This window comes from Plectropomus leopardus, chromosome 20, assembly GCF_026936395.1.
Source record: "Plectropomus leopardus strain MGB_pleo_1.0 chromosome 20, ASM2693639v1, whole genome shotgun sequence".
NCBI classification, from domain to species: Eukaryota; Metazoa; Chordata; class Actinopteri; order Perciformes; family Serranidae; genus Plectropomus; species Plectropomus leopardus.
The window spans coordinates 549,033-1,524,207 of record NC_142195.1 but is presented as its reverse complement, the minus strand read 5'-3'; the positions used below and the strand labels follow the sequence as shown (position 1 = coordinate 1,524,207).

The 975,175-nt window shown below is 40.5% G+C and overlaps 27 protein-coding genes and 1 pseudogene across 51 annotated transcripts; 18 read left to right on the top strand and 10 right to left on the bottom strand.

Moving 5' to 3' along the window:
* Positions 1–1,713: 1,713 nt before the first annotated feature.
* slc38a9 (solute carrier family 38 member 9) lies at positions 1,714–33,605 on the bottom strand. Its single transcript, XM_088070892.1, has 15 exons — positions 33,264–33,605; positions 20,992–21,135; positions 18,932–19,061; positions 16,613–16,731; positions 16,437–16,500; positions 16,175–16,268; positions 12,380–12,550; positions 11,632–11,691; positions 10,026–10,235; positions 7,367–7,474; positions 6,812–6,918; positions 6,413–6,526; positions 5,664–5,812; positions 3,430–3,519; positions 1,714–2,716 (listed from the first exon to the last, which is right to left on the bottom strand). Exons 2-15 carry the CDS (start codon positions 21,087–21,089, stop codon positions 2,551–2,553), a joined length of 1,680 nt encoding a protein of 559 aa, XP_087927018.1. The 5' UTR covers positions 21,090–21,135; positions 33,264–33,605; the 3' UTR covers positions 1,714–2,550.
* Positions 25,075–25,999, top strand: LOC148186127 (uncharacterized). The gene is made up of 4 exons (XM_088070893.1): positions 25,075–25,169; positions 25,293–25,519; positions 25,644–25,766; positions 25,871–25,999. Exons 1-4 carry the CDS (start codon positions 25,098–25,100, stop codon positions 25,911–25,913), a joined length of 465 nt encoding a protein of 154 aa, XP_087927019.1. The 5' UTR covers positions 25,075–25,097; the 3' UTR covers positions 25,914–25,999.
* Positions 33,606–34,990: 1,385 nt separating the features above from the next.
* On the bottom strand, positions 34,991–53,403 carry purg (purine-rich element binding protein G). Its single transcript, XM_088071114.1, has 3 exons — positions 37,727–53,403; positions 35,971–37,643; positions 34,991–35,861 (listed from the first exon to the last, which is right to left on the bottom strand). The coding sequence occupies exon 1, from the start codon at positions 53,185–53,187 to the stop codon at positions 52,156–52,158; it is 1,032 nt and encodes a 343-aa protein (XP_087927240.1). The 5' UTR covers positions 53,188–53,403; the 3' UTR covers positions 34,991–35,861; positions 35,971–37,643; positions 37,727–52,155.
* A 3,008-nt stretch (positions 53,404–56,411) lies between these two features.
* On the bottom strand, positions 56,412–93,511 carry il6st (interleukin 6 cytokine family signal transduce). Of its 3 annotated transcripts, none has more exons than XM_088071112.1 (16): positions 93,303–93,511; positions 92,815–92,896; positions 80,817–81,113; positions 79,679–79,826; positions 79,401–79,573; positions 79,128–79,282; positions 77,963–78,125; positions 77,399–77,481; positions 75,570–75,795; positions 70,111–70,281; positions 68,030–68,131; positions 64,645–64,791; positions 64,369–64,509; positions 63,287–63,383; positions 61,611–61,692; positions 56,412–59,197 (listed from the first exon to the last, which is right to left on the bottom strand). In XM_088071112.1, exons 2-16 carry the CDS (start codon positions 92,882–92,884, stop codon positions 58,568–58,570), a joined length of 2,685 nt encoding a protein of 894 aa, XP_087927238.1. In that variant the 5' UTR covers positions 92,885–92,896; positions 93,303–93,511; the 3' UTR covers positions 56,412–58,567. The 3 variants fall into 3 exon arrangements, with proteins under 3 accessions (XP_087927238.1, XP_042364874.1, XP_087927239.1); XM_042508940.2 differs by having other exon boundaries at positions 79,401–79,558; positions 93,303–93,508; XM_088071113.1 differs by lacking the exon at positions 80,817–81,113 and having other exon boundaries at positions 93,303–93,510.
* A 4,468-nt stretch (positions 93,512–97,979) lies between these two features.
* On the bottom strand, positions 97,980–133,760 carry tpm2 (tropomyosin 2 (beta)). 4 transcript variants are annotated; one of them, XM_042508924.2, is made up of 9 exons: positions 133,487–133,760; positions 128,719–128,844; positions 120,231–120,364; positions 118,645–118,762; positions 117,114–117,184; positions 116,359–116,434; positions 110,592–110,654; positions 110,391–110,460; positions 97,980–98,868 (listed from the first exon to the last, which is right to left on the bottom strand). In XM_042508924.2, the coding sequence occupies exons 1-9, from the start codon at positions 133,598–133,600 to the stop codon at positions 98,786–98,788; spliced, it is 855 nt and encodes a 284-aa protein (XP_042364858.1). In that variant the 5' UTR covers positions 133,601–133,760; the 3' UTR covers positions 97,980–98,785. The 4 variants fall into 4 exon arrangements, with proteins under 4 accessions (XP_042364858.1, XP_042364857.1, XP_042364856.1 ...); XM_042508923.2 differs by lacking the exon at positions 116,359–116,434 and adding an exon at positions 113,723–113,798 and having other exon boundaries at positions 98,157–98,868; positions 133,487–133,759; XM_042508922.2 differs by lacking the exon at positions 97,980–98,868 and adding an exon at positions 106,227–106,629.
* A 3,217-nt stretch (positions 133,761–136,977) lies between these two features.
* On the bottom strand, positions 136,978–238,118 carry tln1 (talin 1). Of its 2 annotated transcripts, XM_088071314.1 has the most exons (58): positions 237,950–238,118; positions 215,437–215,502; positions 212,764–212,926; positions 210,098–210,195; positions 209,035–209,164; positions 208,011–208,163; positions 207,087–207,229; positions 205,880–206,007; positions 205,740–205,800; positions 205,305–205,409; positions 201,877–202,032; positions 200,495–200,596; positions 198,924–199,000; positions 198,476–198,656; positions 195,513–195,626; positions 195,292–195,400; positions 194,230–194,438; positions 194,042–194,140; positions 193,503–193,565; positions 191,410–191,577; positions 189,956–190,250; positions 189,028–189,194; positions 188,795–188,923; positions 187,242–187,355; positions 186,468–186,581; positions 185,726–185,860; positions 185,057–185,185; positions 184,599–184,701; positions 183,589–183,797; positions 183,098–183,217; positions 182,147–182,344; positions 180,413–180,552; positions 180,230–180,323; positions 179,563–179,652; positions 178,164–178,286; positions 177,854–177,997; positions 177,570–177,731; positions 177,048–177,188; positions 176,616–176,797; positions 175,356–175,488; positions 174,186–174,287; positions 173,823–173,993; positions 172,200–172,448; positions 171,123–171,242; positions 170,865–171,011; positions 169,585–169,751; positions 169,049–169,232; positions 168,013–168,138; positions 166,153–166,269; positions 165,724–165,909; positions 164,350–164,457; positions 155,263–155,368; positions 151,689–151,813; positions 151,177–151,302; positions 149,957–150,019; positions 148,982–149,164; positions 140,192–140,317; positions 136,978–138,526 (listed from the first exon to the last, which is right to left on the bottom strand). In XM_088071314.1, the coding sequence occupies exons 3-58, from the start codon at positions 212,891–212,893 to the stop codon at positions 138,392–138,394; spliced, it is 7,689 nt and encodes a 2,562-aa protein (XP_087927440.1). In that variant the 5' UTR covers positions 212,894–212,926; positions 215,437–215,502; positions 237,950–238,118; the 3' UTR covers positions 136,978–138,391. The 2 variants fall into 2 exon arrangements, with proteins under 2 accessions (XP_087927440.1, XP_042364991.2); XM_042509057.2 differs by lacking the exon at positions 193,503–193,565.
* Positions 238,119–256,789: 18,671 nt separating this feature from the next.
* On the top strand, positions 256,790–272,746 carry LOC148186126 (m7GpppN-mRNA hydrolase-like). The gene is made up of 5 exons (XM_088071449.1): positions 256,790–256,919; positions 257,189–257,316; positions 263,888–263,986; positions 264,095–264,247; positions 271,671–272,746. The coding sequence occupies exons 1-5, from the start codon at positions 256,790–256,792 to the stop codon at positions 271,821–271,823; spliced, it is 663 nt and encodes a 220-aa protein (XP_087927575.1). The 3' UTR covers positions 271,824–272,746.
* Positions 272,747–275,478: 2,732 nt separating this feature from the next.
* LOC121938308 (3'-5' RNA helicase YTHDC2-like) lies at positions 275,479–310,975 on the top strand. Its single transcript, XM_088070998.1, has 29 exons — positions 275,479–275,606; positions 276,493–276,658; positions 276,850–276,940; positions 278,582–278,778; positions 280,151–280,353; positions 285,063–285,229; positions 286,877–286,979; positions 287,431–287,587; positions 288,163–288,267; positions 288,381–288,526; positions 289,367–289,502; positions 290,193–290,319; positions 290,820–290,885; positions 292,419–292,597; positions 292,742–292,838; positions 293,857–293,944; positions 294,281–294,361; positions 296,469–296,551; positions 296,647–296,752; positions 299,863–299,982; positions 300,129–300,401; positions 301,846–301,972; positions 303,011–303,210; positions 304,206–304,395; positions 304,973–305,046; positions 305,417–305,536; positions 307,660–307,802; positions 309,602–309,776; positions 310,713–310,975. The coding sequence occupies exons 2-29, from the start codon at positions 276,499–276,501 to the stop codon at positions 310,782–310,784; spliced, it is 3,786 nt and encodes a 1,261-aa protein (XP_087927124.1). The 5' UTR covers positions 275,479–275,606; positions 276,493–276,498; the 3' UTR covers positions 310,785–310,975.
* A 6,412-nt stretch (positions 310,976–317,387) lies between these two features.
* LOC121939363 (m7GpppN-mRNA hydrolase-like) lies at positions 317,388–328,724 on the top strand. Its single transcript, XM_088071190.1, has 11 exons — positions 317,388–317,762; positions 320,160–320,311; positions 320,581–320,708; positions 321,267–321,365; positions 321,474–321,626; positions 321,714–321,826; positions 323,370–323,474; positions 323,752–323,860; positions 325,233–325,337; positions 325,588–325,639; positions 326,960–328,724. Exons 1-11 carry the CDS (start codon positions 317,695–317,697, stop codon positions 327,100–327,102), a joined length of 1,227 nt encoding a protein of 408 aa, XP_087927316.1. The 5' UTR covers positions 317,388–317,694; the 3' UTR covers positions 327,103–328,724.
* A 788-nt stretch (positions 328,725–329,512) lies between these two features.
* On the top strand, positions 329,513–371,282 carry ythdc2 (YTH domain containing 2). Its single transcript, XM_088071242.1, has 31 exons — positions 329,513–329,629; positions 330,546–330,711; positions 330,903–330,993; positions 332,631–332,827; positions 335,007–335,209; positions 336,173–336,339; positions 338,082–338,184; positions 338,536–338,692; positions 339,339–339,443; positions 339,557–339,702; positions 340,554–340,689; positions 341,329–341,455; positions 341,952–342,017; positions 349,358–349,536; positions 349,694–349,790; positions 350,810–350,897; positions 351,234–351,314; positions 353,583–353,665; positions 353,761–353,866; positions 357,000–357,119; positions 357,266–357,538; positions 358,984–359,110; positions 360,132–360,331; positions 361,323–361,512; positions 362,090–362,163; positions 362,534–362,653; positions 364,762–364,904; positions 367,498–367,672; positions 368,404–368,610; positions 369,204–369,386; positions 370,968–371,282. The coding sequence occupies exons 2-31, from the start codon at positions 330,552–330,554 to the stop codon at positions 371,037–371,039; spliced, it is 4,176 nt and encodes a 1,391-aa protein (XP_087927368.1). The 5' UTR covers positions 329,513–329,629; positions 330,546–330,551; the 3' UTR covers positions 371,040–371,282.
* Positions 371,283–373,679: 2,397 nt separating this feature from the next.
* Positions 373,680–378,333, bottom strand: faap24 (FA core complex associated protein 24). Of its 2 annotated transcripts, none has more exons than XM_042509770.2 (4): positions 378,053–378,333; positions 376,379–376,476; positions 376,131–376,286; positions 373,680–374,474 (listed from the first exon to the last, which is right to left on the bottom strand). In XM_042509770.2, the coding sequence occupies exons 1-4, from the start codon at positions 378,153–378,155 to the stop codon at positions 374,223–374,225; spliced, it is 609 nt and encodes a 202-aa protein (XP_042365704.1). In that variant the 5' UTR covers positions 378,156–378,333; the 3' UTR covers positions 373,680–374,222. The 2 variants fall into 2 exon arrangements, with proteins under 2 accessions (XP_042365704.1, XP_042365703.1); XM_042509769.2 differs by having other exon boundaries at positions 376,379–376,521; positions 378,053–378,332.
* Positions 378,334–380,379: 2,046 nt separating this feature from the next.
* On the top strand, positions 380,380–392,537 carry hmgcs1 (3-hydroxy-3-methylglutaryl-CoA synthase 1 (soluble)). 3 transcript variants are annotated; one of them, XM_042509263.2, is made up of 10 exons: positions 380,380–380,538; positions 382,133–382,581; positions 383,152–383,277; positions 384,066–384,230; positions 385,671–385,839; positions 386,128–386,298; positions 388,209–388,315; positions 388,431–388,556; positions 388,979–389,136; positions 389,454–392,537. In XM_042509263.2, exons 2-10 carry the CDS (start codon positions 382,134–382,136, stop codon positions 389,529–389,531), a joined length of 1,548 nt encoding a protein of 515 aa, XP_042365197.1. In that variant the 5' UTR covers positions 380,380–380,538; position 382,133; the 3' UTR covers positions 389,532–392,537. The 3 variants fall into 3 exon arrangements, with proteins under 3 accessions (XP_042365197.1, XP_042365199.1, XP_042365198.1); XM_042509265.2 differs by lacking the exon at positions 380,380–380,538 and adding an exon at positions 381,074–381,096; XM_042509264.2 differs by lacking the exon at positions 380,380–380,538 and adding an exon at positions 381,115–381,349.
* Positions 392,538–396,321: 3,784 nt separating this feature from the next.
* Positions 396,322–407,590, top strand: psmb10 (proteasome 20S subunit beta 10). Its single transcript, XM_042509551.2, has 8 exons — positions 396,322–396,507; positions 398,215–398,308; positions 399,871–399,968; positions 402,705–402,845; positions 402,982–403,097; positions 403,849–403,907; positions 405,127–405,278; positions 407,306–407,590. The coding sequence occupies exons 1-8, from the start codon at positions 396,443–396,445 to the stop codon at positions 407,415–407,417; spliced, it is 837 nt and encodes a 278-aa protein (XP_042365485.1). The 5' UTR covers positions 396,322–396,442; the 3' UTR covers positions 407,418–407,590.
* Positions 407,591–412,434: 4,844 nt separating this feature from the next.
* On the top strand, positions 412,435–419,623 carry cenpa (histone H3-like centromeric protein A). 2 transcript variants are annotated; one of them, XM_042509708.2, is made up of 5 exons: positions 412,435–412,555; positions 414,921–415,088; positions 415,346–415,467; positions 416,163–416,237; positions 419,110–419,623. In XM_042509708.2, the coding sequence occupies exons 2-5, from the start codon at positions 414,977–414,979 to the stop codon at positions 419,236–419,238; spliced, it is 438 nt and encodes a 145-aa protein (XP_042365642.1). In that variant the 5' UTR covers positions 412,435–412,555; positions 414,921–414,976; the 3' UTR covers positions 419,239–419,623. The 2 variants fall into 2 exon arrangements, with proteins under 2 accessions (XP_042365642.1, XP_042365641.1); XM_042509707.2 differs by having other exon boundaries at positions 414,921–415,100.
* Positions 419,624–423,218: 3,595 nt separating this feature from the next.
* On the top strand, positions 423,219–508,398 carry LOC121959529 (ras-specific guanine nucleotide-releasing factor RalGPS1-like). Of its 2 annotated transcripts, XM_042508882.2 has the most exons (20): positions 423,219–423,597; positions 430,054–430,193; positions 432,590–432,694; positions 434,802–434,852; positions 436,766–436,849; positions 438,686–438,775; positions 439,366–439,458; positions 443,741–443,867; positions 473,912–474,049; positions 474,447–474,540; positions 480,811–480,878; positions 493,546–493,672; positions 494,663–494,814; positions 496,790–496,838; positions 498,528–498,608; positions 500,836–500,941; positions 501,240–501,332; positions 502,400–502,505; positions 502,601–502,692; positions 504,503–508,398. In XM_042508882.2, exons 2-20 carry the CDS (start codon positions 430,137–430,139, stop codon positions 504,530–504,532), a joined length of 1,743 nt encoding a protein of 580 aa, XP_042364816.1. In that variant the 5' UTR covers positions 423,219–423,597; positions 430,054–430,136; the 3' UTR covers positions 504,533–508,398. The 2 variants fall into 2 exon arrangements, with proteins under 2 accessions (XP_042364816.1, XP_042364817.1); XM_042508883.2 differs by lacking the exon at positions 498,528–498,608.
* On the bottom strand, positions 445,165–461,202 carry LOC121959530 (angiopoietin-related protein 2-like). The gene is made up of 5 exons (XM_042508885.2): positions 460,582–461,202; positions 457,020–457,967; positions 455,162–455,355; positions 450,471–450,741; positions 445,165–446,898 (listed from the first exon to the last, which is right to left on the bottom strand). The coding sequence occupies exons 2-5, from the start codon at positions 457,930–457,932 to the stop codon at positions 446,699–446,701; spliced, it is 1,578 nt and encodes a 525-aa protein (XP_042364819.2). The 5' UTR covers positions 457,933–457,967; positions 460,582–461,202; the 3' UTR covers positions 445,165–446,698.
* A 285-nt stretch (positions 508,399–508,683) lies between the features above and the next one.
* Positions 508,684–514,937, top strand: LOC148186125 (uncharacterized; annotated as a pseudogene).
* Positions 514,938–515,988: 1,051 nt separating this feature from the next.
* Positions 515,989–531,545, top strand: mvb12ba (multivesicular body subunit 12Ba). Of its 2 annotated transcripts, none has more exons than XM_042509599.2 (10): positions 515,989–516,228; positions 517,404–517,528; positions 518,185–518,292; positions 519,406–519,502; positions 519,736–519,865; positions 521,423–521,569; positions 524,477–524,571; positions 525,730–525,785; positions 526,133–526,192; positions 526,941–531,545. In XM_042509599.2, exons 2-10 carry the CDS (start codon positions 517,418–517,420, stop codon positions 527,025–527,027), a joined length of 891 nt encoding a protein of 296 aa, XP_042365533.1. In that variant the 5' UTR covers positions 515,989–516,228; positions 517,404–517,417; the 3' UTR covers positions 527,028–531,545. The 2 variants fall into 2 exon arrangements, with proteins under 2 accessions (XP_042365533.1, XP_087927152.1); XM_088071026.1 differs by lacking the exon at positions 515,989–516,228 and adding an exon at positions 516,235–516,370.
* Positions 531,546–552,658: 21,113 nt separating this feature from the next.
* LOC121960062 (LIM homeobox transcription factor 1-beta-like) lies at positions 552,659–616,113 on the top strand. Its single transcript, XM_042509660.2, has 8 exons — positions 552,659–552,837; positions 554,964–555,150; positions 599,703–599,935; positions 600,174–600,343; positions 601,752–601,829; positions 610,367–610,433; positions 612,939–613,106; positions 614,601–616,113. The coding sequence occupies exons 1-8, from the start codon at positions 552,771–552,773 to the stop codon at positions 614,807–614,809; spliced, it is 1,179 nt and encodes a 392-aa protein (XP_042365594.2). The 5' UTR covers positions 552,659–552,770; the 3' UTR covers positions 614,810–616,113.
* A 47,449-nt stretch (positions 616,114–663,562) lies between these two features.
* Positions 663,563–672,087, top strand: nr5a1b (nuclear receptor subfamily 5, group A, member 1b). The gene is made up of 6 exons (XM_042509262.2): positions 663,563–663,910; positions 664,084–664,225; positions 665,230–665,765; positions 669,690–669,809; positions 670,350–670,497; positions 671,834–672,087. Exons 1-6 carry the CDS (start codon positions 663,809–663,811, stop codon positions 672,085–672,087), a joined length of 1,302 nt encoding a protein of 433 aa, XP_042365196.2. The 5' UTR covers positions 663,563–663,808.
* Positions 672,088–676,194: 4,107 nt separating this feature from the next.
* Positions 676,195–687,036, top strand: psmb7 (proteasome 20S subunit beta 7). 2 transcript variants are annotated; one of them, XM_042509049.2, is made up of 9 exons: positions 676,195–676,347; positions 679,694–679,787; positions 680,709–680,806; positions 681,000–681,140; positions 681,328–681,443; positions 683,399–683,457; positions 683,554–683,705; positions 686,534–686,560; positions 686,823–687,036. In XM_042509049.2, the coding sequence occupies exons 1-9, from the start codon at positions 676,283–676,285 to the stop codon at positions 686,932–686,934; spliced, it is 864 nt and encodes a 287-aa protein (XP_042364983.1). In that variant the 5' UTR covers positions 676,195–676,282; the 3' UTR covers positions 686,935–687,036. The 2 variants fall into 2 exon arrangements, with proteins under 2 accessions (XP_042364983.1, XP_042364984.1); XM_042509050.2 differs by lacking the exon at positions 686,534–686,560.
* A 1,063-nt stretch (positions 687,037–688,099) lies between these two features.
* nek6 (NIMA-related kinase 6) lies at positions 688,100–708,422 on the bottom strand. 3 transcript variants are annotated; one of them, XM_088071579.1, is made up of 10 exons: positions 708,057–708,422; positions 701,099–701,196; positions 699,016–699,156; positions 697,660–697,722; positions 697,331–697,438; positions 695,709–695,817; positions 695,180–695,293; positions 694,902–694,996; positions 692,745–692,858; positions 688,100–691,186 (listed from the first exon to the last, which is right to left on the bottom strand). In XM_088071579.1, the coding sequence occupies exons 2-10, from the start codon at positions 701,174–701,176 to the stop codon at positions 691,076–691,078; spliced, it is 933 nt and encodes a 310-aa protein (XP_087927705.1). In that variant the 5' UTR covers positions 701,177–701,196; positions 708,057–708,422; the 3' UTR covers positions 688,100–691,075. The 3 variants fall into 3 exon arrangements, with proteins under 3 accessions (XP_087927705.1, XP_042364907.1, XP_042364908.1); XM_042508973.2 differs by having other exon boundaries at positions 697,331–697,441; positions 708,057–708,421; XM_042508974.2 differs by having other exon boundaries at positions 695,180–695,287; positions 697,331–697,441; positions 708,057–708,420.
* Positions 708,423–710,808: 2,386 nt separating this feature from the next.
* Positions 710,809–758,410, top strand: dennd1a (DENN/MADD domain containing 1A). 3 transcript variants are annotated; one of them, XM_042508719.2, is made up of 23 exons: positions 710,809–710,973; positions 718,496–718,560; positions 719,656–719,699; positions 720,049–720,098; positions 723,703–723,822; positions 724,844–724,913; positions 725,292–725,372; positions 725,623–725,676; positions 727,799–727,909; positions 729,439–729,539; positions 731,693–731,738; positions 735,414–735,515; positions 735,621–735,746; positions 738,357–738,458; positions 738,576–738,663; positions 738,973–739,013; positions 741,066–741,137; positions 742,092–742,148; positions 742,423–742,566; positions 746,234–746,298; positions 748,030–748,167; positions 750,608–750,854; positions 754,963–758,410. In XM_042508719.2, the coding sequence occupies exons 1-23, from the start codon at positions 710,957–710,959 to the stop codon at positions 756,013–756,015; spliced, it is 2,994 nt and encodes a 997-aa protein (XP_042364653.1). In that variant the 5' UTR covers positions 710,809–710,956; the 3' UTR covers positions 756,016–758,410. The 3 variants fall into 3 exon arrangements, with proteins under 3 accessions (XP_042364653.1, XP_087926874.1, XP_087926875.1); XM_088070748.1 differs by having other exon boundaries at positions 742,330–742,566; XM_088070749.1 differs by lacking the exon at positions 748,030–748,167 and having other exon boundaries at positions 742,330–742,566.
* An 8,835-nt stretch (positions 758,411–767,245) lies between these two features.
* LOC121959637 (long-chain fatty acid transport protein 6) lies at positions 767,246–836,986 on the bottom strand. 3 transcript variants are annotated; one of them, XM_088070919.1, is made up of 11 exons: positions 836,375–836,986; positions 831,247–831,450; positions 829,964–830,122; positions 813,968–814,092; positions 791,778–791,972; positions 788,879–788,969; positions 788,596–788,794; positions 771,179–771,276; positions 770,664–770,794; positions 770,306–770,344; positions 769,321–769,431 (listed from the first exon to the last, which is right to left on the bottom strand). In XM_088070919.1, exons 1-10 carry the CDS (start codon positions 836,850–836,852, stop codon positions 770,336–770,338), a joined length of 1,689 nt encoding a protein of 562 aa, XP_087927045.1. In that variant the 5' UTR covers positions 836,853–836,986; the 3' UTR covers positions 769,321–769,431; positions 770,306–770,335. The 3 variants fall into 3 exon arrangements, 2 of the variants coding, with proteins under 2 accessions (XP_042364988.1, XP_087927045.1); XM_042509054.2 differs by lacking the exon at positions 770,306–770,344 and having other exon boundaries at positions 767,246–769,431; positions 836,375–836,985; XR_015775123.1 differs by lacking the exon at positions 770,306–770,344 and having other exon boundaries at positions 769,414–769,431; positions 770,664–770,807.
* Positions 836,987–850,452: 13,466 nt separating this feature from the next.
* On the top strand, positions 850,453–871,020 carry prrc1 (proline-rich coiled-coil 1). 2 transcript variants are annotated; one of them, XM_042508988.2, is made up of 9 exons: positions 850,453–850,705; positions 852,684–852,796; positions 858,102–858,500; positions 859,285–859,430; positions 860,922–861,024; positions 861,128–861,291; positions 864,216–864,319; positions 864,717–864,819; positions 867,776–871,020. In XM_042508988.2, exons 2-9 carry the CDS (start codon positions 852,700–852,702, stop codon positions 867,983–867,985), a joined length of 1,326 nt encoding a protein of 441 aa, XP_042364922.1. In that variant the 5' UTR covers positions 850,453–850,705; positions 852,684–852,699; the 3' UTR covers positions 867,986–871,020. The 2 variants fall into 2 exon arrangements, with proteins under 2 accessions (XP_042364922.1, XP_042364920.2); XM_042508986.2 differs by lacking the exon at positions 850,453–850,705 and adding an exon at positions 851,807–851,829.
* Positions 871,021–873,120: 2,100 nt separating this feature from the next.
* Positions 873,121–885,649, top strand: lmnb1 (lamin B1). Its single transcript, XM_042509404.2, has 11 exons — positions 873,121–873,699; positions 875,694–875,850; positions 876,131–876,256; positions 878,456–878,626; positions 879,732–879,857; positions 880,324–880,544; positions 880,657–880,885; positions 881,025–881,129; positions 881,839–881,958; positions 884,120–884,224; positions 884,611–885,649. The coding sequence occupies exons 1-11, from the start codon at positions 873,347–873,349 to the stop codon at positions 884,650–884,652; spliced, it is 1,755 nt and encodes a 584-aa protein (XP_042365338.2). The 5' UTR covers positions 873,121–873,346; the 3' UTR covers positions 884,653–885,649.
* Positions 885,650–886,773: 1,124 nt separating this feature from the next.
* On the top strand, positions 886,774–942,041 carry slc27a6 (solute carrier family 27 member 6). Its single transcript, XM_042508828.2, has 10 exons — positions 886,774–887,426; positions 890,436–890,645; positions 892,880–893,038; positions 903,259–903,383; positions 914,472–914,666; positions 932,359–932,449; positions 932,582–932,780; positions 938,010–938,107; positions 938,298–938,428; positions 939,891–942,041. Exons 1-10 carry the CDS (start codon positions 886,940–886,942, stop codon positions 940,065–940,067), a joined length of 1,872 nt encoding a protein of 623 aa, XP_042364762.1. The 5' UTR covers positions 886,774–886,939; the 3' UTR covers positions 940,068–942,041.
* Positions 942,042–958,382: 16,341 nt separating this feature from the next.
* On the bottom strand, positions 958,383–969,883 carry LOC121960081 (uncharacterized). Of its 5 annotated transcripts, none has more exons than XM_088071273.1 (13): positions 969,684–969,883; positions 969,452–969,570; positions 967,201–967,516; positions 967,014–967,096; positions 966,789–966,841; positions 966,550–966,589; positions 966,405–966,472; positions 966,209–966,304; positions 965,759–966,072; positions 960,725–960,909; positions 959,909–960,081; positions 959,253–959,468; positions 958,383–959,179 (listed from the first exon to the last, which is right to left on the bottom strand). In XM_088071273.1, the coding sequence occupies exons 1-10, from the start codon at positions 969,841–969,843 to the stop codon at positions 960,767–960,769; spliced, it is 1,392 nt and encodes a 463-aa protein (XP_087927399.1). In that variant the 5' UTR covers positions 969,844–969,883; the 3' UTR covers positions 958,383–959,179; positions 959,253–959,468; positions 959,909–960,081; positions 960,725–960,766. The 5 variants fall into 5 exon arrangements, with proteins under 5 accessions (XP_087927399.1, XP_087927401.1, XP_087927397.1 ...); XM_088071275.1 differs by having other exon boundaries at positions 969,452–969,544; XM_088071271.1 differs by having other exon boundaries at positions 958,385–959,179; positions 969,452–969,573.
* Between the last annotated feature and the right edge of the window lie 5,292 nt (positions 969,884–975,175).

Below are 975,175 nucleotides of genomic sequence, written 5' to 3'. Positions count from 1 at the left end.
CATCAGCCAGATAAGCAAAGAACTATGCTGTCACTTCAGACTGAGGAAAGATAGGATCAGTTGAGTGTCATCTGCATAGCTGTTGGTAAAAAAAAAAGCCATGCGGGTAAATAACAGAACCAAGAGACCTGGTGTAAAGAGAAAAGAGGAGTGGGCACAGAACAGATCCCTGAGGAATCCCAGGAGTGAAGTTAAGGCTTTCCACATCAGTGCATGGAAAGGGGTGAGGTGCTCTCTCAGCATAGGCTTTCCACAGAGAGGGCACGTAGAGAAAGGGCAGAGGTATCCCAGAATAGAGCCATACTGCCAAATATCACTCAAAATGTTAATCAAATTATTATATTAAAAAAACAACAACAACAAAAAAAACTTTGACCCAGAATGTGGAGTGTGAGCCCTGGCACGTCAGGTCAGCTTATATGCCAATGCCAATGACAGGTGGCAAAAGGAGCCATACAATAGTAAAAATGTAATGCCTAGACTACTAGAATTTAAATACTTACACTGTTGCAGGGGTTTCTTTCTTTTTATGTCCCCTCACTGGTGATAGCCGAGAAGTGAGCAATGACCTGATGAACTGTTTGGTGTTCACTGTCTCATTCTTGTAAATGCAATATCTCAAGAAAACCTAGAAAATTTGCCACAAACATTTGAGTAGACTCAAGTAGCTGAAATATGTTGGTCTCATTCTTGTGAACTCTTTGATTTAAGAAAACCTCAAGGAGATTTCTTCAGATATGACCCAAAAATCCACTTAGAATTTGGTGTGTAAAGGTCAAGGTTTATGTGACCTTGCCTCTGTCTCATTTTCGTGAACACAATATCTGAAGATGGATGTAGCATCCATGTTTTCACAAACATAGATTTCAACTCTAATTACAACTTAACTGGTGCACAGAAGCAAACAACTGTAAGGTGGTATCTCTGCTTAAAAATGTTTTTATGCGAAATTATAAGCATGCATTGGCTTTCAGGTTTTGTGTGTGTGTATGTGTGTGTGTGTGTGTGTGTGTGTGTGTGTGTGTGTGTGTGTGTGTGTGTGTGTGTGTGTGTGTGTGTGAGGAGGGGGTGTGGGGTGTGGGGGGGTTGTTGTTTTTTAAAAGTTTTCGATAAATTAGAGCCAGGCAGCAGTAGGATTCAGCCTTCGGTCAGCCTGTAGCGTATCCCACAGAGCCAGGCAACCACAGGCTATGATAAACAGTGCACTTCCATGTGCCAGTCATACAAAGGGTTTTTGGGGGAGATTTTCTGTAGTTACTGTGAGGGTCCAAGGACAGGAGGATGCTGTATGCTGTAAAGCCCTCTGAGGCAATTGTGATTTTTGATAATGGACTTTATGAATACAATTGAACTGAAAATTGACTACATTTAAATCACTTATATGTGGCTGCAAATAACTGAGCTGCCAGTCAGAATATGGTCTAATAACAATTCTCCAACTCGGAGAGATTAACTATTCTGCACGCAAAGTCCATGCTGACTCAAACTTGACCTAACGTGATATTTGACCGTAGCCTTTGCTCACGTCCACATTGATGAATGGTGAGCTTTTGTGGAAATGATTGTATACCCAGTATTCTGTTGTACATCTGTTTGATAAACAAGGGCCGATGTACTAGTATTCTTTTCTATTTTAGACTGCAGTTGCTGAGGATAAATATTGTTCTATCTTATCTTACCTTACAACTGGTAAGCAGGGACCGGAAACTGGAATTCTTATAGACTGATATGGTTTATTTTCAGTAAATATTCCCTTTGTCTATCCTATCATTAGTAAAATACAACATATTAGGCACAGTATCTTAAAAATAGGCATCACATAAACATGTCAAACATGCCAATCAACCCTGTTCGTAAAAATTAAAAGATTGTGCCAAATGTTTCTTCAAAAAATATGCACATAACACAGCTGTCCTCAAAACATATAAACAGTTTACATAATCACAAAGTTAGTAAAATGATTCCATGGTGTCAGCTCGACACAACTCTACATCATCATAAAAGCCTCACACACAACAAATTTAAACCTGCAATAGCACACTGTGAATACTCCATACTCCAAATGTTCTTGCCAGCCTGCTGATAAAGTTATGAAACAGTTCCAATGATTTGGCTGGACAGCTCTGGGATCACTCTAGGCAGGAGTATTAACAGTATCATGTAGAGAATGATCTATAAGGAGGATTTTATCAGAAAACTACCACAGGCTGGATTGCATGTGGAAATTAAAAAGACTTTGCTGTCAAAGACGTTGGATTCCTGTTATTCCCCTGAAACATAAAACCTTCATATAAATCCCATCAGTAACTCTGACCACAGGAAGTGTGTGACATCTAATCTCGTATACCATAAATACAGTCATTAAATCTGACCGTGTGGGGCGTCTGTGGTTTATCTGGGCATTATTTTGGTGGCCATGATATAAGTGGGGTAATACTTACAGTGTGGTTTTACACTCTTTTATTCTACATCTAATTTCAGAGAATCCCATCTGAAATCACACCTTTTAATCTTGCCTCTGAATGGCAGTGTCTGTATCTGGCTGCTTCTCTACATTAAGAACTGAGCCAGCAGGTTGGCCACGCCGAGCACAATCAAGAAGCTGTGGAAGATGGCTGACGGCCAGCGAAGCAGCCCCTGCCTCTTCAGGGAGATCATGTGGACTAACGCAGGGAAGACAAACACTAAAGCCAAGCCGCATGTCGCCCCAGAAAACCTGCAGTGGAGACAGAGAGTTAACATGCGTACAGTCTCACATCAGGTCAACCAGTGTGTTCAGATAATGACTTAAGATGCATCCTGAGGACAACCCTTAAATATGAAATGCAAAGTCTGTCATGCCGAGTTCACATCAGTTTCAGGTTGGTTAACCATTTTCAGTAATCATAGCATTCTTGATCATATAATACTTTTACAAACAACTTTGAAAATGCAAACAAGACAGTTTTGATCATATTATGTTATGATCAGTGGATGATTTGTCAGTTTTTGACAGGGGGGTTCAAACCCCTCTTACATGTACCTCCCTCGAGTCAGAATGCACAGATTTGATTTGCTGATGAGGTTCATATGAGATGATTTCAGGTATGAAATTGGTCTGTGAGTTTCCTGGTTGCTAAAACAATGCTACAAATGCTGGAAGAATTAAAATAAAAACACTCCTCATTCAAAATTTAACAAGTCTGATAATTTATCAGTTATAAGTCCAGAGTTCAGATAGGATGGAATCTGGGTTCAGAAACCAAAGGACGAAGAGGGTTGGCAGGTCAACAAGGGATGGTGCCCCCATGCAAAATACCTATTGGCTATGTTCACTAGAGCCACGGGGTTGGCCTCAGCTGTGATTACATGTCAGACACCAGCTTAATCAAGAATTTATTATAAGATATCAGACTGTATCTGTAAACGGGATAACATTTTGAAACGCACCTGATGATGGATCCAATATTGGGATAAAACTTGGCCATCAGGACACCAGCTCCAACTATTATGATGTTCAGTGCCAGAACATGGAAGAAACTAAACAGAGACAACAGAAAACCATGACACACTAAGATCTAAAACAGTGAACAAATGAAATCCTTATTCTAAAGTATAACAAACTGCGGGTTTATGGAAGCCAAAATTTGCATTCTAGAATTATTTTTTTGTTTCTTTTGTTTTGTAAATTCTATTTTGTTATGTCCATCCTGCTTGTTTGATATTTAATGCTTTAAATGTGAAGCACTTTAAAGCTTTTGTTTTGACAAGTGCTTTGTAAATCAATACTTACTTGGATAATTACCTGCACTGCTTTTTACCAAGTAAAAACACAATTATTTATTACATTCAGTCCATTTCCAATGAATTACATACATTATAACTGATGTTTGCACAGTGCAACATGACAAAGGTTACCATTATACCAAATGTTCACTACACAATTATCACAGCACATATCACATTAACAGAAGAATGAAAAAAATGTAATAACATTAAACTTACCTGTTGCTAGATTGTAAAATAATTCTAACAATAAAAATCTACATCTCCCAAAACCTGTAATAATGTACTGTACTGATATGCATCTACAATAAAACTGAAAATCTTCAGTGTTTAGAATGTTTAGAATTTTAAATATGACAAACTCCAACATAAAACTTTATCTAAATGCATTTAGCAAATGTTAATCAAAACCGAAACTTTCAACATCATATACAGCAAGTTCCTAGCAACTTTTTTTAGTCAGGAAGTCAAATGAAAATTTGAATAAAAAATGCATAAATAAAAATAGCTTCCTGAGGTTTTACAAAGTAAAAGTTCCTTCCATGCTGACACTTTCTTTGCACTTTTTAATTAATTAAAATAAAATGCTGATACAGATAATCGGCAAAATGCCAGGCCCTGATTATTGGCCAGGCTGATAATCTGTCAACCCCTAATTACCACCATATTAGCAGCTGCCTGCTGCTGCTGGACACCAGATTTAAGATGCTAAAGACCTCCATCGAACTGCAGAATTGACCTAAATGAATTGCAAATGTAAAAAACACATAAATGGTTCTACTGTTAGGTGGTGTAGCCACCTGGTTTAGAGGGTCAAATTTGACTTTAATGGAGATCATCTGAGTGTAATGACCAATAAACTGGTCAGGCCAATATATCAGCTGACATTATCCAGTCACAGATATTTCTATCGGTGTGTATGTCGGCTGATTAGCAACAAGAAATGACACTAGAGAGCTGTGAATATGTAAACTTGTTTTATGTTTTTATATGCTTCAACTGTCTTAAATATTGTTTAATATTTCAGTTATGTTTGTTTTCCATCTCTGGCCTGTCTATATATGTATCATATCATATCATATCATATCATATCATATCATATCATATCATATCTATTTCTAGGGAAGCAAAACACTGTTTATCTGCACACACTGCCCACACAGCAGTGATACAGAGCTGGTTGAAAATTGGCAAAGTTTCCATGTGAGGGCATTTAAAAACAGTGTCTCAATTAAATGGTTTGTCCAACAGAGGCGTTTCTTTATTGGAAAATATCTCGCTCAGTTGGATTCTTAGTCATGACTCTTTAGATTCAGGAATTTATCTAACTCTGCCGCCAGCCTCAAGACATATTACTGGTAAGGCTATATTAGATACACCTGAATCTGGAAGGTCCAGCAGCTGAGTGGTATATGATGAAGACAAAGGAACAGTAACGAAAAAACAAATGCAAAACAAATGCAAATTGCATCCCACAAATGCTTGTGGGATGCATTCTGGCACAGAAATAAACAGTATATATAACAAACAGGTGTAAACTCTACATATGTATTTGAGGGAGGAGACGTGACAAGTCAGAATATCCACTAAGCTTCAAATAAAATCTGAAGATGCAGTTTTGTGTGGAAAATTGCATTCATGTCAAACTGTCAGTAAACATTTGGAGGATCCATTTATGCAATGGGACACAAACGCTAAACGCTGAAGTCAGAATGATTAATGATTCAACTGAGCAGTAAAGAAATTGACACACAGTCTAAAATTCAGGCTAGCAATATTTTGCCATACTTTGTTTGGATTTTTGTTAAACTTTAAAGATATTTTAAGTCTGCCGTACATGTCTGCCTCCACAGAAAAAACAAGACAACAACTTCAGTGATCATATCCGTCTGTACTACCTGGGGTAATGATTGCCAAAGATCTGGCCCATCACCTGGACCCGCACTAGGTATCCCAGCAGGGGGTAGACAGTGATCATCTGGAACAGCAGGAAGGTTCGAGCCACAAACACCATCACGTCACTGCTGGGGAAGTTATCTAAGAAGTTCTGCAGGAGAGAAGAAAGCAGTGCGGAGTTTGTTTAAGAAATCTGAGGGGAAACTACAGTTAATAATAATAATAACAATGGGACTTTATATATCTTACACTGTTTTTGAGCACTTTGTTGTTCTAGAAACCTGGTTTTTGTGAGAAATCCCAAATCTTCCTGCTTTTATGCTTACTCCCAAAATGTCATGGCCAAATGCCATTTGTAAATGTAATATTATGGCAAGTGTTGCTAGTTAACTTAATTACATGTACATTTAACTAGTTAAGAGGTTTTTAGTCAGTATCTGGATCCAGATGTACATCCAAAGACACACAGGGAGAACATTATGCTGATAGATTTATGTAGGTTGTGTTTTTTGTTTGAGAATATCTTAATCCTGAAATACAAGAACAAAAAGAAAGAAATTTGCTTCTCTGCCTCAAACAGAAGTAGAAAGACAAAAAAATGGCACAATTGGATCTTGATCTGCCCAAAAACGAAACATTTGATTTTGGCCAAAGTAAAGTTTAAATTCAGTTTTTTTTTTGAAAAAAACATAAAAACACTAAAGAAAAAAAAAGGTTAGAAAAGTGAAAATGTGTAGAGTGTAAATCTCACTGGTTCAATGCAGTCTTTGGAGAGAGGAGGTGAGGGGAAGGCAGCAAAGATCAACACTCCCACATACAGATAGGTCAGGCCTACTAGAAGATAAGCCACAGACAGGTCCCGAACCTGAAAACACCAAAACACGTCCACATCAGGTGCTGTATCACTTTACTTACTATGTTGTGACTCAGAGTAGATGATGTTTTATTTGAGGACTCTTTTCTATTCTTTCTCTGAACTGGACGTTGAAAGCACTGACTCACACAATTCAATCTGAAAAATAATAAGAAACAGCCACTGGGACTGACCTGCATTATCTGAACTGAGACGGCAGAGAGTACATCAGTTCAGTCTAATAAATACATTTGCAGTGTGTGAAGCTATGAAGGAGCAGGAGTGAATAAGGCTCACATTGTTCTCTTGGTACTTGTTGCTTTTCATCAGCGTGATGATGCAGTTGTGAATGAAGAAGGCCAGAGTGAGGACACCCGTGAACTGAGGGAAGAGCAGTCGGAACTCTGAAAGAAGAAGACAGAAATCATACATTTGCTTCAGAAACCAAGCATCATCTAAATCTGCACTGGTGCTCCCGCTCCAGTGGTGGACCCGGTTATTACTTCCTACAGCCAAAAGCAGCATCTGGTGGATTTCAGCAGGGAGATGAACAGCTATCTGGTTCTGGTAAGATGGAGGGAAAGCAGATGTTTTAATCATGGGGGCCGCCACAAATACATGACTTTGTGGGAAACCCTGCTGCTCATTAATCAGCAACATTGTCTCAATGTCTCAGAAACCCAAAGATATTAAGAGTTATGAATACCACAGTGTCACAGGGATGACTTTTTACAATCTTTACTTCAAGCAGGAATCAGTACCCTCATATCTAACTGGATTACACCGATCTGAAGTACTACTACATGTTCATGTGAGTTTCAGAGAAAAGATTGAAAAGTGCAGAAGGTTTACCTGGAACAAAGAACTGGCTTGTGTCAAACCAGTGAAACTCCAGATGGAAGCCCAGGCGGACAGCTTTAACAGTGACCAACACGATCAGGTAGACCACTGATATGGTGCCTGGACAGGATGGAATGAGACAACAATGAATGCAGGACTGACGCAGATCACAGCACGTTCAGAGGAGAAACCAGGGGCCTGTTCCAAAAAGAAGGTTGAACGAACCCTGACTTAGGACTTACAGGTCACTGAACAGCTGTAGATGTAGATTGACTATGTTCACTATGAGTTAAGCACGTGCGTATTGATTAAAAAAAGGCCATCATGGCGCCTGGTGGCTCCGTGGATAGAGCGGCACCCCATGTGCAGAGGTCGTGTCCTCGCCGCAGCGGCAGAGGGTTCGAGTCCGGCCTCAGTCCTTTGCTGCATGTCTCCCCCTCTATCTTTCTCCCTTTTATGCTCACACTATCCTGTGGTTTAAAGGCAATAAAAGCCCAAAAAAAAAAAATCTAAAAAAAAAAAAAAGGTCATCATTGATGGAGCTTCAATACAAAGATTCACCATGGCAATGGAGAAATGAAAGACAAAGTGTCCATTTCAATCCTCTGGAGGTAGAAATGTGAATAAATGCATACAGGACTGTGGACATTTATCTCTAGAACAGCAGTGAAAGTTGGTGTTGAACTGAAGTCAGTAGGCAGGTTTCCATTAACCCACAAACTGTGCAAATTCAAACTGCGAATATAAAATAAGCTTAATGGCAACATGTCAATTTCAAAAAAACTCCCATGTATCCCAATATAGTATTTAGCTAACATTAGGTGGTATTTCAGGCAATTCGAAAAAGCCACTCATTCATTCATTCATTTTCCATAACCGCTTGTCCTCTCAAGGGTCGCTGGGCGACTGGAGCCGACTGGAGACGTAATCGAACCAAGGACCCTCTTGCTGTGAGGCAACAGTGCAAGCCAGGACACCACGGTGCTGCCCCCGAAAAAGCCGTATTTTGCAAAACTGAAATGGAAACACTTTTTTTGGCTTTTCTAAGTCTCATGATGCTATGGCTTTGTGCTTGTCAGTAGGAACTGGCTCCCTCATGATGCAGCAGGAGCTACAAGAGCTGTTATTGGGGTGTCTGGTGGCTCAGTGGATAGAGTGGCGCCCCATATACAGAGGTTGTATCCTCACTGCAGCAGCTGTGGGTTCGACTCTGGCGTCACCCCCTCTCTCTCCCCCCGTAGCCCGAAAAAAAAACAAGAGGTGTTATTGCATCACATAACTAACACATAACTTCAAAAATTGAGCGGATCATCCAGAAGTTTTGAATCCACAATTCCTCTGTGAAATTGTGGACTATCACCTCCCAGAAATTCCTCATACGTGGATGCTCCCTTGTATAAGGGGCTCACCTTTCCATTAACACGCTACAAAACACATTAGTGGCGTGGCTGCAATAGAAATAAAGCTGCTAATGTTTTTAACATCCATCACTATGCTTCTTTGAGTGTTATCACCAGAGAAGAAGTCACAGAACATCACTCAATAGAAACGCAGTCCTCTCACGATTATGTTTTATCGAAATTTTAAAAATATTGTAATTGTTTTGCACAAATCTGTAATGGACAGTTGTCCTATCAATGATCTCCAGACATAAACCTCTGCAAATTAGGCAACATTTAGACGAGAACAGCCCTACTAAAAATGGTAACGCTTCTTGAGCATTTTTAAAAAAAATCTATGTTCATATAACATTGTGAGAATTATCCTTGTGTACACAGATCTGCAAAAATAACCGAATACATGCATGTATATCAGTCCAGCAGCTGGCGCTGTAACTTTGTAATGACACACAATAGAAGAACACCTCATGCATGTGCAATGCGCGGCTGTAACGTCCCTTCTCACAGGATCTGTGCATCGGCAGTTTACACAGCGACAGAAGGGGTGGCATTTTCAAAAGATTATACTCTGGAATGCAGTCTGCACTTTTAGGCCCCAAAAGCTCTGTTGTTGTATGAACGAAAGGCAAAACTGCAACAAAAGTTAAACATTTCACGAAGAAGCGCTGTCCTGTAAACAGCCCCTCAATGTGCATTGATATAGTCTGTATGAATGAGGAATTAAATCAATGTGTCAGAAAGCTGCTTCAGGTTCAATAAGTCAGGAGAAGACAGAGAGACACTCAGGGAAACTGACCCAGAGTAAAAGTGATCTCTGTTTCTGGAACTAAAAACTCAAAAGTTTCCTTCAACTCAGGGTTCACAAACTTAGTCTTCTTTAAACACTGTGTGGAACTGACCCTGCACATAAAACATGTTTACCATTTACTTCACCTTATACACCTGCCATCAGATGTTAGGTTTCTTTAAATTGAGGTCCAGTGTGCTTCCGTCATAAATGCACCGAACTTGCAATTACCTGGCAGTCAAAAAACTTTTAATGTAGCATTTACCTTTAGTGAGGATTTTAAGACAATCAAAGATCTAAAAAAAAGCCTGTTGTTCGGGTCACTGCTGAGGTTTCAGAACCTGACTGTGGACTGTGTTGAGCTTCACACCATCAGTGAGTTAATAAGAAATGTTAGTGGCACGCTTGGGGCTTTTTTCAAGGAAGGCAATGTCCAAGCTTTGTGGCACAGCCACCCACTGATCATGTCATTGCTGTATCTTACCTAAGAAGGTGAACCTTGCAAAGAACGATGCTGAGCGGAAGCAGAGCAGTGGCAGCAGCAGGATGATGAGGTAGAGGGGGATGGTGTTGCTTTTACTCCACCAGTGTTTGAAGGAACTGACATCAGACGTATCATTCCCGCTGGTATCAAGGTTAAGTGTGCAGACGGTGTAGTTTCCTCCAGGGTCAGTGTTTGGGTATGGACAGATAACTGGTGAACAAATCAACAATGAAGAGAGTCAGTTTACTGATTAAAATTGTTATTTTTCCATACACGAGATTTAATATGAAGCTACCCTTTTTTTTTTTTTAAATCATGAAGTGAAGAAATTAAATGAAGGTGCAAAAAACACACTCGCATTTACCTACATAAACACGAACAAGAAAAACCAAACAAAGACATTTCCAAATGTTGAATCTGAAAAGATAACAGTGATATCTTCACTGACAGAGAAACTTAGCATAAAAATGGCATTTATGATATTGATGCCAGTGCATACTGAAATACATATTATCATTAATTTTGGAATTTTCATGAAACATTTTTAACACAAGGAGATCACAAATTATGTTTAAGGTTTAAAAAGAAACTAAAGACGAACAGCAACAAAAATTAAGAAAAACTAAATTCATCAACAGAAGACCAGTATTGGCCAGTAAACAAATGGTACAGTAAAAGAAAACATTCCAAGTTATGTTATTACCAAAAGCATACGCTCTAAAACTGTACAAAAGAAGTTTGTTTGCCTTTGTCAGGAATTTAGGGAACAAATTGCTACATTTGACATCATCCATGAATATGTGTGTAGAAACGTTCTTACTTTGCACAGAAAAAAATTCCATCAGATTTATGACGTGCACACCAGCCACTTGGTTCTTACCACGCTGTTAATGTTAGAGAATCAATTACTCTGCACTGCAATCAGCATAATGCCATGCCTCAGCTCTCTGGAAAAATGTTTGCCTCGAGGTGAATCATGGAGAAAGCTGTGAAGTTGTGTCTACACACATTAGTGAATATCTCAGCTGCTTAGTTATTTATCATTCTCTTAAAAAATGTTATGACGGTCTCAGAAGATGCGCTCTCTCCTTCAGGCTGCAATATCTTCCAGCAGAGCTAGATACCCCATCTGCCTGAAGCTAAATCAGGATCTTTCATTTTCCCTGCATACTCTACTAATTAACATTGGCTACATATGCACAATATTGCATGGCACTAGTAAATTGGTGGGGATAACAATCATTATAGTCATAGTCAATAAAAACGATGAATACCTTATCTGTTACATTTTAATGTGGACATTCTCATACACTCAATCATAAGCTGGACTGGGACACTCAGCTTTTGTAGCTGAATATTAATTAAATTAATTAATCAAATTAAATTTATTTGTGGAGGATGAAACTGAAGAAAAAGCATCTGCACACTTAATCATATTCCGGAATGAAGATTTTCCAGATTTGTACGCAAAACGATTGTATTAATGGTTCAGCACGGATTTGTGCCTACGCACTGTTTTTGTATGAATGAGGCCCTTTCTGACTACTGCTTTAAACTCACAGCTCTGATAGTAACAGTTGAGAGTTGGATAGTGTGAGTGACTTACCTCTATCTGAGCCGTTGGTTCCAAACTCTGAGTCTGTCATGTTGACATTGTGAGCATAGTCTGTCGACAGGAGGAGAAAATTATCCAAACCAGACCCAAAAGCAAAAGCTCTTCTGTCATATTCTAATGTTTCATGTATGTTTCACTTAAACTATACCATCAATGTGCACAGAATGACCTAACATCTATATGCAGGTGTTCTGATGTGTCTCGACAGTGCTATTATTTCACTTTTACATTACTACATCCACCTGTAATTCATTCTTACTAGAAAAAAAGGTAATTACTGATATCAATAATCAAAGATATCTGTAAATCAGTTTTGATGATTCCAAACATGCCCTGAACAGAGAAAATTAATTGCTGCCATTAAATTAAAGATACAGTGTCCATGTTTAATAAGGTTAGACTGAAGCACTTGTTTGAGCAGCAGTCAATCCAAAAACTAAATACAAAGCTAATGCTTGATCAAATCCACGTTGAAGGGTCTTTAAATGTAATTATCTTTATTTATATATATATTTATATATATAAATATATATATAAAATCTAATCATTGCTTACAATTTGGTTCTTGCCAAGTTCCCCATTGCCTTTTTCCCCATCTTTTCAAAAGAAACAAAACCAATCTGCTTGGATTTGGAGGGTTTTAATACTCCAGGTTTCAAAAGGTTAATGTGCTCAGTTGTCTTTTTTTTTTCAAATAATGGTCCTCTTTTTCAGGTGCTGACAGGGGTGTGTGACTTACTGTAGATGAACTGTCCGGTGTTGAAGAGGAAGTTGGACATGAGGACCCAGTAAACCACCATGGCTCCAATAAGTGACACCATGGAGAAGACCAGGCTGGACCACTGGCCAAACTTGCCAAAGTAGTACTTACAGACATCAGGGAACTCCCAGTCTGATGTGTCCACGTAGGCTAGACAGGACACAGACAGTGACATGATTCATGTGAAATTCTTTCTGTCATGCCACAGATCATATCTTTGAAAAGCAGTATATTTTGGTGTCTTTACTAATCATGGTCTTTTCAGCTTTTTTTTTAAGATTATTTTTTTGGCATTTTTGCCTTTATTAGACAGAACAGAAGATTAATAGTGTGAAATGGGGAAAGAGGGGGAATGACATGCAGCAAAGGGCCATGAGCTGGAATTGAACCTGTGGTTGCTGCGGCAAGGACACTGCCTTCATTTATGGGGCACCTGCTTTATCCACTGAGCCACCTGCCGCCCCATCTTTACATCTTTTAAAGAAAATCACCCATAATCATAGTCTAAGTCACGTCATTCGCTCTCCCTGTTGCCTTTGGCTTTCAGATTTACCAGTTCGTACTGAAACCTGTTTCAATTCAATTGTATTTATAAAGCCCATTATCACAAATCACAGTTTGCCTCAGAGGGCTTTACAGCATGCAGCTCTGCCCTTAGATCCTCACAGTAGATGAGGACCCCCCCCCCCCCACACACACACACACAAAAAAAACATTAATGGGAAAAAATATGGTGGAATATGGAAAGAAGAGCAACTGAGGAGGTGAGATGAGAACAGATGAGAAATAGATGTCTTGCAGTTTCTCCTACTCTGCTCACTTGTAAAACACACGTGTATGTAATTGAGGTATTTCTATGTGCAGGAAAGGGACAAAAATCAAACAGTTTCAGCTACAAATAAGTTTAATCTTAAGACCTGTGATGTGACATGTTTGGCTGACTTGCTGGGTATCAGTGTGCACAGTGCTGCGAGGTGTGAAAGGCTGCCAAGAATGTGCTAAAGGAGCCACTCCCACCCTGTGGGAACATGCAGACAGTGGACACTCATCTGCAGACACCCACCACAGGTTATTAAGCAAACATCTTTTTTAATGATTAGTAATAATAATTACTATTCGTAATATGGAGTAAAATTTGTCACTGCAAAAAAATAGACATGCAAGCAGGTATAGTTGGGGCCAAAGCATCCACTGCAACTTGAAACTAAAGACACAGCACACTCTGGGGGACAAGGACATCATTGGATAGAGGACAAAAGGACTTGCTTTAGAGTACACCGCACACTGCCAAGATCTGATCCAGCCTGGAAAAGGGTCAGGGAGTTCAAGTCGGAGCTAAAAGTGATCTCATTAAATCATTCTGCACTTTGTTTGAGTGTGTCAATGTGTCCACTGGTTTAGATACTGTTCTTTGTGCAGGGGTATGTCCAGGGAGTGGCCTGGGGTGGTACGGGCCATAACGGAATTCTGATTGTGCCACCTGATTATGATTGGCTATTTGCCCAGTCTATTTAAACTGTTAGATGAGGAAACAGGAAAGACAGACAGATAGATTAGACAGACAGACGGACAGACAGACAGACGAATAACAAAATAAAAATATGAGCAAAATTAACATCAGTATGATATAAAGGAGTAAGAGGAAGTAAATACTCAAATCCTACCCCCTTAATTTTTCATTCATTCTTAAACCTGAAAGGCATTTATGTGCCTCATGTCATGTCTAGCCTGACTAATTTTAGATACAAATAAATTGATAGAAATGTTAAAAAGTTTGTTCTCACAGGCTTATTTATTTAGTTTTTTGGCACTTTAACTTTGTTTGCACTTTATACTTGCTGTCGTACTATTTACTTCCGGAAGAACTATTTCATTATAAATAATGGAAGCTTTATTTTACATTTGTGTGGTTTAGCAGTAGCCAGGTTTCTATTACAGATTTGTGCTAAACTTAAGCTATATTTTTGAAATGGCGATAAAACACAATTGCGAGATGACTGTTTCCACTAAGTGATGTTCTGCGACTTCTCCTCTGATAACATTCCAAGAAGCATGGTGATGGATGTTCAAAACATTAGCAGCTTTATTTCTATTCCAACCACCGCACTAGCCGTCATCATTTCCAATCCAAGGCCACGTAGATGTGTTATAGAGCCATAATGGAAAGGTGAGCCCCTTAAACGTGGGAGCGGCCACGTATGAGGGATTTCTGCGAGGTGATAGTCCATAATTTCACAGAGAAATCATGGATTCAAAACTTCCAGATGATCCGCTCAACTTTTGAAGAGTAATGGGATGCAACAGCTGCATCATGAGGGAGCCAGTTTTTTTCAAAATTGACATGTTTCCATTAGGTGTATTTTATTTTCACCATTTCAATTTTTGCAATTTGAGTGTTAATGAAAACCTGCCTTCTGTTGCGTTGTAATTTGGTCAGTCTATTCATCTTTTGAAGTAAACTACATAATGGATTGTAAGACACTGCAATGTTAGTAATTAGATTTTGTGTCCACTACCCATAGCCACACAAAATGGTGTCAGCTTTGCTGACACGTGTGCCAACAGCAGCGCTCGTACTTCATGCGACCCCTTCATAAATCTGAAAAAAAAAATTAAGTCTGAACACATCACTGTCTCTGCAGACTGTAATCCTAAAAAAAATACACATATATAGTTTATTTCTTTTTGCTGTTCAATGTTTTACTAATACTGTGGAGAGAAAGTCCTGAACCAACCACAGCATGATGGAAGAGTACATCTATTATCTCTGAACTACATAGAATACATAATATTTTGTGCAAAAAGCTCAGTGGTAGAAGCAGATTCTTCATTAAGATCTGCTAAGGAGGCAGTTGCTCCTCCTGGGGCCCACACACAACAAATTTAACATAAAAAAGAAATGTAACACATGTGATGTCTTACTTTTTATATGTGTTACTTTTCAAGGGTACTTTAAAATTACCCTGTAAAGTTTCTAACAACTAGTAGTATTACAGAGGACTACAAGAAATAAAAATGGATCTAAACAATGCCATTATAAAACATATAAGAAAAATCCTCTATTATTATCTATTATACTATATATAATATAGTATATATATTTATATATAAAATCTCAAGGAGGTGGAGAAAAACTGAATGTAAACAGAAAATTTGTCTACAAGAAACCTCCACAGGACACCTGCGACTTGATTCAATGGATCACATAATGGACGCAGTCAACTTCCCTAATACACATGATGAATAATGTGCTAAAAACTTCTCACATGTTGTAAACAAGGTTGCTTTTTAACAGGAGACACCGACCTTACAGGCTCTGCCTCACACTCATGCTGCCCAAAGTAATAGCAGCAAATAGTAGCAAACTGAGTTCACTGGTGCTTCGGCCCCAATACAATAACCCCGTGAGGACTTCACACAGCTAATAATATCAGTGAGCTGTTACTGTCACACTCATCATTGTACTGGGTAGCTGACAACCATTTTATATTCCCCTGACATTTTTTTCTTGTTTCAGGTATTGTACAGAAATTAATGAGTGTCTAAAAAACACATACACACAAAATAGTAAGGGGAGATTGCTGTACCACTATCCGTAAAATTAGACCTCATTTTAAGAAATTATTGAAACAAGAGTTTGAGAGTCCAGATTTAAAGATGATAAAGGGCTATTGCAGTTTTTTTACATAAAAAAAATAATGAAGAGAAAAGAAATTGTTATCAGTTGTGTAAACGTTTTAGCCATCATGGGCAGAATAGTGTTGCTGGACTTACGTATTGCCTTTGGTGATTTGAGGACGATGTAACAGCAGTAGAGCATCAGCAGGCCTGTGAAGACGAGGATGAAGATCCCCAGGGTGAAACCAGCCTACAGGGACATACACTGACTATTCAGATTTCAGTTTTTGTCTTGTAAGGCTAATTTAATGGCCAAACATCCTGCAAGTCTGCTTTACAAATACAACTGAGGTCAATATAAAACTAGCCCTTTAAAAAGAAGCCAAGGACTTAAAGTCCATGCAAAAAAACAATTCACCTGCTTTATACCCCAGGGTATGCTGAGGATAGAAGTGCCCATCATCGTGTTCCAGATAGCAAATCTGCGAGGAGAGACAGCAAGGTAACAATCAAAGCAGTCAAAGACAATCCGCAGTATGAGGAGAACATGGAGCTCAGGCTGATGTGCTGACTGATGCTGTCAGGGCTTCTTACATAGTGATGATGCTGGGGTTTCTGGAGGAATGGTCACTGCCTGTCACCTTAAAGGCCGTCCCCAGTGGACTGTAGATGTAGATCTCCTCTGGCCGCGGGATCACATGGTTTGGAGGACTCTGAGGGAAAAAAAGTCAGAGACTGAAGATTAAGTCCTTGCAGGTACAGTAACACAAGCCAGTAAAAACGCATTTAACCCGTAGGCACTGTTTGGGGCATTTTAAGCACTTTTTATTCTTCATTTATTGATCATTTTAGCTGTGTTCATCATATGGCACTACACCGTGGAAACTAAATTGTTATATTCAGACTGTTAAGTGCCCGCGACCCTTGCGAGGACAAGCAGTTATGGAAAATGAATGAATGAATGAATAAATGAATGACTGTTAAGTGCAAAAAATTCTCCACTGAAACCCATTCAAAGTGCAATTTTTGATCCCACAGCCATCAAAGCATAAAAACATGCATTGTATTATTTCTGGGTGTCATTCTGGGCTTTTGCATTGGAATTTGTCATTTTTACCATTTTCCACCTGATGACATCATTTTTTTACCATATTTGGCATATTAAGAAAATACATGCTATTTCCACTAGATGCACTGTCACAATCAATGTTGCTGCTAATCACTGACATATCCCAGACTGTCATAAAAAATGTACTTAGCATGTAGTACACTGAATATAATTAATTTGTGTTTTTTCTTCCATCTAAACCATAGCGGCATCATCACGAAAACCTAGCTTTTAGAGGTTAAAATTTTGAAAAGTAATGAATATTTAATTTTTATAATTAGGACTGATGTTAGGTTAAAAATAAACTCAATGGAAGTAGAAAATCATATCAGTGTATGATGTTTTTATAGTCAGATTTTGAAAAGTGTATTTTGAGTGGTATTAGTCTTAGTATTTGACAGTATAGCATTAACAGTTTTGTTTACAAGGTGTATTTTAGACTGATTGTAGGAGCTGAATTTGAAAATCCAATATTAAACAAAAATGCAAAATCTTGCCAAACATATTTGGAATCCTTTCTTTCCTTAAAAGAAACAAACTGAATGAAAAAGCTTCTCAGTAGTATTTTGAGAACTTCCCAGGCGCTCCCTGCAGAGGGTGCTGTGGGTGCAATTGAATGACAGAGAAAGTCAGGGCTTCCTTCAACTCTTTCACCTCATGTAAAAGAAACAAACAATGATAATTCACAATTCCCCTTAAAAATCATGACACTATATGATTGTACAAATCCCTTTACTATAGATGGATTACCACATGGAAAGAGAACGCCCTGCATGGTCACTCTGTGGGTTTTCACAGTCTCACAAACACATCCACAAACTTCCACAATTCAGGAAGTGTGGCTGGCATGTCCCTCTCTAAATTTTACACATTGCAGTTTGCTCCCTGTTCTGTGGTAGCCGCTAGAAGAAAATAACATGCATGCTGTGTAAGATGAGCATAATGATAGGGTTTTTGCACATTTCAATGTGCTTTTACATAGTTGAGTTGGAGCTGACAGCTCTACACCTAACTGCTGTGCTTCCATTCACTGACAGAATAAAACAAGCATGACTTATCTCCAAGATTCCAGCTGTACCACAATGCTATATGGATTCTACTCATAATGGTGTTCTTTTGCGCCACTATTACTTGAACTGGGAATGGCAGTTTTTGTAAGCAAACATAGTGTTTCCCACAGCATTAGAATCTATGGGTGGCGGTAGGTTCCCTTTTCTTTTTATCTGATGTGCATGTGTCACTTTCTTTTCATATTTCTGTTGCCCATCTCTAAATTTAGATGTTCTGCGAGTCAGTGAACACAGCAGAGAAACTCATCATGAGTTGTTTTAATCCCTCAGCAGCAGTTAGAGGAGTTTAAGAAGCATTGCGGGGTGGATAATTGATCAGTTTATATGGTCAGAGCTGATCAGACTGATGGACTAAAGAAGGCACTGCTGGAGAGAGTGAAGGTAAACTTTAAGACCCAGTACAATGAATAGCTAAGTTTCACTTTTACTACACCTGATGTTCTGCTGCTCCGTTTGTGAGCAGAGTACACTCTGTGCCTAAAAGAGTGGTGCAATGCATAACCAAACACTATATATATATATGTATGTGTGTGTATATATATATATATATATATATATATATATATATATATATATATATATATATATATATATATATACACAAAATTCTCCAATGCATGGTGTTTGTCTCAGTTATTTGGCCCCTTGCTTTTGTGTGTCATGCATTTGTGCCACGGTCATGACAATCTGTCTGTCCTTGACTTAAACAACTAACTCTGTAGTGATTTGACCTACGAGCAGTCTGTCAGAGGAGCCTGTCAGTCTGCCGTAGTAATGGACTCTGCTGTTGAGGATGGCAGCCTCAGCAGACACTCTTTCCTGCGGGTCATCAGCCACGATATTCCTGGGCTCCACATGGAAAGGCCTGAAAGAAGCAGAGAAAAATCATGTCATTTGTAGCAATATTCAATCACATCATTTTTAAAATTCACTAAATGTTTAAAGTATTTCACAGCTAAAAAAAATGGCCTTGTAATAAACTAGGATGTCTTTGCAGTAGAGAGACACAAATACTGTTTAGATTGGTGACCAAAGAAAAAAAGAGAAAAAGGACGCTGTTGCTCAAAAGGTAGAAAATCTACATCTACCAGCATGCACTGCACCTCACAGGACCAATAAACACTCCCGCTGGTGGGAGTCGTAATGCGAGCTCGTGTGTACGTGTGAAACAATGGCGGCTGACAAGCAAGACACAATGTTGTATTCCAGTTAAACAGTGAGCTAAAACATGTTTCTGAAAACATTTGAGGAGAGAAGTAGACAACTAAGTAACAGAATCTTGGTTTTAGATAAGTAATTGATCAAAAAAATGAATTGAGTGATAGGAAATTATAACCGTTAAATGAATCCCTAAGTTGAATTATACAGAGCACAAATACAAACTGTTTTGCTTTGACATAAACATGTCTTGAGTGAAGGAATTCATACACAGTGAAACAAACATACACGTGTGTGACTTGCTGGTGGGGAGTGTTTGTAATGCTTTATGTGCTAGAAAGCTAGTTGGTCACTGTGAAATGCCTAACTGGATTAAAATTCACACAAACTGCTAATATGTGCCACACACACACACACACACACACACACACACACACACACACCCACCACCACACACACACACACACACACACACACACACACACACACACACACACACACACACACACACACACACACACACACACAGCCAATGTCTTAGTAACTGCTTGTCAAGCGAGTTCCCGGAAGCCTAACTTGTAGAAAGCAGCTTGTTTATTATCCAACATACAGTGTCAGAAAGGAGCAATGTGCAGCTCACACAACCAGGGCCTGGCCGGATCCAAACTCTCGGTAAACTCTGTTGTTTTTTTGACACAAACATGGGAATGTAAAATTGACTACACTGCAGCTCAACAAAACATCATGTGGGCAAAAGGCAGATCTCCTTGTGCTGATCAAGATCGATTCTCTAAAGCAACACGATGTAAGATAAAAAAAGATTTCCATCGTTGATATGAATTAACTGTACGATGAGAAAACAGAAAATCTAGTTCACCTATAACAATGTCAGCAAAAGTTTTACTTCTGCTTGCATATAAGTAAAACTTGTTTAAAGCACCACGTAGATGGAGCGAAGTTTACCACATCATGTCATGTCATGTCATGTAAATATGCCACAAATCCTCTGATTCCAGCTTCTACAGTGTGTAGATTTTCCGCTGTTTTCTGTTTCATATCACTATAAAATTAATATTTTATGGTTTGGTTGGTTGGCTGGCCAAAATAAGCAATATATTTATGTAACCTTAGGTTCGGGTAGATGTTGATTGGCATTTTTAAATATTTTGTGATTTTTATAGACAAGCCATTGATCAACAGATTTATTTAGAGATCGAAAATTAAAACCATTAAATGAATTGCTTATTTGAATTATACAGAGCACAAATAAAAATTATAAGTAAAATTAGTAAAATAGTAAAAGAATTTTTGACTCAATTCCACACATACCATCCTCCTGTCAGAAATCACTACGGCACCAAATGCAAATAAATGCTGTTTCTGTTTATTAAGCAAAACAGATCAGAAATCATGAATATGATGAAATATAATCCAGTGTGTGTCTTTCTGTTGTCTGGTCTTAATTTATTGGTTATGGCTCTGCATCCTTTGAGTGTGCCAGTAAATGCACAGAACTCTTTCAGGTCTTCTATTGAACAGCATTGACATGTGCAGAGCCCTATTCTTTGTCATGTGCTTGCAGTGTAGTGCTGGTAAGTAGTGCGTATTGATTCGTGTAGAGTTTCAGTGTGGTCTACCTTTTAGCCTTGACGTCCAGTGAGTCTGTGGAGCCTCTGTGTGAGTAGCTCTCTGCGGTCTGCTCTGAGCTCAGCAGAGGCCTGCTGTCATCCTCCATAGTGCTGCTGACTTCCAGCTACAGCCTCTCAACGCTCATCACCTGACTGGAGGGAAACATGTTGTAAAGTGTAATCAGTGACTAACACAGAGTAAGCATAAAGTATAATTTGTGTAGCAAAGTTGTAAAATGCGATCATATGCAGTCGAGATTACACCTCAACCTTTCTCCAGATCTTTCTGTGTTGTTTCAGAGTTCTGAGCGTAAATAACTCCCACATAACCACTGGTTCCTACTTAAAACAGCATGCTATGAAAATGTACAGACTTGAAAACCGGCTAATCTACAACAGAGAATTATTGTGTCTGCTAGATTATCTGTCTCAGCAAGTTTCACATCTTTGGAAGCTGATTTCCACAATCAAAACCAGATTTGGCTACATGAAACTGCTTGCTGGCTCAGAGACAAAAATGAGCTGCCGGGCCCCAACTAACACCCTTCCCTCCAAGGAATATAACAGGGCTCCAAATGTTCCATGTGGAGATCTGATTTAACACAAATTAATTTAATAATATGTACCATGTCATATTAATATCATCTAAAATCATTTAGGTAATAAAACAAGACTTTGACACAGGGCCTCAAGATCAGATAATAAAGCAGGACCCACCCAAAGAGCCTTATCATGTCAGTTAATAATGTGCTTTTAATTTTAGTAAATAGTTTTCAGGTTCATACTTTTCTCTTTGGTTTATACTATAACCCCGATTGCAAAACACAGTTATGAAGTGTAAAAATTGTAAATAAAAACACAATGCAATGATTCGCAAATGGACCTATATTCTATAAAATACAGTCAAAATGCAAGTTATTTAATTTACCAGTTAAATATTAACAGTTAAAAATTTAACAGTTAAACTTTATTGTTTTTGTGCATATATACTCATTCTAAATTTGATGCCTGCAACACGTCCCAAAAAACTTGGGACAAGAGCAACAAAACACTGTGAAAGTTGTGGATGCTAAAAAAACACCTGGAACATTCCACGGGTTAATTGGTAACAGATAAAAGTATCATGATTGGGTATGAAAAGGGCACCCTCCAAATCCTCAGTCGTTCACAAGCAAGGACAGCTCAAGGTTCACCACTTTTTTTTTTTTAAACTGCGTAGACAAATAGTTCAACAGTTTAAGATAAACTGTTTCTCAATGTGGAGCTGCAAAGAATTTCAACATTTCACCATCAACAACACATCTACACCTTCTGCACATAAGGGGAAAGGCTAAAAATACAGTACTTACTGGCCGTGAACTTCAATCTCTTAGATGGATGGACTGACACAAAGTGGAAAAGTGTGTTGTGGTCTGACAAGTCCACATTTCAAGCTGTTTTTGGAAATCAAGGACATTGTGTCCTCTGGACGAAAGAGGAAAAGGACCATCCAGATTGTTACCAGCTCAAAGTTCAAAGCATCTGTGATGGTGTGGAGGTGTGCTAGTGCCCTCAGCATCATGGATAACTTGTATATCTATGAAGGCACCATGAACATTAAAAGATGCACACAGGTTTTGGAGCAACACATGCTGCCATCCAGCCATCATCTTTTTCAGGGGGTCCCTGCTTATTCCAGCAAGAAACTGACATCATCTCGCAAGAATGGGAAAGAATTTTTCTTTTAAAACTTCAACAATTAGTGTCCTTGGTTCCCTAACACATAATTTATCCAATCTATCCAATCCTCATCCAATTTATAATGACTTTATTTTTGCAAAAAAAAAAGTTTTTTTAGTTTGACAATTAAATATCTTGTCTTTGCACTGTATTCAATAAAATATAGGTCAAAAAGTCTGCAGTAGGTTTAAATTAAATGCCAGATACAATGACCTCTAGGGGCATTGACATGATTTCTTTAGGACTTGGAAACTGGGTTTGGACTCAACTACAGATACAGTTTAAAGATCAGCTTCTGAGGTCACAGAAATGGGATTTAAGAGACTTTGATCAAGACAACACAAGTTCAAATATCACCTTAGCCTTAAATTACAGCTAAGCTTTCTTGGTCTGTTGTTTTTGTTTTGTTTTGTTTGTTTGTAGCCCATACAATTAAGAATGGTCACATTTTATAATGTTTTTTTTATTTCAAGTAACATGCAAGTAAAATTTTGTTACATTTGAATTTGTACTTCTCTTTGAGATTAATGTGTTTCTAATTACTACTTAGTGGTTTGAAAGGTAAACAACAAACATCATCCTAAAACCTTTGGGTACTTACTGTAGAGAGAGGTGTAGTAATCATGTTGAAACATTTTTCCCTAACAAAGATCCAATAAAAACATTGTGATATGGAGTAAGTGTGCATGTGTAACTATTCATGAACTATCACTACTGCCAACGTCAGTCACTGATGTCCCAGAATGAACACTGTGTCATACAAATACACATGATGATCAAATGATCATGCCAGGTTCACCAATACTCTAATTTAACCCTCTGAGCCAGGCATCTCTGACACCCATAGCTGTCAAGTCTCCTGCTTTGGCTGGGAAAATACTGTATTAGTAGTATTAGTATTCTCCTGTAAATCTCCCGTATTATCATTTCATAAATTTTTTTAAAAAATCCTCTGCCTCGCCAAACTGAACTCTGTCACTAGCCTCACGAGAGCTGTCACCTGCAGTAGCCTAGGTGGCAGTTGTCACGAGGTTAGTGCCGACAACAAATCCACAATTTAGCGGGAACAACTAAGGAGAGAGACGGATGGATGTGATGAAGGAGAAGGCATTCCTGCCAAAAAAAAAAACCAAAGAATTTGTGTAAATATCTCGAAAAATGGGACAGCAAATTTACTTTCCTAAAGAGGAGCAGGATGGGGCACAGTCATGCATTCTGTAAGATTTTTAACTGCGATTTCAGTGTCTCCCATGGAGGAAGGAATGATGTCAGTCAGCATGAAAAATCCACCAAGCACAAAGTGCTGGCTAAAGAGAATAGAAACATACCCAGACAATGTCAGCATTTGTGACTAGATATACCTCCGAGGCAGACCAGGTCATAAATATGGAGGTTAAAATGGCAATGCTGTGTGCCAAAAACAATGCTGCTTTCACCTTCTGTGACAACTTCAACAAGTGTGTAGCTGAGATTTTCCCGGACTCTGCTATCACACGAAAATACTCAGCGGGAAAAACCAAGGCTACGCAACTCATCAAAGGTAAGTTGAGTCAAATTAAGTTTGAGTATTTTGTATGCGGATGCCTATTTGATAATGTCCTGCATGCATATTGTAGGCTAATCTAACGTAAATTACTAGCCACTTACTCAACAGTTGCCATAGCAGCAGAGCTAGATGACGAGTTGGCCAAAACATGCCGCTCTCAGCCCTTTTCACTGATGTGCCACGAATTGAACAACAGAATAACAGACAAAGAATTTGTTATCCTGACTTTAACTCTGATAATGTGACTGTCATGAAAGGCAGACACAAGTCAGTTATCAGCAGACTGAAGAAGAGCCAGCCCCACGTCCAGGACCCTGGCTGCATCTGCCACCTAGCGCAGCTGGCCACTGGCTGTGGCATCAAAGCGGCCCATGTCCCGGTGGAAGACATCCTGGTGGGGATATACACCCACTTTGATAAAAGGTAAATGCATATAAATTATATAGGCTTGCTATTTATCTAGGCCTGTAGTTGATATTCTTACAAACAAACACACATACATTTCCAATCACTAACAAAATTATTTTCTATCTTTCAGTGCAAAAAGATGTGAAATCTACAAAGAGTTTTTAAATTTCACTGATTCAGACCACCTGAAGCTCCTCAGGTACTGCAGCATCAGATGGCTGAGTCTGTAACCTGCATCCAGAGAGTGTTGAACCAGTGGGATGCACTACAGGTAAGGATAGTAACTCCAGCAGATATATACACAGTTTACTATGCTATGTTTCCATTTTAACCATGAATTGCCACCCTGTGTCCCTATGTATTATAGGCCTACTTTAACAGTCATGAGGAGGTAGAGAGGAGTGCCAAAGTACGTGATCTGGCAAGCCATCTGCGTAATCGAATGGAGAAGACCTACTTCATGTTCCTAAGTGCTGCCCTTAAGCCTTTATCTGAATTTTATATTGCCTTCCAGGTGCGTGTCAATGATATTGAATGAATGAGTGAATAATAGTCAATTATAATTAAATATGATTGTGCTGACTGTAGCATTCTTATTTCACTGTTATTTTGTTGTGACCAATGATATTTTCTGTAGTCAGAGGGAGTACAAATTCACAAACTTGAAGAGGAGATGTGCAGGCTGATTAGGAGGATCCTGGGCTACCTCACACCAGCCAGGGCCAATGTGGGTGTACCTCTCAGGGAGGTGGAGTTTGGAGAAGGACATCAATTGGCTGATAAAGAGCTCTTTATCGGAGCAGACGCAAAGGCATTCATGAAAAGCACAGAGCTCCCTGTGTCAGCCGAGAAGAAAATCTTTCAGTGAGTATATTACCTAGCAGTTATGTAGTTATGATATCATCTTTTGATAGTATGAGAGTATAGGCTGTAGGGTGCCTAAATTGTTGCCACTAATGCATTTTTTTTAATTCTTATTCTGTTGTAGATCTGTGAGAAGATTCTATGAAGCAGTGCTTTGGAAGATGTTCTCCTCCTTTCACCTCGACCATCCACTCCAGAGGGACAGTTCTGGACCCTGCTCCTTGTCTCAACATTACTCCAGGGACAGGTAGATGTTAGAGTCAGTTCCCCATTGATAGAATGAATGAATTAATGAAATATTGCATGGTTTAGACCTGCAATGTCCAGTCAAACACTTGATTTCTTTTACAGTGGAAAGGCTAGGGGCCCTGTTCCCTCAGTTGAGCTTGAGTGAGGATTGGCTGAGAGAGGAACTCATTGACTACCAGGTGAAAGATAGCAGGCAACTCCCCAAAGAAGACAAAATTGACAGATTCTGGGGCCTGGTAGGGAAGGATGTAAGGTTCGGTGAGCTGCCAAGACTAATGAAGGCTTTACTATGCATTCCCCACAACAATGCCAGTTCTGAAAGGGTGTTTAGTATGGTGAGAAAGATTGTTACAGAGAATAGGATGTCATTACACAACAGCACTGTTTTTGCTTTACTGTCATAAAAAAATAAATAAACCTCTCTGGCCCAGCCCACAAATACACTCCTTCCAAAAAAGTGTTAAAGGATGCAAAGTCTGCAACAAATCTGTATAATAGGTTATGAATGAATGACAGAGAGCCACATGAGTGAACATGAGAAATTAAAATATGTCAATTAAATGTAAATGTTTAACTTTAAGACAAGCAAATGTGAAATAAATAGTAAATATGTAATGTGTTGACTTGTATATGAACTGAAAATATGTAAAATAAATAAATGTGCTTCTTATACCCTTTTGTTTTTTCATTTAGGCTGTATTATAACGTAGGAATGTTCACAGCATTTCAATGTCAACAAAGAGGCCTATCAGATTCTGATCACCTAACTGTAGTTAGTAAGTGGTTGGCAAGTGGTTATTTTAGATTTCTTGTACACCTGTCTTAAAATGTAAGGGATACTGGAGCTTGGTTGGGGTGGTGGGACGGCTCGCAGCAGGTGCCGGAAAATTTCTCGTATTTTCAAATCCAAAACTTGACAGGTATGCTGAGACCGTATGTCGGATCATCTTACTTTTTTCGGCAGTGTAAAGCTGCCGGCTGTGCCGTTTACAGAGATGTCTCCGATGTATCTTAGCTCTTTCAGAAGCCTCTCTATTCAGCCATGGAAATCGGGTATTTTTACGGGACGTTGTTCAATAAATCTGTAATGATAGATCCAATAGTTGGTATCTTCCGTCCATATTTTATACATATATCGGCGATAAAAGTATTTCAGCATTGATGCTAAATGCCATATTGGTTTCCCGTAGTTCCTTTGGAGAGAGGTCAGAGGTTTGTTTTGGTCTTGTCGTCCAATCCATGGATGCATTATAGTGAAATCAATCAATCCAATCAGTAGACCGACCAACGCTTTGCTGCTTTGCAGAATGACACAGATAATGGGATACATAAACAACTACAAAACAAAAAAACGATGGGACTTTTTTTTGAAAAATGTGTCCATTTTTTGAACTATAATAGTTATAATGTTTATTTTTTCACTTTCTGATTTCGCAACACTTGAGGTTTTCTACAGCAAAAAAGCTTGTACATACTACTTTTGGGTGATTTCTCGCTAAAGATCTGTACCATTCAATTTACGTCTTGTGTTTTCTTTTGCCTTTATGGTCTTATAGCTATTTGTATATTCAAGTGACATCACTGCAGCCTAAATATTCTGATAGCCCAGGTTGTCCTGGAAAAAAAAGATGTATATATAACTTTATTGTGCATTGAGAGACTGACGTTTTAAGTGCATTATTACACAAAAAGTCCAGGTGAACCAAACTAGGTAAAAACGGCTTAGGACTCAGTTAACAGGCTGACACACTGAAAAACAAAAGGGTTCCTCAACCTGTTAAGTCGTGCCTGTGTGATGGAAAAAGCTGATGAGAGGAGCCACACGTAACATTACTAACCAGAGAAAACATTCTGTTTGTTAACCAAGTTTGGAAACTCTACTCAAATCTTTGACCAACAATCTGTGAGCTTACACAGCAGTCTGGTCAGTCTAGCTTTACGGTGAATTTAGGCAGAACTGTACCATGCACAGATTCCATACTGTGTATCACTCTGTAATAGCAACTGGAAAAACAACATCAGGATCTGTTTGTTTGCCTCATATGACCTCAGTCTCCTGAGCAAGTAAATAAGCTGTTGCTGAAACGGGCAGGTGCTGGAACGCCTCTTCGGCGGCCGAGGTCCAGTGAAACGGGACCTTGGAGGAGGTGAGGGCAGTGAGAGGTGCAGCCACCGCGATGTAACCTCAGGTAAACCTCCTGTAGAAGTTGGTGAACCCCAGAAAACGTTGCAACTGCTTGCGAGAGTCAGGGACTGGCCAGGAGGTAACAGCAGAAACCTTAGCAGGGTCCATCTCCATGCAGTTGTGGCCGATGATGTACCCCAGGAAGGAGAGAGAAGAGGCATGGAACTCGCACGATGAGGGGGAGAGGATAGCGGTTCTTTACCGTGATGTCGTTCAGACCTCTGTAGTCGATGCAGGGCCTCAGAGAACCATCCTTCTTGCCGACGAAGAAGAACCCCGCCCCAGCAGGAGACGAGGAGGGTCGGATGATCCCGGAGGCCAAGGCATCACTGATGTAGGTCTCCATCGCCTCTCTTTCAGGTGCGGACAGGGAGTAGAGGCGACCCTTGGGAGGAGCAGAACCGGGCAGGAGGTCGATGGCGCAGTCGTAGGGCCGATGAGGGGGCAAAGAGGTGGCCCTCATCTTGTTGAACACCTCCCGAAAATCGTGGTAGTCTGAAGGCACCATGGAGAGGTCTGGGGTGGAGCAGGAGCTGGCAGGCGGCGTGGGTGTAACCGTCTGTCGGAGGCAGATCTGTCGACAGGAGGAGCTCCAACCCAGGATAGACCCCGTGGACCAGTCTATATGTGGGTTATGGCGACGAAGCCAGGGGTAACCGAGGATCAGGGGAAGGTTGGGAGACCTTAGGACGTGGAACCTGATGGTTTCTAGGTGCGTGCCAGACAGGAGCATCAAGATGGGTGTGGTTTGATGAGTGACGGCCCCCAGAAGATGACCATCCAGGGCGCTGGCCGGCATAGGACGAGGAAGAGGGACCTGCTCAATCTCCAGCTGACGGGCGAGTTCCTCGTCGATGAAGGTGGCGAGGGTATGATATCCCTCCGCCAACAGGAGCTGGACGTGGAACAGAGGGCAAGGGTTGAGGGCAGAGTTCCGGGATCGGCTCAGCAGGATGCCCCTCTCTACTGCTGAGCCCTCCCTTTTACTGGGCACCTGGAGACGAAATGGCCGGCCTAGCCACAGTAGAGGCAGAGATTCCATCGGCGTCGTCTCTCTCGTTCCTCTGGCGTTAGAGCGGTACGTCCCACCTGCATAGGCTCCGCCCCTCCTTGAGCGGGTTCTGAGGGATGGCCGGGGGCAGCAGGAAACCCATGCTGGCGGACGGAAACCCGATGATCCACTCCCTCTAGGCGCTGCTCTCTCCTCCTCGCCTGGATCCGTCTGTCCAGTCTCGTGGTCAGCCCGATGAGTCCGTCCAGGGAATTAGGGAGGTTGAACGAGACCAGCTCATCCTTGATGTAAGGAGCTAGCCCATTGAGGAAGGCGTCACACTGGGCAGCAGTGTTCCAGTCACTGAGCCGAGCTCGGGTTCTGAAGTCTATGGCGAAGTCAGAAACTGTCCGATTCCCCTGCTTCTGGCTCATGAGTCCCCCTGTGGCGTCGGGGCCCACAGAAACGGGTAGCTCATCTGCGAAAGCCTGGAAGGAGGCACAGGCTGGCATGCCTCTCTCCCACTCCGCCGTTCCCCACAAACGCGCCTTTCCAGTGAGGTGGTTGATGGCGAAGGTGACTCTTGCTCCCTCTGTGGTGAAGGTATGGGGTTGCAGGGCAAACAGGATTGAGCAGTTGGTCAGGAACGGACTGCAGCCCTCAGGATCCCCGGCATAGAGTTCTGGCGCCCCTACCCGGGGCTCGGATGTGGTGCTTAGAGATGGTGCCGGGGTTGGAGCAGGTGGGGCTGGAACTGGGGCAGGAGTGGCATGTTGAGTCAAGGAGGTAGCCATCTGTTGTACCTGGGTGGCTAGCAGGGTTAGCGCTTGTTCCAGAGCCGAAGCTGATTGACGAGCCTCTGCCGCATTGGAGGCGAGCTGAGCCTCGTGCTGCTGGAGCATTCCCTCCACGTGGGCTAGGCGAGACTGAAGAGAGGCGGGTTCTGCTGGGTCCATTTCTGGCCAGATTTTACTGAAACAGGCGGGGTTTGGACCCAAATGCAGTACACTGGCGCTCAGGAACAGTTGGTAATAACTTTTATTTTCCACACAGCAAACAAGGTACGGAGCAGATTGAATGAACACAGAGTAAAGTTCGTTCTTCAGGCTGAAAGCCCTCACACAGTCTCTGGGGCTCAGACGAGGGGAAGAGACATAGCTTACTTCAGCCGATGTCGACGAGGAGGAAGCTCCGTGGCTCGAAGAGCCGGCTGTTCGTGCGGAGGTGCCGACGGGGAGAGAGCAGAGGAATGGTCGGAGGCAGGCGGGGGGGTCGTAGCCAGCTGAGCAGTCCGCGAAGGCAGAAGCACCGATGGGGAACAGGCAGGAGGATAGATGAGGCCAGGCAGAGGAGTCGTTACAGCAGAGCAGTCCGATACCAGAAACACTGAGGCAGAACACGAGGTCAGGGACAAAAGGCAGGTGAGTTTACCGGGAGGCAGACGAGGAGAGCAGGTCGGGGACAGGCAGAGTCGGCTTCGGGAGATCAGACAGGGAATGAACGCTGGAAAGTCTCGCATGACACTGTAGAACAATCTGGCAATGAGTGAGAGTGCTGGAGAGGCTTATATGCAGGGCTGATTGTAATGAGCTGCAGCTGTGAGGTAGGTGAGCAGAGTTGGGCTGATGAGGTGGGCGTGGCTGGCAGGTAGAGTGGAGCAGAGGGAGGGTGAGTGGAAAAATACTGCAGCAGTGTGACAGGAGGGGAATGAGAGACAGGGGCTGTGACAGTTGTACTTGGCAAATGCTTCACAGAAATTTAACAAATTTTGATTAGAATGGTCCTTTAGCCCTAAAAAGGATATATTATATTATTTCATCTCAGTTTGTTTGTTGTTTGTTTGTTTTTTTCTTTTTTTAATTTAATTTATTTATGTGTACTCATTATTTATAGAGGGATATATAGGTCATCAGTACTAACTGAATGTTGCTACATACAATGAAATATCACATTTCAAAAGGTAAAATCTTTTTTTTTTAATATGCTCTTGGCATGTGAAAACCAATGGACATGATCAAACAATATATTAGTGGTCAAGTAGGGTCAGTAAAAATTATGTAATATTATTGTGACCCAACATACGCTATAAATGAATGTATATCAGGGCCTTCCTCTCCCTCCTCTTCTCACTATCTTCTATTACTCCGTGCTGGTTCATATACTGTGCACGTGTGCGTGTATAGGTTTAGATGTTTGCAAGAGTTGATTGTAATGTATCATTTTATTTTATTTTATTTATTGAAAAAGACAAAAATTTTTTTTACAAATTTCAGAATCTAATTATTCGACAAATATCTCAAGGAAAGCAGCTCAGTGTCAAACACAGACACAAACTACAGACTCAGCACCAGATCCTTCAACAGAAACAATGATTTAAAAACAGTATTGTTATTGTACAGGAAGAATAAAGACTTTTTTTTCCTATAACAGTTCTTTTCTGCTGCCTCATGGCACAGGTCTAAGAGGATCATCAATAGAACATTATCAAGCTGGTAGACATTTGTATGTGGCTCTGTGGTACAGACACCCAGGTTAAACCCTCAGCCTGCAGGCGGTTCAGATAAGGACTAAGATGCAGATAAGTAGATTTAACCCATTGAAATCTGCATCAGTTTTTTTGTGCTGAGTTTAGACACCTTTCACAAGCTATTTGACCCTTTGAAACTTGAGTAAATTGGTTTGATTTCTTTTGAAAACATGGGCAGAGAGGCATCATCCAACTTGGCAGGAAATGTCCCACAAGCTACAAGATATAAGTAAAAAAAAAAAACTGCAAGAATTACCTAAAAAAGTTTTAAAAAAAAGAGGGGAGGATTTTTAAAAAATAATTAAAAAATGGAAATAATTTTATATTAAAAATTATGTTATCAGAATGAATCATTTTTTTAAATTAATATTACTTTCAGCACTTTCTCCTAGGCTATTTTCTTGTTTGTTTTTGTTTTTATTCTTTTTTTCATGTAATTTCCTTTTTAATTTTTGACTATTTTTTTCTCATTTTTAGGACTTGTCTTCTTGTGAAAGAAAGTAAACCATTTGCTCTGGTTTCAAAGGGTTAATGGATATATTTGACTGAATAGTTCCTGCTGGAAACATGATTTGCTAGATGTAATAACATTATGCTGACGATACAGTTGGAGATGACTCATGCATAGATGTGACAAACACAATGAGCTTCTCCTCATATCTTCTCTCCCATCAGCCAAACACAGTCACAGCCAGCCTGCAGCTCGTGCCCCAGCACACAGCCTCATACACAGGCGTCAAAGCAGGCGGCACGTGACAACACTAATAAAGTTTTTACTGTTAGTCCCCTGCAAGAAATGCAGCTTTTGGAAAAAATGTCCAAGTTTTAGACTGACTTCGAACCTAGCATCATTTTTAAAGCCACCTCAATAGTGGCATCCTGCTCTTGTGGTCATTTGACATGTCCACAGATGACACTCAGCTCAAATGGAGCTTAAAGCAGGATTTCAGTGGAAGTATTAAGTGCTGAGTCAGCAGGGATTCAGGAAACTTAACCCTCTGAAACATGAGGAAATCTGCCTGATTCCTTTCGAAAACAAACAATGGCAATGAGTAACTTTGCAAGGAATTACCCAAAATTTTGGCAAGATATCATTTAAATGAAAAGAATATTGACTGAAAATTTGCAAAACAAAAAAGACAAATCAGAGACAAAAATAAACAAGGAAATGACATGAAAGGAAGCACTAAAATATTTTTTTCTATAACATAATTTAAAATGCATAATTCTAAAAATTATTAATACAATTTTCTGGATTTTTTTTCTTTTTAATTAATTTCAACTCAAATCAGCTTTACTGGCATCAAAGTTCATGTTACATTGTTGCCAAAGCAAGATAACAGATTATTAAATAAAGAAATACATTACAGAAATACATTTTTGACACATATTATATACACACTGTTATAATTACATAGAAACATCTAGTGTAGATCTGATTTGTCTCAATTTTCTCTCTCTTTTTTTCCATGTCATTTTTCTTGTCACCTTTTACCAATAGCTCGCTGCCTTTTTTCCATGTTTTCAAAATAAAGCTTGATAAGCCATGTTTGTCGGAACGCTACACAAGAAAACGGAGGCCAATCTAGGTTTCAAAGGGTTAATAAGTGTAATGACATTTTCACTGGGTGGCGACTGTCTTTCCTTTGTTACTAGTTTTACCTTCACAAGTTTACCGGATGAACTCAGGTGACAAACACACAGACTGAGTGAGCAGGTGAGAGGACACACGGTGTCTCCTGCTGTCAGTACAGCGCAGCTAGCATTAGAGGAGAAAAGTTGTACTCCCTACCGTAGTGTGCGGTGAGGTTGTCTTCCTCCTGTCCTCAGCTCATCTCAGGTCTGCTGTGTCAGCAAGTGTCCCCGCCAGCAGCTGGACTAACGAGCCCAAAACCACCAAAAACACTGAGGTGTCGACACACAGCGGCGGCTATCAAAACACTGCTCCGAAAATAAAAAGCCTGCAGACCTGACGATAAACTACAGCTGCCTGTTAATGTCTGCAGGCTGAAGGTAGAGCAAGTTGTAAGAGCTCATTAAAAAGAGCTGTCTGTATCTGTCCCCTGGTGAGAGCCGTGCTGTATGTCTGTCCTGTTATCGTTTCTTCTTCCCTTTCTTCTTCGTTGAGTGTTTCCTCTTCTTCTGCGGCTTTGCAAAGAACGCCCCCTGCAGTCAGCAGCGCCCCCTCCTGACTGCACAGGAAGAACATTTCTCAGAAACCTCATTTGCACTCTGCATTTACTTAATCATACCGGGGTTTCGTCGTAATTATTCTAATGTAATAAACAGGGGCGTCACCTGGACTTGAGAACATCCGGGGCTTAGCCAAAATCTCTGTAGAGTTGTGCGGGAGGGATCATCAATTTCAATTTTCAATTTTATTTATAAAGCCTATTATCACAAACCACAATTTGCCTCAGAGGGCTTACAGCATATGGCATTCCTCTGTCTTATGCCCTCTCATCGACTTCAGCCTCCGGAAAAGAGACAAATACGCTCTCTTTAGACAAGTACATAACTTAATCATTGTAAAAATTTAAACATGTCCCTTAAAAATTGCTGTTTAACCTGCTCTCAAGATTACTTGTGGTTTGTGATGTTAAAAATATTTGTAGTCTTCGTAATCATTATTGTTTAGAAACAGAATTCTTTGCCACTATCAATAAAGATTCTTTGACTAGAGCAAAACAGTGAACTGTATTAATGCCAAACGTGATGGAAAGGTACTAAGAGGCTTACATTAACATTAGTATTGTAGCCTACTTAAGTAAAATGTTGAGGTTCAGACCTTTAGTTTACTTTATTATTTCACACTCTGGATTAGAGACAGACCATACAGTGAGACAAGTGTGTGTGTGCAGGACCACTGAGAGGAGATCATCAATACTGAGATCACAGAAGGATTGCTGAACGGGCCCCATGACCATCACTTACAAAAATCCAAAGTCACAAACAAAAAAAAGGTCAACTACAAAGAGACATAAAACCACCACAGAGTCTGTTAGTCTTGCTCCTATGTAGGAGAGGTGGTCGGCCCCTTTACATTTATGTGCCCATGGGGCCAATGTTTCATTATCCTCCCACGACTGATATCACATATTGTATTTTATTTGACTCTTCTATTATATTTTTTGTAAGTTTAAGCCCTTGTAACCCGAGCAAATTGTCTTGATTTCTTTCAAAGACATGGCAAAAGGCAATTAGTAAGTGAAGAAAAAATGACACAAAAATTAGCAAGAAATTTGTAAAGTAAAAAAAAAGAAAAGAAAAGAAATTTAAAAAAAAAGAAAAAGAAAAAGGGAAATAATAAAAAATGACTTGGATAGAATTCTTAAAAATTCTAATAATTTTGAAATATGTTTTAAATATGTAATTAATGAAACATTGAAACCCAAGTTGTTATTTGCCTTTTACCCATGTTTTAGAAAGCAGTCACACCGATCAGCTTAGGGTTTAAGGGTTAAAATACTTGTGAAAGGTGTCTGAAAGCAGCACAAGGAAAGGGATGTCACTTCAGGATTCAACAAGGTAAAATGAAGTTGTATTTATTTATGTATTCTTTGTTTGTTTCACAGAAAACAATATGTATCTGCCTTTCTTTAAAATGTACTCAGTGAACCTTTACATGCTTACAATACTGTTATTATGTAAACTGCAACTGAAGTCTCCACATTCCATTGCACAGGTCAGTTACAGGAGCTGGCTGGGTGGAGATGAACTTCCAGAATAAGCCAAAACTTGTGTCAGGTTCCAGGGAATCTCAGCATTTCTCACATCAAGGTGTATTTTTAATACAGACATATATACAGTTTCTGCATGACATCTCCTTGTACACCTTACCTTTTCTCCCACCTCGTTTCTTTTTAATAACAAGTTCATCTCCTGTTCCATCATTAATTCATCATTAAGAATGTTGCTGCTGAAAGCTTATTACCTGTGTTGTTTTCATGAATTGACAAACCAAAGCTTTTGATTACTATTATTATTATTATGTTTTTCATTTTATTTTATGATTTAGGATGTCACACTTGTACTGTAATACATCAGATTTAGGGTTTGAGATGGGTAAAGGTAATCTAGGGTGTGCTGGGTGGGTATATGGGTCTTGGTTTTGTTATGGTCTGAGAACCGGAGGAAATGGGAGGACCCAGGAGTGAACTCACAGACAGAGTGAAAAGATGAATAATGGGTTTTATGGTCGTAGGTTGGGAGGAATGGGAATGTAGAGAAGGGGGATTCCAGAAGCCGAGCTGGCAGGGAAGGCTGGTGAGGTTGGTGAGGTTAGTAAGACTGGAGGATGGTGGAGTTCAGAGTCGTAGAGGGAAGCAAGTGGCGGAACGCTGAGGCGAGAGGCTGGGCCATGGGGCGCTGGAGCTCACTGGAGAAGGCACTGGAAAAACACACACAGGAAAAGGCAGTCAACATGAAAGTTCTTAGTTCCAGAAGAAACAACACTGTTTGTAAAATGGAGTCACAAAAAGTTAAGCGGCCGAACTAACCACGCGCTAACAGCCAGAGGTGTCTGGGGTCACTGGAGGAAACAGACTTGAGCAGAGATACATGAAAGGCAGGGTGGATAATCATGGAAGCCAGCAGTTTCAACTTGACCACAGTGGGGTTAATGATCTTGGCGATTTTGAATGGCCCCACAAAACGGGAAGAGATCTTACGTGACTCCGTCTGGAAGGGAAGGTCACGAGAGGAGAGCCAAATTCCTTGTCCCACGCGGCAGTCGGGGACTGGAGTGCGATGATGATCAGCCAGCTATTTATTTCTCTCGGTGGAGCGGTTGAGAGCCGCCCGAACCGTTCGCCACACTTCCCCGATCCAACGTAGGTGATTGCCCACTGCTGGAAATGCCACAGCCTCTTCCTGGTCGGGAAACAAAGGGGGTTGGTAGCCAAAACATGCTATAAAGGGGGACATACCCGTGGCTGAGCAGGAAAGAGAGTTGTGGGCGTATTTAATCCACGGAGGGAAGGTGCTCCGGGAAACGGGGTGTTGCGCTGTGACGCAACGCAAGGCCGCCTCCAGATCCTGGTTGGCCCGCTCTGTCTGACCATGGTCCGAAACAATGTCCTCTGGGATGCCATGTAGACTGAAGACATGTTCCATGAGCAGCCCCGCAGTGTCTAAGGCCGAGAGCAACTTCTGCAAGGGAACGTAGTGCACAGATTTTGATAAATGATTAACAATCGTAAGAATCACTGTGTTACTGTCCGAAGGGGGCAGGCCAGTGACAAAATCCACAGCGATGTGCGACCAGGGACAACTGGGGACGGGTAAAGGGTGCAGCAAGCCAGCGAGGTCGATGAGATGCCTTTCCACAGGCGCCATACTCAGCCACCAGAATCGCTGGACCAGGAAGAGGAGGGTTCTGTGGACTCCCCGGTGGCAAGAGAGCTGGGAGGAATGCCTCCACTGGAGGACCTGCGAACAGGCTGACTCCGGGATGAAAAGGCATTTCTGCCCACTGGATCAGGAGGCAGCACCCACAACGCAGGAGGCAGGAATAATAGGGTAAGGATCATCGGTACTGGAGGCAGGAGAATGGAGTCTCGAGAGGGTGCGGGGATGGTAGGAGAGGGTGAAGTGGAATCTAAGAATCCACTGGAATCCAAGAAAAACCAAGCTCCAAATGGCGATGAGCAGGGGCGAATGAGACCTGCGCTCAGGAAATCTTGCAGGTACGCCTCCATAGCCTCCCTCTCAGGGTGAGACAGGTTGTGCAGGCGGCTGATGGGGAGAGGCGCCCCAGGGAGCAGCGGGATGGTGCAGTCATAAGGGCGGTGGGGGGGCAGGGACAGGGCCAAGTCCTTACTGAAGACAGCCGCCAGGTCATGGTACTCGGGCAACACAGAGGACAGATCCGGCGGAGCAGGAGGAGGGGCTGGGTGAGTTCGGGCAGGTGAGGCAGAGAGCAAACAAAGGGAATGACACTGAACACTCCAGCTAGTGATAGTTGAGTTGATCCAGTCTATTTGTGGGTTGTGGGTTTGGAGCCAGGGTAACCCCAGAACCACAGGTGAAAGGGGGGAGGGGATCACAAACAGTTGGATGGTTTCATGATGATTATCGGAGATGTCGAGGGAGAAAGGGGTGGTGCAATGTGTAAAGGAGGCCAGCAATCTGCCGTTGAGAGCAGTCACTCTCTTAGGGGGGTTCAAGGGCCCTGGAAAAACACACAGGAAAAGGCAGTCAACACAGAAGTTCTTAGTTCGAGAAGAAACAACACTGTTTGAAAAAAGGACTCACAAAAAGTGAAGCGGCCGATCTAACCACGAGTTAGGCTGAACAATCTGGCACCGAAATTGAGTGGAGCTGGAGAATATATGCCGGGGTTGATTGCAGATGACATGGAGGTGAGGAAGGGTGCCGTGAGCTGCAACACAGCCACAGAAAAGGGAGACCTGCCACAGCAACACAAAAAACAAAGGCCCAAGAATTCCACCCAAAAACCAAAACCACCACAGGTTTAGCTTAATTTTAATGTGTTTATGTATGTTATGTGTGTATTTTTATGTGTGGACCTGTGTTACTAACTTGTTAGCAACTAATGGGTCTCACAAATAAAAAATAAACTTGTTCTTTGGAGCCTTTTCAGTTCTATAGGCGTTTCTGGCATCTCCCACTGCAAGTGCTGCCTTTATTTAATCAGTCCGTCTTTTAACAAATAATCAATCACACAAATTTACTTATACAATGTAGATCTTAATACTTTATATTACCTTATACTTATATAGATTAAGTAAATGCAGATTTTATGGACAAAAAAAATAACGATATCCAAAAAGACTGACTGACTCAATGGTGGCTCCTGCACACATCAACTGAGAATATCTGTATCAGTGTTGTGTTGCATAGTAAACCATGTGTGTAGATATTTATTGAATCACCAAAGACGGACAGATACACACTTCTTGCTCACTGATTTTATGACTGTAGATGGCTTATTATGAAGAGAAAACATATTCACTAATCGCTTTGTATAAAGACACGGACTACCTCAAGCAGCTCTCCATCTTCTTCACAGCAGACTGTGGCAGAGATGGTCACTTTTTTGTCTTGTTCCATCTTACTGTTCATGGACACAGCTGTTATAAAAAACACTTTATAAAATGTGACTTATGAGAAAGTGGTACCGAGTTGTGTTCCAGATATGATAGGATGTAAAGGCAGAACTGTTTTAGAGCAACTCTGCATCTTGTGATTATTTTAAAAACAACCTTCTGTCAAAGTTTAGAGAGCTCAGATTAGTTCAGATGAGAGATTTTAGGTTAATGTAAGAGCCTGGTTTTGAAATTCATCCAGCATTTTTAGCAATTCTTTAGTTTCTCAGCCATCTAACAAAATATTATTATTAAAATATTATCATTCTATTTATTTAGTTTAGTTTTGTTTTTCAATGTAAAAACATAGTGGCATCATGGCAAAATCCTGACAATTAAAGGGTTAAAATTACGAAAATTAATGAATATTAGATATTTATGATTAGGACTGATGTTGGTTAAAAATTTAACTCAACAAAAGTAGAAATTAATATTAATGTACAATATTTTTTAAGGCTCGATTTTGAAAAGCACATTTTGTGCGCAGAGTAATATGAGTGTGTCTAATAGTAAAGCGGGCCCTAAGGGTTACTATTATTATCATTATTATGATGATGATGATGATGATTATCATAATTATTATTATTATGCATATGTAGGCATATACATGTACGTGATAGAATTATTCTTATTATTAAGTCTTTATTCTATATTTCTCTTATTGACACACCACAAATCTCATGAAAAAACACAAAAAAAGCACCAAAGTGTCAGAGTGTCTCTCAGTGCTTCCTGACTTGTCTAACCTGTCTATGGCTCTCAGCTGCCAGCCCACTGGTTCATACTATTAATTTCCTAAACAGCTGGTCACCATTTACCATTGTTGTCAAATGTTCCTCAAACAGGAGGAAATAGTGCACATGCTGGGGAATACTTCCAGCAGCGGATGAATCCACATTTGGTGCTTTAAGTAGGTCTATAGTTGCTTTGGATGGGATTTGTTGACAAGAAGAAAGACATAAAATCACCTAAGGCATCATTAAAGTGTGATAACACAACTTAACTGAAGATGTTTTCTTTCCTGGAGATTGCCTTAACTTTCGAAGAGACTGATTACATTTTTTATTATATGAACCCTATTTCATGATTTATAATTACATTCTGACACCAACATATTTTTGTTAGTTTTCTATTTAAACCCATGTGTCTTAGCTCCCTTCAATGTATACACACACATATACACTTTGCTAATTTGGTTTCACTTACAACAGCACATTTTCTACTCTCTTTTTGCTTGTACTTCTACTTGCTTTATTTTTATTTATTTTTTTATAGATACATATTTTTTGTTAGCAAATGTCTTAGCCCTTTGTTAAGTTCCATATGCAAATATTGTCCTCTGCTCCTCGTTTCATGTTTGTTTGTATTCCTTTGCTTTTCTAAATTCTAATCAAATCTAAATGACAAAAACCATTCCACCTCATAGTTTGCGCCTCAGCAACAGCAGACTGTTAACAGCCCACACACACAGGCACACAGCAGGCCTCCGGCACTGTCTGGAGTCTTCAAATGGAAAAAAACTGAAGGTATTGATAATCCTGTAAAACATTTAATGAACAACATAAAAAGAAGGATGATCAATACAACCAATAAGCATACACATTTTCTTTTCCCATCCAAATTCTTATCCAGCAACAATTAGCACACAGTTCTCCAAACTCAAACTTTGACCCGTTAAAGTCTATATTGATGTTTGCTGTCCTATAACTCTGCTACATGAAAAAATATTCAAACACATAAACATCTGTAGAATTAAGAGTACAAAATGATGTCTTTAGATTGTCTGTAGATCTTTTAGACCTTTGTCACAAAGGCAGTGTAACTGTAAATAGACATTACATTTTTTTATTTGTTAAAAATAGAACCACTTCATGACTGACTGTGTTACTTTGGGGTACAGTTGCTTTATGTTGTCTTTAGGATACTTTGGCCAATTTGTGATTGAATCATTGTGGCTCATCAGTGCTACAAACAGACTCGTCCTGATCCTGGCTCAGGTTTGTGTGAGAGCTGTGGAGGCTGGTTATGATGACATTTACAGTTAGACTTCACCGTTTGTGATCAGGTAGGATATCTGCAGCCTACTACATGTTCCATTTCTACTCTGTATGTGGAAATTCCCAGCTGACAGAGTGTGATAGCAACCTCTTTGTCCAAGTTTATGCTCCACTTAAACTTTCTTAGTTCAAATGCTCCGTCCCAACAAACACTACATGTAAGTCTGGAGGAAACTCATCAGGGTGAAAGTAACACAGTGTGCTTGAGTTTGTGGAGCCTGCTGACATGTTGTCACATTTCTGTATACACCAGACTTGGGACTAGCCTACTACCTGGAGAGGCTGTTGCATTTTAACAAATAGAAAGTTTCCACATTTCCAACATCTTTGGGAGGCAGCACTATTTGAGAACAGCAGTAGGACATCAATTTCTCTTTTTTGTCTTCTTTTGATAGTTCCTCTTTGCATGCATTCAGCTGGGGTCCATAGAAGCACCTTTATATAATGTAACATAGCACCATTTTTCATATAGTTTTCCTATTATACGGGGACCCAACCATTGGCATGCATACACTCTAAAAACTTTGTTTTCTTGGTTACCGTTTCTTAACGTAGCATCGTTTTAAACATTACAAGGCAAGTAATGAATATTCATACAGTACTTTACATGTAGAAGATGAACTAATACAGTACACATTAAAGAAAGTGCTAGAGTACAAAACGTCCTCGTTTTTTAAGTCTTACTCTACAGAACTATAGGACACACCAATGTATTACATTACATTTATCTAAATACACACCTGTTCACATTTTCATTATTCACTTCAGGTCATTTAAATGATTACCAGACATTTACATCTCTACAGTTCCCACTCCAACACTCTGATGGTGAACAGAAGGCAAAACAAAACAGCGAACCAGAACGTCTTCTTAAGTGTGCGTACATTCACATCACTCTACCTGCACAACCACAGAGATACACATACACTTTGTCCAGGTGAGTCCCACACCTGTGATTTGAATACTCGTCCCCATGAGAACTGTTGGCTTCAGCCTGTGAACTTTTTTCTTTTTAAATCATTTCTTATTTGCTAAAACAAAGCACATGGATTGAAATAAGCAAAGATAGTCGATAGTAAAGGTGCTTTAAGGCGTCAGGGTTGGAAACATTAGATCTTTGTCAACAATCCAGATCTGCGTTCATCAAGTTGTTTGTCAAAGTCCAACATCCTGTAGCCCTCCTCCTGCAGCTCTCTCCTCACTGTCCACTAAAAATCTCATACGACTGACAGGACCATACCTGCACTTTGTATATATGGTCCTGAACACCTCAGAATCAAAATTTGTCCTCTTCAAACCCTCTATCAAACACTCCTGAGTGACAGCGGAGAGCAGCTGTGGTCAGAATATGGCTGAATGCTCTGCTTCCTGCTTTGTCTTATGTAGTGGTCTTCCTAAACTCCAGGACAAATTAGCAGGCTGAATAAACTGTATTGTCAATAGGGATGCAGATGATCTGACAGAACAATCTGAAATTTAGATTAAATCTAGTTGAAGTTAAACAACCAGAAAGCTTTTTTTTTCCACCAATGAGTCCACTGATCTCACCACCATTAAACTCAAGCTGACCACATGTGCTGCCCTCTGTCACTGAGGAATATACAGCCATCTCGAAAGTATACAGAAAGTGAGGGGACTGGATACTCAAATTCAAAATACACACTCTTTACATTACTGTTCAAATTCGGTAGTTTCCATTCATGTCAGTATGCCATGTAAATAAACGCTAACGCTTTTTTTTTACAGGTCCATCATTTCTGCATATTTAAATGAAGGACTTTCCTGGAGAGAACTGTCTAATTTTATACTAATTATGAGGAATGTGTTATAATCTGGAGAGCCTAAACCACTTTAGACTCCAGATTCCCAGTTACACCGGGAAACTGTGTGCACACAGCTAAGAAGGTAAGAACGGCATGAGAAACTGGAAGCAGAAAAGCCCTGTTTCCACTCAAAACTTCCACTATTGTACCTTTAGAACCAAAAGTAACCCCCAAGGACATGTACCTAGACCATTGATCCATCCCTTAATTTTGTACTTAAAGTTGACTAATGTATGAAAAACTTGTCACGGTATAAACACTGATTACATAAGCTTCAAAAGCAGCCGAAACTCACTGGTCTGCAAGAGTCTATGGAGCAATCAATGGACTGCAGTTTTTCTAGCTCCACTATTTAGAATCAGATCTGTTCGAGGTACTTCAAGAGAGGGGTGACGAAAATGGGGACGATATTGAACAGTTCTTTTGTTACCATCCACAACTTTTCCCAATGGAAACAGAAAAATAATCTCTCTAATGTGTACCAAACTGAGCTAAAATGAAATGAACTGAACTGGACAGCTTGATAGAAACAAGGCTTAAGTCAGTCTGTTAATTGTGACACGTGGGATGCTGTACCAGGATCGGTTTGTACAAATATTTGGACTGGTTTGATTTAGGTAAGTGTGAGTTTGTTTAATTGATGTAATACAGAGCTTAGGGAAGTATCCCTCCATGACAGTTTCAGTCTGTGCAGCTGATTGCAAACAGTCTTTGCTGTTCTTAATGCAATCTTTTAAGTGCGAGAATTTTACAAATTCACTGGATCCTTTTTCATATCATCCATGTTATCTTTTTGTTTGTCTTTGGGTCAACTGTTGAGCTTCACTGTCAAAAACAACAGAAATCAATCAGTCTGATGATATGCTTTAGTTCTGCAGAGATAAGAAGGAGCGAATTGTTGATGATGGAATAAAAAGCACCAGTATGCCTTTCTATGCCTATGCCTTCTGCCTTTCAAAAAGCATAACAAATATGATTCAATACCCACTTTTTGTAATGCAGATGAGAGACTAACATTGTTATAAATACAGACAAAGTATTGCACCTCTCTTTATCTTTCTATCTATTTATTAGGATTTTGAATGAAGAAAAGTAAGGGTTAATTTCTAATTCTATTCGGTTAGAATCTGTATTTTAAGAATCTTTTTGGCTCTGTAGTATGACATCATTTCCCAACAATAAGGAAACTTTCTGATGAGGGTCCCACCACTGGCACAGTAGTAATTCTACAGATCAGATTGGAGCACACAGTACGAAATGGGAAAAAAGTCATGTTTTAGAGCTTTAGAGATCATTTTCCTCCTCATCCTGAACTCATCATCTTGGTATCATGAAATGTTGTGAAAGAAGCACAAAGTCCTGACATGAAACATCTGCTAACACCACTATAAACAGAATAATCAGAATAATAGAATTTGCAGAGGAGCATTGACTAGTGATGTCACAATCCCATCTCAAAGATCAATATCGGAGTCAATCAAGGCATATTTTTGACTGATTGGAACGGGCTATAACTGAGACGTTCTTAATGAGTTTCATTTTGTTTCTGTTGAATTTGAATGAAAGTGTGTTTTATGGTGCGTTAACGAGACAATTACGCCTCATCAGTCTTCTGTGAACAAGAGAAAGTTGAATTCAAAAGGTGTACAGTTGTATTTATAGTTGTATATATAGTTGTATTTCTCTGTTTTATATGAAAAATATCTGTAGGACTGTTGCTTTTCATATTTTTTAGGTTTGTGTTTTGTATTTATTGGTCTGAAAAGCTCGAATTAAGTAACACATTTGCGTCAGGGAGGAGTTGAGGTTAGAATACCTGAGCTAAAGGCATGAAAAACTAGAAACCGCCCAAGCCTAACTGCAAGTAACATGTGTCAAGTTTTTAAGATTTTAAAACACACTTAATTTTGAAGTACAGTTAATTTCCTACACAGAGCTTTTATTTTTGAAGTGCCGTTTCTGCTTAGTCTTGCACTATGATTTATTTCTTTGTGTTCTAAGCCAACATATTGCTCGCATTTTGTCAAATAAAAATTGAATATGTGGTTATTTGTCTGATGTTAGGACCTTGGACTGATGACGAAAGAGAAATCTGGACCCCATAACTGGACCTGTTGGGAACCACTAAGATGGTTGGGTGTTTTGTTAATATGCTCAGCGCAGCTCATTTATGTTCACCATTCAGCAACAAAAGCCTGGTTTCCTGACAGCAGGATCGATCAGAAGGACAGTGTATCTTATCAGTGTCCCCTGGTGGAGAACAAGACAGAGATGTTTCCCTTATGAACTGAATTTTAAGTCCAAGATCATAATTACACATTAAACTTTTAAAATTTTTAGAACCTGTCAATAAAAAGTGACAGCCATAGTTGACGCTGCTGGCAAACAGTGCCGTTCATGCTAGAGTAGTTTTACATTGTTCATGTCAAATCTGCAATTCAAATTTTGTACTCATTTCACAAAAAATCAGTGGGACTTTAGTGTCTCAGGACATCTGACAATGATTATTTAATATGGCGTTTGCATTAATATGCTCAAGATGCTCCACTCCAGACTGTCATCTCCATGAGGAGCTGTGGAAAATGGGCACAAAGCATGATGGGAGTTGTGTTTAACTGCAGCTCATCAGATTTTCTAAGCAGGGATCCATGATTGTCACTTTACACTGAAGGCATGGATAGAGATGGTCCCTCTACGTCAACTGATTGCAAAGCAGCAGAATGAAAGTGCAGCTTTTATTTTTAAAGTGCTTTTGGGAGTGATATTTGGAATACAAAAGACAGATGACATTATACCTTTCAAGGAATTCACATTCCAGGAGAACAAATATCACGTCTTTATCTTAATATGTTGGCTCAGGCAGGATTTCATCTTTGAGAAAATTTGCCGATGGAGCCAAATTCACTGGCTATCACTGCTGACTCAAATCAATGTAAAGGACTGAATATATACTCTAATTCTGCTTCATTTCTAAAATAAATTGTGCTTTGCATTATACTTCCTACACTGCTTTATAGAACTTTGCCATTCATATGAAAATAAAACACCTCACTGAAGAATCATTAAAGTTCATGCCTGACTACAGACAGTACAACAAACACGCCAAACCCAACTAGTCCTGTGCTTTTCATGCACCTAAAGGCATCACAAGCATCGGCTGCCACCAGTACAAATACTTCAACACGCATTTTTCTGAACAGTTTTTGCTTTTTTTCCCTCATACACCAATACCTGTCATTCCATTATATCTCTACTCCAGTAAAGGTGGAGCTGAGATAATCAACGCTGCAGAGTTCCTCTGAGACAAAGAGCCGATTCAGACACCTCTGGAGGTTTGAAATGTTCATGTTTGACTAGAGATATGGACGAGTCAATAAATAATTTATCATAAGCTTTTTAACTTAATTTGCACACTGCCTTGCAATAGTTAGTTGTCTTAATATCAGTTGTAGTGTCTGAATAGAGTCTGAATAAGTCACCTACAAGAAGACTCAGAGTCTCAGTGCTGCAGCTCACTACTGTCCAGTAATAATGTGAGCACAAGATGGCACAGTCTAAAATAATACAATCTATAAGCTACAGCAGGACTATCTTCTTTACCAGGACGCCTAAGTGAACAGTAGGCAGATCTGCATTACAGATTTATTTTTTGAGATGTTAATAAAGCACAGTTGAGAGATGACTGCGTTTCCACTGAGTGATATTCTGCGACTTCTCCTCTGATAACATCCAAGAGGCATGGTCATGGATGTTCAAAACATTAGCAGCTTTATTTCTATTGCAGCCACCACACTAGCCATCATTATTTCCAATCCAAGGCCACATAGGAGTGTTATGGAGCCATAATCGAATGCTTTGGAAATGTACATTATATTCACTAAACATGTGAGGCAGGTTTAGTCCAGGTAATTTTATCCTCTGCTATTTTATAACCCCGACCATAGTTAGAGACTGGCCTCATTAAAGTATTTTTAAATAATTTCTCAGTTCTATATTTTTTGTTATGAAGGGTTTCATTTTGACATCAGAAGAAAGTTGTGAGTTCTTGACTTGAGTTGTGATCTTACAGAAGACCTTGGATGAACTTGCAGTGACTCCAGGGTTTGGAGTCAGCGGAGTGTAATAACTGTAGTATGGTGGTGAAGTCAAAGTCTGAATGAGGCTCTTTGTCATCAGTAAGCAGCTTTTCTTTCATGCAGCTCACATACAGTATAAACAGAGCTCAATGTACAGCAGACTGCCATTCAGGCTCTAATAAAGAAGCAGCACTTCATGGATATTTTAGAGACACACAGCCACAAAAACACAGATTCAAGACATGGACAGTTTAAGACAGCTTCATCACGTCCTCATCAGGGAAAAGTAAAATACAGGGTTCTGCAGAAACGAGCACATCGGTGTGTGTGAAGGCCTGTTTGAGCATGATGTTGAGCCCTTTCTGTGCTACACCTCATGTCTCTACCCGCTGGACCAACGAGTACTGTCCTAAATGGTACATCAACTACTTTATAAGACAAACAGAAAATGTCTCAACACATTTCCATAGCACCACATATTGAAAAATCTAATAAATGAGTTTTACACACATTAAGCAGTCAGTTTAAGAGTTACTGATCTAATGTATGACATAAAGAAAGAACTCAGTTTGACGCCTGCTGACAAATTATCAGTGAGTAATATCCTAAGGGGCATGTAGTTTAATATTATAAAATATAATTCTCAATGTTTCAAGTATCTACAGCGGTTTTAAAGGCATCACGATACACCTGGCACCGGGACTGTATACATCAGCCCAGGGGTCTGACCCCAAGGGGGGGGGGCAAGATAAATCCCAAGACTCAAAAGATGATTAACAGGATAGAAAAGCAAAAATATATATTCCTCTTGCTCTATTTTGCTCTTTTTACTGGAGATACTGCCTCTTTATGCTGCCAGAAACATCTCCAAATAACTAAATCTGAGAAGGAAGTTCTCTTTATGAACACTTCCTAACTTGTGTGGGAGGAAGAAATGATAGTTGTTAAAAAGTGCCAAAAAATAGTGCACAAATGGAAAGCTACAACCATGTCCCTCCTCAGAACCACTTTAGGTCTGCTTCTTTTTCCTTGTGTGACAGTGACAGTTGTGTTGGAGCTGCATGTTTCTGTCTGAGATAGGCTTGGGCGGTAACATGGTATCACAGTATATCAGGGTATTCAGAAATCCTGCAGGTATGTTTTTCAATGCCGTCATGAATACACGTGCTCCTCTTTCTATTTAACTAATTGTATGTAGTACACAGCACGCACCCCCAGAGCTCAGTCTCCGGTCTCTTATTCGTGGAACAGGTAGCTGAGCTGAAAGACACAGCGACACATAGAGGTGGAGGGTAAAGTTACAGGACTGTAAACAGCCAGCGGCCAGCAGGCAGAGAGAGAGCATGGAGAATAATGGCATGTTTGTTTTAATCTAACTCAGCTCTGAATGGACAGGCTCTGTCGTATCTGTCGTAGCTCATAGTTCCTTAGCAACCCTCAAGAGCTGTGCGCTCTGAAAATGCAGGGCCACTTGTTCCCCAAGTCTTCAAATGTAGGATGGGAGCCAGAGCCTTCAGTTACCACGCTCCTCCTTATGGAACCATTTTCAAGTTTCAGTCAGGGAGGCAGACACCGTCTCCACTTTTAAGGGTAGACTTAAGACCTTCCTCTTTGATAAAGTCTATAATTAGGGCTGGCTCAGGTTGCCTGGACCAGCCCCTAGTTAGGCTGGCATAGGTTTAATCTGTCAGGGGACTTTCTAGGTTACACTGAGCTCCTTTTTCCTTCTCTTGCTCCCTCCATCTGCAATCATTCTTGTCTTTTTACTGCATTACACTAACTCAGTTGCTCCTCTGGAGCATTCGTGCTCCCTTGTTTCGTAGCTTTCACGGATCTTGGCTGCAATCTTGGCTGTGCCTGGATCATGGTGATGGCTGTGCTGATGCCGTGACCCTGCCTTTGGCCATGCTTTTGCTCTGGCTGCACTGATGCTGTACTGATGTACTGATCGTCCTGATCGTGGTCTTGGTTGTGCTGTTGCTGTGATCCTGCTCGACGCGACCTTCTACTGCCATTATTATGAGTCATGCCTCCATTATTAATATACGCATGGGACTCTTATCAACACCTGCGATATATGCACGTAACATCACATGCTTTCATAGAGTGCATGTAGTAATTTTACATCTATCACTATTGTTATTTGATGTGCTATTGTTACCATTATTATAGTTTAATTGTTATTTACGATATCTATTGCACGTCTTGAAGAGGGATCCCTTCTCAGTCACTCTTCCTGTGGTTTCTACCATTTTTTCCCCTATTATAGTTTTTTTGGAGGGGGGAGGGGGGGTTCCTTTTGACAATGTGAGGGTTCAAGGTCAGAGGGATGTTGTCTGCTGTAAAGCCCTCTGAGGCAAACTGTGTTTTGTGAAAATGCTTCCAGACAAGCAGTCTTTTTTTCTGTGAAGTGTACTTGTGGGGATCTGGTCCCCAGATTTTGCTGCAGAGTAAGTGCTCTTGACTCTCACCCTATTCTTTGGTACTGTGAGTTGCAGACATACTGCAGTAGCACAGAGGAGAAGAGAGGAGAGGCTTTCTGCATTGAATTGGTGAATTTACAGCTCACAGCAACACAACAGTCTCAATCTTTTGTTTGAAATCATTTTAGCAAAAAATGTTGCTGCAGATTAAAACCGTTAGCTGCCGCTGTCGCACTGGATGTCCTGCCGAGCCCAATTCAAACTTTAAAACTTTGTATGGAAAACAAAACGATTTGTTGAATATTCGTATTGAACAGCCAAATCCGATTCCACTGGTTTAATTCTGAGTTGGGCACAGCCCTAGTTCTATGATGAGTCAACAAGGGAATTAAGCCTCATCAGTCTTCCAACACAGAGAAAGTTGAATTCAAAAGGTGTTCAGTTGTGTTTCGCTGTTTAATTAGGAAAATCAGTGTGAGAATCTTACTTCTCCTAATATTATATGGGTTTTTATTTTGTATTTAATAGTCCAAAAAATTCACACTTTTACCGTCATATACCGTATACCCTGGTGAAATTTCATGCAGGTATGAAAGTATAAAATATTACATACCGCCCAAGCCTAGTCTGACATTGACTGAAGAGAACAGACACACCTCCATCTGTCAGCATACTGGCATTGCTGCTGCCCGGGGCATCATTTACACCTAAGGTTACACCAAAGGTCTGTTTTCTTTCATGATTGTGTAAAGCACTTTAAGTACTTTAAGACAAGCTGCATATGATCACCTCTGAGCGCTCAGCAGAACACATGTACAATACCTTTCCTTCAGCTAAAACAAAGGGTGAAAATGTGAGCTGTTAGGCGATAAATGTCATGTTGTAGAAATAATGTAACAGCTACACACTTTCTCCTTAGAATAATGAGATCCGCATATGTGTTTCCAGACAACAGTCACTGTCTGTCTTCTTTTCCCTTCCTGAACGTGTTTCTGGATGATGGGAAGAGACATCTTTTCGAACATATATTCATACAGAGAACTATTCTGGCAGCAAATGTTACTTGTCAATTATTTTCGAGTGTTTGTTCAAAGCAAGGAACAGATTAAAGATTAGTATAAGAACGTGACTCAGCTCAAGGAAACCAAACTAAATATGACAAACACACTGCTGTTTGTGGACTAAGTGCTTGTGTTGGATAATTTCATTTTAAGAGATGTATTGCACTAACTCAGAAATGTTTTGATTCATTTTTTTCTCCTTTGCAAACTTTGTTCACCACTGTAAACTGTTTGCTGCTTTCCCACTGACAATAGCTCTACCACAGAACAGCCCAGGGGGCTGTGTTAGTGTGATGTCACAGGGACCAAAGACAAAATGCACACAGCAGGTCCAGTCTACAGGCTTATCCCGCCCAGCACAGAGCACTGTCTGTCCTCTGAGGCCGGACTCTACCACAATTTCATTTCTCCCCTCGTCTCCATACCGCCGAGCTAAGCAGCGAATCAGCACAATGCTACATCTTACACACTGCAGGGTATTCTACCTGGTCTGCTCACTCACACACACTTGATTTGCACTGCAGGGAAGATGTGTCATTGACATGAATGGGGAACCCTGCATTCATTTTTGCCACAGAGTTATTGTTGATGTGAAAGCCTGACTTCTACATGACAACATCAACTGTGTTTGTGTTTGTGTGTGTGTGTGTGTGTGTGTGTGTGTGTGTGTGTTGCAGTATTATTCAAAATGTGGCAACCATTTTATGTTAAAAGACAAACTTCCAGTTTAGGAAATAGCCATAGTCTGAGACCACTGCAGGGCAACACACACCGGTGTGTGATGCAGTCAGTGTGTGTTGCACTTACAGTGAGTTCCTGTTTAGGGTTTCATGGCCAACAGGGCCCCCCCAGCTGGCCATTTCCGCATGTGAGGTCTTCTGTTATTTTATAGTTGCAATATAAATGTAAATATTAAAACGTTCACTCTTTTTTTGCACAATCTATACTGAACACATATTAAGTTAATTCATTGTATATAAGTTACATTTTTCTACTTTCAGTTATCAGTTTACAGTTTTTCTGCATATCATAACACTGATTACCAATAAGCTTTGGGGGCTAAATATTAAAGTGGTTTAACAGGTACCACAGTTGCATGTCACTGAGGGACTGTTCATTATTTATATGTGGGAGGAGGTGGTGCAAAAAGGGGGAGGTATGCCAAATATCTAAGCGCTGGGGAGGGACTAATGTTTTTTTTATTTTGGCTTGGGGACATACAAACTTAAATGGGTTGTATATTTTATTTATTTTACAGAGAATTTTAAAGAAAACATGGTGGATTTGGAAGGCCTGTTTTCTTTAAAAGTCACCCAAATCAAACCATTTACCCTGACCAGTAACTGTAAAAATAAATAAATAAGTAAATAAAATATTGCTGGGTTTTCAAATTTCCTACAGTCCTTGGACATATCATTCCTGATTACATCTGTTAAAAAGAAGAAAAAAAGTTAAGCCTAAAAGTTGTAATATTTCATCAAAATCACGTTTCACTTAAAGACTAGAGTAAGAACCTGAGGCTTTTTTCCATGATTTCACCCTAAACTTTTAACTTTCAAACTTCAAAGGGATTAAAAATCTAATAACTCATTTACAGTGGAGGGAGGGTACATATAAATAAATATTAAAATATTTGTAGCTTCGGGAGAGGTCAAACAAAAAAAAAAAACCAAAGTGACACCCCAGCCGCTACCCTCCTCTTATAAGTAAAGAACAGTCCCTTATATCTAAACCATGCTGTAATTAACAGCAAAGTCTTTAATTTAAATGGGGGGGGTTATTATACAATTCTGCCCCGTGGCCCCAAATAGTCTTGGGCTGCCCCTGGCTGAGGGACTAAAGTGCATGAAACAGCACTGAGAAATGAAGCCACTGTAAAACGAATAGTTGACATTTGTCAGTGAATGAATGGATGATTGAATGAATGAATGACTTCTTGGCAGATAATAATTTGTAGTTGACCAGCCCTTGGTAGATGAGCCAAAGAGTTACCGTGGGACACTGCATCCTGTCGTGGGTTATTTGGGGACACATACAGTATCATGGAGAGTATTTAAGGGTACTGTCACGTGTGAATATTTCATGAACAGAATCCCTAGAATACATGCAAATGCACATACAGCCACCTGCCAAGGTCAGTCCTCGTGCTCCTCACTGTCCTGCCGGGGATCTATCCTCTTCTCTTTGTGACACGAGAAAATTCGCCGCATCTCCTCTTCGTACCTGATGAAATTCTCCCCAAATCTCGCCCAGGCTTTCAGCGGAACGGTGATGGTGTTCCTGTACGGCTGCCGCACCTCGCTTATTTTTAAAAAGATACCGTACCGGTTCGAGCCGACGTCAAAGTAAAACCTCTTGTTGTCTACCCTAAAGGACGCAGCCTCTGGAAGCTCAGGGTTGTCGTCGTGGTTCCTCGTCCCGGTTCGGCCGCGGTCGTCGCTCTCGTCGTCGCCGTAGTCTTCGATGAGCTGTGACAGCGCGTCTCGGAACTCGATGAGCCCCTGCGCGGGCAGCACGATGGTCTGCTCGATGCCCTGGCCGTAGTAGCCCATGGTGCCGTGTCCTTTGCTCACAGTCTGCCGGATGCGCAGGAAGCGACCTCTCTGGTTCTCCTTCAGGTCCAGGAAGTACTTTCTGTTGTCTCTCTCGATGAATTCGCTCTTGAGGACCCGGTGGGCATGGTCGTCGGACGCCGCAGAGCCGGTGGGAGACAGCGCCGCGTGCTGCTCCTGCAATCTCCTGCGGGAGTCGTGCGCGCGGCCCTGCTGCCCGTTATTACTGTGCTCCTCGAGCTGCGGAGGCGCGAGGCCCCCCCGCAGTCCGATCCGGGCGTAATAATCTATGAAGTCTCCCAAGCAGTAGCGCAGCGCGGGAGCCATGGACATCGACAGCGTCAGCTTGCTCTTCCTGATGTTATCGTGGCGGCCTCTGCCGATCCACACCTCGGCGATTTTCAGGAAGCGTCCGCGGACACTCTGCTTCACATCCAGGTAGAAGCGTTTCTTCTGGATGTCGACGCGTTTGGAAGCTAACTCCTGGATGTCATTGCCCTGCTGCTGGGTGCCGGTCTGGACATATTGCTGGGGATATGTGGGTCTCGGTAAAGAATCTGATGCAATCTTACCCCTGCCTCTTTCCATCCCTCTGCAACATCCATCAGCCATCATGATTTATATTCCTCCACTAGACAGCACAGGACAAAGCGATTCCCCCATCCATCCCACTGGACGACTAACAGACGAAGGAAGCAGCCTGATTCATTCAGCGGGCTACACACAAGTTAGCGAGATGCCTCGAATGACCTAAAAATGGCAGCTAGTTTGGATTCACCAGCTGATGGGGTTTTTGTGTCCCGAATAAAGGTCAAGCTCCACTATTTAGCCGTTTCCTCTGCAAACTTCCATGCCATTTTCCATCACCTACTTGCCTCACAGCTACCCCTTTTACCGAGGGAGCCAGGGAAGCAGCCAACCTGAAATGGGAGGAGGCGTCCAATACTACATGAACCCGATGAACCCATCCACCCCCCTCCCCGTCCTGAGAATACCTCAGTTAAAGAGACACGATTTACACAGTGGCTGCTCACACTCCATACACACTCATTCGGCTGCATCCAGCTCAGCCGCACTCTTTCTACACCCCGAGATGATGCCTCAAATCAAATCACACATCACTCTCACTGAATATGAGTCCACTCTTACAGATATTTAGGAATGGTTAACATCGAAATGTTCCTATGCTTAGTGTGTAGTAATTTCATGGTGGCCCTGAGGGTCAAAACACTATAGTGATTCATAAAACACTACAAAACACTCCAACTTTTGCCAAAACAAAACAATGTTTCACAAAATTAAACATTTTCCTAAACACTACAACATTTTAGAAAACACTATAATATATCCAAAAACAAAACATTTCCTAAAATCAAAAAGCATTTCCCAAAACAATACAAAATTTAGGAAAACACAATATTTTTCAAAATAAAACATTTTCCAGAAAAAAACATTTCCCTAAATGAAACATTTCCCAAAACACTACAACATTTCAGAAAACACAATAACATTTCCCTAAATGAAACATTTCCCAAAACACTACAGTGAGAAATGTTGTAGTGTTTTGCTAAATGTTATTTTCAGCTCACTTGCAGTCAGAGCCTTTATTTCTTTTGTTTTTATTTTCTTGTGTATTTAACACAATCAATGCACACTACATGCATATTGTAGCAGTTACAGCTGAATGCTTATTCTATTCTGTGGTCCCTGGGTGGAGGCCAAGCTGCTGCTGACTCAAGACTCATGTAAAATGAAAAGATATTCAGTGTGTAAGAACTGTAAATCACAAGTTTCATCATGATATATATCAGTTCTTTCCACAACAGTATGATAAGCTATTTGCTGGTATTACAAAGTCTGCCACAATATTTCAATATGATTCAATTCAGTAGCCTGTGATCAGTATGAGACTATATCAGTAAATATTCTTACTGTCTTTATCTTGGCTGCTTGTCATTATCTGCCTGCTGCCAGCTGCTGGCACTGTTTGAATGTTTAGGAAGGAGGTGCGGTTAGACCATAAACTGTAGAAATATTTGACGTAGCCATCATAATGGCACCCACTGGTTTGTAGAATTCTGTTTTGAAGCCTCAAGTTTTGGCATAGAGTGGTGAAATAATGACTCCTAAAATGTGGAAGTCTGTTAGCCTTTTTGCACTTCCGGTTCCCTCGTCTATGAGTTTTAATTTGTTTTCGGTAAAATGCCCTAAATAAGGTCTGTGGTTAACACAGGCTAAAGATATGACGTTTTGTTCTGCAACATAAATTACACTTAAACCCGATTTTTGAACTTTTAAGGTTTTTCTCGTCTTAAAAAAGGCGGTTGCTAATTGTGGCTAAATGTGACTACAGTGTTTGTCGGGGCCGTTAGACATCATCACAGTGGACATAAAAACTCATTAAACCCACTTGTCCGCCTTTACAGCTTTACAGTCACATTCTAACTTGTACATTTATCTGTTCATAATATTTTTCGATCATGTTTTAACATGTTTTTTCAGTGTTTGTAGTGGCAACGTTTAATACAGGAGACTGTGATGTAGTTCTTGTATAGCCTAACAATAGCTTTTTACTGTTGGCGATTTCATTTATGCTTCAAAACACACAAAAGTGGTGTTCATCTGTGAAGATTATCAGGCTGAACAAAACGTGTAAGTCTCATAAACTTGTGTTCGTCAGAGAGCTTATTTTTGGCGATAATCCAAAATCCCACAAGGTTTTTGACAAGGGAACCAGTGCGATGCTAACTTCCTGGTTGGCCTACAAAAATATGTCATCCCTTCACCACTCTACTGAAGTCATCACCATAATTGGAGACAGGAGTGACAATATTTGGATGAGAGGGTGGAGCTGTGGAGGAGCGAGGGGTGGAGCTGAAGCACTGTGGCAGGCCTCACAGACAGCCTGTCATTCAAGTAGCCCCGCCCCCAAATATGCATAACTTTGGGTCAAAATGTCAAAAGGTGAGTTATAAGAAAGTGAACCTCTGCCCAGTTGTCATGAATGTTGAAATTACTGAGGCACCTTCACAGGTATATAAACACTTGAATCCTGAGCAAAATAGTCTGCTTTCTTTTGAAAACATGGCAAAAAAATGTCCTGCAAACTGCAAGAAATAAGATGATTTGGGGGGGGTTGGAGTTAAAAGTTAAAAATGTCGGAAAAACTATATTGATAATTATCGTAATTATATATTTTAAGATTATTTTACAGAAATATTGTTATCTAAAAAATTTTAAAGCACTGTTCTTTAAGGGTTCTTTGTTGCTTTTTTGCTTTTTTGTTTCCTAATTTTTAATGTCTTTTTTGTGTCGTTTCTTCTAAAGTTTCTATTTGCCTTTTCCTCATGTTTTTGAAAGACATCAAGCCAATTTGCACAGGTTTGGTAAGAAATGTCACGGAAATTGCAAGAAATTAGTAAAGGTTGACAAAAAAAATGACCTGAAAAAGTGAGAAAATTAACAAAACAAAACTAGGGGGGAAATGAGAACAGTATTTATGATTAATATAATTATGGTTTTTTTTTTGTTTTTTTTAACAATTTATGTTTTGCGAGTTTCCTGGTAATTTTCTTGTAGCTTTACTAATTTCTTGTCAACATTTTGAGTATTTTTTTTGTAAAGTTCCATAAAACCCTCTCCTTATGTTCTTGAAAGGAATCGGGTCAATTTGCTCAGGTTTTAACGGGTGAGCCATACGTCAAAATGTTGACATTTATTTCATTTTCATGGACTCTTTGTTTTTCTAGCAGAGACAGCTTTCCACATCCTTTGGTGGAAAAACTTATCAAACCATGATACAAGTCTGAAGCATAATAATGGCAGCAAACAGCAACACATTAGTTAAAACATTTATTTCTTATTTTATAATGATCATCATTGACTGCGTTCCAGAAAAGAGCAACCCTTAACCTTTTGGCTGTAGTTGAAATGCTTGACATCTTCAGCAGTTCATGTTGAAAAAGTGCTTTAAAAAAATTCAGCAACACAAGATTCAGTCTGCAGTTTTACATGTTTTTCATTTAGCATGACAGTAACTTTAATCCCACAGAGGCTTTCAACTCTAATCTTTGTAGGTGAGCTGAATTTAGGCCTCCAGGTGTTTTTTTTAATGAAATGCTTCTATTCAGAGCTTTGCAGTCCTCAGAACAGTTGAGAGCAGGTGAGGCACACAGTGACGGACTGATATCATCCTGTGTCAGGCTGCCTCCACACTCAGGTCCATGTCGTCCTCAGTGAGCACAGGACATCAGCTGTCTATGATAACAGCACATTCATATATGATCAAACATCATCAGAGAAGAACTAAAGAGAAACTGTTGCTCTGACACAGGCTGCTGTGGGACAGATGAACTCTGAGGAATGCAGGAACATTGTAGTCAATCTGTTTATGACTGTTTACCCATTGCTGTTTACCCATTGCTTTCACTGAAATTAACAATGAAGACCTCCACAAAAAAGCTAAATTATATGACGTGAGCAACTAACTGTACATAACTCAGATATGTAATATCCTATTCCTATTTTCAAAGGTAGTTAAAGTGAACGCTTGTATTGAACGTGCACTGGCATCATGTACATGTCAGTGTTGCTTGATTACATTCATGTGCAGTGTTTATACTTAAACAGAAAACATATCCTAAGAACAATAAAGCTGTCGTGTGTAGGATTTAGGAGGACATACTGGCAGAAAAGCAAATATAATGTAATATGTCTGTTTTCTTTAGTGTATAATTACCTGAAAATAAGTGCAGCTGTGTTCTCCTTAACTTAGAGTAAGCCTACAGATCTACACAGAGAGCCATTCCTAGTTTATGGAGATTGACATGTTGCACCACCATGTTTCCACGTTAGCCCAGATCGGACAAAGCAAACACTGGCTCTAAATACGGCAATTCAAGTTTTCATGTCAGTCTCCATAGTAAGGAGCCTAACTGCAATGAGCAGCGCTGGAGTTCCACTGTTTGAAAGATGAAGGTGCTTTATTCTGTTTCTAGCAGTTTAAATCACCAGGTCTGTTTGTTATGGAGAGGAAGTGACCTTTGTGTATAATTCAGCTTCTAGTAAAAACCTCCTCAACGTCTGGATCTTAAGTTATCGCAGAAAAAAGGTGACTAAACATTGGCATGTGTTGGACTAGCTGCCTGCAGCAACATGCCAAAGTGTGTCAAAAATCCTTGGATTTTTAAACTGGAACTAATCTCTGTGGATAACCCAGCTCATGGTAAAAGCCTCCTAAATGTCTGCATCAGAAAAGGTGAGCACACATTAACTTGTGAGAAAAAGGGTTGAACATGTGATGTGCGAGCAGCCCATCCCCGAGGTGCAAAACCACATCAGGGATTCACTGATTTGTAATATGAAACTGCTTCATTCTGTTTTTACAGCTGTTTCAATCACCTTCCTTGTTTGTTTCAAAGAGGAGGAAACCTCTGTGGATCAATTGTCTCCCGATAAAAACCTCCTGAATAATAAAAGCTGAAGGAATTCTAGCTGGGAGAAGTTTTAGCTGGCTGCAATCTGCAACTTACCACTAGAGGCCAGCATACCCTCCTAAATCTTACACACTTCACCTTAAAATGACAATGTTCAGCAAGCGTAATATTCCTGCAGAGGTACAAGCCCTCCACAAGAGGGCACTGCAGCAGCAGCCTGCTCACATAGAGACTGCCTGCTGCAGCGCCCATCACTCTTGAAAACTGTGGTTTACATCTGAGTCACTTTTCAGAAGACATAAAAAACAACACATAACATTAATACATGGCGTATGTTTTGGCCATTATTCTGCTATAAAGATGATGCTGTGTGAGTGCAAAGCTGACAAACTACGGCTAAAAGCTCTACTTCACATCGCAATAACTCTCCTGAAGCATTCTGGACTATCTCTACTTGGTTAGGAGCAGAAAACATACAGGTACAGTCGTCTTCAGCGCTTCAAAGACTTGAAAAGAACATTTGACAAATAGAAAGGCACAGAAGCATTGACAGAGAGTTCTTACTGTGGCCTGTAGCCACCCAGCTGAGGCATGTAGCTGGACACTGGAGCTGCTGGCAGCCAGTCAGCTGACTGGCCATCTGTAGGTGTCTGCTCATTGTCCTCTTCCAGGGAACAGAAGTCCAGAGGCTCCAGTTCCTCCTGCTGCTCCATGTGCAGCTGGCTGATGTCAGCAGGGTTGGTGCTGTGTTGGTTCCCTGTGCTGTGTGTGAAGTAGGGCTGTCGGGGGACACGCTGGGAGTGTCTGCTGCCCTCCTGCACCAACATGTCTGGGTTTTCCTCGCAGTCCAGCAGGGGCTGCGTGGACTCGGACCGTGAAAAAATAGCTTGCTGGGGCTGGGAGTTCGGCGTCTGGCCCTTGTAACCGCTGGGGGCCACCACCGAGGAGTACTGGACGGTGCTGGCAGTGGTGTCGGGCATGTCTCCGCCCTCGTCACTGTCGGACACGCTCTGGCGAGGTGAGGACATGCAGGAGGAGCCACCGATGCCGCTGCTGTGCTCCTCCGACAGATACTTGTCCTTCTTCAAAGGCAGACTGGTCTTGTCCTCCTCAAACACACATTTTCCATCACACACATCCACGTCCAGAACACTGATGCCAGATACACAGTTCTCCTTCGGTGTCTCTGCCTGCAGAGGAGGAAAAAGTCTCATTATAATCAGCCCAGAAGCAGATACGACAGGACCTGATGATGTCTAAGTATCCATAGAGAAACTTTGAAGTCATTGGGCCTCATTTATTAATATGTGTGTGGAAATGTTCTAACTCTGCACATAAAACAAGTGCCACTGCAAAACAACCGTCATGACGCGTGCGCAGTGGCTGGTTTTGTTCTGACCTCTGAGCGCATATGTGTGTGTGTGTGTATTTATGTGTGTATGTTGGTGAATCAGAATCATTCTAAACTGGCAGCTCGAGTCTGATGTCTGCTATCAGCTGACTGCCACGCCACCATCTCTCCTTATAAGGAAATGTGTTTGCCTAGGGGTGCATCATGGAGAAAGAGGTGAAGTTTTTTCTATGCACATATTAAACACCTGCGTCAGATGGTCACTGAGCATCTGTGAATGTAACAGCAGTCAGAAACAGCTGATCAGCTGTTCCTCACTCTCTGCATGCAAGCATGTTCACACACATCGCTCTATGATGCGCTCTCACCTAAAGGTACACACTGCCTGCAAGGTTAAATATCACATATTTACACCTATTTGGAGGTAGATCCAAATGCTACTACTACTACTACTACTACTACTACTACTACTACTACATTAGTATTAGTATTAATAATACCAATACTACTACTAAAAATAAGAATTTCTTGCCAATAAAAATTGATTGGAATAGCATCATTACAGGCAAATTCAATTCTCATCTGAGTGTCTCAGTCTACTGTAAGATGGACTGGGACACTCCTTTTTTTGTGGAATACTTTAAATATGACATTATTTGATGAGGCTGAAAGGCCGAGGATGGAATAAGTGTATTCATTAGTAAATAAATGCTTTTAAAAACTGTTGTCTATTAAAACATTTTTTAAAGAATGCAGCTTTAAGGTGCCCTGCATTTGTAAAAAGGTAAACATGGTCTGAGGCAGTTAGAAATTTGTTCAGAGTACAAAAAACTCAGGGAATGTAATATTAATGAATCTCAGATTTCTACTAAAATGTTTATACACACAGATGAAGCACAGATTGTGTGTACGCACTGACTGTGAATGAGGCCCAGTGTCCACATTTGTCTCTTTTAATGCCAAAATTCAACCATGTGACAGTAGCTAATGTTACATCACAGGAAGCTAACCAGAGGCTCGCCAGGCTTGTCTGTTGTAGTAGAGATGCACTAAATCTGAACTGTGTGTGCAGACTGATAACACAGCTACATCAGTATTCATCAAATACACACTGCCAAAACATTACTGGCTGTCAGTGCACATGTGTTGTTTTACGTTTTGAGTATCGTCACTATATGACAATGCTTTAGATATTCTCCAAAGCTCTAAATAGATGCTATGAATCACATGATACATTCAAAATGTATCCTGTGTACACTTAGAGCTCAGCCCTGTCCACTACAGGCCAGCCTAAAAATAGATGAGAACAGAAGGCTCGTAAACCAGAAACTCAACCTGAGTGGACAAAGTTATTTAACAAATCCTCTGATGGTGCACTGAAAAAGGCACTGAATTCAGAGAGAATGGGTTTCGGCCGCTGACAGTACCATGAATTGCACATCACATGCACCACTATCTGCCCTGTCTCAAGGTCCCATTCACTAATTATATACTATAATAATATTACAGCACAAATATGGCCATAACGCTTTGCAACTATGGCCTTTTTTGTGTTTTACTGCAGTTATCCACGAGGCAAAGTATACACGTTGCCATGTGCCAAGAACAGAGTAGGCAGAACAATGAAAGAGAGAAAAAGAAAAAGAACATACTCAAGCTACCAAGCTACGGGTCCTGAGTGAGAAGTTCAATAAGGCAGTCTGTCATGGCTGTTGGTGTGTTAACATACACACCTTCAGACTGTAAAGGACGGTGCAGGATCACTGCAGAGTCTGGGTGTGACTTCCCTTATAAAAGCCCTTCAGCTGCGACCTTTCTCTGAAGACGTAAATAATTTCCCTGTAACTGTGTGTCTGTTGATCTTTGTGCATTGGACTGTTTATGCAGTGAGGTTCATTTCCATAGAAAGGAGACAATTTAGCATCAAATGTATGCATATTACCTTATTTAAATAAGTGCCAATATTACAGGAGCACCAAGCCAAAGTTGACTTGGCAGTGCTGTTAGGGTGCATTTCACACTTTGCAGGTGTTTAAGAAAAACATGGTTTTTTTTGTCTTATGTGTGCAGGTATGTGCACAACATTTAGTGGAGTGCCACAGCAAATCCACTGAGTGGTTGAGTGTAGTGACAGCGGTCAGTCCCAGTTTGCTTTGTGACAGCAAACCTTATACAGGTTATAGTATGTTGATATACAGTTTATGACATACTGCACACATGATCACATGTGTCAACTCAAATGAAGTCCTTACTTTCAGAGGATAATCAGGAGACCAGTTTCCAATGGTGCTCTCTCCAGGATCTGGAATCTGAGGCCAGAAATTCTCCTTGATGCTGCCAGAGAGGAAAAACTGAGGGTTAGATATCAGCTTATAACTGATGGAATGCTAATAATACAACTGTAATAAAACAGTTTCATTCACTATGTATTTGATCATCAGGGTTTACAGATTTTCCCGATTGAACTATTTACATCTAGCTGTTTTTACACCTGCCTGTTCAGGACATGAATATTGCACTGTTATGCTGTCTCGCCATTCTGTGTAGAAGGTACGACAGCGTAGTGAGGGGACAGAGTTGTCTCGCCTTTCAGCCTCCACAGGAAGTAATAACAGCGCCAAGACGATGTCTGTATAAACGCACAGCTGACAGGACAGGTGTAACATTTTAATGACGTGTTATGAGTGGGACTGACTGGTGGGAGATTTTAAAAAGTAGCTGTTATCCTGAGTTGAACAGTGATAGAGAGACCCAGTTTAAAATACTACACAAACTTCATTGGACACCGGTATTGAGGGGCAGGCTTGGTCTAGGCTCTCCTACAGGATTTAAATGCAATTTAGAAATTGGCACTAATGCACATATGTTCTGGAAATGTGTGAGGATACAGAGGTTCTGGAGAGAAGTTAAGGAGGAGATGGTAGCTTTGATTGGGTATGACTTTGATCTTTTGCCTCTTCAGTGTATTTTAGCCACTAAAGTGGACAGTGCAAGGAACATTCACAATAGCAAGTTGACACATGTAGCAAGAAAGACTATTCTCAAGTTCTGGATCTCCAAGGAAACACCAGCACTGACTGATTGGTACAAGAGACTTCCCTTGGAAAGGCAAACCTCTACCCTTCGGGGCAATTTTGAGGGTTTCATTAAAATATGGGAGCCTGTTTTGAACATGGTGGACTCCTTTGGATTGGACTTGCCCTAATAAGAAAACATGAGAACTGACCACGGCATATTCTAACAATATGAATGTAACCATACCAATGTGGTGGGCTTTGTGTTTTGTTTTTTGTTGTTGTTGATTTTTGAAATCTACTTTGTTTATTTTATTTTGTTTTTGTTGGGGTTTTTTGTCTTATGTGTGTTGTGTGTGTGAAATATAACTCCTGCTGTCTTTTGTTCAGTTTGTTCAGTTAAGGTCATCTAAAGTTGTGAACAAAAATGGTTCTGTACACACATGGGAATGTGAACATGTGCAATTGCTAGCAGAACCTCAATAAATAAAATTATATATAAAAAAGTAGCTGTTAGCAGTAGGTGGCTAACTCACAGAAGAACAGCAGCTATAAATGGAAGGCATAGAGAGGGAACTTAGTAGTGGCCCTGTGGTACGATCTCTGCATAGAAAGGGCCTCTGTCCAGCGTCACACTGAAGATTCTGTAGTATGAATAGTAACAACTGTGGACAAGCTTGCGGCTTGCGGTGGAGGTATGCTCTAAATGAAGTACTTCATAGGACCATATTTAAGGCCTTAAGTGTTTACAGCAGTTCTGAATGACACATAAGTGTGTTGAAAAGCCTGACATTATTGAGAGGGACAAGGCGCATGGACAAATGGGGACCCTGCATCTCTCCTTAAAGACATTCATGGCAAGCTTCAAACCCTCCTCTAAGAGCAACATATGTGCATGTTTAAGTGTAACTTACACATCTTTTTTGTAGACACAGAGCAGCATGGTCATGACAACAATAAACATGAAGCCGAGGCTCACTCCCACCACGATGCTCTCCATCTCTCCTTGTGCTAAGGGAAACACAGACCACATTTACATTAATAGACAATTCAACAAGACCAGCGCAGCACTAAATGAACATGTCAATTTACTTCAATTAGTGTTTGAGCAGTTGATAAGTTTCCATTCTGCATGTGAATACACTGAGCCAATCATTGGTTTGAACAGAGGTCACCATCACCTCAGCACATGTGCATGTACCTCCCTGGCTTCTATAAACACCATGAAACCAGCAATTCACTGATGTTTGACATCAGAGCTTGATTTCTTTAAGTCTGTACTTCCTCTCACTCCTTTTCAAACACATAAACCAAATGATGTTTGACCACTTCTTTTGCTCTACAGTTTTCATTGTCTGTAAATATATAATAATATATAAAAAAAATATTACTTTTTTTCAAAATCAAACAGCAGGTACCTATATATTGAAGAGTCAGCAGTCTGACAAAAAAAACTAACTATATAATGTTTTTGAGGAATCACAAAAAACTGGCCTTATATTGTCAGTTAAAGACACAGAAATGTAGTGAGTCTGCCACAGATGATCAGGAACGCAACACTGTGTCATCACAACTTGGTGAGTTAGTGGGGAATTTACAGAATCATGTGAATAAGCATGGTCACGGTTCATGTACAGCAAAGTTAGATCTGACACCACTTCATGTGCATGTCTGATCACTAAACAATGTGTTGCTGCTGAACTAAACATCACAGGCAGTGCATGAGGAGAAACTTAGCAAAACTATACTGTATATGTATATATGCATGAATGAATGAATACATGTATATATGTATGATGAGCCTCACTGTGACATATTATTCTTGTTGTTGTTGTAGTCTTAGGCATCAATAAGCAGTAGCAGTATGCAAGATGTCAGAGTCCAAACTGAACTTTGGCTGTGGTAGTTTTGTGTCTCGATGGAAAAGCAGAAGTTGACTTTGGGACAATTTTTGAAACAGCAGAACAGGTCATCATATAGGGAAGGTTCCACTCACCATATTTCAGAGTGAAGAATGAATGATTAGAGCTGAAGGTTGAGCCTTGGATAGTTGAAGCTCTGATCTGGGCGTCATACTTGGTGTTGCCTGTCAGTGACCTCAGAGTGCATGAGGTGCTGTTACCGGGCACTGTGACTTCTGCAAAGGAGCAAATCAGAAATCCGAGGCTAAAGAATGGCAGTTGGAATACTGTCAAGAAAATCATAACACTAAATACACCACTGTAAATGTAAAAACTGCAGCTTTTCAGGGTACTATGTGAGCAGTACATACCATGTGCTCCATTTTCGCTTCTGTAGAATATGGTGTAGTTTGTGATGAAGCCTCGACGCTTTTGTAGGGGAATGTCATTCCACACCAGCTCGACCTCATTCCGTCCTGCTTTACCATTCAGTCTGATAGTGGGGGCTTCCAACGGAGCTACAAGCATAACAGTGACATCATGTCACCTGTCTGAATATAACGGTAGACTGAAGATCTACAGACCATTTGTGGTAACATCTCTTAAGGAACTGGTTGAATAATTGAGTAATTTTTCGCACATTATGAATTAGTCAGTGAAAACTCTCTGAACCCATCAGCTATCAGTCTGACAAAGATACGCCTTTAGGAGCAAAGACCAATATTTTGTAGTTCCGGTGTAGTCAGTGGATTTCTAGATGACTGCGGACAGGTGTGCAGGTCAAGAGTTCCTCTTCCTAGCACCGGTCAGAGCACCGGTCATTGTTTATAGTCCTTCTGGCAACTTTAGAATGCATTTGGACTTGAGAGACGATGTCTCATCTCATCTCTAAAAATGCATATCTGCATATCTGAAACACTTTCAGTGGTGCATTAAAAAAACATAATATACAATATATATGATTACTGTATGTATTTAAAAGTGAGCGATTCATTACATATCCATCTAAATCCTGCTATTGAAATTTTGCAATGACACAATAACCATTAACCCCTTGAAACTTGAGCAAATTGGCATGGTTTCTTTAAAAAACACGGGACGAAGACAACAAGAAACTTCACAAGAAATTACTATAATTCATAACAAATAAGTTACAAGTTACAAGAACATTAACAGAAAGTTGGCAAAAAAAGGAAAGAAAAAAACAAAAGGAAAGAAAAAAGGAAGTTACTTGGAAAAAGTGCCTAAATAATTATAAATACAATTCCTGGACATTTGTCCCTTTTTTGATCAATTTCTAATTATTCTTGTGAAAGGCTTTTGAATGCAGCACAAGAAAAACTGATGTCCATCTAGGTTTCAAAGAGTTAAATGCGGGTGAGAGGCAGTACAATTATCACTCCTATGTTCCTTGTGTTGAGGTGCAGCTTCACTTCACCACATTATCTGTGTTGTAAAATTTGCCTGTCTACAGGGTGATACGTGTGGAGACATGGCCAGTGCTGAGGTGCTTAAAAAGAAAAAATCGAATATCATGGCTGGCCAATCAAAACCCCTGTGAGTGCTCAGTGGGTGGGCTTGAAATTTAGCATGGCACACTGGCCATTAGTTTTTATCACAATCTAGAAAAGAAAAAATATTTCACAGAACAACACCAAAAGTAAACAACTAACTACAACAAAAAATGATTTAATTCATTACAATTAGCCATTAAAAAAATAGAATTTTTAGGCAGCATGGTTCATACACTATGGAAGATTTAAAAAGCCTAAACGAAAAAAAACAAAGAAACAAAGAAATCATGTGAAATACAATACAATACACTTCATATAATGTACCTGCTTTTACAATTATTTTATATTTTATCTTATTAAATGAAAAACACATGATCAATGACAATTATTTAGATTTTTTTATATAGCTGAATTAATATTTTTTCATGCGAAGAGTTGTATTGCATGGATAACATGCATTCATCTCCCCTCCTCATACATGTGTGGCTGTGGCTTAGAGGTAGAGCGGGTCGTCCTCTACTACGCACTACTACTGACTGTGCTTTGCATTCATTATTAGTAAGTCTGTGCTGCTCTCTGCTGGACAACTCTAAAAACAACAATACATGTCTTCTCTCTGATTTTAGTGTTGTGGTTTGACAATAATATAGCATGGAAAGTTCATAACATGATGAAAATTTTGAAAAATGAAAAAAAGATGAAAAATATTAATTCAGTTGTAAGGGACATATGGGAAAATGACTACCATTGAACTTGTGTTTTTTAATTAAAATATGACTGAGAAAAGGCTAATCTAAAAGGGAAATACATGTAACAGTACGCAGGTTTCCCTTACAGATTTGCACAAAACTTCAATATTTTGAAAATATCTATAAAACGCAATTGTAATATGACTGTGTTCCTACTGAGTGATGTTCTGCAACTTCTCCTCTGATAACATTCCAAGAAGCATGGTGATGGATGTTCAAAACAGCTTTATTTATATTGCAGCCACCACACTAGCTGTCATTATTTCCAATCCAAGGCCACGTAGGCGTGTTATGGAACCATAATGGAAAGGCAAGCCCCACATACCTGGGAGTGGCCATATATGTGGTGATAGTCCACAATTTCACAGAGGAATTGTGGATTCACAACTTGCAGATGATCCGCTCAACTTTTGAAGAGTTATGTGATTTAATAACACCTCTTGTAGCTCCTACTGCATCATGAGGGAGCAAGTTCTTACTGACAAGCACATAGTCATAGCATCATGTGACCTAGAATATCCAAAAGTGTTTCCATCGCAGTTTTGTCATATATGGCCTTTTCAAATTGTCCAAAATACCACCTTATGCATGCAGAAAAAACTTTCATTGCAAACTTATTGTATTTTCCAAATTGATGTGTTTCCATTAGGTCTATTTTGTATCCGCACTTTCAATGTGCTCAATTTGATGGTTACTAGAAACATGCCTAATTTATTTCACTTTATTGCTTAATTTCACTTTATTATGAGAGTTTTAAATCTTCCACAGACTCCATGGTTACCAGCTTTAAAAAAATTTAAAAACTATGCTCTTTTTCATATTTTTGGAAATGAAATATGTTTGAGTTTAGTTCAGTCTAAAGTAAGACTTTGTGTTTCCATTTATCAGGAGCATGCAACGCTTACTGACAGAGGGCACTGTTGTTAGTTTTAAGTACACACTGTCAGCTGGTGGCATGGACATTTTGAAATGTCTTCCTGTTCTATGTAACCCATATTGTTTACAGTTTGATCAGCAACTTGAGACAGTCCAGACAACTTTTTGGTTAATCACTATAAATGGATATCTGCATAGGAATAAGTAAATCCAAGTAGATCAAGTAGAAAATAGCTATCAAAAGCTAATCTGTCATCAGATGATAACAGTTGGGCTCTAAGATCGCTTTTTGGCAGGCGCCTTCTGCCTCTTTTGCTCTCCACACAGAAAGTTTACATGCAGACAACCAGAGTCCAGCTAAAATGTGATTGGTCAATACTGCTTGGACTACACATCTAAACCAGAACACTTCCGATACCATAATCTTCTGCCAACAGAATCTGCATATGTATGCAGGTATGTGTGCTTTTAGAAATTAGTCTGATATTATCAAAGGATGAATGTTGTGTCCATAAATAGTATTTTTATAACCCCCTTCTGACATTTTAATTTTTCACAATACTTCAAAATACAATGCCTCACTACTCACAGTGTGTCACTGGTAAGTGTTATCTTACCTCCTTGCTCCAGGAAGGCTTCTACACTCAATGGTTTCCCGGTCCCTCCAGAGTAGATTGGATACACAGACACATTGTAGAGGACAAACTTCTTCAGGGTGCCTGGATTTGACAACAAGATCAGGAGATCAATCAAATGCTTATTTAAAGTAAAGCCTGTAGACTCTCAAAAAAAAACTATGGTCCAAGTATCAATAAAGTGATACAAGTTTAGCCTTTGAGTAGGCTTGAAAGGTACCTGTAGAAGTTTCTAAAGTCTGTAATTTGATGGAAAGCAGCTGCTGTCAGCTGCATTGACAAGTTTCCACAGTGGACCAAAAACAACAGGTAATGTAACGCAAGCTTTCCTAATCAATCTGCATTACAAAAACTACATCGTTGTCATGAAGACCTGATGCTGCCTGATGGATCACACAACATCAGCAGGTTCACTGACTCACAGACTATAGAAATGAGTGAAAAGACTACCTGGAACAGTAGGAAAAATCTAGCCAGCAGTGCGGCACTTTAAGGTGCAGTTAACCGCATAAACACCAGGGCATGCCTCAAAACTGCTGCAGTAAGAAAAAAATTCACAACCCAAACCATATCAGCCAGCTCTTCTACACACAAAATGAGCTTTGGCAGATTTAGAACTCTTACACTCTCATACACAAGTACTTTAATCAGCAGGTGGTGTAACTACAACATGTAATGTCAGTTACACAGTACTAAGGCTGGACGATACGGCTTTAAAATAATATTGCAATATATGTGTGTGTGTGTGTGTGTGTGTGTGTGTGTGTGTATGTATGTATGTAAATAATTATTAATATTGATGTGTATATATAGAGAGATATAGTAATATACATCAATATTTTTAAATGTCCTTTAAACTAATGTTAACAACTAAAATACATAATAGCTGAATGAACTGCAGTTACAATTGAGTGAAATACAGTAGCCACTGTCATATAATAAAGTTAAATACACTCTGTTTTAATAAAATGTAATAAAACGGAGTTATAAAGAAGTTAAAAAAAAAAGTCATTTTATAATGAAATTTAGCGAAGTATTGTTAAAATTAAATAAACCAAAACAAGTGAACTTGGAGCTTCATGTCAACAGCTGGATGTTAGCATTAGCAGATAGTTTAACTGATACCGCGTTGGCTTTAACCATGAGGATTCATTCACTGTGAGCAGGCAACAAACTAACAGCTCTCCAGTTCATATATTACTAATATTTGCAGGTCGCACTGGTGCTCTGTGGTCACAAAATGTGACGAAATAGTCACATTCAAGGCTCTGCAGATACAAACACATCTTACCTCCTCACACCGACACTACGACTCATTAAGTTAGACTGTTATTGTGATGCTGTTAATGTGATGATTTTTTCCTCTGTAAGCTGGAAACAAACTAACAGCTCCAGTTCAAATATCAATAGTAGTATATTACAGTGAAATGTGTATAGCAGCCCATGTCACTGTTGTTCGCTGCAGTTTCATGAATTTATGTAGCTTTATCCTACAACTGGCACAAAGTAACATTTGAACACTGTCATTCTGTGCAGGCTTATTCGGGTTTGATCATCTGTGCTGTTGTTTACACATTTGGCTTTTTATTTTTATTAGATATATCACTTTAATTTTAATTTGATAAGAAGACTGTAACATACTTTTTGCACTGATACAACAGCTCATTATCAGCATTTTGGAATTTAATCAAATTATCCAATTCCACAGAAAATTTGTGTTTCCACTTCTACAGAAATCCAATGGATCTCAGCTCAGTCAAGACTTGTTTACTGGTGTTTCCTACTGAGCTGTCTAGGTCACTCACTTAGTTCCTCTGTAAAAAAAAAAAAAAGGCTTAACTCGAGGCAGCATTACTAAGTGATTACATTCTCGTTCCTTTCTCTTTTTTGATTAAGTATGTGATATAGCACACAACAACCTTTTACAGCCAATTTACACATCTGCAAAGGGGAGTGGTTTATTCTCAATATGAGCATATTTTGGGTGAATATCCCTTTAATGGCATTTTGAACTCATCTCACAAACTGCCCTCAGATACTTGAGTTTGAAGAAAAGAGTTTACCTCTGATGGCAGTGTTTCTGGCGTTCCTATGTTCCCTCTGCCAGTCTGTTTCTTCAACACTGACCCACTCCACCACATACTCGGACGGAGATGTACTGTTGGGGGGCTTCCACTCCAGCCACAGCTGGCCCTCATGGGGCCACACCTTCAGCTCTTTAATTGGGGCCAACTCTGTAACACACACAGATACACTTGATATCACATGATTGATGTAAGGCTGCCCAAAATCTTCTCAAGTTTTTTCTTTTTCTTCAACCAGTTATTTCTGGCTGACAGCCTCACATCGCCGGATGAAACTAATTCAAAAAGCCTCTGGACATCATTGGATAGACCTCCAACCAATCACAACAATGGAACATAATTTAGCACTGAGTGACGAACAAAGGTAAACAGACGGCAGCATACAGAGATGAGCTGTGAGTGTGTAGCATCAATATTTTCATGAATGGATGTTGCTATTTTTGCCATCAGAATTTTAAAAAGGTACTTAAACAGAAAGTTCCACATTAGCTGCAGCCATCTTGGTGTATGACACCCCGATACATTGCAGTTAAGCATTTCGTGGGGAAATACATCAATGTTTAGGTGGTGGTATGAAGCTGGTGTAAAACTCTAGATGGAACTTCAAGGAAAAGAAGATAAAATTGAAAAATGATTGAAGATTATGAAGATTAATTAGAAAATGATAAATTAATTCTTAATCTGACACACTGTTCAGCTTCAGTTTTCTGAACAAATCTTGCAGGTCTGTCTATGCTGAATTACATGTATTTAGGTTCATTACTTAGAAGAACATTTTTCACTTAGAGCTGGATAGTTCTCTGAATGTCAAATAACGAAATGTATTTTATATTTTCTTAAATTGTTGTTCTGTTCATCTTGTGTGATTTATTTATTCCCAACATTATCTGTAAATGTATGCTATTTGCAAGATGTCATAGACCTGTAGAAATAATGGTTATGATAATCAGATCACAAACAGAAATTCCTAAATCAGAAACTGATATAGCTAATTACCCAGTGCTTGTCTATGTTTTGCAAGTACCTGCAGAATATGCCTTCGCCTCACTGAGAGGAGACTGCAAGTATTAACGATTTATAAAAAGGAGTGTTGTGCTTCGCCCGCAAGTGGCCTCCGTGCAACAAATGGTGTTAAATAATACCAAGAGCTGAGGGGAAGTGAATGAGGGGAAGAAGAACTATTAATAAAACACAGTGAAAATAAAAATGAGCTTGCAGATTTGTCTGAATGCCAGGTTGCCTTTCTGAGCGTTCTCAAGCCGAATACAGAAGTTACTGGTCAACAAATATCCATCATCAGTGGTTATGTAAGGGGCATGTAATTTGTGGTTCACAGGCCGCAATATGAACACCAGTAAGATAATTTCAAAGATATTTCTCCCAACAGACATTTAGGTGTTTCTCATTACAGAACACATCAAATAGTGTCCATTAGGTTTCAAACTTAGTAAGTTTCACTTGGGAGTCCATACTAGTCATAACAACAGGAAGCAGTTTGCTCAGTTTACTACCTCCGTGCTTCTTCTCCTATCAGAGGCTCTGCTGGGTCCTGGTGATTAAACTCCAAATGGACTGAACCTCTGTTGTGTGACAAAAATAATCTGGAAAAGTGGAATATATAGCCCAATTTGAAGGAAACAAACTCGGAGTACTGACCTGGATTCAGGACTCTTTTTGTCTTGTTTGCTAACAAGATGGCGCTGTGAGTGCGGCAGCCAGTTACAGCGGCTCTTACCCACTTTCTGTGTTTTTAGCTATTATTGTGGTTTTTCTTTTCTTGTTTATTTTTTTCTTTCAAGTGGTAGTACTGCACTTGCACAGCACAACTACGCATGTACAAATGGCCACGCTATTAGTCTGTTTTTTACTTGTTTTCGGACTTTTAAAGTCCGCATCTGGAGACCCGTTCAGCCACGGCTCCATTGTTTACACACGGGAACAGCTGTTGGCGCTGTGCCAGGCCAGGACACCGTCTTGGGAGAGACCGGACATCCCCGCCGAGCTCCGTAGGAGTACGAGGAGATGCAGGGCAGGAGTGAAGCGTCGGGAGAAGAGAGACGCTACAAGCCGACGGTCCCGTCCATCATCATGGGAAACGTGAGGTCTCTTCCAAACAAGATGGAAGAGCTGACAGCGCTGACCCGGCTGCAGTGGGAGTATCGGGAGTGCAGCCTCATGATGTTCACGGAGTCATGGTTGAACGAACTCACTCCGGACTCGCTCATAACTTTGGACGGGTTTCATCTTGTCAGAGCGGACCGGAGCTGGAGGGAGAGTGGTAAGAAGAAAGGCGGGGGCCTCGCGATGTATGTGAACGAGAGATGGTGTAATGCTGGACACGTTAGCATTAAAGAGCAGCGCTGCACGAAGGATGTTGAACTGCTGGCGGTTAGTTTGCGCCCTTATTATTTGCCGAGGGAGTTTTCGCATGTCATTGCGATTACAGTGTACATCCCCCCCTCGGCTGATGCTGCTGCTGCCTGCGAGATCATCCACAGTGAAGTGTCCAAGCTGCAAACATCCCACCCCCAGTCTCTGATCATCATCTCAGGAGACTTCAACCATACATCGCTCTCCACCACTTTCCCAACATTCAGCCAGTATGTGGACTGCCCCACTAGAGACAATAACACCTTGGACCTACTGTATGCAAACACCAAGGATGCATACAGCTCATCACCCCTCCCCCCACTGGGTCGCTCAGATCACAACCTGGTGAGACTGCAGCCCATTTACATACCTATGGTGAAAAAACAACCCCCGACCATACGGTATGTGAAAAAGTGGTCTGAGGAGGCCACTGAGGCGCTGCAGGACTGCTTCGAGACCACGGACTGGGATGTACTGTGCGGCCCACACAATGAGGACATTGACACCATTACACACTGCGTCACAGACTACATTAACTTCTGTGTTGAGAACACTGTATCCACCAGGAAGGTACGGTGTTTCTCTAACACAAAACCCTGGGTGACCCCTGAACTGAAGGTCCTGCTGAAGGAGAAGAGGAGGGTCTTTGGATCTGGGGACAAAGAGGAGCTGAGGAGGGTGCAGAAGGAGCTGAAGAGAAAAATCAGGGAGGGAAAGGCCAGCTATAAGACCAAGATGGAAACCTACTTGCAACAAAATAACGCAAGGGAGGTCTGGAGAGGCCTCAAAACCATCTCTGGTCACAGCAGAGGCCAGGTGAGGGGACCTGAAGCAGGAGACCAGGAGTGAGCAAACGAGCTGAACCTGTTCTTTAACAGATTTGACTCTACTCCCACTCCTCCCCCCACTCATCAAAGCACCGACCAGCTGGCTCTTTTTTCACACCACCTCAGCTCTCTGTCAGCCCCATCACCTCCACCACCACCCCTCATCAGCCCCTCCTCCGCCACCCTCGGCCTCTCCATAACAGCTGATCAGGTGAGAAGTGAGCTGAAGAAGCTGAAGGCGAGAAAGGCCACGGGTCCTGATGGCATCAGCTCCAGACTCCTGAAGGACTGTGCAGATCAGCTCTGCCTGGTTCTTCTGCGCATCTACAACCTGAGCCTGAGTCTGGAGAGGGTCCCAGCGCTGTGGAAGACCTCCTGTGTGGTTCCTGTCCCGAAGACAGCGCACCCCAGGGAGCCCAACCACTTCAGACCTGTGGCCCTCACTTCTCACCTGATGAAAACCATGGAGAGGATTGTTCTCAGAAACCTCCGCCCCCTGGTGAGCTCACATCTGGATCCACTGCAGTTTGCGTACCAACCGGGCATTGGAGTGGATGACGCAGTCCTCTACCTGCTGCACAGATCCCTGACTCACCTGGAGGACACCGGCAGCACTGTGAGAGTCATGTTCTTTGACTTCTCCAGTGCATTCAACACAATCCAGCCTTCACTGCTCAGGGGGAAGCTTGAAAGAGCGGGAGTAGACTGTCACCTGGCTGCATGGACCATCGATTACCTCACCGACAGACCACAGTTCGTGAGGCTTCAGGACTGTGTGTCGGATATGGTAGTCTGCAGCACCGGGGCCCCTCAGGGGACAGTGCTCTCCCCCTTTCTCTTCACCCTGTACACTTCAGACTACCACTACAACTCTGGGAGCTGTCACCTCCAGAAGTTCTCCGATGATACAGCCATTGTTGGGTGCATATCTGAGGGGGACGAGCGGGAGTACAGGACCGTCATCACGGACTTTGTCAACTGGTGTGAGCAGAACCATCTCCAGCTCAACGCCAGTAAGACAAAGGAGATGGTTATTGACTTCCGCAGGAGGAAGACACCCCAGACTACACAGGTAAACATCCAGGGTCTGGACATTGAAATGGTGGAGACCTATCGATACCTGGGTGTTCACCTTAACAATAAACTGGACTGATCTAATAACACAGATGTCCTGTACAAGAAGGGCCAGAGTCGTCTCCACCTGCTGAGAAGACTGAGGTCCTTTGGAGTGTGCAAGTCTCTGCTCCGGACATTCTATGACACTGTGGTAGCATCTGCTCTTTTCTATGCAGTGGTCTGCTGGGGAGCAGGGGGCACAGATCGGGACAGAAAGAGACTGAACAGACTGGTCAGGAGGGCCGGTTCTGTCCTGGACTGCTCCCTGGACTCCATTGAGGAGGTGGGTGAGAGGAGGATGTTAGCAAAGCTCACATCCATCATGGACAACCCCTCTCACCCACTGCATGAGACTGTGGGGGCTTTAAGCAGCTCCTTCAGCAACAGACTGAGACATCCACCCTGCAAGAAGGAGCGCTACCGCAGGTCATTCATCCCATCTGCAATAAGACTCTATAACATCAGCATCACTGGCTGATGGGAACAAAACTGGCTTCATCCAAAATTCATCCCAGAGTAATTTGCACAACAAATTTTTGTACTATTCTCAAATCCATCTTTTGTGTACATACTATTCTATTACTTACTTATTATTATGTGTACATACCTTATTTCCTCTATGTACATACTTATTTTATTGCTTATTTATTGTTATTTGTTATTGTTATTTTCTTTGTTACATTTCACTTTTCTTTTTTCATGCTGCTGTAACATTTGAAATTTCCCCCAATGGGGGATCAATAAAGGAATATTCTATTCTATTCTATTCTATTCTATTCTCTTATTTCTCTCTTGAAAACCCAATTGCTCCTCTTACTTTACTGTAAGCATCCTCCTCACCAGAATATGTTTGTTTTTTTCATACTTCTTGAGGGCCGGCAGATATTGACATTAGTTCTCAGCAATTGTCATTCTCCTCTTCCACTGACAGCGTCACAGAAAGAGAGGTGCTATCACTAGAGGAAGTCCTTACTGCCAGCAATGAGCAGCATTAGTGCTAGATATGCCACTGTGGGATAGCACTGCAGCATGCTGCTGTGCCAGTTAACACTGTAAATAAGGCATGCAGCTGGCTTAAGTATATATTGCCTTGATAGTGTGGCCTGTAGCTCCGTGGACACGTACCGTGTGCTTTTCTTGAGATGACTAATGATGCCTCAGGAGATTTCCCCACAGAGTTGACAGCGGTGACGTCTACTCGAACAAACTCCTCGTCAGCCAGCTGAATCTCTTTGAGGACAGAGATCTCCCGCTGGCTGGAGCTGCTTTCTGACCTGTTGATGCTCTCCCACTCCAAATTCCCAAGCTTCATTTCAAATCTTGTGATCCTACCGTTGGCTGACTCAGGGTCCTGGCAGGACAGAGTTAAACACTGTATGTTAGCTTTCAGCAGCAACCAAGAAAAACAGCTGCAGACACTGGGTTGCAATTATCTTACTGAATAATTGAATTGGGTTCATTTAAACATTCTGCAGGTTACTATGATTTTTTTATACCATTGTGTGCTGTTATCAGTCCTATTAATGATGATAAGCACTGGCCCACAATCTAATATTGCTCATGTCTCTGTTCAAAAGGACTCATTGTACAAACGCATTCAGTCACACAGTGAGTGAAGGTTATCCTCTGAGACGTGCTCAGGCAGAAGTTCCTCTTTTTACACTAGTTTGTCAAGCTGAGACAATCTCACTTTGTCTATCTCATTGAAGGAATGTGAGTTTTATAGCTGTATATGAGTTTTTATAGCTGTAAGATAACAATAAAGTTAACTAGAGAGAACAACTGTTATTATTATTTACTGTAATATTTGTTAGAATAAAATTATGCTTTTCTTTACTCTTGGGAAACTGTTAATAAAAGATCAAAGAACATCCTCTCCCTGTTTTGAGGAACCATTTGTTTCCTATCTCACACTGAGTCTTACTGTGAGCTGAGGAAATCAATATTAATGTCATTTCTGTGTCTTCGGTGCAAAGAGTGAAGCAGCGGGAGACTTAGGGCTTAGCTTCGTCAGAAAGTGACAGAACATAGCCACCCACCACTAGGGCTGTGCCATATGAGGAAAATATGCAATTAAGTTATTGAATATTGCAATAAATACTGTATATTACTTGCGATGAGTAAACAGATTTTTCAAGTGTAGTTCAAACTTGTACAGTCCCTGTGCTTGTGCCACTTTCTCTCGCCTGTTTCCAAATTATTCCTAGGCCCATTACTGGGCTGACGTGTTTTAGTTTCTTTATGACACTGGCACACTTCACTCTGCATTTTGCTTGTCACTCTCTGTAAGTAGAGTCTTAAAACCTCACTCACATGTGCACTGATTCTGACCAGTCGGATAACGCCTCACAGAAAGGGCTCTGTCTGATTGGCCAGAGAGTTAACAGCGAATCAGACAAAGTGGTGCCTACAGTAGAATGTAATTTGACACGTTACTATATTTGAAGTGCAAAGTTGCAGTCTTTCGCAATGTGTTTATCACTTAAGTTAACAAAAAAAGAAAGAAAAGAAGATGCACGGTGCAGCCCTACTCCACACAACTCCAAAGCAATATTTAACATTTAGGAACAGAAAACAGGGCATTGTAGTGTTGGCAGCTGTCATTTACAAAATGGAGCTACGTGCTTCTCAAACTCTTTTAGTGGACACTGGACCAACAGCAGCAGCACTGATGTAACATGATAAATCTGATTTATTTCCCACATAAACAAAGCAGTTATGTATTGTTCATGTGTAGACCATGACGTTATCACTTAACAACCACAACATGCTACTGTAGCTGGGCAATTCTTTCCTACAACAAGCAGTGACAGATTAGATTCACACACTTTCTAAGCAACTATCATGTTTTCTAATTTTTTTTGTTGTTGTTGTTGAATGTTTTCCAATGTGAGCAGTAACATTAATATCGTTAGGTGTAATAGTGTTAAACTGAGTGTGATGTGGGAATTTACCTTACAAATGAACTGCACGCGTCGTTTATTGATGCTGTCACCCTCAATAATGATTCTCCATAAATCAGGTTTACTTGTTGGTCCTGGGCCAAAGAAAATAATTAGGAAAGGTAAATATTTAGTTTACCAAAAAAGCAAAAGGAAAAAGCTACAACATCTCAACATAAAACATTCACAGAATCAGCAAGTCTTTTCACAACTCTTCATTTGCTTTTTTACATTTTTTTGTCGATCATTGTACTGGGAACGATTAACGAGGCTGTACAAAAATTGACACAAACTGTGTTTAGCAGCATTCACACACAGTGAAAAGCTTCATTAGATCCTACCAGCTTCACTCAAGTTCTTACTGAGTGTAAGGAAGGTCTCAAGGACTTAGGACTCATACTGTGTCTGACAGGTGTAACAGATACTAAACAATAAATTAACCCTAAATTCCTTCAGTTGTCTTTGAACACCATGCTGGATTTGGAGGTCAAATCCTTTGACTTAGGGAATGTTATTACATTCCCTAATTCCCTATTACATTCCCTGTTATTACATTCCCTTATTAAAAAAACTTACGGTCCTCTGGTGTTCTCTCGGTGGCATTGGTACTCCAGTTGCTCCAGATACCATGGCCCCCCTTCTCATTCTTGCAGCAAACCTGAGTAACATATACTGTGTCTGGCTTAAGGTTCTGGAGCCTAAAGGACTGAATGTAATTGGCAGTGTCCGAAAGAGGTACCTAAAAGATATTAACACAGCTCTTTGATTTTGTCAACTAATAACAGAAAAGACAAACAGCAGACTTGTTGGGTGACCAAGTGTCCAGACATACAAAATAACACAAGGACACGTACCTTGTTAAAGAAGAGGAAAACAAGCAAATAAAAATAAAAACTGACATTTAAGTTGTTGTACATAAGATTCCAGTCCTGCTGGATGAAGTGGAAATATTGCAAGTTCGATATATAATTGTAAATGACACATGTATAGCCCACTACAGGCACACCTTGAGCAGCTACTCTGTCACAGGAAGAACTGATCTTTTGACCAAGTCGACAGTAATGCTTGTGACTCTGCGAGGCTGTGTTAAAGCAAATTCTCAAAGAATCTTAGTGTAGCATGTTACTATGGTAGCATTTGGTAATTAACACTTAACTACAGTTGAGGAGGATGAGGATTTCATTAGTTTTGCAGGTGTTGCAGAGACAAAATAATGGACAAATTAAAACTGTGACCTGATGATGATGCTATTGCAGTTCATCATGGGGGGAACATGAATCTCTTTGCTAAAGTGCATGTCAATCCATGCAAAAGATGTTGAGATATTTCACTCAAAATCATAAATGTCAATCTGCTGGTGGCACGAAAAGAAAAGTCGGGGAGTAATCAGCTACAGGGGGATTAATCCTCTTGAAACCATGAATGTCTGTACAGAAGGTACTGTCAATGTGTCCAGTAGTTGTTGAGATATTTCAATCTTCAAAATTATAGCTGAATTATGTTAAACAACTGATGGTTGGAAGATTTTTTACAGATATTTTCTGTATTATAACATTATTAATGACCGAATACAGCGTACGTATTTCAGTGGCAGGGCTATTGTGCATGCTGGCTCACTGACAAACTGAGACACTAAGCAGCCAGCATAGATATCCTTAGTTCCACCTCTGCTTTTCCTGCTATGATGAAAATGCACACTATAAGAAATGACTGAGTAGTAGAAGGAGACAAACATACTTACATCAGTCCAATTCTGAGATCCACTGATGCAGTATCTTATTTGATATATTAATTGGACATATTCTTTCGGAATAGGGTGAGTCCAGCTTATCAGAAGGGAGGTGGAGAAACCCTTCTCTGAAATAACTTTGACATCTGATGGAGGGTTTGTTTTAACTGCAACAAAACACACAACAAACCGTCAGGAATATAAAAGTGGCAATGATCGCTCATCAGCACTGTCACATTTCAGCAGTTAAGTACATGCTGCACACCAGACAAATACTGAACTTACCAAACCAGCCTGCGTCTCCCTTCAGGTGCTCCGACTCGATTCTTCCCAGTTTATTGTGTGCCTCCACCCAAATCTCCAGGGTCATGTGATTGGGGAAACTGTCCTCAAATTCCACTTGGGCACTGTTTTTACGTGTTGACACATTGTAGACCCGAGACCTGCAGACAAAAGATCTAAATACCATTAAGACAAACCCTGTATTTTTTTTATTGTTTGATATTTTCTAATAATCCAACTTTCTAGCCCTAAGATGCCAAAGCATTTGGGGGTTTACTCACAAGATGACTGCAACATATAGTGTATATGTTGTAGGGACTCCTGTGGTCTGACGTCCTACTGCTTCCCACTTACAGCTTAAGGTTGTAGAAATGTACTTTTTCTCTTGAACTGCCACACAGGACAGATTCTCTGGCTTCTCTGGACGATCTGAAATGGAGACAGACAGCACACATACATCTTAATAACTTCAGTGTTTAAGGGCTTTTTTGCAAAAGAAGAAGAAAAAAGACATGTACCATTTTTCACAGACAGATGTATTTAGGAAACAATTTAAAGATAAGATTGAGGGTGGAAAACATTTTAAATCACATTAGTCTCTCAGGTTGTTTTTATGCTCAGATTTAGCCAATATTATCCTTTACCCAGAGAGAGTCAAATCAAAACTAAAAACACTGGAAATATTAAATAACCTTCCATTTTACTTTAAACCTGTGTGCCCACAACTACAGCAGGTTTGATTCAAACAGGATGTAGGTCTGCAGGCTCTTGTGGATTATTACAACAGACTATTTCCCTATTTGTCCTTTTTACAATTCTTGGAGAAGATGTGGGGCAGTAAATGTGAATTATAGCCATGTATTTTGGCTTTGTCCTGAAATTGTACCGTTTTTGATAAATGTTCATATGGCTATTAACCACATCCTGGGCTATGATATACCTAGATCATGTATAGTTCTGTATTTTGGTAGTATGACGGGGGCATTGTGTTAAAAGAAGATCTCCTGAAAATCCTTTAGGTAGCTCGTAAAAAAGCCATTAAGAAAGAGGTGGTACAAGGTGGAAACACCAACACCAGATGAATGGCTGGCAAGTGTGAATGAAATATATGACATGGAACTGTTAACTTACAGGTTTAGAGCTCAAGAGGAGCGGTGTCGAGAGAAGTGGGAAAAATGGAAAATGTTGACATGTACTGAACCACTGAATATGTCATAGGGATGAATATTATTTGGTGAGAAATGGCAATGGTAATCTAGATAATTTCATTTCCATTTTGTGTTCTCTTTGTTTTCTGTTTTGTACTGTATTTTTGACCTCTCTGTCCCTTTATGACAGTTTCGTGAAAACATTAAAAATAAAGTGTTAAAAAAAAAAGAAAAAAGCTATAGGTTATATTTTGTGACAGCAAGGACTTACAGCCTTTGGTAATGTAGATCCCGTGCATAAATCTGCCTTGGTTCCAGAGAGAATAAGATGACAATTTCTTGCCAAAGCAAAATAACCATTCAGGTTCTTCATGGGTGACAAGCACAGTGACACTGAGAGCTGTTGCATTGATCTTGGTGTACTGTTCTTTGGGTACAGTAGTCTTAGAGAGATTCCAGTAGAGGTCATCTGCTGTAACTTCATCTGTGTTGATGATCATGCATGTAGCCGTGAAGTCAGTCCCAATCTCGAGCACCGGAGACTGTGGGGCTATTACCAAGAGGCTTTCTGAGGACACAAAAACAAAAAAAAAATTAATTGGATGCTTCGGATTTGAAGACAGAAATCCTCCTCTCGCTGAAAGCTGATATTGCAGCGGTGATAAAGTCGGAACTGAAAAATGCTCTCACAGAAGATTCCGACTTTCTTAAGAATGAATCACAGGCGGTGAAAACCGAAATTGTCAACAATACCGCAGCCCTCAAATCATAACTAGACCAAATTAAGTTCAGCGTTGAAGAGGTGGAGCAGGGGCTTTTGGTGTGGTCGGATGAAGTGTCTGTTCTTCAAAATATGGTGAGTGACTTGAAATCAGAAGTGTTGAACCTGAAGGAGAAATGTGACAATATGGAAGGCCAGATGAGGAGATGTAATGTAAGAATCCTTGGCGTTTCAGAGAGTCCCGACTCAAGCTCCACAGCCGTGGTTTCTAGTCTGCTGATTGAGGTGCTCCAACTAAAAAAAGAGCTGTTGGTCGACCACTCATACCAGAGCCTGGGTCCCAAAAGGCTGTGTTTTATGTTCTGTTCAATAACAAGCTTTGGTTTCTTTCAGCTTTATTGCCAGTCTCGAGCATACATACCTAGCAGCCTCAACTTAGCTTCAACATAAACAACCGGCCTGAAGTAGCTGGCACATGTGCACATTCTGACTCTTAACAAGTATGGTGGCTGGCAAGTAACAAACCTAACAACAATACACGTCGTTCTACATCCCCCATCTTTAGCCTCCGTGTCAGTTGATAACTGAAACAATAAAATGAGAAACGTGACAGAATACCAAGTGATAAAATGTAGTGAACTCAGATCTTTACCATGACACATTTGATTGCCAACGACTGCCGCATGTATTGTATCAACAAATATATCATGCATAGTTAAGTACAACATTTTAAACTTAATTAACACATGGATGTGTCTGGGTTTTTTTTTGTCTTTATTTTTTACAAGGAGAAAGGTGTTCCTTTTTTTTCATGGAACACTAGAACAGTCCAATAGTCTGTTGTGCTATCATTAACATAACATATAACAGTCCTACTCGATATAACAGTTTGTCGAACATGAAACAACTACTGCATGTACTTACGGTTGGGCTTGCACATGCGGCCTGCACGTGTGACATTTGGGATGACAGAGGGCTGATGAGGGGGTGGAGTGGGGTTTCTCCAGCAGTGGCCGAAGAGATGGAATTTCCATCAGCTTCCTGGTCGCTGTCAAGAGCTTTAGATGGTGGTGGCTCTTGTACAGGCAGGAGATGTCTCTGATTCCTTCTGTAGTCCTGACCTCCTGACGTGACAATATAGGATCTTTGTTCATGGCAGGTCTGCTTCACCGTAGCCATGCGATCATGACTGCGGTGAGTCTGCATTCTCACCACTTGTCCTTCCGTGAGTGGCTTTAGTGGCCTGCTGGCCTTGTCATACAACAACTTTTGGGATTGTCGCCTCCTGGTGAGCCATGCTTTGATGGTGTCACTGTCTCTGATGGTGGGAACTGGCAGTGACTTGCAGATTGGGAGCGTGGTACGTATCTGCCTTGACATTAGTCTCTCCGCTGGCGAGCCAAGCACTGCATCAGTGCAATGTTTCTGATGTTGAGCAGATTCAGGAATGCGTCAGTCCTGTCACATTTGACTTTTCCATTAACTGCTTTGCACTGCAGACAGCTCTCTCAGCTAGGCTGTTGGCCTGTGGGAATTCTGGGCTGCTGGTGAAGTGGACGAAAATCTCAAGTTGAGGCAAAGGCTTTAAACCACTGACTTGTAAACTGGGTTCCGCTGCCTGAAATGAGCTTGTGCGGACTGCCATGGACTGAGAAGTCGCTTTAGCTTTGTTATTACAGTACTGGAAATCATGTTGCGCAGCAGGTCTATCTCGAACAACCCAGAATATGAGTCAACCAGCACTAAGTAGTGTGCTGTCCATTCCACTCGAAAATGTTTGTAGCTATAGTTGACCATGGCAGGTTTGGTACAGTGTGGAGTTTGAGCACCTCCTTCTGTTGATGGGGCTTAGTGCCATTGCAGACGGAGCATGGCAGTGTCTCCCTCTCAATGTCCTCGGGCATAGACGGCCAAAACACAATGTCCCTGGCTCTGCGTTTTGTTGCCTCTTTGCTGCGGTGGCCTCTGTGTAGGATTGTGGTGTATTCACTTCATAGTGTTTCTGGAATGACGGCCTTCGGTCCCATCACGATGATGCCTTCATCGATTGTCAGCTTGTCCACGTACATGAAGTAGTGGCTTGCTGGCAGGTTGGCTCTGTGTCTGGGCCACCCAGGCTTGATGATGTTGCAGAGCGCCTGCAGATCTTTGTCTTTCGCCGTGTGTTCTCTGGACTCTTTGAGGCATGAGGAGGAGATGTGCTGGACAGTCAGAATTGGCCTCCTCACTGCTGTGCTGCTCTGTTGTTTTCATGGGGGCACGGGACAATATGTCCACAAGGTACATGTGCTTGCCTTTCTTGTTGCTCAGTTGGAAGGGTTACTTTTGTAGATGTAGCATCATGCACTGCAACCTTGCTGGAGCTGTGTGTTAAGGTTTTGAAAGAATGGTGACCAGTGGCTGGTGATCTGTCTCGATCTGGATGTGTTTGCCATAGATGTAGTCACTGAAATTTGGAGCATGCAAACAGGATGGCTAGAAGTTCCTTTTCTATCTGCACATAGTGCATTATAGTTTGTATCAATGTGCAAGATTCATAAGCGAAGGGGACGCATTCCTGTAGGCAAGCTACTCCGAGGCCATGCTGAGTAGCATCACAGGTGAGTGTTATTGGCTTGTGGACATCACAGTATCTCAGCGTTGGTGGGCTGGCAAGAGGTTTCTTGAGAGCATCAAATGCCCTTTGGTGCTGTTCGAACCAACACCATTCGGCATCTTTATGTGTCAGCTGACGCAGGGGAGCAGATACCTCGCTTAAGTTCAGAATAAGGCATGCCATGTAGTTCACCATGCTGAGAAAGCACTGTAAGAATAGAATAGAATAGAATAGAATAGAATATTCCTTTATTGATCCCCCATTGGGGGAAATTTCAAATGTTACAGCAGCATGAAAAAAGAAAAGTGAAATGTAACAAAGAAAATAACAATAACAAATAACAATAAATAAGTAATAAAATAAGTATGTACATAGAGGAAATAAGGTATGTACACATAATAATAAGTAAGTAATAGAATAGTATGTACACAAAAGATGGATTTGAGAATAGTACAAAAAATTTGTTGTGCAAATTACTCAGCCAGTGATGCTGATGTTATAGAGTCTTATTGCAGATGGGATGAATGACCTGCGGTAGCGCTCCTTCTTGCAGGGTGGATGTCTCAGTCTGTTGCTGAAGGAGCTGCTTAAAACCCCCACAGTCTCATGCAGTGGGTGAGAGGGGTTGTCCATGATGGATGTGAGCTTTGCTAACATCCTCCTCTCACCCACCTCCTCAATGGAGTCCAGGGAGCAGTCCAGGACAGAACCGGCCTTCCTGACCAGTCTGTTCAGTCTCTTTCTGTCCCGATCTGTGCTCCCTGCTCCCCAGCAGACCACTGCATAGAAAAGAGCAGATGCTACCACAGTGTCATAGAATGTCCGGAGCAGAGACTTGCACACTCCAAAGGACCTCAGTCTTCTCAGCAGGTGGAGACGACTCTGGCCCTTCTTGTACAGGACATCTGTGTTATTAGACCAGTCCAGTTTATTGTTAAGGTGAACACCCAGGTATCGATAGGTCTCCACCATCTCAATGTCCAGACCCTGGATGTTCACCTGTGTAGTCTGGGGTGTCTTCCTCCTGCGGAAGTCAATAACCATCTCCTTTGTCTTACTGGCGTTGAGCTGGAGATGGTTCTGCTCACACCAGTTTACAAAGGCTTTAACATTATCTGGCGCTGGCATCTCTTTGATTCCTTTTGTTTTGGAAGGGTCAGGTCTGAGCCAGTTGCTTGTGAATATGTGACCAACGGAACTGATCTTGTTGAGCCTGAATATACACTTTTGTGGACTGTGTTTTAAGTTTACTTCATGTGCTCGATCCAAGACTTCCTTCAAGTTTTTTAAATCGTGTTCTTTTTCTCCATTCCCTCCAACAATGATATCATCAACAATCACCGCACATGGGTAGCCATTTGCTCCATTGTGTGTTGGAAAGCCTCGCTGGCACAACTGATGCCAGGAACTTGAATCTCCCAAACAGTGCGCTAAATGTTTGGAAGACTTGTGGTTCAGGGGAATCTGCCAAAAGGAGCTCTTCGCATCTGATGTAGAGAAGACTGTGGCATGCGGCATCTGTGCTGCCACTTCCTCCACAGTGCGCATAGGATTATGTGGTTGTTTGACCACCTAGTTTAGGTCTTGTGGATCAATACAAATCTGTATGTTGTCTGATGTTTTCTTGTTGGTTGTGACCATGGCTTAAACCCATTCACTTGTTCTGAAACTAGAGTTATGATGTCCAGGCTCGTCATCCTGTCCAGCTCTGCTTTGACCTTTTCACGCATTGCGACTGGAATTCAGCGTGCAGGCCTGACCACAGGTTGCGCTTCAGGGTCGAATGTCATTGTGTAGGTGATCGGGAGCCTGCCCTGTTCATCTGTGAAGAGGTCAGCGTAATCCATGAACATCTGGTGTGAAAAACAAGGCTCTTCTTTGAACCGGAGTTGGTGAACTTCCTTACTTAATGTGAGCAGACCCATATACGATGGCTGTCCCGCAAGCTGAGCAGTGGCTGCACACCTCGGTTTACTACTTGGAATTGTAGGTTGTAAGGCTGACCAGAGGAGTGGCAGGACAGATGTAGCTGAGGGGATTTTGTCACCTCCATAGGGGACTAGCTTTGTCCTCCTGGAGGTGTCCAGACTTTCTTTACGTCCCACCTGTGTCAGAATGTCATGTGAAACAACATTGCACTTCCTTAACATGGTCCTAACATGGACTGTGCAGAAAATGTCCTCCTTTTCCTCACCTCCCTGTGCACTTTCTGTGTTAATTGTACCAGTGGTTATAGAAACTCCATCAACATAGTACAACTCCTCACTGCTTCTAGAGCCTTTGGCTGCATGCGCAACATTAGCCGTTTTCTCTCTCTTGCGCTCGTGGGTGCTCTGTGCTGATCTGCAGCATTGTTTGAAGTGGTTCCATTTGTTACACTTGTGGCATTGCTGGCCAAATGCAGAGCAGTTCCTCCTGTCTGGCACATGTTTATTTCCACAGTTGTGTCAATTGATGCTTGGCAGTGGGCTCTCGCGTCCAGAGTCAGTTCTTTGTTTGAACGTGTGTGGCTGTGATTGTTGTTTTGTTTTGAAACTTATGCTGTCCGCCTTTGTTGTGCTTTGTTTTGGTGTGGCCAGTCTTTGTATGTTGTTCTGTGAGTTCCTGTATTTGACATGTTTCAATTGCCTTTGCCACAGTGAGGTCGCTGTCGCGTATTTTCCTCACGTTGTCATCATGTATGCCAGTAACGAGCCTGGCTTTAACCAACTTGTCTTGTAGGTTACCGAATTTGCACGTCTTCACTTTATTTCTTAAATCACTGACATAAGCTTCCACAGTCTCACCTTGTTTCTGGTTCCTGGTGAAGAATATGTGCCTTTCCATGGTGATGTTCATTTGTGGATTGCAGAGCTCACGGAATTTCCTTTTCAGACACTCCAGGTCTTCCCTTGACTCAGCGGGGGTAATCTCCACTCGCTTGTCTCCCTCATTGGCATAAACAGCAGGTGTTTACACGAAGGACCGTTCACATTCTATGGCTTCTGAGCCCGCCAAGTTTAGCAGGATGAATGCTTGTGTGCATGGTGGTTTGTCTGAACATGCTGCTGCGATGAATATGTTGTATTCCTGCTTGAATATTCTCCAGTTTTCCGTGATGTTGCCATCAAACACAGACAGATCAGATTTGCAGTATCCCTCTGCCGTGTTGCGGCGCATAACGTAAGCCAGCCGGCAGTGTAATTTGTGTCGGGCTGAACAACGTCCATCTATCTCCCCCAGTATTATTCCTTTTTGTAAGTCCTCAGATGCGACAGGTCCATGACTTCTGACACCATGATTTATGTTCTGTTCAAAAAGAAGCTTTGGTTTCTTTCAGGAGCTTTACTGCCAGTCTTCAGCACACAAACCTAGCAGTCTCAACTTAGCTTCAACATAAACAACCGGCTTGTTTATCTAACATGACAATGCACCATCTTATACTTGGTGGAGATATAAACTGTGTACTCACCCCGAGCTTGGATCGGGGTGTTTCCAAGAGGGCATCTCTGTCAAAATTAGCACATGCTATCCAGCTTTTCCTTAACACTTTGTGGTCTATTGTAGCAGATCTATGGCGTTTCCGTAATCCCACCATGAGAGCGTAGTCCTACTTCTAACCAATCCATAAGATGTATTCATGTATTGAATATTTTTTTTCTTGACAAAAAAATATTACATTTAACAACCGAATGCAATTATGGAGCCATAGTGATCTCTGATCATGGTTCTTTTTATTATAAAGCTGCATATCCCTAATGCGCAACCCACCCACCGCCTGTGGTGATTTAATTCATTACTACTTTCCGATGACAAATTCATGGCTTTTATATCATCTGAAATCACACTGTTTCTCAATATATATCAAACTCCTGATATGTCTCCGTCTACTGTGTGGGAGACATTAAAGGTGTATCTGAGGGGTCAGATAATTTCTTGTTGTGCAAATAGAAAAAAGGCAAGTATTGAACACATTAGAAAGTTAACTGATGATATAATTGAGTTAGATATGTTATACAGCCACTCCCCATCTGCAGATAAGTAAAAAACGAATGTCTGTACAAACTGAGTTTGATCTCCTGTCTACTCACCAGGCTGAATATCTAATTTCAAAAGTAAAGCATAACTACTATGAACATGGGGAGAAGGCTGGGCAACTGCTTGCACATCAGTTGCATCAGAGAACTGCTAATCAAACTATTACTGCAATCAGTGACGACCAAGGGATAAAATGCACTGATAATGAAAAAATAAACTCCTGTTTTAAAAAGTTTTATCAATTATTCTATACATCAGATCCAGCCAGAAGATTTTTTTAAATCTCTAAATATTCCCTCTGTAGATGCAGAATTGGGTACTGAGCTGGAGAGGGATCTTTTGGTCGTGGAGATAGCCTCAGCAATTAGAGCCATAAAAAGTGGCAAATCTCAGAGGCAAGATGGTTTTCAGACTAATATTTTCATAAAATGTTCACATCAACTCTCCCCCCTATTATTGTCAGTTTTCCAGTTTTTCTTTGCTACTCAAAAGGATAAAAACCCTTTCAGTTACAGCTGTTATTGCCCTGTTTCAATATTAAATACAGATATCAAAATTCAGACAGGGATGACCTCTTTCGCTGCTACTCCTTGCTGTGGCACTCGAACCACTTGCATTAACTCTGAGGCAGAGCTCCAATATTAAAGGGATCCTCCGCGGCAGGACAGAGCATAAAGTTTTGCTTTATGCGGCTGACATGTTGCTCTTTATATCAGACTCCCTCTCCAGTAGCCCTGAATTATTGGCATTGCTGAATTATTTAGATAATTAATAATTAATTAGATTTAGTAGAATATCTGGATTTAAACTAAACTTTCAGAAGAGTGAACTTATGCCAATTACCCTGGTAGATGGGACATATCGCTCATCAGTTGCTTTTAAAATTAGCCCTAGAAAATTTAGATACTTGGGTATATGGGTCACACATGATTGCAAAGATCTGTATAAAGCCAATTATCCATCTCTACTATCCAATCTCAAACAGGACATTGAGCGCTGGGAACCCCTACCTCTTTCTCTAGGGGGAAGAATTAATACGATTAAAATGAACGTGCTCCCCAGATTTCTCTATTTATTTCAGTGTCTTCCGATCATCCTAACAAAGTCTTTTTTTTCCAGATTGAATGGTCAAATATCCACTTTCATATGGAATAAAAAACAGCCAAGAATAAATAAAATGATTTTGCAGAGGCCTCGTGCATTGGGTGGCGTGGCATTCCCAAACTTTATATATTACTAATGGGCAGCCAGTATAAGGGCATTGTTGGATTGGAGGAAGAATGACAGGTATCTACAAATCAGAAATTTGTTGCCTCTAATTCAGTTTCCCTGTATGCCCTCCCACAACTCTGCTGGACTTACTTTTTAAGTATACAGCAGACATAAGACAGATTAAAAGCAGAATCTATACATTTCTAAACTTGCATAATTTGACAGATCTAGACTCTCTCAAACATAAAAGGGAAACAGACCTGAAAGAAATTATTCCAGAGGAGATTTGGCAAAAAATCATACAGAAGATTCAATCCTCTTCAATCTGCCTTCAACATGCTGTAATTCAGTTAAATTAAGTTGTGCACTGTCTTCATTGGTCTAAGGACAGATTATCAAGGATTAAGACAGATCTGGACGCAACATGGGACCAGTGCAAACAAGCCCTGGCCACATTATTACATATGTTTTGATCCTGCCCCAGGCTGTACAGATTTTGGCATTCTATCTTTGAAGCTTTCTCTGGTGTTTGTGGAATAAGGATAGACCCTTCTCCATTAATTGCACTTAGTTGGGGCTCCAGCAGATGCTTCTGTCAGCGGGTATAGTATGAATTTGATAGCCTTAAGCTCTCTGCTGGCCAGAAAGATTATATTATTAAAATTGAAAGATTCTGCCCCACCATGTTATTCCCTGTGGATAAGAGAGGTTATGTGTTATGTTAATTTAGAGAAAACCAGATACACCATAAGTGGGTTCATCAAAAAATTCTATGCCACTTGGCAACCATTTCTTTCATTTGTCGAAAACATGGCAGCGAAAAGATTGACTGAGTGATTCCTATTTAATTATTATTATTATTGTTGATATTTACTTATTTTTCACTGTTTAATAGGTATTCTTTAAATTTTGTGTAATTGTTGTTGTTTGTAATACTATTATTATTTAATCTTTGTATTTATTTATCTATTTTTTGTTTTATTATTAATTAATTTATTTTTTATTTTCTTATTTATTTTTTCATATTTATTCTATTTTTAATTAATCTTATTTATTTTTATTCATTTATTTTATCTTTGTGTTTGTTTGTTTTTGTTTCTGTTTTTGTCTGGCTGTAAGCTATCTAAGATCCAGGGGTTGGGAAGTGGGTAGTTGGGGAGGAACTACTTTTTCCAGATGTGTCATATCAAAGTTGTATTTGTTTTTGTTTTGTTTTTTGTTGACATATTTGGAAATAAACAAGACCTTGATCAAGAAAAAAAAACACTATCACTCTGTTCAGAATCAAACTCAAACAAAGGTATACTAATATGGTTAGTGTGCCAGCATCAACAACAACTGGTGTTATACATATAACTGTAACTGCTGAGCTGGCAAATAACTCACAGTTCCTCCCACAGTCAAAGCATTAAACACAGAACCAACAGGAACCTCTGCTGCCGTTTTTATGACTGTATTCCAACTCATTACTCAGGAGTTGTACAGTTGCCAGAAACGCTCAACACACTGCATCCTGACCAAACACAAGCAAATAGACACAACATGAACCATCTGAGGAAACACCTCCACCACCACTACAGCATCATGCACAGGAGCCCAGCAAGCTCTGCAGACAGCCACAGTGAGGACATACACCTATGACACAAGATAAAAGGGAGGGGCATCTAGTGGATCAACCTGGTACTACAACAAAACCACAACATTTATTGACTGTTACACTCTATGCCCATCAGCTAAGGAGACTCTGACAGAGCTACTTAACCTTCAGATGGGAGCTATAACATGGGAGGTGTAACATCCAATAGACCAGACCAACAATGCAACACATCATGCAAGAAACTATATACAAACAATTTTAGCTTGTTACCACAATTTGATCATATTTTACTAGTACCCCTGATTTTTGGGATTCACCAATATTTTCTCGTATTGGCTTTTCTCTTAGGTAAGATAACATTTTACAAGTGGTCCAGAGCACTCCTACCAAGGTAAGAGAAAACATCTTGCTTTCACAGTCCACCAATTATTGCCCAGCTCAGGGAAAAATAAGTTTTACATTTGAGGAAAGTTTTAAAAACGCATAAATATAATTTAATCAATTATCTAATTGTGTTCTAATAATGTTTCAGAGTAATTAAAATGACTGGATTATTATTTTTCAGGGCTAAAGGGCTACTATATTGGGTCCATTGATCCCAATTATTGTACTTTCAGTTACTGTGCGTCCCTCTGCTGACCAGAGCTGGAATGTAACGTAGTAAGTTTACTCAAGTACTGTTTTAAAGTACGAATCTGTGGAACTTTTAAATTACTTGAATATTTTAGTCTTATGTCACTTTCAGCTTCTACTCCACTACTTTTCAAAGGAAAATATTTTGCGTTTTACTCAACCACTAATATGAGATAACTACCTTACAAATTAAGATTTTTGTGCACAAACCAAGCTGAAACAATTAATTAGACAATTAGTTTGCCAGTATTTTAATAATCATGTCAGGTATTTTTCAAGCAAAGCAATTTCTTGGTTCCAGCCTATGAATGTATGAGGACTAGATGCTTTTTCTTCAAAATATTTAAATTATTTTAAAGGTATTAAATCTATTTAAACATTTTTTTCATCCATACTTTTACTTTTAATACTTCAGCACATTTACTTTGTTTAAGTTAATTTCACTGTAAGCCTACATCAAGTTCATTACAGCAGAAATTCTTGTTCTTCTTACAGCCTTTCTGGTGTCATGTCTCCAGTCTGGGCATGTTCCAGAGTCTTTGCACAAGCACAAAACCTGCCCTTATATAGTGTTTAAAAGGTGTTTACCTGTGCTAACAGGTGACTTAAAATCAAGTGTCACTCATCAGTGATCACAACTGGGTAAGAGCAAATTTGGGCAGTTAAGAACATTTGGTGAATCTGGAGTTGAGTTGGCTAAGATTTTCTTTTACCAGAAAGTTAAGAGAAATTTGGCAGAATGTAATTTGTATGAAGCCCATTGTGTTATAGCTATGGCCATGTCCCTTTTTTGGGGAAAGAATGGTGTTCAGAATCAGACAAAGAACAAGAAAATGCTGAAAAGCTGTTGTATAGCAAGTTGACAGAAGCCTTCACACTGAAATCTGACACATATTAGATTTGTGAATATTCACTGTCTGTGTGGCTAATTGATGCTGGTGACATTTACAACTGTTGGAGAGCTAGCTGGTCTGGAGGCAGGTGCAGAACAGTCTACACTATAGCAGCATCTGACTGTCAATTCCATATCACCCATTATAAAATGTAAATGTAATTTTTGATATTTTGTTTCTGTCTTATTATTATTTATTTATTGTCTTCTGTCTACTTGGATGTCTAAATATAAAGTTACAAAATAAGTATAGTGAGGAAAATTAATAGACGTCCCATTCCATAACTGATGGATGTTACATATTTGTAAGCCTGCATGTATAACAGCAGAGCCCTTCAATGAAAGCATTTAAATAGAATACAGCTAAAATTTATTGATTCGACCTGTGTGTCCTGATGTGACGTGTCAAAATGACCATGGAAAAGATTTACTGTACATCACTGTGAAAACGTTAATGGAGTTAAGAGCACAGTAGATATAACATTTAAAATGCAAACAGTAATAGAGAGAATTCTGAGGGGACACAGAGTTTGGAGTTTATCTGGCTGCTGAACATCAACACTAAAATACTTCGGGGGCATCACATATAACAGGTACTGACCAGCTCTTGCAGGTAGAGCAGAGACAAGGCAGGCTAACACCACCAACTGGAGCACTGTCGCAGACACCATGATGATGAATAACTAGGAACATAAAAAAAACATGTTGTCATACAGGAAAAGACAATAAGAGTCATATCCGTCTAAAACACTGCGAACTAACAACCTTTGCAATAGTAACAAGTAACGACGTAACGCCGAGCTCAACTTAGTGGGTAAACAGATAAGAGATAGCAGTTACCATCGTACAGGTTTTGTAGCCCTACTCATTTTGTTAAGACCGTTACGTAAGTTAATACAGCGTAAATAACGTACTGCAGTGTCAGTCAGTCGTACTAACGTAGCTTTAAGTTGTGAAACACTGGCGAAGAGTTATATGTTGCGTGTTACAAATTAAATATTAACGCTAGGCTAGCATTGATAGCTCACAGTGCCATCCCTGCTATCGCCATGATGTTTCCGCTCTAAAAGACAAGCGGTTCTTACTTACCTATCCGGCCTCAGTGGCGCTCCCTGTGTACTTGCTGTTAGTTTAATACCATATTTTTAACAGCTTAAACCTAACTAACGCCAGGACGAGTAATTTCGCTGTTATTTGCGTCAGTGTCTGTTCGTGCCAGAGATTCTGCGGAAGGACCACCCACTTCCCGTCACAGGAAACATATGTCGCAACATTTTTCGCTGCTGCGCCACACGTAGACGATCTCACAGCACAAGGATGGAGCCGAGCCTCCGCTGGTGAGCCTGCGCCCTGCTACTGACAGCGTAGGGATCTGTGGGAGAGTTCAGAACAGACATGCTGTTTAATGATTGGTCAGAGAAAATGTCTGTCAAAAATAGTGACTAATCAGAGGTTTCCGGTTTGTCTTGGTTGAATTTGCATGTTCCCTGCTACGGTTTTCCAGTATGTCTCCGCCCCTCGTACTCAGAATAATGCAGAGCACATGCCCACTGAGGTTCCTGCCACTGACTTCTAAATACAAGACAACACATGATGTGTTTGGGAAGGTGAAAGTATGGCTGTGGTTGCTTTACCTTTACAAATTGTTGTTTATAGGATCTGCTTGCCTTGCAATGTCATTCTATATTTACATATGTAACTAACACCTATAGTGCTTTTTAAAATTTGTATTTGTCCTGCTCTTTTTTGTCTGTTTGTTTTCTTTTCTTTTTTCTTTTCTTTTCTTTTCTTTCTCTCGATGTGTTTAAAGAAGTCTTTAAACTGTATGCCCTGTTTCTTTGTTCCTTTGCTTTGTAATTTTTAGAAGGCCTTGTGTCACATTTCGCCAAAGGACTGCAGATGAAAAACAGCCTCCTGACTACTTCTGGCATATTTATACCATGTGCATTTATTAATTTGCACTGTTGATTTTAATATAAACTAAACCTAATCCCCAAACAAATCAGACAGTTTATTCATTAAAAAGAATGTCTAATGAGTGTCTGTTCCTCCTTCTGCATCTTTAGAATACCTTTTTAAAATTAACTCAGTAGCCAAATTCTTAAGAAATAAGTATATTGGTCAATGTTGTTTCTATAATGCTAATATAACAAAAAAAATAAAACTTGTTTTCGAAAGATGCGTATGTATTGGTCTTTTCTATCCTTGTTTTGGGAGTATATAAAAATATCATATATTATATATAATATATAATAATATCAATATTGTAGACTTTCTCCAACAGTGACATAAGGCAGCCTGTATGCAGCCTGAGAGACGAACCACACCAGCTCTGCTGATCATCGTGTTCACTGTTCTGAGCACCCATCACTGAAGAAAACGTGTCAACATTTTTTTATCAGCTAAGATCTTTTCTCTGCTGGATTTTAGCAGTTGGACACTTGGAGAAAACTGTCCACAGAGACTTTACTCAGACATTACTCAGTACATTAATAGAAATGATACCTCAAAATATCAGTTTACCTTAACCCTGGAACTTTGTGTTTTCACAGCTGACTGTCTTGGCCAGGTCTCCCTTGAAAGAGATTCTAAGTATAGTAATTTTATAATCTCAGTAGGACAAAACTGCATAAATAAAGGTTAAATAAAATAATGCCGGTCAGGTTACTTGGTGACTCTAAATTGTCTGTAGGTGTGAATGTGAGTGTGAATGGTTGTCCGTCTCTATGTGTCAGCCCTGTGATGGTCTGGTGACCTTTCCTGGGTGAAATCTGCCTCTCACTCAATGACAGCTGTGATAGGCTCCAACCACCCCAGCCCCCAGTTACAACTAATAAACTAAATAAGAGCAATTATAGTTAAAATTACAGGGCAAGGTTGGATAATAATGATAGCACATCTCCTAATAAAGTTTATTAAAGGAAATGCTTGCATTTACTTATAAACCATATACTGATTAAACTTTTAGTATTAGTATCAGTATTAGGGGTGAGTGAAGCCAAGCGTCTGCTCTAAAAAACTGCAAAAACGGTTCACAGACAGAGACGCTGGCTCACTCTGGAGGGATTTTAGACAGCTCACCAACTACAAGCCTACTACAAAACCCCTTACTCTGTGAATGACTCATGCCTTGCCAACGACCTGAATGAGTTTTACTGCCGCTTTGAAAGACAGTAGTACAGTCCTGAAACCATCCCCCATGATGACTCCATTCCACAACTCACAACCCCCGCCACCCTCACCACAGCAGGGGCCCAGGACTCAGCACAACCATCCACCCCAGCTTCACTCAACCCCCTACCCCCTCACCTCACCAACACCTCTGTCCATCATGAAAGGAATGTCAATAAGATCTTCAGGAGACAGAACCAAAGCAGCAAAGCAGTTGGACCAGAATGTGTCACAGATCAGCCGTCTCCAGTATTTACAGACATTTTTAACACCTCGCTGCAGACATGCCATGTACAAACCTGCTTCAAGGCCTTTACTCCTGTCCCTAAAAAAACAAAGACCACAGGACTCAATGACTAAAGACCCGTCGCCTCGACCTCTGTGGTGATGAAGTCCTCTGAGTAGTGCCTTGTACTGTCACACCCAAAAGTGATCATGGACCCTCCTCTGGACCCACTACAGTTCGCCTACAGAGCCAACAGATCTGTAGTTGACGCTGTCAACCTGGCCCTCCACTTCGTCCTAGAGCATCTGGGCTCAGCAGGAGCATATGCCAGGATCCTACCTGTGGATTTCACCTCTGCTCTCAACACAATAATTCTGGCTCTGCTACAGGACAAGCTCACCAAGCTGAACGTGCTTGACTCCACCTGCAGGTGGATCACAGACTTCCTGTCTGACAGGAAGCAGCAGGTGAAGCTGGGGAAGCATGTTTCTGACAGAAGAACCATCAGCGCCGGCTCCCCTCAAGGCTGCGTTCTTTGTGCTCTCTTCTTCTCTTCTCCCTGTACACAAACAGCTGCACCTCAAGTCATCAGTCCGTCAAGCAACTCATTGGACTCATCTCTGGTGGGGATGAGTCAGCCTACAGGTGGGAGGTTGACCATCTGGTGACCTGGTGCGGCGAGAACAACCTAGACCTTAATGCTCTGAAGACAGTGGAGATGGTAGTGGATTTCAGAAGGATCGCTGCTGCCCCTGCCTCCATCACCCTCTGTGACTCCCCAGTTTCCACTGTGGAGTCTTTCCGCCTCCTGGGGACCATCATCACCCAGGACCTCAAGTGGGAGTTGAACATCAGCTCCCTCATCAAGAAAGCCCAGCAGAGGATGTGCTTCCTGCGGCAGCTGAAGAAGTTCAACCTGCCAAAGACAATGATGGTGTACTTCTACACCTCCATTATCAAGTCCATCCTCACCTCCTCCATCACAGTCTAGTATGCTGCAGCCACAGTGAGGGACATGAAGAGGGTGACTGGCTGCCACCTGCCATCTCTCCATGACCTGTACACCTCCAGCGCCCTGAGGCATGCAGGTAAAATTGTGGCCAACCCTCTCACCCCAGACACAGACTTTTTGAGACCCTCCCCTCTGGCAAGAGGCTGTGGCCCATCACGACCAAAACCTCATGACTCAAAAACAGTTTCTTCCCCTCTGCTGTTACCATCATGAACAATACTCAGGTAATGTAAAATCAACCTCAGATTTGTACATGAGTGCAGTACTTGAGTAAATGTACTTAGTTACATTCCAGCTCTGGTCAGCAGAGGGACACACAGTAACAGAAATCACAGTCACTGGGCGCAATTCACCAAATATAATAGTATTCCTTTAGCCCTGAAATTGAATAATGCGGTCATTATAATAACTCTAAAACCTCATTTAAAGTTTATTAAATGATATTCATGCATTTTTTTTAAATGTTCCTCAAATACAAAGCCTATTTTCCTTGCACTGGACAACAATCTGTGGACTGTGAGAGCAAGATGTTTTTCTCTTATCTTGGTACAAGTACTCTGGACCACTCGCAAAATGTTCTATTACCTAAGAGAAAAGCAAAACAAGAAAATGTTGGTAAAAAAGCAACAGTGGGACTAACAAAATTAGAACAAATCCTGGTATATCCTTTTTTTACTTGAGGCCCATTGTAAGCACATATTTTTTTCTCTTTATGTCACCTATTATAGTTCTGTAATATTTTTTTCTGATATCCTTAATTTGGTAAACTACTAAAGCACTTACCTGTGCAGTGGTAGCTAAAATGTGAAGGAACCAACAGGCCAAATATGGGAAAGTGATATACCAGCTGTATGGTCACTGTCACCTCATCACAAACATCTAGCTGAAGTTTAATGGGATTTATGTAAGTAAACTGAGAGATTCACTGACAATGACACCATGTCACTTGCTTTGTTTAATCCACAAGGCTTACTATGATGATTTTGCATCATGGGTAATAACTCAGAAACAATTAATTCAGCTACTTTAGTTCATGTCAGAGTAAATACACAAAAACAGACAGGAGTCACTATTGTAACCAATTCTTTGTGTCTGTGTGTCGATCACAGTTCAGCAGTACTGAACATACTGTGTAACCGTCTGGCAAAGTGGCTAACTAAATGAAAACATGTTTGACCTGTCACATTCAGACAAGTATGTTAAAATAATATCACTGTAAAAAGTTGCCAGCATCCCAAAGATATCTTTGAAGTATGATTTTTTGTCATATCAGGAATATACTTTTTTTTTTTTTTTTTTTTTTTTTTTTTTTACAATATATAAAACCTTTATTCAGTTATGATGTCACTACCACAGCTCCCAGCAATGTATTTAATTCGTCTTTTAACATAGAAATTTGCTACATTCATGAACATGTCCAATGAGAAATATATTTATATCATATTTCGTCAAACAACAGAAGCCTTTTTTGGTACAAAAGTTGAGATACCTGTGTCCATGGGTGACTTTCAAGTGCACACAAGATAGTTACATGTGAATGCAAGGGACTTTTTATTGATGATAATTGATAAGATCAATTCTGCTTACTTGTACAGTGCATGCAGCAGTTTTTAATGCACATAAAAAGCTTTCAATTTGCAACAGACTCTTCCTTACTCATGTTACTTTCGCGGTTCCTCAGATGTACATCAATCCTCAGATTACTTGTTTTTTTTTTAGGTACATGATGATATTGATGATAATTGATAAGATCAATTCTGTTTACTTGAACAGTGCATGCAGCAGTTTTTAACGCACACAAAAAGCTTTCAATTTGCAACAGACTCTTCCTTACTCATGTTACTTTAGTGGTTCCTTAGATTTACATCTATCCTCGGATTACTTGTTTGTTTTTTTTTAAGTATATGATGATATTGATGATAATTGATGAGATCAATTCTGTTTATTTGTACAGTGCATGCAGCAGTTTTAAGCTTTCAATTTGCAACAGACTTCCTTACTCATGTTACTTTAGGGGTTCCTTAGATTTACATCAATCCTCAGATTACTCGTTTTTCTTTTTTTAAGTATAACAGCTGTTGATGTTACAGATTCTATCCGTGTGTGTATGTGTGTGTACACGGAGAGCTTCTTGTTGCTGTTCTTCTAGCTCTGAAGAGGTCTCTATAGATTGTTGAGCTCCAGAAGGGTTTGGTCCAGCACCTGGTGCATGTCCAGGTTCTCCTCTTTGGCTTGGGCCAGTTTCTCTGGAGGAGAGAATAAAGTCACAGGTGAGTTTCGAAATACACCTCCTTCGGGAATTCAGCACAAACGTTCACTTTGAGTTAAGGATAAATTGATTAGAGTTTGGTGATCCAAGATCAAAGGCACTGTGACCCAGTCCATCTTGTTCTTGTGAATGTGATATCTCAAGAACACCGTGAGGGACTTTCCTCAGATTTGGCACAAACATTCACTTGGACTTAACAATGAACTGATTGGATTTTGGTGGTCAAATATCAAGGTCAATGTGACCTCGCATCCATCTCATTCTGGTGAATGCAATATCTCAAGAACACCCTCAGGGAATTTTTTGCAACAAAAAGCCAAATTGGACTCAACAATGAACTGTTTAGAATTTGGTGGTCGAAGGTCAAAGGTCAAGGTCGCTGTAATGTCACAAACATGGTTTTAGCCATAACGCAAGAATTGTTGCACTAATTCTGGCAACATTTCATTAAATTTCTAATAGAATATAATGATACAGAGATATGGCATTTTATATTCAAAAGTTCCAAGGTCAACCTCACTGTGGCATCACAATGTCCTGCAAAAACAGAGAAGGGGAGACATCTTGAAAATGTGCTGATTGTAGAGATCTTCTGTGCTGCCGGGGGGAAGATGTGTGTGTAGGATCCATGTTTCCACAGACATGGTTGTAAAATGTAACTGCAACCTGACTGGTGCACAGAGGCAAACAACTGCATTGCAGTAATTGTCATTTTACAAAACTCTAGAGAGTCATACAAAACTGTCAAAAGTTTCCTGGTAAAAAAAGATTGAATAGTAGCCATCAAACTCATGCCATACAAACAACACACTACTGACAAGGATTTATTCCAAGGTTTCTCAGGTTACTCAAAGAGAAACTCAGCTTTGATGTAAGGGTGTGTTACGATCTTTGTGGGGACAACAGCTGTCACACTTTGACTCACTTTGTGAGGTCCCAACTGCAGGGTAGTGTTTCAGACTCCAATGCAACAATATCAAATCCTCAAGGAAAGTGAGCTTCTTTGTTCAGCATTGAAAACTGACAAAAAACAAATGTCATATCGCACTCACTGAGGTCACATAAGGTTTGAACTGTCATGTGACTGTGGCTGGGATCTTGCCTGACATGACAGGCTTGACAGATAGGAAGAAGTCAAAACCATTTCTGTGCCTATGCAATGCTGAAATTCTACTAACAACGAGTGCACTGTCACTATTATTATTCTGTTTATGTTTATTTATTTGTTTTTTTATTATTTACTGCTTCATGTTTAAACTAATTCCAAGTAAAGCATTATGATTTCAGGTTAAACAGATGTTTTAAAAAGATTTTTTAAAAAGTGTTCAACTCTGTGTGACAGTCCTGTACACTGAACTCTGCCTGTTCCAGCGTCATTCTACGTGTGTCACGTCTACACTAAGGTACACTGCTTACACATTCCTCAAACCTAGCCTGACAGATTGAAGATGAAGTTTGAACTGAACTGTACACAGATCTCTGCAGACAAAACTTAACCACATGCATGCATGTATCAGGCTACTCAATACAAAATTGCTTTAAAAAAAAGAGTGGAGACTGGTGTTGTCAGTGTCCCAAGTAAAGAGTGGTAAGACAAGGTGCTCTGTGGTGAGTTAAATGCTTGACCCACTATTTGTAAATTGCCTTAATTGGAAAAAAACGGAATTCAATTCACCGTTTGATGTTAAATAGATGTGCATTAGCCATTTTTTTTGTATTTGCCTTTTGGTCACCACGGACAAACATGTATGAGCCTGTTTGGAATAAAATCTCAATTCTTAGCTTGCTGGGCAGAGAAATGCAGACATGTACTATAGCCTCCTTTCCCACTGTAAAAGAAAACACTAACACCTGTCTCATCTTGCTTTTTAAAGTAATGGAAAAGGTTATAACTGGCATTCACACTCATGTCAAATGACTCTACAGTAGTCATGGGTATTTATCATCTCATTTTATAAAAGAGCTGGGAAAGATAGTGCCACTGTGTTTGGCTTGTCATCTCCCTCTCCTGAGTTGTTGTTTTTCTTGTACCTGTTTAATTCTGTTGGGTCAAGTCTGCTTGCTTTTACTAACTCTTGTCTGTGTTCAGGGTTTGTCCCAGCTGCCTTCAAACATGCTGTGGTTAGGCCCCTCCTTAAAAAAAAACCAAAAAAAAAAAACCATCTTGATCCCTCTGTGCTGTCTAATTTTAGATCTGTCTCCCATCTGCCTTTTCTTTCTAAAGTTTTAGAAAAAGTTGTTTTTATACAATTAGTCATTTTTAGAGTCAAATTCAATCCTTGAGAAATTCCAGTCTGGTTTCCAATACCGACATAGCACTGAGTCAGCACTGTTAAAGGTGCACAATGACAATGCCCGGTCTGTGGATACTGGGAACCCCGTTGTGCTAGTGCTCCTGAATCTAACAGCAGCTTTCGATACAGTCGATCATGCAGTCCTCATATCTCGTCTTGGCGCAGTTTGTAGGCATCCATGCCACTGCTCTTCAATAGTTTAGGTCGTACCTGGCTAATAGAAGCTTCTCTGTGTTGATTGGTGACCTCCAGTCATCACACGCATTTCTCCCTTGTGGGGTGCCACAAGGTTCTATTCTCAGCCCTACCCTCTTTTGCTACCACTGGGATAAATTATAACTGAACATAACCTGTCTTTCCATCTATATGCAGATGACTTACAGTTATATTTGCCCATGAAACCCAACAAAGGCACTACACTTAATAACTTACTGTTCTGTATTAGTGACATAAAGCAGTGGCTGGCATAATTTTTTGCACTTGAACGGCAGCACCCCTCCCTGAACTACCACCTTATCGTGGTGGAGGGGTTTGCGTGTCCCAGTGATCCTAGGAGCTCAGTTGTCGGGGGCTTCATGCCCCTGGTAGGGTCACCCATGGCAAACAGGTCCTAGGGGAGGGACCAGACAAAGTGTAGCTCACAAGACCCTTATGATGATGACAACCAATGGTCCGGAGTTCCCCTCGCCCGGACGCAGGTCACCGGGGCCCCCCCCTGGAGCCAGGCTTGGGGGTGTCCTTCGGGGAGTCCTGTGGGGGGTTCTCCGGGAATATGGGGTTTCGGACTCCCTGATACGGGCTGTCTGTTCCCTGTATGACCGGTGCCAGAGCTTAAGCCGCATTGCCGGCAGTAAGTCGAACTCGTTTCCGGTGAGGGTTGGACTTCGCCAGGGCTGCCCTTTGTGACCTCAGGATTGGGTCTCTGCTCTTTGCAGATGATGTGGTCCTGTTGGCTTCATCGGGCCGTGACCTTCAGCTCTCACTGGATTGGTTCGCAGCCGAGTGTGAAGCGGCTGGGATGAGAATCAGCACCTCCAAATCCGAGACCATGGTTCTCAGCCGGAAAAGGGTGGTGTGCCCCCTCCGGATTGGGGACGAAGTCCTGCCCCAAGTGGAGGAGTTTAAGTACCTCGGGGTCTTGTTCACGAGTGAGGGAAGGATGGAACGGGAGATCGACAGGCGGATCGGTGCGGCGTCTGCAGTAATGCGGACTCTGCACCGGTCTGTCGTGGTGAAGAGGGAGCTGAGCCAAAAGGCAAAGCTCTCGATTTACCGGTCGATCTTCGTTCCTGCCCTCACCTATGGTCACAAGCTTTGGGTAGTGACCGAAAGAACAAGATCGCGGGTACAAGCAGCCGAAATGAGTTTCCTCCGTAGGGTGGCTGGGCTCTCCCTTAGGGATAGGGTGAGAAGTTCGGTCATCCGGGAGGAGCTCGGAGTAGAGCCGCTGCTCCTCCACTTTGAGAAGAGCCAGATGAGGTGGCTCGGGCATCTAATTAGGATGCCTCCAGGACGCCTCCCTGGTGAGGTGTTCAGGGCACGTCCCACCAGTAGGAGGCCCCGGGGAAGACCCAGGACACGCTGGAGAGACTACGTCTCACAGCTGGCCTGGGAACGCCTCGGGGTCCCCCAGGAAGAGCTGGACGAAGTGGCCGGGGAGAGGGAAGTCTGGGTTTCCCTGCTTAGGCTGCTGCCCCCGCGACCTGACCCCGGATAAGCGGAAGAAAATGGATGGATAGATGGATGGATGGATGGATTGAACGGCAGCAAAACTGAATGTATTTTGTTTAGCTCCTCTTGTACGCCTAATGCTATTGAAACAAATTGTGGCATTCTGGCTCTCTCTTCCTTAAACTGGAAGTAAAAAATTTTGGGGTAATACTCGACAATGGCCTGAAATTTGATAAACAGATCAGTTCTGTTGTTAGAACAAACGTTTTCAGCTCTGTCTCCTGCTGGTGAAGCCCTTTCTCAATCGGCAGGACCTTGAGAAGACAATTCATGCATTCGTTAGTTTGAGACTCGATTATTGCAATGCCCTTTACGTCAGCCTTAGCCAGTCATCCCTTTCTTGTTTCCAACTTGTACAGAATGCTGCTGCCAGATTTTTAACCAACACAGGTTTAGAATTGATTTTTAACTTTTGTTTGTTTTTAATGCCATTCACGGCCTGGCTCCTCTCTACTTGTCAGAGATTTCAACTATCCGCCTTGCATTCTTCTGGTCAGCTTCTGCTAGATGTCCCAAGGTTGAAATATGTGGGGAGAAGTGGGGTGACCGTTCATTGCTGTCGCTGCTCCCAGATTGTGGAACAAGCTGCCCCCTGATATTTTCACCACTACTGATCTCGGCCTTTTTAAGTCTAAACTGAAGACTTACTTTTTTATAATGGCTTATAATCTGTAACTAAGGCTGTCCTGTTTATACTGTTCTATCTTGTTTTATCTTTTCTGAAAGGCTTTTAACACTTTGCAGCTGTGTAGCACCTCTCCCTCAGTATTTTTTATGTGTTGTTTTATGGTTCGTTTGTTTTATTGTTATTTACACTGTTTATCTACACTATTATTTCTGACACTGCTGAAAAGCACTTTGGGTACCTTTTTGGTAATTGTAAAGGGCTACAGAAATAAATATTGATTGATTGATCTCCGCCTCTGATGCAGTGATGGAAACACAATGCCTGGGTTAATGTGCTAATTTGGGATCCTTTATGGCAAGATGCAACAACAGGGCATGACAAAATATCATCTGTCTCTGCCTGAGTAGCATTCAAACATCAATACAAATTCGTCTGCACCGAGTTTGAGAGAGAGACTCAATAAGTGGGAGATACATAAAGAGAAGTAACCACCATAAAGTTTCCACGACATTCATCATGCTGTTTTTTATTGTTTACTAACCTGTTCCCTTGTCCACGACGTCGAGTGTGTAGTGGATGATGAGAACAATTCTTGATAAGAAGATATTCAAATGCCTACCCAAAACTGAAATTTCTTTTGAAGATTCCTTAGATGAACCTCGGGGTCAGCTAATGGACCTAAATGCCTTGTTGAACTTACAAGTCTTGTAGTCAGAATTAAATTACGACAGATTTTATTGCCTGAGCAACAGTTTGAGTTAACTTACGACTCATCTGGGGCAAGGAGCTGTCAACTGAGCTCCTGCAAAGACTCAAGGAGACATCAGGAGATCTCTACATCATAGAAACTGACAATTTATGTCTTTGTTGGACAACCAACACGTGACATATCCGCACATCTCCAGACTGTAAGAGAGGACCACATTAACTGATTTTCGTATTCAAAGTAAAACGCACTTTGAAATGTTGTGTGGAGATCTCAAACCTACAGAACTGGAACTTTACTCACATGCCGATTTTGAGGCCAAACTGTGAGCTGCTGGTAATCTACTTTGCTAGCCCCTGATACACGTGTTCTCAATGACGACTTAGAACCAGAGGACTTTGCACGAGAGAGACTGTGAGACAAAGAGAGACTTTGAATGAGACGAAGCCTGATAAGCTGTCATCATGATCTCATCTCAGCCACATTAGGTGTCAGAAGATGATCCACCTGTTTATGGAGAGAGAGAGATGGAGGAATCAAACTCAAGCCGAGTTGGCAATGTTCAAACTGACCGAGGTCAGCCACTGGAACCACAGGAGTCTAAATGAGCTGCCTGTCCAGTGTCCTCACAAAGGCCGCACTGCAACTTTCCAGAGCGGACCGTTTCTCTGGCATTGAGACTTCTGAGGGAGGTAAAACGATCTTTTCTGTGCTGTTATGGGGCTGATGCTCTTAAATGATAGGTACACATGGGAAGTGTTAGACCTAGGTTAGGATCTCCCATTAATACAATTATGGGTTATTCTCTGATCAGGCCTCTTCTTTATCTTTTCTTTCAATGTTTTATGGGTTAGGTTGGGTGGGTTTAGGTTGCCTCTCTGCTGTTGATCAATGCTTGACATTGACTTTTCTTCAATCTTAACCTGATCAAGTCCAGATGTCACATCTAATTCAGTTCCTCACTGGTTTTCATCCTCTCATTTTATTGTTTCTTAATTGATGAGTTTGTTGTTCATTTAGTCATTTTATTTACTTGGTGTCTTTGTTGTATTCACTGTTTCATCATTTATCCCTACTGATTATTAAACTGATTCAGTTGTAGTTTTCTAGGAGTAATTTTGCTGTGTAGTGAATAGTATAAGAAACCTTTCATTTATAAAGACACTTGATCTTGTGATGTGTGTGTGTATAATGTCAGGTGCCTGTACACCTGAAAAAGGAACTCTGTAGCAACCTTCAAATTAGGAGACTAGATTAATGTATAAGGCAAAATGGGTTGTCAACCATTCTATTTTAATGGGTGGCTCTCTGAGGTTTTAAACCAATTCATGTTTATGAGTCATAATTTTGCATTATGAGTTATAGTTACGTATTTTGGTATTGATTTATTAATTAATTAATCATTTTGATTAATTGCTAATTACTTAATAAATCCCCTTTTTAAACCGTTACATGTGTGACACACACACACACACACACACACACACACACACACACACACACACACACACACACACACACACAAAAACACACACACACACACACACACACAGAAACGTATCCTCGTCTGCTACAGAACCATGTACACAGCTCTGCTCTACTGTCAATAGGAAATAAGTCAATTTTAGCTGGTTTAAAAAACCTGCATACACACAAATTTTGGTGGAAGAATTTTGTTATATATGTGTGTTTCCCTCCATGTTGCATGAATGCTCATCAGCAACGACTATTTTCTTTTAAGCCCATGTAATTAATTCCTTCCATTAATTTGAAACCATAGTGAGGTCTGCTACAAAAAGAACAAAAACAAAAGGGCTTCTACTAGGGCTTATGTATAAAGCACAAATACATAAAAACACGTCACACTACAACTATATCATGGTGTTCTACAAAGCAGATGTTCACTGATCATTCAGCATTTCTAAATGTGAAAAAGAAGAAGGAAACAGAAGAGAAAGAAGACAAGACTAGAGGGAGACAGAAAAGTCAAGAGAGCTTTAATACATTTATTACAGAGGGGGGCAGGTTTATATGAGAATTCAATAAAGAGAGGACATCAACTGAGTGAACCTGCAGACACACAGCAGTGACTGGCTGAGCAATAACTTATCCCTCTGTACAAAGACTAGTGCTGTGTAGTACACATACGGCTTACTGTAGGGTGGGTGGATTCAGAACATTACATTTCTAGAACGTTCTAGCCCCTGATACCACTGTGGAATGGAACAAAACACCAGCAAGCAGGCGGAGAGGAGATCAGACAGGAAGCAGTAGCAAAGAGGAAGTGAGAGAGCCGCTACAGTGTAGTCATGTCGTTGAGGGCCAGGTCCAGCTCCTCACTGAGGGCCTTACCCTTCAGCTTCTGAGCATATACTTCATCTGGAGGAGGGCACACAAGCACACACACACACACACACACACACACACACACACAGATAGAGAGACGAGGGACAGAGCAGACAGATGCACAGAATGGAAACGGAATGAGGAGAAGGGACAGGAGTCAGAAACATAAAACCACAAGAGAATTAAAACAGCAGTGAAACTGGCAACCCTAACTCTGACTGACTCACTGCTGTTACTGTCATCACATCAGCAGGTTACTGCAGCACAAACCTTAAGTTTCAACTTGAAGCTCATTCAGCCAAATGATGTAATCCCAGATCTCTATCCACACCAAATCCATACAAACACATGCAGAGTTATCAAGGAATGCTCAACTGAGCACCTCTGTATACAAGTCATGCCAGGGACAATAGAATCAGTATGAGGACACACACACCTCACATCAAAACGGCTTTGCCAATGAAACTGTTAATGGCATTATTGAGGGAACCCTCTGCAAGCCATGTTAGAAGTCCTCACTTCCTGAAAACAATATGTGTGCTGTCTGTCTCTGACTCAGATGTGTCCAGAAAATCCCATCATTTCACCAATAAGTCTTACCTCCTTTTGAAACTCATAAGCATATGTGGTAAAAATGTGCAACTAGTCACCAATACTTTATTTTACACACAATGTAAAAGTAGTCCATTACAAGTGAAAGTCCTGCACTCAAGATTTATAAGGTATTATTAGAAAAATGTACTTAAATTATGAAAGTAAATGTACTCATGACATGTAACAAAGGTCCTCATCTGAAATCTGGGCAGAGCTCCAACACTTCACTTCCAACACTGCCCAGGCACAAAACTCAGCAGTGCATGAGGCTGTTGGTACTGAGGTGTTTCAGTGAAAATGCATGTGTTTGGGACTGAGAATTTGATTATACTATACAAATTGTGTGAGAGTTTGTAAGCCAGTGTTTTGCTGTTGTTAAATGTGGTCCCCTTTAACTTCATTTCATGAAGAATATTTGCCTTTATTGGATTCTCTGTTTAACAGAATACAACTTTTTCTTCAAGAATTCAGCATAACTTGTGGTGAGTAACTGAGATGGTCATTTTGCAGGTAAAGTCTTGCTTTGATTATTTTCTTTTTCTTTTTGGAACAAGTGGAGTAGAACTACTGTAAGAAGTAGCATAACATGGAAATACTCAAGTACACAAATATCTCGAAACTGAATTTTAGTGCAATACTTGACTACAAGTACTTAGTTTCTTTTTACTTCACTCATCTTCGTTCATTTATTCTGTTGTCTTGACTGAATGTATGTAAAGCAGTCTGTGTTTGAAATGCACTATACTAATAAAGTTTGTTGCCCTCCCTTTGAATTAAAATGAAAGTCCTGTTTGAACCTGCAGGCTGCAGGGCTCTGTCAAGGTGCCACAGGAAGCCTGATGCTGCATCAGGTTCTTCCCGATATTTTAGTTTGGACTTGGCAAATATTCACAGGACTAAGACAGCAAGTCCAGTTGGCTGTGACTTGGCACTTGAAGATCCTGTGGCCTGGATGAATGAGAATCCTCAAAGACACACAGCTTAACTCTGCTCACGCTTTGATAATTCTGCCCCTGAATATACATATATATATCTATATATATATTTTTTTACACACTGTCCCAATTGTGTCCAACTGCAAACAATTTGAGTAAATGCTTGTTGTACCAAACAGATCAGAGCTACTAACATATTGATGAATTCCAGAATTCCGTTAATTTCCTTTTGCTAACAGTTCATTCTGCTCATGAATGAGACCCAGAGTCTCTGCCCTTGTGTCTGAGTGCTGACATGTACGTCTTAGTACGTCCAAGACTACAAACAACTAACAGAACGCAGCGTGCCACAACAGACCATTAAGTGCTCCCGCTGATGGGCAATGTCACACATGGACAGGTCAGTGTGAAACAATGGCGACTGGCGATCTGGTATTACAGTTAAACAGTGAGGAGAGAAATAGACAGTGCAGTTACATTGTTTTGCTTTATATTTGATCAGCGCTGCCTAGTTTCACTGTTTGATTTCGGTCAGAGTTTGAGAGGGAGAAAGAGAGAGAGAGGCGGTTAAGTCTCTTGATCTGTCTCTATACTCTTTGTGTCTGCAGTGGCAGCATGGTTGGCAGGCAACACGAAAGTGCAGAAGTACAGCCTGTAGTTTCAGCGGAAACAGCCCTGGAGCCAGCGAACCACCACCAAATAATGTAAATTATGTTGATAGGCTGTGTTTTGCTGCGGTGGGGGGGGGGGACTACGGGGGGGCATCTAGGCAGTGGTTAGATGGAGGAAAGTTTACCACAGTTCATTTGCACATATTAACCACATTGTTTCAACACAAAGTTTAAAATCTCAGGGTGGCACCTGAGAGCGCCAAGGAAAACTTCACTGATTTGGTTCACATTAAGCCTTTACAGATTCTGATCATTCTCATCAAGACCATAAGACTGCAAAGATGAAAACCAAAGAGATAATGTGTCTCAGTCAGTACATTTACATGATGTCAGAAAAAGTGGAATTATTGTGTTAATCTGACTAAAACTGGACTTTTAAAATACATGTAAACATGTTAATCCAACTAAAATCAGACTAAACTGAATTTCTTAAAGTCGGACATACCCAAATAATTCAATTGGAAAAACCGTAATTGGAAGTCCAGCTATTCTGTCATGTAAACACCTCAGTCGGACTTAGACTGGACTCTGTGTTTTGCATGTGCTTCTAGTCGCCTCCCTCTGTGTTTACAAATACTTAATAGGGAGGAAGGGGTGCTGCAAAATACTCAGGCATTTTAAAAGAATGTAAGCACTGAGGAGGGACTTATGTTGAAATGCAAAAGTCACACTTCAGCCATCCCCCCATATATAAAGTACAGTCTCACAACATCACCAAGGAAGCTAAGCAATGTCCTGCTGTGGACGCAGCAAACCATATTTTATCCACCTAAAAAAATCAATATCAGTGTAAGTTTTGACTATATCTGAATCTGGTCTCCTCTTTAGCTTCCACAGCAGCTGATGGAGGCAGCAGTATAGCAGCAACTCCGCCATTCAGTGGAGTAAAATGACTGTTTCTCAGTGGAATCTACTGTTTTTGATAAAACAGCTTCAAACCCCCATCGCTAAGGGCTGTCTTTCAGCACAGTAAAGCAGTGAGGCTACACTTGAACTGATATTGATTTGTTTTAGGTGGCTTCAAACTAATCAATGAAGGCAGAGTTTGCTCAGCACTGTTTGATTATATGTGATTGAGTCTATAACATAGACTGTAAAAATAATACAGGTTTTTAGCTACTAGCTGAAAGAGGGCAGATCTCCACCTGTTTTGGTGGATTAAATTAAATGGATTAAAGTGTTCGTATACTGAGACAAGGACAGCAGTCCAATTGAATGGCCTAATCGAGCTATAATTGTAGCTCCACTAAGCTGTGCATGGAAACAGACTGTGCATCATCATTCTGTCATTAGGTAAGTTACACTCAGTGGCCTCCTGTATTTTTAACCACTAGGAACAAGCCACTTCTCAAGTTACATAACCACGCAAATGCAGTGATTTAGAAAGAGGGTCCTTCCAATTATTAAAGACTGCATCAGTCAAAAATGCAGGACACAGTACAGCTGTCAGCCAGACATCAACTGAGCTTCAACAGCAGGACTGGAGTTAGTGAAGCCTTTTGCTCCTCAGGCATATTCACAGTATTTCAGAGAGCTGACATGTTAGTGCTGTCAGGGGGAGAAAAGGCAGAGACGACAGGTGAGTGTTGCATACCTTCCAAATCATCAATGGTCTTCTCCAGCTTGGCCACAGACCTCTCTGCAAACTCTGCACGAGTCTCAGCCTGAAACCACAGCACATCATGTGTCATCATGTGCACAGTGACATGCATGAATACACACCAGTTACCAGTTCATACCAGTTCAGATAGAGGAGGAAGCAACAGAAACAGTAACAGCATGACAGAGTTCTCACCTCTTTCAGTTTGTCAGTAAGAACTTTGATTTCTTCTTCATATTTGTCCTCCTTTTGCGAGTACTGAAATCCAAACAGGAAGGGATTAATAACGTGCAATTCAAATGCATTTATGACTCCAGTCTTAACTACTGAGAGGAGACAGACTTCATAGACAGATGATGAGTATACCACTTTGTTGTATTACTTATTTGAATTTCTTTAAGAACGGCAGGTGGGATCACATGACATTAACAGTAAAATGCAAAGACAGCTGGAGGGCATTGGAGGCTCGTCATTATGTTACATTTCAAACACAGTTTGTACCTCTCATGTACACTCAGTGCGTTTAAGTCACAGAGCATCAGCCTTTCTGAAACATCACTAAAACAGTCTGAGACAGTTTTCAAGGTCTGTTGCCTGCAGGTCAGAGGCTTCCCCCCCTAAGGAGCTATATGGATGACATCACCTGCCTGCTACGAACTGCCCCATGCACATCCAGACTTCTGAAGAGGCTGGACGAGCTGATTAGCTGGGCAAGGATGAGGTTCAAGCCTCAGAAGTCGAGGAGCCTGTCACTGCGGAAAGGGGAGAGGAATGACAGAGTCACCTTTACCATCGGTGGCGAAGACATCCCCCTCATTGTGGACCAGCCCATCCGAAGCCTGGGAAGGCTATATACATCTGGTCTCTCAGACAAGGATATGGGAAAAACCATCCTTCAGCAGTTGTCAGAAGGCCTGGCAAAGATCGACGCAAGCCAGTTACCCGGAAAGCACAAGGTGTGATGCTATCACCTCACCCTGTAACCAAGGGTGATGTGGCCTCTAATACTGTGTGAAGTCACCTCATCAGCCGTAAACAAGATGGAGGCAAAAGCCAACGCCTTCATCCGCAAATGGCTCGGGCTACCACGGTGTTTCTCAGCAGCTGGCCTCTACGGTTGGAACTCACTACAGTTACCCCTGAAATCCATCACCCTGGGCTATAGGCAGGAGAAGGCCCAACTGGTGATGGAACTAAGGGACTCTGCCGACAAGACTGTAGCAGGAGCAGATGTTAGAGTTGCAACTGGAAGGAAATGGAGGGCTGAGGAGGAGGTGCAGAAGCTGATTGGCAGGCTGCAACACCAGGAGGTTGTGGGCAGGGTCCAAACAGGGCGGGCAGGCCTTGGATGTAGTGATCCACCCAGGTTATGGTCCAAGGCAAACAAGAAGGAGAGGAAAGACCTTGTTGTTGCAGAGGTCACGAGAGTGGCACAGGATGAACTCAGAGTTAAGTCTGTGGCACAGGGGCAGCAGGGGCGGTGGACTACCTGGGAGGGTGTTGTAAGCCAAGCAATCAACTGGGCAGACTTTTGGAAACTGCCACAAGCTCGACTCAGTTTCCTCATTAGAGCGACCTACGACACGCTCCCGAGCCCTCTAAATCTCCAGCAGTGGTTTGGAACAGAGCAATCCTGTGACCTCTGCGGGACCATCAATGCATCACTCCAGCATGTCCTGTCAGGATGTAAAACAGCACTGACTCAAGGTCGATTCACATGGCGGCATGACCAAGTGCTCAGGAAGCTGGCAGAGGTGCTGGAGAAAAGTCGGCAGGAGGCGAATATCCAGATTCCATCAAGGAGCCAACAGAGGATCCACTTCCACAGGCAGGGTGAACCCGCAGATAACCCCAGCAAGAGTGCACCATCCTCCAAGCTGTTAACACCAGGGGCGGAGTGGAAGATGAAAGTGGACCTTGGCCCACAGCTCCAGTTCCCACAGGAAATCTGTTCCACCACCCTAAGACCCGACGTGGTACTGTGGTTCGCAGCTGTGAAGTCAGTACTGCTGATAGAGTTGACAGTGCCATGGGAGGAGGGACTGGAAGCTGCCTATGATGGTGAAATACGCAGACCTGGTCGAAGAGTGCAGAGAAAGCGGATGGCAAGCAAGGACGTACCCGGTGGAGGTGGGAGTCAGGGGCTTTGTTGGCAGTTCCATGCCACGCCTGCTTAGAGACGTGGGACTACGGGGAGCAAGGCTGAGCAAAGCCACCAAAGAACTGTCGGAGGAAGCAGAGAAAGCAAGCCACTGGCTCTGGCTGAGACGACGAGACAAGTCTTGGGGGGGAACATCAACATAGGTTGAGCTGCAGGGGGTGTCAGGGAGACGTCCCTGTACACAGCCCGGCCACTGGGAGATGTTCTGGGTTAAGGGGCGAAACGTCAGTGAGCAGTGGTCCCCAGCTGAAGACCCTGCAGCTCAACCTGTTCCTTGGTATGCAGTCAGGTCTAGGCCTGGCTCAGGGAAGCGGACGCCCCTTGCCATGCACAAGTCCTCCTTTGGCACCATTGGAGGTGCGCCAGGCTTAAGGCCAAGCGGATATACCATCACCCCGTATGTAATAAGGTATTTCCAGAATACTCAGAAACTCTTGTCTCTAACTTCTAACCATGTGGCTTAAAAAATGATGTGATGATATCATGAAGGAAAAACTTATTTCAATGAATGAATTTTCAATTCTACACCTTAATCCAACTGGAAATGACAGTGATCATTTAATGTTTTATTGTCAAGGATCTGTGATATATATATGTCAGCAGAGATAGTACTTGAATATGAGAGGCACAAAGTAGGGCTACTTGTTACCTGAACTATTAACATGGTCTACGACCGTTTAAAGCCTTTATTGAAATTTAAAGACTTTCTGTCTTTTCAAAACAATTAACAATAGTGTACAGCATACTGTATTAAAACATGGATGCCAAATTAATATTGTAAATACAAATAAGACTTTTTGTAGCCTACTAGAATAATATAATCAATTGCTTTCTCATTCCACTAGATATATTTTGCTGCAATACAAATGACTAATGTGAAGTGACCAGACTGAAATCTATATACCTTATTAGAGTAAACAGATAGTGACAAAGTCCCAAGTTCCCTTTGGGGACATCATTTGCAGTTGAAAGAAGTGATCGTAAATTGCTATCGCAATATACAGTATGTTATCACAACCCTAGTTTCTGCAGCAGGCTGATGAGGACTGTCTGTATGTTGGTAATGGACATGGTGTCTCTGAATAAGCTGACTGTCTTTTTGTGTTGCTTTGTCCTGATGTTGGGGTCACTCTTGTGGCTGAATGTCCCTCAGCTCCTACTGTACCTTCTCAGCTTGAGCTTCCAGTGACTTCAAGTTGTTGGTGACATTTTTCAACTCTTCCTCAAGGTCACCTGATTTACTGCGCAAGGTCAGAGAGAGGAAAAGCAAGAGGAGAAATAGCAGTGATTTGAAAGGTAGGACAGCAGAAGAGATCAAACCCTGATACTTTCAAAGGCCCACTCCACATTGTTATAAACCTTTTTCAGTCTGTCTCACTCAGAGACAGAAGGTGGACATCTGTCACCAAACTGCTCTGCTACGTCTGACTCTGAGAAAGACAGCCAACAAAATGCCAGGGTGTTTTCAAATGAAAATGTAGGAATGGTGGGATGGCTGATTACAGCCAAATAAGGATATAATCACAAATTAAAAACCAAGTCTGTTATTCTGTATTTTTCCAGTAAGTCCCATGTACAGACCCAAACTAACAATGTTAGTTGTGTCTCTCAGTACCTTTGATTTTCACTCTGTGGCTCTCAGCTGAAAACTCACATGTTCCAACTGAGGATGTAAATCTTCCAAAACAGCCCATGAGTACAATGTGTCTTTTTTTCTTTGTGTTTTTTAAAAGGCTGAATAATTTCCTAAAAGAGCTAGTTACTGGAGTGTTTATCAAACATTAGTCAAACAGAGGGACTATTTTCAGCAGCAGATCGATCCATATTTGGTCCTCTAGTGAGTATTTGTGTCCGCAGGATGGTGTGTGTGACATTGACTCAGAATAAACTTCAGAGTATCTGTTCACAGTAACAAAGGAACATGTCAGTAAGTGCAGCAGTGTAGCTCATAGAGTGCTCCATTTTCTGTCATTTTAGTAATTCAGTTGCCCTGATGTTTGCCCAAGTCTTCATTTATCTGATAAGTTTTGTTTAAATGGGTTATTTGATGCTATAAAAACAGGCTGTGATGTCATGATCAGGGCCCCTCGATTTTGGAGTGACCTGTCTGAAGAGATAAGGTTTGCAGAATCAGTGAGCTCTTTTAAATCCCTTCTTAAAAATAACTTCTACAGACTTTCTTTTTTTGTGATGTCACCATTATTCATTTATTTTTTTACTTTTTAATTTTGTCTCTCTTCATTTATTCATTTTGCTGCTCTTACTCTATTTATCCCTTCCTTATCCTTCTGTTGTTCTGTTATTTCCATCTTTTAATGTTTTGATTTATTTATTTACTTTATCTTTCTCTTATTCATCTGTTTTTATCATCTTATCTTTGTTTTATCCCCACTGATGTGATGTAGTTGTCTTATATTATTTCTTTTACTGTTTTTATTGTTATATTTTCTTAAACTATTTTCATTTAGTACTTAAACTGCCTTTTGAGATCTGCCTCTTTTATCACTTTTATTCCTTTTATTTGGATGTTGACTTTTTTTGTTCACATTTTTCCAATTTTGTTCTTGTCTTTTTGTTTTACTTTTCTAGACTTTTCTCTGTTTGGCATGTTAGATGATGTTTAGTTCATTATTCCCTGACTTCCTGCCTTATCTGTCACTTTGTAAACACCTTTTTAAAGCTGTTGTGATTAGACAGATGGCGAAAACTTCACAGGGATCGCTACTGTGCAGATTCTGGCTTCAAATGACTTCAACAGAGAAAGATTGCAGCAGTCGTATCTGGGATATCTTGGATTCAATTTGGTGAAGTGGGAGAAAGTGGAGATGCATCGTCCATATAAATATATACAGTCACTTCCTGTCAGGCCTCTGTTCCACTAGCCTCTGTGACTCGGTGTAATCCCTCATTAAGCAGTAGTTCTTCAGTAGTTCTCTTATCAGACCTTCTGAATAAACTAAAGTGTGCCCCAACACTCTCAATAACCTAACCTGTTCATGTCAATCAGTTCATTGTTTGTTTTGGTCATTTCATGGGATTTGTTCACAATATAGAATATCACCAGACTTTTCCTTCAAAAGAATAGCATGGATATTCTAAAGCGGGGTTGTATGGGGTTTTTCGTCAGTGTATTACACACAATAAATATCAGTCGGCACACCCCCAGTTTGGAGAAGCAGACTGGAGTCTGACAGGGAAGCTAAGCAATGTACTACAGATGAGGGGTCGGCAACAAAATTTATTTTAACAACATAAAAAAACATCTCAGCAAAAAAAAATCAATATTAGTTAAAGTGTATTCTAGTGTAGTGTATTTAAATATACATTATATATATATATATATATATATAAAGAGAGAGAGAGAGAGAGAGAGATTTGTGTATGTGTGTATATGTATTATATATATAGATATATATATCTATATATATATATGTATGTATTTATATATAAAGTGTTTTTTTTTTAGGTGGGACTTCTTTTAGGTGGCTAAAACACATTTTGTTGTTGGCCCCCATCCTCAGCAGTACATAACTTAGTGTCCCAGGATGCTTCTCCCAACTGGGGACGTATTGACCACCATTTACTATATGTAATAGACTGAATATGAATAAGCACCCCATGTAACCCCACTTAGAAAATCTTAACTATCCCTTTAAGAACTGCTTGAGGGACATGCATGATGTCCCAGAGGGTAGGAGCAGGCAGGACAGGAAACAGAGCGAGGGGGTGAGAGGCTGCAGGTCAGAGGAGCAGAAGGCAGCAGGTCACAATGAGACCTTGGTGGAGTTGTACAGTCAGTACCTCTTCCTCTCCGCACATCATGGACTTCATATTCTGGTCCATTAGTCTGAGCTCCTCCTCCAGCTCCCTCACTCGCCTGAAGGGGTTAGTCCAGGAGGTCAGGGGTGAGGGGGGGACAGTGGGCACAGCAGCCATAAAACAATAACAAACAACAACAAGTCCCAAACAGGCGGTGGTGCTGTGTTCACACATGCTTTACATTAAACACACACACCCAGGTCTCTATGTGATTAGTGTCATTATTATGTCACACATGGCTATGTGATGCTCCACTAAAAGAATACTTTGAGGTGCTGATATTTTGGGTGAATAATCAATTCAACAAAAAATAAATCCACAACAATTTTAATAATTGTTTAATCGTTTAGTTCATTTATAAAGTAAAATATCAACCGTGAATTCATGTTGTGTCAGATAGAATATGATATTTGACTCTGGGAATTCACAATTGGCATTTTTCACTTTTGACACATTTGACACTTTATAACCCAAATGATTAATGAAGTCATTAAAAATGATTAGTAGATTAACTAATACAATCATTAATTGTAACTGTTAAGAGTCCATGCAGCACTACTATCAATAGAAACATTACAGGGATTATATTATTGTAAGTAAGAAATTCATCAGTGAAAAGTGAATGTGTAACATCACATTGCCATAGTAGTGATCACATGATCTCTACTACGGCAACATGAATAATGGATGTGGCTCTTGTGTTGGTGTAAGTTTTCATGGTGCAGGTGTTGACTTACGCCTCGGCCACCTCAGCACGCTCCTCTGAGCGCTCCAAGTCACCCTCCAGGATCACCAGCTTACGGGCCACCTGCACACATCCAGCACACACTCAAGTCACTCCTCTATACTCTTACAAGGAGGATCTGTCATCACACTGACTTTAAGCATGTATCCTCACTGGCACAAATAATTCATTCCTAAAAGTGTATAGTATATACTGTATTCAGTGATGGTCCCAAGTCCTAAGTCAAGTTAAGTCATAATATCATTGCCTGCACTTCATTCAGTTCTTCAGATTCTTAACAATTAGTGTGGTAAATTCACCAAAATAATTCAAACTTTAAAAAATGTGTGTATAACTTTTTAACATATATATTTATATTTGATGTGTTATCCTTGTGACAGTTATATGAGCAGAAATATGTACCACTAGAAACTGAATTTGAATCATTTGTATTTGAATTTAAATTGCTCAATTTGAATAACTGCATTTAAAAATGAATTGGAATCACACAATTTGATATTGAATTCATGAGTTTGGAACTCAACTGAAATTAAACTGAAACTGAATGTAATATTATGAAAATAGATCCTCACTGAAAATTCAAGCCTTAATTTACCTCCACATCAAATTCTCACAGTTCAGTTTCAGTTTACTGAGAAATACATGAGGTTGTTGAGGATGAGCAGTTGAGTGCAGACACACAGAGCTCCTTTCTGGTTGTGTACCTTTGATAGTTTGTTTATTGGATGAAATCCAAAATGTCAGAAATAAGAAAACAACTTGTATTTTTGTTTTCTCATTTTTAAGGGGAAAAAGAAACAAAATTATGAGTCGAATTTGCCTTGTCTCTTTTATAGGTACAAAACCAAGATGCTATCTACATCAAAAACCACTTACATATGATGAAAGCCTGATTGGCTGCGTTCCCACAAGAAATTGCATTCGTCCGGATGGAAAAGAGCCATTTGGGGCAGTGAATTTGATTAATTAATTGTTTATCAGACCAAAACTTAGATAAGAATCAACAAGCTAACCTCGCCTCAAGCAAATTGGCTTGATTTCTATAAAAACATAAAAACACTGCGATCAGCAACTTAACAAGAAATGGCCCATAATTCTGCAAGAAATTATTTTTAAAAGTTACAAGAAGATTACCACAAGATGCACAAAATTAGTTGATAAGTTGGGAAATTCAAATTCAACTATAAATGATTAAAAATCCATTTCTGACACCTATTTCTGCTCATGCCAGATCCATCATAATATCTGAGCTGAAGGTATGGCACATTGCCATCTGTTTTTTGTCTTCAACAGCAAAGTCTTTCCATGTGTGTGTGATAAACTGGAAGATTATCTGTCTGTCTGCAAGCTCACCTTCACCTTTGACTTGTTTTTCGCTTTTTTTTTTAGTGTATCTAATTTTTTTATTGAACCTACTCCATGTTAAATTTCATGCTTAGTATTGGTTTGTAGTGGTAAAACTGTGACACAGCTTCTGTTCACGATGTCATGTCAAAGACCTTGTGGTTCAGTGGTTCCCTCACCTCTTCATATTTGCGGTCAGCCTCCTCAGCGATGTGTTTGGCCTCCTTCAGCTGCATCTCCTGGATCTCCATTTTCTCCTCATCTTTTGTTGCTCTGTTCTCAATGACCTTCATTCCTCTGAGTGACGAGAGGACCAGACAGCAGTAAGCAGTGAGCCAGAAACAACCGTCCATGTGTGAGCAAAATCAGTATTCTAACCTCTGGGGCTACCTGTAACATCCACCTCCAGCATAGTCAGGAGGGTCTGCAGATTCAACATGTTCATGTGTTTGATCTGAATACCATTGTAATATTTACAGGGTCTCTTTTACACGTCATGACCAATCTCACCTATCGTGCATCAGTTTTTAAAACAATGTAAAAAGTCCTCTTTGACTGTACAGGAGCTTCAATTCTGATAACATGACTCTGATGATGTCACCACGGTTATCTCATCTTGAGGTTGGAAACTACACATTACAGACTGGACATGTAAACCTTCAGGGGTGTGGGGGTTTACCAGGTGGAGTTGCGCTACTGAAAGATGCTATTTGTTGCATTATTGTAAATGTAGGATGCAGTTTTCTTGGAGTTTGACCCATACTAAAGACTAAAACTCACAATATCTCAGCCTCTGCTGCTTCCATTCTGACTTCTCTGTTTTCACTCTGCCTTTTGACATTATAAAAGCACAATACTTAACCCCTGCATTTACCTTTTTACGACATCTGAAACATCGCACCCAACGAAACAGGTGAGTAAGTAAATGAGTTTGTAAATTCCAGCTGACCAACAGGACAATTTCTTTAAATCGGCCAAACACACTCAGTTAATTCGACAGCTATTCTGTCATGTAATCACCTCAGTCAGACTTTTACTGGACTCTGTGCTCTGCGTGTGCTTCTAGTCGCCACGCTGGCTTCTCTCTGTGTTTACAGATAGGGACTGTTTGTTCCTTAAGAAGGGGGTAGGGGTGCTGCAAAACGGGTCAGACATTTTAAAAGAATGTAAGCACTGAGGGGGGACTTTTGTTTTTAATTTTGGCTTAGGTAAGGGACATACAGCTTCAAAAACTAGTATTTTATATTTATTTTAAATGAAAAAGTCAAACTCCAGCCACCCCTCCTTTGATAAATAAAGTACAGTCCAACACCGGCACAGAGGATAAATGATGTCCTGCTGTGGACGGGGCTGCATATATTTTATCCACATAAAAAAAACAATATCGTTGTAAGTTTTGACTATATTTGAATCTGGTCTCCTCTTTAGCTTCCACAACAGCTGATGGAGGCAGCAGTATAGCAGCAGCTCTACCGTTCAGTGGAGTAAAATGACTGTTTCTCAGTGGAGACTACTGATAAAACAGCTTCAAATCCCTTCAGTAAGAGCTGTCTTACAGCAAGGTAAAGCAGTGAAGATATTCGAAAAATAGCGCAGACTACACTAAAACTGATATTGATTATTTTAGGTGGTTTCATGGAAGCTGTACTATTTCACTGTAATATAACTGGCTGCTCTGGGCCCAGTGACAGTTTAATCTAGTCCTGTAACTAACTGAAGCACAAACGGAATGATTCAATGATTGCAGTGACACTGCACTCTTCACCTCTCGCTCTCATCTGCTGCTTTCTCAGCCTCCTCCAGCTTCTGAAGAGCGGTGGCCAGTCTCTCCTGAGCTCTGTCCAACTCCTCCTCAACCAGCTGGATACGCCTGTTTAGAGATGCCACCTCTGCCTCAGCCTGTAGGGACACACACGCACACACACACACACACACACACACACACACACATACACACATATCCATTATACTATAAATATAAGCCTTTAGTCAGATTGCAGCAATAATGACAATGTATTAAATATTTATTAATTAAAAAACATAATCAAAACAACCTAGCCTAATCTGAGTGTTCATAAGGTGTGACTAAATAATCGGCATTGTAAAACCTGGGACACTCAATGACTCTAACTCTCTCTCTCTATATATATATATACATATATATATATGTTAAATAAAAACGAAAGGGTAGAAAAAAATACAAACAATGAAGCAGGTTGTATTAGCTGCTTGAAAGTAAGACGCAGAAGAGATTATTAAAGAAAAATAACACCAAAAAAGAAGAGTCGGTCCTGAAGCACTCAAGAAGTGAAGATGATGATGATGATGATGATGATGATGGTGTTATTTTTACAGATGGCAAAGCCAGAGCACAACTGTCTGTACAGAATCAGCCTTCACATTCAGAAAGGCTAATTAAATAAGGTACATTTACTAAATCCTTGAAGTGTAGAGATTATTTTGGGTTGGTTCCTGTGATGTTCTTCGCTGTGACTGTGCTAAAACAATGACTAAAGTTAAGAGGAAATTGCAGAAAAAATGTAGGTAAAGACTCACCATTGGGCCTGAATAAAAGCTGAGAATCCTACAGTTTTAAATGATATCAAAATAATGTAGTAAAACACCAATAAAGGCTTTTAAAGTAAACCTAAATTGGGAAAGTTGGCTGACACACTAGACCAATATACTGCCATGATGTCATTGGTTTTCAAAATTATTAATATGCCTTTAAAAAAAAAGGTTAAGTATATTTGGCCACATTGAGTGGTGGCTACTGTCATCTTGTCCAGCTCATGGACTGCATATGGAAGAATTGGACATCTTTGGGGTAACTTTGTCATATTTGTCGGTCTATGATTAAAAAAGGGAGAACAGCTGCAGTAATACTGAAATTTCCTGTGTTGTGTCGAGGTGTGTTCCCTCATGAAATAGTGTAAGAATGTGTAGCGCCCCTCTCTTAGTTTCGACATAATATTTATATTAGCGCAAACATAACATTCAAATTTAAAAAGTGGTCTCTCTTTCATGCTATTTAGCGTGAGAGTGCCTAAGGGTTTCCTGAAGGATCGTGTGGTTTCCGGTGTGAGGCTGGAGGTGTTGTCGGGGTGTACGGGGTTACCCTCTCTCGGGCCTGCCTCTCCATGTCCGCCTCCCTCTGCAGCAGCTCGGCTCGCTCCTCCGCATCATACGCTACCTCCTGCAGACTCTGGATCTTCCTCCTCACCGCATCCACAGACTGTAAAGTCGCCATGCTGCCTCTACATCAAGGGTCAAGACTCGACTCTGCTTCGCTCAGGCGTCACCGTGTTTCCGTGGTAACGGCGATTCTTCCGGTTAAATTTCAAAATAAAGCGATTATGAATAAGCCTCATATTTTGAAATGACAGGAAACATCAAGTATAGGGACTATAGACTGTATGGTACGGGGTCTGGTAGTAGCCTCCATAACTTGAAGTCTAATATTTTAATTTTACATAATTCGTGCGCATGAATTACATTTAGGCACAATACTTGCATGGATGCTGATTCAGCAGTTGTCAGATCTTTACCACCCTTCCATATGCTTTTTGGTCGACTGCTGCATATTACATGTATGCTTAATTTCAAATATCAAAATGTCCGGCTCTTTAACCCTCAGGGCCCGCTTTAATATTAGGCTACACTCACTCGCAGCGTTCTACGCACAAAATGCGCTTTTTAAAATCAAGCTTTAAGAAATATTAGGCTATACACATTAACATGATTTTAATCTTTCATCGGGTTGATTTTTTAACCAATATCAGTCCTAATTAAAAATATCAAATGTTTTGGTCATGATGCCACTGTGTTTTTAGATGGAAAAAAAGACTTTTAATATACTAGCATGTAAACAGAGAAGCACCTGGCTGCAGCATGGGTGTATTATAGGTTAATATATCCATGCAGCGGCCTGGTGCTTCTTGTTTCTTCCTTTTCAGCTTTTAAAAATATTGAGCTTTTTCAGCTTTTTATAAGCTATCACTATCAAAGGCAGAAAAGTAATTTCATCTTCAACTGCTGTGATAATAATGAATGGCAGCCAGTCAAACAGTACAGCTTTACAACAAGAATGCTGGCAAGACTGACCCATTACTCTGACCCTCTTTAACCCTTTGATTGCACCTCTGGGCCAGCCTATTAGACAGGAAAGACGTTTGTAGGGTATAACTAAAGGAGGAGTAGGAAATTAAATCAGCTGATAAAGGATGTGTTAGTCGTAATATTTCAAAATCCAAGCCCAGGAGTTGCTCTGCTTATGAGTTTATAAAATAAATATAAAATATATAGGAGAATCATAGGAAAAATTCTAGGATATTTTCTTGAATACATAACCCATGCTGTATTATTTGAGTATACCTCTACCCAAGAGCTGGTGAATAGGTACACCATTAGTGGGTATATACCATATAGCCTGCTAAGTATCTTATCCAGAGATATTTCCTCCCAGGATATTCTAAATGTTATTGGAGTAACAGAATCATCCATGATGATATGGACAGGTGGGATTTGCTCCTTCTGGATCTCAGCAGCAAGGACTGACAGTTAAGATAAGTATCTTTCCTGAATTATTAAATCTATTTACAGCCCTCCCAGTAGAGGTCCTCCTCAAACAAAAACACACACGCCAATGTAGGACAAACGCAGTTCAGGGTTTATATTGCAAAAAAAGGGAAATCCGATTTATCTGCACAGTTAACTTATGAAGCCAAGATGAATGAGTTATAAAACAACTGCTGTTGAGTTGTATTGACAGGGTGAAGAGTTGAGTTAACCAGCTTATGATCCACACTTCATACCAGTATTATATGATCTCAGATATAAGTAATGGACCCACTAATCCAAGGCCACATTTAGACGACAACAGCCCAACTAAAAACATAAAAGTCTTTCCTTTATGTTTGTAAAAAAATCTGCCTTACTATGAGAACATAATGAAAACAATCTTCGTGTACATGGATCCACAAAAAAACAGTGAATGCTATAACGTGCATGCCAAGCCAGTAGTTGGCGGCGTTACTTTGTAATTTTCAAAAGATTACACTCTTGAATCCGGTTTCAAAAGTTTGCGTTTTCAGGCCCCGCGTTTTCATGTGATTGAAAGGCCAAACTGCAACAAAAGTGTAATGTTTCATGCAAGAACCATTACTGTGTAAACGGTCCCTAAGTGGGAACTTGATGACTCTAAGAATCCATTCCAGTCATCTGAACTGTCTAGATTAGGATTTTTATAGGTATTCAGAAATCACAATTTTTTTCTGAGAGTGATCAGAGGTCCAAACCCTGAAACCCCCCCAAAATGATTATTATTGTACTGTTAGGATGCTATATATAGATTATTATATATAGAATTATGAAGGTGAATGTACCCTAGTGAAAGTACAAAAGTATCACTTCAATGGGCAAAAACTCAAAAAATGATATTAGGCAGCACTGGAAAAACAGAGATGAGGATGGAGATACACGAGGAGCTGTGGCTCCATATCTGCTGGACTCAGTGCAGCTCCAACAGGTCATTGACCCAGAGGGATTTTTGTTGATTTGGTTCTTTATAACTTCGAAGCAGAAATCTAAATGAACTGGGATCCAGCGCTCTTGCTGTAGGGAGTGTGGATCAGTACAGGCAGATCATGCTGTACTTTGGTGCCGTCCACATGTACAGACTTTTGGAAAAAACCTGGCCTTTAGTATTGATGTGTCATTTTTCTCTTTTAATCATGGAATTATTAGTGAAGGTTTGCAAAAAGTAACATTTACCTATTAAATACTTTTAATGGTTGTGTTGTAAAAAAAAGCTGGTATCAAATGGTGTAGGGAGAAACACACACTATGGCCCTGACTGCCTACACTCAATAGACAAGATATCTAACACCCTCTGTCCACAGAGAGACAGGGATGAAAGATACTGGACGAAATGGGATTGTCACTTAAAGGAAATGGACACTTGTTAAAGAATATTTTCCAGCTGTTTTGTACTTAAAAACTGACGCACCAGTTTGTACTGTGTTATCATTGTTTAAATTTTGACATTGTAAGCGGTACCCTGAACTGTCATTCATGCATTGAGTCAATTTTGCTCTGTGTATAAAGCTCATCTTTTCTTTTCATCAATGAAAATGCTAAATCATTGTGAAGTATGCCTCATTTGTCCCATAGTGATAGCCAGTGTACTCTCTGAACTCTGCTTGTTGAAATGACTCATGGCTTTAGAACATTCAGAGATTCATCTGGCTCAGGCTTCAACGTTTTCTTCATCAGAAAAATATTCATTGCTGAAGACTTCAGTCACATTTGGCGTATGACCTCAACAATGTACAATTTTAAACATGTATGTATGTTAAACTTATTATTATTATTATTATTATTATTATTATTATTATTATTATTATTATTAATTTATTTACTTTTGTCTACGATTGATACATGTTTGTATAAGTTTTTCCTTTCACTGAGAAAGATTTGTCCTGTGGGCTTGAAGGAATGGGGTTTGTGAATGTTTGTGAATGTTTATTCCAAATGAACAAAAAAGGCAATAAATATATTTTTTTAGAAAGAGAGAGAGAAAAAATCATGCATAAACTAATTAAACTAAACTAAACTAAACTAAACCAAACTAAACTAAAAACTAATTAATCTAATGCTGCTATTTAAAACATAGTGCTGAGTGTAAATGGCACCAGACTTCTCTTGTAAAGTAAGTTTTTCGCATCATACCTCCTGCTACATGTGCAGTACATGTGTATGTGTTTGTGAACAGAGCTTGTTCTGAGTCTGTGATGTCCATGCTGGAGTGAACACCACCTTCAGTAGCTCAGTGGAAGCATAAACAAAATCATGCATTGCCTCAATTCTTTTCCATCTTTGGTAACAGCACAGGATCACAGCACACAACACAGGAAGGTCCCGCTGCTCTTAGGACAAATAAAGCGAGTCTCACTCTTCTCTGTGTCGCTCTATATTTTGCACTATAACTGGTCATAAATGCTATGACTCATAGAAACCCGCATAAATATCATTTATTCTCCAAATTACTGACCGTGGTCTACAAAGAACATCTTGAGTATAAGCTTAGAGAATGTAAACTGTCGACAGACTGACTGAGTCATTGTAGAAAGTTATATTAACTTCCTTCCAGAGTGTAAAGCTAAACCATTAGGTTCTTCGAGAGATCAATACGGTTAAATCTTTTTAGTATAAAAGTTCCTCTTTGTTTTTACCCTGCTGAGCTGCAGTGAAAGGACAGTGAGAAGAGAGGTTTGAGCTAAAAAGCCTTTAACTTGTGACTCATAGCCTCATATTAGCTTCAGATAGATATACTTTAGAACAGTTGTTTCCAACTGGTGGGTCATGGTCCAAGAGTGGGTCCATTCTGAAAGGACCTTAAGTGACTCCTGAACATGTAAAGTTTGTAAAAAAAAAAAAAAAATTACCCTTTATTTTGAAGTACTGTGAAATTCTGGCACAGAACTTTTATTTTGAAGTCCCATTTCTGTTTATTCTTGCAACATGTTTTATTTCTTTGTGTTTTAAGCCAATGTGTTGTTCACTTTTTGTGAAATACTGCTGAATATGTGTTAATTTATTGTGTATGAAAAGAGAATCCTGGAACCCATGAGTTGGGAACAACTGCTTAAGAAAACATTTTTACATGGGAAAAGGGCTATGGATTTTGTATCAGAGGTGGGACCAAGTAATTCTTTCACAAGTTCCAAGTATGTCTCCAGTCTTTCCACTCAAGTCATGATAGGCAAGTCCCAAGTCCTAACTTGTTAATTTCAAGACCTAAACAAGTCAAAATGAAATAAAGTAATGCCAATTTTAAATCTTCTCAGGAAAGCCTCAGCGTGCAAGGGGGAAAGAGAGAGGATGGCATGCATCCAAGGGCCGAGGTAGGAATCAAACCTGCAGCTGCTGCAGCAAGGACATAGCTTTGGTACATGGGGTGCCCGCTCTACTAAGTCAGCCAGTGGGTGTCCTGATAAATTTGCTTTTATTTGATTAAAAGTTACTTTGCTGTTAAGCTAACATTAGCTAAGTATTAGCTTGTTCAATGTGTTAATGTTGAGTGTGTTAAATATTTGTCTTGATTTACCCTTCTTTGTGTAAATGCAAATGTCAGTCAAATATAGAAATTTCTTAGTCTTCGTCTGTAGTTTTAAACCTGTATGTTTTGAATACTGCAGTCCACTTTTTGTTGACAAGTGAGTAGATTTTGTATGGGACATGACCCAAATTATTTCTGGTATAATGTTTTCCATATGGTGCCCAGTAACGTAACGGTAGTTCTTTGTGGTTCTCTCCTGCAACTTGATTGGATGCTGTCAGATTGGATCCAACAAAGTGGATATGACGAAGTAATATGGTCTTTTCCAACAAAATTGGCATGCGTACACAGATTTTTTAAACACGGGTAAACCCACAAAAAATAGACTATAGACTGCTTTCCCATTTCCAGTAGAGCAGAGATGTATACAGGGCTCTACAGCAGACATGTAAGCCTTTCTGTATGTGTGTTATTTTTGGTGTTTCACGTTCGACATTAAGGATAGGCCAGAGAACAGATAAACAGTAGAAAGCAGCATGGAGGTCTGTGAAAACTTTGCGGAGGGTCACTTCTCTTTATATATCTCTTACTTTCAAACAGACTCACTTTCAAGCAGACTAGTTTGGATCAATGTTTGAGCGCTGCTTCAGAGGAGATGTACAGTATTTAGTGACGTTGTGTCATTGCATCTCACTAGTTATGGGGCTAAAATTAGTGCGTTCACCCAGGTGTTGTGTTTCTGTCAATGCCGATCTGAGCCGTAGGCGATAAATACCCATGACTACAGCAAAGTCATTTGACCTGAGTGTGAATGCTGATTGTAACCTTTCACATTACATTAAAAAACCAGACGTTAGCAGATTATAGTGGGATTTTTGTGCAGTAGGAGAGAGACTCAAGTGTTAACTTGCTCAGAATGAATAGCATTCATATTAGTTGATTCAGAAAATGACAGGAAATAAATTGAATAAAATTGAATACATTTTTATATACCATACTTTTTAATCTTTGGGTTTGGGTCAAAGATAATCACTATTTTCAAGTCAAGAGGCTCAAGTCTAAGTGAAATCATGAGTCTTTGGTGTTGTAGTCCAAGTCTACTTAGGTCTTTTTTGATGGACATCTGACTTTTTGTTAAGACAAGTTTGAAAAACTGTGAGACTATCCTTTAACCTTCCTGGTATGTGTGTTTTGGTTTTTTGTTTTTTTACAAACTGGTTTGGCCAACAGCATGTTTTTCCAGCTAAAGTGGTAGAAATAGTTGAGACAGGATTGTCTTATTTTCTGGTCTAACTGTTGAAATGTGTTCAACACTGTGTGTAACAGGAGAATACTTGGCACAGTTGAGCTGACTTAAGGTTAATGTCGGTGTATGATATACACTATACTCTGCTATAGTTTATTTTTCTATTGATATATATTCCTCTGGTGTGATATTTGCATGACTGTGTTTTTACTGTTCCTGTGCAATGCTTTAATAACCTGCAGCTGTAACGATGTATGATGTATCTTTTAACTTGAAAGCGTTCCATATGAATTTCAGTCTCGCAGCCCAAGCAGCCGCAGCATCTGCAGCCTGGTGCCAAGCAACCAAATCTACGCCAAGCTCCTCAGATTGGTTAGAACGGATGGCATTTAATTTGAGGTGCTGACAAGCTTTATGATATGTAGGTAGAATATGATACTGCACATGACAGATTTAATACGCTCTTTGCTGCTGCTGTCAGCGGTGAGGCAGCTACTCAGCAGCAGTTTTCAACTGGAACTATTGATGACACTTTGGAGATTTAGCACAAAAATAAATTCTGCTCCTGAAGGTCAACATTAAAATGGTTCTGATTATTGCATGAAATATGGGAGTATAACATTTGACTGACAGTAACAAACTGCTCTGTACATATTTAAACATGGAAGGAGCTAAGACTTGACACTGTTGATATATAATGCTGGTAATGTCCCTGATGGTCTAAATTTATAACTGTGCAGTCATTTGAGTTAAACAGCCTGCTGCCACATTTTACACCACATGAAGGAAACAGCTTGAGTATATAAAAGATTGATGGCACATGTAGATGGCACCTGTGTTACTGTGGAAGGGATAAATGTGACCGCACTATACAATAGGTTAATGTGGTCTTAATATAGTTGTGTCTCTGCAGTAATGTGAGCTATGGCATCAGCTCCCTTCACTCACATCTGTTGCTTTTTTCTCAGCCTGCTCCAGCTTCTCCTGGGCATCCTTCAGTGACTCGGAGTATTTGTCCAGCTCATCCTCCACTCCTTTCAGCTTCTTCTGCAGACCCAGCAGCTCCTCCTCCAGCTGCACAGAGCAGAAACACAGAACGTCAGAGAGATGGAAAGCTTGTCTTTGATACAGACAACCATAGAGAATACTGAAATTATTTAAAACAAGAATAACTGGAACTCTTTTCACTAAACTTGCAGCATATACTCTAAGGGCATTATTCTCTTTTCAACACTGCACTGTAAAAATAAACTTTTTGTTTTAATGTAAAACAAAGTATGTATCTGGTCTCCCTTAAAATTGTAAGTTGACTGAATTTGAGAAGACTAGTTAAATCATTACAAAATGACCTCAACTTGTCTTATCACATTCATTAAACTTCAAATTCGAAGGCAACCTGGACCCATTAATTTAAGTTAAAATAAATAGTTAATTGTTACTGTGTGTGGTTTAGAACAAGTCATTATAGATTTATGTAATCATTTGCTTTGCTGAATACTTTTTGGAACATCTGAATGGAGGAGAAGGAGTTAAGGTGAAAGGTTGGACATACAAAGCTCAGGACTTTGAAAGAGAGGAGGGTTTATGTCCTACATCCAACCTCCTGAAGACTGCTAAAACACTTCAGTTATGGTTCAGGAAAGATGGTGGTTTTGGTTTATTATTTTTAAACCAAAACATGTCATTATTTTCTCTTTCAATATCCAGCCATCTTTCACTACAATCTATGCCAACCTTAAAAGAGAATTCCAAAAGAGTACCCCCTTAGCGACACCGGAAACCTGGAAATGAGTTAGCAAGTCAATGCTCTTCATCTCGAAGTCAACAGGGTTTTTGGTTAGAAGCCTGAAAAAAGGTCTGTGGTTAACACAAGCTGAAGAGACTTTAACTTTTTGTTCTATTACATAAAATGCATCAGTAAATAACCCACCGTGAACTTTGAAGCTTTTATGTGTCTTAAAAAAGGCGGTTGATAACTAGAGGCTAAATGAGACTACAGAACGTCATCCCGCAGAGAGAGGCTTTACAGCCTGGTGGTGGTGACTCGACTGTAGTCTAGTTTGTTTATAGACTGGCATTAGCTTTTTACTTATGGCAAATTACATTGAGGCTTCGAAAATTCTGAAAGTCATGTTCATTTGTGAAGATTATCTTGCTGAACAAAACATGTAAGTAGCATAAATGTTTTTTTGCCACATAACTTATTTTTGGCAACAATTCAAAATTCAAAATTGGAAAAATCCCAAAGGGTATTTGATGAGGGAACCAGGGTGACGCGAACTTCTGTATCAACCTAAGAAAAATGTCTCCTCTGGTGCAATCTATAGAGTGATGCAGGGATGATATTTATTTGTAGGTAGTTTGGGAGGTTAGCATTGCCCTGGCTTACTCAAAAAGCCTATGGGATTTTTCTATTGATTTTTGAATTATTGCCAAAAATAAGTACTCTGGCAAACAAACATTTATAATACTTACATACGTGTTTTGGTTAGCAAGATAATCCTCACTAATAAACACTATTTTTGGGAATCTTTGAGCGAAAATGGAAATTCTAGGTGTACAAAGCTAACGTTGGACTTAAAACAAAATATACCACGGTCACATGACTTTACACCGCCACCACAAGGCTGTAAAGCCCTGTTCTGCATGATGATGTTCTGTAGTCTCATTTAGCAACTTGTTCGCAACTGCCCTCTTTTAGATAAATAAAAGCTTCAAAGTTCACAATGGGGTAATAATTGGCATCTTGTATGCCAACGAACAAAACATGACAGTCTCTTCAGCTTGCGTTAACCACAGACCTTATTTCAGACATTGAACCAAAAACCCATTGACTTTGAGACGACGACCAGGAGTGCTAAAATGCTAACTCATTTCAACGTCTTAGGACTCATTCCTGCACTACTCTGTTTATTTATCATTGCACTGTAACACTGTTGAAGGTACAATAGTCTTATTTTTACAAAGTAAAACTTACAAAGTAAGACCAGAAACATTGTCTTTCTTCTTTCACACGTTCTTTCTCTTTCTTGTCAAACCCTGCTGCATATACTCTACCTGCAGTGACTGCAACTGTATGAAGTAAGAAACGTGATCCATGCAGCATTATATTTTATATAATTTCGATATTTCTACCTCTAATTCCTTGTGTATGACAATGGTGCTAGTGTTTCCAACCAGATTCCCCTGAACTTTGCTCTGAACATTCACGGTGCCCGCAGGATGATTGCCAATGTTTCTGGTGACCTGCTGACCTTTCCTTTAGCACCAAGGAATGCTCATTACACATAGCAACAATGGGCAGGTGCAGATTGAGCTGATGTCATTAATTCCCAAACACATGTTGTCCACACTGATACACAGTCTCTATCTAAATCTCTATCTTAGAGACGCTTTAAAAATCTCCAAATTTGTGCAAATAAGAGGCCAAAACTGACTAAAAACTATTTGTTTTAAAAAATATCCATCTACATGTGGACAAGGCCTTGACAGTAAGTGTGTCATGTACATATGGCCAAAATCCAAAAGTTTGCCCTCTCAATTAAACATCATATGCAGCATAAATATATATATCCCGCCAACCAACCCCATACTGTATCATACACAAAAAATCTCAAAGTCTAGGAGTCATATAACTACGAAATTAAATGAGCTCCCCAGAGGATGAACCCTTGCGGTCTGGTACAGTCTAATGTTGATCCACTAGGAAGATTGTCATTAAATCTGTTGACCATATTCATGCTTCCTAAATGATAAACCCCTTTTTATCTTAATGACCCCATAACAGAAAATATTACTCAAACGAGCAGATTTCTGAGCCTTTTCTTGCTTCGTCATCCATTTTGGATGTTGAGCTTTTGTTTCCCAATGACTCATTTGCAAAGATTGTTTCAGCGAGTTGCCATTTGCAACAACAGCTTGGAGAACTATAAAAAGCCAATTGTAAATGACAGCGATGTGGCCCGACCACAATGTTCCCAGAACAAATGTCCTTTCTATATCACTTCTGACAGTGTCTCCAAGCCTGTATCCATGTAAGGCTTCTCAGTCACAAATAGCCCGGGACAGTCCTGATCCTACGGTCGACATTGTGGCAACTCCCAATCCAACAGCCTTGACTGTCTCTGTGAGAGGAGCAACAATTCAAAGAAGGTGGGGGTCTTTAGAGGGAACAGAAATAGACATGCCAGTATTAAATGCTCCCCTGCAGTGGAAGTGATTGTGACCGCATTGTAAAAGCTCTGCCCTGGGATCCCACGGGAACTAATGCTATGTGGACAGTTGCAAAGTTTAAAAGTTGCCATCTATTCTCTGATTGTAACCTGATCTTGTAAATGACACAGTGGAGCTGCAGGAGAAACTGCAAGTCATCCATAAAGGAACAGCACTGTGTTCTTCACTTGAAACTATAAGACATGTCTAATTTCTCACTCCACAGCTGGAAAGGGTGGCTGGATGCAGCAGGGGGCAAAAAATCTGAGTATACTTGATGGTGAACTTACACAATGAGCCTTCACACACAGTGGTCATACGTACCATACATGTTCACCATCATCACATCAAGTCTGCAAGGGCACTGTGCCACGAGAGGATTAAATTTGCTCTGTGACAGGAGTTCAGTTGCTGAGAGAGTTCGAGCCCTGTCAGGTTTGGTATTTCCTGACCATGAGGGGAACTGTGCACAGGTAGCAAACAGGTGGGAGGTTCTTTCAAATGTGGCAGCGTAAAGCCCTCATTTTCTGTCATCTTTTGACCATCCAGTGACTAACAAAGGGATAAAAAGTCATACTTTAAGGGAGCAAGGGATTTTTCTTAGTTGTTAACCCTTTCTGGGCCTCAGCTCTTGGAGACCCTCCTGAAGGTGTCAAGGTCTGACTGATTCAACCCACCATGCCTTGGAACCAGGGCTGGGTAATACACAGAAAATCAAATATCATGATATCTTCGATCAAATACCCCAACACAGATATTGAGAAGATATTGTAGGGTTGACTGTTGGTGCTTTTAGCAAATATTTACACAACAAGATTTTTGATAAATAATCATCAGTTTTATGAACACAGAGTACATTCTGGTAAATTCAGAGCATAACACTAAGTACTTGTAATTAGTTACATTCCACCACTGTCAGCATAACATACACTTTTTCCAGCTTGAGTCTAAAAAGTTTTAATGATGGCATTTGTCAATTATTCTGTACTTAATATTATTTACTAATAACTACTAATATTTTTCTCATCACAATTAATAATTAATCTGGGATCTGAAGGCCTTTTCATTAAAAAAAAATAAATAAATAAAAAATAACTGAAGATCGCCTCTACAGAGGTCCAGGCTAAGTCCCAAATGTCTCTAAGTCCTGGAGACTCCCCTGCCAAAATCTAGACATATCCATATATTGCCCAGCCCCTCCTGGATGAAACTAAACTCTGCAGTTTTCTTCAGCCTTTGCTTTGAACTCTTGACAAACTTGATTTACAGAATTGCTCAAGATTATTTTTCTCAAACTTCTCTAACTTTTATGTAGTTGTTTGCTTGAGTTCCCTTTGCTTTATTCTGGAAACACTGTATCTTCTGCATTTTATTTAACGACAAAGACATTCTCAAATATCTTCAACTTATATTAAATGTCCATGCCAAGACAGTAAAGAGCAACATTGCCTTTCACTCCAGGTGAGAATGAAGTGTGGTGTGTCTCCATCTCTGTATGGACTACCTGTTTGCATTTGTCCTCTGCTCCCTTCTTGTCCCCCTCAGCCTGCTCTGCCCGGTCTATCGCGTTCTCCTTATCCAGCTTCAGCATCTGCATTTTCTTCTTGATGGCCTCCATGGTGCTGCGGGGTGTGGGCTCTCAGCAGAGGGAGAAGAGTGCTGGGTTAGTCCGGACAGAGACTGAGACAGAGGCACCGGTCTGTGACAGGGACGGAGGTGGACAGGAGCGCGCGTGCGGCTTGTCTGAGCGGCTCGGGGAGAGTTCGAGGATGGAATACCAGCTGGATGAGCCCTACACTTTTTTCTCCAGCAAGGATCCGCACGGGGACGTTGTCCATATTTAGGCAGCGAGAGTTGTCCAGTGTGTGCGCGTGACGTCTGTCTGCAGCATGTGGGAATAAATCACATTCAGACGCGTCAGCTCTCCACCTGAGACACAGCAAAGGTAACACTCCATAATACAACCAAATTCAGGATTTTTCTGAGGAAAGACTTCACCATAACAAAGTAAAAAAGTACATATAACTAGAAGACTTAATTTATGTTTACTTAATACCTATTTGTTAAGTTTAATTTTTATTAATTAAATTAAAGTTAAGTTTAATTAAATCAATCTTTCCAATTTTTAGCAACTTAAATAAACCAAGTTTACTGTGATATATACTGTGTATATATATATATATTTATATATATATATATATATATATATATATATATATATATATATATATATATATATATATATTTATATGAATAGTTATTAGTTAGAAATTAGGTAAACATATATTAAGATTAATATCTATATTTACTTTCCTTTTTAAAGGCAATCAATCTTCACTTTTTTTGGCAAAATCAACTTGTCACATTTCACAGTGCACTTTCCTCCTAAAAAGTACAAACAGTCTTAACTGTGGTCAGGGAGTATTCAGAAATTTAACTAAAGTACATGCAGTGATAGCAGAAGTATCTTTACCCTAGTAAAAGTACTCATGTCACACTGTGAAAATACTCTGTTACAAGTAAAATACCTGTATTGCCACTTAAGTAAAAGTAAGTAAGTAAAATATAGTTAAAATAATAAAAGTAAAAATACCTAATGCAGAAAAATCTATAAAGAAAACAGGGGGGGAAACACCCCCTGTTTTTGAGGGAAAAAAAAGAGAGAAAGAAACAGACATCAATGTTTTTTTAAAAAGTTGGCAATTCTTTTTCTCATGAAAATACTTCTTTACAAGTAATGAGGTTAATAATTAGAATAATAAGTCAACTATACTCTTTGAAATATAGAAGACTGGAGGTAGCATGAAATGAAAATACAAGTACTTCAAATATGTGCAGCACAGTACTGTGGTAGATAAAGTACCTGAAACCAGACTTGAGAAGAAGATCAGATTTTTTTTTTTAGCAGAAAATGTCTTTGGTAGTTAAAGTCACCTATTAGAATATTACTTGAGTAAAAGTCTTTAAGTATCTGATTTTACTGTTCTTAAATATCAAAATTAATTTCATGATATTAAATGTACGAAGGTATTTAAAGTAAAATGTATGCTGTTAATAAAAAAGCAAACAGTCAGAATGCTGAGAATTATGAAGTTTATTTCTTCATAACATACACCTCCTTGTGTACATTACAGTTGAAGAAAAACAAGTTTGTTTAATCAACTTAAATTATTTAAAGTAAATATCATTTTTTTTGCCTTCCCTATCATTCCTTCATTTGTCCCTTCCTCTCCTCCTCTCTTCCTCCCCTTCTTTCCTATTTTGTTGTAAGTAACTGAAATACTTAGAGGAAACGTAATGGAGAAAGAGTACACATTATTTAGGAAATGTTGAGTAAAAGTGAAAGTTGACAGAAATGTAAAAGTAAAGTATTAATATTTCAAAAAAATACCTAAGTACTGTAATACATTATTATTACTTTGTTAGATAGCACCACTGGTGCAGTAGTTGAGTAAAAGTCCTTGAGTTTAAATGCAAATGACAGAAAAAGTTCCATAAAAAGCAGTGGGAATAAGAGAGCAGAGTGTAGTTAATGTAGGAGACAGAAATTGAGCTGTGGATCAAAGTCAGCATTTCCTTCTCTCTTCTCTCTGTTTCCACTGCCCATCTGTTAAAAAGGGAAAAAAATCCCAGATCCCGAAGGGACCGTAAAGCCCCAGGATCATTTGTGGCTTTTTGGTTTGTGGCAATTTGATTACTTGTAACTTTGTTCTACAGTATGGGAACTTGCTCTCCTAAAGCACAATGACAACATGAGTCCTTATTTATTTCCTGATCCTGAGGCCCTGTCATAAAGAGGGTGTATTTTGTCATTTATATTGATTTTTCATATTTTTCATCGTATCCTGACAATTTTGAGTAACCACACTGTTCATTAAATATTGTTTGACAAATAACTTAATTTTGTGCTCAAAGTTTAAAAAAGACAAAAGAAAGAAAAATAGAAGGATGTCACTAAAACGGGGAGATGATGTGGGACTACAGTGAAATCAGCAGGTCTTATGCATCTTCCAGGCTTGCGCAGGTGTACTGTCATAAACATCATTAACACTGTTGTGGGCTAGCTGAACTTATCTTGCATTTGACCATAACTGCAGCATTATAACCTTATTATATCTCTTTATCGATGTCTCCTCCACCTCAGTTTAGTGTGCTGTTAATGTTCAATGCAATTTCCACTAGGTGCACTGTCACATTCAATGTTGCTGCTAATCCCTGACATATCCCAGGCTGTGATCAAAAGTAAATAAGTAAATAATTATATATTTTTCTTCTAAAAAATAGTGGCATTGTGACAACAATCTGGCATTTAAAGGTTTAATTTCTGAGAATTAATGAATACGTGATATTTATTATGAGCACTGATGACTGTAAAAAACAAAACAAAAAAAACAACTCTGACAATAGAAAATCATATTAATGTAGAATATTTTTTCTAGTCTGATTTTGAAGAGTTTTTTGTGTGTGTAATATTCCAGAAGGCCCTAAAGATTCATATAGGAATAAGTACAAAGATTGCCTCCTGGTTGTATGGCTGCATGCACCACTCAGTTTCTCTTACAGTTTACAGGCAGCACAGAACATCTCTAAAATCACCTCCCTTTACAGATTAGTGTCACTGATTCAGTATCTGAGCAGATGTCTCCCCTTCTGTTGCTGAGATATGACATTTAATAACGGCTTGATGAGTGTCTGTGCAGAACATTATGATTTCACAGTGAAGATGACCTTTTACCTTTTGGATATAAAATGTCATCACTTCATTATTTTTGATGTATGATTATCAGCAAATTGTGTTGCTATAAACACTTACATGTAAAAATATAGTTCAACATGTACTTTTATCTGTGTCTGTATTAGACAGGCTCTATATAGCTCTATATGACTATAACTGTGAGTAAAGTATTGTGGAGGAGCCCCCCCCCCGCCCCCCTTCTTTTTGTCAACAGGGTGAAAAAGGTGCACATGAAAATGTGAAGAAATGCATGTCAACAGTTTCACAGAAAACTGGCTTTATTGAATATAAATCTCTGTTACAGTACCCATGAGGTGGTGCTGCTGGAAATGAAGTCAAAATGTGAGCAAAAGACAAAAGGCTTTGCATGATTACAGTCATCTTTATAGGAGGCATGCTGCTCTAGCTGTGCCATGATCGCTCTACAAAGATGATGGAGGAGAAAATGTGGTGCGAGGGTGGATTTCAATCAGGTTCTGATAAATTATTGAAAGGAGTTATGAGTGAAGTGCATCTAGAGGGTAAAATATGAACAGTTTATAATTCTTAAAAAATGATATGAAGGCACTTAAGAAGCACTGATATAGTGGAAACAAAGCATGAGCTCACATTAGGCCCTTAGTAATGACAAATACCCTGAACTCTAACAGGAAAGCATTAGGTGGACAAAACATCATGTAGACAGGCATCATGGGATTGTACGGTGCGTCAGGCACTGATATTGGCACAAATAACATGTTACTGCAGCTAGTTATTAAACACCAAAATACAGTCAATATGATGTCAAATGTCTTGAAGTTAAATATATGGCTTTATAATCTTTACACAAACAAGTCTTCTAATCTAACCCAGGCCAAAATACTGGAGCTGCTTATGTCAAAATACTTACACGAGAAACTTTTACTAAGACAGCCACTTATTCAACCATTCCGTTTTAATACATTTCATAGCTCAATCTTTAGAAAAATAATGTTTTTCTGATTTGTTCCATTGCAAAGTTAATTTCTCCAAATTTAAATCTACATTTAATTTCATTGTCTTTATTTCAGATTGAAACAGTGCGACATGTAACGCGCTGACTATCATCACTGTCACCACACACCTCTGCTTCACAATGAACTATCACTGAGACATTGTGTCTCTTTGCCTCAGAACTTGCTCACACACACAAAAAAAACATCTCCATAGAAAATTTGCATAGATTACGCATAGTTTGCATAGAAGCCTAAATTGTGCCTGCCTTCATATCTCTGACTTCTAACAGTCACGTTCTGACAGTGAAGGCGGGCAGAATTTACTGGCAGGATGGCAGGCCATTAAGATACAAAGGAGAAAAAAAGCACCAGATATATTGAAAAGTATATGATCATATATAGTCAGAAGCGCAGATACCTCAGTGAGGACTAAGGCATACATATATTTCTGTATTATCAAAATTCATGATCATCACTACACTTTTGACTTTCAAACTTAAATACAGAAACAGTTTGATAAAAACCATCCTGCTCCATCACTGTGAAGCATGAAGCCTCCTCTCTCTACATGTTGCTGGGGGAAGGTCCTGAGCATTCCAAAGCTCACCACTCTATTACTGATGGACACGGACACACACACACACACACACACACACACACACACACTCACTCACACACACACACACACACACGCACTTTCTCACTGCTCCTGGCCGTCCTCCCGCAGCTCTGAGGGGAGGAACTTGTACTGCTGCTGTCTGATCATGGCCAGCTTCTTCCTGGCCTCGTCCAGCTCCCTTTCTTTCCGCAGCATCTCCTCCTGAGCAGCGATGATCTGCAACACAGAACAGCCTGTTAGCACACTGACCAAACTAAAGGCTAAATACAACAACTGACTACTTGCTGAATGCCAAAACCCTTATTGTTAGCAGCTTGAGATCAGAAACTAGATGAGGCAGGTCAAGCTTTGGATTCCCTGACCTGCCAAACTGGGATGCACGGGCTCAACTGAGAGACACTTGTTACATTAAGAGTGTTAAGAGTCTTTTTTTATCACATTTCCAAAACAATCTAGAATTACTGTACGCCTTTGTACACCAGTCAGGTTGCAGTTACAGTTTTTATCACACACATCTTCCCCCTGACAGCACAAAAGATCTTTACAATCAACACAATTAACAGATTAGTGTCACCAAATGTCTCCCTCTCTGTCCCTGTGGAATAACATCAAATAATGGTCTGACAAGTGTGTGTGCAGAATATTATGATGTCACAATGACATTGACCTTTGACCTTTAGGATATAAAATGTCATCACTTCATCATTTCATCCTATTAGACATTTGTGTAAAATTGTTTGATTATCAGCATATCAATTCTGAAGTTTTGGCCAAAAACATGTTTTGTGAGGTCACAGTGACCTTGTCCTTTGACCACCAAAATTGAATCAGTTCAGTCTGAAGTCCAAATCGATGTTTGTGCCAAATCGGAGTAAACTCCCTTAAGGCCATCTTCAGATATGGCGTTCATGAGAATGCGACGTATGAAAGGACACATTGACCTTTGAACACTAAATACTAATCAAATCATTCACGAAGTTCACATTTGTGCCAAATCTGAAGGAAAAACAACCACTCTATTATTAACAGACTTTTACGGCAGCACATTACACACCCTCCATTGTTTACTTTCAACAATACAAGACCAACTTAAATCACTCAGAGCGTTTTGCTAAGAAGCAACTCAACAAAAGTAGCTTACACAGACAGGTGTATTCTCAGAGCTTACAGTGTAATTTTATAGCTTTATTTGCTGATCTCTGAGTCTGTCAGGTCCTTATTTATTCTGTCTCTGTACAGCAGTGACGCTGAGGTAAGCTCCGTGTGTCCACAGACAGAGATATAGTTTATCCTTCATTCCTGGATCTCAGTAACGTCAGGAAAATCTCAGCTAGATCTTCATGCTGATAGGCTATCGCAGGATTTCAACTTGCGTAATGGACGTGAAGACACAAATTCCGTGTTTTTACATCCATCGTGTCGCATCCAAAGCATCCATTGCATCCATCACATCACCCGGCGTGAATTCACGCTTATTCGCACCCATACATCAGCTTTGTATGTAAACTCATTGCGCAAAATGCTCGCATCGCGCTAAGTGTGAACACATATTAGACTGTAAAAGCCTTTTCTCCTTTGTAAAAATAAAGAAACTGTTTGAAAATACAAACAAGAGAGCATAAATCTACGAATTGTGTCCAGTGTGTTTTCTTCAGTAAACCTCCAAAGTGGGTTATTTTAAAACCCTTTTTTTCATTTAATTACATAAAAAATACACATTTTATATTTTTGCATCTAATTAATTTTATGTTAATATGTATTTTTATTATTCATATCACTGGTTTTTAATATCTGTATTTACTCTAAGCTGGTATATGAGTACGTAGGTAATTAGGTGGCTATACTTTTGCTCCTGATGTGTGTTTGGGATCTTTCACTCACCTGAGCGATACCTCCCACCATCTTACTCTTGACCACCACAGCTTGGTCATCCTGAGCATCAAACGCGGCTTTCTGTGCTGCTTTCACCAGGTTATCAGAGGCTCTCTTCACAGCGTTTCCTGCAGCCTGGAGAAACACACAGGGTTCAAAATAAAAAGTTTATACACAATGGCAATCATATAAAATAAGAAAAGAAAAGTTACAAAAGAAACAAAAAAAAAAATAAATTTAAAAAACCTCAAGAAAGTGCTAAAAAAAACCTACTCTTGCTTGCTCTGTAACATAATTTGAAATATCTCATAAAGAAACCTCAGGATTGGGTCGCTGCTTTTTGCAGATGATGTGGTCCTGTTGGCTTCATCAGACTGTGACCTTCAGCTCTCACTGAATCGGTTCACAGCCGGTTGTGAAGCGCTACCTCGGGGTCTTGTTCACGAGTGAGGAAAGTGTCTGCACCAATCTGTCGTGGTGAAGAGGGAGCTGAGCCGAAAGGCAAAGCTCTCGATTTACCGGTCGATTTTCGTTCCTACCCTCACCTATGGTCACGAGCTTTGGGTAGTGACCAAAAGAACAAGATCGTGGGTACAAGCGGCCGAAATGAGCTTCCTCCGTAGGGAGGCTGGGCTCTCCCTTAGAGATAGGGTGAGAAGCTCGGTCATCCGGGAGGGGCTCAGAGTACCCCCTGCTCCAGTGCCGCTGCTCCTCCGCATTGAGAAGAGCCAGATGAGGTGGCTCAGGCATCTAATTAGGAGAGACTATGTCTCTCAGCTGGCCTGAGAACGCCTCGGGATCCCCCGGGAAGAGCTGGACAAAGTGGCCAAGAGAGGGAAGTCTGGGCTTCCCTGCTTAGGCAGCTGCCCCCGCGACTCGAAACCGGACAAGCGGACAAGAAGGTGATGATTAAGAGAATTCAAAAAATAGTTTTCTGTACATTTTTCCACCTTTTCTAAACATATCTAATAATCCCCCTGCTAATTTTCTATCATTGCCTTGTCACCTTTTACAGTTTTTTTAGTTTGCTGCACATTTTTTGTCTACTTGCTTATTAAGTGTTTTTTCCTGTGTTTTGAAAGAAATCGAACCAATGTCATCAGGTTTAAATGCTCCTTAAGGTATCTGAATGCAGCACAACAAACACATGTAAATCCAGGTGTTAAAGGGTTAAATCCTTTTAGTTGTGTGAAAGGCTTCCTTTTTACCTCAGGTGTAATGTAGGCTTTATTTTCAAGGTGGTGTACATGTTATAAAGAAATGAACTTCCTCAGAATTCTGACGGCTTGCTTTTTCAAGAAAAGCATTTGCTTGTACTTTTACTTTAAATACTTAAGTACATTTAATATCATAAAATTACTTTTGATATTTCAGCACATTAAATATCAGATACTTTCAGACTTTTACTCCAGTAATATTCTGAGCCAAAGTCAATTTTGGATAAGATATTTGTTCTGTTACTCCGGAGTGTCTTTAAGGTACTTCATAAACTGCTGGAGGTGGAGCCCTGCTCGCCTGTTATTACAGTGAAGTGAGCTCGTCTCTCCAGCACATTCTGAACAGATTCATCCTGTGTCATTACACATACTCTTACACTTACATCACTACACACATTCCCACACAACTCCCTCTCCTGACCCCGACCCCCTCTCTAACTTTCTTTTATTATTCATCCCTCTGTTCTTTAAGCTTGTGTTTTGTGAGGTTTTTCTTTACTTCTTGCTTCATTACTTTTGTTTAATATTATTATTATTATCTTTTTTGTAATGTATCTCTCTGTTCTTTAAGCTAAAATGTTTTGTGAGGTTTTCTTTAGGCTGCTTCTTTTTTCCCCTCATAATTGTTGTTGTTATTATTGTTGTTGTTGTTACTATTATTACTATTACTTTTATCTCAGGCGACTGTGGCTCAGAGATAGAGTTCTAATCAGAAGGTCAGCAGTTCAATCCCCGGCTCCTCCAGGCAACATGTAGAAGTGACCTTGGACAAGATACTGAACCCCAAATTGCTCCAGATGCCGCGTCATTGGAGTGTGCATGCTTATGTTATGCATGGTTACTACCTAGTAGGTGGCACCTTGTGCGGTAGCCTCAGCCACCAGTGTGTGAATGTGTGAGTGAATGACTAAATGTGAAAATGTAGTGTGAAAGCGCTTTGATTGGTCGAAAAGACCAGAAAAGCACTATACAAGTACAGTCCATTTACCATTTACCATTATTATTATCTAACTTCTTCAATTTGATTCCATTATTGTGAAATGATGTATGGGCTATTACAATGAAGTGGAGACAACTTTAAAAAAAAAACAACAAGCAAATGTTAAAAACACCTGTAGGTAAGATTCTAAATGCTACTGTATAAGTTGTTGAAACATAAATAGAAAAAAATGAAACTGAAAAAAGTTCCTTTTACTGGCTCCGTCTGGAGCTTCCTAGTGGAACCTGAAATAAGATTGTTTTTATCAAAGTACAAAGAATGAAGGGAAAATGAGGTGAATTCTAAAGGCAATGCTTTCCAGATGTCTAACATTTCTAACTGTGGACTGTGATTCAGTTTTCTGTAGAAACAGACTTGTGCAGACTTGAGACAGAAGACACATCAGCTGTGCTTCTTGTGAACATCAACTCCAGGAAAGGAAAAAAAGAACTTACAGCAGCACTCAGAGCCAAAACCATAACAGGTTTTTTTTCCTGCTCAGAGGCTGAGAATCACTGTAAAAGGCAACAAGGAGCAGCCTGCTCAGCTCCGCTCAAAGCCAAACATTCGTCTCATTGGGCAGCTCGACTCCAACAAAGAGGAGTTTTCTCCTTTTGCGGCTCCGTGGGCTGAAATCAGACACTGAGCTGGCAGAGCACGGCACAGTCACACACACACATCCGTGAATCTCCTCCACTGGTTTATCTTTGGCTGGAATGTTACTGTTAGTCTAGCCCTGACATACGACATAACACTGTGAAGCTCCCCTCAACAGCTGTACTGGACACACACGACACACACTAAACTGAGACTGTCACAGCGCTGCTCCCCGGAGGTCCCAGGAGGATGATCTCATCAAATCCATTGTCAAAGAGCAACTAAACACACGGTTTGAACTCAACATGTCCTTTCACACACTCAAAAATCCACTCAGATCCAGGAACATCCCATCATACCTCCCTGCAGCTCTGACAGAGTTTTTGGTCAATTATCAGTTTAAATCAGCACAGTTTTCATCAGCAAGTGAACGGCTCACATTTCATTGAACTGCCACCCAACTACTGCAGACCAGGATTCATGAGGATTTCTCTGGATCACTGTGATGCACTGCTCAGAGGCCGCTACAGAGCACAACTGCCACCTCCATTTGGGAAGAGCGACTGTGTGGCCATTTTGCCAACATCAAAATATGTAAACAAAGAAAGACGCATGCCACCAGTGACACGTGAGACCTGGAGATGTGCTGGCCAATCAGAGGCCACACTGCAGTTTGCCATACAAAACAATCTGAGGCACAATTCAGGACACCAACATCACCGTCACTGATGACATCAATGAACTCACTGTGTCTGTGATGGATTTCATCTGTAAAACTACAAAAGCATCTAGAGATGGGGATTTTTATCTATATTGATACCATTATGGAGTCTTTATCGATACCACTATTACACTTCTATTATTTAGTGGAAAGATGAGGCAACTTTTTTTTTTTTTTTTTTTTATTTTTAATATAAATATTAACTTTGAAAAATCTTGGCATTTGTAGTTTTATTAAGTATTACAAGACGAGTAGAGCTCATGATAGGGTGTTAAATAGGTTGTAATTCCATCCCTTCTATCTATTTTATTTGCTGGGAAAACAAATGTCTCAACCAAACAACTGTAGAAATTAATTAATTAATTTCTCGCAAAAAAATAACTTGATTTTTTCTTGATGTTACATTTGAACACATCATGATGACATTTTATTTTCCTTTGCCTAATAGTCAATTTACTGAGCTGTCCTTGAACACTTCACAATGAAACCTTGTTTATTTATCTAACTAGCTGTTATCCTGCAGATTTCAACTGGGATTTCAACACTGGAAAGTGTGGGTATGCTTCCCACTGCTGCTGCGAGAGGATAATGATGAAGACTGTGCCGGCTGTGCAGCGGCTGCAACTGATGGATAATTACAGCACGGTGATGACAGTCCAGAGCTTCACCGTCAGGTGTGTGAGGGAGAGACTGTGCACTTCACGGATGAGGGGGAGTTGAGGGAGAGATGGGATACTGACCCCCAACGGTTTCAGCATTTCAGGTGAGAGAGACACCATGCATTACAGAGCTTCAGTGTTATGTGAGAGAGAGCCCAGCTGCCTCCAACTGCTTCAAAGCAGTTTTGACACTTAATAGTTTGTGAAGTTAAAAACTCTCTGTGTGTCTGAAATGATAAGTGTCCTCAATATGAAAGATGTTAAAATCCACCTGCTCTGTGCTTCAGGGCAGAGCTCCACTCAGGGTGAGCTGCAGGGCGGCACACATGTTAGCATTCCAATGCTACTCTCACAACATGTAAATGGCTCGACTCACTCAATAAACCCTTTAATAACCCGTTGGGGAAAATGATCATTCCTGTCAAAGCCCAATATTTGGGTCCAGCCTTTGTGTTCAATAATACTGCATTATTGTGGGTGGCAACAAATCAACTGGTAACACAGTATATAAGCCAGTTGTTGCCCTGACCCTCCTGCTGCCCTCAGGAACCCCCCACACAGACACCTTCAATCAGATATTCACACATTGAGTTGAGAGTCTGCACATAACTCAACACTGAATAATTACAACCTTAAAAAGCACCATGGCAAAGAGTGAAGTGAGCAAATGCTGCTGGTGTAATCATAGATCAGGGCTAATGTTTCCACTTGTGGTGCCCTGGGTGGATTGGTGGATTGTTTCCAGAGCTCCTGTAGACATAAATGTATGGGAATTACTGTGGTGGCAGCTGCAGGCCCAGAAGAGGAGGAGATAAGCCACTGCTGATTGGATCAGAGAATATGAGATGGCTTGGGCAGCCTGATGTGCTCACAGCGAGCACACACACAGCCTTAAATATACTCGTTTTGGGTGGATGAGCTGACAGGAGATACTTGTAGTTTCTGTTATGTCTTGAGACTGACCGCATCAGTTACACATGAAGGTCACATCACTCACTGTGGGCCACATTATTCCCATCAGTCAATCAATGCTCTCTGTGCACTTTCATTGCACAAACTGCTTTTTAAAAGCCACTACTTCTGCAAATAAAGGTGATCTTACTTTTCATCATGTATACTTTCTGCTGTGTCTCATAAAATAATACTTATGATGTCAGGTCATGTCTTGTGATGTCATCAGGGCTAACTCAGTTTAGGCTGAGAGACTGGAAGTTTCTATCAAAAGACTTGAGTTACAAACTGCAGGTGTGAAGTTTGAAATATGTCGGCTCTTACCAGATCAATTGCTTTATGGGAAATGTAAGTTATAGTGTTTTTGGATCATAAAGGGAGTAGCCCTTTAAAATAATGAAATGCAGCAGTGTGTATGAGTACTCTTACCTGTCCTAAATATAGAGCCCACTAATCCTGATGTAGCAGCTGAGCAGATCACGCAGCTCACCTGTAACCCTAAACACTCCGCCTATTAATAGACTATCCAACACGCTCAGCTGTTGCAGAGTGACTAATGTTGTGATGTGACTATTGTTCTCACAGCAGGTACTATAGGTCTGCATCAGACGTATGCACGAGGACCCCCGTCTCACTGTGCCTCAGCCACTATCAAATGTCAGGGTAACGAGGTGGGATTAAAGGGTTGGGGAGCTAACTTTGGAACTGACCCTGGATTTTAAGTCTTGGGAAAATGGCTCAAGTTCAAACAAACTTTGTTGCCATGGTAACTAACACAGATTCCTTGCCTTTATTTTTGTCATATTTTTGGGAAAAAGGGAAGAGTCTGCTTATGTAGTATTATGCAAAATACTGAGGTCATTTAAATGATCAGTTTGCTGTTATAGTGTAGTTCCCTTATTGTCAACGAGTCGTGCAAACCCAAACTGTGTGATTTCAACTCTCAGGTCTGTCTTGAGATGTCATGCAGCCCAAAAAGACATTTTCCCACTGACTTACAAACAGGAAGACACGTCTGTAAACCAGTGGATACATTTTTTTGAGCAACACAACCCCTGCAAAACAACTTGTTTCACTATCAAGATTTCATCAATTTGGTCTGATAACATCTGGAAGGTCTGCAAGAGCAGCAAGGTTAGATCCTTTCCTATGAGTTAGCGAAGCACTACACCCAAAATCGCCTGCTCTTCTGGCATTAGTCTCTAGTGTGCAGGCTCTATGGACCCAATGATACCAGAGCAGTGCAGATCATCTGGGTAATTTCATACCACAGAAACCGACTTATTTTGGCTTCATGTGCCACTGAACAGCTTTCATAGGAATGGACAATACCTGCCAATGCTGTATCCACATCTCTTAATACATCCATGATACCAACCAACAGAGAAGTGAAACTGAAACTGAAATCCCTTTTTCCCCAAGGGATGTAATGTAACTTAATTCAGTGTCTGTGGTTCATCAGTGAAGTGTATAAATTGCACTGCAGACTGAGTCTCTAACAGTGAGAAACAGGGTTACAGCTGTCACATAGGAATGAGTCCAACTGTTCAAATGTGTAGGATACATCAGCCACTGTCTTTACTGTGAGGAAAAACTGCTGTCCTTTTCCACTTTGATTGGCCAAAAGATGGTGCCACATTATATTCACAGCTGTAAGAATATCTAGTGGGTTTTCACTCTCAACCTGATAGTTCAAATTCAAACTAACTCTGCTGCATTGGCCTGTTTGGATTTGTTAATTTAAGCTGGTGTGAAAGATGTCAGTCACTGTGGGTTCTCTGGTGGTGTGTGTTTGTGTTGTAAACTTCAGGCAGAACAGCCGCAGGACTGTGTGATCGTACATATCAGATTTTACCATGAATGTCTCTGCTATACCACTCTGAAATCCATCTGCTAATGACCAACTGTTAAGATAGGGATCTGTAGGCTATCTGCATGAGTGATGTTCAGCCTGTGTAAGATCATTTGGTAACCATGATAATACATGTTAGCACACGCACACGCACACGCACACGCACACACACACACACACGCACACACACACACACACACACACACACCATAGCATGACAGTCACAGCAACTGGATTTGTATGAGTCAGTGACGATGCATGGTGACATCTCTAAAACTGTCCAATAAGGAGTCGCATGTCAGACCACATGATGTCATATTTACTCCTGCTGGTGCATTTGTAATAAGTCAGAGTGAAAATCCAGTGCACCCTCATCAGTGAACCAAACTACAGGTGAATAAAGTCATCTTCATCGATTAATACCACCTTCTGTCTTGTGACATTTGTTTACAGGAGCAGGGTGAGGGTAATTTATACTCCCTTTACATACTAAAATAGACATAACCATCACTGTCCTCATACTTTCATGTGTACTTTTTGCTGGCACAGATTCAGCCAATAGATGGCACTAGAGAGCGGAGTCAAAAGTTTCAAATAACGGGTCGTAATAATGTACCTTTAAACTTAGGCAGCACTGACGGCATGTTCTCTGAGGCCATTAAATAAATCCCGACAGGTGGACAGAGAATTATTTTCACTACTTTCATTATATATTATCATATATTATTATATATCACCAATTTGTTCTTTTCCAACAGTATTTAAATTGCTTTGTCTTTTCCCTACACCGGCCCATTCTCACTCTGAACTCGTCAATTAGCGCCGCTCTGTTAGTGCTTTCAGCACTTTCCGCGTCCAACAGGAATGTGGCTGGATGGCGTCAGATCAGAACACGGTCAGGCAGAACCTGTGCCGTTGTTATGATATGCTGGAGGTCAGCCAGATGTCACCGGCAACGTCTACATGCAACGAGCACCGGTGGCATCACTTGAGAACACAGCCAGGTGAAACTGATTGTGTGCTCATGAAATGCTGAAGGAAAACCTCAGGTCATAACGCTGCTGATAACAACTTCATATAACTTAATATAAGGTGCAGGAGAGTGCTTATAGGGCAGGTGGGTGGGGAGGTGGATGAATCCTTTAAACAACAGACTTTCGTGTGGGAGTCCCGATTTAGCTTCCTGTGTGGATGTATGTGTGTTTTTTTCTAAACCTTACCATGTGCCTCTTTTGCATAAACCTAACCATCTGTGACTTTGTGTCCTAATCTTAACCATCGTGACAGTCCACACTGTTTTGTAGACATCAGGACAGTGCTGCTTCATCCCACCATATGGATTTGTTGACATCATCGTAAACGGCATCCGCGTAATGAGCTGATGAAGAAGGATACCTAGAATATCATAAATAGACACTGAAGGTCACTGATAGAGCGGCATCATGTGACGAGTTGAGATGAGAACTTGTTCTCCACTGGTACTGCTCTGTTTTGTCTGTATCTGTAAGCTTCCAGAAAACATGCACAGATGCAGACAAAAACAGAATACAAGTAGGAGGCTCAGTCCATCTCTGAATCTTGAGCATAAATTAGCCTTGAGGAGTTTCAGCTCCTACTTTGAAGGTGAGTGGAGAAAGAAAAAGTGTAAAGACCAGCCCCTTTCTGCTTGTGGCTGTCACACTGACACTGATTAATGTCACAAGCGCTGGTCTATTGATGAAGTTGAATACAACAAGCGTTGCTGGAGTTTTGTCCTCTAGGGTTGACTGACTAAGGTCACGTGCAATAGTGCAGCTTGACAGACATTAGGATGCAGTGCGTACCTGGAGCCTCTTCATGGTCTGGGAGTCCTGGTCAGCCTTAACCTTGCAGGCCACCAGCAGCTGAGCAGTAGAGGCTGCCACCTGCTTGGCTGAAGAGATGAGCTTCTCCTCGCTGGCGTGTCCCTGCACCGCAGAGTTGGCGGCCTCACACAGGTTGTTGGTGGCTGCTGCAACCATTCGAGCCTGAGGAGTCAGGGCATCAACAGTAACATGCTTTACTTGTAACTTTGAGTAACACTTTCTATGAAGACAACATCTGAAATGCATTATGTGCACATTCATAGTGAACTGTAATGCATTCATAATGCTTTATGACTACACTCATAAACACACATCATTCTTACTAATGCACTATATCAACAGTTATGGATGCCCTTGACCAGTTAAAAACTGGAGGTTGACTGATGGGGCTTATAATGCATTATAAATACCTATACTCACCTATACACACAAACAACACAACACCAACATCAACTGTAGCAAGGACTCATAGTGCGATATAACAGCCCATTCAGTATCACAAGTTATCATTGCATATATTAAGATAAGTGAGATACATATTGATGCATTAATAATCATGCACACTTCATCATAATGTTTCATTGTTGGTGTTACGTAAAGTGTAACACCATTTCATGCATTTCTAAGATCTATGCAGCATCATAAGTAACCTGTCTGAAGTAAGAGAGTTTTTAGTCAAAGCATCAGCTCTTGCAAAGTTTGGGATCTTGCAGGGTCACTACTTGCAAGATTGTTCGCTTCAAAAAGGAAAAAAACAGAACTGAAACTGTTGCAGCCTTTGAAATCCTCAGGGAGTATGCTATATGCTATATGGCAAGCCCTAACCACTGCCCCCATCCCAAACAGGCTATCTACAAGCTAAGTTAGCCATTGGGGCATTTGCCCTTAGTGTTTATAGAAAGTGTTACCTAATTTTGAAATGTTCTTAAATAAATCTTGAAGGAAAAGACTTACAGCTGAAATGAGTCCCTGAGACCACTGTCCATCATCCACGGCATTGGCTGGGATCGCTCCCACCTGAAATGACAGAAGAACTGGCTCAGAATCATCAGTCTATAACCTGTGTAGCCAAAGCATTCATGGATATCAAAAATATGGTGAGTGTGGAAACAGGATGCTGGTTTTGGGAAGAAAAGGAGAAAAAAATCTCATGTAGGTGATGGAGTCTTCTGTTTCGCTCAAGCAGAACAAATGAAAGTACAAAGTAAAGAAGGCTGACGGAAGCAAAATTTGATTTCTTGAAACAGTGATTATGTAACATCTGAAAATAAATTGTACTGTATTAAAACTGTGCTCATTTAATAAAAGAAATAATTATGGGGAAAACAGGAATGGGACAGCACTGATGAGGACAAATAATTAAGGTCTTAAATCAAGGGAATAAAGGCAACACACTTTTTGCAATAAAATTAGTTGCATTAAAGAATAACTAAATTATATATATATATATATATATATATATATATATATATATATATATATATATATATATATATATATATATATATATTGTATGGTATCACAGTGGTTCCAAACTGTGCAAAAGTGGGTCACAGGTCCAAACTGAACGGACCGCAAGTGACCTCTGAACATGTCAAGTTTGTAAAGAGTTTGTATTTTATAGTCCAATGAATTTCTGGCACAAAGCTTTTATTTTGAAGTGTCATTTGTTTTGTGTCTGTGGTGCTGTGTTATTTAGCTGAAGTTATGCTTGCTTTCTGTGCATTGTAGCACACACTGGGATGCAATTGGGTGGCAAAATGTAATGTTTAAATGCAGCTCAGGCACTGATCATAAGCACTGATATTTTTATGACCAAATACAAACTTAAGATGATGTTTGTGATTGTGTAACAACGTTAAAAAACTGCTTAAGCAACATTTAACAGCAACTTGACAGTATTGTAGCTTGTCATGCTAGTTTGTTGTTATTGGTAGTTTGAACGCAACATAACACTTTATGATAATATTGAGGTTTTTTGGACAATTTTTAAAAAAACACATGTTGCAACTTATTTCCTTTGGGCTTGTTCCTCTGTGTGATGCATATGGTGCCCAAACATTTTCATGTGGCTGACACCCATGGTGTTTCAAAATGAGCAGTTTTTTGGCGCAGAGAAATAGGTGTGATCATATAACCTTGTTTGTGGGGGCAAATGATGGAGAGAGACATACCTTCCCTTGAGCCACCAGCTCCCTCTGAGCTGCTGAGGCAGCTTTGACCAGAGCGCTGGTGGCAGCTGCGATGGACTTGGCAGCCTCCAAAATCTGCTCCTCAAAGTTCAAGCTCTCATCTGCCTCCTGTTAACAAGACAGGGAACCCAACAGTCAATAAACACGCTGTTATAGGGCCGGGATGATCCGAGGAAGATTCATTCACACAATCAGGTCTCATCCTTAAAAAGTGAACAGGGCTGGAGGACAGCAGGAAAAGCTACTCTGACATGGAGGACCTTTGGAATGCCAACAGGGTGAGGTCTGTGGGACAGCCATCACCGGTGGTGTGAGGAGCTGACAGCCCTGGAGACATGCAGCAGTGTGTGTGTGTGTGTGTGTGTGTGTGTGTGTGTGTGTGTGTGTGTGTGTGTGTGTGTGTGTGTGTGTGTGTGTGTGTGTGTGTGTGTGACCCTGTGCTGAGGTTAACAGGCTCAGTGTGAGTGCGGCTGCTCGGTATAAAGCCCTCTGACCTTGGGTTTGGTCCTGGGCCTCAGCTGCTCCAGTTTCTTGGCAGCTGCTTCAATTGCTGCCGCTGCTCCTAACAGCTCGTTCTCTGCGATGACGGTGGGATCCTCGGGGTCCACCCACTCTGTGCCTGCAAGACGCACACACGCACACACACACACGCACACGCACGCACACACACACACACACACACACACACCACATTTTACACTCTGCAACAGGACTTCTATCAGCTGAAGATGGTATCATGGTGATGATATTAAAGCTTTCAGTATCTTTTAGAAATGATTTCAATAGTCTGCTACTCATACACATATACAGTTGAATATGGCAAACAAACAAACCAACAAACAAATAAATTAATAAATAAGCCCTGGGACCACTTTATATCACAGCTTCTATATTTTTATTATATATTTTTATATATATTTTTGTTCTGTAATTCTTTTTTTTTTTGGTCTTCTTTTTAGTATAAAGCAATTTGAGTCACATTCAGTAAATTAATTGTGCAAAAATACTACTACAATATCAATTTAAATATATAGTGTGTACTAGTGAGTGAGTCAGTCAGGTTTCAATAACAACTATATGTTTTGGATGCCGTTTTACATTAATTAAATACCAAGAATCACTGAGCTTTGAGGCTAATGAACCTCTTCACAAACACTCCCTCTCCTTCTATTTTTTTCAAGCAACAAACTTTTTTAACTGAATGTTTTGTAAGTAAAGTTTTTGCAAGTAATACACAGTATGAAGTGTATTTAGGATGGAAATGAACTTCATCCATAGATGACTTGCCAAAAGGCCAAAAACATAACTTGGCTGTGTGTTAATGTGTGCTCTGCATGAGTGTCTTAACTCTGCTAAACAATAATGGGCAGAAAAAGATGCCCCTGTCTCATTTTATAGTTCAAAGCGATGGTGAAACTTTTTTTAGGAGTTTCAAAGTTAAACTTTTATTGATATCATATTGATATTACCTAGACACTATATAATAGTTTGCAAGTGTGCAAAGTTTCATCAAAAAGGCAATAATAATAATAATAATAATAATAATAATAATAATAATAATAATAATAATAATAATAATAATAATAAAAATTGTAATGCTTCAAAGGCATTCGAAAATTTGCATATTGCTAGCATTATTACTAGTGGTGCAGGATTAAGATTTAAGATTTACTACAGTGCTGAGTAAGGTTTGTGCAAGTGGTGCTGGTGGAGCAGAAGTTGTTACTTGACTGCTGTGCTGTTTCTGTTTCATTTATTTCAAATGTATCAAAAAGTGGAAAACTAGAATGTGATAGTGTTATGTAGGTGATACTATGACTGTTTTGTAAAGTATAAATATATCAGTATAGTATGTCTTGTAAAAAAAAAATCATCCATGAAGTCATAGCATAATGTCTTTTACAAGTCATGGTGAGTGCACTTTTCCTTTGTGGCCCTCCATCACATGCTGGCTCCCTAAAATGGCACTCAGTCATGAAATCTTGAAGGAGTAGTGATCTATAGATTTTTGTTTCAAAATGTTGTAAAATGGCCATTTTAGTCCTAAAATGAATGGCCCCCAGACCCTTCCTGCAGAGCTGGGTCACATAAGGTGTCAACTGAAGAACCCCCCCACCTCCAAATGTTAAATAGGTGATTACGGCCCTGAATATTTCTTGTTTATCAACCTAACAAATAAGGTGTGCAAATTTAGTAAGAACATATTTTAATGAATCTGATAAATTTTATATTTTTGGTTGTTTAATCTTATTTTCGGGTTGAAGCAACAGGCTGTCATCCATCCGGTGGTGAATCTCAACATTTTGCAGGCGATTACAGGAGCTCAATCCTGCACATCAATCACAGCTCATCTCGGAGCCATTATGGTCGCCCCATGTGCGTCATCAGTCTAATGAAGTCTTGAACCTACAGCCATGCTTCTCAGATTCAGTGTCAGCTAATGTCGCTCAAAGTTGAGCAGAGGAACATTAATCTAAGATAGAAAGCTCTGAGGATGACTTTCCCTCCATCTGACAGACGATGCATTCATGGAAAGGCCTTGGGTTCAATGTAATTTGTACTTGACTCCTGAGAGGGGGATCCCAGAGTAGAGCTGTGTGAAACTGTAGAACTCTTTGGAGACTATGCACTAATCCTACTTCAAATTACTGTCAGGGCTCATTTGCATGAAGCGCTCTAAATAAGACCTGATGCTGGGCTATTTCTGACATGTCTTGTGTATGTCTGAGGTAGTGAGCACTGCTGACAGCCTTTGATACTTCCACTGGGGGCAAGGAGTCAGATACCAAGTGGTTTAAAAACGAGCTGCTCTCATTTCTTATTTGATATTGTACATTTTTACATGTCAATAACACATATATGAAACTTGCAACTGTCCATTAGTATGATTGAAGTTCACTCATGGTGAAAAATGTCTTGGAAAATTTGGTTATCTAGCTACATCCATTCTGACAGACCAATGAGAGCACTGACTGAGGCAGTATGTTTACATGGTGTTAGAAAATGTGGAATTATTGTGTTAGTCCAACGACAAGTGGACTTTTAAAATACATGTAAACAAGTTAGTCCAACTGAAATCTGATTGAATCGAATTTCTCCAAATCAGACAAACACACCAAGATCATTCCATTGGAAGTCCAACTCTTCCATCATGTAGACACCTCAGTCGGACTTTAACTGGACTAGACTTTCTGCGTGTGCTTCTAGTTGCCTAGTTTTCTAGTTTTGGCTTAGGTGAGGGACATACAATACAACTCCAAAAAGGTGGTATTATTTTAGACATAAACGTCAAACTTGAGCCATGCCTCCTCTGATAAATAAAGTACAGTCCCACAACACCAGCATGGGTGCTAAGCGATGTCCTGCTGCGGACAGGGCCGCAGCATAAGACATTTAATCCACCTAAAAATCAATATCAGTGTAAGTTTTGACTATATCTGAATCTGGTCTCCTCTTCAGCTTTCACAGCAGCTGATGGAGGCAGCAGTATGGCAGCAGCTCCACCGTTCAGTGGAGTAAAATGTTTCTCAGTGGAGACTACTGATAAAACAGCTTCAAATCCCCATCAGTAAGAGCTGTCTTACAGCACAGTAAAGCGCTGAAAATATTTGAAATATAGCGTAGCCTACACTTAAACTGATATTGATAATTTCAGATGTCTTCAAACTAATCAGTGAAAGCAGAGTTTGCTCTGTGTCAGCGCTGTCTGATTGTATGTAAGTGACACAGTGGTTTTCTACCCCAAAGTTATTGTAAAGTAATCATCGTGATTGGGTTAATATCATCGACTGTATAAATAATATAGGTTTATATTAACTAGCTAGAAGAGGACAGATCTCCACCTGCTGAGGTGGAGTCAGACAGACTTCATCATAAAACGATTCTACTAGTGCTTGTAAACTGGGACAAGGACAGTAGTCAAATTAAATGGCTGAAAGGAGCTATAACCGTAGCTGTGCATGTAAACTTACTGAGTTACTATTAAATAAAAACTGAGAGAAAAAAAAGACACTCAGAGATATGTAGATGTGTTCTGCTGTCACTGTGTAGCTGCTGAGGTGAGGATACCTTTCATGGCCTCAGCAGCCTGGATGAGCTCAGTGACGGAGCCTGCCACCCGCTTAGAGTAGTTGGCCAGGTGTTGCTTCAGATCATGAGAGGGCTTCTGGATGATCTGTGGGGGAAAGAAAAAAAACATTTAAAACCTTTAAATCAACCTTTTATAGACATTCACAACCTGCGTATCATGAATTAATCAAGTCCCAGCCTGTGCAGGATTCACTGATGCCAAGATTATAAAGGCGTCCAATATTAGAGCACACTTTCTTATTCTAAACCCTTCAGTTTGGATGCTTCAGATTAGTTGGTGCCAACCTGGGGTCCTGACCCTTACTAGGGGTCGCCAAAGCTTCACAGGGGGTCGTAAGGTCTTCATGGTTTTAAGGGATTAAAGAAAACCTTTTTACAAATATATAGTCAAAATCTCAATATATTTTTTTTAAATTTCTGTGAGGAACTGAGTGAAACTTGTGTTTTTTTCAGTGTTGAATCACTTGCACTTCAGCCCCTCCACAGGTGGAGGTCAGTTCTCACAAGATGAACAAGTTATAGCAAACAATTCAATGCGCCGATTCAAAAGAATGCACTCCAAGAAAATAACGGACCACACAATTAACTTAAATAATTAATAAGACGCACACTGTGCCTTCATTAGAGTCAAACATTCATTGTACAGATTGAAAAGTTTAAATGACCTTCCCCTATAATAAAACAATCTCTCACTGGATAAAAACTTATACAAAAACGGGAAAGGATCAGGGAGAGGAAAACCCAGACTTTGTCTAACAACGAGCCTATTAGGCCTGAATAGTTGTTAAAATATACTGAAAAATAACATAATTCTATAAAATAATAATTTGTCCTTTTTTATTATTCTAAAAATCCTGGAGAAGAGCAGTTTATTTTCATGATACATGTATCAATAATTTCTATGTTTGTGTATATTTGCTAACAATTTGTTTTAATTGAACCCTCTCAATAAAATGCTTTAAATATAACATAATACAGATAGAGAATTTTGTAAAAGTTCCCAAAAAATATCAGGAAACTCACATCTGATGCAAAATTCACAGGAAATAATTCGCTCAAAATTCATCCAAATTGTTTTTTTCCTTTAAACTTCCTGCATTTATTGCATTCACGATTTGGGCATATTGTACAGGTTGCCTCTTGTTCTCTACCATTATTTTGATGCATATAATATGAAATATTATCCATTAACCATAAAATATATCACTTTGTCAGGGGTTACAAGTTTACACCATGATAGAAAAGTGGTACTTTGAGGAAAAAGGTTGAAAACCATCACTTCAGACGATAGCAAAAAGACATTGACATAAGTGTTTGTCTTTTGCATCATAAGAACAGGAAGGAGGATGTAGTGTAGGTCCAAATCAAAGATTACTCTACATCTCTTCAGTCAACCTCTGACAAGGGAGCAGAGCAACAGCATGCTAACACACAGCAAGTTTGGTTTGCATTTTTATTGTGACCTATCTGTGTCTACGCATATCGCAGCATGTACATTAAGTATAAATCATGGACGTCATCCACAACAGGCAAAGTGTATCAACATATTTTTGTACAAAAGCAACAGAAACAGAAAACACTGTGATAATGTAAGCAATAATTTTACATTATTATTTACAGAAAGAAGAGGTAGATAAACTAGGAAAAAAGAATCAATAAATAGTAACTGCTGTAAACAGCTGGTGGTTGTAAAACCCCCTCTTAATGAAAATCATGTTATGTTTTTAATCATGTTATATATCATTTTTAAATAATGTATGGTATGACATTATTTTCGCTCCACATAAAAACTGTTCCATAGCTTCACTCCAAACACTGATACACAAAAATGTTTCCTGGTGGTACAACACTGTTCACTGTTCTCTGTTTACCCTGACAGCATGTGAGAAAATCGTTTTCTTCATGAATTTGACAGAACATGGGGTGAGGAATTAATATAAAAAAGGTCATTTTGCCAGTGAGGTATTCCTTTTAGTGTGTTCTGTTCAGATATGAACTACATGCAGCCTTTAGAAGAAACACTTCATTCTGCCTCTCTTCTGTTTAGCCTTTTTTCGGTATGTGACATACTTTGGCTGAATTCCCTCAAATTCTGTTTGCACAGTCGATCCTTTGAAAGATTTTTGCTCCTTTACCAGTGTCTCCATCATCTGTTTCCTTCCTGCCTGTACTGTGACATCACTGATAAAATGAGGCTTCATGTTATACCTGTATAGATGCTTTGTAACTGCATGATAACATTATTGCCTCACACACCCATATTCATGATGTAGAGTTGTTAAATTGAAAAGTGTTTTTGGAGAAACCAGTGTCACCATAGCTTTATAATGATGGGACTTTGCCAGCAGACTCTTCCAGTATGTCCGAAATATGATACAGAGAGGAAATAACAGTCGACTCATATCAATAATATGCCCACTAATGTTAGTCCCATGTCATAAATGGAATGAAAATAATGTCAGACAAGTTTGCTGTGTTGGTGCTCAGAAGTGCTTGGCTCTCAGTGTGTGTCCTCAGCCTGTCCTAAGTGGACATGCAGTATTCAGGTTGGAGCAGTGTATGACAGGTGCAGAGCATTAACAGGACTCAGGCCATATCCATCTCAAGTTTATTCAGATGTGTTGTCATGAGAGGATAGAGGCGAGGACGTAACTGCACAAGAACGCATGCTGGGGGCCAAACTAATGCCACGGGCAAACACAAACACACACCCACACACACTGCACTCTGATGCACACTTTACCTGAGCTCCACCAGGGAAACACTGTTAGACTGTGGGACACTGGCAAAAATACAAGCAACTCCATGCATCTGCAAAAATTTGTTCAACTGTGATGTTAGGAGGTCTGTGCCGAGTGTCTTTTGATGCTAAAAACCAAACTGTACGGCTGAGCAACATGTTGAGCAGATCAGAGTTAGTCTGGCAGTATAATGTTTCCCATAGAGGTCAAGGACCAGGGAGACTGATTGTGGACAAGCAGGCTGCTTGTTGTTCAGAACCACAGACTCTCATTACGGCTATACTGCCTGTTTCCAGATCTCATTCAACACTTTATACTTTTTCATCACAGTGGATAAAATTAAGATTTTTTTTTTTACACCGTTTGAAACCTGCATCGACATCACTTTTCTTGTGCTGCATTCCGACGCCTTTCACAAGCATTTAAACATAGTCATAATAAACTTGATTATCCCACAAGAGATAATAAACTTCTAATACTTTTTATGAGGACCATGTTTATAATGCCTTATGAGGGCATTCATGGTGAATTACAATGCTTTATGACCACACTCATAATGCTTACTGATGCACTTTATCAAAATCAACATCAACATAAAGCATTATGTGTGACTTAAAATGATATATAAGTTTCAAGTGTTTTATGCATACTACTGACTGATTATAAACTAGAGGCTGACTGATAGGGCTTATAACACATTATAAATACTGACTAAAACCTGTCTGACTTTTGACACATTGTCTCCAGATGTCAGTAGGTGTCAAACTTCTGTCTTCAAAGTGTGGTTTTTAAGCATTCTAGTGCACAGTAGACATTGATAATTTATTATGCAGTATAGATTCTTAGAAATGCATTAAAAATGTGTTGCACTTTACTTAACAGCAACAATAAAACACTCTAATGAAGCATGCATTATTATAAATGCATCAATATGTATCTCAATTCACCTCACTTTCAATGAAAACTTATGACACTGCATAGACTGTTATAGCACACTATGAGTCCTTATAACAGATGACTTTTGATGTATATATAGGTGAATATAGGTATTTATTGTGCATTATAAGCCCCAGCATTCAACCTCTAGTTTTAAAACAAGCCAAGAGTATGCATAAGACACTTGACACTTATCATCACTGTCATTACAAGTCACTTTCTAATGTTTTATGACTGTTGATATAGTGCATCAGTAAGCATTCTGTGTATTTATGAGTGTAGTCATAAAGCATTATGAATGCATTAAAATTCACTCTGAATGCCTTAATAATGCATTATAGATGTGATCGTCATAAAAAGTATAACCTATCATTTTTAAGCAGTTATTCTCAGGTCATTTCCCTATTTTCCTTTACTTTGCCATTTGTTTGAGGTTTTTTTAGGCTGTTTTTTTTGTTACTATTTTTCAGCTATCTTTCTTGCATATGTCTTGCTAATATCTAGAACATTTCTGCTTTTGTTGCTCATTGCCTTCTTCCAATGTTTTTGAACGAGGTCAAGCCATTTGTTTAGGTTTGAAATGGTCAAAAGAAAATAATTTTTAATATCTACGAGTATATATTTCAAGTATACACTCTGCTCCTTGCTGATGACATCGGCTGATCAACTGCTCCTCCCTATCCAAAACCACCGCAGTATCTCCACTTACTTGCTGTATGAGGAAAGCCAGCCTACCCCCACCCTTCCTGTCTACCTTCTGAAGAGGAACCCCAGAGAGAATCCTGAACAGCTGCTTCACTGTCTGGTCTAAGAACTGCAAACACTCAGACTGCACGTCCATTCAGTGGAAAGAGATGTCAGCTGAGTCATCATCAGGAACTCTCCCCCCTCCATCCACAAACCTATCACTAAAGTCTGCACAAACAAGGCCTCCAGAATCAAACTGGTACGGCTGCTACTTTTCTACTACTTACTGTGCTCTCAGTTATATTTACACTTAGCTCTAGTATAGTTATCTTGTGTCTTGCAGCATATTCTTATCATGTGGTACAAATCTGGAGTAACCTCCCAGATGATGTTTGACAAACCCAGACTCTGACCAAGGCTAAGCTCAAAACATTCATGTTTTCACACTACCTGCTCTGCCTTGTAATGACTGTAAACTTATTTTAAACTTGATTTTAAATCATTTTAAATGAGCTTTTTATCTTTGCACCTCCTGACTGCACTTTTGCTATTATAATTGTGATTTCTTTTAAACTGTAAATCATTTAGTAATAGATTTAGCCCTTATTTATAGTCTCTCTTTTATTGTAAATCTCTATCCTTTATTACTTTATATATTTTACTGCTCTGTAACATACTTTGAATTGCCCTGTTGAATGACACGTGCTATAAAAATAAAGCTGCCTTGCCTCACACTTCACTTTTCATATCTTATTTTGTGCGCACTTAATGCATAGTCAGAATGTTTGCTTCACCGCCACTGAAGGCTGCATCATTCGTTCTTCTTGTTGTGCACCGAGGGCAAAAAAAACAAAAACAAAAAACCCTCAATATAATTCTGTTTCTCTGTGTACTGCACTGCATACACAGAAGTCTCTCTTAACTCTTCTGTGGCCACTAAAATTGTGTGACTGTGTCACAAACTCCAGCAAAAGTTATTACATGGACCGCATGTATATTTTTTCTTCTAAAGTTTAGCTATTTGTTTGATGTTTACCCTACGTGCCTACAATGTATAGTTTTTTCCTACTTTTGATAAATGTCAAAAGTTTCATGTGATAGAATACTGCAAGAACACTAGACCAATAAATTTCCATAATTTCAACAGGGAGACAATTAGCTGACAGTATGACTGTCAATTAGACTTGGGCAGTATTACTGTATTCCAGGGAATTTAGAAAGCTGTAAGGTATGTTTTTCAGTAATGTCATAAATACAGGCGCTTTCTATTTAACTCATTGCATGTAGTACACAGCATGCACCACCAGAGCTCAGTCTGTGGTCTCTATTGTTGGAACAGGCAGCTGAACTGAAAGACACAGTGACACCTAGCGGTGGAGGGAGAAGTTATAGGATTGTAAACAGCCAGTGGCCAGCAGGAAGAGAGAGACTATGGGGAATAACAGCATGTCTTTTATATCTAACTTGGTGAATTAAGGATTTGGACCAAACCGGAGCTGGTGACTGTTGGAGCAGTTGACTTACTAACTAGATTACTAACAAGAGTAACCAAGACAGTTTGGGTGAGTTTTATTTTGTTTCTGTTGAATTTGAATAACGTGTGTTTTATGATGAGTTAATGGAGCAGTAAAGCCTCGTCAGTCTTCTCTGACCTAGACAAATTTGAATTCAAAAGGTGTACAGCGTATTTCTCTGTTGAAGGAAAATCTGACTTTTCTTAACATTTTGTGAGTTTCTACTGTGTATGTATTAGTCTGAAAGCTGAAATTTCAGGAAGGTATAAAGGTATAAATCTTACATACTGCCCAAGCCTGCTGTCACATTTGACATCAGCCTAGAACTGACTATCTCAGAATATTTTGGAAGTGCTCCAGCTCTGCCAGATTCCTTCAGTTTCTAGACTCCTACTCCTTGGGCAGACACCTCCTGATTTCTAAAAATCCAAACTTCCCAATGCTGGTCAGAGGCAGAGCTGCTTTAACGTCTTTTAACATGCTGCTGACACCGCTCTGCAGCACAGTTGTGTCATTAAAAATTCAGAAGCAGTCAACCAGTGCAGCCCCACACTTGTACAGGTCATTTCGGAGGCGTACTCACCGGCTTGCACCAACATCAGTGAGCCACAAGTTTAAAGGAACATTGACAGAGTGATGGGAAAGGAAAGAAAAGAGGTCATCAAACATATGACAGCTGATATCACAAGTATTGCGCAGAGGTTTTTAAGCATGTAGCCATCATGCAATAAACACCAACACAGCATGCTCAGACCTCTTTCAAAATCACATTATTTAGCTATTACTAAAAAAGTGGGGGCTGCCAAAAGACTGCAGAATTACATTTAAAGGGGGCTTTAAGCAAGTTAGAGATTATACATTTTAAGATACTTTGGAACAAATTTATACCAGGATGGTTTACTATTAGCACCACGTAAGTGTCACTGAGCAAGGCAGCCCCACACTGCTCAAGTGACACTATTCACCAGTCCACACATACAGACAGCTGTGGAACAGGGCAGGACCTTGGTGTTAATGTGTCTAAGTGTAAAAGGGTAGAGCAGGGTGCTGCTTAAAGACACCCAGAACAAAACAACTCAGGATATCATAAAAAGGCAAAACTCTGTGGCATTAGTTTGGCCCACTGCACGTGATTTTACCATGCCTCACCTACAGGCTTTATGGCTCTATTTTAAACGCACAATGACAATGACGAGCAGAAAGGTCAGTGACACAACTCATTTAAGACCCTTTCCACAGCTGTGCTGATAGTAGTGTGGTGTGAGAAACATTACTCACCACGGTTATTAAATATCATTAATAACTATTAAATATCAGAACTACCACCACACACTTGTATGCCTCCGCAATCCAGGCAAGCTGCAGTTATAGTTTACATCCATGTCTGCAAAAACGTTGATACCTCACACACATCTTCCCTCAGCAGCACAGAGGATGCTTTGAGGGTCCAGGGAGAGAGGGAAGTCGTATGCTGAAAGTTCCCCTGAGGCAAACTTTAACATGATTTGGACTGAAAAATCTATAGAATTGCCAGAAAAGTGTTTTTGCAGAATATTCAAGTTCATGTTTTTAACAAATTTCCTCAAGGCAGGCAAAAGGTCATTGTGAACGTGACCTTTGACCCCTGGATTCTAATCAGTTCATCTTTGAGTCCAAGTGGACATTTGTGCCATAGTTGAAAAAATTCCCTGATGATGTTCTTGAGATATCCCATTCGAGAGAATAAGACAGACAATTTTACAATGACCTTTGACCTCCAGACTCTAATCAGTTTATTCTTAAGTCCAAATTAACATTTGTGCCAAATTTGAAGAAGTTCCCTAAAGTTCATTTTAGCTGAGTTTGTGAATGAGGTGCTTTTACCTATCTTTTTGATTTTTTGATTTCTCTTTCTCCATGTTTATTCCTAGTCTGGTTAAACCATGTTGATGACATGAGCTCAGTATTGTGTTTCTCTCTCCCTGGTTCAGTATGCCACCACAAACGATTTCAGTGAGCGGGAGTTACTCACTTTGACAGACAGGCTCCTTCAGCCAATCCTGACATTAGCAACTACACAATACCGTTTCCAGTTAGACAGTAACAGTGTAAAAAATACAATTTATTAATATTTCACATGCATGTGATGTGGGAAGTTGTAGTTTCCAAGTTGGGAAGTTGTTTCTGACTTCACTGTGTTCATGTGCTTTAAGGTTGTTAAGTGGGAACAACATGGAAGCTACAAAGACGATGGGCTGCATTTTAATACTAAGAGTGTTTAAACAAGAGGCTGATAGCTGTTTCAAATTTATTTATATTTTTATCTTTTTTTTTATCTTATTTTATTTTTAATATATTTGATATATTATATATAATATTTATATATTTTTATATTTAATCTAGGTCACTCTAAGTGGACAGCAGTTAACATTAATAGCATATTACACTTTACATGTGATCAAAAATTGATATTTAATACGGGTATTAATAAAAAAAAAAGTTTCTTCCCACTGACCAAACATTGACTTTTGCTCTCCATGTTTATGCATTTATGACATCAAGTTGACAACTAGTGTAATAAAATGTTGTCAATGTTAGTATAATCACCTTGCATGCATTAGATTTCACAGTTTGCTTGCTTCAGCTAATAGATGCAGATATTAAATTGTGCAACTACTAAAAGTATGTGATAGCTACAAGAAACAAAATAACCAAATATATATATATTTTTTTACTGTCAATTGTTGACACTGTTTCCATGTGTTCCACCTTTTCTGCTGCCCTGAAATGTCACACAATCATCACAACTCGGCAGCTCGGGTATCATCAAAATTTCCCACTTGTAATTATGACTTTGGAGAGCCGTTCATGTACTCCGAACTTGTAATTTAAAATATTCGATATTTCAAAGGAGCATGTGAAGGCAGCAAAAGTCCAGATAGACACAGGGAGAGAAACAGAATGTTGAGCTCATGTGATCAGGATGGTCTTACCAGGCTAGTTTATTCCAACTAACCCAGTAAATGATCACTCAGTCAGCATGGCCGTGTCCACACTGTTAGTTTTGATATGGCTGCTGTCATGCAGAGCTGCTGAATTCCCTCATTTCAAGTATGTCTCTCCAAGTTATACAAAATTTTTGGGACTGTTAGGACAATGGGGAGCACTGTAAACTGCTGACAGCACAATATGTGGGTAAGATGTCTTACCACCAGCACATGCTCTAGCAGTCCCAGGTATCCAGAGGCACATTCATTGCCATAGCGCAGAGCTCTCATCTGGACATCCTTGCTGACCTCTGGGTGGTATGCAGCTTCCTGAGAGAGCAAACACACACTAATCAACAGCTGAACCAAACACTGACCGTACAGGCAGGGGGCAATTCAGCATGCTAAAATGCAATGAAGAGGACATTAGTGTGAAGTGAACTGTATTTCTGAGTTGGAACATTACAGAGATTTACAATTTAAGAAGAAATCTCACTAATCTGACTGATACTTGATACCATTTAGTAACTTTGGGCCAAAGATGGGAGACGAGTTCCAGAAAGAGCTGTATTTTACTCATGGGAACAACAGATATTATTATCATTAAATATGGAGCTGATGTCTTCAAAACCACATTGTAGTTAATAAATCAGAATTCAGTATTTACATTATGATCAGATTTAGATAACCCCTGATCACAAGGATATGATTTGAGAAAATATTTAACTACTACTTGAAAAAATGAACAATGACTTTGGTAAAAATAATCTTTTGCAATGGAGGAAACACACTATTAAAATGATGACTGCACCTGTGGTTGATTAATTGTGTTCCATTCCCTTCTGAATATTCCCGACTCATACTTCACAGACTTAGAAATGATCTCTCTCTCTCTCGTTCTAGATTTTCTTTGGGGCAACTCACAGCATCATACATGGATAAAGCAACTACAAGATTACACAGATGGAAGGGACTCTGTCCCTAATGTTACATGTTGCTCCTGGGCTATAAATGTAAGGGATATGTGAGCGCAGTTACCAAGTCATAGGACCAGAGCTTAACCAAGCTAGTTCCTGCCATGGGTGTATTTTTTGTGAATAACACAGAAACAAACAGCACAATACAAGTGACCAACATGAAAACAGACAGAATGGAACAAGACAAGGGGGGGGGGGCAATGGCTACACCGGACAGATAGCTTAGTTTGTGTGTGTGTGTGTGTGTGTGTGTGTGTGTGTGTGTGTGTGTGTGTGTGTGTGTGTGAGTGAGTGAGTGTAAGAGTGTGTGTGTGTGTGTGTGTGTGTGTGTGTGTGTGTGTGTGTGTGTGTGTAGGTGTGTGTGTGTGTGGGTGTGTGTGTGTGTGTGTGTGTGTGTGGGTGTGTGTGTGTGCATGAGTGTGTGTCTGTGGGTAGAAAGATTGTCTGCATGAGGATATCCAGGGTAGAGGGGAGAAAAAGAAGTTCTGAGGAGAGGTGAGAAAAATGAATTAATTAAAAAAAAGAGAAACGAGAACTTTGAATTTGAAGGCGAAAGCGGAAGCGTCTTTTTCTCTCATCACCAGTCATCTAGAGTGCCTGTCATGACTCTGCTGTGTACCTTGCAGGAGTGCAGCATGTCAGCGATGGCCCTTCTGCTCAGGTTGGCCGTGGCGATGATGTCTTCCTGGCGACAGGAATTTCCAGCAGCCACTGCCTTAGCTGTTGCCATGGTGATTCCTTTTGTCATGCGAATGAACTCCTCTGGTGTGGTCGTCTTTGGTGGTGGGTCAGAACTGCTGAACACCTGTGTGGTAAAACCAGCATGCTGTTAGTGAGATACTCAACAGCTAAAAGACAATGTTAATTCATTCATGCAACAGTGGAGTGAATCCTGAGCTGCAGGATCAGTATTCTTTATGAATCCTTCATACTGAAGGATTTTGCTTTCAGTTGGCATCTTCTACTCATCAAGGTCGTAGGGAGATATCTATTTCAAATGTTGACACCGTACTGAAAACATGTCCAGCTAAAGCTTGTAATGACTCACAGCCAGCTCTTGTTTGATGTGTTCAATGGTGGCCTCCAAAGCTCTGGTCCCCTTTGTAGCTTCATCCTCCACTGCCTTCACTGTCTTCAGGAGGGACGTCACATTGGTCACCATCACCTACAGCAGCCAGGGCAGATCACATGCTGATGGGTTAGACTGATGGCAAGAACAAGGTGCTCACTGATGGGACTGACATTAACCCTTAGTGCCAGCTTTGATGTTACACACACTTATATTGCTCTGCGCACAAAATGCTTTTCAAAATCAAGCTTTAAAAAATATTATACATTAATATTATAATAATATTATATTATTACAGTCTAAGATATGTCAATGATTAGCAGCAACATTGATTTTTATACATTGTTATTTTTGTGCAGTGTCAAATAGTCACACTCATACTGCTCTGCACACAAAATGCACTTTTCAAAGTCAGGCTATATAAAAATAGTATACATTAATATAGTTTTCTACACTGAGTTTATTTTTGACCCCCATCAGTCCTAATCATAAATATCAAATATTAAGAATTTTCAGAATTGTAACCCTGGTATTAATCATGATTTCACTATGTTATTTTTATCGCTGTGGGATGAAAAATGTCAGTTTGAATGGGTTTCAATGGAGCATTTTTTGACCTTAACAGTTTGACTAACAATTTAGTTTCCACAGTGTATTTTAGACTTATGGTAGGAGCTGAGCTGGAAATTCACTATATATACTATACTATACTATAAATTCACACAAAAACCCCACAATCTTGCCAAAATGCATGCCATATACACAAACACAGCCAAAATTATTAAAAAATGAAGAATAAAAAGTGCATAAATGTGCCAAAGAGTCCCTAAGGGTTAATAAATGACACAAAGACACACAGCATTGCCAGTGAGAAGTGCATTCAAACGTCTGAGTCTGTACTTCAACAGATGACATGCTGACTACTGAGACAGCACACCGTGGTGGAAGGGTTTGTTTTCATGTCTTCATGTTAACATATTCACATGCTGTGTGCTTCAGCAGCACAAAACATACGATACAGGATATGATCACCTAGAAGTAGTGCCTCACTGTTGTATGCCTCTGCGAACCAGTCAAGTTATATTTACAGTTTGTATCCATGTCTGTCCAGACTCAAATGACAGACGACACTTAACAGGTGCTTTGTGTAAGCTTTGGCTAACGCTGAAAAGAAGCTGAATGTTCTAAAACATGGATGCTTCACACACATCTTCCCCAAGTCAGCACAGATCTCTGCAATCAGCACAGTTTACGGATCAGTGTCACCAATTCAGTATCTGACCAAATGTCTTTCCCTTATGCTGCTGATTCATAACAATGAACGATGACCAGAAAAGTGTTTTTCCAGAACATTATGATGTCGTAGTGACCTTGACCTTTGACTTTCAAAAAACAAATTCTAATCAGTTCATTGTTGAGTCTAATTGGACATTTGGGTCAAATTTGTAGAAATTCCTTTGAGATGTTCTTGAAATATTATCTCACAATAATGAGATGGCCATAGTGTGGAAGCATATAAATGTGTGTGGATCCACTGATGTAAAAAGTCTACTCAGAGACCCCGGAAGACTCTGCCTGTCTTAATGAGTACCCCATTTAAGGTGCCGGAATGCTCCAACAAAACGGCTTCTCTGATGGTCAAACAGCATCCTAAACCCCCTCCTAGCAAATCCGATGCGTTTTCTGACTTTATAAAAGCAACAGTCCAACCAGCATGTGCGCAGAGTGACTGGCCTGCTGTTTTCAGTCACACCCCAGTGTGAGGCAGAGTGTTGCTGCAGAGGAGCAGCTTCACCTCCATGGAGAGAAGTCTCATGTGACTCTGGCTTTGGCTCTTACCTTAGCAGAGTTCTTGAGCTGTAGCATGCTAGGGTCATCATGAGGTTTGCCTGCAGCTGCTTTGGTGGTGCTGATGAGGTTGGCCAGAGCTTTGGCCACATCTTTCACTGCATTGATCAGGACAACCTGGAGAGGGCGGAAACAGAACTTTACAGTTTGAGGCCACATTTAGATGAGACCAGCGCTACTGAAAACTTTTCTTTGGGTTTTAAAAAAAAATTGGCATTCATATGATAACATTGTGAGAATGATTCTTGTGTACATGAACCTGCAAAAACAACTGAAAACACATATGCATGCCAGGCAAGTAATTGGCGGTGTAACTTTGTAATGACACACCACAGAAGAACACCATGTGCCTGTGTGTGGCATGGATCTATTAGAAATCTGGATACAGCCATGGGGGCGGGGCCTCATTCATTCCTATGAGAGCTGCGCAGGTGTGTGGTCCAGCTGTGACGTCACTGTTCTCACAGGATCTGCGCATTGCCAGTTTACACAGCAGCTGAAGGGGTGGAGTTTTCCAAAGATTACAGTTTGGAAACAAGGTTTCAAAAGTTCCTGTTTTCAGGCCCCCAAAACACAAATGTCGCTTGCACCAAAGGCCAAACCACAACAAAAGTTTAATGTTCCATGAGAGAACTGTTGGTGTGTAATCAGCTTCTGAACATGAACACAGAGAGTAAGCCTTGTCTCAGCTCCAGGGTTGGTGTGTGTGTTTATGAAGGTATGTCCTTCAGAGGACTGAGAATCTATTCACTCCATATCATGATTGATGACATTTTCTTCAGGATTAATGAACAGAGTCATGAGTTTACAAACACATCAGGATTATATCAGTGCTGACTCTAGTCGCTGAAGCTTTGAGCCCTGACTGACAGCTGTTGGTAGGACCTTACTGTGTGTCTTGTTGGAACTGAGATTATAAATTGCTCTAAATCTCCATTCTGCCTTTAAACCACTTTTTCTCCTCTTAGCAAAGGGTTATTGTAAAGCCACACACAAAGCCATGCTGCGTGTTCTGTGCTGCCTGTACCTGTGTCTCTGGGTCTTCAGATCCCAGGCTGGCAGCTCCCAGTTTGACCACATCAGCCAGTTTGGTGATGGTGGACACTGAGGACTGGGCAGCCTGAGCCAGTTTCTCCTGACTGGCTCCGGCTCCGGACACCAGCAGCTTGGTGTCCTCCACCAGAGCCTTGGCTGTCTTCAAGATGCATTCTCTGCACACAGGGAGGACACACAAAGATAGTGCACAGATTTACATATTCATCTAATACTCTTCTATCATTACAGCTGATATTCTTAGTCTACTAATATATATAACAGCTTTTAAAATAACTGCTTACAGTTTTGGAATGAAATGATTGCCTCCAAAATCTTTATATTGTGACATAAATGTGATCCTGGTAATGATACAAAGTAGAGCTGGGCAATACTGTATGTCCATATCGTAACCAGATTCTGTCTGAGATTTTGACATCATACTTGCAATGATCTAGTTTCCCTTCAGGATATACACAGTTTCTTGTAGTGTGCTGATGTTTGATAGCAGCTCTCTGTGGTGAGCAGTACCTGTGGTCAGCAAAGGTCTCTGCGTTCTCTCTGTTCAGAGTTCCAGCAGTGGCAAACATGATGGTGGTGTCCAGGTCTGCAATGATTCCAGACACAGCACTGGCTGCTGTGATGCAGGCCTGGGTGCCACGGTTACCTGCCTGCAAGGACGCCAACACATGGGAGACCTGCAAGAACAACACCGACATGTTAGGGATGGAAGAACTGTGCAGATCTATCAGAGTTACTATTTACTATTTGTTCTGTAGATGGTGAGGAAATGAAATCAAATATAATCAGCGGTTCGATCTCCGGCTCCTCCAGGCAACCACTATCCTTGGGCAAGATACTGAACCCTAAATTGCTCCTGATGCTGCATCATCGCAGTGTGCATGCGTGTGAATGGATACTGAGTAGCAGGTGCAACTTTGTACAGTAACTTCGGCCCCCAGTGTGTGAATGTGTGCGTGAATGGGTGAATGTGACCTGTAGTGTGAAAGCGCTTTGAGTGGTCAAAAAGACTAGAAAAGCGCAGTACAGTCCATTTATCATTTACCATGCTGGTACGAGTGTTGTGATCTGTAGATCCAAGGAGGACAAAGGTCTAAAATTCCCTGTCTTTAAACTATCTGATAATAATCTTGATGTATGTAATATTGTAAAATATCTGGACAGAAGCCACAATGAATAAAACAAACAAACCCAACAAATGAGGAAAATAAAACTTCCTATGTGACATCTCTGACAACTGCAGTAAGTGACTGTGTATAAATATTTTAAAAAAGAATCCAGGGTTACTTCCTTTATGTTATGAAAATTTCATAAACAAGCAGTAGAAGTACAGTGACTGGAAGTGCACCCTTGACCAAGTGGGTTAAGTCACCAGCAATAGGCAGGTTTCAATTACGGATTTGCACAAAACTAGCAATATTTTCAACATGTTGATAGAACACATTGCAAGATGACTGCGCTTCCACTGAGTGATGTCCTGCAAATTCTATTACAACTTGGAATTTAATATTCCAAGAAGCATGGCGATGGATGTTCAAAACATTAGCAGCTTAATTTCTATTGCAGCAACCGCACTAGCCGTCACTATTTCCAAACCAAGGCCACGTAGGCGTGGTATGGAGCCATAATGGAAAGAGGAGCCCCTTATATGTGGGAGCGGCCACGTATGAGGGAATTCTGGGACATGATAGTCCACAATTTCATCATCATTCATCTCTTCACTATTGCTTTTTAAAGGAAGGCATAAAACTATAGAAAAAAGGAAGTGAAGTGATTGGTTGTGATCTGACCTTCTCCGAAACTTTGCGGGCGCTTTCTATCAGCTCTTTCTTGGTGAAGGAGTCGTTGGGGCTGCATTGCAGAGCTCCAGCTTTGGTCACCAGCCCTGTGCAGCTGAATCCCAGCTCACCCACCTGCTTCTTGATGTGAGAACCAATCTGCAAACACACAATGAAATACATGTCAACTCCAGCACCATAACAGAGCTGGCATGGCCTGAAAAGAGTCTCTCCAACACACTGTGCTGAGGTACTGAAAGTTTCAATTACCTCATCGTTCTCTGCAGTCACGGCTGCATATTTGGCTTCATTTGCAAGATTTCCAAACTCATTGGTGAGCTGGTTGGCCAAACCTCCGAGGTCATCAGGGTTGGTATTCGACTTGGTCACCTGAAGAGAGGACAAACCACATTAGTGGAGTTTTCTGCCATTACAATACTAACATGGAAACAAAATTTTAAAAAAATACTGAGCGTATAATTCACTCAAGGTAATATACGCTTCAATAAATAAATCTAAATAAAGAGATAGATATTTATAGTTGTATATATAATCAGCCCTTTCTCCTAGAAATTATGTTTATATATGACTAATTTGAAAAGGCAAATAGGTTTAAAGGGAAACATAATTCAGAACACATTATGTTTTCCACAATCAGATGACTGAATATCAGTTAATAATTGGAGGCGCTCAGCAGCTACAGCTGATCAGACTGATCTGATCCATCACAACATCAGAGGAGTTTCATACCAGGGAGAAGACAGATCAGACACTACACTCAGATGCATCACTCACAACTTTTAAACTTCATTGTTTTCTGATTCACCACCTGGTTGAAAATCTGAACAACAGAAGAAGCAAAAAACATTGTTCCTCCAAGAGAGCCTGTCTGTCAGCAAAAAAAACCTCTGAACTGTATCATTCATATATATACAGTTCTACATTCTGCGTGTGCAGACACAAACTCCATTAGAAGTTTCTACAGCTGTTAATAGGCTGACTGAGGAGCTAAGACAGAGCTAAGACGTGAGGCAGGTTTTAGGAATCATTCCTGGCTTTATACCTGTTCACCGGACAGGGGCGGGGCCTAATGAGCAAAAACCTTCTGCTAAACATTGCTGCAGAAGATTTTCTTAGTGGGAGAATAACTCTTGTTATCACTAAATCATTTTGTTGGAAATAACTTTTTGTTGCTGTGTGTTTGTTATGAGACATTGACAGGTTTATATAATAACTGTGCCTGAAAATGACCCTCCAAGCTGTTAGAAAATCATTGTAAACTACGGCCTCTCATGATTGAAATATTCAACTTTATTACACTTCTCGATAATCATCAAAGACCCTTACCATCTCCTGCACAGTGACAGCGATGGCCTTGGCTGTCTTCACCATGGTAGTCTGGTAGTCCACGAAGGTGCCTTCAGGGTCAAGTGCAGGTGAGTCTTCCATTTTATTGATGGCGTCGTTGATGGAGTCCACCATGCCGCCCACAGCACCCGCTGCACTGGCTGCCTCAGCCAGAGTGGCACCCAGATCATCCACTGCCTCTTTCATCATCTGCACTGACTCCTCCAGAGCTTCCTGCATGTGCGCTGCCTGCACAGCAGAAAACACATCATCAGACTATGGAAAAAACTTAGCAACACATTTCAATAAAATTAAAGAAATTAAAAAGCACAAATGGCAATTAAATATGATCAAAACAAAAAAATGGCCACGTAAAACATACCAATAGAGGGAAAATAAAACACTGGGCTAATATTAAAGATGTTTTTTTCAAAAGACTTATAGTAATAAAAGTAAACCGTGAGGTGAGACCAGAGCAGGGAGGACATGATCTTGTCTCTTTGTTAAAAGACAAGCAGCAGCGTTTTGTACTCACTGAACGCCTAAGATTGTTTTTGTCCTCACTGAACGTCAAATTACAATAGTCAATGCCATATAAAATCATGATAAACACAAGAGAGGAATGACAGTTTGAGCTGCTTGTGATCTATTAAAGGGTTAAAGGTTAATTAAAGGTTTCTGACTGCAGTTTTGAGATTTGTAGGCAGGGATTCCAGATTCCTCTGCAGAGTGATGATTGACTTTGGGAAAAAAAAAGCCAGCCTCATGGGGGATATCTGTGTCAAGGCTCTCATAGTCAAACATTTCTAAAAATGATCTATTTGGCACGGTGACATCTGACACCAATCTGATCTGGGCTGCAATCGAAAAGTACAAAAAAATCTCCTTCCCTAACAACTTTTTTTTAACCTCATTAGAAAACATCATGAGGGCAAGGCAAATGTAAAGGAGAATTTATAAGGAGTAAGGAAAATAAAACCGCAGAGTTTGGGGGCGCCCGCTGGCTCAGTGGAGCAGCGCCCCATGTACAGAGATAGTGTCATCGCCTTAGTGGCTGCGGGTTTGCTGCCCCCCCCCCCTCCCCCTTTCAAGCTCACACTGTCCTGGCAATAAAAGCCCAAAACCATCTTTAAAAAAAAAGAAAACTGCAGAGTTTAAAGAATCCGACTGCACCTCCCGTAAGCTCTGTAACGACAGCAGAGGTTATTGATGTGTGTCTGCTGTGATCTAACTACAGTGGATGAAAGATGGAAGCCCATCTTTATTGTATTGGCTTTTATAGACCAAATAACTTCATTTCTCATTTCATGTATACGACAGTTGAAGAGAGAAAAGGTAAGGTGAGAGGTGGTGGGGGGTGGTGGGGTTGGGGACATGCAGTAAGGCCAGACTCAAACCCAGGCAGCTGCAGAAGCCTCAGGCATATAGGGTTCACACTCTGCCAGGTGAGCTAGAGGTCACCCCCCCAAATAAAAAAAAAAAATTAATTCATCTGTTTGCTTTTAAAAACTCTCATGTCTTGTCTTCTTGTAGCACTTTGTAAACTGGATCAACAGTGCTGTATAAAAAAATCATGTTAGCTCCTCCAATATGACCTGAGAGGATGAGTGCCAGCTTCTCTACCTTGGGGTTTCCTCCCGCCTCCTTGGCGGTGTAGAGCATCTGCAGGGCTGATTCAGTCAGGGTCTTGGTCTGGTCCAAGACAGCCATCTGCTGTTGGCTGCTCAGGATCTTAGATGCTGTGCCGATGGCTGCCATGATCAGGGGTTCAAAGTAGCTGGCCATCTGAGACACCTGTTCAAATAAAACATGCAGACATGTTCAAAACAGAGATTCTGAAATGATAGGAACATGCTGGGCTTCACGAATATCAGTGCAGCCCTCATCAGTTTAGACGGACCAGCAGTTAGTCAGTATTCACACCAGCAGTTCGTCAGCATTCATTTCGCAGTGTGTCAGGTGTGTAGTGGTGTTGTCCCGTGTTACCTTGTGTCCCAGCTGGGAGGCCTCAGAGCGAGCAGCCACAGCTACAGGATCAATCAGGTTACTGATCTCATGGACCGAGGCTGCCATCTGCTCATGGAGAGTCTGCAACATGAGCCCATAGAGGTTTCATTCGTAAAACTTCAGTCAAACACACATTTATCTTCATGCTCTACAGTCGGCTGAGTTTTCCTTCATCACTTGCTGTCAGAGTACACTTGCTAGATTTTCACCTCCAAAGGTACACAAAATGCACTGCAGTACAATACAGTACAACAGCACTGCAATACTACCTACAGACAAGCTGCAGTAGGTGCTGATGCTGCTTTGACAAAACAATAATAATATCTAAGCATGGGAATTCATTGTTGACCTTTGATAACCACATACACTGAATAGTCTTGACACCCAGGGGAATTCTATTTGCTGAAGGTAAAGATATTCACTATGGGACATGGCAGAAATCATTGGAGGCATTCAAACCTTACGTTTATGATGTTTGATCAAAGAAATAAAAACTCAAAGTTTCATAGCTTTTATGACATTTTAATTGTGTCTTGTGTTCCCTTGTATAAAAAGACCTCAGACTTTTATAAAGCAGACTGAGGGATTATGTTCATTCAGAAAAAATGTGGACTTTTCAACTTTTTTCTTAAAAAAAAACAGGCACATGCAGTTTGTGGATACGTGACAATGAAATGTAAACCAGTGTGTGCGTAAAAACAAATTTCATGTTTTAGGCAAATTTGTTACTTTAAGAGACAGACAGTTAAAATGTGATACATGTTTCTTATAAATGAATTTTGTGCAGACACTTTTGATGTGACACATTTTATGAATTAAACTTTTTTTTTGTTTTTGTACTAACTGCATTTTAATCACACATGCACACATTTACACACACACGTGCACACAACAAACAAACACACACACACACACACACACACACACACACACACACACACACATCAGTATTGTATAACTGTTGTGTAATTTGTTGAGCATCATGACATTTTCACAATTTACTCAGGAAAAGATAAGTATAAGAGGTTTCTGACTCTCAACCAGTTTACTGAGCCGAGATACAAAACTGGGCACTCACAAAGCTCTGTGTGTGTGTGTGTGTGTGTTTGTGTGGTGTGTGTGTGTGTGTGTGTGTGTGTGTGTGTTTACCTCCATGGAGATGTCCTCTCGGGGAGTCAGCTGCTGGCTAATGGCAGCCAGAGAGGCCTGATCCACCTCACGGATGCAGCCGTTCAGCACCTCAATAGCATCGTCACATTCTCTCTGGCCAGGAGCCTTTTCTCTGAACAGAAACACACACGAGATGAAGGATGTATGAATTAAAAAATGTCTGTACATGGAGTCCAAGTGGACAATTGTGCCATATGTGAAAAAATTCCCTAAAGGCTGTCAGGTCACGGTGAATTTGGCCTTTGACCACCAAATTCTAATCAGTTCATTATCTAGTCCAAGTGAACATTTGAACTAAATTTAACTTTCTTTAGGTGTTCCTGAGATATCAGGATTGATAAGATTGATAATGAGAATAACACAGACACAAGGTCACAGTGACCTTAAAGCTTGACCACCAAAATCTAATTAGTTCATCCTTGAGTCCAAGTGTACGTTTGTGCCAAATTTGAAGAAATTCCCTCAAGCTGTTGTTGGATATTACATTCAGGAGAATGAGACAGATGAGGTCACAGTGATGTTAACCCTTGACCACCAAGGTCTAATCAGTTTGTTTTTGAGTTCAAGTGGATGTTTGTGCTTGGTCTACCATCAGTGAGAAGAAAAGGTTAAAATAAGACTAGAAAATGTTGCCTGATCAGTCAGAGAAGGTGGGAGGCAGTTCCGTCTGCAACATAGACTGTATATAAAGATGGATGACATGACAGCTCCCCCAAAGTGAGGTTATTCAATCTGGATTGCCCCCTGGTGTCTGACTGCAGTACAGGTCCTAAGACCCGCCCCTCCATGTTGAATGGTCATAGGCTGAACTTAAAAAGTCAAAGTACACGTCAAATAAATTTTTCCCAAAGATGGTTTCTGTCACCGAAGGTAGTTCTCATCACCTTGATGTTTGTTCAAGCGTTTGTTTTCATGATAGGTTTGGTTTTAATGAGTTATTAAATTGTACAAAAGGGGGCTTTTCCACCATGACTGACAGCTGTGACAGCCAATCTTTGCGCTCACATTCAATGGAGCTGCTCACTACTGGTCAGGCAGGTGTTTGGGTGGGAACTCCCCCACTGAGGATATCATTACTGCGCAGATGCAGAGCTCCCAATGACATCACCCTTGCAAGATGGCAACACTCGTATCTGTGATATTTTAACCTCAATTAAGCATAGCGGGGGTAAGTGGGGTCGCGTTGTCCATCTTTATTTACAGTCTATGGTCTGCAACAGTAGTAGCAGTAGAGTTTACCTCATGTTGGTGATGAGTTTCTTGATTGAGTCAGACACAGTCCTGGAGTGTCCAGCCAGCACAGACCACTTGGGGGGATCTTTGGGGTTGACAGCCAGAGAGCGGGCAGTCTGGATCAGGCCAGTTGAGCTCTCCAGCATCATCTTTGCTGCCGCCACAATGGGCTCCATGGCTGCATGACCCTGAAATCAGGATGAAAACAACTTTCTACTGGAGGAAAGACAGAATGCTATTGTTCCAGAAGCTGTGTTAAGGGACACATGAAGGAATCAAATGAGATTATAACCTTAATACATATTACAGGGGATCTTTACGGATCCATCCTAAATAGTGCTTTTCCTTGACTAACTGACTCAACGAGCACAGAACAGGAAAAAAAGCTGGCACACACTCAAACTGCTCCAAAGCTCTTTTCGTGTACGAGATACATACCTCAGGGCTTATCTGAGCAGGAATGCTGGCAAACTCTGGGTTGGAGGCGAATGCGGTCAGGTTGTCCACAGCTTCAATCAGAGGACCAGTGGCAGCTTTACACTTCTCTCTGTTCTCCTGGTTAAAGGCTCCATCCAAAGCCTGCACACAGGGTTCAGCCCTGGTTACATTTATTGTATTGCTGTGTCTCTGGGACTAGAGTGGCTCTGATCCATTACAGAACTGGATCACAACTACCAAACAACCACCAGCCAGGCAAAGACATGTAAAGCAGATATCTTCTTTGAATCTACACACAGTATTTGCTTTTCATTTAACTGATGATTAATCTGAAAATAAAAAACTTAGGTCGCCTCCCTACACACACACATTTATTTATTTATTTTCTGTTACTTTATATTATTTCATTTACTTTTTAAAATATATTTTCCTGTTTAAAAAGAAAAAAAACAACAGCAAAAAAAAACTTGCAATGTCATGAATGTATGCAATACTCTGGAAAAAAAGAAAAAGAAAAGACACCTTTATGGACTTGACCAGGTTGGCAGTGGTATTGGCCACCTCTTTGGCTGACTGGACAAACTGCCTCTTGGCGACAGGGTTGGGAGTTTTGGAGGAGGCCAGGCGGCAAGCGTTACACAATGCAGAGGTGTGTTTGGCCACGATGGTGGCTGCAGACAGCACCTGGACACACACGCAGCAGGGGGGTCAATCAGAGATGGATTTAATGACATATAGACTCACTCACAGAAATGAAGGACAGTGATGATTGCTGACTGGGATGTCAAAGTGAGGTGAGCATGTACCTGTGACTGGGTGCAGGCCGGGTCCACCAGGTTCTGGCAGGCCATCTGTATCGACTGATTAGCCCGAGCAAACTGTGCGGGGTCCACCAGACCCTTCTGACCTGCTGCACTGTTGGGGTCTGATACTCCCACCAGGTAGGCAGCCTGAGAAGATCAACAGATTTCTGGTCAGTTTATATCATGATAATAATTACAAGCACTCACATTACAAACACAACCACAACACACACCTTACCAGCCTAGTGTTTGTCTCTGTGCCAAAGACTCAGACTACTGCAACAATAAAGTAAGCCTCAGTGATGGTGTTTACCTGTGCAGCTGCTTCAGTCAAACCACAAAGAGCTTTGGAGCCACCACTGACTGAATCACCAAATTCTGGCAGGTTGGAGTTCTTGGCATTATGGGAAATGCCAGCCATGGACTCCCCAAGAACCTGTCAACAGGAAACCAGAAGACAGGAGAGAATGTCTTCATTGTGTCTATTTATGCTTCTTATGAATCCACTGAGGGAACTGGGATCAACCAAACCTCAGAAGCAAAGCAATGTCTGAGAGAGTAACACACAGCCACAACAGATCACTCATCCAGAGGTAACTTTATGAGTCATAACTGAGTTCCATCAGTGGCACAGGGCATCAAAAGCTGTCAAACACTGAACACTTGCATGAAATGTCTGCTCTGTTCACTTAATCTCTGACCGTTCCTGATAGGAATCAAAAACCTCTCATTCTATTTAAGCATCTTCAGTTGTACAGCTGCTTGTAATCAGGCAACTTCTGACATTTTAGAATTTTGGCTTCTTTGTAAAAATGAAAAAAATGTATCGTGTTAATAATTCTTTAGGTAATCTAATATTGTATCAGCCCTTGATTCATTACTAGAATTACCACCAAATTTGAAGAAATTCCTTTGCGATGTACTTAAGGACCATCATGAGACCAATGTGAGGTCACAGTAACCTTTGACCACAAAAAAACAAAACAGTTCAGTATCTTTGAGTCCAAATGGATATTTGTGCCAAATTTTAAGAAATTCCCTCAAGATGTTCCTGAGATATCCTGTTCATCAGAATGAGACAGGCAAAGTCATAGTGACCTTGACCTTTGACCTATGACCATGAAAATTTAATCAGTTCATGGTTGAGTCCAAGTATACGCTTCTGCCAAATTTGAAGAAATTCTCTCTTAGAATAGTGAAAAACCACTTAATCTGATGTACATGTTCAGTTTTAGAATATCTGACGGGAAGGACAAAGAGGAATGGGGTTAAATGTTCAAAAGATGTCTGCAAAGACAAAAGAAATGTTTTTTTTCCTGATAAATTCGACACATTTAACTCACGCCTTACCAGGATGTCTCTACCATTAGTATCATATCAGAGTCACCTCTGGGAGACTCTCAAGAAGTTCTTAGGAAATGAAGGTCTCATCAAATAGTGTTCTGTAACTCCAAAGAAATGTCAGTGGAATAATTTTAATAGTCCAAATAGCCAATAATAAATAGTCTTTATTTAATAATTTAGATAAAGACAGCTCTACTGTCACTTAGGACAGCCCCTCTTCTTTTAGAGAGATGTAACCATTTTAATGCAGCAATGAAGCAACTTTTTTAGAACATGAATGCATCCTTTAGTAAAGAAGAGAAGAAGAGGGATGATGGAAAGATAGAGAACCAAACACAGAAGGAGAGCAGCAGGGATGTATATTCTACCTTCGAGTTCTCCATGACGCTGTCAATGCAGTCAAAGTATGACAGGTCGTTGATGGCTTCTGTCGGGTTCTCCAGCATCCCCCTCACCGACTGCACACGCACACATGCACACACGCACACATGCACACACGCGCACACACATACACACACACACACACAAAGAAACACACAGTGATCTCACATAACCGCTGTAATGTCTACATGCTGGAATTACATCCTTTTATAAAAATGTTCTTTATAATGACTAATTTACAAATCATGTTTTCCTAATGATACCCACAGTCTGAGCTTTATGAGTTGATTCAAACTGCTCATGTCAAGCTATTAAAAATTAAGCACAATGCGCTCAATCGCAATTTGACTTTTAAAGATTTTTTTAAGGCTGGGTAATGAATCCTCAGTGAATATCAATACACCAATATAATGTTTTGTTTTTTTGTTTTTTTTTGACTATCATGACTATCAAGCTATTCACATCAAATGATTTACACCTAAATACAGTCGTACAGTTGCTTCAGAAGTTCAGTCTTTTATCACCCAGTCCCAAGATTTGTCTGCTCGCAGATATACGCCTGATTTAAACTGGTGATTTTAGAAACAGATTAAGAGAAAAGGAGATGTGAACATTGACAGAATAACAGAGGGATGTTTGCATGATGCCTGTTACCTCCAGCTCTCTGAGAGCGTTGTCACACTCCTTCTGACCGGGAGCCTGCTGAGTGCACATGGTGATGAGCTGGTTGATGCTGTCTGTAACTGCCCTGTGAACACAAACACTCAGGTATGTCAAACACAGACAGGCAGTGAGAAAAGAGCGGCACACAGAAACACAGAGAGGAGTTCCTGTTACCGAGCCGCAGCAGCCAGCTGGTTCTTGAGGTTGGGGGAGCTGGGATCAGTGGACAGAGCTTTGGCTGCCAGCAGCAGCTTGCTAGATGACATGGAGATTGTCTTCAGGTTGGACACCACCTGTGTCTGGTCCTCTTTAGACTGAAGGACAAGAAGAGTAAAATATGAAGACAATATCAAAAACTTACAAGCACTAAAATGATTATACTTCAAAATGTTATGGCTGATACCGCCTTATCTCGATAACTTGACTTGTTCCTTCATGACTAGAGTTTCCCACACATTCCTTTATTTGAGGCGACCCACTACAATTACAACATCTGCTGCTAAATATTGATTTTCTATTTTGGGGGCTGGACAGTTAACTAGGAGCGCTATTGGAATATATATATATATATCATTCGGTTATTTATTGCACCACACTACTGGAGTGCAGAGTGTGCTTTGGGCACAAACTAAGCAGCAGAATGCCATGCAGAGTGAGGGATGCACACAAGATTAAAAATCAGAAATTTAGCTGACCCGAGATAACCAGACCAATATCTCAAAGGCATATATGGTCAGTGAATTCTGATAGCTCACTTCAAATTCATTATGCAGCAAAGATGCAGCAATTGCAATTTTTTTGGCCAATTCTAAGGTGGGCTTCAAGGATGATGATCTTGGGTATAAATGATGGTGAAAGCCTCAGTAGCCAATGTTTTTGCCAATGTCAAAATGACATTTGGCTCATTTTCCCAATATATGTATTAAATTACTATTATTTGTAGTTTCAAATTAATATTAAATTTAATGTGCCCAATTGTAGTTTGATTAGGTGAGCTGACACTGTCACGTCAGCTGGTGATGTGGAGGAGACAGCCAGATCATTCAGCTCAGCCACTTATGAGGGAGAGAGGGAGAGAGAGAGGGAGCTGCATGGCATGAGCACAAAGACAAGTTGATTTTAGCTGTTCCCTCATTTGTTAAAATTCCATTATTTAGTGTCTTGTAATAATAACAGTAATAATAGTAATAATAACAACAAAACTGTACTTCAAACATTCATTCATTCATTTTCCGTAACCGCTTGTCCTCTCAAGGGTTGCCAGACTGTCGCAGGGTCGACACATATAGACAGACAACCTTTCATGCTCGCAGTCACACCTAAGGGCAATTTAAAGTCACCAATCAACCTGAGCTGCATGTCTTTGGACTGTGGGAGGAAGCCAGAGACCCCGGAGAGAACCCACGCAGACACGGTCAGAACATGCAACCTCTGCACAGAAGGACCCCCGCCCACAGAGCGAACCCTGTTCCAACCCGGGTTTGAACCAGGGACCCTCTTGCTGTGAGGCAACAGTGCTAATATGACGCTACCATGCCAGCCGTATTTCAAACACTACATTGTATATTTTTTTAAAAAATGGACTGACTACGTAGTAGATTGGTTAGGCCAGTCATGGCCAATCGATCTGAAATCAGGATCAGATGGGGGGGATCTCTATTATGATGTTGTTCATATACTCATCACCTATATTCTATATAATGTTATGAGGCTGCTGAGGATTACTTAATTGTCCTCTCATCCAATGAAATAATTCAGATGCCTCCCTTTCTGAGTGGATCAGGTGTCAGTCAGATGAAAGAATGACCTACCAGCAGGTTTCTTCCTCTGGTTAAAAGATTTAAGCCTGTTTCCTCTTTGGCCTCAGCCAGCATCACCTCTGTGTATGAATTCTGTCATTACACTGACCTGGGATGTTCCGGCCATGTCAACACCAGCCTCTAGGAAGTTGCTGAAGTTCTGTCCAAACTTGCTGGTGGCCCTGGCCAGGTCCTGGGTGGTGCCTCTGGATGCCTGGACCACCTCATTGGCTGACTGGTTCAGACCGGCTGCTGTCTCATTGAGCTGAGCCTGAACCTCCTGGAAGCTCCTTCCACTGGATGGGAACTACAGATGGAGGAGGAGAACAATGAAATCTGCGTGTACCAACAGTTAAGAAGAGGAAACATGGAAACTGAAATAAAAATGCAGACGATTGCCACACATAAATGGCTGGAGTATGGCTGCTTTCAATTGTGAAAATACAGTAGTTACAGCAGCCAGCAGCTGTGTAGCAGCACCGCAGCCACAAAGCTGTCTGTGTGAACACTGCAACCATGTGAGCTGCAGCAATACAGCGAGGTAGCTCGGTTTTTGCTCTGATAACAGATAACATCATTAAACCAAAACAATGAGCTTAAGCCTGGTAAAGTGGTATAGAGCAGAGGAGAACTGTAGAGAGAGATGGTGAGAACTCTTAGTAGGTTCATCACTATGAGCAGCACTTTTCACATTCTACGGTCATTTGATCAGCTGTTAATGTTGCTCAGTGCGGCTTGAAGGTTTTCACATTAAGATAGATGTTATGGTGTTCCCATCAGGAGAACTGCTCCATGATTAAGTGTGTGTCAGTTGGGACCAGAACAATCTGTTCTCTTACTTTTTGTTTGTTTCATGGAAAGAGAGAAAGAAGGAAGGAAGGAAGGAAGGAAGGAAGGAAGGAAGGATAGATCAAGGAAACTCTGAAAAACAACAGACTTCTGGTCTTGGTGGACTAATACAAATAGGATCTTCACTATAAAACCCACTGAACCGAGAAAGAAAAAGCATTCAGCTCACCTATGTTCATGCATCACAGGTGATTCAGCCTGTGTTACTTACTGAATCAGCCAGCAGAGTCTTGCTGGCTTCGCCCACAGTGCGGATAGCATTGTCCACATCTCTCTGGCCAGGAAGGCAGTTAACACATCTGTTCAGGGCCTGAGACACTGCCTTAGCCACCTAAACACACACACACAAAACACACACACATGAATTGTTCAGTATTGGATTACCTGAGTCAAACAACTTTCATTTCTCTGCAAGTTGATTTTCATCAGAACTGAGTCACTGTCTCATCTCACAAGCAGCTCCAGTTGATGCTCTCATGTCTCTGCTTGCCAAAACTAACACCTCGATCTACAGCAGATGTTTGCTCACTCTCCATTCACACATGCTACAAAAACAGTTAGTTTACCAGCTACATATTTATACAACATTATCTAAATGCAAAATGATGCAGTTGTCACTTAGGTCACACCCCTGCGGCCCTCTCCTTTAGTGACCCCCCTGACTTGTATCTGTGCCTCCCTTTCCCTCAGTGTGTGTCTGACCTGGGCCAGCCTCTGCTGGCTCTCTGCGTCTCCTGGTTTAGCGATGGCCCTCTTGGTCTCTTCGATCAGGTTGGCTGACTTATCCATGACGTCACCGGCACAGTCGAGCATGGCATTCCGCGCTGGCGTGTCGTTTGTGTTGGCAGCGACTCCTCTGGCGGCTGAAGCCAAGGACTTCAGGGCCTGGGCCACGTCTCTGGCTGCCATGCCTGCATCCAACAGGAGAGAGGGATCAACATCAGTGTGTGTGTGTGGTTTTCTGTCACTGTTGTGGAGACCCAGTGGGGTTTGTAATGAGACATTATGAATTAAATAAGTAGATGAATAAATACAGACAAAATACAGAATTAAGACTCATCTCATTATAAAGTTTCTAACTGTTTACTAGAGCTAATTTCTTTCAGTGATGTGATTGGTTGCCTGCTCATTTAAACTGAAGCAAAAACCACTCACGTGGTTTTATAAAATAACATAGTCATTGTGTCATAAAAGCAGTCTTCAGAAAAATAATAAGGCCCTGCAATACACTGTTTTTGTTCAAGCAAAAACAAGAAATCTGAAATTTTCATTTGTTACACATAAATGGCTCTTGTCAGCAGTTTTAAAAGTTTTAAAGGACAGAAAACACAAGAAAGACAGGGAGCATGGTGGGGGGTGGGACAGACCACTGACAATAAGGAAGTGAAGAAAGAGAAGTGGATCTAATAATGAAACAAATAAACAACTAAATAAATAAATTTTAAAAAATAGATAGATAGATAGATAGATAGATAGATAGATAGATAGATAGACAGATAGATAGATAGATAGATAGATATAAAATATCAAATAATGTTTTAGTAAGTACAAAGTACAAATTCCGGTTTTTATTTGGGTTTGGGTTGGGCTTGGTGAGAAAGTGTGTGGGTTCACATGGGGTTGGGCCTGATCAGAGCTCTAGAATGGTCAAAGCAAATGAGTGACATAATTTTTCTGTTGCTCTTGTCTGGGTGTGTTTCTGTTAAACCAACCTGTGTAGTTCTCGTTGCCCTGGGTGGCCTCGCTCAGCAGCTGGGCGATGGCTGAGCTCACAGCCTTGGTGCTGGTACCCAGATCCTGGGAACATTTCTCCAGCTGAACAACACAGTGAGGAAATAGACTGTTAATCTTTCTGTTCACACATACAGTTCATGCCGCGGCACAACCTACTGAGGAATAAAGAAAGCAAGTAGGCGCGGTTGCACTTTTTTTAGGGATTATGTATTATGGTTTATGTTTTTTGTGACTTCCTTCTCATTTCTGCAGTGACTATGTATTTATATCTCTCTCTTTTCGGTATGTGGAGAACCACTGTACTGTTGTGTTGACTGTGTATTGTCTCAAGTTGACTGCAGCTGGGTGGAGCACTATTGCTCAAGTCTGTCTCTGTCCCTCCAGAGCCAATTAAGTTTGTCTTTTCGTGTCTCATCTTGTCCTGTGTGTGTCTCACCGTCTCTCCTGGCAGAGGTTTGAGTTTGCCCTCCTCAGCTGAAGCCTTGGCTTCCTGCATGTCCTTCTCCAGACCTCTCACCATTGACAGAGCGTTGTCTATCTCCAATGGACCGCATGCTTCCTGAGCCTGCACATACACCATACACACACACACAGACACACAGACACACACACACACACAAACACACACAAAAATAAACAGACTTATTTATAACATCACATATTCTGCTCACCAAATCAAGTTCATCATCCTCCTCCTTCTCCTCCTTCTCTTTCTCCTCCTCCTCATCATCCTCATCACCATCATGGCTTGCCAAATGTCGTGGCAGAGTTTTAGATTTCTTGATCTTGGTATCAGACTTCAGCACAGAAGCTTGTCTGAAACAGCTCAGTCTCTGCTGACTGCTTCATCACCTGCTGTAGACTTTCATTTCCTCCCTCTTATGCCTGACACTATCACATGACCACCTCTACCATATGTCATGAACCACAACATCTCAGACTGCAGTGATCTGTGTCAAACTTTATAACTTTGGTCACATATGTCATTGACAGCTGTATTCTAAATATATCATGGTTTTCGGGCGGGGTAATGATATGATGTCAATATTGTGATATTAGACTGAATATCGTCTTAGATTTTGGACAGTGAATAGATGTGTGTTACCTTCTGTGAGGCGGTGCGGAGCTCAGCCAGGGCACTGGCCAGGTTCTTAGCACACTGGCTGAGCTGCATAGCTGAGGCCTGGTCACTGATGGTGGGAACTGTGGCTTTTGAGGCTGTGACCATCTTTGCTCCAGGCTGTGAAAAGACAGGAAGAAACACACAGTTAGCACCAGATTTCAACATTAACTCCAGAACTTGACAGTGCTGGGAACACAAAGAACATACTGAGCCTGACCAGGAGCAGCTTTGAAACATCTTATGTTTGCCCTGAAGGTTTAACTACAGGGAGGGTCAAAGCTCATAAAATCCCTAGTGAGCATGAATATCCTCGGCATCTGTCATTCCTATTAGTCAATTGGTGGCAAGTGGCCTTATTTAAGTCTGCTTAAGATAAAAGTCATAAAAAAGAAATGATATATACTCTGGAACATGAAGATCTAATCTTTATTTAAGATCATGTAAATCTAGCCATAGCTGGATACTATTGACCATGTTCCCATCACAGCAGATACCACAACAGCATTTCAACTTACACGGTTGCATTATCGAAACAAATCACATTATCTAAACAACAATAAAACAATGTAAAAATACAATTGGTTTGTGTCCATAAACATTACTGCTGTACCACCTGTATTGTCATGCATTTTCTGTGCTGCTGTACTAAAAAATGTTCTATTTGACAGAAATGATCTAAAATGTTCTGTTCACAGTGTGAATGAATGCAGGGCTGTAGAGTCACCTGCAGGAAGTTCTGGCTGGCACTGATGAGAGCCAGCTGAGCGCTGGGGCTGTCAGGCTGAGACTGGCTGCCTCGCACTCCCTGAACCAGCTGAGGGATCTGCTCAGCCACCACCTGATCTCCCCCACACACACACGCACACACACACACACACAGGAAATTACATCATGTAAAAAAATTGCAAAGTAGACTAACTTATCTACCTATCTATTCATCAAATTTTTAAATACTATGTATTTCTGTCACAGCTACAAAGCAGCTGTGAAATTACACACCCTCTATATATTTTAGAGAACAAAAAGAAGTAAAGGCTCATTAATACTTAATGTTGAATAAACAAAATTGCTAAAATACTCTGTTATAGGTAAAAGTCTTACGTTAAAAATGTTAAACAGTAAATAAGTATAATCAGGAAAAAAGTACTTAAAACTATCAAAAGTAAAAGTATCCAATGCAGAAAAATCTAAAATAAATAAATAAACAAACAACAAACAGCCCAAAAGAAAAAAAATTGAAAAAAAAAATTTTTTTTTGTCAACTGGCTGACAATAAATATAAGACAAATCACTGACTGTTTGACCTTAAAACTGAATGACTCATCATTTCTGTTAGAAGGGTGCAAACAAAGGATGTGAAATAATAATACACAGACTGAGAGCAGAGAAACAGGTGAAAATGAAAGAGAGATGATATCTTAAAGACAAAGCTACTCTAACTGTCGTGTGTTCAGAGAGCTGAGTTGAACAGACAGAAGTATGTAGTGAGCATGTGTACCTTGCAGCTCTGGACGAGCTGCTGCTGGGCCGCCTGGTTCCTGTTGGAGGAGGCAGCGTGCTGAGCAGCAGCTATCGTCTGAGTGGCTGCTGCTGCAGCCTGTTTGGCTGCGTTCTGACAGGAAACAGGAAACACACATTAGATTTGTACAAGTGATTAAAGGAGGTGGCCCTACATTAGCAGCTAATGTGGTTGTATGGTTAACAGTTTAAATGATCCCTCTAAACATAAAAGCAGTAGCTAATTGTCAAGTTTCAGAAACCTCAGTGTCTTTTGATTTCATGTGCAAACAACTTCTAGTAACCACAGACAGCAGGAGCAGGATCAGATATGTCTTTAAAACTATACATTCAATGTTCACACACATATGCTTGTAATACATGACACAACTGACTGATGCTGCCTTTATATCTATGAATGGATCAAGTCAGAGAGCCTAGAGAGAAAGAGAAAGATAAAGCTCTCTAGACACTAACTTACATGTTACACCACAGTAGGCACACTAAATGAACAGGATCAAAATTAAGAATCGTGTGAAGGGCCCTGTCTGCCCAAGCAGGTCTTCATTCTGGTTATAATGATTAGTGAGAATGAGCAATATGTTCAGTCAGTCAGAGGAGTCCTAACAATTTCCGCAGAGCTGAGGAAACACAGAAACTCTGAAAGTGCTGCAGAGATTTGAAACAAGCTTGCTGCCTAATACAAGTGGACTGCAGCACTATATTTAATGCTAATCTGTTAAAGCACCGACACACTTTTTCCTTATTCATGTACATTTCTCTGTTAAAAAAAAAAAAATATGCATGAGAGTTAGTCTTCAAACTCCAATACAAACACATGAAAGCAGCAAGTCAAATATGGACAAGCTTTCTGAAATGGACAGTTTATATGAGAGTAAACACTGGGAGAGAGAAGGCTGGTCTCTGGCAACATTTCAATGGGATGTTGTGATTATGTGGTACATCCTAAACCCCTTGATCCTAACTAACACTGCTCACACACATGTAAGCTTCCCATATTTCTACAACTTCGGCCTGACTTAGATAAGTCTGGAAATATTCTATATTTTTTTCAGCATATCTCATGACAAGATCCAAACCAACAATTCATTATGTGTGTATCTAACCACAGTGACCAGTTGTGACCAGGATTGTGCCTTTTTTATGTATTTTAGTGAGGTGATTTTAAAATTTAAAAAAAAAATTAAATTAAATTAAAATTAAATTCATATCTTCAGTTGGTGTTAAAGCTGAGAGCCACAGACAGAGGAGAGAAGGCAGAAAGTGTTGGGAGATAGACTGACACATTGTTGGTTTGGGTCTGCACATCCAAGTTGTTGAGAAGAAGAACAATAACAACAATACAGAACTAGACACAATTTTGTGACCCCAACAAAACAGCTTCTGTGGTAGCTACAATAGGTGGCACGATTTGCATTAAGACAAACACACACACACACACACACACACACACACACACACACACACACACACACACACACACACACACACACACACACACACACACACACAAATGTTTATGTCATAATTTACCTCCAGCTTGTTGACAAGCCGTTTCTTGATGGCGTTCTGGGCTGCAGCGTTGGTGGCCATGCGGAGACCTTCAGCAGCCTCTCGCAGCTTCTGCTGCTGCTCCTCGCTGTCAGGGTTTGCTGCTGCACCCTGTGGATGGAGGCACAAAGATCATCACACATTCAGCTAACAGGCTGATAAAAATGAAAAAGCCTGTTCACTGTATAGACACATAATGAAAGAGAAAGACAGACCTTAGCAGCCTCCACCATCTTAGCAGTGGCATCAGCCAGCAACTTGGCAGCTGACAGCAGCTTGCGTGAATTCTCCAGGTCGGACTCTCCCTCTGCATCCATCTTGATGGCGTTAACCAGGTCAGACGTGGCCTGGGCAAGGATACGAGCCTGACGGACCATCTCACCTGGGGGGAGGAAGAAAACATGTTCTCTAAGTGTGTAAAGGAAAATTCCACCTTTGGGACTGCTACCATTTTTTAGATATCATCAATATTGCTATAATTTAGTTTTAAAATTATTGAGAGGGATGGAAAGTATAAATCCATTTAAGGCTTCAGTGTTTAATATATATAATATATATATTATATATAGATATATGTATATATAATATATATACAAGTGTGAGGTACATCAAACAACATACAAACAACAGTTACATGTACAATACAGTCATCTACATGTACAGTCTCTACAAGACTTCAAAATGGTACTGTTTGTTTCTCAATGAAGACCATAAGAACAGCTCACTGACTCACTAAATACTCACATTATCTTCTTATCTTTCTTACGTTATGTTCACACTACAACTACGCACTATTTGACAGTGCCCCAGCACTCGTTGATGTTTTTATGTTGTCCTGAGCTTGTGTGTGTCTGTTGCTTGAAACAAATCACCTCATCTAAATTTTGTGTTTGGTCAAAATGATATCCATGCTTCCAATCAATATCTCAGACCAATTTAAACAACACATTTTACAAGCCCTTTGCACACCCACCAAAATACACTGAAAGCTGCTTTGGCTAATGTAGCTAAATAACTCCGTTGCTAGAAACAACTAGCATTGTGGGAAATGTGGAATGGAAAGATCAATTGCACCTTTTTGATGCCAAGCTGTTAACGAAAGCAATGCAACCTGCGGTTGTGATTTTAGCTCCCTTCACCCACCAGCATCTCCCATCGAGCTGAAGATGTTCTCGGTAACATCCAGGATCCGGTCAGTGGCTTCTCCGTGGCGTCCGATAGGATGGCCTCCACTGGCGTACTGTTTGATGTGTTGAAGCAGCTCATTGAGGGCCTGAGTGACACCTGTGGCAGCCACACCCACCTGCTTCAGGAGGCCCTCGTCATTGGAGGCCCCCTGCGACGCCTCCACACAGCCTTCTACTGACTTGGCTACCAGCTTGCCTGCCTCAATCAGCTGCTCCTGGCACACAGGGGAGCTGATGGTTGGAGCCACCACCTTCAGGAGTGATAAGATGTGTATGTGTGAGGACAGATGACTATAAGGGGCTGCATTCACATTCAACAACTACAATTACTGCCTGGCTGTTGTATGCCTCTGCACACCAGTCACAGTGCAGTCACAGTTTGTATCCATGTCTGTGAACACATGGATGCTTCACACACATCTTCCTCCCAGCGGCACAGAAGATCTCTACAATCAATACGGTTTACAGATTAGTGTCACCAAGTCAGTATCTGACCAAATGTCTGTCCTTCTGTTCCTGACTTAAGACACTGAGTAATGGCCAGAAAAGTGTTTTTAAAGAACCTTATGTTGTCACAGTGACCTTGACCTCTGACCTTCAACCACCAATCAGTTAATCAGTTCATTCTTGAGTCCAAGAGGAAGTTTATGCCAAATTTGTGGAAAATTCCTTGAGGCCTTGAGATATTGTGTTCACAAGAATGACAAAAACGAAAGATCACAGCGACCTTGATCTTAACCCACAATCTTTAATTACTTAATCCAAGTGGAGTGGATGTTTATGCCAAATTTGAAGAAATTCTCTCAAGGTGTTTTTAGAAAGTTGTGTTCGTGAGAAAGCAGTGACTGTAAGGTCACAGTGACCTTAACCTTTAGCCAGCACATTTAAATCAGTTCATTTTTGCATCTTAATGAAAGTTTGTGCCAAATTTGAATAAATTCCCTCAAAGTGCTTTAAAGATATCACATTCACAAGAATGAAACATATGCAAGGTCATGGTGATTTTTACTTTTAACCACCAAATTCTAATCTATTCATTGTTGATTACAATTGAACATTTGTGCAAGGTATGCCAAGGCATTCTTGAGCTACTATTTACAAGAGACAGAAAAGGTCATAATGACCCTGAATTTTGACCTATGACATCATAAATCTAATCAGTTCAGTGCTGAGAAGAAATAATAGATAATAGATAATAATAAATAATAGAAAGAAATTCCCTCAAGGCATTCTTGAGATATTATGTCTATAAGAATGGGATGTACCAACACCTGAAAACATAATGCTTCCAGCTGGGTCTTTCACTGCAGTGGTGGCATTAAAATGTACTCCGCAGCATCAAACAGTGAATGTTATGGCCAATGTCATGCCCTAAGTAGATATACAGAGTAACAGAGGTAGAGTACTCACCCTAGTGCAGGCCACCAGCTGAGACGTGGACAGAGCGCACTGAGTGGCTGCAGCAATGACCCTGTTCTGCTGGGCTGAGTCCTCTGTCTTCTGAGCCACGTTCTTGGCTTTAAGCACAAGAGCTGCTGCTGCGTTAGCCACCGCCTTAGCCAACTGCATCAGCATGTCCTACCAACAGCAAACACACACATCACTCAGAACTCAACACTCACAGGTATTGTGTAAATTTGAGATCTTAGAATTACACAGATTATTTATGAATTATCCTGTATGAAATGGTAGAGAAGTGAAATTACTATTTTAACTATTAATGTTCAATAGATGGCTGATTAAATCAAACTCGTCTGGGCTTTATCTCTTCAATGCTGCCTCTAGTAAAAGCTCAAAGGTTCTACATTGGTGGTGTTTCATATTATTGTCACATAAGGGAGGTTCCATCAGTATGAGCCAATGACCCACTCTGCCCAAAATGTATACTACTGTATTCTGTTACATACTCAAATGTCTTACCACCTGCAGACTTCTAAAAAATGAGCAGTTTCAGTGTTTTAACCCTCATGTTTCATCTGTATGTTTCCCTGTGCATTTTCTTTACTGAGCAGCAGTGGAGAGACATCCACAGACAGCTATTTCCAACTTCAAGGGCAACCTGGACCCTATTTTCTGACATTTTTGTGTCAAAGGATCAAATAGCAACAACAGTTTTTTATATTGGTCCAATATTGAGAGAGACTGCTGCAACCAGCAGCAGCAAAACAGGCTGCAATGCAACCACTCAGGGCATGTTTTCACTGTCAGTGTAGGTCACCTAAAAGTGCTTGTTTTTGTCACTGACAGGCTCAGATTGGTATTCTAAGTGTCTGAAAACATTATGGAAAGGATCCCTACAGAGATAACCCTTTTTGATAGAGTAAGGTTCCTTCTTTTTAACTAAAATAAGCCCCAAAATGGCTATCACCAAAACCACCAGATAAACACAAACTTTATTCAAAGTTGACAGAAACAAGAAAAGGCTCACAAGCTCATGTCTCATCTTTCCATTGTTCCAACATCACCAACTCTGACTGGTTTATATCAACCCTTACTTCACCCTGTTGGATGTGAAAATATGCTGCTCTCTACACACAATGATATGTTTATTAAATGGAGTCTGGTGGGTTTAAGAATAGCGTTCTCTGGACAGTTTCTGGTCAAAAGAAAGGATTGTACTCTCTAACAAAAAGGTCTATCCCTTTAGGGATCCCTTCCATTGTGTTGTAAGACACAATAACAATCTGAGCCTGTCAGTGGCAAAACAAGCACTGTTAACAATCATAAATTGACGATGCACAAATGCCCCAAGAGGTCACATTACAGCCTACATCATGACCGCTCGCTGCAGTGCTCTCAGTCAATACTGGACAAATTTTGGAAGCTGTTGTTCCAATAAGTCACTTTTATACTAAGTCATGGGAAAATAGGTTCCAGCTTAAAAAATATCAAAGTTACCCTTCATGATAGTAACTATAAGATATGCCCACTTGATTTGACCAACAGAGATTGCTGTAGCCTCAGTTTCAGCAGAAATTTAAATGCAGTTGGATTGTGAGCCACATCTCTGACAGTGTAGTCATGTCAGGGATGGTCCCTTGAGGCCAGTACGGAGAGGTGGAATGATTTAATTACAACTATGAACAGAGAATCAAATATTTGATGCATACTAAACACAGAGACTTTAAAGTAAATCAGAGCTGTGTGACTGATTCATGACATGCCCCATTAGAATGAATCTAACAGCAACTTAAATTGTTACTGCTGGGGCCTTTCGAGACGTATGTGATTATAGGTTGTACATATAAACTTGACATGTCATAATACTGGTTATTGTGTGTGAATGACGCAAGAGTAAAGGAGAATTGAATATCAGCTCTTACCATTTCCTACTTTAGTAACTCTAGACTGGAGTCATCTGATAGGAATTTGTATTTCAATTAAATCACAATCATTGAATTGTAATTTTGTTGGACTGGATTAATTACTACCACCTCAATGACAAAGAGATTGTTTTGATTGGCATTTTAGAATGATGCATTTGTCTTAAGGACATGTGTTACCAGCATTTGATAATAAGAGGGGACTCTCCATCTGGCACCCCTGAAAGATCCTTTACCTCCAAACTGTCAAATAGCAATAAAATAGACATGAAACAAAGGAAACACAGCATACAGTTTTGTCATTCAACCAAAAGCCATCTTTTGAACATGTACAGTTCCTGTTTAAAATGTGCCTGTTAAGAAAGGGCCAATTGCTCAGCATGTGGTATTACTGCTTACACCTGGTAAAGGCAGACTTAACCATTAAGCCAGGTAGGCAGCTGCACCGGGCTCCAAACTAAAAGGGCTCCAAACAGCTGTAGATTTATAATGATGTTTAGATATGAAAAATATTTACTTCTGTTACTCTTATAACTGATTGTACTCTCACAATAAATTACAACAAATTTGAAACTTCAAAACTTGAATTGTTCCTTTAAAAATGTGTTTGTACAAATGCTTTTTTAATGAGGCTACTGAAGGGTTTTTTTTTGTAGTCCTACACAGTCAGAGTAAAGAACCACCAAGAAGTGCATGAGTCAAAGTTAATATGGACATACCTGGAACTGAGGATCAGTGTCTGTCTCTCCAATGTGAGACAGCAGCTCTCCGCTTGCCTGGCCAACATTTCCTGCAGCTTGCAGCAGGTTCTGACGAGGCTACAACCAAAAGACATGACATGAAAACACAAGAATAAAGACATAAAACCATGACACATGTCCATGTCCCTTGAAGTGTGTCTGTGTACCTCTGTATTCGCAGGCTGAGCTGTCTTCAGCATGTCAGATACGGCACCGGCCAGGTTCTTAGCAGCACCCAGCAGCTGCTGCCCATTTCCTCCTTCATCCTCCATCAGAGCTGCCAGCAGTTTAACTCCCTTTGACATTTCTGTCAGGTTGGAGGAGATGGTGGTAACAGCACAGCCCACTGCAGTGTAGTCTGTCTCTGCTGGGTCACCTAAGGACAGGAAGAGAGGTAGACAACTGGATTAATACCCAGAGGAGAAACTACGTGGTTTGGTCGCACCTGCATAGGAAACAAATTGTGACAGTGTTTCTCAGTAGCCAGTACACACACATTGTGTTCAAAAACAGAAACAGCATCCATATCAGGCCAATTACAAGTAATACACATTAAACAATAAAGGGACAATACATTAGACAATTAATACACAAAGCTCCAAGTTAAACAGAATATCACTGTATACACCACAGAGTATATGACTATATTAACAAGGTTCACAGTGGTGGGCACAAAACACTATCTGCAACCTTCTTTGGATCATTTGAGGGGAAATACTCCCTTTTTTTAAAAAAAAAAGCTGCACTCTGAGAATGTTTTGCTTTGTATAATCGCACGGTCCAAAAGCACTCCTAATGAATGGTCCAATCTCAGAAATATGAAATCAGTTCATTGTGGCAGGTGTTAATCCGCCACAAATAAATGAATGTGCGGGAAACCCAGGTTCTGCAGCCACACTACTAGATGCCAAAAAATCCCACACACTAGACCTTTAAGGGATTCTTGAATGACTATTTTTCAGTATTTCAGAAAGGTTACACGTGTCATCAGGTCTACAGGTCTTGAGTCAGTTACTGAAATGCAGTGTTTCACTGCTGGAAGATTTCAGAAGATTTGTGTTGTACACTTCAGTGATGTCACAGTGTACAGACATACCCTGCAGCTCATTTTTACATCATAGCAGCAAGGGGAGGACGTTCTCTTCAAGATGACCAACATGTTTTCTCTTGGTGTTACACATATACTGGTAGAAATAAGAAGAGAGTCTGGTGCAACCCAGTGTTTGTACCTGCAGTGAGGTTGACCATGGAGGCGGTGCCTGCTGTGATGGCGTCCACCTGGGAATGGATCTCATGTTTGGACTCATCCATCTTGTTTTTGCGCCATGCTTGGGATGCCTAAAACAAAGTAAAAAAAATCCTCAGGTCAGGATCTAGATTTCATATTCAGATTATATAAGCACTCAAATCAATCTAGGTGGAATGAGAATAAAGCAAAATCCAATCTCACAGCATCTGTTCCTAGTGGGGGCAAGGTGTCAAAGTCATCCAGAGAGGCCTGGGCAGCCTGGACAGCCTGCATGCTGCAGTTGATGGTTCCAGTCAGGGCTTGCTGTGCAGAGGTCTGTGGACACACACACATCCAACAATGTGTTAGTCAGTCTCTCTGCTCTGTCTTTGGCTCTCAGCTAAAGGCAAACTGGTTCAGAGTGATTACATAAATCCTTCAAAACACCATCACAATTACATAGTTTAACTTTCCAAAAAGGCTTATTATTCCCACTGTTCTGTTTGTCCAAGTTTTAGCACAACATTGGGGCTCTATGGCACAGAGGAAGAAGATATGTCAGGCTGTGATACACACAGAAAACCTATAGCAGAGAGCAGTGGAGAGATTCATTGTTGGTTTGGATCTGCACATGGAATTGGTTGACAGTATAGAGAATGGCCCTCTTTTATTAACATTAACCTTACTAACATAGAAACCAGTGCAGATCTGAGCAGAGAAATCATCTCACCATTGGGTTTGCACATGATTCATGAAACTTTCTTAATACTCCAAATTTAGGCTCAAATTTTCAACTTTTTCCCTCAGAAATCTGACTTAATTCTAAAACTTAGAACATTCATCCTTTTCCCATCCTGACTCAAGCCTCATCTATCATCTATCATCATTATGTTTACATACCATGTTTACTGACTTCAACTCAGCGATAACACTTCAAGATCAGCCTTTAGCTATCTGATCCAATTAATGTGTTGTGCATTGCTCTTGTTAAATAAAGAATAACAATGTAAAAAGTTATTATTCTGTTTGTTGTTACATCCCTTTCATCCATCCTGGCTTGTGTTCCTTGTTTACTGTATTTTTCAAATGCATCACAGGTTTCATGATGTCTTTGTAAAGTTGTAAAGTTGCCAAAGAGAACATGTAATAATAATAATAATAATGTTAATAATAATAATAATAATACATTTTATTTATAAGCACCTTTGTCAGCACTCAAGGACACTTCACAAAGATAAAAAAATTACAATAAAACAACAGATAAAAGTTACACACAGTATAAATTGGAACAATGCAATTACACAGTGTAAGCAATCTTGAACAGGTGAGTTTTGAGTCTGGATTTGAAGAGAGGAAGAGAGTCAATGTTTCTGATGTCCAGTGGGAGTGGGTTCCAGAGTTGGGGACCAGAGTGGCTGAAAGCTCTGCTCCCCATGGTGCTGAGGCGGGTGGGGGGTACTGTGATGTGGATGGAGGAGGAGAATCTAAGGGAGTAGGAGGAGATGGCGATGTGGAGGAGATCTGACAGGTAAGGAAGGGCGAGGTTGTGGATGGCCTTGAATGCATACAGGAGGATTTAGAATTCTATTCTGAATTTAACCGGGAGCCAGTGGAGTTGCTGTAGGATGGGGTGATGTGGTGAAATGAGGGGGTTTTGGTGATGATGCGAGCAGCTGAATTCTGGACCACTTGAAGCTTATGCAGGGATTTGTGAGAGAGACAGAGGAGGAGAGAGTTACAGTAATCGGTACGGGAGGTGATGAGGCTATGAACAAGGACAGAAGTAGAATGCAGGGTGAGAGAGGGGCAGAGATGATTAGTGTTATGTAGATGGAAGTATGCAGTCCGGGTAATATTATTGATGTGGGATTGAAATGATAGTGAGCTATCAAGGATGACACCCAGACTCTTAACCTGAGGGGAGGGAGAGACTGAGGAGCTGTCGATTGTGAGGGAAAAACTGTCAACTTTAGATAGTGTAGATTTTGTGACAATTAGGAGGATTTCTGTTTTGTCACTGTTAAGTTTTAGGAAGTTTGAGGTGAACCAGAATTTTATTTCAGATAAGCAGTTGGTGAGGGCAGAGGGTGGAAGTGTGGAATTTGGTTTGCTGGAAAGGTAGATCTGGGTGAAGCTGGACGAAGCAGTGGAAATGGATATTGAATTTGCGGAAAATGTTGCCGTGCGTAAGGAGGTGATGAAGAGAAGGGCCTCCAGGACAGAGCCCTGGGGCACACCTGAAGTAACGGAACGTTTGGGATCTGAAGGATTTGAGTTGGATGAACTGAGTGTGGCCTGAGAGATATGAGTGAAACCAGTCTAGGTGGGTGCCAGTGAAGCCAATTGAGTATAATCTATAGAGGAGGATGGTGTGAGAAATAGTATAGGCCGCACTCAGATAAAGGAGAATGAGAATAGTGAGGAGAATGAGAATAGTGAGGAAACTGGAGTCATCTGCCATGAGGAGGTCGTTAGTGATTTTTATATATATTTTTAACAGTTTCAGTACTATGGCGGGGGCGGAAACTGGACTGGAATTGTTCATATATATAAAGGCCGTTTTGAGTTAAATGGAAGTGGAGCTGAGTGGCAACTATTTTTTCAAGTATTTTAGAGATGAAAGGAAGGTTAGAAATGGGGCGGAGTTTACTGAAGTTGTTGGGATCTGAGCCAGTTTTTTTCAGTATTGGGGTGACAGCTGCAGTTTTGAAGAGTGTGGGGACAGTTCCAGTGGTGAGTAAGGAGTGGATGATGGCAGAGAGGCAGCAAAGACGAGAGGCAGGATTTGACCAGAGCTGTGGGAAAGGGGATCTAGCTGACATGTGGAGGGCTAATATTTACGGATGAGGTCTGAGATTTCTGAAGCATCGGGGAGTTGGAAACTGGAGAATGGCTGACAGTGCAGGAGAAGTTCAGAGGAGGAGAGAGGCGAAGCATAAGTGCTAGTGGATTTTGTGAATCTTCTCATTAAAAAACAGCATTAGGGAGTTACAGGTGTCAGTTGAGTAAAGGTAGGGGGGTAGCGAGTCAGGGGGTTGGAAAATTTTGTTTAATAGTAGTGTTAACCTCATTGGAACAGATTAGGCCAGAGTAGCAGTTAGAGTTGGTTTGAGCAATTGAGTCTCAATAATGTTATATGTGAGTTTTGTGCATTTCGTTTTGTGTAATGTTTGTCTTTGTCTTACCAGTGGAGGCATGTGTCCTCTGTGCATCTGTCCACTGGTGATGTGCTGCTTGGCCTGAGGCATGGAGCCCATCTGGAAGCTCTCTGGACCGCCAGCTCCTGAGCGCATGATGGCTGGCAGGGCCACGGAGCCTGTCTCCACCTTGCCCACCTTGTTGAACTGCTGCTGCAGCACTGTGGACCTGCGATGATGGCAGGAAGAAAGAGAAAAGGAGAAAAGAAAAAAGAGCTGATTTGGATGCAAATTACAGGCCTTTCTCCAGTCTTATTGGGAAGCAGAGGTCATTTCTCTAGCACTCACTGATGCTAAACTAAACAGTAAAGGATACTGTTCAGAAAGTTTGATGAGTGTCTACAACTCCTGAAAACGACAAATGTCTACTGGTAGCTAAATGTACAGTATGTGTTAATGATTAACATAGTGTGCTGTATCAGTAACACACACTTACTTTTTGGGTGAAACAGAGTCTTCCAGCATGGTTGACTCTTCATCTCCCTCCAGGCCAAAGTGGTCTTTACTCTTTTTCTGTTAGAGGACAGTAAAGACATCAATGTGACCACTGGACCAAACAACATCTTATTTTAAAGGAATCCTGATTTAAGACAAGCTGGACATCACACGGGCTGAAAACAACATGTATAGCACATTTGAGACACTGTCTCATAACACAAGTCATATTTTTAAGGACAATAAATGCAAACAGAGTCGATCCATATTTTTATCAAATAAAAAGGTGATGTATAATAAGAAACAGTCAAGAGTAGAGGAAGACTAAATGCGGCTGCATTGGCTACTTTCAGCAGCAAACATAATGATAAAAATAAAGATCTTCATTGACAACATTATCTGAAAAAACAAATCACATTTAGTAGATATTCATCAGGTATGCTCTTTGGTCACGTGCTTTAGGAGTGGAAATCTGTCTATTAGAACTAGAGATCAACAACAGTCAGAGAAATAAGGAGGTATGAGGCAGAGGGAGCATTAGCTTCATAATCATTGTTATTCTTTATCTTTAAAACAGAAACCTATGGAATCAAAGATAGATCAGAAAACAGAACAGAATTACAGTGTTCGCCATAGTCTTATTCAATTAAAGATTACTCACAGAGTTTACTGACCTGACATGAGACTTGCTAAAATAAAAGCCAACATGAGCCCTCTCTGTGACAGATGTCACCATGCCAAAGCTCTTATTGATCTGTTTAGGCCCTGTCCATCTTTGACACATCTATCTTTGAGACCTTTTCCTCTGTTGCAAAATAAAAACATTGACCCATGTACTATTGTTCTACTTTTCAGTAATAGTCCCTAGAAGCTCCTCAATATCCAAAAAGCTAAGCAATGCTCTTGCCTTTTCTACAGTACTAGCAAGGTCTCTAATTCTTCAGAATTGGGAACAACTGATTTCCGCTGGATGGATGAGAAAACTGATGAGCTTTTTGAACCTGGAAAAAATTAAGATATACATGGAGGAATGACCACGAAAAGTTCTTTGAGATCTGGTGAGTTCTCCTCTCTTACCTAATACTGTACTGTTTATATGGTTTGTTAAATACATGTTAGGCCTAAGGTAACCTTATTGTATACATAAGTGCTTCTGCACCTCACTCTGCTGCTTGATATTTATATCAAACTCTGTTCATTGCAGAGTTGAAATGAACATGTGTGCTAAATTCGAAAAAGCACTCAAGGTGTTTTGTGATACCGTGTTCAAGTGAATGGGACAAACAAGGTCACATTAACCTTGACCTATGACCACCAAAATCTAATCAGTTCATTTTTGAGCCTGATTAAACATCTGTGCCAAATTTGAAGATTTTCCATAAAGGTGTTTTTGAGATATCCTGTTCAGGAGAATGGGATGGACAGACAGACAACCTGAAAATGTACTGCATTAAAAAATAAACTGAAGAGGGGCATCCAACATTTAAAAAAGTCAAGTTAGTACACCATTAAACTAATACATTTCAGAATCGTAATGCACAATGATGTTCCCATAATAATGCTGATGTTTACCTTTTTGAGGATGATGTCAATGTAACCGGCAATGAGCTGAGCTATCTGCTCTCCCTCAGTGGTCTGCACAGAGTAGTAACCGTCCTGGTAGTCTCCAAAGTCCTGAGAGCAGAAAAATAACAATCTGGGATGAAAACATGAAGACATGCAGGACCCCGTCCCTGTCCTTTAGGGGTTAGAGCCATAACTAAGTGCAAAAACATTTTTATTATGACCCAATAACTACAGGGATAGCAGTCAGGAGTATAAATCATTTGTATCGTTATTATACATAAATATGATTTCCTACTTTCATTAAGTTATCATTTTTAACCAAAATCAGTCCTAATTATGAATACCAAATATTCATTAATTTTCAGAATTGTATCAATTTAAATGCCAGGTTTTTGTCATGATGCCACACTGTTTTTACATGAAAAAAAAACAACTAAAAAAAATAATAAATATTTTCAATATATTTCATGCTAAGTATAAAACTTTTTATAACAGTCTGGGATATATCAGTGATTACCAGCTACATTTATTGTAAGAGTGCACCTAGAGGAAATAGCATGTATTGTTTCCATATGCCAAATATGGCAAAAAATAATAAATAATAAATATTATTAATAATAAATAATAATAAATTCCAAGTCAAAAGCCCAGAATGACACCCAACTAATACAATGCATGTTTTTATGCTTTGATGGCCGTGGGATCAAAAATGTCAGTTTGAATGGGTTTCTATGGTGCATTTTTTTGCACTTAAGAGTATGAATGTAACAATTTAGTTTCCACAGTGTATTTCAGACTTATTGTAGGAGCTGAGCTGGGAATTCCAAGATGAAACACAAATACACAATCTTGCCAAAATTATGCCATATGCATGAACACAGCTAAAGAAATTGAAAATGAATAAAAATAAAGTGGGTAGAATGCGCTAAACTAATATTTTAATCCTTGAAACAACTGAAAGTCTTGACGTGTCTGTTAAGGTGTGAGTTCCTGACTAAAGGAAGACTGTGGTGGTTTTATTCTTCAGGCAGAGATTCAAAGTTCACATCAGCTTGCTCTGTCAGCACCTGCATGACTACACATGTTGAGACGCTCAGGTAGAGTTACGACAGGGATCACATGCAATAACAGCGCATCATGTCTCAACACAACTCAGGCTACTGCACTGGGATGATGGGAGAGTAGAATAAGGGTGAGTTCAGTCATGCGAGGGAAACTTATTTCAGCTGCTTGAATCCATCGCGTCATTTTCTCACACTAGACAAACTGTGCTGCCACAGGTGAAATTAACTGAGAGGTAAACTACAAGCTCTGATACAGTGGTGATGTGATGGTGCAGCATCTCTAGGTCAGTGACATGTTCTGTCTGTGCTGCTTGCAGAACTCACCAGGGTGAAGCTCTTGGGTGAGGCCGCCCAGCGCTTGATGTTGGTCAGATTCCACTCCTGGATCACCTCCTTGGTCTTCTCATCCACCCTCATCACACTCTCCTTGGTGATCCCCAGCAGACGAGGCACTAGTTTGTTCTTGCCCTTCATTTTCTCCTGTAGGAGGTTAAAGGAAGCATCATATCATTTTCATCTTCATCTTTCATCTTCATTTTATTTATTCACACCATTAAAAACAGTAACAGAGTAAAAGAGTAAAGAGTAAACAGAAAAAACAGGTGCCAAAGAGGTTAGAACCCCAAATGGGTTTAAAGAAATACCTCACCGAAGGCATTTCAATAAATTACAATACTCTGATAGAAGCCATATAAAAATAACAAAAAGATTGAGACAAATTATGAGTGAGTGAGTGTGTGCATGTGTATTTGTGAGTGTGTATGCATACATGCATGCGCAATTAGACTGTAGGTTACTGTATACTAATAAGGAGGGCTTGATTCATCAGGTTGGCTCCCACTTCACAAATAACGGAGGGGCAGATGAAGTAATTACAAGATGTGGCTAACCTCACGATTTTCTTCTAAGCAATAAATCCTTTCCATAGATAAGTAGAATTTGTGCTCGCCCAGACAATAGTGCAGCAGCTAAGATATGGATCAATTAGTACTGAATATGGATGCAGTTCTGATAACCAAGCCAATAATTCCTCTGATGATACAAACAGATTTCATTACTTTATAATAAACAAGTTGAATATGTTCTTTCAAGTACAGCTTTTCATCTATCAAGACTCCAAGAAATGTAGAGGAAGAAACCTGGATTATCTCTTTCCCACCAACTGAAAGCTTTGGCCGAGACTTATTATAGCTTTTATTTTATTACCTGTAAACACAAATTAGACTTTTTATTTTTAAAGTTAACTTATTTGTTTAAAACCGTTCCAAACTATTTATATAGATCAGAAATAGCTTCATTAATTAATGAATCAAAATATTTATGAGTCAAAATCAGATTGGTATCATCAGCAGAAAGAACTGGAAGTAATGTCTCCTGACTTGACTGTACAATTCACTGTTAATTTGAGGAAAAGGGAGGCACACACACACACACACACACACACACACACACACACACACACACACACACACACACACACACACACACACACACACACACACCACTGTCTACATCAGTTAAGCTGAGCGAGAGAACAGTTTCAGGCTCCTTTGAATGAGCATCACAAACCACCTGATACGCTCATCAAACATCTCCACACAGGTTCAAAAAGCGCAGAAATCGCTGGATTTCTTTAGGAAACTTAACAAGGCAAAATTTGCATTCCAAAATTGTTCTACCTGTTCAAAGGAGCAAAAGAAAACCTCCTGAAGAGAAACCTCACAAACTTTACAAACAGATGTTTGTCTTGTTTATAAGATCCTGCAGGGTTTGGTTGCGCATTGTGCTACGCCCTCTGTTGATGACAAAATAAAGAAGCTCTCTCAACGATTTGAGTGATGCTCACAACATGCGAAAGTTTTCCTTCCACTTCTCATCGACATCAGTCCCATTCTCTAAATTTTCCCTCAATCTGCTGGTTCATCTGGACCTGATCCAAAACAGAGTTTAAACCGCGGACGCTGAGGTGGAAATAAGAACAGGATGTACTTCCTGCAGCAGCTTAAGAAGTTTAACCTGTTGATGACAATGATGCTGCAGTTTCACACTGCCATCACTGAGTGCATCCTCTCCTTCTCCATCACCAGCTGATACATTGCTGCCCCTGCAGCCTACCACAGACTCTGTTAAGAGAGTGACCAGCAGCAGTCTGTCACACCTCCAGGACCCTCAGGCTGACTCCTCCCACCCCGGACACAAACTCTTTGGAACACTCCCATCTGGCAGAGGGTCTGTGGCCTGACTAAAACCTCACGTCACACAAACTGTTTCTACCCATTTGCAGTGGACCTCAAGGCCCAGGACCCCCACTGACATAAACTCTTAGAACACAACGCAATGAGAAGTTTAAGTTTATAGCCATTAGACAGGACAGTAAGCCGCCATTGTTGTTATTGTTTCTGGCACATGCTCATTACACAAAACAATGGGCATTTGTAACCTGAGGAGATGATGTCATTGTTTCCCAAACGCCACATTTTACATGTTGACATGATACAAAATAACTGTAGTTTGATCTAGTGTGCTGAGCAACCGCCATGCGGTTGTATACCTCTGCACTGCCATGCGGTTGTATACCTCTTGTATACCTCTGCACACAGCCAACTTTCTCTCATACTTTACATCACTGTCAGTAACAACATGACGCTTCACTCACACATCTTCCCGTTGCAGCACAGAAGATCTCTACAATCAGCATATTTTACAGATTAGAGACAACAATTCAGTACCAAAATGTCTCTCCTTCTGTTCCTGCAGTTTAACATTTATTAATGGCCAGAAAAGTGTTTTTGCAGAACAGTATGATGTCACAGCTGACCTTTGACCTCTTGGATATAAAATGTCAGAATTTGATCGTTATATCCTATTAGATATTTGTGTGAAATTTGAGCAGATGAGTTATGGCTGAAAACATGTTTCATAAAGTCACCTTGACCTTGACCTTTGACCTTCAACCACCATATTCTAATCAGCTTATCATTGAGTCCAAGTTGACATTTGTGCCAGATTAGAGGAATCTCCCTCAGACACTGCGTTCACGACAATGAGACAGATGCAAGGACACAGTGGCCTTCACCTTTAAACACCAAAATCTCATCAGCTCTGAGTCCAAGTGAACATTTGTGCAGAATTTGAAGAAATTTCCTCAAGGTGTTGAGGTATTGTATTCACAAGGATGGGCCCGACAGACAGCCCAAAAACATTATGCCTCTGGCCTTGGCTATCCCTGGTGTGGAGGCATATAAATCTGCACCTTAGAGGATATTTTCAGAAAGGTTGGACGAAAGGCAAAAAAGAACAAGAAAATATCTGTTAAAATACTAGGTACAAGTTAGATTTATAAGTTGAAAGAATCTATGTCGTTGGTGCATAGTTGGTCAGTTGATCTGGTCAAAGCTTATCTCATGGATGGATGAGAGGAGAAGCAGAGTGCAGAGAAAGTGAATTGCACAAGAAAAACAGTGTCACTTTCACTGCACCTGGTGCTCTGCTGCTCCGTCTGTGACAACCATAGTCTGTGGTGACAGCAGTAAACTCAGGGTTCCCACAGTGTGGAGCAATGAATAACTGCATGGAATATATATATTCCAATAGCCATTGAATCTTTTTGTGGGAGCAGATGTATTCATTTTGGCATTGTGGGAAACCCTGAGTACACAAGGCCTCAAAACAAAAGTAGCATCTCCATCTTATCAAGCCACTGTTCTGCAGATCCATCACACAGAGATGATACCTGGCAGCTTTCTCCTCACCTTGACCAGAAAGAATGAGACTCCGTAGGTCTTTAGAGACCTGGCCAGCTTCACATAGCTGACTTTGGCTTCGATCTCCGTCATGTTCTGACAGTTTTTGTGTGCCTGCAGAGACAAGAGAAACAATCAGACGAGTACATCAACTCTGTGCTGTACTGAGTTATCAACTCCAAAAAAATGTAATCTTTCTTATATTTGTGGCATCTCATGATTTATGGACATTTGCAATGCTACTTAATTTTTGTGCTGCATTTAAGAATATATCCTGTTTTTAACTGGACCATTAGCTGTTTTTCCTAAATCTGAGTTTCAGATAGCTTTAAAACCCCCAAATCCCAGTTTCTTCTGCAAGATACAACAAAATCAGAGTGTATATTTAAGCAATAAAACAAAAGTAACATTATAGCAGGGCAGTGGAATCAGTTCAGGTCTTACCTGGAAGATCTTTTTCTCTCCTTTGTGCTTGATGTACTCTTTGGGAAGGAACTCCTTTAAGCTGAGGAGGAGAGAGTTCAAAATGTGTCACAGAAGCCTAAGGATAAGGAGAGATGTAAGAAGAAGAAAACCACACTCACTCTAAGAATCCAGACTTGTGTTTGGACTCGTTGTGGTCTCCGAACTGAATCTGACACTGATAGCCTGCGAACTCACAGGCTTTATCAAAGGAGACTGGATGAGATCCATTCAGAATATCATCACGGGCCTGTACACACACACACACACACACAAACACACACAGAGTTAATACTCTTATGGAAGGCTGCTAAAGCTGCTAGTTGCAGCTGTTACTTGACTGAGGCTGCTCCCTTTAGAAGAAGAATCAGTTATCCACAGGTCAACAGAGACCATGCCAGCACAAACATCCCATATATTATATATGTCCCCCACATTCTGTAGCTCTGTTTAGATGGTGATGGTTCTGACTGCCTGGTGATTCCACCATGAACAGCCTCTCAGTCAGTATGTGAACCTGCTCATAGTCGTGTCATGTGGGCCACTCTATGGAAACTCAAGGTCACCTCTTTGAACACAGAAATTGTTTAAGGCTAAATTTTGTATTAAGTTTAAGTTTATTTATTTATAAAGCACCTTTAAGAAGACAGATGTCGATCAAAGTGCTGTACATAGGATACTTAAAAAGTAAATAAATAGATAGATTACAATCCTCCAGCAGCAGAGGGGCAAGACCATTGAGGGCTTTAAAAACGATTAAAAGAAGTTTAAAAGAAGTTTTAACCCTTTGAAACCTGAACAAATTGGCTTGATTTATTTCAAAAACAGACAGAAAGCAATGAGCAACTTGAGAGGAAATTGGCTAAAAATTAGCAACAAATTAGTAAAAATTTACCTGTCAACTTTTATAAAATTTAAATGCAATTTGCTGGACATTTCATACTAAGTTGCTGATTACCTTTTTCCCCATATTTCGAGAGAAATCAAACCAATTTGCTCAAATTTTAATTGCTTAATTGCTTGCGTAAGGTGTCTGAAGCAGCACAAGAAAACTGATAAAGATCCAGGTTTCAAAGGGTTAACCTTGCGTTTTTCAGAACCAGTTTCATTTGACGGAAAATCTACTTGAGGAAAAGAAACGCACCTTCATATCTACTGTACCTCCTGAAGACGGACTTTCTCAAAGACTGATTTGAAGAATAGAATTAATTGTGAATTAAAAAAAATTCAAGTGGATTTTTTAAAACCCGATCATGCATGGGAAAGTGACCCAGACTTCCTGGCATGCTTCAGACAGATTTACTGGGTCTGTGTGAGTAGTTGGTGTACCTGTACATAGAGCAGGTTGAGCTGGACAGGGTCTCTGGAGTCCACATTCTGGTCTGAGTAAAAGAACTTCCTCCTCAGCAGCAACATCTCTGTCTCCTCCACGCCCTGCTCCCTCAGCGTCCTGCCGTGGTCCAACCAGTTCACTGAGGACAAACATCAACCAAATAAGCTGACTGAGAAAAGAGAGAGACTCCCTAAAATGTGCTGCTGGAGAAGTGACAGGCCTTCTCAAATGGTGTTTAATGGCCATATACAGTATACACAATATGTAGTGTACTGATGGTGTCAGCGGCCAATCAAAACAGCTTTTATTTTAAATTTACTTTTAGGCTATTTTTGATTTGACCTCTGACCTCCCTAACAGCTCACTACATCAGGCCAACTGTAGTCAGGAGGCATTTCCATTTCCAATCCAAGGTCACGTAGGCGTGTTACAGAGCGACTATGAAAAGACAAGCCCCTTATACGTGGGAGCGTCCATGTATGAGAGATTTCCGGGAGGTGATAGTCCACAATTTCACAGAGGAGTTGTGGATTCACAACTTCCAGATGATCCGCTCAACTTTTGAAGAGCTAAGTGATGCAATAACACCTCTTGTAGCTCCTGCTGCATCACGAGGGAGCCAGTTCCTACTGACACTTAGCCAAAGCATCATGTGACCTAAAAGAGTTTTGCAGTTTTACAAAATATGTTTTTTTCAAATTACTCGTGCAAGTGTAAAAACTTTTTTGCGAAAAAAAAAAAGGATTTTTTTTCTAAATCTACATGTGTCCATTAGGCTTTTTTTATATTCACATCTTTAATTTGCACAATTTTGAGGGTTAATGGAAACCTGCCTCATGTTGATCCTTTTGCAGTCCCTGTGTCAAACTACATGCCATAAATACAGTGTGTTTAAGATGGTGAGTGTGTGTTTGTCATACATTCATCATCTGTGTGGAGCTTCTGCTTCAGCTTCTCCATCTTCTTGTCATCTCTCAGCAGAGTCTTGTCTCTTTTCAGGGTCCCCATGGTCTCCTCCTTTTTCTCTTCACCATTGTCTCGCACCAGCGAGTACTCATCGTAGTTTGTAATACCTGACACACAGGCCCAGCCAGGTTACTACGTTTACTTGCAGTTTCACTATGCACTACAAACTCAAACTGAGGATTAAATAAGCAGTTCAGATTATTTGAAGTTGGGTTGAAGTTGTATGAGACACTAAAGTCAATATATTACACACAGTATAGATGTCAGTCAGCACAGTCCCAGTTTGGAGAAACAGGCTGGAGTCTGACATGGAAGCTAAGCAACGTACTGCTGTGGGGGGGTCAGTACCAAGATGTATTTTAGCCACCTAAAACAAATCAATATCAATTTAGGTGCGCACTATATTTAGAGTATATTCAGCAATTTGCCTTAATTTAACACAGCCCGTCTCTCGTCAAATCCACCAGTACACAAAAACGCTCGCTGAACACAGGAGCTGCTGGTCTGCTGCTGTCTCCATAAGTTAGTTAGTTTGTGCTATTGTGTGACTTTGATGAATCCAAACGAACACAAGTCACCCAATAACACAAAATAACTCACTGAGGGATGCAGCAGCAGACCAGCAGTGCTGAATATATTCTAGATAGTCTCTCTTTGAAGAGAGCGATATAACGGCTTCATTTTCCCATGGGAAAGCAGTCTGACAGAAAGATAAAGCACTGCTATTGATTTTTGTACATGGGACTCTTTTCAGGGAGACTAAAATGTGTTTTGTTGCTGACCCCTCCACAGTACATTGCTTAGCTTCCATGTCGGACTTCAGTGTGTTTCTCCAAACTGGGGGCGTGATAACATCTGCTGTAGGATGTAATATACTGTCTATTATGGACAGACAGGCAGAATGAGGACAAATATGAATTCATCCAAACATATCAGGGAGTTGTGCAGGTGATGTGTGAGCTGTGTGCCAGAGCTGACCTATTCTAGCACAGATGGTCATGAGCATGTCACTGACAATCTTTGAGTCATCCACCATGACGGTCTTCACTGTGCCATCCAACATGCGGATCTTCAGAGGCCTCTGCTTCTTCTTATACTCTAGTGTGTCCTGTCAGACAGAGGAGACAAATAAGGAGGGCTGTCTTAAAATGCCTGAGGTCAAAATGCCTGATGGATCTCTACGACTTGATTATCCATAATACTCAAAAACAAACAAAAAGTGATTCTGATATTTACTGAGCTCAATTTTTCTAATCTCTTCCAATATATAGTGTTAGTGCCCTGTCTGCATGCTGGCACAGTGACCAGCACAAGCTGCGCTTCAGCAGTCAGCCAGTGTAAATCAGCCTCACAAATATGAATGATTCCTCCTCGGTTGTCCACTGTTGCTTTATTCTGTATGAAAAGTCCCTCCTTAGGTTTATTAAATATAAATACACCTAAAGACATCAGGACACAGATGATGATAAATCTGTAGCCTCTGATTTGGGAAAAGCCATAACAGAGCACACTGCCATCACACACACGGTTCACTCTGATCTAAGAGGGTGTGTGATTGGTCATTACACGTTGCAACTCTTGCTAATTGGCCCCAGACATACAAGTCAGTCATTACATTTACATGACGTTTGAAAAAGTGGAATTATTGTGTTAATCCGACTGAAACTGGACTTTTAAAAATACATGTCAACATGTTAGTCTGACTGAAGTCAGACTTAAAGGAATTGGAAGTGGAGCTATTCTGTCATGTAAACACCTTAGTCGGACTTTAACTGGACTCTGCGTTCTGCACTTGCTCCTAGTTGCCACTGATGTATTTAATAAAACTGTTTAATATTTTTGATGCATACTGTTTATTACAGATTCTTATCTATTTAGTCTGAAACTCGCTGTGAATGTTGAGGTCCTCATCAATGTCCTTTCCAGGAGACACTGACTCTGGGCACATTTTGCCATCACCCCATTTATAATTTGTGTGGGAAGCTACAGTGAGCTAAAAGTGAAGTATTTGTAGCGTTTAGTGGTGTGCAGAGTGACTCACCCCATTCCGCAACATGTAGTAGTCCAGGGCCTTCCCTGCCTCCAGCCAGATGCCTTTCTTTGGGTCTTCATCAGACAGGAACAGTCCATAGTCATTGGCTACAGGAGGAAACAGGAATACTGAGTGACTCACTGTCAGTGTGTTTCTTGGCATACGTGCACATGTGGTTATTCAGCCACTTTGGAGCTATTATTGTCTTGAGTACTTGTGTTGGACTGAACTTTTGAATTCCCTGTCCATGTTAGCAGGTCAGTGGGACTCTGGGTGATCGGCGCCTGTTCCAACACATATTTCTGCTCCACACATATCAGGTTACACTGTTCAAAAGGTGACCACTTGACTCTAGAGGTTAAGTCAGAAGAAGCGGATCATGTCATATGCTGGAGACTAGAGACACACTGCTGAATAAGTCCTTTAACTCTGGCTTTAACTCTTTGTCTTACAAAATGTGAAATAACAAACACGTTGGAACAAGTAACACAGAAAGCTGCTGTTGAAATAGCTTATGTAATTAGACATAACTCTGCTTGCAAGGTGTGGAGCAGGGGCCTATTCTCACTTTAAAGCCACATTCCCACATACAGCAGAGCCTGTTATCAGCCACACAAAGGTAGCACACCCACAATTCGTCTGCTTTTACTCATTCTCTCCTACATTCCACTACCATGCATTACTTTAACTTCTGAATGTTCACATATCATTTCTGTAAAAAATATTGTTTGGTATTGTTGAAACTTTTTGGCTGGACCGGGGGATGTGAGACCAGTGCTATAAACTTGATGTCACCGATGTGATAGTTAGTGTAGAGCAATCCAGGAATGTGTCCTAAAACCAAGCAATGAGTTAGCATTTTAGCACCTCCAGTTTATTTGTCTCAAAGTCAGCGGACTTTCTGAGTGTGTTTTTGGTGAGAAGCCCAACATAAGGTCTGTGGTTAACCCAAGCTGAAGAGAATTTCACATTTTGTTCTGCAACATGAAATACGTCAGTAAATAACCCACTTGCTTTAACGTGTCTTAAAAAAGGCTGTTGCTCACAAGTGGCTAACAGAGGCTAGAGAAAGTCATCACGCTGAACACAGCTTAACAGCCTCACTGTTATGGTGACGTAAGTTATGTGATTATAGTATATTTATAGCTGAAAGATAGCTTTATACTTTTGGCAATTGCATTAACACTTCAAAAAGCCTACAAATTTGATTATCTTGCTGAACAAAACATGTAAGTATCATAAATGTTTGTTTACCACAGAGCTTATTTTCTGCAATAATCTAAAATCAAATGGAAGAATCCCAGAGGCTTTTTGACGAGGGAACCAGGGTAACACTAACTTCTGGGCTGGCCTTCTAATAGTACTCAAAATGAATAGGCTCCAACAGTCCTGTATTACGTCCACAGGGTGGGGTTTGTTTACAGTCATGCTGTTCACTGACTGCTGTTATAGTTCTCCATACATCATCATAGGGTAGATGCAGGCTCTTTTATACAAAATGTATCGCAGGCTATGACAGTGGCTGATGGCTGAAGCCTCCATTAGTAAAACTTCCTTTCAATTATTTTCTTCTTTAATATATTTATATTTTGCCAAGTTGTCGGAGTGCCGGGTGTATGTTACTGGCGTTGAGTCTTTGTAAACCCTGCAGGTCACAAAGCTGATAAAGGGAAGGTGCTGCAGCCTAGTGGTGTGGCTGCCTGGAAACCTCTTCCTGAGGTTTCTTCCTTTTTTTCCCCCCTGTTACACGGGTTCTTTTTCAGGAGTTTTTCCTTGGGTGATGTGAGGGTCTAAGGGCAGAGGGATGTCGTACACTGTAAAGCTCTCTGAGGCAAACCGTGTTTTCTTATAATGGGCTCTATAAATAAAATAGACTTGACTCGATTTGACTTGACTTGACTATAAACTAAGCAGCCAGATAAGCAAATAGTTCTGGCCTTTAATGCTTTTTGATTCCGTCATTGGCTCATTATTGTCCACAAACAGTAGCAGAAACTGTATTTTTCATGTTGAATATAACAACCAACCTCCTCTCCTCCACTATCCCCTAACATCAACTGAGTGTAGTTTGAAAGGTGTTTTTTACATAGAAAGAAAACACGATCAGTGCAAAGCTGCTTCCTATTGTCTGCATAAATCTGCAAACAAGCAACCAGACAGCTTGGATAAGAGTTGGATTATGTTAGAAAATGGAGTACATATGAGGTGGAGTGAGAGGTCATCCATCTCAGATAGGAGTGAGGCATGATATTGTTTAAACATGGGGAGAATGGAGCACATTTTACGACAGATTCTCCACAGAAAAATTTATAAATGCACACAAGAAAAGTGACAGACACAGCTGAGTTAAGAATGACAAAGAGCCTGAGACCCTGGTTCCTCTCTCTCCTGTGCATATCTGGCCAATCACAGTGTGAGCCAAGTGTGAAAGTTGGTTGTCCATTTAAAAAAATTACAGAAGCTGTTGGACATGATAGAGTAGAGCAGAGTGCCCCCACAAATACCAACACTGAAAAGGCTGTTGTGTTATCTCTGTGTAAGCATGTGTGTATGTGTGTGTGCAGAAGGAGCGAGAGAGAGAGAGAGAGAGAGAGAGAGAGAGAGAGAGAGAGAGAGAGAGAGAGAGAGAGAGAGAGAGACAGGCAGACAAACAGATAGGGAAAGTGAGAACTCACGCTGGCCGAGCTGTGCCTCAGGAACTCTCTCCCTGATGATACGACAGGCATCGTACACCATGGTGGAGGGCTCAAACTGCATTGTCTTCACCACGTTCCCCACACCGATCTTTAGTGACAGGGCCACCATGATTGCTGCTCTGCACCTCCACCCAACTCACACCTGCAAGATGGCCAGTAAAAAAGTAGTCAGGAAAATCACAAAAATACAAATCCCAATGTCACAACACTGTGTCTACATCAGCACTTCTTACCCTTGATAGCTTGCATATATCTGTCTAGATTTGAAAGGTTGGTTAAGCCAAATTCTCTGGTCCCTCTAACTGCTTAATTAGGCAAGAAGTTGAAGCTAACACTCCTTTTCCATCAAAATAAGTGTATGCACAAGTTTTTCAAACATTGGTAAACTCATTAAAAATAGGCTATAGACTCCTTACCATTGCCAGTAGAGCAGAGCTGTGTACATGCTATTGTAGCAGACAAGAGTGCTTTTCTCTTTATATATCTCTTGCAGGCTCTCATTCAGTCTCTCTTTCAAACTTGGTTCAATGTTTCAGCATTGCTCAGGTGAAGTTGGACTGTAATTATCATTGATGCATCATTGCACCTCCCAAGTTAGGAAGCTGAAGTTAGTGCAATCACCCGGATGTTGTGTTCCTAATAATAACAATCAGAGCTGGAGGCAATAAAAATCTGTGTCCACTGCAGAGTCATTTGACCCAGATGTGAATGCTGACTGTACACTCGCCCATTACATAATAAAGGCAGTTGGTAGTTGGTGATAGCGTTTTTTTTTTATTATTTTGTTTTGTTTTCTCAGACATAATTTCTCTGGCTACAATGGCATCAACACACCTGATAAGATACGATGTTATACATGAACTACATTTGCTACCCTCTACTCTATCATCTGTTCAGAGTTTACTTCAGGGAGGTACACCACAACACTTCCATCCTCTTACGATGACTGTACATTTCTCAGTACAAGGTGTAAAGCTGACTTCAAAATGAGGAACAGTAGTTCTATTTACATGCAAACCAGTTCAGACAGGAAACAGAGTTACACTGTGATGAAGCCACTGACTGTTTTGGGCTGTGAAAGCCAAAACAACAAGCAAAGTTAAAGACACAAAAAAGGTTGCACATTTCATAACTATATGTGTCTTTCTGACCTACAATTATTGCAAAAACTCTACATGCACAGTTTCATCAACAAATTTCCAGGACTTTCCATGACACTGAGGCAAATGTTCAAAGCCATTCTCTGATACGATCAAAACATATATTATTTATTTATATTAATTTAGAACAGGATTAGAATTTAATATTTAAATATAACTTAAGGACTGTTCGTTATTTATGAGAGGGGAGGAGAAAGCTGTTTAGAGATGACAACTTAGCAGCAGAGTGAGCAAACAGCATGGCATGTGTTGGCCTCAGAGCTTCTTGGGATTGAATGTCACAACACAGACGCCCTGACACCCTCAGCCTCAGAATCCTGCTGACACTGTATCACTATCAGTTCCTCCTTCTTTTTCTGGCTCCACACATGATGACAGGCGGATGTAGCTGGGGTGTGTTGCTGAGGGATCAGATCTCAGGATACAGCAATCAAAATTACTGCTGATACTGTACTGTACTGTACTATCAGACAACAATAATTTGGTCTTAACATATAAATGACTACACTTTCTTGTTAAATAACATAAAGTTATGTTGGACAAAAAAAGCCTATATATATTGCTGCAAAATATATTCATTTGTAATATGTAACTCACTTTTGCTCTGACTTTGAAATTTGGTAAATAAATCGAAAAGATACAGCAGTTTGGATTGCTGTTGGTAATCAGTTTTACTTTCATTTGAGGAATACTTCAACAAAAAAATGACCATTTGACTTTCAATTAGTTATGCAATGTTAACTTGAACTAGACTATACTGCAGGATTTGTGTGAGAATTTGTAAATGGACGCTCTATTATAGTTTTGCTGTTGTTAACCACAATCCCTATCATTGAATAAATTGATATAATTTCCACTTTCCATAAAGGCATGCCAGAAAAGTGTGAATTCAAGGTATCACAGCATGATTCACTGGTATACAAACAGTCATTTTGTGGGTGAAGTATCTCTTTAACCCTTAGAGACTGTTTGGTGCATTTGACATTCTTCATTTTCATTCCTCATTTTTTGATCATTTTGGCTGTGTTCATGCATAATGCATACATTTTGGCAAGACTGTGTATTTTTGTTTATTCTTGGAATTTCCAGCTCAGCTCCTGCAATGAGCCTAAAATACACTATGGAAACTAAATTGCTAAAATTAGACTGTTAAGGTCAAAAACTGCATTCAAACTGCAATTTTTGATCCTATAGGCATCAAAACATAAAAACACAACTTGTATTATTTTTGGGTGTCATTCTGGGCTTTTGACTTGGAATTTCTCATTGTTACTATTTTCCACTTGATGATGTCATTTTTACCATATTTGGCATATGGAGAAAATAATTAATGACAATATTTAATGAAAGTAGAAAATCATATTAATGTATAACATTTTTTAAGAGTTTGATTTTGAAAAGCACATTTTGTGTGCAGATTGATACCAGTGTGTGTAATATTACAACAGGCCCATCAATGTCTTTAAAAAAAGAAGGTGAGAGAGGTAAATACCTGAAGTAAAGTGGTGTTTTAGTGACAGCCCTCCTGCCAAGTCAGCTGATGAACTCTTCTCTCTGGCTGCAGAAGAGGAAACGCTCCAGGTTCAGTTAACAGTTTTTACACACGATATATACGCTTACATTTTCAACCCATCCAAACACAATCAGATCCTCCATCATTTTGTCAGTTTCAAGATTTCAAGCAAATTCAACCAATACAACTTTACTTGCGAGAATTTACAAATGTTACAAAGCCCCATATAACTGTGCCAAAAGATGGCCGCTGTTTCTGTCAGAATGCTACAGGAGAAACACTTAGAATCTCCAACTTAAAGCACTAGTTGTTGTTGTTTTTTTTTTTTTATTCACTTCTTCAATGGACCCTTTGCAGATTTCAACCAGCTTTGTATCTTAATATGTGCAATATGTTTCAATAAATGGTGTTAAACATCCGTCTTGCCAGCACTCAGATCTCCCTGCTCATTTTCTGGCCACTTTTTGCCAGCTCTTGGGCTGCTGCCTGAATTACAGATTGTAATTTCTCATTTTTTGTCTTTGCCACCACCCCAGATACAAAGATTGTAACAGTGGGTACATACACAGACTCGCACTTCCCCCCTCTCTCTCTCTTTCTCAAACTAAGATCAAACAGTAAAAGTAGGCAGCACTGATCAAATACACAGACTGTAATAGATATAAACCCAGATTCTGTAACTGTATTGCTATTCTTCTCCTCAGATGTTTTCACACGCATTTTAGTGCCCTGTTCAGCAGTAACACAAGAGTTTGTGGGTGCCATACTGTTTCCTGAATTTTGAAAACATGCATTTAGATCAAACATTAAAACTGAGCACTACAGATCAGATATAAACTGAGATTCTATCACTGTGTCCTGTTTCACTGTAATAAGCAATCGCTTGTTAACTGTTGACCCCCACATTGTTTTTGGGAGCAATTATTGGGTAAGTGTAGTGCAATGCAGAATATATTCTGGTAGTTGTAGGTTTTCTTCCACCTGAGAAAAAGCAAATGCCACAGTCCTTTTTCTCTGTTTTCGCTTCTCAATTTCAAACATATTTGTGTCCTTGTACTGCAGTGATTGTCCAGTTCAGACCATCTTTCCAAAGGTGAAATACTTATTGAACTTTCTCTGTTAGAGTTAGGTTTAGTTATATTTAGAGTGTTATAGCAAAGGATCTGAATAGTTATGTGAATGAGAGATTCATTTAGGAGCTTTACTGAACTTTCAAACATGCCTTTGCACTTTCCATTACCTGTTTAGAAACTCGATGAGTAAAGTTCGTAGGAAAGGTCACTCATCTTCAAAAAATTAAAGATTCTTCCAACCATTCCAGGTGTCATTGTTTTCTGCAAAATTACTCCAATCGGAATCTAAGTTATTTGACATAAAGGTCTTGCAAGTGTTTTCCGGCTGACTCTGGATCTCTCTGCTGCAACATGTTTAAAGCATGTCAGGCCTCTGGCTGCAACATGCACAGCTCACTGTCAGTCAGCACAGCATGCTGATGACAGGAGAGATTATCGCCTGTGATATTCAGCATTTTTACAACTCTTTCTTGATGAATGCAGTAAAAAAACAAGTCTGAAGGTGCAGTATAGAATATTACACTCAGCCAACCACGGGAAGGGCAGAGTGCTGTACATGCCAAGAGAGTGTCATCGTAGGAAGAGCAATGGCTTTTTAATAGGGTCATGATGAAATGTCCACTTTTGCAGCATTTCATAAAAATGTGTTTAAAGGCGTTCAAACTTTTGCGATGGAGTTTAAAAATGTTTTGATCATAAAGTTTTGTTTTACTGCAAATGTACATCGGTTCCAAATATCTGTAATCAGGCTCTTTGTTTACTAATAATCAGTATAAGCCCTGACATCTGTCAGTCGATGCTGATACAGGACAGGGCCTCTTGCCTCGCTCTGTTGGTCGCTGTGTGGCTGTCCTCAGTCATACATAAACTAACATCTGCTTTATAGAGGGGGGTGGGGTGGGGGTCATTGTCTGTGGCTTCATCTCTCTTCTACTCTGGAATGACAGGGTTCTGTGAGATCCCACTCTGAGGTCCTGATGTCATTTCCTGTTTTTTAAAAGCTGCTCAATGCCTTAAAAGGGCATTTGAGCTTCTGTATGTGCAAACTCCCAGCTCTGATTCAGCTGGGAGCACAGTATCCTGTCTGCAGTCAATGTAAGGACACTGTGTTTGGCTTAAGGAAAGATAAGAGGGGGGATATCTTAAACTTATTCAAGTCCCTAAATTACAGTGTTTAATTAAAAGTTATTATTTAAAAAATATTATTTATTAGGACTAAACAGTCGAAGCAACTGAACCCTCCCATTCTTCCAGAGTGCTTAGTATTCTTCCAAAGACTGAGAGAAATTCTGGAGACTGCAGAAAAACTACTGCGACTGCATCCCACTCCGCCCTCCCTGAAAGAGGAAGTGCAGAGTCGCAACAGTAATTACTGAAAAATGAGGAAGAGTGCACCAAAGTCCACAGCAGCCAATCACTATCAGTTTGGCAGGAAATCACCAAGAAAACATCTTATCAATGTATTTAGCATTTTGTTACACAACATAAGTCTTTTTATGAGCATGTACACTGTGAAAATAACAATTTATATTCTGCTCTGGCATAAATAAGGATAAAAAGTGCTTAAGTGCCATTAGGTTGTCCAGCAAATCATGTGTCTGTTTCTACATGTGTCTCAGATGAGATGCGTCATCTCATCTCACTTTTCTCATCTCACTTAATAATTTTATCCCATTAGACCTTTCTGTGAACTTCTGTCATAATTAGTGCATGTATTCTTCAGTTATGGTCAAAACATGTTTTGTGGGGCACCTAGTGGCTCAGTGGATAGAGGCGCCCCATGTGCAGAGGCTGTGTCCTCGCGGCAGTGGCCGCGGGTTCGAGTCCGGCCTCGGCCCTTTGCTGCATGTCTTCCCCTCTCTCTCTACCCCTTTCACACTCACACAGTCCTATCAATTAAAGGCGTATAAAAGCCCAAAAAAAATCTTTAAAAAGAAAAGGTCAACTTGACCTTTGACCACCAAATTCTGTGTGAAATGTTGTCATAATTAGCTGAATTATGGTCAAAAAGATGAGGCCGACCTTGACCTTTGACTCCTTATCCTATAGTTTGAGAAATTACCTCAAGGTATTCTTGAGTTGTGGCATTCATGAGACTAAGACTGACACAAGGTCACAGTGACATTTGACCTCTGGCCGCCAAAAAGTGGACATTTGTGAAAAATTTGTAGAAATTTCCCCAAGGCATTGCAGAGAGATCACATTCACTAGAATGTGATGGATGGACAGACGGAAGGACGGAAGGACGGATGGACGGATGGATGGAAAAACGGAAAACATAATGCCTCCAGACACAGTTTTCACAGGCCCAGAGGGATAATAAATACAACTGTCTAGTCTAGTCTAACGACTCTGGCTGATCTATATAAAGAATTGTTAAATGAACAAGATTTGTTAAGTTTGTCCACTCAAAATGTTCAAATTATCTACACAAAATATTATCATTGTAGTATTAGTTGAAGGATTTTTTAAGTTGGATAAACCTTTGATATATGTTTTTGGACATTTAAGCTTCTTGAACTGTGCTGGCACAACCAGCTGCTTCTAAAATGGGGTGAACATAAAAAAGAACTTCTCTTTTTTTTGCCTGATTTGGAGTTTGCATTTTACCAGGACATTTTTAGGTGACTATGACTTTGACACATAACTGAATATTAGTCACTTGTGGCCGACCAATGCTGGACTTATGAGGCTGATATCTAAGAGTTTTGAAAATCTGGCAACAACACCTCAGCCATTGATGCTTTGGACTGTATAAGTGAGGGCATAATGGGGTCACAACCTGAAGGTCTACACTCCAACTCACAGTTACACCTTAAAACTATACTTAACACTCAACACTCGCATCCATGTACACACATTACTGAATGAACACAAACACAGGAGGATGTAGCTTATGATGATGAGCAATGGGCACATCTCATGTATGTGTCCCACTGGCCTGGTATTGTCCATGCTGGTTCACAAGAATACATAAAGTCTGCACAGTAGTAAATGCTCCCATGAAAGTTTATTCAATTACCTCCACACGTGTAACGTTTCAGGCAGTAGCCCTTCCTCAGACTGAGGAATAAACTTTCATGGGAGCATTTACTACTGTGCAGACTTTATGTATTCTTTGATATCTGTTTTTGCTTTGTAGAGCAGCAAGTTTTTAATCACTTTTGGATGTCTGCGCTGCTTGAACTTCTCTCCATGCTGGTTCACAGACAGAGCTCACTGACACACTACAGGATCAGTCCTATCCTTTCCAACTTGGGTTTTTTTTTCTGAAGCAGTTTAAATCACCTCGATTGGATTAACTGTTGCTTTGTGTCCAATGTGAGTCAAACTGTGCTCAGTAACAAAATGGATATTAAGCATCAAATTTACCAACAACTTTAGTGCTTAGAGACTTTCTTTAGCCGTCTTCACTTCCTGTCAGTCCAGTCCAGTGACAGCAGTCAACCGTCATCCTTCCTGCCTGCTCTGTCAGCAGTCAGATACCATACATGTCAGTCTCTATCTCACGTCTGTCAGTCCAGACTCTGTGTCAGAGCTTTGCTGGAACTATCTGCAAACAACCAGAGGAATACTACTAATAACTTCTTATCTTTATATGCCAGAACAACTTATGTTACAACTGCTCTCCAGGGCATTGATATGTAAAGCATGTGATACTGAAGGTCCTCTGCACACAGCCTCTACTGTAAACATTCACATTTCATTCACCAATGCCTACAGTGTATGGTACATGTACAGAACATGCATGTGTTTTTCAAACAAAATAAGCCATCGGTTGGCATTCTCTTCAGCTTCGGCAAAATATGAGAAAATACTCATCAGATTGATTTTTATTAGGAAATAATCAATACTTGAGGGCCCAGCCTAATTTCCATTCTCCATTCTTTGTTCTGTAAAGGACCATTTCTGACGTCTGTCACTCTCCCAACCCACAAAACAGATATGCTTCTATCTGGATCAAATATATCAGCATGTGAGACATCACTGTGGGAACATGCACATTTAAAGCGAAAGTGGCAGATATTGTAATGATTTCTAATGCAAAGTACTGTTCAAAAAAAGAAAAAAGAATTTTCTGAGGGGTGCATCAGTAATGATACATAATCTGAAGTCTGTACCTAATAAACATTTAGAGTCATCAAAGTTTTACTGGACTCAGTAGAAGCAGCATTTCCTTAATACGACTGGTCTCAAATTTGTCAGGTTAATTAATCTTGCAGTACATTTGATGGCAAAAGCTTGTTGTTCTTTACAATGTTTACTGAGGTTTGAAAATTAGGAAAATTGCCCAAAATATGGGTTGATATAACCAGCTGATTCATAAATCTCTTGAAATAACATTACAGTGCACGTGCATTATTTGGCAGAGGAGTACCTTATTACCTGCTGAGAAATGCATCCCCTCTTCTTCCTACAACTACAGAAACTTACACTAATGAGCCAAAACAGCCCAAATATGTGATGGTTTAACTATTTGACTCCCGGGTCTCCAGAGACAAAGTAAGCGAGATCCCTAACTTGTGAACATACTGTCAGTGCTGAGTTGCTCCCCCAGCTCCATCAGGAGGCATCACTTGCAGTAAACTTTTCCACCTGCTGAGCTCCGCCCCCCTTCAGCGCTGCTTCTCACAGTGTGTGTGTGTGTGTGTGTGTGTGTGTGTGTGTGTGTGTGTAAGTCTGCTGTAGTGAGGTTCAAACCTGGATGGTGTACAAGTACTTCATGGGCCTGACCCTCTGTACTTTTGTGTGTCAGAGACAGTCGATCACCAGCACAGGCAAACTAGTTTTCACATTCACACACCATTTTTCACCGACATATGGAACAAAATGCTTGCGCAGTATGCTATGCTGCTGTAAAGAGAGAGCTGGCAGGCTGAGGTAAAAAATGAATCTGGATTTGATCAGCTTTATTTAAGCAAACACAGATCCATAACAATTAACCTCGACTGCCGCTATTGATCAATAGGATAGGCCCAGGTCTTAGCCTAAAGGTTTAAGCCTCATGTCACAACATCTCCAGTCTGAGTTCAGCAGGGCTCCTTTGTTGCATGTCATCCTCCTCTCACATCTTGTCCTGTCACCTTCACGCTGACTCCTGTGTCTTTCAGAGGCAAAAATACCCAAAACACACAGAAAAGTGAAATCACTGCCTCTGTGTTATATGCCTCCCGCAACCTGTTAATTTGCAATTTTTATCCATGTCTGTCCAGACTCATAAAATATATGTAGTCAAGACTTTGAAGGAATTTAATAAAAGCTATTCTCTATTTTCTGGCAAAGCATGGATGCCTCAAACACATTTTCCCCCGGCAGCAGAGAAGATCTCTACAATCAGCACAGTTTCTAAATTAACATATTTACCAATTCAGTATCTGATCGAATGTCTCCCCTTCTGTTCCTGAGCTGTGACACCCAGTGATAGAGAGAGAAGTCTTTTTGTTGAACATTATGATGTTACATTCGAGTTCAACTTTTGGATATAAAATGTCATCCCTTCATAATTGTATTCTCTTTTATTCTCATATATGTAATATCTTGTCATAATTATCATATGAAGTCTTAAGTCATGGCCAAAAACATGTTTTGTGAGGTTGCACATTGTGAGTCCAGCACATTTGACTTGCAGGGCTCCCACACCTTCATTTATTTCTGGCACCACAAACCACCACTGCCACCACAAATAGATTTTCTAACACTATCAGAACATTTATTGTGCAGTATTCATTGCACCACACTCTGAGCATACTGTTGTCACAGACAGCGCAACTTAACTATTCATTGTGCTGGCTCTAAACTGGGTCTAACTTGCCTCTGCAGCAGCTGCTTCTCTAAATCACTTGATTTGATCACCTGAATGGACTGACAGATCAATTAGTTTAAAAATGGAACACCAGATGCCCAGCAGGTCAGTGGGTAGAGCGGGCACCCCATCTACAGATGGCTGCAGTGGCCGTGGGTTCAACTCCAGCCTCAACTCTCTACTGCAGGTCTCCCCCTTTCACGCTAAGTCTGTCTTATGAATTAAAGCCTATAGAGAGTAGAGTAGAGCTCCACCTGCACTGCACTGATAGACTCCCAAAAACCTCTGAATTTATAGAGAAGACACAGAATGATGCAAAGGGACACACAGGCATTAAGAAAGCACAAGCAGAGTATGGATACAGTCAGTAAGTTTTCATGATGTTAGAAAAGGTCAAATTATTGTAACTTATTGCAACTAAAACTGACTTTTAAAAAACTTTGTTCTAAGAAGAATTTCTTGAAGTCAGACTAATACACCTACATATTGTGGTTGAGGGTCAATTTACTCTTTTATTTATTCCTCAACTGGACCTGAACTGACCTAGGTGGTCTGCACATGCTCCATAGTCCCTGCCCAGGGTTTTGACCTGGAAGTCAAACAGTATAAATTCATAGACGAAAGTGGGGAAAAAAAAGGCAAAAGATAGAGTACATACGAAATTTACAGTGCTGAGAAGTTATCCATGTTTTCACTGTTCAACATGCAACCCATTGCCACTTGCTAACTTGTTTGGTATGTGACGTAATTGGTCAAGTGAAATAAGATCCAATGATCCCTGAAAGGGGACATATCTCCACCTGGCGTGGAGGAGTGGGGCATACTTCTGTCAATAAATAGATTTCACCAAATGCTTGAATACTGGGAAAAGGATGGTAGTCCAATCAAATGGTATGATGGAGCTATAACCGTAGCTCGACAAAAAACAAAGTATATCTCAAACTGGTCCTCAGTGAAGTAGGTAGTGAATCACCAGGAGTGAAAGAAGTACTTGGTTTAAAAATTTATACCCAACTAGCACTGTAGTTTTCGTGAAAATCTTTCATTCAAAAGTTTTCCTGAAGAAAAAAAGTTGCTCTCTAACATGTAAAAATAACTTTTGTCACACTGTGTGCTGACACCTGTCTTCTCCTCTCACTGAGCATATTGGAGCTTGACAGTCGCGCAGTGCAGCAGAAGTACAAGAAGCTGTGGTGAAGACGGGTTGACCACGAGTTCACAGTGCTGCAAAGTTCATACAGCGCTCTGCAACCAAAGAGCTCAATGTGTCTGTTCTCAGGCACACTCTAACATCCTGTGTGATGACGGCCTTCAGCAGCAGCGGCCCTGCTGTCTGCACCGCTGCAGCACACTGTGAGTCACAGTCAATGCACAGCCTGCACCATCAACAACAGCAGGCTTTGTATTAGGCTTCTTCTCTGCTTTAAATGCTGTCAGATTTAGTAAAACAGTTTTGGGTCTCATTTCACTTTCCAAGTTGTGCATTGGTGTCACAGGCCACTGCAGCAGTAGAAAGTCATGAGATATGTTGCTGCTGCGGGCCCTGATAACTGAACTGATTGTTTCATGAAGGGAGCTGTTACAACACATCTTTTTAAAAAATAATAATTGGTCAGTGTAGTATTATTCACTGCCAGAGGAAGTCTTTTCACAAATGTGTCAAAGATGAGCAGACACAAGGCAGAGCAAGCTCCATGTGATGAGCAGAGGACAACAGGAGATGACTGACAGTGGTCCTCATTACAGTGCACGCTATCTGACACATCTAAATCAAACTGGAGCATCTGCTGATGCTGATATTAGCTGCAGCTGTGTTTACTTGCTGCCACAGCGTCAAAACCACCGGATGGGCTCACCACAGTGGCCAGGTAAAGAAAAATGCACAAGGATTTTCATTCTCATCAGTCTAATGGATCCCCAAGTGTGAAATGTTCACAGCCAGGGAGCTGGCCTGGGTCAGTTACATTTATCATTTTAAATTCCTCATGGCCTTTATCTTGCCAAAAGAGGGACACACTAAAATAAACAAGAATTACCACCTTGCAGTTGTATGCATGTATCAAAATATAGTTACAGATTACATCCATATCAGTGAATACATGAATGATTCACACACATCTTCCCCCGGCAGCACAGAAGATCTCTACAATCAACACAGTTTACAGATTAGAGTAACTTATTCAGAATCTGACCAAATGTTTCCCCTTCTGTTCGTGAGATATGATGTTGAGCAATGGCCAGAAAAGTGTTTTTGCAGAACATTAAGATGCCACAGTAAAGTTGACTTTTGAAAATTTTTTTCATCTTTTGAAAATGTCAAAACTTCATCAACGAATTCTAATGAATTCATTGTTGAGTCCAAGAGGATATTTGTGGCAAATATGAAGAAATTTCCCCCAATCCCTCTTGAGATATTGCGCTCATGAGAATGAGACATATGAGGTTGCAGTGACCTTTGACCTTTGAGTAGTAAAATCTAATCAGTTCATTGTTGAGTCAAGGTGACCGTGAGTGCCAAATCTGAAGAAATTCTTACTCCTGGGGGCACTATAAATAACAATTCAATTTTGGAGAGGCCACAGCCCTGACACTGTAAGTCAGTCTGCATTGACATGTGGGGGGCTGTCTAATCATGTGTCCCTTTTTCATCATCCTGTGCCCCCTCTCTAAATTTGTATGTTTTTGAGGGTCTGTGAATGCACGCAAAACTCATTATGAGTTCTTTTTATCCCACAGCAGCAGTTTGAGTCGCGGCATAGATAACTGATCAGTTGAGCTGGTCAAGGAGAATAATGGATGAGAGGAGAGGCAGAGAGCAGAGTGAGTGAATGCAAAGTTTGAGTTTAAGTTTTAAGGCGCCTGGCATTCTGCTCCTCTGTTGGTGACAATTGTATGAAAGTGTGGTGCAATGAATAATGGCACGGTATATTTTGATAAAGCTAGAAAATCTATTTGTGGCAGCAGATGTTTAAATTTCAGATGATTTTTCCTGAATGCACATATCAGAAACTGTCAAAGGTTTTGATCGTTTGCAGCTTTCAAGTTTTACTGATCCATACTGGCTTGAGCACTGGAATCACCACTTGCAGCAGTATTTTTAAATAACTGAATGAATCATAACAATGACTGGGATCTCAGTGTGATGATGGCTTACAGGTGCATGTTATGAACTATTGGTATGGGCAATATGAATAGTCACAGCCATGTGTAACAGTCTCACATAATGACAGCTGCTGTGGTGCTGTTGGAGATCCTCGCAGATGCAACACAATCAGTGACAGTGCATTTTTCTTCTTTGCTGTTCCTCCTCCTGTTATTGACAGATCTAATGAGTAATGGAGCACGCACAAGTATTAATATGCAAACACTGCTTAAGTTTGTGTCTCCATCTTCCTGTGGGAGTGGGACTGAGGCACATGAGGCCTGATCCACAATGACTGAGATTTATAAAACAGATTTAATCTGACAGAAAGAATGCATACGCATATTTCTGTCTTTGTGCGTACACACAGTTTTAGCCGTGAATCTGCACACAGGTTGTGTATAGTCTGGTCCAGGTCTTTCCTTATCTTTTAGATTCGGTCTGGGACATATTTAGCAGAGCAACATGAGCAGCAGACTGCAGAGTTGCTCTGCTGCCTCCAGCCCTGCACAGGAATTCAAGCGTGCATTCCTCTGGAATACCAGCATCAGAGCACAGACACAGAGAGACAGAGGGAGAGAAGAAAGAAGAGAGGCTTTATTCAGCCTTATGTCACTGGCAGCCTGCACAAGAACTAAATGCAGCCAATCCCAGTGGAATACAGGAATGTGAGGAGGGAGAAACTCTGTGGCAAAGGGAAGATAACATCTCATCTACTATTTGAGACTGTTACCAACAGAGAGGAAGTCAGCTAAACAAGGTTGTTTGAACTGTTGACTAAAAATGCCATTTCCTGTTTACATGTATTTTAACATTGAAACCGAAACACTGACATGACCTGGATGATTGTTATTAGTAGCATTTCTTAGTCTTTAGAAAAAACTACCATTATTGTAGAAACTTGAAAGCATTAACTATTCACTCATTCTCACAGCACTCATACTGAGTTTGCTGAATGGAGACCTGATACTCTTTGTGTGATATTGTTGTATTTTTCCATCTTTAACTAGAATTACCACCTCCACATTGTACGCATCTGCCAACCAGTCAAGTTATAGTTTCCATACATGTCTTTCAAGACTTAAATCTTGGAGAGAAGAATTTTTTTAAAAGGGTATTGAGCAGGCTTGGGTGATATCACGGTATTTCAGCATACCAGGGTATGGTCATAAATACAGGTGCTCCTTTTTCTATTAAACTCATTGTATGTGGTGCACAGCTTGCCAACCACAGTGCCACACACTTATATCGTCATATTTGGTATATCCTCATTAAATTTCAGGAAGGTATGAAGGTATGAAATATTATATATCGTACAAGCCTAGTAATAGTGGGTTGCAAAATGAAAGTTATCCCTATATTAATACATAATAATGTAATAATAATAATGTAATAATGATAATTTCCAGGGAAAAACAAGTTGTCTTCAGCTAGATACTATTTTCTCAGAAGAGTGATAGAAAGCTTCATCACAACAACAAACACCTGATGCTCAATATCAGCAAAATCACTGAGCTGATGGTGGACAACCAGAAATACAGGAGGCCTCTGTCCTGGTGGTCATCCACGGACAGGAAGTGAAGAGGGTGGATTAATAGAACCACCCAAAGTCAAATTCCTTGTATGCGTTCACATGATTGGCCAAAAGAGCTAATTCCATCACAAAGCTGTAGCCATGGTAGTAGACAATTCTTCAAATATGGATGTTAATGCAGAGAGGCTACAAATTCAAAAATATGAATACCTCACACACTTCCCTACAATACTGGGCTTCAAGCGGAAACATTCTCTTAAATTCCTCTTATATTTTCTCTTAATTGTTTTTTTAATCAATTTAATAAATCAAAAGAATTAAAATTATTAAAAGGGACAGCAGTAAGTCTGCATATTTGAGTTGCTGGAAACATTACTTCATCGCTTGAATAATGGCTGAAATGATCAGTAGTTTCAATAAATTCAATAAATTGTAACGTAACTTATAACGAGAGTTATCAAATAACAGTTGTTTCTTTAGTCCTGAAATGTAATGATCCAATCATTATAATTATTCTAAAACAAGATCTAAAATTGATGACATGACATTCATGCATTCTTTGGTGTTCTTCAAATTCAAAACTTGTCTCCTCATGTAGCATAATGTCTCTGGCCATGGCTGTCACTGATGCAATGGCATAATAAAAAAGCTCTGTCCTATACTGCTTTATAGTCCACTAATTTTGAAGGACAAAATGATGCTGCTTTATTAGAATTTAAACTGGAAGTGGAACTGATGGACCCGTGATTGGACAGGGACTGTCAGTGGACCTGCAAGGTAGCATTGAGGTGTTCTATAGCAAAGCAGACATTATAATGGATGCATATCTCTGGAGAGGAGAGGAGCTCTAAAAGTGGGTATACACCGTACAATTTTAGAAATGTTGTTTAATTCAAACTCATATTGTACGAGTTATTGTCTGTGATGTAAAGCCAAACTCTTCTGATTATTGACAATTGTCAAAAAAGATTAGCTTGAAAGCTCCAAGGCAGGTATAGAGCATGGGTATAGAGTGGTGAAGTAATGAGTCCTAAAACATGGAAGTCCATTAGCCTCTTAGCACTCCCGGTTCCCTCGTCTTAAAGTCTGTGGCTTTTTTAAATGGGTTTTCTGTAAAATGCCCTAAATAAGGTCTGTGGTTAGCACAGGCTTAAGATATTTAGACGTTTTGTTCTGCAATATGTAATACACGTTAACATGATTTTTTAAACTTTTAAGGTTTCACTCATCTTTAAAAAGGCGGTCGCTAATAAGTGGCTAAATGGGACTACAGTGTTTGTCGGGGACATTAGACGTCACGTCACAGCGGACATAAAAACTCATTAAACCCACTTCCCACCCTCGAACTTGTGCATACATCTGTTTCTAATATTTTCATAATATATGTTCATATATATTTTTAACGTGTTGTTACAGTGTTTGTAGTGGTGACGTTTAATACGTGCAACCGTGATGTAGTTTGTGTATAGCCTAAAAATAGCTTTTTGCTTCTGGTAATTTAATTTACGCCTCAAAACACACAAATGTGGTGTTCATCTGTGAAGATTATCACGCTTAACAAAATGTGTAAGTCTCATGAATTTGTGTTCGTCACAGAGCTTATTTTTGGCAATACCCGAAAATCCCATTCAAAAATCCCATAAGGTTTTTGATGAGGGCACCAGTGCGATGCTTACTTCCTGGTTGGCCTATAAAAATATGTCATCCCTTCACCACTCTATTAGCAGCAATGCTAACGAGGTTAAAGCGTACTGCCTTGTTAATCTGTGCAATCCTGTGTTTCAAAACCTCCAAGAAAAAGAGGCACCGGCACATATGGACTCTTACATGGCTTGGAAGATGTGGACAGTATGGCTTGTCTATTTTGCAGAAAGAGCTTCAGCCAAGCTAGCTACTTTTACTGTTCTTTACTTGATAGCTAATGTTAGTTGATATTCCTTGTGCATTTTCCTCCCAGCGGCCTGTTGCCATGGTGTTTTCAGATGCTCTGTTTGTCACTTCATGCAGGCACAATGAAAAAAATACTACACTGATGTTGGGGAATCGACTCATGGCTCTGCTTGAACTGTTCGAGAGCCCCAGTCAGCTGACCAAAATTTCTGACATGTCAAAAATTAATCTTCATCTGACGGCCATTCGGGAGCAGATGATCGAAACTCATTCCCTCCTGTTCAAATGCACGTCAAACGATGCCCGACAGAGCTGAAATTCGGCCTGACTCTAAAATGAGTGCAGCTCAAAAATCAGGTCAAAAACGGGCTGAAATCGTACACTGTATACTTTGCTTACATGTCAATGGATGTCCACATCACCTGCTGAGACTAGAATCAAATCACATGCAGTGTTTACGTCTGAATTAAAATGAGGACATCCACAGTGATGCAGTGGTGCATGTGGGTTTGTGTCACTGCCTAGTAATATCAGCTCTCAATGCAACAGCAATGCTCAAGACTTATTTAAGCAACTATCTATCATCAAGATCTGGCTTTTCTTCTTAGCCATCTCAGACTACATTGATTGGATACCATGGGCAGTGAACAGTAGTTCACCCCAAGAACAGGGGGGGTTTCCTTTATCTGTGACAGCAGTGCCAGGTGAGCTCTAGGCTGCAGAGACACACTTGGCTGAGCAGGGCTGGACATGTTTATATTTATATTACATCCCTATGTTCATGCAGACAAACACTGAGTACTGTTAGTTCCTTTTTCTGGGGTTTTGCCTCTTACTATTTATTGTTTTACTTTTTCTATGATCTGTCCTATCATTGCAATCTTTGTGCTGCAACAACTGAATTTCCCCGTTGAGAATCAGACCCCTGCTGCTCCCTGAATGAGGATTTTGACAGTGATGGGGACATGACTACAGAGGCGTAATGCATTCACTTAAGGTTCTTAAGATTCTGCTGCTTTTCAGAATTCTAAGATCTTGTTAATTCAGAAAATCCAGGCATTTTTTCCCCCAAGTGAATGCACGATGCTCCTGCACATGTCCCGCAATCCCCTGTTAAAACTGGAGATTACAAACTTTGTTTTGACCCATCACTCTGTTGTTGTGAATTCAACCCAGCAGACTCAGCACATTCTTGTATTGGACATAGTTCTATCCTAATTTAAAATTCCACAGTTTCATCAATGCATGCTGGAATGGTAAACTTGTGTTTTCGAGTTGTTTGATCAATTAAAGCACTTTTACACTTTCATTCACCTATTTACACACACAAGTGGCCATAGCTACTATACAAGGTGCCACCTGCTACTCAGTTTTTATACCATCATAAACACACACACACACACTGATGGAAAGCCATCAAGAGCAATTAGGGGCTCAGTATGTTGCTCAATGATACTTGGTTGGGGGAGCCGGGGATCAAATCGCTAACCTTCTGATAAGAGGACAGCCCGCTTTACCTCTGAGCCACAGCCGCTACATTTTGGCATCTTTAGGAACCCCTTTACTTTAAAATTTCCATGTCCGCGTCAACCCCTCCTAAATTGTGCCAGCAGCCTCACAGCAGGTAGACAATGACAAGCAGCCAAGAAAAAGACAGTGGGGATATTAACTTATATTGACTCATATCAATCACGGGCCCCTGAACTGAATCAAATCCAGTCAGAATCAAAGACTTTGTCATATCAACAATGGTATTACTGTCCAAAGAATCAATATAATATGGCATTGTAATGTAACTTGCGATTTACAGCCCTGGTTGTTAGTTTGTAGAGTTCACAGCAGAGACTTCCAACAGCTGGTTGGGTTCAGGAAACACCATCCCTTTCTCCGGCCCTCTAGAACACACTCTGGACTGTATTTCTCTGGTGCTGACTGACTAAAAGTGGCTGCTCAGCACTTCAAGTTTGAAGATACAAGCTAGATTTATTGTCATTTTTCACGTGGTTTAAGAAGAAATTAAATTTAAGTTGATCCTAAATCCTGCTACATCTTTTTGGTGTCGCAGAAGGAGTTGAGGAGTCTCACAGCCAGGGTAAAGCGGTCACTCTGTAGTCTGGTGGTTCTGCAGTGGATACCTCCAAATGGCAGCAGGATGAACAGACTGTGGCTGGGGCGGCTGCTGTCTTTCAGTAGCCTTTGGGCTCTGTGCAAACACCTCACTGCAGCGAGGTCACTGATGCTCTGTAGATGGGAACCAGTGATTTTCTGGGCAGTTTTAATCACCTGCTGTAGAACCTTACTGTCCTGGCACAAACAATGCCAGTTTGTGATGTTTCCAGTCAGTATGCTTTCTATTGCTCCTCTGTAGAAGTTAAGCAGGATCTTGCTCTGGAAGCCATGTTACTATGAAAGTCTGTAGTGTTTTGTTCCGTACAAATAAGTCCTTGTTGTAACACTGTAGCCCTGCATGTGAGCGGCCACTGTCTCAGTATCAAAGGAAAGCTCATTTGTTACTTAACAACAATTTACGTTTGTTTAAAAAGGGAAATGAAATGCTTGTTTTCTACTGATCTCTCCACCACAACCAGTTTCTGAGTGAATAAATAAAGCAGAATGCTCTTCAGCCTGCTGACAGGTCAGAATAAATCACCAGGATTCACAGCAATATGAATAATCAGGAATAAATGGACATATTCTCACAAATTCAGCAGGTTTTACCTCGAATTTTTCTTGGGAATCATCAGTGCTTCCTTTACTTTATCACTGTAAGTCCAATAATCAGGTCAAACAAGGGAAACAATGACTTCTTCTGAAATGTATCTAACTTCACCAAACAACTTTATTTCTTCATATTATCTCAAAGATCATATGAAACAAGTCGGAGCAGCTTTTATCTGTGCAGAGTCTCAGTGGTCTGACTGAACTCCCCAGGCATCTGATGCAGGATTGGGAATTGGCTCAAGTCTAAAACAAATGATTTCTGGTGCTGGAGGAGTGGCAGCACATGTTGTCTTGACCAAATATGGCTGAGCAAAAACACCACTGTCGGGTCTCTGCAGCATGCTGGAATGAAAAGCAGGTTTCCTTAACTGGTGTGAGAGTGGGCCATGACACAACACACTGACACCTACCCAGCACAGCTCTTACTCCACAGGCGGGACATGTGTGGCTGCTGGTGGATCAGCAGTCCTGTTACTGAAACTAGTCAGCCTCACAGTTCAACTCAATGACATACTCTTTACAGGCCACACTGTCCTTGAAAATTCCTGTAGATTCACTTCAAACCTGATCCAGGCTGTCTGCAATTACAGGAAAAGTTCACTATTAAATTGACATAGCCTGACTGTCAAACAAGACTAAATTATTATCAGACATATTCCAATATGAAAACAATAATTCACCCACTTTTCACCCAAGAACCAGGATTTCCCACACATTCATTTACTTGTGGTTGCCCACCACAACCAAAACATCTGCTTCCACAAACAGATTATCTATTTATGGAGCTGGACTGTTAATTAGGAGCACTGTTGAAATACATATACATCTCAGTTATTGATTGTACCCAACTCTCAGAGTGCAGCACATATGGTGCAGTAGAACACCAGGTGCTCCTCTCATCAGTGGATCTGTTCTGATCAATTATCCATCCCACTAGTCACAAACTGCTGCTGAGGAAAAAAAGAAGCAATGGAGTACTTGGCCTGCACTCTGTACACTAAACTGTGTTATCAAAAAACCTCTGAATTTAGAGAGCGGACACAAAATGATACAAAGTGAGAAATGTACACACACACAAAAATTGAAAGTTAACAACTTTGGCATTGCACTTGGAGCATGGCTGTGAATTATATCACACGGCAGTCATAGCAAGATACTGTGATAAGACTGTAAGGGAGGAGCTGCCTCAAAAAACAAAAATTGCATCATCACTGCATCTCGCCGGTTAAGCAGCTGAAATTAGCACATTCATCCGGGTGTTGCATTCCCATCAATGCTGATCAAAGCCAGAGGCAATAAAAACCCGTGTCTCCTACAGAGTCATCTAACCCGGGTGTGAATGCCGATTGTATGCATTCCCACTGCAATACAAAGCCCGATGTTAGCGGGTTTTTTGTGCAGTGGAAATAAGCCTATAGTTAAAGTTTTAAAGGAGCATTTAATGGAGCATTTAATGGAGCCTCTTTTGTGTCTATGTGCACGCATGCACATAACAAATTTCTTCTTGGCAGGATAATCCAAAATTTAATTTGTTTTGGTATAGTTCAACTAAAATCATTGTTTGGGTTTCTATGAGTCCACCAATGGATACAAGACAACTGGATAATTGCACAGGAATCCTCAGAATGTCTTTTGAATGTTTTAGAACCTGTTCGCTATATGTTTCATTCAAACTCAGTCGAAGTCTGTTCACTGATGCTTCCATTTTGTTGGGAGCTCTGCTTTCCCTAAAGTCTTTTGATAAAAAGCTTTTGCTGGGACCAGAGACAGCCTCTAGAGGTAATATAATGAGTAATACATAATTTATGTTGGTTAAAGTATTCTTTTCAATTTCACTCAGTTATTTTGATGATTCTGACTAGGGCTGTGCAATATGCAAAAAAAAAAAAGACATTGGAAATATTTTGACGGATATTATGATTGAGACATAAGTCGCATTTTCAGTGGGAATGGTCATTTTTTAATTTGATTTTCAATGAAAAAACAAAACAAAATGAAGATGCTAATCCTGGCCAGTACCATAAACTTTATTCATTTTCCAGGCTCTAATTTAATCTTCCCTGTGGAAACACCAGATGTAATTATAACTCCCTTTAAGTGTACTGACCCAGACAGTGTGCTGTCTAGGGCTGGACGAAAATATTCTGCTATTCAAGTATTTGTTAATTGGGTAGGTATATACGTGTTCAGTTTTCAATTGAGACATTAAGATATTCTTTACTTTTTTTTGCCACTGATGTTGCGCCTGTCACACACACATACACACACACACACACACACACACACACACACACACACACACACACACACACACAGTGACAGGAATGATCATTTTACCCAACAGTTATTGAGTGGAGACATTTAGGTGTGAGTGTGAGCAGCACTGGAACACAAACACGTGAACCCGAGTGGAGCTCTGTCCTGCAGCACAGAGCATGGAGCTTCCATGAAAATAAGAACATTTACATTTTGGACACACAACAAAATGTAACAGATTAATTTAAATCAGCTAAATCAGATCACCATTAGGCATATTTTATATTCGCAATTTTAATTTGTGCAATATGAGAGTTAACGGAAACCTGCCTCCTGAGACTGTGAAATACACGTCAAGTTGGAGTAACAGATTGATGTGTTAAAAGGTTTATCAGACCCCAAAACACTGAACAACATGTAAGTAAGTCATCCACCAGGACTGTGTATGTATGTGACCGGCTATTCCCGAACCGTGTCAGTTGAAGTTGTGTCCACCTGCAGCAAAACCTGAGCTACATGACCCTGCGTTGTTTTGCTGGAGCTCTGTAGGATGATAAAGATGACCAAAGATAGGCCAGATCGAAGTTCCTCCTCCTCTTCTCTTTGAATTGGTTCATCCGAGGTGTTCACGTTCCTCCCCTCTTATAGTTTATAGGTGCAAGTTTTTAACTTCTCTGAGCATCTTTATTTGGTGTTTGCTTAAAGATGACTTTATATAAGTTTATTTCAGATCCTGTTTTTGCTGGCCTCCTGTGGAGAGTCTTTATATGTTCTGCAGTGATGCAATGCATGTGGTCACTACACCTACATTTGTAATGCCATTCTTCCCACCCCTCAAACAGACCTGGTCTGTGCAAAGTGTTATCTGACCACATCTGAGAATAAAAGGTGTTTAAAGTTATTCCAAACACCTCCACTTGATGATGGAGACAAAAGCTGGAAGTCACGAAAAGAGGGAGGCTGCGCTGTCATTGAAATATGGAGATAACAGTGCTTTTCAGAGTCTCTCCAGAAAGACAGTCATAGTTGCACAGATCAGAATTGACAGAGTAGATGTGTCAAGAATGAAAGGGGGGCCTCAGAGAGATGTTCAAACCCTGGCCTCTTTCTTTCTCACATCCACCCAGCTGACCAATCATACAAACATAGCAGAAGTTGCAGAAATGTTTGGACACTGGCACCTTCAGTAATAAATACTGTAGCATGATACAGTAGTTCTTCACACTCTGTGGCAGCATTTGGCATATTGTCTGACATTTTCTACATCAAGCAATCAAATTTACAGTAATCAGATGGGTGATTGACATTTTTACTTAAAAAGTGTCATACAATTTTTCCATTACCAAAGTTGTTGACGATGCATTTTTGGCTGTTCAACTACTATCATTTAGCACTATAATACTTTAAATCAAACCAGCAGCTTTTGTTTCTAATTTCCTTTTTAGTTCATTCAGTTTGTCTTTAAAGACAGTTTGATTCAGACTCCCCTCTGTGTTTCTGTCCAACTGACAACTCAGAGACAGTCCACAGTTAACACCTGAATCAAGAATTCCAATAGGTCATTTCCATGGCCTATAGGGAACTTTAAGCAACACTGACAAACATGAGCCACTCGCTCTCAAAGCCAGAAACTGGAGAAGTAAGTCTCAAACTTGTGATGTCATAGGGTGTGCAGGCTGGAGCTGCTCCACAGATAATGGATGGGAGCCTGATTTTATGGACCCACAGAATGGTTGTTTGCTTTTTTATACTCCAATGAACTTTATTCTAGGCTTGAGCGATATCACGGCATTACGGTATACCAGGGTATTTAGAAATCCCAAAGGTATGTTTTTAAATACCATCATAAATACAGGTGCTTCTCTTTCTGTTTAACTCATTGTATAAAGTGCGCAGCATGGACCACCAGAGCTCAGTCTCCAATCTCTATTGTTACAACAGACAGCTGGGCTTAAAGACACAGTGACACCTAGTGGTGGAGGGAGAAGTTACAGGATTGTAAACAGCTGGCGGCCAGCAGGCAGAGAGAGACTGTGGGGTATAGCGACGTGTTTTTTATATCTAACTTGGTGAATTAAGGATTTATTTGAACCAAACCAGAGCTGTTGATTTTTGGAACAGCGGACTTACTAACTAGATAACTAGCAAGAGAAACAAAGATGGTTTGGGTGAGTTTTATTTTGTTTCTGTCAAGTGTGAATGAAGTGTGTCTTGTGTGAGTTAACAAGGCAATAAGGCTTTGTCAGTCTTCTGTGACCAAGAGAAAGTTGAATTCAAAAGGTACACAGTTGTATTTCTCCATTACATAACAAAACAAGGTGTGAGAATATTACTTTTCTTTACATCTTGTGTTTCTATTGTGTATTTATTAGTCTGAAAAGTAAGTAACACACTATGGTGGTGAAGGAATTAGTGCCGCACACTTACACTAACATACCTTATATGCCTGTGGAAAGTATGAAAAATTTAATCTCACCCAAGCCTACTTTATTTTATTGTAGTTTTGTCAGTTGTGAAACAGAAAATGTTCCCATGTACTCAGAACATTCCCCTGGCTGCTCTTAGTTCCATCAAGAACATCATTCACCATGTATTGTCTATGAAGCTGATCCAGACTTTATACTAAATGACATCACAAGCTGAAGTTTTAGCATTAGTTTTTGTATTCAGGAGAAACTTGTTCATGTTCACTAATATTTTTGGTCTTTCCAAAGCAATAGAAATAACATGTTTACATTTTGGAAACGGGCATAGTTCCCATTTGAACTCACTGTAATCAAACTATACTCACTATTTCATACATTAGGTGGAATATTTCAGCTACACATATTGTTTTATGCATGTAGTAACTCATATTATAGCATAACGGCTTTATCATCACAGGGACATAGGTTACAAAAACAATTACCTTAACTATTATGCAAGAATGAGACACCTTGAAGAACCTGAGCCTTGACTTGACACTTGACTCTGACACACCTGGGACCCAATTCACCTCCAAACATTTGAATAAGCTCAGGCTTCTGATAAAGAGTGTTTTCAGACACTTTAATCATCTCCAACTATTACAGTGGTATTACAGTATCTTGGGTCAAAAGACTGTTGCATGACATTTTAAATCTTTGTGTTGGTTTAGGCCTGAATGACCATAGAATGATAGCTTCTGAACATGTGTGAAAATGTCCTTATATTGCATGGAGGCGGTCACATCATGTGCCAGCATGCAGCACGCCCTGCAACACTCTGTACAATCTGCTATTAGGCCTCAGAATCCTCCCATACCAGACCTACTGTGGGTCTTGGCCTGTTTTCAAATTCTAACCTGCCTTATAGCTTCCTCCTGACACAAGTTTATAGCTCAGAGTAAACATCTCCATGCAAATTCCTCCACAGTGTCGCACACCACATCACAGTGGTGTAAGAATTTACACCCGGAGGCTACTTTTTCTTTCTTGCTTGTGTGCTAACTAAATAACACGCCCAGACCTCAGATTTACTGGATCCAAGCTAAAAGAAGTGATGAAAGGTCACAGGTCAGCCGCTCTGAGCTGGCACACAATGCGAGCTGAGGGTCTGCTGTGGGTCAGCAGAGGTGGGCTCAACAATCAGCTCTTTAAAATACGGAACTGAACACAAGATTTCTCAACACACAGACACACAGACACAGACAGACACACACACACACACACACGCACACACCGTCAGCTCTGAAAATGCCTCCCGCCCTGATCCACTGAAACCTCGACACAATACACGTTTCATTCAGTTATGTGTATGTGAAGGACAGGCATATTTCTTCGTCTACCTGTGTGTGTGCGTGTGTGTGGCGGCTGTTATTAAACAGCACGTATAGTTTCCTCTGTGTGTGTGCGTGGGTATTTGTGTGTGTGTGTCTTAACATTAACTAACCGGTGGTTCGTCTCGTACTCGGCGTTTCGGGCTCCGTCTATAACAGGCCCGTGTCTGCGTACTTTTAAGAAGTTTTCTTGTTTCCACATCGAGTGTGTGGTGACGTCAAAGACTTGCTGCCAGAATGGTGGAAAGTTTTCAAAGTTAGAAACATTGAGTCTGACCTGAGCGCGTGAATCCACTCTCGCCGGCGGCCCCTCGGACTTTATAGACCCAAAAATGTGAAAGATTTTTCAATTATTCCCGACAGCAGGCAGTTTTAAGCAAGGGGAAAAGCCAGATAGCGACTTTTTCTTAGTTCCCCTCCCTATCCGCTCTGAGCAGGGCTGCTGCTCAAACTCCACCCAGGATGAACGCGTCGCCTGCAGCGGGGCGGTGTCGCTCTGCCGCGGACACTGCAGTGTACTGCCGCTCTGCACCACCACTCCGCCAGCCAGCAGGGAACCTTCCCACAACAACGGCCAATGTTACCTACAAGTTGTAATGAGTTAAATAAAACATTTTTATCCAATGTTCAAAGAACCTTTTGAGGATGTTTATCATTCCGAATAATGTTCCATTTTTTTTTTTTTTTTTTTTTGCTTATGGAGAATGTTCCCCTGCCTTTAAGAACATTCTGGGAACTAAAAGAAAACGTGCCGTTTTTAGAACCAAAAATTGCTAACTAGGCAGTCCCTATTGTTACAGTCTATATTTAGTCTAGTTATCTAAGTCTGTTTATTTATTTATATATTATTGAAATAATTTGACATTTAGTCTTTTGAAACTGGAGCAAACTGGCTTGATTTTTTTTTTTAAACATGGCAAGAGGGCAATGATCAACAGAAGGAGAGAAGACCCCAAAATGAGAAAGATATTAGTAAAAAAGTGACCCTGATTTTAATCCATGTCTAGATATTGTTTTGTTTGGTCTCCATAAAGGTAACAGAAAAATATAAGAACATAATATTATTAATCTCATTAATCTTGTTGCAAAATTTCATATGCTCAAACCCTCTCTCATTTTTGAAATTTGAACATGAAACCAAACATTTCATCACGATTCCCCCTCCCAAAACAAAAAGGTTATCAAGACGGTATCTTATCAAAATCAATATTTCAAACAACAAAAGGTGAAGACATAGCCAAAGTTTTTATGGAGCATTTTGGGGAGCAACGGATTACCATGCTGATATATGTTGATATGGCACACTTCACAACGAACGTTGATATTCAAGCATATTTAAATATGCTAGAATTATTGCCTTGCTTATGACTCTGCATTATTTTACCTTTTTTTGTGCCTTAGCTCATATCCAATTCAGTCATTTTATAAGTTTAAAGTAAAGCAGCAGAAGGCCTACAACCCATAAAATGCAGTTTTAAAATTGCCAAAAAGTGGATGGAGCTCCCACCTTGTAGATAAATGTTTATTTATACCACAAAAATGACTGTCATGATTGTTATATTTTAAAATTTATAGCTCACCAAGTCATTTTTGCTGTTGAAATACCTTTAAAGGGGCAATACAACCACTAACATGTTGTATTCCACCTGTCAACAGCTCCTGTCTTGTGACTGAAGTTATTTGTTTCAAAATGACCTTCAATTTCAGCCAAACCCTGTCTGAAAATATTTCACCCTCATGCTGGTTCTGTCTTAATTAATTAACATTTTCTTTAGGTTATATATTTTTCAGCTTTTGGAATATTCTCTTAAGGCTGTCCAATCAAAAAGCATTCATGCTTCACTTTAGCCACTATTTTCTTGATTGTAATTTTCAGTATCAGCATCCCCCTCTTTACAACCTTTTCCTCAACGTGGATCCCACAAGGTTTCAGATATTTTCTTTTAAAAAGAATTTAACTTTTCCACCTAGTTTTTCAAACTCAAAAGACAAAAAAAAAAAAAAGAAAAATGAAGCCAATGCTGAAGTGCAAAAAACTGCAGCTTCTGTTATGTCCACTTGAGGCTCACTCCCAGAGTGAATCAATCAATCCCCATAGACCCCCATGATAACATGCAGCCTTAAAGCAGGAATAAATACGCTCACAGCCCTATACAAAAAACTGTTTTGGTTTCTTCAACAGTCTTTTCTTGTGCTGTGTTCCTTTTCACAAGTATTTAAAGCTTTGAGCCCCAAAGCAAATTGGTTTGATTTAATGGGGGAAAAGACCATGGGCAACTTGGCAAAACATGTTCTGCAATTTTCAAGAAATTAGTAATTTAGAAAATTATTTTTAAAAAGCTAGGGCAAAACTACATTAACAACCTTGGCATTAGCAAACTTCTCACCAACACAACACCATACATGCCGTCTTCATCTGTGAAGAGAGCACATCTCCAAAGTGCAAGACACTGACGATGGTGAGCGGTCGCCACTCAATTCAGCCTTGCCAACTGCTGTCAAGTCAACACCCTGGTGAGGACGACGAGCATGCAGATGAATTTGAACATGACGGAATTCTTTGTTTGTACAACCCAATTGTTGCATCAGCTGTTAAGGTGGCTGCTCTCAGACTATCTTTCTGGTGAAGACACTGGATGAGGAGGTCCTCAGCCTGTGTGATTATGTGTGGTCTGCGGTTGTAAGACTGATTGGATGTAGTGCCAAATTTAAAGAAATGACACTGGAGATGTCTTATGGTAATGAAATGAATATTCAGCTTACGACATTTCTGCGGTCAGCATGTTATACAGTTCCTCTAAACTTGTCACACGTGTAGTATTGTGTTGTGTGGTCATGTTAGAGTGTCCTTTTATTGTGACCATCCCAAGACACACTTGTGTAGCAATGATGCTGTTTAATCAGCTCTTGACATGCCACACCCATCAGGTGGATGGATTCTCTTGGAAAAGGAGAACTGCTCCTTAACATAGATTTTAACAAATTTGCAGGGTTGGGTAGTAATGGATTACATGTAATTTGGATTACAAGACTAGCTTGAAAAAAAATTGCTTATGTCTTTAAATTATGGCATTTTTAAAGTCATGACACTATGTTTCATGATAATTATTAACTCATGAAGAGTGTCAGGGTTTGTTCTTCATGTAGTGACAGTAATTAATAAGGTTAATTTGATTTGACCAGCTACAAATTCTGAATATACAAAATGCATTTAATATGCATTGAAAAAGTTTTCAGATTAATTTAATATTTGTGGGACACAAATGTTTGGGGCTGCATCTATTTTCAGTATCAGGTGTGATATTTTCAGTGTTTCAGTTTGAAGCAGGCTATTCCAAAAGCTTTTACATTTCATTTTTTTGTAATCCGATGAATTGCATTACTAATTACAAACATTGTCATGTAATTTGTGTTCAGTAGCTGACTATGTTTTAAAGTACTCTGGTCCAACCCTGCATTTTATGAACAAAACTAAAAAGGATGTCTTCTGGATACATTGAAAAAAAAAGATTATATCTGTAACTTGTGTTTAAATATTTGTTCGGTGTAGATAAAAAACAAGTGTCTCTTGGCTTATCCAGTCCAAACACAATTGTGCTTCAGAAAAGCTAAGATCACATTTCAATCACATACTTTACAGCCAATATCAGCCACAACATCGTTTATGCCCTTTTTCTTATTTGTTCATAATTTGATAGCTGGTTGGGATGGTTCAATGATGGATGGTTGTGGCAGTCACTGTCACTAAGAAGGGATGTCGTATGAGTTATGTAATGCATTTATTGTATGAACCCTTCCTTCCTGACCTTGCACATGAAATTTCATAGCTGTGTAAAGAAGTGTGGAGATTTCCCCCATTTCTTGGGTAAAAGCATTTCATCTTTGATCATTTAAAACCATCATGTTGCTTTAGCTCTTTAACACTAGCTGAGAGGGGCGGGGATGGTTGTAACAACCCTTTAAAAAAATAACTAAACGCAATAACAGGGAAACAGTTTTTTTGAAAATCTTATTCTTTTACTCAGCATGCCATGAAAGCTGGGGTAAGACAAAGACTGGCAGAGGTGTGTCTGAGGCAGGGAGATGAGAAAGCAAGTTATGAATTTATGATTAAATTATAAATGAATAAATAAATACAAAACATAATCAAGAAGTTTCAGTGGGCAGCAAGAGGAGGTCCTGGGTGGTTACTTTACTGAGGCAGCAGACTTGTATTTTGGACTGCATGTGAGGTACTCAACATCTGATGGGTACAGGTTAATAAGTTAGACTTTAGCAGGAATTTGTTATTGGTATATGAGGTTATTGTTTTTTATGTGTATCTTTAGCAGGAGATACAGTTGCTGTTAACTACGTGTACACATGATAGCTGCCACATGTCCCCAGTGTCAGTTGGGCACGTTGACTGTACACGTCCTCAAAAAAATTAACGTGAGCCGGACGTGAGATGCACTATGTATATAAACGGCAGTGTGGAGGCAGAACGGATGTGACAGAGTGAACACAGCAGTGGGGATTACAAATGGCAGAAAGAACGAGAGACACGTACGCCTTATTGTCCTGACAGGCTTGATTTAGAGGCCATACGTACCACTGACGTTTTCACCGCTTTCGCCTTTTCTGCCTTGATCTCAGCATTTACATGATAGTAACCTCCTTGGGTTTCACTATGCCTGATATTTACATCCCACACATCTGGTAGTTGTATAAGGCCTGAGCTCTCTCGTGTGCCTTAGAGGTATCCTCTAGTAGCACGGATCGCGCATAGGCTAGTAAATATACAAAAGAGCTCGTGATGCAACTCGACCCTTACATGAACACAAGGTTAAACAGCAAGCTTATCTCCGGCCTTATTGTTACTATTTACCCCTGGTTGCATTACAATTTGATCCGGTAGTGGGGCAGGTTATATTGATGGAACTCCCTGCATTTCACATTAATTAATGAATGATGCAATATGATTGGAAATGTTGAAAAAAAATTGCCAATAGTACTCAAAAAAAGGGGAATTACTTTGGGCCAAAAAAAGCTCTAACATAGATTCAGTGAGTTATAGGGACTGTGACAAAAATGTCACAACCATCCCCAGTCTCCCCTACTGTTCAAAACCTTGTATAAACAAAACAAAACAAAACAAAACAAAACACCTAGTAAAGATGATGGGTTTTGCAAACGAACACTTATGCATATTACCGGGCCAGAATACTCAATAAATGTATGATATATACCTTTGCCTCAAATTTCCTTTCACAGTAAAGGAGCCCGAATAGAACACGCTTATAAAATAGCCAAATGCAAATACTTTGTATGAGACGACCGCCACATTAATGCTATTTCACATTTACACGATTCAGTTCAATTCAGTTTTATTTATAAAGCCCATTATCAATAAACACGGTTTGCCTCAGAGAGCTTTACAGCATTCGACATCCCTCTGCCCTTAGACCCTCACATCACCTGAGGAAAAACTCCCGTAACTGGGGTAAAAAGGGGAAGAAACCTAAATAGATGTCGTAAATAACATTTGAATTACAATACGATGAACACAAGTGAGAAATATCTTTTATGCATTAGTGAATTTCTTACAAGCTAAACACTTTCTGTGATTCAGACGCGTCAAACTACCTTGCTGAATATTTCTCGCTCGTCATTTGACAGACATAAAGATGAACCAATAGAGTTTCGTTTAGTCAATTTAAGCCGTAACCTAAAGCCTTTGATTGGATGACTGACTTCCGGTGGTAAAATAATGCTGCGTTCATGTTATATCGGAATTGTCCGGTTTCAGTCTTTTAAAGAGCGTGCAAGCCAACATCCAAGTCATGAGTACGGCGAATAACGAAGCACTGCTATGTTTTTCTCCACATATTCGAATAGATGCTTAATAACATGAAGGTGCTTGAAAACTCACAATGCCTCTATGCATCGTTGGGTGTGAACGGTCGTAAACGGAGTTTCCACATCTCTGTCGTCCTTCCTTAATGACATGAACGCAGCACAAACAACAGACCACCAACTGTCTATGCTGTGTCCCGACTCCGTCCGGTTCCCGGTGGAGGAGTAAAGGACTTATGTTTTTTGCTACTTCAGTGTAGCTAATATCGAGCTGGGGTCCTGAGAGCTGTTATAATGATGTAGCTTCCTGTTCTTATGGCGTTAGCAGCTCCTGCTCACAGACACAGGCGGGATGTTTTAACTGTAGCACTTTGAGACTCCATAGGCAAATTAAAATATTTATAAAAAATCAAAATCAAATTGTTTTCTGCAAACTCCACCAGATTCCTGCTCTACTTCTTCCCAACTACCTCTGTGGTGATTTTGAAAATGTTTCACTGTAGCACTTTGGGACTATCTGTTGCTGAAGTGTACAGCGTACAGTACAATGTCCATAACACATAGAACAAGAATATGTTGGAGTTTGCAGAAACAGTTTGATTTAGATTTTTTTAATTAATATTTTCATTTTCCTATGGACATTGTACTGTACGCTGTACACTTCAGCAACAGATTATCATAAAATGCTACAGTGAAACAACTTGAAAATCACCACAGAGGTAGTTGGGAACACGTAGAACGAGAATCTGGTGGAGTTTGCAGAAAACAATTTGATTTTGATTTTTTATTAATATTTCAATTTGCCTATGGACATTGTACTGTACACTTCAGCAACAGATAGTCTCAAAATGCTACAGTGAAACATTTTGAAAATCACCACAGAGGTAGTTGGGAACATGTAGAACAAGAATCTAGGCCTATTCATATCCTGTGACCTGCATTGTAGGTCTATTGTATGATTTTGCTTGATCAAATTGTTTTGATTGAATTGTTGAAAGAATGTATTAAAACAACAACCGGGTAGTGACTGCATTCAACAACAACAACAACAACAACAACAACAACAACAACAACAACAACAACAACAACAACAATAACAACAACAAAAAACACGTCGATATTTCGAGGTGTACCTGAATGCAGAACGATGCCGCCGCCACGCTATACCGTACTACGCGGTGTAGACGCGCACTCAATTTTAAAGTGTAGATAGCGCGACTGAGCTTTTCTGAAAGCGCAGTTGGCGTGACCGCAGTACGACACGTGCAGGTAACCTGAGCGGCAGCTTAGCGCTTTACCGACTTTAAACTTTACCACCGTCGTTTGTGTGGTCGTTAGGCTTCAAAAAACTGTACCGTGACATGTTTTGAGTTAGCTCAGGTGATGTTTAGCCATGTTTGCCTCATGATGCTTTCATAGGAAAATTGCCTGACAACAGCAAGGGAAAATGAACTATCTATAATAATGTATGTTTTGTACCATATAATGCTGTCCAGAGAAATAAAGATTTTTTTGAAAAAAGAAAATTGCCTGACATGTTTCCTCACAGACTCCCCAGCACACTGGAAGAAGTAGCATTTAGCCAGCAGAGTTTTCTTTAAACAATTTAAAACCTGGATCAACATCAATTTTAGCTTTTCACAAGCATTTAAACCTTAGAAACGGGAACACATTGGATTTATTTCTGTCAAAACACTGGAAAAAAGTAATCAACAACTCTAAAATAGAAAGGCAGTATTAAAATATTAATAAAAAATCAAAATCAAATTGTTTTCTGCAAACCCAGATTCTTGTTCTACATTTTCCCAACTACCTCTGTGGTGATTTTCAAGTTGTTTCACTGTAGCATTTTTAGACTATCTGTTGCTGAAGTGTACAGTGTACAGTACAATGTCCATAGGCAAATTAAAATATTAATAAAAAATCAAAATCAAATTGTTTTCTGCAAACTCCACCAGATTCTTGTTCTACATGTTGTTCTATCAGTTATTTAAGATCTTAATAAGAATTGAAGTTTACTACACAAAAGCACCAAAATACTACTACTAAGCGACAAAGAGACTGAACCAAAATTACTTCATCAACATACCAGAAAGCATGCAGGTTGAAAAAAATTGCAATCTAATAAAGTGTGTAGCAAGGACACTCAAGATTTCACATCATTCTTCATTCGACTTTGAATAATGTAACCTTGTGCAGCTTTTGCAACAGTGCAAAAAAGATGCGCAATATACACTCACCGGCCACTTTATTAGGCACACCTGTCCAACTGCTCGTGAACGCAAATTTCTAATCAGCCAATCACATGGCAGCAACTCAATGCATTTAGGCATGTAGACATGGTCAGGATGATCTGCTGCAGTTCAAACCGAGCATCAGAATGGGGAAGAAAGGTGATTTAAGTGACTTTGGCATGGTTGTTGGTGCCAGACGGGCTGGTCTGAGTATTTCAGAAACTGCTGATCTACTGGGATTTTCACATACAACCATCTCTAGGGTTGACAGAGAACGGTCCGAAAAAGAGAAAATATCCAGTGAGCGGCAGTTCTGTGGGCTAAAATGCCTTGTTGATGCCAGAGGTCAGAGGAGAATGGCCAGACTGGTTAGAGCTGATAGAAAGGCAACAGTAACTCAAATAACCATTCGTTACAACCGAGGTTTGCAGAAGAGCATCTCTGAACGCACAACACGTCGAACCTTGAGGCAGATGGGCTACAGCAGCAGAAGACCACACCAGGTGCCACTCCTGCCAGCTAAGAACAGGAAACTGAGGCTACAATTCACACAGGCTCACCAAAATTGGGCAATAGAAGATTGGAAAAACGTTGCCTGGTCTGATGAGTCTCGATTTCTGCTGCGACATTCGGATGGTAGGGTCAGAATTTGGCGTCAACAACATGAAAGCATGGATCCATCCTGCCTTGTATCAACAGTTCAGGCTGGTGGTGGTGGTGTAATGGTGTGGGGGATATTTTCTTGGCACACTTTGGGCCCCTTAGTACCAATTGAGTATCGTTGCAACGCCACAGCCTACCTGAGTATTGCTGCTGACCATGTCCATCCCTTTATGACCACAGTGTACCCATCTTCTGATGGCTACTTCCAGCAGGATAATGCGCCATGTCATAAAGCTCGAATCATCTCAGACTGGTTTCTTGAACATGACAATGAGTTCACTGTACTCAAATGGCCTCCACAGTCACCAGATCTCAATCCAGTAGAGCACCTTTGGGATGTGGTGGAACGGGAGATTCGCATCATGGATGTGCAGCCGACAAATCTGCAGCAACTGCGTGATGCTATCATGTCAATATGGACCAAACTCTCTGAGGACTGTTTCCAGTACCTTGTTGAATCTATGCCACGAAGGATTAAGGCAGTTCTGAAGGCAAAAGGGGGTCCAACCCGGTACTAGCAAGGTGTACCAAATAAAGTGGCCGGTGAGTGTACATTATAGCAACAGATCTCCAGATACTCCCATCACTTTTTTCTGCTTAACCAATGCAATTTCCTAATGACATTCTGTTTTAAATCAATAAAAGCTAACAACAACATCTGTAAATTGCCAGGTATTTCTTAGTTGGCTTTTAATTTGGTTTTAAAGCCAAACAAGGACATGCTGTAGATCAAGCAATCCATAAAAATATTCTGTGAACAAAATAAACATTTTAACCCTTCAGTTTTTGCCCTGATGTAGGCCTATTGTATTTTAATATGCTATGAGGGGTGCTTTTATGGGTTCACACATAATGTAGGCTTCAACATTTTCCTGCAGTCCAATTTTCAGACTTTATTGTAAAAGTTTGAATTCATCTGACACAGCAAACAAAATATTCATTTGTAGGCTACTTAGATTTAAAAAAAAGAAAAAGAAAAAGAAAAACATCATTTATACATAGATAACCCTTAAATTTCAAAGCCAGGACTTTTCAGTTTTGGCATAAAAGCACATATTTCATTCCTAAAAAGTTGATTTTACTTTTAATTGTGTAATTTACTTGTGTAAATTACATTTTGGCAAAAAGCCATTCTGGTTTGATTTATCCTAACTTGTAGTATGTCTTCATCTTCACTCATACAATAAAAAATTGACAATTTCCTGTTTTGATCAGGCTACTGTATGGCAGGCCAATATTTTTGAGTAGCCCAATTAATTAATTTTGTGGGGAGCAATTAAAAAAATATATTTAGAGAAAATAAAAAACAGAAAAACAAGGGGAAACTAAGAGGTCATCCTCAACAAAGATGCAGTGATAACCCAGAAGTGATTATCATGCCTATAAACTTACATGTGCTGCATCACATGATCATGAGGGATGCTCCTGCAGAATTAGCGCATTAGCATCCGCAGGTGCTAGCCTACGTAGGCTAATTGTAAAACCCTCAAGTGGAAGCTCAATTTGAACGAAGATTTTATTGGTAAATAATGCCTTTTTAGTCCTACACATCAAGAGAAGTCTGAAATGAAAGAGCAGCAGAGACAATATGGGTGAGTTTATTTTTCTCTCTTTTTTCTTTTTTCCTTTTTTTTGGTGGAAAGATATGTTGATCTTTTGGAGTATAAATTTAGGCCTATTCTTGTTAAAGACCCGCTGTGTTTGTTTGTTATTTTGTTTGTTTGTTTGTTTGATAACAGTGGATTGTTGGTTTTATGGGAGTTTGAAAACAGTTATTTTTAAAAAATGAACTTAATTCTTATATCTTGAATGTTTCCCACCTAGAATTGTCTTCAAAACATTTGGAAATGTAAGAACTATGCTAGCCTAATGCATTTAATGCATTTTCATTTGTTTTTGCTTTTTTTAAATTACATAACATAAAATTTTAAGTTTGCAAACTATTTTCTTCAGCTGTTAAAAAGAAGTGTGTTTGTTTCAACAGTCCAAAAGAAAATGAGGAGATCTCAAAGCACACCAGAGAACTTCAGGATTCGTTATCTGTGCAGAAAACAGAGCAGAGTCCATCAAAAGATCCTAACTTCTGGGCAGAACTGTGCACAGTTTTGGGTGTACCAAACACATCCACAAATACTAGATATTGACTGAAAAGGGCACACATCAAAAGTAGTAAGGTATGACTCTATCTATCTATCTATCTATCTATCTATCTATCATTATGAAAAACTGTAGTCACTATTGTAGTCTCAGTAATGTGTTGCTTTTCTACTAATTAACCTTTAACCTTCTTAATTACTGTAAGTAAAACTTTTTGTAAAACACCAGGCTCCAGATGGAGATACAACACAGACTGACACTGTTGTGGAAAATAATAATGTACCAGAACCCATTCAAGAAGAGGAAGACGAACTACAGATATGCAATGTCCAAAATGATAATGATATAACAGGAGTGGATGCACTGATTTAATACAGTGTGAAGGTGCCAAGGATTTGAGCTCTACTCAGAATGATGACACTGAAGAAGAAGAAGAAGTAAAGGACGAAGCTTTACAAGAACACAAATCTGAACAAGATGATGGAAAAAAAGAAGAACCAAATGCAGTTAAAATGGTTCAAGAAAATGATGATCTAACACAGCTTGAAGCCACACAAGAAGAAGACGGACAGGAGATAGACGTTTCTCAAAAGGATGAAGATACCACGCAACAAACAGTGAAGGACTTGACACAAGAGCTAGTCGATAAAGCTTCAAAAGAGGGAGGGACCCATGCCCAGCCAGTGGAAGATGTAAGAAATTTAAAAGTTATTTTTCAGTTACTAACATCGTGATAATTTGTTTGTTTGTTTATTTTAAATACAGTACCATCGCAAATAGTAAATTTTAAGTTACTAATACTTAGGAGAACTCAAAAGAAGGACCATTTCAAAGGACTGCAATGGACTAATGTAATTTCTGCTGCTATTCACAAAATTCATCCATATTGCAGTTTAGCATTTTTGGGACACAGGGTCAAAATTCATGGCTCTAAAAGGATTTCATCTGTATTTAAATGCTCTGCCCAATGTTCCTTTAGTGACTGTCCGGTGGAAGTAGATGTAATTGTGCACAATGAGAATACCCTCAAGGCACGTGTCCTTCAGAGGGGAAATTGCAAAGGAGACCAATAAGAGCTGATGACCAAAAAAAGATATACGGCCAGCTTCAAAACACACTTCCAAGGGCACTCTACCTGGAAAACCTGGAAAAATTGCATGAATCCGTGGTACAATCAGGCTGCCGAGATGAAGCATAATCACCTGGCGTTCTTAAATCTATTTCATGGAGACAAAGAATTAAAGAAAGGAAACATAAAAATGAAATTCTACGTCTCCAGAAGATGGTTGAGGAAAAAAAAGATGACTCTGAGGAAGTTCTACAGAAAGTTTTACTTCATCCAAAGGGTGTGATGCTTTGGTCCAGGAAAAGCATAACCATTTTCCACAATAGATCAAGAGAGGACATCGTGTACTTAGATGCAACAGGGAGCATTCTGAAGAGATCAAAAAACAACGAGGGTCCTTTCTATGTGTACGAGCTGGTGGTCAGAAACCCCAAGAAGGGTTCATCTCCATTTCCTGTTGCAACATTCGTCACGTGACCACACAACAGCCTCTGTTCTGTATTTTCTAAGTGCATTTCAAACAGATCACACCAAACAATATGGAAAAAACACAACTCCACTAATGATAATATGTGACGGCTCCCTGGTGCTAATGCAGGCCATAACAATGGTTTTCAGTAAAACAAACCTCCAGGCCTTGCTCCAAAGTTACTACAACATCCTCACAGGGAAAGGTAAAGCACAAGACTTTGGCCATCCAGTCCTTCACCGCTGTTTGAGCCACATCATGAAGAATGCCAAAACTTTATGCAAGAAGCAGTGAGCAGCCTGAGCTTTTTTTTCTTCTTTTTTCGAGTTATTATAGTCACAAAGTGCTTACATATTAAGACAATTCCATGATTTGTATTTCTCTCGTAGTGCACCCAAGAACTACAAGCTGGCCATGCATGTGTTTGGACTCTTAACATCAGTGACTTCCATAACTGAGTTTGATGAAATGCTCCTCAGCTGCACTGTCTCCTGATGACCTAGAGGTACACTCCTCATATCATACATAATGATTTGAAATAATGGCCTATTTAATGGACTTTTACATTCACAGCCTTACTCTGTGTGTGTGTGTGTGTGTGTGTGTGTGTGTGTGTGTGTGTGTGTGTGTGTGTGTGTGTTCCTAGGACATTTTCAGTCCAACACCCTTTGAGGAACACTTCATGGATATCATAAAAAGAGCACCCGTGGACCAAGAAGGGGAGCCTAATCCATACCACAGTGAGACATCCATCTCGTCTTTGGCAAAGTACTTCTTGCCTCAGGCAGCTCTCTGGAGCAGCATGATGTTGGGTCAGTTAAACTTTATTTAAGTTTGAATGCGACCAATTACTTATTTCAAAATAAGTATGGTTTTAAAGCATCAATCACTTTGCACTTTGCAATGACAATCTTGCAATATATGGGTCTGATAGTCATGAAAAAAAATTATGTAAATTCAAAGGCCATAAAAATTGCCAGTTATAGTTACATTTTATCTTGTGTAAACATAAAGCTAAAATGTTCTCTATCAGAAAAAAACTATTAGTAGTTGCTATGGTGACTCGCCATCCACCCAAACCATTACATCGCCTTTCCTCTGTTTCTAAGTAATTTGATAAACAAATACACGATATACTGATGATTAACCAATTCAGTTATGACTGTGTAAAATTCTTTTCTTGAACTATGTTCAAAAAACATCTAAACATAATGTTTTACATCTTTAGGTGATCTTGGGAGGCATGGTGAAGGGCTCCCATATCGACAGTTTTCAAAGAAGTTTGCCAAGACATCTATGAAAAAAATCAGGTTAAGTAGAAATTAAAGAAATATTAGCAATTCCCTGGAGAGTATAAACCTATATTACAGTAATGCCATTGATTTGCCACATTATGTAATTGTTGTTTTGTTTGTGTCAGAATTTTACGCAAGACAACAAAACGCAGGGGGTGATGGAAAAAAGTCAGTGGGACTTAAAAAAAATAAGATTCAACAGAAGACAACTGACCAGAACGGACAACTTTGTAACCATTTACAAGAAAACTCACAAAGCCCTTTTAAGGGAATACTATGACTCAGTGCGACAGACGAAATCTAAGGTGAGACGGTCAAAAGTATATTTTATATAACTTGAGCCTTAAAGATTTTACGCTTGATGTTTTTCTTACAACAAATCATTGGTTTGGACAATTTACAAACATGTTACTTTCATCACAAAATAGGTCATGTTATTTTACTAATGAAAATTTTCTTCATAAAGGAACACCGTGTTTTGAAAGAGAAGTGGAGGCAGCGAAAACAAAATAGGAGGGGAGTGTATGTCACCTCCATCAAGCAGCCCTTCCACTTCAGAAAGACAAAAACAGTGGTAATATGATATATCTTACCAATATATTTAACATAGGAAAGTTGTGAAAACTTATTGTAGAATTTCTAATAAACCTATGTGTCTTTCAATAAATCAGGTGACAGGTCCTCAGACGATAACCACAGCTCCAACCACTGATGATTCTGCATCAGTGGCAGCTCCGGACCTGAAAGACAAAGACCCAGCTATCGTGGGTGCACATGGTTTGAAGGTACTGTAATTCCCATTGGCTACAGAGGTAATATGATGTTTCTTATCAATATAATTACTGTAAGATAAAAAAAAAGTTTAGAAAAGGTGACTGCAGGTCCTCAAACCACAACAGCAGCTCCAACCACTGATGATTCTGCATCAGTGGCAGCTCTGGACATGAAAGACAAAGACTCAGTTAGCGTGGACGCACATGGTTTGAAGGTACTGTAATTCCCTTTTTTGAATTTAAGGCTAATGTAAGGTAGCACTACCACAAATTCCAATTCTCCTATTGTTGAAGAGGTGGGGTTGAGTGCTGGGCCGGCTTGTTTCATAACAAAAAGGAATATTGAATTTGCTCCTCGCCGTTGGCTATGTTATCCTCACAGATATTTATTTCATAATTAATTTTTTTTATTGTTATTACTATATTTGCATTAGTACAGCTTTAATGGACATTCATTGTGATGTGTTCATGACATTGTTTAAACAGCCAAAAATTTTAAGTGTGTGTTTATACTGTTTGTCTCATAGACACGGAAGACAAGTAAAGCTACAATGAACGGACCAATTTGGATGAAGCACTCCCAAAAGACCTCATCCAAACCATTAGGCTGGAAAAGCAACCCCCCATTAAACGCCACCAATTGCAGAGCACTCTGCACCCCAAAACATGGCTAACAAGTGACGAGGTGGATGCAACCTGCTTTTTATTGGCAAAGAAGTTACCTGCTCAGGACGGTCTGCAGTCCTGCCATTTTTTTCAGTGTCTTCACCAGGGTGGTGTTGTTGGCACACCTGACAAGCCATTTATACAGGTTCTTAATGTAAATGAGAACCACTGGATCACAGCCAGTAATATCTTTTGTGGAAAAAATGAGCTTTGCATCTATGACAGCCTAAATGTAACCATTACAAGGAAGACGGAGCAGAAACTTTCATGGTTAATTCGTCCGCAAGCACCTTCATTTGTCATCAGAAGGCCTGCAGTGCAGAAGCAGCATTCAGGGAGCAGCTGTGGGCTGTTTGCCTTAGCTTTTGCTTCCGTTCTGTGTGAGGGAGTCAGGCCAGAGGAGTGCCACTTTAAAGACAAAAATATGAGGCAAAGACTGTACAGAGCTTTGACAAACAAAATGGCACCAGTCTTCCATTACCAAAACACAAAACCAAACCCTGAAAGACCCTCAATCAAAGTTGAGGTACACTGCATCTGCAGGACCTCACACTACAGGGAGGTGATGGTGCAGTGCAGCAGCTGTGACACTTGGTACCACCCAAACTGTGTGTCTGTCCCACGGAAAGCATTGGACACCACTGCAGAAGAATGGGAATGTGAGAGCTGCAAAAAGTAAAGGGAAGAAAGTTTATTTTTAGTTACCGCTTAGTTTACCGATCTGAGAGCAGTTGCCTCCTAACATTACAAGAAATATTTTTTGTGTAGTTATTTTTGTGGAATTATTATTATTATTTTTATTATTATTATTATTATTATTATTATTATTATTATTATTATTATTATTATATTATGGGGATAAATTTTTCGAGTGAAGAATCAGGTGAAATCTTGAGTGTACTTGCTACACACTTTGTGTTAGATTGCAATTGTTTTCAACCTGCGTATTTTCTGGTGGTATGTTGAGTCTCTTTCTTGCTTAGTAGTAGTAGTTTGTTGCTTTTGTGTAATAAACTTCAGTTCTTATAAAGAGACTATATAACTGGATCCATCATTCTATGTTATTGGTGGGTCCACATCTTCAGTGTTACAAGATAATAACATGCAGGTTTGGGGTGACAGTGGCTCAGGTAGAGCGAGTTGACCAATAATCAGAGGGTTGGTGGTTCGAATCTTGCTCTCTCCCAGTGGCCGTAGTGTCCTTGGGCCTTACCCAGCTTGCCTAGTGTGTATGAATGGTCTGGGTGGAGGCACTTTGGCAGCCACGCTTCTGTCAGTCTGTCCCAGGGCAGCTGCTTTTACAGACGTAGCTTATCACCACCGGTGTAAATGTGGTATGAATGAATAATGGTTACTGTAAAGCGTCGTTGGGTACTTCGAAAAGCGCTTTATAAATCGAATATGAATTTATAATAATTATTATTATTCTTATCATTATTATTATGATTATTATTATCATTAGGTATGCCAGAATTCACCACAGAAGTAGTTGGGAACACATAGAACAAGAATATGTTGGAGTTTGCAGAAACAGTTTGATTTCGATTTTTTAATTAATATTTTAATTTGCCTATGGACATTGTACTGTACGCTGTACACTTCAGCAACAGATAGTCACAAAATGCTACAGTGAAACATTTTGAAAATCACCACAGAGGTAGTTGGGAACATGTAGAACAAGAATCTAGGCCTATTCATATTCTGTGACCTGCATTGTAGGTCTATTGTATGATTTTGCTTGATCAAATTGTTTTGATTGTTTAGTTATTGTAAGAATGTATTAAAACAACAACTGGGTAGTGACTGCATTTAACAACAACAACAACAACAACAACAACAACAACAACAACAACAATAACAACACCAAAAAACACGTCGATATTTCGAGGTGTACCTGAATGCACCACGAAGCCACGGCCGCGCTATACCGTACTACGTGGTGTAGACGCGCACTCAATTTTAAAGTGTAGATAGTGCGACTGAGCTTTTCTGAAGCGCAGCTGGCATGACCGCAGTCACGGACTGAACCCCGTTCCAACCGGGTTTCGAACCAGGGACCCTCTTGCTGTGAGGCTCAGAACTGTATATTTATACATATATATTTAGAACAAGTTTCCAGAAAAATTATTGTTATTATTCCTATTAATATTTTTTCAGTTAATTTCATGTTTTTGTACTATTTTGGGGGGGATTTTCTAGGAGATTTTTAACGTAATTTTTGGATAATTTCTTTTTGAGTTACCTATTGTCATGTTTTTTTTTCCTTTTTTTTTGTTTGTTTGTTGAGAATTAAGTCAGTTTGCTCATGTTTCAAATCTTAATTGGTATACACAAACAAAAACACTGCCCAACAACATACAGAATAAAATCAGCACCATAGAGTACCAGCACCATTCAGTTACCAACATAGATAGAGGTATGTTTTGTACATTTTGATTGCTTTTATTTTTGCGCTATAGGAAACAGTACCTTCAGTGTCCACTTTATTAGGGACTCCTGTGCAGTTTATTCTGACCCAGCTGTTTCGACATAAGGTCTACTTTTATGATGCCTTTGTTGTTCAGTGTTTTGCAGTGGTGGATGAAGTACCTAAAAGCCACACTTGAGTATCAGCATAGATTTCTTAGCAGAAAATGACGTTGGCAGAGTCACCTGTCAGAGTATAACTTGTGTAAAAGTCTTGTAGTATCTGATATTTACTGTACTGAAGTATCAAAAGTAGTTTAATAATATTAAATGTACTCAAGTATTGAAAGTAAAAGTATAAGTAAATGCTGGAAATAAAAAACAAGCGCTCAGAAGTTTGAGAGTATGATGTTTATTTTCTTCTTGACATGTACACGGGCCTAAAATGGAACCTACATTACACTTGAAGAGGTCTGTTTCACCACGTAAAGGATTTAAGGAACAAAAACCATTTTTTTCCATCCATCCCATTCCTTCATTTGTTTGTTGCCTCCTGCCTCCGTCCCTCCTGCCTTCCTTTCCTTTTTTGTAGAAGGTAACTTGACATAAATGTTTGGGGGAAATGTGGTGGAGTAAAAGTGAAAGTTGACAGAAATATAAAACACTCAAGTTAACGATATTCTTTCAAAAAATACTCAAGTAATGTTACAAAGTTTTATTACTTTTTTCCATTACACCTCTGTTATTTTGTTGATACTTTTATGGTGTTAAGTTCTGTGGCATTGAGGTTGTTAGTGATTGCGTTGTAGTCAGTGGTGTAATCTGACAATGTAATAATACTAGTAATACAAAAGTAGTAGTACTAATAATACTACATTACCATACTTAAATATCTTTAGAGAGTACTTAACTTGCATTTTTCATTTGGCATATTTCCGTCAACTTTCATTTTCACTCCACTACATTTCCTCTAAGTATTTTAGTTACTCAATGCAAAACAGGAAAGGAAGGAAGGAGGGAGGGAGGGATGAACACATGGACAAATAAAAGAATGGGAGTGTGGAAAAAAAGTATTTTGTCTTTAAATCCCTCAAAATGTGAAAATCAACTTTTTTCTTCAAGTTTGATGCATTTTATTGCATTTTTTTAAGGTGGTGAACATTTTAAGAATAAACTTCAAAATTCTGCCTGCTTGCTTTTCTATTACCAGCATTTAATGTTACTTTTACTTTCAATACTTTATTACATTTAAAATGATAAAAACTACTTTTGATACCTAAGTATATTCAATATTAGACTTTTTGTCAAGTAATATTGTAATAACTAACTTTGACTTCCACCAATAATTTTCTGGTAAGAAATCTGTAAATTACTCAAGCATGGCTTTCAGATACTTTATCCACCACTGGTTGTAGTTTTTACATCTGTTTATTGCCATATGTACAACATTTACAGAAAGCAGTTGTCGGCAAAAAGACTTAGACGTCCCTCCAACACTGCTCATTAAATATGCATAATGACAGAAGTACAACATAAGATTCTAAGGCAGAAAATGTTGCAAAAGTTAAAATATAGTGCTCTGCTGTGTTTCTCCAGCCGTTTCATCCTGCACGATGGAGGAGAGGGACAATGCTATCCGGGTGTGCTTCCAGATTGAGCTGGCCCACTGGTTCTACCTGGACTTCTGCATGCAGAACACTCCAGGAGCTCCTCACTGTGGGATAAGAGACTTTGCCAAAGCAGATATCCTTCCATGTCAATGATGTTACATAACCTTCACCTTTTTTGTCCATATTTAGCATGAATGTATTAATTAATATTGATATTAACTGCACACATTCCAAAGCATCCCCTTTTGAGCCTTGAAATGCATTTTTACCTTTTATATTTCATTGTAATAACAACCACCTAAAAGAAACCAGGGATTTCACATCAGCGGTTAGGTTTTCTTCTCACCTCCTCAGTCTCATGTTTGAAGTCATTTGATGGTATTTTCCTTGACGACGACAAACTCTTCCATCACTGTCCGTTTCTGTTGCCACATGGGGAGGATGTGCAGAAAGTCCTGGAGCAGTGGAAGGAGTACAAGATGGGTGTACCTACTTATGGAGCAATCATTCTGGATGAAACACTCGAAAACGTGCGTTGTTCTTTCACACTCGTCCAACAACACAAACCATTAGGAAACATTTCTATGAATGAGCTCAGTTGCTGAAGAAAACAGTCTTACCTGGTCTTTAGCTCTTTGCTTACATCCCTCACTTCCGTGTCTGCACCGAACCAAACTGTCAGAGTGACCTCATCCACCAATGGGCTCCAGTGTAGAGCATAGTGTTTTTACCCTAAAGTTGAACATTTTTCAGCTAAAATAATTAGATAATCCTTTATTGATCCCCAGGGGAGAATTCTGGGTGCTGTGAAAAGAAAGAAAACCCAACAGACAAAGCTCATTGCAGAATAGATGCCAGGTGCCCCGTGACACTGCAGCACTCCCATTCTAATGCATTTTTTAAAAACTTTTAAAAACAATCTTGTCCTTTCATATTAGGTTGAAAAGTTAACTCATGAACTATCTGTTACTTTAAGAAGAGAGATACTGTTGATGTGAAGCATGCCCTGACACAGTCCTTGTAACGGGTGTTGTACGAACCCAGATGCAGTACACCGGTAAACAGGATTAGTTGGTAATGACTTTTATTCAGCCCAGCACAAATCAAACACGGAGCAAGATGAAGTAATTCTGCACACAGTTCGTTCTTCGGGTCGGAACCCACAACAAAGTCTCTAGAGGGAGATCGAAGCGAAGAATCGAAGCTTACGTCACTCGGCGTCGATGCGGAGGAAACCCCATAGCCCAACAGCTCGGCAGCACGTGTGGAGATACCGTCGAGGAGAAGGCGGAAGCGTGGTCGGGGACAGGCGGAGGTTTCGAAACCGAGTGAGCAGTCCGATGATGCAGCGGTACCGATGGGGATGGACCAGGAGGATCGTCGGGGCCAGGCGGAGAAGTCTTTACCAGCAGAGCAGATCAGGAACGCCAAAACAGAACTCGTGGTCGGGGACAGAAGGCAGGTAGGTTTACCGGGGATCAGGCGAAGAGAGCAGGTCGGGAACAGGCAGGGTCGGCTTTCAAAGATCTGGCAGGAGAATGCTGGAGAGTCTTGCATGACGCGAAAGAACAATCTGGCAACGAGTGTGTGTGTGGGGGAGGCTTATATACTGGGTTGATTACTGATGGGCTGCAGCTGGAGGTGAGTGAGCAGAGCAGGCAGAGTGGGCGTGGTTAGCAGGTAGAGGGAGCAGAGGGAGAGTGAATGGAAAAGTACTGAGAAGGGGGAGAGGAGCAGGGATCATGACAGGACCCCCCCCCCCAAGGGACGGCCCATGACGTCCCAAAAACGAACCACCGAAGCAGGGCGTGCAGCGGGGGCCCGGAGGAGGGTCAGAACTCCTCGGAGACCCCAGACACACTCCCCCCGTCGTCTGAGAGGGTACCACCAGCCTCCGAGGCAGAACCCACGTCATCATCCCCGGGCGGCGTGGAAACAGGAGCAGGACAGGAAGCAGAACCGGAACCCCCACAAGCCAGGGCGGGTCTGGAGGGCTGGTCGGGATGCTGCCGATGGAACTCCTCCACGAGGTGGTCATCCAGGATCTGGCGCGCCGGAACCCATGACCGCTCCTCCGGGCCGTACCCCTCCCAATCCACGAGGTACTGAAGCCCCCGTCCTCGGCGGCGAGAGCGCAGCAGGCGGTGCACCGTATAGGCAGGGGTCCCATCTATGATGCGGGGAGGAGGAGGAGGTCGGGATGGAGGTTGCAGAGGGCTCTCTCGAAAAGGCTTGAGTCGGGAGACGTGAAAGGTGGGGTGGACCCTCATGGACCGGGGTAACCGCAGTCGGACCGCCACCGGGTTGATCACTTTGTCGATGGGAAACGGGCCGATGAACTTGGGAGCCAATTTCTTAGAGTCCTCCCTCAGGGGGAGATCCCGTGTCGACAGCCAAATCTGCCCCACTTGGTAGGCTGGAGCCCGGGAACGGCGACGATTGGCGGCCGTAGCGTACCGTTCCGCGGACCCCAGCAGTGCAGATCGGGCCTGGGTCCAAATCTGGCGGCAGCGACGGATGAAGGCCTCAACTGAAGGGAAGGCGGTCTCCTTCTCTTGGTCAGGGAACAGGGGGGGTTGAAACCCATACGCACACTGGAATGGAGACATGCCTGTGGCAGAGCTGGTGAGGGTGTTGTGAGCGTACTCTGCCCACATCAGATGCGAGGACCAGGAAGCAGGATGCCTGGACGCCATACAGCGGAGTGCTGTCTCCATCTGCTGATTTTTCCTCTCTGTCTGGCCGTTGGATTGCGGGTGGTAACCGGAGGACAGGCTGGTAGATGCACCCAGGAGGCGGCAGAATTCCCTCCAGAACGAGGAGGTGAACTGAGGACCCCGGTCCGAGACCACATCAGTAGGAAGGCCATGGAGACGAAACACGTGTTCTAAGAACAGCTCAGCAGTCTCTTTAGCAGATGGGAGTTTTGGCAGGGGCACGAAGTGAGCCATTTTACTGAACCGGTCTACCACTGTCAGGATTGTGGTGTTGCCTCCCGACAGTGGCAGACCGGTTACAAAGTCCACGGAGATGTGGGACCAGGGACGATGAGGCACAGGTAGGGGCTGAAGGTGACCAGCAGGAGCCCTCCGGGGAGCCTTATTCTGGCTGCAGACTGGACAGGCGTTGACAAAGCCAGAGATGTCTTCGTCCATGGTAGCCCACCAGAACCGGGGTTGTACCACCTCCTTGGTGCGGGCAATGCCTGGGTGACAGGTGAGCTGGGAACTGTGTGCCCACTGCAGAACCTCGGATCTCAGGTCTTGAGGGATGAAGAGTCGGTCTGGCGGGCAGGAACTGGGCCCCGGCTGGTCCTCCACTGCAGCTTTAACCCGCTCCTCGATGGCCCAGGTGAAGGCGGCCAGGAGACAGGAGGCGGGAATTATACTGTCCGAGTTGGAGGAGTCCCCTTCCCCAACCAGAAACTGACGGGACAGGGCGTCAGGCTTGGACGCTATGGAACCGGGTCGGTATGACAAAGTGAAGGTGAATCTGGCAAAGAACAGAGCCCACCGGGCTTGACGGGAGTTGAGTCTTTTGGCTGAGCGGATGTACTTGAGGTTCTTGTGATCAGTCCAGACGAGGAAGGGGACCTTGGTTCCCTCCAACCAGTGTCTCCACTCTTCCAACGCCAATTTCACCGCTAGCAGCTCGCGGTTGCCAATATCATAATTCTTCTCTGCAGGGGATAAACGGCGAGAGAAGAAGGCACAGGGATGAAGCTTCTGGTCCTTGGCGGACCGTTGGGAGAGAACGGCCCCCACACCCACATCGGAAGCATCCACCTCCACCACGAATTGTCGGTTGGGGTCCGGGATCAGGAGGATGGGGGCCGAGCTGAAGCGTCTCTTGAGCGTTTGGAACGCTTCCTCCGCGGCCGGAGACCAACGGAAGGGGATGTTGCAGGAGGTGAGGGCTGTGAGAGGGGCCGCCACAGCACTGTAGCCCCGGATGAACCGCCTGTAGAAATTGGCAAACCCCAGGAAACGCTGCAGCTGCTTGCGGGAGTCAGGAACTGGCCAAGAGGTGACCGCCGAGACCTTGGCAGGGTCCATCTCCATGTGATTGTGGCTTATGATGTAGCCCAGGAAGGAAACTGATGTGGCATGAAACTCACATTTCTCGGCCTTTACGAAGAGGGAGTTGCTCAGCAGACGTTGCCGGACGGTCTGGACGTGGTGTACGTGCTCTTGCTTCATGCGGGAGAAGATCAGAATGTCGTCCAGGTACACGAACACGAACTTATTGAGCAGGTCTCTGAGCACGTCATTGATTAGAGCCTGGAAAACGGCCGGGGCATTGGTTAGCCCGAACGGCATTACCAGATATTCATAATGTCCTGTAGGTGTGTTGAAGGCCGCCTTCCACTCGTCCCCCTCATGGATCCGAACCAGGTGGTAGGCGTTTCGCAGATCCAGCTTAGTGTAGATGGTGGACCCTTGAAGAAGCTCAAAAGCCGAGGCGATGAGAGGCAGAGGATAACGATTCTTGACAGTGATATCATTGAGGCCCCGGTAATCAATGCAGGGTCGCAGGGAGCCATCTTTCTTGCCGACGAAGAAGAACCCTGCGCCAGCGGGAGAGGATGAGGGACGGATGATGCCGGACGCCAAGGCCTCCTTAATGTATGTGTCCATAGCCTCTCTTTCAGGTGCCGACAGGGAATACAGGCGCCCCTTGGGGGGAACAGAACCAGGAAGGAGGTCAATGGCGCAGTCGTAGGGACGATGTGGAGGCAGTGACGTGGCCCTTGTCTTGTTGAAGACCTCCCGGAAGTCATGATACTCAGGGGGTACCATGGAGAGATCTGGTGTGGAGCAGGAACTGGCAGCTGGCACAGGCATGACCGTCTGTTGGAGGCAGATCTGGCGGCACGAAGGACTCCACCCCAAAATGGACCACGTAGACCAGTCGATGTGGGGGTTATGACGACGCAGCCAGGGGTACCCGAGGATCAGGGGGAGATTCGGAGACCTTAGCACATGGAAACTGATGGTCTCAAGGTGCGTGCCTGACAGGAGCATGGAGATGGGCGTGGTCTGGTGGGTGACTCTTCCCAGGAGGTGGCCGTCTAGTGCGCTGGCCGGAAGAGGACGGGGCAGAGGATCCAGCTCGATCTCCAGCTGCCGGGCGAGTTCCTCATCAATGAGGTTAACGTCAGCTCCAGAGTCTATGAAGGTGGCGAGGGTGTGGGACCCCTCTGCCAACAGAAGCTGAACATGGAACAGTGGCCGTTGATTGGGGGCAGAGTTCAAAGATCGGCTCAGCAGGATGCCCCCGTCTACCGCTGAGCCCTCCCTTTTGCTGGACACCGTGAAACAAAATGGCCGGCCTGGCCACAGTAGAGACAGAGGTTCCCACGACGTCGTCTCTCCCGTTCCTCAGGCGGCAGACCGGTGCGACCCACCTGCATGGGTTCTGCTCCCGGGGTGGGTTCGGAATGGAGACCGGGGTTAGCAGGTGGCCCATGCTGACGAATGGGGAAGCGGTGATCAGCTCCCTCCAACCGTTGCTCTCTCCTTCTGGCTTGGATCCTCCTGTCTAGCCTTGTGGTCAGTTCAATCAGGCCATCCAATGAGCTGGGGAGGTCGAACGAAACCAGCTCGTCTTTTATGTACGGAGCTAGTCCGTTGAGGAAGGCGTCGCATTGAGCCGCCATGTTCCACTCGCTCAGCCTGGCCCGGGTTCTGAAGTCAATGGCGAAATCAGCGACCGTCTGATTTCCCTGTCTCTGGCTCAGGAGACCCCCGGTGGCGTCAGGTCCCGCTGGTACTGGTCCGAAAACCTTTCGTAATTCCTCCGCGAAGGACTGGAAGGAGGCACAAGCTGGCGTGCCCCTCTCCCATTCCGCCGTTCCCCACAAGCGTGCTCTGCCGGTGAGGTGATTAATGGTGAAGGCGACTCTGGCTCCCTCAGTGGCGAAGGTGTGTGGCTGCAGGGCAAACAGAATCGAACAGTTCGTCAGGAACGGGTTACAGCCCTCTGGATCCCCGGCGTATCGTTCAGGAGCCCCCACCCGAGGTTCAGATGCCGGGCTGAGTGTTAGCGTCTGTGGCGGAGCAGGCGAGGCGGGGGCCGGTGTTGGCGGAGCGTGCTGAGTCAGCGAGGAAGCCATCTGCTGCACTTGGGTGGCTAACTGGGTTAGCGTACGCTCCAACGCTGAAGCCGATTGGCGAGCTTCGGCTGCGTTAGAGGTGAGCTGTGCTTCGTGCTGTTGCAGCATTCCCTCAACGCGGGCAAGACGGGACTGGAGAGCGGTGTTGTCTGCTGGGTCCATGTTTGGCCAGATTGTACTGTAACGGGTGTTGTACGAACCCAGATGCAGTACACCGGTAAACAGGATTAGTTGGTAATGACTTTTATTCAGCCCAGCACAAATCAAACACGAAGCAAGATGAAGTAATTCTGCACACAGTTCGTTCTTCGGGTCGGAACCCACAACAAAGTCTCTAGAGGGAGATCGAAGTGAAGAATCGAAGCTTACGTCACTCGGCGTGGATGCGGAGGAAACCCCGTAGCCCAACAGCTCGGCAGCACGTGTGGAGATACCGTCGAGGAGAAGGCGGAAGCGTGGTCGGGGACAGTTGGAGGTTTCGAAACCGAGTGAGCAGTCCGATGATGCAGCGGTACCGATGGGGATGGACCAGGAGGATCGTCGGGGCCAGGCGGAGAAGTCTTTACCAGCAGAGCAGATCAGGAACGCCAAAACAGAACTCGTGGTCGGGGACAGAAGGCAGGTAGGTTTACCGGGGATCAGGCGAAGAGAGCAGGTCGGGAACAGGCAGGGTCGGCTTTCAAAGATCTGGCAGGAGAATGCTGGAGAGTCTTGCATGACGCGAAAGAACAATCTGGCAACGAGTGTGTGTGTGGGGGAGGCTTATATACTGGGTTGATTACTGATGGGCTGCAGCTGGAGGTGAGTGAGCAGAGCAGGCAGAGTGGGCGTGGTTAGCAGGTAGAGGGAGCAGAGGGAGAGTGAATGGAAAAGTACTGAGAAGGGGGAGAGGAGCAGGGATCGTGACAGTCCTCAGTGTTCACCTCATGCTGTTCAATAACACCACTCAACATGCTGCAGCTAGCTGGTGTATCTTCTCTCCTCAGGCACTGCTTGTTCAGGGCTACCTGGCCAAGTCCAGCTGGGGCTTTCCAAAGAGGAAAGTTAATGAGGATGAAGCTCCTCATGACTGTGCAGTCCGTGAAGTGAGTCTTGTGTTATTTCCTGCTTCACTTTGGCCAAGCGAAATCATCAAAAGCCATGTAGAATTAATGCTTTTAGTTTATAGTCGAAAACAACTGTCTGCATTTCAGGTGTTGGAGGAGACGGGCTTTGACATCAAGAATATCATCTGCAAAGACATGTACATAGAGCAGAAAATCACTGACCAGCTGGTGCGGCTCTACATCATCCCAGGAGTGTCAAAAGACACCAAGTTCAACCCCAAAACAAGGAAAGAGATCAGGGTACGCATTTTGTCATCACGTTGACTTGACTTCCTTTTTTTGTGGCTGACAGATGCATTTGAAAATCCATTTCTTCTTTTTTTGTAGAACATTGAATGGTTTTCTACTGATAAGCTTTTTCACTGATAAATTTATATTCCTATTATTACCATTCAGTTGGTCACCAGTCACATGAATGTGCTATCATCCCTCATTGCTGCTTCTGTCAGCTGTTAATTAGCCGTCCTTTGTTTTGCTCAGTTGATATGACAAATCTTCAATTGTGCAGAGGATTGTGGGTCAGAATAGCCAAAAAAAGCATGTTGGCTTGCATACTGCAAAATCTGACCATATGTAGTAGGACATCCTGGTATTTTATGCATACTGCGTTTGACATACTATGTATGTGGACATACTAAATCTTTTTCTTGCATACTACATGGTATGGGTATGCACAGTCAGGTTATGTTCTGGAGCCTCCAGAGCAGTTTCCTGCTTTGCCCAGCAATGACCTCCAGGGGGCTCTATATTGAACCGCATGTGTGTCAGGGTCTAAATAAGGAGCACCAGTTGTTGTCTAGAAAGAAGACGTTAATTTTAAAAACTGAGTCAACAGCAAACCACATTAGGAGTAGACATTTTATTTTATTTTTTTTTTTTTAAACAATATATTTATTGTTTTTGAACATATACATACACATGCTAATCCCCATATGTTTATAGTAGCATAAAAATAAAAAACAAAACAAAAACATTTGTGCATCCTCAACCAAAATACACATGGAGACACATGAACAAAAACCTTCTCAGACAAATATAGAAAGAAGAGAGACAGATAAAGGGAAAAGTATATATATACACACATGTTTATGTATACATCTTAAGTACATATACAGTCCTCTAGTTCTATTTAAATTCAAAATCCATCATAGTCTTCCTATAATTAAACACAAGGTAATCTCATTGCGAGGTTTACTTCAGGTAGTATTCAGTTCTCCTCTTCATCATTTGGTAAATCTATACTTTTAACAAAAACAGTGAATGGTCCCCACACTTTTTCAAACATATCCTGCTTCTTTTGTCTTATATACGTCACTCTTTCTAATGGAAAAGTTGTTAACATTTGGCTGACCCAATATGTGATACTTGGTCTGCTAGTCTTCTTCCAAAACATTGCAATCGATCTTTTAGCATGCAGGAGACATAAATCGATTATTATTCGTTCACTTTTGACATACTTATGGTGTTCTGGGTACAACCCTAGGATAAAAAAACCAGGGTCTAATGGAACATCTTTTGCGAGAATCTTTTCCAGTGCTTTTTTAACCTCCTCCCAAAATTTTTTTATTTTACTACACTGCCAAACACAATGAAACAGTGTCCCTTTAGCCTCAGTACATTTTGTGCATAAATCTGGAATATTACTATTATATTTGTTTAGCTTAACAGGAGTGATATATGTTCTCATCAGCCACCAATATTGTAACAGTCTTAATCGAGTATTGATTGTTTGAGAATGGGCTTTCTTACATACCAATTCCCAATCGTCTTGTGATATATCTCTTTCAAGGTCTTCTATCCATGCATTCCGTTTATAATTAGAATTCTCATTTGAATTGGATAGTAATAAATTATATATCTCTGAAATAGCACCTTTACTTAAACTATCCTTAGACACTATTTTCTCCAAGTTTGACTTTGAGGGCTTAGTTAGAACATTATTTTGACTTGTTCTAATGAAATTTCTAAGTTGAAGGTATTTAAAATAATATTTATTGTCAATATCATATTTGTGCTTCATCTCTTCAAATGTCATCAAATGGTCTGTGTTAAGTGGATATAAATCTTGAATTTTTTCTAATCCTTTAGATGCCCATATTCTAAATATAGCATCTGCTCTTCCTGGCGCGAACTGCTGATTTCCCCATATAGGGCTGTACTGTGAGAGTGAGCCAGGTTCTTTAATAAATTTTCTCACTTCAAACCACACCTTAATCATGTTTTTAACAATTGGGTTAATAGTTTGTTTAATCAAGTTTCGCAATGTATCCGAATATAGGTACAAAGGTAGGGGTAGCCTTAAACCTTCCGATTCCATTTCTTTCCACTGAGGAATATCTCTTGTTACAAAATAAAATTTCATAGACCTAAGTTGCACAGCCCAGTAATACCAAAGCATGTTTGGACATTTCAGACCTCCTTTGCTATATGACAAGTGCAATAAGGGCATTCGAATCCTAGCACGGTTATTGTTCCATATAAATCTTAGAAATAACTTGTTAAGTTTCTGAAAGAAATCATCAGGTGGAGGCAGGGGGATATTCTGAAACAGATACAGTATTTTAGGAAGTATGTTCATTTTTATAATGTTAATTCTGCCAATCAAGGAAATAGGCAAGGCCATCCATCTATTGCTTGATTCTGTTATTTCCTCCATTAAAGGTTCATAATTGATTTTAACAATTTTATCTAAGTTTGGTACGATCTGTATTCCCAAATATGAAAATTGTTTTACCACTTTAAATTGGGAGGCTTCTCTAGTTGGGTTCTCACTTTCAGTCTTATCGAGTAATAAAATAGCGGACTTGGTGTAATTGATTACATACCCCGAGATATCACCAAACTCTTTTATTAGCTCCAGCAGAGCAGGAATCGTTCTGCTAAGGTGCGACAAAAACAAAATAATGTCGTCTGCATATAGCGACAGCTTGTGTTCTGCTTGTCCAATCGTTATTCCTGTAATCTCTGGGTATGTCCGTACAGCTATTGCAAATGGTTCAATCGCTAACGTAAATAATAATGGGGATAGTGGACATCCCTGTCGACATCCTCTTTTGATTGCAATTGGTTTTGATATGTTTCTATTTGTCAGTATCTCTGCTGTAGGATCTAAATAAAGTAACTGCACCCATTTTATGAATGTATTACCACAACCAAATCTTTCCAAAATGTTGAAAAGGTAAGGCCACTCCACCCTATCGAACGCCTTTTCGGCATCTAAGGATAGGAGGGCCCTATCTGAGTGGTTCTCCAAGTTTTGAATTATATTTAGGACCCTCCTAACATTGTGTAATCCTTGGCGTCCCAGGATAAATCCATTCTGATCTCTATGTATTACACTAGGTAGTGCTTCTTGGAGCCGTCTTGCTAAAATTTTGCACAGAATTTTAAGGTCAGAATTTAGTAAACTTATCGGCCTCATGTTTCCACATTTGTTGCTAGGCCTTCCTGGTTTGGGCAACAATGTAATTAATGCTCCTGTCATTGTTTTAGGTAGACTACCGTTATGGAGTGCTTCCAAAAACATTTCTAATAACGGTTTCAGAAGTTTTGATTTAAATTTTTTATACAAATCAACAGGGAGTCCATCTGGTCCTGCCGTTTTACCAGATTTCATGTCATCAATGGCTCTGCCTATCTCCTCTTCCCTGAGTTCTGCTTCCATCATTTCTTTATATTCATCAGATATAGTTGGAATATTCAGTTTGTCCAGAAATGTATTGTGGGCTTGCAGGTTGAAATTATCTTGTGAGTCATACAGATTCTCGTAATATTTTCTAAATTCCTCATTTATTTCAGCAGGGTCTACTATGGTATCACCATTATTGTTTGTAATTGAGGTTACGGTTCTTTGGATTTCTAGCTGTTTAATCTGCCAGGCCAAAAGTTTGCTGGGTTTTTCCCCTTGTTCGTAAAATGACTGGTTAAGCCTAAGAATATCGGCAGCTGCCCTGGTTGCAGATAACTTGTTATACTCTGCTCTTAGGAGCATTAATTCTTTTTCTGTTGCAGGGGTTTGATTCTTAAAGACCTCTTCTTGTAAAGTTTGTATTCTAGTCTCTAATTGTTGTCTTTTCTGCCGTGCTTCTCTTGATTTAGATGAGGTATAACTAATTATGTGTCCCCTTAAGAAGGCCTTGAAAGCATCCCATTTAATACCTGCCGTTGTTTGTGTTGTGTTATCGCTAAAATAATTATCTATTTCTTTCCCCACATATTTAACAAATTCTTCATCCTGTAGCCATTTCTGATTCAGACACCATCTAGGAGGATCTCTTACAAGATTTCTATCCACATATACAAGACAACATGGTCCATGGTCGGATATCAATATACTGTCATAGTAGCAGTCCTTTACCCTGGAAACCAAACTTGCAGAAATTAAGAAATAATCTATGCGTGAGTGTGTCTTATGAGTACTAGAATAGCAAGAGTAGGCTATATCATTAGGCTTCAAATGCCTCCAAATGTCTAGCAAATTTAATTCCTTAATAAAATGATGTATTGTTGTTCTACTTCTATTATGTGTTAAATCAGCACCTGAAGATCTATCTCTGGTTGTGTCTAATGTGCAGTTCCAATCACCTGCAATTATATAATCTCCTGTGAGGGATGCAAGCATGAGAAACAAATTTGTGAAAAAGCCTGGTTCATCTGTATTAGGACCATAGATATTTACCAAATTCAAGTTAACTGAGAGAAGAGATCCCTGGATAATCAAATACCTACCAAATTTATCCTTAATTATATTAGTAACCTGAAAGGGCACCGATTTGTGAATAAGGATCATTACTCCTCTGGCTTGCGAAGTAAATGATGCTACATAGATGCTCCCCTGCCACCTCCTACTAATTCTTATATTTTCATTGCTTAATGTATGAGTTTCCTGTAAGAAAACAATTTTTGAATCTGTTTCTTTCAATTTGTTCATAACCTGCTTAATTTCTTTAATTTTTTGTAAACCTCGGCAATTCCAGGAAGTGCATTTAAGTTCTATCCCTTGAGGCATTCACAGAATATACAACTTAGTCCCTTTAACAGAAATGGAGTGTCTGAGAAGATTAACACATTTAAACACATTTAAAAACTTGAACATACTATGAACCCAATGAACTATGGCTAGTAAATTAATCCCTTTCTCCCAAATGAATGGTACCCCCCTGCTTGTTACTTCCAGCTTCTGTTGTGGACAGATCCCTAGATCAATCCACTCGGCCTTCTCTAAGATTGTTATAAAATGAAATAAGAGAAAAGTAACAAAAAATTGAGTTACATAACCCTTCCTGCTCCATGCTACGTTTTTCAGTGAAAGCTTTTAACTTTAAAGCATATGAAGGAGACTGCTATGGAGTAAAAATAAACAGATAGATAAAGGTGAGGCCAATATTTGGTTAAGGCCACGTTAAAGTAATAGAGATTATACGTCTTTATAATCTAAGCTTGCATAATCACTTTCATCATGTAAACACCATTGCATCAACTGTAATGTAAAGAGAGTCGCTCACTCTTTACCCTGCTGTCAGACTGTTGATATTGTACATCTTTTAACATTAAACGTGTGAAAGAAAACTGCAATGGGTATAAAAATAATAATAATATGAATAATAGCCTAAGTATAGAAAGTAACAGTGAAGTCATTGCCCATTTGAATCCTTATTCAAGCAACTGAAATTACATTTTTTTTTTTTTTTTTAACATTTCTTTAACATTTAGAGGACAGGGAAGCTCTTATCGTGAGGGCAGCTTCTCATCAGAAGTAGTGTACCGGTATAAGAAATGATTCATGTTTTGAGTCCGTGTTTAATAGCTACCACTTAGTCACTATTTCCTATTCATCCCGCTTCTTCTTTGATCTTGTCTATGAAGTTTTGTGCCTCCGATGGTGTGCTGAAGGTGTGTGTTCGCTCCTTGTATGTCACCACCAGCTTAGCCGGTGGTATTATGCCGTGTCTGAGTCCCAAGCTCCGCAGCTCCTGGCGCACCGAGTCATATTGCTTCCGCTGTTTGTGGACTTCAGTGGCGAGATCGTTATAAAACCTCACTTTTTGGTTTTTGTACAGAGTGTCTTTCTTCACTTTAGCAGCTTTTAGGACGAGCATTTTTTGCTTGTAGTTCAGGAACTTCATAATTAAAGTCCTCGGTGGAGCATCAGCATCTCTTCTTGGCCCGACGCGATGCGCTCTCTCCATCACTATTGGACATCGTTGTGGACCCATGTCCAGCGCCTCCGGTATCCAGTTCTCCAGAAACGAACAGGTGTCAGAGCCTTCGGCTCCCTCAGGCAGGTTCACCAACCTTAAGTTGTTCAGTCGGGATCTCGTCTCCATGTCAATAATTTTGTCTTCCAAAACTTTATTCCGTCTCTCCAGCTTCTGCACCATGTCGTTTATTCCGGCTTGTTCATCCTCCACTGTTGACAAGCGTATCTCCGCTTGTGTCATCCTTTCAGTACAGTCGGATAGCTCTTTCTTTGTTTCTTCAATGGCAGACAGTATCCCATCAAGTCTCGTGGAAAACTCAGACTTCAAACTGTTTATTGCAGTCAGTTTCTTCCTTAGCCCCGGTGAGCTCGCCTCCACTTTGCGCTGGCGTGGCCTCCATGTTCGCATTAGCCTCCTTGCTAGCTCTCTGCTCCATGCTCTGTGCCCCAAAATTAGTCAGTTTCGATTGTGTCGGTGTTTTCCCCCTCGTCTTTCCAACGTTTGGCATTCTCTAACGAGATTGAAACCCACCTACAATTTTCAAGAGCAGGGTCAACAAGGTTTCTCAGGATTTATCCAGAATTGTAGCGGAGCAGGGTTGCGCGTGACTGTCTAATTTGCGGCCATAACCGGAAGTCGACATTTTATTTTTTTTAACCTTCATTGAGCCAGGAAGAGTCCCACTTTGTCGTTATGTATAGTTTTTCACCTTGCTGCTCTGCGTGCATTACAAATTGCCCCTTGGGGACGAATAAAGTGAATTGAATTGAATTGAGATTCAGAACCTCTTTTCCAAGGGTGTCCTGGCCAAGATAGCAGCACAAAGACTTGCAAAAAAGAACAAGTAGACTCAAAACACAACAGCAACAGTTAAAACAATTAGCATAAAAATTCAAACAAAATCAACAGGCAATAAACTTAAAACAAACAGTCAATTAGCAGCGTTCAGATACCGAACAGGTGCATTCAGTGTCCAAAAGGTTTTAAGGATTAAGAAATCCTGTTTTTAAAATCTAACAGGTTTATAAGAGTCCAGTTAAAGGCGACTGCAGCTGACACCAAGATGACGTAGCAAAAACACTAAAAGCACTTTCACCAAAGACAGTACAGGCTCGAGGAACAACACAGAAAAGTTGTCTGTGTGACCAAATGTTACGACTACTAACAGTTTTAGGAGTCAGTAAAGAACAGGAACTGGTATGCTTTCCTAAGGAAAGCATACCAGTCTGCCAGTCTGTGGTTGGACAGAGAAGACGAACCAGCTGTCTCATACAAATTACAGTGGTGCGTACAAAAACCTGAGTAAGTGACACATTTCAATGCAGCATGATACACTGAATCCAACAAGCAAGATGTATTAGCACGCACACAGTCCCCCTTTTAGCTTAGTTTCAGGTGTTCCTAAGGTTAAAGGCCAACAGCCTGCACTAAGGAAACATGTAAATGAGCTTTTCTCTCCACAGATGCGGCCTCATGCAGCTCTGGCGGTCACCAGACAATCTACAGCAGAGACTTTGAGCACCTGCTGTCCTCCAGGGCTTTCCTCAATTTTAAATTTGGACGCCATCAAGATATGTTCTGAGGCACTATGCCTCTCCTGTAACACCATCAAATGACAGCCTCAAAGACTTTTTACCGGACAGTACAGGCAAGGATGTTACTGAACATGCTCTTTTCCTTCTTGCCGTGCTTGTCATGAACACACAGGTACAGTTGGGAGTTGCCCATTTCCTATTGAACATATCCAATAAGCTTCACTGATGTAGTTTGCCTTTGCTTCCCGACTTCTCAGACTATACAAAACAGGATGACCTAACAACAGTCTGCAGTGTGTCAGTGGTGGAATCCCACCTTTAGTTTTTATTTCTTCATCTTTGAGTAACTAAGTTGATGATTCACTCTGCAGGATGCTACACATAGACAATAAGACAACTGCTCAGTTGAACGATTATGCTTTTAAAGGCAGCAACAGTCTGGAGAGCAGGGTTGATTTTAAGCACAAATGAGGTGAGAGTGAAATGTAAAAACAAAACAGCTGTGATATCTTTGTGAAGTTGGCCAGTGAATCCCTGTTGAATTTATCATGCTGTATATTGATTTTAAGATGTAATAGTTTATCATTTCCTCCATTCTTCAAGTTGAGTCCCAAAATGTTTTGGATGCCGAAAAAAGCTGGGTATCATTGGTATTGGCTTACACTGTTATTGTCTTTATTACCAAAAATATGTAAGATTTTGCCGGTGATGCCGCCAAGTGCAGAGCCTAGCAACTGCATTTATCCTGCTTAATTGTCCCTAAATTTAAAATATATTGGAATAAGAAACATTTAAAACACTGCTGTATGGAAAAATACAACCTTGGTCATAAGAATCCAAATCAGCCCAGGGGCTTTATTATTCTGAAGAGAGTTGATAGCTTCAAGAACTTCTCTCTCTGAAATGATGTCATCCAGCTGTTTTCTGTCTTCATCATTTCGTTTTGGCAAAGGTATCCTATCCAGGAACTTTTTCGCTGCACTGTTGTCTTCCCTGTGTTCTGTTTTATATAATTCTTCATAAAATTTCCTAAATTCTGCCTTTATAGTTTTGGAGTGTTTCAGTTGTTTACCTTCGCCTGTCAATATCAAGTGAATAAATTTATCAGAATTCTCTTTCTTTATTTGCCACACGAGGAGCTGTTGTTTTATTTTCAAATTCGTAATAATGATATTTCGTACAGGCCATAGCTGCCTGCTATTTGCTTATACATAAATTGATATAAATCGTCCTTGTTTTTATTAAAGAATTAAGGTGTCATTTTTAGAAGCATGGCGGGCCTGTTCCATTTCCCTTATATCACTATCTATTTGTACAAATTTTTGTCTTCTCTCTTTGGCTTTATGAGCACTGTATGAGAGTATATGTCCTCTCATGAAGGCGTTGAGCACTTCCCATATATTAGCATGTGTTTTTCATGTACGAAATGAATTCAGAATCTTTTAGCATATAGTTTTTAAATCTCCATGTGTGGGATGAAGGTTGACAGGATTTAATCTTCCAAATGACTTTTAAGAGGTTGTGATCAGAGAAGGTAGCTGCTAAGTAACAACAATCTTTTATTGAAAACATCATGTCTACCGGTATGAAAAACATGGCTGTTCTATTCTCCTGCTTTGACGGTCAAGCACCACACCCCTTTTTTCACAGGAGTTATAACCCCAGTGAAGTCGAAGGACTTGGCTCTTTTGGCTCTTTTGGCTCTTTGGCCTCAAAGGAGGAGGGGGGATGCCTGCTTGTGCTGCAGCCCTGAGATGCTGTGAGCTGCTGTTTATCTATCTTGAAAGAGAGACTTTTGGAAACAGCCCATGCTACACGTGTTCTAAATGACAATTTAGAACCAGAGGACTTTGCATGAGAGAGATTGTGAGACAAAGAGAGACTTTGAACGACACGAAGCCTGATAAGCTGTCATCATGATCTCATCTCAGCCACATTAGGTGTCAGAAGATGATCCACCTGTTTATGGAGAGAGAGAGATGGAGGAATCAAACTCAAGCCCAGTTTGCAATGTTCAAACTGACCGAGGTCAGCCACTGGAACCACAGGAGTCTAAATGAGCTGCCTGTCCAGTGTCCTCACAAAGGCCGCACTGCAACTTTACAGAGCGGACCGTTTCTCTGGCATCGAGACTTCTGAGGGAGGTAAAACGATCTTTTCTGTGCTGTTATGGGGCTGATGCTCTTAAATGATAGGTACACATGGAAAGTGTTAGACCTAGGTTAGGATCTCCCATTAATACAATTATGGGTTATTCTCTGATCAGGCCTCTTCTTTATCTTTTCCTTCAATGTTTTATGGGATAGGTTGCCCCTCTGCTGTTGATCGATGCTTGACATTGACTTTTCTCTAATCTTAACCTGATCAAGTCCAGATGTCACATTTAATTCAGTTCCTCACTGGTTTTCATCCCCTCATTTTTATTGTTACTTCATTTATGAGTTTGTTGTTCATTTAGTCATTTTATTAACCTGGTGTCTTTGCTGTATTCACTGTTTCATCATTTATCCATACTTAATCTTAAACTCATTCATCTGTAGTTTTCTAGGAGTAGTTTTGCTGTGTAGTGAATAGGTTAATAAAACTTTCACTTATAAAGACACTTGATCTTGTGGTGTGTGTGTGTATAATGTCAGGTCCCTGTACACCTGGTGGAAAAAGAACTCTGTCGCAATCTTCAAATTATGAGACTAGAGTAATTTATAGGGTAAAATGGGTTATCAACCTTTCTATTTTAATGGGTGGTGCTCCGAGGTTTTTAAACTCTAATTTTTAATGTAAACTTATTGTTCCTGATAGCCGAAATTGAGTCCCATTACTCCACTTCATCTTTATACCAATTCATGTTTCTGAGTCATAACTTTTTTTATGAGTTATAGTTACGTATTTTGGTACTGATTTATCAATTAAGTAACAATTTTAATTAATTACTAATTAATTAATGAATCCCCTATTTAAACTGCTACCTATTACTGACAACACACATTACACACCAAACTTGCGAGCAGGTAAACATGCTCCCAAAGTGAACAGTGGGGAAATGTTACTCTGTCAGCTGACCTACTGAAATTTATAGTTAATATTAAAGGTCATGACCTTGTTTGCACACCACCAGCACTGAGTATCTCCAGTAAATGTTCCACAAGCACAAGTTTTACTCAGTTATTGAAGTTATTTGGATGAACCTGGATGGACATCAGTTTTGATGTGCTGCATCAGATGCCTGTATAGAGGTATGTGTGTATAATATTTGTGTGTGTGTGTGTGATGTATATATTTATATATGCATATATATATATATATTTATATATGTTGTATGTTCAGGTAATTTGTCGTTTCTTCTTCTTCTTCCTCTTCTTCTTCCTTTTCTTCATTTTTAAACAAATGCTGCTCTTTCGGCCATATCTACTTAGATTGTTCAATGCTTTCTAACCCTCTGTCTGAGAGAAATTAAGTCAGTTTGCTGAGGTTACAAAGGCTTAACCAATGACAAGCATACAGAATGCATATATGACTGTGCTTTTATTTTGGAAGTCCAAATACAGGCCTAACTCATATACAATCTTAAGCCTGTTAATCGTTTTTGTTTCATAATCTCAGGGCTATGTGATAAGTTGACTTCGTAAAATAAAGTTTTAAAGTCTACGTAAGGTTTGACATAATTACGGACGTAGTAGGAAAGTGTGGACACAGCCACCTATGATGCGTCATTTAATTCTGAAAGAGTCGGACCGGATGTACTTTCGTTTGGTGTGCAGGGAAAAAGGACCCCGCGGAAACGTTCAATACAGCCAGTCCATCCCGGCATCACCCACTCTGCTGATGTTTGCGTGAGATCACCGTGAAAGCTGTTTGCTATTGAAGGTACAGTATCTGCGGGCATGAGTTTAAATGCCGAGGCTGACCAGAGACTTGGAGACAGCCGTCTCCTCCTGATGTGTCTCTTAGCCTGTCAGCTAACTGGAGCTTAGCCAAGTTAGTTGAGTGTTTCAGTTTCTTTGACGTCAATGTTACTGGTGAAGCGAAACTCACGAGCCAGTTTTGGAGAAGCGCATTAACAGCTCATTAAAGTATCGTTAAACCACAGCAATGTTCAGGCTAGCTAATAACTACTACTGTCTAACTACTTACTACTTACTTACTACTGTAGCATTTGTTGTAACTGAATATAAAGCACAATATAACAAGTGTAAGTCGTGTCATATAGCTCAACTACCCCTTTTCCTATATACCACTTTCCCACCAAAATAAAGGCATATTTTTAAAAGCGGAGGAAAACAGGCAGCAAAGCTTCGTCAGAGCTGTGAGGTGTTTTTTCTCGTTTGTCACCAAAGTTCGATGTCAGATCTGACAGATCTGAAAACCGACTTGTAAACAGTAGAAAGCAGCACGATTTCTTACTTATTCAGTCCCTGTCTCTTAAACTTGGTGCAGACATCATTTTGAAAGATGTTAGGGCGCTGCTAGGACTGAGACATACATCATTTCATACGCCTGTCATTGCATCTTGTCAGTCTTGTGTGGAAGACAGTGGGATTTATACTTATGCACTGAAGTGACACTGTACCTCTGGCAAAGGCTCTGTTGTTGCATACCATTCAAGAGCACCAGGCTCTGATGCAGATTTTACATAGTGGTCAAGATCTGAGAATTTTTGTTGGAATCAATAGATAGGCCTGTATTTCTGTCAAATTTGGTCGTAAAAATTCCTGCTCTTCCTGTGGTAAGATGAATTCTTGTTGTACTGCAGTGCAACATGGCGTACTCTGGTACAGCAACACAGAAACCATCCAAGAGCCGAAGTGCACCACCCTTGAGCTCCATCTCCAGCCGCCTCGAAGGAATTCATATTGATGAAGAAGTCAAGATCGCAGTCAGTCTCTGTCTGGAGAGGTTTTCCTACAGTGACGAGAACGGTATCAACTGTTTTTATTGTTTTGTATAAGAGTAGACCACTTCTGTGTGGTAAGCCTTCGGCAACATTAGTAGTCGTTACCACATATATGACCACCTTCATAATCACTACCTGTCCCAGTGTGAGCAGGAACTTATGAGGGTTGTAGTTGGGTGTCCTTACATTTCCTCTTTCCTGTCCCTGACTGAGCAGAGGTGGAATTTCCCTCCTCCTTCACCCGCACTGAGAGGGCTTTCGTTCATCAAATGGCACGATCCCTGGGTTACATCTCGAAGAGCAAAGGGTGAGTTCCTCCACCAGGACGTGTGCTCATCAGATATCTGAGAATCTCTCTGAGGAATTTTGCTTTATAAAACCCATTGTCACGAATCATAACTTGGCTCAGAGGGCTTTAAAGCATTCGACATCCCTCTGTCCTTAGACCCTCACATCGACAGGACTGAAAGTGACATGAGTAATAGGGCTGGTTGATATGGGCTGAAAATTATATTGTGATATTTGTAGTCTATACCTTGATACACAACATATATCTCGATATTTTTAAATCTCAAAAGCACCTTGTTAATGGTCAAATTGGAGGACAGAATAGACATCACTTTTTTTTTTTTTTTTACCAAATTCCCTCTTTGATGTCACAATATTGTAGGACTGTAGGGATACTTTGAGAAAGTATTAACACAATTCTATTTTTGATTAATAATCATTAGTAATGTAGATATAATGACGGTATAAAGTCGGTAAAGATTAGTATTAAAACAAGTAGTACTGTCTGATAAGTTGAGGAAAGTACTGTACATCACTTAACTGTAATGCAATCTTTAAAATCAGGAAAAAACACCATTTATTCCACATCACGATATAACAATAGCAAATATCTAAGATGATATATAGTCTCACATCTCGATATGATAAAATATTTTTTTTACTGCCCAGCTCTAATGAGTAATATACCAAGGTATACACTCACTCTCACTGAAGGAGTTCTTTTACAGAAAAGCTGCATTTGTGGTTCTGTGTTCAGGGGTTATGGGGTAACGTTGAAGCCTTAACACATAGCTGCTGTAGACTACATTGTAGCCCAAAAGTGTGTTTTCAGTTGGGCAGCATTGGCTATAGAGGTGCCACGTGTTGACTGCAACACCTGTGAGATGCATGATGCAAGATCCGCTCTGGCTACTTGTGTTGCTGCTGGAGATTAATGGTAATCACAATATTAAGGAAGTTTAAGACAGCAGTCTTCTTTTCAGTTATACTGATCTAACAAATCTGCCAGCCCTACAAGCCTGCTCACCATAGTCACCATTCTACGGGGCGGCTGTGGCTCAGAGGCAGAGTGGGTCATTTCTAATCGGAAGGTCAGCAGTTCAATACCCAGCTCCTCCTGGCAACATGCCGTAGTATCCTTGGGCAAGATACTGAACCCCAAATTGCTCCAGATGCTGCGTCATCAGAGTGTGACCTGAGTAGCAGGTGGCACCTTGTACGGAAGCCTCGGCCGCCAGTTTGTGAATGTGTGTGTAAATGGGTGAATGTGACATGTAGTGTTAAAGCGCTTTGAGTGGTCAATAAGACTAGAAAAGCGCTATACAAGTATAGTCCATTTACCATTTACCATTACCACAGTGTGTATCAGTTGTGGGGTTCCTCAAGGCTCTATTTTGGGACCTATCTTATTTTCATTGTATGAAATTGACCTAAAGGTCAATTTAATAAATAAAACATTCCTTTTCATTGCTTTGCCATTGATGTACAGATCTATTTGCCTTTAAAAACAGTTAGTATGTCAAGTCAAGTTTTAAGTTTTTGATAGTACCAAAAGTAATGCAAAAGAAAGACCACTCTAAGAGGCAGAGGGCCGTTTTTCTGGCATTTGAATCAGTTTGAAGTGATATAAATTAATCTCAGGAATTTTTCTCTCCTTTAGGAAAAAAACAAATCGTTTCCTCACCGTCAGGAAGAGGGCCAGTTCAGACAAACCTCGGCCAGCCATGGTCCTCACAGTCTCCCACAATTCCTTACATTTCATCCGCAGCCTACTTCAGAGGTTCCCCATCAGCAACAAGGGACGCATAAACATGCAGCCCAACAGCAGAAGTGGCACGTCTGTGGCTGCTGAAGCCGGTAAGTGTCAGCGTCTGTGTTTAAACTAGGACTTTGCAGTAACACTGACACAGATGTGAGAATATCATCCACTCTGTGAGAAAATTAACCAAATTGTCGCCGCCTGCTTCCTCTGGGCTGCTGTCTACCCTGGCCACCTGTTGTAAAAAATGTTAATCTTCCATCTTTCTTCTCTGGGCTACATGATGGAAAAATGAATAACTCTACAGAGGTCTTCCCTCTGTCAGCCTCTGTGTCCAGTGTCACTGTAACTCAGTGGGAAACCATAAAACTCCCAAAAGATAGATCTAAACTACATTCCATATTCTGCCAGCTCTGTTTTCTCATTTATGTGCCTCATCCCGATAACACTCGTTACATGAGTGATACATCCCCACCGTGGTCTGTTTCTCATTTAATTACAGTATTACACATAATTAACATGGCATACAGACGGACCAAATGGTTCTTATCCACACACATACACCCAAGTATACATACACTAAAGCACACATACACACAGTGACAAACATGGATGAGATTAAACGTCAAACAAAAACAACCTCACTTGACACAAAAGATGAGTGATGTGCCACTTGTTCACTTTTGGCTGTCTGTGGAGACTGAGTTTCCCCACATCTCTATAAAGCTGGTCTTATGTTCTCTGAGGGGAGGCTCACTCGCCCACACTTTGAAAAACCCCTGCCATATTCAGTGATACATTACACATATTCCAGTGAGAGCTGGGTCATATGGCAAACATATGATCACAGTATTATTATCCATTTATCATCCATATTGATCAATATTGACATTTATCACAAAACAGAATTTGATAATGCTGCCAGTTTGAAGACATAATAAAAATCATAATAATGTCATAATATCAAAGATACCAGAGGGTTCATAAGTTAAACTTTAGAATGCAGTCGCTGGGATGGTACCTTGCGAGGTGATGGAAAAGGGTGACATTTTTGTGGACCTCTTTTCCCTTGTTCTTAGAGCTTTGTTCAATGGTAGCTCACATGTTTTTTGGAAGGAACTGGGCGTGCACTTTGACATGCAGGCCAGAACCAGCAGACTGACTCGCTGTCGATGTGTTTATTTCTTCTGTGTGATAGGCTATTAGAGCTAGCACTATGAAGTAAAATTGTCCAAAGCTTATCATTATTGATGAGAATTTTATCATGCTGCTTTTTCTAGATTGTTTTCTCACCCAGCCCTAATTCCAATGTAATTCCAATATGATGTATACAGTAATGTCAGGACAACAACCAGTCTACGTCATCATAGCATGAAACCATGCCTAAGCATTTCAAGATCCAAAATGTATCTGAGTGTCAAGTCTAAAGGGTGTGTTGCACAGAATCATGTGATCCCCTTCTTTCCTCAGACAATAGTTATGACAGGAACAGGGCGAGCGGGCGCCTAAACAACGGCATACCCATGGTGCCTCAGAGGAGGAGTCCATCAGAACTGGACAGTTTCCGATGCTCTCTGCCAGTGCATGAACGCCAGGAGGAGATCGTTCAGCTCATCAGAGGAAACAGAGTGGTGCTGGTAGTGGGAGAGACTGGCTCTGGGAAGACTACACAGGTGGGTTATACCAGAGAAAGATGCTCCAAGACTGTGGTCCCTACTCAAGTATCTCAGCAACTACCAAACTCACTGTGATAGAATTAAACACAAATATACATGATCCCCAGAGGATAAGCCCAAATCACTTTTTTGATCCTGTGGCTTTTCATCAGGCGAGAAACCTGTTCCCTTGGACTCAGCAGAGAAACTGATTAGAATTTGGAGGTTAAAGATAATTGACAGGGTCACTGTGACCTCACAAAACATGTTTTTAGCCAAAACTCAAGAACTAATACACTGATGATGACAAAGTTTCACACAAATACCTAATGGGATATAATGAAGTTGAAGTGCTGACATTTATATCCAAAAGGTCAAAGGTCAGCTTCACTGTAACATCATAAAGCTTTGCAAAAGCACTTTTCGGTCCATTATTCAACATCATATCTCACATATCTCAGGAGCGGAAGGGGAGACATTTGGTCAGATACTGAATTTTTGAAGCATCCATGTGTTCACAGACAAGATGTAAATTTAAGCGCAGTTTGACCGATGTGCGGAGGCATATAACTGTGAGGCGGTAATTCTAGTCATACATTGTGATTGTTCTTCTTGGACAGTGCAGCAATGCTCCCCATCAGAAATCACATTAAAAAAAAATTAAATTACCTAATCATTTTTGATTGATGCAAGATGGCGCCGACTGTCAGGGCACGCCGTCCGTCGCTCTGTGTTTACGTGCTTATTGTATGTTTAGTGGTGTCATTGCTTGCTAAGAATACCAAATCGCTACTGGTTTATGAGCGCCATGTGCTTTTTAACATCCTGAATTCTTTGGGAAAGCTCTCCCATGTTACTGGTGGAGAGCAGGCGTTAAGTTTACCTCCTCACCTGGCCACGGTACCGGAGGCGGTACGGCGCCACGAGCTTCCTTATCCGCTGCACATTAGGAGGCGCAGGAGGCGCAAACGTGCTCGTGGTACGTGAGCAGGAATACATGTGGCGATTACAAAGATAAAAGCGAGGGCGCGGAGGGAATCTTTCCGGGTTGCTGCTGCTGCCTGGATTGGCGACGTGGATCTAACCTATCGATTGCGGTGGATTCGACTGGTCTGTCCGACTGATCTACAGCCCGATCAGCTGTTTTTCCCCAGCTGGAGAGGGGCGGAGCTGCGAGGAGGGGGCGGGGCGTGTCTGGATAACTTGCGGATACCCGCTGTTGTGCCGGCAGCTGTCGGTGAAGAAGTGAAAATGCGTATGGCCCTTCTGAATGTTCGATCACTGTCTCAAAAGACTTTTATCCTTCATGACTTTTATGAGTCCCACGACCTGCAGTTTATGTTCTTGACTGAGACATGGATGCGTGAGGGTGAAGTGACTGCTCTATCAGAACTTTGTCCTCCCAACACCACTTTCTTCAGCACTCCCAGACTGACTGGACGAGCAGGGGGCGTGGCTTCTGTTTACAGTGATGCTTTTAAATGCAAGCGGATTTCTCATGATGCTGCTTTTACCAGTTTTGAGTTCCAGCTTTTTACAATGGACAAACCATGTGTCTGTTTGATGGCTGTAATCTATCGTCCCCCTAAGTATAATGTGAATTTTATATCTGAGTTTGCAGATCTTTTATCTAGATTTGTCCCACTTTATGACAGAATTCTGATCGTGGGAGATATGAATATGCACATCTGTTGTCCTGATAAACCATTAGTTAAGGACTTTTTAAATATCATTGAATCTTTTAATCTTACACAGTTTGTGTCTAGTCCAACTCATCAACAGGGACACACTCTGGATTTAGTCCTAGGATATGGACTATCTGTGTCAATAGATGAAATCTGTCAACTACCAATGTTTGATCACTTCGGGATTGTTTTTAATGTCCTACTTCCTAAGCCTAAGGGCTCAGAGACTAAGTTGCAGGGAACACATTTGTCTCGTTATATTAGCACCAATGCATTGACCGATCTGTGTTCACGACTGCCTGATGCTGTTAATCAGATTTTTAGTCAGACCCTTTCTTTAGACAGTCTTGTGGATAATCTAAATACCACTCTCCACGACTTGCTTAATCTGGTAGCACCAGCAAAGGTTCGAAGGTGCCATCATAAGAGCTACGCACCCTGGCTAAATGACTGGCTAAATGAATCTATTAGCTCTTAGAAAGATCTGTAGGAAAGCTGAACACCAGTGGCGCAGCTCTAGACTGGAGGTGCATTTTCAATGGTGGCACGAAAACCTGTCCGCATATCAGACTACAATGGCAGCAGCAAAGGCAAATTATTATTCGGCGTTGATAGTCGAGAATAAACACAACCCTAGAGTCCTGTTTGCCACTGTGGCTCAATTGACAGAAGGCCACAAGCAAAATGATGGAACAGAAATATCTGCCTTTGACTTTGCTGATTATTTTGATGAAAGGGTAGCTGCTATTAGAGCCAGAATTCCCCAGTCATCTAATGGTGTATTAACTCCTGATGTCAACCCTCCCTCTTTTTCTGGACAGGGTTTCTCCGAGTTTGAGTCCACCTCACTAGTAGAGCTGACTAAAATTGTTTTGTCGTCTAGAGCTACCACATGCCTGTTAGATCCTTTACCAGCCTGGGTCATTAAGGAGTTATGGGCAACTCTGGGTCCCTATGTTCTTTTTATCGTGAATTTATTATTTTCTACTGGAGTTTTCCCTGCCTGTTTCAAATCCGCAGTGGTCAAACCCTTACTAAAGAAACCAGGTCTGGACCCGAATTCCTTGGTAAGCTACAGGCCAGTCTCAAATCTGGCATTTCTGTCTAAGGTCCTTGAGAAAGTTGTCTCAAAACAACTTGTGAATTTCTTGTCACGCAGTAATTACTTTGAGCCACTACAGTCTGCATTTCGGTCCCATCACTCTACAGAAACAGCACTCACAAAGGTCCTGAATGATTTGCTATTGGCAACTGACTCAGGCTCAACATCAGTTCTTCTACTGTTGGACCTAAGCGCTGCCTTTGAGACTGTGGATCACGGTATATTGCTTGACAGGCTTAAAAACATGTATGGAATCTCAGGCAGAGTGTTCGAGTGGTTAAAATCATATTTGTCCGACAGATCTCAGTGTGTCCAACACAACAATGTAATATCGGAGAAGCGGACAGTCAGGTATGGGGTTCCACAGGGGTCTGTTCTTGGTCCTTTGTTGTTTTCTTTATACTTGGGGTCATTGGGTGATGTTATACGTTCTTTCGGGATTGCCTTCCATTGTTATGCGGACGACCTGCAACTGTATGCACCAATTACTGTTGACAGTTGCTCGGATATACTGAAGCTTGAGGCCTGTTTGGCTGCGGTGAAGAGCTGGCTGGCAGCAAACTTCCTATGTTTAAATTCGGACAAGACTGAGATGATGGTGATTGGTTCAGGGAGACTAAATCATCTAAACAACATCGCTGTCTGCACCTTAGATGATGGCATCATTCAGTGCAAGGACACTGTTAAAAACCTTGGCGTGACCTTTGATCAGTCTCTTACATTTGTCTCCCACATACGAGAGGTGACAAAAATAGCCTTCTTCCATCTTAGGAGGATTGCTAAGATCCGCTCTTTGTTGTCCTTTAATGATGCCGAGGTTCTTATTCACTCATTTGTGTTTTCAAGACTGGATTATTGTAACGCTCTCCTGTCTGGCTTGCCAAAGAAGAGCTTTCACAGCCTACAAATGGTTCAAATGCAGCAGCTCGCATTCTGACAGGAGCAAAAAAATATGATCATATTACTCCAGTGCTAGTTTCTCTCCATTGGCTTCCAGTTCATATTAGAGCTGATTTTAAGACACTTCTTTTAACTTATAAAGCTGTGAATGGCATTGGACCATCATATTTAAAGGAACTGGTTGTTCCATACGAACCAGCAAGGTCCTTGCGCTCTCAGGGGACGGGTCTGCTGACTGTCGCTAGAACTAAAAAGAGGACAGTCGGTGCACGGGCTTTTCATTCCCGTGCACCGTCTTTATGGAATGCTCTCCCCACTGACATACGGCAAGCTTGCACAGTAGAGGTGTTCAAAGTTAAGTTAAAGACCCACTTGTTTTCTATGGTATATGACTCCTAACCAGTTCTTAGCCATTATTTTATCTTGGCTTTTGTTTTTTTTTCTTAGCCACTGTTTTTATTTTTATTTTTATTTTTCTTAGTCATGGTTTTTATCTCTTAGCCACTGTTCTTATGCTTAGCCATTGTTTTAAATTCTTAGCCATTGTTTTTAATTCTTAGTCATTGTTTTTATCCGTTATTGCCTTATGGTTTTATCTGTTGTGTGTTTCTGTAAAGCACTTTGAGTTGAAAGTGCTATACAAATAAAGTTATTATTATTATTATTATTATTATTATTATTATTATTATTATTATTATTATTATTACATTATGGACATTGTGGTTGTTTGGTATTGTGCTGTAATCATTAGGCTACCAGGATGTCCCCATTTGTTAAAATTCAAATTATTAATTACATATGGAGCTGTTTCACTGATTAAACCCTCTACTTTAGAAACATTTTGACATAAATACAAGATCACAGGATCTTGAGAGGGGATGGTTTATCTTCTCATTTCTTTGTATTAAAAGCTCTAATGTTGTTGGAGGGACTAAATCCTTTGTATATCCGCTGGACAGCTGTTCAGTATATATGTGGTAAAGATGAAGCCATAGAGTGAACTCTGTAAAGGTAATCCAGGGTCATTGTGTGTTGCCCAGATCCCACAGTTCCTGCTGGATGAGTACAGCAGGAATGGAGAGCCATGCAGGATCTTCTGCACTCAGCCCAGGCGCCTGGCCGCCATTGCTGTGGCTGAGAGAGTAGCAGCTGAGAGAGGAGAGAGTGTGGGCCAGACTGTGGGCTATCACGTCAGACTGGAAAGCAGGTAGATCAGATAACAGCCTTTTATCTTTGCTAGAAACACACTAAAGATTGATGTTATAATCTTATGTTAATAATGTACACTTAGAGCAAGTTGTTCAGTTCAAGGATGAGCTGCAGTAACTGTCAATCAGTATATCTGCCAACTTGGCTTAGAGTCCAGTTAAACACAATAAAACAGGTACACACACATGCACACTCACTCACACAGGTTATGTTTGAAATTGCATACTAATTACTGCATACTGCATACTCAAATAGTATGTAAGTACTGCTCACTAAATAAACAGTTAAGTATGGCATTACCAGCAGACACTGAATGATACTCGAGCAACACGTCTTCACCGGATCACATGACTGTATCAACTTTGCCGCCTGGGGTACTGTTGAATAAAAATTGTTTATCACAAATGAAAATCCACATTACTTCTTCCACTTAATGTGATGTTTTCTAGTATTATTTAAGTCCAATTAAAATGACAAACATTACAACAGTACAGTATGTGAGCTCCCACCTTTTTCCTCTTAACTGCACATCCATGCACTCACCATCATTTTCAATTCTTTTAACCAATGGTTAATTATTTCCACTGCCTTCTTCCTAATGGGCCATTGGATAGTCAGAGGAGCCGCAATGCATTTTGGGGCTGTTGGGTATTTCTAAATCCTCATACTATGTTGTTGGAACTCACTCTTATGTCTTAGTATTATAAATAGTTTGTTAGTGTTTCATTTTGAATAGAATGGCGCACATTTGAAATCAGTATCATACAAAAAAGCCTCTGGTCAATTTATGTAGCAAAAAAGCTTTGTGTTTCTCAAACATCACAAATACTCAACAAAGCTTTCACTTTGTTCAGTGTCCTAAGTAATCCTGAACACAGCAAGCTTGGCTGATGGTGAAAAAAACTGTGATCAAGCTTGCTGTCACTCACATCTCGGTGGTCAAACCAGCCGACACTAAAGGTGTAAGCAAAGACAGGCAGAGCAAAGCAAAGTCTCTGTGACAACTGACCCAGTGTTCTCCCTGCGATGTCTGCCCGGTGTGTGTGGAGGAGCTGAACCTGCCCTCGCTGAAACACCCACACAGAGAACAGAGGACAGAAGCAGCGTGCCTGTAAATGACATCAAACACAGGAGCACAGTTTTTGCTGTACATTCAGCTTAGCTGTGAAAAAATCACTTCTAATTCCCTGATTCAGTCTGTGTTTTCCACATCATGGAAATCAAAGGGCCCTTGTTCAGGAATAATTATTGGCTTAGAGGAAGGGGATATAGGTGGGACAGGGAGTCATGAGTCGTGCTAGTCTGGGATGGATGTACAAGTCAGGTTGGCTGAAAAGTGTGACAGATAGTTGTGTAAAAACAAAGAGCTTTTGAGAAAGAAGTTCAAATTCTTGCACTAAACGTGTTGTCATGTGTGATCAAAGCTTTGAGGATCCTTTAGGTCAAAGACAAATATCCCTTTCTTCCACAGATGAAGCCAATATTTCATGTTTAAAAAAGGTTCTTCGTAGGTGATGAGAGAAGCGTTTGAAGTGTGGCTCTGTTCCTAAACCCAAGTCAACTATCTCATTCTCCTGTCTTACATTTGGGAGATTGTGAAGCAATTTAGTTGCTCAATATGTACATTTTTCTTGTAACTGTTCAGGGTCTCCCCAAAGACACTTCTGACCTTTTGCACCAGTGGAGTGTTCCTCAGAACGTTGATGGCTGGAGATGCCAGCATGATAACTGTCACACATGTCATCGTGGTGAGTATCAACACTAACAGTAAACAGGACACCTTCACTCTGTAATCCCATTTTATGGAATACATCTGCATGAAGCTGGGCTTGTTCTTTGAAGAGCAACATCTGTCTGATAAGCAGTGTTTTGCTGCCCTCTCTGGTTGAAATATGTTTAAGCACACCCAGCAGTGACGTCAGCGGGTCCTGCAGCCTGCCAGTACATCACTGCTGCAAGCTTACATTGCATTTGTGCCTTATTTGTTTTTGCTGTCTTGCCAAAATGTCTTATTAAAAAAGTTTAATTAAAAAACATCACTGTTGCAAGGTGAAAGGTTTAACCACTGGAGGGCAACAAAACAATATCCTCAGGGGATGATAAAGTTCTACTTAAAAGGTGTTTAAGTTCACAGTTTGACTCTTGTTTTGGACTCACTGAGAGAACACACCATGTTAAAGTGACTTGCTGTTTTGACAGGACGAGGTGCACGAGCGTGATGGTCTGACTGATTTCCTCCTCACTAAGATGCGGGATGTGCTTCAGACGATCCCCACGCTGAAGCTGATTCTCTCCAGTGCAGCTCTGGATATAGACCTGTTCCTTCAGTATTTTGGTTCCTGCCCCGTTATCCACCGTAAATCCTGCTTACTCAGTTCATACCAGCTGTTGCTGCTTTAAAACGTTTGATTCCTTAGTAGTGTTGTTTGCATGTTAGTTGGCTTCCACGTGACAGGTGGATAAGATGCAGTGAAAAGTCTAATTCTCACAATATAGAAACAGTACACTATATTTTATCTAATCCTATGTACCCAAACCAGCACCACAGACCTACACCACTCACATATTGAAGAGGAAAAATACACAAATCAACAACACAAACACACAACCATAAAACAGTCAAAAGCTGATGCATATTATTTGCTTACATTCTCTACTTTCAGTTGTTTTCTACAAATGTCAAGAAAGGTTGCCACATTGAATTTCAGAGCAGGCCCTTGGAAATAATATCTGAGATACTGTATTATCTCGTTAGTCCAATTAGAATGCAAATGGGGGAATACCACTATGTTGCACACATAAATACTCAATTTTTTGCTAATTTCAAATTGCTGATACCACAAGCATAATGTACCATTAAGTGGCACAAAGAGATAACTATGCAAAATGTAGTGCAAGCTTCATCTGTGTAGTTTTGTTTTCTACTTTTAGTCAAAGGAAGACAGTTTGAAGTGAAGGAACTCTTCCTGGAGGACATTCTGAGGCTGACAGGCTTTAACAAGGACATAAGGAAATACAAGGAAGACATACAGAGAAGTATGGCCTTGTCAATTTGTCCACTGAGTCAGACTGAATCAAAAAAATACATCACAGTGTTCCATCTGGTTTTGTGGTAATCTCTGCTGTGTATCACTTGCTCTGGTTCTCAGAGGAGAGGGAGCAGAAACATTTGACAGAGTGGTGTAAGGCAGTGGAGAACAGTAATGTTGAGGAGGGACAGGGAACCCTTGTGTCTGCCTCAGGCTGCCTCCAGGACAGCAGCTCCTTGGACAGAGTGGACAACACCTCCAGCAAGGTGGTAAACCAACACACTCAACACACACAATCACACAGACACACACCACTCTCTGTGCACTGCTTCAGTAGGTCTGATCAAGACCAGTATTTTAATGTTGAGCATCCCATCTTGTTATCGATGTATTTGCAAGATAATTGAACTGTGTGGCTTATTAGAATTGTGGCCTCTGCTATCTGACATAGCAGCACTGCTTGTTCGCTGTTGAAGCTTAATAAGCCTGCTATTATATCTTTTTTGAAATGTAATAATTTATTTTTATATTAGTGGGGCCTGCACAATAATGCTGTCTCTACTGTAAAAACCCTGAGTTCCAAATTACTCTACAATGGAAATAAAGTGTTGACATTATGTCTGCATAATTATATAGATACAAAAATTACCTCCCTATACCCATCAGTGTTGAAACACAAAGATAATTTTACCCTTTTAAACCAGAATGGACATCAGTTTTCTTGTTCTTCATTCAGATGCCTTTCACAAGCTGTTGAACTCATTGAAACTTGAGAAAATTGGTTTAATCTCTTTTAAAAACATGGGGGAAATGGTAGGGAGGCAGTTACAGAGCCAAACTGACATCTATTTAAAATGACACTAGACATTAAACACTGTTGTTACATTTTGTGCTGGTTTTGCTTCATAGTACCAGTAAAATTACACACTGATGCAACACTATGCCGCCATTGTTTTGTTGATTTTATTGTACTTTTTTCTAAGAAAAAGAAAAAGTGAATCCATCATAATAGCAGATCTTCTTTATTGTAGTTATATGGGATCTTTCTTTAAAAATGGCTGTTGAATGTGCACCAGGTTGAGTCAGTGTCCAATTTTGTGTTCCAGCATGAGAATGAGACAGAGCAGCTGGAGCTGTGGGTGCAGAGGGAGATGGACTCCAGCATCTCCAACGCTTTCCTCAACGAAGACGAGGATGCTTTCATTCGACTCTTCAACCTCATTCTCTATGAAAATGTTAACGGTATGACTCTCAGGGCTGAGCTCTCTCTCACTCACCTTTCCAGAATCATTCACTATACAACTTTGAAAAACTGGCATTTAAACACTATTAGAATGGTCACTGTCACTTTGCACATGCTACTATGGTGATCAAAATTCCAGCGGATAATGTACATGTAATAGAAGATGTGTGATTTCTTCAATGTGAAGGTGTGCCTTCATTTGTCAGGTATATGGATTACACAGTCCTGTCTGTTATATTATCCATCAGCAGTTTTCAGCTTACAAGATTACATATAAAGCATAGAGCATTTTATCCATATTGTACACTTTAAACTGTTGATAGTGCATAACTGCCCATAAAACCACAACTCTTTGAGGTGTTATGTGTATTTATAAATTTTGTACAGGCCTGCTGGCTGTTTTCTCCTGCTTCCAGTTTTTATGCTAAGCTATGCTAATCGTCTTCTGAGTCTTGCTTCATGTTTACCATACTTTCAAGAGAGTGGTACCTTTTTTCCTAACTCTCAGCAAAAAACATCTTTTGCTGCAAAAACATGTCATCCCCAACATTTTAATTTTTCTCCTTTGACAGTGAATATTTTAGTGGTGGCCCTGTGCTGTCAGAACATAAATCATGGGTACAGATAATGAATGGATGTAAGATATGAAGGCGCTAGCTGTTTTTTCAAACTTGTGTTCTTTTACCCAGTGGACTACAGGCACAGTGAGACAGGGGCCACGCCTCTGATGGTGGCAGCAGGCCGAGGGCTCTTCACTCAGCTGGAGCAGCTGCTCAGTATGGGGGCAGACATCAACATTAAGGCATCCAATGGATGGTAGGTCATCCACCATGTGATGTTACCAAGCTGATGCTATATGAAGTCTCACAGTGATTCACTACTCCTTTCATTGTCTATAGAAATAGAGGAGGCATACATCACAGGCTTTTACTTGAGGGATTTTTTCACACCTCCAGGTGACTTCACAATATTGCAAATAATGTAGCTGTACAAGCTGCAAATTTATTCCTCAAGCCACTACATTTTCCACTCTTAAAGCCATACCTGTCACATGGTTTTGTTTTATATATCCTTTATTTAACCAGGTAAAAGACTCATTGAGATTTAAAATCTCTTTTCGAAGAGTGACCTGGCCAAGAGAGCAGCTTAAAACAAGGTCACAACAATAAATACAGACAGACAAATACAACTATCACACAATACAAAGAGCGAGCACAATCTCCAGTTAAAATGTGAAATGTGCAATATTTCTTCAGGCTGTTGAGCTCATTTGAATACTTCAAATTTATTAAGTGACTGTTTTTATCTCATTTCAGGACAGCCTTAGACTTTGCCGAACACTTCGAGCAGACAGCTGCGATAGATCTTCTTAAATCATCCATGTGAGTAGAAATGTTTAACTCCATGCATTTAACTAAACTACTCAAACAACTATTGTGAAAAAGAGAAAAAGGAGTTTTTGGTTTGTTTGTGTAAAGAGATGTTGTGCTGTGAGCTTTTTTTTTTCTTTTTTTTTTTTTTTAGTAGCTCTTGCCATGCCAAGATTTAAACAGGGGTACAGCATTTTAAATTCTTTGTGCTTTAGCTATATGATAAAGTTGGATGACATGACGGCTTGGGTGGTATCATGGTATTACTGTATAGTATTTAGAAATCCCAAAGGTATGTTTTTCAATACCGTCATAAATACAGGCGCTCCTCTTTCTATTAAACTCATTGTATGTAGTGCACAGCATGCACCACCAGAGCTCAGTGTCCAGTCTCTACTGGTGGAACAGGCAGCTGAGCTGAAAGACACAGTGACACCTAGTGGTGGAGGGAGAAGTTACAGGACTGTAAGCAGCCGGCAGCCAGCAGGCAGAGAGTGACCGTGGACAACATGTCTTTTTACATCTTACTTGGTGAATTAAGGATTTATTTGGACCAAAATGAAGCTGGTGATTTGTGGAACAGCGGACTTACTAACAAGATTACTAACAAGAGTAACCAAGATGGTTTGTTTCTGTTGAATTTGAATTAAGTGTGTTTTATGATGAGGTAACGAGACAATTAAGCCATGTCAGTTTTGTGTGACCGAGAGAATGTTGAATTCAAAATATGTACAGTTGTATTTCTATGTAAAATACATATGAGAGTATTACTTTTCTTTACATTTTTCTATTATGTATTTATTAATCTAAAAAGCTGAAAGTAAGTCGCGGGGAGGGGACTGTTAGTACCACACACTTACACTGTCATACACTCCAGTGAAAATTCACAAAGGTATGAAATATTACATACCACCCAAACCTAATGAGAGCTCCCTAAAAGTGAAGTGAAATAATCTAGATTGTCCCTGGTGGTTGGCTGCAGTACATGTTATAAACCCCACCCCCTCTATGTTTGTGAATGGGACATGGACCCAACTAAAAAGTTAATGTACACTTCAGATATCTTTTGAAGGGTTTGTTGTTCTGGTAAATTTGGTTTTAATGAGTGATTTGATACTATGAAAGGATGAGGGGGTTGAGGGTTACATTATGATTGACTGCTGTGTGGGCTAATCTGCACACGATGCTCCAGATTGGTTTTACAGGTGTATGGGTGGAAACTAAACACTGCAGAGATCACTTTGTGCTCCTACTCTGGCTCCAAATTACATCACCAAGATGGCGGGGGCCGTATGATTTTTGTACAGTGGGCGTAAGAGAAGATGTGTAGTCCATCTTGATATAAAGTCCATGGCTTTAACTCTAAGGTGTTAACGGTGTATTGAATAATGTTTAACCCTCTTCCCACCCCCGGTAGTTTATTTACAGTCCCTAAAAAAAGTATGTGTTAAGTAAAGGCTTATCTGTGTTTGAATGCTGTTTTATAATGTGATAAACTAATTGGACTCCTGATGAGCTCACATACGCGTTCCTGCTCCTGTGCAGTCCTTTGAAAAAGGTGAGCAGCCACGATGAGTCCACTGTGGTGCAGAGTGGCAGTGCAGAGATGAGCACTGAGGAGCAGGATCTGCTTAAATTGTACCACCACAGCTTCAACGATGAGTGGGTGGACCTGGACCTCATCATGGATGTGCTGCACAACATCTGCTCCACCACCTTTGACGGTGAGACTCACCATTGGATTTTAACAACAAATTATTTCACAAATTAATTCACTCTACCACGTTAACCTGTTTCCTATTCAACTTGACTTTAATCACAGATTTCAGGATTATTAGAATGTGAGTGTTTTATCTGTTGGTCTTCAGGTGCTGTTCTCATTTTTCTTCCTGGATACAGTGAGATAGTGGCACTCAGGGACTGCATCCTGTATGACGATAAGAGATTCTCCACCCACTCTGAGAGGTGAAACATAAGCTACACATAAGAAGAAAGAAAGACATTTTATCATCATGCAATATCTATAACATGAATTCTTAAAATACATTATAACAAATGAATTACCACCTTGCATGTGTATGCATGCACAAACCAGTTTGCAGTTACAGTTTACATCTATGTCTGTCCAGACTTATATGTTGCCATGACCTTGAATGTGCAAATGCTGCAAAGAACCCTTAAATTGTAAAACAGGGATATCTCACACATGGCAGCACAGAAGATCTCAATATTAGTGTAGCCAATTCAGTATCCGATCAAATGTCTTCCCTACATTTCATGAGTTATGCCGTTAAATAATGGTCAGAAAATGTGTTTGCAGAACATTCAGATGTTGCAGTGAAGTTGACCTTTGACCTTTTGGATATCAGAGGTCATCAGTTCATAAATGGCATATGAATTGTTGAGTTATGGCCAAAAAAACAAAAACGGTTTATGAGTTCACAGTGACCTTGACCTTTGACCACCAAATTGTAATGTCCATCCTTGAGTCCGAGTGGAAGTTTGTGCCAAATTTGGAGAAATTCCTGCAAAGTTTTCTTAAGACATACTGGTTCATGAGAATGAGATTGACAAAGGCTCAGTGACTTTAACCTTTGATCACCAAATTGTAATGTCTTCATGCTTTAGTCCAAGTGAATGTTTGTGTCACAGTGGCATTGACCTTTGACCCTTGACCACCAAATTCCCTCAAATGCCCTGGACGTGTTCTTGAGGTATCAAAACATTAGAATGAGATGAAAAACCTGAAAACATAATGCCAATGCTGAGGCATAAAGATACTATATCTACAGATGTAGACTCACTCCTGGATCTATCTTGCCTTAACCAACACACATATGTATCATTTTTTTTTAACATGTCCTTATTTTGTGAGCGTCTTTTTGTGCCATTTGGTCAGTTGATAGTGCAGAGCATAGTATAACACAGCAGTGTATTGCATTGAGTGTCTGTGACAGTCTGACAGTGGGTTGTTGTCTCTCAGGTACCAGGTGTTCACTCTCCATTCAGACATGCAGACTCTGGATCAGAAGAAAGCCATGAAGCCCTCTCCTCATGGTGTCCGCAAGATAGTGAGTCTGATCTAACACAACTCACTCAAAGATATTTTTTGCTGTTTAAGGTCAACACAAGTCAGCAGCATCTTGACGCACACTCTAACTGGTTAACTGTCCAATTTCTCAACATCAACACTTGTCAATTTTCACTCCAAATTCCAACATTGGAAGAACATAGTCCACATTGAACTTTGTTGACTACTTCCGTCTATATGACACATCCTGCCAATTGACTTGGGCAAATAGCTGGTTACTGATGACCAGTGTAGTTTTACAGTTTTGTTTGTGTTTTTACAGAAAATATATCCTCTATCAAACTAGATAATAAGTGGTCTTGTTTTTCCCTTTTAGATCCTGTCCACAAACATTGCTGAGACGAGCATCACCATCAATGACGTGGTGTTTGTCATTGATTCAGGAAAGGTCAAAGAGGTAGAGTTACTGCTGAGGAGTTGCACTTACATGCAAGAGTAACATGAAGTCAAACCCAAGATAGAATTTCAATTTAATTCAACCTCATGAAACCTCATGAAGAGCGACTGAGAAGGGATCTCTCTTTGGGGACGGACAGATGTGCAATAGATGTCAGAAATAACAATTAAATTGCAGTAATGACAAAGAGGAAAGAGAAAGAGAGAGGGAGAGAGGGGGGAGAGAAGCACAGCTATACTGATAACAATAGCATATCATATAACAATAGTGATAGACATAAAATTACTAAATGCCATCTATGATAGCATGTGATGTTACATGCAAATATCGTAGGTGTTGATAAGAGTCCCATGTGTATATTAATAGTGGAGGCATGACGCATAGTAATGGCAGTAGAAGGCATTGTTGAAGAGGATCACAGCATCTGCGCAACCAAGGCCCACAACACAGGCGCAGCCTCAGACAGGACCACAGCATCAGCACAGCCATCACCACGATCGAGGCGCAGCCAAGGTTGCAGCTAAGAGCTGGTAAAACTACAAAACAAGGGAGCATGAATGCTCCGGAGAGGCAACCAAGTTAATGTAATGCAATAAAAACACAAGAGCGTTTGCAGATGGAGGGAGCAAGAGAGGGAAAATGGAGCTCAGTGTAACCTAGAAAGCCTTCTGGCAGACTAAACCTATGTCAGCCTAACTAGGGGCTTGTCAACGCAACCTGAGCCCTAATTATAAGCTTTATCAAAGATGAAGGTCTTAAGCCGACCCTTAAAAGTGGAGACGGTGGCTGCCTCCCTGACTGAACCTGGAGGATGGTTCCATAAAATAGGAGCGTGGTAACTGAAGGCTCTGGTTCCTATCCTACATTTGGAGACTTTGGGAACCACAAGCAACCCTGCATTTTCAGAGCGCAGTGCTCTTGAGGCTTGGTAGGGAACTATGAGCTGCGACAGATAGGACAGAGCCTGTCCATTCAGAGCTTTGTAGGTAAGGAGAAGAATTTTAAATTAAATTCTGTATTTTACATGGAGTCAGTGCAAAGAAACTAAAACAGGAGAAATGTGATCCCTTTTGATCCTGTTAGTACACATGTAGCAGCGTTCTGCACCAGTTTGAGAGACTTCAGGGACTTGTAGGGGCAACCAGATAATAGGGAGTTTCAGTAATCCAGCCATGAAGTAACAAATTTGTGCACTAATTTTTCAACGTCTTTTTGAGACAGGATATGTCTAATTTTTGCAATGTTATGTAAGTGAAGGAAAGCAGTCCTTGAAGCTTGTTTTATATGGGAGGGAAAAGATAAATATTGATTGTATAGACGTATTGTATAAGTTGGTCCTTACAGTTCTGCTAGAGGCCAAGGCAATGCCATCTAAAGAAATTTTATCCTTAGAATAGGAGTTTCTGAGGAGTTCGGGGCCAAGAACAATAACTTCAGTTTTGTCTGAATTTAACATCAGGAAATTGCGGCTCACCCAGGTCTGAAGGCATGCTTGTAGTCTAGATAACTGATCAGTTTCATCTGGCTTCATAGATAGATACAGTTGCGTATCATCAGCATAACAATAGAAATTTATAGAGTTATTTCTTAAAAACATTTTTTGGGGGGCATTTTTGCCTTTAATCGATAGGACAGCACAAGTGTGAAATGGAGAAAGAGAGAGGGAATGACATGCAGCAAAGGGCCGAGGCCGGAGTCTAAGCCGGGGCCGCTGCGGCGAGGACACAGCCTCTATACATGGGGCGCCTGCTCTATCCACTGAGCCACCAGGCATCCCACAGAGTTATCTCTGATAATGTTGCCTATGGGAAGCATCTATAAAGTGAAAAGGATTGGTCCAAGCACAGAACCTTGTTGTACCCCGAAGCAGACCCGCAGGCATGGAGGATTGATCAATAATATGAACAAATTGGGAACAATCTGATAAGTATGATTTAAACCAGCTTAGTGCCGATCCTTTAAGGCCAATCAAGTGTTCCAGTCTGTGCAGTAAGATTTTATGGTCAATGGTGTCAAACTCGGCACTGAGATCTAATAGGATTAATACAGAGACCAGTCCTCAGTTTCACGCTCAGTAAATAACTCTTAAATGTTTTTCCTGTTGTAGAAGTCCTTCGATACTCTCACTCATGTCTCCATGTTAAAGACTGTTTGGATCTCAAAAGCCAGCGCTCTGCAAAGGAAGGGAAGGTAACATCAATACTGTCCATGTTCTGACATTTTAAGCACCTCAAAAGATGTTGAATCTTGATGTTGAGTCTGCTGTATGTGTGACCTGTCCACAGAGCTGGCCGCTGCAGACCAGGGATATGCTTTCACCTCTTCAGTCGACTCAGGTTCAAGAGCATGCAGGAATTTCAGGTTCCACAGCTGCTGCGGATGCCTCTGCAGGTAGACACACACACACGCGCGCGCACACACACACACACACACACACACACACACACACATACTTCAGTTTCATCCAACATCAAGCAAGTCATTTGTTTTTCTGAAAGACTGACTTTACAGTTTCACACACAAAATAAATCAATTCTGCTTTTTTAAATATATACACAGAATGTGCACAAAGTGACAAGAACAACAGCATCAAAAGCAAAATTGTGCTTGGTCTGGGAAGTATAGAGAAAATCAAATATCACTATATTTGTCACCAAATATTTCTGTATCAGTATTGTGCCAATATTGTATGGTTGACTCAAGGTGCTTTCGCCAAATATTTACACCGTGAGTACTATACTATGATGTTGATTTAATGTTAATATATGGCCCAGTCCTATAGGAAACCAGTACATTTTTACACAGGTTTTAATATTTTTGGGAGATTTCAAAAAGCATGTTTGTATTTGCTAATTGTGAGGCTTGGCCACCTCCAACACCATCTATCTGCCACACTTGTTGTGTTACTTGGTCCAGTTCAGCATAAGAAGAGGTAAAAATAAAAGATACTGTTCTGCTGACTGACTGGCATCTTATAACATTACACCGCAGTATTTACTGGGCTGTAAAATACACTGAGGAGGTCACAGAGAAGGTTTGACTGAAGTCCATTTCTCTTTTTTAAGTTAAAATCCTGGACTCAGGCAACACACATTCATGTCAACAAAGGTATAGCTTGCATATGACGATAGGTAGTTTGTTTGTCTAGATTGTTGAGAAGACTGCTGAAGCTTCATACTGTGTTACCTTTAGCTGACTGTAGGGACTTATGTGGTACTGCACTTTGTTGATCTTATCTTCCATCTCTTCCACTGGAGTCACTTTAGAAAAGATGTTTCATGGCCAGTATAACACTTTTTTCAAACATATTTTTATGGGTTTTTGAAAACATACAAACTGACACACAGCATAGCAAAAGGACAACAGTAAAAATAAAATGAACTCATCCACAAATTGTTGTACACATATGTGCACATGAACACATACAGACACAAACACATACAGAACCTTTAAAGGAACATGCAGCTGCACAAAATAAAGGCCCATCTAAGGGCTCGTACCTTTGTGATTAGCTACAAAAACATGCAAGAAGGTAGAAATGTGACTTGTGATTTTCACAAAATTATCAGAAGAGCCATTCAATGTAAATTTCTGTTTCTCAAGTTTGAGTTGCTGTATCACCTCCCTCAGTCACTGAGTCCAGCTTGGCAGGCGAGAGTTCTTCCACTGGTGAAGGATCAATCGCCAAGCTAATGAAGTAACAAAGTTTACAATTTTAAGTTTGCTTCCTGACAAATTCTTATTTTCCTCCCCTGCAAGACCAAAAATTGCTATTAATGGATCTGGATGAATTATCATCTGACAGTGTTTTGAATGTTCGGCTCCAATAAAGGGACAGGTTAGGACAGAGCCAGAATGAGTGTGCCAGGGAGGCAGGTGACAGTTTGTACTTGTCACAAGTGGAATCGACATGTGGGAACATTTTAGAGAGTTTGACTTTGGAGTACAGTATAATGCTTTTTTTGTTGCAATTGTATGTTCTTGATATTGAACATATTTTTCAGTATTTTGTAATATCAAAAATATCGTTATCACAAAAATACCCTGAAATATTGATATTATTTCCTGTCCATATCGATCACCTCTAATAAATAAATATTTAGCTGAAGCTTTATTACTTGGCTTGCTAATTGTGATTTGTATGCAGTAGCTAACAGAGAGTGATACAGAGACAGAGGCCTCCAGTCATCATTTTGAAATATCAGCACAGAGCAGACTACAAACTGGTCGCTGAGAGCGCACTATTTTGTGTTTGCACAAGACGCCAGACTAGAGGAGCTAATTCATCCTGTGCATTAATGGGGCAGCCTGGGCTCAGAGGTGGAGCGGGTCGTTCTTTGTCTGGAGGGTCAGTGGTTTGATCCCGGGTTCCTCCACTCATCACATCAAACTGATGATCGGAGTGTCTGTGTGTGTGAATGGTTACTGAGTAGCACCTGGCACCCTATATAGTAGCCTCAGCCACCAGTGTGTGTGAATACTATAAAACTTCAAATATAGGCCTACTCCCAATTCGACACCCAGTCCCTTTTACTAGTCCGGTGTAGCTTCACATTTTGACAAATGAAGTCCTGTCTCAGTTAGAGGTTCGGTTGCTATGCAAGTCATTTCTATAGAAGTTCTTTGGATGTATAAAACTGGGTTGATGGCTACCAGCATCCAAATATAAATGTTTGACTTTTGTCAGTATGGACATGCACTGTAAACTTAGTAAGATTCTCTACAATGCCATCATTCAGTTATTTTTACTGAAAACATAAGCACCAAAAAAGAAGTCATACTGGCAGAGTAAACAAGAGACGCAAAAAAAGAGGTTTAATGAAACAATTTAACTGGAATTCCATCTTTGCTGAGCAACAGTTTTATGTGAGAGGAAATAAAAGCCAGTCCCATACAGACGCATGTCCCAATTATAAGCCTGTTGAGTTCAGTGGTTTAAGGAAATGATAGCCCTGGCTATTAACTGAAGTTTTATGGTATGTAGGTGAATTTATTATGAAAGCTGTTTAAATAATTGGAAGAGTAGAGTTGCGCTATACAAGTGCATTCCTTTATTACCTCTTTTATTACCTACTTTACGTATTTCCAACAGTTTTTGTGCATTTCACATTCTTAAAATACATGATGCTGCACATATGTCAGTATCACATTTTGCAGTATGATGTGACAGTTTACACATGCATACTTAGTAAGAGAACAGACAGATAAACAAGCAAAAAATAAAATAAAAAGAAAGAAAAAAATGAAACAAAAGAAAGATAAAAGAAAATTATAGAAATGAAATTTAAAAAATGATGTCAAAGATGTCATTACAGTTAATGCTGTGTTATCAAGAATCAGTCATGGATTTATTTTATTTAAATGGTCAGGACTTCCTATTTTTTAAGGATTCTTATTGAATTTAAGTCAATCTTGATGAGCATCAACACAATGCTACTCAAAATGCAGAAGGCTTAATAATAGCCTGTAATAGTGATTAAAGGTCATGTTGTGTGTTTAAGGAATTGTGTCTGCAAACCAAACTGCTGGCCCCGTCCTCCTGTCCAGTCGCTAAGTTCTTGTCCAAAGCTCCACAGCCTCCTGCTGCACATGCCATCAAGAATGCTGTGCAAATGTTAAAGGTAACAAGTCTTGCTATATACCTCACTTAATACCGATCTGTTACTGAAGCCACTATACACACAGAAAAGCCTCCACATGCACATCCATCATTCCAGCAAGTCAAAGTCATTGGGTTTCTATTGATTCTCATCACCTTTTCCTTCAGACAATCGATGCGATGGACCAGTATGAAGACCTGACTGATCTGGGCTACCACCTGGCTGATCTACCTATTGAGCCCCACCTGGGCAAGATGGTGCTGTGTGCTGTGGTGCTCAAGTGTCTGGACCCCATTCTAACCATTGCCTGTACGCTGGCATATCGCGACCCTTTCATCCTTCCTGCCGAGGGCTCGCAGAAAAAAGCTGCTCTGCTTTGCCGCAAACGCTTCACTTCCTTGACCTTCAGTGACCACATGGCCCTGCTCAGAGCCTTCCAGGTAGGGGAGTGACACATAACAAGTGCTTGATTTTAGGGGAGATGTAAGGCGGTGCTCCAAACTTGGGTATCAAGACTCTCAAGTAATCACAATAATTTGGAGAGGTCATAAAATGAGTAACAAGTTAGGAAAGAAGGAAAGAGACAGTATTAATCAAGGTAATTTTAGATTGTTTCTGACTTTTCTTAAAACTTTCACTTTTTCTCCTGTGAAATACATGCCAGTTTAACCCCTTCAGTTCTCTAAAACTGTGAAAATGAAACATGTCTGAATGGTTGTTTTCTGCACATCAGCAGATTATTTTTCTACCCAAAACAGAATGGGCTGGTGGAAAAATGAGCAGTAGGGTCTTTTTTTTTTTTTTTAGAGAAAGTTTTTCCCCAATTCTGGTGAGGAGCCTGACAGCAGCAGGTAGTCAGCACTGGAAGGCTTCAGATCACTCACAGTAGGAGTCAACCTAAAAATAGTGGGATGCAAAGGCTCAGACACTCCAAACCAACATCAGAGAACTCGCAAAACCCGACTGCTGCATTGCCGCATGTTGCTGTGTCTCGGTTAAAAAGTTGTAAATGAACACACCAAACTGACAGCCAACCAGCACGATGACTCAGCATTGACCTATGGCCAACTGTTGGCTTGGTGTGTCAGGGTCATTAATGCTCAACATAAGATACGTATCTGGAGACTTCGGTCTGTAATCTGCGCTCATTTTTCCTGAGTTTGACCACATTTCCTGAAAACGTTCGCATACAGATTAAACGGAGCTGTAGCACAGGAGACTGTGCAGGCAGTGTAGCGTAGTTTGAGCGAGATGATGAAGACATTGAAAAATGGCGAAATAGAACAAATCAGTAATATAGTTAAAATAATCGTCCCTCCACATGTCATGTATATAATGGCTGCCCACACCTCCACCATTTATATAGCTGCCTCTGTTAAAAGGTACATTATTACGTCCTCCTCCACAGTCGCCTCATTTGTTGTTGTGTGAAACTTTTGACTCTGCTCTCTAGTGCCATCTATTGGTTGTGTCTTTGAAGCGGACACATCTATTTTGTTTTGTAAAGGGAGTATACTGTAAATGAGCCTAAAGAGCGTTTTCAAAACACAATTTATTTCAGCTCTAAAGGGGACACTTTAGGGAGCAAACCTCTGTGACTGTGTGAACAAATGCTCTGCAATTCATCTGCATAAAGCAAAATGAGATTACCATCAAATAGTCTTTTATTATGACATGAGAAACACTGTCCCATGGTCAACACATTTAGATAGCACTTAATAAAGAAAGAAAAATGGAAATCTATTTTGTTGTCACTTCAAGAAATGACAGAGAAATAAAGCTGAAGCAGTAGGAAGGGATTTTATGGTTCTGGTAAAGTAATGATTTTTGTTCTCAGAGTAACATGTGACAGTTTCTCTTCATGTTTGTCCCATGTGCTGACAGGCATGGCAGAAGGCCCGCAGTGATGGCTGGGAGAAATCTTTCTGTGAGAAGAACTTCCTGTCCAAGGCAACCATGTACATGATACTGGGCATGAGGACACAGCTGCTGGGACAGCTCCGTGCCATTGGTCAGGTCCACTTTCATGTCCTTGAGACTGTATTTTGCTCTCCACCAAGTGTGTGTGGTATGACCCAACATCACCACACTGACTGTCATCTTTAATTGGCCTTTTGGCTTTCTTAGTGTCATTATCACGTAAACCTTTAGGGCCTGCTTAAGTATTACACATACTCGGATAACTCTGCACACAAAATGCGCTTTTCAAAATCAAGCTTTAAAAACATTTTATACACCAATATAACTTCTTCTTTCATTGATTTAATTTTGTAGGCAACATCAGTCCTAATCATAAATATCAAATATTCATTAGGTTTCAGAATTTGAACCCTTTAAATGCCAGATTTTTGTCATGATGCCACAATGTTTTTAGATGAAAAGAATAAACAAAAAATGAATTATCTTCAGTATACTACATGCCAAGTTTTTGTTTTCTTTTTTGTTGATGACAACCTGGAATATGTCAATGATTAGCAGCAACATTGACTGTGACAGTGTACCTAGTGGAAATAGCATGTATTTTCTCCATATGCCAAATATGGTATAAAGTGACATCATCAGGTAGAAAATGGAAAAAAATGAAGAATTTCAAGTCAAAAGCCCAGAAAGACACTCAGAAATAACACAATACATGTTTTTATGCTTCAATGGCTTTAGGATCAAAAATGTCAGTTTAAATGGGTTTCAATGGAGCATTTTTTGCACTTTAGTTTCCACGGTGTATTTTAGACTTTTTGTGGGAGCTGAGCAGGAAATTCCAATATTAAACAAAAATACACAATCTTGCCAAAATGTATGCCTTATGCATGAACACAGCCAAACTTGGGGAAATGGGGAATGAAAAGTGTGTAAAATGAGCTAAACAGCCCCTAAGGGTTAATATCAAAGCCACAACAACAGTCCCTCAGAATTGGTCCTGTAATATAACAGTGAAAAAAATAAAGTCTGTACTGGCTAAGATTAACACCTGATCAGGACATTTGTAATTTTAGTCGTGTTTGGTGAATGAATAAAGATAAGAATTAGAAATGGTCTGTTTGTCTCTCAGGGTTCGTGCGAGCCCGTGGGGGCAGTGACATCCGTGATGTGAATCAGAACTCGGAGAACTGGGCTGTGGTGAAGGCAGCCCTGGTGGCTGGCATGTATCCAAACATGGTCCATATCAACCAGGAGAACTCCCTGCTCTCTAGTCACAGGAAGAAGAAGGTCCACTTTCATCCCACATCAATCCTGAGCCAGCTCAAGGAGGTAGGACAACAAATCACTGACTTGATACTTGATATGGGATTCTGTCTTTACATCGTGGTCTTATCACTAGAGGGGTTTTAACTCACCTTCTGTCCACTGAGCACTGCCCAGGGGACTCAGACCTTTACAGGCCATACAGAATGCATGTCTGCACTGTAGTTATCACATGTATCATGAACCCATATGTGGTAAAAATCTTTTTCTGCACAGAAAGAGAGGACACAGATATTTACAGTTTGCATCATCCATTCATTCAATTGTTCAGTTCCATCTGGCAGACAAAACAAAAAACAACGCTGGTTGTAACTCTTAGCTCTGAGTCAGACTTTACACCCAGGAGACTTCAGACAGTTGGTGCACTCAGCTCTGATGACCAAACTACCTGAGGTATTTTTAAAGTCTTCCACACTGTCATGTGCTCCACTCTGAGCGTCACTCTTCAGGCAGTGCATGCGTGAAACCTGGAGCTGCAGCAGAATGACACCATGGGAATAAGAAAATAAAGAAATAAAAACAAAGAACAACATATATTTGACTTGTCATTTTGTTTTTGTTTCCTTATTTATTTGGTTTTTCCTCTCAAGCGGATGATGAGAAAACAAATGTCTTTTTTTAATATTTGGTTTATACAGAAAAACAAATAAATGATACTCTTGCTAATTTTTTTTGTTTTTTAGTTTGCCAAATGGAATTGAATGAAAGGATGATACACAGACCATATACATTTCAGCATAAATGTTTTGTCTTTACTTTTTTGAAAAACCACAATGACACAGGTTTGTCCACCTTCCATGTGAAGAGGTGGGTGAAGCCACGCAGCTAGTGAGTCATAGAAGAGAGAACCACATGTAAACATGGATCCCTGGTCCCAGATACTTAATATTGAGTGACTTGGACTTGATCATGGGCAAAAATTACTTTAACTAGACATCCCAAGTTATTAAGTTAAAAGGCAGAAGGTTGTAGTTATGTGACTATGTGTGTTTGCTGTTTAGTTCAGCCCAGCCAAATCTGCCCAGGCCCTTCCCACAGACTGGTTGATCTATGATGAGATGAGCCAAGGTCACAGGATGGCCAGCGTCCGCTGTTGCTCCCTGGTGACTCCCATCACTGTGGCCATATTTGCAGGGTGTGCCAAACTGCCCAGCCCTGCCCTGCAGGAGCCCGCTGTACACAACGCTAATGGTAAACTATTTGAATTTCCATCATTTAACATGTTAGCAATGTGGGCTAAGTGTGGCGATGTTGCGCTCTCAGTTCAAAACTCTTGTACACGGCAAGGTATTTTGCCTGTTGTCCAGATTGCCATGAATCTGCCATCATGGTTCCTAACGATACAGAGATTCTGTCCACAAATGATACTCTGAGAATTGAACTGGGTGTAAATCAAGTCATCCCAACACTGTCCAGGTACTTGAGCATTTTCTCCCAGGCTCTGGCCTGACTTGAGTCTGTCAAACATTGCCTCCTCCCCTAACACTGGGAGTCTTTCGCCATTCCAAAACCTCTCTGAGGCCAGCTGAAGGAGACATGCTCGTCCCACTTTCCTTAACTCTTGACTTCTTGACATTGTTAAAATCACGTCAAACAATGTACTTAATGTGATATTTTACATTGTTTTGCAAACATTTGAAGACATTTAATCTTTTAAGTTTCATAGTGTTTAACAAAGCTCTCTTCCTGCTGAGTGTTTTCTGACAGAAGTGTTTTCAGAAGCTTGCCTGTGCAGATTCAGTCTTGGTCTCCTTGTTGTTTCCTTCAGACAGTGACAGTGAGCCAGAGGATCTGGCTGAATTGAGGCTTGATGACTGGCTCACCTTCAAACTGGACAGAGAGGTGAGGAAACATTGTTATCAACACTGACCTTTCAACCTTTTGAAACTTAGTTTATGAATTTCAATGGGATTTTTTCCCCGAAGATGTATTTTGTTTTATGTCAGAGGTTCCCAAACTTTTTCTATGTTGTTGTATGTAATAACTTAATCACTGATTTTTGGGAAATAGAAAATAGCAAAATGTTTAGTTCACTGGATCATAGCTCAGCTTCTTCACAGTTGAGGATTCTCACTGGCAGGCTAAGAGGGAGTTTCAGCCGATATGAGCCTGCTCTTAGCTGGTGTTGATGCTGTTTATCTGATAGTTTGTATTCAGTCTTTTTTAAACTTGCATACTGTCTCATATCTCATGTTGTGTGCAATGTTGTCAGACTGCAGGACTGGTGTTTGAACTTAGGCAGAAGTGGCAAAGTCTGTTCATCAAGAGGATCCGTTGTCCTTCAAAGCCGTGGTCTCAACAAGACGAGGCCATTATCCGTACCCTGGTCTCTGTACGTCACTTTCTCTTTTCTTCCTCAAAGTTTCACTTGGTTTTACAACAACAACATAAAGGAAACAGAGCAACAGCAGAATGTGCAGGTTTCAAATATCTGATGATGAGCCTCAGACAAGTTGTCATCCTCCTCTTCATTTTAGTGTATTTTGGCTGTGTGTAATTCTATATTCACACTGGTTGATATATGTGTGTAAAAATGCAGTCAGACATTAAAAAGGTGCATATTTTATTGTTTTATCCGTAGTGCTGGGAACTGTAATGAAACTTTGAAAAAACACAAACAACAAAAAACACATTATCTTCTTGAAGCTTTTAAAAATTTCTCAAGAAACCTTTCTTTGCCCCTGCCAGACTATACTTGGCAAATATCTGCCTTCCTCAACTTCTGGTCATGTAACAGATCTATCAAATTATATGTTTAATAATTTGCACAGCATCAGCTCAATCACTCCAACAATTCCACAAGAAAATTGATGTAGAATCTTGACTTATTTAAATTCTACATCAATTTACTGTACTTGTACATCAGAAAAAAACAATAAGTAAAATCTGTGTAATGCAAGAATGGCGCAAAACTCTTTAAAGGAATATTTCAGATTTTTTGAAGTGGGGATGTAGAGGTCACATATCCAAAGTTAGTGTATTGCATACAGTAGATTTAAGTTGACACGCCCCAGTTTGGAGAAGCAGGCTGGACATGGAAACTGTGGAGGGGTCAGCAACAAAATGTATTACAGCCACCTAAAAAAACAATATCAGTTTTAAGTGAATGCTATATTAGGAATTTTTTAGACTCCTTTACCTTTTTGTCAGAAAGTGATTTCCAACGGGAAAATTAAGCCGTTATATCGCTCTCTTCAAAGCCAGACTCCATTGAGAAAAACAGTGATTTAACATCACTGAACACAGGAGCTGCTGGCATACTGCTGCATCAAACAGTGAGATTGTTTGTGTTATTGTGTGACTTTGGCTTTTAAAAGGTTTAGTCCAGATTCACCAAAGTCACACAACAACACACTGACTGATGGAGGCAGCAGTAGACCAGCAACTCCTGTGTTCAGCAAGCTAAAATGAAGATGTGGTATTGAAGCAGTGAACAGCTTCTCTGTTAGAACAGGCTGTCTGACAAAAGGGTAAATACAGCATACATTTACACTGATGTTAATATTTTAAGTTGGCTAATGTATGATTTGTTGCTGACCCCTCCACAGCAGTACATTGCTCAGCTTCCATGTTGGACTTTAGCCTGCTTCTCCAAACTGAGGGTGTGCCGACTGACATCTGCTATATGTTAGATACTGTCTATGGATCAGTAGCCCCTCCAACTCCACTTGAATTTAGTGACAAATTGAAAATTTGGTCACTATTCAGAATTTACAGTAAAGAAACTGGTGCAGTTCTGTTGTATTTCTGGCTATTGTTTATTTCTGACTTATAATCCAAAATTTCAGGCAAAAACCAAAACTAAAGTACTGTTGCTGATCACAACTATGATCTCTGTGCTCTTTGCAAAGCCAAACTAATTTCTCTCGTGTTATTAAAGGTCTAAAAATTGAGAGCCAATTCTTGAACAGGTCTATCTTTTCCACCGTCTGTCAGTGAAAATGGATCGATCATGTGTGGACTTGACATGGGAATGTACAGTATGCTCAACAGTTACCACATGAGGAGGCTTTGCTGCTGCGGCTTGTGTTTCATCCATGTGCTTAACTTTGCACAATATTTCCATGATGCATGATGCCACATTATATTTGTTGATGTGTACGCTTACTTCATGAGCAGCCTGGACATGGTTTAGGTGGCTGGATATGTATGAGAGCTATGATCAGACCCAAAAAAAGTCAGGCCTGACCTGATCCTTCAACATTCCTTAATGTTTTCATTCGTTATGATGGTAGCATAGCTCATACTTTATTCATGACATTACACAGATTATAAGGTCTGCATTTAAAGAGAAAAACACACTGGGATTCAAGCCTAACAGAATGTTGAGAAACGATGAATGAATGAGAATCAGGATCTCATGTCTATATCTATAATGTACTGCTCTAGCTTGTGTTTGCAGAACAGACAGCAGGCAGCAGGTTAATGACTGGAGCTCTATCTGCTGTCTCTCAGGTTCTTGCAGCAGAGGAGCAGGAAGCAGGCCTGCAGCAGCCCACAGGGGTTGGCCAGCGGCCCCGGCCTATGTCATCAGAGGATGGGCCCCAGGCTTTTGTGAAGAACTCCAAGCACAGCCCCCAGCCACACACCAATGACAAGTATAAAGTAGTCTCTGAAACATTCACATTGCATTCTCACAATACTGGTATCTTTAACTTTGATACAATACCTTGATGTCAGAAGTTGACATCATGACTATGTGCTTGTCAGTAAGAACTGGCTCCCTCATGATGCAGCAGGTGTTACAAGAGGTGTTATTGCATCATGTACACTACAAACGCTGAGTGGATCATCCAGAAGTTTTGAATCCACAATTCCTCTGTGAAATTGTGGACTATAACCTCCCAGAAATCCCTCATATATGGCCACTCCCACGTTTAAGGGGCTCGCCTTTACATTATGGCTCTATAACACGCCTACGTGGCCTTGAATTGGAAATAATGACAGCTAATGTGGTGGCTGCAATAGAAATAAAGCTGCTAATGTTTTGAGCATCCATTGCCATGCTTTTTGGAATGATATCACCAGAGGAGAAGTCGCAGAACATCACTCAGTGGAAACACAGTCATCTCGCAATTGTGTTTTATCCACATTTCGAAAATACCGCATTTGTTTTGCACAAATCTGTAATGGAAACCCGACCACTGGCTCTGATGCTGCTGCCTCATCAGGACCTCTGTAATCAGCCTCAGTGTTGCCCCTTCAGCCTAGCCTGTTGTCCAGGTGAACTCCAACATATCTGTACCCCTCCAGAACCTCGACACCCTCTTCAAGACACCCTTGAAATCTTTACTAAACTTCAGGCACCATAGTTTGAGTTTCCTGGAAGACCAGATGTCTCTATACTCTTAATGCCATCCACTACCTGCTTTCTCAACCCTCAGATCTGAACCTCATCACATTTAGGCTGCTCTTCCTGTTCCACTCCACACCGCAGTCCTCCATCTCTGTTACACAGAGATGCCACTGTACTGCAGTAAAGAAGATATGCCATTACACCATCTTTGCTTTTTCACACTGAACCCAACAACGCACATATAATGCTACTGCAGTATGGGATTTTTAGATAGAATGCTGGCGTTCTGGAAGCAAAAGTAGCATAACATGTAACACAACAGCATCAGAGTCAAGTGTTAGTGTGCCTGTAGTTACTAGTGTAGTGCCTAGTAGTGCCTACTACACTGGCTGTCCATTTTACATAGATATGGATTTGGCTCTGTTACTGCCTTCACTACTGGTTTTAGCAAGTCAAGTCCGTCCTTCATTCAGTTTTTGTATCCTTTATTCAGAACACTGAATGCAGCATTTCCATCTTAAATAAGCTGAGTAAAAGGACCATAATTCTCTAAACTTATCCTCCTGTCTACTGCTGACACACCCACAACTCGAGAGTGGTCTGGGTACTTATGTGGATGACAGGACTCAGAGTTCAAAGTCAGAGGTGTGCAGGGTGAAGAGGAACGGGGCTACTGTGCTGCTCACCACCTGTTCAGACACGTATTCTCCCAGCTGATGTGTTCACGAGGTCTGAGGTGGGCTTGGACCAACCTGTCCAGGACACTGATGAAGTGAGATGTGAGGGTGTTAAGTTTGATTGACAGAGGCTAAACATTGCTCAAATAAACGCTGCACAAGCATTTGTAATGAATCAGACTAGATCAGAAAACAGAAGGACAGCTTACTGTCCTTACTAAACTTGAAATATTAAGCAGGATGAATCAGACATACAGGCCTGCCTGTAGTATAAGCCTGTCTGATATGAAGACCTGCCTCTCTCTGCAGTTAGGTAAATAAAAGCCCAGGCAGGCGTTTGGGAATGTGGGATAATCAGTCATGGTATATTTTAATGTTTCACTTTATATTCATACTAATGCTACATTATACTGACTTCCATCAGGTCCTGTAGGATGCCAGCAGCACAGACTGTGCTCCAAAGGAATGGCCACAGCAGAGATGAAGCCTCACTGCCCAGAAATCAGCTCCGTGATGAGCCTCACTCCTCCAGTAACGCGTCCTGCTCTGTGACCTTGGACAGTCCCTCGGACAGCCCATGTCCGTCATCCTCAGGAAAGGTACTCCCTCTCTCTGTCTCCCTCTCTTCTTGCATTGTGTGCAGTCGGTCAGGAGGTGAGGGGCAGGCAGCAGGACACCGCTTGCAGCCGGAGCAGCAGACCAGTAGTACTGAGCGCCTGTGGTTATTTTGACGCTTTGCTCTGAAACTTTATCTGGATGGGAAATTTTGGAAGAACGATAAAGCGGTACATTAGTGTAAGCACCATGACTCTGATGCCATTCAAATGTTTTGTTGAAGAGTTCATACCGTTCTGCCTAAAAATAATGTTGTAAATAACCACTGAAAAACATTGGACATTGCGAACAAAGACATTGGTCTCATTATTTCATTTAAAGTTACATATGAAAAGGATTTTTTTTGCTTCGAGTTAAGTCCTTGAAATTTAAGAATTATTCCTTAAAAAAGTACTTCAAAGTCCTTGAATTTCATGTTGTAATGTCTGCATGAACTGTGGTAATACTGACTGCCTGTCCCAATCCCTAGTAATGTAAAGTATGTTATTACATTTAATAACTTTTTGATTATTTTTCTAACAAATGTTTTAAACAGGGCAACAAAACCGAAAAGACCTAAAGACATAAGTGCATAAATGTTGCACTCAAATTTGTCTCAGTGGCTTTGCTGACCTGCACTTTTAAAAATCTGCCAAAAGAAGACATTCCTGCTTGGTTACAAGACGTAAAGCAACAGAAGGAAGTTCTTGTTGGCAAGGAAGTGAACAGGGACCAATGCGTTTACCCTAGCAACAGAAAGACAATAATTTGGTCTGTAGAGGGTTTGGCAACATTACTGAGAGTTTGCATTGCAAACTGTCAAGATGGCATTCAGCTGGTCAGGAGCAAATATTCCAGGTTGGTAGTGTTGAGTTTTGCTCATGGACGGTGCACCTCCTTTGCTCATTTGAAACTTTTTCATCTCTTCTGGTCTCCTGCAGGAGTTGGAGCCCCAGGCAGGCAGCCAGCTGCTGGCACTGTGGGAGAGAAACACGGGGACCCAGCTTCAATAAGAGTGGGCAGCAGTGCTTCTATTTGGCCATAAGCAGTTCAGGGACCTCACTCGAGGGGACTGATTCATTTCAAAGTTCAGCTCTTGTCTCCTGTTTCTGTGTTCTGTCTATTTTATAAGTTCTCCCTCAGTTTTTATTTCCTGTCCTCAAAACAATTTTCATGTTGTAATTAAACAGTATGTTCACAGTAACATGTCTGTGACTCTGTCACTATCACAGTTATGCTATCACAGTTCATTCAGATTGTTATGTTGGTTTTTCACACTGTAATATAACCATTAATTTTAGTTTATGTTTACTTAATGTCTATTTGAATATCTATTTGTTTAATTTACTTTACTTACTAAATTTAGTTATATTTACTTGATTTTGTGAAATGGTTTCAACTTAAAAATGAGAAGTTTTAGCAACTCCTGTAAACCAAGTTTACTGCACTGTGTATCTGCTAGTTGCAATCTAGACAAGTCATTTGTATTTTCTTAAACAAGTTTATAAAGCAGGGACTTCTGGTTGGCTACAGAAGCAGATGTCAGGCTGAGCGCTCGGATCCCGTGAGTCGTCGTATTTAAGATCCTCAGAGGCTCACTTCATAATTAACTAGGCTGATTTGTTAAGAGTACAAAGAGAATGAACAGAGGAAAGGGTAAAGGGATGCAGGTACAACCAGGAAAGACTTAAATTGTGCAGAGCAACCTGAAGACAACGTGGGGAGAAGAAGGCCAACATGGCGACGACTCAGCAGCGGGAACAGTACACACAAGACTTAAGCCCATAAGTAAATAGATCAGTGAACTTAAGTCAGAACCATAACAAGACCTAAACACGGCTTGTGACGACTTTACAACCATGCAGGAACAGAATGAAGAAATGGACTGGATGGCAGCCTGGATCAATGACAGGGAAACGTGGGGCGCAGAGGCTAACGCTGCTCTTCAACGGCCAGACGAAGTAACCTGTGATTCCACAGTGTATCAGAGGGCAGGGTCAGTGATGGAGTTTGTTGACAAACCAAACTCAAACTGATAGATGGGGTTGATTTACAGATGTAACACTTTCTTTTTCTTCTTACACATGAACACAGCTGGTTTTATCTGCAGTCAAAATGCGCAAAGACACTTTTTTTAATATCATAATAGCCAAGTTGGGCCTTTGTCTTTGTCAGACTTCTCTTGTAACCATATGATGCAGCTATGGCCAAAGTGTTTGTAGTTTATACTGTAATGAGGGATGACGTGATCAGGCAATGCTTGTTTCCAGTGCTTATATATCTTTGGTATGTCTGATCTCCCTGTTTATATTTGGAAACTAAATTGTAATTAATTACATTACAATTAATTTACGGATGGATTATAAAGTCAAGCCATTGATTTGATCTAATCGGCTCTGATTGGATTGACAGATCAATTATCCACCCCGCTTCATTCTACCAGTGCTGCGTTCATGGACCTGCGAAAACATCAGAATTTCAAGAGAGGACACAGAATGACACAAAGGGATGGAGTTTGCAACTTTGGCATTGCACTTGATGCAAGGCAGAGTTGCCTCAAACAACAAAAGGTGAAGACATAGCCAAAGTTTTTATGGAGCATTTTGGGGAGCAACGGATTACCATGCTGATATATGTTGATATGGCACACTTCACAACGAACGTTGATATTCAAGCATATTCAAATATGCTAGAATTACTGCCTTGCTTATGATTCTGCATTATTTTACCTTTTTTGTGCCTTAGCTCATATCCAATTCAGTCATTTTATGAGTTTAAAGTAAAGCAGCAGAAGGCCTACAACCAATAAAATGCTGTTTTAAAATTGCAAAAAAGTGGATGGAGCTCCCATCTTGTAGATAAAAGTTTATTTATACCACAAAAATGACTGTCGTGATTGTTATATTTTAAAGATTATGGCTCACCAAGTCATTTTTGCTGTTGAAATACCTTTAAAGGGGCAATACAACCACTAACATGTTGTATTCCACCTGTCAACAGCTCCTGTCTTGTGACTGAAAAATTACTTGCTTCAAAATGACCTTCAATTTCAGCCAAACCCTGTCTGAAAATATTTCACCCTCATGCTGGTTCTGTCTTGTAAGCAGTTGCTTTGAATTAACATTTTCTTTAGGTTATATATTTTTCAGCTTTTGGAATATTCTCTTAAGGCTGTCCAGTCAAAAAGCATTCATGCTTCACTTTAGCGACTATTTTCTTGATTGTAATTTTCAGTATCAGCATCCCCCTCTTTACAACCTTTTCCTCAACGTGGATCCCACGAGGTTTCAGATATTTTCTTTTAAAAAGAATTTAACTTTTCCATCTAGTTTTTCAAACTCAAAAGACAAAAAAAAAAAAAGAAAAATGAAGCCAATGCAGAAGTGCAAAAAGCTGCAGCTTCTGTTATGTCCACTTGAGGCTCACTCCCAGAGTGAATCAATCCCCATAGACCCCCATGATAACATGCAGCCTTAAAGCAGGAATAAATACGCTCACAGCCCTATACAAAAAACTGTTTTGGTTTCTTCAACAGTCTTTTCTTGTGCTGTGTTCCTTTTCACAAGTATTTAAAGTTTTGAGCCCCAAAGCAAATTGGTTTGATTTAATGGGGGAAAAGACCATGGGCAACTTGGCAAAACATGTTCTACAATTTTCAAGAAATTAGTAATTTAGAAAATTATTTTTAAAAAGCTAGGGCAAAACTACATTAACAACCTTGGCATTAGCAAACTTCTCACCAACACAACACCATACATGCCGTCTTCATCTGTGAAGAGAGCACATCTCCAAAGTGCAAGACACTGACGACGGTGAGCGGTCGCCACTCAATTCAGCCTCGCCAACTGCTGTCAAGTCAACACCCTGGTGAGGACGACGAGCATGCAGATGAATTTGAACATGACGGAATTCTTTGTTTGTACAACCCAATTGTTGCATCAGCTGTTAAGGTGGCTGCTCTCAGACTATCTTTCTGGTGAAGACACTGGATGAGGAGGTCCTCAGCCTGTGTGATTATGTGTGGTCTGCGGTTGTAAGACTGATTGGAAATGACAGAAATGACACTGGAGATGTCTTATGGTAATGAAATGAATATTCAGCTTACGACATTTCTGCGGTCAGCATGTTATACAGTTCCTCTAAACTTGTCACACGTGTAGTATTGTGTTGTGTGGTCATGTTAGAGTGTCCTTTTATTGTGACCATCCCAAGACACACTTGTGTAGCAATGATGCTGTTTAATCAGCTCTTGACATGCCACACCCATCAGGTGGATGGATTCTCTTGGAAAAGGAGAATTGCTCCTTAACATAGATTTTAACAAATTTGCAGGGTTGGGTAGTAATGGATTATATGTAATTTGGATTACATAGTCAGATTGCAAAAATAAGCAATCAGCCCAGATTATATTTAAAAAAGGTGTATTTACATTATAGTTACATTGCCAAGACTAGCTTGAAAAAAAAATTGCTTATGTCTTTAAAATATGGCATTTTTAAAGTCATGACACTATGTTTCATGATAATTATTAACTCATGAAGAGTGTCAGGGTTTGTTCTTCATGTAGTGACAGTAAATATTAAGGTTAATTTGATTTGACCAGCTACAAATTCTGAATATGCAAAATGCATTTAATTTGCATTAAAAATGTTTTCAGATTAATTTAATATTTGTGGAACACAAATGTTTGGGGCTGCATCTATTTTCAGTATCGGGTGTGATATTTTCAGTGTTTCAGTTTGAAGCAGGCTATTCCAAAAGCATTTAGATTTCATTTTTTGTAATCCAATGAATTACTAATTACAAACATTGTCATGTAATTTGTGTTCAGTAGCTGACTATGTTTTAAAGTACTCTGGTCCAACCCTGCAAATTTATGAACAAAACTAAAAAGGATGTCTTCTGGATACATTGAAAAAAAAGATTATATCTGTAACTTGTGTTTAAATATTTGTTCGGTGTAGATAAAAAACAAGTGTCTCTTGGCTTATCCAGTCCAAACACAATTGTGCTTCAGAAGAGCTAAGATCACATTTCAATCACATACTTTACAGCTAATATCAGCCACAACATCGTTTATGGCCTTTTTCTTATTTGTTCATAATTTGATAGCTGGTTGGGATGGTTCAATGATGGATGGTTGTGGCAGTCACTGTCACTAAGGGATGTCGTATGAGTTATGTAATGCATTTATTGTATGAACCCTTCCTTCCTGACCTTGCACATGAAATTTCATAGCTGTGTAAAGAAGTGCGGAGATTTCCCAGCCAAAACACTGATTTTCAGGTTTGACAGTATTTTTTTTTTTTGACCAAGTCTATATTTTAGTTAATCCTGATACTATTGAAATGTAACTTGTATTAGATTAGAGAGTAGTTTCTTGGGTAAAATGTGAAGCATTTCATCTTTGATCATTTCAAACCATCATGTTGCTTTAGCTCTTTAACACTGGCTGAGAGAGGTAGGGATGGTTGTAACAACCCTATAAAAAAGTAACTAACCGCAATCACAGTGAAACAAAGTTGTTTTTATTTTTTTTTATCTTATTCCTTTCCTTTCCTTTCCTAAGACAAAGACTGGCAGAGGTGTGCCTGAGGCAGGGAGGGAGAGAAAGCAAGTTATGAATTTATGATGAAATTATAAATAAATAAATACAAAATATGATCAGAAAGTTTCAGTGGGCAGCAAGAGGAGGTCCTGGGTGGTTACTTTACTGAGGCAGCAGACTTGTATTTTGGACTGCATGTGAGGTACTCAACATCTGATGGGTACAGGTTAATAAGTTAGACTTTAGCAGGAATTTGTTATTGGTATATGAGGTTATTGTTTTTTATGTGTATCTTTAGCAGGAGATACAGTTGCTGTTAACTACGTGTACACATGATAGCTGCCACATGTCCCCAGTGTCAGTTGGGCACGTTGACTGTGCACGTCCTCAAAAAAATTAACGTGAGCCGGACGTGAGATGCACTATGTATATAAACGGCAGTGTGGAGGCAGAACGGATGTGACAGAGTGAACACAGCAGTGGGGATTACAAATGGCAGAAAGAACGAGAGACACGTACGCCTTATTGTCCTGACAGGCTTGATTTAGAGGCCATATGTACCACTGACGTTTTCACCGCTTTCGCCTTTTCTGCCTTGATCTCAGCATTTACATGATAGTAACCTCCTTGAGTTTCACTATGTCTGATATTTACATCCCACACATCTGGTAGTTGGATAAGGCCTGAGCTCTCTCGTGTGCCTTAGAGGTATCCTCTAGTAGCACGGATCGCGCATAGGCTAGTAAATATACAAAAGAGCTCGTGATGCAACTCGACCCTTACATGAACACAAGGTTAAACAGCAAGTTTATCTCCGGCCTTTTTGTTACTATTTACCCCTGGTTGCATTACAATTTGATCCGGTAGTGGGGCAGGTTGTATTGATGGAACTCCCTGCATTTCACATTAATTAATGAATTATACAATATGATTGGAAATGTTGAAAAAAATTGCTAATAGTACTCAAAAAAAGGGGAATTACTTTGGGCCAAAAAAAGCTCTAACATAGATTCAGTGAGTTATAGGAACTGTGACAAAAATTTCACAACCATCCCCAGTCTCCCCTACTGTTCAAAACCTTGTATAAACAAAATAAAACAAAACAAAACGAAACAAAACAAAACAAAACAAAACAAAAAACCTAGTAAAGATGATGGGTTTTGCAAATGAACACTTACTCAATAAATGTATGATATATACCTTTGCCTCAAATTTCCTTTCACAGTAAAGGAGCCAGAATAGAACACGCTTATAAAATAGCCAAATGCAAATACTTTGTATGAGATATCAATAATAATTTTGGAAAAATCTTTTCATATTTTCCATATCACTGACAATGCTAGAAAAGATGTGACAGAGTTTAGTTTCTGGATAATAATAAGTTCAATACAGTTACTGATAGTGTTTGCTATATGCAGTAAGGAGGAAAAACAGTCAGAGAAGTGAGTTCATGAGTTTACAATGACTCCTGTTCAGAAAAGTTTAGATCCTCAGTTGAAGACGACCGCCACATTAATGCTATTTCACATTTATACGATTCAGTTCAATTCAGTTTTATTTATAAAGCCCATTATCAATAAACACGGTTTGCCTCAGAGAGCTTTACAGCATTCGACATCCCTCTGCCCTTAGACCCTCACATCACCTGAGGAAAAACTCCCGTAACTGGGGCAAAAAGGGGAAGAAACCTAAATAGATGTCGTAAATAACATTTGAATTACAATACGATGAACACAAATGAGAAATATCTTTTATGCATTAGTGAATTTCTTACAAGCTAAACACTTTCTGTGACTCAGACGCGTCAAACTACCTTGCTGAATATTTCTCGCTCGTCATTTGACAGACATAAAGATGAACCAATAGAGTTTCGTTTAGTCAATTTAAGCCGTAACCTAAAGCCTTTGATTGGATGACTGACTTCCGGTGGTAAAATAATGCTGCGTTCATGTTATATCGGAATTGTCCGATTTCAGTCTTTTAAAGAGCGTGCAAGCCAACATCCAAGTCATGAGTACGGCGAATAACGAAGCACTGCTATGTTTTTCTCCACATATTCGAATAGATGCTTAATAACATGAAGGTGCTTGAAAACTCACAATGCCTCTATGCATCGTTGGGTGTGAACGGTCGTAAACGGAGTTTCCACATCTCTGTCGTCCTTCCTTAATGACATGAACGCAGCACAAACAACAGACCACCAACCGTCTATGCTGTGTCCCGACTCCGTCCGGTTCCCGGTGGAGGAGTAAAGGACTTATGTTTTTTGCTACTTCAGTGTAGCTAATATCGAGCTGGGGTCCTGAGAGCTGTTATAATGATGTAGCTTCCTGTTCTTATGGCGTTAGCAGCTCCTGCTCACAGACACAGGCGGGATGTTTTCAACCAACATGGAAACAAAAAGAGTGGAGATCCCCTCCGGCGTGCTAGACGACCTGTGCAGGTAACCTGAGCGGCAGTTTAGCGCGTTACCGACTTTACCACCGTCGTTTGTCTGGTCGTTAGGCTTAAAAAAAAACTGTGACTTCTCTGTGTTTGTTGAAGCGGGAAGCAAGCAGTCTCCGTGACATGTTTTGAGTTAGCTCAGCTGATGTTTAGCCGTGTTTGCCTCATGATGCTTTCATAGGAAAATTGCCTGACATGTCTCCTCACAGACTCCCCAGCACACTGGAACAAGTAGCATTTAGCCAGCAGTTTTCTTTAAACTATCTGAAACCTGGATCGACATCAGTTTTAGCTTTTCACAAGGATTTCAACCTCTGAAACGTGAACACATTGGATTGATTTCTGTCAAAACACTGGAAAAAAGTAATCAACAACTTGACGTCTCCTAAATCGCTAAAAATAATTGTGAACGGAGACGACAAAATGACCCGAAATTTAACTTTAAAGTAGAGAGGCAGTATGAAAATTATCACATGATTTTGGAAAACATTCAAAACTGTTTATTTATTCATATGTATGTAGAACTAGTTTCCAGAAATATTATTATTATTATTAGAATTACTATTCAGGTAATTTCATGTTTTTGTTCTTTTACTTTGTACGTTCTTGTTCTTTTGTGCTTGTACTAATTTTTTGGGGATTTTCTAGGAGATTTTTTTTTACCTAATTTTTGGATAATTTCTTTTTGAGTTACCTATTATCATGTTTTTTTTTCCTCCTTTTTTTGTTTGTTTGTTGAGAAATTAAGTCAGTTTGCTCATGTTTCAAATCTTAATTGGTATACACAAACAAAAACACTGCCCAACAACATACAGCATAAAATCAGCACCATAGAGTACCAGCACCATTCAGTTACCAACATAGATAGAGGTATGTTTTGTACATTTTGATTGCTTTTATTTTTGCGCTATGGGAAACAGTACCTTCAGTGTCCACTTTATTAGGGACTCCTGTGCAGTTTATTCTGACCCAGCTGTTTCGACATAAGGTCTACTTTTATGATGCCTTTGTTGTTCAGTGTTTTGCAGTGGTGGATGAAGTACCTAAAAGCCACACTTGAGTATCAGCATAGATTTCTTAGCAGAAAATGACGTTGGCAGAGTCACCTGTCAGAGTATAACTTGAGTAAAAGTCTTGTAGTATCTGATATTTACTGTACTGAAGTATCAAAAGTAGTTTAATAATATTAAATGTACTCAAATATTGAAAATAAAAGTATAAGTAAATGCTGGAAATAAAAAACAAGCGCTCAGAAGTTTGAGAGTATGATGTTTATTTTCTTCTTGACATGTACACGGGCCTAAAATGGAACCTACATTACACTTGAAGAGGTCTGTTTCACCACGTAAAGGATTTAAGGAACAAAAACCATTTTTTTCCCATCCATCCAATTCCTTCATTTGTTTGTTGCCTCCTGCCTCCGTCCCTTCTGCCTTCCTTTCCTTTTTTGTAGAAGGTAACTTGACATAAATGTTTGGGGGAAATGTGGTGGAGTAAAAGTGAAAGTTGACAGAAATATAAAACACTCAAGTTAACGATATTCTTTCAAAAAATACTCAAGTAATGTTACAAAGTTTTATTACTTTTTTCCATTATACCTCTGTTATTTTGTTGATACTTTTATGGTGTTAAGTTCTGTGGCATTGAGGTTGTTAGTGATTGCGTTGTAGTCAGTGGTGTAATCTGACAAAGTAATAATACTAGTAATACAAAAGTAGTAGTACTAATAATACTACATTACCATACTTAAATATCTTTAGAGAGTACTTAACTTGCATTTTTCATTTGGCATATTTCCGTCAACTTTCATTTTCACTCCACTACATTTCCTCTAAGTATTTTAGTTACTCAATGCAAAACAGGAAAGGAAGGAAGGAGGGAGGGAGGGATGAACACATCGTATTTTGTCTTTAAATCCCTCAAGATGTGAAAATCAACTTTTTTCTTCAAGTTTGATGCATTTTAAGAATAAACTTCAAAATTCTGCCTGCTTGCTTTTCTATTACCAGCATTTAATGTTACTTTTACTTTCAATACTTTATTACATTTAAAATGATAAAAACTACTTTTGCTACCTAAGTATATTAAATATTAGACTTTTAGTCAAGTAATATTGTAATAACTAACTTTGACTTCCACCAATAATTTTCTGGTAAGAAATCTGTAAATTACTCAAGCATGGCTTTCAGATACTTTATCCACCACTGGTTGTAGTTTTTACATCTATTTATTGCCATATATACAACATTTACAGAAAGCAGTTGTCGGCAAAAAGACTTAGACGTCCCTCCAACACTGCTCATTAAATATGCATAATGACAGAAGTACAACATAAGATTCTAAGGCAGAAAATGTTGCAAAAGTTAAAATATAGCGCTCTGCTGTGTTTCTCCAGCCGTTTCATCCTGCACATCCCCAGTGAGGAGAGGGACAATGCTATCCGGGTGTGCTTCCAGATTGAGCTGGCCCACTGGTTCTACCTGGACTTCTGCATGCAGAACACTCCAGGAGCTCCTCACTGTGGGATAAGAGACTTTGCCAAAGCAGATATCCTTCCATGTCAATGATGTTACATAACCTTCACCTTTTTTGTCCATATTTAGCATGAATGTATTAATTAATATTGATATTAACTGCACACATTCCAAAGCATCCCCTTTTGAGCCTTGAAATGCATTTTTACCTTTTATATTTCATTGTAATAACAACCACCTAAAAGAAACCAGGGATTTCACATCAGCGGTTAGGTTTTCTTCTCACCTCCTCAGTCTCATGTTTGAAGTCATTTGATGGTATTTTCCTTGACGACGACAAACTCTTCCATCACTGTCCGTTTCTGTTGCCACATGGGGAGGATGTGCAGAAAGTCCTGGAGCAGTGGAAGGAGTACAAGATGGGTGTACCTACTTATGGAGCAATCATTCTGGATGAAACACTCGAAAACGTGCGTTGTTCTTTCACACTCGTCCAACAACACAAACCATTAGGAAACATTTCTATGAATGAGCTCAGTTGCTGAAGAAAACAGTCTTACCTGGTCTTTAGCTCTTTGCTTACATCCCTCACTTCCGTGTCTGCACCGAACCAAACTGTCAGAGTGACCTCATCCACCAATGGGCTCCAGTGTAGAGCATAGCGTTTTTACCCCTAAAGTTGAACATTTTTCAGCTAAAATGATAATCATTTATTGATCCCCAGGGCAGAATTCTGGGTGCTGTGAAAAGAAAGAAAACCCAACAGACAAAGCTCATTGCAGAATAGATGCCAGGTGCCCCGTGACACTGCAGCACTCCCATTCTAATGTATTTTTTAAAAACTTTTAAAAACAATCTTGTCCTTTCATATTAGGTTGAAAAGTTAACTCATGAACTATCTGTTACTTTAAGAAGAGAGATACTGTTGATGTGAAGCATGCCCTGACACAGTCCTCAGTGTTCACCTCATGCTGTTCAATAACACCACTCAACATGCTGCAGCTAGCTGGTGTATCTTCTCTCCTCAGGCACTGCTTGTTCAGGGCTACCTGGCCAAGTCCGGCTGGGGCTTTCCAAAGGGGAAAGTTAATGAGGATGAAGCTCCTCATGACTGTGCAGTCCGTGAAGTGAGTCTCATGTTATTTCCTGCTTCACTTTGGCCAAGCGAAATCATCAAAAGCCATGTAGAATTAATGCTTTTAGTTCATAGTCGAAAACAACTGTCTGTATTTCAGGTGTTGGAGGAGACGGGCTTTGATATCAAGAATATCATTTGCAAAGACATGTACATAGAGCAGAAAATCACTGACCAGCTGGTGCGGCTCTACATCATCCCAGGAGTGTCAAAAGACACCAAGTTCAACCCCAAAACAAGGAAAGAGATCAGGGTACGCATTTTGTCATCACGTTGACTTGACTTCCTTTTTTTGTGGCTGACAGATGCATTTGAAAATCCATTTCTTCTTTTCTTGTAGAACATTGAATGGTTTCCTATCGAGAAGCTGCCATGTCACAGGAATGACATGACCCCAAAGTCTAAACTTGGACTTGCCCCCAACAGGTTTTTCATGGCCATTCCATTCATAAGGTGAGTAGGAGGCTGCAGATTGTTTCTTTCATTGTTGAATTATCCATGAATATTAGGGATTTCCTGATCTGATCTCAACGATCGCTATCAGGACCAGTCAAGGTACTTTTGGATGATCAGGGTTGGCTGTATTTAGCATCATAGAGCCCCATCTGATCCTTCTTTATGGCAGCTGTTATACAGGTGTTTTACTATCATAGACAGCAATACGGAGCACACTGTTTGTCAACTCTACTCCACTCATCTGTCTCTGTTTCTTCTTTATGCTGAGCTCCTGTGTATAAGGGCAGCAGCTGAGCCCACCCGTGGCAAAATGCCACACACCATAAATGAAATTGCAGTATGAGACTGTTTATTTACGTTATTTACCAAAGATATGAGCACTCGTTTCAATTCAGTTCAGTGTGAGAGACTCACGTTTTGCTTTCAACCATAGTGCATGGTGTTTCTCCACCCTGCTCGGAAGAGAGAGGAGTGGTGCAGAGTTTCCTACAACCACACTCACCACCAGTTGCAAATGCAATTAAAGGCCCGCAATCAAAAAAGCCAAATGGCTCATGTATTTGATAGGAGAGGAGAGGAGAGGAGAGGATAGGAGAAGATAGAAGAGGATAGGATAGGAGGGGAGGGGAGGGGAGAGGAGAGGAGAGGAGAGGAGCGGAGGGGCGAGGAGAGGAGAGGAGGAGGAGGGAGAGGAGAGGAGGGAGGAGGGAGGAGGAGAGGGAGGAGGAGAGGGAGAGGAGAGGAGAGGAGAGGAGAGGAGAGGAGAGGAGATGATTCACTTTATTAATCTCTAAAGGGGAAACTGGTCAGCTACCATAGACAAAAAACAGAAACGACATACACAGCATCTACGCACAAGGTCATACCAGCTGGAGGCCTTGAATAGAAGTAGATAGCTCGAACTACTACAGGGCCATTAAAAACCAATACAGTCATTAAGTTAAAGGGGGGTTGTCATACAAATACAAAAGTGCAAAAGTACCACCGTGTAACCAATGTATGAATTGTAATTTGCCTAAAAAATGTGCGGACGCTGAAAACAAACACTGAAACACAGTTCATTCAGGAGACTCACTTAAGCAACAAAGGCTTAAAGGGACTGAGACATTTCCTTGAAACAGGCCAAAAAGATGTTGTAATTTTAATACTTATACTCAATATCAAATTACTCAGACTTGGGGCAAAAAAACGTTTATCAGGACATCCCTAACAATATTTGTTTCCACTGAAGCATAATCACTGTATTTGCTTTCCTTCTGAGGGTGAGATGAGAGCATGGATATCACTCTCTTGTCTTTATAATAAGAACAGCCTAGCTGAGCTGAAGACTGGAAGCGGGAAGAACAGCAAGCCTGGCTCTGTCCAAAATTCAACAAAAAACCCACCAGCACCTCTAAAGCTGCCCGTACAGTGTTTAATATCACAATATGTGGCAGCCACAATATTGGTGAATCTTTGTATGTTTGACTTGAAAATGTCATTTAGTTTCATTCATCAGTTGACTGGTATTGATGTCATACTTCCTGCTCCATCTGTACAGACCGCTGCGAGAATGGATCAGCAGGCTGAAAGGCGAGTCAACAGACAGCGATGAGGACTTTGCAAACAACGGCAACACTCCATGCAAACCTTCAGAAAGTGCTCGGTAAAGGCTCTTCATCAATCATCAGTAGAACTCACAATCTTTTCTCAAAGAAATCACATTAAATAACATTTATTTTATCCAAAGTGTTTACAATAGGTGCATTGAACCATGAGTACATCCCCAAGAAGAGCAAGAATTTTAACCCTTAATGTCCCTTTAGTAGAAGTTAAAGGCATTGGCATCTGCGCCACCAATAGTTTAACATCAACCTTGAATCATGTAATTATGTAAATCATGTAAAATATCCACTTTGTTTTTTTTTTCTGCCATCTTTTAGGTCAAAGTCCCGCCGCCTCGCAGGTACTGATGCATTTCCAGGAGACGGCTGGGCAAAACACAAGCATCAGAAGGCCCTGGGCCAGTTGAGCCAGTATGACATCAACCAGGTTGGATTACTCTTTTACTCTTAGTCCTTATGTAAGAGCAGGATTTTACAGTAAGGCTACATGTTACCAACACTTAATAGTTGCACGCTTGCTAGACTGTGGAAGACTACTGGAGTGTACTAGCCCGTTAGCGCTATGATCTCATACTGCTCATACGTCATCAGAGGCACAGCTGTTCTCAGCTTCCTAGTTTAAAACATTTTCCTTAGAAGTTTAATAAAATAATGTATCATTGTGTTCTCCTCTCCTCCCATTTTGGTCCAACAGCCCACCAACAATAATGTAGTCCTGTCTTTGTTTCGTCTCGTCTCGTCAACGAAACCAATTTTATTATTTTAAAATAGTTTTTACTATTAGTTTTTACTATTAAAGTCTTATTTAAGCTCATTTTTGTCTCCTCTTCGTCACTGAAAAAAGTTATTGATGATTTTTTTTTCTGTCATACTTTGGGTGAACGGAATAAAGACTTATGGAAGCAGCTGAATGGTAGAGCCGCTGCTTCCTCCCATGGAAAGCAGTCTCTTCTGTCTGACACTTTACCCCTCAGGTGCCTACCTCTGAAAATCTGAGCTGATGGGAGCTCCCTTAAAGGCCCAGACTCACCAACCGACATCAAAGAACTAGTGGTGACCAATACTGAGTGCTATGGTAAACCATAGGAAACATTTTTGCTAAAGAGCTTAATGTATAAAAAAAAACCTATCTGACCGTATATAACAAGTTTGTTTCCACCTCACTCCCTCTTGACTTAAGCTCTTTGGTTACATTCCTCACTTCCGTTTGCCTCCTTGTGCACTGCACCGAACGGCCAATCAGAGTGATTTTATTCACCGACTCCGACGCAAATTCAACATGCTGAATCAGCAGACAAAAAGCTGACAAGGACTATCTGAGCAGGACACACCGCAAAGACGAGAGCACGACACTCACCAATGGCCAAACGTTGACCATCGGCCAACTTTTGGCTTGGTGTATCAGGACCCAAACACACCATTTGTTTTGGTCTCTGTAAAATGGCAGAAGGGAATTTGTGGTGTTGTAGGGTGATATAATGATGGTACCTCACTGAATCAGCTTTTGCAATAGGACAAAGAATCTCTTTCCACTGGTGGCTCAGTGGAAAGAGCGGCGCCCAATGTGCAGAGGCTGTGTCCTCGCTGCAGCGGCCGCAGGTTTGAATCTGGCCTTGGCCCTTTGCTGCATGTCTCCCCCTTTCTCTCTCTCCGCCTTTCACGCTCACACTGTCCTGTCAATTAAAGGAAATAAAAGCCCAAAAAAAGAATCTTAAAAAAAAAAAGAATCTGTCAGTGGCTTAAGACAGGGTTGCTACATCACAGTAACCTAACTACTCCCTTCTGCTGTTGCTCTGCAGAACCCAAATGTGAAAGGCGACGGGAAGAAAAGTCAGGACTCGTCTCATGTGAAGAAAGGAGCAAATGACAACGGAGCCAACAACCAGCAAGTGAAAGCCATATTGGTAAGTGGAATATTTGTTTCACTTTGCTGTTTTTACGATAGAGACCACATCCGATGCTAACCTCAATATTAGACATCATACAATGGTATTTTTGCCTGTGGATCAGTCTCCACCAAGATGTGATTTTGGTAGCTTGTCTGCGACAGCACAATTTGCCTTCCAAAATGTCTGAACATGTTTTGTTTGGGTGTGGCATAATATTGCTTTGTAAATGATGGTTCAGTTACAAGCTGTGCTCTTCTTTCCACAGAAAGAAAATAAAAAACTTCAACCCAGAAGACTGCAAGACAGTTTTGAGAGAGGTTTGTACAGTTATGTCTAACTTTGAGATTTCACCCATTTTGCTAAGCTAAATAGACTAGTTTTACTGCTGCCCTGTAACTGATGTGATAGTACTTAAGTCACTCTTGAACTGTGTAGGAGAAGTGACAGATGTGTTACTGGTTCCTGATTTGGCAAATATGTTTACAGAAAAACATTACTGGCCCCTTTTCCAACATGAGACCAGCAGGTCGAGTTTCCAGAGCATTCACAGAGTGAAACACCAGAAGTCATATAGTGAAGCAAATGAAAAACGTAGCACAAAAAATGCAAAACTGGGGGCACAATTCATTATTAGTAAGGTCTGCAATTCCCAAGTAATTTCTAAAAAGGTATGCCCTGATCGAGTTTTCTGATCCCTTGGGCCACTTCAGAGTCTGGGATACAGACCTTGATATAAAGATGGACAATGCGTCTCAAAGCCAAAAGCCACTACCATCTTGCCCAGGTGATGTCATTTGGAGCTAGTGTCTGTGTAAGTAGAGCCAAGTTCCAGAGTTACCCATACACCCAGAGAATATGAAGGAATAATGGAATATTGACATGGGAAAAAGTACAAGTGGCCTCACAACTTGGTCTTTGCTTAAACGTCATTCACTTTATGTTACCTTGTTGTATGGAATATTATTGCTGCCAATATTAAGATGAAGACATTAGGTCAAATTCATCTTTGGAATTCCATAATTCATTTATAACTGCATATGCTGTGGATTCTAATATTTAACATATTAACGACAATCCAGTTAGCCTAAATGTGCATTTCACTGTCATTGTTTTTTGTTGGTGGTGGTGGTACTCAAAATTCAAACAAAATCAACAGGCAACAAACTTAAAATAGTCAGTTAGCAGTGTTCAGATACCGAACAGGTGCATTCAGTGTCCAAAAGGTTTTAAAGGATTTAGAAATCCTGTTTTTAAAATCTCAGTGCAGGCTCGAGGAACAACACAGAAAAGTTGTCTGTGTGACCAAATGTTACGACTACTAACAGTTTTAGGAGTCAACAAAGAACATAAATAAGAAGGCAGTTCCTGTAAAATGTCCCTTAAAAGGAAAGCATACCAGTCTGCCAGTCTGTGGTTGGACAGAGAAGACGAACCAGCTGTCTCATACAAATAACAGTGGTGTGTACAAAAACCTGAGTAAGTGACACATTTCAATGCAGCATGATACACTGAATCCAACAAGCAAGATGTATTAGCACGCACACAGTCCCCCTTTTAGCTTAGTTTCAGGTGTTTCTAAGGTTAAAGGCTAACAGCCTGCACTAAGGAAACATGTAAATGAGCTTTTCTCTCCACAGATGCGGCCTCATGCAGCTCTGGCGGTCACCAGACAATCTACAGCAGAGACTCTGAGCACCTGCTGTCCTCCAGGGCTTTCCTCAATTTTAAATTTGACCGAGACGCCATCATGAAATGTTTTGACTACTGGCATGGCTGTTAAAGCACTGTACCAGACAGTACAGGCAAGGATGTTCCTGAGCATACTCTTTTCCTTCTTGCCGTGCTTGTCATGAACACACAGGTACAGTTGGGAGTTGCCCATTTCCTATTGAACACATCCAATAAGCTTCACTGATGTAGTTTGCCTTTGCTTCCCGACTTCTTAGACTATACAAAACAGGATGACCTAACAACAGTCTTCAGTGTGTCAGTGGTGGAATCCCACCTTTAGTTTTTATTTCTTCATCTTTGTGTAATTAAGTTGATGATTCACTCTGCAGGATGCTACACATAGACAATAAGACAACTGCTCAGTTGAACGATTATGCTTTTAAAGGCAGCAACAGTCTGGAGAGCAGGGTTGATTTTAAGCACAAATGAGGTGAGAGTGAAATGTAAAAACAAAACAGCTGTGATATCTTTGTGAAGTTGGCCAGTGAATCCCTGTTGAATTTATCATGCTGTATATTGATTTTAAGATGTAATAGTTTATTATTTCCTCCATTCTTCAAGTTGAGTCCCACAATGTTTTGGATGCTGAAAAAAGCTGGGTATCAATGTTATTGGCTTACACTGTTATTGTCTTTATTTCCAAATATATGTAAGATTTTAACCCAGCAATGAATGGAATATTGACTTAGGAAAGAAGAACAAGTGGCCTCGCAACGTCGTCCTTACAATTTGAACGTCATTTAATTCATGTTACCTTGTTGTTTGGAATTTTATTGCTGCCAATATTAAGATGAAACCATTAGGTCAAATTGATGTTTGGAATTCCATGATTAAGGCTCCAAAAAAGACAGGTTCTAATTTTCAGTGTACTCCATAATAAATCAGAAAATCATAATAGTAATTGAGTGAATACAATTGATTGACCATGTGCAAGCTCATTGTTATTGCAAAGTTGCATTTGAATTTGAATTACATCCTGATGTTAGCTTTTCCCCAATGAAAATGAACATTTCCATAAAGGCAGGATGATTTTTGCATGTCTCTCTTGTGAAAACTCTATGGAAACCATTATGATATTGACTAGTATGAAAATGTCCTCTTGCCATATTCATCAGAAATTAGCTGATTGCAATCACAACTCAAATGCAAACACAAGAGTCTGTTTTGCTATTTTTTTTTCAAGTTCAGGTTCTACATTGTCTGCCAATTTGAAAATGATGATACAAAGTCAATTTCACATTCAGTTTTATCATCATTGTGGCAGTTTGCTGCTCAGGAGCCCACTGAAACAATGCTCAAAAGAAGAAGTTCTGATTCATATTCTTCATGATTCCTTGGTTAGCTGCCATTGGGTTTGGTCGCTATGAAAACATACAGACTCTAAAGCAATGGGGCACGACGGCGGTCCACTGCAGTAACTGTGACCATGACTTGTTCTGAAAAACATTACAAATTACAAAGTTTTAGAGGTTCAACCAACAGTCTAACCATATTTCCTCAAGGTAATACCATGCACACATGTGAGACGACGCAACTGGATGCAAGATCTCTTTTTGTGAATCTCACTGGGGACTCTTTGTCATTGATTGTACAAATGGTGATTTCAAGTTCTTTGACTTCAGTGGTGTTTTGACTTAAAATGTGAATATTAATAAAATTCTGTTTTTCCCACTCATGGCTGTTGGCATGAATTAAATATGCACTATATATCAAACATTTAAAAGTTTATTTTCACCTGGAGAAAGGCCTGGATTTAAGTAGTACAGTAGTAGCATGCTGATTTGATTTTCGTGTAGTGAACAGTGGGGAAATGTTACTCTGTCAGCTGACCTCCTGAAATGTACAGTTACTATTAAAGGTCATGGCCGTGTTTGCACACCACCAGCACTGAGTATCTCCAGTAAATGTTCCACAAGCACATGTTTCACTCAGTTATTGAAGTTATTTGGATGAACCTGGATGGACATCAGTTTTCATGTGCTGCCTTCAGATGCCTGTGTGTGTATGATATATATATATATATGTTTGTGCGTATGTTCAGGTAATTTGTCGTTTCTTCTTCCTCTTCTTCTTTTTCTTCATTTTTAAACAAACGACCTGTTGCTTTTTCGGCCATGTCTAGCTACATTGTTCATTGCTTTCTAACCCTCTGTCTGAGAGAAATTAAGCCAGTTTGCTGAGGTTACAAAGGCTTAACCAATGATAAGCATACAGAATGCATATATGACTGTGCTTTTATTTTGGAAGTCCAAATACAGGCCTAACTCATATACAATCCTGTTAATCGTTTTTGTTTCATAATCTCAGGGCTATGCAGTAAGTTGACTTCGTGAAAAAAAAGTTTTAAAGTTCACGTAAGGTTTGACATAATTACGGACGTATTACGAAAGTGTGGACACAGCCAACCATAATGCGTCAATTCTGAAAGAGTCGGACCGGATGTACTTTCGTTCGGCGAGCAGGGAAAAAAGACCCCGCAAAAACGTTCAATACAGCCAGTCCATCCCTAATACATCCATCGTCCAGCCCACTGTGTCCCATGCCCCACTCACCGTGAAAGCTGTTTGCTATTGAAGGTACAGTATCTGCGGGCATGAGTTTAAATGCCAAGGCTGACCAGAGACTTGGAGAGAGCCGTCTCCTCCTGATGTGTCTCTTAGCCTGTCAGCTAACTGGAGCTTAGCCAAGTTAGTTGAGTGTTTCAGTTTCTTTGACGGCAATGTTACTGGTGAAGCGAAACTCACGAGCCAGTTTTGGAGAAGCGCATTAACAGCTCATTAAACTATCCTTAAACCACAGCAATGTTCAGGCTAGCTAATAACTACTACTGTCTAACTACTTACTACTTACTTACTACTGTAGCATTTGTTGTAAGCACAATATAACAAGTGTAAGTCGTGTCATATAGCTCAACATACACTACCCCTTTTCCTATATACCACTTTCCCACCAAAATAAAGGCGTGTATGCCGTTTTTTAAAAAGCGGGGGAAACCCGCTGAAATATGCGGCAAATCTTCGCCAGAAAACCAGAGCATTGTTTCTGTGAGGTGTTTTTTTCTCGTTTGTCACCAAAGTTCGATGTCAGATCTGACAGATCTGAAAACCGACTTGTAAACAGTAGAAAGCAGCACGATTTCTTACTTATTCAGTCCCTGTCTCTTAAACTTGGTGCAGACATCATTTTGAAAGATGTTAGGGCGCTGCTAGGACTGAGACATACATCATTTCATACGCCTGTCATTGCATCTTGTCAGTCTTGTGTGGAAGACAGTGGGATTTATACTTATGCACTGAAGTGACACTGTACCTCTGGCAAAGGCTCTGTTGTTGCATACCATTCAAGAGCACCAGGCTCTGATGCAGATTTTACATAGTGGTCAAGATCTGAGAATTTTTGTTGGAATCAATAGATAGGCCTGTATTTCTGTCAAATTTGGTCGTAAAAATTCCTGCTCTTCCTGTGGTAAGATGAATTCTTGTTGTACTGCAGTGCAACATGGCGTACTCTGGTACAGCAACACAGAAACCATCCAAGAGCCGGAGTACATCACCCCTAGGCTCCATCTCCAGCCGTCTCAAAGGAGTTCGTATTGATGAAGAAGTCGAGATCGCAGTCAACCTCTGTCTGGAGAGGTTTTCCTACAGTGACGAGAACGGTATCAACTGTTTTTATTGTTTTGTATAAGAGTAGACCACTTCTGTGTGGTAAGCCTTCGGCAGCATTAGTAGTCGTTACCACATATATGACCACCTTCATAATCACTACCTGTCCCAGTGTGAGCAGGAACTTATGAGGGTTGTAGTTGGGTGTCCTTACATTTCCTCTTTCCTGTCCCTGACTGAGCAGAGGTGGAATTTCCCTCCTCCTTCACCCGCACTGAGAGGGCTTTCGTTCATCAAATGGCACGATCCCTGGGTTACATCTCGAAGAGCAAAGGGTGAGTTCCTCCACCAGGACGTGTGCTCATCAGATATCTGAGAATCTCTCTGAGGAATTTTGCTTTATAAAACCCATTGTCACAAATCATAACTTGGCTCAGAGGGCTTTAAAGCATTCGACATCCCTCTGTCCTTAGACCCTCACATCGACAGGACTGAAAGTGACATGAGTAATAGGGCTGGGTGATATGGGCTGAAAATTATATTGTGATATTTGTAGTCTATACCTTGATACACAACATATATCTCGATATTTTTAAATCTCAAAAGCACCTTGTTAATGGTCAAATTGGAGGACAGAATAGACATCACTTTTTTTTTTTTTTACCAAATTCCCTCTTTGATGTCACAATATTGTAGGAGTGTAGGGATACTTTGAGAAAATATTAACACAATTCCATTTTTGATGAATAATCATTAGTAATGTAGATATAATAACTAAGTCGGTAAAGATTAGTATTAAAACAAGTAGTACTGTCGGATAAACTGAGAAAAGTACTGTACATCACTTTACTGTAATGCAATCTTTAAAATCAGGAAAAACACCATTTATTCCACATCACGATATCACAATAGCAAATATCTAAGATGATATATAGTCTCATATCTCGAAATGATAAAAAAAAATTTATTGCCCAGCTCTAATGAGTAATATACCAAGGTATACACTCACTCTCACAGAAGGGGTAAAAGTTCTTTTACAGAAAAGCTGCATTTGTGGTTCTGTGTTCAGGGGTTATGGGGTAGCTTTGAAGCCTTAACACATAGCTGCTGTAGACTACATTGTAGCCCAAAAGTGTGTTTTCAGTTGGGCAGCATTGGCTATAGAGGTGCCACGTGTTGACTGCAACACCTGTGAGATGCATGATGCAAGATCCGCTCTGGCTACTTGTGTTGCTGCTGGAGATTAATGGTAATCACAACATTCAGGAAGTTGAAGACAGCAGTCTTCTTTTCAGTTATACTGATCTAACAAATCTGCCAGCCCTACAAGCCTGCTCACCATAGTCACCATTCTACGGGGCGGCTGTGGCTCAGAGGCAGAGTGGGTCATTTCTAATCGGAAGGTCAGCAGTTCAATACCCAGCTCCTCCTGGCAACATGCTGTAGTATCCTTGGGCAAGATACTGAACCCCAAATTGCTTCAGATGCTGCGTCATCAGAGTTTGACCTGAGTAGCAGGTGGCACCTTGTACGGAAGCCTCGGCTGCCAGTTTGTGAATGTGTGTGTAAATGGGTGAATGTGACATGTAGTGTTAAAGCGCTTTGAGTGGTCAATAAGACTAGAAAAGCGCTATACAAGTATAGTCCATTTACCATTTACCATTACCACAGTGAGTATCAGTTGTGGGGTTCCTCAAGGCTCTATTTTGGGACCTATCTTATTTTCATTGTATGAAATTGACCTAAAGGTCAATTTAATAAATAAAACATTCCTTTTCATTGCTTTGCCATTGATGTACAGATCTATTTGCCTTTAAAAACAGTTAATATGCCAAGTCAAGTTTTAAGTTTTTGATAGTACCAAAAGTAATGCAAAAGAAAGACCACTCTAAGAGGCAGAGGGCCGTTTTTCTGGCATTTGAATCAGTTTGAAGTGATATAAATTAATCTCAGGAATTTTTCTCTCCTTTAGGAAAAAAACAAATCGTTTCCTCACCGTCAGGAAGAGGGCCAGTTCAGACAAACCTCGGCCAGCCATGGTCCTCACAGTCTCCCACAATTCCTTACATTTCATCCGCAGCCTACTTCAGAGGTTCCCCATCAGCAACAAGGGACGCATAAACATGCAGCCCAACAGCAGAAGTGGCACGTCTGTGGCTGCTGAAGCCGGTAAGTGTCAGCGTCTGTGTTTAAACTAGGACTTTGCAGTAACACTGACACAGATGTGAGAATATCATCCACTCTGTGAGAAAATTAACCAAATTGTCGCCGTCTGCTTCCTCTGGACTGCTGTCTACCCTGGCCACCTGTTGTAAAAAATGTTAATCTTCCATCTTTCTTCTCTGGGCTACATGATGGAAAAATGAATAGCTCTACAGAGGTCTTCCCTCTGTCAGCCTCTGTGTCCAGTGTCACTGTAACTCAGTGGGAAACCATAAAACTCCCAAAAGATAGATCTAAACTACATTCCATATTCTGCCAGCTCTGTTTTCTCATTTATGTGCCTCATCCCGATAACACTCGTTACATGAGTGATACATCCCCACCGTGGTCTGTTCCTCATTTAATTACAGTATTACACATAATAAACAGTAATTATTTGGTTTGAACTGCAGAAAGTGGCATGGCATACCAGACGGACCAAATGGTTCTTATCCACACACATACACACAAGTATACATACACTAAAGCACACATACACACAGTGACAAACATGGATGAGATTAAACGTCAAACAAAAACAACCTCACTTGACACAAAAGATGAGTGACGTGCCACTTCACTTTTCACTTTTGGCTGTCTGTGGAGACCGAGTTCCCCCACATCTCCATAAAGCTGGTCTTATGTTCTCTGAGGGGAGGCTCACTCGCCCACATTTTGAAAAACCCCTGCCATATTCAGTGATACATTACACATATTCCAGTGAGAGCTGGGTCAGTGGGACAGTATTATTATCCATTTATCATCCATATTGATCAATATTTATATTTATAATGAAACAGAATTTGATAATGCTGCCAGTTTGAATACTGTCATAATATCAAAGATACCAGAGGGTTCATAAGTTAAACTTTAGAATGTAGTGTATTAACATATTAAATAGAAAAACGTCATGTAAACAGTGAATGTGCAAACATGCTTTATCTGCCTTAAAAAAACAATACAAGTTAGCTTGCCTTTAACTAAAAATCTAAAGCTGTGACATCACATCAGATTCCTTTGGTAAAGCCACAAACATCTCAAATGTTTGCTCCAGACCAAGAGTCCAAGAGTTTCCAAGTTTTAATTGTCAGTTCAAATCTGAGGGCTTTTACCAATGATCAGAAGCTTTTAATACAGCGCCACCACTAGGCCTATTGAGGTCATACTTCATGGGAAGAATGTGCACATCATTTCCAACCACTGGGGCAAGTGTTGTTTCCAGCTTATTCCAGTTAATATTAATTAAAGCAAACAGGCACAAACGTCTCTCTGCTTGGGCTTGAATCCTAATAGTAATGAATTGGCACAGAACAACATGGACTTGAAGCCCTGGCAAATTTAAGTTCCTTAACTGGAAGATATAATGCAGTTAAAAAACCTGAATTATCTACAGTTTTTTGTTTGTTTGTTCTTTTACATCCACTATGGGTAAAAATGTTTGTAAAATGTGCAAAATGTTAACACTGTAAACCAGTCCTTATTCTACATCTTTCAGCTTATGCACTTTTGGAGTCCAGAACAACACCCTAACAACAAATTCCAGTCTCAAGTCTGTCTCCACTGTGCTTCGTCATGTCTTTGCTATTAAGTAGAACTGGGCTTTTTATAACCTTGTTCCTTCTTGACTCCTTTTCATCTGAGGCAATAGCTACAAAGATAACATGGGGGATTATTGTTTTGGTGCAGCCCTGCTAGCCCTGCTAAAACTTGTGGACGGACTTATACATGCCTGTATTTTCTGACTGCCGGTGCAGTCGCTTTGTTCAATGGTAGCTCACATGTTTTTTGGAAGGAACTGGGCGTGCACTTTGACATGCAGGCCAGAACCAGCAGACTGACTCGCTGTTGATGTGTTTATTTCTTCTGTGTGATAGGCTATTAGAGCTAGCACTATGAAGTAAAATTGTCCAAAGCTTATCATTATTGATGAGAATTTTATCATGCTGCTTTTTCTAGATTGTTTTCTCACCCAGCCCTAATTCCAATGTAATTCCAATATGATGTATACAGTAATGTCAGGACAACAACCAGTCTACGTCATCATAGCATGAAACCATGCCTAAGCATTTCAAGATCCAAAATGTATCTGATTGTCAAGTCTAAAGGGTGTGTTGCACAGAATCATGTGATCCCCTTCTTTCCTCAGACAATAGTTATGACAGGAACAGGGCGAGTGGGCGCCTAAACAACGGCATACCCATGGTGCCTCAGAGGAGGAGTCCATCAGAACTGGACAGTTTCCGATGCTCTCTGCCAGTGCATGAACGCCAGGAGGAGATCGTTCAGCTCATCAGAGGAAACAGAGTGGTGCTGGTAGTGGGAGAGACTGGCTCTGGGAAGACTACACAGGTGGGTTATACCAGAGAAAGATGCTCCAAGACTGTGGTCCCTACTCAAGTATCTCAGCAACTACCAAACTCACTGTGATAGAATTAAACACAAATATACATGATCCCCAGAGGATAAGCCCAAATCACTTTTTTGATCCTGTGGCTTTTCATCAGGCGAGAAACCTGTTCCCTTGGACTCAGCAGAGAAACTGATTAGAATTTGGAGGTTAAAGATAATTGACAGGGTCACTGTGACCTCACAAAACATATTTTTAGCCAAATCTCAAGAACTAATACACTGATGATGACAAAGTTTCACACAAATACCTAATGGGATATAATGAAGTTGAAGTGCTGACATTTATATCCAAAAGGTCAAAGGTCAGCTTCACTGTAACATCATAAAGCTTTGCAAAACCATTTTTTGGTCCATTATTCAACATCATATCTCACATATCTCAGGAGCGGAAGGGGAGACATTTGGTCAGATACTGAATTTTTGAAGCATCCATGTGTTCACAGACAAGATGTAAATTTAAGCGCAGTTTGACCGATGTGCGGAGGCATATAACTGTGAGGCGGTAATTCTAGTCATACATTGTGATTGTTCTTCTTGGACAGTGCAGCAATGCTCCCCATCAGAAATCACATTATGGACATTGTAGTTGTTTGGTATTGTGCTGTAATCATTAGGCTACCAGGATGTCCCCATTTGTTAAAATTCAAATTATTAATTACATATGGAGCTGTTTCACTGATTAAACCCTCTACTTTAGAAACATTTTGACATAAATACAAGATCACAGGATCTTGAGAGGGGATGGTTTATCTTCTCATTTCTTTGTATTAAAAGCTCTAATGTTGTTGGAGGGACTAAATCCTTTGTATATCCGCTGGACAGCTGTTCAGTATATATGTGGTAAAGATGAAGCCATAGAGTGAACTCTGTAAAGGTAATCCAGGGTCATTGTGTGCTGCCCAGATCCCACAGTTCCTGCTGGATGAGTACAGCAGGAATGGAGAGCCATGCAGGATCTTCTGCACTCAGCCCAGGCGCCTGGCCGCCATTGCTGTGGCTGAGAGAGTAGCAGCTGAGAGAGGAGAGAATGTGGGCCAGACTGTGGGCTATCACGTCAGACTAGAGAGCAGGTAGATCAGATAACGGCCTTTTATCTTTGCTAGAAACACACTAAAGATTGATGTTATAATCTTATGTTAATAATGTACACTTAGAGCAAGTTGTTCAGTTCAAGGATGAGCTGCAGTAACTGTCAATCAGTATATCTGCCAACTTGGCTTAGAGTCCAGTTAAACACAATAAAACAAGTACACACACATGCACACTCACTCACACAGGTTATGTTTGAAATTGCATACTAATTACTGCATACTGCATACTCAAATAGTATGTAAGTACTGCTCACTAAATAAACAGTTAAGTATGGCATTACCAGCAGACACTGAATGATACTCGAGCAACACGTCTTCACCGGATCACATGACTGTATCAACTTTGCCGCCTGGGGTACTGTTGAATAAAAATTGTTTATCACAAATGAAAATCCACATTACTTCTTCCACTTAATGTGACGTTTTCTAGTATTATTTAAGTCCAATTAAAATGACAAACATTACAACAGTACAGTATGTGAGCTCCCACCTTTTTCCTCTTAACTGCACATCCATGCACTCACCATCATTTTCAATTCTTTTAACCAATGGTTAATTATTTCCACTGCCTTCTTCCTAATGGGCCATTGGATAGTCAGAGGAGCCGCAATGCATTTTGGGGCTGTTGGGTATTTCTAAATCCTCATACTATGTTGTTGGAACTCACTCTTATGTCTTAGTATTATAAATAGTTTGTTAGTGTTTCATTTTGAATAGAATGGCGCACATTTGAAACCAGTATCATACAAGAAAGCCTCTGGTCAATTTATGTAGCAAAAAAGCTTTGTGTTTCTCAAACATCACAAATACTCAACAAAGCTTTCACTTTGTTCAGTGTCCTAAGTAATCCTGAACACAGCAAGCTTGGCTGATGGTGAAAAAAACTGTGATCAAGCTTGCTGTCACTCACATCTCGGTGGTCAAACCAGCCGACACTAAAGGTGTAAGCAAAGACAGGCAGAGCAAAGCAAAGTCTCTGTGACAACTGACCCAGTGTTCTCCCTGCGATGTCTGCCCGGTGTGTGTGGAGGAGCTGAACCTGCCCTCGCTGAAACACCCACACAGAGAACAGAGGACAGAAGCAGCGTGCCTGTAAATGACATCAAACACAGGAGCACAGTTTTTGCTGTACATTCAGCTTAGCTGTGAAAAAATCACTTCTATTGGGAGGCAAACCCCGATTTGGATAAAATGCGTCCACATTTTAGCATAGTCCACAATATTTCATGTTTTACACTTGATTCCATTTTGTCATCTAATTCCCTGATTCAGTCTGTGTTTTCCACATCATGGAAATCAAAGGGCCCTTGTTCAGGAATAATTATTGGCTTAGAGGAAGGGGATATAGGTGGGACAGGGAGTCATGAGTCGTGCTAGTCTGGGATGGATGTACAAGTCAGGTTGGCTGAAAAGTGTGACAGATAGTTGTGTAAAAACAAAGAGCTTTTGAGAAAGAAGTTCAAATTCTTGCACTAAACGTGTTGTCATGTGTGATCAAAGCTTTGAGGATCCTTTAGGTCAAAGACAAATATCCCTTTCTTCCACAGATGAAGCCAATATTTCATGTTTAAAAAAGGTTCTTCGTAGGTGATGAGAGAAGCGTTTGAAGTGTGGCTCTGTTCCTAAACCCAAGTCAACTATCTCATTCTCCTGTCTTACATTTGGGAGATTGTGAAGCAATTTAGTTGCTCAATATGTACATTTTTCTTGTAACTGTTCAGGGTCTCCCCAAAGACACTTCTGACCTTTTGCACCAGTGGAGTGTTCCTCAGAACGTTGATGGCTGGAGATGCCAGCATGATAACTGTCACACATGTCATCGTGGTGAGTATCAACACTAACAGTAAACAGGACACCTTCACTCTGTAATCCCATTTTATGGAATACATCTGCATGAAGCTGGGCTTGTTCTTTGAAGAGCAACATCTGTCTGATAAGCAGTGTTTTGCTGCCCTCTCTGGTTGAAATATGTTTAAGCACACCCAGCAGTGACGTCAGCGGGTCCTGCAGCCCGCCAGTACATCACTGCTGCAAGCTTACATTGCATTTGTGCCTTATTTGTTTTTGCTGTCTTGCCAAAATGTCTTATTAAAAAAGTTTAATTAAAAAATATCACTGTTGTTTTGGACTCACTGAGAGAACACACCATGTTAAAGTGACTTGCTGTTTTGACAGGACGAGGTGCACGAGCGTGATGGTCTGACTGATTTCCTCCTCACTAAGATGCGGGATGTGCTTCAGACAATCCCCATGCTGAAGCTGATTCTCTCCAGTGCAGCTCTGGATATAGACCTGTTCCTTCAGTATTTTGGTTCCTGCCCCGTTATCCACCGTAAATCCTGCTTACTCAGTTCATACCAGCTGTTGCTGCTTTAAAACGTTTGATTCCTTAGTAGTGTTGTTTGCATGTTAGTTGGCTTCCACGTGACAGGTGGATAAGATGCAGTGAAAAGTCTAATTCTCACAATATAGAAACAGTACACTATATTTTATCTAATCCTATGTACCCAAACCAGCACCACAGACCTACACCACTCACATATTGAAGAGGAAAAATACACAAATCAACAACACAAACACACAACCATAAAACAGTCAAAAGCTGATGCACATTATTTTTGCTTACATTCTCTACTTTCAGTTGTTTTCTACAAATGTCAAGAAAGGTTGCCACATTGAATTTCAGAGCAGGCCCTTGGAAATAATATCTGAGATACTGTATTATCTCGTTAGTCCAATTAGAATGCAAATGGGGGAATACCACTATGTTGCACACATAAATACTCAATTTTTTGCTAATTTCAAATTGCTGATACCACAAGCATAATGTACCATTAAGTGGCACAAAGAGATAACTACTGGAGGGAGTGTTACACCCACAGAACAGTTGTTCTAAATGGAAAGATGGGTTGACATAACTGAAACAATGCAAAATGTAGTGCAAGCTTCATCTGTGTAGTTTTGTTTTCTACTTTTAGTCAAAGGAAGACAGTTTGAAGTGAAGGAACTCTTCCTGGAGGACATTCTGAGGCTGACAGGCTTTAACAAGGACATAAGGAAATACAAGGAAGACATACAGAGAAGTATGGCCTTGTCAATTTGTCCACTGAGTCAGACTGAATCAAAAAAATACATCACAGTGTTCCATCTGGTTTTGTGGTAATCTCTGCTGTGTATCACTTGCTCTGGTTCTCAGAGGAGAGGGAGCAGAAACATTTGACAGAGTGGTGTAAGGCAGTGGAGAACAGTAATGTTGAGGAGGGACAGGGAACCCTTGTGTCTGCCTCAGGCTGCCTCCAGGACAGCAGCTCCTTGGACAGAGTGGACAACACCTCCAGCAAGGTGGTAAACCAACACACTCAACACACACAATCACACAGACACACACCACTCTCTGTGCACTGCTTCAGTAGGTCTGATCAAGACCAGTATTTTAATGTTGAGCATCCCATCTTGTTATCGATGTATTTGCAAGATAATTGAACTGTGTGGCTTATTAGAATTGTGGCCTCTGCTATCTGACATAGCAGCACTGCTTGTTCGCTGTTGAAGCTTAATAAGCCTGCTATTATATCTTTTTTGAAATGTAATAATTTATTTTTATATTAGTGGGGCCTGCACAATAATGCTGTCTCTACTGTAAAAACCCAGTTTACTCCACTTGTTACAATTTACTCTACAATGCAAATAAAGTGTTGACATTATATCTGCATAATTATATAGATACAAAAATTACCTCCCTATACCCATCAGTGTTGAAACACAAAGATAATTTTACCCTTTTAAACCAGGATGGATGTCAGTTTTCTTGTTCTTCATTCAGATGCCTTTCACAAGCTGTTGAACTCATTGAAACTTGAGAAAATTGGTTTAATCTCTTTTAAAAACATGGGGGAAATGGTAGGGAGGTAGTTACAGATCCAAACTGACATCTATTTAAAATGACACTAGACGTTAAACACTGTTGTTACATTTTGTGCCAGTTTTGCTTCATAGTGCCAGTAAAATTACACACTGATGCAACACTATGTCGCCATTGTTTTGTTGATTTTATTGTACTTTTTTCTAAGAAAAAGAAAAAGTGAATCCATCATAATAGCAGATCTTCTTTATTGTAGTTATATGGGATCTTTCTTTAAAAATGGCTGTTGAATGTGCACCAGGTTGAGTCAGTGTCCAATTTTGTGTTCCAGCATGAGAATGAGACAGAGCAGCTAGAGCTGTGGGTGCAGAGGGAGATGGACTCCAGCATCTCCAACGCTTTCCTCAACAAAGACGAGGATGCTTTCATTCGACTCTTCAACCTCATTCTCTATGAAAATGTTAACGGTATGACTCTCAGGGCTGAGCTCTCTCTCACTCACCTTTCCAGAATCATTCACTATACAACTTTGAAAAACTGGCATTTAATCACTATTAGAATGGTCACTGTCACTTTGCACATGTTACTATGGTGATCAAAATTCCAGCGGATAATGTACATGTAATAGAAGATGTGTGATTTCTTCAATGTGAAGGTGTGCCTTCATTTGTCAGGTATATGGATTACACAGTCCTGTCTGTTATATTATCCATCAGCAGTTTTCAGCTTACAAGATTACATATAAAGCATAGAGCATTTTATCCATATTGTACACTTTAAACTGTTGATAGTGCATAACTGCCCATAAAACCACAACTCTTTGAGGTGTTATGTGTATTTATAAATTTTGTACAGGCCTGCTGGCTGTTTTCTCCTGCTTCCAGTTTTTATGCTAAGCTATGCTAATCGTCTTCTGAGTCTTGCTTCATGTTTACCATACTTTCAAGAGAGTGGTCATCCCCAACATTTTAATTTTTCTCCTTTGACAGTGAATATTTTAGTGGTGGCCCTGTGCTGTCAGAACATAAATCATGGGTACAGATAATGAATGGATGTAAGATATGAAGGCGCTAGCTGTTTTTTCATACTTGTGTTCTTTTACCCAGTGGACTACAGGCACAGTGAGACAGGGGCCACGCCTCTGATGGTGGCAGCAGGCCGAGGGCTCTTCACTCAGCTGGAGCAGCTGCTCAGTATGGGGGCAGACATCAACATTAAGGCATCCAATGGATGGTAGGTCATCCACCATGTGATGTTACCAAGCTGATGCTATCTGAAGTCTCACAGTGATTCACTACTTCTTTCATTGTCTATAGAAATAGAGGAGGCATATATCACAGGCTTTTACTTGAGGGATTTGTTCACACCTCCAGGCGACTTCACAATATTGCAAATAATGTAGCTGTACAAGCTGCAAATTTATTCCTCAAGCCACTACATTTTCCACTCTTAAAGCCATACCTGTCACATGGTTTTGTTTTATATATCCTTTATTTAACCAGGTAAAAGACTCATTGAGATTTAAATCTCAATATCTCTTTTCGAAGAATGACCTGGCCAAGAGAGCAGCTTAAAACAAGGTTACAACAATAAATACAGACAGACAATACAACTATCACACAATACAAAGAGCGAGCACAATCTCCAGTTAAAATGTGAAATGTGCAATATTTCTTCAGGCTGTTGAATACTTCAAATTCATTAAGTGACTATTTTTATCTCATTTCAGGACAGCCTTAGACTTTGCCGAACACTTCGAGCAGACAGCTGCCATAGATCTTCTTAAATCATCCATGTGAGTAGAAATGTTTAACTCCATGCATTAAACTAAACTACTCAAACAACTATTGTGAAAAAGAGAAAAAGGAGTTTTTGGTTTGTTTTTGTAAAGAGATGTTGTGTTGTGAGCCTTTTTTTTTTTTTTTTAGTAGCTCTTGCCATGCCAAGATTTAAACAGGGGTACTGTAACGGGTGTGTTGAGGACCCAGATGCAGTACACAACAACGCTCTGGCAGTCGGTAATAACTTTTATTAATACCAACACAATAGATGTTCAGCTTACAGACTGAGAGTTCATTCTTCGGGCTGTGAGCCCTAGTAATGTCTCTGGGTGTCTCACGAAGCGAAGAAACGAAGCTTGTACCCAGTGCGGCTGGTGATGAGGAAGCCCCGTAGCACCACGAGCCGACAACACGTGTAGGAGCGTTGTCGGGGGTCGAGCGGAAGAGTGGTCGGGGGCAGGCAGGGGTTCGGTCACCGGGAAGTCCGTCCGCGGAGACAACAGCACCAACAGGGATCAGGCAGAAGAATCGTCGAAGCCGAGCAGAAAGGTAGGTTCACGGGGAGTCAGGCGAGGAGAGCAGGTCGGGAACAGGCAGAGTCGGTAACGGAAGATCTGGCAGGAAAGCGCTGGAAAGACATGCATGCTGCAGAGGACGATCTTGCAATGAGTGTGTGGGCTGGAGTGTCTTAAATACCGGGTAGATTGATGATGAGCTGCAGCTGTGGGGAGAGCAGGCTGCAGCAGTGGGCATGGCTTGCAGGTAGAGCAGGTCAGAGGAAGGTGAGTGGAAAGTTACTGGCAGTGAGGGGGAGGAGGATGCAGGAACCATGACAGAACCCCCCCCTCAAGGGACGGCCCATGACGTCCCAAACCAAGGCCACAGAAACCGGGTGGGCGGAGAGGGCCAGGAGGAGGGTTAGAACTCCTCAGAACCCCCAGACCCAACGTCGTCGTTGTCATCAGAAGAAGGATCAACCCCCACCGGCGAGGCGGGGCCCCCCATGCAGGACCCCAAACCAGACGGCCCGGGAACCGGAGAAGAAGGGGGAGCGGAGGCAGAGGACCCCCCTCCAGGAGCGGTGCGGGAGGGCTGATCAGGATGGAGACGGTGGAAATCCCCAATCAGCTGGTCGTCCAGGATCTGCCGAGCCGGGACCCAGGACCGCTCCTCCGGGCCATAACCCTCCCAATCCACCAGGTACTGCAGTCCTCTACCCCGGCGACGAGAGTGAAGAAGGCGCCGTACGGTGTACGCTGGAGCCCCATCAATGAGGCGAGGAGGAGGAGGAGGCCGGGAGGCGGGCTGCAGAGGACTCTCCCTGACTGGCTTGAGCTTGGAAACATGGAATGTCGGATGAATGCGCATGGAGCGGGGTAGCTTGAGTCGCACCGCCACTTCGTTGACCACCTTCTCGACCGGAAATGGACCAACAAACTTGGGAGCCAGCTTCCGGGACCCCACCCTCAGGCTCAGGAGGTGTAACGAGCGGCGGTCCGTAGGAGTGCAGACCGGGCTCGAGACCAGGTTCGCCGGCAGCGATGAATGAAGTCCTCCACCGACGGTTAAGCGGTCTCCATCTCCTGGGCCGGGAACAGGGGAGGCTGAAAGCCGTACGCACACTGGAAAGGCGTGAGTCCGGTGGCAGAACTGACTAGGGTGTTGTGGGCGTATTCCACCCATAGGAGTTGGGAGGACCAGGAGGCGGGTTGGCTGGATGCCATACATCGAAGCATGGTCTCCATTTCTTGATTCATGCGTTCTGACTGGCCGTTGGACTGGGGGTGGTAACCAGAGGACAGGCTGGCGGATGCTCCCAGTAAACGGCAGAACTCCCCCCAGAATGCGCACGTAAACTGGGGCCCTCGATCCGATACCACATCTGTGGGAAGACCGTGCAGCCGGAAGACGTGGAGCAACATCAGCTCCGCGGTCTCTTTGGCAGAGGGGAGCTTGGGTAGGGCAATGAAGTGAGCCATCTTGCTAAAACGGTCCACCACTGTCAGGATGGCTGTGTTGCCATCTGACAGTGGTAGACCCGTGACAAAGTCCAGGGAGATGTGGGACCAGGGGCGATGAGGAACCGGGAGGGGTTTCAGGAAGCCGGCAGGAGCTTGGCGGGACGTCTTACTCTGGTTGCAGACCAGGCAGGCATTTACAAAGTCTCTAGTGTCCTGGTCCAGAGTAGCCCACCAAAAATGTTGTTGCAGAACCTCCCTAGTACGAGTGACCCCTGGGTGACAGGTCAGGCGGGAGGCGTGCGCCCACTGCAGGACCTCCGACCTGAATTCCGAATTAACGGTCCTGGGGGCAGGAACTGGGACCAGGCTGTTCCTCCAGCGCAGTCTTAATCCGCTCCTCCATCTCCCAGGTGAGAGCGGCCAGGAGACGGGAAGCAGGGAGAATGCTGTCGGAACGAGAAACGTCCTCATCCTCCTCCACCAGGAACTGCCGGGACAGCGCATCCGGCTTGATGTTTCGGGAACCAGGTCTGTAGGAGAGCGTGAAGAGGAATCTGGCGAAGAACAGGGCCCACCGGGCCTGGCAGGAATTGAGTCTTTTGGCGGACTTGATATACTCAAGATTCTTGTGATCTGTCCATACCAGGAACGGGACCTGGGTACCTTCCAGCCAGTGGCGCCACTCCTCCAACGCCAGCTTCACCGCCAGCAACTCCCAATTCCCGATGTCGTAATTCCTCTCGGCAGGGGATAGTCGCCTGGAAAAGAAGGCGCAGGGATGCAACTTCCCATCTTCGGCCGAGCGCTGGGAAAGGACGGCCCCTACTCCCACATCAGAGGCGTCGACTTCCACCACAAACTGCTTGTCGGGGTCAGGGATGAGGAGGATGGGTGCCGAGCTGAAGCGTCTTTTCAAATGCTGGAAGGCTTCATCGGCGGCCGGGGACCAGCGAAATGGAATCTTGGACGAGGTGAGAGCAGAGAGAGGAGCTGCCACCGTGCTGTAGCCCCGAATGAACCTTCGGTAGAAGTTGGCAAACCCCAGGAAGCGCTGTAGCTGTTTTCGTGAGTCGGGCACGGGCCAGGAGGAAACAGCGGAGACCTTGGCGGGGTCCATCTCCATCCGGTTGTGCCCAATGATGTAACCCAGGAAGGAGACGGAAGTGGCATGGATTTCACATTTCTCCGCCTTGACGAATAATGAGTTCTGTAATAGGCGTTGCAGAACCGTCTGGACATGATGGATATGTTCATGTCGGGACTGGGAAAAAATCAGGATGTCATCGAGATACACAAAAACAAATTTATTCAACAAGTCTCTCAGAACGTCGTTGATCAGAGCCTGGAAGACTGCTGGGGCGTTGGTGAGCCCAAATGGCATCACGAGGTATTCGTAGTGTCCATTGGGTGTGTTGAACGGCGTCTTCCACTCGTCTCCCTCTCGGATTCGTACCAGGTGATACGCATTGCGGAGGTCCAGTCTGGTGAAGATGGTGGCTCCTTGCAACAGTTGAAAGGCCGACGCGATGAGAGGGAGAGGATAGCGGTTTTTAACCGTGATGTCATTCAGGCCCCTGTAATCGATACAGGGCCGCAGAGATCCATCCTTCTTCCCCACGAAGAAAAAGCCGGCCCCAGCAGGAGACGAGGAAGGCCAGATAATACCAGAAGCCAGAGAGTCATTAATGTAGGTTTCCATGGCCTCCCTCTCCAGCCCGGAAAGGGAGTAGAGACGACCCTTGGGTGGAGTCGAACCCGGAAGGAGGTCGATGGCGCAGTCATAGGCTCGGTGAGGGGGAAGAGAAGTCGCCCTTGACTTTTTGAACACCTCCCTGAAGTTGTGGTATTCAGGAGGCACCATGGAAACACGGAACTGGAGGATGGAGTGGGGTCACTAGGCTGTCTGAGGCAGACCTGATGACAAGACGGACTCCAAGCCAGAATCGAACCTGTAGACCAGTCTATGTGAGGGTTGTGTCGGCGAAGCCAGGGGTATCCCAAGATTAGGGGCAGATTCGGAGACCTCAGAACGTGGAATTGGATGGTCTCGTGATGTCTCCCCGATAGCTGCATGGCGATGGGGGTGGTCTGATGAGTCACAGTTCCCAACAGATGACCATCCAAGGCACTGACCGGCAATGGACGAGGGAGAGGGATCTGTTCTACCCCTAATTGATGAGCGAGCTCCTCGTCAATTAGGTTAACATCAGCCCCAGAGTCAATGAATGTGGCAAGAGTGTGGAACCCCTCCTTGAGCCTGAGCTGGACATGAAACAGGGGACGAGGATTGGGAGCAGAGTTCTGGGATCGGCTCAACAGAATGCCCCCTCTTACTGCTGAGCCCGCCCTTTTACTGGACAGCTGGAGACAAAATGGCCGGCCTGTCCACAGTAGAGACACAGATTACCCCGACGTCGTCTCTCCCGCTCCTCAGAAGTCAGCCGGGTACGCCCCACCTGCATGGGCTCTGTCCCCCCCTGTACGGGGTTCGTAGGAAGACCGGAGGAAGATCCAGGTTGAATGGAGAGAGCCCGACGAGTCTCCCCCTCCCGGAGCCGCACCTTTCTCCTCGCCTGGATGCGCCTGTCCAATCGAGTGGTGAGTTCGATCAGACCATCCAAAGAATGAGGGAGATCGAACGAAACCAGTTCATCTTTTATATATGGGGCGAGACCATTGAGGAAAGCGTCACACTGGGCAGCCGGGTTCCAGTCACTCTGTCGAGCCGTCGTTCTGAACTCGATTGCGAAGTCTGCGACAGTCTGATTGCCCTGACGTTGATTCAGGAGTCCCCCAGTGGCGTCGGGACCTGCAGGACTCGGCCCAAAAACCTTGCGTAGTTCCTCAGCAAAGGCTTGAAAAGACACGCAAGCCGGCGTGCCCCTCTTCCACTCTGCAGTTCCCCATAGACGAGCTCGACCCGTGAGGTGATGAATGGCGAAGGCAACTCTGGCTCCCTCTGTGGTGAAGGTGTGGGGTTGCAATGCAAACAGGATTGAACAGTTTGTCAGGAACGGATTGCAACCTTCAGGATCTCCAGCATAGCGTTCAGGAGCCCCTACCCGGGGTTCAGGAGCGGCGATGGAAGATGACGTAGGAGCGTGAGCGGGCTGGGCAGGACCTGGAGCAGGAGCGGCGTGCTGTGTCAGCGTGGTCGCCATCTGTTGCACTTGCGTAGCCAGCTGTGTTAGCGCCCGTTCCAGCGCCAAGGCAGACTGGCGAGCCTCCGCCGCGTTCGAGGTGAGTTGAGCTTCGTGTTGTTGAAGCATCCCCTCTACTCGGGCTAGGCGAGACTGAAGAGCGCCGGAGTCTGCTGGGTCCATTTCTGGCCAGATCGTACTGTAACGGGTGTGTTGAGGACCCAGATGCAGTACACAACAACGCTCTGGCAGTTGGTAATAACTTTTATTAATACCAACACAATAGATGTTCAGCTTACAGACTGAGAGTTCATTCTTCGGGCTGTGAGCCCTAGTAATGTCTCTGGGTGTCTCACGAAGCGAAGAAACGAAGCTTGTACGCACTGCGGCTGGTGATGAGGAAGCCCCGTAGCACCACGAGCCGACAACACGTGTAGGAGTGTTGTCGGGGGTCGAGCGGAAGAGTGGTCGGGGGCAGGCAGGGGTTCGGTCACCGGGAAGTCCGTCCGCGGAGACAACAGCACCAACAGGGATCAGGCAGAAGAATCATCGAAGCCGAGCAGAAAGGTCTTTACCAGCAGAGCCGCCAGTTTTCCGGAACGCCGAAACAGAGCACGTGGTCGGGGACAGAAGGCAGGTAGGTTCACGGGGAGTCAGGCGAGGAGAGCAGGTCGGGAACAGGCAGAGTCGGTAACGGAAGATCTGGCAGGAAAACGCTGGAAAGACATGCATGCTGCAGAGGACGATCTGGCAATGAGTGAGTGGGCTGGAGTGTCTTAAATACCGGGTAGATTGATGATGAGCTGCAGCTGTGGGGAGAGCAGGCTGCAGCAGTGGGCGTGGCTTGCAGGTAGAGCAGGTCAGAGGAAGGTGAGTGGAAAGTTACTGGCAGTGAGGGGGAGGAGGATGCAGGAACCATGACAGGTACAGCATTTTAAATTCTTTGTGCTTTAGCTATATGATAAAATTGGATGACATGACGGCTTGGGTGGTATCATGGTATCATAAATACAGGCGCTCCTCTTTCTATTAAACTCATTGTATGTAGTGCACAGCATGCACCAATAGAGCTCAGTGTCCAGTCTCTACTGGTGGAACAGGCAGCTGAGCTGAAAGACACAGTGACACCTAGTGGTGGAGGGAGAAGTTACAGGACTGTAAGCAGCCGGCAGCCAGCAGGCAGAGAGTGACCGTGGACAACATGTCTTTTTACATCTTACTTGGTGAATTAAGGATTTATTTGGACCAAAATGAAGCTGGTGATTTGTGGAACAGCAGACCTACTAACAAGATTACTAACAAGAGTAACCAAGATGGTTTGGGTGAGTTTTATTTTGTTTCTGTTGAGTTTGAATTAAGTGTGTTTTATGATGAGGTAACGAGACAATTAAGCCATGTCAGTTTTGTGTGACCGAGAGAATGTTGAATCCAAAATATGTACAGTTGTATTTCTATGTAAAATACATGTGAGAGTATTACTTTTCTTTACATTTTTCTATTATGTATTTATTAATCTAAAAAGCTGAAAGTAAGTCGCGGGGAGGGGACTGTTAGTACCACACACTTACACTGTCATACACCCCAGTGAAAATTCACAAAGGTGTGAAATATTACATACCACCCAAACCTAATGAGAGCTCCCTAAAAGTGAAGTGAAATAATCTAGATTGTCCCTGGTGGTTGGCTGCAGTACATGTTATAAACCCCACCCCCTCTATGTTTGTGAATGGGACATGGACCAAACTAAAAAGTTAATGTACACTTCAGATATCTTTTGAAGGGTTTGTTGTTCTGGTAAATTTGGTTTTAATGAGTGATTTGATACTATGAAAGGATGAGGGGGTTGAGGGTTACATTATGATTGACAGCTGTGTGGGCTAATCTGCACACGATGCTCCAGATTGGTTTTACAGGTGTATGGGTGGAAACTAAACACTGCAGAGATCACTTGGTGCTCCTACTCTGGCTCCAAATTACATCACCAAGATGGCGGGGGCCGTATGATTTTTGTACAGTGGGCGTAAGAGAAGATGTGTAGTCCATCTTGATATAAAGTCCATGGCTTTAACTCTAAGGTGTTAACGGTGTATTGAATAATGTTTAACCCTCTTCCCACCCCCGGTAGTTTATTTACAGTCCCTAAAAAAAGTATGTGTTAAGTAAAGGCTTATCTGTGTTTGAATGCTGTTTTATAATGTGATAAACTAATTGGACTCCTGATGAGCTCACATACGCGTTCCTGCTCCTTTGCAGTCCTTTGAAAAAGGTGAGTAGCCAGGATGAGTCCACTGTGGTGCAGAGTGGCAGTGCAGAGATGAGCGCTGAGGAGCAGGATCTGCTTAAATTGTACCACCACAGCTTCAACGATGAGTGGGTGGACCTGGACCTCATCATGGATGTGCTGCACAACATCTGCTCCACCACCTTTGACGGTGAGACTCACCATTGGATTTTAACAACTTATGATGTTCAACAATTATTTCACAAATTAATTCACTCTACCACGTTAACCTGTTTCCTATTCAACTTGACTTTAATCACAGATTTCAGGATTATTAGAATGTGAGTGTTTTATCTGTTGGTCTTCAGGTGCTGTTCTCATTTTTCTTCCTGGATACAGTGAGATAGTGGCACTCAGGGACTGCATCCTGTATGACGATAAGAGATTCTCCACCCACTCTGAGAGGTGAAACATAAGCTACACATAAGAAGAAAGAAAGACATTTTATCATCATGCAATATCTATAACATGAATTCTTAAAATACATTATAACAAATGAATTACCACCTTGCATGTGTATGCATGCACAAACCAGTTTGCAGTTACAGTTTACATCTATGTCTGTCCAGACTTATATGTTGCCATGACCTTGAATGTGCAAATGCTGCAAAGAACCCTTAAATTGTAAAACAGGGATATCTCACACATGGCAGCACAGAAGATCTCAATATTAGTGTAGCCAATTCAGTATCCGATCAAATGTCTTCCCTACATTTCATGAGTTATGCCGTTATAATAATGGTCAAAAAATGTGTTTGCAGAACATTCAGATGTTGCAGTGAAGTTGACCTTTGACCTTTTGGATATCAGAGGTCACCAGTTCATAAATGGCATATGAATTGTTGAGTTATGGCCAAAAAAACAAAAACGGTTTATGAGTTCACAGTGACCTTGACCTTTGACCACCAAATTGTAATGTCCATCCTTGAGTCCGAGTGGAAGTTTGTGCCAAATTTGGAGAAATTCCTGCAAAGTTTTCTTAAGACATACTGGTTCATGAGAATGAGATTGACAAAGGCTCAGTGACTTTAACCTTTGATCACCAAATTGTAATGTCTTCATGCTTTAGTCCAAGTGAATGTTTGTGTCACAGTGACATTGACCTTTGACCCTTGACCACCAAATTCCCTCAAATGCCCTGGACGTGTTCTTGAGGTATCACAACATTAGAATGAGATGAAAAACCTGAAAACATAATGCCAATGCTGAGGCATAAAGATACTATATCTACAGATGTAGACTCACTCCTGGATCTATCTTGCCTTAACCAACACACATATGTATCATTTTCTTTTAACATGTCCTTATTTTGTGAGCGTCTTTTTGTGCCATTTGGTCAGTTGATAGTGCAGAGCATAGTATAACACAGCAGTGTATTGCATTGAGTGTCTGTGACAGTCTGACAGTGGGTTGTTGTCTCTCAGGTACCAGGTGTTCACTCTCCATTCAGACATGCAGACTCTGGATCAGAAGAAAGCCATGAAGCCCTCTCCTCATGGTGTCCGCAAGATAGTGAGTCTGATCTAACACAACTCACTCAAAGATATTTTTTGCTGTTTAAGGTCAACACAAGTCAGCAGCATCTTGACGCACACTCTAACTGGTTAACTGTCCAATTTCTCAACATCAACTCTAGTCAATTTTCACTCCAAATTCCAACATTGGAAGAACATAGTCCACATTGAACTTTGTTGACTACTTCCGTCTATATGACACATCCTGCCAATTGACTTGGGCAAATAGCTGGTTACTGATGACCAGTGTAGTTTTACAGTTTTGTTTGTGTTTTTACAGAAAATATATCCTCTATCAAACTAGATAATAAGTGGTCTTGTTTTTCCCTTTTAGATCCTGTCTACAAACATTGCTGAGACGAGCATCACCATCAATGACGTGGTGTTTGTCATTGATTCAGGAAAGGTCAAAGAGGTAGAGTTACTGCTGAGGAGTTGCACTTACATGCAAGAGTAACATGAAGTCAAACCCAAGATAGAATTTCAATTTAATTCAATTCAGTTCAGTTCAATTCAATTTTAATAATGAAGCCCATTATCACAAAATACAGCATGCCTCAGAGGGCTTTACAGTATACTACACCCCTCTGCCCTTAGACCCTCACATCACATCGTCGGAAAAACTCCCCCAAAAAAACCTTTAACGGGGGGTGGGGGGGGAATGGTAGAAACCTCATGAAGAGCGACTGAGAAGGGATCTCTCTTTGGGGACGGACAGATGTGCAATAGATGTCAGAAATAACAATTAAATTGCAGTAATGACAAAGAGAAAAGAGAAAGAGAGAGGGAGAGAGGGGGGAGAGAAGCACAGCAATACTGGTAACAATAGCATATCATATAACAATAGTGATAGACGTAAAATTACTAAATGCCATCTATGATAGCATGTGATGTTACATGCAAATATCATAAGTGTTGATAAGAGTCCCATGTGTATATTAATAGTGGAGGCATGACGCATAATAATGGCAGTAGAAGGCATTGTTGAACAGGATCATGGCATCTGCGCAACCAAGGCCCACAACACAGGCGCAGCCTCAGACAGGACCACAGCATCAGCACAGCCATCACCACGATCGAGGCGCAGCCAAGGTTGCAGCTAAGAGCCGGTAAAACTACAAAACAAGGGAGCACGAATGCTTCGGAGAGGCAACCAAGTTAATGTAATGCAGTAAAAACACAAGAGCGTTTGCAGATGGAGGGAGCAAGAGAGGGAAAATGGAGCTTAGTGTAACCTAGAAAGTCTTCTGGCAGACTAAACCTATGTCAGCCTAACTAGGGGCTGGTCAAGGCAACCTGAGCCCTAATTATAAGCTTTATCAAAGATGAAGGTCTTAAGCCGACCCTTAAAAGTGGAGACGGTGGCTGCCTCCCTGACTGAACCTGGAGGATGGTTCCATAAAATAATAGCGTGGTAACTGAAGGCTCTGGTTCCTATCCTACATTTGGAGACTTTGGGAACCACAAGTAACCCTGCGTTTTCAGAGCGCAGTGCTCTTGAGGCTTGATAGGGAACTATGAGCTGCGACAGATAGGACAGAGCCTGTCCATTCAGAGCTTTGTAGGTAAGGAGAAGAATTTTAAATTAAATTCTGTATTTTACATGGAGTCAGTGCAAAGAAACTAAAACAGGAGAAATGTGATCCCTTTTGATCCTGTTAGTACACATGTAGCAGCGTTCTGCACCAGTTTGAGAGACTTCAGGGACTTGTAGGGGCAACCAGATAATAGGGAGTTTCAGTAATCCAGCCTTGAAGTAACAAATTTGTGCACTAATTTTTCAACGTCTTTTTGAGACAGGATATGTCTAATTTTTGCCATGTTACACAAGTGAAAGAAAGCAGTCCTTGAAGCTTGTTTTAGATGGGAGGGAAAAGATAAATATTGATTGTATAGACGTATTGTATAAGTTGGTCCTTACAGTTGTGCTAGAGGCCAAGGCAATGCCATCTAAAGAAATTTTATCCTTAGAATAGGAGTTTCTGAGGAGTTCGGGGCCAAGAACAATAACTTCAGTTTTGTCTGAATTTAACATCAGGAAATTGCGGCTCACCCAGGTCTGAAGGCATGCTTGTAGTCTAGAAACTGATCAGTTTCATCTGGCTTCATAGATAGATACAGTTGCGTATCATCCACATAACAATGGAAATTTATAGTTATTTCTTAAAAACATTTTTTGGGGGGCATTTTTGCCTTTAATCGATAGGACAGCACAAGTGTGAATTGGAGAAAGAGAGAGGAAATGACATGCAGCAAAGGGCCGATGCCAGAGTCTAAGCCGGGGCCGCTGCGGCGAGGACACAGCCTCTATACATGGGGCGCCTGCTCTATCCACTGAGCCACCAGGCACCCCACAGAGTTATCTCTGATAATGTTGCATATGGGAAGCATATATAAAGTGAAAAGGATTGGTCCAAGCACAGAACCTTGTTGTACCCCGAAGCAGACCCGCAGGCATGGAGGATTGATCAATAATATGAACAAATTGGGAACAATCTGATAAGTATGATTTAAACCAGCTTAGTGCCGATCCTTTAAGGTCAATCAAGTGTTCCAGTCTGTGCAGTAAGATTTTATGGTCAATGGTGTCAAACTCGGCACTGAGATCTAATAGGATTAATACAGAGACCAGTCCTCAGTTTCACGCTCAGTAAATAACTCTTAAATGTTTTTCCTGTCGTAGAAGTCTTTCGATACTCTCACTCATGTCTCCATGTTAAAGACTGTTTGGATCTCAAAAGCCAGCGCTCTGCAAAGGAAGGGAAGGTAACATCAATACTGTCCATGTTCTGACATTTTAAGCACCTCAAAAGATGTTGAATCTTGATGTTGAGTCTGCTGTATGTGTGACCTGTCCACAGAGCTGGCCGCTGCAGACCAGGGATATGCTTTCACCTCTTCAGTCGACTCAGGTTCAAGAGCATGCAGGAATTTCAGGTTCCACAGCTGCTGCGGATGCCTCTGCAGGTAGACACACACACACATGTGCGCACACACAAACACACACACACACCTCAGTTTCATCCTACATCAAGCAAGTCATTTGTTTTTCTGAAAGACTGACTTTACAGTTTCACACACAAAATAAATCAATTCTGCTTTTTTAAATATATACACAGAATGTGCACAAAGTGACAAGAACAACAGCATCAAAAGCAAAATTGTGCTTGGTCTGGGAAGTATAGAGAAAATCAAATATCACTATATTTGTCACCAAATATTTCTGTATCAGTATTGTGCCAATATTGTATGGTTGACTCAAGGTGCTTTCGCCAAATATTTACACAGTGAGTACTATACTATGATGTTGATTTAATGTTAATATATGATCCAGCCCTATAGGAAACCAGTACATTTTTACACAGGTTTTAATATTTTTGGGAGATTTCAAAAAGCATGTTTGTATTTTGCTAATCATGAGGCTTGGCCACCTCCAACACCATCTATCTGCCACACTTAAAAATAAAAGATACTGTTCTGCTGACTGACTGGCATCTTATAACATTACACCGCAGTATTTACTGGGCTGTAAAATACACTGAGGAGGTCACAGAGAAGGTTTGACTGAAGTCCATTTCTCTTTTTAAAGTTAAAATCCTGGACTCAGGCAACACACATTCATGTCAACAAAGGTATAGCTTGCATATGATGATAGGTAGTTTGTTTGTCTAGATTGTTGAGAAGACTGCTGAAGCTTCATACTGTGTTACCTTTAGCTGACTGTAGGGACTTATGTGGTATTGCACTTTGTTGATCTTATCTTCCATCTCTTCCACTGGAGTCACTTTAGAAAAGATGTTTCATGGCCAGTATAACACTTTTTTCAAACATATTTTTATGGGTTTTTGAAAACATACAAACTGACACACAGCATAGCGAAAGGACAACAGTAAAAATAAAATGAACTCATCCACTAATTGTTATACATATGCGCACATGAACACATACAGACACAAACACATACAGAACCTTTAAAGGAACATGCAGCTGCACAAAATAAAGGCCCATCTAAGGGCTCGTACCTTTGTGATTAACTACAAAAACATGCAAGAAGGTAGATAAATGTGACTTGTGATTTTCACAAAATTATCAGAAGAGCCATTCAATGTAAATTTCTGTTTCTCAAGTTTGAGTTGCTGTATCACCTCCCTCAGTCACTGAGTCCAGCTTGGCAGGCGAGAGTTCTTCCACTGGTGAAGGATCAATCGCCAAGCTAATGAAGTAACAAAGTTTACAATTTTAAGTTTGCTTCCTGACAAATTCTTATTTTCCTCCCCTGCAAGACCAAAAATTGCTATTAATTGATCTGGATGAATTATCATCTGACAGTGTTTTGAATGTTCGGCTCCAATAAAGGGACAGGTTAGGACAGAGCCAGAATGAGTGTGCCAGGGAGGCAGGTGACAGTTTGTACTTGTCACAAGTGGAATCGACATGTGGGAACATTTTAGAGAGTTTGACTTTGGAGTACAGTATAATGCTGTTTTGTTGCAATTGTATGTTCTTGATTTTGAACATATTTTTCAGTATTTTGTAATATCAAAAATATCGTTATCACAAAAATACCCTGAAATATTGATATTATTTCCTGTCCATATCAATCACCTCTAATAAATAAATATTTAGCTGAAGCTTTATTACTTGGCTTGCTAATTGTGATTTGTATGCAGTAGCTAACAGAGAGTGATACAGAGACAGAGGCCTCCAGTCATCATTTTGAAAGACCAGCACAGAGCAGACTACAAACTGGTCGCTAAGAGCGCACTCTTTTGTGTTTGCACAAGACGCCAAACTAGAGGAGCTAATTCATCCTGTGCATTAATGGGGCAGCCTGGGCTCAGAGGTGGAGCGGGTCGTTCTTTGTCTGGAGGGTCAGTGGTTTGATCCCGGGTTCCTCCACTCATCACATCAAACTGATGATCGGAGTGTCTGTGTGTGTGAATGGTTACTGAGTAGCACCTGGCACCCTATATAGTAGCCTCAGCCACCAGTGTGTGTGAATACTATAAAACTTCAAATATAGGCCTACTCCCAATTCGACACCCAGTCCCTTTTACTAGTCCGGTGTAGCTTCACATTTTGACAAATGAAGTCCTGTCTCAGTTAGAGGTTCGGTTGCTATGCAAGTCATTTCTATAGAAGTTCTTTGGATGTATAAAACTGGGTTGATGGCTACCAGCATCCAAATATAAATGTTTGACTTTTGTCAATATGGACATGCACTGTAAGCTTAGTAAGATTCTCTACAATGCCATCATTCAGTTATTTTTACTGAAGACATAAGCACCAAAAAAGAAGTCATACTGGCAGAGTAAACGAGAGACGCAAAAAAAGAGGTTTAATGAAACAATTTGACTGGAATTCCATCTTTGCTGAGCAACAGTTTTATGGTATGTGAGTGAATTTATTATGAAAGCTGTTTAAATGATTGGAAGAGTAGAGTCACGCTATACAAGTGCATTCCTTTATTACCTCTTTTATTACCTCCTTTACGTATTTCCAACCGTTTTTGTGCATTTCACATTCCTGAAATCCATGATGCTGCACATATGTCAGTATCACATTTTGCAGTATGATGTGACAGTTAACAACATAAATCTTCCTCACTTGAAAGTCAGCACACAATAGGAAGTAATAGAACAATGGCTGCTGTCACTATCAGGACTTTTCTTTAGCTTCTATTTTGTTGTTTTCTGTTTTTTTCAAAATATGCATACAAAATGTCCTTATGAACAAACATGCATATACATTCTTAAGTGCAAAGAGCATTTACACATGCATACTTAGTAAGAGAACAGACAGATAAACAAGCAAAAAAATAAAATAAAAAGAAAGAAAAAAATGAAACAAAAGAAAGATAAAAGAAAATTATAGAAATGAAATTTAAAAAATGATGTCAAAGATGTCATTACAGTTAATGCTGTGTTATCAAGAATCAGTCATGGATTTATTTTATTTAAATGGTCAGGACTTCCTATTTTTTAAGGATTCTTATTGAATTTAAGTCAATCTTGATGAGCATCAACACAATGCTACTCAAAATGCAGAAGGCTTAATAATAGCCTGTAATAGTGATTAAAGGTCATGTTGTGTGTTTAAGGAATTGTGTCTGCAAACCAAACTGCTGGCCCCGTCCTCCTGTCCAGTCGCTAAGTTCTTGTCCAAAGCTCCACAGCCTCCTGCTGCACATGCCATCAAGAATGCTGTGCAAATGTTAAAGGTAACAAGTCTTGCTATATACCTCACTTAATACCGATCTGTTACTGAAGCCACTATACACACAGAAAAGCCTCCACATGCACATCCATCATTCCAGCAAGTCAAAGTCATTGGGTTTCTATTGATTCTCATCACCTTTTCCTTCAGACAATCGATGCGATGGACCAGTATGAAGACCTGACTGATCTGGGCTACCACCTGGCTGATCTACCTATTGAGCCCCACCTGGGCAAGATGGTGCTGTGTGCTGTGGTGCTCAAGTGTCTGGACCCCATTCTAACCATTGCCTGTACGCTGGCATATCGCGACCCTTTCATCCTTCCTGCCGAGGGCTCGCAGAAAAAAGCTGCTCTGCTTTGCCGCAAACGCTTCACTTCCTTGACCTTCAGTGACCACATGGCCCTGCTCAGAGCCTTCCAGGTAGGGGAGTGACACATAACAAGTGCTTGATTTTAGGGGAGATGTAAGGCGGTGCTCCAAACTTGGGTATTAAGACTTTCAAGTAATCACAATAATTTGGAGAGGTCATAAAATGAGTAACAAGTTAGGAAAGAAGGAAAGAGACAGTATTAATCAAGGTAATTTTAGATTGTTTCTGACTTTTCTTAAAACTTTCACTTTTTCTCCTGTGAAATACATGCCAGTTTAACCCCTTCAGTTCTCTAAAACTGTGAAAATGAAACATGTCTGAATGGTTGTTTTCTGCACATCAGCAGATTATTTTTCTACCCAAAACAGAATGGGCTGGTGGAAAAATGTGCAGTAGGGTCTTTTTTTTTTTTTTAGAGAAAGTTTTTCCCCAATTCTGGTGAGGAGCCTGACAGCAGCAGGTAGTCAGCACCGGAAGGCTTCAGATCACTCACAGTAGGAGTCAAGCTAAAAATAGTGGGATGCAAAGGCTCAGACACTCCAAACCAACATCAGAGAACTCGCAAAACCCGACTGCTGCATCGCCGCATGTTGCTGTGTCTCGGTTAAAAAGTTGTAAATGAACACACCAAACTGACAGCCAACCTGCACGATGACTCAGCATTGACCTATGGCCAACTGTTGGCTTGGTGTGTCAGGGTCATTAATGCTCAACATAAGATACGTATCTGGAGACTTCGGTCTGTAATCTGCGCTCATTTTTCCTGAGTTTGACCACATTTCCTGAAAACGTTCGCATACAGATTAAACGGAGCTGTAGCACAGGAGATTGTGCAGGCAGTGTAGCGTAGTTTGAGCGAGATGATGAAGACATTGAAAAATGGCGAAATAGAACAAATCAGTAATATAGTTAAAATAATTGTCCCTCCACATGTCATGTATATAATGGCTGCCCACACCTCCACCATTTATATAGCTGCCTCTGTTAAAAGGTACATTATTACGTTCTCCTCCACAGTCGCCTCATTTGTTGTTGTGTGAAACTTTTGACTCTGCTCTCTAGTGCCATCTATTGGTTGTGTCTTTGAAGCGGACACATCTATTTTGTTTTGTAAAGGGAGTATACTGTAAATGAGCCTAAAGAGGGTTTTCAAAACACGATTTATTTCAGCTCTAAAGGGGACTCTTTAGGGAGCAAACCTCTGTGACTGTGTGAACAAATGCTCTGCAATTCATCTGCATAAAGCAAAATGAGATTACCATCAAATAGTCTCTTAGTATGACATGAGAAACACTGTCCCATGGTCAACACATTTAGACAGCACTTAATAAAGAAAGAAAAATGGAAATCTATTTTGTTGTCACTTCAAGAAATGACAGACAGAAATAAAGCTGAAGCAGTAGGAAGGGATTTTATGGTTCTGGTAAAGTAATGATTTTTGTTCTCAGAGTAACATGTGACAGTTTCTCTTCATGTTTGTCCCATGTGCTGACAGGCATGGCAGAAGGCCCGCAGTGATGGCTGGGAGAAATCTTTCTGTGAGAAGAACTTCCTGTCCAAGGCAACCATGTACATGATACTGGGCATGAGGACACAGCTGCTGGGACAGCTCCGTGCCATTGGTCAGGTCCACTTTCATGTCCTTGAGACTGTATTTTGCTCTCCACCAAGTGTGTGTGGTATGACCCAACATCACCACACTGACTGTCATCTTTAATTGGCCTTTTGGCTTTCTTAGTGTCATTATCACATAAACCTTTAGGGCCTGCTTAAGTATTACACATACTCGGATAACTCTGCACACAAAATGCGCTTTTCAAAATCAAGCTTTAAAAACATTTTATACACCAATATAACTTCTTGTTTCATTGATTTAATTTTGTAGGCAACATCAGTCCTAATCATAAATATCAAATATTCATTAGGTTTCAGAATTTGAACCCTTTAAATGCCAGATTTTTGTTTTTAGATGAAAAGAATAAACAAAAAATGAATTATCTTCAGTATACTACATGCCAAGTTTTTGTTTTCTTTTTTGTTGATGACAACCTGGAATATGTCAATGATTAGCAGCAACATTGACTGTGACAGTGTACCTAGTGGAAATAGCATGTATTTTCTCCATATGCCAAATATGGTATAAAATGACATCATCAGGTAGAAAATGGAAAAAAATGAAGAATTTCAAGTCAAAAGCCCAGAAAGACACTCAGAAATAACACAATACATGTTTTTATGCTTCAATGGCTTTAGGATCAAAAATGTCAGTTTAAATGGGTTTCAATGGAGCATTTTTTGCACTTTAGTTTCCACGGTGTATTTTAGACTTTTTGTGGGAGCTGAGCAGGAAATTCCAATATTAAACAAAAATACACAAAATGCCAAAATGTATGCCTTATGCATGAACACAGCCAAACTTGGGGAAATGGGGAATGAAAAGTGTGTAAAATGAGCTAAACAGCCCCTAAGGGTTAATATCAAAGCCACAACAACAGTCCCTCAGAATTGGTCCTGTAATATAACAGTGAAAAAAATAAAGTCTGTACTGGCTAAGATTAACACCTGATCAGGACATTTGTAATTTTAGTCGTGTTTGGTGAATGAATAAAGATAAGAATTAGAAATGGTCTGTTTGTCTCTCAGGGTTCGTGCGAGCCCGTGGGGGCAGTGACATCCGTGATGTGAATCAGAACTCGGAGAACTGGGCTGTGGTGAAGGCAGCCCTGGTGGCTGGCATGTATCCAAACATGGTCCATATCAACCAGGAGAACTCCCTGCTCTCTAGTCACAGGAAGAAGAAGGTCCACTTTCATCCCACATCAATCCTGAGCCAGCTCAAGGAGGTAGGACAACAAATCACTGACTTGATACTTGATATGGGATTCTGTCTTTACATCGTGGTCTTATCACTAGAGGGGTTTTAACTCACCTTCTGTCCACTGAGCACTGCCCAGGGGACTCAGATCTTTACAGGCCATGCAGAATACATGTCTGCACTGTAGTTATCACATGTATCATGAACCCATGTGTGGTAAAAATCTTTTTCTGCACAGAAAGAGAGGACACAGATATTTACAGTTTGCATCATCCATTCATTCAGTTGTTCAGTTCCATCTGGCAGACAAAACAAAAAACAACGCTGGTTGTAACTCTTAGCTCTGAGTCAGACTTTACACCCAGGAGACTTCAGACAGTTGGTGCACTCAGCTCTGATGACCAAACTACCTTATTTTTAAAGTCTTCCACACTGTCATGTGCTCCACTCTGAGCGTCACTCTTCAGGCAGTGCATGCGTGAAACCTGGAGCTGCAGCAGAATGACACCATGGGAATAAGAAAATAAAGAAATAAAAACAAAGAACAACATATATTTGACTTGTCATTTTGTTTTTGTTTCCTTATTTATTTGGTTTTTCCTCTCAAGCGGATGATGAGAAAACAAATGTCTTTTTTAAATATTTGGTTTATACAGAAAAACAAATAAATGATACTCTCGCTAATTTTTTTTGTTTTTTAGTTTGCCAAATGGAATTGAATGAAAGGATGATACACAGACCATATACATTTCAGCATATATGTTTTGTCTTTACGTTTTTGAAAAACCACAATGACACAGGTTTGTCCACCTTCCATGTGAAGAGGTGGGTGAAGCCACGCAGCTAGTGAGTCATAGAAGAGAGAACCACATGTAAACATGGATCCCTGGTCCCAGATACTTAATATTGAGTGACTTGGACTTGATCATGGGCAAAAATTACTTTAACTAGACATCCCAAGTGATGAAGTTAGAAGGCAGAAGGTTGTAGTTATGTGACTATGTGTGTTTGCTGTTTAGTTCAGCCCAGCCAAATCTACCCAGGCCCTTCCCACAGACTGGTTGATCTATGATGAGATGAGCCAAGGTCACAGGATGGCCAGCGTCCGCTGTTGCTCCCTGGTGACTCCCATCACTGTGGCCATATTTGCAGGGTGTGCCAAACTGCCCAGCCCTGCCCTGCAGGAGCCCGCTGTACACAACGCTAATGGTAAACTATTTGAATTTCCATCATTTAACATGTTAGCAATGTGGGCTAAGTGTGGCGATGTTGCGCTCTCAGTTCAAAACTCTTGTACACGGCAAGGTATTTTGCCTGTTGTCCAGATTGCCATGAATCTGCCATCATGGTTCCTAACGATACAGAGATTCTGTCCACAAATGATACTCTGAGAATTGAACTGGGTGTAAATCAAGTCATCCCAACACTGTCCAGGTACTTGAGCATTTTCTCCCAGGCTCTGGCCTGACTTGAGTCTGTCAAACATTGCCTCCTCCCCTAACACTGGGAGTCTTTCGCCATTCCAAAACCTCTCTGAGGCCAGCTGAAGGAGACATGCTCGTCCCACTTTCCTTAACTCTTGACTTCTTGACATTGTTAAAATCACGTCAAACAATGTACTTGATGTGATATTTTACATTGTTTTGCAAACATTTGAAGACATTTAATCTTTTAAGTTTCATAGTGTTTAACAAAGCTCTCTTCCTGCTGAGTGTTTTCTGACAGAAGTGTTTTCAGAAGCTTGCCTGTGCAGATTCAGTCTTGGTCTCCTTGTTGTTTCCTTCAGACAGTGACAGTGAGCCAGAGGATCTGGCTGAATTGAGGCTTGATGACTGGCTCACCTTCAAACTGGACAGAGAGGTGAGGAAACATTGTTATCAACACTGACCTTTCAACCTTTTGAAACTTAGTTTATGAATTTCAATGGGATTTTTTCCCCTAAGATGTATTTTGTTTTATGTCAGAGGTTCCCAAACTTTTTCTATGTTGTTGTATGTAATAACTTAATCACTGATTTTTGGGAAATAGAAAATAGCAAAATGTTTAGTTCACTGGATCATAGCTCAGCTTCTTCACAGTTGAGGATTCTCACTGGCAGGCTAAGAGGGAGTTTCAGCCAATATGAGCCTGCTCTTAGCTGGTGTTGATGCTGTTTATCTGATAGTTTGTATTAAGTCTTTTTTAAACTTGCATACTGTCTCATATCTCATGTTGTGTGCAATGTTGTCAGACTGCAGGACTGGTGTTTGAACTTAGGCAGAAGTGGCAAAGTCTGTTCATCAAGAGGATCCGTTGTCCTTCAAAGCCGTGGTCTCAACAAGACGAGGCCATTATCCGTACCCTGGTCTCTGTACGTCACTTTCTCTTTTCTTCCTCAAAGTTTCACTTGGTTTTACAGGAAGGAACAACAACATAAAGGAAACAGAGCAACAGCAGTGTGTGCAGGTTTCAAATATCTGATGATGAGCCTCAGACAAGTTGTCATCCTCCTCTTCATTTTAGTGTATTTTGGCTGTGTGTAATTCTATATTCACACTGGTTGATATATGTGTGTAAAAATGCAGTCAGACATTAAAAAGGTGCGTATTTTATTGTTTTATCTGTAGTGCTGGGAACTGTAATGAAACTTTGAAAAAACACAAACAACAAAAAACACATTATCTTCTTGAAGCTTTTAAAAATTTCTCAAGAAACCTTTCTTTGCCCCTGCCAGACTATACTTGGCAAATATCTGCCTTCCTCAACTTCTGGTCATGTAACAGATCTATCAAATTATATGTTTAATAATTTGCACAGCATCAGCTCAATCACTCCAACAATTCCACAAGAAAATTGATGTAGAATCTTGACTTATTTAAATTCTACATCAATTTACTGTACTTGTACATCAGAAAAAAACAATAAGTAAAATCTGTGTAATGCAAGAATGGCGCAAAACTCTGTAAAGGAATATTTCAGATTTTTTGAAGTGGGGATGTAGAGGTCACATATCCAAAGTTAGTGTATTGCATACAGTAGATTTAAGTTGACACGCCCCAGTTTGGAGAAGCAGGCTGGACATGGAAACTGTGGAGGGGTCAGCAACAAAATGTATTACAGCCACCTAAAAAAACAATATCAGTTTTAAGTGAATGCTATATTAGGAATTTTTTAGACTCCTTTACCTTTTTGTCAGAAAGTGATTTCCAACGGGAAAATGAAGCCGTTATATCGCTCTCTTCAAAGCCAGACTCCATTGAGAAAAACAGTGATTTAACATCACTGAACACAGGAGCTTCTGGCATACTGCTGCATCAAACAGTGAGATTGTTTGTGTTATTGTGTGACTTTGGCTTTTAAAAGGTTTAGTTCAGATTCACCAAAGTCACACAACAACACACTGACTGATGGAGGCAGCAGTAGACCAGCAGCTCCTGTGTTCAGCAAGCTAAAATGAAGATGTGGTATTGAAGCAGTGAACAGCTTCTCTGTTAGAACAGGCTGTCTGACAAAAGGGTAAGTACAGCATACATTTACACTGATGTTAATATTTTAAGTTGGCTAATGTATGATTTGTTGCTGACCCCTCCACAGCAGTACATTACTCAGCTTCCATGTTGGACTTTAGCCTGCTTCTCCAAACTGAGGGTGTGCCGACTGACAGCTGCTATATGTTAGATACTGTCTATGGATCAGTAGCCCCTACAACCCCACTTGAATTTAGTGACAAATTGAAAATTTGGTCACTATTCAGAATTTACAGTAAAGAAACTGGCTATTGTTTATTTCTGACTTATAATCCAAAATTTCAGGCAAAAACCAAAACTAAAGTACTGTTGCTGATCACAACTATGATCTCTGTGCTCTTTGTAAAGCCAAACTAATTTCTCTCGTGTTATTAAAGGTCTAAAAATTGAGAGCCAATTCTTGAACAGGTCTATCTTTTCCACCGTCTGTCAGTGAAAATGGATTGATCATGTGTGGACTTGACATGGGAATGTACAGTATGCTCAACAGTTACCACATGAGGAGGCTTTGCTGCTGCGGCTTGTGTTTCATCCATGTGCTTAACTTTGCACAATATTTCCATGATGCATGATGCCACATTATATTTGTTGATGTGTACGCTTACTTCATGAGCAGCCTGGACATGGTTTAGGTGGCTGGATATGTATGAGAGCTATGATCAGACCCAAAAAAAGTCAGGCCTGACCTGATCCTTCAGCATTCCTTAATGTTTTCATTCGTTATGATGGTAGCATAGCTCATACTTTATTCATGACATTACACAGATTATAAGGTCTGCATTTAAAGAGAAAAACACACTGGGATTCAAGCCTAACAGAATGTTGAGAAACGATGAATGAATGAGAATCAGGATCTCATGTCTATATCTATAATGTACTGCTCTAGCTTGTGTTTGCAGAACAGACAGCAGGCAGCAGGTTAATGACTGGAGCTCTATCTGCTGTCTCTCAGGTTCTTGCAGCAGAGGAGCAGGAAGCAGGCCTGCAGCAGCCCACAGGGGTTGGCCAGAGGCCCCGGCCTATGTCATCAGAGGATGGGCCCCAGGCTTTTGTGAAGAACTCCAAGCACAGCCCCCAGCCACACACCAATGACAAGTATAAAGTAGTCTCTAAAACATTCACATTGCATTCTCACAGTACTGGTATCTCTAACTTTGATACAATACCTTGATGTCAGAAGTTGACATCAAAGGCATACAAGGTTTTTTTTTTTTAAGATAAATATAACAAGGCTATAACTAGACATGAGGGACTTGTTTTTGGTTAGTAGCAGAGAGCAGCTGTTTGACTGCCCAGAAGCAGGTTTTGCTGCCCGTAATAGTCTTTTCTTTGCCTCATCAGAAACAAATCAGTCTTATTTGGAAATTGCTAAATTCTGATGTATTTCTATTAAACCATCCTTTTAAGAAATAAGGAGCAAAAGACTAAATCATTTATTTTGCTGCACTCCAAGGCTTCTCAGAAGTGAGATAGGTCTTAGAGTCTCAGATAAAATACAGAGTTGAGGCTTGAATTTTATCACTAAGACAAATTTAGACATTTTAAGATCATAAAATAGAATCAGGCTGGGACAAGAGGAAGGCTATTTCTCAGGAAATGAATTTAAAAAGTCAGAATAGTTTTGAAATACTGTCAAAATGTTTTCTTTCTTCTGGGTGTAGGAAACATTAATAGCAGGAGAGAGCATGAAACAAAGCTGGTACCATTATCAGTACTGCAGAACATGAGTACTAAAATAGTTTCAAATATTCAGAACCAATATGTATTGATACATGAATATTTTTTCATTGCAGTGTGATGTATTGTGGTGCTTAAAGATATCACTGTTCTCCCAGGAAGTGATCTGTGAGGATAAAAAAATCATCTCCACTTCCCTTATTTAGTGTCTGGTTCTGCTGTTAAAATGTGACACAGCCTGACACAGCAGCACCTCTAATCCCTCTAGTTTTCTGTCTCTACAGTAATGGTTTGACAGATGTGTGCTCCACTGTTTGACATGAGGGGTGTGGAGGGAATGTCAGATGATCTTTATGATGTTTAAGAGTTTGCGTGTCATTCTACTCTCCACCTCCAACCTATGGGGCTATTCTGCAAGAACAGACAATCCATTAAGCCTAACATTTCACAAATTGAAACTAAATACAAAATATGCCCAACGAAAACACACCAATTCCTGTTTATTGCAAGAAGTTTTTACGCTCGCAAGAGGTGGTATTATAGGGGATAGGAAAATACCATATTTGGCCAAACTGCAATGGAAACAGTTTTTTGGCTCTTCTAGGTCACATGATACTATGACTATGTGCTTGTCAGTAAGAACTGGTTCCCTCATGATGCAGCAGGAGCTACAAGAGGTGTTATTGCATCACATACACTTCAAACACTAAGTGGATCATCTGGAAGTTTTGAATCCTCAATTCCTCTGTGAAATTGTGGACTATAACCTCCCAGAAATCCCTCATATATGGCCACTCCCACGTTTAAGGGGCTCGCCTTTAAATTATGGTGGCTGCAATTGAAATAAAGCTGCTAATGTTTTGAGCATCCATTGCCATGCTTTTTGGAATGATATCACCAGAGGAGAAGTCGCAGAACATCACTCAGTGGAAACACAGTCATCTCGCAATTGTGTTTTATCCACATTTCGAAAATACCGCATTTGTTTTGCACAAATCTGTAATGGAAACCCGACCGCTGGCTCTGATGCTGCTGCCTCATCAGGACCTCTGTAATCAGCCTCAGTGTTGCCCCTTCAGCCTAGCCTGTTGTCCAGGTGAACTCCAACATATCTGTACCCCTCCAGAACCTCGACACCCTCTTCAAGACTCCCTTGAAATCTTTACTAAACTTCAGGCACCATAGTTTGAGTTTCCTGGAAGACCAGATGTCTCTATACTCTTAATGCCATCCACTACCTGCTTTCTCAACCCTCAGATCTGAACCTCATCACATTTAGGCTGCTCTTCCTGTTCCACTCCACACTGCAGTCCTCCATCTCTGTTACACAGAGATGCCACTGTACTGCAGTAAAGATCTGCCATTACACCATCTTTGCTTTTTCACACTGAACCAAACAACGCACATATAATGCTACTGCAGTATGGGATTTTTAGATAGAATGCTGGCGTTCTGGAAGAAAAAGTAGCATAACATGTAACACAACAGCATCAGAGTCAAGTGCTCGTGTGCCTGTAGTTACTAGTGTAGTGCCTAGTAGTGCCTACTACACTGGCTGTCCATTTTACATAGATATGGATTTGGCTCTGTTACTGCCTTCACTACTGGTTTTAGCAAGTCAAGTCCGTCCTTCATTCAGTTTTTGTATCCTTTATTCAGAACACTGAATGCAGCATTTCCATCTTAAATAAGCTGAGTAAAAGGAGCCTTTACAGAGGCTAAACACTGATCAAACAAACGCTGCACAAGCATTTGTAATGAATCAGACTAGATCAGAAAACAGAAGGACAGCTTACTGTCCTTACTAAACTTGAAATATTAAGCAGGATGAATCAGACATACAGGCCTGCCTGTAGTACAAGCCTGCCTGATATGAAGACCTGCCTCTCTCTGCAGTTAGGTAAATAAAAGCCTAGGCAGGCGTTTGGGAACGTGGAATAATCAGTCATGGTATATTTTAATGTTTCACTTTATATTCATACTAATGCTACATTATACTGACTTCCATCAGGTCCTGTAGGATGCCAGCAGCACAGACTGTGCTCCAAAGGAATGGCCACAGCAGAGATGAAGCCTCACTGCCCAGAAATCAGCTCCGTGATGAGCCTCACTCCTCCAGTAACGCGTCCTGCTCTTTGACCTTGGACAGTCCCTTGGACAGCCCCTGTCCGTCGTCCTCAGGAAAGGTACTCACTGTCTGCTCCTGTTCCATTTGCTTTTGTTTGCTCTTTTGTGATCTTTTAGAGCCAAACTTGCAGAACTCAGCACAGAGCTGACGCTTGGTGGCCTGAGACGATGTGGGTATTTGAAACAGAGAGTAAACACAGGGTGCTCCCATGAAAAATAAGAAGTGGTGGCTTCTTTCCATTCCCTGCGGAAGTCAACCACTTGATGTATTGTAATACTGCTGTTATTGCAGTCCTCTGCTTTCATCAAGTCTAGAGTTTCTTTCAGTTATAGGGGAATAAGTCTTCTCATTTGTGCTCAGCATGTTTGAAATGCCCAGCTACGTCCCATCGTTATCAACGGTTTGTTTTTTTTACCCCTTTACGGCACTTTAGTCAAAGTTGATGAGTTTTTATGCCTCCTTGCTGGCAAAAGCCGTGGCTGGAAGCATTATGTTTTGGGGCTCTCAGTCTATCCCTTTGTTGGTCCATCCATACCATTCTTGTGAATATGATATCTCTAAAACACTTGGACACAAACATCCATTTAGACCTGACAATGAACTAAATAAAATTTGGCAGCACAAGGTCCAGGACACTGATCTCTCAAAACATTTTTTTGGCCATAATTCAAGAATCCATATGCTAATTGTGACAGAATATCAAACAAATGTCCAATAGACATTTGTGATTGATTGAAGTTCTCTGCCCAGTAAGCTCTACTGTTGCTTTCCTCATGGTGTCCCCAGCAGATCTCAAAGCCACTGTCCTCTCAGTCAGTCTTTTCATCAGCGCGCTACTTCATCATGAAGAGCAGCAACATCAGGAACATTGACATCTCTCAGCAGAAAGGGATCTGGTCCACCACACCGAACAATGAGAGCAAACTCACCAGAGCCTTCCTGGAGAATAACCTCATCATCCTCATCTTCTCTGTTCAGGGCTCTGGACACTTCCAGGTGACACTGACAGATGGAAAAATACACTCTACATGGAGTTCAGTTTCTGTTACAACACATGGAAGATAAAACATCACTCATAGCTTAACAAATGACATGTATTGTTGATACTTTTTCTCACTCACCATTGGTTCTGGCAGTTACTGCTTCCCCCGACAGAACAGCATGGCTGAGTTTCAGCCTGCATGCACATTTTCTCAGTCTAACATTGTCGAAACAGAGCCACTAATGTTGCCGTAGAGAAATCGGTGGACAAAGATGCCTGTCCAGGCAGATATGTCCTGTTTACTAAGTATTTCTTCTCACAGTTGTTTACCTGTGTCATGTTCTTTGTTTGTTGATAAAAAAAGAAATTCCAAATATTTCCACCCTGCTGACTGATTTAACTTTTTTCAATAATGTTATTGCCATCATCTTTCTATTGATTGCTTGCTGTTATCTGCTCACTGCTATTTAACGCTGACACAGAATTTCAAATAATGCGCATCAAAAGAGGATGATATAGATTGATGTTGATCAGGATGTTACATCCCTATTGAATAAGGATATATAGAATACATAGTAAAGTAATATGTTAGGGTTTTTTCCCATAGGGCTATGCTCACATGACCTCCATCATCGGTCAGGAGAGCTGCCAGGACTGGGCCTTCATGGGACTCGGAGGGGTTTTCAATGTAGAGTGGATCCACAAAGAGAGTATTCCCTTCCAGTGCACTCAACACATCCTCAACCCATGGAATGACAACAAGAAGGTCCAGATTAGCAGGGACGGACAGGTGAGAGGACGGAGCACTGAGTCTGCTTCAAAAGTTGGATTTCTATACATTATGTATTTTTCTCACCCTGTGACTACCTGCTACTTTAAAAATGTAGTGTACTGTGTTCCTAATGAGCCAGAGTTCACTAAACAGAGGACTTTACTGGTCTACAGTAACCAGCAGGCCTATGGTGGCAAGGCAAAAACTTAACATGATTTAGCTTAAAGAGATGGCTTTTTATCGTGATTTCTTTTCCTCTCTCTTCAGCAGGGCTCTGATGTACTAGCTCAGCTGAAAGTAAAACTAAATTCCCTGCAGGCATCCATTCCGTTTGCTACTGAATTTCATTTTAAAGATGATTTTTCTTTTCTTTATGTGTGGTCCTTTTTGGAGCGAGCTGACAGTTTGTCTGACATCAGGCAGCACTGCAGCGTGTCTCCCTCTCTTCTTGCGCTGTGTGCAGTCAGTCAGGAGGTGAGGGGCAGGCAGCAGGACACTGCTTGCAGCCGGAGCAGCAGACCAGTAGTACTCCTGTGGTTATTCTCACGCTTTGCTCTGAAACTTTATCTGGATGGGAAATTTTGGAAGAACGATAAAGCGGTACATTAGTGTAAGCACCATGACTCTGATGCCATTCAAATGTTTTGTTGAAGAGTTCATACAGTTCTGCCTAAAAATAATGTTATAAGTAACCACTGAAAAACATTGGACATTGCGCACAAAGACATTGGTCTCAATATTTCATTAAAAGTTACATATGAAAAGGAATTTTGTGCTTCAAGTAAAGTCCTTGAATTTCATGTTGTAATGTCTGCATGAACTGTGGTAATACTGACTGCCTGTCCCAATCGCTAGTAATGTAAAGTATGTTATGTTTGTATGTTTGTATGTTACATTTAATTACTTTTTGATAATTTTTCTAACAAATGTTTTAAACAGGTCAACAAAACTGAAAAGACCTAAAGACATAAGTGCATAAATGTTGCACTCAAATTTGTCACAGTGGCTTTGCTGACCTGCACTTTTAAAAATCTGCCAAAAGAAGACATTCCTGCTCAGTAACAAGAAGTAAAGCTTGTTTTATGCAACGTATAAACTTTTCACTGAAGAGTTGTTGTTTTTTTCAGATCCAAACCCTTTGTAATCACCAACATTTTATTAGCAGTGGTAATTACATGGTATTTTTTTCAGTGACTATAACTGATTACATTTGTTTTGTAACTTAATTACTGTAACTAGTTACTCCTAAGCACTGAATACGGTGCTGGTTACGGTTGCTCAGCATCCTCAAACAACCTGCCTCTTCAAAGCTGGCACTGAGTGGACATGAGAAGCACCCAGTGCAGAAACCTTCTAGTGTTCTTGTTGTTGGCAAGGAAGTGAACAGGGACCAATGCTTTTACCCTAGCAACAGAAAGACAATAATTTGGTCTGTAGAGGGTTTGGCAACATTACTGAGAGTTTGCATTGCAAACTGTCAAGATGGCATTCAGCTGGTCAGGAGCAAATATTCCAGGTTGGTAGTGTTGTGTTTTGCTCATGGACAGTGCACCTCCTTTGCTCATTTGAAACTTTCTCATCTCTTCTGGTCTCCTGCAGGAGTTGGAGCCCCAGGCAGGCAGCCAGCTGCTGGCACTGTGGGAGAGAAACACGGGGACCCAGCTTCAATAAGAGTGGGCAGCAGAACACTGCTCTGATGTGTGATGCTTCTGTTTGGCCATAAGCATTTCAGGGACCTCACTCGCAGTTCAAGAGAAATGAGAGAATGATGAAAGAGGGACTGATTCATTTCAAAGTTCAGCTTTTGTTTCCTGTTCCTGTGTTCTGTCTATTTAATGAGTTCTTCAGTTTTTATTTCCTGTCCTCAAAACAATTTTCATGTTGTAATTAAACAGTATGTTCACAGTAACATGTCTGTGACTCTGTTATGTTATGAAAACGGCTTTTTGAAAACTTGAATTAGAATGAATGAAATGTGTTTCACCATTATGACTTGATGAAAACAGAAGCTATCATAGTTCATTCAGATCTGACAAGATGATTTTAGCTAAAAATATCCAGAAAATCAATTGCCTCAAAATATTAAAGTAATATAACCATGAATCTTCATTTATGTTTACTTAATCTATTTGTTAAATTCGCAAATATACATATATTTATATTTATTATATAAGTATAAATTTATATAACTAAATATACATTTATATTTATTATATAAATATAAATTTATATATAAATTTAGTTATATTTACTTGATTTTGTGAAGTTGTTTCAACTTAAAAATGAAAGGTTTAATTTGTCATAATTTAGTAATTTGTATTTTCTTAAACAAGTTTATAAAGCAGGGACTTCTGGTTGGCTACAGAAGCAGATGTCAGGCTGAGTGCTCGGACCCCATGAGTCGGCGTATTTAAGACCCTCTGAGGCTCACTTCATAATTAATTAGGCTGATTTGCTAAAAGTACAAAGGGGATGAACAGAGGAAAGGGTAAAGGGATGGATCAACCAGAAAAGACTTAAATCGTGCAGAGCAACCCGAAGACGACAGGAAGAGAATGAGGAAATGGACGGGGTGGCAGCCTGGATCAATGACAGGGAAATGTGGGGTGCAGAGGCTAACGCCGCTCTTCAACGGCAAGACGAAGTAACCTGTGATTCCACAGTGTATCAGAGGGCAGGGTCAGTGATGGAGTTTGTTGACAAACCAAACTCAAACTGATCGATGGGGTTGATTTACAGATGCACAGAGCCCAGAGCTCTGCCCTCCTAGTGCATTGGCAGGCTGTGGCAGACTGTGGCAAGCTGTGGCATCTTGCCCTGTCAGCTCCTGGCATCTCGTGGCAACTAGTGCCACCATGCGGCATACTAGCGGTACTGGCTCGGCATTAAGGACACCCCCCCCCCATCCACCCAATGTCAGTGAGTGCGAGAACGAATTGTCTGTTTGCAGGACAGGTCAGCTGCCGTGAATCAGTTTCAGCATGATTGTTTGCCAAGCATGTCATCATTATGTTGCAACATTTGGTGGCAGGTAGAGGCACGCTGTGGCAGGTAAAGGCAGGCTGTGGCAGGTAAAGGCAGGCTGTGGCAGGTAAAGGCAGGCTGTGGCAGGTAAATGCAGGCTGTGGCACACTGTGACAGGTAGAGGCAGGCTGTGGCACACTGTGACAGGTAGAGGCAGGCTGTGGCACACTGTGACAGGTAGAGGCAGGCTGTGGCAGGTAGAGGCAGGCTGTGGCAGGTAGAGGCAGGCTGTGGCAGGTAGAGGCAGGCTGTGGCAGGTAGAGGCAGGCTGTGACAGGTAGAGGCAGGCTGTGGCAGGTAGAGGCAGGCTGTAGCATACCGTTACAGGTAGAGGCACACTCTGACATCCTCTGGCATTTGGACACTGATGCAGCTTTGGCAGACAGTGAGTCTCTCAGGCATGCTTGTAGCCATGTGAACCAGCTGCAGCATCCAATGGCACTCTTGAAGCATCTTGGCACTAGCAGGACAAATACTTGAATTTATTTCATTATTAGAGAGTTATTTAATGTATTTATTTTTATATTTTTTATATTTTTACATTGTTGAGAGACATGTGAATCACAAAAGACTGACAAACAAGTAATTATTATTACTAATTTAATATTATTATTATTATTCATTTATTTTAATTATTTTGTAAATTCAATTGTGTGGTGACTGTCAATAAACCAAATGTCAAGGCACCGGAGGCCAAACGCCAGTAACATTTCTTATGCGTATAAGTATTAAAATGTTTCCCAGTTCATTCAAACTTATTTAATGTGCCTGTTTTTCTCCTCTGTCACCTCATCAGATATTGAGACGAAAAAAAACCAACACTCTAATCCACACAAAGTTGTACACCAACACGGTCAATACTACTCAGACACGGCCTGTCATACTCCAACACGTTCACAAACGTCTTGCTACACCGACTTTTCATTATTGACTTGACCCTGGCGAAAATACAATTTCCCATAAATAATACTCCACTACGTGTAGGATTCTGGTACTGCATGTGTTAAAACTCAAAAGCATAAACTAAAGAATCAATACCAAAAGCCACAAAATGGCTCCAAAGAGGTGTAAACCATGGTGTAAACATGCAGCCGATTTTTTTGGTTCTGTTTTTTAGTTGATATTTCCATTTAAGAGTATTTAAGTTGCGGACGTGTATTTATTACTAGATATCTAAGAATATTAAAACTGAGTAAATTTTACATTATGTAACTGATTGCCATAAATATCTGTTGACTTAAGTTTCACTACAGTGCGCTTTGTTCCTTTTAATGTATTACAGGGAGAGTGTGTGTGTGTGTGTGTGTGTGTGTGTGTGTGTGTGTGTGTGTGTGTGTGTGTGTGTCGCAGAATGCCGCAGATAGTCGCTAGATGCTAGGAACTGCCAATCCCACTGTCTGCAAAACTGGGCCACAACCACAGACTGCATATAAAGATGATTGACATGACAGTTCCCCCAGAGTGGAGTGAGTCAGAGTGATGGATGTTTGGAGGGAGGGAGATCCAGAGGTTTGGGTGAGCAGTGACAAAGGGTTTAAATCTATTAAACAAAAGCAAGAACTTAAACACAAAATAATTTTTAAAAATAACTGATGCTACAAATGACTGATATTTGTTTATTGTGGATGCAAAAGTGCAAAACTAAACTAAAACTAACTGCATGGGCTCTGTGGATGCCCATGAGTGTTGATCCTCTACATAGGTCCGGACTGAAATATCTCAGAAATGTGTCCGTCCACACAGACAGCAGTAAACAGATGTTGTTTCTTAAAAGTCTGTAGCTGGTGTCCAGCCAGAGTATCCAGACCTCCCAGACACAGAGCGGCGCCCTCAGGTTCCAGCAGCCGTGACTTTGTGAAAGAAACTGTGGATCTGCTGAGCTGCAGCCTGACCCACAATGGGCTCCAGCTCAGCGGGGGTGGCGTTGCAGAGCTGCTGGATGTTAGAGAACTGCTGCAGGAGGGCCACAGCTTTGACCCTGCCGACCCCGGGGACATGCTGCACCAGAGCCAGCACCAGCAGGTCCAACAGCCGAGACGAAGTTCTCCTCCTAAAGGGGTTCTCTCTGCCCTCCCCGTGAACCTGCAGCAGGTTGGAGTCAGCATCAGACAAAGAAAGTGTAGTGCTTCACATAACGCCTGTGCTGAATCACTACACAGGCTTCCACTACATTTTCAAACTGATTTTAAAATGTCATTACTTGTTTTTAAGGTTTTCCACTGATATTTCCACCTCAACCCCAAAGGTCATCTGGAACAGGTCGCCTTGTTCTCAGAGCTTAATCAGCCTCACTCCGTATAATTAAAGTCGCGAAAGCAAAAAGCCAACATCACTTCAGCCTCCTAAAGGCTGAGATTTTAGCAATCTTATAAATTTAGTACAAGCTGCAGTGTGCGATATGGATTTTAATAAACCTGGGTACAACATTTAGTTTGATGGATGCAGACTGCGATGACATCACCCACTGAATCACAGGCTACAAAGTACATTAATCGATGTGGCATTTTATGTGTATCAAAAAAGTCTTAGGAGGAGAATGTCACGCAGTCATGGCTGGGAAAAGAGGCCAACTTGGCACCAGTTTTGCAATGACAGCTCAAAGTATTTATTAGCATCTACTCGCATAAAGCAGAGTTCAGTGTGTTCATGCTGCATTTCTATTGGTTGGTAAGTAGATGTAAGTAATAACAGTAGTCACACTGTGAGATGGTCATCCCATATTTCTGATACTGTAAGAATTAGCTCCCAGGCTGTCTTTGATTGCAAGATGTGACAACAGCCATCCTTGAATCTTTCTCACTGTGTGACGTAGCACCACCGGTTTAAAGCCACGACCAAGAATATCACCACATTTACTTCATGTTGCTCTTCTTTTGTCTGACACAGCCCAAAATCACACTGTGTATACAGGCATTTTGTATTTACATGCACACTTATGTTAACTTATGTATTTAGACAGTAGATATTTGTACTGTAAAACCAACTTCTGCACATCTGTACTTCCTCCATTGCACCTTTTGTACATACAGTTTGTGTTGTGTTCTTTATATTCTTTTTTTCATTTTATATTTTTTAATTGCTTCTATATTTTTATCTCTTATACTATTTAAATTCAATGTTTTTATTCTTCCTTTATGTTAACGTTTAAGTCTTGCACCAAAACACCAAGTCATATTCCTTGTATATGTAAATGTACTTGGCAATAAAGCCAGATTCTGAATCTGACTAATAAAGTGTTGTCTGCACAAAAGATGTAAGGATGACGACAATAAATAGTCAGTGGAACAAAGTTGATTCAAGCTGCACTGGAGCAGCAAACACTGAGAACACTCATAGAGGGACAGACATGTCCACTTGAGACAGCACAGAGGCCAAAATATTAAAGAGGTGGTTTGTCATTGTATACAATATTTTGTAAAAAAAAAAAAAAAAAAAAGAAGAAGAAGAAGAAGAAGAATGGGCTAATGCATTGCAGAGCTATTTATATTTTATATTGTCAATCATAGGCCATATATTGATTGATTCTAATAATTTTAGAAGAAGCTTAGTCAAAGTGTGCACTGTGCAGATTATATGATCTAGAAAAATGAAAGTATTGGATCTGGACTCAGTGTTGAGACCAGGGCCAAAAAACCTTGATTGGAATGTCCCCCTAAATAATTAACAAAAATAAATAACAATTTCAATAAGGTAAACTGGTATTCATTGCAGATTTATAGTTTTGTCATCTATACTTACAAACTGCAAGATGAGCTGCGAGGCCTCAGTCTGCCCGCTGACAGGCAGCAAAGTCAAGCCGAGGTCGAACACCACAAACTTCTGCACAGCTGAGAAGTACTGCTCACTGAGTCTGGTGTTCTCCACCAGCACCAGCTCCTGGAAACTACTGCTCCTCTTTAAAACAGGAGGGACACGGTTCTTATCAGCCACAACAACACAGAAAAGCTTTTAGCCAAACTGTTTGTTTTCTCGTTAATTAAACTTACATTTCTGTAGCGGACCAGTTTCCTCTTGAAGCTGTTTCCCGCTATGATGTCACACTCAGATACGTACAGGATGCAGCTTTTGTTGGGCAGGAGGAAATCTGCAACACCGAGCTCATTCTCAAAGAGGATTTTCACTCCTCCATCTACAGCAGAAGGAGAGCTTGTTCCTGAGTGTGTTTCTTCACATTAAGGCAGTAAAGTTCTTGCATTTAAGCTTAGAGGGAGACAAGAGCATGCCAATCCGAAATCTTCTGCAACACTGTGCATTTTGCATTTGACAGTCTTTAAAACCAGCCTTTATGAGCAAAGACAGTTATCACACACAGGAGGCGACATAAAGCACACATGAAATAATGTTACGTACATTATGCAACCAGAGAAATAGATAAGGTACTGCATAAATGTTAATTATGAACCTTAACTTTGACCAGCCAACTACATGTAACAAAAGTGTAAGACAGCAACTCATTATTATTTTTACTATTAATTCTTTGGTCCATAAAATGTCAGATAGTAAAATAATGCACAATTTTTCAAAGCCCAAATTTAAATATTATTTTTTTCTGTTTTGTTTTAGTTAACCCCTTGTAAATTGGCTTGATATCTTTCAAAAACATGTGAAGAAGGCAATGAGTAACAAAACACGAAATTACCCAAAAATTAGCAAAAAAAAAAAAAGTAAAGTACAGGAAAACTGCAAAAAATACAAAGAAAGTTGTTTTGTTTTTGAAAGTAAATTACATGGAAAAAGTGCTTTCAAAATTAAAATATTTTTAAATAATTTAAAACATGTAATTCTGATCGTTTTAAACATAGTTTTCTTCAGCTTTTTCCTATTTCCCTAGTCATTTTTTCCCCAGCCTTAAAAAAAAAACCTTTCTAAATCTATTAACTTCTTACAACTTGTGGAAGATTTCTTACCAATCGTCTTTATTTTCTCATTTTCTGAAAGAAATTACTGATTTGCTCAGAGTTCAAAGGTTAAACATTTGCGAAAAGCAACTGAAAGCAGCACAAGACAAATTGTGTGGCTCCAGCTTTCAACGGGTTAAATATCATGTAAGACTAATCAAGTACTCAGCAGTGAATTTCAGCCAAAGAATGCCGAAAGAATGAGAATTGGTTAATTATCAAAACATTTGCAATATTGACACACAATTCAACTAATAAACGGGATATAAATGAAGATATACATGCACATCGCTTCAACTTTATCATCAAACTTCGACGCCCCGATTTCAAGGAGGTCTTACATTTCACATTATACAAGTTTAAGTGGGCGTTAGCCTTTCACGTAGAACTCCAGTCAAAAACGTACTAAATGCTACTCTAATCATCGAAAGACGATAATAGTAAAAAATTAAATATATTCGTAGGATGCTCGTCTGACGCGCGGTAAGCAGGGATATAGAGGCTGTGATTACATTAATAAGCTATTATGAGTGAGGACATGTGAACTGAAGAGTGGGCGTATCTGAAACAGAAAATGTGCACAGTCATGTTCTACACGACGTGTTCCTCTGCGTGTCAGCGAAACAAACCTGCATAGCGATTTGTTTGAACGGCGTTTGGGCCAAGTCTGTTGTCTCAGTGTAAAACACAACGACACAGACGTTGATTTCATACAACAAATAATCAAGAAACTGGTAATAATAAACATATACACGTACTTACCCTTTAAGCTTTGAATGAGGGATGAGTTTCTCCATCTCTCGCTGGCAATAACATGTCCGTAAGGAGGAACCGCGTTCAGCACAACAGGCGCTTTGCTCTCCATGAGGTCACAGCCGTGTCACCGTCTCCATACGCTTAAATACACACGTCTGTAACTCTCTCGGGATGGTTCGTATCGACAGATAACTGCAGTCATGCAGGCGAACTGAAATTATTGTTTTGTTTTCTTGCCTCCAAATCATCCAAATGTCTTCCTCGTCTTCAGTGGATCGGTGTCGGTGAGGAACACGTGGCTATTTATCGCCCCCTGCAGGACAGGAGGGAAAGCACGTCCTCCACATTTCTAGAGAGGTGAAGAGTTCAAATCCTAGCTGCAAGGTGGTTTGAAATGTTTGCATATTCCAGGATAATAATACAGTAATACAGTGATTATGTGTATTGGAATACTTACAATTATTTGCATTTGTAGAAAATATAATTAGCAACATGTCTTTGCAGTGCACAATCATTCTGCATACATGATACATAATTACACATTCGTGTGGATTACAATAAAGCCAAGATATCAGATGGTTCAAACATTTTTTTAAGTCTGAGAATTCAATGAGTGCTTACGGAGAGCTCTTCATTTGCTCTGTGTGAGATGATTGAGTTGATGAGAATAGATTGAGTTAATAGAGAGAGAGCTCTGATTTATCTGTCTCAAAGGGACACACAAGTTGAGAAACAATGATAAATACATTTGAGCTTGATGAGATCTAAAACTTAAAAGAAGACTAAAATGAGATTGTGTGCATGTTACTGCTCTGGAGAAAAAAAGAGCCAGGAGAAATAAACCCTTGTCTCACTTGGTGTCACAGATCTCATAGTTGTCCAGGAGAACTAAATTAAAACATGTTTAAGATCTCTTTTTTAAATGTCCTTTTCCTCTAAAACTACAGTAAATGTCTTATAGTATCTGGTATTTACTGTACTTAAGTATCAAATGTAGTTTTATGAGATAAAAAACCTAATTGTTATTATCATAAATAATAATAACTTAATTAAGATAGCACCTTTAAAAGCAGATGTTTACAAAGTGCTTTAACAGACAAAGCAAAGGCAGGAGGCCAGGGAATAACAAAATAAACATCAACAAACATGCAGAAAAAGGTCAAGAAAAGTTAAGAATAAAAATAAAAGTGATCTCAAAAGTATTAAATGAATACAGTTTTAGAAAATATAAAAAAATAAAGCAATAAAAGATAATAAAAACTAATATAAGAAATCATAGAAGATGATGGCATCACCTCAATGGAAATAAAACAAAAATAAGAAGATAAAAACAGATGAATAAGAGAAAGATGAACAAGTAAATGAATAAAAACATGAAACAATGGTAAGCACAGGACATCAGAAGGATAAGGAAGGGATAGAGTTAGAGCAGCAAAATGAATAGAGGAATAGAGATTAAAAAAAATATGAGTGAATTCATAAATAAATAAAGGTTTCTGTACAAAAAAGTCTGTAAAAGTGAGTTTTAAGACGAGAAAGTATTGAAAGTAAAAGTAGCCTACATGTAAATGCTGTTTTTTTAAAAAAGCGAGCAGTCAGAATTTTGAGCATTCTGAAGTTTATTTCTTCCATAAAATACACCACATTAAAAACAGAGAGTACATTACACTTGAAGTAAAACAGGGTATTTTTCAAAAGAGTGAAAAACAGTTTTTCCTCCCTCCCAGTCGTTTATTGGTCCATCTGTCCTGTCCTCCCTTTCCTTCTTATTATGTAGTAGCTAAGGATGCTTTGGAAAAATGTAGTGGAGTAAAAGTGAATGTTGACAGAAAAATAAAAACTCAACTAAGGCACACATATTCCCAAAATATACTTAAGTACTGTATAGACTACTTTGTTACATAACGCCACTGCTACAGACGTCGTGCATAATGTTGCTGTTAAACCAGTGCTCAAAAAACATGGACTTATATGTAATATTGGCATTATTATTTAAAAAAAAAAATGTGCCTGAAAATTTGATGGTCATTACCGGAAATGATACGGTAGCAGGCGTCTCCTCTGACTGGATGAATGGATGACTGTTGCCATGGACACGCTCTGCTGTGTAGTGGAAGCATGGCTCTATTATAAATAAAGAGTGGAAGCGCAGCCCACCGCCATGTCTACCGCGCCAGGAATTACTTCCACCATTTGATTGGCTGCTTCTGTCTCACCAGACATCGTACAACTCACCCCATTGGACCGCAGTTACGGCTCCGGCGCGTGGTCGTAACCTCTGCTCTCCAATTGGCCAGAGAGCTGCAGGACTTGGTAGCGCCGCATGTTGTGTGTGAGCTGTGATTGGACGGGAAGCCAGGTGCCGGAGTGCAGTCTGGACGCTACTCCGTCACCGTCATATAAAAGTATCTGCCACCCTGGCCTGTCTCACACTGCGGGCCAGGTTATTAATAACAACTTTGACTCACAACTGGAGCCAACTTTACAGACAGGTGAGACGCTGCATATGTGGGCTAAAACTTCACATATTTACTATATTGTTCTTTTTACTCACTGTAGCTGTGTTTGACTTGTCTGCTTAGTGTTTATGGGTCAACAGTAGCCTGTAACCTGTGTGGAATCCACTCAGAAATGTTTACTCGGACTTTCACTGGCTAGACCTTTTTTGAAACACCTTGATTTACAAGTATCATAACACAGAAGTGAGCTGAGGTAAAATGAAGCTGTTATGCTAGCTCCATGAGTTGGGAAGCATAGGACGCGGGTCCGTCAGCTATGTTGTCCGGGTTGCAATCTGAATGGCTGAAATTGTGCCGTTTCTCTGTATTATGACCTAGCAAATTCGGTGCTCTGAATAAGGGTTTCTTTTCCAACTACAAATTTTATTAAAACCATAATCACATCATCTTTTAGACAACTAACCAGTCTTTTCTTACACAATTAACCCTTCAGTGTGACTAACGGGTTACACATCGGTCACAAACGACTTAAAATACCAGGAAATCCCTTTACCCTTTCACCCAGTTTAGCTCCCCTCTGTCGCTGTTTGGGTACGTATGATAAGCAACAGAAGCTAAGGGCTAGCCAGCTGTCAAATGTTAGACACAAGCTAACTAACGATCGCTACTTTCTATGTAGTTTGTTGTATTTTCTCAGTTGACCTCAGCTAGTGATGCGAGCAACGATGCCGGGTGTTTAATTAACGTTAGTTGGTTATTTTTATGGGTCAAGAAGAGGTAACATTATCTAAACCAGCACAATAAGTGTCATACAGCTACTGCAACGATCTTAAAGGACATGCTGGTCAGTATTATCAGTAACCTTGCGGAATAGCTAACCTCCCATTAGCTTAATAACGTTAGCTGTAAGCTCTCTAAGCGAACAGTTGAAGCTTAATGGCTCATGTTACTTTGACACTCCGCTGTTATTAGCTTGGTCTTACTGACAAGTTATCAATCTGCAGTCCTCTGTAAACATGCCAAATGGACCGAAAAGCTAAGTAGTGTGAATGCGCTATCCCTTTTCATGTTCTGGAATGGCTTGTGCTCTGTGACGGTGCATAACGTTAATATTAACCTGCTGGATTGATGTAAATGTTGGATTGTACTATTTAAACAGATAAAGTATGATGCACCATGACCCATGTAACAGTGTGGGCTTCGCACGTGTGTGTTTGTGTGAGAGTGAGAGAGAGGGAGTGTGTGAGTATCTGATGTCCTATTTGTTCATTCCGACACTAGCTGTCATCGCAGGCCCTCAATTGATTACTGTAGAGATTAATAAATTGCAAAGCTCCCAACAAGAAAAACACTCAACACATTTATTGATGTAACCCTTTGGAATCTGAGCAAATTGACTTGAATTCTTTTTTAAAAAATTGGGAAGAGGGCGACCAGCAGCTTAAAAAAGTGGCCCAAAATTAGTACAAAAGTTACAAAAAATACCTTGAAATAATTATTTAAAACATGATTAAAAAAGAACGATTGTAAAACAAAAAAGACCTCAAGAAAGTAATGTTAGTGAAACTGATGTGGATACAGGTGTTGATATAATGCTGAACATGAAACCTCTTCTTAACCCTTTCAGGATGCCAGGATCAGCGCCAATCAGTTGTTTAGGACCATGGCCCAAAGATGTGGGTATCATCGCCATGGAACTGTACTTCCCATCCCAGTATGTGGACCAGGCCGAGCTGGAGCAGTTAGATGGTGTGCCCGCTGGTAAATACACCATAGGCTTAGGCCAAGCTCGCATGGGCTTCTGCTCAGACCGTGAGGACATCAACTCTTTGTGCCTGACGGTGGTCCAGAGGCTGATGGAGAGGAATGGCCTGTCTTATGACAGTGTGGGTCGACTGGAGGTCGGCACTGAGACCATCATTGACAAGTCCAAATCTGTCAAGACAGTCATTATGCAGCTGTTTGAGGACTCTGGCAATACAGACGTGGAAGGCATTGACACCACAAACGCCTGCTACGGAGGCACAGCTGCACTCTTTAATGCTGTCAACTGGGTGGAGTCCAGCTCATGGGATGGTGAGTGAACAAAGCTGTGTGTTGTGTTGCTGGTTCGATCCGCAGCTCCTCATGCTTGCATGTCAAAGTATCATTGGGCAAGATACTGAACCCTAAATTGAGAGTGCATGTAAATGATTTATTGAGTAGCAGGTGGTACCTTGTACAGTAGCCTCGGCCACCAGTGTGTGAAGTGCTGTGAGTGGTTGAAACAATAGAAAGGCATTATATAAGTGCAGTTCTATTAGCCAATTTTATTTTACATTAATCATTTAATAGTTTAGTCTATCAGGAAAAAATATCAGAAAATGTTCAAGTTTCAGCCCTTTTTTCAGAGTAAGGAGAAGTTTTCATTCAGTAGCATTACTGTGCAGCCTGACCCATCAGATGATATCTTATTAGCAGACAGATGTGTTTTGTTTGCAACTTATCACTTGTTGTTTTACTCTTTCACACTGTGTAGCTGCAACAATCTTGTATGATGTTAACTGCTGCTGTGCTGATGACTCCATTTTAGAGAAGAGACTTGTGTATATAAAAGAATGAAATGAGTCTCACTGTTCCCTTTCTTCTCATGTGTGCTGTCTGCAGGGCGTTATGCTTTGGTTGTAGCGGGGGACATTGCTGTCTACGCCACAGGAAGTGCCCGGCCCACGGGGGGTGCTGGGGCGGTGGCCATGCTGGTCGGGCCTAATGCTCCTCTGGCCTTTGAACGAGGTCAGTTAAGAGATAACTATTGTTTTGCACAATTTGGCTGCACTTTTCACTGCCTGACATATTGATTAGACCCCACTCTCATCAACTGATCCCATCATCCAAATGATTACTCATTACTTATCTTTTGTATCAAATCACTGATGTTTTGATTGAATTTTCTTGGCTGTTCTTCCCTGAGATTAATGTTGTTAGACCGGGCAGCCAGGCCCTGTGTTGTCTTCTGGTTTCTTCTGTGATTCTTGTTTTCTTAAGTGAGTGATTTTTACAGTGTTCACTGGTTAGATATGTTTTTGTATGTGTTTCACATTTTATCTAAATACCAGAAACTAGCTGGGAATACATGATAATATCAGCAGGTCATTGGTATCAGCAGATATTGGCTCAAAAATTAAATAGCAGAATAGTCTGACATGCTGATTTCTGCCTAAATCACAAACCGATATATTTCTTTAATTTACAGAGTGAACATAGACAAAAAAATGAACCCTAAGTTGAAGTATTTTTCTTCTTTTGCGCAATGAATAAATATTACAAACACTGAAAAACATTGTATTAAATGTCTCCATCTGCTGGTGGGCCATCATGGTAAGAGTTTGTGTAATATGATTTGAATTCAACTCCAGAAGAGACTTGATGATCACTAAAATAACATAAGAAAATATATATCGATATCTGTTATTGGTCAAATGAGATGTCTTTTGAAATGTAGCCAGCTTGGTGTAGACAGTGCACTCATACAGACATACATAGGAGCTATAGAGGAGCTAACTGTTGTGACTTTGGCGCAGGTCTGCGAGGAACCCACATGCAGCATGCGTATGACTTCTACAAGCCAGACCTGATGTCAGAGTATCCTGTGGTTGACGGCAAGCTGTCAATAGAGTGCTATCTGAGTGCCTTGGACCGCTGCTACTCTGTGTACCGCAACAAGATCCACGCACAGTGGCAAAGAGGTGGGTTCAAACTGTCGTCTATAATCAATATAAATGCAATAATATAAATGCAACACAAGCAGCCCAAGTTGGCCATCATCAGCATGCAATTTTAGACTCTGTATCTGAACAGAAAAGATGTGTTTTGCACACTTATTTTACTAAGTGACTTATTCAGTCTTATTACTGCCCAATGTGATCATACATCCGAACCCTTTTTTAAAGTACAGATCTAAGGTTCCAGCAGGATCTGTGAATCATCTGTTCATTCAATCATTCAGTTCCATTTGGCAAACTAAAAACAGATAAAAACGAGTGAGAATTTAATTTATTTGTTTTTCTATGTAAACCAAATATTATAGACATAAAAGTTACACCAGGCTCAACCAGCAGGCATATGTCCAGTTTATGCACTCGGCTCTGATGACCAAACTACCTGAAACATTTTAAAAATCCTTTCTCCACTGTCACGTGCTCTGCTCTGAGTGTCAGTCTCCTGGAGGCACATGCCTGAAGCGTGAAGCTGCAGCTGCAGAATGACACCATAGGAAAGAAGAAAATTAATAAATAAAAATAAGGAACAAGGTCAATTTGACTTATTTTTGTCTCCTTATTTGTATTCGGTTTTTCCGTTCAAGCAGATGATGAGAAAACAAATGTCTTTTGTTTTTAATATATGGTTTATACAGAAAAACAAACAAAATGAAATTCTCACTTGTTTTTTTGTTTTTTAGTTTACCAAATGGAACTGAATAATTGAATTAATGGATGATACACAGACCCTGCAGAAAAACTCACAATATTTTTACAAATAAAACCAGTTGTAATCATACAGTAGACAGTAAGTGTGCTGCCTCTTCTTTACCTTTTGTGTTAGTCAGAGTGTGTCGGACATGTGCTGCTGCTGTCCTACATGTGGACACGAGTGGAGTGGTGTGGTCAGATTAAGAGGGTTTAGGACATTAACCTGCTTGGTGCGCTAATAAGTTTACTTAAGTTCAGTGACCATTAGTTAGTTTAATGAGATGAGCCTTTAATATGATGTGTCAACACGTACAATATCTGAGAACATGGGGTTATTTAAAACACATTAGGAAGCGTTCATAAGCAGCACAAAGTATCCAGCTCTACAGTCTGCTCTAGATATAAATGGGCTGTGTTTCCTTGGCAGCACAAAGACGCTGTACATCAGCTCTTTGACATGTTGCTGTGTTCCTGACCATGGTATGAGCTTTATCATGTAGGTATTGAGTGCCTAGTGCAGTGTGCATGGCGCAGAGGTGGGAGGCAAGGTGTAATAACATGAGAGTATTGTGCAGATACAAACTGTTCTCATTGCTCTTTGCAGCTATGCCAATGAAATGGAAGTCCGTGTGTTACACATTTTTGAGACCAAGCAAAGCAAGTAACAACAATTTCAAACAGGAAACAGAGTTTTCTAATCCACGTTCTTCTCAACAGAGGGTTCGGAGAAGCGCTTCAGCCTGGAGGACTTTGGCTATCTGGTCTTCCATTCTCCGTACTGCAAGCTGGTGCAGAAGTCATTGGCCAGACTGATGCTCAATGACTTTCTGAGCCACCCCTGCCCCAACACTGAGACAGGACCCTTTACAGGCCTGGACGCCTTCAGGTACACTCAGAATAAAACTGAGCCTGTCCATAGCTAGTATTAACATAGGTCTTAGATGATTAGATCACATGTCGACTGTTCTAAATAGAAGTGTAAACAGTCACTAAGACTACTGTGATCCAATCACTCAAACCACTTTTGGAGGTGGTCTGGGACACGTGGCCACAATCTTTGAGCAGTGTGAATGCTCGTGCGTCCATAAACTTCAAGACAAACTTCTTTATTAACAGAATGTGTCTCTGTACAGTGAGAACACTTTGGTTGCTCATCATGTCTGTGTGACTGCAGAGACGTGCAGCCAGAACAGACCTACTTTGACCGGGATGTGGAGAAGGCCTTCATGAAGGCCAGTGCAGATCTGTTTGAGAAGAAGACCAAGTCCTCCCTGCTGATCTCCAACCAAAATGGAAACATGTACACCCCCTCTGTCTACGGCTGCCTGGCATCACTCATTGCACAGTAAGTCTCAGTCGTTTGGAGCTCAAATTTTAACCTACATCAGGACCGTACTATTATTTATGCACTGAATCTACTTTCATTCCACCTACTCACATTTATCTTTTTATAGATGCATCAACTTTTCAATCTCACATAAGCATAAAAACTTTTTTGCTATATTTCAAGACTTTTAGAAACGTTCAGTGTTTCTTTCTTCTCAGTGTTTTTTGCAAATTAAAAATATGCATAAAACAGTCTAAGAGTGTGTTTGCTGAAGAACAGAGTGGTGTGGACATATGTCCTCTGAAATAATTCCAGTGGACAATGACAATGACAGAGACAAGACCTGAGCCCAGGTCCTTGCTGGAAACAGGTTATAAAGAAATGCTCACCAACCCTCCATATTTCTGCATCTTAAATTGAAAGGTTATTTTTGACATAACCTGCAGATAATTGTGCTTTAATATTATTGATGGGATCTTCAAACAACAGTAATGTATCACTGGAGTTTATTGCAAGTTACAGGGTTCATATGGTCATGAAAAAACAGGAAAAGTCATGGAATTTGAAAATAGTAATTTCCAGGCTTGAAACAGTTTTTGAAAGCTAAACATTCCCTGAAAGTTTTTGAAAAGTCATGGAATTTTGTTTCACCAACCTGTAGAATAACCAAGAGGTTTTCAAGGACTATTAAAAATTTAAAAATCCAAGAGTAATTTCTGTTTCTGTTTTTAAAGAAAACATGCCATCCAAATCTGCGGGCCTGCAAGAAAAAAACTAAAACATTTTCAAAGGAAAAAAAACCCTCCAGTTTTTAAGGAAAACAATGCAGACATTTTTAAAGAAAACATGCTTCCAAACTCACAGGCAGTATGTCTGACAGTAGGGGTGGGCGACATGGCAAATATATCATATCACAATTTTTAAGGCAGGATCAGGACCACGATTTTATCACGATTCTTTTTCATTTTGGATTTGAAGACTATTGTGGGAAATTGGCTTGGTTGTACAGTACAACCAAGCTAATTATAATATTAAAATGAAGCCCTCAAATAAAATAGAATAAGAGAACATTTAGGCCAAAGTACCTTTTGGAGCAGATTGTAATCTGTGTGTGCAATTTTGTTTTCCACTGTTTTGATGGGAACCATATCTTTTGTCGGGTGAAATATTATCAATGTTGAATTTTTTGGGAGGACAAAGACTTGACGGTTTGCTATGATTGGTTTATCTGTGTATCTATAAGGAAGACATGAAACGGACTAGCAAATAGTGTGCTTCAGCTGTTAAAAAACAAGGCTGGGTTAAAACCTAGAATATGGCTGGACCGTGTACAGTGGTCCCCAACCTTTTCCCTCAGGGACTTATTTACTACCACTGAGTACACTGAGGACATATGTGACCAGCTGAAACTGCACCAGAGCCAAAACGTTTGGATGTGTCGCATGTATGAGCATAGACCATCCCCCCCGGTGCTTAAAAAATTATTTGAAATGCCTCCCCCTTTTTGCACCACCTCCTCCCCTCTCATAGATAACAAACAGTCCCTATGTTATATTTAAATATTCAGTTCTATTCCTGTTCTGAGTACATTATTTAAAAAATAATAATATATATTTTAAAACGTTATTATATAATAATGATAAAGAACCGACAAGGAGTATCGACAGTCGTTTCAGAGAAGTTAGGGTCTTGAAATTTGCTTCAAAGTCATGGAAAAGTCATTGAAATTCATTGATAAAATGTTAATAAACTTAATGAAATGAAATGAACAGAAACAGGAAATTTCATCCCAGAAGTTAAGTCACTGCAAACTAACTGCTATTTGGCGGCAAAATGACCCCTCTTAAAAATCGTAGCATGGCTGATTGAAATAATGTCAAAGTTTTGGTGTTGAGGTGTGTAATGAGAATGTTGCCTCTGTGTTGTAGACACACACCATCACAGATAGCAGGACAGAGGATTGGAGTCTTCTCCTACGGTTCAGGATTTGCTGCCACGCTGTATTCTCTCAGAGTCACACAAGACCACACACCCGGTGAGTCAGCCATGGCTCCGCTTAGTTATATGATGCAGATGAAATTAAAAGGTATACTCACGGGAAATAAATGGCAGTGAGTTCTTCCATGTGATTTTTGGATGGTTTGTTTCAGGATCTGGTCTGGACAAACTTGTGTCCAGCCTGAGTGACCTGAAGGTCCGACTGGACTCCAGGAAGAAGGTGTCGCCTGCTGTCTTCTCTGAGAACATGAAGCTGAGAGAGGAGACGCATCACTTAGGTATGACCCTGCTGTCACTGCTGCTCAGCTCTGATTCTGAAGCATCCAGTGAAACTGCTGATTTACTCTGACATCACAAGTCTGTCAGAAAGGAAAGCTCTTTAAAATTGCCCAAAAAGATAACCAATTGAGCTCTTTGGGTGCTTAGAGGTTTAAAGAAAAAAACAAGTGTAGACACAAGGGTCACAGCTGACACAAGACTGTGGGCACACTTTGTCCAAAAATACAAATACATTTATCAGTCTTTGTCCTGTCCAAACTCTGGTTAAATGAGTCTTGAGATGGTGCTGGCACTCACTCAGTTAACCTCATGAACAGGATTTGATATTTAGAATCCTGCGTCTCTCACTGCTTGTTATTATTGTTTAATCTGATCAAAATGATAACTGTGTTCTCTTTTTTTCCCCACTTTATCCACACAGCCAGCTACATCCCTCGAGGCTCAGTGGAGGATCTGTTCCCAGGGACCTGGTATCTGACACGGGTGGACGACAAACACCGCAGGGAATACTCTCGCAGACCTCTGGACCATGACCTGCCAACAGAGTCTGAACTTGTTCGCTCCAGCACTGCCACCGAGGTACAGCATGAAAAAACGCTGCTATTGTTATTTAACTTAATGTTTGTTTACATTATAGTTAGCCTAATCTGTTTACTTGTTAAATGGTAGTAATGGTCTGAGGATAAAGGACAGATTAATTTTATTTAGGATATTTCCTTATTATTTATCTGGGGGGATATACAGATCTGTATATCTTCCTGCCTTCTTTTCCTGTGCCAGTCACACTCCTGACAACAGAGCAGCACACCAGAAATGAATTTCACCTTAAAACCACTGAGTGCTTTACTATCTGACAGGTGATTTTCTGATGTTAATGGTGTGTTTTCCTCCTCCAGCACATCCCCAGTCCAGCCAAGAAAATGCCTCGCATCCCTGCAGCCAGCGCAGCCCCTGAGGCTGCCGTCAGCAACTGAGAGCACTCACCTTACCTCTGAGAGGTACCAAGGTTCAACAGTTTGCAAACTGTACCAACTAGACAACACTAGGAGTCAGACGGCTAGCAAGAGACAACAGCGTCACCTCCAAAATCATACTATGTTTATCTTAATTACGTGGGAGCAGTGTTGAGTGGAGGCCTGTGGACTGCTGTAGACACTCCTCAGCCACCTGTAGCCTTCCCACCATTCACATGTCATACTGTCAGACAGTTAAACCTGACATTTGTCTTGTCTAGAGTCTATTTTGATCACAATAATCATTTGTTATAGCAATCCTTTATTTCAATATTAACGTTTGTACATATTTTCCTTTTGCATTTGTGCAAAATGAACAGTTGTATTTGTGAGAAGATGTTTGCATGGTGCTGCAGCTATTGAGTGAAACAAGCAGACTTCCTGCTGGCAGCTGGCAGCCAGTGATGGGAAGAGGAAATGGACATTTGGCTGTAGGCCTCCTGCTGGTGAGAAGATCACAGGGAGGTGGGCGTCATCTGTTCATGTATTCAAATAGTGTTGCTGCTGCCACAGCAACCCAGCACGAGATGCAGGTCACCCTCACACTCTGCTGTTTGTGTTCAATACCTCAGTTTTCTATGAAAACATGCGGTCAGGTTTCTGCAAGACTCTGCAGGGTCATCATGTGACCCTGTGACCAAACATCAGGAACAGTGGGACTCAAAGTGATGCTGCACCCAGAGGGCCTCACAGTCCTCTCTTAGCCTGCACAGAGTCTCACTGCAGCTCAGCTCATGCAGGCAGGAGACATTCATCCACACAAGATGGTGATTCCACTTGCTTTTTATTGCCATGAAAAGTTAACCCCCCCCCCAGTATGAGCTCAGTGAGTAGCTGCTGCTGTTGTACACCAGGTTTATTGAACCACCACAAAGACCTGATCTGATTGGTTTCACTCTATAAACAAACATTATACACAGATTATAAAATACTTTATTTTCTATTGATGAAACAGAGTTGATTAATGGATGAGTTGATTGTCAGAAAGTGTTCAGGAGATTAATCATTTAACTCATTTATCAAGCGAAATGTCAAGCTCTGGCTTTAGTGTCTCACTTGTGAAAAAAAAGCTTCTTTTTTGGATATTTTCACTATTTTTTAAATATTTTTTTTACAGACTAGATGAAATATTAGATTGGATTTGATTTTCAATTCCAGCCTTTTTTTCCAAATACCACTGCATTGCCACAAGTAGTCTCACTGCCTCTGCATGTACCGAAACATGTACATGTTTTGTATGTACATGTAAGTAATTTCATCCTAATGGAGAAGGAAAAAGTACCCAGTAAGTTAGTTTGGAAAGGTAACAAAATAATGTATTGCAGTAGTCATGCTGCAGCGTGTCTGTGAGCTTTTCTTATTCTAATGTTGCTCTGTAAGAAAACACAGTGCAGCACAGCTGCCATCTTTGAGTTTGGACTTTTCCAAAGCGATGACAAAAGAAAACCATGACACCAGTGACGTCCTTGACAGTGCAATCATCAAGATTTGACTTTCAGAGAAGTGACTGTACAACATCCTTAGTTTAAAAAACGTTTTGGGAAGAGGTTGAAACTCTCCTCCTTTTAACATACATCCTTTAATGAGCAGTACACTGCTGCAGCCAACAGCAACACTTAATCAGGTCCACCGGGCAAAAGCTAATGCAGTCTAATGCAACAGCCCTGCAATAAATGCTACTACCACTGTGTATGCTGCGTGCGCTGCTGTTAGGTCAAATAGTAAGGCTGGAGTTGTTTCTAGTATTTGTTCCCCCCGTTTACATCACTGATTGCAGACTGAATATGGAACATCTCTGTGTGTAATGTAGAATAACCATCATGCTGAATCACCACCTCCAAAACAATTGAAAACAAGCAGAAATAGAGCCTAACCAGGAAACAAGTGTTGATATAACTTGCTGTGTCTTAGTAAAGCTTTTGTCCGTGTATTTCGTTCCTTCATTAACTGACGGATGCTGTGCATGGCACCTTAGGTTCCTCACATTTCCCACAAATATGTGCTCCAGCTCTAAACAGAGTGTAGAGGAGATGCTGGAGAGCTGAAGGACCGGAGAGCCGTATACACAGAGCTGCACAGCTCCATGTCATTTAGAGCTTATAAGCAGCAGCAGTGTGATGATCAGTCAGTCAAATATGACAGGTTGCACCTTGAGGTAAATATGTTGTGTGTTGAATGTGGGGCAGTGATTGTGTCTCTCTTCATAAACCAAACTGTGACACATTCATATCCAGCAGTGTGACAGGAAGCAGCTGCTGTGAATATGGACCAGAGAGTTCCAGTGTCGTTTCTCCACGTCAGTTTCATTCAAATAGCAGCAGTGTAACATGAACTCATACTGAAGCCTTAATGTCAAAGGGCTTTGTTTCATGAGAGGTCAGGACATTTAAATGCACATACACAACTCAACAACTTCATATCTGATGTCAGCATATTCTTGGTTTTTTCCTCTGTGTGTTTTGTCTCAAATAGTTTTCTCTGTTTATCACTGACATTGATTGGACAATAGTTTCTGCCAGCAACAAGGAAGCAAATGCAAAAAGAATCGGAGCTCAGGCAGAATACATCAGCCTTAAGTGAACAGCAGTGGTCTGTGTGTTCCTGTTGGTGGTCAGACTTGCTGGAGCAGTCAGTGACGAGGTTCTTGAGAAGCCTTACTATAAGCATGTATGAACTGTAAACACTCAAAGCTTTTCTTTTAATAATCTACAGATAGTCTTTTTAATTGTACCTCACAGCGGGATCGTCCGCAGGCCGGCTCAAACACATGGTACGATGCCAACATAACATCTGTATGGGGCATGTCAGCAGGGCCTGGGTCAGAGGTCACATGATCTTTACCAATGCTGATGGTAATGTACAGTACAGACTTAGATTATTTATGCTGTGGAGATATGAATGAGTGAATGTCTCAGATGAATTTTATCCGGTTTGTGTAGACTCAGAATAAATGGACACTTAACATGCCTGCTATGTGTGTGATTATATTTCCCACCAATAACCATAATAATGAAAACCATAAATTGATTTGTGGAATTTAATATAATCAGTGTTTTTGCCATGGCTTTTGTGTACTGCTTTACTTTGGAGTAATTAATATGTATTCCTGTGATATGTTAACTCTTAGAAACCTGAGAAAATTGGCTTGATTTCTTTCCAAACTATGCGAAAAAGGCGATGAGGAATTTAAGAACAAAAAACCCAGATATTGGCAAGAAATTAGTAAAAAAAAAAAAAAAAAAGTACAAGAAAAATGGATACATTAAAAAATGAAAATAATAAAAACAAGGAATGACCTGAACAAACTGCTAAAAAATTAGACTAATTTTTAAAAATAATTTAAAATATATAATTATGATAATTAGAAATATATAATTCTCTGGACATTTTCCCAAGCTTTTTTTTTTTTTTTTTTATTCTTATTCTACCAATTTATTGCAATTGGCGGGACGTTTTTTGTGAAGTTGTTTTTTGCGTCTTTTGCCATGTTTTTGAAAGACGTAACTTATTTGCTCAGTTTTCAAAGTTTTAAATACTTGTGAAGGCATCTGAATGCATTATAAAAACATTGATGTTGATCTAAATCTCAAATGGTTAACTTTCCCGAAGCTTTCAGTATAGGTTACTTTATAAAACTGGCACAAAAATTGGATGGATTATATGAAACAGGATTTACGTAAATGGATCAAAATGATCTGGAATAAATTTTTGGAACTGGACCCAGGATCATTTTTTTAGGGTTTGTATGGTCATGAGAAACCTGGAAAGTCATAAAATTTGCAAATAGTAGTTTCCAGGCCTGGAGAATTTCCAGAAAACTAGATATGCCCTGAAAGTATTAACATAACATCTCTTATTAACATAAGAGATACAAAATTTCATTAAAAAATGTCATGTCATGTTAAAACAGTCAACATGTGCACTTTTCCTGTGTGGACCTGACTGTGAAAATTGGACCTTATTCATCATAACCCGATATACGATTTTTGTTTCGAAGTACTCTAAAATGGTTGGTGGGGGGAATTTTCCGCAGACCATAAACAGGTTGATATGTTGCTCTGAGCCTGAATGAAAGAGATAATTAAGTGTTTGACAGATATTGATCAGTGATCACTCAGAGCTAATGCTGAAAGTATTAATATGACCAGAACATTGAAATATACTTTGCGAGATGAGAGTTATTTGTCACAATGTGACTGTGTGCATCCTGCGTCCAAAGTGCCACCATCACCCCTCCACATGAGAGTGACTTTGACTATGAACTCAGATTTCTTGTTTACTCACTATTTTTGACTTTACTTATATCTTACTCCACCACCTGAGCCGGTGCCGCTGACTGTGGACAAAAAAAAGTAAGTTTGGGCCTCTGATATGTAAACAAAGTGGACTTGGAACAGAATATAATCTAAAGACAAAGTAAGCAATGTGCATCACTGTATTGGCAATCTTTTTATCCACATAATATGTTTATCCATACTTTTTTAAATCATTCAAATATTGATTTAATAACTATTCTTCATCATACTTTATTTTTATCCTGCTTCACCACCACCTGAGCTGCCGCTGCTCACTGAGGATTAAAGGGTGAGTATGAGCCTCTGATTAATATCACGATAAATAATGTATGTTACTGTGTAAACTAGCCACTTATTTATCCTTATTTAATACATCACAGATGATCTGTGTTACTCTGCAGCATGATGTGCACCAATACACACACACACACAGCGGAGGAGGAAGACACAGACTCAGTGCTCCCGCTGCACATCTATGGTTACCTTGACTACAGGGGAGAAATGCTTACATCTGGGGGTTTTGTATGCCTGTATGTTGTGCTGTACACTTGTGACAGGATTACACAAAACACATGTCAATATTAGGTGTAAAAACTGTCATCTTAATTTTTCAAATTCAGATGTTTGCTGCTGCATTCAATGAAACACTCAGTCATATAAAGTAACAGTATGTATTATGAGATTCATTCGTGGTGTTTAGTACATGTCAAGCTTTAAAAACAGTGAATCAGTTGCAGATGCCATAAAATGCATTACTGGTTAAAATGCAGCTTTAACAGTTCTGACACCAGGAGTCTCTTTTAATGAGCAGTCACGCTGAGTCATCTGGATCACAGTGTCATTTAAAGTGTTGCCACATATTGGAAAGTTGTGAGAAACCATCACAGAGATCAGGTTAGTAAGGAGATGAACACACTGGATAGGCTGTGAACACTTCAGAAAAAGAAAAGAGGAAAGAAGTGTATGGAGGCCTCTTCAGCCAGAAGATCTCTCTCTCTCACACACACACACCACCTCCTTTATATCAACACAAATCTATGACTGTAACAGGACATTTAGATGCTGAGCATATATCTATATTTGGTGTTTGAGACATTTAAAAGCCTGATTCTGCTGGCATGTTTCTTATGTAAATAAGTTTTGTGTGATGAAAGTATTGAATGAAGTAATTAAGCATGACTTTGGGTGTTTAAGATAAACATAAAAGATGCTTCCTCCACAACAAGCTCTTTTTCAAGGCAATAGGTTTCCCAAATAAGTAATGTAAAATCGACTTGTGAGATCTACAGTTTAGCCTTCATTTTGACATGTAATCCCAGTTAGAGCACTGGTTATCAGGATTCAGTCCACTGAAAAATGTGTATCTGGATTCAGGTGATCCAATCCAACGTTGCTTTGAAAAAAAAATCCACAAAAGTCAGATGGATAATCTGATCCTGGACAGTAAACATGGGATTTCAAAATGTGGATCATCCTGATTCACATTAAATTTTCTGAACAGCTTGCCCTGGATCAAAGGTGTCCCGATGCTGCTGAAGTTTTGAACAACAATGATCTGATTTCAGAATTCCCTCTCTACTCTGAGCAACCCATTTTCAAGATTTAACCCATTCCTATAGCTGAAATAGAATCATTACTTCTGAAGAACAGGGCTCTGGCTTCATTTTGACGCTTTTTTAGTTTCCAGACTGTTCTGAAGGCAACTTTTAATACACTGCAAAAAATAACAGCAAATTTAATTAAGCACTTCATTTGAGGCTCGTGAGCCTGAGAATCAAATATTTTCCTGAAAGTGACGTCAGTGAAACGTCAGCCCAACTAGCAGGGAACGCTCCCCCAACATTGGCTAATGTTATCTACAAGTTGTAATAATGTTTTAAAGCGAAGGTTTTAATCTAATGTTCGAAGAGCCTTTTAAGTATGTTTATCATATTGGAAAATATGTAAATTCCTGTAAGGTCAAACTCTGACTAAGACGTAACTTTTTAACTGCAACATTCTGAGAATGTTTGGTGATGTTGAGAGGTGACAGATCATAGAATGTTCTTTTATAATGTTACATGAAAACAAAGGAAGAACATTTTAAAGGAAACATTCAGAACATTCTATTGAGGACTGAGATTACAGACAATTTTTATGAAACTGTAATGTAATGTGATATGTTAACATAAAAAAAACCCAAAACTTTTGAAGATTTTTTGATTTTCATAAAGAATGTTAACCTAAATTTTTTAAATTTTTTAAGAGATAAAAAAATGCTAGCTGGGTTAGAATAAAATCTTTTCCTAAAACCGAGGGAGTGAGAAATAGTATTAGAAGGAACTGAAATGGTAGACAAGTGGACAATTTCTCCAGGCTTGTCAAGGAAAAATCAAATGAAAACAATTGTTTGGTTAATGTGTATATTTTTTACAGTGGAGAGCAGGAAGGCTTGGCTTGGTGATCAAAGTGAAAGTAAAAGTAAAAAGCGGTAAAAAGCGCTGACACGCCGTCACACGGGGCTGCTGGGGGTTTGTTGTCTTCAGTTGAGAATCAGACCGCAGTTTGATCTTCATCTCCTCTTATTTCACTGTGAAGATGCTCCACAGTCTGAAAGCCACTGAGCTGCAGGGCGGAGGATTCTGCTTCGACAACAGCCGCAGGTACACGTACACACACACACACAGACACTGCTGCTGTTCTGTCACTGCTGACATGGTGGCCGACACAATTGCGGAAACACCATCACGATCACTGTCAGTGGGAGCTGTACAATGTAGAGACACACTGCAGCGTATAAAGTGTGTGAACATTTAAAGGTGGAATGTTGAAAATTTTCAACAACTTTCTACTTTTCCTGTTTTTTTTTCTTGTCAGAGGAATAGAGGAGACTGGGGATGGTTGTAGCACGTTTTGTCTCAGCACCTATAACTTGATGAACATTTGGAGTCCTCAATTTTTGACACTAAGTACTCTTACTCTCTTGATTACAAATATCATTTTCTTAGCTTCTCCAACTGTATCACATAATCCATTATTTGATGTCAAATGCAAGAAGGTTCCAATGTGACAACCTGCCCCACTACCAGGGTAAAAATCATACCATGACAAAAATTACTCATGAAAACTGATACATATACTAATAAACAGTTCTCCCTAAGACCTAACTCATTAACCTGTACCTGCCTGATGCATAGTGCATCACATGGAGTCCAGGACAAGTCTGCTGCCTCAGTAAAGTAACCACTCAGGACCTCCTCTTTCAGTGCATTGAAGACTTTTTGACTACGTTATTTATTTATTTAGAAATTCAGTATCTTCTCAATGTCACATTGCAGGTAGAGCATTCTTTGGGGACAGACCTGACTGTCTCTCCCTGCCTCAAGCACTTCAGTTTTTTCTTCTCCAGTTCTCATGGCATGCTGACAAAATGAATAGGATAGAGAAACTGTGTTTAGTTGTTATTGAGGTTAGTTACTTTTTTAAAAGTTGTAACAATCATCCCCACTCCAGTCAGCCAGTGTTTAGAGAGTTGAAGCAGCATGATGGCTTGAAATGATCAAAGATGAAATGAGCCACATTCACACATACCCCAGCGTCTCTAATCTAATAAAAGTTACATAATTCTAATTTCAGCAGTATCAGTACTAATCAAAAAAGTACTTTTTACACCCAAAAATCAGTATTTTGACTGTGAAATCTGTAAATATCTTTGCACCGCTATGAACTTTCACAAGCAAGGTCAGGAAGGAAGGGGTCACACAGGCATCACATGACTCATAGGTCATTCCTTCTTGGACAAAGTGGTGCTGCTACAACCATCCCCAGTCTCTAAAATCCTTTTAACTTCATGTATCAGAGAAAATATTTTTACAAACAAAATATATTAAAAAATAACAAATGCATGCTGACTGAAGGCACAGCCCATAATTGTTTGATTATGTGACATCTACGTACAACCAACATTCAGTAGATCCCCGTATATGATTGAGTTTGAGTATTTATGTTACACAACAATGTCTGTTTTTCAATTGATGCAGATAGAAAATAAACTGTAGGTAACTGTTTTTACAAATATTAATAATGTGAACATTTGAACATGTGAACATGATTTATTTCTGTCTAATTGTTAAAGTTAAAGCACATCACTTAGTCACCCAAATGTGGCATGACTTTTCTCTGAGCCAGTAGCTCAGTCCGTCCCTGTGGTGCTGTGGCACTGTAATATACTGTACTTCTAACATTTATAGATATCCATCATTGGGCAGTATCTAAAACGGCAGGGTGACAGGAGAAAGGAGGGTTTTAATGAATCGACACTAAGATGAGCGTCTCTGTTTGTCTGTCTCATGCTCACTTACCGTGTGCAGGAATGCAGTGCTGGAGTCCAGTTTGTCCGAGGTGGGCTACAAAGCCCCTAGTGCCAGAAAGACAGGGACCACCATCGCTGGGATTGTTTACAAGGTGAGGATCAGCTGTTAGTGTTCACACTGACACACACATAAAGTGACTTAACCCTAGAATACCTGAGCAAATTGGCTCAATGTCTTTAAAAACATAGGTAAAAGGTATTGAGCAACCTATGAAAAAATGGCCCAAAAGTTTGTAAAAAGAACACTTAAAGTACCTTAAAACTGAAAAAAAAACCTCAGAAAAATTAAGTAAAAGAAAAAACAAATTAACAAAAGAAATAATCTTTAAGAAATCTTAAACATAATAATTCCATAAAATAATTAAATATATATAATTAGGATAATTAGCTTTAGCTTTTTAAAAAAATTCTTCTAAATCTACTCATTTCCTGCAATTTGCAGAACATTTCTTACCAAGTTGCTCATTGCCTTTTTTGTCCATGTTCTCCATGTTCTCCAAAATCTGTCAGATTTTGAAGGTTTAAATACCTGCGAATGAGTCTGAATGCAGCACAAGAAAAGTGATGCCAGTACAGGTTTCAAAGGGTTAACAGACATTTATTTCAATAAAAATCTGTAAGATTATTACTTAAGATTTTAACTTTCACTTATCACTCAATATAAAGAAAATATATTTCAATGACACAATCAAAAGTTATTTTAAACATTTGGGTCCACTGTGCTGTATTCTGTCTCTATAAACAAAAGCACTTAAAGTGACCCGACTTTGGCTGTTCTACCTGTTGCTCTTTACAGAGCTGGAAGCAATCTAGATCAGAGTGATCCAATCCAATATTGCTTAAAAAAGGGGGAACAAAAACAGCCAGAAAATGGAAAAAAAATAAAGAAAAAAGGTAAAAAAGGTAAGCTGAGCCTGACTAACAGAACATGAGATTCTGAAATCTGCATCATTATAATCTACATTAAATGTTTTGAACAACTGGCCTCAGGAGCTTAAAGGAGCCAGCTGATGTTTTTGGAAATATGCTTTGCTTGCATTATTTCCTAGACTGTTGCTTTAAATGACTAACTGTGAAAAAAAGGTCTCTCCTTTTGGATTTAAGGTGTGTGGAAACTTTTAAAAAGCAGCTTAAGACCACTTTGTTCAGTCTCACTTTGGTGTAGTTTAGTGTTGAATGTCTTTTCTGTGTTTAGCATGATATCTTTTATGATTTTTGATTTGATTTATTTCAAACATGTATAAAAGAAAAAAGAGAAGCAGACAGACATTTTTTTTTACAGACAATGAAAAACACAAAGCAAAGAAATGATCAAGCTGGACTTGATGACTTGGTTTATATATTAGAAAAGGAGTGAGATGAAGTACTAATACATTTAATTCCACCCCTTATCCACAAGTCACTGAATTTTAATTAACCTGTGTCCTTTTTCATGTAATAGCATGATTTCTGCATTTCATATATGTTGTTTTGTCTTTTGCTCGCCGTGTTTTTTTTGTGAGGCAATTTATCATATTAAGTATACATATTATTAGAACTCTGTTTTCCTGTTGTTACACATATCTGAAATGAACCTGGAAGCTGTTTTAGTGTTTAGGGAGCAGACTGTAGACTTCAGCCAGGTATAATGAGTGTTTCCTGTCCTTGTTCCCAGGATGGAGTGATCCTGGGAGCAGACACCAGGGCCACAGACGACATGGTGGTGGCCGACAAGAACTGCATGAAGATTCACTACATCGCTCCAAAGATCTAGTGAGTCAAAGCAGAGTGCTGATCAGTCCCACAGCACCACAGAACTGACTGTGTTTCTTTGCAGTATTTCACAATATTCCTTTATTTATTAGTAGGAGTTTTATTTTCTATAGGTTGGTTCAGGGTGTTTGTAATACATGTTATGCTTTATTATTTTTTTGTACTTTTTTTGTATTTCACATTCCTTTCCATGTTTCAACTAAAGAAAGAATATGAGTTCAACACATATAAAACTACACATATTCTCTGTAGCTTCCTGTCATCTCTAGGATTGGTTTTGAAATGTCACTTTTCAAAATGCCACGCTTTATGTAGAAAGTCTTCTTTGTATTTGAAGGAGTTGTTGTGTCATCTGATCTCTGTGAGGAGCACCGACTCTTCATGAGACTGCAGGTTGTGTGAGGGTTAAGGCTGCATTTTTCCAAAGGGCGTGAACAACGTCTGAGTAATATAGAAAACTGATTTTGGGCATTTTTCACTCTTTATGTTTTAAGATGCTTTTTAAAAGCTTTCAATCTAAGATCTGAGTATGAAAAAAAAAACAATTAAAAGACGCCCAGTCATTTTAGGGTCAAACTCCACCTCTCTGCATCCTGATAGAATGACAATCAATACACCCAAAATCATCAGCTTCCCATCAGTGCATTTCTCTTTTCATCAGTGGAACATTTGACAGATATATCTCTGGATAAACTTTGGGGTCATCAGTAACATCTAAACACAATTTGCATGAGAACTTTTAGTTTGGGTGTCACAGCTGTCAATCATGGTGGAAAATCCCTTCTTTGCAAAATTTATTAGCTCATTATCACCAAAGTTATCATAAAAACGATCACTTTAACAATCTTCAGGGTGATGAGAACTACCTTCACTGTCAGAAACCATCTTTGGAAAAAAAATATTTGGTGTGTACTTTGAGGTTTTAGTTTGGCCTATGACCACTCACTAACATGGAGGGGCGGGCTTTGTGACCTGTACTGCAGTCAGACACCAGGGAGCGATCCAGATTGAAATGTTACATCTTGGGGGAGCTGTCGTGTTGTCCATCTTTATACACAGTCTGTGGTTGAACCTGTAAGGAAACAAAGATCAGTCTCCTGTTAGAGTAGCTCACAGGTCACATCATGGGAAGCTGCCAACTAGCTGCTAGTAGGATTAGATGTTTTGTTTTACTTTTCTGCAGAAGACAACAACTGCCATGTTTCCAATTTCTTTTAAAGTTGTTATCTCAAGATCAGAAGTTGTTAATTTTGTTATCCCAAGAAAACGAGCTTTGTTATCTTGTGATAACGAGTCAGGTTCTTTTGTTGCCTCAAGAAAATGACTGCCCGCAAAAAATCTTGCCACTCTGGGGGTGTAGCTGCTCAAGCCACCACATCTCTCAGAGACTGAAGTTTGACCGTGAAGTTACTGTGCTGTGTTTATTTATTTTTCAGGTTTTCTCATTAAAAAACTTCTAAAAAGCATCCTTGAAAAATTAAAAGGGCAAAAATATGTCTGTGGTCTTCCACCATCTGATCTAATCAGCCTGAGCACACCATTGCCTTCACCAAGATAAATCAGTGATCTGCCACATATAGGATTATTTAGCGCCTGTTTGGTGGGCATTTTGAGCAATTGCTGGCTTGGCCCTCAACGCCCAAATTTGCCAATATATAAATCTACATCTATGCCTAATGTGCTGTTTTCATTGCTAAATACGCAATTGTTCTGCTTAACTGCTGCACTCTATCCCAGCAAAGACTTAGCAGGACAGGATGAGGCAGCTGTAGCTTGGTTGGTACAGCAGGTTGTCCAATACTTATTTGGTGCTTTGGCCCCCAGTGTTATGGATTGTTTTCTGGCAGACCCAAAAACAGAAACACAAGTTAGTGGTGGTGTAAAGACAGGATTTATTGGAGTAAGGAATGAAGGTAGTTCGAGGAGGTAAGCAGGCAGGTGGTTTGGAGACGAGGACAGGTTGGGTGAGGTGGACAGGAGGTTTCCTGGAGCAGATGATTGGCATAGGGGTTTGTGGTAGCGGTGGTGTGGTCGGCAGGCAGTGAGACACAGGAGAACTGAGCAAACAACAGAAGACAGTGGTGACCACAAGGCAAGACAACAACACCAAGTCAAAAAACGCTAGCAATCAAGTAGTTTAGGAGGCTCAAGAGTCACTGGCAAAGACGGAACAATCTGGCACCGTTGATGAGCTGATTTGAAGCAGGTCCGTCTCAGCAGATGACCAGGGTAACGCCCACCAGCTTACACACACACACACACACACACACACACACACACACACGCACACATACACACTCACACACACACACACACACAGGACACATGGAAGGATCAAGTGAAGGGAAAATCAAGGGAAAAGGAGAGGGAAGAACATGAAGGAGGAAAACAGGGGAAAAGGCACAACTAAATGTGGCTGTAATGGCAGCCACCGTAACACCCAGGTCCTTCTTGGCTCGTGTTTAAGGCTCCTTGACAAAGACAGTCAACCTCAAATTTCTCCCAATAAGTATATTGTTATCATGTAACTGCCTACTTTATGTCTTAAGTATTTTAGAGGTTGTGATCTCATTTTTCTAAATATTGCTATTGTAATAATAAGTGATGTAACACAGTTAGTGTCTAGATGTTGTTAGCAGCACGAAAAAATGTGCTCTATGCAGCTAAGAGACAGGAAAAAGTTTCTAAAACGCTGGACTGTTTGACCCGTGAAACTGTGTCCTGTGTGTTATGCAGCTGCTGCGGGGCCGGCGTAGCTGCAGATGCAGAGATAACCACACAGATCATGGCGTCCAACGTCGAACTGCACATGCTCAACACCGGGCGACCCCCACTGGTCACCATGGTAACCCGACAGCTGAAACAGATGCTGTTCAGGTGATGGAAACAGAGATATAAAGGAAACAGAACACAAGTCACCGATTATCAGATGTAACGTTTGTGTTTTCATGAGCAGCAGCCGTCCACTGAGAGAGCGGACAGCATGCTGGACTGATGTCTGTTTGCTTTTCAGGTACCAAGGTCATATTGGTTCTTCTCTGATCGTTGGAGGGGTCGATGTGACCGGAGCTCACCTGTACAGTGTTTATCCTCATGGCTCCTACGACAAGCTGCCTTTCGTTACCATGGGTATGTGTTTAACCCTTTCAAACCTAAGCATATTGGTTTGATTTCTTTTAAAAACACTGGAAAAGGCAATGAGCAGCTACAGAAGAAATGACCCATAAATGAGCAAGAATGAATAGAAATTACAAGAAAATTACCAGAAAATAAGCCCCCTCAAAAAAAAGAAAAGAAAAAAAAGTTAAGTGAAAAAAACAAAAAAAGAAAGAAAGAAAGAAAAAAGAAAAGACTTTTAAAAAAGTGCTTAGAAAAAAATTCTAATTCTGTTGCATAATTTTCAATATATAATTCTGTTGATTGTAAATATATTTTCTGGACATTCCTCCCTAGCTCATTTTTTTAGTTATTTTCTAAATCTACTAATTTACTGTAATTTGTAGGATATTTCTTGCCAAGTTGCTTATTGCCTTTTTCCTATGTTTTTGAAAGAAATCAAACTAATTTGCTCAGGCCTCAACAAGCTTTAAATACTTGCTGTGTCTTGGGGTTTGTGTGCAGCAAAAGAAAATGTAATCCAGGTTTTAAGGGGTTAATGTACTGTATACTTCTGTCTGTGGTGAACAGACGGGTCAGCATGTCAGATTTATTATTTTGACCATAAAAATGTAGTTGAATGAAGTAAGTTTGACTCTGTACAGGACCAGGCTTAATAACCAGACGAAACAACAGACAAAATATGAAAACTTCAGAAACAAAAATTGAAAAATTGAAAAAAAAGAAGACAATTTCAAACTTTTGAGTGTGCTTGTGGTTTCAGGCTCTGGATCTGCAGCTGCTGTGTCTGTATTTGAAGACAGATTCAAACCAAACATGGAGGTGAGACTAACTGAGTGCTTTCCTTTCTTGACAGATGTTCTGGAATGTGATGTCTGTTATTAAAAAAAGAGTTTATATTGGAAGCATGTTTTGCACTGCAAATGATGTCATCATGGAAATGTATGGGAAAATGTCTGTTGGATGTAAATATCTACCAACAAGAAAATAGAAACTGAAAAGAAAAGGGTGAATCGTCTACGTACAGAAGTAGAATAAACAACTACTGAATACCAAAAAAAAAATGTCTGTTTACAGTAACTACTGCGTAGTACACTCCAGCATCACAAACATGAAATGAAACATTGTTAAGCAAAGTTTTTAACCACCTAAAGTGGTCCATCTAGAAAAAAAGTCAATATCAGTCAAAGTAAACACTATACTGCTTTACCTTGCAGTCAGAAAAATGTTATCTACATCAAACTGAGGAGATAACAGTAAAACCAAGCAATGATGATTAAATACTATATAACACAAGATTCTGTTACTGTTTGGACTTTTTCTCACCTGAAATGTTTACAGAAATATATTTTAGTGCCCTCTTTAGCTTTAATTTTAGAGTGTGTGAGCAAGAAGCAGGTGCCAAACTGTTTCCTGTACTGTGAAAAAGGCCATATTGTTTCCCGTGGAAAAATGGCAACATTTGCATTGCAAGTCACTAACCAGCAGGAGAGTTTATTTTTTCTGGTATGGCACAGTGCATTCTGGTAGTTGTAGGTTTTCTAGCTCAGTTATACGGTTGACAAAATGTAAGTGTAAGGGAAGGACTGTGTGACGGTCAGGTAAAGTAAAGAAAATACTCTCAATACAGCATCCACAGACTGATAGTGAGTATTTTAGTTTGGCTAAAATATATTTTGCTGCTGACCCCCATCCACTGTAATGTAATGCTGAGCTTCAGTGGTGCCACTCCCATCTGCTTCTTCAAACAGGCAGCGTACTGACCACCAGCTACTGTATGTAATACACTGACTATGGTTTAGTACCTTATACAGCCCCTCTTTAAAAAATCGGGTTGATCTTGAAAATCAATCTATACAAAAAAATAATTTTCATCTTTGTCACATCCTCCAATATGTCCACTAGAGGATGGATTGCATCTCTAGTTGTTATTCAGTGTTTAGTACCGATTCAATCTGGTCTACTTCTGTCATGATCTCTTCTATTATTCTGCCTAACATTTTCCCCTCCTGTTTTTTTCCTCCTCCTCTTTCCCTGTCAGCTTGAAGAGGCCAAGCAGCTCGTACGAGATGCCATTGCTGCAGGGATTTTCTGTGACCTGGGTTCAGGCAGTAACGTGGACCTGTGTGTTATCACTGACGCTGGAGTGGACTACCTGCGAGGCTATGACAAGCCTGCGACAAAGGGCAAAAGGTGAGCCACCTTTTGTCAGAGGAGAAGTCATGTGATCTTTCTTTTTATGGTTTATCAATTTTTTAAAAAGTTTTTTTTTAATTAATTTCTTTATTATTAAGCGCAAGTTTACATATATTTCACAAACATTCATGTTTGTTTACAATGTGCTGGTCCTTTCATATGGCCTTACATGACTGAGTCATCATAATGCAGTGAAAGAAAAGGAGACTTCATTACTCACACTTTTCTTTTCATATTTTAACCCCCATTCCCTTCCTCCTTACCTCAGAACAACAGGACAGTAGTAATCAGAAATAATCTGAAGTATAAAACAAATAGCAATTAAAAGGAAATAATTAGAATTTTAAAATAATAATAATAATAATAATAATAATAATAATAATAATAATAATAACAACAAACAAAAATAAAACAAAACAAAACAAAACAAAAACACCATTTATGCCTAGTCTGACGGCTTCAAGTGACATTAAATGACAGTAAATCTTTGAGATCAGAGACTTCTGATTGGGGTTCAGCTCTAGGAGGTCATCCCAAGGCTGTCGAACCTGGAAATACCGGAATTCAATTCTTGAAAAGTCTGAAAAGTTGTAAAATACACCATCTTTGTAGATATCGTGGAAGCACTTAATTCCTTTGTGGTGCCACTGCCAGAAAAAAAAACATCTGTATATGGTGGGGGGAATAAATGGTTCTTTATTAAACGTATCCTAGGAGAGGCTGCTAGAAATTTGAAATGGCGCCTAAGTTGGAACCAGATTCGTAGCGTGGATCTCACCACTAGATTTTTTGTAAAGCCAGAGAGGTTTAGTGGCAAAGAAGATGTAACTAAAGCTTTGAGGGAGGAACCTTTACAGGACTGATTCTCAAGTCTACACCACAGGACCTCTGGGGATGTAAGCCTATACAATATTTTATAAATGTAAGCTGACCAGTAGTTTGACTGGAAATTAGGAAGAGCTAGACCCCTATTAAACTTACATTTTTGCAAAAGTGATTTATGGATCCTGGGAGCTTTTTTATTCCATAAAAAAGTTGAGATAATCTTTTCAGTTGTTTTAAAGAACTTATTGGACAGGAAAAAAGGAAAGGAAATTTTGGTTAAACATTCATTTTCACTGCATTAATCCTTCCCATAAGAGACAATGGTAAACTATTCCATCTCTCCATGTTGGCTTTGAGCTGTGTAATCAAAGGGAAGAAATTAGCAGAAAAGAGAGAGGGTAAACTCTGAGTTATATTTATCCCCAAATATTTAAACCCAGCAATTTTAAATTTGAAAGGAATATTGGTTTGCTGTATTTGTAGGGCTAGATTATTTATTGGATTGCAAATGCTTTTCAGTGAGTTGACTTTATATCCTGAGAATGAACGATGACAATGATTCTCTGCCTTCAACGGAATTACTACCTCTGGGGTTACTTCAGATTTTTTGGAATATATTACATTTAGGAGTGTTCTACCATTAAAGAAACGCTGTTGTCCTCTAATAAAACCTGTTTGTTCTTCTGATATTAGTTTAGGAAGAAATTTTTAAAGTCGCTTAGCAAGCAGTTCCACCAAAATCTTGGCATCAGCATTTATTAATGACACAGGTCTGTAAGATGAGCAAAGCGTAAGGTTCATATCACATTTCAGAAGTACTGTTATGGATGCTTGAGTTTGTGTTTGTGGTAGACTACCTAGCTCCAGAGATTTGTTATATACTGAAAGTAGAAGTGGTGTCAATTTATATTGAAATATTTTTAAAAATTCTATTGGGAAACCATCTGGTCCTTGGGCTTCATTATTTTGCATTGACTTTATTGCTGATAGTATTTCTTCTAATTTTAATGGGGAATCCAGTTCCTGACCATTGCTGATCTATATTAAGTATGTTTGAGGTAAGATTTTCAGTTTTAGTTTTTAGTGCTTTAGCGCCATGGCACTGTTTGACCGCATAGAGTACAGAGTAAAGCTCACAGTACAAAGAACTTAAAGCAAAACAGCTGAGACTTTTTTTTCTCTCTTTGTCTTTTTTTCAGAGAGGGACAGTACAGGTATAAGCCTGGCACCACAGCTGTCCTCACCAAAACTGTGACCCCGTTCTCCCTGGATGTGCTCGGCGAGTCTGTTCAGGTCATGGACACTGAATGAAATACAATGAAATGCTTCTTTTGGAATACAGTCTTTTCAGTATACAGTAGCACGTCATTGCACAAAAAAAAGCCAGTGTTGATCAGTGCATTTAAAGCAGGTTGTTTAATACCTTTAAAGCATCATTGCCTGTAAACAAAGTAGTCTACTAATAAAAGCTTCTGTTTGTTGCAGTGCCTCTGAGTTATTTGACCGCTACACTTGAAGAGCTTGAAGACTGTCATTTTGAAGTTTCAGGTTTTAGATTGTACTTTTGAAATGTTTATGCCTCCGTGCCAGCCACAGCTACAGGAATTTTTCAGGTTGTTCATCCTTCTGTCCCATTCTTGTGACCATAATATCTCAAGAACACCCTGAGGGAATTTCTTCAAATTTGGCAAATATTCCCTTGTAACAGTGATGTACTGATTGGATTTTGGTGATCATTGGTTGAATGTATAGGTCATTGTGAAGTTGTATTTATCTTATTCTCGTGAGCGCTTAATCTCATTAACACCTTAATAGATTTTTTTTAAAAATATGGCACAAACATTTACCTGGAATTAACAGTGAACTGATTCAATTTTGATGGTGGTAGGTCAAAGGTCAAGGTCATTCTGACTTTGCATTTGTCTAATTCTCATGACTGCCATATCTGATAAATACCTTGAGGGAATTTCTTCAAATTACAAGGTACAAGGTAGATTTATTTATCATCCCTTTAAACGTGGTTTAATAAAAAATTAAATTAAAGTTGACCCTAAATCCTGCTACATCTTTTTGGCATTGAAGGAGGAGTTGAGGAGTCTCACAGCCTGGGGAAAGAAGCTGTTCTGTAGTCTGGTGGTTCGGCAGAGTCAAACATTCACTTGGACTTAATGAGCTGATCAGGGGTTCATACACATGGATGTAAACTGTTGTTGTCTGCTGCGTGGAGGCATATAGATGCGTGGCAGTAATTCTAGTTATAATTAATCTTTGAATAAATTCACACAGCAGCACAGCATGTCAAATAAACAACACTATTTTATGTTCAAATGATCAGAGGAATTGTTAAAATTCTGTTGGCAACTATTACCTCTCTAATTCACTACAACCCAACTCAGACCTTGAAACTTATCCAAAGCTTGATGTTTGAATGATTTGTCTTACTGGAAAATTACTTCTACATTATTAGTGTAAGAGCCATTTTGTTTATGGTTTGATTTTCTTCATGTTTTTGTTGTTTTTCTTTGTTTACCTTTCGACCACCACTTGGGGGCGTGGTGTTGCCTGTTGGCTGCCTGTCCTTGGGTCAGAGTTTATTTAATCAGTGAATGAATGGACTCAGGTGTTGCTTGGGGGTAGGAGCAAACAGTTTTAGACCGCAAATGAGAGAAATTTTGGAGTTTTTGTGGTAAAATCTGACTATATCGGAAACTAAGTGGATGTTTGGCCCACTTTATTTTTTGTTGTTACATTTACATTACGTTTGTTGTTAACTGGAGAAAATAAATCCACATTATTTTTGGAACACATTGGACATTTCATTTTCATTCACGCGTCAAACAAATGCCAACAAGCAACCGAGTGACTTTTTTATTTTGAATAAGTCACTACAATTAGTATTATTATATTTTTGAACTACATTTCTAAACAGATACTATTGTGGTAAAAATTCTACCTTTTGAAACAGACTTCCAATTACCATCCCTCTGTGTCCATCCAGCTTCACGCTGCACTTTAGACTTAACAAGAGTGCACTACAGAGTGGTGAAGTAATGAGTCCCAAAACACGGAAGTCCGTTAACCTCTTAGCACTCCCGGTTCCCTCGTCTTAAAGTCTATGGGTTTTTTCAATGGGTTTTTGGTAAAATGCCCCAAATAAGGTCTATGGTTAACACAGGCTAAATATATTTAGATGTTTTGTTCTGCAACATAAAAGACTTTATTGCTGATAGTATTTCTTCTCATTTTAATGGGGAATCCTTTTGCTCAGTAGCGCTGGGATGTAAAGAGGGAGTTTTCAGATTTTCAAGAATGAGGCATATTGTTATTATCAGATGGATATTCTGAACAGTAAATTGATGAATAAAAGGCCTTAAATATATCATTCATTTCTTTGGGATCACTAACCTGAGGGGCATTACATCTGTGGGATGATGTGAGATGCTGCTTGCCGCTTCAACTGATGAGCTAGGAGCTTGTTTGCCTTATCTCTATGTCCGTAATACAAAGTGCGAGACCGCAGCAGGAGCCATTCTGCTTCACTGGTAGTAATAAGATCAAGTTCTGTAGCTCCAATCTGCATTTAAGTAGATCAGGAGATGGGGTTAAAACGTATTGCTGATCTATATATATATATAAGTATGTTTGAGGTAAGATTTTCAATTTTAGTTTTATGCATTTTATTAGAATTGGCAGAATACGAAATAATTTGCCCCCTTAGATATGCCTTAAGTGTTTCCCAGAGTAACAAAAATGTTGTACAACTTGGCTGGTTGATCACTATAAAATTGTCTATTGAGGCTAAAATAAATTCAATAAATTTATTGTCAGTTAACAATGTGGGATTAAGCCTCCAGGGTGATAAGTACCTTGAACAAATCTTAAGTTGAATATCCATACTTAGGGATGCATGATCAGACATAACTATTGTATGATATTTAGTGGAGGTTACTTTAGAAACATATGTGCTGTCTATAAAAAAATAATCTATATGAGAGAATGACTAGTGTACATGTGAGAAAAAGGAAAATTCTTCTCCTTGTGGGATGTAAAATCTCCAGGGGTCAACATATCCATTGTAAGCCATGAAATCTGAGACTACTTTAGATATGGAGGATTGAACAAATGTACGAGGATTTGATCAGTTTAAGACCAGATCCATTAGACAATTTAAATCTTCTCCAAAAATTAAAAGATGGTCATTAAGGGAGGATTCTCAAACAGCATATACATAAAGTATCTGGTCCAAACTGGAGTTTTAGATACTTTTCCAAATCTCTGCCTGGCCTCCTCCCTGACCCCATTATTTTGTCCTGTCAGCAGCATTTCTATTGATGAGAAAAAGATAAGCAAGCTACATTGTCAGGACATGGCCTTGAATACACACACAAAGAGGCTGCCTGACTGTACACACAGAGGCTGTCCACAAGGCGCACACACACAAAGGTTGCCCGAATGTACACACTGGGGCTGTCCACATGGCACACACACAGAGGCTGCCCGAGTGTACACACACATCGGCCGGTGTGGAGTTACAGAAGCTGGCAACATGGCACACACACAGAGGCTGCCCACATGGCGCACACACACAGAGGCTACCGAGTGTACACACAGATAAAAAGGTTGTTCTTTGTATAAACTCATGTTCAGCATTGGTGTCATTACAGTTGTTTACATCTGGCAGTAGGCAGGACATCATTAGTAAAATTTATGAAACCTTGTGCAGATTTAATAGAAATATGAATACTTTTATCATGTATACGTTTCCAGCTCATAGGGGGATTAAAGGTAATGAAATTGGATTCTTCCACAGTAAAGACTGAAACAGGAGGAGATTATAGACATATCACACAGTAAAGTTGAGGCAAAAGGAATAGTCCCTCAAGAAACCTCATTTAAGAGTGTCAGCACTATCAAGATGCTGAAGACACAGGACGACTCCTGTGTGCAGGACTGTGAGAAGTGAGCACAGTGAGAAGAGTAAAAAGATGCACTAAAGAGGAGAGCATTTTAACAAGGTTGAGTGAGGGATACTTCAGGATCATGTGAGCACTGTCAAGCAGAGGCATGAGTGGAACACATAGATAGTCATAGGCCATAGGTCTTGCTCTCCCAAAAGTATTGATGAGAGTGAGAAAAATTAAAGAGGGAAGTTTGGAAGCTGGTAGTGCAAGAACTCTGTTTAAAAAATGTATCTGAAATGGGTTAAGCAAGATTGTCCCAATATTTGAAAGAAACTTGGCTGGTTGAAAGAATTCATTCATTTTTGTTTGTTTGCTTGTTTTGGTCAAATAGTTGTTACGGTTCTCGGAACCGAGGAAGAGGGAGGACCTCGGAGCAAACACACAGACAGGTTGGAGGAACAATCAACAGGGCTTTAATGATTGTAAACGGGTGAGGAAGAGAATGGAAGTTGGGGGGAGGGAGCCAGGGATCGTGTAGGCAGAGATGGCTGGTGAAAAAGAGGCACAATGAGAAAAAAAAGTCAGAATCCAAAAAAATATCAATAAGCATAAAACATAATCTCAAGAGAGACAGCCAATCTACCACTGGTAAAGTGGACAACAATCTGGCATCGGAGAGGAGTGAAGCTGGAGTATTTAAGCTGTAGGAGGTGATTGTTGATGAGATGCAGGTAAGGAAGTGTGCCCTGAGCTCCAGCACCAGGATGCCACGCCAAAGAACAAAGAGAAAAAAACCCAAGCATACACACAGATAGTCAAAAGCATTCCACAATACAACATAAAGCACCACAATAGTAACCCTTTAACACCTGGATCGACATCAATTTTCTTGTTCTGTGTTGAGACGCCTTTCACAAGCTATTTGACCCTTTCAAATCTAAACAAATCGGTTTGAATTTTTTCCATAACATGAGGGAAAAAGCTATATCCAACTTGACAAGAAATGTCTCACAACTTGCAAGAAATTATTAAAATGTGACAAGAAAATGACCCAAAAATAGTTTCAAAAAAGGAGAATTATTAGAAAATTATCCAAAAATAGGGGAAAAAATCCAGAAAACTTAACTATATTTATAACAATTATATCATTACAATAACATTAGTAGTAGTATAGAATAGTTTTTTTCAGCACTTTTCTAGGTTTTTTTTGCAGGGTATTTTCTTGAAACCCTTTTACTAATGTTTTGCTCATTTTTTAAGGCAATGTCTTGTTAAGTTGCTCGTTGCCCTCTGCCCTAAGGTTTCAAAGGGTTTACTCTGGTCCACACTCGACACTAACTAGCGGTAGGTGGCGGTAATGCGCCTTATCGCTGCCACTTACCGTAATAAGTCGAAGAAGAAGAAGAAGGACAAGAAGCTGATTGGGTGATCCGGTGAGGAGGTCTTTTGAATTTCAGTTGCATGTTGATGTTAATGTTGTTGAATGTTCGCCGCGAGTTAGCCTCTTCGGTTTCCATAATTTTATGAAACACTGATTCAGTTTCACAGGTACGTTTACAGTTACTTCTTTGAGTTTGCAACGTTGTAAAAAGAGCGGGTTAATATGACGCAGTAAACGTAAAAACACTGATTAAATACAGCAAACTTAGCATTAGCTTCAAAGTCCCTTTAATAAGTTAACTTAAAGCGTGGTGGTAGCGTTAGTGACGTTATGCAGCCGTTATGTCCTGGAAAATACATTGCATTATGCTTGACTTTAAAGTAACGGTTGCGCTGTACGTTAACTTACATTGAGACTCGGTCACACAGACTTTACATTAACATTAGGGACTAGGGTAAAGTTAGTTCAATATTCAATATTAGCCGATTTTTCGGGGCTGTTACGATTACTAACTCTGTGTCAAAGCCTCTGCTAGTTTTGGGATATGTTGGAGAGCTGATTTAAGCAGATGTTTCACATGTTCGTTTAACTGTAAATAATCAAAGAGGACGATACAGCTGAGAGCTCAATGAACGGAATGTCCTCCAACTCACTTGGAGCTGGAGGAGTAGTTAGGAACTGTCGTAGAGGGGCAATAGGACCCATTTCAATATTAAATAACTTAAAAACAATGTTTTTAAACATAGCAATCTCAAAGCACCAGCACCACTTTAAAACCTGGGTCAACGTCACTTTTTTGTGATGCCTTCAGACGCCTTTCATAAGCTTTTAACCCGGAGCAAATTGGCTTGATTTATTGTGAACACAGTTGGGTAAAGGCAAGGACCAACTTGCCTGACCAAATGCCTCACAAATTGCAATAAATTAATAAAAAGTGACTGAGAAAATGACCTGAAAAATATGTTTTATAAAGGGGTGACGATTATTATAAAATTATCAAAACAACACGAAAATGTCAAGAAAATTGTGTTTAATATCGGTTTAGTCTTCTGTTTAAAGACAAAGACATTCTGTTTATATTTCTGCTCTTTTCTGGTCATTTTCTTGCTTGTTTTTGTTTTGTTGCTTTTATCTTTTGCTTATTTTCAGGTCATTTTCTTGTAACTTTTTACTAATTTCTTGCTATTTTTGGATCATGTGTTGTCAAGTCACTCACTGCCTCTTTTCCTCGTATTTGAAAGAAGTCAAACCAGGTTTCAAAGGGGTAAAGAGAGTGGTAGCTTTTACACATTTCACATCTGTGTTTGTAAAAGAAACAAGCAAAAAACTTAACTTAAACTTACCAAATTATGATTATGAATGACAACTTTCTTATTATTTAATGTTACATTTCAAAGTTGCAATTTCGATAGCTTGCTTTTTTCTAAACACATGGATTTCAAACAACTTGTCATGTGTCTATAGCGCCATATCAAAACTTAGACTGTGAAGAAGTCCTTCACAAATCCTGTAACATCATTATCATTTCCTGTCACCCAACTATAAGTGTTTCAAGGGTTACATTTTAACAGCTTGCTCCTTTTTTGAATATATCGGTATTACCCCATGACCACTCACATGTAATGGACATTTTGTCACAATTTCCACAGCTTGTAGTTTTTTGGGTTTTTTTTTGTTTGTTTTTTTTTTTTTAAAAACCTAACATCATTATCAGTTATGGCTTAACAATGCACATTTTCAGGTTGTAATTTCAATAGCTTGCCCATTTATGAATATATATACTGACATCAAATCATGTCTTATTTATTTAATTAATTTATTTAAAAGGGACACAGCATATTAATGAACAAGTATAAAATACAAATGTAAATATGCTGGAGTTAGCAGGACAGCTAATATACACCTGTAGTCCCTTGGCAGGTTTCTAGGCTGATTGGTCCTATTTTATGCAGTGCTACTGAACAAGACTCTGGAGCCTCAAGGTCCCTGTGCGGTGGTTAACATGACGTCTGACCTCCCTATGGAGAGGCATGATTGAAGTACAGCCGTACCTAGAAGAGACCCTGTAGTTTAAAACATCATTGTAATCTGTATTTTTTAGGTAAAACCAGCAAATGGAAAAAAATAATGAATAAAAAGTTCATGGAGCTACACTTGTGTAAGGCTTTTCTGGTTTTCCATCCACTCAAAGTGCTTTTACACAACATGTCACATTCACCCATTCACACATATTCACACACCGCTGGCAGAGGCTACCGCACAAGATGCCACCTGCAACTCAGTAACCAAACATACACACTCACACATCCATGGCGCAGCATCAGGAGCAATTTGGGATTCAGTATCTTGCCCAAGGATACTTTTACATGTTCACTGGAGGAGCCAAGGATCAAACCATTGATCATCAGATTAGTGGACAACCCTCTCTACCTCTGAGCCACAGCCGCCCCTCCTCTCCAGCTCCTATGAAGAGATGACCTGTGGGCTTATTATTTGATTGATAAAGTATGTCATGTCCTCTGTCTTTTACAGCTTGACCTCAGCTGCAGTATTTTTCTCTTTTGGTCCTGACCTGTGTGTTGGAGGGGATGCGTCACGATGATTCATCTGCCAGCCGCCGCAAGGGCAAAATCCCCAAACGTCGGCCCCCGTTGCCTAGCCCAGGAACCTCCGGTTCAACACCCAAGTCTCCAAGACGGAGTAGGGTTTCAAGTGAGAGTGACTTATCTAGCTGGCCTGGCATTCAAACTAATGATTATACTCCTGTTACAAAAATAAATCACTGCTTCTGGTAAAAGTTTGAAAAAAAGGCAGGTCAGTTAGCTAAACAAGTACTTAAAACATGTCAGTACACCAGAAGATAAAATTCTTATTTTTTATCCAACCTTTGTGAAGTAGTGTAGAGAATAGCCTACCTGTCCTGCCATCACAGTAAAATACTTTGTATCTGTTTCCAGAGCCGCCCCCCGCATCTCCCAAGAAGAGAAGGTTTCGTCCAGGGACTAAAGCCTTAATGGAGATCCGCAAGTTCCAGAAGAGCACTGATCTTCTGCTCAGGAAGGGACCCTTCTCCCGCCTGGTGAGTCAAACAACAGTAAACCACGAGAAAAGTATGGCAGCTGCACCAAGTTTCTCTTCTTGTGTGAAGAGGTGTAAGCATCAAGCCCCTTTTCCACTAGACAGAAGCCCACTAACACCTGCTAACATCTGGCTTTTGTATGTAATGGGAAGGTACATACAAAAGCCAGATGTACATACAAAAGCCCCCCCCCCCTTCACGCTTAAGCTGTCGTGTCCATTAAAAGCAATAAAAGCCAAAAATAATTTTAATAATTTAAAAAAGAGTACAGACAGACAGTAGACCTGGGTATTTATCGGCTCCGGATTGGATCGGCATCGATGGAAACACAACACTGCATTTGCTAATTTAAGCCCCTTAATCTGTGAGATGCAAAGATGGGATGTCATAAAATACTGTCTGTCTTCACCCTTGCAGCGCTCAAACATTGATCTGAATAAGTCTGCAAGTTAAATTTGAAAGAGAGATGGAATAAGTAAGAGATGTGAAAGAGAAGTCACCACTGTAACAGTTCCATTTGCTTCTACACTGTTTTCTGCTGTTTACTAACCTGTTTTCATCACGTCTCCAGTCATATGGTTTAAGCATGCACGCAGTGTCTGAAAAAGCATAATTTTCAGCTGCTATGTGTTTTCCTCTTATCTGTGTAACTGCAGCCTTGGTTGATTAACTCTGACTTTCTTGTCTTGTTTCAGGTCCGTGAGGTGTGTGAGAGTTTTTCCAGAGAATCTCTCAGATGGCAGGTCTACGCTCTTCTGGCCCTGCAGGAGGTAAGCAGCTGTCTCCACCACCATGCTAACAGTCATTTTTCTGAATGATTCAGTGCATACATGGAGTGTTGATGTTTAGGAAGCATCCTCAGAATACCTCAGACACCATTAAGATTTCACTCAAGGATTAAAGTATGAATTGTGGTGCCTGTTTGGAGCATATTGTGTTGTTTGGTAAGACCTCTACACTTTAACCCTTTGAAATTTAGGCAATTTGACTTGACTTCATATAAAAACATGAGTAATTTGAGAAGAGGTGACCAAGACATCAGTACAGAAAAATTAGAAAAAACAAACACAATAAAGAAACCCCAACAAAAATGGGAAAGTAAAAAAAACCAAAACAAAAATAAAAATAAAAGAAAAATACCTGGAAAAAATGCTTTAAAAATTAAAACAGTTCTATTGTTGGGGCGGCTGTGGCTCAGAGGGGTCGTCTCTAACTCTCTAAAGTCTCTAAAGTCAGCAGTTCAATCCCCGGCTCCTCCAGGCAACATGTCAAAGTTTTCTTGGGCAGGATACTGAACCCCAAATTGTTCTCGATGCTGCGTCATTGGAGTATGAGTGTGAATGAATGGATACTGAGTAGCAGGGTGCACCATGTACAGTAGCCTCAGCCACCAGTGTGTGAATGGGTGAATGTGACATGTAGTGTGAAAGCACTTTGAGTGGTCAAAAAAACTTGAAAGGAGCTGTACAGGTGCAGTCCACTTACCATTTGTTGTTATGAATATGCATTTCTCAGGACATTTTTCCTTAGCTTTTGTAAAAATAATTTTCCAAAATCTACAAATTTCTTGCAGTTTGCAAGACATTTCTTGCAATGTTGCTCATTGCCTTTTTCCATGTTTTTGAAATAAATCACATCAATTTGCTTAGGGATCAAAGGTTGAAATACTTGTAATAGGCGTCTGAATGCAGCACAAGAAAAGTGGGAACAATGGAATAAAAACATTGTGAGGACACAACCCCCCCTCCTGCACAGGCTGTTTAGATATTGATCTGGGAAAGAGTTTTCCGACTGAGTAAATAATGAATAATATTAGGCAATAAGGCATTCTTCTGCTATTTGGACCTTTCAAGTTAATGTCGGGATTCACATTTAGAAATGATTAGATTTGGTGCTGTATTTCTGAAATGGGTTGGGTTCTGTGTGCCACATCTGTCAAACACTTCCACCTGGTTTGTAACCGACAGCTAGCTGGGTCATATTTTCAGCAACTGGCACCAGCGATTGTGCAGTAAGCACTGAAAAGTCCACTGACAGCCAAGCTGCATATGCACCACATAGACGCTAATGAAGAAGAATGAAGAATAAATGAATTGTCTTTGATAAGCATTAGGGTTATTTTTGGCATAGGTTTATTTTATGAATATATGAGTTTAAAACCAATACATAGGCTAGATAAGACATAGAATTAAAAACAGGTTTGTTGTTCCCCCTTAAAATAACCTTGTTTATTTTAGTGTCTTTATGTTTCTAGATTAAACAGTTCATTAACCATTCATGTAAATGTGTGAGTGAAGGTGTCAATAAATAAATAAATGCAAAATAAGGGCCAATGATGCTTTATCACTACAGTTCAGATCAGTGAGTAAGAGGCATGTTTTTTAATATTAAAGGGATGATTCCATTTTTTAAAAGGGGATTGTGTGAGTTACTTAAACACATTTGCAATTTTGTGACCCCTCCATTCTTTCTCCCAACCCCTGATCCCCCTCCTTGCTTTAAGCTCTGTTTAAATGAGATCGTCAGATAAAGTACATTGTTTAACCATCATACAACAGTTTCAAAAAATAAAATATACACAAAGTAGAGACTACAGGAAACAAACTAAAAGTTGCTGAGAGGCTGAGGCTGGGCCTGGTATGACCCGCCAACCAAAGATTCACTGAGATCCAAAAATTACATGCAAAAAAAATATTAATGGAAAGGAATTAACTATTATAACATGCACAAACTAATCACAGACATCAAAGGAAAAGTACGGTCAACAAATAATCCAATGACCCACTTCACCCTCTCTCCTATCAACTGACACAGGTGATAGGCAGGTACTCATATAGATTATGAATGTCACATCCACATCAATGTGACCCAACTCTCCCAATAACTGTAATCGTGAAACTAATAAATATAATCCCAAAACACTAACAAGATCCATGTGACAGTACATAATACAACAATTCTCTCTTTTCTAAATTAATTTAGACCTTAAATTATTATCGGTGGCGGACAAAGCATCTGAAAGCCTCTTTTTACCAGAAGATGACTTTGGTAGAAGTTAGTCACCTATTAGACTCTGATTTGAGTAAAAGGCTAAAAGTATCTGATATTTACTGTACAGAAGTTTTAAAAGAAATGTTATCATATCAAATGTAATTAAGTATTTAAAGTAAAAGTACAAGTAAATACTGATAATAAAGAAGCAAGTGGTCAGAATTCTGAGCATTATGAAGTTTATTTCTTCGTAACACACACAAACTTTAAAATGGAGCATATATTACTCTTGAAGAAAAACACAGCCTTTTTTACAATTTAAAGGATTTGAAGAACCAAATTATTAGTATTTCCTTACCTCCCATTCCTTCAGCTATCAGTGCATCCCCTTCTCCTTTCCTCTCTTCTTTCCCTGTTTGATAGGAAATAACTAAGAATTCGGGGTAGAATAAAAGTATACATTTTATTTAGGAAATGTAGTGGAGTAAAAATGTTCAAAAGTAAAAGTGTAAAAATTTCACAGAAATGTAAAATCTCAAGTAAAGTACAAACACTCCCCAAAAATACCTAAATACTGCAATAAAGTACAAATACTCATGACATGACACATGACACCACTGTATATTATTGATGTGTCCCTCGTCCTTCCAGGCTGCAGAGGCATTTCTCGTTATGATATTCTCAGATGCCAACCTGTGCGCCATCCACGCCAAGCGGGTCACCGTGTTCCCCCGTGACATCCAGCTGGCCAGGAGAATCCGCGGGGTGGACAACCTGTAACAACACAGCGCGGAGTGGACAAGCAGGCAACATCTAGTCTGTCCTCATGCTGTGAGACTGCATTTAATGTGTTCAAAACATATAACTGTTCTAAAAGTTCAGTGATTTTGTGCTATGTAGAAATCCTTTGTCCTGGCAGATTACAGATTTCATAAAGAGGTAACAAGGTCATGTTCAGATCCTTTGTGTTTGCTTCAATTCAGTTATTGAATTGTTAATTAAAAAAAAGTTGGAAAATGTTTCATGTTGAGCAGCTGTATTTTTATACTTTACATAATAGATCTTTTTTGTTAGTGTGATCTCTGTTGTATTGATCTTGATATATTAATGATGTGTACATATTGTTGTTATTCTGTTAATAAAAAGCAAGATGTTTTTCCTATTATTTGTTGTTGTTGTTGTTCTCCGTTGGTTTATCCACAGTCAATGTCATTATACATCTTTGGGTGATATTACCACGTGCAATTGCCAGTCCTGATGTCCCTTTTTGTAAAAATTTGATCCCTGGTCTCTTGGAGTGCTGTTTTATCTGCACTATGAGCCAGCTGGGGCAGCCAGCTCGACAGAGAGGACAGGCACTGAACCTGCTTTAGGTTTACAGTTTGGGTTCTCTGATTGTGATTTGTCTAGTATATATAAAAGAAGATCTAAGGTCAGTGATCACAGAGAGAAATGGGACCAGAAACCTGGAGAGCAAACTGGTAATCGACTGATGGAAGATAAGTCTGCAAGAGTACAAAGATGAAGCGGAAAAGACATAAAGCAGAAAAAAGGAAAGGAAAGTGTGTTTTCCCACAAAAGCAAAGTTTTCTAAAAGCAGGGAGGAGTTAGTGGTCAGTGAGGAAGCTCAGGACTTCATGAAGCTGCTGAGGTCTTTGAAAAGAAAAAAATAATACATACTTGTGTCCAACATTTTGTCAGAACATGAAGGTTATGAGACATTTCTGGAGACATTTTTATGTTACAAACACTGCAGCACCCAGCCACCTCCCCCACCCTATATCTCCATGGCTATATCAATGATACAAACCAAATTGATACTAAGCAGCAGGTCAGTACAAAAAGAAATTAGTAATGTTACAGGCAAAAGAGTCACCATTCAGTTAAAACTGAATTCTAGCCTAAAATTCTCCACATTCAGTCATTACCAGCCGGCACATACACAGATAGACCCCAGCTAGTGCTCCAGCAACTGCCCTTTTGACCTTGACCACCATTTTTGTAAGACATTGTTTTCTATATTTCTAATTTTATATTTTAGTTTGGCTCATGGCATCAATGCTCGGTTAAAAGCATGTTGCATTAGTTTTAATTTTGCCAAACTGCTGGAGCCCCTCACCTTTTCTCTCTGATTTCCCTTGCCACAGCCATAGATATAGAATCTTACATCTATATATGTCAGCGGTCACAGCCAACACAGTAATGCACGCAAATTGAGCTCCCTGATCTCTGCAGCCTGGTAATGATGGTGTTTGCCATTAGCCTTGACATTGTTTGTCACTGTTTGAAGTGAACCATTTGAAACCTGAGCAAAGTGGCTTGATTTTTTTCAAAGACATGGGAAGATAATAATGAGCAACAAAAGAAAGAAAATTCCCTGAAACATAATAAAAAAAAAATGCAAAAAAGAGACAAATTTAAGAAAAAAACAAAAAAATGAACTTCAAAAAGGTGCTCAAAAATTTGTAATAATTTTGAAACATAATTTTACATATGTAATTATGAAAATAAAAAATTCTACATCTACTAATTTCTTGCAATTTGTGGAGCATTTATGCCACGTTGCTTATTGCCTTTTTTGAAAGAACTGATGTTTTTGAAAGAAATTGCACTAAATCATTTATTTATTGTAGATTCAAAAGTTTAAAGACCTCTGAAAGCAGCACAAGAAAAGAAATGTTACTGCAGGTTTCAAAGGGTTTAACTACTATTAAAACATCTCAATGTATATAGCAAGCCTAACTGAGGAAATAACCCATCACTGAGATTACCAAAAAGTAAAGTAGTCTGGCATAAATCATATCGTCTTCCTCCATCGTTCTGTCAGATTCTGGTTCACCAGCTTCATGGTGCAAGCGGAGACAGACACCACATGATTTCCACCCTTCCACATGACTAAAAGCTAAACTCAACTAAAATAATGTTTACATCTCCCACACTGCAGCTCTGATAATTCATTTAAAGAAACCTGTCATGTGGTTTAGATGCTGCACCAACATGCAGTGCAAAGAGCAGAGGAGAACAGAGCTGCAGCTGCTGCACACGTCTGTTCTCTGAGATTTCTTTTAGAATATTTAAAGTTGATTTGAAATAAGTATTAGTACATAACTATTAAATAAAATCACAGCAGTCATCTCTCACACACAAACTTCATTGTTTACAGATTCTAGGGCAATGGATTGTAAATGTGAATGGTTGTCTCTCTATGTGTCATCCCTGTGATGGTCTGCCAAGCTGTCCAGGTGTACCCTGCCTCTCACCCAATGTCTGATCTGCTCCAGCCCTCCTGTTACCTGATAGCAGGGTATGTGTAGAACAAATGAATGAATGACTGTGTGAAATGCCCAACAGTCTCAGCCAGGAAACAAATCTTGTTTGCTTAGGGGCCAAGTTTTCAAAATGACAGGAAGACAGGGACCAGGGGCCAGTTGTGCAGCCCCACAGAATTTTAAGACGTTTATTGCATGTTAGAACATTTCTAAGATTTTATAACATTTCTAGAATTTTGGGGTGTTTCTAGGACTTTAGGATGTTTTATGGATGTTAGGACATTTCTATGATTTTATGACATATTTAGGATTCAAGTATGTTTTTTTGTTTTTTTTTTAAAGGATTTTAGGATGTATTCAGGATTTGAGGACGTTTCTAGACTGGGGCTTTTCAAGGATTTTAGAATGCTTCTCGGATTTTAGTATGTTTCTAGGATTGGAACGGGGTTCGGTCCGTGGGCGGGGGCCCTTCTGCTCGGAGTTTGCATGTTCTCTCTGTGCCTGCATGGGTTCTCTCCGGGGTCTCCGGCTTTCTCCCACATTCCAAGACATGCAGGTCAGGTTGATTGGTGACTCTAAATTCCCCTCAGGTGTGGCTGTGAGCGTGAAAGGTTGTCTGTCCTGGGTGTACCCCGCCTTCTAGCAGCTGGGATTGGCTCTAGCCCCCCCGCGACCATGGCGAGGACAAGCGGTTACGGACTATAATTGAATGAATGAATGAATGAATGAATGAAGGAAGGAATGAAGGATTTTGGGCCATTTCTAGGATTTTAGGATGTTTCTTGGATTTCAGGAAATTTCTAGGATTTAAAATGTATGGATGCATCCGGCATCCTCTCAGGGGCCAGATTTGGCACGCAGACTGTGAGTATCACAAGCTTGCTGCATTATATTCCTTAATATTTTTATTTAGATTTTTCACCTGCAGCCTGAATTTTATGTTTTGCCTTTCATACATTAAGTCATTTCCACCATAATTTGATGCAGAAACATTCACCTAACCAAGAAATTAGTATTAGTATGAGTGAATAAATAAAAATAAATTAGGTTGAGTGGGCCTACATGATGTGTGTGTGTAGCCTATGTAGTATAACTGTACAATTTAGTTAATAATCATGAGAAAGGGTGGGGGCCTTTTTACATTCTTTTATTTTTTTTACTTGAGTACCAGCCCCCAAAAGACTGTGCAAAGCACTTTGTATGTAAGACTCAGGGGTAGAAAATTTACAGTAGGCAGCTATAAAATGCTCAGAGGAAAGTAATCTAGTCGGGATTTAGATTTTAAAAAATGTAATTTCTGCAGGCTTTCAAACGGGCTTGCATCATAAATGATAACGTGTTAGGAACAACACACAACACAGAGAGCCCGTGATGTCCGAACCTGCAGGAAGCTCGTGAAGGCATCATCCCAGATGCACCTGCGTCTGAAGGACGCTGGTGGAGTGCCGCGCTCTGATTGGCCCGCTGTCATTAGAGGCGGAAGCTCTCCGCGGAGTCTCGCGGATGATTAGACCGTACACCTGGCTGTCAACAGCAGTGCGCCTACCTGTCACTTCCTGCTGTCTCTATTTATTCATTTTCACTTCTTTTTTCGTCTCGAGATAATTTGGCACGTTTAAACCATGTCTGTATGATTCCGTCTAATGTATCCCGCACGCTTTGTGGAGCCTGCGGACCAAACGTTGCGACCTTGGCTTCATGTTCGACTCAAAGCAGGACCCTGGACTCTGCTGGGAAAACACCGCCTGGCTTTAATCCACCACCGCGGCTCGACTCGGTTTAATGTGGACTCGGACTGTCGTCTACAGTAACACAGCAGGAGGAGCAGCAGGAGGAGCGGGAGCAGGGAGGGAGTGTGCCTGCTGGAAAGGTAGGCACCGCAGAGGCGTGAGCCCCCCCCCACACACAGACACAGACACACACACACACACACACGCACACGCACAAACACACACACAACAAATACACAGCAACAGCAGCAGCAGCAGGCCTGGTGGAGCTGAGCTGGGATCAGATGGGCTTTAAACACCGTGTCACACGGAGCTGCTGTCGTGACGGCACACACACGCACACACACACACACACACACACACACGCACACACCGTGCTTCATGGACACGTTTGTTGTTGAGGCGCGGAGATATCTGTCTGTCTGTCTGCGACACTGGACTTCAATCTCGGCTGTCATAACGTGTATCTGTGTGTGTGTGTGTGTGTGTGTGTGTGTATGTGTGCATATATGTGACTGTGTGGTGTAGGAATGGCTCCAGCGTTTATTGGGCCACAAGCAGTAAGCCCTCACTCACACCCTGTAGTGCAGTGATACTGAATTTAAGGCCCACAGGGTAAATCCGGCTCCCCCCAACCATTTTCAGATCACAACAAAAATAAAGTGATTCACACTGGTAATTTTTTTTTGTACTGAAGGTGTCAAGGTGCATAAAACAACATGAGAATAAAGCTTGTTCATAAAAAAAAAAAAAATCGGGCTTAGCTTGGATCAAAGAGGTCCTAGCTAAGCCCCTGATGTCTTATTATGCTAGAAATGTCCTAAAATCCTGGAAATGTCCTTAAATCTAAAAAATGTTTTACAATCCTAGACAGGTGCTTAAATTGCTTAAACTGTCCAAAAATCCTAGAAACATCCTAAAATCCTAGAAGCGTGCTAAAATCCTAGAAACATCCTAAAATCCTAGAAGCATGCTAAAATCCAAGAAACATCTTAAAATCTAGAAGCATGCTAAAATCCTAGAAACATCTTAAAATCCTAGAAACATGCTAAAATCCCAGAAATTCTAGTAGTGTTCTTATATCCAAGAAACGCCCCCGAATGCTCGAAACATCCTGAAATCCTCAAAATGCCTCAAAATCCTAGATATGCCTCAAATCTCAGACATGGCCTAAAATCCTAGAAACATTATAAAATCCCAGTAATGTCCAACATGGGGCTGCTGCGACTGGCCCTTGGCCTGCTGTCATTTAGCAAAAGTGGCCCCAAAGCAAAGCAAGTAGAGTATCCCTGCTCCAAGTGCTGTATTATAACAGCAATGGACCAACTCTGCTTAAAAATTGCAAAGCTGATAATGACCTGATAGCTCTGATAATAATGGATAAGCTGGTAATAGACAGTTTTTGACTCTTTACTGCAACTAATGGTTCTTTTAATTCTGATAAATCTGAAATCATAATGGAGATTTCAGATAGATTTGAAAATCTGCAGTCTTTGAAAAAGGCCACAGTGGATACATCTGTTATTCCCTCCTGCTTAATTCCTTAGCTGAACTGAATCCAGAGGCTGCCATGTGAGGTTTTCTTGCCCTAAAGCTGATGTAAGCTCATGTATGTCAAACAGACCTTGTCCTAAACCTTATCCCCCCACCAGCGCTTCACTACAGGGTGCCACTGTGCAGTAGTTAAAGGCTGCTGGTGCTCTATTAAAAAGAGGAGGGTATAAATAAACAGGCACACTGTGGGCGATACTCTTTTTCTTACTATAAGCAGGAAGCATCTGTCACCATGGATACTGATAGGTGCATTACTGGCTGTGCTGTAAATGCATTAAATCCTCCACCCCAAAAACATATAACCATGTACTATGAAATAGACAGTGGGCCCTTTTCCAAAGACAGTGGTTGCATGTTTGTACAAAAATTTATTTTACTGATCATCAAGTCTCTTCTGTAGTGGAATTAATATCATCTTCTGCAGACTCTAATCGTATGGTCCACCAGCAGATGGAGACATGTCATACAGTGCTTTTTAATGTATTTAATATTCATTCACTGAGCAAGATAAGAACAAAACTTAGGGTTGATCTTGTATACATGTTCACTTTATCAATGAAAAAAATATCGGAATATGATATCGGCAGAAATCAGCATGTTGGCGATTCCAGTGTTTAACTTTAAGCTGCTGATACCAATGACATGCTGGTATTATTGTGCATCCCTAATTTTGACATCTTGTTCAGTAGTTTTAAGGTAACGCAAGGTATTCTTTATTGACCCATGGGTAAATTTGTTTATGACTCAAAGCCACTGCATCATACAACATAAACACATAAACAAACACAAACAGACATCATACTTACCAACATTTGCATTTATGTGCTTAAATTCATTAATTTCACAAACAATAAATGTATAAAAACAATAGTTTCACATAATAAAAACAGATAAAATCAAACCAGTTAAAAATGGTAAAACTACAACACATGCTGGTGTCAAACAGTAAAACAAGTGTGACCGAGTCAGATAATAAACAGTCAGGTTGTGGTAATCTGAGTCCAAGTGATTTATTACTGTTCAGTATTTTTGACAGAGGATGGAATAAATAAAAAAATGAGTTTTTGTACCGGTTTAATCTACAATTTGGCATTCGGAACCATCTGTTTTATCTAAATCCTCCATCAGAAGCCAGTGTGAGCAAAGTGAGGGAAGATTTATGTTTGAGATGGAACTTAAATTTCTGTGGTGTTTCCTAGATTACCTGGCACATAGACTTGCATGTAGAGATAGTGGAGTCTGCACACACAAAATACACTCATACAGGTGTCATCTGTTGAGCATTATTCAATAAAGACTGTTTTTGATTGACAACTAATTTCCCTCTAAGTTTTCTTGGACCTGTTGGGGTAGGACTAATTACACCTTTATTATTCTTGAGGGGATCAGCATGGCACATGTTTGATCTATTTTTCAGCTGTGTGTGCACTGTACACAATACCTAATGTGCAGATGATCACATGCTTTTGTTCATGTGGATGTTGCCATTGCTCTCCAACTCTGTTGTTGGTGTTATGGGCAAATCTGTAGCAGCACAGGAAGGCTACTCATGAAGTGGCCTAAAACCCTGACACACCAAGCTGATGTCGGCCGTCTGTCAATGTTGGGCTGTCGGTGAGCGCTCATGGCCCTCGCTGTGGTTTGTCCTGCACAATTGGCCCTCATCAACCCTAGTTAAAACATTCCACAACAAGAAACCATAGATACCAGTAGGGATGCATGATTATTATGCTTTTCTTTTTTCAGCTGATACCAATAACTGATAATGACCTGATTCTCGTGGCCGATACCGATAAGATAACCGATAATTGCACACTTTTGTTTTTTAAAAAGAAGTGTACATAAGTTGTAGTTTCTGTTCAACTGAGGGTTAAATGGGATAGATGTAATGAGGAAATATGGAGGACGTCTACACAGGTGACAAAATGTTTGGCTCTCTAGTCAGCGTGCTCGATTGTTGTTGTGTTGTTCTGTGTTTATTGCCGGCTCGCCAACCTATTGTAAAGATGTGCCACCACCTGCTGTATTAGGGTGAGTAGATGCTGCCCTTCTTAAGTCAGTTAGAAGCAGTTTGGCTTTATGTTATCAGCGCTTTTATCAGTTACAATTTAATTACTGAGCTAATACATAATAATATGAATTTTCAATTTTCAGCAGGTAATTTATTGGCCCAGTCCCCAGCGACCCCTAAGCCTGGTATTCACTGTGCGATTTTGGGCTGTTTCAGATAAAAGATAACCATCGTGGCAGAAACATGGCGATATCTTTGGTAGTGGCTCTAAAACGGTGGTCCTATGTTGCACAGTGAGAGAGGTGCAAGGACGGCTGTTGTCACGGTCGTACGATCAGAGACAGCCTGGGATGAATATCTGACAGTGTCAGAAATTTGAGATGAGAATCTCACTGTATGACAGCTGTTGAGACCTACATCTACTTATCAACCAATAGAAATGGAGCATGAAATGACACACTGACCAGCACGACAGTACTAAATGCAAACAGATGCTAACACTTACTTTGAGCTCTCATGGCAAAACTGGCGTGCCAAGTTAGCCGTATTCCCCAGCCATCACCATGTCCACATTCTCCTCCTCTTCTCTAGATTTTTTTTCCCAATACAAATAAATGCAGCTACAGTGAAGGCTTGATTTGTTTGTTTACATTTTTCTCTACCACTACAGCAGTTTAGTGCACACGCTGACGACCTTCTGTTCATGCGTATTAATGTCATGGATGTAGATCATAGCCTGCGATTCAGTAGGTGATGTCATTGCACAGTCTGCACACATCAAACTTATAAAAGTTTATAAAGATCCATGTTGCACAGTGTGGCTGCGCTAAACTCTGCAGGAGGCTTAAGAGGATAAGTGGTTACGGCGAATGAATGAATGATCTGCTAGCTCTTGACTGAACATGTCGACAAGCCATCAATTAGCAAGACTTATATTGTTTTATGATGGTTAATTAATGGTGACCCACAGGAAACTTTGTTATGGATAGCTTACTGACAGCAACAAGCCCCAATTTGCATTTCACAGTCACCGTTAGCACTCACTAATTTAGGTAGTGCAACCTTGGATTTGCAGAACCACTTTTAAAACACTATTTTTTACCATGACTGGATGGCCAATTGCCAAACTCAAGGCTTCAAAGCGGTAGTCCATAAACCAAGGGATGACGTGAGGGTGGGTTCAAACTTAGTCTCAACAGAAATGCCAACCAAGATAAGAGGTCACCTAGAAACAGTGTCACCATCTTATAGTTTGTCCTCCAGAGAGCTCTGACAAGTTTATTGTTACACTGTAAAATGTCCAGCAATCCCATTTATGAAACAGTGCGTAGGATGCGTAGTACAATTAGTTTGTTGTTGTATGGTGTGATGTATCTAATGATTTGGTTTTGTCTGTAATTTAATGTTTTGGAGAAGCCAAAGACAAATTTTCATTCAGGTGGATAATAAAATCAATCAATTTAGCATTGTCCCCATGTGGATCAGGCCCATATCCTGTCCTCTACTCGCCCACATCCAACTATAAGTAGTCAGTGCAAAGCACCTCATGAATATTAATATATGGAATTTAGCCTGCTTACCAAGGAGTGTCATCACAGTATTTCTAACGTTATTTGTGGGGCTTTATGGCCTTTATTTGATAGGACAGCTAGAGATGACAGGAAATGGGGATGAGAGAGAGTGGGGATAACATGCAGCAAAGGGCCGCTAGTTGGACTTGAACCCGGGGACGCTGTGGTGAGGAAACATAGCCTCTGAATATGGGGCACGCTTAACCAACTAACCACCCAGTGCCCGGTCATTACACTATTTATATGTATACAGCCATCAGACTGCGTACTTCACAGCATGCCGAAATGGACCTGCCAAAATGAACATGATCGGGATGCACAATATCGGCACGTCATCGGTATGAATACTGAACTATCATTTTAACTATCATTATAACTATCATTTTAAATGGAATTTGTTTTAATCGGAATTTGTCAACATGCTTTTTCCTTTTTTGCACAATGAATGAATATTACATGCAGTGAAAAGCAGTGTATTTCATGTCTCCATCTGCTAGTGAGCCATCATGATAAGAGTCTGCAGATTATGATGTTAATTCCACTACAGAAGAGACTTGATGATTACTAAAATTAGGTGGGGAAAAAAGTGGATATATTGATCAGTTATTAGTTATTGGCCAAAAGATTTGTTATATATCGGCATATCGGATATTGGCATAAAATCCAATATTGTGCATCCCTAGAATGTAGGATTCATTGCAGAGTTTCCACACATTCATTTATTTGTGGTGCACCACCACAAAATCAGCATTTGCGGCCATAGTTAAATTTTTTTGGAAGTGTGTTTCTCTCTCTCTCTCTCTCTCTCTCTCTCTCTCTCTCTCTCTCTCACATATGCAGCTGCAGTGTACAGTAGTGAAAGTGAAGCTTAAGTGGTCATTATTAAATAGTTTCAGTTTTGTCTCATGTTGGTTCGTAAGATTGCTCACTGTGTTTCCACCAGGCTTTTGTAGGAAACGGCACTCAGTGACACCATGGCTTTTTTTTTTTTTTTTTTAATGTGAAAAGGGAAAGACCTACACTTTAAATAATTCTGATGAGCTGTCTGGCTTGCTTTGTTAATTGCCCTTTTCTTGCCATTAGTACTTTCCTGCACTGCAGTATTGTCCAAATAATCCATCAGAGGGTTTGGTAACTATGGGTTGGCTGTTATGTTTCTTTAAGGGTTAATATCAATTATTAATAATCAAAGAAACCAGTTACAGATATCTGGTGCAGATAAACTTTTGTAATAAAAATTCAATTTCAGTGTCAACGTTTAGAATAATAAAAACTCCATCACAGCACTTTGTATAAATGCCTTTAAGCATATGTTCAATTAAATGCTGCAAAAGAGAACTACAACATTATCTAAAAAAATAAAGACAACTGCAAATTACTAACTACTAACTACTGTTTCTCTGTTTTTAAAGCTCATTAAAGAAAAATCTAATGAAAACAAACTTGTCTTCCCTCTCCAGGCATGGATGAGAGGTTATGTGTGCCCCCCAGCTATAGGCCTCTGTCGCCCTGACCTGTGCATCCCACCAGCCCCTCTGTGAGCATGTATCGCAGGAACGGGCTCTCAGATGGCACCAGCATCAATTCAGTCACCTCAGAGGTAAGAACAAGCTTTTGTAGTTTTCATTGCTGCACACACACACACACACACACACACACGTATGTGTGTGTGTGTGTGTGTGTGTGTGTGTTAGAGCTGTCAAAAATAACAGCTCACTTTAGATTAGTTAATCACAAAAAATAATGCTTAAAAAAATTAACGCTGATTAATTGCGTGCTGTGGTGGGCCGTGACCTGTTGCATTACTGAAGGCCACAGTGGCTTTGTAACATGAATTTTGTCACTATCCGAGTACTTCAAGCCTGAAATATCACTTCAATACAAAGCATTTAGCAGAGATGCCCGTATTGACAGGTTAGAGCAGGCATGTCAAACTGGTCCACAGGGGGGCCGGTGTGGCTGCAGGTTTTTGTGCCAACCAAACAAGAGCACACAGTTTGACCAATCAACTGTCTGAAGACGGAGATCAGTTGATTAAATGAGTCAAGTCTGGTGTGCTGCTACTTGGTTGGAAACAAAACCTGCAGCCACACCGGCCCCCCTGTGGACCGGTTTGACATGCCTGGGTTAGAGCATCCACAACATCTGCATGAGCAGGGCCTGTCTGGCACATCTCAGCTGCCTGTCATCTCTCTCTGTCAGAATCAGTGAGATGACGAAATACAAAGACGTCTGTTTTACTCAAAACTTCTTTATTTCTGTTTCAAACTTACTCTGACAATGTCTCTGACTTGACAGAATCCCATCAGTTGTTGACACAAGGCATTTTATTTTGAATTATTTGCAGGACCATGCTGGTTTACAGTGCAGGAGCTGCACGACTTTATAAATAAGTGGAATTTGTGCTTATAAATGTAAATGGAATTTTTGAAAATACTTTCACAGCAAAATTTGATGTGTGCGATTAATTAATCACAGAGCATGTAATTAATTGACAGCCCTTGTATATCTATATCTTAATATCTATCTATATATATGTATACACATATATTTGATATATATATATGGTGGAGCACAAATATCAATAGAAATGGGATATTTATGCTAATTTTTCTGGAAATTTTACCCGCAGTTGAAGACAACAGTGGGTTAAATAAAAGAAAAGCAGTATTTTTCCACCTGTGGAGCACTTTCCAAAACATCTGAATAAGGCCTGTTGCATGTGTCTTTTGCATGCTTGTTGTTCTCTTTTTCCAAGTTATGGTTTATAACAAGGCCTCTTGAATTGGTTTTGTTGATTAAAATGCCAGAGCTGAGCCTTATTAACCCAGGAAGGACAAAAAGTCAACTTTTGCACACTGCATCAAGATTAAATTAACAAGCGAGGGGAAAATTATTATCATAAAGTGGAATGAGTAATATGCCAGGAAATAAGCATCTGTTTTTACTTGGCGGAGTCTTTGATTCAGTATAATAACCCAGTGAATCACATGGTGCAAGTCATTGTTATTTTTAAGTGTCTTTGTTTGTGTAAACCCATACTTAAAATGGTTTCACTTTGGATCATACTGTATATGGCTTTTAATTTGTGTGTCTAATTTCTCTCTGTCACTGTCATTATCCTCTTCTGTCTGTATATGACTTCTAAAATGTTGTGATGTTTTCATATAAACAACCAACATTTCTGTTACAGTCAGCGTTTCTCACCAAAACAAAGGTGCTCAAGGTCTAATAGATATTTTGAATGCATTCCTTCCTTATGAAATATTTCTAAAGCAGAGTTTTCCTAAACATTTGAACCCTGTATTGTTGACAATCATGTTAACGAGTCTTGATCACTGAAGTAACATAAAACCATTAGCTGGAATCTGTACTCACAAAAACAACATGGTTCCATCACAATAATAGTTAGTAATGAGGCCATGGAATCAGTAAAGATAGAAAAGTTATATTAAATATCAATCCACAATACAAAAATATAATAAATATTATCAACAACAAAGTAAATAATTAGGCCGAACTGATGGTTTGTCAGACACAGACACAAATAAAGAAGAAGAGAGGCCTACAGGTCACGAAAATCATCACCAGTAATTATTCTTTGATCTTTAATGTCCTAACCATTGGCTTTATATAAAGATGGACAACATGCCTCCATTTCCTCCCACTTTACAGAAACAAAGCCTAAATATCCCCAACATTTGAACCAGTTTTGGGCAGCACTGCTGATTATAACCATCTGCACCCTTGTTGTCTAATTCTAACCATCCATGCCAGCATGTGCATTTGTTGAGATTCTGGTTGTTTATCAGAGAATTTAGCTATCTGAATAAATGATTAAAATTAGTTGACCTGTGTCTCTCTACATTTTGCTGACTTTATGTAGACGGACTCTGTTTCATGATATTCTCCATGTGTTCCCTGACAGCCGGTTACAGAGGTGCAGAGCAGTTCTTCCAGTGAGTATGTGTGTTTGTGTGTGTGTTTGTCTCTCAGGCCAGCAGCAGCTCTGACTCTCTGGATGGACCTTGCGTGGACTATGCTAAGAGCTATGATGCAGTCGTCTTTGATGTGCTGAAGGTGACACCTGAGGAGTTTGCTGTGAGTATTTTCAAATGTCACTCAGGATTTGTGCAGCATACAAGAAGGATCAGATCTTACCTGCTATTAAAATCCTCACTCAGCAAAGCTTCTACATGTCAATGAGAGGGAGCTAGATATTGCCTCTCAGATAAAATTCCCTCACAAAGATTTGAACTCCTGTCAATCTGAAGTGGTAGAAATTGATAACCAAGAAATAAACACATTATAGGCAATGCTGCTCTTAACTCTGACTCGCTTGTTTTTTTTAAACTCAATATTTGTTACGTTAACACTGAATCAATCTACTGTTAAAAGGATCCTAATCACACACCAAATGTTCATCAACTCTTTTTAGCCTCTTTTCACTCACAGATTTACTGCTCAGTCCTCATCAACTATGTTTCCAACAGATGACCATGACAAAAACAAAACAAAACAAACAAACAAAAAAACAGTTGTAAAGTTTGTCTGAACTAAGCCAATGATTTAAGAGGTATGCTTTGGAGGATGTAAAAAAAATGTTTTCGCAACAGCACAAATTGGGCTGGGGGACGTGCAATGCACATTCTCAGCAAGTGGAAAGACACTTGATGAAACTGGATTGATGTAGTTTATATGAAGTTGTAAAACTGTTTCACAATTCATGTGACAGCACTGTTTACACTGTAATGCCTTTAAGAATAGAACATTTTTGCTAAAAAGTTGAAAAGGATGTTGTGATGCACTGGATTAAGAGCCCCATAATCCCACGTCTCCTGCAACAACAAGAGAATATTAAGTTCAGGCTAGGCTTCGGAGGTATCAAGGTATCACTGTATACCAGGGTATTTGGAAATCCCGAAAGTATGTTTTTCAATACCGTAATAAATACTGGAAATCCTATCTCTATTAAACTCATTGTATGTAGTGCACAGCATGCACCACCAGAGCTCAGTCTCTGGTCTCTACTGGTGGAACTGCTGAAAGACACAGTGACACCTAGTGGTGGAAGGAGAATTTACAGGACTGTAAACAGCCGGTGGCCAGCAGGCAGAGAGAGAGCGTGGGGAATAACAGCATGTTTTTTTTATATTTGAGTTAGTGAATTAAGGATTTATTTGGACCAAACAGGAGCTGTTGATTTTTAGAACAGGGGACTTACTAACTAGATTACCAGCAAGACAGTTTGAGTGAGTTTTATTTTGTTTATGTGGAGTGTAAATGAAAGGTGTTTTATGATAAATGAATGAGACAATTAAGCCTCATCAGTGTTCTGTGACTGAGAAAAAGTTGAATTCAAAAGGTGTACAGTTGTATTTCTCTGTTAATAAGAAAGCTAGGTGTGATAATATTAATTTTATTAACATTTTTTGGGTCTCTATCATGTATTACTATTCAGTCATTAGTCAGACATTAGGTTTAGAGCCGCACACTTATGCAGTCATATACCATATACTTGTGACATCTCAAGAAATAGTACATACTGTCATATTACATACTGACCAACCCTTCTGCTGTGTGTGGGGGTGGATGGCTTTACGTTGTAGCAGCCTGGTGTTTAACAAGTGATTTAATGAAGATAAAAACAGTGAACAGTGTGGTTTACGTCACCATGCTGCTGCTGCTGCACTTTTTGAATACCTGAAGATGTCTGCAGAGATTAAATGAACTAAAGGTCAAACTTCTAATTCAGTATAAAACAGCTGTGGACAACAGATACTGTAAGAATTCATCAGATTCATTTGAAGAGAAATTCAATAAGATTTACCAGCATCCCCAAATTATCCATGTTAAACGTGACTTTTTATTCTGATTGAAATGTATCCACTGGCTGGAAGGTGTTCAACTGAAACAGTTTGTTTATATTTTAATTTTCGTTATTGTTGCATATTTGCTTCAAGTAGTTTGTCAGCTCTCAACAAAATCAGCATTCAGTCAAAGCGTTTATGTTCATTTACAGTATTTTTGATCTATAGCAGGTATTTTCACCTAAGCATTTACAGTTATGACCAGTGGCCCTATATATGTATTTTCCCATAATTATTATTTCAGCGTTGTTCAGCTGAAGCATGTACTTTATTTATATGTTGCTTTTCTTAATCTCCTGCATATTGAAGGGTAATGGATTTCTTTCTTGTTTTATCAGAGCCAAATCACTCTGATGGATGCACCGGTCTTCAAAGCGATACATCCAGAGGTAAGAGTGAGCCATGTTGTCATGTGGTTGGTCTCCTGAGCAGCATTTTGACTTTGAACTTCCAACACCACATTTTAATCTATAGGAGCAGGACTCCAGTCGTGGTGCACAGTTTGAGATGTTCTGGCAGTTAATAGAATTTTCATTTTTTAGTTTGTTGTGTCTGTGTTTAATATTCTTACCAAGCAACAAAAGTTCTCAAGAGGAACTTTGGAGGACAACAATGATGTGTTGATATTGAACTATCTCAAACTGTTGGGAGTCATCGGTATCAGATGAGATGTGTAAGAAAAAAGCTGGGATGGTGTATAACATCAATAAAAACAGAATTTGATGATTTATAAACCCTTTTAGACCTTTATTAGACCTTTATTCAGCTGAATACAGTACAAAGACAAGATATTTCATGTTCAAAGTAATACACTTTTTTTTTTGTAAATATATACTCATTCTAAAATCACTTGCTGCCACATGTTGCATAGTAGCTGGTGGACATACAGCTGCTTTGTGAAACAATAAGGAATTTTTTGGGTGCATGTAGCGCACATCCCCCCTGGACACGCAGAGGTGCAGCCTGACTGACATCACCGGTTTGCTGAAGAACAGCAGATTTTGAAGCAGCCTCCAGAGACACAGATAACACTATAACACTTATATAAAATAATATACATAATATAATACTATTAATAGGTGAAATTAATGTTGAAAAACGTCTTCAAGTTGTCACTTGTATGAAGATGTAACTTTGACACTCCATCTCAAAACAATCTGCCAGTCAACAAAATATTGCTTTTAATCTGTTTTCTACATTGAAACTTGAGTCCAGCAGGGGATTGGCCCAAAATGCAAATTGTTAATTCTTGTTTATAATAGAATTTGAATTTCTCGAATTCTTTCTTGTCAGGTCGGGATGTTCTTTGTTAATGTCTTTATTAGGGCTTGACAAACACTGGATAAAGTACTAGAGGAAATACAAAGAAAAAATCATTGTATCATTGTAATATCAATTATCAGAGAGTAAATAGGAAGGGATTTCCAGTGGTGGATGGATGGCTGTTAATTCCTGCTGTTTGAAATCATCCATCCCTAGTTTATGTGTCAGAGAGAAGACAAAATTCAGGCCAAGGGTCTCTGCTTCGAAAATTTCTGAAATTTGTTATAAAAAGTAACAAACATTCATTGGCCCCAGAAGAAGAGTCCTTCTGATGTTAGTGATCCCCTGACCTTACATCTAGCACCACCATGTGGTTCTCATTTGTCTTTTTTGGTGAAATGTCCTAACAGCTATAAGATGGATCGTTATGAAATGTTATACAGACACGCATGTCCCTGTCAGGAGGATTTGTAAAAACTTTGACAGTCCTCTCACTCTTCATCAAGCGTCTTCATCACTTTAAAACCTTAATTTGTCCAATACTTTGGTTTTTGATCACACAGACAATGAACATAATAAACGTGATACCTGTTTCACATCAGCATGTTAGCTGTCATTGTGAGCTGTGATTAAGCACAGCCTCAAAGAGCCCCCAGCATGGAATCACACACTGTCTTGATTTCTTGTCTTTTCTTTCCTGTCATGCACTTATAGTTTGACTATGATGATTTAAAAATACATCATGTATGTTTTTCTAATTTTATAGCCCTTTGCTAACTTGTGTTACTTAAAGTAGCCACTCAGGGAATGACATTTTCTATCAGAGCTTCTGTGTAAAATGTTTCACATCTAGCTTTAAAAAATAGTATAATAACGGTAATTCCATGCCAACAGTGTGATGTTGTCATTATTCATCTTTTTGGTAAAACTCAACTGACTTATGTTTTTTCTGTGGTCTCAGCCACCACACTGATGATGGTATGAAATATTGTTACATATTTCCTCAGTCTGTTGCTTAATGTGATTTTTTGATTGGCAGGAGCTGGCCAGCTGTGGTTGGAATGGGAAAGAGAAACACAGTTTGGCCCCGAACGTGGTCGCGTTCACACGCAGGTTCAACCAGGTACGTCTTACAAAGATTTTCAAGCTAATATTTAATTGTTTAATAACTTCCAAGTATTTTACGTGAAATCCTTCTAAATTATGCAACAGTCTCTTTCCCTTAAATAACAAATATATGATGATAAACTTTTTTTTCAAAGTTCTGTTTAAAAAAAAAAAAAGGAATATAAAAACCCAAACAACAAAAATAGTCCGCAAGCAACAATTGCAGGTTCAGGTCTTTTTTCGGCCAAGAGAAGGAAACAGCTCAGTTGCCCAAAATCAGAGCTGCAAGTGGCACTGAATGGGTACAGTTTCAAACCCTTTAAAGAGGGAAAGAGGGAGACAAATCACACGCTTGTTTTTGTCATTACAATGCAGTCAACATTTCAGAAATTGCACACTTAAAGTCCTGCATTTGTTTTCCCTTTGTCAGATGTGAACAAAACTTTGTGTGTATATTCAGAACTTCCTTCTGGATATATCCACTGAGTTTATTCAGAAATGCTGAAAGACTACTTTAGTTATGGCCAAGCAGCCACTTCAGAGACTAAGAAGTAAAGCTAATGCACAAGTGCCAAGAACTGCAGTTCCCTTAATGGCCATTTGGGGCTGGATTCCAAAAGTGAGTCATTCCTCATAGACTTTAACTTAAAGCACCCATAAACATGTTTACAGCCTTGTACAAGAAACGGCTTTAGGCTTAGATGTCCCCACTCATCACAGCTGTACAGAGGTGAAATTTTTATGTAACTCACCTGTTAAAATGTTAAAATACTAAAGTTATGCTTAATTAAGGTCCTGTCTGCTTCGTGTGACAGGTGGATGCTATCCATTGACAAGGAGCTACCATAGAGACAATGCTGGTTATGTAACGTAACTATAGTGTAAAACCAGATTCACAGAGTGAAGGCATAGCTGTAGCTGCAACTTGTTCAGTGTGTTTTCAGTTTATGAAACTTACGTTTTGGTTGCCTAAGCAACTCTTGCTTATAAGTATTAACATTAGCTTTATCACAGTTAACCATAGCTATAAATGCACTGTGTTAACCAGTGTAGCAGCTAGCATTAGTGCTAGCTCAACTGTGGCATCCAAATATAGTCACTTTTGGGTCCAAAAATGCAACCAAAATTCCAGACACAAGGCTTTAAAACAGTCTACCAACTGATGGGTGACTTCAGGGCGGCTATAGCGTGTGCGTGTAGCCTATTTCCTGCTTAGCTCTACCCTTGATGAGGTTTTTTTTTTTATGGCGGCCGTCAAATCAACTGGTGTTGATAAGGCCAAAACTAAATTGAAAATATTTTTTGTTGCAGTGTACAGTGTTTTGAGCTCCATCTCCTAGTACTAGATCAGTGTGCTAGATACCCCAAAAAATGCGTACTGAACTGAACTGAACTGAACTGAACCAGACTGCTTAGTGAAAACAGGGCTTAAAGGTTTTGTACAACAAGTTTCAGATATGCAGTAGTACTTCCAACATGTAAACATGTATGAGAACACGTAAAATCTGTTGAGTTTGCTTTTTAATAATGTATTGTAATGATGAAACATATGCAGATAGTAATTTGTTGTATTGTAGTGTCTATTAAGGCTTTAAGGCATTCATTTTACACACCATACACTGTTCACAAGTCTGCTCAGCCTGGAAACACATCATGTCCAGAGTATGTCGTCAAGGTTAGTTGATGGACGCCAGGGTTACCCATACAAAGGACTTAAATTCAGGAGATTCAGCTGCTGCTGCTTCGCTTGAACAAGTGCACAAGGTTATTGAAGTGCAATATTAAACTGATGAAGTTGTAGTTACACCCAGACTTGATTGTGTGTGTGTTGTTTGTTTGTATGTTGTTTCAGGTGAGCTTTTGGCTGGTGAGAGAAATCCTGACCGCCCAGACGCTGAAAATCCGAGCAGAAATACTGAGCCATTTTGTCAAAATAGCAAAGGTGAGTTGAAATGACTGAACAAATGCTTAGGTCTTATCAACTCTATGAAAATATTTAGTAAAGACAGAGTGAGAGATAGAAAGGAAACATAGAACCATGACGTTATGCAAACTACTGTAGCATGCTTCATATACCTTACCATGACTATAAACAACTCCCCTGGCTAAAGTGCTTTGCAAACTGAGTCCATTTCTTTCTTCCCAAATTGTCACGTGTCTAAAAATAAGCATTTTTACACACTGACTCCAAAACTTTTTCCGTCATTAAAGTTTTGGAAACAGGTTCAATTTTCTGAAATTTTTCATTTTTTGCATCTGTCAAAAGTCTTTAGAGTAGTTTGACTAAGAGGCAGTGAAGAAAATGTGGCGTTGAGACACATATGCAGCAAGACAGAAGAACAAGTCGCACAGTATCTTTTCATAACTCAGATAACCGACTTCTGACAGGTCAGATAGTATTATTCAGTTGGGTGATGCCATAAAGATGTGATATAATAGATATGTTTTTATATGTTTTCTGTTTTTTTTGTTACACGTATGATAATACTATACTTTGCAAGCTGTTTGTAAAATATCTGTGTTTGTTCTCAGAAACTGTTGGAGTTGAACAACCTTCATTCTCTGGTGTCAGTGGTGTCTGCTCTGCAAAGCGCTCCCATCTTCAGACTCAGCAAAACCTGGGCGGTAAGTGGAAAAAAAAAAGGGGCCAAATTAGGCCGAATTTTAAACTTTTCAACTTTCCGCTGCAGCTCTTCATAGACATTACATGGCAGTTTAGAGAGTTTCATTGAGATGGTAGCAGACCACCCTGATACTTTATAACATCACTCCCTGAAAGTCTGGCCTGTAAACCTCACGGTGAAGGTTATCAGTGAAGATCTGTTCATCGACATGAAGAAGTCAATACGAGGTCTTATAAATAGGCACCGTCCAGACTTCCTCTGGACATTTAAAATAACTTTTTAACTTTTCAAACCGTCAGGGGCGTCGTAGTGGGGGGAAAAATGGGACTGACTACCCAGGGCTCCAGTGGGGAGGGGGGCCCTTAATGGGCCTGAAATAAAAATGAATTTTTCATTTCATTTTTTTTCTTATATAATTATAACTGCAAGTTAACTAAAATTGTCTGGATAAAGTCCACCCTGCGCCGGTCGACTGGATTGACCTGTTAGCAGTCAGTCAAGCGTGAGGTGAGTGATGTTGCAGGTTACAGCACCATGCCCCCCCCCAAAGTGAAGTCAGGGTATCAAAAAAGGAAAGAAAGAAAAGAGAAACAAAGGAAGCAAGCTGAGGGAAAACAACTTTAAACGACTTTCTTTCAAAAGAAAGGTGGGCACAATTTACGCAGTTTAAGAATGGTTTAAACTAATACCAGCAATTTAGATTCAAGGCAGTCAGCCAGCAGTCTAGCCTGGATTAAATTTGCGTTTTATAGAAAAGTGTATTTAAATCCTAAACTAGTCAGCATCATAGGTACAATCTCATATGACATTATATTTCTAAATATCACCTTGCAGTAAAGTCAATCAACTTTGGAGTGATATTTAGCTAATTTCTCAGTGAGCTAGCTTAACATATATGATATCAATGGATTCATTACAATCTCTAGAGTCATATGATATAACTTGACTTCGCGCTAGCTTTGAAAGCATGCTAATGCTCTACAAACATGGTGTATTTAATTTCAAGAAAGATTATTTCCATAGTGTTAAAGGAGTAAACTAAGAACTGAGGAGAATGATTCTAATTTTAGGGTCATAGCATCACGTGTGGCTGAATCTGATTGAGAGTATACTAGTTTTTGGAGTTTTTTCACTTTGAAGGGTTAGATAATACCAAATAAGCCCTTGTTGTTCAGCAAGTCACTTGACTTCAAATAATCTTGTTTAAAGAGGTGGGCAGTCTGAAGGGCAATATTATGCATGGTAGGCAGGTAAAAAAACATATGCTCATTATTGCTATGTAAAGGCAGTGAAATTTAGGAAATTGTTGGTTTTTTTTTGGTATTTTGAGTTCAGGTAAACATACAGGCCTCTAGTGGTTGTCAACTGTCTACTTCAAACTGACAGCAAGGATGTGATGTTAAAATGTGTCTCTGTGTTTGTAAAAATAAATATCAGATCTTTCTCAAGAAATGTTAGAATAACTCTTGTGATTATTTATTCATAATTTTCAGGGGTGTAAAACAAATTTATTGTTATTTATTGCTTTTAATGGGTCATTTGGTAATGCGGTGTGGTTATAACAATTGTGCACGGTTGGCTCAGGCCATGGTGATGGGGCCCAATGAGATATGTTTTCATGGAGCCCAGAATTCCTGGCGACGCCCCTGCGTAAAGTTGCCAAATGTGACACTCCCCAGCTCAGACAGCAGATGTGCCTCGACTGAAATAACAGACGAACAACAGGATGTGATAACATCTGGATGACCTCCGTACAAGAGACTTTCAAAAAGTTTTGTCACTTTTTGTGGAGACAAATACTTGAGTTTAGACAATGGACTGAGACATTTTATATCAGTGCATAGAAACCGACATGATGAAACGATAACTCCCAGAAAAAAACTCTCTTTCTCCCTCTCTCACTCTCCCTTTCTTGCTCTCTCTCCCATTCTCTCTCTCATTCATTCTCTAAGTGTAGACTGAATGAAGGTAAATCTAATTGTCTGTTTATACACTAAACAAGCTAGTGATGGTCAAGGTGTGCCTCTGAGTAAGTGGGTCTAATTCTCACTTTTTCCCATTTTCTATGACAACATTGAGTTAGTTTGGATTGACTGCAGTGTTTACAGCAGAGTCACAGTGACCTCCAGTGCCTGCTGGAAATAACCTCCTGAGTTTCAACACTTGCCACTTCATATCATAACTTGATCATTACAGAGCATCTCATCCCTCCAACAAAAGATATTACCATACACCAATTAGTGTGGAGGAATTAGAATGATTCAGTGATATCAGTCGCAAATGCTAGCAATGCGCAATAGAGGAACCACCTGACTCCCTCCATGCCAAAGGAAAAAACAGGACACAGGACGACCTAAACTGCAGCAGTATATAGATCATGAATCTGTCGACCAAAACTGGAGGTTTCCAGTCTGAGCCTGTAAGCGAATAACATTCCACGGCATACACTGATGTGGAGTCCGTATCAGAACTAGACCCCGTCCCATCACTGCAAAGTTCAAACATTTCCAACAAAAAGAATTTATTATGGAATGAATGATCAATTTCCAAAAGAAATAAATGAGCGATGGACAGTACTGTATCCCATCCTCAAACAGTGCAGCCAGAGGAGTAAATGAGCTGACCTGGCTCAGGATGAGCTGTACACTGAGGATTAGCTGCTATGGCATTCAACATGGCTCATATGATAAGATATGGACAGAATTGTACAAAGGTACACTCACACAAAGGAAAAAATATGTATAACTGAAAAAAAAAATCTCACTGCTGGTAAAATACTGTTCACTCTTCAGCAACTAGCCTCACCTCTTCAGTCTCTCCTTCACTCTCTCCTCCTCTCACTCACACACTCCTTAAATAAAACGAAGTAATTAAAATCACAGAATGTTAAATATAGAACCCAAATAAGATTGCCTACAAGAATTGCTGCCTCAGAGCTTGGATCTTGGTAATTAATCATCTGGGAACAGGATCTACAATGCCACAAGCTATCAAAGCGAAATGCAGTTGTGGATGTCTCAGAGAGTGGTTCGACCATCTTACTGAGCTTTATCCTCCAATGTGTCACCAGTGTTTGATGTGTTTCTGGTAACATGAAGAATAACGTACTGTATGTATAGTCATAGAGTATACGTATTATAACTGATGGGCGGTGGTAACCCAGACTCCAGTATGTTTTCAAACAACATCCTTTTATTGTTTAACTCTTAGAAAGCTCGAGCGACATCTCTTTCCTTTTGCTGCTTTCAGATGGCTTTCACAAATATTTAACCCTTTGAACCTTGAGTACATTGGTGTGATTTCTATCAAAAACATGGGGAACATGATTTGGTGAGAAATGATCCACAAATTGCAAGGAATTAGTAGATTTAGAAAATGATGTTAAAGCTATGGAAAATGCCTAAGGAAAAAGGAAGAAGCCATGGAAAAACAATATTTATAACTTATAACTACATATTTAAAATTCTGTGACAAAGTTATGATTTTAAGCCCTTTTTTGGGTTTTTTGTTTGCTTGTTGTTTTTCTTAACTTCTTTTCTTACTCATTTTAATTTCTTGATCATTTTTGGGTCATTTCCTCTTTCATCACCCATTGCTTCTTCCCATGTTGTGTTTTTTTTTTCTTTTAATCAAGCCAGTTTTTTCAGGTTTCAAAGGGTTAGTTTTGATCATTCCTGGACGTCTGCTACAGCTACCTGTCTTTACACTTGTCATTATGAAGTTGCATTAGTGTTATTTTTTATTTACCATGGCATGTTTTTCACTAAGCCTGAAAGCAGGTGTCTCATCTCAAAACAAAAAAAGTTTGATATGTTTTGTTTGTGTGTGGACACAGTTTTTATTCTCTCAGCAGCACCTTTCATTTATTTTGTTTTGTAAAGTTTATGAAAACAATCTTTATGAAACACTTTGTTCCTGAGGAAAGTATTCAATCACAAATTGGCAAGTAAGAAAACCAGATTTGGCCAAAGTACTCTGAATCAGATACAGACCTCCTCTAACTCACTGTACATGAGCAGTGCCTCATTAGCTGCCTGCTACAGTCTACAGCAAACACAGAGAGGGAAAAACCACTGAGATATGTTTCTTCAGACATAAACATTGAGTGCTTTTCTTGAGAAATAATCCTATGCCTCCAACGCTTTTGTAACACAGACATCCTGAATTTGGTTCCTGTAAGATATCATGATATAATATTTGTGTGTTTCCCATAGTTCAAATTCAGGTGATATGCTGAGGAGGAGGACTTATCAAATATGTGTCATTTGTCTTCTCTGTTGTAGCTGATCAGTCGGAAAGACAAGGCCGCATTTGAGAAGCTAAACTATCTGACATCAAAGGAAGAGAACTACACCCGCATGAGAGAATACATCCGCTCCCTGAAGATGGTGCCCTGTATTCCTTACCTCGGTGAGTCCTCCATCTGTGCCTCAGTTTTATCTCATCACACCCTGTGGTCAGTCCTCAAAGTCAGTGCTTTCCAAGCCCCTCAAACTTCTGACACAACTACACTGAAGTCCAGTCAGCAGTTTGAAAGGGAAACTACACCTATTTTCAAAATTCATACATGTTATTCCCATGGTCTTAGACAATTCAAAACTATTAGTAAAAATGAACAACTCTCCCAAATCTAAACACTAGATTGCTAAAACTCAAACTTGTGATGGCACTGAGTGTAAAGTGAGGAGCTGCTCCATAGGCAGTGAATGGTGAAAGATGTTGTAGATGACACTGAGAGCAGCCAGGGGAATGTTCTGAGTATATGGGGGCAGATTCTGTTTCAAAGGTGAGAACACCTCAGCAGAATAAAGCTCAGTTGGGTAGAGTCCCAGAACAATATTGTGAGATCATTCAACCCTGCCCCTCCCTTTAAAAAACAAACAAACAAAAAAAAACAGCTTAAAAGGCTAAGAAGCATAATCAACTTAGTTAATCAATCATTTGCAGACTGGATCATTGTACACCCATGTCATCCTATTTTTGTGGCAAGGATACTTCATACAGTACAGTAAAAACAGTAACAACCTAAAGCAGTTTTTACTGTCCAGATACATACAATCTCTTTAATATGTGACACTGTGTCACTGTTGACTCTTCATAAAAGACTAAAATTCATATACTAATGTATATTTAACTAATACGTGACTCATGACAATGACTTCATGCAGGATGTATCATGAATTGATGTTGTTCATTATTAACAAATGATGAAGTTACTATGACTTAATGTGATTAGTTAGCACCGAATAGATAAACTAACAAATCTTAACTCACAAGCTCCTCATATAAGAACTGAGATACCACCAAATAAAGTGGACCCGTTCATCTGATCAGTCTTGTACATTCCAAAACACAGCTTGTTGTCATTAATATTACTGGCTGAATTGATCTGAGAAATAATTTATCATCATCATCATCATCATCATCATCATCATCATCATCATCATCATCATCATCATGAGTGTATGCATTTATTAGTGGTTGCATTTGTAAAGTCACTGATTAATGCTTTGCTGTCTTACCATTCCTGGTTTTCTCAGCTCTCATTTTGGCTACTTGGAACCGTGATTTTTGTCTCTAGGTGTGAAAGGCAAGAGGGCTTTGATTCTGTGTTGCAGTGATGGCATGGTTGAAGGTAGTGTCTCAGGTATTAAATAATTGAAAGAAAGAATGGAAGTGATTGAAATGAGTTCACTGAAAACAGGAGCAGAGTCAAACATACTTTATTGCAAGAGTGATAACATACAGACTTTAAAAAATAATCTTAATGAAACAGCATATATATACATAGAATACATGGTAGCATCTACACGCTAATACAGTAACTGATCTTTGCAATAGACCAGGAAGTGGTGGAGGGACGAACGGAGTCGTTCACACTGAACTGTTAGGTTTCTGTTAAAGTATACTGAAACTGCTTTGACTGGGAAAACCTGCCTTGAATTCCTTCTGCGAATTGTTTTGTGAATCTTGTTTGCATTTAAAGGCTACAATCTATTTCACACTATCCATATTAAATAGATATGGTGGATCGTGTTACCTTGGTGCAGGTAACTTTATAGAATAGTTCAAAAAGTACAGAGCTGAACTGTGTTTACTGTCAGTGGTTTTCCAAAGTGTTCCTGAGCCCATGTAGTAAAATCCTTTATACAATCATGTTGGTTTTAAGCGTACACCAGTTTGAGGGATCAAAGGTCACAGGCAATCAGTGTCGGTCGTCAACCTTGCTCCTTACATGCAAACAGTTCTCCAGATTTTCTGAATCTTTTGATTGTATTATGGGTTGCAGATGGTGTAATCTTTAAATTCTTTGCGCTTATTCATTTAGAGAGGTTGTTCTCAAACTGTTGGACTGTTTTCCAAAGCAGGCTTTCACAAAGTGACCATCCTTGCTATGAACAACTGACCCTTTTGAAGAGGACCCTTTATACCCAATCATAACAGTTATTAGCAGTAAACATGTTTACATGTGGAATGCTGTGGGTGTTCTTGAGTATTCCATAACTTTCACAGTCTCTTGTTGTTCCTGTCCCAACTTTTTTGGAATGTGGTAAAGGCATCAATATCAGAATATTTGCAAAAAATCAATAAAATGCATCACTACAATTACATTGTCATTGTACTGTAATCAGCTCAAATGCAGGTTTTAAAAACAATTGCCAACCATTGCTTTCTGTTTATATTGTACCGTTTTACACAGTTTTTAAACTTTTTCGGCATATTTGGGTTGTACAAATATACAGAATATGTGTTATACAAACACCAGTAACAGTCTGTAATACCAGTTTATCGCCAGCTGTCAGTTTTGATTGTCACTAATTTCCATCAATATATGATTAATGCAATGTGGATTTCATTTTGCATGTGACAGATCAAGACATCCTATTTTCAATTTTATATTGTATTTATTGATGTGCATTTCAGCAAATCACATAAAGCCCAAAACGAGCAGAACATATCAAATATTACAGCCACTTAATGTATGTTTGTGTGTGCCTTTGTTGATTTGTGTGAAATGTTACATCATGAGCCAAAAAAAGAGTAGCAAAATCTATACCTATTGGATGAATAAACAACAAAATGCTGCATGGGTCCTATCGCATCATGGCATGAGCATATATATACACAAAGAAACCAATATAAAAAAATGAAGCAGGTTTCCTGCTTTTTCTGATAAAGAAATGGAAATCCCATGAAGAAAATGTTTGTCCAGTAATATCTGTTTAGTTCTGAATGAGGTGTTAGTGGAAGGTGTTTGCACTGGGTCGTATCATCATGGACACTTTCTTCAGAGAATAAGCTCCTCCTTTGAACTCGGCCCAGTAAACCCCGTCCTGATAACGGCTGCGGTAGTGCCCACCACGGTACCACACACCGTTCAGGTTGGAATGAGCACAGGAATTATACCACCATCCTCCCTTCTGGTAATGCGCACAGTTACCTGCAGACACAAGGACTCAAATCAGACCAGCTGATACTCTGGCGTTGATACTGTCTCATTCAAAAACAGATCAGAATGATTTGAAAATCCCATACTTTGCTATCCAGGATCAGAGAATTCATTTTATACAATCCACAAACATTCAAGATGACCAAATCCAGATAACCAGCGCTCTGAATTTGACTACATATCACTGTGTAGACTACCAGCTGTGTAAAGGATGAAAGTGTAGGGTATCTTTAAGTGGACTGTGCTAATGTAATTAATATCAAGTGATAAAGTTAAAAGAAAGTAATTTTTGTTTGAGAATGACAGCTGTGTAGGGGACTATTTCATGGCGATGATATCCTTTATCTTACTGAAAGGCACAATATGTAGCCTAATGTCTACTTAATCTATTTACACTTCAGTAGTTAAAAAAAATACAGTAGTTGCAAAATATAAGTAAATCTTTATATGCTTGACAAATTTTAAAGTTTTATTGCATTTTGTTTGTGAAATCCATCCTGAATCCAGCCCTTTGCTGGGATCAGGATAATGTGGATTACCTGGATCTGGTCTTACTTAAAAAGTTTTGAACAACACGTACCAAATGTTTCATCCAGATTAATTTCAAACTGATGTAAATGATCTAAATGATGTAATCTGGTCTCAGAATCACTTTTTTTTGCTTTGAACAACCCATTATTAAGATTTGATCCAATCTGATGGCAAAAGTCAGATCAGATTACCTCCGAATGACGTTGCACTGGGTCTCTGCATTTTTATGCCTCCGCACCTGTGATAGCCAAGGCATTATTTTTTGCAGGTTGTCTGTCAGTCCTATTCCTGTGAACTTAATATCTCAGGAACGCCCTGAGGGAACTCCTACAGATTTAGCACAAACGTCCACTTGGATTCAACAATTAACTAATTAGAATTTGGTGGTCATAGGTCAAGGTCACTGTGTACTTGCATCCATCTCTCTTTTGTGAATGCAGTATCTCAAGAAAACCTTGATGGAGTTTTCTCGAATTTTGCACAAATGTCCACTTGGACTCAAGAATGAACTGATAAGAATTTGATCATCAAAGGTCAAAAGTCAAGGTCAGTCTGACAAAACTTGGCCATAACTCAAGAATTAATTTGCTAATTATGACAAGGTTCACACAAATGTCTGATAGGATAGAAGTGCTAACATTTTATATCCAAAAGGTCAAAGGTCAACTTCACTGTAAGATCATAATGTTCCACAAAAACACTATTATTCAGCATCATATCTCAGGAACAGAAGAGGAGACATTTAGTCAGATATTGAATTGGTGACACTAATATGTAACTGTGCTGATTGTAGAGATCTTCTGTGCTGCTGGGGGAAGATGTGTGTAAAGCATCCATGTTTTCACTGACATGGATGTAAACTGTGACTGCAACTTGACTGGTGGGCGGAAGCATGGTGGCAAATCTAGTTGTGTGTTCATTAGGTCCAGGACAGTAAAGCTCTTAGCATGTTTTGTGCAGCAACCTTTCCACCGCTTAGCGTGTGTGAGTGTGCACTGTTGGCATCAGTTTATGTTGAACAAATCTACAGCACTGCATGGAAAGACTGCTTGAAATGAAGAAAGCAGGAAAAGAAACTTAAAAAGTTGTATATCATGAGCATTGATTCCTACTTTATAAATACCTTGGTTATTTGATTGCCAGTGTGTTTTGGAAGGAAGTGATTGGGCATGCAAACCGCAGTGTTTCAGATGTCAAGAGGCATCCCTCGGATCCTGCTGGCCGGCCTCAGTTACACAGATGCAGAGACTTGTGGCTGCACATATACATGTCTGTGAAGCCCAATGCAGGAAGCATGCACTTACGTCAGCTCATGAATGCAGTGCGTGTTTAGTATGACTCTACTGCAGATTCAAGTCCACCACTGTCATGTTTTGTTCCTCTTTAAAAGTTCACAAAAAAGCGAGCACATCCAGATGACTACGTGCTGGACAAAAGACAATACAAGAGAAGAATAAACAAGGTCTAGTCTAGAATATGCTCCCATGAATATTTTATAGAATTATCACCGAGGTGACATTTTGAGCTAAATGCTCTTCATCAGACCATCCGTTTTTCTTTCTCTAAACAGGCATCAGCACTGGGAGGAAACTCATAGTTTATTTTTTTGTGTATTGCTCACAAATGATAATACACAAGATTTACAATATTGGGGCACATGTTGAGCTACTGATATAAACCAGATAACTGCATAACAATAAATATTGGAGCAGAGGTTATACATATTTAGAGGTGGTAGTGTGCTAAACTGAGTCATGGAGATCACATTCAGATCACTGAAATTAGCCAGCCATTACCCAGGTAGTTTGCTTGCCAAATGAAAATCTCTGAATGCATCCAAATGCTACAGTACAGCCAACCTTTTCTTTTGTACCAGTCACTTTTCTGTCCCTTTGTGTTGATGCAAACAGGTTAAAGCTTTGGTTCTAAAGACGTCCACTGTTGCCGCCATGATAGCATTGATGTTGACCTACGTTAGCTACTGTGGACTCTGATGTAGTCTCGTTCAAATCCAACTGTGCACATTTCCAGTGTCGAATCTTGATGTTTCTATCATTTGTAACAAAGAGCATTTCTAGCATTTTTTTGTAAAAAGGAACCCAAGAGTTCTGCTCTTTCACATTAATGTTGTGGAAAACAGGATGCAAGTGTGCATGCACAACATGCTTTTTTGGCTTCTGTTCACAATGAATGGGGATTCAAAGCACAGCCTCTCTCCCAATTATTTTCATACCCAATAATGCGCAACTGCTGCATTTCTCATTGCAATGTCTAAACTGTTGAATTAATACACAAATGAAAGATAGAAATTGCAAGAATAAACAGTAATATTACAAATGCAAGTATATTATTTCTTCTTAAACCACGTTTAAGAAAAATGACGAATAAATCTACCTTCTATATTATATGAAAAAATCTGCTTCAGAAGCTAACTTACCTACTTACCTACCTACCTACCTTCTGCATAACAAATTTAAAATCTTTGAATGCTTGTATTAAGAGTTTAGCCCTCTGACAATAAGTGATACAATAGTGAGACTATGAGACAGATGAGGACAAAATGACCTTGACCTTTGACCCATGACCATCAAAATCTACTCAGTTTATCACTCAGTCCAAGCTGACATTTCACCAAATTTGATGACATTTCCTCAGGGTGTTCTTGAGATATCATATTCAAAATAATGGGATGAACAACCTGAAAACATAATGCCTCCGGCCATGTCAGGTGCAGGCACTAAGGAGGTAACAGAAAACATGAAAACTGGATTTACCTTATATGGTAAAGAGGAAACAGCAGTCTGATAGTGGACAGTGTTGTATCATCTCAGCATTTTAGGTACATGAGGGGGTTACTCAGCCCTCAATACAGCCAGTTACGTTTTACTTGCCCTTATTCAGTGAGAGGAGTGGTGTTTACGGTGTGATACTGTGTGAGATGCATTCATCAGTTACCAAAATGTCAGCAGTTTTTGCTGGTGTAATCCCACCAACAGTTGTGAGTGCCTTGTCTTGCACTGTAGTTCACTCACCTGCGTAGACATCATGGTCTCTGTCCAGTGTGGTAAACTGCTTGCCATTGTGCCAGGTAAGGGAGTCTCCAGCGTTGCCATGGTATCGGCCCAATCGCAGCCGGTAAGATTCTGCCTCAGACTCGACACGGAAGCTGCCATACTCTGCAAAGGTCTTGCGTCCGGTCCAGTCTTCCAGAGTTACTAGTAGCTTGTAGGTGCCCTGGTTGGTCAGCCAGTAGATGTTTTCAAGGCCTAACCAGTATTCACCATCAATGTTTCCAAACCCTTGCTGCACAAGGAGAAATACATTGAATCAGTCAGGGTTAATACTTTCCTACTGTTCCTAACACATGATTTAATAAGAAGTGCCACACCAATTCCCCTATTTGAAAAAGTGCACGTGTTTTCTCCCTATGGATACAGCCGTGGCCTTCCAGTGACAAGCCACTCATGTTTTCCAAACATCTGTGAAAGACTACTATGAGGCCAAAAGCAGTGGCATAATGGCAGAATGTGATTAAGATCCTCTTAACCAGAGCTCAGTGTGTCTGAGTAACTGGCTTCAATTACATCACACATGGGTTAAATCAGGAGGGAGTCCTCGCCCCTGCCAATTGTGAGCGTGTAATTGGCTCAAAGTGGCTTGTTGACTCATTGATGGTGGTTTAGGGAATGATTGGGTTAGGGGACAACTTGAAAGTGATCCTTAGTGCTTTGGTTTTGAGAGTAAAGTACTGACTAGCCGTATCGGGATGTCCTCACTTTAGGCCACAGGATGTTAACTTGACACGTGTTGCACGTGCTAGGCAAAATTGGTTTGTGAAATGAAAGAAATCACTGCTGTGCTACACAGCTTTTTGCTGTGTGTGTTTGTGTGTGTGTGTGTGTGTGTGTGTATGAGACTTCGCTGCTGGTTTGTTTAGGTGATTGTGTGATTGTTTATATGTGAGACCATGCAACAGTGATGGGCTGCCTGGATGCAGACGACAGGTTTGTTTATCAAAATGTAGCAGCACTGTAATGATACAGACATTTCATACAACAGTCCACTCTTACTTTGTACAACGCAGGCCTGCCAGTGCACATTCAAACCATGATGGACCCATTTATGAGTCACTTTTAAGAGAGTCCAGTCTACAGTCCAGTTACAGCCTGTTCTCATATCGAAGTTGTCAAATACCGCCACTTTTGCGTATATTTTGGTGTAAGATCCCAATGCCAAAAGCCAACTTTCACAGCTGTATAATACACTGCTGGATGTCAACTGAGAATGCAAAACGGACACAATTATTGTCAGTGTTGTGAAACACCGCTGAATGGCCCGATGGCACCTGCCTTCGGCAACATAATATGCGGATTGGCAGCGTCTTTTGAAAATGCAGCTGGATGGAACCAGTCACATCCGCATTATACGCTGCTGGACACCGTCAGGATGAAACATTGCTGGTAATGAAGTAATATAGGGGGCAGGAAGGTCGCTATAGGAGAGGTGATGGATGGATCCAACAAACCCCAAAGTTTTATGGTCTGTTATTTGCTTCCCATCTGAATGTGATGTTTGTTTTTTTTCTAAACCTACCCAAGTGCCTCTTTTGCCTAAACATACAATAAAGTGTATTGTATGGTATCATCTGGTATGGTATCGTATGGTATCGTAATCATCCCTGCTTTCTTGCCATATCCTAAGCATTTGCTAATGTTGACGTCCTGGTGTTGGTTACCATGTGCTTCTGTTGCCTAAACATAACCACCTGCTTGTGTAGCATAATCCCACCATGTATAAATGTCGACGTCTTGGCTTTGGTTGCGGCCACCCAGAACCCTAACAGCAGATGCAGACGGATACCTAGAGCATGACATTTAAACGAGGGAGTCCACGGACAAAGTGACAATATGTGAGGATTTGGGATAATAAAGTGTTGGTAGTTCATACACACCACTCATAATGTAGAGGGTTACACAGTAACACCACTCTTCAACATCCAGCACCTTAAGCTTAATTAATCTCTGTGATAGAGGTCTCAAATTTGGACACACAGGACACCTGTTTCTCTAATAGAAATAGCATTGTGTCCAACTTCTCCAACTATATTGCAGAATTCATTAATTGATGTCTACTCTTAATTGTGTTCTACACATATAGCTGTGTTTGCTGGTGTGAAAGAGAAAACACTATAATTTTACCATTAAGATAAGCTTTCTTCATATGTGAACTTTATATATTACCTTGTTTTCGGCAGCCCTACTCCCTGTGTCCATGCTATGTGCATGAATTATAATAACAAATAAAAAGCCTAAAGATAATTAAAACAATGTCTGCATTTTTTAGGACTACATTCATTCAAATGTCATGGAAAACGAATTTTCAGATTTTCCATAACACAGAATTCGAATGGTCTCAGACTACAATGTACTTACTTAATACTTTTTATGCTACGATTTTGTGTCCTGTGCAGACCAGCCCTGAACAATGTTTACATAACGTCAGATACCACTGCTAGAAACTGGGGAACACAGTGTGTTTTTGAAGTCCTTGGACGACTGCACTGGCTGCAACTCTGAAACCATGTTTGGTTAATCTGAACTGATTTCAGCTCTGCTCTGTGATGTCATTTTGTTGAGTTTTTTTGAGATTACTCACATCTTACACAATGAGATGGATTGGCCAAACTGTTTTTGTTTGAGATAGATTTCAGCTGTGGGAGATAAATGGGAGTTTAATGATCTCATCACAGATATAACCTTATTAGGACTTTTTTTAATCACCATGGCAGTTTTCAAATTGCTGTTTGTACAAATTGCACTTTGCATGAAGTGATGCGAGTATTTCATAATGTTACTGTTAAGCTAGCTCCAAACTCCGCCCTTGTACCCTTTAGTCAATTGAAAGCCCATAGCCACTGTCATGGCAGATCTGAATAGGCCATCTAACTTGGAATGCCAGGTGTTGTTTTCGACAAACAAGGATGAAAAAGCAACTAACACACAATTTTAACCAAAAATGACTCGAAACCTCAAGCCAATACCTCATAGCAGCTGTAGTAGCTCAATATGTTATTATAACAACAAGTTTCACATTGGCAGATATCCTTTTAAGAAATATTGCTGTAACACTTTATGACAACTGATGCACGTGAAACAGAGGCTAGGTGAAAGTCTAATGGACTTTGGCAACCATTCATGCCAAGTTAAAAGTTGTAACCACTAAACCTGTGAAAGGTTTAAAGTCTGTCTACACAGGAGGTCATCTAGCCAGTATGTGTCTCACAGATAAATTTCAATACAAATCACGACAACTGTGTGTGCTGCAACCCAAAGCAGATCTTTATGCGTCTGTTCTTTTGTCTTCAACTGTATGCACATACATATCACTGCACTGGTTGAGTTTTAGCCTTTGAAATTACTTGTAGCAGTTATCACACTGATATGCAGATGAGACACAAATACACATTTTGTTGAGTTTAGACTTATACCTTATTTTGGATTCTTATTTTAACAATGTCTAAATCATAAACATTATTTTCTTGGGAGCACAGGTTAAGTCCAACTTTCTATTAAAGCTAATTAGATGCTTGTATACAACCTATATTACTAACCTTTTGAATATTGATTTTTGACTTTTGATTGGATTAACATTTACCAAACAGCACTGACATGCTAAATTGCCGGAGGATTTGTTTTAGAGCAGTACCACTACCTTGATTTTCGGCTCTACTTGAAATGAACGTTCACCTTGGCCTCCTGCTCCCCAGTGGGGAAGATGATACTTTTCTGAGAGACTGGTGAGGAGAAGTAGCTTCCTCATTCATTTGACTCTCTAACTTCATCTTAGCAATAACTCCCTGTGCCTGTATCGCTTTTTTATGGTTGTAAAGTGTAGACATTGTCCTTCACATCCCAGTATATTTTTGACCTCTTTGTCAAAAGGAGGAGCACTTTGATCCAGACTGTAATGTAAATAGAATACGTTTAATAAGTTTTATAAATTGCATGATTTTTTTGCAGTATTCATGGATCACAGAGGAAGAATCTTACTGATTTTGGTGATACCTTGATGTTTCCTGTTGTTCCACCATGGAGTCAAAGTTCTCAATTATTCTGTGAAATATCTCAACATATTTGTGATAAATTGGCACATAATTTTGTACAGATGTTAATGGTTCTCATTTGTTGTATCCTGATGATTAATGGAACATTTAGTACAGATTCTCATGCTCCCCTCAGGATGTACTGTAAAAACTCTTTGGATGTTTTATCTAGCACCATGATCAGGTCTGTGTGTGTGTGTGTGTGTGTGTGTGTGTGTGTGTGTGTGTGTGTGTGTGTGTGTGTGTGTGTGTGTGTGTGTGTGTGTGTGTGTGTGTGTGTGTGTAATCAATTCATTGGTTTCTGACCAAATACTTCGGATGTTACGTTGACAATCTTACCAGTTTTCACTGTAATTTGTTTGTTGATGATTAAACTAACATGCTTAATCTTAAAATTAGCATTTAGCTCAAAGCACTTCTGTGCCTACATGCAGCGCCACAGAGCTGTTACCATGGCTGTGGACTCTTAGCCTTGTTTAAAAAGTATAAATGATTCTGAGCCTTTATTTACGAAAATATAACACCCTGTCTCCATTTAATACAATAGATGCTGTCATCTTTTTAGCTTGATTCCTCAGAACGGTCTACAAAGCATGCAGAACCTCAGATCCTTTTAATTACCTTGTACGTCTCCCAGTTTCTGAAGAAATTTACGGAGCCATCCTGACGTCTCTGAATGACAGTCCAGCCACCAGGGTCGTGTCTGTGGTCACACCAAACCTGCATGAGTCGGTTGCTGTTGTCTGGCTTCAGGAGATACATACCACTGGTGGTGTAACTGCTCTCCAGAGCCTCTAGACAGTCTTTGAAAGGACCTGCAGGAGAGATGGAATGCTGAGTGACAAAGCTGAATACTGCATATTTATCTACAGAGGTTTTCATTACTGGCATTAATTTTTACCAGCATGCTAATGTCATTATTGTTATAATTATAACAACCTGTGTAAGAAACAGACACTGCAACATCAAATGGAATGGTAGAACATATGGACATGGTGCAGCTGGAAAATTGAAGTCACTGTTGACCATGTATTGTGGTTGCCAGTTATGACAAATGCTTTCCACTGTCTGTGAGGCTGGCAGCAGTTAATTTTACCGCAAGCAAAACCACCACATTTCTTGGTTACCACAGAAGATCACATGGAAACACAGAGATAACACATTAATAGGCCTTGGCCTATTAATGTGTTTACCACAAGAAACCCACAAAAAAAGAAAAGTAATATTCTCACACCTATTTTTGTTATTACACAGAGATATACAAATGTACACCTTTTGAATTCAGCTTTCTTTCGGTCACTGAGGACTGACAAGGCTTAATTGCTTTGTGAACTTGTCATTAAACACATTTTATTCAAACTCACTAGAAACAAAACAAAAATCACCCAAACCATCTTGGTTACTCTTGCCAGTAATCTAGTTAGTAAGTCCACCGTTCCAACAGTCACCAGCTCAGTTTTTTAAAAAATAAATCCTTAATTCACTAAGTTGGATGTAAAAAAAAAAAATGCTGTTACTCCCCACAGTCTTACTCTGCCTGCTGGCCGCGGGCTGTTTACAGTCCTGTAACTTCTCCCTCCACCACTAGGTGTCACTGTGTCTTTCAGCTCAGCTGCCTGTTCCACCAGTAGAGACCAGAGTCTGAGCTCTGGTGGTGTGTGCTGTGCACAACATACAATGAGTTAAATAGAAAGAGGAGCACCTGTATTTATGCTGGTATTGAAAAACATACCTTCAGGATTTCTAAACAACCTGGTATACAGTATTATCGTGGTACCGCTCAAGCCTTATTCAGATCTCATCATACAGTTATGAACAGTTGTTACTGGTTTCATTTGTCTACTTTGGAGTCCTAGAAAGTTAGTAAATTTTGTAACATTACCGTTACGTTTGTTAAATGTTGCTGTTTTTCCCACATTATATGAGTAGAGGAAAACTCTGCTAGCCGCTAAGCTATTTTATGCGATACAGAATGTCAAAGGCCTGTGATAATAATGTTAGCATGTTGTTTTTGTGGGGAAAATGCATCCACAAAAAACAAAAATGCTTTGTCTGCAAGCCTTGTTAATTATAATGGACCAAATTTGTGCACTTGTGTTTGATATAATAACAGTATGTTTTAGGTGTGTTTTGAATTAACAAAACTTGACAGCACTTCATGGAAACCCCATTGCCGACTATGCTCACACAGCGTAGGCCATGTGTGTACAGTGACTACAGTGTAGACTTTGTGTTGAGCTGACACACAGTTATAAAGCCATCTTTATGGGGATACTACTGTATAGTCATTTATATACTAGTTGCAGTCTGTTGGTAAATTTTTCTTAAATCCTCTGTGATCTTCTGTATGCATGTTGTCAGAGAAATTAGGAAACATTTCCCCAGCTTTGGTAAAGATTGGACAATGTGTGTCCTGTGTCTGCTGCAGTAATAAACCCCAGAGGATGACATGAAAGTGTCTGTGTGGTCATCTACTCACCAGACGGCTCGCCTGTGACGCTGTGTGTAGCACTTGGCATTGTGGGCAGCGGGGGAGGGAATGCTTTGGAATTCTGGTCACTCTGTATGTCATTAGTCATGGTTCTGGTGATGTGGCGTGTGTAGGTGGGTGGGTGGAAGGGCCTGTAGCCTCCAGGAGAAAGTGCAGGCATCTGTAGATGAGGCTGAGGGATCATAGGAGGGCGGGGGATCATGGGAGGCTGTGGGCGGGCTGGCTGGCTCCTGTCCTGCACCACACCGTACGAGTGTCCTCCCCGCTTACAGTGCTCCTCCAGCTGCACCAGGAGAACACTCTGGTTACTTGCAAATGCTGACAGATGCTGGTACTTATGTTCCAAGTCGCGGTAGCGTGACGTCAGCCTCCCTATCTCATGTGTTTGGTTGAGCACGTTGATCTCCAGCTGTGACACCTCTAGAGCATTGTCTCGTTTGCGGATAATCTCATGCAGCAGCTGCATGTAGAGCTGTGTCACTCTGGAGTTCATGTTGCGACTCTCTTTGCGCAGAAGCTTGACTTCATTGACCACCCCTCCATCTACAGCTACCAACTGCTGTAGTGACTCAATCTGCCGCTGCTGCTTCTTCAACTCACTGTGGAGCAGCTCCAGCTCCTGCTTATTGACCCGGTTCCCCAGCAGGGCCTCAGGCTCCTGGGAGTTCACACAGATAGACCCAGTGTTTTTCTGCTGAGGAACAACAAAGGTGTAAGAACATTTCTCTGTTTGGGAAGCACTGTGGTCAACCATGGAACGTTTCTGACGTTTTGGTAGATAGAAAAATTCTCTCTCCAGGATGTCATCGCTGTTGCCCATTTCCTGAGTGTCTCCCTGGAGAGAGGATGTGGTTCCAGAGAGCAACAGGAGCACCAGCAGAAGCACCACAGGGAGAATCATAGCCCAGTCCTGCTGCACCCAACCCAAGGTGATTTCTGGATCAGAGGGGGAATAGATTATAAGTAAATGTCAGTTCTTCCCATCATTAAATAAAAATTATACTGCCATATTCTAATTATTTTTCACGTACTCAGTTGTCATCCTAAATATTGCATTTTTTTGCAAATATTGCATTTTGCATCACTAATGGTCGCAATCTTCAGGTGCTTAAAGAAGTATTTCACTGATGTAGGTCGGTATTTAAGACATGAATTGTGTAACGTTAATTCATTCCAACCAGGTTCTAAGATATCTAGCAACCTGCTCCTCACGATGACGAAGCTAATGGCATCAGGCGATGACGTATGACTTTTATTGTAGTGCTGCTGCTGGCTGATCTGCTCGTAGGAGTTGTAAAGTGAATGTTATTGATAGCTTTAGCAAAGCAGCTAGTGCGTTACTCCAGCAGTGGAGCCCCCAAGTCCCCATGGCTCCACAGTGCTACAAGGAGTAGCAAAACTTAATGCAGGCTACACTTGTTAACACTAATTAGGCTGTAGATAATAGCTGTGTCACAGTTGTTGACATTGATTCTAAGCACTTCTATTATAACGTTATGATCCAGTTTATTTATTTAATTCCATAGATGATGTCAGTAAAGCAGAGGCCTCTGCCTCATTCTCAGTAGATGGACGTCAGACACCCAAGTCCAACTCATTTACCATTGTGAAAGGAGTGGAGATGATACAGAAAAAAAAACAGCAGAGTATCACAAGGCTGCTGCCATGTTTATCATGACAGACAGCCCTTCACTTCAGTGGTGTGAAGTTGGTTTAGGTATGATAGATAACTGCTGCTAATTCTGCTAAGAATAAAGTTTAAGCTGCCCTTATAACAATAAATATTATATTATATTATAATAAATGATTAACAAGGACTTTAGTTATGTTTTTTTGACTCAAAGGAAACTGTGAAGATTGACATGAGAAGTTATGTTGTAGAAAAACCTTGTAGTTCTCTCTGTGGAAGTTTGGTCAGTCAAAGAAAAAACTACATGATAAGTCACTGAGATGCCCAGTTTTATGGCAAAAAAAATAAACTTGATTTTTTTTCACAGCTTTACATGTCATATCTTTATATTCTGCACCAAATTATAGAGAGTAGTATTGATAACGGTATCGATAAGCAGTATTGCTATTGGTATCGATAAAATCCTAACAATACCTGTCCCTAGTCTGCAGTAGAAAGACACAAATACTTTTGGTGCTACATGACAAGAGAAAAAAAATAGCGGCGGCACTGGCTTTGGCTCAAAAGGTAGAAAACCTACAACTACCAGAATGCATCTGGTGGGTGATGTAATGCAACCTCATCTGTTCGACAAGATGGCGGCCAAATCTGGCTGGATCTCATGTTACAGTCACATGGTAAAATAAAATGTATGACATTTGTGGCAAGAAATATACAACTCAAAAACAGAATCTTGTGTTATATTTAATCAGCACTGCTCAGTTTTACCGTTTCTCAGTTATTGCAGCCTCCATTTTCACTGTGCAGGACGCAGTATGGAGCCCACTATCTGTTCACAAACTCTTGCCATTATGGCGAAAAGGGGCATTAAAATCCATTTCTGAAAATATTTTTAGCAAGAAATAGACAGTACGGTAACTTCAATCTTGATTTATATTCAGTCAGCACTAACCAGTTTTACATTTTGATCAGATTTTGGTCTGAGTTTTAGAGACAGAAAGAGGAGTGTGTGTGTCTCTGGATCTGTCTCTATACTCTGAGTCTATAGTGGAGGCATGGGTGGCAGACAATACAAAAATGCGGAAGTATAGCCTGTAGTTTGAGAGGCAACGTCCATGTCATGCAATCTGTTCAATTTACATTGTTCTGATATAATGCTGGTTGAAATAAAAATAGGACATGTATCCCTTTAAGAATCAGTGAAGGAGTCGGAGGGTGTGGTCGCAATGGCTTTGCATTGTTAAAGACTTGTATGTCTAAAAAAACACAACATGCTGTATCATGTCTTCAGATTATCCAAAAAGAAGGTTTTCAAGATGAATGATGTGCATGCTGGGGAGTATATTAGTAAGCCACCGAAAAACTTAAATTGACGAGTAATGTGAATGATCAGTTGGACGTTTCATTGTAGCTCCCTGCTTCACACCTGTGTAGGAGGTTTCCTACACAGGATGTGATGTGTGTGTTTCACTGGATGTGCTCTCACTGAACAAACTGTGTATTTCTGTGGACTGTCTACTCTTGACCATATACTAGAGAACCAGTCAGTCAAGTGATGACAGGACAGTGACTCTAAGATTAACTCATTAAACCTGACTCACACACTAATTGACAGTCACACTAAAATAATACTGTGCAGCAAATCTGTGTTCAAACTCATAGAAAAGCAACTTTTCAACATATTATATAATATTATTTTAGGCTGAAAAATGGTGCACAAGAAAATTCCCAACTATAAGTACAAAGAGTTTAAATATTTAATACAGAATATAGCATTCTGTCAGAGTGAATAACATGTGTTCAACATCTTTAAAGATACTTCAGGGTGAATAAAGGGAAAGCAAAGTGTGTGTTATGGGTGAATGTTGCACAGAGCACACTCCAGTATTCCTGCATCTGTCAGATAACAGCTCCACTCACCTCCACTTGTCTCTGTGTGCCTACACTCTCCGTCTTTCTGGTAACTTTAACTCCAGGTCCTCACTAGTCAGTCATTCCACATTTCATCAGTGTTTGTCCATTATTTTGTCAGAGGAACTTCTTCATATTATTTCCTTTTCCTGCGGTCAGAATCCATTGTCTGTAAAGACCATAAAGATGATGTCTCTGCAGAGCAAGATTTGTCTTATCAGTCCAGTCCACGTGTCCAACAAACAGCCAAAGCTTTCCTTCTCTGTCTTCATCTGCAGCAGATTTTCCACCTTTATCAAGTGATGATGAGTCAGAAACAGAGAGCTTGAGCTTGTTCCTCACTTACAGTCTGTTTGTCTTCTCTCAGAGATTCGACCTACCTCTGTCCTCCTGCCCTGACAAGTGAGACACTTATTTTTGCTTGAGGTAATTAAGCAGTGAGCCTTGGCGACGCCCCTTTCCCCTCCTCTTGTCAGCATGGAGATCATGGAGGAATTAGCAAAAGAAACAGTCCCCCCACATAAACCCTTGTTCCCTGCAGCCCCCCCTGCATCTCTCAGCCACACACTCCTCCTTTTTCCACTGCTATCCTGCAGCCAGCGTCTGTGACAGAGACTGGGAGAGCAGACCAGTGCACGTGTTGCGGTAAGGTCAGCCGTGTGGAGTGTGTGGACCCTGACCTGCACTTACTAAGAGAAGCTACGGGAAACACTGATGTTTACCTTACATTTTCACTCTTTGTTTTTCCTCTGGTTCAGCTTTTAAGCTACCATATATTTACTGTTGGAATTTGAGGTTGTTTTTCATGTGGGGAATACAGACTAATAGGAGAGTCTCTTGGGGTTCTCAAACTCCTCAAAAATGAGAAAAACACAGCTTCCAAGAGTTGTGCACAAAAAAAACACCTGTGTCCTTAGCTTAAGCTAGACCATATCAGAACCCAGCCGCCACTATAGGGCACTCTGTTCACTGTGTTAGCAAACTGCTCGCCTGCATGATGCCATGCACGACGTCTGCAATCTGCCTGCTACAGAGTAAACCCGGATCCATCTGTGGAGGGAAGACTTCTCCAAAGAGACAGACTCCATTGACGGTGAGCAGTTGTCCACTCAAGACCGTTACAATGAAGAACTGCCCACAGGTCAACACCCTGCTCCCTGGACCAGGATGACGAGCATGCAGATGGACTTCACTGAAACGTTTTCTGATGTTTGTGCAGAAATTCTTCGGATATACAAACAAGTCATTGCATCAGCTGTTGAGGTGGCTGCTCTCAGACTGTCCTACAGGAGAAGATGCTGGATGTGGAGGTCCTGAGCTGGTGTGCTTATATGTGGCCTGAGGTTGTGAGGATGGTTGGATTTTCTGTTAAATGCACTGAAAGGACATTGGTCTTAGAAGTGTCATGGTAATGTAATAAATATTCAGTTCAGGGGTAACAGCTCTGGTGGATATTCCTGCTGTCAGCATGTTCATGGCATTTTCCATCTGTAGCATTTTGTTTTGTGATCAAACGTCACATGTTCGAGTGACCATCCCAAGACACACCTGTGTAGTAATTATGCTGTTTAATCAGCTCTTGACATGCCACACCCATCAGGGGGATGGATTCTCTTGGAAAAGGAAAGGTGCTCACTAACATAGGTTTTAACAAATTTGCAACCAAAATCTTGAGAGAAAAATATCTTGAGTTATCAAAAAAAGTCTTAGATCTTAAAATTGAACCTGTGAAAAATGGGAACAAGAGTGGGGGTGGCCTCCCAAAGCCGATAGTGTCCTGCAAGGTCCTCCACACTGATGGTGGTAATTTGTCAGTGTGTTTGTGGTCGGTGGTCTGGATGTACAGGAGTCTGCCCCCATGTCTCTTTGATGATGACGTGTCTGAGTGTTGCTGTAAATCAGTTTATTGTTGTTTGTTCAGAAGGTTTAAGTCTACATGCACTTTCTCATAAAGACTACAGATACAAGATGTCACAGTAGGCAGATGTACATTATAGATTATTGCAAAAAAAATGAAGCAATATTTTCGAAATGTGAATAAAACACCATTTGCGAGATGGCTTCGTTTCAACTGAGTGATGTTCCGCAACTTCTCTGGCGATAGCATTCCAAGAAGCATGGTGATGGATGTTCAAAACATTAGCAACTTTATTTCTATTGTAGCCACCCAATAGCCGTCATTATTTTCAATCCAAGGCCACGTAGGCGTGTTATGGAGCCATGATGGAAAGGCAAGCCCCTTTTTACGTGGGAGCGGCAAATGAGGGATTTCTGGGAGGTTATAGTCCACAATTTCAAAGAAGGAATTGTGGATTCAAAACTTCCAGATGATCATTCACATACATGATCATGATCCGCCAAATTTTTTGAGACTTATGTGATGCAATAAAACCTCTTGTAGCTGCTGCTGGATCATGAGGGAGCCAGTTCCTACTGACAAGCACATAGTCATAGCATCATGTGACCTAGAAAAGCCAAAAAAGTGTTTCCATTGCAGTTTTGCATAATATGGCTTTTTCAAATCGCCCGAAATATCACCTCAAAAAAAACCTTTTTTGAGAAAAATTGGAATTTTTCTGTAAATTGTTATGTTTCTGTTAGGTGTATTTTATATTTGCAGTTTCAGTTTGTGCAGTTTGAGAGTTAATAGAAACCCACCTACTGTCAGTGACTTCATTCAGATCTGTAGCTGCAGCATCAAAACCTCCAGTCAAAGCAGGCCAGCTTCATGTTGTTGGTCCATCTCCTCACAGTCTTTACCATAGACTCATCAGGTCTTAGTTTCTGCCTGTAAGTCAGGAGAAGTTGGACTGGACAACAATGAGCAGCCGGCAGATGTTTTTTTTAACTTGTTAGTAATGTGGTCAGTCAGGTGGACCGACCAGAACAAACAAGGAAAACTCCTGAAGTGAATAGAATAGACTGGATTTAAGACCCATTCAGACTCTATGATCCCTGACTGTGACAGGAAGAGAGAGCTTGAATGGGTTATTTTCAGTCCGTTTATTCCATTCTTTGAGATGACTCGCGCACAGACTGTGTAGCTGAGATGTTTATCTGTGAAACCAGGCAGGGACTGTCAATTCAGGCTGTTTGCCAAAAGCAGAGGTGGAGTCTGGATGGAGTTTGTTATGTTGTCATAGTAATTACTGGTTACATAACACCTGACAAACACTTTGAATAAATGTTCAGTGACTTTATGTTTTTAATCACATATAATGTCTGACAGGCATTTATCTGTGGATTTCGGAGAGTGTCCTTTCTCTCAGAGGTTCAGCTGGGCGAGGAGGATGGTTATCCTCTGAGACATGTGGAGAAACTTTACTCGTAGGGAAGAGATGCTCTTGTTGATTTGTGCTGTTATTTCAGTTCCAAAAACTTGTTTTTAGATTTAATGTCACCCTTGTAGTTTAAAATGAACTCTGATCTAATCAGAAAGTGCCTCTTTGAAATACTGTGGAGTGGGGGGTGGTTGGAGTATTATTCAAAGATTTTTCATAATGATCCAAAAGTCAACATCACATTTAACAAAAGAAACTAAGAGGCTCTCTACAGTGCAATAACATCATCACCTATTCAAATCCCAAAAGGAAGTGTTCTGATCCTCACTGAGTGCCTTTATGCTGAATTGAAACATGCCTCAGACCACATGCAGATGCATCAGAGCATAATAGCAGAGCCATGACTTTTCTCCTCTTTGTTCTGGCTTTTCCTCCTTGTCTGTTTTAACTAAGAGACATTCTTGGCATTTTCTTGTAATGGCTTTAGAATGTAATGCAATCCTGTGTCTTTTCCTTCCTGTTCCTCATAAAGGAGGACATGCCCCAGCTTGGGACTGTCTCCACTCTCTGTCCTCTCTATTCATGCACACAGTGTGCTCGGATGGGCCTGTTAAAGACCCACAGCTGACACTGGCAGGCAGCAGGTCATCAGGAGAAGGCAGCGCCCTGTGAACCGTTTTTCCGCATTTGTTCAGACCAGGAACACATGAGAGATAAAGTAGTGAACTCTTTAAAGACACAAATGACTTACTTTACTGTTGAGGACAGCAACATTGATTTTGATGCATTGTTAAAAAAGAAAAAACACTCGAGGTCCTAACACCAAAATATGTCAGCTTACTAAAATCTGCTGTAAAAATATTATATATTAATATTTTTTCCATTTTAAACAAGTCAGTCTTTTAAAACTACTTCAGCCTAAAATACACATATCAAACATTTATTATATTTTTGGGATTTTAACCCTTTAAAGGCCAGTATGTTTACATAGCTCCAATGTTTTTTATGGAAAAAAAAATCCATAAAATACATTTCAGTATTTGATTATTATTCTTAAGCCCTGAGATGGGTCAGTGATTGGCAGCAACATGATTTTGATGCATTGTTATTTTTTTTTCGCAGTGTCAGATTTAAAAAAAACCCCTCAAACTTGAGGTGTTAATGCCAAAAAAGGTCACGTAGGTGGTGGTTCCCATTTTCAAAAGTGGGGAACAGAGGGTGTGCTCCAATGATAGGGGTATCACACTACTCAGCCTCCCAGGGGAAGTCTACTCCAGGGTACTGGAAAGGCTCCGTTTGATTGTCAAACCTCGGATTCAGGAAGAAAAATGCGGGTTCCGTTCGGGCTGTGGAACAGTGGATCAGCTCTTCACCCTAGCAGGGCTGCTGGAGGGGTCGTGGAAGGTTGCTCATCTGATCTACATGTGCTTTGTGGACTTGGAGAAGGCCTACAATTGCGTCTCTCGGGGGGTCCTGTGGGGGGTACTGTGGGAGTACGGGGTGCCGGGGTCGCTTCTGCGAGCCATCCAGTTCCTGTATAACTAAAGTGAGTGCTGTGTCCGCATACTCGGCGTGAAGTCAAACATGTTCCTAGTTGGCGTTGGCCTCCGCCAGGGTTTTCCCTTGTCTCCAATCCTGTTTGTGATTTTCATGAACGGGATCTCAAGGCGCAGCCGGAGGGAGGAAGGGGTCCGGTTTATGCCCTGTAGAGGTGCGTCTCCGCTTTTTACGAATGATGTGGTTCTGTTGGCCCAAACACAGTGTGACCTCTAGCATGCACTTGGGCGGTTTGCAGTCGAGTTCACACTCAAATCTGAGGCCATAGTTCTCTGCCGGAAAACGGTGGACTGCTCCCTCTGGGTTGGGAGTGAGTTGCTGCCCCAAACAAAGGAGCTCAAGTATCAGGGTCTTGTTCAGTGAGGGTAGAACAGAGTGTGAGATTAACAGACAGTTTGGTGCGGCATCCACAGTGATGCGGGAGCTGCATTGGACTGTCATGGTGAAGAAGGAGCTGAGCCAAAAGGCGAAACTCATGATTTACCAGTCCACCTTTGTTCCAGTCCTCATCTATGATCATGAGCTCTGGGTAGTGACAGAAAGAATGAGATTGTGGTTGCAAGCGGCCAAAATGAGTTTCCTCCGCAGGGTGCACCTTCGCTGCTCCTTCGCGTCGAAAGGGGCAAGTTGAGGTGTTTTGGGTATCTGGTCCGGATGCCTCCTGGGCGTCTCCCTACCAGTAGGAAGATCCAAAACATGCTGTAGGGATTATATATCTTGTTTGGCCTGGGAACGCCTTGGGGTCCCCCAGGGGAAACTAGAAAGTGTTGCTGGGGAGAGGGACTGCAGGAGTGGTCTGCTTAGCCTGTTGCCCCTGCGACCCGGCCTTGGATAAGCGGATGAAAATGGACGGATGGATTTTTTCCACTTTAAACAAGAGGATCTTTTGGAACTACTTCAACCTGAAATATACGTATTAAATATTAATATAAATATATATTATATAAAGGAATGCATTAGTTTATGTTAAGATGTGGGATCAAAAATGGCATTTTCAATGGTTTTCCATTGGACATTTCTTGTTGTTAGGATCAAATGTTTTGGCTTTTATGTAGCCATTTTAGGCTAATTTAAGGAACTGAGATGACTATTCTAAAATCTATTAAAAATAAATAACGTCAGGCAAATTTGAGCTATATTCATTCAACACAGCCAAAATGGCTTGAAAATGAAAACCTGAATGGCACAAAATGTCGCTAGGATCTCTTAAGGATTAACTTACTTAGTTTCATCCACAGGTCTGTGGGGAATCACACACTCCAAATTAAAATAATAGTAATAAAGAAAGGCGCATAAGGGAAAAAGAAAGAAAGAAAGAAAATAAAATCAGTAAACAAAAGTAGAACATGCACTCAGCAGAGCACAGATCTCCACCAGGTGGCTGCTCGGGATGATAACAGACCCTGTAGACAGTTCTTGTAATTTCAGTATTAGCGCTGCACCATGTTGCAGAAGTGTCTCAGAATCTTAAATAAATGCACACCTTGTCTATTTTTGATGGAGCAGATCAAGTTTCCTGCTTGCTGTGGGTGCATTATAGATACAGTATCATTATGCAAATAAATGTATTTTTAATGACTAAAACTCAGACCCAAATCTTTGATCTATGTAATTTACAAATAGAGTTTGAAAGGTATTAACTCTGTCTGTTAATATTAAAGTTATTAAAGTTAATATTTCTTTAAAAAAATCTAGAGAACTGATTGCCTTGAAAAATGTAAGTAACTATTACTATTCATTTTGTTTTTGTTTACTTTTTATCTAATTGTTAAGTTTACTTAAAATTTAGTTATATTTAGTTTTGTGAAGTTTGAGCCACTTCAGTAAAACAAGTTTACTGTGCTATATATATAAACATATCTGTACTGCTGGTTGCAAACTAGTCAGTTGTATTTGTATTTTCTTAAACATGTTAAGAAAACAGAGCTGGGAGATCTCCTAACTTCATCAATGCCAAATCCACTTTGTAATGATCAAGTTAAGTCAGACTAACTTGGTTTACTGAAGTTGCTAACACTTAAAAAGAACAAGGTATTTTCCCTTGTCATTTTTTAGTGTAACAACTTCACAGAATCAAGTCAATACAGCTACATATCAAACTTACACTTACACTTACTTAACACTTGGATACAAGTGCTTAACACTTGGATACAAAGTAAACATAAATTAAGATTTATAGTTATATTTACTTTCCTTTTTCAAGGTAATCAGTTTTAAAGATTATTTTAAGTAAAATCAACTTGTCAGATTTTACAGTGTACAACACAACAAATTAGGAAGTAATATCAGTAAACACAGATGAAATAGACAAAAAAAATAAATAATTTAACTATTGAGCTGACTGTTTCACTTGTGGTGAAAGCACAAATATCAAAGGAAAATGAATCCAAAATCAAGAAAATCTGCAAAATCGGGCAGGCAAACAGTCCACCTCCTAAATGCTTCCGTATGATGTGATGCCATACAACTGAGCCTGGGGGAATAACCGCCTTGATACTGAAAGCATTAGATTGGCCCGGTCTGACAGGCTGCTGTGTAACATCAGCAGCAGCCAGGGCCAAACTTACTGCACAGAAACTATAAAAACTCACTGAGCAATGGCCGCTTCGGCCTGGAATTGATTGGCCGTTAAGGAGTCCTTTTAAACTCCCCGTCGGTCATGCAATACTATATGTTGATGGTATATCATTTAGTTTAGTTTTCATCTGCTATGCAGACTATTTTTATTTATTTATTTATTTATTTATTTGTTTGTTTGTTTGTTTGTATCTTTTTATATAGAATTTTTAGCCTCTGGTGTTTCCCTACTTATGGTAGCATTTCCTCAGATCCTGGTTTTAATAAGTACACTTATTTTAGTGCTTTGAATATTTACAAAGTCTCGCTATTTTGTCTGTGTGCTTGTGTACTTGTAGGAAAAGTCTATTAAGTCTGACTGGTTGATTGATATGAGCATTACCAGAGTAACAGATGAACAAAAAAGGCACTGAAGAATATTAATAAGTATGCAAAAGAACATGAAACTTGATTGCTGAGCAGCAATCCAGTGACAGATTAATTAAATGGAATCCAGTGACAGATCTTCCAGATATCCACACAAAGACAGTCAATATCTTGTTGTTTGTGTGCTGAAGCAGCGTGATGCATGGTGAGGCAGCAGTATTGTAGCTGAGTGACAGGCAGAGAGACCGTCTGAATGACAGAATGAGTTGGTAGACACCTTGTGACTGGTTTTGCTCTGCGCCAGAGAAGCAGGAAGACAGGAAGCAAAGCTGTTGGTCTCTGCAGACCGAGCACAGCTGAAACACATTACACCCTGCACTCCTGTGTCTATTAGGATGACATCATCGGCAAATATTTGTTAAGTGTTTTCTGTTGTGTAATGCAGATGTGATATTTAGGCTGGAGCTGCTAGCACAGCTGATATCATGGACAGCCAGAACATCTCAATGGGATTTGGGTGTAATGTGGAGAAACATGCAGCCGGCAGTGGAGGGGTTCCAGTCCAGAGTGAGATGAGCAGGTGTACATCTTGGAATTAAAGCAGTGCATTGTCTTGTATAGGCTACTCTTTATCAGAGTGCCATTTGTCTTCTTGATGTCTTTAATAAGATTCTAGTCATTTTGTCCTGTTACCAACATGCTAGTTAGCCATAGTGAAGCTTCAGACTTATAGTTTATTTCTCTCATCATTACAGGCAAGTTTTGAAATCTGGCCAAACGCTGCCGGAGGTGCTCCTCAATATTTCCACAACTGGTTTCCATCTTCCCCTGCCCTCATCAGTTGAGCCTTTACTGTGTTACATGTTAGCAATAACACGGCCTGCACACATCTTGTAAACTCGCTGTGTGATCATTAGTGATGAAGGATTTTCCTGCGTTTTATTCCCTGCTCTCCACTTCTCTTCTTTACAGGTTTAAAGATGAAATCATAGCTTTCCACTTGTTAATGAGATGTCATTTTCTCACATTTGTCTCTCAGGACTTTTAGTTCATTTTAATTCGGCTAGTTAGACGCACAACAAACTGGGTAACATCTCTGATAATTTCTTCATTAAAGGGTATCTTAGAATGACATTGATTTTGCAATATGAAAGTAACCCTACTCTACAGTTGCGTGTAATACTTCTGTTTTGACTTGTCTTTTTGGGCGTTAGTTCATATGCTCCTGTGGCTTTTTGGCTGATAGCAGGTCATACTGTAAACAGACAGTCAGAAAAAGGGTCCTCAGACATCCACCTGACTTGCCTATATTGCCTGTGGTAAGCGCCATCACTGCCTAAACAGCTATTGTATTGACTGTGCAGAGACAGTGTTGCCAGGGTGCTGAAAACAAACTAACTGGACTCTATAAGACTATATACTATACAGTTCTACTATACATTTAATTATCACATTTTAGGTAGAACTATCTGCAGAGCCAGAACATGAGTTAACCAGGCTGACTGCAGCAGGTTCAGGCAACAAGATGGTGGCTGCGCTCACATGTGGAGCTGTCCTGAACTGTCACGCCATCTTGCGAAACATTCTGCATTGCATGTTGTGTTGGAAAATGAGTCCGATACCAACACCGACTTCTTGGTGGGGGGTTTATTCTGTGCGAAAACAGTATCATCAGCACAGCTACTTGCTCTCTGCATAATCATCCACACCTTTAGACTTTAGAATGGGAGCATCTGTAACTAAAGGCAATTTCCCCTCGGAGATCAATAAAGTATTTCTGATTCTGACCTCTCCTCACTGCATCCTCTTTTTAGTTACAGTTACAATTACGTTACAATTTCTCCAAAACCACTTGTGTCTGTTATTTTCCATTTTATAAATCAACTCGAATTTCTGAACAAACATGAATGGAAATTCACATAAAGTGCTGAAGAAAAAGTTAAAACCCATTTAAACGGAGGAAAATTTCTGAAATATAGTCACAAAGATGTTCCAACAGCAAGTGGACGTGTGATTGCATAATACCTGGCAGATCTAGGGTCAGTTTATTTGTTGACAAAAACAAAACTCAAATGTATTCAAAGTTAGTATTTAACAGTACATTTAGGGATTTTAAGAATTAATAATTGCACATTGTACTAAGGGCTAAATTATTGTTCTCCCAGCAACACTGTACACACATATGCTGTAGCTAATAAGCAAAGTAGTCATTTTGGTGATTTTGAAGAAAAAACAAAAAACAAAACGTGCCCACAGGTTTGGGAGGCATGTTTTAGAGAAAAAAACACCCAATTATTTTCTTTAAAAATGCTTAATTGATAAAAAAAAGGTCTGTGGGTTTGGAAGACATGTTGTCTTTTAACAGTTGTTGGTAAAATAAATATAAAATCCAGTCATTTAAAGTTGTATGCCTCTCCCCTAAGCCAAAATAGAAAACATGAGTCCCTCCTCTGTGCTTAAAAAAATTATTTGACATGCCTCCTCCTTTTGCACCACCATACCTCCCCTCTCATAAATAATAAACAGTCCATTGATTATATTTAAAATTCAGTTCTAATCCTGTTCCACATTCATTTTTTTTTAATAATAAATATTTTAAAAAACTACAATATAGTAATGAAGAAAAACAGATTAGAAGTATTGATGTCATTTCAGAGAGTGTATGGTCTTTAAAATTTGCCTTAAAGTCACGAAAACTCATGGAAATTTATTGTTAAAAATGTGTATTAACCATTATTTATCGAGTCTGGTCATAGAGCTTTGGGATGAGTGTTTTTTCCTAAGTTGCAACATCTCGATTCATATTTTCGGTTTTTGTCCTAAACAACAGTCCAAAAGCCAGACAATCTGTTTAACTGTTTAAGAATTATTTCACTGCTGGAATGATGACCTTTTAATAAAACTGCAGTAGAAACATGCAGAATATTTGAAACTGGTGCAACAGAGAAAAATTATGCTTTTGCTCAAGAGGTAGAAAACCTACAACTACCAGAATGCACCACGCTGCATCAGGCTAATAAACGCTCCTGCTGGTGGGTGATGTAATGTATTTTGGCACTGGTTTCTCACAGTTCATGTACCTACATATACTACCCCCATTGTTTTGATTTGTAGCTAGTTGAAAATTGGAAAAGTATCCCTTTAATTGTAGAAAACAGAAGCAAATCTGCACATTAAAGAAGATAATAGATCAGAGTTTGTGTTGATAGTAACCAGATTTGTTTTTCTGTTGATCAGTTAATTAACTAAATAACTTCATCTTTCAGTTCAATTATGCATCTTGTTGCATGTTCAGTGTTTACACTTTTACTCTTTGCATGTGATAACATGGAACAATGCTCATATGGTTAGATATCTCAAAAGGCATTAGACAGATTTTAGGTTCAAAGCAAGGTTTTCATTGGAATTCAGCACTGACAGGATGTCTGGATGAGGAACCAGGACAGCTAAAGGTCCTGAACTTGACGTGTTGAATTTTCTTAAATGGCAGTAACTCTGTGTAGCTGTGTTGTGGTCTCCACCCCGCTCATAGATGGAGGCATCAGCCCCGCAGCAGTAACTTCTGAACCCTGAACAGAAAACAGCTTCACATGTTCAACTGAAGATGACACAAAAGCCAAGACAAGCATTGCTGATCAGCTCCTCAGACAGATTGTCTGTGCTTCAGCTCTTTGCTGCAGTTCAGCGCTGAACTGGAAAGAGCCACAGCCTTTTTAGCAGGAGCACAGGACCTGTTGGCTTCTGTGAACAGGCAGCCAGACCACACACTGAGCAGCATGGCAAACATGATGTGCCACACAGTCACTCCAGCAGAGTGACTTGGAAATATGTGGGAGATGGCAGCTAGCTGCTGGTAGATGATTTTGCTCTGTGTGAGTGAAGCAGAGCTGAGGAGCTGAGCAGCAACAGTGGTGATAACCAGCTGTGTGTTTGTGTCCCAGGCGCTCAAGTATCGTCCTCTCAGGATGAGTGCAACAGGCCAAGCATTCCTGAGCTCTGCTGCATGACCTCTGACCCCTGCTGTCTGATCCCTTGTGGGTTGTATCTCTTTGTGCTACTGAAGATGTTTCTCATTGCACAACTCACCCCGCAGACTGGCACTTTTCATTAAGTGTAAAAATGGTTTTATTCTCCCTCCAGCAAAAAAAAAATCTTTATCATGGTGGTGGGATTAAATAACACACAAATAAACATATTCGTCTGTATTTATTTATTTTTTTATGCCTCCATGCAGGTGATAGCCGTGGCCAAAGGCATTATGTTTTCTGGTTGTTGGTCCGTTAAGGAATCAAACACTAATATACTTTGCTTTCTTATTCAACATTTTTTTACTAATGATATAATGTGTATAAACTTAGTACAGATAACAACTGAGTTCCACAATGATCCAGTTTTGATGGGTTTTGTGTCTTTTTAAACCATGCATAGTATGTCTAAGCTATCCATTTTTCTTCAATTAGGCTTTTTCTGTAAAAGTACTGATTTTCTTGTTGGTGGAAACACCACTCACTGTAGGAAAGTAATCTTCCAGTAAAACATACTAATGACATTAGTGAATACATGTGTTTCACACTGTTTCGCCATACTGGAACTGTCCTCAAAGATGCAGTTTTGACAAGCTCCTCACTCTATTGGAGTACTGCAATTTTATAAATGCACATTCCCGAACATGTCCATCTTTTCCCTCCAGTCTTTTCCAAAGCCCTTTAAAAATGCTATGTCAGCCACTAAATGTTTCCAGAAAAGAAAAAAAAAGTCTGGTTCCATGTCTGGATATCAGTGCATGAGCCTCTGGTACCTTTTCTGTTCTAGCTTTTCTTTGTGGTTCAAGAGACAAAGCATTGATGCCATCAGAGTCAATGAAAGTGATTCAGGCTGCTTTTGGAACATTTGTCAAAGATCTTTCCCTGACTGGAACAGTTGCCTTTTTTCCTTGCATCCAGTCAAAAAGAAAAATTTGAATATAAACCATCACTATTTAACTGAGATGAAATGTGCTAAACTAAGAGAGTAATTTTGAGTTTATCTTGAGTGTAGGAGTGTAATCTTTAGTGTAAGAGTGTAATCTTGCTATTGCATATGCAGTGGACTGTATGCAACTACTGAAGTACAAGTGACATTCTGTCTTGGACTTACAGGGAACACTGACATTTTAGGATATGAGCACTTAGTTGTTTAGATGAGAATGTTCATCTCTATGCATTGATTATGGTTATGAAATTAGATTATGCCAATTTAGCACAATGGAGTCAAGCCAAGTCAAAGTTTATTTGTAGAGCACATTTAGAAACATCAACAAGCGACCAAATTGCTGAACAGAAACACATTTATCTAGACAGATAAATAGAAAACAATAAATATAACAGAGAAGGAATTGCAGCGCAAAGGAGGTTGAAGTGGATCATGGTATCATGCTTAGATCAGTCACAAGCAAAGGCACACTGTTACAGCCGTTAGAACTGTATTCCATAGGAAAGGAATTTTGTCAAAGCAAAGCTTGTGTCTGTGCTGGGATTCTCTCAGTGATGCTGAGTGCTGTCTTGTGTTGTGTCTTCCAGGGATCTACCTGTTGGACATGATCTACATTGACTCAGCCTATCCTGCATCTGACAGTATCATAGAGACAGAGCAAAGGACCAATCAGATGAACAACCTCTTGAGGGTCATCTCTGACCTGCAGATGTCATGTAACTATGGTAAGAAACAAGTAACAATATCTCCATTATCTAGTAGAAATGCTTCACTACTTGCTTGCTACTGGTATTTGGCATCACGGGGGACTCAGGTCTGAAAGACTGAAAACTGATTTTTTTTCACCTCTTAACCGTGAAAACTAAACTGCTTCTAGTCAGCCCTGTTGATTAGATATTAAAAGGGCATCCCATAATATATCCAACATTCCCAAACTCACACTAAAACAATCTAGACTGATAAATAGCAGGACAGAAACATAGCAGTCTGACAGATTTAGTTAGATAGTTAGATAGTTTAAGAGCTATTATCATTGAGCCAGTGTCTGTTTGTAAATTCTTATTTAGTTTTGAGGACTGTCAGATTGAGTGTTTTATATAAAGTGACCTTTTTTTTCTTCAGATAACTTGGTGACTCTGCCGCATGTCCAGAAGTATCTGTTGTCAGTTCGCTACATAGAGGAACTCCAGAAGTTTGTAGAGGATGACAACTTCAAGTAAGTCTCATCTCAGTGATTAAAGACCCTGTCCACCTTGGTCACCACATATGCTTTTCCACCACACATGGGAACATGGAAGTGGGTGTATAATTGATGAGGGTCAATGCACAGGAGGCAGGATAGGAAACAACAGGCAGTCAGTTCTGTCTTTCTCTGCTGGGTTTTCATTCGCTCAGCAGGAGGTGATGACTTTCTCTGGCAGCATCTCAGATCCTCTGTTCAGAAAGAGGTGTGGCTCACTGCTGCAGCTCCAGACAGTTTGGATTTAGTGCTTGACATCCAGGGAAGGACTCCAGTTTGGGGCTCTGGTTATACTTGGTCTATATTTCTTTGTCTCACCTTCTTCAGATAGCAGTTAGGGGTGCGATGTAACGTAAATGAATGGATTATTAATGATTGATAACTGTGAGGTTCTTGCTGGTATAATAAATGTTATTATGAAATTACTTATTGGGTTTGTATTGGCAGACGTGAAGCAAGACAGTTTGACAGACTGACAGTTTACCTCTTGCAAGTTGACATTTGATTTTACAAGCCTCTCAGTTAAGTATAGTCTAATTTCACTGACACAGCCTCAATGTGTCTTTTATGACCTGTAGTTTATGGTTACTATTACTGTCTTAATGACTCTTCACCACTTGATCAAATGATACTTCTAATGTTGACATATGGCACCCAATAATGTAATAAAAATAATGTCTGAAAATGTAATAAAATTTGCACTTAACTTGATTTAACACGTAATTAAACTCCATAATGTAATGACTTGACCAATAATGTTCTAAAATACCCTGACTGAAATGACATTTTATGACATCATCTCTTTTGAAAAGATGAAGAATGTGAAAGGCATTGTTTCATAAAATTGAAATGTTATTATAATATAAGTGAGGATATTTTATAACATTATTGGTCAAGTTACTACATAACTGGGTTTGATTACATTTCTGATCAGTTTAAGTGCAAGAGTTATTACAATTTGTGAATGAATTAATATTTCTTTATTCAAGTATCATATTTCGAAAGATAGCCAGCCCACATGGGCTTAGAGGACACGACCTATGGAGGCAAGAGAAAGCCAATACATGTACTGTATACATATGTGTCAAAAACAGCGTAGCATGTGTGACTTAATCTTGAAATGTTGATTTTTAGATCTCAGGTTTTTTCCCTTCTTGATTTAATGTTTATATGTATATAGACATTGAAAGTGCCACATGCCACAGCATTTGAAGTCCAAGCTAACTGCAATACCTGCCCTGAGATGATCCATAACAATACACAAAATTTATTAATAAAACACATCCAAATCAGCACAAAAGACAAACAATTTACAACGATACAATAAAAGTACCATAAAACTTAAACACCACATCATGTATGACTGTCTGACTGATCTGTCTTGGCAGAGTAAGCCTTCTATGTAGTAATCTAACAAAATGTTCTGCTTCTATCAATATTTGAAGGCCTGTAACCCTTCAAAGACAACTTGTAAATTTATAGAAGTAAATATTGTGGTGACACCCACATTTGCCTAGATTTGTGGTTTTTACTTTTTTAGTTAATTTTGCTGTTTTATGCTCCAAAACAGAAAGGAATAACAAGAATTTTCCTGATAAATAGTCATATCAATTGTTCAGTCTTTTGTCCTCCTCCTGTGAGACTTATTCACCTTGCAGAAAGTCTGTCTAAATGTTTGCTGCCTGTGGGGAGCTGTAGGAAGAGCAGGGCCTGTCAGACAGCATCATTAACTTGCACACACTGAGATCAGTCAGAGGGGAAACTTTCCACACTTAGCCTTTGAATTGAAACTGAAATGTGAGAGTAGCAGAACATGTGTGTGGGCGAGTCCCCAGAGCCTCCTGTCAGCTCTGTCAGTCAACACAGTATTAAATCAAGAGTCACTCTGAGGTCAGCTGACAGCTTCCAACATGATGGAGGCACTATTGGGAGCAGTAAATGATGCTAAAATGTTGCTCCAGTTTTCATGGATGATGAAGTGGAAAAAATAGGCCTGCATCACAAGGATCAAACTCTTACATGATGCAACTAAAATTTACAAGCAGAATTAATTTTGGACGAACTTGTGTTCTTATCAGCATTCATTTTAAATGCAAAAGGATCTAAACAATAGAGAATGATACTATTGATTTGGAACAGGTCAGCTGAATACTATAGTTTTTTCCTTCATTCTTCATTCAACCTTTATTTAAATCTTGAGGGATCATTGAAGGCAAGCCCTCATTTTTCAATGATGTCGAGAGCACAGAAAACACAAAGAAAGAACAAAAAACAACAACAGGCCGAGTCATTGGTGATCATAGTTTTACACTGGCCCATAGTGACTAATGTGATGACTGTGAATGCATGTTGTATGATGTTCCAGGTAGATGCAGCAGAAAAACTAAAAGCAATTTTTCCAAATTCATTATTTGTCCAGGGAACACTGAGCAGTAAGTAAGCCTTTGAATGTGTAGAATAATTATTATGTGACCAGTTAAATTAAGTGCTGAGGTATGGTGGTGTGTTACTTTACAAATGAACAGGGAACTTTATAAATGAAAAGGAACCAATGAATATCCCTTCTCACAGATAAAGGTCCCTATCCCACCTCATCATATGAAATGCATTAATGTGGAGTAACTGTTACCAGTAATGAAGCTGAGTGCAGAGTGGTAAACTGAGTCCAGTGAAGTGAGAGTTTAGGCAGAAGCATGTCTACAGATAATATCACCATAATCCAGGACTGATAAAAAGATGGCCTCATTGATCTGTTTCATACAAAACAAAGGGAAATTTAATTTGTTTCTGTACAAGTATCCAACTTTTTTTTTTTATTTACTTGCAAGAATGTCAATATGAAACTTAAATGAAAGTTTTTGACTCAACCAGATGGTATTTGTATTCTGAAACCCTTTCAATACTGTGTCATTTCAACGTGGTGATAAGCAAACCCTCATCTGCAATATTTCTGGCTCTTGTGAAAATAATGTATTTGGTCTTTTGGCACTGAGAGCTAATTTAAGATTGAAAAGAGAATGTTGTTTTCTGTTAAAAGCCCACAGGAGAAAAGTGTGCGTCATTTGTTATCACAACAGGTCAGTGGTTGTAAATTTGTCCTAGCATTTTGTTGAGCCACTGTGTTCTACTCTTTTGTTTTTCATTCATTTTATTTTGTTACTTCTGCCAGGGAAGTTAAGATATCACCTGTTTTGAACAAAATGGACCTGCACTTGTACAGGGCTTTTCTAGTCATTTGACCTCTCCAAGTGCTTCCACACAATGAGTCACAATTGCCCATTCATACACACATTCATATATTTGTGGCTGAGGCTACCGTACAAGGTGCCACCTGCTGCTCAGTTTATTAACATTCAAACACTTACACACTGATGGAGCAACCATGGGAGGGCTTTGGGGCTCAGTATCTTGCCCAAAGAAACTTCTACATGATGACTGGAGCAGCAGGGGATCGAGCCACCTCCTTCCGATCCATGGATGACCCCCATCTTCAGTGACAAAAGTATTTCTTTAATGCCAAACCAAGATGTTTTTCCTTAACCTAACCAGTTTTTTTTTTGTCATTTTTTTATTAAAGTTTTTATTGGAATCAAATTAGTACAGCACAGCATACTGGCATTTTCTTTCTTTTTTTGTTTTTGTTTTGGACAAAAAATTCAAGAGAGATGAATAAGGATAAAAAAAATCTGTGTTGCAAAATCATTCATGTATGCAACCACAACAACAATAGTAGTTGCTGAGAAGCAACCAAACATAAGAAAAAAAGTGAAGGAAACAAAGTAACAACAAAAAAACAAACCAACAAAAAAACTAATGAATATAGAAAACAAAACAAAAACAAACAAACATCAACAAAAAATAAATAAAATTTAAAATTAAATAGATAAATAAACAATAAATTATAATGGTGGGGGCAACAATAACTATGGAAAAAAAAATCTTTGACTATGACAATTTGAAAGGGAGTCTGGCTGCATATATGTGTTACTTAAGAAAAGAAACAATAGAATTACAAATAAACTATGAACCGTTAAAAGTTGAGTAGCTCAAAATGAACTTAGGGGAAGTGATGTTTTAAGTATATCTTCTTCGATCATGTGAAAACCAATCCTAATGAGGATAAATGTTTAGTCCAAGATGCCCAACAGCTTTTAAACTTATCCTGTTCGAGTTTTATAACAAATGTGAGTTTCTCCATCACAAAAATATCGTGAATTTCGTTGATCCAGTCCTCGACCATAGGTGTATCTGTTGTCAACCATTTTCTCGTAAGTACCTTCTTATTTGCAATCAACATAATGTTAAACATATATATTTATTTATTTATATCCCTTAACAGTGTCTGGTCTCAAACCCATGCACAATGTCTCGAAACTAAACAGGATAGTCACCTTAAGTACCTTTTCCATAAAGTTTTTAATTTGTGTCCAGTGATTCAGAAGCAGTGGGACTTGCCAGAATACATGATAATGATTTGCCTTTCTCTCCCCACAGGACCCTCAAACAAAAAATATTTTTACTTAAGAAGGGCTGTTGCACAGGTGTTTTATAGAATCTTATTAAGTTTTTCCACCCAAATTCTCTCCAGGACAAAGCAGATGTACTTTGACATTGTTGTTTTAACAATTTTCCCATGTTTCTGAACGTATTGTGAAACTTCCTTTCCTTTCCTTTTCCCATTTTTACTTTATATGAATTGTGTCCTCTCAGATTAACTCATTTAGCCCATTATACAGCTCTTAGATGTTCCTGAGGCCTCTGGTCAGACTATTACCATTAAAAAGACCTTCAGATACCTGAGTTTGTCTTATCCAAGTCTTCCTTTTCTATTGTTGTCTCGGTATAATGTCTAATTTGTAAAAACCTATAGAAGTCTAAGTTCGTTAGGCCATAATGAGCTTTTAAATTCTGAAAATTTCTAAGCACTCCATCTTTATAGAGATCACTGTATTTGACCAGCCTGGTTTCAGCCCATTTCTTAAATCTTGTGTTGGTCCTGTTGGGTATAAAATCTGAATCAATCGCTTGATACCTGGCATTCTATCACATTTTCACATTTTTTTATCACACTTTACATTTTGCTATGTAGAATGGATTGTATATATCAACCAGAATTTTTGTCTGTGCTGCTCTGTAGAATTTTTTTTTTTTAATTTAGAAGAGAGAGACCTCCTTTCTCCTTAGATATCTGAAGAGTCTTCAATTTTATCCGAGGTTTCTTTCCCTGCCAAATGAATCTTGATGTTATTCTGTCCACATCTTGAAATTGTATGTTTGGGATTTTGGATTGGGATTTTTGTATATTCTCACTCTGTCTTATCCACTGACTAAACGGTTCTATAAAAAGCGCGAATAGGAGTGGGGACATGGAACATCCTTGTCAGCAACTGTTCTAGATCAAATGAACTTGATAATGATCCATTAATCCTTATCTTAGCTGTTGGTTTGTTATATAATGCTTCTACTGTCTTCATAAATTTTTCATGAAAATTGAACCTGAATAGCACTCTATATAAGAAAGACCAGTCTACAGAGTCAAACGCCTTTTCGGCATCTAATATTAATTTGACAGTTTCAATATTGTTCTGTTTTATGTGATTAATTACATGTAGGGTACATCTGATATTGTCCCTGGTTTGCCTCTGTCTAATAAACCTTGTCTGGTCTAAATTGATTATATCCAGGAGAATATTGTCAAGTCTCTTAGGTAGAATAGAGGCGAAAATCTTGTAGTCCTGGTTAAGTACCCTAATTGGCCTATAATTGGAGCATTCTAGTCTGTCTTTACCTTCCTTTGGTAAAACTGCAATAACCGCCTCTTGCCACAAAAGGGGAATTTCACCTTTTTCAAGTACCCAGTTATTTCCATTTGTTTTGAGGGGGACACAAATGTCTAAATTTCTACATCACGTCTCAGGAACAGAAGGGGAAACAGATACTGAATTGGTGACACATATTTGAGCTGCAGATACACAGAGACGTACAACTGGTGGTGTTTCTAGTTCTTGAATTATCTTAGATAAATACATTGAGGCTTCAGTAAAATGGTCTGTGTTTGGCTTTGTGAATTACTCAGATACACTGTTAGTGGTTCAAAGACAAAAGTTAAACTTTCTGCATCATTTTCTGTAAGGTTAATTCTGTAATGAAAGTGCTGGAGTTTGTATCACAGCAGTGTCTTCTGGACACTCGTGAATAATTATCAGCATTGTGCTGGTGTGTCTGATGGAAGTGTTTGTATTTCAGGCTGTCTCTGAAGATTGAACCTGGCAACAGTTCCCCTCGCATTGCTTCCTCTAAAGAAGACTTGGCAGGTAAGACACACATGTGGTAGAACTACATGCATTAGTGTCAACCCCCCCCCACACCCCCACCCCCAAACCCTTTAACGAGGGGGAATGGTAGAAACCTCAGGAAGAGCACAACACTACACTGTAACATTAATAAAAACACAGCAACAATTAACAAAACACATCATGTCACAAGATGCTATGATGTGCTGTAAAAAAAGAACACCCATTTAATCATTTGTGTGCATCTCCCTTTATGAGCATAAAGATGAGACGCTGTTTGATAAATAACATATTTGTAGTGCAGTATGCAGACCAGCAGAATGAGACATGATCAGCCAGAGTTTTCTGCAGGTTAATTCAGTAACAGTAGATTTCTGCATTGCCACTTGATTGATTATATTTTTATGTGGTTGGTGAAAGAACTGGCTGGCTTGACAACACAAACAACCAAACCGGTGTCCTCTGTCATTTCCTGCTTATTCTCCATCCTCTCTTTCCTCTCTGAAGTCATCATGGAGGTGAGGAGGCTGTGATAAACACACGCTGAACGCTGCATAGAGGTGTTTGTAAAGTGTGTGGACAGGCCAGCGCAGTGGGGGCTGAGTGATAAGTTCCATGAGGACATTTTGCAGAGGGCTAGTCCACTTCCTTTATTTTCCTTTCTTGTGTTGTGCTGCGGTTTGGAGGGGTTTGTCTGGAGTGGGCTGGGGTGATGTAATGCAGCAGGAACAAACCAGGGGCTGGATGTAGGTCTGGGTAATAAATAGGGATGAACCCAGAGCCACGTTAAAGATGGTGCTGTGCTCTGTGCAGCTGTCTGTGTGTGAGCTGTGATTTCAGCGACGCCGTTTATGTTGGGGTTTTTTTGTTTGTTTTGTTGGTGTGTCTGTGCGATATCACAGACAGGCAGGAGAACAGGGTAACAAGACAGCAGCATGGACAGAGATCTTTGAAAACTTTTCAGTGTTTTTTTTTCTTTATTTATCTCTTATTTATTCACTCTCTCTTTCAAACTCTGTGCAGACTAACTTGGAATAATGTTTTAGTGCTGTTTCGGAGGAGACAGAGGGTACTCAATGATGGCATGTCATTGCGTCTCACCAGTCGAGCTGAAATTACCAGGTTCACCCGGGTGCTGTGTTCCCATCAATGCCAATCGGAGCTGGAGGCAATAAAAACCTACTACTACCGACTACTGCAGTCATTTGACCTGGGTGTGAATGCCGATCGTACGCATTGTCATTGCATTTAAAAGCCAGATGTTAGCAGGTTTTGCACAGTCAAGTGGAGCTATGATTATAGCTCCATTAGGCCATTTAATTTGACTACTGTGCTTGTCCCAGTGTACAAGCAATGGGGGAGAATCCATTTATTGATGTCTGACTCCTCCACAGTAAGTGGAGATATGTCCCCTTTCAGCTAGTTGATATTGGACCTTCTTCTGGTTGACCTATTACGTCACAAACCAAACAAATTAGCAAGCGGCGAATGGGTTGCTTGTCTGTGTCTCCGCCTATGTATGGTTCTTGCTCTAGCACTCGCCATGTTGATGCCTTCATCTTGTTTTGTTTCATTTCCATCTTCTTCTTTTGTTTTTCCTGACTCTCCTCGAATTCATGCTGTTCGACTTCTGGGTCAAAGCACTATGGACTATGGAGCATGTACACAATGCCTAGACCATATCAAGTCAATTTGAGACGTATACATAAAAGAGTAAATCGACCCCCAACTACATTATTTAGGTGTGTTAGTCTGACTTTGAGAAATTTAACTTCAGCATGTTTACATGTGAGTCCAGATTTAGTCGGACTAACACAACAATTTGACTTTTCCTAACATCATGCAAATGTACTGACTGACAAAGAAGGTCAGAGAAGCAGTTATTCTGAAAAGCTGAAAAACAGGTTTTCAGTGAATGACCCTGCATCAGTGTGGAGAAGCCTGCAGGACATCTCCAATTACAGGAAACAATCCCTCCACTCTGTGGAGACTCATCAACTGGCCGAGGACCAAAATGTTTTTTACTGCAGGTTTGCCCACACTCACACCACTCAGCAGCTCTGACATCAAACACCCACTTTCACCCCTCGCCCCCCACTGACCTGCTGCCTGCACTAAGGATCTCTGAAGAGGATGTGTGGCAGCTCTTTCACAGACAGAGGACTAGGACGGCACCAGGCCCCAGCAATGTGTCTCTCTCCTGCCTTTGAGTCTGTGTTGACCAGCTGACCCCCATATTCACACAGATGTTCAAGAGAGCTGTGTGAATCTCCTCCTGCTGCAAACGCACCACACTCATGGCCAAAAAGAAACACTTTATCAGTGGATTAACTGACTAAAGGCCTGGCACCCTGACGTCTCAGGGTGCCAGGCCTTTGACAGACTGGTGTTGGCCCACCTGAAGGACATCACAGGACCCCTGATGGAACCTGTGCAGTTTATCTAACGGGCAGAGGATGATGCGGTCAATGTGGGACTGAACTTATCTGTAACACCTCAACCTTCAACACCATCATCCCAGACATCCTTCAATCTGAACTCAGCCAGCTCTCTGTACCAGCCCCCACCTGTCAGCCAGCTCCCTGTACCAGCCCCCACCTGTCAGTAGAGCACAGACTTCCTTAAAGAGTCGAGGCAGCAGGTGAGGCTGGGGAAAATCACTTCCTTCACCCAGTCCATCAGCACTGTTTACCCTCAGGGCTGTGTGCTTGCCCCACTGCTCTAACCCCGACACTAGTGACTGTGCCTCACGATGGTAAGTAGTAAATGGACTTGCGTTTGTGTAGCACCTTTCTATTCTTCCAACCACTCAAAGTACTTTTTTATGGCAGGGTGTCACCTGTCCATGAATGCACCATGGATGTCCTAGAATAGGCAGTGATCTAACCGCTGATCTGCCTATTAGTAGACGACCCGTTCTACCTCCTGAGGCATGGTTGCAGCACAAAACGGCTTTTAAACTCCTCAGTTTCTCAGATGACACAACGATCATCCACCTCATCCAGGACGGTGATGAGCAGACAGACAGGAGGTTGAACAGCTGGCCCTCTGGTGCTTGCACAACAAATTGGAACCTAAAACTCTAAAAACTGTGGCGATGACTTCAAACTTCAACACTGTCCACTTTTAACATACTCAGCCACACTGTGTCTGCTGTGGAATCCTTGAGGTTTCTGGGACCTCTCAGGACCTTCAGTGGATGTCCAACATCAACACCATCAGGACAAAGGCCCAACAGAGGATGTATTTCCCAGAGCAGCTCAGGTAGATTAACCTTTATCAAAAGCTGCTGATCCATTTCTACATTGCAGTAATCCAGTCTGTTCTCTACCCAGCCATCACTGTGTGGTTTGGATCAGCCACCAAACAGGACAGGAACAACGAACAAACAAAACTGCAGAAAAAAATCATCATCAATTACAGAATAGTTTGATTCCACAGGCCGTCACTCTGATGAACACTTTCATCAATTATAGACAGTCAAAAACCCTGTAACACCAAAACACCCACTGCTCCCATTACAGTATATTATAGATGTCATTTACCTTTACATATCATCTGTCACCATCAGTTTTAAATCGTGCATATATATATATATATATATATATATATATATATATATATATATATATATATATATATATATATATATATATATATATATATATATATATATATATATATGTTTACATACATCAGGACATCTGATTAGTTATTCACTAAATCCAAATAATAACACACATACTAATGCAATACATGAATATCACCCAGTGTCTCAACAATTAATCAGGGAGAGCCATCATACCTCTGCCTTCTCAAAGAGCGATAATTGCTGTCCAACTTAACCGTTTCTCATTATTATGAGAAACCATCTTGTTGATATGAGATCATTTTCACATATTAATTAGATCCAGTTGTGTCATTGAGATGTACATGTATTTATCTATTTATTTAACTGTGTACACTATTTTTATCACACATGGTAGTGCCAGACAGAGGAAACACACAGCTTGTTTTCGAAGTTTGACATGCTGTGGCATCGCATTACAATAATCTAACTAATAATCAGCTTTATTTTTCAGGTTAATGAACTCGTTATTTATAGCTAGTTGGCTAGTGAAAGCTCTACTTGAGCTTAAAGCCCCATAGAGCAAATTAACGCAGCCAATAGCAGTCTAACAGCAGCAACATGTCAGCCATTCCACTGTCCTCAGGGACTAACACATCAATCTTTTTCCATAGACTCATGTCTGTCAGGCTTGCCAGCCAGGGACATGGTGGGATTTGTTTGTAATAGTTACACAGTGACTACCCCCCTCTCTCTCTCTCTCTCTCTCTCTCTCTCTCTCTCTCTCTCTCTCTCTCTCTCTCTCTCTCTCTCTCTCCCTCTCTCTCTCTCTCTCTCTCTCTCTCTCTCTCTCTCTCTCTCTCTCTCTCTCTCTCTCTCTCTCTCTCTCTCTCTCTCTCTCTCTCCTTTCATAATGCTTCTGCTGCCCCGTCGAAAGCCTTTCCCAGAGGATTGTTGGTCTGGGAATTTCTTTAAATTTGGCACAAACATCCAGTTGGAGTCAAGGATGAACTGATTAGATTTTGTTGGTAATAGGTCAAAGGTCAAGGTCACTGTGAACTTGCATCTGCCTCATTCTTGTGAATGCAATATCTCAATAAAACTGAGAGGGATTTTTATAAAATTTGACACAAACATTCATTTGGAGTCAACGATGAGCTGACTAGATTTGGGTGGTCAAATGTCAAGGTCACTGTGACCTTGTGTCTGTCTTATTCTAGTGGCCGTAATACCTCAAGAAGTTCTTGAGGGAGTTTCATTAAATTTGGCACAAACATCCACTTGGAATCAAAAATTAACATATTTAAATGTGAAGATCAAAGGTCAAGGTCACACTGACTTCACAAAACATGTTTTTAGCTATGACTGAAGAATTCATATACTAATTATGATAATATTTTGCACAGATGTCTAATACGATATAATGATAAAGGGATGATATTTTAGATCCAAAATGTCAAAGGTCAACTTCACTGTGATCATCATCAACAAAAGGGGAGACATTTTGTTAGATACTGAATTGGTGACTCTAATATTGAAACTATGCTGATTGTAGAGATTTTCTGTGTTGTCCGGGGAAAGATATGTGTGTGAAGCATACATGTTTTCTCAGACATGGACGTAAACTCTAAGCGCATCTTGAGTGGTGCACAGAGGGATACAACTGCATGGTGGTTAATTCTAGTTTAAGATTAAGTTGTTGTATTAATCTTGGTTTTCCTTAGATGATGTGAGGTTCTAAGGACAGAGGGATGTCATATGCTGTAAAGCCCTCTGAGGCAAACTGTGTTTTGTGATAATGGGCTTTATAAATAAAATTGAATTGAATTGGATTAAATTAGAGTGACATTGGGCACTGGTCACTGGACTGACAGGAGGAGATTTTGCAGTAATGAAAAGAAAGATTTCAGTTTTAGTGCATGGTAATTACAAAAGCATCTTTCTGCGAGTGAAACTAGCCAAAAGCTCCTGTGCTTGGTCCACTTGGTCAGATAGCAGGTTGTCATCTGCAATGGTGACATCAAAGAGCCACCACAGATCTCCAGTTCCCAAGGCCTATCTAACTGGTCACACTTTCTAGTCAACTAATCTCAACCCTAGTCTTCATACAGATACAGGTGGTGGGTCCCTATGCACCAAATCTACTGGAAACAAAAAGAAACCAGAACCTGGCGACACTCAGGAAACCAGGGGAATGCTCCCAAGACATTGTCTTCACCTATGTTCTCCACCACACTGAGTGAAAACAACAAACTGGTTAGTCTTCTGTTAATATCAACCATTTCTGCCTACAAAGGAGATGCATGCGGCTGTGGCTCAGAGGTAGAGCAGGTCGTCCTCTAATCGGAAGGTCAGCGTTTCGATCCCTGGCTCCTCCAGTAAACGTGTTGAAGTATCCTTGGGCAAGATACTGAACCCCAAACTGCTCACGATGTTGCGTCATCAGAATGTGAGTGCGTATGAATGGTTACTGAGTAGCAGATGGCACAAAGTAAGGTAGCCTTGGCCACCAGTGTGTGAATGGGTGAATGTGACAATTGTAGTGTGAAAGCGCTGAGGGTGGTCGAAAAGCACAATACAAGTGCAGTCCATTTACCATTCCTTCAAACTAAAACTAATGCATCTAGATTCACCAATTACATGCACTAGTGCTTTTTTGAAATTCCAAACAAATGGGTTTGCTCACTAAACAAATTGGAGACAACGCTGCTCCCCTTAAACAACCATTCAAATTAACTACAGAAAAATAACTAAACAAATGACAATTCTTGTGTGATACAAAAATGTCAGTTATGTGGAGGAATGAAGGAATTTCTTCAAATGTGGCACAAATTTTCACTTGGGCTGAAAGTGATTAGATATTGAAGGTCAAAGGTCAAGGTTACTGTGACCTCATCTATCTCATTCTTGCGAACATGATATCTCAAGATCACCTTGAGGGAAGTTTAATGACTTTATATACAGTGAGGTAGTTTAATCTTTTTACAAAGCATTGTATTTTATAAGCTGATGAGGAGAAATATTTGCCTCTGAAATGTTTCAGAGAAAAATTGTGAAGTCGCAAAAAAAGGAAAAAACGTGAAAGTACCTCAGAATTGAACTGAAATATGTAAAAGTTGCTTCCAACCTTTTGGGTCGGCAAAATTGATTTTAAAAGGTACAGCAGACATATTGCCTTGTTCACAGTAAATGGAAAAAAAACACCCAACAGACTGAAACTAATAATAGTTTGATACATTCTGCAGATCAGAAATGTGCATTTTTAGTGATCTACCTTTTGTTTTTTCACTACCCAGTGTGTATCAAAGGTGCTGTTCTGAATGAACTTGTTCATAAAATTGTTATGTGTGAGAGTCTCATAAGTACACAGTAACTCATGGTTTTGTCCTCCTCATGTTAGTCAGCAGGATCATTTGGAGTTATATAACATGGCAGTAACAGGCTGCCCTGGCTGGCTCCACGGGCTTGTTGGCCCATTCAGAATAAACAAGTGTCATGCACTTCACACTCCGCCAAACACAAGAATTTGGTTAACTCACTCTCTCCATGTACAACAAATGAATGTAATATGGCATGGTGGAGTAGAACATGTGCAAGGACAAAAACAAGAGAAATCCCACGTGACATGATGCATTCACCCAGCTCATATATCACTGCGTGTAAACTGTTTTGCCAAAGTGTCAAATTACAAATTCAAATTAGAGATTTGAATCAAATATTTTAAAAAATACACATGAACTGTCATGTCAGCAAAAACACAACACAGATAAATTACAATATTTATATCATCAAAACCCTGATATCATACTGTAAATATCAAAATGTGTCATAATTGTCCAAGTATACTTAGATCTGAATGCAGGTTCAGACTGGCCATAGGGCAGTTCTGGCAATTCCACCTCGTAGGCTAAAAGGCCGCCACCAGCAATGAAGGAAAAAAAAAAAATCCTTCACTCATTTAAGTGGGATGGTCCATCATATGATGCTAGAAGTCAAGCAGGAGAGGTCAAGCAGTGAATAAATTAAATCAAGACAGAAAGAGCAGAGTAATTGAAAAAGTAAATGTAAATGAGATGGAAAAAAAATAGAAAGTGGAACAGAAAAATTCAGAGAGAAAAAAAAAAAAGTAATTGCAGATGATGCAAAGTGTTTCTAATGATGGCGGCAGTGATACTGCTGCAGCACCACATGCAGAGGAGGCAATGGACTGGTCCACTGTTAAAATGCCAGGGCCCAATTTTGTTCCCTGTGTGTATGTGTGTGGTTATGTATCATTATGATGATAGGTGCATACAATAATGATGGTTGTGGTTCCACATAGGAATTATTTAGACTAATATCTATATGTTACTAAGATATAACAAAAATCATTAAGCGTTTTCTTTGGGATAGAAGTAAGACCTAGAATTCATATGGACAAACTGTGCTAGCCACAGAAGGGAGGCAGTCTATCATTGCCAAACATAAAATATTACAGTATTTCTTTTGAGATGGCAAAGCTCACCAGACATGCGGGCAGAACAAATACTGTTTTGTACAGGATCCTGATTGAACAGGAATGCAATTCTCCTTTTAAACCCACTGAAGCTCTTGCACAAAGAATACAACATTAGAATAATAAAAGTATGATAACTCATATTCTAACACCTATAAAACAGTTTGGCAAGAAGTACATAGAAAATGTAAGATCTCTCGTAATATTCAAAAATATGCATCCATATGACATAACCCTAAAATAAAAACAGGTAAGCAGACAGTTTATTAGGCTCATAGGTTAAGAAAAGCTATCAGAATATTAGATGATTTATTTGTTTTCTTACAATAGAGTGAGGGGATCAATCAATCTGGAAGGATGAAGCCACGTTGAAAATGTCTGCAGATCAGAGACTGTATTTAAGTTTCCTTTCATCTGAACAGAAATCAGTGCTGCTACCAACGGTGTTCCACAAGGCATCAAAGTGGTATTAAATATGTCCTTGGATAACAAGTAATGGTTGTAATAATCTAAGGATGATACGGGGAAAAGACTTGTGTTGTAAATTGGATGAAAAAACATAGAAGGGGATTCTTTCCAGCACTGTGGAATATATCAGAGAGGCCAGAGGTTAATTTATTCAAATGATGGAAACTATTGCATGCAGCAAGATGTCAGGATGACTGAACTGGAAACATGACATGGTTAAGAATCAGTGAGACAGTTTCAGCAAATATATGTCTTGAGGGAACAATGTGACCATGTAAGACACTGATGATGTGGTATAGTACATTTGTGAGCAGCATGTTTCACTAGTGACTGACACATTACTGTGACGAAATGTCTGTCACTGCCTGTTAGTTTACCTGCCTGTTTTTTTTTTTTTTGTCTTATTCTGGTTCAGATTTTATTGTTAAATAAATATGAAGAGATTTTATTACATAAAAAAGCCATTCTGTTTGTCATGTTTGGTGTTCATGTTTTAATAATGTGTCCCTGAGTTTGTGACATGCACTCACAGACTGTGCAGCTGCTGCATGTCCCTCTCCTGATAGGATCTGTTGTTTCTCATTGTGATGTAGTTCTGTGAAGTTTTGGATTATCAAATCACATTTCTTGAACTACTCCACTCTGAAGTTATTGTATTTGTCACATTTTAAGAGGAAGTGCATCTTTGTTTCTAGCTGTGGGCTAAGCTTTATGACTGGACTGTGCTAACTCAGTGTGTGTTTGGTCAGGATCTGTCGCTGCTTTGTAGCTCTGACAGTAAAGAGACACTCCACCAATTTATATTCATGGTTCAGAGCCAGATAGCAATAAAGTTTGTTTTCAGTTTTGGTTTGATCAGTGCAATGTTCCAAGGAGTGATCTTTTGTTGATTTAATAATTTGGTTTCCTCTGATTAGTGGTCAGACAGCAGTGCTGCAGCAGATGAGTGTGCCTTTCTGTGTGTGCATGTGGATGGTTTTGGTGTGTCTGTTCGACATCACAGACAGGCCAGAGAACAGGTAAACAGTAGAAAGTAGCATGGACAGAGGTCTGTGAAAACATTATGGCGGCTACTTCTCTTATATCTCTATATATCTCTTACTTATTCAGTCTCTCTTAGAAACTTGATGCACACTAATTTGATTTTAACCTTTCCCATTACATTAAAAGGCCAGATGTTAGCTTGTGTTAGCAGGTATTTTGTGCATTGTAAGTTAGGCTTTTAGGTGCTCTAAATATCAGTGGGGGGGGGGCTCAGTTTGAGATGTAAACAAAACTCAGGTGTTCTATTTTAATATTAATAATCAGTGAGTAGTAGCCTAGTTCTGTACATGCATTGGTGTTAGTAAGCGAGCTAACCTACAGTTTGGGTTTGATTCTAGTTTTGGAACGGGGAAGAAATGTTAATCTCTTTACCACCTGTCTGGGTTTGTGAATATCAGAGTATTGAACGACATACCCCAGGCACAACTTTTAGCTTAAAATCCACAAAGCCAGCCTGAAAATGAAGAAAATCTGAAACGAGTACATTATAATCTATGGAGACTGTGTAGTTGTTGGACCTTTGTCTGAGATGCCCAATACTATGATTGGAAATCTGTGTTTTAGGGGTGGAACTTAGTACGTAGTACTTAGTACTCAGGTGTATCAATATTTTCTTAAACCTCTACTCTGCTGTGGCCATGTCTGCTGGCTAGCAGGAAATGTCGTCTCTTTGTCTGTTTATTTGTTGTCTGTTAATGAAAACCCATCAGTTCTGCCTGTGTAGTTCTTACTTGGTACATGTCCACAAACTGTTTGATAGTCCTGCCATTGTGAGGCGAAAAGCAAAAGATGCAAAAATGCAAAGTGATTTGGTTTTATTTACCAAGTATTTCTAGGGCCACAGAAAGTATATTTTGAACAACAAGCTCAGGGCCATTTTAGGTTAGTCAGAGGGCCACAATTGGCCCCTGGGCCAGATTTTGGACATGCCTGGTCAATAACATTAAAACTTTATAAATGGGTTTAGTGAATTTGTGTGTGGAAAAGGAGAATAACTTTTGTTTACTCTGAGTGATAGTTCATGCCCCCTGTTTTGCTGAGTGTGCTGGTCTCCAGAAAGCAAGTTGCATTGGCCAAAACCAGCATGTGTCTTTACGAGCTAAAAGTTCAGTAATTAAGGCAAATTAAGGCAGCTTCCATCCCAGAGGGATCTTATTGTCCTATTACATGGATTCCTCTAACTTTACTACACTATATTGTGTGTTTTACATCCTAGATCAGTGATCTTTTTCCTCTTGTTTGTAGGAAAAAATTTAATTTGCATAGGACATTGTCATTTGGACTATATCTATTTTTCACCAAAACACCCAAAAGGCACAATCAGATCCAGCTGTATGTCCTCTGCAGTATGAGTTTTTCGTAATGCAGCAGATCTGATTCAACATGAGGCTGTTTGTGCCACAAAATAACTTTATACAAGTATTCCATGATCTTGATGAACATAGACTGCCCTGCTCAGTCCAAACTGGGCACATGGAGCTGTTTGAATGGCTCCACTGGGGAGAGGGATCAGAGGGCGACTCAGAAGTTCCACTGTGCACATAATAATAGCACTGCATCAATTCACCAATCCTGCACAGTCTTACCACATGGCAGAACTGTGGTTGCACTAATGATAGGATTATGTTGGCAGACCTATTACTTGGGATGCTGTGATCTTTTTTTTTTGCCCCCCATCTGTGTTATATAATCTTACTGATCTGCCAGTACTGAGTCCAGATCTGACACTTCTATTTTCCAAGACAGTACAGCTGCACAGTGCACATTTCAGGTACATAAAAGTTATTTAAATCAAACAATTATGCCTGACAACTGAATGCGCCACCGTCTGTCTCTACTCTGAGCAGGGCAGAGAAACACCACGTAGCATAGAGGATAGCAAAATGCAAGAGGCTCTTACACTGTCAGAAAACAAAACGCTGGCAGAAGGGCTCAGATTACAACATGGCTGGACGGAATCTGCTGTAGCAGTATGATACCTGCCCAACTGCTGTGTAGTACATCAGGATGACTTCTTTAAGTCACTACTGTTCTGGACATGGATGCTGTGATGAGTAGGATCTATGCATGTATGGACAACCCGGTAAAGTTTGAGAGGTCAACAACATGCTAGATACTGAGATCTTCCCAAAGTCTGACCATAAATAGCATACACTTCCTATTGTGGAGGACTTTGTGCTTTACTCCTATGGACCTTTGATCGATGTGCTGAACCAAATTTACTTTATTTCCAAGAATGCAAAAAGAGGAGGTGCTTAAGGAACTACACAGTTCCAGACCCCCCCAGTCTTTTCAACGGTCCGGCACGTATGTGTGAAACACAAGAACATTGGCAGGGGTATGATATACCGGAGGGTGGCTTCACTTTATAACGTGGTTGGGCAGACCCTGCCGCAGATGGTATGCATCTGACAAGCAGAAAATGTAAATTTCCTGTGAAACTGGAAGTGTATTTTTAAAAGACGCATTGCATGTAACCGGCATTAACTGACATGCCGCCCTGGAATGTCAACAGCAGACACTGGAGGCTACCTGACAATATCATACTGATATGTAGACGGGAATGGCACTCACCATTCCTGGATCCTGGCCGCAACCCTGGCTGTGCTTGATCGTTGTGATATCTGTGCTGGCGCTGTGACCATACCTTTGGATGTGCCTGTGCTGTGGCTGCACTGATACTGTACCCCCAGCTCGCCCTGATCATGCTCTTGGTCCTGGTTGCGCTGATGCTGTGATCATGCCTTTGGACACCTCCGTATCAATATATGCATGAGACTCTTATCAACACCCACGATATCATCACAGAGTGCATTTGATCATTTTGCACCTATTGTTATTGTATTATGACGTGTCTGTTTAAAGTATTGCTGTGCCTCTTTACCCCTCTCTCCCCCTCACCCCTCTCTCTTTCTCTTTCCTTTTTGCCACAATTGTACTTCATTTGTTATTTACGACATCTATTGCACGTCTGTCCGTCCTGGAAGAGGGATCCCTCATCATCCTCTGCCGCTCTTCCTGAGGTCCCCCCCCCCCGTTACAGGGGTTCTTTTTTGGGAGTTTTTACCAGTGCTGTAGCAGTTAGAAGAGATGAACAGTTTTCTGTGTTTCAGGACTCGCTGAGGTATCTGCCAGTGTGAGGTATAACCGACGGCCCACCTGCCCCGACGCCTCTGTGGGGGTTCATATCCCCACCCCCCCTCCCTCCCACCACAGAAAAAGCCATAGTCTGGGAAACAAGTGAGTATGACAGGCCTTTCCCAAAGTTAGATTCCGGATGTGATTCATCCAGCAAATAACAGTCTGATTGTCAAAGTCTGAACCTGCAAACTCCACATTTCAAAGTGTTTAATGAGATGCACTCATTTTCTCCAGACTTGACTACTATAACTCCCTCCTCTTTCGCATCAACCAAAAATCACTCTCCCGCTTCCAAAATGCAGCAGACAACATTACACCAATCTAATCCTGGCTTTTCTCCCTGCTTGTTTCACAATTCATTTTAAGGTTTTTCTTATTACTTTTAAAGCTTGTTTGGGTCTGGCTCCAACAGAAATGTTGACACCTCAGCCTATGGGTGACCTTGCTGAGGAGATAAGGCTGGCAGAGTCATTGACTTTTTTTAAATCACTTCTTGAAACCGCATTTTAAGATACTTGTTTTTATGTGATGTTGTCTTTTTATTGATTTAATTTATGTTTTATTTATTTTATTTGCTTTTAATTTGTGGTTTTATTACCTTTATTGGTTTTGTTTTTTATTTTATTTGTATTCATTTATATTGACATTTTGCATCCTGCATCTTGCATTATTTGTCCTCTTGTTTTATTTTGACCTTAACTCTACCCTAGTTCTGTCTCTCTTGTGTTCAGTAGGACTGTTTGATGATTGATTATAACACCGTAACAGGAATCAGCAAAGAAAAGAAATACAGCAACAGTTTCCACCATTCAGTGAATGTTGCTACACAAGCAACACAAAGCAACATGCTGATTATAACAATTTTTGGACACATGCAGAGCAGCAATAAAATATAAGTTATTGGAATGGTGATGTCATACACCAAACATGGGATTAAAACCTTTCTGGACTAGATGTCCATATAACTTGGTTATATGATTTGACAGGTAATGGGAAAAATTCCCCTTCAGTATGAAATACATTGTACCATGTTTGCCTCCACAGTGTGTCTGTTTTTCTGGTTGTGTAATGGCTTGTTTGTGTCCACAGTATGATGTGTCAGTATGGCATGTCAGAGAGCAGGAGTGCCACGTTTCCCATAGAGAAAGCACGACACCTGCTGGATGACAGCTTCTTAGAGTCTCAGAGTCCCGTCAGAAATGATCCACACAGTACGTCTGTGTCCAACGGCCTGTCATTAGGTATGTATGTGCCGTAGGATGCAATCTTTTTTCTATGACCTTCAGTGACCTTCTGTGCATGAATGTGAACAGAAAAGTGATGTCATACTGAGGTTTACTTTTGCTTAGGGGAGACGCTTGTTTCAGCCATTGTCACTCATTTTATGTTTTAAACCTGTTTTTGGATGCTAAAACAGCAACAACCCCACAGTAAAATACCAGCTGAGGTATGAAGGTTTTTGTTTGGTGTTCATACATTCTACTTTAATGACTCTCTGGAGATCAATCACATCTACTGTGTGCAGAAAAGCCTCTAAATGTCTGCAGTAGCCCTCATGCACTTTTTTGAAACACCAAGCATCAACTTACAAAGCTAAAAACCAGTGCCAAAGCGTCAAAAACTGCAGTTCCAGCTGGCTCCAAAACAGAGTTAAAATGTCCAGCTTTACAGGAGAAATTAACATGTTTACAGCCTGGTGCAAAAAAAAAAAAAAAAAAAACAGTTTTGAAAACTGGACAGGGTGGACTTTTATATAACTCACCTGTTTACATTTTATCAATGTCCCAGATTACAGTTATGTAAGGGCAGGGTGGCTTGAGTGACAGGCTGTCTGTGAGGCATCACCACTGTCTATTAGTCAGATCCAGCCCTCGCTCCCCCACAGCTCCACCCTTTTGTCCAAAAACGGTCATTTCTGGCTCCAACGGAAAAAATTGCCGAACTTGAGGCTTTAAAACGGCAGTCCACTAACCAATGTGTAATGTCACGTTATCTACATCCCTTATTTATACAGTCAGAACACGCCTTAAGTCTCTGAGTCAATCTGTCAACATGGTATCAGATGAAAACATCAGAATCACACACACACACACACACACACACACACACACACACACAAAGCATTCAGTGCCTTTACATGGAGATGAATAACCTGTTTATGATGCTTATGAGTATTCAATGTATGTGTTAAAGCATGTTAACAGCATATTCTGTTTATGAGAAACCTGAATAAACTAGCTGAAGTCCTCTGATAGAGATTGGGATGTATATGTAGGATGTGTATAACCTGATTTCTCTGTGCTTATGTAAACACCATATCCTGGATATGATCATTAACCAGAATAAGTCTGATAAAAGGGTTATTTATGTCCATGTAACATTGAGTAAACAAAATGAAAGGCCGTGTTTAACAGAAAATTACAACAAAGCAAAACAAATCTAATGTTAAATAAATAAATAGATTTTATCAATTTCTCCCCTCTTTTGCTCTGGCTGGTAGAAGCCAACAGCATCACTTCCTGTATGCCTGCATCGGAGAGTTGCTCCAGGTGCTCGACACAAAACTCTGGTACACCAAGACATAATCATAATCATGTGTTTTCTTCTGAAGCTCAAGTAAAGATTCCCTTTATGCCTCCGAAAGGCAGGAGGCTTAATGTTTCCGGGTTGTATGTACATACTGTACTTCCGTACGCATATATGTAAGCACAACCCGAAAACATATGTACGTACATACATATGCCCAGTCTCGTGAAGGCAATATCTTAAAAATGCACAGAGGGATATTCTTCAAATTTAGCACAAACATCCACTTGGACTCAAGGATGAACTGATTAGATTGGTGGTCATAGGTCAAAGATCAAGGTCACTGTGACCTCATAAAAAACTTTTCTGTCCATTACGCATACAGTCTTATACTGAATTGGTGACCCTCATCTGTAAACTGTGCTGATTGTAGAGGTCTTCTGTGCTGCTGGGGGGAAGATGTGCGTGAAGCATCCATGTTTTCACTGACATGGGTGTAAACTGTAAGTGCTTGACGAAAGGCGAGGCATTCAACCACATGGCAGTGTTTTTAGTTAGGAGCCTGAGTGAAGTTTTCTCAACATAAGATTTCTTCCACACTGTTTCTGCTATATTTAAAATGCCTAAGTAGCTTTTGTTATTAACAGGAGACCAGAGAATAAACCTGTCTTATTTTATTTTTCCAAACAGGCAGCAGTGAAAGCTCTTTTGGGGAGGAGCTATCACCTGGACTGGAGAGGTGAGAGCCATTCATCACATATAACCACTCATCAAGTCCAGAAAGGTTTTAATCTCTAACTAACAAACCACAGAAAATGAAGTTATTTATTCATCATTTAATTCAGTTCAATTGTATTTATAAAGCCAAAAATCACAATTTGCCTCAGAGGGCTTTACAGCATATGCCATTCCTCTGTCCTACAAAAAATAACTTCAAAACAACTTCATTACCTCAAAGTGATTATAAAGGTACAGTCAGGTACTGTTGAAAAAGGAAGCTGACAGTAATCTATATTTTATTTGTTTTTTTACAGTCAGTGATCATATGGGAAGACTAAACCAACAATGTGTTAGTGTCTCAATAATTTTTGTCAGCCTCACTCTGTCTGTTGTTTTGAGCCCATTGGTTCCTACTGAAGATGGCAACCTTAAAAAAACAAAAATCACAAAAATACACTATGTGTTTCAATACTCATACTACCATACTGTAGAGTAAGGCAAAAAAGTTTAGTATGTCAAATGCAGTATGCCAAAAATACCAGGATGTTCTACTACATCCAGTCAGATTTTGGAGTATGCAAACCTGCATACTTTTTTGGCTATTGTTACCCACAATCCTTTGCACAGCAGCAGATAGGACAGCTGATCAGCAGCTGATTGACAGCTGACAGAAGCCGCAATGATGGATGACAGCACATTCAAGTGACTGATGACCACTCAAATGGTAATATTAGGAACATGAATCATTTAAGTGAACAAACAATCATAGAAATTGCCAGCAACAAAAAAATGAAAATAAGAATGACAGAGAAATGCCTATGGATGCTAATTTAATGCATATAACATGTTAGAATCCATGTTAGTATGTAATTATAACTTAAAAGTTAAACATTGCAAAATGTCAACAGCAGAGCTCTCCCAGATAAGCTCTCTGTCTCTGTTGAGTTTGGCAAATGAGTTTGATTTGTTTTATTAAATGAAGAGGTAGCATGTCCTGATTGTGTGCATACTGCAGCAACAGTACATTACTTCAGAAGGGCAACCACATTGCCTACTAAAAGTGAAAAGAGGAAGTATGTTATTTGGAACACTCCCACAGTTTCTTTTTTAGTCTTTTTAGGGCTCAGTGATTTCCTAAAAGCCAGTGCTCATTCTAGTTTTTATCAAATGTTACTTATACATGAGGAAATAGTTCACTTGTTGTTGTGAGTATTTGGGGCACCGTGGATGAAGCAAGTATACCACTGGACTTATCCTTACACTTTGAATTTGTCCAGGACAGGTACTCCTGTGTCACCAGTTGTATCTGTACCTGCAGCATTTTCATTCTGCATGTAGTATAAATGTATTTGAATGTTGCTAACATCCTGTCAAGTTAATCAGGCCGAGTACATTTGTCCCAGCAAGAACACAGCAAATACTTCAGTTATAGCAGCACATTAAAAAACAGGCTGTGATTGGACAACATGATCATGTTTATGTTCATGTTCATGTACTATGATTGGTTTGAATTGGCATTAGTTTACTAGAAGCTACAACAGTGATCGGAAATCAAGTGTTTGATGCTCAGAATTGATGCCAACATTTCCTCTCACTGCTCCATCTCAATGGTTCACGCTCTGGGTTCTTGTTGTGAATTTGGGATAAAGTAAACAGTTGTGATAATCCCATGAGCCAGAGACTGACTGTGACAACGTGTGACACACAGGGGACGCATGTACGCAACACTGGGCCCCAACTGGAGGGTCCCGCTTCGCAACTCCCCCCGGAGCCGCAGCTATGTTTACAGGTACAGTGAAGTGTCAGAGCAACAAGTCAGTATCACTTGAAATAAGACTGAACTCATCTGTATGGGCTTATCGAAGTTCAGCTCTATTGTTTTATCTCACCTCATCCCTACACTGCATGCTGGTGCAAGACAGCTTTCAGAAAGTACATTTGGCTGTAGGCTGTACGTTCCACTGACTAGCTGCAACTAAGTGCAATTGCTGAACGTTGAGATGGAATAGTCTCCTTATTCTCCACAGGGTCAGTTCACCCGCAAATGAACTGACAGTGTGTTCTGTTGATTATCAAGAGTATCAGATCCCGAAAAGAGATGCTGATTTTTTACCACTGTAAAACATTAATGTGAGCTGGAAAACTGTTAAAAATATTAGCTGTATTTAAAAAACAACAACACTCGAGGGATGAAGCAAAACTATCTTGACAGCTTGAAGTTAGAAAATGCATTTCTATTTTTGATCCTTTAATCACAATCACAGTCTGAAACAGGATTTTAAATATCATACCATAAAAAAAGAAAAGAGAAAATAATCCAAAAGTGGTCAGAACACCTTCAGAATACAAACTGCTTCACTGGTAGAGGAACAGTCATGACATTTTTGGAAATAAGCTTGCTTGCCATTTTTCCTAAAATTAGATGAGACTAGTGGTGGAATTTAACTAAGTACATTTACTTAAGTACTGTACTCAATTCAAATTTGAGGTAATGTGGTTAACTTGTTAACTCTGTTCTTTTTATGCCACTTTGTACTTCTATGCCACTACATTTCACTAGCGAATATTGTACTTTTTTACTTCACTACAACTGAAAGCTTTTCTCACAAGTTACTTTACAAATTAAGATTATGAAAAAAAGAATTTTTAAAATATTGTATTTGTCATAAATTAAAGTACCCAGCAGTTAGCACAAGTACAGCTGAAATGAATTAGTTAATTAATCAGTTAGCCATACGACAGAAAGTTAATGGCAAGTATTTTGATAAACATTGCTGATTCCTAATTATTATTTTTTGAACAATTTTTTGGGAGGATTTTTTAAAATTTAATTTAATTTAATTTAAAAGCGTAGATACATTTTTATCTTCATATTTGATTATAGCTTTGACCATAGGAGTGCTGACTAATGTCAACAAACGGTTTAGTTTAAACTTATTGGGGCAACACGTTTCCACGCAGTTCACTATGTGCATCTTTGTAATCACACTCTCATTGTCACAGTCCTGCTCTGAGTCCAGACACCTTCACTCCTGTCTGCTGTGTTTAGACTTCCTAGTAATATATATTTGAATGTGGTTAAATTCATAAATGTGTTTTCACAGTTTGTTTTCTAGATTTGAGGTTTTTCCTTGTTGTATTCATGTCATATTTTGTGTTTCCTGTTTTTTGTTATGCTCACATTTTGTGTCATGTCTGTCATGGTTATGTGCAAGAAGTGCTGCCAAATTGGATCATTTCTGCCAAATAAGGCCATTTGTTTATTTATTTGTTTTGCAAACATAACTCTGTTTTTCAGTATTCATGCTATTTTCTGGCTAGTCATGATGATTTGGGCAACACAGTAGCTTAATCCAGTCGCTAGAAAAAGTGTTGGCATTGAATGTTTCTGCAAACCACAAATATGTTACAATTGCAGATTGTTATTTATTAGATACGTTTAAATTTAATTAGTTAATAACTCTGTGGTTAACGTGTGGCACAATAGTCTCTTGAAAAACAGCAATCAGTACGTTTCCATGCACAGCTAAGTGGAGCTACAGTTATGGCTCAATTTCATTGGACCACTGTCCTTGTTCCAGTATAATGTGATATTTAAGCCAATGTCAGTGGAGAAATAAGCCTCTCTGCCTGATGTTCAATATATATCTATACACATATTATTGTGAGCATAGTTAATACATTTTCTATAGTCAAAGTAAGTAGTAGTTGCATTTGAAACCATGTTATTCACACAAATAAGAAAAATATACACCAACCAATTGGACCATAAATACACAATATATTATTTAAACATCAAATTAGTGCAAGGTGCATTTTTAATAACACAGATATTTTAAGGACTAGTTTCTATTCTAATCAGTTAATTCCTGCATACTGTTCTCACAGAGCATCATATTTCATCCAAAACTGAACTGCATACTCTAAATACTGAGTCGAAATCCATCGCAGTTGCTAATATGTTTTGTATTTGGGTTCCCCCTTTGCATCTTTTCTCCACTTTCTAACCCCTTTAGCTCCTCTGCTGCCAACTCCTGCTATGGATGCAGTGAGGCCAGCGGTGTGACTCTTGAAGGACCCCTGCGAAGGAAAACACTGCTAAAGGAGGGACGGAAGCCCAAGGTATGGTGACCTTTGTTTTCACTGAGGTTTGAGATATTTTTTAATAGAGCCTGAGGGGGGGGTTACAGTACACTGCGTTTGTGTTTTCTCATGTTTTATCTTCAAAATGCAAAATCTAACATCAACAGTAGTAGTTACTAGTAGTAGTTTTTTTTTCTTGCCACCCCAAAACAACATTTTCCTTGAGATGAAAACATTTCTTGAGAGATATGTAGGTCAGGCTTTATTTTTTAAACTCTGACAAGAGTGGATGAGATGTTTGCTGCATAAGTATTTCTGTTTCTGTCCTGTGTTGCAGCTGTCATCATGGACCAGATTTTGGATCACTTTGTCTGGATCAACACTAATATTTTATGGAGCCAAAGCACTGAGGGCCTCTGAGAGGAAACATGTGAGTTTGATGCTTTAAAGTAATGATGTCAAAGGATTTTTTTCTTTTTTTTAAATAATTTTTGTTAAGTAAGTTTTACTGAATATGATAACACTGTGGTGATTGAGCCTATGGCCCACTGATGAAAGTATTGCAATATTGATATATTTGCAGTATTAGGAACTGGGTGTCGTAAGTGACATTTATGGAAAAAAATCACTGTGTTAAATGACTGCTAATCAGGGTTCATACAAGGTGCTTGAGGTGCTTGAAGTATTTGAATATAACATGCAGACATTTTAGTACCGGGATACCTTGAAAATCTGCCATTTTTCATCTTGGTCCTTGAAAAAGTACTCGAATATAACTGAGAACAGAATTATATATTTTTTATGAAACATATTGGATAGATGTTTTAAACTGTGAAGCTAAGAATAGCTGGCTTGAAATTATTTTCTAACGCTATATGAACAGTGTGTTATTGGTGCACTGATGAGCTGGTAAACAGCAGTAAATAGCTGATGCCAGAATGTTTTGCAAGCCTGCAAAACACCTACAGTGTCAGCGGTTAGCATGAGTTTTGAGCTATATTTTGACAGTAAATAAGCAGCTTAATTTGCCTGAATGTTGATAGTGGAGCTGCTAAGGATTGTTTTGAGTTTGCTGGTTGCAGGGGGGTGCTACCTTGCTGTTCTTTGTGCTCCGTATATTCCTGATTTTTTGTCCCTTGCCAATGACATGCCTGAATATGTATGATAATTTTAGGCCCTGGTAGTATGTGTTTGCTTCAGGAATCCCTTGCAACAGATGGTTTTGGAGAAAACTATTTCATCTTTGAAAAAAAAGAGCTCTTGAAAAGCCCTTGTCTGTACGGACCTTGTTAAATCTACTGAAGATTTTCCTGTGGGTAAACCAGGACAGGTTTCCACCCTGGTAAATGATACAAGTCATGTCCAAAACACAGTGAGCATAAGTGAAGACATACATTTCATACCTTTGTTTTATTGTTTTCATTGACAGCTCTAATGTGTTTAGTGTTGACATATTTGTGGTGAATGTGATCCAGTGCAATCCTGTGTTTGCCACAGTATAAGTCCAGCCCCTGTAAGAAGGTGTGTGTGACTGGATGGATGGTGGTGCTGCCAGACGACCCAGCCAGACCCAACATCTTCCAGCTCAATGACCCAGACAAAGGTCAGCATCACACCCCCAGCAACAGCTCTTGCTCTTTTCTGTGTGTGTCATCTCTGTTCAAGTCATCACACAAAGCTAACTGTGTGTTTTTACAGGCAATGTTTACAAGTTCCAAACAGGATCCAGGTTTTCAGCCATCATCTGGCACAAAAACCTGGAGGAGGCTTGTAGGAGCAGTAGACCTCAGGTAAATTCAGCACACACACACTCCAGTCTGTTTGGACCACCAGTCAGTTATGGTCACATCATTCAACCCTTTTTGCTAAAGAGACAGAAATATAGCCGCCTAGTCTCTTAAAGAAAATGTTAGCATTATATGTTTCTGCAAACCATGAATATATTGTATTTGATTTCATATACGTATATGAGCTGACTATGTAATCAGAAGGTGGAGGGGAAGGTGGATAGCGTGTCACCTAGTGAGACGCCTGCCAAGCTATGTACCATCAAACAACAGATTATTATTAAGTGAGTCACTGCTGTGTTTTCAGCCACTTTTGAAGCACCAAACTGCTGTGCAGAAACTCCAAGAAGGTCTGATTTTCAGTTGCTACATTTTAGCCAGAAAAATCGCCAAGTGTATGTGTGTGTGTGTGTACTCGTGCTCACCATAGCCTAGACTTTATTAAAAATTCAGGCGATCCAGGTGCAATCACGATGCAAGGAAACCTGCGAGAAAGGGAGCCCAGACGCTCTGCAGAAGCCGAGTTAGGCCTGTTTCACACAGCGTGCGTCAGAAATGTGTGACTTCAGCCTCGCCGAACTGCAGCGTTTCATGCTTGTGGTGTTCACACATGCAGGGAAGGAACAGGGAAGTTGGACTAAAACAGCCGTTTTTGTATTTCCTCATCTCTGTGACAGAGAGAGACTTTTAAACTACAGTATATGTATATATATATATGTATATATATGTGTATATATATATATATATATATATATATATATATATATATATATATACAATATAGATACAATATAATCATCAAAACACCATCTTCACTTTCTATTCCTGCTGACAAACGCATGTCACACGTACAAAATCGGCGAGCTGCAGCACATCTAGAGAAACGTTGACTGATAGGGATGATGGGGAAATATGGCCTCTGAAAGATATGACAGAGCCTGACCATTCAGAGCTTTGTAAGGAAGGAGAAGGATTTTATATTAAACTCTGTAAACTGTATTTTAAGAAGCTAAACTTGTTGGAGTAATAAGGAATTACAATAATCCACCCTTGAATAACAAATGTGTGGACCAGTTCTTGTGCGTCTGTTTGAGACAGGATATGTCTAATTTTTGCATTATAAAGCAAGTGAAAGAAGATAGTTCTTCAAGTTTGTTTTATATGTGAGGAAAAGAGCAAATCTTGGTCAAATATTACTCCAAGGTTCCTTATAGTGCTGCTGGAGGCCAGGACAAGCCATCCAGTTAAACTATATCTTTAGAGTTTCTGAGCTGTTTGAGGCCAAGTACAGTAATTTCAGTTTTGTCTGAATTTGACATGAGAAGGTTGCAGCTCATCCATGTTTTAATGTTCTTGAGACATGCCAGAAGTTTAGTTAACTGATCAGTTTCATTGGGATTAATTGATAGATATAATTGCGTATCATCTGCATAACAATGGAAGTTAACGGAGTGATTTCTAATAATGTTTCCTAAGGGAAGGGAAAGTAGATTGACAATTGGACTGATGTTTATCACCTCACCAGACACATGACTCAAATGAATGCTAAGGTTGCTTCATATCTGCTGTGAATGGGTTTGCCGACATGTTCACCATCACAGCTTTACAAGGTGATAATCCACCAGTGTTGAATTCATAGCTTGTTGCACTGTCCCAAGTGGCCCAAATCAATCAAATCAATCAATTCATATTGCTGTAAGCCCCTAGATACAGCCTACAAGTGGCTTGGTGTACTTTTTCACTTTTTGACAGCACTAGTAGGTTTCTCAGTCTCTATTTTTTGTGCTAAATATCTGTTGTATTCTTTCAACAGCTACCAGCAAACCTCATGTCATTTGAATGAGAGCAGACCTCAGCCTGCGGGACATTTTGTGCCAAACCTATTTGTTTCAGAAGAATAATGGAGTACAGTGCTGAAATGGGAGAGTCAAGAAGCATCTCGTACTGTAGAAGAAGCTCTTATACTGGATGTTTGACTGCATATACAAAACACCCGCTTTCCTCTTCACCAGGACTAAGTGTAGTGTCAAATCCAGTCAATGGAAGACTTTGGTGATGTTGGCCTTTGTGAAACTGCTATTGCAATGTTTTTTGTTTTTTTCTGCATTTCAACATGATACTGGAAGAAGAGTAGGCAACAACATCAACACACATCCCCACATGTGAACTTGGATCTATCAAAAAAGGTCTGGAGCGGTGAGCATGAAAAGCAGACGAGCCTTCATCACTGAGGGAGAATACAGCTCGACTGAATTTGTCTTAAAAAGAAAAAATTGGTAGTTGTACAGAAACATTATGTGACCATGAAGTTGGCTTTAAGAGCCTTAGTTGTTGGTGAAATGAAGCAGCAGCAGTGGGTCTGTTCACGTATTTACCCATCGTTATCTCAGCTAGTAGTCCTCCTGATGTACATAACAAGGTTTACAAATACATAGCAAATCATATTTTCTACAACACACATCGGAATTTGTCGAACACCATGGAAATGGGACTGAACAAGCTGATAAGTACAATCAGTAGAGCAGAAGACAGCCAGCATCATGCCAAGGCAGCTGGGAGAGTGAATTTAAAGCAATTTACAGTGAAGTAACAAGCTTTCAGCAGTCGTCTGTGTAAATACTGTATTTATTTGTATAAGAGTTTATTTTTTAACAGTTGGCCATCAAAGGGAAATCAATCATTGTGTTTGATACACCAGCTGCTGCAGGAAGCTGCTCCTCAGACAGACTGTTGGTGGAAAGCCACCTTAAAACTTAATGTGACTGCTCAGCTCAACTAAAGAGAATTGGAATAAGGGACTCCATCAGCATTGGCGCTGTTAAATAACCTTTTTCAAAAAAGCTGAATTTTAAGTATAATTTTGCTTTATTACAACTTGGACTTGACTGTATTGCCCTCAGTTTATGTTAAAAAGAAAAAAGAAAAAAGAGAGTGAGCTAAAGAGAGAAGTTCAAGCCCTAGCTCAACACAAAAAAATTAGCGGGCCTCCAAAGCTGTTTGACCACCCGACAATCCCTGCTGCTGCTGTCACCTGCATGCTTCAGTGAAGACTTTGAGTACGTCAAACCAGGACAAGGCCTGAGGCAGACACAGAACACCCACATATCCCATGTGGCCTGGGAATGCCAAGAGATTTACTACTGCCACTGCGAGCCGGGCTGACCCAAGTCTGATCAGTCAGAGACATGAGCCATCAGATGATCAAACAAAACAAAACTTCAGACAAACTCATCAGGAAGAGAGAATGAGCGACCACTTCCTGCGTCTGCTTTAACCCATACACACTGGAGTTGTGTACATAGTTTTCCTGTGCAATGAGGGATTATGAGCAACATTTCAGGTGCGTTCAGTTTTAGATTCATTTCCAAAATAAAGGGCGCTGACCACAAAATGTGATAAAACTTCAAATTGATGAAATATATATTAATTTCTTTATATTATGCACTTTATTTATTTAACCATTACAGTGATGAAGTAAAGTAAATATCAGGCTACTTATTAAACCTTTTAGTACAGTAAAGGAGAAATAAAAAGGATTCTATCCCCAGAAAATAATTCCTAAAAAGCTGTCAATATCAACGAAAAATTATTTAATTTTAACGTTCTTTTATCACCTTGATTAATTACAATAATAGAGTCAAAAGTATTTAAACAATTGTGTCTCCATACTGTTTCTCTTCAAATAAAAAAAAAAACACTCAAAGTGACCCCACGTTAGCTTTTCTACCTGATGTTCTTCACAGAACTGGTATCTTACATCATGATATGTAATCAGATTTAGAGCAGGTTATCTGGATTTAGTGACTTGAAAAATTTGTATCTGGTTCAGGGTGATCCAATCCAGTGTTTCTTTGAAAAATCTGCACAAAAGGCAGATGCATTGTCTGATCCTGGACTGCAAAACGGGGTTTTCAAGACTGGATCTGTATGATGATTATTAGTTGCAATGGTGACAAAAAAAAACAACAAAATCATTCGCATCAAGATTACATTTTTTTTAAAAAAACTGAACCCTGATGTTTCCAAAGCTGTGAAAAAAAGATCCAAGTTGTGATAAACTGGAATTATCCTGTTGGAGGAGAAGTAAGAAAACCTGAAATGAAGTGAAACATTTACTAATAGATGCCATATCTGTGTTTCCCTGTTGTAAAGCATAGTAACTGTCAGTCATTTATTTATGATATTATTAGTAGCAACAGTGGCAAAATATATGAAACAATGATTTCATCACTTGAAAAGAATAATCATGTTGTTAAGAATCTTATTGGTTTATTGATGTTCTTTGTGTTGTTTCTCAAGACTCGTTCATGTATTATTCTTGACAAAAAAATGTTGTGGACTGTTTTTACTAGTCCATTTGCTTCTTTGGTATTATTGTCCTTCTGCAGATGAATGCAGCCATGAAGGACCTCTTAAATTTTAGCGGACCACGGTGGTGGTAATGCCTGTTGAAGCCCATTTATTACAAATCATAGAGTTTACTTCACATTGCAAATCATGCTGCTGTGTTTAGAAACTGGAATTCACTGTCTTTACTGTTCCAGGCATTCAGTGGATTCCATTCATTTCTGCAGGGGTGGAAAAAACAATTGGGTCACTCTTAAAACCTGCCTGAGTCTTGTAATTTCCTACAGTATGCCAGAAGATGTGTGGTATGGAAGTATTTGTATAATGGATGGGTTTGCTAATTCACTTTCAGAATAAATGGAAACCAAAGTCTGCCTGGATGATAACTTATAGATACACTGGTATGGTCCTTTAACAAAGACCAGAGCACATTTCTTCTTATTGTAACAGTTCTAACATTTTTTTCTCTAACCACTAGGCTGTAGGCATTCCTCTTACATGGCCTGTGTTTTTGTATGTCTCATTGTGCTGTATTATTATTGCAGATCAGCTGATAAGGTGTTCTGCATTGATTAACATTGTAGCATCACATTTTCACTGAGCGGAAAGAAACATGTTGCTTTCATGTTGCTCTGCTGCTGTACAGGATTTTCAGATTTATTTTTTAATTTCACATGCTTTTTGGAGGGTCAAACTTGAGTGATTAAGTAGAATGAAAGAAAGTGTTGAACTTGTTAGGTTATAAGGTAATAGCATTCATGTCTTGACTGGAGTCAGATGTAAAATTCAGTATTAATTTCTTTTGTGAATGTCCGATATTGAAATACACTATACGGAGAAAAGTATTGGACCACACCTCTTAATCATTGAATTCAGGTGTTTCATTCAGTCCCATTGCCACATGTGTATAAAATTTGGATGGATGAGCAAAAAATCCCACAGACACACAAAATCTTGTTGAAGGCCTCTCTAGAAGAGTGGAAGCTGTTATAGCTGCATAGGGGAACCAACTCCATATTGATGCCTATGGATTTAGAATGGGATGTCATAAAAGCTCCTGCAGGTGAAATGTGTAGGTGGCCCAATACTTTTGTCAATATAGTGTATCTGCAGTCAGAAGGTAATCACACAGTGATTTTTCTGTATTGATTTATATATATATATATATATTTTGAACTGGCTTTGTGTCTAACCATGGCATATTTAAAATGAAACTTGGGCAGTGTGGGTTCAACTCTAAGTTTATTTTAAAGTTTTATAATGGCATAACACATATCTTCATCCAAGGGCATAGCTTTTTTTCAGAAATGGGAAAGTTAAAAAAACAAAACAACAACTAATTAAAGTCATTATGAAATTGGCTTTCATGCTTTCCTCAGTGAATTCTATCATACAGTTTCCACCTGATACTTTCTGCTAATTTAAGTAAAATCAGAGATGAAAGCCTCCTTTTTTAGAAAAACGTGCATAGAGGGTATTAGGAATTTCTTTTACCTGAGAACTAACAGCTGAAAACTGTATGTGTGTATGTGTATATATATATATATACACATATATATATATATATATATATACACATACACACACACACACACACACACACATATATATATATATATATATATACACTCTCTCTCTCTCTCTCTCTCTCTCTCTCTCAAGCACACGCACACACACACACACACATATATACATACTTACAAACATACATACATACATACATACATAACAGTGATTTACTGTTTTTCCAAAATATAGTTAAATGCCATAAATGTCTCCTCTAACAAAACATTATACGGGAGCACCAAGGTCCCTATGAGGCGGATGGGAGAGGTGGTGGATTGGTCCAACAATCCCCAGACTTTAATTTCGAGGTCTGATGTTCACTTCCATCTAAATGTGACGGGGGGTTTTCTACACTTAACCATGTGCCCTTTTTGCCAACCCTAACCACATTCTTTTGTAGCGTAATCCCACCATATGCTTTTGTTGACATCGCAGTCATGATAGCAACATCCCAGAATGTTGACAGCAGACTGTAGCCCTCCTCTTTGGCCTGATGTAGTGTCTGAGTGTCGTGTTAACCAGGGTTTGTTGTTGTATGTGCAGAGGAACACATATCACGGGCTCATCAGATTGTAGTTTCTGCCTGTAGGTCGGGAGGAAATGGACTGGGCAGTGATCAGAGAGGTGGTCTAGGTTTGCTCTGTTAAAGGGCCCTATAACAATGAGCAGGGAGTATGACTGTCTGTGCTCCATGTTAGCTATCTGATCAGGAAGGTGTTCTGTCATTTCACTAACACAGGCCAGAGGTGGGATGTGAACTTCAGTTTATGCTTTGAGCCAATCATGATAATCAACAACTTATTATTAGAGTGGATGAGCATTTCTATCAACACCTCTCCTCTCTTGTCAACAAGAGGGGGAGAAAAATTGGGTTGTAAAAAAGTAAGGGGGGAAGTAGTAATTATGCCCTTCTATACATCACCCAGGTGATGTGTGCATGATTTATTGCCCTCTGTATACATTATCTCAAATTTTCTGTGATTTAAAGTAATTGAACAAATTAGGGGGTTTGAAGACTTCAGCAAGAAAAACACATGATCAGTTTGACTGAGGTCAGGTGACTGAGTTGCCATAACAGACTGTGTGGTGATGCTTAGTAAAGATACTCCCTCACACACTTTAAAAACTGATAGTGCTTTAACTCCACAGTCATTGCTTTTTTTTCCCATTATGCTAGTGTTAAACAAAGACTGTAACGAGCACTGTTAAGTGTCCAAAATCCTTTCTGACTGCACTATACGTCCAGGATGTGTTCGCCAAGCTACCGTACAAAGCCTGAAGTCCTGGGAGCTGCTAGTCTAGCCCTGTAAATAGGCCTTCAAGCAGCTCCAGATCTACAAGCTAGTTACCTAAAGAGTGTTCCAGGAATCATGTTGTTCTGTAGGCTGACGCAGAAGTTAGCATCACCCTGGTTCCCTCATCAAAAAGCCTACTTTTGGATTATTGCAGAAAATAAGATCTGTGGGAAACAAACATTTATGATACTCACACATTTTGTTCAGCAAGATAATCTTCACAAATGGACACCATTTTTAGGAATTCGGATGACTAAATGCCATTGCTGGAAGTGGGAAGCTAATGTTAAGCTATAAATGAACACAACGCTATCATGATATAACATCTCCCTCACAATAAGGCTGTGAAGCCGTGTTTGGTGTGGTTTCAGGTGATGACGTTCTGTAGTTTCATTTAGCTACTTGTTAGCAACTGTCTTTTTTAAAGACTGTTTAAGAGTAACCAAACCCTCAAACCACTTTTTTTTTTTAAGTTGCAAAGCAATGTACAGTATATTAGGTGTAGAGACAAAGTGGCCGCTGATTGGAGGCAAGCTGAGGGGGTCTGGATCCCGAAAGAGGAAGACATGAGCAACATCGAGCAGTTCCACATAATCTCGCTGCTCAGTGTGGAAAGTAAAATCTTCTTCAAGATTGTGGTTCAGGGTTTAACCAAGTACCTCTTGAAGAACGGGTTCATCAACACCTCAGTGCAGAAGGGAGGAGTTTCTGGAGTCCTGGGATGTCCATAACACACAGATTTGGTGACCCAGCTGATCCAGGAGGTAAAGGAAAACAGAGGGGACTCGGCAGTCCTCTGGTTAGACTTCACCAGCACCTACCGATCCATCTCCCACAAGCTTGTCGTGACCACACTGAACAGACATCATGTTCCAGAGACTATCCGGAAACTCATCCAAGTTTCGCTTCACCCTGGGAGGCAACCAGATCCCTATGGTGTCCGAAAAAACAGTCAAAAGCATAGGAAAGGTTTTTGACAGTTCCCTGAAGGACATCCCATCAGTCCAGCAGACAAGGAGCGAATTGTCATTAAAGGCTTGGATGTACCAGCAATGGTTGGGGCTTTCGAGGTCCTTGCCCTGTATGGGAGATCCACCAAACCGCAGCTTCCCCTGAGTGGCCTGACTGAAGAGTTCAAAGTCATCCGAGCCAGGGAGGTGATGATGTGTTGCGACTCCATGAACAGGAGAGTTGCTTCAGCTGGCATTCTTGTCAGGACCAGAAGGAAGGGGAAGGCACAGAAAGTGTTGGATAGAGCAAAGGCAAGGTAGCGTCACAGCATCCTAGTAGGCTCTGTGGCGGTGGGATGAGAAGGGCTGGGTAGCTGCCTTAAGCCTTGTTACGATAAAGCCTGTGTGAAAGAGAAGCGTTGACTGATCAAGGATGAGATAAGAGCTGGGGAAGAGGAGGACAGACGCTGCAGGATGGTAGGCATGCACAATCAAAGTGCCTGGACCAGGTGGAACCACGCAGAATCCCACAAGTTCACATGGTCAGAGTTCTGCAGAGCCGAACCATCTCGTATAAAATTTCTCATCTCTTCAGTCTACGACGTTCTCTCAAGCCCAGCCAACCTGCACATTTGGGACATGGCCGAGATCCCCCAGCATGTCAACTGTGCCAGAGGAGAGGCTCCTTGGAGCATATCCTCAGCTCATGTCCAAATGCACTGGATGAGGGGAGGTACCGCTGGCGCCATGAACAGGTTTTGGGTGTGTTGGCAGACACAATCTTCACAGCAATCCAGAGCAACAGGACTCATCACTTTATCACTTTCATCAGAGCTGGATAGAAAGTTCAACAACAACCCACTTCTTCGGGAGGGCTTATCGCCAATGCACGAGATTGGAAGGTCAAGGTTGACCTAAGAAGACAGCTTAAGTTTCTGGAACACATTGCAGCCACTTTGCTTTGCCCAGACATGGTTATAACATCAGAATCCACTAAGCAAGTGGTCCCGCTGGAACTCACTGTCCCCTGGGAAGATCGGATCAGGGAAGCCAACGGGTAAAAGGGCACAATATGCAGAGCTGGTGGTGGAATGCCAGACCAAGGGCTGGAGAACTCGCTGTGAACCAGTGGAGGTGGAGTGTTGAGGTTTTTCTGGTCAGTCCTTGCCACAAACGCTGAAACTCCTTGGATTCAAAGGACTGCAGTTAAGAAGAGCCACCAAAACAACCTGGAGGCAGCAGAGAAGGCCTCACTGTGGTTTTGGATCCGTAGAGGGGATCTGTGATACAGTGAGCCACTTGGACACAAGCCGGGGACTGATCACATCCGGCCGGGTCACCCGGGCGAGGGTGTCTGATGATCAAAGACCCGAAGCACCCAATGACCCCGGGTTCATCACCAAGGATGTGTCCAAGAAGCACTGTTCGGTGTATACTGGAACAATATGCTTATTTAGTAGTGTTGTTAAATGATTCAGGTCCAACTCTTGACATTTGACTGCAGAGTATTAAAATTCTACATATTGTGTATAAATATACATAGTGACTGCCCTCTAAAGGTTGAAACCTGCTATTGCAATTGAATTTTGCTATTGGCTGTTCCTGGTAGCAGAAGCCTGCCTTCATCACCAACAGAGCCCCCTGTCACCACCCCGTCACTGCCCTCTCACCAACCGACTATTTTGTGTGTGTGCCAGGGAGTAGGGAGGCAGCACAATTGAGTGACTGGCCGTGTCTTAGTCACCCCACCCCCCAGGACCTGCACATGTTTTAGCCTTTAATGGCATTCTAGGGAGGAGGTACTCAAGACAAAAGAGGGGGTTCAGTTTCCCTTTAAAACAGAAATTCAAGACGAGGGAACCGGAGGTGCTTAAATGCTAACTCAGACGTTTTAGATCTCTTTCTGGCTGGCCTCTGTAGGACTAGTCATCACTATGAAGACAGGACTTTAGGTACTGTGCAGAGGGCTAGCTGTCAAACCTCAATTCTTTTTTGTTTTTTTAGTTATTTGTTAAAATATTTTGGGAGCACTCAGTACAGATAAATGCTAAGTACCAAAAGCTGTAATGGAATGTCAGATTTGTTATTGTGTTTTCTGTGATCATAAATTTTGGAAAACCTGGTGCAGCTGCTTGTACTTTGTGAACATTTACCGTTTAACAGCTTTGAGTCAATGAAAAATGAAAAAGATTATTGTATTTCTTAGAATAAATTAGCAAAAGGCACTATTGTATTGGTATCAGCAGTTTCCCCAGCTTCTTGCCTTTGTGCTCCAGCTAAACAGTTGATGTGGATTATGATATTTTGTAGAGAGATGAAACTGATGTTGACCTTAACATATGACTCTATGGAAGACCCCAGGAGTTTGTAATATACCTGCTTCTTTTTTCCATTAACTTTTATTGTGAATTTACAAGGAGTGGGGCTGGATCATATTTTGTATGACACTGTATACCACAAACCACAAAATATATCATGGTGCATAATACATTCTGATACATATTTTGGGCAAATACACAAATCAAACATCCGTCCAAAAAACCTTGAAAAATCCAAACCTGAGACCTCCACAGGTATTAAACAGTATGGCACAATCTTAGAGAAGACACATTTACATCATCTGATATATTTATTATTTATTATTGTCATCTCTATCGTGGGGTAGCCCCATAAAAAGTGTATTGAGTAGATCTGATCATTCGTGTTCAGTGACAGAATATCCTCTTTATAACTTCTGATTTTGCATCAGACAAAATAACAGTGACCCTCAGCATTAATAGTATAGTTCGTATTTAGATTGTGACAGAAAAAGGCAGCAAGCACTTTTCATTTTTCTTCAAAGCTTTCGTTATTGATGTGGTACTGGTGAGCTTAATCCATATCACCTTGCTTGTTGATGTATGTGTGTGTGTGCATCTGTATAGCTGTCATGCACACACAAAGGGTTAACTGGCAGAAAATATGTCACGAGGAAAAGAAGCACTTTCTTCAAAATGTCAAAGTGTGACACCTTACATTATTATGATTTGGACTGAGTAGGGGTCGCCACAGTTTTCATCAGCTTATCTTTATAGAGTAAACGTGATGTTTTATACCCAATGCTGATGGATCTTTAAGTGACAAATCAATACAGCAAAGCTAAAGTTAAACCATTTGAAACCTGGATTGACATCAGTTGTCTTGTGTTGCATTTGGACGTCTTTCACAAGTGCTGAAACCTGTGCAAACTGGTTTGTTTTATTTTGAAAACATAGAAAAAAGACAATGAACAACCTGGCAAGAAATCATTAGAAATTTTGAAAAATTAGGAAACCGTTTCCTGATAAATGTATTCATAATTATTATTATTATGTATTTAGATAAACCATATGTTATATGGGGGGATCGTTTTTAGTGCTTTTTTAAAAACATTTCCCTGTTTGGTTTAGGTTTTTTTTGTTTGTTTTTTTTATTTTTTATTTTTTTTATTTCTTGCTAGTATTTTCTTCTTATGTTCTTGGAAGCAATGAGGACAACAATAGCTATCGCATAGGTGGGTTTAAAAATGTCATTTTTTCCTATTATTTGTTTCCCAAATAATTCCTACCATCTCACCATTGTTAGTTTAGATGCAGCTCATTTCTATCAGTTGCTTTATTTTCTCTTTTCCAAATGTTGTCTCAAGAACCAAAAGATCAAACATGTAGAATCTGTTACCTTATCACAAGCAGTGTTTTTTTCTATAAATGATTATCCAAATACATTTGATACAAATGTAGTGTATGCTAGCATCAACTTGTATATGATAAGATCATTTTACCTTTGTTTTAATGAAGTATTTCAACAAGTATTGCTTTACTTCCTTCTTTGAATTGTTTTTGTGTATCAGATCGAATCATGTTTCTGTTCTTATTCAGTTCCATTGAGGAAAAACCGATTGTGTTATAAGGGACATTGCATGCCTTTTTTTGTACAAAATTTCTGGTATTGTAACCGTGAAAAAGATGACCTTTGGGTTGTGATGATTCCGCAAACCTATTTCTGACCATGGCATTGCTATCTGTTGCTTTATTTTCAGCTTCAGTCATTGAAGTGGGAATAAAATGTATGTACAGAAGGTTGTTGACTTTATATACTTCTTTGTAATGCATCTAAATGTAGAGTGTGCTAGCATTAGTTTGGACTGTACTGTACTGTTCATTAGCATTGTGCAGCAGCTTGTCAAAGTGTCAAAGCCATACATTTTGCTTCTGCAGGAGTCAAAATCCTCGCCTACACTCCTGTATAAACAAGTACGTTCTTGATGCAGTCAGACGATGGACATATTGGCACAAGGAGCGTCCTCATTCTTCTTTCAATCTTCTACGTGCCGTTCACACTGTCTTACTCAACTACTCTGAGAGGAGTTCAAAAGTCAAACATATTTAATATGAAGTTTTCCAGGTGACCCTCTCTAGTCTAACTTGAGCTTCTCCAGGTTTAAGAACATCATGAGGTCTTTGACCCAGAGAGATGCTTTGGGGGCAAGTGATGACTCCTGCACTGCATGCTAATAAGGATGCAAAGGCAATACTGTCTTATGTTTTCCTCCTCATTGTTTGATGGTCTGGTAATACTCTAAAAATGTCCATCTCTGCACATGTTGTAAGTACAGTGTTAAAAGCCTCAGCAAGGTGCGAGGAGATGGCTGTGAATAACCTTGTAGACAGGACAAGAACAAAACATATGTATCATGTTTGCAGGTGACAAATGACATCTGTTACAGTTAACACTGGAATATATTTTGGTGAGTCTGGAGTTGGTGGGATAGATGCGATGAACAACTTTAAATGGTATCAGATTAAGCTTGAAACAGACGTACTGTAATTCACTTGAATTAATTTATCATCCTGATGTTTGTCATCTATAACTATACCAAGTTCATCTTTTTAGTCTTTTTTTTAATCAAAAGCAATTAGCCTAATTAGATTACCACAAAATAATTGCCACAACCTTGAGTCTTTGGGGTCCCTGAGGGTCTGGGACCCTGCCCAACAGTCATTTTTGCCAGCCTTATGCATCTAAAAACATGTTATATGTAATTTTGCTCCTTTAATACTACACCCGTCTATTTTTTCTGTGTAAGTAGGCAGGCACCGGGGAGGGAGCTGGAGGCTCCGCCACTCACTGATCACTCCCCTGTCCTCAGTCCCCCCCAGCTCCACCAATGGCACCCTCCCTAAATCGCTAGCTGGAGAACCACCATGCAAATCCATTCTTTGCAGCTTATATTTTGGATTGATTCGCAAGTTGCAGCAATTTCTTGAAGATGCGAGTCTTTATAAAGCTGTGAAAAGGGTCGGGAGAGGATAACACAGAGGAAAATACACGGACACCAATCGAATTCATCTGCCAACCGCTGGGTGAGAGGACTAACGCTACTCTGCTAGTTACCTAGCTAGTTTACCAGCTAACAATGCATACTCGATGTCTTCAAGCGGCTCTGTAGCATGTAATGCTGCTTGTTTTCTTCGACGGTGGGATAACATTACTACATTGACTTAGGTGTGTATGGTGAACGCTATATAGCCTGGTAGATAACATTCGGTCAGGCCAGGAATACTCCAGCCAGCGTCAACGCCTGACAGTTTAGCTCGTTTGTCGCAGTCAGTGTTACATTACTACTAGCATGCTAACGCTAGCCAACTAGCTTGTTAACTGTGTCGTAAAGCTAAGCTGTCTCCGTGTGAAGAACGGTCCCTTTCAAGAGAACAACAGTGACAGACGCAATGAGGTTATGATAAATAGGCATGCTATTTTGACATGGAGAGCGGTAATTGTTTGGGGTGGTCATTCAGACGGTTAACTAAGCTTTTTCTGTGAAATGACAGCACCACTGCGTCCCCTGCCCAGGACACGGAGGACATGCTAAATCCCGTGTACTTACACTGTGGTGGCACTTGTTCATGCTTTTCTTATCAGCAGAGATGTTTGAGTTAGCAGACCCCCAGTGATCAGGGTCAGGTTGTTGTGAATTCGGCATATTGCTACTTATTAGTCAGTATAATGTTTCTTCCTTTTAAAATTATGAAATAGTTCATGAGGCTTTATACTTATTTTTTTTATTCAAGTGACCGCAGTATATTAGTGGCATAAACTGGATTTATAAGTAGCACGAATTACAAGTACAAACAAAAATAACAAGATAATAATTTCAATAAAGATTTTCAGGCCAAACTTGCAAAATATACCTAAAAGCAAAATGCATAAGTACCAAGTGGCCACACTAACTTTTCATAAACATTTATGTTAATTTTCTTGTCTTCACAGATCTCAAATGCTAGATTTTGCAACACAGTGTTACTCATTATCACAGAGAGATGTGGGGTTTAAAAAAAGACATTTTTGTTCTTTGTTTTAAACCCAGGCAGTAGGCTGATACAATGGAAACCGCTTTTAGCAGTGAGAGGGATCAACACGTCCATGTACAGGCCTATGTGTTAAAAAGCCTGGGACAGAATCAAATTGAGGTGATTCCATCCTTCTTTTTCTGAGGGCTTTCCAAGAAGCTCATCTGTCCTGGTGCTTTTTGTTGCAGAAGAAGCAACAAAGATGCCTGAGGTTCGAGACCTTTCTGAAGCTTTGCCAGAGATGCCCATGGACCCAATTACTGGAGTTGGGGTGGTAGCCTCCAGGAACAGGGCACCCACTGGGTATGATGTGGTAAGTTTCTGAACACAACTCAGGACAGATAAAAAGCTTGTTTATAAAGCTGAGAAAACAGTCATCAGTTTTTATTACATAGCCAAAAATAATTGTTGAATCTCCAATCATGACCACCACAATAACTAAAAATATACATCTCAATGTACCTTCTATGACAGAGCTTAAAACCATTTGAATCACTGACTGTGTGATGAGACACAAGTTTAAACCCCCATACTAACATGTTTTGTTTTGTTTTGTTTTTTTTGCTTCTTACCTATGATCTCATAGGTAAGAAGCAAAAAAAATAAGCCAGATAAGTCAGAGTTTACAGTGGACCTGGGTACAATTATTTTTCTAGCCACAAATTAGTTATTTATGGTTTCCAAATTTTAGATTTGGAGCTTTTTAAATAATAATCAGTAAGTGTGTGCTCATAAATCATCTTTAGAACCTGTCAAAAACTTTTCTGCCGTAGGGTAGAGAATGCAGACAGAATTGTGAAATTTTGTAATGAAATTAAATCAGCTGTAAAACACAGAATTTGGTGGAATTTTCCAAAATGTGGATGCAAGATGGAAGGTTGATGTAAAAGGTCTGAGACAGGTTAAAAGAATAATGTGAAATCAAATATTGTATTTTCTTCCTCAGTTTGCTGACTTGTCTGCCTCCAGGTCTCTACAACAACAGATGGCCTAGATGCTGACCTGTGGAAAGATGGCCTTTTCAAATCCAAGGTGACCCGGTACCTCTGCTTCACCAGGGTCTTCTCTAAAGAAAATGTAAGTTCATTAACCTTAACAACTAGGGATGTCCTAATATCAACTAAAACATCAGATCGAGGGCCCATCAAGGCATTTTTTTGACAGATAAGGATCGGGAATATGTAGCCTATAGAGACTTTGTTTTATATCAGCTGTCACAGAGATGCTTTAATTAAATGCAAAGCAATGTGGAGTGCAGCCTTCATTCCTCTGCTCCCCTAAGCTGTCCATCTCCCCTCTCTGCTGAACTTATGGGCAGTAGCTGAGCCCTGCCTGTCTCTAAACGCCACAAACCATAAACAAAAACGCATTATCAAGACTGATTATTTAGGTTATTTTCTGCAGTCTGAGCACTTGTTTTGTTTCAGCTAAGCATGAGAGTCTCACGTTTAGCCTTTTGCGCTGTTTCTCTGGTCTGTCACTGAGTAGAGACAGACAACTATGCTAAGTTTACGACAACCTCACTCACCACGCCACTGCAGGTACACAAGCCTTGCAAAAAAACTCCCAACATGGTTTATTTATTAATGAAGTATAATCTGCTCCAAAAGATGTGCAGATGACAAAAATAAACACTCAGCAGACTACAGTTCATTCAAGTTACTGAGACAGGCTGCCAGAGCAACAAACATTGGACTCTTAAAGGGACAGAGACATTCTCTCGAAACAGCGATGAGGCCAACACAATTAAAGTTAGGGTTTGTCATTTTATACTTTATTTTGTAAAGTAAATGAATGAAAAATGAATAAATAATAATAATAATAATAATGATAATAATAGGCTAATACATTTTTTTAAAATGGAAAAGAACAACTTAAATGTTTTTTTTTTATAACTTCACAGAAGCCTACTTAAAGTATGCACTGTGCAGCTGTATTATCTAAGAAAATACAAGTATCAGATCGGGACTCTGAATGGGCAGATACTCAATGTCAAATGACTCAGATCAGGAACAAAAAAGCATCATGGGACATCCCTATCAAAATCATTATACAGAAAGTATGTGATTGAATCGCTGGTGAGGTCATTCCCTGCTTTATTCCCATTTCTCCTTCTGTTTTTCCCCATTCTCTTTCCTTCCCATCACTTATCTCCCTCTCTCCCCTGTCCTCTATACCTTTTTTCTATAGAGCCATCTGGGCAATGTTCTGGTGGACATGAAGCTGATCGATATAAAGGACACTCTGCCTGTGGGTTTCATCCCCATCCAGGAGACTGTTGACACTCGTAAGTAATCTGGTCTGATAAAAAGGCACTGCAAGCATCACTGAGTGGCAACAGTGTTGGTCTGAAAGTGATTACAATTAAATCTTTAAATGCCCCAAAAAGTCGGGCCCAATAATAAGGACTGCTGTATTAGTCTGCTGAGAACCTCTCTGACAGTAATGTGTAGTTAATGAGAAAACTGTTGACAGTGGAGTGACTTTAGTCTTTCTGTCTGTCGTTTGTGTGTCCCGCAGAGGAGCAGGCCTTCAGGAAGAGGCGGCTCTGCATCAAATTTATTCCACGGGACTCCACAGAGGCAGCCATCTGTGACATCCGCATCCTGGGACGCTCCAAACAGGCCCCGCCTCAGTACACATTTATAGGGTAAGCAGCTTGGGATCCAGTGATGGAATTAAATTACTCAAAACAAGTTTTGCTTTTGATTTTAGCGGTAAAAATTAAAGACAAACTGAATTTCCCTTCTGTTAATATAGTAAACAGAAATTCCCTTGTGGGGTTAAAGTGAAAGCTGTAAACGTGTCTTTAACACCAGAGGCTGCAGTAATTTCACAAAACATATTTACATGAATTATGCAGCATGACTGTATCAGTAACAGCTTTCAGTGTGTCTACATCACCTGCACTCGTCTATAATAGTTACACTGAGGGTTTAGAGAACAGCATAACTTCTTCGACAGCTTCCAACAGCCCACCATCACTCCAAGTCAGAGAACGAGTGAAATCAAAGCAGGGCAGTTGGACTGGGGCACCAGGCTGCCAAATCACTAAATCTGCCCCTGATAATAAGGAGAGCAGTTGGATGAGAGGTCTGTCACTGCCTTGCTCCCAGTTTGCTCTGATGGATCTAACAATCAACTGTGTGATCAGCCAGGTGTGATTGTTTTTATTAGGCCCACTTTTTGTCACTCTTTAAAAATAGTAAAATTAATTACTTGGGCTCAGATACTTTGGCTCGGACAGGAATGTGTGGCACGAGCTTTGCTCTAGTATCCAAATGTGCACAGTCTGTATTCAGGTATGTTTCCTAAAAACAAAACAATAACTATTTTTGCACTTTTTCAGTATTCACTGCTGTTGGATGTTGGGGGGGCCCTTACCCCCGGTCCTCCGTGGAGATTACGCGCGTGGTAGGGGGCTCTAAATTGGGGGCTCTAATCAGGAGAAATGCGGGAGAGATATAAAAAGAGAGATAGAAAAAGGGAGGTATCCCGGGAAAATTGGGAGGGTTGGCAAGTGTGCTTCTACCTCCTAAGGAGAAAGATACAGTGTTCAATTCAAATGGAATTTCTTTTGTTTAATGAACATAAGGAGGCCCCATCTACCAGATCCGGTCAGCTGACCTTAAAGGAAAGATCAGGTCATAGAAATCAACAAAAATCATGGTGTTCGTGAAATTCAGTAGTCCCAACTCACACCTATCACCCTGTCTGAGCATGACATCATGAGAGCTTTTAACTGTGTGGACACAGGGCTTGGATGAGACAGTATAAGGGAGATACACCAGATACACCAGGCCAGTACTGCGAGGCTCAGGAGGAGGCCAAGGGGATCCTATATGAAGACGTGCCTCACACTCCCAATCTATTATTCACTGTTAAAGTCTTTCTTTCTTTCTCTGTCTGTCTGTCTTTCTTTCTTTCTTTCTTTCCTTTTTCTTTTCTTTTGTTTTCTTTTTTAATGCACCAAGGAAGGACAGTATTTATTTCATTGAAAATAATTTTTGATGGTTTCATGTGACTAATAAATTGATGGACTAATAGTACTAATGAGATTGTGAGATGAAACTTGTACACAAATCTTGAGGCAATGGAGAAAAAAAATGAAGTTGACATGCTTCATGTTAAGATGCAACTTTTCTATATTATCTGAATACATTTTTCAGCTCTTTCGCTCATTAATATTATTAACTTTTTTTAACAGAGAGCTCAACAACATGGGAATCTGGTATCGCATGGGGAACGTACCTCGGGCCCAGGACTCCGCACTTGCACCAACCACCAACAACATTCAGAATGTGAACTCCTCCTCCAGCTCAGCTCCAGCAGTTGCAGCAGCTTCTATGCCCAAGTATGTCTGCTCTAACAATCTGTTTGTACGTGTGTGACCTCACAAACATTTAATGTATCCTCACTTTTCGAGCTAGCTTACATGCATCCTGCATTTACAGACATGGCTAAGAGACACTCTACTCCACTCGTATAAAAGGAAAGAGGATGTTCACTGTACTAAAAAACATTGCCTAAAGGGAAAGGAAACAGATCTATCTTTAGACCACAGTGAAGTAGAAAAAGGAGACACTTTCAGACAGAAAAAAAAAGAAAAGTAGTGCTGTTGAAAAAAAGAGGAATGTTGTCTGCTGTAGAGTTATGGTACATTAATTCTCGAAATATACATTGTGTTCTTGAAACTACCAAGGTTGCATGCCACAGTCACCAATCCCATTCGAACTGGCTCCATGGGCAGAACTTCATGTTAAAATTTCATGTGGTTTGATGACATGTACATGTAATACAGTGGGTTGCTGTATGTTTAGCATAAGAGGAAATGTTAGTGATTGATTAGGGAAGTCCCAATCATGCTTTTTGCTCCAAATCGCAATCTGATTTATTTGATATTGAATATCTGCTGAAACTGAGCCCTGATCAGATACTTGTATTTACCTGAATAATACCGCTGTTTAAAAAATGACCAATAAACCTGCTTTCTACTTTCTACATACCTCAGGTACTTTAAAGTTATTTAAATCAATCAAGTGTATACACTTGACTGTTTAATAACTCTACAGTGCAATAGAAACAAAATGTCTGCGTCCAAATAGGTTTTTTATTTTTATTTTATTTCAGTAAACCAAATAAAAATGTTTTTATATTTCTCTTATCTCAATAGTGCTGCATTTGTTTTCAACAAAATAACAGAGTAAACAAAGTAAAATGTGTCTTCAGAAATTGCTTTCACATCCACTCAGTGCAGCATTGTATAAAAGTACAGAACATTATCATTATAATAATATAATCACAATTCCACAAGTGTTATAGTAGTAGTATAGTAGTGTTACAGCAGAATTCTAACATTATCAGTCACAAAAAAACAAAAAAATGATCACTATTCTGCTTATTAAACCAAGATTGTACAACTTGTTCATTAAAAATGATCAATAAAAATGTCAGTTCCACTTAAAGTGGTGAAGCAGCTTCAGTTGAACATGAAAAAAATCAGTTAATACTTATTGAAGTAGCAGGATTACAATAAAACCTGAATATCTGCAGCAAATCCTGTTCTTCATTTACCACACCTGCATAACTGCGGACATAAACAAAAGATTTGGCAGGACACATGCTCAAAATAACTGATCCTGATTAAAATATGTGTTGATTGGGCCTGATACCGATCCTTCCAATCCGATTGGAACATACCTATAATGGATTCCTTATAGGCTCTCAGCTTGTGGTGAAAGTGAAGGCAGGAGAGAAATCAATACACTCGAAGAGCCATGTCCTGCAGTCCATTCCTCTGTACCAGCTCCATGTTTAACCCTCATGTTTTCCTCTAGTTTAATAACATTATTTAACCTTGGGGTTAATCTGACCTCAGCAATTTAAACCTCCAGAAAATGATTATAATCAAAATTGTTGCCCAGGTTTATATTTCAGGTACATACAGTTTCTTTGCTGACTACCTAAATAGCTCTTTAAATGAAATATATTTAAAGCCTTACATTGTTGGAAGGTAATGTATCTGCTGGGCAGTGTTGGGCAAGCTACTTTAAATTAGTAACTTAGTTACAGTTACTAGTTACTTCTTTCAAAAGTAACTCAGTTACTTTAAGTTACTCGTTACTTCCAAGGTAACTAGTTACTAGGGAAAGTAACTTTTTTTTTTTACTCTAAATTATCTTATTAATGCACACACTTTATTTTGGGGTTGATGTGGCATAGTGTTTGACAAAACAACTGTAAAATTTGATCATTGTACCCAGTATCACTATCACTACGATGCAGTGCATCAACAAAACACAACATACCGTATATTTTGAAACTTTTGATAGATGTTTCAGCAGATTCGAGTTGCTGGTCTTTGATGAGGATAGTGTTTTCGAACCTACACACAGATTGCAGGTCACCACAATATTCCTCTCGTCTTTCGCCGTAACAAAGGAAAAATAATGTCCATATTTCCACGTAAGAAATCCCATGCCTGGACTGCCGTCGACTGCCGCCATTGTTGTTTTCATTTATTGACGCGGACGTGACGTCGCCGTGTCACGTGACGTCCGCGTCACGTCCACCACGGAAACTATATTCCTGAGTTATGCACGTGAAGTAACGGGTAACGAGCCTGTTTAAATCACAGTAACGATAAACGCGTGACTGATTTTGACAAAGTAATTAGTTACTGTAATCGTTACCGTAAAAGTAACGTAGTTACTGTAATGCGTTACTTAGTAACGCGTTAGTCCCAAAACTGCTGTTGGGGGTTGAAAGATGACAGGACGATCAGCACTAAAAGTCTCTTTCTCAATATCAGTGGTTGTCACACTACTATGGGTATTCTCAGGTAGATTAGGGCCCTAAAGCAGAGGGATTACAAAATTGCACGTTATAGTGGCCTAAATATCATCCTGACAATCAAAAAAATATGTGTGTAAAATACTGATACTTCTTATATGTTTTATACAGCTTAAACAGCTCATGGTCAACTGACCCCAAAGAACACAAATGTGTGCAAATTGTATACAGGACATTGCAATCATATGATCATGTTATTTAATATTTACCTACTTGTCCGTATTTAATTAAATCAAATTGACCTCAAGTCTAATCGGGTTAAAAGTGTTTGTCAGCATAACTGAGTAAAAACTTTTACTTTGCTTTTTTTGGGGAGTAAAATCAGCAGCAGGGGACAGATGCATAGAATCATTGTTTTGTCTCCATTGAATTAACCAGATGCTGTTTTTAATTTTGCTTTGTCACCAAGGCATATTTCCATGACCCTCCCAGCCAGCTTTAGAGGGAAGAACACTACCAGACCAGACTATGAGCACCAGAACTCCAACCTGTATGCTATCTCAGGTCAGCACGCTGTCTTCTCCATTCTCTCCGCAAAATCAAAAATCTTAAAATGGGCCAATAAAACTCCTGCCACACATGGCAGTGTTAGTGTGTATAAAAATAAAGTTAAAAAACTACAATTTACTCCTTGGCTTCAACATAACGATGGGTGTAAGAACATCAAACTGGGAACAACGAACTGCAGAGGTACAACATATTAGCAGAGCTAGCAAGCGAAGCTAACAAGCACAAGCGGCACTCTGACAGTTTGGTATTTCCTGACCTTGAAATCTACAAGGCTTATTTGAAGCATGTTTGTATTATCTCCACTCATACAACTATTTCTACCTCTCTCTCCCCATTTATCTGATTACCTATTATCACCAATTGCTAATTCATGTGTGTTCCTCATGAAGTAAAAGGAGGGTGATATGTGTCTGCACGTATGCAAACGTTATCTCTTGACACGTGTTGGTGTGTATATGTGCGTGTGTGTGACTGGAGTCTCCCTCTTGGCTGTACAGCTGTGCTCCCCTACTGTGAGCCCCCTGTGCTGGCCTGGCCTGCTGGTGGCCCTGACGTCTGCATGCGTGCTAGCCGGGGGACTTGCTTGGTCACTTTCTTCATCCACATCCACCACTCTCATCATCGTCTTCATTGTTATTAGTAATCTTCACTACCTCGGCTTTCACTTGTTTTCTTCACCATCACTCTTTAAGCATCCCTCTTACAAACCTTGCCACCTTCTTAAAGAATTTTGCCTCAATGATTTTTAATAATCAAATTATTTAATTTACTCGTATTTAATCGTTTCAGCCCTAGTTAAAACTTTAAAACTTTATATGGAAAAAAACCTGAATTGTTGAATATTCATATTTAACGGCTGAATCGGATTCGACAGGCATAATTGTGAGTCAGGTACAGCCAAAAAATGGGGTATGGAAAGAAATTTATTAACCTCATTCATTTACAGCTTTGTACACATGTGTCTAAAGCAGACACTCTTAAATTAAGTATCTCCTGGCAGTACAAAGTAAAAATCAGGCCCGTCAGCAGCACTGCTGGACAGAATCCAAGGGGAACACTGTTTGTGATTAGATGTGTTCTGTGTTGTGTTACTTCTGTGCTGCTACTGTAATAGACACATTTACTGAGCCTTTTTTGAATTGTCTCTTTCAGCTATGGATGGAGTGCCTTTCATGATCTCTGAGAAGTTTGCCTGTGCCTCATCTGATGTAAGTTACCTACACTGAGTCTTTAACCCCTTGGTGGCAAGTTGACCTGGTCATAGGTTTGCCAAAAGATGCAGTGAATAACTTGAGGTGCAAGTAAATCATTGCCTGATGAAGTTACATAACAGTTAGGTGCACCAATGATACCAATGTAGACATTTTGTCTGAAGCCCTGCAGCAGTGTTAAAGCATGCTATAACCTGTAAGACTCTCCTGTTTGGCTGTCAGATACTCTGTAGTTGAAAGAAAATAACTGTACAGAAACACCAAAGTTCTTGAAGCAAGTTGAACTTGCTCACATAAGTGGACAGCTAACCAACAAACTAACCCTTGCTGCTATATATGTTCAGCTGCAGCAGGTGGATCTGATGGGCATCACCATCAAGTCACTGGCTGAGATTGAGAAAGAGGTGAGTAGACAAATGGTATGAATTTAAAGTACTGCTAACATTATAATATATATCATATGACATATTGGAGAATTTCAGTTTATAACAAACTAATGTAATTTTCATTACTTTATCAGTACAGTACAGTACAGTACAGTACAGTACAGTATTCACCAAAGTATGGGCTATTGCATTAACAAGGTCAGACTGCAGAATGTATATAAAGACAGATGACACGCCCCCACTTACCCCCTCTACGCTTACGTGAGGGTAAAATATCCCAGTTACAGTCGCTGCCATCTTGCGATGGTGATATCATTCGGAGCTGGAGTCTGCCAATAGCGAAATGTTACATTTTGGGGTAACTGTCATGTTGTCCATCTTTATTTACCCCTTTATATAGAGGTCAAACTGAAATTGGACACACCTGAAATGGTTATAGTACACTGCAATATATGTTATGAACAGGAATGACACTTAAACTGCAGGGTTGGGCTTTGCTATGAGTGGAAAACACTGGCTGTTAAAGTGAAAAACATTTACAGCAGCAGATGATGGAGAGACCTGGTGGTGGTATAAATTCACATTGCTTTTTCAGTAATTGTTTCTGTAATTACACACTGTGTCCAGCAGATGGAAGTGAGCTCCTTATGTTTGATGTATCGTGTTGTTGAAAAACCCCAAATGATTTGATGAATTCAGAGTAAACTTGGATGATTTTGGCCTGAGCACATTACAAAGTACTAATGTTTGAATGTCCTTCTGTCAGTATGATTACAGTTTCCGCACAGAGCACAGTGCAGCAGCTCGCCTCCCTCCCAGTCCAACAAGGACCTCCCTGAGCTCTGAGGCCTGAGGACCTCCTCCTGACCACCCTAACATGGCTCTCCCTACAGATACCAGCAGGAGAAACCTGCACACAACTACTGAGGACCTGCCCACATCAAAGAAGACAGAAAAAAAAAACACAAAAAGATGTTGCTTTCTAAAGGAAGCTGGAAACACTGAAAGATGAGCAGAGCACTGAGGGGCTCTGCTGGCTGAAACCACTATGTACAACATTTTAAAATGAGATGGATTACCCATTGTTGGAAAAACAGACCTTTTTTTTCTCAAGGAAATTTAAAGGAGTCTCACTGATACGATTTTAAAACATGTTTCTTTTCTCAAAACAATGGCAGAGTGTTATTGCCTGTGATACAGATAACCATGTCCCACCTGGGGAACTTGGATGAAAAGGATTCTTTGGTGTTTTGGAGGCCAGCTGTTAGGCCTTTGCTCTGAAAAGGAATAAGAAGCTGTGAGCAGCCACCATGTTCATGGCACAGCTGCTGCTCTGTCACTAGCCTGGATCATGGCACTAGGAGACATCCCACTTCATGTGTTGGAAATCCTAAAGGAACTGTCCTGCCATAGGATGTAGTTACTGCTTATTTGGAGAAGAATGGTTGCCATTGTTCCTACTGGTGTGGCTGTGAGTGCACTTTGGGAATGTCACTGTGCTTCATGTTTGCCACAGATACTTTGTTAACCACTCCTTCACTGTGTGTACAGGAGCCTGCAGCTGGGCTCACATATTTAACCACTCTTACTCTTTATGTACTGAGAGACACCAGGACACAGGTTACACTGCTGGACCCCTCCAGCCACTATCCTTTTTTCTTTGCTCCTTTTTAGCTCAAACATTCCTCCTGCAGGTGTTTCGTGTCCTTCACCTTGTTTAACCCAAATGAGTTTCAGTCACAATTTTTTAGCCGTCCGTTTGAGTTTTTGTCAGCACAGCTGTCTCCATGGGCAGTGTGACCCATCACTACAAAATTAGATGAGAGTTACGGATGAAACCGGGGGGCCGTACCACAAAGGTTAATGTCTTAGCGAGGTATGTTAAGTCCTACGAAGGTGGCTGTCTGGCCACATTGCCATGGCAACTGATGCTGCAAACGTAACCTGGTCAGGAGCAGGTTGTGTTCCAAGTCTCAGCTTGAAATCAGCTGAAAAGCCCCTTGCATCTTCTGAGTAGCATCACTCTTTAATCAGTGTCAGCATATGAGATACATACAGATTCTCAGCTGAGGGAAAATGTTATAAATACACTATTAAACATTTTGAGCCATAATTTTACTTACTGAACGTACTGAAACTTACTGAATGCATCGCGTCATGTTTTTTTTTTTTTTCTGTGAACAGGAACTTTAAGTTTTCAGTGATGCAGAAAATCATAGCAAGAATACTGTTTTATTTGATTCATGTGGTTGTTGTTGCTCTTAGTGAACTGCTGAATGTGTCTGTAGTGTTCTTGTCCACAGTGATTCTATAAGAAGCTTCTATAAAATTACAGGTAGCATTAAATATTAACACTTCACTCTTTTTTTTTAATAAGGATGACCGTTACCTGCATATAAAAATCTCTTCCTTTAGATCATACCATGTTGTTATCACTGTGGGTTATGTTTATATGCTTAGTTTTGATTTGCTGCAGTGTATTTTACATTGCTGGTATATTACAGCTGATTATTCTATTGATATTTACCACAGACAATATTCAATAAGTAAAATTAATTTCACTTTGAATTGTCCAAAAACTACAGCGATTTATGTCTCCTTTAATACTGGACAGAGTCAATCTGCTGCATCAGTTTTAAAGTTTTAGAGCTGCAGGATGAGCTGCTGTTAGTTAGAAATAAACAGAGTGACAAAATAAATATTACATTCACCTGTGCATTCATACATGTAGGCATTTTCTGCCAGCGCCCCTCTCTCGCTTTCATTTAAGCAACAGTGTAGCTTTTTATGGTAGGCCTCATACATTTAATATTCTTTGAAGGCAGAAGTAGGCGGCATGTGATTGATCATTTTTAAGTATCAAATGATGCACTGAACGCATCTGTAAACACGCTCTGGGCCTGAAGCATTAAGCGTGAGTTAACAGAGACGGGAGATAAGCATGGTCACCAACTATGCTCAAGGTTCCTGTTAGCTCAGAGCAAGGCTGCAGGGTTTGTCCAGCAGCTCAGTCAAAGAGAGTCTGGCTCTGATGAACTGGCTTTGTGGTGCAGCCCTCTGGGCTCTATGAATTCCTTCTGGCTGCTGTTACCCTAGCCTCTGCAACTCCACAATCTACACTTTACTCTCCATGTTTAGTGTCTACTACAGACAATAATACAGAAAACCACAGCTCCCACTGAAATCACCTGGAGCTTATGGGAAATTGTGTTAAAATCATCCTAACTATTCATTATAACATGTTACTTTTTTTAAGTACAGTGCTTAAGAAACAAATATGTTGCAGGAGAAATGTTACAAATTGTAGTTGGCTCATGGCGTATGAACAAATGCAAAGTGCTCTTTTTTTGTTCAAGTACATTGGTTACATGTGAAAAACTTTGTGCCTAAAGTGCATGTTTAGGTCTTCAGTTTAGCTTGTTTTCCTATGACCCTTTTAAACCAACTTTTACCTGTCGTTAAGCTCAAACCTGCTTTAAGATTTATTTTTTACCCATTTGACATGTGAACTCAACTCCAAACCACTAGAGTCGAGCTTTAATGAGACTCATGGGACTTTGACGCCAAGACGGGATCAGTGGTGGGTCTGAGGAGGAGTTGAAGTCTGTGAACCACACTGACTTTTCACTTGTCCACAGTTAGCACTGTCCAGCAACACTGCAACACTGGCTTCAAAGTGGCTCCAACACTGGCTTCTCATTAGAGGAACAGTCATGTGAAAACAACAATTTAACAATTTACCTTGAACCAATTTTATCAGGACATATATATATATATATATATATAAGGTCAGGACAAAATGACTTTTTCAGACTGCAGTCAAGATGTAGTGTGAAACATGGAATCATACGACCATGAACAAAGGTAGCCCAAAATCAGTATTGAGCTGTGACATGTCTTGAATGCAGCCTGGTGTAAATTCAGCAGATTAGTACTGTAAATCTCATTTTGTCTGCCCACGAGAGTTCAAGACATGCTAAGTGGAAAGGGAGGTCACACTAAATGCTTGAAATTTAAGCTTGTTGAAGTTAATTTGTTCTGAAATATTTGCGTCTTTAATACTGTATACATATTTCCCTTATGTTCTGGTTGTATTTGATTAAAGAGAGTACTGAGGAATAAAAATGTATGATCATTATAACCTTACTAAAACAACAAAGTATAAGGTGGCCTGTGACTTTTGCATAATAGTGTGTGTCAGTTGAAGTCATTGAAAGTTTTGGAGAAGTCATGGAATATTGGCCTGTGTAATGATACTTTTAAATAATCCAAACGAAAAAAATTGTTGTAACGAAACAATTTTGTAAATTAATTTTCTGTAGCTGTCAACATCATGAAGTGCTTAAATGCGTCCATGTGTGACGTTTCATTTACCATCACGTACATTTCTTCATTCTCTTCCTGCTCTCCGTCTCTCCCTTCATGTTTGCCAGCTGCCTGACATTATGTTTAGTTAAATTTTGAATCTGATATGTCAAAGTGTTATAAAGAATACTGGGCAAGTGGGACAAGGAAAAACATGTTATGATTGGGTCCTTGAAAAGTCATTTAAAAGTTTTTAAATTTTGCCTATGAATTTCTGGGAACCCTGCATATATACATACATACACACACACACATCAGGACATTTCTGTACTGACCTTTCTTGTTACTTACGAGCAAACATATACACTGACACAGATATACCTAAAAATTTCAAATTAAAAGACTGGGAGTTGTTCCTTTCCGTTCCTGGTGGGCCTTCATGTGACATCTCTTAGTATTCAGTACGACTTTGCTCCTGTAATGCAGTATTGTGTTGAGAAGCACCAATTTTTTTTGGTGACCAATGATCCTGTTTGATTTTGTTTACTTAATTTGTTTCAAATGTCTACAATATTACTGAGTCATAAATGCATGGATTAACTCTTTTTTTTTCTATTTTTGTTTGTCTAAGTTATTAGTCATTACAATATTGTGATCCTGTTGTTTTCTGAAATGTAACATAAAAATGTTAGTCACAGTGACGTGTGATGGACGGCACTGTGAATATGAGCTGACTATGTGTGTATCTGCCCGCTGTGTGAGAAGCTCCACATGTATCATTCTCAGCTATGCCGTTTACGCCCACCTGGTTTTATTGTAACAATAGCAAACTAATATGGTGTCTGCATTAACAACAAGTAACCATCGTGCTTTGATATGCCTGTTAGTTTGCATGCATTGGTGATATGAGGAGTAAGAGGTTTTAATAGGACAGTTATTTTTGTAGGTTATTGATCAAAAGTCACAGATTTTGTCTCATGAATATTTTAATCACTAAAGAGTCAAGAAATCAGCATCGGTTGAATTTGTATTATGAGGAAGTTTTATTAAACTCTGATGAACAGAAGTCATTGACTTGAAGTTGGCTTTAATTTAAAGATGGTGATGTCCCTCAGCTTCAACTCTGGTTAACCCTTAGGGCCAGCTCTAATACTGCAAACACTCGTATTGCTCTGTGCACAAAATACGCTATTTAAAATCAAGCTTTAAAAGTTTAATTTGATTTTCTACTTTCATTGAGTTTACTTTTTACCCAACATCAGTCCCAATCATAAATACCAAATATTCCTTAATTTTCTGAATTTTTACCCTTTAAATGCAGGCTTTTTGTCATGATGGCACTGTGTTTTAAATTAGACACACACACATTGCTGCTTTGTTGCTGCATCGCCGCCGCTGCTGCGATGCTGCCTGATGCTCTGAGATCTGTATTTCCATATTTATAAGCACAAATTCCACTCACTTATGAAGTCGTGCAAGCTCCTGCACAGCAGACAACATGGTCCTGTAAATGTTTCAAAATAAAATACCTTGTAAATATGCCTGAGGCCCGTTTAACACAGCGCGCATCAGGACCAGCCAAAGTGTTTCTTTTATTTTTAATAGGCTAACAAAAAACAACTCACATCAGAAATATTACTCTTCCAAGAAGCTGAGCAGAACAGTGACACTCTCCACAGACTGAATCTAACTGTCATTGTGTCAACGCTGAGGTAAAACAACAAAGGAAAGGCACATAACATATTTTAAATGCTTGTGTTGGACCCCAGATGACGAAAGTCCACCACATACTGTCGACCCCCCCAGAATTCATCAGAACAGAAAAAAATGATTGCATACAAAACAAATAAAATCAATTTGGCGGGGGGTCAATGTCCCATACGTATTTTTCTTCTTGTGAGTTTGTGGATGTGAGACTGAGGGGGCTGTGTTGTGTAGTGGGGAGCGGTGCAAAAACTCTGGCATCATCCAGTAATGTGGTCCGTTGGTGAGTGGCAGAGCAGAGAGCTGTGGTGTTGGGGATGAAATCCCCCGCGACCCACAAAGGTCCGCCGTAAACCAGTTCAGAGGATGAGGGACTGGAGGTCCTCTTCAGGAGCGGTTCTGAGGCCCAACATGACCCAAGTTAGTCTGTTGACCCAGCTGCTGTCCTTGAAGCTGGCTCAGAGACCAGCCTTCAAACAGTGATAGAAACGCTCACATACCCTAGTAGCTTGCAGGTTTTAGGTGGTGGAGTTTCACTCCCAGGCTCTCTGTGACTGTGTGCCAGAGATTTGACATGAGCTGTGGACTCCTGCCCAGATTGTGGCAAGAAAATCTCCCCTATACCATTACACCAACAGCAGCAGTCTGAATCTTTGTTACAAGGCAGGATGCATCCATGCTGTCATTTTGTTTATGCCACATTCTGACCCTACCGTCCCAATCTTGCAGCAGAAATCAAGTCTAATCAGAACAGGCAATGTTTTCCATTCTCCTGTGTGAATTGTAGCCTCAGTTTTCTTGTTCTTAGCTGACAGCATTGGCACCTGGTGTGGTCCTCTGTTGCTGTAGCCCGTCTGCTTCAAAGTTCCATGTGTTGTGTGTTCAGAGATGCTCTTCTGCAGACCTCGGCTGTAACGAGTGGTTATTTGAGTTGCCTTTCTGTCAGCTCCAACCAGTCTGGCCATTCTCTTCTGACCTCTGGCATTTACAAGGCATTTTCATATCCAGAGGACTACCGCTCACTGGATATTTTCTCTTTTTTGGACCATGTAAATGGTTTTTGTGAGAAAACCAAGGAAGATCAGCAGTTTCTGAAATGCTTGGACTATCCTGTCTGGCATCAAAACAACTTTATCGAGTTCAAAGTCACTAAAATCACCTTCTTCCCCACTCTGATGCTCGGTTTGAACTTTAGCAGATCGTTTTGACCATGTCTACATGCCTAAATACACAAGTTGCTGCCATGTGATTGGCTGATTAAATATTTGCGTTGACAAGCAGTTGAAGAGGGGTACCTTTACACATGCACACACACACACACACACACACACACACACACACACACACACACATACACATAAACTTAGATATATAGCACCACATGGGGTCTATCTGTGCATGTGTCAGCCTATGACCTTTTCTCTAGTGCCATCCCAAGTCCTCATTATCCTACTTGAAAGTGTCTGACATTAACAAAGTTGTCTTGTGGCGTCATGAAAATTGCAGCACTTAAATCCTTTGAAGGGGTCCTGAGTAAGCTTTGATGCTTTTCTGTGTTCCATTAAAGTTTTAAAGGCCAATTCACAGTGAGCTTCAGAGAATACAAGCAAACACAGGCCTCTCAGTGTGGCTGTCTTCTGTTGCTTTGAATTTCTGCCTCTCTCTCTCTCTCTCTCTGTGTGTGTGTGTGTGTGTGTGTGTTTTCCTGCATGGTTTCCTCACAAACATGGGCCAATTAGCTCTCCAGCAAACATGTGGCTTCTCCTGTTGCCTGCCATCCCAGGAGCTTTATAGAGTTAAGTTAAGCAACAGCAGCCAATAGACATCTGGCATCACAATCAACTCAATAAACTGACAAGAAGGCAGAGGGCAACCTGAGATGCTCATTCTCTGGCTGAAATGCAGCATTACTGCTATTAGCACTACTCTGTACTGAGTGAAGAGTTCCAATAAAAGCTGTTGACAGTGAGATCTGTTGGTTGTCCAAAGTAACAGGGACACTGACAAAAAAATTGTTTTTCCTTACAGTGCTGTAAGCATAACAAAGTCAAGTCAACTTTATTTGTATAGCATATTTCATACAATGTAGCCTCAATGTGCTTCACACACAACAAATATGCACAAAATAAAATAAATTAGGATGTAAAGGCATGTACACATACACTACAGAGAAGAGAAAAGAAAAAAGTAGTGGTAATATTAATAAAGGAATACAGTTTTAGTTTTAATTTAGTTCTTTAGGTTTAGTCACCACCCAACCACCAACATAATATACCCACCCATACCTACAGAGAGAGAGAGACAGAGAGAGATATGAAGGCGCTAACTAACCATAGACCTGAGAGAACAGGTAGGTCTTAAGTTTGCTTTTAAAAGACAATACAGTAGTTGTACATATTATGTCATACGGGAGTTTGTTCCAGAGAGTAGGACCATAATAACTAAATGCACCCTCACCAGATTTACTACTTATTATGGGTACAGTCAGGAGACCAGTGCCTGATGATCTGAGAGCTCTTGAGGGTTTGTCAGCAGTGAGCAGGTCACAGGTGTATTTAGCAGTGGCGGGCCGTGCATTTCACACCTAGGCCTTCAGTGATGTCCTACTTAGTCCGACTTGAATAAATACCCCTCATAATACCATCATTTATGACACCACGGCTGGAGAAATAATATACAGAAACACACTTACGCACTACTGGGTGTTGCATCACCTCAATCGTGTTCAACACGGGCTATTTTCCGGAGCATTTAAAAATCAATAAACCTGCATCAGCAATTAAAACTTATCACTATACGTGGTACTGTCACACTGACAAATAAAAGGGAAGTTAAAATTATTTGTCTAAAAAGTTTTAATAAGTCCACCAAGAATAGGCAAGCTTTAACAAGATTGTACACTAAATTGCAAAATTGCAGTTTAATATAAGAAAGACAGCAACAAGACAGCCACATTTGTTCTTGACAATAGGCCCACATGCGACAGCGACACAATGAAACAAGTCTCTTTGTGTACTTCCACTACAATCACACAACTGCGCCAGTGCGCCACATTATTTACATACATTGCAGAAGAGCAAGAATTTATTTTTTCATTTTTAGTATATTTGTCATTTTATTTCGTTATCATTGATTTGATATGAACGAAATAAAATTACAAAAACATATTAAATATGAAAAATTAAATAAATAAAATGCTTGCACTCACCAAAACGGCTGTCCCCCAAAACACTTATTTTAACACAAAATCCATTCTCCTTTCTTTCCTCAAGAACACTTGGTTGTACTGTTTATCTGTGCGTTTCATTTCCAACAACAAATCCTTTTCTATCGACATGGAGGCCAATGCTGAAAGCCGCGTCTGTCCAGTCGTGTTTCTGGCGTATGTTTTGATTCGCTTTAAGGCCGAAAATGACCGCTCAGCAGAAGCAGTGGACACAGGGATTGTCACAGCCAAACAAGCCAGTGCATAAAGCTGTCCCATACTCTCACTCAGTTCTTTGCTCCTAAGAAAATCAAAGAGATCAGCTGGACTTTTCCCTTCAAAATCAGTCAGGGCATACATTACAGTCAGTTCTGTTTTTAGTCGGGGCAGATCGAACAGTGCACAGCCTTTTCCAGCTTAACACAAAGTCATGTGTTAAGCTGGAAAAGGCTGTTTGTGGAAACTTTCTCCGGTATGTCTGAAAGTGCTGGGGGTCCAGAAGGGAGAGAAACAACAGTTTTTCGTGGTCTTGAAATCGATTCCGTATCTGGCAAAGAATGTTGTCCAGAATGTTGCTGGGGAGTTGTTGGTAGTGTGCGCGAAGGTCGCCTTGCGCTGCGCCCTGGCCTCTGCGAGCGTTTGGACCACCTGAGATGCTCAATGTTTCTTCATAGATCTGATTGAATCCACCCCTCGCTCGCTCAACTGTGTCACAAAACTCGTTCACCCTTGCCATGCAGAATTGTACATCCAATGTTTTCTTCTATAGTATTCCAAAGAGCACGTCAGCATGCTCAAAAAGGCCATTAAATGTGTTGAGCAAAAAACAAAACTCATAATCATCCAGACGCTTATTAAATTCATCTGTACAAAGCACAGTGTCATCGTCATACTCATCATGGTGTTCCAGTATGTGATCAAACAACTGCTTTAGTGCAACCCTCTTCTCATGGACTGCATTCACCAGTCTTGATGTATATTGCCACCGCGTTGGTGCGACATGAGGAAGACGCTGTTTGCACATTTCATCCAGTAGTTGAGTGCGCTTCGGGGATCTGGAGAAGAACGCAGCGAGGCCATTCAGGTTGGCAAAAAAGACCTTGCATTCTTTAAGCTTTGAGGCCCCTTGAGTCAGTACTAAATTAAGACAATGTGCATAGCAGTGAATGAATAAGGCCATAGGTGTCCTCTCCTTAACTTTCGCTTGTACCCCATTTAGTCCAGATGACATTACTGCTGCGCCATCGTAACACTGTGCCACAACTTTGTCCAGACAACATTGATATTCCTTGAGGAAAGAAAAAATAAGAGCAGCAATGTCATCAGCTCGCCTGCCACAAGTTACATCCTCATATTTGACAAAATGCTCCTTGACACCTGAGGCCATTACATAGCGCAGGACAAGTGCGAGCTGTGCGGCATTACCCGTGTCTTTTGTCTCATCCACCATTACAGCGACGAAAGGTGCTTTTTTGATTTCCGTTTTGATCTCTTCTCCCATCACTTCCGCAATAGCATAAATTATGTCATTTTGTATTTTGCCAGATGTCCCAGAAAACACTCTTTTAGTGGAAAGGTGGTAATGCAAGTCTGTGTCATGCTCAGCAAGAAAAGAAAGAAGTTCCATGTAGTTGCCTCTGTGGACTGAGTGCTTTCATCGTGTCCCCTAAATGAAAGTTCCTGTTTACCCAGGAACACGGCACAATCAATTAGTCTTTTTAGTATCTCCTTATTTTTCTTCACCATTTCATTGTGGAGCTCTCTTTCCCTGTGCACCTGTTCGTTGAGCTGTGTATCCACTCTGGTGTCCCCAAAAGTTTTTAAAAGCACCATAGCTTGCAAGTGTCTAGACGTGCTTTGGTGTCTTGTTGCTGCCTTGGTTAAACAATTTAAGTTTGCAAATCCAGTGTAGCTCCAAACACCAAATTGATCCTTTGCAAACAAAAGGCATTCCCAGCAGAACAATTTGCAGCACCCCTCAGAAGCTGTAAACTAGGGGTACTGCTCATAGTTACTTGACTGGAAGTGGCCGACAAACCTTTTCCATGCCTGGGACAGGTTAGCTAGCTCGGGGGTTGGCCGACCTCGTCTCACGAGAGCTAGCTTCTCTTGAAAGGTCTGTCTTGAAAATGGCCTTGTGAATATATCTGGGTTAAAAAAGCAAGTATATATATTAGATTTTTCTTCTAATGGCCCCTGGGTGTGGCTCTGGTGTGGCTTTGTTAATCTGCATAGCACTGCTGGCTCTCACAAGTGAGTATCCAATCACAGGACGCGTACATGTCACGTTCAACGTGAGGCCAGCTAGATGGCCTTACTGTCACCAACTCGTGATCCGATTGGCTATCGCAGCTATCTATCAATTATATGTGCCCGTTCACTCACAGTGCACAGACGCCCGCATTGATGATTCTGAAGGCCTCGGACAGATTTCATACAACCTGGCAACACAAGCTAGCTGAATTCTGATTGGATAAAAACTCTAACCTAAAAATACTACACTGGGATATAATATGACATGAATATGAAGAATAATTATATATATATATATATATTTAGTACAATACATTAAAAAGGAAATTAACTTTTATCATAAATATGATCATGATTTCTGGTTATGTTAGGCCAGCAGAGAAGGCCTTGCTGGCCCTGACGGCCCACCACTGGTATTTAAGGGGCTAAGCCATTCAGTGATTTGAAAACAATGAGTAATACTTTGGTGTCAATTCTGTACTTTATGCGATGCCAGTGAAGTGATCTGAGAATGGGTGGTAAATCACAAATTATCAAGATAAGGGCAAAAAGGTTTCTAAACAATAAAGCAAATATAACCCAGAAACCCAATCAATAATAATTCGAAGAAAGAAATAACAAATGGAAAAGGAATAAACTCAGGTAATTAATTAAATGTCTGCCACTCTAAATTAATTAAAATCAGTCTCTAGAGGGGACGGCTCTGTGTCAAAGGGAGGGTCAAGACGCCCTCTCCTGGCTCACGTTGGCAGCTTCTTTTTTGTCCAGGCTGTACTGCCACAGCTTTGGGCCGCAGTTAATGGGGACAGATAAAGGCGTCAGATACGAGCCGAATCAGAGCGCCAAATTAAAGCGATTGGAGTCCCAAGAGAGCCAAACCAAGGGGAGTAAATGCACAGAGGGGAAAGAACAGAGAGCAAGAGCCAAAACAGCAGCGAGGCCCACAGCGGCAAGTGACGGCCGCGCACTGCAAAATAAACAAATTAACCTAATTAGAATCTGGGCATAAAACATTACAAAAAAATAACAAAAGCTGCAAATAAACATTTCCTACCGGAGGGCAAGATCAAGGCGTCACACAGCGGCGGGAAGAGGAAGCCCGCAGCCCAGACTCCACCAGCGATGGCTGGGAGAGAACAATAATCAATACACCTCACCAGACCATCGGCAGCTTAATATAAAAAGGCAGACAACTAAGCGTCCTACCCACAGAAAGCGCACCGCGCACACACAGGCCCGAGGGAGACAGCCCGGCTCCCGGTAACATCACACTGCTGGATGGAGCGAAACTGGAGTACACAAGGCCCATAACACTGAATAAATCGAGTGGAACAGAGCATGCGTACCTTTGTTTTGAAACCCAATCTTCTAACCAGCAAGACGCTACCACACACGGCTGCCGGCTCCGTGAAGGAGGAAAGAGGAAGCGGAACACTGCCCCTCACGGTGGGGAGTGTAGCGCTGTCCTGCCACAAATGCATGAATTTATTTTTCCGCATCTAACTGAGGCAAGATGGATCTGATTTTAGAAATGTATTTTAGGTGGTAAAATGCTGTCCTAGTTACACTTGTAATGTGGTTTGTAAAATTTAGTTCTGAATCCAAGATAACACCTACATTTCTAACCTGCTCAATGGGTTTCAGAGACAGTGAGATCAGTTATGAATGGATCTCCTGTCTCTGATTTCTAGCCCCTACCACAAGGATCTCAGTCTTATCTTTGTTAAGCTGTAGAAAGATTTGGGTCATCCAGTGACTAATGTCACTGATACAGTCAACAAAGTCATTTATAGGGCTATGATTATCACGTGAAAGTGATATACAGTATATAACTGTGTATCATCAGCATATGAATGGTAAGACACATTACGTGCCTGTATAATGGGGCCAAGTGGCAGCATATACAGGTTGAATAGTAAAGGGCCTAAGAAAGCTTTGTGGTACCGCACAGCATATGTTAAAGTTGCCAAGAAATACAGAAAATATTCTACCTAAGGACATGACCAGATAAGCCCACTGAATTTTCTATTCTACTGAGTAAGATGTTGTTGTAAACAGTGTCAAATGCTGTGGTTAGGTCAAGTAATACAAGGATGGAAGATTTGTTTGCAACACTGTTGGTTTTTAGATCACTGACCACTTTTTGAGCTGTTTCAGTGCTGTGGTTACTTCTAAAACCAGATTGATAAGCATCATACAGACTGTGCAGTGATAACTATGCAACTGTTTGTGCAACTTTTTCAAGAATTTTACTCAGAAGAGGGATATTGGAGATTTGTATGTAGTTGCTCATCATAGATGGATCTAAGTTGCTTGATTGTAGAGAACAGTTTTCAACACGTCATGCGACAGACAGTGGAATACATTATTCAAACAATTTGTTTGAACTGAGTCAAGTGAGCAAGTGGAAGAGTTTAGCTGCAATATCACTTCTTCAAGATCAGTAAGGCTAATAGGTGGAAAGTTACACATTGTGTCCACAATGTTGTGTTGATGTAGAGGCAGAGACCGGCCAGATCAATTATTTTGTGAAATTGTTTTTTTTTTTTTTCTCATATCAAAGACCTTGTCCTGGAAGAAGGTGGCAAATTCATGATATTTGGTTGGTGAGAAAAGCTCAGCAGGAGTTGCTGGGTTTACCATTTTGTCAGTAGTCGAGAATAGAAACGTAGCATTGTTTTGGTTGTCATGTATTATCTGAGAGATGTAGGACTGTCTTGGAAGTTTCATGTCTTTATTAAAGTATTAAGTAAGTAAGTGCATTTCTAAAGATCTCGAGGTGAACCAGCAGCTTGGTCTTCCGCTTCTTATGTTCAGCCTTCCTGCAGGCTCGCCTCAGTACTTGAACTCTAACCCCCTTTCTCCATGGAGCCCTTTGTTTTGCAGATACCTGTTTTGTTTTTTTACGTGCAATGTCAATAATTCGAGCAATAACACAGTTAAAAGTATTCACCATCTAATCACATGATGCCGTGGTTGGGGGAGCCATGTCAGCATACTGCTGCATCAGCATGTCTGATTAACATGAAATGACATGATAAACAGTCAATTGCATTTTCAGGGATAAAACACTTATTGATGGTTCTGACTGCATTGTCATTCTGAGGGTGACAGGTCATATGAAAAAATATCCAGAAATGGTTTGAGATTGCAAAGTCTAAAATGGATGTAACTGTATTATTTAGACCCTTTGAGATAACCAGGTCAAGGGTGTGGCCTTTTTTGGGAATGCTCCTGTAACATGTTGTGAGAATTCCAGTGAGTCCAACAGATCGGTAAGTTGTTTTGTATCTACAATATTTGGGTTATCAGTGTGGATGCTGAAGTCACCTGAGATGACAAGGCAGTCAAATCCAATTGAAACTTTAGATAGTAGCTCACCTAAGTCCTCTAAGAAGTCATGTTTAAGTTTAGGGGGGTGATACAGTGTAAGTAGTAATGTAAGGCATACGAATTTACAGACAACAGCAACATATTCAAAGGAAGAGAAAGTGCCAAAACAAACACTTTTCAAATTTAAATTGTCAGCATAGCTACCAGCTTTAGGCTAGTAGTAGTACCAACAACAGCAGTAGCTTGATATGATGTATTAGGTTTTACATAGACAAGGTTCTCAGATTGAGCACCATAATGGCTGGCTGATTTAGGTGATTTAGGTTTTTTGCTTTAGTTATGCCTATTATTGATAATTACTGCAATAGTGCATAGAGGTGAGGGGTTGTCATTACATTGGAGACTGACCCTCATGCAGTGAATGCCTTGCAGAAGTGAAGAGTGAGTTAATGTTCATGGGTAGAAGTTGAGATACTGCATGATTTGGATGGCGGTGATCATTTTTAATGAGATCAGGTCTTTTGTAGTAGGTGGTGAAATTGTCCACATAGGGTTTTTTTCTGTTTAGGCAGTAGCCCTTGAACCAAATCTGCAATTGCCAGAGCCAGCTAAATTAAAAGGGGGAGGGTGGTGGGCCTGAGATAATGCACTGCTTGCCAGTGTTGCAAATATTGTCCGTTAAGCTTATAAAGTCACCTTCAAGTTTCTCAGTCAGTCGAGTCAGTTGGGTGATGTCCAGCGTCAGGTAGAAAACCATAGTTCGCAGGATATCAGTAACACTGCGCCTGAGGAGGAGGAGGTAGTGATAGGGGATGCAGTTGACACTGAGGTCAGTAGGCCAGCCAAAGAGAGAACCATGGAGGAAGAGGGCTAGAGTTAGATGGCCAAGGGCAAATTATAGTAAAGAGTGGCAGACGGTTAATAATGACTTGTTGGTAATCTTAAGTGGGCTTAGAGGAAAGGTGGTTGAGAGGTTAGAAAAGATTGAAGATGTGATTTACTCATATGGTGCAGAGAGATTCGGGGTGTGTGACAGAAACAAGGGAAAGAGAGTACAGATAGGCAAGTCTAGACAGCAAAGACAAATAGAGAAATTAGTTAAGGAAAGGAGACATTTAAGAAAACAGTGGAAAAAAGCTATAGATGAAGAGAGGGAGGGAATCAGTGTTTTGCAAGAGGAGTTAAGAGACAGGATAGCAGCACTTAGAAGGGCAGAGCATCTTAGGAAAAATAGGAGAAAGAAAGAATATGCAAGGACAGCTTTTTTTAGGGACCCCTTTAAATTTGCGAAAGGTTTGTTTAATCAGGAAAAAGGGAGGCAACTTAAGGCAACAAGGCTACAGGTTGAAGAATATTTGAGAAAGACTTATTCAGACTTAGAGGAGAATAGGAGTGGAGGTCTTCCACCTGATACGGCTCCATTAGAAGAGATAAGTGCACCTGACATCCTTAAGTTTTTGTGGAAACATCTAAAAATAGTTTGGGAGGAACAAATTATCCCAAGAGCATGGCGCAGGGCAGAAGGTGTCTTCATCCCTAAGGAGAAGGAGTCCTCAGATCTTAGCCAGTTCCAGATGATTTCTCTCCTGAATGTAGGAAAGAGTTTTTTAAGTGTGGTAGCGCAGAGATTAGCTGGGTACTAAGAAAGGAAAGGGGCCTTCTGACTTGACAGTGCAGAAGGCAGGGAAACCAGGTTTTTCAGGGTGCTTAGAGCATACTAGCATGATCTAGCACCAGATTCAGGCAGCTAAGAGAGAGAAAAGAGACCTGCATGTAGTATTTTCAGATCTGCCAACTGTGCCGCATAGCCTTATTCGGAGTGCTTTTGAGTATTTTAGGGTGCCAGGAATAGTTGTTAACTTAGTGAAAGCATATTTTCAGGACATTAGATTATGTATAGGTATGGCAGATTTCACAACAGACTGGTAGAGGCTGGAGATAGGTATTATGGCAGGATGTACAATTTTGCCACTGGCATTTACAGTGGCGATGGAAGTAATTTTTAGGCCATCCAAGTGGGTTGTAGGTGGAGAGAGAGATCAAAATGGGATGTGTCTGCCACCAATTAGGGCTTACATGGATGACATGACACTAGTAACAAGAACGGTGCCATGTACTTGGAGGCTCATAGAGAAGTTAAATAAGTAGAAGGCAATTAAATGATAGAAAATTTATCAGAGGAGCTTTCAGCCCGATCCGGCAGGGATAGTTTTTAGTCCGTTCAGACCTGCCACCCTGGCTCTGCTTCCTCTTTCTTTCTTTTCTATTACTACTCTCTGGCATTCATATTTAAGTCATAATTGCTGATCAGTGACCCTAGGATCCTTATTGAGTGCTTATCCTTTTCTGGAGCACATTTTTTTGTGTTTTAGTTGAACTCAGACTGCTGCATCTTTAAGTTATTGGAGCCGATGTGCACCACGGCTGCCGAGACCGACGTGTGATGCATAGCAGCTGTAGGGCGGAGGTGTTTATGTCCTAAGGAGCACACCTAGGTGGCAGCTGACACAGCACATGTTAATCTCAACATGTTGAACAATGGAAAACCCAACAACAAGCATGGAGCTGTTGTGACTGTCCTCAACTGCTGTTTCGATGGATGACCCAGGGCGCACACTGTCAGAGGGGCAGGGTGGAGGTCCTAAGGGACCCTTGACTCCAGAGTGGGAGCGAGCTGCAGTGGTGGCATTTTCCCCTGGGTGACGAGTAGGCAGTGAGGAAGCTGGTCGCAGTGTGGAGGGAATTCCTCCTCATCCAGGATATCGATGGTGGGCTCCAGGGCTTGGAACTTGTTCTCCAGGTAGAGGGCCTTAGGCATCGAGTGGCGAGGGGAGCGTTTCCTGCGCAGCTTTCTGCCCTTCACCATAATCCGTGGCCTGTGTAGAACAAGCTCTTGACCTGCGCTTTGCTCCGAGAGTCACCCATGCATCCTCTCTCCAAGCCACTGGGGCATCAGATTGGACTGACTCACCCATGGTGAGAACAGACCCAGACCATTGTAGAGTGGTGTCGGAGTCCGGTGCAACAAGTGCTGAGGATATGTAGCAGGAGATGTGTTTAGCCTTGGCAGTGGTGAATGTGGAGAGCTACATGAAGAACTCATCCTTCTTACTCAGATCCTCTTGCAGGCAACTGATTTCTTCAGTTATCTGTGAGTATGCATGCATACACCCATGGTGAAGGGAGCCAGCTAGCTTGGTGATGGGCTAAAGACGAGCCTAGCCAAACCAACAGTAGGTCCGGAGCAATAAGTCGGTTTCAGCAGTCGGTCACTCAAAATCACTTGTACTCAGTTACAAATGCCCGCAGGAGTGTTCAAGGCTTAAAATCCTCTGTTAAGTCCACGAAAAAGCCAAAGCCTGGTGACCGACTAGCATAGCCGCTGGGCTAAAAACAAACCAGGCAAGTTAGCAGTAGCCAGGGCAGTCCACAGCCAGCTGAGTAACCAACATGTACCTTAAGATCCAGATGTCAGATGACAGAGACCTTTTTTACCTTGTTAGAGCAGACTGGTAAAAAGATCAGGATCTAAAAGTGTGGTGAAAAAATGTGGCTGAAAAACTGGGTATAATGTTGATTTATGACAGAGCTGCTGGCAGAAAAAAAATGCTGACGCATTCTCCTCCACTGGACTGAGCTGGAGACAGATACCTCAGAATCTAGATGTGGTGTCTTCAATAGCTGTCCATGTTCTCCGGCGGTTCTCCACATCAGTTCCTTGGCCTGATAATGTCTGGGAGTAGAGGATCACTGTAAAGGATGTTGTCTCTCAGTTTATGTCCTGGGGACTGCTGGCAGTGGTGGAGCTCTGGTGAAGAAGCAGGATTTCGGGCTTCGACTGTTTCATTAACACCACAATTCAAAAGTGATAAGATCTTCTCCAAATGTCAACAACGCCTCTTCTTTTTGAGGAAACTCCGTAAACTCTAGGTTCATCAACCCATCTTACTCGCCTTTTACAGATGCTTCATCGAATCCATTATGACCTTCAAAATAACAACCTGGTTTGGTGCTTTGAGCAAAGTCCACCTCAACCCTCTCAACAAAATCATCAGGATGTGTAGCAAAATCATCGGCCTAGACCTTGAACCACTCACCAGCACCTATAGCAGAAAGACTAAACTTAAAGGTGTTCAAATAGCCTCAGACCCCACTCACACTTTGAATAGCCACTACTGCCCCCTACCATCTGACTGCAGGTAAACGGCACTCCCATTTAAGACCAAGCGGGCTTCGCAAAGCTTTGTGCCCTCTTCTATTAGACTCATCAATGCTTGAGTTGGACTGACCATCGTTTCTTTTTAACTACATCTTTTTAACTACATATGCTGCAAACTTTATGCTGTCCTGTTCTGTACGTGGCAAGCATAAGGCTAGCATAAGGGGGATCAATGAATATGTCTGAGTACACTTTTGACTCAACCAGTTGTCCGACAACGCCATCTTGGGAATTTCACCCAAAGAATTATTTCAAATCCCCTTCTCTAAGGCACACAGGTAAGCTTACTCAAGAGGCAAGAGACATGGTTCCACTTTTTAAAAGAATTGCATATGCTTTATTACAAAATATAGATTTAAAAAAAAAAAAAGAAACACAAATAAAACATACCAGCCACACAGGGCAAAGAATAGGGGAAAACTAATTATGGCTGAGGCTTACCGGTGCGCAGGGGCCAATGACAGGTGCAGAGTATCCGAACCAAAAATATAAACCACCCAGACACTTGTGACAGTCACACTTGCACACTTCTGTGAGGGTACCCAGGTCCAAGGGTAGTGCAGCACACCAGAAAAAGAGGGGGACCCTGCTACTGGATCACCAGCACCACCACCACTGGTCCTCAGCAACTAAAAGGGGAAAAAAAAGGAAATTAGTGGGATTACCCATAAAAAATACATCCTCATGGCTGGGACGTTGCCTTCTCCTCCAAAACTCCAGCACTTCCTGAATAACAGGGTCAGCCTGCTGAAGGGCATAACCTCAGATGGGTGTGCTGTGACAAAGCAGAAATGGCAGTTTGAGTTACCTTAATCTGTCTTGGTGTCAACGCCAAGACACATCCAAAGACTCTATGCGTGGCAGAGGAAAGGCGTCTTTTCTGGTTTTGCTGTTCAGTTGTCTATAGTCAACGCACATGTGGAGACTATCATTCTTTTTCATCACCAACACAACAGGGACTGCTGCTCTCTCAAATGACCTGTGAGGATAACAGCTGGTTGATGTGCTCCTTTACTACCTTGTATTCAGAGGGTGGAATGCGCCTATAGCGTTGTTTAACTGGAGCATCATCAATCAGGGGGATGTCATGAGAGACCAGGTTTGTACAGCCCAGGTCTCCATCGCGAGCTTAAAAGACCAGGGTGTACTGCCTAAGCAGGGACCTCACCTGATCCTGTTCTTCAGAGGACAATGATGACAGGTCTATGTCATCCACCTGCTGTTGCATTGTGGGAGAAAATGTGTGAGACACAGTTGACATGGTGGCCACCCCTGATGGCACCTCAGTGACACCTGATGGAAGGCTGACAACATTGACTGTGTCTAGTGTGCCGACCACAGTACAGGGATACAGTAGCACATTGGTTGAACCCACATTGACAACTGGTATGTAAGCAGTTCCTCTGCTCACACCAACCAGGGCTGGGGACACAAGCAAACCAGCAGGCAACCCTGCTCAAAGAGCACTGTGTACCCTGAAAACGAATCAGAGCATGTGGCTGCCACTATCTTCATGACGCCACCAGGAATGCGCCAAGCTCTCTCACCCCTGACCTTTAACCTCTCTGGACTGTCCGGTGGGGCTTTAGTTCTAGCACAATGGCACTTCTGCAGTGCCTGCACCACAGGCTCTGGGGACTCAAAAACACAGGGCTGAGAGAACAAGGCCACACAATGCTGTCCAAAAAGCTCTTGGCAGCATTTATGGATGATGTTCATGCCCAAAACACCAGGCACCTGGGATGGCACACCACCAGGGGGGTCCCTCACAACCAACACTCCACAATGTGACATCAACTTGCCACACAGGTATACCTCTAGCTCCAAATAGCCAATGAAAGGAATTTCTAAGCCATTAGCAGCTCGAAGCTGCAACAAGTGACATGATTGGAGGCGCTCCTGACCCCAAGCTCTCAGAAATGGTAGACACCATGGAACCAGTATCTACCAGACAGGGCACCTTTACTCCACCCATGTCCACATCCAAATGGGGACAAGAGGAAATCAGTTTAAAAGCATCTAAACTATGTGAAACAGCTTGTGAGCCAGTAGCAGCCCCACCCAAAATGGGGCCTTGTGGTTTGGTGGGCATTAGTTTTCCAACACAGACGCAGAACGAGGCTGTGCAGCAAAATTGCAGTAGGACTGCAATTGAGACTGTGAGGGAGGAGGAACATGCACTCTACACTCCCTTGCAAAGTGACCAGGCTGATGACAGCGCCTGCATACTTCCCCTTACTGGGCCGTTACGAGGTGGACGATTGTGCTGGTGAGAATTCGGCAGGAGAGCAATGCTTTGAGTAAGCTGATTGAGTTGCTCTAGCTGACGCTTAAGCATCTCTCTCAGCTCAGCCATCTCAGACACTGGGGGTGAAGAGACAGCATCCTGTGGACCCCCACGAACACCACACTGGACACCAAACACAGAGGGGACAGAGTGACTGCGACCCCTCACACCACCCGGCAAACCCTCATGCCCCCACCTGATTGCCTGCGCCTGGACATCAAGCAAGGTGGAATTGGGCTCTCTGCGCACCAACTGCTTCAACTCACGATGCAGGGAACTATCTAGCACATGCTCAACAAATTGGTCTCTCAACAGAGCTTCTGAATTTGGCATGTGACTAGGTGCACGCTGCGTCACCTTCTCCATGAGGCCCATTAAGGTGAGGGAGAACTCCTGAATATTTTCTCCTTCATGCTGCCTCCTGGAGAAGAAAGCCTCCTGCAGAGCAACATATGACTCGGAGCACCCATATAGCTCTTGTAAAATGGCAAATATTCTTTCAGGGTCTCCTCTCTCTGCACTCGAGCAATACTTAATCTCTTCTCTCACCTCTCCCTCTAGGTCAGGCATGTCAAACTGGTCCACAGAGGGGCCGGTGTGGCTGCAGGTTTTTGTGCCAACCAACCAAGAGCACACAGTTTGACCAATCAACTGTCTGAAGACGGAGATCAGTTGATTAAATGAGTCAAGTCTGGTGTGCTGCTACTTGGTTGGAAACAAAACCTGCAGCCACACCGGCCCCCCTGTGGACCAGTTTGACATGCCTGCTCTAGGTGAATGAATAAGAAAAACGCCTGATCAGACCAGGGTAGAAGTCGGGCCCTCATACATGCCAGTATCTCCTCGATCCAATCACCCAAACCTATGCCTGTCCTTCCCCTGAAGATGGGACACTTCCTATCTCAGGGAACAAAAACTAATCTCTCTGTTGCAGGGACACTAACAGTGGATGGGACAGTTGGTGGCACTGATGAAGTGGATGGTACAGCACAAGGGTCAACCTGTTCACGTCGCAACCGATCATTATCAGCCTTTGACTGTGCAACCAAATCTCTGAGTTTCGCTGTAGTCAGAAAAACTCTATATTTTGTAATAAAGCATATGCAATTCTTTTAAAAAGTGGAGCCATGTCTCTTGCCTCTTGAGTAAGCGTACCTGTGCGCCTTAGAGAAGGGGATTTTGGCTTAAATAATTCTTTGGGTGAAATTCCCAAGGTGGTGTTGTCAGACAGTTGGTTGTATCTGGTATCTGGAGTTACTCAGATATATTCATTGATCCCCCTGCCCTATGCTCGCCACATGTATAATGTCCTATGTGTTGGTTCCTTACGGAAAAATAAAGTTCTTATGACTTTTGACTGCAGTCAGAAACAGGCTGCCAGGAGCAGTCCCTCAGGTCTACAACGACCCAACCCCGGATAAGCGGAAGAAAATGGATGGATGGATGGAGTCCCCTTAAAGCAGCATGATTTTTCAAGAATATCCAGTGAAGAGGGCCTGCAGTGTGAGTCCAACAATGATTATTTAGCCCTGTCACCAGCCTTGTCTGAACAAAAGAACTCAAGAACTCTGGTTGCTTCAGTATTAATGGTTTTAAACTGGTTATATTGGACTATACTGATGTCCAGCACATGTGACTAGTATACATTTAATATGAGTTCATGTTGTTGTATGTCTGGGGTAAGGCCATGGTGCTTTGTACCACCACAACTACTTTGAGACCGATGCCAATGTTTCCGTTTCCTCTTCCACTGCTCTCATACATTCCAGATGACTTTCTGTACAACATCATCAAAATGTGTTTACAAGGACACCAGCTGCAGCTGATTTCCACAAAAACTTTTTTATAGTTCTTGTTGACAAAAGCTGCCTGTTAAAATCCTAAAAGTGATGAAACTCAATGTGTGGGGCACATGTCATAAAAGAGTCCTCGTGGCTCTGTGAGTGAGTGATGGTATCTGATGGCTCAAATGATCAAACATGCTCTTTTGCTCTTTTCTTCACATGTTTTATATAACAGCTGCTGGCTGTTGAGCAGAATGAGCTGCTGGGGAGTGTGTTCAATTAGGCTTCTTTTCAAAACTACCTTCACCATCAACCTGCTATAGACCCATAGTAAAGAGATGTTGCAAGCCAAGACAGCTGCAGATATAGATTTAAATGAATAATTATAATAACTTTAATTACATAGCTACTTTGAAAGCAGAGTTTGCAAAGTGCTTTGACAATCAACACAAAGCTGAAGCAACAAATCCCAGAGGCAAATAACAATAAAAGCCAAAATATAATGCCAAATTAAGGCCAAACAAGAATTAAGGTAGAATTGAACAAGAGATCAGACACAATAACATATTAGAGAGAAGACAGATTATAGTGAGAAATAATTATATAAAAAACAAAAGAATATAAGCAGTAAACACAGATTATTATTATTATTATTATTATTATTATTATTATTATTATTATTATTATTATTATTATTATTATTATTACTGTTAGGCCTCAACTTTGGAACGGCTTGAGGGGCCCCACCTGAGGATCGAAGGCTGTTAACTAATGAAGCTCATATGGGGTCAGCATTTCTCTTTATGTAGCTTTGGGCCAGACCCAGAAGAGCTTTAAAAATGATCAGTGAAATCTTAAAATAAATTCCAAAATGAACAGGGAGCCAGTGGAGTGATGTGATGCTTTTATTTGAAACCAGTGAGAAGCCTATAGGCTATATCCTGTAGGATTTCAGGATGTTTGTAGGATTTTAGGACATTAGGGTCATAGGACCTCTGTCAGGGGCGTTGGGAATTCTCCACTGGCACTTTTTTAAAAAACAAGATCTATTTTGATACTGTTGTATACACTATGGTTCATGTTTTTGCAGGTGAAGATATGTCATACTAATCAAAAGCTCCAGAGGAATTTTAAATCTTATTTTGTTTTGAGCTCAGCATGTCACACTGTTGCACATTTATCTTTACACCTTAATTTTAAGTGTTGGGGCACACTTATTGGACGCTATGCAATTTCATTCTAGCTCCCCTGTTCCTGCCATCCTCTCACCAGCTCTGACATACTTTTCTATTTTGGGGAGTTTCATGTTTTGACCACAGGGTGTCAGGATTGTCTTCTTTAAGTAGACTTCCATCTTCATTCAGAAATTCTATCTGAAGAAAAGGAAAATAATAAAATGTATTCTAGCTTTGATTGAAAGGAATTTAATAACTACCCACTCCTTTAATGGAAAAAAATGCCAATGTAGATATTATTTCAGCATGCACTAATTACTCAGTTGGAATGAACACAATTCATAGCAGGTTTCTATAATGCAGTGGCCTCATATAGCTATCAATAACATTATTTAATTTTATTTAGTTATTTAATTTATTTTATTTTGTTTAACTTTTAATGGGGCTGATCATCACCTGAAAAAAAAACCACACTCACTGATGACAAAAAGACATTCTATCTTACTCACACAAAAATGGCTAAATCGCACAGTGAAAAGGTGCCATTTCAGAATTTAAAAATCTAACTTTAAAGTTTTATTATCACTTTGAAGGATTAATATTACATATACACACATCTAATTGTTTTCTCAACTGAAACAATGTAGTTTAGCTGCAATTTCTCCCATAGATGCCAATTAAGCAGCAAAATAAAAAAAAAAAAAACTTAGATAAATGAATAAATCAATTTAAAAAGAAATCGCAATGTTGTATTGGAGATGTACTTGGAACCTATCGATATAGTCAACAAGCTCTGTGTTTGACAATATTGCCTGGTGGACAGGTCTGCACTCACCTCCTTAACTGAACCTGGACCATCTTTCAATATTTCATTTGTCATTACTTAACGCCCCCTGAAATACCATGATGATATCTATCTGCGAATAAACTGTGAATGCAGCACAGACAAAAGAGCTGACAGCTGATGATAATTCCTTTGTATTGCTTTCCAAACTGCTGAGAGCTGCAGAGGAGAACTGATCAATCTGCAGCGGTTAAATGACCACAGAAAAATGTCATGTTAGGGCCTATCCGTGGGCAATATTTCATATCAAAACGTGAATCTGTATTGTGAAATCAGTAGGCCTATGAATAGAGTTTCCTTTAGCAATGCAGGTCATAATGAAAAGGCTGCGCGTGCACGGATTTCATTGTGTGCCCAATAAAAGAAAAGATCGTTTGAGGCTCTCTGTAAAGCAAACCGTGGACAACATCAGTGTCCAAATGAATGCAGAAAACGTGCAGAAATACTTCCACAATATTATGGTGCGACCAGAAAAGACTTTGTGTGCTGAATATTCCAGCAACAAAATATTTTCACAAGCATATAAAGACTAAGACACGCACACACATACACACACACGGAAAAAGCCAGAGCCAGATAACCCTAAAATTCTGACTTGACAAAAAGAAAACCCCTCAAAACTCCAAACTGCAATACTTTTGGATGGAATTTTTATATTTTGAAATTCAGTATATCTGTCAATATAAATGTCAAACGCAAGAGTCTAAGCCTACTCTGCCAGGACGAGAGGACCCTCCCCGCGGGACATAATCATATATTTCTCATCTGATCATAATAATGAGCCACTGCTGGTCTAAACGCTGACAGCAATAAATTGCTATAAATAATTAGTCTTCTATTATTCAGTTGACACCTGAAAGTAGTCTAATCAAATCTGAAAAGGCCTACAGAGTCAAGACAAGCAGGGTGTTAGTGGAGACAGACGTGACAAGAGGACGCGGAGATTGTTTTAAGGAAAAAATCGGGTTCAAGCAGGAAGTTGTTTAGACTGTCAGTCAGCCCGGAGTCAGCCCATGATGTTTGAGTGTGTGTGTCTGTGTGCGGACATTTGATGTGATTACAGACGTATCAGAGTCAGTGTGTGGACTCAGGGAGCGGCTCCCGGTGGAGGCGGATCCATCAGACTCCGGCCATCCATCAGACACCAGCCTCTCTGGAAGACTCGGGATCAGGATCAGGCTCAGGACAAGGATGGCGCTTCAAGTCGAGGACTGCTGGACCCTCCTCAGCCCACACCTCTGGATTTACATCAGCTGATAGCCTTGTCCTCTGCCGATCTTTGCTGGAGGCTGAAAACTTGTCAGGGTTTGAACTTTACTGACTGCTGTACATTTGCAGGCTGGGAGGACTTCAAACACACAGACACACACACACACACACACACACACACACACACACACACACACACTGCTGGGTCCCACGGTTTTTGAAGGCAGAGTGCGTGGCGCGTGTCAGCCAGCAGTCATCACTGTGCTGCGTTCGTAAAGATGCTCAACGACATGAAAATAGAAGACGGTCTGCGGACTGATGCGGGCTTTCTGGACGTTTTGATCGGTGAGTTAAGCTTCTTTTCTCTCCTCTCCCCTTGAGCCGCCCCACACCACGCTCATCCAAAAAACTCACACCTGAAGTTGTGGAATTATTAAATCCCTGTTTTTCTTGGTCTTTCTTCTCTCTCTAGCATAGATAGCTACCTAGATAGATAGATAGATAGATAGATAGGCCTATATGTAAATATAATTCAAATAAAATCTTAACTCCTACTTAAAAATAGGCTACGATTGGAAGGGTGTCAACGAATGTTTAGGCCTATAGGCTGATTGATTATATTATTTATTTTCAACCCCCCTGACTTTCTAGGTCTTTATTCTCTCTCTCTTAAGATTATATATATATATATATATATATATATATATATATATATATATATATATATATATATATATATATATATATATATATGTGTGTGTGTGTAGTCAATATAATCTTAATATCCACTTAAAATAAAATACAACCAGAGGGGTGTAAACGAATGTTTTGGCCTGTAGGCCGATCAGGCCTATGTATTGATGCAGTCCATAACATTATGTTGTCCATAACATAAAGGCTGCATGTGTTAACTTTGCTCTTCACTATATTATAATGGGTAGAAGAAGAAAAGAAGGGAAACACAAACTTTGAAAACGCACACAAGTCGTGTTGCGTAAATGTCACATAATTTTTCTCTTATCTACTAATCCATATCCACAATCATGGCAAAAAAAATTAACATATATTAATAGGAAATACAACAAAAACTGGACAAATCAAATATGTGCATAGCTAGATACCACCATGGCATATCATTTGGGAGAACGCACCCTTAAACGTTCAGAATACACAGCAATAAATCATAGTAGTGACTCACTTCACTCTGTATAACTGCTATAGCTGCAGGGTCAATCAAGTAAAATGGGACAAATAAGGTTTTATATCTTGGGCTCTTTAAATATAAGCAGCCAATCCAGTCACCAAACATATTGCATTGTTATTATAAATGTGTTTTACATGGAACAATCATTTTGATTGGTCTATTTTGATTGACATAACCAGAATGAGCAGGGTGAAAACTAACAAAAAAATAAAAATAAAAAAATAAAATAAAATCACTGGTCCCAGAACTTGTCAGGAAAGCCATGTGGCATGTTGGTTTTCTCCTTGTGGTAATAGTACAGCAGCTGAAATAAAATGGTTATAGGATGCCCCATTTTATTAACTGTTTGACATATAATCAAACTATTTTCACAATACACTTAAGTTTTATGGGGAAAGGTTTGGAGTGACTACTTTATGTTTTCAGGTTAAATGAGACAAACAATTGAGCTGAAATGGGACATATCTCTGTATTGGAACCAGCATGATTTTCAGTGCCATAAATTACTTATGCTGTTGTGTCACCCAGCCACAGTTCAGACATCTTTTAGTAGCCTAGCCTTTTTTTGTCACTAAAAATATTAGGCCTAAATATGATGCAGTAAGTCCATGTCAGCTAAGAAAAATTTCAGAATTTGCCATCATTGTTTCACACACGCGCATGTCCATGGTAGACAATATGGCACCAAGAAGACAGACAGTGAGAGAGCAGGCAGAAAACAAACAAACAAACAAAAAAAACATGGCAGAAAAGGTGGAATATCTTTCATCTTTAATGAATAGTTAGGTTCCATTATGATTTCATGAATTATTAACTGAACTGATAAATTGATTTGATGGCTAATTCAAACAAACATGATTGTTCAATTTTACCTGAACACGAGTTTTAAAGTCCAAAGTTTTTAAATTATTTTATTTAACAACATAGAGATATAGCAGAAAACCATAACAAGTTATAACCTAGGCTACAGGTAACACTTAAGGTAGTCTGCAGAATTTTACGTGGTTTTCTTGGTAATACCAAAAACTGTCCCACAAACTGTCCCACATGACCTGACATGACCTGACTTCACCCTACACACAGTTGGCTGCACGTGCACATAATGATTTATCCCGTCCTCCCATTATTCTTGTCATTGCTGGTGTGTTGCCGGTGTTCAGTGTGGATGTGGAGGAATGACTAGCCCTGACAGTGCTGACCCTCCTCTCATGAACCGTCCCGGTGTGTGTGTGATTGTGTGTGTGTGTCCCTTCTCTCCATCTGTCAGGTGGGGACTCTCTGCAGCAGGCTGTGTGTAAGGGATGCACGCGGATCATCTCAGATCGCTTCCTGATGCGGGTCAACGAGGCGTCATGGCATGAGGAGTGTCTACAGTGCGCCGTGTGCCAGCAGCCGCTGACCGCCACCTGCTACCTCAGAGACACGAGGCTGTACTGCAAGGCCGACTACCAGCAGTAAGACCCTGTCCCTTTATTAGAGCACGTGCTGCGACTCCATGCGGCCTGTGGGCCCGAGTGTGTGTGTGATGCCGGTCGGGGAGGGAAATTGAGAGTAGCTGGTAGCCTATCTAAAATAAATAAATAAATTTAAAAAAAAGAAATATATATATATATTTATATACTGTATATATATATATATATATATATATAGACAAAAGCAAGCAAAGCAAAAAAAAAACCCTTTTGAAGCTTTTGCTTCTGTTCAAGCCGAAATGCATTTAAAATCATGAGGCAATGTCCCAAAACAGTTTTTGTTCTTTTCGGTTGTAGTCCCTTCACACTGCAGACATGTTTCCAACAATAGTCAAACAGCTGTCACTGAATTCAGTGACTGAAATGATAAAATCACAATGCATGATGGGTATTATTTATTTGTAATCCGTCTAGCTGTTATTTTTCATGTTAACATCTAAATTTTTAATGACAGACATTTAAGGAAAACTTTTATTTGAGAAATCCAAGAAAATAACCTCAATGGGCTACTGAAATCTAATGATTTAGCCTTTAGCCTTTATTATTTAACCAGGTTGGTCCCATTAAGATCTTTTTAGAAGGGAGACCTGGCCAAGAATAGCAGCAACGCAGAGTTTCAACAACAAACAAAGACCACATAAAAGCACACACAAATTTTAATTTGATGTCGGAATCAAAACGGCTATGAAGAATTCACACAAAAAGCTTCAGAAGAAAAGCAATCAGATGTGAACAAGACAACACGAGTCATGTCAAGTCAATTTTATTTATAAAGCCCACTATCACAAATCACAGTTTCCCTCAGAGGGCTTTGCAGCATATGACATTCCTCTGTCGTTAACAACCCCCCACCCCCCCAAAAGAAACGTCCACCCTTAATGGAGTGTTGCTCACAGCACTCTTCAGTGGAATTGTGGTGTATTTGATGTTCTTCTGTTTTAACAGTGCAGCAGTGTTGTTGGTGGGGCTGCTTGCGGCTGGGTGGTCTTGCCTGTTGTATTGAGGATTTCAGAGCGCAGTGTGTTGACAGCGGGCCGTCTGACTGTCCGATCCTCTCTGCTGGGTGTCTCTGTGAGCCTGTCTGCTTTTCTTTAGGAGCCTTTGTCCAACAGTTAAACGCTTGCTGCCATGTGGCACTGCTGCATACTGGAGCCTGTCACTACAATGGCTAACTTAAATCTCCAATAATAATGCACACAACAGACATCCCACCACAACTTTCACCAAAAAAATAGAATTTCACAGATTCTTTTTAACATAACCCGTGACAGATTCTTTAACCTTGTTTATTTTTAGTAAAATCTGAAAATGTTTCATTGTTACATAAGATGAAAATTATAACTTATTTCAATGATGAACCAGGTTTAATAATAAATCCTGAACCTTTATTTACATAAGAAAGGCAAAAACAAAAGTGAGACCAAATTAGAATAAAGGACAATAAAAGCATATATATATGTATATATAATGAATAGAATTGGGCACTAAAATGTAAATGGGATGAAATAAAGGTGTGGATGGCTCAGATTCAAATATGCAGGAAGCAGTATAATTTACTCAATTCACATTTCAATCAAAAATCAAGCTTGTAAGAAAACCAAGATTTCACCAATGACGTATTTATGATGTGAAATATAAATTTACATGAATATCTGCTTTGTAATATTCAGAAACCGAAAACTAAAACACTGAAAAAACAGTATGGTTTATTTGGGAGGTTAGGAATATTTTTTTCTGGGTTTAAAAATGTGGAGATGAATATAAATGACAGCAGTGGTATACATGGTATCTCACATTTAAAAGACAAGTTCCCTATGAAGGAGAGAGCCAACAAACTGCTTAAGCACTACATTTTGAATTCCAAGATGTGGACTTATCTGATACACCATGAATCCTATCTGCTGTTCATTTCATCCACCTCTATTTTACCGTATTCTCTCTATATTTTTTAATTAAAGTAAAATGTCCCCATATCCTTAAAATAAATGTATTTAACCCTCTTATACATATCCCCATTATCTCAATTAAATATGATCATTTATATGCCTTAATTCTTCTTCTGCAATCCTTCTGTGGTATTGACAGTGCATTACCAGCTCTGACAGCAAAGTGGCAAGCAAATGTCTTTTATACTATTTGGAGAAGCTGTGGACAGGACAAATGAAGTGCAATAAAAGCATGGGAGATAATGTTGGACAGGTTTAAACAATCCCTGTAATTGTATACCGATCTGACAAAAAAAATCAACATTTGTGAAGTTAGACAGAAAATAAGTAACAAAAATCTAAATACAAAAAAATTTAATAAAATAAAATAAATCCAGCAATGAATGACAGAAATATCATTAGTTAAAGTTAGGAATGTATAAAATCATTAGTGATATTAAAATTTAGACACATAATTCATAATTTACAATGAATGTCACATAAATATTATTGCTCAAGTGAGAGAAAACGATTCTACAGAGTACACAATTTTTATTAATGAGAATACAATAAACAAGAGCATCTGAAGGTGTAGGAGAGACCTGTACTTGTAACACTGTTGCTCTTCACTGCACTTTCCACAAGGAAAGCTCAGCCAGATTCTAACTGTCAAACTCTGTCAGAAAATTCACAGGAGGAGTTACACATCATTCAACACTTAAAATGTCCTATTATAATTATAGTGTGTTCTAAACCATTAATTAAATACTGCTTATAAGTGCAGAAAAAAGGAGGGCAAAATGAAATGTTACTTGTATATTTTTGCATGCACGGAGCAAAGCCCCTTTCAAATAATAATAATAATAATGATAATAATAATAATAATAATAATAATAATAATAATAATAATAATAATAATAATAATAATAATAATAATAATAATAATAATAATTGTTATTGTTATTATCAGCATCATCATTATTATTATTATAATAATTATTATTATTGTTGTTGTTGTTGTTGTTATTATTATTGGTCTTTGCCATGGCAGCTCAAATTCCCATCAGGTGGAATAAGTAGAAACATGACACTTGGCCTAATAACTGGAAATGATGTGCAAATGCTTCCCAAGAAATAATTGGTACTTGCACTGTGATTAACAGCCCAAAAAGCAAATTTGGAAAAGCCGTGCCCCTCACACTGTAAGTCCGATTGATTTGAAAGGTGGCACTCATACTCAGCATAATGTGTTCTACAAAAAAACAAAAAAACAAAAAACAGAAAGGACCATTAAAGTCAGCAATGATGGATTTTATTGCTAAATGAGCAAGTTTGGTTGTAAAACATGGCCATTTTAAAAGACTTTGCAAATATTGGGTCTTTGCAGGCCATTATGCATTAAGAATTTATCCCATCATAATGATTTTCCATTGACTGCTATAAGCTACATGATGACAGAATTCAAGATATCTTTAGTACATGTGGGGCAATAGGTGTGCCAAATAACTTTGAACCTGACCTGAAGGTACTGCAAAAAATGTGCCAAAGATGTGTACCCAAAAACCAAGGTGACAGAATTTCACCAAATTTAGTACACATGCTCTGGATGCAAGTATTAACCAGCACCTGACGTGCCATAATGATTGATTTGTGTGGGCGTGGCCTAGTTGCAATTATATGCTATATTATACTTTTGCTCAAATTGCTGTGACCTGGAATGAGCCAGAGATATGAAACCTGGCACCATAATTGGAAATGATGGAATGCTTCACACCAAATTTGATCCTAGTTGGCCCAATTGTGACTCTATCGTTGTAAAAGTAAAAATCTTCTACAGGCCATGCCCTCACACCAGGAGTCTGATGAGTTTGCTATATAAAAAACAGATACAGCTCAATGAGCACAAAAAACCCTTTTGGACAGTTTAGGCCACCATGATGGATTTTTTTTGCTGATTTGCACAATTTGAAAAAACACATATGATGATACTTTTGGGGTTTTGATTTTATCAACACTAAACTTGGGTTGCACCCTTGTGGGGCTGAGATACACAATCCTATAACTCAAGTTGTCTTTGAGCAATCCTGATTAAACCCAGTGGACATATACTGAAATATTAATGTACAGAGCCAGTTAGTGAGTTAATGAGTTTAGTTCAGTTTCGATAAAGGGGGGCTAAATGGCAAGACTTTGAGTGTGCTGTTATTGAAATGTTGTATGCGTTGTAATTGTGGGACAGAATGAGGGCAACTAAAAGGACTTTGATAAGCTCTGTGAAACCCACAACCTGCTGCTTTTGACTTTGATAATTGAACTGCTTCTCTGTGTTGGCTGAGAAGGGGTGTGAACCTGGGACCGTGGCCAAACCGAGGATTGTTTTTTGTTGCTGTTCCGCTATTTTATGCACTTACCATGAGTGAATGATTAAGAAACATAAACATAAAAGAAAAGAGGAATAAGGGCAGGATGAGGAAGAGGAAAAGGAAGATAAAGAGGAAGATAAATTACAAATCAATGAGTATACATTATCAGAATTTATGGACCAAAAATATCATTAATCCTTCAAATATGTTTGAAATCATGTGTTTCTAACCCACACAACACAATGTCTGAAGAGGGAAAAGCATGTTTAAACCACACTACCATGGACGTGAGTTTACAGATGGCTCCAAGGCAAGTTGTTATCAAGTTGAACTACCTCTCCAGTGTAGACTTTAGAAGTGATTTCATACTATGATACAGCTAACCACCAGGGTGCAGTATAATAGCTGTACATGTATTTAGGGGGAAGATTTCAAACTAGTGTCTAAAATTCATCAAGACAGAAATCTGAGAATTAGCTTACTTCATCTAGACAACAAAGAAAAATATCTGGAATATTTCTTTACCAAAATTGCTTGATCCATAAGTGAAAAAAGAATGCTTAAAGATGCTCTTTTTCCATTGCTATACATGATGGCAGAATTCAAAATTATGTCGAATATTTGGTTTTTGAAACACAATTAATTTCATCTATCCTGACAACAAAATCTTGTCATTTTTTCATAAACATTGGAGGTTTATTTAGCAAGAATTTTGCAGTAGCTGTTTACAGTGACACATTTTAATGCACCATGGGGTCATTTTTTGATCAAACAAAAATCTGTGTAATGCAATTGTGAGGGACAATGTGAAGATGCTGTGTGGTGAGTCTGGTGTGAATTAAGCTAAAAAGGGGATGGGGAGACAAATGGTTTTAAGTTTTACAGTTTTTGATAAAAACAGAGCAATGGACTTCACAAAAGTGTCACAATTGGGCCTTTAGACTCGGCTATTTATTTCTTATTTTTAATATTCATGTTGTGACCACAGACCACCAGTGTGATTTGCAAGTATCATTAACATATAAACTGGAGAGCTGTTAGTTTGTTTCTAGCTCGCAGTGAAAAACTTTGCTAACTGTTAATTTCTAACTGTTGAAAACCTTAAGTTCACAACAAAACATCAACACTTCCAGCCTGAGACCGGCTGGTTGCATCAAAAATAAAAGCATCTGTGGTTCCTCTTTGATTTATTTAATTATAGCAATAACTGCATTAGAATATTGTATTTAACTTCATTATAACAGTACTTAACTATAGTTAATTTAATAGATTTGTATCTATTTAGTCTACAGTAGTTTAGAAGAGATTTCAAAATTTTGAGATATAGATTGTGTATCGTCATATAATCTAAAAATACTGTAATATTTTTGTATACATTATAATTATATTATTTTATTATTTCATAATGCTCAGCCTCAGTACATACACAGTGTGTGTTCATTCACAGTGCGGTAGGTCCAAGGGGAGGTGAATGGCGAGGAGAAGCGTGAGGCTAGTGAAATGGGGAGCGGGGAGTTTGTCCAAAGTAGAGAGAGTAGCAAATAGCTGAGTCCAACGGCTAGGGGCTGGGCGGTGAGGCACTGGAGCTCGTGGACAGATAGGCACTGGAGAAGACAAAGAAGCATGCCTAAGTTCAAAAACATCCAGAGATCACAAAAACCCAAAAAACACTAGAGAACCACTGGTGAGGTGGTAAGACAATCTGGCCCCAGAGCAGAGTGAATCCAGAGTACTTATGCTGCAGGGGAGGTGATTTTGGGATGAGGTGCAGGTGAGGAAGTGTGCAAGGAGCTCCAGCTCCAGGAAACCACGCCCAGCCCGTGCAAAAAAAGAGGACACCCAGAGACACCAGCAAAAAACACACCAAAAAAAAAAAACAGTCCAAAAAGCACCACAGAAAACACAAAGCACCACAGTGCCCCCCCTTCAACGGAGACCACCCAGTGGACCACTGGACTTGAGGGGGGGCAGGTGGTAAAAGTCCCAAATGAGGGACCCATCCAGAATGAGCCCCCGAGAGACCCACAAGCGCTCCTCTGGACCGTAACCATCTCAATCCAACAGATACTGAAACCTCCGGCCCCAGGGACGGACATCCAGAATGCGGGACACCATAAACGCCGAAAAGCTGGGGGGGTGGAGGGCACTGGAGGACATGGCTTGAGCAGGAAGACATGAAACACAGGGTGAATATTCATAGATGCTGGCAACTTCAATTTGGCAGCGGCAGGATTAATCATTTTAACAATCTCAAAGGGACTGACAAAACGAGGCACTTATGTGACCCCGTCTGCAGAGGTAGGTAACGTGAGGAGAGTCAGACCCGCTGACCCGGGTGATAGCCGAGGGCAGGTGAACAATGGAGGTCCGCCAACCGTTTATTATTCTCTGCCGACCGCTGGAGGGCCGCACAGACCGTTCTCCACACTCCTTTAATCCGACGAAGGTAGTCGGCCACAGCCAGGACCGCCACAGCCTCCTCCTGGTCCAGGAACAAGGGAGGTTGATAGCTGAAGCAGGCCATAAAAGGCAACATCCCGGTGGCCAAGCGCGGGAGAGAGTTGTGGGCATACTCAATCCAGGGAAGAAAGGAGCTCCAGGAAACAGGGTGGTGAGCGGTGACACAATGCAGAGCGGCCTCCAGATCTCTGTTTGGCCGTTGGTCCCGGGGTAGTAACCAGAGGAGAGAGTGGCTGCTGCGCCCACCACCTTGCAAAAAGCCTTCCATACCCGGGAGAACTGAGGAAAACCGATCAGAAACAATGTCTAAAGGAATTCCATGGAGCTTGAAAACATGTTCCACAAGTAGATTAGCTGTTGCCAACGCAGACGGTAACTTTTGCAAGGGCACATAATGAACCGATTTAGAGAATCGATCAACTATAGTCAAAATCACAGTGTTACCGTCTGAGGGGGGCAGACCTGTGACGAAATCCACGGTGATGTCTGACCAGGGGCGACTTGGGATGGGAGAGCGCGCAGCAAGCCAGCTGGCAGACGATGAGAGGTTTTCCCCCGGGGACAGACGGAGCAGGCGGCCACAAACTCTCTTGTGTCTTGGTCCATGCTCGGCCACCAAAACCGTTGGCGTAGGAGGACAAGGGTACGTTTGGCCCCAGTATGACAGGAGAGTTTTGAGGAGTGTCCCCACTGAAGGACCTAGGAACGAACAGACTCAGCAACAAACAGACAGGGGGGTATTAGGTCCACCACCCAGATCGGGTTGGTGATCCTGAGCCTGCCTCACTACTGCCTCTATTTCCCAAGATGCGGCCCCCACAACGCAGGTGTCAGGAAGAATGGGTTCCGATTCTTCAGGGTCCAAGGTTGGGGAGTGGAGCCGAGACAGGGAAACGGGTTTAGCGTAACGAGAGCCCGGTTGATAGGAGAGGGAAAATCTGAATCTGCTGAGAAATTAAGACCGGCGAGCCTGGCGAGAGTTAAGCCTTTTGGCAGAGTGGAGATAAGCAAGGTTTTTATGGTCAGTCCAAACGATCAATGGAAGCTCTATACCTTCCAGCCAGTGTTTCCATTCCTGCAGAGCCTGAACCACCGCCAACAGCTCTTGATTGCCCACATCATAGTTTCTCTCTGCAGGAGATAAACGACAAGAGAAGATATCACAATGGTGGATTTTTTGCATACTTTGATCCCGTTGAGAGAGGACCACTCCAACGCCCTTGTCAGAGGTGTCCACTTCCACCACGAACTGGAGAGACGGGTTAGGGTGAATCAACACTGGAGCGGTGGTAAACAGGGATTTCAGGAGAGCGAAGGCGTGGTCTGCTTCTTTACTCCAAGCGAAAGAGTTTTTTACGGTGGTGAGACGAGCTAGGGGAACAGCCACCTTGCTATAGTCATGGATGAAACGGCGGTAGAAGTTTGCGAATGTGAGGAAGTGCTGCAACTCCTTCCATGAGGTGGGTGTGGGCCATTCCGTGACTGCCTGGATCTTGGCCGGATCCGGTTGAAGCTGGCTCTTAGCGATGACATAGCCCCAAAAACTCACAGAGAGAGGAATGGAACTCAATAGAAGAGTTCAGAGTAAAAAGTTCAAATAAATTACTAAATGCATTACAATAAAAAATGGAATATCACCATTAAAATAGCAAAAGTGCAGACAAGACATGCGAAGAAAAAAAAAATATTTAAAATCGATTTTAAAAATAAGTTTGCTGTCATCTCAGGGTGCAGTAGGCAGCGTAAAAAGGTCTTTTAGGTCTGTTGGACTGAAAGATGCAAAAACAGCTGTTAAAATCTGCTAAATCATTGTTTTTCACACAACTGGTGTTGATTCCTTCTCCTCCTCTCCATTTCAATTTCAGTTTTCATTTTCAATTTTATTTATAATATTATTATAAATCCCTCTGTCTTTGGAACTTCACAGCAACAAAAAATGAGCATCTGAGGAGGCATCTCTCTTCCAGGACGGACAGATGTGCAATATATGTTGTAAAGAACAATAAAATTACAGTAGCAAATGAATAAAAATATACATAGGAAAGAGAGAGAGAGGGAGAGATGCACAGCAACAACAATAATAACAATAACCGAATATATAACAATTGAAATAAAAATGTGAGTATTAATAAATGTATTTTATGACAGTATGCATATCATGCGCATATATTGTACATGTGTTTGACAATACTAATCATATGTCTATATTAATAGTGGAGAAATGACTAATAATAATGGCAGTAGTAGTAGGCATCATGTAGCATACAAAAACACAACCCGCGATCCAGGAGCAGCTGTGATCCAAGAAATCTCTCTAGGAGCACTCTTTGACCCTGTTTTTTTTTTTTTTTTGGCTTTGTCTGTGTTGCCCTTTGTAATATTTTGCTACTTGCTCTTCTGTTCGAGTCCTCCATTATTCATTTTGAAACATGGAGGTATGTGGGATATGTCATTTTAAAACTGAGCTTTATTTTAATAGAAACCAGAGGACCTGGTGTGTTCAGCATTAATCAAAGCAGAGACCCCATCAGGTGAGGATCCAGGAGTAAATCTTGGACCGAGACACAGCAGGCTGTCCAGGAGTCTAAAATACACTCCCCCCTCCTGGGAGCAGGGGGCAAAGACAAGAGGAGAGGGGGAGGATAACAAATTCAACCCAAAGAAACAACACAGGGACAAGAAGCAGCTCTTTAAAGCCATGTTCTTTTTGGACACCACAGCTGTTAAGCGGCCCAATGCAGCGCTAGAAAAACGAGCCCTCATGAAAACTTTCCAGATTGGGTTTCATTGCCCCGCCATCCTCTTCCCCTGCAGCCGTAGTTTGTCCTTCTCCCACAGTCTCCAACGTCTTCTAACTACAATAATTTATGCCAGTGGTCCTCAGAGCCCAGCTTGACTTCAAACAGAGGCAACATGAAACAGTCGGTGGATGTGGCGCATGGGGAACTGTGGAGGGAGTTTTACCTCCTGAGTGTCAGGATATAGCCACTGTTTGAGAAAAACCTTTGCTTTACAGGACTCACAAACACATAATCAAAGCTTCAATTGGTATCAGTCACAAAAATATCCCCACTCACATTTGTTTTATGGTGTATTCATGTAATGTGGTCTTTATTGGTCTTTCTTTCTGATATTTATTTTGTGCATCTGCCAACAAACAGACCATTATAGTTCCAAATCCATTAAACAGCACCACTTTGAGGGTGATTTTGGCATATGATCCCGATGCCAAAAGGCACCAATTCGCATACACATTATATGCCCCGGACAGCATCAGTTGAGAACGCAGCTGGATGAAACCTGTTGCGTCCACATGGTATGCTGCTGGATGGCATTAACGCTGCCAATAATAACGTAATACAAGGGGCGTGAGGACACCTTTAGGGCAGATGGGAGGGAAAGTTGAATGTGTCAAAATGTGATGTTTTTTTCTACACCTTACCATGTGCCTCCGTCCTCTAATCTTAACCATCCATACTAGCATGTGCGTTTGAAGTCCTGGTATCTGTCGCCCTGTGTCTGTGTTGCCTAAACATAAACATGCCCAGCGTAACCCCAACATATGCATTTGATCATCGTAGTGGCATCCCAGACATAGGAGGATACCTAAAATGTAGATGTGGAAGTCTACTGCAAGGCGACAACAGGAGGGGACCATGACAGTACCCCCCCAACGACTGCTACCAGGCAGTCGACCAGGCTTGTCAGGATGCCGGTGATAAAAGTCAGTCAACAGGATGGGGTCCAGAATGAGGGACCGGGAAATCCAACTCTGTTCCTCCGGACCATAACCCATCCAATCCACCAGAAACTGGAACCCACGGCCCAGACGGCGGACGTCCATGAACCTGCGGACAGTGAAAGCGGGATGCCCATCCACGAGCTGGGTGGGCGGTGGGGAGACGGAAGAAGGGCACAGATCACTGGTGACAACAGGCTTGAGCTGGGACACATGGAAAGTGGGATGGATCTTCAGGGCTGGTGGCAGTTTCAGACGGACAGTGGATTGATTGATGATCTTTTCAACTTCGTAGGGCTGATAAAGCGGGGTGCCAGTTTCTTGGATGGAACGTTGAGTGGAATTTCCTTGGCCAACAACCACACCATCTGGCCTGGAAGGTAAACAGGGGTTGGAGTCCTATGACGATCCGCCAACCTCTGATTCCTCTCAAAAGAGCGCAGAAGTGCAGCACGTGTCCCCCTCCACACCCTGCGCATCCTACGCAGGTTGAGCTGGACAGAGGGAACTGAAACTTCCTCTTCCTGGACAGGGAAGAGGGGAGGCTGATAACCCAGGGAGGATTCGAATGGGGATCTACCAGTGGCTGAGCAGGTGAGTGAATTGTGTGCATAGTCAATCCAAGGCTGTTAGGAACACCATGATTTGGGGTTCAAGCACAGACACACCGTATTGTGCCTCCAAACTCTGGTTTGTGCTCTCCGTCTGGCCGTTTGATTGAAGATGATAACCAGATGTCAAGCTGCTGGTTGCTCCCAAAGCTTGACAGAACACTTGGGGAACTGGGGACCCCAATCCGAAACTATATCTGCAGGTATGCCACGGATGCGGAAGACATGGTTAATTAGGAGATCGTCCGTCTCCGCCACCGAGGGCAGCTTATACAAGGCCGCAAAATGGACAGCCTTGGAAAAAGGATCCACTATCGTTGAAATGACAGAATTACCTCTCGAGGGAGGCAGACCGGTCACAAAGTTGACAGTGATGTGTGACCACGGGCGTCCAAGTACAGGGAGTGGTTGTAGAAGACCAGCAGGAGGGCGGTTGGAAGACTTCCCTCGAGAGCAGGTGGTGCATGCAGAGACAAATTCCCTGCTGTCCCGGGCCATGGTCGGCCACCAGAAATGCCGCTGGAGGAGAGTCAAAGTCCTTGAGATTCCAGGATGACAAGCAGAGTGGGAATTGTGCCCCCACTGGACCACCTGGGAACAGACTTGGTCTGGGACAAAGAGACAATTAGAAGGCCCCCCACCCGGATCAGGTTGTGTTAGTTGTGCGTTTCTCACCACTGCCTCGATGGGGAATTCTGCAGCACCCAATAAACAGGAGGTGGGAACGATGGTGTCTGGTGTGGCTTCCCTCTCACTGTCGGTCTGGAAACTCCGGGATAGAGCGTCAGGCTTGATGTTCTTGCTTCCTGGTTGGTAGGTAAGGGTGAAGTTGAACCGCCCAAAGAATAAGGCCCACCGAGCCTGGCGAGAGTTCAGTCTCTTAGTGGTTTGGATGTAGGCCAAGTTCTTCAATGTTCCCTCTTAAAAAAGGGTTTCTCTGCTCCCTCCAACCAGTGTCTCCACTCTTCCAGAGCCAGCTTGACTGCCAACAGCTCCCGATTCCCAACATAGCTCCTCTTTGCGGGGGAAAATTTTCGAGAAAAATATGCACAAGGGTGTAATTTTTCATCACCTGAGGATCTCTGAGACAGAGCAGCCCCAACACTGGTATCCAAGGCATCCACCTCGACGGTGAACTGGCGAGTAGGATCAGGCTGGATTAGGACAGGAGTAGAAGAGAAACGCTTCTTGAGTCCTGTAAATGCTGAATCCGCCTTGGTGGTCCACACAAAAGGAGCTGAGAGAGAGGTGAGACGGGTGAGAGGAGCCACAATCATGCTGTAATTTCTAACAAACCTCCTGTAGAAATTTGCAAACCCCAGAAAATGTTGAAACTGTTTCCGGGTAGCAGAGACCTCCCATTCCATGACTGCCTGTATCATGGCCAGATCCGTCTTCACCTGCCCGCTCTCCACAATGTAACCCAGGAATGAGATGGATGAAGTGTGAAATTCACACTTCTCAACCTTGACAAACAACTTATTTTCAAACAACCTCTGCAAAACCTGTCTGACCTGCACCACATGTTCCGAGAGGTTGCGAGAAAAGATCAAGATATCATCAAGATATACAAAGACTGACCAGTTTAAGAATTCCCGGAGGACGTCATTAACCAGCGCCTGGAACACTGCCGGAGCATTGGTGAGCCCAAAGGGCATGACCAAATACTCAAAATGTCCCAAAGGCGTGTTGAAGGCAATCTTCTACTCACCCCCCTCCTTCATCCGAAAAAGATGGTAGGCGTTTCTGAGGTCCAATTTGGGTGGAGCAGGAAGCAAGGAGCAGCGGTGACTCTGAGGCAGGAGGCAGAAGACACAAGGACATAAGCCACACAGGCAACAACTAGAAAAAACTCGGAACAACAGGTAATGTTGAGAGGCCATGAGAACATCTACCACTTGGCAGGAGTAATACTCTGGCGACGAGAAGATCTGAAGCCACTGCTTAAGTACTCCACCAGCCCATCAGGAGATTGCCTGCACCTGGCCCAGCCTACGGAGAAACACCACGCCCACACTCACACATACACACAGGTTAGAGCACAGAATAATCAGCAGACAGGGAGAAACACACACAGGAGGAAGAGGGGGAGGGGCTGCACCGCAGCTGACCGTGAGAACATAATACTCAATCAGTAATATTCATTTCATTTTGATTTGCCCTAAAATCAAAGTGATTTTCAAGTATCCTTTATTATAAGAAAGTGTAAATAAAAGTATATAAAAATAAAATTCTTATCGCAGTATCACATTTAAATTTGCATCAACAAGTTTAAACAGCTGCAGAATGTGCAGCTGTCATGTTACAAACCAGCAGAGTGGTAAAATAAATATACTAACTTGTGAATTCACCATTAGTAATTTTCTGCCATCATTTATCTTTTGCCTTAACGAAGACAACTATGTGACTTTTTACTGTAATACATTGTTATATAATATTTTTCTCTATTGCAAAAACACAGCTCCTGAAACTAGGACGCTGTTTTTTACAACTCCATGCACAAAAACCAAATTCAGATACACTAAATACAAAACGTCTTTTCATTTACAGCATGCTGTAAAAATGAACACAAATACAATGGGGAAACAAAATCGGTTTATTCTTAATATGCCTTATATGCCTCTTTCTCCTTCTCCAAAATTGGCCTCCATTGTTGTTCACACCAAAGCGCAAACCTGACTCATATATGATGTTCAAAGTTCTAAAATGTTCTGTGTGATCTGATTGGTTCCATGTGTCTTCATGTGTACTGGTGATTGCTAATTGAATGCTGGTGATTGCTAATTGATGTTTCAGTGGGAGTGTTTATCAATTGACACAGTCTTTCAGTTTTGAATGATGTGTCTAATGTAGTGTTAGGTGTTTTGAAAAAAAAGTGTGAGGCTGAGAATGGTCTTATAGTTGTACTAATCTGGGATTAGTTTTTGCTCCTTTTGTGTTGAGTTTTAATAATTGTGTAATATTTTCGATTTTAGTATATAGTATACAGTATAATTGTAAAAAACTATATTCAACGGAGGAAGTATGCAGCATGGATCCATCAAATTAAATGAGTTAAATGATGTGCTGAATGCATCATTGTAAAGGGTTAGGGAAAGGGGACCTGGCCCCACATTTTTCAATGTGGGGCTAGCACAGGCACAGGTCATCCTTCTATAGGATTGAGGGCACATCTTTGATTAGCATGTTTCTGATAAGTCAAGAAACACAGATGATTTTGTGGAAAAGGGGTATAAGAGCAAGCACTTACCCTAATTCTCTGTTCTCTGAAAAACTGCTTTGAAACAGACAGAAACTCTATGGTAGGCTGCCTGCCTGTGCAGAGAATGAGAGGAAACCACAAATAGGAAATAAGTACATTTCAAAATTAGAAAAAAACTTAGAATGAAATAATTCAATGATGGAAAAAGTGAAAAATTAATCAAATGCATTTACTAACTATTAATGTTTTATAAATAATGTCATACAGAATACTGTAGACATTGGACAATGCACAGAACACCTCCCATTGCTCCTGAACAACATGCATTTGATATCACTCCCTTTACATTGTCAGCATCCTGTTGTTTTATGTCACAGTGTCATTTAGGAAGTGTTGTATGTTTCTTCCCACTGACCTTGAAGAACAGCATGGCATTCCTCTCCCACACTGGGACCCACTTTAAAAGTTGAAAGAGCCACAAATCATCAAGGGGCTGCATAGTGCTTGTTTCTCTGAGAGGATGATGATGATGACATTTATACCACCCCATCAATTATGACTTAAAGTGAATAAGCCTGTGTAATGTTTTTGGTTAAAACCTTGCCGTGAGGTTTAGACAGAGATAGCTTTGGGACACTGTAAGGTTTATCTAGTAATATGATAATGTAATGACTCCAGAAAACTGTCTACCCTTTTTAAAGTTTAAAGCAGCATCTCCATGTTCTGCAGTTAAACTCATGTTTTCCTGTTTTCATCATTGTGTGGAGGTGAGGGTTGGGGTGGTTGGTAGGTGAGAGGATGTCTTACGTCTGCCATCAGACTTGTAATTAACTTGAGCAGTTGTTATGTTATTATGTTGAACAAATACCACGTGACAAATACTTCTGTGCAGGCAATGTTACATCATGAGAGGCATGCTGTAATTGTATGCTGGTTCCAGGCATTTTAATGGGCACCTTCTGTGACCCAAAAAATTTTCAGAAATTTTCAAAAACTTTTGAGCTTTTGAAACAAAAAGGAGCCAGCCCCCTGAGCAATTTAACATTAAAAAGATGTTTAGTAATACATCTATTTGATGTTTAGATTTAGCTTTTATAAGGTTGAAAGGTGACAGCTTAATAGATATCTAGTCTTAGCCTAATTGGGCTATATGTAGTTGATATATCCAGGTCTGTAACAGGGCTATCGTGCGCTGTTTTTTAAATGGCTTTTTCATGACACACTGACTCGGTTTATCAAAAGTTTTGGGACATTTTTTTGTTGCTGAAATAGTATCAGAATCGATAGTTATATAGCCCATGTAACACTCATATTACATTCTCGTTTTCCACTCTATTACATAGAGACACATTGAATGTACCAACAGCAGACAAGCAATGGCTTCTGCAGGAGTATGGAAACACCACACACAGAAATGCAGTACATATAATACTATAACCACTGTAATAATACAAATAGCAATATGTTAAATTCATTCAGAGGATTTTTTTTTTTTTAACATTGAACCTTTTTATGAATCATTTCTATACATGTGTATGAGCAAAGAAAATAAACAAAAAAAAAGAACACTTGTCAAGGTGGCTGTAGATCAGTCACCTTGTTGAACCCCAAATTGAATGTGCGTGAATGTTTAGAACACTGAGTAGCACGTGGCACCTTGTATAGTAGCCTTGGCCACCAATATGTGAACAGGTGATATACATGTGCAAGTCTATTTACTGTTTGTCAGCTGTTCTCTACTCAGCGCCCTCTTTGTCTCCCTGAAATTATGAATAGAAGGCTTAATGTTTTAGTAACAAGGCAGTGACTTTTTATCTGATATTAAATAAACAAAGTCTTTGCTTTCAGGTTATTTAAACCTGTTTAAACCTACCTGAGCTAGGTCTAAGAGGCTAAGCATCACATATCAAAATATTAATATTATTAATAATAATAATAATAATAAAAATAATAATAATAATAATAATGATGATAATAATAATAATTAATTTTAGTCAATATCAATATGGTTTGATTCTCTACAATTGAATCCACCAGTTAAGTTTACTGCAACCATGAGCATCAAGCAGTAATTCAGATTAGTTGTCCTTTCTTTGATTATTTCTATTCTTTCAGTCTGTAAAGCTTTACCACTCAAAGGAATGAAAATGATTATTTTTGAATATAGTTGTCTTAAACCCCTTACTAACTGTGTATGCAAACTTCATTTGTCAAATGGGCTGCAAATTTGTCTCTCATGCTTCTGCAGTGTTGTGTTGGATACGCTTGCTTTGCTACCTTGATTGCTACAAAATAAAAGTGTCTCAGAGCTTTTCTGGATATTCTTAAATCCAAGACAGCCCCAAAATACAACATGTGCTTCCAGTTTAGAGGGTGAATGTGGTCACTTATCATTGTGACCTCCATACTGCAGAGTTTAAAGGCCCTTTTGAAGGTTGAAGGTTGAAGGTTTATTTATTGCTCATTTTTTAAACAAAGTTTAAAAACAAAATTACAATTCTCCTTGATCCTGCTACATCTTTGGAGTTGAAGGATGAGTTGATTAAAATCAGTGGCTACTATGAAGATTCCATCCGGTTGCTTGGTGATATTGCTGCTGATGACATCGCTCAATTCCTGCAGTGCATTTTTTTAACTTGCATCAGAGTCTTGTGTTCAAATGGTCCCCACAAGGTCAGTCCATCCAGTGCAACAGCTTGATCTGGGATGTCAGGTGTTAACCATGTCTCTATGAAGATGTGCGCAGAGCAGTCCCAGATCTCCCATTGCTAAGTGAGCCAAAATCACATCTAATCCACTCCACTCTCCTGCGATCAGACAGACAAAAGAAGCCTTGGTATAGGAACAGCTCACACTCCGAGCCAGGCCAGTCTCACGGTAATACCGACTCATCTCCCTCTTTTCGTACGGCACTGATGCTGAGTGTCAATCTATTGTAGAAAAATCATGTTTCAGCAGAAGGGGCCATGGTATTGAAAAACCGATGTTGCCTTTTTTCTTTAAATCATGGCTCTGAGACAGCATTATGTAACGTGACACATTGTATTGTACCTAATATTTGGAGTATACACAACAGTGATATCAATAGAATATTTAGAATATTCATTTTTTAAATCACGTAAGTTATTTTAAGCTATGTGCTAATGCATCTATATGGACAACATAAGCAGCCATATTTTATACTTTTTTTCTCCCATTTTTCTGAGATTATTTTCTCGAGATCTCAAGATAACAAAACTGTTTTCCTGAGATCTTGAGATAACAATACCATAATAGTAGGCTTTTCATTAAAAGAATTTATTTGAAGCATCGTAGCAATGTCAGAAGAGCAGGAGAATATTGGCCACAGCATAACATGGGGGGGGGGGCACAGTGGCTATTTGCGTCCATTTTTGATAAATTGAACGATGACTGATACACATCATGAACTTCCGAGCCATCAAGTAGTTCGACAGACAGCTGTTGCAATGCAAACATTCATGTTGTAACATTCACTTATTCATTCATTTAAAAAATAGTTTAAAGTAGAAATCATAAAATCACAAAATAAATGGCTCATCTACATTAGTGTCCTGGACATCAATCAGTCAGCATGGCATGACATGTGACATGTGACAGAAATCTCCGGCCTATCACATTTAATTTGCTATCACAAGAAAGATCTCAGATGAATTGTGCCATTATTTCAGAAAAACACAGTTTCTTGATCTTGAAATCTTGAAAAACCATTAAGGTTTTCACAGTCCTCCATCCATGCTGCTTGTTTGAAAAACTGTTCTACGGCCTGTCCGTGACATTGAACATGACACACACAAAAAAACCCAAAACAAAAAAAAAAAGGAAAACCCAAATAGAGAAAAGCATACTTGTCTGCTGCAGAGCCGTGTACACTCTGCTCTGCTGGCAATGGGAAAAGAGTCCATAGTCTTTTTAAGCATGTTTTCTTGTGTTTAAATAATCTGGGTACATGTGTTAATTTTGGTGGAAAGGGGGTATTATTTTCTCATTCAAAGTAGTTTTAAGGTTTGTTTCCAGCCTGATCATTGCATTGCTTGTGTTTCTTGCCCTGTCAGAAAATCAGTTTAATACTGCTGACTCATAGAATAGTCAATGCCATAAGTAATGCATAATGCCAATGATGTTTGCTGTCAAAGAAAGTTTGCTGTCAAAGAATCCTTTTTCTTCCTTTCTTTTAAAATCTAAAAATGCATCAGCTCAGAGGAGAGCAGCTCTCTGCTGTGCCAGTCTGTGGTTGGCTGTCTCTCTCTCCCCTCCTTCTGCTTTCCCTTTTTCCCCTGTTTAATCGTCAGCGCTGCAGGCCTCTCCTGGGAATCTGGCTGGCATTTAGCAGGCTGAGACAACTCAAGACCCCAAGGGCTCATCCAAAACCTGCCCGCTCCAAGCTGTCCACATTATTAGCTCCCTGCTCTCAAAGGAGCCCTCAGCCATTCACACACAAAGCAAACACACCAAAACAATCTCACACTCCTTAACTCTGTCTTTATAAATCTTGCTCCTTGTTGTTTCTTTTCTGCTCCGTGCTTCTTGTCTCTTGCTTTCTTCTGTGTTCAGCCTCTGACTCTCCCTGGAGAAACTGGAACAAGAAGTGTATGTTGTCAGACAGCATCTCCACCACTGTGTAACAGTAATTACCTCACAGATATTCCCTGCCTAATTATACTGCTGTAGATCATTTGCGTGAATCTTTTCAATTTTTTCATAATGAGGACAAACAGATGTCTGTCATCTTGTTGGTCTCATTTCACTGCAGCATATATGATGTCTACCTTTGAGTTCTTTCTCTGTTTCTACCTGCCTGTCTCAATCTCTTTAGACAATACTATGAGTGTGTGACACCTGTGTGACTAACCCATTTATTTTTAACCTACTACTTGTTCAGTCAACAATGACTTGTGAGGCAAATCAACAATTGTGGCAAACATTTGCTTAAGCAGTTTAGACATGTTGTTAAGACTCTTATTTTGTAGAGATTGACATCATTGATAAAATGCTAAAAATTGCAAATATTTTCATACCTATATATAAGAGCAATAGGATTTTTAAAAAAGACAATCTGTATGTATTTTTTATAAACTTACTTTACAGTTAACACCTCTGAAAGGATAGCCTAAAAACAATATGAGTTATGCAGTCTTTGGAGTGCAATGTAAAACTAAACTCTCCTCTCAAAACAATGTAATCCTACATCTAAATCAACCTTGCCCTCTGACAACACACAAGCTTTCAGAAAAGAACACACAAACACACACACACACACACACACACACACACACACACACACACACACACACACACAGTTACACACTTGAGGAGGGTGTCCTGATCACCCTTTTTTTGCCCCTGATCCCAAGATCTGAGTCATTTAATATCCAATACTTCCAAGTCTCAATCAGAAACTTCCTTTTTCCTAAATAATATAGTTGCACAGTTTTAAGCAGTTCCGTGATATTCTTTTATTTAGTAGCCTATTGTTATTAATTATTTTTTCAAAATAAAGTCAGATCAAGAAATCACAAACTTCCTTTTTCCTAAATAATATGGTTGCACAGTTTTAAGCATTTCCGTGATGCCTTTTATTTATTAGCCTATTTTTATTATTTATTTTTTCAAAATAAAGTAAAGAATGACAAACCCTTACTTTAATCTTGTTGGCCTTGTCATTGTCTCAAGGGAATGTCTCTGTCCTTGTAGGAGTCCAGTGTTTGTTGATCCAGCAGCCTGTGTCTCAGTAACCTTAATGCGCCGTAGTCTGTTAAGTATTTTTTTTGTATTCTGCACATCTTTAAGGCAGACTGGGCCGATTAATAAACAAGTCATGTTGGTTTTTGTCTCAAGGGGCTTTAATTGTAGACCCAACTGCAGCTGCGTGGTCAGAGTGACTGTAGTAAGCTCTTCACCTCTCTCCTCTCCTCCTGTCTACTCCAACAGGGTGGAGAAACACCATGCACTATAGTTTAAGGGCAAAAACATTTACTGACTAGAGTTGGAAAAATACTTACATGTATTTACAGTTGTGAATTGTAACTAAGTACATTTATACAAGTACTGCATAGAAGTAAAATTCAAGGTATTTCAGTATTTCCAGATTATGTTACTTTATACTCAAATTTATCTACATCTCTGAGGACAATATTGTACTTTTTACTTCACTGACTTTATTTGTTTTAGTTACATAAACACTCAGATTAATATTACAAATTACAATCAATAAATGACGATAGATGACATTCCCCAGCAGTAAGTAGTCATTAAAATGAGCTCCACTTTTACGAGCTGCAATATTAAAGTGAAGGACATTAGTGCATAAATAATATTAAAACTGGTATGAATCTAAAATGGGCCATTCTACATAATAGGTACTTTTATTTTGGGTATTTTCAGTATATTTTGATGCTGATCCTTTAACTTGAGTAACATACAGGACTTTTACTTTAAACACTGTAACGGTAACACTGTAGTAATTCTACTGGCTAAAGCTCACTGACCCTGACATTTCCAGATAATCAGCATGCCAGATATCTGGGGAGCGCATGCGATGCATCAGCGAACCTCTTGACAAGCCAACTGGCTTGCTATTTTGAACAGTTTTTACATTGCCTCTGACATGGGACTTTTGTAGGGGTGCTCCAAAAACTGTCAGAAGATCAGGTCTAAAGTCTTGTAGTGTGAGCTACGGGTAAGGGGCACCAAAGTCAACTTTTTATAATCTTAAATAGTTGCTTTAAAAAAGTTTTTTTCTTCTTCTCTTACTCTGTTCTGTGGTTTGTCAAACAAGAGCATGTCGTCTGAAACAAACTGATGTCACCTAACAGCATTTCTGATAATGACCAGTCACCACTTCCTTCAGTTTTGTGCCACCAAAATCCATAGTTGCTAAGTTTAGCTGTAAGGAAACATTTCCAAACATATTTGGAAACAATGCCGTTTTTATTTTGCAATGCTGCATCACTTTTGACAATCTTGAATACAGAACTCACCAGTGACAGTCAACAACCCTGTGTGACACATTACACAGGGTTGTTGACAGTCACTGGTGATTGAACAGTAAAAGCACATTATTATTATAAATGTTGGGTCAGTGTCTTGGATGTTTTTTCCTAACCAAGATTCTGAGATAACAATAACATTGGCAGCAGTCTATAAGGCCCATACACAGAGAAAGTCTAATTTAGCCACCAGAATTCAGACATTTATATCTAACAAACCCAAACCTGACCTGGTTTTAAAATCATTTGGAGTATTATATGTCAGCAACCCCATAATCTGGTTTGTGCTGCACATTCCCAGATTTCAAGAACAGCAATGCTCAACACATTCTCATTCCAACTTGTCATATGGTGCCGCTCTGTCAACAACCTTCTGTGTCTACTTATGACATTTTAGGTATCCTTCTGCGTCAGCTGTTAATGCTTAGGGTGATGTCAACAAATGCACATGGTGGAATGATGTCATGGTGGGATGACGTGGCCCATTACCGTGATGTTTTACAGATGCACATGTGTTGGGATGAAGCAGCATGGTCCTTCTGTTTACAAAACAGCGCAGACATAATGGTTGGAATTAGGCAAAAAGTCACTGATGGTTTAGGCAAAAGAGACACATGGTAAGGTGAAGAAAAATCCCAGACAGGAAGTAAACTCCAGACTCCCGCACAAAAATCAGTTGTTGAATCTATCCACCTCCCCACCCGCCTGCCCAATAAGTGCACTCACGCTCTTTATATTACGTGGTTATGACAGCATTATTACTTGACGCTGTCCTTCAATGTTTCATGCACACATGACTGGTTCTAGCCTACCACATTCTCAAGTGACGCTGCTGGTACGCATTGCGTGTGGACACACCCGGTTCCACTGGGCCATCTGCCAGCCTATGATTACAGCACCACCAAGGCACGTTCTCATCTGATGCCATCCAGCTGCGTTGTAGTTGGAGGTGGAAGTTGACTTTTAGCATCACACTCATATGCTGAAAGCAATGACAGAGCAACACTATATGACTAGTTTGGAGTGAGAATGGGCTGTTGCATTGCAGAAACTCAGGGTGAAACCTAGGAGGCAGAAACTGTTAAAGAAATGATCTTGTAGTCGGTCCTCTCGGCCTTTGTGTCTCCATTGCAGTGTAGGTCCCCAGTAGCACACACTGGACTCCAGAGTTGATGGAGTCATTCTTCTTCTTCTTCCTCTTCTTCTTCTGCTGGGTTTAATGCTGTGTTCATGTGATGTCAGAAGGTCTGAGTTTCCGAGTTAGGAAGTCTTTTGTGTACATTTGCTTTAAGGTGGTAAAGTGGAAACAACATGGAAGCTATAGAGAAAATGGGTTGTGTTTTAATGCTAAGAGTGTTCAAACAAGAGCTTGATAGCTGTTTCAATACATGAATTAATAAAAAACTTGCTTGCCATACACCAAAAATCAACTTTTGCCCGCCATGTTTCTGCATTTATGATTTCAAAAAGGCAACTCGTATTACAAATTATTTCTGAGTTTGCAGAGTTGTTTTTCCAACATGAGAGGCAGTTCATGTGAATTTTCTCAGTGGGAAAGTTGTGATTACAATTATTTTGTCGTCATATTAAAAATAGTGCCTGTTTTGTTGACATCAAACCCAGCAGTTTTTTTGTGGTTGCACTGAAGTACCTACTCCAAGGCAGGGACTTTGCCCTTGAAAAATTTCTTGAAAATTGTCCTGCTTGGTTTCAGAACAATAAAAGTGAAGTAAGAGTGAAAATGATCTTTCAACAGGAGTGTGCTTGCTTCACTGGTTTATGAGGCTAGGAGCTTAAGGGCAGACTGCTGCAGGAAGACAGGAACATGTTACTGAGAGCAAAGTATAACTTTATTTTTATGCCATCTGTTTTGTGTTTAATTATAAAAATAACTGCTGTTCACTGAAACCAAACACTGTTATAATGAAACCTAGACACTATGACTTTTTTTTTACCTTTGTGTAGTGAATGTGTATGTGTGTATTCATGTCCAGTGTGCGTGCATGTGCATTTGCCAAGGTGGTGAAGTGTTTTTGGCTGGGATGGTAATATTGGTTAAATGTTGTTTTTTCTTTGCAGTGATGAACACAACATTAGAAAAATATACATTTTCTGATCCTAGTTCCATGGCTCCATCGCTTCAAGAACCCCTTTCATTCATTTTCCTTACTCTGTGCTGCACTGCAGGGTGACAGGTGAAAGATGGAAAGAGTGACTTGATGACATGCAACATAAAATAAGACATACTACATGAGTTCATAGTATTTGGCAGTGTACTGCTCCAAAAAAACTAACTGTACTGTTACTGCAAGCCAGTTTCCAAACATTTCATGATTATTTGACAAAAAATCCAATTTAAAACAACCGCATAAATGACATCTTCCTCATAGTATTATCCATTCATAGCTTCTGCTTTGAACATATTGCCTGTAAGCTCGCAACATGTTGTCAGTCTAGTAGAGCAAAGATTATCTTGCAAGTTTTTTGTGGTTTTTTTTGGTTATAAAAAACATCCACTGAAAATCAAAAAGGCAAGGTTGCAGTCCTACTTTTTTTTCTTTTTACCCTATATATTAATTCAAAAAGGTTGAGCATGCAGTAGTTAGCATGGAAGTCATTCTATAGTCATATTTTCCATCCATACATTTTGTAGTCTGTTTGTCCACGACTCCATGATTGTCCATGTTTATATGGCCGTTGCACAGCCCATATAAACATTTGGAGCCCATTCAGTCTGCATACAACAAGCCCCACTGCAGCCTTCTTTTAGAAATCGAAGTCCATCCACCTCCACAGCCTAGTCTTCTTTTAGCTTTTAACCATTGTGATTTTTGAGTTGTTTTTTTTTTTTTACATGTGATCAACTCAATCATGTTGATTAAATGTTATGAATCTCAGGCTCTGACATGGGTTGTGAGTTCAGGGCCACTCTGTTCCAGACTCGCTAAGATTCTTTTCAGGGCATCACATATGCTGTCACACCACCAAATTAATATGCATGTTGCTAAATGGTAAAACATTGATGTTAGTGGACTAAGTGACCTAAAAAAAAAAAAAAGTTCTGAGAAATCAGTTTCAAGACATAAAGAAAAATAAAGAAAAACAAACTTGACTTACACAATTCTAAATTGTGGTGGTATGAGATTGTTTCTGATTCATTTTCCTGCACGGTCCCGATTCTTCTTTGTCTCAGATGAAAATGGAGGTCATCCCTCCTTTGCTCTTTCTGTGAGACTCAGAGCCAGGTGTCAGTGGTGTGTTAGGACTGCAGAGGCTGGCTGGCTGGCTGGGTGGGATGGTATACAGACAACCTGCACTGCCAGCAGTGATGTATTCTTCCTCAAACAAATGTTGGGGCTGAGTATGGGAAGGGGGAATCCCTTGGGAAATAAAGTCTGCCTTCATCCACCCCCCCCAAGCCTTGTCTATTCATGAGGGTATAAGTGGTGTTAAGTCCCTGTGCCTCCAGGAGGTTTATCAGGTCCAAGCTGACTGAAATGCTGAATGGAAATTATGTTTCAAATTTGATACACAATAGGCCTCATGAAGCAGCCCTCTCATTAATTTCTCTCATATTTTCTCTTCATTTTCTGGTAAGAGAAAATATATGAGAAGTCAACTCCAGATACACTAAACGTTAACCATCCAAATACGCTCTGACCAGGTGTGCTCAATGATGAATCCCACTTGATAATAAGTCCCCTATGAGCACAGGTAAGGCCCTCTAAACACTGTATGAGTGCAGGTTTTGTGCCGTGTGCAAATACTCTGGCACATGAACAAGACTGGAGCGATGACACCAAAAAAGGTTGTAAGAAAAAGAACTTCTGCAGTAGTGAAACTGATGTAGACTTCTGTTCAATAAACTTTATCAAAGTAAATGTGGTTTGGAGAAATTAAGTATTAAAATTAAAAGTACACATGCAAAAAGGTTTAAATAAATAAAGAAATCAAAGTAATTGAAGTCTTTATACATTCACTATATATGAGAAGCTGGAACCATGAAATGATTTCTGAATGAAAATGACTTACATGATTATAAAAGAAAAGTTGTCAATAAATTTTCCGATCCATTGAGTAAATAAATAAGCTGCATTGGTATATATTCATATTGTTTGCGTACAACAATCTTAATTTGTAAAGTAGGTATCAAATAATAGTAGTGGAGTCAAAAGTACAATATTTCCTCCTGAAGTGTAGTGAGGTAGAAACGGTAAGTGGCATTAGCTTAAAACACTCAATTAATGTAACAATTCCTAAAAGTTATACTTAAGTACAGTACTTGAGTAAATGTACCAAGTTAGAGTCCACCACTGGACACACAGTAACTGCAATTACAGTAATTGGGATTAATGGAGCAAGTATAGTATTTCTTTCACCCCAAAATTAAATAATCCAATCACTATAATTACTCTTAAAACGTTATCTAAATTAAATAAAATGATATTCATGCAACAATTTGTTGTCTGTGAAAATGAGATTTTTTCTATGATCTTGGTGCTTTATATGAGTCATAAAATGTACTCTTACCGAAGATACTAGCAAACATAAGAAAACATTGGTGAATACCAAAAATCATTGAATACTAAGAACAAAGTGTGGATATGAGCAAAAATAAAAGAAAATTTGTTTGTAAATTATTTCTTGCATGAACCCATTGATTATGTCTGAGGGTGTTTATCTAAAGACTATGTTACAAACAGAGTTACCTCTTTTTAATCTAAGCAACATACAAACTAAGTGGAGAAAGTGAAGATGACTCAGAGGATGGCAGTCTCAGTCATTCAGTCCACCATTTTGGTCCAAACTGAAATATCTCAACTATTGGATGGATTTACTTATGTTAGGTTAAATCCAGTTTTGCCCTGTCATTAGAATTAGTTAGTCGTATTATTTTAACGGCCTGTCCTTTACACTGGCGACTCTCTATACATCTGAAGACAGCAGGTATCAGTTTCATCTGCAGTCTCTAACTGCAATTCTGTTAGCACAAGCAGAGCCCTTCGCTGGACTCTTTGGGTTATACTCCTTTAATCTCGAGCACGCATTTGCACATTGATAGAACCATAAGAATGGCAAGGGCAGAGACCACAACGCTGCCACAAGTATGTCCTCAACACTCATACCGCTGAACAAGGCCACAGACACAGCCACACCACATTTAAATCTGATGGGGTCCCTGCATTCAACATAAAACACACAACCTGGGCAGAGCAGATGCAGTTTTGCCTTTCTGTGTCCCTAATGGGATGGAGGACAAAAGTAATCCAATTATTTTACTCTCAAACTGAACAAACTCCTTAAGTTTTTGGGAACAAAGCAGGGATTTTGTCTGAGAGAGGCTCTACATGGGCAAAGACCAGTCTGTCACCAAAACCCTCATGGCAAGAAGACATGACTACCACGTACATAGAGCCAACTGCACATGACAGGGGATCTTATATCCTTTCCCTGCACCAGTGTTAGAATCCCAACCACTTTGGATGGTTCGCACAACCTGCACAGACAATACAGCCCCCATCAGCCTGTCCCTTTCAGGAGACAGGCCTGGAGAAGTTGATCCAGATTGGGCAATGGGCCTATTGTACCCCCCTTCTCAGACAGAGGCTCCTCAAACTGAGGGATAGTACAGTGCTGGGCTGCCAAGATAAAGTTTGTGCATGGCACAGCACAGAGTGGCAACCTGGGGCTCTCAGAATGACCTACAACTGCTCCTGATCACTCTCTCCAACAGGAGAGGGATAAGACAGAGGAGCGGATAGGTGTGGAGCAGCTTCCTTGTCCATGGTGTGTGTGCAAACACATCCATCCTTAGGAGGGACTGTTGTCCCTGTGGAACCAGGGACAATCATAGCTGGCAGTGAGTGTTGCTTTGGCTAGCAAACAGATCCACCTCTGCTTTCTTGGACCAAGCCCAGAATGGCCATTTGTCCGGTCGGGGACCGCCCTTTGACATGAGGTTTGCACCCGTTTTCCTATCCCAAAACATGAAGAGCCTTCAGAGACAACAGATGCTCTGAGGCTCGCAACCACAGGCTCTCTGGCAGCAGACAGAGCAGCCTGTTGATGTAGGCCACTGCAGTGCAGTTGTTGGTCCTCAGCAACTTGTGCTGTCCCTGTGATAGGGGCCATGAAGTGTTGGAGTACCTAAAACACTGCCTCTATCATGACAAGGTTGATGAATCACACCTCTGTTGGAAGGCACACGCTATCTACCAGTCTCCCCAGGCAGGTCCCTCCTTGCCCCATCAGGTACACATCCGTAAACACAGAGATGAAAGAGGTCACTTGTTCCTGTGATGTTCCCTGCCATAGGCAAAGGCTGGCAAACCACCTCTTCAGGCATCTCACTTTCACCACCTGTCTGTGTTCTGACAGAGTGGCCCATAGGCTGTGTGTGTCGAGCAATCCCCCCACCCCCCCAATGCTCCATCCGTTGGTGTGGTATGGGATGTTTCTCTTTCAGTTGACTACAAACCTCAGCTTGGTTAGATATAAGATCAACTGGACTGTGTGGAGCATAGCCTGTTCCTTGGACTTGGCCATGCTGATGAGGTTGTTGAGAAAATAACACCCCCATGCCACATACGTGCAGCGGTTGAACTGCCACATCCACAAATTTGCTGAAAGTGCGAGGTGCCAGGAAATAGTTGAACGGCATGCTATTGTGCTCGTAGGTTATCCCCTGGAAGGCAAAATGCAAAAATTTCCTGTGTTTAAGAGCCAACTTTACGTGAAAGTTTACATATTAAATCCATATAACAATACATGAAAGGAGACCACAGCAATATGACTTGTGTCCTACTAATTACCTGACAATTACAATGTCAGCCCTTTTAACCTACGGTGTAATGTTATATAAAATACTTTTTGCTTCCTACTGGTATTTAAATGTATACAATGGAACAAGGGAGTAACAAGGAAGTCTTAGAGGACAGGAGAAATGACTTAGGATGTAAATACTTTTTAGGTACTGGGTACCTTCAGGGTACTTTAGGGGGAAGGAGAAATTAATATTTTTTGTAGTATTTTTGTAGGTACTGGGTACTCACAGGGCATTTAAAAGGAAAGGGAAGCTGACCTATACTTTGAGTATTATTGTAGATACTGGGTACCTAAAACGTACAGCACCGGTGCAGAGTTACCTGACAACAATGATTTCCGATGGTATGGTACCTGCCCTTCATCCAGGCTATGTAATATAGGCTGGATGAAGGGGACATGGTAGAATAGTGTGTGTGTGTGTGTGTGTGTGTGTGTGTGTGTGTGTGTGTGTGTGTGTGTGTGTGTGTGTGTGTGTACGTGTATGCGTGTGTGTGTTTCTATCAAATTTGGTCATATCACATGAATTGTGAAAGGCCACCTCATACCCCCCATTGGCTGATGACCAATCTTTTCTCATAATCTTGTGCAAGTCTTTGAATCCACTTGGAAGTTTTGTGCCTTTTTGTCATAGGCCACTCCCACTGCCCCCTCCAGCCAGTTGGCATGAACACAAACACACAATCACTCACTCACACACGCACACACACATTTCACCTCCATGCCAAATATCAGCCTTCTAAGGCAAAGCCTGTGGCTGCCAAATGGTGGGGAGAATTTTGTGGACTGACTGACAGAGTGACAGGGTGACATCTAAAGCTACTGATCACAGCTAATAACATCAAGTTTATTTAGCATATTCTGATTATGACAAAATAGGGGAGGAAGAAGGAAGTGGTCATACTTTTTCATTCCCTTGTGTGGAAATTTTTTTTTTTCGCTCTCTCTCTCTCTCTCTCTCGTTATTTTTACACACACAAAGGCCCAAAATACACATGCATGCACAGACAAGACCTACACAGGCTTTCCTGATGGGAGAGATGTCAGAGTGAGGGGGCCTCCTCATAGGATGGTGCCTGTACAGCTACCAGTCCACACTCTGTACTTGGTTTGAACCGATGAGCCTCGGGTTCCCAAGCCAAGTTCTCATAGGTTCAACCTGTATTTATGTTTATATTCAACAAATTCACTGCATGGTCAAATGTATGTGGACAGCCCCTGGTGTGGTCCAAACCATGTAGCTCCATTTAAGTGAAACTTTAATGCTTTAGCAAATAATTATAATTTAGACAATAATGTTTTTCATGCTTTGTGTCAACAGTTTGTGTCTGTCCCTTTAATGTTTCAATATGATAATGCCCCTGTGCACAGACCAGCTCCATAAAGAAACACTTTTCCCAGTCTGCTGTGGAAGAACTTGACTGAACCCATCCAGTAACTCTGGGATAAACCTAAACACTGACCATGAGTCAGACATTATCAACATCAGTGGTGGATCTAACTAATGTCCTTGTCGCTGAATGGGAGCATCCAAATTCCAACATCTTCCAAAAAGAGTGAAGGAAGTTCTAGCAGCAGATTAAAGCCCATAAGGTAAAACACATGTTCAGCTGTCACATATATAGCAGGAATGTTGAGGATTTAACATATTTTTGACTGTCTACATACTTTTGGCAATGTGAATATTATTGTGTATATTTTCTACAGGATAAATGATTAGGGGCTGTGCAGCTCTGCTGCTGGTCTGCTGTTTTCCAGTATTCTCCCCCTTCTCCTTCTCCTTCTCCTTCTCCTTCTCCTCTTCTGAGGAAACTAACTCACCGTGCATAAAAATAAAGCAAACTTGGCACATGCTAAACTTCTTCATCAGGAATTGGGGCCAATAGTCCTGATGGTGGTGCAACAGTGACTGCAACAGTGAAGTTCAAAACTTGGAAAATTCATAACATAACTGTCTGGCCTACGGCTTTGCAACTTTCATTAAACTGCAGGCCTAGTTGTGAAGACACTTGTAACTTCCAACCTAGTGCAAATTATGAAGTCCATCACTCTATTTTTATTAAAAACTGTTGAAATAATTAAACCTACGACACAAGTGCATTACACAGATTTTTCAGTGATCAAATTGGACCAATCGTGCATCAAAATGCATCACTGTAAAGAGTGCTATAACCAGCTACTGCAAATCCTCTCTAAATAAAGCTCCAATTTTTATGAAAAAATGGCAATGTTTTATTGTCAGGGTAGATAAAATGTGTTTGATTTTAGAACTGTGTTTTTTTTAATTTTTGACATAATTTTGAATTCTGCCATCATGTAGCTCAATGGCAAAAAGAGCATCTCTAAGCATGATTTTCTCAGTTATGGGTCTATCAGTCTTGGTTAAAAAAAAAAAAATAGACATTCCAGATATTTTCTGTGTTGTCTAGATGAAGTATGCAAATTCTCAGAATTCTGTCTTGATGAATTTTTGACACTAGTTTGAAATCTTCCCATAAATAGATGTACAGCTATTATACTGCACCCTGGTGGTTAGCTGTATCATAGTGTAAAAATCACTTCTAAACTCTACACTGGAGAGGTAATTCAACTTGATAACAACTTGCCTTGGAGCCATCTGTAAGCTCACATCCATGGTAGTGTGGTTCAGACATGCTTTTCCCTAGAAACACATGATTTCAAAGATATTTCAAAGATTAATGATATTTTTGAGTCGGAAAATTCAGCAAATAGATCCTCATGTATTTCTTATTTGTTTCCCTCCTCTTCTTCCTTTTAATCTTCCTTTCATCTTCTTTTCTTTTTATTCTTCTACCACTGTTTCTGAGGTATGTTTGGTTCTGTATGAATGCTGGAGTCTCTGATAACTTGTGTTCAAGTGTTCAACCATAACGTCAATATGCATCCTATTGTTATATCTAATGCAACTCTTATGTTCTCTTATCTTTTGTTTTATTGTTTGTATTTTTAGCATAAATATTATCACATGTCATGAGCATATTACTAGATAGATGATTTTCAGTGTTAAAGATGATAAATACTTGTCTGCATGGACAGTTATCACAACCCAAGTGGTTGTGCAAGGTCTTGGTGCAAAGTAACCTCTGTCATTTCCCACTGCTCAGTCTCAATATTGCCATGTCAAAAGTTGAAAATTCAAGCTGCAGGTAAATACTTGTGCCTACTATGCCATAGTACTATTAGACAGTTTAAGGTTCAGTGATTTTTGGTCTGGAAAGTTGTGCCAATGGACCCGTTTCCTCTTCTTTTTCTTGCTCCTCAAAATGCCTGGCCCTGACCCTCTGCTATGCAGCAGCTATAATTTTCTTTTCTATTCAGCTGCCTCACCTTCACTTCAACAACTACTTTCCCATCTTCCTTTTTTTTCCCAACACCACCACCTCTGACAGAGTCACTCAGTGTACGTGAACCACCTATAGGTAAATCAGTGAGTGCATCTGATTGATTTCCTGCTAACAAATGTGTTTAAGTGAGTCCCTGGAGGATCCCAAGGCCTTACTTTGACTTCTTGAGCTTTGGCTGAGCAAACAGCACATCCCCACTCTCTAAATCCTGCTTTTATTTCTCCCTGCCTCCTTCACAATCATCTTTTGATTACGTCTACTAATTAAAACTCCAACAAGCTGCCACTCGAAAGTGCCACCCACCCACCCAGCCTCCTCCTTTTGGTCAGCCAGATCTCTGAGGAGGGAGAACAAACAAGAGAATAGTGAAGGAACACACACAGTCTGATTTTACTGCCTTATCCTTTCTCCACTCCTCTTGTCCTCTTTAATCCTGTACCTCAATGCTTGTTAAGCCGCTGGAGCAGTGTGGAAGCATAGGGTGCAGGGCCAGGGGGTCAAGGAGGCTCCTTCAAAGAGGTAGCCCCTGTCAGTGGTGGTCCAGGTCCTCATTGAGAGGACTTTTCATGAATCCTCTGTTGGAACAAATGTTCAGTCTCCTTGAAAGCTGCACCAAATGAGATTTTAAAATAAACAAGACTAAAAGTCCTTAGCCCTTAGAAGCTGTTTATTTAAATCTAAAGCCTCACTAGCTCACTGAAGCTGCAGGGTTCTGTAGAGCCCGCATGTGTCGGACACAACCGACAGCAGAATCCTGCTTGATGCGACCTTCTATTGCCATTATTATGCATCATGCCTCCACTATTAATATTCATATGGGACTCTTATCAACACACACAATATTTGCATGTGTCATCACATGCTATCATAGAGTGCATTTAGTAATTTTACACCTATCACTATTGTAATATGACATGTGTTTGTTACCATTATTGCTGTGCATCTCTCCCCCTCTCTCCCTCTCTCTTCCCCTCTCTCTTTCTCTTTCTTTTTTTGTCATTATTGTAATTTAATTGTTATTTACTACATCTATTGCACGTCTGTCTGTCCTGGACACTGGGACACATGCAGGAGCCGCACATATGCACAATTGATTTAAGAGAATTTGTTCTATCATAAACTTTTTCGTAATGCAAATTTTCAGTTCTGAAAAAAAAATCACTACTGTAATATGGGTCATGTAAGCCTTTCTCTACAGGGAGAAAATACTTGTCTGACTTAAGACTTTTTACTAAGAAAATGTTTGTTTGTATAGGCGGAAACTGAAAACTGTGCTCCACAGATATTGAGCATCACTGACAAATATCTTTTCTTGTAAAATGTGCAATGTATTGGTAGCAAAGGTGTTCTCAGGAGTTTGTTAACTGTTGGAAATATTCTTCGCCATGACATTAGTGTAATGATTATAACATTTAGAAAGAGTTTCAACTGTTTGCATTACTGTAGTGTGCAATCTGTGGTCATCATGTGTGAGGTCATCTGTGTCCTAAATGATTTTCTACATATAAGCCTACTGTTGGATCACATCTGATCTTCAGGGTTTCAGTGTCCATAAACTGATTGGGCCTCATTCACAGTGCGTGTGCACAAGTCTGTGCTTAAACTGTGGATACAAACTTTTAAGTAAAAATCTAGAATTCATCAATTTTTTCATACTCTGTGAACAATTTTAGAACTGCCTCACATCATGCATATGTGCAAATGATGAATGCCAGGCAGTCTTAGTAATTGTGAACACACACTGAAATGAAACACAACTAAATACATAGCAAAAAAACTAAATGCAGCATATTATGACATGTAACAGTCCAATGTTTTTTAAAAAAATGTGACCATCAGCTACTACTCCCATAATTTTTAATGTAATTATTATTATTATTATTATTATTATTATTATTATTATTATTATTATTATTATTATTATTATTATTATTATTATTATTATAGGGTAAATAAAAGATTATGATCAACCTCCAATCAGGTGTTAAGATGTCATTTAGTGCATACATTCAGAAGAGAGCGCATCCGAGACTGAAATATTTCAACATGTTTGAAGAAAAGGTCAAACAGCTGATCAGCTTTTTTTCTGACTGGTTGCATTCACAAACTCACTGAGGGTCTGACATAGGTGTTTAATATATGTGGAAAAACAACTTTACAGCTTTTCCATGATACACCTCTGGGTAAACACATTTCCTCATAAGGAGAAATGGGGGTGCGTCAGCTGATTGCAGATAGCAGACACCAGCCATCAATTTAGAATGATTCTAAACCTTAGGCTGACCTAAATGCTACAAAACTCTCTGGTGGCTCACCAGTGGACCCTGCCCTTCAGATGGCCTGAGTACACCACTGTCATCAGTCATATGGAATGTGTTATTTTGTCATCATAGTACATATTGACAGGTGCATATAGTTTGTCTTTTCTTTTTCATATTTATGTGTCTGTGAGGCTGTTTGTGTCTGGGACCCAAAAATGCAGAGACAGAGCTTGGACAAGCTTAACAGAGTTTATTGTAAAAATGAATGAATGAACAAAAGGGCAGGCGACGTTGGGCAGGCTGGCATGCAAGGTTCACTCCAACAAGTGAAACAACAGTGAGAAGTAGGCAGGCTGTAGCGTTTGCGTGTCACAGGCGAGAACTGCATGAGAGAACAAAAGGCATAAGGTAAATCATAAGAGTCAACTATTAAAGAACAAAAAATCACTGCACAAAAAAACACATGATAATCTACAAGAGAAAAAACAACAGGGAGCACAAAATAACATAACATATAGGTTATATATATATCATATAGGTAGAACATAAAGGTTACCAACTGCAATGGAGTGTTCTAAAAACGAGGAACAGGTGCGCCGCCTACCGCTGCACACACACACACACACACACACACTCACACACACAGGCACTGGGGGAGAAAAAAGGTGGAGAATACAGAAACACACACACACACAGCGCAAAGACTAAACAAAATCATAACAGTGTCTCTCATCCTTTTATTCCCTTAAACAGCTATTGGATAGAGCAGATAGATAATGTGTGAAATAAAAATTTGAATTTATATAATACATAACAGCTTGACATTATAGTATCATTTTCTATGATGATGAATTTAAGCTTTAAGAATGTGTCAGCTATGTGATGTTTTATAATTCTTGATTGCCATTTCAACCCTATAAACCATTAATGTCTGCAGTGAAATTTCGACATTTACACATTTAAATAACTAGGTGATAAGAGCAAATCAGATGAAATTTTTCAAATCGGTCAAAGTATGAGGCTACAGTGCACGTTTTTTTAACGTTTTTCTTTAATCTTATCTTGTCTTGTCTTATCTTATCTTTCATGTTTTTGATTTTCCATGAAAATATCCAAAACAGTAGGTTAGGAATTTCAGATCTTAAAAAGTTTTCATACACACATTGTTCAGACTCCTATAATATTCCTTTGAAAAAAAAGATAATTGATTTTTTTGCTGAAGTGTTGACATTGTGCACAGCAAAGAGGCATTTTATATTGTATTATGAGGTTATAAATGTAAATAAAATATGTTTAAAATCTCAAATTTCACCCCTATGTAATATCTCTCTGTCTCTTTCTCTCTCTCAAACACACACACACACACACACACACACACACACACACACACACACACACACACACGCACACATACACACGTTCTGAATGAAACTCAAAGTTAGACACTTGTTGACAAACATCTTTGGTCTTTGAAATGCAGATGAACCAAACAATCAGTCTTAACAGGAGGTACAGGTAGAGAGGTGCAGTAAAATCTTGTAGATATGACAATTTTTCATAAAAGATTCACTGTGATTGACGTTAACATCAGTTGACGGTGAGATGGCAGAGATTTTCTCTGAGCCTCCAGATTGTGAGAGTGATGACAGTAATTGATTCAGCTGCATTATGGGCATCATCATTATTTTCCCACATTTATGCAATGCTGTGGAACTGTGCCGTAGCTGCTTATCAGCAGCACTTTCGGGAATGCTCTCATTTCATTTGGAGACACACTGTGAGAGTGATACCCTTGTACGATAGAAACAGGTGGCTATAACATAACATAACATAGTGGTACCATAGGTAGTCGTGCTCAATGTCAAAGAACTTGTTAAGCCATAAAAATGGTCCCCACTCAATCTCCATCACTATTTGTAGCTGTATTCCATGCAATTTTTTCCTTCTCTTTCTTGGGGAGATCTCTCTTGTGCCAAAGACCAAAGATATTTGTCAACAAGTGCCTGGCTTTGGGTTTCATTCTGTACGTGTGTGTGTGTGTGTGTGTGTGTGTGTGTGTGTGTGTGTGTGTGTGTGTGTGTGTGTGTGTGTGTGTGTGTGTGTGTGTGTGTGTGTGTGTGCCTGCACATACAACAGGGCGGAGTGGGGCTCTGTGAAGTGAACTTGTCCTTTCTTTCTGTACTTCTTTGCCCTAGGTCAAATGTTGGTATGTCACACTCTGTGACAGTGACAAACTCAGAAATCTTTAAGAAGCCAGACAAAAAACTGTGTATGTGTGTGACTGATACACCTCAAAACGGAACAAAGGTCAAAAACCTGTAACTACTGGGGTGTCCGGTGGCTCAGTGGATAGAGCAGGCTCCCCATCTGCAGAAGTTGTGTCCTCGCCAAAGCGGCCGCAGGTTCAATTCTGGCCTCGGCCCTTTGCTGCATGTCACCCACTCTCTCTCCCCCTTTCATGTTAAGTCTTTCTTATACATTAAAGGCATAAAAGCCCCAAAAAATAATCTTTAAAAAAAACAACAACAAAAAAAAAAACCAACATCCTGTAACTACTGCAGTCATTTCACCTGGGTGTGAAGGCTGATTGTTAGCTTGTTGCATTAAAATGCCAGATAGCAGGTGTAAGCTGTTTTTGTTGAAGTGGGAATGAGAAGTATGGAAGCCCTGAGGGGCAGGTGAGAAAAAAAATATTTTTGGTGGGCAAGAGAAAAAATGTTGGATTTTTTTGAGAGAAATAATGTTTGTTTTTTAGCAAGAAATTGTTTTTATTTTGGCAAGAAAACATGTTTTTTTGCGAGAAAAAATGGTTGAATAATAAAATGATTCAAATTATTGAAAAAAACATGAGAAAACACAAACGCAGTACTGTACTGTAGCTGCTGCAAGTGACAGTGACCACTATCACCATAACCTTTTATGTAACATGAAAGTGCTCATATATCAGACTTTGAATAATAAGAGATGCTTGTTGTGTTTAGAGTGCAGAGAGTAATGAAAAGTCCCATGGTCGTGCACTTCAGCCTCTTGTGGTCAAATGAGTATTACAAAAAGAAACACTTAGAAAAATGAGCCTTATTTTCCTCCTGAAAATTAAAAAAAACAAAACAAAATAACATTTTTTTTTCGCATCCCCAAAAATCTTTTTGTGCAGCATCGCCTTCTCAATCACACCAGACTGTCCTGAGTTACTATGTACCTAAGCTGTTTGAATCAATATAAGAATCATGCACTGACCAACACATTGCCACTGACCAAACAGCCACTGTTGGCTTATCTAAGCCACCACAAACGGTGTTTGTCCAAGTGAAATGTATGAAAAACTGAGCATTTAGCATACACAGAAGAACATGAAAACTGGTTGGGAAATAGTGACAAACTCTAAAAAAAGCTTCCATTTGTAGTTAAGGAATTTTAAAATTAAAACCACAAATTGGAACTTGCAGCTTTTTTGTCCGTATCATAAATATCAGTAGTGACAAACACCTTTTTTTAAAGGGTAACACTTTTATAGATTCATAATTTCAAATGAATTAATTCATGGAACTTAACTTGCATACTTGATGTACTCTTCTTTCTCATTTACACAGTGTTAGTGAAAATACCAATTAGAAAAATAAATTGATTACTAAATAAGACCAATAATATATTTAATATTTCCCTGTAAGTTTCCATTTGAGAACTTTATCATTAAGTACTGATATAGGGTAAAAAGAGACAGAGTTCTCAGATTGTTAATTTAGTTTAGTTTGTTGGATTGAGTTTTAGAACAACAACAATATTCATACATTATTGATTTGTTTTTGGAAACTTTGTCCCCAGTATATCTTAAATTGCATGCTTGCCAGTAGTCAACTTTGACATTTTTGAATGTTCAACAGACCTGCTGTGCACTGACTTAAAGATAAGGTTATTCATTTGAATTAATTAATTGGACGTGTGCATATTGTCACTTTTCTCTAAAATTTCTACCAAATTACAAAAACCTCTCCAGAAACTTTACAGTTTATTTTTAGCAAAAATATGCAAACTATAAAATATATTGAAACCAGGTTTACAGTGTTTTAAGGCTATTGTTGTATATATATGTATATCAAATATTTGAATTGGTTAAATTATATATATTTCTGGGTTGGTTGGTTGGTCTAATGCTTGACATTAATTAGTATAGTGCATTTTGAGACCATGTTTTACATTAACACATTATTATTATTATTATTATTATTATTAATAATAATAATAATAAATCAAAATAATATTTATTTATTTATTGACAATGAGCTAAGCTGTAGACTGGTATGGGCCATAACATGCTTATCAGCAGCTAAACGGCCAAAGCATTTCATAAAATGTCGATCAACAACTTCACATTCAAATCATTTTTGTACTTCACAGCTACTGATATCTACAATGACGTGACTGTCTCCTGTGTTCTCTTTTACTTTTCTCTACTGTAATGAGGTTGTGTAAATGTCAGCTTGTGAGCAGACAGGCACAGAGACAGAGGCTGACAGAGGAGCTGAGAGAGAGGGATAGAGTTGGACAGCAGGTAGAGAGAGTTGCTGAATAGAGGAGGGTAGTCCTGCTCTGAGAGAACTACAGCTGTCCAAACACTGAGTCCTTCTGTATCTGCCTTAGATCTACCTCCTCCCTTCTCTCATCCCTGTATCTCTCTGCCCTGACCTTCCTTTACCCTAAGAGCAGAAGTAATCTACGTAGTGATCGCACACCACTAAACAATGATGAGCCACGATAATAGAAATACACTGTTTCTCCAAACTTAACTCAAATAAAGAGAAAAACATTTTAGCAATAAAAGTACCTTTCTTTTTTGAGAGCAGCCACTGCTCAAAAAAATATCCTGAAATGAGTCATAATCAGTCACCTCAGGATTCTGCTGGCTGTGTTTGTGATTGTTGCATCCTGAAATGCCTGATTTCACTGAAGCTTTCCTGAAAATGTGCAATACAAATTGTAATATTTTTAGATGTTTTTTCTATCATTTAAAGACTAATTTTATTTTTTTATTTTTTTATTATACACGTCAGAGCCTGTCAGGAAGGTTTACAAGGGTGAAACAAGCTGACCTGATTCTACAGGCAGTGATCAACAGGAAGAGTAGCCTAACTTGTAGGTAAGGCTAAAACCATTTTAAATGATCAAATGTACAGTTAAGTTTCGGTGATTGGACAAAACTGAAAGGTCAAGCAGGGATTGGCTGTATTTGAGTTAATTGTCGAGATTGCAGTATTGTAAAATCCTGGAGGGACTGCATAATACCTCTGATGGTCTCAAAGAAACTGCAACAGAACCTCTCCTACTCGAGTGAGCACAACAAGCTAAAAATATGCTACAGACACATTATAGATACTGAAATATTTGCCAATTTACATATCCAGAAGACATAGTAGCACATTATTATTCATTTCGAGTGGTGTTTGTCCACCTGAGCTCCATTTTGGTGCTAAATTCTCTACTATGCCAATTAGCTAGTCTCCATCTGTGTCAGTTTGCTGCTGGAGGTAGTGCCCAGTTACTCAGAGCTTTTTCACTGATAACAGCTGCTGCTGTAGGTTCTCTGTGGGTTCATCACTAAGACACAGCTTTCACTCAGCCTTTGTGATTTGATCTATCGTGCAGCTTTAAGTTAAGTCATGTCTGCCACTGTAAAAACATATATGGCGACGCAGAAAATAAGTGGTAATAGGAAAACAAACACACCACACAAGAATACAAGATACAAGAATGAACAACACTGACCATTACTCTCCAGGTGAATGCTTTCCGATAACAGCAGTCAGAATGAGTGTTTCATTTTCATGTGATCAGTTGGTGTGGCTCAATTCTGCTGTCCTCTGAAAAATTGACAGCATAAACCCCTTCACAAAATGCCTACATCTGTTTACATTTCAGTGATAGAGTCATCAAACGCTATAGGAAGTATGGTTCTTGACTGTCAGGTGATGTTATTCTAGCACAACAAAGTTCAAAGAGGAAGGAGGTGGATGAATGGGTCGACAAAATGATGACCTTTGCTTTGGGTGGCCACGTTTGTTTCCTGTTTCCTACCAACAGTCAGGGTTGTTTTCTTTATTCCATGACAACAATTCATCCCTCACCCTAAAAAAGTACTTTTTTACTGTAATCATGATGTCTAAAGCCCATTTCAGACCAAAAATTTGTGACATCACAAAGAAAAGTCTCAGTCGTGTGCACTGGCCCATCTCAGCTCGTCTCAAATCAGCTGATGCTGTCACTTGCAACTCAGATCATCAAGGTGCCAGTAGCTGGTTTTAGAACATAAGGCACATCACCTGTTGCAGCAGCCAATTGGCTTATAGCGAGAAGTCCGTCAGCAGTCAGCATGTTTGGTTGGTGTGGCAGACAACAGACCTCCGTCCCTGCCAAGTCCATCTCATAGAAGTCTCTGCAGCTGTTAACACCAATGCAGATCTAAACTCAGAAATCATCCTACCATAGGGTTCATGTGTGATTCATGAAATGTTCTTATCTCTTTGATAACTGTAGAAACAACTGGCTGCTAATAAATGAGGCCACTGAAAACTATTTGAAAACAATTCAATTCAGTTCAATTCAATTCAATTCAATTCAATTCAATTCAATTCAATTCAATTCAATTCAATTCAATTCAATTCAGTTCAGTTCAGTTCAGTTCAATTCAATTCAATTCAATTCAATTCAATTCAATTCAATTCAGTTGTTACATGAAATCTCAGAATATGATCTCAGTAAAATTTCAGCTCCCAACACTTTCACTGTTTTTAGTGACAGTCTTTTCATCAGGTTACATTGTTGTGCCCTTTTATCTTGCAATGGTTCAATGGCACCATCAGGAGCCAAAGCTTTCGTGACCTCATGTGCCATATAAAGACTAGGTGTCACCTACATACTGTGCAAGGTGTATAACAGGCAAATTTTCATAGAATTTGCAGAGTGCACAAAAATTCTCTTGCTCAACTATATATTCAGATACATTTTTTTTGTCTGGCTTCTTAGTTTCTTAGCTTCTTCTGAGTTTGTCACCGTCACAGAGTGTGACATACCAACATTTGACCTAGGGCGAAGAAGTACAGAAAGAAAGGACAAGTTCACTTCACAGAGCCCCACTCTGCCCTGTTGTATGTGCAGGCACACACACACACACACACACACACACACACACACACACACACACACACACACACACACACATGCACACATTGTTAATACTTTCAAAAAGACATTCTGTCGTCTTTTGTTCCTTGCCTGTCTTTTCTCTCTCCTTGGCTTCTCTACTCTTTTCATGTTCCCTCTTTGGAAAGTTTTCTCACTATAGAGATCTGTGCTGGCTGGGACTATGGCTTCTTCTTGAGCCCCAGTCTTGGCTCCAGTCTTTAAAATGGTTGCTTTTCAGCTTGAAGTCATCATACTAAAGCTATAGACATAGTCTGCAATTCAATTCAAGTCAAGTTTTTAGAAATCTCAACATCACAAATCACAGTTTGCCTGAGAGAGCTTAATAGCAAACAAAATCCCTCTGTTTTTGACCCCTTACAGCAGATGAGGAAAAACAACCCCCAATAAAACCGGGGAAACGGGAAAAAAAATGGTAGAGACCTGTTGCCCAGCAGACTAGGTCTATATGACTCTAACTAGGGGCTGGTCCATGGCAAGCCTGAGCCAGCCCTAACTATAAGCTTTATCAAAGAGGAAAGTCTTAAGTCTACTTACATGTGGAGACAATGTCTGCCTCCCGGGCTATCAGAGGGGCCTGATAGCTAAAGGCTTTGGCTCCCATTCTAGTTTTAGAGAATCTAAGATAATCCTTATTAGTCTCACAGTGGGGAAATTTGCAAGAAACCACAAGTAACGCTGCATTCTCAGAGCTCAGAGTTCTGGTAGGATAAAATGGAACAATGAGCTCTGTAAGATATAATGTAGCCTGACCATTCAGAGCTTTGTAAGTGAGGAGAAGGATTTTAAATTAAATTCGGGATTTTATGGGAAGCCAGTGCACAGAAGCTAAAACAGAAGAAACGTGCCACAGTGTTGTGGATAAGTTAGAGCGTCTTTCAAGCCTTGGTGAAGCAACCTAATAATCAAGAATTACAATAATCCAGCCTAGAAGTAACAAATGCATTTCTGAAACTGATGTGTATACCTCTCAGTAAACCTCCCAAGTGTTGTGTTTAATTTGAGACCAAGATTATTCATACAGACCTTGTAATCGCAGAGCAATACTCTATTCAGTTTGGACCTGTAATTTTTCAAGCAGAGACCTTAGAAAGAGAAGCGGTGAAGATGAGGTTTTATACCACAGAGCCAACTTTGATTCATTATCTTCTTTTTTAGAGGTGCAACAGAGTCAGATTTTGTTCACTGTGAGCCTGTAGCAGTATCAACAACATTAGCAATTTGGAAGGGGCTAAAGTTGGAAAAGTAAAGAGATCTTTGTAACACTCAGGACGTTAACATGCACAATGTAGTCCAGTTTTGCCCTTATGCCAAAAAAGACTATTCCTGATAAGCTGTCAAGATGTCTAATGAAGATGAATATTCCACCAGCACTCCTGTTTACATGCAGCCATGAACACTCTGATAAATGTGCTCTAACATGATTATCACATCAAAGTATGAAGAAGTAGAACAACTGGGGTATCTTTCTATCAAAAAAGTATATTTTCATAGTTTTCTACCCATGTTGGACTTCCTCCTTCCTCCTTCCTTCCTTCACTTATATGAAAAGGTCGGCATTGTGTTGCGATATTTGCTCATATCCAAAAACCTGTTGATGTCCAAGTCTTTCATGAAAATTAGAGAGCAGGTGTCGTTCATTTTCTGACCAGAAATGTGGGATTTTCTTTCACATGCCACTCTACCCCACAGCTTTGCAAACTGTTGGCGAGTTGGTTTGTATACAACATATCCATGACAATGCACAGTGCTGACATACATACAAACATACAAGAGGCTATGTGTCACAAACTGTGGTGAATACCCCAGTTCAGAAGAGTATTCCAAATTGGCTGCACACATTCTGAATAATTCCAATATATCCCTCGTGTCTTTTTTTCTAAAGACATTTTTTAGGGATTTTTTTGCCTTTAATTGATACAGCACAAGTGTGAAAGGGGGAGAGAGGGAAGAGGCAACATGCAGCGAAGGTCTGAGGCCGGAATCAAATCCATGGCTGCTGCAGTGAGAATACAGCCTCTATACACGCTGAGCCACCATGCGCCCCTTGTCCCTCACGTCTTAATAGGAAAATGCTAAATTTGGAAAACAGCCTGATTTGGGATATTTAGACACAATATGTTGTTTATACGACCTGCATCAAATTTAGAATATTGTCATATTTTGAATAATAGCGGAATATTGGTGAGCGTGTAACCATAGCAAGTGAGACGTGGTATTGAGTTTAATGCTGATTGAATCGGCTCCTTAAATTAAGCTACAGCATGGTCAGACAGTCATCTAGTGCAGGAACTTTTTGGCAGGTGTTGTGTAATTGAGTAATAACAATCAATGGTTATTATGTAAAGGTCTGATGAAAAGGGCTTCTGTGGAGAGGCAATTGAGTCTACAATATCAATGCCGTACGCCAGAACAAGCTCAAGGGTGTGGTAAAAACAGTGAATGGGTTTATGTACACTCTGACTGAGCCAATTGAGTCTAATAATGAGATACACGTTTTACTGAGGCTATTGACGCCCGTATGAATATTAAAATCACCTACAATTATAACTTTATCTGATTGAAGCACTAAACTTGATATAAACTTTGAGAATTCAGTTAAAAATTCTGAATACTGGTTATAGTACACTATCACAAATAGAATCAGCTGTAAGGTTGTCGAGGCTGGGTGTAAAAGACTAAGAACAAGAGTTTTAATGAAATTTCGAATTCGTTTAGGTTTAGGTTTCATTGATATGCTCAAAACTGGCTGAAACTCCCCCTTGTCCGCCAGTGGCTCAAGGAATGTGGGTAATGATATGATTGGGAGGAGTGGATTCATTTAGACTTACATATTCATCAGGACAGAGCTGGGTTTCAGTAAGACAAAGTAAATCAATATGATTGTCTGATTTTGAATCATTTACCAAAAAAAAACCCTGACTCCCATAAAGAGTTGACATATCTGAAACTGATTAGCCTGCTACTTACTTTGTGGTGGTTTAATATTTACGCCAACAAGTTCATATTTTGGCTTCTGTTTGTTTATTTGCCTGCAGGATTATTAAAAAACGACTAGGCCAATTTTCATGAAACTTTGTGCAAGGGTGTAGCATTGGCCAAGGAAGAATGCAATGTTCAGGTGCTGCATTAGTTTTCAACAGGATATCAGGAACTGCAATGTCCTTTGTTTCTTTAAAACTTGGCTTAATCCTTTATAGCACCACTCATGCAGGTGACTCTTTTAATGGATGCTGAACTGTCAGAGCAGAGGAGTCTTATGCGAGAATGGGAGGGAAAATGTGACATGTGTGACAGTGGGAATGTTAGATACTGTCTCGTTTCTGCTTGCCTTGCACCACAGGAGAGTTAACACTCTCACTGCTGTATGCCATTCAATGGCAGCTGCATAGGAGCGCTGCCCATGTAAGGATGACTTCACTGGAGCTGTACACTGTGTGATTTCATTTGACAAGTAAATAGATAAATGTTTGCTGTCTTATATTCTGTCCTCCTGAAAGAGATATGTCCCTACCATCCATATGCTTGAGTTACTGAATATCTCTTCCCATACTTTCTTCATTGTTACCGGTTCTCTCTCTTCAGGTTGTTTGGCACCAAGTGCAGTGGGTGTCTGGAAAAGATTGCACCCACAGAGTTTGTGATGCGAGCTCTGGAGAGTGTTTACCATCTCAGATGCTTCTGCTGCTGCGTGTGTGAGCGCCAGCTCTGCAAAGGAGACGAGTTTGTTCTCAAAGAAGGTCAGCTGCTGTGCAAGAGTGACCATGAAAAAGAGAGGGACCTGCTCAGCACACTCAGTCCAGACAACTCGGAGTCAGGTAAAAACGAGTAGTTTATCATAGGCATTTTCAAAACCAGTGACCTTGAAGATCAATCAATAACCTTGACCCTAATGTACTGAGTCAAAGATCAGTTCTTATTAGCATCATTAGAGCTAAATTGGACCTTGCCTGCAATACAGAAAGGAGAATTCACATGAATTTAGAGAGAAAACTGCAAAGTCCAATCTGCAGTAAAATAAAAGAAGTGTGTTTGTTTCTTTATGTCTTCTGACAGAAAAGAGTGATGATGAGGTTCTGAATTCAGGGAAAAGCCCTGCAGCAGGGAAAGGCAGCAATTACAGCAAAGACACTCGGCGGCTCAAACGGCCACGCACCATCCTCACCACCCAACAGAGGAGAGCCTTCAAGGCCTCCTTTGAAGTATCCTCAAAACCCTGCAGAAAGGTGAGCATAGAAGATTTCAGTAAAGTGAAATGTTTCACTAACATTTTTCACGTACCAAAGTGATGAATGGCATTTAAAGCTTTGCTTGGTGAACGATCACCCTCTTTTTCTGCTCTGTCTTCCCTTTAGTGAAATCAGGAAATCAGACTAATGCGGGTTTCACACTACATGCAAAAGCGCTGCAAATTTGTGCAACATGTCAGTTTGTTGTGCGTGCAGTCACCTGGCTGTTCATACCAGACATGCATTAGTGACTGTGCTCCTCTGCTCTTCTCTAATCACATGCAGAGCTCTCTCTCTCTCTCTCTCTCTCTCTCTCTCTCTCACTTTCTGTGTGTGTGTGTGTGTGTGTGTGTGTGTAAACAATCCTTTGTCAGTGTTGGGGAGTAACTAGTTACATGTAACTAGTTTCATAATGAAATGACAAAATAAACATAATTTTAATTAGTTGCAGTTACTTAGAAAAAATATGTCTTTAAATTACAGTTACATATCAAATTGTTGATATTGAAAAAGGGGTTACATATGAAAAAAAAACTCTTTTCAGTCAAAAGTTTAAATGATGAATAAAACATTCCTTCTGTTGCTTTCCATCTTTTTACTGTGTAGGAATGTCTTCTTTGGGCAGATTTTTTGTCTTTTCAGCTTTATTGCCTTGTTTAAAACATTTGTTAGAAAAGTCATCAAATGTGGTAAGTTACATTACTTTGTTGAAGTAATTAAAATAGTCAAATAACTTCTTACATTTTTAACAGGGTAACTAATCTGTAACATTTGAAAGTAACTTTCCCAAACACTGTCCTTTCTTTTGTTAATGATAGTTATCAGTCTGTTTTTGCTTGCTGCTTGCAGAGAAAATAGACCAGAGGCCAAAACTATGGCTGTAGACCTCGAGCCGGCCGTGTCTTGTGTGAACAGCCATGGTTAACATCAGTGCCACGAGAAAATGGGCACGCGCCACAAAAACTTAGGAGCATGTCCAGTGTGAACCCAGTGTGAGGCTGTACTGTTCAGCAAAAGTAACCTACTGGCATTTCAACATAAGGAATGCACAGCAGACTAAAATGCATAGCAGTGTACAGATACTCTAGAGTTTACTGTTTGATGTCATGATTGAACACAAGTTTAACAGGCAAAAGAAAGAACAATGTGGGTGGAACCAGTTTCAACACAAGTTACACTGATAAAGGAAGTGAAAGGTAAACTGTAAACTGTATTTTGTCACAAATATTTTAAAATGGCCAAGACATACATTATGTCTTGGCCATTGACATACAAAATGACATACACATACATTATTCTGTTACTTTATAAATTCTGGCAGCTGGAGAATAATTGCATTACAATGGCACACATGATGTCAGTGCGTAAAAATGGCTAATGAGTGTAACTGTACTGTGACTTGCAGGTGAGAGAGACCCTGGCTACAGAGACAGGACTCAGTGTACGTGTGGTCCAGGTCTGGTTCCAGAACCAGAGAGCAAAGGTCAGTAAAACAGCAATTACCAAAAAACAGCTCTAAACACTCCCCCTGTAATGTTGTGTTCACATCACTCTGAAATGCAGCATTTCCATGTGTATGAGTTCCTCAGACAGTGGCTGCCAAATGTGTAGATTTGGTTTGAGAAGTGTGGGAAGGCCACCAACTAGGCCAAAGAAGATACCATCACAATTGATGATCATCCAGATCCAGATCACGTGAAATTCGGGTCTTACTGTCTTTTTTGTTTTTTGCCAAAAGTGCTTAACTGTCTCAACCAGTTCTACTTCAGTTAAGCTCCAGTGGATCAAGAATTTAAAATCTACTATTTGCTCGGCTTGGTGGCATTTAGGAGAATAAGCCTATCAAAGTTTGAATATTCAATAGGCCTGTGATTGCAGTCCGTTATTAATCCATAAGCATTACGTTGCTTGTTTACTCAAGACAATTAGTCTGTAATATATGAGAATCAGTGTTCAAATATTCAATAAAGACAGTTTATGATATAATGGTCACTGTTTTAGTGACCATCTGCCCTTTTGATAAAACTATAAAATTGGTCAATCGGTCAGTGGAATTTGTTTTTAGTACAGCAAGGAACCTAACAGCCACTACGCAGTGGTGAGTCAGGGCCAGGCATTCTGAGGAGGAGGATGAAGAAGGAGGAAGATTTTAAAAAGAAGAGGAGGAGGACAGATAAAAAATGCAGGGGGTCCTGCGATGAGCATAACTAACTGACTATAACTTAAAACTTTTAAAATTTAAATCTATGGCCTCGACCTCTGCAAGTTAGGACCAAAGCTTCACCCAATTAGATTGCTTACCACCTGGATTGGCTGGGGCCTCCGACTTCTCAGAGGAAGAAAGAAGCAGCCTAGGGCCACTTATCTTTGGCTGGCTGGGATCAGTGTGACAGGGTCGATGTTATGTCGTGACAAGACGTTAATTCATTGAGCTCCACCCACTGTAGCATAGGGTCCAGAAGAGGACGAAGCCTGTGTGAGATAGAATGAAGGTTATTATATTGTAACCCTAGCTCTATTACCACAGGCAGAGTCTTCTATCTCGGGGTCGTGCTGTTCCTACGCTGCTCGATCAAGAGGGTGCAAAATGTCTGGCAGCAGGAATTTGCCTCCCTAGAGACTTGGGATGCATCCATGATCTTGTTGAGAAACCATTGATTGGTTTCACACTTTAAACTGCATGGTCTCGTGTAAAGACAGCTTTCAAACTAGCTTTAAAAAATCAGTTAACAAGAAAAATCTGACAATGTTTGTATTTTATCAAAACAACATATAGATGTCTGTAATGTCTTGTTACAAATTATGGTTGACCCATAAGTGACAAACCAATGTCGTTACAGTGCTTTTATTATCACTGACTGCCATAGTTTACATGAAGATAGAATTCAAACTATTTTCAAAATAAAATAAAGTCTGTTTTTGAGATACAATTCTGAAATTTACTACACTACTTATACCACGACATGAACATTTTGTTATTTTTTTTAGATCAATTTAGTGAGAATTTGCAGTAGTTGCTTACATCCATCCATCTATCCATTTTCATCCGCTTATCCAAGGCCGGGTCATGGTGGCAACAGGCTAAGCAGAGCACTCCAGGCGTCCCTCTTCCCAGCAACGCTTTCTAGTTCTCCTTGGGGGACCCCTAAGGTGTTCCCAGGCCAGATGTAATCCTCCCAGCGTGTTCTGGGTCTGCCCCAGGGCCTCCTACCAGTAGGACATGCCTAGAACACCTCCAGTGGGAGGCGCCCAAGAGGCGTCCTGATCAGATGCCTGAACCTCCTCAACTGGCCCCTTTCGACGCAAAGGAGCAGCGGTTCTCCTATGAACTCCTCCCAAATTTCCAAGCTCCTCACCCTATCTCTAAGGCTGCGCCCAGCCACCCTCCAGAGGAAGCTCATCTTGGCCGCTTGTCAAGTCAAGTCAAGTCAATTTTATTTATAGAGGCCATTATCACAAAACATGGTTTGCCTCAGAGGGCTCTACAGTGTACGACATCCCTCTGCCCTTAGACCCTCACATCACCCAGGGAAAAACTCCCAAAAAAGAACCCCTGTAATGGGGAAAAAAAAGGAAGAAACCTCAGGAAGAGCGGTAGAGGATGATGAGGGATCCCTCTTCCAGGACGGACAGACGAGCAATAGATGTCGTAAATAACAAATGAAATACAATCATGGCAAAAAAAAAGAAAGAGAAAGAGAGAGGGGAGGAGAGGCACAGCAATAATAGAAACAGATGCATGTCATATTACAATAATGGTAGTTGTGAAATTATTAATTGCACTCTATGATGATGGAGGGTGATGATAACAATCTCATGCATATGCTGATAGGGAGGTGTCCAAAGGCAAGATCACAACATCGGCGCAACCAGGACCAGACCACAATCAGGGCGAGCAGGGGGCACAGTATCAGTACAGCCACAGCACGAGCACAACCAAAGGCAGGATCACAGCATCAGCACAGCTATCACCATGGCCAGGCACAATCAATGTTACGTCCAGGATCCAGGAAAACTAGGAAACAAGGGAGCAGGAATGCTCCCGAGAGGCAACAGGATTAGCGTAGTGCAATTCAACAGACCCAGGCTCTGTAATCGCGAGCCCCAACACTGAACAGGCGTGTCAGCCAAGACAACCCTACAATGTCCAGAGCCTTCAGCATCTCAGGGCAAATCCCATCCAAATCAGGTGGCTTGACACAGAGGAGCTTTTTGACTACCTCAGCAACCTCTGCCGGGGATATGGATGAAGGTTCCCCCAAGTCAGACTCTACTTCCTCCAACTTGAAGGCAGACTTCAGCAGTTCCTCAAAGTGTTCCTTCCACTGCTCGACAATATCCCCAGTCAAACATCATTTGGCGACCTCTTCCTCTGCAGCCCTTCTGGCCAACCGGTACCTGTCCGCTGTTTCTGAAGAAAAAAACAAAGCCTGGAAGGCCTCCTTCTTCAGCCTGATGGCCTCCTTCACTGCTGGTGTCCACCAGCGGGTCCTTTGGTTGTTGCCATGTCAGGCACCGACGACCCTCTGACCACAGCTTCTAGCAGCCGTCTCCACAATGGAGCTTTTGAACAAGGACCACTCAGATTTCATGTCCCTAACCTCCCCCGGGATGCATGAAAAGTTCCTCTGGAGGTGTGAGTTGAAGATCTTGCAGACAGGGGCCTCTGCCAGATGTTCCCAGTTCACCCTCACTACGCACTTGGGTTTACCAGGTCTGTCCAGCAGCCTTCCCTGCCACCTGACAGCTCGCTCCTCTCTTCACCCCATTGTCCAAGACATATGGCCGCAAATCACATGATATGACTAAAAAATCGATCAGCAATCTTTCGCCGCGGGAGCTTGCTTACAGTGACACACTGACTTAAGTAATATAAGCAAATGGAAGTACTGAGGGAATATTTTGCAGAGTTGTAAAACAGTTTTGTCTCTTGCATTACTCATGCCAATGCTATACCAGAGTGTGAAACACATCTACATCTTCAGCTGTAATTATCATTTCTGTCCTAAGTATCTAGTATATTTGACCTATTGAAATGTTGCTTGTGTTTGTGATCAACACTGAGGGTTGCTGAATTTGGTTACCACAGAATATTACATAATAAAGATCTGGCAGTCTACAAGGAGTGTGGTGGTGTTTTACTAATGGCCACAAGGTGGGGTTATTGGTGCCATGCTTAAATATGCTATGCACATCCTCATGGTGCACTTGCTTACCAAATTTAATTTTATTAAAGTTGATAGAATTTCAAATCTTTTATTTAGCTTTTATTTACTGCAGTGCCGTGTGGGGCAAGTTGGCTATGTGTTGAACTTTCTCGCATTGGGTTGGACTGCAAGTAAGCGGCAATTTAGAGTTATGGCCTGTTTGGTGCATCAGGACATCTCTCACCCAGGTGATCCACTACTTAAGGTACAAGGTACATGGTAGATATATTTGCCATTTTTTTTAAACGTGGTGTAAGAATAAATGAAATTAAAGTTGATCCTGAATCCTGCTACATCTTTTGGCGTCGAGGGAGGAGTTAAGGACTCTCACAGCCTGGGGAAAGAAGATGTTGCTTCCTTGGTCTGGTGGTTTCTGCGGTGAATACTTCTGTATCTTTTTCCAGATGGCAGCAGGGTAAACAGACTGTGGCTGGGGTGGCTGCTGTCTTTCAAATCATTTATTTAGCTTTCAGTAGGGAACGATCTGATGAGTATGATTTAAACCAGCTTAGTGCCATTCCTTTAAGGCCAATTAAGTGTTCCAGTCTGTACAGTAAGATTTGATGGTCAGTGGTGTCAAATGTGGCACTGAGATCTTATAGGATTAAAACAGAGACCAGACCTTTATCAGAAGCAATCAATAAGTCATTAGTAATTTTTACAAGTGTCATTTCTGTACTATGATGCACTCTAAATCCTGACTGCAATTCCTTGAATAAACTTGGAGAAAATGACAAAGCTGATTAGTAACTACTTTCTCAAGGATTTTAGATATAAGGGGGAGATTAGATATCGGTCTATAGTTTGCTAAAATCTGTGGATCGAGAGTGGACTTCTTTAGATGGGGTTAATAACAGCTACTTTGAAGGACTGTTAATAGCCTGTTAATAGAGACAAGTTGATTATATCTAACAAAGAGTTGTCAATCAAGGGTAAAACTTCCTTAAGTAGCTGGGATGGGATGGGGTATAACAGGCAAGTTGATGGCTTGGATGCGGAAATCAATGTAGAGAGTTGTTTATGGTCAATGGGGGAAAAACAGTCTAAATAAACTTCAGGCCCTACTGCCATATCCAAATTACCTGTGTCTGAGGTCAGGTTGGTTGTTTTTATTTTTCTCAATTAACAATGAGCAATAGTTTGCTCTGGCATTGAGAAGGGAATATCTATACGTTTTAAGACTGTCCTGCCAGACTAAACGGGACTCTTCCAGGTTGGTTGAACGGCAGTTTCTTTTAAATTTTCGCGATATGTGTTTTAATTTGCGGGTCTGGGGGTTAAACCATGGAGCTAATTTTCTTTGTTTCATTATTTCCTTCTTAAGAGGTGCAATGGCGTCCAGAGCTCATCGCAGTGAGCCAGTAGCATTGTCAACAAGACAATCAATTTGAGAGTGACTTAAATTCGTAAAAGTGTTAGTCACATTGAGACATGGTAATGAGTTCACTGCAGAAGGAATCAGTTCCTTAAATTTAGCTAATGCACCATCAGACAGACATCTAGTATTGTAACTCTTACTGAGTGGCGTGTAATCGGGTCACAGATATTGAAAGTTATTAAATAATGGTCTGACAGAGCAGGATTCTCAGGGAAGACTATTAAATCTTCAATTTCGATGCTGTATGCAAGTACAAGATCTAGGGTGTTGTTGAAGCAGTGGGTGGGTTTATGTACACACTGACTGAAGCCAATTGAATCCACGTGAATGTTAAAATCACCTGATAACTTTGTCTGATTTAAGCACTAAACTTGATATAAACTCTGGGAATTCTGATAAAAATTCAGAGTATGGGCTGGGAGGGTGGTACACTATAACAAATAGAATGAGATGGAGTTTTCCAGGATGGGTGAGAAAGACTAAGAAAAAGGCTTTCAAATGAATTGTAATTTAGATTAACTTTGGGATGATTTACTAAGCTTGAATCAAAAATAGCAGTCACTCCCCCTCCTCGTTTAGTGGCTTGAGCAAGGTAAGTATTTATATGACCAGGAGGAGTGGATTCATTCAGGCTAACATAATCATCAGGACAAAGCCAGGTCTCTGTGAGACAGAATTAATCAATATGATTATCCGATATTAAAGCACTGACCAAAATTTTGAATTTTTTTTTCTCCGTGTGTGGAACCCAGTGAAAAAAAAATTCAGGGGTAAAATAAGGCTCAAGTGTTTCTTTAGGAATACTCATTTTGACCACTAGAGGCTGAAGCACACCACCAGGGGACTTTTCATTGCTCTCTGCACTCTAAACACAACAATTCTCTTATGATGCTCTTTGACAACAGATGTGTCAATTTTTATTAGATTTTCTTGTACAACCCCCCTTTTGTTTATTTTAGATTCAAACAATTTAAGTGGTTGGGGGACAGACTCCGTTTTTATTACACTCTGGGTGTGAGACTGCACTAGAGGAAGCTCAGAGAAGCGTGTAAGACTGCGACTCTGCCCCCTGGTCCCAGCTGTGGATCGTCATGGCTTTGAGCATCTATTAAACTCGGCCAGATTCCTAGAGAGGAGAGCGACTCTACCCAAAGTGGGATGAATGCCATCCCTTCTGATAAAACCAGGTTTTCCCCAGAAAGAATGCCAATTATCTACCAAGCCCACATCGTTTCCTGGACACCACCTCGACAGCCAGCGGTTATATAATGCCATGCGGCTGAACATGTCATCACTGGTCAGACTGGGGAGGGATGCAGAGAAAATTACGGTGTCCGACATAATTTTTGCAAACACACACACCGACTCTGTGTTAATTTTGGTGACCTCCGTCTGGTGTAACCAGGAGTCATTACCGCTAACGTGAATAGCAATTTTACCAAATCTACATTTAGCCTTAGTTAGCAGCTTTAAATTTGACTCAACTCCCAGGGCTGCATTTTACTATGGCCGCTGGTGTTACTAACTTTCGCAAAACAGAGCAGCCATTTACCAAAGTTGTGTTCTCAGCAGGTGTACTTATTTGAAACGTGAAGGGGTGGGTGAACCATTGGCTTCGGCTTGTTACTATGCTTCGCTCGGACCGTCACCCAGCCTCCCGGCTGCAGAGGGGTTGCCGGGGGACGTTTAGCAGAGGCTATGCTGTCGGTCTGCACTGGCTACAGGGGGGCTTGCTAACTACCGCAGCTACAGTTGGTTTTTCCATGGTGCGGAGCCTCGCCTCCAACACAGCAAATAAACTACACTTATTACTAGTAACATTATTGCTTAAGGAGGCAGACGAGTAACTAAACATCTGACACATTGAGCAGGAGAGAGCAGCAGAAGAGGGAGAAGGGGAGGGAGTAGCCATCACTAACCGGAGCTAAAGTAGCTAACGAGCTAACAGAGAGTGAAAAGCTATGCGATTCAACAGGAAAACCACAGAGGAGAAGACAGCCATGAGTGTTTGTGTAAAACTTGAGTGAGTATATCACAGGCAAGTAAGACGCAGTCAAAGTAAGGTGCAAGTTAAAAGATTAGGTGGGAATCGCTTGCAATAGCAGCACAGATACAAACGAAGCACCGGAAGTGAGGTAACACGCTTACCGCAGTATACGCAGTACGCAGACACCTCACTTCACCAAGGTCACTGATGCTCTGTTGATTGGAACCAGTGATGTTCTGGGCAGTTTAAATCACCCGCTGTAGAGCCTTCCTGTCCTGGGCCGTACACAAACCATGCCAGTTCGTCATGTTTATAGTCAGTATGCTTTCTATTGCTCTCCTGTAGATGTTGACCAGGATCTTGCTCTGAAATTTAGCCTTCCTAAGTTTCCGTAGGGGGCGTCAGGGTGGCGTCGTGGTTAGCACTGCTGCCTCACAGCAAGAGGGTCCCTGGTTCGATCCAGGGTGGGAACGGGGAGCCCTTCTGTGCAGAGTTTGCATGTTCTCCTTGTGACCTCTCCGGGGTCTCCGGCTTCCTCCCACATTCCAAAGACATGCAGTTCAGGTTGATTAGTGACTCTAAATTGCTCTTAGGTGTGACTGTGAGTGTGAAAGGTTGTCTATCTACATGTGTCGGCCCTGCAATGGTCTGGCGGCCTGTCCAGGGTGTACCCCGCCTTCCACCCAATGACAGCAGGGATTGACTCCCCCCAGCTGCAGTTGCAGAGTGTTGTACTGAAGCCCAGAGTGTTAAGTTTTCCAATCAGCTTCATGGGAGAGATTGTGTTGAATGCTGAGTTGAAGTCAACAAACACAATCCTGATGTAGCTGTTCTTGTTCTCCAGGTGAGTGAAAGACTGAGTGAAGAGCAGTAGATATGGCATCCTCTGTGGATGAATCATACTGGATTCGTCTTTGAAAACCTTTATGAACTCAGGTTCCTAATACAGAATTTGACCTAAAATATGTTTCGCAAAACCCAGTCTATGTCCTTGTTAGATCAGTGTATTTATTTTAAGGCTTTGTCCATCCAGTCTTCAAAGCAATGATTTATCAGAACTTTCACTACATTATAACTGTAGATATGTCCACTTACTTGTATGAGCAGGCTTATCGACTCGTCCCTGTTGGTCATTTTATGTCTCTTTATTTATTCACTTGTAATCTGTTATCTGTCCATTCCCTCTAACCCTTACTTTTAGATTGTCTTCTTTAAGTTCTTGTTCTTTAAAATTTAAAATGCAATGATGTATCTAAATTGTACTGATCTCTAGTGCATATTTTTACTTGTCAATGATGTTATTGAATAATATATGATAATATTATGTATTGTAAATGTATAATTTACAGTAGGCTGACATGTGAGCTCTTTTTCATCTGTTAAACTTGTGTCTCAGTAAATGCCTGTCAGCCACATAACAAGCTTTTACTGTGCCGATCTGTGTCCAGATGAAGAAGTTAGCCCGCAGACAACAGCAACAGCAAGAGCAACACAACAGCCAAAGACTAGGCAAAGGTAAGGAGTTATTATGTATGTGTGTGTGTGTGTGTGTGTGTGTGTGTGTGTGTGTGTGTGTGTGTGTGTGTGTGTGTGTTGTTACTGGTATGTTACAAAAGGAAAACCACAATCAGTCTTTCTGAAAAATGTAATCTGTCCATTATAATTGTAAGAACAGTGTCTGAGTTCTAGGTAAATTACAAATTCTTCTGAGCAAGAGCTTGAAATAATTAATTTATTACTTGAGCAATAAAGAAAGTAGAGTCACTCTGAAAAAGCTTCCAGTTACATAAGCTTTAGAATGAGTCTCATATATTGAAGCCGGAGAGAAATCTCTGCTGGTGAATATGAGCCTCTTCCAAGGTGGAGCTATACAGTGTGGGCCACAGCCATGATTCTCCCTGCAGCACAACTCCTGCTACTGTGGTCTCACAGCATATATGAGCAGACAGTTTAGACAAGTGTCTCAGTGCTTTGGCAAACACTGCCTCTATCTGTTCAGGGACTTCCAGCTTGTCAATATTGGCATAGTAGCAGGGTTTATTATAGTGGAAGCTGCTGTTGTTAACCGAATGAGCTATGCAAACCAGCAAATGGGGGTTGTTTGAAATTGATGTTAGGATGAGATGAAGCCTCCTGGATGACTGGCGAGACATCTTAAAGATCAAACATCCAGTCAGACAATGCATTTACAGTAGATGCTTTATAAGAAAAAAATTTGTTGTAGAGCACTCATTGTCTGTAGAAAAAACACGGATGCAGTGTCTGTGCTCACAACTATAGAGAATCCATTTTTTGAAATGATTTTTTCATAATTCATAAAGGCGTATATGCTAACACAACCATACAGGCAAGTAGGCCAACACATACCCACGGACAAATTTAAACTAGAAAGAAAAAAATAATTTACAGGCTAAAAAGGTCCAGGCAACACAACCATTTATACTTGCCATTTCAATTGTCTCATGTCAGAATAAAATCTTGATGCATTTTGATGTATATATGCACATGTATACCCATGGCTTGGGTGGATTGGATTATGATCTTATACCACCCGCTCCTTAGTGGAGCGGGTGGACAGCTTGAAATACCTTGGTGTCCACATTACTGAGAGATGATATCAGGTTGCCTTATGTGGGCTCTACAGACTGACTCAGTGGTAAAAAAAGGCAAGAAAGAGAAAATGTGTTCCTTGAGACACCAGGGGAAAATTTGGGTATCCCCTCAAATACTGAGGAACTTTGACTCTTACACATTCAAGAGCTTCCTGACAGGGAACATTAATGCCTAGTGTGGAAACAGGACGGATCAGGACCACAAGGCTCTGCAAGAGTGGCTCATTCAGCTGAACACACCACAGGTGCTGCTCTAACCCGCAGAAGGATGGTTCATGCCAGACACAGCAAAAATAAGGGAGATCAGGTTGAGGAAGAGCTCCTACCCTCAGGCCAGAGGAATCCTAAATGAAGACCCTGCCTAAGACACCCCCACTCCTCATAAATCTATGTTTATTATTGACTGTTTGAATATTTAAATTGATGGAACTGAAAGATTGCATTTCACTGAAATTATATTCATATAATTTCATGTGACATGATTGGTATAGGTATGCATGTACCAATACAGAGACAGGTTCAGTCAGAGCTGAAGCTAATCAGAGTCTGGAGCATGTTCCAGGACGCCACTAACGGCCTCACTTATGGCATCAATGAATCCAGGGAGTCTGTGGTGGATTTAATTTGTAAAGCAACACAAACACCTGTACCCAAAACTACAGTAAATCCCTCAATCAAAAACAATGAATTTCCACAACCATCAAAGGTGCCATTAACAGCTGCACAGCAGTTTGTCTGGAAACATTAAAGCAGTAATGTCATAAGAGGCAAAAGGAAACAAAGTTTTGATTCACAAGGAGCTGATGGGATCGCATTTCACTGGAGTTGTACCTTGTATTATTCCATGTGATTGATTGATTGATTGATTGATTGATTAGTACAGATACAAAAACAGGTTCAGGTACAGATACTGGTTTAAATGGCCTTCAGGTTCATGTAAAGGAACAGATGTTTGGAAAGCTGTAACTGTTAATCAGTTAATTTTTACACATTACTCCCTGAAAAGCTAAATATCTTACTTAACAGCAAAAGCATCAAAATGAATGAGATACATAATGTTTTACTACGTTCATTTGTTACCCTCGCTCTATCAAAGGTTCCTTTAAACAGCTGGGTCACCTTACCATACTTTTCTCAGCCAAAACCACAGCTAAATCTGACTGTCCCTCCTTCATCAACAGGCCCCATCCTATAACAGTCTGTGAGCAGTTTTAGAAGGGATCAAGCCCACAATGGGCCAGTTCCCCGATATAAGGGTCTGGGGTAAACCTAAAGCCAACCCCTAGCCAACATTTGTATGTGGGGCCCATGTGGGTAATTGGCATTGGGCCAGTATTACCTAAGTGGTAGGACTTCCTGGGTACCAAGTTGTAACCCTGCTTGCACTCTTTGCCACTGACTGTTACAGAGATGATATCAGGTTGCATGGAGGGCCTGCTCAGTTCATACTCAGGGCATCTACCTCCAAACCAGCAGCAGCACCTGGTTACCATGGAACATAACAGCCACAACACTGACCCCTTCCAGCAGGGCCTCACCCCACCACAGATGCCTGGTGACCACATGAACCCCTATGGTGAGTATCACACTCTGCAGTGACTGTACCTGTGGACGAGTGTGAGTGCAGGAGTATCTCTGTATTCTCCTTGTTTTCTCCAATAATAATGTGACATGGAGACTATTGTCCAAAGTACCTACCACCCACTACATGCTGGGACAGGTTACAGGCCTCGACCACCAGAGAGGTTAACCCTCAGGGCTTTCTGTAAGAAGCCCTTCCTGGCAAAAATGTATTCTTTTTAACCCAATCTTTTTCCTTAACTTAACCAAATAATAAAGGCTTACTGGACGACAACCCTGAAGGCAAACATCCGCCAATCCTTAAATCAAAGTATTAAAGTATCTAATGTTTGAAATGGTGTACTGCAGAGTTGTGAAATTTGTTTATCGAAGATACTGTTCAGTAATCTGGAAACTTGACTTATATCAGGGACCGCAGTCAGGAAATCCTTTGCTACATTCTTTTCCTCAACTCTATGGAAGTTCAACACTTAATCACTAGAATCACTGATGTTCTGAAACTTAATATGGGCAATATTGGGTGCTCTAATTAATTTGGCAAGGATAACATATGCAAAAGAATCAGATGGAGATAACAATCACTTAAACTAACCAACAAGTAATGCTGTAATTAAACTTTTCTGGTCTTCTTACCCTCACCATGTTGGTATCTGTCAGTGTTCCTATTTTATTGGCAGTGATGGGAATTTACCAGTAAGGAGTCATGGCGAATCAAAAATGGATGGCCACTCATTGCACATCCCTGCAATTAAACCTGAGCTGGCAGCTTTCTGTGCATGCTTTTTATCATTCCTGCTTCAGATCCCAGACTGTGGCTTGGAATCACTGGAGGGACTTTGTTTTGCCTTCAGGGCCAAAGTTGATGATCACTTCAGGGCTTACTCCCTTTGACTTCACTCAACAGTTGGGAAGCAAGAAATGGGAACTTTGTTGGGGTTTTGAGGAGCTGCAGTATCCACTCAAAGACAAACTGAAAGCTACACTTGACAACTTTACTGCTAATTTCCTCTGCTTCAATCACCAACACCTAAACACACTGAACACCTGTTTGCTCTGAGTGCATCAGCCTTCACTTCCTCTCTCCCTTGACCACATATTTGCTAAGCTGTTCCCTAAAGGAGATACACGGCCTTAACTATTTTCACATGGTAGTACTGCGAGCATCAGACGTCACTTGGAGCATATGGATATGCATATGAAGCCCACTGGATCAAGTGTTTTTGACCCACAGGTTGGTTAGATGGTGTAGCATTGAAAAAACCCTTTTCTTTCATATCGCAGCTTTTGCCACCCATGTTGCCAATAAAATCAATTAATGAGCTTTACTATTAGTATGAGTAGTATAGATATCTGCTTAAAGTGGACTTCTTAAAAACTGCTGCAAGGGACTCTTTCTAGATCAGCAGTGAAGCTAGATAATTAAGTATTTTCATATCCAAAACCACAGCAGTTGTTATTGACTTCCTCATGTCTTGTCTGCTCTTCCCAGGCACTGACTCCATCTTCCATGACAATGACAGTGACACATCTCTGACAAGTGACTGCCTCATGAACACTCCAGATGTAAGTGCCCTGCAGGCTTGGACAGGGAACCCCATTGACTGCCTGTACTCCATGCACAGCTCCTATTTTGCCTCCTCAGATGCCCTCCTCACTGTTGGTGACACCCAACCCACTACGCTTCATCCCAGGACATGAACTGTTAGCGCACAACAGTGCACACTCAAGAGACATACAATACAGAATTGTCCTGCAAGACATTAATCAGTGCGAAGGAAAACGTGACTGAAGGACAGAATCCACCAAATATACCTAACAGACCTCCCCCAGCCAAAGGATGGGGAAAACTTGAAGCTGAAACTTCACATGCCACCTGCTGTCTGCATGGGCGTTTGAAAAAATGCATTCCGCTTTTCAGCTGGGTTCATTTTGTTGCAAATATATCTGTCAATTTTGTTTTATTAGTAGTACGAACACTTGAACTAAAGTTCAAGTCAAAGATTTGATGGAAATGTAGTATCAGAATTAAAACCAAGGATGTCTCAAACATCAGATCGGGGGTCAATCGTGGCAGTTTTTAACTGATTGGGAATATTTATCTTATAGAGCATCAGATCCTTTGTTAGATGTTTTCACTTTCATGCACAGTGACGCAGAGCGCAATCTACGTCACCTGCTCTGCTCCACTAAGCTGTCTGTCCCTCCTGTCTGCCGATCTTAAGAGCAGCAGTTGAGCCCCACCAGCCACCAAACACAGCACATTATAAAAAAGAGACGCAGTTTGAGACTATTTATTTACATTATTTACCAAAGTTATGAGCACTAGCTCAGTGTGAATCTCATGTTTCAGCTACAGCACATGGTGTTTCTCCACTCCGCTTGGTAGAGATAGCAGAGGAGACTGGTGTACATCGTACTTCAGTCACACTGACCACTGCGAAGTGAAACAAAAGCCCCGGAGCAAACAGCCAACATGGCTTGTTTATTAACGAAGGGTAATCCATCCCAAGACATGTGAGCACAATGATGCGTCATTCAGGTTGTGAGATATAGGCTGCACCGTAGCAACAAACACTTGACCCTTAGAGGGACTGTGCAACTGTATTATTTAGGAAAACAAAAGTATTGGATCATAACTCAGAATCAGCAGATTCTCAACATTAAATGACTCGGATCAGGATAACAGGCAAAAAAATATGTTCAAGACATCCCTAATTAAAACCATTTAGAGTTGTCTTTAATGGGAGACTTGAGCAAATATAGTTTTGATTATGTAATTTTAGCTGTCATGCTTTCCTGGCGTAATGAAAGGACACACTGTTGCTGATTGTACATAAAATTCTAAATGTTAGGATGGACAATGATTTATTTATTTCTTACCAACATGCTGGTATACAGTAAATTAAAAAAAACTCCATTGTAAATCACACAAAAAAACCAAACGTCCTTATTCATTGACTAATTGATTCTGCTATTTATCACATTGTTTGTGCTGTTTAATGATGTTCAAGTGTAAATTAGTATTGCTTTGCTATTTATTTTTACATGGAGATCATCTAGACATTATCAAGAGTGCATTTTAAATTTGACAACTTACTTAAAGTGTTGGTACTTCAAATAAAAAATGCATTTTCTTGAATTTGTTTCTTGATATTTGGTTGACTTACAAAAGACACAGTCGCCGAATTGTAGCTCCCCTCTCTCCCCCTCTCTCCCCCTCTCTCTTTCTCTTTCCTTTTTGCCATGATTGTATTTCATTTGTTATTTACAACATCTATTGCACATCTGTCTGTCCCGGAAGAGGGACCCCTCATCATCCTCTAACGCTCTTCCTGAGGTTTCTTACCCCCCCCCCACGGTTACTAAGGGCAGAGGGATGTCGTACACTGTAAAGCCCTCTGAGGGAAACTATGTTTTGTGATAATGGACTCTATAAATAAAATTGACTTGACTTGACAACAAATTCAACAAAAATAGTGAAACATGCCCTGTGCAACCTCCCATAAAGATGTAATAACGGTATATTTTTTTCTGACCAACAATCCAAAAATCCAATTTTTATTTTTTTCAACTATTTTATTTTAATTCATTTCCACAAACAGCAATTACTCTTTAAAGAACAGACATAAAACACAACGATGTCCCATCTCACCCCAGCCTAAATCTAGTGCAAAACAGAAAAAAAAAAGGGGGGGGGCATACAGCTAAGTCCGGCTACAATTATATTACATAAGCTGCTCTAGTTCATCCCCCATACTGGGGATATAATCTACAACACGACCCCAGACTTTTTGAAAATTGTTGCCCTCTTACATGATAAATATTTTTTTCAGGGGCGCAACAAGATAACAGTTCTGTCCACCAGTGTTTTTTGAGGGAGGGGTCTTACATTTCCAGTGATATAATAAACACTTTTTTGCTGCAGTTCATTGTTTAGGAGTGCATACATTCTAGATATAAGCCCTGATGGCTGTTTTAAACATTTTCTCTATCGGTGTATCTACAATATAGATGAAGCTAAGGCTCTGCAAACACATAATGTCTGCAAACACATTGTGGTTACACAGATCTTTAATCACTTTAATTCCCTTAATCTTCCATTTCTCAATGATTCTGTCTCTGATGTTTTTAAATATAAGGGTGTTGTTCCACAGAGGGGTGCTCTTCAGCAAAATATCCTGGGCACCTATAAGTTTGATGGATTCTTTCCCGCGCTTGAATGTGTGACATATTACCTGGTTTGTGGTAACAGCTTGAAGGTTTTTAGAGTTTCAGTGAGAGGAATTACATATAATGGGGTGGGGTGCATTATGTATATTCTTTTCCAGCTGGATCCATCCAGGGGTATATACTTTCTTGCTGTTAAGCCAACACCAGCTATAACGAGATTGGCAAGCCAAATAATATAGTTTAAAATTTGGTAGGTCAACACCTCCTTTATTTAAGGGAGCTTGTAGGGTTTTTAAATTAATCCTAGCATATTTTTGAGACTATAGAAAGCTTGTAATGACTTTATTAAGTGAGATAAAAAAAAAAAAAAAAACTTGGTGGAAAGTTAAGTGGGATAGACTGGAAAAAATGAATAACTTAGGTAGATCAGACATCTTTACAATATTAACTCTGGCAATTAGAGAGACGGGTAAATCTTTCCAATCGTAAAAATCTGCTTTAATTTTTTCTAGGATGGGCAAGTAATTTTTTTCTATATTTTATTCAAGTCATTGGGAACTTGGATGCCCAAATATTTTTGAAACACGTTAATATTTGGTGTCCATTTAAAGTGAGATGCCAGTGGATTCATGTTGCAAGTGGCACTATAGTTCAAGGGCTTTACTTCACCCTTCTTGTAATTTAGCTTGTACCCTGATATTATGCTATATTTCTCTAATATTGTAAACATATGAGGCACAGATTTTTCAGGTTGGGTGATATGAATTAATAAGTCATCAGCAAATAAGGATTTTTTTTTTTTCATTTTTTTCCTATCTTTACACCACATATCTCTGTATTAGATTGAATTGCCACAGCTAAAGGCTCAGTAACCAAGGCAAATAAAAGAAGGGAGAGGGAACAACCCTGCCTTGTCCCTCTTCCCAGCTGGAAGACTCCGTTTATCAGAACCTGAACTTTGAGGGAGCGAAATATCTCTTCAAAGTTCGTATGTTTCAACATGTAAAAAAGATATTCCCATTCAATTCTATCGAATGCTTTTTGTGCATCCATAGAGATGACAAATGTTGGATCTTTTGCCAGTTTAGAGGATTCAAATATATGAATTAACTTTTTGATGTTATCTGCACCCTGTCTCTGTCATATAAATCCTGTTTGATCTTTGTGAGCAAGGTGTTTCATCACACTCTCAAGCCTTAGTGCCACCAGTTTTGAAAAAAATGTTAAAGTCCACATTTAGCATTGACAAAGGTTGATACGAATCACATAGTTGTTTGTCCATAGATATCTCAGGAAATACATTCATGGTTGCCATTTCCAGGCTTGATGGTAATCTTGCGTTCTTAAGACTGTCTTTGAGCGTGTCCATTAATGGGTTTATTAATTTGTTCTGGAAGTGTTTATAAAATCAACTGGTAGGGGCTTTTTCCAAATGCAAGCTTTGAATTGCATTTCTAATTTCTTCTTTTGATATTTCATGTTCAAGATTATTTTTCATTTCTTATGAAAGCTTAGTCATTGGTAAATCTTGCAAGTTTCAGATTTTTTGGCCGTGCCGTTTTGGTTTATAGAGTTGTTTAACTTGTGATAAAACCTTTCAAAGCATTGATTTAATTCCCGAGGCTTATAAACAATGTCACTTTCCTCAGTTTGAATTGACTCTATTATTTTTAAACTTTCCTCTTTTCTTATCTGCCAGCCAACAGTTTACCAGTTTTATCCCCTTAGTGATATTTAGTTCTTCTCATATCTGCTTCTGCTTGTCTAGTAGATAGGTTACAATATTCAAGCCTCTTTTTTGTTGACAGATGGGCGGTTTCAGTTTTGTTGGCTCTTACATGTTCTATTTCCAATTCGTGGATTTCTTTTTCTAATGCATTTAAATGCCTAATTTCTCGTTGTTTATGAGAGCCATAAAATGTAATCTGTCCTCTCAAAAAAGCTTTCAAGGCTTCCCATATCATACTTGCAGAGGCAGAGTTGGCATTGAAGTCCAAAATATCATCAATTTGTTTTTCTATAAAGATAACAAATTCAGGGTCGTTAAGTAAATAGGGTTAGAATCTCGAACGATTGGGTTTAAGGGTATCAAAGTTTTGTCTCACTAGCAGTTTCAATAGACAGTGATCTGAAATGGTGGCAGCCTGGTATTTACATAACATTACAGTGTGAAGCTTTGTTTCAGAGATTAAAAACAAATCTATTCTCCAATAACTATTGTGTGCTGCTGAAAAGAAAGAAAATTTCTTTTCTAGTGGATTAAGTGTTCTCCAGATGTCCACCAATCCCACATCATGCATGTCCTCCCTGACAACTTTAGCTGCAGTTCTCGACCTTGAGTTATATGACAAGAAAAACACTTCCGCTACCCAGTTTCTTTTTAGTTTTAAATGCTCTGCATATGTCACATGAGATTCCTGTAAGAAAGCAATACTGCAGTCTTGGGTCTTTAAGTAATTTATTATTTTTTCTTTTTATAGGGTTAGAAGTGCGTTTTACAATAAATGACATAAATGTCAAAGTATTAGACATCATAGAGCCAACTAATTTATGTTAGAGCAGCTGGTATAAACATGAAGAAGAACATAAAACAAAAGCAACAGAAAAAAGAAAGAAGGTGGGGATGGTTACCAACACTATACATAACTTATAACTATTATAATTTGTGAGATCAACTCCATTAAACTGATAGAGACCATGTCTTTTTGCACTATGCCCCATACCTCCCATCCCACCTCCCAATACCCACCAAAGGAGAGTAAGACTGATCTCAATTAGCACTTCCATTACTGTCTGAAAAGAAAAAAAAAGAAAAGAAAAACAGACATAAACTTTTTGTTAACTACCCCTTAACATTGCCAGGTTCCACACCACTACTAGTAATCTATAAAACTCTACCTCAGATGTGTAATTATGGTAAGATACAACATTCTTAAACATATTGCTGCACACACATCCAACCACACACAGACAGACCAGGAGGCCCCCCACCCTTCCATACACACTGGGGGCCAGCAGCAGCCGCCTCAGTGTTTTCCTGATTGGCACTGATTCGTTGCTGCATTTCCTCTACCCGTTCACCAAGCCTAGTCAGGGACCCTCTGATCGAGTCCAGATTACTTGAATGACACTGGTTTTCTTGTCAAATTGCTGAAGCAACTCTGTTTTACTATCTTGAACAGCCTTCTATAGAGTCTGTAGGGTAATTTCACCTGTATCCATGATAGTGGGTTACTGCAGTTCTAGTGATGTCTGAAATTGCGAGCACCTGCTTGCCTTTGCAATTGTTTGTAGACAGGGCCGACAGGGCGGAAAAAAAGAGCTTTAAAAGAATAACTCTCTATTTTTGATATTAAAAAAGAAAGATAGAGAGGATGACAATTAAGTCTTCATTCAGTAATTTTCTCTGGGTAGAGCACAAAATTTTTTTTAAAGCGTACTGTGGTGTGTCCTGTGCACGTTACTCACTCCTGCACGGCTATTTTATCATCATTTATTGCAGCATGAAAGCAGCCAGTTTCTTTATTTAAAAAAAAGAAAGACTTTGAAAACTGGGGTCACTTTCGAGCCAATCCGCCAAAAGTGTGAGACCCATATCAGATATCTACAGTCAGATACAGTATTTACCCACAAACCCCTTACTTCCTCCTTTGTGTGAGCTCTGAGCATGAGTGGAATAACTCAATTTGTTCCACCCCGTCAAGTTGTTGGGCTAAAGACAAACAGCTGCCTCTTTGCCAAACAATTGATCATAAAAAAAGTCATGCGTACACAACAGTACACACAGACCGCTCATGGTTTGAGGTCAGCCAGGTGGAAGATTCAGAGTGAGACAGATGTTAGTGGCTCTCTGTGTGATGAAACCTGCCCAACAACGTTTGTTACCGACAAACACATCCCTGGTGATTCAGACACCAAGGTGACAGAACTGTTTCCATTTCAAAATAAAGTAGTTATTATAGCAGAAGGCAGCTCTGCAGTAGTATCACAACAACAATGCTGCATGTGTGATGAACGCTAACACGTGAGCTGCAGCAGTTTAGCGAGGTAGCCATCACACACCGCTCACACATGTAGTGTGTTCCATGCAAAAGGCAGGCATAGATTAGCCATCAGGAAGTTTGGGAAGTTTCTAGGTGGGCCACTCTTGTGAGGGCCAGTGACCCCAGTGTTATACAGCTGCCCACAGCATTTACAGAATCACCCCTAATTTCCACCAGATCTGTGTGCGGTCTGGCTCCACTCTGTCATGGCAGACGGAGCAGAGATAGATTACAGTCTAGTCTATGTGTTAATTTTCACTGGCTCTGTTGCGTTGCAGATTGACTCCGTCTCAGCTCCGGCAGTCCGGAGGCTTGCAGATCAGATATGCAAGCCTACTGTTTTTGACAGACGCCAGGTCACTTCGCATAAATTCAGCCGAATTTAACACAGAGCAGACAGGAAATCAGACAGCGATACAACATTAAAACATCTGGTTAATTGTCAGAATAAAACACTGTTTATGTCTGATCGTATTTTACTTAACTACATCAACAAAACGTCAAAATGAGCGGATCCAGGCCTGTACTAACAGGTCAAAGGTTTTTGGAGGTCACTACCAGCAACATGTACGAGGAGAAGCTAATATGGGAGGTGGAAAACCACAAAATTATTTATGACACCACACCTTTTATAAGGACAACCATAGAAAGGGAGTTTGGGAGTTATGGCAGTGAATCGACATCACTATAATTAATCCATGGAGTGAATGGAGTTATTACTTCTTCTTCTGTACAGATACAATGCACGTGATTCTGTTATTACTGCAGGAACTCCTCAGTCTCGCCGTGCCTGACTCAAAACGCAACCAGTAGGGATTGACGTACAACGAAGCACAGAGCAAAACCGCAGCGGAGCCGTCATGCAACACACATGCAAATGGTGGAAATCCGAGGTTAGTCTGCATCAACACAGCTGGTGCTATCCATAATTACAGGTAGCAGCCAGTTGCCATCAAAACTGAAAATAAAAGTATTTGTTATGGCAGTAGCAATAAGTATGCAGTTCTCTGGGTGCTTGGTGGCTCTAGAGTGGGTGCCCCATGTGCAGAGGTTGTGTCGGTTCGATTCTGGCCTTGGTCCTTTGCTGCATGTCGCCCCCTCTCACTCTTCCCCTTTCACAATAGAATTGTCCTATCAATTAAAGGCAATTAAACCCCCCCAAAAAAATCGTTAAGTATCTAGTTCTCATTCTCATGGATTCATGAATAGAACTGACTTGAAAACTAGCAGCTGTGCAGATAAGAAGAGACAAAAAAAAAGGTTTTGCAGGCTGACAACCAAAAATGTGCAAAGGTAACCGATTTTTTCAGCAGTGTACAGCAGCAGCTGATGATGAGCACACAGCAAGAATTCTGAGACAAAAACATCAGAGAGGCCTGAGCAGCCAGCAGCAGGTTCTGTGCTGTGCTTACATGCTCTGTGGTGTGAATTGGCTAAAACTAATAAAAAGATTGCCTCATATGGCCACAAAAAAAGGAAACACAATGACAAAGTTGAACAAAAGATATTTATTTAATCAAATTAACCCAAATCAGACCAAATTTAATGTTAGCTAAACATGTATAGTGTGGTGTGTGAAAGTCAGTGGTGTCAGCAGTGTGTGTGAATTGAGTGAAAATGCATGCAGGTGTTGTAAACCAAACCAAAGAGGGGCAGGAGACACAGCAGCAGAGTGGAGGTTCAGCCAAAGAGCAAGCTGTTAGCTGCACACATATTTATATACCCTAAAACACTCTCAGGTGTTCCCAGTTGCTCTAAGAAGCTCCTGCCTGAAAGCAGAGCACACACAGGCCCTGTTCATACCAGGTATTAACATACGCTCTGGGTGATCCCATCACAAGTGGACAGCATTAAAAACACGTGTAAATGACCCATCGAGACACACTGTGATCTGATCACTCAAACCACTTGCCAAGGTGGTCTGGATTTAGAGCTGAGATAGAGAACTCTCAATCCAGACCACCTTGGCAAGGGGTCCTGACGGGTCCCAGCTGGTCCTGAAAAACCCAATGCGGTGAAAATATGTGCGAATTGACTACGTCGTATAGGGCTTGGGCTGTGGGAAAAAAAAAAATCTTTTACAAAAATAAATAAAAAATATTAATAGTGAGCACTTTCCCCTTAAAGTTTTTCCCTATTACAAATGTCCTGAAACATAGACCCTGTTTGTTAGAACTCCACACACAAAAACAAAATTAGACACATAAAATACAAAACATCTTGCATCTCTTGTTAAAGTAAACTCTACATTCAAAACTATATAGACTCTTGCATCAAAACTTTACACACAAACAGCAAATTAGATACTTCCACAGCCAACTGCACACAGCTGTGCTAAATCTGAAACACTTTGAACATTTCTACTTTTCTAATGATATGTGCTAAGTATAAAAACGTTATTGCTATATGTCATTTTCATTTCAATTCAATTCAAATTTATTTACAAAGCCCATTATCACAAAACACAGTTTGCCTCAGAGGGCTTAACAGCCTACGACATCCCTCTGACCTTAGACCCTCACATTGTCTAAGGAAAAACTCCTCCCAAAAAAACTGTAACGGGGGAAAAAATGGTAGAAACCTCAGGAAGAGTGACTGAGGAGGGATCCCTCTTCCAGGACGGACAGATGCGCAATAGATGTCCTAAATAACAATTAAATTACATTTATAGCATGCTGTAAAAATAAACACAATTGCAATGGGGAAACAAAATTGGTTTATTCCCAATATTCAACTGAAGAAGACATGGACAGCTAAAACAAAATAAAGTACAGTAGCACAGAATTACAGTTACTGTCCATCCTTTCTCCAATGTGGATCTGGCCACAGAACCTCGTCAACATCACAAGACCTCTCTGACCAACCATCGTCTTGAGTGGCGGAACCAGCCCTGGCATACCTCCACATCAGTGTCACCACAGGCCTCTTCCATTGCCTGAGTGAGAGTTGCACATTGGAAAGGTTGATGGTCATAGACCTTCCAGCGCCACGCCGAAAAGAACTCCTCAATAGGATTCAGGAAAGGAGAGTCAGGTGCATGTTGAACCAATCTAGTGTAACAGGGTCAGTTATACACTAGCAATGTGTGTATTTTAAATGTATTATTGTCATAATTACACAAAAACAGTGTGTATGTGTAAGTTTGTTTTATTTATGTTTGGTTTTAGTTAATACCTGACCGTTTAATCTTCCGGGTCTGTAAGTGGAACCTTTGTTCCAGGTTGTACCCCTACGGGCACATTATGGTGTAACGCCGCCTTTATAAGTAGCGTTTTCGCGCCAATTCGCTTCCCTTTTGTCACCGATCTCCATGGGAGAGGTAAGCGAATCCGCAGTCCGAGGAAATGTCTTCCTTAACATGTGCTAATTACATTTTCAAGTTCACTGGCTAGCTTGAACACATTGCGAGACACTTACTTTGCACTGAAACATATGTTTGTGTTGTTTGATTCGTGTAGGGGCGTGTTTTGTGGTAATTGACCGGAGGATTTGTGTGTTTTACGCTGTTTCGTCAGGTATGTTATGTTCTTTTTTTTAAATTATTTAATCTATAATTTGTGTTGTTCCCTTTTGTCACCGATCTCCGTGGGAGAGGGGCGTGTTTTGTGGTAATTGACCGGAGGATTTGTGTGTTTTACGCTGTTTCGTCAGGAGCCATTAAAGAATAAATGGAGACCGCCTCCAAAAAGATCGACGTATGAGTCTTTTCTTCAACACAACGCAGAGTCAGACACGCCGGTCACACTTGGTGCAGTAACCACCGGTTACACTAGTTCCAGAGGAGCCCAGTGGAAACTCACATTGTCCCATATGATAACAAATATGGAGTCCCCTGGCACATTCTCCTGGTCATTTGGAACAAGTATGCCATGCAGGGTGTCAAGGAATCAGAGAATATGGCATGGTGGTGGACACCATCCTGGCACCATTGCAGCACGTGATATTTCCACCACACTGCCCAGGAACACGGACAATGGCACACCGCCCAATGATGTTTCTTTCCCAGCATCTGCTTTTGGTTAGATTGAAGCTAACCTCATTGATAGATATGAAAATGTGCTCGTCTGCAGCAGCAAGCTCCTTGAATCTCTGAGACAGTCAGGAAAAGAAAGAATAGCAGCACGGAAATACAGTAAACTGGAATACAGTACCAATAGTGCACAGCACAACAGGCTAAGGTATATACTGGAAAATGTAACTTACTTGTACATAATCGTGGCATTGCTTCACTATTTTAGTGTTCCTTTCAAATGGCACTCTGTACAGCTTTTTCATGTGCAGTTGATTCTGCTTCAGTAGAAGGCCTAGTGTGGACTAATTTACCCTGTGTCTGCTGTTGAATGTTGTGTTGTCAGTAAGCTGTTGTTGTTTGATATGTTGTTCCTGTTCTTGTGTGAATGGGGGATTTCTTCCTCCTTTGGGGGGTTGCCTCACAATCCTGCAGAAACAGAATGAAAATATTTTGGGTCTATTATGAGATCTCCTTGTGAAATACTGTAAAATTGTATATAGATGGTAAGATTCCTTACCTGTTCTCATTTTGAATTGCCAAATGACACCTGCAACAGTGTAGCGGCACCAAATTGGGTTGAACCCTCTAACCAGCCTTTCGGAGGGTCAACCCATGGTTGATGACATTTTCGAGCAAAGAAGCGTTGGACTCAACTGTAAAAATTCTCCTATTTCTTCAGACTTGTCCTCTTACCACTCCTCATCCTCTTCCTCCTCCTGCTCCTCTTCATCCTTGTCCTCTTCCACCTCCTGCTCCTGCTCCTCTTCCTCCTTCCCCTCTTGCTCCTCTTCCTTGTTGTCGTCTTACTCAAACTGAACACATCTTCCTCCATTGTTATGCACACCAAAGAGCAAACCTGACTCCTATTTATGCTGTTCAAGTTCTAAAATGTTCTGTGTGATCTGACTGGTTCCATGTGTCCTCACATGTGCATTCTGAGTGCTGGTGATTGCTAATTGAGTACGATGTTTCAGTGGGAGTGGCAGTGTTTAGCAATTACCACACACGGTCTTTCAGTTTTGAATGATGTGTCTAATATAGTGTGTTGGTATTTCAATTTCAGTGGTATTTTGTAAATCACTGTGTGTAGTGTTTTGCAAGAAATGTGAGGCTGACAATGTACTTATAGTTGTGCTAATCTGGGCTGTGGTTTTCCTCCTTGTGTGTTGGGTCTCATTAATTATGGAATATTTTTAATTTTAGTATATAAGCAATTGTAAAAAACTGTAATTTATTAAATTCTTTTTTTTAAAAAAGTGAATCCAAAATATAGCCTATTATCAAAATATGTTATAGATACTATATATTCATTGACTGACTGATATCACATCCCATTTCAGCAGCTCCCTCTCGTTCTGCAAGCAGGGAGAGGTGGGTTTCCATTACAAATTTGTACAAAACTCAAACAATATTTTCTAAATGTTGATAAAACAAAACTTGCAAGAAGACTGCATTTCCAGTGAGTGCTGTTCTGTGACTTCTCCTCTGGCAATATTACTCCAAGAAGCATGGCGATGGATGTTCAAAACATTAGCAGGATTATTTCTATGAGAGCCACCGCGCTAGGGTTGGGGTTAGGGTTTACTTTCCAATCCAAGGCCACGTAGGGGAGTTATGGAGCCATAATTTTGAAGAGTTCTGCAATGCAATAACACCTCTTGTAGCGCCTGCTGCATCATGCCCAAGGGAGCCAGTTCCTGCGGACAAGCACATAGCCATAGCATCATGTGACCTAGAAAAGCCAGAAAAGTATTGCCATTGCAGTTTTGCCAAATATGGCTTTTTCAAATTGCCTAAAATATACCACCTTATGCCAGCGTAAAAACTTTCTAGCACATGTAGATGCAGCAGCCAGTAGCTCCTCAAATCCTTGCTACTTTTTTGCTATATTTTTCTATTTTTTCTGACACCATGACCCCTTGTGCTGAAGCACAACTTTTCTACAATAGAGAAGCACTTATCAGCATCTGGAAAAGTTGTGTGGGTTTTGGACTGAACGCAGCAGACCGCAAGAGGATCCCCACCGGTGGCATGTGCTGAGTGGCAAGTCAGACCAGTGGGGAAAAACGAAACCAAAAGCACTGGAAAAAGAGAGGGAGGTGAGCCGGCACCGGGGGCGAGGCTGACCTGACTTGGACCGGCTGGCTAATGTCTGGTTGCAGGAGAGTGAAGTGGATGAGATGCGATTAAGGCTCACTCAGCAATGGGAGATCAGGGACTGTGCTTGTGCTCACGTAACCATTGAGCCTTTATCCTGTGTATTTTAATAGTTTCAACAATACTCTTAACTTTGAAAATTAACAATTTCATTTGGTAGTTTGTATTCAAAAAAATGGATGAAATCCAGACCGACTGTGTATTTTTTAAAAAGTTTTCTTACACCCCTTATAATCACAAGGTCTTGTGAGCATACATCAGTGTACGATACATCATTCTATTCTAATAGACAATGTGTCAGTTGTTAAATCACATTTAAAGTTCATCAAAGTTGGATGTGAAACTCAGGAATAGATCAAGTGAATGTTGAAGAATTGTTTAAACAAATACACTGAGGCTGTGTGCTGCAGTGAAGAACAGGTGAGATTTGATTGTCAAACAGGAGTGATGGCAGCTTTGCCTGTCCCCATGTCTGTAGATTTGATCTGACTTACACGAATGCTAATCCTCACACATGCCACATTCGTAGCGCTTGCATGTAAATATGTGATAAATAGTGAATGTCTGCCGCTAGTGGCCCCCAGGGGCTGAAAGCTCCACTCATGTTTGCTTCACTGAGCTGTGAGACAGCTCCTGACAATGCACCATCTGTCTTTCCCCTTTTATCGCCATGGTAATCTGACTAATCATTAGTATAAGTGAACAGAGCAGTCACTCTGGCCAAGCTGCCACTCACGCATCATTCAGCTCTACACTGAGGACATGTGGAATCTCTGAGGCAGCTCTGCTATTGACTGACCCTGGGTCAGTGGCTAACACCTTGTTCCCTCTGTAACCTGTTGCCCCCAATCACTACCATACTTCTCCTTACCTCTAAGAAAAACACTACCTGAGAGTGTGTTTGAGACAGATGACTGGTTGTCAGAGGGCAGATATTTGTGCACATTCACCATGTTTGATGTTTTTGACCCTGTCTTCTTTAAAACCTTGGGGTGCCACTGTTGACATTTCTTGTTTCTCCTTTTACATTTTTGTTTTGTACTGCACACAAAATGGTAGATTTCAAAAATGAACCCAGCTCAATTCTCTCAATGTGTTTTCATGCTTTATACACAGATTATTTTTAATAGGTCCTTTACATGAAAATGAAAATATTGTTGCAATTGCTTTATTGCATTGTGTATGTGTTCATTCTATTTTCTCCTCACATGTTTAAAAATCCAGGACTGATTCATCTTTATCACAACTTTTTTTTTGTGTTTTTCCTCATGAATTTTAGAACCCCAACTATAAGTTTAAATGCAAAGACAATGTGCATATTACTTCATTTACATGAATTTGACAAGCTAACAGCTTGTTGACATGTTTATTTTCACTACCATGTGAATGCTAATTTTAGCTGGCTTACAACATTAGCACTCAGCATGTGATTGTTGAGTGTTTATGTGTTAGTGTGACAGCTTAGCTTCTGACTGTTCTCAAAGCTGACCAGGAACTAAGTTCTTCTTGATATTTTATTCCAGATCACTCAAATTTTCTTCTCGTCTTCTAGATCATCCATCCATCCATCCATCCAATTTTATCCACTTATTTGGGGCCGAGTCGTGTTGGCTGCAGGCTGAGCAAATTACTCCAGACATCCCTGTTCCCAGCAACACTTTCCAGCTCCTTCTGGGGGACCCTGTTGTGTTCCCAGGTCAGACAAGATATATAATCCCTCAAGGATGTTTTTGGTCTGCCCCTGGGACTCCTAACAGTTGGTTGGACGCAACGGTGACCTGTAATGGGAGGCGCCCAGAAGGCATCCTAAACTAGAGTTCTGCAACCCTCAGGATGGGTTGCAGACCTCTAGTTTAGGATGCCTTCTGGGCCCTATGGAACCCAAGGCCTAACCCTGGGTAGGACCAGGTCAGGCTTTATTTTAATGTATGATTTATTTATGACGTTTTCAACATAAGGAGCATACATTGAATACAAAAACCTTCACATGAATATGGATAATTAATTAAGGAAAGATCTGTAGATATAGGGGTGCTCAGTTAGTTACAAGTTAAACAAAATAGGATGGCAGAGAAAGGTCAATGAGTAGGACACCAAAAAGGCCAACTAAGGGTGAGGGGTGAATGTTGGCAGATATAATGGACAAAAGAGAGTCGAAAACAGATTTCCAAAATGAAGACAGGGCCGGACAGGTCCAAAACATATGGGTTAGATTAACTGGGCCTTGATGACATTTATCACTGTTTAGATTGGTCCCGGAATAGATGACTACTTTACACTGCAAAACCCTGTGACACACACAAATGGATGATGTGTGGATCCTTTTCAAAACTGACTGCCAAACCTCAGTGTCTATCTCTATATTAAGATCACTGGACCAAGTACTACGTAGACTGTCAGAGTCCGAGGTTAGACGTGGGAAAAATGTTATACAACTTGGAAATGCTACCTTTGAGATGGGGATTAGTATTAAATATACGGTTAACCAAGGGAGAAGGAGGGATTGCAGAGAAACCAGGGAAATGTTTACGAGTAAAATGTCGGATTTGTAAGTATCTAAAGTTGTGGGTCTTTGGCAAATTAAAGACATGAATTAACTGATCAAAAGATGCAAAGGTTCCATCAATGTAAAGGTGCCTCACAGAGACAATCCCATGCTCTTCCCAAGTTGCAAAAGCTCCATCAGTAATAGAAGGAGGAAACAGAGGATTAGAATGTATAGGGGATAGGAGGGATGTTGCCTGGAAACCAAAGTGACATTTGAGTTGAGACCAGATCTTGAGACAGTTTTGGATTCTAATATTACTGGAGTGTTTTGATGATTGTAGTGTCATTGGGAGACACAAGAGGGACATGAGGGAGGAAGAACTGCATGAAGCCTCTTCGATCTGCAGCCACGGTGGGGGCTGATTTATAGTGCCTCGCCAGTACAATATAGTTTGAATATTTGCAGCCCAATAATAAAATAAAAAGTTAGGTAAGGCTGGGGCGCCCAGTAGCTCAGGTGGTAGGGCAGGCGCCCCAAGTACAGAGGCTGTGTCCTCACTGCAGCGGCCGTGGGTTTGATTCCGGCCTTGGCCCTTTGCTGCTTGTTATCCCCACTCTCTCTCCCCTTTACACCCTATATCTGTCCTGTCTCAAATAAAGGCAAAACCCAAAAAAAAAAAAGTTAGGTAAGGCTAACTTGCCCAATTCTTTGTTTGTTTGTAAAATAGTTTCGCAAATTCTGAGGACTTTTCAATTCCATAAAAACTGAGAGATAGAGCTATCAAGGGATGTGAACAATTTTTGGGGGATGAGGATAGGAATACATTGAAAGACGTACAGGATTTAGGGAAGAACATTCATTTTTGTACAGTTTATCCGACCAGCGAGAGAAAGAGGTATGAGAGACCAGCGATGAAAGTCCTGAGTTAGTCGGCTAATCAAAGAAGAAAAAGTTTATTTAAACAGATCTGAATAGTTCCTGGTTACACAGATGCCCAGATACTTAAACCTACCGCAAGATGTCTTTAAAGGCAGTTTTGAGAGGGGGCAGGCTGTGGCTGCAGCATTAACGGGCATGAGCACAGTTTTATCAAAATTTAATTTATATCCAGAAATTTGCCCAAATTCATTCAACAGAGCTAGCATTGGAGGGATAGATCTGTCTGAGTCAGAGGTGAACAGCAAAAAGTCATCAGCATACAGGGCCAATTTATGTTCAAAGCCATCCCTAAAAATGCCCAGCATCTGACTGGACCTGAGGGCCACTGCTAATGGTTCAATGGTCATGGCAAAAAGCAATGGAGAGAGTGGACAACCTTGCCGTGTTCCACGTTTGAGAGGAAAATAGTTGGAATAATCATTGTTTGTATGGATGCAAGCTAGTGGGTAAGAGTACAAGAGCTTAATCCATGAAATAATTTTTTTCCCAAATCCAAATTGCTTTAATGTGAAAAACAAGTAGAGCCACTCCACACCAAAATGCTGTCAAATGCCTTCTCGGCATCAACTGAAATAACCAATTCAGGGGAGTCTGAAGACGTTTGTGAAATAATAGTTGGCAGGACACACTCTAAACACCTTGCGAGCATCTTAGCTAATAGCTTGACGTCAGCACAAATCAAAGAAATAGGACGATAGTTACTGCAAAAAAGGGGATCTTTGTCCTTTTTTAATATAAGAGAGATTATAGCCTGACGTAACGTAGGGGGGAGTATGCCAAGTTGCAAAGATTCGTTAAACATGTTAAGCAACAATGGTGATGGTTTATCAGCAAACGTTTTCCAAAATTCAACAGGGAAGTCATCAGGGCCCGGGCATTTCCCATTCTGCATCAACAAGCTTGCTTAATTTCACCAACTGTGAAGGGTTCATCCAACCTAGAGGATGTTTCAAGATTAATAGAGGGGATATTTAACCCTCTGATGCATGAATTATGAAAGCCTTGGTCAAGTGTTTTTATACTTCTCAGGACATGAAAAAAAATGTTCAACTTTTTTTTCCCAAAAATATGATTTTTTCATGAAGTTACAAACATGTCCAATCCAGTGGACTACATGCGCCTGAGCACTCAATATAAAACATTGTGAACTTACTGTAAAAATGAATTAACTTGTGTTCTATTGTAAATATACAAACACTTGTTTCTTTAAATGCTTTGAAAAACATTTCAACAATTTTCTGGAAATTTCAACACTGTATACGCACGATGTTTAGGCCTGAATAAGAAAACCAATGACACTCATAGCCATGAATCTTACACTCGAATGTGTCACGATTCCTGCTCCTCTCCCCCTCCTCAGTACTTTTCCATTCACTCTTCCTCTGCTCACTCTACCTGCGGGCCACGCCCACTCTGCCTGCTCTACTCACCTCCAGCTGCATCTCATCAGTAATCAACCCTGTATATAAGCCTGCCACACACACACTCTCATTGCCAGATTGTTCTACGCATTATGCAAGACTCTCCAGCATTCTCCTGCCAGATCTCCGAAAGCCGACCCTGCCTGTCCCCGACCTGCTCTCTTCGCCTGATCCCCGGTAAACCTACCTGCCTCCTGTCCTCGACCACGAGCTCTGTTTTGGCGTCTCTGATCTGCTTCGCTGGTAAAGACCTCTCCGCCTGGCCCCGACGATCCTCCTGGTCCATCCCCATCGGTACCGCTGCATCATCGGACTGCTTACTCGGCTTCGGAACCTCCGCCTGTCCCCGACCACGCTTCCGCCTTCTCCTCGACGGTAACTCCACACGTGCTGTCGAGCTGTTGGGCTACGGGGTTTCCTCCACATCCACGCCGAGTGACGTCAGCTTCGCTCGTTCGATCTCCCTCCAGAGACTGTGTTGTGGGTTCCGACCCGAAGAACGAACTGTATGCTGACTTACCTCATCCTGCTTCGTGTCTGAATTGTGTTGGTCTGAATAAAAGTTATTACCAACTAATCCTGGTTACGGTTGTACTGCATCTGGGTCCTCACCACACCCGTTACAGAATGTGTCAAACCATCTCCAACAGGAGAAACATTATTGTGAGTCTCCACAGTTCTATAAGGATGCAGGACAGTATTACCAAGCCCTTATATTAGCATGTTGGAAGAGAACACGAACTGACATTTTAGTCTCTGCATCTCTGAACACTTCTGTGTTCATCACACCTAGGCTGTATGAAAGTTTGCAAAGCATCCAGGCCACAGTGGCACACAGCATTGCATGCAGATGTATTTGGTCTTCCGTGTGCATGCAGCATCATGGCATCTGTTTGCATTTTTCACCTCTGTGAGTTGGGGCCAGTGATATCCTGTGCCAAACCTGACCTCACGGGCTACTTTGGTGACTGCTCTCCGTTTCACGGGTTGTGGGGTCCCACTGGGTCTTCCTCTTTTGCTTTGCTGGAGGGTGCCACTATTTATCAGTGCACGAGCCACAGAAGCTTTGAAGAGGAGGAGTCTCATCTTTTCCAAACCAGACATCAGGTAGAGGCGCCAGGCATTTACAATGGTCACATCCAAAAAATGAAAAAACACTCGGATGTACCACCTCTTGTTTCGACGTCTGTGGGGGTACATTGCCAGACATTGGTCAACGAGATCAACCCCACCCATGTGTTGATTGTAAAGGGCCACAGAGAAGGGTTTTTGGACCATCATCATCGTTTTTTCCTTCTTGACCCATCTATTGGCAACATCTTCAGGGGACTGGCCAGCACAGGACGAGACCATGTGGATGACTGAACTGTCGAGCCAACGTGTGACAGTGATGTTTGCATTATTGCTGACAACAGAGCAAGCTCCTCTGCCCATTTCTTTCAGTTGTTTTTCACTCTTGAGTTTCTGATTTGCTCCCTTCAGCCTGTTTGCTCTGCATGTACCTGTGCCATAGATGCCTTGGTCTTTCAAGGCCTCGATGACTGGAATGCTGCAGAAGAAGTTATCAAAAAACACCTTGTGATTTTTGTGTTTTATGTCATCACAAAGACGCATCACCACATCTCCAGCCATTCCCAATCCACTGATGCGACCACTACTTGCAGAGCCTTGGTACACTTTGAATCTGTTCATATAGCCTGAGGTTCCTGTCCTCACCCACACTTTCACTCCCCAGGGTTTGGGCTTTTTTGGTATGTACTGTTTGATGGACAGTAGGCCTTTGAAAGGAATGATCTGTTCATCAACTGACTGAAATTCCTCAGGGTCTGCTGCTGCCTTGAATGTCTCCTGAAGTGCGCTTAGCAATGGTCTTATTTTGAAGAGCCTATCTGTGTTCTCTGGCTGGTAAGTCAAGTTATCCACAAAGTGCAGGTATCTCAGGATTTGCTCATATCTGTTTACAGACATGGCATTTGCAATTATTCCAAGATGAAGGCCATCCTCACTAGACCAGTACATTCGTGCCCTAGGATACCGAATGTACCCCATGATCAGGTTGATCCCTAAAAAAATCTGCATTTCTTCTCCTGTCACTGCTAGATTTTCTTTCCCTTTCTGGAGAGCATACAAGTTGGTGTTGTGCACTATATCATCAATGAGATCTGCTGGAAACAGATGTCTGAAGAAATCTATGGGATCTCTTCCCTCCACATTCAATTTCCACTCTCCTAGAAAAGGTGGCAAGTCTCCATCAAAGTCATTGTCTTGGACCTTCCAGATATTTTTGCGGGCTTGAGTATGGTCAGGTGCCATGTGCCCATCTACCAAAACTCCCTGATCATGCTGACCTTCCTCTGCATCCTGCCCCTCATCATCCTCACTTTCTGCATCCTGACTGTCTGTATCTCCATCATCCTCAGCACCTATGTCTCTGTTCTTCTCTGGCAGCCACTCATCATCACTGTTGTCACTACACTCATCATCACTGTCCTCATCATCACTGGAGCTGGACGGAATTTCCTGGACTATTCTGTAGGCTGCCTTATTCTTGCATTTGAAGTCTACGAAATATGATAAAATAATTATTATAGTAACAAACTATCGCGAATCTGCACAAAAAAATTATATTTTAAATGAATAGCTTATAAATATAACAATTATACACTGACTTATAACCAAAACAGTCACAAGAAACAGTGAAGCAATTATATGACTTGTGTTAAAAAATATACTGGGTGGTGCATGATGTCCACTTCATTGGACACATGGTTAATCGTAATTTTCTACATATTGGACATAAAAATTTCATATTCCAAACAGATAATATCCTTCCTTAGATGTTACTGTATATCATCATATTTTTTTTACCAGTGGGGCTCTTCCAGCATAGAAGGATTGACAGGATATGCCAGCAGTGGTCGGCAGGGGTGGCTGTTTGTCGGCCATCTTGGATTCAGAGGAAATTTACTTGCAGTTACACCGACTGACCACTGAATTGACCTCAATGGAGTATGGCAGCAGAGAGCACTCTAGAGGCTAATATGCATTTCCACCATAGAAACTAATGCCTTAAAGGGAAAATGACGTTTTAGTAGCTGTCCACTGCAGTGACCGCTATGCACCAGAGGGTTACGGACCTAAAAAAATGTTTATATTGTGTCTCATCAGATGGGCTGTCAGAAGCATACAACAAGCTATAAAAATCCCTAAATTGGTCATTGATAGTTTGAGGATCAATAGTTATTTCATTGGTGGTATTAATTTGTGTTATATGTTGTGATGAAGAGGACTGTCGAATTTGGTGGGCGAGTAACTTGCCTGGTTTATCTCCGAACTCATAACATTCATGTTGTTTTTTTAAAGTGATTTTGTTGCCTCATTGGAAGCTAGGATGTCAAATTCAGACTTTTTTGTGAGTAATTCTTCAAAAAGATCTGCAGAGAGAAATACTCTTTTCAGTGTTAATCTTCCTCTGGTAAGCTGAATAATATTATATATTATTTCTCCCCGCAAGTAGACTTTGCATGTCTCCCATATTGATGATGCAGAGACAGTTGGATTTACATTAGTGGAAATGAATAGGTCAGTGTGATTGCTCGTAGTTTTAATAAAATCAGGGTCGGTGAGTAATAGCGAATTAAAACGCCAGGGGGATCATGACAGGGACCTACCAGGGAGGGAGGGACCAACTATGACAGTGGCATGATCTGATGTTACTATAGGGCTGTAGGAACATGAGCGGACAGGAGAGTAATTTATTGTCCATTAAAAAGAAATCAATTCGAGAGAAAGTACCATGAACAGGAGAGAAGAAAGAAAACCGTTTTGCAATAGGATTGAAAAAGCGCCAATCATCTGAGACAGCATACTGCTCCATGAACAACTGAACTGCTTTAGAGGATTTAGATGGAGCAGAGGGTTGTTGGATGAACGGTCTAATGAAGGGTTGAGACAACAATTAAAGTCACCTCCAATAATGAGCTGAGAAGAATTTAAGTTAGGAAAAGAAAAAAAACGTTTTTGAAAAACTCTTCATTGTCCCGATTTGGACCATACACATTTGCCAGAATCAGATTATTTCCACAAATCTGCCCTGTAATGACAATAAAGCACCCACTGGGGTCAGATACAACCTGGGATACAGAAAGTGGGACTGATTTGTGAACAAGAATTGCGGCTCCACGGGCCTTACTTGAAAATGAGAGTGGTAAAACTGGCCTACCGACCCTCTGCAAAGTTTAAGATTATCTGATGGCTTGAGGTGGGTTTTCTGCAGAAAAGTGATGTTAGTGTTTAACTGATTTAAATTTGTTACGTTTTGCAGGGAAATTCAGCCCTTTGACATTCCAACTAGTAAATTTTAAAGCACCGCTTGGTGCTGTTGAGGTGTTAGAGCTTAACATAAAATAATACTATGGAACCTGGGTAGGTGTTGTTCCTATAACATCTTGACCCACAAAATTAGCACCCCCTCCCTGTGGTTTTGCAGCACAGAATAACAAGACATGGGTTGACCAAGTTGAATGATGAGCTTGATCCAACTTGTTGGGCACAGCGAGAAACTCTGTGCCGAAGACATCCACAAGAAGTTGAGAGAAGAGATGCAGCTTCACTAGCTTGCCATGTTTTTATGGCCTAAGTTTAGCCAGCTAAGACCCAGCTGGTGATGAACCACTTGTTCCCAGTGACAAGCCCAGTGCAGGAGAGCTACAATGCAGGTGGAATGTGAGTGGGAGAACATGTCCACCACCAACACTATGGACAAAGTGCAGAAATACCTCAGGGTCAGTGATGCGTGGAAAAAAAAAATGACAGAGATGTTCTAGGATGATGGAAACTTCAAAAGGCCTCCTTGCCCTTGTTTGCCAGACTCGCTCTGTCTTCAGCATTCCTGCAAGCATCAGCAGCAACAGAAACTTCAGTTCTGCTGGGAGAGCAGTGGATAAAAGGAGGTTCGCATAGAAGCCATGTATGGTGGAGTCTTTTCGTCCACAACGTATTGAAAGTCTTGAATGGAATGGAATTAAATCACTGTATATAATTCAAGTAATACATCTATAAAAATACACCCGTGGAGTGAATGGAGTTATTACTTTTTCATCTGTACTGATATACTGCGCATGATTATGTAATTTGGCGAGAACTCCTCTGTCTCACCACTCAGCTGATCCGGCAGCGCTGTGCCGTGCTGGACTCAAAACACAATTGTTGAGGATTGACGGATGACGGGGCAGGGAGCATAACCGCAGTGGAGCCGTAATGAAACTCACAGGCAAGCGGTGGAAATCCGGTGTTGAACTCCTTTGTTTCAGTCAGAAACTTTCTCTCTCTCTCTCTCTCCCAACCCAGAGGGGGCAATCCACTGTTGTCCATCAAAGAACCATGGCATCTGACTTGAAGGTGCTGACTCTTATCCCAACTGCTTCACACTCTGTTCCAGTGCACGCCGGAGGTCACGGTTAACTAGTCAATTATTATGTTTATAATACATTGTAAGTACTGTCTCTGGATTAGCTTGAAAATATTTCCCTAGCTAAAAAGTTTTTATCTCATGCAGATGCATCTGAACACATTCACACAGCACAGAGTGAATCATCTGTTACCATCCACTCGTGGAGTGTCACCCCTGTCAAAATTGGGTGGAGCACAAAGTGGAGAGAGTAGGGCGTCACTACAGGTTGGATGTAGAAAGGGAAGAGTTTGGTGATGTCTCAATCCACAGTGCTCACCAATTATCAATTACCCTACAACCCCCCTTGAGGATATTACTAGTTCTTGGAACCAGGGCACACCTTCATGAGTTTAGACAGTTTCCACCGTTGGGTGGAGAAAAAGACAAGGAAGCGTCCTATGGCTGCTGTCGTGGATTTTGAAGACTTCAGAAATTTCATTGCTGCCTCCAACTCTGGGAAATTCAGTGTGGTGGAGTTCTAGAGCAGGAACATCCTGCCATAGAGGGCTGGTTACTCACTGACTCAACTACAGAAGGCACAAAATCTGGCTCAAATGGCTGTTATTCACCTGAGGAGTTGATCAAGAGACATGTTCTTCAAACTCTTGCATGATGAATAGGAGTTCACACAATTGGTCTTCGTCATGGAGAAGTAAGACAGATTAAGAGTAAGCATAAAATTTATTTGTCACATACAGTTATTAATAGTGTACAACTTGAGGTGAAATGTAAATTATGGATGACTCTAGGTGACTCTGGAGTATCCTAAACAGCTTTGACCTGGAGACAAGGGGATAGAGAAGGAGAAGAAGGCACACTAAATATCCAAGCACGGCCCAACGATACCTCCCTCAACTGCTGTCACTTTTGGGAGAATCTGGCTGAAGAGGAATGAACATTTGGGTGGAGTGAACAAACCACACACACACACACACACACACACACACACACACACACACACTCACAAACACAAGTGTGCACACAAGTGCACTCTCCCTCTCTCTCTCTCTCTTTCTCACACACACACACACAAATTACCTGCTTTTTCTGTTGTTGTTTCAACTGTGTGATTTTTTAAATTACTGTTTTTAAAGTATCGTTGGTCTGTAATGAATTACCTTTTGAAGTATTTGTAAATTCTCATGCAAGTCAACATACTAGCATTTAATTATAATAATTCTGTAAAGTGGTTAGATGTCTGGAAAAATGATGACATTGAGGATTTCCATTTCTTTCTTTCTCAAAGTGTGATAGTTAATGAGTAAAACACTGTGATGAAAGGAGCACGGTAACAGAAGATTCTTAATCCTTAGATCCTTAGGTACTACTGAGCAATTTCAACCTTCACAACTTGCAAACATCAATAAAACTATTAAAACTTTAAAAAACAATCAAAATATAGTAAGAAACACAACAGTAAAGTTGGATAAATGCATTTAGTTTGTAGATACTACACTTAACCTTTGCAATAGTGTTTTAATTGTTCGTGGTCATCCAAAGGTAGAGTGCAATATCTGCATTTTTGGGTCATGGTTATTATCTATAAAATTCCTTCCTCTGCCCTTAGACCCTCACATCACCCAAGGAAAAACTCCTGAAAAAGAACCCCTGTAACGGGGGGGAAAAAAAAGGAAGAAACCTCAGGAATATCGGCAGAGGATGATGAGGGATCCCTCTTCCAGGACAGCCAGACGTGCAAAATAGATGTCGTAAATAACAACTGAAATACAATTGTGGCAAAAAAGAAAGAGAAAGAGAGAGGGGGAGGGGGAGAGAGGGGGAGAGAGGCACAGCAATAGCGGAAACAGACGCATGTCATATTACAATAACGATAGGTGTGAAATTATCAAATGCACTCTATGATGATATTGTGGGTGTTGATAAGAGTCTCATGCATATATTGTTATGGAGGTGTCCAAAGGCATGATCACAGCATCAGCGCAACCAGGACCAAGACCACAGTCAGGGCAAGCGTGGGGTACAGTATCAGTGCAGCCACAGCACGAGCACAACCAAAGGCGGGGTCACAGTGCCAGCACAGCTATCACCACGATCAGGCACAGCCAGGATTGCGGCCAGGATACGGGAAAGCTAGGAAACAAGGGAGCAGGAATGCTCCGGAGAGGTAATGGGATAAGCATAGTGCAGTTCAACAGAACCATAATAATAATTAATTAATTAATAATAATGATGCATGCATACATACATATCTATATATATATACACACACACACACACACACACACACACACACACACATCTATAAGAAACATACAAATGAAATCTCCTCATTCAACCCATTAGGAATGAGGGTGTCAACGTAATGTATCCAATAGACATCTCTTTGAAGAATTTTATCCCTATTTCCACCTCTCCGTTGTGCTTTCACCATTTCAATGCCCATGTACTGCAGCCAAGAAACCCATTATGTAAGTTTTTCAAAGGCATACGACTAAAGGCTTTCTACACCAAAGACACTGTCAGAAACTCTGTCTCTTATCACAGCACCTGTCCGTCTGTCTCCACTGGCAAAAAAGTTTTCAAACCTAAAAGTACATTTACACCACAAATAAATAATCCATCAGTGGAAACCTTTTGTTGGCTAGTGGAAAGAGATGATATGGACTTGTGTGCTCAGTCTAAAGAAAAAATGTTGCATTACTTCTCTTAGAATCTGAACGGAAAGCCCTGGTGGAGCTGATGAATAATGAGGATATTATCATATGTCAAGCAGATAAAGGTGGGGCCATTGTGGTCCAAGATAAAATGTCATACATAAAGGAAATTCAATGACAATTAAGTGACAGTGATATATACATCCCTCTGCATTCAGACCCCACTTTAAAGTTTGAAGAAGAAATCAAGACTGTCTTGTAACAGGCCTTAAGAGAGGGACAAATTGATGATAATGAATACAGATACTCAGTCCAAGACAACACAACAAGACCTGTTTTTATATACGGATATATGTAACAGTGAAAGCACGATGGAGAGGTGGAAATGGGGATAAAATTCTTCTTCAAAGAGAGGCCTATTGGATACATCACCCTGATACCCTCATTCCTAATGGGGTGAATGAGGAGATTTGATTTGTATGTTTCTTATAGATGTGTGTGTATGTGTTTGTACATGTATATGTGTATACGTATATGTGTCTATATATGTGTGTGTGTGTGTGTGTGTGTGTGTGTGTGCGCACTTATAGACATCATTATTATTTTCATTGTATTGATTATTATTTCTGGATTATTATTATTATTGTTACTTTGCTTTATTATATTATTTCACCTTAACTTTTAATTACTATTATTATTTTGATGATTATCATCATTATTTATTTATTTATTTTATTTATTATTTTTATTTATTTATTTATTTGTTTGTTTTTAAGTTTTATTATTAGTAGTAGTAGTATGATCATTATCACTGTTATTTCCCATGTTCCTTTGTTGCATAAATTATATATATATATATATATAGAGAGAGAGAGAGAGTTTTTAACAGGTATAATAAAAAAAAATAATAAAAATAAAACAACACAGTATATATGCAGCTTCACTCCGCTCACTCTTTGCCAGATTGTCTTCGCTCTCATGCCTGACTCTCCAGCACTTGTTCCTGGACTGCTTACCTGGTATCGACCCGATTCGCCTCTGACCTTTGCTTCAAGTCTCAGCCCCGGTAAATCCACCAGCCTTCTGTCCCCGACTACGAGTTTTGCCTGCCTGCTTTCTGTTCCTTGTCTGCCTGTGGCTGGTTGGGACTCAGCCTGTTCCTGCTCAGCCCAAAGATCCACTGTGTCAGCTTCACCTCGCTAGCTCCTCTCCTCTGGTGCCGTCAGCCTCGCCAACTCCATCTCAAGGTCCGGATCTACTCCCAGCCCGCATCTGAACCACTTTCCAGGAAAACTTCAATATGCAGTGAGTTTGTGCTGGTTCCCCTCCACCACACTTGTTGAGCCTTTTGAGAACTTTTGGACAATTACCTGCTCACGAGTCCCACACATTCCCTGCCTGCCGTGTTGGTCTTGTGGTAACTTGTGGTAACGCCTGTCTTCCACACAGGAGACCCGGGTTCGAATACTGCCATACCCACCTGCTCTACACTGATGCATCTTGTGGCATTAACCTGCTGAATAAAGATTGTTAATTCAACAAACCTGGTTCATTTGTGCTGCAATTGGGTTCACTCTACACCCGTACAGTACAATCTGGCCAGCTATGGACCCAGCACACAATCCCACACCACTTACTCGCCTCGAGATGATTGAGGGCATCCTGAAGCAACATGAGACCATGATGACTGCGTCTGCTGCTGAAGCCAGACAGGCTGCTGAGGCTCAGGGACGAGCACTAGCGGCGTCAGCCAGACAGATGCAACAGCTCTCTCCATCAACTGGATTTGCCCCCTCTTCTGAAGCATCAGCGCCTGATCCTGCACCTGTACCAGCCCCTTCTCTGCCCAGAGATGCTCCTGAGCCCTGTGTGACGACGGTGATCGAGAGACTTGTGGCCCCTTCCTCACCAACTGCCCTCTTCTGTTTGCCCTGCAGCCCCGCACCTTAGCCACTGAACCAGCAAAGGTAGCATTTGTCATCAACCACCTGACGGGCAGAGCTCAACTATGGGGAACAGCTAAGTGGGAGAGGTGGTCTCCAGCCTGTGCTTCCTTTGACCTGTTTGCTGCCGAGCTTCGCAAGGTTTTTGGCTTCGAGAATTGTGCATCTGAGTTTGCAAGGGGACTGATGGGACTGAAACAAGGTGAGCAAACAGTGGCAGATTACTCAATTGATTTCCGCACCAGAGCCAGCCAAAGTAGTTGGAACAGCCCAGCCCTCTGTGATGCCTTCCTCCATGGTTTGGCTGACTACATTAAAGATGAATTGGTTTCACATGACACCCCCATCACCTTGGACGGGTTGATTGATTTAGCCATCCGCATCGACTTTCAAATCCAGGCTTGTCGACGAGAGAAGCGTCAAGGGGGAGCCCAACATTCTCTTCCACCTCACTCCCGTGGGGTTGCTGCTGTAGTCAACTCCGCCTCATTGGGTCAGCAGATTGGGGATCCTGAGCCCATGCAGTTGGCTCGCACCTTCCTCTCCCTGGAAGAGAAGTAGTGCCGCCGCAAGTCCAATCTCTGCCTCTATTGTGGGGCAGTGGGACACTACATCTCCAGCTGTCCAGCAAAAGCCAGAGCTCACCAGTAGTTGGGGAGACGCTGGTGAGTTCAACTGCCCCGTCACCTCCCCAAGGCCAGGGACCTCCAAGGCCAGCTCCTCCTTCCAGATGGCCCTCACACCTTGGCTATCTTCATTGACTCTGGGGCCGATGCCTGTATCATTGATGAGGAAGTGGTCCTTCAGCTGGGGCTCGAGCAGGTTCCTCTGCCTCATCCAGTTTCTGCTAGAGCCCGTCACGCACAAACCGCTCTATCTCTGAGCCACGGCCGCCCCTGTTGGTTATCCAGTTGTGAGAGGATGGCTTCCTCGGCTGCCTTCCACGCAATCTGTGGCATAGAAAGAGTCATTGGTGCCATTGATGGATGCCACTTCAAGATACAGAAACCACACATCAGAGGAGGGGACTACTTATATAGAAAGACCTGTTACTCCATAGTTCTTCAGAGGATTGTGGATGAGAGAGGAAGATTCCACACAATCTTTGTTGGAGCACCATGCAATTTCTGTTCCATTGTTTTATTAATGTACCCAAAACAAATTCCTAGTAGGTACTGCCTATATGGCAATAAATTGCTTCTGATTCTGACTGTAATTCAGGTAAAGTTCATAACACGAGGATCCAGAGACAATCAACCTTCAAAGAAAACTAGAATGAAAAAATGGGAAGGTGTGAGCTTCTTGGGGATAGTGCCTACATTGGCCAAGCCTACCTTTTTATCACTACTCCAAAGCGCGACATAGGTTAGTCTGCTGGGGAGTTTCTATACTCTCTACAGAGTTCCTTTTCCTTCTCTCGCTGTATTCATCTGCAAACGCTCATGTCCTTTTATTGCATAACACTAAACCGGCTTCTTCTCCGGAGCACTGGTGCTTTGAGCACCTTGATTGTGGAGATGGCTGTGCTGATGCTGTTATCCTGCCTCTGGCTGTGCGCGTGTTGTGGCTGCACTGATGCTGTACCTCTAGCTCAGCTTGGATCGTGGGCATGGTTGTGCTGTTGCTATGGTCCTGTCTGTGGCTGCGCCTGAGTTGTAGGCCTTGGTTGCACTGATGTCGTGATCCCGCTCGACACCCAGTTTGTACTGCCATTATTATTAGTCATGCCTCCACTATTAATATACACATGTGACTGTTATCAACACTTAGAATATTTGCATGTAACATCACATGCCATCCTAAATTGCATTTATTAATTTAATGTTTATTATTATTGTTATGTATTTTGTTATTCTATCCATTATTGCTGTGCATCTTTCCCTATTGCACGTCTGTCCGTCATGGAAGAGGGATCCCTCCTCAGTTGCTACCTTCCTGAGGTCCTTCACCCCCCCCCCCATTTTTTGGGGAGTTTTTTCTTGGTCGATGTGAGGGTCTAAGGACAGAGGGATGTTGTATACTGTAAAGCCCTCTGAGGCAAATTGTGATGTGTGATAATGGGCTTTATAAATAAAACTGAACTGACTTGACTTGACTTGACTTGACAATGGTTCTTTCCATTCAGGACCAACTGTGCAACTCCAGAATAAGGCCTGGGTGGGTCGTGGTCCAACAGGCATTTGGAAGAGTGTACCTGTGGCAGCTCCCCCTGCCACACTGATCAACCCCGCTTGTCCAAACAGGTGCAGGACCCAGAGAGATACAAGGTCCATTGCCGTTCTCATGGCAAAAGATATGAGGCCCCCTCCTCCACATTGATCTGTAAATAGCAGAGATAGAAAAGAGATAAATGCACCTAGGTATGACAGAGATAGGGGCCTCATCTATATCACAGAAGCAACACTAGCAAGACCTATAGGCCTACATCTTGAAGTTTAGAAAAAGTCATTAAAAAGATCTGTACACATTTTCAGAGAAAAGCACTCTATTTATTGAATGTATTATTATTATTATTATCATTATTATTATTATGCAGTGCAAGAAATGAATCAAAAGCCAAAATTTGATTAGATGCTTTCTGGAAGTCTGGTCCAGATATGTGGAGCATAAAAACTGAAAGCTGCTTTTCCATGTTTATTTTATTTTTATTTTGACCTCTGGGGACAGAAAGCAGACCTGTCCCAGACGACCTGAGAGGCCTGAATGGTTCATAATGTAGACTAGCAGATCGAATTATATTTTGGCCCTATACCATTAAGTGCTTATACAGGTAAATATAATGCAAATATATAAAAGACCAGATGAGAAGATGGTTAATAGGCCTATTTGTAAACCAAGAACACTATAACGTTTGAATGATAACACTGAATTACCATCATTACTGATATTCAAAATCGCCCATTCTTAACTGATCCAACAACATATATATAGCCTTCATGAGCATACTCATTAACTGATTCCAGTCTAGCTACATCAGCAGGTAATCAGCAAAATTCAGTAAATGTTGTTTATTTTCTAATGTTACCACATTTTACTTTTTTTCAGTGCTCTCCAGATTAATTTTTGTACGGAGAAGATCGTGTTCAGAGATATATTTTTATAACAATTAAATACAGAACATGTTTCACTGATAGTAGATGCATTATTTCAATTAATTAGATGCATATACTTAAAGTTGCCTGTTAGTTGATTTTTTTTTCTACTTACATACTGCATCTCTGTGGAATTCATGGATGCTGCCATTGTTGTGTCACGTCAGACTGCTGAAATCCGGGGTACATGGATTTGCCCCAAGTTCACAAGTAGGAACTCCCACTTAGAGAGGCATTGTATTGTACTTTTTCTAGTAGGAGGTCAGATTATCTTGACTTCCGAGTTGTCTGGAACGCAGCATTAGCCCACATTCCTTTGAACTGTACGGGGACTTAAACCAGCGATCCTCCAATTACAAAACCAAGTCCCTGACTAAGCTCCTGCTGCCCCAGAAATCAATAATGACAAAATCCAACATGTAATGTCATTTCAGCCTGTGAGTGATGTCACTGATGATACAGCAATTAATTGTTTGAAGCCAAGTCTCCAATTTCATCATACTCATATCTATTATAGTCTTTCTTTTTTGCACAAACTAAAGGAACTGATGGGATTACATTTCACTGGAATTGTATCTTTTAAGATTTCATTTGAAGCATAAATTGATTTATTGATCGATTAATGACTTGAAGAATGACACATAAGAAACATTTTGTGGTCTGCTGTCTCTATCAACACATCTCTGTTCCAAATCCATGACAAATCAATTTTTGAAAATAAATGTTTTATGCTGTTCATGGTTACAGTTTGGTTAGATGCAAGCACAAACACAGCTAGGTTAGGTCATAGTCTGTTCCTCTCCCTACCTGCCGTGTCTCTAGTAGTTTTCCACTCACCCTGCCTCCACCTCACCCCACCTGCCAACCACTCCCACCTCATCAGATCACCTCTCTTACCTTGGCTCCCAGCTGCAGCTCATCACCAATCAAGCTGCTTCATAAGCCTTTCCTGCCTCTCACTCACTCACTGACAGATTGTTTTGTTTTTTTTTTGCTCTTCCGTGCAACACTCTCCAGTACTTACCTTTGGACTGATCTCCTGTTGCTGACCCCACCTACTCTGACCTGCCTACCTTATTGTAATCCTGCAAATCACCTCAGCTTTCTGTCCCCGGCCACCAGTTATGCCTCAGCACTCCCGGTTTCTGTCTGCCTCTCCTCCTGGGCTGTTTGGTGTCCACTGATGATGGCTCCACAGTTTGGGTTTCTTTGTGGTTTCCTGTGGATCACAGACTCTGACAGTTTCACCACACTAGTTATCTTGTGTTTACTTACCTGCTGGCTCTGACTCTTTGCCTGGCCCTGACCTACCTTCTGCCTGCTCTTCCCCGATTCTGCCTTGGCTTTTATGCACCTGGTTTTGGACCCACTGGCTCTTCAACCATGTCTCCCGCCTGCTCCCCTCATGGTACCTCTGCACCCCAAGTATTTGTACCTTAACTAAGTACTCTATTCACCCATGCTGTCCAGGTTGAAGTCATGAACCAGCTCAAAGACTCAGAAGGCTTCTAGTGTAGTTTTGGTTAAAATGACTTCATTAAGGTAAGAGGACCTTGGTCACCATGGTGACAATAATAAACACTAAAGACTGTGAAACCATCATGGTCACGGTTAAAAGAAACATCAACTGCCTGAAGCAATAAAAAAAATAAAAAATGTACAATAGTCTCTGGTGTTTGTTCCACCCTGAGCTCCTCCCTACATGGACTGTTTGGCTCAATAATTTCAACTAACTTCCTCCTTTGCTCCTCCATAATTACTATGACCATTACAAAACAATGTAAACACGTGGTTTTGGTGCATTCACTGAAAAAACGGGTGTTGTTTTTCTTGAGAGGACAGTCTGCTTTCCTCAGTCTGTCCCTCCAACCCTGGATTATAGCATTATATGGCTGAGACCTCTCATACAATTTAAATTCATACAACAGGAAGAAAAACACTTTTTTTCCATTTGAAATTCCTTTATTTTGTAAAACACTTCCAAAGTAAACAATTCTGTGTTATATGATCCTAATATTTGAGTGTAGAGCTTAGCAGCCAGTAGGCCCCATCCTACAATCTGTCATTGCATGAGGCCCCTGTGGCCCTCTTGTGGCCTGTAATATGAGTTGGTTCTCCTGACTAATGACACTGATTTGTTTATTGTTTTATGAAAGGGTCCTTCGCTGCTGAGATCATTTGAAGCTATGGAAACATTTTGGTCCTGAACTTATGCTGAAACCTAAGCTCCCGCTGCCAGACAGTATTCATTAATTACAGCAGGCTGCTGATGACATCAGCAGCACACAGGGAAAAGAGCTCTGTCATACAGTAAACAATAAAGATGGCTGACACCTGTCTGTAGTTACATTAGCACCTTGTTTAAGTGCCAAGAGCAAACATGAGAGACTTGTTCTTCTGTGACCTGCTGCCTCAGGTGAGTCTGAAAGACATTTGTCACCAACTGCTTGTGACTGCTGGATTTTACCTTGTTCACTGAAATTATATGTTTCATGTATTCCTTAGCAACCTGGGGCCATATTCATACAGCTTCCCAGTACAAGGAGATGCTCCTTGAAGCAACTTGCAAGAAAATTGTATGAATAATGATGTTTTCTAAGAATTTCCCCTTAAAGTTAAGACTGTCTTGGTAAAGATAAAAGTAATTCACAAAGCATCTTAGATCATAAGACAGTGAGAAACTGTTAGAAGTAGGGAGTAGAACTTTTAAGAGGCTTAAGAGTTTCTTAACTGCCTCTTAAAATGGCAGAAAAACAAAGAGGCAGGAGAAATAGTTTCCTAACACTGGATGACAGTGATGTAATGAAATACTACAGATTAGATGGTGTAGGGATAATGTTTGTAATTAATCTCTTTAGATTCATTCACATCTGCCATTCAATACAATAACAATATAATGCTAGGAACAAAGTGATGACAACGTATTTGCAACTGGAAAAACTTTAAGGTGCAGCAGTGTGATCTCACCAAAAACACTTCCACAGTCTCATTTTATTTCCACTTGTCCAAACCTCTCAGTCTCACAAAAAGATGTGTCTGTGACAACCAATCACATCTGTTGAAAGAATGTGTCATAAAAGTTTCTGTCTCTCCTTGTTCAGAGTTGAGGATTTTCCTAAATCACTAAACTAGGAATGCTTGCTAGACAGTAGAAGCTCTCTGAGATATTTCTCAGAATGTCTGTGAATACTGCCCCTGTTATTAAAGCACCAACTAATGGCGAGGTATGATGCCCCATAATGATGCAGGGGTATATTTGAAAAAGATATAGGTCAACGTATTATCATAGAACTGTCCATATGATATCCTACTAAAATGCATGCACAACAGTTCGTATAACATCAAACAATTAGTGCCCCACAAATGACGTTATGTCCTTAACACACCATTATGTAATTCAAGTACAGTTACTATGGCTAGGTTCAGGGAAAAAAGCATGGCGAGGAGCACCGTAAAATTACTCAAAGTTCACACATTTCCAAACACACGCAACCATGGGAAAGTTGAGGGTGATGTTTTGTGAGCGATCCACCACACCAACCTGCCTCGGGGCTGCTTCCTTTTTTACTCCCAACAACACATTGGTCATGTGATCGCAGCCTTTTAAAATACATGCACAAATTTGGGTGCTTTTATTTGTTGCAAGAAAATGTAGCAGTTTGTGAGAATATCCTGTATAGGTATGTGTAGTAGACTTGATATTATACACTGAAAAACCTAAAGCAGGACATTTTGTTGAGGACTTTGATTTTGTTAAAAACAAAAATTGTTTCTCATACAACGCAACTACGGTGCCTCTCCCAGGTATAGATAGATGGTCTTTTACATTTTGTATGACAACCAACAAATGAAATGACAATTTCATATTATATCATTTAGTATCTCACTAAAATATGATGACACTCTTATTTTTGATTAAAGTGAAAAACAACCTTTTTTAAACAAATACAAAGGGTAAAAATATGCTTACCTGGTAAAGTGCAAATGTTTTTCTGTTAACTGTTCCTGCATCATAACAGATTTTTTTTAACCAAATCAAAAGAAACTTCTGTCAAAACAATACTTCAGTATGCTTCAGCGCTGCTCTTTGAGAAGTTTTTCTTCCGAAAAATCAACTGGTCAACACATTGAGGAGTCAGACCACCACGTTTAGAATGGGCAATGTCACCTGCACTGCTGAACACATGCTACGATGGTGCACTACTGCCAGGAATGCAGAGATGTGATTTGAAAAGATTTGCTTGCTTTTCACCACTCTGTCACGTAAATATTTTTTGCGTAGATATAAAATACTTACCAACAGCAGAGATAAAATGGTCAGGTGATGGTGCTGAACCATGTCACTTTGAACTGACCAGGTAGGAGAACTGAGTCTGGTTTGTTTAAAGACAACTGCATGTGAATACCCATCCCTGGATTTTACTCAAACATTCAAATGGGAATGACTGGCCCATGTGTAACAAAGTTTAAAAATGTGTTTAAATAAGTCTGGTTTAAAAAATATTATTTGAGAAATTTATGTTTTATTTTATTTGTAAAATATTTGTGATTTTTTCTAAATGAGTTATTTTTATTTACTGTAATTTTTATAAAAATATTCCTTTTGAGGACTGCCCTTTTTGCACTTTGTGGCTTCTGTACCTCAGGGCTTTCCGTAGCTCCTCCTGTCTGTCTCTCACAGTGCTGTTTTGCTATGCAGAGGGTAAGGTGTGTAGAAAGACGATGCTGCAGCTATTTTGTTATTTACTGTGGGCAAATAAGTTATATTGTCTCAGTATTGTGTGTTTAGTTACTTCTCATGATGTTGTAACTTTGACTAGTAGTTTTATTACGTTTCTGAGAGTTTAAAGTTGTTTCTAAGCTGTTTTAGTGAAGTATATTTGCAGCAATTTGAAACAAAGCAGTTCACTCAGTGTGACCTGACTGTTGAAGCGCTGCAGCCATTTCCAAGTGTAAATTACTTTATTTTGTATATTCAGGAGCAGAGCTGCTGAGGCCAGTTGTTAGAAGTCATTTTGACACGTATTGTCTTCTGCCGTACGTTTTTATTTAAGAAATGTAATTATTTCTGAAGTTTCAGTTCCATTTTCACGGCTATATGTCTTTAAATTTCGGCCACAAGGTGTCACTGTTGGAACCTTTTATTTGTATTTTTTTCATGTTTTTATGATTATTTTACTGTTTTAATTCACATAGAATTGTTTTTCAGTCATTTTTTTGACAGATCTTGACTATTTATGTGCACAATTTATTAAATAAATAATGTTGTGTTGATTTAATGTAATTGTATGTATTTTAATGTGAATTTAGCTCCAGACAGTGCTATTTGCTATGCTGAGGGAGCAGAGCTGGTGAGACCAGTTGTCAGAAGGCAATTTAACACATGTATTATCTTCTGCAGGACAAATAAACATTGGAAAAGAGAGTCACCTCCATCTATGCCCCATTCACACCCATCACACATGGACAATGCAAATTTTGGCTGTTATTTCTTCTCTAAGCTGTGTTTAATTTTGCTCTCGAGTCCCTGCTCGGTATGTGGAAGATTGATGCTGAAGAGAAAGGCAAGCACACAGCATTACCTGTGTAACATTCGCAGGCCTTATGTTTTCTTACAAAATGTAAGCATGTAGCTTGGCTGTGAGGAAGTGGTGGAGGGGGAAACCTGAAATGAAGAAAAAACAAATACACACATCCATGCACTACAAGAGGTCCATACATTTTTTCAAACAAACTATAGGCACAGACCAACTGATATATTATCTACACATTATGGAATCCAATAATGAAGTCAATGACCAATTTATCAAATCAAACTGCTTGTGTAGTCTGAAATTATCTTTTTAAAAGAGAAATAAAAGTGAGTGTTTGAAGAGGGGAAACAGAGACGCTTCCGGAAGAGAGGGCCAGTTTATTGAAGCGTTGTGATTTGGGCAAGTTGGGTGTGAGAAGACGTGGAGATTTAGAGGAGAGCCTTCACCAGCATGGCCACCATTTTTCTGAGCACATCCAACATCTGATTCTGCAACACATTATTCCATCCATGGAAAGACATCACCGGAGCAAAAAAGCTCTGGATTCCCCCGCCTCACTACAATTATAATCACTGTAATGGATTACTTTAAGGGTCAAATAGTTTTAGAAGATCCTCAATGAAGGAATAAACTCACCTCAAGATGCTTCAAAAAGAGACTCAAGGTGCTTGCGCTGATTTAAAAAAAAGAATCAGTTGAATTTCAAAATGCTTTTCTTTGGTTTAAACACTCCTCATGCAACTTACCTCCACACTGGCTCTGTACCCTTCACAGACACTTCACAGGTGTAGGCAGTCAGTGATTATCTGCTTCTCCTCAGTTTTGACTGCACCTCACCTTCACTGTCACACCCATTCCTCTGCTGTCACATCGCTAGCTCTGCTCTGACCAAATCCTCCTCTTCACAAAAAAGGAGCAGCCTGCTGTTTTTGGCTGTCTGCTACAGGCCCTTCCAATATTCTCTGCTAATCCGCTAAACATTTTGACAGCAGACCATACGGCTAGCCACATGTAGGAGACAGTGTTCAATGTATTGATCTTTGGATCAATACATTGGGTGAGGATATACTAAGATTTGAAAAATTGGAAAGAAGACTCCAAGGCACTCTCTTAAAATGTTAAAATGCCTTTATTTCTACAGCATGGTCTTGATGAACCTTTAAAAAATTTGATTTTTTAAGTGTTTTTTAATGTTTATCATGACCATGCTGTAAAAATAAAGGCATTTTCACATTTTAAGAGAGTACCTTGGAGTCTTCTTTCTTTTTTTATCTGTGAGGCTCGCTCACAAGTTCCTGTGGTAGTTACAGAATCATTACAATCATTACAGGAGAAGGAGTAATAGTTCCATTCACTCCCATAACTCCCAATATGGTGCTCACGCCATTTCCTTTCTATAGTTGTGTTTATGAAAAGGATAGTTTTGTGGTTTTCCAACTCCATAAGTACCTTCTCCTCATCCATGCTGTCGGTAGTGATTTCTGAAAACCTCTGACCTGTTGACGCCAGGCCTGGACCCGCTCATTGTGACATTTTGTTGATGTAGTTAAGTGAAATACGATCAAACGTAAACACGGAGTGTTTTATTCTGAATTCTGAAAATTAACCGGATATTTTAATTTTGTGCCGCTATCTGGCTTCCTGTCTACTCTGTGCTTAATTCGGTTAAATTGATGCGAAGTGCTTCGGCATCTGGCAAAAATAGGAGCTTTCCGTATCTGATCCACAAGCGTCCACACTGCCGGAGCTGGGGCGGAGTCGATCCGCAACGCAACACATACGGCCCTATTTAGACGATCTATAGCGCATGGTCTAAAGCCCATGACTATCTAAATGACGTATTGTAATATTTGCTGGTAGTTAAAGATTTAAGATAGCATAAAGCTGCCACCACCTTTGTAAATCCGGTCTGGTCCGGCGTCAGAGGCAAGAGAACATACACCCCAAAGGCTAGGAATGCAATACACAAATAACCTTTATTAAGAGTACAAATTCATAAAAGCTGCGAGACAACCCCACACAGGAATCCCCATAGAGTCAACCACTAAATAATTTGACAGCCCTCCCCATCCCTTAACACACAACACTGCAGGTGAATTAAGATAACTTTGCTCACACCTTACAAAGATCCCTGCACACAGCACAGCAAAACAGCACTCTACACACTTCTAAAACACTATCAGAATGCACAGCATCCAATATGGACTGCTCCAAACTGTAGGCAGGTCAAACCCACTCCAAACAATAGGGGGAGGCAGAGGGCCAACAAAGTCACAGATACTGCCCCTAAAATGGGGCCCCGGCAGGGTGTCACGTCACTAAAATCTATCATTAACACAATAATAAATACACTTATAACAAACTCTGAAATATCACGTAACATTAGAAATTAACGATTAAACTTATCTCGCCGGCCTGGCGACGACACCCCCCCATGGGGTGTAAGTCTTGGATCCTCCCGTAGAGTCAGGAAGCGCACATGGGAAGAAACAGTCAATACAGCCAAGACGCCAAAGCAGTGACGGTGGATAACTTGCTTGCAGCGGCTGAACGGCTTGAAGCGTTTGTTGGGCAGGAGGGTTGCTGATCCGCCCAACGCTGCACAGGCACCTTCTACTCCCCGGTCACTCGCTACCTAAAGGAGGCATCCAGCCTCCCCTCCTAACACAGGAACGGTTCCCCTACTCAACTGTCTTCGCTACCGGCAACACTAAAAGTTGCGAACAGCACCCTCCCGCCACGGTGCCGCAGCCACGGACAAGAGTTCAGTCTTTCTCACGCGCCGTTCTCCCGTACTCTGCCCACCTTAGAGTCAGTGTGCTCCCTCCCCCATCCGAGCACAGGTGACAGTCATCAGTCATCAGGTATGTGGGAATCCCTCCCCACACTTCTCCATAGGCAGAGGGTGACCCTCCCCCTATTTCCTCACTACACTCCTCCCTCCCCTAACGAGGGGGACTCGCCCTCGAGTCAACATGTCACATCATAATCACCCAACCAAACAGGTGCCCTCCGCTCACGCACAGGACGTCCTCCCCGTGCAGAGCCACACCGAGGGCCCCTCTCTCCAGGCGGAGGGTGACCGTCCCCCTATTTCCTCACTACAGTATTTTGCGAATTACAGATGTGAGAGGTGTTCTGCTGAAGAAACCGACCTGCTTGTGCTTGAGGTGAAGCAGAGAATGAGCAGAGAATTTGCGGCAGCAGATATCCACGTTCCATAATTTTTTGGAATCGAAACGGTTTTACGATGCAGAAAAGTGTACAGTGATGTGAGGAGTAGGGGTAAACAAAGCTCACCGCTCAGCGTAAAAATCAATTAAAAACGGGAGGAGCCAGCTGATCTCTTAGTAATTAATTCTAGTAATCTAATTGTATTTCTTGTTTCTTCATCTATGTGGCCTGCCTGTAATTAAATAAAAATAGTTTGTTAACAGGTCATGGGCTTGGGTGTTAACTGTTGCCATCCGTCCCTTAAAATACGGAATCATTCCGTGTTTTGAAACTGAAAGACATGTCCCTTATTGAACTGATAAGGGACGAACTTTGTTCCATTTTTTTAAAATATCAACAAAAATCAATATCAGAGCAATTTTTATTAAAATGAAACTGTGCAGCTCTTTCTCTGCCGGTCTGAAATGCGCTTCGTGTTGACCAATGAGACAGTGTTGTGTCAATGTTGCCGCAACAAGAATGCCGTTCTTATTGACCAATAGATAGCGTTGTCAGCTACAATACACCTGAGACACGAGTTTCAAGAACATGGCCAACTCAAGTTGGGTTGCATTAAAATTCTTGAATGTAAATCTGTTACATGTATTTCTATTGCTCAAATATACAAAACGGATCAAATTCAGGTTTGTGTATTTGTCTTAGTGCAGGGACCTATGGTATATAATATACTGACTTGACTATATACCATATATCGGTATGAAAGGGACTTCTTACAACCAGGTATGTCATGATTGGCTGCTAAGCAGCCTCCCTCCTCCCCTTCTGTGTGTTCTCCCTGTCTGCTGATCCTTCTATGTCCTAACCTGTGTGTGTGAGTGTGGGCATGTTTTTTCCCTGCAGGCTGGGCCAGGTGCAGGCAATCTCCTGATGAGCTGGTGGTGTACTAAATCTTAGGTCTCAGAACTATTCGTCGCCAGAGTATACTCCTACTAAGTGGTACATGTTCCTCACGGCCCCTACTTATTTTTGTCAGTTGTATCTCAGGATTTTGCCTGTGTGGCTTATGTCTTATGTTTTTCCCTGCCTCAGAGTCGCCTCTACTCTACAGTTTGTGCTCCAGCTGCTTGTGTGTTGTCTACCTGCATTCCTGCCTGCCTGCCCGCTTGCTTGCCTGCCGTGTCTTCATATGCTCACCTGAGCACCCAAGGCCTCAAGAAGGAATCCTTTCACTGTAAATAATAAACACCCTTCAATTGTTGAACTCTCGTCTTGTGTATTGTGTCCACACTTGGGTCCTCAGTATGTCCAAATCGTCACAAGGTAGGCTATATTTTTTAGATAGAGTAAGTGTAATAGGCTAATAATATATTTGTTGTGCATACCACCCCGACCCCCAGCCATTTCTCCTGTTGGCAACCCTAGACATGGACGCTTATTGGCTGAGACTTATGATTTAACTGACATCATGAACATCAGTTATTCTTCCAGGGGTGACAATATACACAATATACTCACAGCTATGATGGCTAAACCGTATGTTCTTGTCTTGTTTAGTATCAATACACGGCTTATTAGCTAACATCAATACACTGCTTATTAGCTAACATTAGCTTATTCTAACATTACATCAAAAGAATCTCCTGAGATTAAGAGATTCTGTCAAGGCCAAGTACTAATGCATTCTCTGTGAACATTTGTCTAAAATAAACTTTCACTATTAATTACAAATTACTTACCTGAGGACAGAGATTTTCAATGTCCATGCTTCCCATGACCACCACCACATGATACTACAAGCTTCGGTCTTTCCTGCGCACATGCACACACTAACCAATGACAATGGGACTGAGATAATTCCATTGGCCAAAGTCAGAAAACCATTCTTATTGGTGGGTTTCAGTCAGGTTTTGTGGCGAGAGGAGAAATGATCCGAGGAGAGAGGAGGAAAAATCCGTAAGTAGGGACTTGGTATTTGAAGTGAGGGGAAATTATCTGTGTAGCAAGTCGCAGCGTATTTGAGTGCGAGCGTGCAGTATGGAGAGAAAGCAGAGTACAGTATTGAGAAAAGTCATAAGTGCATTTAAAAATGTGAGTAAAGTATTGAAGGTACGCAGGAAGGACGCTGTGTGCATGGCTTAAACTATCATGCTCTCGAATTAAAATAATGTCCTCTCAAGTAAAAAATTGTGCGCTTGATTTAAAAAAAACGATTTTTGACGGGAAAATAACTCCAGGCTGTGGTTTACTTAGCAGGCAGAGACAGCAGATCAGTGACAGTTCTTTTATTGACTTGTTCCACCCTGTCTGAGTTGATGTAGGTTGTGCGGAACCTGGGGCCCATCAGTTAAGTCATGTCCATGCATTCATCCTTTGTCGCTGTATTTGTCATCAAGGTATCCTAGTATGTTTCTTTTTGTTTCAGTGAGCTCTGTGTCCTCCACTGTGAAGGAGACTAGTTCTGAACAAATAGAGCACCAGTTTAATGAGATGCTAACATAAGTCTCCTAGGTCGGGTCATAAGTAAAGTCTTCACCCTGAGAAATGCTGGGTTATTTTAACTACCCAAACACTGGGTTGAGCCTGTTGGGTCATTTTTATGGGTTATTTTAAGGGAGTTGGGTAGTTTTTGTATAACCTAGCAGCTGGGTATACAATTGGGTGGTGCTTGACACACCATGGACCGCCCTTCTTGAAATTTCTGTTGCCAGCCTGGCTTTCCAACTATCCTTTATCCCCTGAAGTCTTTTCGTTTGGGCTCCTCGACCAAAAAAAGGTTTGCTTTGTTTACTGACTGTAAAGCCAAGATGTCAGGTTTTCTTCTCCGACCCCAGGACACCAGCTATGGACTTCATCTGTCCCAAGAATCTCTCAATCTTTTTTTGTCAGAAACCCCATTTGGTTGGGGATGTGTGTGTGTGTGTGTGTGTGTGTGTGTGTGTGCATGTGTATGTGTAAATTAACTCTACCCTTCCTACAAAGATTCGTTGTAGTTTCAGCAGGTAACTACATAAAATAATGTAATTTAATTAGTTGCATCACTATGCAAATAGTTATTTAGTTGAACTATCATCAAGCTACTGCAAAATTTTGTTGAAATACTAGTTTTATTAAATATAATTCGCTACTGCCCAACACTGCAATGAGATCTGTTGCGTAAGCCAGGAATACAGATGTTGCACCCATTCTAAACAGGAGGAAGTACTTTACTGCTTAATGAAATTATGATTGGCTTGGGTTGTCTGTTCTTTATTCTTTTACCCCAAGTCATTTTTGTTAGGATCCTACAATAAAATGAAATAGCTAGAGATTTCCTTGGATGGAGTCACCTTTAGGAAACCCAGTCCATGACTTTAAATCTAGCCAAAAATGTAGCTAAACAACTGATATACAGGATTAAATATTAGATAGCATTCTGCTTACATTTCTTGGTCAAACAGATGGAGAGCATTCAACTTTGTCAACTTCCAGTAAAGAAAGCTTGAATATACTTTCTGCAGGAACTGAAGCAGCCTGGCTTCCTCAGCTCCTGCCAGAAGTGCCTGCAGTCACCCTGAGCCCTAGGATCTTACAAAGCTGCCCCATATCCCAGCAGATGCTCTAACTGCCTGTGAACTGCATCCAGATGCTTAACCTCTCAGCTTTCCTATCAGGATCCACACTGGAATGACCAAAAGTGGCAAAAGAGGTGACTATAATGGAATTTAAAAAAAAAACTGTAGGATCAAATATGCTTCAGACAGAAAAATTTAAGTTGTATTAAAGTTAATCAGGAGACTAGCTCAGTGGCCAAACAATAGCTACAATATTACCAAAGCTGAAAAAAACAGTTACATTATAAAGGGACATTGCAGGCCAAACTGCACAAACTCTTGTTTAAGACAAGTTTGTTCAATTTGGAGTGTTAGCCATGCTATCCATTAACAATATAACTGCTGCACACAATTAAGTCAAATGCAAGTAAAATTTGGCCTTGAAACTTAATTTTGCTGGTTAACAAAGTTTACTTTCACTTACAAATTGCCCTCTCATCTATCCGTGTGATTTGATCAGCTGTGATAAGATCGACAGATCAGTTATCCAACCTGTGAGTGACAAACTGCTGCTGAGGATAAAAAAGGGGAGTCCAGTGTTCTCTTCCCATCTGATTGTGATGTTTATTCTACACCTTATCACATGCCTCCTTCCCCTGATCCTAACTATCCATGCCAGCATGTGTGTTTGTTTACATTCCAGTGTTGGCTGCCATGTGCTGTTATCCTTAACATAACCATGTGCCGCATCATCCTACCATGTGCATTTGTTGACATCACAGTAGCAGCATCCTGGAATGTAAATAGCAGATGCAGAAGGAGATCTAAAACATTATATTTAGACAAGGAAGTCGGGAAGCTGCAACATGTGACGAGTTGGGATGAAAATGTGTTGAAGGGACATACAGGCTTTTTAAAGATGGATAAATAAATACTTAAACAGAACCCCTTGACAGCTACTGCCGCACATATGTTGTAATTATATAGAAAACACTGTATAGTCAGATCTTTTTGATTTTGAGTGGCTCCATGCGTTCTCTTATATTCTCTGTCCAAACTTATGTAAGTGGTAACGTAGAAACAATTACAGACATTTATAACAATCTATAACCAAGTCTAGTACAACACTATTATACAGCCTAAAATGACATAATTAAATCAACAGTGTTGATTGTTTGAGTGTCTTTGTTGCTAGCTGCAAACTAAGGCTGCAGGAACTCAGCCAACATTAGACAGAGCAACTCAACATAGTGTTTATGAATAGACAGTGTGTTCATCCCCAGGCCTCATTTATTGAATTGTGTGGGTTCAAAATAAATGTGCAAATGAGAAAATGTTTTATGTCTGGATGTGTAGCTTTAATGAATAATATCAGACCAGACCAGAGCAGAGGAGAGGGTCAGATTCTAAGTTACTGACACTCATGGTCAGCTGCTGAGTGCACCACAACCATTGAAATGCCAGGATGTAGCACATGGCAGAGTTCAGGAAAATCTGGTTTACCTCAGTAGTCTGAATATACTAAGATAATCAATCATAACATCAAAAACCATTGTAGAATTGTAGAACAACATCTATAGTTTTAAATATCACCTCCTATGTGATATTTACCTGACAGCACAATCACGATGATATCATGATTGTGCTGTCAGGTGTACAGAGTGCACTGGAGACACTGCAATGGCTGCCACACACACTCTGCCTTCTCCAGTCACTGCGCATATATCTTCACTACCTACATATATGGATCATGTGAATTTGCAAAGTCTGTAAATGAAGTGCCACTTCTCACACAATCATGATGCATCCTTATTATGACTTACTGTAATTATAATGCAGGCCAAGTTCACGATAACAAAACTTAAATAAATGGATAAATAAATTGTGTTCTCAGTGATGATTGTGTTCATCTATCAAACTTCCATACACATGGTTTTATCAATCGCAATTTTTTTTGCACATGGCGTTATTGGCTTTTGTGCACTGGTACACTTTTAGTATGGATACTACACACTGTTTATAGGATCTTTAACCTAAAATCAGTGGGATAAAATCTTATTTGAAAGTAGATTTCTGATGTTTGATTAAAAAGCCCATTCTTGGTCATCTGATTCTCACCCTGGGCACCTCCAGACAAGGAGAGAGTCCAGCCCTCTTCAGTTTGCTTCCGGAACCAGTGCTTTACGAAGGGCAGAGTATAACAATATTTGGTAGTACTGCTCCACCTCCTGCACCAGCTTCCTCCCCTGCCAGAGGGGTGACAATCCATGACACTGGAGTCTATGATGGTATGGTCATCATGTGTCACCCAGCCTCTGACTGCTGAAACTGAATTTTTTTTTCTGATTCAAAATTGTCATGTTTTTTGCCATTTTTTTTATGTGACCTACAAAGCAGAAAAGGCAAGTGAAAAAAAAGTAAAACGTGTGTATTGCCAGTGTAGGATGTGAATAAGATAAAGGAGGCAAGCAAAGGAAAAGATTTTTACAAAACCAAGTTATTTGGAGATATTAGGTTAAGATTGATTGGATACATAGTCTATTTAAGTGTGTGTGTGTGTGTGTGTGTGTGTGTGTGTGTGTGTGTGTGTGTGTGTGTGTGTGTGTGTTTAAAATGAAGGCAAAATGCTTGTATTTGAAAGTAGAAGGCACTGTGTCAATTAATAATAATAATAATATAATCTCTCAGTGACTGATAATAAAACTACGACTGGACTGTTTTGGCTGTGCATGTTGTTTAATGCAGCAGCTCCATCTACTGGACTAATATCTTCTCTGATATTGTCTTACTGTTGTTGCCGAAAACACTGGCACCCCTGCACTTAAATCCTTAGTTTACTGATAATCATTAAATTTTGTGTTTTATAAAACGTTATATTTCCAGAAGCTTTATAAATGCATCATCTGGTCTCAAGTCTGGGTCAGGTCATAATATCTCATCAATAGAAGAGATATTATGGTGGATGCTTGTGGTCCCCAACCCTGGAAAGACCACAAGTATCCACCACTGATGGAAATGCTGATGCTGTCAGCTCATCAGAGGACCACCGGGTCTTCATCTATTCTGATTTGAATTTCCCATAAACGGATGGCAATGAAAACTGTCACACACCATGTTCACTACATCAGCCTCCCGCTCAGCTGTGAGAAGCTTTCCTCCAACAGATGGCAGCCTCGCAGTGACTGACCTTTGGCCATCCATCACTGTAGTAGAGATTATGTGTACATGCTGTACAACATGACATGTACAGGAGTAACAACAAGGAAAATGATCTGTTTTGCCTTCTTCAGAAAGTAACAGCTCAGGGTTGCACTGGCTGTCCATTTTGGCCAGCAACTTTCAGTTTATAACAATCTAAACTGTTTTGCAAAGCTAACTTCTAAATGGACAAGCAGATGAGAAAAATTTTCACCAAGCATCCCAAAACATAATGCCAAAACAGATACATTTCCTAAAAACATCTTCCACTGTTTCCACACCTTTCAGTATTCAAAACTCTTTTTGTAAACCTCACGCAAAAGTGGCCATATAAGGCCATGTTTAGACCAGATCAGCCCTACTAAAAACAGAAAAGTCTTTCCTTTGCATTTAAAAAAAATCCACATTCCTGTCATAACATTATGAAAATGATCCTCATGTACATGGATCAGCAAAAACAGAACAAAATGCTGTATGCCAGGCCAGTAGTTGGCAGTGTAACTTTGTGATAACACACCATAGAAGAACACCACACACAGGCCTGAAGCGCAGCTGTGAAGTCACTCACAGGATCCGCACATTGCCAGTTTACACCGGGTTTACACGGCGACAGAAGGAGTGGAGCTTTCAAAAGATTACACTCTGGAACGAAAGGTCAAACCGCAGCAAAAGTTTAATGTTTCATGCGATAACTGTTGCCATGTAAACAGCCTCTAAATCTTTTACTGCACTGTGTGATCATTCGGGTAACACATTGTCTAAGGGATCGTTTACACTCCAACGGTTCTTGCATAAAACGTTTAACTTTAATTGGCCTTTTGTTTACTCAGCAGCGTTTTGAAGGCCTCAAATTTCTCTGGGATCTACTTGATGATTAGGTCAGGTCAAGTGAGTTAGGTCATTAAGTGTCTCTAAGCAATCAAGAAAAACTGTAACAGAGAAGGAGCTGTGGTTCTGGAGGTAGAGCGGGTCAGCCATTCATCGGAAGATCAGCAGTCGATCCCCAGCTCCTCTGGTCCACACATCAAAGTTTCCTCTTGCAAGATACTGACCGCCTGGTTGGTCCCAATAGCTGTGAATGTCTCAAATGTTGTAGTGGAGTAGCAGGTTCCACCTTGTATGGTAGCCTCAGCCACCAGTATGTAAATGTGTGTGTGAATGTGATCAGCACTCAATTTGTAAATTAGAAGGTCCTGGAACAAAGAGAGGGGGATGATCTCAGCAAGGAAGGAAAATGTAATGGAACGTATCAAAATCCACAGTCTGTACATACTGGACTGCATGGGTGCTAACTGTTATACTAAAAAAACTTTAATAAAAAAAATAAAAAAAAAACGTATTTTCAAACAGAGCATTTATATAGATTCATCTATCTGAGTGTTCACTCAAAATCAGCAGGATGAGACGCATAGAAACAGCTGTTAACAGCTGTTAACAGTTTGTAGCTTTGTCTTGTAACTTCTTTGTCTTGTACCTTCAGCCAGGTTTCAACATTGGGGAAAAAAATACTAATTAAGGCCTTATTTTCTATTTAGAAAGACAAAGATAAAGTATGCTAAATGACGTCTGTCTGTCTGAACATCCATCCTGTTTCAGTTCTACGGACAGCGCCCCACCAACGCTCCACCTTACACAGCCACAGGCGTGCATTGATTTCAGCAAAAACACCAAACTTGCTTGTGAGGCTTACAGGAATCATACCCCAAAAATATGTAGACTCAAAAAAAAAACAAAAAAAAACATTAAACCACATAACAGCATGCATTGTATTAATTTTATCATCATCACCCTCCAAATCAATAATTAGCACAGACAGCACAAAATAACAATAAAAACTTCTGCCCGCCTTCATGCATATTTGTCCAAAACAGTCCATAAAACATCCACAGAGCCCTCAGCCTCCTTTCCCTTGCTTGTTTCTTTACTCCTTGTGTCACAGGCAGTTCTATGTCCTTTTACAATCCATGACCCCACCATGGTCTCTACACTGTTGAATGCCGAAACCGTTGAACTTTGGCCTCACTTAAGGTCCAACTGGCTGGCACATATTAAGCCCTGAATTTGATATGTAGTGTAAAAGTGCTTTGACTGGTCAGAAAATCAGAAAGAAAACTCTGATTACCTAAAACACTAAGAGCCATCAGCAGCAACAGGAAAGAGAGAACAACCAACCAGGCGATTAATATTCACCTTTCTATTCTGCTGTCAAAGTTTTGTTGTACAGCAACACAGAAACAGGTGAGTCAGTCAGTAGAGGTGCTCATTGGCTGGAGCTTCAGACCACGTCAGCAGCCTGTCTTGGACACAGAATCAGGACCATGAAGACATGTGGCCAGCGCTCTGATCCGCTTCACCACTGCAGCTGGAAGAACACTCAGCATTTGCACCAACTTTGATTTCAGTTTACGACTAAACACTCAACGGTTACAGAACTTACCCAAGGCCGAGCAATAAGTAAGTCAGGAAACGCTACGGGTATGATACAATTTTCTTTTTATCAATTGATTGTACTGCGAGATATCTTTCATTTGTTTTCCTTTTGATGCATCTTGTTTCTAATTCAGGCTGGAACTGAGTGCATTTGTTACACCAAATTCTGTGAACCGTCAGATCCAGGACCCGGCACCCAAAGCCTAAACACTCAACAACTCACAGAACTCCCTTTTAAGGGAGTCACAGTACTGGGTCACAGAATCTGACAAGTCACAGAATCCGGTGTTACATGTTTCTTTTCTTGGATCATTAGAAGGTAATCATTTTATTCTGGAAAAAGACCTGCAATGAGCAGATTACATTTTGCAGTCAGTTGTAATGTTCCAAAGCAACCAGTGCAATTCTTTACTTTGTAATCTGATGTCCATAAAGTTCAGTGTAGTTGTTGTTGCTCTTCATTGGGTCCTGAGAGAAGGCTTATGTTGCCTTTTTCAGAATGGAGTACAGACGTGATGTGGCTTTGGAGGAGCTGTGTCCTGTGTGTGGAGATAAAGTCTCTGGTTACCACTACGGTCTGCTCACCTGTGAAAGCTGCAAGGTATGTTTGGTTTTTCCATTATATTGCCCTTGTTACACCTGGACTGTATATTGAGTGGAGAAGTTCTGCTTTTGTTTTTTATGTTTTATGTGTTTTTATGTATATATAACAAATAGCTAGAAAACAGAACCATTCTCTTCAAATGGACCTTTCTTCTTCTTCAAAATTAACAGGGTTTTTTTAAAAGAACGGTTCAAAACAACAAGAGGTACGTCTGTGCAGAGAAGCAGGTGTGCAGAATTGACGTTACTCAGAGAAAAAGGTGTCCGTTCTGCAGATTTCAAAAGTGTCTTCATGTTGGAATGCGACTGGAAGGTAAGAAGGACAGTTTTTTACACACCTGTGGTTCCTCTGGAGTTAGTGTGCTGCTTAGACACATTAATTAAGAAAAAAAGGTTAATTGTGCATTACTTTCCTTTAATGCCACATTTGCAAAATATCCAAATGTAACCTACTTCCTGCCGCCCATAATAATAATAATAATAATGATAATAATAATATACAATGACAACATGGTTACAATTGTGTTCCGTTAGAAAAGTACTGCCACATATGAAAGGAATTATTTCTCTGTTCTTCTTGTTGCAATGTTTAAAATGTCTTTAAATTTGTGGTTATTAAATATGTAATTAGAAATAAGATTTTTTTTAACCAAAAAATATATCATCTAATTAAGGTGTGCTGATTTTGATCACTTCATGCTGTTTTGCTTTTCTTTTTATTCTTTTCAATGTTCTGTTACAGTAAAATAATAATAATAATAATAATAATAATAATAATAACTTCATATTCAAAAACTCAACAATGTAATTTCCCAAAGTCTTTTAATGTACTATTTTATTTCTATATTATTATATTTCTTAATATAATATATCATGTAACAGCAGTACTAATTTTGATTAATTTAGAATCAATACAGTTACACCAGTTTCTCCTGTCAGTTACATCATTACTGTACCATGTAAATATCTAATAGATACCCAGTGGTTTGGAAAATACTTGCAATGTCATTAATTTCTAAGTCCCTCTTAAACAAAATGTTGTTAACCTCTAATTTCTTTCTTCTCCTGCATTTACATATTTTCCAGGTACCCAGTATTGTATTAATAGCCCATTTGTTTTAGCGCATTACACTCTCATACATGGTCATTTAGCCCAGTGGGTCCTAAAGATGAAGAATACAGTGAATGTTCGTCATAATGTTGCCTCATGCTCTGAGTGAGCCATATATTGGCTTCTCTGCCTGTTAGGAAAGTGTGTGCACGTCATACTAAAAATCAACCTGAAAAACTGCTCAAACAATCAACTGCTCCCCTCAGCTGTTCGTGCAGATCGGACGCGAGGTGGCAGAAACAAGTTTGGCCCCATGTACAAGCGTGATCGAGCGCTCAAGCAGCAGAGAAAGGCTTTGATTCAAGCTAGTGGATTCAGAATGGACAGCAGCCCACCTCTGGTCTCCTCAGCCCAGCACAGAGACCAGGCTCCATTCCTGTGCTCACTCCTGCCTGATTACCAGTGTACCTCCTTCTCAGATTGGACCATCAAGTCAGAGTACACCAACATCTGTGCAAGTTCACCAGCCTCTGCTGTAGGAATCACCTCAGGCAAGCTGTGCTTAAGACCTTTCTCTCCACAAGCTCCCAGGATGCCTCAGCTAGTGAAGGAGTTCTTGCGCTGTGATCCAGATGAGCTTCAGCTGCGGACTCAGACCACTACTCGTCTCCTGCAGGAGCATGCGAGGTGGGAAAAACACGGGGAGCCCAGCACATTCAGGCTCCTGTGTCTCATGGCTGACCAAACCCTGTTCTCCATTGTGGAGTGGGCTCGCACATCCATCTTCTTCAAACAACTCAAGGTGAGATCCTGTCTGTTGATTTGGCTGTTATACACAAAGCAAACTACAAGAAACACAAAACTCAGCCCACATCCATCTGATTTAGTTTTACACTCAGATATGTGTTCATCATATGTGTCCATGTCCATGCATTTCTCGCTGTTGTCCCTCATTAGTCTTGTTTAACCCTCAGGGCCCGCTTTAATATTACACTCACTTGTATCACTCAAAATGCACTTTTCAAAATCAAGCTTTAAAAATGCTATACATTCATAATATTTTCTACTTGCTACTACTTACCTTTTAAATATACTACATTCTAGTATATTTGCAAGTATATACACATTTTTTTTATGATCACAGTCTAGGATATGTCAATGATTAGCAGCAACACTGATTTTTATACATTATTATTTTTCTGTGCAGCATCAAATACTCACACTTATACTGCTCTGCACACAAAAAGCGCTTTTCAAAATCATACTATGAAAATTATTATACATTGATTAAAGAATTAATAATGCCACACCAAACCCATCCTGCAAAACTCTTACATGAAATGTAACTAAACCCAAACAATCAACACTCTGTTTGTTTATGTTTGTTTGTTTTCGTTGTCTTTTGTTTGTTTTTCTTATTTCTTGCTTGTTTTTGTTTTCTTTTGTTTAAATTATCTTTAAGTTCATTGTTGTTGCTTTCTTAATTTTATTTAATATAAAATCCAATATCATCGCTTTGTTGACTTTTTCTTTGGTTAGACTATGTGTATGAACCAAATGGTGAACAAAGGGTTAAAAGAAAAGAAAAGAAAAGAAAAGAAAAACACTGACAACCAGAATGTGACATTTCAATATGGACATTCTTATATAGTCCATTTTAAACAACCATGAAATACTCAGGGGTGTTAGACACTAAGTCAAAATTCCATGTAACACATGGCTGATACATACAGCATGTTACTTCTCAAACTTTTTATTCAATGCTTTCACTATTTTTTTTAAAGTAAATAAACAAATACAAATAAAAACAACAGGTTCTAAGCTTAATTTTGATGTTGATGTATTGGTGGGGCTTTTGAATAAAATAAAGCTATCACACCTGTGGATTGATTTGAATCAGGAAAGTTCTCAGAGCAACTCTGAGCAGGGAAAGGACAGAATCTTTGATCTGGAGAGGTGTGGTTCACCCTGTTTCTCGGTATGGCGCAGTCTTTTACCCAGTGTCGTTCACAAGTGGGAAGATTACTGAAGAGATCTTACAGAACTTCTTTGAAACAACTGACTGGCAGATGTTTGAGGAAGCAGCTGACGGTGACATCAATGAGTACACGGACTCTGCTGTAGCGGTTTAAATAGGGGATGTATTAATTAATTAGCAATTAATTAAAATTATTAATTAATCAATAAATCAATGCCAAAATATGTAACTATAACTCATAATATAAAAAATTGTGACTCAGAAACATGAATTGGTATAAAGATGAAGGGACTCAAGGGACTAATGGGACTCAACTTCGGCTATCAGGAACAATAAGTTTACATTAAAAATTAGAGTTTAAAAACCTCGGAGCACCACCCATTAAAATAGAAAGGTTGATAACCCATTTTGCTTTATAAATTGATTCAGTCTCATAATCTGAAGGTTGCTACAGAGTTCTTTTTCCAGGTGTACAGGGACCTGACATTATACACACACACACATCACAAGATTAAGTGGCTTTATAAATGAAAGGTTTATTAAACTATTCACTACACAGCAAAACTACTCATAAAAGACTACAAATGAATGAGTTTAAGAATAAGTATGAATAAATGATGAAACAGTGAATACAGCAAAGACACCAAGTGAATAAAATGACTAAATGAACTACAAACTCATAAATGAAGCAACAATTAAATGAGGGGATGAAAACCAGTGAGGAACTGAATTACATGTGACATCTGCTTGATCATCTTGCACTGTTTCAGAGCGCCTGATCGAGTCCAGATGTCACATCTAATTCGGTTCCTCTGCATCCGCATCACAGAGAATTTGTCCTGGTCACTGCACACAGACACTGTGGTCATGAAAGCTCGTCAGCGGCTATATTTCCTGAGGAGACTGAGGAAGTTTGGCATGACCACTGGCGTCCTCATCAACTTCTACAGGTGCACCACCGAGAGCCTGCTGATGGGCTGCATCACAGTGTGGTACAGGAACTGCTCCAGTCGCAACCAGGAAACACTGCAGAGTATGGTGCAGACGGCACAGCACATCACTGGAAACAGTCTCCCCTCCTTCCAGGACATTTACCGCAGCCGGTGTCTGGGGAAGGCACGCAGCATTGTCAAGGACCACAGCCATCCAGCACACAGACTATTCTGCTTGCTACCATCTGGCAGACATTACAGGAGCCTGATTGCACACACCAAAAGACTGAAAGACAGCTTTTACCATCAGGCTGTCAGGCTCCTTAACTCAATATAACTGGTTGAGGCACTGCATTAACCCCATATTTGCCACTCACAAATCCATGCACACACACTTTAGATCTTAATGTTTACATTCTTAACCTTGCACATGTATATAGATATATCTATTTTTCTTAATCTATTTCTTCTATTTTCTTCTTTTTTTATTGTTTTGAATAGTGAGTTGACTGGTTCTTCTCAGCCATAAACATTTCATTGCATTGTTGACTGTGTGTTAACTTGCATATGACAAATAAATAAATGAATCTGAATCTGAATCTGAATGTGATTGGTTGTCCTTTTTTGAGTCTGCAGGTTGTGGACGCCCAGTGGAAATTAAATGAACTACATCACAATATAAGACAGTAATTTTGTGTGATCTCTCTGCGGATGGTGGGTTGAAACAGTTGCTCATTGCCCGGTTATGTGTGTTTGAAGATCGCACCAATTTGCTCAGGGTTCAAAAGTCGTTTGAAAGCAGCACAAGAAAAATGATGTTGCTTCAGCTTTCAAGGGGTTAAGGACTAAGATGCTTTGGGAATAGCTTTAATCTTTACTAGGAGGACCTATTACTGCAAGCTCAAAATCTTAACAAATGTCATGATTCTAAGAACCTTTGTGAATACGGGCCCTGGCTTTTTTCCTCATTCTTCCTGCACTTGCTGCCTTCTCCTCTTTGTGTGTGTTTCTCTCAGTGATAGCAGGGAGTGGTCAGCTCCTAGCACCTGACTGACTCTTTAGAGGTGACTACAGAATTTAGCAATGACTTTTCAGTGTGAAGTTAATGAAATGACTTGTCAGTAAAATCAAGGGGTGATGTTGCAAACAAAATGGGCATTTTTATTTTATATCCATCCACAGTGATATTGTTGTAATCGGCCACAATTCCCATCATTCCTTGTGCTGGACTAGTTTTTTCTACTAAACGACTACAGTAGTTTAAGTTTGCCTTTCTAAAATGCAAACATTACATTTTGTTCATGCTTGTAGTGCGTCTTTTCAGAATATTATTGCATGTGTTGGTAACTGTTATTCATGATGGAGTAACCAAGGTCTTGTTTAAATATCAAGATAAAATGAATGAAGTTCCTACACTGCTCCACACTAGCAGTGTGGAATGGCAGTGTCAGTCCAGACTGACTCATCTCTTTAACAAATTTGATGCAGATATTCATGTTCCTTAGAATTAATTGCCTGCATCATTCTCTGGTCAAACTTTTAAACTGTTGTGTGTACTGGTGAACCTTTGGTGATCAAATATGTGCAATATGTGGTTAAAGTAATGGCGTTATATCTGCTTGACAGTTATGCATTGTTACTGTCAGTGTGCTAACGTGCATAACTATTGTTATTAAATTAAATGTTTAATTTTGTTATAGTTATTACACTGGAGCTGGCTCAGATTTGATAAAGGTCCTCCTTTAAAATACAGACAAGCATTGTGCAGGATCAAACCAGTATTTGAATAGTTTTAACTATTTCTTTCTGCTCATAGTTGAATGATCAGATGAAGTTGCTGCACAGCTGCTGGAGTGAACTGCTGCTCCTGGACATCATCTCCAGACAGGTCCTGTGTGGCAAAGAGGGCAGCCTGCTCTTGGTCACTGGGCAGGAGGTAATTTCTGTTTTACAAACCAAATGGAGTAAACAAATAGCTGCAAGGCATGGGGACCAGGTGGGCTATATAGTATTTAGTCTGTCTGTGGCCCCATATTATAATTATATTGTACCTAAATTTATCCAGAACCATAAACAATAGCATCCATGTTATTTGGAAAAATGGTGATCTAATTCTCCCATTTGTTTGGAAGGATGTCTCCTCTTATTCTTCAGGGTTGGAGTCAAATATTGCTCCTAAATTTCTGGCAGAGTGTGCTGCATAGGGAGCTAAGGAACCCAGCTGGTGTATTAGCACTTCTGTCAGTGTGGACTGATTAGTAAAACCTCTGTTTTGGCCCTGTTAAGCTGCAGGTTTTGATGCATACACTTTCTCATTTCATGTAGGTAGTGATGGAGGGGATCAATGTTACTGTGGTCATTAGGAATTAGGGGTACATACAGTTGGGTGCATAGATTGTTTATAGAGATGGAGGACATGACAGTTCCCAAAAAGGAAGACCGCTCCTGATGTCAGTACATTTGTTGTTTGGTTTAGATGGGGCTATCTGACATAGACTCTCATGCTGGTCTGACCTTGACCAGCCTGGTCCAGAGAGGGCAGGAGCTGGTTGAGAAGCTTCACATCCTAAAGGTGGACCGCCAAGAGTTTGCCTGCATCAAGTTCCTCATCCTGTTTAACCCAGGTTAGTTACAGCTGATGCTATTTATTAATAATGCTTCAATTAGTTCCAAAAAAGTCCTGGGGTTCCATACAGATTGGGCAGTCTTTGTGAATTTCAGATGTGCGTTTTAAGCCAAGGTTCGTAATTAATGTCTTATAATGCAAAAATCAATCAAGCAATATGTTGCAAGTTCCTTTAATCTGTGCAGTCAAAACTTATATATATATATGTCAAAGAGAGGGAGTGTCTATGTGTACGCCTCTTTGTGTCATGCCACACACCTAAACCACACCCATACCTGCCAGTAGCATCTCAAAGGATGCTGACTGGTCTGAATTACTGGCAGTTCGGACATATGAGCATTACTTATCTAACCAGATGGACTTTCACGTGATCTTGTGATCTTGTTTAATTGTATGATGTTGAGAGATTCCAGCTGCTGTGCAAGCACAGAAAAAAGGAAAAGTTTACACATATATAAAATACCTTTTTCATCTAATTTTAACATTAAAGTCTTGAATTGTCGACCAAATTGCTAACTTTAGCTTGAGGCGCTACCATTGATTAAACAACTTTATTCCCGCTATTGAGATAAGTGAGCCTTCAGGGCTTTTTTGCCGAACAGTGGGGTGAGGTGTTCAAAAAACGACAATGTACACACATGGAGGAGATGATGGTGGATGAATGGCTCAAACACAGGATTTCCGCTCAGGAGTTGTAGGAAAAATAAGAAGTTAACATTGACGGATTATTTCCTGTTTATTATAAAAAATAATTAAGGCTAACTTCTGCTATGTGAGTAATTCTTGTAACACATGTGAAGTGCCACCAGTTGCCATGCAACCAGTTTCTACAGGTTTTCATTCATAACTTAATGTATCCTTATAGAACTGTTCGTATGAGACCTTACACAAATGCCAACACATTCGCATCCCAAGTTGTCATATGTTGCAGTGGACTTCTAGTATTAGTAGCAGTAGTATTTTGATGACCCAGGATGAGGAAGGACTCTACAGTGTTAAACACAAATGGTTGTTATAACTTGTGTATGCTACAGCTTCAGTTACTAAGACTAATGACACCAAGGCCTGAGATTGATCAAGTGACTGAGACAATATGCTGTTTGTGTCAGTGATAAGCTTTTTGGTCAAAAAGTGACTGTCTAAATAATTCAGTAGTTGTTTTTGTGGTTCCAGGGATATTGTTATTAAGCGAGCTGTCAATGATGCCAGTTAAGTATTAACCATGAGTGGTACTTCTAATTCTTCAGTTGTTCACTCCGTGATATGAAAATGTTTGTCAAGCTTTGCTTTATGTAAATTCACTGGTTGTTGCTTCTCTTTGCTCCACTGACCAGATGTGACACTGCTTGAAGACCATCAGTTCGTAGAGAGTGTGCAGGCACAGATTGAAGGAGCCCTGCTGGAGTACACTCTGTGCACCTCCTCACACCTTCTTGGACGCTTTGCTCATCTGCTGCTTTGTCTGTCTGAATTGCGCTCTCTCAGCACCCTTGCCGAAGATTACCTGTACTGCAAGCACCTGAGTGGTGAGGTGCCCTGTAACAACTTGCTAATTGAGATGCTCCATGCCAAGCGGAACTTGGCATGAAGACTAAGGGGCTCTGTCATTGTCCTCATATGTTAGCAGATGGAGGCATTAAGCTGTCATGAATATTTAATACAATGAGAACATGCCTTATATTTACTGTGCTTTAAAACTGAGTTTTGGCAATAAATTATACAATAACATTTTATTGTGAATGGGAAATTTTTGATTTGTATCCATTGAAACTACATGGACTACAGAGAGGAGCAGTTTGTAAAATTTAGTGGCATCTGGTGGTGAGGATTGCAATTTGCAACCATCTGAAACTTCTTCCATATGCCAAGAGTGAAATCCCAGTTAGTTCCTTAATTGTTCATTGTTTGAGTTTTTACTAGGAGGAAAATTATCCACGGAGATCTTTGTCTCTCTAGAACAAACAGACCAGGGGTCTCATTTATAAAACAGTGAGGTGGATCTATATTAAGAAGGTATGTAAGAGAAAAAGCTAAAAATGGCATGTGCCAAAAATATTCAGATTTATAAAACCAAACACACGCTTGTCAGCACACAAATTCCCAAATCAAAAATGATAAATATTAACTGGAATTGTCCTCATGTGGATCAGCCTCACATCCCTTCCTGTACCCACACACATTACACCGTAAATAGTAAATGCAAAGGCCCTCGTGAATTTTGACGAGCCTGCTGATCGGTGACTCTATATAGTGTCCCAGCAGTATTTATATTTCAATTCAATTTTCAATTTTATTATTTATAAAGCCCAGCATCACAAATTCCAATTTGCCTCAGAGGGCTTTACAGCATATCATATCCCTCTGTCCTTTGACCCTCACAGCTTATAGGGAGGCCGAGTCAATAACATGCACTAATGAATGTTTGTAAGTAAAGATAGAAGGAGAGAGGAGCTCAGTGTATCATAGGAAATCCCTCAGCCTATATCAGCCTAACTAGGGGGTGGTCCAAGGCTAGCCTGAGCCAGCCCTAACTATAAGCTTTATCAAAGAGAAAAGTCTTAGATATACTCTAAAATGTGGAGATGATGTCTGCCTCCCCAACCGAAACTGGTAGATGGCTCCACAGAAAAGGAGCCTGACAGCTGAAGGCCCTGGATCCTGTTCTACTTTTGGAGAATCTAGGAACCACAAGTAACCATTCTCATGCATTCTCAGAGCACAGTGCTCTGGTCGGGTAATAGGGTACTACAAGCTCTGTAAGATATGATGAAACCTGACCATTCAGAGCTTTGTAAGTGCTGCAAAGGATTTTAAATCCAGTTCTGGATTTTACAGGGAGTCAGTGGAAAGAAGCTAAAATAGGAGAGATGTGAATGCTTTTCTTGGTTCCCATCAGTACAAGTGCTGCAGCATTCTGGATCAGTTGCAGGGTCTTTAGAGAAATGTTGGAGCAACCGGATAATAAGGAATTACAATCGTCTATCGAAGTAAGAAATGCGTGGACTAGTTTTTCTGCATCTCTTCGAGACAGGTTGTGTCTAATTTTTTGCAATATCACGCATGTAATAGAAAACCGTCCTTGAAATTGATTTATATGGTAGTTAAAGGACATATCCTGATCAAAGATAACTCACAAGTTCCTTACGGTGGCGCTGGAAGCCAGGACAATGCCATCTAGAGTAACAATATGTTTAGATAGAGAGTTTCTGATGTGTTTGGGGCCAAGTACAATAACTTGTTTTGTCTGAGTTTAACATCAGAAAGTTGAAAGTCTTCCTGGTTTTTATGTTCTTAAGTCATGCCGGAAGTCTGATACAGAAGGTGAATAGAATTCGTCCAAGCACAGAACCTTGTGGAACTCTGTGACTAACTTTATCATGCAGGGAGGATTCATCATTAACATTTAAAACTGAGATTGATCTGAAGCTTAGTGCAGTTGCTTAAGGCCAATTAAATATTTTAGTCTTTGTAAAAGAATATGATAGTATCAAAAGCAGCACAATGTACAGAGATTAGTCTTTTGTCAGAAGCAATCAGTCATTTGTGATTGTTACCAGTGCTGTCTCTGTGATATGATGCACTCTAAATCCTAAATGAAAATCCTCGTGTAGAAAGTCACAAAATTAACAATCCTTTCTCAGGGATAGGGTTACTTAAAGCACTTGCTTATTATTGGGCTAATATCATTTAATTATAATGGATCAAGCTGTAATTCATCTTGAACTATAACTATTGCCTTAAAAGTCGACCTTTAACATGGTGTAACATCCCTTTAGCCACTTGGAGGAAAACAGAAACAAGCTGTAAACACATCATTGACTCATCCAGCAGAGCAACATTACCATTCCTTTAAAGTTGTGTTTCTGGCCAAGTCAAGTCCATTTCATTTATTAAAAAATCACAAACACCCCCTGTTCTTAACCGCCTTCATTTCAAATAAGGAAATTCGCTGTGGATCTTTTGTAGGCTTTCCCTACATAATTACATAATTTGCTTCCCTCGTGCATAGCACACACTTACATGATTCATTGTTAATATAAAGATACAATAATGACTGTACCATTAAACATTTCTGATTATTTTTTACCCTTCATTGTAATATGATATTAAGACTGACTGAAATATTAAAACTCAGCACACTGCTGTTTTTTGTTTTGTTTTTGTTTTGTTTTTTGAGGGCACCATTACATTGCATTACATATCAAATGTATAATTTTCCCTAAAATTCAGCCTGTGTGTTGTATTATTGGAAATTTTGAGGTGTAGATTTCATTTCAAATGAAGGTATGTGGGTTTAAACTATGCCTTTCCTCAAAACATGATTTCTGCAGGGATGAAGAGATCATCTCATTTAATCATCAACAGGTGCAGCATGAGCACAAACTAGTCAGTATAACACATGGTACATCTCTTGGGAATATATAGACTACAAACTGTGTTACATAATGCCAGAAATTTAGTGCAAGCTAACGTGAATACGAAGAAAGTATATGATGAGAAAACACACTTCCTGCAGGTTCACATCACAGTGCAGGCAATCAGTGCCTGATTGTTATCAGGCACTGAGATCCCACCGATTACACCTTTAACCACCTGTTTTGCCCACTCTGTTTTAATAAAGGGCTTAATCACCATAATGCACTCATGTTGTTGTGAAGGCACACTATCTGATCTTTTCCACCTCACTGGAGCCCATTTCCTGCCCAACCTTGAGATCCAGCTGGCGTCAAGTTGCCATCTGTCCTGTTCAAGGACAAAACATGGTGGCATGATTAAGTTTACAGTGTTACAACCGGGAGCAGGCCTTCTGTTGGGTTCACTTTATTTTTGATGTTAGATCATTATTGTGTAATGTGTACGTGTCTTAGTAAGACTGACCCTGCACCATCTAATCTGTAGCGTCTCAGTAACTCACTGTCATCCAGTGTTTGGAGAATATTTCTCTGACCTCTTTGTTTTTACACCATTTTCTCTTGTGCTTAAAGTTATAGTTAGGGATTTTTGCAGTGAGGCTTAATTAGACACTTATGTATAGTCAGTGTATTACATACAGTAGCTGGCGGTCAGCATGCTCCGTGTTTACAGCAGCAGAGGGGCAACGCCCCCCACTGGGGTTGATATCAAAATGTATTTTAGCCACTTTGAAAAAAGGCCTACCTAAAAGATCAATCAGTCTAAGTGCACACTACATGTAAAGTATTTTCAGCACTTTACTTGGCTGTCACGCATCCTTTTCCTTTGACACTACATTTCTCTTCCGCCTCTGATTGGGTCAGAAAGTACTGTTAGCCACTATCACACAATTCCATATAGGAAGGTGTATGTATACACACAGTCTATGTTTCTACCATTCCAAAGATCTCATTCCCTGCAAAGACACTGAGTTTGCAGAGACGTGCGATGCTCGTATTAGCCTACTGTCAATGAAATGAATAAAGCAGAAAAGAATTTGTCTTCAGTCAAATCTCCAGGTAGTGATAGTGTTACATCCATTTTTCTATTAACATTTCTGGGACTTGTCCATCATCTCTCTCATGCTAGAAAAAGCAACTGAGAAATTGACATTTCTTTCCACGATTAAACAAGGTAGAATCGTGGATTTAGGGTAGAATAACTTCCCTATAATACCATGGATGTATTGTATAATACACCCATGCTGAAACTCTGTGCTTTTCCTGTGCTCGAGCAGCGTCATGCCTGCCTGAGCCAATCAGAGGCAGAGTCTGGCGGAAAACAATGCATCGCTTCCCGGAAACACAAACTTCACTCCTGCATTCTCCAAGATGGCGGCACTGGCGATGGTAAGACAGGCACCGGTTGGGGGTTTCAGTTTCGAAAACTGCAAGAGGTAAGTCATTTTTTCATTGATAAAAAACATTGGAAAAAAATATATCCGTGAGTTTAATAAGCTGTTAGCTGTGGTGTTAGTCTGTGTGTAGAATAGAGGCGTTTTCTCAGTGATGTTAGCTCATGCTAACTTGGCTTCCATACAATGACTCAGGCTTTTCCCTACATTAGTGTTAACGTTACCGGCCAGCTATCTTGTGACATTACGTTTTGACAAAATGCCACGCGTTTAACAACTATACACCGTTAAATTGTGCCTTACACAAAATCATTTAGAAAATGTTTGAAAACGTAAGCTAAGTAACAATAACTGTAACGGCACCGTTAGCATCACAAACTGGAGAGCAAACAGCCATCAGTCAGCTACTGTGTGTCCGTCTATGTTACACAGTGTTCGGGAGTATCTACTTCAGTGGAACTGAGCTACATCACATTCATTCTGTTGCTTTACATCTCTCCGAAATACACCTCGGTCTTTGGCAGTATTTTTTTTAGCTAAATGCCCAGTTTAAAGTATTTGTCAGAAAAAACAAATGTAATACCTTACATTACCTTGATTAAAAAAGTAAAATAGTTAGAATACAAAAGTAACCTTTCCAGCAGTGGTTATACATCAGCATGTACTGTTAGTACATAGTGGTTTTGTGGGGACGTAGTGCTTTGCACCATAGATGCTGTTAGTGAACCCACATTGTTGAATGATTAAGGTCTTCAAAATCAAACTATAGTTAAAAAACAACAAAACCCCTCATTGAAAAATAGTTAATTTAAAAAAAAAGCAATAGGACTTCATCTAGACATGTCAGAAACTAACAGTGAAATTTTGCTATACTGACACATCCGTTATTGAAATCCAGTTAGTACGTGTCTCTGGTTAGAGCCAGCCAAACGCTGTTAAATTATGCCAGTGACTGTTAGATTTGCTTTACTCACCAGCCAAAAGAACAAAACTAAACAAACAATGGTAATCTATTGAGTGACTGGTAGGTTTCATTTCCAACACTGAGTGAGACCCAGGCTTGAGGAAACAGATGCTTTCTGTGCAGTAACAAACAATAATAGACATTTCAGTGGTTAAAGGCTAAATAGAGCATGAAAGTTATAAAAAAAAAAGGGGGTGGTTTATAGAGTGCTGAATAGTTTGAATGTACTGTTGTATTTAATTTATGAAAACTATATTAAAAAAAGGTCTACTGATTTCACTGTAGTGAATATGAAATGTTTCTAAAATGCAAAGATGCAAAATTTATAATACGCATAGTGGTGGCTGGTGGTGGTGAGGAGGTGAGGTACTCTGCGACTCTGCAGAGTCAAGCTGAAGGGCCTGACGGAGGAGGGGGAGGAGGAGGGGAAAACGTTGGAAATTCATCCCGGGGAGCCTCGGTAGTTGCACCACCGCCACGAGCAGCCCTCCCCGGGCAAGTACACAAAGGTCGTCGCGGCTCTTCGGAGCTTCCTCTGGGAGATAGGAGGGGGGTACCTCCCCGCTGCCATCATCCCGGCCAGGAGCAGCCCTCGCCGGGCAAATACACAGAGGTCGGCGCGGCTCTCCGCTCTCCTTTCGACTTTATTCTCGAAATTTCGACTTTAATCTCGAAATTATATTACGACTTAATCCTCGACATTTCGGCTTTTTTTCTCGAAATTTCGACTTTAATCTCGTCATCTCGACTTTAATCTCGAAATTTCAATTGTATTCTCGTCATTTCAACTTTTAATTCGATTTGCCCAAAATTATTTTCTTCATCATAAATGGCCCTAATCGGCTTCCAAAGTCTACGCATCACGTTCAGGTTACTTTATTTTTGTATCCCTAGGTTGATTTGGCTTGCAGTATAAAGTGCAAGGCATCCATTTAACACAGTTGTCAGACACCACAGACAACATAAAACATGACAAACATAGCAATGAAAAAGAGCAACATTTATCCATATTTAAACAAGTTTAATGTTTTCTAGGGCTGGGGCGACGCGTCGAAGTAATCAATTACGTGAATACGTCGATTCGCGTAAGGTGCGTCGACGCTTCGCACCGTTTCACACAGCGCGCGTAATGAGAGCGTGAGCAGCGCCGAGCGTGTTGTTTTTTTGTTGCGGCGCTCGTGTTCACACTGCTCGCCTGAGCAGCGCTTGTCAGGTGCGCCTGAGAGGCATTTCAGTTGCAGCACATGTAGAGAAATGGTGGTTAGCCTTTTTTTTTACGCGTGACGCTCGCGTTTGTTGACTCTATAGCACTTTATACTGCAGTTTAAAGTCTCTCTCTGTCACAGAGATGAGGAAATACAAAGGTGTTTGTTTTACTTCAACTTCCTTGCTTCCCTTTCAAGACAATAGCTATCTGACTGTCTCTGTGGACAGAATGCTATCAGTTGCTGATACAATGCACTTTATTTTGAAACATTTACAGGACAGTGTTGTCAGCAACTTCATAAATGAGTGAAATATGTGCTTATAAATATGAAAATACAGTACTCACATCAGCAGGCAGATATGCCTTAAGGCCCAGGTAAGGCTGGTCTATTTTGATGCAGAAAGAATGTACTTGTTATAATTATTTATGTTAGAGAAAAGTTATAGTGTTATTCAAATTGCATTAATTTTACTGTAAGATGTTTTGCTGGACTGCTATATTTGAGGTTTGTTACTGTAACAAAGAATAACTATTTTGTTAAGTGACTTGAATTTTACATTGTTTTATTTATTTTGCTGTTGGATTGCTAAATTTAGATTGCACTACATTCCTTTTACTTGAGTGGAACAAGCTCTAATTTTTTTTGGAGACTTTATATCAGACTGCAAAACACAGATTACCAGTTAAGACTGGTCTATTTTTTGTTGGGGAATAATGCCCTGCAGTGTATGACAAGTTTTAAAATGTTATTTTCAGTAAATCCGTTGCTATATTTATTGAGCAATTAAAAAAATAATATTTAGAGCAGTTTAAATAATAATCGATAGATTAACCAATTAATTGAAAAAATAATCGATAGATTAACCAATAAAAAAATAATTGTTAGGTGCAGCCCTACTGTTTTCCAAAGTAAGAGGTTAAAGACTGCTCCAGAATAAGTGTAATGTTGTTTCCTGTCAAACCCACAATGAGAACAGTTAATATTTTCCTTTGTCAGTGCTAAAAGATTTTGAAAATTCAAATGTGAGGGAGTTGAATACGGTCTTTTGAAATGAGTTTCGATTGTCACAGTCTGTCTGCACAAGATTTTGTTTTGTGCAAGATTGAAGCCTGGGGAGAGAGCTTAATATTTATTAGTCTTCATAGTCTTTGTTGTAACGGTGACACTGTTATTCAAGTGCTTTTTGCAATTTATTAACTGTCAAATTTATTTTCAGAAATGCCATTTTAGAAGGTGAAGCTAACAAAGTGGGATGCAGCTTGCCTACTGCGCTGAAAACAGGGACTACCATCTGTGGTGTTGTCTTCAAGGTGAGTGACAGGAACCAGAATCCTTAAAAGAAGTTGGCCCTTTAAAAGAAGGCTTGTTAAATTATGGACATTAAGTGGAGTCAGTGGTAGCGTCTATCTAGTGAAGTCTAAATTTGGGGCCTCTCTGTTATGACATGCCTACTTTCAAACAATCAAACCTTTGCTTTAATTTCCAAAATAATGTGACTGAGGTCTAATTCGTTCATCCATTAATCTAATTCAGTCATGCATCTCTTCCTCGACCTCTTCCTGATCTAACATTGACATAGGTGTTTGTGGAGCCACTGGCTGGCACCAGGGGTTGGCGATAAATCGTGTACACTGATGTATCACAGTTTGTTCCTGTGGATGTATAAACTGACTACATTGCAAACATTGATGGGTAGCCTTTTTTTTTATGCATGACGGTCGTGTTTTTTTGACTCTATAGCACTTTATACTACAGTTTAAAGTCTCTCTCTGTCACAGAGATGAGGAAATACAAAGGTGTTTTTTTTTACCTCAACTTCCTTGCTTCCCTTTCAAAACAATAGCTATCTGACTGTGTCTCTGTGGACAGAATGCTATCAGTTGCTGATACAATGCACTTTATTTTGAAACATTTATATATCCAGGTGTATATCTTGTATCTCAATTTATCATAAAATATTGCAATATTACTATTAGTATTATTATAATGATCTTATTATAGCCATATAACCTAGCCCTGTCTCTCATATTAACGTACAGGATAAAAATCATTCAACTAGAAAAGGGTGCCATCACAAAGACAGCCGACAGAATAGCCTAAGAGAAACTACTCAGAAGGTTTCAGCAGATGGGCTGAACGCCAGAACTAGTATTGTTTGACTTTTTTGAGAAGCTCAAAATAAGGGCAGCATCACTGAGTTTGTCTAAATGATGATTTGTTTCCCTGTGAAGGATGGCGTTGTCCTCGGAGCTGACACCAGAGCCACTGAGGGCATGGTAGTGGCAGACAAGAACTGCTCCAAGATCCACTACATCTCCCCCAACATTTAGTAAGTAACAGGAGCTCCGGTTCTCAGGACAAAACCTGAACCTGCTCATACGCACAGTGGCTTTGAGAAAAGAGTTGATTTTCAGGTTGTTGTTTTTTTGTGGTTGTTTTTTCTTTTTTTTTACAAACTTCATGTGATGAAGCTAAGGTGTTGTATAACTGACAGACTGCTCTGTACGTGTGTTGTTGTCAAGCTGCTGTGGAGCAGGGACAGCTGCAGACACAGAGATGACCACTCAGATCATCTCATCCAACCTGGAGTTGCACTCTCTCTCCACAGGCAGGCTGCCACGTGTGGCCACTGCCAACCGCATGCTTAAACAAATGCTCTTCAGGTACATTTCTCATCATGTAGTAGATTATCTGAAAAATCTGTTGATAAACTGTTGATTCATACAATAACCAGATAGCCAGCTTTGGGTAATCCAGTAAAATAAATACAAAACATGTTGAAAAAATGAGTATAAGTATAAGTATGTGTGATATGCACAGACATTTAAGTGTATTGTTGTGTGTGTGCAGGTATCAGGGCTACATCGGGGCTGCCCTGGTCCTGGGTGGAGTGGACTGTAATGGTCCTCACCTTTACAGCATCTACCCTCACGGCTCCACTGACAAGCTGCCCTACGTCACCATGGGTCAGTCTCACACACTAACATACTACTGTTTCTACATGTCTCGTAAATCAGTCACAGCCTAACGCCTTGATGGATGCAAAGTACACACTGTAACCCCCTGTAGTTATTTTAAGAGACCTTAACTACTTTAGTTTTTCATACAATTCTGTAAATAACCCCAAATGTGAGATTTGTGGTCAGAGGGATGTACCTCAAAGGAAGTCCAACAGAGCCAGGCTTTCAATGCATGAGCTTGCTCCACAAACCCTAAAGCTAAAGGTTCGGTGGTCTTAAACTTTAAACTTAATGCAGCAGATTTAATTTAATTTAATCATCAATCATGCAAGTAAACGTCCTACTGCTTAATATTACAGTAAACTATTAATGGTTGCTTTCTGTGATTTTGTAAAAGGCTTCTTTTTGAGACAGTGTGGGCGAGTGGACCAGAGAGCACTATAAGCATGTTTAGTAGCTCACCGAGAGTAACAACAATCTCGTGAATAGAATAAACGTCTTCCTGTTCAGATTGTCTGCATCACTGATGTACAGTAGGTCCGCTTGGAGAAAAGGGGGGAAAAAAGTCATCATGTGATACATACAGTAAGCCAGTGATAATCAAATGGTGGTCCAGGGGCCAAAGCTTTTCATACAGCCTGCAGATTATTAATTAACCATTAAAAAATGGACCTCCCTCGGCTGCCCATTAGCTCACCGGTAGAATTGGTGCCACATGTGTACAGGCTGTGTCGTTGCCCCACAGCATCAACAGGTTGGAGGGCCTTTGCTTCATGTCACCCTCTCTCTCCCCCTTTCACACTCAAGTTCTCCTATCAAATTAAGGCAAAAAAATCTAAACAAACAGCCCTCTCACTGACAGCTGTGGTAGGCTGTTGTTTGCATAGTTCTGTCTTAATAGATTTAAAGTAAGAACAATAATAACCAGAACATTTATTATTTTTGCAGCAAAAAGCTAAGGCTTCTTCATTCCTGTCATCAGATCATGTCCTTACATTACCTTACCTGACTTATGTGCCGTGTAGACTTGGTATTTGCTGTAATTATGCAGGTATTTCTCCATAAAAGCTGTAGGAGAAAGCTGTTTTCATAATCCTGTATAGTGGTTTATATTGATCTAAAATAAAGACTATAATAGCTAGGGCATCCATTCTTTTTGTTGTAGAAAGCGAAAGTGTCTGTCGTCTGTTTTATCGCATTATATGAGTTGACCCCTAAAGTAAGTGCTACTGTAATTGGAAGGCTAATGTAACATCATGACCTATAATGTTTTCTCTCAGCTGCAAGTCTACATGGCTCAGAGATGTTGGGGACGCCATTTTCAAAGGAGTAGAGTAGTGAAACGCTGAAAGTCAGAACAACAACTCGTCTCGACTAGGCGAGGTCTGCAGCATAAGTTACCATGGCGATCTAGCCAGGTTAAAAGAAAGCCCCCTTTGTGATAGTGAAAACTCTGGTTTTAGGCTCTGTGTGCCTCCCCAACCCACTAATCTGGCTCTGTGGTACATCCCTCAGTTGTGTGGAGGAGGACAGGGTCTAAATTGTCATTACGGTAAAAATTGTATTTTTTGCCCTGGGTGTCACTTCTGAGGCTACATACAGCCCAGCATATCTTAATTTTGGAGCTGTATGCAGCCTGAGAGGAGGACAGCAGACCATCTGCCAACTCCTCGACTGGATTTAAGGGTTTTACATTTTAAAAAGCAATCTCTTTTATTTCATATTCTTCAGAATTTAACAGGAAATTGCAAGGCAGGGTTAGTGTATTAATGATTTACGCAGAGTCTGGACATATTGGCACCCGTTCATCCACTCAACCAAACCTGCACCACAGTTGTGTAACCTCCAGTGTCTGATAATTGCAGAGTTGAGGGCCTTACACTCTAATCTCATTCAGAATGTGACTTAATACAGTTCTGCACCTCAGTGATCCACTCCAACTGCTGTTCTCTTTTCTAAAGGCTCTGGCTCCCTGGCTGCCATGGCAGTGTTTGAGGACCGATACAAGCCCGACATGATGGTGAGTTCACCTCTCACATGTGAAGCATAGCACCCTAACACAGAGTCCTGTGAGGGAGGTGATAAGTTCATCTGAGCATTGTTGTTTGTGTGACAGGAGGAGGAGGCCAAGCGGCTGGTACGAGATGCCATTGCTGCAGGTATCTTTAATGACCTGGGCTCTGGCAGCAACATCGATCTGTGTGTTATCACCAAGGGCAAGGTGAACTACATCCGGCCCCATGATGAGGCCAACAAGAAGGGGGTCAGGTGAGAACTACACCAGTGATGCTTCAGAAACATGTAATCTGTAGTTAGATTTCATCCTATTATATACACACACATTTTTTCAATTAGCAACTAGGCTGTTACTTTGGTTTCAGTACAAATAAAGTTTTTAGTTCCAGAAACAGAGTTCACTTTTAAGGAGTACTTAATGCATTGTATCTCAGTGACTCACTCTTTGTTACATTGTATCCATGAAGAGAACTCTTTTTCCTACCTGCCTCTGGTCAACCAAGAATTCAAAAATAAGAGAATTCATGATGATTTGAAGTCTAAGGGGTCTGTGTTTGACAATAGCACTATATTAATATAAACTACATCAAAACAACAGTTTACAAACTCTCTCACTGTTGGTGCATTGTAATCCAGGTCTCATTTATCCAGTGGGAGGCTCAGTACTTCAGTGGCAGCTCTTTCTGATGGGGGAATAAAACAGGGTGCTCTCGTGCACTGCACATGTATTGCACCAAAATTCATGCATATCCCAAATAATTATGAGCCAGTAATTATTGAATTATTTTTGTGCGTTGTTCAGTAATTACTGGCCCTTGATTACTTGGGATATGTATGAATTTTGATGCATTACTTTTAGTAGGAAACATGAATTCCCCGCCAGAAAGAGCTGTCTGTGAAGTGCTGAGCATCCGACTGGATACATGAAAACTGTAAATGGATGTTTTCATACAGTTTATCTGTTAACAAATGGCCTTTAGGGGTGAGGGAAAAATTCGGTACAGCATAGTATTCGGATATTTTGTGGTAATATTGTATCGATACACAGATTGTCCTTAAATTGCGGTTGTAAAAAAGTATATATATCACAATATTTTTTTTTTTAATCACAATCAGCATATTTCCAAAAATATAAAATCACAGTTCTATAGTATTGTGTTTATATAGTACTGCAGGGCCCCTGGTTAATCCCACACCTGTGGCATCATATTTGTCAAGAATTTTCTCAAATTTTGAATTCTTTGTTAACAGGTGTGAGAAAAACACAGTTTTCTTCCCCATTTTAGTGTAACATGGACTGAGTAATAAATACACAAATTGTCATTTGGGATGAAGGATGAAGTATTCCTTTAAATATGGGTCAATTACTATAACATCATATCATCTCACAGCATTACAGAGCATGTTGGTACATTGCATGAAATAGTAAAGGTTCAGTGTGCAGGATATGTTGGCAGAAATGCATTTTGCGTCAGCCACTATAGTTAGCAGATCATCCACCTACGGCTGAGCAGCGTTGGACAAACATGTATTTTTAACTTCAAGGTGCTTTATTCAGTATTACCAGCGATTTAAAACACTTTTGGCCTCGTTCATAAAACAGTGCGTAGGATTCAGACTGAAAGTGTAGGTATGGACAAAAGTTGAAAATGGCATGTGCCCAAAAAACATTCTGATTAATAAAACTGTGGCTATGGATGCCAGTCCGCAGTTTCCTTTTACAAATCCCACTAGGGATGTAACGGTTTCTGGTTGTAACAAAAACCGTGGTGAAATTCCCCAACGGTTAGAAAATTTAATATCGTTACATCTCTAATCCCAACTCAACTTGGAATCATTTACAGGTAGATCAGCCTAATACCCAGCCCTCTACACGCCCACATTCAATCGGAAATGGGCAATGCAAAGCTCCTCATAAACGTTAAGGAGCCGGCAGTGGACCTTCATAGGTGAATCATGACAATGACCACAGAGTCCCCGCAGTTTAAAGAATTCAGACTGATAATTTGAGTATTTCTTATGAGGAGACAGTGCTGATGAAATAATGAGCAGAACTCAATTTAAGATTTTAGTTGGCTTTAATGTTTACGACTATAATGTGCTTATGGAGAAGTTGTGGCTCACAAGAAGATAGATAAAATAAAAACTGCTGGACTGAATGTTCATGACAAGTAAAGTAACAAGTGACATCACTCTGAATATAGTGATTTATTTCCACAATATGGTTTTAGTTCATTGCCTCACCATCTGCGTCACCAGTTTCCCCTCTCTCCAAAATGTATCTATGCATGGCTCAGAGTTCCCTACAGGTGCGCACATTCCTCTGTCAAATTTGTTTTTATAGATCACTTTTGCGCATGGAGTGGCATACACCTCTTGCAGGCATTGTTTTATGCGTAAGCAATTGTTATGAGACCCCTGGGCTGTTTGTTTTGGATAGTAAAACCAATTTCATTAATAAAGCCAATTGTCACAAATCATAATTTGCCTCAGAGGGCTTTACAGCATATGACATGCCTCTGTCCTTACACCCTCACATCAACTAAGGAACCCCCCTACCGAAAAAAAGCCCCTAGAACAGGGAAAAAGTGGTAGAAACCTCAAGAAGAACGACTGAGGAGGACAGACATGCAATAGATGTTGTAAATGTAGATGACATAGAAATAGAGGGAGGAAAGGAGAGGAGAAGAGACGCACAGCAACAACAGTGGTAACAATAATATATCATATAACAATAGTAAGATATTAAAAAATTAATAGACGTAATTTATGATAGCATGTAATATTATATGTAGATATTGTAGTTTATGTGGTGATAACAGTATGTGTATAGTGGAGGCATGACTAAAAAAAAGGAAGAGGAAGATACCTCTAATAAACAGATAATCAGCTCATGATAAAAACCTCTTGAACAATAAACACTGAAGGAATTTTAAGTGGGAGTTTGCACTCAGCACCTTGGAGAAGTTTGAGCTGTCTGCAGGCATAATCCCTACACACTGCTCCTGTCAATCATTCACTTTCCATGACTTGATGAACTGTGGATGACTTGTTGTCTTTTTTGCTTGTTCTGCTTGAAGAGTAAATGAGCTTGAAGCCGTGCAGCTGTGAGTACAGATGTGTTGTGGTAGAGTGCAAATTAAGCAGCCGCCGCCTCTCAAGCTGATCTCAGTTTGCTACTAACCAGCTTTTTAAAGCCTGTCCACTGGACCTGCTCAGTTTGACTTTACACAACTAATGTGCATGGCTGTGGCTGGTAGTCTAAAGAGGCATGCTGTGCTCTTCAAGCCCCTCACATATGTCCCTGCAGACATGTTTAATAGAACTGTTAATTCCTGGGTTTGACTGAAACATGTCCTTTTGATGTAGAGCTGGTGACTACAAGTACAAGAGAGGAACCACCGGTGTGCTGACAAAGGTGGTGACCCCGCTGAACCTGGAGGTCGTGGAGGAGAGTGTACAGACAATGGATACCTCCTAAAATTAGTACAATGTATGTCTTAGTGTAACGCACTACCCCCTCAGAATTCCTTACACAGATGTCCTGTTTTTCCATGGTTTACAATAAAAGTGTTTGAGTTGATTCCTGTTTTCTTCATGACTGTTTTTGAGTTGTTGAGATACAAAGTCCATTTTAAAGGGAGCCCTCAGATAATAGCTGTCTGTAAATGAGATTGAGTGAGAAACGATTCCTGTTTTGAATGCTTCACCTGCAGGCTCACCAAGAAATTAGCTTATGAAGCCATTTAACCCCTTTTTTTCAACAAATATATGAACAACCAACAGTTTAAGATTTTTCGGATTTTTTCCCTGTTGTTGTGTAGGCTGGCTGAGTAGATGAAGACAGCTTGGAGAGAAAGAGACAGAGCAGGTCCCAAACAAGGAGCCAAACAGGGATGCTTGCTTTGATATCAGTATCTTAACTCATTGAAACCTGAGCAAATTCTCTTGATTTCTTTTAAAAACATGGAAAGAAGGTAATGAGCAGCTAAAGAAGAAATGACGCAATTTACAAGAAATCAGTAAAAAGTACAAGAAAATTGTGTCTGAAAGTGTCCCAGATCTGACTAGGGAAAGAAATATTTGTCCCCACGTTACACTGGAAAATGGTGACGGTGAGAAGAAGAAATATAGTATGCCTCTCCTACAGGGAGAGCGCGTCCTTTGTTTTTGTGCACATTTTATGTGGCAGTAAAAAGACTGAGGGGAGGAACAGGCGGAGCTTTGCATGCAGTGTTTCTTTAAGTTAAAAGTAATAGCACAGAAGCTGCTTTGTCATCTGCATGTCACTAATAAACATATGCTTACGTACAGGAGCTTTTTGTTAGAAATCTTCCTTGCTCCTCGCTCTCAGATGTCCTTCAAGATGGAGCGCTAAGGTCGATTTCTGGGTCACATGCAGAGGGAATCAAGGAGACAAGGAGGCACGTCATCAAAAAATGGGAAATCCCTGACTGTTTTTCTCTGGTGATTATGGGGCCTCATGAGAGCAGTTGTGAAAACACGGAGATCATATGGCTGTGTGACTGTGTGACGCTTTATGATTGAATAATAAGGGTACAAGACTCATCTCTCGCTATGAGAGCCTCCGCTGCATCTACAACTTTTTCATCTTTCATATTAAAACCACTTTTCCCTACAAGTATACACAAAGCTTCATTTAATATCATGTTGCACATCTAAGTACAGTCGCTAAAAACATCATGGCACAATACCAGGAGTGAAAAGTCATGAATCAGCAAGTACAGTGGATGAAAGATGAAGATGCTGCTCTACTGTAAGTTGTCTAAACTGTCTCCGTCCTGTGTATGTAATACATTTATTACTCTTTACAAGCTGTCATTTACAAATGAATACAAATAATGGTCAATTATTCTGTACGGTAAGGCACTGTTCTTTAGGTTTTCCTCCTTAAACATATTCTTGTTTGGCACTCTACAAATATGACTCACAATATCTCGTCTTTTACAGTTTCAGTTATAATCATCTGTATTTACACATAGAAACACTTTGTACAACTTTGTGAGTGTGTTTACATTTGTAATGAACAGATCTAATACAGAACACTACAGCACTCAATACTGTGCCACTTCCTTCCTGTCAAAAAGAAAGAACCAAGATTTAACTTTAAATCTTTATTACAAGGCAGTCCTTTAGTCAAACAATGAATTATGAAGTTTTTTTTCTTTCCTTCTTAAATCCACTATATTGAAAATGATATGCACTTTTAGACAATACAAAAATCATTAGAAATATTAAAATATCGTGAGTTCAAAATGAGCTTAAAGGATGAAGTCAGAGGTTGTGAGTCTTAAATTCAGGAGCAAGGATGGCAAGTTGACATTGAGGCAGCTGAACTTTGGAACAGAGGCTGCTGCTGATTTGATCCAAAAAATCACGGCTAGGTCTCAAAGTATTACTGTATATCAGGGTGTTTAGAAATCCTGCAGATGTTTTTCAATACCATCATAAATACAGGCTCTCCTCTTTCTATTAAACTCACTGTATGTAGTGCACAGCACGCACCATTAAAGCTCAGTCTCCAGCCTGGTGGAACAGACAGCTGAGCTGAAAGACACAGCAACACCTAGTGGTGGAGGGAGAAGTTACAGGACTGTAAACAGCTGGCAGCCAGCAGGCAGAGAGAGACTGTGGGGAATAGCAGCATGTTTTTTACATATAATTTATTTAGACCAAACCAGAGCTGGTGATTTGTGGAACAGTGGACTTACTAACTAGATACTAGCAAGAGTAACCAAGATGATTTGGGTGAGTTTTATTTTATTTCTGTCAAGTTTGAAAGAATTGTGTTTTATGATGAGTTAATGAGCCAGTTGTCTTCCGCGACCGAGAGAAAGTTGAATTTGAAATGTGTTAAGTTGTATTTCTCTGTTAAGTAAAGAAGACAGGTGTGAGAATATTACTTTTATTAACATTTTGTGGGTTTCTATTGTGTATTTATTAGTATAAAAAGCTATCACTGTTGGGAGGAATGGGGGGGAGTTGTTAGCATAGCACAGTTGCAACGCCATATACCATATACCTTGGTGAAATTTCAGGAAGGTTTTAAATATTACATACCACCCAAGCATATTCACAACCTCACTGTCCTGTTCTACAGCAGTGTGAACATGACTTTATCGTTATCGTCAAGACTGAGATACAAGAGGGGCACCAGATCCTGCATTTCCAAGAACGCAAGTCAGTAGAATCTTATAAGATATAAGACACCAGTCGGTACTGGAAAAGACCCAAAGTTAAAGACTAGCTAGTGAACAGAGTGGAGCACATAGTTTTTCTCAGGAGTTGGTGAGGACCAAAGCAAAGCTGAAAGTAGATTTTCCTTTTTGAACTTAGATTGGGGCGGCTGTGGCTCAGAGGGAGAGTGGGTCGTCTTCTAATCGGAAGGTCAGCGGTTCGATCCCAGGCATCATGTCAAAGTATCCTTGGGCCACTGAACCCCAAATTGCTCCAGATGTGTAGGGGGACATGCGTGCACATGCATATGAATGGTTACTACCTAGTAGGTGGCACCTTGTACAGTAGCCTCTGCCACTACTGTGTGAATGTGTGTGTGAATGGGTGAATGTGACATATCTTGTGGAAGCGCGTTGAAAAGACTAGAAAAGCATTATACAAGTACAGTCCATTTATTATTTACCATTATTCAGGTGGATACAAACACCACTCTGAATGAATGATAGGGTTTCTCTGTGTCTGCTGGCTGAGTCAATAGATCAAATATTACTAACAAATATGTCAATATTGTTTTTTCAGATTACTGTGCTGCCCCCAATTGGCAAAAAATAATGCAGACAATTACAGTATTGTGCCTCAAAGTTGTCAATCTTGACTCAAGGTCATTTTACGAAGTTTTACCTGAGTTTTCAACCACATCTAATGGTCCTCATTGGCAAACAGGTTTTGCTCAGTTGTGGAAGCTGTTTTTCAGAGAAGTCACTTACGGCTGAGCAAGCTCCATCTGTTGATGAAGACCATGGCATGTGGTTGAAGAGTCTGGTATATATATATTTATATTGATATTTGAGCAGTGAGGCAGATTTCCATCACAACAGACTCATAGCAAGCTAACATATAGGCAGAGCTGCATTCTGGGAGAAATATGTCTTAGTAATTACAAATTTACCAATTGTCCATTTAGACCCCTAAATGATGTACTGAAATTGATAAAATATAGGCAAAAAAGGATTACAATGATGGATTAAATAATGAATATCCAATCTCTACTGCACTAGCTTCAGCCGACACACAGGGCATGAACTTGGAATGCAACCCCCTGTGGAGTGATAGAAAACAGCTTGGAGAGATCGGGGATAGCAGTGAGACGCAGCTCTCTGTCCATAGCTACAGTAAAGAGCAGAAATGCAGTCAGCTCTCACATTGATAAGTGTGCTGACATTAACTCCACTCTCCATGAGTGCTCCACCAGTAACGCAGCTCTTTACAGTCTCTGTGACAGGACAGGAGTGGAGTCTCTCTATGGTTTCCTCCTGTCGACATGAGGCTAAGGCAAACACTTTAGTGCGAGACCAGGCAGATGTTATGCCAAGTGGTCTGAAGTCCTCAGACTGAGCAGAGAAGGCTTGAAGCAGATATGGTGCTCAGGTGCTGGATGTCCACATGTGCATCTGTTTGGCAAACTGCAGCACAAAGACGATGTCTGGTCGCTGGTCTGGGTCTGGGTTGATGCACATGCTGACCAGGTCCCGCAGCTGTGTATAACCAAATCCAAATGCAGAAGGTGCTGAGTAATGGCCAGAAAAGTGTTTTTGCACAACATTATGATGCCACACTGAAGATGACCTTTGACCTTTTAGATATAAAATGCCATCACTTAATAATTGTATCTTATTAGACATGTGTCTAGAATTTTGTATAATTAGTGAATGTTTGTGTGTAATTTTTTTGTGAGGTCACAATGACTTTTGACCACCAAATCTAATCAGTTCATCGCTGAGTCTAGGAGGAAGTCTGTGCCAAATTTGAGGAAATTCCTTCCAGGAATTCCTGAGATATCACCTTTATGAAAGCGTAACTCCTCCAGCCACAGCTATCGCCAGTACGGAGGCATAATAAAACACTATTTTTGCTCAGATATCCTGCATTACTAATTAAATCCATGCAGGTTCCTGTGTCAAAAAAAGCTCCAAAAACATTACTAGCATTACTAATACAATGTTTCTGCTCAAGAAGTTTACATTAAGAAGGTATTTCCTCAGCTGAGAATCTGAATCACTAAGAGAATATCGGCAGGAAAAGCAAGCAGATCTACTCAGTCCTCAAACACAATTCCACTGAGGAAAACCTTCTTTTCTCTGAACCTCCTGGAGGAGGCTCTGCATGCAGCATAAGTTACCATTGCAGTCTAGCCAGGTTAAAAGAGATCCACCTTCATGGTGTTGAAACTGACTATAACCTCAACATACCTCGCTAAGCCACAAATGTCACTTCATAGTACACCCCACAGGTCTGAACATGTCCTCACTCTGAACATCTAGCTAACAAGACACAAGAGATAAATAGGACCGTTTTAGGCTGTTGGATGGTGGACTTTTTATGTCTCTGCAGTGGCAACATCAATGTTTTCAGGTTGTCAGCTCGTCCGTCAAGGTCACTGTGACCTCACACTGTCCCATTCTTCTAAGGGTTATATCTCAGAAACGCTTGGAGGTAATTTCTTTAAATTTTGCCAGAAGCTTTCATTTTCACTCAAGGATGAACTGATTAGAATGTGGTGGTCAATGGTCATGTTCACTGCAACCTCACAAAACATGATTTTAGCAAATACTCTAGAATTCATACTCTACTTATGCCAAAATTTACACAAATGTCAAATAGGATATAATGATGAAGTTATGGCATTTTGTATCAAAAGGCAAAATCAACTTTACTGTGACATCACAATGTTCTGCAAAAACAGACATGCAATTGCTCTGTGAAATATGAGAAAATATGTCATACACAGATAAACAACAGCAACAACAACATTGGCAATTAACAAAACAAAAAAAAAAACGTTATGACTTGTACAGTACGGAGGGGAGCTGGCCTCAAAAACGACCTACCTTTGAAGCAATAGTGATTCATTATAGAAAAGAGAAATGAACTGGATTCATGTTTGTAAATTCTGTTAGAATTAGTTTTTGACTAATTTATGTTACCATGCACTGAGTGGTTGAGTCAATGCCTTTATTTAAAGAACATTTGGTCTCTCAGAGAATTCTATAAATCATTGATGGAGGCCGAACAGTCAGTTTCGGGTTGCTCTACCTTCTCAGAGTAATGGTCAGGAGGGAGGGGAGGGTAATCACACTGTTCAATCTTCTGGCAGAGGGACAGCAGGTTCATCTTGTCCCCATAAAACGGACTCTGCAGTGCTGCCATCTGTGGAAAGCAAGACAAAGAGAGGAATACTTGTTTGGACTGCATTTCTGCACTTCCAGGGTTTCCCACACGTTCATTTAATTGTGGTGGCTCGCCACAATCAAACATTTCCTGCCACAAATAAAATTTCAGTTTTTAGAGCTGGACAGTTCATTAGGAGCACTGTTGAAATATATATATCGTTATATTATGCACTGCACCCCACTGTCAAAGTGCACTCTGGGTGTGGCTGGGCACAGAGCAGGCCTGTGACCTCTGTGGGACCATCACCTCCCTCCAACACACTGTAGCAGGGTGCAAGGCTGCACTGACACAGGGTTGGTTCAGGTGGCGGCATGATCAAATGCTGAGGAAACTGGCGGAGCTGGTGGAAGGAAGGAGGCTGGAGGCGTGCCACGAGAGTCCAACAAGGAACCAACAAAGGATCCACTTCCTCAGGGAGGGGGGATTTACAGAGTCCTTCAACAGAAGACCAGCATCCAAGCTCCTCTCACTAGAGGTGGAGTGGAGGATGGAAGTGGACCTGGGTAGGCAGCTACATTTCCAGCAGAGATCTCCAGCACCAAACTGTGACCACACATGGTGCTGTGGGCCACAGTCCAAAGAATGGTACTTCTAGTCGAGCTCAAAGTGCCATTGGAGGAGGGATCCAAGGCAGCGCATGAGAGGAAGAAGACAAAATGTGCTGACTTGGTCGAAGAGTGCAGGAAAGGTGGATGGAACACAAGAATCTATCCTGTGGAAGTTGGCACCCTAGGATTTGTGGGGGGGCTCAACAACACGCCTACTCAAAGACCTGGGGCTACAGGGAAGAGCTCTGAGCAAGGCAACCAGGAAGGTGGCCGAAGAGGCAGAAAAAGCAAGCTTTTGGCTCTGGTTTAGGAGGCAGGACAAGGCATGGGGATCTGAAAAGTCCTGAAGTAGGTTGGCTGCAGGGACTGTCAGGGAGACATTCCTGTTCACTTCCCCACCACCAGGAGATGTTCCGGGTCAAGGGGCAAAACATTGGTGAATGTCGGCCCCCGGCTGATGACCCTGCAGCCAACCAAACAGGCACCGTTGGAGGTGCAGCAGGCTTACAGTCAAGCAGGCTTAAAATCTACCCGTATAAAGGGCATAGACGCAGCAGAATAGCACGTACAGTCAAAGTGAAACTTAACCGTTCATTGAGCTAGGTCAAAAAGTTTGCTTTCATTCACTCTGCAGCAGCTCTCTCATCCATTGATCTGATCTGATCAGCTCTGACTGAATTGATCCCACAAAAACATGTTAATTTAGAGAGGGGACACAATGATAAAAAAAAAAGGGACACACACACACGATTTAAAAAAAACAAAAAAAGGGAAGTGGACCCTTGAGCCTTCTTTCGACGGCAGCCTCAGGACAATGAGGACACTTGCTACACAGTGAAAGCAGCACACTAACAAAGCAGCACATCTTGGCAGCGCTCACAGCCCAACACACAATCACTGCAGAGTGTGCATGTAAAACATGAAAAATTGAGTTTTCGTGCATGTTGTGGAGGTAAAATGTGAGATGTCATATGGCCTATGCAGACAGCTGGATTCCTTCAAACAGAAGCTCAGGGTGAGGAAGTTATCATTAGGGACGTCCCGATCACGTTTTGTGCCCCTGATCCCGATCTGAGTATCTACTTATACTGAGTCCTGATCAGATACTTATTATTATACAGTCTCATACTGCATTTTTGTTTATGGTGTGAGGTGTTTTGTGGTGGGTGGAGTTCAGCCGCTACTCTTACACACACAGGAGCTGCAGGAGGTAGACAGAGACAGCTGAGTGTAGGGGAAATGACTTAAGGTTGCACTCCCTGTTGTTGTGCATGAAAATAAATCAACTGTGTGACAGCTGATGTTGAAAAAAGGATCAGTTACTTCATAAGCTAAGTATTCCCCATTACGATTAGTCAAAAAATGCCTTGATTGGCCCTGAGTCCGATGTATGAGATCAGATTGGGACATCCCTACATCATGTATCTGAATCATATACTGGCAATAAAGGTCAGAGTATATGTGAGCTTACCTCATACAGAAGACATCCCAGGGACCAGATATCAGACTTAAAATTGTATCCGTTCTCATGGATCCTCTCTGGTGACATGTAGTAAGGTGTCCCCACTGGGACAGAGTGAATAAGAAACAAATAAAATAAGTTTCTTCAAAAAGTATCTTGAATAATATAAGCACTTAATAGTAAAATATACAGTTTGGCTGTAATCTATTGTTCTTGCATGAATATGGCATTCATGTACTTGATTGTGTGTGCATGTATGTGGGGTGTATGTAGTGTATGCACTTTACCTAAGGAATGCGCAGCTGTAGTTTTAGAACTGAAGAAGCGGCCTAATCCCAGATCACCCAGCTTTACCTCTCCTGTTGCTGTTATGAACACGTTGGCAGGCTTGATATCTGATTCTCACACACACACACACACACACACACACACACACACACACACATTTAAACCCCTGCATTGTAACCATACTGTACTTATGTACTCAAGCTGAAATGTTTGGGCAGAGCTTTTCAGAACACTGCAAGCTGTGCAAAGAAAGATGAAGACAGCCGTGGTCACAGTATCTACACTACATTATGTCCTCTACAATCAAACATACTGTCTAGTGTTGAATATGGTCTGTAGAATAAAAGTAAAAGTAAAAAAAGAGGATGAGAGGGAAAATAAAAACATGAAAGTAAAACAGAGGTGAGAGTACCATTTGAGCATAGACATGTCTGACAGGATTTGTCAGTAGAAACACACATGGAGATGAAGAAGTGTGCATGGTGTAGGAGGGAGAGGAGAGTGAGTAATGTGTGAGTAGCTGTTTACCCCGGTGCATTACTCTACGTGAATGCATGTGCTCCAGGGCGCTGCAGAGCTGCACAAAATACTTCCATATCGTCCTCTCTGGTATGAGGCGCCTCTTCTTCTTGAAGTACTAAACAGACAAAGGGCAGGGTTGTAAATCCGTACAAAATGACATTGCATATCTGAAAGACGCTAGTATATTTAAGGGAACCACATCAAGACAAAGGATAACTTTTGTTTTAAATTAAGTGGAATAGTGCAGTACTTGTTCCAAATATGCCTATTTGTTAGGCGGAAGAGTCAACAAAATCAAAATGAATGTGCTGCCAAAATTTTTATTCATATTCCAAAGCATTCCTGTTTCCCTTTTTCCATTCCTTTTTTCTTGTCCGTAGCTAAACGGATATCAGGATTCATTTGGAACAAGAAAATCCCTCAAATACATAAAGGCATGTTTACTTTGTCTAAATAGTTAAAGGACACTGCCACCTAGTGGTGATGACGGTATACCATTTAAATGGGATTGTACCTCCCTCAGCACCCCAGCCAATTAGTTGTGTGCAGTTTGGCGGCTGGAAGATGCAGACAAAACACAGTTCTCAATCATTAACTGTTTAATGTAAACCTTTAAACTTTGTTTATCATTTTATTGAGCTTGCCTCGTAGGGCTTGATTTGGTTTTAAGAATTTGAAGGGCCTTTTTTTGATGACTGTGTGTTTGAAAAACACTGATTTATTTTGATTACTGCACGAGCCATCGGACCTCAAGCCAACCTGACAAAACCAAACAAGTCACCACAACATGAGTAAAGCAAGCCAAATAACTTGAAAGATAACGCGTTGGAAATGTCTGTAAAAGGCATCTTAACAGTTTTTAAAAGACCTACAGAAGAAGCCACGGCAGGTGCCGTCAAAATGTTGGACTGTCTCTCCCTAATTTGCAATTTTATTATTGGGCTGCGAACATTAGGACTATGTTCTATTGGAAAGAGTCTTTATCCAATGGCACTACTACCAAGTTGTTACAATTGGAGAAGTTATCCTGTGACCTGATATCATAAACCCTGCTCTGCTAAAAAATCTCCCTATCTGAAACTATATCAAGGTACTCTCCAAATCCAAATGTGAAGCGCTCATTTAAGCTCTGGGCACAGTTAAAACAATTTTTCTCACATAATAAAAACATAACTTGACTATGATAAGGAGTGAGTGGGAGGCAGATTTGGGGATACAGTTTCCTGTGGAAGTCTGGAATAAAGCTTTAGATAAAAAAACATTCCTCTTCATTTTGCTTACAAAATACAATTATCCAGTTCAAGATTTTACATCGGCTTTACTGGTCCAAAGTACAGTTAGCTAAGCTCACACCTAATGGCGATCCAGGTGCGACTGATGTAGGCAAGCATGAGAAAATCAAAATCAAAGGACAGACATACTTAAAAACATACAGAGACGCCTTCCATTTTCATTAAATTCAATCCAAATATTTATACATCATTGTTCAACTTATCAAACTCTATCTCTCAGTAATTTTATTGCTGGATGTAACGTCCATTGAATTTTTTTTAAATTAAGTATCTGTCTACTTGTTTAAGATGAAGTAAACCCGTGAGTTTCAGGGGGACTACGTTGTCATTCCTGACCTTTATCATCTGGGACAGATCTCCTGCATCTGCCAGCTCCAGAACAATGTTGAGCTCATTGTCTTCAATGAAGGAGTCAATGTATTTGATTACATTGGGATGATTCAGCTGCTGCAGTGGATAAACAGAAGAACAAATGGTTATGTACAGACAGTAATCTGTCATTTATTCATTTTAACACAGCAGACATCAGCTGTCAATTAAGAAATGATAGTGTGGGAAATGCAGTGCTCCTAGCCTTGTCCTCCAAATGATGCTGGAATACCTTTCAATCAATTATTTTTCTTGCTGATCCACTGAACACAATGGTTATGGTTTATCCACTTTACCTTTAGTAGATCTATCTCTTTGATGCAGTCCTGACGAGCCTTGGCATCCATCATCTCAAAGATCTGGTAAATACATGGGTAAATATTCATTTATTCTCTAACAAAAGATGTGCCTTGGTCACAATTCTGTAAGAGCCAAACATTTTTGTAAAAATTTCCAATTAGGCTTGGGCAGTATGTAATATTTCCTACCTTCATACCTGCCTAAAAATTCACTGGGGTATGAGGTAGATGACAACAGAAGTGTGCAGCATTAACAGAAAGCTCCCTACTCTCAGCTTTTCAAACTAATAAATACATAAGACAAACCCACAAAATGTTAAGTAAAGTAATATTCACACAGCTATTTTCTTTATTAAACAGAGAAAAACAACTGTACACCTTTTAAATTCAACTTTCTTTCAGTCAAAGATGTCTGACAAGGCTTAAGTGCCTCAATAACTCATTAAAAAATATATATATTCAATCTCAACAGAAACAAAATAAAACTCACTCAATACGTCTTGGTTACTTTTGCTAGTAGTAGTAGTAGTTAGTAAGTCCACTGTTCGAACAATCACCCAGCTCCAGTTTGGTCCAAATAAATACTTAATTCACCAAGTTAGATGTAAAAAAACATGCAGTTGTTCTCCGCGGTTTCTCTTTGCCTTTTGGCTACCGGCAGTTTACAGTCCTGTAACTTCTCCCTCCACCACTAGGTGTCACAGACAGCAGACTGTTCAGTCAGTAGAGACAGCAAACTGTGCAGTAGTGGTGCGTGCTGTGCACTACATACAATAAGTTTAATAGAAAGAGGAGCACCTGTATTTATAATGGGATTGATGAACATACCTTTGGGATTTCTAAAGACCCTGGTATACAGTAATATTTTGATACCGTCCAAGCCTACTTCCAATTATCAATTCCAGCCTAAAAACACTTGCATTGGTCAGGCTCTAATCTAAATGTCATCAATTGGACTTAAGTAGAGCCCGACGGACACCAGCCTCAATAGGCTAATATCAACATCCTTATTTGATAAAATCGCTCCATGAAGTGGTCTGCATCATTCTAAAAGGTCAGCTTTTTTCAAACCAACATGGCTTGGTTCAAAACGAAACTCCTCATCTCTCCTCTAACATAATTTTGACATCAGATGATTTGCAACAACTACACTTCATAGTGATGTTTGTTCAGAGAAGTCATCTGACATTGCCAGTATATACATTTTGCCACCAGAGGCAATTCTGATGATACATAAAATATTTACAACATTAAATTGGCCAATTGATGAAACCACATAATCTTGACAATGCACCTGTATGAATTTAGAATAAGGTCCTGAAGCTGTGCCTGACACACTGCTGAGTACATTACCTGGACTTTCTTGAGTGCAACCAGCTGTCCCTCCAGCAGGTATGTGGCTTTATAGACCTCACTGAACTGGCCCCGACCAATCTTCTTCTCAATACGAAAGTTTGACAGAGTGCAGCAGTACCTACAGCCTGGTATGTTTTTCTGTACAAGAAAACACCATATTAAAAGGTTTACAATGTAGTGCACCTCTCCAGCTCACTGATGAACAAGCTGTATCTTGTGGTTGTGGCTGTGCGGGTGTTATGTGGCAAACATCCGTACTGTTATTATTCAGCTGGCTGTCTGGCAACCTCATGGCAAATGATTTTACCAAAATGTCAAAATAATCCTTTAAATCGTTTATAATATAATTGTCATGTGTTAAAGGTATGAATATTTGTTTTATATGTTACATCTTTTTATGCCCTGAGGGCCTGTGTTCACGAAGCGTTTTTTCTGAGTGCAGGCGTCTTTTTTCAATGGTTCTGAGGGAGGATGGAACATATACGGTCACCTACAATAAAAAAAGCTGCGCCATGCATCTTTTCTGCAGCTGCCTCCAGCGTTTCTAGTTGAAAATCTCTTCTCAAAAGCACTGGTCACTTTACTGCAGCTCCTTTAGCTACTATTCGATTTGTCAGTTATTAAATACAACATCAGTGACAGAAAAGACCAGCTGTTGCTTGTGAGTGTTGTGTTTTGATCAGTGTACGTGTTGTAAGCCTGTTTTAGCTGTGTAGTTAACCCTTTGTTGATGCAATGTTACATTAGATACCTAATTAATGATATTGTTGTCATAGAAACAAAAGCCATGCTTAGCATGTCTTTTAAAAAAAACGCTGGGAGTGTCTTGTCCTTTGACAAGATGATGAATCCCAAATTGCTCCTGATGGCTGTTCCATCGGTATGTGAGTGCCTTTGAATTTTTTAAAAACTGAGTGGAGGATGGCATCTTATGTGTGTGTGAATGGGTGAATGTGACACCAGTCAGTCATTTTCTGTAACCGCTTGTCCTCGTAAGGGTCGCGGGCGGCTGGAGCCAATCCCAGCTGTCAATGGGCGGAAGGCGGGGTACACCCTGGACAGTTCGCCAGACCATCGCAGGGCCAACACATATAGTCAAACAACCATACACACTCACAGTCACACCTAAGGGCAATTTAGAGTCACCAATTAACCTGAGCTGCATGTCTTTGGACTGTGGGAGGAAGCCAGAGACCCCGGAGAGAACCCACGCAAACACGGGGAGAACATGCAAACTCCGCACAGAAGGGCCCCCGCCCGGACCGAACCCCGTTCCAACCGGGATTCGAACCTGGGACCCTCTCGCTGTGCTAACCAGTGCTAACCACAAAGCCACCGTGCCGCCCTTGTATGTGACGCGTAGTGTGAAAATGCTTTGAATAGTCAAAATAGCAGACAACAGGAATAACTACAAAGAAGATGGCAAAATCAATACATATTACACATACATATAGAAAGGTTAACAGGTCTGGTGCAGTCTTTACTGTTCTGTGTTACAGTGGTGCAGGTAAGAGAAGGCTGGTCAATCTTTGTCCTTACAGAGTTTGCAGTATGTCACTAACAACACTGACCAGCAACATCCAGTGTCTTCCTGCCAATCTGCGCCCATTATGGGTTTTTCAGTCTTTCTTTTAGCCTAGCAGTAGCCAGGCTAAAGAAGCAGCAGTGACATCACCAGTGCCTTTCTGAAAAGCTCAGAGATTTTCAACTAGAAGCGCTTGGATCAACCATACAAAAAAGCCAGTATGCACTGATAAAAGACACTGAACTATTTCTCTACTCTTTCCTCATTGGAAACAATTGGGAAAAGATGCTGGCGCTGAGAAAAAACACTATGTGGATACAGGCCCTAACAAACTAAAGGCACAGTCTATTTTGTAATAATGGGCTGTATAAATTGACTTGACTTGACGGCCCGTCACAAATAAATGAATGTGTGGGAAACCCTGAGTTGGTTTGACATACATGTTATGAAACTTAGAAAATATGAGACGCCACATTTTAGACCAAGTAGCATTTTGCTTTTCTCTATCACAAATTCATCAAGCCTCTCTAATAATGAACTGGTTAAATGCCCTACCTGATCCTCCTTATCCGGGATTTTGTAGAGGTTATTGTGGTTGTCGAAGGTGGGCTGGTTGTTGTTCTGTGCCTCCATGTTAGCATCACACCCACCCACTAATGTAACAAGGAAAATACATGTTAAAATCTTCAAAAGGAAAACACAAAAATACGGCATCAGGTGACAATTCAAAATATGAAAATAGAATGAAAAATAATATAGTAAGGCAAGTCTCAGCCATTTTGTATTGCTTTAATATTTATTCTCCTGTAGATCGACATTTCTCATTTCATGCTCCTGCACATGAAGGAGTTACTCCTTTCTAATTCTTTGTATCTTTTCTTTGAGCAAGTTAACTTTTTAAATATGCATATGCCACCTATATGCCGCTCCACCATTGTGTGGCTTATTATCCATACAAATTGTAACTTCACCATCCCCAGTAAAGTGCAGTTCACAGCTGCTTCCCTGAAAAGTGGGAAGCACTTACAACGACACAATGCTCAGAGGACGCACAGCTTGTTAACAGAGCCAGATGCAGCCACAGCCTCTCATATGTTAGCAAGAAACAACAAAGCCAATCCTATTAGCAATATTGAACTAAGGAGGCAGGGTTGTAACAGAGGAGGGGATCTGGTAACATTTTAAGTATTGAATACTTTGATTAGACACTGAAAAACAACAATGGACAACTCAGTAGCCACCGGATATTGGTGGGGACTTGTCCCTACCGTCCCTATTCTATGCTCTTGCCGTGAACGCAACTTAGACAGAGTGCTTCATGAGATTTTTTTTTGTTCTTCTCAGCACCAGTGTTGAGTTCAAGTTGCAGAACGGATAACTGATCAGTTTGTGGTTGGATCATTTACAGCTAATCAAATCCATGGATTAGATGAGCAGCTGCTGCAGAGATGAGTAAAAGCAGACTTTCTGTTGCTGCAGTTACACATTAAGACCTATAGAAGACCAGTAGCACAGGGACATTTCAACATGTAGACTGCAGGGGCAGGGATCGGACCACAAACCTTGTGAGTAATGGACCACCACTCTACTTCCAGAGCCGCCCCAAACTCTATAAAGCCTCATTCTCACTGCACAACAAACCTGCTAACATCTGGCTTTTTAATACAATGGGAATGCATACGATTGGCATTCACACCCGGGTCAAATGACTCTGCAGCAGACACAGGTTTTTACCGCTCTAATCAGCATTGATGTGAACACAATACTTAGACAGATGGACAGACAGACAGATTGACAGATAGATAGATAGATAGATAGATAGATAGATAGATAGATAGAACTTTAATTTCCCCGTAGGGAAATTCATCCTGGACTCTGTCCCTCAGTTACAAAACCAATAAATACATACATAAAAGTCATACAAAATACATAACATTACATCCTGCAGCAGCAGTATATCCATCTAACAATACACTACATCTACATAAAATGCAGACATCTGGCAACAGTGGCATACTGGCATATTGCAGAACCTCATGGCAGATCTAACATCACCTATTGTTCAGGAATTTAATGGACATGGGCACAAATGAATGTTTGTACCGATGCAGTCTGGTCTGAGGGACCCTAAAGCTTCTTCCTGAGGGCAGGAGCTTAAACTCGGAGTGGAAAATGTGGGTTGGATCGGAAACTATTTTTTGTGCCTGTCTAACAACAGACTGCCCATCGATTGTTGGGAGAGATGGGTGCCTATTAACACCCATGATTTTCATAGCAGTCTGCACTAGAAAAGTTATCTGTGTTTTTAACTGAACAGACAAATGACCGTACAAGGCTGTTATTCCATATCTGATGATGCTTTCGAGTACAGCAGAGTAAAACAACATCATTAGCTTCTGCTGAACTCCAAATACTCTTAAGTCTGTGTAAAAAATACAGTCGCTGATTCAGTCTTGAGCGCAGGCTCTCAACGTGGGTCCTCCTACTAAGCGTATTGTCAATATGAACCTCCAGGTACTTGTAGGAGCTGCCCTGTGTGATGGGTTTACTATGGATGACCACAGGCTGATGATCCCCCACACTCCTGAGATCAAACACCATCTCCTCAGTTTTTTTAACAGTAAGCACAAGGTAGTTTTTTTCACACCACTACACGAACCTCTCAATTTCAGAGTCATAAACAGAGGGGCTGCTATCTCTTCTCATTAGGCTAAGGATAGCTGTATCGTCTGAGAATTTAATGATATAGTTCTCTGGATGGATTCTCTTGCAGTCATTAGTGTACAGAATAAAGAGGAGAGCTGACACAACCCTGAGGAGCACCAGTACTGAGCAGTCTTTGCTCAGAGAGGGCCTTATTTATTCTGACTTGCTGTGTTCTGAGAGCCATCTCAAGATAAAAGGATTCACACAAATCTGTTTGAGTTTTTGCATCAGAAGGTGAGGTTGCAATGTATTAAAAGCTGAGCTAAAATCAATAAAAAGCATATGTGCATAAGCCTTGGGGTCTTCCGGGTGTTTGGTGACCAGGTGTGTGATACTATAGCATCATCAGTGCCACGCCCCTGCTTATATGCAAACTGAAAAGGATCTAAATAAAAATCAACCTCCGTTTTAAGCCTGAGGACCATGATCCCTTTAAAACATTTCATTATTACAGGTGTTAAGGCAACAGGTCTGAAATCATTATTTGATTTGGGGCAGGGTTTTTTAGGGACAGGTGTGATTATTGATTTTTTTCCAGAGGGTGGGTATTGTACACAGGTCCACAGATCTTTAGAAAATAGGGCAGAAAGCTTGCACCAGCTCCTCAGCACATATCTTGATGAGAAATGCAGAGATGCCGTCTGGCCCTGTGGGATTTGTGCAGATTCTCTTGAAGAGTGATTGGACCTTGCAGAGTTCAATCACCAAGTGTGTGACCTGATCTGAAATAGTAAGAGTCTCTAGAACCTCTTCAAGTTCAGAGGAAAAGTCATTAGTTTCAATTCGCATATAGAAATCATTAAACTCATTGGACATATTGGTGATTGCTTTCATGTTGTCCCACAGCTTTCTAGGGTTCATAGTAAGAAAGTTCTGTTCAATAGTCTCCTTGTGCTTTGTCCTGGCATCCCGAAGCATGATGTTAAGTTCTTTTTGCACAGCTTTAAGTTGTATTTTGTCCTGGTTTTTAAAAGCAATTTTTTTGCGATTGATGCAGTCCTTCACTTCCTTAGTTATGTATGGTTTGTTGTTAGGGTAACTGGTGATTGTCTTTTCAGGTATTATATTGTCCACACAGAACTTAATATAATCTGTAATAGATCCAGTGGCAATATCCAAAACCATCTCCTGAAAGACACTCCATTCAGTGGACAAGGTAAGGTGTACAGTGTTATGATCCAAGTTTGACAGCGGGGGTGTTTACATATGCGTTGGTCACGTTACCGTAACATTTATCTAATATTTTATTGTCTCTTGTCCCGCATTTGATGTATTGATGAAAACCAGGCAGTGACAAGTTGAGTTTCTACACCAGTTGTCGTTGATAAAAACACAAATGCCGCTGCCCTTACCCGACGCTTCAGTTCTGTCCGAGCGGATTAAAGAAAAACCATCCACCTCACACAAAGAGTCCGGAATATTACAGTGAAGCCAAGTCTCCTTGAACACCAACACTGAAGAGTCACCGTACTCATTGAAGGCCCTGGCGTTGATCCGCAGCTCGTCCATTTTATTCCTTAACGATCTGACATTGCTGAGGGTCATTGATGGTAGTGGTGGCCTGTTACCCAGCCGTCGGAGACGCTGGCGGATTCCTCCTCTCTTTCCCCTTCTCCTGAGGCGTCTCCTTGGGTTTGCAGGTCGCCGTATGTCCTCAGGTAAGCCCAGGGGTGGCGAGACTCCCATGGTTTGGAGAGACAGCAAAGTGTCTCTCATATATGGGAACGCCGGGTTGTTTCCCTCCCGTGCAGGTAGCTTTTGGTATTGTGAAAACAGCGCCAGGATAAAAAAGTGCCAATAAAAGTTTTTCGGTGGTTAGCATTATGCCGTACAGTCCAGAGTCAACTTAAAAACAAGAAAAAAACTAGCACAGCCTATAAAAGCAACTTACAACACATAGAACACACGTAAAACAAGCACAGGACAGAGTCTGTGTCACCGCAGCGCTGCGCAACAGGAAGTCCACTTGGGTGAACGTGGTAATTTCAGCTGCTTAACCGGCAAGATGCGCTGACACTCCACCAACAATTTCACTCCATCTCCTTCTAAGCAGTGCAGATACATCTGCACTAAGTCTGAGAGAGAGACTGAATAAGTAAGAGATAAATAGAGAAGAAACCACTGACAAGTTTTCAAAGACCTCTGATCCTACTGCTTTCTACTGTTTACCTGTTCTCCTGCCTGTCCATGACATCACACGGACACACCAACAAGACATCACACTCACACACACACACACACACACACACACACACACACACGCCAGCTGACATGATGGGAAAGGGGTATATGTCAAACTCTGTCAGAGATAACAGAGGACAGAGGAAGGGCACCCATAAGTGACACCAAAACACTTGTGTTAACCACAGACCTAATTTAAGGCTTCTAACCACAAACCCATGGACTTTAAGAAAATGCTAACTCATTTCCCAGCTTTAGGTCTCATTCCTGCACCATTCTACAGATGCAAAATTATAACTGAGAAAAATAATAACCCAAGATGGCACCTATTCAGTTCACTGGAACTGCTTGCCTAACGTATGCATGTCAAACAACACTTCTAGCCTCCAGGTTTGGTCCCAGGGTATGCTGCTCACTGAATATGGCCAGCAGTGTTCCTCCTGCTGGCCCCGCCTGCCTGTTCCCGACCCATAAACTTCACATTGTCATAACATCATACATTTTAAAATTGTTTCTCTCAAATCAAGGAAGGTTGTACAAATATAAAACCTCCACAGATCAACAATTTATAATAGAAGACTGACTTTGGTGATCAAAATGCTATTTGAGCTGCTGGGATTTTTTTTTTTCCTGCAACACCATGACTAGGAAAAATTCTGGCTTGTGTGTTCATAATTCATATTTCAACATTTTTAGAAAAAAGGAATGTGTGCCAGACTGAAGGCGTCATCTTTAACCTGCAGGCTACACTTGGCTGCTTAAACCATCCAGCAGTTTTCTTCTCTTCAAGTCAGCATGGTTTCCATGGGAATGCAGCCAGTTTCACGAGGGCCCCAGGCAGCCATTCAGTGATGCTTCCAATTTCAATCTCCATCCAATGGTTGCTAAATAGAACCGCATTCAGTTCTCAAAATGAGAACAACAAACAACAAAACAACAACAAAAGTTGTTTATAACCTCAAGATGACAAAGAATAATGGGGAAGGGGCAGTTAAAGATATTCAGTGAGGACGTGTGAAGACATGGGTTCCTGCTGGGTGGATACAAATAAGTCCTCCCAGTCAAACAGGACGCTGGCTCGGTGTCACAGCTGACACGTGACTAATTTTAGCCAGTTATTTGACCTTGGATGCCCAGCCATCCTCATAACTAGCAGCAACCCCTCCTTTAATACCGCCCTCACCACACATGCTGTGCTCCTGCAGGAAGTACATGTAAGTTTTGAGTCTGTCTGTGTAACACTGGTGCAGAGGCCAGTACTAGTTAGACTTGGTCTCTAAATGTTGTTTATCATTGAATATTATCACACTTTATGCCAGAAGCCATATTCAATACTTTATTAACCCTTTGAAACCTGGAGCAACATCACTTCTTTTCTTGTGCTGCCTTTCACAAGTATTTAAATCTCTGAACTGTAAACAAATTGGTGTGATGTCTTGCAAAACATGGGGGAAAAGGCAATGAGCAACTTGGTAAGAAATGCTCCACAAATTGCAAAAAATAAAAAATAAAACTAGTAGATTTATAGTAGATGTATGCTGTGTTATGCTAGGGTTTTTAATGCCAGGGAAAATTTTCTAGAGAAAAATAAAGACAAAAGCTAGGGAAAAATCATATTCTAATTATCATATTTGCATATTTTAAATTATGTAACATATTTTTTTCATATTTTAACCACGTCTTTCAAGTGTTGTATGCCTTGTTTCTTTATTATTATTTATTTATTTATTTTGGGTTATTTTGTTTGTTTTTGTTTGTTTTACTAATTTTCAGATATATTTCTTGTGATTGTTTTTTTTTTCTTAAATTTTGGGGCATTTATTCTTGTTTTGTCTTGAAAGAAATCTAGCCAACTTACTCAGGTTATCTTACATTGAGGGGTCAAAAACACTGACAAAGTTGCATTACTTTTAATAAGATGATACTGTGATTACAAATTTGTTTTATAGAAAACCATTTTTAAATGCCATTCAGAGAAAATAAGTGCCCCGCAGAAGTTAGTAATGCCTTGCAATGATTTCCTGTTATGAAGAAATAGCCCACAGAGAGGAAATAAATATCTCAATAGCTGGATTATGTTTCGATTAACACTATCATAACTCCATTTAGCTGGACTAACGGGTAGCTGGGGCTTTTGTTGACCTGACAGTGGCCACATGGAAATGAAAAATGTGACCAAGTGAAATGAGATTAAAGTTCGGTCTCAGTGTTATGGTATTTTGTCCTAAGTGTCTTTTAGTTTGCAGTGCTGGGCTGACATGGCACGGGCTACATACAACTCTTTGTTTAAAAGTGGTGGGGGGACAACAACAAACCAACACGTTCAAAGCAGATATGAGAAATGAATGCAGCCCCGTTTCCGTCGAAGGGCAGCGGGGTAAATATCATTTCCATATGGTCTCCCACAGCTCACAGCTAACGTGTTGCTAGCTAGATATATGCTAGGTGGGTTATAGTAGCCTCCCAAACTTACTAAACAGACTGCACCCTGTCAGAGAGGCGTCTCGTGACACACAAACACACAAAGTTATATCAACAAAGTTAACTCCTGCATAACCTCTCTGCGAGCGAACCATTTACTAACACGTCACCGACGGTTGTTTATAATGAGAGCGTCATGTCTTACCTTAAAAGAATCACTACTGTCCTGCTTTCTTGAAACCGTTTCTACACGTTACGGTAGTCCGTGTTGCGCTGTTGCAATCTCCCCACTCCGACAGACAGACCCCCTTCCCCGGGTCTCTTCCTAGCTGTGTCTCGGTGGCTCGTGCGGACGGTACCACGCAATCTCGCGGACAACTTAGTGATTGAGAAGAAACACTTCAAAGTGTGAGAACTCGGCACAGTAAAGAGTGGCGAGGCTTTGACAAGTGTTTGTTGAAAAGTAGGTCAAACGTCACAGCTCCCTCTCTCTCAACTCAGCCCCCTGCATGTGGGATGGGGCCATTGTTTGATGATATTTGATCTGAGTATATTTACACACGTGACAGACAGTAAAGAAAAGAATCGGGGAGGTAGGCCTCCAAGTATATGAGTGTGATCTAATGGGAGATTTGTATCAACCATGAAGAAAGAACTATTTATTGAAATGAGAGCCGTAAATTGTAGTCCGAGCTCATACGTTTTATGGTTTTTAAGCTGGGTTTTCATTGAATCATTTATATATGGATATATTTTGTATGGGCTATGGTGGCCTTGAGAGTCAAAACACTTCAACATTTCTCAAAACACTACAGCATTTCCCTAAATAAAAAGTTTCAGAAAACAAATTACATTTTCCACAACACCGCAGTATTTCCCAAAACACCACAACTTTTCAGACATCAAAATATAAGACTCAAACCAGAAAAGGAAGGTACTATTTGACAATGATTTCTTGTCGCTGATTGGCTGCACTGTCTGTCAGTCTGTGACAAATGGAACCGTCTACTGCTGTGTAGTTTAATCTATATCATGAGGTAGTATTTGATTTATAAATTGTAATTCTTCAAAGTAAGCGGTAGCTGAAGTTATCCGATAAATGTAGTGGAACAAAAGTGCAATACCTGCCTCCAAAGTCTTGTGGAGTAAAAGCATAAAGTAATATAAAATGGAAGTAATATAAAACTCAAGTCAAGTACAGTTACCTCAAAATTGTACTTAAGTGCAGTGCTCGAGTAATTGTACTTAGTGGCTTTTCACCTCTGTGTATGGGTCAACTGTATGGTGATGCCATAGTTATAGTTATCGTGACAAATCATCATCGGCAGGCCTGTCCCATGTTTGTTTGTTAAAACCTAACAACCAATGTTCAGTTCAATTAAGTTTTATTTATAAAGGCAAATATCACAAATCACAGTTTTCCCTTGAGGCATACAACACCCCTTTGTCCCTGGACCATCACAGCCCATAAGAATAAAATTGTCATATTAGTCAGCCAGAAAACCTCATGTAAACTGTACATATGTTTCAGTATTGTGCACACATATTATTGTAGACTATGGGTAAAGTAAATAAAATTGAAGTCAAACGAGAAATTAAAATACTTGCCCTCTAAAGGTTGAAACCTGCTATTGCAATTGAATTTTGATATTGGCTGATCCTGGAAACAGGAGCCTGCTTTCATCACCAACAGAGCCCCCTGTCACTGCCCCATCACCGGCCTCTCACTAACCGAATACTTTGCGTGGGTGCAGGGAGGTGCTGTGGATCAAGAGGTGGCACAGTTGGGTGACTGGGCGTGCCATAGCCCCCCTCCAAGCCCTTCCCATTTCTGAGACTTTTATCACATTCCAGGGAGGAGGCACTCAAGCCAGAAATGGGAGGTTTAGTTACTCTTTTATCTGGTGGAAAGTCACTAAAAGGAAATTAATGTTTGAAACAAAAGGATATGGTGGTTCTGGTGCTATAGATCTTGTTGGCAGATTAAAAATGGCCTAAACATATCTGCTGCCATTAACAGAAATACCCTCTTGGATAATCTTTCAGTGTGTGAAAAGCACAGGTCGAGCCAGGCATGGCCTTCATTCTAAATTATTGCATGGAGGTTTTACTGCAGAACACATTTACAAGCAGACAATAGCAAAATAATGTAGCCTACAATAGGCTATACAAATGATTTAAAAAACGAGAGGTTAATTTATTAGAAGTTTTGAACTTATATAGGCACAGACGTTATTTATGATCTAAAAAATAAGAATCTCTGAGAGAGGATGTAAGTTTGCCAATATCAGAGAGAAGACTTCCTGTTAGAGCTGTTGTGTCTTGGAGCTGCTGTGTAAGGACAAAAAAAATGTCAAGTGAGTCAATGTAATGAGAATGAGACAAAGCAACGTCTTCTCACGGAGTCAGGGAGTCTGGGAGAAGTTGAGCAAGCCTTGTCTGTAATTGTTTTAGGCTAGATAAATTGTCATTTAAACACACTGAGCTATTATGAAAAATGATTGCCCATTTGTTATGTGTTTACACTGATGGAAAGCAAAACGCACTGTTTCACCAATTGTATTCAACAGTACAATGTACAAATCACTTTAGATATAAAACAAGAAAACAACAATGATAACAGCAATTGCAATTAGAGTTATGACGTTCAAAAGCGGAGATTTTATATCAATACATAAGTAATGACATATTATTGACTCTGTGCAGTCCATGGAGGTTTGTAGCCTACTCGGCACTGGTTTGCGCCTTATTTGTCTCAATATGTAATTGCGATCTCACTGTGGAATTTCAACAAAGATCTTTAAAAGCGGTAAAGTAAATAACGGCATACAGAAGAACCACGCGACCCAGCCGTCGTCTACAGCATGTATTGTGGAAGCTGCAGTTTCTAACAGCTCACTGCCTGTATTACAGACTTACACGTCTTCTACAATCTAACTACAAGTCCCAGAGTTCAGCGCGAGGCGGAGCGTGATGTACGCGTGAACACAGACCATGGCGCTGTGTATCTCTGTGTGACAGCTTAGCGTCGGAAAGAAAGCTCCCGACAGACGCGTCTGCGCACTGAAATACGCTGCCGACACCGACAGCGGGCTGACATCAAGGATGGGGTCCCGAATCAAGTAAGACCATTTGTCCGGCGCCGTAGCAGAACTTGTTGGCAGCCTGCTGCTGTGTTAGCTCTGTTCCTGTGAGTCATCGGGGAACATAGAGCTCAGTGAAGGCCCTGACTTGTTGCGACACAGGCTAAAAACAGTGGCGGTGGGCTCCTCCACGCACTGAGCCCCAAACAGCGCCTTTCAACTGTTACTCGGGGTTTTTATTCAACAAGATCATACATGTCAGTGAAAAGCTCTGTATATACAGATGTGTAGCAGTGGTTTGATGTGATGTTTGTGCATGTGACGTTACAGACATGTCAACACGGTAACTAGGTCACATTTTCTTCTTATACCGGATGCTAGATTGAGGGACTACAGGAATTCTAGCCTGATGTCACTGCTCGGACATTATGCTAATATTGTAGGGCTGTGACCAGTCTGCCGTTAGCTTTGTGTAAACTGGGACATTCAGTCCACTGTCTCTGAAGGTGTTATGCTGGATAAGCTACTGAGTTTTAGCTGTGGGGAGATGATTGTCACATCTGTACCGTTACATTATCACTGAGAGCTCTGAGGCTTCTTGGTCCAGCAGCAAAGGCACAGTAACACGAGACGAGTTGAAGACATTTGGACACACTGCAGCCTGCAGACGTGTTGTCAGTCCAGCGTGTGTGCAGGCTGATGTGACAGGGTCCCAGCCTTGTGTGGGACATGTTGATCATTAACAAGTGTCAGCATCTTATTCTATTTTATTGCATTAACCCTTTGAGACTTGATTTCTTTTAAAAACACGTGAAGAAGCAATTAAATGAGAAATTAATAAAAAGTATAAGAAAACTACCTGAAATTTAGTAATAAAACAGACACAAGAAAGAAAGAAAGACTTTTGAAAAAGTGCTTAAAAATTATAATAATTTTGTAACATAATTTAAATATGTAATTATAAATGTACTTTTTCCTAGACATTTCCCCCTAGCTTTTTTTAAACCTATTTTTCTAAATCTACTAATTTCTTGCATTTGTTCAACATTTCATACCAAATTTCCCATTGACTTTTCCCCATGTTTTTGAAAGAAATCAGGCCACCTTGCACAGGGCCCAAAGGGTTAAATACTTGTGTATTGAGTATCTGAAAGCAGCATAAGAAAAGTGATGTCTCTCCAGGTTTCAAAGGGTTAATCTGAGATGGCTTCAAATGAAATGTCTCGTTGTATGCAGCTGGCCTATGGTGACGATTTCTTCAGTCAGCTGCAGCCCTGAAGAGGATGACACAATGGCTGCCATTGAGACAGAGGTCATGTCTTCTGTATTGTGTCTAGGAATTTAGGGATTGTAACAGCCCCAGAGGCAATACTCTGTCATAATACACACAGGGAAGCTTGAAGGCTAATTCTGGTATTGTTAGACTAAACATGTTTAAATTTCAGAGTTTTGGGACTAAATATTTCTCAATCACTATGTAATGGAACCCCCTATTATTTTATTAAAAACAGCCTGGCCCATAGCAGTGTTCCTCTGAGAGCAGCAGCCTCCTCTGTTCCTCCACCTTGTATCTGACAGCAGTCAGTCTGTGCAGACAGTTTAGCAGAGGTGTGGTGCTGATGTACCTACCGCTGTCAGCGGTAGGTACATCAGCAATGGGAAATTTGGTATCACATACAGCATTTTGTAGCTTATGTTTGAGACAGATTGGGTTGATGGTTGTTGACAAAGACCTCAGTCACTTTTGGTTCTGATTTTAGTTCACTGACTGTGTGCAAAGTCTCATCAGGAAGTGTTACTGATAGACTTAAGTGGCCTTGCTTCACTTAAACACCCCTCCAAGTTATCTGAATGACATATTTGTTTCCTTAAAGTTGAATTATTATAATTATTATATTATTATAATTATTATAAGTTGAGTTTTCCTAAAGTTGAATTATTGTGTTAGTCCAACTAAAGCTGTGCTGGTGCTGTGATCCTGCCTTTGGTCGCACTTGTGCTCTGGCTGCACTGATACTGTACCCCCAGCTCTCCCTGACTGTGGCCTTGGTTTTGCCACTGCTGTGGTCCTGCCTTAAGCTACGCCTGTGTTGTGGGTCGTGGTTGCTCCGATGCCATAATCGTGCTCGACGCAACCCTCTACTGCCTTTTAACATGAGCAACACCCACAATATTATCATGGACTGCATTTAGTAATTTCACACCTATCGTTAATGTAATATGACATGCATCCGTGGTTTTCGGGAGTTTTTCCTGAGGTGATGTGAGGGTTTAAGGGCAGAGGGATGTCGTACGCTGTAAAGCCATCTGAGGCAAACCGTGTTTTGTGAAAATGGGCTTTATAAATGAAATTGACTTGACTTGACTTAAAATGGGGCATGTAAACATGTTAGTTTGACTGAATTCGTATTAAGGTAAATTTCTCAAAGATGCACATAACACACCTAGAAAATGTGGTTGGGGGTCGATTTACTCTTTCATGTATGCAGCTCAAGTGGGCCTGAACTGGCCTTGGCGTTCTTTGCATGCTCCATAGTTCCTGCGCTGGGCTTTTACCCTCAAATCCAATGGCACAAATTTGTAAAAGAAAGCCTAGAAAAACAAAGAAGGGAAGAAAACAAAACAAGATGACAAAATCAACATGGAGAGTGCTAGAAGAACCACGCATGTTGAAAAAAAGGAAAGGGTAGAGCATGTACAAAATGTACAGTGCAGAAAAGTTATCCATATTTTCACCGTTTGACATGTCAAGTCAAGTAACCGGGTGGGGTGGGGGGGTGTCTCAGGAAGAGCAGCAGAGGATGATGATGACGGACGGACATGCAATAGATGTCGTAAATAACAAATGAAATACAATCTTGGCAAAAAGGAAAGAGAAAGAGAGAGGGGGAGTGGAAACAGACGCATGTCATATTACAATAACGATAGGTTTGAAATTAAATGCACTCTATGATGATATTGTGGGTGTTGATAAGAGTCTCATGCGTATATTGATAGGGAGGTGTCCAAAGGCATGATCATGGCATCGGCGCAACCAGGACCAAGACCACAATCAGGACAAGCAGGGGGTACAGTATCAGTGCAGCTACAGAATGAGCACAACCAAAGGCAGGGTCACAGTGCCCGCACAGCTATCACCACAAACAGGCACAGCCAAGGTTGCGGCCAGGATCCGGGAAAACTAGGAAACAAGGGAGCAGGAATGCTCCTGAGAGGCAACGGGATTAGCGTAGTGCTGTTCAACAGACCCACGCTCCGTAATCGCAAGCCCCAGGTAGTGACAGTCCCACATGGCTATCACAGATGCAAAGCTAAGCTAGACTACTGAGGCTAAGCTAAGTTAACAAATGGCTATCACAGATACAAGGCTAAGCAAAGCAGTAAGTGTAATGCAGTAAACAGACGTGCTGGATTTTCAGATGGCGGGAGTAAGAGAAAGAAAAGGAGCTCAGCGTATCAAAGAAATTCCCCTGGCAGATTAAACCTATGTCAGCCTAACTATGGGCTGGTCCAGGCAGCCTGAGCCAGCCCTAATTATAAACTTCATCAAAGAGGAAGGTCTTAAGTCTACCCTTAAAAGTGGAAACGGTGTCTGCCTCCCTGACCGAAACTGGAAGATGGTTCCATAGGAGAGGAGCGTGGTAGCTGAAGGCTCTGGTTCCTATGGAATGGATGGAGCCTGACCTAAATGGTCCTATCTGAGCTTTGTAAGTAAGGAGGAGGATTTTAAATTAAATCCTGGATTTCACAGGGAGCCAGTGCAACGAAGCTAAAACAGGAGAAATTTTTCTTTTTTTTCTTTTCTTGGTTCCTGTTAGAACACGTGCAGCAGCGTTCTGCACCAGCTGGAGAGACCCTAAGAAATTTGTTGGGGCAACCAAATAATAGGGAGTTACACTAATCCAGCCTAGAAGTGACAAATGCATGTACTATTTTTTCAGCATTTTTTTGGGGACAGGATATGTCTAATTTTTGAGACGTTGCGCAAGTGAAAGAAAGCTGTCCTTGAAGTTTGTTTTATATGGGAGGAAAAGATAAATCTTGATCAAATAAAACTTTGAGGTTCCTTACAGTTGTGCTAGAGGCCAAGGTGATGCCATCTAGAGAAATTACATTGTTAGCAAGGGAGTTTCTGAGGTGTTTAGGGCCAAGAACAATAACTTCAGTTTTGTCTGAATTCAGCATCAAGAAATTACAGCTCATCCAGGCTTTTACATCCTTAAGACATGTTTGAAGTCTAGATAGCTGATCAGTTTCATCTGGTTTCATAGATAGATATATTTGTGTATCGTCAGCATAACAATAGAAAATTTATAGTGTTTTCTAATAATGTTGCCCAGAGGAAGCATATATAAAGTAAAAAGGATTGGTCCAAGCACAGAACCTTGTGGCACTCCGAAGCAGACCTTAGTATGCGCAGAGGATTGATCATTGATGTGAACAAATTGGGAATGATCTGATAAGTATGACTTAAACCAGGCTAGTGACGTTCCTTTAAGGCCAATTAAGTTTTCCAGTCTGTGCAGTAAGATTTGATGGTCAATGGTGTCAAAAGCAGCACTGAGATCTAATAGGATTAAAACAGTCGTTATTAATTTTTGCTAGTGCTGTCTCTGTACTATGATGAACTCTGAAGCCTGACTGAAAGTCCTTGAATAAACTAATGTCTTGGAGAAAGTCACAGAGTTGATAAGCAACCACTCTCTCAAGGATTTTAGAAATAAAGGGGAGATTAGATATCGGTCTATAGTTAGCTAAAATCTCAGGATCGAGAATGGGCTTCTTTAGAAGGGGTTTAATGACAGCTACTTTAAAGGACTGTGGTACATAGCCCGTTAATAAAGACACACTGATTATATCTAATAAAGAATTGTCTAATAAGAGTAAAGCTTCCTTAAGTAGCCTAGGTGGGATGGGGTCTAGAAGGCATGCTGATGGCTTAGATGCAGAAATCAAAGTAGAGAGTCGGCGAAGGTCAATGGGGGAAAAACTGTCCAAATAAATTTCAGGCCTTGCTGCCATATCCAAACTACCTGTGTCCAGGGTCAGGTCAGGTAAGGGCAAGAGTTGATGGATTCTATCTCGAATAGTTATAATTTTGTCATTAAAGAAACTCATAAAGTCATCACTGCTTAGGGCTGAAGGAATACAAGGCTCTATGGAGCTGTGACTCTGAGTCAGCCTGGCTACAGTGTTGAATAGAAACCTGGGATTGTTTTTAACTTGATATAAGCTCAGAGAATTCAGATAGAAATTCAGAATATGGGCTGACGGTGGGGTACACTATAACAAATAGAATTTGCTGGAGAGTTTTTCAGGATGGGTGAGAAAGACGAAGGAAAAGGCTTTCAAATGAACTATAGTTTAGCTTAGCTTTAGGGTGAATTGCTAAGCTTGAATCAAAAATAGCAGCGACTCCCCCTCCTCGGCCAGTGTCGCGCGCAACATGACTATTTATATGACCAGGAGGAGTAGATTCATTCAGGCTAACATACTCATCAGGACAAAGCCAGGTCTCTGTGAGGCAGAATAAATCAATATGGTTATCCAATATTAAATCAGTGACTAAAAGAGCTTTGGTTGATAGGGATCTAACGTTCAATAGTTCACATTTAATTCTCCTGTTATGATGCTGTTTGACAAGAGATGTATTCATTTTTATGAGATTTTCTTGTACAACTACTCTTTTGTTCATTTTAGATGTAAACAAATGAAGTGGTTGGGGGACAGATACCGTTTTTATAACATTTACCAGATGGGTGTGTGACTGTGCTAGAAGCTCAGAGAAGCATGTAAGACTCTGCACTCTGGTCCCAAATCTGGGATGTCATGGCTTTGGGCCTCTAATAAACTTGGCCAGGTTCCTAGATAGGAGAGCAGCTACTTCCAAAGTGGAATGGATACCATCCCTCCAGATAAGACCAGGTTTACCCCAAAAGGAGTGTCAGTTATTAACGAAGCCTACATCATTTGCTGGACACCACCTCGACAACCAGCAGTTGAGTGATAACATGCAGCTAAACATGTCATCACTGGTCACATTGGGGAGGGGTCCGAAGAAGATTATGGTGTCCGACATCGTCTTTGCGTACTCACACACCGACTGTGTTTTAGTTTTAGTGACCTCTGATTGGCGTAACCGGGTGTCATTGCCGCCGACATGAATAGCAATCTTACTGTATTTATGCTTAGCCTTAGTCAGCAGCTTTAAATTTGACTCGCCCACTCTGGCCCCAGGGATGCGTTTGACTATGGCCGCTGGTGTCACTAACTTCATGTTTCGCAAAACAGAGCTACCATTGACCAGGGTTGTGTCTTCAGCAGGTGTGTCGCTGAGCGGGGAGTACTTATTTGAAACGTGAAGCGGGGGTGGGAGGTGTACCGTGGGCTTTGGCTTACTATGCTTCGCTCAGACAGTCACCCAGCCTCCCTGCTGCACGAGGGTGCCGGGGGACGGCTAGCAGAGGTTATGCTATGTCGGTCCACACCAGCTACAGGGGGCTTGCTCATTATCGCAGCTAAAAAGGGCTTTTCCATGGTGCGGAGCCGCGCTTCCAGATCGCTAAGCCTCGCCTCCAGCACAGCAAATAAACTACACTTGTTACAAGTACCACTATCACTGAAGGAGGCAGAGGAGTAACTAAACATCTGACACACTGAGCAGGAGAGAGCAGCAGAAGAGGGAGAAGAGCAGGGAGAAGCCATCGCTAACCAGAGCTAATAATTAAGTAGCTAACGAGCTAACAGTGAGTGAGCGGCTGTGTGATTAAACAGAATACAAAAACCGCTGAGAGGAGAAGACAGCTGTGAGTGTTTGTGTAAAACTTATGTGAGTTTTCAGTCACAGACAAGTAAAAAGCAGCCGAAGTAAGGAGCAAGTTAGGTGATTAGCTGGGAATCGCTTGTAGCAGTAGCACAGAAACGCTACTTTACTAGAGGTACAGACAAAAATGCACCAGAAGTGAGGTATCACGCTTACCCGCATTACGTCAGCACGTCAGGGAAGAAGAATATCCATACCACTTTGCAAGGGTTCAACAGCACAGGTCACACACACTCTTTCTCTCTGCAACCTGTTTGCCGCTTGCTAACTTGTTGGGTATAGTATGTGGCGTAAAAGGTCAACCAGAGGAATGTCCAATAGCACCTAGCTGAAAGGAGGCATACTTTACATACTTACTTCCATCAAAAAATGGATTCTCCCCCAGTGCACACACACACACGCACACAATGTTTGGCTCAGTTATCCACCCGATGAGTCACAAACTGCTGTGTTCACGCATCTGCAAAAACCTCAGAATTTAGACAGGAGACACAAACTGATATAAAGGGACATACAGGCAAATGAAAGTTTGTTTGTATGGAAGATCAAAGTCACTTGCTTAGTACAGCTTCTGTTGCTTGTTAGTGTAAGTCTTAAATAAAGTCCAAAAATTAACTATTAACTTTATTAACTATTCTTTGAAATGGATGGCTACAGTATATTATGTATGTGCTTATTTTCATCATTTTGTCCATAAAATGCACAGAGCACAGTAATAAGTTTCCTCCTCTGTTCCAGGGAGAGCCCAGAGTCCACATTTGAGGTGTACCTAGAGGTAGCCCATCCAGGCACACACAGCTCTGGTAAGTATCTAAAGACCAAAGGAACAGCTTATCCTGTACTGCCAATCTTTCCTTTCTACTGATCCTGAGCAGTAATTACAGCCAGCCATCAAGGCTCCATGTATGAGACCATGTTGCATTTCAACTTTCAAACTTGGGGTAGCAGAAAAGGAAATGTGACAACAATGCCAGTTTACATTAGACATGAGTGACTAAAGTGTATTTTCTGAAGTTTCTACGTCCAGTTTGTCTCACCTGCTTCAGCACATTTTCTGAAGCTCTGTTATCACTAACAAAACAGAAAGAGCAAACAGCACATCATTTTATACTGAGCAGCACAACACTGAAATTCTCCTGCTTTGAGTGAAATTCTCCTGCTTTGAGTGTTTGAAACCCGTGTTTCAAAACACAATCAACAACAAACTCGTCACTACCACCAAAAAGATGTGTCCCTTTTGTCACTGTTAGGGATCGTTCAGATTTTTAAAGTGGGGTTGTATGGGGCAATTATCCATAGTCAGTGTACAACACACAGTAGATGTCAGTCAGCATACCCCCAGTTTGGAGCTGGCTGGAGTCTGACACAGTAGCTAAGCAACATACAGTAGTGGAGGGTCAGCGTCTAAACATATATTAGCCACCTAAAAAAGTTCCACATAAAAAAATCAATATCAGTTGTATATTGAGAGTATTTTCACTGCTCTACCTTTCCATCAGACAGCCTGTTCCGACTCCACTGACAAAAACAGTCATTTAAGCTCACTAAACACATGTGCTGCTGGTCTACTGCTGCCACAGTCTGTTAGTTACTTTGTGTTATTGTGTGACTTTGAGGAACTGTGATTTGTAAGATTGGGCTTTGTAAATATAATTGTATTGAATTATTTCCTCCTTTGTTGTGTTATAGCCTATTGACAAAGTTAATACTGCACAAAGTGCGGTCGTGAAAGACATGGATAAAACATTTTCTGTCTGTGTTAATAAGAATACATCGTTCCTCATAATTATATTGTATCTGTATTCCACATACTTTGGCTGTTAGTTGTTAAACTTGATCCACACATTTGGTCCTGTTCACTTCTCCAAAGTAATGTCATGTCCATTCATTTCTAACAGGGCCAGAGGTGCGAAGGCAGTTCCCTGAAGACTACACAGACCAGGTTTGAAAGACATAATATATTTTACTTGTTTTTGTTTTTTTGTTGTTCATTGGTTTCTTTTTCACCAGTAGTTTTTTTTCTTATCCATATGTCAAACACAGGTTTAAGTTTTTCAAAAGCATGCGCCACTGTTTTGCACTGTATTTATTAATGTCATAGATGGGAAAGTTGGACAACCTGTGATGCCATTTTTCTTTGGTAATGTCCATGTGTGCTTTGCTCTTAATCTCCCTCAGTCACAGATCAATTCCTCCACATTACATTATTAAATTTTTTCACTTTAATACCATGGACCATTACAAGTACATATTGATAACATATGCAACGACCTGTCATCTGGGTCCCACAGGAAACTCTTCAGACTGTGCCCAAGTTCTGCTTTCCCTTCAGCATGGACAGGTATACATGCACAGACACGCGCACACACACATGCACACATATATGCACGCACTCACAGACAGACAGACAGACACACACACACACACACACACATGCACACATATATGCACGCACACACAGACACATAAACACACACACACACAATAGTTTTGACATACAGTGCATTCTTGAGTATATATTACAACCCCCGAAAACAGTGGGAAGCAATGATTTGTGAATCTTTTTTGACCTACAGCGCGTGTAAAAAATTGAGAGAGCACTAAAGATTTTTCTTAGGTCAGCATCTCTACATGTATGGCAGCCATTCCATTCCAACACAAACACACCTCCTTTATATGTCTTACTGAGGTTCTAAATTAGGTGACCCACCTGAACCGTATTTTTACAAGGTAAAGTATAAAAGCAACTGCTGTGGTCATCACTATCCTCTTGTAAAAGGACCAGCTGGATTGCAAAAGCAGTGCCAGCAGTACCTCAGGATAATATGAATAAAAAATAACCATTGACCATACCAGTACCATACAATACCAGTCAAATGAAAAGGAATGTCGTGAAAAGTTAGGGAAAAAAGCCATTAATTCAGGAGAACAACGAAGAGTCAGGCTGAAGTTAAAAAAAGACCACAAGGACTGGACCGTATAGAGGACTGGATTAATCTTTTCTGATAAGCCAAACCTTCAGTTTTGACCGCTATGTGGAAGTCATAGGGTTAGACAGAGACCTGGAGAGGCTTAAGACCATAGTGTCTTGCACCGAAATTTGCCGGAGGACTGGTGATGATCTGAGGATGCTTTAGAATGGGCAAAATTTGTCTTTGTGAGCAACGCATGAATCTATTCACCAACAAGGTTTTTCTTAATTTTGTGCCAGTCACCCCGCAGTAATGTGAAAGACCGATGGAGAGCATGCCGTAACGCATGAAAGCTTTCACCAAATATTGATTAATGAACTCTTCCAAACTTAAAACATTATTTTTGTGTTGTTTTGTAAATGAATATGAACTTGTTTTCTTTGTTTTATTCAGGGTCTGAAAACACTGCCTCATAAATGGTAAATGGACTGTACTTGTGTGTTTTTCTAGTCTTTTTCACCACTCAAAACACTTTCACACTACATGTCACATTCACCCATTCACACACACATTCACACTGATAGCTGAGGCTACCGTTTATTGTGCCACCTGCTACTCAATAACCATTCAAACACACGCGCACCCCGACATATCTTGCCCAAGGATACTGCGACATGCTGCCTGGAGGACCCGGGATCAAATTGCTGACCTTCCAATTATAGGACGACCCACTCTACCTCTGAGCCACAGGCACCCCTCATTTGAGTTATTTTGACCAGTTGTTATTTTCTGCAAATAAATGCACTAAATGACAAGATTTTTATTTAGAATTTGGGAAAATGTTGTCAGTAGTTTATAGAATAAAACAAAAATGTTCTCCATAGCTGTATTTTTTGCTGTACAATGCGTAATACAGTCCCAGTGGGAGACAGGTCTGGACTGCAGCAGGTCAGTCTAATAGCTGCACTCTTTCACTACAAAGCCATGTTGTTGGAACACATCTTGAATGACGTTTGAGCTGGTAACAATCTGGATGGTCATTTCCCTCTTTAGCCCAGAGGACATGACGTACATGATTTCCAACAACAATTTGAAATGTGGACTTGTCAGACCACAGTACACTTTTCCACTTAGTGTCAGTCCATCTCAGATGAACTCAGGTCCAGAGAAGTTCGCCCATGTTTGTGGATGTTGTTAATAACTGGCTTTCAATTTGCATTATAGAGTCTGAACTTGCATTTGTAGATGCAGTGATGAACTGTGTTTACTAACAATGGTGTTCCAAAGTGTTCCTGAGCCCATGTAGTAATAACCTTTATACAATGGGGCGGCTGTGGCTCAGAGGTATAGTGGGTCGTCCTCTAATTGGAAGGTCAGCAGTTCGATCTCCGGCTCCTCCGGGCAACCTGTCGAAGTATCCTTGGGCAAGATACTGAACACAAATTGCTACCGATGCTGCATCATCGGAGTGCGCATGCGTATTAACGGTTACTACCTAGTAGGTAGCCTCGGACCCAAATCTGTGTGTGAATGGGTGAATGTAACATGGCCTGTGAAAGCGCTTTGAGTGGTAAAAAAGACTAGAAAAAGTGCTGTACAATTACAATCCATTTACAATCACATCAGTTTTTAATGCAGTGCATCCTGAAGGGTCAAAGGTCACAGTTATTCAATTTTGGTTTTCAGCCTTGCTCCTTATGTGCAGAGATTTTTTTCTGATTTTTGGAAGCTTTTGATGATATTTTGGATAGTAGATGGTAAAATGGTTACATTTTTTGCAGTCATGCTTTTGCTGGACTGTTTGCTTACGCAGTTTTTTACAAAGTGACCATTCTTGCTTATGAGCATCCGAACCTTTCGAGGGCTCCCCTTAAAGTTGTGATACTTAAATATATTACCAATTAACCTGTTTACTTGTGGAAGGTTTCAAACTTGTGTTTTTCAAATAACAATTTTGCTGGTCTTTTGTTGCCCACTTTTTTTTGGGAATTGGAGTTGTACTTATAGCCAAGGGAATTTTCGAATTTAACACATAATTTATTCTTTCTCACTGTGTCTACTTGCTGCTTCTAAAATATAGCTTATCTGTAAAGATCTATAATAAAAATCAACAGATGAATTTACTTCCATTAGTCCTTACTAATGTTCTAATAGTAGCAACAAGAAGAAGAGATGTGTTCACTGGAAGGTTACATTTTACCACATGCAGAGCCTTTCCTAAGTCCGGCCTTTTTCACTCTGTGCTCCAATAACAGTTAAGCCTGCAGCATGTTGAACTATGCTCTGTCAATACATGTCAGACAATACGCTACATGATGAATTATATATCCATAAATCTGACTAACTAATAAAGTTCAATACTTGACGAGGAATGAGGTGCAGCAAATAATACATAGCATTGCTAGCATTGTAATGTCATTGGTGTTGTGATGATGATTTAAAGAAGTCCCAACGTTTTTTCTGAGGTCTCCTCAAACTTCATTGATGTGAAAAACATGCAGTTTTTCCCCATGGTCTTTCTCTACTGTAGCTGTCCGGCTGATTTACAGTCCTGTAATTGATTCCCCCGCACCACTCTGAGTCCTGATGTCTGTCGGCTCAGCTGCCTGTTCCACCAGTAGAGACTGAAGAGTTTTGGTGCATGCATGCAGTGCACTACATACAATGAGTTTAATAGAAAGAGTAGCACCTGCATTTATTATGGTACTGAAAAACATACCTTTGGTATTCCTAAATACTAAATACTGGTATACCGCCCAAGCCTAATATTTTAATTTTATATTTATATAGGTGTTGGTGAGTTTGTTGCGATGTGTGATGTTGTTGTGGTGTGTGACGTGTGACATTGTGCAATACTGAATTACAATTTATTGATAACACTTTTTTTGTCATGAAAATAATGTGTGGACATTAAGAAAAAGAAAAAAAGGTTTTTAAAGAATCAGTATCTCCCCCTCACTTCTCTCTCTCTCTCTCTCTCTCTCTTTCTCTCTCACTCTCACTCTGCTATCTGAACCTCGCTCCCCCTTGCAGTCTGACAGTGAACCAGGTTGGTCAGAACTTCACCTTTGTGTTGACTGATATTGAGAGCAAACAGAGATTTGGCTTCTGTCGCCTCTCCTCAGGAGCCCACACCTGCTACTGCATCCTCAGGTGGGTATGTGCATTTACACAAGTCACAGTGTGAGGTGGAAATGCTGATAAAAGCTACTAAACCCTTATGCATTAGAGTGGAATAGAGTTATAAGATTTTTTATAATACCAATACTAGATTTTCAGGGCTGATACCGATATTTTAGAGTAAAAAATTCTGATATTGATTTATTGGTCTATATTATTTATGTGATATCATGCAATTATCCTTCATATATGGTTATCCAATACTTGTGACAAAGATATGTAATAGAGGCAGGATATTTTGCAGTTTAAGAATAAACTTTATCATTAAAAACTGGATCAGTGCACTGAAACGCTAAACTTCATTTTAAATTAGCCTAAGCATCTTTTTCTGCATTTTGTTCTGTTAAAAATAATCTGTATCTGTGATTGGCCAATATCAGCTGATAAAATCAGCTGACAGATATATCTGTTGGGTTTCGAATAATAGAGTTAGAATTTTAATAGCCTGACCTTTAGCGCAATCTGCAGTCATTAAAACAGATTAAAATCAATAAAAAAAAACATTTTAAAAATTATTTACAGCACCAACATTCTGTAGTGTCGGGATAGTGTTAGCTGAATATAGCAAAAATGTAGCTATTTACATCGTAAGGATGTTTGATAAAAAGGAAACCAGAAACTCACATGATCTTGGAGAAGGTGGCCCAATGAAACCCATCACCACTCATTTTGCTTCACTGTGTTAAGAGTGAAAATGGACTGGGTGCTACAATTTTATAAATGTCAAATGAAACCATCCTTAAGGTGTGCTGTTTGCCCCAAACTCTGTTACTCTCAGTCTAAAGCTCAGCTTTGTCTGATACTGCACTGCAGAAATTGTATGATGCCACAAGCAGCAACATGCCCGAGCAACCGGATGGAATTTTCATAGTAGCTGGTGATTTTAATCAACTCATCCTTCCACTCCAAAGATGTAGCAGGATCAAGGACAAATTGTAATTTAGTTTTTTAAAATTTGTTTAAAAAATGACTAATAAATCTACCTTCTTCTCAGCTACCTGCCCTGGTTTGAAGTCTTCTACAAGCTGCTTAATATCCTGGCAGACTACACCATCAAAGGCCAGGTGAAACATGACAGGGGACTAATCTTGTTATGGGGACACTACATTATATTAGAGTCTCGACCTCCGTTACAGATTTGTTGAAATTGTCTTTACTAAAAGTGTGGCTAGATGTGAACTTTCATCAGTATTTTGCTCTTTGAGAATTTAAAGATAACTTTCTTGTTAGCCTCAGTTTCCACCCAGATTTGTCTTGTTGGCTTCAGATAATGGAGTAGAAAAACTGGCATCTGAAAAAGACATGAGTTTACATGAAAACAGTACTTTGTTTATCCAGTCAGCTCATTTGACTTTGGAGTTATGTTTTGTGCATGTGACTAGTAGCTTAGTGTAGTTTTGAAATGGCCATTGCATGGATTTTGAACCCTCTGAATGTTTCAGGAAAGTCAATGGCAAGAGTTCCTGGTGTCCCTACATACACTCCCCATTCCTGAGCCGGGTGTCCCTGTTCATCTTGGTGTTGTAAGTCTGACTTCACCACATCACATCCGGCTGAGCTCACATTTAACTGGAAACAAAACAAAAGAAATTTCAGTTAAACTACCAGCACCACAGGATTACTTCACTAACTGTTCCGATGCATCACCATACATATCTACTTTATAGGAAAAATAAGTTGACTGCATATTTTTTACAGCCTCTTGCATTGCTTTGTACAACATTGAAATGGATTCAGACTAGCTCTTAGCCTCTTATGTTGTGTTTTCTCCAGCATTCCTTCTTCACTGTGCCTGACACAAGGGAACTCCCCAGCATACCTGAGAAGGTGAGTGTTGAAAGCAGTGCTGTTTCGGGTCACGTTAATCAGACGTGTTTCCGAGGGACATAATTAGTGAGATGTGTGTGCACGCAGGAGGTAGTAAACAAATGAGAGTACCCATCAACTTATGAGGGCATCAGCACAAGGAGTGATTTTTGTGATTGAGTAAATTGTAAAGAATGGGTCAGGGCTCCGATTTGAAGTGTTTTGCAATATGCTGAGTGTTGTGACATATTGACATTTGGAACATCTTTTTTATCTAATAATATAAAGTTTTCAGTCTGTTAGACACATATCTCTGTTTAAAAGCAGAGCGAAGATTCTAATGATAATTAATGAAGAACAACGGCACAGGTTTGCATATGGATGGTAGGGACATGTCCCTGCCAATATTTTGAGAGGACAGAATTGTCCCTACCAATACTTCAGCAAACTCTTCGTATAATCCTCATTATAACAGTTCTGTGCACAAAAATGCAGGACAGATTGTGTCTTGTAGTGATTTAGTAAAGGGCAAGGGATTTTATTTTTCAATATGGGACAGTCCTGTGTTACGTCAGATAAGAGGCGTTTTCAGTTAGTTTCAGTATTCCACCTCTGATGAGGGGCAGCGCATTGCCACGTAAACTTTGCCTCCTTCAAAGAGATTATTTCTGCAACTGACAGAATCAAGTAGACATATTTTTTTTTCATCATGCATTTTTGGATCACCCTGATCACTAATCACACAGCCGATTGATTGATGGGAGATGACACTTAGCACAGTGCAGTTGGAGAGATAGTGAACAGCAGAGCTTTTCCTCACCGCCGCAAAGTGTTTGAATGAATAAACAGTGAAATGTTCAGAAGTAGAAAATGACTCGTTTAGACTTCCTCAGACTACTTTGTTTTTAGCTTTGTTTTAGTCAGTCTTTGGATGACATTCTTTATGAATACAAGGACGCAGTATTTGCTGTTTGCTTTCATTATTATTACGACGGGCAGATCTAGTGATAAGGGGGCCTGGGGCCCCAAGCACATTGCCTTGCTTTGTTTCACCTATTCTGTAACTTGGAATGTTGGCAGGCTGTTGGCAGCTGTAAAGGAAGTACTTAAGTAAAACTATCAATAGCATAAAGCGAAAGGTAAAGTCAAAGTCCTTTAGTCAGGAGAGGTTTTAGCACAATGTGTTTTAGCAGTATGCCTTTATATTGACTTCAAGTCTGTTCAAGGTGGAGCTTTTAATTCTTGTATGATGCTGGATAGTTTATTAAAAAATAATGCCTCACATTTAAATTGTTAAATTTTCAGAGTAAAAATATGAACATCTCTGTCAGCACATTTCAAGAGATTATTCCCCAAACAAAAGACAAGAGGAGGATGGAAAAGGAAACTATGTCTACATGTGTGTTGACTTAACAGGAAATCCTCTAAATGAGAAAAATTGACCTGGGGGAGACAAAAAAATTTGAAAGCAACACAGAATGCCTATGCCTATGCCTATGCCTATGCCTTTTCAGTCAATATTCAACACATGATTCTTGAGTTAATGATTTTGTGATTTTGTGTGAAATGTCAATACTGTGTACAATATTTGGTGTTGTCATGACTGAATAAACTAAACTAATTACTAATAATTAAATGCCCGAGAGCCTCACTGCATGATATTCTACAACAGCCCATTTTTACATTTTGAATAGTCACCTATCACCTGAATTGTGTGTTTGTCTTTACATTAAAAAAATTTCATCATAAATTGGTGGAAATGGTGTTTATTTGAGGACCCCCTGATCCCCCTGGAGCACAATGTGTCAGTAGAAAAGAGGAAATGGTTACAACAGGCAGCACTGAGAGGCTCAGGAAGAGCTGCTACCCACAGGACACAATGAACTAAAATGATAACCTTTCATGAGACAGCCCTGTTGTCATGTATTTATTATTATTGCACTGTTTTAAATGCACCAATTAAAGGAACTCACAGATTACATTTCACTGATAATGTTTATATGATTTCATGTGCCAAATCGGCTGAATACTACGTTTTATAACTTGAACCAAAGTTGATAGCATTCATACTGATTCATGGTTTACTGGACTTTACCATCACATCTAACTCCTGTTTATCTCTTCTTGTGTTTGACCCTTGCAGAGAAACCTAACAGAGTACTTTGTAGCAGTAGATGTCAATAACATGCTTCATCTGTACGCTAGTATGCTTTATGAACGTCGAATCCTCATCTGCTGTAGCAAACTAAGCACTGTAAGTAGAGTCCACTCTCTGTTCCTTTTCTCTTCTACACCTCTGCTATTTTAGTCTTTTTGAAATTTTTAGGTTAAATGAGTATGTCTTCTAAAATCAGTTGTTTACAAGACTGCATAATTTTCTTTGTTACCTCTAAAAAATGTTTGTGAAATATGTTCATTAAGATGTCATTTGGATACTTTTGAAACAAATGTTTGTATTTGGAGCTGTCTCAGTGTTTGAGGTGTTGTTTTTTTCTGACCTTGAGTGTACAATATGGAAGTAAAACCTGAATTTGAAATTCAATGTAAGTTAATAATAGAAATTAATTTGGGTATGAGTAAACGAATGTCAGACAGTACATTTATCAATATCTGAGACGAACTATCCAAAATAAAATCAGGGATTTTCATAAGAATGTGAAAATTGTTATGACGTTACTTGATGCAGCCCACTTTTCAGTGGATGTAGTCATAGTTAACTCAAAAGTCCTACTTGATAGAAAGATATGATGAGGTCTATTCAAAAATATTTTACAGAATCATTTTATTTCTCAGCACTTTTTAAAAGTAATTTCCTCATTTGTCTTTGTTTTTTCCTTCCTCTCCCTTTTTTAAACTTTCAGGTATTACTATTTTGTACTTTTTTACTAAGTGGGGGCCATTTCTTCTTAAGTTGCTCATTGCTTTCCTCTTATGTTATTAAATAAATAAAGGCAGATTGCAAAGATTTCAAAGGGTTAAAATGTGCACAGAACAAAGCATAAAATTGACAGGTGATATTTGAACACGTTAAAGGGATCCCGGAAACAACACAGCATCATCCAAAGTTCATCCACACAGCTCTGTCCAAAATCTGAAGAAAAATGGCTTCAAAGTGCCACTAGAGATCAGCTATGGCTTCACACTGGTAATGGCCTGATGTGGCTTGCCGATTGTTTTCACATATTCCATTTCTGGTGGAGACAGGAACTTAAAGCGACAGAGTCATTGCCAGAGCACTTCCTTGTTGCTGAAGTACATAAAGATAATATGTGCACCTCAGAGCAAGTAGAACTGCCATTGCTGTTGAAGCAACACCGATGTGCTGTCAGGATTTTTAAGGAAAGAGTGGGAACAGCGATAAGAAAAATGGAATGGATGCAATAATCTAATATTTATATGAAGGGATGGACTTCCAGAGCAGAACCTAGCTGTAAGCCTGCTGATACTCAGTCCTCAGGTTACAGGTGCAGTCACTGGGAGAAGAGCACATTGTTGGCTTATCTTGAGCATCCCTGAAACCAAAACTACAATGTTGAATAGTCTTTATGATATGTTTAGTAAAATCTATTTTTTTCTCTCCATGGAACATGCTGGGCTCCACAGTTTGCTGTCATTTTTTTTTTATAAAAATACTAAAGACTCACACATAGAATCTGAAATAACAACATGCAATCTGAAATATTTAGTTTTCTGTCTATATTATAATATTTCTGACCTACATTTTAAGTGTCAGCTGTCAGTGCACATGTAGAGCAGGTATTTGATATTTGTCTCTGTCCACAGTTAACGGCTTGTGTCCATGGGTCTACAGACATGTTATATCCGATGCACTGGCAACATGTTTACATTCCTGTCCTGCCTCAACACCTGTTAGACTACTGCTGGTAAGTCCACTGCTCTCAGCCGCACTCCAGCCTCTCACTGTTATTTGTAGTTCATGTTTTGCCTGCATGATATGATGATGGTGGTTTTCAAATTGAGATTACAAAGGGATAATGTTCTAACATAAACATTAATACTGACTAAGTAGTTGCCCTGTATTCACCTCAACTTCAGGTGGAGCCAGGCTGTTATCTCTCTTTTTCTTGTTTTGTTCTGACTTTATTTTATCATGCTCCTGTTGTCTGATCTGTCCCTTATCATTTGCTGATAATAGTCACTCAACACTTCCTCTGTGCTTACCTTCTGTTTTGATAAATTAAAAATTATTATTAATAAATTATTATATCTCAAATTATTTTGAGAATTATTAAGCTAATGTTAATGAAATTCGTACACAGATCCTTCACATTAAAAGTGTTTTAGTAGATAAAAGGGTGAGGACCTGCAGCTCTTCAAATCTTGTCCTCATGGGAAGAACCCTTAGGGGGTATTTAAAAAATCTCAAATTAAGTGATCAAAACTGATTTGGTGTTGCCTGCTGAAGGTAGTTGATTACAAGATGTTTTCTGTGGTTTCATATACTAGCCACAGGAGCTCACTATGTAGCGAGAAACTTATATAAACTTGAAAGTCAAGTGTGTAGGATTTGGTGGCATCTACTGGCAGAAATGTTACATAATATACATTACTTTTATCATTAGTGTTAGGACTGTCAAATGATTGATTTTTTAAAATCGCGAGTAATCAGTATTTCAGTGGTTGATCACGATTAATTGCATTTTTTAATCATGTTTTCAGTTCAATGTTTTTTGCATTTTGAAACAGTTATGATGTCATATTGACAAGGTAAAGCAATTCCTACCAGACTGTCTTGATTAGAAATCAAATGACAGCAATAAGTGTATGGCACTACCATACAGTGGGCATATCTGCAAAGGGGCGACTCATGGGTACCCACAGAACCCCTGTGAAGTGGCCATGCTATTTATCCATCGCCAAAATTTAGCTTAAATTTGGAGTAGGGCTGCGCAATTAATCAAGAATTAATCGAAACTGATATTCAGACCCTCTACCCGACGTGTGTTTTAGTTTCATGTTCAGTCAGACTTTGGATGGAATTATTTAGAAACACCAGAACGTGTTGCTCCGTGTCTCATCCAGCCACTCACGCTGGGCTCTCATTATTATTACCAGGGGCAGATGTAGTGATTTGGGGCCCTTTCTCTAATTGTTGGCAGCTACAGAAGAAGTGGGCCTGCTCAAAATGTTTTTTTCCCAAGTAAAACCATTCATAGCACACAGCAGAAGTTCAAATTTAGAGTCCTGCAGTCAAGAGAGGTTGGCCTATTATCAGCAAAATGTATATTAAAAAAAAACAAAATAATTGTTCATTAATTGTAATCCAGATAAAATGTTCACTTAATCATGATATTGATTTTAGGTCAAATAGCCCAGCCCTACTGTATTAGCATTATTTAGACCCCTCTCTGAAAAGCTAGTACCATTGAATTCCTACGGTCTTCTAGTTTCAGGTGACACCAGTATCATAGCTTTAAAACTCAGCCCGATACAGCCTTGTAAAGACAGGAAGTCATACAGCAATTTCAAGAAGAAAAAAAAATATATATATATAATTCTCTTGGTGAACCTGTGGAATCTCTGTTAATGTGAAACACTGGCTGAAGTGTTGAGTTTCAACAGCTTAACTAGTTTTTTAGTTGAACCTCGGTTGAAAACACGACAATCAAACAGTAAGGAAATAAAAGAGAACGTGAGAGCAGCAGAGTGACATTTTACTGATGGATTTGTCTTCAGTCTGAAAGTAAGTTTTTGTGGGTGGCCATCTGACTGTATGGTATATGGTAGTAAAACATTACTGTTGTTGGAGAGACACTCCATGCTCTGCTACAGAGAAATGTTATGAGATTTGTTAAGTCATGATGACTTGTTGTCCAACATCAACTCAATAAGAGATACAAAGAGACAAATTCACACACACCCTCCATACTTCCTTGTGGTTTTAGGTAAACATGTTGAAGGTAATGGATATGCAGCTTTAAGTTGAAAGACTTTGGAAGTGATGATGCATGTATGCAAATTCCATATCAAAGCTAATATATCAGGACTAAATGTTGAAACTGGCTCTGTTTTTCAGTGCCCCAATGCCCTACCTCATCGGAGTACATTCCAGCCTGATGGAGGTAGGTGTCTGTGAGGAACTACCAGTCTTTTCCAGAAAGAAAGAGTCTGATCTCAACTCTGAGCTGATGAACTCTGAGATGAAAAACTCTTGAGTTTTTGGTTCCAGAAAAGCCAATCAACCATCACCCTGCTCACTCTGAAATATTTCCCATTCTCCAATTTCATGGGAATTATGTTCCATCAGTGCGACCAATCACATGATTGATAGAGAGCATTATTTATTGATTCTAATTTTGATTTGATCTAATTTTTATAATTTCATCTGTAATTACACATTATGTTCAATAATCAGTTATCTTCTCATCCAAACTGACAGCTGTGTGCTGTATGATAAAAACAGAAGGACATCCAGAGATTTGTTTCTGAGCTGACACCGACTTGATACTTGGAATATTTGAATGTAGGAACAAAAACAGCACATAACAGCTGTAAGTTCAGATAGTCTTGAGCAGTGTTGGGCTTGTTACTCAAAAAAATCTAATAAGTTACCCATTACTCATTAATCTTTTCAAAAGTAGTTTTATTACTTTACTCCCTGCCAACAGTAATTCATTACACTACTCGTTAAATTACTTTTCTGTTTATACTGAAGAGTTTTTCTCTCGATTGCTGCAAATAGAAAAAAAACTCTCACCCTCACAGGGTGAGCGCTATGTTCAGAATTCTTAAAGGCAACTCAATAAACAGCAAATGAGTGAATGTCCACACAGAATTTAGAATTATAAGTTCGAACCTTTAGTGAATCTTTTCAAACAACAAGCAGTAAGCAGTTACAGATCTCTGGATCAGAAATGCCTCTCCCTAGCCGACAACATCAGCGAGTCAGCCTGCATTCTGACAACCTGTCTTTCCCTGATCCAGTCTTTTATACTATTACAATGAGGAAATGAGAATGAAGGTAGAATCATCTTCTGGTTGGCTCCCCTCGTTATCTGGCCCCCCTTTCGGCATGGCATCATTTTTGGGATTGGCCAACTTCAAGGACAATCCCTTATTAGGACTTGTTTTTCCCATCTAGGTGTCCTGTTGAACAAAATTATAGGCACCACACATCCATTCCCCTTTTGACCCCATGCATCCAACACATCTCCTCCTCCCATCTCCATATCTCAAGCTCTCTTCACGTCATGCTTTCACTCACACCACTGGCACCCCAGGTTTAGATTGACATACAAAACGTTAAACTGTCATCCAGAACTCATGCGTTCACTCACACTGCTGACCCCAAAGGTTAGTTTATCATACAGAGCGTTAAACTGTTAACTAGAATATTGAGTTATTGTGAGACTATATCTTATCTTTTTATGTAAGGAATAAACATGACGATATAAGGAATAAAAAAGAAATAAGGAATGAACATGAACATGAACATTGCATCATATACTTACATACTTCAACAATACCTTACAAAATGTGTAATTGTGCCCTTTTTCCTCAAAATTCAGAGTTGTCATATGCTCCTCTTTTTGAATGTCAGGGTAATTTAATTGGCTGTAAGCGCAGTGAAGGCTACATAGCCTGCAGATGTTTTTGTTTTTACTTAGTGTCTTTTGCCTGTGACCAGTATTTTTCTAAGGATCTGTAGAGAAGGAGACATATTCAGCCACAACCTTCATTATTTTTTGTCTCTAGTAGCCTGCAACTGTCCACTATTCAAATCCAGTTTGGGTCGTGTAGCCATTGTAGGGCCACAGCCATCCCGCATGGCTGAGGAGGGCTCACCTGTGGTAAAGTGTATTTCCTGGAGCTCTGCATCGTTGTGCTGTAGTAGTAACATGAGGTGTTACAGAGCAGATGTCTGAGGACATGTTTTTCACAGTTGAAAGTCTCAGTACGCTGTCTGTCATCTTGTCATCTTTGTTCCCAACACGATTCAAGTAATGGGATCTTTCAGCCGCTGAATCTAAGTGTTTCATTTTTCCAAACTAGCTTGCTGCTTTGTAACGTACATGCGTAGCACGACAAATGATGAAAATGGTTCTGGTTCTGAATAACAGACCAATATCCAACTAGGATTTCCATTCTGACGTCCAGTAAGCATCCACTTGTGAATGTGCTTTGATCTGTACTGAGTCAATGAGGAAATCAAACAGTATGGGTCCTTTCCAACACAATAACCCAACTCCAAGCATCCTCCACTCAGACCCTCTCCTCGTGTCTTAGTCCCTCCCACAGAGGATGCGGGTGGAAGAGTCCAGGAGGAGAGAGGAGGGGAAGCTGTGAATTGGGAACTCCTCAGTCCCACAGTGTCAGTCCGAAGCGATGTCAGAAACAGATGACGTGCTACACAGCTGATCAGCTGTCAGACTGACAAGGAGAGAAGAATCCTTTAAAATATAATTAATATAGGGAACAGAGTTGTAGTTATTGAAACCATTTATTCCCTTACAGTTATAACCCCCCCACCCCAGTGAACTTATTAAAAGTGACAGAAAGTGACAGAGCAGGATTCAGAGTAATTTATTAATAACTATATAAACAACAACAATATTGTGCCACCACCACCTCCTCTCTCTCTCCACCTCCTCCTCTCCTCTCTCTCCTCTGTGTCACACAGCAGCAGCTTCATCATCAGCTATCTCAGCAGGAACATCTTTTCAAGTCCTACATATTTAGATTAATTTCTACAGTCATAATGAAGGTCTAACAGCGTGTTTTAATATCAAGGAAGTGTCTTTGTGTCCACACTGAATAGGTGATATTAAATATACACATATAGAAACCTCTGTAGGATATCAGTCGTGCACATGAGATCATACTGGAGATGTAATCACATGAAAGAGGTGAGAACTTGTTGTCTTCGTGAAGATGTGCTGTGTAGACACACACAGCTTCAGTGTGTGCTGTTCGGGTTCAGGTCATTGATTAATGCATGTTAACGGGTCGGTCGGTGGATTAGTTGTAATAAAGGGCAGCCTGATCCGCGCATCATTTATTGTAACATCAATTTAAAACAACAAAAATAAAAAAGGCCTAAGTGAAATAAGCTGCTGATTTGTGTGATGCCAAAACACTTAAAAATAAAATATATGTGTGGTAGTGTCATCACTAACACACACTCTTACACAGAGAGGCTGTGTGGTGTATAACTGTAAGGGAATAAATGGTTTAAATAACTATAACTCCCTATATCCCTATATGAATTAAATTTGAAAGGATTCTTCTCTCCTTGTCAGTCTAACAGCTGATCAGCTGATCATCACGTCATCCGTTACCAACGTCGCTTCGGACAGACGCTGTGGGACAGAGGATTTCCCAATTCACAGCTTCCCCTCCTCTCTCCTCACGTCTCCTCCTCGACTCCTCCGCCCGCATCCTCTGTGGGAGGGACTAAGACGCAAGGAGAGGAGCCGAGTGGAGGATGCTTTGAGTTTGGTTATTGTGTTGGAAAGCACCCCATGTGTGTCTCTGTCACAGGGAGGAGACAGACACAATCTCAGGGTTTGTCACCATGGTGACTCACTCACTCTCTTTCTGAAACTGAAAACTCAGAGTTTTTATTGAACCTGCTTCATGGAAAACATCCCGGGTTATGACATTTTAAACAAAGAATGGCAGTCAACTTTTTTTTTTACCCTTCCTCACACCCAGCACTGACAAGTGTTAAATTGTTTTATATCCGCCTATCTGACAGGCACAGTGACTTTAGTTGACTGTGTTTCTGTTACATGTAGAAAGTTCGAGGGATGGCTCTGGATGATGTGGTGGTCCTGAATGTGGACACAAACACTCTGGAAACCCCCCATGATGACCTCCAAAGCCTGCCCAATGATGTGGTGAGGAACTACTGTACACTTCTCAGTGTTTTAGATTTTTAAACATGCATGTAAAAATTCACAGATAAAATAGTGTTGTGATGAGTGTGACCTCATGTCCAACAGGTCTCATCTTTGAAGACCCGTTTGAGGAAGGTTTCAACAACGACCGGAGACGGCGTGGCTCGAGCCTTCCTCAGGAGTCAGGCGGCTTTGTTCGGCAGTTACAGAAACGCTCTGCAGTTTGAGCCGGTCAGTGCATACTGCAGACCAAAGACATGAAGGATGCAGGGGACAAACAGATTGATAAGAGTCCAGCACTTTGATTTAGGCAGGGCCATATTGCTGATAAATACTATATTATTTTTTTTTTTTTTTATACTTTCTTGCTATATCTGATGTATAATCTTGATAAACACATTTTTTTTAAATAACATACTTTTAATTTGGCCAAGGACAGACATTTTAGAGACACATGGCTCTTACAGGATGGGATGGGACAGGATGGGACAGGAAGTCATATATATATAATATAATAAATTAGATAAGCCTTGAACAACCACAGCAGATTCATCATCAGATATGAGAATAAAACACTGACAGGGAAAATATAATTCCACAGACCCATTTTGTTTATAAATCAAGCTATGATACTTACATATATTTACAATGGTAAAGTTTGCAGAGACTCTCCACACTGCACGCTGTCTAATGTGCAAAAGAAATACATTATTGCAAAGTTTCAGTAACTAGAGCTTCATCAGCCATGCAGTTTTGTGTCGAAGGAGGCCCTCTTCAGTAGGAATCCTCTCTTAAGTTTGCAACTAACTACATTTTCCATGTGCAATGGGAAGGCATAAATACCAAACATCAATTACTAAGTCACGATCGACAGTAGGTATTATACAAAGAGATAAAGAAGAAAAAAGTAAAAACACACTGAATAATAACAATCATAAACGCACAGCAATGTGTTTACATTAAAAAGGAAGGTTCTTATAAATAAATGCTTCAAGTCCTAGAGGTTCGGCTGCATTCTCAAAAAGATTTACAAATCTTGCAGGTTCATTCAGAGATGAACCTGAAGGGGCATGTTTAGATGAGAAAAAACAGCACCAATACATAAACAAAACCTTCATAAAAAATACAACATGACCTCCAAAATGCCAATGTGCAAAAACTGTGTCAAAGTATTCATAACACTTATTGAATTAGCATCCGTACTATCAAGACTGCATTCTTTAAACCTTGGTGGCCCTTTAATCGTGATGTCCTCCTGATTGCAATACACCTTTGTCCTCTGGGGTCATTCTGACCCCGCCCTGTTTTGACTGTTATTTAAAGCATAATGTATAAATTGTCGATCAATTCTGTGTTACACCTTTAGTCTTCAGTCCAACCCATTACCACACATTTTTCCCTTTGTTTTGGAATTTAGGGCCAATAGACCTTGATTACATAAGTATAAAAAATATATTTTGATAGCAAAAGATTTCATTTGGGGTCAGATTGACCTCAAGGACAACACAAGGGTTAAAAAAAAAATCGCTCGGGCCCCAGAAGGTTACTGTCAATGCAGGTTTCATTTGTGAATGAACCTTACATCTTCATTCATTCATTCATTCATTCATTTATTCATTAGCCATAACCACTTATCCTCTGAAGGGTCACAGGGCTAGAGACTCTCTGGGGGTGCAGTAAATCTTTAGTTTAAAAAAATAATAATAATAAAGAAAACGACTCATAGAATATATTCCAGGAATATTAAATACAAAACAGAACACAGGAAAATATTAAGACGTAATTCATCATTCAGTCAACATTTGAAGAATATTTATCTAGTTACCCTCCTACTGTTAAAATAATTTGTCATGGTCGCCACCCCTGGGTGGTGGGGTGATCTGTTCAGTGCCACAGAGATGTAATGAGGAACTGTCATGGTGAGCATCATTGTTGTTTCTGTGTATTGTGCTTTTGTGCTCACTGATCCTTCGTTTCAGTTTTCTGGCGGTTTAAGCTCATAGAGACAGTGTATCAGACAGATCAGGTGTGTATCGCTGCTGGTGGGAAATATCATATCTGTGTGGGAAAAAATTATGTGTTTTCATGGTGTTATCACACTGTAGGCACTGTTGCCCTAAGGAAGAGGCTGCAGGCATGTCTGTGGTTCTTGACTAGATTTAGTCATGTAGTCAAAATTGGCATGGACCAACCTGTGTCCACATCACCCTTTTCTTCAGCAGAGAAGTGGTAGCAAGGTGACAGGGAGCGCCTCATAAAAAAGCACTCCCAGTGTTTTTTTAAATGATGTGCTGCTCATGTGGCAGGTTTCTATGACAACAATATCTTGACAATAACATTAGATAACACCGACTTAATATTGGGCTTAAAAAGTGAACATTGATAAAGCACAACAGTCACCAACAACATCCAGTGTAGATTCTTCAATAAGTGCTGTATTGACCGAGAAAGTAGACTTCTTTCATGGAAAGCCATGCCACCAACACCTACATGTACCAGGATGCATTGCATGTGAGCTTCTGACACTGAAAATATGGTTTACAATAGCTTTAGATAACAAAATTACTCACTCAATGATTATCTGCCCTCTGAACCTTTTTGTCTTTTTTCTGTCACATCAAATGTCTGCACTGGAGAAAGAACTCCAGGTTTGCTGCTGCTGAACTCCACTCTCTTGGTCAATATGGCACTCCTTGAGTATTTCATTACTTTATTGGACCACATTAACCATCAACACCAATTAGAAATCCACATAAAAGGTGGTGAACTTTCTCTTTAAATGTTGAACGTGTTGGACTCTTACAGCACTGTGATAGCTGCTGTGTTTTCCGGCATTTTTAGGGAGAGCCAATAACATTTAATGAGGAAACCTTTGTGAACCACCGCTCCAGTGCCATGAGACAGTTCCTCCAGAATGCCATCCAGCTGCAGCTCTTCAAACAGGTACACACACACACACACACACACACACACACACACACACACACACACACACACACACACACACCATTATTTCACCCCTCCTTTTACACTCAACACATGTTGTGGCTGTACCTGCAGTTTATTGATGGCCGATTGGACCTGCTGAACTCAGGACAAGGTTTCAGTGACGTCTTTGAGGAGGAGATTAACATGGGCGAATATGCAGGTGAGTCAGTGTGTTACTGTGTCAAACAGGTCTATTGACATGGAAGCACACAGCGCACCTAGACTTTGTCCATTTAAACAGTGAGGAGAAATAAGTGTGTTGTCTTTGGCATGAAAACTAATTAAAAGGCAATTTAGGTCTATATCCTGTTTTGTCTCATAGCTTCTGTTGCTGTAGCAAATACAAGTCCAACTTCTCAGTCCTGATTGGTATGACATGAGATTCCAGAGCAGATTTCCTTCCTTCTCAGCTTGTACCCAGCAAACGTCTTAACTGATGTTGACCTTTCCCTGTTGTTACCCCCCACAGGCAGTGACAGGACCTACCACCAGTGGCTGTTCACTGTGAAGGTGAGCTACTTAGCTAGAATGCTGTCACCCACACAGACAGCACATTAACTGAAAGAATGCACTGCATGCATGTATGCTATTTCTGTCCTGTGTGCTTGCCCTGCTAACAGGAGGGAAGAGTTGTGTCAGTGTATACTGCATGTCTGTCCATCTGTCTGTTCAACACTTTGGTCCAGGCAAAGATATCTTTTCAGCTAACCACCACCAGGCCAAATGCTTCCTAAACTAATCCATGATGATGTATCTCCATTCAACTACTAATAGCTAGGGTTTTTCAAAACGTGACATTCATCTTTAGGATACAGTGGTCCCTCGTTTATCGTGGGACTAAAAATAACCCGCAATAGGCGAAATCTGCGAAGTAGTCAGCTTTATTTTTTACAATAATACAATTTACAATTTTTTTTTTTATTATAGATGTTTTAAGGCTGTAAAACCCCTCACTACACACTTTATACACTTTTCTAGGACAGGCATTATCATCATAACATAACACATCAACACAAACACAAAGTTCAAAGCTTCTTAGAAAAATAAGTCCAGTATTATAGAATGAAACCAAAGATCAAAACCTGTTTTCAGGCCCAAACATTTGTTTGAGAAATAAAACTATAAATGTTTTCCTATAAATAATTATGATGGCTTTTAGAACTAGCAAATTTAATTTTAACAATCAACCTACAAGGTTGGACACATAAGAAATTATTAATAGTGACTCACAGTATTTCACAGTTCCTCCGACCGTGCCTAGCGATCGAAGATTTATATAAATTTGGCAAGCTGAACGCATTCTGTACTGTACAGGAGACATGGCACGGAGGAGATTGATTGACAATGGTCTACAGTCCCTTAGCCAATCAGGACGCAGAACACAATGCGCTGTAAAAAAAAAAAAAAGCATGCAAAATTGCACTGAAAAAAAATCTGCAAAACTGCGAGGCCGCGAAAGGTGAACAGCGTTATAGCGAGGGACCACTGTATTTCTCTCTAGGATGAGAACCCCTTGACCTTTCTCATAGTGCCACCATCAGGCTGTACTCAAGAAGTGTACAAAAACATTTGTTAACACAGTTGTGATAACCTGGACATTTCAGTCACTCAGTTGATTGCTGAAAATCGAAACTCATGGGGAATTGTTTTGGTGACTGTGCAGGCGAATTAGAAAAGTTACAAACTCTGGATTTACTAAGACCATTTCTTAACTTTTGACCATATTCACGCTAAACAGGAAGTAAGCCTTTTTACTTTAGTAACTACAAGGTCTTGATCAGGATGTTCCTCACCCAGTAGCAGTTTTTTCCTGGCTCAGAGTGGGCCTTTAGGAGGTGACTACAACTCAAAGCTTGAAAACAGCAGTCCACAAACTAGTGCGTGATGTCACTGTGGCTAAGCCCATTTTTTATATTGTCTATGGCAGGGGTCATCAACTACATTTGTCCAATGGCCAGAATTGAACAAAGAGTGCAGGGTTCATTGATATTTTTAGCAGCCATGAGAACATCAAGATGGCTGCCATTGTTTTCATCTCATGAGTCTCTCTGTGTGTGTGTGTGTGTGTGTGTGTGTGTGTGTGTGTGTGTGTGTGTGTGTGTGTGTGTGTGCGTGCGTGTATGTGTAGGTGTGTAGGTGTGTATATGAGGGTGTGTAAGTGTGTATGTGAGGGTGTGTGTGCGTGTAGGTGTGTTGTTTTCATCTCATGAGTCTCTGTGTGTGTGTGTGTGTGTGTGTGTGTGCGTGCGTGTGTGCGTGTGTGTGCGTGTATGTGTAGGTGTGTAGGAGTGTATATGAGGGTGTGTAAGTGTGTAGGTGTGCGTCATTTTAGTTTACACAGCAGCATCAAGACTTTAGATCTTTAGTTTGTCCATTTGCTGTGTGAAAACAAACCTTCATAATACACCTCTCAAGATAACAGAATGTGGTACAGGTATTTGTCTGTCACTAACTAATGGTGTCAGGGTGGTAAACGTATGTATCCATCACTAACCGATGCTGTAAGGGTGGTACAGGTATGTGTCCATCACTAACACATGCTTTGTCAATGTTTTCCAACAGAAAGGGGGTGATGCTATTTTAAACACAGTGAAGACCAAGGCAAACCCAGCCATGAAGACTGTATACAAGTTTGTAAGCATGTCTCTGTCTTATATTATAATCTAGCCTCTTCTACGTAACCCCTCCCTACCAGAGACCCATTTTTGTCTTTTTTAGGGGGTACAGTTGGTTCTTTAGGGGATGTGAGCAGGTCACCAGTATATGCCTTTGTAGGTATTTGTTACACAGATTTGGGTCTCAATTTTAACATGTTTTACCACTTGAGAATCAATATTGATGGTCAGAAATGCCTCTAAAATGCCACATTAAAGCACCAAGATCATGAGGAACACCATAGAAAAATCCTTGCTGGGATATGGGATCAAAAACTTTTGGCGTTTGGAGACTTCTGTAAGAATTGCATTTTATGGAGATCCTCTGAATGCCCGAGGTCTCTAATTTGACGCTGTAAAGTTTCATGAGGATGTGATTATCCTAGAGGTCACTATAACTCATTTTATACTATGAAGTCAGTTTCAAAAATTTCTCTCACTACATTGAAATGGCCACTCTGGGTGGTTAACATCATCAAGCATGAATACGATTGCGCTCATTGAATTCACAAAAGGCTCAGCTTTCCTGTCATACTCAATATATGCAAATCCAAGACTTTTCAGGGACCCCAGTATGCACAAATACTCAAATACAATGGGCTAAAAATGCTAAAAACAGCTTTATTTTCTGCATGGGACTAGCATACAGTGGGTGCGTCTGTAAAGGCTAGACTCAGTGGTACACAGAACCTATTTTTATTCAGATATCTTGAGGTTAGAGATTACAAAAACCCCTTCATGACAAGCCAGCAAGACATAGTTGGTACCAATGGGTTCCTCAGTATTATCACTGTAGCTTTAGAACTCAGCTCACTACAGCCTCTGAAAGACAAGGTTCGTTGGTGTCCCCTTAGATTGGCAAAGGTTAGAAAACTACCCATTACTTAGAAATGAGAATGGCAATGATCTGGCGTTGTGTCTGTTTGTTTGACAGGCCAAGGACCATGCAAAAATGCGGATCAAGGAAGTCAAGAGCCGGCTCAAGCAGAAGGTATGTGCTTCTATTGCTGACAAACCATTGGATCACTGGATGTTGTTCGAATGACACTGTTCCAAATTTTGAATCTTCGAAAGCACAGGTGGTGACAGTTCTTGGTCTCTCCTTTACAAAATGTTCCTTATACACTCCCCTGACTTACCTTAACCACCTAAACTGAACCCTACAACCCCAGCCACAACGTGCAGCCTCCCTCCCCCTCCCCCCGCAGTGCCATCACTCCTTTGGCCCATGTCAACCTCCACCTCCCTGTGTCCTCTCAATGCAGGAGCAGGCAGAGAACGGCTTTTCCACAGCAGGGTCAGCAGTCATCGATGACGACTGTACAGCGGGGTTCACCTCTTCCACCAGTGTAGTCAGGAGGGAAGGGACCTTGGATGACCACCGGCCAATCACTGTGCATTTTGGACAGGTGGGCAGAAATGGGGGGGGGCACAGTGTGATCAGGAATATTGGTTGGTGTCAACTGTAGTTTTCAGGTGTTAGGAGTACTTATATATATATTCTCCATGAGCTGTGTGTTACAGTTAGTGTCTACACCTACTGACCACTGTGATAAGTGGGCTGGATCACTGGACCAAACTACAATAACAACAACTTTCTGTTGGACTGCAGCATGCAAGGCCAACCATATAAATGCCAGTGTCTGTGAGTGAGTGAGTGAGTGAGTGAGTGATGAAGTTGCCGCATTGGTCAGTGTGACTGATGGTGTGATGTTGCTGTTTCCCCATAGGCTGTTGTTCTTTCAAAGTAAATAGGTACAGACATGGTGGATACGTTGACAGAATCTGACAGTCCTGTATTACTCTGAAGTTATTCCTCATTCTCTGTAACCAGTGTAAAACAGTAGCATGGTGGAAATAACAAACTAGGCAGCTAATAAGCCATCTGCAGTTGTTCTATCCGTTTTGAATGGAGGAGAGAGAGGAACACCTCATCGGTTTGTTTGAGGAACAGCCATGTCTGTAAGACATAAGCCTTACATTTAGGGAGTTTTTACATTTGTTAGTGCAGACCCTTGGTGTGCACAAGATGCGAAAGTTATACATTGTTTCATTTTTCAGCTAGTACGGCATGCTTTCACACACCTTTGTTTTTACTCTGGTCCAAAGGCCGCACCACTGGAGTCGTTTTGCCATGACTCCCAGCCGGAAAAAGAAGCGTGGAGCGTCATGTTTCCATGACTCCTGAGTCCTGACCAGAAAAAGAAGTGCTGAGAAGTAAAGAGAAATAAATGTGCACAGTGAAGCCACAACAACTATGTGTGTTGTTCCTGGTGCTTGTAGTTGTATTTGTTATAATTTGTATGCACCACTCTCGACAAACGATATAGTTTGAAAGTGAAGTGTGGCTGCGACTTGACAACATTGTGTTGATGCAGTGGACACGACAAATGCACATTTCAGCACAATTCAGGGGAAGACTCAGATTAATCCTCCTGAACCGTGACCTCCTTATCCCCTGCCCCAATTATCTGTGGAGCAACTACACCAGATAGCTGGGGCTGATCAAGGTTGGGCGCTTTCTCACTACAAACAGACCGCATCAGAGTGCGACTGCTGTGTTCACACTGGTCCAGACGCACCGCACTCAGGCCCAAAGTTCGATTGGGCCAACCTAAACAATACTTGTGTGAAAACACCCTTATTTAAGCAATATTACACAAGAGGGTGTGTTCAAATGTCATTTGAGCACGACAGTAATGCGGTCAGGACAGAGGGGCTTGCGTTACAGGATTTTTTTGGGGGAGTTTTTCCTTTGTTGATGTGAGGGTCTAAGGACATAGGGATGTTGTCTGCTGTAAAGCCCTCTGAGGCAAACTGTGATTTGTGATTATGGGGTTTACATATAAAATTGACTTGATTTGACTTGTCCTTAGTAACGACCTAGCAACGGACAAATTTTCTAGTCCCTCTTCAGTCCACTGGCCAACTTATGCTGATCAAGAGATCGTTGGGTTTCCCAAACTAAATAAATACAGCAGATATAAACACAGAAATGCTTAGCTTGCTCAGTTTTGTTACAACTGAGATATCTGCGGACAAATAAACATTTTCCATGTACAGATTTAGCGATTAAACCCGCAAACTTTACCTGTATTTTTAAGCTAATAGCGTCCGTGTCACAGCACAGCTGAAGGAGGATGCCAGAGAATGACAAACATTTCCAATAACTCAAGAGCAAGGTTAAGTCCAAAAGTCAAAAATTAAAGTCAATTAATTAATTTCTAAAATTCATAAAATACTCTGCTTCTCTTGATGCTGTGTAGCCTTTCACATTTCACTGCAGTCCCAATCGCTTTTTCAATTTTCTGGTCATGCACACAAAGGTCACTTTTTTGTCAGTGTTTATGCATTTCTGCAGAACATGGTGTTTTATGCTGATTAATGTCGTCTTTTTGTTAGTTTATAGTTTACACCATTGGTGAAGTGGCTGTTACTTTTAATTTGTTCAGCTGTATTTACTAACACACAGTTTTTCAATATAGTGGCAATGATATTATAAGTGGTGCTGCCCCTTACTTGCATTACTACGGTAATATTTAGTCTCCTGGAACTATGATTCAAAAATGGCAGAATAATCTTCTCAGTGCTGAGGCAGGTATGCTCTAATGCATATTTGGTCACGTTCTAAAAGTCTTGTGGACCAATCAGATTGCTTCGTCAGAACTACTTGTTGTATAATTAAAGTTACTGACACGTAATAAAAAGAAGAAGAAAATCAGACACTGACTGAAACTGAAGTGAATATGACATGTTACAGTGTTGGACCAGGTGTCACCACAATTCCATTTGTTAATCAGCAGTGATAGGACGATTCACAAACTATCGATATCAGCGGAGCTTCGCTCTGATAGCGGCTGAAGGCAGCGCAGCCTCCACTGGTTACACGGGGACGTTCACCCCCGGGTCCGAGCAGAGCTGCAGAGGAAGGATGAGAAAGCAGCTCTCCTCCTCTATGTGACTGTACTGTTTTCCATTTAAACATGTTTGTAGGCTACATGACCGCAACAATGCATTTCGCACATCTCTGGTTCCCACCCTGGTGGTCCTGACCCTACTGTGGGTCGACAAAGCTTCTTAGGGGGTCATGAGGCCTTCTTGATTTTAAGGGTAAAAAGTTTTTTTAAAAATATGTAAAATAAGGTTGGCCTGTCTCAGCATTTTATTAATTTCTGCAAATTTAACTAAACACGATTGTAAGTTGTAGATTTATGTTCAACATATACTTTTATTTTTTTAATCTCATGGGGAACAGTGAAGACCTAAACACAAGTTGTATTCACAGAGCCTTCACTGACTGCTAAACAGCCTCATCCTGTCATAGAAAAGATGGCCAGGCGAAAGGAATTTCCCCAGCCTTTAAAAAATGTATGATTTTAGGTATTCAGAATCTTATAAAAAGTTCTAATGAATATCAGAAAAACTCATCTCTGATGCAATATTCACAGCAAATAATCTGCTCAAAATTCATCATAATTGCTAATCTAACACAAACTTCTTACATTAGGCATTTGGGTTAATTGTACAGTTAATCAGCTGTTCTCTAATGTTATTGTTATGAATTTAATGTAATATGAAATTTCCCCAAAATATGTCATCAGTTTACTCAATGATAGTAAAGAAGTCCCTGGAGGAAAAAGGTTGGGAACCACTGTACACGGTCCAGCCAAATACTCGGTTTTAATTTAGTCTTGTTAAAATGTTCCATGCACATGTCCCTTTCACCTCACAAAGTGTAGTTGTTGTCTGTCTCTGTCATTGTCTCTATTGTGCCAAACTCTCACTTAAAGGGATAGTTCACATTTTTTTAACTGGGGTTGTATGAAGTAGTTATTCATAGTCATTGAATTACATACAGTAGATGTCAATCAGCATGCACATAATGCACATGTTTAGGTGTAAAATATTTATTTACCCTTTTTGTGAATATTTTGAGTGAACGACATTTTTTCACAGTCTGTTTTGTTTCTATTCATCAATGGTGCCAACATTTCTTGAGGGCACTGTATACGGTCCAATGGGTCTCTCTGATGAGTTATGTTCCCTTTTTTCATTTTTATTTTCATACTTCCACAGGCGCGGCCACCAATGCTGTTGAAGAGACCAAGCAGCAATGTGAGTCTGGAAAGCAGCGTTGACCAGTAAGCCTACCTGCATTATATCCATCATATCCTGCTGTCCATGATGCAGTCAAGAAATTACAAACACATGAACTTTGACATAGGAGGCTTAAAACTACAGATAGTATTGCCTGAGTTTGTAGAGGAGAGCAAGAGATGTTACACTCAAATCCCTCCAATATCCATCTTCGAATAGAGCTTGATAATCAGTGTCATTTAGTGAGTAATTTGCATTTGTGTGTGTCACACCACACTTCCTGTTCTTACTTAATTATTCAAGTAAGTACACCCCCCCCTTCACACTGCTGATCTGTCCTATCTAATAAAGGCAAAAATGCCAAAAAATAATCTTTAAAAAAAAAGTAGGGGTCAACCGATATTTTTTTTTTTTCAGGGCAGATACAGATACTGACTATAAGTACTTATTGAGGCTGATAAGTGATATTTGGAACTGATATGCATTTGCAATAAAAATGAAAATATTTCTGTCAAAATTTAGAATTTGGTATATAACAAACTCCAACACAAAACGTTGTTTAAATGCCTTAAGCAAATGTTTAAGCAAAATGGAAACTTCTAAAAAAAGATGAATTTCAGTGAAAATTAAATTTAAATAAAATAAAAATGGCTCCCTGAGGTTTTACAAAGTAAAAGTTCCTCTCATGCTGACACTTTTGCATGTATTGAAGCCTGCATTCCCTGGTGTTGGTTGAGTGTAATAAGCACAATTATTCATGAATGAATTATGTTGGCGATCATTAAAATAAACAGACAGTCGTTTGTGGCGGCCCCTCATTGCATCTTGACAATAAAGGGACTAAAATGAGCACATTCAAAAGGGTGTTCAATGCTGATCAGAGCTGGAATCGAGAAATACCTGTGATTACTTCAGAATCATTTGACCTGGCTGTGAATGCTGGGTTGTTACTGTTCCAATTTCATTGAATAGGCAGATGTTAGAGGGTTTTTTATGCAGTGGAAAGGGGGCTTAAAGAGTAACTAAAACCCCACTTGAAGCTTGAGTGCCTTCTCACTGAAATTTGAAAAAAAAAAAAATGAGCAGGGCTGGTAGGGGGCTAATACACGCCCAGTCACACAATTGTGCCGGCTCTCATTTCACAGCACCCTCCTGCCACCCTTACATTCACAAAATAGTCAGCTCCTGCTACCAGGGTCAGCCAATTGCAAAATTCAATTGCAATAGCAGGTTTCAACCTTTAGAGGGCAGTGACTGTGCATATTAATACACAATATGTAGAATTTTAATACTTTGCACTCAAATGTGAAGAGTTAGATCTGAATCAGTTGACAATAAAACTAAGTGCCTATATATTGTTTTCAACTGGAAAAAAAGTGGTTTGGGGATTTAGTTACTCTTTAAGTCTTGAAAAGTAAGGAAGCCTATCTCAGAATGAAATTCTTCAGTACCGTTAAAGACAATGGAGACAGCTCTGTAGTTCCATTGTGGGACAGACTCCGTTTACTTTCCAAATACAGTCAAGCAAAGATTCAACATTTTTGGCCATTGTGGTGTCATTTCTTTTCCAACTAGCTGCTCATTTTCCTGTAGGCTCCTTCAAATGTAGTGTGATGAATAAAAAGTAAGATATGAATCCTTATACAGTCTATGTAGATCATAATAAAAACTGATTTCTTTAGATTACTAATCCTCAACCATCCTTTTCCTAATTTTCCTCTTTTTTTATACTGTGATCTGTGAACTTTCTGTTGTCTTCTTTCTCCTCACCATAGCTCTATCCGTCCTACTCGTCACTACACAGTCTTTCTCTCTGAGGATTCATCCGGAGACGAGCTCCAGTATGACGATGACTCCATCTCTGGGTTTCCTGACAGCTTTCTCTTCTCAGTCCCTTTTGAGTGGTCACCTCTGTACGCATCTCTCTGATTGCTTTGCACTGCTGTCTAATTTCTGAGGCTTTCTCTTATCTCACTTATTTCGCTTATCTCTTTTCTTGCTTATGAAATGTGTGTACGTGTGTAAAGCTTCACATGGAGGACATTATAGTTGTTGTAGAGGAAATCTTGGGAATAAGTTTTGATTCGAGGGCTGAGAGGAGAATTATGATTTCCATAAAGCAGTGGTGAAATGGTCATGACTTGAGTTGATTATGCATGTGTGTTTGTGATAGAGGTGACAGATAATGCGACTGGAAGTCAAGCTATTCCTTCTTGTAAACACCTCAATCGGACTGTAACTGGACTAAGGGTTCTTTGTGTGGCCGGCCTCTCTTGGTGGTTAGAGATAGGGACTGTTTGTTACTTAAGAGGGGGGAAGAGGTGCTGCAAAACGGGTCCAGCACCGTTATTTTTTTTTTTTGTATAAGCACTGTACTTCTACTGTTAATTTTGGCTTAGGCGAGGGACATACAACTATAAATGGTAGTATTTTATAAGAATTTTTAATTTAATAAAGTCACACTCCAGCCAGCCCCCTTCTCTAAAAAATAACGTACAGTCCCACAACACCGGCACAGAGGCTAAGCAACACTCTGTTGTGGACGGGAACAACATATTTTATCCACTTAAAAAAATCAATATCAGCTTAAGTGTTGACTATATTTGAATTTTGTCTCCTCTTTAGCTTCCACAACAGCTGATGGAGGCAGCGGTAGAACAGCAGCTCTGCCGTTCAGTGGAGTAAAATGACTTTTTCTCAGTGGAGTCTGCTGTAAGAGCTGTCTTACAGCGAGGTGAAGCGGTGAAATAAACATAGCATGCACTGATACGGATTTTTTAGGTGGCTTCAAACTAATCAATGAAGAGTCACCGTTGCAAACTGCAGCTTTACTGTCAGGTTTGAAAGCGGTTGTGTCACTTTACAGTTTGTAAAGTTGAAAAGCTCCAACAGTCACTTAGTGCAGGTATCTGTTGCCAGTGTCTAAAGCTGTCTGTTAAATTTTGTTGTGCATTTAAAATGATAAGTGTCCTAACTATGACAGATATTAAAATTCACCTGCTCTGTGCTGCAGGAAAGGGCTCACACAGAGTGAGCTGCAGGGCAGCTCACATGCGCCTTATGGTACTGCTCACAAAACACTGAAATAGCTCTACTCAATCATCAAACCCATTAATAAACATTGGTGCCTGTCCCAGGCGCAGCAGCAATCTCATTATAGTTTAAGAGAGGAGCTAAAGAGATTTTAACAATTTTAAATAGCCAGATTTTCAGTGAAGTTGAGGTGACTGAACAAAATTTCAAGGCCGTGCAGAATTCATGGGACTGCATCAGTTGTTGGAATCACAACTTTAAAAATCTTGAAGGGAATGATTAGGCCTTTGCAAGCGATGTAATAAAACACAGAGCTGGACTGCTTAATGGCAATCTTTTCGGATGAAGTTTCCTGGTTTGTCAAGTACTCACTTTATTCTCAGCAGAACTGTCAATGGTTTAGCAATTGATTTACTCTAACAAATTGCTTCATCATTATATTCGTCATTATCAGAACATATAATGACTTTTATCATGACAGAAGATAGCATCCAAATTACCCAGCCATTCCCAACAAAATGTTGTCTACTGCATCTTTTGAGTTAATAATCACATCACTGACTTGAAGAACACTGTCAGCAATCAGTATGGATGAGGTTTGCACCAGTTCAACCATAGTCTTTCAGTACATCTGCATGGATTACTTGGACCTTTTTCGCTATGGATAACATTCAACACAAAGATGCTGGTAAATAGTAATTTAATTTTCACTTTAACAGAGAATGTGTCTGTGTTCATTCTCAAAGCTGACAAAGGGCGGGCAAATTTCCAAGAATAGAGGTGTCTCAACAGTGTAAAACAAAAACTTTTTTCCACAATTTTCCCAAACCAACCCAAACCAACAATGCAATACTTTGCAACCTCTGTACCTTGTGTCCATTCATTCCTGGTGAAGCTGTAATCAGCTCACAGATTTAAACTCTCAGTTAAATGTAAAAATCAAACATTTCCTAAAACAGCTGGACACTGTATTTTTTAGCAAATGTTACTCAATTAAAAGTAGATACTCGTTGTTTTAGACTATTTCCATCCATGGATGAATACACATTTAGAGTGGTAGTTATCTGGCTCTAAATTAACTACAGTTCCCTTGTTCATCGTAAGAAGATTATGGATTTCAAGGGCTTTGTTGATAATATGAGTGAGAAAGATGATAAGTTAGAGGGAGTGCAGAGGAAGCGTGTCATGTTCATCATAGACTGAAGAAATGCAGTGTTGTCTCTATTTAGGGTCAGAGGTCAGTGGTCCCCAAGGGGTTGGTACAGCTTACCCATAAAAAGAAGAAAAGTTACTAACATTAAATCATCACTGTCCCTGCAGGCCACAGCCATACCGCTCCCTGAAGGAGGTGGATCTGATCGAGGGGGACGATCCTGGTTTTGGGGCAGAAAGTCACACTGCCCCTCCCAGCCCAGTTAATGAGAGGTTTTCCAATGTCAATCTGCTGGGGGACATCTTTGGCTGCCAGGACGAACCTGACAGCCAACCAATCACATTGGCTAAAAGCCTTGAGGACCTGAGGACTCCCAAAGGCTCTGAGGATCTACAAACCAAGTTCACCTACCAGGTTAGAGGTCCAAATGCTTTGTTATTTAATGGCTCATTTATGCTCAACGTTAAATACAGAGACAAATGGATTTTCTGTCTGTTGTCTGCGTTCATTTCGTCCGTATTTGTGGACGTTTGGGACAAAATGGAGCAGTACAACTGGAGATCATGGCTGCAGTGTAGCCAAGTTAAAACGAGACAACCGTACGAGATGAAGACAAAATCCGTCTCGTACGTAAGTGATATATAGTAAAATTATAAAATAATTATTCTCCGTACACGTAGGGATTTATGTAATGGATGCACAGACCTCTGCCGTCTGCAGCACTGCCTCTGCTTAAAGGTACAAAATTACAACCTCTTCCTCTATCGCCTTGTTCATTGTTGTCAAAAACCTTTCTACCATCTGTTGGCTGTATCTTCATAAAGGACTCATGGACATATGAGGGAAGTGACATTTAAAACATTTGAAAGGGATGTATCTATTTTCCTACGTAAAGGGAATATAAAGCCTTAATACTGTCTTAACAGTGTAATTTACAAGGAGACAACATTTGGTCCAGATTGTAGATTCAGTCCAGGGGTCCACAATAACTAAACCACTTCCTTTCGGACCAGAGCAAAACACCTTGTAAACTATGGCCAAATGGCCATGAAATGTGTTGTAGATATTTGTGGTCTTCAGAGGATGATTGCAGAGGATTGTTGATAACCAACTGAACCTTCATCACTGTCACTGAAACGTTTTCCCTTCACCAAGTATTTGGTCATTGTATTGTATTTCACGAGCTGCTTAGACAGTCCAATCATTGCCAGTCATTTCCCTTTGCATGCAGTCAGATTTTAGCTTTTGTAATATTTGCCAAATTCTGTAGGTGATACAACCACCTTAACATTCACTTTTCACATTTCCCAGTGTAATTGTCTTCTCATTAGAGCTCCTCATCACGCTATGCACTGTCTGACATTTACATGTTAACATGTCACCACATTGCAGAGTTGCCTTTTGCTTACTAACTAGAATGTGGCCCTAATCAGCCAATGATAGTGAACATAGTTAGACGTAGAGGAGTTATGTGTTAAACAAAAACAAAAATAATAATAAATAACCCAGGAAAAACAGAAGTGCATATAAACAATACAGTAGAAACACAAAGACCAGTTTAAAAGACAAGAGAACAATAGTATATAAAAGCTACACTCATAGTGAAAAAGCAAGCAGTGTGGGGGCCACCCTAACATGTCGAGGCAACTCGTTCCAGAAATTTGGAGTTACAACTTAAAATGTACAGTCTCCCCTGAGCTTTAATGATGATCGTGGGACAACAAGGAGCAACTGGTAAGCGGACCATAAGAACCTTAGATGGATATAGGATTGGAAAAGGTCATCGAGATAAGTTGGAGCTAGCCTTTTTAATGCTTTGTATGTAAAATCTTACATTCAACCCTAAAACCCATGAGGAGCCAGCAAAGGGAGATCAGTGTGGGGGAAATGTGCTCTGGCCTTCATGTTCCTGTTCAGACATGAGCTGCAGCACACTTGAAAGCATGAGACAGAGGCCTGGCTAACGCCAAAATAACGAGCACTGCAGTAGTCCAGACAGGTTGAGATTAAAGCATTCAAAATCACTAAAAGATGAAAACGACTTGACCTTAGTTAACAGCCTGAGATGTAAAAAACTGGATTAAAAACAGAGATTATCTGATGTCTAATTTGAAGTCACTGTCCGTATGAAACCAAGATATTTTGCAGTAGATTCAAATAAGGAGCCAAGGAATACAGGTCTGTACGGCAAGAATCTCAGTGACCACTGGGTCCAAATGACAGGACTTCAGCATTACTCGTTAAAATTTTAAAAATTAGTGCCATGCAAGCTTAATGTCCTTGAGGCAACCCAGCATTAGTTTAAGAGAGTTTTTATTGTTCTGTTTCAAAGGCAGGTAGATTTGTGTGTCATTTGCATACGTGTGGAATAAATTATGATGCATTAGCTATGCTGAGTCTTTATCTGGTAGATATGGTAGATATGGTACTGAAATCAAATGACCAGTGGGACCCCGAAACATAGGAAAAGGTAGGAAAAACATAAATTAGGAAATGTTAATAGAAATATAAATGTATTCAGATGATGTTTTGGTTCTTCTGGGAGAGCCAGAGAAGTCCTTCTTAGGCTTGATGACACTGTTGGCCGTTTATGGAAACCTATCAGGATACAAGCTCAATGTATTAAAGACACAGGTTATGACTTAAAACTTCACTGCACCAAAGAGCATGCAAGGCAGTTATAACCTTGATTGGGAAGCTGAATCATTAAAATATCTAGGAATAACGCTAACAAAAGACCTTTCAAAATTGTCACAAGCAAATTATGGACCATTATCGTTGAAGATAAAATCAGACCTACACCAATGGAATCTCATTCCCTTTCTAAATCTAAGCTCAAGGATTAACGCAATTAAAATGAACATTCTCCCAAAGCTATTATATGTTTTTCAGACTTTACCAGTGGAAGTAAGTGATAACCAGTTCAGAGAGTGGGATAAATGGATTTCTAGATTTATCTGGCAAGGAAAGAAACCCAGAATTCGATTTAATATTTTACAGATGAGGAAAGAAAGGGGAGGAGTGGCACTTCCTTGTTTAAAAAAATATTTCTATGCCTCGCAGCTAACCCCTCTACTGTATTGGTGCAACAGTGAATATAAAGCCAAATGGAAGGAACTAGAATCTGAAATCAGTTTAGATTTCCCTCTACAGGCTGTAATTGCAGATAGAGGTTTGATAGCTCAATTAGAAGGGAGAAATAACCCCTGGATCAGTTTTACATTGAGGATATGGCAGAAAGTAGTTAAATCATGTGAAATTCATAACATGCTCAGGCTCTTTAGATGGTGTGCTTACGATACAGAATTTATTCCCAATAGAGGAGACAAAAGATTTGAATCCTGGATACAGAAAGGGCTTACAACTTATGATTTTTCAAAAGCAGAATCTGAGTTCTTCAGAATTTTGAAGTCGGCCCTTGTTTCGATTCCCTCTAAATCAATTTCTAAGCTCTACAATGCTCTGTTTCTGGCTGGAAATGAAAACACCCTGTATATTAAAGAAAAATGGGAAAAAGAAGCAGGAATAAGGATGTCGGAGGAGGCTTGGGGAGAAATTTGTCGCTTTCAGTGGTCCTCGACTAATTCTACAGAATGGAGGGAGCACTGCTGGAAAAACATAGTAAGATTTTTTAAGACCCCACACCAGGAAAAATATACCACTAAAAGTTTAAGGTGTTAGAGACAATGTGGGTCAGTGGAGGCAAACCATTCCCACATATTTTGGGGATGTCCTAAACTGAGTTCATATTGGAAGAGTGTCCATAACACATTGTGCACGGTATTCAAAATTCAGTTACCCATGAATATAGAGACGCTTTATTTGGGCCATGTTGTGTGTTTGAAACAGAGGAAGGATACAAAGCTGCTGCAGGCCCTTTTGGCTGCTAGTAAAAAATCAATCACCAGAAAATGGCTAAAAACAATACCACCTACAGTGGAAGATTGGCAGGGTGTAATTTTAGAAATATTTAAGATGGAAAAATTAACTTACTCCTTGAGAGCTCAAAAAGACAAATTCTACCAAACTTGGCACAAATGGATTGAATTTATAACCCCAATGAGAGCAGACTTTGTATAACTCCATTAATGTTTCAAACTCCTTTCTTCCCGCTGTTGTGAAAAATGTAAAAATGTAAGCTCCATTCAGTTCAGTTGTACATAGTTAGTATTTCCTGGAATGAGAGTTGGGCATATGTAAGAAAATGGAACACCTAATGGCGGACAGAGTAAGGTAGAAATTCGTTGGATTTATGGCTACTTGATGTTTTGTGGGAGAACACAGATGAGCATGCTCAAAGTTATAAAGATGAATGGTTTATGAGATTTCCTTGAATTCTCATCTATGGGAGTAAAGGACTGAGAAGTTTGTATGGTCATGAGTTTCAGCACAGGAGGACTAAAAAGCAAAGATAAAAGATAAAAAGATAATTGCAAAAAAAAAAAAAGAAATATAAATGTATTATTAGGTTATTAGTTTATGATGGATATGAGCATGAAAGATTGATTTCTTTTGTTTGCAGCGGATGGACCTGAGTGTGGGTGAACACTCACGAACACTTCCAGGACTCAAGCTCTCCAACCCTTACAACAAGCTGTGGAGTGTCGGGCAGGACTTGATGGCCGTGCCCGTCTGTGTGACTCCTCCTGTCCAACATCCCCCACAGATGGAAGCCCGCTCTCCGAGCCGTGACAGCTCCTGCCCGGGCCCCGACCCTTTGGACCCTTCCACCCCAGGTAACATCACCATTCCACGTCCCCATGGAAGGAAGACGCCTGAGCTCGGCATTGTGCTAGCTCCCCCCACAGCCCAGTTGCGCTCGAAAGCAGCAGGAGCTGGAGAAGGAGGGACTTCTTTAGGGGGACAAGAGTTTCGGCAGGCTCTAAGCATGAGCGCAGATGGAGACCTGCTGAAGCCTGCCAAGGCTGCAGAGGACAGTATAGATCTGATAAGCCTTCTCGACCCCCTGAAAAGCTCAGTGGCCAGCAGCTCCACTTCATACAGTGACGGGGCAGATATTAGTCTGTTGTCATCTTCCTGCAAACCATCACTTCCACCCAGGTCCTACCCACAGGGCCTGCCCCCTTTCCCACTACATCCTCACATATCACTCAACCCTTTTGCCCAGTCTCTTCAGCACACCTCCCCCCAAATGAATTACTCGCCGACTGTAAGTGGAAATCCTTTCAGTGTAGTGTACGGGCCCCCGCCAGGCCCCTACCTACATACTGCAGCTCGCCCACAGTCCATTTCTACGCTGCCAGGGCTCTACAGACAGCACTCACCCGGCAGTTCATCTCTGCCCGCCAGCTACGGACTGCTCCAGTCAGCCTTCCCCCCCTCAGTGGCCTCCCTCCCTCACTCCTCTGCCAGCAATCACGCTCTCTCCAGCTTGGCAGACTCACCATCTGTCGCCAGTTCAGCCATGAACTTACTGGCAAAGCCACTGTGTGCTGAGGGGGACAGCAAGAAGACTCAGGATCCTTTTGGGGATCTGCTGACTATGGCCAAGCCAGCTACTCCCCAAAAAAAGAAGGTGGAGGACCTTCGCAGGAAGTGGGAAACATTTGACTAAAACCTGTGAATATGTACTGAGGTGCCCTCTCTGTCATCACCCAAAGCCCCCTCACTACTGTATCAGGGCCTTCTACTGCATTCAGTACCACACACACTAACACTCACTACTCTGCTTCTGCAGCTCACAGTGGTAGAAGAACGAAAGCTTAAACTTCAAATGAGCTAGTAAACATTAGCTAATTAGGTTAATATGGATATTTCCAATACAAGGACTTTGCTATTTCCTGAGCCTAGTGGTTAATACATTTCACTCACCATCACCAGAGACACAAAGCAGCTCAGACTGAAATCTCAAAGATCATAAATTGGAATTAATATATATTTCTTGCCAAACATGTGTATGTAAGTGATACATTCCTGTACAGAAGTTTATTGATTTTATTGACATTTGCTCTAAACCAGTGGTTCCCAGCTGTGGTCCAAATTTCTCCTTAGTCATTGGTTCAGGGCCCACACCTTTAATAAATTACCGCATAATTCATTTTATTGCACAAAATGTAAACAACATGTGGGATTACAACACAATGAAATAAAACATATAGCAAGAATAAAGTGCAATCACTTGAAACTTAATAAATAAGTAGCACTGCAACCAAAAACTTGCATGTCACTACTTCAAGACCAGTGACATAAAAACACTGCAAAGGCACAGCAGACCAGATAGTACCAAGACCTGGCCAATGAAATTGTTTTTGTACTGAAAAAACAGATAGTTGTGATAAATGAGGCCCTTAATAGGCTGTAGGTCTGTAGTTGAAGAAAGTAGTTTTTACAAATCTGACATGTTCACAAGTCACTTGTGGTACATTCTCAATGGACCCGTGGCCCAGTTTTGGACAATATCCCACCAATTAGAAACCACTGTGCTAGACTACAATGTAATGATTTTTTTCTACTCTTGTATGTTGCTCATATGGAGTAGAGGTTAGCAAATGCATCAGAGCTGATGTTTCATTTACTGGGACAGAAGGTCCTGATCCAGTATGTAGGTATGGTCATGTTGTGACACCCTACATGGACACACAGACACACAAAGACACACAGACACACACACACACACACACACACACACACACACACACCTCCCCTCTCTCATCAGCTCTGCTGCTGACCAATGACATATAAGTGTGTGTATGTGGTGAAGATAAGAAGAGTTTGGACTGTCTCATCAGCCCACATTTAATCTCACCTGTACACATCAAGGGATCACCTGAATCAAGATATTTTGTCTTAATTTGATTTTCCTGCCATTTCCCCAGGAATCCCCACTCAAAGCCAGCCTTGCTTCAACATGTTCAGATGCCAACAGTCCGTCGCTGCTCATGAACAAACTGCTTCCAGAATTCTTTGCACAGCAGCCTCTCGTGTCATCCGTGTTTGATGACACCACGTTAACGTAGAGCTCAGTATAGTTCAGTTTAGATATATGACTCTAAAAATAGCACACAGTGTTTCCTGTTTCCTGGATATATGTCACACTCACTACAGCATATGTCTTAATGATGTCAGCTCCTGAGATCAGCTGGTAGCTCGTCTGTTATAGTTACTGAAGCTCCTGATGGCATTCTGCTTGTGTAGCTGCAGTGTAGAGCAGCAGTCATGCAGTCAGTTCACCTCTTTATGTTTCTGATAGTATCATGCACACTGTGTTGGTTTAGTTCAGTTTGTTTCTGGCCTTGGTGATGACTGTCACGGCTGGTTTCTCTCACCGACCTGTGAAAATGTGTTGCATCCTACTGTTTTTTAAAAATAAACTTTTTAAGAAAACCAGCCTACAATAGCTTGTACTTTCCCCAAATGATTTGAAGCTTTTCTGTCTCATTAAATATATGGGGACTTTGAAACACTTTATTGTATATTGTGTTGTTTTGCCTATTCTGCTGCTGATATATGCTCTGATCATTTCCTTCTGTTGGTTTTTGCCTTAGTCAAGTATTACTTTGTGTTTGATGACAATGCGTGAGCTACTGAGTTATACAGGCTGCTTCCACATTGTGATGTCAAGTGTTCATAGAGAACAAAATAATGTTTCTCACTGTTTTGCCACCAGTCTGGATTTCAGCTGCTCTGTCTTCTCCAACAACAGAAATTGTGAAATAGTGTCACGCCTTGTCAGCCTTTCCTGCTGATCATGTGTGGTAAATGCCAAAAAGTTCTAATCATTTCATATTCCATGACATTTAATATGCAAATATATGGTCCCTGCCGAAAGATTCCTGATCATTTTTACTTGTAAACCTCATTTTTTTGCAAAACCATCAGCTATTTCCACTTCCTCAGCACTTCATATCCTTAATAGTTTTGGTGACTTTGCCCTTTTCTTTAGCACCTCCATAACACCAAAATGTCCACTTGTACATAAGAAATATTAAAATCATTATCAAATATCCAAATCCACAACACCGTGCTCTTTTTCTGTCTGGGTTTCTATGACAAATGCAAGAACTAACTTGGTTGGGAGACACTGTCAGGCGAAACTAACCCTGAAATGGTTACTGAGGATAGTGGTGGTTTTGAGAGATCGCAGTCACTGAGTCAGTTGTCAGTTGATGTCAGCATGCCAATCGGCTGCCAAAGGAAAATGTCAAAGTGTGTTTCTGTTGATGGATTCGGACCCTCGCTCAGTTCCTCTGTGGAAGTTGTGAAAGGAGCCCAGGGGCTGCATTTACAAAGCTTCCAAGTAAAATGATTAGAAAATTTCTTAAATTATGAAATCCCCCTTAAAGGTGAAATGTGTAAGATTTAGAAGGACCTGGTGACTTCTAGTGGTGAGTTGCAGACTGCAACCAGCTAAAATTCCCCTGGCTAAAATTGCTCAAGTGTTCATGTTCAGGAGGTTGTACTGTGTTTCAAGTGTTGTTGCAGTCTTAACTTGTTTGTATGTTTTTTTTATGCTGCTGCTGAGTCACCAAACTGACGTTCATTATTTTTAACAACGATAAAAACATCTTACCCTTTTATCGGGAGCTGAATTATCCTCAGAGGTCTCTTCCTCTCCACAACAAATGGACCAGGGGCTGTATTCACAAATTTTCCCTGCACAAAGAGTCTCACCAAGTGACAAATTTCTAAGAAAATTCTTAGAATGATGAAGCTTTCAAAGAATTTCTCCTTAAAGTTAAGACTAGGTCCTGGTAAAGATAAAAGTTATTCACAAAGCATCTCAGCCATTTAGAGAGCTCCTAAGCTGAAAAACTGTTAGAAGAATGGAGGAGGACTTTTAAAAGGCTTAAGAGTTTCTTAAGCAGAGGAGAAAATGGCAGAAGACAAAGAGGCAGGAGAAATATTCTCAAAACACTGGGTGACAAAGAGTTAATGAAACACTGCAGAATAGATGCAGCAAAAGTGTTTGTAGTCAGTATCATTAGAGATGCACTCACATCTTCACCCAAAGATTTGGTGATGTAATGCCAGAAATAAAGTGATGACAACGTTACAATATTTGGCAACTAGAAAAAAATATACAATATACAGTGCAGCAGTGTGATCACACAAAAAGCCCTTTTACAGTTGTTTATTGTGATGAAGTTAATTTCATTCCACTGGGTTTCCACACCTCGCAGGCTCACAAAAAAGTGTGTCTGTGACAACCAATCACACCTGTTAAAAGAATGTCATACCCAGCACAGGGCCGACCACAGCACCGGGCCTGACCACAGGTCCTCTCCTCTCCAAGTCTCTGATTTTTCAGTGCTCAGAGTTGCACTGAGAATTTTACTAAATCACCTTCAAACTCTGATGCCTTGCTAGAAGTTTTTAGGCTAAGCTAGGAGCTCACTTAAAGTATTCACAGAATGTTTGTGAATACAGCCCCAGGTGATCGAAACAGCTTCTTACTACAATGGCCAATGCTAATATGGGAAATGCCAAATCTAGAGCCAGTGTTTTGTTTGCCACTGTAGAAACACAGCGGTGCAAAATGGCAGTCTCCAAAAACGAGGACCTCCTCCCTATGTAGATATAAATAGCTCATTCTAGGTAAGGAAAACACAACCATTCTAGACTCCATTTAACAGGTCACAACAGGCCCCCAGGAAGTGCGCCACCCTCTGAAGCAAAATTTACGTAGTGGCCAAAAGTATAACTACAGTGTCACATGATGCACACTGGCCGAGAAGGACTTTTCCCCATTTGCTTAACATTGGGAAAGAAACATCTTTAAATCACTGGATAATTTTTTTTGAGACATGTTGACTTTTCAGAATGCATTTTTTAATAGCCATTATTAAAAAACGTCCTAAAGATGTAAAATGCACCATTTTCCGAGTCAAGATTTGGAATTCAGACATAAAATGAGCGGGCATAGGACCCGCGGGACTCTACTGCGTGAACTCTCAGAATCCCTGACACAACACAGGCTTTGTGCCAGCCATAATAATGGATATTTTTAAATCATAATTCAGAATTTTTACCATTTTACAACACAACCATATGCTGTTGCCTGTAAAGCCTGTAATATGGACGTCCCACCGTGTCTGTACCAGAGACCGTATATGCAGTCTACGGTCAGTATTCAAACTTCCGGTTGTCAGTGAGCAGCGTGGAGCACTAGTGACAGTTACTAAACGGTACTGAACGTAGTATTTAATTAAAGTTGAGCTGTGTAATAATGCACAGGGCAATATTACAAGGCACCACCTTTTATTATATTTTTGTGGGCACAACACTTTTTGATTCTGTTAATTTCATTTCTCCAGTTGAGATTACAATATGATTCCCTGATAAGTTGTATGTATATGTATATGTGTGTGTGTGTGCGTGTGTAGAGAGAGAGAGAGAGAGAGAGAGATACATATACCATTATCAGATTATCACATAAATATTAAAAAACCGACAGCACCGCTGTCTTTGTACCGCCGATTAGCTGCTGTTGCTAATAAGCTAAGCTACTACGAGAGGAATGCTCGTGAACAAGCGCTGTTCGCTTGTGCACTTGATTCGGGTAACTTGTGTGAGCAAGCCAGTGAGTCAGAGTCAATGTTTGGGTACACTCGGCCGCATTCGGCTGCCGTTAATCACTTATACGCATGCTCTATGGGCCGGTAGATCTGGGTATTTTATACTTTTCTAAACCCGGAAAAAGAGTTTTCTCTGCTTCATGCGCCACTGAGCAGCTCTCATAGGAATGAACGAGGCCCCGCCCCCACGGCTGTATCCAGATTTGTAATAGATCCATGGGTCACAAGGCCTTCAACTCTTATGGTATGATTCAGCTCTTTTGAATGTTTTACAGTTTTTGAGTTTTGGCGATTAAGTTTTATGCTCTTTTCAGATGATTTCTGCGTTTATAATGGAGTCAAATGGAGACGGAATGTTGGAGGTCAGAGCATGTGACATCACTAACGAGCTCCCGCACTCCAGATGTCTCTGTCTCTGCTTTCACAAAAATTTTCAAACAAAGTCTTCTGCTGCCCATAGTATAAGGTCTTCATACACAATTTGTGCATCACAATGTAGGAAAACTTGTGGCGGTCGGAGAAAAGTAGTTTTGAAAGCTGAAAACCCAACACAGCTGGCTCGGTGCACCTCCAAAGGAAGGGAGACACAAAAATTTCCCCATAAACTCCAATACAAACTGAGATGAGAAATTTCTGGAAATTTGCTGCCGCAAGCTTTTTCTCACACAAGGATTTGGGATATGTAGCAGATATTTTTTCAGGCAAATTTGGTAATTATGCATTCGTTACAACCTCCTTTCGCTTCTCGTTGTAATATTTTGACTGTTTGGTGAAAGGTATGGCTGTAAAATGGAGTTTGACAAGGACATTTCCATCAAATTCAGCTGCCTCCTTTGAGCTGACCTGAGAGGGGGTGGGGGGTGGGAGGAGTGCACCTGGGCCATTAATTACCATAGTAACAGGCACTTACACACACACAGACTGCCATCCTGGTGTGCAGGACTTTTCCAATACGATGATGCCAGTTAGGGTTGCCTGGTCCACTTGTCCACTTATCATTAATGGTTAACTGACCCTTTATATCGCTAGCATTGGCCCTTGTAGCCTCTCAGGTGGAGTGGCCTCTTATTTGGCCCTTGTGGCCAATTAAAGTTGCCAGTTAGTAATTAATGGTCCAGAGGGCCCACAGGTGGGCCATTGATTGGCCCTTGTGGCCCCTCAGGTGGAGGGGAGCCTTTATTGGTCAGCCAATGAAAGTTCCCAGTTAGAAATGAATAGTCTACTTGGGGGCCCTCAGGAGGAGGGGCCGCAAGTGGGCCATTGATTGGCCCATGTGGCCTCTTAGGTGTCTTAATCTTTGTCTTTGTCAATAGAAGTACAGCTACCTTCTCTACTTCCAGGACTACAACTACTACTAGTACGGTTAACACTTGTGCTACTAATACTACTAGTGCAATTTCTCCTGTACTTTCTGGTCAACTGCTACCTCAACCTACTTTAAGCTACAGAAACCATTGTCATGTCCAGGCTGGACTGACATGCATTAGATGTTGTAAATCACAATAAATTACAGTAATGACATAAAGGAAAGAGAGAGAGGGGATAGATGCACAGCAATACTGGTAACAATAACATATCATATAACAATAGTGATAGACATAAAATTAATAAATGCAGTATATGATTGCATGTGATGTTACATGCAGATATTGTAGGCTTGGATAAGAGTCCCATGTGTATATTAATGGTGGAGGCATGACTCATAATAATGGCAGTAGAAGCAGGATCACGGCATCGGAGCAATCAAGGCCCACGAGACAGGCACAGGCTCAGACAGGACGACAGCAACAACACAACCAAGACCATGATCCAGGCGAGCCAGAGGTACAGTGTCAGTGTAGCCACAGCACGAGCACGGCCAAAGGCAGGGTGACGGCATCAGCACAGCCATCACCACCATCCAGGTGCAGCCAAGATTGCAGCCAAGATTGCTGCCAAGATCCAGAAAGCTACGAAACAAGGTAGTACAAATGGTGTAAAAAGGAGCCAGCCCTAACTGTAAGCTTTATCAAAGAGGAAAGTCTTAAGTCTACCCTTTAAAGTGGAGAAGATGTCTGCCTCCCTGACCGAAACTGGAAGATGGTTACATAAAAGAGGAGCGTGGTAACTGAAAGCTCTAGCTCCCATCCTACTTTTGGAGGCTTTAGTAACCACAAGTTACCCTGCATTTTCAGAGGGCAGTGCTCTTGAGGGTTGATAGGGAACTATGAGCTGCAACTGATATAACGGAGCCTGACCATTCGGAGCTTTGAAGATAAGGAGAAGGATTTTAAATTCGATTCTGGATTTTTCTGGGAGCCAGTACAAAGAAGCTAAAACAGGAGAAATATGATCCCTTTTCTTGGTTCCCATTAGTACACGTGCAGCAGCGTTCTGGACCAGTTGGAGAGACTACAGAGGCTTGTTGGGGCAACCAGATAATGGGAGTTGTAATAATCTAGCGTAGAATTAAGATTAGAATGCATTTATTTTGTCTGTTGGAGACAGGATTTGCCTAATTTTTGCAATGTTACGCAAGTGAAAGAAAGCAGTCCTTGAAGTTTGTTTTATATGGGATGAAAAGATAATTCTTGACGAAATATAACTCAGAGCTTCCCGACAGTTGTGCTAGAGGCCAAGGCTATGCCATCTATAGAAATTATATCTTCAGAACGAGAGTTTCTGAAGTGTTTAGGGCCAAGTACAATAACTTCAGTATTGTCTGAATTTAACATCAGGGAATTGCAGCTCATCCAGGCTTTTATATCCTTAAGACATGTTTGTAATCTAGATAACTGATCGGTTTCATCTGGCTTCATAGATATATACAGTTGCGTATCATCCACATAACAATGGAAATTTACAGAGTGATTTCTAATAATGTTGCCTAGGGGAAGCTTTCATAAGGTGAAAAGGATTAGTCCAAGCACAGAACCTTGTGGTACTCCAAAGCAGACCTTAGTATGCATGGTGCCACGGCTCTTCTCATGACTCCAGGTTTTCCTTGTGTTCCTTTCCCTGTCTCCCTCGTGTTTCTTCTTCTCCTGTGTATCTGTGTGCTTTGGACGTGGCTCTCCCTCCAATCCTGTCTTCAATCATCCCATTAGCAAGCAGTATAACAACCCATGGACTTCTCTCACTCATTGACAGATTGGTTTGCCAGACTCCGTGGTAGTGATGTCTCGGCTGCTCTGCAATTTGTTAACAGAGTATTCTTCCTTGTGCTTTTGAGCCTGTTTTTCGGACAATTTTATCTTGTGCCGCAGATCTCCAGCTTTTGCCTCCACGCCATCTCCACATCTCCATCTGGACCTCCTCACCCTGCTTTCACTGCCCCAGCCAGTCCCAAATCCTTGTCCTCCCATCAGACCTGGCTGCCCCTGCCTCCTCTCAATTGGCACATTCCCCCAGCACTCTTCCCCAAATAAATCTACCATCTTCATTACTCGTGTTCGAGCCTGCTTTAAACCAGCTTAGTGCTGTTCCTTTAAGGACAATTAAGTGTTCATGTCTGTGGAGTAAAATTTGATGGTCAATGGTGTCAAATGCGGCACTGAGATTAATTAATACAGAGAGCAGACCTTTATCAGATGGATGGATTTTATCTGTAGTAGTTATAATTTTATCATTAAAGAAACTCATAAAGTCATCACTGCTGAGGGCCAAAGGAATACAAGGCTCTATAGAGCTGTGACACTGAGTCAGCCTGGCTACGGTGTTGAAAAGAAACCTGGAATTGTTTTTATTTTCCATATTCCAATGCTTTTAAAATCTTATGAATCAGAAGTTGACCCGATCTTAAATACTGTCATATTGGCTGAAAATCCATATTTTCAACTACTAATTTTAGTTTCAGCTGCTCAATTTCTACAGGTTTTTAAAATATCAAAAAAAAAAAAAACCCCAAATATAACAAAAACAAACAAGGAAATGGCCTGTAAATTAGTGTTAAAAAATAATTGTTTTATGAAACCTTTTTCCTGTTTTATTTATTTATTTACTGATCATTCTCTCTTTAAAAACTAATTTTCAGGATGTTTTCTTGTCACTTTTACAAAAGTCTACTTGCATGACATTTTTTGCCAAATCACTTATTGCCTGTTCCCCAATGTTTAGGACAGAAAATCAAACCATCAATCAATCAATTGCCAATCAATTTGCTCAGGTTTCAAAGGTTTAAGGTAATCTTGTAACTTTTTACTAATTTCTTGCTAATTTCTATATGTTTTGCTAAGTTGCTGATTGTTTTTTCCCATGTTTGTAAAAGAAAACAAGTATTTGTATCCATATAAACGTATTACATGTGTTGCTATAATTGCCACTGAATGCTGCTACAGTCAGAGGTAAGATGTACCATTTGAAGTGTTAACATCAATATTGGGACTCAAACAATGCTTGTAAAAAATATCTGGTGTCTGGTCACATGTAAAACACCTACACTACCGTTCAAAAGTTTGGGGGCACTTAGAAATTTCCTTATTTTTGAAAGAAAAGCACTGTTTTTTTCAATGAAGATAACTTTAAGCTAATCAGAAATACACTCTATACATTGCTAATGTGGTAAATGACTATTCTAGCTGCAAATGTCTGGTTTTTGGTGCAATATCTACATGGGTGTATCGAGGCCCATTTCCAGCAACTATCACTCCAGTGTTCTAATGGTACAATGTGTTTGCTCATTGCGTCAGAAGGCTAATGGATGATTAGAAAACCCTTCTGCAATCATCTTAGCACAGCTGAAAACAGTTTAGCTGGTTAGAGAAGCTATAAAACTGACCTTCCTTTGAGCAGGTTGAGTATCTGGAGCATCACATTTGTGGGGTCGATTAAACGCTCAAAATGGCCAGAAAAAGAGAACTTTCATGTGAAACTCGACAGTCTATTCTTGTTCTTAGAAATGAAGGCTATTCCATGCGAGAAATTGCCAAGAAACTGAAGATTTCCTACAACGGTGTGTACTACTCCCTTCAGAGAACATCACAAACAGGCTCTAACCAGAGTAGAAAGAGAAGTGGGAGGCCCCGCTGCACAACTGAGCAAGAAGATAAGTACATTAGAGTCTCTAGTTTGAGAAATAGACGCCTCACAGGTCCTCAACTGGCAGCTTCATTAAATAGTACCCGCAAAACGCCAGTGTCAACATCTACAGTGAAGAGGCGACTCCGGGATGCTGGCCTTTAGGGCAGAATGGCAAAGAAAAAGCCATATCTGAGACTGGCCAATAAAAGAAAAAGATTAATATGGGCAAAAGAACACAGACATTGGACAAAGGAAGATTGGAAAAAAATGTTATGGACGGACGAATCGAAGTTTGAGGTGTTTGGATCACACAGAAGAACATTTGTGAGACGCAGAACAACTGAAAAGATGCTGGAAGAGTGCCTGCCGCCATCTGTCAAGCATGGTGGGGGTAACGTGATGGTCTGGGGTTACTTTGGTGCTGGTAAGGTGGGAGATTTGTTCAGGGTAAAAGGGATTTTGAATAAGGAAGGCTATCACTCCATTTTGCAACGCCATGCCATACCCTATGGACAGTGCTTGATTGGAGCCAATTTCATCCTACAACAGGACAATGACCCAAAGCACACCTCCAAATTGTGCAAGAACTATTTAGAGAAGAAACAGGCAGCTGCTATTCTATCTGTAATGGAGAGGCCAGCGCAGTCACCTGATCTAAACCCCACTGAGCTGTTGTGGGAGCAGCTTGACTGTATGGTACGCAAGAAGTGCCCATCCAGCCAATCCAACTTGTGGGAGGGGCTTCTAGAAGCGTGGGGTGAAATTTCTCCAGATTACCTCAACAAATTAACAGCTAGAATGCCAAAGGTCTGCAATGCTGTAATTGCTGCAAATGGAGGATTATTTGACGAAAGCAAAGTTTGAAGGAAAAAATTATTATTTCAAATACAAATCATTATTTCTAACCTTGTCAATGTCTTGACTATATTTTCTATTCATTTTACAACTCATGGTGGTAAATAAAAGTGACTTTTCATGGAAAACACAAAATTGTCCGGGTGACCCCAAACTTTTGAACGGGAGTGTACACCAAGTTTCCTACATGAAAACTGTATCCAAATAATTCACAAGCTTTTTGAGTGATGATATCAAAACCAACATGTTTTACAGTTGTCCCCAGTCTCTTTGTATATGCATGTGCCACCAGTGCTCTGCTGAGTTTAGATTTCACAGTGGCACAGCTGATGGCTATTACAGCGCCACCATTAAGGTAAAGCTCACAGAAGTTCTTTGATCATTTAGGATGAAACTGTTCAATTCACAACTCAACAATTCTGCAAATTGGTGCATTTTTATTCACACAGAAATAAATCCAATCCAATCTAAAGCTTGTCAATTCACAGAAACTGAACTCCAGTCAGAATCTAGTTTCAGTAATGTTACATTAAAAAAACAAACTGCAGACTGAACTCTCACTAGATGAAGTGTTTTAAAATGTAGCACTATAATAGTCTAATATAATAATAATAATAAGTTACACTGAGGGTGAGTGGATTTACTGCTACTGTAAAAGGTCACATGATCAATTCAGTAAAATGCTCAGTTCCCCGGCACTAGTTCCATCAGCGCAACAGCTGAGCCACGCCATGCTGTAGCCCAGGAGGGGGAACAGGGTGTCCACTAATCTGAAGATTGGTGGTCTGATCCCTGGGCAAGATACTGAATCCCAAACTGTCTCCAGACTGAGTATGTGTGTACCATACGCTCTCAGATCAAGTTTATACAATATTTTAATAATTTATATAGTATCATGGAGGAAGTGTTGACTTTGCATCAACAACAAAGTAAATCGAGCAGACTGAAATACAGGGACACTTTCTAATAAATGATGATCAAATAGACTCATAACACAGGGCAAATTAGAAAATAAGACTTGTTTCCTATATAATCATCATCACAAACACACACACACACACACACACACACACACACACACACACAATATAATCAATCCTAGCTGTTGACTGTGACACTTGAATTATTCTGAAATGCTCTAAGAAAAGCAGCTCCCTGGTTCCTGCTTATATACACACACACACACGCACATGCACACACATATATATATGATAAAGTGTAAATAACAGACCTTTAGAAGCTGGTTAATCAAAATTCAGTAACGAGACGGGGTGGGATTTAAGAAGTTTGTACTTTCAGTCCTTTTCAAATATGTAAACCAAGTCATCTTGTGTGTGGCCATTTCTTTTGTTTTATGTTTTTAATTGTTTGTAAATATTACTACTCTCTATTTTCTTTTTTTACATGTTCAAGTCAAATTAAATCAAAGACCCTCTCTGTTGTCTTTTTAGCCATATCCCGAGGAAATGTCTCTGTCCCTTTAAAAGAGTCCTCTTGCTGCTTGAGTGCTGTGAGTTACCAGAGTGACCTGTGCTCCACTGAGTGTTTATTTTAGTCGTCTGTACATCTTTTGCGCGGATAACACAACATTAATATATGAGTTGTATTGGCCAATTGTTGAGGCTTTTGTTTCACTTTAGTGACTAAAATTTAATATTACCTGATTATATCATCCCTCAAAATGAATACTTGAACAGTTTTGAAAAAGGGACCCAACTAAAATGTAATATTATCTGCAAAAAGATTTTTACAATATCTGTCAGGACATTTAATTATTATTATTTGTCAAGTGATGACATTATTTGGTTTTATTACATTTTCAGTCAGGTTAAGTGCAAATTTTCAGGCTTTATTACATTATCTGGTGCTACAGGGCCTGCTTTTCTTTGAAGCTGAGGTAAATATGGGCTCTGGCCACTACTGAAAATTTACACTGAGTGAGTAACTCAGAGTTTTGTTTTGCAAGTTTGGTCAGATTGTTGCATGTTAAAATTCTCTTTCATTATTAATAAAATAATACACTAAATGGAGTTTGTTGTTTTCAGCATGTGTGAGCAGCTGATGCTTCAATGTGTCATGGTTGAATCGTCAGCCTGCTGCAGAGCACATACACTGAGCATTCGCTGAATGTTAAACAGGAGAAAGAAAATTCTGCTCTACTTTTTTTTCTTCAAATTTTGACTTCTTTTCTTGTTAATTTCGGGACAGTTATTCCCCTTTAAAAATGACAAAACTGTTGGAAACAATGTGAGAAAGTAGAATCAGTTGTTGGCTGAACAGCTCACATCTTGTTGACAGACAGACTCTGTGAAGCGTAAGGCTCACCTCACACTGGCACTGATCACTAAGCAGGGTTTGAAATGCACATACATGGAAATGTGACAACAGCAAAGATTATGTTTCCTTGTGTTCCTGCCCTAACATGTTTATAACATGATCTTTCCAGACATAATGTCATGATACAGAGATGCAGTCAGGAGAATATAGTCCTTCTGAGACACATCTAAGAAATAGAGCAGATCCTGGGTGATGTCCGGATTAAAACTCTCCTGGACAAGCTTCATCTTCTGCTGCTTGAAGGTCTCTGTCACATCCAGACAGCTCTGAAAACACACACAAGGGATCAACAGTAACAACACTTTGTTACAGTGGGAGCATCTGTACTTTACTTGAGTTTTATATTTTTGTGAACTTTCACTTTTACTCTACTACATTTCCCCCCAGGCAGTTTAGTTTACTACAAAATAGGGAAGGAAGGAAGAAAGGAACAGATGGACAGGCGACTGAAGTTAAGAAAAGACCTAATTTTTCTTTAAGTGTAAACTGGGATCCTGTTTAGACCGGCGTTTGTTGTGAAGGAATAAACTTAAAATTTTTTTTTTAATTTTTTTTTATGAACATCATTTACTTGTACTTTTACTTTCAATACTTGGGTACTTTTAATATCATAAAATTACTTTTGATACTTCAGCACAGTAATTATCAAATACTCGAAGACTTTTAGTCAAGTCATACTCTAATATGTGACTTTAACTTCTACCAAAGTCATTTTCCGGTGAGAAGTCTGTGCTTTTACTCAAGTATGGCTTTCGGGTACTTCATCCACTGCCGGTTACGGCCTTTAACCCCCACGTCAATGCTTCCTCTGGTCACCAAAAGGGTTTTATTTCTCTGTTCTTTTCTTAATAATGGTAAGGATTAGAAGTTCTGAAAGAGGGTAAATAGTCATGTTTGTACATGCCAGTACAAAAATTAATAAAAACAAATCTTCTTAGTGTGTGGTGGCAACCCCAAACGGGCACCCACAAAATATCACTGTGCATGCATAGTGTGTACCCAACATGCATCAGCTCTCTCTCCAGGGTTTTCTGAAAAACTTAGTGTATGTTTCACAACCACTGATGCTGAGTCAGCCACTGCCAGATCCCCTAAAAGATGAAAAGCTAACAAATACCACAAAGAAATGAAAGATGCTACCTGCACTGACCGTTCTGACGCATCTGCTCTTCACTGATTCTGGAATGCAACAGACACATGTAGAGCTCAATCTCTCTAAGCTTTCCTCTCATGCTTGTATCCTGATGCGCACTGTTGTCACAGGTCAGCCCTGCACTGCAGTCTCCTGCAGCCAGACTGATCCCACACATCACTGTGCCAGCCATGCAGAATGCAGAGTGGAGGTTTCAGGGTAGAGGTGTTCAGAGGGGAGGTGTGGAGGGTGGGGAAAAGACTATGTGTGCTTCTAGCCCTTTTCAGTTGTTTTGTGTTCTGTGTGGAAATCATGTTAAACTTTAAAAACAACACATGAAAGGTGATGAATGGCTGTGTGGTGTACCTGTATTCGGAGGAACCAGGGCCAGGCATATGCAGGAAGTGTTTTTAGTAAATGGTTGTAGAGTTTTGCTCCATTTAATCTGTGGTCCTGTTTTAAGACAACAGCAGCCATCCCTGCCCGCCCCTCATATCCTGCAAAAAAAACCTCTCTCACACACACACACACACACACACACACACACACACACACACACACACGTTGGAGAGTCACACACTGAATGTCAGCGATAAAAAACTCAGTATTTCCCAGCTTAATAACAGATAAATAAATAAATATAAATAAATAATAATAAATAAAAGATGGACCCTGCTCAAGGCTTAATATCATCACTTTTAATGACTTCAGCTTTGGTTGAATAAATTTAAACGCAGCCTTGTCCACTGATTGTGCTCTTGTTGTGCTGACATGATGTTTTGTTCATCGTGCGAATACACAGGTTGTGATTCTTTCAATCATGCAGCATCAGAAATCACAGTAGTGACTTAGTGACTCAGTGACACAATGACTTCACAGACCTGGTACGGTGACTCCGTAGACATTGGCCTCCTGGATAAAATCAAGAAGACCTATCACCTCTGATACCTCTGTGGTGGACACATTCTCTCCTTTCCACCTGCAGGACATGACAGTAGATGAAGGAATCATTAATTTTTCGGGCCACTTAGGGAAACATTGAGAACACAACATTGTCAAATCATCACTTGTCAGGGTGGTTCAGTTAGTGAACTTGTTAGCAGATAGTTGCTTATTTACACATGCAGAACTTCTTGAGCTCCTTCAGCAGCCAAAATAAGGAGCGCCGCCGCAGGTGCTTCATTCCAGCAGCAGCAACACTCTAACAGGACAACAGGGCACACTGTAACTCTGCTGACTCTGTCTCCAGCACCAATATGACAGCTCTTTTTTAAACTATTTCCAACTCAGGTAATATACATTTTCTATTTTTCCATAAGCATCACAAATATTCACATAATATATGTACATATCCATACTACTATATGCTTATACTGTGTAACATGGCTGTGCAATTTCATACTGTGCAGTATATTTTAATACTTACTGTGCAATAATGTTTTTTGGCTATATTTCTATATCTTTATAGTAAATATACTACACATCATGTGTGTATTTTAGTGTGCAACTATGTTGGGACCTCACCCACATGTCCTGAACAATAGAGAAGGCCTCTCAACTATTGTAGGTACAATAGAAGCGCGCCTAAGTTCCATTGGTCCAGTAATTCACACCTAGGTGCGACTTTCTGTTTAAAGATCAAACTCCTGTCTCCCATTGGTGGGAATCTACCAGATCCCAGGTAGAAACCCCCGGAATTCCTGTAATGTCACTGAGGCTTTAAGTGCTGCTGTGCACCGCCGCCTTGTTGCTTGTTACTCGTGTGACGACATTCTAGGCGGAAGCTCCGGCTTTCTAAGAAGAAGTTACTGTAAAGGAGCTCTATTCAAACATTTGAATTTATCCAACCTAGGTCGCATTCTTTTTTTACTCACTGGACGAGAGGGAGATTGTTCGTGTGTTTTTAGGCACCTTTTTTTCCATTTTTTTTGGGATTCTCAGAAGAACGCTTGTGCAAAACAGCTGTTCCTCAACATCTGCAGAGGTGGAGAAAACCCTTTCTCCAGGAGAACACGGAACCACCAAACCCCGTTTCTTCATACCAGTCAACTGCACTGCCTCCTCCTCTGCCCTGACAAGGACAGCTTGATTCACCCTGCTGTAAGACACTGCAGCGATCCCTCACACGCTCATTCCATCCGGAGAACTCGAGTGGACGGGACGCACACTCCTACTCAGAGTGATTCCCAAGTAAGAGAGCTTTTGTCTGGACAGAGACAGTATAGATAAGAGTTCTTGTTTTTACCAACTTGCTGTGAATGCTAAGGACCGCCATGTCCTTTTGATGTGTTATTGACCCCTGTTTGTTACTGCGCTCCCTCGGAGCCTGTTCACTGTTGTACAAGTGTGTTGTTAGATGTAGATGCCTCTGCCACTGCATGCAAGTTACAATACGTTGCGTTCCTATGTGGAGCAAAGACCAGTGGATGGTAAGCCAACCTCGATTCGTTTTACCAGCCCCTGAGTGATAAGAAGACAATTACTGTATCTCCTTGTGGCCACAACTGCATGCAGCTTTTGAGAGTTTTTCTTTTTCTTTTTGATTTGTTTTATTCTCCCTCTTTCTCTATCTCCATCTGTGCACTAACCTTCATGCACACGCACACACACATACAGACACACACCCTGCTAAGATCACACACCTACTGTGAGCGGCTCCTTAAGAGAGCTCACATTACCACTTTTACGGACATAGATTTAGAGCACACAGTGTGTTTCACTCCGCTGCACGCCATCCTGTGCATAGGTAAAGGAGCATGTGAAACGAGCGTTGGTAGATCCACATCTGGTGTGATGTGTTCAACCCTGCCATCTTAAGTTACTTCGGTAACATGGCCCTCCAACGAGATCGCATCTGCCGTCTTGCCCCTCTGTCTCTTCCCTCTCTCAATCAACACACACATCATACACACACACACACACACACACACACATACATACACACATGCAGACACCCTACACCCACGTGTATCCACCTGGCTTTGCTTACGTCCACACCTAGATTAGTTTTGCTTGTAAATTAGACTATCCATAGCGTAGAGCACGTTTATTGAAGTGATTGTTCTTTGTTTCTTTGTTTGTGATTGCTCTCTGAGTGTTACATTTTATAAACGATTGTTGTCTTTACATGAGCAGCCCCCTGTGATTGTTGTGTACCGTGTATTGTAGCAACAGCTGGTTGAGATGGTCAGAGCTCAGGTTCACGCCTTCTTACTCCCTCTAGAGTCAAGTATTTTTCCACATTTCTTGAGACTGAACATAGGAGTGATTCTATAATTAGCCGTACTTTCCATATCCATATCCATATTACACTGAATTTAAAAGTTACTCAACATTATTATGTAAGTCGTCACTCTCTAGAAATGTCCCTCATCATTTATATTACAGATAAGCTAACATTTAAAGTAATTATGGCAGAAAAATGTAACACAGTTGACAACAAAATAACACAGCTGACAGGAGTAACACAGTTGACAGGACAAGGAAAAGAAGAGAAAAACCTTTCTTTATTTTGATTGATTGATTTTCAGTTGACTAGTTTTTTTTTAACATTGCAACATTTTTTAACATTTTCCCCATCCCCTACCATCAATCCCTTCTGTTCATTCTTCCTTCAATATGTCTTTCCTCCTCTCATTTTTCCTTTTTGTCATTTCTCCCGTTCTTCCTTTCAGCTTCACTCCTCTCCTTTCATTCTTCCTTTATTCTTTTCATTCTCCCCTTTGTCATTTCTTCCTTTCTTTCTTCTCTCCATCCTTCTGTCATTCCTTTTACCCCTCTCTTTCTTTCTCCCTACTTTCCTTCATCAACAGTCATTGAACAATTAGTGAAACAATTGAAAACCCTTTCATCTTTTTTTCAGATATATCTGTCCATGCTTCCTTCCATCCCTCCTCCTTTCCTTTCATTCCTTCCTTTGTTATTTCTCCACTTCCAAGTTATTGTACAATTATTATTGTAACAATATATAAGAAAAAAATATCATGGAACATTAATACTGAATTTTTTACATTTACAACTTGTCCAATACTTGTATAGTTCATGTTTCCTTAGTTGTCAGTGTCCAATACTTCTTTATTTCATGTTTCCTTTGTTGGCAGTTTCCAAAACTTGTTTATTTCATGTTTCCTTTTGTTGTCAGTTTCCAATACTTGTTATTTCATGTTTCCTTCGTTGTCAGTGTCCAGTACTTGTACACTTACTTGTATGTTTCTTTTGATTTCAGTTCACATTTCTTTAAAAACATGCTGTTGTTCAAACTCATCACCCGCAGTATATTTCATTTTCCAGGCTCTTTAGCTCTTTCCTGTTTATTTTGCTTTCAGACAGTTCACAGCTCTGAGATCTTCTCTGTCAATCTCCACATGATGTGTGCCCACAGGAGTTGGGGGTGGGGTCATTCTTAGTATATCTTCATACAAGTACCACAGGACATTGTCCCGCGTTGGCCAGTAAATGCAGTTGATTCCAATTCAATGCATACATTTTACTTGAACATGAGTTTCATTCACCTCTTGTATGATTCCAGGATAAATGTCATCATCATATTTCAGAGCACACCACTGGCTGATGATAGCCGAGTTTTGCCATGGAATTTCTGACTTGTTCTGACCTTTATCCTCCTGTGTGGGTGCTGTTTCTTGAACTTGAAAGGTAAAGGTTTTGGGTTTGTAACACTGGCACTCCAGGGTCTGTCTTATTGAGCAAATGCAGCTCACATCACGGTAACTAATATGTCCCCGGGCGACTGTGACAAGCTGATAAATGTGCATGGTTGATGGCACCACTGGGAGACCTGCTGGCATGTACTTTAAGGCCTCATCTACATCATCCTCACTTACATAGAACAGCTTTACTGAGGTCTGTGCATCCACCAGTTTCTTGAAGAAGAGCTCAGTGTTTGGTATGTCTACCCTGTGGCTGACAAGTCTGTCTGCGGCCCTTTTGAGGAGGCCTCCTACTCCATCTGGAGCACCCTTGCCATGGGAGGCCTCAAAGTTCCAGGTGCCCTATTGGAAGCCATACTCCTGCAGCTTGGTACAAAACAAATAGAAATTGCCCTTCTGTGTGTACTGTGAACACGGCCCATCACTAAAAAAAAAATGCACCACAGTCACATTAGGATAGGCAGCCTTGACCAGATTGAGAATTGGGCCAAGATGGGTCCATATTGCTGCAGGGCTTTTCTCTTTTGAAGAGCTGATTGTGCCAAAGCAGACATGTACCAGTGTGAAGTGTTGCCTGCTGCTGGTTTGACGCAAAGTGAAGAGTTTGAATTTGAGAGTGGTACTTACAGGCATACTTTTCAGAAAAATCAACATGAATTAAGCATTCATGGTCTTTCATGGTCCTCTTTAGTTCGTGGTGGTAAGCAAATTGTTGTTTTATGTTAAAGAGGTGCCTTCTGAAGTTTTTAAGTTGGCCTTGGAAGTGCTCCAGCAGGTCATGCAAAGTTGTCTCTGTCCTTTTTTTCACTGTCATTTTAACAGGCACTTTCTCCTTTTCACCGTGTTTTTTTTCTCTCTGAGTACAGTCTCAGTTGTCCACTGTGTGATAAAAACGCTTGCATTTCCCCCGCATTTAGAACTGGAAAGTCTCTATCTTTGCCATTGGGACATTCATTGTACATGCAGTCCTTCAAGTTTGAGTGACAGGATATTGACTCCGCCATTTCTTCCAAGTCGGTGTTCTTAACAAGTCGGAGAGAATGCTGCGATCCGAGCAACTGTGAGTCTAATGTTGACGACTACCTCCAAGAAGTGGAGCGCTGCCTCCTCGACCTGCCTAAAGCTTTGTCACGTGAGAAACTGAAACTGGTGTGGAAGACCAGAACCAGGAGTGTCCATGTTTTCATGGAGTCACTCCTGCCTGGCACCCGCAACAGATACTCAGCGTTCTACCAAGCTCTGAGGGAGGAGTATTCTTTGTACAATGACCCTGCCTCTGCCACCCTTGGTGCTTTCGCTATCACTCAGAAAAAGCATGAGCCCCCAAAAGAGTATTACCGTCACTTAAGAGTTACATATTTCCAAGGCCGCAATGCTCCAGGGCTGGAGGAGGAAAATGGCTTCAAATCCCTATTCCTACACAACCTCCATGAGAGTGTCTGGTATGATGTTGCCCTGCCCTGTAGGACCAGGAATTTTCCCATGCAGGAGATCCGGACGTACACACAGATGGTGTGGGAGATCCACATGCGTCCTACCAGGAAGTCTGAGGATGACGCTCAAGTCTTGGGGTTCGAAGCAGCTGAAGAAACAGACTTAGTGCTTGAAGGCAATGAAGTGCCTTGTACTAAGACTGGTAAGCAAGCAGGACCCCAAGGACGTCAACCAACACGCCAACAGCGAGGGCAATTGAGTCAAGGGAGTTGGGAGTCAGGTAAAGCCCAAACAACGAAACTCCTTCCACCACAAAGAGAAAGGTGATCGGAACCCCAAGCAAGAAGGAAAGCCCAATGAGAAAGCCCCAAGTCACCCTAAAGGGGACGGCTTCAGAGTGGAAATGAAGAACCTTATCCAAAATTGTCTGACAGAGGCAGTTTGGCAACTAATCAAGTCAAATCAATTTTATTTATAGAGCCCATTATCGCAAAACATGGTTTGCCTCAGAGGGCTTTACAGTGTATGACATCCCTCTGCCCTTAGACCCTCACATCACCCAAGGAAAACTCCCGAAAAAAGAACCCCTGTAACGGGGGAGAAAAAAAAGGAAGAAACCTCAGGAAGAGCAGTAGAGGATGATGAGGGATCCCTCTTCCAGGACGGACAGACGTGCAATAAACGTCGTAAATAACAAATGAAATACAATCATGGCAAAGAGAAAAAAAAAGAGAAAGAGAGAGGGGGGAGATAAGCCTGATGAGTTCCAACTTTTTTGCAGAGGTTGCTAGGGCAATGCTCTCCCGCAGCAAGCCCTTTCAAACTGAAGCCTGCAATGTTAGCATCACCAGCAACACACAGGACAGATCGCCTATCACGAGGCATGCCTGGGTTGTCATAACCTTCCAGGAAATGACACTGGTGCACCCCATTTACATATGCGTTCTAGACACAGAACCATTGCTTATCAGACAGGACCTACTGGACAGGCTGACTCCGCACATTGACTGCCATTGTGGATACATTTGGGCTCAGGTGACACCCCAAAGCCGCTCAGTCCAAAGTCACTGAGCCAGCTATTGACAGCAGCGTCACTGTCACTGAGTCCAGAGGGCTTCCGCCGATGCTTCTGCCTCTTTCAGAGCCCAGCAAGAGCTCAGATCCTTTTATGTTACCTGCATGCCCACAGCAGCCAAAGACTGGTAGGTAAACATATTCAAAGAACATGGTTCCTTTCTTTGCTCGCTGAAAAATGTGAGCTTGCCATTGTACAGCCCCCACATTGTTGAGGGTGTACATCTTAATGGTACCTGGATCCCTGAAGTGGAGGAAAGCCCAATGATTGCCCTTGATGTCTGCAACTATTCCTGATCCCTCTGGTCTGAGAAGTCTGTGATTGATGAAGACCTGTTCAAAGGCCTGTGCCAAGACATCCCCTCCTTAGCCTATGTTTGGCAGAGCCATCGCCTCCTTTCCGCAGGGTCACCGCAGACCCTTCTTAAGGCAACTGGGGTATGTGCACTCTCTGTGCATATCGGAAGGAAACAGGTCATGCACTACGTGAGCATAGTCCCTCAACTTCAACCTCCTTTCATCTTAGGGGCAGACCTGCTTGTACGACTTGGTGCACAGCTAGACACTGTCAACCAGATTTTGTGGTCCTTGGCAAGTGGCAACAGTCAGAATCTGACAGATTAACCAGAGCATATGGCGTCAGGCCAGACCATCCCCCAAGCATGCCAAGTTGCCAGTGAAATGGAAGTCATGATTCCCGCAAGAACAGCAGGGTTCCCAGTTCGTCTCTCGCTCCTTAAGGGACAGATGATGTCTGGTTTACAGGCTTGAGTTGAACAATTGTTCAACGTACCTGGTGGTTCAGAATTTGACACACGCATTGATTCAAGTCACTGCATGGCAACCACTGGAGATGCTGATAGACAGCTCCTTTTATGACTTTGAGTTGATAGTGCCTGCCATTTGCGAGCTGCTTTCTTCTCTATCAAAAGCAGAGAAACTGGAGGATTTCTTTTCCACCTACCCCACCAAAATGATCAGCCATGAGGCTCCTGACCACACAGCCATTTGTGGCTCAGCCCTGAGTGACAGAGGTGACATGGTCGTGTATGCCCTCGTGACTCAGCCAAGAGACACTGACCTCAACACGGATGGATTTCAGCCCTCACTAGAGGAACCATACCCTGGTTTTGTGTCTGAGATTAACCAACAGCTTGCATGAGCTGATGCCTTTACGACACAAGATCAGAGATATGCACTTTGGAAGCTGTTCCATGAGTTCCAAGCCATTTTCTCAAAGGACTGGCACGATGTGGGGTCACTGACCTCAACACCATGCGCATCCCCACTGATCCGGAGGCACCACCAACCTTTGTGCGTCAGTATAGAATTCCTTTGGCTGCCTATAAGTTGATTCAAGAAATCTTGGACAAATTGCCGGAGAAGCAAATTATCAGAGAGTGCAACTCAACTTACAATTCTCCGATCTGGCTAGTTCTGAAACCGACTGGTAAATGGCGTCGTACCATCCCTCGAATAAACAGGTTCCACTTTCCCGTTGGGCCATGATACATCTGGATCAGGAACTTGCCAAGGTTAAAGGGGCCCGTTTGTTCTCAACTGTGGACGTGGCAAATGGTTTCTGTACAATGAGGGTTGATTCCGCAGATCAGTACAAGCTGGCCTTTTCCTGTGCTACTCAAACTCACCAGCAGAGTTCAACATCTTCTTCCACAAGGCAATGAGCAATGCCACACTCGGAGAACTTCCGCAGCTATGTCGGTGGCCAGAAGGTAACCATCGAAACCTGTCACCAACTTGTGGCCTTCTTGAACAGCCAGCGTCTAACAGAGGGACGTGCCTCTAACAGTCGCATTGCCTCTTGGATGATGGCACTGCAAGGGTCATGACATTGAAGTCAAGTATGCCCAGAACCACAAGATGGCCTTGGGTCAAGGCTTGGCAGAGTGCCAGCACTGCAACTGTGAGAACCAGCCTAGCTCTCAACCCCTTTGCATCACGACACCATTGTTTCCATCCAGTCATTGTTATTATGATTAGAATGTCTGTCACAGTCTGCCAGAGGTTTATGTTGACAGCTGTTCATTCCACCATGAGAGTCACCTCCAGACTGGGGCGGGCCTAGTACGGACCAGTCAGAACCCTGAACTGCCGAACCATTTCCAACTAGGAACAAAGTCAAGCCAGTATGCTGAGATTGGGGCAGTACTCATTGCACTCCGGCAAGCTGCTATACTTTCTTTTGTGCAGCTGGTGATCTGCTCTGATTCTAACAATGCCCGTCGCAGCTTCATATCACACTTCCCCATGTGGAAGGAGAATGGCATGACGAATGCTTGAAACAAGGATGTCAAACACTCTGAGCTCTTCTTGGCATGCAATCATCTAGTGACAGACCAGGGAATGACCGTGTACTGGAATAAGGTCAAGGGTTATTCCCAAGTTTCAGGTCCTGATAAAGATGGCAATGATGAAGCTGACTGTATAGCCAAACTAGGGGCAGAGCAAGGCACTCCCTGGGTGACCACCAGCACCTGCCAACAGGCAAGAGAGAGGGAATAAAGCTCTGGAACTAAAACACCAACACTGCACCTGGGTCACAAACCTGGTGATGCAGACCTGGTAACCACGCAACAGCAAGACCTTGCTCTTCAAGCCATCAGACAGCTTGTGGCTAAAACTCCATCAGCAGAGGCCTTTCAGCCACCTCCAGATGGATCCAAAGAGCTGCAAGCTCTCAATTATAACTTGCCGCAACCGAAAATGGAGAAAGGTTTGTTGGTTTATAGCCACAATGGCCAGGGACCAAATCGTTGGGTTGTCCCCACGGACCATTGGGAGGTGATGTTAGCTCATGCTCACGACTCCCCAGTTGGAGGCCATCAAGGGTACAGAGCCACACTCAAAACCCTCCAGCAGTTCACATATTGGCCAACGATGTCACGTGACACAAAACTGTATGTCCAAGGATGTTTGATTTGCTGTCAGTTCCAACCATCCCAACCACTAAATCAAGCCCCACTTCAGGAAAGGGGGATTACATTCCCGTGGTCCCAATTTCAGGTTGACTGGACTGGACCTGTCCCCAAGTCTTCCTGAGGTAAAAAATACATCCTTACGTTGACTTGCGCATTCATCAAGTGGGTCAAATGCCTCCCAGCATCCAATCCATCCTTATGAACTATTCGTCCAGCCACTGGGGCCTTCCCCTCTCTGTTGATTCAGATTGAGGTCGCCACTTCACCTCCAGCGTGATCATTGCCATGTATGAGATCTTGGGTGTGGAAGTCAAGTTCCACATCTCATAACACCCCATGTCATCTGGCCAAGTTGAATGTGCTAATCGTATCATTATCCACATGCTCGAGAAGTATGTTAGCAACAATGGTAAAGACTGGGACCTGACGCGTCCTTTGGTACTGATGGCCATCAGGTCAAATGATGACTGGCAGAGAAATGACCTTGCTTCTGCACCTCCTGTACCATCCTGAGGATGTCAGTGTTGCTACTACCTATACAGCACACCAATATGTGACAAACTTGCAAGAACACCGCCGAGCCACATTCACATGGGCCCAGGAGAACCTGGAGGCCAGCGCAAAAGGGACAAAAGCCTACTATGACAGGGTTGCGTCACTGCGAGTACCATGTAGGCCAAGAAATTCCTCCCTAGCTGGTCAGGCCCTTTCAAAATCGTGGGGAAACCTTCACCAGTAGCTTACCAGATCAAAGTTTTAAAACCAAGACAGTCACCAATGTACAAATGGGTTCATGCGAACCAAATAAAGCTGAACAAACCATTTTCAAATATCCTGAGTAAAATCGCTCCAGGCTCAAGGCAAAGAATAGATAAGAGGGTGACAGTAAGCTCCTCCAATCCTAAAAATCTGATTCAAATTCCCTGTCAGCAGAGTATCTCAGGCCCTGCTCCAACAAACTTGAAACTAGCTGTTCTTAATATCAGATCCTTGGGTAATTAAGGTGGGGGTGGCGTAAAGGAAAATCCACAGGGAAGGCAGGTGGAGCAGTGTCAGGGTTAGGGTTAGGGGTTAGACTTTGGCTGACTGGGAGAAGGCCCGGTATGTTTTTGGTTCCTCAGACAGTGTAAGAGATTGTCTGTCAGTCGCATCAGTCCACATCCATTCAGGTGGGGACCCATTCGATTGAAGAGCTCCACCTGTTCCCAAAACAGGTTGAAGTTATCAATAAAGTTTCTTCCTTGAGACTCACAGGCATTAGAAAGCCAAGTATTCAAAGCAAGGAGGTGACTGAACTTATTGATCCTTCTGTCAATCGTTGGGAGAGGCCCACTGATGAATGACTGAACTTTCAGCTTGTCAAGTCTGTTAAAAAGTTTTAAGAAATCCTTTTTTAAAACATTCTCCTCTCCTGGTGTCAACGGCTCCCACATGCACGATGAACTGTTGGATTCCAGGGTTGTTTGACAGCTCCTGGCAGCACTCAGCACTTGGATAGCTGCATGTGATGATCCTCTCATTGTTTACAGCACTGATAGCATCGTCTCCCACAAGCAGGTTATGTCTCGCCCTCACCTCTGGCACAGATCCTTTGTCCATGAGTGCCTTGTGCCTCTTCTGTAAGCCACTGCGAATTTCACGTTTCCCCTTGTGAATCTGATCATTTTTAATTCCCTGCTTCCCATTTGTAAAATTGCTCTCTGGCTCGTTCACAGTTAGTTCAGACGGTGGTTGATGTTTGTTTCTTAGCTGTATGCCTGGCGATGCTGTAATTCTTTTTGTGATACCAGCATTTGTTTTTCTGATTCTGTTTTGTTTTGGCTTAGCACCAAGTGTATGCCAGGCAGCAGTGGTATCAGTCTGTTCTAGCAAGTTTTGGGAAAGACACTGTGTCATCCAGGTTTGAAATACTTGAGGGAGAACTAGCTGTCTTACCATTCGATGTTATTGGGAGTGTCTCATGAATTCCTCTTGGTGCTTCAAGTGTAAAAATCCTCGTCTGTAGCACAGCGATTCCCTGTAGATATTTCCAGCAGTTCTGGCATGATGTGCCTGTTCTTGATTTTATAGGATTCAACACATTCTTGTCACACAGGGTCTGTTCAGACTGCAGCTCCCGCTGGTCCGAACCATCCCTTGCCATGGCTCTGTGTCAATACATGAAGTTTCTTCTGAAGAAAAAGTGGATAATCCCGATACAAAAATGTCAAAGATTATCGTCCAAATGATTTAATCGTTGTAGGGAACCTTTTTGAATGTGTTGGAGTTTGTGACAAAAAGGCAAAAAAAGGAAAAAACTAGGAAAATTAAAAGCTAAGCAGTTAGCAAGCAAAACTGAAGTTATTATTCTTGGCCCCAAACACCTCAGAAACTCCCTTTCTAACAATTTAATTACTCTACATGGCATTACCTTGGCCTCTAGCACATCAGCAAGGAACCTCAGAGTTTTATTTTATCAAGATTTATCTTTTTCCTCCCATATAAAACAAACTTCAAGGACTGCTTTCTTTCACTTGCGCAACATTGCAAAAATTAAACATATCCTATCCCAGACAGATGCTGAAAAATTAGTACATGCATTCTTCACCTTTAGGCTGGATTACTGTAATTCCCTATTATTCGGTTGCCCCAACAAATCACTTAGGTTGCTCAAACTGGTGCAGAAAGCTGCTGCACTTGTTCTAACGGGAACCAAGAAAAGGGACCATATTTCTCTAGTTTTAGCTTTGTTGCACTGCCTCCCTGTAAAATCCAGGACTGAATTTAATATCCTCCTCCTTACTTACAAAGCTCTAAATGGTTAGGCTCCATCCTTTCTGTCGCAGCTCATAGTTCTTTACCAACCCTCAAGATCACTGTGCTCTGAAAAAGCAGAATTACTTGTGGTTCCCAAAGTTTCCAAATGTAGGATAGGAACCAGAGCCTTCAGCTACCATGCTCCTCTCTTATGGAACCATCTTCCAGTTTCGGTTAAGGACTTAAGACCTTCCTCTTTGATAAAGTTTATAATTATGGCTGGCTAAGGTTGCCCAGACCTGCCCATAGTTAGGCTGACATAGGTTTAACTTGCCAGGGGACTTTTTTATCGGAGTCAGAGAGCAGTGGGGCTAACACTACTCTCTGACCTTTATATTTAAGCCATAATAGCTGATTAGTGACCCTAGTTTCGTTAGTGTGTATATTCCTGAAGCACAAGTTTCTTGTGCTCAGTTGAAATCCCCGTCCGTGTGACGGGGAGGAGGGAGAGGTGGCATAGCTTTCAGCCCGATCTGGCGGGGGTGGTTTTGAGTCTGTTCAGACCTACTACTCTGACTCTACTTCCTCTCTCTTTCTTTCTTTTCTATTACTGCTCTCTGGCATTCATATTTAAGTCGTAATTGCTTATCAATGACTCTAGGATCCTCACTGAGTGCTTATCCTTTTTACTGTTCACCAACTTGGTTATGTTGAACTGCACTATGCCAATCCTGTTGCCTCTCCAGAGCATTCCTGCTCCCTTGTTTCCTAGCTTTCTCGGATCCTGGCCGCAACCCTGGCTGTGCCTGATCGTTGTGATATCTGTGCTGGCGCCTCGACCATGCCCTTGGTTGTGCTCGTGCTGTGGCTGCACTGAAACTGTACCGTTCGCCCTGATCGTGCTCTTGGTCCTGGTTGCGCCGATGCTGTGATCATGCCTTTGGAGACCTCTGTATCAATATATGCATGAGACTCTTATCAACTCCCACAATATTATCATAGAGTGCATTTGATCATTTCGCACCTATTGTTATTGTATTATGAAATGGGTCTGTTTCCATTTTTGCTGTGCCTCTTTCCCCCTCTCCCCCTACCCCCTCTCTCTTTCTTTCTTTTTGGCCACAATTGTATTTCATTTGTTATTTACGACATCCATTGCACGTCTGTCCGTCCTAGAAGAGGGATCCCTCATCATCCTCTGCCGCTCTTCCTGAGGTTTCTTCCTTTTTTTTTTTCGTTACAGGGGTTCTTTTTCGGGAGTTTTTCCTTGGGTGATGTGAGGGTCTAAGGGCAGAGGGATATCATACACTGTAAAGCCCTCTGAGGCAAACCATGTTTTGTGATAATGGGCTCTATAAATAAAATTGACTTGCTTTGACTTGACCTCAAGACACCACCAGGACTCGCCTATCACATGGATAACCCCTTGCTTTACCTTGTCCCCAGTCTTAACCTGTGCACGAAAGACATTCACTGGGTTTGTCCAAATAATCCTTTCCTCAGATATGTGACCTTTGCAGTCTCAGAACGGAAGCCCTCGAACTGAAATGCCAAGCTAGCCTGTCCATCAAAGATGAAAGGATGGAGACAAGAGTAATGAGAGCTGGCAACCGATGGCTTACTAGCACACCTGCTACTGAAGTCCTAATGTCTTATGACTGCCATGATACAACCACCAAACTGACCTTACCGAATCAGACCGTGTTTTTAACTATCCCTTATGGAGCCATGGTGCATGTCAACGACATTATCCTCCATCATCTCAACCACGACTGACATGACATAAAAATTGAGATCATGGACGCATTTGTCGGTCACAATCTCACAATTGATGACACACTGCTGCACTAACTGCTAATTGAGGGAACCAAACTGGTAAGATTCAGCCTAAAACCAACTGGTCTCTCCACTACGTTTCCTAACTATCCAGGCAAACCAGCTTACCAGGACCCCCCCATCAGCTTAGCCGCCCTTGGGCTCCTGCTTAGTGGTTGTATCATCACAGCAATAATCGCACATGTCATGTACAAGCACATTCAAAGGTTACAAGCCAGACTGGATTCTGCCCTCCTGGTGTCACCACATTTTGCACACCAGTCTGCAGCCATACCCTTGGCTAGCCCCAACCCTCCAATGGGAGGGAGGATGGCCCACTAACTCTTTCCTAACCATTGTCTTATTCACATTCCTTTCCCTCCTTCTATTCTTTGTTTTCTTTCTTCTTTTTTTATTAGAATGTCTTAGAATTGGTGGTGGAAATGAGAAAGAATGTATTTGTTTATATCTCTGTGATTGTGAACCCAACATAGGAACTGACTAGAAATATTTAGCAGTCCTGCCCAGACCAGCCTCTGTGTCAGTGCCCAGACATTAGCCTCTGAACATGATCTTCGTGGACTGTTTGGACTTGCACGAATTTTCACTCCTAAGGGACGTGGATTATTCAACCTGTGCTCTCATGGGAACACGTGGACTGTTTGCCCCATGGTTGCTCCAAAGACTTAGCGCCCCACCCTTAGGACTAAAGGGGGGATGCTTGGACCTCACCCACATGTCCTGAACAATAGAGAAGGCCTCTCAACCAGCAGAGCTGTAAGAACAATAGAAGCGTGCCTAAGCTCCAGCGGCCCGGTAATTCACACCTACGTGCGACTTTCTGTTTAAATTCAAAAAACCGTCTCCCATTGGTGGAAATCTGCCCGATCCCAGGTAGAAACCCCTGGAATTCCCATGATGTCACTGAGGCTTTAAGTGCCGCTGTGCGCCGCTGCACAAGGCTGCATCTCTTTTTACTCACTGGATGAGAGGGAGACTATTCGTGTGTTCCTTTTGATGTGTTATTGATAACTGTTTGTTACTGCGCTCCCTAGGAGCCTATTTACTGTTATACAAGCGTGTTGTTAGTTGTTAGCCTCTGCCACTGGGTGCTGGTTACAATACGTTGAGTTCCTATCTGAAACAAAGACCAGTGGACGGTAAGTGAACATCGATTCGTTTTACCGGCCCCTGAGTGATGGGAAGACAACTCTTAGATAGGAAGACAACTAGTAGTATCTCCTTGTGGCCACAACTGCATGCAGCATTTGAGAGTTTTTCTTTTTTACTTTTATTTGTTTTATTCTTCCTCTTTCCCTTTCTCCATCTGTGTACTAACCTTCACGGGCATGCACACGCACATACAGACACACATACAGATGCACACCCTGCTAAGATCACACACCTACTGTGAGCGGCTCCTTAAGAGAGCTCACATTACCACTGTTACAGACATAGATTTAGAGCACACTGTTTGTCTGCTGTGTGCCATCCTGTGTGTAGTTAAAGGAGCATGTGGAACCAGTGTTGGTAGAACCTCTGTCCCGCTCAAATCTCCCGCTTTCACATCCTTTGTCCCACATCTGGCGTAAGTTACTTCAGCTACGTGGCCCTCCTACAAGATCACGTCCGCCATCTTGCCCCTCTGTCCCTTCCCTCTCTCACCCAACACACACACACACACACACATCATACACACACACATACGTACACACACGCAGACACCCGACAACCATGTGTGTCCACCTGGCTTTGCTTACATCCACATCTAGATTAGTATTGCTTGTATATTAGACTATCCATAGCATTGAGCACACTTATTGAAGTGATTGTTCATTGTGACTGAGGAGGAACCACACACTGAGGTTTTAGTCCAGTATGGCAATCAGCAATAAAAGAAGAAAAGTACCCACAAATTAGCAAGAAATTAGTACAAGAAAATTACCTTTAAATGTGTATATAAATAAACAATTAGTTAAAAAAAGAAAAATAGAAAAATAAACGAAACAGCAACAAAAAGGGAAAACAAGACTCGAAAAATATATATATGTATATATAATTAAATAAGCTTAAAAATTATAATAACTCTGATCAACACACACACACATACACATATATATAATTATAAATATAGTTTTTCCCTTGCTTTTTTTTAAAAATTTCTTCAACATTTTCCCCAGCTTTAAAAAAAAAAAATTCTAAATCTACCAATTTCTTGCAATATGTGGAACATTAGTTACCAAATTGTTCGTTGCCTCTTTTCCCATATTTAAAAAAAAACACACCAATTAGCCGAGTGGGCTTAAATACTTGTGAAAGCCTTGTTATTATGTCTTATAACACTGTGTCCAGTACTGTTCTGTTTTACATCTGTTTAACAAATGTTTGTTTTGGGCCCCCTCAAAAACGGCATGATGCATCTAAAGGGATTTATCCTAATGTCATACATTTCAACATAATTAATGCTTCATCACTCCTCGGGTGACCTAAAAATGGATCTGATCTACCACCACTGAGGACTTCTCACTGTGTTGATTTCAGCTCAGAGAGCGAGGAGTGAGAACGTATACATGAGACCATCCTTCACAGCAGTGTTTTACTGCACTGACACAGCCCTCAACTATAGGTGATTTGACACTGTGATGATTTTGTTTCAAAGCCAGTTCAGCTGCAGTTTGACACTGCTGTAGAATCTAGACTGTACAGTATATAAAGAAGGGGGGCATGTGTCCACTTACAAAAATGAAGCCAAAATGTCCCAGATACAGGCGCTGTTATCTTGCATAGTGATGTTATTTGGAGCCAGATTCTGAGCAGTAGTGTTTGGGAAGTGGATCTGCGGTGTTGACTTTCTGCTCATACACCTGTCAGACCCAACTGCAAGTAGCCCCACTGATGGCTTGCACACCAATTAACACACATCTGTCAGTCAGGATGTTACACTCTTTTATAGCATCAAACAACTAAAACCAAACATATCAGAAAAATGATCGTATGTGCATACATCAGTTTGAAACCATGGTCCAGAAAAATTATTTGACATACTTTTAGTTTAGCCCATCTGCCATTTTTAATATTCTACTTCTATTCATATTTTTAATGCTCAAATTTAGCCTGATTTTTAATATATATTATGTACCTATCCATTAAATAAAGGCTTATGCATCCCAATACCACAATCAACACGTGGTTGTTATACCTTCTGTCTACTAGAGAGAATTCCAACATTACCAATAAACATTTGGTGCTTGCTGTCTTGCTAGTGATAATTTAACAATGCTCACGCACATGCATGTATCTCTGAGTCGCTGTTGGTCACTTTAATTATTCTTTCTCTCAACACTGGCCGCAAAAGATTCCCTCTAAGTCAATTCCAACGAAACCGATGGGGATGACGTTCACAGTCCCCTTTTTCATTCAAAAATATATTCCAAATTCCAAAATGTGATACGGATTACATCAATATGCGATATAGATCAAATCAATATGTGATACGGATCACATTATATTCAATGTGACATCAAAATAACATTTGAATTTTGTATCTTCATTGTCAACTAACTTGCCAACTGAAATACAAATACCTTAGCAAAGTTGCATTGATACAGTTTAAATGAAACACAGTAAAGGTACCTGAAGGTGTCTCCAATGCGATCCCGGAAGTAAAGAAAGTCCCTGTGATCGTGGAGCAGGAGGTCCCCAGTGTTGAAATAAACATCTCCGCCTTTAAACACATCCTTCAGCAGCTTCTTCTCAGACTGGACCTGATTGCCAGCGTAGCCCAAGAACTGGTTCATAGCTGTCAGAGGAGCTACCAGGATCCCTGGCTCTCCTACATACAAGCAACAGGCATGTTTAGTGCACACATGAGCTCTTTTGTGGTACTTGTACCTATTCATGTTAAAGGACATGGTACCTATCTGTGCTTGTATGCATCTTCCAGAGTGTGTCCGGACTGGCTCGTAGGTCTGTGGATCATATCTCAGCAGCTCAAAGGGCATAGAAAGCTGCAAATGTAAAAATGATGAGAGCTGAGATTGATAAGGTAGTTACCACCTGACTTATAGGTTCTAGGCTTCACTAGCTCATTGTTAACACAGCAGTCTGTGAGTTCTGTATATACATTTCATCTCACTACATCAATATTCATTATAATGTACCATGCACTGCTACCAGTATACATTTTAGCATTGTGATTCTGAAATTTGGAAATACTTGTTCCTGCTTTTTTAACATTGCTTATAACTCTGTGAATGCTGATTCAGCATGTTACTCATTACTCTTCTTCCTGTGGTGTTGCCAGCAATGGCCTCCAGTACTTTTTATTGTTCGTCTCTGACCTCTTCTGCTCCACCTTCTCATTATTAGCTCCTCTATCCATCTTATTAGTAATCACATTCCAATTATTCTGCTCTTTCTGTCTTAATTTCCTTTATTTGTGGTTTGACCTCTTCTACTTGACCTCTGACATCACATGATGGACCCATGCATTTGAAGAGGCTGGGAAGGGACAATGGCCGGTACAACTAAACCTGCCTTACAGTATCAGTAGGCTATTTGGGACTGTGTAACCCCTGATACACATCAAGAGGGCCACAGTCGGCTGGTCTATCCCCCCGTCATAATTTTTCCCTAAACATTGCTGATGGTGGCTTTGCTCCTCTCACATTTGCCAGAGTTGCCCCCCACCACCACTTTGCTTTAATAAGAATCTTTCTGCAAAGTAAAAAGTAAGTGTGTGTGTGTGTGTGTGTGTGTGTGTGTGTGTATATATATATATATATATATATATATATATATATACATAAAGTGTTTCTCCATTATTTGTTTTAAAATAGCAGTGATAAATATGTTACATTAACTTTTTAGCAAATATAACAATTTTTTTGTTGTCACTATATCCTGACAGTAGTAAAAGAGGCAAATAATCTAATTATGCTCCTCAGCCTCCTCATAGTTTTGCAAAAAAACACAAAGACAACCAATCAGAGACATGGAGTCTTTCACACAGCTGTCAAATGTTTCAATCACTGCTCCTGAACTGCAGTCAGACTGTTGTGTGTGTACTGCATTTCTTTCCTCAAATGTTTATAGGAACTCTTTGGCTGTTAAAGGAAAAGGGCACTACACTTGAAAATGTTTCTGAAAACACTGAGAAAAGAAAAAGGCAATCCCAGGTGGATTTTCTAAAGCCTGACAACAGAGCCAAGCAGAAGTGCAGAGGTCAATAGTTATTTTTGATTTCAATTATTTTTGAAGTACTGCTGGCACTGTTGTTGCATTCCAGCTGATCCTTCTGCAAGAGGATAATGATGAACACAGCAGTGGTTTTAATACTTTTCCTTCTTAAGTAATAATTGGTTTAGGTGGTTTACCTAATTAGTACCTCATTAAGTCATAAATGAGGTGTGCTGGAATGGAATGGAACGGCTGTCATACACGTTGAGATGTTGATTTCAGAATTTGCTGTGGTCTCTGTTAATACTGTCAGGTACCTTTATCATCTGCACCATTCAAGCAATAAACACAGTAATGCATCAATAATAGGAATCCAGTTATACAGTTTATATTACTTTGAGATTAGATTTGTTAACAAAAAGTATGACAATACAAAAGACTCAAATCCTAACCTCCAGTGTGAAAGTCCTGAGCATCTACTGTTCATCCATCGCACCTGTCAACATTCAGTGCTACCTAACCTCCCAGCTTTAATCTGACACTTTTATTACATAAATTCACTTGTTAAATCTCAACCGCCCTGGTTGAGACTTTTTTCACAGGCACTTAGAGCAAAATTCAAAGGTGGAAGGTCAAAGAACTCAACTCAACTCAACTCAACTTTATTTATAAAGCACTTTAAAAACAACCACAGCCGAAACAAAGTGCTGTACATACATAGACAAAACAACGCAGATATAAAACAATAAAAAAAAATTTAAAAAATGGATGAAATAAAACAGGTATAAACACTAAGATAATTGTTTTCTTGTTTTTTAAAAAACTATTTAAAAACAATAACTAAAACAAACCATAAAACACTAAAACAGGAGCAGAGTCTCATGCGGGGTTGAAAGCCAAGGAAGAAAAATGGGTTTTAAGACGAGTTTTAAAAATGGACAGTGAGGAGGCTTGTCTAATGTGGAGGGGAAGGTCGCTCCACAATTTAGGAGCAGCAACAGAAAAAGCTCTATCCCCTCTGAGCTTCCGTTTTGACCTCGGTACCTCCAGGAGCAGCAGATCAGCTGACCTGAGGCACCGAACAGAAGCGTGGGGGTGAAGGAGCTCAGAGAGATAAGATGGGGCCAGAACATTGAAAAATTTAAAAACGAATAAAAGAATCTTAAAACGGACTCTAAAGTGCACAGGCAGCCAGTGGAGGGAGGCCAGGATGGGAGTAATGTGCTCCCTCTTATGTACTCCAGTTAAGAGGTGAGCGGCTGCGTTTTGCACCAACTGGAGACGTGCGAGGGAGGACTGACTGACTCCAAAATAAAGTGCATTACAGTAATCCAGCCAAGAAGTGATAAAGGCATGGATTGCTGTTTCAAAGTGCTGTTGTGCGAGGAAAGGCTTCACCTTTGCCAGCCGCCTAATCTGAAAAAAATGGAACTATGTTTTAAGTTGTGTTTATTTTCATGCATGGGAAGGCAGATTTCACAGGAGGAGGAGAAGGAGAAGGAGAAGGAGAAGAAGAAGAAGAAGAAGAAGAAGAAGAAGAAGAAAAGAAGAGAAGAAGAAGAAGACTGTAAAAAGTAACGAAATACAGTGAGTCAGGTCCTGAGGAAACATTACTAAGTGTTGGTGAGGTTACTGACCTTATTGAAATAACTCGCCCTCCCAATTGGTCCGACCTCATCAGTGTAGTTGAGAAAGCCAATGCCAGCCTCAGTTAGGCCGTAACCCTCTCTGATCTTGATCCTCCCAAAGCGCTTGACGAACACTTTCCAAACATCTGACCTGAGACCACTTCCTGCTGCCAGCCGAACTCTGTGAGCCCTCTCCTCTGGAACCTGGAGGCAGGACAAGACTCAGATTAAGGAACAGTCCCACCTTTTGGGAAAAATGCTTATGTGCAGGCTTGTCCAGAGTTAGATGAGAATATTTATCACATATGAGTCCTGTACTGTGAAGGGTCTGGGACATGTTTAGCTTCACTTTGCACAGACTAGTCTGTTTTCAGATAGACCCTGTAGTGTAGGGGACCGAGCTAGAGGAGTGAATGTCCCTCACTGACTTACTTCATCCTGTCCACATAATTAAAATACTAAGGTTACTCTTTGACCTCCAAATTGTTGAATTTCTCTGTCCATTCTTTTATTCTCACGGTAAGGATTAGAAGTTCTGAATCTGGAAAATTGTCCGTAAATAATCGTGTTTAAGTAAAAAAAAAAAAACAGCTTAAAAATGAATGTCTTTGGGGTCCCACCGAAACACACGTGCCTAACGCACTTTTGCCAACTTCCAACTGGTCTCACTTCAAGTTTTCTGAAAACTTGGCAGCCTTTGTTGCCAATGCTCATACTTCCGGCGTGTGACACGCACTTTCATCTCTCAAGCTGCCCAAAAGGTTCTCATGTCAAAACACTGTGACAGCAACACATTAGTTTAACGGCATGGCCTAGCATGGGCATTCAACTCAGAATAATTATCCACTTTGAGCAGTTAATTGTCACAGTTTTAAAATTTTGTGTCTTCAGTGAAGAAACAGATGTAAGATAAGACAAATCAGAGAGGGTTCACAGATGGAAATAACTGTGTCTTTTCACTGACAAGTCTGTAAACTCTGCAATCTGGTTCTACAATACACACAAACTTAGAGGATTTTTTTTCCACAAAAATATTTCCTTTTTAGACACAGAAAGAAATAACCTAATGTAAGCTATTTCATTTCACAAATTTGACAAGGAAAGACAAATGACTAAGAATTTGTCACAGCATTTCACAACTTGCAAAACTTTTTAAGAGTCTGGTTCCTTTTCCCTGTTGAAGGAGTGTGTTGCAGTCGCTGTGCTGCTTAGGTTGCACTTAAAACACATCACATTAACTGCACAGCAATATCTGACCCAGCGTTCTTCATCAAGAAGTCTTGTTGCATAACTTTACAGTGTGGCTCAAAACAAACCAGCACTAAATATGTTCAATTAATTTCACTACACGTGAAAAATCAGTGTGTGAAGGCACCTTCTCAAAGTCACAGTGGAGAGACAGTGACGGCAGCAGATGATGGAGAAGTGAACAGTGAACAGTGCAAGAACTGTCTCAGAATTGTGTGTGAGTGAAAGAAAACCCATTCAATATTCCAATAACCTAATGATAACATAAAGTGGTGGAAGAAGTAACAGGATCATTTATTTAAAGGGGCCCTATTATGCTTTTTGGGGGTTTTCCTTTTCTTTTCTGTTTTGTGTAGCATTTTTCTGCTTGTAAAAGGTCTCCTAAGTAATGAAGCCCAAAGCCTAACCCAAAGGGAGCTCTCTCTCCCTTGATTCAATTCAGTTCAATTTTATTTATAAAGCCCATTATCACAAAACACAGTTTGCCTCAGAGGGCTTTACAGCATACAACATCCCTTTGACCATAGACTCTCACATCATCAAAGGAAAAACTTCCCCAAAGAAACCCTGTAATGGGGGGTAAAAAAAGGTAGAAACCTCAGGAAGAGCGACTGGGGAGGGATCCCTCTTCCAGGATTGACAGACGTGCAATAGATGTCATAAATAACAATTAAATTACAGTAATGACAAAAAGGAAAAAGAGAGAGAAAGAGAGAGGGGAAGAGAGAGGGAGAGAGAAGCACAGCAATAATGGTTACAATAGCATATCATATAACAATAATGATAGACGTAAAATTACTAAATGCACTCTTTGATAGCATGTGATGTTACATGCAAATATCATAAGTGTTGATAAGAGTCCCATGCGTAAATTAATAGTGGAGGCATGACTCATCATAATGGCAGTAGAAGGTTGCGTCAAGCAGGATCATGGCATCAGACAGGACCACAGCAACAGCACAACCAACACCAAGATCAAGGCAAGCCGGAGGTACAGCATCAGTGCAACCACAGCACGAGCACGACCAAAATCAGGATCACATCATCAGCAGAGCCATCACTGCGATCCAGGCGCAGCCAAGATTGCAGCAAAGATTGCAGCCAAGATCCCTAAAAAGACACTGCTCCTGAGCTGCCTGTTGCCTGAGTTTTACTGTTGACTTACATAACTTAGTGACATCACAATGTAACAAATAGGAAAGAATGTGCTTTGAATGCATGGATGTATCATATAGAAGTCTGGATACAGCCATGGGGGTGGGGCCTCGTTCATTCCTATGAGAGCTGCTCATTGGTGCATAAAGCAGAAAAAACACAGAAAAAGCGGGTAATTTCTGCTGGCGGAGAAACCGACCTCCGGATTAGTGACTTGCTAGCTTGAAAGACAGTCTAAAAAATGTAATCTTGCAGCTCTGTTAGACTTAACAAATGTTATTGAACTGGATGGTTAAAATTTAGACAGGGATATAAGCCATTTTGCAGGGGTTCTGACCCTCACAAAAAATGATTAAATGATTTACAGGCGTCTCTTTCCCTGTGTATGTCAACGGGGAAAAGTCTTTCTGGGCCAGTGTGCATCACGTGACCAACCCGAACATGGTAATTCAACTTTTGGCCACTATGTAAAATTTGTATCAACGCCTGGCGCACTTCCTGGGGGCTTGTTTGAGTGTGTATAGAGCCAGCTGGCCAATCAAAGCAGATTGGGCTTCTCGGGAGGCGGTACATAAGCTCAGACAGACTGTTTCAGTCAGAGGTGCTGCAGCAGAGGGAAGTGTGAGACACATGATGTTTTTTTTTTAACATTAAAGCATGTAAACCTTACGGCTGAGATATGTAGGGAGAGGACGCACTCAAGAGGGCTCTTAGTCCACTTCTCAAAACTTTGACATATCTGCCATTACTTGACCTTGCACAGACTTTTTCTCGAAAAGATGAGCAATTCTAAGAACTCCAGACCAGCTAACAGCGTACAAACTCCGGCCACACATGCTGCCACTAGCGCTGCAGGTAAGCTAGCATCACTTGCAGCTAACAACCTACCGCCTTCGACAAAAACCTCGACGGCACCTAAAGAAACCGAGACCGCTGCAGTCATTGCCATGGATCAACTGTCTGCAGAATTTGGAAAACAAAGGACCTCACTAAGGGACGATATCTCCTTCTTGATCCAAGAAGCCGTCAAACCACTGCAGGCATCATTGGACTCACTACAGACAACAGTGAACTCCTTCCGGAGTTGCCTTACCTCCGTTGAGTTTGTAGCCGGTGATAACTTTGAACAGCTGAGTCCACCACTTTTGTCACTTGACAGGCTTGTCGACCTCAAGAACCAGTCACGGAGCGCTAATCTCTGCATAGTAAACATTCCCAAAGGTAGTGAGGTTGGCAAAGACCCAGTGAAATTCATGTCGGAGGTGTTGATGCAAGCAACAAGAGCCCATGTTTTTCCTGCACCGCTCGAGCTGGAGAGAGCCCACCGGACCCCAACATTTAGGACTGGTTGTGGGATATCCCCCTGCACGTTCCTGGTTTGTTTCTCCAGATACCAGCAGAAAGAAACTTTACTGTGCTGGGCCAGAAATCACAAGCTGAAGTATATCAGGATGAAGTATATCGGGTCTATCAGGATGTAGGCACAGCTCTCGCTAAAAAGCTAGCAACATTTAATGGTGTTAAACAATGCCCTGTACCAGAAGAACATGAAGTTCTACCTGTTATACCGGGCCCAGCTGCGAATGATGTTTGGGGACGACGTGCTCACTTTCGACTCGCCTGATGAAGCTCAAGTTTTACCATGACAGGTTTGGAAAGGAGTAGGATTGTATGTTTGTTTAAGGTTTTTTTTTCTCTCATTCTTTGCATTGGACTGTACAGTTGGAGTCAGGTAACCTCTTGAACTGTGCATATTTACTGTGTTATCCTGCCCTGTCAGCAACCCACGGACTCAAGGTATAGACACTGGTTGATGTCACTGCTGGGCAAATCCACATTACACATGCACGTCTGCAGCTTTTCTGTTATACAGATAACTCTTTTATTTTTTTATTTTATTTTATTTTAATTTCTGTCACATAGGCTGTGTTTCACACACTTAGAATGATCATTGTATTACAGATGTTGTTCTGTCTAATAGTGATATATAAATATACTTTTTCGTTCTCACTTCGAATGAATAAAGTTTTTGATTAAGGCTTTTACAAATCACTGGGGGCCTCCTTGGGCAGAGGTATTAAGAGGCTGTATTACCAGAAGTTTTCTGAAATAGCATGTTGTTGCAGGTTCTGCTTGTCACAAAAAATGACGAGGCGAGACTTCTGATTGAAAGCGAACGTCCTTTAGTGAATTAAAAAAGGGAAAACATACATAGTGCGCTAACTAAACGAGAGGTACAGCACGGCAGCCAACAACAACAACAACTGACGTCATCACCTCGCGCAGGTCCTTTCTTTTTTCTACACACTGAACATATTAACTGCTGTTATGAATATTAATGTTAACTTATATTTCAACTTCTTAATTCTTACAAACAATATGTTCCTTCAAATAAATTCTCAACATCCTCCCCCCCGATAAACTACAGTTTATCTGAAGCTCCAAAGGATACAACAGCTGGATGGGTCTCCGCAGAACAGTCCCTGAACTAGTGCGAACTGCACATGATCTCACAAGGCCATCACGACCTGGAAACAGTTCCTCGATTCTTCCCAGTCTCCAGCTCTGCCTTTGGTGTTATCCTCTCCGATGAGCTTGAACATCCCCCACCTTCAGCAGAGAAGGCTGTGGGGTGTCGCAGCGATGTGCTGACTTCAAATCCAGCAAATATTCTCTCCGCCATCTGTTCCAGAAGTTGGTCATAAGTCTCTGTCTGTATCGCCACCTACGTGTCATCTCCTCCTTGTTTGCTGTTGGATGGTTAGTGTCAGCCGGAAATGGCTTAGGGGGCAGGCATGTCAGCCTCTGACCCACCAAGAAGTGAGCAGGTGTCAGTGGCTGTGGCTCATCCACATCATTGTGCACATAAGTGAGCGGCCTCGAGTTTATTATGGCTTCAGCTTCAGTTAGAATGGTGCACATTTCTTCAAAGTTGAGTTTAGCTCTGCCAAGCACTTTTCTGAGAATAATTTTGACAGACCTTACCAGCCTTTCCCAGAATCCGCCCCACCAGGCTGCTCTTTCAGCGATGAACCGCCAGGAGATGCCCTTCTCTGAGAAGAACTCTCGTAGCTGTGGATCTTTGATGCCTTTCCAGAGCTCCTTCAAATCTTGATCAGCTTTCTTGAAGGTCTTGCTTATCTGAGTAAATCACCTTTGCATAATCCTCTTCTTGAGATGAATCTTTTCAGAGCTAGCAGGAAGTTCTCCGTGGACAGATCTGAGACCAGCTCTAAATGCACTGCCTGGTTACAGCAATAAGTGAATAGCGCTTATGTATGATTTTGTCATGGAGCTCTGTGTTTTCACGTAGAGCTGCCCTGCAAAATCAACACCTGTGATCTCAAATGGGGGCGTAATTTCTGTTATTCTGTCCCTTGGCAGTGGTGCAGTAGTCTGTTGTCCAGCCCTTGCTTTGAATTTTTTACAAAGTACACATCTTGACACAACCTTCTTGACTACCTGTCGTGCCCTCAAAATCCAATATTTCTCTCTAGTTTGCACTAAAGTGTTCCGTGACACCTGTGCATTATCTTCTCATGCTGATACTGCACCAACATTTCTGTATATCTGTGGTCGCTGGGCAAAATCCATGGGTGCTTTTCTCTGTAAGAAAGGTCAGAATGCTGGAGCCTTCCTCCCACACTGAGCAGCTCATCTTCATCCAGAAATGGTTTTAGCTCTCGGATTCTGGAGTCAGTGTGTTGGGGCATTTTCCTGCCTTCAGCAGATCAATTTCTGAGCTGAAACACTGGATCTGAGTCACCTTTATCCAATGTTTTCCTGCTTCATTCAGCTCTTCTGCTGTCAGTTCTCACTCAATTTTTGTGCTTGAGCGGGTGTTGGTGACAACCTCTTCATCCAGGCTGTCACTCGGAGCACTGTCTTTAGTTTACTGTACTTCTCCAAACATAATACAGGTTTTAAGTAGTCTGTGTCTTGATTAACCAGCTGTACAGCAATCTGGTATTTGGATCTGAGTTCAGATTTTACCTCATCTTCCTGAACATCATCCTGAGTGCTCTCCGCCTGCTCAGGTGACATCAGAACACAAGGACCAATCCACCACAATGTGCTCTGCTTCAGATCCTGCAACTGTTAGGCCTCTGGTGGGAAGGTCAGCTGGGTTCATTTTCCTTTGCAGTGAGACCATGACTGTGGGTCGGTTTGAGCCTGGATGTCTGTCACCTGTTTGCTACAAACTGTTTCCACTTGTGAGCAGGACTGCGAATCCAGTGTAGCACTATCATAGAGTCGGTCCATAGTCTGAGTTGTGTCTGTCTAGCTGCAGCGCTTTCATGAGGGTGCTCCCAGCCTGGCTGCCATACAGCTCCCATCAGCTCCAGGCGTGGCAGTGTCATCCTTTTGAGTGGGCCCACTCTGGACTTGGACGCAACCAGACTTATGGTCACTTCTCCATCCTTTGTTTCTCCCTGCAGATAAGCAACTGCACAGTAAGCCCTTTTCACTTGAGTCACAGAATACATGAAGTTTTACATCATGGCCATTCTGCTGCAGTGTGTCTCGTATCACCGTGGGATTGACAGCTGGTGCAGTTGAGGGAGCTCTGAACACCACTGTTGCTATTTTTCTGTCAAATCAGGCGGCAGTTCCTCGTCCCACCTGAGCCCTCTCTCCCACATCTCTTGGAATAAGCACTTTATTCTGATGGTGAAGGGAGTCAGGAATCCCTAGAGGGTCAAAAATGCTAGCAGAGGACTGCAGAACGCTTGCTTTGTGTTCTGCCTTTCCTTCAGAATATCAAGCAGCCCCTGAGGTCGAACACAAAATCATCGGGTGACTGGTCTCCACACCAAGCCCAGAACCTTCAGCACTGACCCGCATGTTTCTGGCTGTACAGTGCAATCCATTGAGCTTTCTTGCCATTTTTCTTTGAGCTCAGGAGAGTTCACACACCCATTTACATAGCTCCATGCCTGCGGCAGACATAATGTTCTTGGCTGTTGTTGTCACTGCATGGGCCTCTGTCACTTCACTTGCACTTGAAATAAAGTCATCCACATAAAGTGAGGAGCTGATGTTTTCCACCACTTGTGGGTGTTCTAACTCATATTGTCTCAAGTGCTTCCTTATGGTGGCTGCGAGTAGGAAGGGCTTGACCAAGCTCCAAACACAACTCTTGTCATCCTGAGCATGCGAGCTTCTCGTCCTTCTCTTCTGCTGGTGGGGCCTGTGAACCACAGAAATCTTACAGCATCCTGTCTCTTTCTGAGAGTGAGATCTGCAGAAAGGCTTTCTTGATGTCTGCCATGTATGCAATTTCATGCAGTCTAAACTTGATCAAAACACTCATCAGATCTGGATTCAGATTAGGACCTGTTAAGAGACAGTCATTTAGTGAGGGACTTCCATCTTCGTGGGATGAAGCATCAAACACAACCCGTAGTTTTGTTGTCACCTTATCCTCCTTAGTACAGCGTGATGAGGTAAGTAGTATGTCTCATTGCTTGGTTGTAAGGTGTGCTCCCTTGGCACATCCTCAGCCATTCCTTGGTTTAAGTAGTCCTCCACAACTTCATTGTATCTGCTGTAGAGTGTGGCATCCTTTCTAGTCTCCCTTTCAAATTCTCCAGCCTCCTTTTTGCAATGCGGTAATTGTCTTGGAGTGGAGGGTGGTTTTGTCGCCATGGCAGCTCCACTTGGTAACGCCCATCTTTGAAGATGGTGGTTTCTCAACCGCTGCAATGCTTCCACATCCTCTGGGCTCTCAGGCTTCTCACTTGTGATGCCCAGAGATTCAAGCTCCCAGAATGCATGCAGCTGTTTGTCAATCTGTGCATCCTCACTGAGCTGAATTTGCATACATGTTGTCTCTGTCATGCTGGACACTGCCACTGGGCCCTGTACTGCCCATCCCGAAGGTGCTCTCAGTGCCACCAGGCTCTCTGTCAGTCTTTCACCCGGCCTGATACTATCTGCCAGTAATGATCTGAGCCAATTAGCACAGAAAGCTCAGGTTTGTCATCTCCAGCGAAGTCTGCAAGTAGTTGGAGACCCTCCTTTCATCTCTTTCTGTATATGTTCACCAGGGACCTTCATCAATGCTGTACACACTTTAGGGGTCACAACTGCCTCTATTTCAATGCTCTGTCGCTTGTCCCAGATATTCTCCAAGCTGAGCTTCACTATGTTGCGCTTCACCGTTGTTGGAGCAGAGGAGCCAAATGTGAAGGGTAATTGTCCCTTGTCTAATGACAGGTAGCTGGAGCGCCTCACCACATTCTCATGCACAAACTCCCTGGCTGCCTCCATCTAGCAAGCAGCGGACCATCTTCCTGCTTGTGGGCCCTACAACCCAGGCCTTGGCGGTTTGTAGCAGCACAGTGTTGTCACCATCAAGCTCACCCTTTTCTGCTTGGGGAATTACTGAGGAGATAACAGTGTCCATGTTGGCAGAAACAGCAGGGGGGGGTGCCTCACTTTTCTCACAAATGGCTGCATGATGCCTGCCTCCACATGTGGCACATGACATGCCCTTTAACCTGCAGAACCTTGCGATGTGTTTGGGCCCCAGACACACATAGCACCTGCCAAGCTCTCTTCAGCTTTTCACGTGCTGACACCTGCGGTCTGGACAGTTCTCAGATTTGTGTTCAGCACTATCACAGAACAGGCAGTTTTGTGTCTTCTGGTTGGCAGTGTGTGCAGCTGCGGATGTCATGCTTGGTTTCTTTAGTTTCTGTGTCACTGGCTGAATATGAGTTGCTGCATGTTTTGTTAGCAGACTGGTTCCTCTCTGGTTATATGATCTCATCATTTGCAAAGCTCTTCTCGGCTCTGAACCTCTTCTGCAGGAACTTGAGCACATCAGGCACCCTCCACTCATCCTCATCTCCCTCTGATTGGCTGTAATCAAGAGCCATGTCCTCTGGCATCATCTGGAGCAGTATTGGGCATAACATACCTCCATAGGTGTCTGATACCACTCCCAGTGACTCTAGGCTTCTGATTTGAATTTCACAGTCATCATATAACTGCCTCAATGCACTGACATCAGATGATTTCTTCACAGGAGTGAGATTCAGCAGCTTTGACATGTGGGCATTTACAATGAGATCTTTCCTTCCAAATCTGCCTTGCAGTATATCAACTGCAGCATCATAGTTACTGTCTGTCAGTGTGAGCCCTGCTACTGCCTTTGCAGCCGTTCCAGTGAGGTAAGTTTTCAGGTAGGTAAACTTCTCTCTTTTGCAAAGGGCATCATTGCTATGAATAGCAGTCTCATATTGGCTCCAAAATTCCTGCCATAAACTTACATCTCGCTGAATTTGTCGATCATCAGCTTCGCAGTCTCATCGATCGGGTTGTTGTGCTGAGAGTCATGAGTTTGGCGCTTAGCATCACTTAGCCGAAAGCAGGCCGGGATTGTCGTTATCACAGTCTCGCAGTGCTCTGATCACTTCTGGTGAGCTCAAGCGCTTCCTAACGATGATGCGGTCTCTGTATTCCTCTGTTAGTTCAATCTCCGCCCACGCCCTCCAGCGGTGTGCTCCTCCACTACGTGGTCAAGCTCGCGCAAGCTGTCCTCCTTAGCCGACAACACAGCCAGCATCTCTCGCACACGGCCAATGTCCGGGTCTTCCTTTTTACCAAGCTTCATACATAGTGCACTAACTAAACGAGAGGTACAGCACGGCAGCCAACAACAACAACAACTGACGTCATCACCTCGCGCAGGTCCTTTCTTTTTTCTACACACTGAACATATTAACTGCTGTTATGAATATTAATGTTAACTTATATTTCAACTTCTTAATTCTTACAAACAATATGTTCCTTCAAATAAATTCTCAACACATGTAGCCTGCAGCTTGCCTCAGAGAGAGGGACAAGTATTGCCTTAGTTCTAGTTTTGTTCGTGTTCGGGATATGGGCTAGGGTTACGGGTAGAGACACCACTAGATTTTTGCAGACTTTATTTTATTTTGGTTTTTTAGAGATACCACTTATGAAGGTGGGCACTTATTTTCAACCTTTCTCAAACTTTGTTATTGTTATCACCATTGTACTGTTTGGTTGAACATGGAAACTAATACTAACACAAGAAAGGCTATACGATTTATTAGTTGGAACGTAAAGGGATTAAATGGGCCTGTAAAAAGAGCTAAAATATTCAATCATCTTACATATTTAAAATGCGACATTGCATTTTTACAGGAAACTCACTTACTGAGTGTTTTCCATTCAAATTAAAATTCAAAAATATGTGGAACAGCTATATTGATACATAAAAAGATTCAGTTCAATGCAACTGCTGTTATCTCAGATCTACAAGTGAGATATGTGATGGTACCTGGGTTCCTCTTCAAAGAACCTGTTGTTTTGGTTAACATCTACGTTCCAAAGTAGGATGATGATGAATTTATGAGAAAAACTATTTCATTAATAGTGGATTTGAATTCTCAACAACTAATTTTCGGTGGTGATCTTATTTGTGTTATTAATCAAGTATTGGGGGTGTCAGCCCTTGTTGTTTTCTATTCCCTCAAAGTAAATCCTTTTCCTTCTTTTCCCCTGTATCATTCATATAATAAATAATAAATAATATAATAAATAATAATAATAAGAAGAATAAATTACTTTTTTATTGACAGAACCCCTGTGCACTTTGTCACAAAAACTGAATACTCAACTATAATTGAATTATGATATATATAAATATATAATTGACAAAAATTTACTGGCTGATGGTGCGATATCCCAAAAAACGATGACTTCTTAGAACTAATCAAAACTGATAACATTTCCCCCTTCCTTCTCTGGGAAACCCTAAAAGTTGTTATCAGAGGTAAGATTATTTGGTATGCTGCTGAAATTAACAAAATGAAAGGAATTAAACAGGAAGAGCTCATTAAATCAATAAATGTGGTGGATGCTCAAAACTCTATCTCCCGCTCCCCAGAACTCTTCAAAAGAAACCTGGACCTTCAAACACAATATAATTTGTTATCAACTGAAAAGACTGAACAACTTTTGTTAAAATCAAAGAGATATGTTTATGAACATGGCGATAAAGCTGGCCGTTTATTAGCACAGCAGATGAAGAGCCACTCAGTCTCTCAACAAATCCCACAAATAGGGAAAGTAAATGGTGAATTAACAATTGACCCAGAAGAAATTAATGACACATTTACCTTATTTTACTCAAAACTATATATGTCAGAAATGACAAATGACAGTACTGACATGGAAAATTTCTTTAATAATGTCCAGGCACCTTCCATAAGCACAATGCACAGGACTGAGACTGAACTTCCCAGCTCCAAAGCTTCGGTGATCACAAACAGTAGGCCATCACAGCATTTTCAACTGTCAGGGGTGTCCAATTAGTCCACTGCTATTTGCTTTGGCCATGGAACACCTGCTTTTGATGGCCTAAATATAATTCCAAATGCTTGTTACAAAGATATAAATTGAAAGAACATTTTACTATTTTCAAATACTCTTATTATAAGAAATTATGTGGAACAAGCAGCATATGAAAAAACATGGCCTTTACATTTAACACAACCCGGACTCTCACCCAGTTCTTGTCAATGAAGTAAGCAGTTAAGCTCATGAGAGCCTCAGCTGCTCCACACCAACAGTCAGTAGTAAAGGAAATGCTGTATCCTGCATTTTCCACTGAAAGAAGTTGCTTAACTCTTGTTGCAACTTGTGCGTACATTTCGTCCATCAGTTCAGCACGGAAATACTTCTCACTTTTCTGAGGATACCTATGCTCTGACTTGGCCAGTAATCTTTTAAAGCCTGTACCCTCCACAACCGCATAGGGCAGCATATCAGTTGCAATCACCTCCATGATCAATTTGTCCATTTCCTTTGCTCTTGGGTCATCGGGGGTCCACTTTGTGGTCCTATCAAAGGCTTGCATGAGTGTGGGCTGAGTCTATGACTGTGACACTTTCTTTGATTGTGTCATCTTACCCTGTGCTTCCTCATAAAGGGTTGTATTTTTTGCTTTTTGTCTGATGGATCCCTGGCTTACAGAAGCTGCACAAATATTACACACTCCTTCACCAGTGAGTTAAGGTTATTATTGAGGTGGTAGCGGACTCACATGCATCAGATGGTCAAAATATCCTGAACACCTCTCAGTACACTGCTCTCCACACCAACATCAACACCCACTACCATCTCAGTAAACATTAAGAAGTCTTGTGTCAACATTTACAAAGTAATACATTTATTGAAGTAGAATTCATCGCAGGGCTGTTATTGGTGTGCATTACATTGCGCAGTGTCTAATGAAGTGGTCAGTGAGTGTATTTAATAAATTATTATCTGTAGGTAATAGGTAGGTGGATAAACAGCGTCATAAAAGTCTCTGGTAAAACATGATTTGAAATGCGCCTCTCTGATGTCCTCTAAACGTGTGTTCACATTTTCTTTCCTCCATAGAAGTTATAACTTCGACCAGAAATGCTTTTTCCTCCTCAAAGCCATAAGTTAAAAAACACAGTCTGTGGGCTGCATTTATTTTCAGCAGCATTACGTTCATTGTGCCGTTACTGACTCGGTTAAAGTGTTTAGCAAGGTAATATTTAAGGTAGGTTATCCTAACTGTAGCTTCCTAACATATCAGTCAAGCGTGATAGACACAACAAGGCATGTCATGGGAAATGGGAAACTTATTGAGTTATTGTTTATTTCAAAAACTAGTTATAAACTTACCATTGAGGCAAACCACTTGGTTTAGTAAATGTGCTACTGGCTCTTCAGTCTTCGCTATTTCACTCTGCTGTGGGGTCACTGGAGTGTGACATGAAAGGAGTCGGAGCGTCCACTACTGGATACGTAACACAAGGACATAATTTCTAAGAAAAACACCATATTCCCTGCATTTTTTAGTGAAAAAATTAAAAAAATAACATCGGCTTTTGGCAGATTGACAATTATTCTCTAATGGCTATAATTGGCCGATTAAATTGGCCGGCTGATGAATCGGTCGGGCCCTAGTTAGAATTGCTACAGAGGCCTAAATTACATTCCTTATACACACTAGTGCCAATTTGAAACCACATCATGCATCTCAACATCCCTCAGAGCCCTGGTCACTTCCAGTCTTCCCCTCTCTATTCCACACTTTACTAAAAATCCAGTCGTCATAAATACCCTAAAGATATGGTTTCAGTGTAGACAGAACTTTGGGTTTAAAAATCTTTCCACATAAGTCCTATGTGCAATAATCATCTTTTCCCCCCAGCTATATTAGACTCTGAATTCTCTCTTTGGCAAAGACATGGCATTTTAAAGTTTAAAGATATGTATATAGACTGTGTGTAGCTTTGAGGACTTATCATCCAAATTTGGCCTCCCACGGTCCAGTTTATTTCTGTATTTCCAATTCCGCCACTTCCTTCAGCACCATGACCCTAGCTTTCCACACATACCCTTAGCCCCATGTTTAAATGAAGTGTTAGAACCTCCCTTTAACTCAAGATTAATTTCAAGAATAAACGGCTTATAACCTCAGTAAAAATTAGAGCAGACTGTGTGGATGAACTGGGGGAGGACTTAGAGGAGGACATTTGCAACAGCACTTTACAAAGAGTGAATGACAGCTCCTCCTGTGCAAAACTGAACATGATACAGTTCAAAGTCTTACATCGCACCCATCTTTCCAAGGCAAGGCTGGCTAAAATATATCCTTATACAGATGCGAGGCGTGATAGGTGTCATAATACCCCTGCCAACTTAACCCATATGTTTTGGTCGTGGCCTGCCTTGGCAACCTATTAGTCTGTGATATTTGAAACATTATCAAAAGAACTTAATATTGACTTCCGACCCAATGCAACAGCAGCCGTATTTGGTCTTACGGATAGGAAACATTCTATAACATGGAAAAGACATAAAAATATTATTGCTTTTAAAACATGCAGGCAAATTATTAAATTGGAAATAAAAAAACCCACCTAGAGTTTCTTTGTGGTTGGGCGACCTGATGCAATTCATACAGTTAGAAAGGATAAAATACACGCAAAGAGGGTGTAGAGATAAATTCTTCTCCATTTGGGACCTGGTATTGACATACGTAGGTTTACGTAGTTTTGCCTTATACCACCTAGCAGTCATCCATAAAGAAGCATCTCCCCATGCAAATCACAGCATACTGTTCAACTAGTCATACTGTTTTTGTTCTTTTTTTTTCCCTTTAAATTTATTTATTTTATTTTATACAAAAATACCTATTCTGTATTTGCTTTCTCACCCTAATATTTGTGCTCTTGTTTGTTAGCAGTTTGGATGTTCTGTTTTCTTTCACGGCTCTCTTTTTGCTAATTATGCCTCGGGGTGAAAGCCTTTTACTGTACAGATATATCATATTTGATATGTACACCTTCAGTGATGACATGTTTTGCCGCATGTCAGCACTCAACCACTGGTTGTCGTGGTGGTGTCCAGCAAATGATGTGGGCTTCGTTAATAATTGGCACTCCTTTTGGGGGAAACCTGGTCTTATCCCGAGGGACGGCATCCATCCCACTTTGGATGGAGCCGCTCTACTCTCTAGGAATCTGGCTGAGTTTATTAGAGGCCCAAAGCCATGACAAACCAGAGTTGGGACCAGGGTTCAGAGTCGCAGTCTTACACGCTTCTCTGAGCTTCCTCTAGCACAGTCACACACCCATAATGTAAATGTTATAAAAACAGTGTCTGTCCCCCGGCCACTTCATTTGTTTAAAGCTAAAATAAACAAAAGGGGAGTTGTACAAGAAAATCTCATAAAAATTAACTCATCTCCTGTCCAACAGCATCATAACAGGAGAATTAAATGCGGACTCTTGAACGTTAGATCCTTATCAACCAAGGCTCATTTAGTCACTGATTTAATATTGGATAACCATATTGATTTATTATGCCTCACTGAGACCTGGCTTTGTCCTGAAGAGTACGTTAGCCTGAATGAATCTACTCCTCCTGGTCATATAAATAGTCACGTTGTGCGGGACACTGGCAGAGGAGGGGGAGTCGCTGCTATTTTTGATTCAAGCTTAGCAATTCACACTAAGGCTAAGCTAAACTATAGTTCATTTGAAAGCCTTTTTCTTTTACTTTCTCACCCATCCTGGAAAACTCTTCAGCCAATTCTATTTGTCATAGTGTACCGCGCCCCCGGCCCATACTCTGAATTTCTTTTACATATGATTTATTTATGAGATTTTCAAGAAATTTTCATACAAAACTAAGGCCATACATGTCCATAAGAGATAAAATTGGTGGAAAACTAAACAAATAATACAGCAAAGCAAGGTTGTTTGTAGAGACAGTGACAGAAAAAATGCATGGGGACAAGCAGTATAGTCGTAAAAAGGTAATCATAAATAATAACTACAAGAACAACAACAGCAACAGGAAATAAGAAAACAAAAACAAACATAACGACAAATAAACAAACAAACAAAAGGAAAAAAAAAGGGCAGATATTGATGAGTGCATGCGTAATCACAAATAAAAAATGAACTACTCCATGTACATGTACCACTAGGACTGGAAAAGCAGAGTAAGCAGGCCAGAGGATTCAAGATGGTGGTACAGTGTCGGGGGGCACACCACCGATGAGGACAATATTCAACTGAATGGACCTGACATGTTCTAGGAAGGGGAGCCAAATTTTAGAAAATTTAACGTTGGAACCTCGAAGATAGTGTTTTATTTTCTCCAATTTCATGAAAAAAAGGGCATCTTTTATCCATACTCTGAATTTCTATCTGAGTTCTCTGAGCTTATGTCAAGTTTAGTGCTCAAATCAGACAAAATTATTATCGTAGGGGATTTTAACATTCACATGGATGTTAATAGTGATAGCCTTAGTTCTGCTTTCTCCACAGTCAGTGTGTACATAAACCCACCCACCGCTACAATCACACCCTCGATCTAGTCCTTGCATACGGCATCGATATTGAAGATTTATTAGTCTTTCCTGAGATTCCTGCTCTGTCAGACCATTATTTAATAACTTTCAACTTTTATTACTCGACTACAAGCCTCTCAGTAAGAGCTACTATTCTAGATGTCTATCTGATTCAGCAGTGGCTAAATTTAAGAAACTAATTCCTTCTGCTTTGACATCATTACCATGTCTTACAGCGACTGAGAACACTACTACTAACATAAGTCATTCTCAAATTGACTGTCTCATCGATAATGCTACTGGCTCACTGCGATCAGCTCTCGACACTGTTGCACCCTTCAAGTAGAAAATAATGAAACAAAGAAAATTAGCTCCATGGTTTAACCGCCAGATTCGCAAATTGAAACAAACATCGCGAAAAATTTGAAAGACATTGGCATTCAACCAAACTGGAAGAGTCCCGTTTAGTCTGGCTGGACAGTCTTAAAGTGTATAAGAAGGCCCTCGACCATGCCAGGGCAAACTATTACTCATCATTAATTGAGGAAAACAAAAACAATCCCAGGTTTCTTTTCAACACTGTAGCCAGGTTGACTCAGAGTCACAGCTCCATAGAGCCTTGTATTCCTTCGGCCCTAAGCAGTGACGACTTTATGAATTTCTTTAATAATAAAATTATAACTATTCGAGATAAAATCCATCATCTCTTGCCCTCAACTGACCGTGAGTGTGTGCAGTGTCGTTGTTTCTTAAGTAGCAATGATGTGTAGACGATGAAGGAACCGCCACTGACACCGACTTGGTTGCATAAGAATTAATTTATGACAACAAAGTTCAGCATCCACCAGGCACCCTAGTCTGCCTGGGAGAAGATTCGGGACCAATGTGAATCTCTGTCTTACAACTCATGCATGTCTCTTAAATAGGCACAAGCATCTACACATTCATCAGTAAACATTCCTCACCTATTGTGTTCAATCACAAAAATAACCCCCAAGGGGCCACAGTCCATGTCATGTAAGCCTAGTATCAATATTCTACTCATCTGACTCCAAGACGTAATCATCCCTAGACCTCTGACCTCAAGATAAGACCCATACAAACAAAGCATAATACACCTCAGCAGCAAGGCCTGAAATTTATTTGGACAGTTTTTCCCCCATTGACCTTCGCCGACCCTCTGCTTTGATTTCTGCATCTAAGCCATCAGCATGCCTTCTAGACCCCATCCCACCTAGGCTACTTAAGGAAGCTTTACTCTTATTAGACAATTCTTTATTAGATATAATCAATGCGTCTTTATTAACGGGCTATGTACCACAGTCCTTTAAAGTAGCTGTCATTAAACCCCTTCTAAAGAAGCCCATTCTCGATCCTGAGATTTTAGCTAACTATAGACCGATATCTAATCTCCCCTTTATTTCTAAAATCCTTGAGAGTGGTTGCTTATCAACTCTGTGACTTTCTCCAAGAAAATAGTTTATTCGAGGACTTTCAGTCAGGCTTCAGAGTTCATCATAGTACAGAGACAGCACTAGCAAAAATTAATAACGACTGTTTTAATCCTATTAGATCTCAGTGCCGCATTTGACACCATTGACCATCAAATCTTACTGCACAGACTTGAAAACTTAGTTGGCCTTAAAGGAACGTCACTAGCCTGGTTTAAGTCATACTTATCAGATCATTCCCAATTTGTTCACATCAATGATCAACACTCCGCACATACAAAGGTCTGCTTTGGAGTGCCACAAGGTTCGGTGCTTGGACCAATCCTTTTTACTTTATATATGCTTCCTCTAGGCAACATAATTAGAAAACACTCTATAAATTTCCATTGTTATGCTGATGATACGCAATTATATCTATCTATGAAACCAGATGAAACTGATCAGCTATCTAGACTTCAAACATGTCTTAAGGATGTAAAAGCCTGGATGAGCCGTAATTTCCTGATGTTGAATTCAGACAAAACTGAAGTTATTGTTCTTGGCCCCAAACACCTCAGAAGCTCCTTTTCCAAAAATGTAATTTCTCTAGATGGCATCACCTTGGCCTCTAGCACTACTGTACAGAACCTCGGAGTTTTATTTGATCAAGATTTATCCTTTGCCTCCCATATAAAATAAAACAAACTTCTAGGACATCTTTCTTTCACTTGCGTAACATCGCAAAAATTAGACATATCCTCTCCCGAACAGATGCTAAAAAATTAGTACATGCATTTGTCACCTCTAGGCTGGATTACTGTAACTCCCTATTATTTGGTTGCACCAACAAATCTCTTAGGTCTCTCCAAATGGTGCAGAATGCTGCTGTTCGTGTTTTAACTGGAAGCAAGAAAAGGGATCATATTTCTCCTGTTTTAGCTTCGTTGCACTGGCTCCCTGTGAAATCCAGGATTGAATTTAAAATCCTCCTCTTTACTTACAAAGCACTAAATGGTCAGGCTCCATCCTATCTGTCACAGCTCATAGTTCCTTACCAACCCTCAAGATCACTGCGATCTGAAAATGCAGGGTTACATGTGGTTCCCAAAGTTTCCAAAAGTAGGATAGGAACCAGAGCCTTCAGCTACCATGCTCCTCTCCTATGGAACCATCTTCCATTATCGGTCAGGGAGGCAGACACCGTTTCAACTTTTAAGGGTAGACTTAAGACCTTCCTCTTTGATAAAGCTTATAATTAGGGCTGGCTCAGGCTGCCTGGACCAGCCCATAGTTAGGCTGACATAGGTTTAACCTATCGGGGGACTTCCTCTGATACGCTGAGCTCCTTTTCCTTCTCTCAATGCCGCCATCGGAAAATCATGCATGTCTGTCAACTGCATTGCCATTTGCAAGCTTAGCTTAGCGTCAGTAGTTTAGCTTAGCCTTACATCTGTGATAGCCATGTGGTACTGTCACTACCTGGGGCTCGTGATTACGGTCTGTTGAACTGCACTACGCTAATCCTGTTGCCTCTCGGGAGCATTCCTGCTCCCTTGTTTCCTAGTTTTCCTGGATCCTGGCCATAACCTTGACTGTGCCTGACTGTGGTGATAACTGTGCTGATGCTGCAACCCTGCCTTTGGTTGTGCTCGTGCTGTGGCTGTACTGATACTGTGCCCCCCGCTCGCCCTGATTGTGGTCTGGTCGTGGTTGCGCCGATGTTGTGATCTTGCCTTTGGACACCTCCCTATCAGCATATGCATGAGACTGTTATCATCTCCCTCAACATCATCATAGAGTGCAATTAATAATTTCACAACTACCGTTATTGTAATATGACATGCATCTGTTTCTATTATTGCTGTGCCTCTCTCCCCCTCTCTCTTTCTCTTTCTTTTTTTTGCCATGATTGTATTTCATTTGTTATTTACGACATCTATTGCTCGTCTGTCCGTCCTGGAAGAGGGATCCCTCATCATCCTCTACCGCTCTTCCTGAGGTTTCTTCCTTTTTTTATCCCCGTTCAGGGGTTCTTTTTCGGGAGTTTTTCCTTGGGTGATGTGAGGGTCTAACGGCAGAGGGATGTCGTACACTGTAAAGCCTTCTGAGGCAAAACATGTTTTGTGATAATGGGCTCTATAAATAAAATTGACTTGACTTGACCTTGTAGGATTTGCAATACAGTACATGTGTATGTATGGACCCAAGTATCTCAAGTATCTCTATGTATGAAAAAAAAGGGGGAGAAATGTTAGTTTAAGTACACACCTACTGTATTGCATTTGCATGGCAACATTTCCAAAGAAAATAAAATAAATGAAAAAAAAACATGTAAATCTATTCCAGTAGACCCCCAAAATACAAATATGATCCTGAAAATGAGGCCCCATTAATTAAAAGTAGTAACACTACTGTGTCAAAATGTTCAGTTAAGTAAAAGTCCTGCATTCAAGATATCATTCAAGTAAAAGTTAAAGAATATTAGCATCAAAATATACTCAAAGTTACAAAAGTGCTCATTATGTAGAATGGCCCATTTCAGAATAATTTATTTTATATTATTTAATTACAATAGATGCATGTTATATTTTGGCAGAGGGAGTCTAAACAAAAGATTTAGCTAAAACAAACAGACTTGCATAGCACTTTTCTAGTGGTTCAACTATGCTTACACACCACGAGTCACATTCAGCCATTCACATACACAATAACACACTGGTGGCTGAAGCTACCAAACATGGTGCCACCTGCTACTCAGTTTTTAACCATTCATACAAACTCTCACACCGATGGAAAAGCCAGTGGGAGTAATTTGGGGTTCAGTATCTTGCCCAAGGATACTTCGACATGTTGACCTGAGGAACCGGGGATCAAACCACCAATCCTACACTCAAACACTGATCCACAGCTGCCATGAACAATGGATCTACAAAGTAAGTGATGACTCGAGTGCGCTGTGGAAGAGTTAAAAGTACACATCCAGAAGGCAGTGATGCAGGGTGGATATCTGCTGCAGGAAAGAAGGGAGCGAGTGAATACATGGGGCTCCTTTAATAACCTGGAAAGCACAGGTGAGCTTACTAAAGCCAACTACCCTGCCATGTCAGCCAACTGCCTGATGGGGTTCAAGGAGGTTAAAAAAAGGAGAAGTCACAGCGTCATAATGCGTCATATCATTGGGTGACAACACAAGTACAGTCTAGTCTGAACCTGCACCCACCAGGTACAGGGCCCCCTGACAGGCATTCTCTTACTGTTGGCACTGGTCACTGGCAGTAACCAGTGTGCTTGTTGCTATGGATCATTACTGCGTGGTGGGTTTCCCATGCATGCATGGTATACTTAACATACTAGTTCAGCTGGTGTGATGGAATGTAATGGCCGCTTCACTCATAGTTAGAATTATAAACCAGCACAGAAATGACAATAATCAACAAAAACAACTCTGTTCTAAGCAGACACATTAAACACAACAGAAATCATAGAGTGACATTTGTATTTCGGAAAATTGGCAAAATTAAAGGCTATTTTAAGAACTGCTCTCTTCACCACCATGCATCTTGGGGATTCCTGGGCTCAGACCTCACTGGGCTACAAAGAACATATTGCAAATGTACATAAACCTCATTCTGATCCGCTGCAGTTTGCTGTTTGAATTGTTTTAATCTAGCGGTTAAGATTGGTATAACAAAATGGAGACAAAATATAAATCGGGCAGTTTAATGAGCCTCAGACAGCGGAAACTGCGTTCAGCACTCACAATCACACTTCTCCTACTCTCTCATTCCTTGCCTTTTAATAACTTACATTTTGACTGGCAACCTGCTTTCTTAATTTGCTCTTCAGAACAAGCTTGCACCACAAAGTGGCTTGACTGTATGTTTTATTGGACATATGGCTTGCTTGGCTCAACAAATGATTCATCATATATAGCTTATGGATATATCCACTATTTTACAGCTGTATATTTTAAAATAACTTAGTCACAAGGTCCTCCTGAGAGAGCTCTGCCCCCACTGTACTGTGAGTCTAGCTCCGCCCCTGGCCACAGTAATGGCATCACCAGTGCCTTTCTAAAAAATTCAGTTTTTCAGCTAGAAGCCCTTGGAGCGGCTGCTCAATAAGAGCAGAGCGCCGGGTGCAGTGCTTTTTCTCTAAGCTCTGTCCTCATTGGGAACAACTGAAGAAAGATGTCAGGGCTGAAAAAAAGAAACACTATGCGGACACTGGCCCTGGTGTTGAGAAGATGGGCATCACACCATTTTACAGACTTTGCTGCCTCCAGCCAGAAATGTCAGTGTCTTTACCCAAAAGTCCCTAAATGGCAGTATCATCAGCCTGCTTAAAAACAACAATATCCCAGCACAATAAAAGTGCTGCGATGACTGCTTGTATGTTTGTATATAATGTAAAATACACTAAAGTGGGGCTTTAAACTTCTGGGCAAAAGTTATAATTTAGGATGGAGAGAATGTGATGAGTCTTACCATGGGATGGTTGAACAGGTAGCGACAGAGCTCTCCTATGTACTGCACCACCGTTACATTGTGTTTCACACAGTCCTTCCAAAACTGACTGGCAGAAAACTTCTTTTTTAACACACACGTTGCACCTGGAGAAGACAGAGAGAAGATGGCAAGACAAACACTGAACACAATATAGTGATAGAAATTCTGATTTTGAGTACTACATGTCTACCATTGTCGATACAAATTCATTACAGCTGGAGCCATAGAGAGACATTTCCTCTGCTTTGTTTCAGCTCTTTGTCCTGGGATGTGAGAATTCCTTAAAGGCCATTTCATTGCTGTACTGTTGCCAAGGCAACAGCTTTGGTCCCTGTTTACTTCCTACAATAACAAACATTCCAACAGCATATACAAAAGGGACTCGTTTCAAAAGTTTATGTTGTCAAGTCTAAAGGGTCTGTGGGCTGACAGAAAGGATACCTATTGTAGTGTTGGTTTCCTGTCGTTTCTTGCCCTGGACCTTTGAATGTACTGAATGTAAATGGAAAATCTTCCAGAAATTATGTGCATTTGTCATGAAGTACAGCTGTTCATCTGTTCTCTTCTACTTCCTGCTTTGCTACTGTGCAAACACATTTTTATCATGCTCAACTTCATCTCTTTCATTAGTTTGAACATTTATCAAGAATTAATAATTTGTGACCACATTTCATCCACTTTTTACGACTTTTATATTCCCTTTGACTACTCAGCAGCCTTGACATCTTTTTTTCCTTTTTTTCCTGACACATAGCCCCTCCACCACTGGAAAACAAGTTTTACTTTTACTTTACTTTTTAACAAATGAACTTTTTATCCAACTGAAAGCAGACATGAGATAGCAACCAGTGTTGTCGGTGAGCTGGAGGACCCCTCGGCTAATAGGGTGGTGAAGTAATGAGTCCTAAAATGCGGAAGTCCGTTAGCCTTTTTGCACTTCTGGTTCCCTCGTCTAAAGTCTCTGGGTTTTTTTGAATAGGTAAAATGCCTTAAATAAGGTCTGTGGTTAACACAGGCTAAATATATTATCGACATTTTGTTCTGCAACATAAAATACTTGCATACAAACTCAACTTTGAACTTTTAAGGTTTTACTCGTCTTAAAAAAGGCGGTTGCTAACAAGTGGCTAAAAGGGACTACAGTGTTTGTCGGAGATGTTAGACGTCATCACACCAGACAGAAACTCATTCAACCCACTTGCCCACCTTTACAGCTTTTATATAACAGTCGCACTCGAACTTGTAGATTTATCTGTTTATAATATTTTGGAATTGTGTTTTAACATGTTTTTACAGTGACGTTGATTGATTCAGGGTGGTGACGTTTAAGTGGTGCAACCACGATGTAGTTCATTTATAGCCTAACAATGGCTTTTTGCTTCTGCTAATTTGATTTGATTTGAGCTTCAAAAGACACTAAAGTAGGGTTCAGGAGAAATTCCTTAGCCATCCTAAAGATGTTGCTGCCTTTTTGAAAAAAGTGTCACCGCACAAATCCCCCCTGATTCCTGTTGACTGAGGGATTCCCTTTACATCATGCTTTAAATTTGGCCTGGGCAATTTACTGAACTTCTCTGACAACAGATGGCTTTTTGTTTTTAAGAGTTGGTGAGCATAAAGTTCAATATTTTGGCCTCAGGACTGGCACATCTATCTCCTCTTTCATTTCTGTTTTTTTTTCTCTCCCTCCTGTGCATTGATACGAGACTTGCCTTATATTATTGTTGATGCCATGCAAATACTTGATTGAATACTTGAATGCCACATAATTTGTATGTTTACGCTTGTTGTAAAGAGATAGATCTGGGCCCCCTAAGCCCAATTTTACACATACTTTTATTTTAAGTACTATCTCAAGGTTACTTTTACGCTCACTGTTGAGTTTATTTTATAATTCTGATGAATAGAGCTGCGGGCTGGCAGCTGAGGTGTATAATAAATTTAACTTTACAAAGGTGTTAAAAAAGCTGGTCTAGCATCTTCCACTACTAAAGTAGGGAAGCTAGCTCACATCTGTAATAGGTGTAACAGACCAAAGTCTGACCCCAACGTCTACTTGTTATTTCTGCCAGGTGTTTGTTGTACATAGTTCTCTCTAAAAATCTGCAGCTGGAATGTAGGAGGTATACACAGTTTTACTATTTACATTATTTGTCTTGGTTTAGTTTCAGGGAGCTCCAGTTGCTATCCATACTGTCATCCACATGCAGCCATGATGCCTGCCCTAATACAAAATGGCTTCTGACAGAAACCCACCTGTCTGCTAATGAGCACTTTAAGTTAAAGCATGACTGGGTAGGACAGGTGTTTAGCTCATCTTTTACTAGCAAAAGCAGAGGAGTCGCTATTTTGGTAAATAAGCATCTACCTCTATCAGATGTTCAGACTATTTCTGATAAATCTGGTAGATATGTAATGTTAAAAGGCCATCTCCAGGGCCAAATGGTATCATTTATGAATATATACTTTCCACCTATATAATCTAATGATTTTTTATCTCATGTTTTCTCCCAGTTTGGCGATAGGATTGATGACAGACAATACAGTGACAGCAGGTAACTTCAACTGCTACTTTTCTTCCATGATGGATAAATCTCCACCAGTGCAAAACCCACTGTCAAAAAAGGGCGAAAGCTGTTTCAGATACCATCTGTGAACTCGGTCTAGTTGATACGTGGCGGGTTTAAATTTACAGTTTACTCAGGGGTACATAAAACAAGCTGCCGAATCGACCTTGCTCTCACCCCAATAGCTGTAGTATTGGCGACATTCTTATATCAGATCATGCGCCTATTTACTTAGACTTAAGTAACTTGAATCTTGGGTCTCAGAGCAGACCTTTGAGATACAGCACTTTCCTGAATCACGACCCTTATTTTGAAAAATTCATAAAAGAACTGAACTATTTTTTTTTAAATAAACATGACTCCAGATGTCTCCCCTGGTCTGCCGTGGGATATCATGAAAGCTTACACTCGAGATCTGATCATATCCTATACAGCTGGGCTTAAACAGAAAAGTGGAATAGAGCAAAGGAAACTTGAACTAGAACTTTATGAACTCCAGGCTAAAAACAATTTATCTCCATCAGAAGAACTTGAAATACAAATACAAATGAATAAGACCGCCTTAGAGAGTTAACTAACAAAGATGGCCAAAAAACCTGTTTTTCATGAGGCAAAGGATGCACGAATTTGGTAATAAACCTAATCGCTATTTTGCTAATCTTCTTCAAAATAGAACTTAGAACTTAGGCTTTACAATTTGATTGACTCTCTAAGCAAGAAATGACACATTTTTTTTCAAAGGTGGAGTTACCAAAAATTACAGATGAGCAGAGGGAAGAATTATGTAAACCATTAACTCAGAGCGAAATCAAGAATTGTATCCAATTATTCCCTAACAATAAAGCCCCAGGCCCTGATGGATTTAGTGCAGAATGTTATAAAAAGCTTACCACCACCCTGGTTAGCCCTCTATTTGAAATCCTTACAGTCCTCATTTGAAGCTAGAGCTCTCCCTCCATCTTTAATGGAGGCTAATATCTCCTTGGTATTAAAAAAGGGTAAACTGCCTGAGAAGTGCACTTCCTACAGGCCTATATCTGTTTTAAATCTAGATCTTTAAGTTGTTAGCAAAGGTCCTGGCTTCACATTCAGAAAATGTTTTCCCCTCTGTTATTGCTCACGATCATGATGATGAGATTGGGGCTTACACGTAGATCTGGCCTGGAAAAAGGATGTGGGGCCATAGCTTGATGTGATATCAGAATGCTGTCTTCCATGAACTTTCTGGACTCCCTAAAAATACTTATTCATTTTTAAAAGGTTTTTTTTTATTTTTATTTATCTATTTTTGTTTTGTTTTTTTCTGTCTGCTTGTTTGTTCCTGTCTTCGCTTGCCAGGTTTAGTTTTAGTAATTTGTTTACTGTTCGTATTATTGTTATGTATTTTGTTTTCCTTGTCTTCCCTGCTTTGCATAAAAGTTCAATAAAAATATAAAAAAAAAGAGTGCACCATCAAGAGTGTTTTGACGGGGAACATCACAGCCTGGTATGCAAACAACACTGAACAAGACCACAAGGCCCTGCAAAGTGGGTTCATTCATTCATTGGGTGTTGCTGTACCCTGCAGAAAGGATGTTTATACCAGACGCTACAAAAATAAGGTCAGGAGAATCATTAAAGATCCCAGCCGTCCAGATAACTGCCTTTTCACTCTGTTGGAAGAAGGTAGAGGTTACACCCAGCAGCACTGAGAAGCTCAAGCAGAGCTCCTACCTTTAAGCCACAAAAATCCTAAATGAATGTCTTGCTTAATCCTAAACATTTATTTATTAGTACTATTACTACAATTGAAATAACTTTTTTTGACACTGTTGTGTCATCAACCTGAGATGCTCACTTGATTCAGTGCAGGTGGTGGGAGGTAGGAGGATGATCACCAAGCTGTCTTCCATGCTGGTGAATAAGTCCCACCCCATGCATGACACTCTGACTGCACTGGAAAGCTCCTTCAGTGACACACTGCCCCACCCTAAAGGCGGGGGGACCCTTGTCAGACAGCAAGGTGAGAAAGGTTTGCACCTCCTTGAGTGACTACAGCGTGATCATTCTGGTTGCCATTTTGGGAAAGAAAAAAAATGATACAAAACTGTGGCCGCTACAATAGCTTTGCTGTTTGCGCTATTCAGGGTATTCCTTGCATGCCACGCATTGATGATGCAGTGACGATTCTCTCTGACCAATTTCACATCACCTTTTAGTACCACATAGTACTCTGTCTGCTTTTTTTGGAACCCCAGGAGACCAGGTACCAAAAAAGGTGGTACCAGGTACAAGGTACCAGGCACTTTTTCCTAATGGAAAACCAAAAAAGGCGAGTAGAGTAGAGCTGGAAACGCACATGTGTGTAGGAAAGGTACAGTAGGTCCTTGACTGTAGGTCCAGACTGTACAACCAGCACTGCTTTCAGGAGACACACACTGTTGTACTGTAGTGCAATTTTCAATGGTGCAATTTCCTCCATGTGCAATTGGTGTATATATATTTTGTACATATATGTGTTTAACTGTTGAGTTTGGATACTTGTTTGGTACTATTTTTGCACCTTGTTTGTTTATTTATACAGCACCTTGTTTCTTAGTATTTTTTACTATTTAGATTGTTTTTTGCTGCGTATCCTGTTCACTGTTGAGTGCTGTAACGATGCAAAGTTCCCCTCTGTGAGGCTATTAAAGGATTATCTTATCTTATCTAAAGTAATGACTAAAACATTTGACTGAAATCATACTTTATTATTTCATGTAACAAATAAATTGACTGATAACTAATCAATTAATAAGCCGAGGGCTGGTGGAAACATGCTAACTCTGCACCTGATAAACCAGACAGTATACTAAATGAGGACTCGATAGACACGCACAATGACAAAGACTGAAAATCTAATCAGTGAGCTGACAGAACTGTTGCCAGTCATCCTCCCAACACATCCAAGTAATATGAGGATTATTATCCATACTTGGTCTTCTGACATGCTGCAAAGAAAAACTGCCTCCACAATTCTGAAAGTATACCTTTGTCTGCTACTAGAAAAGCTGAGTGACTGTCAATCACAGAATGTAGGCCAATGTATTTCAGGCCCCACTCCAACTTTGGGGAGAAGACTCAAATATTTTGGCAGAATTCTTAGCCTAAATGCATGGCTTTTATTGTCATCAATAAACTTGATCCCATGGGTGCATGGCAGTAAGTTTATTGACAACTTCAACATCTTGGAACTGTACAGAACACTTAAAACCTGATGGATACATCCTGGTTGCAGACTGCTCAATGCAAAACCCACACCATGCTTTTGGGCAGCCCTACCATACAAGAATGCAGAAATAAGTAAGAAAGCCAGAACACACAGATACAGACAGCCTGTGTGTGTCCCCCTTTTCCTGTCCCTCTACACAACTCAAATTTTGCTTCTTTTGAATATGTGGCTGAATTCCCCTCTGGAGCTACAGTCTGTTCATAAATATCTGCAAGACATACTGTGCAACCTTTTGGATAACTTTACTTTATTGCTGTCCATCTGTATTGACTTTTACTGTGTAGTTACTGTTGCAGATTTGAACTTCCATGTTGACAGTCCCAAGGACAGAGGGACAAAAGAACTGTGTTGTTTTCTTGATAAATATGGCCTGACTCAGCATTTGATAGAGCCCACACACAATAAGGGGCACACTCTAGACTTACTTATCTCCAAGGGTCTGAACATTTCTAAGGTCTGGTGACTGATGTTGCTCTCTCAGATCATTACTGTTTTCTCTGAAAGCAATATCTCAGTGCAAACAGTGTTCAAGCAGAGGTGATAAAAAAAGGTAAATCACTGAAAACACCAGTGAAATATTTATTCAGGTTTTCTCCGCCACATCCAGCTTTTCTGAGGTCTCAGTCAATGAGCTTGTAGATTGTTTCAATTCTAAAATTCAAAATGTTATTGATGCCATTACACCCACTGAGGTTAAGGCTGTCTGTGGATAGATAAAATCTCAATGGAGAAATGCCATGCTGAACAGCATCTGAAACGGTTGTCCAAGTTGTCCAGTCCATTATTTTCAGTAGACCTGACTACTGTAACGGTGTCTTTACAGGTCTCCCTATGATCGCATCAGACAGACATGGCTGATTCAAAATTCTGCTGCTCCAGTCCTCACTAAGAAAGTACAGACAAAGTACATCACATCACTCAAGTTAGCGAGTTTGTGAATCCCAGGATGGCAAAGGAATGGCTTACTCTACCTCTGATTGGCTTACCGTGACATTTTGACCTAACCCAAACCAATCCCACTCCTCTTGCCTTAACCTAACCAATCTAACCAATGAAGGCAACGAGTCCTTGCCCCTCAGAGGGAGAGTAAGGCCAGTCATTCCTTTGCTATTCTTCTATTCTATAGGATTTGCAAATTTGCCTCCAGTTTTGAGGTCTTTCAAACACTACTGTTGTATACAAAGCAACAAAAGGTTTAGGGACCAAATACATTCCTGATCCTCAGCTATAGACCTGTTCCAGGAAACCTAAAATGTCGGGATGGTTCACACTATAGCTGAGATTTTTTTCCACACAAAAATGATATGGCTGCGTTCGTTACAACCTCCTCTCTCTCCCCGATGTCATGTTTTGACTATTTGGTGAAAGGTATGGCTGTAAAATGGACCAGTTTGATAGGGACATTTCCATTAAATCCAACTGCCTCCTTTGAGCTGAACTAAAAGGAGAGGGGGGGAGCAGGGGTGCAGTTTGGCCATTAATTACCATAACAACAGACACTTACACACACACACAAAGTGCCATTCTGGTGTGTGTGTGTGACCTTTCCAATGCAAAGATGCCAAGTAGTGATGCCTGGTCCACTTGTCCACTAGTCATTAATGATTAGCTGACATTTTATATTGCCATCATTAGCCCTTGTGGCCCCTCGGCTGGAGTAGGCCCTTAACATTCACATACACACACACACACACACACACACACACACACACACACACACACAGAGCCATTCTGGTGTTTACGTGACCTTTCCAATGTAAAGTGATGGCTGGTCCACTTGTCCACTAGTAATTTATGGTTAACTGACCATTTATATAGCCATCATTGGCCCTTGTGGCCCCTCAGGTGGAGTGGGCCCTTATTTGGCCCTTGTGGCCAATTCAAGACAACAGTTAGTAATCGATGGTCCACCTGTGGGCCCACCAGAGGAGGGGCCACAAGTGGGGCACTGATTGGCCCCTGTGGCCCCTCAGGTGGAGGGGGCCCTTAATAGGCCCTGTGTGTAAGTGTTGCCACCCCCCTCCTCCCCTAACACACATTAGTAGCTCCTTACCAAGCTTAACACGCGGGAAGAACATGGCTCAGCGGCAGACACCCTCCAAATTTCTGCCAAAATTTTCTAGTTCATTCTAATCTTTCTCTTATTTACTATTTTGTGAATTATGCCTGCAAGGACATGTGGGTGGGTGGGTGACCCTGGAGTGAAGGGTCAGCAATGCGTTGCTCGTTGTGTGTTTTACGAGTTGGAAAGAAATACTATTTCAAAAAAAAAGTCAGACTTCTATTTTGCAAGTAATATTTGTATTGTGTGTGATATGCTTTGAAGTCTCTATATATCTGCTAGATATCCCAAATCACTTTGTAAAGAAATATTTGCCGCAGCCAATTTCCAGAAATTTCTCATCTCAATTTGTATTGGAATAAAAGGAGAATTCATTGGCTCTCCCTTCCTTTTGAGGTCCCATGAGCCAGCTGTGTTGGGTAGTCGGCTTTTAAACCCAATTCAAACCTACCACCACAAGTTTTCCTACATTGTGTGAACAAACTGTATGCATTCACTGCTAGCTATGGGAGTAACTATAATTTGTTCGGAAATTTTTTTGATTATTTTTCAGCTCCTCCAAGACATCAAACGACATCAGAAAAAAATCAAAAGCTGACCACCAAAGAGTTCTCCTGAACCGAACAGAGCACCTCCCGCACCCCACAGATGTCAACAAAAGTCTCAGTCCTGTTACGAGCTGCCAGCGTCCCCTTTAGCACCTGAACTATGTCCTGTGACCCCTAACCTCTCATGCGGCTCTTTCTTGTTTCTGCCTCTGTCCGTGTCGGAAGCAGATTTATCTCCGGGCAGTAGAGCCTCACTCAGCGGGCAGAGCTCTCCTCTGTAGCGGGACTACAGCGCCGAGCTGGCTCTACATTCCCATAGCTAGTATGCTAGAAGGCTACGTGTTAGCATTACTAACGTCACGTATTATGAATGAAATTATGAGATTTTAATGTCCCTCTAAGTTTAACATATCTGGCGTTTAATTTTCAAATGAGTAAAAACCCACATTAAGTTAAATCAACGCTCCGATCTCCACTCTGTGCCGCCATTATGACAATTAATTTTTCATTTTTTGAAGATCGCGGGTGCACAAGGAATCTTGGGAAATGGAAGGCCGCGAAGGATAGTAGCAATGTGTCCTCCAAAAAGAGGGAAATGCAATGTCCACCAGGCCCTGTCCTCCCTCATGTACCTGCAGGTACAGTACTGCTGACCTCATCCAGTGCTGCCCTGACCAGAAGAAGTTCACGACCACCCTCTGAACCTTTTCAACCAGGCCCCTTGGTGGAGGCAGGACTATCAGCCTGTGCCAAAGGGTGGAGGCAACCAAGTTATTAGTGATCAGGACCCTGCCCCTTTAGGAAAGCTGCGGCAGCAGCCATTTCCATTTAGACAGTCTGGCACACACCTTCTCCTTAACCCAGTTCTTTCTCTGAAACTCCTCTGTTACCAGGAAAACCCCCTAAAACCTTCATACCCTGTCGCCCCCAGCTGAGGTCTCTCGGTAGCTTTGGAATTGGCCTGTCTGCCTACTGCCCAGCCAACAAACCCAAACAAAGAGAGACGCTGAAACAAACCTGGTAACATGAGACCTGACAACCGAGCTCTTAACCTGCACAAAAAAGGTTCAATAGCTAAGGAGTACAAGAGACCAGAGATGGGACATCCCTGTCTAATGCCTCTCTGAACCTGTACTGGACAGCTCAGCCCACCGCCCACCTTCAGCAAACAAAAAGCGTCCTTATACAGCAAACCCAACAGTGGCATGAACCCATCTCCAAAACCAAAAGCTCTTAAAGTGGAAAAAAGAAAACCATGATCGACCCTGCCAAACGCTTTTTCCTGATCCAGTGAAATGACCCCCACATCAATATTGTACAATTTGCAAACATCAAATAACTCCCTCATGAGGAAAAGATTGTCCATGATGGATCTGTCCGGTATGCAATATGACTGGTCCCTGTGAATCAATAAATCCATGAAGTGTTTCAGCCTGTTGGAGAGCACCTTAGAAAAAAGTCTGTAATCTGTGCACATCAAAGCCACTGGTCTCCAGTTCTTAAGAAGAGCCAAGTCCCCTTTTTTGTGCAGCAACGAGAGGACTGCCTGCCGACAGGAAGCAGGTAACAGCCCCGCCTGATAGCACTCCTGCAGCACCTCCAGCAGGTCAGGCCCCAGATACCCCCCAGAAGTGCTTATAAAGTCTAAAGGCAGTCCATCCAGTCCAGGAGCTCTTCCAGGAGCCATCTGACCCACAGCAGCAGTGAGCTCCTCCAGAGAGATGTCAGCATCCAGCACCGCTCTGCCACCGGAGCCCAGCTGAGGGAGCCCCTGCTGCAGCTCATCCACACCGTCACTGCTGCAGTCCTCCATCCTGAAGAGGGTGCTGTACAACTCTACAGCATGCTGTCTCATCTGGACCGGGTAAGTCATCACCATACCGTCAGAAAGACTGAGACACACCATCTGTTTGGCCTGAGAGACGGACCACTCCAGGTTGAAGAAGTAGGAGGTGGGTGTGTCCATGTCTCTGATACTGATAATCCGTGACCTGACCAAAGCCCCTTTAGCTCTTTTGTGTAAAAAAGCACGAAGCTCCTGTTTCTTCTGCTGAAGCTTCTGACTGTCTGCACTGCTGTGAGAGAATAAGGTGTTTTCCAATGACCTGATTTCATTTTCTAGATTGTCAATGACTTTCTTGACCCTCCCTGTAGAATGTACTGCTGACAGAAAACTCGTATATGAGCCTTCCCTACATCCCACCACTCACTGAAAGAGGTAAAGTCCTTCTTCTTTCCTCTCCAAATTCCCCAGAAGGTCTTAAATTTCAGAAGAAAGTCATTGTCCTGAAGCAGCTTGATGTTGAAGTGCCAGTATGAGCTGCTCTTAGTGGTTGGTGAGATATGGACGTCTAAAGGTACTAAGTGATGGTCAGTAAAACCTACAGGGTAAATGCTGCTGTTCAAGAGTCTATTACTGAAACTCTGCGACATGTAAACCCTATCCAGTCTGGCTGCACTCACCTTACCATCTGACACCTTGACCCATGTGTACTGCCTCTGCTGGGGATGTTTGACCCTCCACACATCCACTATACCTGACTTCGAGATGACGTGTGACAGGGAGGTGGATGACTGCAGATGAGGTTCCTCTCCTGTCCTGTCCAATTTGAAATTAACGGTGCAGTTCCAGTCCCCTCCCACCACTCACCCTGATCACACTGCTTTAAAAAACTGTGTAGTTTCTGAAAAACTTCCAGCCTGTCTGAACCCTGATTGGGAGCATAAATGTTTAAAAAACAGAAAGAAACATCCTGTATTTTTGCCCTGACTGCTAAAGCCCTGCCCACCTGAATCTCTGCAGTAGAGATGATATGTGCATGAAGCCCTGAAGAAAATACAGTTGCTATGCCTGCAGAGAGATTAGTCCCATGAGACAAAAAAACTGTCCCTTCCACCACAAACCCCAGTCTATCTCATTGTTCCTGTCACTGTGTGTTTCCTGCAGAAAAATGACATCTATTCTTTTCTGTGAGATCCTTTCCGTAATAGCGGCCCTCTTCTGTCCATCCCTCCCACCACTGATGTTTAAAGAGCCGACCCTCACCTTGTGCATACAAAGCTGAGAGAGAGAGGTGTCATCAGGCAGAAAAAAACAGTAAGAGAAAGATCACCCAGTGCAACAACATCATGACTTTTAGTCTTTCTTCCTTTGCTGGCCTTCAGTAACTTTCTCAAACTTGTTACATGTTTTTTTAGACAGAACCGTTTTTTCTCATCTAGCAGGTCCATGCCAACCACCTTCTGCAAAGTCATCACACTTTTAATGAACTACTCGGTATCAGGAAAATAATCAGACACTTTCACTGATTTACAAAATGTTTCATCAAGGAAATCATTAATCTCCTCCAGCGTGTGCAGCTCTCCACTGTATGACTGAGAGTCTGCTACAGAAACACAGTCAGAGTCAGTGTCATACTCCATCTCCTCCTCACTTGCTGCACTTCCCACAGCAGCAGCAGTAGCCTGACTCCGCTCATACTCTGCTACCAGGCCTAAAACACCACTAACTCCAGCCTGCTCACTCACCTCCTCCTCCAATGCTCCGAGCTCCTCCAGTGTGACAGCCTGGCTGTCATCAGTCACCCCTCTGTCAGAACCAGCTCGCTGTTCTTCAGCCTGGCTGTCCATCTGCCCACTGTGTCTCTCTCCTGCCTCGGCCTCAGTGTCGCTGCTGTCTCCACTCGGAGCTGCAGAAACCGCCGACTCGTCAGTGGCCGCCAGCACAACACGCTCGAAGTACCCCTCCGCCAACCTATGCAGACAAGCGATCTGCTTGTGTCCCACGTCGCCACACTCAAAACACTTCATGCTGCCAATGCTGGCATACAACATATAATGTCCCTCTCCATGCTTCACTCTGAACGAACACTACTGAACACACTACTGCAAAGATTGGTTGGTCAAATGTGTTGAAAAAAGTGACCATTACTGAGATACAATAGTTTTAAAATGCCCCTCCATCTGGGTTTGGCTCCAACTTGATAAGAGAAATTGACATTGCTGCAAATGGGAGCTGGGGCCGATCTCTTTGTGCTCTGAGGTAGAAAAGGCATACAAATACTAAGCCTATTGCTTAAATGGACATATGAGGTGAAAGAAAACAAAAATGTCTACGTAATGATGTACAAATTGTGGATGAAGACCTTAAACTGTGGGCAGAAGAAAAAGACTGTGTGAGATTTTTTTGTGAAAGAGCAGAGACAGAGATATCAAGAGTGCAGGAGCTTATTAGTGATGTCACATGCTCTGACTCCCAACATTCGGTCTTAATTTGACTCCATTATAAATGCAGAAATCGTCTGAAAAAAGTATAAAACTTAAATGGACACGCCACAGACATAACTTTAAGTTATGCTGTCAAAATGAGTGGATAATGAGCACCACAAGACGGTGCTGAAGAGATTGATGTGTCAAATGTGTAGATAAAGTGAAAAAGGACTGAGAAAATCCAGTTTCAAAAAGTCCCTCCATCTGGGTTTTGCTCAAACTTGATGAGAGAAATTAACATTGCAGCAAATGGGAGCTGGAGGGGATCTCTTGTTGCTCTGAGGCAGAAAAAGGCATACAAATATTACGCCTATGCCTTAAAGGAGCATATAAGGTGTAAGAAGACAATACCTACGTTGTGACGTACAAGTTATGTATGAAGACCTTAAACTGTGGGCAGCAGATGACTTTATTTGAGATTTTTTTGTGAAAATGCAGACACAGAGATATCCAGAGTTCAGGAGCTCGCTAGTGATGTCACGTGCTCTGACCCCCAACATTCCGTCTACATTTGACTCCATTATAAACGCAGAAATCGTCTGAAAAGAGCATAAAACTTAAATTGCCAAAACTCAAAAACAGTAAAAGATACAAAAGAGCTGAATCATAGCTGAATAGTTCAAGGGATTGGGACCCGTTCAAAGTTTAAATGGAGTCTCTAGCTGAAAGTATGCAGAAGCAGTAGGCTTTCAAAGTGGAGTGGGTTAAAAAGAATTTGAAAAATTTCCCCATTCATTTAAATGGGAGAAAAAAAGATTTTAAAGAGTTAAAATGAGAAAAGTCATAGCATACCTGTCCTGAACGAGCTGAACGTTGTGATAGTTGAATGGTTTAAATAGCACAAAGTATGCAGAACTATTTGGCGACCAAAAAACGTAAGGAAGAAGAAAAAGAAAAACTACAAAATGCATTTCCTGCGGAACATGCGCATGGATGCTAATAGCTGAAATCAGTTTGAGAGCATGTTTGAAAATGCATAAATCTATTGAAGAAAATGCATAAAATTATTGCTGAAGATGCAGAGATGTATTACAAATTGATGGAAATATCTGAAAAACTGGCAGAAATGAAAGCTGAACTGCTTTAAAGTGAAGAAGCTACAAGTAGAACTGCAAGAGTATCATAGGAAGAAGTTGATGTCAACTGAAAAGATTAAAATAATCTGTTTAATATTTTAGGCATAAAATGTAGAAAATAAAATGAGAGGCATGGATGTCCTTGAAGAACACAACATTTTGACATTTAGATGGTTTCTGTAGCCCAAAGTATGCAGAAGTAGCAGTTTATCAAAAAAGTACAGGAAGTAAAGGAAAATAGCAGTACTACAAGGGGTAGTAATAGTATAAGAAGCAGTAATAGCAGTAGTGGAAGAAGATGTATTTACAGTAGCAATAATAGTGTGGTAATAGTAAAAGAAGTATAAGAGAAGCATAAGAATAGTATAAGAAGCAGTACAAAATGAACAATGTAAGCAGTAATGGTAGTAGTAACAGTAGTTGTAGTAATACTTGTTATAGAACTACTTCAGAGACACAGAGACAAAGACAAAGCCACATGGAAAGAATGAAAGATAAACAAAAACACACACAGAGAAAGAGAAAGGCAGAGACATGCAGAAAGACAGACACACAAGTTTTCCTACGTTCTGATATACATATTGCGTATGAAGACCTTAAACTGTGGGCAGCAGAAGACTTTGTTTGAGACATTTTTGTGAAAGAGCAGAGACAGAGACATCTAGAGTGCGGGAGCTCGTTAGTGATGTCACGTGCTCTGACCTCCAACAATCCGTCTCCATTTGACTCCATTATAAACGCAGAAATCGTCTGAAACGAGGATAAAACTTAAATCGCCAAAACTCAAAAACCGTAAAAGATACAAAAGAGCTGAATCATACCAGAGGAGTTGAAGGCCTTGTGACTTGTTAAACAGATAAATGGAGTCTCTAGCTGAAAGTATGTGGAAGCAGTAGACTTTGAAAGTGGAGTGGGTTAAAGAGAATCTGAAAAATGTCCCCATTAATTTAAATGGGAAAAAAAGTTTAAAAAGCTTAATATTTTAAAAAGTATAAAGAGTAGAAATGAGAAAAGTCATGTTAATAATGTCCTGAACGAGCTGAACGTTCTGATAGTTGAATGGTTTAAATAGCACAAAGTATACAGAAGGAGTAGCCGTCCAAATGCATAAGCACCTACACTAATAAAGATTTGAAGAATAGTGTGGCTGCATAAGCATCCACACTAATAAGAATAAAGATCTGGATAACAATAGTGTGGATGTACAAGCATCCTCTGACTGTGTACTTTATTTCTAGGTGGAGAAAGGACATTAAGTCCTTCAACCAGGAAGTTGTGCCAGGGGGGTTGGGGCTTTTCCACTGTGACAATATACAGTGCTTGGCTATAAGTGAAGCGAATGCAACGAGGTCAGCCTGGTATTTGGCAAACCTGCCTTCAAGAGGAGACACACTAAAAACAGCAATTAGGGGACACAGGGTTAAGGGAATCTCAATTCCTTTAGAGAGGGTGTCATAAAAAGACGTCCAAAAGGGGGCAAGCTTCAAGCAAGACAAAAATGTGTGTTTGTGATCCGCTGGATAGAGAGTGCACCTGATACAAGAATCATAGGTACCAGAAAACAATTTCTTAAGCTTGGTCTTGGTATAAAGGATCCTGTAAACCACTGTAAACTAAATATGTAAAAAAGTTACATAATTGGAGGTATCTGAATAGATCCTGAATTGATAAACCAAATTTAGTTATAAGGTTATAGGTTAAGGTTAAGGTTATAAGGTTTTCAAAACTTCCTAACAATTCATCAGTCAACCTAAAAACTGGATCAAGAGTATTCCCAGATTTTTAGTGAGGAAAGTACAACAAGGTTGCTAGTATATTGGAAAGGATGCACTGAGAGAGGAGCAAACAGTAATGCAGGAAGAGAGGATGAAATACACAAGTTGGCCTCAATCACACACCAATGGATGTCAGGGAAATGACACCATTTTTTCACCAAATTTCTGGAGGTTGGCAGCCCATAATACAGCAAGATGTTGAGTAAGGCAAAGCCCCCATCCTGTTTGGGCCTCTAAACGGTTGCTTTTTGAATCCTGGCAGACTTACCAGCCCAAATAAAAGATAGCATAGTGGCGTTAAGTCATTTCAAAAAAGACTTGGGGATTAAAATGTGGTTTTTTTGCACTTTGTGTCAGTGCTTGTGTTGTTTTATGTAAAGTAATTTCAATTCCCTTGATGCTCAAATGTGCAACATAAATAAACCTACCAAGATGTATGCATCCACCAATTCCTAACAGGGACGCAGACATGTGGTAAAGAGGAAGAGTGATGTAAATTATGTCATCAGATGTGGCTCCACACATGTGAAAGAAGGCCATACTCATAATCGCTTTCAGATGACCTACACGGGCTGCCTTGGAGAGACCTGAAAGAGAATGACACCAGTTACTGAAATGGTCTACATTCTGTATATTTCAAAATATAGTTAAAACTGTTCTTGGTTTACTTTCCTGTCCCTCATGTTCTTTTTTTTAGCAATTTGTACTTCATAATTTGTAGCGCATAATCAATGTAAGATTGAATTGTATTTGGTATTTAAGACAAGAGCAAGCCATGCGAGCAGCTCCACGAGGCTGTACTTGTTAGCTGAATGCGAAACGTCAGTATCCTGACATGCTGACAGCGACAGTGCTGATGCACTGATATACAACAGGGTAAATCCACATTAAAGCTATGGACAAATTCAAATGTTGACCTGATGATGCCCATAGAAGAAAAGTCAGAAGATTTATTTATGCTATTAGTTATTATATTTTATCCTGAGGAGAGCATGAATGTATAGGCCAAATTTCATATCAATACATCCCACTGTTGTTGAGAAATTTCAGTCTGGACAAAAAGGTTGGACTGACTGACCCACAGATTACTGGTCCAATCTAAGTATCCAATCTATATTTACCAGTCAGCCACTACAATCAACAGTCTCCATTTTAAGTAAATTTGCTGTATTTGTTAATATTTCATTCTCAGCCATATTGTTTGTAATTGATTCAATTCTGTAGCCTTTGTAATGACAAATCAGGTTTGCTAACTAAATTCTATATATCTATCCATCCATTAAGTCATCCATATCTTTATCTAAGGATGCCCGACATTGGATTTTTGCCGACTTCCGATATGCCAATATATAAAAACTCAACTGGCTGATAACTGATACTGATAGATCTACTTAAAAATAAGACATGAAATACAATTCTATTCAATGTATGCAATGTACAAATACAATTTTAAAAAAAACAAACTTAATGTTAACATTTTGTACATGTTCACTTTGTCAATTAAAAAATATATGCTGAGAAAGATCATCTGATGTGATTGGGCTCTCCAAACAGCTACTAAATGGAACTTGTGTTGACATTAGTTCCTGTCTTTTTATAATTTCCCCAGTGTCTCTCATGGAGTAGGTTTGATGTCATTTTGGCAGAGTGTAAGGTGGCTGACCATCTATAGGTTATGCAATCACTGTGGAATACAATGTTCATGCAGTACCTGTGGTGCCTGAAGTGAAAATGAAGAGAAAGTTTGACATGATGTCAACTTTAGGAAGGTCACTTAGGGTTTCTCCAGACATGTGTTCAACCTTGTCCAGTAAACTGCTAAAATCCTCAGAAGGAGATGTATGATCCACCACCCACACAGCCATACTGTCCTTCTTCAGATCCGGTATCACCTCCTTCACCAAACCCACCAAATCTGGAGAAACAAACACAGCAGGACATCTCACTGCTGCTACATCAGACAGAACCAAAGCCAGTTAACAGACATGCACAAAGAGCTGTTTGTTCCATTCAAACATCATTTTAGAGGCTGTAGTTTATGGCATTGTAGAAGACTGAATTATATGACAAGGTGATCATGTGTATTATGTGTGTGAGGTTGTGGTTAAGACAACACCTTCCATGATAATATACAGAGCATAACACTGAAAGAATTTAGGTGTAAAGACAATATAATCCATCACGTCAACAGGAAACATCACTCACTGCCTGGTGTGGAAACTGCACCAAACAGATCTCAAGACCATGCAGGGAGTAATTCATTTTTCTATACATACTATAGGCTTTTGTTGTTTTGTTGTTTTTTTACTTTCCTTATCCTGTTTTTCTTTTTCCTGGTGCAAATTCTCAGGCAATTTTCTTGTAATTTGTTTATAATTTCTTGCTATTTTTCAGGTCATTTCTTCTCAAGTTCTCAAACAAAAACAAACAAGGAAATGCCTTTGCAAAAATGCCTTTGAAAGAATATTTAAAATGTTTTCCCTTGCTTATGATTTTCTAAATCTACAAATTTCTTGCTATGACATTTCTTCTCAAGATGCTTGTTGCCTTCTTTCAAGTTTTTTGAAATAAATCAAGCCCATTTACTTGGGTTTCAAAGAATTCATACATTAGTAATAGTAACATAATTCTATATTGCAGCAGTGTGACGGGGGCATCCAGCAGAACAAGTTCCTTTACTTTTAATACACTGAGAGCATTTCACTAGGCGGGTTTCCCTTACAAATTTTCGCAAAACTTAAGATTTTGAAATATCGATAAAACACAATTGTGAGATGACTATGTTTTCACTGAGTGATGTTCTGCGACTTCTCCTCTGATGATAACATTTGTAGCAGCATGGTGATGGATGTTCAAAACATTAGCAGCTTTGTTTCTACTGCAGCCACCACACTAGCCGTCATTATTTCCAATCCAAGGCCACGTAGGTGTGTGATGGAGCCATAATAGAAAGGCGAGCCCCTTGTATGTGGGAGCAGCCATGTATGAGGGAATTCTGGGAGGTGATAGTCGACGATTTTACAGAGGAATTGTGGATTCAAAACTTTCGGTGATCCGCTCAACTTCTGAAGAGTTATGTGATGCAATAACATCTCTTGCAGCTGCTGCTGCATCATGAGGGAGCCAGTTTCTACTGACAAGCACTAGTCATAGCATCATGTGACCTAGAAAAGCCAAAAAGGTGTCTCCATCCCAGTTTTGCCAAATATGGCTTTTTCAAATTGCCTCAAATACCACCTTATCTGAGTGTGAAAACTTTTCTTTGATAAAATTTAAGTGTTTTTTCAAAATTGATGTGTTTCCATTAGAAGTATTTTATATTCACAATTTCAATGTGTGCAATTTGAGGGTTAACAGAAACCCACACAGTGGTTTACTTGTGTTAAAACATTGATTATTTGGGAATCTTGGCTTATTTTGTTCAAGGTAAGGGTTCCTTTAGAAAATGTTTATTTTGCAAAGTAAGCTATCAAAAGAAAGAACTTTTTATTACCCCAAGAACACATTTTAAAATGTGATAATCAACTGGATTCACTTCATTTTTTCGTTAAAACTGAATCACACACAGACGTTAATAATCCCATCACTCCCTGCTACCGTCTCTCCCTCATGGTCAAATGTGATGCTCTGTACACCATCACTGTATCCTGTCAGGCTGCTCACCATGCCAGAATCCATCTCCACCATTCTGACCAGACCGTCAGAGCTAGCAAGTTTTTTTTTTCGAAATTGATGTGTTTCCATTAGGTGTATTTCAAATTCATATTTCATATCCGTAATTTCAATTTGCATAAGTAAATATATGAATAAATAGACATGAATTAATAGACCTGGACCAATAGAAGTATATTAGCAACACTAATAGCAACAATCAATACTTGTGACTAATATGACTTACTGAGATCTAATATCAACTTTAGTGTTACAAATTCAGATTAAAATCATTAAAAACTACAGATATTTTTCACAGGCCAGCTGCCAGTCAAGCTTAGAGAATACAAAATAAAAATCATTTCTCTCCTTTTTTGGCCCCAAATTATTTGTAGATTTAGTAGCCAACTAGACATAAATAAATAAATAAAATTACTAGTTTGATTACTTTTGGTTAATTACTTCCCGACACTGCATTTAAGTATGTGAAATAATATTAAAAAATACAAAGTAAATAAATAAACTACATCTGTATCAAATAACTTGGAGAATTGTTGGTCTATATAAGAAAACATGCCATCTACTGGTAGAAAGGATAAACATCAGCTTGACTATTCATTGGGTTTACTCAAGCAACAGGGCATTACGGTGGAATCCAACTTAAATATCAGTCCTAACAGCAACAACGCTGCACACACAATAATTACTTACGTTAAACTACAATTCTATAGACTATATTACTTTTTCGCACCAAAAACTGCAGTTATTTATTGAAAACTTGACTCTTGCTGTGTGCACATACATGATATTAAACTGCATGTAATCAACAATCAGTTTTGCTAATATACTTCTTTTGGTCCACGTCTATTTATTCATATATTTACTTATTTTTCTTCAAACACTACGGTGTGTGCGCTTGCAAGAATAACTGTTCTAGGCTTTCATTTTGATACAGTATATCTACTCCTACTTCCGGTGACGTCACCAATCTGTCTCATATCCACTTTACTCTTCCATGCAAAACATGTAAATTAAAAAACAGAATTTGCAAAAACCAAACTTGGGACAGTTATTTGAATTTGGTATTGTCATTTTTTGTTTTTTGATTTCGACAACAAAAATGGAAAAATAAGTCAGTTTTCCCGTTTTTTCATTTTTTTTTTTAAATTAAAAAAGAAAAATGCACTGTATTTCAGTTTTTCGGTTTGTGGTTTAAAACCAAAAAACAAACTGCCTGCACATACATGAACCCTTTACCTCAAGTCACCATTTAAATGTAGCACTTTTTGCACAGTGCTTTTTTAAGTATGTTTTTTTCTATTGTTGTATGTCCATTTCATTCTGCACAATTACATACTGCTCCACATTTCCTATCCCAGGTTCCACATATACACATACTTTCTTAACTACTTGTATTTTCATTGGCTAAAGTTGCTCTTTGTAGTGATAGTTGTTTTTCTCTTTTTTATACCCTTGCCTTGGTACAGTCCATGGAGTGGTAACTATGTCAGGGTTCACTGCTGTGAGTGTGATTATGATTAATGCATTTTTGAATCCCTGAGGTAAAATGTCCAAATTTAGACTTCATTTTAATGTTTCTGATGTGACTAAAAGAAGCCCAGTGACAGAGGTTACTGCCTTGGAATAAGTCAAAATTCCTTTTCCCCCATCCTGCTGACATGGTGTTGATGCACCAAAGAGCCAATTATACAAAAGTAAAAAAAAAAAAAAAAAAGAAAGTAAAGTCACTTGTTAAAAATTAGATTTCAACTGATGTTGTTCTTTTTATTGTATCTGTATTTTTATCAAAAGTGTATTAGTGTATTAAAATGCATTGTATGTGTACTTTCCATATGAAGGAACCTCTCCAGAACAGTTTGCTGCTGGAGTTTTTGAAACCCTAACTTGGGCCCAGAAAAGTCTGGCTCTGGCTCTGCTTGGACTATCAAGTGTAGTTTAGTCTTCTGTATTTATTATAATAATACCAAGTTCTCTAATTTGTATCTTATTATGTGTGTGTAAATCAGTCCAATTTCCATTTTTGTTGGAAGTAGCTATAGAAAACTCTATGGCTCTAATATCCTGCCAAACTTAACAAATAACACCTGACATCCCAGATCAAGCTGTTGCACTGTTGTTGATGGGCAGACCTAGTTGGGAGCCATAAAGACTCAAGACTTTGATACAAGCTCAAAAAATGCCCTGCAGGAACTGAGCGCAGCCATCAGCAGCAACAACACCTAGCAGCCAGCTGGAATCTTAATAGTAGCCGCTGATTTTAATCAACTCAACCTTCAGCTCCAAAGATAGAGCACGATCAAGAATTCATGTAATTTCATTTTTCACACTTGTTTCAGAAATGACCAACCTACAAAAACAAAAAAGAATATCATGTGACTTGTGGCACAATATTTCTACTGTGAATGATGGTGGGATTTTATCACAAACGTCCAAGGTAATTCTACCTCAACAGAGGATGCATGTAAGGCTGTAACATACTTTTTAATCTGGAAATACAGCAGCTCTCCTGTTTACTTTTACTTGTTCAAAGACAAATCTTGCACTTACCATGCAACACATCTATATTTCTATATATATGAGCAGGATGTTCTGAATAAGTTGCTGAATTTGTCACAAGTAGCTAAGGGGATCTGAAAGTTGCTAAATGTAGTGATAAAGTCACAAAGCTGGCAACACTGGGCACAATGCTGTAATCCTCAGTGGCTGACCCCTGTCTTTAAACTGACTCACAACGCCACCTGCTGCTGTGGAGGTAGAATTACCTTGGACGTTTGTGACAAAATCCCAGCATCATTTATAGGAGAAAAATTGTGCCAAAAGTCAAGTGATATTTTTTTGTCTTTGTAGAATCCATTTTTTTTAGCTTACTTGCAAGACAAGTTGTGTTTGCTTCTGAAGCGCAATGTAGTAGAAATATGTTGTGTGCTTGTTTAAAAGGGACATTTGTATTTGTAAAACAAAATCAATTTGTCTGTTAATTATGTTTTTCATTTGCATACTATATTGTGTTTGCTAGTAAATCGTAGAGCATTTGTAAAACGTGTTGTTTTTATTGTTTGTTTGTTAAGTTTTGGCAGGATAGAAATAAGCAGAAATAATGTTGGCTGATTCGAGTGTAAAACAACAACAAAAAACTGTGTAAAACAGGAAGGGAACGTGTGCAGTACCTGCCCCAACAACCAGCGTCCTGGCTCCGCAGCTGTGTAGGCAGTGCAGCACAGATCTGGCTTTTATGTTGACGTTGAGAAAGGCAACCTGACAGCCCACTTTACACAATCCCAACCACACACACACAAAGTCTGGTTCGTTGAACATCAGCAGGGCAACAATGTCTCCTTGTTTCAAAGAGCCGTCCGTCCGGAACGCGTTCGCAAACTGGTTACTTCTCCTGTCCACGTCCTGGTATGTCAGAGTCTGCTTCTCGAAGATGATGAAGGGTTTGTTCGGGTTCCTTCTCGCCTGGTCGAGAAAACAGTCGAGGTATGTGATGATTCCTTTCTGCATACGAGCCTGCAACGTCTTCCCGTACCTCCGAAGTTTCAAATAATAAATCAAATCCACCCAGAAGAAGGGGTAGTTCATCCTCTGGTAAACAACAAGGGCCACAAGTCCTGCCAAAACACTACTCACCACCACAGGTATCATCTTAACGAACAACACCACTCCTCACTGTAAGACTGCTCAAAAACTTCCAGTAGCAGGCTGCCTTCAAAACCTGCACCTCAACGAACACTTCTATCCAACTTCCAGCAGCACAGTCACTGTCACTGAACTGTGAGGGACGAACCGATTGGTTCAGCGGTAAAGATGCCCCGCCCCAAAGAGGTTAAAAATAAGACATGTCACAGCGTCATATTGCGTCATATTATTAGGTGCATCCAGTGCTGGGGGGTAAAAAGTTAGGCTACATGTGTAACTAGTTGTAGTAATCAAATTACCAAATACATGTAATTGTAATCAGTTACAGTTACTGAGAAAAAATATATCATTGCAGTTACTAATCAAAATGTTGGTGATCACAAAGGGGTTAGAAATGTAAAAAAAAAAAATTTTTTAAATATTTTCAGTCAAAGGTTTGCATGTTGAATAAAACATTCCTTCTGCTGCTTTACATTTTTTGCAGTGCAGGAATGTTTCTTTTGGCAGATTTTTGGACAATGCGGGTCAGCAAAGCGACAGATAAATTTGACGCGGCATTTATGTACTACTTCTTTTTAGGTCTTGCCAGCTTTATTGTCCTGTTTAAAACATTTGTTAGAAAAGTAATCAAAAAGTAATCAAATGTAGTGAGTTAAATTATTTTGAATAAGTAAATGAAATAGTTATGAAACTTAGCCTATTACATTCATAACAGGGTAACTCGTAATATGTACCCTATTACATTTCAATAGTAACCTTCCTAATATTGGGCACATCACATGCACAGTAAAAATGTAGTCTGTATTTCCCGAGATGTTCAATAGCTGGTGCACTAACATAGAACATACGGATGACTGAGTCACTTCACTAAGGTGTCCACAGTCTGAAATATATTTTGACAGATATGAATGAATATTAAAGTTGTGTGATTAGCAAAGATAGGGCTATCCATAATAAAAGACCAATACACATACTTTCAATAGACAACATTGGATTATGGAAAAGGCAAAAAATCTATAAGCACATAGAACACTTCTACACATACAAAGAAAATCAGGTAAGAAAGATAAATTAAATTATTTATTTAAAAAATAATAATATTCTAACATAAGTAACAGATCTAAACTTAAATAATTTTGATCTAAACTTAAAAAACAATTGCATTATCTTCACGGATATTATTGAAATGCTAAACCTATTGTTTATTTTATTTTATTTTATTTTTTAAATTAGCAGCCTAATAAGTAGTAATACAGTCTTACTCACAGGATCCTCAAATAATATGAGTTCATCATGAGCTCAGAGAGACTTTGCTTGTTTTCCTTTCAATAGTCTTGAAGCACTAAGGTGATCTCTTCTAAAAACAGAGAAAAGAAGTTTCATTTTCTTCCTTCTGGATGTGGGAATGAAAAAGAATTGCCAGAACTATCAGGATGTTCCAAAACTGGTCACTGATTACTGTCCCTCATGTAAATAAGATTTCAAAACTACCAGTAAAGGTGGTCTGTGAGAGCTAAGATTTACTGATGATTATGTTTACTAGTGCAGTGGCTGTTCAAAACATGCCTATTTGGAATGGGCCCATTTCTCAGTATGTGGTATTGCGGATGCAGCTTTCTCGAGAGCCGCTCATCCAAACACTTTCACACTCGACACAGCACTGTTGGACAGCTATAGATTTATTATGATGGTTAGATATGACAAATATTAAATTATGTTGCTATTTTTACTCATGCTGAACTTTTAAACAAGACTAGATTAAAACCTAGTATTTGGCTGTGTACGGTGGTTCCCAACCTTTTTCCTTCAGGGAGTTCTTTACAATTATTACGTAAACTGATGACATATTTTAGGGATATTTCATATAATATTAAATTCATAACCATGATGTTAGAGGACAACTGATTAGCTGTACAATTAACCTAAATGCTTAACTATAGGAAGTCTGTGTTTGATTAGCAATTATGATGAATTTTCAGCAGATTATTTACTGTGAATATTGCAATAGAGATTAGTTTTTATGATATTGGTTGAAACTTTTGATAGGATTCTAAATACCTACAATCATACATTCTTTAAAGGCTTTTGCCTGGCTATCTTTTCTACAACATGATGAGGCTGTTTAGCAGTGACTGAAGGCTCTGTGAATACAACTTGTGTTCAGGTCCCCCCTGGTCAAAGAGTGCAGCCAAATGTTGGTAGAACAACTGTGTCCTCAATCATATAGACCTTTCATCGGCAGAACAGGTATGTAATCTAACAATAGGCACTGTACTGTATTACTGTATACTTTCTGTAATGCTTCATACAATATTACAGTATTCCATTTGCATTTTACAATATACAGCAAGTATACTTTAAACAGTGACATTTTATCTTACTCAGTTTTGTGTTTTGCATTACTATATAGATATCAACCATTGACAGGGTGCTGAAAAGACACCAAATGACTATGAAGCAGTTGTACACTGTTCCATTTGAAAGAAATGGTGAAAGAGTGAAGGAGCTGCGCTACCAGTATGTGCAGGTAAAACATGTGCTATGGCTGTAGAAAAGAAGATGCAATATGTGCTGTATACATTTGATGTAACTGTATCTTGACCAAAATGAAAATGCATGTAATTCATAAAACTCATTTTGTGTCTTCTGGATGTAGCATTTAATGGACCTGGAAGCAAGTGAACTACTGCACAGTTTCATCTACATGGATGAGGCTGGCTTCAACCTAACAAAACGCAGAAGGCGTGGTCGAAATATCATCAGCCACAGAGCTACAGTTGATTTGCCAGGCCAGCGGGGCAGGAACATAACCATGGGTGCTGCTATCTCTGAGAATGGTGTGTTAACGCATATTCCCATAATTGGGCCATACAATACAGAGCGTCTTGTCACCTTTTTAGACACTCTCTACAGGGACCTCATCCCTGAGCAAGAGAGGGGTCAGATTGGAGATGACTTGCCAAAATACATGATAGTTTGGGACAATGTCAGTTTCCATCGCTCCAACATCATCAGGCAATGGTTTGCGACCCACAACAGGATGCTTTGTCTCGCCCTTCTCCCCATTCCTTAACACCAATTGAAGATTTTTCTCAGCATGGAGACGGAAAGTATATGATCGCCAGCCACATACGCAGATGACCCTTCTGGCTGTCATGGATGCAGTGTGTGATGGCATCACAGCAGATGCCTGCAGAGGCTGGATAAGACACTCTAAAAGATTCCTTCCACGCTGCATCACAAGAGAAGATATTCGTTGTGATGTGGATGAGAATTTGTGGCCCAACAGACAGAAACATCAGGAGGTGTAGGAAGACTGCACTGTAATTCCTACAGCACTGCATGTACAGTTTTCCCTAAGGAGATTGTCCTATGTTCACATTTCTACTTTTTTGTTTTTTTCTTTGTGCTATGCAGTACTGTTTTTTCCTTTCTGTATCGCAATGACATGGTCTGTCAAGAAATTACAGTACAAACAGTAAAAGCGTAAATGTGAATCTTGTCCAGTCTCAATTAATCTCCCACATACACTAAGGTGTAACTTACAATTTACAATAATTGTCATCAAAACTTTAGCCATAGTTTACATCAGAACATCCCTCCAGAGTACACTGTTATAGTGACAACATGACTAAGCAATTTTACTGTCTTATCCGTACACAATGACACAAGCACTTGTCATTCTGATGGCACTGACATGTTCATTGACACAGATATTTACTTTTGAGAGATGAACTAAGGATTTTGAGCAAGAGACTGGCTTTTGCAGGTAATCCATGGTGTTTTGCTATTTGTATGAATTGTTTTGAGGTTCCTTGGAATTACTACCACTGAGAACCTATCTTGTTCATCACACATAGCCACCTAGGTTAAAAAACACAGAAAAGGCTCTACTTCCTACAGATACTTAGGAGAGCTAAATTCCAGAGCAAGATCCTGGTTAACTTCTACAGAATAGCAATAGAAAGCCTACTGACTGGAAACATCCCAAGCCCAAACGATACTGAAAGACAGCAGCCATCCCAGCCACAGCCTGTTCACCCTGCTGCCATCTGGAAAAAGATACAGAAGTATCTGCTGCCGAACCAGACTATGGAGCAGCTTCTTTCCCCAGGCTGTGAGACTCCTCAACTCCTCCTTCGGCGCCAAAAAAATGTAGCAGGATTTAGGATCAACTTTAGTTTCATTTCTTCTTAAACCACCTTAATGAAAAATTACAATAAATCTACCTTGTACATTGTACCTTATACTTTACTAAACTGATTTGTAGGACAGCTACTGTCCTCGTCCCTATACTGCTCTCTGAGAACCAGACCTTACCGGCCTCCTTTCACCTCTGGTTGGGTCCCTAGTAATACAAACACTAAGTAATTTAGATGAACTGTTCTCAAGATATGCAGAGACTAACATATAACCTCAGTCACACACAGACAGAGATTCCTTGCTTTTATTAATAGATAATGCAGCAAAAATGCTTTATAGTATAGTATGCCATCTATCCATCCACCAACCCATCCATCCATTGTCTGATTATCCAGGGCCGGGTCATGGGGGAAGTGGGCTGAGCAAGGCACTCCAGACATCTTTCTCCTCAGCAATGCTTTCCAGCTCCTTCTGGGGGACACCCTGAGGCAACTTTGAAGTTGCTTTTTTGCTTTTGTATTTTTGTTCTATGTCATCTGTCTTCTACCTGTCTTGGCCAGAATACTCTTGAAAAAGAGATTTTTTTTTCTCAAGTGGGTTTTTTTGCTTTTGTTAAACAAAAAAATACATATTTAGATATTTGTTTGCACTTTAAAATGAGAAAAATAAACTGATTTATTTAGTAACTTTAAGTCAAATTTGTGATGAAGCAATACGCAACCCAAATTTTGTAACAACAGGATCAGTTTAGGAGGAAGTCTCTTTGTAGATCCTCCTCTCTCCTTGTACCTTTTGTCCTCTTTATTTTCCTCTCCCTCCTGATAACCAATGGTCAACTGAATCCATTTACTACATTAAAGTATACGGAAGTGTATTCCTGAGGTATCGAACCACAGATTTTTCCTTGTGTGAAACTTAATACCTCCATTCTACTACATTTCAGAGTGAGAAATTGTGCTGTTTTACTTTGCTACTACAGCTTTTGTTACAACTCACTTCACTTCATTGTTTTAGATTAAATTACCCAACAGCATACATATTATAATATGCTACAACATTAAAATGCTGCAAACATGTTAATTTATCTGAAACAACAATTCATCATATAGTATGTCTGTGTGCTGCATAATGAGTAAATTTATTTAGGCCCCTTTCCACTGCACAAAAAACCTGCAAACACCTGCTAAGAGACTGTACAATAACAAATAAACACCATTATGTTTTCACAGGCCTCCATCCATGCTGCTTTGCTAACCTGTTCTCTGACCTGTCCACGACATTGAACGTGACTCACCGAAAAAACACCTTGCACAAAAAGGCATACTCACCTGCTACAGAGCCTGTAACGTATTTTTAGCTAGGTTAAAAACCTGTGTACAACATGGGGTAATTTTTGTGGAAAAGTGGTATAATAGTGGAATATTTCTACACTGTGATAACTTAATAAAGGACTGTAAAATTAATATCTGCTTACATAAAAGATTAATACAATATACATTCATGAATACCAATCAATGTCATTTTATTTTTTCTAGTGTTTCACAATTAAGCATTAACAAAGAACTCATGAAAGTTGGTACGCTTGTTCAGCCTGACAAAAATTTTTGTATTTTTGTGGTTTTGCAAACGGGCATGTCAAAACGGCTCAACAGCGCCCCCTAACGTGTAGTCCCAATGCCTGGTTTTATCTACAATTACGAAATTTGGCATATGTGAACACATCTGTCAATATCTGACAGTCTGTCAAATCTGACAATATTTACTAGTCATAATAGTGCCATCTACTGGCAACAGGAAGTAAGCCTTAAGGGACAATTATCATTGGATTTACATGATATTTACATGGTTTGGTCAACAAATAATGTACACATAGACCACATGGAATTTGTAACATGGATTTTGACGTGTTGATTTCTGCTGACAGCAAGGGTCACACAGAATAAAAGCAGATCAAAAGATAGACCCGCCCCACTCTCTCAAACTCTCACTCAAACGCTGATTATTATTCAAGTCATAGAAGGTATTATTGTGTCCACTCTGAGATTTAACAGAAGGCTTCTAACAAATACAAACTGTGGCTCAGAAGTAGAGCAGGTTTACCTCTAAAGCAGTTTGAACACCAGCTCCTCCAGGCAACATGTCTAAGTATACTTGGGCAAGATACTAATCCCAAATTGCTCCCAATGCTGCATCACTGGAGTGTGAATGCATATGAATGGTTACTGAGTAGCAAATGGCACCTTGTACAGTAGCCTCGGCCACCAGTGCGTGAATGTGTGTGTGAATGGGTGAATGTGACATGTAGTGTGAAAGCATTTTGAGTATAGCAGTGTAATACACTACTGAACCATGTTTGAACCACTGAATAACAGTGTAATATAAGGAGCTGGAAAGTTCCTAGAGGACTGGTGGCAGAAGGAGTGGTGGATGGGTCCAACAAACCCTGGACTGTTACCTGGGTGCCCTGTGTTTACTTCTAGTATGAATGTAGGGCCAAACCATAATGTTAGTTTGTTTCTAAACCAAGCCACTTGGTTTTGTTGATGTCTCGGAATTCGTTATGGCACTTCTGACTAATAACAGCAGACACAGGGGGGTACCCAGCACACAATTTGTGGTTGTGAAAGTCCAATGAGAAAGAGTCAATATGTGACAACTTGATGGGTAGAAAAAAATACTTACACACTGTTAAGTAGCTCAGTAGTTTGAGAAAATTATCCATGAATGGACCCATTATAAACTCATATTACAAAACATATTAACAATTTAAAATAAATAAATAAATAAATAGTTAGGCATAGGGAATTTTTTGAGTTCTCTCATGAAGTTAGATGTGAAGATTGTTGTGCATGCAGCTAGCTTGGTAAAAAGACTAGAAGCAGCTAACCTGGTTCAAAGTTCTCACTAATAACACATTATACCTTATTTGTTACATTTGTACACCAACAGAAATTTGAAACCAGCAATTTTTGGTTTTAGGGGGAGTTACGTGCAACTTTTTGCCTCTTCATCACTTTTTTGATTAAAATTTGACATCAAGAAAACTCTAGCCTGAACTCGAAGTTGGAAACCACTGGAATAGAACACCTATCTGTACATAAAATAGTTAAAATTAGCTATTACATGCTGCTTTGCATTGATGCATTAGTATAAATAATGCTAAATACTGAATAATAACAATATTTTTTAATATTACAATTCACAAATAATCTGGAAAGTAGGCTAAAAGACACTTTTTGAGATAACCCATTTTGAGATAATGAATATCTCAGGAACTTTTTGCATTGTTCTATTCATGTGTTTATAAATATAGTACAGTTTAGAAGGTAGAAGGTAGATTTATTGGTCATTTTTTAAACAAAGTTTTACAATAAATTAAAAATTACAATTAATTATTTCATTAGGTTCTCTAAAATTAATAAAAATTCATCAAAATCACCCCAACTGCAGTTAGAATATCCAGACTTCTGGTTTAAAACAGAAATTTTGAAAATATCAGAAATATTATATATATATACCATTTATAATTAAATAATTGTTGTGAAACTCATCACTTGCAAACATCTTTTTAACCACAAGTTGTTTTCATCTATAAATAATCTGTTATATTCTTCACAATTTGGTTTTCATACTCTTCTCTTTTTTTTTTCCTGAGACAAGCTGTCGGCATGGCATGGTTTTAAGCATAATTTCTCTCCACATAAATATCCGTTGTTAGGAGGCACGGATCAGGTACTGACGCACATTTTTGTCCAAGTGAGGCTGCCATGGGCAGCTATCCTAGATGGGGGACTGCATGCACATGCGCGGAACGGATCGGATAGGCGGAACGGATCCGGTACCAAGGATGTATTGTTGTAAAGTCAGGCCTGTGTCCATGGATGTATTATAGTTTCCGGCTCCAGTCGAATACTTCTTTTTGCTTAAGAAGGTTCCTAACTGAGTGAGATGAACCGGAAGTACCTGAGTGGCTGCTGTGATAAGAGCTGTTCGAATTCTCCTAATATTAAGGAAAGGTATGTCAATGCTTCCTTTATAATCTCCTTCAGTATAGGATACACTGGAGCATCCTTTACCAAAGGAAAGGAGAAAATCCACCCCACAATTTCTTCCTCTTCTTCTGTTAGGTTTTTATGGTAGACTAGGCACTTCTAGGGCATTGCTGCCTCACGCCATTGACACCAGTTACTACACCCTAGTTGGCACCTACTGACCTAAATCCTGGGATGCCTGTGGCATGGAGAAAGTCAAGGATTTTCCTGTCAATTCGTTTTTTGTTGTGACACTCCCCTAGAGTCCTCAATTTGGATGCACCTTGCCTACCAACCCGCAGCTGAATAGAAAAAAGATGGTGACCCTTGCTCTCCTCCTCCCAACCCCCTGCCATTGTTCTTTAATTCCCTCTCTAATCAAACTACTACATTCACCTCTACCAAGTAACACCCTGACATCCATACTCTCCCGTCTAAGCGCAGCCTTGGCCATCCTGTGGAATTCCCAGTACTCACACAGCAGATCACTTGCAGACAGAGCTGAGCCCCAGCCTTTCAATTCTATCCAACATTTCAGCCCCAACTTACTCCGCCACAGTCTCAGAGGGGCCTCCCCCATCTCCACCAACAGAACCAGGATCGGGGTGGTACGGAATGCTCCAGAACACAGCCTCAGCGCCCTCGCCTGAACTATATCCAGCTTACCTTACACAGATGGCACCGCCGTAGCATAAGCCAAGCATCCATAGTCAAAGACAGACCTGATCATCACTCGGTAAACCGAGGTGAGAGTGCCTCTGTCAGCTCCCCACGAGCACCCAGAGAAGCAACACATCAGATTAATAACTTTCTGACACTTCTCAGCTATATGCCCAACATGCACCCCCCAGATAATCTGCTCATCAAACCACACAGTAACCTTCCTCTTACCAAACACTACATATTTAGGCTTCTACTCAGACAACTTAAATCCCCACCTTTCTGCCCACTGCTCCACCTTACTAAGGGCTTGCTGCATTTGGCCCATAACATAATCCACATTCCTGCCTCTCTTCCAGACAGCCCCATCATCAGCAAACAGCAACCTCCCAAAACCACAACCAACTTCACAGAACATGACATTCACCATGTCATTGAACAAGACTGGACTTATCACGCTCCCTTGTAGGGTTCCATTGTCTATCCCCACTGTCTCAGACAAGGCATCTCCCACTCTTTCCTGTATAGTCCTATCCTTCAGAAAGTCTTTAACCCAGTTAAGCATTCTACCACCAATGCCAGAATCATACAATTTAATAACCAGACCCTCTGCCCAAAGCATATCATATGCCTTCTCTATATCAAAAAAGACAGCTGCCACCACTTCCTTATTTGCCAGGGCCCTCCTAACATCCAAATCCAACACTAGAACTGAGTCCAGCGTCGACCATCCCAGTCTAAATCCACTCTGACACGGGGAGAAAAAAACCCTGCCTTCAAGCATATGAACTAATCTGTTAGTGACCATCCTCTCCATAGTTTTGCACAGCACTGATATAAGGGCAATGGGCCTGTAGGTCCCTTGGCTAGTTGCAGCCTGACCTGGTTTCAATACAGGCACAACTACAGCATGCATCCACCCTGCAGGCAACCTTCCAGTATCCCAAACTGAATTAATCAAAGCCAGCACCTCATCCAACACAAAATCACTAACATGTTTGAGCATTTCAAACCCTTTTCCATCCTTGCTTGGCGTGGTATTCCTCCCTGTATGTATAGCCTTCTTTAACTCATACAGACTGAAAAACACATTACCTTGATCACTGTTGTCACTATTATAACTTATGTACTATAACTATAACTATAACTTTTTGCCCTTGGTGCAGCATAACTTCATGCTGCCTCATTTGAGCCCCCTGCCCGACATTTACCACACTGTGCACCATCCTAAAGGCATCAACACACGTTAGCCTTGGCCAGGTTATCAGAAACCTCATTGCCCCCTTTAACCAGTGTTGCCAACTTCTCTGTAAGGGAAGTAGCTGTTGGCTCTCTCAAAAGTAGCTAGAAGTAGCTAGGTGATGTAATCAACTGATTTGCATAGTATGAAAGTCTGAGAGAGGCAAAATTAATAGAAAAGGCTGACCAGGTAGTTTACAACCTAACTATTTATGTATTTACATTTTTTTTTGTTGCCATATAACTATGATGTTACTTTTTTCTTTTCTTTTTTTGTGATCTCATGAATGTAGAGTAAAAAAAAACGTGGTCTTGTAGCTTATATTTGGCCAGAGAAGCGAGGAGAGGGACAAGACACTGACTGAGTGCGTGGGTGAGATTGACTGAAACAGAGTGAACTGTGTGAGGGATTTTGGGGTGTGAAACTAAAAAAGAGTGAATATTTAAACAAAAACTTCTTTGTCTCTGCTGTAACCGTACAAAATCATCATCTGTAATTGGTCGTGAGCTGCACATGCGTGATTCATTTGCAGGGCAGGCAGCTCTTGCCCTGCCTGTGGTCACGAAGTCCACAGCAGGTTGGGACTGCAATGGGGGGGCACAGGATAATGAGGGATCCCTCTTCCAGGACGTACAGATGTGCAATAGATGTCGTAAATAACAATTGAATTACAATTATGACAAAAGGGAAAGACGGGGGCAGAGATGCACAGCAATAATGGAAACGGACGCATATCATATTACAATGAAGACAGGTGTAAAATTATTAAATGCACTCTATGAAAATATTGTGGGTGTTGAAAAGATTCCCATGCGTATATTGATCGTGGAGCCATGGCTCATAATAATGGCAGTAGAAGGTTACGTCAAGCACAATCATGGCATCTGCGCAACCAGGACCCACAACACAGGAGTAGCTTCAGACAGGACCACAGCAATGGCAAAACCAAGACCACAATCAGGGTGAGCCAGGGGTACAGTATCAGTGCAGTCACAGCACGAGCACAACCAAAGGCAGGGTCACAGCACCAGCACAGCTATCACAATCAGGTATAGCCAAGATTACAGCCAGGATCAGGGAAAACTAGGAAACAAGGGAACAAGAATGCCCTGGAGAGGCAAGATAATCTGTCTATAGTTAGCTAAAACCTCTGGATCGACAGTGGGCTTCTTTAGAGGGGGTTTGATGACAGCTACTTTAAAGGACTGTGGTACATAGCCCATTAATAAAGACACATTCCTTGTATCTAATAAAGAATTGTCTATTAAGGGTAAAACTTCCTCAAGTAATCTAGTTGGGATTGGGTCTAACAGGCATGTTGATGGCTTGGATGCGGAAATCAAATTAGAGAGTCGGTGAAGGTTAATGGGAGAAAAATGGTCCAAATAAATTCCAGGCCATGTTGCCATATCCAAGCTACCTGTGTCCGAGGTCAGGTCAGTTAAGGGCGAGAGGTGATGGATTTTATCTCTAACAGTTATAATTCTATCATTAAAGAAACTCATAAAGTCATCACTGCTGAGGGCCAAAGGAATACAAGGCTCTATTGAGCTGTGACTCTGAGTCAGCCTAGCTATGGTGTTGAAAAGAAACCTGGGATTGTTTTTATTTTCACCACCTTATCGTGGTGGAGGGGTTTGCGTGTCCCAGTGATCCTAGGAGCTCAGTTATCAGGGGCTTTATGCCCCTGGTAGGGTCACCCATGGCAAACAGGTCCTAGGGGAGGGACCAGACAAAGTGTAGCTCACCGGACCCCTTCTGATGAATACGGAAAATGGTTCGAAGTTTCCCTCGCCGGGGCCCCCCCACTGGAGCCAGGCCTGGGGGTGGGGCTCAGTGGCGAGCGCCTGGTGGCCGGGCCTCTACCCATGGGGCCCTGCCGGGCACAGCTCGAAGAGGTGACATGGGACCTCTTTCCCGTGGGCTCACCACCCATAGGAGGGGCCAAAGGGGTTGGGTGCTGTGTGAGTTGGGCGGCAGCTGAAGGTGGGGACCTTGGCGGTCCGATCCTCGGCTGCAGAAGCTAGCTCTGGGGACGTGGAATGTCACCTCTCTGGTGGGGAAGGAGCTTGAGCTGGTGCGCGAGGTTGAGAAGTTCCGACTAGATATAGTCGGCCTCACCTTGACACATAGCATGGGCTCCGGAACCAGTCTTCTCGAGAGGGGTTGGACTCTCTTCCACTCTGGAGTTGCCACTGGTGAGAGGTGCCGGGCAGGGGTGGCAATACTTATTACTCACTCAAAGAGTTTTCCAGCCCAAGTTACCACGTATCACATGGTTATAAAAATTAAAAAATTATTAATTCATTAGGCCCCAGCGTATTTATCTGCCTATCTTTCTATCAATCTATCTATCACGTGACCGCCCTGATTAATTTTTTTTTCACTATTTTCCATTAAATCACAAAAAGAAATTGACATAAACAAAATTCGAACATTATTTTGAAATTCGTTTTCTCCATTTTGGTTTAAAACCAAACATTTGATCATGGAAAAACAGCTCTGAACTTCTGTTTTCTTGTTTAATGGTTTAAAACAAGTAAACGAGGAAACAAGCCATTTTCTCATTTTTCATGCAGTTCAATCCCGTCTGAAAACTAATTATACTTTCATACCGTGACCCATACCCCGACCTTTATCTATTTGGTTTAGTTCCCTGGGCTTTTATTTTAAGGTCATTACTTTTACTTCCGCGTCACGTGACTGTCCTGATTCATTTCCTCACTATTTCCCATAAATCACAAAAAGAAATGAACATTAACAAAATTCGACCATTATTTTGAAATTCGTTTTCTCGATTTTGGTTTCTAACCAAACCTGGGATCATGGAAAAACGGCTGTGAACTTCCGTTTTCTCGTTTAATGGTTTAAAATGAGTAAACGAGTAAACAAGCCGTTTTTTTCGTTTTTCATGCAGTTCAGTTCCGTCTGAAAACGAATTATACTTTCGCTCATATGTACAATAGTGGATCTAACACGTCGTATTTATTTTCATATTTATTATTTTAATTAAGTCATATAAGGATTCATAGCGATAAATATGAGGGAAAGGGAGCGTGACAGTGAGCAACCATTTCATGTGACAACGTTACATATCACTTCTGCGACTGGCAGCCTACATTCCCCTTTATTTTAATTCTCACCATGATTTATTAGGCTATTTTTCACCGTGTTGTCCTCATTTAACCTTTATAACGAGCGTAAACAACGAGGTGAGAACGAATGGGGCGAAGTAGGCCTGATAAAGATAATAACAATAACATAATAATATTAATAATAATTACTATAGTCACAATCATAATATTAATACTCAGAGTTTATGGCGCACAACACCCACGTTACATAAGACTTGAAGAAAGCAGCAAATGAAGATTTAAAACAAAAAACAAACACAAATAAATTACGGAAAAACCCTGTTTGTTCCCTTAAAAACCAATCCAGTGAGGATGTGCTTTTTGTAGTCCATCATGTGAACATTGTAGTTTCATGACAGCCGTTCACGTCAATAACATCCGCCGTTGCATCGTCACAGAGCCGAGGAGAAGTGCAGTCGGATTCTCTAAACACCGCGATCATCTTTTCCTAATTCCTTATGAATTCTCCTTCACATCCTTCCTTGACCTCGTAAGGTTTTGTCTGGAGGTTAGGGAAAAGTGGTTAGGAAGGGAGATTATTTGATCTTTTCGACCCCCCAGTCGTGTGTCTAGCATACGTGGCAACACGTGACGTCATTAAAGTGAGTCGGTGGCGTATTCATGGGTGTACAGAGCTAGTAAAGCTAGCAGGTGAGTAGCGATAGTCCAGCTACGTGTCCTGTAATCTGAATTAAGGGCGTATAACACACATTGGTGATTGTTTCTTGGAGAATTTGATTAAAAAAATGTACTTGTCGCTTTTACTGCACCTACACCGCTTTGTTTTGTTAGAGCCGAGCGCGCGCGTGTGTGTCTCCACATGTCCCTCCAGCTGAGTTCTGTAGGAAGCTAGGCTCAGTTCATTTCCAACTCCTACAGCGTGATGTCGGTCGCTTCTTAACAGACAGAAACAGTGGAGCGTTACTTCCAGGATGTCTTTATTACACGAGACAAGCTTAGCCTAGCACTGTTTCTGAGCACAGTTAGCATGAAGCCTGTCTACCGTGAAACAGCCGTGCTGTGCCGTGCTGCTAAACATGTCAGCGCGTGAGTGTGGTAAAGTGTACACGTTGACAGGGAGCAGTAGGTGATGTGGCAGATGTCTCCTGTGTATCGTAATGTGCTGTTATGATTGCAGCACAGTACTCCCTCCTTGCAGTGTTAAACATGAAGCAGTGAAGGTGCTTATCACCAGGGCCGCATTAACCTGGGGCCCTGGGGCAACAATGAGCTGTGGACCCCCACAGTTCAGTGTGTGTTAGTATGTGATAGTTTCATTGATTTTATTCAGTTATATGCGAAATGTAAGGACAATGGCACCTGAGGTAAAAAAAATAAATATTTTTAAAGTAGATTTTGGGTCAGGGCCTCAAACTAGTGTGAAAATGCAGGAACCTTTTGGTCCTCATATTAACCCTTTCAAACCTGGAGCAACAGTGTTCTTTTGCTGGGTTTAGATCTTAGCCTCTCTATAAAGACGGACGGTGTGCCCCCAACCTACCCCTGCTACGCTTAAGTAAAGCTAAAATATGCTAGATACGATCTTGCACTGGTGACGTCATTTGGAGCTGGAGTCTGCACATAAGCGATACCCATGGTGGAGGCGTTCCCGCCAAAACACGTATTCAGGTCATCAAAACATCGCTAACAGCCCCATTGATTAAAAACAAGATCCAGATTAAAAAGCTGTGCTTTAGGGGAACTGTCATGTTGTCCATCTTCCATCATCATAGACAATCTATGGCTCAGATGACTTTCACATGGCACCTTTTAAGGTCATTTCCTTTGCTTTTTTAAACCTTTGCTTTTACTTTTGCTATTTTTATTTGTTTTTGTTGATTTTTTGTTCTCTTTTAACTTAACTGTTTTTTCTGCTACTTTTCAGGTAATTTTCTTGGGTTTTTTATGTCTTTTTTTACTTTTTTGTGCTATTTTTTGGCATTGTTTCTTCTTAAGTTGCTCTTGAATTCTTTTCGTAATTTGAAACAAAGTAAGCTAATTTTCTCAGGCTTCAAATAGTTAATATAGGCCTACATTTCAGTGTAGTGGTGCATAATTCAAAACAAATCTGTACTTTGTTCAGTTCAATTCAGATAACTTTAGCCATCCACAGCAGGACATTTAGACACTAGGCAGTAAACATGGGGACATGGAGATCTGCTTTGCCCAGTTGGTAGTTCAGCCTTGCATATCATCAAAGAAGTTTAAACATGTGTATCTTAGGGATGCAGTGGTCTGACTTTTTAGGGTGTGTACTCATACTGAATATACATCTGATGTTTGAGCAATGTTTCTCCCACATTTAAAATCTGTGTTGTCACTGCATTACAGTAATAGGATTTAAGGTAACTTGATACCAGGGATTGGTAAAATTTTTGACTGAATCCATGTAACTAATAGTGGAAATACAGATTTTTTTATAATCACTGACAAAACTGTATTTAATGTAAGCCAGTTTTTCTGTGCAGTCTATGGTTGATATCTAATATCTGCTGCTAAACCTGAGCTTATGGGATGGGCGTGTGCTCAGTTTATATATGCAAGCATTAGAACTGATGCCCTGAACAAGATTAACACATCCTGATTGATCCCAACATCCTCCTGATGTCTATTTTTTTCTGAATTGTAGGTATAAGGGTGAGAAGATGATGGAAGAGAGTGGGATTGAGACTACACCCCCAGCCAGCCCCACACCTCCTCTGACTGTGGCTGCTGCAGTTAGTGCCCCACCAGTAACCATGGGTAAGAGCTGATCTATGAAGTATTGATATGTGAGCAGACCAGGTTCCCTCTGCTGTGAAATAGAGTGGTGAAGGGTTGATGTATTTTTGTAGGCCAACCCAGAAGTTGGCATCACACTTGTTCCTTGGTCAAAAACCTTATGAAATTTTTAAATGGGATTTTTTTAATTGCAAGACAAACAATACAAACAAAGACCAAGACATTTGACAACACAGGATAGATAACATATAAGCTGGACGGTTTTACAGTTTTTACAGTTAAACAAAACAAAAAAATTGGGGGGGCTGTTTTCTGTGTGTATGAGATATGTGTGTAAGTGTGGGTGTGTTTGTGTGTGTGAAGGTGTCTGTGCATGTAAATTTTCTTTGTGAGAAGGACACTGAGTATTCAGAGTGGTTATAGTAGAACAGCAAAAGATTTTGGAAGACCAAGAAAAGAAAGGTTGATGTTAGGATGTTTTTCTAGATATTGGAAATAGTTGGCTACCAGGGTGGTGCATCACCCAGGCAGGGCCAACGCGAAGCGTAAATGAAATCGCCAGAAACAAAAAGCTATTGTTAGGTTTTAAACACACTACATCATGGTCGCATGACTTAAACGTCACCACCCCAAATCGTTCAACTTCTGATTTGATTTAGCGCACACAATCGAAAAATATCAGAAACAGATAAATCTACAAGTTTGGGCATGACTGTTGCTATAAAGCTGTAAAGGTGGGCGAGTGGGTTGAATGAGTTTTAGGGTCCAGTGTGATGACGTCTAATGTTCCCGACAATGTTGTTATATATATATATATATATCTTATATTCTCATTTTATTATTATTTTCTTATCATGTTTTATGTGTATTTAATATTTATTATTGACTGTTTTTTCTAATAGAGCTTCTAGCAAAAATATAGTGACAATAAATAACTGTAGCCTATGAAATCAGAATCAGCACATTAACCACAACGCAAAGCGGTGTTTTAAGACAACTGATGTTTTCAGTTCATCACTTTTGAAACGTAAGAATGATCATCAAGGAGAGTGAGTGTGAGCAATCATCCCGTGTGACAACGTTACATTTTACTTCTGTGACTGGGAGCCTATATTTAGGGCCCAAGCACCGAACGGTGCGAGGACCCTCTTGAAATCCTTGGAATTATTATTAGGGCCCGAGCACCGAACTGTGCGAGGACCCTCTTGAAACTGAAGGAATTATAATTATTAATATTAGGGCCCGAGCACTGAACAGTACGAGGATCCTCTTGAAACTGAAGGAATTCTTATTATTATTATACAACACGGTCGGTGTTACACAGGTGGTTAGCACTGTTGCCTCACAGCAAGAGGGTCTATGGTTCGAAACCCAGTTGGAACTGGGTTCGTCTGGGTTCGGTCCATGGACGGGGGCCCTTCTGTGCGGAGTTTGCATGTTCTCCCCGTGCCTGCGTGGGGTCTCTGGCTTCCTCCCACAGTCCAAAGACATGCAGGTCAGGTTTATTGGCATGAAAGGTTGTCTGTCTATATGTGTCAGCACTGCGACCCTTACAAGGACAAGCAGTTATGGAAAATGAATGAATGAATTATACAACACCCCAATACCCATACCGTAAAACCAACAGGAAGTCAGCCATTTTGATTTGAAGTTGTAATATTGGTGTATTTTTGGCCATTTTCAGGGGTTGTAATCTTGAGAACTTGTCCTAGAGCTTTCATCAGATTGACTTCAAATGTTATGCCTACCTTCATAAAACCTCCGACAGCAAAAGTTATTCAAATCATGACTTTTCATCACACCATGTGATCTGTATGAGGCATCTAATTTGCATGTTCTGCCATGAACCAGGAAGTAAACAGGAAGTGGTATGTAACTCTGCTGTAAATGGTCCAATATAACCCAAACTGTTTGATAGGAGTCCCACCCTGAACACATCTGTATGACAATTTTAAGCGATAATGAGAGCGCCACCTATTGGCACAAGAAAGGCAAAGTTTTACAGTAAGATGTCCAGTTCCTAGCAGGTTGACTCAATTGATCTCAAAATGGTCTCAAAAAATCTTTAAAACGTTGATAATGCTGGAAGATGAATATTGAGAGTTTTCATTGAAAGGCGTTTCCGAAGTCGGGTGGACAATTTTGATGTGTCGACATGACATCAAAAACTGTTGGAACTTCGCCCCAGATGGTCAGATCTTTACTAAATTTCACAGATTTGATAAGAGTCCAGGCCTGAAAACATCTGCAGTGCAATTTTGAATCTTACTCATACTGCCACCTATTGGTAGCAGGAAATTACTGTTTTACCCTTTGATTTTTCCCCTGTAGCAGGTTAATTTAATTGACCTCATATCAAATTAGAATACTGTAAAGACCTTCATGATGCACAGGAATTACACTTTTGCGTTTTCATCAAACGCAATTGCCAAAGTTAGGCATTATTCGCCATAAAAATGGAAGCACTTTTTGAGAGGCAAAGCATACACCAAATCTCACCAAACATGGCACACACATCATAAGTCCTAAAATGTGATATCTGATGTAATTGTTTTTGCACTGATGTGCCAAAATGGCTGTGTAGCGCCCCCTACAGATTTCAACAAAGTAGCCCCTGTGGTACATTTCTAGAGCTACAAAACTTGGGAGGCATGTGAAACAGCCCAAGACCTACAAAAAAGCCTCTTGGACCCATACCCTAAACCCAACAGGAAGTCAGCCATTTTGAATTGAATGTGCAATTTTGGTGTATTTTTGTATATTCTCCTACAGATTTCATCCGATTGACTTCAAAATCTAAACATCCTCTCAGAAGGCCCTGGACATCAAAAGTTATTACATTTGTGAGTTTTCGTCACACTGTGTGGCCGTTACTGAGCCAAATATTTCCATGTCTCGCCATTAAGCAGGAAGTAGTTTATAACTGAGGGACATGGTCCAATCTGCACCAAACTTCACATGTTGGATGACAATCTTGCCCTGAACACATCTACATGACACCTGTTACCATAACTTTTAGTGCCCCCTACTGGCAACAATAAATGTCATGGAAATTAATTGCTTCCTTCTTTAATGGACTGCTCCTACAGATTTTATCTGATTGACTTCAAAACCAGTGACAAAACCTTTAACACCTTAATGATGCCTCCCTCTGAAGTATAGGTTTACCATGAACGCTGTTGCCATGGAGACCCAGTGGTTGCTGCCAAAGAGGAAGTTGTTGTAACTTCACTTTGCATTGACCAATTGGCCCCAGATTTCACAGTTGTGGTCAGGCTGCAGCCCTTATCACATCAACAAGTCATTGAACTATGATACTGACTGAGCCACCTACTGGCAACAGGAAGGACGCCTCGTACCACAACTATCTTTTGATTTTCATGAAATCTACATGTTTTGGTCTACAAATGACGTAGACCAAGATGTCATAGATTTTGTGTGTCCAAAGGAAGTAATTCACCATGTGAAATATCTCACTCAAGGGTCCAAACTCTGTATACTTTTTCAAACTTGTGCAGTTTCATCAATAACATACGCCGTCGCATCATCACAGAGCCGAGAAGTTCAGTCAGATTCTCTAAACACTGCGATCGTCTTTTCCTAAGTCCTTATCAATTCTCCTTTACATCTTTCCTTGACCTTGTGATGTTTTCTCTGGAGGTTAAGAAAAAGATTTTGTGAACTTTTGGACCTTAGCCTTAGTCTTTTAGATGAGGGAACTGGAAGTGCAAAAAGCATTACAGACTTGACCACTCTATGTCCTGCCCAATAAAAAAAAAACCTACATGAATCATTGAATAATTAAGAGAAGGACACCTCTCCAAATGTTTCTTCGTGTTATGTGTTTATGTAAAACTAACCAAAAATAAGATCAGCTAGTATATACTGTAGTTATTTTATTGAGCAATTGATCATTGAACAATCAAATATTGACAGTTAGTGTCTGTTTGAATATCTAGTATTGATTGTGTTATATTACTGAGCTCCCCCTGTAATCCTAATAATCAGAATCAGAAATAGTTTATTGATCCTCTGAGGGAAATTTTGGTTTGTTACAGTTGCTCTGATGCCAGAATTGAGAATTATAGCAGGTAGAAATAAGTACAAGAACAAGTATATAAAAATAGAAATAATGTAAAAGTAGACAATTGGATAGATATTTATATATAGAGATATTAGATTAGATATTTTAAAAAATAAAGTATGTATAATGTATAATATATGTATAAGTATGTTGCGTATGTAAGTATGTAAAATAGAAAAATTGTGCCTTATGCTACATAAAATGCATCAAACTAGTATGTAAGTTCAAAAAAATAAATGTGTGCAATGCTACAATGAACAACAGAAATACACACAAGAATAACAATAAGAATGTACAATATATACAGTATATGTCACATGTTAAATATAGCCTACATTCAAGAGTTGAAAGAATACTGCACATTTGAATAATTACATTTGAATAATTTCAAAGAGGATTATAATTATGGTAAATAAATTATGGGATTTTAATTGTCATGTCTGAACATAAGGCAGTGAATATTACTTAAGTTGTAATTATGGTTCAGTTAGGGTTTGCCACATTACATCACAGTGTCACCTACTGCGCCTGTATGGCACATTTCAGACTTCCCCGCAAATAAATGAACTCTAACAGACACTAAAAACAAAGTAAGAAGGATCACACAGTTCCATCACATTTTTGACAAATGCACTCTGTTAACATTCTAAACAGCATACACCGATCAGATAAAACATTCATGTTCGTATTTCTTATCTTGAAAATAGGCACTGTAACTGGAAATTATGCTTCACATCAAATCTGATCCTAATCAGGTGGCGATATAACTGACAGCCAAAAAAGGGAAAACTTAAAAGGCCATGCCCCTCACATCCTCAACAAGAAAGCCGGACTGCAGTCCGGACTGAAACCTGTACACATTATAGTAATGATCAAACAATGTGCAATTGCTCTCACTTCTTCAGACAAGTTGAAACAGGTTGAAGTGATTTTGTTCGGCTCTGTGAGGCTTGAAACCCACTTTGCTGTTGCCTGTGGCTTTAATATTAGGCAGTTGAGATTCTTTCCCTGTTGGCTGAGAAAGGGACCCAGGATTGCACCTTGCGGCTATATTTTATTTACTTTAGCATTTGTGGTAAATCATCAAACAGCAGGGACACTTTGCTTTGTCCCAGCTGTAAGAAAGAATCCAGAGCGTCAATCAGATACAGTGAGAAGGAAGGCTAACAGTATGTCGAGCAGTTGACAAAAAGCCCAGGGATGTGTGTGTCTGAGGTGTAACATGACTTCGTTGTATTTCAGGTCTGTCCGGCCCACTGTCTCTTCCTGCCACCAGTTCCATCTCCATTGGTTCCCCTTCAGTCTCCACCTCCCTCCCCCCTGTTCCCTCCCTCTCCACGTTCAGCAGCCCTTTGGCTGCACACCCCTCCCAGTCCTCCAACCTACCCCCTCCCTCCACACTTGCCTCTCCTTTCACAAGCAGCTCTCCCTTTCCCCCTTCCACCTCCCCCTCTTTGTCTCCTCTGGTCCCCCCTATTGGACCACCTCCCCTCTCTGCTCCTGGCATCTCAGCCCCCCCTGCAGGCGCAGCCGTATCTAACTTCTCCATGAGTGCCGGATATGACATCACACGGGGTCACGCTGGTCGAACACCACAGACACCACTGATGCCAACATTCTCCAGTCCCACCACCATTCCAGGTAAGAGCCACCTGACTTCTTCTGTGAAACACACATGATGCAAGATTTTCCATGAAGCCAGGCTTACAACACTTTCACACTGGAAGTGGAGGAGCCGCAAAGTGTGCTGATTTTTCTTTGGAGTGCTGTTTGCTTCCTTTCAGTGCGTATGTTACCTAACTGGGTTGATACAGGCTCTGCCGTGGCACTGAGCTGCGTTGGCTGTGAGATTATCTGGCAAGAAAACATACTGGTAATTTAGAATGAACTATATGAAGTATAAATTATATATGATATGAATGATGTGATGGGCGGCACGATGGCGTTGTGTTCTCCCCGCATGTTCTCCCCGCGTCTGTGTGGGTTCTCTCCGGGGTCTCCAGCTTCCTCCCATATTCCAAAGACATGCAGGTCAGGTTGATTGGTGACTTGTCTGTCTATATAATGATTACTGAGTAGCAGGTGGCACCTTGTACGGTAGCCTCGACCACCAGTGTGTGAATGTATGTGTGAATGGGTGAATGTGTAGTGTTAAAGCGCTTTGAGTGGTCAATAAGACTAGTGCTATACAAGTGTAGTCCATTTACACACACATACACACAAATAATAATGATAAAAATATAACAATAAAAATCAAGGATATTTTCTTGGTATTTTTATTTTTTGTTGTATTGAAAACTTACCATACTGTGATACCACTGTGTTGTAGCGAACCAACTGGCAGTTTTGTAAAACATCACGCCCCTTAAATATATCAGTACAGTGTTTTTTTTGGGTTTTTTGTTATTTGAATAATTTCTTCCAGGTGTTGTGCCAAACCCCATGGTTCAGCAGCCAGCCATGACAGGAGGTTTAGATGCTACATCACCTATCACCTTCCCAGAGGAGCAGGAAGATCCCAGGGTGTCCGGACATGGCACCTCAGGGGGAGGCATCTGGGGCTTCTTTAAGGTAATATTGCTAGAATCAAATCTAAGCTAATTGGTTATATTTCTTTCTAAAACAGGGGGGAAACAGGCAATGACGAGCATGACAGGAAATGGCCCACAAATTGCAAGTAATTAGTAAAAGGTGATAAAGAAAAAGACATTAAGGGGGTGGGGGTGGGGGAGCTTATTAGAAAATAATCAAAAAAAAGGGAAGACTTCCTTAAAACTGAATACTGAATCTTTAACCATTAGAATGATATATACTAAAAAATTATGGTACAGGAAAAAATAAACATATACTGTATATATTTTTCTGCACCTTTTGGGACATTTTCTTGTTCTCTTTAGTTTAAACTTATCTATCTATTTATTTTGCTTTTTTAGTTTTTTTTTTAGTTTTTTGGGGGTTTTTTTTGTGTGTGTGGTGGTGGTGGTGGGCTGCACATCATTTTTTGCCATCTTGGTTTCCACAGATGTGTGATGCACTTTTGTCCAGTGGGTGGCAGTGTGTGCCATGATCCGCCCAGGTCTGCCAAGTGGCTTAAATGCAACTATAGCATCAGAACCATCAGAACCCATGCATACCTGATGCATATAGAGGAAAATAGCTGTGGAATAGAGTGGTGAAGTAATGAGTCCTAAAAGGCGTAAGTCCGTTAGCCTCTAAGCACTCCCGGTTCCCTTGTCCAAAAGTCTATGGGTTTTTTCAATGGGTTTTTGGTAAAATGCCCGGAATAAGGTCTGTGGTTAGCACAGGCTTAAGATATTAAGACGTTTTGTTCTGCAGCATAAAAGACATCTGCTTAAACCCGATTTTTGAACTTTTAAGGTTTTACTCATCTCAAAGAGGCGGTTGCTAAAGGTGGCTAATTGGGACTACAGTGTTTGTCGGGGACGTTAGACGTCATCACAGCGGACACAGAAACTAATTAAACCCTATTGTCTGCCGTTACAGCTTTACAGACTCGCACTCAAAGTTTTATCTGTTCATAATAATTTTCGATCGTGTTTTAACGTGTTGTTACAGTGTTTGTAGTGGTGACTTTTAATACGTGTGACCGCAATGTAGTTTGTGTATAGCCTAACAATAGCTTTTTGCTTCTGGTGATTTAATTTACACTTCAAAACACACAAAAGTGGTGTTCATCTGTGAAGATTATCATGCTGAATAAAACGTGTAAGTCTTGTAAACTTGTGTTCGTCACAGAGCTTATTTTTGGCAATAACCAAAAATCCCATTCAAAAATCCCATAAGGTTTTTGACAAGGGAACCAGTGCGATGCTAACTTCCTGGTTGGCCTACAAAAATGTCATCCCTTCACCACTCTATAGTTGTCCACTAGGGTAGCAATAAGAAATGAAGCTGTTAGATGTGTAATTGTAGCTGAAATATCATGTCTTACATGTCAGTAGTAGTTTCTAGATAAGAAGTGCAAACGTGATGAATGCGTGTGACTGACCAGGTCCATCTTGGCACTGAATGACATGATGTGCTCTGTCTGTGTGTGTTCAGGGAGTAGCAGGTAACCCTGTCGTAAAGACAGTCCTGGACAAAACCAAGCACTCTGTGGAGTCCATGATCACCACTCTGGATCCTGGCATGGCTCCGTACATCAGTAAGTCCAGCAGCTCTCTCCTTTTCACCACATGACTCCATGATAACAGCTGACCAAAAGTTCAAATGTTCTCCATAAAGGTTCACATGTTGTTGCTCTCCAGAATCTGGTGGGGACATTGACATTGTGGTCACTTCGGATAAGGAGGTAAATGTGGAGGCAGTCAGAGATGCCTTCCAGGAAGTTTTTGGGATGGCCATGGTCACTGGAGAGCCCGGTCAGTCCAACATTGCCCCACAGCCTGTGGGCTATGCAGCCGGCATCAAGGTCAGTCCACTGCTGCTTCTCTTAATGTGCTCATTTCATTTTTTTTCTTAAGGTTCTGTATCAAAGTAACAGAGAAGGCTGCGCTACTGCAGCCAAGCTTTACACTTTTACAGGATCGAGTTTCATCAAACCCATTCCTTTGTACTCATCAGTTCTGACCAAAACTTTTTGAAGTGCTTGGACATGTTGTAAACTAATTTCTTGTTGCATTTCGAGTCACATGTTTTTGTAATGCAGCCAGAAAAGGCTATGAGGCCAGAGGGAGGAAATACTGTTTACATCTGCTGAAACAAGTGATTAAATAAATCCTGGCGGTTAACTCACCTGCTAGAGTGTGTGCCCCATATGCCGAGGACTTTGCAGCGGCCCGGGTCCGATTCCAGCCTGTGGCCCTTTGCTGTGTGTCATTCCCCTTCTCTCTCCCACTTTTCCTGCCATTCTACAGCTGTCCTATCAGTAAAGGGAAACATCCCAAAAAAATAATCTTAAAAAAAATCCTGCCACTCACAGTTCTTTTATTATCAAATAGTTCATGCTGTAGCCCATGGTTTCTGTTTGAACTAGTGAAAGATGTGTTTGGACCGCATTGCACTTTCCTATGACTGATACTGTGTCCAGCTCTGCTGTGTATTGCTACATCAGCTCTGACACATTCATCCAGAGACTGTCCCTATGACTGTGTCACTGTCTTGATGTAAATTCTGAACAGCATTCCTTACAAAAGCTAACTAATGAAATGAATCAGTGCGTGGTTTCAGCTCTAGAATTTAGTTGGCTGACAGTTCCAGTGTTGTAGTCCAAATGATAGACACTCAGAAATACATGTCGACTCTCTGAGGACATCAGTGCTTCACTCTGCTCCCTCTCCCTGCTGTTCTGCTGAATTGGCAGGGTTTGCTATAGTGTGAGGATCCAGTCGTGTGGGGACATTTCTTTTGACTGTTTGAGGGTCAATTTTTGAAAATTTTTAATTGACTTTTGAATTTTTAAACAAAAACAGAAAGACAAAAACTTATACACACAACCAAAAAATCCCATTCCAAATCATCAAGAGATGCTGCAGTGTATAAGAATTAAATTAAGAGAAAGTAAGAAAACAGAGATATGACAGGAAATTAATCAATAACATAGCGCATACGTGTCGAACAGTCAGTTGTCTCCTATCAGGGACTAGCCAGTCGATGTCTCTGTAAGAAGGAATGCAAGGGTTTCCAGAGTCTCTAGAATTGGTCTGATTTATGATTGAGATTATATGTCTGTTTCTCCAATGAGCTGATATCTATGATATCTGTATGCTGATGGTGGGGACCTGCAGAGCAGACCGTTGTAAAAAGATGCACTTTTTAGCCAGAAATGAGAGGATTATTAACAGAGATTCGGTGTCCATAAAAGAGTTTCTATCTTGTTGTTTAAAAGGTAAGGAGGGAGACTGTGCAAATGGTGTATTGTCTCCATAGCAACGACTCTGTGTACTTTCGTTTTACTTTCCAGCTTTTCAGGCTGATTTTTTGGCTGAATTTAATTTCTTAACTCATTAAAAAAAAGATGAAGACGGTGGGAGAGAGATGCTTGTTAAAGGTTCAGTTTAGTGTTGAAGCAGCCAAAGCATAAACAAAACAACCTGTTTGTCAAATAAATACTCCAATATGATTTCAATAACTAGCACCAAGTAAGTCTGCGAGTGAGTGAGTGAGTGAGTGAGTGAGTGAGTGAGTGAGTGAGTGAGTGAGTGAGTGAGTGAGTGAGTGAGTGACAGGCTCACATACAGAGTGCAGAAGCAGCATCCTCTGTTCCACATCTACAGAGTGACGTGTCAACAGCATAGGGATGCAAATGACATGGATTGGGCTCAGCGGGAAGCAGGGCGAGCGTATACGCCGTCTGCTGACAGTTTGTTCCTAACTACTTCGCTACAAGCTGATTGGCTGTTGAAACATTTGATGTGCCTGGTGTTTTAAAACCAGCTGCTTCTGATTTGATCAGCTGTGTCGCAGGTAACAACATCAGCTGACATGAGTGGAGCTGAGACTGGAAAGTCCACACGGAGACACCCTGAGACTTTCGCCTACAGTGTTCTGAAATGGTTTAGACTCATCGCTAATCTTTAGTCTGACCCATTCCTTTTTCTTTCTTTAAGTAATTGTGTTTTTGTGGCCACTCTCTTGTAAAGCCCAGCTCTGTGGAGTGTGTGGCTTAAAGTGGTCCTGTGGACAGATTCTCCACTCTGATACTTATACAAAATATTTAAATTCACTGTCCTGTTCAAAGGCTACTGCCAACAGCTAACAGCAACTTCTAAGATGGAATATTGTCTTGCATGCCACTCAGTGCATGAGTTTACATTGTGAATCAATCAACAAGTCTATATCTTAACTCTGATCATTCCATATTATGTTTTTTATGGCTGTCTTGTATGACATATGCTTTAGTGATGATCTAGCTTTAGTGATGGTGCTTAAAAAAGGTTTCGGAATTTCAGCCTATTTATACAAACTGTGAATATTGTCTTTCCTCACTTGTAGAAAATAAAGTGGAGTGTCATTCCTGAGCACTCCAGCAGCACTAAAGCTGTTCTGCTCTAAACACTCCAACCTATTCTTTTTTATGCCTGCACGTCAGCGATGGCCAAGGTCAAAGGCATTATGTTTTTGGGTTGTCTGCATGTACGTATGTCCGGCCCATTCTGGTGAACGTAATATGTCAAGAATGCCTCGAGGGAATGTCTTCAAATTTAACACAAACATTCACTTGGGCTCAAAAATGAGCTGAGTAGAATGTGGAGTTCCAAGTTAAGTTCCAAGCAGCAGTAAAGGGTCTGTAATTTCAGTCGTGTGTGTGTGTGTGTGTGTGTGTGTGTGTGTGTGTGTGTGTGTGTGTGTGTGTGTGTGTGTGTGTGTGTGTGTGTGTTGGGCGTGTGTGCGCAGGGGGCTCAGGAGCGCATTGACAGCCTTCGTCGAGCCAACGTGATCCACGAGAAGCAGCCAGTAGTCTCTTTGGAAAACTTCATTGCTGAGCTCTTTCCAGACAAGTAAGGAGACAACCTCTGACACTTGCAACCACCCGCACACACACACACACACACACACACACACACACACACACACACACACACACACACACACACACACACACACACACACAAAGAACCAAAATGTTTTCTTCTTCAAATTATTTAAACTAGCTATAAAACTTGCTATGTCTTTGTCCTTGTGATCACCTGCAAATGTAATTCTTTTTATGCTGGTGTCACAGTGAGAGCCTCTACTGTGTACAACATTCCCCCTGAAAAAATGGAACATTCAGTTCTTAAAAATAGTTGTCTTGCAGGCATCACTTAATAAATGGCCTGATGTATCCATGCAAATAATGTACATAATATAAATAATAATGAACGCAGATATGTAAAAGTCTTTCATTGTCTCCAGGTGGTTTGACATTTGCTGCTTGATCCTGGAGGACCCTGTTCACAGCATCCATATCGAGGTCTTCACTCAGGCAACGCCTGTGGCTCTAGATCACGTCCAGCAGGTACAAATCACAAACTGTTTCTCTTCATTACCCTCAAGTATCTGAAAACATGATTGTTATGGTGAAAAATTTGAGATTTTCAGAAAAAAACTATTTGGTGTTAAAAGTAGAAGTTATGAGAATAGAGTGAAGGTGTCAGTATGGCTCGTTAAAAGTGCACCTCAGATCAGTGATAGCTGGTAACCTCTCTTTCTCTTGTCTAATCTGGCCCTGATAATAAGGTCATCATTTGTAACTTTTTCTTGTGAAATTACTTTTTATTCTCAAATTACAGGGACTTATTACTAAAAAACCTAATTTTTCAAGTAAAATATACATATTGTTAAAATATCAGGACCTTTTTTATTACAACTTTATTTAAACAACATTCAGACTTCTCTTTCTTAAAAGTTGGAGTTAATGCGATCATTTAATTCATAGTAATGGTATAACTGTTTTTTTAAATTAATGACATCTACATGGACATCTGCATTTTATCAGTGACTCTGGAAACAACACTGATAATGGAAAGAGGAAAAGAAGCATGGTTGGAGCTGACAACTGTTCAGTCAAATATAAATGAAAAGATAGTAGACATACTTCTCTTTCAGTCTCCTTCAATCTCTTATCCAGTGCAGGGTGTTGGCAGGGTGGAGCTTCCAACACTTTTTGTTTCTGTGCTGTTTCAGCAGACTGATGATGTATAGTCTGAATTTCCTTGGCGCTGGCATTTTGCATTTATTTACTGTACACATCTGTGTATAAGATGAGGACGGTGTGTCGTTGTCACTCCACTGTTTTAGGGTCTGTGAATAGAAACACATCCAACATGCCACCAGTCACCGGGACAAGGAAAAAGAAACCTGTACAGGGAGTGCAGAATTATTAGGCAAGTTGTATTTTTGAGGATTAATTTTATTATTGAACAACAACCATGTTCTTAATGAACCCAAAAGACTCATAAATATCAAAGCTGAATATTTTTGGAAGTTGGAGTGGGGCTTTTTTAGTTTTAGCTATTTTAGGAGGATATCTGTGTGTGCAGATGACTAGTACTGTGCATAATTATTAGGCAACTTAACAAAAAACAAATATATACCCATTTCAATTATTTATTTTCACCAGGGAAACCAATATAACAGCTCAACATTCACAAATATACATTTCTGACATTCAAAAACAAATCAGTGACCAATATAGCCACCTTTCTTTGCAAGGACACTCAAAAGCCTGCCATCCATGGATTCTGTCAGTGTTTTGATCTGTTCACGATCAACATTGTGTGCAGCAGCAACCACAGCCTCCCAGACACTGTTCAGAGAGGTGTACTGTTTTCCCTCCTTGTAAATCTCACATTTGATGAGGGACCACAGGTTCTCTATGGGGTTCAGATCAGGTGAACAAGGAGGCCATGTCATTAGTTTTTCTTCTTTTAGACCCTTTCTTGCCAGCCACGCTGTGGAGTACTTGGATGCGTGTGATGGAGCATTGTCCTGCATGAAAATCACGTTTTTCTTGAAGGATGCGGACTTCTTCCTGTACCACTGCTTGAAGAAGGTGTCTTCCAGAAACTGGCAGTAGGACTGGGAGTTGAGCTTGACTCCATCCTCAACCCGAAAAGGCCCCACAAGCTCATCTTTGATGATACCAGCCCATACCAGTACCCCACCTCCACCTTGCTGGCATCTGAGTCGGACTGGAGCTCTCTGCCCTTTACCGATCCAGCCACGGGCCCATCCATCTGGCCCATCAAGACTCGCTCTCATTTCATCAGTCCATAAAACCTTAGAAAAATCAGTCTTGAGATGTTTCTTGGCCCAGTCTTGACGTTTCAGCTTGTGTGTCTTGTTCAGTGGTGGTCGTTTTTCAGCCTTTCTTACCTTGGCCATGTCTCTGAGTATTGCACACCTTGTGCTTTTGGGCACTCCAGTGATGTTGCAGCTCTGAAATATGGCAAAACTGGTGGCAAGTGGCATCTTGGCAGCTGCACGCTTGACTTTTCTCAGTTCATGGGCAGTTATTTTGCGCCTTGGTTTTTCCACACGCTTCTTGCGACCCTGTTGACTATTTTGAATGAAACGCTTGATTGTTCGATGATCACGCTTCAGAAGCTTGGCAATTTTAAGAGTGCTGCATCCCTCTGCAAGATATCTCACTATTTTTGACTTTTCGGAGCCTGTCAAGTCCCTCTTCTGACCCATTTTGCCAAAGGAAAGGAAGTTGCCTAATAATTATGCACACCTGATATAGGATGTTGATGTCATTAGACCACACCCCTTCTCATTACAGAGATGCACATCACCTGATATGCTTAATTGGTAGTGGGCTTTCGAGCCTATACAGCTTGGAGTAAGACAACATGCATAAAGAGGATGATGTGGTCAAAATACTCATTTGCCTAATAATTCTGCACTCACTGTATTTTGTATTTTCAGTTTTATAGCATCAGAGTTTCTGTTGGTTTTACAGCCTGTTGTCACCTGTTGCCTTTTGGAAAAGTGTTTGTTCAGTGTTCCTACAGTGTAATACACAAGTGTTTGACATGTTTCTTAATTTAACAGTGAAAATAGTTTACCAAAGCAGCAGATGAGCAAGATACTCTCAGTCCCCAGCAGGAGGATTGTGTCTGTCTTTGACACGTGCACTACTGACTGTTAAAAAAGAAAAAAGAAAAGAAGCATATCCTCATAGATTTTTTAATTTAACTTTAGTTTTAATTTAATTAATAATTTTATTTTTTTGGTGTGAGTTCTGGAAGGCAAAAATAATTTGCCTTACAGAACTCACACCAAACCGTGACTCTTAAACCATAGTATGAACTGAACCGTAACGTTTATGTAGGTTTTATGTTGCAGCTTGGTATATTGTCATTATTGGGGGTGAATATCAGCTTCAGCTTTAGAAACTTTACTCACTGTCAGTCTCATAAAAACCTACAGCAACTCATTCAACTGTTTCTGTACCTTCCTGTGTACAGGCTCAGTCCCTGACGCCTCCTGACTACAACCTGCGCTGGTCGGGTCTGATTGTTACGGTGGGGGAGGTCCTGGAGCGCAGCCTACCCAACATCAACAGAACAGACTGGCATCAGGCCATGACTGGCATGACCCTCCGCCAAATGATCCAGAGTGCTGCCAAAGCTCTGGCTGGAATCTACAAACAGCGGCTGCCTCCCAGGACTGTGTGAGGCTCACAGCCTCCAGTGTCTGTCTTTTAGTGGGAGGAGGTGGAGATATGTCAGAGGAAAACTAGCTGATGGGACAGTAAGATTCCTCATGTCTCTGTGGGACAAAGCCAAATGCACGTCTTTTAAAATCTTGATGTTTGTGCTCATCTCATCATTTGTGCCCACCAACGTTCAACATGTTGGTAGGTTTTTTACTGAGAAGTTGTCAGATATCAAATCAACCCTTGCTTTAAAGAAGACTTAATCATGAACTAATGATCTTGTTATCCTCATTCAAATGTTATTACACATTGTGTAGATTAATATCAACAACCTCAACAGATATTTTATTATTTAGTTTTGTTAATGAATGCTTCTGGTTATTGAGACGATCACATGAACCATGTCCCAGTTTTATTCCATGTACCGGAGGTTGTTTACCTCGTGAACCTTGTGCAAACGCACCATCAATGACATAAAATAAAGCATTTCAAGGGGCTGCCGTCATGGAGCACAGCCAAACACTGTTCATCTGCGCACACTCCTGACACAGATCTGGCTGAGAATTGGCAAAGTATCTCTCTAAAGTAGTCCTAATCCAAAACATGGTAGACCTGAGCAGAGAGAGAACCACAAATACCATAAATCTGAGACATGTAAAAAAAAAAAAAACTCACTCAGTGAGACTTTATATAATGTGGACCTAGGTTGGGCCTTGGATAACAGGACTTGAGTGCACTTGTCAAGTCCTCCACCATAAACACTGCAACGCTGTAAACTCTACTTTGTGCTTAGGTTGGCAGAGTGCTAATGTGGCAGGAAGTATTCAAGAAACTAATGTACTGTTTAGTAATAACAGGAAATAAGAGACAGTCTATGCTGATACTGACACTACTGCCAATTTCACATCTCATTACCTGAAAGAGCTGGTAAAAAAGCCATTCTATGGATCTTGTTTCGTGTGTATATATTTGTTTTCGGAGCTGTTGGTAGCCATCTATCCACTGTCCACTTATTATTTTCTTCCCCTCTGTAAATAAGTCCATAAAAAGTCCTTTAGCCATGGCCAATTAACTTATACCAGAGGCCTTTTGGGCTAAAGTGTGTTAGTTGGTATTCTGCTTTAAAAGCGCAAATTCTTTTTTTTTTAATGACTATAAATCATTTGCCACGTAGTGAACCTGAGGCCTCAGAGGGGGCCCTTTGAGTCAGGGTTCCTGAGACAGTTTCCAGCAGTAGCAGTTGTGCTTTCAATTGGTCGACTGTTAAGAAGCATTTGATTCAGTTGAGCTGGTGATGTCAGCAAGACAACCTCTGATACTGCATCTGTATGAAGAAGTTAACCCTTTGTAACCAGAGTAAATAGGTTTATTTTTTTATTTTTTTTTTAAAGGGGGTAATGATGAACTTGGTAAGAAAAGTCCCTCACATTTCAAGAATTAGAACTTAAAATTAATAGGAAAAAAAAGTTTAAAAAAATATATATATATACTTTCAAAAACCTTGGGAAAATGTCCAGAAAACCATATTCATGATTACTTTAATTTTACTTTTGAAATTATTTTACAGTAAAATATAATACATGTATTTTTAAAAAATAAATGTCATCTCTTTTTTGGCAATGTCTTATTAAGTTTCTCATTGCCTTCTCCCCATTTTTTTTGAAAGAAACCAATTTGTCCAAGTTTCAAAGGGTTAAATCCAAGGCTGTGATGAAACAATAGAAGAACCAGTTCACATTGAGATTTGGTTTAGTAGGTTAAAACTAAAGTAGAAGGTTAAACTTGTGAACAAATTCAACAGTTCTGCTTCAATATGGCAGATTGACAACCACAGCTTGAATTCCAAATAACCATGACGCCTCTGACACGTGTGAGGAGCAACAAGGCCTTTTGTGTGATGATCATTAGATTTGTGTCGCTTTGGAGCGAGGCGTCACTGAGTATGGTTACACGCTTAACAAAACAGCCCATATTTTGCCCTTATTCTGAAAATGACAATATTCCTACTAAGCTGTTAACATGTCTAATGAAGACAAATATTCCACCAGCACTTACATGCAGCCCTGCAGACTCTGATGACGTGCTCTAACATGATTTTCTCGTCAAAATATGAAGAGGTAGAATAGCTGGAGCTGCTTGTTATTTTGTGTCTTTACATCAAAATAGTATTTTTCACAGTTGCCTACCGTTGGTTGACTTGTTGGACTCTCTCTCTCTCTCTCTCTCTCCATCTTTCACCTGCTTGAAAAGGTTGATGTTGTGATATTTGCTCATATCCAAAAGCCTGTTGATATCTAAGTCTTTCAAAAGTAAGTTAGCAGGTTTTTTTCTTCCAACCAGAAATGTGAGCTTTTCTGTTCGCCTTTTTACCACAACTTTGCAAACTGTTGGGGAGTTGATTTGTGTACAATGTATCCATGACAACGCACAGAGCTGACCGTAAACAGATAAGAGGCTGTGTGTCTCAAACTGCAGTAAAGTCCTCAGTTTGGGAGCATATTCCAAATTGGCTGTAGACATGCACAAAGAATGCTCCTAAACCCCAAATAATACCACCATATCCCACGTCTCAATCCAAAAATGCTAAACTTGGAAAAAGGCCTAATTTGGAATATTTATATAGAATATGCTGTTAACCCGCATCAAATTCAGAATATTGTCATTCGGAATAAAGGGATATTTTGGTGTACATGTAACCGTATCAGTTCCCTGATTTGCCCTGTTTGTAGCCCAGCATTCCTGCAAGTTAAGTCTGCATACTGCTCTTTCTTTGTGTTCTTCATTCATTGCACTCTGAGACACTCATCAAGCAAAAACACATTGTGACCCATGAGTAGCTGCAGCAGTAGATGAACCATAAACTGGGGTTGGATAATTGTATTAATTTATTTTCTGCTCCTTCATGCAGCTGGGACACTGTCAGACACAGAAGTTCCTCACACAGCAGACTCAGCACTGTTAGAGACCTCTGAGAAGAAAGATGACTCCCCTGTGTACTTTGTGTTCCATAAATGTGCCTTTTTACACAAATAAAATAAGTCATACTGGTTTGTATTAATGCTACATGTTTGTTCCGCATGAACTTGCCCTTCAGGTTAATATGGAAAAAGAAGACATTGAAATGTTATTTGGTAATCCTGATGTCTGGGTATACCAGCGTCATCATTATTCTTCAGGAACTGTAGGCCTACATTCTGCTAGTCCCATAGCTTTTCCTGAGGACTCAGATGTCAGGACCATTTTTTTTTTGACAGAATTTGAGATTTTTAGTGAGAATAGAAAATGCCAGTCCCTTAGACCAGCAGTTCCCAACATGTCCAGCCACGGGGTCCAGGCTTCTCCTTAGTAGTTCAAGGACCACACATTAGATAAAATACACATATTTCATTTCATTTCACAAAATGTTAAGAACATGTTAGCTCAGAGCACAAAGAAATTAAACATACTGCAAAAATAAACAGAAACAGCACTTCAAAATAAAAGCTCCATGACGTAAAGTCACTGTACTTCAAAATAAAGTGTTTTTTTACAAACTTAACATGTTCACGACTCACTTACAGGCCTTCTGGCCTGGTCCAGAAGGCCTGTAAGTAAGTAAGTCCATTCTTGGAGAAGCCTCTAAGAATGGACCGGTGACCCACTTTTGGGCCACCAGTTTTAGACCACCTCTCAGCTTTTTGGGTTCCAGTATGGAAAAGTATGAAATGTGATTTTAGTCATTTCCAGGTGTGGATAAATGGAAAAAAGGAGTATGGGTTAATATGTGTTTCCAGACAAATTACACCTATTTTTATAAAATATAAAAAAAACATATATTTTCTAAAACAAAGAAAGTCAGAATTTCTAAAATGAAATTGATCATGTAAGCAGAGTGTTTTTTTTATTGCATCTGGACCAGACAGCCAGTGCAGCCAAATGTTCATCACAGTGTGGACCAGGCTTCATGTCGTTATAAGCAAAGGCAAGAAGTGTGGTGTGACTGAACATACACCTCGACGCCTTTCCCAGTGTTGGTTGTAATGGTTTGGCATGCTGTTTAAACTTTCTATTGTCATTATGATATCATATAAAAGAACTGTGTTTAAAAAGGGAAAGGCTGCACTGACAGGAAATGAGAGCAGCGATATGCAATGTGGATGTGTGAAAACACACAGAATAGTCTACCCCTAAAACATGAAAATAGTAAATGCATTAAGATGTTATAAAAACACATAAACAAACATCTTAAAATGCCAGATTATTAGCTGTTAAATTGCTATGACTTCAAACCTAACAATCTTCTGCATAGGAAATGGCATTCATACGGCATATAAACCAAATATATAAGTATACTGAGGATAAAGCCAGAGAGGATTAAATGCTACATGGATTTAAGGAATATAAAAATGAATAAAATGTCTAAGAAAAAAAGCAAAAAAAAAAAAAAAAGATAGGGAAAACCTATATTTATAATGTAATGGAATTCTAATTTTCAAGCACTTTTTCCAGATCATTTTCTAGTTGTTTTTTTTTCTTTTTTACTTTCTTGTTTTTGTTTGTTTGTTTTCACGAATTTTCAGGTCATTTCTTTCACTTTTTTTTACTCGTGTCTTGCTAATTGCCCTTGTTTAAATTGCTCATTGCCTTCTTTTCAAGTTTTTTGGAAGAAACCAAGCTATTTGACTCAGGGTTTTTTTTTTTTGTTTGTTTTTAAAGAAGCTCTTTTCCATCTTGTTGCCTTAAACAAAGAAAAGTTCTGCCTGTAGGATATGAATGTCACTGTGTGCAGTCCAGTACATAACAACTCATTCGTTTTCGCACATTAACTAACCATATAGATGGGTCGTAACTTTTATTATTTTTGCAATTTATTCTCTTAAGAAAGGTTACAAATATCTTTTCCCTTCTCGGACACTTGAGTCTTGCCGTTGATAGTACAGTAGCCACAGCACGAGAAATACACAGGGGTGTTTTCAGGCTTGGCCGTTATAAGAGGCGCCACACAGCGCCTGTTCTTCACACCGGGACGCTCCGATTCAGCAAAAGGGGTGGGTAAGCCCAGAGAGGATGATACAAAGCGAACACGCCTGCTCGGGACAGTGCCGGTATACGTCTGTGACACTTACAAGCGAATCCGAAAGTTAAAATTGAAACAACGCATTGCGTCGAGCTACGCCATTGGTTACTGGTACACAACGTAAAATATCCAATGAGCCGCCATATTAGGAAGTCAAACCCCTCTTACATTGTGAGAAGAAGAAAACAGAGACTGTTTTCAAGGATAGTTTTAGACAGTGGTGGCTGTTGAGCGCTTGGATCGAGATCATTAAGTTTGCACAGTCCGCATCTTGCTTTGGTTTGCGTACCGGTTTCGTACGGGTTATTGGGACACTCTTGTGCAATGGCGGCGGCTGCAACTCCAACCGGCCAGAGAAGCACGTGCGGCAGCGGCACTCCGCTCAGCCCGTCCAGGATCACCAGACTGCAGGAGAAACAGCAGCTCCGTGACCTCAACGACCGCCTGGCCGTCTACATTGACAAAGTCCGCAGTTTGGAGTCAGAAAACGACGTCCTTCACCTGCAAATCAGCGAGAAGGAGGAGCTGCGGAGCAGGGAGCTGAGTGGACTCAAAGCCCTGTATGAGACCGAGCTAGCGGACGCCAGACGGTGTTTGGATGAGTCCTCCAAGGAGCGGGCCTGGCTGCAGATCGAGCTTGGAAAGATCAAATCCGAGCATGAGCAGCTCTTACAGAAGTAAGCCTTTTAACACGGTAACCATGCTGTATGGTCACACTGCAGACATGCTTTGTGAATCATTATCTAAAGGCTAGCCTTACACACTGAATTTGATTTTCGAGCCACTTTTGCAACATTACGCACGTAAGTCCGTTCTGGCAGGGGGTTAGCGTTACGTTTTCTGTTCAAAACGTCATTCAAACTCAGCACACGCGCACGCACGCGCGCACACACACACACACACACACACAGAGCAGCTATAAAACAGCCGTGAAAGTACAGATATCTCAACAGAAAATGGCTGTGGTTGAAGTTAAAGTCTGTTAGAACATTACTTTAGTAAAAGTTTTAAAGTGTCTGATATTTAATGTACTTTGGTATCAAAAGTAATTTTATTATATTAAATGTACTCTTTTTAGTAGTAGTATTAAAATTTTTTTTACAAGCCGTTTTCTCGATATAACGAGATATTATCTTGTTATAACAAGATATTATCTTGTTATCTCGAGAAAACGGAGTTTGTTTTCCTGAGATATTATCTTGTTATCTCGAGAAAACGGAGTTTGTTTTCCCGAGATATTATCTCATTATCTCGAGAAAACGAACTTTGGTTTTTTTTTTTGTTCTTTTTTTTTAACTTTATTGAATGAACGTCAGAAGAAGAAGTGGCGGGTGGATGATGTGACAGCAGGTGCCGTGCGGTGTTCAGCGCGGACAAATGCGTGCAGGTTCTCGCCCCTGCACGTACCAAAAAGCACCGGAGCAACAGTATAATAATCTAGTTATGATTACTGATGAATTTGGGTGATGTGTTCCTGTAATAATCATCTTACCTTGCGCATTTGTCCGCGCTGAACACCGCACGGCACCTGCTGTCACATCATCCACCCGCCACTTCTTCTTCTGACGTTCATTCAATAAAGTTAAAAACAAACAAACAAAAAAAAAAAACAAAGTTCGTTTTCTCGAGATAACGACTTAATATCTCTGGAAAACAACGTTCGTTTTCTCGAGATAACGAGACAATATCTCAGGAAAACAAACTCCGTTTTCTCGAGATAACGAGATAATATCTTGTTATAACGAGATAATATCTGGTTATATTGAGAAAACAGCTTGTTAAAAAAAAAAAAAAACACGTCCGCTTAGGGCTTCCGTAGGAACAATATGATAATTATACAAAACAAGAGGGATGTTGCATTGTCAGATGAAGAGCTCAATCAATAAGAAAGGTTTAGGAATGAACTAATAATAATATTCAACTTAAATAAAACTATTTTAGAACTTGAACTTTATCATTTGCAGAAATTTTCCAAGGAGAAGTGATTTATCTGTGTGACTTTTTTTCTAAATGGAATCAGCTTTCTTCAATGAATATAGTTTATGGTGCTGTTTGTCAGTGCAGGTGTGTGTCTCCTAGGAGTGCAGCAAGCTGCACTGTGACTGCAGTGAAGAAAGTTGTTTTTGAAAGTCTAAACTCCAGCATATTCAATGTCAGAATATTTTGTTAGATAAAACCGTGTTATGAGATTCTGAAATGTTTACATCTTTCCTTTTCAGTTACTTTTGACTTTTGGATTTTACAGTGTCCTTTTTCAAATTGCCTGAAATACCACCTCATGCAAGCATAAAAAGTATTTCGCTATAAACAGGAGTTTTTTCAAAATTGACGTGTTTCTATTAGGCGTATTTTGTATTCACAAAATCATTTTGCGCAATTTGAGGGTTAATGGAAACCTGCCTAGTGAGTAGCAGCATGACTGTTGTCTCACTAAATCTCAGCCTACATCAAACAGTTGGCTCTTAACAGTTAATTAATGTACAGCAGGCCTTGAGACTGCTACCAGAGGGTAACTGATAATGCCTTCTCATGTGGTAGGTTTGCATCATTTGGTGTTTGTTCTTCTCTCTTGGTACTTCTGCCATGGCTGCAGCTGCATTGCCAACTTAGTCAGTATATTCACACTTTGCCATCCACATGCACTTACCATGCCTTGTCGTCCTCCTTCTAGCTACAACAAGAGGGACTCTGAGGCAACAGGAGCCCAGGCCAGGCTGCAAGATTTGGAGGCCCAGCTGAACTCTAAAGAGGCCATGCTGGCCACAGCGCTGTCTGAGAATAGAGGCCTGGAGGCCACACTGGCTGAGCTGCGAGAACAGCTGCAGGAGGTTACAGCACAGATCTGACATGTATATTATGATGCTAGAAAAATATTTCTTTGACCATTTAAGGGGTAATACAGAGAGACAAACTGCTTATTTGACAAATTTTGCTCTTTTCTCCCAATATTGCACTCAACAAAATGTTGTTTGTGATTGCCTCTGACCTTCTTATTGGTGTGGCCATTTTTTCTCTTGAAAGCTTGTCTTGAAATGGTAAACCTGGTAACCCTTTTTCAGTGGTCTCGACTTATTCTCAAAACACTACCTGTTGTTTTTGTATTGTCAGCTGGATACAGGTCTCGCCCAGACCAAGAAGCAGCTTGCAGATGAGATGCTCCTGCGCATTGACTTGGAAAACCGATGCCAGAGTCTGACAGAGGAAATGATCTTCCGTAAAAGCATGCAAGAGGAGGTCAGAATCTGACAGTTTCTTGAGTCACTGTAGACTGGTTTCTGGCACTAAGGCTGTGACATTTACACTATTCAAAGTGTCAACATTTTTTCCATTAAAGGTATTTCCAGTATAGCTATTCTGAAACTTCTGGAACTTGGACCAGACATTGGTATCAACTCAAATAAACCACCCAGAAAGAGAAATTGTAACATTCCATACCATAAGAAAAGTTGTGTGCAAGAAAGTGGAATGACAGGAATAGGGCATTGAACACTCTCAAAGTAAAGGAAGTAAACCAGGTGACTTCACTAATTAGTACTCCTGGCTGTGCTAATTAGAATCAGCTGGGTGCATGCATGTTGGTAGATTAGTACCTCCACTCTTTGGAAAAAGGCCACTTACCTCTGAATGCAAGTAAACAAGCTGCCATGTGAGAAACACCTCATGATGGGTTGAAGCAAAAAGCTCTCCCAAGATCTCTGCAGCATTGCATTGAGATGCAGGCTGACCTCTCAGCAAATCTGTGCTTTAACCAACCGTACAAACATTTAATGCTCAAATCTAGAGTTCATAAATATTTTCATAAATATTTTCTGTAAAAACATGCTTTTTATTTAAATGCAGAGCACACTAGAATTGTGTTCATTAAAAAAAATTAAATAGATAACTACATCTAAAATCATAAATTCAGTAATCATTTTTTGATGGCTCATCATCCGAATCAATTATTGTCATGGTATAAATATTCCACAATAAAAACAGAGCGTCCCAGTCCAGTTTACAGTGGAGGATATGCGTCTGTTTGTATTGAAATTAAATGGTGTTGGTTTTCATTGCTTTTGTAAAATCTGCCAATTACAGAGGTGAGGACAGTCACAAGGTGCATGAGGTAAATAAGGCCAGGCTGCTGAAATAAGCTTCAAATTCTCGCCACTGAACACATACTATGATAGACCATGTTTCGTTTTGCAGCGACTCTACACGCTGTGTTGTGGGATGCAATGTATGACTATCATTCGCCCTTCTTTGATTGACCCTCGCTTTCTACCATCGCTACGGTTACGCGCCGTCCAGCGTACAGTTCAGCACTTCATCAGTGGCACTAGTTTGGTACAACAGAGGAAGATCTTGTGCTTACTGCAAAGACAGTCTGCAAGTTTGCAAGGCACATTGCTCAAGTAGATCAGTGGGATGGAAGTTCAGTTAAAAAAGTAAATTTACAGAGGAACAATGTTTTTCAGATAAGGGGGTGAGGAGAGATTGACAGCAATGCTTGTATAGTGAGCTGCAACATGTGCTGCAGGTGCTGAACACAAAGGCAGTATGCAGATCCTTTCCACAGTAAAAGTGCTCTTAATACCACTCCTAAAATACTCCACTACAGGTTAAACTCCTGCATTCAGAATTGTTCTTCTGTAAAAGTAATAAGGTAACCTCAGAATTGTTGTAACTGGTAACACTGGTGTTGCCAATAGTATATTGACTGCCGGTATATTAAGTGGTGGGTTAATAGTGTCATTACTTAAAATCCATTCATTAGTGGTTTTGCTCTGCACGTGGAATTTACTAGTAGTCTCAGACTAGTCTACAATCAAGGAGCCACAGCAAACCATGCTAAGCTTGAGTTTCCCTACCTTTAAGTAGGGCTGCAGCTAATGACAAAAAGTGCAACTGATTGGATGTCTTCATTATTTTTTAAATTAAATTGAGGAATTGTTTTCTTTCCATTTCAGTGTTTTATTCATTGTTTGATGACTGTGATTCATGAGTTTTTTCATGAATCAGGCCTCACATTCTCAGAATCAGAATCAGACAAAGATTTATAAATCTATAAATTTAAGATTTACAAATTACATAGCCTCAAAAGTAGGAACAGATCGCAGGGTATCGTTAAAGCAAAGTTGCAGGCATGACCATGAATGACCTTCCTCATCTGCACAAGTTTAGGCCTTTGGAAAAGGCCCAGACAGTCCTGGCTGACCTTGGCCATCTCCTGTCCAAGGAGTTGAGTTTCCTTTTTTCTGGCTGCAGATACAATGTGCCAACATGCAGGACCAACAGACTGAACAGCTCACCTGTCCTCACCGACTGCGACTTCATTGTGTTGTTTTTGTATGAATTTTGAAGTTTGTTGTTTCTCTGTTGGTTATGTGGTTACTACTGGCTGTACAACAATTAGATATCTTTGATCCTTGCTGACTGTGTGCTGTGCTACAGGAAGTGAAGGAGGCCCGGCAGCGGTACGAGACCCGACTGGTGGAGGTGGACTCTGGGCGGAAGGAGGAGTATGAATATAAACTGACTCAGGCCCTGGCTGACATGAGGGCTCAGAATGAAGAGCAGATCAAGATCTACAAGGACAACATGGAGAGCACCTACAGCGCCAAAGTATGAACACACACACACACACACACACACACACACAGACACACACACAGACTGTCTGGGTACATATTTCCCATTTACACATTAATCCCGTTCATGTCAAAGAGTTGACTAAAAAAGAAGCATGAGGAGGGATGTTTGACTCAAAGCAACATATAAAAAATATGTTACAGGTGAAACAGTTCAGTAAATTTATGGTTCTGCGTGTACCTTTGTTCAGGAGTCAAAGTGCAGTATTATTGGTACAGCAGGGAAAACAAAAAAAATTATTATGGCTGCAGCATGGTCATACCCCTGTTTAGTATTTTTAGGTGAGTGCTCTGTTCAAAACAGCATGTAGATTTCAGTCTGTGCAGAGATGCAATTTATTAAAAACAATGATTGTCAGAGAGTCCAGATCTAGAGTCTAAAATCACCCTCCACCTAAACACCATAATCCAAGATCCAGGAACGAGGAACAGGGCAGAGCCGACATGCAGAGAGGCAGCGTGAAGAGCAGGATCTTTACAGTCTTCAAAAGTGGCTGCCTATGTTCCTTAATATATGCATCAAATTAACAATAAGACCACCGCCTGCTGTCCTCTGTACTGCACTGGGCTGCCAATTAAAAGGATAAATCAAACAAATAAGCAGTGCAAATTTAAAAGCAAAAAAGATCATAGGGCCACAGCAAAGCTGAACTAATAAATCACAGAAAAAGTCAATTAGTCGATCCAAGCATATGAGTTTCAGTAGCTGTTAATGTCCTTAAAGCTATCTTGAGGTCTGAAATGTCTGGAATGAGGTAGAACTATGAGAGGTGCTAAGATGGCAGGAGAGGTTAAGCGTGCTTATAACGTCCCCCATCAGTTGACCTGTAGTTTGCTGGCAGACTAGCTTAAATCATCCTTTACACAATATGCATGTAAGCATCTTTATTTTGATCTTGCTGTCAGGTGAAACTGTATGTAACACTTGTAGAAAGTCAACACACCAAAACAGCACATTACTAACTTCCTGCATGTCAGGAAGTGACAGACCCAGCTGAGTTCCTCTTTCAGAGTGTGATTAGCAGGAAGCTGTTGATGTTGCTGACTCCTGAACCATCTGTGTGTGTGTTTGTCTCCAGCTGGAGGACCTGCGTCGGATGTCTGAGATGAACGGAGCATCAGCCAACATGGCCCGAGAGGAGCTCAGAGAGTCCACCTCGAGGATCGAGAGCCTCACCACCCAGCTGGCAACAATGCAGAAGGAGGTTGACATTTCATTTTACTTATTACCTTTATTTTTTTTTTAGAATGTGTCCTAAGCTGTCACATTTAATAAAACCCTGTAAAATCCAAATTCTAAGTCTGATATCTTAAACACCTGTTGTCTGGATACAACTTCCTGTTCATATTTGCTTCAATTTCTGTGATAGTGAATTTACCCGAATTGAAAAGTTAAAGAATAACTTCAGTCAACAAATACATCTCCCACAGTGCGTTATTCAGCCGCGCTTCATGTTTGGTTTATTTTATTTTTCAATTTACTGTGGGAGGTGGAGGACAATTGTCAAAAGCCTAACCTCTATAGATGAGCAAAAGGCTTACGTAAGTAAGTTGATTTAATTTAAGCATCTATCAAATTTCTATTTAAGTGACATATGATGAAGTGCTGGCTTTCTTTGTGAAACATGGGCATCACTGCAACCTCAGACTCTGACCTTGTCTATCCCTCAGACTCGTGGCTGGCGTAATCGTATAGTGGAGCTGGAGACGGAGTTGGCTCAGGAGAAAGACAGAAGCCGTAAGCTGCTGGCAGACAAAGACTTGGAGGTGGCTGAGATCCAGGCCAAGATGCAGCAACAGCTGGACGAGTATGAACAGCTGCTGGATGTGAAACTGGCTCTGGACATGGAGATCAACGCCTACCGCAAACTTTTAGAGGGAGAAGAAGAAAGGTGAGGACCCAGCAAGTTTGTCATAGTGATGGCATCAGCTCATTTTCTATTGCGTTTCTGGAACACGCTGAGCTTTTTTGCCGACCTGGATACTTATGTTTGCCTCCCACAGACTAAAGCTGTCTCCCAGTCCTTCAAGTCGTGTCACGGTGTCTCGAGCCTCGTCCAGCAGCCGCAGCGTGCGCACCACTCAGGGAAAGAGAAAACGTGTTGATGTGGAGGAACAGGAAGCTAGCAGTTCGGTGTCCATCGCTCACTCTGCCTCAGCCACGGGACATATCAGCATTGATGAGATCGACACAGACGGCAAGTTCATCTCCCTCCACAACAATGGGGATGAGGTGAGCTGTTGGGCTGTTCGAGGTTACATGCTTCTGGTTACTAAATGGCTCAGCTTGAGATTCAGCTGAAAATCATCTGTTTGAAGATCTGGTCTAACCTTAGCATCTGAAAGATTTTTCTTTGTTGTGTCTGTATCAGGACCAGGCGATGGTTGGCTATGAGATGATAAAGACAGATGGAAATGATACAGCCACTTACAAGTTCACACCAAAATACATCCTCAAGGTTGGCCAGAAAGTCACGGTAAGAGTTTGTCTTTAATGAAATTTTCTGCTGATCTGATTTTAAAATGAAGCCAGTGTCCCCATCTAAAATCATGCCAAGGTCCTTTAAAAAAAAAAAAAAAAAATGCTAACGTAAAAAAAGAGATGTCAGAATTTACATTTTTTTCCCCAGCTGAGTGGTAAGAATAGTCTACATGTTTGTTTTACAGTTAGCCAGTTCCTGCAGGATTTGGCGAGCTGCTTTTTTTCTACTGTTGCAGCCTTTAATGCCTGATTTCATGACAGCCTTTCTAATAGGTGGTTGCAATGCAAGTTTTGATATTTGTAGGCTTTTTTTTACTTACAAGAGTTTGTATTTTTTCAAAGAAACCTTTTTTGTTGTTAAAATCAATGCTATTTGTATTAGCCTGTGACTTTAGTGTTTCACTTTGATTTTCGGTGTGATTTTGATTTCTGACTGACTGTTATTGTTGCTGACTTTTGTTGTCAACAAATTATACAGTGTATATCAGTAAAGATTTTCAACTTGAATAATTTATTTATCAAGCTCTGATGTGTGATTTAAGTGTTCTCCTAAGTGTTTTTGAGCAGTGTACATGAATGTGTGGGAAACTCGTGACTGGCGTGAGTTATTGGAATCGTTACAGAGAGACTAAGTTGGTTCCTTTGAATATGAGGGTGACTTTGGGGCTCTTTGGCCCCCATGTGGTGGTGTTTACTCTGTGCAGGTTTGGGCATCTGATGCTGGTGTGAGCTCCAAACCTCCCACAGACCTTGTGTGGAAGAACCAGACATCCTGGGGCTCAGGAGAGGATGTCCATGTGGTGCTGATCAACCCTCAGGGAGAGGTAAGATCTTTCTCTCTCTCTCTCTCTCTCTCTCTCTCTCTCTCTCTCTCTCTCTCTCTCTCTCTCTCTCTCTCTCTCTCTCTCTCTCTCTCTCTCTCTCTCTCACACACACACACACACACACACACACACACACACACACAAAGGCACCATCTCCATCCCTGTGCTCTGTCTCCTGCCCCCAGTATTGTGTCTGTTCAGGCATCACACACTGATTTGCACTGATTAGCTATCACCACTTTTTAGGCCAGTGTTACCTGCACATCCATCCACACATCTGTTTTGTTGCTCATTGCCAGAATTCCTGGCAATTCTCTTTATTTTTCTGGCAAAAAACTGCAGTGTAGGGCTGCTTGATAATGGCAAAAATCATTGTCCCGATTATTTAGGTCAGTGTTGAGATTGCAATTATATCACACAATTACTCATTGATTTGGAAGCATGCATTTATTGAACATTAACAAACATCTCTGACAGTATTTTCATGAACTTGAAATATAATTTAGCTGTAGGTGAATGTAATTCTTTTTATTGCGCTTAAAAACTGGCAAACTGTCAATAAGAAAAATAAAACTAAGTCACATATGTCAGTACTGTTATGTAATTCTCCATTGTCACACTCTGACCTGTTGATGAATCCTGATGTGCAGCTTGTGCTGATACATACAGAGCAGGTACAACAGACTGACTAACATGTATGACGGCATGTTAGAGCAGAGCTCAAGCACTTCAACCATGTGTTTTATTTGGTATTCTTTACAGTAGTGGTTCCTAACTTGTCTTGACTCGCTTTGTCATTAGTTTTATGACCACACATTAAATAAATTACCACATAATCTTTTTTTTTCACACAGTGTAAACACCACGTTGGCTTAGAACACAAAGAAATGAAACCATTTACCCATGACCCAGTCCTGGACCATGACCCATCAGTTCAGAACCGGAAAACTACAATGTACAGTAGATGCAATTTGAGGAGAAAGACTTGGCTTCCACTCAGTTTGGTCTGTAACCCTGATTGACACATTTGGGTGATGCAGCCATAAATTAGATTTAAGCATCCATCCTGAGAGTTCTGCCTAGTAACCAAATTAGAGTGCAGTACACTGCACCTGCAGAGAGCACAGTGGCAACTGTGTGTTTTTTTTAGAAATTATATGGAAAGAAGTTCTAAAAAAATCACTGAGTCTATCAAGAAAGTTGGCAAGTTGTTAACACTGAGTGCACCGCAGGAAAGGGTGTGTTGGATTTATTACACAAGACAAAATGAGAGCATCATTACGAAACAACAATGGTTTTAACTTACTCATAATCGTTAGGAGCCAAAGTGGTAATTGAGAACAAGTATTAATCAGAGAGCTATGTGTCAGGGATGGAAAGCAAAGAACCCCCTGCTTATATTCTGAATGGTGGAGTTTTGATGCTGCTGTGTGTGTTTGTGCTAGAGTGTGTGGCTTAAAGTGGTCCTGTGGACAGATTCTCCACTCTCTGATACTTATACAAAATATTTAAATTCACTGTGCTGTTCAAAGGCTACTGCCAACAGCTAACAGCAACTTCTAAGGTGGAATATTGTCTTGCATGCCACTCAGTGCATGAGTTTACATTGTGAATCAATCAACAAGTCAATATATTAACTCTGATCATTCCATATTATGTTTTTTATGGCTGTCTTGTATGACATATGCTTTAGTGATGATCTAAGTGCTTAAAAAAGGTTTCGGAATTTCAGCCTATTTATACAAACTGTGAATATTGTCTTTCCTCACTTGTAGAAAATAAAGTGGAGTGTCATTCCTGAGCACTCCAGCAGCACTAAAGCTGTTCTGCTCTAAACACTCCAACCTATTCTTTTTTATGCCTGCACGTCAGCGATGGCCGAGGTCAAAGGCATTATGTTTTTGGGTTGTCTGCTTGTACGTATGTCCGGCCCATTCTGGTGAACGTAATATGTCAAGAATGCCTCGAGGGAATTTCTTCACAAACATTCACTTGGACTCAAAGATGAGCTGAGTAGAATGTGGAGTTCCAAGTTAAGTTCCAAGCAGCAGTAAAGGGTCTGTAATTTAATTTCAGTCGTGTGTGTGTGTGTGTGTGTGTGTGTGTGTGTGTGTGTGTGTGTGTGTGTGTGTGCGCGCGCGTGCCTGCCTGCGCGTCCCAGGAGGTGGCAAAGAGAACCACAACATACAAGACAGCAGTAGAAGAGCAGGGTGATGAAGATGATAATGGGGTGGAGGCCACTGAGGAAGATCTCTTCCACCAACAGGTGAGACTGGCAGCCTCTCTCTCAGCTCACTATTCAACTACCAAATGCAAGTATGTTTCTATGATCACTTACACTCTATGAAGACATTTTCTGAAAAAGAAATGCCTGTCTGTGTCACACAGTCAAGAAAAGATCAACTAGTACTCAAACTAGTGTTGTGCTTGCTGCACAAAGAGGACGCTGATGTCTGTCTAACCTGACTCAGAAGGCCTTTGCCCACTTAGGTTGTATTTTTGCATGCTTCTTTAGAAATATTTCATCCGATAAAACTGGTATGGCACAGACACTCGCACACTGACTCTGATGTGTTTGGATTTTTTTAAGCGTTTGTAGCAGTGTATTTGGAATGGTTGTCTGTTGAACCCTGGATGAATGTTTGTGTGCAGGGGCACCCTGTCGCTGCAAAGAGAGGCTGCTCCATCATGTGATGCCATGACACCAGCCAGCCTCCTGCTCCTCTGAGCCCAGCCACTCTGCTGCCAACTGTAATACTAGAACTATTTTTCTATCTTTTGTAGTGTATTTCCCTAAAAATGGTTTTATTTCTCATAAAAATGCAAAAGTACTTTGGGTAGATGTATTTTCACCTGGAAAAGCAAAATAACATGTTTGTTGAACAAAATTAGTATGTGTAGTTCACATCCCTTTTTCATCTTTAAAAAAAACATGCAACAAGTGACCGACTGTGTCTTTAAAGAAAATAAGTCATGGGCTATGTCATTTTTGAAATAGATTTTCATTCAGTTTTATTTTATATTTCATCTTATTATATTATTGATGCTATATTTTAGCTGCGAGAAGAACCATGTGTTGTGGATGATTAGATGATGTTTATTTGCTGAAAACCTACTGTATTATTCTAAAAGAAAGCTGATCAAATAAGCACTGAAAAGACAAGCACACTAAAAGTTAAGCAGGTAAGAGTTCATGGAATAATCATCAGTTTAGACCTTGTGTGGACAACCAATTACACAAGATGAAAACCTCTGTTTAATGGCATTCATCTAGTATCTCCAAAAAAATAAATATGGAGATTGATTGTATCCATCAGGTGAAAGGACAGTTAAGGTTTATTGGTAGTTGTTGAGTTACCCGTGTGTGTCTGTGTGTCTGTGTGTGTGAGTATGCGTGCTTGCGTGCATGTGTGTGTCTGTGTGTGTAAGATTTGAAATTGGCTTTAGCGACTCCTTGTGATTTTGGACAAATAAAAACGTGTCATGAGTGTAATGTGACAGATGTTGTCACAGGAGCTGCAGCAGACATGTTTCTTGTCACTGACCTGGACTCAGCATTGCACCACTAATTGAGAAATGTTGATTGTATTCATAAACTTTGATATTTGAAGTATGTTTTGTGTCTCTGTTACTATGCATGCTATGGCTGTAATCATCATAGTTGAATGATTAAAAGTTTTCTTGTACTCAGGGTTTTCCTTTTGTTTGTACATCATTCTAACCAGGGTTCACACATCCCTCAGGTGCTTAAATTTTTAGTGGGAAAAAAATGAGTAGTTTGAATTATGTCACACACCAGTGACATAAGGTGTCACTGTGTTTATTGGTCGAGCGCAGCGCAGTGCATTCTGGTAGATGAAAGTTTTCTACTTCTTCTCTCTGGTCAATTCAGAAGTATTTAAGGGGGGTGATGGTATTATTTGGCTGCCCTTTTGGCTTCAGCAGCATCATTTCTGTTCAACAGTGGGTAAGCATCGAGCAAAAGTCCCTTCTAGCTAAACTATTAATTTGTAGTTATATACTTGTGATATTAAAACATTTAAGAAACATTAAAAAAAACATTCCTTTTAAAAATGTAGCCGTTGGACATGATGCACACAACCATGTAGGTGATATGCCTTTATTGTTTCAATTTGCTGCTATCTGGGGTAATGACCAGTTCACAGCTGATGAAAAGGATGGAGGATTTAATCAGGCATCTAAAAGAAAATGATGGATCTTTATGTAAGAATTTTTACTTTATCTTAATCAATAATGTCAGATGTATCAAATCACCAAAAACATGTTTTTTAAACACGTCTCAAAAAATTAAACGTAACATTTGTTATTGCTTCGTTTTTGCACGGGATTAAGTTAAAGAAGTAAGACTTTTTTATGCACTCAATCGATATATGTCTGTTAAAATTTGTTGGTAAGCAGTTCTCCTTTTCCAAGAGAATCCACCCACATGATTAAACAGCATCATCACTACACAGATGTGCCTTGTTATGGTCATAATGAAAGGACACTTACACGTGAGGTTTGATCACACAACACAAGTCAGGATGCCACTAACATGCTGACTGCAGGAATGTAACAACGTGTCAAGCTTTTGGAAAATTATGTTACTTTCGTATATGTGTGTGTTATGTATATGTTCGGTTTGGTCAATTAAAAAAAAATCCTTACTAATAATGAGCTTAATGTCGATTGATTTTTCGTTGGCTAATAGAAATGTATACACGTCAAAATAAAAATGACGAGGCTTTACTGTCTGACTTTACAGGCCGGTATTCACCCTATAAAAGCTAAACAATCAGTCTTTTATTTTGAAGGCAGCACTGTCCCGTTCCGGTGTGATGTTGTCGTTGTGTGTTGAGTACTTGTCTTACATCACGCTGACAGTGAGTGAGCAACATTGAGAGGAGTGAGCTACGTGCCCATCCATCCAGAGTGTCTCCTGCTGTCTCCGCCGTGTCCTCAGTGTCTCCCCGCCGCAGACATGACTCTGTCTCTTGGCTGGCTCTCGACTGTGGCCGCGGCTGTTTTCTCCGCTCATGTTGTGCAGAAACTCTGCTTCCCGTACTTCTGGAGGGACCTGCTGTTCCTGCTGAAGGTGATCAGGTACGGCGTGAGGCTGGAGCTGTTCAGGCTTACCTCCCGCGTGTGCACGGTCCTGGACCGGTTCATCCAGCAGGCGCAGCGCATACCTGACAAGCCGTTCGTCATCTACGATGGAAACGTACACAGCTACCGGGACATCGAGAACCGCAGCAACAGACTCGCCAATGTTTTTCTGGACAGAGTGAAGTTGGAGACAGGAGACTGCGTTGCCCTGCTCATGAACAACGAGCCCGACTTCCTGTGCGTTTGGTTCGGCTTGGCGAAGGTCGGCTGCTCCGTGGCTTTTCTCAACACCAACATCAAGTCCAAGTCGCTGCTCCACTGCATCACCTGCTGCGGGGCCAAAACTCTCATCGTGGGTCCAGGTAAAGCTGACACTCAGCCCTTATATCACTAAGGCTTTCTTCAGTGCTGCAGAAAGGATTTCATTGCTTAAGTCCAAGTACAAACACCTCACTGTGAACATACACTGATACAGATAAAGTCCTGCATTGAAAATAGTATTTAAGTAAAAGTAAGTAATTATAATCAACTACTCAAGGCAGAAAAATCTCAAAAAACACACCCATAAAACTCTCAAAATTTTACACACACACACACACACACACACACACACACACACACACACACACACAAAGTTGTGCACTATGGAAATAACAGCAACATTTCTCCACATTTAGCTCTAAAACATAATTTAAAAGTGATGTGAATTTTTCAGTCACTTAGCAATATTTGTGAACTTATTTAATCTAAATGTTAAATGTTATATGTAAATGTTAATTGTCAAATATAATTGTTTATTGTTAAATCAAAATGTTAAATGTAAATGTGAAATGTATAAATGTTAAATGTTATATCTAAATGTGAAAAATTTACATCTTTTTTAAATGATGTTATATAGCTAAATATAGAGAAATGTTGCTGTCACTTTCAGAGTGCACAACTTTACAATAATAGTGTATGTTTTAAATGCTAAACATTTGATAGGCTCATTAAATAACATGCAGATCAAGACAAAGTTCAATCCTTGATTTTGTTCTAGTTTCCACTGGTGAACCCTGATGTCCAAATGTTCGGTCAGGTCACTGTTGTTGATCTCAGGCTCAGCTGTGAAGTGTGTGGAGCTCCAGTCAGAGCTGAGTAACTGCTGAGTGTGGAAGTAACTCTGAAAACTCCTTAACTAGCTTACATCCAGAAACGCTGCTTACACCCTGCTCTGTCATGAATTGTTTTGTAATATTTGCTGTATATTTTAATGGAATAGTAATATGAAATTGTGTTGAATCATATTCTGCCTCAGGCTGTGTTTCACTGTAGGAATCCTGTTTCTGCTGTTAATAGGATTCACCATGCTGCAGCCATGTGACAGGATAACACATCATTGCTCAACCAGACAAGCATGATGCTGGTCAGGGACACTGTCCTCACCACAACCCCAGTCAAACAGGAGGGGGATTCATGGAATTGCTGCAGCAGTTAGATAAGGGTAGACATGCCATAAACAAAAGTTGACTTCACTAGGTTTAGGTAGGCTATGTGAGGAGGCTGTTATGTATTTCAGCAGAAAACAGATGACATGCTTATGTGTATATTTGAAGAGGAATCTAAACAAATGCAAGGTGTTATCATTGAGGATTATTGAGCAAAATCTGTTTTTAGAGTTAAAGAGTAAAAATTTTTTTTTTTTGGTTAAACACACAATATGTTATTTCTGTAGCCTTGGTCTCTCAAACACAATAACAAAAGACACACTATGATATCACCATAAAGTAGCGTGGGATTATTGGATGATAATTCCCTTAAACTGGTATGTCATAGAAACATGAAATTTTTACCAGTGATTGGCAGCTGTATGCAAATGCTGGCCAAGAAAAATGACCCCAGTCGGCCACATGGTGTGTGATGGTCTGCTCTTAGTCTATCCATCATCACTTTCAGACTCTCTCTGTAGCTGCTTTTACTCAGAGATGGAGCTATACAACCTTAATAAAGTCCCCCCTTTATACCGCCCCTGCATTTTTACACAGAACCAAACGACGGCGGCATCACTGTGCTCCAGTATGTATTCACTGCATCACAGCATCCTGTGATCAAAAGAGACATAACACAACAGCGTCGGCCGCTAGTGTGACATATAACATACACTTTCTCAACAATAACAAAGGTATAACATGTCAATCACAATCATTTAGCGTCCCTTTTATATGGCGGCTGATTTCATCCTCTTCAAATGACAACATTTTTTTCAGGACTGTTTCTGCTTATTCTAGTAAGGAAATGCAGAGTCACATTCTACACCTGTTACAGAAGCATGGTCTGGCAGTTAAACAGTGCAGGTAGAAGACTGGCCTGCCCGCATTCCAAACCTGTCTCCCACTGAACATGTCTGGCACATAGTGAAGCACAAACTAGGTTTCATTCATTTCATCATCTTCATTTTCATCATCAGGTCACAGACTAAATACTCTCTCCCTTCTTACTTACCTCCGGCTACTGCCAGGGAAAGGTTACCTCCTCTTAGATGGACATAGCATAGGGTTCCATAGTTCCACACCAAAAGGTTTCTATTCCATCTCTTTAAGGGTTCTTGGCATTGAAAAGTTTGGGAACTAACCAAACTACATTTCAGTTAAATGTCTACATATATAAAGATGAATTCAGGTTCTGATAGGCGTTCTGTCTCATCAATAATCCCCTACAGACTTGTATAGTTTGCTAATGTACCTGCTGTAGAAGGTTTCTTTCAAGGTACAGTACTTTGCTGAGAGGCCAGAATGACTCAGCTCTCATATTCTCACTCTCTGATTGTAAATTGACCAACAACTGTTAATATGGTAAGATTCACTTTTGCTGGACAGTAAATTTTATCCAATATTTTCATGGCACATAAGATGCGGCACATGTTATGACATTTTAATGTCAGCATGACTGGATAATGAAAGTAAAACGTAGCAACCCGTGTTGCTTATACAAAACTAACGTCACCATTATGGAAAACTCATGAACATACACTGAAATGTCCATCAAAACCACTCTCTACAAGGACTCCCTACAAAACCCTTTGTTTGTAGGTAGTCCTGTGCAGAGTCACTAGAAAACTATTAGTTTCACGGTCCTTTTTAAAAGTACATGTTTTAAATGTCATATCACATTTCATACTATGTTATTAGCTTCCTATTTGCTCTGATGTCTCTGCATCATACTCAGATGACACATTTGGCAACAGCATACTTACAATTCAAACTTTAGGAGGAGGCACTGTAGGAAGCAGTTGGCTTAGTGGGGCAAGTCAAATTTAAATCTAATTAAAGAAATTAAACATTATTCAAAGTATTCTTTTTATGAAATATAGCTTTGCTGTCTCTATCTCCCAGATTTAGTGGAAAGTGTGGAAGGTATCCTCAGCAGCCTGCAGGAGGACAACATTCAGGTATGGGCCATGAAGAGCCACAGTGATCACACGCACGTGCACACTCTGTTGGACAAGATCAACGCTGCCTCCAACCAGCCTGTGCCAGCAGTGTTACGTGCCACCAGCTCCTTAAAAGCCCCCACTCTCTATATCTTCACCTCTGGAACAACAGGTGGGTCTTTGTTTTTTTCCTCACCTCACTTTACGCACAGTTCATACTAATAATACAAATTAAGTCTTTATTTAGACAGATGTTATCCTCAAACAGTGTTATGTCATATCAATGGTGCTTGCAATATATGAGGTGCAATGTTACTGTGTCTGATAGCCATGATGTTCTTGTTATATAGAGAGAAATATTTCTTTTCGACAGCTGATGTCAACCATATAAATTGCATAATTGAATGGTCAGTGGACTTGCACTTGTATAGTGTTTTAATAGTCATTTGATCTCTCAAAGCACTTTCACACTATGAGCCATATTCACCCATTCACACACTTTCATACACACATTCATACACAGGTGGCCAAGGGTACCATACAAGTGCCACTTGCTACTCAGTTTAAACATTCACACCCATCACCAATTACCCAGTGGTTCATAACTGATGATTGAGAGGGGTTGCCTTTGTATCAGTTTGTATTTTATACCAGCGATTCCTTTAATAACAATTATAAGTCTAACTGACCTCGCTTGTGTGGCCCAAAAGGAGGTCTGTTTTTTCTGTTTTTCTACATGCTCTTAAATGAGCTAGGTTGCTGGACAAATCATGTCATATTATAGTCGTGTGCAATGATAACTCAAAATTCCCTGTTAAATCCCTTAACCCTACCCTTACTTTTACGCCTAACTCTTATAATCATAAGACTATTTGAGTACATAGATTACTAACATTAAGCATCAGGGATGTCATGGAACTAAGTGTAGGCTTCTAGGACTAAAAAATAAATCCATCCATCCATACGTACATACATATATACATCCTAACTAGCTGTTATACAGCCACTTGTGTTAGTCACAGTTGTGTTGGTAACAGGGTAGGCAGAGCAGTTGACATGTTCCCAGAGGGTTTCTCCAGCCTCTCTCCTGTGTACTGCTCCCAGTGTTTGGGCGTCTGTGCTTCTTTGCTGTGTTTGCATGGGTATATGTGCATTTATGTGCTTGTGTATGTATGTATTTATGTATATGTAAATTTTTGTGTATGCATGTGTATATATATATATATATATATATTTATATATAATTACATGGATGATGTGGATATGTGTGTGTAAGCGCTATAATGCTATAGAAATAAATAAAGTTTAATTTCATAAATGCAAGAAAAGGAGCAGTTCCTGGACTCAGAAGTCAGTCTGTTTGAGGTGCTCTTTGGGTGGCGATGTGTTAGGATTTGAAAAATCCGAAAGAAAACTCAAGCATAAAAGTATTTTAACATTTTAAAAGAGAGTGCCTCAGAGTTTTCTTTTGTGATTTTTCAAAGCCACCCTGCACAGCACAGTAAAATTATGATTCAAATAAATTATAATAAATTGTAGCATTGAGTAATTTATTCATTTTTGATGAATCATTTGGTTTTTAAAATATGAAAAAAACAGCAAGTGTTGCATTGTTCAAAGATATGAAGGCTGGGTGTAGGTCTAGTGAACCGTCCAGAATTTCCCTGTTTGCCCAATGCATGCTGGGATAGACCCCAAACAGACAAAGACATCCAGTAAATTACTTTAACCCTAGGCCTACCATATTTGTGAGACTAGCTTGTAATTAATTTCTGAAGTGCATTCGTGATTCAAATGAGTGGAAACATTAGGTATTAGGTATTAGTATTAGGGCCATTTTTCAGAGATTTTAGGAAGGAGAAGGTTCTAGTATAAAGTTGAAGAGCAGCAGGTAACTGTGGTCTTTGTGAACCAGCACATGTCATTAAGAGAAATTTGGAATGTGAGTATCCTGACCTTAAGCAAAAAAAAACCTCAAAAAGTGCATTAGTCACATTTTGGGTCTATTTTTAGGAGTTTGGGTTTGGTTTGAACATTTGCATTATGGTTTTGGTTGATGTCTCACTTAAACATCAAAATTAGTTGTACACAGTGAGTGTCACACTGTCTCAAGGTTTCATCCATATCAAGGAAATAGCATTTATTTTCATAAAATCAATCTGAGTCCATTGTAAGATCAAGAATCTTAGCAGGACGACACCAAAAGATTGTTTCCGCTGGATGCCATTTGTCTACCAGAACAGAAATGCTTTGATTTAACGTCATAGGCGTCTTGACGGGACTGACTGAGAGGATGACAACTGACTTTTCTCTTATTAACAGCAATGCAGCTGAAATGGACAGAAAGTATCAAAAGTTTCTTTTGCAACATAATGTAATGGAGTACTATGTCTTTTATTTCCACAGGGCTCCCCAAGGCTGCAGTGATCACTCACCTCCAGAGCCTGAAGGCAGCAGCGGGGTTTTGGGCGTTTGGAGCCACTGAAGATGATGTGATGTACATCCCTCTGCCGCTGTACCACAGTGCAGCTTCACTGATCGGTATAGGAGGAACCATAGAGCTGGGTAGGCCTCATAGTATATCAACAGGACTAATGACTTTTTATTCACCGTATGTAAGCATTTCTTTACCTTGTCAGATGAAATGTAAACATCTGGATAACAACTGTCTAGATCAGGTGTTTTTTCAAAGTCTGGCACTGTGGGCCCTTTTGCAGACATAATCCAGACCACTTAAACTCTTAACGCTTTTTTATTTAGCTTTTATGTGCTGTATTTACAAATCAGTTCCTGTTGTCCTCTTTCCAGTTTGGAGATGTGTGTGTGGGCAAACCTAGCTGTGGTTTGTAGAAAAGCAGCATGTTGGGGTTTTATAACTGCTTAGATCATAAAGTGACAATTCTCCTCAGGGTTATACTCTGACTGAATCTCCATTTGTTGGTCTGATTAAAAGATCAAAATCCTCTGTAAAACAGTGCATGGTGCCGTTGGGCTTTTGCGTAGAAATATGGAATTTATACGGTTTAGAAAATATAGCGTCAAAGAAAAGGGCTGTGTGATGGTAATGTAAAGTGGTGAAAACACTCTAAATATAGCATCTGCTCAGACTGATATTGATTGCTTTTTTTGGGGTAGTAGTCATGTCTGTTGTTGTAAACAGGGAGTGTGCTGACCTCCAGATCCTGTATGTAATACACTGACTAAAGATAAGTATTTCATACAGCCCCACTTCAATGTATCCCTTTCACCTTCTGTAGCACTTGCCTGGCATAGATCGACCTGTGCTGCATATGCTTCATGGAAGAGAAAATTGAATCATCTGACAACATTTTGGTAGTCTTAGTCACAGAATATTATTATATTTTAGTTGGGAGGTATAACAGCAGAAATCTAGACAGTCCACAGAGACAATTTTCATTTGAACTTCAAAGATTCTTTTTTTTGTAAATACAAAATTAACTTTGGTGACAGTTTTAATATTGTGAAGAATATGATATGAAGGCATGTGTCTTCATCACATGAATGCAGCCCAGCCATGTGCTTTTACCCGTCATATGATTGAATTTCCATGTTAGGTTCAGAGAAGCAATTTTCTGGGCAAACTGATATTCAGGACAGCAGACAATATCCACTGACCACAGTGTACCTGCCAAACAATGTGAGCCCTTTGAGGACCTGCTGTTTTACTTCAACTAGTGCCTTAATTAGAGTCCTTGGAGCAGGAAGTAGACACTGCAGACTTTTACAGAGAGTGTCATTGTTTTAGGTTGTTGTTGCTGTGTTTTCTCTTGTCATAGAATGCTCCCCAGATTTAGAATGAGCTTAAAGATAATGTTATAGTTATAAAGTGGTTTTGGAGAAGCAGCAAATTCAGCCATCACTGAAATGAAACCTTGGCTTCTGCATTTGTTCCAATGACTACCAAAGTGAACAGTTCAGTGTTGCTCACTGGTAGAGATCATCATCCTGACAGGTTGTGCTAACAAACCGTGGCAAAGTTTTGTGTCCTGACAGTTTCAGATGTTGACATGTATTTGGACATTTGGGGCTAAAGATCAGGGGCTGTATTCACAAACATTCTGAGAATACTCCCAGAGAGCTCTTAACTTAGCCAAAACATTTTAGTCCTAGTTTAGGAGTAACTTCACAGTGCAACTCTGAGCAATGAAGAGACAGAGACTTTTATTTTGTGAGGATGTGTGGTTGACCCTGTTGCCGAGGTATGACACATTCTTTGAACAGATGTGATTGGTTGTCACAGACACGCCTTTTTCTGAGCCTGCAAGGTATGGACACCCAGAGAAAATGAAATGAACTCCATCACAATATGAGACTGTAAAAAGTGGTTTGCACTGTAACAGTTTTCTAGGTGCCATTAATCTTAGTGTTGTGATCACTTTATTTCTGGCATTATATCACGATTGCATTGGGTGGGAGATGTGAGCACTTCTCTATTGGGATCGACGACAAACAATCTCCCCCAACCAACTTATCTGCAGCGTTTCATTAACTCTTTGTCATCCAGTGTTTGGAGAATATTTCTCCTGCCTCTTTGTCTCCTGACATTTTCTCCTCTGCTAAAGAAGCTTATTAGAAAAGTCCTCCTCCCTACTCTGAACAGTTTTTCAGCTTAGGAGCTCTCATAAGGGCTGAGATGCTTACTGAATAACTTTTACCATCTTTACCAAGACTTTGTCTTAACTTAAAGAGAAAATTCTTAGGAGCAGCTCTTTGTAGTAGAAAGCTTAGTGAATACAGCCCCAGGTCTACCCCTGCCAACTTTCACCAGCTGTGGGAAAGGAAAGGGGTAGTAGTACATATTTAGACCTGCATATATGGACATGTACTGTTTTCATCAGTACTTTTGGCTGCACCGAATCAAACTATGCCCTACTGATTTGCATTTTCATCATCAGTTTAGTTGCACCGTGCCACGCCATACCACGCCAACCCACGCCAGAGAGGGACCTTCTCCAGAGTATAATAATAGTATAATAGCAAAAACACCTGCACTCAAGCAGGTAACGATGACATCTCAAACCTTCAAAGACCCCCCTTCTCCCCCCAAACAAGTGTGTGAGACTCCACTCATGTCTGTCTGTGCAGGAGAGCAGATACAAAGATTTTTTCAAAGTCTGTGTGTTCAGTTCTCTGTACTTTTGTCGCTTTTAACTGAATCTCTGTGGTCTGGAGATTAGTTTCTCTCCTGCATCCTGATGGTACTTTAGATCTCTGCTTTATCATACTGTTTCATGTCTGCTTTCAGTTTTAAACAGAGGTTAAGTTGCTGTTTTAACACAGCATTTCCTTATTTTGCAGCGTCATGATAAAAGCTTTTATGTAACAAAATACCTGGATGCAGTTATTCTGAAGATTCTATGGGAAATGAAATGTGTTTATCATCAAATTAATGGAACTTTGTTAACAGCTTTTCTTCAACAAACTACTAAAACCACAGGTAGGAGAGTAAAAGCAGAAACAGCCACATAGAGATGCTAGATGAAGGGCTGCAGACAACAAGCTCTTACTGGACCAATGCAAACAGCTCACCTCCAACAGGTCAACTTTTTTTACCTGTCTGTCTGCTGTGTGATGGAAAAACACACAAAAAACCCCACAAAACCAAGAGGGCACTTTAGCCTGCTGCTTTTACACATCATCACTCGAGACAAGCCGTCACAAAGCCACACCTTCAGGCAGGTAGCAGTGTTGGAAAGGAAATGCAGATCCCTGCAGAGCTGGGCTAACCAGCCAAACCTGACCAAACCAAGCCAAGCCAGCACATGACAGTTAAAAAGCAGCAATGCTGACTCCTCCAGGCAGGACCATGGCATACTTTGAACTGGAGTCCACAACTTCAGCTCTAATAACACTTCTCACATGCCATATATGTTTTAAGAGTTTATGGCCCCTGTGTTATTCCCCTCTCCAAACTGACTGTGAAGGGATTCCATCATAGAGCAATGTCCACAGTCCCAGTTAAAAAGTGCTGTCTACACGAGACACCAGCATTCTGTTGCAAAATCTGCCTAGTTATAGTTATAGCCTTTTTTCCACAGCAGAGGAATTTATTGTGGCAGTTGCAGGTATTGTTACAATACTACAATACATAAGGTGATAAACTGTATATTATCATAGGCCTAACTTTAAAATTGCTTTTATTTTACCAAATGCTGATTGGGCACTTTGTCTCCACTCTTTAACCCTTAGGGACTGTTTAATCTATCTGTGCGCTTTTCATTTGTTGATAATTCTGGCTATGTTCATGCATATGGCATAAATCCACACAGCCTACACAGCCATCAAAGCATAAAAACATGCATTGTATTAGTTCTGGGTGTCATTCAGGGCTTTTGACTTGGAATTTGTTGTTTTTTACTTTTTTTCACCTGATGACATATTTATTTTTTTATTTATTAATTTTTTTTTTTACCATATTTAACATATAGAAAAAATACATGCTATTTCCTCTAGGTGCACTGTTACAATCAATGCTGCTGCTAATTATTGACATATCCCAAGCTGTCATCATAAAAAAAAGATAAATAAATAAAATAATAATAATTCTACTCTGCATATACTATACAGAAAATATTTTTTTGTGTTTTTTTTAACTTAAAACATAGTGGCATTATTACAAAAACCTGGCATTTTAAGGTTTAAATTCTGAAAATTAATGAATAGGACTGTTGCTGGTTGAAAAAATAAACTCAGTGAAAGAAGAAAATCATAATAATGTATAATAGTTTTTAAAGCCTGAGTGCATTTTGTGTGCAGAGCAGTATCAATGTGAGTATTTGACGCTGCTCAAAAAATAATATGGATAAAAATGAACGTTGCTGCTAATCACTGACATATCCTAGTCTGTGATAATAAAAAAAAATAACTGTACTTTGCATGTATACTGAAAATAATTATTTTTCTGTTTTGTTTTTTAATGTAAAAGCACAGTGACATCATGACAAAAACCTGTTATTTAAAGAGTTAAATCCTGAAAATTAATGAAAATTTATATTTTTGATTAGGACTGATGTTGGTTCAAAAAATAACTCACTGAAAGTAAAAAAAAATATTATTGTCTAATATTTTTTCAAGCTTGATTTTGAAGAGTGCTTTGTGTGTGTGTAATATTAAAGCAGGCCCAAAGGGTTAACAGTGTTGCTGCTCTACCAAGGCCCCTTCTGAGACATAGTAAGGAGAAATACGCCCCCCGACAGAATCACTATTAGAATCAGAAACTACAGTGCAATGTCAGGGCGCTGTAAAATTTTAAGGCAAGGCAAGGCAAGGCAAGTTTATTTGTATAGCACGTTTCAGCAACAAGGCAATTCAAGGTGCTTCACACAGAACATTGAAATACAACAACAGGGGGAAAGGAAACACATTTAAAACATTATAAAAGAAGCATGTAAAAGGTGATTAAAAACAGCAAGTGGGAAAACAACAGATAAAACCCAAAAATATAAAAACACATATATTGAAATAAGAGTTGCAGTGCAGAGTTTCGAAGTAAAATATAAAATTTAAAAAGTAAAAAGCCTTTTAGTCAAAGGCAGCAGTGAACAGGTGAGTCTTTAACCTTGACTTAAAAGAACTCAGACTCTCAGCAGACCTGATATTTTCTGGTAGTTTGTTCCAGATATACGGAGCATAGAAACTGAATGCTGATTCTCCATGTTTAGTTCTGACTTTTGGAACACAGAGCAGACCTGCACCAGATGACCTGAGTGGTCTTGATGGTTCATACTGGACTAGAAGGTCTTTGATGTATTTTGGGCCTAAACCATTCAGTGCTTTATATGCTAGCAAGAGAATTTTAAAGTCTATTCTCTGAGAGACAGGGAGCCAGTGTAGAAACCTCAGAACTGGAGTGATGTGGTCCGCTCTCTTGGTCTTAGTAAGGACTCGAGCAGCAGCGTTCTGGATCAGCTGCAATTGTCTGATTGACTTTTTAGGCAGACCAGAGAAGATACTGTTACAGTAGTCAACTCGACTAAAGATAAATGCATGGACAAGTTTTTCAAGGTCCTGCTGTGACATCAGACCTTTAATCCTAGAAATATTCTTGAGGTGATAGTAAGCTGGCTTTGTAATTGTTTGTATGTGTTTTTTAAAATTCAGGTCTGAATCCATGACAACACCCAGATTCCTGGCCTGGTCTGAGGTTTTTAACTGAAGTGACTGGAGCTGCATGCTGATTTTAAGACGTTCCTCCTTGGGTCCAAAAACAACTACCTCAGTTTTTCCTTTGTTTAACTGAAGAAAGTTATGGCACATCCATTCAGATATTTGCTCCATGCATTTACCCAGTGCTTGTATGGGGCTATGGTCACCTGGGGACATTGAAATGTAGAGCTGGGTGTCATCAGCATAGTTATAGTAATCTATTTTGTTTTTTTCTATGATCTGAGCAAGTGGAAGCATGTAGATGTTGAACAGAAGAGGCCCCAGGATGGAGCCTTGGGGGACTCCACATGTAATTTTGGTCTGCTCAGATCTAATGTTACCTGTTGACACAAAATAATCCCTGCCCTTTAAGTAGGATGCACAACAATCAAGAACTATTATTTAGTGACCAGGTTACATCAGTCTTCTCACCTCTGGTCTGTAGGTATAGGCTGGTCCGTGTGTTTGATCAACACACACACACACACACAAAGCAGAGTGCACAGGATGAAGCATGGGTTTCGGTTGAATACTTAGAAAATCCAGCTCTACAGCAGCTTCTGCAGGGATGTGTGGAGGTGTAGGTGTTTTTGGAACATGATCACATGAAATAGCCAATCTCTGATTCACTGTGTTGTTCTTATTGTTCCCGCTCCCTCTCTTCGTTCACTCTCTTGCTTGCTTAACCACTGCTGCTCTCTCAGTCTCACTGAGAAGACGACGAGGGGACAAGTTTGAATGTTGTGTTTACAAACAGTATGCGATAAATTCTGCCTAATATATGTTTAAAGAGGAGGCATGGTCGATATCAGAGGCCCACACTTTTAGAACTGGGATTTGTCTAAAGATAAATGTACTGAAGTATATAAAAGAGAGGTTATTAACTATCTTGTTCACACATTAGTTAACAGTTTCAGCCTCCAAAGATGGACACTGCTTTTTTACCCCAAGAATGTTCAGTGGGCAACGCCTGTAAACTATTAAACAACTTTTAGGCTGTACCTTTGTTCAGAGACCTCCCTGACATGTCACTGTGAACAGGGTGAATTTGTAATGTAAGACCAATAGAATGTCCTCAGAGGACTGAGACAAGCTGAAGGACTGGAGGGCAACAAAATGACCTCAAGCTGTCTGTGAACCTCTAACATAAGATAAGACTGGCACACACTGTGTTCCTGTTATTTGCAATCGATAAGTTTAGTAGGCCGAAGGGAATGGCTCATACTTTGTACCAGAGTGTCTGAAAAACATCAGAGAGGCACCATTTGTTCTGTCGTTATGTCTCCACTGTCTGTTTGTGGAGTTCATGAAGTCACTCTGTCTGTCCTGGTTGCTCTTTACTCTTACATATTCAGTACTCCTTATTATGAAACTGCAATCACATGATGTATGTGGTATATGTACTATATATACAGTATAACTGTGTAAGTTATTCAACTTATAGATTTGTAGACCTTGTTTTTTTATTCATCATAATCATATGCAGGCGTTCCTGGAAAATACCTTCATCTAATGTCTAGTGTCTATCATCCAGTGAGAGTAATGTTTGTTATTGGCCAGCAAACAAATTCTCTAGTGCACCAAGCAGCAGACATGCCGAGCAGCTGTCTTAGAACTGTGGAACTCCAGGCTGAAGCGGCACCATTCACCACCAGCTGCTTTCTCCTTCTAACCAAAAAGTCCTGTATACAGCCTGTAATATGTCATCTATGCAATATGATTTTAATTTTGACAGTCTTTTATGAAGACCGAAAGCCCATTATATGCAGTTGGTGGACTGTGATCTGTCCAAAGCTACTGATCACTTATCAAGAACTATGAAGAGCTGAGCGCACTTGATTTGCCCTTTGCTTCTTCATACAACTCTCTCTCTCTGTCTCTGTCTCAATCTCAGTCTTTATAAGATCGTTCACAGTTCTTACTTTTTTATACTTGTCCGTTTTGGAAGATGTCTGCACTGCAGCAAACAGATTGATCTTTAACTCCATGCTTTACTGCAGGGGTTGGCAAGTAAGTTTGGCCTCGGGCCAAATTTTTTCTAAACAATTAGATGGTGGGCAAGAACATAACGGCTAATTTAAGAAATTGAATGATAAAAAAACAAAACAAAAAGCAACTGAATTTGCGACAGACAGCCTTATACCCCACGAATGTGTAGGATATGCAGAGAATGATTAAAAAATAACTCAAGAATAACAGGGGACATGCATATGCCCGTCATGAAATTAAATCATGAATTTCATATATAGAATTGAGTCATGAAATGCTCTTAATGAGCTTGGTTTTATTTCCCCTTTTCATATTGTGATGAATAAACATGTAGCCTATCATTTTAATTTTGAAAATGGCTGCCTCTTTTTACACACAAAACATCACAACTTGGACTGACCATGTAGCGGAGCCAACCTTATTCCAATAATTATTTGATATAGTTGTAGCGACTATCTCAGCCTACTTTTTAGCTGCTCAGCTGGGTGCGGGTGGACACCTGTTCATGACGCGCTTCAGTGAGATGCCCAGGCAGAATTCACAGTTGGGTGAAGTTCCAGTTTAATCAGTGATGCACATTTACAAACGAACCGCTTTCACTGCGATCAAAACTTGCAGTGGTGACATGATGATTGTCTTTATGATGATGTGAGCAAAACGGGCGAACTAGCGGTAAAAACCGTGTGATTTCCCTATTATCCATGCAAGATTAACATCTGTGCCCCTTATATGCTTTACCGGCCATGATAACCTGCACTGCACTGCACTGAATCTTATTTACTCGGAAACTATAAACAGAAAAATAAACGGACATGACTAATTTCTCCTACAATAGTTTTCTCAGAATTATTTCTTGGTATCGGTGACCCCACTCCTCACGCAGGCCACAATGTAGCTTTTTTTAAAAGAATTGTTTGTGTGCTGGAGGTACGATATAACAGTGTGTGCAGTGTGAAATTAGCTAAACATTTAACCTGCCATAGCAAGAGAAAATGTCGATATCAAAAAGTCTCAAGACAAAAGATGACGGTGAAAATATGGCATTTATTGAAGAATGGAAAGGCAAGCCTGCGTTCATCCTACCTGGTTTCGTGAATGCAAAGCCGGTGTGTCTTATCTGCCCTACGTGCAATAAGATAATAATAGAAGGAAATTTTGTTATGGTGTGAACTAATTGTGTTGACTACTGTTGCAGACCAAATTGCCCCTCGGGGGACAATAAAGACATCATCTTCTTCTTTTTCTTCTTCTTCAAGTCAATGGATGGTGTCATTGCCTCTGTGAAACAGGTGCCCCTTTCTGCAAGGTCTGCTACTCGCCACGTAGACTGCTGTCGAATGCTGTGCACGAAGTTATTATCAGTGTCTCAGTCAGGCCAGTTACTTTTCCCTAGCTAGTGCATAACTCTGGGTAATCTATTTAGTCTGTATTTTAACAGTAATAAGCTATTCGTCAGATAGTTGCATCACTGTGCCTTTTATGTCAGATTCTGCTTTTTCTGCGCTGATTTTGGTGTCATTGTTTTTCATAAAATTAAACAAAATTTCCTTTGATCCTGTTTACACGCGTGGCGCCGTCTCCCAGAGTCACATAAGTAAAATAACGTTTGAATGATTTACTGAACTGCTGCAATATTTTTTTTTTATACCACTCATGGCATGTGGCTATTTCATCACCAGGTGCTGTCTACTACAGTGCAGCCCGCCGTGTCTCTCTCTGTCATTCACTCTCACTCTCAACATGGATAAAAGTATAATCAGCATTCTTCAGACGGGGGTAGATTCTGTATTTGGACATTATAGTATATGTGTTTCTCTTCAATCACCTTCTTCACCTTGTTCTCTTCTACACTTTCTTCACAATATGGGCAAAACCACATAATGCCTGGGTCTTGTTTCTGTAGGATAATATTCTCCACTTCATCTCTTTTTTGAAACGTTTTATGCAATAGTTCCTCTTACAGCACTTACAAATCAATTATTTCTTTTCCAAGCTGCCCAACGGAGTTTGGCATACTTGACATGCACTTTCTTTGTTCACTTCTGAGCCACAGCTGATTGATGTCCAGTCGTTCTCTGCCATGCCAACCCCAACATTATTTATTCTAGCTCTTAGTATCTGAGATAATTCCTCTTCAGCTCTCGTAAGTGCTTTTGTCAATCAGCACTTAAAGCTGTGAATGTTGGAAGAAGCTCTAAACACACCGGGTATAAAGCACGCTCACCTCAGAGCCTCTGTCATCATTTCCATAACCAATGGATGTCTCCCTCTCCAGCTGGCAGAAATGGATCTCACAGTGCAGATGTGCCATTTCCTTTGTCTGTGGAACAAGAGATTTGTGAAGAAATCTGAACTCATAAGTATCTGAACTCATGCGAAGCAAATTGCATTGGGCCTACTCGCCCAGTAAGACGGCACTTAATCTGAACTAGTTCATATGAGGTGTTCCTGACCAAAACATCACATGCTTACTCTGCAGCTGCTCTGAATGGCCACACTGAAAGCTGGTTATCAATCAAATGTCAATCATAAATAATACTTTAAAGTCCAAATAAACATTCATAAAAAATATGGAGTAAAATTATAACATTATATGGAATTTAATGACATCATTCTCTGTTCTGTCACAGGTGCAACCTGCATCTTGAAGAAGAAGTTTTCAGCCTCCCAGTTCTGGAATGACTGTCGAAAACATGATGTCACAGTTTTCCAGTACATTGGTGAACTCTGCAGATACCTCTGCAACCAGCCAAAGGTAATCTTCTGTTTGGCATTCATCTTTGAGTGTTGTTAATCTTCTGCAAACATCAACACAAACAACAACAAGCTGCATGGACCTACCAAAAGCAACAAAGGCCTTTATTTCTGCTTCATTTTGGTTTAAAATTGCAATTAGATAAAATTTACATGATTTCATTACCCCACCCTTTGGACAACATGGTTTACTGTAACACAAATAAGGATCTTTGGGATTGTGTCCACGTTCTCACAACTTGTAAGTGATTCCCTCGTTTTGAGAATGATTTCTTTCTGTGTGATCGTTAAATGTGAATGTAAACAAAAGACGTGCATTGTCTTGAATCTACTGGGCTGATAGACAAACCCTTAAACTTTCTGTTGTATTCCATGACCTGCTGTTTATGGTATGACTTTCCCTCATGTTATTCATATTGGACTTGTTATCCACACACCAGGCTGCAAAACAAGTCCAGAAATTCAACATACATTTCCACTTAATAAATGACACACCATGTGAGTAAGAGTAAGGCAGCGGTAAAAGCGTCAGATGTGTACACAGTTGTCAGACTTTTGCCTTTGCGGAGATTCTTGTATAATCACTGTGACTTGTGAATCACTCAAGTAACATTGTGCACAACTGTGGCAAAAAGACAAGAGAGGTCTTTGTTTAAATATTTGCATCCTCCCATGGTGGATACATTGATGTGCATGCATGCACAGTGTTAGGGCAGAGCTCATCCTCTCTTCACCCTGGACTCAAAGTCCTCTTTGTCCACTGTCCCTCTGTTATTTGGCTGTGTGGGTGGAATGCTTGCCATGGCTGTGCTCTCCACTGATTGGCAAATAAAAGCGGTGGGCATGTACAGCACAGAAGCACCTTTTCAAAAGGTCAATGTGTGCACTCAAGCATGAGTACTAATTACTGCTTGGATGCTCTTGTTATACTCATAATGAGATGCATTATATAATGTTATTATAGAATAATAATTTAGTCTGAATCAAAATTTTAATTAATTTTATATGTAAGGACCTGGGAATTCCACATATGATTCGTTCATTTGGATACTTGACACTGGGCGTATCAGATGTCTTGTGAGTTCCTTTTTCTAAATGTTTTCTAAATGGTACTGTTGTCTTCTTTGTTAACTCAAACAAAGAACAGTCATTTGAACTCAATGTCCCAGAGTGCCTTATGTTCTGACACCTATGTGTTAGATTCTCCTATGGATCCATCATTGGTCCACCACTGTGACCCCCTAGGATGTCACACAGGCAAGAAGAGACGCATCTGCTAATCTTCTGGCACTTGCTCCCAACGTCCACAGAGGAAGGTTGCAGGTTTGGAAGACCTGCGCTACCCTTCCCCCCTTCCACATCTAAGCTCTCAGCAGGAGCTGTCTCCCTGCTGTTTCCTGAAGTCCACTATCATCTCTTTAGTTTTGCTGACGTTAAGAGAGAGGTTATTGTCCTGGCACCAGCTGGCCAGTGTTTTCACCTCATCTCTGTAGGCGGTCTCATCGTTGTTTGTAATGAGGCCCATGATGGTTGTGTCGTCAGCAAACTTGAAAATGGAGTTTTAACTGTGCCTGGTGGTACAGTCATGAGTGAACAGGGAGTACAGGAGGGGGCTGAGGACATAGCCCTGAGGCATCCCTGTGTTGAGGACCAATGTGGAGGAGATGTGGCTGCCGATTCTCACCACCTGAGGCCTGTTGGTCAGGAAGTCAAATATCCAGCTGCAGATGGGGATCTCCAGACCCAGATTAGTGAGGTTCGAGACCAGCTTGGAGGGAATGATGTTGTTGAGTGCCGAGCTGTAATCATTGAAGAGCATAACCACATATGTGTTCCCCCTATCCAGGTGGTTGAGAGCAATCTGTACTGCTAGAGCAATGGCGTCATCTGTGGCCTTGTTTGCTCTGTAAGCAAACTGAAGGGGTCCAAGGTATCAGGGAAGAAAGCACAGATGTAGGTTTTGACTATTCACTCAAAGCACTTCATGATGACTGATGTCAGTGCTACAGGGCGAAAGTCATTAAGGCAGGAGACTGCTGCTGTCTTTGGGAATGGGACAATGATGAAGGCTTTGAAGATGGAAGGAACTGTGGATCGGCTCAGAGAGGTTTTAAAGATGTTAGTTAACACCCCAGCAAGTTGGTCAGCACATGCTTTCAGGGCGCGGCCTGGGATTCCATCAGGCCCCTGTGCTTTGTGGGGGTTTACTCTCTTGAAGGTCTGTCTCACTACTCTGTCTCTCTGTCCACATGTGGTGTGGTGGGTGACGCAGTGTTGTTTGCATCAAACCGGGTTTAGAAGGTGTTAAGTTTGTCCAGAAGTGATACAGTGGATAGTTCCACCTCCCTGTTTTTACCCTTATACTCTGTGATACACTGTAATCCGTTCCACAGACGCCTGTGGCTGTTGTATGTGTTTTTGTCTTCTCCCTGTAGTCCCTCTTGGCGCGCCTGGTGGGTTTTGGGAGGTCATATTTGGCTGCTTTGTAAGCCTCAAGGTCCCGCGAGTTGAAGGCAAAGGTTTGCGCTTTAAGTTTGGCACGAATCCCTGGACCAATCCATGGTAGAGAGCATTCTGACCAGCTGCATGTCTGTCTGGGCTGGACCCTGCAGTGCCTCCGACTGGAAGTCCCTGCAGAGGGTGGTGAGGACAGCGGAAAAAATCAGCAGGACTTCACTTCCTCCCATCCAAGATGTTGCAAAATGCTGACTGACCAGGGCACATAACATCAGGAAAGACTCCTCACACCCCCACCATGGACTGTTCTCATTGCTAAACTCTGGAAAGAGGTTCTGCAGCCTTCGAAGCAGTACGGCCAGGTTCTGCAACAGCTTCTTCCCACAGACCATAAGACTGTTAAACTCAAGTCAATAACCCCCACACAGGACTGCCACATTGGACTGTGTAATATAATATAAAAATACACATGTGCAGTAGTAATTTATATCCTATATAGTAATTTTATATGTAGTTTCTTGTGACACCTATTTATGTTTGCACTTTTTATGTAAATACTTGCTGTTTTTATCTGGACTACATTCTTGCTGCTGTTTTTATCCTGCATTATGATGAGCCAACAGCAACTAAATTTCTTTCTGTTCTACAATGTAAGGTGAGATTGAAATGAAAATAATGAAACTGAACTGAACTGAACTGAGTCTCTCTTTTGGGTGGGAACAGTAAGTCAACAGGTAAGCGTGGAGGTGGACCATATAAGAGGAAGAATGGGGAAAAGCTGGTGGCTTCATGCCTTGTGCAGTTGTAGGTTGCACGACATGGGGGAGATGATCTTTCCACTGACTTTTCTTTTCCTCTTCCAGGGTACGCATCATCTGAAACAGTGTGTGGTTCAGTCTCTCTGCTGGGTTACACTGAGGCTGGTATGGTGTGGTACGTGAATGACCAATACCAGCCAGCTGCTGTAACCTACTGAACAAACTGTTCTCAAACTCTTTCCCTTGATCTTGATGGAGTTTCTCATGAAAACCAAAACAAGGGATGAAGTCTTAAAAAATCAGCTGCAGTTTTTTTTGCTGATTTATTCCTTGTTGGGTACGCTTGTGCAAAGCGTGTGAAATGGTCAACAAGAACGAGGATGTACTCATAGCCTTGACTTGGTCCAGGTGAAGGTACTCAATGCAGACTAACTTGAATGGACTGCTTGTGGAGATGTGTCTCATGGGAGCTCTAAGTGGAAGATTTGGACATTTGTGCTTAACACAGGCACATCTTTTATTATCATAGTCTTCTGTCTCCTGCTGCATTTTAGGCCAATAGAACCTCTCGCAGGTGAGATGAGTTACTTTTCTGCACCATCATGACTCATATCATTATGCAGGGACTTTAACACCAAGAGTTTAAACTTTGCTGGGAGGACAAGCTGCCTGTTTTGTTCAGTCCATCTGTAATGCATCCCGTTATCCACTTCCAGCTTATTCCATTCATGCAGCTTTGTCTCTTTCCTCATGTTTCGTTTGTGTGTTTCATTGGGAGTCCAGTTCTGAAGTTTTAGAGAGACCACTTCAGCTATGGCCAGATCCTCTTGCTGTGCTGCATAAATGTTTTCTGGTGACACACTGGAAATACTCTCAGGTGGCACAACATCTGTACCACTGTTAAGCTGTAGAGCTGCAACCCAAGGCACTTTCCTGAACTGCTTTACTGCCTTGTCACACTGCTAAAACCATCTCAGGTGACATAGTCTCTGTGTGGTCTATCATGCTGTCCTGAAGCCTCACAGGGTATCTTGACAGTGTGTCAGCTTCTGTTTATCTTTTCTTGCCTGTACTTAATATCAAAGTGAAAATCAGCCAGCTCACCAACCCATCTGTGTCCAGCAGCATTTAGTCTGGTGGTGCTGAGAACATAAGTTAAAGGGTTGCTATCTGTGTTTATTGTAAACGTCGGAGCATGATACAAGTAGTCTCTAAACTTAGGACCTGAGAGCCAAGAACTCAAGTTTACTGGAGTGTAAGCGGTAATTTGTCTCTGCAGGAGTTAGAGTCCTTGAACCATACCCTATTACTCTCAACTTATTGTTCTGTCACTGGTAAAACACTGCTCCTAAACCCTCATTGGACGTATCAGTGTGCAATGTGAAAGGGAGGTCAAAGTTTCGGGTAAGCTAGGATGGGCGGATTATTCAGCATGTCCACTAGCTTACCTACAGCATCCCTGTGCTCTGCTTTCCATGTGATAGATGTTTTTGATGGAAGCTGACCTTTATCTCCCTTCACTTTGCCTTTACCTGCACTGGTCTGGTTCTGGCTGTCACCAGTTTCACTTGGTTTTTGCAGTAGCTCAAACAGTGGCTTAGCCAGCCCAGAAAAGTCTTGAATGAATGAGCGATAGTATCCAAGAAACCCCAGCAGGGACCTTAACATCTCCAACTGTGCGATGCGCCTTCTCTTTAAACGCCGTCACTGCTGCTAAGTCCCATTGGTCGATCCTGACTCCTTCTTTAGATACTAATCACCCAAGGTAGTGAACCTCTCTTTTAAACAGCTTGCACTTGGTTGGTCTTAACTTTACGCCGTGCTCTCTCAGGTGGCTGAAGACTTTCCTGAGGTGATGTGTGTGATCTTCAAAGGTTACAGAGTAACACAGCACATCGTCAAGGTATGGAGCACAACACTCATTTCGTTTACCTCAATACATCTCTGAAAAGCCGCAGGGGCGTTCATCAAGTCAAATGGAATTCGTATCCATTCGTACAACCCCCACGTTGTACTGAAAGCTGTGAGATGCCTGGATTCCTCGCTCATGAACCCTTAATGGTATGTGCTGCCTTGATCGAGCATGGAGAACCAGGTGTTGCCCCCCAAACTGTCAAGCAGGTCTTGGATTCGTGGTAATGGATGCTGGTCTGGAAAAGTCTTTCGGTTCAACCCCCTGAAATCCACACACAGTCGCAGGCTCTGATCTTTTTTCCAGATACAAACCACGGAGGAGGAATATGAAGACACAGATTTGCGAAGCCAACCTCTGTCTGGGAGAGTCTGCAGATGGTCTTTAACCTCCTTATACAAGGGTTTAGGTATGGAGTTATAGCACCTTTGAACAGGGTTATTGTCCATGACATTGTTCTTCAGCTGTAAGTTGGGTAAACAACCTATGTCTCCTTCTCCCCGTGCAAATACATCAGAAATCTCAAAAATCATTTGGCGCACCATCTCTTGGTGTTGCTGGTTGAGGTGCTCTGAGCTCAAAGGGGGAAGACACTTTTCTTGTGTGTGAGACTCATGCGAGCTACTTTTCTTGCAGGTGTCACTGGTTGGGCTAACCTGTGCAGTGCACAAGTAGGTGTCACTGTTTGATTCCACTGGCTGCTGGGTAGACAAACAGATATTTACTGGCCTACTATCACTGATTTCTTCTAAGCAGCCTAGAACTGTTCTTGGTGACAAGAAAATGTCATGCTTGGTGGAGCTGTAAAGACAGCTTTGGATGCACCAGAAGATACATCGACTAATGCTGGGAACAATTCTAGCACCTCTGGTAAGACACTCTCTAAGGTAGGTTCAAATAGCATTGTTCCTCCCTGTGGCCATGACCTAACACGACACTTAAGTTCACATTTTCCCACTCCTAACTGTGACACCTCTCTTTCCTACTCTCACAGTGTCACTTACATGTTTCTCTTAGACTGGAGAATCACTGATTATAGAAACAAGGGTCTTAGCTGTATCCTGGTGCAGCTTCAATGTCTCTGCTAGTAAGTCACAGCTTTGACTTACTAGTATCGGTACATCAATAGCGACTTGACCATGTTTTGCACTTTTTATTTCCACTAGTATACCTGTCAAAAGGTACATCAGTCCCATTAGCTGCTGTGATTCTGAGTGGATGATCTGGCAGTAGGTCTTCATGTGACTGGATTTTGACATCTGGTAAGTGTTCTTCTAACCATTCTAACCGTGACTTTTCTAGAATAATAGCCTGAGCTCCACTATCCAGCAATGTGTCAGTCTGTACACCATTAAGATAAGAGGTAAACATGCACCTTTTCCCTATCAGTTTTGCTACACAGTGTCCGTTTCTTACTCTGTGCTTTAAAGGTGACTGATGAGTAGCTGGAGTCTTGGCTGGTTGCCGTGACATGGGACGCAGGCTTTTCTTTGGTCACTTGTGGTCCCTCCCCAATGACCCCATCACGTTCCCCAGAGTATAACTATTTGACTGTCAGCCAACAGCTCTGTGTGAAACAATGGGTGGGGCCAGCAGTTCCTTGAGCTATGGAGTGTTTCTGAAGTGCTCAGCTTGGGAGTGAGAGCCTTCTCTAGGGTCTTTGTTAAAGATGAAACATTTGCAGTCAGTTCCTGTATAGCTGTACGGTTCCCCTGGACTTCAGCTTGAGCTAGCAGAATGCTGGCTTGTACTTCAGCTGCAGGTTGAACTTCATGTTGTGTCTCTCTCTTTGCTGTGTGGCATTAACTGAGACTGTTTTAGCTTTAGTTGGCTGGCCTAAGCGTGCCCGTCTCTCAACCTTTTCACTGACTTAGTCACTACCTCTAAAATAAAATCTTAAGTTAGACTCATGTTGGTCATGAGTGGTTTAAGGTCTCCCCTAACATATGCATATCTCTCACTTATTCCCTGACACAGGGAGTGATGAAAAACCCCATGAACAAGTTTGCTATCATACTGAAACCCTGAGCTACCTTGCTGGGAAACAAATAATACTCTCTGTTATAGCCCCATTAACCGATACATGAACTGCTGTGGGCTTTCTTTATCCTGTTGTTTTGCATTGCTAACTCCTGAAATAATTCTGCACACTTGTCGAGTGCTGTGAGAAAGTGCTTGAGCTCAGCTACTGTTAACCCTTCTGTAGTCATCAACATATCTTTAAATGCACCGGGTTTGATTATCTTTAAGACAGTACGAATCACTTCTGCCTCTGTAAAATTCCAAGCTAGCCCTTCATGATCTGCCTACGCAGTGAGCTATAGCTAACATCAGAATCTGAGTCTGAGATCTGTCTACTGTGTAAACTGAACTCTCTATTATGCAGTAGCACAGCAACATCTTTCAACTTTATCACATCTCTTATCTGAGTGGTTACAACTGGTGACCTGTCTACCTTAACCTATACTGCGTCCATCTGTGTCCATCTCGCGTTGTTCTTCTGTCACAGCTGGAGGCTGCTGCAGTTCAGTGATGAGATCACTGAAGACTAGCAGGCGGGTCATGCCATGGTCCTCTTGACTTGCCAACTGGTCACTTTGCAGAAAGTTCATGATGAAGTCATGAACGACGCATCTTCCCCTGGGAAATCTTCCTCTATCTCATCCCCGATGGACACTACCAGCTGGTACAGCAAATCTGTTCTCGCAGAGCTGATCAACTGGTGGAGCTGCCTCCGGATCCCCCTTCGCAGTTCTTGTAGAGCAGACATCACTTCCCTTCCCCCAGAATTGTTGCCCCCCTGGCCTGGTGAGTGTCAGGGAGGGGTATGTGCATAAACCATACAGCTCTCTCTCTGTGTGTAGCAACAAAGAGGCAGAAAGTTTAGATAGTGTTCAGCACATCTGCAGGATTTATTCTGCAATACAAATATAACAAACATTAAACTATGGCCTCCTGAGGTGATAAACAAAATGCTTTTTGTAGCATCAAATAACTGAAGAGTCCAAAGTGCAATAAGTATATTCACAAAAATACATCTGTGACATAATGAACAATATCAATGTCTGTGAGTGTCCTTCTGATTGCACTTGAATAATGTTTCAGTCATATAATGTGCAAAATAACAAGTTGGTCACATTCCCTGATTAAACTAACAGTTTCCAAAACGACATTCTCTCACTCTGTTGCACACCACACACAACAACAGCACATAACCATGGTGAATGCGTTTTACATTTTCAAGTGACTATGTTCGCCTCTTCTCGACTTTGAGATACACTGACATAGAAAACAAGCTACTATATCGTACACTAATCAAATAAGCACTTAATTTGTTGGTTAAACAACTAATAAGGAAATTTCCACAGCGTGTCTCACAAGTACTCCAGAGCATTGAGCACGTTACATGAGCTACTAGCAACCAGCACACACTTCCATGTGGCTGCGATTAGCTAACATTTCTATCTTTACATATTACAGCAAAACTACAAAACACCAAGTATTATATGAAATCTCAGAAGATTCTCAACGTTTTTATACCTCATACCGATGTACAAACATGTAATTTGAGGAATGTTGCCTCTATGGGGGTTTAAATGTTTCTCGCAAGTGCTATACGCCATCTACTGACCTGTTTAGGTATTGCTCTAACAGTAACAACCACAAATGAAATCAGTATTTTACCACTATTTAAGACACAATAAGATAAAAAATGTTATAGGGGTATCTTGTTTTTAACTATTTACTTACTTTACTTACTTACTTAACTAATAAACACCTATTTCTGACTATTTTAACCCTTTATACTCTCAACAGAGGAACGCCGAGAAGGTTTTCCTTTGTTTGACCAACCACATGGTCATGGCTAAGGCCTTCTTCGCTCTGTGGCCATCTTTGATCCAGCATCTTGTAGCTTCTGTTGTTGGTCAATCCACCTCTGCCTCTTGGTGTGTTCACTCCATAGACTGTATATAAAGATGGACGACATGACAGCTATAGTGTATATTATGAGACTGTTTTTATTGATCGGCTATCATTTTCCCTTTCCGGGAATGATGCCCCACAAGGTCATTTAATGTAAATTAAGTCACAGTATTTAACATAATTAATAATTATTTTAAATAATCATTAATTACATCTGATAGCCATACTTAAACAATTGGTGATCCTTGCGTGAGGCCTAATCACAGAAAGGGTTATCTCATGTTAAGCCAAAATCCCTACATATTTAATGTGATAAATCCTCTCGGCCAAACAGTTTGTCTGGCTGTGCTCAACAGATACATCAGTGCCTCTTTTTCTTTACTTGCATTTCTGGTTGCTCGAGGTGTTTTGGCTGCACCTCGTGTATGATACACACAGAGCAACTACATACCAGCCCCAGACCCTCAGGGGCCTCAAAACCTACCCAATTAACGAATACCAGAATTTTGGGGTCCAGCCCTACTCACTTACGAAGTGTTATTTCGATCCAGAAGTCCATATTTGTTGCCATTTTTTCCAACAGAAAAGCTGCTCATACATTCAACATGTCTGTGCTGATTAGCTTTTCTCTCATATTCACACATTCAGTACATTGTTTTACCATCTGTCTTTGAAAGTGCATGGAGATAACCTTAGAAATCATGAAAAATGTTTTATTTTCTGTGCTATTGTTATTTAGTGTGAATTTGGACTATGTGGGGCTTCATAAGATGGCTCAGTTGTTTTTTTAAGCTAAAACCTCTCAGTTCTAGAATAAGGTAGACGGTAGATTTATTAGTCATTTTTAAACAAGGTTTTAAAAAACTAAATTTCATTTGTTCTTGATCCTGCTACATCTTTGGAGTGGAAGGATGAGTTGATTAAAATCAGCAGCTACTATGAAAATTCCATCTGATTCCTTGGGCATGTTGCTGCTGATGGCATTGTTCAATTCCTGCAGTGCATTTTTTGAATTTGCATCAGTCTTGTGTCCAAATGGCTCCGGGATGTTACGGGTTAACCATGTCACTGTGAAGATGTGTGCAGAGCAGTCTCTGATCTCCTGTTGCTGAGGGAGCCAAAATCACATCTCATCCACTTCACTCTCCTATGACAAGACATTAGCCTGAAGACGGCTTGGTAGAGGAGCAGCCCCCGGTGATGCTGGCTTGCCTCCTTCTCTTTGTCCAGCGCTTTCGGTTTTGTTTCTCCCTTCTGGTCTGACTGGTCACTCGTTGATGCCGTTGGTGGGGATTCTCTCGCAGTGTGGTATATTCAGTCCAAACCTTTTGATGTTGATAAAAGCTTCTCTATCATAGAAAAGCGCTTCAGCAGAAGGGGCCATGGTGTTGAAAGAATAGAAAAATATAGCAAAAAAGTAGCAAGGATTTGAGGAGCTACTGGCTGCTGCGTCTGCATGCGCTGCCACCTTCATAGCAACAATTAGTTGCTATAATGACGACATATTTACTGCATATTAGTCATCTGCAGTACATTTTTTTAAGAAAATATTTAGGTAAACATGAAAAAAACAGTTTCATCTTTCAAATAAGACCATGCATGAACGTGTAAAAGTGGAACAAGAACTGCAGTCCGTTTATTTTGGTTATGCCTTGGAAAGGTGTTGTAGGTGAAGTTACAGGAGTTAAATGAGGTGTTAACTGCAAATTGCAATGAATAAACTGATAAAGCCTAATTAGCATGAAAAAGTATTGTTTGTGTTCTGAATATATTAATAACATTAAACATTATAAATGTATAGCTGATGAGAGGCTGCTATTGCTGTGACACATTCATTTGTATTCATGACATTTCTTTGTGACTTACACAATGTTGCATTTTTTTTCCTTGAAGGCTGCATTTCGAAAGCTTGTTAGATAACTGACTTTTACTGATATATTCCACCATTCTTGAATTTTACATGTCACTGAGAAATGATGATCAGTTGTCACTGTCAGATTTATTTGGCTAATGTCATCACATCTTTTCCCTCCATCAGACAGAGGAGGATAAAGTTCACAAGGTGCGGATGGGAGTGGGAAACGGGCTGCGACAGGACGTCTGGCGGGAGTTTCAGAGTCGCTTTGGAAACATTAAAATGTGCGAGGTGTATGGCTCCACTGAGGGAAACTTGTGCTTCATGAACCACATCAGCAAGATCGGAACTGTGGGACGCTCCAACTTCTTCTACAAGGTGAGTATTTTATAACCTTAAGGTGTGAGCTGTGCAGGATGTAAAGAGGTGATGAATCCCTCACAGGTAGAAAATGTGAACACACAACCAAAACACAAAGTCCCATGTCACACAATTGCACAAACGTAAAGGAAATGTTCAGATTTTTTTTTTAAGTGGGTTTGAATGACGTACTTATCTATAGTCGATGTATAACCTACAGTAGATGATGGTTGGCAGTTTGGAGAAGCAGGCTGGAGTGCGACATGGAAGCTAAGCAATGTATTGCTATGGAACAAAATGTATTTTAGCCATCTTAAAAGTCCCACCCAAAAAAATCAATATCAGTTTAAGAGTATGCTATACTGAAAGTATTTTCATGACTTTACCTTGCAGTCACACAGTGATTTCCAACTGGAAAATGAAGCCATACATCGCCCTCATCAAAGCCAGACTCCATGGAGAAAAAATCAAATCAAGTCAAGTCAAGTCAATTTTATTTATAGAGCCCATTATCACAAAACATGGTTTGCCTCAGAGGGCTTCACAGTTTACGACATCCCTCTGCCGTTAGACCCTCACATCACCCAAGTAAAAAAACTCCCAAAAAAGAACCCCTGTCACGGGGAGAAAAAAAAGGAAGTAACCTCAGGAAGAGCAGCAGAGAATGATGAGGGATCCCTTTTCCAGGACGGACAGACATGCGATAGATGTCGTAAATAACAAATGAAATACAATTGTGGCAAAAAGGAAAGAGAAAGAGAGAGGGGGGAGGGGGAGAGAGGGGGAGAGAGGCACAGCAATAGTGGAAACAGACGCATGTCATATTACAATAACGATAGATGTGAAATTATCAAATGCAGTCTATGCTGATATTGCGGGTTTTGATAAGAGTCTCATGCATATATTGATACGGAGGTATCCAAAGACATGATCATCGGTGCAACCGGGACCAACACCATGATCAGGGCAAGCGTGGGGTACAGTATCAGTGCAGCCACAGCACGAGCACAACCAAAGGCATGGTCACAGCGCCAGCACAGATATCACCACGATCAGGCACAGCCAGGGTTGCGGCCAGGATCTGGGAAAGCTAGGAAACAAGGGAGCAGGAATGCTCCAGAGAGGCAACTGGATTAGCATGGTGCAGTTCAACAGACCCAAGGTGGTGAGCAGTAAAAAGGATTAGCACTCAATGAAGATCCTAGAGTCACTGAACAGCAAAATATGAATGCCAGAGAGCAGTAATAGAAAAGAAGGAAAGAGAGAGGAAGCAGAGCTTCTTGGCAGGTCTGAACGGACTCAAAACCACCCCCACCTCCCCTTCCTCCCCGTCACACGGACGGGGATTTCAACTGAGCATAAGAAACTTGTGCTCCAGGAATATACACACTAATGAAACTAGGGTCACTAATCAGCTATTATGGCTTAAATATAAAGGTCAGAGAGCAGTGTTAGTCCCCACTACTCTCTGACCCCAACAGAAAGTCCCCAGGCAGGTTAAACCTATGTCAGCCACTATGGGCAGGTCCGGGCAACCTTAGCCAGCCCTAATTATAAACTTTATCAAAGAGGAAGGTCTTAAGTCTACCCTTAAAAGTGGAAACGGTGTCTGCCTCCCTAACCGAAACTGGAAGATGGTTCCATAAGAGAGGAGCGTGGTAGCTGAAGGCTCTGGTTCCTATCCTACATTTGGACACTTTGGGAACCACATGTAACCCTGCATTTTCAGAGCACAGTGATCTTGAGGGTTGGTAAGGAACTATGAGCTGCGACAGATAGGATGGAGCTTGACCATTTAGAGCTTTGTAAGTAAGGAGGAGGATTTTAAATTCAATCCTGGATTTTACATGGAGCCAGTGCAATGAAGCTAAAACAGGAGAAATATGGTCTCTTTTCTCTCCAACTGGTGCAGCAGCATTCTGCACCAGTTGGAGAGACCTAAGTGATATGTTGGGGCAACCGAATAATAGGGAATTACAGTAATCCAGCCTGGAGGTGACAAATGCATGTACAAATTTTTCAGCATCTGTTTGGGAGAGGATATGTCTCATTTTTGCAATATTACACAAGTGAAAGAAAGCAGTCCTTGAAGTTTGTTTTATATGTGAGGCAAAAGATAAATCTTGATCAAATAAAAGTCCAAGGTTCTAGAGAAATTACATTATTAGAAAGGGAGTTTTTGAAGTGTTTGGGGCCAAGAACAATAACTTCACTTTTGTCTGAATTCAACATAAAGAAATTACGGCTCATCCAGGCTTTTACATCCTTAAGACATGTTTGAAGTCTAGATAGCCGATCATCTGGTTTCATAGATAGATACATTTGTGTATCGTCAGCATAACAATGAAAATTAATAGAGTGTTTTCTAATAATGTTGCCGAGAGGAAGCATATATAAAGTAAAAAGGATTGGTCCAAGCACAGAACCTTGTGGCACTCCGAAGCAGACCTTAGTATGCGCGGACGATTGATCATTGATGTGAACAAATTGGGAACGATCTGATAAGTAAGATATAAACCACGTTAGAGCAGTTCCTTTAAGGCCAATTAACTGTTCACTGAGATCTAAAAGGATTAAAACAGAGACCAGACCTGAATCAGAAGCGATCAATAAGTCATTATTAATTTTTACAAGTGTCGTCTCTGTACTATGATGAAGTCTACAGTCCGACAGAAAGTCCTCGAATAAACTATCATCTTGGAGAAAATCACAGAGTTGATGAGCAACCACTTTCTCAAGGATTTTAGAAATAAAGGGGAGATTAGATATCGGTCTATAGTTAGCTAAAATCTCAGGATCGAGAATGGGCTTCTTTAGAAGGGGTTTAATGACAGCTGTTTTAAAGGACTGTGGTACATGGCCCGTTAATAAAAACGCATTGATTATATGTAATAAAGAATTGTCTAATAAAGGTAAAGCTTCCTTAAGTACCCCAGTTGGGATGGGGTTGATGGCTTACGTAGATGCAGAACTAAAAGTAGAGAGTAGGCGAAGGTCAATGGGGGAAAAACGGTCCAAATAAATTCCAGGCCTTGCTGCCATATCCAAGCTACCTGAGTCCGGGGTCAGGTCAGTTAAGGGCAAGAGGTGATAGATTCTATCTAGAATAGTTATAATTTTATCATTAAAGAAACTCATGAATTCGTCACTGCTTGGGGTCAAAGGAATACAAGGCTCTATGGAGCTGTGACTCTGAGTCAGCCTGGCTACAGTGTTGAAAAGAGACCTGGGATTGTTTTTATTTTCCTCAATTAATGATGAGTAATAGTTTGCTCTGGCATGGCGGACAGCCTTTTTACACATTTTAAGACTATCCAGCCATACTAAATGGGACTCTCTTAGGTTGGTTTAATGCCAATTTCTTTCAAATTTTCGCAATGTTTGTTTCAATTTGCGGATCTGGGGGTTAAACCATGGGGCTAATTTTCTTTGTTTCATTATTTTCTTCTTGAAAGGTGCAACAGAGTCGAGAGCTGATTGCAGTGAGCCAGTAGCACTATCAATGAGACAATCAATTTGAGAATGACTTAAGTTAGTATTAACTTAAGTAAGTATAGTATTCTCAGTCACTGTAAGACATGGTAATGATGTCAATGCAGAAGGAATCAATTTCTTAAAGTTAGCCACTGCTGAATCAGATAGACACCTAGAATAGTGCTGAGAGTGCTGAGACTCTTGCTGAGAGGGTTGTAGTCGAGTAATAAAAAATTGAAAGTTATTAAATAATGGTCTGACAGAGCGGGATTCTCGGGGAAGACTAATAAATCTTCAATATCGATACCGTATGCTAGGACAAGATCTAGGGTGTGGTTGTAGCGATGGTTGGGTTTATGTACACACTGACTGAAGCCAACTGAATCCAGAAGCGTGGAAAAAGCAGAACTAAGGCTATCACTATTAATATCTATGTGAATGTTAAAATACCCTACGATAATTACTTTGTCTGATTTAAGCACTAAACTTGATATAAGCTCAGAGAATTCAGATAGAAATTCAGAGTATCGGCCGGGGGCGGGGTACACTATAACAATAAGGATTGGCTGTAGAGTTTTTCCAGGATGGGTGAGAAAGACGAAGGAAAAGGCTTTCAAATTAACTATAGTTTAGCTTAGCTTTAGGGTGAATTGCTAAGCTTGAATCAAAAATAGCAGCAACTCCCCCTTCTCTGCCAGTGTCCCGCGCAACATTACTATTTATGACCTGGAGGAGTGGATTTTCAGGCTAACATACTCATCAGGCCAAAGCCAGGTCTCAGTGAGGCATAATAAATCAATATGATTTTCCAATATTAAATCAGTGACTAAAAGAGCTTTGGCTATTTATGACCTGGAGGAGTGGATTTTCAGGCTAACATACTCATCAGGCCAAAGCCAGGTCTCAGTGAGGCATAATAAATCAATATGATTTTCCAATATTAAATCAGTGACTAAAAGAGCTTTGGTTGATAGGGATCTCATGTTCAAGAGTCCGCATTTCATTCTCCTGTTATGATGCTGTTTGACAGGATATGTATTAATTTTTATGAGATTTTTTTGTACAACTCACCTTTTATTTATTTATTTATTTATTTAAACAAATGAAGTGGTCGGGGGACAGACACTGTTTTTATACACCGTTGTGTGATTGTGCTAGAGGAAGCTCAGAGAAGCGTGTAAGACTCTGCACTCTGGTCCCAACTCTGGGGTGTCATGACTTCGGGCTTCTAATAAACTCGGCCAGATTCCTTGAGAGGAGAGCAGCTACATCCAAAGTGGGATGGATGCCATCCCTCCGGATAAGACCAGGTTTACCCCAAAAAGAGTGCCGATTATTAACGAAGACCACATCATTTGCTGGACACCACCTTGACAACCAGCGACTGAGTGATGACATGCGGCTAAACATGTCATCACTGGTCACATTGGGGAGGGGTCCAGAGAAGATTACGGTGGCTTGCTAACTATCGCAGCTAAAGAGGGATTTTCCATGGCGCGGGGCTGCGCTTCTAGATCGCTAAGCCTCACCTCCAGCGCAGCAAATAAACTACACTTGTTACAAGTACCACTATCACTAAATAAGGCAGAGGAGTAACTAAACATCTGACACACTGAGCAGGAGAGAGCAGCAGAAGAGGGAGAAGAGCAGGGAGAAGCCATCACTAACCAGAGCTAAAGCGAAAGTAGCTAACAAGCTAACAGTGAGTGAGTGGCTGTGTGATTAAACTGGATACAAAAACTGCTGAGAGGAGAAGACAGCTGTGAGTGTTTGTGTAAAACTTACACACAAGTAAGAAGCAGGGTGTAAGGAGCAAGTTAGAAGATTAGCTGGGAATCGCTCATAGGAGCAGCACAGAGACGCTACCAGAGGCACAGACAGATACACTGGAAGTGAGGTATCACGCTTACCCGCACGCTGACATCACTGACCACAGATGCTGCTGCTGGTCTACTGCTGCCTCAAACAATGATTTTGGTAGTGTTTTTGTATTACTTTGGCGTTAAAAAGGGTTAGTTTAGATGCACAAAAGTCACGCAATAACACTAACTAACTGTTGTAGCAGTGGTAGACCAGCAGCTCCCATGTTTAGCAAACTAAAATTACTGTTTTTCTCAATGGAGTCTGCTGGTTTTGACAAGAGCATAGATGGGGAACTGAAGCCCTCTCCCTCTCAAAATGGGTTGTCTGAGGTAAAGGTAAAGCAATCAGAATACTCTTAATACAGCATTCAAATAAACACATATTGATTTTTTTAGGTGGTACTTTTTTTTAGTTAGCTAAAATTCGTTTTGTTGCTGAACCCTCCACAGCAGTAGATACCTTAACTTTTGTGTTGAACTCCAGCCTGCTTCTCCAAACATGGGGCATGCCAACTGACATCTGCTGTGTGTAACACATTGACTATGTAAGCATCTCATACAACCCAACTTAAAAAAAAAAACAAAATGCCTTGAGGCATAAAAACACCCCATTTTAAAAAAACATCATTTTAAAACTCATACCCAGCCAGTAACCAAGCAACAAGCAAGATTTTTAAGTCATTTATTCATTCAGAATTACATTCATTTTGAAGTTACTCAACACCAGTAAGACTGCACTTTCTCAGCTGGTCCCAAATATCCCAGATGATCTGCATTACCTAAATCTATTATCAAACATATGGTGGCACCCCAGGTGTATGGTCTTGTTTCTATAAAATCCACATTCACTCTCCAAACATTGCTAATCCTGCACATCTATTTGAAGAGGCAGTGTGCAAGACTTGAATTTGACCACTAAATGTGTGCACATGGTTGGCTGAGTAAAGTGTAACGAGTGGTGGGGGGAGGGCTAAACGGCTTACAGTCAGGTCATGTGTGATCCAGGATGTGGCAAGTGTCCTTCATCAGAACACAAACTTGGTGGTCTCAGAGAGGTCTTAATATGCTCTCTAATGAAATACATTACAATATTGTGTTTGTTATTTTCTGATATTTTTGAGTTTAATAAGAGATGATGCATATAGAACTGTGCCCAACCTGCAGGCTCTTAACAGAAGCCACAGGTGAATATTAACCAGATCCAGAATAGAACACATTTGTGTGAGACTACAATATCCAGAAATTGAGAAGACAAATGCACATTTCCCACACCAAGTTTTTAGAATTTCGTGAATTATGAATAAATCTATATAGTTGAGACCTGCAAGAATATATTATTTTGTGAATCTTGTTATTTTTTCAAGGCTTTCAAGAAAAAAATAGCAAACTTAACACCAAAAAAGAAAAATGAATCCTATTTTCTATTTTCTATCATCTGTATCTAATCATAAAAGTATACACATTACAGAAGAAAATTTGACTTACTTTCTACTTGCACCAAAATCACACAGCTCACATTGGCTTCATTATATTTGTATTAATTCAATACCTTATGATGTCCTACAACACAAGAGTTATGTTTATTATGTCCATTTGGAGGTAATTATTATACAATGCAAAAGATAATATATAATGTATTTTCCTATAATTCATTGTAATTACAATAATTGTAGTAAGTGAAATTTTGTGATTAACAAAATAACAGCAACTTCTCAAAACATCAGTCACCATTACATTTTAACGCAGCTGACAGAAGTTGGGGAGAGACTGTCAGCCTGAATATTGACTTGTAGTGATTAAGCTGTAAGTCTGCTGAGACAGTTAGTGAGGATGAGCAGTGAAGTGGCTTTCCTGTGGCTACTAAAGGTATTAGCCTCACTAATGCTTGTCTGTGGAGCTGTTAATCAGAGGAGTTACAAAACAGTGGCTACATGTATTTAGCACTAATCTCTGACCCCAGCTATTCTTAGATCTGTCCCAGTGCTTCTCCTGCTGGCTCATATACCGTTATAAAATATAGTTATGAAACACTGATTTCAGGTTACATAGACTAATTTTCAGATTTTTAACATCAAGTTACTGTTAGATGTAGATGTCATGTTCATGTTCAACCTGAGGAAAGCCTGTTCTGTCCTTTGTGTATTCATTGTGAATGCCGATGCAGCATTTACACTATTGTGAGTGATCCAAATCTTTATTAGGGCACTGTTGCTGCAACAATAGAGGCCTGTTGCTACCCCACTTTTTCATGCCTCTGCACCAGTGATTGTTGAGGCAGGAGGCATTATGTTTTTGTGTTGTCCATATGTCCATACGTCCTTATATCCATTTGTCGGTCCAGCTGGCTGGCCCATTCTTGGGAACATGATATCTCAAAAACACCTTTAGGAAATTTCTTCGAACTTCGAACTCAAGATCACTATGTCCTCCTCTTTCTTTCCTATGGGTTCCCATCATCATGAAAAACCTGGAAAAGTCATGGAATTTCATAATTACATTTTCAAGGCCTGGAAAAGTCATGGAAATAGTAAAAAACATTGAAAGTTTTGGAAAAGTCATGGAATTTTGTAGTGTGTAGTTAAAGTGTTACAGTAATCTTCAGTAGATAACCTTCCACATAATGTAACATAATTGCAAATTTATTTTCTGAAGCTGTTGACATATTATAGCTCTAACATGTGTTGATGTGTTATGTTTTGTTTACCCTCATGTTTGTTTCTTCATTTTCTCCGGCATGCCGTCTTTCGCTCAGCCATGATTGTAGGCCGACCTCACTTTGGTTTTATTCATATTTTACATTAAACAAAGTAAATATTCATTAAATATTCAATCTGTGGCTATTTCAACATATAGTCATTTAAACCCCCCAACAGAATGCTGTTTTAACACATATATGTCCTCTTGCCTAATATTCTGCTGAGTAAATAATATTTGATATTGATAGGAAGCACACACTGTGAACACAATATTAACCTTCCTTAAGGAACTGAGAATTACTGTGATGATTCTGTATTAGATTATGGTGCATATGTGGGGATGGTATTTTTATTTAGCTAACTAATATTTGATTATTGACTTTGTTTTATTTCTTTTATTTTATGTTGGTATGTTAGCCTGCTGGATGCTTTTTAAATTTAATGTATTACTGGAGTTTTGTTTGATTTTATTTATTTATTTTAATTAGCTTTTTATTGGAAAAGGCATACATGCAAAAGTACAATCAACTTCTACATTATTTATACAACATCCTTTTCCCTTTTTTTTTTTAAAAAAAAAATAATAAAGTTGGACAGACATGTGCAGCATAATATCTTGCAGAAGTCTCTGAGTAGTTCCTGGTAGAAAACTTGGCCCATAAAAAATGCTGGATTCAAAACTCAGTTCCAGGAAAATATCCATGGGTGGTAAGAAACAGTGAACAAAATGGATAAATGAAATAAATAAATGAATAAATAAAATATAAAGAAATAGAAGAAGAACTACTTGGAATAATAATATTAATAAAGTACAGAAAGAGGAAAAAATTAAAAAAAGAAAATTAGATAAGAATGTGGATGGCTTTAAATTGCAGTGTTCGTGTGCATATTCCTAAAATAAAAAGTAAATAAAAGCATACTAAAATAAATGGTATACAGCCCATTCACCTTTGCTCACAATCTGTGTGTTTACACATTCGTACCATTCTTCATTCACAATAGAACCAAGGGGGCATACAATGTAATTTAAACATTGTTGTCTTAATGAGAAGAAAGCATTATAGTCAAATTTTGGTATTATGGTACTTTTTGGATTCTCAGACAGTAGGTTAGCTTTTCCATTCTATATATCTCAAGAATTATACCAAACGATTCCTCCAGTGTGGGAGGTGATGGATTTAACCATTTTCTGGTGATCAATTTTTTACTCGCTATGGGCCTGTAATAGCTTTACATCCTTCCTTTGATTCACAAGTAGAGTTCGACCAAAGTACAAAGTCTTAAATTTCAAAGGTAGATGGATTTTAAACACTGTATTTAGTGTTTTATGTAGGTCACTCCAGTATACTGTTAATTTGGGACATCCCCAAAATATATGAAAGTGGTTTGCCTCCCTTGAGCCACATTGTCTCCAGCATGACACATTAGTATTTCTATATTTTTCTTGGAGTGGAGTCTTAAAATAATAAATAAATTGTAGAATTGGTTGAGGACCACTGGAAGCTCCAAATTTCTCCCCACACTTCCTCTGACAGATTTAATCCCGCCTCCTTTTCCCACTTTTCCTTAATGTAAAGAGTATTTTAATTCTTTGCGTTAAAGAGAGCATTGTATAATTTAGATATGGATTTACGTGGTGTTGACTCACAAGCTGCCTTCAAGATTTTGTGAAACTCAGAATATGCCATTGTTAAATCTGTGGGTTAAAATAAATCCACAGTTGAAGATATCTGAAAAAATAATTTTTCTCCAAGCCATGTTTGTTTTGTAAGTATTGAAAACTATGTAGTATGTTTTTCTCAGTGAATGATAGATGAATTCTGAGTCATATGCATACCATCTGAAAGGTTTAGCATATTATGAATTTCATTATATTTAATTACCTTCTGCCATATTTTTAATGTTTTTTAATGTATTTATCCATGGATTTTTTTTAACTCTCTCTGCCAGCTATTGCAGCCTGCAAAGGAAAACCCACCTTCTGACTAAATTCGAGTTCTTTCCATTTGGCTTTGTAGTTGGAGTTGCACCAGTATAGAAGAGGGATTAGTTGTGTAGCTAAAAAATATGTCCTTAAGCATGGGAGTGCCATCCCTCCTCTTTCTTTCCCCAATTGTAAAATACTATATATTGGATTCTCTGCTTTTTCCCTTGCCAAATAAACCGGGAGATCCATTTGTACCACTCTTTGAAGCAATTATCATTCACTTCCACTGGAAGAGTTCGGAAGATATACAGTATAGTAAGCGGGGAGAATATTTATTTTAATTGTGTTTATTCTTGAGTTCAAATTAAGGAATGGGATGTGATTCCATCTATGAATGTCTGATTTAATTTTTGAAGATAATGGCTCATAATTAGCATTGGCTAGTTGGGTATGGTCTTTTGTCAAGGTTATACCCAGATATTTCAAATATTCGGCTTCCCAATTAAGTTTGCACCTTTTTCTCATTTCCTCTGAAACTGTACAATTTTGGATCGTGATCTGTGTTTTGGATATGTTAAGCTCATAGCCCGATAGTTTCCCATAATCAGAAAGTAAAGTCATCAGTCCAACAAAAGAATTTCCAGGTTTCTCCAAAAAGACCAAGACGTCATCAGCGAACAGTGCCACCCTCTGTACCAAGCCCGCTACTGTGATACCTTTGATAAGATTGCTCTGTCTTATCAGTTGGCCTAAGGGCTAAATAAACAAGACAAAAAGGAGAGGGGACAACGGACAGCCCTGTCATGTCCCTCTCTTCAGAACAAATGAGTTGGAGAGGTCTCCATTAAATTTGATACGGGCAGTAGGCTTGTCATATAATGACTGAATTGTTCTGATAAAATTAGTTTGGAATCCAAATTTCCCCATCACTTTATATAGAAATCCCCACCCCACCATATCAAAAGCCATCTCTGCATCCAAACCCATTATCATAGATTTGATTTTATCCTTCGATGTCTGATCTAGTATATGTAATGTTCATCTTATGTTTGAAGTCTGTCTTTGGTAAATAAATCCCGTCTGATCTAAGTGAATGATGTTGGGCTAAATGTTTTCCAGTCTGCAAGCAAAAAATGACGTGAATAATTTATTATCTAAATTAAGAACACTGGTAGGGTGATAGCTGCCACAGCTGCTTTATCTTTATCCTCTTTAGGAATTACTGATATAATTGCCTCCCTCCATGAGGGAGGAATTTCTCCTTTTTGCAGGGTCCAATTGAATGTCCTAAGTAGTAGTGGAGATAATTGAGATTTTAGAGATTTGTACCACTCCGCCGTAAAACTGTTGAAACCTGGTGATTTTCCTTTTTTGAGTTTAGAGATTGCAGAATCAATCTCCATGGTGGACATTGGTTTTATTAAATCTTCACTTTGTGTGTTAGTTAAGTATGGTAAGTTTAAAGAGTTCAGGAGAGAGTTGATACCTGTGCCACCTGGGCCCCTAGGTTGTGAATATAAAGTCCAGTGAAATGTCTCAAAACATTCTAGTATTTTCTTGGTTGTGTGTTCAACAGTTCCTGTTTTAGGGTATTTTATTTTGTTAATTGTTCTATCAGCCTGTTGTTTGCGCAGTTTATATGCTAAGATTTTACTGATTTGGTTCCTACTTTATATTTTTTTTGTTTAAAAAAAAAAAATCTTTTCTGAGTTTCCAGGGTGTTTATATTGTCAATTTCCTTCTGTATTTTTTTTATTTCTACCTTCAATGAGGGAGTGTTATTTTGGCTGTCGGCTAATTGTAGTTGTTTTAATTCTTCCTGAATATTAGTCAATCTTTGACCTTTGATTCTCTTCAGATGTGCTGTTGTGGAAATAATTTTCCCTCTCATAACGGCTTTAAGCGTATCCCAAAGGATTGTTGGTGACACCTCTCCTGAATCATTGATTTCCAGGTAGTCCTTAACGTCATCTTTTAGTTTTCACTTTGCGTACAGTGAAGAACTGTACCAATCATTTAGTAAGTTAGAGTTTAATTTCCATAATGTTTTCTTTCTACTCCTTTTTAAAGTTAGGGTTATGGTCTGATGAGTCGATCGTGGATATGCTGCTGTCTTTTATTTTGAATTTGTCTTTTCTGAACATAAAAAATAATCCAGTCTTGAATATACCAAATGTGTGATAACGAGTAGTATGTATAATATCTACTAGTTGGGTGAAATTCTTGCCATACATCTATTATACCTAGCTCTATCATAAGTGATTTTACTTTTTTTAATTAGAGATCTATTCTGTGTAGCTGTTCCTGATGAGTGCAGTGTCGAGTTTAGCCTGATATTGAAATCCCCCCCACAGATCACCATGCCCTGGGAATTTGTGAAAACACATCTATAAAGTCCCCACTCACTTCCTGGGGGAGCATAAACATTAACTAATGTTATGTCAACCCCTTCAATTGCATTGCGTGTTCATGTTTGGGAAAGCTATTTGTGCTTTCTCTTTTTTCAATTTTGATAGAATCTTACTCCTTTTAACTGCATTTAGAGCATTTGCAGGTGGAAGGAGCAAATATCGTAGGTGTTGTATATTAATAGTGGAGGCACAACGCATAATAATGACAGTAGAAGGTCGCTTCAAGCAGGATCGCGGTATCTGCTCAACCGAGGCCTATGACACAGGCGCAGCCTCACACAGGACCACAGCAACAGCACAATCAAGACCACAATCAAGGGGAGCCTGAGGTGCAGCCACATTACAAGCACAGCCAAAGGCAGGGTCACAGCATCAGCACAGCCATCACCACGATCCAGGCACAGCCAAGTTTGCTCTGGAGAGGTAACCGAGTTAACCAGTAAAAAGACAAGCGTTTGCAGGTGAAAGGAGCAAGAGAAGTAAAAAGGAGCTCAGTGTATCCTAGAAAGTCCCCTGGCAGACTAAACCTATGTCAGCCTAACTACGGGCTGGTCCAGGCAACCTGAGCCAGCCCTAATTATAAGCTTTATCAAAGAGGAAGGTCTTAAGTCTACCCTTAAAAGTGGAGATGGTGTCTGCCTCCCTGACTGAACCTGAAAGATGGTTCCATAAAAGAGGACCGTGGTAACTGTAGGTTCTGGCTTCCATCCTTCACTTGGAGACTTTGGGAACCACAAGTAACCCTGCATTTTCAGAGCGCAGTGCCCTTGAGAGTTGATAGGGAACTATGAGCTGCGACAGATAGGATGGAGCCTGTCCATTCAGAGCTTTGTAGGTAAAGAGGAGGATTTTAAATTCAGTTCTGGATTTTACAGGGAGCCAGTGCAAAGAAGCTAAAACAGGAGATATATGATCCCTTTTCTTGGTTCCTGTTAGTACATGTGCAGCAGCGTTCTGCACCAGTTGGAGAGACTTCAGGGACTTGTTGGGACATCTATATGACGTCCAGAAAAGACATCTATACTACATCCGGTAAAGACATCTATACTACTTCCAGAGAAGACATCTAGATGACGTCCTTAAAGGCATCTATAGGGGGTCCAGAAAATACATCTATACTACATCCAGAAAAGTTATTTATACAATGTCCAGAAAAGACATCGATATGAAGTACGCAATAAAGATGTCTTTTCTAGACATCGTGTAGATGTCTTTTCTGGATGTTGTATACATGTCTTTTATGGACATAGTATAGATGTCTTTTCTGGAAGTCATATAGATGTCTTTTATGGACGTCGTATATGTGTCTTTTCTGGACATAGAATATATATCTTTTCTGGACATAGTATAGCTGTTTTCTGTATGTCATATAGTCTGTTCATCAAATAGATGTCTTTTCTAGATGTCGTATCTGTGTCTTTTCTGGGCATAGCATAGATGTATTTTCTGGATGTCATATAGATTTCTTTCCTTTGTTTCCTGGACATAGAATAGATGTCTTTTCTGGACATAATATAGATGTCTTTTCTGCACGTCATATGGAGTTCATTTTTGAGCATCATATAGATTTTTTTTTCCAGAATACATATAGTTGTCTTTTCTGCACTTAATACGTATAGACGTCGTATAGAGTCTTTTCTGGACGTCATAAAGATGTCTTTCCTGGACTTCGTATACATGTCTTTTATGGACATAGTATAGATGTCTTTTCTGGACGTTACATAGATGTATTTTCTAGATGTTATATAGAGTTCTTTTTTGGACATCATATAGATGTTTTTTTCCGGAGTACATGTAGTTATCTTTTCTGCATTTAATATATATATTTTTTTTTTCTGGACGTCATATAGATGCCTTTCCTGGACATCGTATACATGTCTTTTATGGACATAGTATAGATGTCTTTTATGGATGTAGTACAGTATAGATGTCTTTTATGGAAGTCGTATAGATGTATTTTCTGGACGTCATTGATGTGTCTTTTCTGGACATAGAATATATGTCTTTTCTGGACGTAGTATAGCTGTTTTCTTTACGGCATATAGTCTGTACATGATATAGATGTCTTTATTGAATGTCATATAGATTTCTTTCCTTTGTTTCCTGGACATAGAATAAATGTCTTTTCTGGACATAGTTTAGGAGTCTTTTCTGGACATACTATAGATGTCTTTTCTGGATTTCATATAGATGTCTTTTCTGCAAGTCATATAAAGTTCTTTTCTGCACGTCATATAGTTGTTGCTTTTTTTCTGGATGTCGTATAGACGTTTTTTTGGACTTCATATAGATGTCTTTTCTGGACATAGAATATATGTCTTTTCTGGACGTAGTATAGCTGTTTTCTGTACGGCATATAGTCTGTACATGATATAGATGTCTTTTCTGGATGTCATATAGATTTCTTTTCTTTGTTTCCTGGACATAGAATAAATGTCTTTTCTGGACATAGTTTAGGTGTCTTTTCTGGACATACTATAGATGTCTTTTCTGGACATACTATAGATGTCTTTTCTGGACATACTATAGATGTCTTTTCTGGATGTCATATAGATGTCTTTTCTGCAAGTCATATAAAGTTCTTTTCTGCATGTCATATGTTGTTGCTTTTTTTCTGGATGTCGTATAGACGGGTTTTTTTTGGACTTCATATAGATGTCTTTTCTGGACTTCATATAGACGTCTTTTCTAGATCTTGTATAGGTGTCTTTTCTGGACATAGTATAGGTGCTTTTTCAGGCATAGTATAGATTTCTTTGCTGGATGTCTTATAGATGTATTTTCAGGATGTAGTATAGATGTCTTTTCTGGACGTTATATAGATGTCTTTTATGGACATGGTATAGATGTCTGTTCTGGAAGTCATTTAGATGTTTTTGCTGGACGTCGTATAGATGTCTTTTATGGACGTCCTACAGATGTTTTTTCTGGACATCATATAGATGTCTTTTTTGTACTTCATATACATGTCTTTTCTGGACATTTGCAGGAAATTTCATATTATGTTTGTAGTAGGCAACTGCTATTACATTTGCGGGATTATTACATCAAAAGCCACATATTAGTATAACGTTTGTATTTTATTACGTTTGTGGGTGTTACAAATGTTATCAAAGGGCTTTTATTTTGAAATGGAAACAGAAAAGTTTGAGTAAGACATATATTTGTATGTCCTCATCTCTGTGACAGATAAAGACATTGAAACTGTAGTAAATCGTGGTAAGGAGTCAATATAATTATCAAAACATAATTTTTATGGTCTATTTCTGCAGACAACCGTATGCGACATGCAGAATGCTGAACTGATTGCTGAATGCTGAATGCTGAAACAGGGTGGAGTCTGACACGGAAACTTAGCAATGTACTGCTGTGGACAGGTCAGAAACAAAACATATTTTAGCCTCCTAGAACAGTCCGACCTAAAACATGAATTTTCGTTTAAGTTTTCTGTTCTGCCACTGCTTTAATCAGTTAGCCAATATGTGTCATTGTGTGACTTAGGTGAATCTGAAATAAACCTTCCAACGCCAATGCCACACAATGAAATAAACAATATCACTGATGGAGGCAGCAGTCGACCAGCTGCTCATGTTCAGTGATGTTAAATCACTGTTTTTCTCAATGTCTGGCTTTGAAGACAGTGATATAACAGCATCATTTTCTTGATGGAAATCACTGTGACAGCAAGGTAAAGTGATGAAAATATTCTCAATATAGCATCTGTTAAACTTTTTTTAGGTGGCTAAATAACATTTGTTGCTGACCCCTCCACAGCAGTAGATTGCTTAGCTTTTATGTTGGACTTTTACTGCTTCAAATTGGGGACGTGCAGACTGACATCCACTATATGTAATGCACTGTCTATGGATATATATCACTGAAAGTAGAACTGAAGTTATTTCCCAAAGCAAACCAGCCAGTCAGTCAGTCAGTCATTTTCTGTAAACGCTTGTCCTCGTAAGGGTCGCGGGGGGGCTGGAGCCAATCCCAGCTGTCATCGGGCGGAAGGCGGGGTACACCCTGGACAGGTTGCCAGACTATCGCACCAAAGCAAACCAGTTTCCTGCCAGATATTACAAGGACTGTCTTTCATTAGATGAAATACCTGTATAACTAGTAGTAAAACAGTGTGAGAGTTTATTATTGACCTAGAAAAAAATAGCTGTCTTCGAGCTTTCCATTGCATCTCACATTCTAAACGCCATTCACTGATGAAAAATATGAGTCATAGGAAATAGTTTAATTTTCGTGCTACTGTTACCACAACATTAGTTTTCCAAGAGCGTTACAATTGCTCAGACATGTGTCTCAGCCAGTCATTGTGTCCTACTGTAGCAGGAAAGGCTCAGCTGTAAATGATAACTTTATTCTAGGCTGCTTAGCTTTCCACTTTGTGGCCAAATGTCTGCTGTGAAAATAGCTTCTATTTTATGGTGTAAGATAGCTGTCAAAAAGATGTATCCATAATTAATCATTCTTATTTGTAATTTTAACAATTTCTATGTCAAAGAAGTTGTTTTACACAAAATTCTGCTGTCATATACGTGAGTCTGTGAAATTGGGTTCGAGTTTGGATTGTTTTTATACGAGTATGAATGTAAAATCTGTGAGTGCAAAGTCTTATGAATACAACTCACGTTTCTACTGCTACGAAGTCTTCACTGTGAGCACGAATCCATGGTTACGTGTACGACTCGAAAAGTGCTGAAATGACGTCACTGAGGTCACAGTCAGGTCGCAAGGAGAGTAACTGATCCGCGATTCCTCCAACTGCGCATGCGCATGCCCCAGAGGCAAACATGGAGGGCAACAGCGTACCAAGTTGTAGCAGCTCTGGAAAAACATCACAAAGGTAATCATGACATGCATTGCATGGCCATTATTTATTTCATAAAATCGAACCATTATGTATAATATACATTTCTTGGAGTCACAAAATACAAATTTTAAACCGCGGCCATTGTTTGTTCAAGAGGATCTATGCTGGCTAGCTGATTTGTGCTCACAGTGAAGACTTCGTAGCAGTAGAAACGTGAGTTGTATTCAACAGACTTTGCACTCACAGATTTTACATTCATACTCATATAAAAACAATCCAATCTCAAACCCAATTTCACCGACTCACGTATATGACAGCAGAATTTTGTGTAAAACAACTTTTTTGACATAGAAATTGTTAAAATACAAATAAGAATGATTAATTATGGATACATCTTTTTGACAGCTATCTCACACCATACTATTTAAGCTAAAGTTGATTTGTGGCTAAATGTTCCATTAATTAGTTGAGATATTAATGTCACTGCCCAATGTGTTATTTTCTCTTTTTTGTGTATGTAGCTCCTGTTTAAGTATGATCTGATAAAGTATGACATGGTTAAAGATGAACCAGTGAAAGATCCATATGGTTTCTGTCAGCGAGTAGAAAAGGGTAAGATCCAACTCATAAATATTTCCAAAAATGACCTGTCTTTTTGAGTTTACTTTGACTTTTGATAAATTGACTTCACATGAAAAGCATTTTTTACTGATGTTAGACTTTTCGTCCTGTTTTTCTGTTTAGGTGAGACAGGCCTCTTACTGTCCAAAGTGAGTGCCATCAGCCCGTTCTTTGGCTACGCTGGAGGCAAGCAGCTGACTGAGAAGAAGCTGATGAGAAATGTGTTTGTAAAGGGAGATGCCTACTTTAACACTGGCGACCTCATGGCTGAGGACCAGGAGGGCTTCATCTGTTTCAGGGACAGAGTGGGAGACACCTTCAGGTACAGCTGGATTACATGTCTGACCTGTCTTTACAGCAGGCACCATACATCACCACCTCAAAGAGAGGTGGTGATGATGTTTGGTCTGATGATGTCTGCAGGCTTGAAGACAGCACATTTATAACAAACAGTCAAACAACATTTGGGCATTTACCAGGCAGAGGGGGTCTAACCAGACACACCAAACCGACATTAGAGAACCAGCGGCAATGAAAGCCCCCCACTGTGTGGCCTCACGTCACTGTGTCTCAGGCAGAAAGTTACACATGAACACAGCAAACTGACGACCAACCAGCTTGTACGTTCTGCACCTGCATAAGAGGAAATAGCTCTCCACACCGGCAGACGGTGGTCGTCTGTATTCATCATGCAAAATAGGAAACTGGAAGACTGTCTTGACGCTATGTTAGCCAGTTAGCACATTAACAACACAATCCAATGTTGAAAGAACAAAACATATTTACCAACAACACAAACCATCAGGAAACATTTCTGCTAAAGAGCTCAATAGCTACAGAAAAACAGTCTTACCTCATATAAAAAGTTTTGACCTCACCCTCTCTTGAGTTTAGCCCTTTGTTGTTCATTTATCACTTCCATTTCTCTTCTTGTGCACTGAGCTGAACGGCCAATCAGTTTGATTTCATTCACTGATGGGCTCCAAGGCCGCTGCTGATTCCAAATGCCCAATCTGCGGGAAAAAAAACGACAAGAGTTGACGAGGGCAAAGGGTGCAGGACACACTGCAGCGATGAGGGCTGCAGACTCTCACCAACGAGCCAACTTTGACGGACATCCAGCCTTTGGCTTGGTGTGTCGTGACCATAACAAAGAGATGATATAAAGAGCTGGTGTACTGATGCCTCACCCAGGCTTTCCTCTGCTCCACTCACCTCTGTCATTCAATGAAATCTTTCATTCAGCATTTCTTTCACTGGTCTGTAAATGTGTCCCTGCTCACAAGGGATTCACAGGAAATGATGCAAAACAAACTGGAGGGGATGCAGAAGTCAGAGCCAAGTATTTGTCACGCAATTCAATCAGGAGTCCTGTAGAATCATGTTTGACAGTAGTATATCTGTCCTCTTTAATCTGCCAGCTCTGTTAACCACGGTACTGCCAAATCTACGATAGCTGAAATCTAAGGGATTATAATTTGAAAACAGCCCAGAGGAAGTCTTTGCTGCTTACAGAAGTCTTTTCACAGTCTCATCAGAAATAAACCAGCCTCATATTTGGAGTACATTCTGATCAGTCAGTCTGCTTTGTCCTCAAGGAACTAATATATGTTATGCAAATCTTACTTTACTAGTGTGAGAGGTCAGCTGAGGATATTTATGTTTATTATCTGTTATTCCCTACTGTTTGACACTGGATGTAAGGGACCCCACGATATATTTGATATTGTTTTATTCAAATTGAAACTGCATCCTTGTTTAAGAATGAGCACACAATGTTTATGTTCCAAATATGCTGATGTTCATATGCTTTTCTTTTCTTGGTTATAATAATAATATATAATATAATAATAATAATAATAATAATAATAATAATAATAATAATAATAATAATAATAATAATAATAATAATAATAATAATAAGTTGTGTTTGTGGATGTGCTGCATGACTTTCACCACCAGGTGATGCCTGTGAGTTAGCAGCAAGTGTTACAAGCAAGAGTATATAGAATGGGAATTCTTGTTTGGTTGTTTTTGTGTTGTTTTGTTTGTTTTTTGTTTGTTATGCCTCTGTGCCGGTAGCTGAGGCAGGAGGCAGTGTGTTTTTCGGGCTGTCTGTCTGTCCATTCGTACGGTCGGCTGGCCGGCCCATTTCAAGAACGCCTTGGGGAAATTTCTTCAAATTTTACACAAACATCTACATGGACTCAACAATTCTCTGACTAGATATTGGTGGTCATAGGTCATAGGTCAAAGATCAAGGCCACCGTGACATCATCTTTCTCATTCTGAGGAACACAATACCTCAAGAAAACCTTGAATTATTTTTTTTTTAACATTTGGCACAAACCTTCACTTGGATTCAAAGATGAAGTTATTAGATTTGATGGTCATAGGTCAAGGTCAAGGTCACTTTACTGTCAGTCTGTCACTCCATGGCCCCTTCTGCTGGGGCATGACTTTCCTACAATAGAGTAGCACTTATCAACATTGGGAAAAGTTGTGTGGGCTTGGACTGAGTGCAGCAGGCTGTGAGAGGATCTACACAAACGGCACATGCAGAGCTGCAATTCAAAGCAGAGGGGAGAAACGAAACCGAAAGTGTCAGACGAAGAGAGGGAGGAGAGCCGGTATAAGAGCGAGGCTGACCCACCTTGGACCGAGGGCTGTTCCTCTGCCAAGCCTTCTTCTGGCTAATGTCCGGTTCTAAGAGAATAAAATGGATAAGATGCGATTTAGGCTCACTCAGCAATGGGAGATCAGAAACTGCTCTGCACACATCTTCACAGAGACATGGTTAACCCCTGACATCCCAGATCAAGCTGTTGCGCTGGATGGGTGGACTTTATTCAGAGCAGACAGGTCACAAGGTAACAGGTCCGGTAAGAGGAGAGGAGGGCTTTGTGTTTATATAAATTAAGCTTGGTGCTCAAACGCAGTTAAAGTGGATGGACTGTGCTCACCAGATGTTGAGTTCTTGGTGCTAAGATGTCATCCATATTATCTGCCCAGAGAATTCACCAGTGTTTTTATTGTTGCTGTATACATTCTCCCGGATGCAAATTAAAAAAATGCACTGCAGGAATTGTATGATGCCATCAGCAGCAACATCATCAAGTAATCCAATGGAATCTTCATAGTAGCTGGTGACCTTAATCAAACAGACCTCAAATCTGTTTTACCTAAATTCGACCAGCATGTCTGGATCCCCACCGGAGGAAGAAACATCCTGGACCATGTGTATACAAATATTCCTGACAGCTACAAAGCCCCCTCATGCCCTCACTTTGGCCTGTCAGATTATATTTCTCTGCTCCTTCTGCCAAAATATTGTCAGCTGATAAAAAAGCTCAACTGGTAAAGTGTGGAGAGATGAAGCCAGAGCAGCTCTACAGGACTATTTTGAGCGCACAGATTGGTAAATGTTTAAAGATGCTGCCACTCAAGATAACAAGATCAATCTTGAAGATTATGCATCATCTGTGACATCATATATCAGCAAATGTGCTGATGACATGGTGATCACAAAGACAGCGAGATCATTCCCCAACCAGAAAGCCTGGATGAATGGGGAGTTGAAGGTTCTTCTCAGAGCAAAAAAAGTATGTATCAGTGACCAAAGCAGATGTGAGAAAACTCCTGCTGAGAGTGAATATAAACAAGTCCACTGGCCCCGACAACATTCCAGGATGAGTACTAAAAACTTGTGCTGATCAGCTTGTTAATGTTATAACTGACATTTTTTAACATCTCACTCTCACAAGAGACTGTTCCCTCCTGCTTGAAGACAGCCATCATTGTTCCTGTACCCAGAAAGTCTGCTGTATCTAGTCTTAACCACTGTGTGGCTCTTACCCCAATCCTGATGAAGTGCTTTGAGAAACTGGTTCTCCAGCACATCAAAGACAACATCCCTGCCAGCCTGGACCCTCACCAGTATGCTTTAAGAACCAGCAGATCCACAGAGGACGCCATATCTACTGCTCTTCACTCAGTCTTCACTCACCTGGAGAATAATAACAGCTACATCAGGATGCTGTTTGTTGATTTCAGCTCAGCATTCAACACAATCTCTCCCATTAAGCTAATTGGAATACTTAACACTCTGGGCTTTAACTACAACACTCTGCAATTGGATACTGGACTTCCTTACATGCAGACCTCAGAGAGTTCGAATTGGCAGTCACACCTCCTCTTTATTTGTGCTCAATACTGAAGCCCCACAGGGGCTGTGTGCTCAGCTCCCTCCTTTTCACACTGTACACCCATGACTTCTCTCAGAGACATCAGGAGAGAGGAGGAGAGAAGTATGCGAACAACACCACCATCATCAACATCATATTACAAACAATGCTTAGAGTTCACACCGGAGGAAATCGACAATTTTGCTGAGTGGTGCACAGAGAACAACCTCCTGCTCAATGTCAGTAAAACCACCCCTGTCTACATCAGTGGAGCTGAGGTGGAGCAGGTGAACAGCTATAGGTTCCTTGGAATTACTATCCCTGAGAACCTATCTTGGTCATCATACATCACCAGCCAGATTAAAAAAGCACAGAAAAGGCTCTACTTCCTACAGAAACTCAGAAAGGCTAAATTCCAGAGCAAGGTCCTGGTTAACTTCTACAGAGGAGCAATAGAAAGCATACTGACTGAAAACATCACCAACTGGCATGGTTAGTGCATGGCCTAGGACAGGAAGGCTCTACAGCGGGTGATTAAAACTGCCTAGAACATCACTGGTTCCCATCTATAGAGCATCAGTGACCTCGGTGAAGTGAGGTGTCTGCACAGAGCCCAAAGGCTACTGAAAGACAGCAGCCACCCCAGCCACAGTCTGTTCACCCTGCTGCCTTTTGGAAAAAGATACAGAAGTATCTGCTGCCGAACCACGAGACTATAGAGCAGCTTCTTTCCCCAGACTGTGAGACTCCTCAACTCCTCCTCTGATGCCAAAAGATGTAGCAGGATTTAGGATCAACTTTAATTTCATTTCAGTTCACCTTATTAAGTTACCTTGCATGAACTGATCAGAATCTGGTGGTAGAAGGTCAAGGGTCAAGGTCACGGTGACCTCATAAAACATGTTTGTGGTCATAACTCAAGAATTCATACACTCAAATTTCACACAAATGTCTAATAGTATGTTATGATGAAGTTCTGACATTTTATATCCAAGAGGTCAAAGGTCAACTGTGACATAATGTTCTGCAAAAACACTTTTCTGGCTATGATTAAACACCTTTAGTCAGGACGAGGAGAGGAGTCATTTGGTCAGATACTGAATTGGTGACTCTAATATTGAAACTGTGCTGATTGTTGAGATCTTCTGTGCTGCTTGGGGGAAGATGTGTGTGAAGCATCCATGTTTGCACAGACAAGATGTTAACTGTGAGTGCAACTTAGAAGTTGTGCAGGCAGATTTCAGAGAAATCTTTGTAATCTTGTCTTTGTAAAATACAAAAATGAATTTGACATGTGTTCCTAGCTTCAGCGCTTGCACTGTTAATCATGCTGTTTGAAACCATCCTCTTTGTTTTTTTGATTTCAGGTGGAAGGGTGAAAATGTAGCAACAACCGAGATAACAGAGATTCTAGGACTGGTGGATTTTATCCAAGAGGTCAATGTATATGGAGTGGAAGTACAAGGTATGTTTAAGATGTGATTGTGTATCAATTTATGATGTGTTTTTGTTATCCATACAACAACTAGATTATAAAGCCCTGAAAAACTTTCATAGTAATCATCCCCTAATTAGCTTTGTTATTGCAGTTATACAGTCCAGTAATGAATAACATTGAGCTGGAGAGTGATAACGTTGAACCGTGTTGTCCACAGGGCACGAGGGCAGAGCAGGTATGGCTGCCATGATTGTAAGACCTGGCCTTTCCTTCGATGGGAAGAAACTTTTTGAGCATGTGGTGAGGGATTTACCAGCGTATGCTCGTCCGCTGTTCATACGGCTTCAGGTAACGAGCAGAGCCATGCTGACATACTGTATCTGCATCTTCAGTTTGTTGATCTTCATTTTTCATGATGAGGATTGTAGTGGAGTTGACCTTCATTCAGGACAAAACCGCTGAAAAGAGTCCTCACTGTGACATCACTGATCTCAGGTTGTGAACTGTGTAATTACTTAACCTCAAACTTTACAACAAACTCATACGTGCATGCTGGCACTGATGGTTAGGATTAGGGGGAGGAGGCACAAAGTAAAGTGTAGAAAAGAAGCATCACATTCGCAAGTGAGCACCAGATACCCACATGAATGTCCAGGATTTGTTGCATCCATCCACTGCTCCTCTTACCCGGCCTATAGTCACACTCTGTATATTGTGTCAATACCGACAGCATTTCAACCTGATGCTGTCCTGACATATTTCATGTGGACGCAAAAGGTGCTGTCTGCCAACGTACAATAACACAGCAATTTACAAGTTTAGAAAGAGAGTGGGCTGAGTATTCAGATCATTTTCTTTAACAGCACTCTATGCTTTTTTCAGATTATGTGAGTCTTATGGACAAGGTTATGAGCCAGCAGCTGTCAGCTCAAGGTGCTGACTGTATAAAAGGTGCTAAACAATGGCAACAGTGCTGACAGAGCTGACGGTGTTAACCAAGGGGGGAACCGGCGGTTGGGCACTTCCTTTCAATGCCATTGCTGTCCCGATTACAGCTGCAACCGCCATAAGACCCTAACACTGGGTTCACACTGGACGTGGAACAGCCGCGAGGCATACTGATTTTCCATGGAGTGACAGCTACTTCCCTTCAGTGCCATTGTTAGGAAATTAGACCATAGACACTGGATGTTCAGTCTTACATTGTAAGAGCCCATGCTTTGCATAGATGGAGGTAAAGTGTACTTGTCGTAAAGCATGCTGCCATGAATCATCAGGTAATACAGTACCCAAATCCCGCTCCCAAGCACCCTTAGGGTTCTTTGTTGGGGGATTAACGGTAGAACTAATGATGTGATATATAATTTAATTTGACTCCTAATCAAGACAAGCTGTCAAGAAATGCTTTACCTTGTCAATATGGACTGTTTGTAATGCGAAAAAATTCAATTGAAAACATGCAATTAATCAAAATTAACTTTACAAATTCTGCGATTAATTGCAATTTTAAAAATTTCATGTTAATATTAATATTGGACAGATACTTATTATTGATATATTGTTGATCAACTAATCATTTCAGCTCTCTTGCACTCAATGTCTGCACAACAGTAAAGCCTGTTTAACCAGCATGCTCTCCACAGCATGCACAGTTGTGAGCACCATACATATTCTATTACTGTAGTTCTCAACCAAAGAACTAAAATTCAATACATTAGAAGGATTATATTCAGTACTAGACATATTTAAATCAGTGTGAAACCTGCTGAAACCCTAAAGTCACACTGAGTGTTGTTTTTTTCCTCCTTAGGAGGTCATGGAAATCACAAGCACCTTCAAGCAGCAGAAGTTCCACCTGGTACAGAGCAGCTTCAACCCCTCAACAATCTCTGATCTTCTCTTTGTGTTGGACTACCAGCAGAAGAGCTACATTCCTCTAACAGACAGTATCTACAAAAGTATCCTCGCAGGAGAACGCAAGCTCTAGAACTCCCTGGTGATGATACAGTTCCAAACAATGCACAGAGGGAGAGAATTGCGCTCTGCCTATTGGAGCACATTATAGTAAGTGAAATTAAGAAGATTTACTGAGGTCTGAATGAAAAGCCAGCATCTAGTTACTGAATTAGAGGATCACAAACAATTGATTTACACATGTGAACAGTAATGTCCCGTGACATTTCTTTGTTAAACAAAACATGGAAGGGATTAAAATGAACCTGAACATATCACTGTGAAACAACAATTTATAAATCAACGTTATTTTAGCCCTCACACCTTCAGCTGAAACAGTTGTGTTTGAGATGGTAACATAAAAGCTCTTCATTTATCTATTTATTTGATGAAAACAGAGCAACACATAATTGAAAAGCTTTAAGGATTTAGTGGCAACTAGTGGTGAGGCAACCCATTCTCGTTCCCAGGTCATCAAATACTGACACTTTGTCAGGTCACATTGCCGTGCACATGGCACCCTTTAGAGTCTATGTTCAGCACAGCTGAAACACACTAACAAGCTGGTGATGTTGTTCAATGTTTGTGGTTCAGTTTAAGCAACAAAACTACTTAGGTTTAGAGAAAAGATCATGTTATGGGTTAAAATAGGTACCCTTGATATGGGACATATTTTTCGTTATGTGATGTCGATATGCGACCACTGTACGTAAATTACATACCTCAAAGGTCACTTTTGGTTTCACACAGTACATGAAATGCCTCCCTTCCTCCCCTGCCCTGACTTTCTCCCTATCTCTACTCTTTTTTTCTCACTTGCTCTCAGCGTCAAGTATTGCTGCCGATAGATTCAAACTGGAGTGAGCTGAAAGCTCAGTGCATCTCATAAAGATGCTAAAGCATGTTTTTGGTGGTGATGTCACATGCTGAGGGGGTTGACAAAGCGTCACTATTTGATGGCCTGGGAATGATAACGAGCTGCATGAAGTTTTCAGATTGCAACCAACTGAAACCTCCATGTGCCAAGCATATAGGAAAACTACAGTAGGTAATGCAAAAACTGCATATATGCAAATAGGCCTATCTAGAGCCCATGTTTGGTTTGTCCTTTCTGGGCTACTGAAGAACAACGTGGTGGACTCTGTGGAAGAGGACCCGCTTTGTATGTAGATCAAAAAACAGCTCATTCTAAGATTCTTAATTTCAGGTGATTACATAATAAAGAAAACATAGTAATGAGTGTTATATTCCATTTCTGCCAATGTTTGCCTAAATCCTACACACTGGACCTTTAATAAATAAAGTCAGTAGATCTTAAGGTATTTTACTTTCCCCTTAAATTATATATTATTAAAAATATTTGTCTGATTTATTAAATTTAGGGTGTTATTGAGGTTGGGTTTTTGATTTACATTAGATGCCTAAAATATTTTCAGTTGCAAAGGGATGATTAAGAATCCCTCTTCATATTCAGTTATTTCATCGGTTTACTCAGATTTTGGCAAAATTGGTGTTTTTCTCCTGCATGGATTAAGAGGGTAAATTGTCCATTAATAGTTCCTTTAAAATCCAGTTGAAGTGCCTTAGTTACATCAGTGTTGCAGGAGAAATTAAAGGAATTTTAAGGTACAAAATTTCATGCCAACCTGACAAAGTAGAGGACTCTGGCAAGAGGAGAGAAGGCGTGTGCTTCATGGTGAATAAGGACTGTTGTGATCTTGGGAATGTGAGGTGCTGTCCTGTTCCTGCTGTGGATCACTGAGACACAACGTTCAGAGGAGATGCCGGACAGCGCTGCTTGTGTTTGGGAAGCATGACCATGATAAATCAGTCCACAACCACAAACCGTGGATTACCAGGACCATCTGGAAAGATGGATGATAAAGCAGCAGCCAACAATGGAAGAGGATGGAAAAAAGGACTATATTTAAAGGAGGAGATGGGATCATGTTTCACTTGAGTGGTACTTTGTGTAATTCCATGTTACCAATAAATGAATCAAAAATTATTGTATATTGTCCTGACTATGAGAGATTTTGAATGTGATAAACCCCAAAGTGCCCAGATATTTAGACATATCAAATAATTTTTCAGTGTTTTGAAAGTTCTGATTCCATTAAAATTTTCTTTTTTTCTTGTATATTAATTTTTTAATATGTGCTGCTGAGTGTATTTACAGATATGCGATGCTCGGAAACTTTATCAAGTCAAATGGGGTCAGGTCAAATGAGTGTTTACTGTTGGGCGAGGAAAACCTGTTGCCCGTATTAGAACATTTGAACAACAAAACACACAGGTCTTCTTAGCTTCAGCTAATGAGAAAGTTATGGCTTCACTTAAGTGACCTGTGTGGTCTTTTATATTTAATATTTTTAAAGTCTTATACTTCAGCAGTTTTACAACAAAATGTGAGTTTTCACAAACTATGTGTAATGTTACAGCTCAATTCAAACAGAATCACAGAGAGGTGTCTCTAAGCATGAAGCTGATGCGGTCTCAGGACTGCAATCCACCATGTCCTGGTATCTGCTTACAAAAACTGAGGTGTTTCATAGAATGTAAATAAGCATTTCTTTATTACTTACATGTAGCATATTACTCTTACAGGGTCATTATGTCAGTGTTGTGTGTACAGCATGTTGCACAGCTCTCAGGTGTTCAGGTTGGTTTGACAAGAATACACAGGTGGCGCAGTGGCTAGGTCAGACTCGACTGTAACAGGATCAGGTGAAAACCAAAAACACGCTGGCCCCGTTGTTTTGGTCCATCCAAAAACATTCAAATGAAGAACAGTCTACTTGGACACAGTCACACAGTGGAGGAGGCCTGCTCTCTCTGGGGCTATAAACACTGATCATTTCACACAGCCTCCCTCCTCAGCTCCGGTTGGGATGTATTTTCCCTCATGAGTGCTGGAGGTTGTGCAGTGATCAGCCACTATCAGAGCCATAACGATTGTTTGTAAAATGTCCATTCGGCCCCAGTTACTACAAAGAGAATTTTGTCATTGTGGCAGCAGCGATTGCGACATTTTAACATGTAAAATTCACTTTAATTTCACCCAGTATCTTATTTCCACTTTCTCGTCATAACTGTGTTGGCATTCGTTCTGACCATCTGCTGTTCTGATATTGTAACATGTTAGTAACATTTCAGTAAAATTAAGTCTTGTGTTATAGAGACACAGCTGTTCCTCCATCTAATTGATAATGTAATCCTCTCTTCTCTACACTGAAAACTGCTATTTTAACCGCAGCTGGCCTGTTAGCTAGCTAGCTTGCTAATTCCACTGTGCTTTTATGCCAGTTTTACAATGTTCACAGAAAAGAAGCCAGTTGTCACTCATGTGATGATAGCAGTGTGCTTTCCTACGCTGTGACAACATGTATTGAATGAAGCATTAAGTTTGAAACCTGAGCCAACTGGTTTGATTTTTTTCAAAAACAGGAGGAAGGCAATGAGCAACTTAACAAGACAAAAAATAAAATAAGCAACGAATATTAAAAGGTACAAGAAAATTACCCAAAAAGAAAAAAAGAAAAAGAAAAAAAGTTTAAAAAAAATGGGAATACAAATATAGTTCCTGGACATTTTCCCAAATTTGATTAATTTCTAATCTCTCTCTCTCTCTCTCTCTGTCTCTCTCTCTCTCTTCTCTCTCTATCTCTCCTTTTTTAAAATTTATTTTCAGGTTGTTTTTCTTTTCAGCTTTTACCAATGTCTTGCAATTTGCTCATTGCCTTTTTCCATGTTTTTGAAGAGAACTAAACGTTTTTGCTCACAAATTTAATGGTTGAAATACCTTTGAAAGACATCTGAATGCAGCACAATGAAAAGTGATGTCCTTCCAGGTTTCAAAGACTTAAGTTGTTGAATTTTTAAATTTTGCTTATGTAGTTGCTCACTAATATTTATTATTTCATTCAGTCATTCATTTTTTGACTCGCTAATTAACTAGCTAGTCTATTCCACCAAGCTATCATGCCATACTCGTTACAGAAAATGAGGACTGCAGTGTCAGCCTGTCTGCACTTATTGATATTGAAAAAAGCAACGGTCACTGGGGAAACACCAGCACTTACAGTATTACTCACTTTGCCCAATGGTGTAACTCCTCACTCACTCACTCACTTACTCACTTACAGACTTATAGTACTGTCCTGCATGCAGCCAAAAATGTCAGAACAAAGAGAACTGTACAGTGTGCATGCTTTTAGATGGCAAAAATCACCCCTAAAATGTTGTGCAAAAGTTGATGTTTCAGTTTTTCAGAAAGACAGATGGCAGTAATCGTCCAAAAAAGGTGGACTTGTGTTACCGTAGGCAGCATAAGAAGGGTTAGCCCAGAGGTAAACTCAGACACCAGATGCATACAGATGTGTACTCACAAAAACTTCACACCTCACATGTTCTTCAGAGCAGCAAAATAAGTACAAAGACTGGTCAGTGTCAGTGTTTTAAAATGTTGTTGGATCATTTTTCTTAAACGTGGTTTAAAAAGAAATGAAATTTAACTTGTCCCTAAATCCTGCTACATCTTTTTGGCGTTAAAGGAGGAGTTTAGGAGTCTCACAGCATGGGAAAAGAAGCTGCTCTGAAGTCTGGTGCTACGGCAGCAGATACTTCTGTATCTTTTTCCAGATGGCAGTAGGATGAACAGACTGTGGCTGGGGTGGCTGCTGTCTTTCAGTATTCTTTGGGTTCTGTGCAGACACCTCACTTCACCAAGGTCACTGATGCTCTGTAGATGGGCAGTTATAACCACCCGCTGTAGAGATGAGGAGGAGCTGGGAGGAGAGTCGGTATCAGGACTAGGCTGACTTGACTTGGACCGAGAGCTGTTCCTCTTCCAAGCCTTAAAATCCGCTCGCAGGAGGAAAAAGTGGATGAGATGCCATTAAGGCTCATTCAGCAACAGTTTTTCAACACCATGGCCCCATCTGCTAAAGCACGACGCAACAGACCACATAAGGGTCCCCACCGACAGCATACGCCAACAAGTTGGACCGGAGGGGAGAAACGAAACTGAAAGTGCCGGACGAAAAGAGAGAGGAGAGACAGTACCACGGTGAGGCTGGCCTGACTCGGAGCGGGAGCTGTTGCTCTACCAAGCCTTCTTCTGTCTAGTGTCTGATTGCAGAATGAATGAGAATGAAGTGGATGGGATGTGATTTTGGCTTACTCAGCAAAGGGAGATCTGGGACTGCTCTGCGCATGTCTTCACAGAGACATGGTTGACACCTGACATCCTGAATCCAGCTGTTGCATTGGATGGGCAGACCTAGTTGGGAGCCATAGGGACCTGGGACTCTGATGCAAGTTCAAAAAATGCACTGCAGATATTTAACGATGCCACCAGCAGCAACATTACCAAGCAACCGGTTTGAATTTTCATAGTAGCTGCTGATTTTAATCAACTCAACCTTCAACTCTAAAGGTGTAGCAGGATCAAGGATAAATGTAATTTCATTTTTTAAACTTTGGTTAAAAAATGACCAATAAATCTACCTTCTTCTACCTTCTACCCTCCAGTCCTGGGCCGTGCACCAACCATGCCAGTTTGTGAAGTTTCCAGTCAGTATGCTTTCTATTGCTCCTCCGTAGCAGTTAACCAGGATCTTGCTCTGGAATTTAGCCTTCCCAAGTTTCCGGAGGAAGTATTCTTTTCTGTACTTTTTTAACCTGGATGGTGATGTATGATGACCAAGATAGTTTCTCAGTGATAGTAATTCCAAAGAACCTATAGCTGTTCACCTGCTCCACCTCAGCTCCACTGATGTAGACAGGGATGTGTGTCTTTGCCTCCTTCTTCCTAAAATCAACAATCCTTGGTTTTACTGACGTGAGGCAGTATGTTGTTCTCTGTGCACTACTCTGCAAGACTGTTGATTTCCTCTCGGAATTTTTTGGAATATGGCCAATGATGGTGGTGTTGTCCACATACTTTACAACAGAGTTCTCCTGATGTCTAGGAGTGCAGTCATGGGTATACAGTGTGGTGTATTATGCTTTGTTTCTTTAGGTTCCTATTTTGGTTAGGCAACGAGGTCAAAGGTCTAGGGACGGTTAGACCTTGAAGCCACGCGTACAAAATACCGGCCCCAGGTTAAAAGTAACATGGAATGAGGCTCCTTCCAAATAAGGACATATTTGTGGGGTCTTGTGATTGATCACAACAGGTGAAAAGTTGTTTACTGACAAATTTATCGATGCCTGTACCTATATAAGAGACTTGCATGAGCTGTACGATAGAGAGATTCGCATTGGTCCTGAATCCTCTCCCAGGCAGACCATGGTGTCTGGTAGATGCTGAACTTTGTTGTAATAAATTGATTATTATGCAACCAAGTCAGTGTCCGTGGAAGTTTCTTCATCTTCCACACATCATTGCTACTTAAGAAACGACAGATTTGGCGTCACGAACAGGATCTGTTGTGTCCTGCAGCATTGCCAACAGCTTCAATGCACTTGCTCCCATATCAAGTCGACTGATAGGGTGAGTATTTCCTCACAAATTAACACGTTGGTTTGTTCGTTGAGGCTGAGGGACTTTTGTTGCTGGGTCACACTGTAAAGAGTCTTTGTGCAGGAGTACTATGATGTGTTGATCTTGAAGTGGCTTCCGTGTCTAAATTTTGTTTTTGCATCATAAGTGTTGCAAAAAAGGGGGATATAGGTATAAATAGAAGAAATAAGAGATAAAAGAAATATAGTAAAGAGAAATAAAAAGAAATAAGGAAAAAGAGAATAGAAATAGAATCAAGTAATAGAGAAGAAGAATAAACAAGAGAAGAAGTAGATTAAAAATTAAAGCTAAAGTGAAGAATAAGTGGAATTATTACGTTTGTGAGCTAAATAACCATGCAAGATTAATGAAGTCAGGGCCCACGACTCTTAACGGTAAGACGTGTAAATTAGTGACTGCGTGATAGTTGACTTTGAGGAATAGTCGAATTGGAGTAAAGGTTTAAAAAATAGTTAAAATAGAAGACCTGGCGCCAGGCTAAAATTGGAAAGATGAAGTAAAGATAAGATAAAAGAGGTAAAAGAGTAAAGAGAAAAGAGATATAGGAATAAAAGTAAAGATGAGTGAAAAATAGAAGTAATAAAAGAGAAAATAGAAGTTGAAGTTTGAGTAAGATAAGATGAAAAAGGGGCTGAAGGAGCCTAAGAGTAAAAAGCGTGCACGCATTATGAGGAAACTTGTTAACTGATGAGTTGTTTTTGAGAAGCTTGCTCTAAGTGAGAAGTTTTTTGGAAAAATAAGATAAAAGAAACAAGTGAGAGAACTGAGTTAGGAATAAGTTTTGACTTTAAAAGTCTAAGATTCAGTGTTGTTCGTGTCTTTGGAAATGTTGTCAGTGGGGTCTCTGTCTGATAGACGGTTGGTCTGTGTTTGTGTCTCTACCCGGGGGTGTGTGTATGAGGTTTGGTTGTGTGTAGAAGGTTGGGGGATATCCGTGAGTATGTGTAATTGATATATAGAAAGTAGAGTTTATATTAAATAGATATATATAGATATATATGGAGGTTGAATAGAGGAGATCTAGTAACTTATAAGGAGAGACGTTTGTCCCTTCAGTGTTAAAAATTACATGAGCCCTTGTCTTGATAAGAGGACTTTATAAGTTAATGGATAAAATATATGAGCCCTTTTTAAGGGGACATTGGTAGATTTGATAAAATATATAAGCCTCAAAAGGGACTTTCTACATATTTGATAAATCATATGAGCCTCGGCTTAGTGGAGAAGATCAGTGAGGACTTTGTGTTTACACAAGCACGAACAAAAAACTCAAGAAGGGAAAGTATAAAGAGGGAAAGAAAATCTTTTCATGGAGTTTATTAGTATGGGAAATTGGATTCTGATTTCCATGTGAGGTTGGTTTAGCCCTGAGTCATGTATGATAGCTGAGTTAGATGTTCACTCTGATGGTCAGTGCATACTGGAAGCTCCTGCTAATTTTAGAGGTGAAGCAGGGGGGTAGAGTCCCTCGCAGAAGACCAAGGAGTTTGTTTTCCCAGATGAGAGGAGCAGCGAGGGTGTCCCCCTCCCCTCTCTTCATGTGAGATACAGAGACAGAGAAAATAGATGATCGTATTTCTGTTTAAGAAATAGTTAAATAATAATATCTAAAGATATTTGAGTTAGTTTTAACTAAACCTAAAAGCCAAAATTTGAACTTAAAATTAGGACGTAGCAGGAGAGTAAAATGATTGATTATAATAAATTTGTGTCAGTTAGAAATTGTAGTTTAGGAAAGACCTTTGGGAAAAATAAATAAATAAATAAATACAAAACTCGTTGTGGCAAATTAAGTTGGCTCTTGTAATGGTAGATAATGTGTGTAAATTACACTGAATTCCTTAGAACATAAGATACTGGACTGTTGTTTTGTTCTCTTTTTCTTAACCATGGTGTATGAGAACTGGGGAAAAACCTGAGAAGATGGAGTGCATCTGAAATTGGATCCCCCAAACAGCAGACGAGAAGACCTCTGACCTTGCTTTACACAGGCTGGGGTCTGCTGATGACAGTGTCTAGAGTCGACATCCAGTTTGACCAAGGCCAGTGTAATTTTATCTGCAAACTCTTTACACAAATTCCTGCATTTACATATATGCGCACACACATAGTTATAGATTTGGTATATAAATACTGATATTAGTGATACATGATATTAGGGATACATGTTTAGCTTGCTTTTCATATAGGCTCCTAGTGTTTGTTTTGATCTATTGTGATACGAGTCTGGGGTAAATAGAGTACACGTGTCTGTTCATTTATACATAAATTATTATATGTTGCAGTTATATAGAAGAGAAACTTGGCAGCGGACTGACCAACTGAAGCATTTATCCAATTAGTGGAGTTGACTTATTGAGTCTTTATTTCTATACAGGATTGTAAATTATTTGAAATTTGACAAGGAGTGTTAAAGCAATATTATATGAGGGCTTAGTGCGGTGTCCTTGCCTGTATCGATAAATCTCTGGTTTCTTCTGAGGTTGGCGAATTTATTCAGCTTTTGAATAGTTGAGATAATACAGTGCCCTTTTAGATAATTCTTAATTAGTTTGTTTTGATCTAAAATACAACAGTATAAGGGAATTGTTGTAATGTCAAGAATGGATACTAAAATTAAGAAGGCGATTTCTCCTGTTGAGGTAGTACAGAAGAATAATCCTTTTGTTAAAGGTATTGCAGAAAATTTTGGAAAAATGGAGTAAGCCTGACATTGATCAGCCTTGGCCAGTGGAAGGGACCCTTAACCCAGAAAACAATGCAGGAACTTGTGGCCACATACAATGTGGGCCAAAAAGAAAGGGAAAAAGGGACAAAAACGTAAAGAGAAAGAGAAATAGAGTTTGGTATTTTAAGGAGGTACAGTGTACTGATGTTTATTCCCAGCTGCTCATATTATAGATGAGAATGAGCGAATCATAGAGATGGGAAAGGCTAAAACAACCATAGAAATGTACCCCAGCTCCAAAACTAAAAAGAAGAAGGTACTTCTGAAAGGTCATTGTGGATAAAGGTCTAAAAAGAAGATAGTAAAAGATCATAGTTGAAGTGATTCGGATGAGGTTTTTGGAGGGTATGACTCTGCAGTGAGACGGATACTGGCTAAAGCAGAGAAAAAAGAGGAACCAAGACACTGAGGAAAATGGATCCAGGAAAGGACAGCACAACTGAGAGTGAGAATGGAGGTAGTGACTCTGAGGATCAGCAGTTCATAAAGATCACGATTTCAGCTCAAGGACAGAGACGATCACAAATGGTGCAGATGACACTCGAGTCAATTTTCAGTGCGAAGTTGGACTCAGACCCAATGAGAGAGGAAATGTTGAAACAGGTTCCAGAGTGTCTGTGGTCTCAGCCTCTGGTATCATTGGTAAAGGACCAAGGATGTCTCACAGTAGGTTGTTTGCCAGGCTGCTTTGGCAACAGAGTGGAGTCAGACACTGCTATACAGGAACAAGACAAAACCTCTGCATCAGTAAGAACACGAAGGTCATCTGCCAAGGTCTCACAGGGAGATAAAGCTGCTGACGAGGCTGCAAAAGCAGTTATAGGAGCAGATGGATTGGGAAAGGTCTTTTTGGTTCATTAGTAATGCCTGCTTTGAAGCTGTCTTGGTTATCGATACAACTCCTCAGGAAGAGAAGATGAGGCATTGTTCAAAATCTAGGTGATCAACATCTCCATGATCCTTGCAGAAGCCATCCATAGAACTCATAACGGCAAGTCTGTGTCGTATCTGTTCAGTCACGTCCCCATGTAACAACTGGTATTTAGCGTCTAGTGCGTGCTGTTTCACCGAAGAAAAAAAAAAAGAGAAGAGGGAAATCCCCAAGCCAAACACAACCATGAGCAAAGATGTTCTGCTAACTAACCATGAAAGCCTCCTTGAGCAGTGTCCTGTCATGTCTGGGCACCAAAGAAATTGCAAGCTACTAAGTTAGGCTACCATTTGTCTGAAAAATAATGTTTGGAGAGGTATAATGGGTTCCCTCTGGTTACCTTCCGACTCCAAGAGGTCCTATGCGAGAATTGGTAGTTGATTTTGTTGATCAAACCAGTAGAAGGGAAAAGATATATGTTAGTTGTTGTGGACAGATTTTGACGGTGGCCTGAGGATGCCAACTCCTTGTTTGCAAACAAGTGGAAAGGGACCAAGTTTGGCCCTTTTGGAAGATGAAAAGCGAGCATATGTAACATATATGGCAACTCTTCATAAAAAGATATCCACATATGTTTCCGACAAGCAGAGACAGGAAGAGGTGCAGGAGAACCTTGGTGAGCAAAAGAGAAACACAGTGCAACCAGGAGATAAGGTGTTTGTAAAGATATTTAGAAGAAAGTGGTATAACGAACGCTGTGAAGGACCATTTGAAGTTGTTCGCAGTACTGGAACCGTGGTCCAGATTAAAGGGTCTCCGACTTTATATAATTTATCACACTGTGTAAAAGTACAGAGGGAGGAAAGGTCATTCCCTTAGAGTCAAAATGATGAGGTTACGCATGTTTTTGACAATGCCGCAGGAAACAAGTCAGATGATGGACAGGGAGAGCAATGTAATAGCATGGACTTTCAACATGTTTCAGTAACAGCAGGATCCACTGCAGTTGACTGTGAATCGGAGATCACAGAGGCCGCTGTGATGATACTCAAGAACAATCTGAAATCACAGGTAGACAAAGGAGCCCAAGACCAGTTTGGAAAAGAGTTAAGCCTAAACGTCACGAAGAGTGAAGTTGAAGCGGTTGAGAAATATCCATTTTGAACATTTGCTTACATGAAGTCTGGACGTTTATTTTCAATATTATTCTGTTATCTTATAATATTTTACTGATACCTCTCAAATTAAGTGATTTCTTTTGGTTTATCTTGGATAAGATTTTGATACACTGTCTTAGTAATAGTGGAGTCATCTACACTTGTGCAGTTGAGACTCTAAATGGGAGTTGCTATGGTTAAAGGGGGAAATGGAAAGATTGGTGAAATTAACATTTACATTTGTGTGTTTCTGCATTAACATTTTGCAAAATACTGGCTGATGTGTTCTTTCTTCCTAGAACAGTATCTAGGAGATCAACATGGGGGTTAATGGTTATTCAGGAATCCCTACTTTCTAAATGGACTCAGATACTCAAAATGGACAGTAAAAAGGATGGAAGGCCCCGAACAAGGACAGAATACGACATCCTGACGTTGATCTACCACATCAGAAGTCAAGAGTTACAATACCCAATTGTGTTTTGTTGAAATTGGTGATACTGATAAAAAGGAAATGTTTTGGAAATAATGTTCTCTGTTATGATGTAAATGCACTGGGACCTCAAGTGTTTTTTTAATTTCTCGATGCGCAGGGAAGTTGATGGTAGGCAGGGAAAGGTCCACTGGATGGTACGATGGGTCGACCAGCCTGACTTTGGACGTTGTTTTGATTTGTTTCTGAGGTTTCCATATGTATTTGCTCATATGTTGATCTTACACAATTTTAGGAAAGGCGAGTAATTTGGCCTGGAGTACTATATGTGGTCGCCTGAGGCAGAGGGACCGTGAGAGAATTTTCCTGTCTAGATTGTTTGATGGGCAAATTGTAAAGAAAGCTGCCAGGCAGGTTTTTCGCTCTCACACTCCACCAATTTCTAATATTGTTAAGGGAATGTTATGTGAATATGTTACCTTTCTCTTTTCCGAGACTCTGTGGAGTCTCGAAGGGGGGAATATGTGGTGTATTATGCTTTGTTTCTTTAGGTTCCTATTTTGGTTAGGCAACGAGGTCAAAGGTCTAGGGACGGTTAGACCTTGAAGCCACGCGTACTAAATACCGGCCCCAGGTTAAAAGTAACATGGAATGAGGCTCCTTCCAAATAAGGACATATTTGTGGGGTCTTGTGATTGATCACAACAGGTGAAAAGTTGTTTACTGACAAATTTATCGATGCCTGCACCTATATAAGAGACTTGCATGAGCTGTACGATAGAGAGATTCTCATTGGTCCAGGTCCAGTTTCCAATTGCAGAGTGTTGTACTGAAGGAGTGTCAACAAACATCATCCTGATGTAGCTGTTGTTCCAGGTGAGTGAAGACTGAGTGAAGAGCAGTAGATATGGCGTCCTCTGTGGATCTGTTGGTTCTGAAAACATACTGGTGAGGGTCCAAGCTGGCAGGGACATTGTCTGTGAGGTGCTGGAGAACGAGTTTCTCAGAGCACTTCATCAGGATTGGGGTAAGAGCCACAGGGCGGTAGTCATTAAGACTAGACACAGCAGACTTTTTGGGTACAGGAACGATGATGGCTGTCTTGTGGTAGGAGGGAACAGTCTCTTGTGAGAGTGAGATGTTAAAAATGTCAGTTGTAACATTAACAAACTGATCAGCACATGTTTTTAGTACGTCCAGGAATGTAGTCAGGGCCGGCGGACTTGTTTAAATTTACTCTCAGTAGGACTTTTCTCACTGAGAGTGGTCGGTCCTCTGGAGGCGGAGTAGACTTCACAGTTGAGTCCTTATTGAGAAGGTCACAGCAAGCGTATAATGTGTTCAGCTCATCCAGCAGTGTGGCCTCACATATGATGGGGATGCTCCTGCTTTTGTAGCCTTTGACATTTTAAATCACCTGCCACATATCTTTAGTGCTGTTGCTGTTGAGGTCTCTCTCCAGTCTCTGCTGATGTGTCTTAGCCTCCCTGATGCCAGCTCTCAGTTGTGCTATGGTTATGATGTATGCCTCCTTGTCCCCTGACTGAAAGGCATCTTTTTTTGCCCTGAAAAGAGCCTTCACCTTAGTGAAATTTAGTGAACTGCGTCACAATATGTGACTGTGAAAGGACTTTTTGTGTGATTTTTGTAGTTGCCAAATATTTTAATGTTGTGATCACTTTATTTCTGGAATTATATCTCCATATCTTTTGGTGGAGATGTGAGTGCATCTCTGATGAGATTGACAACATACATTCTCCTAGCACTATCTAATCTGCAGCATTTCATGATTCCACTGTCATCCAGTGTTCTGACCCCTTTGTCTTTCTGCTTTTTTTCCTCTGCTTAAGAAACTCTTAAGTCTCTTAAAATTGCTCCTCCCAGGTTTTCACCTTAGGAGCTCTCTAAACTCATTGAGTGCCAGCCCTATTATATAATGGAAAGTGGCTTGTGCCAGCTTTTCTGGCCATTTTGAGTCATCTTTCAAGATCCACAGAATATTTTGTACAAAGACTCTGAAAACACTGAATAGCTCAAATGAAAGAAGAAACTCTCATTTTCGTCATGGAAAAAAACGTTTGTTTGCACCTTGTTCCATTCTTGATTTGTCTGAAGTTGCTAGTTTCATCAAAAAGACCACTTTTTTTCTAGAAAGCTGAGAAAAATGCATTTTTGTGAAAGTGAGTCTGTCAAGCAAAACAGGGATTTGAATGCTAGAATTTTGCCTTCAGTGACATAAAAGACATCTGAAAATTGTATTACAAATGTTATTGTTGTAAAATAAATATGCAAAGTGACAGAAAGAACAAGATCGTGGGTAAAAGCGGCCGAAATGAGCTTCCTCCATAGGGTGGCTGGACTCTCCCTAAGAGATAAGGGTAAGAGCTCATCTGGGAGGAGCTTGGAGTAGAGCCACTGCTACACCACGCTGAGAAGAGCCAGATCAGCCAAGAGCATGGGGGGAGGATCCATGAGAGTTTCTTCCAGCGCCCGCTGGCGAAACTGGCCTCCGTTTTTTGGGGGACATTTTATGCCTATATTTAATTGTTGTAGCTTCGTTGCTGTAGTTTCGAATCGCCGATGTACAGATCACTCTCAGATCAATTACACACAGGGAGCATGAGAGCGCCCCCTTGTGCCAGCCGCTAGAAACACACTTTGACGTATATTTATGTCAATGGCACTCAAGCGTTGGCTTTTGAATGACGTATATATATACATCAATGGCATTCAATGAGTTAAGGACTTAGATGCTTTGTAAAGACCTGTGTTATCAGGATCCAGTCTTAAATTTATGATGTTTCTTAGAAAACTTCATAATTCTAAGAATTTTCTTAGGATTTCTTTACTGTAGGAGCAACTCTTTTTACAGAGAAGCTTTGTGAATATGGGCCCTGATGTGTAATTAGACAGCCTTCCTCCTACCGTCCCTCACCAACAATCATCTAGTTTCTTCGGCCATGTCCATAAGGAGACGGGTTAAGGTGTATCCGCAAAAGCTTTTTATCGTATGGACATTCTGTTCACAGGGAACCAGTGTTTTGGGAATCAGCATACGCTAATTTTTGGAACCGGGTCCCAGTGTGAACAAATCTGAAGATGCAACCCCTGCGTTTCCGTGTTTACAACCCATACGCATTGTGATGTTTGTGTAGTGGGTTCTTCATTAATGACACCGTTTGTACTTGAAGAGAGGTACTTTATAACATAACTTCATTCACTCACATTACAGATATTGCTGTTGGTATTCATTCAGCTCCGAAAAACTGCACATGCTCTAACTACTACGGCAACACATAAGGGAAGCAAAACACCTTTTGCTCATATCATTACATCTTCCCTTTTTTAAAATAAGTGTTTCAAACTTTTATGAGTAACACTAATACATTGTTCTTTTAAACTCATTTGTTTTCCGGTATAACAATAAATTAAACATTACTTGCATATCAAATCTCTTCAGCTTCTCAGAATGGTTGCTTTCTTTTTCCATGTGTCAGTTTTGTCTTTGATTCTCACTTGGTCCCCAGTGTGAAGTTCAGGTAGTATCTGTGTTTCTCTATCATAATACAACTTTTGCTTTGCTTTTTGTTCTTCTTTTATTCTCTAAACTTCATCTGTGAAACGTTCACAGGCACACGTGATGCTAAGCAGCTCTTTTTCTATTTGAGCATATCGGGTCTCTGCGTCTGCCATAGAGCGCGATGCATACGAGATAGATAGGTTGCCAGTCATCATACTTTTGCAGAATAACTGCTTCTAACCCATTCTGTGACGCATCTGATGAGATCTGTAGGGGTCTTACCGGGTCATAAAACCTCAGAACTGGTTCTTTTGTAAGCACTGTCTTTAGGTCATTCCATGACTTTTCATGTTCATGATTCCACCCCCACTCAGTCCTTTTCTCAGTTAACTGTCCTAGAGGTGCCATCCTCTCTGAAAGGTTTCATGTAAACTTTCCCATGTAGTTTATCATTCCGTTAAACCTTTGTATATCCTTCTTGCTCTGTGGTCTTGGCATGTTTTTTATTGCAGACACCTTCCTAGGATCTGGTCGGATACCTTCACTGATCAGGATGTCTCCAACAAATGTCAGTTCTCGCACATTGAGTTGGCATTTCTCTTTGTTTGTTTCAGATTGGCTTTTCGTGTTGCTTCCAGTACATTTTTCAGTCCCTTATCATGTTCAGCTTTTGTGCTTCCCCATATAATGATGTCATCCACTGACATGTCTACACCATCCAGGTGCTCATAGATCATGTGGATTGTTTTGTGCACCTCAGGGGCAGAAGCTATGCCAAATGGTAAGCGGAGAAATCTGTACCTACCAAAAGGGGTATTGAATGTAGACAGTTTGGAACTTGCTTCATCCAGCTTCAGTTGCCAGAATCCTGATGATGTATCAAGCTGACTGAAGTGCATTTGCAAACTGAAATTATTTCTTCATTTGTAGGTTCTCTTTTTATTGTTCTTGTAGCGGCAGGCAGAGTTTTTTTTTTTTATTTACCAGGGGCAACCTTATGACTTTTAGCTGCCGGGTCACCTGCGGCCTGGCTGCTCTGTTTCTTTTTTTTTTTTTACCTTATAAGGGAAAACGTAGGAGGGACAAACCCTCCTTACCAATTGCCGGAACATCTGGGGCATACTTAAAAGCACTGTGGATGCCAGTACAGAAAAAAAAACTTCATCTGCGGAGCGTCACAATCATTGCATTCGGCACGATCAGCGGGTTTTATCTTGGCGATTTTAAGGTACGTTTGGTTGGGTTATCCCCCTCCCCTGTTTTATTGGTCTTTTAATTGTTTTTAAACTTAATCTGTTATTTTTAAACACAAGGTCGCAGATAACTGAGCATCCGTGGTTGCTGTGATGTGAGTGGTATTTCCCCTGTAGAGGTAGGCTTTTAACCATATTCTACGGTGGCCGGGAAGTGCAAACCAACATTACAAACTGTGAGACAAAATTACATTTTGGAAAACATTTTTACATATCATAAAACAACATTACATTACCATAACACATTTACAATTCCCGAAACAAATTTACATTTCAGAAAACAAAATTACAAACTGTGAGACAAAATTACATTTTGGAAAACATTTTTACATATCATAAAACAACATTACATTACCATAACACATTTACAATTCCCGAAACAAATTTACATTTCAGAAAACAAATTAACAAGATGCGAAACACTTTTACAAGTGGAGAGCACGCTGAAGGTTTATAAGAAGAACCTACCACTCCATGGGACCGAACTATATGTGGCACGCGGATGGTTATGATAAACTCAAGCCATTCGGTTTGGCCCTTTCAGGGTGCATCGATGGATTTTCATGTAAAGTACTGTGGCTTGCATGTGGACCAACAAATAATGACCCATCAGTGATCGCTCACTATTTCCTGTCATGTGTGCAACACCTTGCTGTCATCCCCATGAGACTGAGGACTGATTGTGGCACAGAGAACGGGACCATGGCTGCAATTCAGTGCACCTTACTACCACAATGACTACTACTCTGGAGCATCCAGCCACATGTACGGCTCATCCACAAACAACCAGAGGATTGAGTCCTGGTGGTCCATATTCAGAAAGGGAAGGTAAGGGCCTTCATAAAGTTATTTAATTATATTTAACCATTGATTTCATTCTTCAAACATGCATATATGCTTAGAAATAATAATAATAATAATAATAATAATGATAGTAATAATAATATTTGTTGGATTAAATAACTGTCACCTCTGGCTGCTGCAGCTACAGAGCAAGCCTTTTAGTCGAAGCAGCCTCTTTAAGTGCACTCAAACATTGTAGCATGTCCTGTTTGTTAAAAAAATAGTAATCCGATGTTGAAATTTCTGTTGAATTCTGCAGGATAAAAGCTAATTAGCAAACTAAACGAGGTGCCATAAGGTTACATTATGATGTGTTCAAGGTCGGCTCGGAAAAATGGTATTAGGCGATGGTAAACAAAACAGTCATCATGGTGTGTTCAAATACAGCAGGTACACAAAAATAATGTAGGCTAGCTGTGTATGTGCACATTTATAATAAAATTGACACTTTTTTTCAGTAATAATCACTTTTACATGCAGTAAATGATAAATGAATTCAATAACTTTTTAGTGAAATAACTAGTTTGCATGAATTTGTAGTATCTTAAAAATGTGATTAATCACAATTAATCACAGCCTAAAACTGTGATTAATCTGATTGAATTTTTTAATTGATTGACAGCACTATTATTTTCATATCAATTTCTATAGGTGTCAGTTCTGGATGGAACTATTTGCAGACCTTAGAGACGCTGGATACTTCAACGGGAGTCACGACCATCAGTGTCTGTTAAGATACTGTTTTGGTGATGTTATTCAGAGGGACTTGGATGAGTGTGTGAGACTGTGGAACACTCACAGGATTCGCCCCTCCAGAACAGCATCATGTCCAGGAAGAGTGCCCAATGAACTCTACTACTTACCACACAGGTAATACATTTGGCAGCAGATAAATATTTGTATTTGTTTTACTTTTATCTTTATTTTAATTAAATGCAATTATGTCTTCTGTTTAACACAGATTTGGCTCCAGAGACTGTGGCTTTAAAACTGAACAGGCTGAACTGGATGCCTTTCCTGAGGCTCACCTGTCAAGAGCTCCATGTGGGGACCCAAACATGCAGGAGTACTTGGACTTTGCCATGGAGCACAATCACTTACAGAAGCCAGAGTACTGGCAGTCTGCAACTGAACTTTATCTGAAACTGAAAGAAATTGCTCAGCTATGAATTAAAATTGATAAAAAAGGGAGGTTCTATGTAATGGTGGAACATAAAGTGTCTGAATCTGTCACCAAAAGCGTCATTATTTTAAATGGGAAATAATTGAATAAAAAACAAAGTAATGTAATGAGAAATGTTTATTTATTACATTACATTTTTTGTATTATAGAAAACAGAATCTCGAGAAATACTGTTTGTCTTATTTGATCAAAAAAACAGCGATTCATAAACAGACCACAGTTTGAGCTAACACAGTTTGGAGCTAAAATAATTGTCAAAATGCTGAGAAACTGACAAAAAAAACATGCTCACATATCTTTACACTATAAAAACCCAACAACAGCAACTGCACATTTAGGTGCACCTTTAACAACAGAGACAGAGTCTGGGCTCTAGAGGTCATCTACTCGTATGGCTTACAAACAGCCAAATCCTGGACTGTTTTGAATTCCAAAGTCCATTTGTGACTTAAACACACTGTATGAGTCGAGGAGTGGTAATTTCAACAAGTTTGAACATGTATTTGCCATTGGGAATGGAGAGTCATCCAGGAACTCTATCCGTGGCAATGGTTCCAAGCCAGAAGGGGGAAGTGATGTCAGCCCAGTTGCAAACATCAAAACATCCTCCACAGACACAGCAGCCTGGCCTTCTGCAAGGAAAAAATGTTTAGATACACCATGGTAATGTGGTTTTCCAACTAGTTACAAAAATACCTTACAAACCTTCACAATCAAGGAGATAGTCTGCTCAGTAGACCAAAGCTTGACTTTTTTTTAAGTCTCCTGTTACTCCCTGAAGGACTGAGGTCAGGTATGAAAAGTCTCTCAAGTTCAAAGCCAGTGAGTTGCTTTTCAGAGTGGCACAGGACAGGGGCCAGCAAAGTAGGGTGTTGCTGTAGTGCAGTCAAAAACTGCAGGGCTGAAAGACCATCTTTAAATCTACAAAGTGAACACAAACACTGTTTCACTGCTGTGTAGTGCCAACTGTATTTAAATTATCTAAAGAAAACTATTGAATATTCTCTTCCCTACAATTACAATCCGCCTAAACACGTCTACGTTTGGGGAAAATGGTTTTGTGTTGAACATCACTCTTAAATTCTTTTGCCTTGCACATGACTATGGTAAGTGTTAAAAACTACACAATCACACAGAGGAATGACAGAGAGGGTAGGGTGGCATGGGTAGTTATAGACTGGCACAAGGCAGGGAATGGACAGACATACATCACAAAGGCTATCAGTTTTAATACACTAAGGCACAAATTCTGTCACAGGGACTAACTGATAAGAGAAGGACATGCCATGAGGCATTTCAAACAAAAGATTATTACATAAACACATGAAAAAGAAGCCACATCATTATAAATATGATGTTACCTGCCAATTACAGATGAGTTGCGGTCGATAATATACCATCGGAGGTAGTCAGCCACGATTTCTTTCTTTTCTTCCAAAGCAGACAGATGTCTCAGACAACCTGCTGTCTGTAACATTGTGCTGTGTCTCATGATGCACTCCTGTTGAGCATCCAATGAAGCAGCATTCTCAATCTGAAAGATACAAAAAGGGGGGGGTATAAACACTCTAGCAAATAACTGTATGTGCTGTACATTCTTGCCTTTTTTTATTCAGTGACATACATAGCATGGTGTAACCCTACCCTATTAAAACTAATAAATGGGGGGATCACGTGATGCACAGACCCGAGTAGACGTGAAGGTGCCAGCTCCCGGCTGTTTTGCAAAAAAATTTATTTTTTAACTAATTTTCTACCAGTGGGAAACTTTGTCGGGTGCACATTTGGTTCGTACGGAAGCCCTAAGCGGACGTGTTTTTTTTTTTTTTTTTACAAGCCGTTTTCTCGATATAACGAGATATTATCTCGTTATAACAAGATATTATCTCGTTATCTCGAGAAAACGGAGTTTGTTTTCCTGAGATATTATCTCGTTATCTCGAGAAAACGAACTTTGTTTTTTTGTTTGTTTTTTTTTTAACTTTATTGAATGAACGTCAGAAGAAGAAGTGGCGGGTGGATGATGTGACAGCAGGTGCCGTGCGGTGTTCAGCGCGGACAAATGCGTGCAGGTTCTCGCCCCTGCACGTACCAAAAAGCACCGGAGCAACAGTATAATAATCTAGTTATGATTACTGATGAATTTGGGTGATGTGTTCCTGTAATAATCATCTTACCTTGCGCATTTGTCCGCGCTGAACACTGCACGGCACCTGCTGTCACATCATCCACCCGCCACTTCTTCTTCTGACGTGCATCTTACCTTGCAAATGCGCGGGGGGCGCCGACAAGACTCGCTGGTAGAGAGGGACCAAGAGCCATCCTGGTAAGGCTGCACGATTACACCGACAAGCAGAAAACCCTACAAGCAACCAGAAACAGAGGCGCACTAAACATCGAGGGCAGCAATGTCTCATTCTACCAGGATTTCTCCATGGAGGTTGTGAGAAAGAGGATGGAGTCTGCAAATGCCCGAAAACAACTGAGAGAAGCTGGAATAAGGTACTCTTTTCTGTACCCTGCTGTCATTAAAATCTTTCATCCCTATGGCACCAGCTCCTCATTCTCCACCACCAAGGAAATCAACGACTACGTTCACAAAATGACTGCATCAAAGTAATCGTCGGACTATGTGGGTAAACGTATGGTGACAGCTCCAGGTATGACTGTTAAAGGCAGAATAGAATGAATACAGTGTGTCTGTGTGTGACATAGTGCTCTGCATATCCGGGTCACCTTCTTAAAGAGACAAGATTCAAATAGCCTTTCTTCAGGAGACGCATTTAAATGATGAGGAGCACAAAAAATATCATAGGGAGTGGGTTGGTCAAATTTTTTTCTCATCACATTCAACAAGTAGAAGAGGTGTGATAATTCTTTTGCATAAAAACCTTCCATTTACTGCCACAGCCTCTTTTAAAGATACTGAAGGTAGGTATGTCCTGGTTAAAGGGATACTACATGGTGAAAATATTCTTTTAGGCAATGTTTACGCTCCTAATACCCAGGATGAATCATTTTATGCATCTTTATTTAGTCAATTAGCTGATATGGATTGTCCAAACATGATAATTGGGGGTGACTTTAACTGTGCCTTATGCCCAGTCATGGACAGACTTCCCCCTCAAACAAGTATGTCCAAGAATGCCAAGGCTGTTTTAAATATTAACAAAGAATTTCATCTTTTAGACATCTGGAGACATTACAATCCAATTTCAAAACAATATACTTTTCATTCTCAACCCCATCATTCAGCTTCACGCATTGATTATATTTTTGTCTCTCGATGTCTGTTACACTTAGTTGAATATGCAGATATTGGACATATTGCCCTCTCGGACCATGCTCCGGTAATTATGGGAATGCAACCTCTGAGACCCAATGACCGCTCATTCTCCTGGAGAATGAATACAACTTTGCTAACAGACGATAAATTCGTGAAATACCTGACTGATCATACTGATGTATTTTTAGAAACAAATGACAACAACGGAGCTGATCCAAGAATAGTGTGGGATACTTACAAAGCTTATATGAGGGGTATGATTATATCATTTGCAAGCCAGCGGAAAAAAGAGCGAGCTGCCAAACAACTTGAAATAGAAAATAAAATAAAGCAATTAGAGGAAACATTCTATAGAACAAAATCAGATGCAACTCTTATTGAACTTAAATCAGCCAGAACAGCACTATATGACATGATTAAGAGGAAGGCAGAAATAGACATTTTATTCACTAAACAGAAATTTTTCGAATTAGCTAACAAACCAAATCGTCTGCTTTCTCGGCTGGTAAGGAATGCCCCCATTAAATCCTATATTGCAGCTGTACTGGATGAAAACAATCAAAGACAGATTAATAATAGTCAAATTAATGACAGTTTTAAAAGATTCTATGCCATCTCTGTACAGCTCAGAGATTGATATAGAGAATCTTAGAGCAGGTGGGCTTTTGGACAGCCTACATATTCCACGATTGTCTGAGGATCAGTCAAACTTATTGGAATCCCCTATCTCCATATTAGAAATAGATCAAGCTATCTCCACACTTCAATCAGGGAAATGTCCTGGGGAAGACGGCTTCCCAGTTGAATTTTTTAAAACAATGAAGGGGAAGATTAACAACCTTCTGCTAAGGGTTTTCAATAAATCAGTTGAGGACTCTAGACTCCCTGATTCTATGTATAGGGCCAATATAACCTTAATTGCAAAGAAAAACAGGAATCCAGAACTTTGTTCATCCTACAGACCCATTAGCCTCCTGAATGTTGATAACAAAATTCTATCTAAGATACTTGTTCTTAGGCTAGAGAAAGTGGTGATCTCAATTGTAGAGGCAGATCAGATGGGATTTATTAAGGGTCGAAATTCTTATCACAATACAAGACGCCTTTTCCATATTATCCATCACCTTAATTTTTACAAGACGCCTGGTGCTATTGTTTCTATGGACGCTGAAAAGGCGTTCGATAGAATTGAGTGGCAATATTTGTTTGAAATTCTGAAGAGATTCGGTTTTGGGCATAGTTTCCTGAACTGGATTAGACTGTTATATAAAGAACCGACAGCTTCAGTTCTGACAAATGGCCTCCTGTCCGCTCCATTTAAAGTGAAAAGAGGTACAGCTCAAGGAAGCCCACTGTCTCCTATTTTGTTTGCGCTGGCTATAGAGCCATTAGCGTTAGCCATCAGGCAAAACCCAGATATTCAAGGAGTAACAATTGGCACAAAACAACATAAAATTTTATTGTACGCAGATGATATTCTTGTGACATTAACAAATCCTCATAAATCATTAGAAGCTCTAACTAAATGTATTAAAGAATTCAGCTCAATATCTGGGTATAAAGTAAATTTTGACAAATCAGAAATAATGATTTTGAACAACAGCATAAGAACTGCACCAGTCTATATTCAGCCCTTTCGCTGGGCTCCATCTGGGTTCAATTACTTAGGAATTAAAGTCACTCCTCAAATCAACCAGTTATATACAGCAAATATAAATTCTTTGGTTAAAAGTCTCAAAGAAATGTTAACAAGATGGAAGAGTTTACCTATATCATTTCTCGGTAGAATTAATTTGATCAAGATGACAGTACTTCCTAAAATATTATATACCTCGTCTATGCTCTTTGTGAATCTAAATCCCCACGATATTAAAATAATCAACAAAGCAATGTCAGATTTTATTTGGAACGGCAGGAAACCTAAGATTAAATTAACAACACTACAGCTCCCCAAGGAACAAGGTGGGTGGGGCCTTCCAAACATAGAGTATTATATACTATCTTTGCAAGCCAGGATTATTTCCACATGGGTGAATGAATGTTTAGATTTCCCTTGGTTTGAAATAGAGTTGGCTGTTTGCAGACCTTTCTCTCCAGTGAACATGCTGGACAGGGGTCTGAAGGAACTACCACACAAAGTTACAAATAACCCCTTAATGACTAATGTGTTGTGGGCCTGGAGAAAGCTTAGGAAAATATTTAAGAGCACTCACCCTCTTCATCTTATAACAACTTTGACAGATAACCCAGAACTCTCACCACAACAAAGAGGATCAGATTTTACAGTCTGGCGGAAGGCAGGTATTGTAAGAGTTGTCAATCTCTTTGAGAATGGCAGATTTAGATCATTTGAGTCACTACAAGGTCAGTATCATATATCAAATAAAGACTTCTATAAATATCTACAGGTCAGACACTTTGTGTATAAGAAGAGCAATTCATGGGAAATCTCAAGCGATTCACACTCATTAGATAGATTTTTTTCTTAAATATAAGCAGCAAAAACACTTCATATCTAAATTTTACTCTGAGATGCAGAGTCTGAACTTGGGTAAACTTTCATGGTTAAAAACATCCTGGGGTACCTCGCTCAAATGTGTAATAGATAATGATGTATGGGAGGACATTTTACGATTACCTTCCAGGATTTCAATCTGCAACAGATATAAAGAGTTACAGTATAATATTGTACACAATATATACATATCTCCATATATCTACAGTAAGTATAACGCAGGAACTTCAGAAAACTGCCCCAAATGTAAGTCTCATGTAGGTACTAGGTTACACTGTTTGTGGGAATGCGAAAAAATTCAGTTGTTTTGGAAGGCAGTTTGCTCAAGTATTGGTATAGCAATAAGTCAACAGGTGCCAGTAAACCCACTTCTATGTCTGCTAGGGAAGGCCCCTGGTCTTGGTTTTCTGAAAGAAAACGAGGACGTGATTCAGTCACTTTTAATGCTAGCGAGGAAAGCCATAATGGTAAAATGGGTTGGAGAAGACCCCCCTTCCATTCGTCTGTGGAAATCACTGATCTCCGAAGTCGTGATACTAGTAAAACCTGAACACTGTATTAACAAAAGGACTCATATTTTCCTGCAGAAGTGGAGGAAGCCACTGGAACTTTTGGGAGTGGACTATAATTTGGACTTAAATACATAACATGATGGATATTTGTCACTTTTTGTTTTGTTTTGCTTTGCTTTTTTCTGCCTGTCTTCCCTTTTTCTCTAATTGAAAAGGAATAATATTCTTCACTCACATACTAACTGTTTACTACACAATATGAGCTGTGGTACAAGTGAAATATATTACTTCAGTGTGCTATTGATGCTGCACAAGTATATTTTACATAAACCAGTCTTGTAGCATTTTTGTAATTTTTGACTGTTTTTCTTTGTTTACTGTTTATACTTTTGTCATAAAATTGAATAAATAGAAGTTTGAAAATCTAAAAAAAAAAAACAAAACAAACAAAAAAAAACTAATAAATGAAGCCAATTCTGTGTATGCAATACTGGAAGTAAACATTATCTTAAGACACTGCAGGATGTAAAACTCTGCCCTACCACACTGTAGCCTTATGCTGTTCTCACCTCTTGCAAAGCTTTCCCTATTTCTTCATCAATTATTAAATTAACTGTTGATTTGAACGAAGGCTGACCAGCAAGATAATGTACAAGATCTTCTGACAGGAAATGGGGTCCTGGACCTCCATGTACAACTGACACTGCGATCATCTTTCCTGCCAGGTAGTATTCATCCTCCCTAACAGCTGTGACTGAATTCATATTGCAAAATTGAAAACAAAAACAAACACTATATACTTTAAGATATTGCGGAAAAAAGCATATGCCATGGTAAATATATGTTTAATGATCATTAACCAAACATTAGTATAGTACACATCCAACCCTATGCATACCATTTGCATTGTAGACCAAGAACCGATGTCCTTCTGGTCCATCAAAAATGGGCCGGTCTTTCAGGTGTTTCATTAGCAGAGTTAAAAACTCTCGTCTTGGACCACCTGTGTCAATTCCCTCCTCAGGAACTCCAGCATCATCAGTAAATCTGACCAGCATGTCACAGTTGTCAGAATATGTTGTACGCTTGAAACCTCTGACTGCTCCATCCCAAACATTAGCCCTTGAGATGTTGAACCTGCTGACTCTTTTGTGATCAATAGGAAGTGAAAAGTTTGCCACAATGTCAGGTAGTGTAATGTTCATCTCTCCCCTGTAATGACAAAAGTGATCTAATTAATAGATATTTCAGACAGTGCACAATTTGCCACTTTTACAAAAATTATTTAAATGCCAGAAATACTGCACAATGAAAACACTAGAATGCCACTGTCAAAAGCTCATTTTACACTGCTGTGTGTTGGAAATTCTCCACATTGACTGCAACCAGCTCCTCCTCCTCCTCCTCTTCCTCCACACCTGGTGCATACAGGTCTGTGTATTTACTGTTGGGAAATTACAACTTCCATGTTAAAACATCTTACTAACAAATTTCTTCCCCGTGAGTTAAATTAAAATTATTTGAGTCACTGATTTTTGGCTTACCTGTAGCAAGAAGTCTTGTCTGGATTTGTTTCAGGTGGATCCATATCATCAGTATCAGATATTACTATCTGAAAAACAAATTAAAATGTCAAAACAACAACACTGAAAGTAAGAAACATCAGGCTGCTGCAGTCTGCCTTATTACCTGTCCAGGCTGAATTGTTGCTGAATGTCCTGGTGCATCTCTGAAACATGATAAAAATTACAAAATTATTAAATTAATTAGTACTGTCCTTCAGGCCTACAATAGTCATTAAATAATGTAGACTATAATGAATACAGCCAAGATTCCTATTGGTTGATTAGCACTAGAAAAGCCGTCTCATTAAATATGTTATTCATTTATTTATCCCTGACAAGGGCTAGATGCCAAAATGTCCTTACCTTTCTTCTTTAGATTTGTGTTTGGGAGTACTCTGGTTTTGTGGTTCAAAAACCTGAGAGGAAATGCATAAATTTATCAGCAATTTGTAATAGCTTCCATAATTGTTCCCTTACTACATACAGTACTTATCACTGGTGAAAGGTTGTTTGTATTGACATAGATAAATCAATAAATACATTGATACATAAATAAGTATTAAAACAATAAATAAATAATTGATGTACCACAGTGTCTGCTCGATTGAATTCAGCTGTGCTCCTTGATGCAATGACAATTTCAGAATCAGAGTCTGAGGTATCATCCACTGCTGTAAAAACAGAAAATTCAACAGATCATGTGGATACTGCACATGTATCCTACAGTAGAGTATCTAAAATATGTGGAAAATATTGAATCATGAGATCCACTAACCTCCTTGAAAGTGTGTTTCTAGGCAGATGAAAAAGGTGATCCTGGAATATGGCTTTCCTAGTTCCTTTTTATACTCTGCCAATTTGAATGGCTTTTCTGACCCAGGCACATGGACCACCTCTGAGCAGTCTGGATACAAAAGGACGCACGGTCCTTCTTGCATGTCCTTGTTAAATGTTCTCATTTTCTGGACAGCTTGTTTCAGTATATCAGATGCTGCTACTTCTGGGTCTACAAATAACGGGAGTGTTTTCCCTCTTAGAGGTTTCAGAGCAGTTCCATCAGTTCCATTTGGCACCATCAATCCAATGTTTATCTAGTAAAATAACAAAGATAAGATTAATTTCATGTATTATGCACAGGTAAAATAAAAGATTATACACTACCGTTCAAAAGTTTGGGGTCACTTAGAAATGTCCTTATTTTTGAAAGAAAAGCACTGTTTTTTCAATGAAGATAACTTTAAGCTAATCAGAAATACACTCTATACATTGCTAATGTGGTAAATGACTATTCTAGCTGCAAATGTCTGGTTTTTGGTGCAATATCTACATGGGTGTATCGAGGCCCATTTCCAGCAACTATCACTCCAGTGTTCTAATGGTACAATGTGTTTGCTCATTGCGTCAGAAGGCTAATGGATGATTAGAAAACCCTTCTGCAATCATCTTAGCACAGCTGAAAACAGTTTAGCTGGTTAGAGAAGCTATAAAACTGACCTTCCTTTGAGCAGGTTGAGTATCTGGAGCATCACATTTGTGGGGTCGATTAAACGCTCAAAATGGCCAGAAAAAGAGAACTTTCATGTGAAACTCGACAGTCTATTCTTGTTCTTAGAAATGAAGGCTATTCCATGCGAGAAATTGCCAAGAAACTGAAGATTTCCTACAACGGTGTGTACTACTCCCTTCAGAGAACATCACAAACAGGCTCTAACCAGAGTAGAAAGAGAAGTGGGAGGCCCCGCTGCACAACTGAGCAAGAAGATAAGTACATTAGAGTCTCTAGTTTGAGAAATAGACGCCTCACAGGTCCTCAACTGGCAGCTTCATTAAATAGTACCCGCAAAACGCCAATGTCAACATCTACAGTGAAGAGGCGACTCCGGGATGCTGGCCTTCAGGGCAGAATGGCAAAGAAAAAGCCATATCTGAGACTGGCCAATAAAAGAAAAAAGATTAATATGGGCAAAAGAACACAGACATTGGACAAAGGAAGATTGGAAAAAATGTTATGGACGGATTTAATCAAGTTTGAGGTGTTTGGATCACACAGAAGAATATTTGTGAGACGCAGAACAACTGAAAAGATGCTGGAAGAGTGCCTGCCGCCATCTGTCAAGCATGGTGGGGGTAACGTGATGGTCTGGGGTTGCTTTGGTGCTGGTAAGGTGGGAGATTTGTTCAGGGTAAAAGGGATTTTGAATAAGGAAGGCTATCACTCCATTTTGCAACGCCATGCCATACCCTATGGACAGTGCTTGATTGGAGCCAATTTCATCCTACAACAGGACAATGACCCAAAGCACACCTCCAAATTGTGCAAGAACTATTTAGAGAAGAAACAGGCAGCTGCTATTCTATCTGTAATGGAGAGGCCAGCGCAGTCACCTGATCTAAACCCCACTGAGCTGTTGTGGGAGCAGCTTGACTGTATGGTACGCAAGAAGTGCCCATCCAGCCAATCCAACTTGTGGGAGGGGCTTCTAGAAGCGTGGGGTGAAATTTCTCCAGATTACCTCAACAAATTAACAGCTAGAATGCCAAAGGTCTGCAATGCTGTAATTGCTGCAAATGGAGGATTATTTGACGAAAGCAAAGTTTAAAGGAAAAAATTATTATTTCAAATACAAATCATTATTTCTAACCTTGTCAATGTCTTGACTATATTTTCTATTCATTTTATAACTCATGGTGGTAAATAAAAGTGACTTTTCATGGAAAACACAAAATTGTCCGGGTGACCCCAAACTTTTGAACGGTAGTGTACATATATACATCAGTGTTTCCCATAAATTATGCAGAAAGTGGTGTCCCTCCATGGTCTAATTTGTGCCACCACAGTTTCACAGTGAGCCAAACATGTCTATACACTCAGATGCGACAAAGATAATATATATATATATATTTTTTTTAACTTGATTCAATCTGTGTGATGAGTCAACTATGATACTGATCCACTTCTGAGTCATCTCGAGTCAGATAACGCTAGTCGAGTACTGATAAGTACTAAGACAGTCAGTGCAACTTACCTGGACGTGTTTTCTGTCCTTTGCCATTCTTCCATTCGGCCCATAGTTAAAAGACTGACGCTCTTTGGACTTTGAGCTTCTGTACTCCAGGAACTGTTTGTATGATGAGCAAGGTTTTTCTGCTTAAATAAACAATGTTCCGTTTCAAAATAGAAAGTTAGCAGCCGCTAACCAATAGCACTATTCACTTTCATTCACAGACTTAAGATAGCTAGCGTTATGCTGCACTTACTTTGTTTAGCGTTGTCCGGCTGTTGAGATGTCCCCTGTTCTTCCGTCTGGTCGGCGCCATTTAAAAACTCTAACGACCGACCACACGAAAAACAAAACCGTGTTAATTGGCTCATGTGTTTGCCACAAAACGGGCAAAACATGACTCGGTCTCTGTCCATCTCCGTCCATTGAAAATATCAACACTCTATCACTTCCGGGTCAACCCCGTATTTGGGACGTTCCCTTTCCGGTAGATTGTATTTGCTAATTTGTTTTCTGAAATGTAAATTTGTCTCGGCACTTGTAAATGTGTTTCACGCTTTGTTAATTTGTTTTCCAAAATGTTAAATTGTCTCATATTTTGTAATGTTGGTTAGCACCTCCCGGCCACCGTAATATTCTCTGTAAATTCTAAATTAAATAACTGGCACATATTTTAATACTATTGTTTGTGGCATAGCTGAGGAGGAGAGCAGACTGATGTCTGATTAGGAGTGGCCTGCTACTGTTTTAGTATTTTTCTTTTATGTCTATAGTTCAGCTGATTTTATCCTGCTCTTTTATTTCTGCTGTTTTTAGCGCTTGTGAGGTAAAAACCACTGCATTACACTCCAAGGTTGTGGTTTTATTCCTGTGCTGTGTCTGCCGTTTTTGTTTATTTTTTTTTACTGTATTTTTCCCAGCAGCACTGTGTGTTGAGCAGGCCCATGGTGTGGTGCTTTGTCACTTTAGGGTAAGGGTGTTTTGTGTTGTGTTGTGTATTTGAGGGTAGCACGTGTGGTGAAACTAGTTTTAGCTTTTTTTGTGTGTGTCTTTTGTGCTCTTTCTTTTTTGGGATCCAACTCCTCACGGTCTGCCTTCGTGCACGCACATACATTTTTTTTTTTTTACATTTTATACTTTATATTACTACCCAGAGCCAGCATAGTTTTAAGCCCCTCGCAGCATTTGTTTTAACCTTTTTTTTAATCTGCCATTTTGGAGCCTTGTAACATTTTAACTTGAACTTTGACTTTTTTATGCACCTCTTAATATCATTTTTAACAGCAATTTACAACCACAACCGTTAAATAAATCATTCAATTATTTGCACTTTAAGCCATGTCTCTGTCATTTTTCTCTTAACAAGTCTGCATTTTATAAATGGTTGGGTACTCTAGGTAGACTGAGTCCTACCTACCTTCCCTTCTGGTCACAATATGTTTAGATCTCGTGGATCCATGCAGACTCTGGGCTTTCTGTTCTTTTTATGTCAAAACAAAGGATCGGATTTTTATCCACTCTGATTGTGTGTTCTCCAGGGAGACAACCAAGTCCTTGAAACAAGTCACTGTATTCCGTCATGAGTATATAATAGTCTGTGTCTTCTTCACTTTCAACCACTCTGCGTACCAGGTTCAGTCTCACACAGGCAGATAAACCTAGTTTAGCTTGGTCACAACTATGAATGCCAGTGCATGCTGTCTGTTCTTTGTCACATTTACAATGCATTTCCCTTTCACTGCTATTTCTGCACCAGAGTATCCACTAGCTTTCATATTTGTTGCATGGAGTTTAGGTCTGGTTCTGATTTTCTTGAATACAGTCTCTGATATCACTTTAGCTTGAGGTTCGGTATCCAGTTTCAGTTCAGGATGAATGTCATTAATTGTCAGTCTCATCAACCAGTCTTCTTTGTCTGTTTTATTCTTAGTTACCAAATCTACATACAATTCATCTGATTCACTCATTCAGTGCATGTACTTTACTTTGGTTTGTTTGAGTTTTACAGCACGAAGCGAAATGACTGTTTCTGTTGCATTTTTTGCATACTTACCATATGCTGGGCATTTTTTGGGAGGATGCTGAGTCCCACATCACCCACATGTTCTACCATGACTCTCAGTTTTTCTTTCTTTTCCGTGTCTTTCTTTCCATTTTTTGTCTCAGAAGTGTAACTCTTCATTTTCATTGTTTTCTGCGTGTCCTTTCTCACACTATCCACACCGCGTGTTTCACTGAACAGTTCCTTTGCTTGTGTTTGTCTCTGCTGCCCTGCACAGCATTAATGCTTTTGGCATATCCAAATCCTGCTCTCTTAACAGGCTCTCTCTATGATAACTGTCTGGAATCCCACACACAAGCCTGTCCTTTATTAATGAGTCTGTCAGTCCTCCAAACTCTCAATTATTTTTTTCAACTTCATTTTGTCTTCTTCAGCATCAAATGTGAAGTTATTGTTAATCTTCAGTGCTTCCTGCAGAAACACGGATGCTTTCATTTTTTCACTCTTTTCATCAGCTCCAATTGCAGCCAGGTATAATTCAAAATGTTGTCTGAATTTTGAATTTCAGCCACATTACCTGTCAGTTGAAGACTTGGTGGAGGGTGTAATCCTTCCATATTTACTTTGTTCTGGCCACTTTCTCTGCTGGTAAGTAGAGTAACGGTGACCTCTGCTGGCTCAACCAGGTATTGCGCCAAATTAGCTTGTTGCTCATATGCTCCAACAACCTGACTTTTCTTTACTTCTGAAGTCCCTTACTCCTCTTCAAGACCATCTTCTGACATTATGTGATGTTTGTGTAGTGGACACACACATTTCTTGTGACGATTTGGTGTTTACGGAAAACTTTTTTTAAAACAAAAAAGAAATAAATCGGTTCCGTCTCGGTGTGGACATGGCCTTAGATACCTACTTCCTTGACATGTGGTACAGGCATCTAATTCAGGAGTGTATATATATATATAAACTTTATCTGTTTTAGCATTAAATGTCTTGTCTTTGTACTGTATTTAATTATATATAGGTCAAAATGAATTTGCTTATCATTGCATTTTCATTTACAATTTACACAGAAACCCCACCCCCCCCTAAGCTAAATAAACCATCTCCTGGCTGTAATTTAACATTTGCTCTACAGACGGTGTCCCCATCACATCACAAATAATCATATTTCTCTGTTGTCATTGGATGTTTAATGAAAACTTAATGTAATTAATCTTTACTTTTACTTGAGAAATCATGCGATTCAAAGTGAGTCAGCCATGTCAGCATAAAGCCAATCTTGGAATCCATCAGCTACCTGACCACAATCAGCCTCTGGGGCAACAGCCAACATTTTGGGAGATATGGTAAGTGAATATCCAGGCCAAGACATGGCTGGTTATTTCAGCTCATCTTTAGGGTTTTTTTTTTTTTAATTTGTTCTTGAGAAAGTTCCTGAAAAAGTATATGTCTGATTCATGGCAAGGTCCTAATCCCTAGAATTTCTCATTACGATCAATCACATTGGTCTCATAAGATAAAAGTGGGGGCCAGTTGATCCTTATTAGGGCCCAAGCACCGAGTGGTGTGAGGACCGTATTGAAATCCGTGGAATCATTAGGACCCGGGCACTGACTGAGTGCGAGGACCCTTTTGAAATCCAAGGAATTATTATTAGGGCCCGAGTACCGACCGCAGGGTGGCCGCGAGGGCCCTATTGAAACGGAAGGAATTATTATTATTAGGGCTTGAGCACTGAACAGTGCGAAGAACGTCTTGAAACTGAAGAAATTATTAGGGCCCGTGCACCAAACGGAGGACCCTATTGTAATTGGTCCGGTTATTATTATCATTAGGGCCTGAGCACTGAACAGAGGACCCTATTGTAATTGGTCCGTTTATTATTATTTCAAGGCCCCGAGCACCGAGGGTGCAAGGACCCTATTGTAATCCAAAGGATTATTAGGGCCCGAGCACCGAAGGGTGCGAGGACCCTCTTGAAATCCTTGGAATTATTAGGGCCGGAGCGAGGACCCTATTGTAACTGAAGGAATCCTTATTATTAGGGCCTGAGCAACGAAGGGTGCGAGGACCCTATTGAAACCGTAGGCATTATCAGGGCCCGAGCAATGAACGGTGCGAGGACCCTATTGTAAATGATTCATTTATTATTAGGGCCCGAGCACCGAAGGATGCGAGGACCCTATTGAAATGCAAAGGATTATTATGAGTGCCCGAGCACCGAACGGACGACCCTATTGTAATTGGTCCGTTTATTATTATTGTTAGGGCCCGAGCACCGAAGGTGAGAGGACCCCATTGTAATCCAAAGGATTAATCTGAACAGGGGATTATAAAGGCCCGAGCACCGAAGGGTGCAAGGACCCTTTTGAAATCCAAAGGGTTATTATTAGGGCCCGAGCACTGAACAGTGCGAGAACCCTATTGTAATTGGTACGTTTATTTTTATTATTATTATTATTATTATTATTATTATTATTATTATTATTATTATTATTATTATTATTATTATTAGGGCCCGAGCACCGAATGGTAGGAAACTCTGTTCACAGACCGTATAATGCAGGAAATGATGCTGAGGGTTTTTAGAAATAGTTGCTATATTGTTCTATAGCTGTCCACTAGCTAGAGCTCTTACTCCATTGTTAACCCATTGTTTGACTCTTCCACACACACACACACACAGAAAGAGAGAGAAAGAGAGAGAGAGAGAGAGAGAGAGAGAGAGAGAGAGAGAGAGAGAGAGTCAAAGTGCTCTCTTACTTCATTGTTAAAGTACTCTAAACACTCAAGGACATTGTGACAGAGAGCGTTGCAGAACAGTGGATGGTGGTGCAATCAGTCAGAGTTTTTATATGGTAAGCAACATTGAAGTACATACTGTTATGTTAAAAAACAATGGCCTCATCTGCCTGCAAATGAACAAGATGATCTAAGGTTTCAGGGTACAGGAGGAGAGCACTACGAACATGCTGACTTTATTGTACTTGGCAATTTTTCAGAATCTCTCAGCAGCATTATATTTAAGTAGCAACAAGAAACACATTTAGGGACTTATTGGAGAAATATACTGTCATTTTTTCCCATGCTTTTTGCTGTGAGTAAACCTGCAACAGCTCTGTAAGTGACAGATCACAACTCACACGCAACCATACCTGCTGAAGTTACTTAGCACAGCTCCAGCCTTGGTACTACAAGAAGGAAACACTAATTCACTGCTGCGTGCAGTGTTGCCCTTCCCAGAGAGATACGGCCGCATCAGTCGGTGTCCAGCAAGTAGCCCCAGCATGCGTGGAGGTGCCAGGGCCCGGTCATTGCTGCTTGCAGCTTTAATTGTTATTATTAGGGCCCCAGCACCGGTCGGTGCGAGTACTCTCTTGAAACTGAAGGAATTATTATTATTATTAGAGCCAGAGCACCTAACGGTGCGAGGACCCTCTTGAAGTTGTAATTTTGGTGTATTTTTGGTCATTTTTGGGGGTTGTAATCTTGGAAACTTGTCCTAGACCTTTCTTCAGGTTGACTTCAAATGTTATGGCTACCTTCATAAGACCTTTGAAAGCAAAAGTTACTCAAATCATGAGTTTTCATCACACCTTGTGATCTGTATGAGGCATCTAATTTGCATGTTCTGCCATGAATCAGGAAGTAAACAGAAAATGGTATGTAACTCTGCTGTAAATGGTCCAATATGACCCAAACCTCACGTTTGATAGGAGTCCCACCCTAAATACATCTATATG

Excerpts from the sequence above, each read along its gene's own strand:
- slc38a9 (XM_088070892.1), bottom strand. The coding sequence starts at position 21,089 with ATGGAGGATGACAGCAGGCCTCTGCTGAGCTCAGAGCAGACCGCAGAG. Across the intron at positions 16,269-16,436 it reads TACCCTGGGGTATAAAGCAG|GCTGGTTTCACCCTGGGGAT; the intron begins GTGAATTGTTTT and ends ATGTCCCTGTAG. Across the intron at positions 10,236-11,631 it reads AACCAACGGCTCAGATAGAG|TTATCTGTCCATACCCAAAC; the intron begins GTAAGTCACTCA and ends TTTGTTCACCAG.
- LOC148186127 (XM_088070893.1), top strand. The coding sequence starts at position 25,098 with ATGGAGAAGACCTACTTCATGTTCCTAAGTGCTGCCCTTAAGCCTTTA. Across the intron at positions 25,170-25,292 it reads AATTTTATATTGCCTTCCAG|TCAGAGGGAGTACAAATTCA; the intron begins GTGCGTGTCAAT and ends TATTTTCTGTAG. Across the intron at positions 25,767-25,870 it reads CAACATTACTCCAGGGACAG|TGGAAAGGCTAGGGGCCCTG; the intron begins GTAGATGTTAGA and ends TTTCTTTTACAG.
- purg (XM_088071114.1), bottom strand. The coding sequence starts at position 53,187 with ATGATGGCTGATGGATGTTGCAGAGGGATGGAAAGAGGCAGGGGTAAG.
- il6st (XM_088071112.1), bottom strand. The coding sequence starts at position 92,884 with ATGGTGTCTGCGACAGTGCTCCAGTTGGTGGTGTTAGCCTGCCTTGTC. Across the intron at positions 81,114-92,814 it reads TGCTCTACCTGCAAGAGCTG|AAAGCCTCTTGGTAATAGCC; the intron begins GTCAGTACCTGT and ends TTGTGTCCTCAG. Across the intron at positions 64,510-64,644 it reads AAGCGAAAATGGAGCACATG|AAGTCACAGTGCCCGGTAAC; the intron begins GTATGTACTGCT and ends GCTCCTTTGCAG.
- tpm2 (XM_042508924.2), bottom strand. The coding sequence starts at position 133,600 with ATGGAGGCCATCAAGAAGAAAATGCAGATGCTGAAGCTGGATAAGGAG. Across the intron at positions 118,763-120,230 it reads GCAGCAGATGAGAGCGAGAG|AGGAATGAAGGTCATTGAGA; the intron begins GTGAAGAGTGCA and ends CTCGTCACTCAG. Across the intron at positions 110,461-110,591 it reads TTACTGACAAACTGAAAGAG|GCTGAGACTCGTGCAGAGTT; the intron begins GTGAGAACTCTG and ends CTGTGGTTTCAG.
- tln1 (XM_088071314.1), bottom strand. The coding sequence starts at position 212,893 with ATGGTGGCCCTGTCACTAAAGATCGGTGTGGGGAACGTGGTGAAGACA. Across the intron at positions 185,861-186,467 it reads CCAGCCAGAACTTCCTGCAG|CCTGGAGCAAAGATGGTCAC; the intron begins GTGACTCTACAG and ends GTCTTTTCACAG. Across the intron at positions 169,752-170,864 it reads CCCGCAAAGTTTCGGAGAAG|GTCTCCCATGTGTTGGCGTC; the intron begins GTCAGATCACAA and ends TTGTTCTTGCAG.
- LOC148186126 (XM_088071449.1), top strand. The coding sequence starts at position 256,790 with ATGGAGGAGAGGGACAATGCTATCCGGGTGTGCTTCCAGATTGAGCTG. Across the intron at positions 256,920-257,188 it reads AAGAGACTTTGCCAAAGCAG|TCTTCCATCACTGTCCGTTT; the intron begins ATATCCTTCCAT and ends ACGACGACAAAC. Across the intron at positions 264,248-271,670 it reads AAACAAGGAAAGAGATCAGG|ATGCGGCCTCATGCAGCTCT; the intron begins GTACGCATTTTG and ends TTCTCTCCACAG.
- LOC121938308 (XM_088070998.1), top strand. The coding sequence starts at position 276,499 with ATGGCGTACTCTGGTACAGCAACACAGAAACCATCCAAGAGCCGAAGT. Across the intron at positions 285,230-286,876 it reads CACGTCAGACTGGAAAGCAG|GGTCTCCCCAAAGACACTTC; the intron begins GTAGATCAGATA and ends GTAACTGTTCAG. Across the intron at positions 305,537-307,659 it reads TTATCCGTACCCTGGTCTCT|GTTCTTGCAGCAGAGGAGCA; the intron begins GTACGTCACTTT and ends GCTGTCTCTCAG.
- LOC121939363 (XM_088071190.1), top strand. The coding sequence starts at position 317,695 with ATGTTTTCAACCAACATGGAAACAAAAAGAGTGGAGATCCCCTCCGGC. Across the intron at positions 317,763-320,159 it reads GTGCTAGACGACCTGTGCAG|CCGTTTCATCCTGCACATCC; the intron begins GTAACCTGAGCG and ends GTGTTTCTCCAG. Across the intron at positions 323,475-323,751 it reads AAACCTTCAGAAAGTGCTCG|GTCAAAGTCCCGCCGCCTCG; the intron begins GTAAAGGCTCTT and ends GCCATCTTTTAG.
- ythdc2 (XM_088071242.1), top strand. The coding sequence starts at position 330,552 with ATGGCGTACTCTGGTACAGCAACACAGAAACCATCCAAGAGCCGGAGT. Across the intron at positions 341,456-341,951 it reads ATTAAGGCATCCAATGGATG|GACAGCCTTAGACTTTGCCG; the intron begins GTAGGTCATCCA and ends ATCTCATTTCAG. Across the intron at positions 362,654-364,761 it reads TTATCCGTACCCTGGTCTCT|GTTCTTGCAGCAGAGGAGCA; the intron begins GTACGTCACTTT and ends GCTGTCTCTCAG.
- faap24 (XM_042509769.2), bottom strand. The coding sequence starts at position 378,155 with ATGGAGAGCAAAGCGCCTGTTGTGCTGAACGCGGTTCCTCCTTACGGA. Across the intron at positions 376,522-378,052 it reads CCTCATTCAAAGCTTAAAGG|ATGGAGGAGTGAAAATCCTC; the intron begins GTAAGTACGTGT and ends CTTCTGCTGTAG. Across the intron at positions 376,287-376,378 it reads AACTGGTCCGCTACAGAAAT|AGGAGCAGTAGTTTCCAGGA; the intron begins GTAAGTTTAATT and ends CCTGTTTTAAAG.
- hmgcs1 (XM_042509263.2), top strand. The coding sequence starts at position 382,134 with ATGCCAGGATCAGCGCCAATCAGTTGTTTAGGACCATGGCCCAAAGAT. Across the intron at positions 384,231-385,670 it reads CCACGCACAGTGGCAAAGAG|AGGGTTCGGAGAAGCGCTTC; the intron begins GTGGGTTCAAAC and ends TCTTCTCAACAG. Across the intron at positions 385,840-386,127 it reads ACAGGCCTGGACGCCTTCAG|AGACGTGCAGCCAGAACAGA; the intron begins GTACACTCAGAA and ends GTGTGACTGCAG.
- psmb10 (XM_042509551.2), top strand. The coding sequence starts at position 396,443 with ATGCTCCACAGTCTGAAAGCCACTGAGCTGCAGGGCGGAGGATTCTGC. Across the intron at positions 399,969-402,704 it reads TACATCGCTCCAAAGATCTA|CTGCTGCGGGGCCGGCGTAG; the intron begins GTGAGTCAAAGC and ends TGTGTTATGCAG. Across the intron at positions 402,846-402,981 it reads CTGAAACAGATGCTGTTCAG|GTACCAAGGTCATATTGGTT; the intron begins GTGATGGAAACA and ends TTTGCTTTTCAG.
- cenpa (XM_042509707.2), top strand. The coding sequence starts at position 414,977 with ATGCGTCACGATGATTCATCTGCCAGCCGCCGCAAGGGCAAAATCCCC. Across the intron at positions 415,468-416,162 it reads AGGGACCCTTCTCCCGCCTG|GTCCGTGAGGTGTGTGAGAG; the intron begins GTGAGTCAAACA and ends GTCTTGTTTCAG. Across the intron at positions 416,238-419,109 it reads CTCTTCTGGCCCTGCAGGAG|GCTGCAGAGGCATTTCTCGT; the intron begins GTAAGCAGCTGT and ends TCGTCCTTCCAG.
- LOC121959529 (XM_042508882.2), top strand. The coding sequence starts at position 430,137 with ATGTATCGCAGGAACGGGCTCTCAGATGGCACCAGCATCAATTCAGTC. Across the intron at positions 474,050-474,446 it reads GCAGATGTCATGTAACTATG|ATAACTTGGTGACTCTGCCG; the intron begins GTAAGAAACAAG and ends TTTTTTCTTCAG. Across the intron at positions 500,942-501,239 it reads AGGAGGGACGGAAGCCCAAG|CTGTCATCATGGACCAGATT; the intron begins GTATGGTGACCT and ends CCTGTGTTGCAG.
- LOC121959530 (XM_042508885.2), bottom strand. The coding sequence starts at position 457,932 with ATGATTCTCCCTGTGGTGCTTCTGCTGGTGCTCCTGTTGCTCTCTGGA. Across the intron at positions 455,356-457,019 it reads CGTCACAGGCGAGCCGTCTG|GTCCTTTCAAAGACTGTCTA; the intron begins GTGAGTAGATGA and ends TCTCTCCTGCAG. Across the intron at positions 450,742-455,161 it reads GAAACTGGGAGACGTACAAG|CAAGGGTTTGGAAACATTGA; the intron begins GTAATTAAAAGG and ends CTCCTTGTGCAG.
- mvb12ba (XM_042509599.2), top strand. The coding sequence starts at position 517,418 with ATGCCTGAGGTTCGAGACCTTTCTGAAGCTTTGCCAGAGATGCCCATG. Across the intron at positions 517,529-518,184 it reads CACCCACTGGGTATGATGTG|GTCTCTACAACAACAGATGG; the intron begins GTAAGTTTCTGA and ends GTCTGCCTCCAG. Across the intron at positions 525,786-526,132 it reads TTGCCTGTGCCTCATCTGAT|CTGCAGCAGGTGGATCTGAT; the intron begins GTAAGTTACCTA and ends ATATATGTTCAG.
- LOC121960062 (XM_042509660.2), top strand. The coding sequence starts at position 552,771 with ATGCTCAACGACATGAAAATAGAAGACGGTCTGCGGACTGATGCGGGC. Across the intron at positions 600,344-601,751 it reads CCTCAAAACCCTGCAGAAAG|GTGAGAGAGACCCTGGCTAC; the intron begins GTGAGCATAGAA and ends TGTGACTTGCAG. Across the intron at positions 613,107-614,600 it reads TGACCACATGAACCCCTATG|GCACTGACTCCATCTTCCAT; the intron begins GTGAGTATCACA and ends TGCTCTTCCCAG.
- nr5a1b (XM_042509262.2), top strand. The coding sequence starts at position 663,809 with ATGGAGTACAGACGTGATGTGGCTTTGGAGGAGCTGTGTCCTGTGTGT. Across the intron at positions 663,911-664,083 it reads TCACCTGTGAAAGCTGCAAG|GGTTTTTTTAAAAGAACGGT; the intron begins GTATGTTTGGTT and ends CAAAATTAACAG. Across the intron at positions 670,498-671,833 it reads CCTCATCCTGTTTAACCCAG|ATGTGACACTGCTTGAAGAC; the intron begins GTTAGTTACAGC and ends TCCACTGACCAG.
- psmb7 (XM_042509049.2), top strand. The coding sequence starts at position 676,283 with ATGGCGGCACTGGCGATGGTAAGACAGGCACCGGTTGGGGGTTTCAGT. Across the intron at positions 676,348-679,693 it reads AGTTTCGAAAACTGCAAGAG|AAATGCCATTTTAGAAGGTG; the intron begins GTAAGTCATTTT and ends ATTTATTTTCAG. Across the intron at positions 683,706-686,533 it reads GCCAACAAGAAGGGGGTCAG|AGTAAATGAGCTTGAAGCCG; the intron begins GTGAGAACTACA and ends TTCTGCTTGAAG.
- nek6 (XM_042508973.2), bottom strand. The coding sequence starts at position 701,176 with ATGGAGGCACAGAACAACAACCAGCCCACCTTCGACAACCACAATAAC. Across the intron at positions 699,157-701,098 it reads TCCCGGATAAGGAGGATCAG|AAAAACATACCAGGCTGTAG; the intron begins GTAGGGCATTTA and ends TTTCTTGTACAG. Across the intron at positions 695,818-697,330 it reads ATCTGTCCCAGATGATAAAG|TACTTCAAGAAGAAGAGGCG; the intron begins GTCAGGAATGAC and ends TTGTCTGTTTAG.
- dennd1a (XM_088070748.1), top strand. Across the intron at positions 727,910-729,438 it reads GCTGTAGCAAACTAAGCACT|TTAACGGCTTGTGTCCATGG; the intron begins GTAAGTAGAGTC and ends CTCTGTCCACAG. Across the intron at positions 739,014-741,065 it reads AGTGGCTGTTCACTGTGAAG|AAAGGGGGTGATGCTATTTT; the intron begins GTGAGCTACTTA and ends GTTTTCCAACAG.
- LOC121959637 (XM_042509054.2), bottom strand. The coding sequence starts at position 836,852 with ATGATACCTGTGGTGGTGAGTAGTGTTTTGGCAGGACTTGTGGCCCTT. Across the intron at positions 788,970-791,777 it reads GGGCGAGTTATTTCAATAAG|CTTTCTATGCCCTTTGAGCT; the intron begins GTCAGTAACCTC and ends TTACATTTGCAG. Across the intron at positions 769,432-770,663 it reads CCTGGTTCCTCCGAATACAG|AGCTGTCTGGATGTGACAGA; the intron begins GTACACCACACA and ends GTGTGTTTTCAG.
- prrc1 (XM_042508988.2), top strand. The coding sequence starts at position 852,700 with ATGATGGAAGAGAGTGGGATTGAGACTACACCCCCAGCCAGCCCCACA. Across the intron at positions 858,501-859,284 it reads CAGTCCCACCACCATTCCAG|GTGTTGTGCCAAACCCCATG; the intron begins GTAAGAGCCACC and ends AATTTCTTCCAG. Across the intron at positions 859,431-860,921 it reads GCATCTGGGGCTTCTTTAAG|GGAGTAGCAGGTAACCCTGT; the intron begins GTAATATTGCTA and ends GTGTGTGTTCAG.
- lmnb1 (XM_042509404.2), top strand. The coding sequence starts at position 873,347 with ATGGCGGCGGCTGCAACTCCAACCGGCCAGAGAAGCACGTGCGGCAGC. Across the intron at positions 875,851-876,130 it reads TGCGAGAACAGCTGCAGGAG|CTGGATACAGGTCTCGCCCA; the intron begins GTTACAGCACAG and ends TTGTATTGTCAG. Across the intron at positions 881,959-884,119 it reads TGATCAACCCTCAGGGAGAG|GAGGTGGCAAAGAGAACCAC; the intron begins GTAAGATCTTTC and ends TGCGCGTCCCAG.
- slc27a6 (XM_042508828.2), top strand. The coding sequence starts at position 886,940 with ATGACTCTGTCTCTTGGCTGGCTCTCGACTGTGGCCGCGGCTGTTTTC. Across the intron at positions 890,646-892,879 it reads CTTCACCTCTGGAACAACAG|GGCTCCCCAAGGCTGCAGTG; the intron begins GTGGGTCTTTGT and ends TTATTTCCACAG. Across the intron at positions 932,781-938,009 it reads AGAGTGGGAGACACCTTCAG|GTGGAAGGGTGAAAATGTAG; the intron begins GTACAGCTGGAT and ends TTTTGATTTCAG.
- LOC121960081 (XM_088071271.1), bottom strand. The coding sequence starts at position 969,843 with ATGGACAGAGACCGAGTCATGTTTTGCCCGTTTTGTGGCAAACACATG. Across the intron at positions 967,097-967,200 it reads AGAAACACACTTTCAAGGAG|CAGTGGATGATACCTCAGAC; the intron begins GTTAGTGGATCT and ends CTGTTTTTACAG. Across the intron at positions 966,305-966,404 it reads GACAAGACTTCTTGCTACAG|TAAATACACAGACCTGTATG; the intron begins GTAAGCCAAAAA and ends ATTTCCCAACAG.